The sequence below is a fragment of the Lathamus discolor genome, chromosome 2 (genome assembly GCF_037157495.1).
Source record: "Lathamus discolor isolate bLatDis1 chromosome 2, bLatDis1.hap1, whole genome shotgun sequence".
Lineage (NCBI taxonomy): Eukaryota > Metazoa > Chordata > Aves > Psittaciformes > Psittacidae > Lathamus > Lathamus discolor.
Window position 1 is genome coordinate 143,666,213 of NC_088885.1, and position 1,153,433 is coordinate 144,819,645.

Consider the following 1,153,433-nt stretch of genomic DNA (forward strand, 5'->3'; position numbering starts at 1 on the left):
TAGGTAAAGCTTGAGAATAAACTATACAGCAGAGATAGAAGAGACATTCTTGTTTAACAGATATTTTAATGACAACCTCCTTCTACTTGAAGTTTAAAGCGCATGGAAGTGCATGGAAGTTTAAAGGATATTTTAGGCAAAATTACTTTAAGTAGGTTAAGTTTGTGTTCTTGTCTTCTGGCAGAACTGGAAATTGTGAAATTTCCAGTATATAGTATTAATCAACCAGCTAGAATGTGGGGAGTGAAAGTGATAAGATTTGCATGAAAAAGAGTTTGGGAATGAGCTCTGAGCCCTGGTGCTTTGACAAGCCCTGGTGATGAGTTTGGGCATTGAAGGACAGGAAAGGTAAACAAGCAAGCCTTGGGAGGATGGGCCAGGATGTAGTTGTGGTGGGAACCTCAGCTGGAGGCCAGAGGATGTGGGGGTTGTGAGAGGGTCTGCAACATTGTGATTCAACTGTTTACCTGTGGAGTTTCACAGTGGTCAATGAGATTGAACGCTATATGTATGTGCAGGTTGGGAAAGTACTGAACAAGGGGATAAAAAGGGCTCTGTGGTAATAAACAAGGATTTGAGTCTCTGTATTAACATAAGTCCGTGTTGTGAAATGCCACACTAGAAAAGTTAAAACTTGTCTCCAGCTAAACCGTTAAGAGTCAAAGCCTAAAATAAATCACATAGGAAATAAATTGCTGTTAACATGAGGCAAAGATGCTGTGTAATATTGTAACTGCACAGTCATTTTCTAAAGTTGATGAGACATTAACCAATGTCTTAACAAAGACTGTTGACCTGGTTGCCCAGAAAAAGAATATTACTGCCAAATAAAGATTTATTGCCAGTAAAAAAAAAAAAAAAACTCTAGCTAAAGAAAAAGTAAAAAAAAAAAAAAAAAACCAAACCATAAAAGCGCCACTACCCCCGCAAAACCAACCAGAACCGAAAAAACAACAAACAACAAAAAAAAGGCTCTACTATTAGTAACACAAAATAAAAGGTAAAAATATGCTGTATAGACAAATGAAATTCATTAAGTTAGGAAAAATGGGATATTCATGATGTTAGGAATTAAAGTGCTTCTCTGTGCTTCCATGGGAAAGCAGAAGAAGAGTCTTGTGCTCTTTCTTAGGTATATTCAGCATGCATTATTTTTTTTTTATATATTTTTTCTGTATATCATTTTAAATCATTAGGGGTTGCTAAATCCAGTATCTGAATAGAGGTGAGGCTGTTGCAGCCCTGTGGAAAATTCCAAAACATATACCTTTATGATACACCTTTAAGTGTGTTTCTTAGAAGAAATTCCAGCTACAATGTTACATTGTGCCAGAATCCTAGATGTTAGAGTTTGAAAGTTGCTTGCAAACTCTACAGAATCTGGCCAATTGAAGAAGTTCAATAGCATCAACATTTTGTCCAAGTAAGTTTTTTTCAAGGGCTATTTGAAAAATTACTCAGTGAAATAAGTGCTTTTATTTTCCACTAAGAAAAGGATGTGAATGTTTGAAATTTACAGTAGGAAGTTAGTACTTAACTCTTCTGGAATATAAAATTGTGATTTGACAGACTATGACAGACCATTAAATTGCACCTAGTAAAATTATAAAAAGTTACAGAATGTTTTCCAATCAGAAAGTTAAAACCATTATCAGTTTAATGCAGCAGATGTTCTAACAGATCTGTGTATTTGAAATGGCTGCTCATTGCTAACATATGCATACGTTAGTATATGTATAGTATGTATATCAAATGCAAATACATACAGTGACAAGTCAGGTCACCTTTCTTTTTTATCATTGCACATTCAATCATATGCGTAGTAGAGCAACATTTTGTAGGCCAGGGTAATATGCTCAACATAGTACCACTTAGTTGTTCTGTATTTTATTATAAAAATCAATTAACTCTTGAAAATATACAAGACACACCAAAAACATGAATAACATACTATTACAGTATTGAAAACAGAAAAAATATTTTTTGCTTCAGTGACTCAGGTAGAAAAACACTTTCAATGTTTTTGCTCACTGCCCTGGCTTCATCCTGCCATAATCTCAGATATTTATGTTCTCCATTTTCTTTTCTCTAGCTGATTCTACTGATAAAACTTAGCAGGTGTATTGTCTTTTTGCTTTCACACCCTAACTCCACAGTGACCTGTACTAAATTCCCTGCAATGGAAGAAAACTCAGAAACAGAAGCTAAGACAATTAGTAACAGATGTGAACAACATTTAACTAGCCCAGGCTAAATGTAGTTATATAGTATAACTAGGACTAGGATACCATGGGATGAGAGCCAGAATTTTATGCAGTATTTTGAGGTTACAGTTTAAAAAACACTGCAGGCTCACAGCCACTACTAATGTGTGAATACAGGTTTGGTTTCTCTGAAAAATATCTTTTCCCTTCCTAAAGATTTTCATTTTTACCTTCCTAAAGATTTTCATGCTTCCCTTCCACCAAAAATTATTTGGCATATAACTGTATAATTATGATCTATAGTTTGCTATAGAACATCCATACAGGATTTAAGTATCCAATCTACCTACTGCTCTCTGGACTGCTTCAGAGGAAATATGTTATAACAAAGATAGTTATTAGTTTTTTAAATAAGTGAGAATCTCACTATTTATCTCAAAAGATTTTAAATCTGGAACTATAAGAGAGTTATGAAAAAATACAATAAAAGCATAGGTTCTCAGAGGTGATTAACTTTTTTTCTTTTTTTGGTGTGTGTAGCTGATTTTTACAATTTCTTTTAAGGTCTGGTGTTTCTGAGATAATTAAGAAGTAATACATACCAATTTTAACAGACTTGTGCTCCATGCACAAAAAATACAATCATTTTATCAGATAATCATCTTATTTTAAGAGATGACACAGAAGAAAAAATATTGAGCGTTTTATACATCAGTTTGTTTCATATATATTTTAAGAGATATACTGAGTTGATTTACACAATGGAAAGGATGGAGAATGTAAAAGTAACTTAAGTAAGTTAGTTTACAGTTAGCTTGTCTGAAAAATCCTTTGTTTCAGTGTTTTACTACTGAGTTAAATATTTTTCTGACTTGGCCATATTGGGAATGACTTAAGAAATATTCATCCTACAAAAAAAAAGTTTTCTTAAGACTCTTGTAAATCATAATTGTTATTTCTTAAATACTTAAACTTATTGATTTGTGTTACTCTTGTTCAAAATTGATTTTTTTTCCCTAACTCTTAGAATCAACTTCAAAGATTTTTCTGCTCTCTTTCATAGATTTCAAATCTTTGTTGAAGATCTAGGCATCAGAACTGGATGCATTATTCCAGCAGTAGTCCAGCAGTAGTCAGACTAATTGTGTAGAAAATACCTACTGTTTCTGCTTTACAGTAATCTGCTAAAAGTCTACACATTATGTTATTTCATAGAGCCACATCACTACTATAGAAAGAACCTCATGTTCATTTGGTTTTAAACAGCAAGACCTGAAGTTATTCTAATAACTATAATATGTAGCTTCCCATCACTGCAGAATATTTACTCTAAAATGGACAATATATTTGGCAGTATAAAAATAAATGTAATACACTTAATTCCAGGTTATTATCAATGTCTTCTAGAGTATTTGCCATTTCTCTAATGTATACGTATATGTATTGGCTAGATTATACTAGCACTGAGTCTACATTTTCTTCTGGATAATTAGTAATATTTATTGAACATCATTGGCTGGTAAGAGATCAGTACTGGATCATATTAAAAATTTCTTGTATTGTCTGACAGAGGCCTCATAGAATAGCTCTAGATGTGAAGGTATGAATTCTTAATTTTTAATCCATCTGGCAAAAGTGACATTGGTTCTGTGTCACAGCTTTTTGGGCGAGGAAATTTTATATTCCTATTCTTATTCTTCGTCTAAGTCTTACCATCACCATCATTGTCACTGTTGTTGTTGTTAGTGTTGTTATTATGCAACTTTCTCACTTGTTAACCTATGTTCTGTGATGGCTTACTTATCACACAGTTACCAGTTCATTCCCTCAACTCCTTCTGAATATCATCTCCTTCATTTTTTAGTCTTTGGCAAAAAAAAAAAAAACAAAAACGAGTGTGGGGGAGGAAGGGATTTACCAGTGGGTTATTTGAACACAAATAATACGCAGCTGCAATTCTACTTTGAAAAATGAGAAAAAATAATTCCAGCTGCAATATCAGGGTCAAACTCTAAGACACACAGCACATAACAAGTGACAGTGATAGTATTGATGATAAATATTGCTCTCAGAATTCTTCAAGATTTAATGTTGAATGTCAGAAAGGGAAAAAAAATTAATTCTTTAGTTCCTAAATGGAATAGTATACATACATTAACCACTATTAATACTTTGCACTTGATCAAAAGTTTTTAACGATCACATCATCCAGTGATGGCTAATATAAAAAGAACTAACTCTATTTCCAGATAAAACTTTTCTCTTGTAGAGCTACAGTATATTTGAACTTGCTCATACACCATCGATCTTGTTCTTCAAAAAACCCCAGGAAATAAAATTCAACATTGAGTCTGTGTACTTTATTAAAAGATTTATTTATTAATGTAAAATCCATCTCAGTTTTGAACAGATTCCCTCACCCAAATTCCCAGTCTTTGGGAATATTTCCATCATGAGGAGATGAATGTTGCCCCAAAAATGTAAAGGTAATTACTTTAAAAAGCCTTTGAACCTAGGACTTTAGTCATGAGCAAGTAGTTTGCATTCCCTCTTTTTCCTCATTCCACACATTTTCTCTACAGAAAGCAGTCTATTTACATAGAAATTGCAAAAATAACCTCTTATGAATGTAGCACTTACTGTGTGTTTTATTTGTACCATTCTCCCTCTCAGGTCTTGTGAAGGATGAACATTATAATAATGCATACATATTCATAAAGCAATATTGTAGGCTAATTCTCACAAGGCTGTTATTATTCTAAATGAAGTATTAATAGCCACTCACATTTCTAAATATCATCGTATATTAGGCTTTGTTGGTCAAATTAAGTCATTTAACTGCAGTACAATGACTAAAGAATATGAACAATTTAATATCTATTCTTTTAACATAGGATTGAAAAAAGGATTATAACATTAGCCAAAATACATACTTGATGTAGAACCATCTAAAACTATCTTATGCATTAACTTTTGTCCATAAACTTGAATCTTATTACCACATTATGATAGACATATATATTGCTGCAGAGCAGTCAAGGATTAAGCCGAACAAATCCAGATATGAGGCTTAAAACTCCTATAATGCACCACTGTTAGTGTTCATTAAGACCTCAGTAAAAAGGTATTTGGAGTCTGTATCTATTTTAACAACATCTGTTGGAGCAAACTATAAAGAAAATGACATCGAGCCATTGACCACAACTCTCAGAGTGCAGCCATCCAGCTAATTCCTTATCAACTGAGTGGTCCATCTGTCAAATCCATGCTCTCCAGTTTAGATACAGATCCTTTTCCCTTATCCACCAGTGCTGTAATCCTGTCATAGAAGGCCATTAAGTTTATCAGGCATGATTTGCCCTTAGTGAAGCCATGTTGACTGTTACCAACCAGATCCTTGTTTTCTGTTTGCCTTAGTACAGTTTCTAGGAAGATCTGATCCTTGATCTTTCCAGGCACTGAGGTGAGACTGACATTCCTGGGTCTTCCTTTTTTTCCTTTTTTAAAAATGGGTGTTATATTTCCCTTTTTAAGTCAGCAGGAACTTCACCAGACTGCCACGACTTCTCAAATGTAATGGAAAATGGATTGGCAGCTATATCTGACAGTTCCCTCAGGACCCACAGATGCATCTTATCAGGTCCCACGTACTTGTGCACCTTTAGGCTCCTTAGGTGGTTTCATACCTGATCTTCTCCTGCAGTGGGTAGGTTTTCATTGTCCCACTCCCTTCCTTTGCCTTCTGCGACTTGGATGGTGTGGCTGGAGCACTTGCTGGTGAAGACTGAAGCAAAAACATCATTGAGTATCTCAGCCTTCTCCATGTCACAGGTAATCAGGGATAACCAGAATCTTGCATGTCTTCAGTGCTAGGAATCCTGAGATCTGCCACACTGAATAGACCTTCAGCCATTTCATGGTGTGTTGTAGACCATGGAAAGGTTCACCATCATTATAGTCTTAAGTACTCTTATAGGATTCTCTTAGATGTAAACAATTCTATTCATTATTTTTATTGTCAGACAAAAGGATTTGCATAAGATCATTCTTCAATTGTTAATAGGCAAAAGGTCTCATCAGGGCCAGGGGGGCGTTGTCTATGTGTTGCAGCATTACAGTTAGCCAGATATGTTTATTATGTGGCTAAGATAGGACCACTACAGTTGTTAACCTGGAGTTCCTTAGAGAATAGAAGAGAGATTTTTACAGAGTGATTAATTTTTATTATGAAGTAGAAGTCTAAAATAATTAATTTCTCCTTATTAATTACAAAGGAAACCTGGAAGAAAAAGTCAGTGTAGATATTTACACTCTAAATCTCTTAAACTACTGAGGTTAAAAAATTAGTTTATGTACTCATTACACATTACTAAAGATGAGCTTCTATAGCATATCTCATTTCAACCATGCCAAGTGCAAGGTCCTACACCTGGGTGGGAGCAATCCCAGACACAGCTACAGACTGGGCAAAGAAGAGATTCAGAGCAGCCCTGCAGAGAAGGACTTGGGGGTGCTGGTCGATGAGAAAATGAACATGAGCCAGCAGTGTGCGCTCGCAGCCCAGAAAGCCAACCGTATCCTGGGCTGTATCAAAAGGAGCGTGACCAGCAGGTCGAAGGAAGTGATCCTGCCCCTCTACTCTGCTCTTGTGAGACCTCACCTGGAGGATTGTGTGCAGTTCTGGTGTCCTCAACACAGAAAGGACATGGAACTGCTGGAACAAGTCCAGAGGAGGGCCACAAGGATAATCAGGGGACTGGAGCACCTCCCGTATGAAGACAGGCTGAGGAAGTTGGGGCTGTTCAGCCTGGAGAAGAGAAGTCTGCGTGGGGACCTAATAGCCGCCTTCCAGTGTCTGAAGGGGGCCTATAGGGATGCTGGGGAGGGACTCTTCGTCAGGGACTGTAGTGACAGGACAAGGGGTAACGGGTTAAAACTTAAACAGGGGAAGTTTAGATTAGATATAAGGAGGAAATTCCTTCCTGTTAGGGTGGTGAGACACTGGAATCAGCTGCCCATGGAGGTTGTGAGTGCTCCATCCCTGGCGGTGTTCAAGGCCAGGTTGGATGAAGCCTTGTGTGGGATGGTTTAGTGTGAGGTGTCCCTGTCCATGGCAGGGGGGTTGGAACTAGATGATCTTGAGGTCCTTTCCAACCCTAACTATTCTACGATTCTATGATTTTTTTAGAATCTACTCAGCTTACGTTTCTTATTTAAAAAATAGTTTCTAGAGCTCATGATTAAATAATTGAAAGTAAAAGCAAAACATGAACAAACAAATGAAAATAATCTAGTTATTACATGCATTATAATTTTGAATAGGTGAGATTAAGTTAATTTTTAATGTTTCACCTGTAAGACGTACCTATGTGACCTACTCCTGAGTTAAATTCTTGCAACACAAAACAAGGCAATTTTTTCCATTATACATTTTGGGGATTTCTGACCAGTCTGTCCTCTAAACAAGTCCTGAAATTTAAGAGTGCTAGCTGACCTGGGACAAAACTGAACCAACCAGTGATCAATCAAATAAGGAGTAAGCCTGATGGCACGTTACATAACTCATCTTTTTATTAGTGCTCTTGACATTCCTAATTATTGCTGCTGATATTGCAGCTGAATTCATGGAATAAACCAAAACCAAATACAAGCACTTCCTTCTACCAGTTTTACAGGATAGTTGCAGTATGCATCTGTAAGGCCATATGGATTTTCTTTTTTCATTAGTTATATGCTATGAATTCAAAAACCTGTAAATGTGTCTGAAAAATGTTTATGTAATATACACAGATAAATCAGTGGATTTCATCCAAGACATAGCTAATCACTGCAAAACTACACAATATATGAAAATGGCACTCACTATAGGTAGATGACTTAAGCTGAAAACAAAACTAAGAAATACTACAGTGAAAAGTAAAGGAAAATATTTTGCTAATTTAAGCTCACTTAACAGGTCAGATTGCTTCCTAGGCAGAAACAGATTGCAGTAATACAGTGAACAAAAGTACTGTTGCTAACCTTGTCACAGCCATTTATCATTTTCAACCATCTGCAAACCATTTAGCCATCTGCCTCTTCAGGTGCATGGATTTAAAACATGTTAACATAGTAATATAAATATTTAATGAAGTTAAATATCTTGAGGAAAAATATGCATTACATGTAGGATGTCATTTGGTTTAGTTTGGTTTTTGTTTGGTTTTTTTTAAGAGAATTTCCGGAAGACATATGGTAAAACTCCTGGAAAATTTATGTTAGATCTAACCCTGTTACAACAGAAGCAGTGCCTCAGGCTTAGCCTAAACTTAGGGTTAGGGTTTGGAATGAGAGAAAACAGAGATGCATGAGCTGTAGAGATGGAAAGGTATCATGAAAGGGAGCAACAGGATGCAAAGAGCCCTGGCCTGTGTGAGGTTCTTCCCTGGGACAATGACTGAGAATCTTTTTATGGGCTTTATTCTGAATAGAAGGTAGGAAATGCTATTGCACAATATAAAATCACGAGCCCATGTCCAAGAGATGAATGCATGCATACACATGCACAGAGGACAGTAACAGACTACCACAGAAAAGACAGATGGTCTTGAACATGATCTCCTACTGTGGGCAGGTCTTCATTCTGCCAGTCCCTACCCTTCCCCCGATGATGCTGACAAAGCTGGTGCTGTTCAGCCTGGAGAAGAGAAGTCTGCGTGGAGACCTCATAGCAGCCTTTCAGTATCTGAAGGGGGCTTATAGGGATGCTGGGGAGGGACTCTTCGTTAGGCACTGTAGTGACATTACAAGGGGTAACGGGTTAAAACTTCAGCAGGGGAAGTTTAAATTGGATATAAGGAGGAAATTCTTCCCTGTCAGGGTGGTGAGGCACTGGAATGGGTTGCCCAGGGAGGTTGTGAATGCTCCATCCCTGGCAGTGTTGAAAGCCAGGTTGGCTGAAGCCTTGGGTGGTATGCTTTAGTGTGAGATGTCCCTGCCCATGGCAGGGGTCTTGGAACTAGATGATGGACAGTGTTTTAGCTTTTCCTTCTGTAATTAGAAACTTACAGGAGTTCTCTAAAATGAAACAAAGCAGTAAATCAAAGACCATTATAATGTTCTTAATGGAAACTTTTAACATTCTGCAGGTATCAATGACTCAATTTATCTTATTACTTTTAGGGGCAAAGTCACCTCTTCCTCACAGCAGTATAGATTCCCACTGAAATAACTGAAGTCAAGACAATTACACCTATTTTAATCAAGAGGTATTTATAATCAGAATTAGGTTCTCCTGCATACAAAATGCAGATTAAATAATGGAAAGAAATTTTGGAATCGTGTAGGAAAAGAGTGACACCCTAAGAAATTTATCAAAAAGTTGTCAGAAATTTATCAGGACCTTTGGATGTTTGAATGGCAAAATCTAGCACAGGGTGAAAAATCTTGGTTCTACAAATACAGTAAAGAAAATTTTATCAAAATGTAATCTGGCTTATACATATATCTGAATAAATGAAAAGAATTTTCAGAGGTTTTTGAATGCAAGGTTTGAACTCAGTTGCATTACAATTCATGTAGTTGCTATAACTGAATATAATCTTTACAGTCTTTATGTTAATTCCTCATTAACTGTCTCTAAAAATGGATGAGAATCTTGTGCTTAAGAAAGCTCTATTTAATTTTACCTGTGTAACAGTGTAAGTATGTTCCTATTTCTTAGAAAAACAAGTGGGCATTTAGCTTTAATTGCAATAATTGGATACAATTCACCTAAATGGTTTTTGAGGTTGACGTCTGAGGTTTTTTTAATTGTTGGCTTTCCTCATTTCACTTATTTAGATCATAATTTTATAATTAACTATTTTGTTAAATGGTAAATTCTCTTAGAAGTTCTTTGCTTTATTTTGTTGCTAATGTAATGTTTGGCTTACAAATGTGTCTTCAGGTCTTTAGTAAATAATAGAGCTATTATTAGTTGGTTCATTTATTATATGTAAGTAGGGATTAGTAAATTTCTAAGACCATTGCACATCAGTATACAAAGTGTGACAAGGATAATTACTGGCCTTTTTGCTGAGAGTTAAATTATTTCCTTTTAGTTTATTTTTTAAAACACTCAAGGTGTGTTTTATAATAAAATATGCACTACTTAATGTACCTAAAAGAAGCATATTAATGCTTTCAAAAAAATAAAGGCAGAATCATAGAATCGTAAGACCATAGAATGGTTTGGGAGGGAAGTGATCTTAAATACCATCTAGTTCCTAGCATCCAGCCTGGCCTTGAACACTTCCAGGGATGGGGCAGCCACACCTTCTGTGTATAAGCCATACCTTATATATATATATATATATATATAATATATATATACACATTCATATACATATATAACATATGTTATATACACATTCTGTGTATATAAGCCGCACCTTATACCTAAATCTACTCTCTTTTAGTTTAAAGCCATTCCACCATTCCCCCTTGTCCTGTCATCACATGCCCTTGTAAAAAGTCCCTTGTTTAGCAATGTGACACTTTAAAAAACTTTTCTGATGTACAGTTTTGATGCCTATAGTCATACAGATAAATTCATTCACTGAAGAGCTCATATTGAACATATTTATAGAGAACAATACTATCTAAAAGAGTGCATGTCTTTGTCATATGTTGAAGGCTTTGTGAGCTTTGTGGCTTTTGCACTCATTAGGTCTTTTCTTTAAACACGACAGTATCTTTGAGGACATCACAAAATAATTGTTTTGTTTCAGTCTGAAGTCACCAGGAAACTGCATGCTACTGCTTACTGTTTTCTATAAGGATTCCAACTCACCACTGTGCATAATAAGACTTCACTCTCTAAAGAAGATCTAATGGGTTTTTTTTATACAAGCCAGTTCTTCTCAGCCTATTTAAAAACTCACTTTGTTCTACTGGAAGATTTGTAATAAGATTCATAGCACTGTATTAGCAACCTGTCCACAATATTTAGTACCAAAACAATCTGTGTGATATCTGCTGCCTTTACTGGATATTTAATATATTTTTTTAATTAACAAATTATAGAATTGTAGAATAGTTAGGGTTGGAAAGGACTTTAAGATCATATAGTTCCAACTCCACTGCCGGCAGGGACACCTCACGCTACACCATGACACCCTCACGCTACACCATGTCACCCAAGGCTCTGTCGTGCCTGGCCTTGAACACTGCCAGGGATGGAGCATTCACAACTTCCCTGGCCAACCCATTCCAGTCCCTCACCATCCTCACAGTAAAGAACTTCTTCCTTACATCCAATCTAAACTTTCCCTGTTTGTTTTAACCTGTTACCCTTTGTCGTATCACTACAGTCCATAATGAAGAGTCCCTCCCCAGCATCCCTATAGGCCCCCTTCAGATACTAATGTTCCTTCAGATACTAATTGGTCCTTAATTGTTTACTTTCTGAGATTATTTCAGTAAAAGGCAGAATCCTGTGTATAAATCCTAAAAATGACAGAGATCATTAATTCTCCCTAATATTAGAGATTTCTGTACGGAGAAAGATGAGTGAATTTACATAAAATTATTGTTTACATTGCATAACATAAATTTGTTACTTCACGTTATTAACAGCTGGGGACCCTCTTCTCCCTAGTTCACTGGTAAAGGGTAGAACTAACAGAAATTAGCTCAAAGAACCATGTATTTTAGACTGACAATTGATTTCATTGGTTGCTTAAGTAAGCCCAAAAAAAAAAAAGAGAAATTATGATAAAAAGAGGTAACTATAAAAATTATAATACAAAAAAGCAAAAGCTAATCTTTTAAGAAATATTTTTTCTTGAAATATAAGTAATGTCTGTTGTCCTGGGTTCTGCAGTAGCAGTTATTTTTCTCAGTCTTAGTAGCTGGTGCAGCACTGTGTTTTGACTTTCAGCCTGGGAACAGAGCTGATAACGTAAATGTTTTAGCCTGACCAAGGACTTTCTGAGCCTCATGCTCTGCCAGGGAGGAGGGGAAGCTGGGAGGAAGCAGAGACAGGACACTTGACCCAAACTAGCAAAAGAGGAATTCCATACCACAGCACGTCATGCCCAGGATGTAACGGAGAGTTACCCGGAAGGGCTGGTACTGCAGGGTTGGACTAGGTATCGGTAGGTGCTCGGTTGGGTGTGGTGGGGCGAGTTATTGGTCGGCTGGTGTTATAGTCTCTTCCCTTGTTATTTCCTTTATCATTATTATTGGTGGCAGCAGTAGTGATTTGTGTTATACCTTAGTTACTAAACTGTTCTTATCTCAACCCGTGGGAGTTGCATTCTTTTCGATTCTCCTCTCTGTCCCTCTGGGAGTAGGGGGAGGGTAAGAAGGGGGGGAGCGAGTGAACGAGCTGTGTGACTTTGTTTAAACCATGACATCTGTATGAACGGTAGATACCATAATATTGCCGTGATACTTTTCTTTTTAAGAGTCACAGTAAGAAGAGATTTTTCTGATGTCTTAAATTCTAAAATTGTTTAGATAACTCTCTGCAGAGGGGTCAGACCATTTGATCAGCAAAACCTCCAGCTGCTTGTGAGTAATTATTTTTTTCCCTGACACGTCTCCAGAACAATGTGGAACTGTCTGCTTTAACTGTATATATATGTTGAAATGAAAGCTATTGATATTTTTGAGTACAAATAAATGCTCTACATGCTAGTTTATTCATAATTTTGTAAAGTTAAGTGTTTTGATAGGAGGACATGAATTAACTATAGAAATTCCATGTTGCAGGGATAGAAACAAGTTATACGTGTAGCCTTGCAGGGCAGGCCTTGTTCGTATGGTAGTTTTTAGTATAACTGTTCCACAAAGTTGAAAAGAATAATGTTTCCCCATCATTAAATGAATTTCACTCTTGAACAGAATTTAGTGGATGTAAAATTTGACCACTTTGAAATCTTATAACTTAGAGATATAACATTTTCATCACACTAATTATTCCTCTATTTTAAACCAGAAACACTTGCAACAGCTTTGTCATCCCTTAACCTCTTACTTTTCTACCTCAAGTACCTTCCCTCTCTACTTCATTGTTTCTTTGTTTTTCCCCTGTTTTTTCCATCTTGCTGGTGTTTCAGGTGCAAGCCAGAAACGAATATAGAGTGTGTCAAATCAACATGAGCAGTTGCAGTTCTGTTAACCAGGGTGGGATATTTGTTCATGCAAGCAGATTTATTTTTGTTCATGATTTTCTGCTACAGGCATTCAATTGTTTGGTTTATCTTCATTTGCACAGCTAAAAAAAGTGCATCTGTCTGTGCTCCCCAAAATTTATAGTTTTTGTTCTGAACTTGTAAAATACTGTGTGGTCAACACCATTCTTCAGTTCCCACTAAGAAGACAACAGGAGCTGAAACACTGTAATGGAAGTTCAGAGCCTGCAGGGTCACTCCTACTTGAAGCAAAACAAAAGATCCCTTCCCAGGAAAGGCTACTTGGTGAGTGAAGGTTGAAACTACAAAAAAAAAAACCAAAAAAAACAAGCCCCCGAAAAAGCACAAACCCTCCATAGCCAAACTTCCTCTGTCGTGTTTTTTTGGACTTCTGACTCAGAAGCAAAAGCTATGGCAATGTTTTACCATGGATCTTTTAATCTTTCCTATGCAAAAGCAGTTCAGACTGTCATTGTTTTTATCTTTTTTGAAAGCAGAGTTTGTTGGTTTCAAAATGTTGCAATTCTCCCTGTGTTAAATGAAAAAATTAAGATAGAACACTGGACAAAAGACCAGGTATTCTTTGACCTGTAATTTGTATAATCATTGCGCTACTTAGAGATCACAAGCAAAAGCAATGCAGAATGCATGCTTCCAGAATTCTGCATATCAGATCAGCCTTTGCTGCATATATACAGGGCCTTACCAAGAAAACCTTTGTCACCATGCCATCTGCACAATGGGCTATGGAATTTGACTGCAAGGATTGATAGATGTGTTCCATCCACACTTCAAGTAAGGTATGTGTGGGCTTTCCCCACTGAGGGATATCAGGGACTCTGGGTTTCCACCTGCTGACTCTTCAGCTGTTCTTCAGTTGTGAGATCTGCCAAAAGGTACATTTAGCATGGAGTACAATGAGCACTCAAAAAGCCATCTAAACCCAGTTTGTATGTTTCCTATAGGCTGCTAGTCAAAGAGCAATTAGTGAAATTAGTCAGCTTTTGGTCAGGAAGACAAGGAACAGAACTGCAAGATAATCCAAATAGCTAACAGGAAAAAGCAACATATCTAGGCAATAATATGTGCTTTTTCACTCTTGTAGACCTGTAAACGAGTACCTTATAAGACAACTACATATAATTTGTTTCTAATATTATATGAGGTAATTACTTCTGGCAAAATTCATACAGTTTATAAATATTTCCCCAACACTCTTTCCTAATTTATGTGCTCAAATATGAGGTAAAGTAAAAACTTAGAACAAAAAGTAATCCAAAAAAAAACCAAACAACTTTTATTAAACTCTTTAATAAAAGTTGCTTTATTACTCTTGTGACAGGTTTGTGTTCCTGGTGACAACAGCAAGTAAATCCGTGTTCAGCCTTCACTGGTATAAAAGATGGACAGTGCTGTGTTGCCCTACATATAATGAGTGCCAAAGTAAAATCAGAAAATAACATCTTTAACTATTTGATTTTCCTATATCAGATTAGCCCTAATGCTTCCTGTCTTAGAGAACTTGGAAGTTTTTATGAACTACTCACAATGACTCACATTATTGAGATTTAAAACCTCGTTCACCTAGACATTCTATAGCAGGCACAGAATGAATAATGTTATGTAAACAGAAAATTAATCCAGTTCTCATTGTTTTGGAGGCAAACCCTCCTTTTTAAGGATTTCAGGTTCATCCAACATAATTGACACATTTTTTATGTCTGTTGACACTAGAAAAAGAAGCCTTAATAACAACCTAAAAGCTTAAAGAATCAGGAAAAAACATCTCTTCACCCATCTCTTCACCACAATCCCTGTACAAGACTCACTAGAGGTGGGGTTTTTCCTGCCTTTTCACTGTAAAGCAGGATTTATTCATATATTGGTCTAATAGATTACAAATTAGTGATAGAAATGCATTATCTTATCTGAATAGTTCATCCCATTTTGGACATTTGAGGAAGAGCTTCAAAAAAAGTGATAGAAACTCTTGCTGGTGAATTTGGATCCCTACTCTGCCGTATTTGTTTAATAACTTTCTTGCTTGTCTAACAATTTGTTTAATGAACTCTAAAGGATTTTAAATTCCTTGTTTTCCTAAAAGCAAATTCACTTAATTATTTCTTAAAACATTCCATATATAGTGCATGGAAACCTCTCTCTCTATGACTATGTCTAATTCATGTTCTTGTTTTCATGTAATATTGTAAAGCTTTCACATGCTACCAATTCAAAAGCAGGATAAAAACATGGGTGATGGGAATAGACACAGTTACACTATAGTCACAATTGTAAAATGGTAGGGAAAAAAATGTCAGTAGACCATGGTTTGTGTGTGGGTGTTTTTTTGTTTTGTTTTTCTTTTACCTGTGCTGCTTCTGTAGTGTTTCTCTCTTGCCTACTTGTGTATAGTTAAATGTTCTTAAATGTTCCATGCCTTAAACAGACAAGTATGCTGCCTAGATGGCATAAGAGTGAAGGTTATTATTTTACCAGGCTGAAAAAATTGCTCACATTGTTTTTTATTTCCAAGTATATTTACTTGTGACAGCTTGGAATAACAAGGTGGGAAAGTAGGAGAAAGGAAGTGCTGCTGAAGCTCAGATGTGAGAGTCTGAGGAAGAGGAGAGCAGGAGGATGCCCAAAGGATACTGAGACTCTATAGGAAGCCTTTGCTGGAGCAGGCTTCTGGAAGGATCTGGGGCCCCATGGCCCCGTGGCCCCTTGGAGAGAGGAGCCCTGCTGGACCAGGTTTGTGGCAGGAGCTGTGACCCCATGGGGGACACACACTGGAGAAGCCTGTTCCTGAAGGGCTGCACCCATGGAAGGGACCCACGTTGGAGCAGTTTATGAAGAACTGCAGTCTGTGGGAAGGACTCCATGCTAGAGCAGGGGATTGCCTTTTATAATAAAATTTACCATATTTGTAGATGAAGGGACAGAAGTAATGTCATTTGACTAAACTGCAAGTCTTTGACAGTATCCCAAAATATTCCTAAGTTATGACACTATGGTCTGAATGGGTGGATAAAAAGTTGTTTGGGAGATCAGGATCAAAGGGTAGGTTTACCCTAACCAAGAGGCTGGTGGTATTCCTCAGGGGCCCATTCAGGAACACGTGCTGTTTAATATCCATATCAATGACTTAGAGGAGATGACAGAGTTAGTCAGAAAATTTGCAAATGAGAAAGTGTGAGTAAGGGAATGGCCAATAATGGTGAGGGCACCGCTGCAACCCAAAATGATCCATATAAGATTACAGGAACATTATGAAGTCCGTTGTGAACAAACAGATCTTGCACTTGACAAAGACATTCTACTGGCTGCAATTTGATTGAGGGACCTATGTTTATTTAACCCGGAGAAAAGATGACTTTGCTTTCAGGACTTAATGCAATTCTTCTCATACCTGTGAGGATGGTCTCAAAAAGGCAAAGCCAAAATCTCTGCAGCAATACATGACAGGAAGGCAAGAAACAACACCTAAAATTCGTAAGGGGGGGCTCCAACTTAAGACAGAAACATTTTCCCCAGAAAGACAGTCAGACAGTGAAAGAGATTACCAAGGAAGGCTGTGCAGTTTCCATTCCTGGAGGTTTTAAAGACCCAGTTGGATAAGACCCTAAGCAACCTGGCTGACCCCACAGCTGACCCTGCTTTGAGCAAGAGGCTGGAATAGAGAGCTCCTGTCCAGTCTGAATTACTCTATGATCATAAAATCCTATAATTCTGTGAGAACAAACTCTGCTTGAAACTTTTTCCTACCTTGTTACCATATTCCCGGCTATCATAACTGTAGTTTTCTGTTATTTCAGGTCAGTCCACAAGAATCTGAGCTTGAGGTTAAAAAATGGACTAGAAAGAAATACTGAGAGTTTTACATGTATATACATATACAGATACATATTCTACTTCCGAGAACTTATAATTTTGTTTCTATGTCTGAGTTATATAGCCTTATCCCCTCAAGAACATTTTCACAAACACCACTGAATTTGTTGCTCTATCAAAACAGAAATATTTCATAAACACAGTTCAAATGTCAGCACAATACTGTCAGAAACGCTTAGCTGCATATATTACTTAGTCTCAGCTACCAGAGCCAAGAAGTCAAGGGCTGGAGGTATCTGTGCACTGCAAGTGTTTTCAGAAGAGTAGCATGCAGAATGTGACTATGGATGGACACATCTTTCCTTGTAAACAGTAAACAAGAATCTGAACTTTCAAAACCCTCCACAGAATGGAATTAAGTAACTGTTTTCTTAGTGATTTTCATAGACTTTTCTATGACTAAGAATCATAACTGACAATCTGCTCTGTGAGACCCATATTACTGTGATATTACCTATCACTTATAAATGCTATATGGACTTGCCAGGTTCTTGCATCTTTTCATGTTACACAACAGCATAGAATTATAGAATCATTTAGGTTAGAACAGATCCTTAAGATTACCAACGGTAGATGTATTATTTTTTTATTCTTTAAATATCTCAGCTAGGGAAGAATGTGGTTGATGTTAATGTTTTTTCATCGTTTTTGTCTCAGGTTTTTTTTTGTGGTTTTTTTTTTTTTTTTTCTAAAAAAGCAGTAGTTAAAAGCAGTGTAAAGAGGCTTTGTCCTGGGTTCAGCAGTAGCAGTCATTTTTCTCAGTCTTAGTAGCTGGTGCAGTGCTGTGGTTTTGACTTTCAGCCTAGGAACAACACTGATAACACCAATGTTTTTAGTTGTTGCTCAGTAATGTTTACTCTGACCAAGGACTTTCTGAGTCTCATGCTCTGCCAGGGAGGAGGGGAAGCCGGAAGGAAGAAGAGACAGGACACCTGACCCAAACTAGCCAAAGAGGTATCCATACCACAGCATGTCATGCCCAGTATATAGACTGGCAAGGTTACCCAGAAGGGGTAGATCGCTGCTCGGGTCAGGCTGGGTACTGGTCGGCTGGTGGTGAGAGGTCGTATTCGCTTCCCTTGTTATTTCCCTTATCACTATTATTATTGGTGGTAGCAGCAGTGGTTTGTGTTATACCTTAGTTACTGGACTGTTCTTATCTCAACCTGTGGGAGTTACATTCTTTTGATTCTCCTCCCCATCCCTCCAGGAGCCGGGGGGAGGAAGAGGTGGGGGGCAGGAGTGAGCGAGTGGCGGCAGGGTTCTGAGTTACTGGCTGGGCTTAAACCACAACATCATTAAGCACTGTGTTCTGCCAGTTTTCCACATGTTTTCTAATAACCTAATCCTGGAACGTTGAAGGATGGAAAAGAACAGATAAAAGAAGATTGATTTTAAGAAGACATCTTAAGATATGAGACTAATAATGCCTAAGTTCACTGTAGGTGTCTATGAAGGTTGTTACAGCATTTGACACTGTACCTTTTTCTAACGTTCATAAGGTATTTGTGAAAATTCACATGAAAAACATCACGTGAAATCAGTATCTGAAGGGGGCCTAAAAGGATGCTGGGGAGGGACTCTTCATTACAGACTGTAGTGATAGGACAAAGGGTAATGGGTTTAAACTTAAACAGGGGAACTTCATGTTAGATGTAAGGAAGAAGTTCTTTACTGTGAGGGTGGTGAGGTACTGAACAGGTTGCCCAAAGAAGTGGCAAATGCTCCATCCCTGGCAATGTTAAAAGCCAGGTTGGATGGAGTCTTGGATGACATGGTTTGTGTGAGGTGTCCCTGCCTATGGCAGAGTGTTTAGAACTAGATGCTCTTAGGGTCCTTTCCAACCTTAACCATTCTATAATTCTGTGATTCTATAATTTATGTATTTCTAAATCAGTGTAATAAAATCAACCTTCAGACAACTACACCTCATCTTCCATGAACATAAAGGCATTTACAGGTTGTAATTCATACCTGTAATTTTTTAACACTAAATATAGCATCTTAATATATTAGATACTTTATTACCATAAGCATTTACATTTTGCAGTGATCTATAGACAAGGTCTTTTTGCAGATATGGCTCAGTATGTGGTAAATATATTGCAATTTGAAGCAATAAATATTTTATGAGAATTCATTACTTGTAAAATCAACATTAATATATGAGTATATACATTTATTACAAAATATAAAGTATAATACACTAAATATTATATACATACACCATGTTATATATAGTATATGTGCATAATATAGAGTATATATTTTATACATTTTGATTTTCTTTAAAAGAAAATAGGGAAAACTTTATCACCACTGTTTTTATTTTACATTATATGTTTGCATGGAGATATATATATACAAAATTATATTTTATATAGTGTATATATATGTCATATATACGTGTATAAATATATCTATACACAGGATATGTATATATAGTACATATATAGTCCTCACTATTTTCTGGACATGCTTAAGAACAATATAGACATCTGCCTTAACTGGTTCCTTAGCTATTAGCTCCTTAGCTTTCTTAATTGCTTTTGTCACTTTGCATAAATCTCTGGATTCCATGGCTGTGGTGAGGACAGTTGCCTGTTCTCCTGAATTTTTCTTGTGCTATATAATCTCTTTCTCAAAATCGACAATTGACAGTTCACTTAAGCTCATTAGCATGTGCTAAGTATTAATTTCTTCACTTACAGGAAAGCTCTTTACTCCAGGCCAAACATTATTTTTGCTTTTCACTAATGACAAAGTCCATCATCATCATATTTTAGAACCACAGGCACTGATTTCGTGCACTTAGTATTTTTTTAGATTTGGTTAGAGATAATCTGTATGATGTTGACATAGTTTCAGCATCTGGAGAAGGTAATAAAAGGGGGAAAGAACAGTTACTTTATTGGAAATACATTTTTATTAATCAGTCTTACATCTAATATATATCCTGCTTTGTCTTTAGTAATCTTAGGTGTTCTTATAGGCAACATAAAAAAAGCCATAATAAGTGCAGTGAGAGCTTTTCATTAATTTTCTCTTTGTCCGTAACTTTAGAAATACGTATCTTATTCTACGTAACACTGACAGTGGCAGAATCTCATGACTGTGTATGTAATTTAAAAATACATTTACAAATAACATGAGAAGTATAAATTTACAAGTCTCAAAGTATTTTTACAATGTGCTGTTGGTTGAAGAGGTAGAATATATTAATTATATTTTAATAAAAATATAAAGCCCCAAAATGCTATCAAAAAGCATGTAAATAATAGTTTTTAGCAGATCACTAAAATAAGATGGATCCTGTTAGAATCATAGAATAGTTAGGGTTGGAAAGGGCCTTAAGATCATCTATTTTCAACCACGGGCAGGGACACCATGCACTAAACGATATCTCCCAAGGCTCTGTCCAACCTGGCTTTGAACATTGCCAGGAATGAAGCATTCACAACTTCCTTGGGCAACCCAGTGCCTCACCACCCTCACAGTAAAGAAAGACTTCCTAATTTCTTGTCCCCCTGCAACATTTTTTTGGATCAAACAACTTTTCAAACCAGGTAAGAAATAATTCACTATATATGAGGTGGAGGAACAAAACCTATTGTCAAGATACAAGTGGAATGAACAGATTAAGCTGCTCTGAGGGCGTGGATGATAAAGTCACATCAGCCTCATATTACTCATCTGGTTTCAGAATCACTGATCAAATATAACAACATTTAGCATGCTAACATAGAACACTAATCTGTTTATTCCTTTTCACTTTCCCAGACTTGTGCGTTGGTTTGTTGGTGTTTTTTTTTTTTGTTTTTTTTTTTGATCTTTAGGGTCTTCTGACCACTTTTCTAGCATCAATCTATTTCTGAATGCACGAGTGAAAACAAAAGAAATAATCTTAGGGACTCATGACTCAAATTATGCTACTGGTCATTCTCTTGGTGGGATAACGATAAAGGTGATGATTCCCCACGGATTCTGAAATACTTCTATTGATATATGGGAGCAGAATCCTTCCATATTCTGCTTGTCTTATAGAAGAATCTATTCACAATTTGAAGAGGTTGTGTTTATTTTTTTAATTTCCAAATTCTGATTCCAGCATTTAACTGGCAAAATACTGATCATTGCAGAACACTATAAAGCACCAAGCAGAATGTCTCACAAGACTCACCACAGGATACTTAGAGTTTTCAGATATAATCTCCTGTCATTTAAGTACTGGAAAAGAGGATAAATATATAAATAATTTTCCCATACACAGAGTATTTTATTTTAGGAATATAAATTATTTTATCAGTACTAGGTAATTCAGATGAAAGTTCCCTCTGATAAACATTATATATATTCTTAGAAATATGTGGACACGCAGCTAGAGCATAAAATTCTGAACACTAATTCATGTTGGTTTAAGGTTAAAATTTATGTGCAGCTCCTTTTATAGAAGTTATCTTCTCTTCAATCTGTTTGGGAGCCAGGGCACTTTCTACAAGTGTGTTCTCAGTATACTTCAGACAAAAAAGTATTTTGACCTAATCAGCTTAGTATGTCTGATTTGGCATGATTTGTATGCAGCAAAGTATGGAGCACTGGCAACATATTCACTGAATACTTGACTAATTGCTAGAGAATTATAGATGTTTTCAACATCAATAATTTTTCACAAAAGTATGAGACCTACTTTTCAGAACTACTCCTACTCTTACTCCTGGTTGAGCAAGTCAAGATATTAAGCTGCCGTAGGTTCAGCATCTAGAAAATAATGAATGGGGAACACAGCTACTCCAGTGATTTTTTTTTCATATAATCAAATGTTTTAGTATTGGTCCTGCTTAACTGTGTAAATTTACACTTCTGATTTTATTTGTAGTATGTTTGTTTCAATAATCATAGCATCACTGAATCATAGAATGGTTTGGGTTGGAAGGGACCTTAAAGATCATCTAGTTTAATCCCCCTGATGTAGTCTGGGACACCTTGCAATAGACCAGGTTGCTCAAAGTTCCATCCAACCTGGCCTTGAACAGTTCCAGGAATGGGGCATCCACAACTTCTTGTGGCAACCTGTTCAAGTGTCTCACCACCCTCACAGGGGAGAGTCTAATTAATTTCAGCTATCTTCCTCAGAATAACAAGAAACAGTGAGTAGACTGTGTTAACCAACTCCAGTCAAAAACTGAAATATGAAATTCCATATGCCCCAATGAAAATTAACCACTCTGCTACTAGAAAGCTAAACAGTTCACACATAAACAATTTATGAGTCACATAGCTCAGGAACTACAGTAAAAAACAAATAACAAAGAAACAAACACCCCTAACCCAAGACAAAATAAAAAACCAAATCCAAGCCAACAACGGAAACTCAGCAAACTATTATGAATAGTTAATTCTCTATTACAATGAAGTCAGTATAAATCTTGAAAAATGCAAAATGGACACTAGCTTCAGCATTAATAGAATTGTTGAACAAGTTCTATGTTAAGTTTAATTTTCTTTTATATGTTCAAACATATAATGCATAAATCAAAAAAAAAAAAAAAAAAAAGAAACTTCAGATTCTGGGTTACATATGAAAGTTTGGCCACTGCGAAACAGTATTTTTCTTTTGCTTTTGAGAATTAACTTATTAGCTCTAGAACCCCTGAAGAAAACATTAGTGAATGTTCCTCACAGTATCATATTTACAGTGACTCCTTGCTCCTCTTTCCAAAGTATTTAACAACACAGCCTTCAGTGATTTCAGCATTGGCTGGAATGGGCCTTTTCAGTTTATATAGAGCACAAAATTGACAACAGAATTTCAATTTCTTTTTCCACCAGTTATCCTATAAATATAATTTCTGATCAGGATTTGTCATCCACTTTCCACGCTTGCAAGCAAAAGGGATAGTTAAAAGATAGTTTTAATATTATAGTAAAATAATTAAGATCCTATGCTCCAGTTCAACATCATTAAAAGAAAACACTGCTTTCTTATAATGACAGAAAATACTGTATGCATTGGTACTGTTTGTTAATATGTACATCCTCCACATTTCTGCAGGAAAAGGTAGCAAAAATCATGTGCAAAGTAGGCTGTCTACAACTTTGAGGAACACTTACATTTTTTTATTTTTTTCTCCTTTTAAAATAAAAATGAAGATTTTCTGTGCTTTTGATTGGGTTGTATAGGCCTTTTTTTTTTTTTTTTTCAATGTAACACATTGTGCTCATTGTTATTTTTGAAAAAAATCCAAGTCTTGCTACTTCACCTAAAATTCTTGCTACTTCACCTAAAATTTACAGGAAGGTTCAGAAAAAAAAAAAAACCCTGATTTTAAGACCCACAAAAGTACCATATTTGAATTATTATTTTGGTTATTCTCTTGGCTTCACAACTGAAATGAATTTAAAGCTCATCTTCGAAAGAAGAAACATGGTTAAAAAAAGCAATTGTCCATTTTTATTTTGTTTACATTGCACTGAAAATTTACATCATACTTTTACAAATCCTTTTTCATAAAAATATACTTCTTTACAAAAGTGTATGCATTAATATAAGAGGAGTAGCCAGTTGCAGAAGAAACATTTTAAACGATCTCAAATGTATTAACTGTAACATTAATGAATGAATCATAGTTATTGCAGTCATTTGAATAAACAAGAATAAATAACAACCAATGGTATAAAATATAAAACAGCATCCTTTTAGTAGAATACAGTTTGACAGGTTGTATGAATATTCAAAACAAAGTGTTGTAAAATGGTTTATAAGAAATTCATCAAACATTATAGAAATCCAAGCAGCAATCCTGGGTACAATGATTTTTGGTAGGCACTCTCTATTACGGTAATAAAAAGTTTAGATTTTCACAGAATTATTAATGTCTGAAAGGGACAATAACAGGTAATTCACACTGGCTAACACACAGCATTTGTGAATCATGCTATGAATGGAAGACAATGACCTACATCAAATAAATTACTGAGTTGCCACTGGATAATTCTGATATGAAATAACTGCTAAACTAAAAATTCAGTTTCCTTAGAAGTGATTCTGGAATGTCTAAAACTGCTGTCTGAGGGTTGTGGAATCTGAATTTTCCCTAAAATGAATATGTTGTCCCTAATAAAATCATGGCTTTATATGTATATATATTTTTTTTTTCCTTTTCATTGCACTACGGTAATATATTAAATTTTAAATCATTAGCTGTAAGGATTTGATTCCATAAAGTATGGAATACATAGATAAAAAGATGTAAAAACATGGTATTTCCTAATTATAGCTTCCTCTTGCCTTATAGGCCTGATCCCAAGTTCAATGAAGTCTGCTAAAATCCGTCAACTTCAATGGGATTTCATCATGCTTTGTGCATGTGTTTTGACAAAATGCTGAAGGAATAAAATGATGTGATACAATCTCGATTTAACTAGCATGGATTGAAAACTGGACTTTAAATTTTTGATCTATGGATATCATTACTAATGTTACTGTAAACTGCACTTTTTAATTGGAAATATCATTATGTTTTCACCTCTGAAAAAACTTAGGATGGTCACTCTTTTGAGTGGTCTTCAACATTAAGGAATATAGCCACTTGACAAAGCTCAATTCATACTAGCTTCTTGATTGCAAAATTTGTCTAGTTGTATGACTGACAAAAGAAATGTAGACCATTTATGGGTATTGTTAATGGAAACAGAGAAAAGAAGCTTGACTTGGAACATAAGAAAGGAAGGAAGATGTGAAGCAGGGAAGGAAATTCATTAAATAAGAACATGATATTTTAATTTTTCTTCTGTCACATGAAAATAGTTGTATTTGCTGAGTTCTAAATAGTATATCCTGGACTTGTAAAACTTAACTGTTCTGAGAAAAATAAAATACTAAACGGGCTCAATAAATGAAAAAAAGGTACAAACTCATAAAAAAGATGTAGCATATGACTGTTAAAGAGAAGTCAGTGACCTACTGTCTCCTGTAAGTATAGCTCTTATTTTCTACCTATAATGTTTTTTTAACCCAATCCCTCTATTATACTTTATAAAGCACAGAAATACTAATAGTGGATGCTCCTCCAATATATGCAAATATGTTTTATGTTTTTAGAATAACCTCCTTTTTAAAAAAGCAAATAAACTGTGAGTAGCACTCATGGAGTGCAGCAATTTTTTTTTTTAAACTCTCCGTGTTAAACACGAAGAAGAATTGTGATCCAGTTTAAGAAAAACAAAATCAAAACAAAATAGCCACAACCCATTCTTGTCTATCATTCTCAGGAAAAGGTGACCCACTATATCCTGAAAAGTGTGCTTTAATTTTAATTTTTTTTATTTTTAATCAGTGAACTGTGTGTGCACTGTGTTGTGTGTCAATTTCCAGACTTTGAAGACATATCATTACCACATTATACCATTGTGCAGACGGTGTTCAAATTGGGGTCAAATCGTACTGCTTTCCCTTCCGCAGACTTTGCATTTGTGTCATACATGGGGTTTTCAAAAGCAGCTTGTCCATTATTATTTTCATGTACAGAGCATCCAGTGTACTGTGTTTTAGGTGCAGTCCTGTAGAGAAAAGACAAAGTGTTTGCAACTGCAGTTTTCCTTGCTGACTTCATGTGCTTTAAGAATCTGAACAAGGAGCTAAATATAACCTCTTGGGGTTTTTTTACAGTATGTGTGATCAAAGTTAATACTCTCTCAAAGTCTAAAGGATTTATGATTCATTTAAAACGGTGTTCGCTTAAAAAACATAGTTAACCTGAGAAGTGGTCTGCATTTCTGTTTGGATGATCACATGATAAACAGTTAAGAATACAACAAAATCATGTTAAAAAAGCAGTAATTCCCAGATGACTGAGATTTCCTTTTTCTATTTGGAGACTCAACAAATTTGTCAAGAATGATTTTATAGCTGAAACATTTTCTTATTCACTAAATAACTCAAAACATAAAAACTAAATCCCTTAAAAACATTTAATTATTACGTAAAACGCATACTGTATTGTAAATGATCAGTATAAAATGTAAAGACAAGTGCCTATTCCACACAGTTACAGCAGATGTATAAAAACGTTACATGAGCATTTTTTCATATTCTGAAGCTCTTCAAAACAAGCGGTACCATTTAGAAATGATGGGATGTGTTTTAAACTAATGTTATCCAGCACAGTTTATTACAATTGTTGTTATCAGGCTTCCAGATGTAAATCACCATTTTGACAGTTAGTAGGCAATGAATTTTGTCATTAAAGTGATTAAATATTCTTTAGTCATCTAATGTGTTAAAGCTATAGAAAAAAGATAACTTGACGATAAATCCAAAGACCTAATACTGGTCTAATAACAAAACAGTTGAATTTAGACTACTGAAAATGAAAGGACTGGCGGCTATCTAACATATTTACACATGAACTAATAATTTCATATGCAGAAACAGTTCCATAATGAAACGTCTCAGTGGCATAATACTTTGTACACTTGCAAGGCAATAAACAGAGCAGTCTTTAAAATAAATTACTGAAGATATGACTCATAATTCTGTCACATATGAAAAAAAATAGGCAATCAGCTGTAAGTACACACAAAGTCTATTCATTATGTTATTCTCCATATGCCAATAATTTATAGCATCCATTTTGTTATAATGAAAAGAGAAATTTATAACATTTTAAATAAGTAGGAATGAAAGTACAGAACAGTACAACAAACTGATCTTTCAGTCATTATGCCAGACCTAATGGAGGTAGGTTTGCATACCTTGCAAACATTTTATGGTTTTAAAGACAAAATTATTTACACTAACAAAGATTGAAGGCACTAAAGACACCAAGTCATACAGGAATTCCATATACTTAATTTGTACTTACCTTTGTTTATAAAGATAAAAGCCAAACCCAGCAAATATAAGGGCAAAGAAAGGCACAAGGATAGCAATGGCCACTGAACTACTATTTGTACCATGTGGTTGATTAGAAGAATTTGAACCCTCAGACATGTTAAGACCTAAAAAAGAATAAGGGGAGGGGGGGTGGAAAATGTAATGTATTCTATATGTGTCTGCTATTGCCAGCACATAATACTCCATAAACTTCAGAATTCAATAATACCTTGAGATTGGGTCACTATAATTTGTTCAGCTGTATACATACAATTCTATGCTGAGACCACCTGGAAAGTAAATGTAGTATGGCATGCCACATTCCAATTAATAAATGGATGGAAATTGTTGGGACAACAATAAATATATTTTGTTACAGTAAATATCTTACTGCATTAATTCTGTATGGCATTCAAGTTTTGGATGTTATTAATACACATTAATGTTCTCTGTTACCAAAAGTCGATTATATAATAACACATAAGTTTGATTATATTACTGATTAACTTGTGTATTACTGATTAATATGAAATTAATAAATACTGCATATATGAAAAGCAAACATCATTTCAAGGAAAGGGTAAATTATCTGAAGAGGCAACCTAAAAATTCATCAAGTTGATTTCATTTGGTGCTGCTATTCATGAATGAAAGAGGTAGGAACAATTGGCAAGATCTAAAGCCAGATAGTGATGAAAAAATAAGAATATGATCTGCTGCATTGTTGTGGAATAAATTACCTAGATTATCTACCCAGACAAAATACGTAACTTTTGAATGTGAAGAAGTGAGTAACGATGCATCTTCAAAGTTATTTTTTAAACTCTGAAGGGGACTTTTAAAAATGGTGTAGGTCATAATATTTTCTGACTTTCTTGATCTTTCAAGGCAATATATCAAAATTAAAAAAAAACCCAAACCAATCAACCAAGCAAAAAAACCCCCAAACAAAAACCAAACAGATAATCAATATACTAAAATATAAAAAAGGAAAAAAAAATTTAAATGTTGGTAGGAAAATTTTATGGGAACAGAAATAAAACTATTTTGTTTCAGATAAACCATTTCTGTGTTTGTGTGAATGAAATAATGGTAACAGATAACAAAATGTGTTCAATGCAAATTTCTTCATAACTGTATTATTGATTGTATTAACTACAATTAAATCTTGTACAGAATTTAAGCCTTAGTGGACCATTTTGCTCCTAGAAGATACAAACCAATAAAAGTACCTTCTCTATATCACAGGAAAAGAATCTTACACCTACAAAAATGAAAAAATAAAAAAACCAACAAAATCAAATTAAGAATACAATTTTCATGCAACTTTATCAAACACTTTGCCAAGGATGTCTTACATTTTGATTTTTATTAGGTGACTTTCAAATATTTTGAAGAAGTTATTAAAGGGAAATATTTTTTATATTAATTTAAAGGAAATATTTATTGATAAAGATATTTCTAAAAATTCTTTTCAAAGAATTTGCCTGTGCAAATACAGGGAAAAAAAAAAAGACCTCCCTCCCCAAGCACTGCATTTTACTGAGACTTATAACAGTGAAAAACAGAAAAAAAATGCCTTTACTTCATACATCTATTAATAAACCCTTCCAGCACACTCAAAAATTAAAGAACTTCCTGGTTTTACTGGAAAAAAAAAGAAAAAAAAAGAGTGAACAATATTTTGCAGCTGAAAGAAACCAATTTTGCATCCACATATAGGAATTTTATGTGAAGATATGCACTCTAAGGACCCACTTCATTAGTGAGAGGTAATTCCTCTTCTAAAGTTTTCTCAATAGTATTTTATCATTCAAGATTTCAGTATTAATAAATCCAAATTCTTGTGGTAGGAAAAATATCACAGTTCTTGAGACAGTATCAAACAAGTAAATGATTTTTTTTTTCTTATAAAGCACAACAGAATGTTGTTACCAGAGCTCTGTTATCAAAGCTGTCTTCTCCAAGAAAGGATAAATGAAGACTACTACTTAGACTAGAAAGGATAAATAAAGACTATTAGAACTGACTGTATAGAATCAGGAAGTCAATTTTTAGGGGAAAAAAAGTGCTTATCATGTAAGATTTGGGTTTTTTAAGAGTAACATAAAAAAATTACTTGCAAATATTTTTCAGTTGCACTCTTCTACCAAATGTTTAGATGAAATGTTTTTTCAGCACCATTAGCAAGAAATCAGTTTAGGAAAGCATTCTATAACATGGGCTTTCTAAAGAGTTAGTGAGATGTGAAACTAAATGCATTTTACATGTATTCATAGAAAAAACACTGCTCAAAACATTAGAAATGATAGCTACACTAAGCAGTACATTGCAAGGCATACATAACTCCATACAACTTCTCACAAAACACTTAAAATGAGATTTTAAAGATATGACTAGCACAATTTTCTATCAGATTTCAATTCTGTTAACATCCTGTGGATACCTTTATACTACTGGACGTGATAAAAGAGACTATGGAACAATGAAGTGGAAAAAAAAAAAAAAGTGGTAATTGCTGAATACCTAATCTTTGAAGTCCAAATTGTCCATAATCTTTACCCTGGATGAATCCTTGAAAAACATATGTTGCTCCATCAGGTTCAGCAGAAACCTGTAAAAAAACAGTACTCAGAATTAAAAGGGGGGGGACTTTGTTACAAGCTATCTATCTGTAATAGAGATACCCTAATATGCTTTAGTGGTAGTTGTTACTCCCCACTAAAAACACCCTCCTTTTTTCTAGGAAATCTATAAAGTTCAAAAGAAATGACGGAACTGTTGAAGGAACAACTTAGACATGTTGGCTTATGGTCACATATAATACCTTATACTACATTTAACTGTATTATTTTTAAAAAACAATAAAACAAAGTTTCTAGCAATTCACGATGTCAGTATTTTTAAGCATTTTACATACTTCATAATTATCTGATTTATTTAGGTAGTAGATGGTCAAGTTATATTGTAGATCATCCTATTGTGAGAGGGAGGAAAGGGTTGTGATCCTATGAATATCTCCTTTGTTAGGGTAAGTACATGCTAAACTAACACTGTATTCAAATTTACAGATACTTGCTTCCCAGGAGAGTTTTTAGGTTTAAATTCAATTGTCCTGAGACAGGTTCCTTGAGAAAGGGAAGTTTAAGGGAACCTTAAGTGTGTCTTCAGCAATGACCTGAAGCTGTGTTTTCACTGAAGAAGGTGAATTTCTTACTTCAGGTTAAAATAACCTGCTTGAGCTATTCTGAGATTGAAAAAAAAAAGAAGCTGGTCAAATAGGAGCTGTATGTATACAGCACAGAATTTAGGGACTGTACTGTTACTTTTGTACATTTAGAAGTCCAAAAGTCAATTTCTTGCTTTCACTTTTTTTTTTTTTTTTTTCACCTCAGGAGCATGTTCATGAAGCCTAAAGTTTGTGCAAGCGAGAGATTTAAGCCCTTTTACCAGTATATTTATTAAGCTTTTTTAAGTCTGTTTTTTTTCTTTTTTTGCTTTGGCTTCACACCTTTTAAAAATTATACTTGAAGCAGTGCCACAAGTTGTATAAATTTATTCATGCACTTCAATGTTGACCTCTTCTGTTGGTATGTGCACTTACATTGGCATATCTGCAGTACTTTACCAGTAGGTGAAATGTAAGAAAAGAGACAAATTCCATAACAAATGAGATGGTGCAAAAGCGATGTATGTGTTCATAATCAGCCGATTTAGACCCTTTGTTTTCTGAAAAATCTACTTCCTTCTCTGGCAGATAAAATGTCTCAAGTCTTCATTACGCTCAAGCTTTTTCCAGCCTTAGCATTATCTTGAGGAATGTTTGCTTTTCCTGTCTGTTCTCTCAAAGGATTTCCTTTTCGTGGTTTAAACAAGTCCTCGTCACCTGGGCTGTTACTTCATTTTATCCATCACCTCTCCTCCTCCCAGTTATGCGTTCCCTTCTCCCTTTTAAAGTATAACCTCATATATAAAGTATACTCATAAAAAGTATACTTTTAAAACATAACCGCAGTCCCAGAACCTCAAAGCGGCTTAATGCTTAATTGGAACAATCTATTTTGTTTTCTCCATACACATAACAATTCGGCTTTTTCATCATATTTCTTGAAACATCACCAAAAAATAAACCATGACTGCTAGCCTAATGATAAAAAATTGCTGTTATATTAATATTATATATTAAAATATTACTACAAATTGATATATTGTCATGATGATAAAATTCCTTAATACATTTGAATTAAATTCAATGAGAAGTACAAGAAAGGTTTCTCTGTTAACATGCATTGTAATTGTGCCTACACAATATGACTGTTCCCATATTTTTCCTCAGACTGGTTTCCTACATCTTACAATAAAATTTCCATTTCATTTAATGAATCAGTATTGCTAACAAGACTCCATTTGATATTTCTCAGATTTTTTTCAATGTAGAACATCATCATGATTACAACAAAAAAAAAAAAGTATTTCCATCTCTTTTGTAGCAGAAATATACTCACAAAACCATCCATAGCCCATTTTTCGTCTTTCAGCTTGCTCACAGATGTATGGGAAGGTGCTTTAATGAGATATATGTGGAGCATTAGCCGAGCTTCCTGGCTTTTATACACTCCTGTAGAATATAGTTTTTAAAATTTATGTTTGTGTTGAGAAAAGAAATAATTTCATCTTCAAGAATAAGCATTTCATCTGCTGCCTTAAAAGGGTAAAGCAAGAAGAATATGTAGCATTTTAACAAACATTTTTGTTAAGCAAGGTGCATTCTTTTGTGAAATTATTTCAATTATCCCAAGATTTCAATGGAAACTGCTTAGCCTGCAGAGATGACAGAAGGGAAACCCTATATACACAGTTGTTATTTAACAGTTAACAATCATTAGACAAACTGACAGTAGTCTGATTTTAGATGGAAAACAGTTCTGAATCAGGCAGAGTGCATTTGAACTTTGAATTTCTACTTTCAGTATTGTTAATTTAGTCATCAGGTAAAGAAGGTGATACTAGAAACATCCACATCTAAATTATTTTCCAATAGCTGGTGCCAAATTAAAAATTTCTAAATTTGTAAATATCTCAAAAATTTGAATTGTTCTTCATCAGTCAGTATTATGACACATTTTCTTCCAGACATTCCTCACTCACTGAGGTTAACAGCTCCAGTACAGGTGTGTGCCCATGTGGAGGACCTCCTGCGGCATATGGCTTGAGCTGCAGGAGGTGGTGAGGAGGCTGTGTAACATCAGGGAGCCTTAAAAGTAATTGGACACTTCATTCCAAGAGCACTCTGCAGTGGACCTACAGCCCATGGCCAAACAGTCAAGAACTACACCGGAATACACAGAATAGAGGGGTGCCAGCAACGCAGAAGAATGGAAGCTTGCAATGGCAAGGACCTACAGGAGGAAGAGACTTCCCCTGAAGCCTGAGGTGCCCTTGGAGAACCACCTCATTACTCTGCAGACTGAAGAGGAAAGATCTGTTGTATCAGGAGAGACACTGGAGCTCACTACATCAGGATGATCTGCACCCTGCGTAACAACCAGCACAACTAAGAAAAGGTGATGGATGATAGTAGTAGGTGACTCTCTTCTGAGAGATGTGGAGGCACCTATATGCTGCCCTGACACTCCCCAGAGAGGTGTGTTGCCTACCGGGGTCTCCTATCAGGGATGTCACTGAGAGACTGCCAAGCCTCATAGAGTCCACTGACTATTATCCACTGCTGTTGTTCCACATAGGCATCAGTGGTACAGCAAGGAACAGTCTGAGGAATATCAAGAAGGATTACAGAGCACTGGGAGTGGTGGTAAGGGACTCTGGAGCACAGGCAGTTTTTCCATCAATCCTTGCAGTCAAAGGGAAGGAGTTTGAAAGGGCCAGTTGAGTATGGTGAATCAAGAGATGTTATGGGACTGGTGCCACCGCCAGAGATTTAGCTACTTAGACCATGGGACTCTGAGAAACCTGCTCAACTGCGGACTGATGGGGTACATCAGCCAGAGAAGGGGAAGAACATCTTCGGTCATAGGTTTGCCAAGCTGGTGAAGAGTGCTTTAAACTAAAGTTGCCAGGAGAGGGAAACTTCAATCCATTCCATTCCTACGTTTGATGCCAGTATCAGTGAGAGATGCCCAGAGGGACTGGATCTAAGCAGGAGAGCACCTGAAGAGCAGCACAAAGGAATTCCAGCCACTCCACCCAGTAAGTTGGCTTCACTGGAAGTTAAGCTTAAATGCCTGTATGCACACCCATGTGGCATTTGGAATAAACAGGAGGAGTTAGAAGCATGTGCACGCCTGTAGGGTTACAACATCATTGGCACAACAAAGATGTGGTGGGATGGCTCCTATGACTGGAGTGTTGGACTGGAAGGATACAGGCTGCCCTGGTTTCGTCTGGGGTAGAATTAATTTTTTTTCCTAGTAGTTGATGCAGTGCTGTGGTTTGGCTTTAGTCTGAGAATAATGCTGATAACACACTGGTGTTTTATTCTTTTCTAAGCAGCACTTACCCTGGTCAAGGACTTTTCAGTCTCTCATGCTCTGTCACTGATGAAGGGCACAGGAAGCCAGGAGAAGCATGAGAATCAGGATGATTCTTTCACTTGTCCTTGACTATTAATTCCAAATATAATAAACCCCTCCAAAATTAAAAAGTGACAGAGAACGTAAAGGTTGAAAAATCCCTACCTTTGAAAAGGAAGCAAACTAGAATGCAAATTTCTTTGATAAGCTAAGGAAGTTTGCAAAAGATGTTATGCATAAAGTTATAGCGAACAAATTTATACAGGGCAGAAAAAAATTAAATGAAAATAAGGAGGTTTTTATCTCATACCTGATAGCAGCAATTCCATGTTGCTGTTTGTAAGAGTTGCATTTACTCTTCCTGAAGTTGCATTGAAACTTGTGACTGTCAAAGTCATGGGCTGTTTCTTGCTTTTGTAATTATAAGAGCCTTTCCATATATAATTTTGGGCAAATACATCATCTGGAACTATAGAGATATCAAACATTTCCAAAACATTTTGAAATATTTAATACTTATGAAGTCAAGCATCCTGCAAAATGTATGCTAAATATGAGTATTTTCTCTACTTTATAACGTCTCGTTTTAAGTCTAGTAAGCATAATAAAAAACCCCCAACACTTAGATGTTGGATCTACAAACTGCAAGCCAGGAAACAGCATGGTGCAGTCTGCTGGTGTTAATTTGCTATCTGACTGAAACTTATTTCTCTACTTTCAGGAAAACTGATCTTTATACACTTTATTTGCAACTAATTGGGATTGTACAAAAGTTTCTGAATGAAAAAAATATGATTAATATGCAGTACATCACTGACAAACAGTTTTGAAGTAGTATATCTGTTAAAGAAAAGGAAAAAGAAACTGATAAAAATCCAAAAAGCTCCACAAAACCCTCCAAAAACTCCTATGCAAAGGAATTACTTTTAAATCTTTATTAATTATCAATAAACATTTAATAGTGTTACAGTCAAAAGCTGGTTTTAGTTAAGAGGACTGCTCTCTTAAAAAATACAGAAAAGTTTCTCTTGGATCTAGTCAGGACATCCAAAGATAGTCTTCTTTAGCAAACCAGTTAAAACTGGAGTTGACATTAGCCAGAGTTAAACTACTTTCTCTAGCCTAAAAATTAGCTTTTTTGAAGGCTAAGTTGAAGGCTAATACTGAAGTATTTAGGTAAAGCAATTCAAATTAGCACTACATAAAAGAAGTGCAAGACTTAAAAATTGCAAAAAACCACATCTTTATTTCTGGATGAGCAATATAGTATCTTATACAGAACACAGTGATTTCTGTAAAACTAATAAAACCTTCCTCACAAAACAGCTAGAAACTGTAAATGGATACAAATAATAACATGCAGTATAGATGGACTTAAACAATGGGAAATAATTTAATTAATAATGGGTTTGTTCTGTTAATGTAATGCTTAATCTAGTCTCTTTTTATTCATTCTAAGCCATTCATTGCAGTCTCACTAAATCAATTCTTGTTGTCTTCCCTACAGAAATTGTTTACAACTATATATTCCTCAAAGTACTTACCACTTAGTTTGGGACTTGGTGTTCCCAAAGCTGGTCTGGGATCCTTCACTAATATTTTGGAACCAGCTGTTGGAAAGAATAAATGACAAAACCAAAAATCAGTAGCAAATATATTACTCAGAAACTTTGAAAATAATTTCCATAATGGAGTTTATTTGCTACAAAGAATGTAAGATGTTTCAAACTTGATCAGTATCAGGCCTTAATACCACAGAAACACTGGTTTCTTCCATTGCCACATTTTCTCCAAGTCAGTCACCTGGATGCTACAGAGACATTTGCAACAAACAGCGTGGGCTTTCACTTCAGAATCCAGAGTTCAGAATTCACAGTCCTGGACTACGCACTTAGTATGTCAGATGTTGTCTAGTTATGTCATCTAAGGCAAATTATGTCATTTAAATTGGGATTGACACAAAACAGCAGTGTCAATAGTGCTTTGACTAGAAGCAATTTAACACCAAACAATGAAGATATATGTAACAGGGGCATTTTAAATTCTGCTTCTCTTCAGAATTTAATTATCTTTTACAGTAGTGAGCAAGATATCACTTAGGTTGCACAAAAAGATGGTAGATGTGCCATCCCTGAAGACACTCAAGGCCAAGGCTGGATGTGGTTTTGAACAACCTGATCTAGTTGAAGATATCTCTGCTTGTTGCAGGGACACTGGACTAGATGACCTTTGAGGGTCCCTTCCAACCCAAACTATTTTGTGATTCTGTGTTTAAGACTCTGAGAACCTAAAGATGCATACTTAATCTCCTGCTAATGGAGGAGGTCACTGTTTCCTTAAAGAATAGCAACAGAAAGAAACAAATAAGGCTGTTCCCAGCATCTCCAACTGCTCAGATGATTTCAGCATTGGAATTTGGAGAATTTATTTAATTTCTTCTGTGCTTAGAGCAAGAACTCTCCCACCACTGTAGATGATCAAGTAAATGCAATGGGACAGTGTAATTTCCTGCACCTGAAGCTATTTTATTTTGCAGAAACTAATTAGGATTCATTTGGCTGTAAAGAAGACACATAATTCTGTCTCCTAATGTAGCGTATGCAATGCTAGGCTCCATTCCTTGCTCCAACAGTTATTTCAATATTTTGTATTTTGGATCTTGGTTTTGAACCCAGGCCTTTTCTCTCTGATTGATACCTCAAAAACCAATAGACAAGAAAACGAACAACCTTCTCCCTGAGCATTTTTCTGCACAAAAAGGAAACTTTAGCAAGAAGCACCGATAATGTTTTGACAATAACTTCTAGCGTATTACAGAAAGCTTGTTCTGGGTATATAACTTAAAACTGACAAGAAACTAGGGCAGGGGTAGGAATTCAGCCTAAAGTTCTCATGACCGGATACTATTGATTGATTAATCTCTATTTCCTCCTCATTTTGAACGGAATTTACTGAACTTCAGTGAATATGGTTGACCTGAAGGGTGTGCTGCAACAGCATACTCTTTTTGACTGCATCAAGCTCAGGTTAGAAATAGCTGGATCATACTTTCCAAATGGGTTTAGTATAAAACACTGCCAAGTCAATCAGCCCTGTCAAGGTGAATACATTTCTAGTCAAGCCTAGAACTGACATTTGAAATAGAAAATTAAATTTAAATACAAATTTTAAATACAAACTAAAAACTAAACCAAGTTATATATGAAGTTAAGTTTCTAGGTCCAGATATTTGTTGAGAAGGATCTTCAAGATTTGCATTTAAAGGACCAAATTCTGATTTAGTTGCCTACAGATCTTTTTAGAGCTCTCAACTTCAAATGTTTTCCTCTTTTTCATCTACTTCCAATTGAAGTGAGCAACTTCACCTGGTGCTCTTCTCCCTTCCATAGGAGAGAGATGTTTCCTCCTCTGTAATAGGTAAAATTGAAAATATTTAAGAGATGTTTTACTTCATCTAAATAGAGTCCATACTTTACAATAGGTTGCTGATTCTTAGCTTTCTCTCCTGCTAAAAAGGAAGAAGCAAAGCCTGTGATCTTAAAAGTTTTTCATTTCTGTGACAATTTTTCAGGACATTGGGAAACTAAGTTATATGACAAGGTAGATACACTCATAGTTACAACTGAATACTTTTTTTAAAAATGTCATATAGGTTCCTTACTATCAGATAGGACAGCTAATACTACTTGTTTCAATATCATCAGCAGAAAATTCTTGGATCAAAATACAATGCATGAATCACATTTGGCCTTCTGTAACACTTCCTGAGTACAGAACAAGTCATAAGCTTCCTGGAAGCTTGTTTTCTAACACTTTCCCAAAGCTCTACTCTGTTTTCCTGCAGTGCTTGTCTGGCATGTAATGTCAGGACACCTGTTTTTTAGTAATACAAAATATTCATTTCTTATTTGTCTCCCAAGTAGCAGTGTTTGGCTATATCCTTTTAATGCCTCTGAAAGAGCCCTGGGGATAACCACATCTGAAACATTAAGTATCAGTAATCTGGAAGGTGCTTTAACTAGTCAGGAAACAGAATTCCAAACAATTGCTATACTTGATGGTGTTTCTTATCTTACATGAAAAGCACCATTCTCACTATGATTTTGCTATGAAGTTTTTCATGCCCTGCCATGACAAAGTATGTATTAAAAAAAAATACAAACAAAATAAAATGTTGGAATATTAAGAACAAAGTTTGACTGCATTTTGTTTGCAAGTACTATATTGTTGCTTATATACAAATATAAAAGAATATTAAACCCTACAGAATAAATCCGTGCAGTGATTCAGGCACCCACATGGGACTTTACGCATCCTTCTCCAACATCAGAATAGAATAATAGTATCACAGAATCATTTAAGTTGGAAAAGTTGATGACCTATAAGTTCATCAAGTCCAGTTGTTAACCTTACACTGCCAAGTCCACCACTAAACCCTGCTCCTAAGCGCTACATGTCTTTTAAAATACCTCCACCCTCCACTTCCCTGGGCAGCCTATTCCAATGTTTAATAACTCACTCCATAAAGAAATTTTTTTCCCTAAAATGCAATATAAACCTCCCCTAGAATAACTTGAGGCTGTTTCCTCTTGTCCTAATGCTTGTTACTTGGGACATCCATTACACCACAACCTCCTTCTACGTAGTTGTGGAGAGTGACGAGGGCCCATCAGCCTCCATTTCTTCAGGCTAAACAACCCCAGTGTCCTCAGCCACTCATCATAAGACTTGTACTGTAGACTCTTTACCAGCTTTGCTGCCTTTCTCTGGATGCACTCCAGCATCTCAGTATCATTCTTGAAGTGAGGGTAGAAAAAGTGAACACACTATTCAAGGTGTGGCCTCACCAGTACAGAGTACAGGGGGATGATCACTTCCCTAGTCCTGCTGGCCACACTATTTTTGATACAAGCCAGGATGCTGTTGGCCTTCTTGGGCACACTGCTGGCTCATATTCAGCTGCCTGTCAACAACATCCCCGGGTCCTTTTCCTCTGGGCAGCTTCCCTGCCACTCTTCCCCAAGCCTGTAGTGTAGCATGGGATGTGATCCAAGTGCAAGATGTGGCACTTCACCCTGTTGAAACTTATACAGTTGTCCTTGTCCCATCAATCCAGCCTATCCAGGTTCCTCTGTAAAGCCTTCCTATCCTCCAGCAGTTCCTACTCAGCTTGGTGCTATCTGCAAACTTACTGAGGGCGTTCCAGAAGTCCAAGGTAGCAGTCCTGCTGACCCTTTTCCTTACTTCTCCAAGAATCAAAAACTCTTATAATTTCACAATATGGCCAAGACAGCCTCCAACCACGACATCACCCACAGGTCATTCTGTTTTCAAACAACAGGTCCAGCAGGGCTCCTTCCCTAGTAGGCTCCCTTACAAGTTGTGTCAGGAAGTTATCTTCCACACACTCCAGAAGCCTTCTAGATTGTTTCTTCTCCACTGTATTGTTTTTCCAGCAGACATCTGAGAAGTTGAAGTCCCTCATGAGAACAAGGGCTAGCAATTGGAAGATTTCTCTCAGCTGTCTATATATTTCATCAGTCTCTTTGTCCCTGTTAGGTCTGGAAGAGACTCCCACCATGGTATTTCACTCTGTCCTTCCCCCTGGTTCTTATCCATAAACACTCAACCCCATTGTCGCCATCATCAAGGCTCCAGAAAGCCAAAACACTCCTTAACATACAGGGCTTGCCACTACCTCTCCTTTATTGCCTATAACTTTTCCTGAGTTCATAGCCATCTATTGCAGCACCCAAGTTATGCGAGTCATCCCACCATGTGTCCGTGATGCAGCTATATCATAGTAGTACTGCAACTGCAATAGCTGTCTTGCAGCTGACAATCTCTGTAAATAGAATTATCCTGATCTATATTTAGTAGGTATGTGCAAACCCTACTGAGATTCTTATTCTGCCGAGGTTACAAAAATGGAATCCACATATGACTCAGTCAGAAGTCTAAAAGTAGGTGTTACCCAAATATTTGGCTTCCAGAATAGCAACTAGAACTGACACATCTGAACATGCAAATGAACGACAAGTACATTACACACAACAGGGAAAGGATTACAGTTATGCTTTCGGATATTCTCCCTCCTAGTTCTCACCATTCTGCCTTATCTTATTGGACTGCAAGTACAGAAAATCACTGAAATATGACAGATAAGAGATGCAGTGGGAACAGAAGAGCTTACCTTCACAAACTGGAACTTTCCCAGTCCATGTACCATCAGACCTACAGGCTCTATGCTCTGATCCTCCTGCCAGGAAGAAGCCTGGCTGACAAGTGTAAATCAATGTATAACCAAGTGAGGGAAGATCCATTCCTACAACATTAGCATGAGTTGGTGTTTCTGGTTGCTTACAGCTGTGAGCTACAAAGAAAAGATAAAATATCCTTCAGTTAAAATGTTGAAAATATTTCTGAAAAAATAATCTATACCCATTCTAACAGGTAGCTAATAAAGAAAAAAACACATCACTAAACATAAAATAGCAATACAGTTTTAATTCACATTAAAAATTACTATGCAATCTATAAATTAGTGTCCTGAGCCTGTAAATACATCTTGAAAATGGACCTTTCAATTTCAAGGGATCAAGAACCAACTTAAAGGTACTTGCATGACCCAAAAACTTGTCTGCATATGGAAACATATACAGCACATATCTTACCACAGTTAAAAGCAATCATAGATTGTTACTTACATGACTTATGACATCTGTGTAGCATCGAATAACAGTAAATAAATGGGTCATTTGGAAAACACTATGAAAAATTGTAGATGAGGCAAGTTTTAAATATCAGGTAGAAAAATTAATTACTATTCCTAATCTCATGACAGTATTTTATGTCTTTAACAACCGGCAGAATCTGAAAATCTTGTGTTATCTCAAAAACAGCACACCTCCAAGATCAGACCTAATTTTCAACACACTGAGCTACGGATTTGCTGCTTGCTTAGGGGGACTGCTAACACCAACTGCAACATTAGCACTGTTTTCTTCTGTAGATAAGCTCTCCATACATTGAAGTGATTCTGTAAGGTCAGATCTTATAAAGTGAGACTATTTTTAGAAAAATACAGCTGGCCAGCTGATTAACTATGATGTTATACCTTCAGTAAAGGTATTAGTATTATAAAGTTTTGGTAGCACTGCTTACCAAAATGTAAAATACCTAAAAAATTAAATGTCACTTCCTGTACCCAAGTAAGCATGTTCTCTCTATTTCAGATTAAAAACTTTTTGAGTTACAACCCTCTTTTTTCCCCCTTCTTAAAATATGCTGATTCCTTAGTTGGGAAACAACTCAAAGTCTTTACTAGAACTGCTAGTAATTGTATGCTCTGGTAGAAGTTAGGGTTCTTCAGGGCTTTACCTACATGATCCTGTTCTCACCACCTCCTCTTTTCCTTGGAAGGGTTGCACACTCTTACTTATTTTCAGCACCTCTTTGGATGAAGAGCTGTCTGTTATTCTGTCTGTTATTATTTTGTGTTGTGCTTTTCATTCTACAGGCTATTGTAGAAAAATTCACTGCAAAACCACATTTCTAGCTTCTGTAAGATAGCAATGTAAATTAACTTTAAGCTACTAAAGCTATATGAATTAACTCTATAACAGCATTATGGTAACTAAATATCCTAGATAAAATGATTGATCAAAAATCTACCATTTACTTACGTATACATTCTGGCTGGATTCCACTCCATGTAAGATCAGGAAGGCAAGTTCGTGTTGTTGAGCCATGGAGAAGGTGTCCTTTTTTACACTGAAATTGAACAATATTTCCCACCTGTTGAAAAGTAGAAAATACAGTAATATTGTTATTAGGAAATGTCACCTGGTTTATTTCTTCCAAATTTGATAGTAAACCCCTCCATGTAATACAGCTTCAATAAACTGTGATGCTCCTGCTGTAGAAAGTAATTTCACAGAGCATTTTGATATGAAATAAAAATTTGTTTCATTCTTATTAAAATTCTCTCCCAGCAACTGAAATCCTCTATGGAAGAGAATCAAAATTTCATCTCCTGTAGTATCTCTGGTGTGTCACTTTTGGCCCAGAATAGCTGAAGCACTGTGAGTCTGGAAACCAAGCTTAATGTGGCTTTGTAGCTCTCAACCAAGGATGAACCAGTTACGCAATCTTGCGGAAAACCAGAGAAGTGGCAGAGATAAAATGGACAATAGATTCTGTTGGACATTTGCTGAACTAAACCCTCTTTATGAAATGATGAATGAATTCACAAATTATAATCAGAAATATTTCATCAGAACATGCAAGGTCTGGTCAACAAAACTATCTCATGCATCAGGGATTATAATGCTCCTATAACAATTTAAATTTTTTGATGCCAAGAGGTAAAAAAAGAATTGTTTTTTATATCACATGAATAATAGAAACAAGAATGCAAGTACGTTACAATTTACAATAGCAATTTATCTGAGATGAGTTTTTAATTACTATTATTGTGTGTGTATGCTGCATGAAAAGGAAAATAGAATTCTTTAGTGAACAACAGTTTCTGCACAGACTTCTTCAGTATGTCCAGTTATGGTGACATTGATGAAAATGAAAATAATTCTCAGTTTCCCTCGAGAGCAGGGAAATTCTCTCACAAGTATATCATTCAAGGAGCAGTTTATTACATGCTCTTAGTGGTTAACTCAAATATTAAGGTGCAAAGATCACATCTATTTTTCTGCAGTGACCTGTATTAATATATTTATCAACTCATGTTTAAACAAGAATTTGAAAATTTTGAACTCTATGTGACAACACATTTATGGTTCTGTGTTTTGGGTTTGTTTTTTTTGTGTGTTGGATGATGATGATTATTATTATTTTGTTTAAATGTATAACACGATTCAAATTGATGCTCAAAGGTAAAATCTGGACTTCTTCACAATAGATTAGCTCTGGAAAACTGTTTCACTGCTAGAAATAGTCATTTGAAACTTTATCGCTGTATGCCATTTCAGCTCAAGCTTCTCATCAGAATGAATTTAATAACAAGTTTAATAAATTACAGATACTAGCTTTTCAACACAGTACATGATTTAAAATTCCCCTTTTTAATTCTTTTATGTGCTTACTGGACTACATCATTACTTTTAGAAGATTTTGAAGAAAATGCACTAAATCAGTTGCATAATTAAGCACAAAGTGGGAAAATAATACAAGTTTTAGCTGTTGTACCAAATAGAAATAGAAGTACTTTTCTGTGTGGCAAAGAACTTAGTTAAAACAACCAACACCACTATACTACTTTACAACAATTACTAGCCTTATGAAAAATTTATTCATTTCAGTAACCTGCCTTTATCAAAGCAATCTCCGTTCACACCTATGGAAAGAATACCTACCTTGTTTACTGTTTAGTTTTTAGGGAATACAATACATTAGCTTTAAAACCAGTACCCTTTCACCCTTGGCCACACCAAAAGCAAACCTCAGTTTAACTATTAGTTTCTTAATAAACAGAAAAGTACTTTAATGCTCTTTCCACTTTATTATTTCAAAGTTGACTCTGATCTCCTTGAATATAAAACATTGAAGAAAAAATCTAATTATTTTGTGATGTGGAGTAGCTGTACATCATGGAAGCCAGTGAGGTGAAGAGGTTAGTTGGCTACTTATACTCAGCTACCTAATTATAAACTGTAACTAAGTCAGAGATTTAAACTCTAACAGTCAGTAGCAACTCCAGAAGAAGCTACTGTAGGGCTTTAAATCCTCAGCTATGCTACTTCACTTATTTTCAATTAACACTTTATGTGTTGCATTCTTTTAAAAAAAAAAACAACAACCACATCTTCTCTTTAGAGTTCAACAGTTCTTACAATGCAATCATCTTTCATATATTAGCTCCACACCATGTAAATATGCACAGTAGTGAATTAATCGGAAAACGGCAAACTGGAAATTTTCATCTACTTTTTAGGAGCATATTACCTAAAATAAATCTGTCATTGTATAGAATCTCTTTAAGGGAATAAAAAATCAATAGATCAGAAAAATGAGTTCAGTAAACTCAGCAAAAAACAGTGTATTGTAATTATACTCATCAGAAAAATCATACTTTGTGAGTTGAAAGAACTGGAGAATCATGTCCAGTCTTAGACCTACAAGACTCAATGGGCAACAGTGGATAAAAGGAAGGAAGTTTGTTTTGTTTTTTTTAATTTTCTGTAACTTCTCACTCTTCTGTAGCTGCCTATTCATCACTCTGGATTAGTCCTTTATGAATGGCATCTTCTGCTGAACAGATATATTGAAGGAAAACTGTTCACCTGAAGAGCAGAACCAAGAAATGCACAGATTTTTTTGTTTTCCACTGTCTACCCATCTTCACTGCAGCTCAGCCTACCTTATGGCTTTACTGTAGCTTGGTTGCCTAAACTTCAAACCACTTCTTTAGTCTTTAGTAGTAGAAATATACCACTGAGACAAAGAAATATATCAAGTTGCCAAGTAAGTGGCAAGGCCCACAGCCAAGTAATGAAGATGCTTTTAGAAATGCTGCCATGCTAGTCAAAAAAAAAAAAAAAAAAAAAAAAGCATCTCCCTGCTCCTAAAAAATTTAAATTACTTTTTTGGGAAATCTGCTTTACAATATTATTGCGCCAGAAGCACCAGGTGGCGCTACAATACAGTATTCCGTGGTCTTAAATAAATTCCCAGTCCAAGATGGTCCGAGTTGTTCAATTTTTCTTTTTTACACAGTTTGAATAGAAGCACTAGTGAGGAGAGCTGGGGAAACAGGTGAAATATCTTTGCTCACTGTACTCTCCTGTTTTAGGGAAGTGTACCAAACCAGCACAACACAACAGTGTTTGCATGCAATCCTGAAATTAAAAAAAAAAGCTTTCCTTGAATTCTGCTTTTCCATAGTGCCTGCTATGGTTTAGATATTACCAAAATCAACTTTGATAATCAACTTTGATTTTGGCAAAGTAGTAACTTTGCCTTTTGCTAAGAATCAAAGACCTGCTGTTCTGTAACAGGAGAAATAGCAGCCTGAGAAGAAAATACATAAATATAACTGTGCATCCATTTATAAAAACCAGGATAGTACTCTTTAAAAAAAAAACCAAAACAAAACAAAATCACACTATAGTAATGCATAATATTTATTAACATAATAATAAATTATTACCCTTATAATTTCTTATACTCCTTAAAAGAACATAAGATATTTCTAGCTTTCATGAGTTACTCTAGATTCAATTTTTCCTTAGACTTCAGCTTACCAAAGAACATTAAGGAACCCTAATAAGCTTCTCCATCCCCAGCAATTCCCGCCAAAGGATCGACTGGCTAAGGGAATGTCAGTTATTCTTCATTAACTTTTAGCATCACATTTTAAGTGAGTGAAAACACAACTCATTTAGTCTTTGCTGTATCTGTAGTTTAGTAGCCCAGCAATACACTATTGCCACTATTAGTAACAGGCTATTGAGATTGCAAGTCCTCTGGGCAGAGTTTGCCAGGACTCCTTTGTCTAAAAGTGTCTTGAGCTGCCTGGAGTTTTGTTTAGGTTTTCTGTTTGGTTTGTTTGTTTGTGGGGGTTGGGGGTGTGGGGGTGTGTGTGGTGGTGTTTTTGTGGGATTTGGTTAGTTGGTTGGGTTCTGTGTGGGTTTTTTGTTTTATTTGATTTAGCTGTAACAAATTTTCTTGTGATCTGGTGTTTATGAATTATTTTTATGCCTTCATTTATCTTTTTTGTGATAAACCACATCTTTATATCCATAGTAGTAACAAGAAGCTATTATGCGCAGTATGAGCTATTTATCCTTAGTGTGACGCAGTACAGAGTTACAGGTCTAAAACTGGAATGATAGCAAAGGCCTGGAGACTTCATTGCTGTGAAAACTCATCATGGTCTTTCAAACAAATGCAGACTTGGACAGAATCAGGTTTCAGGGGTTAAAGGGAGCAAGTATCACAGAGGTGAAACGTGCCCTATAGAGTAGATTGAAATATAATGTGACGCTGCATGGTGAGTGGTATAAAAGTGTGTTGGAAAAACTGTAAACAACTCAGGTGAACCAAGAATTACAGGGACCAAAACAAAAAAGAAAAAACAATAAAGCCAACCATATCCTGGGCTTCATCAAAAGGAGCGTGACCAGCAGGTCGAAGGAGGTGATCCTACCCCTCTACTCTGCTCTTGTGAGACCTCACCTGGAGTATTGTGTGCAGTTCTGGTGTCCTCAACATAAAAAGGACATGGAACTTTTGGAGCAAGTCCAGAGGAGGGCCACGAGGATGATCAGGGGACTAGAGCACCTCCCGTATGAAGATAGGTTGAGGAAGTTGGGGCTGTTCAGCGTGGAGAAGAGAAGTCTGCGTGGAGACCTCATAGCAGCCTTCCAGTACCTGAAGGGGGCCTATAGGGATGCTGGGGAGGGTCTCTTCGTCAGGGACTGTAGTGACAGGACAAGGGTAATGGGTTAAAACTTAAACAGGGGAAGTTTAGATTGGATATAAGGAGGAAATTCTTTCCTGTTAGGGTGATGAGGCACTGGAATCGGTTGCCCATGGAGCTTGTGAATGCTCCATCCCTGGCAGTGTTCAAGGCCAGGCTGGATGAAGCCTTGTGTGGGATGGTTTAGTGTGAGGTGTCCCTGCCTATGGCAGTGGGATTGGAACTAGATGATCTTGAGGTCCTTTCCAACCCTAACTATTCTGTGATTCTGTAAAGAAAAGGGGGAGGGAAGTCAAAATCACACTCCTGCCAGTTACATACTCCAGATTCTTATACCAACACACCCCACTGACACCAGGCTGAAGCCAGAGACCTCAGGATCCCAATAAGTAGAAGTAACCAGGAAAACTGTGTGGTGTCTGATGAGGTGTAAATTTCATTTTCATTGATGCAGTGATGATGTGAACTGTGTTAACAGAGATGACTACATTAGCTGGACTACTGGTAGCACAGCACTTCTCTCAGAATTTCATCCTACACTTGAATCAACTCTGAAGTTTTTATAAGCACTCAGAGAAAGAGTATTTGCAGGGTTGCTCCACATCTACAGATCAAGTGTCATATGCCATTTCATAAAACAGAACCCAAGAGCTTACACAGAACTATCACTACTGTAATGCGGCTATTTTCCTTTCTAAATTCAGACTGCTGTCTGGCTCTCTTTAAGCTTTAATGTAGGGGGAAATAGCTGAATTTCTACAAAAACATATGCTGGAAAAGTATGAGAAGTAATAATCTTACATATATGACTGGTTGGTCTAAGCAGTTCTAAACTGTTCCTTCAATTTAGTAGTATGCTGTATTACAACAGCTTAAGATGAAAGTGCTATAAGCATTTTTCTATGTTACTACCAATATATCTCAAAAAGTATTTCAAAACCACAGTTTCTTTCCAAGGAGCAATTTATTTTCCAGGTTATAGATGAAGCCAGCATTCACTAAGTTCAAAAGATAGTTTGTCTTCATTGTAACACACTGTTAAGGTATATCTGTCAAATCAAAAATACTCAGAGGAAAGGTAAACATCCTAGAAGTACATACTGGTAACAATTAAAACAGGTGATACTACTCATTTACATGCCATGCCTGATATCTAAGTAGCACTCAGCTGGTATTGTGAAGTTACTTGAACACTTGATGTTCTTGAACATCAAAAACACTTGATATTACTTGAACCTGATCTACTTCTGCCTGCTGAATTCAACACTGAACAGTAAAAGCCATGCAAAATTCTGTTACCTCTGTGTTACAAAGCTCTTAATTAACCAATGAAACACCGCTTAAATGTGTCAGGTTTTGATACGGCTTTCAGTCAAACCTGGAGTTTCACTTGTGGGAAAGGATAGCTTTTTAGACCCTGTCCCGCAGGGGAAAAAGGGTACTAGGACTGGCTCCCTGAAATGTCTGTACACCAATGCACGCAGCATGGGGAATAAACAGGAGGAGTTAGAAGTCTGTGTGCGGGCTAAAGGTTATGATCTAGTGGCGATTACAGAGACATGGTGGGACAGTTCACATGACTGGAATGTGGTCATGGATGGCTATGTCCTTTTTAGGAAAGATAGGTCAGCAAAGCGAGGTGGTGGAGTGGCTCTTTACGTGAGAGAGCAACTAGAATGTATTGAGTTCTGTCCGGGGTCGGATGAGGAGCAAGTGGAATGTCTGTGGGTACGAATCAAGGGGCTGACTGGCACGGGTGATACAGTTGTGGGGGTCTATTACAGACCTCCTGATCAGGACGAAGGAGTTGATGAGGCTTTCTACAGGCAACTGGAAGTAGCCTCGCGACTACATGCCTTAGTCGTCGTGGGGGACTTTAATTACCCCGATATTTGCTGGAAAACTCACACAGCCAGTCATTCACAGTCTAGGAGGTTCCTCGAGTGCATTGATGATAATTTCTTAATGCAAATGGTGGACGTACCAACTAGGGGAGCAGCGCTGCTAGATTTAGTACTCGCCAACAAGGAGGGTTTGGTCGAAGTGGTGACGGTCAATGGCAGCCTTGGCTGCAGTGACCATGAGATGGTGGAGTTTAGGATCCTGTGTGGGAGGAATAGAATACCTAGCAAAGCCACAGTTCTGGATTTCCGAAGGGCCAACTTTGGCCTCTTCAGTCAACTGCTAAGGGAAGTCTCATGGGAAAGTGTACTAGGCGGTAAAGGGGCTCAAGATAGTTGGTTAGCATTCAAGGACCGCTTCTTCCAAGCTCAGGATCGGAGCGTCCCAATAAGTAGGAAGTCAAGTAAGGGATCTAGGAGACCGGCGTGGTTAAACAAGGAGCTGCTGGGCAAACTCAAGTGGAAAAGGAGAATCTATGGATTATGGAAGGAGGGGCTGGCCGCTTGGGAGGAATATAGGACAGTTGTTAGAGGATGTAGGGAGGCAATTAGGACAGCTAAGGCCTCCTTGGAACTCAATCTTGCTAGTCGGGTTAAAGACAATAGAAAGGGCTTCTTCAAATACATAGCAAATAAAACTAACACAAGAGGCAATATAGGCCCACTGCTGAACGAAGTGGGTACCCTGGAGACAGAGGATATAAAGAAGGCAGAGGTGCTGAATGCCTTCTTTGCCTCTGTCTTTACTCCTGCAGACTCTCCCCGAGGGCCCCGGATTTCTATAGCCCCAGAAGGAGTCAGGACAAAGGAGGAGTTTGCTTTGGTAGATGAGGATTGGGTTAGGGATCAGCTATGCAATCTGGACATCTGTAAATCGATGGGTCCGGATGGAATGCACCCACGGGTGCTGAGGGAGCTGGCGGAGGTCATTGCTAGGCCACTTTCCATCATCTTTGGTAAGTCGTGGGAAACGGGCGAGGTGCCTGAGGATTGGCGGATGGCAAAGGTCACACCAATCTATAAGAAGGGCAAGAAGGAGGACCCGGGTAATTATAGACCGGTCAGCCTTACCTCCATCCCTGGAAAGGTGATGGAACAACTTATTCTTGACTCCATCACTAGGCATATCAAGGATGAGGGGGTCATTAAGAACAGCCAACATGGTTTTATGAGGGGGAAGTCATGTATGACCAACCTTATAGCCTTCTATGAGGAAGTGACTAGGTGGAGGGATGATGGTAGAGCGGTAGATGTAGTTTTTCTTGATTTCAGTAAGGCATTTGATACTGTCTCCCACAGCATCCTCATAGATAAGCTAAGGAAGTGTGGGCTTGACGATCAAGTAGTGAGGTGGATCGAGAACTGGTTGAAAGGAAGAAGGCAGAGAGTTGTGGTCAATGGCGCAGAATCTAGCTGGAGGTCTGTGACTAGTGGAGTTCCTCAGGGGTCGGTGCTGGGACCGGTGCTGTTTAATATTTTCATCAATGACCTGGATGAGGGAACTGAGTGCACCCTCAGCAAGTTTGCTGATGACACAAAACTGGGAGGAGTGGCTGACACACCAGAGGACTGTGCTGCCATTCAGCGAGACCTGGACAGGCTGGAGAGTTGGGCGGGGAGAAACTTGATGAAATTTAACAAGGGCAAGTGTAGAGTCTTGCATCTGGGGAAGAACAACCCCATGTACCAGTACAGGTTGGGGGTTGACCTGCTGGAAAGTAGTGAAGGGGAAAGGGACCTGGGGGTCCTGGTGGATAGGAGGATGACCATGAGCCAGCAATGTGCTCTTGTGGCCAAGAAGGCAAATGGCATCTTAGGGTGCATTAGAAAGGGAGTGGTTAGTAGGTCAAGAGAGGTTCTCCTCCCCCTCTACTCAGCCTTGGTGAGGCCGCATCTGGAATATTGCGTCCAGTTCTGGGCCCCTCAATTCAAGAAGGACTGGGAATTGCTTGAAGGAGTCCAGCGCAGAGCCACAAAGATGATTAAGGGAGTGGAACATCTCCCTTATGAGGAGAGGCTGAGGGAGCTGGGTCTCTTTAGCTTGCAAAAGAGGAGACTGAGGGGTGACCTCATCAATGTTTACAAATATGTAAAGGGTAGGTGTCAGGATGATGGAGCTAGGCTTTTTTCAGTGATATCCAGTGATAGGACAAGGGGCAATGGGTGTAAACTGGAGCATAGGAAGTTCCACGTTAACATCAGGAAGAACTTCTTTACTGTAAGAGTGACAGAGCACTGGAACAGGTTGCCCAGGGGGGTTGTGGAGTCTCCTACACTGGAGATATTCAAGGCCCGCCTGGACAAGTTCCTGTGTGATGTACTGTAGGTTACCCTGCTCTTGCAGGGGGGTTGGACTAGATGATCTTTTTAGGTCCCTTCCAACCCTTGGGATTCTGTGATTCTGTGAACTTTCAATGAAGTCAATGAGACAGGAAAACAAATAATAAAGACTAGGAGAAACAACCAGACAAAATCCCCAGTGCTGTGGAAGTTCACAATGTGAAATCAGTATTGTGAAAAGCAAGTGACAGTGATATAATCAGGTAAAAGAGGAGGTATTGTCAATTGTTGAAAAGCACTTAAAACAGAACTCCACATATGAAAACTTGAATTCTACTGTGAAGCTATAGTTGGAAATTTTTATGAGATAGGGGCATAAATTTAAAACTTAAGTTACTTAAGTCACTCATATTAGTTTAAAAAGTGAAGTATTTAAGACAGCTAGACCAAAACAAAACCACATAAAGAAACCACCAAACCCCCAAATGAGGAAAAAAAAAACCCACTCAAAACAACACTCTAAGAGTCATAAAACTGTCTTGCATATTCAACAGTAACAGCTATGCGTTTGCCAACTCCAAAACATTTTGCTGAATTTTGCATATGCTTTTTTGTTTTATTGTTTAAAATGGCAGACAATGGATCCATCAGACAAAAGAAAATCACAACTATCTCATATTCAGTATTTTGATATAATTCAGAATTATTCTTTACCTTTCTGCTATGGATGGAGGCAAAAGTAATTCATACAGCAGGTTAATTATAGCACAATTCAATTAATTTATAGTATATTTGTGGTTTAAATGAGTCATAACATTACTGAATATATGGTGATGCAATATTAATTTCCAGGATCTACAGACAACAACTTGTCTAGCACCAATCATTTTCACTATTGTTTCCACCCAATAAAGAGCTAAACTCAGCTTCATCTGTACGAATGATGAATGATATTCTCACCCTTTCTGTATTAAGTAAGCAACCACACTTAGAATACCCAGAAATTGCATGCAGACATCTAGTTACTGTATAAAATAAAATTTACTACACAAGCATGAGGATAAGTGGCTGTCTAGGTAAGGAGACTATAGCTCATACAGTTTAAATCTGCTAGGCACTAAACTTAAATCTGTGGGATCAAGGTTGTAAAGTCTGCCAGCAAAAACACTGCTTTTAGAAAATATTTATCAGTTGACATTTAGCCTGGTATTTTGACAGTTCCATGCTAGCTGTGAGTGATGCTTTCATTCACAACTACAACTACACCACAAATAAGAAAGTCTGCATTAGTTTCTTCATTGATAGAAAGCTCTTTAATATGTCAGAGCAACTGTGGCAATAAAATTGTAGAAAATGGTCATTGCAATGATTCACTTCTTACACAGTTGAATTGAGTTGCCCTCTAGCATAATGTTGTATTATACCTAATGAAAGTTAGCCCAAGGACTGCCCCTGCATATTCTCTACCTTGGCAGAAAACAGTGCTCTATTTCCTGAAGAAAACTGAGACAGTTTTTTACCACTTGCATACGACTGTGATCTAGAAGAAACTGAAAACTCAAAGATAACTAAAACTATCACTAAGCAGGAGGAGTGTTGCATAAAGGCCACAAAAAGTCAAATCAAATAAATTTTTGGCCACAGAACATTGGAAGTCTTTAGCTACAACCTTTGTTTTTAAAACTAAATTCATTTTGTACATTTGTTCAAATTTTAATCAGCCCTTTCTTGCATTTTTTGCAATCTGTAGTTTTTGTTTAACTCCTGCTACTAGACAGGCACCACAAACAACCAGGGAGCCGATAGCTTACTCTTCTTTCTAGTCCTCTTCACATGCCTGCAGTTTCAGCCCCAACACCAAACACAGTTGTTTAGACTTTCTCTTAGCTGGTTTACAGCTGCACTATCAGACTCCTAGGAAATTATAGGGCTCATTTTTGCACCTCTACACCATTCACCCATAAACCTCTCACTGATGTCACTGTTTTGTGTGATTCAGAAAATCAGAAATTCAGAAGCATTTTAAATTTCAATTCTGTTCCTAACAGAAGCATATGCAAACACCATTTGCCACAACGCACCCTTGTAGAAAAGGCAGCCAATAGCCTCCTGGGATGCATCAGGCAGAGAGCTGCCAGTACATCAAGGGAGGTGATTCTTCCCCTCTGCTTAGCACTGATGAGACACAAGTGGGTGCTGGGTCTAGTGCTGGGCTCACCAGCGCAAGACAGTCAGGGACATACTGCAGTTGGTTAATCACCTTAATCCCCAAAAAGGTGATTAAGGGACAAGAGCATCTGGCGTACAAGGAGTGGGTGACAGAACTGGAATTGTCCAGCCTGCAGAAGGAAAGGCTCAAGGGGAATCTTATCAGTGTGTATTAAAAGTTACTGGGGGCATGAAAAGTGACAGACTTTTTTTCAGTGGTGCCCAGTGACAGGACAAGAAGAAACAGGCACAAGTTGAAACTTACAAAGTTCTGTTTAAAAACAAGAAAAAACATTTTCGCTGTAAAGGTGATCAACTTGGAACAGGTAACCCAGAGAAGCTGTGGAGTCTCTATCCCCACAAATACTCAAAACCACCTGGGCAGAGCCCTGATCAACCTGCCCTAGCTGACCTTACTTTGAGCAGGGGGGTTTAACTAGAAGCTCTTCAGAGGCACCTGCCAGCCTCTATGACCGTATGATTCATTTGCAGTCACATCATTTCCAAATGTAAAAAAAAAAAGAAAAACCCCCAAAAACCAAAACAACAAACACACACAAACAAAACAAATACTGCTTTTTTAGAGTATGTTTACACTAGAAGTTTGGCATACAGTATACAAACTCTTAAGGAAAAAAAAGCCTACTTGATAAACAGTAGGGAGCACTTCTATATAGGTGGGGAGATGCTGGACTCCTTCAAGCTGAAACCAAGCAAGGTTTTACACAGTGCACTGCTAGTAGGGACACAAGGTCAATGTAATCCAACAGTTAGAAATAACAAAACACAGCAACTCCAGCAACCAGCTCTTAAAAGGTGTAAGCAGTTTCTGGAACTCTAATCAGAAGTTTCTAGACTTTGAGGAGTATAAAAATATTTTAATATGCAAGTTAAAAAAAAAAAGTATACTTTACCTGATAGCCAAATGTGTTGTTTTGTGACCCATGCCTTGGGACTCCTGGATTTTCACATGCTGTGCGAGTAGGTTCTTAAAAAAAAAAAAAAAAAAAAGACAAAGACAAAATAAATTACAGTATTTTAATGATACATGCATTACAAAATTGAGATTGCTCAACAACATGCATTACGCTTATGAGAGAAACAAAAATAAAGTTTCTTGATTCTTAGCAGGCATAGAATAACACCAGGATAATAGCTGAAAACTCCTAGATTGACTCATCAGGAAAATAAATAGTAAGCATTTCAAGAAATCTCAGTAATATGGTTGTAACCTTACCTATACATCGAGGGGAAGATCCACTCCACGTGCCATCTGCTTGGCAAATTCTGGTATTGGAGCCCACCAAAATAAAGGGAGGATTGCAGCTGAAAGAGACTTCTGACTGATAGATGAAGCTTTTGCCTTCTCTTTTCCCTTGAGCAGGTACTCCAGGGTCACCACAGAACTTTGCTATGAGAAAATACATGGCAGAAATGGAAAGTGTCATTTATAAAAATACACAAAAAATAACACCTGAAATTGGTGATGCAGTTACTCCGAATTTTATATTTATTTTATTAAACACAGGTGTCCTGGGTTCAGCAGTAGCAGTCATTTTTCTCAGTCTCAGTACCTGGTGCAGTGCTGTGGTTTTGACTTTCAGCCTGGGAACAGCACTGATAACACTGATGTTTTTAGCTGTTGCTAAGTAATGTTTAGTCTGACCAAGGACTTTCTGAGTCTCATGCTCTGCCAGGGAAGCTGGGAGGAAGCAGAGACAGGACACCTGACCCAAACTAGCCAAAGAGGTATTCCAGACCACAGCACGTCATGCCCACTATATAAACGAGGGGCAGTTACCCGGAATGGTTAGATCACTGCTTGGTGGGGCTGGGTATTGGTCGGAAGGTGGCGAGAAGTTGTATTCTCTTCCCTCGTTATTTCCCTTATCATTACTATTATTGGTGGTGGCAGCAGTGGTTTGTGTCATACCTTAGTTACTAAACTGTTCTTATCTCAACCCGTGGGAGTTACATTCTTTCGATTTCCCTCCCCATCCACCCTGGAGCTGGGGGGAAGGAAGGGGTGGGGGTCGGGGGAAGGGAGTGAGCTAACAGCTGTGTAGTTTCTGAGTGACGGGCTGAGCTTAAACCACAACAGGTCAAATAAAGACACATTTAATAGGAATTCAGAGGGAAACTAGACAGCCAGTCTAGTCTGCTTCAGTTTGCAGTAGTTTTGTCAGCTGTTCAAAATGCCTACATAGCGGGCTTGGTCAGTAGCTTAAAGTTGGCACTCAGAGTTACACAACTTGTTTTATTAAGCCACAAATATTCACAATTCACCTCTGCCCCAAGCCACACCAATATGCAAATCCTCCTATAGAGAGCAATCAAAGAGTGTATCAAAACTTCATGTCAATTTCCCATCCTCTTCTGCTTTCTTTCTTCTGCCACCTAACAACTATTCAACATTTTTGTGTCATTAAATACTCGTCAGACAGATTTGAGGAATCGTAAATTTTTACTTCCTCATCTTTCACTGAAGCATACGATTTGCTATGTATGGAAGTAAAACACTTAAAATTTGGTGCAGCTAGCAAAAAACCCTTCAAACAACATAATAAATTTCAATGGCGATCTAGAAGTCAAACACTAATAAGCTGTTATTAGCTGCGATAAACTTGACTGATGAGAACATATTCTTAAATTGGTCTTTTTAACTTATACCTATCACCTAGAGATGCGTTACGTCTAATAGCACAGCATAACTAAGTGAATGCACTGCTGGCAAATATACTGTCTGTCTTCTGCAGCATCAGGTACTGATTATTGTCAGAAGCTAGATTTTGAATAGATTGAGGAAATGCAATCAGCTATGGCAAACCCTGTGTCATCAGACTATGTTTTTCCCTGACACTCTAAGAATTCCGGTCAGAAAATGCTGTAATACACACACAAAAAAACCAGACATTAACCTGGATGTGTACAATGACATAATTATAAAGACACACTGACAGACAGTGGAATTTTCTGCTCCACTTTTCACTTCTACAGATAAAATTTAAATTACATCTCTTAAACAATCACCTTCAAAATACATTTGTACTATCCCTTTGTCATTTATGCCTTAAGCTTTCCAAAGGACCTGCTTCACATGAAATGCTCCTGCCCTCTACTTCTGTAGACACTGACTGTACGGCAAATCCATGCACACAAACTTTATTGAAGAAAAAAGGTTTAATCTGTAACATACAAAAATTGTATTCAATTTCATCATTTTAAATGGAATGTGACTGTATGCAGTATTATAGGCCAACTTATGAAAAGATCTATGAATTGGGGATAGTGTCCCACAGAGAATCTCATTTTGTGATTGACAGATCATGACTGTAATTTATGTTTTCATTAAAAAATTCCCAGGAAGTCTTAATTTGAAAATACATTAAACACAGATTTTTAACACAGAGGCTTGAACTTATCTCCTGAATAGCTCCTTTCACCCACAAATTATCAACCACTCTCAAAAAAAAAAAAAAAAAAAAGAAAATCCTCACATTGAAAAATGTTATTTTTGGTAAGGATATTACTTTTTTATAAAACTAAGTAAACTCCACCACATAATTGTCAGTCAACTTTACCCAATCATCGAAGAGCTACTGGATATCTGTATTCTATAAAAGTAACCACGGAAACCAGGCACCATCATAAAACATGTCAGTTTTCCTCTGTTATTGGAACAGAGGATTACAGAACAAACTAATGTTGCAGCAAACTGGAAGCTCTGTGAGTGCTACCACTGCCAATGGAAGTATTTCCCAAAGGACTCTGAGAGCCACTAACAGAAACATGGTCATGGAGCTTTGACACTGAAGCTGTGAAGTTAGTCTCTTTCTTCAAAGGCATTTAATCGATTAAGAGCAAATTATACCTCTAGATAGGAGTTTTCAGGCATAGACCTATGTATATTTTTTGCTATTGCCAAGCTTATAAAAACAGCAGTCCTTTACTCAAAGTACTATATGAATGATTAAGCAGATAAATTTACTAGATCATAGATGACAAACGCTCATGCAAAGACATGACCATATTCCATTCTGAATAATTATTCCATGTTATAACTATACCATGCATATCTTCAGCTACAGGCTCTACGGAACCAAGCTGGGAACTAGATTTCTGATGTCAAGAAATGCTTAAAGATTGCTCATTGAGAATGACTTTCAACAGCTCCCTCTCATTTCTGCCAGATGGCAGCTAGTTTGAGCTCTTTGACAAGCACTGGCTGCCAATTGATTTTTCTTGCAAGCCAACGGGTAACCATTGCACATTAACAACATTCAGTTAATGTAATCTCTGCATGAAAGAGACTTTAATTACCAGGCAACTGCTTTCTGTACTAACCATATCTTTTATAAAAATTAAAGGTGGAGCCCCTTTTTCAGAACATATTGAGGTATTGAGTACTCCAAACTCAAAAATGACAAATAGCTTGTGGTATCCAAAAATCATGTAAGGACGCAATATTTGAATAAAAATCAAATTATGAAAACAATTTTTCATGGTCTTTGATGTTCACAATATAGTTGACCCTAGAAGAGCTTTATTTAGAGAACTTGAACAACAAATGGTGATTTTTCTTTTTCTTTCAGAACCAATGCCTTTCAACATGTTCCAGCTCTGGCACACACAGTTTCACGATCATGAGGCAACTGTTATTGATGGTATGAGACTATCATCAGGGAAAAAAAAAAAAAAAAATCTACGTGGTGTGCATTCATAGTAGTAGGATATAGCCAGTTTTAAAAGGAAGACTGAAAAAAAAAAAAAAAAAACAGCAAAAGAGCGGTGAACTGCATTTTGAAATGTTTAGCAAGCTACCTGGCAAGCTCAGCTACTTGGCAAGCTTGAATTAAACTTCAAAAACTGTACAGCCACAAACATAAAATGATCCTCTTCCAGTCTGATTCCTTGCTCAAGACCATTACAGAGTTTCAACAGAATAGCTATTCTGCAAATAACAGAACCTCCTTCTTCAGTGCAATCAAATCTCTCTCAGAAGCCTCACAAGCACTTCTTTAAAAAGATTTTTTAAATAATGAGTTGAGTGATGGCAACCTAACAAAAACACCAAAAATGCCACATCTGATATTACAATAACATTTGTAGCAATATAAAAATCTATCAGTGTAGTAACTTTCAGGTTAACAAAATTTACAGCATAAAACATGTGACTTAATTTAGTGTAGGGGGAAATACAGACAATTGTCCAGGAATCACCCTGGAGCCTAGTCAACATCACCAGCAGAAGAAACCTCTCTGTGACATCAGAGAAAGTTCAGGATGAGTAATGAGAAAAGAGTAGAGATTATAATGAAATTATCCCTATTCTATATGTAGCTGGGCCTGAAAACAAGATAGCATCTCTTAATCTTGCTTTGCCTTGGATCATCTGGTACATTGCCTGTAATATTTCTTTTGTGTTTGTGTTTAAGGCTTCCTATATGTTCACAAAGGATTTACAGACATTCCTATGTCTTCCACAATCTATAAATTATGTTATAATTTTGGAAAATACAAAGGTTTGAAATTAACTTAGCCACTGCTGGGGGAGAAAAAGAAAAATTAAGAAAAAAGTTGAAAACTTTAAAGAGGAAAAAGAACCCCACTATAGTTGAATAAAGAAATAGAGGACTATAAAGTAAATACATACGCAAGCACTGAGGTACTTCACCACTCCATGTTCCATTCCCAACACAGGTCAAAACAGCAGGAAAAGAGAGTTCATATCCTGGAGAGCATACATAACTAATGCTAAATCCCCAGTCCAAGTTAGTTCCTTCCAACCTTCCGTTAGAGATCTGTGGCGGAGTTGGGCAGGTAACAGCTGCAATAATATTCAAAATAATTAGGACCAGCTGCTGTAAATATCCCCAGTGTACACAATTACTAGAAGAACCATATGTGCTAATTTCACCTTTTTTAGAGGACATTACAGTCAGGACATGCTATCTTCCACCCTGTATTTTTGCCTCATTTCCTAAAGTTAGTACTTCTGGTTTCCTCTGTTTAGGAGAGAGTGGCTGATTGATGAAGTGTCTTAAATAAAACTGGACTCTGCATCAAACTGAATAGGAAGACTACCTAAAAATCAGTATGGGGACTATGAAGTGTACAACATTTAAGACAGGTCTGGTCCATCACAAAATTATTTTGTTTGTCTGTTTAGACCATATGGAGTACAATTATCTTTAGTTACCTTGGTAACAGTCAAATACTTTCTTCCTATTAAACCAGCTTAGGTTTCAATAGATATTAATGCATAGGGATGACATTTCAGGACACTTGACTTGAAAGCCTGCTTCTAAGTAGCATAATTTGGTCAGTATTTACTTAATGAAGAGCCCCTCACCAAAAAGCATCTAGCTTCTAGCTGGAGTAAGAAAATTTAAAGATTTGCAACCTCTTGAAACATGAAGGCCAACAATAAGTATTTCAGTGTAGTCAAGCATATACTGGGCTGCATCAAAACAGTTGTGACCAGCAGTTCAAAGGAGGTGATCCTGCCCCTCTACTCTGCTCTTGTGAGACCTCACTTGGAGTATTGTGTACAGTTCTGGTGTCCTCAACATAAGAAGGACATGGAGTTGTTGGAGCAAGTCCAGAGGGGGGCTATGAGGATGATCAGGGGACTGGAGCACCTCCCGTATTAAGACAGGCTGAGAAAGCCTGGGCTGTTCAGCCTGGAGAAGAGAATCTGCATGGAGACTTCATAGCAGCCTTCCAGTATCTGAAGAGGACCTACAAGGATGTCAGAGAGGGACACTTCATCAGGGACTGTAGTGATAGGACAAGGGGTAATGGGTTTAAACTTAAACAGGAGAAGTTCAGGTTAGATTTAAGGAAGAAGTTCTTTACTGTGAGGGTGATGAGGCACTGAAACAGGCTGCTCAGAGAAGTTCCTGATGTGCCATCCACCCGTGGCAGAGTTCAAGGCCAGGCTGGACAGAGCCTTTTGTGACATGATCTAGGGTGAGGCATTCCTGCCCATGGCAGGGGAGTTGGAACTAAATGATCTTAAGGTCCTTTCCAACACAAACTGGTCTATGATTTTATGATTCTATAGTTTCTCATACCTAAGCTTCCCAGCAAAAAATTGAAGCATATACTAAGTTGTAGAAAAGAGGGCTGAAAAATACCACAGGACAGTAGAAACAAACAGACATGACTAGTGACAAAGATAAAAGTGTTGTTCAGTGGTTAATAGTGTACAAACAGAAGTGCTACTTGAAAAGTGCAGGAAAATGGATATAAAAGAAGTTAAATGAAAAATAAAGAGAATAAAAAAGAGAAAAAGAAGAAATTTAGGTCAAAATTACTAGAATAAACAAGAGGAAAGGAGCAAAAAAGAGAAACTGACAGCAAAAGAGAAAGAAAGGATATGAAACTAGTATGATTTAATTTAGTGGAGACAGTTGGGGCAAATGAGACTAAAAATAAAGCAGAGAACACAGGCCACAAGAATGGAGGAAAATAAATGCTGCACTTATAACCTTTAAACTTATGTTTAGACATCTGTCATCTTGCAGTCTCAGAATAAGTCAGAGGCACTAGATTGGGAGTACTGCATATTTGAATATGACCTGCAGAAGGTTCATTGTGTGCCATTTCTCCATTCTTATACTCCTCATTGAGAGAATCTTAACTAATTACACCAGAAAGATTCTCTGGAGTTTCATGCATGGCTGCTTGAGAATGCTGGATGTAGTAATATTATCAAATAATCCTCTGCCAACCAGTAAACCAGATCTAAATCTTATGGCCTTTTTTATTTATACTTTCTGTTTCTCTTGCTCTGGTTCATAGTCAAAAACCAAACCACCAACCAACCAGAACCGAGAAATGGACATGATAGCTTTTTCTAGACTTTCATGGTGTTTTAAAAAAAGCAAGTCAAAATAAGTACTCCAAGCAGCAAAAATCTGTGGGCATTCTCCAAGAACGTCATGACTAGTCCTTTTAAAAAGATCTGCATTTTTTAACCTTCAAGCTGAATAATATAGGAAGAAATACAGGTCTATAATTAGGAAATTAGACAGAAGTAGCATGAAAGTAGGTAAATATCAGAATTTTGAGGTGAAAAAGGCAAAACACCACCCAGCAACAAGGCAGAATGCCTTTCTAAATATTTTGGTCAGAGATTTAACCATAAATATGTACATCAGTTTAAGGCCTAAAAGTATATTAAAAATGCAAATCTGCAAAAAAGACAATGCTTGAATAGTTGAATATTTAGTTGCAGATGAAAATGCATCCTTTTCAAGAGAATGATTTGTAACTTCTATTTCAGTGGCATGGCGAAAATTATGTGTCCATTTTCTGCTTAGTTTATTTTCCAGTTATCTTAAGTAAATGGTACCAGAAGACCCTGACACTTCCTCTTGACATTAAAAACTAGTTGTTATACATTTCAAACACACTACTGCATATTTTACCTTTAACTACACAGTCAAATAAATGGGGTTTATTAACTTACCTAGTGCACTCCCACAGACCTGTGTGAAGTACAGCAAGATTCTGAGAACAGTAGAGATTCTGTATATGATTATTATTTAGTGTTTATACAAGCCATACATATGTATGACCTAAAATCAGAAAGACTCTAAATTCAAAGCCAAAATTGACATTACTCTGTATGGCTCCATTTGAATCAAATCAAAGTTGGATTTTCTGCTCCCGGTTAGATGCCTTGTAGTCCTTTAGGATTTGAGGCTGTGAGACTGTTATAAATAGTTGTTCTATCTTACGATCTTCTAGCTATTTGCTTACAACACTCTTGCAGACAGACAGACTCTAGAGCAATAGGACCAGTATGGTCATTCTTCTGTTCTTAAAATTAGTTTTGTAATTGAAGCTGAGGTTCACTCAGCGCACAATACAAATAGAAAAAAAAAATTAAAAAAACTAAGAGGATTTGGAAGTCTGACATTCTCAAGAATGTGTTGGGAAAATAACTTAAAAAATTATATTGTCAGAGGTGAATTAGAATTCAACAGGACTTGGTAAGATATTAGGAGAACTGTAGTCAGCAAGGAAAGCAACTGCAAATGGGGTGGAGATTTGAAATTTATTTTGTCTATTTTGATGAATGAATTCAAGACTGGAAAATGAGAACTGCTGAGCAGGTATGTATCTGTGCTTTGTTAAAACAACACAGAAGGAAGATGGATGAACACAAAGGAAGTGCAAACTTAGCCAACTAATTTTTAAAAGAAGAGAAATCAGACATACTTAGTGTGAACCCAGGAAGAAAATGCCAAAACAGTAATGCTGTGGTATCAGGAAGAGTGAGAAAAATTTCTCTAGAGAGATGTTTTATGATTTATCAAGCGAGTTTCTCAGAGAAAACTGTTTTGATGACACAGGTAAGGTGGTCTTTCCGTAACATTCAGATTTGTCACAGTTTAAATTTCAACGGAGAGCAGTAAAAATTTCCAATAAAACAGAAAAATGAGGAATGCAGTCTTTTTCTAAAGCCAGGGACATATGCAAGGTCATTTTTGGTATGACATGCTACCCCTCACAAGCAAAAAAAAAGCTAAATCATCATTTCATATTGTTTAATTCAGTTTAGCAGCAAGGTAATAAAATGTTTTATAAAGCTACAAAGAACTGTTCAACATACTATGCTGGCATGAAAAAGTAAAAGGGAAAAGAAGTAAAGGATGAAGGCACCATTCCTGCAGCCAAAAATATAAATTTGGTGTGTTCGTACTAACAGCACGTTTTGATGTCTGTGGAAATATTTGGCTGACTCATTACAATAAACAGTGGATGTAAATGTCAAAGAAGAAATAGTTGGCAAGAAAAATAAATGTTGTACCTTTGCATGTTGGGATAACTCCACTCCATGTGCCATTACTAGTACAAGTGCGAATTAAAGAGCTACTTGATTCCATCGTATAACCAGGTTGGCACATATAAGTAACATTTTGTCCAACAACATAATCATCGCCATATCTCATGCCATTGGCTGGGACTCCTGGATCTCCACAACTGATAACTGCAAGTAAACAGTAGAAGAACAGATTTTAGAACCTAAATATGACTTATTTATATGGAAGAGTGAAAACATAGGGCAAAACTAGAAATTTAATGAGGAAAAAAAGGAGAAGGTAAAATTATAATAAATCTCATCTCTATCAAGAGCAGATAAACATGTCATCTGAATTATCTGCCAAACACAACATGTAGAGCTGTGTAACAGTTACATTTGGAGAATATCAATACATATATTCAACAGTAGAAACAATGGACTGTATAATTTGGATCAGTAAAATTTCAAAATTATAAAATGAAAAAAAAAAAAAAAAAGGCACAAAATAATCTATATGTCGTTACCACTCTTTGATACCCTCCAATTTCCTTTCAGTTCACAGTTTCATTATGAAAGAAGCAGGTATCTATTATTTAATTAACTTTTCCTTCGGTACATCGTGAAAGGAAATGGAGTCTGGAGAATTTCAGTTATACATCTGCAAAAATCTCCTATTTTATAAATGCTTACATGTTCACTTGCACATAAACAGATGAGAATGTTCAGGCAACCCCAAACATGGGCCATGGTTTATGCCAAAATGGATCTACACTACTTTAATGAGTGGGAGTGGTTGTAAAGCTTCTTATGACTCACAGTGTCAGGAGATAAATTCAGTCTCTTAATGAGATTGTATAATTCATAAGGAGTTAATAAAGTTAATATCATTATAATCTGAGAACAAGTAAGTAAGTTTCTCTCAGATCTGGTCAACAGAGTCTATCAATTTCTGGAACAGTTTTCAAAGCAAGATATCTTGAAAACCCCAGTGGCAATGATAAAAAGCCATTGTTCTCAGAAAATAAAACAAGAACACGAGGAAAAAGCCTCTCACATGGAAAATACAGCACTGTGTTTTACAGTTTATCTTATAGTAAACTTGACAGTCCCCTTACATCATTATTATTAATTCTGGAAAATTGTAGGAGACAGTTTCCAGGGTAGAAAGCACATCCTGGCCACTTCTAATTCAAAGCCAAAGCATGACTGGTGGGAATGACACCCTCTTTGTATTGTGGTTTCCAAAATGAGAAAACCCATGGCTTCATGGCTGTAGTGTATTCTGAGCAGGTCTCTTGATCTAAATAATTGGGGAATTTAGAATCCAAGGTATATAGTATGCCTGCTCTACAATTCATCACAGTCTGAGTGAGCAAATAATAATTAAACTGCATGTATCAAAGTCCAACATAATCATTGTCTATAGATACAGAAGAGACTATAATACATACTACGGGGTTATATGGGTTAGCCTAAAGGTAGCTAGTGCAGTAGTAAAGAAAACTGGAGTTCAACCTTTTTTATTTTGCCTAGTAACACAATTTATTAAAAAAAAAAAAAAAACAAAAACAACTTCAAAAGTCACAGCTATTTTGTTTGTAATTCTTAAAAAATATAGACTTGTGAAAGCTATTTTTCTTAGAAACACAAATTCAAATATGTCACGTTCTACCTTTTTTTATTTGGCATATTCCATTTACTATCCTTAATGTTGCAAACTCAACTGAGATAATCCTTGATATTTTAGCAGGTATACTATTATTTTGACTGGATTACAACATAAAGCTCATGTCTTTATCCTTTTTTCTCTAATCCTTGTTTCATCTCTTTAGATTTTTCTGTATAAAGAATATTTCAAATCATTGCCTTCCAAATTTAAAAACATGCAAATACCTTGGCTTTAAGCAGATCTCTAGATTATTCTACCTTCTCAAAAGTCCTACCTTCTTATCATTAATTTTCCAAGTTATATTACAAAGAAACAAAACAAAACAAAACAAAAAAATAAAAAACAAAACAAACAAACAACACCAAAACAAGACAAAAAGAAAAAATAACCCCAAACAAAAAAACACAACCAAAACCCAGACCGGATTTTTCTTTTTCTTACATTTTTGACCTTTTGTATTCACTAATCTTTATCTTACTATTGGAAAAAGAGTTGCATGAAGAAAAAGGCTATGATGTGGGAAAAGAGTCATTCTTGATATTACTGTGTTGTAACATTAGAACTGTTCACTGAGGTGGGTTAGGAGCAATACGGGAAAAGATCTGCTTGCTCTTGTGTCTAATGCTGCAATGTTTGACTTTCAAAGTAAGCAAAATAATATGTAAGGAGGTGACCTAGATTTTTACTGAGACTCTGTTTTGTCATAAACATAGGAATGAAGCTTTAACTAAAAGCAACATGTAGTAGCTACTTAGCTGGCTCAGTGGCACCTCACAGATGAGGACAGTCAAACGAATTACAGAATGGTGAGGTTGGAAGGGACCTCTGGAGGTCATCTCATCCAATCCCCTGCCAAGCAGTCCATCCAACGACCCAAAGTTGGAACACCTCCATTTAAGTCACTGTAGTAGGCAAAAAGCAGCTTAAATTGTAGTGATGCTGAGCAGAAGACCACTGTACGTTGAGGAGTCAGTTAGCTTGAGAAGCCTGAGACCTGTACCACATTTTGATGCACATGCAGCATGGCTTTCAGACCTGTGCTGCACAGATCCTTTGGCCCAGGCACAACCTCAGCAAGCACATTGCAACAAAGGAACTTCTAGGAGCTCCCGCTCAGTATCAGCGACTACACCAGCTGCACATCCTTGCTTTTTATCTGGCAGCATAGAAAGAAGTTCTCATGAGAACATTGTTTCTCTTTGACTGTAGAAATTATTTGCTTCATTGTAAGAAAATCCTTTCATAGCTTGAATATAATAGCTTGATAGCATTTTTATGGTATCATTACAGTTATGAGAATTAAAGTAGGTAGATCATGTAACCATACGACTCCCTTATTATACTGTCTTTAAAAAAAATATTCATCCTTTTAAGTATTTCGTGCACACAAAATTATGCATGAAGTAGTACAAGAAAAAGCTGAAGACTTAATTTATTTGCATCAAACTTTGATATTTTACTTTATTGTCTTTCAGAGGAGAGAAAAACAAAGACTATTCATTAGAGATGTGTCTTACTTGTGCAATTTGGCAAGGATCCAGACCATGTTCCATTGGCAGTGCATTGTCTTACAGATGATCCGGAGAGTATGTATCCTTCCATGCATGAATAAATTACTGAATTAGAGAATGTAGTTCCATCAATACGAAATACTTTTCCATTAGCGGTTGTTCCTGGATTACCACACTGCACAGCTATAACGCAAGATGTTAAATATATTTAAAATGTAGTAAAGATGATTTTTTGACAGTCCTGGTGCCGGCAGTGTTATGTGGTAGAAATACATGCTGCTGCTCTGAAAAATATAAGTTTTGTCCACCTACTGATAGGGCATGTTGTAGAGTACATATCTGTTTGCATTAATTACTTGTTTTTACCCTTTTGCATGTAGGGAAGCACAGCCTCCAAATTTAAGTTTAAAATATGCAATAGAGGAAAAATAGCTTACCTCTGAAAACAAACTCCCAAAGAAGACAGATGTACAGTTATAGATTCAATTTGAATCTATAATATGTATGCATTTATAGCATCACCACATTTTCTAACTAATTCAAAGCACAGAATAGAGTCAAACTATTATTTCATAGGCACGTATAAGCCTGATGTTTCCCAGTTCTTTGATGATTAACTTTGTAATTGGAACGTGTCTTTCGTATGTGATTACATATATACACATACATGCATCAAATTGATATGTCCTAAACTATAACGTACGTACATGTGCATCACACACACACATATATCTATATAGCTATACACCTATGTATCGTCTATGAACCAGATCCATAATTTCAAGATTTTTTTTTTTTTTTGAGGCAAAAATAACACCAAAACTATCTTAAAATGTAAAAGGGGTACTTCATTTCTGTAATAGATAAGATCAAAGAAGAACAGCAGAAAGTTCATCTGGGTTAAGCATACCCCTTTAGATACCAGCATACAAACACATATATGTATTTATGGTAGGTCAGGATGGCAATCATTCAGCAGAAAGGGTATCAGAAAAGCAGCCTGTTGAATAAGGTTTTAAAATTAGATTATTTAAAACATATAATGCCGACAACAGTGATAAAGTGGCGAGTACAGGTTCTAAAATTACTTTCTGCTTTTCAGGAAGCTTTTCTTTCAAAAGGGGTCTCTTGGGAATTATTTCCTATTTTTGAATTAAGATAACTAAGGTAATAAATTGTTGTCCATAATTATTCCATTAGAACTTTATTTAATGATAATACATCTGGCTTTTTTCCAAGTAAACTTGCTTCGACCTTTCATTTTTATTGAAAAATATCAACAGAATTAGCAAATAAAAATTTTAAGCCAACTGTTTATCACACAGATGAATCTAATGAAATCCTAACATAGACATTTTCCTAAAACTCAGTTCTTTTCTCTGAAATCCAAATGTATGTATGTAATGGTCGCAATAAAAGATCAGGTGACGGTGTAATTTTTTTATTCTTTTTTTAAAGCAAAAATTGAGTTCTAGAGGCCTTACCTATTTCCTTTTCTGTTTTCTATTTTTTTTTTTTTTTGTACTGGGTAGCACAAATAGTTGATGCTGACACAAGATTAAGAAGAAATACACTTTTTTTTCTCAAAACTTTGAAAATATGCAGTTTTCGCATGGGTGCTGGGAGCTGATTTCAAATTTGTCACCTGACACCAAGCTATTGCTTTGGTGTAGTAACTTACGAGAATAAATTGTCAGTTCAAAATCAACTGTATACCAAAAATGGCAATATAAAATTGGTCTTCTGATTACCATTTTTAACAAAACAGTTTAAAAATACAGTGGATCCTCTGTGATTTACCTTTGCACTCTGGTTGTCTTCCTGTCCAACTTCCATTTGCCAGACATGTCCTTTCTTCTGAGCCATGGAGGATATAGCCAATATCACAGCTGAAATGGACTGTGCTTTTAATTTTAAAATTGTTTTCTTCTCTAGACCCATGACCTGGGATACCTGGATCACCGCAAGAACCAGCTATGTCACCTAGAATTTAGAGTGCAAAGATCAGAATAAATATGAAATATTATTATGACACTGCATTTAAAATAATGTTTCTATACATTTATTAATAAATTTGTATTTATGGAAAAAAAGAAACCCATATATCTCAGTAGGTGTGATTTCCTGTAATTACAAAATTACTGGATTCTCAAATAATTTTTTTGTACTTCTTTTACGTAAGTATGGAACAGAAATCGTAATTATCTCAAGATTCCCCTTAGACCATGCTAAACTTTTGGTAATAGAATCATCAAACAAGAAAAGGGAAACAAAAAACTAGCCAAACAAAATACATTTGAATTAAAGAATTCATTTGAAATAAAGAATTCTGAGCAAAACCACAGTCCTGATCATAATTTTCTTGTTTATCTATACAGAATGTTTATATAATACTTCCTATTTTTATTGTATCGTTAGAATTGTAACAGTTTTATCAGTGAATGAAAGTTGTAGTCAACAATTTTATGTACATTTGACATGAAGAACTTATCTGATTTATAGTCAGTGAATGAAAGTTGTAGTCAACAATTTTATGTACATTTGACATGAAGAACTTAGCTGATTTATAGAGATATTGAAAGTTCACTTCAAAGACTGTCTGACAGCTAAATCTCCCTCATCTAGAAATGTTTAAGCAAATTCTAAGATAGAGAGTTAATGTTTTCTACTATCTGCTTTATATCAATGTCAAAATAATCAACATAGTCATAATAATAATATCTATTATACATCCAAATCATTTATTGTGAGAGCTTTTAGGAAGCTGTAGGTACCACTTTATTTGCACAACAGGTCAGTTCTTCAAATCTTTTAGTGTATACTTAGGATCTGCTGTTTCATGTTTTTAAAGGTCTTTAAACTAGACTTATAAGAGATTAAGGTATATTGTATTACTGAGTTAGAACACAGAAGAGTTAAATTCTAGAATCTCTGGAGCTGCTCTGTTTGGGTTTTCACCCACAGCATTGAGTTTTTTGTAAAACTTGCAAATAAACTGAACAGTCTTCTACACAAAAAATGTTTCAAACATCATAATATTTTTCAGAACATATCTGCATTATTTTTTACTCAGTTACACAAATGTAAGTAAAGAAGAAATATTTTAGGAATCAGCTAGAAGGCTTTAATTCAGCTACTGAAGAACATCATATTACACATATTCACATTCGTGACAATTATTAAAAGATTTATGCAAAATATGCAAAGAATGCCATATTTTTTCTGGTATTAATTTAACCTTAAATAGCAGTAACATGGGAAGTTCTTACACAGAAATAGATAAAGTGGACTGCTCCAAGTACCAGAAGACCAAAAGTTACAAACTCTGTATCATAGGGTTCTATGGGAAGTTAGGACCCTGGAGTAGTAGATGCAGCGAAAAACAGAGCTTCCCTTGCTTTGCTTGACACTGTATGTCTGTAAACTGTACTGCTGGAGTGACTGGATGGACACATCTCTTTACTAACAAAAGCATGTACAGAACAGCTTTCTTTGCTTTGAGAATTACAGTGTCTGAAAAAATACTTGCTTTAGTCAAATGCACTTTTGTCACTTATGAAGGTAGTTCATGCGGCTGCCTGCAGTTTTGTAGGTCACGCTTATTACTTTTTATTTCCTTTCATATAGGCCATGCTCCCTTCTTTCCCCACAAAGTCACTGAAAACTAGCATAACTCTAAGCACCTCACAGAAGCTGATCTACATCATTCCTTGTAGGCTTATGGAAAGGAAAATGCAGTTATGGAGTCTCAGTCTGAAGGTGTATCTGGAGAGTCAAAGAAAAGCAGAACTTTGCTTGGAAGTGCAAAAAAGAACAAACCTGTCAGTTCATACTTACTCAACCCCTTGCTGAATCAGCTGAAAAAGTAGGCTAATTGTGAACCACTTTCACTAATTTAGGAGACAATTTTATGATTGCTTAAGTTAAACAAGCTTCAACCAACACTTTTCACTTGAGAATAAGCAAACTAATGTATCCATGCCTATTACACTGTGAAATTTTAGAGCATCTATGTGCAAAAGCTACATGGTCCTATGTATTTTAGCACTTTCAGAAAAAAACAAATTAAGTAAATATAAGAGCTAGCTGACTGGTTCAAAATAACAGACTCAAAAGTGTAGGTTCCTCTCTGTTTATGCACTTCATTATGTGAAACACATCAGTCAAGCAGCTCCCCAGGCGTGTTTAAAAAGAAACTGTAAATAGTTCCAAATTATTGTAAGTAAAAAACTTTTAGAAGCTTGCAAAATACTTCATGTCCAAGCTACTCAGGTGACTTAACATCCCTCTAATTTGAAAATAGTCTGCTACATATTTTTACAATAATTTAAAAATGTCTTAGATCAAGATTATTTTTTTGTTTGTTTGTTTTGGGGAATCTGTATCTTACATTTTCCAATATGATTTATTTAGACTATGAAGGATTTGGAAACAGGCTTATTCATTATGCTATACTTGTAAAAACTCTACAATAACAGCTCATTTTTCAGCAAGTTATTTGGCATTATGCCTAAAATAATTTTCAGATAGAAAAATGAACATAGGTTTTTTACTATGCCAACTATAAATTACATATTCCTGTTGTAAATGAAATCATGTGTGCCTTCCTAATGCCTAATTATTACTGTGAATTATTATTCTTGTAATCATAGGGAGGTCAACCACCAGCTCTTTTGATTGAAGGTTACAGAAATAATTTTTCTAAATGACTAATCACACCAGGAAGTTACAGAGATATAATCAATGATATTATAACGGAACAATTTCTTATTACCTCATGCAGAGATTCAACTAAGAGATTTTCAAACTCAGTTATGAGCCATCCTTTAATCACATGTGTAACAAATTCTGTTGGCATTTAATCTTAATGAAAAGGAAGATATTTAAAACACCTAAGTAAGTACACAACCAACTCTGCACTTAGAAGGAACTATAAATTGGTGCAAATTTCTGGCTCAGTGATGACCAGAAACTGCCCTTCTTAATCTAACAGGCATCCACGAGGCATGAAAATTCCTTCTTGCTCTAGTAAGTGAAACATAAAGTACCATATGACAAATTGAAACTCTCTTAGGGATGATGTGACAAAATCTGGTTACCTTCTATTTGCAGACTTAGCATTTTCTCTTTGAATCATTCCCCATATACTAAAACCACAAGTATGCTGCATTTTTTTTATCAGATGAACATCCTATATTATGTATTATTAATATTATTAATATTATCCAAGAAAACTATAATTTTTGAGGCTTTTATATGCAATAAAAACTAAGAAGTCAAGTTATTAAGGCTAATAATGAAATCCAATGATGTCACATATTTCTAGATACAAAATGTGGAAATTCTGTATGGTAAAATGCAAATTACTTTAATATGAGAAAGAACTGGAGATAGATACACTCTCTGAAAACAGTGTATGGTACACTTTGAAAAACAAAATCTCAAAGCTGTCTAAAGCTAGAACTACAGTTAGGCACAGTATAGCTACAGAAAATAACAGTTTGTATCCTGTCACAATTTGATTTGCTATGATTAACATTTAAATCTATGTCAAAGAAATGTTTCTACATGTATTGAGAAAAAATCATCAGCTCTGATTAAAATTTCATATATGTAGCTACAAAAATTGTCATTAGAAAAAAAAACTATTCTACGATTCTAGTGGAAGATGTCCCTGACCATGTCTAGGGGCTTGAACTAGATGATTTTTAAAGACCTCTTCTGACCCAAACTATTTTACGGTTTCATGATTTACTAATGCTGTAAAGAATCTTGGAATTTTAGTGAGAAACTAGTAGAGCAGTATTGTCAGATTTGCATATCAGTTATTTTTCATCTCTTGATTTGGCATCACTGACCCAATAAAAATATGTGATACTTTTCTTCCTATCTATCTTCTGCCTTGAAGGATACCTAAATACACTGAATTACATAGGTCTGAGTAAGGTCCAAAACCCCACTGATTTCTTTAAACTATATAATGGAAACATGAGTATGATAAGAAAGAACCTCCCCCAGTATTTACTGAGAATTAAAACTGTTAATATGATTAAACCATGCTACAGTCGTTTACATACTCTAAGATAAGAAATGGGATTTACCGAAATCCCAAATTAGATTTGTTTTTTCATTTGATCACGATTTTAAAGTAAATCAAACAAATTGTGAAACAGACCATTTCTAAGCACCAGGTTGTTGAGAAAAAAGTAACTCAACTTCAGTGAGAGCTAATGTATTACAAGCATTAGATGGCATACCCCCCAGAAACAATCACCCTATCTTGAAGTCATGTGGAGCACATTTGGCCTCATAAAGATGGATGTATCATGCAATTAAGACATACCTGTGGTGTCATTAAGTCAGTAGATATTTTACTAGTTAAAAAAATACTCAACAAACTTATAATCTTTAAAAGATAAAGATGAAATGTTTCCCCATGGAAATTAATACTTTCCAGAGCTCACATAGGAAACATTTTCAAAATAAACTGGTTCTGAATGTGCAATTTCTCTTTTACATGTCACTGAGAATGAGACATATAAGTATGCCATTGAGAAAGCCTACTTCTTCCAAACTATTTTCTTGTTAGTAGTTTACACATTTTTTTTTTACTTCTACTGAGATAGTACTTCAGTTTTATATATGACTTTCCAGGTTTTAAAATGGCCTTCTGATAAAAATCAAAACACATTCAAAACAACTTCAGGACACACTCATTAATTCAAAAATATTACCTGAACAATGAGGAAGAGATCCACTCCAGTGTCCATTTAACTGACATGTGCGAGACGCCTGCCCTAACAGCGATCGTCTACCTGTGCAGGTATAATGAACAGTAGACCCGAACGTGTATTTATCTCCAGACAAGACCGCGTTAGGAGGAACGCCAGGATGGCCACAGTCGATCACTACAATGCATAATTATTGGAGATAAAAAAAGGTTATTATAACTGATAAAAACTTTGTAGTTATGATTTTCATCACTCCATACGTATACTTTGTAAAGAGACTGATATTTTTAGGGTTTGGGGGTGGGGGGCACATTATCTGATTGAAAATGCAAAATATATTACAGACCAAAAAATGTGAAAAAAATATCTGGAGATGTCAAAAAGGTATTTAATGTATAAACATTAATGTCAAATTACATTAAATCACTAGGACGATCTTTACAGCATAAACACACACACACACACACAAGCACACACTCATGCATGTACTCTTTAGAGAAAAAATACAGGAAGACAGTATCTGCCAAAGTCACTGACAGGCTAGAGAATATGCAGACCTTTGTTTCCCATTGACAGGTCCCAAATCATTGGTCATGACTTCTATTAGATCTATAAACAAAATCATTTTGCTAAATTTCACTGTGAACCTTAATGCTAATATACTAATCTGAACTAATATACTAGTCCGGATCTACCTTCTTCTAGTTTAAAACCATTTCCCCTTGTCCTGTCACTTCAGGCACTACTAAAATGTCCGTCCCAACCTTTCTTATTAGCCCTCTTTAAGTACTGAAATGTCACAATAAGGTCTCCCTGGAGCCTTCTCAGGCAAAACAACCCTAACTCTCTCAGCCTTTCTTCAGAGGAGTGGTGCTCCAGCCCTCTGTTCATTTTTGTGGCCCTCTTCTGAACCTGCTCCAACAGGGCCATGTCTTTCATGTGTCAAGAACTCCAGAGCCGGATGCAGTACTGCAGCTGTAGTCTCACAAGAGCAGACTAGAGGGGGAGAATCATCTCCCTTGACCTGCTGGTCACGCTTCTCTTGATGCAGCCCAAGACACAGTCAGCTTTCTGGGCTGTGAATGCACGGCTCATGTCCAGCTTTCCATCCATCAGTTTCCCCAAATTCTTCTCCACAGGGCTGCTCTCAATCCCTTCATCACACACCCTGTATTGATGCTGGGGGTTGCCCTGACCTCCAGCTGCAAAACCTTACACTTGGCTTTGCTGAAACTCATGAGGTTTGCATAGGCCCACTTCTCAAGCTTGTCCTCTGGATGCCATCCAGTCCCTTAGGCTGATTAACTGCATCACTCAGCCTGGTGATGTCTGCAAAGTTGCTGAGGGTACACTCAATCCCTCTATGTCATTGATGGAGATATTAAACATTACTGGTCCTGGTACAGACCTCTGAGGGACACCACCTGTCACTGATATTCATCTGCACATTGATCACTATTTGCTACCCTCTGTATGCGATCATCCAACCAATTCCTCATCCACTGAACAGTCCACCCATCAAATCCATCTTTCCAATTTAGAAGGAAGTTGTGAGTGACTGTGTCAAAGGCCTTACAGAAGTCCAGGTAGACGACGTTCATAGCTCTTCCCTTGTCCACTGATGTAGTCATTCCATCATAGAAGGCCACTAGATTGGTCCAGGCATGACTTGCTCTTTGTGAAGCCATGCTGGCTGTCTTGAATGACAGGAGGATGTGTTCCATGATTTTCACAGGCACAGAGGTGAGGCCGCCAGGTCAGTAGCTCCCAGGGTTCTCCTTTCTACCCTTTCTAAAAATGTGTGCAACTATCCCTCTGTATTGTTACCAGGGACTTGACCTGACTGCCATGACTTGGAGAGTGGACTCATGGAGAGTGAGTTAGCAACTACACCAGCCAGTTCCCTTAGGACTTTTGGATGCATCTTGCCAGGTCCCATAGACTTAGGTCTATTCAGGTTCCTCAGGTAGTCATGAACCTGATTTCTCTTACAGTGTGGGGCACTTTTCTCCTCCAAGCCCGGTCTTGCAGCCCATCCACTCAAGAGGTTTGCAAAGAGAGGTTGCTAGTGAAGACTAAGGCAAGAAAAAACCCAAACCAGTAGTTGCATACCCCAGCCTTTTCCTCATCCATGGTTACCACTTTGCCAGTTGTCTTCATCAGGGGCAGGGGTACACTTTCTTTGATCTTCCTTTTCTGGCTGACATACCCATTTAAGCCCTTATTTTTCAGCCATGCCTTGGCCTTCCTGATCCCATCCCTACATAACCAGGCAGCATTCCTGGTACAGGTACTCTCCCAGAATACCTCTCCCAGCTTCCACTGCCTTTGAAATTCCTTCTTGCCCTTTTGTTTGACCAGCAGGTCTCATCTCACCCATGCTGGTACCTTGCCATACTTTCCTGATTTCTTATGCCTGGGGATTAAGAGCTCTCGCTTTCTACAGAAAATGTCCTTAAATATCTGCCAGCTGATCTCATCCTGTTCCATCACATACCTGCACAGTACCATTTTATAGGTGTGTAAATTTAATTTTATATTAAGCTTTGATTCAGATTTAAAGAACAAAGAAAAAAAAAAGAAAATAATATTATTAATCTTCAGAGTATGTAAAACATCAGGTCAAATGTTATTTTTTCAGTATTATGGACAACTACCCATCAATCTCTATCCCCTCCAAACCTCCCTTTCCTAATAAATAAAAAAATAAATAAATACAAAAGATACGCAAATAATTTTTTTTTTGCCAATGTGCCATTTCAATGGCTACTTCTTTTCCCTTGAAACCCCTAACCCTTAAAACCTCAAACCAAAATACACAGTTCATACCAATAATGGATGAGGTATATAACATTCTGGAAAAATTATTACGAGGAACGTAAGGGCAATGAAGAGAGACTACAGGGCCCTGGGACGGCTGGTTAAAGGGTCTGGAGCGCAAGTGGTGTTTGCCTCCATACCTGTTGCAAGCGAGGGTGAAGGGATATATAAGAAGACTCTGCAGGTTAATGTATGGCTACGTGACTGGTGCCAAAGGCAGGGGTTTGGGTTTTTCAGTCACGGGCTGCTGTATGGGACACCTGGTTTGCTGGTGACAGGCGGGATACACCAGTCCCAGAGAAAAAAAAGGGTTTTGGGGCAGGAGTTAGCAGGGCTTATTGACAGGGCTTTAAACTAGTTATGAAGGGGGGAGGGGATTTAACTGGGCCTGTTGGGGACAAGCCCAAGAGGAACATGCTAGGGATTGAAGGATGGCGGGCTAAGGAGGACTATCAATCTCTTGTTTCACTTGTGGGAAAGGATAGCTTTTTAGACCCTGTCCCGCAGGGGAAAAAGGGTACTAGGACTGGCTCCCTGAAATGCCTGTACACCAATGCACGCAGCATGGGGAATAAACAGGAGGAGTTAGAAGTCTGTGTGCGGGCTAAAGGTTATGATCTAGTGGCGATTACAGAGACATGGTGGGACAGTTCACATGACTGGAATGTGGTCATGGATGGCTATGTCCTTTTTAGGAAAGATAGGTCAGCGAAGCGAGGTGGTGGAGTTGCTCTTTACGTGAGAGAGCAACTAGAATGTATTGAGTTCTGTCCGGGGTCAGATGAGGAGCAAGTGGAATGTCTGTGGGTACGAATCAAGGGGCTGACTGGCACGGGTGATACAGTTGTGGGGGTCTATTACAGACCTCCTGATCAGGACGAAGGATTTGATGAGGCTTTCTACAGGCAACTGGAAGTAGCCTCGCGACTACATGCCTTAGTCGTCGTGGGGGACTTTAATTACCCCGATATTTGCTGGAAGACTCACACAGCCAGTCATTCACAGTCTAGGAGGTTCCTCGAGTGCATTGATGATAATTTCTTAATGCAAATGGTGGACGTACCAACTAGGGGAGCAGCGCTGCTAGATTTAGTACTCGCCAACAAGGAGGGTTTGGTCGAAGTGGTGACGGTCAATGGCAGCCTTGGCTGCAGTGACCATGAGATGGTGGAGTTTAGGATCCTGTGTGGGAGGAATAGAATACCTAGCAAAGCCACAGTTCTGGATTTCCGAAGGGCCAACTTTGGCCTCTTCAGTCAACTGCTAAGGGAAGTCTCATGGGAAAGTGTACTAGGCGGTAAAGGGGCTCAAGATAGTTGGTTAGCATTCAAGGACCGCTTCTTCCAAGCTCAGGATCGGAGCGTCCCAATGAGTAGGAAGTCAAGTAAGGGATCTAGGAGACCGGCGTGGTTAAACAAGGAGCTGCTGGGCAAACTCAAGTGGAAAAGGAGAATCTATGGATTATGGAAGGAGGGGCTGGCCGCTTGGGAGGAATATAGGACAGTTGTTAGAGGATGTAGGGAGGCAATTAGGACAGCTAAGGCCTCCTTGGAACTCAATCTTGCTAGTCGGGTTAAAGACAATAGAAAGGGCTTCTTCAAATACATAGCAAATAAAACTAACACAAGAGGCAATATAGGCCCACTGCTGAACGAAGTGGGTACCCTGGAGACAGAGGATATAAAGAAGGCAGAGGTGCTGAATGCCTTCTTTGCCTCTGTCTTTACTCCTGCAGACTCTCCCCGAGGGCCCCGGATTTCTATAGCCCCAGAAGGAGTCAGGACAAAGGAGGAGTTTGCTTTGGTAGATGAGGATTGGGTTAGGGATCAGCTATGCAAACTGGACATCTGTAAATCGATGGGTCCGGATGGAATGCACCCACGGGTGCTGAGGGAGCTGGCGGAGGTCATTGCTAGGCCACTTTCCATCATCTTTGGTAAGTCGTGGGAAACGGGCGAGGTGCCTGAGGATTGGCGGATGGCAAAGGTCACACCAATCTATAAGAAGGGCAAGAAGGAGGACCCGGGTAATTATAGACCAGTCAGCCTTACCTCCATCCCTGGAAAGATGATGGAACAACTTATTCTTGACTCCATCACTAGGCATATTAAGGATGAGGGGGTCATTAAGAACAGCCAACATGGTTTTATGAGGGGGAAGTCATGTATGACCAACCTTATAGCCTTCTATGAGGAAGTGACTAGGTGGAGGGATGATGGTAGAGCGGTAGATGTAGTTTTTCTTGATTTCAGTAAGGCATTTGATACTGTCTCCCACAGCATTCTCATAGATAAGCTAAAGAAGTGTGGGCTTGATGATCAAGTAGTGAGGTGGATCGAGAACTGGTTGAAAGGAAGAAGGCAGAGAGTTGTGGTCAATGGCGCAGAATCTAGCTGGAGGTCTGTGACTAGTGGAGTTCCCCAGGGGTCGGTGCTGGGACCGGTGCTGTTTAATATTTTCATCAATGACCTGGATGAGGGAACTGAGTGCACCCTCAGCAAGTTTGCTGATGACACAAAACTGGGAGGAGTGGCTGACACACCAGAGGACTGTGCTGCCATTCAGCGAGACCTGGACAGGCTGGAGAGTTGGGCGGGGAGAAACTTGATGAAATTTAACAAGGGCAAGTGTAGAGTCTTGCATCTGGGGAAGAACAACCCCATGTACCAGTACAGGTTGGGGGGTGACCTGCTGGAAAGTAGTGAAGGGGAAAGGGACCTGGGGGTCCTGGTGGATAGGAGGATGACCATGAGCCAGCAATGTGCTCTTGCGGCCAAGAAGGCAAATGGCATCTTAGGGTGCATTAGAAAGGGAGTGGTTAGTAGGTCAAGAGAGGTTCTCCTCCCCCTCTACTCAGCCTTGGTGAGGCCGCATCTGGAATATTGCGTCCAGTTCTGGGCCCCTCTGTTCAAGAAGGACAGGGAATTGCTTGAAGGAGTCCAGCGCAGAGCCACAAAGATGATTAAGGGAGTGGAACATCTCCCTTATGAGGAGAGGCTGAGGGAGCTGGGTCTCTTTAGCTTGCAAAAGAGGAGACTGAGGGGTGACCTCATCAATGTTTACAAATATGTAAAGGGTAGGTGTCAGGATGATGGAGCTAGGCTTTTTTCAGTGATATCCAGTGATAGGACAAGGGGCAATGGGTGTAAACTGGAACATAGGAAGTTCCACGTTAACATCAGGAAGAACTTCTTTACTGTAAGAGTGACAGAGCACTGGAACAGGCTGCCCAGGGGGGTTGTGGAGTCTCCTACACTGGAGATATTCAAGGCCCGCCTGGACAAGTTCCTGTGTGATGTACTGTAGGTTACCCTGCTCTTGCAGGGGGGTTGGACTAGATGATCTTTTTAGGTCCCTTCCAACCCTTGGGATTCTGTGATTCTGTGGATTCTGATTCTGTGAAAAACAGAAAGAAGTGTAAATTCCCATCTGCTTCTGATCAACTATGATGACATACCAGTAAAATTACAGCATTATTAGTTTAAAGCCTGTTTAAATTTACAAATGTTCAATTATATGAAATGTTATACCCTAATTCTTGGGTATTGAATTAAAAAGTAGACTTGAGGGGTTCTTAATCTATATAGTTGTCAGCAATATTTATCATTCTATCTGACAGCTATGAATGTCTGTATATGTCATATTGTGAGGGAGGAAATGTCAGAACAAGGTGCTGCAATAGATTTATCAAGTGGATGGCACACACACTAGCAAAAAACTAGCCTGTATTGTTTGGAGATTTCAGGCTTGGAAGGTGTGGATTGTGTGCATTCACATCTCAACAGCTTAAGAATAACAAATCAGAGTGTGTCTATCAGAACTAAATCCAGAATACTTTGCGATACAAACCCCCCTGATATGGGCACTGGAATTCTTTGACATATGTTGTCCAAACATGTCTTCGTTTTTAGTACTTTTTAAATCTATTTCACTGGCCACATGTAATCAAATAGTGTATATCCTTGGAAGTCTTTAATTAAAAGACAGAGTTGAAATGGCATTGTGATCCCGGCCAATGCTGAATTCTGCTTCCTATAGGATTTACAGAAACTAGCACTCTAACTACAACACATTTCAAAGGAATCGAGCCCCTTTACAAGCGAACAACTTCTTTTCTCTTGTTACCATGTCTCTTCTCCATTACTCTAGTGATATTTAAAAAAAAGGTCTGCTCTTTGGAACCAGTTAGAGACAGACTGAAATCCAGCTACATCAAAAATAATCCAACTTTGGTCAAAGGATAACATCTAGCAAGTTTTCCACTTCTTTTCCATTGCTCTTATAGTGGAAAAATGTGCAGACTACTAAATGACTGTGCTGCATATGTCCAAAAGAGAAACAATTTGAAATACACTCCAGAAGCTGAAAGGTTCTTATAAAAAAAAAAAAAAAAATAGTCAACAGATGCATCAGAATCAGTTTTAATAAGTTTTATGATTATTAAATATCCTGGATAGTGCCTATGTCAGAATTCATTGACCCTTCTATATAAATGACAAAAACAAAGCTAAGGATACCTTTTCAAAAGTACACATAGCACTCTTACTCCCAAAGGTCAGGTTAAAAGAAGAGTAAAGTCTATATTATCAAATTACTTGTGACAATTTTGAAAGAAGACTAAGAAATAAAAATACAAAAGTATAAAGAAATCTCTGTACCTTTAGTTTTAGGTTTTCTTTCTCTTTGGGGACAGGTTACTATTAAGTAACATTTATCTTTCTGAAACTGTAATGTTACCTTAAAACTTAATGTGAAACCATTAAACCAATTTTTATAAGCTTAACTGTGACTTGCAAGCAAGCTATTTATCATATCAAAGAATAGGACAACCTCCAGAACTATTGCTATTAATAGCAATAACAAAGTTTCAGGGGGGGAGGGTATTTATTTGTTTATTTATTTATTTAAAGAGAGAGAGGAAAAACAGAACTGGAGAATCTTCAGTTAAGAACTAATATTGCAAATATCGGTCCATGAATCCTAAATAAGGAACCCTTTGCCTGTTTTCCCCTTTAATCTCTAGAAAATAAAGATTTCAGCCTTTCTCAGAGAAAAAAATTGATGTTAAAGCAGAACTTTTTTCATAGACTTATAGAAAACTGGGTAAGCCAGCTGTCCCCGACAATTAAAAACATATGAAACATTTATGGCTGTATCTACATCACAGTTGCAAAGTTGTCCATGAAAAGCCAGAACAAAAACCTCCTGCTCTTGCTGATGCCTTTGCCTTAGTGTATCATATGACTATGACGTTCAGGTACATAATTCACAGATGTTTGTTTCATTTCCCGAAATTTCTCTAAGAATATAACTGCACTACTTCAGCTGCTACTAAGACCTTCCATCATTACGGCATAGACACAAACGTATATGATTATTCTAGTTGCTCTCATGAGACTGATGGAAATGTTATGTAAATTAATACCTAGTCTAGCCCACATTCTTTATAGAAACATACACATTATCTACTTACTAATGCATTCAGGCAGAGGTTTGTCCCAGTGGCCATTTGGTTGACAAATTAAAACTGAAGAGCCAAACAAAAAATATCCAGGATTACAGTCATAAAATACCACTGTCCCATATGTGAAATTTCCATGTTCAATTTTACTTTCTCTTATAGAATTTGCAGGAATTCCAGGATCAGAACAATTGACCACTAAAAAGAAAAAGAGCACAGTCTTGAGAGTCATACAATCTACTAAAATGGCCTTTAAATGGTCTCTTATTATTTCTAGAGAAACTTTCAATATGTTGCTACTCTGGTTTTATATTTAATGATACTGAATTAGGAAGATAATATGAAACCAGGAGATGCTAAACTCAGAGCAAATGAAAGGAAATGTTTCTTCACAGAATGCGATGATGCTGTAAAAGTATTAGCCACGAACAGTGACTGGACATACCACCATATTCAATTTATACTCTTTTATAAACTACTGCCCACAGCCAGAAGGCTAGACATGTATCTGGTCTAACCCAAACAGCCATGCAAATATACTTGTGTTCCTATACTAACATTCTGATAATGAAGCACCTTTGAGGCAGGTGCTTTCAGCTAAAAGGCACATGGTCAGTTAGGTAAGACTGTGGTGCTCCTACCAGAACAGGCAAATATCCTAGCAAATGGTTATGTGCTTTTTTTAAAAAAGGGTCTACTTTGATGGTTAAGAATACTGATGTACTTTTTTGAGTCTACAATTTAAGACTCATATGTTTGAAAAAATCAGTATAAATTTTTATTTGACTGATTGGTTGGGTTTTGTTTGTTTTTTTCCTTTTTTGATACATACAGCTAGTGAGGGGTCTATAATACTTATTTTGGGGGTCATGAAGATTTTTTTAGAAGTTTCCATGCAATAGACTCCTCTGGCCAACTAAACACATCATCACCTACTCAAACAACTACTTACTCTAGAAAACTACAGTGCATGTAAAAAATACTATCCCTATATCCTTATAATCAGTTTCATGTTTATATGCATAGATGTGTATGTACCTGTAAGCAAATATATATATTTCTGTATGTGCATGAATGTTTGTACATAAAAGTATCAGAATATGCTGAAAATCTTTGTAATCCAAAAAGAAATAAAGCTATTCGTCAGAAACAATTTAAAATCCTTTTTCCTACCTACATCACTCAATAGAGTTATTTTACAGCTCACCTATTTCTCTCTAGTCATTACTCTAAATGTTGGAGTCTGCTTGTGTAGGACTCCTAGGAGATCTCAATTATTGGTACCACAAGACTAGAATAGATACATTTTGCAAGGATAGAAATAACTTTCTAGGAACTGGACTGAAAATGAGGTTTACTGGGTACCCTTAATACATAGTATGTGTTTAGTATGGCAAATTAAAAAAAAAAAAAAAAACAACTTCTCATCAAAAAAGGTCCTTGGAAGTTTAAGTTCTGTAAACTACTTGGCAATATCATTTAAGGCAAAGTGATCAAAGGAAAGTGGAGAACACCTACTGGAAGGAAAATACAGTAAATAAAATTACTATAAATACACAACGTGACCTAGGCTGTGTACAGGTAAAAGTCCATAGAAACTGCTGGGAAGATGCTGAGAAACAATCAGCACAATTTCTGCATTTGTGCAATCAGGTTACAAGAAAAAAGTACATTTTTCTAAATTAGAACAATTAAAATATTTAAAAAGCACATAACAACACACTTTAAATGGATAATGGTGTTAAAAACTTTCTAGAAGTACTTATGAAAACTCAAACAGAAATAATTTCACATATTTTTATTTTCAGTGGAATAAATTTAAATATAATATCCGGAAGTGTTGATAACCATCCTTAATGGATTATGTTAATTAATTAGAATAAAAAATTTTAAATTTAAGATAAGCAGGCAGCTCACTGGAAATGAAAAAGAAAAAAACATGTTTTCTTATACAACTATTAGAACTATGTTGGCTAAAAATGCAGGGAACATTATTCTGGGACGTAAACTCTTCATTATCACTGTATAATTTTGCTTAAGGGACTTGTAGAAAACAATTCAAAAAAATGAATACCAATGAAAGAAACATAAGGAAGTTTCTCTGCAACACTTATCCTAGCAATGTGAATGTAGAACAAACCTAACTAAAAATAATAGAATCATGAAACATCTCTAATAATTTGATGCCTGTTAGTAAGGGAGGTTTCATTTTTTTCTTGATAGAGTCCCTTTGCCTTCAGTTTATTTTTCACCTTAATTTTCCAACTAAGTTTGAAATCTGTAAATGCACTCTTACCTTTGCATATTGGAGGTGGGTGGCTCCACTGCCTATTAGCCTGACACTGTGCTTTCATTGGTCCTTGCATAACATATCCAGTATTACATGAGAATGTCACAAAGTCATTGAAGTTGAAACCATTTCCACTTGTTCTTCCATAAATAGGACTACCAGGGTGACCACAGCTAACAGCTAGCATAGCACAAAACAAACAAAAAAAAAAAAAACAGTGCATGTTGCTATCACTTTTCATGCTTTAAGATATAATAGATAATCATTATAATCACTAGATAATACTATTTTAAAGTTTAATACTCTAAGATACTGAGTACTTTCCATGAAAGATTCACATTTCTCTGGACCGAATAAGAAATAAGACATATATTAGAAAATGTTGAGCACTGATTTAAAAATGTAAATAAACTGAATAGGATTTGCCATGCAGAATGAAGAAAGCTTTTCTGAAGAATCAGAAGAAAAGCAAGCACTTGATTTTCACTACATATAGCCTGAAATCAAAAGGAAGTATTTCAGTGCATTAGTTCCTCAGGTATTATTTCTTACAAATATGTCCTAGTATCAAGTCACTCTGTTTTATTTTTCCAGCTTAAGTACTTACCAAAGTTATAAATTTATGACTAGATATATGACTAGACAAGTATCACAATAACTTTGGGCACTTGTATTTATACAAAAAGGTAAAATTTCTTTTCTGTGCAAGACCAGATGCAAAAATAGTAATAATAGCATAATTGTATAAAAGTAATAAAAAAAATGCATAAATATTTTCTTCCATGTTCCAACAAACCAGTTGTTGATAAATAACATGTTCATCAATAATTTTAAATTAAAAAAACAACGCAGAATAAATTATTTAAATCAAATTTTTATCACTTTAAAAATTATCTTGCTTTTTTCTAAATTAATTTTTTTAGGTCTAACAATGTATGTTCTTTTTCTCTGTGTACAACAGACTCATCATGATAACTCTAAAAGAAACCCACTAATATAAACTAAATAATTTTTTTAGCAACAACACAAAACTGAAAATGTTCCTTCAGAATGAGTATAGCATGCAGACCAGTCACAGAATAATTTATGAAGTCAAATTGAATTCTCTATGTTTTACTAATATCATACTTTTTAAAATTAAATATATTATCTTTATGTTACTGGTAACAGAAATTTTTATATAAGGAATTGCATGTTTTTCCTCCAAGAGAGTAATTGGTATCACACACTGAACTGCTAACATTCGTAATACTGTCAGGCAAAGACGTGTTCAGCCTACAGAGATTTCTTTTTTTTTTTAAATGAAAATACAATAGCAATAAAAATTATTCTTTTGAAAACAGAAGTATGAAAGTGCATAAAATTTTGATTAATACACATGCATATTCAGTAGCAATACACAACAATAGCAATATGTCTGCCCACTGTATGAGCAAGAAGAATGATGAATCCAAAAGTGAAAAGGTCAGAATTGTTAACTTTAAACACATCTCAAAACTGAAATTAAATAATCTAAAGTTAAATAAAAAAATGCAAGAGTATTTTTCTACACATCATTTGTACCTTTGATCTGAAGTGGAGCTGCTCCTGATTAATAAAGATAAATGCAGCTGCTGTTTATAGCAGCCTTTTTGCACATATAAGATCTTTCTTAAACCTTGTGTCCTTTTCTGAAGTGATATATTGTACATTCTGTATTCACAGAAGCAGCATCCATTTGATTAGAGAATACATTCATCTTTCTCTGCTGTTCGCACATCCAAAATGCACTTTTTTTCACTAATTCAGTTCTAAAATTGATGTTAATATTTTAATTTAGAAATTATTAAGTGTCTAATTTTATTGCCTTAAAAGTTAACTATAAAGAAGTGTGCTGACCTGAAATGTAATATAAAGAAGTAATGATCTATTACTATTTAATAAAATGAAAACAAAATTAAGAAATACAATTATTTGGTAGTTTTATGTACATCTAGTTCTCTTTAAAACAAAGCAAAGAGTGAGTGGTAAGGGTAACGAACTGACATTGTGCATTATGATTCATCATTCATCTAGTTTCTAATACAAAAATGTAGGTGTAAACCCAGAATATTTGGAGGTCGACTAATACATTTTCAATACACTGATATTAATGAACCTGAACTAATGAAACATAAATGTAATTTTCTTGAGAATCCTTCAAGAACTCTTCAATTTTCCTAAGTGGAACACAGTTTTTTTTGTTTTTTTTTTGTTACTGCTTAATGTGGTATGTTGAAATACTTATCACGCAAAAGAAGCCTCATTACCAACATGCAAAATTCATGCTAAAAATGCCAAAACCAGAAAATAAAGTAACAGTATCTCTGTGAAGAGAAAAAAAAAAAAAAAAAACACAAAACCAAACAAAAAAAGTGTATATTTGTTGCAACAAACATTTTAATCATCAGTGCTGACAGTGTAATTCACAAGTATCTACTTATCTAATGACAGCAATGAAAGTCAATGTACATTAAGTATTTCCAAATGCCACTAAGGAACATGAAGCCATTTTCAAATTTGAGTACCTGGATAGCTAAATCCCATCACTTTTTGAATAAACTCCATATTCATATTCAATTTTAAGTGACAACACAGAACTTCATCTGATAGATGAATCACAGATTTGAGGTCTCCATATAATTTTGAAGATCTGTTTTAAATCTTCTTGGGGGTGGAGGGTAGGGTTGGAGGGTGCAGACAGGAGCTTGTTTAGTTTTTTTTCAAATGAATACTAAGTTGTAAAGTAAGTCTTCATCTTGCCTGACACAGACATTTCCGTAACATGGATCAGTGTGTGTTGCCATGCTTACTTACGCACACAGGATGGAAGCTGACCAGACCAGTTATGATCCTGTTGACATATACGTACAGAAGAACCAATCAACCGAAACCCAGGACTGCACTGATACACAACTGTGTCTCTATATCCGTAATTTTCTCCAATTACTTGACCATTGACTATAAGATCTGGAATACCACAGTGACCAGCTATATTTTTTCAAAGTAAAAAATACACAAAGAAAAATGTATTAGTAAATATGCCAGAGAATTTTTTAACTAGAATTACTTTATTAAAACAAAGAAATGCTGAACAGCTTTATTTTTTTTTATTTATTTAATTCAAGAGTTTATTTTCATTAATTTGGGGAAACCTGATAGAATGCAATTGTCTAAGTAGAAACGTACACATGTAAAAAATTACAAAAAGATACTGTATTAAAAACATTAAATGTCATCTATGTTATCAAATTTATTTTCAAAAATGTGAGTAAATCCTATTTATTAAAACTTTTATAATTCTATACTATTTCCCTTAGTTTTCTTTTGATTAAGATTAAACTCAATAAAGTTAGCATTACACCACTCCATATTTAAATGAAAATTAAAACCAGATATAAGCACAAATAAAAATAAATATTATAAATACCAATCCACATGAATGTTCTTCTTACAATGGAAACAAATTAACTTGAACAATATATTGCTGGAATCTGACTCTGGATTGACTTCCATTTTTATTTTCCTATTGATCCCAGAGGAATCCCAAAAAAGATTAACACGTTTGGGTTACCCAGTCAGTGTAGCTACATCCAAATGTCCTGTAACCAAAAACCATTGTATGTCTTGTCATAATCTTCTACCCTTATTCTCAGAATACAATATTTTTTTTTATTTATACCACCAAAGTCACAAATAGACAGTTAATCCAGAGAGAGTCTGGCAAAAAAAATGGACCATGTGTCATTTGTTATTATTTTCCTTAATGAACTCTGGAAAATGGGCACTATAATTCAGCAAATAATGTGGTAATGCAAAATCCTCTGAAAGTGGTTGACCTCATGAAGACTGTGTCATATGGCAGACAAGTCACTGCAAAAACAATTATGGCAAGTAAGAAAAACAACCAGTGTTTCACCTAGTACTTTAGTGAAAAATAAATATTACCAGCCACCCACATTTCTCTGCTCTCCTTTTCTCCACTACTTCCCTTCTTCCTGCCCAAAACAAATCTCCAAAACATGGGTCTGACAATAAGAAAGAACATTTAGCAGCAGTGTAGTTTGGATTGTTTTTTCCCTTTGAGCTTTCAAGTGTTTATAATACTCTGGTGTAATTTTCAGCATTTTGCCTCATTCTTTCAGGGCTAGAAACTTCCTATAAAAAAAAAAAAATACCCCCCCCCCCAAAAAAAAAAAAGGTTTTTCTTATAACTTGCACCTGGCAGCTTAAGCTTCGCACAGTATTTCATCACATGAATCATGATAATGTCAGAATTTACAGTAGAAGGTAGAACATGAAAATTCACACTTATTAAATTGATGAGTACAATTTGACTTTGCCATTAAGAATGGGAGTCCAAATCTGGTACTGTTCAAGGGTATATTCCACCCTTGTCTGCTCCTTCCCTATTTCCCTCATTGTTAAATAAGGACCAGGCATACTTGAAATTTGTTTTATGTTTTCTGAGTTAAGATAGCATATTAAATGTTTACATAATTTTTGTCAAAGTACTTCATGATTCTCCAGGGAAGTCATAATCTGTTTAGTATGTAGCAGACTTTATTGAACATGCCACAATGGGCCCAATTTCCCTACCCTATTACATTTGTTAGGATGAATGGGACTAACTGTATGAGGAGGAGAAACTGAAGTTCAACTAGACAGCTTGCAGTAATTCAGGCCATGTTCAAGGAAATATTTTTGCATTTAATTACAATGTTTGGCCTGGTTCTTAATTAAGATTTTAGTGCTGCTTTATGGCAGTGAAGTGGAAGCAGAATACATCACCAGAAAGGTCAAGCACTGTTTCCTGTGCAGAGGGAATAAACCTGAAGTAATTCAGCACATCAGGTGACTAATATTGCAATGGGCGCTCATCACAATATTCCAGTACTTAAAGGGCAGGTACAAAGAAGATGGAAGCTCTTTCTTCACAAGGAGAGGACAAAGGGCCAATGGGAACAAGTTGCACTGGGAGAGGTTTCAGCTTGACACAAGAAAGAATTTTTTACAGTAAGAACATTCACTGGAACAACCTCCACAAGAATGTGATGCAGTCCCCATCACTAGGAGTTTTCCAGATGAGACTGGACAGGGTTGTAGATAATCCCATCTCAGCTCCCATTCCCTGGAAAAGTTGGACCATATGATCTTTTGAGGTCCCTTCCATCTTGGGCTATGATTCTATTACTTCCTCTGCCTCCATTATTTTTTCCCACTCTGTACAACAATTACATATTTGGAGCGCTAACTATACTGCATGACTAATTGCGAACTAGTCACTATTAGTAAAGAAGTGTATGTATTTTAAATAGTAGAGCCTATGCCTATCCCTGTGTAAGGTTTCTAAACTGAAAAATAAAAAAATCTAAATGCATGAAAAATATTATAAAACTGCAGCTCTGTAATAACACAATTCTAAATCAGCTTATTGCGACAGTGTTAAGGAATTGAATATCGTTTAAAACCAGGATATGCCAGACTTCTGACAGGTTTTTCATCTCAATTAAAAAAATAAAATAAAACTAAATACAATAAAATGACATTTGGGATTTGAAGGATTTGTACACAGTTTTCATTCCGCTTTTCAGGGGAGGTTTTGACTGATTGAGAGACATAAAAAAATTTCAAAACAAACAGCACCCCACCACCAGAACAAAACTGTGGGTTCATCCCTATTTGTTTCATTTTAAAAATTGAACAAATCTATCATGCAGGTGCATGTGGAAAGCAATTCAGCGTGTTTTCTTCTGAAAGTGTGTGTAATGCTATACATAGTTCCTGTTAAAAGAACCTGTGAGAACATTAAATTTCCACTAATTTATGCAGTTGGAATAAATTCCCTAAGTTGCCATGAAGTCAGAGATTCATTCATATTTTGCAGAAGTTTTTTGTTTGTTTGCTTTATTTCCCCATCCTATTTCATACATCTACAGAACTGGTCTCCCCTAGAGGAAATAGATCTTTCCCTTATAATACTTGCTACCACTACTAAAGTAATACCAATTAAAAAAGGAAGACGAAGGAAAAAAGTCTCTAACCCTGAAGACAACAAAAAAACCAAAACAACCCTACTGCTATCTATCCATATCTTAAAATGTAACTGTTACTTAATTACTCTTCCATTCTATTCTGGCTCTGTTGTGTTTCTTCTAAAAGCAAGGTGTTTATTTATTTTTCTCATTACTATTAGTAGAATTCTTCCCTTTTGCAATTTTCCTCTTAAGGTACCTGTGAAGAAAAGAATTCTAAAATGTTCCTTATACATTAAAGATGTTCTCATATTCATTATTGCATATTCTGGTAGTTTTCATGGTCAATGCAGCTGTTAATTGTTTTTCAGGACTTCCATTTGTGACAAATAAGGATGTTTATTTCCTGTTGTTAAGATGCTGAAATGAGTTTCTGAAGCCTGTGGTACTTTGTGTATTATGTGTTTGCATGTAGCTGCATATATACATATATAATAGTGAGTTTGGGGCTTTGAAATTTTGGGGTTTTTCATTCTGGAGAGCTTTCAGATTACTGCTGATTCTTTGGTAGTCTGAGAAAAACAAATACTGCATGTGTATAGTTTTTTGAGAAACTACTTTTGTTTCTGAATGAGACACCTAATTGAATCATTACATAAGATGAGCACTTTAGTTTTGAAATTTGGCATTTTGAAACTGAAGAAAAAATTATAAAACTGTCGTAATAACTAGCCTTCATTCAATACAACCACAAGGCATGGCTAGCTGTCTTTTGTAATGAGATAGCTAAATTACTTCTAAATGCAATCTAAAACTGCTCAGGAGCTAAGTTCTGCAGGTGGACTGATTTCACTGGGGACTGAATGCAAATACTGCAAAATGGGTATCATATTGAAAGAGATTTCTGTAAAGACAAACATAATCTGACAGAAACACTACAGCATAAAACTGAAAACAGATGAAAAACAATAAAGAAATAGAAAGCAAAGGAATGCTGTGAAAAAAAATCTAAGAGTACTTTTGGGAAAATGAAGGTTATACGATTGAGCTTTTTTTTTTAATAATTTTTCTTGTTTGACAGGAAATGTATTTCGCAAATAGATGAGCAAGTATTTAAGAAATACTGATTCCATTATCAATTTGCAGCCAATAAGTCATTGAATACTTACTTATAATGGACAAAAGATTTCTTAGTACTGCTATTATCTAGTGGAATATCACTTTTTTATCCCCGAAGTAATATTCTGATTCTAAGACCAATTACAAGCAAATATAAAACTTTGTAGTTACCTTGACAAGCTATTAAACAAAAATATGAAAAAATAATCATGTAAGATTTGTGGAAGATACAGGAGGAAGCAGCTCAAGCAGCATGATCAATATTGTACTTCTGATCTGCATTTATCAGAATGAGAGAAAAATAAATACACTCTTGCCTGGTATATTGCCAATACAAACTGAGACAAGGGGGGACACAAAATTACAAAATTGAATATATAAACCTTTAGAATCAGTTTTAAGTTATGTTAAGTTTGATGGCTTTGTAAGAGTAGCAATGGAAAATTACAGAGGTGCAGGATACATAGAGAAAAAATTGAGTACAACTAGAGAACACACAGAGAATTCTCTCACAAGATAAATCGTTATAGTTGACATAGTTTTAAGAAAAACAGGACATAGGGATAAGGAGTATCTGGGAACGGCAGGTGTCCAGGATGGGCTACAGCTAAACTAACTGATAAGTAGGAGGATAGGAGTCTCTGGTGCTAACGAACCAATTAAACTGGTATAAACATCTACTGCGCATGCTTCAAAGGCTGCCAGAAGTGATGAAGATTGTTGGAAGAAGTAAACGACCCTCAGAGACCACCACCGCAATTCTGTACGCATGCGGGGAGCTTTCTGGAAAATGATGTAATCAATAAGTAGCCTCATGAATATGTACGTATGCCCAGTGGCTATAAAGTGCCTAGTGTGGCAACTAGGGAGACACGCGTTAGGAGGAGCTATCCCCCGTGTCTCCCGGTGCCACAATAAAGAATACCTGCTTGTCAGCTTGAAAACTTTGTTGGCAAGTTTGTTCCTGGAGTTTTCTCTGAATCAAAGCAAATAATAAGTAGAATATTTACTGCACTGCATTAAGAACTGAATATGGATAGAAGAAAAGCTGAAATAAAATTAGTAAATGTTAAGCAAAATCTCCAGTCAATGACTTGCAACAATTAGTTTATCAGAATTACTATTAACTGGGAGGGAAAAAAAATTCTGACACCCTAACAGAAATAGCTGACTTCACAGTAGGTTAGAGTATTAGAATATTATAGAGTAAGCTATTCTAGACTTTTCAGGATAGCCTTATTCATTGTCAATGTCTTTATTTTAGTGCTGTACTGTAAGACTGTGTGTAGTTCCATCTTTTCTATGTTATGGATATAAAAGACATATACAGCAGTTCTGTGAATCCAACTAAGGCCCCTAGGTCTTAACGTAACCCATAATTTATAATCCTGAATCAAAAGATGTAACTTTTGCAATGACAATGGGTGAATGCTGCAGGAAAGTCACAGATTGAGGGTGGAAGCACTATAACATTCTCTATTTCCAGTCTAGAAAAGCTTGAGAATAATAACTGCATGAAATATTAAGAAAAAAAAATTAGTCAAAAAGTAAGAATGAAGGATATTAATAACGTGTGAGCACCAAATAAATTACCTAACTTGACATGAAATCCAGCTTTAGCAATGAAGAATGAGCATAACAGCTTGGCATCAGAACCTTCGAAACCTCAGCTTCAAAAGAGGTTTCTTGTCTGCCGGTTAAACACTGAGATGCAAGAGTAGGAATAAATGAATACAGAAACATTGCATTATATGGCAGAAACATGCCCATGCTTATTTTAGCTATAAGCAATGTCAAACATGAGAACAGAAGTGAAAGAATTCTACATATCAAAATATTATTGAAAAAAAGAGAGCTATTATTCAACAAAGTTAATTAACCTGTCAAGATGACCTCAGCTGAGGAGGAAAGAATTATTTGCAAAAAATCCTTTCTTCTCTACAGGGCTTGCATGTCTTGGAAAGAAAGGGACTATTCATCAGGGACTGTAGTAATAGGACAAGGGGCAACAGGTTCAAACTTAAACAGGGTAGATTTTAAGTTGCATATTAGGATGAAATCTTTACTGTGAGAGTGTTGAGGCACTGGAACAGGCTGCCAAAAAAAGTTGCGAATGCTCCATCCCTGGCAGTGTTCAAGGCCTGGCTGGACAGGGCCATGAACAACCTGGTCTACTGAAAGGTGTCCCTGCCCATGGCAGGGGAGTTGGAACTAGATGACCTTAAGGTCCCTTCCTACCTAAACCATACTATGATTCTATGATTAAATGGCAACCAAAGTAATACAGGAAACATTTTAAAGTCTAACAAATTACTTCAAGACAATTTGTTTCAGCACATACTGATCTCCACCACATCAACTTCAACATACAGCCATTTAAAAAATTGTGCTACTTTCTGGAAATGAGTACGTATTTCCTCCTGCCAAGCTACATTAGCCAATCTGCCTCCCCAAAACAATAAAAATCCCAACCCAGCAACAAAAGGTGCTTCAAAAGTAATTATCTTCTGATAGTGCTTCTGCTTTGAGTTAAAAAGTCTAAAACAGCGTTAATGTAAAAAGGGAAGACAATCTCAGTCTTAGAAAAACTTCTGAAGATGTCAAAAAGTTCTTTCATCATTCAGATATGAGTTTAAAAGTCTGAAAGTACTATTGAGCCTTCTATGAAGTAGATCCTATTTATTTTCACTCTGGGAAATGCTCAGCTTAATAAATGGCTGATTACAGTTATTAAAATAAAGAACCATAAAAATTTTCTGTAGTTATGAAAAATATTTGTTTTAATGATCATTTTTACTCAATTTGATTTAAAGCTTATCTTGTTCTAGAACTCTTTTGTATCTAATTAGGTTCAACACTAACCAGTTTTAGGTTCTGTTGCTGATACCTGTATTCTCATTTATTCCAAATTTCATAAATTCTTCAAATTACAAATAACTGGAATGGAAATTTAACCAAATACACGAAATATTATTTTACCCAGTAGGATTTCATTACTGTCATATAAGTGTGCTCTTAAGGGCACCTTCCACATGTAAACCAGAAATACACTGGTAACCACCTGAGTCCAAGCATAAGTACATTTTTCAGCAAGTAAAAGTGGAAAGGCTCTAAGATAAAATATAAAAAAAGGTTAATGGCTGTGAGCGGAAAAGCTTTAGAAGCAGAAAGTGAAATTTAAATTTTTCTTACTATTTTTTAGTGATTGAGAACAAACCCCAGAATTTATTCACAAGTTGCACAAAAATGTATTTCTTGGATCTTTATCTGCTCCATAGATCTTCCTGCCGTATTTTATTTCCCTTCTCACACGTTCTATTATATCCTTAATTCCCTCCACCTTCCATCAACTTTTTCTTTTTCAACCTTCTTAAACAAATTTCTGACTTCTGATTTGTCATTGGCTGAACTCATCCCTCCAGCTTAATCACTCGTTGAAGAAACAAGAATTTAACTAAGGTACTCTGAGTCATTACAGAAAGTTCATTCCTGCAGTTATGTAGCACAGCAGGCAGTGTTGCTGCAAGAGCAATTATGGTAGCCATTACCCTCTTCCTTTCATAAATTTGCTCTGTCACTACCTTTTTCATTTTTCTTTTCCTTATTTTTCCAAGGAATACATACTTTTTTTATATGCTATATATAATGAATACTAATACTACACTCTATAAATAAAACTTCTATTCATGTTCTTTTCAACAATTAGCAATCATTAAAGCTTTGAAGATATACATTTGAATATTAGCTGTAGTCCTATCAGTCTGATACAAAAGGTATCTTTTAGATTACTGTTTTCCTCTCTAGTCCTATAGTTGTTTTAACACATTTTCTTAACTGCTTATTGTTACTGGATAATATAGTGGAGGAACTTAATTATAATTAATATCTTCTGAGAAGAGTTGAAAGATGATGTAACCTATTAATATAAGATTATATTATTTTTTTTTACTTTTACAGACAAATGCAGGAGAAATTAAATTCATTCTGTGTGATCTTCACTTGACATAACGTTACTTTGGCAAAATTCTTAAATGCAAGTATTTTTTCAAGATGCTATTCAAAAACAGCAGACAATTTGGCTGGTTTCTCTTTTTTACATTTCTCCAAACTTCAATATCTGCAACGTTTGCCTAAAAAGGTTAACAGCAATCTGCACAAAGATATTATCGCAACAACCCTATGTTTAATGTATAGTTCAGAATCTTCTGAAAGTCTCAGTCCATGGATGTTCTTTTACATTCTCATGTCAAATAATGAGGGATAATATGAACTTCATATAGAGATCTAAAACTGGAACACTAGCATAGCTTTGATTTCTACTGGAAATAAAATATCAGTTGCATAGTGTTAAAATCAATGCCTCTGCAGTTAAGAAAACAACACAGATCAAGTACATATGATAATAATGAATTAAAAAGAAGCCCGGAAATACTTTTGCCAGGGATCACATGTTCATTTTATTCATAAACTCTTCAGGACTGGTGTCTGAGTATTTTAAATAAGAGAAGGTGCCTAACCATGTACAACTTAAGTATGTCAAATTTGATATTGTCTGGATAGAGATTTTCTTTGAGAAATAAAGTTGCACTGCTCCCACGAAGTGTCCACTTTTTTTTTTTTGTATCTTTTGCAAGTGTGCAGATTATTTCTGTAACATAACCACTGAGTTCAGGTGTACTATGCAGGTATTTTACTGGGAATATAGATTAAAGCTGATACATCTAGAATCAATCAGTCTTCCTGCTTATGTACAGGTCTACTTTAGAGGCATACACAACAATCCAGTGACACAGGTTTCATATGTTGGGAAGACAGAAAAAGGGATTAAATCGGTGGAGAGGATACAGCCACACAAATTTTTAAAATGCAGAACTCTCCTCAATGTCTGTGCTAACAGAAAGAGACAAGCTAATTCATTTCACTTTTGTCTACTAGAGAGAAAGAAAATACGGAAGCCATGACATTAGTATCCATACCTAAACATCTGGTCTCAATTCCCCTCCAGAGTCCAGAAGACAGACATTCTCTCACTGCAGAGCCAACTAGCATGTATCCAGAGTCACAAGTAAATATAGCTGTAGATCCATATGTGATCTGAGTTCCAATCTTCTTCCCATTTGGAGGTGTAGGAAGTTCTCCACAAGAAATAACTTTATGGCAAAACCAAATCAAAACAGGTATGTACAGCTGAGTATCACAAGCACAACAATAACTGTCAACCAGAAATACTTATGAGTATTTTTGCCAATTATCAACTAGTCCACTTACCTCCATATTACAGTGAACCAGACAAATACATTTCAGAGTGTTAAGTATTTTTCATTAAAGAAAAATAGACACAGGTCATGCTTACAGCTATTTCCTTGTCACTGAACCTAATGGACTTTATTTGTAAATAATAGCCTTCAGGACACCCAGGAATTCCAGCCAGGAAAAATTTTTCTAATTAAACAGATTCCAATATTTAATTATTTTTTATTTCAGATAAAAAAAAAGATGTATTTTTATCTGAAGTTTGTAGAGCAGACGCACATACAACATGTACTCACTCTGGCAGTAAGGCCGCTCATTTCTCCAACTCCACGTGCCATTAGCAAGACACTCAATAGATGCTGGTCCCAAACCATAATATCCTGGATCACAGCTGAAAACTACTTTTGTTTTATACTCATAATGTGAACCATTCACTATTTTCCATCTTCCATGTTCCAGTGTAAAAGAATTGATGCTTGGACATGTAACAACTTCCAAAATAATGAAAATACATAGTTAGTTGTGGCTTAATACAGGGAAATTAGGAAAATCTGTGCCTTTATTAATTCAGAAATATATTTTAAATACAGTGAAATAATATTTGAAGAGCAAGGCTGTATTTGAAATTGCTTGTGGTTATCATGTATGAGTTGTCTTATTTAGTAAGTAATGATCAATGGGCCAGACAGAGCAGTGACTGTGTATACAAAGCTATGCAACTGGTGTATACAGAACCAATACTATGATTGAAATCACTGTAAATTGATAGTCATGGAACTACTGTGATACTTTATGTGAGCCATCAGAGTCTTTACTAAATTGTTAGCTACATTTTGATTTTTCTACCGAGGTAAATTCTGTGAGATCTTAAACACTCATTCAGAGAGTCTGTACAGCAGTGACAGATAAAATACTATCCATATCCAAGATGGTTTTTCAGCAGCTACACAATTTTATGCTCTTCTTCCAACCCCTCCTAAAAGTTCGACAACCCTAATCCAACATATCAAAAGACAGAATAGCATTTTTGCTGGATACTACTTTCTCTCCATCTGTACTGGTTCTTTAGATAGAGGAAAAGGCATGAGAGAATGGAATTTTCAACAGCAATAAAAAGGAAGAAAAGAAAAAAGGGAAAATCTTTGAAAATTATTCTAGGGTATGCTTTCTTTCCTCTCCAAAATTCATTGGGTGAAATAAACAAAATCTTAATGTGCAACAGATATGCTGACATATCTTTATCAGTCTTACAATCACCTGGGTTTTCATACCCCATTTATAATGAATGGTATCCACTTCTTTCTGGGAGTGAACATGCATTTTCTTTCAGTGATATTCCCCCAAGTTTAGATGGTGTAGGATTATAATGATGGGCAGAATATAAATAATAAGCAACTGTTTCAACAAAGTATCCCAGAGCACCAGAGCCTTTTAAATTCTGGATAGTAAACAGGATTTTTTAACAGTATATAAACAGTGTGAACTGTGAAACTCTCACTAAAGAGATGGCTTTTGCATAAACCTCTGCAACCACTACCTTTGATGTAGCTATAAATTAACCATCAGTTTGAAAATTTTCATAATCTCTAGTGTCTTTCTTCTGCTGTCACAGAATGTTTCAATATATAGCTCAGGTATATACATTTCAAATATGTATTTCACAATAACTTAATACCAGCAATTATTCATAGATTAAAGTAACCAGAAGCTGAAAGTTTAAGGAATGTGAAAATTTGTGCTATAAATAAATAAACAAAATGTATGGCCAGGTTCTTACTCACTGAAGAGTTTTTACTTGTTACTTACCTACACAGCGAGGTGTTTTATTGTGATTGCTCCAGGTACCATCCGGCTGGCAGACTGCAGTTGTAAATTCCTTGGCTGATAGTCTATATCCATCATTGCAAAAATAAGTAACACGAGTGCCAACTAAGTAATCTGTGGTTAATATCCCACCATTTAATGGAGCTTTAGGAATTCCACACGATATTGCTGCGTAAAGAGAAAGACACAGTTATTTTCTAACATCTTCTGGATTATAAACTCCCGCTTGCTCACCTCAAAGAGTTTATGCATTGTAGTTCCCTGGAAACTATGCTAAGAAAGATAAGGAGGGGACTGGTGACAGCCAACACGGCTTCACTAAGGGCAAGTTGTGCCTGAACTGATTTGGTGACCTTCTATGATGGGGTTACAGCGCTGCAAGATAAGGGAAGAGCAACTGACATCATATACCTGGACTTGTGCAAGGTATTTGACACTGTCCTGCGTGACAATCTTGTTTCTAAACTGGTGGAACGCACCACTGATGGACCTCTCAGTGGATGAAAAATTGGCTGGATGGTCGTACGCTGACTTGCTGTCAGTGGCTTGATGTCCAAGTGAAGACCAGTAATGAGTGGTGTTTTGCAGGGGTACTCTCCTCATTCCTCTCTCTCACACTGCTGTGCAGTGTTCTGCCCTATGTGCTTCTCCCCCTCAACTCTGCTTTTTTAAAGCCCCTCCTGCAGTACTGCATCCAGCTCTGGGTTCCTCAACATAAGATGTACATAGCCCTGTTGGAGCAAGTATGGTGAACGGCCACAAAGATGATCAGAGAGCTGGAGCACCTCTCCAATGCAGACAGGCTGAGAGAGTCGGAGTTATTCAGCCTGGAGATGACTTTGAACTACTATGTAGTGAAACTGCACTGCTCAGTAGTAGGGGGGAACGGCAAAGCTATTCTTGTCTTGCCTTGTAAATGCCTTTTATGAAAGAAAATGAGAGACATTTACTGATGATGTTCTCAAACTTTTGATACAAGTGACTGTAGCATAAACCAACCGTATCACCCACGTATGTCAGATAATATTCTCCTCAGCAAAACAGTGGAAAATTAGATGTATGGAAGCAGCTTACTCATGAGGCATTTTGCAGTAATGTCCTTAGGCTGAACCTGAAGAGTTTGCTGTTGTGAGCTGCAGCTAAATATAATGGCCATAAATCACTTTCTGTGCATAAGCACTTGCTGGGAGAATTGATTAAGTTCATATCATGTATCAAAGCTCACCTTATAATGTAGAATTAATTGTTATTAATGGTTATTCCATTAATAACATACATAAAATAATTTTCAATATGCTAGCATTTGGTGGCAACAGTCTTTGTATTTGATCAGACACCATGAGATTACTAAGCACTTAACACCATTTGTTCTTAAAGTATTATCTGAGTATTACAACTATTTCCATTACTGAACTCAGTATGTCGAGAATAATTATCTGCTACTTGAATTTAGTAAATTGCTTGTTTTGATTTGTTGGTTTATTTTTAATTCAACATTGTTTGCAACATATAATTAACAATCTGATCAAGTTCTAGAAATAACTGACATGAAGGCAGCCCTTAGATAACTGATGTGGGAAAAAAGCTTAAGCAATGCATGCAGCAAATGCATTTCCTGTGCTATTTTCTGGGGGTGGGGGGCAATTTCAGTTTTTAAAAATACAGGCACACTTTTTATGTATTAAGGCAAATATCTCAAAACCTTTTAAAGTGAGATTATTTCACCTTTGATAAAGGTTAGGCTGCTTTCCTTTAGAAACATACAGTTCAAAGACTTTTTGTCCATTAATATGGAACAGTCCCATATCGTTAATCTCTGCTGGTTTTTTTTTTAAATAAAGACATCTCCAAAGTTTCATGAAAAACATTCATTCTAATAGCTCACTGAATAGTGACATAAGTTAAGCTACCAGAACAATAGCTTTTTTTCTTCAGGAAAGGAAGAATTAGAATACAGTTGTGATGGGTATTAAATGAGCATTTCCTTTTCATTGTTAAGTAGAAAAAGATTTGCTTTTTATAAGGCAGTAGAACTAAATATAGAGTTAACTTGATGAATCTTTCAAATTTTAATTCAAACGATGGAAGATTAGAATGGCATCATAGGCAACACTTTTTAATCCAGTGTCCTGTTCTCGGAAATGTAGCAAGTTTCAGGTCTTTCTATTTGCTATATAGTTCTTGGATCATAAATGAACTTTACTAAATATTCAGTCTCATATGAACTTTTTGAGTAATTTCATATTTAAAATTTCTTGTGTTTTTTTCCCCTCACAGAGATGTAGATTATTCTTAGCATCTTCCAGTCTTAAGAAATTCTGTTGAAATGCTATTTCTTAAAAAATACTTTTTTTTTTTAATTTTATCAGGCAGAAAAATTCTGGTAGAAAGGCATGACCATGATGTAATTACCTCCTATTCTTTTTTAATTGATGGCTTACATTAGAAAAGGAAAGTTCCTTACATTGTATTATTTTATAACAAAAGAATTTACCTTGACAAGCTGGGACTGGAACATCCCATGAGTAATAACCATATGGAGACTTCCTGCATACAGCAGTACTTTTCCCAATGAGCCGAAAACCTCTATCGCAAGCCCAGCGAACCATGCTGTTGAGCTGTCCACCTGTCTGACTGACAATGAAGCCATGTGGAGGGGACTCTGGAGTACTACAGTAGAGAGCTTTAAAAATGAATAAATGAAAGATACATTTAGAATCCAGATGACAATTCTTGACAATTCAGTGGACATCTAATAACAAGCTGAGAAAACATCAATAAAAGTTGTTAAGTGGTTGGATTTTGTGTCCTGATCACGCAGGCATTAAGCAATTTCACAAAATGTAAAGGTGAAAAATAAAAGGGCTTCAGGCTTTAGCAGTCTCAGAGGAAATATAGTAGTGGTCCACTTGTATAGCTGTTTTATCATCATCTTTCTTAAACCAAGTAAGCTACAGAATTTCAGTTCATGATAAAATTTATTGCAATTGTATAAATTTCAGTAGTATGCAATTTATTTGTTTTTATGATGGAAACATCATGGGCAAATTGCACATAACTTTTTAAATAATCTTTTCCTTCTGGTCCTAAATGAATCATTAATTTCAAGTTCTGTGATGCAATGAACTGAAGTGAGCTAGCAAATCCAAACAGATTTTAATTCTATTCATGAGTGTCACCATAAATCCATGGAAAAAAACATTGAATCTAGTAGGTCACTTGGGTTTAGCCTACCTTGCCAGAGGAACAGACCATAAAGGACCTGCTACCTGAGAGCAAGGTGAAGATAAACGTTGCTTTACTTCGTCTCTGATTGGTTTTGTTCAAGGATGAGCCAAGACTGCTTAGCCAAGACAGTAATTTCCCATTTTGAAGGAAAGAAAATTAAGTTAGAAGTCTGCTTCTAAGTGCATCCTTCATGCTTTGAAGACACACTGAAAACTACTGGTACAAATTTTCTCAGGCAAATACAGAAGTGCTACTTCACTTGCTCTTGAGGCTTTCTGTGTTCCATGACTTCCGCGCAATGGTTTTCTCAGACAAAGGTTTCTTCTGATCAGGATGGAATCACGTGGCTGTTTACTCTTTATTAAAACACTGACCTATCTTTCAGATCACATTGTATGAAAATATTTTCTTCCTTACACTAAGTTGCTTCCACTTTATACTCTTGAAAGAATCAGACATATACATAACCCTGCTTCTTCAGCGTATAAGAAAATATACTGTGACATTTTCTATGTAGTACAGATCACCAGTAAATATTTCCTGTCTACCTCCTAATGGTTCTCTCACTGACAGTAGGAAGAAAGTTTTAAAAACTTCTTTCTAACAAGTAATATATGCAATGAAAATAGGTACCATATAATATCTTATGTCTAGCCAAAAGTGAATTTTATCTAGCTATACAACAAACATGTTACTTCTGAGAAAACTGTCCTCTCCTAAAGGGAAAGATGATGCTGATACTGATTAACAGACCTTTGTTAGCCTAATTATTTTTCTGCAATAGCAAAGTAGCCGAAAACTGAGTAAGTAATAAAAAAAAACATAGCAGAAAGAATTTTATATTTATTCTCTACTGCTTTCTCCACTTTGTAAAGTGAAATTGTTTTATGCCAGTAACTTCTCCAGTATCAACAGATACTGTCCCCATTACTTTTCATTAAGTGTATTTAATGGCTTTTGTCATGAAAAAAAAATTATGCAATTGCTGTCAACTGCAACAGATCTACTTTAACTTGATTAATGAATAGTAGTATCCAGTCAAAATTGGTATTATACAATAATTCTGTAAAAGCAATTATATAAAAATCATTCTTTGTCAAGTACCATCTTCACATCATATGCACAAATATGTTCATTTTAATTAATAGCACACACAATGTTGGCTTTTTTGGCATACTAACTGATCTTTTCTAATACTGATTGCTGCTTCTGTTGAACCTCATGAAGTTCCATCCTTCTAAGTTTAACATTTTTTCACCTTATATCTGTTTTCACTCCTGCCTTGTTACACCTCTTCCTCTGTACCACCTGAAGTGTTAATGATCCAGTAATGAAGAACACAGAGGCACATGAATGCAAATAAATGATGGGAGGGAGAATGGGAATGCTGCTTCTTTCAACTTTAGTACTGGCTATGTCATTTTAAAGTCCTGTGAAATATTTGCTTAAATCTCTACAGAGCATGTGTTTCATATATTTTTCTTAGGTTGTGTGTGGGTTTTTTAACTCACAAGATTAGTATCAACAGGTTCATATATAAAGCAGGTTGCATTTCCTTTCGGTCTGGGAAATTAATGTTGCAAAATTTAGCTTACATTACCATTTTCACATAAGTTAATTACGTTGCACACTGCAATTTTACACGTTAAAGAAAGTCTGATTTACATACCTACATATCTTATCCTGAAACCTTTTTTATTGGTGCCATGATCTGCTGACCACCGGAGAAATACTTCATGGCCATGGCTGGTTATATTTAGAGAAGATGAATAGTCCCCACTGAGAGAAATGAGCAATGGGCTGTGACTATTTGGTCCTTGATACAAGGAAGAAAGAAGAAAAAAAAAAAAAAAAGGAAAAAGAAAAAGGGAGTCACAAAGAAAGAAGAAAAAAAAAAAGGAAAAAGAAAAAGGGAGTTACAAAGTTTAAAATAATATACAGTGAACTATGTGCATACAATTAATAGATATGAAAACATCCTCCAAACAATGGTAAAATAATGTGAATTAAAAACTGGAAGTTGATATTATATGTTATATATTATGCGGTACATGTTTATTCAGGAAAAAAATTATTTCTAAACATAATTAATCCAGTACAATCTTGAAAAAGTAATCCAACAGTTCTTTTTAGCACAACAAATCAAAATAATTTTTCATTTAAGATTTTAATATATATATATATACACTGACAAATTATGGTCTGCATAAACAATACTGATTATATAGATGCAGTGTAAAATACATATATAGAGGAAAAGGATCATCCAAAGTTGTGCATCCCATAGTTACCATCAAACACCTCAAGTATATCAAATTCCTTTTCTGTCTGGAAGAATTCGAAGAACATGCTTATATTATAACCCTTTTCCACAGTAATGGTCCACGCACACATCTGAAGATTTGGGTAGCTATCAGGATACCCAGGGCTCAGTATTACTCCTGTTGAATCCAGACGCATTTCATTGGCTGGACAGAGAACTGTGAAATAGAAAGACTAGTAAAAATGCTGAAGACCAGCATTTCTGTTTCATGTGATTGACAAGATTTTCCAGAGTTTAAAAGATCTGCATTACTCATTCTAGTTCTGTAAATCAGAAAGATTGTCAACATTTTAGAAAATAATTTCAAAGCCAGAATAAAACTCTAAATTGATGTATATCTTGAAAATAAGCCCTGCAGCCCCCAGAAGTTAACAATTCATTACATTTTTCTTTTTTCATTCTCTAGAAGATAAGATATTCTTGTAGGCTGTACTTAAGTACAAAACTGTTGCATTGTTCAAAAACTGAACTGTAGACTTTTTTTCTCCCTCAGATTACTATTACTGTCAGCAATAATCCCAGGTAAAGTCTTGCGCTGAAAGCAAAACTTGAAGACACTGTAATTTTTCATTTTCAGATTTTAAATAGAGTAACTAATTCCTCCCACAACCTGTCTGTATAAAGCAGCACCTTAATTTTGAGTTCCTCAATCAAGCTCCAAGAAGACTGATGTACCTTCACAAAATGTAAGCACTATTCAGACATGACACCTTTGTTCTAGTAAATAACAAACATGCTTCAAGCTGACATTGTGTTGCTCAGAAGGACTAACTAGATAAGATGACTTATGCTAATCCAGCTACCTAGTTTTTAGATTCATAGAAACGCTGGAAAATGCTAGGTTATTGCCTTTACGTGCAACAAAACCCTCTGTTTTTATTTTATCACACCTAATACAGTCCTGTGTTTTTCCTTACCAAAAGTAGCAAAGAAGAGTCCTTAAAATCAAAGCTTATGACTAGCAGTAAGTACTTTGGTATTATAAGCCTTAATGAGCTAAAGAATCTCAGGATGATTTTGGGTTCCTCCTTTTAACAAAAATGTACAACAGCACAACATTTCACCATATGACAAACACTTTCTGAGGAATTACGATCAACTTTCCTCCTTCTAACACAAAGACAGATTCTCTCTCTGGTGAACAGACATTAAGTCACATGAAGAAGAAATTATAAAAAACAGAATTTCTTAATTGCTGAAAGCCTTTTTCCCAAATTTAAATCTAAGAAATAAGAAAAGAAACATGCTTTATCCTTTTCTCAAGAACACTGCTGGGAGACTCTAAACCCCACAACATGAGAGTGTTTCCTGCAGGGATGAAAAAAGACACATGCTCATCCCTGCCGACCGCTTCTGCAGGTATTGCCAACCATACCTTCACCATACTCTATAAAGAATTACTTTTTCTTATTTTCCACATCATATTCTGAAGTAATTCACATGCCACGTACAGCTGTGCTGGAAAATACACAGCAGCTCTGGCTATTCTTAACTGTCATAGTCTCAGAAGGAATACAGGATGCTAGCAGGAAAAATGTTACTTTGTAAATAATTTATCACACATATTTAAAGTAGCTGCTCAAACTGAAAAAAAGTGTTTAAAAATATGATGAAGAGGCTTGATTTTGAATTTATCTTGATTCACTAGGCCTACACAGAATAACAACCCCATTAAATAAAAACATTTGATAATACCATTTCATCTGGAAGAGAGTTAAACTTTCTCTTAGTAGTTGTTAAAATCACTCATGCTCTGCCAGAGGAGCACAAGAAGCCAGGAAAGAAAAAAAGCAAAACACCTAACCCAAACAAACCCAGAAACCTATTCAACACCACAGCCTCTCATGCTCAGTATATAAAGCGGGGGACGTGGTTGGGAGGGGCTGATTGCTGCTCAGATTGGGCTGGGTATCAGCAGGTGGTGAGCATTTGTATTGTGCATTACTTGCTGGTCCTGGTGTTTATTTCTCTCTCCCTATGTTGTCTCCATTTTCATTACAATTGCTATTAGTAGCAGTAGCATAATTACATTTTATTTTATTTCAGTTGTTGTTCATATTTCAACCTAAGGCTTTCACCTTTTTCTGATCATCCTTTCTATCTCACTGGGTGGGGAGCGAGAGGCTCCATATTTAGTTGCCAGTTAGGGTTAAACCATAGCACCATGTTGTTGGAACTTTTTTTCCAATAGCTGGTTTTGCTTCCTGATAAATGAACAAGTGCCTACAGTTTATTCAGAACTGAACACTACTAAACAGGAGCCTTAAATTCTGGTGGGTTTTTTTTATATTCACAACTAACACTTACACGAAACTGTCTTAGTACTCAGCTGTTACAAGTTATAGAAGAAAATAACTGGATCTTAGATTTCTCCAGAACACTGAAAACAATGTCGGCTAATTAAATACAAAACCCATATTTTTATGGGGGAAAAGTCACTGGACTATGAAGACAGATAAGAGAACACAGAAAAGAAGAGAAAGTGAGAGCAATAAAGAATAATTATCTTCATAAACAAACCTCGTAAGAATCGTAGAATCATAGGATGATTGTGGTTGGAAAGGACCTCTGAACATCATGTAGTCCAACCTCCGCCACAGGCAGAGATATCTTTTACTAGATTAGATTGCTCAAAGAGCTATAAACCTGATCTTGAAAAAAAGAAAGCAATCTGTCCACATATTTTAAAATACTGATCTCTCACTTTCAAAACAAGCATTTGATTGCTAACTTTAGAAAGTAGCTTCTCATGTCCTGTGTTTGTCTCAATTCATCAAGAAGCGACTGAATATAACACCTTCACATGAGAAAACTACTATGGCTAGAATCTGGCTGCTAAACTATAGTGATGGGCTACTTGAATTATAGACTTTATTCCAAGCAAATGAAAGAATTGATCTTGATTGATCTTGTCAGCTGCATGCATACATATATATATATGTGTATATATATATACATATGTATATGTATATATATATTTTTATATATATATATAAACACACACATACACACACAGAAGTGTGGCAGGAAGGCAGGAAAAGCATCTAGTAAATAAAAAACATGCGGGTTTTTTTTTTTTTTTTTTCATTTGGCTGCAGCGGTTTATTTACAGCCAGTTTTGCTGATTCTGTACGATTCTGCTTTGCAAACTCTCCTCAATTTCAGGATCTTCAGCAAAACATCCCACAGGAATTTTATAAAGGGCTAAAGACTTATTTCTGCTGAATGGATTCCCGATTCTCTTGGGAATCAGGTGGCTAGGGTTCTTTTTTTTTTTTTAATGGATCTAGAACTATATCTAGCTGAGATATAGCTGAGAGTCATCAATCAAGAATTTTTTCTGGGTCTTCTAATTACGGTATAAAATACAGTTTGAATCTTCTTACTCTGAAGCTTTCATTTTATCCTGAAAGTAGAAGATAATTTCAAGGAAAATTAAGGGCAAATTTACATGCTGCAAATGGGAAATATGTTTTAACAAGAGAAGATGATAAGCATTGGCATAAGCTTGTGGAATTAGGGGATTATTTTCTGATCTAAAGAAGGAAATGCTCGAGAATTTTAAGAAATACTTAAAAAGAAAAATAGAGAACAAAGTGGTATAGTTTTAAATAGCACTAAGTGTGGTGCAAACTAATCTGGAACAATCAAAATCACCAAATAAAATCTTAAATGTGTTTTGCTTCAATATTTTCTCCTAGGGATACTTTGCTATTGACAACTATGTCTTTACTGCAATACCTCGGATTCAAAATTAAATTAGAGTTATTTAAATTCTGTTTCAGCAGCACTTTTCAGATTTAATAAATAAATGAATGTTGAATGTGGGTATTAATTTCAAGTTAATTGAAGCTAAATTTAACCAAAACTCACTAAACAGTTGGTAAAGTGTCTAACATATACACAAGGTTAAGGCAACAAAAGTTAACACTGTGAAGTCTAACAATAAACCTATGCTCTGCCTAATGAAAAGAATTAGTGAACTAATACAAATATGAACCAACAGAAGAACTGAGTTAATTTTTTGAGAGTGACTCTTATGCGTGTGTTATAGCCTGCACAATTAAAGTACGGTAACTTATACATAAACTGGTGTAGTATACTAAAATTACAAAAGACATACATTTTAGGCACAGAATTTTGTTTTGGGTCCTGCAATGAATATGAATATGCCTTCAGCGACAAATGCTGAAAGAATACCTCAGGATCAGCACATAGGTCTTTGTTCATCATGTTTTAATCTTGTTTCGACCTTAGCAGCAAGGTAACGTTATATCTCTCTATTCACAGTTTCAGTAAAAGGTGGGAAATATGAACGTACACAGGCGCGCGCACACACACACATACAGAAAACCTATTATTTGGAATACCTTGAATAAAAAGGTAAGCACTTAAAGTTGCACTGAAATAAGGTGTTGGAATCTTGTTCACCCAAATCCCTGCTATATTAATTTAGCATTTTTTAGAATTTCCATATTAATTTTCATATTATTATGTCTCATTATATATTAAATTTAGACTCCCTCAAAAAAAAAAGAACTGTGAAATTTTCACAAAGTAGAGCAGCAGTCCCTTTAAACTCACCAAGTTTATTATTTTGCATTAATATATGATGCCTATTCACCATACCCAACAGTGCTAACAACACTGGGAATAGTATCAAAAAGTCTTAAATATTTTCAGTATGCCATCTTTTATAAAGACATAGTGGAGAGTATTTAAGGAATCTACATTCAGTTGGTCTGGCAGGAGGAAAAGAAAAAAGGATAAAAGAACCTTGACAAGTAGGTGGTGCTCCATCCATCTGAAGCCTTTCACCAAGTCGGCAAGTCAGAATCTCATTACCAACCAATGTAAAGCCTGGTTGACACTGGTATCTTATTATGTCTCCTGTTTGGAAAAAACAAAACAAGACAAAACACAAACAAACAAAAGAAACATTAAACAGCAATTAACTGGACTTTTGCTTTAAAAACATTATTGATTAATGAGGTTTCTTGCCATCATATATAATGGGCTAAATGACCTCTGGCATAAACAACTTTGATTTGCCTAAGAAACGTGGTAAATGAGCATTGTGCTGCACACTGTGCTGCATCTATCACTGTTTTCCACCACATTATTTGTTGGATAGTTTGCTAATTTGTCTGGGTTTGACTGATGCTGTGTGAACTATGTGTCCACAAAGCTTTAAGCAATATAATTTATTGGATAACCATTATGAAATAAATAAATAGATAAGCCTGAGTCAGTAACTCGTACAATCCTGAGGGGGGTGCGGAAAATAAATAGGAACTGGATTTAGTTTATACGTACCTTTGGCATTGTGAGAATTAGAAACTGTCAATTTTAATTAAGAAATTAAAAATTCTTATAGGTTTATGTACCAATCAGTGTAAAAATGTTGGTTGTCTCTTTGTTACCAGTACTGGACTCTAGTATTGGACTCTACTAAAAATAAATTTATTTCTCTTTGCCATAATGCAAAGCAAAACTAGTTGATCTGACATTTTACATCTGGTCTTATATTTCTTTGACAGACAGGTGTTTAGGTAATATCATTAATACGTCTTAGAAGTCCAGAACGTCCTCCCCTTCTCAGATCTTCCTACTTTTTACAAATTTGACTTTATTCTTCAGGTCACAATACTTTATTTCTGCTACAGAATAAACCACTGTCTTATGTCATCTTTTGGGTTTTATTTGTTTCTGTATAAGGTAATGTTTCCTATTAAACATTACGAAAAATATATTTTAAAATGAAGTTAATTAGAAACAAATTACTGTGTTACTTATACATATGGGATTCATGAAGTTAAAGGAAGAGGAATGACTTCGTAAAAACTTCATTTTCAAATACATATCCAACTTCTTACAAGCATGGCTTGCATCCTGAAAAGCAACAAATTTCTGTTTTCAGGTTTGTTGGTTTGTTTTGTTGCTTTTTTGTTGGTTTTTTTTTTAAGAAAGAAAGAGTTCCTTTTATTTTTCTCTTTGATTACCTATTTCGAATTCATCATCCTCAGTTAGAATTTCAGCATTTGGTATACTTGCTGGAGGCTGGCACACCCGGAGCTGGTAGGCTATAAACAGAATGAAAGCATAGTTGACATTCCCATACTTGGACAGTTAACTCACCCATGCAAACATAACTGATTCAATAACCACATTAATAGCATCGAATCAAGCATCTATTCATTTACTTTGAAATTTTCAAGAAAACTAACAAAGGAAATATTAATTTCAGAATTAAGGAAAAATTGGAAGTTGCACCTGTGATCTTAGTTATTTCAGTGGCAAAACCCTCTTCATAAATACCTAAAAGCTTAGAAACAGGTGTCAATTTTCCCACTTATGTGATCTCATCTGAAAAACACATATTTTATGTATTATGCAATCATTATTTTGTTTGGTTTGGGCTTTTTACCATACATTTTTACTGCTGAACACTTCCACTTTTAAAGCTGCAAAAAAGACAAGTTTTAGAATCCAAAATATTCTACCTAGATGAAGCACAACTCATGGACTGAACCAGTTTGAATGTGAAATATCCCAGTAAGTAAATATGGTGGAGCCCATCTCACCTGCACATACTCTCAGAGAAAAATATTGCTTTCAAACTTCGAATCTGAAGTTTCCCATGAAAAAAATTTTCTGAGTTAAAACACATGTATGCAACAGCCAAGCAAAATAATTAAGTGAAACAAACGATAAAAAAGGACAAGTAGGAAGAGCAGGCAGAAGCCATATATAGCTGTATTTTTTTCACAGAGAACCTGTGCAATGGGCCTGTGTTTGAACACACAAAATTCTCTTCAATCTGAATGCAATTAGGACAGAAATAGGCCAAAGAAATCACACTGAAGTACTTATACTGATAGTATGTATAGTCATCTACATCTTAAGGTGTTCCTTCAGGTTGATCAGTGTTTCTGGTTTTCACTGAAACTACATTTTCATGTAGCATCTCTCATTAGCAAGGAAACATCACCTACTTATGGCAGATGATGACTCAGCTACATTTATATACCTCTATCTTACTTCCTGTGCTGGAATTCTTTAGTAATTAAATTAGTCTATTTTTTTTGTCAGTCACAAAATTTATATTGTAACCAGATAAAATCATTTTTTTCTACTGAGTAACCATATTTTAGATCTTCCTATTCCACTCATTTTTGTTGATCATATAATGAATAGCCACTTAAATCAGTGAGTCAGAAAGCTTACATCCTGCCTTAGGATATAGTAATTTAAAATAAAACACACCATGCAAACATGGTACAGCTGTGCTATTAGCACTTTTTTTTTTAATAATAATAATAAAAGACCACCAACATAATTAAAAAATTGATTCAATAAACAATGTCATTTATCTCAAATGTCTCTCATTTAGAGTTATCATTTGTTTTAATCTCCAAATTATCTATTTTAAGTAAATTTGACTCCTCTCACTACCTCACCTTTATTGCTATAAATTGTGTGTATCTATCTGATGTGAAGGATCATAGACTTGAGGATACTCAGAAACTTACTTTTCTTGACCACATCAATACAGTGTTTCAATTTTCTTCATGAATAATGCTTTGTCCTGCTCAGTTTGCATCTTTATTACACATTAGAGCCCATGCTCACGGAATGACAATTTCCACAATAACAAAAGAAATAACTATAAGGAGATCAAGTTCTTTAGAGGCACTTTATTACTAGCAAGTGATGAGAAGAAATAGACTCAAGTTGTACCAGGGGAGATTTATATTGAATATTTGGAAAAATTTCTTCACTGAAAGAGTTAATAAGTATTGAAACAGGCTGCACAGGGCTGCACAGGGAAGTGGTTGAGTCACCATCCCTGGAGGTATTTAAAAGATGTGGTGCTTAGGCACATGATTTAGTGGTGGACTTGGCAGTGCTAGGTTAATGGGTGGACTCACTGATTTTAAAGATTTTTTTTTCTATCCTAAATGTTCTATGATTCTTTTAGACCATTTTTACATTTGTTTGGTCAAATACTAATGTATTCATATATATCAATCTGTATGAATTCATATATAGAATCATAAAATCATAGGTTGGAAAGACAGTTAAAATCAGGAAATCCAACCTTTACCCCAGGACTGGCAAGTCCACCACTAAACCATATCACTAAGGGCCCTGTCTACATTTTTTTTGAACACTTCCAGGGACAATGATTCCACCACTTCCCTGGGAAGCCTGTTCCAATGCCCAATTTCCCTTTTGGTGAAGAACTTTTCCTTAACAACCAGTCTAAACCTCCCCTGGCGCAGCGTGAGCCTGTTACCTCTTACTCTATTTTCACTGTCAGTATTTAATTCAAAGGCAGTTTAATATTAATTATACAGTATAATTCACTTTCATTGACATCTCTACAACAACAGCTATTTCTTCAAAATATCCAAATATCTAAGAGAAATTTAATGTCCCCAAAAAATTTAAGATTACAAAGGAATTTCAGAAGCATTGAAAGCAGCAAGAAGATAAGCAACTTGAACTGTATGGTCTTAATGCTACATTCTTTGCTCATGGCTCTTCACAGTGAGTTTGTTTGTTTGTTTTTTCTCGATTACTAGTAAATTTACTATGTGGTAAGAAAATATCTTGTTTTCATAATTCGTAATTGTCTCTCATATGTCTGCATTACTTAAGTGGTGATTGGTCCTGTTAACAATACAAATCTTCTCCAAAAAAAGGTAATTAAAGTAAATCTTTTCCGTGACTTTTCTTTCTGCAGTAATCTCTGCAAACAGTGAAATACTGCAGTTTGTCACACTTACCATGATAACTAAGTACAAAGAAACCACTGGTAGTAAAGTCACTATGAAACTTGATCAGAATCTGATTGGAAGTGCTATAGACTGATTCTAATGCAGTGTTGCCACTAAATTGTCCAATCTGAGGAGAAGTTTGGTCTGGTCCATCCCTAAGGAAACAGATACAAAAATGTTTTTCTTCGTTCAAACAAATATTTTAATTTTTGACTGTACTTCATCTTCCTGCCACACACTGATCACGTTTACCTATCTGTATTTTCAAAAGTGGCTATCAGAGAACAAATAAACCAAATACTGCTCATGTTCCCCAGTCTTCTGAATTTGGTCATTTCTAAGAAAACTAAGAGATTAGCATTATTCAATTTTAAAAAGAAAATAAGTTAATATTGGCATAATTAAAAATGCTTATACTCTAATGTCAGCATTTTTTAACATAGCTTCTCCTCCCCTCCCCGCCCCCCCAAATTAAATGTTACAATGCTATCTTAAATACATGTACAGCTGGTATGATCACTGCTACCCTTTGGAAGACTGAAATACTCATTTAAATAGAAAAAATAAACCAAAGTTAGTTCTAAACAACAGTGGAATTGTACAGAGAACAGAATCATAATGCAAAGGCATTATTTTTTTTTTTACTTGCTTCCTTCCAGATCAAAATTGATCAACATTAAATAATGAAAGTTTAAATTTCCTAACTGTTATTGGCATAACATTCTAGGTGAAATCTGAAACAAAATATACATTAATAGCACAATAGATGCTTTAATTACAGAATATTCTCCTAAAAGTGACATTACCTTAAACAGGATACAAAACATTTTAAAATATCAGCAACGAACATACAATGAACAAAACCTGGGTCACAGTATAGACAATTAATTTTAGTGTAAGATCTAAATTTGTAACACAGCCAGGACAACTGTAAGCACATGAAATCACTTGGTAGAAAGGAAGAGCCAAATGGAAGAGGTGCTAAAGGTGGACAGTGGTGTTCTAGTATTTGTGGGACAAAACAGAGAAAAGATGTCTGTATGCACACAAAAGTGTAATTTAATTCAGGAATGATTCTGAAGGTCAGCTTAAATTTGATACACAAAGTACGTGGTGAAGAATTAAAGGAATTAAAAATTATCTGTTTTTTTTATCAGAGCAATAGTCTGAGTATATATTCTGATCAAATTTTGGTTAGACTTTAAGGCAAAGTGATGTATCCAGGATGAGGGCCATGACAGTTTGTAGTACACATGATGAAGAAAACTCTAGGACCTACAGAAACATTCACAAAAGGGTGTAGAGAACTGTTTAATGTTTAGGAAAGTAGGAATGAAATCCTCAGTTAAATGAATTTATATGAATCCAAATTAGATTTTCGTGCAACAGAAACATAAAATTAATAATTAATATTCCAAATTGCCTCTCATTATTTTGCACTACTCAGACTACAAGACTACTCTCTCAACCTGTGGATATTCTACCTGCTGATTCAATTACCAGTGGATTATTTTTTTGGCAAGCTTCCAAAAGATCTTAACCACTGTAGAAATGTCTAGGTGACTCACCTGTAACAGTTTCAAGATTACTATTGGAGCTGTTACACTTCCTTACATCCTTCTGCCTTTACCAACTTTGCAACTAAGAACAATGGGGGCTTTAATTATGACTTTCATGTCTGAAAAGGTTCATGATAGACACGGAATCAAGTATATAGAAAATTTAATTTGTTTACATTTATTGTCAGCTCAGCTCTTCCTGTCATAGACAAATATAGTCTCTCCTTTTCTGTACTCTTGACAGTTAAAAAAAAACAACTTGCAAGACATTAAGAAAATGTTGCTGTAGTTTCTTTTATTACACACATCTGCAACTGCTTATTATCACTCAAACATTTTTTCTCTTGGTTGTTGATGAACTGTAAATTGATTCTTCTGTACGCTTCACTAACAAACTGAGGCACACTAGTATTGTTTCTGAATTCTTAAGACAAGTGCTATGAAACTTCATGTCCAGTGCTATCTAGAGAGAATGGTACATTAGAAAGCATGAATTAGCACAAAGTTTCCCCTAGAGAGAACACTGGTTTCAAGAGAAAAATCACAAATATACTCTTTTTAATCCATACTTTGCTGCACAGTGTCACAAGAATATTGGGGGGAAAAAAAAAAAAAAAAGCTAGAAGTGTTTTCTTACCAGACGGTTATAAAATCATATATTGGCTCTGTTTGAAGAATTGTGAAATTGATGTAGATTCCATTTCCAGGTGGTACTCTTACAAGCCAGAAACAGTCTTGAAAGTTTGGATACTCATCAGGGTATCCTGGAGAGTATATGGTACCATTCATTGCAGTTACATTTCCTCCACAGAGAGCTATAAAAAGACATTTGTGTTTAAAATACATTAGTTGCTTTTTGTATTCTACTTAGACCATGTAAAAGCTCTTCTTTTAAACACATTTGGTAAACTATAACTAGATTGTGTAAAACCATTGCTGTAATTTACTGAGTTTTTTGCAGTCAGAAGTCTATTTTCACATTATTGGTAAAATCTAACAGAAAAAAAAAATAATCCTGATGTCATAAATACTGTCAGAACTGGAAACTGAAGTAATATGTAGACACTGGGTTAAATTATTCCCTGTACAATTGAAAACCACTTTGTTACAGCTTTGTGTAAATGGCAGCTACAAATTAGCAGTGAATCTCATTCATTGCTTCCATTTATTTTCACAAGAAGGTAGCTCACCTAAATTATCAAGTGAGAGAAGAGATACGCTAAGTGAAGGATGGGGAAAATTTAGAGGGGATTTCAAAAATTAAAATATTGTCAGGAAATGAGATTTCTTGGAAAAGGAGAGGAAACAGCTTCCAAATGGATGAAAATGAGGGAGATGAGTTAAGAAGGGTCAGAGAGTAGCAGATCCTGCTGAGCACAGGTTAGAGGGATTTTAGGTGCATGAGAATTAAAGAAGAGAACAAAACTGTTTACACAGGAAGCAGGTCCAGTGATATAACTCTGGCTGTCTGCTTCAAGAAGTCTGAGGCATTAAATAAGACTTAGTACATGCTGCCTTACAATAATGATATTAAAGCAAATACGAATTTATAACATACTGTGCATTTCTGGAACTAGGCATATACAAAAAAGCCCGCTTCATTTTAATACTTTTGAACACAAGGCTTTTATCTCAAATCAAAGTACAACTAGAACATAACAAATTATCTTTTTCCTTCAATAATAAAAAATAAACAAAACTCAAAAAACATCAGTAGCTTGCAAAATTGTCAAAAACCCTTTACTAAAAATACCATGGCAAACATTTGCATAAAACCCCTTGTAATTTAAGAAATTTCACTGGGATCTGAGTAATGTTGGCAGGCCAATCATGCAGCGTAGCACACACGTTAGAATTCGATTATCAGGACGGTTTTTTTTCTCTTCATCTTTTCACATCACCTTAAGTAGAAACAAAGAACTTTCCACCCTGTTCAGGAGCTTCATCAAACTTGACACTCAGAACAGCAGCATGTTTTGGGCATTTTTGAATTTACTAATAAAATTCTTGCTTCCAGTAAGGCAATTCAAAGGAACAGAATCACTCCATTCCATGAATTATTTTCTTGACTCTGAGGCGCACAAAATACATCTAGAACTGAGTAACAGGGAAAAGCTTATCTGCTCAGTTGCTAAGACATGAACCATTACTATTTCCTCAGGATCCAGAAAATGGAGGATGGAACTTAACGGTGATAAACTAAATTCTACAGGCAGTATAGGTGTCATCTGTCTTTTATATGATAAGCCTTCCCTTATGAATTCGGTATCAGATGGATCTGAATTTAGATACCACATCCCTCAGAAATGCCTGTGGCTCATTGACTCCGGAAGGAATTTTAAGCAATGAGGCTTCAAATTTAAGTACCTAAATTTAGGTAGATGATTCACAATACAATGCAAAAAATCCAGAAAGAAGGCAGCTTGCTATTTTCTGGGTTTGATTTCCCCTTTCCCCTTCTCCCGCTACCTCCCCCCAGGCATTCCTCTTCAACTTGCTTGCTACTGGAGATCCCATTCTGAAAGCTGAACTTTTACCATTTAATATAGAGGGAAGTTAGGCCTTTAACTCAGGTCCTATGCCTATGTTTAGGCATGTAGAAAACTTTACAGTCAATTACTTAATTGCTAAATGTGTTTGGATCTTGTGAGCCCAGGAGTGCAGGATTTTGGGATGACAGTTTTGAATATGAGTATATTCACTTTGTGCTTTTTCAGGAATCTAAGGAAGATTTACAAATAATGAAGGGCTCACAGGTCACCCAGAACATACCTTCACATCTGGGGAGAGGATGGTTCCAGTTACGACTGATGCCATGGAGACAAGTCAGAGCTGAATTTCCAATTAACGTGTAGCCAGGGAAACACTCAAATGAAATAGTTTGCCCCACAGTAAAGTCATTCCCAATAACAAAACCATTACGAAATGGTCGAGGGTCAGGACAGCTTTGTAGCTGATATGCTGAAATAAATAAATAATAATAACAATGGGGGTGAAAAAGTAAAATGCAAATTTTGTTACTTCACAAATAAAAGCTTTTCATTAGATTAAAACTGCGTCTTAAGTTCCGTCATGGTGATAATCAGAACCATTGGTCCTACAACAGGAGAAACAGTGAAAAATTCCCACAGCAACTCCAGAAATATGCATAAAAATTTCCAATTCTAAACCTCATATGGAAAATGCAATACTAACTTCTTTTCTTTACACTTTGATAATCTAAGTGTGTGTGTGTGTGTCTGTGAGTAAACAAACACCAGACACCCTACCACATAGGGTTTTGGAACAGAGTCTGTAAAGGCAAAACTGAGACTAGCCTCTTAACTCTTTTAATTTCAGTTAAGTACAGAAGTAGCGCGGTAAAAAAGAGAGTAAAAGGGAATTTTGACTTTGTGTTTTCTCTGCTTATATCTTCAAAAAGGTAGGGACACTGACTGCCTCTATAAAACTTCAAATTGCTTCCAAGTGCACCTTTAAAATTTAAAAACCTGCAGAAGACTAAGTTAGAAGTGTGGGGAAAAACCTAACAGTTACAGAAGACTGATGTGATGCCATGACAGGCAGGAGGCTAACAGCCCAAGCACCTCTAAAGAAAGTGCAGGAGAAAGGCAAACAGCAGAATTACAATAAATATGAAAAGCAAATCAGATAGACTAAACTGCATGATGAGTGAGTGATGTGTGCAGTATTAAGGAACAGAACAAGCATCTAACAAAAAAGACCCTTCAGATCAACAGCCTAAAAGACGAAAGATGGAATCTAGACTGCTTGAACCAACCAACAACCCTTATGTGAAAGGCGTGGCATAGAGCAGTGGAATGCAGTGTTGCCAGGTGAACAGTTTTCCAAGACTGAAAGCGCAGAGAGATCCAGGTGGAACAGCATTACTGTTGTTAAGAAATGACATTAAATGCCGCTACTATTAATAGCAATAATAGTATATGCCCTTACCTTTTACTGCCTTTTTTAGCATTAGATACAATTAATACTACTTACTACTAGTAAGATTACTTACTTGCAAGTAGTAGTAAGTTCCCTTACTCCTACAAATTATATTATATTCTAAATAAGAAATGAAAATCTTACCAGGCAATTTAAGTCATAAATTGACATATTAAAAAAAAAAATAAAGAAGCTAGCACTTTTTTACAGTGGTTCACTTCCAGAATGTTACATAGAAGTCAAGTCAATTTGGACTTGTTAATATTGAAAGAACAATAGCAGACTGCTGTGAAGTAAAAACTGTTTAAATCATCCTTTGACATTATTCGTATCATGAAAACAGGTACAGTTTAAACTATAGAGTTGACCTTTTTCTGTGAACAGTGGTACTCTAATCCTTTTTAAATGAATCTGCAATTATATAAATAGAATAATGATCTTGCAGTCTTCCTAAGTTCAGTGTGACCTATTTGGGTGCAACAGAACAAGAAACTTTGAGGGAAATTATGAACTAGGAAATAAAACATATTTGGAGATTTCTGGGTTGGCATTATTCTGTACTACCCTACATGAATCCAGTAATCTAAAACAATATTCAGATCCTTCTCTTCCATAAGCCAAGACACAAAATTGAGATTCCCATATACTTATAAAGATTGAACAATAGAGATTCTTACTTTGTAAAGCCATGAAATGTAAATTAATATGCCAACTAAATTCAGATATAGGCAATTATCTGTTTGCCTACATTTGAACTGCTTTTCAGATAGACTATGTAATTATTTTTCCTTTTTCATCTTGATTTTCTCAATTCTTCTGTTTGATCTCAATGCATAACAGTTCGGTTTGAAACACACTGTATCTTTTATTTCATGTTTATCCTTTAGAAATACCAAGAAAAAACAACCTTCAACAGTCACCTTGTTCTCACAGGAGAATGTCAATAATCTCACCTTGATATACAATATGAAATCCTTGTTTGTTCTGTGAGTAATCACTGTGAAAGTATAAGCTGGTTTCATGAGTTGTGCTGAACAGAGAGGCTGGTAGCTGAGGACCACTTAGTCTCCCAATAACAGTGCTAGTTTCTGTAGATCCACTCCTAACTTCTAAGTAATCATGTATGGTCTCCGTTGAGAAATTCACAAATTGTAAGTGGACACCTGAAAAACATCATCAGTAAATAAAAACCACTAGTTTCAATACCAGGACAGAAAATTACATTGGTACATTATACACTGAAAATATCAGTAAATAATGTAACCAGTAGAAATGCATGTGTTAGCTCCCAGATGCAGTCCATGGAATTCAGTCTGAAGCATTCTCTTCATGCATCACTAATTCTAAGTGGCTGGCAAGGTAAAAAAAGGTAAAACTGAAATACTAATATAATCCAAGGCATTTAATGTAGGTTATTCAGTCTTCACTGGCAAATGCTCTGATCACACCACCCAAGTCTTGGAAGGCAGATGCAGGGACTGTGAGAATGAAGACCCTAGGCCCACTGTAGGAAAGGATCTGGTTCAAGACCATCTTAAGAAACCGAATATGCACAAGTCCAGGCGACCTGATGAAATCCATCCGCGGGTCCTGAAGGAGCTGGCGAATGAAGTTGCTAAGCCACTGGCCACCATATTTGAAAAATCATGGCAGTCAGGTGAAGTTCCTAATGACTGAAAAAAGGGAAATATAACCCCCATTTTCAAGAAGGGGAAAATGGATGATCCAGGGAACTACAGACCAATCAGTCTCACCTCTGTGCCTGGAAAAATCTTGGAGCAGATTCTCCTGGAAGGCATGATACGGCACATGAAAAACAACAAGGTGCTTGGTGACAGCCAGCTTGGCTTCACTAAGGGGAAATCCTGCCTGACCAATTTAGTGGCCTTCTATGATGGGGCTAAGGAACTGATGGACAGGGGTAGAGCAGTTGATGTCATCTACCTGGACTTGTGCAAAGCATTTAACACTGTCTTGCATAACATCCTTATCTCTAAATTGGATAGACATCAATTTGATAGGTGGACCACTCAGTGGATAAAGAACTGGCTGGATGGCTGCATGCAAAGAGTTGTGGTCAATGGCTCAATGTCCATCTGGAGACCAGTAACGAGTGGTGTCCCTCAGGGATCGGTGTTGGGACCGGTCTTGTTCAACATATTTGTTGGTGACATGTACAGTGGGACTGAGTGTGCCAGACACAGCTACAGGTTGGGCAAAGAAGAGATCCAGAGCAGCCCTGTGGAGAAAGACTTGGGGGTGTTGGTCGATGAGAAAATGAACATGAGCCGGCAGTGTGCGCTTGCAGCCCAGAAAGCCAAATGTATCCTGGGCTGCATCAAAAGGAGCGTGACCAGCGGGTCGAAGGAGGTGATCCTGCCCCTCTACTCTGGTCTCGTGAGACCTTGCTTGGAGTATTGTGTCCTCAACATAAAAAGGACATGGAACTGTTGGAACAAGTCCAGAGAAGGGCCAAGAGGATGATCGGGGGCTGGAGAAGAGGAGGCTGCTTGGAGACCTCATAGCAGCCTTCCAGTATCTGAGGGGGGCCTATAAGGATGCTGGGGATGGACTCTTCATTACGGACTGTAGTGACAGGACAAGGGGTAATGGGTTAAAACTTCAACACGGGAAGTTTAGATTGGATATAAGAAGTTCTTTACCGTAAGGGTGGTGAGGCACTGGAATGGGTTGCCCAAGGAAGTTGTGAATGCTCCATCCCTGGCAGCGTTCAAGGCCAGGTTGGACAGAGCCTTGGGTGAGATGGTTTAGTGTGAAGTGTCCCTGCCCATGGCGGGGGTCTTGGAACTTGATGATCTTAAGGTCCTTTCCAACCCTATCTATTCTATGATTCAATTCTATGATTCTATTCATGTGGTACTTTTTTTGCAAAGTTACATCTTCATGTATATAGGACAAATTTCAGTTCTGAACATTTAATACATTCAATTTAGTCAAATCTTTCCTGTTTCCAATGGCATAAAATAGTCTCTATTCCTATTAAAAGTATAAATACTGTGTGTACCATACCTGGAAAAAAAAACAGTGACAGAACCCTATCCCAGAGATAGTGTATCCAGAGAGCTATGGCCCCTCACTCTCCTCAGTAGCTGACACCACACTCTGCAGGGCACTCATACCCCTGGTTCGTCTCCAGGAGCTGCCACCAATTTTCACACACACACACCTGCACAGGTCTCACCAGTAACTGGCACTGAGACCCCCACACTTGCTCCACTAGCTAGCACCACAGGTCAGGGGCATCCACATTGCTGGTCTGACTCCATTAGCTGGCACCAAATTCCACTCACAAATTCGAGTCTCACCAGTAGCTGGCACTAAGCCTTGCAGCACACATGCACACGGGATAGAGTGAAGCTAAACAGAGACATAGTTACAATTTAATAAGAAGATACGAGGTGATAGGACAGACTGGTGATAACATGCAGGGTTGAGTCAGACAAATGTCTTGACTGGCCCCTTTTTACATACAAAAAGACCCTTTTATGCCCTTTTATGCCTACCCCATTTTTGTTCCTGTCTGCTGCCGTTTACCTTGCACATCCCCTCAGGGGTCTGTATAGGTCTACCAATTGATTCCTGTAACCCTCCCAGTACAGGGTGCCCCTGGTTTACAGTCCCCTGTGTGTGTCTGTGCTCAGCTTCATTGCTGTTTGAATCTGCAAATGGGAAAGTACAGCCATATGCCCCTGCTGGGGCAGAGACCTTGTGCCCCTGGGCACGAGGTTGAGCTCCAGCAGCTGGGCAGGGGGATCTGCAGCTGGAGTGTCTGCAGGATGTGGCCACACCCTTTACATCTCTCAACATATATAGTATTTTTTACGTCATAAAAAATGTAAATGATATTATCTAACCATCACTCATCAGTATGCAGTTCAATTACTGAATTCTCATACACACACAGCGCCACATGATGATCTTGACAATAGACATTTCTGATTATTTGATTCAGTAAGGATCAGAAAGGTTGTTTACTATCCATTATCAAGTTACATCTCCTAACCGGGTGATGTATCACAATGAATACGTGGCAGAAGGAAAAGGCGCAGCAGCTGAGTTGTCATAGCGTTCTTTAAACATTTTCCTGCATATGCATATTTCTATATAACTTACAACAAAATAGAATTTGGATTTTGTCTGGAGCTAGCGCAGCTATGGAGTGATAATGGAATATTTTCATTAAGAAGATGCTTGAGTCCCACTAGTGTTACTGGCAAAGTCAATCAACATGATTTCATGTAAAATTGAAAGGAAAAGATATAATGTTAGATTAATTACTGAGGAGTCATGAATAATTTTGTAACTCCTAAACTGTAATAGCTAAGTAGTGTTTGTCACTGTCTTTTAGAGCTTTCTCCCCAGATCCCATGTGAAGTATATGAATGGTCTTCTCAAGCATGTAACATTCTATACGCTACAGGAAAAAAGGTTGGTGCGTAATTAAATTACAGTTACCTTGATCATGCTGTCTCTCTTTATTTGAAGATAGTTTATATTGATAAGAAAGCTTCTGCTCGTAAATGTCATTCTTTGACTTTAGCAGCCTACAAATATATTTCCTACACAGAGAATCCAGTTATATTCAAACTTTGCTCTCTCTATATGTATGGTATTTGTGGGCTTGGCCTGTTATATGATCCTGTGAACCAAATGCTTGTCCAAATTGTAAGCTATCATTAATAACTGCCATCTCATGCAATTTTACTGTCAATCATTTTCTCTTTCACCCATTTTGCTCAATACAAAACCAGCTCTAATATATTTTTGCCCTTCATTCTGCTCTCTGTACCCTATTGTCCTTCACTACAAGTTCTGAACCACATCCGTCTTCCAAAGTAGTCATCCTTTGCTTAGCCTGTAGCACCTGCCTCTGTTTGTCTCAGACTTCTACTTTTTAGACTGGTTTTTAATATGGCTTTTTTTTCAGTTTGGATGCACCTTTGAATTAGCATTTAACATAAAATCTAACCACAGACCTCAAAAAAGAATAGCAACAAATCATATAAAGTAACCTTGTATGTTGATCAACATAGTGCCTGTCATTGGTTTAGATTACACCGTTAGCTTCCATAAAGTGGAAAAGCTTATGATCCATAACTTCTAACTCAGAAAAAAAATCTTGTTAGAAACACTTAAACTGAAATCCTACAAGAAGTTCCCATGACAGCATTTCTGAGTTTTTCTATTTACTACTCAAAAGTTAGATATATATGCCACTACTGAACTAAAAAACCACAGCATCACTAAAACCAGTTATAGCCATCACTTTTTCATGTAACTTTTTTCATTTTTTTCAATGAAATTTGATTTTTATTTTCAATTCAGTTTTAACCATATCTTGTTTCAAGATGGTCAAAAATGTCAACCACATTTCAATCTCTGCAGCTTTAATTTTCTTCTAGAAAAAGGAGCATTTTGTTTTCCTGTTCCTGAACTGGATTGGAGAACAGTTCATAAAACAAGTGAATAAACTTCAGTTGCTACAAAGCAGTGCAGAACTATTAATTTTGGTGGAATTCAATTTATTTATTTCATCCAAGAATTTGTTTCCAAAATTTAAATAGCTGAATTTCCTTCCTAATGGAAAGGAAATTACATAGTATGTTAATAATATAATGGTTAAATACGCGTCTGAAGAGTCAAATTAAAATTCTTGGACATGGAGTAAGAAATGGAGACATAAGCCTGGGAGACTGCTAGCAAAGCAAATGGATTGGAGTCAGGAGTCAGTAGTAGAAAAGAGGCAAGATAGCAGTAAATTAAGGCAAGAGGCAGAATCACAGAATCATAAAAAGGCTTGGGTTTGAAGGGACCTTAAAGATCACCTAGTTCCAGCCCCCCTGCCATGGGACGGACACCCTCCATTAGACTAGATTGCTCACAGCCCTGTCCAGCCTGGCCTGGAACACTTCCAGGCATCCACAATTTTTACAGGCAACCTGTTTGAGCATCTCACCACCCTGAGGCAAGACACTTGGGATAAAAAGACAGCAGTTTTTGTATGCAGTTGATCACACCATGTTGTGGAATCTGAAATGTAATCTATATTCCAGATTTTAATTATTTTTTTTTTTTTTTTTAGCAAATGTCTTTGAAAGCATCTGGCAACATATGCTGCTCCCAGCTCTGAATATCCCTTTTCCTTCTAACTTTGACCCAGGGATGACGCAGTTACGACTTCTGTAATTTTCTTTGATAACTCACCTAGGAGGGATCTGCTTGGGATCTGAAGATTCTAGACAGCATTATAACTCATGATTAAACAGCTGTTACATCAAGCTGTCTAAAACTCAGGTAATGGCAGAATTAAATTTTCAATGCTATTTCTATAAAACGCTAATACAAAAAATCAATTATTGACTTGAATCCTGTGTCTTTTGAAAAAAAATGCAAACATAAAAATTGGGCTCTATATGGAAATCTCTATCTTGACATAATTTATTTGCCACAGATAAATTCTGTTAAGTAGGTTACAGTGTTACTGAATGCTTAAAATTCTTCAATTCAAACAACCCATGCAGAACAACTAGCTTTCATTTACATCATAAGTGAACTGGGCTCATGTGACATACAATCAAAAAGATCACAGAATTGATTTTAAAAAGAGGACATAAAGAATCTGAACAGAATTCAGAAGGAAAAACTATTTAACATGTCACATTCACTTACTGTGTAAGACCCAAAACTTATATATCATCAACTAAAGAATATTGCAGAAGATGACAAGTATACAATAGAAAATAGCAAGGAACATCTGAAAAAACAGTATGTCATTCAATAGCATAGAAAGAAAAAAATCAAAGTGCACGTGCTGCTGCAAAAATGCCACAAGTGTAAAAAATTATATGGGACAACTGTATTGGCTAGCTTTGAATAAACATTATGCAATGATAGATATATAAGATCCACCCAAAGCTGCTCAAGAGGTTATCCCATGTAATTGAAATTCTGATATTACCTGTGCAAAATCATGGTGAATGAGAGAAGTTCTGGTGACCAAAAAAAAGTCTGTAGACATATTCACCTTTAAGACATGAATGGGTGTTGTGGTAACTGCAGGTTCACTGCAGTCCATGGAAAGATTATGGAACTTGTCTAAATGGAGACAATTTCCAAATACATAACAGACAAAAAGGGACTCAGGAGTAATCAACAGAGTTATTAACAGAAAATCACAGTTAATAAACCATTATTTCCTTCTGTGATTAAACTGACAAAGGAAGGATATAACATACTTTCACCCTGCTATGTCTTTTCACTCAGACTTGTATCAGAGTCTCATCTGGAAGCTGAACATATGAGCTGGATGAATGGAGAAGTAGGTTAAAAATAAACGGAGCTTTAAGGCTCCAGGGATGATAGTCAGTCATTCAATGTCCGGTTGGTAGCCAGCAAAAACCACAATATTCTGTGGGTTGATATGGGACCTTACACTATTAGATCTCTTCATTCTTCAGGAGAAACCTGGATAATTAGAATGCATCTTCAATAACTATGTGGAGGATTGTAAACTAAGGGGCACGGATGATATACTAAATGGTACTTCTGTCCAACTTGAGGACTGAGAAAACAAACCCTTGTGAAGGGTTTGCAGGAGAAATGTGAAGTTCTGCATATGGACCATAACATCCCTATCTGTTGATACAGGCTGGGAATTGATTAGGTGAGTAGCAGCACTCCTGAGAAGGACCTGCCAGTCGTACTGGACTTGATCTAGTGTTACTGACAGTTTCACTTTGAGTGGGAAGCTTGACACCTTTGAATGAGAGGCTTCTACAGGTCTCTTCCAAGAACATTTGTATGCTGCTGTGACATTCACCTAGCACATTCAAAGAAGCTTAATGATAAAATAAGGAATTCAAATGCAGCTTTAATTTCTCCTAAAGTGACACTAACTTGATTTAAAACATTTGTATTTATATTTGTTGGATTTATGACCTCACAAAGAGAAAGCAAGCCTGTTAAAGTTATAAAACAGTGCTTGATTGTAATTAGAAATATTTCTCTTCCTTTATCAGAAAATTGTATTATATGTTAGATAAAAAAACAAGAATCTTGTAAATTTTCTATTCTGTAGTTTTCTTTCAAGGCTTTGATAACTTCCTTAAATTAATTACAGTTCTTTTTTTGTTTTTTTTTTTTTTTTTCCCAAGATACATATTCATAATATTTGAAAAACTAGGCTCAGGGATTTGAATCTATAAAAAACCTAACAAATTAAATCCACAAAAGAACACATACCAAAACCAACAGGCAGCTTTATTGTCCATGTGCAATCCAAACTGCTAGGATAATTGCCAGGAAACCCAGGGCTGAGGATCACTCCGCTGAAGTCCGACATGGCTCCACCACATTGTGCTGCAAAAAAAAAAAAAACAAACCCAGACATTTCTTCAGAGGAGTAGAATGAGCTAAAAAAATTATCCATAACATTGAAGATTCTTCCAATATTATTAATATCATAATAAATATTTTTAAAAACACACAAACGTTCCTTCACTGCTATTTGTAACAAAGTAACTTATAAGTAGGAACTTCAAACATATGTATCTACTCTGAATTGACTAGGCTTTAACTTAGGGGACAATATGCCTGAAAAGAGAACAGATTTTTACTCAGTTCTCTGTCCACACGAGCCATCCTTGTGAACAGGCAAGCCACACATATATATATCAGTCAGCTCATAGCAACATTGACACAGCTCCACATAAGTTTGTAAAGAAGCATCTTAATAATGTAAGATAATAATGTACTTTAAACAGGTTCTGTACTGAAAGTGTTTTAAGAGGCCTTTTAAAAACTGCATGTGTATTCTGCTTTTCCAAAAATTAGATAAAATAACCAGATTTAGAAAATTTTCATGCATACACAGAATCATAGAAATAGATATATTTCTGGGAATTGAACAAAACGTATTTTTATTTTGCTTTTTTTTTTCCAGGCATGGCATCAGTGTATAAAGTACCTTACACTTCAATATTGGATATGAAGCTGTTAATTCTGCTAAATACAATTTTGTTTAATGCTTTTTTCCAAGTAACAGTTGCTACATTCTTTGAAACAATTAAAAATCATTACTTGCAAAAGAGAAGGAAAAAAGAAAAAAAAACCCTGAAATTTCAGCACAGCATCCTTGTCTTCAAAATTTACCACAGAGCAGTGCAATTATCATATCAGACTTTCAAGACATATGCTATTGCATAATGATGGAAACTGAAGACTAACCCCTGAGAAAAAAATCTTACAAATATCTGAACCTTGTTGAATATTTATAAATTCTAAGCTGAAGGAGCTCAGTACCTCATAGGAGGTTTTAACAGCTCACAGGATTAAGAACAGGATTATGCAAGGAAACTCAAGAAGATACATAGTCTGGTTTGAAGAAAAGCAAAGTATAAAATCTTTAATGATGCCTGCATCATCCTGCTTTCCACACATTAAACATCACAAAGATAGGCAACTTTTGCTGTTAAGAACATGCAAAAGGGGCATTTCCATTCAGTGAAAGAGAATGCAGACGGAAAGAGTTTACATCCTTCAAATTTATTCATCATATAAAATGAGTATATTTGAGTGCACTTCAGATGTTTTATTCAGGCTTCTGGCAGGCTTCCACTGCTTCTTCCGATAATATTAATATGGTCATGTATATAGTTTAATTTGAAAAATAATGTATCTTCTGAAATTGAGCAGACATGCCCATGCTGAACTTATTAGCGATGAAAATGTAATGCAATTTCTGTTTTAGTATTTCTGTTACAATCATCACTCTGCTGGGGAAATGATTCATAAATAAATTAACTATGTTTGCAAGAGTCTCTGGAGGTCACATCACTGATAGTGAGTTGATGATATATTCTGACTAGAACATATTTCATTCTTTCTTTTTATGATTGGACGTTTCAGAAAAGGCTTGCAAAAATAACTGTGCAGCATACTTAGAAAATCTTCAGCTTAACTGACCATTTTCATTTCTAATTAAGTTCTTCTAGTTCCCCCTATTCTTTCTCCTACATCTACCTCCTTATTTCTTAGTCCTCTGGCTTTCTTATTCCTGTATGTTTAAGAAAGTTTACATACCTAAACATATTGGAATCGGATAATTCCATCTTCTTACTGGTCCAGGCATACAGGTGATATGTGAATGTCCCTAAAATGACACAATATTTGATAACTCATATAATAAAAATACACACAATACAGCATTAGTGTCTAAAAATATATTTGTAATTTAAAACATCATTGAAATATATAAAACTAATAAGATACAACTTCATTGCACACTGTAAATTATACCTTCAATACAGCAGATAAGACTGCAATGTTAACTGTTAGCCCACTAGATAATTGTGTCTGTGTCCTTAATGTTACTTCTAACAGTGTAACAGGATCCAGACGACTTCTGTTATACCAAATTTAGTATAAACCAAGGGTCTAGAAACAAAAACCCCAACTGAAGCAACAATTACATCTGCATCATTTGTTGAACTTGATACAAAGATATGAAATATGTATATGTATATATATATGTATATATATAGTATATACATTGTGGAGTACTGACTTTACATCTTAAATTCCTAATACCTATTCTAAATGCAGTCATTACCCTCACTGTCGAAGCAGTCAGCTTAAGTTGCCAAATGTTGAAATATTCAAGAAAATTTTACAATATATGTCCTTTTACAATAGAGGTGTTATGATATCAAGGCAATCTGCTACAAGTGAGTTCCAAGACCCACCAGAAAAATGAGTGGCAAAAACATAGTATTTAAGCTACAAAAATAACATGGAGGGAAAAAAAATTACATCTATGTTTTCACAGTTCTTTATTTCAGGCACTTACTGTGACTTGTCTGCTTACATATTTGTAATTAAGTATGAAACTAAAGGGAAAAATAAAAGAATAAAAAAAAATAATTGATAAGTTGTTCCCAGGAATGATCAGTTAAAATAAGGCGAGATAAAAAGTAAACTTCAATAGTCACTGTCAGAGCTGCAATCAGAGAACATTTAAGTTAATTCTTGAAATGCTAGAAGGCTGCAGACATGATTAGGAACTCTGTCTTGAAGGGGAAACTGGGAAACCTGGGAAACCTGGGAAACAGGTCCCAGATCCAAATGGCAGTTGAGAGATAGAAGCAGACAATTTTGTTTAGGTTCTATCACAGTTCATATACTGCAGGGTTTTTTAAAAAATATCCAGAAAAGTAATTAAATTTCTATTTTTGATGCATTACATACAAGCTCAGTATTCAGGTCTTCACAGACTTATGGAAAACAAATATTTGAAATGTCATATAAAATAAATGATTGAAATATTATATAAAATAAATATTTTAAATTATTAGCTTTTTAAAAATTTCAGTCAGTTTGACACTCATCAACGTGTTGCAGGCCAGAGAGATGTTAAGGAAGAAAGAAAGGTATGTAAGCTATTCCTTTGCTGTTTTACTCCGAAGGTATCAGTAACTCCATTAGCAGTTAACCATGCGCTGTTATATACAGAACATTTTCTCTCTTTAAGACTTACTAAGAATGGGTAATGTGATTGTTTTCTCTCTTTTTACACTCTCAAACAGCTAGATAAAGTGGAAACTGTAGGGTCTTCAGAGCCACACATGAGAAAACATAGTTGTTGAAAACAATAACCTATCAGTTAAAACTTCAGTCCTTTCAGGGACACAGGTGGAAACAATACAGTTTGGGACCAGTTTGACAGTGTACCTGTACAGATTTTTAAAAATATTCTCAAGAACTTTCCTACAGGCAGACAGATTCCTACTGGTGATTTATGATCATTGCATTGCCCCTAGTTATACTTTTTGCCAATGCAAGAGCAAAGCAAATTTTCATGGCAAAAATACAACCATATTTGAAAAGAAGCCCAAGAAAATACTTAAAGAAAATAACTGACGCTACCTGATTTACTGAGAAAAACAATTATTTCCTTCCCTTTAGTTTGTTTTCATTCCCCCTCTTCCTCTTTTCTCCTATACGTGGAAAACAAAAAAACTCTTTATTGGATAATTACTTAAGTGATTTAACTTGATTTGCCAGCACTTTTGCTCAGCTGTGAATACCAAAGATGCCATCAGTAACAGAGAACAACCTATAACCACTAATATAGAGCCATACACTTCTGATGGAATATTTGGACAGTTGCTAATTTAACATTTGGCAGAAAAGCCAACCAGTTCTGCAAGCTTATTGCATGTTCAAAACTTCTGAGGAGTTCAGTGTCCATTTCATACTGACAGACCCAAACATAACCACTTTAAAAGAATTAAAATGTGCTATTTGTAATTGAAAACTTGGCTCACCTGAAGAGAATAGCCCTGATCACACTGGAAAGACACCACATCACCAACCATGTATCTGTCTCCAACCTTAATCCCATTGCTTGGGGTCTGTGGTTCAGGACAAGAGTCCAAACCTATAGCTGTGAAAAATTGAGAAGTTTAGACAATTTAAGGAACATAAAATCTGGTTTTAGATTCACACAGAACTTTTGTGTATGCTGTACATAGGCATACTGTATTGATATGTTTTAGGAAGCTCTTAGGTACCAGCAGTTTCTCTGTGGGCAAGCAAGTAGTGAATTATTTTGTACCAAATGTTATGTAAGGAGAAACACTTTCTTCCCTGAGTAAAGGAAAAGGAAAGAAAATATCAGGGTGGCAAAAAACACTTCACAATAATCTGCAGTCTCAACTCAAACTCTAAATTTCCACTATCTCCTCACTCAGACTCATTCATTTTCACCTCCAGTCTCACTCCTAATTATAGCCACCTAATTCAAACTGGGAGCACCCCACTCTTCTTTCTCAGCATCTGTTCCAGGGAATGCTGGCCAATATCGCACTAAGGGCAGAACACAGAAACACCAGGGCGAAGTATAACTGTTCACCTGCATTCAATTCTTCACAGGTCTGACTCTACGCTTCCATTCACGTACATACAGAGAGTAAATATTTACATCAAGTTTCACATACTCTGTTATTTTTAATGGAATATCTGTAGAGTCATAACACTAATATTTCAACTTTCTGATTGCAATAGAAGCTGGTTTGCCAAAAGACTGAATGGTTTTTTAATAGTTATTCAAAAGAGAAACAGATTCTTCATTACATCTACCCAGGAAGATCCAGGAGTCATGGCAGTCCTGTGATGTTCCCACTGATTCGAAAAGGGAAAACGCCCCCATTTTTAAAAAGGGAAAAAAGAAAGACCCAAGAAACTACAGGCCGGTCAATCTTGAGGGCCTTGGTGCATGACAAGATCATGGAGCACATCCTCCTGGAAACTATGCCAAGGCAAGTAGAAAATAAAGAGGTAACTGGTGACTATTTCTAGCTTTAGCTAGTCTGGTTCTATAGGGTGATTGTCCATGTGTGAAAGCATTAGCTGAGATGTTGAGGTACACTCTCCTATTTAGTTTTGCATGGCAGGAATCCAGACTGCATCCTCTGAAACCATGCTTTAGTTCTGTGGTGTGAGTCAGAGAGCAGTAAACAAACAGGGATGTCTAATATACTGCATTTTTCCACAGGTATTCTTCAAAAACATGTCATTATTTTGCAATTTGCAGTATAGAAATTTACTTACAATGAACCTCTATTTTAACTTCAAAATAATCTTGACAACAATTTCTGGCTTATTTTTATTAAAAAATCACAGATTATCTATTCCACAGATTTTATGGAGTTATAATGTTCACTAAATTCTATTCTGTCCTTCGAATATCATAGATTTTACTTCAATAATTTCCACATATGCACGATACGATGGTTATTTTAGAGTGTATTTTTATAAAATGTACCACATATCACAGAAAATCTTAATTAAGAAGTCACCATAGTTTACTCTCCAACTGCAATTCTTTACTTCCCATGAAATTTCTGCTCTTAAAGTTTACATTTGTTTCCAGTAAAGATAATACATTTAAACACTGCAATTTCCTCACTCCATCCCAAAGTCTGTGTCCTGTTTTCATATCAGATGGATTTACTATTCTTTCTAGTAGCCAGTACAGAGCTGTGTTTTGGATTTAGGATAAGAATATGTTCATAACATACCAATGTTTTAGTTGTTACTAAGTAGTGCTTACACTAAGGACTTCTCAGCTTCTCATACTGCTCTGACAGTGAGGAGGGAGTGGGATGTGGGGGGTGGGAAGAACTTGGGAAGATACAGAGCCAGGACAGCCAAAGGGTTTTCCATACCGTATGATGTGTATTCAGTATACAAACTAGGGAGAAAGCTGGCCAGGGACTGCTGCTCAGGACTGGCTGAGTATCGGCTGGCAGGTGGTGAGCAATTGCACTGTGCTACGCTTGTTTTGTATAGTCCAATTATTATTAAGAGGGGAAGAAGAAGGAGTAGCATGTTATCTACCTTTCCTCTCCTATTAAACTGTTTCAGAACATTAATTTTACTTTCTTTCCAAATCTTTCCCTCACCCTAATGTGAGGGAAAGTGAGCAAGCACCTGTGTTGCCAACCAAGATCAAACCACAACAGTCTATATGATGTTTTAATCACATATCTCTATCACCTGCACATGCAAAGTGAATTATTAATTAATTTTGTAAGATAGCATATTTCACTGAGCTGGTTAATTGTGTATCTACTGAGGGACAATAGTATTATTGCCTGAATCGCAAATTTTCAGCATATACTTTGGGTTCATGCACTCACACCGAAAATGTATTACATTTGTACAGATTCACACATACTCGCCTGTATAAATCCATACATACATATACAGCTATTGTTCTTGGTATGTACCAGTACTTTAAATGATATACTGTGAATTCTTTATTTAGAGGTGAAAATAGCAAACCAGCAGTATACTACACACTTCTGTTATTTGGACACATAGGAATACACAGATGCATTTTCACTTTCACTAGATTCAGTCTCATTATACTTTGTTTTCCTAACTTTCTTCAGTTTCTTCCCCTCTGAAGTTGCAAGCGGCTGAAAGTGTATCTGAATTTCAATCCAGAATCATTCTAACCTATAATTAATGTTTAGTTAAAGACAAGTGATCAGGCAGCAATTTTGGAATGCCGCGTTCTCCAAATGGCTAATCAGACAACCAGAGGATAGGATTTGCATACTGTAAAATTGACAAGGAGTAACCATGACACAATTATGTAGATCAGACACCAGCATCACTATGAGCAGAGGGAACTGCACAGCTGGGAAGGAAAAAAAATAAAAATAAAAACCCGCAACAAAATATTAGTGACTGTCAGAGTTCCTGTCAGTGAGCTCAGGCAATCTCATTGAGACAGAAAGCAAGTTTAGAATTATAGCTTTTTCCACTGAGGTACTTAGCAATAATAAAAGCATTTGAAATAATTCTGCTGTTCTCCCACCAACCTGTGAGCATTTGTCATTTAGGAATCACAGCTGCTATTTTCAGTTTATTCATTCTCTCATTTTCACTGAGAGTGACCCAGTGTTGTGTCCTATACACGCATATAAAATACATACTATATAGTACAAACATTATTGTATTGGGCAGAATTTGCAGATTTTGGGAGTGTGGGGCTGCAGGGATGGATCTAAGAGAAGAGATGAGGGTCTATACTAGACACAGACAGTTCCAGATGACTCCAGCTGACCTGCTGATGGACACAGATACATTCAATAGAGGACCCGGTGGTGTGTCTGCACCCGTCAGATCTGCCTCTGTGAAAATGTGCATAGAAGTCAGCACCAAGAAAGGAACCACAAGGTCAGAGCAACTGGGAAGAGGAGACCTCGCTGAAGTAGACAGCCAGAACATGACTGACCAGAGACTGCAGCCAAAGCAGCTGGCTGAGTAGTGGCTGGAGCCTGAGAGGCCACCAAGTGGACACCAAGAGCTGGGATCCTTGGGACACTGACCCAGCCTGCTGCACTGCCCCTCCCTCACCAAATGGACAGTGTAGTGTTTGATGAGAACAAAGGTGTGTGTCCAGAGGGAAACGGGTGATTTCCATAAAGGGTTTGTGGTTTTGCCTGCAATAATCATATAAATATGGTCTATCTTGGGATCAGGACTGCCATATTCACATTCACTCCTGGCTGTTGTGTGTTCAGAAAAGCTTTTCAGGGAGCAAAAACAAATTAAAGGCCAAAGCAAGACAAATTAAACTTTGCAGCACTTACAGTACAGCACAGCACAGGTTTCAAGCATGATATTGTTCACTTTTAATTAAATGTGAATTTTATCAATTACTGTGAAGTAACGGTATGTAGCACATTATGTGCAATAGGACTCTTTCATATCGTTTAGGTACACCTGATGTCTGGAATCAGCAACAGATCTTCATTAATCTAACATGTTTGAATTACCTGTATACTCAAGATGAAATCCAGCAGCTGAAACACTGATATCAGACTGAAAATTTAGGTACAGATTATTTGATGTGCTGTTGAGAAGCGGAGGAATAGTTGTTCCTGAAAAGAGAAATCAAAATATTACTGAAATGCACAGAAACTGAACTAAATACACAAGTGTGTGTATATAAAAAGAGAGAAAAAGAGAAAGGGGGTAAGGGAGAAGGGGAGGTCATATAACCAATTCCACCTTATTTTGTCATCATGGATGCTACCAAGTATCTGTCCCTATAAAAGTTTTATTACATTTTCAGTGCACCACAATATCAGAGACATGAACTGTAGGTATTCAGGGAAGCAAGGTCTAATATAAATTTATATTACATGCTTTCATTCAGGAAAAGAGAAATATTCACAAGGGTTTTCACAAAAGCGAGAGCAAATCCTGTATGTTAAGCAGCTCTTAATGTATTTTGCAGGGCTAGTCTTAGAAATGTGATTGATCACATATTTGTGTTTCACCACAAGACAAGACAACAATATTATTGTCTGTGATCTCATTCCATACACATGAACAAAGTAGAAGAAAGGAAAACAAAACAAATTAAGGCAAATAGAACTGTCTTGTTTGCATAAGTATAAAGAATGCATAATTTATTTATTTGCAGTTTGAAGAGGCATTTTGGTTTTAGATGTCTGTATTTCTTGACCCTGCTGTTAAGAGTGAGCAGGACCTGAGGTTAACAGGTATCTAGTTTGGGAGCCTCTGAATGTTATTTCATTTCTAACATTTTCAAATATCCAGCTTTATAAAGTCTGCTAAGAGATGACTGATTAAATCAGAAAGAATATTACCCATTGTTAATTATAGGAGGAACAAACACACACACAAGAACTAGAAGCACAAGTCCATGGGATCTAGTAAGATGCATTCACAAGTCCTGAGGAAACTGGCAGATGAAGTTGCTAAGCCACTATCCATCATATTTAAGTCATGTCAGTTTTAAGATTTACTTATAGTAAAATCTTCTCAGTCACCTGAGTAACTTCCAAGCCTTGGAGCATTGTTGTCAGCACCATCATAAAAGTCTAAGGAATCCCAGTTGTGTTCTGTGGCAAAACTCACCACTTGTACCTATGAAGAAAAATGTGAGGTAAAGAACATAAACTTGTCTCCTCTGTATTCAAGCACAGAGATGTTTAAACTGTGACCTCTGCTGCTTTCAGTCACGAAAAGTTGTGAGTTTCTCACATTGTTTAAGAGAATTGGAAATCATAATTAAGTGAATAAAACTGCACTACAACACTGTTTAATTGCCAATTATGAATCCTGTGGCCCTTAGTGATAACCGCATATTACCTCCAGCAACTCACACAACCGTGAAAATCATTTGGGTATAGAATGATCGCCATGTTAGAAGGACTCTCAGGGGAAGACAAAATGGTATCGTCAATTACTGCAGTTTCTTTGTGATTCTGTCTAGTTTATGCAGAGCTAAAAACAGTCTCACAGTGATGCACACTTCTTCACCTGTCTTGCCATGTTCAATTCTGCCTCCAGATAAGAGCAACCTCCTTTGTTTGGTTAGCTTCACCATTGACTCATCTCCTGAGGAGAAGCAGCTACTAGCATGGTAAAAGCAAATGGCAGAACATTCATTTAATTCCTTGCAGAGGTGATAACATCCTTTCACTCATAAGGAGATGTAAAGTTGTAAGCAGATAGACTGCAAGAGGGAGGATGTATCTGTTCTCATATAGTGAAAACACTCTCCACGAAACACAGAAATTCCTGTTCCTGTTTTAGAGGGGAAGGGTTCTGGAGTTGTTTGGGTTTTTTTATTTATTTTATTTAGTGAAATAATTACAGAATCACAGAATCACAGAATCCCAAGGGTTGGAAGGGACCTCAAAAGATCATCTAGTCCAACCCCCCTGCAAGAGCAGGGTAACCTACAGTACATCACACAGGAACTTGTCCAGGCGGGCCTTGAATATCTCCAGTGTAGGAGACTCCACAACCCCCCTGGGCAACCTGTTCCAGTGCTCTGTCACTCTTACAGTAAAGAAGTTCTTCCTGATGTTAACGTGGAACTTCCTATGCTCAAGTTTACACCCATTGCCCCTTGTCCTATCACTGGATATCACTGAAAAAAGCCTAGCTCCATCATCCTGACACCTACCCTTTACATATTTGTAAACATTGATGAGGTCACCCCTCAGTCTCCTCTTCTCCAAGCTAAAGAGACCCAGCTCCCTCAGCCTCTCCTCATAAGGGAGATGTTCCACTCCCTTAATCATCTTTGTGGCTCTGCGCTGGACTCCTTCAAGCAATTCCCTGTCCTTCTTGAACAGAGGGGCCCAGAACTGGACGCAATATTCCAGATGCGGCCTCACCAAGGCTGAGTAGAGGGGGAGGAGAACCTCTCTTGACCTACTAACCACTCCCTTTCTAATGCACCCTAAGATGCCATTTGCCTTCTTGGCCGCAAGAGCACATTGCTGGCTCATGGTCATCCTCCTATCCACCAGGACCCCCAGGTCCCTTTCCCCTTCACTACTTTCCAGCAGGTCAACCCCCAACCTGTACTGGTACATGGGGTTGTTCTTCCCCAGATGCAAGACTCTACACTTGCCCTTGTTAAATTTCATCAAGTTTCTCCCCGCCCAACTCTCCAGCCTGTCCAGGTCTCGCTGAATGGCAGCACAGTCCTCTGGTGTGTCAGCCACTCCTCCCAGTTTTGTGTCATCAGCAAACTTGCTGAGGGTGCACTCAGTTCCCTCATCCAGGTCATTGATGAAAATATTAAACAGCACCGGTCCCAACACCGACCCCTGAGGGACTCCACTAGTCACAGACCTCCAGCTAGATTCTGCACCATTGACCACAACTCTCTGCCTTCTTCCTTTCAACCAGTTCTCGATCCACCTCACTACTTGATCGTCAAGCCCACACTTCTTTAGCTTATCTATGAGGATGCTGTGGGAGACAGTATCAAATGCCTTACTGAAATCAAGAAAAACTACATCTACCGCTCTACCATCATCCCTCCACCTAGTCACTTCCTCATAGAAGGCTATAAGGTTGGTCATACATGACTTCCCCCTCATAAAACCATGTTGGCTGTTCTTAATGACCCCCTCATCCTTGATATGCCTAGTGATGGAGTCAAGAATAAGTTGTTCCATCACCTTTCCAGGGTTGGAGGTAAGGCTGACCGGTCTATTGTTCAACAAAAAGCATTTAAAGAGTGACAGAAGCATGGATAAAACCCCAACCACTCTCAAAAAGGTCTACCTTAGCCACTAAGTTAAAGAATCATGCTTCTTTTAATGCTCTTTTCCTTCAATTATTCTTTTATCTTTTTCCAAAATAGAATAGCTTCAACAGAAGAAACAAGAACAGTTCCAGTACAACTAGGTAACGAAGTTATTTTTCTAGGTGAAATATACGACTTGGACCTTCTTCTGTGTAGAAGGAAAGTTCAGTTTGGCTACCTATTTCTTGGATAGGGCTCTTAAACACTGTACTTATTTGTAGGAATTGGTCAGATACCACAGGAAAAAGTTGATTTTTACTTTTATTTTTTTGAAGTGAAGCAATGGAAAGGCCCTTACTGTTAGCATGTTTTAGTACTTGGAGGTGGCCCAGTGGATCTGGTCTCTCAGAAAACTGTAAGGCATGGCTATTTATTTTTTGGTTCACAGGGTATTTAGATGAAACTTAGGTGTTCTCTCTGTCTGAAGACATACAGAATTGGAAGTGCAGGCACCTAGGAAACCTTCAGAACAAAATTCAGATTATCAGATGTTTTGACTGTGTTTTCAGGGCCAGACTGTTGCTGACCATGGCTTTTGTATTTGTCATAAACCACCTAATTTAAAACATCTATTTTACTGCAACTGATGTAACCTCCCCATGTAGTCAATAAGTACAGACATACCTTCAGGCAGTGATTTGGAGCCAGAGTCTGTAGTAGATGTTTTGAATCATCTACTCGAGATGTCTTTCTGCCCTAACTTCATAGGGAGCTATGGTAGCTTAAATGCGTTATACAAGGTATTTAAGTTAGGTGCCTGAAGGAAGATTTGGTGCACGCTTCATATTTACCTAAATCTACTTTTAAATGTCTGCTTCTCAATTTAATATAAGACAGCTCAGCATTTACATCTGATCATAGTTTCAACAAATTCAACATAATCATACACATTGATAGTGTTATACCTAAATAGCTTAAAATTACATCTATACATTCCATAGAGAAATATGCATTGGTGATACATTTTTTTAATCTCCTTTAAAGCTGGAAAGTGTCTTCTTTACTTTCAAGGAATAAATATTGGTCAGGAAAAATGTCCAGATATTTTATGCATTTACATAACAAAAGCCTTAGCTGCCACAGTATCTGGAATATCCACATTTACACGTATTCTCAGGTTGGACAAAATCAGTCCACATTTTCAAATGCTGCCTCAAGTAGTTGATTTTGACAGTAATAATTACATTTTTACATATGTATATTAGTTTTTTCTTTCCTATGAAGTGAAAAAAAAAATTATGAAGACCATTTTTTTGTCAGTAGCTATAAAGCAAAGCTTAGCTGTGAAAAATAATGCAGTAAAAATGATGACTTCGGACTTACTGATCCTGTATTCAGTTTGCTATACCTGAGACTTTATCTTTCACATATAGCCCTGAAAATCAGATAGGATTCAAAGGATGAAGCATGAATATCACATTTCATGACTGTCCTGCTTTAGTTACAATATTAGACTTTCTAGAGATACAGTTAAAATAATACAGGGTATGCCCTGAAACTGCCCTGCTGTCATTACATTTATAGAAGTATAAGTGAATAACTTATTCAGTTAGTGACAATATAAAGGAAGGATGGCTTTTCACTAGCTTAGAAAAAAAAATAATAATTGGGCGAACTAGAAAAAAAACAACAAACAGTAAATATCTCTTTTCATTGTGACTCTGGAGCAAAAGAATATCATGCAGATTAGACACCTAACTTAAAATAAGTTAATAATTTAATCACTCTATGATGAGAGATAATACTCCCAAAAAGCAACAGTGACTGCCTAAACCAGGAAGCCAATTAATGTGCAATTTAAATCCTCTAAACTATCCTCTTAGTGTTTAACTTCCATTACTGATTGCGTAAGAAACTTTATAGCTTTAGTCAACCATTTAAATGAAGTAGTGTTCCTCAAAATCAATCCCAAAACTGATTTAAGTTATTAAATATTATTGTTAATGGACTTATCTTAATGGATTAATTTAAGTAAGTAAACAAGAATTCTGCCAGTATATTAAAGGAGGAATTCCCATCTCATGCTGAAACATACTGGAGCATCTTTATATCATGATGAACTTCTGCAACTATAGAGTAAATAACAAGAGTTTCTAGGAAAACATTTATAACTTATCCATTGAAACAACCCACTTAATTTCACTCTGTTAGAGGAGATATATCCACTTCGGGGAAAAAATATCACAGGAAAGCCTCTTGATTTCCTCTGGCTTACAAGGAGTCACTGACATATTGAAATAAATCATTTTAAAGTATTGGTGATTTTCTTTTAAGGAAAAAAGTTACAAGTGTATCTTTTAAGATTTCTGTAGTTCTTACAACTTTTAACAACTGTTAGAATAAAAATTATGTATAATAAATTCCACTGTGAGAATCATTAGTGAGATAGAAAAACGTATGAATAAATGATCTTTTCATATTCTTGCATCAGGAAAATCAGCCTTAGATGTGTCGATAACAAGCAAATTGCAAGTGTACTTACTTGAATCCCAGCTCCCTCTGGTACTGTGATCTTCCACACACAATTCAGGTTGTTGTCATAAGGCTCAGGGTAACCAGGAGACAAAATGGTCCCTTTGCGCTTTGTCAGAATTCCACCACAGGGCACTAGAAGGAAATGTATAAGGCAAGAAAAGATGTATGAAGCTTCAGAAGTCAGAACAGTTATTATAAAAGCTTACACAATGTTCAGCATACTATGGCAGAAAACTTTTTTTAAATTTATACCACATTAAAAAAATTATATTTGCCTCAGGAAAATAAAATCTTGTATCTCAAAAACTTTCATTTAGGAAAAATGAAAATTACCTTCCTACTAGTTTTCCACCTGGCAGAATCATGCTCATAATTCCCTTACTTATCTGACCTTTAACAAAGTTAAAGCCAGTCTGTTATTTTTAGGGGTTAAGAATGAAGTTTTAACAATTATGTATTGTATTAGATCAAAGATCAAAACGTGTTGTAAAAAACGGTATGTTCTTTCTTAATATTGCTGCTATGATGTTTTCTAAATAATTAATTCTAAATAATTAATCAGTCTCAGCTGTTTGACTCATTGTGTATGTGAATTAACCCATTACAGACTACGGATCTATCACATTAGTTAGTAAATTGGTATGTGTTTGCAAGACTGCACTCACGGTATCCATGCCCATAGATTAATAGAATCATAGAATCATAGAATAGTTAGGGTTGGAAAGGACCTTAACACCTAGTTCCAACCCCCCTGCCATGGGCAAGAACGCCTCACCCTAGACCATGTCACCCAAGTCTCTGTCCAACCTGGCCTTGAACACCGCCAGAGATGGAGTGTTTACCACTTCTTTGGGCAACCTGTTCCAGTTCCTCACCACCCTTACAGTAAAAAAACTTCTTCCTTATATCTAACCTGAACTTCCCCCATTTAAGTTTAAACGTATTACTCCTATCACTACAGTCCCTGATGAAAAGTCCCTCTCCGGCATCCTTGTAGGCCCCCTTCAGATACTGAAAAGTGGCTATGAGGTCTCTAAGCAGCCTTCTCTTCTCTAGGCTGAACAGCCCTGACTTTCTTAGCCTGTCTTCATACAGGAGGTGCTCCAGCCCCCTGATGCTATGAAACAGGACAGAGGCAGTCAGTATCACTAAGTTTATCTTCTGAATATTCAACTTGAATATATCTTGTCTAGATCATTCTAACAGGGACAAAGAATATTACGGCTGTATGCTGTAATACAGCTGTATCCTGTATGCGTGGAACAGGACAGAGGCAGTCAGTATCACTAAGTTTATCTTCTGAATATTCAACTTGAATGTATCTATCTTGTCCAGATCATTGTAACAGGGACAAAGAATATTACAGCTTAATCCAGATACAGATATTCTATATTTAAGAAGTTGAAGGAAAAGATTAATGAGATGGTTTATCAAAACCATTAGAAGCTAATGTATCACTTCTATGCAGTGCTACTAAGTTCTGAATGGATTTCATTAGATATAAATATGAAGATTTAGAAAATAGGTAGGAGAATGCAACTTATCTTAATACAGAATACTGTAGCTACATTTTGTGTGGTATATAATTGATAGAATCTGTTGGGAACTACATGGCTAGACTAAAGGTATGTGTCACTTAAAATGTTTCAATAATTACTCATAAAAGAACAGACAGGACAATTGATGTCTACTATTTGTAAGGAAATATTCTAGCATTCACTATAGTTAAGACAATTTAATACGGTCATGTCTACCACTTCAATTATTAAACTGATTTAGTTCAATGCAGTCTTCACCTCATATATATTTTTTTCACCTTTATTGGCACAGGAATTTTCACACATAAGGTGACCTGTAACCCTTTCTCAGTTCAGCTTGCCTAGAGACAAATAGCTTCGTCTTCCACAGGCTAAATTGTATACTAAAATATCAATAATATATTGTGATCAATGGTCAAAATAATTATTTCAACACGATGTTAAGTTGTCATATCTGAAAAAAAAAAACCCAGAAAAAAACACGGAATACGTTTCAAGGGGTAAATGGTACAAAGTCTGTAATCACTGAGAATAAATGAAATACATACTTCATTTTCTTATCGATATATAAATTTTGGTTCTGTGTCTATGCCTGAAACAGTTTAAATAAACATTATTTGTGTATAATAGCTGGTTAATCATAATTTATTAATATTACCCCAGCTACTTACTCTTGCTCTCTAGCAAGAGCTTAGTATTTTTGAGAAAAAACTTGTATTTTATTGAAAACTATTCAGACTCTACCACGCTTATTAGCACAAAAGATACAAAATCAACTTGATGAAAAAAAATGTTCTCTATTTCCCTTTCCTCCCACTCATGTAAACCTCTTCTTATGTACTTCTTAATGCTCATAATGTCTTTTTGTAATGGGTTAGGATAATTTTTATACAAAACCCTGTTCTCTATCAGGAAAAGTAAAGTAACTTTAACTCATACATGACTGGGAATGGAGTTCTTCAGATGTCTTGATCTTCAAAATGAATAGTTTTTAATGTATTCAGTTTGCATAAAGTTAATGTGTAATGCAGTCAGCACTGCAACAAATGTTCCAGGTGGAAAAATTCGGTGGCATCTCAAGAACATTTATGCAAATGATAACCAATTTTAACTCATTTATAAACTGGGGTTTTCCCATATAAAAGAAAAAAAAAATAAGCCAAACTCTAGTAAAACTTAATATGCAAATATGCCATATTTGCCGTTGACATAAACCTATGGAAAAATGTACCATTCAAATTTTATCTCTTTACTGTGCAGCTTTTCAGCACAATCACCAGATTTCCAGTTGCTGCAAATCAGCTTTATAAATGTCAATGGATGCACATTAATTTGAAATTTTAATTCTGATAATTTAATCTTTTAGGAATAGAAACAAAGTGTATTTTCTGATATGAAATAGTACTGGTTTTTTTCTAACAAATAATGAAATTTTACTGCAACTACTTCTAACTCTTTAAATAGTAGTGTTCTTTATAATAGCTTGCAATATCTCATTAGTGATCTGCAAGTTGAGAGCATCTTAGTCTTGCAAGCAGTCAGGGAACAAACTCATATTTTTGAGTCTTTAAGGGACAGACAGGCACTGTCACTGATGTTAGTAAGAGAAGCTAGCGTGTAATTTATAGCAGCAGAGTTTGCTCATGAAACTTGTGAAATGTCACAGCAAGGTTACAATACAAAGGGGAATAAAATCTTAACCTTGAATGAAGAAGAAAGTGAATAAAAGTAAGCAAGAATAAAATATTGTACAGATAACATAGCAGGAACACGTTCAGCTAGAAAGAATGGTCTACACTTTAGGCAGTAATTAGTTCTATTAAAGAGCCTTAACAACTCACCAACACATGTAGGGAGTGAATCATTCCACTGTGCCAATGCATTTGGTACTGTATCACATCTAATTGCTGTTGAACCGTGGAGGATATAGCCTGGATTGCACTCAAAAAGAACCAATGACCCAACTGCAAATTCATTTCCAATCCTTTTTCCAAACCTTGGTTCAGGCACAGAGCTACACTGTGTTGCACTTGTTCTTGGAACAGCTGCAAACATACAAACAACTGTGGATTCTTCATTTTAGATTTGGTGGACAAATACAGATTTTGAACCACAAATATTGAAAATGACTGGAAGAAACACATGGTTATTTGCCAGTCAAAGAGTATTTTCACAATCCCCAAATGAATCTTCGCTATATGGATTGCATACTTCTTGATGTCAGAGCTTTTATTCGGAAGTGCGTAACACTGATATTCTTGACAAGATTAAAAGCAATGCATAAAACCCACACAGAAGCCTTTCCAAAATGGCTCTGAAATACAACTACGAAATATTCAGTGAATACATTGTTTAAAAAAAATGTTTTCTGTGTCAGATAAATATTTGCATCTATTCCTGAGGACTTTTAAATGTGTACTCTGATTGTCAGGTCATGATTTAAATTTAAGGAAATAATGAATTGCAGTTGCAAATATTGACGTATAAGGCAAATAATGTAAACCAAGAAAAAGTATTTTAATAACAGTAAGATCACTGATTCTCTCTCAGCTAATAACACAGTTATTCATATTAAAATTGAGAGATAAACCAGTTCGAGCAACCAAATGGATCTAGCATTCATTAATCAATTAGATCAGCAAACAGAAACAGCTGCTTCATATAACTGGTTTCTTAAATTTGAAACCTCTCTTATGCTTCTTAAATATTTGATTTAAAATTTAAAATATAGATAAAAGACTGGTCCTAAACACTTTTCAAAACATGCAGAAATAGTGAAAGCTATGATATTGCTAACAGGCTATTATTTTCCTTCATATTCTCAGTCTATTATTCTCTGATGATTTAAAATTTGTGATGACAGAATAAACTTACACATTTTTCCAGACTGTCTCACCTTGATAAACAAAATGAAATCCTTTAGCTGTTATCGGTCCAACTGAAGTAAATCTAACTGTGATCTGGTTACCTGAGCTCAATGGAAGGGATTCACCTACTCAAACAAAGCAAATACAAAGCTATCATAACCACTTTTTACTAAAGAAGCATTCAAAATACTTGTCAACATGTTTGCAGCTAGAAATAATCCTCCTAAACCCCTGTTCTGCTTCAGTACACTTTGCAAGATACATGCAATTTCAGTATTTTATACTGGCAGTATTACTTTGTTGTAGAAAAGGGGGACAAATCTCATCTAAGATATTAGGAATATTTGTTGTTTCCTTTACCAAAAAAACCCCACCAAACCCCGTATCTCTTTCAATTGAGTCACACATAACCTATATGCTTTTACTTTGCTACAAACATACACTGCTTTAAAATATCTAATACCCATTTCAGATTGACCACTATATAAAAATCATAAAGGCACAGAGTAAAAAGCCCAAAACACTCACTGTAATAACTAAGTACTAGAAGAAAAAAAAAATCTAAAAATATAGATTCAATTTTACTTCATTTTATTCATTAATGCAATGAGGGTTGAGTGTTTAGGCTTTTAGTTCAAAATTCTGATTTAATATTTTTGCCGGAATTGAATCTAATAAGGGTTCTATTAAAGGATACCTGAATGAGATCCTGAGAGAGAGGATAACAAAGATGACTGCAGAGTAGGGCCATCATATACTTCAACTACATCATGGAGTGATGTCTGGAAAAATACAAACTGGCCAAAAACCACTGATGAAGCAGGAGGAAGCAAAAGTAAGAGACACCAATGTCGAAAGAAAGGGTAACAGAATAAGAAAGGACAAACAAAACCGGGGGGGTGGGGGTGGGGGCAGGAAGAGAGAGAAAGAGAAGAAAATACATTAATATATTGTTTTAAATAAAAGTAAATGAAAATTATATATAATGATTATCTGTTCTGGTATTTAAAGTTATTTTTCATACAATTACAGCAGTAAATGAATAATAAATTCAATTATATATATATGAAAGAGACAAGGTACACAAACACACATTCATTAAAAGATTATAGTAATTAGGGAACAAACCCATTTTTCTGCTGTTGAATATACTTTAAAATTTTCTGTTCACCACCACTCAATTCACAGCTAAATTCTCACTGAAATATCTTCCTTTATAATTCTAGGTGTCTTGCTATATATATTGCATTTTATGAATTTATTCTGTTAAGACTCTGTATCACAGAATCACAGAATTTTTAGGGTTGGAAGGGATCTCTGGATATCCTCTAAAAACCAACATCCCTGCCAAGGCAGGGCCACCTAGAGCAGGTTACAAAGGAATGCGTTCAGGTAGGTTTTGAATGTCTCTAGAAAGGGAGACTCCAGAACCTACCTGGGCAGCCTGTTCCAGTGCTCTGCCACCCTCAATGTAAAGTTCTTCCGCATGTTGAGGTGAAACTTCTTGTGCTTTAGTTTATGGCCATGGCTCCTTGTCCTGTCACTGGGCACCACTGAAAAGTCTGGCACCTTGCTCCTGGCACCCACCTTTGAGATACTTATAGGCATTAATGAGATCCCCTCTCAGTCTCTTCTTCTCTAGTTTAAACAGGCCCAGCTCCCACAACCTCTTCTCATGAAAAGAGATGCTCCAGACCCTGATTATCTTTGTGGCTGTCCACTGGACACTCTGAAGAAGCTCCTTGTCTTTCTTGCACTGAGGAGCCCAGAACTGGACACAGTACTCCAGAGTAAGTTTTACTTACCCTTTACTTACCTTGGAATATTTCTTTTTTTCTTAAGAACACTAACATTCAGTGCATCCTTACCTTTGTGAAATAAATGAGCAACCAATCCAAAGCAGCAAACACTTTTCAGAATACATATACTGAATCACAAAAGTGATTTTTTGAAGTCATGCTACCAGGACAACTCAATTGAAGAATGTTATTTTTGCACTTAAGTTCAAAGGTCTGTGAAACATATTCCCATCACAGGCGTTTACACTTGCAAAAAAGAAAAAAAATAACTGTTTGGATCAATTCTGGCCCCAGTATCTGCAAAACATTTACATCCTAATTTTATTGCCATTGCTAGCAAAGGAGGGGAAAATGGCTTACAGACCATAAAGATGAAAAAATAGAAGCAGTTAGATATATGTAGGTACTAGAACAGCTATAAAGGGTAACAGAATCAGTCCTAGTTCATTATCCAGGTTAGACATTTGGGGATAAATAGTCTAATGTGTTGCTACTAGATTGTATTTACTCATCATATGTTCTATAATATCTTTATCTGGCATATTTTGTTACAAAGGATGAAGCTAGGCACTTACAATTCCTCCAATTCATACATCCTTAAAGAATTCAAAACATTCTATTAAAAATGTAATGTCTTCAAATTGCCTTTTTTTTTTTTTGAACTGACTTAAAAAAAAAAAAAATCAGTTCCACCTTGCTAACTAAGGATTTTGTCATACTCTCTTTTCAAGAAGAAATTTAATTTTTTTTAAAGAAAACCTTTTTATATTTATTAAAATTTCAAACAAAAGTAATTTTAAAATTGTGAGACACTTCTCAATATTTTTTTGTCCTAAGTTAGGAGGAACCATGAGATGCCAAATTACATCCATCATTTTTCCTTCAAATTAAACATTGAATTTTTCTTTTACTAGATCTGCTTATTTTAAAAATAATATTTAGCAGCAGTCAAATCTTCTCTTTGGTGTTGCTAAAGATAATTAACAAAGTTAATCCAGATAATTTTTTTTAATCACATTTGCACTTTTATTAAATTTAATTTTCATACACAATGAATCTGATTTTGCCATTCAGACAAGTAAAGGTCCTTGGGACTTCCACTGCTACTTCCCATTTCGAATTAAGTTGCAAACTGTATATGGAAGTGCTGAAGTGTAACTTAACAATCACATGTAACTATTATCAAGAGCTGCACCCTGGGAAAACTAAAAAAATAGAATTAATAAGCTATATTTGTGCTGTAATGGGTTATCATAAAATATTTACACAGCAATTATACAGTATAGTGAGACAAATTCAAAGGCCTGCTTCTGCATTTCATATTTCAAGATTGCTGTTGCCTCCAGTTTTGTCTGAAGCACCTTCTTCTCTAAAAGCATAACACAATAAAGTGAACAAATATGTGACTTAAAATCAGTCATTTTGAAAAGAGAAAGCTCCACAGATCACCTATGGTAACTTTTTTTTCACTGTCAGTTGAGTATTTCCTAATATAACACAGATAAAATCTGAGAAGGTAACCAAGAGTTATCATGTTTGAAATAAAATATGAAGAGTTTTAAGGCGATTAGTATGGCTGAGACATGACAAAGCACTGACAAATAGGAGCTGTTAGCAGAAAGCGGTTAATATAAAACAGCAGTATGATCGGGTAAGGGGTTTTGAGTCCACTGCTTTATGACCAATTTAAGTTCAAGTGAATCAAACTGCTTCCTCGAGTCAGGAATAAGTATGGTGCAGCCAGTAGTGGAGATAGAATATAGATCTTCTTCCTTCCTCTTTTTGTGCCAGGATATTTATTTTTTATTAAATCATCTGTGAAATACTGTAATGCATCTGATGATCAGCTGAGACTGTCACAAGAAGAGAAATTCTGTTTTTTAGAACAGTTCATTATTCCTGTTTTCTGTGGGTTACTGTTGTCTGCGCATTTGGCATGTATTTACTCACTTTATTTTTTAGTGTTTGAAAAACATTTTCTGCCCTTGCAAAACTCATTAAAATATTATTAGCCAGTCCAAATAAGAATCAGTTCACTTTGACAAATCTGGGGGTTGATATATAGGTACACTGCAGACTAGACATCAGAATAAGGCTAGTGATGGGTTTATGTGTAAACTGCTAGAAGAGGTATTCCTACTAACATGAGTAATGGCATAGAATTGCTTACCTGCAGCAGATAATTATTAACAAGAGTGACTGAGCAAATGGAACTATATAACTGATATAACAATACAAAAAAAATCAGATATAAAAATTAACAGAAAACATGAAAGAACTTAAAAGATGCTAAAGGTGTTATATTAATTATAGTATATACTACCTACAATAATAATAAATAACACTAATATGTTGTACCTGTTATGTAATACAGAACCCAGAAAGAAACATCACTCCATACCACCTTCTTTTCTGTAAATAGGTATGTTTCAATTTGACAAAACTGAAATTCAAGCATCTTTTATTATTATTTGTTTAAATAGGTAACAATGGCTTATTTACCCCTATGGACAGCAGCTTATCATTTTGACAACTTTTAAAGCTCTTAGGATTGATTGTATACCTAAAACATCGAACTTATCTCATTTTGTCTAAGCTACCTAAAATTTATATAGTTTGTGGGGACTTATTTCTTGAATATTTTCTTGAAGAGGAATGAATCATGCTCTGAAGGGACTTATCTTTATCCATTAACTAGAGTGAAACCTAGACAACTATTGTAAACTAGATATTCACCTTTAGATGGCTGAAGAAAGCTGAGATGACCCTCATCCAAAATATTTTGACCTTGCAGACACAATTTATTATTCTTTTTGCCTTACAAAGCAACCTTTTAAAAACTTCAGTATAAACTGAAGACCTTAAATTATATCCCACTAAATAAAAAATGTGTGTTAAACAAACGTGTTTTCACCTGTGCACAAGCTGAGATAACATGTCATGTGTACAGCAACAGAAAAATAAATTACATAAAATAGATAAATAAATAAATGAAAAATAAATTACAAACCAGAATACAAGCATATACACTGAATAGAAAAGAACCCCAAAACTATTACATATATGACGAAGATGTTTTCTAAAACCTGTGGCATGCTGGCAAGCTTTTGAATTCTTCATGGCTTTTCTTATTTTTCCATTTAGACCATGACACCACATTCAAAAAGAAAAAGGCTTCCTGTGACATTTGCTTAAGACTTACTATTTTTTTTTTCTTATTTTTTGGAATAAGGTCAGTCTCAAAGTTTTGAGTGAAAGTATAACTCTTCCTTTCAAATATTGCTAATGGTATTTCTAAAGCAAGGAAACGAAGTTGAAATTATAATATAAACCTAGTAAAACAGCTTGTCAAAAAATACAGATAGATGGCTATAAGCAATAACCAAATTATATTTCACAGATTGAGAGTGAAAAGACCCAGAACACTGACTAAAGTGCAAGTAAGTAATCTATAATTTATTTAATCTGAAGAAAATTTGCATGGAAAAGCCTGCTGATAGGTAATATATTTTTTGATGTGTAAGCATATTGTTGTTTGAAAATATCCTGCTAAAACACATGTATCACTCACTGTGCATAGGACCAGGTTAATGAATGGTTAGAAGAGTGGTGCCATAGTCAGGGGTTTGGGTATCTAGAACATGGGACTCAATTTAGGAGGCCAGGTCTACTGGGGGCTGCTGGAGCTGAGGAAGAGCGGTTTTGGTAGGAGGCTTGCGAGACTGGTCAAAGATGCTTTAAACTAGATGTGTTGGGGAAGGGGGGCATCATTCCATCCCAACACACACAGTCAGTTGCCAACACCTATAACAAATGCTCAGAGCAATATAGAGATATTCCAGCCACTCCAATGAGCCGGCCTCATTTGGAGCTTGGCTCAGATGCCTCTATACAAAAACCCATAGCATGGGGAACAAACAAGATGAATTAGAGATGTGTGCATGTCTACGGGGGTATGATATAATAGGCATCACAGAAGCATGGTGGGATGGCTCCTAAGACTGGAGTGTTGGAATGGAAGGTTACAGGCTCTTTAGAAAAGACAGGCCCGGCAGGAGGGGAGGGGGAGTTGCCCTTTATGTTAGGGATAGGCTGGAGAGTATGGAACTCTGTCTGGGGACAGGTGAGCAGTCAAAAGAGAGTTTGTGGGTTAGAGTTAAAGGGATAGGAGACGTTATTGTGGGGATCTGTTACAGACTGCCTGATCAAGAGGAACCTGCAGATGAAGCACTCTACAGACAGAAACAGCCTCATGCTCACAGGCCCTTGTTCTCATGGGGGACTTCAACCACCCTGACATCTGTTAGAACGATGGCACTGCACGGCACAAGCAATCCAGGAGGTTCCTCGATTGTGTGGAAGACAACCTCCTTCTAGCAAGTAACAGAGGAGCCAACAAGGAGAGGTGCCATGCTTGACCTCGTGCTCACCAACATGGATGGGTTGGTTGGAAATGTGACGCTCCAGGGCAGCTTTGGTTGTAGCTATCATGACATGGTCGAACTCAAAATCCTCAGGACAGTGAGAAAAGCGTGCAGCAAGCTCACTGCCCTGGACTTCAAGAGAACAGACTCTGGCCTCTTCAGGAATCTCCTTAGTAAAGTTCCATGGGATATAGCCCTAGAGGGCAGGGGGGCCCAAGACGGTTGGTATTCAAGGATCACTTGCTACAAGCTCAGGTATGTTGCATATCAACTGGAAGGAAGTGCTGCAGGAGGGCCAGGAGACCTCCTTGGATAGAAAAGGAGCTGCTGAGGAAAATTAAAATTAAAAAAGAGGCTTATAAAAGGTGAAAGCAACGACAGGCGGCCTGGGAAGAATACAGAGATATTGTCCAGGAAGCCAGGGACCAGATTAGGAAAGCTAAGGCCCAGTTAGAATTAAACTCGGATAGGGATGTTCAAGATAAGAGGAAGGGATTCTATAGGTATGTAGTAAATAAAAGACAGATTAGAGACAACATAGGCCCCCTCCAGAACCTATCAGAAGAACTGGCTACCCTGGATTTGGAGAAGGCTGAGGTTCTTAATGACTTCTTTGCTTCAGTCTTCACTGGCAAATGCTCTGATCACACCACCCAAGTCTTGGAAGGCAGACACAGGGACTGTGAGAATAAAGACCTTGGGCCCACTGTAGGAGACAATCTGGTTTGAGACCATCTTAAAAAACTGAACGTACACAAGTCCATGGGTCCTGATGAAATCCATCTGGGGGCCTGAAGGAGCTGGCAAATGAAGTTGCTAAGCCACTGGCCACTATATTTGAAAAATCATGGCAGTCAGGTGAAGTTCCCAATGACTGGAAAAAGGGAAATATAACCCCCATTTTCAAGAAGGGGAAAATGGATGACCCAGGGAACTACACACCAGTTATTCTCATTTCTATGCCTGTCAAAATCTTGGAGCAGATTCTCCTGGAAGGCATGATACGGCACATAAAAAACAACAAGGTGCTTGGTGACAGCCAGCTTGGCTTCACTAAGGGGAAATCCTGCCTGACCAATTTAGTGGCCTTCTATGATGGGGCTACAGAATTGATGGACAAGGGTAGAGCAGTTGATGTCATCTACCTGGACTTGTGCAAAGCGTTTGACACTGTCCCACACGACATGCTTCTCTCTAAATTGGAGAGACATAAATTTGATAGATGGACCACGGTGGATAAAGAAATGGCTGGATGGCTGCACACAAAGAGTTGTGATCAATGGCTCAATGTCCAGCTGGAGACCAGTCATGAGTGGTGTCCCTCAGCGACCGGTGTTGGAACCGGTCTTGTTTAACATCTTTGTCGCTGACATGGACAGTGGGATTGAGTGCACCCTCAGCAAGATTGCCGATGACACCAAGCTGTGTGGTCCGGTTGATAATGCTGGAGGGAAGGAATGCCATCCAGAGGGACCTTGACACACTTGTAAGGTGGGCTGATGCCAACCTTATGAAGTTTAACCGTGCCAAGAGCAGGGTCCTACACCTGGGTCAGAGCAATCCCAGGCACAGCTACAGACTGGGCAAAGAAGAGATTCAGAGCAGCCTTGTAGAAAAAGACTTGGGGGTGCTGGTCTATGAGAAAATGAACATGAGCTGGCAGTGTGTGCTTGCAGCCCAGAAAGCCAACCGTATCCTGGGCTGCATCAAAAGGAGCGTGACCAGCAGGTCAAAGGAGGTGATTCTGCCCCTCTGCTCTGCTCTTGTGAGACCTCACCTGGAGTATTGTGTGCAGCAGACCAGAGGAGGGCCACGAGGATGATCAGGGGACTGGAGCACCTCCTGTATGAAGATAGGCTGAGGAAGTTGGGACTGTTCAGCCTGGAGAAGAGAAGGCTGCTTGGAGACCTCCGAGCAGACTTCCAGTATCTGAAGGGGGGCTATAGGGATGCTGGGGAGGGACTCTTCATCAGGGACTGTAGTGACAAGACAAGGGGTAACGGGTTCAAACTTAAACAGTGGAAGTTTAGATTGGATATAAGGAGGAAGTTATTTCCTGTTAGGATGGTGAGGTACTGGAATGGGTTGGCCAGGGAAGTTGTGAATGCTCCATCCCTGGCGGTGTTCAAGGCCAGGATGGACAGAGCCTTGGGTGACATGGTTTAGCGTGAGGTGTACCTGCTCATGGCAGGGGTGTTTGAAGTGTTGGATCTTAAGGTCCTTTCCAACCCTAACTATTCTATGATTCTATGATAGGACATTTTTCTTCTATTTCAGTCCTACACGTAGTCTTCCTTAACCACTAATGTAAGTCCTTGGGCACTAGAAATGTTTTTTTAACTAGGTATTTTTCTGGTATCTAACACACAGAGCTTAAATCTATGCTAATGCCTTCCATATGCATTAGTGATTAATGCTATAATCACTATATGCATAATATAGTGCAGAAGAATGAGAGGCTTGTGTTTCATGGCTGCTTTGCACACGCTGTGTTTCTTTTACCAGCCCAATAAGCAGAGCCTGAGATCTTGAACACTGATGATACCAGATAAATTATTGCTACTCATGCTAAGTGATCCTGCAACATGACTAAGCAAGACCTTATCTAGCATGGATTAAACTTTACAACTATATTGGCCAAAATCACTATATGTTACCAATTAGAAAGCCTTTATCCCTTATTTCCACATATTTATTTACATTCTATGGCCTTTCATTTAGGACACAAGTTAGATTTTTTTTTATTTTTTTTTTTTATCTTAAGGAAATGAGTGGTGTTCCTCAGGGATCGATGTTGGGACAGGTCTTGTTTAACATCTTTGCCGAAGACATGGACAGTGGGATTGAGTGCGCCCTCAGCAAAATTGCCGATGACACCAAACTGTGTGGTTCGGTTGATATGCTGGAGGGAAAGTAATGCCATCCAGAGGGACCCTTACATGCTTGTGAAGTGGGCTGATGCCAACCTTATGAAGTTTAACCGTGCCAAGTGAAAGGTCCTACACATGGGTCAGAGCAATCCCAAGCACAGCTACAGGTTGGGCAGAGAAGAGATTCAGGGCAGCCCTGCAGAAAAAGACTTGGGGGTGCTGGTCGATGAGAAAATGAACATGAGCCGGCAGTGTGTGCTCGCAGCCCAGAAAGCCAACCGTATCCTGGGCTGCATCAAAAGGAGAATGACCAGCAGGTCGAAGGAGGTGATCCTGCCCCTCTACTCTGCTCTTGTGAGACCTCACCTGGAGTATTGTGTGCAGTTCTGGTGTCCTCAACATAAAAAGGACATGGAACTGCGGGAACAAGTGCAGAGGAGGGCCACGAGGATGATCAGGGGACTGGAGCACCTCCCGTATGAAGACAGGCTGAGAAAGTTGGGGCTGTTCAGCCTGGAGAAGAGAAGGCTGCATGGAGACCTCATAGCAGCCTTCCAGTACCTGAAGGGGGCCTATAGGGATGCTGGGGATGGACTCTTCATCAGGGACTATAGTGATAGGACAAGGGGTAACGGGTCAAACTTAAACAGGGGAAGTTTAGATTGGATATAAGGAGGAAGTTCTTTCCTGTTAGGGTGTTGAGGCACTGGAATGGGTTGCCCATGGAGGTTGTGAATGCTCCATCCCTGGCAGTGTTCAAGGCCAGGTTGGACGAAGCCTTGGGTGACATGGCTTAATGTGAGGTGTTCCTGCCCATGGCAGGGGGGCTGGAACTAGATGATCTTAAGGTCCTTTCCAACCGTAACTATTCTATGATTCTATGATTCTATGATTCTATGATGCATATGTTAACTATAAAAGAATCTCCTTTCACAGTTGCCAAAATCAGTTAAAAAAGAATTTCAGCAAATGCTGTTTAAGGGAAAACCATTTAAAAGTTTAGGAAATTTAGGAATACAAGAGTAGGTATAAATAATTGTATTCACGCACAGAGCTGAGCAGGGTTGTGTGTCAGGAACTGTGATTTTCAATATATTCTTAAATTATTTTAAAAAATCTAAGAGTCATAAAATATGTTGATGGCACTAGGCTGTCCAAGAAGTAAAAACAAGAATTAACTGAAAGACATTACTGCAATGAATAACTAGTGACAGAATAGTAGATGAAATTTATTGTAAAGTACTGCACATTAGAAAAAAAATAAACCCACTTTATATTCACAATAATGGGATTTGAATCAGCTATTAACCACCCAGGACTGAGATCTTGAGGTTACAACAGGTAATTCCTGTGAAACATCAGTTCAGAGCTCAGTAGTGACAGAAATGGAATAAAATATTAGCACTTTTTGACAAAGGAGACAACAATAAGCAATGATAACACAAATGTGAAAATCACAGGTGGAAGGAAATAGACATTTTGGCCTGCCCTCCGCGAAAACCATGAGTGAAACTAGAATACAGAAGGATGAGCAAGGTAACAGCAATTGTGCAATGGCCTCCTTTCCATCATGAATAGATTTTAATTCTTCATTCTGCAAAGGAGATTATTAAGGGTCAAATATGAGAGGAATCTATAAAATCGTAAGAGGTATGGAGAAATTGAAAAAGGTGATTATTTTTACACTCCTTTCGAATGTAAGAATTGCAGAGCATCAAGAGAAAAAAGAACAGCACTTTTAAAACTGGGAATATTTCTTTACATAATACATGCGTAAGGAGTGGAAGTGCTTGCTACAGGATGTCCTAAATGCTAAACCTAAGTAGGATAAAAAAGCAGCTTTGTAAATCAATGGAAGAACTCATGAGGGGCTACTAGAAATAAATGTAGACAAGCAGCTCCTTCAGTCACAGATTAATGGAGCCTGAGAAAGTACTTCAGAGGATCACCAGTAAGCACTGTCCTAAGATTATATTATACCTGATGGCCACATTTATTGCTGCTAAAAGGACACTGTGTTGGTCAGACCCTTCTTTCCTGTCCTGGTATTATGATTCCTATGGTACAGGTGTATGGCTTCATAATTTATAGCTACTTGTAGTGGAAAGTCTTGATTTAAATACTTTAAATGATGGAACTGCAGAATATATTTAGGCAAATTATTCCACTGTCCAGTCATTTTATTGTTTGGGATTTTTTTTGCCCTCTGTGTATTTCTGATTTATTTAGGTCTAAGTTCTAATCAGTATGTACGTGACTAAGTCTGCAGACTTCACGATTTTATTATGACTACTGATACACTCAGACTTCAGTTGTGATAATACTTACAGTGATTTTTAATGTAGGTAAGTGTAAGCATATTTTTTTAAGAATTTTTTAAAGTTATCAAGTTTCAAAATCTGAAATTATTTCAATTCTATTATACATAGCATATGATATTATTTTCTTTAAGCAGAAAGGGGTATGGACTAAACCAAAAAGAACAGCATCAAACATGTTTATACTCCACTCAACTCATTTTATATGCACATTACAATCAGATATGTTGCAGATAGCATAAAATCGTTCCATATTCGACTACACTACTGACAGACTTAATCTTCTCAATGGTATTAAAATATCCTGAAGACTTTGATCTTAGTAACTGGCAATTTACAAACATTAAAAATAGCTACCTGATTGAATACATTAACATTTATTACATAGAATACATACAACCACACTTTGACCTTTTTTCTCTGCCATACATTGGACATTACCTAAACTGTCACCAGCAATGAACCTAACTATGCCATTTAATTAGTGTCTTAAAAAAAATAAATTATTTCATAAAGATTATACTTGCAAACAGTAACGCTTAAAGATTGTTTGTTTTATATTATACAACATATATAGCTGATATATGATCTATGTATATCAGAAACAAATAGTGTTGTATGTGTTTCTAATACTATTTTATTTTAAGGAGCTATGAGGAATTCATGATAACATGGTTGAGGAAAAGTGTGTCAGACTGTCACTTTGCCTCCTTTAACAAGAAAATTTCCTATTTTTTTCCAGTGAGATACATTCTGAGGGAACAGAGCAAACCTGGATTATAGATGTACCAAGTAAAAAATCAAACACTTTGAATAGGATCCAGGAAACATGAGTCTAACAGTTACGTGGCCTTATTTTGAAAAATAAAGAGAGCATTTGATTTAATAAAATTAGTCTAGAATAAGCCCTCATTTTTAATTATGAAGTTTGTTTTTGTTTGATTTGGTTAAGTTTGGCTTTTTAATACAATAGTATTTGGAGGAACAGTATCCACAAAATAACTAAAAAATAAATTATGAACATTTATTATTGTTAAATTAAACATGAGAGAAATTTAAATTATTTTCCTCTTATTCAGTTTCATTTCTACTTAGATGGATGAAACTGTACAAAAACATTACTCATAACTGCAGAAACCAAGAAAAAGAGAAATACTAATTATTGGAAAGAGGTTATATAATAAAATTGCACTATCTTCTTTTGTGTATTCAGGACTGATAAAAAAAATCAGTGAAAGCTTTTCTAAATAAGGTACAGAATTTGAATATATCCTTTTTCCCAAAAAGGTAATTCTCTGAAGCATTTATATTCATATGATTATAACCCATATTGTGATCATTCAACTTTAATTCCTAACAGTCTAATTGCATTCCTAGTTAACAGAAAACTAAAAAAAAAACACAACCAAAAAAACAAAATATAGATAATTTAAGACAGCTTTAAAGGAGTATTCTTAATAGGAATTTTCCTAGTTATTATTATAATTGGTAAGAAGATATTGCTAACACGAAATTCAGTGATGAAATGCATTTTAAGGCTTACTGAATATGGTATTTGTAGTTTTAGATACTTAGCATCTCTAAATTAGAGTTCTATTAATACTAGGTAACTGAGCCAGCCTTAAATTTAAGAAGTTGTCTGTCTTTTTACAGTGGTTTTAGAAACACTTTATGCCAATTTGTTTTTAATTTCTCAGTAAAATTGTTAAGGTTAGATTGGAGGAATTTTCATGTAAGTACTCAGCCAGAGATAAATCTTTTGCTATACAGGCCTGCAAGAACATGGTATTTATTTAATTTACACATTCATCTTTGTAAATCAAATTTATCTGAAGTACTAGAGACATACTCTGACTTTTTTGGTTCAGTTTAAGTTAAAATATCTATTCGTATTTCTAAATCTTTAGTAAGAGCATTGGCCATGAGAATTAAAGCAATAAGTAAATGTTTGACAATCATTGAAGATAATGAAGGGTGGATGGAGGGAAATGTTTCTTTTCGTAGTACCAGGTATTAACAAATTCTTATCACTGTATTGTCACATTGTTCCAGTTTTTAATAATCTCAGATCACCTTGAGGATCCTGGGTTTTGAGGCACAATATTCATAATCCAACACTCCTATTAATCTAAAATGTCTCCTGTTTGCTTTTGTTCAAAAACTTTTCTTCAGATGCTAAAGTTAAAATGAACTTATTTCCTTCTCTGCAGACTCTTCTTTAAGTAAAAGACAATTAGTTATAACTATGATATGCATGTAGTCAGGATACTCTGAAAGACAAAACACAATTAGGTGGCACACTTCTCTTTAGATCCAGTAATTGTAGCCTACAGCTGGCTAAGGTGTTTTCATTAGTCTCCTGCAGTTGGTGTGTGAACAGGATGGAGGGAAAAAAAAAATCAAGGCTGTACAGATAACAACTACTGACATTTATTTTATGCTGAAAAAGCTACTGCTTAGAAATTATTCTGAGACCAGCTGTGTTCAGTGCATGCTCTGTGGTCACTTTGCTTATTCATTTTATGAATAAAAATAAGTGGAAGACGTTAGAAGAAGCAAAGTGTAGAAGGCCACTGCCTTCTGAACTCTGAAGAGTTCTGAACTCTGGCAGCATCTCAAGATGTGAAAATCTTGTTAATCTTGAGCATAGGCAGCATTTTCTAGTCCTGCTTAATTGCTTTCTTATAAAATTGTGTATTTGCTTTTAGAAAATAAATCTCAATCACACTTTCAAAGAATCTGTCTAAGCAAGTTTTATAGAAAGAAAGAGATGGTAAAACATCTGATTTTTCTGTTGCTTATTTTTATGTCTCTGAGCTGAAGAAGAAATAAAACACCTGCAATTTTTTTTGTAAATTTAATTCAAGCCATTTTATTAAGTTACAAGTCTTCTAGATTTAATGGAAAAGTCACTATGAAAAAGCAGCTTGGTTCTTCAATCACCTCTCTGCTAATTTAGAGCTACTCATTAAAAGTACAACAGCTTTTGAATATAATAATTATCTTTTATTATCCTATCAGTACATGTTATTGTTTAGGTAGGGTGATTCATCAGTTCATTCATCTGAAACAAATTATCACTTCACCTGAATCATGTGGATTATATTAATACTTGAATAATTATTTTTTCTTTTCATTAGTAGGCAAAACCAAAACATCTTGCTACAAAAAAAAAAAAAAAAAAACAAAAAACACCCAAAAAGAAAAAAAAAACAAACAAAAAAAACAACCCTAAAATAATTAGGAAACACTGAAAAATTCCTTCACATCAATTATCAAAATGCATACAAAGAAAACCTGTGAAAGAAAAGAATAAAAATATTCCAGCCATTTGATAGCTGTAAACAGGAGACACATCAATATGGTCCATAAAGTAGATGAAACCATTTATCAGAGTTTTCAGTCTGGCAACAGATGTTTTACCAGTCTGCCTGAGTCCATAACTGAAACGTGAACTGAAAACTTAGGGAATGTTTCAAAGTGAAATGATTCAAGAGTTTAATTGAAACCTTTTATTTGTGGAGAAAGTAAATCCCATGTAAGATTTTATTTTGTTCTTAGCAGAACATCAGCACACAAGTGGTGGAGAATGCATCCTAAATACAATGAGAATGTTATTATCGAGTTTTCTATTTTCTCAAAATTACTGTATTTTTATTATTTTCATTTATAAATATTACAATAATTAATAGTAATAATATTATAAAGTAGTAGAAATCCATTACTCTCTAATTCATGTTAATTGCTCTGCATTTATTGAAGTGATATGAGTGAAACTGGTTTATAATCCTGAGTGAGTAGTGGAAATTGTCTTCATCTGCAGTCAAAATATTAGAATACCTTATCTTTCATAGAATCACAGAATGGTTGAGGTTAGAACTGACCACCAGGAGTCACCTAGTCCAACCTCCCTGCTTAAAGGGGGTCACATAGGGCACATTACTTATGAGTCCACAACCTCTCCAATGCTTAGTCACCCTCACAGTAAAGAACATCTTCCTTATGTGTAGGTGCAACCTCCTGTGTTTTAGTAGTTCATGGCTGTTGCTTCTCATCCTGTCACCTGGCAACTCCAAGAAGAGTATGGCCCTAACCTTTTGACACTCTCCCTTCACATACTTACATACATTGCTCAGATCTCCTCCTTGAGCCTTCTTTTCTCCAGGTTAAACAGGCTCATCCCCCTCAGCCTTTCGTCAAACAAGAAATGATCCAGACTCTTAATCATTCCAGTAGCCCTTTCCTGAATTTGCTCCAGGAGCTCCGTATCTCTCTTGTACTGGAGAGCCCAGAACTGGACACAGTACTCCAGGTGAGGAGTTCTCCCCAGGGCTGAGTACAGAAGAAAGATTACCTCCCTAACCTGCTGGCAATGCTCTTCCTAGTGCAGCCCAGAATACCATTGGCCTTATTGGCTACAAGGGCACATTGGTGGCTCATTGACAAATTGTCCACCAGGACTCTTTGGTCCTTCTCCATAGAGCTACATTCCAGCAGGTCAGCCCCCAGCCTGTACTATAGCATGGAGCTATTCCTTCCCAGGTGCAGGACTGTGCACTTGCCTTTGTTGCATTTCAGATGCTCCTCCCTACTCATCTCACCTGCCTGTCTAGATCCTCCTGAATGACAGCACAGCACTCTGGGTTATCAATCAGCCACTCCTCCCAGATTTGTACCATCAGAAAACTTGCTTTCATAGATGTGTACTAGATCCAGTACTAAATGTTGGGGAATGCTCCTACTTACAGGTCTCCAATTAGACTCTGCCATCAATTGCAACCTTCTGAGAAATGCCATTCAGCCAGTTCTAAATCCAACTCACCATCCACTCACCCAGCCAGCACTTTGCGAGCTTGCCTATGAAGATGTCATGGGAGACAGCATCAAAAGCCTTGCTGAAATCCAGGCAGACAACATCCATTACTCTACCCTTATTTATGCATCCAGTCGTCCCGATGCATAAGGCAATCAGGTTGCTTAAACATGATTTCAATTTGGTGAATCCATACTGACTACTCCTGATCACCTTATTATTTTCCACATGCTAGAGATGGCCTCCAGAGTGAAGTGTTTCACCATCTTTCCAGGGATTGAGGTGAGGCTGACTGCCTGTAGTTCCCAGGATCCTCCTTCTTGCACTTTTTGAAGACTGGACTGACATTTCTTCTAGGCACCTCTCCTGGTTGCCACCACCTTGCAAAGATGATCAAGAGTGGTCTAGCCGTGATGTCCACCAGCAACCTCAGCATTCATGGGTGCATCCCATCAGGGCCCATGGACTTGTGGGTGTCAAGTTTGTCTAAATGATCTCTAACCAAATCCTCTTCAACTGAGGGAAATGATTCCTTTCTCCAGACCTTATCCCTGGTCTCCTGGGTCAGGAATAAATGAGGGGTGGCCTTGGAATTGAAGACTGAAGAAAAGGCAGCATTCAGTGTTTCTGTGTCATCCATTGCCAGGGTCCCTGCTCCATTCATAGCAGGCCCACAGTTTCTTGAGTTTTCTTCTATTATGTATTTGCTTGTCCTTAGCCAAATAGAATTCTAAATGGGTGGTGGCTTTCCTTGTCACATTTCTGCATACTCTGACAACTTCCATTCAGCTGAGGATTTTACCACGCATTTCAGTACATATACCAATTACTTGAATTTGCAATACTCAAAGCTTCATTCAAGAACAAAACTACGTGACTTACATTTTTTAGGTACTTCCTAGTGCACTTCCTATTTCAGTTCAGAGCCTGATCTTCTAAACTACCATCAAAATCATTAGATGCTAAAATTTAGATACCTTCTTCACCCGTGAGATAAAAAGAAAATTTATTCTCCTTGCATGGAACATAAAAATGATAAATCTTAGCATGAGCTGAGACTTTGTAGATCTGGTTTTAGACAGTATGATAGGAAATGAAATCACTGGAGAAATAAGACTGAAAAATCTCAGTGATATTATGACACTACGTTAGGTTGCAACTACACCAACATTTTCAGTCATACAGTCTCCCCCTCTCCACTTCCACCCCCTCAAAAAAAAGCTCACAGAAGGAATATTTTGAGCTTCAGAAAGTCCAAAAGGAACCATCCAAATAATCCAAGAGCCTTAGTGATGCATATGAGTAGCATATTTATGATGTAATAACAGATAATATGGAAAGATTTAAGCACAGCTATTAAAAATACAAGAAAATTGAAATATCATGTTAAAGTACAGATTGGGACTCCTTTGAAACACTAAAAACATTTCTATTTTAGCAATAACTAAATTAATAAATAAGCCCAAACCCAAAATTTAAGTACCTGTATAGTTCAGCACTAAAAAACAGATTAACCTTGTGAAATAGTTACCCTAAGATGGAAACTGCATGTATGGCATCAGACATATCAAACATTCGGTACAAGTATTCTGTTTCCCTGCATACCTGAGACTTATGTGGAATCCTGACACCTATACATACCATTTCCACCTTAGGGAATCTCTTTAACTAGAATTTTTCTTTTTAGATAACTATAAATAATAATTGCATACAAACAGCAAACAGCTAAATAAACCAACCTTTCTTTAGTAAAATAGAGGGCTCAGAGATATTTTTCTAAGAGTGCGATTAATCCTCCATTTTGCAGTCACAACAGCAATTGGAAGAAACACAAAGCAAAGTTAAGTGAGGACTGCAAACACCTTTTTCTTTGTTTTCTAAACATAGGCAATTACAGTGAAATCTTTAAAAGTAATCCTGAATCTTTGAAGATTGTATCTGCATACTCAGTGGTGAACACAAATATCTGAGTCAATACAGATGAGCTTACTTGAGAGAGGAATGGTTTATATCCAAAGGAATATAATGAAGAGGAAAGGTGAGAAATATGGACTGCAACTACATGAGCAGGGCCCAATATTGAAATGTTTTACATATGGAAGACTTTTTCTGCAGAAGGATTTTTACATTTCCTTGATCCTAGCCTGATCCTAATGAACTCCTTCCCTGAAATAAAGCAGAATACCTCAAGATAGAAACTTGGTAAACTCACAGACAAACTGTATGTTATTCTAAATAGAAGCACTGTTAGTCTTCCCAGTTTTCTTGGATTTTATGTAGCCATATATGTAAAATTAATGCTTCCAGAAGAATCACAAGCTGTAACAGCTCTTTTTTCTATCAGGAAAGATTGATTTTATTTAAAAAATACATTGTATAGCTTGATCTTTAAAAGTCACCTGATGGTGACTTTAGTATTGGCTTCTGCTCACTTGGCAAGCATGTTAAGCACTGAACTAGTGAATGAAATACTCCCCAGATGTGAGCTTATATATATAAAGCCTTTCAGTACTTCCTCTCATTAACTTGGGAGATTCATAGGTAAGTGGAAAGTGATGTGAAATGACCTGCTGGTACTTCTTTAAATTATATAGGTAGCATCATAATGACACAAACTTGGCCTTGAATTAGAAAAGCAAAACCAGAAGTATAACACTTATACAACTAATGCTCACTCCTTTTCTACCAAATGGCTGCAATCTCCAGCTATTTTATGGAGGGCAAGTAGCAACATAATTCATGTGTACTTCATGATAAAAAAGGTAATCACCAGCTACCAGGTATCTTCAATATAAAATACATTATTACTAGCACATTAACATGTGAATTAAATAGTATTACTGCTCTGGTTTCGAACTATCATATAAAATGGAAAAGTCACAACCTTGTAAAAACTTGCAAAATATTCTCAAATTTTAACGTCAATGGTAACAGAATTTCCTAGTTTGAACATATAACTTAGAGTCTTTCATTCTAATTCATTTTATACCAAACTCTGAAAATCTTTGTATTTTAGGTAGCACCTTAATGTACATTTATCATGTATGCTAGAGAAAAAAATTACTTCATACTTGCTAAAAAAAAACCAACAAAACCACAACAAAAAATATTTCCAGCATGTAACTATTTCTGCTTTTCACTTTCTCTTTCCAGATGGCAATATAAATCCACTATGTATTCATTGTGTAGACAGGCTATGGGCCATAGCTTCCTTTTCCTGTATATTGGAAGTAATGCAGGCCAGCACCTGAAATTCTTCTTCAGTATGTGATCTAACATTTAAACAAGCAGGAATGTTATTTGCTAATACATGCTTAATAATAAAACACAGTTTCTGTTTGCCTCCAGTGTTATATTTAAAAGATTTGAGGATGAGGAATCATTAAGTAAAGCTTGAATTTGAATCATCCAAGCTCAAGCCCCTAAATGGCTGCTAACGGAAATGTATCTGAAATTGATAGCCTTACCATATACTCACAAGATAAGATGATGAAGCTACGTGTGCTCAGTGTGACTACTGGATGGATGTAGATTAAACTAGCATCAGTGTTCTCTAATTCATTTAAACCAATGGTAGCTGTCAGAACAAATATGACAAAACATAGCATTGAAAAAAAAAAAAAAGAAAGATAAAAAGAGAGAAAAAAAGAAGAATACTCTGTCAATTGTATATGGTGATTGACAATTAATCTCTGTGATGAAAACCATTTCTTTGCCTGCCTGATACCCTTAGCACAATCATGTCTCAGTTCTGGCCACAGTTTCTAAATTCTATTACAGGTAACACTACTGTTCATGTAATTTGCAATGAAGCTTAGTTAGCTGACTGTACAAAATTGCATAAAATGTCTTCCATACACTTTTTAATGCTGAGCTCTCAAAGCTCAGTTTTTAAGAATTTACTGAATATCATTCTACTGTTTTCATCTGCTAGTACAAGATCTGTTGAAAATCTTTCCTTAAAAGAATGGTGTTAAGAGGAAAAATTACTACAGGACAACAGAGCTGACAGAATACCAAGAGGAAAAAAAGGGGGTGTGAAATTCCCATCATCTATAGATTTTGCTCACACATCAAAAAAATTCTTCCTATTGTTAAAAATAAGTATTTGTATGTACGTCCTCAGTATTGCATGATGTTCGCTCTGTACTTCACAAAACTGAGAAAGTATACCAGAAAAACTGAAGTACCATACACCTAACCAGTTGTCATGCTAAACTAAATTGAATGTCATTAAATTTCTGGATTAAGTGATTCACCTTTTTAAAATTATTTTAATTTTTAAATGAAGTGTCCTGTGATAGTCAGCTTTTCTATCTTTATGCCAAATTCTTGTAAACACAGAAAAAGTTGAAGATTTTGTCTTAAAAAAAAAAATACAGTTTCATTTTGTTTTGTTCTTAAATTACCTGGGGGAAAAAAAAAAAAAAAAGTATTTTTCAAAATGCACAAATAAATAATGGTCACTTCATGTGGCTTTGAAGTCATTCTCTTTTCGGGAAGGAAAGGTGGTCTGACTTACTTTTTATAAAATACATAGCACGATCTGGATCATTGTCCCTTTCTCCTGAAATTAGTGTCTTTGAGACTTTATACAGCTGGGCATACAAGCATTTGGAGCAGTCTTTGTGGTTTCACTCAATATTGCTGAGAAGTAATCATTATTTGGACATTGCAGTCATACTGACTTAGAAGTCGCTGCTTGTATGAAAAGAGGGTAGGAAAAACAGTAAGATACCTGTCTATGTTAGCATTTTGATATTTCAGATCATCCTCTATCATCTCTACCTCCTATTCAGCAAATTGTTGGTTAATCCAAAAATTGCTTAGTTCATGGATAAAAGCATTAAAGCCAGATGTTCAGCCAGACATATATATATATATATATGTGTGTGTGTGTGTGCGTCAGTCCATATATGTCTGCCAAATTTCCTTAATTAAAGTAAGATGTACACAGGAATGTTGCTGGATCCAAGTTATGAAAAGTAAACGTTTTACTTTAAGGCTGCTGCGTATTATCATAAATACAATTTGGTTCTTACTACTTTTTGATATGGGGTCACCATTTGACATATTTCCTTACTTATGATGTGTCCTTGCCTATCTTTTTTTCTTTCTTAATGTAAACTGAGTTTGAAATAAAATCAAGCAGCACTGAAATAACTCTAGAGTGATACGGCTTTTAAGCTGTCTAACAATTCTAGATGCAATGAGGTGTCTAACACAAAACACATGTTGACAACAATGTTCATTCAGTTTGTGCATACATTGGCAGAATAAAAGTTTACAAGTACGAAGAGTTTCAAAAAAGTACTTTTTACTTTTCAAGGATATTATTATTATTATTAATAATAATAATAATAGTAATAATACTAAAATACCACCATCACCAAAACCCTGCACATTGGCTCTGTTTGTTTCTTCTGTCACTTATTTAGAACAGTTCAGGGCTACCGCATAACACAGAAATTCAAGAAAAGACACAAGGAAAAGTTGAAAATGGTATATCTTTATGATAGAAACGTGTCTGTGAATACAAAGCAGTTACTCAGGAATTAAAGAGAAGAGTGGCTTTTAACTTCCCTGTTTATAGTAAGAAGACTGGGTCTACCTTCATTGCCAAAATTTTAAGAAATCTTGTCCCAGGATGTCATCCTTGTCAATAAAATGCTTGTAAATATCGTATCTTATTGTAAATGTACAGCAAATGCACAGTCTCCATGGAAACTAGACGTTTTCCCAATGACATACATGTTTTTTTAGCTTCTTTGTAAGAAAAAAAAGCTCTGATTTAAATTTAATATTTTCGATGGCCTCTCAGAATTTATAGTTAATTTTCTTATAGACTAGCCCATAAACAACACTTACATGTCTCATGGTACATCCTTTTTGCTCTACAAAATAAGCCATTTCTTAGACAAGTTGATATGACATTAATTTTACTTTTAAAAATACTAACTTAAATAGCAGAGTATGCAGAGAAGAGCATACACATTAATTCATGTGCAACAGGAAAACAAAATGCAATCTTAAATGTCTACAATTTAGTTGCGAACAGCGCTGGATTTCATCACTGAACAATCATTACACCATTTAAAAACATCAGTGGGAGCATGTCAAAGAAGATGAGTCTTCCATGTTTACAGAAGGCTTTGCTTGTGGCATACTGTGTGCTTTTGTGCATCATTTATTTTCTAGCTTAAACCTGGCATGGTATGAAATATTGCAACTATGATTCTGCATGGCAGAATAATGAAACATTGAAAAAAGTTCACACTGCAATGATTTTTCCACAGAATTTGTGGCTTAAGAACCTGAAAAGCTGTACATGAAATAGCTTTCCTTTTCACCCCGCCAAAAACTAATGAAGCCCTATGAGTTCCCTTCTACATACTGAATATGCTATTCCATTTAGCTTTTTTTTTTTTTTGGAGTCCTCTATTATAAAATCTCATCCTCTGTACTGAATGCCAAAATAATTCCTGAAGAGGTTCCATTCATGAAGTATTTGAATGCTATATTTCACATTGAAAGCTGAAGCCACAGGAAAGATTATGGAAGCACTTTTTCACTGTTTTCTCTAGGGAAATTGAATTAAATTATCTCATGTCAGCAGGTTTGCTGGAGTTCCCTCCTTTCTCTAAAAAGCTCGTGTCAACTCTTTGTTGTGCATATTCTCTGACTGTGTCATGATGCACATTAGCAGGTGAATTCAAGATGAAATCTGGCATCTTTATTCACAAAGGCCAACATTTTTTGAGATCATCTTGTCAGTGAGTGATCCCCCCACAATCCATATCAAGCACTGCAAGGAAAGGCTTTTTTCTCAATGAAAAGTATTCCTTCTATCAGGACCCAAAATAATGGAGTTACAGGCAATAATTTCTAAAACTGATCTTAAAAAGAACTCAGAATGAATATGGCTATCCTTCTCTGTAATTGTACTCGAATAAATTGTGATGAAATAGAGATGAAAGCTGTTAGATAAAACACATGCATTACACAAATATTTAATATTTCAGACAAATAATTATCTTGAGTTTAGAAAGTGCAGGTTAAGTAGATTGTATTACTTTGACTTTCTTGGTTGTTAGTGTAATAATCTTAGTAATGATAGATTAGAGAATGAGCATGGGTCAGAAAAAAACCCATATTAATATCTTATGAAAAAAAAAAGAAAGCACAAAATCCATCATTGTGCAATTCAAACAAATGTTCATAATTTAAAATTTGAGCTTTTGAAAGCAGCTGAAATGGAAATACTTGTTTTGACCTATTCAATTTGTCATGTTATCCTCCTTTTTGAATGTTACACTGTTTTTTCCCTTCCTCTTTTAACACACAAGCATTTCTTTTTGCCAGTTACGATATTTACCTTTCTCTTTCAACACAAGCATTCCTGTTTTCTGTATTCACAAAAAGTGAATTAAATACTTCCATGATATATTCTGAAGGTACCTACCATAGCTATCAAAATATGCTGCTTAAACACAAGAAAGAGAGTAAAGGTCCACCTGAAGGTAGGACAGGCAAATTGCCTGAGAGAAATGACAGATACTTTATCACAATTATATCCCTAATATGTCACTGAATCCTGGTATGACAGAATTAATAATATCTAAATCATGATCTTCTTTCCTTGTATGAGCATTTTTTCCTTTTTTTCTTTTAAACTTTGTATAAGCAATATACAGAATTCTTCAATACTGTTCTTAACACAGTGTGTAAAGAAAATAAGTATTTGTCAACTTATTCATGTCAACTTATTCAACTATGCAGAATAGTGGGATTTTTTATTTTTCTTTTTCTATATTCATGTCTTATTTTGGGAATTCTGTTTTTCTTTCCATAAATGACAAAATTACATTTCCATCCAGAATGCCAAAGATATGAAGCACAGAGCATTAACACTTTAAATCCTCTCCTGTAGTTAATTTTAATTCCTTAAATGTTGACACCTGTGTCATAAAGCATGAGATATGATGGAAATGGGAGGACATAATTTTTCCAGTTTATTTAAAACAAATTAGCTATGTCAAAAGCATATGCTTGTAAAAGCTAGAAACAAATCAAGAATTGTCCAAAAGTGTTTAATCTTTCCTGAATGTTCTAGAGCACTAAGCACAGATTTCTATGGCTTAGGAGACAATACTTTTAAAAATGCATCTGGTAGTAGCCTATGCATCTCTGTGGTATACATAGGAAGAAATTAATTAGATGTCAAGGGAGTTCAGTCATCATGAGTATGGCAGATGGATACACAGCAGCTCAAGCATTGTCTTTAATTTGGATAAATTGTTTGCAGAATCAACATGAAAGAAGATTAATATATACCCATCCCCATCCCCAGGGACCTGTTATTTGACAAGCTGAAATGTGAGCAGTGGGTCAGAATAAAGTCCTATTTATCCAAGCATAAAACTGAAGCTTGGATATTTAAAGAATAAATTATATTCAATATGTGGCATACCACTTACAAACAAGTCAAAGTGAACAATGAACTACCAGCTGTCTTTATAGGCATTGTTTAACAATAAAGTGAGATAAAATAATACATAAATCCAGAGAGATAAAACAGTGCTGTAAAAGCCCTAACTTTACATGGGACAGAAGACGTTTTAAAAGATCCATCTAGCCATCAGAAAAAATGTTAGGATGGGAGTGAAGTTTTGATGGAGACCTCGGAATCTACAAAAACCTGACAGATGCATGCTGCTCTACTTTAATTCCTCAGGAAGGACTATGCCATTCCCTCAGGATGCAGAGAAGCCAAGGACTATGAGAGCAATACAAAACAGTTAAGGCAAATGTTCCTTCATCTGCTTAGGCAAGCTTACTGGAGCTACACTACACTTTCAAGAACCTTGGCGCATGATCTTGGGTGAAAAGAAACCTTAACTGGTACCACTAGCATATTTGGCTAGCACCACAGCAATATGCTAAGTTTCATGCTGGTTGCCATAATGAGACAAAAATAAATTAACAGTAATTTCAAAAGATAATGGTAAACATAAGAATTTTGAGACAATAGCACACTATAAAAAATGGCAAAAAGTATAAACAGAAATATCAGTTTAAAGGTACTTTTTCATACTGGCATGTTTAGTATAAAAGCAATCATACAAATCATCCAGAATTGCTGAAAGTATCCAAGCAACAAAAAGATATGAATGAGACGAGATCTACTTACCAAATTCCTTAGGAACGGTGATAGAATAAACACAGTTGTGACCAACACTATAATTCTTGGGGTAATTTGGTGATAATACAGTGCCTTCAGAGCCTGTTGACCGGCTTCCACAGGGTGCTAGAAAGTGTAGATAATCAGTTTTGAATAACATAATATCAGAAAAAAAAATCAGCTTAAGGCTGTAGGTTTGCATATGATATTACAGTAAATTTTATCACACTTCTACTCTAGATTAAATTTGTATACCCTGTGAAATACCAAGTATGCACAACTTTTTCATGTGTCAAAAGAGAACTGATGATGCCCTTCTGCACACTAGTAAATTTTTAGGCATGCTACTAGATACATAATTCAAAACAGTGTACAGAAGTACTGAAATAAGAAAGTTAGGATTGCTTGACTGAAAATGCTATACCATTTATTCATATCTCAGTTATGTAAACATTATGTATATTAAGTTATGATCAAGCACACAAGCATGATGTTTATTCCACCATTAACAGATATAATACTTTAGGCATAATGGCAGATAAATAACAATGCTATTTACTACAACAATGTATGCTTCTAAGGTTAACAACAGAAGTTAGACTTGGCATTATTCAGAACTCTCAAGCGAGAAACTGCTTTTTTCTTATTTTTCTTCATTAGATGTCCAGGTGCATTTAGATGTCGTAAGTGCTCAGTGTTTTCTTATGTCTTTTACCTGCTTCTCTGACTCTATTGTCAAGATTATGGCATCTTTTTAGAATATTTCTTCTAAACACCTTGGACCATAAAACATTTTTTAATGACTTTAATGATAACATGTCTTTCTAACAAATTTGTTTCCTCTTCTAAGACCTAAGTGACGTTCTAAAATAAATACTACTCAAATGTTTCATTTGCTACACACCAAAAAAAACCTGGGTTTTCTGGTATGCTCTCAAAAGATTACTGTCTTTTGAAGTACATTAAATAACAAAAAGATAGCTTTCTTACTACTATTTCAGAAGATTTTATCTCATTATTTGTCATACTAAATACAAGCTATTTATTAGTGTAGCTGCAAAACCCATTTTCAGCAACTTTAAGTTAATTCACACAAAATGTATGGTAGAGTATACCATGAAAAGAACACATCTTTCAATGCAGCAGTTTGACAGTCTGTGTACCTGAGAGAGGAGCAGATGGTACCCACTGCTCCAGTCTGAATATACAATTTCTAAATGATTTAATGGGCTAGTGTGAAAGTCATGGTATTTGAAATAGGTCAGCACAAGGATCTTGACTTTTGCCTGTGCACTGTGTGTACACATGTGGTAGATGTGGCATATATAACAGAGATTAGTATATTGGTCAGGACCTAGAACAGAACATAGTCTTGGTGACACTCAGTACAGCTTTGCTGATAGGCACCAACTCTGTGATATGGAGTAAGAATGAAGACTACCATACGTACATGGAATATTGTTTTCTATGGCTGAAAGAATAATCTCAGTGTCTTCCCTCAATCTACCATCCTATCAGAAATTCATATCAGAGATATCAGAAATTCATGCTTTCTTGTGAAAAAGTATTTAGGTAATAAATTAATTGGTACTTTTCACAAAGAAGCAAGAGTCTTGGCTGAAAGCCTCACACCCAGTGCCTTATTTGACTTGGGTTATTTCGAAAACACAAACTAGAAACTCTTCATTAACTGAATGTGGTAAGTATTTTTTATAAAAACAGGTCTGCATACAAGCTTATAAGTACTCAAGATATCTATTCCAGATTTTGGATGAAACAGAAGGGAATATGTAAATTTTAAGCAATAAAAGCACCAAAACTAGAGAAACAATGCTGCCAATAAGCTTATTAATTCTCCCTTATCCCATTCCCTTTTTTACAGCTTGTGAGTTGAGTAAATTAGTTACTGTCATAAAGATAATAACACTGTCCCACTCCAGCACTCATATAATTTTTATACTTCCCTAATCAGAAGATATAAAATAAAGTTCAAATTCGGGGTAAAATTAGGATTTCACTGAAGCAAGCACCACTGACACCAAAAGTGAGAAAATTTCACCCTTAATTTTTAATAAAACTTGTAGCAATAGCACACAATAGCAATACTTACATTAATAGTTACCTATTTAGTTCTTAGCATATGGTGGACCATTACGTATAAAGTCCAGACTTTATATATCCTTATTCTTTTTTATTCCTACATGTTATGCAATTAAGCAAGGTTTATATGATTTTATAAAACCACTACTATTTTACAACAGAACAAAATTAAAAAAAAAATCTTATAAACATACATTTTTCCATAAATTCAATTAACATGCATAATTTTTCAAAGAAAAAAAAATGTACTGCAGATTTTCCAAGTTTTTATTCCCTTCAGTGCAATGTCTTACACTACAGGTTACTGATATTAATAGTTCTTTGTCTCAAGTGATTTTTGAGTTCTATATTTACAAAATATGTAACACTGTTTATGTTGTATTGCCATTGTAACACTGTAGAATACCATAACATACTATAATATAAGTGATGCTACCACAACATTTTTTAAAGCTATGAAAACAGAGAAACTAAATATGTTTGTGTAGTACACAAGAATTTGAGAAAACTAGTACATTTTCAAAGTGTTCTTGATTTCTCTAAAGTAGAATTATTATTTAACTATATAAATGTCTAGCCAAACTATTTCATAATATTTGAAAGGTAGTATTTTCACTGGTGGTGGGGAAAAAAAAGTCACACAAAATAATGTCATTGACAAAGGCACACAGATTTCCAGAAGTGATTAAACCCAGCAATTTTTGCAAATGAGAAAAAAAAAAATCGAAAATACAATTTGGTACCAACAATAATCTGTGAGTTCTCATTAATACTAAAGTCTGATTAAAACAATTTTGATGTCTATAGAAAATAGAGATAATGCCATTTTCTAATTTATATTAATTAAAATGCCTATATGACACATTGTCTGAAACATCTAAGTATTTTTCCCACACACTGAATCCCATGAAAGCAGCGCACATCTGCACTGGTCATATAGTGGGCACATTATCTGGCCACATAAGAGGACAAGAGACATGGTACAAGGCTGGAAGCTGAATTTCCAGCAGGGCTGCCTTGGGTGCAAAGTCTCTCAACAGAATTGCCTACAGCCTCTGCATGTGCTCAATACAGTCTGGACTTAGGGATGAACTATTTGTCACTCTAACATATGTAAAGTTCAATTTGCAGCAACAATAAAATGCATGTATTAAGTATTTTGTGGTATTTTCCTTCACTTGGTGTTCTCATTCTTGACTTTTTCATTCCTCCCTTTCTTAGTTTACCTATCCCCTTATAGTCTTTCCCATTCTTTTCCAACTGCTGCTGTAATGACTCTGTCCTCACAAGAATTCACATTCCCGGGTCTCAAAAACCTAGACAGACAGTTGAATCAAGACGCAAGCACACAGTTGACCTTTGCAATCTCAGAAAATATTTAACTTCATAGATCATTAGGTGGTAAAACATTAAGTTCTTACAGGAGTAATACTGTTCTCCAATACTTTTTATTTTGCTATAAAGCACAAAGACTGTCCTCCAGTCCTTCCTGAAAGTATCAGAAAGGAGGAAGAGGCTTATTTGACATTTTAGTAAACCCATCGAGCTCACTGACTGTATTTCCTTTCTTACCTTTTGGGAAATGCTTACTTTAAAAAACACAGGTTTCAGGAATGGGAGATTTGACCCTGACCATCATTAAACATTACTATTCAGAAATCAAAGATGGATCCAGGGATGTCATACCATAGTTACAGTGAATTAAAAATAAATTTAATACAAAAAAAAAACAAAAACAAAACCAAAAACATATTTTTACCTCTGGAGAATATCTAGTATGGAATCATTTGGCTGGATACAGTAATTCCACTACTAGAATTTTACCCATTTACTTTCACTTATGCTTATTTCATCTACGTAGGTCTCACTGCCTTTGAATAATTTTTACAGATTCATTTAATTTCCAAATAACCAGTTAAATGTTACAAACTGAAAGGCTGTAAAAATCAACATCTCATTATTATGCTGCTCATTGAAAGATCTACTTACAGTAAGAATTCTAACAGACACATCACACCTACAAATGTAAACTGTGTTATTTAACGCAAAAAAGGCAACAAATCATTACCCTAGGAATGAAAAAAATACTACAGAATAAAACATAACAACAAATCAACCAACAACAAGAAAAAAACTTCAAATGGCAAGTTATATTATCTGATGTAATTCTCTGATAGTATTCCAGTATTTTTAATAATATTTGCTTAGGCACTGAAATACTGTACCACATTATTTCTTCTTTAGTTTATTTTCTGACATATACAAACACTACTCAGTATGCTGTCCTTGTCCTGTCTTCCACGATCTGCAGTGGAACACTAATGGGAGAGAAAGGGACTTGATTGTGGTAAGAATGTGATAACAATCAGCGTGGTGATGCACTGCTCACTGGTTCCTTGAAAAATTACTAAGCATTAGTGTGAAAAGTTCCTTTTCTCTGTGTGCTGAATTTTCTGTAATGGTATCTTGCCTTATGAAATAGCATCTCCAATAACCCTTGAAAAAGCCCTATTGTAACAATGAAGTATCACCCACTCTGTATCTTAAATTGGTAAGCTTTTTTATCAGGAAGATTACCCATCTTGATCATCGGTATTCATGCACCTTTGTCAAATTCTACCTTTTTATGGCAATGTTTTAGTAAATAGAGAATACAATATAAAATGCATTACCATCAGCAGTGATACCTTTACTCACATTTCAGTATATGCTAGCTGTAAAAGAAATATAGATGATCACTGCACAGAGGCAAAATCACAGCAGAACCACATATCCTTGTAATCTACAACCAACTACCACTATAAAGTAAAATTTTCTATAGCTACAGCAAAACAGTACAGGGCTAAAAGCCTGTATTAAACATTAACCCTGTATTAACAGGGTTAAAAGCCATATGCTTATTGCTCACATGTTTTCCACCATGCCTTTGCAGTTTAATTAAAAAAAAGAGCCCATAAGGAAAACTTCAGCAAAAGACCTGTTAAGAACAGATTATGTATGTATGTATTAATCTCAAATCTCTTCATCTTTTGAAGAGTTAAGTATTTTCCCACCAAATAATTTTTCCGCAGCTTGAAGCTTGTAATTCCTATTACTGCTTTCAGATTAAATACTTTCTAGGTCCTAAAGCTAAGATCCAATTGAATTTAATTGCAATTACAGATTTAAGTGCCATATACTGCACCATCCGTTTACAAGCACCATTCTTCAGTGGGGAATATGAATGAATAATATTCATATATATGAATATAAAAAAATTAATGGCACATTATAGGCTTATGTCATGCATATGTATTTGATTACACAGCTACAAATACAATAAAAAAATGAAACATAATAGTGTCAAACTCCACAAAAGGAGTTAAAAATAGACCTTGAAGAACTGATAGTGGGATACTGACTTTTTATCTAATGGGCCAGTGTTTCATAAATCCAGACTAGGATACCTACTATTCAGTTGGTCTAAAAGAGTAGGTTAAGCAAAAGTAATTTGGTGACATGATGTATGCTTTTAATTTAATATATTGTCATGGTTTGCTAAGCAACGCACAGCTGCTCACCCATTCCCTCCCCACTCCCCCCCCCCCCAACCCTCCCAGCAGGCTCAGAGGAAGAGAATTGGAAGAATACAGTGAGAAAACTTGTGGGTTGAGATAAAAACAGTTTAATAATAATAAGGAAAGAAAAAGGAAAAGGGAAGATAAAAGGGAAAGGGAAAGAAATTGTAATGAATAGGAAAATAATGAGACAGAAATAAAACCCAAGAGAGACAAGTGATGCAAATGAGAACAATTGCTCACTTCCCACGAACCAATGCCCAGCCAGTCCATGAGCAGTGCTCGCCCCCAGCCCCCAGCTAACCTTCCCCAAAGTTTGTTAGTGAGCATGATGTTATATGGTATGGAATATCCCTTGGGTAAGTTGGGATCAGCTCTCCTGGCTGTGTCTCCTCCCGACATGTTGTGCACCCTCAGCCTACTCGCTGGTGAGGCGGGGTGAGCATCAAAAAAGTCCTTGACTCTGTGTAAGCACTTCTCAGCAGTGATTGTAACATCCCTGTGTAATCAATGTGGTTTTCAGCACAAAGCCAAAACACAGTCCCACACTAGCTAATACAGAGAAAATTAACTCTACCCCAGCCCAAACCAGCAGATATATTAAATAATCATGTTTTTTCCTAGTCTGATATAATAAAATGTCATTCTATTTAGCTTTTTTAAGCCAAATGATGAGATTTTGAGTTGTGGTGATTTCTTGTAGTGGTTAAGACTAATATATGGATAGCAAGAAAACAAATACAGTAACTGATAAATCACCACTGGGAAATAAAGTAATTTTTAGAAAGCATGCAAAAGAAATCTTAACACATAAAAATGGTAGAAAAATTTCTTCCAAACTTCCAAATGACAGATACTTTTATTGTGGATATCAGTGTGCAAATTTGAACGTGATGAAACACCTAAAACTGTTTTGACAACACACTGCATATGGAAAAGACAGTCCAACATAGAAACACATGTTTTAGTTGCTGTTTGGAAATACAGAAATACATTAGAAATAAAAAGACACCAACAAATACACAGAAAGAGTGCACATCATACACCTAGAAAGCAGTACCAAAGAAAGCAGTATCATAAAGAATATGCAAGCTTTCTATACTGTCATCTCTTCAGTCTTCACAACACAGTTTATTTATGACAATCAAAACTGAGTTAAAAATGAGAGAAGCTCAGGCCAACATATGTTAATAGCATTTGAAAGTGGTTTGTTAAAACAGAGGACAGCGGAAGCTGGTAAAATCCCCTCAGGAATTCAGAAACTTATCAAAGCAGGGCCTAAATCGTTAACAAAAACTAGAGAAATGATGACACTATTAAAAAAGAAAACCAAACCAACCAAACAAACAAACAAAAAAAACCAAAAAAACAAAACCACAACAAACAACCCAACAGTGAAATTCAAAGTTGCAACTAAAAAAAAAAATAATTTCCAAATGTAGAAATACAAAATCAAAAGCAACTCTAAGCTAGGCTTTCATGTACGAGACATAGAAGGTAATATTTCTGCTTTATCCAAGAGCAGTATAGTGTTAGCAGGCACATCACCTCAAGTTTTTGGCATTCAAAAAAGACAAAAAAAAAAAAATTACCATTATGCTCTAGCAGGAAATTTTGAACTAATTGCTTTTGGTTTTTCTCTTTGAAGTAATTGCTTTTGGTTTGTTTCCAAACAACAGCAAAGAATAAGACTATGGGCAGCCTAGTCACTTTTTGAAAATGCAGTAGATTGAGAAAGATTAAAGAAATGAATTTTTCTCTTCCTCCATAAATGGCAGGATAAAAATTAACTCTCAACAATTTTGGTAAAATCAATCAATTTTAGATATTCCCAGAACTATGTTGGGAAGTCTTTTTGGTTTTTTGGTTTTTTTCTTGTGTTTCCTGGAAGAACATACCATAAATATCTGCCATAATGGGTTAAGTGTATCCAGGCAGACAACAGCAAGTACTTCACCTTCTTATAATTGGTTATATATCTAACCGTATTAATTTATTGTAGCATGAGAAAGAGGTACATTCAATTTTCTTGGTGTGGGCAATGTTAAAACCACAAACAAAAATTTTATAACAGACTGCTTTATTGTTTTCTAGAAGAAGAAGGATAATATATCATGTTGAAAGGTAATAGCCAGAAAGAAAATAATGTTATGAATAAAGAATTTCAAAATGGGAGAACCCCTAAAAGGCAATTCTTCCACAATTTAAAAAGTATTATAAATTTTAATTAAAAAAACCCAAACAAACAAAAACAAAAACAAAAGCAAAAAACCCCACAAAAAACCACAAACCAAACCAAAAAATGACCTGGAAGTTTTCTGAAAGATGTTTGCTCAAAAAAATATGCCTTATAAGGAGAGAACCAAGAAACTGAAGATCTGTGTGGCTCAGCAGAGAGAGATAATTTGACACATTTTAAGAAGGACATTTCAAAAGGATAGCATCACTTTCTTTTCAATAAAAGAGCAAATGAAAATTTAGCAGAAGCTGAAGTTAACTTTCATCTTACGCTTTTATATATAAAGTATAGATATAAAATGCAATTAATCACACAATTATTTCTATGTAAACTTTTTAACAATTCATCAACTTTTACCACCAAGACCAACAAAACTCAAATCAAAACCAAGTAACTTTGCTTTCCTCAGTTTCCTTTCCTTGAAATCTTTAAAACAAAATTAAGTATCTTCCTGAAGGTATGAGGAGTACCTCACTTTAAACAGCTGAAGATGAGAAATCTTTTTACATTCAGGGGAAAAAAAATGCGAAGGAGAATTGGTTTAGCCTAACTTTAGAAATAACATTTGGTCTCAGTTTAGTTATTAATGATTAATAAATTTCAAGACTTGTGCAAAGCGTTTGACACTGTCCCACACTACATCCTTCTCTCTAAATTGGAGAGATACCAATTTGATGGATGAACCACTCGGGGGATAAAGAACTGGCTGGATGGTCGCACACAAAGAGTTGTGGTCAATGGCTCGATGTCCGGCTGGAGACCGGTAACGAGTGGTGTCCCTCAGGGATCGGTGTTGGGACCGGTCTTGTTTAACATCTTTGCCGAAGACATGGACAGTGGGATTGAGTGCGCCCTCAGCAAGCTTGCCGATGACATCAAGCTGTGTGGTCCGGTTGATGTGCTGGAGGGAAGGGATGCCATCCAGAGGGACCTTGACACGCTTGTGAAGTGGGCTGATGACAACCTTATGAAGTTCAACCACGACAAGTGCAAGGTCCTACACCTGGGTCGGAGCAATCCCAGGCACAGCTACAGATTGGGCAAAGAAGAGATTCAGAGCGGCCCTGCAGAGAAGGACTTGGGGGTGCTGGTCGATGAGAAAATGAACATGAGCCGGCAGTGTGCGCTCGCAGCCCAGAAAGTCAACCGTATCCTGGGCTGCATCAAAAGGAGCGTGACCAGCAGGTCGAAGGAGGTGATCCTGCCCCTCTACTCTGCTCTTGTGAGACCTCACCTGGAGTATTGTGTGCAGTTCTGGTGTCCTCAACATAAAAAGGACATGGAACTGCTGGAACAAGTGCAGAGGAGGGCCACGAGGATGATCAGGGGACTGGAGCACCTCCCGTATGAAGACAGGCTGAGGAAGTTGGGGCTGTTCAGCCTGGAGAAGAGAAGGCTGCGTGGGGACCTAATAGCAGCCTTCCAGTACCTGAAGGGGGCCTATAAGGATGCTGGGGATGGACTCTTCGTCAGGGACTGTAGTGACAGGACAAGGGGTAACGGATTAAGACTTAAACAGGGGAAGTTTAAATTGGATATAAGGAGGAAATTCTTTCCTGTTAGGGTGGTGAGACACTGGAGTCGGTTGCCCAGGGAGGTTGTGAGTGCTCCATCCCTGGCAGTGTTCAAGGCCAGGTTGGATGAAGCTTTGTGTGGGATGGTTTAGTGTGAGATGTCCCTGTCCATTACAGGGGGGTTGGAACTAGATGATCTTGAGGTCCTTTCCAACCCTAACTATTCTATTCTATGATATTCCTTTTAACCTTATGAACTGTGATGCATACAGTTTTAAAAAGTTCTAAATAGTTTTTTTTATATACTGAAATCATGTGTTGCTTAATTTTTTACCAATTTTACCCATTTTAGCCAAGTGTACGTAAAGTCTGAAATGAATTTTCTGATATGAACTGAGATGCGGAAGAAGGTCAAATCCTACATTTTTTCTGCTGTGTAATGTGATCACAGCTAAGGGCTCCTTCATAATATTGGCTGTTACCCAAAATAGCCAAAAAATCACCTATTTGCAAAATTACTGCCTAATTGATTTTTCTTACATTTTTGTGAACAAATACAATTAGCTGAAATTAAACATATTTCTCCTCTGTCTTGGCTGACTTAATCCATGTCTATTTTAGTTGGGCAGTAGAGTGTGGAAGCATAAAAGCAAAATCCTATGCTCCTATTTAAATTGTCAAAGTACTAAAGAGAAAATTAAAGAAAATGTGTAAAGTCAGATTCCTACTTTTCACAACCCAAAAGCTTGTTCTGTATAAAGTTTCCATTTCTAAAGGTCAGGGTGGAGCTACACATCTGGAATTATTTATTATCAAAGCCTGTGGCATTTATATGTCAAAATATCTACTAATTAAGCATAACCATACAGTAAATACATACATTTATTGTATTACTAATTTATTGATAAAACTAAAAAAAGTAACCTGATTGAAATCAGGATGAAATTAAGTGTCTTGTTAAATCCCTGTTTAAAAGATGCACTAGTGAATTCTGAACCTAATATAGCCAAATTGCAGACAATTATTAATTCTTCATTTTTCTACTAGTAGTGCAACAAACAGCTTTCTGTAAGAAAAATAATTCAACAGCTAGCGGTGGTATAAACTAATTCCCAGTGTCTAGACTCTTTAAGTGATGTTCGATGTACAAATTTTTTTCTTCTTAACTCTTGAAGGAAATGTGGCTCATGAAGGCCTCACTGAGAGATCACATTGCCTTTCTGCAATAGGCAAAGAATTTTTTTAATGTTGCTTCTCAGAACAAGAGACAAAATCTGAGTTCTCTCTGGTTTACTGTTCCCAGGCAAACTGGAGGATGGTGCGATGTCTCCACTCCTTCATGCTTCTCACTGCACCAGAGATCTCTGGATCCAGTTGATAAATGCACTAGAACTCTAGGAGATAAATTTCCAGTAGTCTGGCTCACTTCAGATGCACTCACTGAAGAAGGCTGTGATTTGTTCATTTAACTAATGTTTTATTTTTCTCTTTGCCAATAAAATGGAGTTAAAGCAGCAGGCTTAAAGGAAATGTTGTCTAACAGATTATGCGCTAGAATAAAAGTCTTTGCAGTGAAGCAGTCTCTGCTCATAACAAACGGAGGTTCAACAGGTCTCTGAAGTCAGCCTGTGCCTCAGCACAGGTTCATTATTTTGAAAGAGCACACCAAAGTTATAGCTTTCACAGTTACCGAAAATCAGTAACTAAATAAAAATTTTAAAATGCTTTTCAAGTCAACTATCTACAGCAAGGCAAGACATGATATTTAAGGAACTTCTGGAGGAAAACAATCAATTTAAAATGATTTATCTACCAACACAATAAATGAATAAAAAATAAGAGAAAAGAACATTGGCAGTAATAGTTTGCTGGGGGAAACTGTTTCAGAGTCTTTCAAGTCTATTTAGACAGCAAAAGGAAAAAAGCATTACATGGCAGATGTGTAGAAGTAAAAATAAGTCAGAGATTAACAAAGCTTAACACATTTTTAGCTACAATAGCAGAGTTGAAACATAGACTCATGAGAAAGTATGAATGAAAAATGTGCAAAGCTTTACAGATCTCTTCACAAGAAAAAAACATTCCTTCCTTAAAAAAAAAAAACAAATAAAAAAAAGGAAAAACCCAAAACAATACACAATCTGTAAGTACAATCACATTCACATTGGAAGCAAACAAAAATAACTCATGCCAAAAAGTGCGGAACAAGGACCCAACCCTTGAAACACAGGAAATAAAAACAGGGTAAGAAACAACTGTTAATAGTAAAATAAACAATAATCAAAAGAACTGGTTCATGGAATGAACAGGTATGAGCACAAATATCAATTGAAAATATAAAAAAAAAAAAAAAACAAAACAGGTTGGCCTTTAAAACAAACAAACAAAAAATATACTCAAAATAGTCACTGACCTAATTAAAACTGCTTTTGCTACACCTGGTGCAAGTGGTTTCTGTAAAAGCCAGTTACATTACTCTGACATTACCAGTAATAATCTCTACTTGATTTTGAATTACAGTGTGGCATGTCAGCACCCATCAAGACATTTCAAGCACTGGTTACAGATTTACAGGAGACAAGAATTGCCATTTTTACCACATGTTGCGCAGAATTTCACCAGTGTTAAAATCTCAAACTCCTGCTTCTTGACTAAGTAATATTGATGCATATTGTTTATCTCTTTTATGTCTAGCTACATTATAATTATACTGTATCTCTAACCCTTTAATGATTTATTATACTTAAAGGAAGATTAAAACAATTACATTTCTATATTCTATATATTCTTTGCAGATCCATAGCAAGTCAAGCTTTGGGTACACATAAGGAAAGCAAATGTCTAGGACAGCAGATAACTAGGAAGGAGAGGAAGGAAAAGAAATATATGAAAAAGAGGGAGGTCATGGTTTAAAGTGACACAGATATGACAGTTTCTGTTACAAGTGTGTAGGGTGATGACAACACAACTTGGAAAGATGGCAGCTTCATGGTTTTTATGAGACTCCAAAGAACACCTTTCTTTCAGAGCAGATTTTGTCAATAGCAGTAACATGATCTTCTAAGTGTGAACACACATTTAGATGAACATCCTGTCTTAAATCATGTCTGATATGTCCATAAATATTTTTAAGAAAATTTTGAGTAGATCTTCAAATAATTTCTGGACTACCTAAAATCTTATTTTAGTTAACCTTCCTTTTGATTTCCTTAACCTTCCTCCTGATTATTTTAATATTAAATGAATTGAGCATGTTACATTTGCAATGAACTGTACTGGTTAGAAATTATTAAAAGATTTAGAAAGGAACTATTTATTTTTGAGCCCTGCTCAACTTAATATTTGGGGTTTTTTTCCTAGTTTAAGAAAGAGTCATTAAAGGTAACATGATTTGTGTCCTGAGTGGCGACTAGTTGTTTTTAGCTTCACAACTGCAACATCATTCTAAATTCAGTTGAGGTGCTAGGTTGAAATGCAGGGAAATACGTGTTTTATCCATATGAAGCAAATGTTAGAAACTCACTATCCTGTTTAGAGTACACTGAAATAACTTAATAGTTTGAGCATATATTGCGTTAACAGCCTTCAATTCTGATCATGTCTATGCCTACTTTATGGAAGTTGAACTGTCCACAATTAAATATTTAGCTACAAGTTGCTTTTTCAAATCTGTCAAAACCAAGTACTGAAACAAGTATCTACTTTCTGAAGAAGAGGAATCATACCAGCCATTTTTGCTGTTATTTTTAATGGTCTTTGAATTATGTTAATCGCAGAACGTTCCAATCCCTTGGGATGCCATAGTACAAAAACAAAGCAAGGTTGTTGGTTTTAGTGTGTGTAAAAGACTTTTCCATATTCTTCACTTGTATCACTAGGATTCACTAGTGATCAGCAACCCAGAGAATCTTGTTTGTTGCATTTCGAATCACCAAGTTGAAGAAGACATGACCTACAGATCTGCCTCTTGATAACACAATCACACAGCATTGAGGAATAACCTTTGTGGATTTGACTCTGGATTTAATCATGCGGTAGAACTCTGTGATATCTGTGAAATATCTTTTTCACCTCAATTTATGTGAAGCTGTATTGGATGGCACAATTCCCAACATAAATACATATGGGATCCTTACGGTAACTTTCTTTTATTATAATTTTTTTTTTTCAATGATATAAAACCCACCACCACACCAACAACTTTCAATTCTTACTTTAATAATAAGTATTAATCCTACACATTGTATTACATTTCCCTGAAAAGACAACTTTTCTTCATGTAATTCAGTCAAAACTTCTCAAAAATTCAATTATATAGTATCAACTGTTGTTAATTTCATTCATACGCTTGCTGAATTTTCGGACATCAATAAGCTCCACATTCCTTCTCAAAAATTATATTGATTTTTCTTCAACATGTTTAACTATGCATTTCCTACTTTTGTTCTTTTTTCATAGTATCTACCAATTTTTTTAACTGTGGAAATTGATGTTGCTTATAATGGAAGATTTCTGACATGTTCATCACCTTCCACTATTTTGATAGAAAGGCCAACTTAACCTTAAGGTCAATGTTTATACTTCAAACACTCCATATCTACAATCCTTAAGAACTATACAGAAAAGACTATCACATTTTAGCAGCCTGTTTCTGTTTATTGATTTTCTTTAACATCTCTTCTATAACTGCTTCCATTTTGACACAGTTCTGTAGAGCTAAAGGAACGGTTCTAATGCCGAACCTCTCTGGTTACCTCAATAATGTAACAAACATATAACACAACATACAACATACAACATATAACATAACATATAATTTACTTAAATTTCTGCAATAATGGTGTCCTTGAATGTATTTTTGGCCTTGAAATTCTGTTGACAATTTAGTATGCTTCCTATTTTTCTCATCTTTGAAAAAGTGTGTTAGTGTTTAGATTAGGGTCCCATGTTCTAAATTTGTTTCTAAAACCCCTGTTGGCCACACTTTCTACTGTCACCTTTTAAAATTATTTCCTCTTTGTGGAATGCATACTTTATTTTCTGGAATGCTAAATTTTGCTTTTGGCTGGTGAGACTCTAAAATGGTATTTCTACACAATTTCCAGGACACCAGTAAATGCTTACCTTTTTGACGTTGTCTTCAAATTCATTTCAATTACCTTCTTCAGTGTGATATAGCTCCCCATACATAGCCAAAAATTGCTTTTAGTTTTTTTCTCTTCCCTTCCTCCCAGAGTGTCCAATCTGAGTGCATTATGGACAATTTGGATACATTCTGAGCATATTATTGCCACATTTACTCTCATTGAGAAAACCTGCTCTGTTTTAGGCCAGCTGTTTCTCTATTTGATACTTTTACCTTAATGCTGAAATAAAAGATGTTAACTGAATAACTAATATTTGAACTTAGGATAATTAAAATATCAGTGTAATGTTCTCTGATCTTCACTTATCTGTGCTCTCAACTGTAGCTCTAAACATAGCTTAGTATCTATAAAAATTCACTTAAGAACCAAATGAGTGCATTTCCTAGCATGATATGTATGTAAAAATTTTAACTATCAACTTAGTTATTCACTGTCAAAACAATAGAAAAATAGAAAATGAAGTGCAGTAAAACAGGGAAGAAAATGAAACTTTTAAAATTCAGAGCAACAAAACTTCTGTGGTAGTTGTGAGTACACAAAGGTGTGTTAGAGATGTGAATCATTATATTAACTTCTGTTACCACACAGCTACACTTCAGGATATAAAAAAGAAATCCATAATTAAAAAGGTTCCAGAGAATACCTGAAAAGACGTAAAGTTTTGTTGTGGAATATATTGTTCCTTAAAAATAATGTTAGATCAGAAAAATGCTGTTATAAACGCAACTTCTGAGTGAAACATCAAGAACATGAGATCTTGTCCTGGGTTGAGCTGCGTTCATACAAAACAGTGTCGTTAGGGTGAGGTTTCTAGGGTAAGGTTACTCAGACCTAGACGACTACTCCTACTTTCTCAGTAATCTTCTGTCTTCCTAATGCTAAGTTTTCACACAGACATGCAAAAAGTAACCCTACAATCCCTCCAAAACAGTGTTTATTGTATGCTTTAATATAAAGCAGTATTATTATCAGTGTATTCAGATACTTCACTATAAGTTGTATTTCTTACGTTGCTGGTCTAAAGTCACAGCCTGCTGAGCAAGCAAGTACAGTAAATCCTGTTCATGCAGTGCAGATGCAAGCATCAAAATGTACCTTCTTAATAACCTCTTTGAATCTGCTTTGGTGATCTTCTAAGAAACCAGTCTCTCTCCACTGACTACACTGGGAGGAAAGCTTGGAATTGTAAAGAAACTGGCATATACTTGTAAAAAACAGGCATTGGAAGCTTAGGACCAAAAATTCATTATTTGGAAGTTATTTCAGTCACAATAAAATGTCTCATATTTTCTTCACAAGTCCTTCAACTGCCTTTTCAAGTTTTGACTATTAAGAGCGAAGTTTTCATAATACACAGCATTCAAGTAGCATTTTACACAGTCAAAACACAATCCTAATTGATTTAAATTATACTGCTAAACACTCAGGTCATGGTCTATGTGACTTTATAAAACAGACATGTTATTCAGACCAAAACATAAAATGATAAATGCTTTGTAAGCAGCCAACATAGAACAATTTTAAGTAAAGCATGCTGCGTAAGTGGTTAAACTGAACACTACTTTAAAATTATAAAACACAGAAAGTCACATTCACAGTGACATTAAACTCCATTAGCCGCAAGAATACTCTGTGCCTTCATCAACTGCCTGACTTATTCCTTACACACTTTCAAATTTTGAAATAGATTTAATAGTGGCCCTTCATATTGTGACTTCAAACATATGCAACACCTTATCATCGCTGGATGAAAACAACTGATGCTCTCTTCCAGCCACACTAGTATATAAGATCACAGTTGAAGATGTTCCAAACACACCCTCACCTGCATGACAGCCTTAATTCTGTCACTAACTTTTTAATGTTAGATTTTTCAGCCTTAATTTTTTTTTTTATTTTGTTTTCTGGAACATATATACCCTGTCAGTTTATTACTCATAACAATATGATACTTTTACACACATAAATGAAATATTAATAATGGCTTAATATTTTTATATACATGTACACTACAATACACTCTATAATGAATATAATTTTTATTATTTTAAAGGACAAATGTTTCCTCTCTACACACTTCCTCTTGCCTCTCTTCATGTGTCATTTCATTCTTCACAACTTTAAACACAAGATTATGCAGAGTTAACAAAATAATGGGTGACATTGCACAGTATCATAAACACAGTCACTCCAAAGGGAGTGACTTGGGTTGGGTTGTTTTCTTTTTTATTCCCTACCACGCATTTTACAAATTTTCCTCATAAAGATTTAAGTGAACTATGGAGTAATTTTAAATCAAGCGCAAATCCTGTCTTCTTTTTATATGGTGTATATATCAGGAAGTTGAATCCTTTACCTACTCAAAAGATGTAAAAGCATGACCATAAGCCAGCAGTGTGCTCTTGCGGCCAAGAAGGCAAATGGCATCTTGGGGTGCATTAGAAAGGGAGTGGTTAGTAGGTCAAGAGAGGTTCTCCTCCCCCTCTACTCAGCCTTGGTGAGGCCGCATCTGGAATATTGCGTCCAGTTCTGGGCCCCTCTGTTCAAGAAGGACAGGGAATTGCTTGAAGGAGTCCAGCGCAGAGCCACAAAGATGATTAAGGGAGTGGAACATCTCCCTTATGAGGAGAGGCTGAGGGAGCTGGGTCTCTTTAGCTTGCAAAAGAGGAGACTGAGGGGTGACCTCATCAATGTTTACAAATATGTGAAGGGTAGGTGTCAGGATGATGGAGCTAGGCTTTTTTCAGTGATATCCAGTGATAGGACAAGGGGCAATGGGTGTAAACTGGAGCATAGGAAGTTCCACGTTAACATCAGGAAGAACTTCTTTACTGTAAGAGTGACAGAGCACTGGAACAGGTTGCCCAGGGGGGTTGTGGAGTCTCCTACACTGGAGATATTCAAGGCCCGCCTGGACAAGTTCCTGTGTGATGTACTGTAGGTTACCCTGCTCTTGTGGGGGGGTTGGACTAGATGATCTTTTGAGGTCCCTTCCAACCCTTGGGATTCTGTGATTCTGTGATTCTGTGACAGTGCATGATAAAAGTGCATAATATAAGAAAAATAACAGTTACACCTTATATGAATGCTCATTTAAGAAAGGTTTCTGAAGTTGACTGAAGAAATCTCGTCAGAATGGCCCTTCAATGGTGAAAATCCAAGAGCAGGTGATGCAACTTGTTCACATGCCCATGGTGATTAATGAATTTCACTCTATTTTACGTAGCCATAAAAATAGGAATAAACTTCTTTTAAATAAAACTGCCATGCTTCAAGGGGAGGTGAATGGATGACTACAGTTGCGGCATCACCTATACCACCCTTTCCATGTGTTTTAATGCCTTTAGTACATTTACAACCTTAATGGAATGCTGACAAAGCTTGTTCTCTGCACCCCAATGCACAGTAGCTCTATCAATGATTGCCCTCACTCTACACCAGAAATACCAACCATTTAAACTCATGTCATCCTCAAAGTTTCTGGCTGAGGCCCTTTCCTAACATAAGAAAGACAGGCATTGGATTTCTGAGAATTAATTTCAGATTCTTTTTGCAAGATTTATTTTTTTAGTGATTATAAGCTATCCTGCCTTTGTATCCTCACCATCTCTCTACTTCTCTTCCACTATCTTATTCAGTCCTCTGCCAACACCAAAGTATAACAATGTTCTTACTGCAAACTTAATTCTCTGCCACAGATACATTATTTTAAAGCAATTAACCATGTTGAGGAACAAGCCTTTTGCAGAGAGTTGCAAAATCCAGCATCAGCCTGGCACATTAAATTAATGAAAAAATTAAAATAATTTAAAACACAAAAAATACCCAATAAGCAGTAACTGTAGCCCACCCAAAATACAGTCATTACTATCTATCTACAGTATCCTATAATAACATCTAATCCTGATCTCAGTCACACTTCATATATACATTCAAGCTGTTCTATTAAAAGCAAGCAGTTTTGTCTAGAAATGTATTTTGATTTTTTTTTTAATAAAGACAAAAATGTTAAATACCATAGATGGTTGCTAGTGAATTTTACATTTCTAACAACTGTTTTGTGCCTTTCAGTACCTTGTTTTTAATTGCTTATATATGATACTTGAGGATTTGGGAGTACAATGAAGCATTCTACATTTGTATTTCAAAAAAAAAAAAAAGAATGGAACAAAAAATGTTAATGGAAGTTACAACTGATCAAAATCTTTATATCCAAAATACTATAAACACATAAAAAGTGTCTTCGCTCTCACATGTTTAAAATAGATCATGGCATGACAGGTCTGATTGTTCTTTTAACACGAATTTTTAAGAAATGTAAATTAAATTACACAGAAATTCAACTTTGTATTTATTTATCTATGGTAAATAAACATCACCCAAGAATATATTTTTATCCTGATGTGCTTTGGTCTTTTATCTTATTCTAGTCTTATATGTTGTCAATAATGTTGAAAATTATGTAATAGTACTCAGTCTGACTATGATTTATCATGTAAAAAAATCATCTGACTAAAGTCATGGTTTCAAAGGACCACACTGATATCTGATAACCATGTTAGAATCATAACTTCACTTCATAGAAACAGCTTAAAAATGTGACCTATGAAACCTCTAATTAAGGAATCAATATTGAATGATTGATGAAAAAGCTGTCAACATTTAATATATTACAAAATAACAAATATTAAGATTAAGCTTTTCTGTGCAGTCTGACACACTAAATTTTTTCAGGTATAAACCTGATCTGAGCTACCTCAAATATCTATGACAACTTAATACAGATAGTAAAAAAAAAATCATATAGAGGAGCATGAATTACTACAAACTAAAATAAGAGCTACTGTCAGCTCCAAAACAAAGTACAGGTACTTCCTCTGACATTTCAGTTTTCAGGAAAAAATTTCTTTGGGTGAAGATGAGGCTGTAGGCACCCCTTTTCGCAGCTCCTAACAACATAAATTGTCCTCCATTTGATAGTAGACTGAACATGTAGTTTAAAGACCTCTCTCCTTCCTCATAATGCACATGTATCTATTTTTTAGCATGGTCCTTAATCACTAAACCACCGTGACTACAATATGCAATTGTGTACAGAAGACTGGGAATTAAGATAGTTTCAGTTGTAAATAAGAATGTTATTGTTATTTTTAAATATCATGGTATGTAATATTCTGCGAGAAACCACAGGAATTTTTTGTTTTCTTTTGTTTGAAAGACAAACAGTACATATAAATATTCTGAATATTGATGTTTTGTTCTCCCCCCCCAAGGCAAATAAACCACAGACAGCTCATGACATATTTGAGATTGTTAGACATATCTTTCAGCTGGAAACATTCTGAAGCCTAGATTCAAATATTTCCAAGGACTAAACAACAGACTGAACAACTTAATGAAATGTAGCAATATTTTTAGTGACCAATAAATTATTTCTTCTGGTAGGAACTAAATTTTTACACTCAAGTAATAAACGTGATTTGCAACTACAGGGTTTTGGGGGTTTTTTATTCTGCAAAAAATTGTTTGCTACCAAAAATTGAAAATTAACTACAGTGGGTGAAGAAATCATTAATCATCATCTCTGTCACAGTAAAATTGCATCTGCATATGCTAACTACATCCTGTTCTTAACATCCACCATGAAATGGCAGATAGTTTAGTATATTAGCCCAGATAATATTTGCATGTGTTCATAAAAGAATGAAGCCAATAATTTGGTTCACTTCCCACACTTACTAGAGAGGCTCAAGGTAATTTTAAATAATGATTTTAGCCAAATGCAAGTCATACCTAATGCACATAGGACTAGGTCACAAAAAATACTTAGTGCAGAAAGGTACAATTACAAAAATATTAGCTTTATACACTGAGTAGATTTGGAACACTAGCCCTCTACGATCCTGAAAGCCTCTGCTCAGCTTTTATCTAACTCTAAATTCATGAGTTACTGACTACTGGGGTTTATAAATACTCACATTCCCTAGGTATACACATTTTCCAAGAAAGCAAGTTTTGTCAGACTGAGGAATTCATCAACCAGTTCATGCTGAAGCCTGACCAGACGCAGAATATCAGCAAAGATTTCTTATGGGGTTTGATGAACCAGACATTTTCAGAGAAAGCTTAAAGCCATACCAAATGGTTGCACTTCATTTGCCTTTTAATTCTGAATGGAGAATGCTTTTTTCCCCCCACATTTTATCTAAAAGGCTGGACTTCAGAACAAGTAAGATCCATAATTCCTCTCTATGTGGGCCATTCAAACTCATCTAACATTTCTCAGGAGTACTTCTTAAGTTATATCAAGGTGTTCAGAATGGCTATAGAGATGGCAATCTATTCCTCTCTACTGAGATTCTACTCTTAAATGAAAATACCCATATAATTTGCAAAAAGAAGTGTTTTTATTGAATTTCTCCCTTCCTCTTCTCTGACATATTTAGCTACAAACATGAGCAAAATGAGGATTCTCATCCATAATACTTCTCTTCATATTCTGAGATGAGGGTTCAAAGACAGAACACCTGACTGTGGTACTCCGTTGCTGTCTGGGTTTAAACCATGACAGTAGGTGAGACCGGTGGTCAGAACGCAAAATTTAGTTCTCAAACTATTTCTACCAGCTCAATGTAATTGGAAGCTAGTAAACTGATACCATCTTTCTCACAGCCATATAAATGGTTTGCTTTTCTTGAGCTAAATCCCACTATAATGGGAAGTATTGATTACATGGTAAAAAAATACTATAATAAATCACCGCAACACATCTACAAACCTACACCAACTCTGAACTGGGTGAAAAGAAAAATAAATGAAAATTCTAAGGCTAAGTCCCTTTTGGAGCCTATTCTGTGTCATCATACCCTAAAGAAGTGTGAAGTGTGGGGTTTGTCATCTTTGAAATAAGGCCTTGTTCATCCAGGAAAGAAAATGGTTCAGTTAGAATCAGTGACAGATATCCAACAACCCTTTCATTACAAGACTTTTTTCCTTTTATTAAACTGACAGTCCTCCCAAGTAAAATAGTCTCCCTTTAGTGAATGTCAAAATGGATAGAACTTGAAGACTGCTAAGCAGATTATAAGTGAATAGACGCAATTATTGCATCACGAACAAACTACTTATCTTTTGATGAAAAAGTTCTTCCAAAAGAAGGAAACATTTCGTCTCGTACACAACATTCCTCACTGACTGCTATCCTCTCCTTCCAACACTCATATTCCATTTCAAAAAGAGAAAGAAACTTCTGCCTTCCATTGCACACAGTCTACAAGTCTGAAACACTTCCAAGATTTTCCTAGGGCAAGTTTTCCAATTTGATGCTACTGAGTTTTGTTATTCAGTGTTATGATGATTTTGGTGGATAATGAAAATTCTAAGTTCTTCAAATGCTTACAAAATTGGTTATTTTTTTTTATAGTTGACAACTTATATACCTTTTTTATTTTATTTTCAGTCTACCATCTAATTTGCAAAAGAAATTTAAGTACACACAAAAAAGAAAATCCACACCATAGTTAGAATATTAAAATTGGAAATTGAATTAGCAGGGTTTTTTTTGTCTTCAAATTATGAAAAGGAATTGAAATTAACATGGTAATAAGGAGAATTTACTTTGATAAATAAAAATATTAGTGTTATGATCTGTCACTTTTGTGTTGTTCATAAATATCTGGATAGATGTGAGGATTTTATGCTCAATCTTACAGACTATGTGAAAAGAATATTGTTTTAGTTTTTTTCTGAAGTGGCTGTCAATTGCTGGCAAGAATTAACACCAAATCAGCAAAACAAATATTGAATCTTTTAAGAGTTTAAACCCAAAAATGCTTACATTTGAGATACTGGTAGTATAACCAAAGTCAGGGGATTCCTGAAATAAGTGGAGTTTTTCATAAAAATTTGAACGATTGGATCTTTGGTGTATTTCAAGGCTGAATTTTCCTAAAGACCACATGTGCAACAGGGTTAAATGATGTAATGTTGTATATACAAAATACTTCATCCATGTGGTCTAAAAAAAAGTAGTAACAAAAAGAAACAAACATATATTGTGACATCCAGAGTATACTTCATGCTATGTTTAAATACATATATATCACTATACTCTGATGTAAATTTGCTGATTCAAAAATACATGTTGGCATAGAGGGTGACATTACTATTAACCTCTATTTACAATATTAGCTTGTAGCACTGTTTAGCCAATGTTATTAAAACCTTGGGTTATTAAATGTTATTTGTATTAAGTATATAATTGAAAAAGACTTTGTCCTAAAAGAGTTTATTAAAATGGCTTAATCTAATTTTGTACCTGTTTCTTCAATGTGACAAAGCAAGAATAATAACAACAGCAACTATAATAAATGAAAAACTGCTCTTACCATGACAACTGGGTAGGACTCTATTCCATCCAGGTCTTCCATCATCTCCCATGATACATGTTAGTGTAGAATATCCCTGAAGTACGTAACCTGCATCGCAGTAATACGTGACAGTTGACCCCAGTTTATAATCCATTCCAAGTCTTGTTCCATTCATTATATTTCCAGGATCAAAGCAAGACTCACGCAGCTTTGCTATAGCAGAAAAAAAATGCAAAAATAGTTCTGAATATAATCTACAACATTAGAAATATTTTTCTGGAGTTTCCTCGAGGTCATCTTTGAGCGTCCTGTAGACACATAATGTTCCTTCCATTCTACACCAAAGCCTCTCTCTCCATGACTATATAATGACCAAAACCATCTCTCCTATACTTTTTGTAGACAATTCCTATAGAGCTCCATAATGAGAATTATTTTGTTCCAGAATTCACTGGGACCAATGATTTAGTTACATAGTTAGATGAAGTTAGAACTATGGACACTGTTCCCATAGATAAAACATATAGTAGTTTTAAAACTGTGGTCTGAAAACTCTGAAGTGGTAGAAACCAGTGCAAGTAGTTTGTTACAAAATAAAAAGTATCCAAGTGAATATCTTCAAAATTAATAAATCGCAAGTGAATATCTATATCCGTGCAAATGATATACTGATATATTTTCAAATACAGGTGGGAATTTTCCCTCACAAGATGACAAAGCATACAAATACTACCTAAAATTTATCTTTGTTGTTGTTGTTGTTGTTATTTAGAGCTATTTGTTTAAAAATATTGAAATTCAAAAATATGAATATGCTCTTACCTTTGCTTCCCTATTCCTTCTATAATGTGAATACCTGTATGTTTAACATCCAAGACCTAACAAACTCAAAAAAAATAACCAGAGTTTCTAATGAAGAACATTACTATGCAGAAGGGGAGAAATGACAAAAATTCCAGAAAAATTTGCAATATGTTTCCAGTTAGAAAAAAAAAAACAAACCAAACAAACAGAAAATGTGCTAGGACATGGTAGAAGCTGGAATGAAGCAGATGATTTTGTGCTGTGCAGGATGGCATTTGAAGTAATTTCTTTTATGAAGCAGAAGACAAAAATTCCAGGTTTTCTTCTTTACCAATTAAGACTGTTGTGGAGAAGACCAATAGGAACACTTATTATTTTCTGCAAGATTGATGACTACTTTCTAATACATCAAAAGAGGTGTTATTTTACCAGGCATATTTGCACTGCAGAACTTTCAGCTACAGGCAGGAACAGTTGCGAAAGGACAATATGAGCTTTGAAATTTCAGGAAGGCTATTTAAGAGCTTCAAATACAAAAAACTTTATCTGATTCTGGTAGTATCTAAGCTGAAGTTTCTGAAAACTTAAGATAATATGGCGTAATTATTATATAGAATCACAGAATAGTTAGGGTTGGAAAGGACCTTAAGATCATCTAGTTCCAACCCCCCTTCCATGGGCAGAGACACCTCCCACTAAACCATGCCACCCAACTATTAGACAATTTAGTCACATATCAGCTATTGATCACTGTGAGAGACAAGCTAATGAACTAAAGAGATAGTTGGTTTGATCCCCTAAGGCCATTTTTATGTCGTGGCATTTACAAAAGGAAAGAATTACATTGCAAAAGTACTGCAGTATATTTACAATTGAGAAGGGAAACACACAATAATTCTGTTGAAATTTCAACATCATATCTTCCAAAAGAACATGAAGACCTCCTAATATGATTAGCCGTTTATTATGATTTAGAATCATAATAAACATACATATCTAATTGTCGTGTTTTAAACCCAGCTGGTAACTAAGCCGCTCTCTCACACACACACCCTTCCCCCTCCCTGAGCAGGATGGGGAGGAGAAGCGAAACAATGTAAATCCCACAGGCTGAGATAAGAACAGTCCAATAACTAAAGTACAATATACTACTACTACTACTACTACTACTACTACTACTAATCCTACTAAGGGAAATAACAAGGAGAGAATATAAAACTAAAAGGGAAAATTAAAACAAAACAAAACAAAAAACCCACAAGTGATGCATAATACAATTACTCACCACCTGTCGGCCAATACCGTGCCTGACTCAGGCAGCAATCAGTCCCTTCCAGGTAACTTACTCCAGTTTATATATTGGGTATGGTATGGAATACCCTTTTGGCTATCCTGGCTTCTGCCCCTCCTCACTGGCATGAGAGACTGAAAAGTCTTTGATCTGGGTAAGTGCTACTTAGCAACAACTAAAATATCGGTGTGTTACCAGCACTGTTATCAGACTATAACCAAAACACAGCTCTGTACCAGCTACTAGGATGAAGATTAACTCTGTCCCAGGTGAAACTAGGACATTAATCTACAGAGTATGCTTCTGATATGAAAACCAGTATAATAGTAAGTAATAGTTACATAGTTAATTGTTAAGAAAAGGTATTTGATAACTACACTGATTCACATAGGTATTTGTGTGGTGCCTGTAACATCTGCCTCCTGTTCTGAATGGTAAGTTTTCAAAATACCATGTGACATTGGAAAAAGAAAGGCTAAAACTTTTATAACACTCATTCAAAAATTTGGATGGAAAATCAAAAGTTAAAAGATAAAATTTACTAGAAAGTCTGAAAGTTATCACATAGATATTAATTATTATTACACAGGCAAATCACACTTTCACTTGAGAAGTCTGGCAGACGTGGGGGTAAACTAAAAATTCTTTCAATTCCAAATTAGCAAATAAAAATTAAAAAAGAGAGAGAGAGAAAAAAAGGGTGATCTAATTTAGGACCATAACACTTTGACAATAGCGAGGATATATTGCACTTTCTTCTTACTGAACTCATATTAATATATTTGTATTGATACACAACTGATAATGTGAGATCACCATTCTGGAGTTTACGATAAGAAACCTCTATTTCATAATTCTAGAAGCTCCTTGGATAAAGTAGAGGTTAGTACTACATGAGAAATTAAAGAGAGAAAAAATAAAGTCATCCATTATGTCTGGTGCATACATCAAAAAAAATGAGAAAAGACATGATCTGTCACAGCACAATTTTTCTCTAGAGAAAACTTACAGCCCTGTAATTTTCTTTTCCCCAAAGGTACAGTTGTGACAGACTCCTGAAGTTGCTGACTAAACAGTAATAATGTCACTATAGAAATACAGTTTGTTAATAACTATTCTGAAAAGTAAAGCTTTGAATACTTAACACCTTCACAGTATTTTGGCAAATCTGAAATAGCTGCTAAGTGAACTTGTAAAGAAAGTCAGTATACTACACTACAATATATGAGGAAAAAGTCAAATGTAGCAATAGGATTCATCAGGTCAAGCTGAGGACCTGGGGGGAAAAAGAAAAAAAAAAAAAAAAGGAGCCAAAAAGAAGACAGTATTAACAAATTTGTAAAAATAAAACAGAAGTGCTCCCAGGAGACAGGAGAAGTTCTTTACCGTCAATGTCATATTGCTCCAATTGAAGAAATCAAGACACTGATGACCCCTTTGCCTGTTCCCTTTCTTTCCTAAGAATACTAGTATCATTAAGTTGAAAACAAACAAGGGCAGTGGCAGATTTAGCAAAACAGAGAATATGATGGAGAGTGTGTGTGTGTTACAATTTTAGCTGTATTACTATATAGACTTTTTTTGTAGTTGCACTTTTTAAGTTTTTTTTTTCTGTAATAGGAATGAAATAAAAATAATCGTTTCACTAGACAGGCAATATTTCAGTTACAGTAACATTATATTCTTGGTTGCACATAATTTGTGCAAATTCCTTTTGTCCATAACAAAATTTTGCAACAAGCTTCAAGAAAAACAGCAGTTACTTCTCAGGTAACATTCACATACTACTGGATCATAGAATCATAGAATGGTTAGGGTTGGAAGGGACCTCAAGATCATCTAGGTCCAACCCCCCTGTCATGGACAGGGATACCTCTCACTAAACCATCCCACACAAGGCTTCATCCAACCTGGCCTTGAACACTGCCAGGGATGGAGCACTCACAACCTCCCTGGGCAACCGACTCCAGTGTCTCACCACCCTAACAGGAAAGAATTTCCTCCTTATATCCAATTTAAACTTCCCCCGTTTAAGTTTTAACCCGTTACCCCTTGTCCTGTCACTACAGTCCCTGACAAAGAGCCCCTCCCCAGCATCCCTATAGGCCCCCTTCAGGTACTGGAAGGCTGCTATGAGGTCTCCACGCAGCCTTCTCTTCTCCAGGCTGAACAGCCCCAACTTCCTCAGCCTATCTTCATACGGGAGGTGCTCCAGTCCCCTGATCATCCTCGTGGCCCTCCTCTGCACTTGTTCCAGCAGTTCCATGTCCTTTTTATTTTGAGGACACCAGAACTGCACCCAATACTCCAGGTGAGGTCTCGCAAGAGCAGAGTAGAGGGGCAGGATCACCTCCTTCGACCTGCTGGTCACGCTCCTTTTGATGCAGCCCAGGATACGGTTGGCTTTCTGGGCTGCGAGCGCACACTGCCGGCTCATGTTCATTTTCTCATCGACCAGCACCCCCAAGTCCTTCTCTGCAGGGCCGCTCTGAATCTCTTCTTTGCCCAGTCTGTACCCGTGCCTGGGATTGCTCCGACCCAGGTGCAGGACCCTGCACTTGTCGTGGTTGAACTTCATAAGGCTGGCATCAGCACACTTCACAAGTGTGTCAAGGTCCCTCTGGATGGCATCCCTTCCCTCCAGCATATCAACCGGACCACACAGCTTAGTGTCATCGGCAAACTTGCTGAGGGCGCACTCAATCAATTAAGGCTTCTGAAATACAGGCTGAAAACAGCTAGCAGTATGCACTACCACAATCACAAGTTCAACAAGGAAGTCTCTTTTAGCTAATGTGGTAATGATGCTCAAATCCTCTAGAAAACTAGTATCCCTGTGAATGGAGATCAGTGAAAGCCATGAGAAGCAGGTGCTTTGCCCAGAACTTGATGACTTAATACTCCATCCATAAGTCTCAAAAAGAACACAGACGTAATAAGCTTCTTAGAGACAGTGTCACAGGCATACCTAACTATAGCAAATATTCCATAATTATTCTTCAGAGCATGTATTAGAACTAGCAGGCTGTTTCTCCATTATAAACTAGAAATGAAGGAAGGGAGGGAAGGACCCAACCAGAAACATGATTATAGACCAGACTTGAGATATGGGTGAGGTCTGAGATTTGTATCTGAAAAATACGGCCTGTCAGTGAAGCACAGTTTTGAGTACTATTGCCATTTAAGATAGGACCAGCGTAGTGTAGTCCAATGTGCTCACCTGGACAACAGTAAAATCTTTTAGCATGTCTCACAGTTTAATCAGGGATAGGAATCCACTGTTTACTGCCTCGTTTACGAGTTCTGCCTCTTTCTCCTCCTCTTCTCATGATGGCCCTGCTTCAGTGTAGCCTGCCTCATCCACTTCTTCCTCCTTTCTCTTCATAATAGGAGTTTCTTTTCTTAGTAAATGACCTGACTTTCACATCCAGTATTTCATTTTGTTTATAGGGGCCACTGATGCTGGCACAGGCTCATTCTCTGACTCAGCTGCAATGCCTGTCACAGTGGCTGTAGTAACTGCAGTGCCTATCATTTTGCTGTCAGATCCAAAGACCTTCTCTTCCCCTGGAGGGTACTGAATAGTGTTGAGCAGGTATTGGTAGGCATGGGCCAGGCCCCAGAACATTGCAGTGACTTCTGTCTGGAACTGCCAGGGTGACAGCATATATTTCCAAATATTTTACCAGTTTCTCTGGATTCTGCACTAGTTCAGGGGTGAAGCTCTAAAACACTGGAAGTGCCCACTGTCCTAAGTACTTTCCCATACTATCTCACACACCCTGCCCCTCACAACTATCCAGCCTTGGGGCAGCTCTCTCAATGGTATTCTGAAATGGTTGTTTATCTCTAAGCAATACCTGTAAAACATTCAGGAGACACAGCAATAGGAACATGCTAGTTAGCACATCCCAGGGATGTCCAAAATCATCAAGAGGTTTATAACCAATCGGGAGGTGAAAGGGAAGGGGAAGGGATAGGTAAAAGTGGTCCACCCTGTCTCACCCAGATTAGCTCTCCAAGGAGAAAAGGTAAAGAGTGTAATCACTAATAATTTCTGAGACATGGTTTCAAAAGCATGGAGATGACAGCAGTGCTTGAGTACAAATAACAGATTAGTTTCATGAAAAGTAATTTTATCTTATCATAAGCCAGCGTTACACAGTACAGCAAAACGATAACTTTAATCTGGCCCCCAGAGATGATAAACAGCACAAGAGGAAATATGACAAGCAAATAAGTTGTTACATAAGACAGCTCTGAGAAGCAGCACAACAACTATGAGAGAAAAATAAAAATAAAAATCAATATTGTGACCAGTGACTATTAACCTAATATAATGAATGCTTATAACAAATTTGTTTTAACACGATCTGGTTAGATCTGTTGCTATCTATTCAAGCCCCCTGTCAGGTGCCAAAAGGACTGTCGTGGTTCAACCCAGGAGGCAGATAAACACCACTGAGCTGTTCAATCACTCCCCATCAGTGGAATGGGGGATAGAATGGGAAAAGAGGTGAAACTCATGGGTTGAGATTAAAAAAAATACTAATAGGACAGAAAAGGAAAGGAAAATAATAATAACGAGAGAAGAATATACAAAACAAGTGATGCACAATGCAAGTGCTCACCATCTGCTGACCAGCCTGTCCCTGAGCAGTGGGTTGCCAATCCCTAGAAAACTCCATTTTTTTTGTTCAGCATAACATTCTATGGTATAGAATACCCCTTTGGTCAGTTGGGGTCAGCTGTCCTGCCTGTGTCCCCTCCCAGCTTCTTGTGGCCCAGCCTCCTCACTGGCAGGGCAGCATGAGAAGCTGAAAAGTCCTTGATTTAGTGTAAGCACTGCTCAGGAACAACTAAAACATTGGTGTGTTATCAATGTTACTCTCATCATAAATCCAAAATACAGCACAATGCCAGCTATTAGAACAAAATTAACTCTGTGCCAGACGAAACCTGGCTCCTATAAGCCTGATTCTCCAGCCTCATAGGATCCCTCTAAATAGTACTGATAATAGGACTGAATAGTACCTTCCACAGTACTGATACTTCCCTCCAAACTGCTGCTGTCCACAAACTTGATCTGTTTCATTATACAGTTCATCAATAAGGAGAGCACTGCCTATATTATCAATCACAGTTAAGACTAGCCAGAAGTTTGAGCTCAGCAATCAAGTCAATTTTCCACCCTCCTTATCATGCACTTATCCAGCCTCCATCTCAGCTCTCAGGATACTGGGGAAGAGTGTGTTAAAGGCCTTTCTAAAGTCAGGGTATTCAATGTCCAGTACTCTCCCCTTGTCCATACAGCCTTTTATCTCCTCATAAACAGCGATATGTTGGTTGGGCAAGATTCCCCATGGCAAATCCATAGAGACTGTTCCCAAAGAGCTACTTGTCCTTGTTTTCAGGAATAGTTTCCAGGTAGATTTGTTCCATAATCTTTCTAGGGACTGAGTTTAAAACTACCAGCCCTGTACTTTGCTGGGTCTTCTTTTTTTTTCAAGGTGCACATATTTATCTTTTCCATTCAGCAAGAACCACCCTGACTGCCATGACCTTTCAGATATGATTGAAAGCAGCTTTGCAGTGGCACCAGCCAGCTTCCTCAAGTCTCTTGGGTGCATCTCACCTGTTCCAAAGGAGATATGTACAACCAGATGGCTTAATTGCTTCCTGACTATTTTTTCCTCCTTTATGGATGGTGTTTCGCTTCCACAAATCCTAGTCATAGGTCCAGGAAGGACTGGGAGCAAAACAGACCAGTGAAAAACAATGTAAAAAGTTATTCAGTACCACAACTTTATCCACTGTCTTTTCCTTGGGTCTTCTGCCCTAGTGGTGAGTAACCATTCCAATAGACTATTTTCCATAGTCAGCTAGGAGATCACCTGCATTAAAAAATTGTCATCACCACCATCAAGAGATCCTTAGGACTGCTTCTGGTAAGCCACGTCATTCTTGAAGCAGCTATGGGAGTGTTAAAAATTTCATGGAAGTATGAGGACTATGCTTCATCCAGGTATCTATTTTCTCTTGGACAGCTGGTCTGTTTCTGACACCTACAACGATATCAACTGCATTGGTTTCCTCAACTAACTGAACTATTCTCTGTTCTTGAAAATGATAACCTTTTACAAAATGCAAGCTCTTATTCAAAGTAGTTTAGGACTTTCAGGTGTACACCTTAAATGTATTCTCTACCTTTCCCTGCCTTTTCCTTCCTATTTATGACTTATCACACCACTAAAAACTTCTCTCTGAAATCTGCTGCTCTGCAGGCTCCCTGCCCAGTCACACATTATAAACAAACAAACAAACAAACAAACAAACCCAAAACCAAAACACTTGGTTCATAAAAAAATTCTAGTAAGAGTTTTGTGCTCAATAATGTAATTCTTAATTTAATCTCACGCTTACAATGTTTTGCTGCTTACAATATACTATCCAAGAAATTAACAAAAAAATTTTCAAGAATCTTTACAACTGCCCTTTTGCCAAATAGTAAGTTATATCACTTTCACATACTAAGACACAGACTCATAGAATAATCTAGATTGCAAAAGACCTTAAAGATCATCGAGTCCAATAACTACCCTGACACTGTCAAATCCAGCACTAAAACATGTCTCCAAATGCTGTATCTACATATCTTTTAAATACTTCCAGGGATGGTGACTCAAACACTTCCCTGAGCTGCCTATTCCAATATTTCACAACCCTACCCATGCAGAATTTTTTTCTAGTATTCAATATAAACCTCCCTTGGTGCAACTTGAAGCCATATCCTGTTGTCCTATCACTTGTTACTTTAGACAAGAGACCAACAACCACCTTTCCACAACTTCCCCAGTTCCTTTAGCGGCTCCTCATAAGGTTTGTGCTCTAAACCCTTCACCAGTTTCATTTCTCTTCTTTGAACATGCTCCAGCACCTCAGTTCCTTTCTTGTAGTGAGAGGTCCAAAACTGAACACAGAATTTGAGGTGCAGCCTCACAGTAAGTGTCTTTATGATACTACTACAATAAGTTAAGCAAAGCAGTGTCATATTTAGCAGTTATTCCCAGTAGAAAAGGAATAATTCACTGAGTAAGCTAGTCCTCTGCTTATGAGATTTCAAGCTGTCCAAATTTCATAATTCTTGACATTTTTTAATGGGAATTGAAATCTTTCCTTTTGTTTATGTCTCATTGTTCTAAGGTAGATGTTGAAATGCATACCCCAGATATGGTGAGAAAAGCAGGAGATATAAACATATCAGCTGAACAGGGAAAATTAGGATTAGGTTGATTCCTTTCTCAAACTTCCCCCCACTTACATATAAACACAATGTATAAGCAAATGCCTAAATCCTCCCATTGTTTGTATTTGCAGAACCTTTACAAATGTGATGAAAATTTACATAATTTCTTTGGCATCATTACTCCTGGAAGCACAGAAAGAAAAGAGATCTTAGTGGCACACATAGGCAAGCAGTTATATTGTATTTCGCCTTGATTACACTGTGCAGCGCTTCACTTTGTTTAAACCTAGATCAAGAATAATAAGAGATTGCATCCTTAATGAGCATCCACCATACTTGGATTGGTGAATGGGAAAAACATTTAATTCCATTAGACAAGACTGTATTCAACAGCACAGCAAAAAAATTTTGGCCCTTTGAAAAATCAATATACTTTCTTGTTCTTCAGAAGTTCTGTGTTCCTGAACTGCTTTCTATAGCACTTCTATTTGCATTTATCATTCTTCAACTTAATTGAGAAGGAAGAAGAAATATTTTTAAGTGATGTGGAACAGTCTTGGGCTCACCATACATCTGGGCTCACTATCAACATGTTTGACACCTACTTTTAACTGCGTAAGACTAGCTTAACTGTGGAGACATCCTTTACATCTATCGATTCCAGTGACTTTAGGAAAGTAAAAGAAGACTTTGTGGGTTTGCCAAAGCAATAAATGCATCAGTCTTTCCCTTTTAAACCTTTTCATTTATTAATTGCTTTTAGAATAAATAGAGAAGAATATGAATCCGAAGAGGTTAGCATGCACTGCCCCTATACCAGCAGCATCTGTATTTTCTCTCTGGTTGTCTTTACAGATTATTGGATATTTTCATATTCATTTAATACCAAGTATTTGTTTCTTGATCCACAGAGAGGCAGTTATGAAACTCCTATTGATTCTGAATTTTACAGGCCTGTATTTTCTTTTTTTACTGTGTTACAACTTCAGATCTCTCTGGGACATGCAGACAGCTCTACCATGGCCTATCATGCAAATGTCTAGCCAAATATTTTTTCATTTTCAGTATTTGTCTCCTAGATCCTGGCACATTGTTTCATCTTACAGGATCTTAAACATATGCCAACATGCCCTACCAGGTAAAGAAAAAACAGAAATAAATTATATTCAGAAAAATACATGCAGATATGCTGCTAGGATTTGTTACTGAATCACTATTTTGGATATCTGTCAACCGTTGTCTGACTTTTTTTTTCCTTTGGAATCATGCATTTAACATCATCATGTATCAGCTAAATAAAATCAGTACCTTTGTAACATTATATTTTGTATTTATAGATAATACATGTTATCATACTCTTAGACAAAAGTAAAATATTACCAAGCAGAAAATTATAAGAAATTCAAACCGATTAAAATTTTAACTCATACATTGAATATTTTTAGTGAAAACTCTCTTTATTTACCTTTGTACTCTAGATGGAATCCAGTAAAACTAACAGATCCATCACTCCGAAAAGCCAGATGCATGGTATTTGAACTGCTTTCTATCCTCTCTGGCAGCTTGCTATCTTGAAAGCTCCCAATAAGAGGGCTATTACTGTCTGGCCCATCATAGATATAAAGAAAATCGTAATTTGGTTCTATACTGAAACTGTAGAACAAAGAAGAGAATTGTTAGATAGAATGTGCTTTGCTAAACATTTTCACTCTTATTAGCTTAAATAAGTTTGCTATCACTGTTTTCATAGAACCCAAAAGAAGCCCTCCACTGTCAGAATAGTGGTTTGCAGAAGTGTTTGATTAGAAAACAACAGAAATACTGTATTTATTGTTTCTCTACTTAGAAAAAGCATTGTACTGCTAGCCTAAAAAAAAAAAAAAAAAAAAAAAAGGAAACATTTTAAATAGAAAAAAATAGCAACAATATTTCTAATGATTTCTATGATACAATGCAGTCTGCTGCAGAGTGCACACAGCTTCCAGTCAGATTGAACACTTTCACACACCCAGGGGATGATCTTTCAGTAACCTTAAAAGCAAGACACATTTTGCTTACAATCAGTTTAAATGAAAAGGAGTAGCATTGAAAGCTCATCTTTGCTTTTGAATTTAATTTCAGTTAATTTTTAAAATCTAATTAATTATGTAACTATAAACAAATTCATTAGCTTATTTTTAACTTAAATTTAGTTAAGGGCAGAGAGCTAACGAATTTACTTGTAAGATTATCCCTGTACAAAAGCAGTTTTAAAAAAAGATTATTTGTAAAAAAATGAAAAATCCAACCATTATTTTGTCTCTACTGCATACCAGCTCCTGATTAAAACTAATGCAGGCATTAAAGACCTTGTCAGCTCCTTCAGGGAAAGTATTATTTCACTACTGGATTATTTAAAAAATATTTCCTTGAAAAAGGTATGCAAAACTCACTCAAATGTCAGCAGCTCCACCTTTTTAAGTGCCATAGTCTGTACTGAGTTTAAAAGGGTTAGCTGGGTAATTCTCAATCAAAAGCATATTTAACAGTATTCAGTGGAGTGTCCAAATTTTTGTTTATACAGTAAGGGTTTTTTCCCTCATTCTGCAACAGTTTGCATGTCATAAGTGAGTCAAGTCTCAGTAAGTGTGCAATCTGATGTGACCAAGACTAAGCTTGTCCGCTTCCATCAAGAATCATAGTGATTGTGTAGATTTGAAGAACAACTTGGTTATATTTGGGACCTATGAACTGTTCACACACTATACTATGAAAATATTTTCATTCTAAGATGGAAGACATGTTATACCTAAATGTACAATGTAAAGAGCAGAAGACTATTAAATATTTTAGGTTCATGATATGTCTTTCACTGCTGCTCAGTAAAAAATTGCTTAGATTTCAGCATTCTACAATCACCAACAAAGTAGTTCAATTGAACAACTCCCTGTAATAGTTACAAACACGAGCAAGTAGCAATTTACCTGATAAATGCTAATGATATAACATAATCATTATTAACAGTGATAGTCCAGTCACAATCTCTGCTGTGTGGATAAGGATGAGGGAAGTTTGGTGAAAGTATAAAACCTGATGAGCCAGTTAAGTTTCCTCCACAGGGAGCTGTGAATGAAAATAAATTAGAATTGAAGAGAGAAGGTGAAAGAAAAAGAAGCAAGTACCAGCAATCTGTTCACTGACATTTAATGTCCTCCAAAAGTTAAACAAGAAACAAATGAAGTATTTACAAAACTTTAATAGAAACAAAATATGTATTCACATTTCTCCTTAGACAAATACTAATACTCCTATGTGAAAAACTTGGTTTTTGAACGCTGTCCTTTTATTTGCTTGCATAACATTATGTCAAGTCTTTTCTGAAAATACCATGAACTTGAAAAATGCTCTAGCTACAGACATAAAAAAACTGATCTGGATAAGCTTTCCACTTTCTTCTTCTTCTTAAAGGCATTCTAAAATGGGTTATGAAATTTGATCTACTTACACTGATAATTCAAGTATCTGCATTTTCATCAGACAGCATTGATTGGTAATTAGGATCAAGACTGACACAATATAAATAAAAATTCGACAGAAACATTCTAATAAATGAGGTTTTCAACTTCAGAGATAAATAAAATATTTTTTAAGCACACACAGAATTTAACAAATGTATTTCTCTGTGTAATTTTGAGGTTCCTAAATGCTGTGTGTTTGTGGTCCAGAAATGGAAATACTTAATAAAACCAGAAAAATTACCATTATCCACATGAAGTTTTGTACTTCAGCATCCTTTAATTAACAGTTCATATAACAACAAGAGAATAAGCATGTTTTCTAAAGACGTTTTCTGAAAGAACTTAAATCTTATTAAAAAGATTCTAGATAAGGTTCACAGAGACTTAACTTATTTTCACAGTTGAAGCCTACAAAGTGATAATTTGCAGTACCAGGGAATGCAATTGATTGCTCAGGTCTTCTGTAACAGAGATTCTGTAAACTCTAAAGTTACCTTATTTACTTCAAGAATTAAAGAATCATTTAAGTTGGAAAAGAACTTTAAGATCATCGGGTCCAATTGCTAACCTTACACTGCTAAGTCCACCACTAAACCATGTCTCTAAGCGTCACATCTAGACCAGACTACCCACGACAGTAGTCAATGACACTGACTTTTTTGCTTTCTCTGTCACAGATCACCAAATTATAAATGATATGGCCTTGAAAGGGACAGGATAGGAACTATCATACTAACAATTACAGAGTAAAGATTTTGCTAATGCCCATTGGAGCTTCATACAGAATAATTCATCAAACGTGCAACACTCCCGTGCATTTGTTCTTCAAAGAAAGTTCCTAGAGCAGCGTGATTCATTACACCAGAATTTCAAAATTTTGGTAAGCATTATTTGATTTTTTTCTGCATACCTATACAGACTGGTGGATTGGGCTGCCAGAAGTACCGATTTTCTACCTGAATGCAGGTTATTCTCTCATCTCCCTGCAGTTCATAGCCAGGGTCACACTGAAAAATGACAGTGTCTCCAGGTTCTCTCCCGTCCCCATTTCTAGTTCCATTCATGGGAACACCAGGATCACGGCAGGCAGTAGCTACAGAACCTAGCAGAGAAATAAAAAAAAAAAAAAAACAAACATTTTTTTTTAAAGTCAGCTTTTAAATCCATTTTTGCTCCATTACATTTTTCCTACTCAATTCTAAAATTTTGAGAAACCGTCGAACAATCTGCTGCTTTTATACTATTAAATTATACTGTTCATAACATTAATTTTTGCCACCTGCTTTAATTATTGCAAGTATGCATTTAATCTTTTTTTTTTTTTTTTTTGGAGTAAAGTCAGTAGAGTATTGCAATATGTAAAAATAAGAGCAGATTTCCTAGTACGCTAGACACTCAGCATTCCTACCTTAGAGTAATTTTTGATAGGAATAATGGAAAGAATGGATTATACCCTTGCACAATACATTTACCATGCTAGGCTTTTGTAATAATATTAAAGAAATCACCTACACACAAAAAAAAAAAAACACATATGGACTTAGCCTGACAGAAAATAAAGCTACACATAATGCATAAGTGCAGATTACTACTAAGACCCCACACACAATCATGACTATGAAAGAAGCATGAGAGAATTACAGATGTTTTCCCCAGATTTAACATAATATGATGAACATACTCTTTAATATATTATGTACCAAAATATGTAAGCTTATGTGGAAAGTAAACACATCAATATTTATTTAAGTAAATATTATTTCCTAGTTACATTATAAAACAGCAATGTGTTATATATATTACAAATAAATAAGAAACATCAGAGTTGCCCAGTGAACTAGTCCCATTGAGCTCAGCAACATGTGTAACAAACATGAAGTGGCTGTACTAAGATTTAATTCAGCTGTCCTCTTTCTGGGGACCTAATACCAGCAGATAGCAATGTACATTCACGATGGTTTTGAAGAACAAATCTTGATTTAAATTAAGGTATTTCCCTAGAATAAAACCACAAGTATCTTGCTTTCCAAGACATACACAATAAAAAAAAATAAAATAAAATAACGAGATCTATGAAGTTATGGGGCTTTTTATGGGGTTATTTTTCAACACAAGAAGTCCTGAGTGAAGGGGAAAACAAATATACAAGCAAAAAAACCCACGAAAAATCAGCTATGACCAGAAGTTCGGGAAATTTTTCCTCCTTATTCCTCAAAGATTAAATAAATCTTTCTTTAAAATATTAACTACTGCATGATAAATGAAAGATATTTTTTTAATGTAAGTATTGAAGATCTTAAATTTTCTGCTTTAGAAACAAGATCAGCACTCCTGTTTATATCTTTAAATAAGCTGCTAGCTTTTAATTTAGAAACAAAAATATTACTAAAATATGGAATTGTTAAATTTCACTGCACTATACTAGCAGATCTTGTAAACGTTGCATGCAAAAGTATCACATACTGGAGCTAGATCACACACGAATGAGATTTCAGCAAATATGAAAATATTAAATACACAGACAACATTTATAAATTATAAGTCTGCTTTAAGACTAATTTTGGCATTGTAGCACTAGAATGCAAAAGACAGGCTCTCTGTGCCTAGAGCAGAAGTAAATAAATCCCTAATAGGTTTGTGGTTTAGGCTTGTAAGTACTCAATCTCTGGAAGTCTAATGCACTTTTTTTCAGAGATTGTTTGTTGATTTGGAAGGCTCTGTTAAGAGTATCCATTCTAACTGAAGGATTTATGAAACAGTCTGACAGACAAGGTGAGCTATTATTTTAGAACCAACCATGAGTGTCATACAGAATTCTCAATAGGCTGATAAAAAGTAAATTAATGTAGTCTCAGTGAATAAAATATAACAAAGTGAAAGAACCCAAAATGCCACTGACTGCACCAGGATGCATGAAATGAAATATTTTAATTTTACTTTCTCATAAATACATAATAATTGTGTTTTGATTTCTCTAAAATGTGTGGGAAACTTTACTTCTATGTTCCCCGTTTTAAAGAAAGAGAGAAAAAAATCCATAATATTGCTACTACATGATACATTATTTATTTATTTATATAGTTGTATGACATTATCTTGAATATCATCAGTGGATTAATAAAACCTTTATGATTTGTTAGTGCCAACACACTGTAGAGCTACACAGCTATGTTTGTCCCATGGTGTTTGGGATTGTGATTGGGCAAATATAGTTAAAACCCTTGTAGAGGTATATGTACTGGACAAGTCAAAGATAGGCAAGCACTTTATACATCTCTAAATTTTTAATTTATATCCAGATAAAAATCTCCAATATTTTGTTGCTGTTGTTGAGAGCAAGCACTCCAATCAATTAGGGTTATTGCACCTCCATTTCAAAACATACACATACCTCAACAAAGCATTTCAACAAATGTAACTTAACAGAGTTAGGTACAAAATTTCAGCTGTCATTTTAATTTGATTGCCATTGTAAATGGAAATAGAGGCTTATATGCATAAATAATGGTAGAGGTTTATTTCTCTTAGCTGTTCCCATATTTTGTTGTGGAAATAAGTAAGCATTGTAGAATTCTTAAAAAAACAAACAAAAGAAAAACAAAAACAAAAAACCACTTTTTAATCTTCATTTTTTTCCTCCTAGACAGGTATACATTAGGAGAAGTTATCCAAACAGTTTTCCAAGCTTACAGTGAGATTAAAGCATAAATTATTCCTTTACAGTATTTCTGGAAACCGCATGTGTTTCTTCGTAAACATGTGTCTAAATTCAACTTGCTTAACCAGGAGTAGAATTAATTTATATGAATTTTGGCCATGTGAAAGTTAGTTATCTTATTAATAGTCCTGTTTCCCAGATTCCCTCTACAGTCAATATCACAAGGGAGAGACATCAATTTTTATCTTAGACACTTAATATTCTCATGTGATGGATAAGAAAGAAATATCACCCTGATACATCAATCTTTTCCTATTGAGAGAAAAATACATATGAGTAATTCATATTAGACATGTAACTTCTATCTTAAGAATAAATTTGTTATAAACAATTTGTTTTTGCTTACTTGATGTCACATATTTGCCTCAAAAAAAAGGAGATGGGTTTTTTTTTCTTTTTTTTTTTAAATAAATCAAATTGTCAGATTACGAATCATCAAATAATACCTTGTGGGAGCAAGGTTAAAAATAATGATACAAGAAGGAAATTCTCAGTTCTGTAGATAGTATAACCAATGCATTTCTTGAGAGCTAACATATATTAACCATATATTCAATGGAATGTATAATCACAGCTTTCCTGTAGTGTCTGCTGTACTCTAGCTTTTGTTTCATGTGCCTGACTCTAGTCCATCTTCAGTACTGTTAAAAAAACTATACAACTGTGTTTGTTTGTTTGATTTCAAAGATCTCTATTACAACTGTCTTGATAGGATATGTTCTGTATTGCATTCTCAACTCTGTTTACCTCTTTATTCTGCTTATTTTTTAATATTTATTTTCATTATCTACCTTCAACCTACTTTTTGTCTCCTTTTGAAGTTTCTATACCGTGTTACTTATGAAGTGTCTATTCCAGTACAAGAACTGTGGGGTTTGGTGGGGTTTTTTTAATTATATATTCAGACACCTCAATCACTGCCTTTATCATTCACCATCAAACTTTGTGGAGTAAGCAAAAAGCTTGCGAATTATAAAAATCCCTTATAACTTTGCTATCATACCTGCAATGCACTCTTGAGAGCTTTAGTGAAAGAAATGGAGGAGACTATCACAATTCCCCTTAAATTCATGTATAGGATCTGAAGATGCGACATATTAAAATTGATAGATAAAGTAAGAAAGAATACATTTTAGATGGGAAAAAGACAAACTCCAAAAACGTGTCTATTACCTATTACATGCAGCATGACAGGTACAAGAATGACTGTGTGCAGCCTAAACTTGTGTTTGATCATCTGAGAGAGATTTTTTTCCTAATAAAGATAAGGAAATGCAGAAATCTATTTTGTTCTTTCTCTAGGAAGTGCCAGTTTGGAAGAACTACATCACAATCAAAGATTTGTACTTGATTAAGAATTCCAAGAGACAGTTCTTGACTAAGAGCTCCAGCTTCAGGTTGGGGATGAACTGTTCAACAGGTGAGAGATTATTAGACAGATTAGACACACAAAGATTGTATGCCTTTCTACATGGTCAAAGTGACAGAAGGTTTTTCAACATTAACATTTCACACTTCAGAGCTCAGTGTGCTTGTGAAATAAAACTCCAGATTGTGTTTTGGTTTACACTGGGTTATGGGTTTGGAGCACATGAAGTGATTTTTTTTTTGGATGAAACTAAACTGAAAGATAGATACACTTCTGAATTACACTGGAACAACTTTGAAATAAGAATATCTCTGAATATGAATACTGTTGCCAGCAGTGTTTCAGTACCAGCTGTTTCAATCTATGTATCAGCTCCTCTTACTCTGTGTTACATGCTAATACAGAAATAGCCAAAGGACCCACAAGCCAGACTCCATGCAGGTTCCATACAAGATATTTTCAAATGTAGACTTCAAATATGAGACCACCGATTCTCAACAGAACCTGTGCCAATAAAAAGGCACAAGTAATAGTTACTCTGAAGAGTTATTTATTATACCCTGTTTCTGCTATGTAACTTGAAGGAACTGGGGCAGAATCTTGTTTTGGAGTTTCACAGAAGCCGAGCCATGTAAAACAAAAAAAAAAAAAAAAAACACTCCCTAATCTTGTGTATTTTTCCTAAAAGCACTCATATAAACAGATTTATATGTTCTGAGCAGTTAAGATGAGAGGAGGGAGCATCTTAAATCATCACCTGACTAGCTGTACATGACTGTCAAAATACTCCTGAAGAGCTGCAGAAGCCATTAAACCAGCATTCTGTCACATACAGAAAAAAATTAAACACACATGTCCTTGATGTGGGGTATAAAAACATTTTGTTATAGTTTTTAATAGTAAGGCACTGAAATACACTTAAACAATAAATCAGATAATTAAATTATTGTAAATTGATCATTCCTGCCTCAAAAATAGGAAGTTATTGCAGGGTCCAAAGGTTTCTGGCAGTTCATAAGTCCAGGCAATTTGATACATGACTGTAATAATCTAAGATGACAGCTCCATTTTCATGCAGGAAAGATACTTTGAAACATGGTAGTAGAAATGTGACAAGGCAGTAATAGACTCCTTTGATGCTGGGATCAATATAATAAATGTCCTCGAATTTCTTACTGTTAACAGTGATTTCTAAACTTAGTTTTCTAATGCATGCCAAATCTAGTATCAGTAACGAGTCCGTACCCCAACCCTGAGATAAAATGACTTATTTATTTTGATTAATTTGTGCACGTCTTCTTGACAGAAAAGAGGAATTTTATTTATTTGAGAATTAGGGGAAACAAACAAATAAACAAAACAAACAAGCAAAAAATTCCAGACTTTTTTTTCTTATTTCCTGATTTATTTTTTTTCCCCAGAGCACAAAGTCAGGGCAAATCATCCAAATTTCAAGTTCTCCATAGCACACAGCAGAAAAAAAAATCTCATTATTCTTATTTAAACTGGTATGTTCTTCTTAACTCTTCTCACTTTAAATAAATGCTTTCTGTAGTTGATCTCTCGCACTCACATCAGCCTGACCCACTCCTGACAGACTGGACCTTCAAAATTCAAGCTATCCCAGACCCCATGTAATACCTTTACACTACAGTTTCTCTGAATCTCTAATACTGTTTGAGAATCAGGTCAGCCTGGTATTTGCTATCTCAAATCCAACCTTCTATACAGCTTTTCCTGAGAAAGAAAGAATAAAATGGCCACAGTGTTTTCATTCAGTCTTCTACCAACAGAAACACTGCTGATTTTTTGTTTGTTTGTTTTTTTGTTTGTCTATTTTTAACTTTGTTTCTGCTGTAAGTCTAACAGAGATTTAGGAGCACAGACATTATAATTCTTAAGTAAATTCTAACCATAGACTCAGTCTGTTGATTTTCCATGACTTCATAAAGTCTATCTAAGTTTTTTGGGTATTGTTTGAAGATTAAAATGGGAAAATATTAAGAATTAAGCACAGAATCAGGATTTCATAAGGGACAATGAAACCCTTCAATAAAAGATTTTAATTAAGATTTTGCACAATTACAGTTGTCTAGGTAAGTTCTCTGTTTACCTAAACCTTTACTCACATCATTTTAGTCACTAAACCTTGGGTTTCATTCCTCTTAGATTCTGCAATAGTAAATAAGTTAGGAGGTGTAAGATAGGTGATATTTATTTTTCATGGGAAACATACAGAAAGCCCCGAACAAAAAACCCAAACAAACAAACAAACAGACCCCACAAAAATCAGTAAACTGGAGCAGACCACAGTTCCATTCTCTCCTGTCTAATTTGAAACAAAAGATGGAATACATATTGATGTGGCTTCTCTTGCAGAACTTTCTAACCAGTTAAAGAGTCAATAGCTCTAAGAATGTAATGAATAGGCTTAGCTTCAGTTTTGATTTCAAATAATCCTTAGATATTCTAAATTAAATAAAAGCTTTGAAAGAAAATAGCAAAATCATCAGTTTAAGTTTCAGTTTCAGATGTTCCAAGACCAGACAACAAATTAAGTTCTTGATTGAACTTCTGTAAGACAAGAAGGTCCATTTTGAATGTTTAGAGCTGGGACAGCAGGCTGGCTTACTTCTCTTCTTGTTGTATGGATTATGACGGATGACGGAGGAACTGATGCTGCGGATTGCTAATTGCATCTTCCAGGTCACACACTCCAAACCACCTCAGAACAGCAGCAGTACATCACAACACGAAACAGATGGCTGAAGAAAGGTTACACATTGGAAAAGGATAATACTCCTACCCTCTATGGGAAATTCACTGGCTGCGTATGAATTCACGAGGACTACAGCTTGGGGAGATCACAAAGGGAAGTGTAACACAGTCTGAAGGTCCTGACATCTCAAGTGTCCCATGTGCTTATCTACTTGTCCTTGTAAACATGCAATTGTCAAACACAGGTTATGTGCACGCTATTGTCAAAACAAGGGTTAAGTCAAGTAGACTGTTCTGTCCTGAAAGGCAAGTTCACTGAGTTACAGATTTCTTGTGAGTTTGTGCACCTCTGTGGGGATTTCACTGGTGTCCCCAGGCTCACAGAAACTGGCAAAGCACAACTTGTAAAGTTCCACAAAAAGATACATAGTAGAAACTGCTGCAAGGTCCTTTACAAGCTAATGGCTTTTTTGTTGTGTGTTGTTTGGTTGTTTTTTTCCCCTTTCCCTGTTTCCCAGTGCATAACAAATAATATTCTCATTTTGGTAATATTCTCCTGACAATAAATAGCCAGTAAGGTCTTTTTGTGGTATTGTTCTTTAAATTTCTTGTTGCATTATATGTGAGCTCATGAATCTACATCCACACATAAACTGAGTACAAAGTTTTTGGGAGATCCCAACCTGCAAAAAGGTGGGATCTGAGGTGACCATGACTAGCAATCTTTAAAAAACACTTATTACCAGAAAAAATGTGGAAAGTAAAGCCATGCCTGGTAACCCCTATAACATACTACATTCTAAGTATAAATTTCACAAGTGGGAGACAGGAGGGATTTCAGCAAAACGCATCTACTCTCTGCAAACAAGTGCTGAATCAAGGAATATAATCCAGGGGTATGATTGACTTGCAGTCTATCCATGAGCCAATCTCCCCACAGCATAGGGCAGAAGGGTCTTTTTTAGAAGCCAAGTTCCTCATAGTATAGGTATAGGGCTGGAGAGCAGCACTCCTACAGCATTTCTCAGGAGCTTTGTACTGAGCTGAAGTGGGGCTCCTGGGCAAGGGGGTACCCAGCAGAGGATGCTTAAGGTCAGTAAGGCCTGTCCAGTGTACCGAACTCCCACAAATGGCACACTGTAGTAAAAATCATCTCTCCCCAGACCCGCTGGGCATGAAGAGGACACTCAACATAGAGGGAGCTCTGAAAGACATGACAGAACCTTAGATGCCAAGCCCTGTGTTATTCACCATGTTTGTTTCATTTTGTGTTGCAGGCTTCTGTATGAAATCTGGAGATTCAGACTTCTGTCTTTGCAAAAGCAATGGTTTACATGACCAGTAACAATAAGTTTTCTAATCCTGGTAACACCAGGTAACACCTGGTAACACCAACTGAAAAACACAGACTACTTGGCCAGCTGCATACTTCAATACTATTGCATTGCTATTGTATTCTGAATTTGTATCCAGATTATTTTATGCATTCTACTGATTATCAATCTAAAGTATTTAGAAGCAATTGTTAAATGAACTTCTTTCAAAAGTGTTGTTTGCACTGTAACCTAGTATTGTCTCATATCTTTTTTTTTTTTGTCAGGGAATTGTGGAATTCAAGTTCTTTCCTAAGAGACTTTACCTGACAGTAAAATCTGTCTGATACATTTTAGTTCTTGGGGAGATAACAGCTTTAATAATTAAAGACAACCTAATTTTATTTTTCTGTGGTTTTTTTTTTGTTGCCAAGTTGCATTAGTTGTTAAAATGCATTTTGTTAAAACCATCTGAAGTACTACACTGCTCTTATCATGTCTTACTGGACAACTTCATGAGTATTTTTTCATAGTTCATAAGTAGATCTTTTTTTTTCCATAAATATGAACTTTTCAGTTCTGAACATCTATTATTGCTTAAGCATTTGCTTTGGCAAACCAAGTAAACCAAAGCTTTGGCACCAAGTATAATACCCAGGCCCAAATAAATTAATTGACATATAGTTTCACATAATTGCTGGAACTCAGCAGAAAATGGATACTCATAGTATGTAATGACAATATACATCTGTTTAATTTGATTCTTTACAGAATAGCGTGCAACCTGTTGCAACTTCTGAAGATCGAGTACAACAAAGAACAGCACTGCTTGATTTTGCACTTTGGATGAACTGAAATCCTCTGAAGAGAAGGTGAGATTTCTCCTATCTTAAAAGTTAATTTTTTCTTTTGCTTTTAGTATCTAAGATTGTATGTATGCGTTATAGCCTTAAAGTTTCAGAACCCTATTAATATTTTGTGAGTTCTTATAGGTAGGGCTGAATTTGGAGCTCCTGACACCTGGTAAAATATGAAGGTGTTAAATCTGCCTGAAATATTCATATTTTGTTGACTTTTTTTGCTTTTTATTTATTTATTTTTTTAATATAATTTGGTATTTTCATACTGATACAGAATTGGCCCTATTATTCTGCCCATATCATAGTATTGTTGTCAATTGTACACATATTGTACATATTGTCTATGTAGTATTCTGTCCATACGTTGAATGTCATTACACTGATTGTAAGGTTGCGGTTTTGTTTTTTTTTTATTTAAGAATGCATCATACACTTGCAAAATTCAGAAAACTGTCAGAGAAGAACTTCTGTTTCCTTTACTCTTTGTAGAGATTGCAAGTTCAAAAAACAACAATGAGGATATAAAAAATAATAAAGATCTGATTTGTCTTTTCATTTTCTTTGGCAAAGGTTTAAAATACCTCTATGTAAGTGAATTATATCTCATATGCATGTCTGAATACGTCCAGCCAGTAACTGAAGTTACAAGTCCACAAATAACATTTTCCAAAGTCATATATAAAAGATTGAAAGATGAACATTCCTTTAGTCAAATGTCTGCTGGGTCTGTTATTTATAAGATCAGGCGGTTTACTGTCACGCTTTTAAGAAAAAGATAAATATTTCTATTGCAATGAAATAGGAGCCTGAACCTCTTTTTAATTTAGCTACATTACAAACACCCAGCCCTAACCAGGAATGGGGTAACAGTGAGAACAGACAGCCGACAAATTTGAAATAACCTCCATATTAAGCAGTCTTCTCAAAACTAAAGAATCAGAACTGAAGAAAGAAGTAAAAATCCATATAAAGAATTTGAAAGAATTATGGATTAAGAAAGAGGAACTAGGTTGCAGCAGTGAAAGCTTTTCAAAAGGTAGCGAGATTTGTTATAGAACATGAAAAATTATTGCTGATCAAATGTAAATCTAGTTTGAATGCCTTCAAGGAAATTCACATCTATATTTTGGCCATTTTCCCAACATATAACTTCTCTCTGGATACAGTTCTGCATTATGTTCTTTCCATTACAAGCTAGCAAGAAAACTTCCAAAACACCTTTCTTTTTTTATGGTATGTATAAAAGATGTGTATAAAGATCTGTAATGGATTTTGTTTGCAAGTAAAATGACCCACTAGAATTACAGATTTTATCAGAGAAACCTGAAGTACACTGTTCAATTTTGTATGGCATTAAAAAAAAAAAAAAAAACCAACCAAACAACAACAAAAAAAAAAAACAAAACCAAAAAAACAGGGTTTTTTTCAGAGTCAAGTAAAATGCCACACACATGAAGTTAAAATAAAAATTAAAACATTAATTCCCAATTTGGAACCAGATCAGCTTGAGCTCACTAAAACACAACATCACTAGTCTGACAAAGCCTGTTTCAAACACTAAATCTGTAAATTTAGGGCAGGTGAGTAGGCTTTGTACTGATGTAAGTCACAAGTGTATTTGCCTGCATAAAATACACATATCCTATATACTCCTTAACTAAGAACTAACAGCTACTAAGCAGTTTAATGTCATTTACAAACCTGTTACAGAAATGGCATTTTTTTGGCACTGAAAGACCCTTAAGTTACTATTCCTTTTACTAATATCTGCTACTTAGAAAAAAGGCAATAGCTGATTGAAGGAAAACAAAACAAAGCCCATCTTCTTTCTGTTAAGCCTCTTGATGTTAAAAAAAACCCAACAACAAAATCCTTGAAAAAAATCCAGACACAAACAGACAAAAAAACCCAGGAAAACACCCCTTCCCCTCCACCCCCACCCCCCCCAGCCAAGTCAAAACTAAAGCACGGGGCTAAATTTAGAAATGTGAATATTCACAATTATTTCTCATAGTCATTCTGGAATATCTAAATCTAAAGGACCCCTTTCAAATTAAAAAAAAATAAAAATAAAAATCAGGAAACCAGGGTAAGAAAACATTTTAGATGAAAAACTGGTTCTGCCATGGAATAGATACAAGGAAGAATAAATTCTATCTTATTGATTTCAGAAAACTGAAAAAGTTAAGTTAGGAAATGATCCTTATACCAGCAGTGATAGTAAACAGCCCTCTGTGAAAAAAAAAATAAAATAGTTAATCCCCCAAATACATTATCTCTGTTACTGGGGGGAAACAAAACAAAACAAAACAAAACAAAACAAAACAAAACAACAAAAAACAAAAAAACAGATAAAAGAAAGGAATAAACAAAAATGTACTGAGCTGTACTGGGTTTAGCAGTAGCAGTCAGTTTTTCTCCTTCTTAGTAGCAGGCAAGACCCAAACTTGACTCTGCTTAACTCTTGAAATCAGACTAAATGGTCGTGGGCAAAACACACTCTGTATGCATGCCAACATGGTGATCCCCATCACAATCAGCAAACAGGTCTCAACAGTATTAAAAGGTCATTCAAAAACTTCAAAACTCTCAAATGATGCTGTAAATGGTCTGAGAGGGGGGCTGGGAGGGTAAAAAAAATGTCTCCTTCACAGGTTGACCACCCAAGAAGGAGAAAAAAGATGTGTATTTGCTAAGCACTTTTATTATACACCTCCCAAAGTATAAAGGTGGTGACCATACTGGGAACATAAGCCAGATCAGTTTCACAGTCAATGATTCTACTGTATTACAAGTCATTACCATAAAGTACAACGAGACAAGAACCTTAGCCCAAGCCCCACACTTGAAAAACACTACCACAGCAAATACCAGCTCTAAGTAAGGTACGATATACTGAAACTGTGAGATCAAGAGGAACAACTTTGAGAGCCAATAAATCAGCATTGTGACGAGTGACTATTAATCTAAACCAATGAATGCTTATCACAAATACGATTAGACACATTCTGGTCAGATCTGTTGCTATCTCAACCCCTCGGTCCCCACATTGGGTGCCAAAAAGAACTGTCACTCCCCCACCTTCTCCCTCTTTCTTTCCTTCCCCCTCCACCCCCCCACTCCCAGAGTGATGGGGAGGAGAATCAAGAGAATGTAACTCCCACAGGTTGAAATAAGAACAGCCCAGTAACTAAGGTATAACACAAATCACTACTGCTGCCACCAATGATAATAATGATAAGAGAAAATAACAAAGGAAGAGAATATGATACCACCCGCCGAAACGAGTCCGACCCCCAGAAGAGAGGCCATGCCCTTCCGGGTAACTCCCAGTTACCTCCCTGGGCATGACGTGCTATGGTATGGAATACCTCTTTGGCTAGTTTGGGTCAGGTGTCCTGTCTCTGCTTCCTCACGGCCTCCCCTGGTCCCTGGCAGAGCATGAGGCTCAGAAAGTCCTTGGTCAGAGTAAACATTACTGAGCAACAACTGAAAACATCGGTGTTATCAGCTCTGTTCCCAGGCTGAAGGTCAAAACACAGTGCTGCACCAGCTACTAAGGAGAAAAAATGACTGCTACTGCTAAACCCATGACATAAGCAAACAGCAACAAAAAGCAAACAAAACAAAAACAAACAAACAAAACCAAACACCACCATAAATAAAATACACACAGTAGTAAAAAAAAAACAAAAGGCTGCTCAGTGTCAAAAGATCTTCCTAAATGACACTGTGATAAATATGCATTTCCTTGAACAAACAATCCCCCCACCCTCCCACCCCTCACAAAAAACAAAAAAAAAAACCCAAACCCCAAAAACCCCAAGAGCAAACAACCAAAAAAACCCACAAATCAAATACAGGATATTTAAAAGAATGCATGGCTATAAATCAGCACTAAACCTAAATACAGAAAGCTGATTTGTAAGCATTTAATCATTAAATGTTATCAAAGTAAGCAATATCGTGCATTATATTTCTAGAATGGAAATTAATATTGCTAAACTTAAGTCTTCCAGGTTGATATCTGACACAGTTTTTCTAGGCTTTTTCTGTAGTCTACAGAGTCCACTAACTCCAAAGGACTATTCACCCACTCTTAAAATAAGGAGGGAAAGAGGCAGTTTGACAGTAAATTAAACCCAAGCATTTTAAGCCATATCCTGTTATATAAAAATTTGCTCTTATATGATATAAAATACTGCTAGAGCATCTACTCACAAACCCACCCCACCCTCCACAAATACTCAAAAACATGCTTACAGGTTAGTTCTGCACAGGCTGCCTTACACTGCTCAAAAAACGCTCTATACTGTGCGCTGTTTAATGAGCCAGAAATGTGACTGCACACTTAGGCCTGAGCAGAATGCAGTCTGTAATGCTAAGTGACTCAGTAGTGCAGCTATTAATGGTGAAATAATGGTCTATGAAAGATGAATACAGATCCTTTCTGAAAAAATGATATGTGGCACCTGAACTGTTAAAGTCTAGCAGAGAGGAAACTTCCTTGCAATGTCAGATTCAAAGGCCCTTGAAAGCTATGGAAATAATCTTATGAACTTCATTAGGATATGATATTACACACTTCACACATATTAAAGGGACTAAAAAGATTATTTTAAGCATCCAAGATTACTATCACCCATTTTTTTTACTTCAGTGTTCTTATTCAACTTCTTTCATTTCACTTTCTCTGTCTTCCTCTCTCAACTACTACTTGGTGACAGGAAGCAACGGCAGCTGAAGAAAATGTTTCATTATACTTCATACTTCTGTCTGATCCTGAGGTGCTCATGTCTCTGGCAAATACACACTGATTTCCTTCTCTCTCTCCTTCACTTTTCTTGAAGTTCTATTTTTCTATTTTGTGTAGAATTTACTGACCAAATGAAGCTACTGCTTTCATTGGTGTTTTTTCAGTATGTACTGGGCATTTCACGCTGTCTGACATTTCACAGTAAATATGTTGTAACAGGATCTTCCTGTTTGCACATTGCTTGTGGCCTGCTGTCAACCTTACATTCTTCACCTAATTTAAGGGAAGACCTTTGGCACCTGTTCTCTAGCTGTATTATTCAATCTGTTCATTCCATTTAGACATGTTCCAAAATACATCCAAATCTATGCCAAATCCATCCTGTTCTCTTCCCCCTTTCAGAGTAATGCACAATTGTACTACCTTTGAAAATTAATCTTTGTCAACCGTAAAAAACTCTATATTCCTTAGAAATTTAGCATAGAATAGTTTCCTTCATATTAATTACTTGCTGAAGAGATTATAAATGTTAAAAATATGGAAACACTTCTACTATGTCAGATAACAAAAACTCATGTCAGCTTCTCTAAGGTTACCCCCCCCGCCCCCCCCTCCCCCCGCCTTTAATTTGGTGAAGGATGCTATCTCACCTGGAATTTATATTACCAGATACAAACCAATTTTCTGTACATATTGGATGATTTGTAAAGTAGCGAAACTCAAATGATACTACATTAGCAACAGGGATCGCTCCCACTCATTAATTAAATGACAGATGCAGAATTGTGTATGAACAGTTGATGAAATGAGATCAAAAACTGTAAAGAATTAATAAGATGGTTAATTCACTTTTTACAGAAAGATTTTTATTTAAAAATTAAGAAAATAATAAAAAAAAGTATTCAAGATCTTAAAAAGGTTTGAACATTAAATATCTTGTCATTGAATAACATTCCTCTTGAGGTAAAAGGACAAATAGTCCAGTTAAACACTCATGCCCAATTTTGTGAAATGGTGAGAGGAAAGTAAAAGCAGACACCGCCCCTGTGCAAGCTTTCTGTTCATTAATTACACTGTAGCTAAAGTACACAGATACCATCTGCTTTGCTCAGACTACATTATGTACTCAAAGTATATAAAAGCTTGAAAAAACATTGCATAGAGTTATCTTTCCCTTTCCTCCATGTCCTCAAATATATTTCTTTCCCGGTTAGTATAATAATATGAAATCTATTAAACCATAAAGCAATAGTGTCATTCGGGTTGTGTATTCAGGGAAAAAAAAAAGAAAAAATCTCTGCTATTCTAATACTGAATATATACCCTAACTGTGCAACATCAAGTACTGGACTGCGAGATTTGTGAACTTGGACTAAGAGAAATGCTGATACAGTAACTCTTCATGGATCCTTTAAACTGTCATGATTAGATCTCAGCAGACTGAGCCTAGAAATCAAATAAAATACCTCTCAATTCAGAGGAAACTCTAAAACCTCTTTTCAGAAAAAGCTCTTTGAGTGCATCAGTATCTGCTTTATGGCTTTACTCCCATGTCTCATCCATTTTTCCTTGCAACTCCATTCTTAGTCTGCATCAATCTCTTTCTACTCACCCTAAATGACTGCCTGAGGAAGTCTCAGTGCATAATGTTCTGCCTATTCCCTTTTCAGCCTCAACATTAAATAAAGGAGCATGTCTGAGGCTGGAAAGTAGGTATGTAAGACTCTCCCAAACAAGCTGTGGAAGGGGGAAAGATGGTAAAATGGAAAAAAATATCCTGGAGTCAAGGAATTAAGAACTCTACTCATGGCTTCAAAAACCGTCAGATGAAGCAGATTCACTACTCATGAAGGATCATTTACTTTGTCGTCTCATTCACATAATTTTTCCTTCAAGTTACTGTCTGCACATGCTTGTGTCTGTCATACACATAGAAAGAATGAGATTAACGTAAAACAAAGGCTAATACAACTGCCAAGCACAGGAAGCACAAGGTAAATCTTATTAAGAATCTCTTTGTAGACCCAAGTTAGAAACCTGAGTTTATTTTGTTCAGCTACTGCAGAATAAAATGATGATACTAGGACAGATCTTGCTCATCTTAAAAAATGCATATGTATATACATAAAATCCAGTGACCAGAAGGAAAGGAAAAAAAAAAAAAAAAAAGCAAAATGGGCTTCACTCGATGATTTCTTCTTTTCAGCACTAAAACCGTCTAAAGGCATCTAATGACAGTTAAGTAAGCATTTAGATATGTCATAATGCTGCCTGTAACAAGATGAAATAGAGCTACATGGCAAAAGGGAGACAGCCATTGCTGTTCCTGGAATGCTATTTCCCATTTCGTCCTACGCAATACGCTGCACAGCAGGAATTAAAACTCTGCACATATGTCTCCAAAACCAGAAACTCTTACTGATTAGAAAAGGATGGAACTTTTAGCATACGTCCATCATCAGGCTGAATGTGGTTTTGAGCAACCTGATTTAGTTGAAGATGTCACTGTTCATTGCAGGGCAGCTGGGCTACATGACCTTTGAAGGTCCCTTCCAACTCAAATTGTTCTATGACTTGAGAAAAACACTAGTCATAATTACCAGCATTCTGGCACTGTCCCAGTTGCACTTGAAATACAGCCAAATAAGCCAAGGACATAGGGGGTCTTTTTAAGATTCAACAAATCTGGGCAAATTCCTTCCCTAATAAGGTCAGAAATGTCACTGATTTCAGTTGTTCCCAGCACTATTCATGAGTGAAGTAATTTATTAAAAAAAAAGAAAAAAAATATAAACTTACTTGAAAACTGTATGGCAAATCCAGATTTGCTGATATAAAAATCTGTGTCAAACTGGATAGTTACTATGTTGAGTGTACTGTGAATGCCTTCAGGAACAAGGGATCCACTAATTTCTTTGAGTAACATCTCATTCTCAGGTGGACCATCCCAAACTCGTAGAATGTCATGGGACGCCTCAGTATCAAAAGCAAGAAACTGAAGGCTGAAAGGATACCATGATTACATAGTCAGCTTTCATATTACCCAACAACATGCCAGTAAAAACAAAACTAAACCAATAAAGCAAATAAAGTTTGAATTCCAAGGCTGATTTTCCATAAAGTTTCACATCTTTACATTTGGATGCATAAAAGCCCGATACATAAAACATTCGAACATAAAAAAAAAAAAAAAATAAACCTAAAAATAAATTTTTCTACCATAAAATAGTATGTTAATTTAGCCAAACAATCTGTAAGTATCCACACAAACTTTTAATCAGAAAATAGTTGTCTTAAGACAATATTATATATCACTTGTAAAAAAAAATTAAAATCAAAATGCAAATTAATGTAATTAGCAATACAGTGTGAGTAAGTGTCTAACTAAGAAGCACTATTGAATTGGAGGTTTAAAAAAAAAATATACTCTTCCACTAAAGGGTTCTGCTGACTCCATCACTTTCTACATACTCAGTCTTATAATGTTGGCATAAAAATGGCATTTGTATTATATAGTTTTTATATCAGATTTCAAGTAAACAGTTCCAGTTGGTATATATGTTTGCATTAGTTTAAAATTCATCATAATTTTAAAAAAATTATATCCAATCTTAAAGCTTGAGCTTCATTAGGCAATGTTTATTGAAAAAGACAGTTTCAACACAAACCTACATACTCAAACTAAGAATGCCAAAATACTGGCCATTAGCTGCATCTTAAATTTTAAATCTTAAGCCCTTTTTTTCTCTACTATACAGGTAAGATTTGGTTATTACATAATCAAAAATTTTGTTATAATTGCAAGATTTGTTTCTGTACCTGACAATATTTCCTGGGTCTACTTCAATCACCCACATGCAACGCAGGTTGTTGTCATAGGGAAATGGATAGCCAGGCGATAAGATTCTTCCTGATGATTCTCCTTTAAAACGGCCTCCACATTCAGCTAATAAAAAAAAAAATAAATTAATGTGTTACTTTTAATTCATTACAGATGGTCCTCCAGCTAATCATCTGAGCAAACAATTTGTACGTCTACTCTCTTACTTGAAGAAGTTACACAACTAAACTGACTGCATGCCGATTGTAAGACAACATATAATGTCTTGAAGTGGCTGGGGAAAGGATCCTGCAAATGTGTTTTTATTTGAATATTTTTTATACTTTCCTTTGGCACCTATGTTTTTCTAATAACTTGAATGCAACATAATTATTAGAAAACATAGCTTTATATACTGAAAGGAACATGGACTGTTACTCTAAAAAAAAACCCTAACCAACCAAACCAACCAAAAAAACCCCACAAGTTCACCATGTTCCCCTAAAGCAGCAGAATTAAGTTAAGAAAGCTAAACAAATCACTAAGTACAAAGTAAAAATATGTGGGTTTTTTTAATAAAAGAGGAAAGCATACTAACGCAGATGATTCAGAGAGAAAACCATCCTTTCAGTCTAGGAAAAAAAGTTGTAAAATTTTTTACTCATCCTCACAAGTGGAAGTGAAGTTATAATACAGTATATAATGGCTATAACATTGTATATAACATAGTGAAACTATATAATTCTTAGAGGATGACAGATGGTAAGGAGCTCCTTTCTAGCTGTCCTCAGCCAGTCACTAGGCAAAACTGAGTATTTCATAATTTTAATACTCAATCTTTGAGAAAACCTACTGTTTTCTTTTCTCTCTCTTTTTCTTTTTTTTTTTTTTTTTTTTTTAAATTTAGATCCCTGGAACATTTGAAGCCTTCTTGCTATGCTTTCCTTCCTTTTAAAGTCACTGTAATGATTCCTCTCTTGTGAAGTGAAAAAGCCAAAATAACTCTTGGATTAGATCTCTCAGTATAGTTAAAATCAGTTTTATTTTGATTTAACATCACCTAAATATTTATTTGAGAGATTTATTACCTTATGATCTCTAAGTTCTGTGATAAAATATAACTGAAATGCTACAATTGATTGATTTTCTGACATAGTAAAAGCAAATCCGCATAAACAAGTGGCCCTTCATAACTTTTTTAAGCACTTTGCAAATCTTAATTCCTACTCTTAAAAAAAAAAAAAAAAATCCAAATTATTCAATTCAGAAGATATCACAGTTTCTTATTCTTCTAGCAGAGTAAGGATGTAAATAGAGCACACTGGAAGGAAAAAAATTATCCACAAGCTGGATGAAACATAAAATTAATTGCATTTCATCCAGAACCACTGATAACAAGTTTATAATTTCTAACTTTCGCAGAATGTAACCGGTTTGCTTTTGTTATGATTTTTAAAGGTTCCCCTTCTCTCTCCCCAGTAGCTTATTACTGCCTCTCCATCAAGGTTCCAGCTCCCCAGTTTTGCTAGTTGCTAAATCAGCTGTTCAACTGATGACTTCTCAGAAATTAGCATCCTCTCAGGCTGCAGTCAGGAGTAAAGGAACACAGCTATTTTTTATCCTTCATCTCCAGATTGCTTACGATGAAGACAATCCTAATAAAGAATCTTAGCTTTGCCTCCAAGTGTCAATGCTAAAGATTCTTCTAAGGATGTCAAGTTATAGAATCATAGAATCATAGAATAGTTAGGGTAAGTTAAAGGAAATACATATTATACTATACATCTTGCTGCAAATTTCATTGATGGTATGTTGTATTGTAACATTTACTGCCTATTTAAAATTTCTGATTACTACAACTGCTTGAAAAAAGTTTTGCCATTGTCTTGTCAATGTCACATTTTTTTATGAAATTATATTAAAACAGCATTATATTAAGAATTTTTATGAAATTATATTAAGAACAGCAGCAATTTTAAGTCAGTTCCTGACAGTAGCAGCAAAGTAAAATGTCTGTTGACTTATATCGCTAAGTACGCCAGCCTAAAATGTTTCATGCAAAATACTGCCATTTTCACATATTCTCAGTTTGCCTGAATGATCTGACCCTAAAACATCTTATGTTTTATTATCTGATTATTATCTTATATCTTATTATTATCTTACTGAGACCAAGTAAGCAAAACACTGCATATATGTGCCTGACTCTTAAACAAATACTCTGGAAATAAAGGGCATCAGTGTTGCAAAAGCAATTTTTATGGTTTGGGATTTTCTTTTTTTTTCATTTTCTTTCATAGTAAATAAGCTTAGTTTCTAGCTGATTATAACTAAAATTGAATGTTGAAAGGACTACTATAAACCAGAAATGTTAGAACAGTTTTACTGCTGATTTATCTCCACCTCTTGCTATTTAATCCTTACTGAATTTACAGTTTTGAAACTGACTATTTTGATCACAGATGAGTAAGAGATATGCAGACTTAGGCCATTGTTTGAACATATTAAAGAGGTATATAAAAGAGGCCTCAGTTCTGCACATAAACCACTGTGATGTAATTTTGTCGTTTTCTTTGGGGAGCATTTCTAATCTCGGCATACTTTTTCTTACTGATCTTGTGCGTTTCTTAATTGCACTTCTGCTTCCCAGATTTCTTACACCCAATTTCCCCATGTTGTATCATTACTAAGACATCTTTAATGTCTTCTTACATATTTTTCAGCCCAAGAAGACATCAATAGACATTTAAGGCACTTTATAGTGTCCATACTACATCCCTTAAAAAGTATGATCATTAATTAACATGAAAAACTAGAAGGTATGTGGAATTCAGGGTCATTATTTACAGCTGGCATTCAAAGCCCTTTTAATTTCTAAAGCTTGTCTATACAAAAACCTCACTTGTTTTAACTAAATCATTTTAAAATCTATTTAGCCAAACCTATGAGATCCCCATGTTGGAATTGATACTACTGTTGATACAGACAACAGCCTTACAGCTGCTTAACTCTTCTCCGGATAGAAGTAGTATGTTTTACTACTTTCCTATGGAGAAACACCTAATTGATATCAAGAAAATAAATTATTTCTAACATAACACAATATATGTACTTTTGTTTGCTTAATTAACAGCAATACATACAAATACATGGTATTCTGAACTGGATGGATAAGTAACCTCCCTGTGAATAGCAGACTAATAAATATTTTCTGAATAAGATTAATTTAAAACTCAAGAAGTTTACACCACAGACTGAGTCACATTCTAAATATACTCACCTACACAGTACATTTTGGAATAACTATAACATAGTTTCCACAAAAAGTCTGGTGGCATTGCAAAACCCAGGTGCTTAATTTGTGTATTTTTTTTTTTTTTAATATAGTGATTTGAGTTGGATGGTTTACCAGTATTGAAATGAAAAAGAATATAAAACCTTAAAGTATATGCAGCATATCATCACTTGTAACAGAGGTTCAGATACAGCTCTGGATTTCAGTCTATTGACCCAATTCTAAGGTTGGCAACCTGTAACTTTTGAGCTGTATGCATCTGCTCTGGAGAGGGACTGCTGAATAATTAAATTCAGGAACCTTCCTCCAAACAGCCTCTGTCATTTACAGGACACATGACAAGAACATCAACCTCCCATGTGTGAATTATTTTAGCGACCTCCCCTTTCAGCAGACCTTCTAGATTTTAACTATGTAAGGATTTGCATATTTGTATCGAATATAAGAAGATTGAATCTCACAGTTCTTGTGAATAGTGCACAGTACATAATCTAGATAATAAATTAAAAAAACAGGAATAACTTAAGACATATTCACCTTGGTCTGTTTTAAAACTAAGCAAGAACTCATATATACATATATATATACATACATATATATATATATACACACGTACATAAGAAGTGTTACTTCAGTGATGCATACTATGATTTTTAACGCTTATAAAGGAACTGAAGATGTAATTTGTTGTTCAAACTTTAATTTCAACCTTCTGGCACCTTCACATTTTATTGATCTTTTCCTTTCAGCTTCCAGCATGTGTTCTTTGTACATCTATTTGCTACTTGGATATTCCTGTACCATACTTTCCTCTTAATTCTTTGGTTTCATATATCCTAAATTATGTAGAAATTAGTTAAGACTTATCACAAAAGCACTTATTCCTTAATTATCATTCTAAGAGAGGTGTTCATTCCTTATTTGTTGCATATTTTTCCTAAATGGACTTCATTTCTTGATAAAGATATGCCAAAATACATTGTTTTCTGACAAACATAAATCTATACAAAAACTCCAATTCACCCCTTGCTTCTCCTACTCAATACCAATTTTATAGTATCATAGAATCAAGAATGTTGGAAAAGACCTTTAAGATCAAGTCCAACCTTTATTCCAGGACTGCCAAGTGCACCATGAAATCATGCCTTCCATCTACACTTGTTTTGAACACTTCTGGGGACAATGATTCCACCACTTCCCTGGGCAGCCTCTTCCATTGTCTGACCACCCTCTCAGTGAATAATATTTTTCCTAATATTCAGCCTGAATCTCTCCTGGTGCAGCTTGAGGCTGTTACCTCTTGTACTTTATTTCCTCTAAAAGGAGATGAAAAAGGAAGAAAATTACTAGAATCATAGAACAGTTTGGGTTAGAAGGGACCTCAAAGATTACACAATTACAACCCCTTTGCCATTGCAGGGACACCCTCCACTTGGTCTGGTTGCTCAAAGCCCCATCCAACCTGGACTTAAGCTTCGGGGTGTTTAAAAGGTGCTTAAAAAATATTTAAGTCTCGTCTTCTTTTTGCTTTCCTTCAGAAGAAATTGACCCTGTAGGTACATGCACAATTTATAAAGTTATTTTGATTTTAATATTGTAATAAAATATATAATATTGTGTTATTCATCATAGCAACATAACAGAAGCCAAGTGAGAAAAAACTAAAAAAAAACCCTCTATATGTCTTTGTGTCTTTAAGTTTTTCTTTTAATTTATAGTATTTATATGTAAATATATGGAAAGTTTTGTAGCTTAATATTTAGAAATCATTAGAAAAAAATTAGTTTTACAATACCTCATAAAATACCTATGGTCCTTGCTTTTTGTATTTAGCTCTATTTTTATGTTGACTATTTGATGAATATAACAAGATTTTTACATATTCGGAATTTCACTATATATGAATGTTTAATAATTACTATCTTTTTTTAAACTGAAAAAAAGCAACAGCACTCACACAAACTTGGATGAGATCTATGAAGACTGTAAATGTGTAAATAGATCTGTACACATACAGATCAGATTCCACACAGATCTAACAATCCTTACAATATTTTTTTCTTTCTTACACAATAGTTTAAGTAATAGTAAAAATCTAATACCAATGCATGAAGGCAGAGGATAGTCCCATGCCCTTCTTTCCCCAGTCATACACTTTAGAAGGCTACTTCCATGGAGTGTGTACCCTGGATTGCATCCATAAATTATAGTGCTTCCTGCAAAATGACCTTGATCACTGATTTTATATCCAAACTGTGGCACACCAGGGTCCTCACAATGAGAAAGCTCAAAACCTGTGTAGGAATAAAACATTATAGTTACAAAATCAAACTGATAAATACATTAATGAAATGAAGATCTTCTGTTTTCCAGTGGAAAGCAAACATTTTCAGACTTCATGTAACAACATGTTTAAGGTTTCTCCCCTACTTTTTACAATCTAAGTAGGATAACTGCCTATACCCCTCACTTACCACATACAAACAAAAAAACCCTGTGTCATAACATCATTCTTCCCCAAGTCCAATTAAAGACTGAAATCTCTTATCATTATCAATGAGTTCTAAAATTATGTGATAACTTATAAAATGGCAGTTAAAATGACTATCCATTTACTTTGAGGACAATCTCATTTGTGAATAGATATTTGAAGGCTCATAAACAAAACCGCACTGTAGATTTGTTACTGTGCATAGTAACATCAATGGCACAATACCACCTACAGCACCAAAGAAATACTACTGTATTCACCAGTCTCTACCCTAATCCTGTGTTCAGTGGTTTGTAAATTCAAGATCTACATGCAGGAAGAAATTATAATGGTGATACAGAGAATTCAAGCCAAACAATTTGGAAAATTTGTAGAATTGAGAGATGTGGATCAAGAAGGAAACAAAATGACTTAAACATATAGAACCACGCAAGTATATTAGCAGTTAGGGAAACATAAAATGTAATTCAGGAGGAAGATTGTCTATTCCAAATAAGGTTTTCTGTTACTGACTGAGAAGCAGCTCAAAATCTCACTGTGTTCAAAACGAAACGTATCTTATAAATATCATGCATATCAAAGAGTTTGTAGGTTAAAAAGGTACTTTTTGTCAGATTGATATTCTTGTATGTAGGTGACATGGGAGCAAATGAAGGGCTATTCATGTCTGCATTGCTCAATGCAGTCATTTACATAGTATTTGTCCATATGGTCAAGAGTTGGTAGCCTTTCATAATCTCTCCTCAGGTACTGAGTCATTACTGTTGATTGACAAAAAGTTCATTATTTTATTTTACAGACAAAATTCTTCATGTTGAATAAGGCTGTTCTGCTGAAAAATAATAGGTCAAATGCTGTATCTTCCCTGTTCTTCCATCAGCTCTCTTAACGTCTGACTCAAAATGGTTCACCTCCTCAACAGCCTAAACCAGCTCTGAGCTGAACTTTTCTCATTGCAAACTAAGCTATTGTTTCCCAGTACATAATGCAGTGCAGAACCTCTGCAAGAGGCTTATATGAGAAGAAATTTTTGTTGCATGAAGAAACTTCTTTGATATTGCCATTCTAGATACTTATTGACCAATTAGAATTTCCTGTCATCTAAGAAAATTGTGGATCAGACTGTATGAAAAAAAAAAAAAATCTAAATTTGCCCTGATTCCCAAGATGTCCTCATCTCTGGATGGCATGGTTATAGACACAGAACCAAGTAGTCTTTTTAACTGATCACTTCCCTCCTGAGGGTGAACATGTAACTCCATTGCCTAACCATTGGTCCTAGCAGCATTTTTGCTGTCATAGTTGTATTTCAGCTAACCACACAGTGCTGTCAGTTCTAGACACAGAACCAAAGGGAAAACTGCATCATTCTAGAGAAGCACCTGGTAGCAAGGGGCTTAGCGAAGCAGATCTGGAATGGCAATAGCTAGCTATTTTTGACAACTAAGACAGTAGAAATCACAGAATCATAGAATAGTTAGGGCTGGAAAGGACATTAGGATCATCAAGTTCCAAACCCTCTGCCATAGGCAGCGATGCCTCACACTAAACTATGTGTCCTGGGTTCAGCAGTAGCAGTAATTTTTCTCCTTCTTAGTAGCTGGTGCAGTGCTGTGTTTTGTCTTTCAGCCTGGGAACAATGCTGATAACACTGATGTTTTTAGTTGTTGCTCAGTAATGTTTACTCTGACCAAGGACTTTTTGAGTCTCATGCTCTGCCAGGGAGAAGAGGAAGCCACGAGGAAGGAGAGACAGGACACCTGACCGAAACTGACCAAAGAGGTATTCCAGACCACAGCACGTCATGCCCACTATATAACCCGGGGGCAGTTACCCAGAAGGGCTAGATCACTGCTCAGTCAGGCTGGGTATCAGTCGGCAGGTAGTAAGCGGTTGTATTCTCTTCCCTTGTTATTTCCTTTATAATTATTATTATTGGTGACAGCAGTAGTGGTTTTGTGTTATACCTTAGTTACTGGACTGTTGTTATCTCAGTCTGTGGGAGTCACATTCTTTTGATTCTCCTCCCCATTCTTCTGGGAGTGGGGGGAGGAATTCTGCATATTTCTGGGTTGCCAGCTGGGTTTAAACCATGACATCCAGCTTTCTTGTGCTTCTTTGATTGTACAGGTATTTTAAGTAGGATCTGGAGAAATGCCAGGCAGCATAACCATAGCACAAGGTGATGTTGAAGTACTCTCAGTTTTGATATTAACTCAGAAAGATGTTAAAACTTGCATTTTGCATCAGAAAAAAGTGAAGGTGAAGAACTGCAGAGATCTCAAGAGATAGGAAGGCAGAACTGAAGCCAGTAGTGGTTTGTGTTATACCTTAGTTACTGGCATGGTCTTATTTCAACCCACAGGAATTACATTCTTTCGATTCTCCTCCTCATCCCTCTGGGAGCGGGGTGGGGAGGAAGCGGGGGAGTGAGAGAGCATCTGCGTGGTTCTGATTTACTGCTGGGCTTAAACCACGACACCACATCACCCAAGGCTCTGTCCAACCTGGCCTTGAACATTGCCAGGGATGGAGCATTCATAACTTCCTTGGGCAACTCATGCCAGTGTCACACTACCCTCACAGTAAAGAATTTCTTCCTTATATCTAATCTAAACTTCCCCTGTTTAAGTTTTAACCGGTTACTCCTTGCCCTATCACTACAGCCCCTAATGAAGAGCTCCTCCCCAGCATCCTTATAGGCCCCCTTCAGATACTGGAATGCTACTATGAGGTCTCCATGCAGCCTTCTCTTCTCCAGGCTGAAAAGCCCCAACTTTCTCAGCCTGTCTTCATACGGGAGCTGCTCCAGTCCCCTGATCATCCTCATGGCCTCCCCTGGACTTGTTCCAACAGTTCCATGTCCTTTTTTATGTTGAGGACACCAGAACTGCAGACAATACTCCAGGTGAGGTCTCACGAGAGCAGAGGGGCAGGATCACCTCCTTTGAGCTTGTGGTCACGCTCCTTTTGATGCAGCCCAGGATATGGTTGGCTTTCTGGGCTGCGAGCGCACACTGCTGGCTCGTGTTAAGTTTCTCATTGACCAGCAGCCCCAAGTCCTTCTCCACAGGGCTGTTCTGAATCTCTTCTCCACCCAACCTGTAGGTTTCTCACAATATGCCCCTGAATCACAGAATCACAGAATCCCAAGGGTTGGAAGGGACCTAAAAAGATCATCTAGTCCAACCCCCCTGCAAGAGCAGGGTAACCTACAGTACATCACACAGGAACTTGTCCAGGCGGGCCTTGAATATCTCCGGTGTAGGAGACTCCACAACCCCCCTGGGCAACCTGTTCCAGTGCTCTGTCACTCTTACAGTAAAGAAGTTCTTCCTGATGTTAACGTGGAACTTCCTATGCTCTAGTTTACACCCATTGCCCCTTGTCCTATCACTGGATATCACTGAAAAAAGCCTAGCTCCATCATCCTGACACCTACCCTTTACATATTTGTAAACATTGATGAGGTCACCCCTCAGTCTCCTCTTCTCCAAGCTAAAGAGACCCAGCTCCCTCAGCCTCTCCTCATAAGGGAGATGTCCCACCCCCCTAATCATCTTCGTGGCTCTGCGCTGGACTCCTTCAAGCAATTCCCTGTCCTTCTTGAACAGAGGGGCCCAGAACTGGATGCAATATTCCAGATGCGGCCTCACCAAGGCTGAGTAGAGGGGGAGGAGAACCTCTCTTGACCTACTAACCACTCCCTTTCTAATGCACCCTAAGATGCCATTTGCCTTCTTGGCCACAAGAGCACAAGACACAGAATATTTCATTACAGCTTGTGGGGATTTAGTTTACTGCTTAAAAGCATTAGGGCAAGCCTATGGTACTTATTGAACTACATTGCCTACATCTACAGAAAACAAATATTAGCTGTATTTCCCAAAATGTAAAATGGCCAATGAATGATGATCAGTGGCACACTTGGAAGCCAGTAACTAGCAGCGTACCCTAGGAGTCAATACTGGGTCCAATCTTTCAACATCTTCATTAATGATCTGGATGGTGGGGCAGGGTGTACCCTCAACCAGGCTTGCTGGTAACACCAAACTGGAATGACTGGCAGTACTTCAGATGGTCATGATCATCCAGAATGACCTCAACAGGCTGGATAAATGGGTCAGCAATGAACCTTGGGAAGTTTAACAAAGGGAACTGCAAAATCTTGTACCTGGAGAGGAACACTTAATCACCAGAATATGTTGGTGGCCACCCAGCTTGAAAGCAACTTTGCAGAATATACGTGGGAGTCCCTGGTAGATGTCAAGCTGAATACGATCCATCAATGTGCCTTTACAGCAAAGAAGGCTAACAGTATCCCGGGCTGCATTAGGAAGCATGTTGCCAGAAGACTGATAGAGGTGATCCTTCGCCTCTACCCTAAGCACTGTTGAGGCCACATCTCAAGTATGGTGTCCAGTTCTGGGCTCCCCGTACAAGAGAGATGTGGAATTAATGAAGAGAGTCCACTGAAGGGCCACTAAGATGATTACAGGATGGAAGCATCTCTCCTATAGGTAAAGGCTGAGAGAGCTGGGATTGTCCAGCCTGGAGAAGAGAAGGCTCAGGGGGATCTTATCCATGCAAATAAATCTGACAGGATTGTATAAAGGAAATGGAGTATACAGAGCCTGGCTGGGATGGAATTAATTTCTATATCAGACATAAATCTTAAGTCTTAAGATGGAGAATCTGTTACGTATAAATTATCTTTATGAAAACATGGGGTTTAGTTACACATCTAAAACTACTTGCGTGCTTAGATATATTTCATGCGCTAGTACAACTAACTGCAAATTATATTATTTTTTATTATCTTTTCCAAGACTGGAAAAAACTTCAAAATAAAAACCATCGCAGTTTAAGTATCAAACTACTTGAAGTAGCATCAAAGTAAAGGCTTTTTATGTTATGTGCTTAGATTTTTTTTGAGGTTCAATTATGAAAGTATATTTTGATTAGTGATTTGCTGTTGATATAACCATTATTTGTCTTTTGACTGCATTTTCATTTTCTGAGCAAAGAATTTTCATTCCTTCAAAATTAAAAATCTATTACAGCTGGTATACACAAATACTTACTGGTATACACAAGCTGAAAACCTTCATCAGTGCCTTCCAGGTCTGAGTTAAATTCCAACCACAAATGATTTGAAGTACTACTTAGCGTCAGGCCTCTTAATGATGCCCCAGTATACGCACCCAGCAGGTGAGCAGTGTTGTCTTTGCCATCATAGATCTGTAAAATAAATTTGAGTTTTATAGCTTTGAATGAAAACAATGATATATTTGATTTACAAAATAATTCTGCACATTTCCACTAAGAGGAAATTGCCACTCAACCCACAGTACTATCCGGATATGCTGTTAGCCTTTCTTGAGTTAACTTAATTGTGGTGATTTTTTAAATGCAATTTAAAATATGCCTGTTACTTCTTTTTTCTTTCTTTTTTTTTTTTTTTTTTTAATAACAACAGAAGTGGGAAGAGGTGCCATATCAGCTCAGCATTTTAAAAACTCCCTGTTTTCTCTTTCATTGTCAGTATTGTAATGCTGGTCACAACCTATTAGCAAACACCTATTTTGTGTAGCTACGTCTGCCTCAGGTCACTGAGGTGACATACTTAAAGCTCACATCTTCGCAACCTCAGCTTGTTAAATAAACCTGTGATTTTTTTTTTCATATGTGAAGAGAGGTTTCAAATTTAACTGTATAGTTAAACTAAGAAATAAAATAAAACTGACAACTGCTTCTTTAAGTTTAAAGAGTAATGTAATCTATATGTAAATTGTAATACAGCACTTTTATTACTTATTTTTCTGCAAGAGTTGTTCTTTACTGTATTGGAAACAGAAACTTCCACCAGACTACTAAATATATTAAGTGACCTTTTAATAATTCTCTGCAAATTTCCTGACAAACTTGGTTGCTTTAAAACATCCCAGGTTGCTGCATTACTGAAATTCATAAAAACAATTAAACTATAACTTAACAGTAATTGTTAAGCCAACCACTATGTCCTATAGGATTTATTCAGTGACTTGTATAATAACTAAACATCAATAAATGGGTTTTAAGAAAAATTTTACTTGCAACCCAGTAAACTGACCTCTAAACAACTTTCAAAATGCAATATAGGTAAATTCCAAAGCTTTAGTTAAAAAAAAATAAAAAAATATAGTCTCCAGTTCTGCATAAGATCTAATTGTATTAATATGAAATGTAATTAAAGCTTGCATTTGTAAACAGGAATCCATGCCACAATGAAATCAAAACAAACACACCACCAACAGTAGCAAGGCAACAAATTAAATGTGAAATATTCTGATGCCTGTTCCCCATCTGTGAGAATGACTTACACATGTAAATTCTATTTTACAGAAATCTTCATGCCTCATATAATAACTTTAGATTTACATTTAATCATAGGTTTAAATGAAAAAAAAATCATTTCTAGCCTTCTCTAGTGAGCTAATTGCACAGCAATTTAATAACCACAGCAAAATGACATAATTTCTTGCTTCTAATTAAGCTAGCAAACTTCCAAGCAAATTTCACATTTAAGTGTCATGTATAGAGTAAAAAAAAGAAGGAAAAGAAAAAAAAAAAGGGTGCCAGTAATAATTAGCTACTAAAAATGAATTTCAAAATATCTGTAATAGTATTAAAGTTGATGTCTTAATTTTATGTAAATCTTCTTTAAAAGTAAATTGAGATCAGTAATCAAGCCAGCAGAAAAAAAGCCAGCAGAAAAAACAGTTCTAAAATGGACATAGGTTTATTTTGGTAACTGCAAGGAAAATGTCCATTTCAGAAGAATTACTGCTAACCTCGTGACAGACTTAAAGAAAACCCAGCTTGAATTTGATGCTCTTTCTTTTAATCTCCCCAAGCTGCTTATAACTAATAACACCCAAGGATTCTGGATTTATTTTATTTTTAAACACTACATAAGAGCAATCCATTTCCTGCCATGTGTGCATCACTAATAATTAACCAAAGAAAGTTAGTGTAAGTTATACCAATTATTCACAATGTCTCGCCAGGACTTCATGATACAAATTTTCTTCATGTTAGAATTTTCCCACAAATACTTTATTGCCAGTTTCATTAACTGTACTGCTATATTAAACTTTTCACACTGACATACTGACATCTGTCCAGACACTAATTCTACTTTATGGGCTAACTCGTTGTCCCTCTGTATAATACTTCTAAGCCTCGATCATTTCTATAAAGGAACAAAATTTATTGAAGAACCCTAACACTTCAGAAACTCTGTGATTCTTTGAGAAGAGCTGCATCTGAGGGAGAGATGTGATTCATTTGAACATGAAACAAATTTTTTTTTTTTTTTTTTTTTGGTTGCTGACCTTCAAATACTCAAAGTAATATATACCCCTCTTCTTGAGACAGTTGGTTCTTCCTCCTTAGGACAATCAATGGATGCATGTTTGGTAGTATAATTTTCAATTTAAGTCACGTTGTCTCTTGTGTTTCGTTTGAGTTAATGGGCACCATTATACAATAGATATTTCTAGTTGCAATTTAAATTATACAGTTAAGTTGCAAAGAAGCGGTAACAGCCTACATTCTCTTGATGGGATTTGCAGTACCGGCCTTTTTTTCCTCCCTGATATAGGTGGGAGTTTTGCTAAAGATTTTGAATGAGATAGTAATGCAGCTATCTTCTTGTGATCCAGAAGACAAGATGGTATGTGAATTAATGTGGTATCATTATCTTATTTTGAATATAGGAATATTCTTTCCCCTAGGCCTTGCCAGCACATCTGGTTTTATGTCACTTGGGTGCTAAATGTATGGCCAGGAATAATCATTATGAAAATACTATTTGGTTGGATGCATTCTGTCTTCAAGTTATCCTGTAGCATTAATGCTAAGATAATTGATTTGGGATATAACGCTTGAATATGCCAGTGACAACCTGTTCAGAAAACTGAAGTCCGTCTTTATGAGCCATTTAAAGACCTGATCTGTTAAATGATTAATTCACAAAGAGGAGCAAAGGCACAAAAAATTGTGTTAATGGCTTCACATCACAATGATACTTTGAAATGTTATAGGGAAGGATGCTAACAGTGAACACGGTTTACGTAAATATGATTTGAGCTGAGAGAGGAGTTATGTTTGCATTTACAGTCAGAGAATAAAGAAATCTTCCTAAGCTTTCGAGGGGCTCTATTGTCAAGAAATTTAAAATGGAAATTTTCAACTAACATATTTAACGCCCTAAAATTTTAGCAAGGGAATAGCATAAAGTGAATGTCTTAAATTTGTGCATTTTAATCAAACTATTTTTGAGATCTGCCATTGAAACATAAAAGGCATATGGATATGAAGATCTGTGCCTTTATAAAGAGAAGAAATAACACAAAATCAGCAGCTCAGAGCTGAGGCTGTCAACACCCTGTCAAATGTATCATTTATATCACATGCAAATAGAAGCACTAATATAAAGACAGAAAAAGGCCCATATGTTTGGGGCTTTTTTTTTTGTCCCCTACATTTATTATCTATTTATCACTTATGTTTTCAGGATGATATTGCTAAATGATGATGGCAATTGTGGAGATTCTTAAGAAACAAATTAGCAAAAAGTCCAAACATTACCTTCCTCCAAAGTCTTCAAAACCCTTCAAAAATTGAATCCTGTGCACACCTTTCAAAGCTAGCCCATAGATGAGTCAGCAAAGGCAGTAAAACTGAACCCTCCATATTCTGCAGGAGCAGAGTGCTGAGCCAAACGCAGGCAAAGGGGACTCTTAATGCCAGTTCTATTTGGTTTAGTGACACACTGTTACCTGCCTGTTACTGCACCAATTGTTTTAATAGAAGAAAAAAGAAAGTTTGCTCATTATAGTATAGAAAATAATTCTTAATTCCATTTTTTTTTCCATATAGGTGTAAACTCATCTGGCACATCAGTGCTCACTGTATATACTGCCAAGCACACAACCTACTACAAAATGAAAAAAAAAAAAACTCCCCACAAACAACTGCTCTGTTGTTCTCTTTTCATACTTAAGTGTTCTATTCTCTTTTATTTTAGGTTCACTTATGGAATCTGATTGCAGATTTTTGAGGGGCAGTGATTTGGTTTTTAACATGGACAGAAAACTACTCATTAACTATTACAATGCATAGCTACATATTTATTTCTGTTGAAATCTACTGAAAATAAACAATCATATTCAAACTTCAATTTCAGTAAAATATGCCTTTCCCCCAGTAAATTGGTAAAGTATACTAAAAGATCTTCGACATAATACTTTCTATATTCAACTGATTTCAACACAAATTGTTTTCACCACTAACAATGAACTATCCAGGCAAATAGAAAAATGACAACTCTGTTCCTTACCATGCAAATCTAAAGGGTTTGCTTACAGCTATCAGAGACTACAGATTTTACAAGCAAAACTGGTGGATGAAGATAAAAGCAGGGAAAAAAGGCAAACAGAAATGTTCTCATACTTTGGAAGCCATGTATTCTTTCCCTCTGCTTTCCACATACTCAGTTTACTCTAAAAATGTTGAATTCTGGAAACAGCATAGAAACTCAGTTATCAGTACAATCACAAAGGAGACAACTGTCATCCTGTTTTCAATTAAATGGATGGGCATGTAGCGACCGCACAGATCTTAAATTCTTCATATGAATTCATGAAACTTTCATGATTAATACAAGATGTGAGACTATCAAGAGCAGGTTAAAGCCCTACACAAATAAAAGTGAGAGACATATATTTCTCATAATTTCCAATAAAAAACCAGCTAAAAAACCCACCTACAATATTAATGTATGTAGCCAGACTAGTTGCATCAAAAGAGAAAAAGAGAATTGCATACTAAATGAAGCAAATGAAAAACAAATTACTTGTTCTGAAATCTCTGTTCTATACCAGTTCAGAATTGATAAATGGGAATTCCTCCTTCTCTGCCTGGGGAATAACAGTAAGGGTGGTGATTTATTTGTGCTAAATATGCTGTTTCCTTCTAATGCTGTATTCCCAATCCAGCTGTTTCACTGTTTCAATCACAGTGCTTGTCAGGTACAAATATGGTCCATGGTCATTTAATTCATGTGGTAAGCAGCAGACCCCATGACTTAACAATATATCAAAAGTTCAGTAGAATATTCAGTCTATTCAGACTTTGAATGGAATTTTATCTACGTATTGCTGGCAATCTAAAATAGTGGCTGATAAAGTAACAAAAAGTTCATGATTAACTTCTTTGCCAACATTTTCATTTATCATAATTGAAGAAAAGAGATGCATCATCCATTAAATGCCTAGCTCAAAACCTGAGCTTTAACTATGAAATATTCCAAGGTTGCTTTACTTGTATTCAGGGAAAGGAAGCCCTTTCTGGATGTTTTTGTAGAAGCATTTTTGTTTCCAAATAGCAACTTCCTTACACTCCCTACTTCACAGTTAAAAAACAAAAAAACAATGGTATATTCACAATGCATCGTTCAGCAGTTTGGTGTAAGACTGGATCATTTTTGGTTTTCTTTTTTTTTTAACTTATTTCCATTGCCATTTTTCATATCAGAAAATTTTTTTTTACTTACTCAGAGATTTCTTACAGTTTTATCAAGGCATTAATGCTTATATCTATTTACAAAGTAGTGATGCATATTAGACAAATTTACACTGCTATTACTGATGCTTTAAAGTATAAACCTAGTGTCCTACTCCTGTAGACAAAAGTGTATTCTCCACAGTAGGCAAAATAGGCAACTTAGGCAACATTTTCCTTTTTTTTTTTTTTTTTTTTAATTTTAGTTACAGGTTCTACAAAAAGAAAAGAAAGTTCCTGCACACTTATCTTCAAAGATATTTTATTGGGATTAATTTAAATCAGTCTAAAAGAATACGGGGGGACGGGGCGGGACATGTGTGGAAGTGAAGAACCAAGACTGCCTTCCTAAGCATATTCCCAAGTTAGCCACATACTCAATCTTCGGCTGATTATTTTTCAGCTTCTGGAGATGAGAAATAACCAATAATATTAGGGATCAACAAACAACTTCAGAAGTGGTCCCATGAGGTAAGTTATGGAATGTGTAACTGCTGCTTTCTGTTTTCTGAAACAAAACTCCTTTATCAAATAAACACCTGACTAAAAAGTCTGATGGTGTTAAGACAATCTATAAGGGTGTCATCAGAGGGATGACACAAGGGTTCGACAGGATACCATTCCTTCCCACAATATTAAAGGTCGAGTGCCTCTCTCTTCCTACAATATCAGATGAAAAAAGTGATAAACATACTAAATAATACTTCTGGTAGGGTGTTTTTTAATAGAGTGGGAGGAACTACAGCTCATTATTATAATTCAAGGCTGCTGAATTGAAAAATGGTCTAATTACTAGATATTACTTCCATTTAATAGACACATCTACAAAACACTGCAAATATTTCTGCTACTGACATTTACAGCTGAGTGGTGGCCTCCCTCCATCTATAATTAATATGGCATTCCTCTTAGTTAACATTTTCTAGTCAAACCTCTCTAGTGCATATGCTTGGAATGCCAACTGAGAAATCTTAAGTGCACAGATCTTTTCAAAACTGTATGTTAATTAAATGATTAAGGAAGCAAAAAGTTTTAACTGCTTTTATTCATGTTCATCCACATTTATATAACAACTAGCTTCCTCCCTACAGTGCTATGACTTTTACACTAAGATAATAGATTTGAATGGTTTCAACCTAAAAAGTCTTGAGGAAATGCAGCCATATGCTTTCATTGAATAGGCATAAAAATTGTGGACAGAAATATGAGGATAATGATTTCAGTGAATAAGGACTGAAGTTCATATGAACACCTGAGTTTAAATCTTATGCTGGTGTTGGTTGTTTTAAAGATCTTACCACAACTTCAGCAATTCTTCTGCTTCACTAAGAAATTCCAAAACTGTTAAAATTATCTACTTACATACATCATATGGATGTTTTTAATGGAAACTTGAATAAACGGGGGGGGGGGGGGGGGGTGGGGGTGGGGTGTTGTTTGGGGTTTTCTGACATTGTATTTATATGCTAATAAATACCACACATCTTTCAAATTGAATCTTTCTGCATGTATTAATGTAAATATCAAAAGGTATCCAGTTGGTTCTGAAGTAAGTAGTGAAGCCAAAATAAAATAAACATACCTGTGCATGCTGGGTTATCTATTAGTCTCTGGTTTATTTTAGTTTGTTTGTGTTTTTCTTTAAGAAGAATGTAATACATGGTTTCATTTAAAACTTTTTCCTTGTTTTCCTGTTGCTTGATTTCATTTTATATTGGTTGCTTAGGTCTACTTATGCCTTAGGTGTGTAAGCAATCACTTTTTGGAAGTGCTTATGTCTGACAACTAATGACAGAAATCATTACCAGATGCTCAGATGGTTAAAGTTACATGAGTCTAATGGTCTGAATCATCGTTTTTTCCTTACAAATACATCTTTCCGTAATCCTTCTCATTTTAATAATTAACTGGCACACTATGGCAGAAAAACTTTTCCTTTAAATCAAACATGATTGACAGAGTACATCTTGTTCCTTTGATTTCTGGAAGGCAAGTTTAATTAATTTATTTTTTAAAATCAGACAATTATTTAATCTCTTTTATTAACATCTTATTGCATTTAGTGCTAAAAGACAGCCACCATGATCATCATCAGCTTTAAATATGTAGTTTACTAAGCAATATGTGCCTCTGGAAATGTGTATTTTGGGGAATACAGTAATAAAATCTGTGAACAAATCAAAGTAAATGCTATTGAATTTATAGAGTGAAACTGCTCTATAAAAGTCTGGAAGGTTCTAGTTTCCTGTTTTTCCTTATCTGTTTATTTAATGAAACGATTCTCTTCACATGTAATTTCTGTTATTATAATTTTTCAGGAGATGTTATGTACCACACAAGATTAGAGTCATTTAAAGCATAAAACTCATATACAAAATGCAGTACATAGACTGTGTATTAAATTAAGCTTCTGGCTGTAGTATTTATTATCTTTATATCATATAGCTCAAGTTATGAAGATACTGAGGAAGAAAACAGAATTTACAAAAGATGTAACTGATGAATATTTAGCACTAAGAATAGAATAAAAATACACATTAAGGCAATGTTTGATTTACAGTTTCAATCTCTTTTTTGACTATATGTAGTCAGAAAAATGCGTTTTAAGAAGCAGATTACAGAAACACCTCAGGGTGCCTAATTTACAAATGGAACTGGTTCAGATACATATTTTCCAAGGAATCTTTAATATAAATTTAAATGATACTCTGCTATCACAGACATAAACTTAAATGATATGAGGAACTACAAGTTAGTACTAAGTTACATGATTACATACCTTAAGAACATCTCCTTGGGCTAAGTGAAACGTTCTGGCAGAAATATTGATTCCTTTCCCTGCTTGTACCTGGATGCTATAAATACATTCATGGTTGTTTTCATAATTAAGAGGATAATTGGGAGACAATAAGATTCCTTCATTATTTGTCGTGGAGGCTCCACATTCAGCTGCAATTAAGAGAAAATGTTAAGATATATTTTAGTAGAAACCATAGATAGTTTTAGTAATGGATATGATGGGAATGTTAATGCAACCTAGTCCAACATTATTAATGTTTATTGATATATAGAATCTAGTTCTAAATATATATTCATGAAAATGATTGAAGGCTACAATAATATTTCTGAACTGCAGTACTTTAACAGAAGTTTGTTAAATAATAACGAGATTTATAATGATATTAATGGCATATTCCAGAATTATAATGTTTTAAACGATCTTTGTTGGATATTGGTTTGGAGGAAATACAATTGCTTTTACTTCTCCAACACAGACATTCATGAAGACACACAGATTACATGAAAATAAAAGTACTATAGAAGTCTAGATGTGTATATATTTATATATACATGCACATGTATAAATATGCATACATGCAGATACAAACATTTTCACACAGATTAATGAAAAAGAATTTTTTCTATTACTAACTTGCTAAAACATAGTCAATAGTATGAATTTCAGTAAAAAAAAAAAATATGCTATATCTCCCAGCTATACAACAACAACAAAATAACTTCATTAATAAACGACTACAAAAATAGTACAACAAGAAAAACATAAAATCCTGTGGCAATGCTACATTGGGCATTAATGCCTAACTTTCACTTACTATGATATTTTGGACTACTCACATAATTTTAATTAAGACTTTTTTAGCACCGAGACATTTTAAATTAACACAGACAAACTATAACAGTTCTTTCCTTCCCTTTTATTTAATTTTAAATTTAACTGTAATACTAAATTTTCTGGCTTATATTTGTTTCAGGATCACTTCAATATTCTCACCACTTATTTTACCAGTCTCATGACAATATATCCATTTACTTTAACCAGGGAAATTAATTGGTTTATAATTTAACAGAATAATTAATAGTATTGTTCAAAACTATGTGGTACACTTAATGGTTTGAAAAGATGTTTAAACAATCTATGGTATCTATTCTAAGAACTATTGTTTATTAAGATTATTATAATTCCCTCATGAGACTTGTCTGAGCAAAATCAAGATATTGAAATATATATCATGTATATGAAATCCACACGTTATGAAAAAAATCTATTGATGAACTATTTATTCTGTATGTAGCTAACCCAAATATTATTCACAGCCAAACCAGGCAGAGATTAAAGTAGGAGAAATGCTTGATGACTGTTTATTTCAACAGTGATACAGAACAAGTACTTGGGTGTCATCATTTTTCTGAGAGCATTTGGATACACATAATCTAAGCAGAAGTGGAAAACTGTCTAGTCCATATGATCATGCCTATCCTTTTATTTCATTCTCAAATAAATAAGCATTTGCTATTCTCAAGGTGCATAGCTCAGTTCGGATTACAACACATTGGAGTAAGATGACTGTTGTTTCAAGTTTGTGGGACATCCTTTCCCATTCCAGAGACAGAAAAGTCAAAAGACACAAGGTAATGATAGTATTAAACAGACCCCAGAGCTCTGGTTTCATCAGAACTGTAATTTAAAGCAACTGTTTTTAAATCTTAACACAGCAGTGAGCTGTTAGGACATTTTAAAGTAATACTTGAGAACTATGTTTTCTGTTAAAATAATGAAATTTTCATGTCATACTAGTTATGAATCTGATTGTACTTAACTCTGAGGAAGAGTTTTGTATTCCGAGTTGTGGATGTTCAGGGCCAGGCTGGATGGAGCTTTGAGCAACTTTATATAGTGAAAGGCGTCCCTGTCCATGTCAGGGGAGTGGCCTAGATTATCTTTAAAGTTCCCTTCCAACCTAAGCTACTCTGTGACTCTATGTACTATGTCAACCCTTGTGGTAGCAGACAAGTAAGCAAGTTTAGTAACAGTAGTCTTGAAAACCATTATTATAAGAGAATTTCTCTTATAGCATTCAGTTACATCATTACAGTTCTATGAAAGCATACACTGTAGCCTACAATAGTAGCTTCGTCTCCTGGGATTCTCAGAAATCCCCCTTCTAAGAGGGATTCTCACAAAATCAAGTTAGTTCCTGGCTTCTCTACTTGTCTCTTGTTCTCTCGCTACTGCAAATTATGAATTTACATAAAAAAACCAAACCAAACCAAAAAAACAAAAAAAAAAAAAAACAAACAAAAAAACCACACATGACACCCCCCCCCCCCAAAATGGAAAGCCGCAATCACAACAAACAAATCGAAAGCCCCAATCACAAAATGCCAAACACAAAAAAACCCGAAATTCTGAGTGAGTGCTGAATCAAACAGGGAAGTGCTGAATCAAACTGTTAACACTGCAAGACTTTGAAAACTATACCATAGGTTATTCCGTCTGCCCATCTCCACCTGTAAACACGAACAAGCAACTACGTTTCTTAAAACTACATGGAATTTCAGGTAGCCTGTGACTGCCTTCTATTCTTGATAGTTTAAATACTATAACATAAATTAGAAAATACCATAATACTTCTACGTCCAGATAAATGCTGAGTTTAAAAGTGTCAGGGAAGAAATGTTAATTGAGTTCTAAAGTTTAATATAAATACAAATATTAAACATAAGTAATTTGTTTAAAGTATTTGGAAAAGCATTTTGACAACTGTTAAAAAAAAGACTTGAGAGCAGTTAAGGGATAAAATTAAGTGAAAACATGTATAGAGGGAAATATAGAAGAAGAAAAAAGAAGGCATAAAACACTGTTTTGAAAGTAAAAAAAAATCACAGAGGGATAGAAAGTCTGTGACAATCTTTTTAAATATATTTAAAGCTGTTAGAAGAAATTGAAAACATTTCCATTCCGCCTTCATGTTTTGGTTTAGTAACAAACCAAATTTAATTACAACAGCTGAAATTCAGGTTGTTTTAATGACAAAGTTAACAAAAAAGTATACTTATTTCAGCTGAAACTTAGAACCCACCCTACACACTTTGATTGTAAGAAATAAATGAAATAAGGGAAATATTACAACATCCAGCTAAGTTTTCATAATGACTTTTATTTAGCCTTATATAAAGTACAAGGAAGTAACACTAAGACTGAAGTAAATAACTGTTTCTGGACATTAACAGAAATTTAGAATCATGTCAGTATTAGAAGAGAGAATAAACAAAAAGAAAATGAAAGGAAAATAGTGCTATAATCAGCTATTATACAAAATGACTGTTATGCTTTCAGTTATGAATGTGTGTTCATTGCATATTTCCATAATAAAACAGATGAGTTTAAGCTACTGCTTATTAGTGTGTTTGAATTCTATAATCATGTAAAATGCCATTGTTATTGTAACCAAGGAAGGAAATGCATCTGTTTGGGTAATTTAACCATTTGAAAACAATTCTTCAATGAATGGCTTTTTGAAAAAAATGTTCTCTATTAAGAAAATCTTGCAACATTTCTCACAATTCAGCTGATGAAAGGTTCACCAGAAATAATCATCAAACAAAAATATGTGACACACTGCTACAGATTGAAATTCAGCATTGTTTTCTTCAGTGCAATCTTTGGAATCAAAAGATAAGACCTCTAAATAGCAGTTCTGAATTCTGAGAAGATGGTAACTCTTGGTCAGGACTTGAAGACCAACAACTTGACCAGGTAAGTAACTGGAAACATTCTAAAAGGGATTTTACCAGGAGTGGTAGTAGGCTGAAAATTGACAGTTATTTCAGAAAGTATATCTAAATTCAGTGCTCAACTAACTAGTTCTTAGAGAATCATAGAATGGTTAGGGTTGGAAAGGACCTTAAGATCATTTAGTTCTAACCTCCCTGCTATGGGCAGGGACATCTACCACTAGACCATGTCACCCAAGGCCCTGTCCAACCTCGCCTAGAACACTGTCAGGGATCAAGAACTCTGGCCAACTTGATTCAGTGCCTCATCACTCTCACAGTAAAGAATATCTTCCTTATATCCAACCTAAATGAAAATTAAACCTGATTGAAAAAACTGAAACCATTGTCCCTTGTCCTATCATTACAGTCTCACTGACCAACACCCACCAAGTCTGTCTCCACAGGGCTGCTCTGAATCACTTCTCTGCCCAACCTGTAGGTGTGCTTGGATTGCCCTGATCCAGGTGGAGGATCTTGCATTTGGCCTTCTTGAGTATGATAAGGTTGGCACTGGCCCACGTCTCAAGTGTGTCAAGGTCCCTCCGGATGGCATCCCTTCCCTCCAGCATGTCAACCACACCACATAGCTTGGTGTCATCAGCAAACTTACTGAGACCACATTCAATCCCCCTGCCCGTATTGCCATCAAAGATGTTGAACTGGATTGGTCCCAACACTGACCCCTGAGAGACAACCATCACTCACTCATCACATGGACATTTAGCCATTGACCACAGCTATCTGCATCCAGCCATTCAGCAAATTTTTTATGCAGCGGGTGGTCCAACCATCAAATCCATGTCTCTAATTGAAGAAACAAGGACGCGTGTGGGCCTGTGCTCAATGCTTTGCACAAGTTCAGGCAAATGACATCAGTTGCTCTGTCCCTATCCAACAGCAATGTAGCCCCACTGTAGAAAGACACCAAACTGGTAAAGGTGGCAATCTTCAGACGTTCTACCTTTCCAGGCAGGCGTAAGCAAATAAATAGACTCTTGTCAAAACAAGACAACAAAACAGATGATAACAAAACGATCCTGAAAATATTAAGTTGTGACCAATACATTCTTTTCCTGAATAATCTGAGTTACGAGGACATCAAAATTTTTCAAGATGATTTTGGTATACTGACAGAGTACAGAGCAAAGACGAAGAAAATGAATAGAACACCGTCTTCTTCAACCAGTAAGAACAGTGGGTTTTATTTTTATTTTATATTGTTCTAAAAGACAGGATATACTTTCATGGGGACAAAAACTAGTAACTGCAATATCTTATCATGCATCTGCAATACATGTATCTACATCACCGTTGATTTGAACATCAGAAAAATCATGTAGCTGTCTGTGCATTAAATTGACTCTCAATATATTTGCTCATACTTTTTTGGCTGTTATCTGCATTGTTTATGAAAAACAGCATTGTCAGATTTGAGAAGGTCCTGTATTTAAGACTTAAACATAATTATAGAGCAAGTTGATGTTTCTACTAAAATGGCCAAATATGAAAGAAATCATTGTTATATACAATTATTTAAATTATTATTAGTAGCATTATTAATAACAGTAATTGATGGCTGCAGCTGACAAGAATGGAGAGGAGTCATATTTAAACAATATGCTCCTGCACTGCAAAAGGATGGAGAAATAGCATGACAAATGAGCATTAGTATTAACAAGATAAGATGTATTAACAAATACATATTTTAGATTAGGACAATTTAAACAACCAAAGTGCACAATTTGCCTTTAAACTAACTATAAAATTCTTATAAACAAACAAAACAACACCAAACATGAATCATAGAATCATAGAATCATAGAATGGTTAGGGTTGGAAGGGACCTCAGGATCATCTAGTTCCAACCCCCCTGCCATGGACAGGGACACCTCTCACTAAACCATCCAACACAAGGCTTCATCCAACCTGGCCTTGAACACCCAAAACAAAGCACAAAATAGAATCATAGAATCATAGAATAGTTAGAGTTGGAAAGGACCTTAAGATCATCAAGTTCCAACCCCCCTGCCACAGGCAGGGACACCTTACATTAAACCATGTCACCCAAGTCTCTGCCCAGCCCAGCCTTGAACACTGCCAGGGATGGAGCATTCATAACTTCCCTGGGCAACCCATTCCAGTGCCTCACCACCCTCACAGTAAAGAACTTCTTCCTTGTATCTAATCTAAACTTCTCCTGTTTAAGTAATAACCTGAGAACTGTTGGAATTTAGTGGAAATTTCCACACAGTGAAGACGAACAGTTAAAATCTTTACAATATTAAAATACATAAGAAAGTGCTTATCACATTATAATGCCATTATACTAACAGATAGTGAATCCTCAATGGCTGTATTTTGCTATCTTCAGGATATCTTATCCTTGAAGAAAATAACAGAAATAACAACATACTTAGAAATGACAGGAGAAATATTTAAAGAGATCAAGTTACTTCTGACAAACGAAAGAAAGCTTAGTAGTTTGTTCTGAGAGGAATCAATGGCACATTTACAAATGCATATCACAATCCTTAAACTGTGAATTCATGCTGCCAAAACTTTCCACTTATTAAAAAGAAAACCCAATTAAAACTAGCAAAAAGGCAACTTTTCACACCCAGATTATTAAAAACAACCTTTGCCTTATATTTTGTGTATGAATAGAAACAAACAGAACTATGCAGCAAGACTCTAACAGCATAACGAATAAGAGGCACAGAGGGTAGCTAACGGCCATCCTGCTATTTAAGGGACTTTGCAATTAATGCAGACTTATTTGTGGTTTGCAATTAATACAGACTTATCTGTGGTAGAACCTTCACCTCATTGGTTACATAACCATGCTTTAGTTCAACACTGAATATATTTTTTCTCTCATACAATATAACCTTTCAGACATTTCTGTTCTTCACTCCCCAGGTATTCACTGAAAAGCACTTTAACTTAGACTTGGCAAAGAAGCTACACCAGTGAACAAGAAAAAAAACCTATCACCTTAACAAAAATATAAGGGCCTACACAGCAGGAAAGCCATGAGGATACTAGACTGTTTTCTTTGCATAGACACAGAAACACTTTTGGGTTATAAATTCTGACTTGACAGTTATAATGAAAGGCCATGCAATTTGGCTCTTGGGAAGCCTTATAAGGGAAGGAAGAAAAAAGGAAAATAAGAAAATGGAAGAGGGCAAAGGTGAGAAAAAGAAGACATGAGAAATCCTGGCATAAAAGAAATTACTTTCTACGTTTCACTAGAAATTGAGGTAATTACAAAGCAGTGTGTGTGCTTAATATGAACACTGCATTTAGTTATTATTTGAATAAACCATGAAAAGAAAACATGAAACTAATGAATGACAGTATTCTTACAGATCTTTAATCATCTCCATTCCACTATGATTATCAGAAAAGTTTAATTTTATCTATTTTACTATTTGCACTTTAAAGTAAAAATAATTGCTTTTGTTTGTTCTTGTCAGTAACAGTTATAAGGAAATTCAAACTGTCTTGTTATAAGCTGTGGAATTGAAAATTATAAAGAACACTAGGCAGAGACACCTGAACTCTGAATGCATCAGAAGGCACAAACCTCTGAAAACAGCAGAACTGCATCTTTACAAAATTAAGATGATACCTGTACTCTATATCACAAGCTGGAGACATGCCACAAACATATTTCAACAAATACTGTTGAAAATGTTGATTACTTTGGACTATCCAGAACTCAGATTTTGCTTCTAGAAAAAGCTAAAAGTAAACAAGTTTTCATAATTAAGGTGTCGGTTGTTTGTTTTTTTTTTTAAGAATCTGTTACTGAGAATCAGTATGGAGCAGTTTTGCTTTTGGGTTTTTTTTTTTTCACTATACATGTTGAAGTTCAAAGCTTAATACTTAAGTATTAACTTTCACAGACTAAAGTATTTGATATTATTGCTTGCTCATCATGAGAGTGCATATTCAAGTAAGTATAAAAGTTTTCAGAACTGAATAATGATGTGATTAATTTCTCAATTATTTTTACGATTTTTACAAAATTATTCCTTGCATGTCTCCAGATGTATTGAAAAGGAACATTTATTTAGGCACCAAAAAAACAGCCAGCAAAAGCCAAGTGAACAAAACAATGGCAGTATGTTAACTTTGTTAGTTAACTGAAACTACTATACATATTCTAGAAACATAAGTGATACAATTCACAAGTAACTACAGACATCTAGCCCAAAAATAAGCTGAATCATACAGTGGATTCTTGTAAATATATTGAGAATACATTTATTAGAAAGGAAATGTTGGGATATTAGGTATATAAAAGACATACATATGTATTCATGTGAACTTCTACCAATCATGCAAGTAGTGACTGTGTTTGTTCATGTTCATCAGGATTTACATACAGTAGTATTAATTATTTGAAGTGATTAGTTATTTAAGGGAATCAGCTAAATATACAGAAATGTGTAAAATATTTCTGAATTTGTACGAAAATCTTGTTATAAAAATTGTTCCAGCACATCAAGCTCTATGTAACTCAGATACTGCTATCATTTGAGCTGTTCATCTTTAAATATTCAGTAACAAATACTTTTTCACTATTTGAACATTACTTTTTATTGTTTATTTCCAAATTTCAGTCTTATTTTCATTTTTGAAAATAATGTCTTCATAAATTGGATAATAATATTATTCAATATATATATATAATTTGTTTATCCAACTTCTGAGTAAGAATAGGAAAGATAGCTTCTGAATCACTGTCAATTTATTTGGTTTAGAATATATTATGATTGGCTACTCTGTTTCAGGACTCAGCCCACCGGCCTTTTGTTTCCAGAAAGGGACGCTTGATAAATGTTCTGGCAAGAATTCCAAATAATCTTGTAATCTACATACATTTACAACTGCTTTTTTAATTTCTGTATATCATTATCCAGAACTATGTCCACAATTTAATTAAAGTTGAAAGAAATAAAACCAAATTTTTTCTGTTTTACTTCAAAAAAGTAGTATTTTCAGCTGAACGTCCCTTTTTCTTGCATTAATGGAAGAGAGAATTGAATCTCCTGACCTACTAAATTTTGCCATTTATTATAGGAAAACACTTCCAATATTTCTCTGTTTATATTAAAATGTTTACAAGATCATTATCTTTCTACCTTTCCTCCTAGCCCTTCTCAGAACTCCCACCAGCTCTAAAGCATTTTTATGCAGATAGTTTTGGAAATATTTCAGGTGAAACTTTAAAAGTTACTGTCCTCAGTCTTCTATAGTAATTATTTTTTTGTCACATGACTAGAAGAACTGTGACCATCATGTGAATAGAAGTACTTTCATCATATGCTAAGGAAGCACTTGGTTCACATGACTTTTGTCTATACTGCTAAATGCATCTAATCCTGGAAGAGATCCTGGCTCACTGGCTAAATGGTGAAGTATGGTATCCATCTACACTGCTCAGACCTAAGTCTGTGGAGAGAAATCTAGTCATGTCTATAATAAATACTACACGGGTCTGAGGGTCCTCTAGGTTCTGTGTGGTGCTTCTGTGATCCAAAAGCACAACCTTTTTTTTTTTCTTATGTGTGTGTGTGTTTGTGTTCAGAATACCCAAAGGTATTTAAGGACAGTGCTACATCCAGACTATTTCTTTTTTCCTCTTTTTTTTTTTTTTTAACAGCATGAAATTACACAAATGTGCAATATGACATGAAGATTTGAGTGAGAGTATGACAGTGACTGAAGGTCCAAAACAGGCTTTACTTATGCATGGAAAAAATCTGTTCTTACAAAGTGTCTTCTGGGAAACAGGACCAAGACCAGTGCCGTGCTACCCATATCACCTACTGGAAGGGTATGAAGCTCAACCATGACAAGTGCAAGGTCCTGCACCTGGGTCGGAGCAATCCCAGGCACAGCTACAGATAGGGAAAAGAAGAGATTCAGAGCGGCCCTGTGGAGAAGGACTTGGGGGTGCTGGTCGATGAGAAAATGAACATGAGCCGGCAATGTGAGCTCGCAGCCCAGAAAGCCAACCGTATCCTGGGCTGCATCAAAAGGAGCGTGAGCAGCAGGTCGAAAGAGGTGATCCTGCCCTCTACTCTGCTCTAGTGAGACCTCACTTGGAGTATTGTGTGCAGTTCTGGTGTCCTCAACATAAAAAGGACATGGAACTGCTGGAACAAGTGCAGAGGAGGGCCATGAGGATGATCAGGGGACTGGAGCACCTCCCGTATGAAGACAGGCTGAGAAAGTTGGGGCTGTTCAGCCTGGAGAAGAGAAGGCTGCGTGGGGACCTAATAGCAGCCTTCCAGTACCTGAAGGGGGCCTATAGGGATGCTGGGGAGGGACTCTTCGTCAGGGACTGTAGTGACAGGACAAGGGGTAACAGGCTCAAACTTAAACAGTGGAAGTTTAGATTAGATATAAGGAGGAAATTCTTTCCTGTTAGGGCGGTGAGACACTGGAATAAGTTGCCCAGGGAGGCTGTGAGTGCTCCATCCCTGGCAGTGTTCAAGGCCAGGTTGGATGAACCCTTGGGTTGGATGGTTTAGTGTGAGGTGTCCCTGCCCATGGGAAGGGGGTTGGAACTAGATGATCTTGAGGTCCTTTCCAACCCTAACTATTCTATGATTCTATGATTCTACATCCACTACCAAATTTTCTCTGGTTTATTGGTGTCTGTCTTACATTGTATTTTTGTATTGATAAGCTGAACACAAATTTTATGAACAGTGGTTGTTTCCCAGTTGAAGTTGTGTGCATGTGAGTATATGATATCAGAACCATTAATGCTCATGAATCGCTTTGGCGATTTATAATGCACAACATAAGCAACAGAAACAATATGTAAATGTCTTAATTCAATACAAATGATCAGCATGAATTTCTACCTCCAGCTGTTTGAATTATAGTATATACATTAAACACAAAATCAACAAAGGCCTAATATTTATGAGGGGAAAATAATTAAGTCGTTCTTTCATTTTCAAAGATAAGTAGAAAACATGTTGCCTCGAAAATAACGGACCCTTGTGTTCCAGCTTTTCTTTTCTTTCCCCCACCCCCACACATGTAAGCATTATTTTCTGTATCATTAAAACTAAACAGCAATTTCTTTTTCATTTATGCTTCTTCACAAGTTCTTCTCTACTGATAATTTACCAGGTAATCTTCACTATATTAACACTTCCAGATATTACTAAAATTTAACCTCTCCTCACAACTATGCATGCATTCAGTTTTCTTACTTACATAATTTTAATTCAGACTTTTTTAGCACTGACGTGTTTTAGATTAACATGGACGAAGTATCACAGTTCTTTCCTTCCCTTTTTATTTAATTTTAAATTTAACTGCAACACTAAATTTTCTGTCTTATATTTGTTTCAGGATCACTTCAATAGTCTTGCCATTTATTTTACCAGTCTCATGAGAATATACCCATTTAGTTTAACCTGGGAAATTTACTGGTGTATAATTTAACAGAATCTCTTCTGTACATACATACGTAAATGTCGCTTATGCATATGCCAAATTCAGAACTTTTGTTATACCAAGGTAAGCATTGGAATAGAACTAACACAGTGTTAGTTTCATGTCCATACACATGTGACTGTGTAGCTCATAATCAGCAATAGTTATTATACAATCAGATTCTGAAGGGAAGTTTTGCTACCATACAATTTAGGATGAAAAAATATTTTCAGTGCACATTGATAGACATGTTTAACATGAAGCCCTTCCTTTTCATTACTCTTAAATAAATAAACAGACACTTAAGCAACTCTCCTACTTCTTAAGAGTTTTTTTTTGTTGTTTGGACATTTTTCAACAGAACTGAAAATCAAGACATACAGGAAGAACTCAGCTCAGACAACACTAGCCATTAAAAGTTTCTAGTCAAAGCTCTATATGTAGGTAACCCTACAATGAGTGGAGAGTGCTAGGAACCATCTGAAAGTGTTTCCTCTCAGTTATCCTACTTATGATTTTAAAACCAGAACAACTGTTCTGGGGAAATTCTGAGGATATGGTTCTCTAATTTATATAGGAAGCTGAAGTTGATTGAAATCCTATACATGGACCTAGTTTTATGAAGTAACTCTCATCTAAGTGCCCTAACTACATATACACAACTTTGTAATACAAGTATCACTTGGAAGCTTTCACTGACATAAAGGAGTTGATTATTAGGCACCTGAAATGGTAAATGCTGATTTAAATTTATGGCCAGTTTTTCTAACTTACAAAGCAAAATAAGAAGAGTATTGTGCTTTCAATTTGAAATTCTTTGAAGTATAGACTATGAAGTTCACTTATAGTTCTAATACTAAATATATTAAGAAAAGATTGTATCTGACTAAGGAGATAAGGGGAATAGTAGTGAAGATTTAAAAAAGTAAGAGGCGTATTACAATGCTTTTCCAATCTGTAAATCTGCAATTCCACGGACAATGACTACACATACAAGCAAATGAAAGCAGCTGACCACGTACCCACACACCTTGGAAGAGGTGCACTCCATACTCGTCGGCCACCACCAAGACAAATAATCTCTGAAGCTCCTTCTAAACGATATCCAGATGAACAGGAGAATGTCAGAGTATCTCCCACTCCAAAATTAAATCCTATTCTGTTACCAAACTGTGGGATCCCAGGATCTTCACAAGGTTCAAGATTATATTCTGAAAAACAAGAAAACAAGTCATCTTGTGTGGGTGAGAACATTTCAGTCATATTTGTAATTTTGCAGTCTAGTAATTTCTGTGTATTTCCACCTAAAATATCAATACAGATTTCAGATTTAAAACCAAAATGAATGCATAGATTTTAAATTAGCAATTATACTACATTAAAAAGTAAGACTAATGAATACATTCGCAATGTATTCAAGGTGCATAACACAACAGACTTTGTCAATCTGTAACATCCATAAAGTCCCAGGTACATGAAGCAAATTAAAACAATAGCACAACATAAAAACTTGAAAAGTTGACTCTTGGGCTCATCTGGAATTTCACTAACTGAAATTAGACTAGTTCTGTCATGTATCAGAGATGTCTCTACAGAAGCACAGAGGTTTGATTGCTTTGAAACTGTTGGGCATAGGAAACAACTTCCATAACATTATGATTCAGCATACGTACTCATCAAAATCACCTCAATTTTAAACTTTTTATTTTTTTATCTTTACATAAAATACTGAGAAAAAAAGTCTTTTTTCAGGTGCCAGGGATTACAGGTATTTCCTTACCGGAAAAAGAGATATTAAATCCTTCATATGATATTGAAAAATCTGAAATAAAGCGCAGTTGAGCTCTGAAATTTCCATAGAGACCAGCATTGATTGGTGAAGGAAGCTCTGAGCCAGTCAGACGTGCTAATGGCTGTGTGAAACTGCCATTCTCTGTTATTAGTAAGTAGTCATGATGATCCTCCAAATGAAACGTGTAGAAAGTGAACTGAACTCCTATTAGAAAAAGCAGAATTAGATTTACATATCCCACTGTCAACATCAATGTAATTAAATCAAGGATCAAATTCATGTATTTCATGATGAATCAGTTCAGCAAATTAAGATATCCAATTTTTTAAAAAATTTATATTATTCCTGGTTTTAGTATTAAAATATCTTTGCAGCAGATCTGGGTTTTTTTGACACTACCTTTCATTTTTGCCTCTACCTGCAAAACATGGATGTTTGATCTATAGTATGATTGCATGTTTATATAAAATCTGATGATACAGTATGGATGTTCAAAATTACAAAGTGTCAAATAGAAATCACACATCTAGAAAGGAAAATATATCCTGGAACACAATAGTGATAAGAAGACTTAAAGGTCAAGCAAGAGAAATTACTTTTTCTGCATTTCTGTAACTAAGAGTTAGACCATGATCTTTGGGTAGAATGCACAGAAAAGTCACAAAAAAGAAATAGTTCTTTTAACTTTTAAACTCTGTTCCTGACCATTTTGTGTGTGAGTACTCTGTCCAGAGCATGAGCACGTGTGTAGCCACTAGTGAACATCAATATGGAATGCCTGGTGAGCAGCATGATGTCAAGGGGCAACACCTAGAAAAAAGGCCATCAGTACAGAGGAACAGCACCTGGACAGAGTGGGATCTGGGGACCACCTCCTGGGCCAGGACCTGGAACGTTGTGGAAGCATGTTGGTGTTTCTCTGTATGCCAGTGAACACACTTGTCTCTCACCCTGTTAGCCTTTGTAGGTATATGTGTTTGTACGTACTGGCATCTTTGCAATACATGCTTAGGTGTGCTGTCAGATGCACATACAAATGGGAGCAACAGGAGAAATCCTTTGAATCTTAAAGACCTCTAGATTGTGCTTCCCTTTAAGAGGACTGGAAAATTGTTCAGTTTTATTCAAATAGATACCTGCTTCTCTTCTTAGAGCTCCACTCCACTACCCCACTTGCTGTAGCTAGCAGAGCCAGATAAGCACACCCTTACTTAGTAGCACTGATACAGAAATTACAGGATGGAGTTGTGCTTTATGCACAGGATAAAACAAGATAATCCAAGAGATCTAGCCTGGATTTTAAAAAATCCTGATATGATAAGTACACGAGCAAAGCCATTTATCTGCTTTGAGCATCCTATTTATTCTCCTAGACTGTGTGACAACAAATTGGCAAAATCACACACTGAATTTTGGAATTAATGTTGCTTATCTTTTGAGCTAATTCATACAAATTTTAACTTGGGATTGATAAACTCATAAATAGTTTCATTTTTATTTTCATAGTTTTACATAGGAGACAGCATTGATATGACATAAAAAGCTCTTAAAAAAGAAAAAATAGAAATACAGCATGAGGCTGAAATTCAGGTAATATCTGTTGCATTTACTGCAGTAAAATTAATTTTGGTCGTTTTTTTGCATGCATGTATATTGCAACAATAAAATCAGAAATGCCAAAGACATTTTATGGTAGTAACCCAAAATAGTGGAATTACTGTGAATCACAGCTGAGCTTCACTGAGTATTGTTCAAACACCAAACTCAAGGGAATTTTTCAATCAATTTTCCAAATTGCCATGACATTTCTGAGCAAAACCCTAAGGTATATTCCAGCAGTTTCAGTACAATTTAGTTTTATTCAGAAAATATTCTGACATTAATATATGCTGTGTGACAGATTGTGTCTTCTCCAGAGAAGAATTTTAAAAGATATGTTCAGGTAGATTCTTTCTCATAGGCCACCTATGCCCCTTTTTTATAAAGGGAATATTTAAAATCTGAAATTAAGACAGGAAGACATAATACTTTAATGTCATTTCTCAATATTATAACCCAGACTGTTGGGGGATAGGTAAATTAACTATTATTTTAGTAAAGGGTTTAAAAATACACCCCTGATACTCCACAAATTTAATTGCATCATATATTTAATTGCATGGCAACCACAGAAAAAGTAAAATACTAACTACTAAACATGTTAACTATATTTAAAGTACATGTTCCACTCCTTGATTAACAAATTAAAAAAAAAAAATCATATCAAGTTTTTATGGACATTCAAGAATCATAATGCTGGTCCATAATGAACACAAATAAAAAATCATTACAGAATTCCAGAAGTTTAGGTACACTTGAGCAGTAAAATTAAGCTATATACGTATTTATATTGTAGGCATACAATGTTATTTAAGACAGCATATACAAACACGGAAACAGTTTTTCTTAGCAATACAACATATCCAGACATAAAATTTAAATCTGAATGAAACATACGCATTTAATTGCCCGCTATTATGTAACAGCACTATGAAAATTCAACATAGACTCATAGAATAAAGATTTGTTTTTAAAAAAGTACCTCACAGCATTCTGGAGCTACAAGTTTTCCACATTTTCTTGGTAGTGTGACATTAAACTACAAAATTTTGTCAACCAAAAAGAAAAAAAGAAAATCCTGAAGAAAACTTGAATTATTTTTAAAAATCATTATCACTAGTTAGTGACCACTAGAAGATACTCCTTGAAATTCTGAAGTTGAAATTATATTTGACATGAAGTAGAGCAGAAAATAAGATTTCCAGAACAAAGTTTTTCTCCCTCACTTTAAAATAATCCATTTATGTGTTTGTGATTAATTTTCCCAAATGGAAACTATCTAAAACTTAGTCTTTGTAGTGACAATTCATCTGGGGACTATATAAACCCCTGGACATAAGATGATAGAGATAAATAAGCACCTTTTAGGCACCTTCGAAGGATGGTTTATTTCATCCACATTAAATACTTTTTCAGCATAAGATGATTCATATCCTGAATATATATGCGTTTGTCCGTTAAATACAGAAGTGGCCTAATGAACTAGCTTAGTCATAGAACTTTACTGTTAGAAGTTTAAAGTTTAATTAAGAAAGTCTGTGATTTATTATCATAAAAGGAGAGCTATCTTCCCAGGCAGTACCTACAGGAAGAGCTTAAAATATTAATACCTTTCTGCCAACAAGAACAAAATAGGAGAAACTCATACAATATTTCCTATTTCCTTCTCACAGAAAATCCTCCCTCTTCAATTGCTTCCAGCAGATCTTTGAGCAGCATGAATCAAAATGCCCAAGTCAAATTACAACACAGCATTCATATTTAATGTTTTTATTAACAATTCCATAATATAAAATGCATTGACATACGAATGTGCTTCCATCAACATAAGTGCATATATATAAGTACAGATTGCTTACAAATGTGCTTATAAGTATAGATGTGCTTATATACGATTACCCTCTTTCCCTATATACTTTATTTTGATGTATTTGTTTTCTCAGGAGTCTTATTATATATGGCATGGGTTTTTTCAATAGCCTCATCTAAAATGTAATCACATTGAGAATTTCAGCTTCTATTTACCCCATCTTTTAAAGATTAAAAAAATTAAATCCGTAAATTTTTTTTAAGAAAAATTAAAGTGTTAGTGTCTTTCAAGAAACCTGAAAAATACAGCTTAGCCTGAGCTCATGTTTGCTGTAGAATTTACATAATTTTCAGTCCCACCTTACTCCACAAAGCTAAAAGCTTATCCCTGTCTGCTACCTCTCTTCAAAGCTCATATTATAAAGCTTGGGCTGAGTATCCAATGGCTTTTCAGATAGGGTGTAAAGTAGACTACTACAGGGCTAACAGTGTTTTTACACTTTCTATCAGTCTTTCTTGCTTTTCCAGAAGAACAGTTATATACTTCCCACATCCTTTCTCCTTTGTGAAAGATCCACAGTACTTTATATTCCTGCAAGTCTAAAAGCCAATGTTTTGTACCTACAGGTAGCAAAGACAAATGAAGCTTCTGATGGAGGCTCAGGAATTTCATAATGCTTTTTCACTGTGGATGCTTGCAAGCAAATTATATTGACACAGTGACATTATTTGATAGTAGAGAGAGACTCCAGAATAGCTGGAGCAGTAATTTTGAGGGATATAATTTGCCACTTTAACATTTTAAGGAGTTTTAAATGGGACATCCAGTCGGAGGGTGTGGGGAGTGAAGAGGATAAGATTTGCATGTAAAAGAGTTTGGGAATGAGCTCTGAGGCCTTGGTGCTTGACAAGCCCTGGGGCGATGAGTTTGGGCATTGAAGGACAGGAAAGGTAAACAAGCAAGCCGCGGGAGGATGGGCCAGGATGTAGTTGTGGTGGGAATCTCAGTTGTTGGCCAGAGGATGTGGGGGTTGTGAGAGGGTCTGCAACATTGTGATTCGACTGTTTACCTGTGGAGTTTCACAGTGGCCAATGAGATTGAACGTTGTATGTTTGTGCAGGTTGGGAAGTACTGAACAAGGGGCTAAAAAGGGCTTTGTGGTAATAAATGAGGATTTGAGTCTCTGCATCAACTTGAGGTCGTGTCATGAAATGCCACAAGAGAGATTTAATATCTAGATAAGGAACTATTGCACTATTTGTACAAAATCACACATCAGCACAGTTCCCTGTGAGGGGTATCTTGTTTTTATGTTATCATAACACTTTTAGAGGAATATATCATCAGTATGCTTTCTCTCATTTTCACACCCTCCCAGAGAAAACTGATTGAATTCAGATTGGAACTTCATCTCCTTCTCTCATTCCTTTTTCTACATTCTTTCTAGTATTACAAATGAAGTTCTCCATTTTGTGTTATCACCTTATCCTATTTATATTCAGTTTCTTTTATGATACCTGTCTCTATTTCCTTAAAGTTAATTTTTGATGCTTCTCTAGCTCTTTCCACTCGTACTAGAAGAGAACTATACAGTCACCCACATATTAAAAAAAAAAAAAAAAAACCCACACCAAACTAAACAAAAATCTAAAAGTTCAAGCCATCTTCTCTCACCTAGTCCCAAAACCTTTCACCTTAAAGTAAAAAAGACACGCTATTTTGAAGAAATTTTGCTGTCTGGAAATCCCACGTGTCTTTATATTTCTTTGAAAGAGCTCTTACTAAGTTCCTTTCTCAGAGAAAAAAATAAAAACATTATTTCTTTATCCTGAAATCTAGCTTCAACAAGCAACTCTTTTCTTAAAAGTCTCCTGTCCTCAGCTACTGTGATCAGTCATTATTTCTTTCTCACCTAACTATTCTCTCCATGGATTTTGTTATTTATTATTTTTTCATCCCACATTTATTTCAGTGTATTTATTCAATCCATAAATGCATATGAAACTGCCATTTATATACCGCTACCCTGAAAATGTGTCTTGGTAAGCTGGAACAGTTTCTTCAAAATAATAGGACTTTTCTTGCTGACACATCCTTGTAGACAGATAGTCATAATGTAAATTTAGCATAATGAGCAATGTTTTAAACAACTCCACCCTCATTAATGACTTTCATTTCTTGTGCCATGAGTAACATCTTCACTTTTGTCTTCACTTCAATTTTTTTTGTTAATACCAAATCTGTATATCTGTATTCCAGCTAATCTCTCTCTAAGACATTTCCTCATCAGAATAAGCACCCATCCTCTTTCACCTGTACAAATTAATGTGCAAACATCCAACTATAAACTTCTAGGGACTGTCTGCTCTGTGGAAAGCACTAGGGCCTAGTCCACTTCTGGAATTCTAGGAATTACTATAATAAAAATAAAACCACAAATCAGCAATGCAATTCCCAGTTCACTGCTGCTACCCTAGATCTACATGTGTAGAAAGAAAACTGGACTTAGAGATTTATAAAATACATGTGCAAAAAGAGAAAGATTTATTTACCTTTTCCATGGGTAACATCCACAGTCCATGTACAATTCAGTGAATTTGGATACAGATCAGGATAACCAGGGGATAAAATTGTTCCACTAGGTCCTCTAACATCTCCACCACATAAAGCTAGAAATAACAAAGAAAATAATAATAATAATAATAAAAAATAATATAAAACAGATGAGAGAAAATGCCCCCCCCCAAAAAAAAAAAACAACTTTTTTTAAACTTCTGCCTTTAAAACTACTTAAAAATAGTTGGTCAAAATATTTGCAATTGCACAAATAACCACAACCTGTTTTCACACAACATGAAAAGAAATATAGTCAATGAATAAGTAACACATTATAATAGATACTAAGAAAATTAAAAACAACTTCCTTTGCTCTGTTTTCACATTTTCTTGAGACTCTGTGAAAGTCAAAAGTTCAGCAGGAAGATGAAGGCAGAAGAAGAGAGGGAGCCAAACAGTGTCCAGAAACTAAGGCCGGAGAGTTAAAATAGTGTAGAGTGTATCTCCTACTGAAGAATTACTGGCTGAAAATATTATTGCAGGGAATCATGACATGCTTTCTCGTATCTAATTACTGGATATGCAGCCATATCTATAATCAAAGTGATAATGATAATTGCAAACATATGTCTTTCTGTAGTATCAACAGTGACTTTTTAAAAGTAATCAGTAACTGAGCATTATAAAACTTGAATTACAGCTTGAATTAATAAAAAATACAAGAACTAAATCATTACAACATTGCAATAAATATCTTCACAATTCACCGTTGCATTTTAATGGTGAATTTTCCATTCTAAAACTTCTGAAATACAAAATTAATTGAGTAATTTTTAGTAAAGAAGAGGCTCTTACATGTTAGAATTATCTTTTACCAACAATATTGATTAAAACTCACTACCAAGCAAAGTTTGCATCAGAGTTCTCTGAATATGTAGCGTGACCAGCAGGTTGAAGGAGGTGATCCTGCCCCTCTGCTCTGCTCTCATGAGACCTCACTTGGAGTATTGTGTGCAGTTCTGGTGTCTTCAACACAAAAGTAACATGGAACTGCTGGAACAAGTCCAGAGGAGGGCCACAAGGATGATCAGGGGGCTGGAGCACCTCCCATGTGAAGACAGGCTGAAAAAGTTGGCGCAGTTCAGCCTGGAGAAGAGTAGGCTGTGCGGAGACCTCATAGCAGCCTTCCAGTATCTGAAGGGGGCCTATAAGGATGCTGCGGAGGGACTCTTCATTAGGGACTGTAGTGATAGGACAAGGGGTAATGGGTTCAAACTTAAAACAGGGGAAGTTTAGATTGGACATATGGAAGAAATTCTTTACTGTAAGGGTGGTGAGGCACTGGAATAGGTTGGCCAGGGAAGTTGTGAATGCTCCATCCCTGGGGGTGTTCAAGGCCAGGCTGGACAGAGCCTTGGGTGGGATGGTTTAATGTGAGGTGTCCCTGCCCATGGCAGGTGGGTTGGAACTAGATGATCTTAAGGTCCTTTCCAACCCTAACTATTCTATGATTCTATGAATCTATGAACATAGATTATCTCGGAAGGGCATATATTTCTTTTTATTTTTCTTAGACTAATTGCATGCATTACTAAAATTACTTTGTAGAAACAGGTGATCTTTAAGGTCCCTTCCAACCCCTGAACATATATTCCAGGATACAAAAAAAACCCAGTAAACTATATTACTACTATGAGACTTAAGCGAAATAATATAGTCTGTTTTAGGAAACTTGATTGCAGTTCTTCCCATGAGCAGCTCTTCCAAAGTAATTAACACAAACTCTCCCTTCTCAGCCTTAAGTAGTCAAGTTCTCAACCAGCATCCTTTAAGAATTTTCACTGGTGCCAACTGTAGTTTCTCTGAGCCTGCACCCTAACCTCAGCCAGTATTCAGCACTCCATAAAGTTTTCTCTTTAGCACATGCTGAAGCTGCAGAAGGACAGCTGGGGAGATAGGCAAAGAGCAGTTACTTGTCTGCAATTCCAGCTGATATAACTACCAATCCCACTTCCCCTTGTTATATAAGCTGTTGCTCACCTATTGCTAGTGTCTGTACTTCCTAGCCTGCTGCTGCACCAATGAAGATGTCTCACCAGCATGAGCTGGTTAACCCTGCTTCTACTTCTGTAACATCAGCAGCAGCTACCAATATAGCACTCTACATTATCCATTATAAATGTGGGAGAAGTTTGGCCTTTCAGTTTACAAAGAATGCTCAAACAACATCTTCATATTTCTTCAGAAGAAAGGTGTTGTGAGTAATTTGTTACATCATGACATTTATTCTACTCTATCTTGATCTATGTTCTACTTATGATAATTTATGCTAAAAGCAAATCATGAAAGTGGTACCTGTCTTTGCTTTTGCTACCAGTGCTGTTTATTTGACAATGGAAATGTTGACCAGTCATAGTTTTTTGCTTGTAGAAGTACATTCAAAACTGATGTGAGAACAAGCCATACAGTAAATTGAGACAATATTCAGAGTGCACCTTCTGTCTTACCCTGTACCTAAGCAGACATTTGTCTCAAGAAAACACAGGCATTTTTCAGACATTTCAGTAGCACTGCGAAATGTTTTCATAGAAGTCAGTAACTTTTCATAATGAGGTTACTGCAACGCATGGCATCACTATCTTTAGGGCACTGAATAAAAAGTACGTATTAAATTATAGTTTTCTTATAAAGCAGAAATGGAACTTCATCGTATACTAGGATGAAGCTCACCCTATTTTGCCTAGCTAAATTTGTTTGATTGTTATAATTAATCACATTTATGTTTTAAACATGTATATTTGTCTTGTTAGCCCCATTATTTCTTTGTGTATGCTGCTTTTCCTACAAACTTTCTAATATTTCTGGCCTAGCTGTAAACCAAAAATTTGCAGATCCAGTAACACATGCTAAAATAGGGCATTCTAGGAATACAACTGCCCAATCTTGTAACTGTTGACACAGGGAAATAACCTTCCATCATACTAATTTTCCTCCTTACTTCTTTGATACAGACAATGAGGTTAGTTAATCACTGTCTATTTACCACCTGATCTTGTCACATTTAGGTATTCTTGAGGGCCATGACAGCATGTTATTGGATCTTCTGATGGTACTACCTACTTTGCCCATACCTTAGGTCAGCCCTATTAAATAAGAAAATGCAATCAGTTTTTATAATCATGGGAAACAGTCCAAACAAATAATGTATTTTGCAGTGAGTGTATGGAAAACCTTTCAGGAATGCAAATGGTGACAAAAATCCTTGTCACACCATCTCATCAGGCACTCAGAGTAACTCTATGAAGGCTAGCAGATGGCAAAAAAAAGCATCAAGGGACTAGCATTTAAAAAAAACAAAGCCAAGTTGACAAATCTGAAATAAAAAATGTGCACTGGCCCTGATAAGATGACAAAGAGCCCAAGCATATAATATCACTACTAGTATCTGACTCTGTTTCAGAGCGCAAAGGAAAACAGAAACACAAAAATAAAACCAGCAAAAGATAAAGTCTCCACATTTTTCCAGATTCTATAAGAAGCCTTTCTTTCACTTTATCTGATTATACAGAGATGGTAGCTAGGAGAGACTAAAAAGTAGAATGAATACATAAGCAAATAACTGAAGCACTACCTTGGTGTTCTAATGTGGAAAATGGAATATTGCATTGTTAACACGCTAATAATTTGTTTGTTATGAAAGAAGACATGCTTATTTTTCCCCCTCCACTAATATGTTTTCAGAATAGTGAGAAACAAAACAACGAAAAAAGAGAACAAAAATAAAAAGAATGATATATAGAAGTAGCTGTATGAAATACAGATAGGTATGTGGATGTATAGTTTTAAGTATATCTACAGCACTGTGGGGATCAGAAATGATATGACAATTTAAAAAGCAGGTTCTAGATAGCTCTAAATTAAGATTAAAATTTAATAGTGGAGTGCAGTGGCTAAGTCAGTTGTCTAGGTGAAATAAATTCTTACAGTGTTGGGTTAAGTACTTACACTTCCTTTTGTTGTAAAAGGTTGTAACTGTGCTTGTTTCGCTCAGTGACGTATCACTCATAAAGAGTGACAGCAAGAAATCCTAGCTTAGAAAACAGCCCTGCATAGTTGGAAAATAGTTTTGGACCAATTTTAGAACCTTGATTTAGGCTACTCACATGTGTCTCAGCGGGAGATATGAAATAGAACAGTAGTAATGAAAGCATTTGACTTGTGTCATTCATAAAACTATAAAGTTCCATTTAAGGCCATATTTCATGCTACTATAAAACTGTTACAGAAAATCAATGTTCCAATACTAGAAATAGTCTCATAATTTATAGCTTAAATTTATTCATGGTAAATTTTTACCCATTTGTTCTTCTGCTTAACCGTCTTTATGCTCTTTTCCCTCTTGGGGACTCATGCTGGATGGCTGGAAAAGCACATTAGTATCTCTAACTGAATCAGTTATATGAGACAGGTTTTCTTTATGTACATATGTAAAGATATATGTTTCACATCCATGACCCCTGCATTAACAGTCCCAGGTACTTGCCTGTTTGTCACTCTTGTGCTACACATATTTCTAGGACACTCCACATTAGATTGTGACATTTTTGTTCACAGGTGAGGGGTTTCTTTTCTCTCCTATTTTTTTTTTTTACATATATATGTCCTCTGTTTATATTTTATTGCAGAAGTCAGTCTGTCTTATCTCTTCCTGCGGAGGCCAGCCTACATAGCTTAGCTTAAAACTTTCACAGAAAAGCCTGTTGCCTCTTAAATTTTGCTTTTTATACCATGAAATAAAATCCAGCAACCCTTAATTGCGTTCTCTGTCACGAGGTCTTTGAATATGGATTACTATCTATTTAAAGATTATTTAGTTTGATATAACACAAACTAGTCTCAGAATTATGAAGGGTATATCAATAATACAAAGTTATCAAGAAAACTGGATGTGAAAAGGGGATTACCATATGCAAGAAGGACAGAAAACTATCAAGAGACTGTATTTGTTAGTAAAGCAAAATAAAACAATACAGATATATATAAATGTATATATCCATGTATGTCTCCACATAATGTTTACTAACAACACGGTAAAAAAAAACCCGTATTGTTGTCCCTGTTTACCCAGACTAAAAATGTTGATATCTGTGCAATTAACGTTTTCCACATTTTCAAATTATAGCACCTATGTATAAAGATTTTTCAAGAGACTGGCCATAGGTCACTAACCACCACTCAGAAACAAACATACAATGATGTATTTCATAATTCAAAAGAGAAAATACATATTAGAACAAAAGCTTTCAGAAAAAAAAACAACCTACTTTTTTAGCAAGATCAGCTTGCTTCAACTACAAATAATTAAAAACTGTATTTCAAAAGTGATAGGAAGAAAACACACACATTTATAACTGATTAGTAAAATTAATAATTTTACAAATGGTTTCAAACATCAAGAAAGACAAAATATGCTAGTTCTGAAAGAAACAAGGAGTAAAAAGCAGATAAAGCTGTAAAACACAGATGCGTTTGTGTATATACACATCTAATTATATCTACATCTAAATACAAGTGTATATATGTGCATGAAGACAGACATGCCACATTACATTAATTTGCTTAATTAACTCTAACTTCCAACTAAAAACCTAACTCTGAAGTTATTTTCACTTACTGTATAATTTGATAATAAAAATATAAATAGTTAAAAATTGTTGAAACAGTGGGTTAGCATTTGAATCTTCTATAATGTTCTTCATAGATTAAGAAACTTCAGCATGTCTTCTCCAACTACAGAAGTTGTAATGTGTCTTAAAATGGGATGCAGCCAAGTAGTAACAATATGGACAGCATATTATTATAATCAGGTTCCAGAAAGAAACCTTAGACTTGAGTTACATTACACAAAAGACTAACTTAGTAGAAACTAATGTAGCCTAGCTTACTCACAGCATAAACTTTATTGACCTGTAAAAGTTTAAGGGCAGGCCTGCTGCTTCCAGGGAGACCAACACAAAATGGCTTCCCAGGGTCTCCGCTGCTGATCCAGTGAGATCTGAGCTGTGGGCACATATGGTCACGCAACCCCCATGGGCTCAGGACCAACCTTCCTGCCCCTGCACCCGCCACCATATTGGTGGGACAAGAGCTGTGCAGAGGGAACACTCCTGGGCTCTGGCCTGTGGGGGTAAGCGTTTGTAGGCTTTGGTATGGGCAGGTGTACCTGCCACATATTTTCCCTGGAAATGGTCCTCGTAGTATTGCACAAGTCATATTTGCCAATTCATTTGCATATCTAGGTGCTTTCAATTTAAACAATAAATGCTTTCCATCTTGATTGAACATTTTTCTTGTTATTTATTAATTTTCTTTGGTAAATAAAGACCAAGTGAAATGACTATATTTATTTTTAATTCAAATAATGAATAATAATTATTGTATATTAGGACTGAATTTGATGTTATGCTGAAGGGAATAAAAAGTACTTTACAGTCTTAATTATGTATCTAACTTTTACATTTATTTTCCTGTCATTTTTAATTGGATTAATACAATATTTTATATATTGGGTAGAATAGTTTTTTCTCACATGTATTCAAAGCTTAAAAGCAAAATTCTATTTTAAAATTCAAGTAGGAAGGGCAGGATAAGGCAAAATTTTGTCTTATTTCTTAAGCACTGAGATAAGGTCAGAGTCAAGAAGCTCAGGGCTGTCAAGATAGATAAGTATGCAATGAATCATATTTAGATGTTAGCTAGGAATAATACAAATGGAATACAAGTAGTATTTTCTAAGCAAAGGTCAAAATAATTGATTTTCATTTTCTCAAGCATGACTGTTTTTGAAGGCCTGTACATACTCCAATTTGAAAAGAACGGTAGTTATTTATTTCCATGTGTGTCTTCCTAGGTAATGTTGCATGTGTATGGTAGTGACCAAACCACATCTTTAGATGAACTATTTCAAAATAAATTAATGTACATGGTAGTACCAACCATTTTTCTCTGGTCTGTGTGAATAAAAAAGCTGTTTATCCATGAAGCAAAGAAGAACAAATAATGGCAGAAGTATAGGCCTTGATCAGTGCCACCTCTTTTGAAAAGAAATAAAAAATTATTTCGCCAAGACAACTATTCAGAAAGTTGCCATACTTTACAACAGTAAAGTATTTTTTACAGTATCTTCTTAACAGTCTACAGACTAACTCATTTGCTGAAGAAAGACTCATAGTTTGAAAAAGATCACTGGGTTTACTTTTTATTCTTTGAAGAAGTCTTAATATTATGGTTGTATAACTTTTTTTAACATACTGGAGTTGTCTTGAAAACTGTAAAGCAGTTCAAGGAATGTATATATTCAAGCAGATTTCACCACAGTGAAAGGATGAGAGATAATGGATGTAACTGAAGATGGGAAATACTCACTAGATGTTCAAAATGTATTGCATGGCCAAACAATGCTCAGGGAATAAATGGAATCTTCCTCCTTGGACATAAAGCTCAGTTGTGCAGAATCATGAACAACCTGAGCTAACATGCAGATTAGACCCATTTTGGGGGGGTATGGGTTTGGACTAGATGACATTCTGAGGTTCCTTTCAGCTGTAACTGTTTGAAAATATTTTCCATAAATATTTAGAGAACAGAAATAGATTCTACTATCCTCAAAAGTCAGCGCTCTATTTCCCACTCGCCCAAGAAATGCTGTGCTACACTTCTGTAAATATGGAACTGTGTTTGCTTATGTATGTATACACACACAAACAGAGAATACATATGTGCACTAACAAAATAGTGTGCACACCTTATCTGTATAGATACACACAAAAAAGAAAACTAATTACTTTTGAATGAATTACACAGCCTATCATAATTGCCCCCTCAGACCAGAATTTAAGGAAGGAAAACAGTTTGCTTGTTCACTTTCATATAATCATTCTCAGTATTGTCTAAATGTTCCTGCAGGTAATGAAGTGTGAATTCTCTGATACACTTTTTTTGATGCTTATAGAATCATAGAATAGTTAGGGTTGGAAAGGACCTCAAGATCATCTAGTTCCAACCCCCCTCCCATGGGCAGGGACACCTCACACTAAACCATCCCACACAAGGCTTCATCCAACCTGGCCTTGAACACCGCCAGGGTTGGAGCACTCACAACCTCCATGGGCAACCCATTCCAGTGTCTCACCACCCTAACAGGAAAGAATTTCCTCCTTATATCCAATTTAAACTTCCCCTGTTTAAGTTTGAACCTGTTACCCCTTGTCCTGTCACAGAATCACACAGAATCACAGAATCCCAAGGGTTGGAAGGGACCTAAAAAGATCATCTAGTCCAACCCCCCTGCAAGAGCAGGGTAACCTACAGTACATCACACTACAGTCCCTGACAAAGAGTCCCTTCCCAGCATCCCTATAGGCCCCCTTCAGGTACTGGAAGGATGCTATTAGGTCCCCACACAGCCTTCTCTTCTCCAGGCTGAACAGCCCCAACTTCCTCAGCCTATCTTCATACGGGAGGTGCTCCAGTCCCCTGATCATCCTCGTGGCCCTCCTCTGCACTTGTTCCAGCAGTTCCATGTCCTTTTTATGTTGAGGACACCAGAACTGCACACAGTACTCCAGGTGAGGTCTCACAAGAGCAGAGTAGAGGGGCAGGATCACCTCCTTCGACCTGCTGGTCACGCTCCTTTTGATGCAGCCCAGGATACGGTTGGCTTTCTGGGCTGCGAGCGCACACTGCAGCTGGCTCATGTTCATTTTCTCGTCGACCAACACCCCCAAGTCCTTCTCTGCAGGGCCGCTCTGAATCTCTTCTTTGCCCAGTCTGTAGCTGTGCCTGGGATTGCTCCGACCCAGGTGTAGGACCTTGCACTTGTCGTGGTTGAACTTCATAAGGTTGGCATCAGCCCACCTCACAACCGTGTCAAGGTCCCTCTGGATGGCATCCCTTCCCTCCAGCATATCAACCGGAACACACAGCTTGGTGTCATCGGCAAACTTGCTGAGGGCGCACTCAATCCCACTGTCCATGTCAGCGACAAAAATGTTAAACAAGACCGGTCACAACACTGATCCCTGAGGGACACCACTCGTTACCGGTCTCCAGCCGGACATCGAGCCATTGACCACAACTATTTGTGTGCGGCCATCCAGCCAGTTCTTTATCCACTGAGTGGTCCATCCATCAAATTCATATCTCTCCAATTTAGAGAGAAGGATGTCGTGTGGGACACGGTCAAATGCTTTGCACAAGTCCAGGTAGATGACATCAACTGCTCTACCCTTATCCATCAATTCTGTAGCCCCATCATAGAAGGCCACCAAATTGGTCAGGCAGGATTTACCCTTACTGAAGCCATGCTGGCTGTCACCAAGCACCTTGTTGTTCTTCATGTGCCTTAGCATGCTGTCCAGGAGAATGTGCTCCAAGAGTTTACCAGGCACAGAGGTGAGACTGACTGGCCTGTAATTCCCCGGGTCTTCCATTTTCCCCTTCTTGAAAATGGGGGTTATATTTCCCTTTTTCCAGTCGTCTGGAACTTCACCTGACTGCCATGATTTTTCAAATACGATGGCCAGTGGCTTAGCAACTTAATTCGCCAGCTCCTTCAGGATCCGCGGATGGATTCCATCAGGTCCCACGGACTTGTGTGCGTTCAGATTTTGAAGATGGTCTCGAACCAGATCCTATTCTACAGTGGGCCCAAGGTCTTCATTCTCACAGTCCCTGCATCTACCTTCTAAGAACTGGGTGGTGCAGTCAGAGCCTTTGCCAGTGAAGACCGAGGCAAAGAAGTCATTCAGAACCTCAGCCTTCTCCAAATCCTGCGTAGCCAGCTCTCCCGAAAGCTTCCTCAGGGGGCCTATGTTGTCCCTAGTCTGTTTTTTGTTTGCTACGTACCTGTAGAATCCCTTCCTATTATCCTTAACATCCCTGGCTAGGTTTAATTCTAATTGGGCCTTAGCCTTCCTAACCTGGTCCCTACCTTCCCGGACAACATCCTTGTACTCTACCCAGGCTGCCTGTCCTTGCTTCCATTTTTTATAAGCCTCTTTTTTCCTTTGAATTTTCCTCAGCAGCTCCTTATCCATCCAAGGAGGTCTTCTGGCCCTCCTGCTGCACTTCCTTCTAGTATCTCCGTAATATCCAAACCTCATGAAATAGAAACAGTTCTTCCTCAAAGTAGATGGTGTTGATTGCAATTCTATTCTAAGAAGTCTAAATTTTTTCCACCTCCTCCTCCAAAACACTAGTTGTCATAATCTGTCTGCACCATTATCATGATCTATCTGCATATCACTACATGATGTAATTATCAAAAAGACTTATAATTATCAGAAAGAACAATCAAGAAAGAACTTTGCTCCTCAGAAACTGACAGAATAATACAATGAATGGGCAGGAACAATGACCAGCGAGTTTACTAATGCCACAATTATTGCCCTGGGTTTGGCTGGGATAGAATTAATTATCTCCCTAGAAACTGGTACAGTTCTGTGTTTTGGCTTTAGTCTAAGAATAGTGCTGATAACACACCGATGTTTTAGTTGTTGCACAGTAGTGCTTATCCTGATCACAGAATCATAGAATAGTTAGGGTTGTGTCCTGGGTTCAGCAGTAGCAGTCATTTTTTCTCCTTCTTGGTAGCTGGTGCAGTGCTGTAGTTTTGACTTTAAGCCTGGGAACAAAGCTGCTAACACCAATGTTTATAGCTGCTGCTCAGTAATGTTTACTCTGACCGAGGACTTTCTAAGTCTCGTGCTCTGGCATGGAGGAGGGGAAGCTGGGAGGAAAACAGAGACAGGATACCTGACCCAAACTAACCGAAGAGGTATCCCATACCACAGCACATCATGTCCACTATATAAACTGGGGGGCAGTTACCCGGAAGGGCTAGATCACTGCTCAGGTCGGGCTGGGTATCAGTCAGCGGGTGGTGAGCAATTGTATCCCTTCCGTGTTATTTCCCTTATTATTATTATTGGCGATAGCAGTAGTGGTTTTGTGTTATACCTTAGTTACTGGACTGTTCTTATCCCAACCTGTGGGAGTTACATTCTTTTGATTCTCCTAACCATCCCTCCAGGAGTGGGGGGGAGGGGGGGGAAGGGTGTGGGGAACGGGGTGAGCAAACGGCTGTGTAGTTCTTGTTGCCAGCTGGGCTTAAAAATTATAGTTCTTTAAAAAAAAAAAAAAAAAAAAAGGGAAGAAAATCTCCCTGGCAGAGCATGAGACTCAGAAAGACCTTGGTCAGAGTAAACATTACTGAGCAGCAACTAAAAACACTGGTATTATCAGCGCTGTTCCCAGGCTGAAAGTCAAAAACACAGCACAGCACCAGGTACTAAGAAGGAGAAAAATGACTGCTATTGCTGAAACCTAGGCCAGGTTGGACAGGACCTTAAGATCCTCTAGTTCCAACCCGCCTGCCATGGGCAGGGACACCTCACATTAAACCATCCCACCCAAGGCTCTGTCCAACTTGGCCTTGAACACCCCCAGGGATGGAGCATTCACAACTTCCCTGGCCAACCCATTCCAGCGCCTCACCACCCTTACAGTAAAGAACTTCTTCCTTATATCCAATCTAAACTTCCCTGTTTAAGTTTTAACCCGTTACCCCTTGTCCTACCACTACAGTCCATCCCCAGCATCCCTATAGCCGCTCTTCAGATACTGAAAGGCTGCTAGGAGGTCTCCATGCAGCCTTCTCTTCTCCAGGCTGAACAGCCTGAACTCTCTCAGCCTATCTTCATACGGGAGGTGCTCCAGTCCCCTGATCATCCTCATGGCCCTCCTCTGGACTCTTTCTAACAGTTCCATGTCCTTTTCATGTTGAGGACACCAGAACTGCACACAGTACTCCAGGTGAGGTCTCACTAGAGCAGAGTAGAGGGGCAGGATCACCTCCTTCAACCTTATGGTCACGCTCCTTTTGATGCAGCCCAGGATACCAAGGACTTTTCAGTCTCATGCTCTGCCAGTGACGAGGGGCACAAGAAGCTGGGAGGGAGCACAGACAGGACACCTTACCCAAATTAGACAAAGGGGTATTCTACACCACAGCACATCACGCCCAGTATCTAAACTGTGTAAAGTGGGGGCAGTTACCCAAAAGGGACTGTCTGCTGCTCAGGTCATGTACTGGTCAGTGGGTAGTGAGCACTGTATTGTGCATCACTTGTGTTGGTTTTAGTTTGCTTCTCTCTCCCACTCCCCCTTTTAGTTTTAGGTTCTCCCCCCTTGTTACCTCCCTTATAATCATTATTATTACTAGTAGAAGTACTATATTGTACTTTAGTTATTAAACTGTTCTTATCTAGACCCGTTGGGTTTATATTCTTGTGATTCTCCTCCCCATCCTACCCAGGGGATAGAAGGGGAAATGGAGGAAAGGTGAGCAAGCAGCTGCAGGGTGCTGGGTTTAACCCACAACAAATATAGAAACCCATACTTGCAGTTTATGGAAATAAAAGCTCATTTAGCAAATGTCCTTTTTTCCCTGGGGGTGCAAAGACTCTGGATACTATTTAAAAACATTCCACCAGAGAAGAAATTCAGCAATGAAATTGAAATTAGTTCAACCATAAACTGATTAAATTTACTAGAATAAATGTACTCTATAATAACTTTAGAATGTATTTATTCAATGGACAATTGCCATTTAGCAGTGTGCTCTGGAGAAAAAAAAAAAACATCTCATTTACTTCATGAGTTGCATGCTAGCTCAGCATCTTAAGGAAGGAATTTATCACAATACGCAAGTTTATTTCACAGCAGAGCACGGTATTCATGGGGAGCGTGTTAATACTGTTTAGTTTAGATTGTTACCATCTAGTGACTGTCACCATAAACACATCTTATGTTTATGGCCTATTCAGCAAAATACAGTCCCTTGACTGTGAGCTGTGGGAATCCTACAATTCTTCATTCAAAAACCTGACTGAGAAGCAGAATCCTCTAGGAAATGGGCTTGCTGAATGAAAGTGCCATTTTCAGGAAAGTGATTGACTATTTACGCCCCTTTCTACCACCACAAATTTTGAGTTTCATCATATACTGACATGCTCAACCTACTGAAATATAAAACCAAAGCATTTGAGAACTAAATACCCCTTTAGAATTATGTGGGTACATTATTCCTGGTAACACTTTTATCATCAGAAAAGTGTTTACCATGCTCAAAGGAAAAAAAAATATTTTGAGAGGAAAACATCTCAAACATACAACTTAATTAACATTACAATATAAATTCTTAAAATTGAATATAATTGATATCACCCTAACTAGGAAAGCAGATTAAAATAAACAATTTTGATAATAAGAGATTACTAAATCTATTAGGTAATTTTTCTAACAGACTTTTTTTAATGATACGATGGAGACTCCAAAATATATGACATCTTACTTTATGCCATTTTTGTCTGGTTTAACAATCGTAAGCTTAATCATCATGCATAATGATGCCATAATTAATTCCTACAGTGATTCATGGATGTCAAGTTCTGTTAACAACCTATGAACATGGTGATCAATACAAAAACAAGACAAAATGCTGGTTTTGGGTATCTATAAATAAAACACATCTCATATTTCATATGTCAGCACACCTGTGTCCGTAAATGGATACCCAGCCACAAATTTGTAGCTTGCAATCTGTGTTTTACAAGCAGATATACAGTAACCTTGCATACTGCTAGCTAACTGGCGATCAGGTCATGGTAACATACATTCATATAGATGTATCTTCAATAATTTCTTGATTTAAAGACATATATCATTTTCTACTTTTATTAATATCTCATCACACAAAGAGATTCCTCTACTTTTTTTTTTCCCATCAATAAAGATATTACAAGCTTCAAAGTTTAATTCTTTTTGACTAATATTAGTTTAGCAAAATGTGTGTATTTTAAGGCGCTTTGTATTAATACATTCATCCTTACCATCACAAGTTGGGAGTGGGTGACTCCACCAGTGATTTTTTTCACATAGCAAAGGCTCCTCATGACTCAGCCTATAACCTGGATCACAACTAAATGACACAGTGGAACCTATAGAGAAGTCATGTCCGTAACGACGTCCATGCACTGGTATGCCAGGATCCAAGCAGGAGTAAGTATTAACTGTTACACCTAGATTTAAAAAACAATGACAAATTAAAAAGTCAAATAAAGTTACACATTTTTAAAATTATTATTAATTTAAATAATTCACTGTGCTGTGAGTGGGGGTGAAGGGTTCATTATGACACATTTTCAGTGAATTAACCTTGTGCTTTATTTCTCTGTCACCATTATAAGACATTGTCAATAATGAATTGCATCCTGCCACTGTTGCAGAGAAAAACATAACTTACAGGATACTTAGTTTGATCCTACCTTAGTAACATTAAGTGATTTTGTCCCTGATGCTGATGTCAAAGACTTTGATCATCACACAAGATTCTGATTTCTAGCCTTAATTTTTTTCTGACCAAACTTTGTTACCCTGGCTAAACTGCTTTCCCTTTCTTATGAAATTTATTCTTGAAATATTTACATTGATCAATTATTTACATTAAAAAATTTTCATATCTAATGTTATTTGAATGTGAGATATTGAGAAGATAATAGGAGAAGAGAGTAAAAAGTAGTGGACTTGATAAGAATTTTAATGCGTACTAAAAAACTAAACCTTTTAGATTTTTTTTTCCTAGTGAGTTTAACTTCATTATGAAAGAGTCAGGGAAAAGCAAAGAAAGAAGCAAAAAACTTTAGGAATATTACTGAAGCTAGCAAATTAGAAGTAGTATTCAATGTAACAATTCTTATGTGTTATTCCTCTTATTCCTACAGAAAAGCCATAAAATATCTGTCCTCACACATAAATTAGGTGTGGAAATAAATAATTACCATGGAAAATAAGTATGTATAAAAAAACTTAAACTTCAATAGGATATTTTAAAATAGCAATGCTGAATAGGGGACCATTATTCACTACTGTTTTCCAGAAAAGGGCATTGAACTGCACTGGAAAACAACAAACCAGTAAGAATTAAACAAAAATATATGCAGAACAAATCACATAAAAATGGTGATATGGCCCCTAAAAAACCATAAGAAAGCAACTGATTATTGCTATATATTGATATATACCAAAATAAAGCTTGATTTTCACCTCATTAGTGTAAACTACATTTCCCATTACCTTCAGGTAGAGCTTCAGGTACATCAATTGGGACAGTAATTTAGTTATTTGTTTAGATTTTCATAATCTTTCTGATATCACAGTTTTACACACACACACAAATGTATAAAATACAAGAATACAAAGACATAAAAGCAACATCCAGAAGAAAGATATGTTTCCCATTCCTACCTTCTGATTCTTAAATCATGGATCAGTACAGCAATGACATTAAATTGTAAGTGAAATTACCGGTCATGCCTTTTGCAGTTTAACATCACTAAATCTTTCTCTGTCTGAAAATTAATATGAATTTACCAAGACAACACCTGTGCACCTTTAGTTATTTATGACTAGGATAGGCATTGATGGGGAAATCAAATAATATAATTCAGAATGACCTACTTTCATAGTGAATCTTGAATCCATTGTTAGAACGACTGTTGTCAGTTGTAAATAAAAGATAAATGAAATTGCTACTGCTAAACAGGAATTGTGGGACTTGTGTACCATTGTAGGATCCCAAGAGTGGAGATAATAAATTTGGCCCATCATGAACTTCCAAAACATCATAATTGAGTTCTGTCTGAAATCTGGAATTGAAGAAAAACACAGAGGTACAAATATAAGGACTGGTTGAAACAAATTCAGTAAACTCATACAAAGTAAGCTATATTTTTAAACCATGCTTTTCCTGATCATATTCTTTTAATTATTTCTCTACATATTTATTTTACAATATAAATATAGTAGTATTAATTATCCTATAAAATAATACAATAACCAAATTTTAGGTTAGTGACTTAGAAAGATAAGAAATGATTTTAAACTCCTTGAGCTGTTTTGTATTGCAGGAAACAAAAGCCAGACATATTTTGTTAGGAAAGATTAATATTACTTGCATATAGTATTTTGTAATAGAAATGGATTTTTCTTTCAGGAAAAATTAAGTCAACTATATAGAGCATATATTGATGCATTCTTTTATTATAACCTTTCCATTTAGCACAAATATCATCAAGTTACTTTATATTATAAAAGAATCATGATCTGAGTGCCTACTCTTAAAATCATTCATAAGCAGGGATAGAAGTCCTTAAGTCTGCTCTGAGACTCCAGTGTCTTTGTGACACTTGAGGCTTAGTCCAAAGTAGTGGGAGAAGTTACAGAAAAAAAAAGTCCTATTTAGAAAGCCCTACAAAGCAAAATGGCTATTTAGAGACAGCATATGTGCTGTCTATTTCTAGGAAAAGCTGAGTGTGACAGTGCCGCTCATTATCTCCTTGCTTGTCTTGATTTAGATGCCATCAGCAATCCCAAACACCTGTTTGGTATTTGTGGCTTCTTTCTTTCTTGCTATGACAGACTTTATATCAGTCATACTGCTTTAATGGACTCTCTGATGGATTATCGAAAACCCCTTTCAGAATTAAGAAGGAACAATTAACAGCAGGATCCTACAAGGAGCCTACAGCTATTCCTAATTCTCTCTCTGATTCACTTAGATGCCTAATTCGGCTTTCTGAAATCCATTCAAGGAACTGCATGACTAATGCCAATGTTCTGTGGTACTCTATGTTCCAGTATTTATGTCCCATGAGCCTGAGCCTAACAATCTAAAGGAGACTGGTGAAATCCAAATTAAACCTCCAAACCATGTTTTCTTTTATTTATGTCCCGCTGCCATGAAATAACACAGAAATAAAGAAGGAGTTACAGAAATTAAACAGGATAAACCTAGAAGCAGAACTGTAGTTGTTTTTTTTTTCTAGTTCCCATATGAACCAACATTATGTTGCTAAAAAGCTACAAGCATTTGTTTTTTTTGCCACTAATACATACAAAACACAATTGATCTTGGAAACAGACTATTTAGTCTTGCTCTGCTTTCTTAGCTCCCTTATCAAAAGCATACTTGGAACAGAAAGCGTAAAAAGGCATTGACCCCATGAATGTAAAGCAACTATTAGGCCACTCAAGGCATGATGAAATGAAGCTGAGTCTCCAAAGTCATAGCAGAAATCTTCTTATTGCTCAAAGCTGACATACAATACCACAAACAACAGCTAAATAAGGAGATGGGGGGGGGGGGGGGGGAGGGAAATAATGGTCAGTTTTTTAGTGAGACAAGCTGAAGGCGTGATTATGTACCTGATTATGGCTCAGAAAACTGGTCAATTTACAATTACTTTATGAGGCTGATGTGTTTTGATTTTTTTTTTTTCTTTACTTGAATACTTTCATCTTGATGCTTAATTTACCTGTTTACCTATCACCTGGTTATTCCCCAGTGTTAGAGAACTGTCATGTCTGTAGGAAACCGAATAATTTGTGCTCATGTGAGACTAGTCCAGTGTTCTTTCCTACTTAACTAGCCACCTTTCTTAAATTAACCTGGATGACTTTATTGCTATGTGAGGTCTATTCTTATGGTGGACTCACAAAAAAACAATTCAAGCAGAAAGGAGCGAAACAAGCTTTAACACAGTAGATGACACACATTTTTAAATCTTATTTGAACAGATAAAGCTGTTTTAATATTTACAACATGCATCTTTGTTTCTTAAAGACAACCTATCAGCTCAGTGCAGTGTCAGGATATGAGTAGAATATCCTGCTGCACAGTGTATACGTATTAGTCAAATGTGACTAGTACTCCAATCAGTAGTTTGCTGATTAAGATCACTAGCATTTAAATACTCATAATTAGGCTTCATGATAAACACTTCATTACAATGAAGAGTAGCACCTGCATTTCTCACTTCTATAATTTCAATTCAGCCTAAGAAGCTACTGATTTGTAACAAAAGTCAAACAAATTATCATAGCTACAAAAGGAATAAATCATTTAAAGTATGCATGCCTGATCATAATTCAGAACATGAAAAAGTTATTATGAAACCTCTGAAAGCACTCTGCAGAAAATGTGTGTTAGTAAGACCTGTACCCTTCCTCTTAGAAAATCCAAAAAGAAAGAATGTAAAGATTCTAGACATGTACTGTAAATGTTTTACCCTCACTGCGAAATTAAAATAATCTTTCAAATAACCACACATACTGTGCCAGTCTTGTTATTTGCATCAAGAAAAGCTAGAAAAAAAAGTTTCTTTTTGTTTTTCAGAACAACAGTTAAATGTAAAGAAGTGGGCAAAATATGACAGGTTGGTTTTAATCATATAAGAAAACCCTTTGGCTATAGTTTCTAAAGTATATATTTCAACACAATTAAACTCCTGTCTTAAAGTCCAGCAGCAGATTTGCAAACAGAAGGAGCAGAACAAGGACAGTCAGAATGAGTGTAAAGAAGAAGGTAATGTGCCTCAGAATGTAAATTTTAATTACGTGAAAAAATTATTTTTAATAATACGAACTAAATAAAGCTATTAACATTAGTAGTTTACAAAAGGTTTTCTTTCAGTATGCAAGAAAGAGTTTTTTCATTATTTGGTTTACGTCACAACTTTTGCTTTACATCCAAACATCTAATTATATTTCTGTGAACTTCTATACATGTATTTTTTACATGTACTCCTGCACTGAAACAAATAAGCATACACACAGCTATATGTAAAGGGCCTCTCTTAGACTGATGCATCTGAGCAATATGCATATTAATCCAATTTTTAGCAAGTGACAAGAATGTCAAAAATAAGCAGCAATGGAAAAAGAAGTGTTATAATGTCATAATGAGACCAGGTTATAGGGAGGCCAGGAGCTTTCTCTGTGATCTGAAGAGACCACATCCTGTTCTTATTGCTCTTACCTACAAGAGTAATGGAGGTCGAGCAATTTTATGACAGGGTGTTAATGCATTACAAACAAGAAATTGTAAACAAGAGCCTGTCAGATATAATAAAACTCAGATGTAAAGGAAGAAAATCCAGTTGGCACAAAATTCTGCTAATAAAAAGGTAAGTACTTTTCACTTTGAAATAACTGTCCATATCAACTGGGTAGCTGAAAACAAAATGCTGAATTAAAAAATAAATTATTTGAAATTAAATCTTTCTTTTCAAAATCTTGAGTTAATGAAAGTGCCAACATTCCTATTTTTAATTTTGATTTACAAGTCAATAGAGAAAACTAATAATTTTCTTTTAATTTTTAAATAACATGAGTTTGATTAATTTCTGCAAAAAAGTTACTCATTTCGCTTTTGTATTTTAATTCGCGGAAATCTGCTAAAGCTTCCTTTTAAGCTGATTTTCGGCACTAATGATTTTAGAAGACTAGCTTTCATTACCTGTTAAGGGTAGGAAACACCAACGAAGTATCCCTATTGCTTGTCCTCTGTATATAATGTTATGTGAACACTTTTTTATAGTGTAAGTTGTAGTACTAGAAAAAAGTGTTAAACTTATCACCATGAGAATTTTTCCCTATGAGAAGACGGTAATTTTCATACCCTGCTAAAAACAACTTTTGAACTGTATTCAAATGAAGTGGTATCTTCTGCGTTAAGTGTGATCAGGAAAGTCAAAAATATGTTGCATAAACACCAACTGAAAAGTACTTGCATGATATTTGTGCGCTATAACTTTGATCATCAAAGGCCCTTTTTGTTAATGGGATCATCATAAAACTTTATTATTTGCAAGTAAAAAGAATCTAAAACATCCTTGAAAATACATAGCACGTAGCATTTTTCTAATTACACTTTCTGTTTCTATTTTTCTTAAAGACCTCAATGTCTTGCTACCATGAGAAATTTAAGGTCCTCAGCACATTACAATCCTTGGAATCAGGAAAGTTCCCAAGTAACAGGCAGTTAATGCAGGAAAAGTGGAATCCCACAGTAATTTGGGGAAAATGTCACTCCATCCTGAGAGCACAGTCCTTTCACAAGAAAAGATCAGCTGATTTGATAATTAAATGGTGGATAAAAATATGAATGCATTCAATTCAGTTTTCCTAGTTGATTCAGATTTTCAGAGTTGAAGATTTCATGGGTTTGAGAGAAAAAAACACTTCGTAAATGTAATTCATCATAGAAACATGGTTACAAGCAAACGAAACATGCTGATCTTTAAAAACAAACAAAATTTTTTACTGGGCCAGACAAGCTAAAATATATGCAAGAGGGCAGGAATTTCAAAAGCTTTTCAATGCATCAAATTAGAAATTACAACGAAGATAAAATTTATGCTCTGAAGGCACTGAAGGTCTTTTGGAAAATCCTACCTGATAATACAACTACTTTATTTTAGAGTACAAATGAATGTTTTGACAAAGCTAATAAACTTCTGCTTCCGGGTAAATACTGGAAAATATTAAATAAGAAAAACATTAGCCAAGACCTTTCAAATGTAATTTTGATAGAGTGTCCTGGTTCAGCTTCTATCACCCACTCACAATTCAAGGAATCCTTATAATACCCTGGCCAGCCTGGAGAAAGGATTACTCCACTGGGAGATGAAAAATGCCCACCACACGGAGCTAAAAATGAAACAAAGAGAAATTTATAATAAAACACACTTACATTTAATACACAATTATCACTTTCAATATAGTACATCTACAAGAAACTAATTAAAAAAAATAAAGTTGCAGGAAGATGCAACAAAGCTTCAAAGCTGACAGACTCTGTGGGGTCCAGAAGTGTATGAAGACAACAGAATTAAAACCTTAAACAGATAAACTGTTCAGTCAAGTTTTTGCTACTGTATTCTTAAAGGTACAATCTAATTTCCTGTAAGAAAGGCTATATAACAAAACATAGTATTCAAAAAGTGACATTATTTCTGCTTGTAATTGTGAACAGACAGATTTTAAAAACTTGTAAAATTTCAGCTGAGTATCAAGCTAGAAACTACTGACACTTTATTTTAACATAACTCCACTGTCATGCCACACACATTTAGCTTGTCAAGTTGGCAGTTCAAATTCCTAATTCATGAAAAAGACATACTTTCCATTCTTACAAGATTACTTGATATTTTTGAAGCATTTGGCAAATAGATATTAAATACCGTAGAAATATAAATCTGTAAGCAGAACTACTAAAATTCCATGCAGTTTTTACCTCCAAGATAGTGAGTAAATATAAGCTGGCAAAACTGTGCTAAAATATAATTGGAACCAAATTGTTGGTAATCATATTTTAAGTTTTTCAGTGGTTTAATGACGCATTAATAATCAGGAATAATCTCCACAGCTGTAGATATTGCAATGATGAAGAGCATTTCTTTGAGATCAATCCTTAAACAGTTGAACAAAATCTGGTACAGAGTGAGGGAAGTTTCCATTAGCTAATCAGTGTCAAGACAGTTAGCTACAGGGCAAAGACAGATTCTCAAAAGTAATAATCATTTTTGACTGATGCTGATTTTGGCTCTGGAGATTGCTCGTCTTCCTTCTTACTGGTGGGAAGAGCAAGAACAGTAAGACCAGTGCTGCTAAAGGACAGACCTTTTTTAGGTTTAAGTCTTGCAAAGCTCTGTGCAGGTTTTCATTTCATGCATGAATGCAAACCCACTACATCTAATGGATTTATATGCGTATGCAAAGTCAGTGAATGTGTAATCAGACTTCTGTGAGATTGACTTCTCAGTGATATGGATGGGTAAAGAAAAGACCATAGGGGAGCTTGCCATGTTTTTGTTTATTTGATTTCAATAGGAGATTGCTATTCCTTACGTAAATTAATTCACAGAATTAGCTTGAATTCTAGACATCTAAGAAATGCAGTAATTCTATCACTGGAAGTATTAACATTTTAAAAAGAGGAAACAAATCATGTTTTTCCAGCAATTTAAAATGTCTAGGACATCTTACAAATTTAATGAATAGTCAGTATGGCAAATTGAACACATATTGTTTAGCACAAGCATAAAAATGCTCAAAAGACCATACCCATATATCTTTCTATACATGCATTATGCATACATATAGATATATATATATGAAAATACTAAACATACATACATAGACAAATACATGTCTCCTTCATCCACGGGAGACAAGAAAGAAAAGCAACTGATCTCTGAATATACTGTCCTCTAGAAGATTAAAATATATTTTACTTGAGTTACAATGTCAAATAACTAATTTCAAATCCTTAATTCTGGGAAAAAATAATTTGTGAAATACTTGACTCAAAACTAAACTTTTTCAGTCACTGAAGTTCTTGCAAACTGCTGTCCTTTAGTGAATCCAGCTACTTCAGTAAAAATGGTTTCAAGTACGGACATTTAGTAAGTAGTTTTTTAAAATTATTATTACTTATTTTAACTACAATGAACAACCTAGAATCTGAAGTATAGAAGGGGCACTTAGGAGTAAAAAAAAAAAGATAAATAAATAAAATCTTTTTCACAGTTGCTCTAACTTGCATGAGTAAGTATCACTTGCAACCTTATGAAGAGACCTAATCAAGCCTTCTTTGATGAAAATAAATATGATAAGCATCTATTAAGCTGTTACGCCTTTTCAAAAGGAAAAAGAAAGTTAAGAAAAAAATAATTGTGTTAGCTGATTTTCACTAACTACCATAACAGCATAAATATGTGAAGCCTTATTTAGGATAATGGATTATACTTTAGAACCTATGAAATGCGAACTATATGTTATTTATTTTCTGCAACAAAGATGCTTTTCATGATAGCAACAAAGCAGTATTTAGAAGGAAAGCATTACATACAGCAGGCACTTAAGTTGGTGACCACAGCTTTGTATGATCAGCAATCTACAATTTCTTTAACTTCAGGAAAATGAAACCTGCAGAATGCATGGAGTATTCAATTAAAACTTTACATTAAAACTTTACATTTCACAGCCCAGAAAGCCAACTATACTCTGGGCTGCATCAAAAGGAGCGTGACCAGCAGGTCGAAGGAGATGATCCTGCCCCTCTACTCTGTTCTCGTGAGACCTCACCTGGAGTATTGTGCGCAGTTCTGGTGTCCTCAACATAAAAAGGACATGGAACTGCTGGAACAAGTCCAGAGGAGGGCCACGAGGATGATCAGGGGACTGGAGCACCTCCCGTATGAAGACAGGCTGAGGCAGTTGGGGCTGTTCAGCCTGGAGAAGAGAAGGCTGCTTGGAGACCTCCTAGCAGCCTTCCAGTATCTGAAGAGGGGCTATAGGGATGCTGGGGAGGGACTATTCGTTAGGGACTGTAGTAATAGGACAAGGGGTAACGGATTAAAACTTAAACAGTGGAAGTTTAGATTAGATATAAGGAAGAAGTTCTTTACTGTAACGTTGGTGAGGCACTGGAATGGGTTGGCCAGGGAAGTTGTGAGTGCTCCATCCCTGGCAGTGTTCAAGGCCAGGTTGGACAGAGCCTTGGGTGACATGGTTTAGTAGTGAGGTGTCCCTGCCCACGGCAGGGGGGTGGAACTAGATGATCTTAAGGTCCGTTCCAACCCTAGCTGTCATATGATTCTATGATTCTATGATTAAAATTCTTTCTTCTGTTCCCAAAATTCTATTTTTATCAGACATATTTATATGTCTACATATATTTCAGTGTCTTACACAAGCAGGCAGAAGCAAAATTCATTGCTTCCCCAAAATGTCAGCCATGAGAAGTAGGTAGCAACTTTTGTGGACAGTGCTAAATTATACAAAGCAGCAAGTAAAACTGAACCATCTACGTCACTCTCTTTTCCATTGCCATCTGTTATGTGGTACAGATGTTCACTGATGCAACCTGCATGAGAACAAAGATTTATTTGCCAGAGTTCTCAACAACACAGTATCAAGCACTGGATATCCCTTATAGCAGATGAAACCTTAACAAAACTAATGACTTTTCCTCTGTTATAAGAAAGAAGAATTGAACTAACTGGATAAGTGGACTTTCCAGGCTCAGCTTAAGAAGGTTACCAAGCAAGAGTCTTACATCTCATTTTATTTCCTCATTTAGAAAATTATGTTTTTCAGGGTATTCAAAACTTTTATTCTTTTGCAGCTCTATTTCCACAAAACGTTCTGGCCATATCGATTCCACTCGTGGAGTGAGGACACAGTATTCTGGAGAGCAGAACTTTTTAACACTACTGAGATATAAAAGGTATCATTGATAAGATTCTAGGTTACAAACTATTTTAGAATGTGTTAGGATAGGGTGCCTTGGTGTTGAATAAACATACATTATTAAACTAAGGATCTTTGTCACCTTAATCTTTTCTCTTGCATGTGACATGGATATGTACCAAGAGTTGGATTTGTTCATCTACACAAATAATAACAGAAGAACATGAACTTCAGTGTATATATTTATGTATTTATGGATGTGAACTTTGTTATACACTATAATCATGTAGGCCTCATAGTAACTTATAGACATTAGGAATATACAATTTCTCCAGTTAGAAGTATGGTTAAATACTTAGTTGGTTCTGATGAATACTGGTATAAATAAATAGTCTATAGAACTATAAATGCACGACAGAGTTATTGCCATCACGAAATTTGCTTAAATGCTGATTAAGGATTTGATCCAGCCCAAATTAGATTTGTTGAGCTTCTCAGGATCTGAAACCTCAGGGACTAAACACATTTTCTAAAGGAAAATCTTATAAGATTGTTTATTCTTTCTTGTTTTCTGAACCTATTTGTTTGGGTTTAGTTTTATGACACTTTTCTAAATGAATTCGTAAAATGACCCTGGACTTCACAAAGCCTTACAGTTCATACACAGCTGACGTAGCCAAGATGGGAATTTCCCCCCGAATTTCATTTTCTAAGGTGAAGGATGAGTTTTCTTTGCTTTTTTTGCCAGGCTCACTAGAAACATACACATATTTACTAACATGACAAGCATCTATATGTAAACAAACATTTTTATTTTTGTTTAAGTTTTTTATTTATTGTTGAATGAAGCATCTTAGTGAAGCACTGGAAGTGATTTATACACTAAATGTATGTATTTTGTAACTATCTGAATATAACAATTACTTGTATTATTTGTAACAAGCAAAAACTTTTGGCTTGTTACCAAAACACATCAATATTCACCTCCAACACAAATGAGAACTGTCAGGAGACCTTCTGAAGATGATGATGGATTAAAAACAGTCCTGCAGAGAAGGACTTGGGGATACTGGTGGATGAAAAACTGAACAAAGATGATCTTAAGGTTCTTTCTAACCATAACTATTCTATGATTCAATGAGCTGGCAATGTATGCTTGCAGTCCAGAAGGCTAATTATATCCTGGGCTGTGCAAACAGCAGCATGGTTAGCAGGTCATGGGAGGTGATTTTTCACCTCTGCTCTGCTCTTACGACAGCCTGCCCACAGTACAGAATCCATCTATGGAGTCCCCAGCACAAGAAGGACATGGATCTGCTAGGGCAGGTTAGGGAGGCCAGAGAAATGATCAGAGGGATGGAACACCTCTCCTATGATTAAAGGCTGAGAGAGTTGGGCTTGTTCAGCCTGCAGAAAAGCAAGTTCTAGGGAGACTTATTGTGGCCTCTCAATATTTAAAGGGGGCTTTAAAGAGAGACTTTTCATCAAGGCCTGTAGTGATAGGAAAAGGAATAACGGTTTTAAACTAAAAGAGCATATATTCACACTGGATATAAGGAAGACAATTTTTAACATGAGGGCAGTGAGGCACTGGAACAAGTGGCCTAGAAGCTGAGGATGTCCCATGCCTGGAAGAGATTAATGTTAGATTGGACAGGACTTTGAGGAACCTGATTTAGTGGAAAATGTCTCTGTCTACGACAGGGTGGTTGGACTAGATGATATTTTAAGGTCCCTTCCAACCTGAAGTATTCAATCATTCTACGAGGACATAATGCTACTGCTGCAAAGATGGTGTGATGTAAATTACTGCTGTATGTAGATTTAATATAGACTTGATCCATTTTCCAGTGAAGACAAGGGGTAGCCTTAAACTAATTTAACAATGAATTGCTAACTGACTTTGTTCACTGGGGGGATGAAAGAAGGATGAAAAGTGAATTCTGCTCCAGTAGTATGTTCAAAGACATAATAGCCTACATTGTAGGAACAGAAAGGTTTCTAAAAACTGCATAAACTTCAGAATTCAGTATGCTGCAAACATTTCTAAATATGCATATTTTTTTATTTGGTTTTTACTTACTGATTGTTTTGAGCATTTCTCCTTTTACTTTAAAGTCACCATTTACGTACTAACTTCAGCAAACAGTACCAGTCAAACAATAAGCTATCTATCTAAACTCATATTCACCTCAGCAACCAGAAGATTAACTCTCCAGCATTTATCATCCCTGCATTTTATTGTGTATAAGCACTCATACATATTCATAACACATATGGAGCATATAATCTACAAAATATATCACTAAGAATAGGAATACCAGATGGCCTTATTCTAAGCCAGTATACTACCATAGCTGGCATACAGTATTGCTAAACTTGTACACAGGTCCATTTTCTCACAAAGCTGTTGAAGATTGTCTTTGGAATACAAAAAAGTAACTTACAAAAATACTTCTATGAATATTACATTAAAAATAATGCTCATTTTAAGATTGCCTAAATTCAGAGTAATTTCTCCATTAGGGATCTGACAATAATAGAGTGTTTTGCTGGTTTGGGTTTTGGTTGGTTTTTTGGTTTTTTTTTGTGTTTTTTTTGTGTTTTTTTTTTTTGAAAGAGCTTTATTACACTTCTCCCGATTATGGTTCTTCCTGATTATTGCAGTGCAAGATTCAACAGAATTTTTTATTTTACTTTCACCATCTTATGCTGATTTCCGAGACCGAGGAGTCCTTCCCTTCAGAATAGCTGGGTGATTGGGCTTATTTTAAAGAGCCTTGGTTTTTAAAAAAGAAAACTCTCCAGTCATCTTGCCAAAAGACTGTTTCCTTGACCTTTTTTACAATGATTTTCAGCCCCTGTTCTTCCCCTTTAGGTGAAGGGATCATAAAATACTGACAATTAATGAAGCAAAGATTATATTTTTTTATACTTATTAGCATATCAGCATACATATTACTTACTACATTTAGTTTGGATATAAGGAGGAAATTCTTTCCTGTTAGGGTGGTGAGACACTGGAATCGGTTGCCCAGGGAGGTTGTGAGTGCTCCATCCCTGGCGGTGTTCAAGGCAAGGTTGGATGAAGCCTTGGGTGGGATGGTTTAGTGTGAGGTGTCCCTGCCCATGGCAGGGGGGTTGGAACTAGATGATCTTGAGGTCCTTTCCAACCCTAACTATTCTATGATTCTATGATACATATTAGCTTATCAGCAAACTTCACTGAGCACTCAAATGATTTTAAATTGTTCATTTGTCTGAAGCAGGAAGTCAAAAGCTTTATTTTGAAGAAAATCTTCTAAATGAAACTGGGTGAAAGAAAAAAACCAAACAAACCAGACTTCTTGACTCAAGAACCTTGAGTGCCAAGATGAACAAGAGATTTAAATATTAAACAACAGAAACCTTCAATATACTAAAATAAGATTCACTGAAAAGAGAAGGATGCTCTTATTTTCTTCTTCCCTGCCATTTATTTCTCCAAGCTACTAACAAGGGAAATGATGATAATTGGCCTAGAATTAAAAAATACAGAGATGAATATTACTGGTGTATTGCTAGCACTGAAGCTCATTGCTTTAAACAGTTTCCCAAATGGGACGAATACATGTTTTAAAAAGAATAGAAAACATATATAAATAAATAAAAGGTAGGAGTGATCCTTTCAAGCATAAAATGTATTTTGGAAATTGTAGTTCCACCAGTGCCAAATGAGAGCTATCCGAGAATACGAACAGTGCAAAACTATTCCCATTTGAGTTCTAATATGTTTCCTAGATGAGCCTTCATTGTTACAGAGGTTATAAAGGAGTGTTCACATCACTGATGTTTATACCTATTTTTTTGTGTGTTTTTCCTCTGTCCTTGAAACAGCTATAAAAAAAATTCACTCCTGCAGACAGGCTTTTAACGACAGCTCATGCCTTACTAGACTCCTTTATTAACGACTAGGTTTTACAGGAGTTTCATGCTATCTGCTTGGAAAACTCTGAACTTCATTTGATGACAACTTAAAAGAACTTACATCAATTTTGGAATTAGAAAGAAGTATTATACGTACCTCCACATTTAGGAATAGGTCCACTCCACATTACTTTTCCATCCACTAGCATGCAAGTAATTGTTTCAGTTCCTTGTGTTTTAATAAATCCTTCCTCACATATAACCGAAATCGAGCTCCCCAGCTGAAAGTTGTCACCAAAACGTCGAGCATTGATTGGGACTCCAGGATCAGGGCACTCATTATGTCCAAATGCTTTTCAACAGCGAAAAAAAAAAAAAAAAAAAAAGAAGAAATGGGCAGGGGAATACTGTGATAACTCTTGCAAGAAAAATAACATTTTTAGGATTTTATACTGCTAGTAAGAACAAACAATTTATATTAGGAAACAGTAAGAAACAAAAGCTTGACCAACAGCAGAAAATGCATTAAAAAGATGCTTAAAATATGACAAAGTTATACCAGCATGAATCTTATTATACAGCTAGGTGCTGGCAGATTTCAGTGACGGCTAAATTCTCCTTTTCAACAGCCCATCCTATAGAACGCTACAGTGGGCCAGAAGCTTCCATCAGAAGGGCAGCATTTATGGTATAGTAACTGCAGTCATCTTTTGTATTTTCAATTCACTGTCACAAACATTCGAGCCCTAACAGCCTCAGGGTGCCTGATATTGCCATGGTCTAGTTTGTTTCCTGCACGGATACATGGTGAACAGCTACAAAAAGGGTAATGTTGCCAAAGAAAGAAAACCTGAAACTTTTTTATATTTAAGGTCAAAGTATCATGCACAAATCCCTCGAAAATTTAAAGTTTTTCTACGGGCAAATTAAACTTCTGTAATTTCACCATATATATCCATACTGTAACAAAGATAGTCTATGCCTCTTACTACAGAATGTACCTTAAGCTGGGTGAACAGACATGCTCATCTTCCTAACAGACATGAGCAAAGTCATATGTACAGCCTTAAAATATATGCATTAATTAGTTAGTGTATTTTGATGTTTAATTTATTAAGAACACGGCACATAAATCTTAGATTTTTAAAAATTCTAAGGCTGATTATATTACAAGCACAGTATTCACCTTCCTCAGACGTAATGACTAAAATTAAATCTTCATAAATATGTTCACATATAGAAACAGCAAAAAGGACTATTTGCTAAAAAGATAATTTTCACAATATTTTTCTGAAGTTTTACTAATGTGTCTGCCACATAAAACACATCCAAACTCCCTATAAAATTTGACTTCGCAAAAGATTTCTCAGAAGTTGCATTACAAAAGTATTAAGAATCATAATAAGAGACAAGAGAAAGCATTCATTTATTGACATTTTGACTTAGGAAACGCCACATGTATTAGGAATAAAAATAGTGTTTTCATTGAATAGTTGAATACCATTTGAGGATGGCGTTAAAAAATTAGGCAATCCCACACTTTTTCATAGAGGTTACAATAACATTTTCAATACTTTATGCAGTCATCACGTTTAGTGAGGGGATTGATTGTCTGTTTTTCTTCCTACCTTGAGGCAACACAGACATAGATTTTCAATACTGTTATCTGTAAATGCAGATAAATGGTGACGCAAGGTATAGCTTGCTTGTGTATGACAGCTGTTTATTAAGTCTGTAAAATCGAACATTGCTTTATATTTCAGATCCAGAACTGAGAGTTGTGGCTGCTACTGCTGCTCCTATGAAAGCAATTGTACTGTATAGGATGGAAGTAAGAGAGTGAAAGACAAACCTTCCCAACAATAGCCTCTCTCTCAGCCTAGCCTGGCCTCAGTTTCATTAATGATGAGTAAAATTCTGCCTGCCTATACTTCTGAAAAGCCTCCTGATGAGTCTGTAATATTATATACAATCCCTAAACTAAAAAGAAAAACAACACACAGGTATATATATTCCACCAATCACCAAGAAAGCATGGAAATATTCCTTATGCAATATTACATGTAAAGAAGAGATCCAGTGTCCTGGGTTCAGCAGTAGCAGTCATTTTTCTCCTTCTTAGTAGCTGGTGCAGTGCTGTGTTTTCAGCTTTAGCCTGAGAACAACACTGATAACATCAATGGTTTTAGTTGTTGCAAAGTGATGTTTACTCTGATCAAGGTCTTTTCAGTCTTATGCTCTACCAGGCAGGAGAGGCACAAGAAGGCGGGAGGAAGCAGAGACAGGACACCTGACCCAAACTAGCCAAAGGGGTATTCCATATCACAGCACGTCATGCCCAGGGTATAAACTGGGGGGAGTTACCCGGAAAGCCCAGATCGCTGCTCGGGTCAGGCTGGGTATCAGTTGATGGGTGGTGAGCAATTGTATTCTCTCCCCTTGTTATTTCCCTTATCATTATTATTATTGGTGGTAGCAGTAGTGATTTGTGTTATACCTTAGTTACTGGACTGTTCTTATCTCAACCTGTGGGAGTTACATTCTTTCGATTCTCCTCCCCATTCTTCTGGGAGCGGGGGGAGGAATTCTGCATGTTTCTGGGTTGCCAGCTGGGTTTAAACCATGACATCCATCTTTCTTTTGCTTCTTTGATTGTACAGGTATTTTAAGTAGGATCTGGAAAAATGCCAGGCAGCATAACCGTAGCACAAGATGATGCTAAAGTACTCTCAGTTTTGATATTAACTCAATAGACGTTAAAACTTGCATTTTGCATCAAAAAAAAAAAAAAAAAGTGAAGAGGAAGAACTGCAGAAATCTCAAGAGATAGGAAGGCAGGAATGAAGCTAATCGTAACTCATCTGGTCTGAAGTCTGCTTGGAAAGGTCCTTGGAAATAGGGCCAGAAAGGAGTGGCCCACTGGTGTGATTAATTGTTTTGGTAGATTGCCCTACAAAGAGTTTTAGCTGGTAAGTCTAGCAATGGCTCTGAAATAATTGTAACCCTCTCAGATGAAAATATCAGGGAAGAAACAAAAGTTAAAAGAACATAAACTAAAAATAGATACTTCATTAAAAAGGATTTTGAAAGTTTGTTTGAAGCTACCCAAAAACTAGTTGTCAGTACCATCACATGTAAACTCATACTTTTGTGTAGTACATAACAGTTTAAAGAATTCTATTTTGTGAAGCACTGAGATTGAGAAGCCCATCAGAAGGGAGTACTAGCAAAAATGTGCCATGATGGACATACCCTACTACAACAATAAAATAAGGAAATCTTTGGATATAAAATTTGTGTCTGGGATTGTCAATGTCTTGGCCTAGTGAGCTGAGATCACTTGAGTAACTAGGCTGATGACAGAGGCCCACAGTTTGAGCTTCGGCATATTGTTATGTAGTTCATAGGGTTATAAGTTTTTCTAGATAAAGCACAATTAAACAGTTATAATGAAAATAGCAACAACAACAACAAACCTGCATAACTTGCAGAAACAAGAGACCTAAATTTATACAGAAATATTTGCCCAGCACTTCTTACACTCCAATCAATGAGCAATTATCAGTTACTGATAAGCCCTGCTTCTACCAGTGAGAAAAGGGGAGATAATCACTCACAACTTTGCAGTCTTCTTCAACTCCTTTGTCACAGAAAATACCCATTCTCTATCATACAGCTTCAAATGGCTATGCTACTTGCATGGCTATGCTACTGCATAGCAATTAATGGGTGCATATTATCTGTCCTGAACTAAACTAGGAAATCCAGACTGAAGCAGAGAGACTATTCAACTTCATTGCTTTTAATTTATGTGACCATCTTCAGATCCTGTGTTTAGTTCTGATCTCCATAATTGAGGAAAGATGTAAATAAAGTGGGAAGCATTTATAAAGGAGTCACAAATATGGTAAAAGGCCCAGATTTCCCTTTAAATTAGGGAGTTCAATGCACACAGCTTATTAGAGTGAAGATTAAGGGATGACTGAGTTCATAAATACCTTCAGAATGACCAAAAATGTTGATTAAGGGCACCTGGGTTGGGGATATAACCTGCAAGCAAGGAGCTAGGCGCCAGGTGTAAGTATGCAGTGCTGTAGCAACTTAAACCAATATAATTTTAGGTCACTATGTTTCTGTGCTCTCCTGTACCCAAAAAGGCACTCTCCTGCTTCATGCCCTCTTTTGCACAAAGTAGTGCATAGCCAGATATAATTAAACCAATACAAGGATCTGACCAAGCTGAAAATCACAGCCTTTGGATTTCCTACTCTTTCGGTTACTGGAACATTCTCTGCAAAATCCATTTTCAAGTCACACATTTCTAAGGGCTTGTCCCAAAATTTAACTCATTAGAGATCTTTGTGAAGAGAGACTCAGTGAAGTAACTCAAAGATGAATCATTCGAAATCTAATTTTTCTTTATTTCCAGAAAAAGTTGAATTTGTTTTTATTGGAATGAGAATAATTATTTGAGACCACATATGTTACCACAATAAAAATAAATATAGGATAAAAATAGTTTCTGAGAAATACTATTTAAAAATCAGATTATGTACTAATAAGTCAGTCTTCTTCTTCCCCATACTATACCTCAATAACTGTAACAAAGTTAATTTCCATTAGCAGCCTACAGTCTTTTTAGGAAAGATTGATCTTGTTCTACCTTTTCTGTGACATACTCTTTCTATTCTTGAAGGGGGCAAAAAGAGACTTTGAGCTCTGAAATATATAAGCTGGAGTGTTAGCAGAAAATGGATATTTTTTAATTAACTTTGGGTTTACAAATGCCAAGAAAGAGTGAAAATTATATTAATTCCATTTTTCCTCTCTCTTGGCCTTAAACTACTTACTATGGAAAGATCACTCCTGTAATATGTCAGATTTACAGAAGATAGATTAGACAGATTTTCTATAGTTATTTTTACTTTTATAAGTAGATTTTAACTACAGAGTTTAATAAATGCATGCCTCCATTTTACTGTAAACACACCCATAAAAAGATATAAAAATGTGTTAAATACAGAAAATACTTTTCAGAGCAAGTGGTTTTCATTTTACAACTGCTAAAAGTTTATATTCCATTATTACTTCCTTATAAAAATTAAAATTGTACTATTTGCTACTATTAGTGCATAGTTCAAGTGGCTACTAATGCAGAGATAGCATTAGCAGACTACCACATGCCCAAAGTCTGGAAATTTTTTAAAGGAACAGAATTTAATCCTGATATGACACTGAAACACTAAACCTCAATATATAATTCTCATAATAATTCCCATAATGAAAGAATCTAACATTTGAGAATATCTGTTTATACACAGGCCTAAGTTTTTATCCAAGAAGACTGCCTTAGACTCTCCAATTTTTTTTTTTTTTTCTCATCACTAGATTTAGGCTTGACACCATTGAGCACAGTGAAACCAAGAAAAAGTAAGCAAAACTCTTATAAAGGTTAAAATTACGTGAAGCAGAAGAAATCATAGAGCAAATGTTACGACTTCAGTTAAGAAAGATGTATCCAACATCTTACTTTCCTTACAATTGATTTTATATTTCAATAGTATTGAATAACTGAAGAATTTCCAATATATAGTTATAATAGTAACATACTACAGCTCGAAGTTTAGTTTGAAAAGACAAGTGGTAGCTATAGAAACCGATGAGGGAGACACTACATTTTCCTCATGCTTATATTCTGCATTTGTGAGAAAAGACACAGGGATGAAGTAGCTAAGATAGAAGTTGATGTCATCTACCTGGACTTGTGCAAAGCGTTTGACACTGTCCCACACAACATCCTTGTCTCTAAATTGGAGAGATATCAATTTGATGGATGGACCACTCAGTGGATAAAGAACTGGCTGGATGGCCACACACAAAGAGTTGTGCTCAATGGCTCGATGTCCGGCTGGAGACCGGTAACAAGTGGTGTCCCTCAGGGATCGGTGTTGGGACCGGTCTTGTTTAACATCTTCGTCGCTGACATGGACAGTGGGATTGAGTGCGCCCTCAGCAAGTTTGCCGATGACACCAAGCTGTGTGTTCCGGTTGATATGCTGGAGGGAAGGGATGCCATCCAGAGGGACCTTGACACGCTTGTGAGGTGGGCTGATGACAACCTTATGAAGTTCAACCACGACAAGTGCAAGGTCCTACACCTGGGTCAGAGCAATCCCAGGCACAGCTACAGACTGGGCAAAGAAGAGATTCAGAGCGGCCCTGCAGAGAAGGACCTGGGGGTGTTGGTCGACGAGAAAATGAACATGAGCCAGCTGCAGTGTGCGCTCGCAGCCCAGAAAGCCAACCGTATCCTGGGCTGCATCAAAAGGAGCGTGACCAGCAGGTCGAAGGAGGTGATCCTGCCCCTCTACTCTGCTCTTGTGAGACCTCACCTGGAGTACTGTGTGCAGTTCTGGTGTCCTCAACATAAAAAGGACATGGAACTGCTGGAACAAGTGCAGAGGAGGGCCACGAGGATGATCAGGGGACTGGAGCACCTCCCGTATGAAGATAGGCTGAGGAAGTTGGGGCTGTTCAGCCTGGAGAAGAGAAGGCTGTGTGGGGACCTAATAGCAGCCTTCCAGTACCTGAAGGGGGCCTATAGGGATGCTGGGGATGGACTCTTCATCAGGGACTGTAGTGACAGGACAAGGGGTAACGGGTTAAAACTTAAACAGGGGAAGTTTAGTTTGGATATAAGGAGCAAATTCTTTCCTGTTAGGGTGGTGAGGCACTGGAATGGGTTGGCCAGGGAGCTTGTGAGTGCTCCATCCCTGGCGGTGTTCAAGGCCAGGTTGGATGAAGCCTTGGGTGGGATGGTTTAGTGTGAGGTGTCCCTGCCCATGGGAGGGGGGTTGGAACTAGATGATCTTGAGGTCCTTTCCAACCCTAACTATTCTATGATTCTATGATTCTATGAAGGTCTGGGTGGTGAAATATCAGACAATATCAGGAAAAGAATGTTTACCCAGTAAGCTGGTGTCAGTTTATCTCTTTCCTATTTAGACATCAGTACTCAAGGTAAGTCTTAAGAAACATTTCTCTGAAAGACTGACAACCTAATACAAAACAAAACAAAGAGAAAGGGGGAAAAAAAAATAATAAAGTCTGGGAGGCGAACTACAATGCAATAAAATTAGAAAGCCACAGGGGGATTTAGTCCTGGCAATACTATGAAAATAATGTTAACATTCCTTGGAGAAAAACATGGAGTCTGGGTCTCTCAGTTGCCAAGCTCAGTTAATCTCATTTCCTCTTTGTTTAATGGATCCTTTTTTGTTTGAGTTTTGGGTTTTTTTTCAGAGTAAAACATCTTCAACATTAACCGAAACATCTTCACTCTTGTATAAACTAGAATGCTTCAGGTATCCATATCAAAATATCCATCATCTCTTGCCTGTTTTGTCTACCTGTCAGCATGGAAAAGCACTCTGATACCTCTACCATCAGGAAGGTTAAAAAAAAGGGAAAAAACACGTCCAAAAGTGTGAGGCGGGTTAGCTCTGTCTGAAGGATATGATGGTCCTCCCGACAGCCTCTCTTTTGTCCCCATGATCCTCTACACATAGTAGCAAGCCTGCCACTGTAGGCATTTCCTCTCCCGATTTCCTTCCAGTTTCCCCAAGAGGAACAACTTGGCTAAACCCAGTCCTGCTGGGATGGCAAAATTTAAATTTACATATGCTCCCAGGAAAGTTTCACATATTTTGCAGTGTTATTCATGCTGTGGGCTTACGTACTTCATCATCATGCCCACTCCTAGCTGGAAATATATCCTGCCTGGACTTCAGTACGGGATAAATGCCAAATAACTTAATAGCAATGTAACACAGGCAGTTCTTCATATGTCCTTCAGAAGAAATGTAACGATTTTGCCAGGAAAAACTAAGGCGAGTAAGTGACAATGGTTTTTAGTACTGGAGAAGATATTTAATGTCACCTTCAATTATTATGCTGTCAGTAAATGTAATGCAAGTAGTAGATGTGGAGTTATTTATGGTTTTGATTAGTTTCAACCTTTTCACCTTGCCCAGGATAGAAGCAAGTGAAATACACAGAACTACATTTTAATGGGAAACTCTCTGCTTCTGTGTAATAGATAAATACAAAAGGCAACAGAAGATGCTGGTTGCATTTCCAAAAGCAGGTAGGTACAGAGTGCACAAGACAGATACCTAGCTACTATGTATCGCAATTGCTCTGAAAGGCAGCCTAGAAATTTCTCTCCCCTTGGCTGTTAGTTGAAAGTGTATCAATCAGGATATAATTAAGATGAACTATATACAAGCTTATATACAACCATACCAAACTAGAGTAAACAGCTGTATGTAACTATTCTTTTACAACAGGCCAGACATCCTTGCGAATATACAAGGATGACTAGTAAGACAAAAAAGAACAAGGAGGAGACCTCCTTTTCTGTGCATGGTGAAAATAGCTTAAGATCATAAGCCATAAGAAGGCAAAAGAGAGAAAAGAACACAAGCCTACTATGATTTGACTTCTCTTGAAGAGAAGAGCTTGAATAGCTGCTCACGTTAACGCTGACTAGGAGCTAGCATAGACTGCAGCTATCAGCTACAGGGTATTACAGACATTCACAGCGAAAACAGCATATGAGCATTCAAGAGTAAGTTTTGTGCATGTAATGAAGGTGATTAACATTATGCAGGATTTAACCCACAGCACAAAGTGTGGTGTTAGCCAGCTTAGTAAAGTTCTATTTTACAGTCTGAAATTCTCCTGATTTGTTCTTCTGAACACTCCCATTACAATGATCCCTAATGCTGTAAATGATAAATATACACGTATTTTCAGCCTTAATACTGTATTTGAAAGGCAATCTAAAGACCTAAATTAGGTATTTGTAAGTACATAGGATTTGTTTGAAGACGTATTACTGTAATGCCATTTTTACATACTTATACATATCTCCTAAACTGTATGTTGAAAAACAAAACACGCACATAGATTTAGAAAATACTAGTACTCACTGTTATAAGTGATGTTAAACCCACGTCCTGACATTGAATGGTCAGCTTGAAACTCCAGACGTAAAATATGACCGTTACTGGTAAGGTGGGAAGGGACTTCAGCACCAGTAAATGTTCCTATTACGGGGGAATCTGGAGAGTCACCATCTTTAACTGCAAGGAAGTCAAACTGAGATTCCAAGTCAAAGTCATTAAAAGAGAGATGTATTCGGCTCCCAGGGTCTGAAATTATTGTCCAGATACAGTTTAAATTATTCCCATACCCTTCTGGATAATCAGGTGAAAGAACTGTTCCCATTGGTGCAGTGAAATTGGAAAGGCAAGGAACTGCCAAAAAAGGGAGAAAGAAACCAGATAATAGAATAAAACATTTCAATGATGACTTCTCTGTTACTAAGTTTTTGTAAGAGATCCTTAAACTTGCTAATTACATCAGTTGAATAACTCAGCATTTCTTCTCATCTGTGAAGCCAGAAAGAAGGTTGTTCTTTTTTTATCTTCTTATTCCCTTCTCCTCAATAAAACTACCTCCCAAGCAGAGCCCCCAAGTAATAAAGAACATCCTTGTTGCATTGAAAGCCCACAGCAGTCCTTAAATTTTACCCATGTTCAACAATCCTTAATCACTTGGCACCACTTATTTTCTCTTTTAGGGAACTGTTTAGATAAGCAGACCTCCCACTGAGCACATTAAAGAGGCAGAAAGTTAATAGTGTCCTTGTCATTTGTTGTTCACACAGCAGCATAAGAAAATAACTATTCTCAGAGACACAGTGTTGTTCTGTTGTTATCAGGGTAATATTTTCTATCCAGCCATTTCAGTTAAGACACACTAAATTGAGTTGCATGGATGAAAGCAACTGATTGCACTCTGAATATATTTGATCTGTATTATTCTAGTGGAAAATTTAAGAAAGGTGTTGCCATAAACACGTGTCACAACATTAGCTCTACTTATGCTGTATAATGTAACTGAACAGAGTTGTAAGTGTCTATGATGATTTAAGTGATGAAATATGCTTATATATAATACATGGGAAAAATGTAAATAATTTCAACCCTTAATTACAATTCAGAAACTTCCAACCTGAGGAAATGCATTAAGTTATCAGAGTAGCTCTAAAAAGTGAATCATACATATAATATACACAGAATCCATAAAAAAAAAAAAAAAAGCCAGTAATAATGCATATATCAAATCACATAAAGACAACTTCTTTAATAGTTGCCACTAAAAGAAAAAAGTATTTTAGCACTTCTAGAACCTCTCTTGGTCATAATAATTAAGCAAACCCACCACTGAACAGAAGTAAATTCATCCTGTCAACAGAGTCGATTACATTGTGCTAACTCTGTACTCAATCACAAAATTATTACATGTAAGGAAAAACTTATCATAATTTTACATTCTAAAAATAATAATAAAAATATTTGGTACATACAGATACAGATTGGTATGTTTGCAGACCACTGGTTGTTTTCTTGGCAAATGATAGACTTCTCTCCAATTAATTCAAATCCAAACTGACACTCAAACCTTAAAACATCACGGTTAGAAAATCCATCCCCTTCTCTGATACCATACAATGGTGTTCCAGGATCCCCACAGCTTTCCTTTTCAATTTCTGTTGAAATAAATAGGGAATTTATTACTAGAAGAATAAAACAAACTCCCTGTGGGTATATGCTCACATCTAGAATATAACTATACATTATTATAAGCAAATGAAAATCATCTACATAACAACAGTTGCTGAAATGTACCACTGAGTTTGATTCTATACTCCAGCTCCTTAAGGATGAAATTATATGTAAGGATTTTAGAAAAATCAGAACTCTTTGTTTTAATAGACTACTTGAGATTAAAAGGATATAAGGAAAAGTATTACTACTTTATTTTATTTTGCAGAATTTTAGGCAATAATAACATTAAGTAAAGTATCACTTGTAGCACATGTGCATTTAAAACCAGCAACAGAGACCAGCATCTCATCATGTAGACAGTGTCCATGTTCCAACACAGCTTAAATCGATGAACCAATGACACGGCAAAAAGGGAATAAAGACACAAAGGGAATTGCACAAAACCAAAAGGAGACTATATATAAATCTGTAAGTATATACACACATTTATATACACACACAATTGACACACATGTAAAAATAACTTCTCCCAAGTAACGTTTTACCTCAGTAGTCTTAACTGCAGGGTATCAGAATGAGTCTTTTCTACTTCTACAATTTTTACAGCTATGATACTATCTCAAATTACATATTGTCTAGAACTTTCACTGGTAGTTACAAGCACGGAAGGATCTTCTGTAAAGCACTGCTACCTATATGCATTTCACAAGCTCATAAGGCAATCTGAGCTGAAATTGCAGGACCTTAATGATCATACAGTTCTAACCCTCCAGTTACCTCTAACCAGTTCCAGTTCTTGACTGGCTTCATGGGAACATTTCTTCTTTATTTAGTCTGAGCTTCTCGTGTTCTAACTTAAGTCTATTGTCCCCACCATCCTCTCATCACGTAAAGAGCCTGCTTCTTTCTTACTAACCTCCTCATAGCTCCTCAAAGGTTGATATTAGACCTTACTTCTACATGATGAAATAGGCCACTTTCCTCAGGCTCTCCTCACAGAGCAAGTGCTCCAGCCCCTGATAGCTTTGGTGGTCCTCCACTGAATTTGTTAATCTGTGTATCAGAACTGGATGGGCTTATTCCAGACAGAGTCTCATGAGGGTCAAGTAAACAAGAATAATCACTTCCATCAATCTGTGCTCCTGTTAATCTAGCCTAGGATGCCTTTGACCTTCTCAGCTTGCTGTCCACTACAATATCAAGGCCTTTTCTGAAGACCCACTTCCCAGATTTTTCTGTGTGCAGGATTCATTCCCAGGTTCAGGATGTGGCACTTGATCCTGTTGAATTTCATAGAGCTTTTGTAGGCCAAGTCCTCTGGGCTGTTTAAGTCCCTCTGGATACCAGCACTGTTCTTGAGCAGATTCAACTGTTTCTCCCATTTGATGTTATCTTAAAACCTGATGAGAGCGCACTTCATAGACTCTTCACAGTCAATGACAAAATGGGATATCCCAGAGCAGAAATGCATGGTACTCTTCTTGCTCCTGGCTTCCAGTACAGTATGATCCATTAACCACTACCCTCTATCCTATCATCTAACCTGTTTTTGTTTGCTTGTTTGCTTGATATTTGCTTATTGTGTTTATTTGGCTTGTGGGGGTTTTTGTTGTTTGGTTGGTTTTGTTTTAGGTTGGTTTGAGGAGGTTTTGGGGGTCTGTTTGGGGTTTTTTGTTGTTGTTTTGGTTTTGGCTTTGTTTGTTTGTGGGGTTTGGGTTCTTTTTTCTTTTTTTTTTTTTCATCCAATCAGCTATATCCCACAGTATTCTCTCATTATGTTCACATATCCACCTCTGGATGAACAGAATGAAAAGCCTTAATAAAGCTAAGGTAGGCAACATCCACTATTCTCCCCTTGTCCAGCTACCTAGTGATTTCTTATAAAAGAGCAATCAACATGATCAGCTGTGATTTACCCTTGATTAATTCATGCTAGCTATTCACAATCACTTTCTTCATGTGCCAGGAAATGGCTTCCAAGAAGACTTGATCTGTGATTTCCCCAAATATTGAAATAAAGGTCAGCCTGCAGTTTCACAGCTCAAGCTTTTGGCTTTTGTTGAAGGTCATACAACTGTTTTCCAGTCTTTGGAGAACATTCCTAAGCTCGACAAATTATCAAAGATGAGAGAATGTGGCCTTTCAGGGAGATTCACAAGTTCTCTCAGCAGCCTTGGATACAGTATGTTATGCGTTAGAAACTTGTAAAGAAAATGCTGTGCTCAGGATACAAAACTTACTTAGGAACGCATTCATCATCTACAATTACAGGAAACACAGTACACAGGTGATGGAAATTCAGCACAAAATATATTTTTCCTTGTCTGTCCAAACTATCACAAACCTCTTTCATGATAAATCCTAAGTATAAATACCACAGCAAACTTAAAATTAATTTATCATGTTTTATAATAATAGCAACAGATATCCCTGTATCATACTTTCAAAATTTCTCTTTAAAGGTCGTGCTGCCACTTTGTTATACTTCCATATTCAGTTGCTTGACTATGAGAAAAATAACAAGCAAACAGTAACTGTTTTGATTTTAACTTAAATGTTTTTTCTAGAGTCATATTGTCAGAAGCACACATATCAATTCTCAAAGCTTTAAGCTATTAATGCTCTGAACACAATTGAAATGTGACAAAAAAGCAAATAAGAACATTCCATTTCAACAAGGAAATGAAAAAGAGTTGAAGATTATTTAAAAAAAAAACTTTGCAGCGATTTGAAAGCCTTTACTATTCTGTTTAATTAAAGAAAAATCAAAACCAACAAAACGAAAACAGCTAACAAAAAGCAAAACAAACATCAGCATTTCTTATTGTTTTATTTGTATTTATTTACTCAGTTCTAGGAAAAGAAGAATATAAATAATAATTTTCAAAAAGCTAAAATCCATGTTAAAACTGTCCCCAGAACACATACCTCCAATAACAGTTAAAGCTGTCCCGAATAACAGGATATCCCAAAGAAGACACAAACTCACTCCTACTATATTCAATGTCGATCAGGCAGTTAGTGGCAAACCCACAAAACTTCTGTTTTAACTGCTGCAGACATAAAAAGTTTTCCTAAGCTGTCCTGGTAGATTAATCCTGGTAGATTTTCCCTGGAAAAAGGGAAATATAACCCCCATTTTCAAGAAGGGGAAAATGGATGATACAGGGAACTACAGACCAGTCAGTCTCACCTCTGTGCCTGGCAAAATCATGGAGCAGATTCTCCAGGAAGGCATGCTAAAGCACATGAAAAACAACAAGGTGCTTGGTGACAGCCAGCATGGATTCACTAAGGGGAAATCCTGCCTGACCAATTTGGTGGCCTTCTATGATGGGGCTACAGAATTGATGGACAGGGGTAGAGCAGTTGATGTCATCTACCTGGACTTGTGCAAAGCGTTTGACACTGTCCCACACGACATCCTTCTCTCTAAATTGAGAGACATCAGTTTGATGGACCACTTGGTGGATAAAGAACTGGCTGGATGGCCCCATGCAAAGACTAGTGATCAATGGCTCAATGGCCAGCTGGAGACCAGTAATGAGTGGTGTCCCTCAGGGATTGGTGGTGGGACCAGTGTTGTTCAACATCTTTCTTGGTGACATGGACAGTGGGATTGAGTGCGCCCTCAGCAAGTTTGCCAATGACACTAAGCTGTGTGGTTCAGTTGATACTCTGGAGGGAAGGAATGCCACCCAGGACCTGGACACGGTTGTGAGGTGGGCAGATGCCAGCCTTATGAAGTTTAACCATGCCAACTGCAAGTTCCTACATGTGGGTCGGAAGAATCCCAAGCACAGCTACAGGTTGGACAGAGAAGAGGTTCAGAGCAGCCCTGCAGAGAAGGACTTGGGAGTGTTGGTCGATGAGAAAATGAACATGAGCCGGCTGCAGTGTGCGCTCGCAGCCCAGAAAGCCAACCGTATCCTGGGCTGCATCAAAAGGAGCGTGACCAGCAGGTCGAAGGAGGTGATCCTGCCCCTCTACTCTGCTCTTGTGAGACCTCACCTGGAGTATTGTGTGCAGTTCTGGTGTCCTCAACATAAAAAGGACATGGAACTGCTGGAACAAGTGCAGAGGAGGGCCACGAGGATGATCAAGGGACTGGAGCACCTCCTGTATGAAGACAGGCTGAGGAAGTTGGGGCTGTTCAGCCTGGAGAACAGAAGGCTGCATGAAGACCTCATAGCAGCCTTCCAGTACCTGAAGGGGCCCTATAGGGATGCTGAGGAGGGACTCTTCATTAGGGACTGTAGTGATAGGATGAGGTTTAACAGCTTAAAACTTCAACAGAGGAAGTTTAGATTGGATATAAGGAAGAAGTTCTTTACTGTAACGGTGGTGAGGCACTGGAATGGGTTGCCTAGGGAACTGTGAATGCTCTGTCCCTGGTGGTGTTCAAGGCCAGGCTGGAGAGACTCTTGGGTGACACGGTTTAGTGTGAGGTGTCCCTGCCCATGGCAAGGGTGTTGGAACTACATGATCTTAATGTCCTTTCCAACCCTAAATATTCTATGATTCTATGATTAATAATATTCTCAGTGCCAAAGTCACCTCACATTTCATTTGGGAAAACAAATGCATACTTGGCAGTGTTGGTTGAGAAAAAAAATCAACATGAGCCAGCAGTGTGTGCTCGCAGCCCAGAAAGCCAGTTGAATGCTGGGCTGACTGAAAAGGAGCGTGACCAGCAGACTGAGGGAGGCGCTTCTCCCCCTCTACTCTGCTCTGGTGAGACCCCACCTGGAGCACTGCATTCAGCTCAGGGACTCCAGACACAATTAGAACACGGACCTCTTGGAGTGAGGCCAGAGGAGGCCATGAAGAAGATCAGAGGGCTGGAGCACTATGACTACAGGCTGAGAGAGTTGGGCTTGCTCAGCCTGGAGAAGAGAAGGCTCCAAGGAGACCTTGGAGCATCTTCCAATGCCTAAAGGGGGCCTGAAAGAAAACCGGAGATGGATTTTTTCCAAGGGCATGTAGTCACAGGACAAGGGGTAATGGTTTTAAACTGAAAGAGGGCAGATTTAGATCAGATGTTAGGAATATGTTCTTTACAGTGAGGGTGGGGAGACATTGTCACAGGTTGCCTCATCTCTGGCAGTGTTCAAGGCCAGGTTGGAGGGGGCTTTGAGCAACCTTGCCTAGTGGACGGTGCCTCTGCCCAGGGCAGGGTGTTGGAACTGGATGATCTTGAAGGTCCATTCCAACTATTCTACAATTCTACAACTAGTCTGAGTGTATCAAGAAAAGAGACTCTGTCAGCCTCTGAGTCTAACTTCTTATGATTTGTTGAAATAAGATGTTATTTGAATGACCGTCTAAAATCAAATAAGCCATCCCTAAACCCCACTCATATTCATTTACATTTTTACTAAATCTTTCCTTTATTTCTTTAATCTTTACTGCACGCCTTGCTTACAACATTTTTATACTCTTTGTAAAACTGATGTTAGCATCAGTTAATTTCTGTATTTGAAACAAAATACTTTTGTCATTACTTAGTTATCCTTAGAAGAAGAAATAATAGTTACTTTTTGGGGGATTGCAGTGCAAATAGTGTTTAGATTTAGGGTTTTTTTAGAGAACTTCAACAAATTTCCTTTGAAACAGACAGGAGAAAGGAAGTACTGCTTACTGGGCTTTTTTTCAATCGCAGTTTAAGTAACATGATTTTTTGGAGAGACCATTATTTCTTCTTTCAAGTCACTAATGGGAAAAATTATATTCATATTCACATTTTTTACTGCTATCTCTACCGCTCTTATTTCCACTTCCTTGAATTACATTTTTGTTTCAAAAAATCCTAAGAAGTTAGGTTCAGAGCCTGGCAAAGTTTCATTTCTTGATAAACTCACTAGTCACAGAATCATAGAATAGTTGGAACAGACCTTCAAGATCATCTAGTTCAAACCCTCTGCCATGGTATCCTAGGTTCAGCAGTAGCAGTCTTTTTTCTCCTTCTTAGTAGCTGGTGCAGTGCTGTGTTTTTGACTTTTGGCCTGGGAACAGAGCTGATAACACCAATGTTTTAGTCTGACCCAGGACTTTCTGAGCCTCATGCTCTGCCAGGGAGGAGGGAAAGCCTTGAGGAAGCAGAGACAGGACACCTGACCCAAACTAGCCAAAGAGGTATTCCATACCACAGCACATTATGCCCAGGATGTAACAGGGAGTTACCCGGAAGGGCTAGTAGACTGCGGGGTTGTACTAGGTATCGGTCCGTGCTTGGTCGGGTGGGGTGGGGTGAGTTGTCAGTTGGTAGGTGGTGAGGTGTTGTATTCTCTTCCCTTGTTATTTCCTTTATCATTATTATCATCGGTGGTAGCAGTAGTGATTTGTGTTACACCTTAGTTACTAAACTGTTCTTATCTCAACCTGTGGGAGTCGCATTCTTTTCAATTCTTCTCTCAGTCCCTCCAGGAGTCGGGGGAGGGCAAGAAGGGGGGGAGCGGGAGAGCGACTGCGTGATTTATGGCTGACTTTGTTTAAACCATGACACATGAGCAGGGGCACCTTCCACTAGACCAGGTTGCTCAAAGCCCCCTCCAACCTGGCCTTGAACACTGCCAGGGATGAGGCAGTCACAGCTCCTCTGGGCAACTTCTTCTGGTGTCTTACCACCCTCACAGTAAAGAATTTCTTCCTAACATCTGATCTAAGTCTACCCTCTTTCACTTACTGAACTCCTAAGATTCACTTCTTAACTAAGATACTCAAGCTTATCAAAGCACACAATACTTGTAATTTAAGGTGACACCCCCTTGCTTTAGGGCGTGATGAAGCCTTCAGTGCCTATCTGACATCTTAGCATAGTCTTCATCTAATAATTCTTGAGAAAGGAAATATAGTTTACTCTTTAGGAACTTTCTATTACAAGGAGACAGTTCTACATAGAGCATGCATACTATTTGTAAATTTCATTTCATAATTCAGGTACAGTTCATCTATTTTGCTGTGTCATTTTGTAATAAACTCTTGCTCATCAGGAAAAATTAGGTCTAGGTTGTAACTTCACCTACTTTCACATCTACACCTACAGTTTCTCACTGTAAATAATTCATTTATGATAAATAGAAATTATTTACCATTGTTTGAGATTACCAGAAGAAACAGTTCAATTATTAATGCAATAATTAAAAGTAAAAAATAACATAAAATTGGAAACTTCAGTATGAATTGCCAAATAGTAAAGAGAAATAAAAAGTATTATAAGCTACCCTCCTGGAACATAGCTTGAATTCCCACCAACAAAGCTGCAAGTTAGGGTCCACTGTTTTAACATTTCAGTTAGCCTAAAAATGTCACTAATAATAATACATTCATTCATATAGTGCATATGTATAACAAAACTTCATTTCACAGCAGAAGTTGTTACAGAGTATATTTCAGTGGAAACTATTTCTACAGCATATTGTATATTATCATTTGGAAAAATTTTATTATATGTAATGACTGTCTTCGAAAAGTCAAATTAATCTTATTGCTTAAGCACAGTTTTGTATTTTATATTGTTGTTACATTCTATTTTTACATTTTGACTTATGTTCTCTTTTATGGTTTATTCTGCTTTTTGAGATTTACAGTTCATTTTAGCTACAATAAGAGATCCTTACGGTGGATATTTCTTTTCCTATGGTCACTACCATTGAACTCACAAATCTGTGATATAAAAGCAAGTATTGCTATTTGTGCCTAAGGAAAAAAAAAACATTTATGCTAATATTATTTCTGTAGATAGCCCTTTCTTTCTTTGTAGTCTTATTAAAAAAAAACACAAAGCAAACCAATAAAAAACAAAAAAAAAAATAGGAGAAGCACTTCTCAGCATATGTACAGTTTGTTAAATGTGTCAATTATGAATCAGGAAAGATCTCTTGAAGTCTGAGGCTTTTGAAAAGGAAAACATCCATTGTTTTCAGAAATCATTTCACATAGAAGGATATTACAGCAAACGGAGTCATGATTTCTGATAATGTTAGAGATCTAACTTTTATTAACAGGCTAACTCCTGTTGAGACTGTTTAGGATACTCATTATTTTGGAAACATGGTATGCCAAATTGATAAATTACTAGTCTCAGTTCACTGAACGGATCTTATATCTGCCAACATATTTTCTAAGGAAAATCTAGAAAATGTATCAAATTGAGGGGAAAAAAATAAAAAAGAAAATTAAGGTAACAATTCTATTTTAAACGATCCTTTTGTTATTTTTGTGTATCTCACTGAAAGGTTCTGTAGATTTCCAATCAGTGATGTACTGAAGAAAGAGCCCAAAGCTGCAGTAGCTACCAGTATAGGGACAGCAAGATAGGAATGTTCTTCTTCTCTTACCCTCTGTCTCTGTGAAGGACAAGCACATTCTGGAGGTGAATAAATGTGCCTTGGGGAAAAGAAATGGTCACTTACTACACAAATGCATTTTGACAGAATCGCACTGAAGTTAGTGCTTGAAGGGGTAACTTGTCTATCTTTTCCCTCCTGTAACTCAAGGGAAAATGAAAGATAAGAATGTGATTCTTATAAGGGAAAACAATTTTGAAAGAAAAGAGATCACTGGTGCACAATGGAAAAGTACAGTACTGAAGATTTGCTATCACTTCAGCAGAGGCTCACAACCTATAGTACTTCAAGGAAATACCAGACAAAGACCAATCATTTTTTAACAGTATTTTAGAATAATGCTTTTTTTTTTTTTTTCCTTTTTCCATTAATCATATCAATAGAAACATGACACGAGATTTGTTTAGTCATTAGTAAAACTGCATTTGAATTCATTACATGCTATTTGTTGCAACAAAGCATACTGGACTAACTAGATACTAGTTTGTGTTTGGGAAAAAAAAAAAAAAGAAGAAGATATTTGGCTGTTTGATATTTGAATTTGTTATGTCAAAGTTTACAAATATTCACCATCATACACTGACACAATGTCAGCTTGCAAGATAATGGGGAAAAAAGTTTATATAATCCCTCTATGAAACACAAAGGTATGTGCTACCTATATATACATTACTGAATGCATATTACATATCTCATTTAGCTGTCAAATTGCCATGTCAGTGTTTCCAGGACTTGCATATTCAAAGAGCTAGGAAAAGATGCCATTATGTACTTGTCCAATTTTTGCTCCCAAAGTACAAGGAACCAGCAGTAGTATACTCACCTGTGCTGGGTTTACATGACAAGGTTTCATTAGCAGGGCAGCTACTAGAGTGACTTCTGTAAACCGCTAGAAGCTTCCCCCATGTCTGACAGAGATGGGGAAAAGTGTGAAGAGTCATACCCCTAAAGAGGAAGGAGTGGCAGAGACAATATGTGATGAACTCACCACAACCCCCATTCCTCATTCCCCAGTGTTGCAGGTGGGGAGGAGTTAGAGAAAATCAGGAGTGAAGTTGGGCCAGGGAAGAAGGGAGGGGTGGGGGGAAGGTGTTCTAAGATTTGGTTTTATTCCCTGCTACCCCATTTTGATTTGATTGGTAATAAATTAATTTTCCCCCAGTTGAGTCTATTTTTCTCTTTAAAATAATTGGTGAGCAATCTCTCTCTGTCCTTACCTCAACCCATAACCCTTTTGTTATATTTTCTCTCCCTAGCCAGTTGAGAAGGGGAGTGACAGAGTGGCTTTGGTGGGTACCTGACATCCATTCAGAGTAAACCCACCACATCTTGGACATTAGAACTGACGTCATAAGAGAAAAAGCATGCAAAAAGCAGCAAGCACGAAAATAAAAACTAATGACTTATAAATCAAGAACATATCTTCATGTCAATTAGGATGATAAATAATACAAGCAATTGTTAAATTATGCTATATGTCTTCATAGTATATATAGTCAAGAAAAGGAATCTTAAAGACACATAACAGACAGTTATGGACTGATTTCAGCAAGATCTTAGGCTACCCTTATCGACTTACATGGGAAAAGGCTGGAGGTTTGGTCACATTTACATGTAACAGGGTTTAGGTATAGCTATGATTGGTAAACAAAACTGAAAGTAATTTGCATCACCTAACAGATGATACCTTCTCCTAAATATTATTATCTTTATATGTATCTTCAAATAAAGGAAGTAGCTTTGTCTATTAACTGTTAAAGCATGAGCATTTTCATAAAATTGGTTGGAAGTTTATTTCCAAAATGACCAGAGCCCAGTGTCATGTGATTTTTCAGTCATATTTTAAAGGTTATCAATACCCTTACTTCATTCTATCAGATTTTTATCTATAGATTCCATATCTTGGGAATTACTAATGTATAAAAGAATTTCCACCTTAACCAAGATTCTTACCCAAAACAACTAGCATGATTTGTTTAGCCTCAATTCTGACCACAATAGGTTTTGTGTGTGTTTTGATTTGTTTGGTTTTGTTGGCTTATTTTCCTAAAGGAAAGACTTGCTCTTACTCGTGGTGTGCCTATTTTTCTAGCAAATAGTAAGTCTGAGAATAGGGAATGACTCTTTCAAACACAAACAGGTTGTAATGATGTCTGTATCAAAAACGTGAGAAGGTGCACTCCACAGGATCTACGCTTGTGCCTGACTGCCCCAAGCGAGAGACCCATCACAGTGCGTAGCAGCAACTTCTTTGTGCTCCTGGGTTCCCTTACAGAAGAAACAGGTATGCAAAGGCAGGCAGGGAGAGGAGGAGGATATAGAATCAGTTTTGTCCCTGTATGAATTCACAAGATATTCATTGTATAATGCATTATACAGAACATCCATCCAATGGTATAGAGTCAGTCAGTGAAATAGTGAAATTTGGAGGGGTGGGGGGAAGGGGGAGAATAAATCTATGAAAGTATCACAGCGTACTTCTCATTTCCTGATCATGTAAATTGATCAGCCAGAATGCAGGCATTTCACAAAGAAAACAGCAGAATTAATAGAGGGAGAGTAACGGGGCTAAGGTCACTTTTGGGAAAGTCGGACAAAGTTCCTCTGGGGATGCAGTGGGAAAACAATGGCAGCCACCATTGTATTTTATGTATATTACAAATGCTCAACATTTCTAATATAATGAAAAACTAGTTGTATGACAATAGATTTTTCAGAGGGATAGCAGTTATACCTGCATGATTTTTATTTTATATATTACCTAACATTTTTACTATAAGCAGAAAACATTTCATAATTATAATCTATTATGTATTGTAGGTACTCATGAACTTTATGGATATATATACTTTCTTCTTTTCCTATTCAGCATCATTTTCTGTCATTTAAAGCTGAGTTATTAACTAGTCAAACAGCTAACCTGCACCAGCTACTGAATGAGCCCTGTGAGACTTCACATAATAACTGCACCTCCAATAAAATAAGTTACTCTCTTCATTTGGGTTTAGAAAATAAACTGTTCTGTAGAACTTTATCCACACAGACAGTTTAATAGCACCATAGGACTTCTCATTCATATGAATGTACACAAAACTGGGGCTCAAGTACATATATTTTTGGAGGAAAAAAAAATCATTGTACAGACTAACTGCAATACCACAGAACTGGTTCAAAAAAGAAATGTTTTCATTTATTTTTGCTCAAATACCCTCATCTGTAAGTTGCACATTTCTTGTCTTTATGGAATTGCTTTTAGAATTTAATTCAGGACAGTACTTTTTCCACAACCCTTTAAAGCACATATTAAAATTTACAGACACCAGTCTATAGCATAATTTAAAAATTCTGGTCGAACAGTACTATTTGCTAATTTTTAAATGCCTTTTCTATAACATTTAACTAGGTATTGCCTTTACCTTGCTGGCATCCCCCACTATTCACTTTGGTTAAAAGCTATTTAGAATGTCCAGAAGTCTATCAAGTTAAACAGCTGGGGCATTAAGTCTAATTTCAGCCAAAAGCATAAATAGAAATATCTAAATTCTAAGATAAAGACAGAATTAAAAACAGTCTGTATATTGAGGTTTATCAGCATGCTTAGCAGTATTTAGAACCCAGAGAAAAACAGCTTACCCTGTAAAAAATCTTGAGTCCTATTTTACCAGAGCATGTAAGAATGCTTTTGTCTTTGAGTTTATGCTTTGGGGCTGAAGTTAATTTTAAGTACCACCCATAATAAAAATACTGTCTGATTTGATGCCTGAACTAATGAGAAAATATAGTTTAAAACACAGAAAGTTCCCAACATAACTCATATCTACTTTATTTGTTGCCTTTAACAACATGGTCTGTCAAACATATTTTAGCTTATCAACTCTTACTATTTTTAAATTCTTTGTATAAAATGCAATCTTTTAAAGCTTAAAAAAATAAAAAAACATAAGAAATCATTAGTAGCTCCAGAATAATATTCATTTAGTAGTATATTTGGTTGCATCAAAACAACTTAGCTTTAAAGCATTCTGTAATTTATTTAAACACACAAGTTAATGCAAAATTTTCTCTCTTATTTGGATTACTGCTTTTGACTATGAATTTCACAGATCATGAAGCTTTCCAAATTTTAACAAAAATAGTAAGAATGTGGATTCAATTCAACAAATATTCAAGATACTTCACTCTGTCTTATGTCCAAAGCTACTGCTTTTGGATGAACTTACTCATTTACCTTAGGGGATCATAGATTCCTATAGAGTACTGCCATCTCCTTCTTCATCATTTCGTTTTCTGTGCATTACCCATTTTGTGCCGTTCCTCATGTATTTAATCAGATAGTAGCAAACGCCACTGACAATACACTATGAGCAGTATAAAAAAAGCATATATAAAATTTAGCCAAACTGGTAAGAAAACTACAGTAGCACATCATGAATGAAAAAGTGCATCTGTTTTATTCCTTGGTTCTAATTGGCTTCTATTTAAAAACCCAGTCATAAATAAATATAAGGAAGGTAATGCACTGGGGTATGGGGCAGGGAGGAGGAGAAAATTACAACTGTACGTATGTCAACTCCATATGCAAATCCCCAAATATAGGCGAGTCATTTAAGACATATCTCCAACTTACTTTGTACACGGAGCAATAAAAGTACTTTAGAGAATGCAAGATATACAATACTTAGAGGCAATCAAAAGGACTGTTAACAGCCTTGAAGGCCAGAGACTACATAAGTTTATCAGAGGCTCAGATCTGACTAGCTGGAAAATTTATATCACAATTGCCAAAGAGGTGAGCAGACCATAAAAATACAGCAAGAAATTCTACGTAACTACAGGGCAGCTGGAACATATCAACACAGACTTTTCAATGTACAAAGTTTCTAAAGAAGATCATAAGGAACATTTTTTTTACACTTAGTAATTGAATCCTCTGAAGTCAATGACAAAACCATCATTAAGGTGGTAAGTTTTGAATTTTGTTTTTTTGATTTTATGCTACATACTTAATAGCATAATGGACATTACAGAAAGTAGTCATTCAAGTAAAAAATGAAAGAAACATGTAACCATTATAATATGTACATTATAAGTATTAAAATGAACACAGTATAAAGCATACATAAAAAGCTGTATTATCATTTCTTTCCATAGTACACTAAGGCATAAAAGAGGCTCCCTGCATTGTCTAAAAGCTAGTTTCGATCCTCAACGTTTTATTCAGTACTTTAATTTCTGTCAAACTTGACCTCAAACACATTCTTCAATTTGACTTCAGAATAATTTAACATTAAATCTGAATTTTTCTGGATTCTGGGTTTGATGCTAATAACATTTTGATCCATTTTAGGTAATTGCACTGAATAAATAAAACATTTACCACTCCTTTATTGGTATGTGCTCAGTCACCAACATTTTAGCTTTTGGTGGTTTGTTGTTTGGGTTCCCTAATCTAAATATGAGTATGTATTTTTTAATTCAACTATTATTTTGCCATGGGAATGTTGCAGTGACTGAAGGAGAGCAAAGTAGCTAGAAACCAGTAACCATGTACCAATACTAGAGTACTGGTGCATATCAAAGAAATCAGATAAATGGGTAGTCCCATTTTTCCTCTTCCAAATCTCTCCTGCTCCTAGTAGTTACTACATTTATGTGGAAATACTGCTAAATCCCAGTACCTTGTTAATTTCAGATTTGCTTGCAAAAAAAAAAAAAAAAAAACAGTTGTCATTTTATCATTTGATGAAATTTCACTTAAATTTTCCAAATTAGAAACAATGTCTTATATCTATGTTGTGCTCAAGAGATCTCTGCTTAGTGCATAAATTTATTCTCCTAAAACCAATTAGTACGGCCTTCCTCCTTCAGCCTTATCACAGTAATACTTGATTTGTTTCAGTATAATTTTGATGTGAAGATGCATGTCAGGGGAGGCATGTTTTATCCTCCCACTATGTTCTTCGGAAGCTGCAGTATATATATAAACCTTTATATTCCTGTTTGCCTACTCAACCCTTTTTGCTCCCCAGCCACTAGAGCTTTGAATCAGCCACAGCTTTCATTTAAAGCTGATTTCCCTCTGTCAAGATCTAGAAAATGTGCTGAAAGTCATGTTACATTTGCTCTCATTAACGCACTTATTTCACCTTGGAGAAACAGCATTGGGGTATAGTTGACTAATTCCTGGCAGCTTCTCCTGAATGTGCTTGACTTTAGATGGACTAAAGACGGATCAATGGATAATCTGAAGAAAGTTTTATGCAACTATCAACACAACTATCAACAAGGCTGAAACACATTTTTTACTTTCTGGACTGCTATACAGCATAGTTACACCTAAAAAAATAGAGTAGCTTTGTTAAAGACAGAAAACATTTACCAATTTTAGCAGCTCTCTCTTAATTTAACTTTTAGTAACAGATCACTTTGCTGTTAGCTTTCTTTGTAGAACTGAAGAAACTAGGCACTAGGAAGGAAGAATAATGGGAAAATAATACCAAGGAATCTTATCTAAGTCTGTGATCCTTTACATGGATAGTTATTATGACAACACACAGAATAGTTACTGCTTGGCTTGTCAAAAGGAAATTACCGTGTGAATGGGTAGTCAACATATGCAGAAAGGTCTGAAACAGCTTTTAAGGTAGCACTAAGCCCAAAATACATTTATTAGCAGCTACATAAATTTTACAATTTCTATATCTGAATCCTCTTTATTTTAGTGGATAAGGGTTTTTTCTCATTCTTAAAAAAGAATGGTTTTCTTCCACAGGCTAAATAATTTTATTTCAATTAGAAAAATACAATCATGCTGTTAATTATAAAGAGATTGAAGGCTGTAATTCATTTAATATTTACAAAATATTCTGAGTTTAGATAAAAATATGCAATATACAATTTTACTAATATGAGCAGCAGCCAGAAATTCATTTGTGTCCTTGCTAAGAACAAAACATATTCGATCTGTGCATTGATCCACCCACACAGGAGTAGTAACGTGAATGGTAAAACTAAACACCTACACAGCACTGAAAAAAAATAGTAGTTATGGGAAATGATGAAACATTCTGAACTAGTCAACTGGAATTAGGCAACATCAATTATGCAGCAGGAGACTACCAATTATTGTTTATTGTGATATTTGTTCCTTGATATCAACTTTCATTTTAGCTGCGTCTTTCTATTGTTCGTTGACATTTTCTCAGAGTAAACATACTACTGCAATATACCTGTCTATACAAGCAAAATCCTTATGTCTGTAACTTGTTACTCTGTGTTACGATAAATGGTATTATATGGTCTATTAATATTACTACCCATGTCAAAATTATTCATCCCATATTCTTTATATTGGGTTTAACTCATGTATCTCACTTATCTAAGGGATAAAACTCTTATGCTACACTGCTGTTTCAAAGAGCCCTCTCTACTTCTACACAGAGCTTTAGCTTCAGATGACTTCAGACCACCTACATAGATTGCTCTCTTGCCCAGGGTTCTGGTCTCATGATTCCTTGTCCTGCTCCATTCTACTTTGGTCAGTTACTGTCTTCTGGTACAAGGCAGTCATATCTTTTCAAGAGGAAACTAGGAAAGACTAAAATGAAAACCAACCCCACCCCCAAAAAAAAAGCAACCCCCAAAATCCAGGACAAATACCGACCTCAACTAAAAACAAAAAATACAGTTCCAAGATTCGTTCTAATAGGACAGAAACTTAATTTATTTATTCTGAGACTAATAAGAATTTCTTGTAAAATTGTTCAGTATAAGTACTGAAGAAAAGCAGATGTAGACAGCTTTCTTCTGCAAGTAATAGAGGAGCCGACAAGGAGAGGTGCCATGCTTGACCTTGTGCTCACCAACAGGAAAGGGCTTGTTGAGAATGTGGTGCTCCAGGGCAGCCTTAGATGCAGTGATCATGAGATGGTCGAATTTGAGATCCCCAGCAGAGTGAGAAGAGCGTGTAGCAAGCTCACTGCCCTGGACTTCAAAAGAGCAGACTTTGGCCTCTTCAGGAGCCTGCTTAGTAAGGTTCCATACAATATAGCCCTGGAGGGCAGGGGGGCCCAAGGCAGTTGGTTGATATTCAAGGATCACCTGCTACAAGCTCAGGAGTGCTGCATCCCAACTAGAAGGAAGTGCAGCAGGAGGGCCAGAAGACCTCCTTGGATGGATAAGGAGCTGCTGAGGAAAATTCAAAGGAAAAAAGAGGCTTATAAAAAATGGAAGCAAGGACAGGAGGCCTGCGTAGAGTACAGGGTTGTTGTCTGGGAAGCTAGGGACCAGGTTAGGAAGGCTAAGGCCCAGTTGGAATTAAACCTAGCCAGGGATGTTAAGGATAATAGGAAGGGATTCTACAGGTACATAGCAAACAAAAAAAAGACTAGGGACAACATAGGCCCCCTGAGGAAGCTTTTGGGAGAACTGGCTACACAGGATTTGGAGAAGGCTGAGGTTCTGAATGACTTCTTTGCCTCGGTCTTCACTGGCAAAGGCTCTGACTGCACCACCCAGTTCTTAGAAGGTAGATGCAGGGACTGTGAGAATGAAGACCTTGGGCCCACTGTAGGAGAGGATCTGGTTCGAGACCATCTTAAAAATCTGAACGCACACAAGTCCGTGGGACCTGATGGAATCCATCCGCGGGTCCTGAAGGAGCTGGCGAATTAAGTTGCTAAGCCACCGGCCATCGTATTTGAAAAATCATGGCAGTCAGGTGAAGTTCCAGACGACTGGAAAAAGGGAAATATAACCCCCATTTTCAAGAAGGGGAAAATGGAAGACCCGGGGAATTACAGACCAATCAGTCTCACCTCTGTGCCTGGTAAAATCTTGGAGCACATTCTCCTGGACAACATGCTAAGGCACATGAATAACAACAAGGTGCTTGGTGACAGCCAGCATGGCTTCACTAAGGGGAAATCCTGCCTGACCTGCTCTTTTCTTTGTGTTTATTGTTCACTCCTTTGTAGACAAGGAAAGCTTTACCACACTTTTTTATTTTTTTTTTTTTTTTTAATTTTGCTAGCTTTCCCCTTTTCCAGCTGTCAGCTGCCCATCTCTCAGCTCTGCAAAAAACCCAGACTGGTAATCTGTTAACCTCTGAAAGAGTCTGAAGTACATCTTGGGGTACTACAGTTCTGTATTATTCATCTGGAGCATTCTAAATTAAGTGGGGTTTGATCTCATGGATAACAAAGGAACTATGGGATTATTCAAGCTAGCCTCAGTTCAATGCAAAAGAAATAACGGATTCAGCTGGACCTGGACATGGAAAATACCACCAACTTACAACTCTTCTGATCTTACACTAACCTGATTTAGTCAGAGCTTGGCATTCTATCCCATTTTTCAAAGGCGCAATAAGCAGGTGAAGCTACTTCCACAACTACAGAAGTATAGCAGTTTTGAAAAGAGGGGAGAAAAGAGATTCTTGACAGAAGACATAGCATTTGCTTAAATACTGGTTTTGTAGGTGAACTTAGCTTTATTTATGTCAGTTACTCTAGTTCAAGAAGTTGGACTATGTTTACAAATCAGCTTGAGATGTCAATTTTTGAGATAACTGCCAACACAGAAGAGAAAATAAGATGAGTGAAGTATCTGAACTACCTGAAGAAAAGAGCATGCTGCTGCAGTTAAAAATGTGATGAGAAGAATCTAAGAAGTTAAAGTTTGCGATGCATTACATGTGCTAGCTTCATTAGATGATGACTACAATTTAATGCATATGCCCCTAGAGAACAAAAAACCACAAATTTAAAATCTGGACATTTCCTATATGAGTTTCATTTCTGGAATGTTTAGGTTGAGATCCTGGTAACTGGTAAGTAAAAAGTGTGAACAACCTGAAATATCAGGAAAGTAAATGAGAGATGCAATTCATCAGCTCCACAATCACATAAATTGCAGCTGGGCTAGCAGCAGTGAAGCCCGAGTTGCGTGTCATGAAAAGGTTCCAACAATAGTTTTTCACTAAGTCATTACTAGGTTCTGATTTATCCAGTTTTTTCCACATTTAACACTAGGATGATAATGATTTTTTTTTTTTTTTTTATCTTGAAGTGGAAAAAAATGCATTACGATCTTTGTTGTGGTGGTTAGAAAATAAGTTCATAAATATGCTAAAACCGAGATAAAAATCATTGTGTATTTATTTCAGGCTTTAAAGAATGTGCAGCAAATATGGTAAAGGCCAACACTTGAATTATGAGGTTAAAAATAATAAACAGCTGCTACGTTTCCGAGGCACCATTCATCCAACACAATGAATAAGATAGGGAGCCTAAGAGAAATTACTCAGTGACTGTGTAATTAAAGACCATATGGTAATGAAGGTGTGCAGAGGCTGCATTATGTCTTCACAGGTAACGTTCACTCTGACGCTTCTTAATTTTTAAAACATTGACTTTGCAAAAAGACTATCCTCCAAACCCCCCCACCACACAGTTCTTGAATTCAATCCACTCCATAATTAGCTTAAGTAAAAGGAAAAAATATGTTATTTAGATGAACGTTTCACCTTTGTCACACCATCTTTCATTAGTAGTTTTTGAAAACTAAATGCTTCATCATTGCCTGAACCATAGATCTAATGTTAAACAGCTTCTGGAGAAATCCTACTTCCAGCAGAGTGGAAAAGGACCACTGGGATCTGTATAAATGCTTCTCTCAAATGTCATCCACCCATGTGCCAAAATATAAGTCTTGGGAGACCAAACAAGTTTCTGATTCATGCCTTCCTTTTTAAATGAACAACTCTGCAATTTAAACTGTTACTCAATATATGAATTAGCTCTTCGGTAAAATGAAGAGGTCAGTTCAAATATCTCAAAGCTATAATTATGGACTTCTCAAGAATTTAAAATATTAATTACATTTGAGCTAAATTTTCTAGACAAAATCATTAAAAGAAACCCATGAGGTATTTATTTTAGAAGCATCTAAATTTTAAGAGAATGAGCACACAGCCAATCCCATTTACATTTAAATGTAGATGTTTTCGCTATGACAGTTAATGAAGAAATTGTCTTGCTTTGAAAACATTATTCAGTTAGGCATGTGTATGCTTATGTTAGCATAACATAAATTAGTAATCTAATAAGAGCTGAAAGGGAACGACATTCAGTTAAAATCTATCTTTTGGGGTTTCATTATGGTCCAGACTTTAGATGACATTTTTATCAAAACTAAGTATTAAGGATTTTAAAGATCTGAGACAAAGCTAAGCAGTTATCAGGTAAGTTCCACTTAGACTTCATAGTCAGAATTTTGTTATGTGGGCAGGCTATTTAGCAATTGAGACATTACTCCTTTTAGCGGTTTATGGGGAAGAAGTAGATATCAAAACTACTGCCGGAATATTTATAGCAATTTCAACTTGTGATGTTGAGATTTTTTAAATGAATATGATATTTATGGATGTGCATGATGTGATATGTGTAGTTTCTTCAATCATGTATAATTTTTTTTCTGATAAAAGAAGACAATCTCCCTTCACGATGTACCTTTTGAATGCAGCCTGATTAAAAAAAAACGTAATTGTTACTTTTCGGCAATAGGCAGAATAGAATTAAATAACTCCTTCTATTCAAAGCACCCTAATTTTGCCAAAAAGGTAGGCAGGCAAGACTATCACCATCCCTAACACCAGTCAAAGAGCCACCACATCCTTCAGTTTTTCTCTTTTTTTCATGGAAGCCAGTAGATTAACTGATAGCTTTTTAAGAAGGACATTTGAGGTACTTTGGAAATTATGAAGTCTGGCAATCTTCATTTTCTAGAAGAACTGCATATTCACGGATCATGCATTTTTCAAAACAAAAACTAAATCAAAACCATGTGCCTCATTTCTGAAAGAGGTGATATAACAGAAAAATCAGTTGGAACTATAACAGCTATAATTAAAAAAAAAAAAAAAACAAACAACCCAAGACATAATTAGTTCTATATCATTCTTGCAATTTCAAGGTCAGACTGTTAATATTTACCACAGTCATGTCAAAGAAAATAAAAGCAGAGAAATGCCTCAATGACAAAGTGGGGAAAAGCATATAAAAAATTAATTCCAACAAATAAAGGTACTTCATCTTCCAAACGAAACTACTCCCTTCATGACCACCAAGAAAGATATTTATATTCAGGTAAGTTACACTGCCTTGCATTCATTGGAACTCTTTCAAATGCATTTACAGTTTCTAATGGATGCAAACACATGCACAGCAACAGCCTAAACCAAACTAACAGATTTAAAACCAGCCAGAAAATGTGCAAGTGCTAAATATGAGTACTGCACTTATGTTATGCTTTATAACATTCTACTATAATGAGTTTATTTAGTGACAGCTCCCTACATTTTCTAGGTTCACACGTTAAAATGGGATTCCTAAGTCTCACTGAATTAAATTCACTGATTGAAGAGGCTGAATGCAAATTATATTCACTATCCGTTAAGCAACTAAGAATATACCATGTATATGTCCATTGCCATCTAATGGAAGCCTGAAAATGAGCTAAAGAAATATAAAATATAAGACTTACGGAAGGAAAGACATAGTAGTATCATAATTTGGTCCCCAATGTCACAAATTTTGCCAAGACACAACTCCACTCCCTACGTGAAGACAAGAAGAAAGAAACATACCTAACAAGACTTGTATTTTAATAAAGTTGGGGGAAAAAAATTATCCTTTTTTCAAACGAACCGCTGTAGGTGATAGAGAGGACTCAAAGGTGGGAGTCTCTGAGTGCAACAGCTGGAAACTGTTTTGTCTATCTGAATATTGGTAAGTACTAAAGTCAGATGAATTCTTACAGATAACGAGTACTGAAAAAACATATTCAACACACCTTGCTGACAAAAATATATTTCTGCACACAACTAAATGTATAAATACTAGTGTTAAATGAAAACTCCTGATGGCCTTATTGAAAAGGCTAAACTTCCACCTTAGAAATCTGATTAAAGCAAATGACAATGGAATCTCCAACAAGACCTGGAACCACTTAGCAAGAAAAATAGATTCACACCATCAATAATCAGCTCACTCAAAGAAAGTAGTGGTGTAACTGGTGCTTAAAAGTAGGAAAGTAGTAAAAATGAGATAACAGTAGAAAGCATAAGAAATTAGAAGTCTAATGAGTGACATTTATTCTTGGATCATTTTATATCAGATCTCATGGGACATTACCCACAATTTATTTATTTCACTAAAAACACTCAGTGAATTATTTCAGTTCTGCAAGATTGGTAGACACGAAGCACTTCTCTGTATAACATGCTTTGTGGTCTGCCTTTCACTCATAATTCACCTTGTTTTTAACATTTTCCATTCCACATCCACAATATCAAGTCTGTGTTTCAGCATGGGATGCCACCCACACTGCTGAAGATGACAGTCCTATGACACTGCCCAATATCTAAATTTGGTTGTTCACACCACCTCCATTACTTTAGGAGGAGTTTTAATTTCCTTAACGCTACCCCTCACTTGCTACCAATCATTTTAATGAAATTACAGTAATTCAAAATCAGATCTTAAGTAAAATATTTATAATTTCTAGGAACAATATCTGTTACTAGACATTTGGTTTCACAGAAAAATTCTTTAGACATCTAAATTGCCATAAAAAGATGAAAAGAAGCTAAAAAAAAAAAGCAACCAACGAGTTACCTCATTTTCTCTAAAAGTCAAGTGGCTGAAACTCTAAGGACAGATGCCATACTGAAACTGTATTATACATGTATTTCACTGAACAAAAGAAACTTGCATCAAAAGCGAAATTCTGCTTGAAATACACTAAATCTGCTCATTAAAAGAGGTTTCTGTGGCAACAAAGACTATCATTATTGAGCCACATTAATTTCTTAGGCATGGCAAGTATATTACTGGTAGTTCAGTAATGGTGGCAGAGGGGGAACTGGAGTAATGTGAAATTGCAGCTGCACTAGACCCAAATCACCCTGTGCTCCTACAATTCACCTCCACTTTCAGCTCAGATCAGAACACAGTATCAAAATCATGGCAATCTTCTTCAGCTCCCCCCACTGAATCAGTCCAGGGTTCAATTCTACCATACCCTAGAATTGTGACAAGTTTATATTTAAGCCTGACAATGACCCTTATCTGCGGTGTTCCAGAAAAATAAATTAATAGAACAGAACTACTAAACACATCAGCAATAAACAAGAAACTTTTTATATTCACAATGAACAAGGCTTTTCAAAGGTATCACAATTAATAAAAAAGTGAAAAAAAATTATGCTTCTTTGTAAACGGATGATCTGATTCACTTCATAGATGATACTAAGTAAATTCCTTAACACAGAGTTAGCAGATTTAATTGCATTTATCTTGGGTGCATTAAAAACTTAAAATGAGAGATAGGAATGCGGACTTTATGGCCAAATCATCTTTGGGCATAAATCCAACCAGAATTAAACTGGTACAAAAGTATTTTCCAAGGTAAGATTAAGTTGTATGCCCCCAAAAGTCCCAGGAATAAATAACCTAATTTGTGCAAACACAATTTCCAACCCCCCACCCCTGTGGGGGAGATAGTGACTGAGTTTGGGCTTTTTTTCCCACTTGCTGAATTAAAATTGTATCTAAAACAACATATTTAAAAATAAAGATGTCAATTGAAAACATTTTTCATAACATGTTTAAATGGAGAAATCCCTTGATTTTTAGAAAAAGGTTTTCACTGTATTTGTGCTTAATTTATAGTGCTTTATGGAGAAAATACAAAGTAAGAAGGTGTGGTGAGATGTTTTCTTCAATAGTATTGGGCTCACTGGAAACAGAAGGGTTAAAGTCACTGAGGAAGACCTATGGAATGATGAGTCTTTTGATCAGGTTAGCTCTGGCTTGCTAACACAAACACAAAAGGAATTAGCTAGCTTTGTGCTGGCTTTCCATACACTTCCTGCACACAGTTTAATACTAACAGAATGCAATTCTTTGCACCTTTTCAGCTTTTTGGTTTTATTAGAATAATATTTTAAGTGTAAATATTTACTCCAGAACTTACCTAATAGAATGCTGTGCTTTATCAGACATATCTATCAAAACAGATTTCAGATAAATGAACAGAGGCCATGTGCAGGAAGAAGATCCTGTCCTGGCATAGGACGTAATAAATAGGCACCATTTAAAGAGCAGAGAGAACAAAATTCTGAAAAAATTTAGAAAACACCACAAATTTAGTGATTTAATTATGATTCGCATGTTCAGCTGGATGCCCTAAATATAACATCATTAAGTGCAAAAGCCACTTAAAAGAACTAAAAAGCTAGTAGAAACCATGGTAAAAAAAAATCTCCAGGCAGCAGTCAGGTGAGTAGTAAGGCCATGCAAAAGCTGATTAATTTTATAACCCTTAATATCTTCTTGAAGAGATCAAAACTAGCAAATGTCCAATCTCTACTGCACATCTTAACAGGATTATTTCCAACCTACAACAGCATTTTAGATATGAGGGGGAAAAAAAATAAAGAAAAAAAGTAATATACTTGTATAAACAAAAATCCAAACTAACATAAAACAAAAAAACCACACCCCCCTCCCCCCCGTTTTAAAAACTCTTAAAAAGGGGCAGGAGAGTGGGGAAAGAAAAGCAAGCAATCTGAAAAAGACACTGGCAATCTTTTTTTAAACTACCCACTGGGTTATTATGAGCATGTCACCAATAGGTGTGGAGCCTAAATTGTTGAAAGTGAATAAAATTCAACCCACCATCTGCTTTTCTCAAAACCAGACAATTAGCAATTTAATTGACTTGGCACACTATATATTACAGTACATACAGTGTGACATTTTCACACTAGATGAAGTGATTTAGTTTCAACTAAGTTGTAGAAAAGGTGCCTTGAAGCTTTTAGATTATTCTTATTTCTTGGTGGTGGTATTTTAGAGGGTTGGTTTGTTGGTGGGGTTTTTTTTGTTGCTTTTTTTTTTTTTTCCAGACAAAACTGTGCCTAACGCTCAAAATCTCCCATGTGCAACTTTTTAAATGCAGTGCTAAAGTAGGATACAAGGCACTATGCCACTATGCCAAGTGTTATTTAATCACAGAATCACAGAATCACAGAATCCCAAGGGTTGGAAGGGACCTAAAAAGATCATCTAGTCCAACCCCCCTGCAAGAGCAGGGTAACCTACAGTACATCACACAGGAACTTGTCCAGGCGGGCCTTGAATATCTCCAGTGTAGGAGACTCCACAACCCCCCTGGGCAACCTGTTCCAGTGCTCTGTCACTCTTACAGTAAAGAAGTTCTTCCTGATGTTAACGTGGAACTTCCTATGTTCCAGTTTACACCCATTGCCCCTTGTCCTATCACTGGATATCACTGAAAAAAGCCTAGCTCCATCATCCTGACACCTACCCTTCACATATTTGTAAACATTGATGAGGTCACCCCTCAGTCTCCTCTTTTGCAAGCTAAAGAGACCCAGCTCCCTCAGCCTCTCCTCATAAGGGAGATGTTCCACTCCCTTAATCATCTTTGTGGCTCTGCGCTGGACTCCTTCAAGCAATTCCCTGTCCTTCTTGAACAGAGGGGCCCAGAACTGGACGCAATATTCCAGATGCGGCCTCACCAAGGCTGAGTAGAGGGGGAGGAGAACCTCTCTTGACCTACTAACCACTCCCTTTCTAATGCACCCTAAGATGCCATTTGCCTTCTTGGCCACAAGAGCACATTGCTGGCTCATGGTCATCCTCCTATCCACCAGGACCCCCAGGTCCCTTTCCCCTTCACTACTTTCCAGCAGGTCAACCCCCAACCTGTACTGGTACATGGGGTTGTTCTTCCCCAGATGCAAGACTCTACACTTGCCCTTGTTAAATTTCATCAAGTTTCTCCCCGCCCAACTCTCCAGCCTGTCCAGGTCTCGCTGAATGGCAGCACAGTCCTCTGGTGTGTCAGCCACTCCTCCCAGTTTTGTGTCATCAGCAAACTTGCTGATGGTGCACTCAGTTCCCTCATCCAGGTCATTGATGAAAATATTAAACAGCACCGGTCCCAGCACCGACCCCTGGGGAACTCCACTAGTCACAGACCTCCAGCTAGATTCTGCGCCATTGACCACAACTCTCTGCCTTCTTCCTTTCAACCAGTTCTCGATCCACCTCACTACTTGATCGTCAAGCCCACACTTCCTTAGCTTATCTATGAGGATGCTGTGGGAGACAGTATCAAATGCCTTCCTGAAATCAAGAAAAACTACATCTACCGCTCTACCATCATCCCTCCACCTAGTCACTTCCTCATAGAAGGCTATAAGGTTGGTCATACATGACTTCCCCCTCATAAAACCATGTTGGCTGTTCTTAATGACCCCCTCATCCTTGATATGCCTAGTGATGGAGTCAAGAATAAGTTGTTCCATCATCTTTCCAGGGATGGAGGTAAGGCTGACCGGTCTATAATTACCCGGGTCCTCCTTCTTGCCCTTCTTATAGATTGGTGTGACCTTTGCCATCCGCCAATCCTCAGGCACCTCGCCCGTTTCCCACGACTTACCAAAGATGATGGAGAGTGGCCTAGCAATGACCTCCGCCAGCTCCCTCAGCACCCGTGGGTGCATTCCATCCGGACCCATCGATTTACAGATGTCCAGTTTGCATAGCTGATCCCTAACCCAATCCTCATCTACCAAAGCAAACTCCTCCTTTGTCCTGACTCCTTCTGGAGCTATAGAAATCCGGGGCCCTTGGGGAGAGTCTGCAGGAGTAAAGACAGAGGCAAAGAAGGCATTCAGCACCTCTGCCTTCTTTATATCCTCTGTCTCCAGGGTACCCACTTCGTTCAGCAGTGGGCCTATATTGCCTCTTGTTTTAGTTTTATTTGCTATGTATTTGAAGAAGCCCTTTCTATTGTCTTTAACCCGACTAGCAAGATTGAGTTCCAAGGAGGCCTTAGCTGTCCTAATTGCCTCCCTACATCCTCTAACAACTGTCCTATATTCCTCCCAAGCGGCCAGCCCCTCCTTCCATAATCCATAGATTCTCCTTTTCCACTTGAGTTTGCCCAGCAGCTCCTTGTTTAACCACGCCGGTCTCCTAGATCCCTTACTTGACTTCCTACTCATTGGGACGCTCCGATCCTGAGCTTGGAAGAAGCGGTCCTTGAATGCTAACCAACTATCTTGAGCCCCTTTACCGCCTAGTACACTTTCCCATGAGACTTCCCTTAGCAGTTGACTGAAGAGGCCAAAGTTGGCCCTTCGGAAATCCAGAACTGTGGCTTTGCTAGGTATTCTATTCCTCCCACACAGGATCCTAAACTCCACCATCTCATGGTCACTGCAGCCAAGGCTGCCATTGACCGTCACCACTTCGACCAAACCCTCCTTGTTGGCGAGTACTAAATCTAGCAGCGCTGCTCCCCTAGTTGGTACGTCCACCATTTGCATTAAGAAATTATCATCAATGCACTCGAGGAACCTCCTAGACTGTGAATGACTGGCTGTGTGAGTCTTCCAGCAAATATCGGGGTAATTAAAGTCCCCCACGACGACTAAGGCATGTAGTCGCGAGGCTACTTCCAGTTGCCTGTAGAAAGCCTCATCAAATCCTTCGTCCTGATCAGGAGGTCTGTAATAGACCCCCACAACTGTATCACCCGTGCCAGTCCTTTCATTTTATGAAGCCTGAGGCTGGATTGTCAGATTTTAGGTTTCCTTTAAGTTGATATAAAAAGTTAACAGTAGAGATGGACATGTTAACAGAATATAAATAATAATTCCCTACAGTCTAAGTGTAAGACATTTCCCTAGTTTTAAGTACACTAACACAATGTACATTTTCAGGATTATTTTTATTTCACTTCTGTGTTTCTTCCTACACATTTACATGGTAAAGCATATGGGGATTTGGAGTGTGGGTGAAAATAAGCAAACTGAAGCAAAAATAATATTAGCACAGGAAGTTTTAATAAACAGTAGTTGCAATACAGTACCTTTAGACAGCAATAGCTCAATGGCTTTTGTCACTGTATATAAAGGAATTTCAGAACTTAAATATGATCTACAGATATAATGTAGAAAGTAACCATAACACCTATGCTACAGATCTTTTTATACTTTTTTATAATTAAGCTTATTATAAGATTAATTATTGCAGGTACATGAATAACCTACAGCTATGATGTTCATATCTGTTTTAAGTAACTGCAAGATAACTGTCTAAAAAACATGCGTAGTTGTAGGCAATAAATAATAAATCAGTGATAGCCACTAGGACTTAGCAACAATGTAAACTATGCACTCCATCTTTGGCACTAACAATGAATGCCATCACTTTTCACTTTTTCCCTCAATTCAGCCAAAACTTGAATTGTCCAATAGGTTCTGCTGAAGTGCAAGTTACACATATCACTTTTTTTGGCTAAGTCTGGCACAGAACTCATCATCCTAGTTTCTTCAGATCACCTCTCTGAAATGCCTCCTCAAGGAGGAAGGATTTCAAACCCCACTTTTTGGAATTGAAAAAGATTTTAGGGATCAGGTGTTCAAAATTTCAAAGTTCCTACAGTTCAGTTTGTATCCCTGACTTTTTCCGAGAATTGAGGCTGGTTTTAAATAATGTCACCAATAGATCTTAGTAATTTCCACTACTATTAAATGCCTACTAAAGTTCACTCTAGGGTGTATTCTACTTGATTTGTGAACTAATTTGTTTAACGTCATCAATTAATTCCATCAGGTTAATGTCTGCATTTGCTCAGTAATTTCCATTAATACTCAGAGAAAGTTGTCAATAAAGTTATTGGTTAAGGTTCCTACTTAGTAAAGTTCAGTTTTTTCTCAAACTGGTCTCTGTAACAATCCAAACAGTTCAAGTGAAAATACTTGACTAACAAAAGCAATAATCAAGATTACTTAGTTTGCAGGCACATGTTCACATCTCTGTATTTTCCCAAGTCATTTCAAATGCAGACTAAACTGATATTCTACCCTATGATTTCATAAGAAGATATTTTTCCAATTTGAGTCATTAAACAAAACAAACAAAAAAAACCCTACTATCAAATGGCCCTCCAGTTCCACTTAAAAAGAAAAAAACCAAACCACCAACCTATAATTTGAAGAAATTAAAACAATTCCCTTAATTGCTTTTCTGTCACATTGAAGTTCCTTGAAACAATTTAGAATTTCCAAGACAGTAATCTAAAATGCTCTGAATCCCAGGAGTCTACTATAAATAGATCAGAACAGCTTCTCCAGACATTGTTTAGCTGAGAAGTCAGCTGTGGCCTTCTTTCATTAGCTGTCTCCATCACCTCTCAATCAGCATTAGTAAATCATTCACCACAGAATCAGCAAATTCATGCAGTTGTACCTTTATGATGCAGTTGCACCTTTATGATGCAGTTGCAGACTCATGTATGTACGGTTCCAGTAACTGGCTACCAAGCACTCACTCTAGCTACACTCTAAGCAAAATGATACGTTGTTCAATCTTGCAAATAAGTGAAATGATATATTTAATTGGAAATGTATTCAGCAGGAATGTCTCTTTTTTTTTTTCTTTTTTTTTAAATATTGAAGGTGTTCCAACCTGAAGGAATCTAGCTTCTTATTCCATTGCAAGTGAAAAAATAAAGTACTATAGTTCTTACAAAGCACAAAGGAAAAGGTATTTTCCTGGCATTTCTCAGTGTATCAAAACTAAATCACAGAAAATCATGTCCAAGGGATGCTGGATTGATATAAAATGCTTTATTGCCAGTCATATGAAGTTAGAATCAGAAGAGATTTAAAAAAAAATTTACAGGGGAACAATGTAAACAAAAGAATAAATGTGCAAATTACCAGTTAAAAAAAAAAAATTTTTCCTGCTTAAAATAGAAAATCCATCTTAAAAAAACCCACATTTGTTTCCCAGATTATTTTCAGAATGATATAATTTATAAATGCTGACAATTCTATAGAAACATTTGATGCTTTGTGAAACTTTGAGACAAAGTAAAAGAAGGAATTTTTCACGGAAAGCTTAGAGAAAGAGTTATTGACTCTCACATTATTTCCTCACACACACGCATTTAAAAACAGTAAAGATGTGTCTTACTTCCCCTCTCCCTCCCCCCCAGCATAAAATCATAGATACATAGAATCATTGAAGCTGGAAAGGGCCTCTAGAAATTATCTGGCCCCATCTCCCTGCTCAAACAGGGTCACCCACCTACAGCAGACTGGCCAGAACCATGTCCAGTCAAGTTTTGAGTGATCTTCAAGAACACGTATTCTGCAACCTCTCTGGGCAACCTGTTCCAGTATTTGAACATCCTTGCAGTAACAGAGTACTTTCTTGTATTTACATGAAATTTCAAATGTTTTAATCTGTGACAATTGCTTCTTCTTGTGTCAGTCTATTCAGTTTCTAAATTCAAAAGTCTAGAAGCTTGCACCTGAACTTTAGAGATTAAAAAAAAGTTTAAAAAAATTCTGAACATTCATTGTCTCTTTAGAGTCAATGGGACCGAAGACTGCATCAAAAGCACTAAATTCCACAGCACATTTTCTAGAAAAGAATTAAGTTTACCTAGTCATATCAACTTGCAACTCTCTAGGGTTTTTCTGTCATGCACTTTCTTAGGCATTCAATCAGATTTCACAAATGTTCCTGAAGCTACAAGGAATTTGAGATCATCTACTCTCACCTTGTGTTAAGAGAGAAGGAAAAGGGGAAGTGAGAGAGGGGGAGAGCAGAGAACAGTGCCCCTGGCAAGCAGATCTTTTCATGTAAATGGAAGGAAACTTCTACAACTGAATAATCTATTAATTGCAAATGAAAGGATATGACCAGATATGAAAATACTGAACATGAAATAAAACAAATTTGGCAGGTAGCTTCTCTAAGCTGCTGCTTAGAGAAAACAAAGACTCCGCTGAACACCTCAGCACCATCTTGGAGCACTGCCAATCCATGCATGGTTTCTGATAAAATTAAATCTTTCAGTGTTTTGCACATGCTGCAAGTGGTTAAATGGGCAAAAAAATGAAAGCTAAAGCCGAAGGCAGATGCCACTGTCTACCCATCCATACACAATATAAAAAATAAACAATAATATACCTCAGCGGAAACATTCCTTTCAATTAGCAGCAACTGACCAGATGATACATACATACAGTAAGTGCCTTGACTGCTCAAGAGCTGTAAATTAATCAGTTTGGAATCCCTTCTTCATTCCAAGAATATATATATATAAAAAAAAAAAAAAAAAAAAAAAGCTTGGACTTAGAATTCAAGGAGTGACAATGATTTTTTGATGTGACAACACAGAGATAAAGTCAGCCTCTCACGATATTAGAGACCGGATTTTTCTCTCATATGGCGCTGTGTTTTGGATTTTTTTTTTAAACAGTGTTGATAACACACTGATGTCTTACCTACCGCTGAACGATGCTTACACAGTATCAAGGCCTTTGCTTCTCATCCCACCAATGAGTAGGTTGGGGTGCACAAGAAGCTGGGAGGGAACACAGCCAGGGCAAAGCTGACCCCAGATGACCACAGGGATGTTCCATAACATATGGCATCAGGCTCAGCAGATAAAGCTGGGGGAAGAACGAGGAAGATGGGGACTTTCAGAACTATGGCATTCATCTTGCCAAGTAGCCATTACAAATGATGGAGTCCTGCTTTCCCGGAAATAGCTCAACATCTATCTGCCAATGGGGAGTAGTAAATGAATTTGTTATTTTGCTTTGTTTGCATGTGCAACTGCTTCAGCTATTAAACTATCTCCAGTTCAGTCCATGAGTTTTCTCATTTCTACCCTTTGATTCTCTCCCCAGTCCTGCTGTGAGGGCTGTGAGCCAGCAGCCATGTGGGGCTTAGCTGTGGGTTGGGGTTACCTGCAACGGCTGGGTAAATCTAAAGCTTTATAGTTCATAGGCATTTTCTCTGGAAATATGCTACAGAAAATGCCAACAGCAAACTGAAATAAAAAGCCATCAATAAATTTAAGATATAATCTACTCTAATACAATATAATTAATTGACGCTTCTTAGAACATGAAATTACACGGTGAAAAGGCACTGCTGATGTTGCTTTCTCACGTAGTAGCACTTACAGAAATTAACTACTGACTTGGGGGAAAAAGGTAAAAAAACCCCCAAAACATTCCCATGGCATAATGCTCAGCATTATGGAAGACTCAGAAGTTCAAAAGTGCAAAACCTCAGCTGATTATTCTGAGTATTTTACTCGGAAACAGGGAAAATGCTTCTACACACATACATTTTAAATTTAATTTCTGACTAAATATTAAGTACAGTGTCTACCTACTTGTGGCTATCTTACATAATGAAACATGGAATCATAGAATCAATTAGGTTGGGAAAGACCTTTAAGATTATCAAGTCCAGCCACTACCCCAGAACTGCCAAGTCCACTGCTAAACCAGATCACTGAGGGCCTCATCTGCACGGTTTTTGAACGCTCCTAGGGACAGTGATTCCACCTCTTTCCCGGGCAGCCTGTTCCAATGCCTGAGCCCACTCTCTGTCAATAATTTTTTTCCTAATATCCAATTAAGCCTCCACTGGTGCAGCATGAGGCTGTTACCTCTTGTTCTATCACTTGTTATTTGGGAGAAGAGACTAATATCAGAGCAGAGAAAATCCTCCGCTCTTCTTTATAGATAATATTATCACAAATGGTTTCACTGCTAAATTCTTTTCCTTAAATATTGTAAAGCAGAAAGGATGATCTAGAGTTTTATTGCACAAAATTAAATAGTAGTGGGAGTCACCTTCAGATAACAATTTGTCTGACCAGAACTCTACTAACATGAGTTATAGAAAAAGAAATCAGTAATTATGTGTCACGGAAATAATTACCTTAATTTTAAACAAACAAAACCATTAAGTAGAAAAAATATTATTAAAATAAGTCTTATTGACAATAAATACCCTTATTTTATAAATCAACTTAGATAACATAATATTAAACAATAGGAAGATGCAGAGAAATTAAAATTAAAATCAATAATCAAAAAGCATCAGTAATCACATCTAGATAACTATTTTGGAGAAACAGGTGAAATTAAGAAAAACTACACAATTTTAGTTTCTAAGAACATGCTTTTAGACTGAAGTCCTATTTTCATCAACTTTGTGAAGTTAACAGAAGCATGAAAATTTCTTGATAACAAAAAAGTCCTCCTTCCAGAGATTATTTTAAAAGACAGCTAAAAAACCCACACCCATACGCATTCTGATGTAACCGCTTTTTGAGGCACAGTTTACTGTTAGTTCACATATGACCTTAGACCAATATATTTCTATTGAAAGATTGCAGGGTTACAAGCAATACTGGCAATAATCTTTGAAAAGCTAAATTCCAAGAGCTGCATACAATTTTACACTTTTTTTTATCCTCCTACTAGATGAAATTTTTAAGACCTTCATTACAATGTAACCTGCACAGTCTCTTAAGTACTCAGAAATAGCATTTAAGGAGACACAAAAGATCAAATTTGATGCAACATCAATCTATATTTCTCTCTATAAAAATATATGAACTATGTATATTGTTTTGAACATTTATAATTTACAAATTACATACTAACATTTTACATTTTCTTGGATTACAAGTACGTATGTGAGTGTTTAAATACACATATATATGGTCAAATTGCTGCATGCAATCTTGGCTAAGAGTAGACAATGGGGGGGTGGAACAGCACAAGTCCTATTTAAAATCAGATGCAAAACAAAAACAAACAAAAAGTATCTTGAGACAGGAGATTATCTCAGTAGTAAAATTAACATAAACTTTTCTAATAATGAAGATGAATTATCGAAGACAGATGTCAAAAGACCTCCTGGACAAAATTTGTAATTAAAAGAAAAAAAAAACAACAACGAACAAAAAAAAAAAAAATCCACAAAGAATTCCCCCCTCGCACCCTAAAACACAAAATCTATCCTTATGCATCAAAGTTTTGAAATAACTTAGTTTCCACCAACAACACATGATCATTTGTAAACTGCCCCTGACAAAAAGCTTACCAACAAATAATAATTAAAAAAAACCCCAAACAAAACTCCATCAGAGAGGACAGAAATCTCTGATCTGCATCTCCATTTCTGTTGGTTGATGAAAGCAATAGCAGTATGTTTTCGACCTATGGCCACAGGAGTAGAGCTTGGATTGTGGTCTCCTTAGGCATACAATTTGAAGTGTGGGTAAAAAAGCTTAAGAAATGTCTGACTTCTTAAGCTGATCTTACTACTAGAGAACAGAGGGGCAAATAGAATGTCTGCTTACAGAAAGAGTTTCAAGGGGCATCTGAAAAATAGAGATTTGTAAATCCGAGATGGAACAAAACTGTTGAAATTATAATAAAAAACAGATACATCTGAGACATGGATAAAAATTGCATCCACAAAGCAGTATAGCTGTTCTAAAGGGAAGTCTTGCATTAAAGCACAAACAGAGGTTGTGCAGTATCTTCAAGAGAGATCTGAAATAGGAATGAGCTTGAATGACAAAAATTGTCAATAACACACTTTCAGCAGAACTGACATCAGGTTCACAGAAAGTTGTGTTGTATTTGTAAACTACTGGTTAGTGATCTTTATTTTCACTTTTTTTATAAATACAAAGCACTGCTGTATTTGAGAATTTGAACTAACCATGACACTTTAAAGGTTTAAAGCCATTTGCATTGATTTAGCACAGGGATTTTTGCTGTTAATATAAATATATTCTTTCTACAAAATTAAGATAAACAAGGAATAGAATTGAGGGTATCAGAATGCAATTAAATATATCATTGGCATGATCCTGTTCAGTTACTTCACCACAAAATACACACAAAGCAAACACAGAGGAAAATGGGTACAAAGGCAATACAAATCATGAGAACAATGAAAATACCTCAAGAGAATATAAACTGAAACATACAGGATTGAAAAGTTCAAAAAGGAAACACGTCAGAGATTTTGATGTGCAGAAAGTACAAAAGCTTCACTTTCCCCTTCCTCACAAAAGGAAGGATTAGGTAGAATGTAACAAAAAAAAAAAAAATTCTGTCTTATAAAACCCAAAATTATGCAATGAAACTTCCCATGATCTCACTGATTTCAGTATTTTTTTAATTAGTCTATTATATGAACAAGAATTAAAACCATATTTTTCTTTGTTGAATAGGCATATATGTTTCATAGATAAACGACTCTCACAACCTGTTGAGATGAGACCTTCCTGAACTTGAAGGACAAACACCAGATTAATCAACCTAATTTAGATCATCTACGGTTCTGTCACCAACAGAGAAGCAAATGCTGTTGAGCAGTTAGTCATTAAAAACCATCTCCCTGCCACCTGTGACAAACCTCAGATATATCTGAAACTCAGTGCTTACTGCTAGGAAAATAGGATGAAATGTGGCTCACAACTCCAGAAGGATACCCCAGGCTGCAACAGTACCCCAAGCACTCAGGAACACAAGTCACGCCGGTTGAAGCAAGATGGAGTTATGCTTAATGCAAAAAGAAATGTTATGAAATACTGGGTGTCACAGTGTAAATCCCACATCCTAAAATTAGATCATTGAAGCAGAAAATTGAATAAGCAAATCTACTTTGCTTCAAATTCACCATTTACCTTCACTCCTATCTAGCTTGGCATCTCAGACAAACCTCTACCAAAACTTACGATTACATTCCAGTAAAACTAACCTTCTTCAACTTTATTTTCTTACGGAATTAGAGTATGTCTGATATATTATTATAGTTAACAACAAAACCACACAGATTCTGTCCTGATAGTAGGCAGGGCTATCAGGAGAACCTACTGATCTAAGAGGTGCTATTAGTGTGTAGCCAGTTATTTGGAAAAAAATAAAGATACATAAAAAAAAAAAAAAAATCCCTCAGATCTGGCTACTGCTTAGAAACTGAACATGTGATATTGAGACCCATCAGAACTAGGCTGCTCTGTGGATAGTTTCCTTTGTTTCAGACAACTCAAATCTGACCTAAACAGACATTTCGAGTGCCCATACTATAGTAACACAGGATGGTTTTGTACTGTGTGTTTACAATACTGACTTCATTGCTTAAATTAACTTTTCCTGTGAATATACACCATGATTGCTTACTTTATTCTTCAATCCCACAAATTCTGTGAGGAAAAAGTTTACTTTGAAAAAATGTATAATGTATATTTTTTATTTAATTTATTCTTTCACATGTCCAAAGTTACAAAAGGAAGCTATTGCACCTGAAAGCTACTGCAATTAGAGTTCTCATGTATAATTTTCCAAGAAATATTCCATTGCTAGCTTCTCAGATTTTGCAAAATGAAACAGTCACAATTCTTCAAAATCTTACGCTCTTACAAAAATAGTTTTCTAGTTTTTGAAGGCTATGCCACAGTTCTATCAGTTTGTCTTGTATTCTATGCAGCTGTTTGGTTGGGTTTTTTTCCTTACTTATAGATGAAAATCATTCAGTTACTGTGTTTAAAAATTTTTTTGAGATTGTTTCTCCACTGTTTTTTGATAGTTTCTTCTTTCCTCTTCACCATGGCTGTGGGAATAGAAGTACTACTGTGACAATATAGCACTATTTCCTGAAATACTGAGTGATGCAAAGTATCACGCAACTTGTCACCAGTATTAAGTACTAATTTGTAATTTGGAAATAATGCACTTCAAAATACAGATTGTTAAATATTCCATATTTTCACATTCGAAAAAATCTACACATACATTTGAAGCATGAAAAGAAAACAGCTTACACATTGGTGAGATTACAGGTAAACTAAATCTCTAAGGAGGTAGTGCTTGTATTTCTGTCTCGCTCTTTCCTGTTATTTATTCTTCTACTTTCCAGAGTAGTTTTATTTTATGAGATACTGGAAAAGGAATTTCAAAACAACAACAACTGATTTACTTTACTCTCTCTAATGTTTATATCTTTATTTCATATTTAAGTAATTATAATGTGACCTAGGTATTAAAACCATGAAATAACATCATATGTACCATCTCAATCTAAAATAAGGCACAGAGGCTTATTATTTCACAAAGTCTTACTGGATTCTCTCAAATGGCAGATACATAAAAGGGAATAAAATTTTAGTTCCTGTAAGAACAACCTAAATTTAAAAGAATTCTTCAGCTGAAAACATACTAATGCAGAGATATTAAAAATTCATTTGTCTACTTCTGTCATTACAGACGATATGGCATATGCAATTCTAACAGTCAGAAAGGATGTGACCTTCCATATCACACCGTGAGCAAGTATACCATTTCAGAGGACAATGGTAAAGGGCATTCAGTAATGACATCCCAGAACCTTCTGTTCCTCCCGTCATATTCTGTGTAGGACTCAGAACAACCTATATTCTTGAAAACGCCTGCCAGACTCAGACCTAAATGTCAACTAGACTGAAGAATGTCTTTATAAATTTTGATGGGATGAGGCATGCACATTTCCACTGCCTTTTGTAGTTGAGTCTCAGGAGGCACAGAAGCAGGTATTTTGACATCAAAACATTTTAGTGTTAAATTATTTTAGCTATTAGGGAGTACTGTTATCAAATGCATTATCAAGTAATTAACTATGACATAAGCAAGTCTGTAAAGTGAAACAATAGAGATACAGTGTCTATACAATCTATAAGAATTTCATTGTAGTTTAGTGGTTTTACTTTGGACCAGCATTATCAAGTCCTGATAAAAGCCCATTGAGAGCTAGAGCACACGAAGAATGCTATCCTGATGCTATTCAGATGCAACTCATTAATTACATCAAAGGAATGTAATTTGTGCCTTTCAGGATTGATCCATGATGAAAACTAAAGCAAGGGGAGTAAGAACGATCAGAAGATTTCGTTCAAAAATCACACTACTGGATCTAATTTAGAATGCTAATGTATTTTCACCAAAGCAGAAACCAAAGTATAAAAGTAGACAGAGTATTAGCTGCAGCTAGGTGTTTTAAGTGGATACTGGAAATTATGAGAAAAATTGATCAGAAAATGAACATGAGCCAGCAGTGTGCACTCACAGTTCCCGGAAAACCAACCGTATCCCGGGCTGCATCAAAAGGAGCGCGACCAGCAGGTTGAAGGAGGTGAACCTACCCTTCTACTCTGCTCTCGTGAGACCTCGTGGAGTATTGTGTGCAATTCTGGTGTCTTCAACATAAAAAGGACATAGAACTGTTGGAACAAGTCCAGAGGAGGGCCACGAGGGTGATCAGGGGACTGGAGCACCTCCTGTATGTAGAAAGGGCTGTTCAGCCTGGAGAAGAGAAGGCTGCGTGGAGACCTAATAGCAGCCTTCCAGTATCTGAAGGGGGCCTATAAGGATGTTGGGAAGGGACTATTCATTAGGCACTGTAGTGACAGGACAAGGGGTAACGGGTTCAAACTTAAACAGGAGAAGTTTAAATTGGATATAAGGAGGAAGTTCTTTACTGTTAGGGTGGTGAGGCTCTGGAATGGGTTGGCCAGGGAAGTTGTGAATGTTCCATCCCTGGCAGTGTTCAAGGCCAGGTTGGACAGAACCTTGGGTGACATGGTTTAGTGTGAGGTGTCCCTGCCCATGAAAGGAGAGTTGGAACTAGATGATCTTAAGGTCCTTTCGAACCCTAACTATTCTATGATTCTATGAGGTTCAAGAAAACAAGTTACAGAAATAGAATTTGATCTAGTCCATTAAAGAGGAATATAATTAAGCTGGACATACATTCTTAATAACCCATATAGTCACTTAAACTAAAATGTCCTTTGACCCTGACTCCTAGAAATCACAATTCTCTTTATTTCTGAACTTTTCTAAAAGAAAAGTCTTTGCAATTTTCTGATTCTAGTAAAGTCAGTGATATTTCATATTCCTGAATGCACTGTTCTATCTGAATCACTCAGTTTGTTTCACTGGACTTTCAACTTGCAGTTCGCAAGTTTCAAAACATTAGTTGCATAAGATCATTAATAGAAAAAAACTTCATTCCATACACTAGATAGGTGGGAAAAAACCCCAAAATATAACAAAAAAGCCTGCCGACCCTCCACACAGTACCTACCCATTGAATGTGTGATGTGTTCAAATGCTATTTAGTGAGCTAGTGTGAAGTACCAGTGTTATGCAAGACACAAATACAGACTCAGTATCTAGGTGTGTAATCACAAAGTTAATTATATGGAGATGAGATTGTGAATGTTCACCCTTTCTGTCCCCTTCTACCTGTTCATATTCAGTTAATTTTATTCTTGCAGAACTGTAGCTTCTAAGAATAAATGTAACTCATTAATAAAACAAAACATAGTGGTACATTATAAGACACTAGACAATAAACCTGTGCCTTTTGCAAACTAAAACTGTTGCATGTAAAATTAATTTTTACTATAAAAGAATCCTGTAAATAAAGGAAACAACTACTTTAGCTGTGCAAACTATTGAATTCAGCTCTAAAAAGATTCCTTTTCCACTCAACTATGGTTTAGGTTTTGTTATATTAATACTTAAACTTGTTTATATTAATCATTTTTCTAGCCCCTTTCAGTGGCTGGAATGTGGAAATCCTGAGTCTTGACAACTACAATACAGTAATGTAGTAAGATTTTTTCTTAGTCCACTAGATCTGAATATCAAGAATGACACAAGCACAGTTGTGCCTTACCACTATACAGTTTATTATATGCAAACAGCCAAAGGGAATTTATGGACAGAAAAAAACCCAGCAAGTCACATTCTGCCAGTTTACTCCCAATATGCTTATACACTCCAACTGCCTATCTTTAGTAATATCAGCTCCATTTCTAATACACAACTGTTGGTTTAATTTTTGCTTCTTCTCTCTCCCCTTCTGATGAATGATTTTAATGAAAAATCATACTTTCTATTATCCAGTTTTGGTGGTAGGCAGGAACCATGCAATTTAATTTTTTTTTAAAGAAATACATGCAGCTATGTTAAATCTAATATAAAAATAATAAACATAACTAATTCTGTAGTCATACAATAGTGCATATGTGCATATATGTATGTATATATACGTAAGTTTTGGTTGCTGTTCAAGCTCTATGACAACTTTACATTCTCTCAGAAACATCAAATAGCAACAGCTATTTATGTCATGCATTATAAGGCCCTCACATTTTAAGACTATAAAGAACAGCATTATTAGGTAAATTTTAATTTGTCCTGGCTCAAAACTCATCAGTAATTCAAATTCGGTGGTTTTTTTTTTTTTTCTGTTCTGGTAGGCATGCTAACTTTTCCAGAGAATGTAGGAAGTATTCATTTCATAGAATCATAGAATAGTTAGGGTTGGAAAGGACCTTAACATCATCTAGCTCCAACCCCCCTTTCATGGGCAGGGACACCTCACACTAAACCATGTCACCAAAGGCTCTCTCCAACCTGGCCTTGAACACCACCAGGGATGGAGCATTCACAGCTTCTCTGGACAACCCATTCCAGTGCCTCACCACCCTTACTTCACACATTCAGCTTTACACAATCACAGCATTATTTACTTTAATATTTTTCAACATGAAATAACAGCAAATGATTATAAAACTATATGTCAAAAAATGAACAGCTATAAGAACACAACAAACAAAAAGTATGCAGTTTCATGTGACACAAGACCTTTAAAGAGAATAAATTTATCTTTTACATTGGTTTTTCAGCTCAGCTTGTATTTTCTTGTTTTTAAAACTTTCAGAACTGAAAATAGAATGCATCCAGTAATATGAAAGAAAAGAAAAATCATAATATTGGCATAATTTTTAGTACACCATTAAATTAATTTCCAATATTGTATTGTTACCTTTGTAGTTAACCTTGAAACCGATTGAGCCCACACTTTCATCCGTTTGAAGATGCAACCACATCTGATTGCTCATGCTCACAATTAAGTCGGGTACAAAGCTCCCAGTTAACCTATAGAAAAAGGAAAAAACAAAACAAAACAAAACAAACTAAATAGATTAAGTAGCTAGATTTGGGTTTTGCTTTTTATAAGGAATCAAAATAACTATTACTTTTTTGTTTGTTTGTTTTAAATTAATTGTATTCTGCTCACACCAATTTAGTTACCTGCTGGCTGGTTAGTCGTTGCAGCTTTCAATGTTCCAATGACGCAGATTTGGCAGCAGTGTATAAACACAAGCAATTACTGCTTGTGTTATACTGAAATATTTAATCTCACCTTCAACTGCTGATCCAGAAAGACACTAATCTCCCCTAATCCGGAACCTTACCTAGGAGTCCTGTGTGCATGACTCAGGTACATGCAAGCATAGCAAATGGCATTAGAAGCCCACAATAAGGCAACACATTTATTCTTCCGAAAATGTACTTCTCTTGTATACAGTCACCCACTTTGGAATACACACATTGTGTATTTAAGAGGAATTAGCTAATCTTAAATTGCAATACTTAATATTATTATGGAAGTTCATGTGTTCCATGAATACTCTCACCTCCTCCTCTACCACAACAATCAAAGAAGCTGCCCGACTCAGCTGACATTCATTCCTTCTTTAACAAAAATACCAGAAGTCACAACTTTAAAACCACCCAGTGTCACATGATGCTGAGTAATTAGAAAGACCTGAATTTGCGTTTTAGTTTTTACCTTCTTTTTTTCACTTTTCATGCAGTTTGCAAAAATTTGCAAGTCAATGATATCCTAAATGATCATTCTGTTTGCTGAATGAAATCCTGCGATAGCAAAAAGTAAATGTTGTGAAAGCTGCAGTTTTACGCTAAATTACATTTTTTCCTCAAATCTGCCTCAAATTTGGTAAGAATTTATCAGCTAAAACAGAATGGTGGAAAGTACCAAAGCAATTTACCCTGTTGTTAAATGGATCACAAGCACAAGCCTGTGTAAGAGTGAAAACTGTTAGTTTCAGTTTGAACAATTCTTTAAAGCTAGCTGAAACTTTAAATGGACTACTTTAAATATATTTTGCAGCTAATTTTAGTTCTCCCCTCTGGTCTTTTTTAGCTTGATTCTGTATGAAATACTCTGCTGTAGGAGAAATTCCTATTTCCCACATCTGTGTTCACAGATGGAGCACAAAGACTCTTGCCAGGATTGAGTAAGTAAATGCCTGGCCAAAGTAATGTACTAACTGCTCATTCCCGCACTAAAGGAAAGTTTCTTCAGTGAGTTCAGTCTTTGCCAAATTAATAGATTAACAAGATGTTCCTCAGAAACAACACTGATGTAATGGCTAACAGAATTTTGTAATTGCTGCTACTGATTGACAGTACATTTTGGGATTAGTAAAGCCATTGGGTATATTAATCTCTGTTGTGTCAGAGAGAATAACTCCTTTGATAAACAGCTACCAAAATTCTTGATGGTTCTATTTTCTGAAGTTAATTATAAATACATTTTTAAATGCACAGTTTTCAGAAATTATATTTTTCTATTAAATAGGATGTGGGGAAAATACCATTTGAAAATCAATCAACAGTACAACGTACTGCTCTTTTAAGTACTTAGGGATCACTGTACGAGAATAATAATAATTTTAAAAAATTAGAAAAGGAAGCTATTTAAGATAATAATGAATTTCTACAGTTATGAATTACCCTGTCTTTCCTCCTGGGGTTTATGTGACTTCCTCTAGCCTGGATTTTTTACCTAGATTCCTGTCCTGGAAGTAGGTTCCTACACCCTCCCTTTCAAATCTGAGCAGTGAACACTCAACAGTAAAGATGGAAAGATGTGATTATGATAACTCCCCTTTTATTAAACAGTTTAACAGTTACGACACAGTTATGGATGTTTCCCATCTCCTCCTTCGGACTCAGAAACTACCCCTTCCACATACTACTGACATACATTCCTCTGGGAAAGCATACTGAAGGCTAGGTTAGAGGATATTCAGAAGATTGCAACACTCTCCCTCTGATGATGACGATCTGTAATATGGGACACTGTACATCCAAACCAACAAGCATACTAAAAGACTAAGAGCAAGTTTCATGCTTTGTGCATCGTATTTTCCAAATGCATGTTACAGGAATGAGCACCAGATGAACATTACATTAAGAGTTGCCCACAGCAACTGTTAACCCAAGCTGCTGAAAGCAGACTTCCAAATATCTTGAAAGAATGCTGTGACTGATTTCTGAAGCACCATTTCTTATTCTTCTTCTCTTCTATCACTTGGAAGTAAAATTTAACAGTGCTCCACCACGCAAAGATCTCAGTTCTATAAGAAAGCACTAAGAAAGCCCGCATTAGTCATCTTGTCAAACACACAAAAGAAGTTTCAGATTTGAGTTTGCTTAGGTGCTAGGCTCCCTAGGTTGGAGCAGTCTGTCATGTTGCTGGGTGTATGTATATGGGCACAGAATTATAGGCATCTGGGGAAACTTAATGGCAAGTGCTGAAATGGCTTTGGAATTTTAGCTACTTCTGTGATCAGCATCAGCAGAGTAGGAATTATCGGGATTGTAATACGTAATTTAGGAAGCATAATTCTATATAAATGCCACTTAAATTCATTTTTTTATTCTGAACCTTCCTATCTAGCAGTGCTCAGTAATACTACTGGATTAAACACCTGGATAGTTTTCCTGATTAACTTTGATAAATTGGAAGATAAATGTTTTAACATCGTTTACATGTAAGCCATATATATTCAAACCAATGTTGTACAGCAATTTGCTGGAGGAAAGATAATTATTTTAAAATTTAAAATCCAAAATTAAATAATACAATAGCTGATTTATTTGCTGTGCATCATACCTCAGACAAAGTCTGAATGGCTCACAGGAGAAAACATTTACCAGTTTTTTACAGTACTCAATTATGTTCCATCTTCCATGTAATTCTTTTAATACATTTTAATCCTAATAGCTTCAACATTGATACTTCTGATCACAGACTAACCAGATTATTCCACTGGTAAACAAAAATAATATATGTGTGGCTGATTTTACAATGTTTTTTAATATTAAACCCCCCCAAATTAATTACGGCATTTTTGCTTTTGTAGGATTTCCACAGCAATAATTCTTTAAAAGTATTTATTTATTTAAAGAACAGGTTCTCTTATCATATGTTAACACTTCACAACTCTAATTAACTCTTTTATTAAAGAAAATTATTCAGAATACCTTTATATTCATGGCAGGTTTAGTCCTCTAATTTCATAATTTCTCCCCCCACATGTCTCATTGTCAGACAGACTTTTACAAAAAAACAATACTTCAGTTAAATGTTAAGACCTGGTGAACCAGTACTTAATAAATGCTCTTTACACATGACAGGATAACTAATATAGTTTAGGAATCTAAGATGAAATTGATTCCAGCTTTATCAAAAAATTATTTTGATGGTGTGGTACTGTTTATAAAATAGAAATTACAGTACTTCCCCACTTCTCAAAGCTATTATTAGTAACAATTAGAACATCTACAATCCACTGAAGAAATTTTGCATTGTCCTAAAGTAATTGCATTTGAAATACCTGTAGCTGGTCTCCTCATTGATAAGAATCTTAAACCATAGAATAGTTTAGGTTGGAAAAAAATTTTAAGATCATCAAGTCCAACCATAAAATTAATACTGCCAAGTCCACCACTAATCATGCCCTTAACAGTCATGTCTACACATCTTATGAATACCTCTAGAGACGGTGACTCCACCACCTTCCTAAGCAGCCTGTTCCAATGCCTGACAAGACTTTCAGTGGAAAAAAATTTCATAATATCCAGCCTAAACCTCCCCTGGTGCAACTTCAGGCCACTTCCTCTCATCCTATCACTTGTTACTTGGGAGAACAGACCAACACCCACCTCGCCACAACCTCCTTTCAGGTACTTGTAGAGAGCCATAAATAAAGTCTCCCCTCAAACTCCATTTCTCCAGGCTAAACAACCCCAGTTCTCTCAGCCACTCACCAGACTTCTGCTCTAGACCCTTTACCAGCTTTGTTGCCCTTCTCTGGACATGGTCCAGCACCTCACTCAATGTCTTTCTTGTAGTGAGAGGCCCGGAACTGAACACCATATTCGAGATGTAGCCTCACCAGTGCCTAGTATAGAGGGACAATCACTTCCCTAGGCTTGCTGACCACACTATTTTTGATACAAGCCAGGATGCTGTTGGCTTTCGTAGCTACCTGGGCATACTGCTGGCCCATGTTCAGCTGGCTGTATTTCAGTTGACAAACACCCCCAGGTCCTTTTCAATGACAGCTTTCCAGCCACTCTTTCCGAAGACTGTAGCATTGCATAGAGTTGCCGCCATCCAAGTGCAGGACGGCCTTCTTGAACTTCTTACAATTGGCCTTGGTCCATTGACCCAGCCTGTCCAGATCCCTCTGCAGAGGCTTCCTACCCTCTAGCAGATCAACACTCCTGACCAAGTTGGTGTCATCTACAAACCGATAGTATACTCAGTCCCCTCATCCAGATCATTCTGTTAACAGAACTTAACAGAAGGGATAGAACGTTGCAAAACTAATTAAAATCATAGAATCATAGAATCATAGAATAGTTAGGGTTGGAAAGGACCTCAAGATCACCTAGTTCCAACCCCCCTGCCATAGGCAGGGACACCTCACACTAAACCATCCCATACAAGGCTTCATCCAACCTGGCCCTGAACATTGCCAGGGATGGAGCACTCACAACCCCCCTTGGCAACCGATTCCAGTGCCTCACCACCCTAACAAGCAGGAAAGAATTTCGAGATAGATAGCCTGTCTTCCGAAGGATAGATATAAGGGGGAATTCACAATGAAAACTTGCAAATCCAGAAACAACTTCTATTTTCTGCTCACAATTTTGCAATTAACAATACTGAGCTGAAATTAGGAAAGACAGAAAGGTAGAAACTGATTCCAGAATACTCAAACCAGACCGATTCTTTATGTTCTTATGGTGAACAATGGAAAGTTACAATAAAAATCGTAATAATACATTTCCATTAAATATACTGTGGGAAGTATCATTCTATTGAATCCTAATTTTGCTATGCTTTTGGGGTTTTCTGATTAACACATTTTTACATTTATCACATCTGCTTCTGTTCTGGCCTGAATTTTAAATCTGCAACTCATCTGAAGTAATGATAATATGAGACACTCTCTGACAGGCAAGTTTATTTAAAAGTAACAGCTAAATAGTATTTGGCCTTTTCAAAAAATATTTCCTAAATATTAAAAAAAAAAAAAACACCACAAAAGCAAGCTAACAAACAAACAAACAAACAAAAAACCTGGGAAAAAAAAGAACTTAAGGGACATTCATTTCTCCTACAAATTATTCTATTTATTCAGAATGGAACTGGACCTACATAAAATGACAGACTACAAGTCTACAAGTCAAATGACTGGGGAATAATCACTGGATTATACTGCTGTCTTCAAAATATTATAAATTAAGCAGTAAGATCCTGAACTTGCCTTCTTGATACTGTTATTATTATAAAACCAGTTAGCATCACAATTTTAGTATTTGAGAAATATGGATTCTGAATTTAGTCAGTGGTTGTTAAGTCTCTACCCCCCCACCCCAACCTCTTCTCTCCCCCCAGACTCATACATTCTAGAAGAATGTTACTGGATGACAAAAACCTTAATATTCAGCACAGTCTGATTTGTAGTTGTATGTGGGTTTGGTAACATCCTACTCAGATTTTCTCTATAGTAATTTTCTTCACTACACTAACTCATGTTTCAAATTATCTACAATAATCAAGAAGCATTTAAATGTCAAGATACTATAGTATACTATAGTACATCTTTCTACATACTAAGCTTGCTAGGAGGCTGTAAAAGTTTGTAAGTAAGTTGCCCATTAATTTATTTGCAATTATGTTCTTACATATTTTTAATTTGAGAACCCACTTTTAAAGGGTGCACAATAGCCCCTAAAAAAATTTACATTTCTACACATGGATGTACAGACTATGTCTTGTAAAATTTCTGATTTTAGTTTATTTTTTTATTTTCTTATGTCTAGCCCATCTCTTTCTGACTTCAAAACAGTAAACATATAGCCATGCAGTTAAACTATGACCTTGAGTAATCTTAGAAGCTCAGTAAGATTAGGGTTTTTTTGATATTTTCCCGATTTTAATCACTGTCTACTCTCATCAAAACCACATTAATTAAATTCTGTAATGCATAAGTGTAAATGCAAAAGACTTACACTTGAAGCACTGTTTTAGGATCACCCACTTCTCCTCCATCACCAATTGTTAGTGTGTCATACCCAATCTCCAGATCAAATTCTTCAAAATTTATCTGAATAACCTAGGAAATAAAATAAGTAAATATATTTAGGAAATAAAGGAACATATCTGAGAGTTTAGTCTGTACATAAACTTTTCAGCAGTGCAAATAAATGAGATTTTCTGATTAACAATTATATGCAACTTCAGTATATTTTACAATACATTATCGTAATTAACCCAACAGGTTTGGTCCATGAAATATGAATTATAATAATTTTAAGGTCTCATTACTCTGCTGACCTCCTCAAAGCATTGTCATTTCACTTATTAATGTAGTTGTTACATGTTTAATACAGTTCTGTATAATCGCATTATATTTTGATTAAGATATACTCAAAGGGCAACATAACTAATTGCACTTCATGCAATACAACTGTCTGCAAATAACAGCTGAATAATTGTACTTCACTGAGTAAATGCAGTGGAGGTGAAGAACATAATTTACTCCTGACATCTATAATCTGGCTCAGGCAGGATAAACCTGAATCAAAGGTAAAAGTAATTTCTTATTTCATGAACCTGAGTAGAATGCAACTATTAGAAGCATAGGTATTTTTTTATATCCTGTAATTTAAACCACACTGTAAAACTTTCACTTCCATTTTAAGAATACAATGAATTTTTCACTTAGAGCAAAATGCAACCATATTATTAGAAAAGCAAATAAAGCATTTTTTCTCCACCCATTTATTAATCATGCTAACTCTGTCTTAACAAAAAGAATAGAAATTTCTCAGGTTTTCATCCAGGTCAGAATTCTTATGCATAGAAATTTTTTACCTATATTTGTAATAAATGGTTTTCAATTACTGTTACACTTGTGAACTGAGAGTGTTTGTGTTTAACGCTGTGGATGCCATCCTGATGGATTAATATAATGTCCTTGAAAGCTCGTATTACTTCATTACACTGGAGCTCTGCTAATTGTTTGAAGGATATGTTTCTATGAATAAAAGCCAGTACAGGTAAGTTGGAGAAACATTATATATTTACTGCATTTATGCCTCATCCCACCATATAATTTAAAATAAACAACAATAACAACAAACTGCAGATGGACCACAAAACATTTTCAAATGGTCAGGTAAAATTTCAGGGAAAAATACTATGAACAAAAAAAAGATCATTTGCCTGAGCTGCAAGATTCTGGATGAGAGGATGGTACTATCAAAGTAGCTTATGGAAGGCAAGCATGAGGACATTTCAGACATGCAGAATTCCAGTTGAGACAATTTGCCACTATAGCCGTGATCTGTCATTTCACACATAAGTCAACTAATGATATTGTATCTGCAGGGTTTCAGAACTGTGAAGAATATCTTTACTTAAATTCAAGCAATGTAGTAATTACTATTCTCTTCTTTTCCAGAAACAGCCATGCAGTAGCCCCTGAAACTTTGTACCTTTATAGTAGCTTTTGTGAAGTAAACATCAGGTAGCAGAGTACAGTAATTATCCTGATACAGACTAATTATATTTTGAGGTTTGTTTCAGTAAATGTTATTAAACATGTCCCTAGACACTACAATCAGGATAAAGGAACCTTTTCTTTCCTCTTCCCCTATATACACACATATACATGAACAACAAATTTTATTTAAAATAAAATATCCCGAGTTGTGCACTCTTATTCACTGAAGTAAATATGAAAGTAGCTAAAAGGAAGGCAACAGTCTCTCTACGTCCTGGTCTGCTTTTGGTTTTTATAAACCTAGCAGCAATAAGCAATTTATAATTCCTGAATTAAATTTATAAACCAAGAAGCATATCAAGAAGAAGAAAAAAAGATGGTAATAGTAATGATTATTATCCAAGCTACCAAAAAAAAAAGACTTTCTGAAAAGTACGACAGTGTACTTTGTTTGGACTTTTCCAAAAGAAGAAATGGCAGCAGAGATGTAATTTCTAACGAATTTCAGTAGATGTGTCTCCTTTCTATGCCTTGGTACAGAACTGATTCTGTTATCTAGCTCAGAAGTAACACAGGAGAAGACTATTGCACAATTAATGGCTAATTTGAGAACTTCCCACAACTCTTTAGAGAGAGAACATACTTAGGAGGATGAGTTCCAGACAGCAATCTTTCCCAAAAGTTGTTCAATATGAGTGTGTCTAGTTACTGATGGAATTAGCTCCCCAAAGATTTTTCAAGGAAAGTGGTGTTCCATGTTACGTATTCAAGTTTTTAAAACTTCAAAATTTACAAAGAAGAATGCTGTGTAACAAAGTACAAGTGCTTCGGAACTGCTTTTAAACAGGAAGTGTAGTAAGGAAGAAATCTGAATTAAAACATCCTGCCAAGTATGCAACATTATTACATACTATTTTGTTGCACATTGCATTTATTGATTTATAAATCAATAATTCAAAATATCCAAGAACTGCTGTGCAGCATAACAATAGTTTAACTGGCTTTTTTGTAGTCGCTTATTGCATGAATAAACCCCACAGCTCAAAATGAAACAGCCTAATATTAAGCACTCTGTCCTTTCAAATTTAATTTAATCTTTGAGTATCAGAGGGGATGAGAAAATAGCAAGAGGGGGAAGAAAAAAAGAAAGAAAACTTGGAGATCTTTAGAATGTTATAGAATAAAGCAGGTGACAGACAAAGCTGTAAGACAGTTCCAGGAAATAAATACTCACTAGCTGAATTGGAAAGTTCTTTCTATATTGTTGAGTCCGTTTGCTGGCAACAGAATTCATTATACTTTAGACATCATACTGTAGACATCTACAGTGCGAACATCTATATTTGATGTAGGCTTCATAACCAGTGAAAAAACATGCCTGGATTGTAATCTATTTCATTAAAAGGCAGATAACACCCACTAGATCAACCATAGCTTAGAAGTACCCATTTATCTTCCCTGGACTATAAAGTGAGACTAGGCACTGGCTTTGGTGGATAAAGAACTGGCTGGATGGCTGCACACAAAGAGTTGTGGTCAATGGCTCAATGTCCGGTTGGAGACCGGTAACGAGTGGTGTCCCTCAGGGATCGATGTTGGGACTGGTCTTGTTTAACATCTTCCTCACTGACATGGACAGTGGGATTGTGTGCACCCTCAGCAAGTTTGCCGATGACACCAAGCTGTGTGGTCCGGTTGATATGTTGGAGGGAAGGGATGCCATCCAGAGGGACCTCGACACGCTTGTGAGGTGGGCTGATGCCAACCTTATGAAGTTTAACCACAACAAGTGCAAGGTCCTACACCTGGGTCGGAGCAATCCCAGGCACAGCTACAGATTGGGCAAAGAAGAGATTCAGAGCGGCCCTGCAGAGAAGGACTTGGGGGTGCTGGTCGATAAGAAAATGAACATGAGCCGGCAGTGTGCGCTCGCAGCCCAGAAAGCCAACCGTATCCTGGGTTGCATCAAAAGGAGCATGACCAGCAGGTCAAAAGAGGTGATCCTGCCCCTGTACTCTGGTCTTGTGAGACCTCACCTGGAGTATTGTGTGCAGAAGACCAGAGGAGGGCCACGAGGATCATCAGGGGACTGGAGCACCTCCCGTATGAAGATAGGTTGAGGAAGTTGGGGCTGTTCAGCCTGGAGAAGAGAAGGCTGCGTGGGGACCTAATAGCAGCCTTCCAGTACCTGAAGGGGGCCTATAGGGATGCTGGGGAGGGTCTCTTTGTCAGGGACTGTAGTGACAGGACAAGGGGTAATGGGTTCAAACTTAAACAGGGGAAGTTTAGATTGGATATAAGGAGGAAATTCTTTCCTGTTAGGGTGGTGAGACACTGGAATCGGTTGCCCAGGGGGGTTGTGAGTGCTCCATCCCTGGCAGTGTTCAAGGCCAGGTTGGATGAAGCCTTGGGTGGGATGGTTTAGTGTGAGGTGTCCCTGCCTATGGCAAGGGGGTTGGAACTAGATGATCTTGAGGTCCTTTCCAACCCTAACTATTCTATGACTCTATGATTCTATATATATGGATGCCTACACTGCGGACATCTAAAATTGAATCCACCCAAATATATTTAAGTAGTACCATGTGATATGCTGTAAAGCAGCCAGAAGATTCACACAAACCTGGCAGATAAAGGATCTTCAGGAGAGCTGTGCTCTTTTGGGAAGGCAGCTGAAGACCGTATGGGGTTATCCTGGAGTATTACACGCCAGACGTAATCTCAATCCTACAGACAGCAGATGAATTCTGCTTTGCAGAGTCATTGGCAAAGACACCATGCAGCTATTTAAAAGGCAGATTTGTTTTGTTCTGGTTTGTTTTTTTAAACTCCAATAATAGTGTTGTGTCCCTTCATTTTCCATAGAATTTAATCCTGATGTTATTTATAAAGGTAATTTAGAATTACTTACTTTGGGGCCACAATAACTGAAAACAAATATATAGTCCTTCCCTATCCTGAGAAAAAACACTGTTGAAAAGTCTTAAAATGAAAGGATAGCACATTAAAATAACAGCATGAAGAATATTTTTCATGTTATAGTCTTGTGTTCGCATGTAAGTATGACCTGTATTGTGTTGGCTTGCGTTCACAAGTTTCTGACATTGATTAAACAGAGGAATACAGTCTCAACAGTTCATCAACCTATGCAGCCCCAATAAAGAAAAAAATAAAATAAAGAAGTCATCTTGTTAATGAGACCTCTAAAGGAAACAAAAATAATATAATTACACAATTTAATGGAACTATATCAATACAGCATTCCTTAAGCAAAGACATTGGCTCTTTACTTATATTAGTGCATTTACTATGGTCCTAACAATGCTAACTATTATATAACTTTTACCTTGTGAAAGAGTATTGTGTGGTGGGTTTGTTTTTGTGTTAGTTTTTTTTTTAACCTCTAAGCAATTTCAGATTGTATTTTGCCACATTTTCACACATCAAATATCTTAACCTTTGCAAATGTCTCATCATACATCCAAAAATTGCTAATGGTTGTGCACAAAATTAAGTTTCACTCGTTTTTATTAAGGTAGGTACTAGTAAAAAAAAAAGATTTTCTCTTTTTTTTTTTTTTTTTGGTAGGCACTGAAGGAGATGACTGGTTATTTGGTAGCTTTAATAATGTGGGTGTGGGAACAGCATTTGCTGAAGACAGCAAGAGATAGAAGACAGCAAGAGATAGAAAGTTTCATCTTCAAAATTCTGTCCACCTCTCTAGTGCCAGAACATCTATTATTGATCTACAAAGAAATCTATTTCTGCAAACATTATCTTGTGAAAAGACACAGTATGAATGATCCAAACATACCAGCAAAGGCAAGAAACACACTTCCCTGATACCTACTGATATCACAAGACATCCACTTTAATCAGTTTTCATTGTTAACTCTAGAAAAAAACACCTGTAGACTGCATATAATGCCATGCCCACCCTTTGCTTATCAATCCAAACGAATTCTCTGGTTGCCTTCTTCACTGGTGAAACCAGGCAAGGAGAAGAAAAAACATCCTGTTCATACACCCTGAGGATGGCTAACTGCTTTTTTTGCTGAGGATGTCTGACTGCTTCCCAGTAAATAAATGATGTGCATTTGTATCTGATGGTATAAACTAATGAAATGCTGCTGTCTGATTGATAGGCTTTAACGTCATAATTTTCCACAGAATCACAGATCCCTCTATCAAAATAACTGTGTTATTATGTATTAGATTACAGCTAAGTAGTTTCAGTAGGAAAACCTATTGAATCCATCATTTATTGTAAGAACCAAAGTATAATTTTATTTAAATTATTTATACTGAGGTATAATTTTATTTAACATTAATAATACCATGGAGCAGTTAATCCTGGAAATCACTTCCAGGAGCACTCAGGACAAAAAAATCATCACGGCTTTACCAAGTTGAAGTTATGCTTGACCAACTTTGAAAATCTTCTATGATGAAATGACTAGCACGGTAGGTGACAGTAGTAGATACTGTCTACCTGGGCTTCATGCAGGTCTTTGAGATTGTCTCCTGTAAATTATTCATAGACTGTTGATATACGGGCTGGGTGAACAGGCATTGAGGTGTAATGAAAACTGCATGAAAATCTGGGCCCAGAACATAGTGATCAGCAGCACAAAGTCTAGTTGGAGGCCAGTAACTGGTGGTGCATCCCAGACATCAATACTGGGACAAATCCATTAATAAATTCATTGGTCATCTGGATGATGGAGCAGAATATATCCTCAGCAAGTCCGCCATAACACCAAACCAGGAGCAGTGGCTAATATGCCAGAGGGTCATGCTGCCATCCAAAGGGAGAGGCTGGAGAAACAGACCAACAGGGAGCCCCATCAAGTTCAGCAAGGCAAAGTGCAAAGCCCAGCCTCTAGGGAGGAAAAACATACACCAGTGTATGTTGCTGGAAAGCAGCTTTCAGATGTGTACCTGGTGGATACCAGGCTGAAAAAGAGACAGCAATGTGCCCTTGCTGCAAAGAAGGAAAATAGTATCCTTAGCTGAATTAGACAAACTAACTTACCCTCTGTTCATCCATGACGAGACACATCTGGATGTGGTATCCAGCACTACCCAGTAGTAAAGAGATTGGCACATAGTGATGGAAGTCCAACGAAGGGCCTCAAATATTATTAAGGGATTCAAGCATCTATCTTATGAGGAAAGCCTCAGAGAGCTGGGGCTATTCAGCCTAGAGAAGATTCAAGGGGATCTTATTAAAGTACTTAAATACCTGAATAGAAGGTGCAAAGAGGAAGGAGGAAGCCTCTTTTCATTAAAGGGACAGGACCTGAGGCAATGGGCACAAACTGAAATACAGTAAGCTCCCTCTGAACATCAGGAAAAATATTTTTACTGCAAGGGTGATGAGGCACTGGCACAGATTCCACAGATTGCAGAGTCTCCCTCCTTGAAGCTGTTAAAAAGCCGTCTGGACATGGTCCCATGGGCTACCATCTGCAGGTGGCCTTCTTGAGCAGGGAGGCTGGACAACAGGTCACTTCAAACCTCAACCACTGATTCTGAGAAAACTGAATCAACTAAAAAGTACGCATCTGTTCAAAAATGATCACTTACTACCTCCACAGCTAGTGCTTTTCTACAGATCAAGGTATTTGGAGAGAAATTAATCTTACGTATTTTGGATATTCCTCTGAAGATAAATAATTAATCAGTGCATTGGGATTTGTACCTCTACTGAAAACAACATCTGTTCATTAACTGGAGAGTTTAAAATAATAAGTCTAACAACTACAGCAATTAGCCTTCTGTTGACCAAAGTCAGATGACACTAAGTTAGATGATAAAGTTTCTTCCATAAAATTGCCCCTCGTGTTTCTTCTTTACTGCAGTTGTGAGAAAGATGGGTATGACTGTATTGCGAATAATTATTTCCTATTACATCTAGCTGAACACAACTCCCTGCCTGAAAAGCACTTGATATAGTGGCATGAGGAATGAAAGAAAGGAATAGCATATTTTAGAGAAAGGTGAGAAGATTCAACTGATTACAATTCATGGGCTATACAAACACAAGGCTACGTGATTAAAAATATATGTATATCCATATTAGGAATTTGGACATCTAATCTAAGATCACATTTGTTTTCTTAGGCTGCCAAAATTCCTCCTGTCTAACCTAGTCTTTTAAATATGTTTCATATCTTAGCAAAACATTCTCCAGTGTTACTTTGAGAAAATGATGGATGAATGTCACTCCCAGATAAGTTCGACCCACAATAAGCTAAAAATGTTCTAGTGTCTTTTTTTCTCCTAACAGAGGGATTTGTACTTTCTATTAATAGGAAGGCTTTTTCAAGAAGAGTTGTTATATTTGGAATTCATTTCCTCACTGTTTTTTACTGGTGTATAAGCACTTAATGCTACCTCTCTTTGATACAACAGATCTTAAGGCTGAAAGGTTTTAAAGCAATTTAGTTAAGCTTCTGATGTTATTAGGAAGGTGAAATGCATTTCATTGATAACTTCATCCCAGTTAACAATAAATAAAAAGAGCTGAGACTAAAAGACCATACAGCAGAATTAGTAGCAAAAGTATATTAGACTGAGATTCAGATCTATTTCTAAAGAAAACAAAAATAATCTTAAACCACTGCATTGTTCTTAAATAGAAAGATGATTGCAATCATAGGAAGGGGCTGAGGACTTCTAATTAACTTGCCCCTGCTTCTGTTCTTCCATTCACGAATTAGCCAAAAAGGATACCCTTATGTAGCGTAGATGTCTGCCCTTTTTCAGTCACTGAAGGCAAGCAGTCTGCTCCAAAAAAAAAACCAGAGATGTCACGATGTGAAGTCAGCCTAACTTGGTGAGCAGCTATGTATACTAAAGGGAGCAGAAACACAGGAGTAATGCTTGTGACTTAAGTCTCAATAAATGTTCCTGTGCCTTCAATTTGCATTGTGAATGTGCATTGGGTTTATGTGGCAAGGGTTTGTTAAAAGGGAGGGACTGCACAAGTAGCTTCTATGCGAAGAGATCAGGAGCTGCCCCCATCTCAGACGGAATCAGTTCCAGCTGGCTCCGACTGATCCACCTCAGGTCAAAGCTGAGCAAATCAGGGACCCATGCTGGAAAAGGCTTTGAAGAACCACTTCCTGTGGAAGGGACTCAATGCTGGAGCAGGGAAAGAGCCTGAGGAGAAAGAAGCAGCAGGTACACAATGTCACAAACTTATCACGACTCCCATTCCCTGTCCTCCTGTGCCACCTGGGGAAGAGGAGGAGGCAGAAGAGCCAGGAACAAAGAAGATGAGCCTGTGAAGAAGGGGGATGGGAAGAAGGTGGTTTTAGTTTCATTCTCCATGCCACAGCAGGTGTGTGTATACCCTGTAGAGAGCCCACGCCGGAGCAGGCTCCTGGCAGGACCTGTGACACTGTGGAGATCCATGCTGGAGCAGTCCACTCCTGAAGGACTGAATTTTGTGAGAGGGACCTGACACTGGAGCAGGGGAAGAATGTGAGAATGGAAGGAACAGCAGAGACAAAATGTTATGCACCAACCCCAACCCCCATTCCCCATTCTCCCTGCACTGCCTGAGGGGAGGAGGTAGGGAAGTTGGAAAGCCCCTCTGGTAAGAAGAGAGGGGCTACCTGAAAGTGATGGTTTAGCTTTGTTCTTCTCATTATTGTACTATTTATCCCGCAGATTATCCTAAATTAATTGGCAATAAGTTAATTTCCCCAAGTCTGTTTTGCAAATGATGGTAATTAATGAGTGATCTGCCTGTCCTTATCTTGATCCATGAGATTTTTCATCATATTTTCTACCTATGTCATATTGCAGACGGTGAGTGAGAGAGCAGCCTGCTGGGCATACGGCACCTAGCCAAGGCTAACCCACCACAGAACAGTACCATCAGCATTTAAAGCAGTCACTTCTTAGAAAACAAACAGCAGCTCTATTTCCCAGTCAAAGATCAGAAAAAGGTACATGTTGAGCAGAACAATTTGTTATAAAGATAACTCACAAGAGCAACCAAGTGAACTCAGCTGTGGAGGAAAATAACAGGTCTCTGTGCCAAAAAAATTCACCCAACAAAAAAGACTGAAATGAGTCAATTGCTCACAGCAAAAGCACTGAAAAAGTCCTGTCAAAGTCTCTGGGTCATATGCATATGTCTTTTAAAAAGTTCTAGCTTGGGTGTGCATATACATCGTAAATACAAATAAGAAAATAACTTTGCATTCAAAGTGTATGGGCAGCATAACAGACCAATTTTAGGAACTTACAGAAAGTAAAACAGAACTAAAACTCTGATTCAGCCTTTAACTCAATATGAAGTTTTAATCAAAGGTGGAGTTAATATCTGAAATTCAAATATGTCTAGAAACTAAAACTGTTGATGGCTGAAAGTAATCACTTCTGTTGCACTTACTGCAATAGGTAGAATCTCTCACCCATTTCCTATAGGTAGATCATATCTTCAGAGTGAAAAACACTCAGAAATGTCAGGAAAATATTGAGATAAAATCTACAGTAATTAAGAAAATGAACCTGTCCTCCTTTCATAATGCAAGTAGAGTAATAGTAAAATAGCAGTATGGGAGGACAAGTAATTTTTTCCTCTGCAATTGCATTGCTTTATTTTTCTCCATGTCTATTATACTATTTTTTTCCAACAGTTAACGCAAAGCACATGCACATACCACCTGACTCCAAATTCTCTCATTCAGCAATGATTCTATCCCCTCACAACCAAACCTGCTAGCTTCCTTCCTTAAAAATAGCTGTTCTGAACAGAACTGAAATATTTTTACACTTTCTAGTTTCATATAGAATAAAAATACATTATCTCCTATCAATAAACACAGTACCAGCTTTTTTAATCTGCATGGATGAAAAACAGGGTTGTGGTTAAAAATATATAGTTAAGAATGAGCTTAAGCATGCTTATATTTTCTCGTAATTTATCTGACTGTAACACCCACAGTACATCTTCATAACAGGCTTTGGAAAAGCTGAGTTTGAGACATTTGCTTGTAAAAAGAGCTGCAGTGTAGTTTGTTCCAACAGGCCTGACCAAAACAGACTTCGTGAAATGAATGTTTTGAGTTCATGCTAAAGCAGCCAGTCTGCTTGAGATTTATACTGTTAACAACAATAAATATGGATGGCAACTGAGTTTAGGCTTGACAGCAAGCTTAGGAAATATTCCACTGGCAGTTTTGACATGGTTACCAAAATAACACAGCTGTGGTAAATTAAGTGCAAACACTCAGCTTCTTGTGCAATTTGTTTTGCTTTTTTTTGGCTTGTCTTAAAAAAGCACAAAAGCACAGAAATGAAAAGATTACATTTTTTTGCAGGAGGAAAACAGAAATATCACAATATAAGGACGGAGGAAGGAAAGAGTGGAAGGTAAATAAAAAAAAAAATCAAGAATATCTTAATACCGAGTGATTAAGTGAGAACCATATTTATTATAAATTCAGTAGCAGTTGCAAGTTATTCCATTTGTAAACTTCAGACTTGCAGAAAATATGTGAGGGATTTCCCAGATACCTGGAATTGTTTCAACAGTTTATCAGAAAGTAAAGGACTACAGCAGTTGGAAACAGACGTCACGAATTTTCAGTAAGCTCTGCCACTACAACAGAATTCAGAGTATAGCTTTCCTAACAGATACTTGACACCCACAGAAAAAAAACTAGCAAAAATTATTAAAGACCAAACAAACAAACCTAAACCTCAAACCCAACTATCTCCCAATTCTCAGGCATACATCATTACTGATTTCCAAAGTACTTCAAAATACGATAAAAAAGAGGAGAATGTGAAGACTGGAAAACTTTTTAAACCTGTATTCTAAAGACTATATACGAAAGAATAGATTTATGCAGGTAGTAAGAATACTTTTATGCTTGATATACACTGAATGTAAGATTCAAATATTATGGTGACAAACAAAAAAAAATAACATCTAATCATGTAAAATTTCCCTTTAAAAAAAAAAAAAAAATCCCACCATGTAAAATTAACAGAACTAGGACCTAGTTTTCTCATCAATCTAGATTTAACAGTGTGTTTATATATTTAATTCCTCTTTACAGTTTTAGAAAGAAGCTTGATTCTTTTTTTAAATGAATACTTTTGCTTTTTTTTCTCTTTCTTAATGCATGGTGGTAAACAATATGTAGTGTGAATATGGCTGAGATCTGTCAGAAAGGCTGTCATTCTAGCACTGATGTTTTCTACAGTGTTTCTGTCACTCTGGATTAGAAAAAAAATCAGCAAATATAATTCATAAGACTTGAACTTTGGTTAACTTGAGCCTTAATTCAGATTTCACTGATGTTTTAGCCTGTGGTTAAATTTAAACTTGTAATTTTGTAACCCATCCTCTAACGGGCAAAAGCAAGTTACAACTGCAGTTTTCTTATCTCACATGCTATTTAAACAAACAACATACAAACATCATGAACTAGGCTTTAATGTAGAACAGCAAATAACATTTTTGCCATTAGTAATAAAAATCCCAGAGGATTTGTACTGAGCTGACAATAAGCATCTCAGAATTATTTGGCTTTCTCTTAGCCTAAACTAGTTTTAGCATGCTTGCGTTATGGTAACAATTATCTAGTAATTACTGCCTAAGAGATCCGATTCAGCTCTGTGAATATCATACATGGCAAAAAAACACCCTAACAAATCAGGACACTAGCTGTCTAACAAACAACAGCCTTTTATGTTAAGTGAAGCTGAAGATATTGTGCAATTTTCAAACTTCAGCTAGTTAACAAATGAAAAGGAAGCAAGGTACTGCCTTGGCGCAGTGCTGGAAACAGTCATCTTAACTTCATTAGCAAAGAGGCCAGTTTGGTCAAGCTGGGGTTTTAGGCAGCTAATAATGAAAGAATTACATTGACCATTGGCAAAATATCTACAGCATTTCAAACAACATAAAGTAAGAGCACCTATAATGGAAAATTTATATATGATTTCACTCTACCTGTCAAACAGGTAATTTACAGATTTATAATCTAGAAATCTGCATATGTCTTTCATTTCTTGAATATTCTTTCAGGCAGATCCCTAGAACCATAGTTTTGTTCTTTGTGATCAATAGAGCTTTGATTCTACGGTAGCCATGGGTAAGATGGTGGCAAAAATCACTCGCTTTACATATATAAAAAATGTGTGGAAACCACATTAAGACAATCTAGAAGTGGGAAAACTCTTCATGAACTTCCTCTATCATATACTGTTGGAGAAGCCCACAAGTGCAGGTACTAATCCTCACACGGAATTTCAACCACCCCACTATCTCCTAGGAGGGAGTGCATCATCTTTCAAGGACTCATGACACATAATCTGTGACTATAAATTGTGTAAATTGGATTAGCTATCCTCAGAACAAGGATAAATCCAACAAACAGCCCTCTCTCTGCCCCTAAACACATTACCATCTTCATTACGAATATCTTAATCACTTGACTAAATAATCCCTTTTTCTTCTTTCAGAATGGAACATAAGGATGGCCTCCACACAGGGCTTTGTAAGATTAGAGGCAGAACTGCAGCAGTGTATCTAAATGGCTTCTGAAATGTAATCGGACTTTTACTGAGTCCCCTGATAATCTCAGGTATAAAGGTGTAGGCCTTCTAGGCCTCTCTGTTCAATTAATGGAATGTGATATGTAGATAGCAATATAAGACAAAAATTAGGAGCTAGGAATATACCCCTGTACCAGCAAACACAGATGTTGACAGTTCTTTATAAAACGTTTCTGAGCTGTAGAGCTAACTTTTGTTTCAGTACACCTAAACAAGTCCATTGCACTCTATTCAGATAAAATGATACACCTGGAAATAGAATACAGCCATTGCTGCCAGCTGCCTAGCTCTTGAATTTAGAGACAAATGGTGTCATAACTCAGCTTTATTGTTCTACTTTGACTCATGTGGCATTATCAGAACTCCCAGTTCTTCTGGTTTAAAGTGTAGGCATAAAAAACATGGGAGTTTAATACAGTGGTTCAGACAATGAAATAATTACACAACTTTAGAACAGTCCTTCATGAAGTGAAAGTGAATTCATAAACTTCAGTGATTTCTCACATAGTCTAAGGCCAAACATGATATACACAGTCTTATACACAAAACAGCTCTAGTGATTACAACGCAGTATTAGTGGACTTATAACATTGCTTTATAACACTGGATAGATGCTTCTGGGAATAATCTTTAAAAGTCACATAAAAACCTGATAGCATCTATTTGGCATACAAAAAGCAAAACACTCTTAGGGGAAACAACAGGTTTTAACATCTGTCCATACTCATTCAACATCAGCCATATCTTAGAAAAGTCTGAAATGCATCAAATACATCAGCCGGTCTGTCAATATAAATGATATTACTGAAAAATGTCATGGTCTATATGTACTTTCAGTGTTTCATTTTAAAGCTAAGCTAAAATTTTAAACTTACTTTATTAGTATTGATAGCTGTGATGACCCACACACATTGAGCATTGCTGTCATACTGGAACGGAAAATTGGGTGATGTGAAAGTACCTCCAGGTCCCTGAAGATTGGATCCACAAGTCTTGACTGAAAAAAAAGAAAGGTCACTTCTTAATTCACATACAAAATACATGCAGTAGTTTTACAAACCAATCTCTATATTAATCAAGGTGTGAAGGATTAGAAGACCATTGATCAAAACCAGAACCACCTCATACAAGACCATGGAATATCCATGTTCATTTTTTCTGACATAGTAAACTAGACTTTCTCATGTCCAAGTTTTTAATCTTAAAAAAAAAAAAAAAGAAAAAAAATCTGTATATGTGAAAATTACCATACAGTTGTATTGCACTTTCAGAAGGCATGTTTATTCGATCAATACTGAACACAGGGAGATGAATCTGCTGCTGGATGTTCCTTCCCTCACATTAGCATCTAGAAAGAAAGTCACAATTTCCACCCAACCTACACCACTTTTACTCCTCAGAGAAGAACTACTCCAGTGAAGTCTATTCAAAGCCACACCAGAACCCTGAAAACAGGGAGGGAGGAGAAATGAGAGAAAGGGTCCTCATTTATGAGCAATAGCTAATGTCATTGAAGTCATAAGTGAGACTAACACTGAGCACAAATTTTTATCTATGCTTATAATTAAGAAACTGTATGACTCTTGCAGCCTGTATCGGTGTGTGGGAAGAAAGTCAGGAGGGGAAAAACAGTGTTCTAGACACAATCTGTTGCTCTATCTGAACATGTGGATCCATCCTTCGGGGCAGAGTTAGTGTGTAAAGCACATGTCATTTGTGTGTACACTGTAGTAGAGTTATGAGTTGTGTTCTGCACAGTCAAAAAAAATCTTATGTGATTTCTTTACCCAGTAATTTATATTTGCCTCTGAACCTCAATACTGCATTTTCACCTTCAATATCCCCATTTTGCTTCCACCCTATTACCTGTGGTTTTTATGTCTATACATATCACAAGTTCCCTGTCTCTTTTATTTGTGATGCCTCTGACTGTGTGTGAATCACATGAAGATTTGTTCTCAGTCACTGCAACCTTTAAAGTGCTGCAGGGTGCAGACATATTTTTATTTAGCTTTTACAGGAAAAATCTCTCAGACATATAACAAGTGGTCTGCGTAAACTTTTTGCTTTCTTTATTGAAAATTAGAAATCTGTATTTTTAAGACTTTTTTTATAACCCTTCTGAATTCAAGTAGTTACAAGACAGTTCATCTAACTGTGCGCTGCCTCTAATGGCTCTGTGTTGATTCTTACAACACTACAAAGATTAAGTAAAGTAAATTAAAAAAATAAACTGTTTCCACTGGATTTTGGAAGTACTTCCTCAGACAATGATTTACACATCTCCTCACATAAGTCTATTTAACATTAGAAGAGTTTACAGATAAGATGAAAGTTGCAAAATTGCAAAAAAAAAAAAATTTATATATAATGATTAATTAATATCAATAATGCATTTTCCTGGACTTCTTGAGTCTGTCCCTAATTATTTTAAGGATCTGAGAACCCTGAAATACAATCTTAGTATTGGTTAGCTGCCACCTGCATGGGTGACTGGCTACCTGTTTCCAAAATATAACGAAGGACAGAAGTTCCACTGGCATTTTCACCACAGTTCTTATATGTGAAATATATTTAAAAAAAAAACACAACACCATAGCTACATGTGTGTATATGTATGCATAGATGTAGAGAATTACTTGTATGGTAATTGCAGAAAAGTGCAAATTTAGCAAACAACTTTTTCCTTTTCCTTTAGTATTCAACTAAAGAAAGACAAGTGATCTTTTTAATTACTATTATTGTTATTTTTTAATGAACAACTTTGTTTATTGCATTTTTGTGGCCACTGTCATTTACAAAATTTATCCTTTAAAATATTATTATATTATAAAAGCTCCACCTTTTCTGGATTTAACTAGGTTATGAAAAATAAAAGCTTACTATTAGCAAAATTGTTAGTATATTTTGGCTGTACTTACTTCTCAAAAGTAAAAGGAGGTATGTTAGAAATTTTGTCTCATCTCTTTTGAGTTGCAAAGAAAAATGAAATTTCTTTAGAAAAAGTAATCTGTTTACATCTGACAGTTGCAGCTATTCAGAAATGATTTCTGGATACTATACAAGTTTATTCAGACTGAATGTCTCAATAGATTTTTTCATTGCTATTGCTCGCACTATACAGCAATGACACATTTCAAAATAATAAAAAGAATACAACGTAGAATTAAAAAAAATAGAGCTAAGTAGTGTCCTAAGAGCTTATGGAACAGTAAAAAAAATCCAGTATTGCCAAAGAAAATCTCACTGAAATTTTCCAGATTAAAAAGGTCTTCTATTATTGCCTTTGCTTAGGTAGAGCTGGGGAGCAGCAAGGATCCCCCTCAGGGGCCTTACAAGTATTTTACTCCCAAATTGTTGCTGGTAGTGCCTGATAGGAGAAAACAAAACAAAACAAAACAAAACACAGCAAAATATCAAGTTTGCATTACTAGAATATAATAGAAAAAGAAGATTCTTTTGGTAGAATATTTTTTAGGATAGCTTAAGAGCAAATTTGAATTAATTTTGTCACTAATTCCCATAGATTGAGAACTTGGAATGCATCCAGTGGAAGACCACCAAGAAGACTGAAGAACTTGAAAGGTTAAAAAAAAAGACTGAAGGGACTGGGTTCCTTTGACCTAGAAACAGTACCTTCAAGAAGGAATCTAATCACAGACCTTTGCTATCTAAAAGGCCATTACAGAAAACATACTCTTTGTACAGGGATGCATGGAGACAGAATAAAAGGCAACAAGCACAAGTTTCTGCAGGAGAAATTCCATCTGCTTATAAGAAAAAAATTCTCCCTCATATGAACTACTAAATATTGGAATAGGATGCTGAAAGATATGGTAGAATCTCCCCCACTTGCAGTAGTGAAGATTTGGCTTGAGACAGCCATGGATTACCTAATCTAAGGCCCTGCTTGAAATAGATCAGATAATGTTTTTATGTTCTTTCTAGCCTAGATTTCTCTGATTTTTGATCAGTGTCTCAGTGTCAAAAGGAAAGAATAACTGAATGAGGTTCACAGAGTCCTGGGTCATGTTTATTCAATATTTTCATTAACAGCTTGGACAGCAGAATGAAGTGCATACTCATTTAATCTGCATCTAACAAAGAACTGGGAAGGACTGTGACTATATTACCAAACATAACTGGAATTAAAAATGAGAAATTGAAGAAATTAAATTAAAATAGGATGCAGTTCAGTAGAGACAAGCATTGGACAAAGCACAAAAGCAGGAATAATGAATTCACAAATACAGTGTAAGGAGCAAGTAATTTGGCAGAAAATCTTCAGGGGCTACAGTAGCTCAGAAACATAGCCTGAGTAAAAAATATCCTACTGTTACGAAAAGACAGTCAAACTGGAAGATAGGCACATAGCTATAGGTAGAAAAACATGAAAATGTGAGAAATAATTAATTTCTCTTCTCCACTTAGCACTGCGAAAGCCCCTTCCAAAATATCAAGCCCATATTTAGAAACTATAATTTAAGAAAGACATGGACCCTTTGGGAAAATTATTAAAAGGGCTGGAGGCCTGTAAGTAGGACCCATGAGGAAGGAATGGTTAGTTTAAAGAAGAACAGGTATTCTTGAAGTATACAGTAAGCTGTTAAAAACACAAACTACCAGCTCTTTATATGGAAGCACGTTTCAAAATAAGTTAGTTTACATCAACAAGGGTTCACATCTGAATTAGAAAAATTCTTCTACTTGCAATGCTAAAGAAAGACTGAAGTGCTTGAGTAGGATCTAAGAACACTTCCCTTGGAAAAAGATAATGTTAGACAAACATCTTCAGGGAACAAATACAGCTGGAACAAGGAAGTAGGGCTGACCTGTTAGGACCGCTTTAAACTCTAATATGTGTTGCCTGCATATATGGGTTTGTATATACATATATACATACTGCTAGTCACCAACACATTTCCGAGTTCCAGCTACATGTCTGCATTTTGGAGATAAGTAGGGTTTTTAAAAAAGATATATACTATAGGCAAGTAAAGTATTTATAAAGGGAAGATCTAAAATTCATACTGTACATTCTTCTTACATATCCATGTTAAACAAACTGATGTTTACAATCTATCAAATTAAAGAGACTGAGTCCATTAATTCAATGCTGCTTTAAAAATCACTTTGTCAGGAAATGAATTGACCAAAATAGCAACATGAAGCAAAAAAAACCTATTCTAAATTTGTCAGAACCCAATTCAAATACAGACCACCAATTGTTTCTTTTTCTACTAATAATCTAAGTTACTCTGTATCCTGCCTATTAATTGATCATAATTTAAATTACAAATCGTGTGTCTCCTTTAGTTTTCTCAGACACAAATGATTATTTCAAAACCACATTTTCTTTCTCCAGAGTTTCCCAAATACTGTACTTGTTGCAGAACTGGCTGCTGACTTGCCGGCAGACTTATAAAAGGCAGCATTCATAAACATTTCACAGGGCCTGAGAAATGAGCAAGCAGAAAACAGGAGAGGCAGGCATGAAAATGAAAAGACTAATCGACCAATTGTGAATAGATCTATCTGTTTCATTTCCTGAAACGTAAATGAGAGGAAGAGATTTATCAACTGGCAAATAGTTTCATAAGGTAGATAATTGTCTCTGCTTAATCAAGTTGGCTTTTTAAAAATGGCATTACCCTGTAGGGGAATACTGAATCCCATGGCAGACAAATAAGTACGGTCTCAGTCCTGAAGTGTTTAAATTTTCTGTCCTTAATGAAGTCACAGAGGGGTTGATGTAAGTAGCCATGTTATTACAGCCACATGTATTAATCATTTACTGGTATATGAAATAATTAACAACTACAGAAATTTTTATCTTTCAAATAACAGCCTTCAACTGTAACCCAATGCGCAACAAAAGCCAGGGCAAAATTCTCCAGTCATTTTTTGAACATTCTTTTTTTTTCTTTCTCAGGAAGGATGGGAAGGTATTGTTTGTTCTACTGTCTTGTAACAATTGTATGCCACAAGATTTGCATGAGGCAAATTAAATTCGAACAAATTTTACAATCCCCAGCAGAATTTTAGTCTTGCATGATGCATTGATCTTGAAAAAGTCCAGCTAAAATACCAAATGGATGAATCCACTTCAAGATTCCAATAAAATGCATGAAAGTGACCAGTTAATTTTCAGCTGCTGCTTACGTTAATTTATCTGTTTGACTTTAACATAAGTCCATACTTTCCTCATAACTCCAAATTCTAACTTCTTTTCAATATACTTTTTCCATAAAACACAGCGGGGAAAATGCCTTGATGTTGCGCCATCTTTCTTCACCAAGTCCATATACCTGAGCAACTGCTATTTTGCTAGGGTGATGGGAGACATGAATTATATTTAAAAAATAAAAAAAAAATACAAAAAAAAGATAATTGTTGGTAAACTATAAGATATTCCAACTGCAATTAAATCTAGTCAGGATATTTGATTTAACTTTACAATTCTCAGTATTTTCTAGAAGTCAAAAGGTTTAAAAATCAGCCAAATCTCCAGAGTAGCATTTTCCTGGAAACTACCTCTTAAGGTTCAAAAGATATTGATAATCTACAATATTTGCTTATATTTTCGAAGTGATACATCAGTTTTCCTTTTTTAATTCCTATTATATTTCTCGTGTAGAAACGCTTCAGACTTGTTCCAGATTCACTTTTATGAATATGATCTTATGCCATTTGCAGCTAGTATTACATGATAACTCATTAAAAGAACTACATTTTTGGCAGGCAGTTATACTCGGCCACTCATATGCCATATGAGAACAAGTCCTAGGATTTCATTACGTCAGATTAAATGCAATTAACAGAATTGGGAAGTTCCTGCTTAGAACTCTGCCCATTTGCAGTATATGACCATAACTAATTATTGATATTCACATGCCATTTTGGAAAAAAAAAATATTAGTGTAGTATTTTTAATATGTACTCAATATATGATTTATGTAAGTGAATGAAAGCAATTTCAAGCTGTCCTGTTCAAATAGTAAATACCACATTATAAAAACCAGCACTTTAAGTCACATTTTAAAGGCTAACAGGTGAAGTAAGTAACACCTGTGCATTCATTACCTGCAAATCTGCATCAGATCAGAAGAAAATATTAATTTCTCACATAAAAGAATATTTGTGCATGATTGTTTGCCCAAATGTTTTGTACATATACATGCAAGTTCAACAAGTAAATGCACGCTTATCTTTGCAGCTACTTTCTTCATGTTACATATTTCTTTGTAATTTTTATACCTATGCAAAATCCTTTCAAAATGTTTACAGTATGTTTTGTGCATGAAACTTGAAGAGAAGACATAATTATTAGTCTAGAAGGAATGTTTATATTTTAGCTTCAGGATATCTAAGAGCCTAATTGAAATCACCATTGTATCAATTCTTAATAACATTCTTAATACTGGTCCTGTGCTTTTTAAGGTGGAATTAGCTAGTTCTATTAAATTAATGAGCGTAAGGAAATGAATCACGCTGCTTTTGGTTGTGAATCACATGTTCTAACTGTGAATAATGGTGGGTTTGGATATTTAATAAATACATATTCTGCAGTTTTACACTTAGAAGTTTATCAGAACAGCTAACTTCTGACGGATTTACTGTTTTTTCTTTTTCGTTTAGTATTAACGGGTACTTTATCGTTAGACATGCTTAAAATGTGATTTGTAAATCATCATAAAATATTACTTCTGAACATAGTCATACTGGGGAAAAAATAAAAAAATGCACTGAAGAATGTGGTTGCCCCCCTGTATTTAAGTACTTTGATACCTACTGCTACACAGAATGCAAAACTTATAAAAAAGTAAAAAGCACACTAATATTTTCATTATATATATTAATATATGCATTAAATATGTATACATTAATACTTTAATTCCTTGATTCAGGTATTCCTCATACTACTTGCCACATATATTAAGCAGAATGACTTTGTGTTTTTCTTCTCTTTTTTTTCTGTACTTTTGCCCTTTATCCATTTGGTTATGGTTGAAACCAGGTATAGACTTACTTCTCCAGTCCTTATCCACCCTAAATTAAAGTCTTTCTCATATGCTTAGCAGATACATAATGAAGATGCTTCATGCGCTACTGACTGTATTTTGAATCACTGCAATTTTGAAATCCATCTTGGTGAGTCTTAATATTTAGTATGTGATACATTTTCATCAGCTCATTATGAAGTGAACTTCATAACGTAAGTTCCTAAGTGAAATAAGCATACTGAAATACAGACAAAGTTCATCTTAAACAAAACAGTACTGGTGATATACCTTTTTTTAACTAAGGAAGTGGGGATACTAGGATTGTAACTCCAAGTACTTATAAAAATATTAATTTAATACAATTGTCTATCAAACAGTAACTACCTATGAAATGAGCAAATCACTATAAGGGTAAGAATTCCTCTTTACCTTTGCACACAGGTCTGTGATCACTCCATGCAGCAAAAACTTCAGCTATCCTCTGACAGGTGATAGTTTTTGAACCTTGCAGCACATAATCTTCATCGCAGGAGAACTGTACTGTTGCTCCCAAGCTAAAATCAAACAATACAAAGAGGGTTTTTTGTTTTTTTTCTTTTACTAATAGGTATCAATGAATTTTTCTAGTCTTTCAGTTATGACGGTACTGACAAACAATAGAAATATGTACTTGAGTAATTTTTGCTCTTAGTACTAAAAGGCTACGGACTATGTAATAGCCTGATAGTACACAGTGTTCATCCCTCTCTGGCCTTGCTTTGGTCAGAGCTGGTTTACCTCTTCTGAACAGTCATCTGGAGATCAAGTAACTATTTTCCAACCTAACTTCTGATGTCCATATAGTAAAGGTTTGACAAACCTGGGCACTGTGTAACAAACAGTAGCTATATATGTTAATTGAAGCTATTATAATAAACATATTACTATATTATAATAAACAATTATCAAGAAATATAAGGAAATCACCTAGAAGAGCCAAAAGGACAACCACAAGAAAGAAGAGGAAGAAAGCCCCACTATAAACATTATATTCCAACCAGTAAAGACCTCAGGACACATGACTTGCTGTAACCATCCAGACCCCTGATTCTTCTCGAGGAAGTCTGATGCTTTTGACTTTAGAACAAGAGGGGCATTGGGAGGGGGAGCACAATACCAGTGGAATGATTAGATACTAAAAGGATTTACTGTATCTTAAACAAATGTATATTATTAATAAGACTTTCCTGTATTAACTTGGAATGAGAATGCATTATTCTAAATAGACAAGTTATAACTGTTTTTTATATTCTGATTAGTAGGTTAAGATTTTCATTAGACTAGCAATAAAGTCTTGACTCTGTCTGTATAAGTGATGTTTTCTTTTGCCAGTAACAAGATTCTGAATGTAACAAGCAGACAATGAAACTTACAAAGTCAGTAAGAACATTTGCTCCTTTAACTGGCATATGTTTCTCAAAATAAATGAAGAAAATAAAGAATTCTAAAAACATCTTTCTAGGTATTTAGCTGTGATTATTTATGATGTGACACTTCTGCCTTGAAAAGATTTTGTACTTTTCCATATGGAGCTGACATTTGCTGTTGCAAACTTGGCACAGAATAAAACAGGAAATAAGCCCAGAAAAAGTTTCACTGTTATTTTTTGGGGGAGAGCAGGGCAGGCAGGAGTGAAAAGGTGGGAGAGAGAGATTGTGGGGGAGGGGTGTTCAGTTTTGAAAAGTTAAAAAACTCAATACATAAATATGTATTATTGAGATAATTCTTCTTCTCCATTAATATAACTTTTGTTTCAAGTTCTCACTGCAGTTGAAAATAGTCAATATATCAGCCCTTTCTCTGACATCGGTATCTTCTTTTATAATTGAACAGAAGAAGATAGCTTCTTTAATTAGTTACCTGTGAAGAAAAACAATTTATTTACTCATTTATTTTTATTTTGGTACAGTTCCTTGAAAAAACTTCCTTCCTAATTTGGTCATTGGGGAAATAGAATAAAATCAATACCACACAGCATTTTTTTTTAACTCAAACATATCAAACTATTAGATCGCAGACACTCATTGATTTCAAAGAATTCTGCCTAGATTTACATTCACATTCAATCGAGACCTGAGTTAACTCTTTTTCTGGGACAGTGATCACAGTAAGTGCTTTTCAGTTCTACTCTAGCCAAAATACAAGGTGACTTTGGTAACACACTTTTTGCATAGAATATTAGCTACTAGACCTTAGCATCAGGTCTTTATTTTAACTTTTTCTGAACTTATAGCCCCTCAAAGTATCTCAGAGGTTTTCCTAAGTGCATTTGCCTTGATAAATGAATTTATACATACACACTGTTCACACCACTTTGGCTACAATATGCATCCAGTTCTCTGGGTAATTTAAGATTAAACATGGATTAACTCCCCAAAAGTTTGTTATAGCAGCTTTCCTGTGTGACCCTGTAAGTAATGGAATTATCTGACCCTCCTCAGATGGACACCATAGATCTCCATCCCAATTTGGACTATTACCTTTTTTTTAAAAAAAAAAAAAAAAAAGGTTTTAAATCTCTGAAAGTGAAGCCTCTGTAATGGCATAGTTCTTATTTATCTAAATAGATGTTTTAAGGCTCTCTATATATAACCCTCTAAAGCTGGCACTTTTACAAAGAGGTTGGAAGACGCATGAGGGTATCACTCAATGTTGATAGGGTATCTTTGTTGATTTGGCAGGGATTTCGAAATCTGGGTTTGATCCAAAAGAGTATAACACTCCTTTTTGCTGAAACACTTACTAAACTTCATTTGTCTCTGCAGGGTTTGGCTTGTAAAGAATGTGTCCTGATTTTCCTTCCTTATATATGGGGATATAGTCCTGTAATAGTAATTTCAATTTCAGTTCAATTTACAAAGGCAGACAAAAAAATTTGAAAGACTGAACACATCTTCCAGAGATTAACTGTTGTTAGGTAATCACTTCAAATACACTTATGATGAAAATAGCTACTTAATAAGATTGATAGTAAACAGAACAAGAATAAACTTAAGGGGGTTAGAAATCTTACATGTTTGCAAAGGAATGGTGTCAGCACAATAGAGCTGATGAAATCTGGGGAGTACCTGGGCTTTACAGAGATACAGATAATGAGAACTGAGGCCACGAAAAAAATTATATAGACACCTGAACAGAAATCTCAGAAAAGGAGGATCTGATAGTGGCTAACAGCTCTATGATCTATTCCAAACCCAGTTCCTGTTTGTACAAGAAACAAGAATGTTTGTGAAACGAGAGAGAGAAGAGCTGCAGCCTCCATGAAAAATAGAGGAAGATATAAAAGTGAAAAACTGAGAAGAATAAAATGTGAACATAATGGAAAGGTCCTTGCAAGGTAAAGCTGAAAAGCTTCTATCCAAGACTGAGGAAAAAGAGCCACAAGACAGATCAGGGTTTTGGAGGAAATGTTCAATTTGTGAAATAGAAATCATTAATGTTAAAATTCATGTTCAGCTAGTCCAGGGACTGTACAGTTAAGGAGGTTCAAATGATTGTAATTGGGAAGAACAACTTTCTCAAGATTGGATTTTCACAAGAATCCACCTGTTGTAGAAGGTCGCGTTGAGAAAATCTGAACCCCTTTGATTACCCAAAGAATAAAAAAAGGAGGCGCTGAAAAAAAAAATATGAAAATCTATTTAACTGTAAACATAAACACAGCGAAAGTAGAAAAATTATAAAACCTTTAACATGTGACACATGAATGAGAGCTAAAATGCCAGTTAGATAGGCAGATGACAAAACAGCATTCTAAGAAAAAAAAAGAGGAAGACAGACATGAGTTCCTATGGCACATAGATAAACTCAAAAAGACAGTAATATAAAAAAATCAGACAAACACTTCCTGTCTGAAAGGTCAAAAAAAAGACTGAAACAAAAAATAAAATCCTGAAGTATCCTTCTGGACTTGCAGTGTAATAATGGCATCCATAAAGGCCAGTGTACTGACTACCATGAGCTTGTCAAGAAAATGTTAAGAAACTGGGTCTCTCAGGAACTTAAAAGCCTAGTTCTAAACACTTTCAGACACTGAAAAGCATTAATCTTTCACAATTATCTAGTAGGAGAGATCCTTCTTGTTGTTTCTGATGATGACTTTTTTTTTTTTAACTCTTCAATGTCTTTTATACATACAAGAATTCAGTTCAAAATCTATTTTTCTCTTACCAAAAAAAAAAAAAAAATATTGGTAACTGAGTACAGGAGGGTGAAGTGTCACTTCCCTCCCCAGGTATAGTAGATGAGATGAATACGATAAAGATTCAAAAAGGACATGAAGATTACCAGGAAATAATTACTAGCTCTAAGACAAAAAGAGAAAAGGCTTACATCTACATTCCTTAGACTAAGCTTTCTGTACAGCACTTGGCCATAGTTTTGATGTGGGTCTGGTGTGATGTGGTGACATAGGAGTAATTTCAGTAGGTTTGGGGACTTTTTTCTTTCTGAAATGCCATTAGGTTTGCATTTTCAAGAAAACAAACAAACAAACATTGGTTATATTTCTATCAGAAAACAAAAAGTATGTGTAAATATTAAATAAGTTCTACAAATTTGAGAAAACAATTTAATCTTATATCTCTTTTTGAAGTGTTCTTCATATGCCCCCAATTTCAGATCCCTTTTTAAAAAACAGGAATTTAAAGCAGTAAGGAGTCTAAAATGAAATTACAGACTCACTAAAGGATATAAAAGAGTAGGCTTAAAATGTTGAACTTCATATGACGTTTACATAGAATAGTATTATTTTAACAGTTGGCATATGTGCAACAAACTAACTAATTTTAGATTATATTCCTCTATTATTTGATATATTTTTTTAAATTAGAGATCAGGAATCAATTATGCAGGGAATCAAAACCTCAAGCTAATCTGTAAATTATATTATTCTGCATTTTGAATTTACATAAATTAAAATTTTATGTAAAAAAAAATTTCTCTTGTAAATTTTGCGATCGATAGATGGGACAGACTAGAAGAAGGAAATAATGCAGTCTGAATTTTTTGCACTGATGTACAGGGAATATATTTGAATTCATACACTGCAGTTCTATTCCATTTCTGCAGAATCAACTGAAAGGTCACCTACACATTATAGAAAAAGAGTATTTTCCAAGATGAACATCTTTCTGCCCTATTAACTTATTCTGTCCACACCTGCAACCAAACAAGTTTGAGAGTACACCATTTTTTGCCATAGGAAAAAAAAAACAAACAAACCCACCCACTATCAAAAATACCTAAACATCATTTAAGGCTACTGTATAGTATATAAATAATCAGTAGAGCAACACATACATTATTTTCTCCATCTGCAGTGAAAGAATCTAAAGCCTTCAAGACTATGCACAGTGAATGAAATTTTCTTAACCTAGCAACTTTCTGCACAGCTCTGATACATAACTATTTATGTGCAAGCTACAGATAGAATCTACCGTAGTCTTTTTGAGCCTCAGTAGGAGAGTTCAGCTATGCCACAACATCTGTCCCAAGTTAAGCACATATATAGGAACATTCCTGTAGATCAGTTGATACAGTACTTGGAAATATTACTGCAAAATGTTAGGATTCCAAGATAGAATGTTAGAATATCTAAGTTTTCAAAAGTTCTGGTCAAGAAGAATCCTTAACATACGCTGAACAAACTAAAGTGATGACAAAATTTCAGTTGCAGAGGAATTCCTAACACCCTGGAGACAATTGGTAATTCTGCTTTCACAGTTCTTAAAGCGTCACCATTTCCCACAAAGCTTGTACTGTCAGAGGCTTCTGTTCGACAAAGGAGTCAATTAACTGCTGACAAATGAAACATGTAATATTCTACTTCAAATTAGCCTCACATCTCACACCACAAAACATCAGAGTTTTGTTCAATTTTCAGGATGTTTTACTTGACATTCAGAGTCTAGGAGCTCACTGTATATCTGCAAAGAAGGGTATGTGATTCAGAGGAACTTTAAGGAAAATTAAATGTGAAACTTCCAGTCTATCAATGCAGTTACACTTCAAATTCATGACTCTAGAGAAAAAACTATAAAGCAATTTACAATATAAAATGAAAGAATAAATTATCATTAGTTATACTGTAGCTCAACTCATTGGGTATATTAGATTGTCTTTAATACAAACTTCAAATGCTTCCTTCTCTCAGTAGTATCTGTATTTCTAAGATCACACTGGCATCTTTGTGGCTGTCCAACATTACTTACTGCCTTGTTGTCATCAAGTTTGATCTGAATCTCATCTTTCCTACCTAACTGGACTACACCACAGAGGTAGAGGGAAAGAGACAGGCTCATTCATTTTGTATAGGCAGAACTTCAGGATGGAGGGGGAGGAACACATTTGGTTAACAACACAATTCTTGCCCAGGTATAATTCAGTTTGGCTATGTTTATTCCAGTATAAACAAGCAAAGAAAAAAAGCCTCCAAAACCCAACAGTTAAAAGGAGCAACAAGACCACATGAATTTTTTTTTCTTTCATCTACTATATCTTTCTTGTATTTGCCACAGTGGCATTAATGCTAAAACTTAATTTAAATGTGGCAAATATGTGTATTTTTAATGTATTTCCAGCAGAATGAACACTATTACAACTAAAATTTTAAGAAACTTCTTGGGAAGGGAAAATTTCATTATGCCATAAGATAGCTTTCTCAGTACAGGAAAAGCTGGCAGGTATTAGTAAATGTTCCTGACTTTATTTCAATCTGCAAAGGCCTGTTATGCTCAAATAATCATCTACCATCAGAAACGATTCAGAAACTCAGATAGACAAGAGATCAAAATTAACTCAAAACATTTTCAAGAAGTGATTATGTATGTGTCTCTCTAGTCATACATCAACCACTGCTGTTACTGACACCTGGAGTCATATGTTCATTAAGAAAAAGACATACATAGAATGTTTTGAAGGAGTATTGCAAACTTTTTTACTTAAAATATAAATTTGAAAGATAAATGAGAATGGAGAAGTATACATCAAAATTAACAGAAAAATAGTCTGCACTAAGAATGCTAAAATACTCTGAGGACTACTAGGGAAATGCATCTGCATGTATCAAACTTCTGGGTTCCTGAAAAACGTACTATAGAAAACTAAATATTCTATATTGTATTCCAATGAGTACTATAACAGTATCTGAAACTGTGAGATTTTATTTTCTTTTTGTGTTGCATTTTTTTCTCTTTGTGCCTCACAAAAACCTCCAGTGCCACATGTATGCTCAATATCTATAAATCTAATACAGTATTTACATGAGAAAATCATTTTAACTTACCTTCTTCAATCCAATTTTTGCTAGATTACTGGCGATATATGCTCTCTTCCAAATAGATATTTTATGATCTTTGCATATTAATTACATGCTATATTGCACTACATAATTTTATACTGAATTACATTTCACTTTTTACTGAAAAGTTCAGTTTTGAAAGAGTAGCACAACAGCAATACATTTTGAATAGTTACATATTCAAAGTTCAGTATTAGAGAAATTATACAACGTAGGGTTTATATTTTACCTAAAATCTGAGCCTATCCGTTTTCCATTTTCTGGTTCTCCAGGATCTGGACACAAATTGGACGCCTGCTTAATACCTCCCTCATTTACTGCAAAAAGACAAAAATAAAACACAGAAATAAACAAACAAAAAAAGTTGAAATAATGCAGGGTTTTTTTGGAAATTAAGAGTTAAGCAATTAACAAATATGAATAAAAATATATTATCTACATTTTAGGTCCTTTAAAACAGATTTTCAATAGAATATAAAAAATACATAAATTTCTTCTACCTGTAATAAGCAAAGCATGTATTTTCTGGTTAGTTTGTTTGGTGGTTTTGGGGTTTTTTGTTTTGGGTTTTTTTTTCTAAATAACAGGTTTTTCTGGAAGTTGGACTCATAAGCTATTTTGTTTGCCTGTATTATTAAACTCATATGGAAATGTTATTACTATTCCTTTACAAACCTTAACATTTAAAGGAATGTTCATTAAGTTTAGGTCTGTAAGATTTTATTCTGAACATAATCTAATAAATGTCATTTCCACTAAGAGCTGACCTTTTCTCCTTGAATTATAATAAAACTTGAACACATAGGCTCATGCTGAGAGAATTGTCCTTAACCAGTATTGAAAATGCAGATATCAGAATGTAAAGCCTAAATGCCAGTTTGATTTGCATACACTTATCTTACAGTAAACTAAAATGGATCTTCAGAGAGAAACTTCCTGTGAACATTTCCGTGTGTTTTTCCAGAAATGTTTATGTACCGATCTAGCCCTCATCATATTCAACCAACTCTTCACTCACTTTTCTTCATGCATTATATATGTTCCTGTAAATTTTTACAGCTTGCAAAGGTATGTCTTGCAAAAATAATTTCAGACAAAAATAATTCTATTAACTCTGTATTTCATTATTTACCTTCACTGAAGACAAGGGAGCAGTTCCCACAGAAAAAAGAAACCAACACATTAGCAAAGGAGATTGCTCTGCTATCACTTGGTAAATTGGCACAATAGAAGATGTGGGTTTTTTTAATACAAGTTGAGATGAAACCAAGTGATTTACACTATGCAGAAAGAGATCTCCACTTTTATTTATCTTTACATCTGAGGAACTAGACCAATGGATTTTAATTTTCCTTTAAAGAAAATTTTACATATAATTAGGCTAATCACATTACATTGCAAAGTGAATCTACTCAAACAAACAAATCTAGTTTCTAACTATACTTCATGAAATTTAGCTTTCAATGAAGGACAATAGCATTCAGAGTACTTTGGGGTTTTCCCATACTTGAAATTTGTCTTATTACACTCACTGAAAGGGAATAATTGATGTGATACACCTGAGGAAGCCAAAAGACAAATGAAAATGTTGCAGATGTTTAAAATAAAAATCTCTCACTGCTCAGAAAACCTATCAAGCTCAGCCCTTGTCAACTGGAACCACAGTATTTATCCTTCTCTGCCCCAAATACTCATGTCCAAAGTTATTTTAATAGCATACCAAGGCATTCTCTGTTCATCTCAATCTCTATGCTCTTTTGGACCAGGAGGGCTCTTCCTCAGAACCTATCCATATTACCTGGTTTCAGTCTTGCTCCCTCAATACCTGGGAGGTGTGTTGAAAGCATACTGACTATAGAAAGTTCCTGCTAGTGCTGGAGTAAACATATATATCAGTCTGAGAAATGTTGGGCTGTTCGGCATGGAGAAGGTTGTGTGGAGACCTCAGCAGTCTTCCAGTATCTGAAGGGAGACCTATAAGGATACTGGAGAGGGACTCTTCATTAGGGACTATAGTGGCAGGACAAGGGGGAATGGGTTCAAACTTAAAGAAGGGAAGTCAGGTTAGATATAAGGAAGCAGTTCTTTACAGTGAGGGTGTGAGGCACTGGAACAGGTTGCCCAAAGAAGTGGTAAATTTTCTATCCCTGGCTGTGTTCAAGGCCAGGCTGGATGGAGTCTTGGGTGACATGGTTTAATGTGTGGTGTCCCTGCCCAAGGCAGGGGAGTTAGAACTAGATGATCTTAAAGTCTTTTCCATCCCTAATCATTCTATGATTCTATGATCAGAAAAGTGCAATTCCATAAACTGCATTTCGTAAGGCCATCTAGTAGGTGTTTCTTGGATGAACATTTAACTGTTTGAAATATCAGGGTACTTTTCTACAATTCCAAAGCCTATATACAAACATGACAAATTCAGAATCATCTTAAGTAGCCTGTATATAGAAAAGACTGAGCAATGCAGGAAGACAAAAGAAGCATACTTGAGAACAAGCAGGTAAAAAGACACCAGCCCAGTTTTGTGACAGTCTGATATATTTTCAGACATTAAATATATGTTAAAACTATAGCTGGGAAATAACTCATGATGCCTGGCAATAAAATCAAAGAAATTAAAATAAAATAGTGTTGTTTTGGGGCTGTATCATAGAACAGTGAACACAGAAGTAGCTCTTTACTATGAAAAAATAAAAATGTTATTTAAACAGAACTATATCTATTTACTGTAATTCATGTTTTAGTATTTCATAATACAATTTTATTTTTTGTACACTATATTTCCCCATGCACAGTTAATAGAGTGAATATTCATATAAAAAAGAATGTTATACTGGATTTCAAAGTACGAGAAATATTATATGCTCCAATATCTAACAAAAGTGGAAATTTGATAATTAAAATTGATTTTATGACATCTTCTGTATCAAATTCCATTCTTAAAAATACTCTATGAAATGGATTTTTAAATTATAAATTACAAAATTATTAATAATCATAACCAAAATAAAAAGGCTTACGTTAAAGGAAATCATTAAAATAAATACAGCAACAAAATTAAAATAAGACATATACCACAGTAAACATTCAGAAGAAAATGTTGTAAGTAAAAGTCATTAAACTGATTTCTGATTTGGTCCCAAACCAGAAATCCATTTGAACACAAACTTCAATCCATTCTGATTTCTATTAAGTACTTAGTGAAAAATAAATGCACATTTTATTTTTTAACTGATGTTGCTTTCCTAGACATAATGCTTGATCTTTCAGTCTACTGAAATACAGTTTTGTGTAGTTTCCCAGATATCTGTCTATCTGTATTTGTACGGTTTACACCTCAGATAGTCATATGACAATGAGCAATGAAAGTTTCCCTTTAGTAAATTTAAGGCTCCTCTAGAAAAAGTATTAATTAGGTTCTTCAGTGTTGGTGGTTTGTTTTTTTTAATCCTAACACTTGCGAAATGACATTGATGCGCACTTGTGCAATCATACATTGTGTCATCATATCAAATATTGCCATTCTGACTTTACTATGTGCAATTTCCCATGCATTAGTATTGAATGTTATATACCCAAATCATTAAAAATAAGTAATGGGAAAAGTAAAGGAAAACACATACACCTGATAAATATTACAGGATAAATTTTAAAGACATTCCTAATATAAGGCCTAACGTAAAATAGGCATTCATTTGTGTTATCTTATTTCCACTAAGAGTTGAATGATGTCATTGTAATGCAAGTACAAATAATCTGAAACCATGCTGGGATTCTTATCTGAAGTCAACAGCTAATTACACAGGCTTTTCATGAAACTGCCTTAATTTCATCAGCTACAAGAGTGACTAGCTAACCAAAGTCTAGCTAGATTACAATAGAAAATCTTAGACACCTGTTTATGACCAGATTACAACACTAAAGGTATAAATCCTTAAGGTTTTTGCCTTCAATTATTATTAAATCATATAGCTAATCTGCTCTGCAAAAACAGCAAAACAAGATAGAGATGTTACCATCTTTACATAGAATATCATAATGTGAAATTGTACAAAGACTTTAAAAAAATCTACTGATAAATGCCATCACTGATGTCATAACAAGTACCTTTAGGTATTACAAGTGTCTGTATTTTAAATCTACAATTATTATTGTTCATATAGTGGAATGTTTAATAATTTGTGCAAAATAAATCTTTAGATAAACATTCTGGTTTATCAGCCATTGTACTATTCTCATCTGTTACTATTAAATCTCAGACAGACCACCAGAGACCTCAGTGTAATTATCTTACTGCTATTTCTTTCTGTATGTGCATTCTAGCTTCCAGTCACGCAATATGTGTAAAAAGAATACTTGGTTTTAAGTATAATGTTACAAAGTTTTCAATTAAACCAGAAATGCCTTACGGAACTATTTGCGTGATGCAGTTTACAGAAAAGGTGAATATGGCAATACACTACATTATAAAAACTGAAGTGTGTTTTGCTTTATTTTTCTGACTTGTCAAATGTTAAAGGGTCTTGCTGCTTGAGACACCTCTTTATAAAAAAATACACCTCTTATATTGGCAATTTAAAATCTAAAACTGAAAAAAAAAAAAGCATTAAGAGTTATGACAATATGCCCTTCTAAGTTTTGGGAACTAAATTTACCACTGACTCTTTAAACAAAAAAATAGTGCAAATATGTCCAACCTAAGGAGCTTTAAAAGCAAGTCCTTTCACTCCTGTGAAGAATAATGGAATGTAATTTAAGCACACATAGGCTAAACATTTAGTCCATCTTAATTTTAACCAATTAGTCATAAATATTTAAAATGCGGTTCTAATCCAAAAAGGAACTCTATAAAAATGGCACGTTCTTTCGAACAAGATATCCTCTTTAATGTATTCAGGGTCAAACCTGTTCATTTTATGTTAGAAAGTTGCCTGACTACTCCTTTATGAGTTAATCAGGACTCAGTCCTCTAAGATGCCAAGTGCTTTCAAGTTTCTATTTTCTGTAATTAAAGTCGAAGGCACTACGCATCTCCAGAATTTTTAAACCTACAGCTCGTTAATCAGTTCAAAATGTCAAAGTTAATGAAAAAAAAAAAAATCAGAAAATTGCCTCGTGTCTCTTGAAAAAGCTATGTGGTTGAACATTCACAAATGAAGATAGGCTTTGTTTTGCATAGCCTTTTGCTGCTAGTACTAATTTTCAATCAAAATAATGCATCTCCTGTTCACAGCTAAGATTTCAGCGGGCACCTGGGAGCCTGAATATTTATTTCCAAATACTGCAAATTAAGTGTGAAATGCCAGATTTATAGAAAGCCTGCCTTTAGAGTAGAACCATATTTAAGAATTCACCATGCAGATTGGAGAAAGAGATTTAAGTCAGTTATATTATCAGAAATACATAAACAATTTTGAAAACACACAAACAACACAGACAGCACAAACTTCACTCTTGCACTAGAAAAAAAGTAACAAAAAAGGAGTACACTCACAGATAGAAAACTTGTTGCTGTTGTCTTTCCCTGGAAACAATTTAAATCCTCTAGATTTAAAATCTATGGCCTTTTTCACTAGTCAAAAAAAAAAACAAACAAAAACATGTATCAGGCAATACATTCTAAAATATTCAATTTCAATTGACAAATTTTATCATGGAAGTATATACCAATTAGAGTACCGGCTACCTAACAGGCTCACAGTGTGGACCTTTTGTGGAAAAGAAAAAGCAGCATATAGACCAATTTGTACACTTGACAAAAGAAAGAAGTAGAACTTGTAACATCTTTTTTTTTTCTTGGGCCTGAAAATGTTAAAAAAAAAAAAAAAGAAAAAAAAGAAAGAAAAAAGGCCAAAAATATTTATTTTCATGCACCACTTGGTTGTGTTCCACATTTTTGAAACCTTGAAAATGTAAAGAATCATAGATGTGTTTGCTGTAAAACAGCTGAACAGCTTTCTGTGTAAAGAAACAGTAGTGTGTTTATGCCTTATCTACAAAAAAAAATTATTAAAAATAAAAATCCTACAGAATACTATTATATCTTCCAACTAAAAAGTGAGCAACCTTTTAAAAATAGGTACTATAACATTATTTTAAGCAGCTGATTTCCTGAGAAATTTTAATTCAGTTATTCTTTTCAGTGATACAGAATTTAAAAGGAAAAAAAGAGTCACCCACTACATGCTATCGAAAGCACACTGAAATCCAATATATATGCTCAGATCTTAATTTCCTAAGCACCCAAGCAATACAGGACATGTATTAACCCACATACATTCTGAGACGGTTTAATCAGCAGTGGAAATGCCAACATATTTTGCCTGTCACTTAAGATTTTAAAATCTACATTAAATTCCGTATTACATTCAGGGAAAAGACAAAATACAAGTAACAACTAAAAAGCAAAAAGCAATATTCTAGCAGACAAAAAAAATCCTTCTAAAAATAACACATTCTCAAGATCTACAGGTTCATTTCCCAGTTCTGAAAGTATCTCCATTAGTTTTCAAATTCTAACTTAGCTATGTTCTTAACATTAATATGGAAGAATAATTTTTATCCATGAAATACTGATATTTTATTATCTGTGTTTAGATCACATAGGCAAAACAGAAATATTTTGATCATAGGAAATATATTTCATTATTAAATTAAGCATACCAGGCTAATTTTCTGTTTTAACTACAGAGATTTAGATACAAAAAATAAAATACAGTCTACTGTTCTGCTGTTGGTTCTGCAGTTGGTCTTCTTTCTAGCTTGAAAATTGTATTTGCAAAGTGTGATATGAAAGGTAGTTGACTCCCACTTCACTCCTAAGCCCACAGCTGAACTATTTCTGTAAAAGTCTTTATGATATCTTTATGGCTTTATGATAAAGGCAGTTAATCCAGTCAATCAGCAAACCATGTGGCCTTATTTTTGAAACAAAATGACTAATGGAAAGAGCAAACTCAAAACTTACAGATATCAAAAGGCAAGAGAGAATAAAGGAAAAACAGCAGGAAAAAAAAAAAAAAGCTTTTTCTTTCAGTCATTAAACTATGTGCACTTTTTCTCCATTATATTTTGCCAGTGAGCAATGAACCATACATAATTATGGACATCCTATGTAAAGTTTAATTTTAAGTACATTATTCTCAAGAGACTTTTTAGATTAGATGTATTTAAATCTATACAGAAGAAGATGCTTTGTGTCGGCTACAAGCAAATAATGCTGATGAAGACAGTGAAGATTAAAGGAACTACTTTTAAGGGAAGTTAATACAAGAAGATAGTACATGATCACAGGATTTTTCAGCACCAGTTAATTTGTTATATAAAAATCGATGAATAATCAATTAAACCCTTACATGAGACATAAATACCAACTAGCAAAATACTACTGATCTTTTTTATAATTAAAATTAATCATTATCACACACGAGAGCTGAATAAGATTCAGAAGAAAACAGCATACAACTAAGAAAGACAATTTATAGGATCAATACAGGATGTGATGATAAATATTTTAAAACTTCTGGTGAAAGAGACATACTTCCTTCTAAATGCATAAAGGCTTTTTATCTCAACCGTTAAACTATCAAATGTAAATTTCCTTGTGTATCATCATAATGTAACCTATAAATGTTGCTAATGGTTCTGAGAAATATTTGCAGAAGCACAACACACCTGTTGCCACAAAATAGTACTTTTTTTCCATTTTATTTTTTTTTTTAATCCTTAATACCAAAAATCACCCCCAACCTCCATTAATAGAAGTGCATAAGCAATTCTATCCTTAGTGGAAGTCATGGACACAAGCACGGTACCTTCACAAAATAGGGCTATATTGGAATAGTAGTAATGCCATCTTGACAATTGTGTGAGCTTTCTAAGATGCTATTTTGACATAAATATGAATATAGGAGTATAGCTATAAGCTTCTTTTAGCCTTCTCTGAGCATCAGTATAAAATAACTACTACTGAATCACAAGATAGACCTAGCTACTCTTCCAACCACTAAGTAAAATGGGAATGAGCTTGAATACATGATCTTAGGTGCTGGGAGGCATTAAATACTCACATTAGGGAGAGGCTTGTCCTTTATTTTCAGAAATCATCATAACATATTAAAGAATGGAGACTGGTTTGGGTTCTTTGTTTCTTTTCATCCTCAAAAAACACAGTTTATGAACACAAGAAAGAGAGTTCACAAGATCTAAGTTTTAAATGAAAATAGTTACAAGAGTGTCTTGTTGAAAATACGTAAAAACAAGCAAAGATTTTTGTAACTATTTGCATCACTTTGTCGAAGCTATTAAATATCACTGAGAAAGCAAGCGACTCAAGATCTCTGAAGAATCTTTACACTACAAGAGAAGAATTTTACTTTCAGCTGGGGTTTTGCATCTTGATTTATTGAGTCGTAGTTTCTGAATACACTGTGAAGCACTAGAAATAGAAATGTACTTGGTCCAAGCATGCCATCACTAAACTATGTGTCAGACTCATATGCATGCACATACATAAAAATAGCCCCACCAAAAATGGCATACCCAGGACACAATAAATGCATTCTTTAATTCTCGGCAAACTAGGCATTATTTTGCATGTGCCAATGTAGAAAGCAGTGAGGAAAAGAGTAACAGTTATAGCATACACATGACAGTAAGTACTGAAACTGGATATCACTCTTCAGAAGTCTCAGAGGATGGATTCATGTCAGCAAACAGTGCAGCTGCACACATTATGATAGTCCACAAAGAAAGACACTTTAAGGTCTCAACTCATCTGGCTTAGATCTCTACTTTCTCACAAAATAAGTTTAAACATTGGTATGCCCATTTCTCTCAAGATAAATAGTTCAGATGTGATAAATTTCAAGATGGGAAATCTGCTTCTAAAATATAGCAGCATCGAGCTATATAGCCGAGCAAAGGACATCTTTTTAAACACTGACAACCCAAAAATTCATGTCTTTGTTTTAGTTATGCAACAGCATATACGTAAAGAAATTGTCCAGCTTATCTACATTTTATAAACTACTAAACCACGTATAGAATGTATTTAAAATTCTGACAACTAAACCACCATATTTCTACACAGAACAGGCACTCAAGTTGTGTTTCTACCAGTAACTATACGGAGTATTAAACATGGAATCTTGGGCCTCTTCTGACTTTATAAACTTCTTTCCTTGGGTATAGCTCAAAGTAGTTCAAACACTGAAACAGCTCTTCCCATCTCCTGAACCTTTCTTACATTATATTCCCTACCACTCAGCTAATGGAAATGGAGAAAAGTATCATAATGTTAATGCCATTATTTCAAGATTTCACATACAGCTGTCCTTAAATAACATCTTCAGGAATACCGTATCATGTGAAAAAAGGCAGTAGATTGCTTATCTGACTGTACCTAAATGTGTACAGATTTTACCTGCAGCAACTGCAATTTCTAATGACAGAAACAGGAGTCCTACTCTGGACTTCTGACATTTGGTGCTCATGTGCAGGTATGCCAAAGACATCATGAATGATACTTCCAGTTCATCTTGGGCTTAAGTCTAATTCATTATATTTCCCCTAGTAGCTGATCTACATGCACAGCACAGCGACAGCCTGAATGCACTGAACTTAGTACCCACGTACAGGTCTATTCCATTCTTCTTTGCATGCACTTTATGTTAATTATGCATGCGATGCAACTATTTATCCAAAATTCCCAAACGCTGACAATGCAAGTGCTAGATATCCAGATATCTTAGGGGTCACCACTTAAAGGGATTACACAAATGGGGTTGTGGTGGTGAGGAAGATACAGCAACCCATTTAGCACCTAGGACGCTTAAGGGTACAGAAATTTACATTAAAAACTTCTAAACCTAGCAATTACCCAAATAAACTTTACTGTGATCCTACACACAGTCTGATGCAGCACTAACTTCTACAGCCTTACTGCATCTTGAAAATTGGTGTAAGAGGAGATGAATTTTCATCAGTTTTTGTAGTAAAGCATGAACCACACAGCTTAATCATTTCTTAAATATGAAGAACCATTTAGAAGATGAATAATCAAGACCATAAAGTAGTGAACCATCCAATTTTCATGTTATTCTATTTTTTACTTTTTTACATGGGCTGATCCAGCTTTCCCTTTCACTATTCACCTCTCCCTTGTCCCCCCCTCTAAAGTGCCCTAGCCAAAGCAAATTGTGTAGAAGACTTCAGATTACTGCAGCCACTGCATTACTGCCCTGAATTACTGTACTGTACTACTAATTACTCCACTAGTGTACTGAATTAATGCAACACATGGTAAATATTTCCTTCTTGATCCTACACTATTTTAAACATTATGTGGTGGACAATAAATAGAAAGACAAAAAAAGTGAAAATTACTTAGCGTCTCCTTGTTAAAAGTAGAGATATTTAAGCAAAGTTACTGCTGATGATCGATTACAGAGATAAAATTATTTTTTATTTTCAGGTATCATAGTTTTGCTGGCAAGCTCTATTTTAGTGTTACCCCACAGCTCAAAAATTTATTCAGAATGGAAGAAAATGGAAATGAGAATGAATGTAAAATTCTCTCCATAAAATGAAATGCACTGATAGCTCAATGAACATAATTTTATACTTTAATGAAACATGCCATAGGCATATGATTCTAACCTAATGTGTGAATTTCACCTTTATATTAAAATTTAATGTATTATGATTTTATTTTAATATGTTGCATTTCCATTTTAATTGTGAAACTTTTCAAGTTCATTTTTCATCAATAGATAAAAACCTATGACAGTTTTCAGTGAACAGTATAAGCTATGTATAATTTAATATGCAGTTGAAAATTTCTTATTGAGTTCTTAGCTCAGTTAAAAATGCGTTGGTGAAACACATAAGGGAAGTTTAAGTGCTACTGTGCTATGTAATTTCAAAAAAAAAATGCATATGGAAAGGTCCTACTTTACATTATTTTCAATAAAATTATTAAAAATATTTTACTTCCTTAGGCCAGTCCCAATTCACACAACAAACATTTTTAACAGCTCTCCAGAAAACCTCTTCTTCCCTGCTCCTGCTTTCCTCTTCCTGTTTCTAAGTAAAACTAAAAAAAAAAATATATATATATATTTTCTAAGAAATCCTTAAAACATGTACATTGAATTATTCCAAGGCAGTCCTTGATCAATCACTGAATTTCTCTTAAATCCATTTGGTTTTGAAAGTTTCATTAGCATCTGATTTAATTAGTCATAACAGATCTTAAAAGCATTCATGAAATCTTCTTGCCTCCTACCATCATAAATTCTCCTGTAATATACAGCAAGAAGAAATGTTGGTTCAGTGCGGAGCACCCAGTAGTACGCATAATGTAGGGTTTTTTTTTATCTCTGATTTTTCCTGGCTATTACTATGATACTACATTAGGTCAGATCAAAAAGCATATTGTAAGTCATAGATAAGTGTTCTTAAAGAATAAAGGAGAAAAGGTAGAAAAAATATAAAGGCTTTATAAGAAAGCAATAAAAAAAAAAAAAACAGAGCTGAAACAGAGAGAAAAAGAGAACAGAGCTATCTGTAAAATGAAGTATACTTTGAAAATTAATAGCTAAGTAAAATCATCAAAACCTGTATCTATACATTAATTCTAGACATGAGTAGATATAGTTAAAAATCCACAAATGCTTGGTGACATTTTTGATCTTTCAAACGAGAACAGAAGTTCAGAGCAGTGAAATGTGTTGGACTCTAGAGCTGTCTTGAAAATAAATGGGATATAAAACCCTAAAGAAAGCAGTGAGTTACTTTTGGAACTGCTAAATGATGACTAGTGTTATCCATTAGGATTTCATTGTATTATTTGAGTTTGAATTTACTAAGCAATTTTTTTTCTCCATCCTTGTTATCTCTGTTTCAGACTGATATTTCAATATTTCAATTAAGAACTATGAACTGCACTGTTAGTCTTGTCATATCGCTGTATTGATTTGTGTCTATAGTACTGAGGTCTTACTTCAGAAATCTGGGGTGAGCATTGTTTTAGAATACAGGACTCCTAATGACATAGTAAAATCAATCACATAAAAAAAGAAATCTTTTCTTCTATGTGACTTTCTTGGTACATATAGGATTTTTTTTCCTTTTGTGACTTTCTTGGTGCACATAGGTGTTTTTTTCCTCTTTGTGACTTTCTTGGTGCAGGTAGTTATATACCTGCCAATATTGTAAATAGTTTTTGCAAACATTCAAAATGTTGGGGAAAAAACATCAATAGCTTATTTCTTCATTTTTCATGTAAAAAAGTAAACCATTTCAATTGCCTGTGTTGATTACGATTGCTGAATAAAAGGATATAGCCAAACTTTATGGCTCAGACTTGGAAAAAGAATTAAGTTGTTTATACTGAGTTCATCTTACATGATATGAGTTAGTCCTTATTTATTATTTCTGGGACAGAAGTCCAGGTTCACTACAATGAAGAACAAAAGTCCAGTAATTTGATAGAAGATACTTGAGTTTTAATCCACCTCCTTTCCCCCCCCTACTTCCGAATAAAGGAAGAGGATGGATACACTTTTTGAGTGCTTGGTTTCATTAGAACTCAGGACATAAAAGATGCTGTTTCTCTTCCAGATATCATATCTAAATATATTTTTCATTAGCCTATCAAGCTGCATCTTGAAAGTAAGCTTTTAACCCTTGATCCACTCTCTTCTTCTACCAGAAGGCTTCATCATTACAACAAGAACTCTTCTCGCTCCTCCTCCTATCTATTTATATACTATAAACTCATTTGTCCTTACCTAAATTCTCAAGATACTAGCGTTCACTTCCTGAAACATTTATCCTTTCATCTCATCTTACATTGTCTTTTGTAAGATAAGATGATCAGAACAATGTAAAACCATTACAGTTCTTATATTCATCTGATTCACTCTGAATTCTTTTGATGAAAGAACTATACTCTTGTACAGTATTCCTCGTGAGCTCTTACTATCACCTTATAAAATGAGGCTTATACTTCCCTAGCTCTAATGGAAGTATTTCACCAAATGTATCTAGGTTCCTTTTTCCTCTCATAAATAGTCATAACACCTTCAGCTAGCCTTTGACACAACCTACAATTATTGTTGAAGTCCAGATAGTAAGTGTGGTAGACTAACTTCATCTAGCAGTTTCATTTTAGCCAGATAGAAACCTCTAGTTCTCTCTGCACATCTCTTTCATACATATACTTCAAAAATACCAGTTTAGGAAACAAAACAGTATTGTTAGAGTTCACTCATTCTGAAAGATCTTGTTCACGGAATAATACTATGGAAGCCAACAGTACTACTCTTATTCTGTAGTTACTGTTTTGCATCAGTGCTAATGTATCATAAACCAGCACAATTCTGATCTCACTAGCAACATGCTGAAAAAAGCCTACAGTGAAGATTACATGAACATTTTGACCATTTTAAATACTCTTTTCAAGTATTCATTCATTTGTGTAGATTTGGCAGCATAATTCTTAAATTATGATCAAGAGCACAAGAAAAGATTATTTCCAAAGCAAAAACTAATCTTTATATATGTATATATATATTTTAGATAGTGAAAGAATTAAAAAAGGAATTTACATAAACTTCTTCAGTAGCTCTTATATATAGTTCCATAGCAATTTAATATGCAGGGCAAGACAAGTAGTTTTTATACTTTTGTGCATATTTAATTGTGAAAGAGGCTAAAATACTTAAACAAAACTCTACAGAAAACTCCATAGAAACACCTGCATAATATCTTCCCATAATGGAAATTTCTCTAGTCAGTTAATAATAGTTTCACATTCACAAGCATTCCTTCAAAATATATCTGTGTCTTTGTAATGAGGAATATCTTATAGAAGACCATTATAAGTTATTTAATAAGGGTCATTTGTTACGTTTTCATGGCTATTGTATTATGAAGTACTGGTGTTAGCCAAACTAAAATAGTATTTTTTTTATTCAGTATATGAATAGCCACTTTAGTAGAATGCTTAAGTATGCTGTTCAGTGTGTATGATACAGTAATACAAAATGTTTCAATGATTTTGTATAAAGAATTCTAGCAAAATCAAGACTTTAAATGCGGCACGAGAGAATAATGTGCACAAAGGACTGGTGTCATGGTTTAAACCAATCCACACAGGTCGTCCACTCACCCTCCCCCGATCCTCCCCACTCCCGGAGGGATGGGGAGGAGAATCAGGAGAATGTAACTCCCACGGGTTGAAATAAGAACAGCCCAGTAACTAAGGTATAACACAAATCACTGCTGCTACTGCCAATGATAATATTGATAAGAGAAAATAACAAGAGAATACAATACCACCGCCGAATGAGTTCGACACCTCCGAAGAGAAAGTGTGCCCTTCTGGGTAACTCCCAGTTACCTCCCTGGGCATGACGTGCTGTGGTATGGAATACCTCTTTGGCTAGTTTGGGTCAGGTGTCCTGTCTCTGCTTCCTCCCGGCCTCCCCTCATCCCCAGCAGAGCATGAGACTCACAGAGTCCTTGGCCAGAATAAACATTACTTGACAACAATTAAAAACAATCGGTGTTATCAGCTCTCTGCCCAGGCTGGAAGTCAAAACACAGAGGTTGCACCAGTTACTAAGAAGGAGCAAAACGGCTCCTGGTAAACCCAGGACAAATAGGCATAGGCTTTCTTCTCCAGTACAAGACTGATTTAATCTGTATGTGGGATTTGGTACCTTTTATTATCTGTGGTACTACTTTAATATGTGATAAATAAGCATCATAATATTATTTTAGAAGTATCTTAGCCTCTTTTTCCTATTTTTTTCCCCCATAATGGAAGGTTTAGAACTTTAAGTGACACAGTTCAGAAGTATATGCCTTACCTATATCCTATATTAAAGGATACATCAGAGAAAAGGACAGTGAGAAAATAGAGGAGATGACATTGTAATGTGAATGATTACAAACAGGAGATGGAAGAAACTGTATGTATATCAAAATTACTGCCAATTTTAATTGCCAAATTAGTACGCTGTCATGTATTTAAATTAGAAGAGAATACAGGCCCTCAGATACTCCCTTGACCAAAGATCTTCTGAAGTGAATGTAGAGCCACAAAACCAGTACAAACCAAACTTCTAATTTTTAACAGTTGATAACCATAAAAAATACTGGACTGAAATTAATACAAATGAAACATAAAGAGCTCTTCAATTATATGTTTCATATGTAAACCAAATACAAAGCTTGTTTTTCAGTTATTCTACTTAAATTACGTATTTTAAAATTCTGCAGAACTGCAGCTCTGGGTTTTTTTTTTCCATAAGTGTTAATAAATGAAACTACAGTAATTTTCAAGAAAGTAACTTTCACTAGGTAACTATCTAACCCAGCTGTCTTTAAAAAATATCAACTATATGAGTCTTCCACAAACTGCTAGTGCTATAAAAGATGTTCCTCTTCATTTGTGTTTAGAAATTCTTCATGCACAATAGATTAACATGAAACAATGGATTAGCACAAAGTAAGTTAAAATTACATAATAAGTAATATTCAACATTAGCCTGAAAAATTAAACTGCTCCTTCCCTGAACTAGTGTATGTGTAAAAATATACCACTTGCAATTTGCTTCTGAACGTCTATGCAAGTTAAATTAAGACATTCTAGCATTGCTGTTTCCCAGTCTCATGAATCTTACCTTTTAATATTTCCCTTTTAACACAATAAACAATATTTTGTTTAGACTCCAAATGTTGGTCGCTCTCAGTATTTTAGCATGTGGATTAAAACCCCCTGAATATAGAAACATATCAAATTTTTAGCTTTACTACTTTAATACTTACAATTGAATTCCCTAGTTTTCTAAACTTTGTTTCATTCACTGATTCCATGTGTGACTGATGGAATAAAAATGTACACATGTTTAAAAAAGCCAAAATTTTGCTTAAGATTTAAGGGAGATGACTACAACTACATCACTGATTAATTTGGAATAAAGCAGCCATTTACAAAACACATTTTTTAGACTATAGTTGTTAATGTCTAAACACATACACAGAATAGATTTATATTTTAATCTCTATTGTCCAAACTTTTATCAGATCTGATTTACACTGCGCTTGACAGTGAAATATATATAAAGTGGCATCAAAAGAAAAACCCTTATCTTTCCCTTTTGACTTTTTATTAAGTCAAATTAATTTAAATTACTACAACAATATTATTATTAATCTCATTTTTCCTTCTGGCTGCCCACTAAAACTCAGTTTTAAGGAGATTTAATCCCTTTACCATTTGGTTCAATTACATTTCCTGAATGGATACCTGACCTTTCACTTTTAATTTATACAAAATACTTTTCCATAACTACATGGGCACAAGTAAAATAATATCCAATACCTCTATGAGTAACAACTGCAAGTTCTTTAGTTCTTTCTATCTGCTCAGCATTTCTTGGTCGTCTTCTTGTGCTTTGTAAATTTGCTTGATGAAGGAAGACTGCTTCTTTGGAAGTGGCCGCCTCTGGAACTGATTTTCTTATATTCATAGCTTGCACTTGCTGTTCTTCAGAAGGTTGTCTATAGATGGTCACTGCACTGGATACAGCAACATCAGCAGATGTGCTAGCAACAGTAACAGCACCAGTAGTGGCGGCAATACGCTCCTCTAACTCACCAGTGGAGGCAGTTTTGATCAAAGTGGAAGAACCTGTGGGACACACAGTAGCACTAGATGCTAACTTTTTCTTTAGAATTTTGTTTTCCTGATCAACCTAAGAGATCATATTTCCCTCTGTTTAACACAGTAATGACAAGTGACATGAAAAGTAGAAAGTCAATATGCTTTATTTAAAAAATTAATCAGAAAATCTTTAATGCTACTGAACATCTTGCAATTATAGTGATATTGCACATTCAGTGTTCAATGTTCTCAATAACTTGATAAACTCTTGTACCAGTCAGTGTGACAGCACATAATTTCCACCCCTGAAAATTCAGTCCTGAAATAAACATGGCTAGAGTAAAATATACACCTATATCACTAAAAGCGACATGTAAAAAAGTTGTAACCACCCTATCAAGCAGTGAAACAGCAGCATTATATAGTAACCTAGGTAGCAGGCGAAGCTTCCATACACCAACTGCTAATAGGGCTGACAAATATGTTCATACATTTGATTCTCTTAGTCAAAGGTTCATAGGGCTCTAAAAGCTCATTTAGACTTGATACGAGGCTAAGGGTGGATGGATAGTAAAATGTACATGTATAAACAAAACATCTAAACATAATTCTCTAAGCCTGGATAAAGGCTGTAATTCTTCTTTCGTTCAGATTCCTGCAATAGGCCAGATTATGTTACTCAAAAAACCCACCCACAGAATGTTTGGAGAGTTAAAAATTTGTCCATGCACTGCTTGTAAAAATATTAAGTGAATATTCCTAACTTGTCTAATAACTAAAACATATAACCCATGTGGGAATTTTTAAGATTTTACTAACTTTTTCATCCTTCCCTATTTCCCCGATTTGGCTGCAAATGTTTGGAACCCAAGTCTCTCACCTGTGAGCCTTTAGAATACGTAACACAGAAAAAACTCTGTCTTGACTGGAATGAATAAATGACTGGGCAATGCATAATAAAATTCATAACAAATTAGCATAAACAAAATTAATATAGCATGAACTGTACTATGCTATACTAGTATTTTAAAAATATGTGACAGTTATTCCATAATAATGATTATGGGGCTCTTGAAGAGTCATTCTAACAAGAATATTCCACACTTTTTACTGTCCTCTCACACAGACTTTGAGATTTGTCCTTTTAAGTGTAGTGGGTGATGACAGGATGGAAACAAGAGGTTTTGCACTGCTGGAAGAACTTATACACTAGAAAATGGAAGTACGACTCCCAGAGGAACTGTGTAGTATATAGCACCTTTCATACAGGAGGTATATCAAATCTCTTGAAAGAATTAGCAAGTGTTCTGTATAAATAAATAAAACAGATCCTAATGCCAAAAATGGTCTTGCTAATAAAGTCTCCTTTGTTTAATGCAGAAATTTTAGGCTGAAAATGTTTCATTTTTCAATACTACTAAAAGAATACTACCATAACAGAATACTTAAGCATTATGCACACAACTAATAAGGCTGTTGTGGGTACATATTAATTTTGCTATCTTACATTTCATGTCTTAATACCTGTTCCGCACTACAGCACCTCTAAGTCATACACTGGTGGTTCCCCCTACAAAATTAAATTACCTTAGAAGTACCAGTAAGATTCCAGGTTTATGCATCAGAGACTGAATCAAAACCTGCTTACTGTCCTATGATGAGAGTACTAAAAGTAACTAAAATACACCTAGACATGTTTCAGTCTTTATTTTAGAATAAAAGAAGAAAATTGCCACAACAGTAAATAATATCAAAAGACAGGGCTAGTTGTGATTCAGGATACAATAAATTTTGAAAGACTGCTATCAAGATTAAAATACAGAAAATACAAGTGCATGGTCTAGAGATATTTTGGAACATGATAATGCTGATTAAAACAAAGAAAATTTATTGCATGTTACATAACTACTACTGTTGACACAAGATCTGTGTGGACACATTTTTACCATGCAAGCAAATATACAAGAACAGGCAGTTCCTTGCTCCCAGTATCAAGCTCAAAGCAAAACTAAATTCAGAATCTCAGTCAAATGGCATGTTACACCCTACTGCTTTAAAGAGGCACAGCATTTTAACTGAAAGCAATTTAAGAGGAAGTTCATCTCAAAGGAGAAAGGCAAGAAAAATTATGCTTGCCTAAAGCTTCAAAGCTTATACATTGAAAATAACTGTACAACTCTGATACACAGGCAACTTTCAAGCAAAACACCTAACTTGTTAGGCTTCCATATACACTTACACTGCAGAAAAATGAACATGCAGGTCAGTAAAGGGTAAACAGTGTGGTGTGATTTGTATGGAAGGTTTTAAGACAAAATTAAGGTTATGGATAAACAATCTCGTAAGTATCAGTTACTGCAGAGAACACATACATTCATGTTTGCCTAAATATCATTTGTAATGTGTCAAATCATGAACTTTGGTGTCTTAGTATTCTATGAAAACCGGCTTAGATCAATTGAAACACCTATGTTGTATGGGCAATGTAACATATTCTTCAGTTCAGCCACCTGCAGTCAAATGTGATATTTCAATTTTTCAAAGAGACTATTTTAAAAATTGCAACTTCCTATATGACACAAAACAACCCCCATATGTTATTTTCCCTGCATATTACAGTTCAAAAGATAAAATAGAAAAAAAGAAGCACAAACTCACCATGAAAAATAGTGCAAGAAGGAAGAAAGGAAGACTGATTTCTGTTTTTTGGATAAAATTTAAAACAATTTTCAGTCAGTTGAAGTCAACCCAGAGGTAGGTCATCACTTTGAATTCACAATCAGCAACTAAGAAAATCTGAGGCTTAAGGAACTGCCAGGCTGCACCATGGGAGGAAGCAATAAGGATGTGGAATCAAGAAAGGGTAATTATTGCTTTGGGCATGGGTTCACAAGAACAGATCCTGACCAGATCCCAGACTAAAGCAGTCTGAGACCTACTAGGCTGCACAGTCATTTCTCTAAGTGAGTCCCTGTGGCTAGAGAAGAGATTAAAATCATTAAAATTGAGGACTTTTACGTGTCAAATTATACTGCTTACGTGATTAAAGATCTGAAGCAGTATTTACACAAAAAAGAATCACAAATATGTATAAGTTGAAGGAGATGAAGCTAATGATCTACAGAGCAATTCAGTTCAGAAAACTAGTCTGAATGAACTACTACTCAAAAGTGTTGCAACTGCTAAATCTTTGGATAACACAAACATATGGAAGACCCATAAGCCTTTCTATTTATAAAAGGAGTGGATGTTGCTCCTGATTCCAGGATCATTTTCAGTAAAGAGGCAAGAGCCTTTGACATTTGCCTGAGACAAAGCTTTAAAAATAGACTATGAATCTGTGCTAGATGCACACACTTTGCATATGCAATATGCTACAAGTATACACAGGGTTCTTGTTGTAAACATGATAGCAAAGGAACTTTACCCCAAATAAACTCCTAGTGGAAGTTCTTACTTAAATTAATCTAATGGACTAACTTTTTACAAGTACTCCCTAAGGGAATAAAATAATGTGGGGAGATAATGAATACCCTTGCCCACTCTGCAGAAGCATTCATCAGCAAAGTACCTGAGGAAAAAAAAATGGCATCTAATACAATGAAAATGCTTTCATCGAAAATTATTTTTTCTTCCCTTCTAGAAGCCTATGACTTTAAACAGGAAATACTAAAGCAATGTGTTTTCCCTCTCTAATCAGGACAGACACTCGAAATGTATTCATGTAAGTAATGTGCCAATATTAAATTAAAATTTAGTAACTTTTACAAACTGTTCTCCTGAAAAAAGTAATTCATGCGTTGGAAACCAGAATCAGTCAAATGAAATTCTTGTTATATATCTTAATTTGAATCTCTATGCAGTTTAGAAATAAATGTTTTCTTAATAAAATCAATTCATTTCAGACAAGATCACCTGAGTCTCATGCTTTCATTTTAGAATCGAGCTCTGTGATATGTTAACATATTGTGTTCAATCACAGATTAAGATACAGATTTTAGATGTTGCAGTTGTATCCTGTTAAATCAGTATTGTTTTTCTCTTGCAGTTCCACAAGCTTATACAAGATAAAGTATTAGCAATTGGTCAACATACATTAACGCATGATTTAAGATTGGGTTTGGGTTTTTAATAAAGTTAACATAATTAACTACTAATATTTAGCTGCCATTCTTTAAGATATGACAAAATAATGTTTTAGCAGGATTAAACAAATAAATTTTTAAGAAAAAGCAATTCATTCACTAAATTAAAGAGTGTGAAATTACAAAATTGCATTGAATTACATATCTCTTTTCTATTCTTCGTAAATTTCTAGTAATTTTGCCTGCTCTTAAGTTCAAATTACACTTTTTCTTCTTTGATTTTCAAGAAAGTAATAGAAAAGAAAGAATCCAAAATGCATATATACATTTGAGAATCTAAAGTCAGTATAAATGGCTGACAGAAAACATTCTTCTGACCAAACTGATTTTCAGTTTCCAGATATTCAGGAAGGAAACAAAACTGTGAATTTAATAAAATATATGACTGAAAAAATGTTGTTCAAACCAGGTTTCTAGACTTCAGTTCAAAAGGCAATGAACCTTGGATTTATCCAAATAGTGAAGACTCCAAAAGCTGTCTAGACACCATTATATTGCAGTGCTCTCATTTCTTATCACCAGAATGACATTCACACTTTCCTTTTACTGCCTGAGGGATAGTAATATTAGTTGTCTAATATACATTCAGTGCTATAGCAAGTAAACTAGCATGCATAAATCAAATATACAATTCCAGAGAGAACAACACTTCCTAAATCTGGAACTATATATTGCTATGACTGAATCTTCTACTTTGTTTTTTTTTTTTTCAATGAAGTTTAGATGTATGGAAAAATAATGAATAATAAAATAAGTAATAATTGCCTTTCATTTACTCTTCATACCAAAAAAATCTTTTTAACATTGATCTTGAGTATCCAGGTCTGGTATCTAATTGTTGCCCTAAGCAGACTAAATGCCTGAATTTTCTATTTAAATCCAATGTTAGGCATCATGGAGCTATTTGATACAAAGTTATTACTAAAGATTACTAAAGTAATTGAAGAGTTGTAAGATTTATCCAACACGTTAATCTTCACTACAGGGAAAATTATTTTAGGAACTAATTATTTTTTCTCTGTTTTTAAACAGATCTGTACTTGTTAGAAATAGCATGAAGTTCCTAGAAAGGTTGCTCATTTTACTATGTAAATGGCAGACAAGCTTGCAGAAAAGGTATCTTGCCAGTTTACCTTAGTATCAATCTGTATATGATCCCTGCAGGGAAAGGATGCAAGTCTAATACTCAAGCACATCTTTTGTATCATTTAGAATCAAAGAATCATAGAATAGCTAGGGTTGGAAAGGACCTCAAGATCATCTAGTTCCAACCCCCTCCCATGGGGGGTTGGAACACCTCACACTAAATCATCCCACACAAGGCTTCATCCAACCTGGCCTTGAACACTGCCAGGGATGGCGCACTCACAACCCCCCTGGGCAACCGATTCCAGTGCCTCACCACCCTAACAGGAAAGAATTTCCTCCTTACATCCAAAGTAAACTTCCCCTGTTTAAGTTTTAACCCATTACCCCTTGTCCTGTCACAGAATCACAGAATCCCAAGGGTTGGAAGGGACCTAAAAAGATCATCTAGTCCAACCCCCCTGCAAGAGCAGGGTAACCTACAGTACATCACACAGGAACTTGTCCAGGCGGGCCTTGAATATCTCCAGTGTAGGAGACTCCACAACCCCCCTGGGCAACCTGTTCCAGTACTCTGTCACTCTTACAGTAAAGAAGTTCTTCCTGATGTTAACGTGGAACCTCCTATGTTCCAGTTTACACCCATTGCCCCTTGTCCTATCACTGGATATCACTGAAAAAAGCCTAGCTCCATCATCCTGACACCTACCCTTTACATATTTGTAAACATTGATGAGGTCACCCCTCAGTCTCCTCTTCTCCAAGCTAAAGAGACCCAGCTCCCTCAGCCTCTCCTCATAAGGGAGATGTTCCACTCCCTTAATCATCTTTGTGGCTCTGCGCTGGACTCCTTCAAGCAATTCCCTGTCCTTCTTGAACAGAGGGGCCCAGAACTGGACGCAATATTCCAGATGCGGCCTCACCAAGGCTGAGTAGAGGGGGAGGAGAACCTCTCTTGACCTACTAACCACTCCCTTTCTAATGCACCCTAAGATGCCATTTGCCTTCTTGGCCACAAGAGCACATTGCTGGCTCATGGTCATCCTCCTATCCACCAGGACCCCCAGGTCCCTTTCCCCTTCGCTACTTTCCAGCAGGTCAACCCCCAACCTGTACTGGTACATGGGGTTGTTCTTCCCCAGATGCAAGACTCTACACTTGCCCTTGTTAAATTTCATCAAGTTTCTCCCCGCCCAAGTCACTACAATCCCTGATGAAGAGTCCATCCCCAGCATCCCTATAGGCCCCCTTCAGGTACTGGAAGGCTGCTATGAGGTCTCCATGCAGCCTTCTCTTCTCCAGGCTGAACAGCCCCAACTTTCTCAGCCTATCTTCATACAGGAGGTGCTCCAGTCCCCTGATCATCCTCGTGGCCCTCCTCTGGACTTGTTCCAGCAGTTCCACGTCCTTTTTATGTTGAGGACACCAGAACTGCACACAGTGCTCCAGGTGAGGTCTCACAAGAGCAGAGTAGAGGGGCAGGATCACCTCCTTCAACCTGCTGGTCACGCTCCTTTTGATGCAGCCTGGGATACGGTTGGCTTTCTGGGCTGCGAGTGCACACCGAAGCCGGCTCATGTTCATTTTCTCATCGACCAGCACCCCCAAGTCCTTCTCTGCAGGGCCACTCTGAATCTCTTCTTTGCCCAGTCTGTAGTTGTGCCTTGGATTGCTCCGACCCAGGTGTAGGACCTTGCACTTGTCGTGGTTGAACTTCATAAGGTTGCATCAGCCCACCTCACAAGCATGTCAAGGTCCCTCTGGATGAGCATCCCTTCCCTCCAGCATATCAACTGGACCACACAGCTTGGTGTCATCGGCAAACTTGCTGAGGGCACACTCAATCCCACTGTCCATGTCAGCAATGAAGATGTTGAACAAGACCAGTCCCAACACCAATCCCTGAGGGACATCGCTCATTACCGGTCTCCAGCTGGACATTGAGCCATTGACCATAACTCTTTGTGTGCAGCCATCCAGCCAGTTCTTTATCCACTGAGTGGTCCATCCATCAAATTGATATCTCTCCAATTTAGAGAGAAGGATGTTGTGTGGGACAGTGTCAAACGCTTTGCACAAGTCCAGGTAGATGACATTAACTGCTTTACCTTTGTCCATCAGTTCTGTAACCCCATCATAGAAGGCCACCAAATTGGTCAGGCAGGATTTCCCCTTAGTGAAGCCATGCTGGGTGTCTCCAAGCACCTTGTTGTTTTTCATGTGCCTTCGCATGACTTCCAGGAGAATGTGCTCCAAGATTTTGCCAGGCACAGAGGTGAGACTGACTGGTCTGTAATTCACCGGGTCTTCCATTTTCCCCTTCTTGAAAATGGGGGTTATATTTCCCTTTTTCCAGTTGTCGGGAACTTCACCTGACTGCCATGATACTCATGCCTAGCAAAATTAACATAGAATACTACAGTATTTCTGAAGACTGTAACCAAATAAGCGTAACTTTGTCATTAATAATACAAGGCTACAGTACTAGTGTTGACCCCATGAAGGCTTGCCTTGGCCTGAGGTTGTTTTCACTAGTTTTGATAATTTGCAGTGGTCAAGTAAGTATTTCATGACCTGCTTGTACTGTTGTGCTCTGAGAATACTGCATACAGTTAAGTTCTGATAAAGCTACATAGTCACTGCATAACAAGCAGCGCCCTTTATACTTACTGAGGCTGAGGGAGGCTAATGTGCAATTTCAGATTTTAGTAAAGAAAAATGAGTAAGCAGCAGCCTGTGTTAAGAAAACATATAAAAGAAACAACTGAACTCCAATACTGAAGAGGAACCCCATCCCATCACCCCCATGAATATCAAACTCCTCCAACACAGACCCTTGGATGCTGTCAGTTCATTATAATCCCCACCCTAGGGGCACAGTGAAAAGGGTGAAAATAAGACAAGAGAAAAACAGAGGAGAGTATGAAGGCAGCTCTTAACTTTTAAAAGTATATTATTATTATTGAGGCTTTTCTGTATTACCAGACTGTACCATACTACCAGACTGTTAAAACTTCAACTGGAATAACAATAAATTGTTAACTCCATATAAATTGTGTTCCCTTCAGCTATAACAAAATTCTATGTCAAACATTGCATCGTCCGTGTGCATTACAATACAACTAACTTTAGATCTGAAGTTTTGTATACTAAATATAAATTATGTTTCTATGTATCTTAAACCCCTGAAGTAAGTACTCCTACTGGCTGTTGGGACTATGAGAGCAATAATAGGCCTAAACAGCATTGCTCAGCCTCCCCTAAGCCTCCCCTCACCCATGCCTATGGGTCCAGGACCCCTAGCTTGGAGCTATCTTCCCTGTCCAGGTGACACCACAGCCATGCTGGTCCCCCAACCTGCCCAGACATTGGGCTATTGTCCCTCCCTGGCCTTGGCTTGTCCCTGTTCCCATAGGAGTGCCCGATGCCTGGGGCTGGGTCAGCCTCCAGCTGCCCCGTGGCCTGCCTTGAACTCTGGCTGAGGGCAGTGGGACCAGCACTGGCTGCGGTGGCTGGCACTGGTGGCCCTCAAGCAGATTCCCTGCGGTCCCCAGCTCACCAGCCCTCAGGGAGCCATTGGCTCTTGCTGTGTCCTGAGACAAGTACTGTCTCTTAATCACTTGAAAAATACAATGCAAAGCATTAAATTTAACAACAGCTGTTCTTCCCTTATTCTGACTCTCAATTCTTATTCTCAGAATAAATAAATGAAGTTTATCTCTAAACAGAGTAAATGTTTATTATAAAGTAATGCAAAGTTGAATGATTTATAAATGACACTGGACCATCTTTTATTTTGGCAGTTCATCTAAAAGGTCAGGACAAGCTAAAAAATAATACTTTTAAAGAAAGGTCAAGTCTTAAGTGAGATGACAACATTTCTTTGTGAAGGAAGAAGGTTCCTTCACTATAGAACCTGATTCAAAATCCACTTAAACTTTACAGAAAGATATTCATGCAGAACATTATGTGCTGTCAGCATCAAGAGGACAGTAACTGAACTTTTAAGCTATGAAGTAGACATCCAGTGCAAAACAAAAGCTTTGCCTCAAGAAAAGCTACCCCAGGAGATGCCCCCAGTGATTCGTTAGCCAACAATTACAAGATGTCTTAAGCTAAATGCTCAGACATTAAAATAAATGGTTGAATTTGAGATCCCCAGGACAGCGAGAAGAGCATGTACCAAGCTCACTGCCCTGGACTTCAAAAGAGCAGACTTTGCTTCACTAAGGGGAAATCCTGCCTGACCAATTTGGAGACCTTCTATGATGGGGTTACAGAACTGATGGATAAGGGTAAAGCAGCTGATGTCATCTACCTGGACTTGTGCAAAGCGTTTGACACTGTCCCACACAACATCCTTCTCTCTAAATTGGAGAGATATCAATTTGATGGATGGACCACTCAGTGGATAAAGAACTGGCTGGATGGCCACACACAAAGAGTTGTGGTCAATGGCTCTATGTCCAGCTGGAGACCAGTAACGAGTGGTGTCCCTCAGGGACTGGTGTTGGGACTGGTCTTGTTCAACATCTTCATCGCTGACATGGACAGTGAGATTGAGTGCGCCCTCAGCAAGTTTGCCGATGACACCAAGCTGGAATGGGTTGCCCAGGGAGGTTGTGATTGCTCCATCCCTGGCAGTGTTCAAGGCCAGGCTGGATGAAGCCTTGGGTGACACGGTTTAGTGTGAGGTGTCCCTGCCCATGGCAGGGGGGTTGGAACGAGATGATCTTGAGGTCCTTTCCAACCCTAACTATTCTATGATTCTAAGATTCTAAGATCAAAAGTATTCTTTGAAGTGGTACATATGTATTGCCTTAATGAGCATTTCCGACAATTTTGTACCACAATACAATGATAGTAATGAAAGAGCTCTCTTTTAATAGCCAAAATGTTACTAACATCCAAAATAGCTTCCTCGGTTACCGTAAATGTCTTTCCCCAGAAGCGTATTATATTGTACAAAGAAATGCTCACAAAGCAGCATCTTCTATAGGAGAAAGATATATTTGCATCTCTAAAAGTATGGCAATTTGATTTTCAGAAATTGCAGATGGATACTTCTTACATTCCTTAGCTGACAGTACTAAGTAAGATCAACCTTTGAAATGACTCTTTGCTCAGCACAGCTGAGCACTTCAGACTTAAGCAGAATGGTTGAAGTTGAAAGACACCTCTGCATATTGTCTAGTCCCCCCCCACCTGCTAAAAGCTGGATCAACATAGCAGGTTGCTGAAAATGGTGCCTGGTCCATGTTCAGTTTCTAACCCTACAGGGATACAGACTCCCAGAACTTTCCTGGGAAACATGTTCCTTTCTTCTACCACACATACAGCAAAAAGGTTACCTCTGTTTAAATGGAATTTCCCATATTTCAATATGTGCCCATTACCATTTATTCATTCATTAGGCACCACTGAGAACAGTCTGGCTTCATCTTCATTACTCCCTCTTGCTCAGTCTTTATCACTCCTTCTCATCAGATAATTATACACATATTCACCAACATCCCTGTTTATTTTTTTTTAATACTGATATGTTGAAGTGTCTTAAAAAAATATATTCTTTAAATTAGAATCACATTTATTTGGAAGTGCATATATGAATCAGAAATTTGGAATAACACATGCTCTGAATACTTTTTCCACTTTTTCCTTTTCTTATAAAAATACCATACTCTCAAATCAAATTGTCTACTGTAACAATCATCTTCTTGGATACAAGTTCTATCTTCCAGAAAATCTCAGAGCTGACACTGGAAAAATCTCTCTAAGATCATGTGTCACTTTCACTATAAAGAATACTCTCAAAACTAAAAATTAAATTTGTAGAAAGTTATTAATATTTTTTAAGTTTGCTGAGATGGTGAAATACCCTTTCAAGTCTGCATAATTTTCCGGAAATTTCTGCTTTATCCAAATCAAGGACAGTTAGATTCCTGGACTCAATCACAAAAGCTATTCTTCCATTCAAAAACTAAAACTCAGTATTTTTCGCAGCATTTGCCAATTATCTAGTCATGCCAGAAAGCATGACTTTTTGGCTTCTTGCCTTGTAGGAGCCTGCTTTCAATAATTTCTTTACCTCTATTAAAGAGCTACATTAGAAGGCACATTCATATCCTAAGACTATGAAGCCAACCAAAGAGGTCCTGGTAAGCAGAACTAGAATCCAGGTTTCAGACAACAAAAGGAACAAAACCCAGAAAGCAGGACTAATATTAGGGGAAGTTACTTGGAAAAAAACACACACAGCAGTCCACAGAATCAGGGGTCTGAAATGCAAAATCAGTGCAAGCTCTCTATCTCAGATATAGATCTTAATGTGTTGTAACATACTGTGGGATCCTTTCCACCTAAGAGATACTTCAAAGAATGTAAGTAAAAAAAAAAAAAAAAAAAAAAGATATTGTGAAGAATTTTTCTTTTACTTTCACTACTCTACAAAAGTAAAACTTAAAGGCTGAAGCTGCATTGAATTTAGGCTGTTTCTGAATTATTTTTTTTCTTTAAGAGAAAGATTATGTAAGAATACTGCATATAAACTCTTTTTTATTCATTCTATGAAAGTAGTGATACTTTTCAAATGAAGATACTTCAAAACAAAAATGGAATTTTCCCTTATTTCCAGCATACTAATCTTACTGCAGGATCAGACACCCAACAAGAAGATACTGTAGAGAACATGAGGTTTTTCCATGTGCTTTCTTCTCTGAATCCCACTGAGATTACTGAGATGGGAAAAATACATTCCAAGAAAGTACCTGAAACTAAAGTCAACAAACTAAATTTACAGTATTCCAAGGTCCATCACTGACACAGTAAGAAATAAAAGAAAGCAGGAGGCACTAAATGAGACTGAGACGCTCCTAGCACCATAATGAATACTAGAATATGAATATTCTAAAACCTCTTGAATTAAGGGCAACAATTCCCAACTTCACATCAATGGGTTATGCAACAACTCATGGGGTTTTGAGGTATAGGGTTTTATTGGGGATGCTATGACTGCCAGTAAGCTGATTTTTTTCTGTCTGCATTTTTATTTATTTCCATTATTTTATTTTTATTCCTTTTAAATGAGTAATGTTCCATTCTTAATATCCCTGAGAAAAAAATTAAAGTCCTAAATAAAGGAAGAAGAGTTTCTTTGCGGTTTTACATACGGAAAATAGTATGTTTTTCTACACAGGAATGTACCATTCATAGAATCATAGAATCATAGAATAGTTAGGGTTGGAAAGGACCTCAAGATCATCTAGTTCCAACCCCCCTGCCATGGACAGGGATACCTCACACTAAACCATCCCACACAAGGCTTCATTCAACCTGGCCTTAGATTTTAAGGTCCTTAGTAGGTAACAAATGAAATAACTATCACTCAAATGTTACTGGGATTAATACCAGCAAAAAATATGAAAGGCATCTCTAAAACAAGTTTCCTATCTTCTCCTGTACAAATCAAGTCATACAGTGCTATGATTTGAGAATGATTTATGTAAACTTAAATTGACAGAAACCAATCTGTACTAAGCACGCTTATCCTGGAATTATGTGAGCATTTCTGACTGGCAGGAGTTTTTATTGGGTTGTTTTCAAAAAATTCATTACAAATCTTTCTCTTCTCAGAAATTTAACCATGAAATACATCAGAAACCTTCTGCATGAGTCTTGAAAAATATTGACATCCTCTTTCTTTAAAATGAAGTTCTGATGCTTATGGCATATCATGTTCTGTGTCTCTCATTAGGGTCTGGTTATTCCTACTTAGAGTTTGGCTTCTGTCAAAACTGTCAGCAGTTTTTACCATCATTTCTAGATACTTCCTCCACCTAAATGAAATGGCATTATGAGAGTCTGCAGAGGCAAGAGCTTTTGAACGATTCTAGAGTTCCAAAGCATCTTATTTCACACATAAGAAAAAATTACTGGATATCAGTGATTGAGAATTTTCAGCAGGTATCGAGTAAATTCAGTCCCCCAGGAAATAATAAATAAAATAAAACCAACATTAATTCTAACACAAGATGAGTACGAAGACAAGTACAAAAAGAAATATTTTGCCTCTGTATAAATAATCTCAGATATATTGACAGAAAAGCCAATTAAATCCTCAAAACCAACACTGTGATAGCCTCCACAAGAGCTAACAGGAAGAATTTCTTCCAGGTTAGGTAATACTAATAAATTTCCATTAGAGTGATTGTGAAGCTGAATGATTCTTAGTTTAAGTACTACTGACCGGTTTGCTCTAAGTGTCAAAACAGTGTGCTCAAATGGCTTCAAAAAACCAGCAAAAGGTCAATTTCTTAAAAAGAAACTTTCCTTGTTTAAGTTTGAACCCATTACCCCTTGTCCTGTCACTACAGTCCCTAATGAAGAGTCCCTCCCAGCATCCATATAGCCCCCCTTCAGATACTGGAAGGCTGCTATGAGGTCTCCACGCAGACTTCTCTTCTCCAGGCTGAACAGCCCCAACTTTCTCAGCCTATCTTCATACAGGAGGTGCTCCAGTCCCCCGATCATCGTCGTGGCCCTACTCTGGACTTGTTCCAACAGTTCCGTGTCCTTTTTGAGGACACCAGAACTGCACACAATACTCCAGGTGAGGTCTCACAAGAGCAGAGTAGAGGGGCAGGACCACCTCCTTGGACCTGCTGATTACACGCCTTTTGATGCAGCTCAGGATACGGCTGGCTTTGTGGCCTGCAAGCGCACATGTATCTCCCTCATGAGAAGTCAAGCTACCCAGCACCAGGCTGCACACAAATAAAAAGAAATCCTTTGTTCTTGTATTTCCAGTTATAAACCTACAGACAGTTTGCCTGTTTGTTACACCTATACACTAGGCATATATATGAGGAATTAAAAGGTATTTTTAATCCCAAGTATACTATTACGTGAGAAAGAAAAGGAGTTAAACATGAAGGAGAGTAGAAAAAGCAGAAGTCTGTTCTACTTTCAGAAAGTCAATATGCCTGTTCCCTTTTATATCTGTCTCAGCTTTATCTGTTTTAATTTAATATGGCCTTCAAGTCAAGGATTCTTTTCACACCTATTTGTACATATCATAGCACACCAACACAGTACTATAAGCTAACCCAGAAGTACCTAAGCAATTCTGCCAGCTTTGTGAAAAGCAGAAATGTTAGTTTTAGCTAGTTTTCAGGCACCCTGGATTGGGCTCAAAAGACGTGTTAGCCTACTCTAGTGGGAACTTTTTGAATTACATCAGGCAAGTCCCTCCATTAGTATCCACTTCAGTTTTGACATGGAAAACAGATATACTAACTAGATCTGGAGAAACAGAATAAAAAAGAGTGTCTTTTTCTGGAAAAACAGTCTGTAGGAATGGGCCAACATGAATCTTATGAAACTAAACAAGTGCAAATTCAAACCTTGGCAGCAGGCAAGGTTGGAGTCTGACTAGAAATAGAGTGCTCTGATGAAAAGGCCATGTAGGTCCTGGTGGACAGAAATCAGTGTGAGCCAGCAGTGTGCCCTGGTGAGCACCATCCTGAATTGTATTAGTAGAAGCATGGCTGATTTACAGAGGGAATGTATTATCCCCAACTCTATTTAGCACTTGCTAGTTCCATGTCCTATTTGAGGCTCACCAAAAGGAAGGGCCCCGGGGAAGAAATTGATAAACTGGAGTGAGTTTGGCAGATGATCCCCAAGGTGGCTGGGACTGGAGCACTTGCCCTGTGAGAAGAAGCTGAGGGAGCTGAACATGTTCAGTACAAAGATTGTTTCAAGGGGGCCTAAAAGGAGCTTTTCAATACATTTAAAGTGGAAGGACAAGAGGAATAATAAGAAATTAGAGAAGTCCTGAATAGATATAAGGAAAAACTTTTACCCTGTGGGGACAGTCAAGCTGTAAACAGACTGCCTGGAGACTTTATGCAGTCTCCAACCTTGGTCTTTTCAAGATAAGACTGGACAAACCCCTGAGCAACCTGGCTTTATCTCAACACCCAGCTTCTTCTGAATAGGAGCTACCCTTCCAACCTGAATTATCCTAAGATCTTACGATACCTAGGCTACTTCTTAGGGTAACTTATATTTTATGTCATTCACTTTTAACTTCTCCAAAATTATAACTGAATGGAATTATAGCCAACTCTGCATGACACCATTTTAATGGATCCTCAGTCTACTCTACACAGTGCAAAACCCACCTTGTAGACCCAAACTTTTCTGGTAAGTTTCAGCTAAAAAAAACCAACCAAACAGCAACAAAAACACCAAACCCCAATATCACTCTTAGGAAATGCTACAAACACTTTAGTATTCACACTGCTATTCCACTGTCTTTCTGGAAATTTTCAGACATAGCAACAGAGAAGGTATGACCAACATGGTTCTCAGAGAGCTTTAGGGCTCTTATAAAGTTTTATTTCAAATATGAATGGTACTGAAATTTTATATAATGAAGAACTGAAGAAATTACTTAACCAAGTATCTTTGGTACTCATTAGTGATTTCACAGATTAACATATTCTATACAATAATGTTCATGAGTATGCCATGTTTATTTCCTCAGCTGCATTTAAATGAAAACACTTCATTAAGTGGAGATATAAGTTTAATTAATTTCTAGGTGCTTGTGAATAGGGAAAAAAAGTTAAATTTCTTTCAGCTTTCTGTTACAGCTACTGATACAGTACACAAATAAAGCTGCCCATATTTTAAGGTATAAAAAGATCAGTTGACTGAGGAAAGGGTAGGTGGAAAAGAAAAAGGCAGTTCAGAAAATTCTTTAATTCATTACTTGGAGTAGAACTCATTAAAACATTAACTTTTTATTGAACAGATATGACACCTTCTTTACAATGAAGTTTGGGGGACACTTTGCAAAAGGAGGGAGAAACATATAAAACATATAAAAGAACATAACAACTATATTTCACATAGCTATCCTGTTCATACAATTAAATTTAAACTAAATAACCACTCTACCTTTATCCTCAAGGATACGTGGATAAGATTTCTACCAGAACTGCAAATGTTTTCAATCAACTAAACAACAAACAAACAAACAACTGTGGCTTTAGAGCAAAAAGAAGAAATAGAGACAGAGATAATTCTGCATAATAATTTATGCAATCTGATTATAAAGAACATGGGAACCTCGAATGCTAGGAAAGACACAAAAAATCCCACATTCAGTTATTTCATCATCTAGTTCTCTACATAAAGTTGTTGGTTTCTTACTAAAAGGATCTCTTTTATTGTGTGGGTGTCCCTTAACAGTATAAAAAAAATTAATAAAAAAAATCCAAAATTAAAAATTACCTCTTAGAAATTAAAAGAGTTTAAAATTCAGGGTGGGGGGAGGGGTCAGGAGAAAACGGAGCAAATCATCCAGCAGAAATCATTCTAACACATCTGATGTGAATGAAAGTATTCATTTTAACATTTAAAATCTGTTTTTCAAAGCTAGACCACTTCAGGTTTGTCTCCTTCAGTGTCCAGTAAACTTAATAGTCAAAGCTATTCAAAACCTAAGTAGAACAGCTAACCACTTTTGATTATGTTGAAATAATTTTCACTGCAGAAGAAAAGAAGTCACTTAATGAAAAAAACCCAAGCATGAATGTCAACATTTTTTAAAGGGGAAACAAAGTGTTCCAACAGTTTATTCAATACCACTAAATATTCTGAATGTAAACAAGTGTTTTATCTCAGATTTTTACCTCAGTTGTTTTAGCATCTTGATATAAACAGATCATCAGTGCAATATATTACACTGTTTGATGGCCATGAAGCACACCACAGATATACAGGTTAATGTATTAATGTTCTGACCTTACCAAAATGAGTATTTTGAAGTTCCTATAAACTTTACCATTTATGCACTAGCATTACAAGTGAACAAGTACGGAACAAGCCCAGAGGAGGGCCACGAGGATGATCAGGGGGGCTGGAGCACCTCCCATATGAAGATAGTTGGGGCTGTTCAGCGTGGAGAAGGCAGCGTGGAGACTTCATAACAGCCTTCCAGTATCTGAAGGGGGGCTATAGGGATGCTGGGGAGGGACTTAAAGATATATAAAGATATGGGGATTTAAAGATATATGTGCACACATAGCATCTATTTATATAATTACAGATATTAAATATAGTTATATATAGTTATATATATTTATAATAGTTATATATATTTAAAATATATATTATATTTAATTTTTAAAGCATATTGATTTTTTAAATACCTTCCTTTCCATAAACCAGGAGTATTCATATTACCTATGGATTTTTTATTTTAAACATCCAATTTTACTGTTTTTTGTTTGAAATTTTGGTTTTCTGTTCAATTTATCGATTCCTGAACTTCCAATAAAACTGACCTAAGAAAAGAAAATACTTCCTTTGTAAGTATTACATAAATTGAAACAAAGAGCAATTCAGTAATTATTTTTTTTTCTTCTATGAGATGGAATTGCTTGCAGTCAGTAACATTGTAAATATAAAACACCGACATTTTCTCTTTTGTAAGCAATGAACAGATATGTGTAGAATAGTAAATTAAACAAATATGTTCAAATTTTTGAATGCACACAAAATATTAGAGCTTTTTCTTCAGGCCAAGTATGAAATTAAGAAGATATATATGTTGAATCACTAAAAAATGGGAAGGACTCTTTACTGCAGCACTTAACATTTATTTCAGATGTAATTTAAATATTAACACAAACTAACATGCCTTCATATTTAACACTAGTTCTATTGTCTTTTTTCAATGAATTATGATCTTATTTGAAGTAGAAAAAAGTGAATTAAAATTTTAGAAACAAATCTTTCTGGATCTGTATATAGCATCAGAACTAACTGAACTAACCACCAACAGTGCTGTTATTGAAACCTGTAATTGGGAGAAATCTAAAAATATATACTTTAAAATGGGTGAGGGTCAAAAAATAAATTTTCCTCCTTTGTGACCTGACTACAGCAAAATCAATGTCCTTCTGCGCACTGTCGTTGTGTAGGTATATAGTCGTGAACAAAAGACATCTCAAGAGTGCAAAGGTGAAAAATCATCTGTTCAGAAAGCATAGCTCAGTATAAGATGAACTGGAGCTAAAAGACCCGTGAGTATGAAAATCCACTAAAAGCATTTACTAGTGTGACAACATATGCAATTTAAGTCCTTGTTATGCTGGGGGGGGGGGAGTGGCGGGGTGGGGAATCTGCTGAGAAATTCTGGTAATTTCCTTTCACTCTATGAAGAGCTTTCCTTTTTCCTACATCCATTCCAAAACCAGGTAGCATGGTCTGTTTTGACAATAGGAATTCAGGGTCTGAAAAGTCACAGATTTACAATTCTTAGAACTAAGTGGTTGTCAAATAAATTACTAATGCAACCAGCAGCTTATTTATACTGCCCTAGAGCAGAAGCAGGTACAGCCTTTATTTAAGTAGCAGCCTTCTCAGATGCGACTCAAGTGATGCAGCACCTTAATTTCTCCCAGGGAATCTCATGCCCATGAGCATGCTGCTAGTAAAAACCCATTTCAGTAACTTATATTGTGAGATTCAACCTGAAATTAACAAACCCACGTCTACGAGTCTGCACTAGGTATATAAACTATCATAATAAATGCAAATCTAGTCAATGTAATCAGTGGAATGCAGTATTTTAATTAAAGTACACGTCTCGGAGAGGACATAACAGCTGCCTATATGTTCTTTGTTGTCATATTAGTTCTTCCCTGTCTTCCAGTTTCTGTGCCAGAATGGCACAGTGCGCCGGTTCCAGCCCTGGTTTCAGCTGGAACTGAGTTAATTTTTTTTTCCTAGTAGCTGGGACAGAGCTGTGGTTTGGATTTAGGATGAGAATAATGTTGATAACACACCAATGTTTTAGTTGTTCCTGAGCAGTGCTTACACTAAATCAAGGACTTTTCAGCTTCTCATGCTGCCCAGCCAGGGAGTAGGCTGGGGCACAAGAAGCTGGAATGGGACACAGATGGGACAGTTCACCCAATCTGGCCAAAGGGATATTCCATGCCATAGAACTCCATGCTGAACAATAAAACTGGGAGGAATTGTCTGGGGGTTGGCAGCCCACTGCTCAGGGACGGGCTGGTCAGCAGATGGTTAGCACTTTATTGTGAATCAGCTGGTTTGTATATTATTTTATCATTATTTTCCCTTTCTTTTCTGTTCCATTAAACTGTCTTCATCTCAACCCACAAGTTTTTTTTACCTCTTTTCCAATTCTCTCCCCTGTTCCACTGAGGTGTGTGTGACTGAACAGCTGTGTGGTGATAATCTGCTTGCTGTGTTGAACCACAACACGTGGTCTCCTGTAAACTTCCCAGCACCATGCAGATGTCTCATTTACTGTAGAACACCTCTACCAAACCCCTACCACGTGGCCAACTGAATCATTCTGCAACCTGCACTGAAAGGATTAGCTAGGTCAGTTGCCCATACATAGCTTAGGTTCATACAGTTTTGTTACTTCACAACACACCATTTTGCAACACCTTTGTCTGTCTGCCAGAAGAGCCTCTGCATTTCTGCTACGGCCATAAAAGTATCTTGGATACGCTAGGTGATTTCATGTGTGCATGTAGACTCATGCAGCAGAACTGTGCCCTACAGCTCCCCAAACTTTAATTGTCATTTAGATACCAAAAGGTGTTTAAACCTACAGGCTACCATACAGAGAAATGTACATTTTGGCGTCTTGGAGCTGAATCTCACATAGGACTTCATTGTGACTTCTTAGTCTTCTGGCAGTAGCACTGTGTACAGTTTTGAACCTGTTTTCCCTTTCTGGCTACTGAAGACATGATGTTCTGAGGCATCTTAGTACTACTTACTTTTGTTCTTTACCTGATTGCCAATTGCTTTGCATTCTCTCCAAAAGCAAAACCAACAAATAATCTAAGAAAATCTAACTCCATAAATCTTTCTGAGTTAAGATATATTTCTATTCATATGCAAAATTACTGAAGAAAAAGAAAAGAACAATGGAAAATCAAGCAGAGAAACAGAAAAGTTTTCAACATCTGTTTTTACTATATTGCATCACACACTGAAAGGGCTGGCATTTATCCACCTTCAGCTCTACACAGCTGACTGTGAAGTATTAAGCATTGTAACAATTTGCATGTATTTCAGTATGAGCATGACAGCTGAAATTTATTCTGTTCTGAAAAGCTCATTGATATATTTCATCTCTTCATCTGTATTTTTCTGTAAGCAAAGATTCTTATGGAAGGCAATGCCACTGTGCACTCAGATGACATATTTGATACTATTTCATTCACAGTAGGAACATTAGTTTGCACATGACTTAACCAGCGGTAGAGGAAAGGGGGAAGAAAGCAAACCTAATTAAGAAATGGATTTCACAAGTGAAATAAATAGCAAGTACAGGGCTACTACTGAAACCATCCAGAGCTTAAAAAGAGGAGGGGAAAAAAAAAATGGAGAGAGGAAGGATTCTGGATCTCAAAAAACAGGAAAGTTATAAATTCTTAAAGTAATGTTTACTGATCAGAAAATGAAAAATTCTTTTCCAAAACCCCTTACATAGTCTAGGTATGCTTGACATAAAGAATATTAAAGTTTATGTAAGCCAGCCTGTAAAACTGGAAGAGGTGAAGATAACTTAATTCCATCTGTCTACTTAGATAATATTATGGATTAATACATAAGCAATGGAGTGCAAAGACTGGCCAACAGAAAGCAGCAAGCGAAAGGAACCTTTACAGGAACTGCAAATGGGTGGAGTAAAAAAGGACGACTAATTTTAGAAACAGCAAGAGAGGATTGCCAGTGCCAAGAAACATTGAAGCAACAGCTTCAGGAAAATCCAATGAAGCGCTGGTTTTACTTCAGCCAACAGTTTCTAACTCTTTTAAAAGAGTTTTAACAAAGCAACAAGGACAGAAAACATCATGACAATGAACCCTCAGTGACTAGAAAGAAGGGCTAAAACACTGGTAATCAGACAAGCAAGAAAAAGCATGTCTTGGTTATAATCCACATCCTGGGTAGGGAAACAGTTTGATTCTCTGCTAATTGACATAAAGTGCTTTAATTATCATTTACCAAACACAGTTTAAAAATTGTGTAATTCAAAATCTTTTGTTAATTAGAATGCCCATTAAAAGAAATTAATAAACATAACCTGCATGACAACGTATTTAAATGAAGCTGAGAATTTCCCACAGTTTCATGCACCTCAGTAAATTTCATTTGTTCTGTATAAGACAATTTAAACAGTCACAGGTGTTTGCAAGGCCTGAAACAAAAAATTAGGCAAAATTTGAAAACTAATGAAATTAGAAGGACATTTATAAAAGATTATGTAATACCTTTGGCCTTCTGTTTGTTAGTTTTTTTCATATGTAGCTAGATTTTAAGATTTCTAATTGAATCATTTTTAGTCTTCTTTTCATGTGTCTAGGCCACAATAGCTTTAGATATTACACTGAATCTAGGCCATATGAAGTTGCCTTGTGGAGAAGAATCTTAAAAGAAAAACATTTCTATAAATTTAAGACAGTAAGATTTATTTCATATCTTTCTTAAAAAGTGGCCATAAAACTCATTTAATTTATTTTGTTTGAATAAAACAACAAACAATATTTTTCAGACTGTAATTGGTATGACTGGCAGGGGGTTGACAAGGAGGGATGTGGGGAGGACTACACATGTGACTTCTGTGATGGGAGGTCAGGGGCTGCCCCACACTGATCACAGCTGGTGCCAGCTGGCTCCACGGTGGACACACCACAGGACACAACTAAGCCCAGCAGCAGAATCTGTGGCATCTCTGGGGAAATGAATTACAGGTAAGACAGTAAATACTGAGAGAAAGGAACAAGACCAGAGCAGGAGTACTCCATTCCAGAGACAGTAATACTCCCAAAGGTACTGGAGCCCATGGATAACTCACACTGCACCAGGTTCTTCCTCTAAGAGGCTGTGGTCCCTGGTCGATGCACATCAGAGCAGAGCAAATTAGTAAGTAAGGACCAATAGAGGAGAAGAGTGAGAAATGAGGAGTAGAAGAAAGAAACTCCTACACCTTGGCCTACACCTTGACATCTCACATCACTGAAAAGACAAAGAGTAATTTGTGGTGGAGTAGATGAAGAAGAAGAAAGAAGAAGGAGAAGAAGGAGAAGAAGGAGAAGAAGAAGAGATGTCTGGAATGAAGTTAAGCCTGCAACGGTGGAAAGTTGTTTTCCCTAATTTTCTTACTATTTCCCAATGCTCAAACCAGTAATTCATTGCTTTATATTAAGACTGGTTTACCAAAGACAACAGCTGAGGAGTAATGAGTTTTCTTACTCTTGTTCTTCCTATTTATTTTCTGCCCCGTTGGAGTGAGTGGCTGTGGGAAAGCTTCACTGACACTGGGTCACACCACCACCCAAATATACTTGCACAAAATGTGCAGTTGTTCAAACAAAGCCAGCAAGCCAGTGGAGTGATGAGCTGAAAAGAGCAAGTACCAAGAAAGTGCCAAGCAGTGATGGAGGAAAAATTATGCAGTCGTCTGAAGTTCAGAATTTGCACTCATCCTTTGAAAGATGCAACAATAGAATAAAAAAAGTTAGATGAAGTGGTAAGAAATTAGTAATTCTGGTTATAGTGGTACTACATAGGAAAGATGAAGTTTGAAGGAGGGAAGTCAGGGGAAAGAATGAGTTTTTCAACAGTTATTACAGTGATAATACAGACTACTGAAAGGATTAACAGACACCCTCCCAAAAGTGATGCAAGAAAAACCAGACAGATGTATATATTCTACCTGATTCTTCAGAAAACTTTTATTTATTTTTATTGTGACAACTCAGGGCAACAGTGAAATTACTCTTTGAAAATGGTCTTTACATAAAGTCTTAAATTTGTCTTTAACTGGAAAAAAACACAATCGGTTCTTAACAAATGGAAATATGTGCTGCATATTTTTTATTTTTTTGTCTAAATGTATGAAATATTTTTATATGTTTATTTAATTTCGTCACACTCTTTTACCTTACAATCAACCCAGAAGCCACTCCTCCCTATTACCTGACAACGTATTTTTCCATTTTAGACTATCAAGGTTAATTTTCAATGCTCATACCTGCTGGACTATGGACTTTGATAGTTTTACATGCTGAAATTATTTACTCCTTACATTATTTTTTTTAAAGAGTTGTAAAAGGTATTTTCTTCATTTTTAAGAATGGTGGACTACTGCAGAATTTCACAACTTTGTATTCAGTACAATTTAAACATGCAATATCCCATTAGCAAACCAAAATAATATCCAAAAAAACCCATAATGTAATCACTACAAACTTAGATAGTAAAGACAAATAGAAGATACACAGCATATTCAAATTTTCCACACCTACCAACTCACATGTTTTTTAATGACTTGCAAAAAACATATTTTGAAAAAAAAAAAAAAAAAGTCTGTTCTCTTTCAGTAACTATGACCTCACACTTTCGGCAGGAATCCAAGTATGTGTGTCATCTGAGATAGTTTGTTCTCCTTTTCCCAGTAGTTCAAAATTAACATCTCAACAATCCAAGTTACTTCACATAAACCAGCAAAATAGTTATCACGTGGTTTCTCAATTTTGAGTTAGGCTCTAATAGAGAAAGTTTGTACTTTATATCTCTTAACAGTCCCATAAGCTAGTAATTTCCCAGTAAAGAAGTGTGTTTATCATGTTCAGCGTGAGGGATACCATGTAGAAAATGAGTCAGTGCTGTTCAGTTATAGCAGCCCTGGAGCTACAGTAGGAAGGCTCCTTTTACCTAAATTCACTCAGAATACACATTCCAGAACTTCTGTGAACTCGGGAAGTTCAAACAGAAACATACAATATTTGTTAACAGAGTAATCAAATATGTTGTGTTCTTGTATAGAATATGTTATCTGAGGCAATCACAGAGTTGTGAAAAATTTACTATTACAAAAGACTAATTACATAAAAAGTAGCCCTAGTGTTTTGTTAGTTGCGATTTTTACATTAGTTGATTAATTTTATCAGATTCTCCACAAGTTTCTGTACCTCATCTCTTCCTTTGCTGAAATTCCTATAGAGAACTGTAAAAGAAATTCATTAACTGAATTTCACCCAGAATGCCATGATTATTTTTTTTTAATCAGAAACATGGAAAAGCACAAAAGCACAAAAAGGGTTACTGTTCCCTGAAGATCCATTTACACACTGCAGATATTGAAAAATATTATTTACAGTTATGCACGTGAAAAAGCAGACAGTATTACCATGCACTAATGAAGCTCAGTTTTCATTAGCACTTCATCATTAGAATGACCTTGTTCCAAATGGTGATATTCCCAAGTTAGTTCTTCAGATGCTTTCACTCTTACTCAAAATAATGCTTGTTCATAAAAACAGTAGATAAGAATCTTATAGGTTAATTAAACCCTTAATAGCACAATACTTTCAGAAACAGGTAGTAAGAGATAACAGTGATTAATGCCACATTAGTAAATAGAAACTTACTGTTTTACGAGCGTGACATATACAACCATAGATGCAGATACGTATTTTAATAATGAAAATATTATTTCTGTATCTGTTACACAATATCTTTCAAAATATTAGGATCATTTTAACACCTCAGTACTTGCATAAGATAAAGTGAAGTAGATATCTGCTGTAATTTTTTTATAACTGTATTTAGATAAACCACACACTACCCCTACTCTAACATACTGCAAAATTTTATATAATAGATTGCACAACTGAATTTATCATTATGCAAATGCAAACTACACCTTTATGAGGATTTTTTAAATGGCCCTTCCCACTTCCTCTATGACTTCAGGCACAGGATTTTTTAACAAAAAGAACCACAAAAAAAAAAATGTATTTCCTTAAATGTACCTTGGTAGTGAGCACTAAATCCACGGTATCGGTGATTGCTGTCTGTTACGAAATGTAGTCTGAGCCAGTTTTTGTTACTGATAACTGGAGGAGGTATATTCATTCCAGAGAGCCTGAATTAAAACAAACAAATAAAAAATATTATTGAAAGATTAATTATCAGGGATGAAGAGCAGTGGATTTTCATAAAGCTTTGATAAAACTCTTGTGTGGGAAACTTTTTTCAAACATATATTCATTGACTACTTTATGTAGGACTTTTTATTCATCAATTAATAGTATGTTATTACAAGCATTAACAGACAAGGCTGTTCGCAATGTTGAAGTGGTGGGATACAAATCAGTGCTAATCCAGAAACCACACAGTCACATAACTGGTCATGAAAAGCACTACCATGATGCAAGCACATGACACGCAGGCTAGAAAGAGTTAGTGTCTATCTGGATCAGTTAACAGGTTAGGCAGAACACTGCTTTGGGCACCAGGAAAAGGATTATACCCTGTGACTTTCAGGTTCACGATGTGGAACAAGAGAGCTTAGGTTATGCAGGCCAACACATAAAACTATAAAACAGACATCTATTTTTTCAAGAGCAAGTAGTTTTCTAAATTCAGGGTAAATAAGAAATAATCATTTCAGTGAATCTGAAAATAAATTATTAAAATTACAGGAAGAGTAGAGACCTGTGGATTGACCCCAGCTAGCAGCTAAGCACCACACTCACTCATTCCCCTCCCTGTCCCCAGCAGCAAAAAGTAAATCAAAACAAAATATTTGATCATGTAAATATTTTTACTCTAATCCACTTCTTATTAGACATCTCATTTTCTTTAAATAGTATTTCTGAAAATAAACTTACTACATTGTCACCAGTAATAGAAGAAAGCTCCAATGAGACAGAACAGTGGCATTCTCTAAACTTTTATTCTTTGCAGCACTGTCAGTGTTCTTTTTGCTCTTGCTTCTTTGTTGTCATACAGTGCCTAGACCTACGTTTGAGCTTAGTCTGACCTAGAGCTAAAAGCTGACCAGCTCAGACTTTGAAAATTAATGGCATTTTAGATGCAGCTGAGCATCTACCTAGTTACGTTTACCTGTTACATCAGTTATTCATTAACACATCTATCCTTGACAGCTATAAGTTATACTTAAGATGATTCTAACTTAAGCATATGTTGATATCATCTGAGTTCTAACTAAATTCACAGTTCCTAAAATCTGATCTTTACAGTTCATGATTTCTAGGTTATTGTTCCCAGAAAGTAGATTTGCAAACTGACAGAATTTATAATGGAGACTGGCATGAAATGAATGCTTATTCTGCTCGTATAACTGCTCCTTTTCTCACATCACTTTATCTTCTCATCAAATTATAAAGCTGTTCACCATTACCATAATGCATTGGCAGTCCAACCTACTTCTATGCCAGCTACTGTTCCAAGCATATCTAAACTGCATCGTCTACAATATTTTCCTAAATGCAAAGAAAAACACCGTATCTAGCATAAAGGAAATGCAGCTGCCTCATCTTTTTATTGTTCAAAAGATGTCAATCCCCTCAAACTGCACAGAAACCCGCATAGCAAAAGTAACAGACAGTAGGCTTCTCTTCTTCAGTTGTCTTTCATAAACTCTTAGAAATGTCCATGAAGAATCTTCAGATCAGTAGTTGTGAACCAGAGATTTAAAGTATCTCACCGCTATGTGTAGTCAACAATGACTACCCTAGACAGTCTGTTATCTAATGCAAAAAAAAAAAAAAAAAAAAAAAACAAACAAAAAGTGCTTACTGAAATAATGCACCTTTCTTAGTAAAAGTGTTAGAGTCAGTGAAGTTCTTGTGTTTGCATCATATTTGGTTTGTGACTGTGGGTAAATCACAGTTTACAGAAGAAATAAGGAACTAATTTTTTTGAAAATAAAAATCTTCTTTCAATTCATTGCAACACTGTGACTCCATCTCCGTTTCTGAGCTATTTAGAAGGTAATTTTCAAAAATCTGCTTTAGGCTAACACTGGTCCAAGTGAAGTCAATTAGTATTTTATTCTCCCTCTAATGTCTAACATGTGATTTCCACTTTATGTTGCAAAGTACCAGTTTGGGTTTTTTAATAGCATGGTGTGCATCCTCCATTTCTTCTGAAGACATACTGATATATCCTAAAATACTCTACACTTACTTTAACATCTGAAGTGCACACTGCCAGCTAGCTATAATCTTAACAAGTAGTTTTGAAATACCTGTCTTGTTCATGTACAAAACTAGCTTTAATTATCTTCTAAAATTATAGCTCTTAAACCAGAAATTAAAACAGACAGAACTGTCTTTCCTCTTTTCAGTCAGGTGCCAAATAAATGAGGATTAGTAGAAGACACAAATGATTAAAAAAATGTTTGATTTGTACAATGTTCACAGATACAGTGAAACTGATTCATTCTGAAAACATATGCATTTTAATCTTGAAGAATGATTATCGTCAAGTAACAGGCATGCAAACCCTGCTAATGGAAGCAAACATTAAGCATGTCCAAAAATATTTCAAACAGAAAACATTTTTGTTGGAAAAATATACAGCAATGTTTTTCACAAAATTTTTCATGAAGCGTATAATTACTGCATTTCCTCACAACCCAGGAGATTTACAGAAATTGAATTGATCAAAAAAGGAATTTGCAGTCGATAGCCCCTCTATAAGCAGTGCTGAAATCCATTCTAATTCTACCAAAGCTTTAGGCTAAAAAGAATTACATCTTAGTATATAGATCTCATTGCTCATATGTATGCACTCCGAAATCTTAAGTGCTTGTTTTGATTGCAACTGCAGCTGTGTGGAATCCTTCTCATTGGCATTATTTGCTTGTTGAAATAAAACTGCTATATGGAAAGCTTTGATTTAAAAAAGTATCACATATTCTGATAAGACTAATCATGCATTATCCATGTACACATACATGCTAGTGGGGCTTAATACTTCCATAGCATAATACAAATACTACAAAAGACCAGGTCCTAACCAACAGAACAGCACTCCAGCAGTGGCTTAGATGGTTTGGTTATATTTTGGTTAATTTAGAGAGCAGGTGCATTAAACACAAATGTGAAGTATTAACTACTTACAGCTAATTTTGCTTCCTGGTATGAAACATATCAGTAAAAATGTCTCATCCTTTACTTTGTTCCTCATGATTGCCTTGATCCCATAAAACAACTCTTGTAACCAGATTCATAATGAAGATCTTTTATAAAAAGATCCACCCCACAATGCAGATGCAAGGACACTCATTCATGGATAGAAGACTAAAACTCAGGTCTCTGATTTAATAAATCCAAACCTGCTTAGAAAGAACCAGATTCACACTAAAGAAGCAAAGCTAAAACTAACTGAATACTCGATATGTTGCTTAATTTGAAAGATTGTGAAGGATTTAATGATTAAATTAATATACCCCTCTTGTTCCATCAACCCAGTTAGTATGATGTTTACACTGAGGTTCAGACACTAAAGTAACCATTAACTTTTTGGTCGAACAGTAAACAAGCAAGTTGACTACACCTATGAATATCCATTATGTTTCCAATTCCAGTGATGAGATTAATGGGTCTTAATGGCAATCATTACAAATGTGAGTATCTATCTCATGACAATTTTGGGTACTGGCCCTTTATTCTCTCACCTTTTGTGGTGGTTTTTTTGGTTGGTTTTTTTTTCTGGAAATGTTTTATCCAAATTCTATTTAATCATCTTAGAGCAAGGACACTGTGACATATATTGTCAAACAGCCAAAAATAAACCCTCTTCTACCTCTTAAAAAAATCTATTGCTGTCTGAACTAAGAACTCAAGATTTTAATTTTGTTGAAGATATCAAATAAATGTTACATGCAAGTAGATATTTTCAGTTATCTCTGGATAACAAGATAGGTCAACAAGATGGGCAAGTGCCTGTAAATTGTTCTTCTGTGAAGTATTTAAAATATAAATATTCAAGTAGCATGAAAGTAAGTATTTTCAGAGCTGTGGGTTTCCTAGAATTTTAATTGCAGCTTACATTTCTGCAGCAACATATATAATATTGGTATATCTGTATTACAGTAAAAGACTTAATGAGATGTCTCTGTGACAGAAGCTATGGAACTTTTACGTAAGTGTAATTATTCATCTATTGTATGTGTGAAACTCAAGCTGTAGGTGGGTATCAGAGCTGCTCTTCTGTTTGCATCCAGTACACTTGAGTCATTAATCCCTGCATGATTCTGGGATTGCTATCAGTCTGCTGTTTACTAGATTGACCATCTAGTGACATAGCAGACTGGCATGGGAAAATAGACCAACTTTAAAGGTTATTACAATATCAAAAGATGCACTTTCCCAACTGAGTATTCAAATAAGAAAACAAGAAACAATACAGTGAAATAAAGATTAGGTTGGAAATATAGCAAGCAATTAAATTAAATTAAACAAGAGATGGCAGTTGAGTTAATCTTCTGCATTACCATAGCTCAATGTCCAGTCATATGGAATGACAGAACATGACTTTCAGAAGAGAGGGTAAAAAGTACTAATTCAGTCTTGAAGGAACAAAGAAAACATAGACTCCTCTCCCTAAAGCCAACTCTTTCTCAAACATGCATCAGAAAACTTTCCAAAAGAAAAGTGTCTAAAATAAAGCCTTCCATTAGCAGTTTGAGGGTAATATATCACTCAAATTTTAAGTCATTAAAAAAGGCACAAGTCAGTGAAAGACGTAGTTCTTAAGGCTGGTTCCTGTAAAATTGTCTGTAGTAGGACTAAGCATTTTATTCAAGTGAGAATTAGGGCATTGACACGTTTGAAGCTACATACAGCCTTGATTGTTGCTTTTGTATCTTAGAACTGCATCCAAATGTCTGCCAAAAAGCTTTTTTTTTTTTACTTTTAGAACAGTAAATTACCACCCTTCAAATTTAACCTCATGAACTATTTAGAACTAGACAAACAAAACTTAAATAAGCCAATGTTTGGGAAGAAGGGGGAAAAAAGTTCTATGCTATGTCACCTTGAAAAATACTTGTTCTGGAAAGTACTTTAACAACCTGTTGATTAATTTTTGGACTTACTCAGCTAGAAGGATAAAAATAATTCACCCTATGACTCTTTTTTGTCAAGTTCCGTATGATTTCTGAAGGACTGAAAAAAAGTCTTTGTTTTAAAAATGTCAGTGTTGAAATAAATGAAAGACCAGTTGTGCCTCTGCAAAGTTGGAAAAAGTTCAATTTTGAAGTAAAGTTACTGTCATATAAAGCAAGTCTATGAGAAACCACTGTATGATCATTAAGGACTGAAAAAAGGTCCAACTGAAGATTAATGAAAGTCTGTAGTACTGTTGATATGAAATGTAAAAAAGTGCCAAGATTAAAAAATGCTTTTTAATTTCAGAAGTATACTGCAGCTTATAGAGCCAGATGTTCATATGTCAAAAGATTTTATAATTAATCTGTTGACTTGGCAGAATAATGAAATTTGATGAAAGGTAAAAGGAGACTTCCAAACACACATATTCTGAAATGTTAGTCTATGATACAAGGAATGTGCTGTTTGTGACACAAGTAATAAACATAACACTGATAGACAGTGTTGCTGTCCCGACTGCATGAAGGACTAGTGTCATAAATTGCTGATTTTAATATAGAAGTCAGGGACTTACAATCATTACTCACAAATGTGATGCAAATAACCAATACAAAAAGTGACCTTGTGATTACAACCCCGTTTTCCCAAGCATATCATAGAATTAACATAAATACAAATTAAATTCACCTGGGCTGCACATAATGGCTAACATATGGGTCTTTCTACCACACAGGCTGTGACAAGTTGCATAGCTCCTTGATATAACTGATGAGACCAAGCCATGGTCAGGGCAACCAGCAACGAGCAGAGGCAGATGAGTTTGAACGCACCACTGAGAAGATGCAGCCCCAGCTTCAGCAGACTATGCAGTGAGACCTCCCTCAAAGGGCTCATTCTAGTGGCCTAGAAGCTATGATAAGGTGGACACCAAGAGCTGCTACAGGGTTTCTTTTCCTGGAAATGCTAAAGCAAACGTCTAGGGCACTGTCTCCTTCCAGAATCAATGTATGTGATTATCCGAGTGTTTTCCCTGGAATCCTGCATGATTCTCTCTACTTTCACAGCTTCTCTAATAGAACTGAACTGAATACATCTTGTATCTGACCAATTACTTATTTGTGTAACAGTCAAAATGAATAATGGACCATTATCTCTGAGATGTTTATACAGTTTATCTCTCTTAAAACGTTGCTAGTATCTTACTATTTCATAAATGGTTATTTTATCCATTTTCTTTTTTTTTTTTTTTTCCCTGTAAATGCTATATAGAAAATTATTATACAAGTCTGCTGTCCAAATAGGGGAAGGAAACTTGTTCTTACTTCTTTATGGTAAGTGTTAATAAATGAACCAAACAAGAAAACATTGCACCTGGTACTACATGCTCAACAGACTATATATGCAGCAGTACTGTATAGTTGGTTACACAAAAAATCATGTTGGGACAGAAGAGAACATAAGATATATATGGAGCCAAAATTTACAGTTAGTCCAATTAATGCTTTAATGGACTAATAGTCTAAATATCAGTAAGTCTCACTAATAATACTAGTAACTCCTTTAATTAAAGAAATCTTCCTAACATGTATCCCTTTTATCTGCTGTTATGGTCATCCTTTCAGTGCCACTGTGTCCTGAGATCAGGGCCTCATTCTTTCCCAGACAGAAGGCGAAAAATATTGTGAGTCATCAGTATCATGAGGTCATCCCTGGAAAGATGTTAATGATAAAACTCTCCTCTCTCAGTCCTGAATCATCTTTGAGCTATTTGATGTTTTCTTGTAAGAGCCTGTTATTGATTCCCAGCCCTCCCCAGCCCCAGTTAACATAGAGGGCCAATGTGTTACACAGCAACTGCCTAGGGTTGTCAGATCTTTACTATACATGATAGTCACATAGTCACTTGACCAGTAGGCAACTGTAAGAGCTCAAACAAGCTAAAACCAGCTCAGGTCAAGACACCTCAGTAAAGTCCTAAAACAATCCTGCTGTCAGATCAACACAAAGATTGTGGTCACTTCTCAGTAATAAGGCAAAAGTCATACTTACTGGACTACCAGTTGATACCAGTATTGCCAGATTCACACTAAAAAAACTTTGAGGCATTGGAACCAGAAAGGAAAGAGTTGTTCTTGCAGCTAATTCTCATTTAACTTCTCTCCCTAATCCTTAGTACTTGATGTAACTACAGTAGTTAAAATGAAAAGCACATACAGGTATGTAATATTCAAACTGGCAAAAGACTCTGATTATATTTTCTGTACAGCATAAAGGGAAATTGGAATGAAACTCTGGCTGGAGATAAAGTTTAAAATACAAGTCAAATTACTCCCACTCTGCAGCAAAATTAGGGACCCCATGGGTCTTATTAGGAAAAGTACTTTCAGAATCTGAAAGTTTTCCTGAATATCTGCCACTCTAGTTACTCATAGTTAGATATTAAATCCAAATGCAAATGTACCTTAAAAGAGCTGTTCCTTAAAATTAGAATAAAAATTCAAAGTACTGTCATGTTAGGCCTGAGTCAGTTATGTTATTTCATCTTTTTTAAGGGTGATATTAAGACAGTTCAAGTCCTGAAATGCCATTAAAAAACAACTCATCAATACAAAGTAAGAGGATAAAAATGAAGCTGCTCAATTCAAACTACAGGTGATCTTTTCTGAGAGTTCACTCCTTATTTCCTATTTTGTGCCTCTGAAAATCTATCAAGGTAGACATCAAAATCTGTCAGAAAAGGCTATTGTTATTGTGTGATTTAAATAGATTTAAATATAATTACTGTCAAGGTATCCATGCAGATTAGTCACAGAACCATCCACCTCAGTTTCCACCTTATATTTTGTGAATTAATGTTTTGCTGTTATATTTTGGGCAACAACTTTCTTCTGTATCTCAAACATCTGGTCTCCTAGTTCTACTGTATTTATCACGTAAGACATTCACCTTCCGCTCTTCCACAATATATCTGTAAGCCACAGAATTTCTTACTCATTAATTTTATAGAACTTTCATCTCAGATTGCTTGACAAGTATCAGGGAACTGCACCATCCCTTATTTCATAAAAAAAAAAAAAAAAAAAAAAAAAATTAAATGAAATTCCAAAGCATAAAGAGACAATATGTTGTGCTTTACCACAAAAATCTAAGACAAAACTGGAAACAGCTAAAACTGTGTCCTGGGTTCACCAGTAGCAGTTTTTCTCCTTCTTAGTAGCTGGTGCAAGCTCTGTGTTTTGACTTCCATCCTGGGAACAGAGATGATAACAGCGATTGTTTTTAATTGTTGCTAAGTAATGTTTATTCTGGCCAAGGACTTTGTGAGTCTCATGCTCTGCCAGGGACGAGGGGAGGCCGGGAGGAAGCAGAGACAGGACACCTGACCCAAGCTAGCCAAAGAGGTATTCCATACCACAGCACGTCATGCCCAGGGAGGTAACTGGGAGTTACCCGGAAGGGGACGGGCTCTCTTCGGGGGGTTTATACCTCAGTTACTGGGCTGTTCTTATCTCAACCCGTGGGAGTTACATTCTCTCGATTCTCCTCCCCATACCTCCGGGGGTGGGAGAGGGGGGGGAAGGAAAGAAAGAGGGAGAAAAGGGGGGGGGGGGGGGAGTGAGTGAATGAGCTGTGTGGCTTGGTTTAAACTACGACAAACTGTAAGGGCACAGTCTTGGCCCTGCCTTGGGACCCTGATGATCCTCTGCCTTTGGCCCCAGGAACTCCATTCAAGCTCAGCCTAAAAGCCTGTCCCAGCTCTTTTCTTGGCCATCCTCTTTCTGACTGGGCTCCTAGAGGGACCCTGCACCTAGTTAATCACCTACTTCATTAGGGGCTGTCAGCTGACTGTTATCGAAGTCCCCAACTCTGACCCCCAAGTTCAGCCTGTGTAAGACTGCACATCTTTGGTGAGTGAATGGCCTGAATGGGGTCACCTCAGCTCCCAGTTGTCTCTTCCTTGCTCCCCAGTTGTCTCTTCCTTGCTCTTGATACTTCCAGACAGAAACAATTCAGATATCCCAATTAAACTGCTCTAATTATTAAAACTGCACTACTTTCCTATGATAAATTATTTTATTTAAACCACACTATGAATTTTCTTTTTGTATTTGAGCATACTTCTCTTATTCTATTTGTAATATTCATATTCAAATATTCTCCAACTGCAATTAGGGAAACCTTTATTCCATCTTTTGTACGCAAGAACTTTAAGATGCTATGATAACATTAACATGATATCTTAACATTAAGATATCATACACACCCATCATTGTTAATCCATAAAGATATAACCGACAGAAATTCTTTAAAACCAAGGACAAAATCTCTGAAATTATCTGTGACTAATAAGAGGTAGGACAGCTCACATTTAGCCTTATTATATAAGTCAAAAGGGTAGAAGGAGATTAGACAAGCAGTATCAGCACTCACGCAAAATGTCGCATTTTGAAATAAATTCTTTTGACACTTTTCAAGATTTTAGACTTTAATTCCAAGTTTGATGGTTCATAATAAAAAAAACCTCCAAAGCTGGTAGCTGAGAACTCATGATCTGTCTGTGTTTCTATGACTGGGTGAGATTTAGTAACCCAAAATGTGTTTTGTTTGGGGTGGGGGAAGGTGCTGGTTTTTTCTTGTTTTCATGGATAAGCAGCTTCTAAGAACATCTTTATTTCTTTGCCTCAAAGAGCTGTATGAGTGGTCTGTGCAAGAAGAGACCAGGGGGCTGCCCTGTGCCTGACACAGTTCCAGTCAGATCCACAATGAACCAACCACAGGATACAGCTAAACTCATCAGCCAAGCTGGTGTCACCTCTGTGAAATGTATTTAAGAGCATTACACTGCACAGGCATTGAGGGAAAAAAGTGTGAGAAACAACCCTGTGAATACTAAGGTCACAGAAGGAGGAAGAGGAGATGTGCTAGCTATTCCCCTGCTGCCCATGGAGAGGACCATGCCTAGAAATAACTGTGGCCTGAGCAGGTCTGTACTGGGTTTCCATGGCAAAATTCTCTTGGGGGGAGCAGAGCTACAAGGGAGGCTTGTGTGAGAAGCTGCTGGAAGCTTCCCCCATGTCCAATGAGGCCAATGTCAGCCAGCTCCAAGATGGATCTGCCGCTGAACAAGGCTGAGACCATCAGCAATGGTGGCAGCGCCTCTGTGCTGAAGTATTTAAGTATTTAAGAATTGTGCAGGAGCAATTGCATCTGGAGAAAGGAATGAGAATATGTGAGAAACAGCTCTACAGACACCCAGGTCAGTGCACAAGAAGGAGCCGGAGGTGCTCCAGGTGCTGGAGCAGAGATTCCCCTGCAGCCTGGTGAGGAAGGCTGTGCCCCTGCAGCCCATGGAGGTCCACGGTGGAGCAGGGACATGCCCAAAAGAAGCTGTGACCCCGTGGAGAGAGGATTCCACACTGGAGCAGGTTTGTGCAAGAGCTGTGACCCCGAGCACAGACTCCCATGCTGGAGCAATCTGTTCCTGAAGGATGCACCCCATGGAAGGGACCCACACTGGAGCAGGTCATGAAGAACTGCAGCCTGTGGGAAAGACCCCTATTGGAGAGGTTCTTGTCTGCCATAGGAGGGATCCAAGATGGAGTGTGAGAAGGAAGGAGTGGTAGAGACATGTGATGAACTGCCCACAATGCCCACCACCCTGGTATCTATGAAACGCATACCGAATCTTAAAATATTACAGCAGTTGTTTTTTTTATCCAAAACAATGCTTTCATTACTGACCCCACAGACTATTTCTTAAAAGTGTCTGAAATTCTCTCTTCTGTTCTCTACTGAGAATCGATGACCAGCTCTGTACAGATTCTGTAGATGGCTGACATATCTAGGCAATCAAGAATAATACTTCCAAGATATTCAACTCAGTGTCAAGCACCTCATTAAATCTGACTTCTGAACATCACAGTTCTGCTTGCACACTCTTCATCACTGGAAAACACACAATGTGGATATCAGATACTGAATGAAATAGGCTTGCACCACAGAGAACCACAGTCCCTCCCCCTCCACTTTGTGCCAGATACCTGGCTGAAGTTAATACATTCCTGTGTTTCAAAGTGAAACAACATACAGAGATACTCATGCACAGAGAAGCAAGAGTAATTGCCCTGAGCAAAGATTCCCATTGACACTGTTGCATTGCTCCCAGCTCTAGAGCTAGACTAGTATGGCACTAAGTTGATGACTGACATGTATGTAAAGCAAAAGCTTGGGCTAAATGCTACCAACCTTCAAGAGATCATGGTGAAAATGATGCACCATAATATATTATTGATGTAATATTGAGTATTGAGTTTATATATGTTAAAATATCAAGCATAAAAGACATTTTTTCAGGCTTTTGTTTTGTTTTGGTTGGTTGGTTTTAATAAATATTATAAAAACATTTAAAAAATGCAACATTTGTGACAAATTTCATGAGAAATGAGACAAAAGTGATTTTTGTTTATTAATTTGATGTATAATCATGAAAACATGTAAAATTTTTTTATACATATCAATTCTTCATACACAGGTGTGTGTAACATCACCAATTCATACAATCATTTTCTTTCAAGTACCAAATGCTGCTCTGATGAGCATGCACTTCAGGGACACCACTGCATGGATCTGACTGCTAGCCACCTGCTGTTTCTAGTAAATTAGACTGTGAATTTGTGATCCATGTCACAGCATTTTAACCTCTCCATGCTTTAGAACCATACCTCTGAGTTGAACATTTGTAGTTTAATTTGTCCAACAGAAGACATCACACTCCTTATTAACAGAGGCCATACTGAAGATTTAGAGAGTAATAAATGTCAAAAAATCCAATGCAACGAGAAATTACAAACTAAGAAAAATATATAAGATTCTCTTGAGTGCTATAAAATCTCATTATATTTATTTGTGGATAATTAATACAATTTATCAAAAGGTAATCAATAATTAGGAATATTTCACATTTATTTTACTGTCTCAATCTGCGTAAATTATAAAACTCCCTAGATTTAAAAGGGATCACTTTATAAATATTAAAAAGATAAATATTTAAAATCTATGTTTGTGTGTTAAAATGTAGATGTAACATATCCATTGTGATATAAGCAAATAAAATCATTTGCTTTTAAGTGCCATGTCTTTGCCTCTCCCTCTTCCCCACATCCTCCAAAACCTGTGAGTAAAATAGGCCCACTAAAGAATGGTGGCTTCTACATAGGACACAAAGAAAATGTTTATTAAAAGACTTGTTTATAATAAGAATTAATGTGTTTAATATATTGTCTAATACCTATAAAAGTTTTGATAAAGAGCAAAAAAAAAAGTTTATAAGATTAATCAGTATTCTGTGGCATTAGAATGAAATATCTTACACGAAAGGAAAATCTGGTGCCTTGCTTAAAAGGCCAGCTCATTATGTAGATTTTCCAGGCTAAACAAATTATAAGTAAACATTCCTTAGATTAATAACTCTGATTTACTTTACTATATAAATCGATTACTGATAAAATTTCAGATCCATTTCACCAAAAGAACATTACAGCCAAATGTCATGCACAAATTTAAAGTGGTATCATGTAAATTATGCAGTAAAAAGCCAACTAAATTAGCTTAAAATATCTTGTATGAGTTAACATTGTTACCTATTATCTTCTTGTAAGATGCCTTTTTGTGATATTAGTGGTAATGATGAAATGTCATCTGTGCACTCTGAGAGACCGCTATTCTGATACATCTGAGTTGGAATTTTGCAAATATTCAGATCTAAAACTGATAAAAGATAACAGGTCGCTAATTCACCTATTATAAGACTGACCTTTAAAGTACTGCAATTACAAGAATGCAATAATTCGGAAGATAACCAGAGCAGACTATATATAAGCATGAGCAGGCAAAAGAAACCTCATGCTCCACAGCTGTGTCAGTGTACTTAAGTCCTTATCTAGTACCCATACTAGCACAGAGAACAAATGTTAGGTTTACTGAGCTACACCACCAACTAATGATATAAATTTATTTTTTTCTTTTTTTCTTCCTCTTTTTTCTAGCAGTATATTCTGGGATATACCTGATCAGGAAACATGAAAAGATTTGTGTAACTGCTAATGCAGTTTTAAAAGATTAATACTTGCAAATGAAATTTTCTAATTTGGGATTGAACATCAAATTAAATTGGAAGCTGCTGTTCAAGATTGGGTTTTTTGAAAGACATGGTGTCAGCTACTACTAAGCCTTATTACAACAGTCTTTTACCTTACCCTTAACTTCACTTTAGGACATGCAAGATAGTATGGTCTTGCTCAGCAAACAGAGATGATGGTAAGAGCTTATCTTCTGACATAAAAAACACTGGGGAGAAGAAGTTGTGCAGCAGTGCAGTATATCCACATAAAAGATGTCACAACCTGCGCTATATGCTTCAAGGATGACAGAATATATACTATGCAGTAGGTAGGCTTTCTGCTGATTCAAGTATACAAGTCCAATACTACAAGTTTGGGTACAGAAAAGACTGATCAAGAGATGTGAAGGCTCCAGCAACTTACTTACTGGATCTTACACAGAATGATTAAAAAAAAGTCTAGAAGCAAAGAAAGACTAGGAGTTCAATTAATCAAGATAATATCTATATTAATAAGCTTTTCAGTAGAGGGAAGAAAAGTCCAGTAAGAATTCGCCACTGGCTTGAAAAAGAAACCAGACAAAAATGAAATCAAAAGCAGTACAATAATAATCAAAACACTGATTATGATTAAACATTAGTTAATATCAGGCGAAATCAGATTCCGTATTTGCTGAAAACTTACATAATGATTTGGCATCTTCGTTTTCTTATCACAAGCCTTAAATGAAGGCAGAATAATTCTACAACATAAACTGAAAAGTTCTGAACTTCAGCCCTGAAGATACTTTACAGATGCAAAACTATTACTCCTGATGCATCCCAATTATCATAATTTCTTCGGTTTAGATGAATAATGCAAAAATCTCTTATTGCCGACTGGAATTATCCTACCCTGTATACTACCCAACATATTCTTGATGGTCTCTAAGAACGTGTGCAGTGGTGTGTTATATCAGAAATACACTGAGACTAATATTTTATTTCTGACAATGAGCAGTAACAGATAACTCACTAGGAGTGTCAGAAACTATGATTATACAGAATGAGATTCATCCCTTCATACATCGTCACAGTTCCCAGGAATTTTATGGTCTGCAGGCTTCTTGAATGGAGCATTTCAAGCAGGCCTTTATGTTCAAACTCCTTCAATAAATTTTCCATTTACGAATTTCTGATCCATTTTTCAATCTTAGTTTTCTATGTATAACATCCCATGCCAATGACTTTCACAACTTAATTATGTATGCTGCAGAGAAGTTCTTTTTTAAATCTTCTGCCTGATAAATCAAGTATCCCTGTTTATTTTAGCGTAAGAAATTAAAGTTCCTTATTTATGTAACATATAATATTAATAATTTTATTAATCTTTCATATAGTTTCTTTCTTATGTCTTTTCAAAATGTAAAAGCTTTAGCCTATTTTATTCTTCTCCCTATAGATTATTTTTCCCGTATCTGTTTCCATCGTTTTCCCCTTTTCTGTACTGTTTCTCATGTTATTGCAGCTATCTTGACATAGGGTTTAAGAATATTAACATGGTTCATAGAATCATAGAATAGAATCATAGAATAGTTAGGGTTGGAAAGGACCTCAAGTTCATCTAGTTCCAACCCCCCTGCCATGGGCAGGGACACCTCACACTAAACCATCCCACACAAGAACTGTCGCTGTATCATGTCAGAGGGAAATTGCATTTAACTTTCAAAAGTTTAAATTTTTAAAGCATACCTAGACTAATTTATCTTCAGTGTTTCAAAATTTTGAAAATGCATTGCATTCCATTTGTAAACACCTAAAACTGTTAACTTAGAAACAGTTTTAAAATTATGGGATAAAAGTATTTATTTTTAATATCTGTGCATATATAAAAGATTTACTTTCATGGCCTACAGTAGGCAGAAGAAATAAATGCAGTAAGTACACATGAATGGATTATTTTCTTTTTAGTGACTGCTATGTCATAACCAGGAAGCTGTGGCATGTGATTATTAAAAATTGCTCTGACACTGGTTTGACATTGAGTCTATCCTTAATATAAAGAAATTGCATAAGCAGGGTCATAGGATGCTTAATGGTTTGCTTTAGGTTCATTTTACAAGTGAATTTGCACTCTAAATCACTTCAAGTGATTTTCACAAGAAAAACAAATGGACAATCACAAAAAGTTTTGAGTAGTCTGTAGGTCTCATATAAGCAATGTTTGATCTTGTCAGGATTTATTCATGAACACAAAGAGTTTCATTCATACATCCAAAATACTGTATTTTTTGGCTGCTGTGTCCAGACACATAAAAGAAGGAATTATGACTGTATGTAGTTTGTCCAATATACAAAGCATAGTAATGATTTTAATACAGAATCTAGGAACAAGAGTGATTTAGGATTATCTCTGCAGCAATTAACTGTTCTGCCACAGGCCATTACTTACTTTTCTCAGTGAAGTAAATGAGATCATGGCAGGGACTCAGTATATGTAACAAGGAAGTATTAATTTTTAATTACTCTGGAACGACAAATGAAACAATTACCTGTTTTGGTCTGGGATCACTTTGGTTCGTGTTTGGTTGTCTAGTTGGGTTTTTTCCCCTGCCTGGTTTTGAGACTTATGTTATCCCTGCTTTATGTGTAATACCTTTTCTCCTACCACACAACTCATGCAGCATAGCATACAGCTGTTCCAGCCTTACTTGCAAGTTCAGTCACTGGTGTTTCAGACAATATAAGAACTATCAGTCTCTCTCACCACTCCAGCAACTGCCATCCTGAGACAATAGCAAATGATCACATCAAAACAAGTGCAGTATTCTGCTGGAGTAAGCACAGTAAGTGTTCCCCGGTAAATGATGAAGCCATCTTCCCACTAAATTTTTTTCAGTAACTGCTGATTCACAGACTCAATTTTTGCATTTGCTTGGTTTTGTTACTGATCATGATTTTTACGTATTCACTAGTAAAATGCCTTACAAAATTATCTACAAAACAGAGTTACAAATAAGCAATACTGGTCCGTCCAGAGAGTGTTAAAACTGTCCATGAAAGCACTAACACATTAGCTAATAAATGTCTGCCCAAAAGGGATAGTGTAAAAACTTGAGGTTTTCTTCTGCCACATAAGGATTCCCGAAAATTACATTTCAACTTGTTTCTAAACATGGATAAGACTTTGGGAAATGATATGATATGATATGATATGACATGATATGGATATAGCATCCAGCCTGGATAAAGCCCTGAGTTACCTTCTCCCACTTCAAGAGCTGAGCCTGTTTTCAGATGTAGGTTGGACTAGACAGCTCCTGAGTTCCCTTCCATGCTGAATTATCCTGATTATAAGATTCTCTCCTGTGTTCCCTTACAACCTACTTACCCAGACACATACTGGGTTTCAGGATTATCTTGTTTTACACCTTCGGTTGATCTGCATTTCCAGGGATATGACAGTTTCTTAAAGTCATATTCTCCCTTTACTAAGGACTGTGTCTATTTATTGTAAATCTTATAAAGTAACTAAATGTCTTAAAAAAAAAAAAAAAGCATAGACTACAAGCTCTTTACTCGCAAGTGGCAGAATGAAGGTTTTCATCATGAAACTCATGTCTATATGTGTCTATTCTGCATGAGAAGTTTGAGACATGTTTCTGCATTTTACTTTTAAGTACAACCTGAGAAATGAATGCAGAAAATACCACTAGAACAGGGTATCATGAAAGGTACTTCTGCTTCTTCAGGAACACACAAGAATAGTACAAAATAACATAGCGAAGCCTTCACCTCTATTGTTAAACACATGATTCCTTTTTTCTCTCTAGATTCAAATCTTCTTCATGTTTCAATAAGCATTTTAAGAGGACCAGATGCAAAGTCAGTTTCAAAGTCCTTTTCAAATGATGGTTACCAAACAGAACCACAGAACAGAACAGCAAAAAAAAAAAAAAAAAAACAAAAAAAAAAAAACAAACGTGCCATTAACCTCCTCAGTCACTGTAACAAATTCCCCTCCTAATACTACCATTGGGCCTGACACTACGTATTACAGAATTCACTGTGCTTCTTGGACTGTTTTGAATGACCTCATGGAAATGCTACCGGTGAAATGCTGAACCACCACATACAAAATCAAACCACAGAGGCAAAAACTAAAGGATAGAAATAGCTGATCTCTATGGAAAGCTTTTGTTTCCAAACAGCCAACCACTTAATTTCTCTTTCTCTTCAGAAAAGGGGATGAAAACTATAATGCAGAATGCATGGATAATCAATGACTCAAACTAGGCAATACTTTTAGCTTTAGCATTCCCCCCATTCCTGGCTTTCTGCTTACCCTGTTCATTGTTAAGCATTCTCTCTCTTATCTTCTATTACCTGTTTTAAAAGGGAAGATGGACTTAGTCACTCCAAAACCTGGCTGCCTTTGCATTTGCATCTATTTTGTTTCTGCAGTTTAATCCAATAAAAAAATTAACTGCATCCACTGTCAGTAAAACCTCTGCTTTCAGCAGATTTTTATGACTGCATTTTGTTTGCCATACTGACTTAGTATTTTTTTCCACCTATTTGGCTACAACTGCAACATTCTTCTGAAGATGTCCTTCCTGTGATAAGCAGTATCATTTCTCCCACCACTCTTTAAATTTGAACTCAGTTGTATCAGAGTACAAACCATATATCATCTGGGGCATTTAACATCCTTATTAGGATGACATCACTCATTAACATTGCTTTCCTGAGTCTTTCCTCTGAGCATTAAACAAGACGTAAAAACTTTTTTTAATAACTAGGGAGAAAACAGCAATAATATCTAAGGCACTCTCACAACAGTCTTCATTAATAAAAAAAAATAAGCAAACGCACTTGTCACTTTCTAATTTGAAGCAATTTTTCACGAAAACAGTTGCTGGGCCTGAGGTCTGCCCTCTCAACTTAATCTCTATTATGGTCACCTGAGCTTCTTGTCTCGTCTTGTCTGTTCGGTTTTTTTTCTCCAGCAAATTATTATTTTCATTGGTACTTGTACTACTTACGTGCGATTGTCTATCTTAGTATGTCAGGCAGAGGTTCTTCTCTGTAGCCTTATATAAACATCATTTGATCAAGTACATTGACTAAAAATAAATCTAACCCATTCAGACACTGGATGGCTGAACAAATCAAATAACTGCTTAGTTATAAAGACATGATTGAGAACCTGATGTTGTGGGTTAATCGTCAACAACAGTATACTTAATGTTTAAATGCCTCCTTAAGGCTAATTTCTATTGTAACTGGAAACTAAAAATTACCATGTAGATGCCAAACTTGAATGAACTGCAGCTTCCCCACACGGGGAGAAAAAAAAAATCAAAATAAAACCCTTTTCCATAATAACTAGCATATTACTATTATCACTTAAAAGTTCTCAAAAGCACTGAATGTTCATAATTCTGTTCTTTCACAGCACTGGTAAAACAGGATTAAGAGTCGGGAAATACTAATTTTCTTCATCATTAAACTACAAATGACAGCAAAGGCATGGAAAACTACACATAAGATGCAACATATATATTTCAGAATAAGTATTGCTGAGGAATATGAGAGACTTTGTATTCCATATACTACCAGAGTCCTTTAGTGCTAAAACAAATTGTCCCAAGGAATGATTCCAGGGCATCAGGCCATGAATGCAGAGTGAAACTAAGGCTTCTTTAGAGTGAATGGGCAACATTCAGGTTGAGTAGTACTTGGACAAAATTTGCCTAATATTTTAAAACTTCATTAACAGAGTTTGTAAGCTTAGATTCAGAAAAAAGCCAGTAAGTGTAATATTACAAGAACACTTGAAGTTAAAATCTAATTATCTTGCTACAATATGTAAAAAAGAATCAGCTGTGAAATTGAAGAATGTTGTGTTTAAAGTTACTAGACAATCACTACACAGATAGTGTTTATTTAGGACCATTTTTAAATGTGCTTCCAGCTTTCATAATGTTTATTTATTTTTATCAGACATGGCTTCACAGAATTCCTACAGGGAAATTATGATTGCTGTAACTTTGTAATGAACAAAGTGTGGTCATTAAATTGTCCTTAGCTGTGCTATACAGAAGAGTAAACAACTTAATAATATAAATAATATAAAAATAATACAATAATATAAATAATATAAATATATATATCATAGTATTAAAAATACAAACGTATAGAAGGAAAAGTTGACAATTATTTTTTTTTCAACAACAGCTAAATTAAGCTGATAATAAGGCATAGAAAATAGGGATTTAGTGTCTTCGCTTAGGACAGTGTGCAAAATATCCATTCCATCTTCACACACTCTCATCAGGAGAATGCTCTAAGCACATCTTTCACAGAAAATTCTGGGAAGGAAGATCTACCACTTTGTCAACGCAATTTAACTGGCGCCTTAACAATTATCTTAACAATTCAGAGTAAAGTACATGCTGGAAACCAGGACACTCGTATCAAAGCAGCCTAGAGAATCGCTGCACTTTTAGGCTCAGTGATTATTAAATATTCCATTAAAAGTGACCAACGGCAAAATAAGAGAAACATTCCAACCACAGTATCCTAGAAGCAAGCATTAGAAAACTCTTCTATATTCAGATACTCTCAGAATATGTAACTCTGACCTACCAGATGCTGCATAAATTATCCTATAATGACATTGCAATTTCTTTCACCAATGAATATCTGAAACCGTAAATCTTCACTTAGGCAAAACCTAGCACTTCACCATTTACCTTCAGGTTTTTTGGTTTGTTGATAAAAGATGGAAAACCAGTTACCTCAAACTAACAATTTTTTCTTGGTTTCACTTCCAAAATGAAAAAAACCCACCTTCATTCAATTCAAATTACCAAATGTCAGAATCAGTCCTTGACAACAGACAACAAAAACCCTGAAGGGCATCTATACAATTTTTTCCCACTGCTTAAGTAAAAATGGCCTATTAAGATTTTCTTGAAGAAAAAATACTTGGAATAACTGAAATATTGACTGAAAGACGACAGAAAGTTAGAATTTCAGAAAGAATTCTAGGTCTTGTCTTATGGATAACCCCAGACTACCTATTTGGTATCTCCCCACACAACAGTCCTGGTCTCTAAACTGGACAGGCGTGGATTTGATGGACAGAACACTCCGGATAATTGGCTGGATGGTCGCACTTAAAGACTTGTGGTCAATGGCTCAATGTCCAAGTAGAGACAAGTAATGAGTAGCGTTCCCCTAGGGCTGGTATTAGGACCAGCAATGTTTAACATCTCTGTCAACGATATAGACAGTGGGATTGAGTGCACCCTCAGCAAGTTTGCTGGAAACACCAAGCTGTGTGGTGCGATCGACACACTGGAGTGAAGGGATGCCATCCAGAGGGAACTGACAGACATGAGAGGTGAGCCTGTGTGAACCTCATGAAGTTCAACAAGGCCAAGTGCAAGGTCATGCACCTGGGTCAGAGCACTCCTAGGCACAAATACAGGCTGGACAGAGTCTGGATTGAGAGTAGCCCTGAACAAAAGGTCATGTGGGTGTTCGTTGACAAAAAACTCAACATGAGCCGGCAGTGTGTACTTACAGCCCAGAAAGCCAACTGTATGCTGGGCATCAAAATGACACCTCACTCACCAGCAGGTTGAGTGAGGTGATTCTCCCCTCTGTTTCACTCTTGTGAGACCCCACGTGGAGTACTGTGTTCAGCTCAGAGGCCCCCAGCACAAGAGGCATGTGGACGTGTTTGAGGGAGTCCGGAGATGGCCACAAAGATGATTCGAGGGCTATAGCATCTCTCCTGTGAAGAAAGGCTGAGGAATTTGGCCTTGTTCAGTATAGAGAATAGAAGGCTCTGGAGAGCGCCTTCCAGTACCTAAAAGGAGCCTACAAGAAAGCTGGAAAGTGACTTCTTACAAAGGCATGTAGTGATACAACACTGATAGAAGGGAGACTTAAATTAGACATTAGGAAAAAATTCTTCACTATGAAGGTGGTGAGGCACTGGGACAGGCTGTCTAGAAAAGTTGTGGCTGCTCCATTCCTGGCAGTGTTAAGGCCAGGCTGGATGGTGCTTTGAGCAACCTCGTCTAGTGGAATGTGTCCATACCCATGGCAGTGGCGGTTAGAATTAGATGATCTTTAAAGTCTCTTCCAAACCCAAACCATTCTATGTATTGTTCAACTTGGAAAAAAAAAAGGGATATTTTGCTACACAGCAGATTAGCACAAAAGTTTGAGTTTACTTGTTTGTTTGTTGTGCATTTTTTTTTAATTCAAGAGCTATAACAGTCACAAAAGTCACATAAAGCGACAAAAGGTCTAAGAAATTATTTTATAATGCTACTTACTATTCAGATATGATTTTACAAATCATGTACTATTTGTTTTCCAGAATGAAAGATCAAGAGCTTCGTTTTAGTTTTAGAAGTATACTGCTATATAGACTTTATAAAGTAAGGTATCTTGAGCTAAACCTATTGTCTAAGGAGATATAAAGTATTACCACTGCAAATCTAATTAACAAATTGCTATTAATTAAGCTTTCCAAAGCTATTTTTCCTAACACATCGGGGATACTTTTGCATAATTGAATACATCAGTCTAATTTAGGGACTATAAAGCTAAGAATATGCTCTCAATCAGCTTCCATACATGAGCAATTATAAAATTCCTATTGTAATTTTTATGTTTTGTAAACAGATTAGAATTTCCCTATATAATCTTATTATATCATTTAAATATAGCCAAAGCTTTTTGCAGAAAAATCCTTAAATCACTGTTCGAAGTTCATGATTGAATACATAAAACTCATTCAAGAATAATCAAATGCACGTTTAACTGTTCAAGCGATTCATATTGCATATATGTCATTAGCGTTACCTCGCTAATAATTATTATAAATTATTGTTTAAAAATTACCTTAGCTGACAGCTGGTTCAAAAGATTTCAGTTTAACAGCTTGAAAAACTCAATGGTAATTAAGTAATATTCTAATACAGGTAATTAACTATGTAGGTGGCAGCATGAATTAACTCAGTATGAAATACTATTTGCTAAAGCTGAGACATAACGTATACCCTGAAGTATAAGGAATATTACTTATAAGCATCACTTGCAGAAACCGAGACTGATGCTTTCAAAACAATGTAATTATCTAATTTTTAACTATTTGCTTATTATAAAAAAAATACTTTGTTTATTTGGGCTATGTTATGTTTGGTGTTTTCTTGTACTGATAATAAGAAAACAAGAATCTACTGACTAATATGGCTAGCCATATCTGTTGTTCAAATTACTATTGTGCCAGACCTTTTAATGCTTTATGGAACAGTTAAGAGCTTAAGATTTTACTGGAGAGCATCACAATTATTTCTGGTTTTGTACACATCCTCTTTTGTGAACCAATAGTGTATTTAATCCAACATAACAAACACAAAGATTTCTCATATTCACACATTTCTTGAGTGGTATGATCTTACCATAAAACTACCTGTCCAGAAAACCACAGAATCTATAATTTATTTTTTCACTTCACTGAATCTGATCTTGAAAGAGATTGTTTACTATTTTATTCCTTCTATTTTGTTTTACACAATGCATCTACACTGAGATCAAGAACTGCAGAAGCCATCCTAGCAAAAATATTGCTACTACTGATAAGTCAACAAGCATACACATACAAACAAACAAACAAACAGAAATACTCTCTAAAGGCAGCATATTTGGAATAATGACAAACCCAAAAAGCACTGTGGCCACTTAGTTCTGGGTGTTGTATATCACAGAAAAGGATGGAAATTTCTAGCTGTAACACCAGCTACACTCTAACACATTATTTAGTGTGACTACATATACAGCACTCTGTACAGAAACTCCTCCAGAGATAATCTGTGATCAACAGATGTGACCAATGCCACAATGTGCAGCACTGTGCCAACAGGACTCCATGCCATTAACTTTCTGACATTATGTAATTCCCTGAAGTCTCCACCTATCCTTACCAGAACAACAGTCCATCCACTCTGCTTCTAAATATACACATTTTTATTACTAGAATGGTTAGACTGTTAGACCTACAGACAAGAAGGTGAATGAGTCTACAGCACCTTTCATCTTGATGTTACATCGTTATGTCTATTTGGAAATTATTTTACAGCTGCAATTAGAAGAATATCAACATTTATGTCATAGTAGCAACCATCACTGTTTTTCTTTGTTGTTGTTTTTTTTTTTCAGCAAGACTATCTACTGATAAAAGGAAAAGTCACGGAAGTTATCCTACATTTCATCATCCTTTTTCTTTTAAAGCATTAAAATTCCAATAGTTGACTTACCATATTGTAGGTGGTTCAGAACCTTCTACTTCCAAATAATCATATTTTTCTTCCATTTGGAAATCTGTAAATATGAGCGAGATAGTATCACCAGGCTCTGCCACAACTGTCCATGTGCAATCCGCGTTATTATGATATTCATTAGGAAAGTTGGGGCTTGAAATGATACCACTGGATCCTCTCATAGTTCCTCCACATGCATCCTCAGCTGTTAAAAAAAAAAACAAACAGAAGTTTATTACCAGATAGGTGGAAAAGTGCTTGAGGTTTTTTAACATGCTACACTTGGAGTGCTGCTGCAACGTTAAAGAGCTAATAAGTAATTGCTTCAGACTTTAATTATTTAAAAATTATTATACTAGTGCCAGCATATATTTTGCGATCTACCATTATTTTGATTATCACTGTTTCTGTCACATTATAACAGTGAGCAAAAAAATTATTTCGTCTTCTGCTTTAACCAAACCTGTTTTCATAAAACAAGTTGAGTTTAATCCCTATCATATCTATGCAGTCTGATGCATGACATGCAGCAGTCAGTCACACTATACTGAGAAAAGAAGCATGAGAATCCTACCCGTATTATTTTAGTTTAGTGAACATCTAGTGATATTTAAGATTTTTCTCCAATCAACTTTTTCCAGTTTTCAAACAACTGATCAGTTGTAAAACCAAATATGTTCATAGGTGATTTACCAAATGCCAGATACAAGACACTTTCACAGTTAAGGTGTTTACCTCAGAGTCATTTTAATGGGTGTAAGTTTTAACAGATCACGTATGTCAACTCTACCACAGGAATAAATTTTTCAAGCTATGCGAATAATCATGAAGTTATTTGATTATATTATCAACTGATATAAATTACATTATCAATTATCACAACCAGTGATTTCTTGGTTATGAACACACCAGTAAATCCCTAAAATGGAAGAAGGCTCAGAAGAGATGGGTAAGAACAATGTACCCATAAAATTCAGGGAATAACACAGTGTATGACTGAGCACAGCTGTTGCAAAGACTGTGACTTTTATCTCAATGCAGAGGACCAGAGGGTGGCCTTTGTTTTAAACAAAACAGCTATCAACAGCTGAGTGGATTAACTGCTGGTGGAAATGTTCTCCCAGAGTTCATTAAGAGTGTGAATGTCTTCCTGAGCCAGACTAGACTGGAGGGAGAGAGCATCTGGCACAGCCCAACACAGAATATAAAAACAAGACAATTAAAAAAAGAACTTCAGAGAGCAATGGGCTTCAGCCAGCTTCAACCCATGCATTCCTTCCAGCAATTGGGGATGCCTAGTGTTGTGATAATGAGTGTATTTTAGATACCTGCAATTGAAATCACATTGGTATTGTGATAACTGTATATTGCATCTGACGTGTAGCTTGCTAAGTATAACATACATATGTGTTATTATGCAATATATTTGGTATCACTCCGCTAAATTAGAAGTCCTGTGTCACAAACTATCTTTAAACATGTAAATTTGATATTAAACATGATGTCTTCCACATGTGGCATATATAGAAGAACTTAGTCGGAGTGTATTTGACTGACACAAACATGTTCTATTTTCTAACATACAATTTTATGCTGAATAAACTAGGTAAATATTGGAGATTTACAAAATCAGAGCTAACAGCAACAGAACTAGTTCTATGAGCAAATAATTCTCAAATGGCTGACATGTATCTTCTATCTAATTAAAAAATTGGTTTTGAGGATCTCATGTCAATTTTTTTTCTGTTATCTAATACAATTGACTGTGAATGCATGGCTATTACTTTTACAAATGGAAATACCTTTCAGATAACTTACATGAAAATAGAATCAGAATCATAGAATCATAGAATAGTTAGGATTGGAAAGGACCTCAAGATCATCTAGTTCCAACCCCCCTCCCATGGGCAGGGACACCTCACACTAAACCATCCCACACAAGGCTTCATCCAACATGGCCTTGAACACCGCCAGGGATGGAGCACTCACAACCTCCCTGGCCAACCGATTCCAGCGCCTCACCACCCTAACAGGAAAGAATTTCCTCCTTATATCCAATTTAAACTTCCCCTGTTTAAGTTTTAACCCATTACCCCTTGTCCTGTCACTACAGTCCCTGACGAAGAGTCCCTCCCCAGCATCCCTATAGGCACCCTTCAGGTACTGGAAGGCTGCTATGAGGTCTCCACGCAGCCTTCTCTTCTCCAGGCTGAACAGCCCCAACTTCCTCAGCCTGTCTTCATATGGGAGGTGCTCCAGTCCCCTGATCATCCTCGTGGCCCTCCTCTGCACTTGTTCCAGCAGTTCCATGTCCTTTTTATGTTGAGGACACCAGAACTGCACACAATACTCCAGGTGAGGTCTCACAAGAGCAGAGTAGAGGGGCAGGATCACCTCCTTCGACCTGCTGGTCACGCTCCTTTTGATGCAGCCCAGGATACGGTTGGCTTTCTGGGCTGCGAGTGCACACTGCCGGCTCATGTTCATTTTCTCATCCCACATTACTTGTTTGTTTTGTCATCTATATATTTGAAAAATAACTGAAAAGCAATTGTTTCTGCTTAATTAGAGTGCCAGTACGAATAAAACTTGCCCTAAAGCCTAAAAATCTAGCCAATATTACTGAAAAAAATTAATGACAAGGGTTAAAAAAAAAAAAAAAATAAACCATCACAGAACAAAAGCTTTAAATAATTCTGCCACAAATAATAGCCCACTTCTCATGGAAAGAAAAATGTTAATGACTGCAAGAAACCTCTTAATTACAGTAATTGTGGAGTTTAAAATACCAGGTTTTGTCTCTTAAAAAAATCTGCTAAATTATTATCTGACCAGATAGAAAAAAATAAAGTAAAAACACATCTTGGATTTAGAATCATAGAATAGTTAGGGTTGGAAAGGACCTCAAGATCATCTAGTTCCAAACCCCTGCCCTGGGAAGGGACAACTCCCACTAAAATATGTCACCCAAGGCTCTGTCCAGCCTGACACTGAACAACACCAGGGATGGAGCATTCACAACCTTTCCGGCCAACCCATTCCACTGCCTCACCATCCTTAAAGAACTTCTTCCTTATATCCAATCTAAACTTCCCCTGTTTAAGTTTTAACCCATTACCCCTTGTCCTATCACTACAGTCCCTGATGAAGAGTTCCTCCCCAGCATCCTTATAGGCCCCCTTCAGGTACTGGAAGGCTGCTATGAGGTCTCCGCGCAGCCTTCTCTTCTCCAGGCTGAACAGCCCCAACTTTCTCAGCCTGACTTCATATGGGAGGTGCTCCAGTCCCTTGACCATCCTTGTGGCCCTCCTCTGCACTTGTTCCAACAGTTCCATGTCCTTTTTATGTTGAGGACACCAGAACTGTACATAATACTCCAAGTGAGGTCTCACAAGAGCAGAGTAGAGGGGCAGGATCACCTCCTTCGACCTGCTGGTCACGCCCCTCTTGATGCAGCCCAGGATATGTTTGGCTTTCTGGGCTGCAGGCGCACACTGCTGCATCATGTTAAGTTTCTCGTCAACCAACACCCCCCAAGTCCTTCTCTGCAGGGCTGCTCTGAATCTCTTCTCTGCCCAACCTGTAGCTGTGCTCTGACCCAGGTGGTGGACCTTGCACTTGGCATGGCTAAACAACATAAGATTGGCATCAGCCCACCTCACAAGCATGTCAAGGTCCCTCTGGATGGCATTCCTTCCCTCCAGCATATCAACCGAACCACATAGCTTGGTGTCATCAGCAAACTTGCCGAGGGCATACTGAACCCCACTGGCCATGTCACCAACAAAGATGCTGAACAAGAATGGTCCCAACACCTGTCCCTGAGGGACACCATTCATTACTGGTCTCCGGCTGGACAGTGAGCCATTGACCACAACTCTTTTGTGTGCGGCCAGCCAGCCTGTTCTTTGTCCACTGAGTGGTCCACCTATCAAATTGATGTCTCTCCAATTTAGAGACAAAGATGTTGTGTGGGACAGTGTCGAGCAATTTGTACAAGTTCTGGTCTTACTAATTAGCTACTACATGCAACAGAAATAAGGAACTTCATCACATCACAGGTTCAGGTTCTTCGCTGTGAAAGGAATAAATATGTATTAAAAAAAGGTAATAATGAAGTTTTTTTCACGTGTTAAAGACAATCAGGGGAATAATTTTTAATTGTTAATAGTAAAATATCCATTAAAGCAATGGGTAACATACTGGCTCAATGATTTTGAAGCATCTGTATCTTGATTTTTACATATATATTATGTTTTATCAAGTACTGATTTATAAAATGTCTTATAGGTAAATTTTCATAACTAAATTACTGAAGCTTATGCAAACTGGAAAGACAAACAGTAGCATGTGAAATAGCTTTTCAGCTCATGTAACAAGTTAAAAGCACAAAACCATGACTATCATGCATGACGAAAGACTTTGGAATAGCTTTCTGACTTAAAAAATAGAAGTGCTTTTGCAAAATACAGTTCTACAGAACTATTTTTTTTTCTTTTCCTAGATGAATTATAGAGAAACTTATCCTACTTCCTAGCAGTATTAAAAAACTGCTCACTGAAAATGTTGCTTTCCGCTACCAGTACTTAAAGGAATAAAAAGTTTAAAAACACAAGCTGTGTCAATGAGTATGTCTGCTATTCTGAGCCACATCTGTTTAGAAATTTTTGCCAAAATGTCATTTTGCTACCATAAGCAAAATGGCCCAGATAAATCATCCTGTATTTTGTTCTGATTCATGTAGCAAATTTGCTACAAAGAAAATTATTACTAACTACATTTAAGTGCTGTAAATATAACCAACAGCACACCAGATACCATCTTAGGCTCTGTAATGAAAGCACTAGCTCAATAAATAACGAAATTGCTGTAATGTGTTCCTATATTCCTCCACCTACAGTATCATTTGCTTGGGATTTATTTGGTTCCAGTCTTGCAGTCAGGTCTCATAGGTAAATGCTTACATATGGGACAAGGCTAACAAACACTAATCACCTTGTCTGGTGACTTAAGTTGTGAAGCCACTGGACAAAATAACTGATCTTCAGCTAAACTGGCAAGCACTAAAGTTGACAGTAGTGTTACCACTGACTTCATAGTGCATAAGAAAAATGAAAATATGCAATCTACTTTTAGCACCTCCATTTCTATCACATTGAAACAGCATAATCGCTTAGATGTCATCTATAAATATTACAAACAGAAGAACAACTAGAAGGAGAACATTTATGAAGACTAACAGTGGCCCATCTTTATCAATGCACAAACCCAATAATGACATGTGAACAAGGCAGAAAGTGGGGAGAGATAATCTTTGCAGCAATTTCCTTACAGAGTCCTGAGCATCTCTCTTTCACTGGCCTTTCCATAACCTTCTGATCTATCTCTCTCAAATCAGGGAGGTAAGAGTCTTCAAAGATGCTTAAGTGCCAAACACTACAATCACGGCAATCAGAATGTAAACGCTAAACAGCAATTAAGCACCTAAATACCTTGAAAGATATTTACAGAGTTGTGTATTCTTTTAATTTCCATTTACCAAATACAGAGGAAATCATTGTAGTGACAGGACAAGGGGTAATGGGTTAAAACTTAAACAGGGGAAGTTTAAATTGGATATAAGGAGGAAATTCTTTCCTGTTAGGGTGGTGAGACACTGGAATCGGTTGCCCAGGGAGGTTGTGAGTGCTCCATCCCTGGCAGTGTTCAAGGCCAGGTTGGATGAAGCCTTGGGTGGGATGGTTTAGTGTGAGGTGTCCCTGCCCATGGCAGGGGGGTTGGAACTAGATGATCTTGAGGTCCTTTCCAACCCTAACTATTCTATGATTCTATGATTCATTCACAGGAATAGTGAGAAGATAATACTTCAGTTAATAATTGATAAAATCTGATATTATATGAAATTACAAATAAATAATTAACATTGGTGACATTTAAAAAAAAATACTTTAAAAATTCCTACTCTATATATTCAAATTAAATTTGTCACGTACTGGGAAAATGTATCTAACTTACAAATTCACAAATGTGATACGAAGGCATAAATGCAAAAAATGTACATAATGCCAAGATGTCATTTTCCTTTGATCTTAACCATACGCTGAAAGCAGAAGATTTTTCAGTGATATACAACTGGGGACTTGACTTGGAAAAGCTTTTCAAGGTATTGTGAATTCAAATTCAAATCTATATTTGAATATGTATAAGGGCTCTTATGAAGAGGAAGCATCACTGATATTATGATACGAGTGATGATAATGAGTGTATGAAAATACAAAGGTTTTCAGGGTTTGTGTTGGTAGGTTGGTTTTTTTTTTTTGCTTTTTGTGGGCATAATTTTTTTTATTTTTATATATAGATAAATGTGGCTTTTTAAATTTTTTTTTAATGACAGCTAAATGCCTGTAAAAAAATAATGTGAAGTGAGTACACATTTAAATAATTTCTGGTGAAAATGAATATTTAGATTTCTTTTTTCTAACCATCTTCCTGGTTTGTTCTTCACTGGTCCCTTTTCATAATACATTTTGGAAATATATTTCTCTAATTAGTCTTGATTAAATTTAATTTTTTACTTATTCCTGTAGTCAGTGTTATTCACAGTAACATTATATAAGTATTGAACTGTAATTTTCAAGACAGATGATCAAAGACAGGCAATGTTATCAGTGATTTATAGACCATGCAAATTCATAGATTTCAATGAGAATTCAATGAGATCGCATGGTAGATGAAGCTTAATCTGGAACACAATGTATCGCATCATCTTATCCATCTAGATATTTATAGTGTACCAAACAGCTAAACTTAAGCGCATAACTCAACTCATGACAGACCTTTGTTATCTACTAATGAAAATAATGCTAATTAAAAAAAAGAGAACAGCAACTTTCCAGGTTTAAACAACGATCTTTAAAATTAAATAAAAGCAAGCTGAGCCACTGTTAAAGAAGCCCATCAAGAAAAGCTGAGAGGAGCTGCAGTAATCTCTTTATATCTTGATTTTAGCTACACAGACACTATGACATTCACGACATGCTCTTCACAGTGTAGTTCAGGTATAACCTCAGACATAATGTTGTCTCATCTTTCAAATTTTAGACTATTATTTCAGACAAATTAGCTTAGCAATCTAAGAGAATCAGCACTTTGTGACACCCTTTTAAGGATTTTAGAGTCACAGAATCACAGAATCCCAAGGGTTGGAAGGGACCTCAAAAGATCATCTAGTCCAACCCCCCCGCAAGAGCAGGGTAACCTACAGTACATCACACAGGAACTTGTCCAGGCGGGCCTTGAATATCTCCAGTGTAGGAGACTCCACAACCCCTCTGGGCAACCTGTTCCAGTGCTCTGTCACTCTTACAGTAAAGAAGTTCTTCCTGATGTTAACGTGGAACTTCCTATGCTCCAGTTTACACCCATTGCCCCTTGTCCTATCACTGGATATCACTGAAAAAAGCCTAGCTCCATCATCCTGACACCTACCCTTTACATATTTGTAAACATTGATGAGGTCACCCCTCAGTCTCCTCTTCTCCAAGCTAAAGAGACCCAGCTCCCTCAGCCTCTCCTCATAAGGGAGATGTTCCACTCCCTTAATCATCTTTGTGGCTCTGCGCTGGACTCCTTCAAGCAATTCCCTGTCCTTCTTGAACAGAGGGGCCCAGAACTGGATGCAATATTCCAGATGCGGCCTCACCAAGGCTGAGTAGAGGGGGAGGAGAACCTCTCTTGACCTACTAACCACACCCTTTCTAATGCACCCTAAGATGCCATTTGCCTTCTTGGCCGCAAGAGCACATTGCTGGCTCATGGTCATCCTCCTATCCACCAGGACCCCCAGGTCCCTTTCCCCTTCACTACTTTCCAGCAGGTCAACCCCCAACCTGTACTGGTACATGGGGTTGTTCTTCCCCAGATGCAAGACTCTACACTTGCCCTTGTTAAATTTCATCAAGTTTCTCCCCGCCCAACTCTCCAGCCTGTCCAGGTCATATTAATTATTGCTCTTAAATATACATATTAATAACTAGCTTTCAGCTGAAGATCATGAAAGATCTTTATACTAGAAAGCCATCAATTCTGTGAGAAACTCCAGTGCTCCTCAGAAGAATTTAAAATAGGTAAACACATAACACTACCTAGGGATTGCATTAGTGGAATGAAAACTGCTTCACCTGTTTCTGCATAGCAAAATGTGCTTGTTTACACGTGTCCACATAAACTCTTAACAATCTACATACAGATCTTTGAGGCTTAACTGCTGCCTTAAATATTGGTTTCTCACTCTTAAGCTATCTGATAGGCAACTGAAGAAAACAGGGACACTGAAAAATGTCATTCTCTATCACCCCATATTTAGCATGCATTAAACAACCATTTACATGCATAAAATAATGTGAAAAGTGAAGCATAATTCAAGTACTTTCAGATGTGTCAAAATGAAAGGTACTGCTTTTTACATCCCTCTGAAGCAGCTCATGGTTATTTGATGCAATAAAATATAATGGAAATGGAAACAAATTATGCACTTCATACTTCTGGTATTATTCCAACACCCCAACCCTTTAGCTGAATTCTCAATTCTGACAGAAAATACAATGTTTTGTTACAAAATTCTACCACTGTTTTCTAAATGCAATTTTTAATCAACTTTCTTCATATTAAAAGTAAATGAATTCTCCAGCCAGGAACTTGGCTTGAGAAAGCAAGCATTACATTTTGTTAAAAAAAGTTACAGCTAAGACAGTGTGCTGCCTAAGTTATGCAGACATTCCTGAATCAGAAGGCAGTTCCTTTCACAGCAACCTTGTCTCTTTTTGTTACTTCTGAAAGTTTATCAGATCTTAGGTCTAAATAAAACATAAATATAAAATCTCATCTGAATAGCAGCCTTACTGATCACTATTTAGGGAGGGTTTTTTCTATTTTCAATAGGTGCTCATTATAAATGCTTTAAAATACGTCTATAACAACTACATGATTTACTGATTTTTTTTTTTTTTTGGATGAGGCTTAGAATTATCTTGACTTAAATATTATCACTACACAAATATCTTATGCTCATTATGTCCCCCTTTATAGGTCTGTATGTTTATACACTCATATCGCTTTTACAGAGCACATTGAGAAGCACTTCATAACACATTCTGAACTTAATGTTCCACAAGTTTGAATTTGCTGGTTTATCCATCAGCAACTTTCACAAATTTCCAGTGTGACACTTGGCCACTGTTTAATTCAGTGATCTTATATGCACTCCAGCTTTGCAACTTTCTGCACATCCCATAATGCTCCACAGGCAATGAGATTTTCCCTCTTTAGCACAAACTACAAAACTCCTTTTGTTCCCTACTCGCCTTACTTGGAGAGAGCCAGTGAACATCTATTGCAGGACTCCAGCGGTACCAGCTGTTCTGCTACAGCTCTGTGGTTTTTTTTTTTTTTCTGTTGGCTGTCAAATCTGTATAAATTTTACATATATACTGAGCTTACAAGTGCAAAGTGAAGGATCTGAGGATGTGAATCGTCAATTTATAATCACCTTTTGTTTATTTGGAATTTAAAATCTGTGAGGTTTACAAACTGCATAGTCAGTCGGTGCATCAGCCAACTGTTCCTTCACTGCAGCTTTCCAGCAAGAGAATGAAATCCATCTTTTTCTCACATATAAAAACTTAGGGGTGGAATTACTGCGTTTATTGCTTACAAACAAATCAAGGTAATTTAAATGAAAATGTTTGGACAGGCTTTCCTTGTGTAAGCACAACAGAAGAAATTAAAAAGATTTCTTGCTGATCAAACTGTTTCCAATTGTTTTGTGAAAACTTAACAGTTCTGCAGTGTTAATATATTAATTCAGATTTCATAGTTCTCAAGCCTGATTATTTGCTGTTTAAGTTGCTGAAGAGCAGAGTGCTTAAGATCCAGGCTAATATTGCTTAAACTACACAGATTTTCATTATACTAGCAATAAATTCTGGGCATTATATACGAGGTATGCATCCACTTCATCCTTACTTCCAGTGTAACAATATGTCTTTAAAGAAGTGTTTGGGCCTATGAGATACTGCTGCAAAGGATGTTTATTATACTTGGAAAAAAAAAAAAAAACCAAAAAAAAACCAACCTTCTTTATTTTAAATCTCATTCGTAAGAATTGTGCTATCCGGAAAAGTAAGTTTAAATATATAGGAAAGAAAATACAGTTTAAAAGATTTCAATACTTTCGACTTATTTGGATAGAACACCCAATCTTTGACTACCTGAAAGGAGGCTATGGAAAAGATGGAGTCAGACTTTTTTCCAGGGTAGACAGCAAAAAGACAAGAGACAATGGTCACAAAATGTAAATTTGGATATTCCACTTAGACATCAGAAATGTAAAAAATTGCCATTTGATAAGTTGATCGTGATATATCAAATGTCCTGGAGAGGCTGTGGAGCTTCCATCCTTGGAGATTTTCAAAAGTGAAATTAAAAAGATCCTAAGAAAATATATTTGCCTTTAAAGTCAGATTTGAGAGGTGTCTTGGATTTGATAATCTCTTTAGGTCCCCAAATAAGTTCTCCTCTTATTTCTATGATAGCTGAGATGTAGGAAAGAACAGTAACAACCAAAAAAACTGAATAAACAAAAAAGAGGAACCTGCATTGTCTGAATTAACTTACTATTTTTTACACCGTCCAGTGGAGAAAGGATTGCAATAAGTATACCTTCAATCATTTTTATCTTTGCTATAAAAATTGTGGAATGAGACCACTTGAATCTTAATGTAAACCCCCATGCAATCAACTCTTACTAATTTTCTACATTACATTCAGAATAGGAACAGGTTGTCCAGTGAGGCTATGGGATCTCTATCCTTACAGATACCCAAAACTCAACATGACATGGTCCTGAGCATCGCACCCCAGGTGCCCTTGCTTTGAGTAGGGGACTTGGACTAGACTATAGCCCTGAAGGGCCTTCTGTCCTCAGCCACTGTCTATTTCTCCAGTTCTGTGACATGGAAATATTATGCTCTCACCTAGTTGAAGAGCTGAGTACATTTCAGACTGTGGTGAGCCATGGCAAACAGGACAGTGTAAACAAGAATTGAGAGTTGGAACTGGTCAGAGATCAACAGCTATCAGGAGAACAATACTAGACACTGGTGGAATGATGTATACTGCGGGTCATTGTGGACTGATGTGATTCACTATAGAGACCCTTGCCTGCAGGAGAGACGTGATGGAAGCATTTGAACACAGCCATACAAAATCATATAAAAGCAAAATGCCTACAGTGGAGCTGTTGTGTGTTGAAGCTAAGCCCCCACATAAAAGCACCAGCACGAAGAGCAGTTGCAACAATTGCCTTTCCTGGGCTTAACTGACTCTTGGGTGGTGATCTTGGTGTATATCAGTGTGAGTAAGATAAAAGCTTTACCCTGACACATCTATCCCTCCATTGCTCTGCTTAAAAGATTGAGCTCTGGCAATTTACATTTTTCAGTATTCCTTTCCCTTCTAATGACAAATTGCACAGACACATGCACACACAAAGTTCTTTATATCTGTACATTTTGTCCCTTGATCATAATCAGAAAAATGTATGTAATGGGCATTTTAAGAGATGTTCCTTTAGAGCCATTAAGGCTACAAAATACATCCTTCTTAATTCACACATCATTTATTCAACAGGTAGTAAAGGCATCTTCAGAGACATTCTGGTTTATGATAGGAATCCAAATCACTAAAAATATGGGCCCAAAATCAACATAGACATTTTCCTGGAAAACTGTAAGAGTAAACCTAAAATCACAGCTTGGTGTCCATTTTGCTACTTCAAACTTAGAAAGTAACTGGATCATGGTTGAAATGCTAATCTTTTCTTTTCATTAGCTTGTTTTCAGGTACTAGTAATTAGCATATTTTGATTGCCAGGACTTAAATATATGCCAAAACATGGAATAATAACCTCATGGAAAAAACAATGATAGCAGAACTAAGCTAATCATAAATAAATAATAACATACATCTTTGCAATGCTGTTTTCAAGTAAAGATGTTGTAATACTTCTATTGATACTAAGCGTCACAGGATTCTCTTCGTGACTGCATGAGTACAGCTGTTGCAGGCATTTCGCAGACTGAAACAGTTGAGTTGAAAAGCATGTATAGGGAAGGATCAATCTCAGAAGTAGAACTCTGAAGTCCCTGATGACAGACCTTGAGCAACAGCTACTTTGAAAAAAACTCTGCCCTCTCCCTGCATTTTTATTGCTCAGCATGGCCGATGGCATGGAATAGCTCTTGGGTTAGCTGGGGTCTTCTCCCAGCTTCTTGTTCACCCCCAGACTAATTGCTGGGGGACGTGGGGACAGTGACAAAAAGAGAAGAATGCCTTTATGCTTTGCAAGCACTGCTCAGGAATAGCTAAAACACTGGTGTGACATCCACACTGATTTGGTCACAGATCTAAAACAGATGCCATAGGGACTGCTACGAGGAACATGAGCTCCTTCCCAGCTGAACACAGTACAACAGGTAAGGAGTTTTGTACTTCCAGCTCACACTGGTTTTAGTTTGAAGTGAAGACATAAAGCACTTCTCCTCTTGAAAAGGATGCAATGGTTCAAAATACAAGACACTATGAACTATTCAGTTTTACAAATCCTTAAGAAGTATCTTTTTTCTTAATAAGTTTAAAACCTTTCTGAGGTATTAAAAAAGCTGAATACTTACTGTTGTTGCCAAAGTGCTTTCCCCATAAAGGTAAATAAAATCAGGATTTACAGTATCCTGGTATCACATGTAATAATTCATTGCTATTTATTTGCAGCATGCCAAAAATGGAGTATCAGAATACAAAGCACTCATGCTCTTTAAGTGTCTTGATGAAAATAAATATCAAAGGGGAATGAATACAGACCTTGAATCTCAGTATCGCCAACCTCAAGCCAGATGGGAAGTCAGTGAAAGAGCTAGAATTTCTTTTATTTTTTCCTTTCTTTCCCCCCCCCCCCACTCCAGTAGCTAAAGCAGAGATCTGTGACATGTATAAATTAAAATGCATAAACCAGGGTATCGTTAATACTCACTTACCTTGAACCCAAATATAAGTGCACTGAAAAAGTGTAACCAATGTAACAGCATAATGTAAGCATTCTGGTTATGTTCAGATGCCATAGAGAGACACAGGACACAGTCATTTTGGAAAAGTATGTAAGCAATGGCATCACCAAAGGGACAAAGATGATTGTAGCTGCACACAGGAGGCATCCAAGAAAAAGAAGATGCAAAATAAGATAAGCACAAGTCACTAAAAATTAATGTTTTGAAGTCACATATCCCTGTGACTTCATTTTGAAGAATAACTAGAAAGAATATGCTTTCACGACTCAATAGTTTTGTTTAAATGATACTAATTAATGATAAGCAAGAACTAACTGCTGGCACAAAATGTGTGGTTAATACGTGTATTTAGTAAAATTCAGTTTTGCCAGTTTTCTAAATACTCCATGATAATAGACTAATTCACTGATGCATACAAGTAGAAATAGTTATATATTCAGTTGCAACACTCCTTATCCAATACTTGCTGTATCATACTGCTTATGAAGATGGTGGGATGGGATGTGTACTTATGGATAGATTTTGCAATTCCACCTGGACAGATGACATCACACAGGATTTACTAAAGCGAGAGTTTTACTCCATAAAGGTATTTAGAGGTACATGGGGAAAACACCATTAGGTCAGCGTACTAAATTTCCTATAATAGATTTTTAAAAGATTAATTCTAAAATTAATTGGGTTTTAATGCCGATGCTGACACAACACAAACTTGTTATGTGTATGGACATCTTCAGTGCAGGACAGCAAAGAAAAACAATAAGAAAAAACAAATTGGCTGATAAAGGTAATACAATTAATTGGCTGCCAGAATATTTGTATTCAGTGACAATTCTTAATACACACAATGTAATAATACAGTAATAAAATGCATAACGTGCTATTTTTAAAATTACATCAGTTTAACAGTTAGAATCAAAGAAAAAAACATACTTTACATTACAGTGCAGACTAGCTGAAAGTTAAATAATTCAATAGCAACATAAATTATTGTCAGATTAATGAAAAATTGTACTTAGCAGACCACAGCACATATGATTACTTGTATAGGAAATTGAAAAAGAAACCTCAGACTGCATTGTTGAAACTCATTGCTGAATTGACTATACAAACAATATGAATTTCAGCTTGGCTTCTTCCCACTCCAGCAGATTTTGAATCTATAGCCTAACTTTAACCAAACTTCCAGTAATGACACATTTTGACAAACATTTCATTCATTTAAGATTTTCACGAAAATAGGCAGCTGGATAAACTGCTCCTCCCATTGCATAAAATACGGGAATGTGAATACAATCATACTATTAGGCACTGAAAATCCACAGAAGGAAAAGCACTAGAGAGCAAAGATTTGTACATTCTACAGGTCAATTTCTATTGCTTTTGTACTACAACCAACCTGCACCACAGAAAACAAGCAATTTTTACGTTGCTTTTTGTTTTGCTTGGTTTTGAAATACTAGAGGTGTGTGTGAATAGAATTAAGTAATTCTAATACTTTGTATTTTAACTGTTGAAAAATCCTCCATTGATTACTTTCTTCTCATATTCTAAACCTAAATTGCTTCTCTAAGTGGTTATATTTCTCTCAGTCTACAATAACCTCAACTAAATGAGGCTGAATACTATTTTGGAACCATGTTCTACTGTCTTCCTACCCCATTCTCTGATACAGGAATTTCATACGCTTCTGCAGATATTATTAAAAATTAAGATTTAAAAGTTATGCCTTTAAAATATTAGAACTTGTGAAAAATCAAAAGTGCAGTTCTCAGACTATGGCATACCACTTCAAAAATATGAGTGAACTAAATTACCTCAAAAATAATATTACAAGACCATGGATACAAATAGAAAGTTACTCTATTACAGTATTAATAGATAGACTTTTTATTTTAGAAAAAAAAATATATCTAATAAATAATACACAGTATTTTTGTATTTATGAATATTTTTTGAAGGAGACAGACAAAAAGTGTGTAATATTCTTGTTAGACATTTCTAGCAAACGTATATTATTTGTTCATTAAAAATGCAGCAGATTCATGAAGTTTATCTTGCTGCATTTTTTTCTTTTCATGAACATAGTATGCTTTAATCAACAAATCTTTACATGCCTCTCTAATGCACTTGGATTGCTTCCCATTCAGTCTATTAGTTTGTGGATAATTTTCATGTTTTTCTGTTTTTCTTCTTGCTACACTGAAAATCTTTAACAGAATTCAGCAAAAGGGAACATAGCTTTTTTTGGCAGAACACACTACAAGGGTTATAGAGAAAGAAAAACAGCAGCTTCTCAATATAATCATATGTTTGACAGGGAGACAAGAGAAAATGTATATGAATACAATTCATACTTAAAGGAGTTTTTTTCAAAACAGATTCGTATACATGCAAGGAAATATACAAGTAGCTGTTGATCTGGAAAAAATAAAGATTGCTTCCAATTTTATATATTTATATCTTCTTGTATACATTCTCCATTCCCTCATCAGTGCCTCAGCTCTGACTTTCTACTTTGGTCCTTTTATCTATACCCTATAATCACTATACTTTATATTCTTTTATGTTCTGTCCCATCATTGATTCATAGAATCATAGAATCAGCTAGGTTGGAAAACACCTTTAAGATCATCAAGTCCAACCTTTACCTTAGGACTGCCAAGACCACCACTAAACCATGTCACTGAGGGCCTTATACACATGGGTTTTAACACTTCCAGGGATGGTGATTCTACCTCTTCCCTTGGGAAGCCTGTTCCAATGACTGAATACCCTCTTGGTGAGGAAATTTTTTAAAATATCCAAACTAAACCCTCCCTGGCACAGACTGAGGTCATTACCTCTTGTCCTGTCGCTTCTCACTTGGGAGAAGAGACCAAACTCCACCTAATTACAACCTCCTTTCAGGTAGAGTTCTAGAGAGGAAGAGAGTTTAGGAGTATTTTCCCTTAACAGTGTCAAGATTGTGCCTTCCATTTCTCAGAAACTTCTTGCCTACTACCATTGTCTTCTCTCATGCTTATCCTTATTCAGAGTCTGTTACTTTGAGATAGATTTTTCCAGCAGTTTCTTTCTCTTTGCATTTGCAGAATTCGCTTAACATATGGGACTGGACATTTTGCCTAACTTTTGATATACATACACAGTAGACATCTAAATTTGAGCTATTCACCTTAGGCTCTTTTCATAATGATTTATGAGAAATAGGCACTTTTAAGGTGCACCAAATCTCATTTGAGAAAATTAAGATTATAGTTAAGTCTGCGAAGAAGGGAGGGTTGAGGGCAAGGTGGTATAAGATTTCAGTTTATTTCTCGTTATGCTACTCTGGTAAATTAAACTAATTTCCCCAAGTCAAGTCTGTTTTGTCCATGACAGTAACTGGTGAGTGATCTCTCCCTGTCCTTATCTTTACCCAATAGCCTTTTATTATATTTTCTCTCCCCTATCCAGCTGAGGAGTGTGAGCTGTGGTGGGCACCTGGTGTCCAGCCAGGGTCAACCTGCCACAACAGGAAAGGCAAAATGGAATGAGTCAAGTAGAGAGCTGCCAAGACGATCTGGAGTCTGGAACATATGATCTTACTGTTGTCTTCAACTACCTAGTCAGAAAGCACAGAGTAAATGGAGCCAGTTTCTTCTGAAAGATGCACCATGAAAGGAAAAGAGAAAATAAACACCAGCTGGAAAGTACGAAATTCTGATTCAATGCCAATAACAAGAAATTTTCTGAGTGAGGTCAGACCCTGGAAAAAAAGTTATTCAAAACTCAACTACACAGGACACTGAGCAATCTTGCTTTAAGCAGAAGGTTGGACTAGAGGCATCCAGAGGCTGCCTTCTGAACTATGTGATCTCATAATTCTATGATTAGACATTAGACAGACCATAAATGTTTTATCCTCCCTTGTGGCCTAAATGTAGTCTAGACAACTAATGTACAAAGGGAAATATAATCCCCATTTTCAAGAAGAGGAAAATGGAAGACCCAGGGAATTACAGACCAGTCAGTCTCACCTCTGTGCCTGGTAAAATCTTGGAGCACATCCACCTGGAAAGCATGCTAAGGCACATGAAAAACAACAAGGTGCTTGGAGACACGCAGCATGGCTTCACTAAGGGTAAATCCTGCCTGACCAATCTGGTGGCCTTCTAAGATGGGGCTACGGAACCAATGGACAAGGGTAAAGCAGTTGATGTCATCTACCTGGACTTGTGCAAAGCGTTTGACACTGTCCCACACAACATCCTTCTCTCTAAATTGGAGAGATATCAATTTGATGGATGGACCACTCGGTGGATAAAGAACTGGCTGGATGGCCGCACACAAAGAGTTGTGGTCAATGGCTCTATGTCCGGCTGGAGACCAGTAACGAGTGGTGTCCCTCAGGGATCGGTGTTGTGACCGGTCTTGTTCAACATCTTCATTGCTGACATGGACAGTGGGATTGAGTGTGCCCTCAGCAAGTTTGCTGATGACACCAAGCTGTGTGGTCCGGTTGATATGCTGGAGGGAAGGGATGCCATCCAGAGGGACCTTGACATGCTTGTGAGGTGGGCTGATGCCAACCTTATGAAGTTCAACCATGCCAAGTGCAAGGTCCTACACCTGGGTGGGAGCAATCCCAGGCACAGCTACAGACTGGGCAAAGAAGAGATCCAGAGCGGCCCTGCAGAGAAGGACTTGGGGGTGCTGGTCGATGAGAAAATGAACATGAGCCGGCAGTGTGCGCTCGCAGCCCAGAAAGCCAACCGTATCCTGGGCTGCATCAAAAGGAGCATGACCAGCAGGTCGAAGGAGGTGATCCTGCCCCTCTACTCTGCTCTTGTAAGACCTCACCTGGAGTATTGTGTGCAGTTCTGGTGTCCTCAACATAAAAAGGACATGGAACTCCTGGAACAAGTCCAGAGGAGGGTCACGAGCATGATCAGGGGACTGGAGCACCTCCCGTATGAAGATAGGCTGAGAAAGTTGGGGCTGTTCAGCCTGGAGAAGAGAAGGCTGCGTGGAGACCTCATAGCAGCTTTCCAGTACCTGAAGGGGGCCTACAAGGATGCTGGGGAGCGACTCTTCGTCAGGGGCTGTAGTGACAGGACAAGGGGTAATGGGTTAAAATTTAAACAGGGGAAGTTTAGATTGGATATAAGGAGGAAATTCTTTCCTGTTAGGGTGGTGAGACAATGGAATCGGTTGGCCAGGGAGGCTGTGAATGCTCCATCCCTGGCAGTGTTCAAGGCCAGGTTGGATGAAGCCTTGTGTGGGATGGTTTAGTGTGAGGTGTCCCTGCCCATGGGAGGGGGGTTGGAACTAGATGATCTTGAGGTCCTTTCCAACCCTAACTATTCTATGATTCTATGTAGCCTTCTTTACTGAAGTTGAAGGAATCCCTCAAATCCTGCCTATTCCAAATTCAGTTAAACACCACTGTGGTTTGTAGCTTTACTTAAGTTGATGCTACAGGAAGCTTTTTAAACTTTTGGTCATTGAACAGCCTTCACAACTTCTAAACATTTTGAGAATTACCATGAAATGAAGAGGTGTTTATGTGAATCAGTCACGTAATATAAATATTATCATGATCTGCCAATTTCATCTGAGATAGTTAATTTTCTTCACAGTAGCAAGTATGCACTATATTTTGGCTTTGTGCTGAAAACAGTGTTTATAACACAGGGATGTTTTAGTCACTGCTGAGCAGCGCTTACACAAAGTCAAGGCCTTCTCTGCTCCTCACCCCACTCCAACAGTGCGTACACTAGGGGTGCACAAGAAGTTGGGAGGGGACACAGCTGTGACAGCTGACCCCAGCTGACCCAAGGGATATCACATACCATATGGCACCTTGCTCAGCATGTAATGCTGGGGGAAGAAAAAGGAAGAGGAAGACATTCAGAGCAATGGTGCTTTGTCTTCCTAAGTAACCAATACACATGGTGGAGCCTGGCTTTCCTGGAGCTGGCTCAACACCTGCCTGCCCAGGGGAAGTGATGAATAAATTCTTTGTTTTGCTTTGCTTTTGTGCTTAGCTTCTCCTTTATCTACTAAACTGCCTTTATCTCAAACCACAAAAGAGAGAGTTTTCTCACTTTCACCCTTCCAGTTGTGTCCCCCATCTCATCAGGGTGGGAAGTGAGTAAGCATCTGTGTGGTGCTTATCTGCCAGCTCAGGTTAAGCCATGACATATGAGAAGAAAGACACATTTGAGAAATGCAGAAAGTCATAAAAAAAAAACAAGTAGACTTCCTTAAACTCTTTTCATAAATCCCATAAGAGAATGTGATACTTCTCCTACTAAGATAACACGGCTTCATTTCCATTACAAACACATATTTAACAATATATTTACTGCTATCCTGTTGAATGAGTCTTTCATTAAAATGTTTTATCAGCTAAACATTTTTTTTTCAAGTATGCTTCCTCTGCAGTTGCCATCAAACATCTTAATTGCTTATGAACACAGTTCAGACCCAAGCAGAAATGCTTAAATGAAAATATTTCAGTCCAAGAAAAAAAAAAAAAAACACTCTAGGTGTTAGTTCTCTTTAAGAAGTATGTAAATTTGGAGATGGAGTAGACAAGTTAATAAGGCAATGTAAGTCACATGGCATGGAAGTAACCTTGTAATCATTTCTCTTATGTTTTGGTTTTTTTTAACCCACTAGAAAAAATAAGTATGACAGTCTTGGTCACTTTTCCTCCTTCACCTTCTGTAAATGAATAGCCGTATTCCCCCTAATGTAAAACTGCCTAAAATTAGGACAGCAGCCCAAGGGTGGAACGTCAGAGCTTATTATGGAAAGCAGTATATTCCTTTTAATGAGGGAATGAAATTCTTCCATTTATTACACCATTTTAAATGAAACACTTATGCACAATACAAGTGATCTAAAAAAGAGGCAGGGAGGAACTGGAGAAAAGACATGACTTCTTGAAGGATTTAACAGGGTTCTGGTTTCCATGGAAACCCTGACAGTGTGCTGGATAGAATCCTCCAGGAACTGGTCAAATAATGCAAGACTCTCTAATTGTCTAACAACAACTTGGTTTATGTTTTTAAGTACAACTCTTCACTTAATAGCACACTTAGATTGCCAGAGTTTTATAAAGAAAAGGGAAATAACATAACAGTAAAGTACCCTACACAGGACAAGGTAATATTTTAGGTTGACTTACACCAATTCTACATTCGCACAAAGTTTAAATATATACATATATATGCACATAATAAATAATACAGATAAGAAGCAATCAAAATTTTAAGCAGCAATATAGTACACAATATTCCAAATGACTCTGTAAAGAACATCCTAAATCTACTTGAGCTAACTGAATCTAGCCAGCTAACACTTATGGTCTCAAGACAATCTGCACAAACAATGCAGTGTTTTTTCTGTATTGAAGCTCAGAGAGAATACTCTCATTTTTATGCATTTGTGTATTTAGTAGAAGAAAACATCTGCATATACATATATGCATGTACAAAATGTTAGACTTGTTTTGTGTATGAAAAACACCCCATCACATACAGTGAACCTATAATTGCTGTCAATGGAGTTGACACACCAGCACACACCAGCTCTTCAGGCACTTGCAAATACTTGCCTGCTGCCTATCTTTTTAAGACAGACTGTCCCAAGTTGCTTTCTTTGGGGCAGCCTGTATTTCAGACTAATTTCTAGCTGGACTTTCATATTTGTCCTCATTAGCCAGCTCTGCAAAACGGTCTTCACACACTTCTCATTTCCAAATTCCACAGAAGTCTCTGGTTTGCACAGTCAAATATTTGTTCACATTAAATACTGTCAACTGTTTTCTGAGTTTTTAATCTACAGTGTGACAAAATAAATTGCATCAAAGTTTGCAACCTCTGGGGATGCTGTTACAAGACCTTGAAAATTACATGTTGACTGTTTACCTACCTGCTAGAAGAGTCTATGACTTAATCAGTTCATTTATCTTCATTTGCTATTTTTGGTTTGCTTTAGATTTTCATATAAAGCTGAAATGGTAGTTTGACAAGACGAAATGTTTGGAGGTAGCGATGACAAATGTTATACTTAGACATGAACAGTTTGTCTTCAGAACTTCTTAAATATATAGATAACGGTGGGGTGGGGCAGAGAAGAGAACCCAAAGGAAAAATGTATTTTTGTTCCAGAATTCCATTTTCTTTCCTCAATTTACAAGTTATATGACAAGTATCATTAACTCAAGGAAGTTCATTTGTTTGGGGTTTTTTTTGTTAGTTTTTAATGCTTTTACTTCTACCTTCACTTGCCACATATTGTTCTATAAATGTGTGTAATACTGATCCCCTAACTGAAAGCTCTTATCTAACAGAGGTATCTGAACACTGGCCAGTAATAAATTAATTCTGTTAACATTCCAGGAGTTGTTGGTAAGTTTCAAGCTATTCTTCATAATGGATCTAAATACTGATGGCAAAGCTTTTCACTAGCGACTTCTTGATGTGGAGCATAGCTCTTCCAGAGTGTTATGCAAATGATGGTATGGGGTTTAAGAAGGAAGACTAGAAAGACTGTAAGGGTGAAATACTGGGGATAATAGAAAAGGAAGCTTTTACTGTAATTATTTGGGCACATTTAGAAAACCTCCCAATTGTGCTCTCTATGTGCTAGCCTAGCCAGGAAACGGCTGAAGTGCATGAGTCTACCAAGCAAGCCTGCCAATTCCAGAGCTGTCAACATGCAGACTATACATTAATTTATTCTGGGACTGGAGGTCTACAGAATTACTAATTCTGTAAACCATTTCCATAGTGCTGGCACGAAGCAGATAATATGAGGTGTTGGAATTTATATCTGAGAGAGAATTATTTGGCTAACAGCAAGATCATTATAGCATCCTTGTTCAAAATGGCAGGTAGTCCTGCAAATAGCAGGGTAGATGTGAGACAAATAAATTTAATACAAAGATAATTGAAATTATTATGGTTGTAAATCTATATGCAGTGGCACAAAACAAACTGAATTAACATGCAGTGCCATGCTTAGCAGTTCAGGATACATGGCTCTTTTTGTCTGGCTGTTCTACGCACATACGAAACTTAGACCAAGCAATGTATCTAAGACTCTAGGTGGTGAGCAGAAGTTAGTATTCATAATGGAGAAACAGTCATGTAAACACCAGTGTGCTATCACAGGCTGAAGAAAATACTGCAAAACAGATTAACCTGTATTTTTCACAAGAAACAGAAACCTGAGACCGCAATTGTGCACAGACAGCAAGGCTCTACAGTACCTATGTACAGCAGAAAAGGTTTCTTGAGAGATAAATCTGTGCTCCAAATACTGTGTCAATGCACGGAGGCAAAGATAAAGAAGTTGTCCTGAGTTATTGCTCCTTCCCATCTCAACATATCTGTATTATACAGGTGTTTTACCTCAAGCTGTTTTTTACTGGTAGGTATACCTCAGGTTTCTACATTTTTATGATGTCCTAGTAGCTAATGTACTATTTAAAATATGTTTGCTAAATAATCACAGAAGTGTATGTCAGTCAAAACCAAAAATATCAGTAGGAAGCTTGCTCACAAACATGAATATTCCCTTTTGCACACTCTCAAGAGAATCACAATTCAGAGGAAAAATCAGATACCATGTTAGTTAGGCATGTGGAACCACTGATTTTAACAGTAACAGAATACTGAATGAACCAATAAAAAAGACCCTATTGAGCACCATAATCATTGCATAGCTTGAATCCTATGGAAGACTCCAAACATCCAAAAAAAAAACCAACTCATGTACCTCAAGAGACAATCCAAAATATGGAAACTGTATTCTAAAAATGGATATATTTTTACAATACAAATCTATTACACAGCACTAATCCAATGAGTTCAAATGTTAATTTTTTTTCTGTTCTAGGAACTAAGAAGAAAATAACAGTGTTCAAGGTTTTTAATATCACCTTCCTTAAAATAAAAGAATGGAAATGCAGAAAAGTTTTGGTTAAAAAATACATTCCAGCTACAGTTCTAAGACTCTCAGATGTCTGAAATGTATTTCCTTAGGGTTTTTTTTATCTCTTTAATACTGTACAAATAGATACCTAAATCAGTGTCTGTCCAAGGAAACTACTTAGTTAACCTCTGCAGGAAACTGAAGTCATACACTTACACACTACACTGCTAAAATGCAGTATGGTAGTATAATTTTCAATACAACTAAGGATGTAGAGGAAAATTTATACTGCAAAATAGAAATAACTTGTTTACAAAGGTCTTAAGCACTTGTACTTCTATGAATTTTTGAGTAGATGGGCTCACCACTGAAGAGTTACTGAAAATTATACTGAACTTTTAAAATTCTAGAAAAGCTCAGTCTTAGCTACAGTTTCTCTACTCTTACATAAAATTATGGACTTGTCATCCTGAAATATACGAAATTCAACCTAAGAATCATGGAGTGCTCTCTGGCCTGTTTGATAACCACAATTCTTTAAATAACAGTGAAAGATGATTTCATGGCAGTAATGTAATTCTTTAAATAACAGTGGTAGATGAAAAGGAACACCTGGTTTATCAAGGTTTGTTGGACAAATATATATAGTAAAATGTAACACTACTGAGACTGAAATAAAGAAAAATATTATAAACATCACTGGGGCCTGGGGGTCTTTTTCCCCTTTTTTGTTAATGAACAAACTTTAATACTGCATGTGAACAGCTGCATCAGTAAAGGAACATCCTTTTTGTTTTAATTTAGGAGAATTGCTCTTAGCACAGAGAAAGAAACGCCTTTTAACTGATACTTACAAAAGTACTAAAAGAATGGAATGATAGTAATGAGGTAGTCTCACATATATCAAAAAATCATGTATCAATGTAACATAATGTCTTTCACCTGATGATCATAAGGACATTTGCAAGTAGAACACAGCTTACTGTTAAAAATGCAAATAAAAATAAAATTAAAAAAAATATTGTCATCTATATATCACTGAAATATTCAGACACTCTTCAAGGTAGCGCCAGATGAAACAGCATCAAAAGGGGATATATGGTTGACAGAAGGCAGGATAACTGAAAAGGACTATGAACAGGTCTACCATATGTCAAATTCATATATTGGTTTTCAACTGTAGTGAAATCTGTTCATGAAAAAAAAAGACAAAAAAACAGACAAAAACCAAAACCCACGACCCTCCAGACTGTAATAAAAAATACATTTTACTGGTATGCCCACAAGAGCCATCAAACTATGCTTGAGTGTGAGGCATGCAGTGGCTGACCTTAATTTCAGGAAACAGTCTGCAGACCCAGAGAGCAAGTCATAAATTTGCAAGGTGAGGAATCAAATTCCCTTTTAAGAGGTCTTTTTAAATAGTAGAGATTTTTCTAAATATGCACATACAGCTGTTATGTATACGCGCTTTTCTTGCACAGTTAAAGCTTACCTGAATAGCTACAGTGACTATAAAAAGTGGATAATGGAGCAGCCATGCATTTATCTACAAGAATAACTAAAGCAATCATGGCTGCTTGGAACAGCTAGAAGGAGCAAACAGTGGACAAGTCACTTTGCCGACTTAGCTGCATCTTAAATGAGGCTTTGCAATTAAACAAGAAAGATGAGAGATCCTGGATTTCTTAATCCTGTACTACAAGCAATGTATACCTGCATGTTATAAGCGATGCACAACTGTGATTGTGCTTGCCATTGCATCACTGGGGGATGAGAAAAGAGAGCTGTCATTACTGTACTTTGGGCACCCAGAGCGGGCAGTTATTGATTATTCTGCTACTCATTCTTTTGCTTTCTCCCTTCAGTGAAAAACTCTTAATCCATTTTCTGAACCATTTAAACCTTAGCTCAGTAAGTATCAGACACCTGAATTTGATTTACTCAGGTTCCTGGGGTGCTAGTGATTGTTAATGGTTATAAAATTTGAACGCAGTCTTTGGTGTTCCTAGTAATGCTAACGGAACACTTTATAAAATCCTTGGTGTATGGATGATGCCTACACAACTTGGCCAAGTGACAGAAACCCTTTGAACTTTCACACACAATGAGAAGAAAATTCCCAAAATAGTTTATGAAGTTACGATCACTACTGTTATTCATAAATCACTGCTTTTCTAATCCTCTTCAGATGAACACACATATAGAACATAATTTTCATTACACATTCAGTTTGACAGAAATTAAGCACTGCCTCAGCATTTTACTTGATGCCCAAAAACGCAGGAGGACTGAATCACCAAGAATGTCTTTTTCAGTATTTGAATTAAATAAAATAGGAGTAAATGAAGAGTTAAGCCACAAAATTATTCTCATAAATGTGTGTACTTTGTTTTTTTACTTCATGTAGTTAGAAAATTGGAATCTGGCACTGCATTTTTGGCCAGCCTGGAGATTTATAGATTGCAGTAAATAAACACAATATTACTCTGGGACTTTGGCCAGGTTTGTCTACAGCTCCTGGAGGCCTTACAAGTGCTTTCTTCCATGGGCAATACAGAAAGATAAAAGCCTTGCCCATCTACCTGGAATTCAATAATTAATCTATTCTGAAAAAAAAAAAAATCCACAAAACAAACCAAAACTAATCAAGAAAGCATTCTTCATTAAGAGTGTTATTTAAAACCCAGACCATTATTTTTTAAATGGAAAATAATTATAATAGCCCTAATAGACTACATAGGTGAATAAATGGACACACTAGCATCTCAGACAGCAGAATAGTGCATACCGTAACTATGAGCTATGATCAACAAATTACAAAAATCCGTATCTATTCTTCACTAGTTGGGGCCAAACTCTTCAAAAGAAAACATGGATAAACTAAAACCAGTTTAGAGGAAATGAACAAAAATGACTTGTGATCTCAAAAGCATGACTTCTGAAGTAAGAGTGCATTACCATTATTGCAGTTAAAGAATCATAGAATCATAGAATCATAGAATAGTTAGGGCTGGAAAGGACCTCAAGATCATCTAGTTCCAACCCCCCTCCCATGGGCAGGGACACCTCTCACTAAACCATCCCACACAAGGCTTCATCCAACCTGGCCTTGAACACCGCCAGTGATGGACCATTCACAACCTCCCTGGGCAACCGATTCCAGTGTCTCACCACCCTAACAGGAAAGAATTTCCTCCTTATATCCAATCTAAACTTCCCCTGTTTAAGTTTTAACCCATTACCCCTTGTCCTGTCACTACAGTCCCTGACGAAGAGTCCCTCCCCAGCATCCCTATAGGCCCCCTTCAGGTACTGGAAGGCTGCTATGAGGTCCCCACGCAGCCTTCTCTTCTCCAAGCTGAACAGCCCCAACTTTCTCAGCCTATCTTCCTACAGGAGGTGCTCCAGTCCCCTGATCATCCTCATGGCCCTCCTCTGGACTTGTTCCAGCAGTTCCATGTCCTTTTTATGTTGAGGACACCAGAACTGCACACAATACTCCAGGTGAGGTCTTACAAGAGCAGAGTAGAGGGGCAGGATCACCTCCTTCGACCTGCTGGTCATGCTCCTTTTGATGCAGCCCAGGATACGGTTGGCTTTCTGGGCTGCGAGTGCACACTGCCGGCTCATGTTCATTTTCTCATCGACCAGCACCCCCAAGTCCTTCTCTGCAGGGCTGCTCTGAATCTCTTCTTTGCCCAATCTTTAGCTGTGCCTGGGATTGCTCCCACCCAGGTGTAGGACCTTGCACTTGTTGTGGTTGAACTTCATAAGAAGACCCAAACTAAACAAGTAAAAGGATCTTGCAACAAAGAAGAAAATAATTTGTTTCTAATACAGATATATTAGGAAGCATAAAGTCCCACGAGAACTAGAGTCTGTGGATTAGAGACTTCCTTGAGCTATTTAAATAACACTTCACATGTTTCCTGACCTTTATGCAGTGGTGTGCAACAGACTCACAGTGTGAGTTCTCTGATTGTTTTATTCTTCTCTGATCCTGATCTCCAAGCTCTGAACCATCCCATTCTGCAACCCCAACAGCAGATATACATACATCCAAGCTGCACCTTCACACACAGGCCACCACACCATCTTCTCTGCTCCTTCTCCTGAGATGTTTGTGTCCGTCCTTTACCATGCTCCAGCTATATAAGGTCTCACACCATGTCTCACTTACTCCAACAGAATCACTGTTCTCTGACTGCACGTGGAGCTGAAGTTCCTCCTGCCTAGTTTTATGCCCGGTTGACTTGAGGCAGATGCCTAGATGTCCCTTTACCTGGCTTTATCGTTTCTGACGTTCCCTGTATTCCCATCACTCTGCACCTTTTCCTTTTGATCCCGGTCCACTGCTACCTGTCTTAAATGTGGGTCAAAATGTCTGTTTCCCCTAAGAGTTAAAGTTATTTCATTTCAATACTGATATCAAACAAGGTTTCTTTTTAACTCATGGTTTACTCAAGAAGAAGAAACTGGCAACCAGCAGTCCTCAAAACAAACTTTTAAAAATTATTGTTAATCTACTGTAAAGTGGGTTTTTTTAAGTTCCCTGACACATATACAAAACACACACCTTTACAATGCGTACTGAGTTTGCACACCAAGGTGCTCATAGCAGGGAGGCTACAGAGGTGGGCTCTGTGAGAAGCTGCTGGAAGCTACCACCATGTCCAAAATAGCAAATGCCAACCAGCTCCAAGACAGACCCACCACTGGCCAAGGCTGTTGCCATCGATGGTGGTAGCACCTCTGGGATAAGATATTAAAGAAGGGGAAAAGTTACTGTGCAGGAGCAATTGCAGCTGGAGAAAGGAGTGAGAATATGTGAAACAGCCCTTCAGACAGCGCAGAAGGAGAGGCAGGAGGTGCTCCAGGCACTAGAGATTCCCCTGCAGCCCATGGTGCAGCCCATGGTGAGACAGGCTGTCCTCCTGCAGTCCATGTAGGTCCATAGAGAGCAGATACCCACCTGCAATTTGGGGAGGACCCCACACTGGAGCTGTGGGATGCCTAAAGGAGGCTGTGAGCCTGTGAGGAGCCCGCACTGGAGCAGGCTTCTGGCAGGATCTGTGGCCCCACGGAGAGAGGATCCCACATGGAGCAGGTCTGTGGCAGGAGCTGTGTCTCTGGTGGGACCCACACTGGAGCAGCCTGTTCCTGAAGGATGCACACCATGGAAGGGACCCGTGCTGGAGCAGTTCATGAAGAACTGCAGCCTGTGGGAAAGACTCACACTGGAGAAGTCCGTGGAGGACTGTCTGCTGTGGGAGCAACCCCACAATGGAGCAGGGCAGGAGTGTGAGAAGTGCTCCCCTGAGGAGGAAGGAGCGGCAGAGACAATGTGTGATGAACTGATCATAACCCCCATTCTCTGTGCTCCTTATGCCACTGAGAGACAGGAGGTAGAGAAAATCAGGAATGAAACTGAGCTGAGGAAGAAGGGCAGGGTGGGGAGACAGTGATTTTAAGATTTGGGGGTTTTCTCATTATCCTGAGATCAACCATAATCAGAATTACTTTGATTAGTAATAAATCAATTTCTCCAAGTCAAATCTGTTTTGCCCATGATGGTAAGTGGTGAATAATCTCTCCTTGTCCTTATCTCAACCTACAAGCCTTTACATTTTAGAAAATATACGAAGTATATAATGTTGGGACATAACAGCAAACTTACTTTTGTGAGAAAGTAGAAGGCTTATGGACTTAACCATAGACCATTGTCCAAATTCTTGATTAGCCAATTTGGAAATGTAATTACATAAAATTTTATACTCTTAAACCTAGACAAGGTCCAACTTGGCCTTGAATACTTTCAGGGACAGGGTATATATATTAGAAATGCTAATATTGTTAATATTAGCACAGTAAAATTAGTACATTTTAGCATGTTAGGAATATTTGATAATTCTAATATAATAAACATTCATATTTCTCTAACAATTTCCTGATATACATCAATAATGACTTAGCTTCAAATAATTCAGAAAAGTTTCACCACTATTTTGAATAATAAGAAATCTATGATCACAAGTTAAAATTCACATGGGGATTTCCTGTTCTTCAGGATTAGATACGTTTGTTCACATAAGCAGACTGTGCATTTATGTGAAATGCTCCTGACAGTGAGACCCAGATACTATCCTGATAATAACACTAATAAAATGAAACGATAGAGATAACTCCCATTATGGATTCACAAAGTTCTTCTATTGCAATAATTCAGAGCAACAAAAGGTAACATAGTGTCCTTCATTAAAAAAAGTCATTCAGGGTATTATTTTGCAGAGCTTCTGGGCCCTTCTTGAGAGCACCCACCACTCTACTTGAAAACACACATTTGCATTATACTCCTATAATGCTATTTCAATAGTAGTAGTAGTAGTCCTTTTTCATCATCCTCACCCCTCTCTCTCTCTCTCTCTCACACACACACACACACACACACACATCTTAATTAACCTCTCTAATTCTGGGGAAGCAACATTGCCATTTGTAGACCATTTACACTTTTTAATGCACCAAATATAAGACCATGGGCCTTGCTAAGGCAATGATTTATAATGTCCCAAAAAGGACCTGTGAAGCAACCTCTGAAAAACTGCTCATTCATTATTCATCTTCATGTCTTATACACAAATACATCATTCTACAAAATATTTTTGTTGGTTTTCTTTTTAGCTTTCCTTAAATAATCCAGCATGTTTTAAATCAAATCTCACACAGCTATATTGTGGCTTTTCCAAAGAACAAGTAGCAACAACTGTTTGTGTATAAGAACTGGTTCCAGATGAAAAACTGCTCAGTCCCCCATGAGATGTAATTTATTCCTGCTTTTAAGCTAGTGCACTTTGTTTTCCTCTGTGCATATTGTCAGTTCCACCAGTTAATGCACTGCATGGCACCAAGTGCTGTACTTGGACTTTTATTTCCTGCTTTGTTCTCCCCACAGCCTACAAAACCCAGTTTACAACTAAAGATGCAAAGACAGTGTCAGATTATTTAATGCTCCTATTACTAGATTGTATTTGCCACACTTTCATAAAATCATTTACCAACCTGCAGCCAAATTTCCCTGTGAAATTCTTACACTGTTGTATTAATATTTCTTGGTAGTTATGTGCAGTTCAATTATTTTTAATTTTTTTCACAATTCTGTACTATTTTATGCTATACATAAACAGATGTACTTCTTCAAGAAAGTATACTGGAGAGTCTGCAAGACTCTCAGGTATACTTTTTTTCATTTGAAGATATTCTCTGTTTTATCTGATCTAAAACTTAACTCATGTAGTTAAAATATGGACAGTCATGTATCTATGGAGTCACAGAATTATACCAGTGACTACAATTAACAACTATTCCTCTCCAGTGGGTTCTGCACACAGGAAATAGCACAATACTTCAACAGTGAGATGAATGTGCTAATATTCAAATTTGATACCCATTAGATCACTTTTTAAAAATATGAACTTATGCATATCTTAGTCCACTTTATTTGGCATAAATCCACTGACGAAGAATAAATTAAGTATACCATTCTACAAACAGGTAGAAATAAACATGGATATATATGTACAGGGGAATTAGAGAATTCCCAGACTTGGAATTTAGTAACAACCTCTTTAGTCTTTTACCTGTTGTGGCAAAATATAGAAAAATACTCAATATCCTCCCAGCTCAATAATCAAAAAAGCTGAATTGCATTTTGTCCACGTAAAAAAAATATTTTGCAGCAATATGTATAGGCAAGAGTGACAACACTTTTAGAAATATAAACATCCATTTTACCCTGGAATAGGAAAAGCTTTAAAAATAGAAAAGTTAGAATACTTCCTTTATTGTGAAAGTGTCTAATTATTATAACTTTTAATTATTTATTATAACTTTTATACATAATATTATATGTAAATGTAACATTAGCCTTAGTAAACTACTCCTAGCTTGCTGCATTATGGAGAAACTGCAAGCTGCAGCTTTATCTCAGGAATAGGTGATATGATAAAGCTGCTGTCATATTCCACTGTTGAAAACAACCTTATCAAAATTAATTTGTCAAGGAAGAAGACAATATGTAAAAACTAGTCATGGGTTGTGCACAGTATAATTGGCCACAACATAATAAATCCAACTGAGTTTTATTTTAATTATTTTTGCACTTGTAGTAAATCTAATAAAAGTTACAGTATTTTAGTGGATGCCAGAATATGCAAGTAACAGGTGGAAAACTCTGTGCATTCGAACTATGTTCCCTGAAAAACAGGACATAAAATAAAGCAATTGTTAGGTATATGCACTGATTTCACAATACAATCTAAGTAATGAAAAAGGAAGCTATTTTAGGAATAACTCTTCATTAATAAAATTTGGCCCCAAAATGTGTAACTTAAAAAAATAGTACATCAGAGTTATGCACCAAACTTAAACCATAAAAATGTAATAGGGTCTCATTTAATGGCAATACTGGTCATCCCAATGAAATTACCCTCACTGAGACATCAAACTCTAAGAATTACATTGCTAAAACACAAGCATGACCTTCTCCTGATCTCTTCATTCACAGTGAATGCAACATAAAAGATATGATCTAAAAAAAAAAATTAATCCCCAAATTTGTTTGTTCTGAAATAAAGGAGGCAGAGAACAATGACATTTACACACAGATGATCTGAATACATCTGAGCTTAACTCTGCTGACATATAAGCATGCTGTAAATTCAGAGCTTTGTTTATTTCCCATATATAAAAATGAATAAACAAACAAACAAAAATAAAATCAAAATAAATATTGAATAAATATACTTTACTGCTATTCTTGAGGGTTTTTTCTAACAAATCAGACAATAACATTTCCTAGGTCATGGCAATGAAATACTCTGTATTTCCTCAACCCAATTAATCATATTAAAATGAGCAACTAGTACAGGCATATCTAGAAGAGCCCTGGCCATCTACCAAAAACAGTAGTCACGGTGAGAAAAATGAATTCATACACATTGTCCTGGTTTCATCTGGGATACAGCTAATTGTCTTCCTAGTAGGTGGTACAGTGCTGTGTTTTGGCTTTAGTCTGAGAATAATTTGAGTAATCTCAAAATTACACACTTGTTTGTCTCGGGATCTCTGGTTTAGATGTAATGACCATTGGTAGGCAACAATAAGATATTTATCATAGCAACTCTTAAAAGACGAGTGCTTAATTGAAGAAAGTCTAAATAGCAAACAGAGAGAAAAGGATAAGTAGTTCATTAGTGGGTAATTACCTTTAGCAACCTTCTGCAGAATTCTGGTTTGGATAATTGTGCTAGCAAAATCAGGACAAATTCATTAGAATGGAAACACATAGGGCTCTGCATTAAAAGTAAAGTAAGATGGCTGGAACTAGATGATCTCCAGGTCCTTTCCAACCCTAACTGTTCTATGATTCTATGTTTCTGATATAAAACAGGGACTCATAGAAGGAACTACTGAAAACAATTAGGTGTTTTTTTTTCAATTGAACATAGACCAAAAATATCTGAATAGTAATTTGGTGCATTAAGCCTTAAGCCATTATGCCTGATGTTAAAACAAGAATCTGTCACATTCCCAGGTTACGTTTCAGTAATTTGTAACCACTACTACTGAAATATGCACCTTGCTTTTTAAAGTCTTTTATTTGTCACACTTTTAACCCTTAGATTCTTCACATTCCCTTGGAATAAAAATAAAATCTATCCAAAGTTCTACTGAAAAATGTAGTATCGAAAGCATGTGCAACACTGTGACTGTGATGACTGACTGGTAAGTGGAAGCATCAGGTTCAAGTCTTTCATCTTCTTAATTTAAGAACATAAAATTTTATGCCATTACATTTCCAAATTGGCTGATCAAGAATTTGGACAATGGTCTACAGTGAAGTCCATTAACCTCTACTTTGTTCCAAATGTAAATTCTGTGCAAGTTAATATATTCTCATCGAATCTTTTCTACTATCATCTCCACAAACAGAATTTGGATATATGCCTTGATTGTGTATCTTTAGTATTAGCTATCATTTTTTCTGAGAAGTAGGAAGGAAAAATTCAGGAGTTACAGTTTTATTAGAAAACAGTGTTATTAATAAGAATAATTTCTTATTTTCTTCAAGGTCATGAGTAGCCATGTTAAATAGCTCTAAGCCAATAGTAGGAAACAATAGAATAGTATTTCCAATTATACACATTTAATACATATAACTGCTTTTTTGAGATACTGGTTAACCAGGTTTTAACCTAAGTGAATCTTGATTTTTTTTTTTATTAATTTTAATCAGAGATTTATCAGGATGTTAATTTACATTGGAATGTTTTTGTAGCCCCTGCAAGACTGCATCAAATTTCTTGGGACAAACATAAATTTTACACTCTACAAAGCTAACCTGTGAAACCAGAAAATCACTTCAGACTTCCCTGACATTAACAGTACTTGATCAAAATATGATCTTTACTGTATTTTGTATATAATAGTGATAATTTCACCATTTCATCATCTTAGTTCCTTTCATTACTCTGCAAACATTATAGTCCCAGAAAACAGAATTCAGCCATTAAACAGGATTCCCTACTACTGCAATAATTCTAATGCAAGCAAAGTAAACAGACTCGAGCTACAATATTTGTTAGAATACAGCAGATATCCTATATAGAAATCTTAAGATATCAATTCTGACTGCGAATGAGAGGAAGCCCTCAAACTCAACAGTCTTGGTAGCTTCAGACTTCAGTTTGCTCAATATCCAAGTTAATACTCGACAAAAAGTCATGCATTAGAAAGTATTAATGTACCCAAAATTTCCATTCCAATAGTTGCAACATGTCAAACACAGACATTTCTGTCCTGCTTATTACTAGGTTTCTAGTTCTTATTTCATTACATATATTTTAAAATAGATGAGAAATATAAAAGGATAGTGACTTAAAAATGTGTAGGTGCATATGCTGATATATGCGGGAGCAAGAAATCAAAATATCTTAAAAAGCTTTTCTTTAATCACAGTCTAAAAGTTAATAATTAAAACAGATTTTAAAGTTGTACATAATAATAAATATAATATATATTCTAAAACATTCATGTAGCATTTCTCTTACCTCTACAGATAGGGACAGGGAAGTCCCACGATGCTGTATTCGCGGAGTTAGCTATGCAAGTAAGCTGAGGGTGGCCATCCAAAATATATCCAGTTACACAGCTGTATCGGATTTTGTCACCAACATCGAATCTCGTACCATACAAGATTCCCTTTGGTGGAACTCCTGGATTGCCACAGGAACTACTCTGTAATTCTGGAGAAGACATATTTTTATTACTTGTAATGTTTTTATAAATCAAAACTACTTTTCCTGAAGAATACAGAACACAAATTACGGCAAGTTTGGGCAGACAGTGTGTTTTCATGGATATTATACAACTTCTAACACGGAGAAGTCATTACTGACTCAAGTCTATTAAGTATCTGCTTATGTACCCAAATAGCCAAGGTAGAATATTACATGAAATAGAGCATAAGGATTTCCTTAAGCTACAGACATAGTGTAATATATTTTTCTTAATTGATAGCGAAGAACTCATTACATAGGAAAAGGAAACAAAGAAACTTGATATATTTCTGACTGTTAAGTTATACAACTGCAAAACAACAAACAAAATTGTAAATACAGACATGAAGGAACATTAGATTTTTAATCAACCAAAATCTGGAAGAATAAACAAAACTACTCAAGACAATGTTAGGAGAAAGTTTCAATAAACATAAGCCTGAACATGATCAGGAAGCTGTTGAATTATCTAATACATTTTAGATAACAAGGCAAAAACTGGTAAGATGTTTGGGTAACTGATTTCTGAAAAAAGTATTGGTTAATTTAATCATATAGCATAACAATATAGACTTCTATTCTAAAGTCAAGCTTAGCCATTTAGAATCCAAAACGAGTCACGGCTCTGCTGTTAGTTTCATCTCTGTGGACATTAATTAGAGTTTAGTTTTACTAGTTGGTACTCACATACCAACTGTGTACCCTTATTTATAATGTTTCAGCATTATAAATAGTTTTATTAAATATCTCCCATCATTTACTGCTGAAGTCCTTTAGTTAATGGCCGTAAGAAGACAGAATTTTTTTTGGTATAAGTGTGACCAAAAGAGATTTCATATCATCCTGAGCTCTTCAAAATTGGTACCATGTATACTCACCATCCTAATGTGAATAAGGAAGAGACAAATCAGGTAAACCTGCATTTGGATTCATAACAAATTTCCCTAATCTACAAAGTAAGGAAAAAAGATGTAAGAACAGAAGGGTATGTATGTATTGTCTTAATTTCTTTTCTTCAGTTCCATGTAACTAAATTCTTCTTCCATTTCCCTGATGTGCACATGGGTGTGTGCACACAGGAACACACACATATATAGGTATATATATAGTATGGAAAAAATTATTCAAACTGTTATAGTAGGTTTCAAATAACAATTAAAAAGGTACAAATGGTTATCAAAACAAGCAGCATGGCTCACATGATACATTACTTCCATGCAAAGAACCACCAAGAACTGGGATGTAATATTAGATTTGTGATACTAGCCATGAAAGAAAACTATGTAGCAGTTATGAAAAGAATCCAGTATAATCATATATATATGTGCTATGTATGCTATACGTGTCTATATATATACGCTGTACGTAAAATACGTATTAACAATGCGTAACTGCAAGACTTGCTGTAACAATCATGTTTGATGTGAATTTGTTAAATATGTAGATTATCTGATGCTGTTGTTGCTGATTCTTTCTCTTCTATAATAAACTCCACGGGTCTTGATTTGACTTTCATTGCCTTGAACAAGGATACAGAATAGAAGTAAAAAGATAGCCTGTCTCATCTTAGTCACTTCAAAGCTCTCCCAAGTGGCTGGCATTTTTACTACTGTTTTATCAAACTAAGTGTTCTGCCCTCAAACAAAAACCCTTCCCCTATCATCATATCTGCTTGCAAGAAGAAGGCACTGCTGAAGTTGACTCCTGTATATTTGTTCAAATTGATTGTCTTAAATCCTTTAAAGGTTTTTCAAGGCCACTCCAGTTATTATTTAACATCACAGCGTGTCAAAATAGAGGCACGAATATCATCCCGTGGATGTTGGTTATCTTATGTATCACATTATATTAACTTGAAAACTCTGCCTGTACATACTGTCTTTATTTTCAGCTGCTCCAAGAAGAATAAATCTTTCAAAGGCTTGTATTTCTGAGTGCTTTGTGAAAAGGTCACGAAAAGATTCCTTGTCCTTTGAAATGATGAATATAAAGATTAGTGATGCCTTTAACAGTCACTGCCTAAAATTGCTTGCTTTACTCTTACTGCTGTTTCATCAGGAATTACCCACAGAAGGCAATATATTCTTCTGAAATTATATTTTAAAGCACTAATTAAAAATTACCCTCCTAAAATAAAACTCATTTTTCCAGTTGCAATACAATATGACTTGTCTACAAAGAATACTTGGCATTTTCCATCAACTTTTTTAAATTATGGAAGTGGCTAGTGAGTATATGTATACTTCTAACCCTTCAAATAATTTTGTTCCTGATTAGGTAAGAAAGTAAAAAATACACCATACAATTTAAAATACATTAGTTTCTCCTTCTGAGTATTTTAACATATACAAGTACATTATTTTGAAGGAGTGTAATTCACCAAGTAACTGCCTTAGTCTTTTCTGATAGATAGCATCTATTTTCAAACTGAATGTGACACTGTACTACCAACTCCCTGCCATTTAAAGCTACTGATTGTTACCTTGAGATTGTCAGCTGCCAGGGAACACAGGAATTGCTAAACTAGATCGTAATTTTTATTCTGCTCTGCACAGATTCTTGACTTCAATGACATTCTGATATTCAGTAATGATACAAAGTGCAGAAAAGTATTTCCTTTTAAATTTGCCACACTGTAATTTGGTTGAAATTCTCCTTGTGCACGTACTCTGAAAATAAGCATAACTTAATTTTTACACCATCCTACTTTTTTTTACTTTTTTTTTTTACTGTGTATTGTTGCTCATCTTTTCAAGCAAGCAGTCCCAATTGTTTAAGTCTCTCTCCAAGTAGGAATTTTCTTTGTCATACATTTAATTGTCAGTTCTCTCTGACATGAAATCATGTGCATTATTTGCTTGCGCAAAACCAAACTGCTTTTTAAAATAAATATTTCACCTGTAAACGACATACATATTAACCCACATGACAATGAAACACTGAGGTCAAAATACCCTGCAATGCTTTTCAGTAAGTTTCTATTTCATTCATTCTTTTTAGTGTCAATGGAAATTCTTTTCAAAGACTGGGGGTAAAGTATGCCTCAGAGACTTCTGCTTAGCAGAAGTAGACACTTGTTTAAAGACCTTAAGTATCAGAAATTCAGCCACTTATAAATACTAATTAATAATCTATTCAAATTAAATTACATTAAATATCATTTCTTTGTGACAATGCTTTCAAAAATACGGCTAGGACAAGTTGGGACTCTTTTTCTCAGCATTCATTCAAATCATAATCATACATGGAAATTTCCAATTTACTTTCTTTTTATTCAGATTTTATGTCAGGATTTATTTTTTTCTAATGTTCCTGATTAAAGCAAGAGTAGCACCTCGCCTCCCTAAACTGCTTGAGCATGATATTTATAATATGATATCCAGAACAAGTATTTCCAAATGTTCCAGTAAAAAAAAATAGTGTTTGCATTGCATTCAGCTTGGTGAAAAATACCTGTATATTCTCTGCTGAAAATCAATGTTCTTCACATACTAAATCTGATTAGAAATTTAGGAACATAAAGAACTTTATTTTTAAATTACTGAACCACGCCTTTTTTACAATTTCTGTTCACAGCTATTACAAAGCATTATGGTCCTATTTTTCCCAAACTAAAGTGTGAAACACTCAATATCAACTGCATATTTGAACTACCCCAATAGAGGCTAATGTTTGGTTTATATTTTACTTTTGAAATTGAATACTCATGGTATTCCTACACTGTCCATTTGGATATTACCCTGTATTACTGCCTGGCACTAGTCCTAGGCTGCTTGTTCACTCATGCCTACTATTTCAAACAATTCTTCTGTAATTCCTCTCCCAGCCAAACCTGAGTACAGTCCAAGTAAAACTTTTAAACAAAAAGTTCAGGTTAGATATTATGAAGAAGTTCTTTACTGTGAGGGTGGTGAGGCACCAGAATGGGTTGCCCAAAGAAGTGGTGTGGAAGTGTTCAAAGGCTTTGGGCGACATGGTGTGTCCCTCCCATAGGAGGGGGGCTGGAACTCAATGATCTTAAGGTCCTTTCCAACCCTAACCATTCTATGATTCTAAGTAATATGCCATTCTAGGGACCATTCCAGTGGTCTTTTTGTACAGGGCTTGGTGTAACTGGTAATACTAGAATGCAGTTGTACACAGATATCCCTTAGAAAAGCAGCGCATATGAAGTTTTTCTTAGTGACAAGCAAGAATGCTTTGGTATTGAAGACTGATTTCAGAAGTCCTGCATTGTCCTGGGTTCAGCAGTAGCAGTCATTTTTCTCCTTCTTAGTAGCTGGTGCAGCACTGTCTTTTGACTTTCTGCCTGGGAACAGAGCTGATAACACAGATGTTTTAGTCTGGCTAAGGACTTTCTGAGCCTCATGCTCTGCCAGGGAGGAGGGAAAGCTGGGAGGAAACAGAGACAGGACACCTGACCCAAACTAGCCAAAGAGGCATCCCATACCACAGCACGTCATGCCCAGGATGTAACAGAGAGTTACCCGGAAGGGCTGGGACTGCAGGGTTGGACGAGGTATCGGTCGGTGCTCGGTCGGATGGGGTTGGGCGAGCTATCAGTCGGCTGGTGTTGAGGTGTTGTATTCATTCCTCTTGTTATTTCATTTATCATTAGTATCATTGGTGGTAGCAGTAGTGGTTTGTGTTATACCTTAGTTACTAAACTGTTCTTATCTCAACTCGTGGGAGCTGCATTCTTTTCGATTCTCCTCTCTGTCCCTCCGGGAGTAGGGGGAGGACAAGCAGAGGGGAAGTGAGAGAGCGACTGTGATTTATGGATGACTTTTGTTTAAACCACAACATGTATGTACTATGTGTGTAGAGTACTATACAACTAAAGGGTCACAAATATTAGGAAAGCTGATACATTTGTAAGAGTATGAAATTGCAAAATTCACTTGCCCAAAATTCACAAAAATCAAATCTTCTAAGGGTATAATTTAGAGCAGATAGTTTTCCAAAGGTTTTAGAAACTAAAAAAGCAACTCTGATGCATAGTTTCTACCTCATAATATTCTGCTTTTTGTCTGAAAAACATGTATTTTGTTTACTTTCTTTTCTATTCTGTTCTCATTCACATTCTCTGAATATATGAGTAAGATTTAGATTTAGAGTAAGGCCTAGATTTAGATCTAAAAGGGACTAGAAGAATTAACTGATGAGTATAGAAACAACATTATCTTCCTACACACATATTGAAATGTACATACCAATCCCACATGAATGTACGGAGTGAGAGAAACCACAAGAAAACCGAGTAGGCAACATCAGTGCAGTGAAGGAAAAAATAAAAAACTTAGTGTCTAAGTGGCAATTTAACTGCACAAATATGTATGCTTCAGAGAGCAAAGAAAGAAGCAATACAGATTTATTATTAAGAGAGATCAAATGGGAAAATATTCACTCCCCAAAAATCTAGGTCTCTCCTTTGTAGTAACTGAACAAGAAAAGTGATTATCGCTTGATTCTAACAGACCTCTCGCCTCAAGATACAAGTGCAGAACAAAGAGTCACTATTCTGAAATCCACATTTGTAGGTGGGCAAGAGGAAGTGTGAGAAAGATATTTTGGGGGGGGGGGGTCCTAAAAGGAAAATAAGGTAAAATGTGTTGTTTCTCCTTTTGTTCTTAATTGCTCTTTCTTGATAGAGAAATTTCTTTGTAATAGTAACCTCACTGAGGGTCTCTTCTCTTGACTGAAGATAATACAGCTAATTACATCGCGCAGTTTCTTAAATATCTTTTCATGAATGACATAAATTTGCTCTTTTTCTTCCCTCTGAAATGAATTTAATGCCAAAAAATGACAGAGGAACTTGATTATCTGGTGTAAAGCAACTGTTTAGCATAAGGGTGTCTTTTAAAACTGTGTCCTGAGGGAACTTCAATGCAGATGTTGACATACAGTTTGATTTTGATTATAAGTACATCAAAACAATCACCGCATTTGCCTTCTTTGCAAATAACACAAGAATGTTACTATTTATAGCTTTAAAGTCGCAAGTTATTTTCATTAGGCACAAACCATTTCAGCATTATTAGAACTGCATTAATAGAATTCTTCTACAAGCAAGGGAACAACAGCTGCAGGAACTAAAAAACCCTCCAGGATATGTGAATGAGATAAGTGATAAATGCAGTTGTGTAGTAATATTGATATAGCAAGCATGACAAACGTAATACAAGAAATGGCCCAGGGTTTGCCATACATTCCTTCACATAAAATATACTGCTTAGAATGTCTGTTTAAATCAGCCAAAGACAGAGAACAGCACTAGGGAGCTGAAAGACCATGCAAAATAAAACGGTAGTCTCTTAATTTTACCATTTAACAGTATAATCCACCACAAAGTGAAATGAACAGAAAAATGACTATGCACTTCAGTAGCAGTGGTTAAACCTGATATTTCACCATTAGACACACTTCTAAAATGTCACCTGAAGGGAATGACAAATAGGTAAAGACTGAATAGTTAGCTAGGGCAGCTCTAGAGTTAACAGCACCAGCCACCATTTAGAAATTCCACTTGACTTTGACTAAAGCTTTATCTGCAGTAAATTCTTGTACAGCTGCTGAGAGCACCAGTTAAACTGTGAGTATGACTGGAGGATAAGTTCACGTAGTGCATGGACTGAGAAAGAGCCCTGGAGACTAGATGAAGTTTTGGAATGGGTGTAGAATTGAAAGTGTCAGAGAGTGCTCCATCCACACTGTGTTCTTAAAATATTCAATGCCATGAGTATAGTCCAGAGCCTGAGGTACTGTATCTGCCACATGTGGTCATTCTTCAGTTTCCCAGGTGAAGCCTAGACAGATGCACCCTGCTTCCCATGCAATGGCTGTGTAGATACATCCGTATATGAGTCATAACAGTATTCTTCCATTCAGACTGCAGTGATTTTGAGCATGTTTTTTGGCATAGCTGTATTCTGTAGGCAGCCTGGAAGAGGCTTTCGTGATTACAGAGCTAGGATAAGTTCAGAGCCCAGGACAATCTAAAATACAATCCTAAAACCTGTACCATATCACCATTCCTTCGGCAAGATGTGTTTCTTACTATGCCTCTTAAAAGTTATACAAAATAATTTCATCTACAATTTTTGAGCATTTATGGCAAGAGTATTATATCATTCATATATATATTGTTTTTTAGATATAGCTATCATAGTATTACTTATTTTCATTCCACTGTTGCCTCAATGCCTCACCTTATTTTATCTTATGCTAGGTACTTTATAAATGTAGCATTATTCCTCACTGCCTGTCCTTACCTGGAGGATTTGCAGTAACCAAAGATACAGAAAGCTAACCGAATTTAGGAAAAGGCAGTCTGCCCACCAAAGGAGGATGTCATAGCACAGTGATAACTGTGATATCATATAAACAGTGTCTCCACACAAATTTCAAAGACAAGAATGGATATTTGTTAAAAAGAAAGCTATTAATTTTATGTATTTGTTGTATTGTCATATCTAGATTCCTACTCCAAATAGGGTTCCGTTTTGCAAAATAGGGTTCCATTTTGTTAACACAAATAATAGGAAGACATAAGGTTTTTATATTCAGGATGATAGGAATACTGAAAGTAGAGAATAGAATGAGATAAAACACATTTTGAGGAAAACTGCTGGGACTTCTTAAGAGGACTTAAGAAGAAATGTAAGAGTTGACACCTGAGCACTGATAGGAATTGCTAATTAGTGAATTGACTCTTAAAGTGTTATAAAGGCTAATCTTAACTATTTAAATGGTTTAAATGATTATAAAACTAGAGACTGGCAAGTTTTAAAAAGAAATTATGCAACATCTCTTCCAGTTTCCTGTTAGCAAAGGTCATCTGAACCAACCAGTATATAGTCTGAGGATACACACACGTCTATGGGTAATGAAACTCATGTCTGACTTATTGGATAAGGTTTCCCTGCCACTGATCTTCTCCACAAATGGGCACTACACTGCGTCATGGTTTAAGCCCAGCCATAAATCAGACCACGCAGCATCTGTCTCATTCCTCCCCTCCCCCCTACCCCCTTCCTCCCCCCCACCCCCGGAGGGATGGGGAGGAGAATCGAAAGAATGTAACTCCCAGGGGCTGAGATAAAAATGGTTTAGTGAGTAAGGTATAACACAAACCACTACTGCTACCACCAATAATAATAATGGTAAGGGAAATAACAAGGCAAGAGACCACAACAGCTCACCACCCGCCAACCGATACCCAGCCTGACCGAGCAGTGATCTAACCCTTCCGGGTAACTACCCCCAGTTCTACATCCTGGGCATGACGTGCTGTGGCTAGCCTCTTTGGCTAGTTTGGGTCAGGTGTCCTGTCTCTGCTTCCTCCCAGCTTCCCCTCCTCCCTGGCAGACCATGAGACTCACAAAGTCCTTGGTCAGACTAAACATCAGTGTTATCAGCTCTGTTCCCAGGCTGAAAGTCAAAAACACAGGACTGCACCAGCTACTAAGAAGGAGAAAAATCACTGCTACTGCTGAACGTGGGACACACTGAAGACAGAATCATAGAATCATAGAATAGTTGGGGTTGGAAAGGACCTCAAGATCATTTAGTTCCAACCCCCCTCCCATGGTCAGGGACACCTCACACTAAACCATCCCACACAAGGCTTCATCCAACCTGGCCTTGAACACCGCCAGGGATGGAGCACTCACAACCTCCCTGGCCAACAGATTCCAGTGTCTAACCACCCTAACAGGAAAGAATTTCCTCCTTATATCCAATCTAAACTTCCCCTGTTTAAGTTTTAACCCGTTACCCCTTGTCCTGTCACTACAGTCCCTGACAAAGAGTCCCTCCCCAGCATCCTTATAGGCCCCCTTCAGGTACTGGAAGGCTGCTATGAGGTCTCCACGCAGCCTTCTCTTCTCCAGGCTGAACAGCTCCAACTTTCTCAGCCTGTCATCATACGGGAGGTGCTCCAGTCCCCTGATCATCCTTGTGGCCCTCCTCTGTACTTTTTCCAACAGTTCCATGTCCTTTTTATGTTGAGGACACCAGAACTGCACACAATACTCCAGGTGAGGTCTCACAAGAGCAGAGTAGAGGGGCAGGATCACCTCCTTCGACCTGCTGGTCACGCTCCTTTTGATGCAGCCCAGGATACGGTTGGCTTTCTGGGCTGCGAGCGCACACTGCCAGCTCATGTTCATTTTCTCATCGACCAGCACCCCCAACTCCTTTTCTGCAGGGCCGCTCTGAATCTCTTCTTTGCCCAGTCTGTAGCTGTGCCTGGGATTGCTCCCACCCAGGTGTAGGACCTTGCACTTGGCACGGCTGAACTTCATAAGGTTGTGGCATCAGCCCACCTCACAAGCACGTCAAGGTCCCTCTGGATGGCATCCCTTCCCTCCAGCATATCAACAGGACCACACAGCTTGGTGTCATCAGCAAACTTGCTGAGGGCGCACTCAATCCCACTGTCCATGTCAGCGACGAAGATGTTAAACAAGACCGGTCCCAACACCGATCCCAGAGGGATACCACTCGTTACCGGTCTCCAGCCAGACATTGAGCCATTGACCACAACTCTTTGTGTGCGGCCATCCAGCCAGTTCTTTATTCAACGAGTGGTCCATCCATCAAATTGATATCTCTCCAATTTACAGACAAGGATGTCGTGTGGGACAGTGTCAAACACTTTGCACAAGTCCAGGTAGATGACATCAACAGCTTTACCCTTGTCCATCAGTTCTGTAGCCCCATCTTAGAAGGCCACCAAATTGGTCAGGCAGGATTTACCCTTACTGAAGCCATGCTGGCTGTCACCAAGCACCCTGTTGTTTTTCATGTGCCTTAGCACGTTGTCCAGGAGAATGTGCTCCAAGATTTTACCAGGCACAGAGGTGAGACTGACTGGTCTGTAATTCCCCGGGTCTTCCATTTTCCCCTTCTTGAAAATGGGGGTTATATTTCCCTTTTTCCAGTCGTCGGGAACTTCACCTGACTGCCATGATTTTTCAAATATGATGGCCAGTGGCTGAGCAACTTCATTCGCCAGCTCCTTCAGGACCTGCGGATGGATTTCATCAGGTCCCACTGACTTGTGTGCGTTCAGATTTTGAAGATGGTCTCAAACCAGATCCTCTCCTACAGTGGGCCCAAGGTCTTCATTCTCACAGTCCCTGCGTCTACCTTCCAAGACTTGGGTGGTGCAGTCAGAGCCTTTGCCAGTGAAGACCGAGGCAAAGAAGTCATTCAGAACCTCAGCCTTCTCCAAATCCTGTGTAGCCAGTTCTCCCGAAAGCTTCCTTGGGGGGCCTGTGTTGTCCCTAGTCTGTTTTTTGTTTGCTATGTACCTGTAGAATCCCTTCCTATTATCCTTAACATCCCTGGCTAGGTTTAATTCTAACTGGGCCTAAGCTTTCCTAACCTGGTCCCTAGCTTCCCAGACAACATCCCTGTATTCTACCCAGGCCGCCTGTCCTTGCTTCCATTTTTTATAAGCCTCTTTTTTCCTTTGAATTTTCCTCAGCAGTTCCTTACTCATCCAAGGAGGTCTCCTGGCCCTTTTGCCGCACTTCCTTCTAGTTGGGATGCAGCACTCCTGAGCTTGTAGCAGGTGATCCTTGAATATCAACCAAGAGTCTTGGGCCCCCCTGCCCTCCAGGGCTATATCCCATGGAACCTTACTAAGCAGGCTCCTGAAGAGGCCAAAGTCTGCTCTTTTGAAGTCCAGGGCAGTGAGCTTGCTACATGCTCTTCTCACTGTCCTGGGGATCTCAAACTTGAACATCTCATGATCGCTGCATCCAAAGCTGCCCTGGAGTACCACATTCTCAACAAGCCCTTCCCTGTTGGTGAGCACAGGGTCAAGCATGGCACCTCTCCTTGTCAGCTCCTCTATTACTTGCAGAAGGAAGTTGTCTTCCACACAATCGAGGAACCTCCTGGATTGCTTGTGCTGTGCTGTGCCATCGTTCCAACAGATGTCAGGGTGGTTGAAATCCCCCATGAGAACAAGGGTCTGTGAGCGTGAGGCTATGTATAAGTCTGCTATGTTGAACTTTTCAACTTTTTTTAAGAGAAATATTATTTCTGCTTCAGTAGGTCACTCAGGGTTTAATACTGGAATTGAAAGTGTAAAATGTGGATATGGCATATGCCATGGATTTATTATTAGATAGTGGCATAAAAGAGCACCAAGAAAATCAGTTTTCACTTCATGAAAGGGACTAGGCCGTTAGAGCTGGGCACTAGGTGGCACCTGAAACATTCAGAGATGTATAATCTGGCAGAGTAACAAACATTTCCTTACATCTATATCACTGGTAACATAGAATTCCACTGGTTTCATATCTATATATAATATAAAAAACATTTCCTTTTCTCAAAGGACATGCTTTCTCTTACAGTGAAGTTTCAGTCTGGTTTCCACTGTTATTGCTGGTATGAATGATTCCTTAACAACACAGTTTACAAAAAACATGTTTACAAAGTTCAAGTTATATCCCTATACTTATTTTCTAAATGTTTAGCCATTTTGACATCAGAAATGTGGGCCTTAATTCTTTAGTTTTCATTTAGAAACTTTTATTTTAGAACTTTCTTTTGGAAGAAATCATTATTCCCTTCAAAATCTGTATCACGGTTGGTTTTGCAGTATATTTCTTGATATAATTAATGTTTTTATTGAATTTGATGGCATAATCAAATAATCATAGCCATAATGAGCCTTCTGAGATGTCATGAAGACATTACCAAAGTCTTCAGAGGTCTTTTCTTTTTCACAGTGAATCTCAACTGGCTGGTTGAAGCTACTGCTCAATCAGTAGAATATATAATGGTTAGGCAGTTCCTGTTTTGTAAAGACTAGATTTCTGTAATTACTTTTCTGAATGTTCTTATCATATCTTTTTAATACAGTATCGTCTTTAAAAAACATAAACTCTTTACCCTTTAATGTGTCTCAAGATCTCAGCACATCAGGTGAAATTTAAAATCCTTAACCCAAGCTTCCTTTTAAAATATTTTCATGAATGCTTCACAAAGAACCAGAACATCTTTCTGACTCTGTATGGATATGATAGAGCTTATTCATCTAAGAAATGCATAAGCCATCTTTTATCATATTGCACTGCTGTCATTAATATGTATTTCTACTCTCAAGATTCTAAATTTGTGGAATGCATAAATAAATCTAAAGTAAAAATATTACATTCTTAGGTAAAACATGAGTTACTGTGAATCAAAATATTTTATCAAAATGCTGAAATATAATCTCCATTCCAGATCAGGATGGTAATGTAATCCCTTCTCTTTAAATCAAACCATACTCAAAGATCCTGCATTCAGAACATAGCTGAAATCTTTTATTTTCCTCTTTTTTCGCAGTTTTTATGATATGACTCAGAAATACATCAAAAATACAAATCTTGTATAATAAAGTGCTATTCTCAGACTCCTTTTCCTATCCACATTCATACTTTTAAGGTCTGAAACAAATGGCTTACTAATAATGCTATTCTTATTACAAAATGTTTCTTTGGTTAATGTCCATCTGAGGTATAATCTGAATTTTTCACTAAGAATGTACAGACATTAGAACATTTAAAAATAATGGGTCAAGGATATATGCACGATTCTGCTTTTAATGGTGCTTACCCTGATAATTTCAGTGTTGAACTGCATTATGTCCTAATGCCTCTACTGCATAAGGTGAAATAATACATTACTGATCTTGTCCGAATTACTTACATGATGATTCATTAACCAGGAAACACAGTGATGAAATTATTGGATAATGTGAAGAAATAAACACATGCAACGGGGTATTCATCAAGAGCAAGCACAAAACATGTGAATAACATATTACATAGAACTTTGTTTTGTAACTCAGTGCTGAGCTGTGCACACATGATATTGTTATCTTCCAAAACAATCAGCTTTCCACATGGGATTAAAGGCCATTCTACTCTAAACACAAAAGAATTAGGTCTAGTTTTCCCTTCTACTCCATCTTTCCTTTACACTTTAAGCAAGAATTTGCAGATGCCCTTTCCTTGGGAAGCAGTTAGCTGTAATGGCTATTTCAGCATTATGCTATAATTTTTCTTTTGCAAGAACTAACATTAGCGTCGGTACTTAGCATTCTATTATCACCTTCATTGCATGGGCTTGTGCATTTCCTAGAGAACACCTTTCGAACCTTGAAATTTGTCTGCTTTGCGTTATGCTGGAGGCAAGTTCTCTAGCACATGCTTCTTAAGCGTGGAAGAACGGAAGTAGTGTATTTTCTGACGAAACATATGATTTCCTTAAGCAGGAATGATACAAAATGTCTGAAAAACACAAATACAGGCTGGGCAGGGACTGAATTGAGAGAGACCTGAGGGGAAAGGCTTGGGGATGTTGGTTGATGAGATCCAGCAATGTGTGCTTGCATCCCAGAAAGCCCTGGGCTTCATCAAAAGGAGTGTGGCCAGCAGGCTGAAGGGGAAAATTCTGCCCCTCTACTCTGCTTTCATGAGACCCCACTTGGAAGTACTGTGTTCAGCTCTGGGGCCCCCAACATAAGAAGGATACAGACCTGCTGGAGTACATCTAGAGGAGGGCCATGTAGGTGATCAGAGGACTGGAAAAGAGACAGCTCCAAAAAGACCTTGTAGCACCCTCCAGTACCAAAGTGAGGACCTACAAGAAAGCTTTTTACAAGAAAGCTTTATGCATGAAGTTTTTTTAAAGAAAGACTTTTTTTACAAGGGCATATAGGGATAGGATAAGGGGTAATGGCTTTAAATTAGGTATAAGGAAGAACTCTTTATTAAAACGGTGGTGAGACACTAGAGCAGGCTGCCCAGAGAAGCTGCAGATGTCCCATCCCTGGCACTGTTCAAGGTCGGGTTAGAGAGGGCTCTTTAAAGTCCCTTCCAACACATAGCATTCTATGATGCTATGAAAAAGAAAAAGCTTTCAAATTGAATACTTACCAGCAGGGGGGGAATTGCTTCCTTTAGGAAGTAATTCCATAGAGGGAATTACTATCCTTCGAGAAGATTTGTGGAAAGTGCTTAATTTTATTTTTTTATTCTTTTTAGTAGCAAAAACATAAGCAATATAGTAATGCACGTCATTCAATGCACTACTACCTCTGGGCTGTGCACCCTTATGGGCACCTTTCCCCAGAGGTTTTAAAATCAGAAAGGGCTATGAGTTATTTCTAGTCTGAGTCCTGCAGAAGCAGAGATCAGACAGTTTCCTTTGTTATTGCTGTATCAAAATAACTGTGTTTTAAGACATAAACAGAAAAAGGCATTTAATCTTACAGATGCAGTGACAGAGAGAATCTGCAAAGTAATACTTGTGATAGAGGCATATTAACTTCCTTCCTTCAAGTCTCTTTTTGTCCCCATCCATTGAGGTTACCTGCTGTGGGTCATTCCTCTTAACTGGTATTGGAATGATTAGAAATGGTCATAATTTAAGGGGAAAGAAAGGTTTTTCATTAACATAACTCAAGATTTGAATTAACTTCTCATTAAACAACTGTGTAGGTCACTGTTTCTCTGGCTATCTGTACACGACAGGTTAATAATGATACAGCCATGCCAGTCATATCTCTGAACTTACTCATATTTCTAAACTAAGAAACTACTTGAACGACACCCTTTCAACTTCTACTTTTAAATACTTTCAATATTCTCTACTTTTATTGAGAAAAATGTTCTGGAAGTTTAATAGACTGCTGCAGTCCTGCACAAATCAGTTTGACAGAGCATATGAAGTGCTCTTTGTGGTGCTAACTCACTGAAAGATAATATTATCTTACAGAGAACTTTGCAAAACTTCTTTAAAGAGTGACAGATTGGTATGCTAGAAGAGCTAAACAGCATCCAAGAAATGTATGTTCTACCGGTAGGCTGTTAACACAGTGTGAAATGGTAAGGAGTACGCAGAAATGTACCCTCAAGTCTAGATCTGACATGTTTAATCATGTGATATAAAATTCGACTTTAATGTATAAGGAGAAAAATAAGACATATGTCACTTTATGAACAAAAAAGAACATTTTCAGCATTAATTTTCTGCTTTTGATGGAAAGCGGCTAATGAACTGATGGCCATTTCAGCTTGATTTCCACTCTTTCTTCCCCTGCAAAATAGAGGTGAACAATAAAAATAAGGAGAAATATCCTTTTTATTTCTTTCTTGACAAGTTTAGAAAGATACGTTTTCACTCTGGGAAAAAGTCTATTTTCATGAGACATGTCTGTAGCAATTGGAGCACTTCTGCAATTAACGTTGTCTCAGTTATCAGATATTTACTGTATTAATGTGTTGGCTAAATATAAATAGAAGGCTGCAAGGGAAAAAAAAGACGGAGTAGGGGCAAGGAAATTTATGCATTTCCAGATTTCTCAGGTTTAGTCTCAGCACCTGCATTCAGATATGATAATTTAGGCAGTGGATTTTCTGGATGTTAATGATGGCTCACCAAACTAATATATTACCATATGAGCATCTGGAAATCCTGAAAAACGTTTTGTCTTTGTCAATTATACTGATCAAGTATTTATGAACAGACATATGACACTACCTAGACAGAATCAACAGTATTGACATGATTTCTGTAACATCTACCTTGTTTCAAGGATCAAACAAGTCTTCATTAGGATGTATTTTCTTTCCTCTGCATATTTTTTATATTAAGAAAAACGAAAGCTGAGTTATTAACTCTTACTTATATTAGTATGTTTTTATAGGCTGTAACTTTTCAGTATACCTTTGTGTCTGTTTCTGCAGTAGTTTATTCCATTTTAAATCTCTCACTTATTTAAATAAGTCCTGTAAGGTTCTGCCTTCTCTTACATCGGCAACTTTCGCACAAATATACTGAGTATATGCTGGGACAAAAATGTATAAACTCTTAAGTGGAATCGGCATATATATTTCTAATTTCCTATGCTATTTTTGCAAAAAGATTTAAATATAAAGTCTACTGTTACAACAGAGTTGACTATTGTAAAAATGTAACAAAACCTAATTAAGCAGATCTACAAACTGAAGTAAAATCGGACATAAGCACATCAAATGTATATTGCAATCCCCCTAATTCAGTTTTTAAAAGCATTTTTCAATACAACTAAGAAAGCTTCAGGGCTAACTGTCCTACATTACTTCTGTAACATCAAAAATAAGTTTGAGAGTAGGGAATCCTTACTTGTTTACAATATTTTATTTGCTTTGTGAAACAAACAGTATTTTGAAACACCTAACAATTTACTAAAATTAGGAGTTACTACTTTCCTTAGCAGCTGTTTTGTGAGGAACAATATTACTGATATTGATACATTGCTGATATAAGTAAATCTTTCCCCACCATATTATAATTTATGAGATTACTTAGCCATGAAAATCTTTGAGTTTAGTTGTATTTGAGCAAAACTTAAACTATGTGAGTAACTATTCAAGCTCCAGATGACTAAGGACTTAATGTTCTTGATAACAAAGATTACTATGACCAAATAAAGAAATAAAACTTATTATTATTTCCTGGTTTGTTTGGTTTGTGTTTTGGTTTGGTTTGTTTTGTTTTAACAGAGATTGTGTTTGATTAATTTTATTTTTTATTAAGAGAAAATCTCAGATGCAGTTTATTTTCTGGTAACAGACTAGTCAAATCTACTTTTGTTTATGCAAAGCCAAACTTTGGTCTAATCATTTGTCTTGGAAAAGTATATTAAGTTATCTGCACTGCTTTCTACTTCAGTCTCTACTGAAATCGGTCTGTGATGGTGGTAAAAATGGAGAACAAACCACAGGACTCTTCAAGAATCAACTGCATCGTCAGCTACACGAAATTCTGCTTGCTCTTCAAAAGTCAGGGCTGTTTTCAGCACTACAGTCCTCTGGCTCATCACCAAAACTCAAATTCCAAGTGTCCAGAATCAGCAATGTCCAGTAATGCCAGTTATTGTTTATAACTACAGCTATTTTCAATCTGTACATGTCAGAGTATCAAATGACTCTGAAGTGGTCTTATTCACCTCATAATTGGACTAAAGTGTAAGTTTTTAACAAGTGGTTAGAAATGGTTGTCAAGGCAACCTCAAATACAGAACAATCCACATATCAAGTTCAAGAAATCAAAATACATCAGTTCATAGTAAAATTCTTTCCTAAATGCCACTCACATCTGTTTGATTATGGATTCATTCTATAAATTTTAGTCCTGGCTAATACTGGATGCATTTGAAAGACTTGTTGATAATTACATCATTTTCACTTGACAATGTAATTATTATCCTTCCTGTATTTCTACAACTTAAAATTCTTTAATTCATGGAATACCAACTGCTTCCAGTTTAAGACAGAATGTTTTCATTTAAATACCTTCCTACCCTTAACAACTGGAATATGCATACAAAGTATGTGGAGTATATATATGACATGCTTCACAAGACAAGTTTTCCTTTTGCATATTAGCCACTTAGAATTTTTTTCCAACAAGATATCATCTGGAAAAAGAACAATTAAAAAAATATGTATGATTTATGAAACAAATCCAAACATCCATATGTTTATATGCACTCTTTCTTGTATTATTCTTTTGGGGTTATCTGTTTTCTGGTGTAAAAACCACACTAGCTTGAGGTCATGATGATTTTGAATTATGTGCGTCAGTTTCCAAGATATACTGTAAAGGATGGTGACACAATTACTGGCATGTCTGGAGTGCTCACATACTGTATTTTTTAAAAAAGACTTTTCATATCTTAATTTGTCAAGATGGTTACAACTTACATACTTCAATATATATATACTTCATACTTACATATATACTTACATATATACTTACATATATATACTTCATACTTACAACTTCAATAATCAGTTAAGATCTGTAGTGCTAATCGTACAATAAGCAGATGACAGACATGACCCACTTGCCTTTGAAACTGTGGCAGATATTTTACTGTCTAATGATATTATAGGTGGTAACCAAAATTACTGAAGGAAAAGTAAAAATTTATTCAGCCACAAATTTTACACATTAGGCACAAATCTCATAATTTAAAAAAATAAAAAAATGGAATTATGAAAGGAGAAATGATGAAGTTACGTGAAGCACAAAGAAGGAATTGGCAGGGATAAACATAAAATCTACCAAAAGAACCTTATTATTCCGTTCCTTCTCATTTTACCAACCACCTTCCAGCTTCTGTAAAAGACAAGAATGAGTTTCTGCAACTGCATCCTCCTTTACTCCGTAAGTACTAACTCATAGTCAGAACATGTATAGTCCTTGTACTGTTTCATGGCCACTCTGGAAAAATGTGTCCTTCATTTGGTGTCAGCAGCAGAATCCTGGTCTAGCAGGAACCAGAGGAGAGACAGATGCCATCATCTCAGTTCAAGGGTTTGGTCTAACTCAGCTTGGGGAAGCAGTGAGAAGCCTTTACCATAAAATCACAAAGTTTTATCCCAGTTGTTTGACCACATAGAACCCTCATCTGTTAACAGCAGACCTCCTGGAGGTGCTATGGGACTTTTTATAACCACAGTCTCAGAGTTTAAAGCATTTCCCTGTTTCCTAGACAGTCTCACTAAGCCTGAGATTTCTACAGTTTTTCAGTATGATAGCCCTAGTTACACAAGGTAACAAAATGTGTAAACATTATCATGTCATTTTCAAGATAGTCTCTGAAAATATATGAAGTTTCTAACCCCATTCAAAGCTTTCAGCAGGAAGAAAAAACTTCCCTATAAAAATTAGATGAAAAATCGAAAACATTGATTACAAATATAATATTTAACATCATAAACAACAGAAAATACCAGGCAACTTTATTAAATAAATCTAAATAATGCTAAGTAATACCTTATGTTATATTGTGAAGGAAAGCTATTCCTGAAGTTAAATATTAAATACAAACTATGCAAATAACCTGAACAAATCTGTCTTTTTTAAGTCACCTGAAAAGATAGTTCTGAAAAAGCAGCTAATGAAGTGAAAAGTCATGATGTAATCGTGGCACACGATGGCAGACAGATTCAATTAACTGTCTGAATACATAATATGCATGGAAAGTATTCAGATAAGGGTCTGTATTGTTAATTTTATCAATATATGCTTCATGCACTGATACATGATTATTTCAAACTTTTTGATTACATAAAACACTTATCTATGACTTTGCCTATTTCTTGTGGAGATTACTATTTTGATTAAAATCTATCTATTTTGAGTTGATTTTTCATTTGAAGAAAGTTTACCTACTGAAATTAATTAGCTTTTAGTTTGTTAAAGGTGCTTTGGTATTTGTATAGATAATTACATCTTCTTTGAACTCAGAGTTACTTTTCACTTAATTCAGAGTTTACATGAGGTTTACCCCTCACTCTGCATTTTAGCTTTTAATAGTCTTGCTTTAAAAAACATTTATTTTGGTCAAAATGTACTGCTTTGTCATTCTGGAAATATCATTTAATTGTTCCTTTGAAAACATTTCATACCGCATGATGCACTACTTATATACAGGTTTAGATTAATTAACTAAATGGATTTTCATGAAGATGATAAATCGCATTTTTTCCAGACTTGTCTGTTTCCAAAATGTTTTAACTCAGGGTAATGTCCTGATGTCACTGATAAAATATAGCAAAAAATGTACACTATCAGGGCATTGTATCTCGGGTTAGGAAATAGTATCTTTTATTTCAAAATAGGTTGGCAGAATGAATCACTCATACTGTAATTGGCCAGGATATTGGATTTAATATTGGTATTGGCATGAAGGTGGTGTGAAATTTTTAATGGTTTCCTTGGAATCTGTCTTCTATTTTCCTTATAAAAGGTTGCCATTGCTAGATTATAAAAGTAATTCACCAATCCCATAATTTTGCACTATTTCTAAGGGAAAATTGCTACAAAGGAGAATTATTGCAAATGCATCTTCTAGCAGGAATGTGGGACACTAAAGATACTTTGCACATAAACTGAGACATACAAAGACTTGATGGTAGCTCTCTCATTATCATCTGGCCACTTTACTCACTGCAACTTGTTATCCAACCTGCTGCCACAGGCATTAAGGCTGCTACAGGTGCAACAGGATATTTTGAGGGCACAATGTGTATTTTAATTTATAGTGGAAATAGAGGCTATTTCCACTACTGCATGCAAATACTTCCCTCTTCTAAGCCTGTTTAATAGGATGTGAAATAGGATCACAGCAAAAGAGAGACTTGTGGCAGGAGCAGCAGAACAACAGACTATGGTCTGTCAGTCTTTCCGTATTCTTCTTTGATGTTAATTAACATCAGTCCTTGTTTTTAATTAGCAGTTAATTCTACTAGGCAGAAAGCACCTGAATTACTCTCCAAGGCAGGAGAGTGGCAATCAGGGTCTACTTTCTCTAAATACAGGAGTGAAAAAAGTAACAATGTCCTCCTTCCTGCAAGAAGCAGAGGAAGGATAAGTTGGTTGTATGTCAGCATTTTGTGATATTTTCATGATGAAAAATAATTTTGTTGATGGAAAAAATAATAGTACCATGGTGTTCTAATGTGTAAATCTTCTCTTAATTTTTACTTCATTTTCTGCAAGGCCAGAGATTTACAGTATCAGTGATCACACACATCTTTATACATTTCAAGACACTGATTGCAATATGCTGTATAATATTCGTATTATACTATATATATATGTATATATGTATACATTGTATATATCGTACATACAATATATATATATGCAATATGCTGTATAATATAATATCCGTAAGTGTTAAAACAGTAAAACAAAGTTTGCATCAATACTGCAGTAAATTTGAAACAATGCAGATCAGCTGATTTCGAATTGGGGGAATTGCTCCTGGGCATAGGTTAGTATCAACAGCATCGATGACTTGTGGAATATTCTGCATTTATATAAATTTTAAAGTAAGCCAGATTTTGCCTAATATATTTTACAGATTAAAAGGAGGTAGCAAGTTAAAATAATATTCAGTTGTATCTCTGCAGTTACCATCCAATTTGCCCTCATCCCATTGATTTACCTCTTTCTGATTTTACTTTGCTGCTTTTTATGTGTCTGCCAGAACAGCCATCTCTTAAATGAGCTGAGAAATCAGACTCTAAGGTTAGAAGTGACATGTCATGAAAATCCTAAAACTTGGGGGGTTTTAAACCTCGAATCAACAGTTAGTTGTATTTTAAGATGCCATCTGGTAGCTTTATACATAACACAAATTCTGAAATTAAAAGGATTATTTATTGAATAATTATGGTTATCTCAAAGCATGAAATCAAGATTAGTGAGCAGCATTCAACTGATTTGTGACACTACGCCAGCAACTATTTGTTCTTTTATGCTTAATGGATATGTGAAACTTAACAGACAAAGCAAAGCTTTCTAATGACCCAGAAACATATTAATTAACTTAAACTATAAATCAGAAACCACTTTCAAATATATAAAACTACCGTATGCTTTAAATTTATTTTTTTTTTTCTGAAAGGGCTGTTTCTTAGCTGGTCATGTACCTTCTCCCTTTTTCCAGGATAAGGATGCACATTTCTTCTAGCTGTGTAAGGACTGCTCCTGAATCCTGAAATTAACTCGTAAAAAGACCTTCATCTTAAGATAAATAATACTTTACTTTCTGTCCAAGACTGTGTGCCTTCAAATGATTTTTTTTTTTTTCACAAATGTTACCAAACCACTGCAAAAGTGAATTTTTCCTTTCTCCATTTTTGCTATCATTTTGAAATTGTTAGCTATTTGTCTTTAGAATGGGTTTGAAGATCATAGAATCATAGAATAGTTAGGGTTGGAAAGGATCTCAAGATCATATAGTTCCAACTCCCCTCCCATGGGCAGGGACACCACACACTAAACCATCCCACACAAGGCTTCATCCAACCTGGCCTTGAACACCGCCAGGGATGGAGCACTCACAACCTCCCTGGGCAACCGATTCCAGTGTCTCACCACCCTAACAGGAAAGAATTTCCTCCTTATATCCAATCTAAACTTCCCCTGTTTAACTTTTAACCCATTACCCCTTGTCCTGTCACTACAGTCCCTGACAAAGAGTTCCTCCCTAGCATCCCTATATGCCCCCTTCAGATACTGGAAGGCTGCTATTAGGTCCCCAAGAAGCCTTCTCTTCTCCAGGCTGAGCAGCCCCAACTTTCTCAGCCTGTCTTCATACGGGAGGTGCTCCAGTCCCCTGATCATCCTCGTGGCCCTCCTCTGCACTTGTTCCAACAGTTCCGTGTCCTTTTTATGTTGAGGACACCAGAACTGCACACAATACTCCAGGTGAGGTCTCACAAGAGCAGAATAGGGGGGCAGGATCACCTCCTTCGACCTGTTGGTCACGCTCCTTTTGATGCGGCCCAGGATACGGTTGGCTTTCTGGGCTGCGAGCGCACACTGCCGGCTCATGTTCATTTTCTCATTGACCAGCACCCCCAAGTCCTTCTCTGCAGGGCCGCTCTGGATCTCTTCTTTGCCCAGTCTGTAGCTGTGCCTGGGATTGCTCCCACCCAGGTGTAGGACCTTGCACTTGTCATGGCTGAACTTCATAAGGTTGGCATCAGCCCACCTCACAAGCGTGTCAAGGTCCCTCTGGATGGCATCCCTTCCCTCCAGCATATCAACAGGACCACACAGCTTGGTGTCATTGGCAAACTTGCTGAGGGCGCACGCAATCCCACTGTCCATGTCAGCGACAAAGATGTTAAACAAGACCGGTCCCAACACCGATCCCTGAGGGACACCACTCGTTACTGGTCTCCAGCTGGACATAGAGCCATTGACCACAACTCTTTGTGTGCAGCCGTCCAGCCAGTTCTTTATCCACCAAGTGGTCCATCCATCAAATTGGTATCTCTCCAATTTAGAGAGAAGGATGTCGTGTGGGACAGTGTCAAACGCTTTGCACAAGTCCAATGATGACCTAAGGGGCAAACAATTGTTGCCTTATCTAAACTTTAAACACCCATCCTCCAAAGTAGAAATCTAAAAAGCTACATTACATGTCTTAGCTCCACATAATGTACAATGAAACAGTGGCAAAGAAAGTTAATTCATGGATATGGCTGTTGAGCAAGGGAACACACAGAACTACCTAGATGGTGAAACTATGCACAAAATGTGCATTTTATATGGAAGTCACCTGGAAAGTTGAGGCCATATACGAAATTAAAGAAACAGGTCAGCAACTATTCCCTACCCCTGGGACTCAGTGTCAATGCATGGCAAAAATCCTTATGTCCTACTATTCTTCCCAAACCACAATGGCCTCACCCATATATGCGATCCCCTGTATCATATAGAATTATGGAATCATAGAATAGTTAGGGTTAGAAAGGACCTTAAGATCATCTAGTTTGAACCCCCGTGCCATCGGCAGGGACACCTCCCACTCAACCATGTCACCCAAGGGTCTGTCCAACCTGGCCTTGAATTGTGTCAAGGCACAAACTGATACAATCAGAAAATATGTCAGGGAATAAATACTCTGACAATTACATGGCAGATATGATCATCTGGTAGGGTGACCACCCATTCTATAGACATATTTGGTTTCCTAGTACATACACACTGAAGTGATTCAGTCAGTGCCGCATAAGTGCCTTTCCATCTGCTCTAATCAGGATCTTTGTTAATTAAAAACCCTGGAACTACTCTCACAAAGCTCAAGCTGGGATCACCATTTTAGCTTTCATTTTGGCTCAGTGGCAAGACGAAGATGTGATGCGAATGGAGGAAAGGCATTCTCTAAGAAGGGTCTATGAAAAAGACTCTGGAAATCGCTCTTAATTGCAGCATAAGCAGAAGGAAAGCTCCTACTGTAAACATCTGAAATTAAATTTCCAGAATAATGGAAATACTTTTTTTCGAGAAGCACTCCATGTGGAACAAAGAGACTTCTGTTTATTTGTATTGACACCATTTACATAAGATCTGGGTGGCAGCAAGACTGGTCCTAGGAACTATAGAAGATGCTGGCGTAGGACTTCAGCTTCCTAATGTACGTTACTAATGGAGACCAGGCAAGTCGCATTCTTAGAGCATTCCTCTTTTCCCTATAACTGAAAAAAGAACCTTACAGTGTTTAGGTCACATACTACACACACACATATATATATATATATGTATACTGTAAATGCCTTTAGTTAGCTGATCTGAGTCCCAGATGATATATCACACACATATGCTTATACTATTAGAAGTTTATCTGCTCCAGTGGTATCTTACCAGACTATTTAACTTTCCATATTACTTTATAGGCAACTAAAATAGGAAAAATATGGGGTTGTGCATATCCTTTCTCTGCTTAAATAAACATTTTTTTGATTTTGCATCTGGGTTCTTTTATGTAAATTAAAATATATTACTATTTTCCAACTACCTATTCAACAGATAACAACTTCCAGTCACTTCTCTGCATATTAATTTGCTAATTACATTAAAATCAATATTCACATCCTCCAGTTAATAAAACAATTCCAAAAAAGGCATTACAAAAAAAAAAAATCATTTGTACCAATGAAAACTGTAAGACTAAAATTTCTTTTAATATTATACCCCCATATATATAAATTCAGAACTTTGAAAGCCTGAGAGTATCCAAAATGCTTTCAAAAACAGCTTCCTGTGGATCAAGAAATAAAATAACAGGGCTGTTAACCAAGAAGTTTCACAAACAGCAACTAATTAAAATTACCCAAGCTGTTAATTACATTTTTTTTTTCCTCCAAATACAATACTATGCACCCTTTTAAGTCTCACAAAGCATCAGAAAGGAGAAACACTAAAGAACGCATTGGGTTTGGAAAAAGCACGAGGCAGTAGCCACTAATACAGAATACATACAACTTGCTGGAGAAGTTTAAACCACTTATAATAATTATCAACTGTGCTAGTAACCCAAATTCAGCTTCCTTTGTTTAAATGTTTGGGAACTGTTAGGTGAAATCTCTGCTGACAATTTTTCTTTCTTTCAACATGGAAAGTTTGGTTCAGTTCTACTTCCTGATCTTGACTGTGTCAGCATGACCTGAGTTACAGAGATAACAAACAAGCTGTGCATGTCACTAGCCCCAAATAACCCATTAGAAACGTTGGCAAATGGCCAAGTGTGAACAGGCCACAAAAAATAATTCCTTTTGATTAAAACTTGGTTCCCAGGTGTCATTGTTTAACCCCAGCTGGCAGCTAAGTATCACACAGCTGCTCACTCACTCTCCCCTCAGGAGGATGGGAAGGAAAATGAAAACAAAACAGGTAAAACCCATGGGTTGATAAAAGAGATAAAAGAACAAAAAAAGCAAAAAAAAAACAGCAGTGATGCACAATACAGTTGCTCACCACCTGCTGACTGACTCTCAGCCCAAGCAGAGCAGCCACCCACCCCTTCTAAATGGATTACCCCTTTGGCTAGTTCAGATCAGTTGTCCTGTCTCTTGCCCGGCTTCTTGTGCCCCTCCTCACTGGCAGATCATGAGACTGAAAAGTCCTTGATCAGGGTAAGTGCTACTTAGCAAGAACTATCAGTTTATTACCAGCACTGTCCTCAGACTAGTGCAAAAACACAGCACGCTGCACCAGCTACTAGGGAGAAAATTAATTTTATTCCAACCAAAACCAGGACACCAAGTTGTGATTAATAAAGCTGATAGTAGTGCTCCTTGACAGACACAGCACAATAGCTGAAATAACTATTCCTACTCCACAGTCAGATGCATAAGTCATTACTGTTTTCCTAGATCAAGTGCTTAAATATTGCCTTCATGAAAAAGCAAACCAAAATACAGCACCAGGAAGCAAAAACCAGACTTCTGAAGACAAGGGATTATTATAATAAATGCTGACATCTATTGCATAGATATCTAAGAACTGCTCGTCAGCATTTCATTTATAATTAGTTGAAAGTAGCATCTTTAAAGAATAATTAATCAGCTTAGTGAATTACATCAGCTTTAAAATGAGGCCACATAAACCAACTGGGGTAGCCCCTGGTTTATTTCCCTTCTGCTACAATAAAATAAAATTAGCTCACTTTCATACATCAATATTGTAAAAAATTGTGATTAAAGGAGATGAACCAAACACATAATCAGTATTAATTCTTAACCTAATTTACCTAAATTAGAATATAAGAAGTTTGTCCATCTTATTTTGTCTTTCATTTCCACAAGTAAAACCTTGAATTCACCATTAAGTTTTTCTGCATATAATGCAGGTTTTAAATCATTCAAAGATGCAATCAAAGAAAGTCCTCTAGCTACACAGAGCAGAACAGATTAGAAATCTTCCTCTCACAATTATTCTATCTATAACTACTACAGATACTGCAGACAGAATTTTCTATTTAATTTGCATTAAACTGAAAGTGGCTGTACTGTGTCCCATGTAATTAGATACACAGTCTCAGTCTTCATCAGATATGTCTGTCAGAAGCTGATTTTATTACTTTGCAATGTATCAAAATTCATTCTGACCTCCATAATCACTGACAGAGAGATCAAGGCTGGAAGTCTAGAAATATGTTTCACAGATTTATAAAACACTGCAAGATGTAAGCAGAAACATGATATGAGACTTCAGATGCCAAAATAAATACAGTTCTTTGTAATAACTGCCTTTTAATAAAGCTGGAACAAAACTTTAGCTTTCAGTGCATAAGCACTTATTTTTAACATGCAAATTAATAAGAAATGATACATTCACTATGAAAACATAATAAAAGTAACAACAATAATAAGACTAATATTGAGAACATTCACGGAAAGGTACAAACAATATAAAAATACTGCAGTATTGTCTCATTCTGCTCTACTTTATAAAAAAAGCTGGTACAGTGCTGTGTTTTTAATTTAGTCTGAGGATAATGCTGAAAACACACCAGTGCTATAGTTGCTGTTGAGTCTACACTTAAGGCAAGGGCTTTGTAGCTTCTCACACCACCCCACCAGCAAGTAGGCTGTAGGGCACAAGAAGGTAGGCACTAGGACAGCTGACCCTATTCCATACAATACAATGTCATGCTCAATATATAAACTAGGAAAGTTGGCTGGAAACTGCTGCTCAGGAACAGGCTGGGTATCACTCAGCAGGCGGTGAGCAACTGCATTCTGCACCACTTCCTTTGTGTATTCTGATTATTACTATTGTAATTATTCATATTTTCCCTTCCTCTTTTGTATTATTATACTGCCTTTATCTCAACCCATAAATTTTAATTTTTTCCCCAGTTTTCTCCCCCAACCCATAAGGGGCCATGGAAGGAGGGCTAGTGAACAATTAATTGGCTTTGTGGTGTTTAACTGCCATCCAGGTTAAACACCATGCCAGAACCTACAGGCAAAATTTGACGGGTGTCCAGATGCAGCAAAAAAGAAAAACGCTGTCATTCAGAAGCAGGGCAACAGAAAATAGAAAACATACAGATATCAGTTCATTTACTGTTCATTTTTATTTCAGCTTTATCTGGCATATTGTTCTACTAAAATAACAAATACCACTTCCCCAGCTTGCTCAAGGTTCACTGTACTAACACTGTCCTATCAAATTGTCCATCATTGTCATTGACTAATGCAACTAGAATTTCTCCCTAGTCCCCTTTATGAAGAGCCTATTATAGCTATGCATAACCTAAATAAACCACTTATCCTGAAAAAGAGATTGCTTTACATTTCTACATTGCTGCTTTATGAGAAAGCTTTGTTTGATGCATATCAATTACTGCCCAAGGTCTCTGTGCAATCTATCTAAACCACACTTTGGCAGTGGCAATGATAGGAATGGCATACCAGCTCAAAGCCTGCTTTTCACAGAAGTAAAGGCTGGGCAAAGGCAATATAGCTTATGAACAAACTGGTAAGAGATGTAACTGTTGTCTTTAACTTTGCATGTCAGTATTTGTATTTCATTTTTGCAGGTATGTTCAAATACAGGCCGGAGATAAAATAGTAAAGGAAAACGGTAACTAAAAGGAATTTGAAAGGTAAGATGAGGAAGATTATACTAAAGACTATTACTAGCTCACTCTCCAATCTCTTTTACAACGCCACTTCTGTTGGAATTTGTCAGCTTGAGGTTGTGCTCCCAGATACCACAGCTCCTCTGCTATCCACACAAGCAGATCACAGAAAATAAAAACACAAGGTTCCAGGCTGCCCTGGTGCCAAAGGCCTGGGACTTTAGGCACTTGAAAATCAAATGGGCCTGCACAGTTCCCCCTTTACAATTTAAGAAGTGTCTTATCAGTTTTGCTGCTGTTATTATGGTGTAGGCGGCAGAAATGCTGACAAGAAGTATTTTTAATTCAAAGCTTCTGTTCAACAGTTCACAGCAGAGAAATGACCTAGAATTCTCTAGATTTTCTGTGGCAGCGAAGCTGGCAGCTACAGATCCTGTAGAGATTATTTTAAAAATACCACTGTTTCTGAAATGAAATATTATAGCGTCCCGGGTCCCACCTGGTCTATACAGACTTGGGGTGGGGTGTCTGAATAGATATGGAGTCATTTTTTCTTATCGTGCAAATTTTTTAGCCTCGACAGCTAGTTTCTCATGAAGGGCTTTAATAACTCTTTCATTTTCTCATTTTAACTTTTCATCTGTGTCAGTATAGCCAAATGCTACCTGTCTACTTTTGCTTTTCCTATTTATTCACTAAATTCTAGGAGATGAAAATTAGACTGAAATAGATTTAATTTAAAGAGAACATATGAAGGGTTAATAGAATTCAGTAAGAATTTAATGAACCTAGTAAAACTTATTTGGGGAAAAAAATTAACTTTCTTAAAGTTTATTTTTCTTAGCTGATAAGAATATGATCCAGAATTCTCAAGGCTTAATTAAATACCTACAAGAAGAGTAAAAGAGCAATTTCAATCACCACACTGAAATTCTCTATATAAAAATTATTATTTAAAAAAAAAACATATCTGAATATGGTTCTATTAAGTCATTAGTAATTTAAGCTGCTTATTGAAATTATTTAAATACTATATTCATAGCAGAATTAAAATGCATTTTTTTTATAATCTTAAAGTAACTTAATATGATAATAGTATCATTTAGGAGAAGGGTTTTTTTCCCAGTTTCCTGGCTCAAGACACCACACCAATGTTACATTAATGAAAAAGTAGGGAAGGAAGCTACAGTGCATCAGGTAAGAGTGCTGGAAGTTGTCACCATACAACAATCAGCAGGCTCAGAAAAAAGTTAAATACTGAACAGCGAGAACTACTGATCTACTCCATGTTGAGCTGATAGTGAATTGCAATCTCCACTAAGATACAGGTTTATGAGCCCCTGAAATGGACTCTGGAAGGAGACATCAGTGACTAAGGTCATTTTAGTTTATCGTTTCAACATTGCTTCCAAAATGCAACAAATATGATAGCCAATTGTGACTCTTCTTTTTCTCTTACTTTTTTGGAAGGGTCATTCAAGAAGAAATCATGAGCTATCAGAATTGCCTAACAGCTCTTCCTCATTCTATGTAGCTGGTAGCATTCTAGGGATGAGAACAACCTGCAAGTTTGCTACTGTTTTGCTGCTGTTCAATAGAACGGGAGCAAGCTTTAATGGAAATCACCACCAGGGCTCCTCATTCTCCAAAATTACATCAGTAGCGATGTGTAATAAGACACAGTGTAATAGCCAGATGTTTTTTTATAAGGCCTATGACTCCATACAAACTGAATCTTGCCTTTGCTCCTGCTGTGAGAAACCAAGGTATTTCAGGTGGTACTTGGCTTCTTCAGATGAAGGAAGAAAATATGAACATAAACTAGTATGAAACTTGTTTTTCAGTAAAGTGAACGATACAGTAAAGAACTATAATAAACAGACCATAATCGTATGCAATAGAATAAAATTACACATGCAAATATCTCATTACTTTACCTTAATAGCTCTCTATGGTTTATCATGCTGTACCTATTTCTATTCTCCTTTGTGGATCTGATCCCCAATAGGTCCACATCATTAAATATTGCTGTTCTAAGGAATTAAATTTAGTGCTCTATTAAAAAAAAAAAAAAAAGTCTGTGTACCAGTGTTTTACCAGTGCTGCTTCAATAGGGCCGAGGCTGACACCCTTTGCTCTATCTCACTTACACAGACACCTGTTCTAGTTAAACATTTTTGTTATCTAAATTGCTTGTCACAGAATGTACAGAAGACAGTTCAGTTCACTGTCTGCCAGGCTTAGCCCAGCCCATAAAGTTTAACCCTTTATGGTCTGAGCAAATTGAGTATCAAGCTGCAACAACCTAGATTGACAGATACCCACTACAGAGTATCTGGTAGCAAGTTAATTAATAAATTCAAATTGGGCATTTATTCAAGGTCTAGACTGTGTGAATTTATCTAAACTTGGCAGCAGGTTGGCAATTTAAATTTAGGTCTTTTCTTTAAGAAAAAGTTTTCTAATCAATACAAGGAATTACTAACCTGCTGACAGGTATCTTTTGCAGACTGCGAAGCTATTCAGCTACAGCACCTGATTCTTCTGAGAAATCATTTTTACATTTGCATACGTTACTGTAAGATTGAGCCTCATTCGGAAGATGAGTTACTCATCTAAGATCTAAATTCCCCTTTTCTATTTCAAAATTTAAACAAATTAACTGAAGAGGCCTTTCTTTCTGTAGACTCCTTCCATTCCTATTATCTTTTCAGCACTCTTTCAAGTTCACAATAATCCAATTATCTTTCTTGAACTGCTCAGCTTTTCTTGAAGTCTCAGTTCAATGACAACTCTCTTACTAGTTGGAGCTCTTTGATAACATCAGATATTGTTTCCTTTTGTAATCTTTCAAACTTTCTGACAACCTCTCTGCTTTCTTGGTTCAGATTGTGAACTCATGTTCTTACAAATTAGTCTTTCTAGTGATCTCTCTAGTGACAGTGCTATGTACTCCAGAGACTTTCTCACTTGAAATATATCAGTGACAACATAACTGGATCCAGGTAAATCAGAGTGGATCACCAGTAGTAAATGGAAAAAAAAAAAAAAAAAGAGAGAGAAAAATTTAAGATTAAAAACAAATCCAGTCTCTAGGATTGAGGTTTACATTATACTATATACTAGAAGGGGGGGAGGGACCACACTGGGTTTTTTTCCTCTTTCTTTTTAAAACAGTTCTGTTTACCAAACAATTCACAGCCAAGTAAGTTCTGCTAATAAGTACTTCTGCTTCTTGAAGTAAGTAGATGAACATTTACTAGAAAGTTAAAAGAATACGCCATCTATTTAAGAAGCTAAGATGCCACAACATAGAGTTTAAAGTGTTTAAACAGAACAAGGCATAAATCCTTTATTGATAGTAATAACCATTTAACCACATTTATGTTTTTTGGAGTTGGTAGTTGGCCAGAAAAAATAGCAGAAAATATGCAAATAGTTTTCTGCATCGAGTTTATGCAGCTTTAATTAATGTAATTTAATTAATTAAATTGCTAATGTTGCTCTAGAAAGAACAAACATCCAAGAATGTATTCTGTAGTGGCAATGTAATTTATGTATTTAATCTGTGTTTATAAACTTGAAGTAGAAATATACTCTTTTAGTCTTGTTTACGGTCTGCAACACATTCAACTTGCAAGCCCTTCAGGATCAGGAAATGTGTTTTACACATCTTCAAAAAATGACATGTAACTTGACAACACTTTAAAAATATTTGAAATATAATTCACTTAATTTCATTTCACCAGATGGCAAAGTGGGTACAACTGCATCTTTTTAAAGAAAATTAAAGTCACTATCAATACCAATGATGAGTTTTGTTTCACTTCGTATCTGTTGCATCAAATTTAGAAGACACCCCAATAACCAGAAACTTAATATAATATGCAATAATATTCCAATTGGCTAAAATGTTACACAGCTTCTGTGTATACGCTTCTATGCTTAAGATTATGACATACAATGAAGAAGTGAACTAGTCAGCTGCAGAAACTTTTAAGTCTCAGGGCTGAGCATGCACACATAAAGGGCTTTTTTGGTTGGTTTTCTGAGGACCACTCTGACAACAAAGACATGCACCGAACTCTTTTGACAAGTTTTCTACTGAAACAAAAACATTAATAGTTCTGTCCAGTCAGGTTCCTTTTTTGTTTCTCAAAGTTAAAAGACAATGTTTTCCACAAAACCGATGGATAGAACAGCTTCTTTTCAATGGATGTTAGCGTCCAACTTAAATGCTCTAAGGCAAATTAAATGCCTTGATCTAGTGGTGTAAACACTCCTTCATCAAGCTGTATGAGATATTTTGAAAGTGGAGGTCACCTGGTTATAAATGTTAAAATTATAGTCCTGAAAAACTTCCCACAAAGGAATCTCTGACCTACAGTTTCAAAAATATAAAGAATTAATAATGTATTAAAGCATGTCTGCTTCATTATAGATTTCATGAACAAGATACCTAGTGTAACTGAAGGGTCCGCACACTTGGAGCTATCACAGTTCAAAAAGGGACTTAAAATATGTACAGAAAGTACAAATATCTTTCAAGAACTTGAGACAGAACAGTATCAAGTCCCTGAGAACAGTCCCTGACAGAGGCAAGTCCCCGAGTCCTTTGACCAGCCCCATCCACAACCTTCATCCCTGTCCATGGGCCCAAAAGTCACATTTCAGCTCAGCCCAGGGCCATCAGTCCCCTGCTGCAACAACACTCATAGGATTCTCAGTCTCTAGCCAGCCTCCAGATGTCTGCTGAACTCCATACTGAGCTTACCTTAACCCTGCTGATACCCTGCCTCCAGCCTGGCCCTGGCCCCATTTCCTTTTTCCTCTCGGGATGCACCCATCCCTGGTGCATTGTTTGCCCTGTTGCCATGGGTATCAAAGGACCCTGTTAGCAGCTCCCAGGTCTGAACCCCCACACTCAGCCCCTGTGGGGCTGTGCTGGATTGAAGAGGGTACAGCCTGTCTGGAGTGACCCTCAGTTTCCTGTTCCTTGTCTTCCAGCTCTTGCTACTCTCTGACAGTAAACTTACATTTAAATGGATGTATTTCAAGCCAGCTCCAAAATCTGTCTGGCTTTACAGAGAAATAAATCCTTCAGGAGTGTGCATTCAATTTTCACATGAAACTAGGAAATTAAAATTATTACTTTTTGTTACCTTCTGTGAATTATTTAGTATAAAATCATAAAATAATTCAGGTTAGGGACATCAGGAGGGCTGTATTCCAACCTCCTGCTCAAAGTGAGGTCAACTAGGAGATGAAACCTTAGAAGAGAGATTCCCCAACCACTATAGGTCATCTCCTAGTTTTGGTTAGGATGCGTGTCTTGCCAATCACCTCAATGGAGATACGATCCTTATTTCAAGAATGCTCTAACACCTTCCTGCCCCCAGCCATCTCTTCTCCAGGCTGAAGATTTCAATTTCCCTTAGCCTCTACTTGGAGGGCAAGTGCTCCATGGTCCTGCCCTCAGCCCCCAACTTGCTGCTATTTATCAGCATCTTCGTTGTACTGTTGTACTAAGGATCCGTATTGGATGCTGTATTCCAGAGCTGAGGAAAGGGAATTAGTTGTTTCCCTCAGTTTGCTGACTACACTTCTGTGGATGCAGCCTAGTATGCTATTAGCTACCATCGCTTGCAGGATGCAATGCTGACTCCTGTAACAAGTAGATGAGACTTTTACCTTTATTCTGTCGCAAGAGAATATTCCATTACAGATTGGTGTTTTCCCCAAATAACTCACTAACAGAAAAGATGATTTTAGGCCCAAAGGGATGACATGAAATAAACAAGATTTCCTGATACTTTCATTTTCTTTTAAAAGACAGCATAGCATCTCTGAGATTCTTTTTTTCTAAAAAAGTAAAACACTCAAAGAGGTCCAACTGGAATCATAGAAAAGCTACTGTTTTTTCTCTTAAAATGACCCTCTCTGTAATGTGAAAATTAACACTGGATGTTTCATGGAAAGGCAAGAAGGGTCTTTAGCTCAGGCCTAGAAATAACATCTTTGATATGCTTCAAAATTCTAATGGTACTGTTCTTTTAACAAGCTTACTGCTTGAACATCTTGATGCAGTAGCAAAGATTATCCAATAAACAGCTTTAATTGTGGCTGCAGAATAAAACCAAGTAACTAAGTAGATATCCAGTCTGCTGCCTCTAGTTAGCTACTCTAGATTGTCCCTAAATACAACATTTCTCCGGAGTTAAATTTCCTCATTTCTGGGAAAAAGGAGAAATTAAACCTATTCTTTCTGTATTATTTAATTTGGGGGTAAAATCAAGTGATAGACATCCTTAGGATTCTGTATAATTTCTATGGAAAACGCAAAGTAATGTTCATGTTCTCCTATGCTGCACTTAAAGATTAAAACTGGAAGATGGTACACGTTAATCTTAAATTTTTATTCTTAAAATGGTATGAGAACTATCAATATTTATTAAAAAAAGTAAACTGAAAAGGACTTTGTACTTCTATGATTTTAAATAGTGTTAAATAAAAATTAATCACTAACTTAATTAGTCTTTATTTTTTCTGCTATGAATAAAACGGATTTCTATGATTTTTAATTAATTTCATTATCCTCCAAGACAAAACAGAAGTAATGGATCAGATGAACTGTAGTGAAGTCCTAACTTTGATCAGGAATACTTAGGACATACTTATGTGATCAGCACATACTTAGGCTAGATCTGTAGGCCGTATCATGAAATCTGGCGCAAACCCAAGCAAATTCTGTGAATAATACATTTCCCATATTCAGACTTTCAAAAAATGGAACAGTTCAGCAATATGATAAAATCTAGTCTTGCCTTCATTGCAAACAGGCTAATATCAGAAGAAAAATCCACAAGCAGGTAACACATAAAATGGTCAGACAAGGTGCTTGTGAGTAGCAGTATGGAAGTCTCTGACTCATCCTGGTTTAATGAGAAAAGGTGAATTCTTTTCTGAAGTACTACTGTGGCCTTTAAGCAAGCTTACCAGCTGGTAGTCCCAGATACTCTACAGAGCCCACACGAAGTTCATGTGAAATTTGTCCGCTTTGAAGACAACAGATACAACCTGAAGGCAGGCACAGCAATAATGCCACAAGGACTTAGGTTTTCCACATCACCTGTACTTACACCACAATAAGTGCCTTTAAACTGATGAAACTGGGGGTAGGGGGGGAAGTCTGGCAAGGTGAAAAATGCTAATTTTTAATTTCTGTAGTGGTGTGTCATATTTTCTGTCGAAGAAAAAAAAACCACCCAGGTGTTACACTTGTAGCTAGGTATGTCTTATCAATACACCTACATGTACTAGTCATTTATGCCTACTGTATGGCCAGGAGCAAGAAAAGAAATGGGATGGCACGCTGGAATTGTTTCTCTCTCCTTTCTACTATGTAGATGCAGGAAGTCTGCAAGAATATCGACATCAGGACTATGTGTATTGGAAGTCTTGTGAGATGAACCCCACGCACATAATCCCTCATGTGATAACATTTATAAACTGGCGTGACAGTCTTTAAAAGATGTTATCTATGGGATAGCATGCTTGGCTTACAGGAATGAGCTACAAAAAGAATGTAACAGAAATTAAAATGAAAACTAAAAAAAAAAAAATCTCTCAAGAAAGAAAAGCAATTTCAGAAAACAGGGCAGTATCCTTTTTCTTTCATTTGCATTTATACCACACATAGTTCTGGAGGTAAAGACTGATGAATATCATGATCGTCATAAATTCAGGACACACTGTCTACCAAATAAATGAAACTGGACAGAATTTTAAAATATAAAGACAGAAGAAGATAAACCAACCCCATCCCTCAGAAGAGAAGAGTGAAAGTATAATCTGAAATACTTCATATTGGAAAACCAACCTTAAAACCAAAGGGGTTTAGGCAGAGACCTAAATCTCACAGGAAATTGAGGCAGCTCAGGAAAAGAATAATGCTGTATGTATATTAAGATTGAAACTTCTTCAGTTAAGTTTGTCTTTTCTAACTACTTCCAATCTGTAATACATATTTAATCTTGCAGGTTATTTTTTTTTTTCTTAATTTGTCATTTCAAGTCTGTATAGTGATGAAACTGGATTCAAGTGAATATAACAGGCAATTCATATAATAGTTTCATGGAAGACTCAAATCTAAACATGACAAACTTGCTCCTTGGAGCATTTGCAACCTGAAACAATCTGAGGAATCCAAGATATTGTGACATATTTTCTTCTAAGCAGCAAGAGTCAATTTCGTGTGCTCAGCACATCTGCTAGCAGGCAATAGAGACAAAGACAAGTGAGGAGACAATTTACAACTGTAAGACTGTTATGATCTCCTGTTGTCATTCTGCATTACACTTGTTGCATCAAGATGTAGTTTGCTAAATGTTTTAGATTAAGGTAAATGGGCTGTTGTCAAAGAAGCAGTGTTTTTTCTATGCCATCAGCAGTACATAATGGCATTCATGCCTTGGGTTGCTGCTAGCATTTGTGAGACATGCTGCAGGCTGGGCCAGAGAAAAGGCTGAGGGAATAACATTAGATGCAAAAAAAATGATACATTTTTATCCTTACTAATTTCCTGACCTCGCTCCCTACATTGCATTGTGAGCGATACAGTGAGAAGGAGAAAGGAACACGAGGCCAGGGATCTGTCGTGGTTTAGACCCACTGCGGGGGTCACGGTGGGACGGGCACCAGTTACTAAGGAGCAAAACGGCTCCTGGTAAACCTAGGACAGTATCAGACTAAGTCCATAGCACCTCAAAAGCAGTAATAGCATTTAATATTAAAGTAATATTTTTCTACTACTTTTTCAACTCCTTTGCCTTGCTTAATCTCACCAAGTTGATGGTTACCCCTCTGAAAACTGCGCTTGTTTATACTGGTCCATTGATCAAAATTGAAATGTGTTGCCTACCAACACCACTGTGAAAAGCTCTTGCGCTGTAATGGTCATACCATTTTAAAGTCTGAAGTCTCATTTTCTATTATCATCTTGCAATAATTTCTTCTTTTTTGGGGGCGGGGGTCTGTTTTTTTTTTTTTGTTCAATAAACTCCTTGGTTTTGCGCAACTTTCCTTGGGCTTGTTAGGTATTATTTTATGCTGTACTTTAAAAAGTATTCTGTGAATAATAAATAAATTTATTTAATTGATAAAGAAGGTTTCTATAAAAAAGGCTTTATGAAGACCTTTTCAATTGAGTGCAGAGCCCTGGGAAAGGTTGAGGTTTAAAAAGTCTCTACTACCTTGCACCTCAACAATGCATGAAGCTGGAGCGTATTTCAGATGCGACAGTAACACATCTCTGAATGGAAGTAGAAAATTTTTCCACACAAAGATTCTTATTCTCAGAGTTAACATGTTCTTACTGCCTGCAATAGAAGCTCTTGTGACAAGTACAGAATTGAGTAATGCTACACTGTAATTAAAGACAACATAGCATGTTGTTATTTTACAACACTACTTGTCTGTAAACATCATATTCTTCTGTCTACTTTCTAAATAACTTGTAAACTAGAGAGACAGGGTGGTGCGAGGAATATAGCACTGGCTTTCATTTTACAGCACCGCTTCAGACCCAGACACAAATGCTCATGTGGAGAAGCCATAATTTAGTAGCATTTTCTTACCCTGTGGTTTTAAATAATTTCTCAGATGATGCACATCTTCATCACAAAATCAGCTCTAAAACTGCGACTAAGTGCATCAGTGTTGATTACCTCTTTAGAAAGACTGGGAATCAAACACTGCAAGTAGCAATGATATCTGGTCCTAAAAGAACTGAGAACACTTACTCCTGGAGAGAGACACTGACAGAACAGGGAAAAGCAACATAAATGTTAATTCAGTTAAAATATTTGTTATCCTACTACTTTAATTTAATCTTTAACAATACAAAAATTATGCAGCAAAGCCTCCTAATCCTGTATTTTTTATATGAAAGCAGTAGGATTTCTTTCTCTTATCAAGTCACCGTATCTATACTCACTTCAGATGCTGTTTTATAGCAAGGAAACTACATAATGCAAGATGAAAACCAGAAACAAAGGAAGTGTAAGAATTATGCATCAAAACTCAAGCCGATTTTTTTAATCAACTTTTAGTGATTCCATTGCCTTTACTTTCAGAAAATTCTTTTTAAAAATGTCCCAACTATAGTGAATTCATGTCTTTAAAGTCTGTAAATTTCAAGGAGTTTACATAAACCATTTATCCAGAATTCATTAAGATTTTTCCTCTGCTTAAAAGAAATAGGTTAGCTGTGGAGTTTTAAAACATTTCTACTGTAGAGCTGCATTTAAAGTTATAAAACTGTGTCAATATTTTGGGACAACTTTTCCATTTATATCTATAGTGTGGATCTTTGATAAGCAGCTTAGCTAATTACTTTTTAGCTGTAGCATGCAACTTGTGTTCCATGGGATTTTAGTGGTCTGCTGCCAACCATCTAATAAAGGAATGTTTTTTTTTTTTTCCCTCTTTATGTTGTTTAGGTAGGGATTTGTTGACAGAATAGCAAAATTACCAAATGAGAATGGCTCCTCCACCCAAAAGAGGGATTTTTATTTGTAGATAAAATTGTTTTCAATTTTTTTTTTTTAATTGCAGAGCATTTCACTAACCATCTAGTCCACTGTCAAAGCTGTCTGAATTTGCACTGAGCTTTGTATGTAGCACCTCATTAGTTAATGAGTAATTGTCTGCCAAGAATAAATCAAAAAAGCAAGTATCTTCCAAAAGCAACTTCAAATTCTCTATTTCAAAAGACAGGAAATTACAGTGCTGAGTAAGCAACAACTCCTCTCTTCCTGTTAAAATAAAACTGTCATAATCATAGTTAACTGATTATAATGGTACCGATCCAGATGACGTCAGTAACTTACACAACTGGATGCTTAATTTACAAACCTAAAAAAATTTCACCTATTCCCAAGCACTTTCCATGTCACATAATTTATATTGAGTTTAGTGGGAGCTACTGAATGCCCAACAGTATGAATATCTTACTATGGATCTAAGTGTCCAATTAGGAACGATAAATGTGAAAAACTGAAAAACTCTGAAAATCTGCTAAAATGATGAGTCTGTTCCTAGATTACAGTTCTGTATTACCGAGATGCATGTTCTCATAATGAATAAACCTCTTCACCTGTAGTTTCCTAGTGACTTTCAAAGACTTTTTTAAGATCGCATGCTGAATCTGCTATTGTATATTACTGATTCAAAATTTCACTGAGCTGTAATTTAGTGAAAGCATGAAGGAAGCAGATGCTTATAGACATGGAGCTGCATTTATTTTGATACTTTTATGAGCAGCACATTAGCTCCTACAGAATGGTTTCAATTATATTGGATTACATATGCTACTTGCCTAGACATGGGATCAAAACAAGAATCTTAAATTAGGCTGCTTTAAGATTTGCATTTGTTAGGATACTGTACTTATATTAATAATATGACTGTCCAGTAGCTGAAGAATGTAAGTTCACAAAGAAAACCTCAGAATCTCTAGGGAAATTTCTCTCAAGACTTGCCATGTATGTTAATTTAGGGTTGGGTTTTGGTTTTTTTTTTTTTTCCCCACAAAAAATGGCATTGAAAATATAAGAAAAAAACCTGAAGGCTGACATATAATTAAGATCTCAAATTAATCACTGTCTTAGTTGAACTTCAATGAGGCGTGCATCAAAATGACAAATTATAGTACCACAGGTTGACAAATTTGACTTATTTAACAACAGTATTCTGAAAGAAATAAATTTAACAGTATATTGAAATTGTAAGTAGAGGTTTTCAGACTAAGGGAGAAACACGTTTTCTTCCAATAAGTAAATATTACTTAAGGCAGAAGAAAAAAGAGATCTGCATTGGTTTTTAACTTTCAAATAATTATTTTGCAGATGTTAAATAAGTTTATTTTCATTCATTTTGCCTGTAACAAAATTATGCATGTTTCTGTGTCTCTCTAATCAATCAGCTTATTTAATTTATCAAGATTTGTCAAAGAAAATTTAGCACCCAAAGGACAACTAAAGCCCAACTGGTAATTATGGTAGAAACACTACGTATAATTACATGTGCATGAGCTTTTTTTCCTAGAAATGGTACACTATTTTGCAAATGAAACAACAAGACAAGTCTATCTAGACGAATTTATCACATATTCTCCATAAAACAGAATGGCAAATTCTTCGTAGCAGAAACTATAACTGCGCTTTTGTGCACTGTTAGTAAAGTGACACTACCCTCAATACTGAGCGTTTGAGAGGTACTGTATTTAGATACTCCCTCCTACATGGCACAGTCCCCTGCCTGCAAGCCAGAACTGTAGTTTTGGACAGTGTGCTTGTTGACTGGGGCCCACACCCACATTTCACAGAGCAATTGCTGTTTGCTCAGCTATGCAACTGCTACTTCACGCTATTCACACCCATGACTGGCAATAACATGGCCAAAGGAAACTGTAGGCAGACCAAAGGTTAGTATGTATTTCTGAGGCTGAAGAGTGAGGAGAATATGATCCCAGATGGTGCTTGTATCCATTTCAATCCTTCTGCTTAGGAGAACAGCTCTGGCTATGAGCAAGTGCATCTAGCAGACCAACGACCAGCTACACTACTGTTCTGAAGGATCTGGGCTCCCTAATCATGGTACCTCATGTGAAGATGTAGGATTGCTGGGAAGAAATTAAACCACCTGGTCAAGGCAAAGAAGAACATAACCTCAAGCACACTTGCTTATCTCATAAAGAGGTCCTTTAAAAACAGTCTTGTCAGTGGACAGGCACCTAATCACAAATGGAAGAGAAGAAAATTGAGTGCTGGATTATAAGGCTGGGAAGTAAGTAGTAAAACTGGAATGTGAGTCACATTTGGACTTATTTGGGGAATTGTTAAGCAGAATTTCCTGGGAAGCAATTATATGGAGGAAGGGCTGCCAGAGACACCTGATGTTTTTCAAAGACAACCAACTATTTTAAGGGTAAGTGAACTTTGGCAAATGACTCATGAGACTAACAAAGTAGCTTCTTAGTGAACGAAAATGAAAAGTACAGATACAAAAATAAAAGAGGACACATAACAATGAAGTAATATGAAACGCTTTTGTGCCTCATTCTTTCACAAGAAACCTTCATGTATCTGTACAGGAGGGAAAGTGAGAGGCAGTTCTGGGTGTGCAGTAAGCGAGAGATTTGGTAGAGAAGTTGAATACAGTCACATTCACCCAAGGGTACATTTAAGCATGTGAAGGGAAGTTACAATGGCCACTGCCTCCAGCAGTTCTGGGGCCTGGTTTCTCTCACCCAGCCATTGGAGTCCAACCCAAGACACCTGTGGGTATCTGACTCAGGCCAATGCACCTCACTGCTGTTTTCCCATTTGCAGATTTAACCAGTCACACAGCTGAGCATGAATCCTGTCACCGAAACCCGGGAAAATATCCAGGGAAACACACCCTGGACACCGACACGACTGCCTACAGACTGCCACAGGCAAGGCACTGCCTTCAACAGCACCCACCTACTGGGCTCACATAAAATACACAAGCACCAGCAGCCAGCTTCCCCCTCTGGCTGGCAGGCACAGGAGGTTACTCACGCGAACATGCACGCGAATCTGTGTGCGTTCACAAGCACACGTACGTTAACGGATCCACCAAGTACTAGCACAAACTCCCTGTGCACCCAGCACCCCTGCCGGCACCACAGGCCCTCTGACCAGCCCCATGGGTCCCCTGCTCACTGGCGGATCTACCTTGGTGCTCGCTAGCGCGTTTTTTGGGAAACACACCCCAGTGCGCGGCTGCCGAGCCCCCTATTCCCTCCTGCTCGGCGGGTGAGTGAGAGAACTGCTCCGTTAGAGGAGGAAACCACAAGGTCTCCAGACGTTGAAAAAAGAAACGAGAAGTAATTTTGTTGTAAATTTCCCTAAAACTGTCAGGAGGAACAAAAGTCTCGGCAGATTCTTACTCTTATAAAATGATACAAAGCAGAAAGAGAAAAACAGAAAAGAAAGACGGAAAGAAAATAGAGAAATAGAATCACCATCCCCTGGCTACAGCGACATCTTCTCGGTGAGAGAGGGGAAATTCTTTCATTTATAGTCCTTTCAGTTGTGGTCCTTGCAGTCAGTCGATCCGCTGAAAGATCACCACCACACAGCTGAAGCACAGATTTGCCCTTTTTTAGGGTCAGGCTCTGTTGGACCCCTCCCACCGGTGCAGGCTCATCCGCAGGGCATCTGGTGAGCTCCAGGCTCAGCTCACGTTGTGCCCTGGCAGGCGGCGCAGTGTCTGTCGCTATTGTCGGGAGAGTTGATATTCCTGGCCTCAGGGCAGACACCACAGAAAAGCACCCCCACCTCGGTGGGGCAGCATCCCTGCTGTGATAGTAGTGACGATAAGTGATAACGAGCTGTCAGCTCCATCTTTGGAGTTGTTTTGAGACAAACACAAAAAGAGGTCTCTTGGGCATCACACCCCCAACCCCGCTGCAGTAGCTGATGCACACAGGCCGGGGGCACGTGCTTCCCCAATCTGACTCTGTAGCTAGCGCTCGGCCCTTGAAGCCCTCGCACACACACACAGGGTCAAGCGTGAGATTGCAGCAAGAGTTAAGAAAGGATTTAATAAGAGAACAAAGTGGTGATGAGGTGCAGGGCTCAGCCGGACCAGCGTACTGAACAGACAGGCCCGTTTTTCACGCAGACATCACAACACTCTCAAGATGATGAAAATGCATAACTAGCACAAAATAAGTTGTGACTTGAAACAAAATACTTTTAAGACTTTAAAAGCCTATATTAAAGTGAAAGAATACTCTGAAGTGTGTGGTTTCATTGCAGTACTTAAGAACCTAGCATCAGAACTAACAGATGCTAATAGTAAGGGCCTTATAATTTAGCAGATAAAAGCAAAACAAGAGCCAGTGACTGGAAGATTAAAAATCAGAACTAAAACTTCTTAGTTCTAAGTAAGGCAGAGTGATAGGTGGAATCAAAGAAAGTGATAATTTTCTTATATCTCAGTGTCCTCAAGAGCTGAATTTCTTTCCAGATGTTATTCTTTATCCGAATCTAAGTTAGTGATTGCAGTATCAAGAAAACTGTGTGAAATGCAATAAAATAAAAATTAGCCTGATTAAGTCCACAGGCCTATTTTTACTTACTCTTTAAGTATACAAGATTGGTGGGAATGATGCAACATATAGGTAAAATATTTAAAATTAGTAAGCACCAAGGTAACCTGGTATTGATTTCATAAACAGTGATTCCCTTCTGTATTAAAGCATTACATCCAAGTACTTTTGGCATTAGGATTAGAGTGGTGGTAGTCCTGGGCAGTGCTGTGTTGTGATACATAGGCTGACTGGATCAACTTGAAGAAAAAAAAGTGTTTTTCCCTGCCAATACTTACTTTATTCAGTGATAATGTTAGGTATTAGCTGACAGTGCAACTTGTAAATGTTATGTATGACTTTATTGGCTAGGAAGATGTCATGTGGGTATACATTTCTGTATGATAGCTGGGAAAGAATATTGATTTATAGATTTATCAGATAAAGTATCTGAGGCATTTCAAATTTTTTTATCGAGTGAACTTGTTTTGCTTTTTGTTGTCTGTATTGATGCTGAAGTATAAATAATATGACTAAAAGCAGGATGATATTTTGCTATTGTTAATCACAGCACAAAGTTGGTGCAACTTCAGTTCTGTTAGTGTAGTTAAATTGGAAACACATCAATACAAAAAAAAAACAACATTGCATCATGAGCTAGCACCGTATTTTATAGCTTAGATATTTATTTATTCTTTTGCTAAATTTTGCTTATATATTTGATAACTCCCCTTCATTTACTAAATTAATTTGGAAATATTGCAAATCACACCTTCCTCTTTGCCTTCCCTGTACTAAGGCAGTTCAGAACTACCTACCAATTAAGGACTTATATTAAAGAGTGCTACAACAGTCAAAGCCTGATAAGCATATTTGATGTTTTCTATTTCCTTGAATACACAACCATTTTATTTCTGTGGATACAAGTATACAAACAGGCATTGTTGGTATGTTTATGCCCACAGTTACTGTTCCAGGACCAGAAGGATATGCTAGATACTTTCATGTGACTTTCTAGGCGGTGTGGCAGATACACAGACATTTAGCCAAAAGAAAGAAACTCAAGCACATTTTTTTTCCTGTTATCCAACATGCTGAATGGAAGTAAAAATTACGAATTTAGATTGACTTCAACTGTTTAATATGTTTTCTTGCTAGTTTTAGTATGATTCATTTTCAAAACAGGAGTTTCCATTATCTATTTAGGTAATTTAAGCAGTCTCTATTTTAATTATTCTTTTCTTTGTGGACTTTTCTTTCAGAAATGCTAGGAAAATTCAGTTTAATTCCATTTTTATCAAGGACTTGCTGAAGCAATCTTATGACAGAGAGCAGCTATATCCAAAATAGCAATGGCAAAATACGAGCTAAAAGGAAAAAAGCCTATATCTGTCTGTCAGGTAGTAAGTCTAGTGACAACTTTGCAGCTTAGAGTATGTGGCTTTTACGACTCCAGCCTGGGAAACACTTTTTGAGTGGATCTATTGTAGAGATCACTCCAATGTTAAGTAATTCATTGGCACTCCCTTACATTTTTATATGACATTAGTAGTGATGTTATTAACTTAATACAAGTAGTACTTCATGAACCTTATCTAAATCCAAAGTTTAAATCATGTGTAGGCACATTTCATAATTCTGTTATGCAGAAGAGCTAAAAATAGATTATCCTATTTGTTCATATTTTCTAGCTCTATACCAACTGCCAAAATTATTTTTAGCATCCACATCCTGGCACATTTAAGTCCTACTAGTATCTCTGAACTGCATGCTTCAATAATCCTGTACATCAGCTACCAATTTTTCTCAATATTGCTGAAAGAAATGCATGATATGTCCCGAGAAGTCACATCATCCTATTCTGTTAATAAACACCATCTGCTCCCTTCTTTCCTCCCCCCCACCACTCATTACCCATTAAGATGAGATCAGCCTTGAAAGTTTTAACATTGCTTTCAAATCCCTCTCAAAAGCATTTCATCAGAATTGCTGAATTTCTATAGCACCATTCTAGTACAAACATGAAGAATATTTCATTATTTAAGGTGTCTAATAATTCAATTTTATAATTCAGTTTAAAATTAAGTGTAGCAGCACAAAACAGATAAAATTGTATTTCATAACACTATTATAAATAATTGCAATTCATCCCCAGGACATTCAGAGTTTTCACTGTAAGAATATATATTAAAGTGGGGTTTTTGGTTTTCTCCCCAGTGATTAATAGGATAGCATAAAGATATCTATCATATTTATCTTGAATAAAGATGGCCATAAATTCTAGCAGCAGGATTGTTAATGAAGTCAGTGATTTCAAAAATGTCAGCTACCTGTTTAATAGCAGTAAAATAACCCAGTAAGAACAAAATGAAGCAGTGTTCAAAGCAGGCCTAGGATCAATGAAGCCCCTTGCTGTATAGGTCAAGCTGCTATGTTGCTTTCTTTCTCAGCAGCTGTATTTTCCCTCCCATGCTCTCTATGAACAAAGCTGCTTATGTGTCTTAGGACAACAGGAAATGGAAAAGTGCATCAAATTCTTCTATCCTGAAACCAAACTAATCTTATTATAAATAAAATAAAAAGGACACAGCTACACTGTGACTTCACGTAATTTGTAAAGTAGGGGATGAAGTATAGTGTTTCTTCTCCATACATTAATACCTATACATGTTACACAGACCCTGAAAGCAACTAAAAAAAAAAACCCAAGAAAATATGGCAGAAAGCTCTCCAGAAAAAAAAAATAGGTATGGAATCAGCAGACTTGTAACTCCCCCATTTCTCACTCCAGCCAGCAAAGCTCTGTCGCAAAACAGAAATTAAATGATAAATTGCTGATGGTAATTATTGCAGCTCAAGTGTTTTTCTTAAAATCCCTCCTTAATTTTCAATGCATCTCAGCATTTTCTGTTGTCACTGTAAGTGAATTTTTTTTTTTTTTTTTTTTTAAGTAACCTGTTTCTGTTTTCTCACATGAGATCTTTTTTCTCCTGGGGTATTGTGCTATATAGAGGCATATTTCTCAGGTGTGTTCTTTCCCAAATAATAGAGAAGCTGAACATAAAGAATTATGTGCTAAATGGTACCGAAGCTAACCCAAATAGGCCACTTGACATTGAGGAAGTTAAAAAGGTAAGAAGGAGAAAAGGAGGGAGGGATGCAGGGAACAGATTGAGGCTTATGATATTGATGGTAGGAGGCCAGAGTGAGTATTTCTGTGGCCTATCCTGTTATTTAGTTTAACTGGATGCAATTGTAGGGGTTTACATATGATGGCCCAGCATGGTAGTTCTATTGATGACATAATTTTATATCTTTTCATACCCATTTTTATTCTCAGTAGACCAGAAAATTAGTACATTCTTTTAAGTTATGTTTATGATCAAGAAAATCCACAGTAGATTCATGTCTCCCACAGAATCTGTCAGGTACTCTGTTGTTTCTTGTCAACTTTCATCTCAACTGCAAATCTGTCAAGGAGGATGGGACGTCAGAGAAAGAGGTGTTGGTGGGCTTTGTTTATTTGGGCCTATTTGTTTGGTTAGTTTGCTTATTTTTAAAGATAGCGAACAGTAATTCACCCCGTATAACCATCTGTCTATGTCCTCTATTTCCAACCATTTCAAAGGGAAGTATTTTAAATGATCAGTGATTATGAAAGGTACACTCCTTTTTCAAATCACACCTGGATCTAATCCCTTTAGATGCACATCTCTACTGCTCATCCTGCCCTCTCATGCTATCTCTGTCTATCATTTTTCTTTATTGCAATGGCAGGTTGCTAATCATTTCTATCTTAGGTTTCAAATTACAAATCCATAATGAAGCACTTAAGTATGTGGTCTGATATTTAGGGGTACTAAGTATGCAGATGTTTCATCAGGGAGCTAAAAAGGAGCTACTGGGCAATCAAAATTTTTGAAAATTGAATACTAGGTAGAACCAGGTCTGAAAATGTTGATTGCAGGGTTTTACACATTCATAAAGAGTACAAGAAGAGAAACGGAGAATGTCTTGATGTGATTATCATTTAAAAGTACCTATTCTCTCATGTCAAGGAATGATGCATGAAGTGAATGTAATGTAATGAGTTTTCTTTGCTAGCTGGATATAAAGGCAGGTAGTTTCATAGGAAGTTAAAAAAACACGAATTGAAAGAAAAATTCTCTCGGTGAATGGAGCTGCCTTGATGCAGCTCTTAAAAAAGTAGAGCTGGCCATATGAAGGGAGACTCCAACGAACTAGAACTCTTTAAACACTTTTAGTATTCCTGATTACACAAACTGAAGAGTCAGATTCAAAAAAGATAAGTATCAAATTGAAGGTATTAAGTTTACGTTTCATTCTAAAATGCTGATTTCTGTGGTTGAAGGTAAAATTCCACCCTTATATGTCAGTGATTCAGGAGCTTGAGTTCTGTTAATCAGCATGTTATTTTAGCCCGGAAAGGAATTATATGAGGAGTCAATCATGCAAACTGAACTCCATGGTGATAAGCACGTTGGAGCTCATTGTCCCAGTGCATGGGGATAGCATATTCTAGCTCTTCAAACATGACTAAAGAGAGCTTGATCATAAAGATCCTTGAACGTGCATATAATGCTATGAACTTCTGGACTTCAGGAATACATGTGCCCAGCTCATTCACTCAGTGTCTGGGTGGAAACTGTGGACAACTATGAAAACTTCAGTACAGAAGTAGGTTTATGTTATTTTGGAGAACTGAGTCAGCATTTCTCCTATCAAACTCATGAGAATCTATCCATAGAACTTGGAGATATTAATTTGACTATTTAGTGAAATTCAAGAGTAGCTACTAATGTCTTGGCATTAATTTGAAAAAAACATACATTAGAAGGACCAGAAGGATTATGTTTTTCAGAATTTAAAGAATTTGGCATTATTAAAGGAAGTGTCATAAAACATTTGTGTCTGTATGGTACTGTAGACAGTAGAGTTTTAAATATTTTGGTTTCACATGTGAGTCTGTGCACGTGAATGTGTATTTGTATGCATTTTTGTGGGACATTTATGATTCATAGAGATCAGAGAAAAAAATACAGAATCTTCTATTAAGAATATCTTACCTTCATAGTAAACTTTAAACCCGTGAGCGCTAACTGCAAAGTCACTTGTCAAGCGCAGTGAAAATACTGATTTTGTACTTGTCACAGGTGGAGGAAGATGAAATCCTGTTAACCTAAGAAACACAAAAACGCAACTCATGGTTAATTGTCTGAAAAATAAAACTGTGTGTAATAGGTTGCTGTTCCAAACAATATTTCATCATGGAAAGGACTACTGACTTAAAAGTATATAGTTTATAATACTCAAGAAAATTATTTTTAAATGACAGTTTATGGAATCAATATAAAATTTTAGTGGCTTTCATGGACACTGAACCAGGTAAGGTACACCGGTTTGAGAAAACTGTATTTAGTAGAGATGATAGTAATATATATAAACTTGATTTTTAAAGTGGTCAAGATTATAACACTTATTTTCTTTATTCCAGAAGAATAACCTCATCAACGTTCATACCAGACAAGCAAACACATAGTATTTACCTGTCAAAATGTGCAAAGAACAAGTTGAACAATTTAGATGTATATGCTCATCAGTGAAATCTAGACATACTTTCAGAGCCCAATTAGCCTTGTGTGGCAAACACAAGATTAGTGTGATTCATTCTATTAATGATTTAACTGTGCTTGTTGCTTAACCTTATTTTTACTTATTACTTTGAATTTAGAATTATAGAAAAATTCAGGTCAGAAAGGACCTGTGGAGGTCAGAGAGTTCAATGTCCTGATCAAAATAGATTTAGCATGAGAGTTGGTTCAGAGTATTCAAGATTTATTATTTTCCTTTCCATTATTAGAATAATAAAGTCACTGTTTGGGGTTTTTTTTTCATACATACATTCAGGGTCATGTTTTAATTTACTATTATATGTGATTCATTACCCTTTGCCCTTATTGAAACCATTGTTAAAGACACTAAAATAGCCAGGTATGCTACCTGGCATCATCATGAATAATGTCATTAAAACAATTATTTACAGACTATTTAGGATTTAGGAAATGCATTTGTTTTACTTGATTAAGAGAATATATTTTTGTTCTAACAATAAAATGAATTAATAAAAAGCTTACCTCTCCCAAATGTACATACATATAATGATTTGACAAGTTAATGCAGTTTTCCCATTAACTTACTCATAAACCAAGAAATACATTAATTACATTAATTACATACATTAAGACATTAATTGGTAAATATCACCACTTGCAAGTCAGCTGACCTGACATAAACCCAAGCCAATAATTTCAATAAAAGTTTAATTTGCAGCACAGAGTAAGTCTAGCTGATATCTTTTTGGCTACTCAATGAGTTGAGGAATTTGTGGGTATAAATGCATATCCAGCATAAGGGAAATACACATTTATCCCAAATTATTTAATTTGAGTTTAAACCATGACAGAGTGGTACATATGCACGGCTTTGATAGGTAGGGGATTTTTAAAATGAACATGCATTTTACTAGCATGGGAAGTGTTACAGCTCCTCATGCATGACACATCATTATTACAACTGTTTGATACCATGTAACTTTCAGGGTTGTGCCTTTTATCATCATCATTATGCTGCATGAACTCGGAAAGGTTCAGCTTATTTCTTTAAATTGGTTGCTACACTTAAATTTATATGAAAAATGCAGAGGTTTTATTTGTAATTTAGTGGATGCAAAATTAATTACAGTTTTTAATAACAAAACCATGCAAATATCACTTGGCAAAATACTGCAAGTTTTCAAAAGAGAATGTAATTCTCAAGCAATCAATGTCATCTAATACTTGAATATTATTGAGTGCTACATCACATTGTCCTCACAACTTAAGTATCATTTTTATGTAAAACTCTACAAAAAGTCATAAATGTTAGCCAAAATAGTTTTTGTTGGCATTTAATATTAAACCTAACATACATAAAAACCACAAAAGAGAGGTGCCAGGTAAGCAGCAATACGTCTGTAAGATAACTGTATGTGCGTAGTTCTGATTGTCATATATTCAGACCAATCACAACTAAATGGCTAACTTAAAGAGAGTACCCTTGTAAAAGCAGAACTTTAGGTGGGACATTTATGCAAAACAAGCAGTCATCTTCTTAAGCTGGTAACATCTGCATATTAAATGCATTTAAAATTTAAATTTCCTATAGTAGCTGAGATTTTTTTATCTACAGCAATTTTCTCTCTTACATTACATTTGCATAATTCATTCCATTTGCATCAACTTTTTTCAAATTTAAAATATTTAATTGACTGATTCAGGTGTCTCTCTGCTGCTGTTTTAGACACCTTGAGGTATTTGAAACATAAGCACAGAGCTGGTAGATATGACAGGGAACCAACATGAAACCTATGCTCTTCTGGAGAGCTGGAGGCCAGGCAGAATCTATTAGGATTTTACATGTTATGTTAGGCACTTCAGTCACCCCTTTTATAGTCTACCACTTTTCACTTTGGCAGAAGAAATTTATACTATGACAGTATTTCATTTACTCAGTCCTTGTTCTCTTTCATTTTTTGTTTTTGGAATTTGGTTGTCTAGTGTTCCCTGAAATACACAGACAGATCCCATAAGCAACTGATAACTGGCTCCTGTGGCAAGAAACCATGGGAACATCTACGGAAGTCGGAGAAAGAAATACAGCTTTTTCTATCTCAACTCTTAAAAAAATTATTAATTGTTCTGTTCTACTGAAATACTTGATTTGAGGTGCTGTAGTTCAGTTACAGTATTATCTAACATAACACTGTCCTGGTTTCTGCTGGGATAGAGTTAGTTTTCTTTCTAGTACGTGGTACAGTGCCATGTTTTGTCTTCAGTCTAAGAATAATGGTAATAACACACTGATGTTGCTTAGTTGCTTAGTTGTTGCTGAACAGTGCTTACCCTGATCAGGGGCTTTTCAGTTTCTCATGCTGTGCCAGTGAGGAGGGGCACAAGAAGCCAGGAGGGAGCAGACACAGGACACCTGACCCAAACTAGACAAAGGGATATTCCATACAACATAGCATCTTGCCCAGTTTATAAACTAGGGGGGGTGCTCCCGAAAGGGACCGATGCTTGAGTCTGGCTGGGTATCGGTCAGCGAGTGGTAAGCAGCTGCATTGTGCATCACTCATGTTTTTGGTTTTTTCCTCTTCCTTTATTATTATTAGTAATAATTTATTAGTAATATTATTAGTACATAATGTAATGTACTTTAGTTATGAAACTGTTCTTATCTCAACCTATGGGTTTTACATTCTTTTGATTCTCTTCCCCATCCCACACATGAATGTGAATGTGAAGTATGAAATTAGCTAGGTGGATACTCAAAGGCTACAGATAATTCTAGGAGTGCAGGAAGAGGTTGAGAGATATTTTTATTCATTCAGCTTTTCTATATTATAAAGATGAGATGTTCTTTCTGAAAAATATCTTGTCTACAGAAATTCTGAAACTCCAGTAGCAAATATCGTCAAATTAAAGATGATACATGTGCAGATTATGTGCAGATGTAATAACTATTTAGAATTTAGATATTATTTACATGCAAAAAATATGATGCTTTGTAGAGTAGGTTCAGTAACATGAGTCTGGAAATGTTTTTGTAATCACATCACTGTATAAGAATGGAGAACAGAAACCCTTGGTAACTGGGAACCAGAGAATGGGTATATGAGAGATAATTAAAGATATCTCTATAAATAACCCCAAATAGACCCAAGACTGAGGAGAAGAAAATAGCCATCATCACCATCATACTCTGTCAAAGAATTCAACCTGCTGGTTGTTTAACATAACTACCTTGTGGTGCCATCTTCATCCTACTAAGGCAAACCAAAGCTGCTGAGGATCCAGAGGAACGTCAAGAGGGTGAGAACACACCAGACAAAACAGGTAGAATCTAGGAAGTTTCTGTGCAATTTTGACAGTATTATCAATGAGATTTTTCTGTACTAATGAGTTACTTCATGCATGAGGTTAAGTAATATTGTATGTGAATTGGTAATAACTGTTATATTCACTGTTATGTTTGTTATGATTTCTTGGCCAAGTAAGACGCATGTCTCTAAGAACTCAGTATGCAAGTGCAGAAAATTTCCTGAGGTACAAATTAAGTGACTAAATGGCATTGGTTTCCATCCAAGAGAATAGTTTTGGAGGAATCTGTGTCATATATGGGGAAATTCTCTGATTTCATCCTTACATGTTTCTTCAGTAATGGAAAGGGTCAAATAGAGTCTGCAACAAAACATTGCCTTATGTGTGCAAGAATTCATAAATATTGTTTCACCATTAATACAGTAAATAAATTATAAGATTTTGATTATGTTTGAATATGAAAATCTGTAGTAATATTTTTTTGGTTTTGTAAGTGAAAATTAAACATTTCTAAGATGCCTTTTACAGCATGTGTCACTGTGTCTGTTCTTCCTATGAGTAACTATATTCTGGCATATGCTGTAGATTCACACAAAAAAAAAGTGCATTCAGCAGTTAGCAGTTGAATATGTCTGTTTTCTTTTTTTTAGGTGAATTTTAAGAGACTATTACTCCAAGAAGAATTATAATCGCTCTCACTCTTTTTTTAATCATCTGTATCATAATTTAAAAATGACAAATAAACTTAGATATATGGTTTCCAAGCTTTTAAGAGTTCTCACTAGAAATTTCTGAAGTTCCATCAATCATTTGTTTTCTGCTTTTGCTGTGATACTTGGGATTAACCTTTTTAGCATATAACAAGTAAACTTTTAGCTATATGCTGTACTTACTTTGAAACTCACAAGCCCTTAAAAAAGACAAACTCTCAGCTGCAGGGTCAAGTTAGAATAATCTTGTCATAATTGCAAAATTAAAATGATGGAAAGCAGTCTTGATTACTCATACAAAAGTGCTCCTAGATTAATTGTTTACTTGAGATTGTAGTGCGATAAATGACAGCATTTCCTCATTGCCTGTATATCTTAGATAATTGGTGTTTGACAAAGCAATGATTACACATTTAAATATGTAATTATAAAAGAAAAAGTAATTTTTTTTTATTTTTGTTTTTTTAGGTACACAGAATTCTAGCTTTTCTACACTCTGTTACTAATTTCCAAAGAAAACAAGAGTTACTCTACAATATTGCAGTTTGGACTGGATATTGCACAAAGAGATTCACACAAAGATTTTAAATTAATGGCAGTATTTTCATCTGATATCAATAAACTTTTGATTAACTCACAGAAATTTTACAATAGGAAGAGTTCCAGCCTAATTTGAAAGGTGTAAAAAATTTTTTTCCCTAATTTATACAAAATAATGAAGAAAATTAAAATGTGTCAACATACCCATTTATTAGAACCTTGACATCAACTAGATCAGGTTTCTCAAAGCCTTCTACACCCTGACCTTGAATGTTTCCAGGGATGGAGCATCTACAGCCTCTCTGGGCAACCTGGTCCAGTGCCTCACCACCCTACTTGTGAAAAATTAGTTTTGCTGTAACAGCAAACAAAGCAGTCAAAAATAATCATAGAAATATTGTTGCTAAGATCGATCAGATTAGATATAGGACTCTCGGATCTTCAGAAATGTAAATTCATATGTACAATATAAGTAGTTATTCTCAAAAATGTTCTAGTGTACTCATTTTATTTCTTTTTTTTTTTTTTTTTAGTGCCATAGCAAAACTAGTTTAGCTTTTCAATGCTGTATCCTTTTCTCAGGCTCATAATCTATACACCCATCTATGCATCCACGTGTTTTTGAAATTTGAGCAGAACCAACCATGTCCAAACAGTGTGTTCCAAGAACACTATAAAGTCAAGCAGCAATAGTAGCTAATCCAAGAGAGGATCAAACATGCTCCTAAAGAATTCACAGAATCATAGAATAAACACTTAGGGTTGGAAAGGACCTCAAGATCATCTAGTTCCAACCCCTCTCCCATGGGCAGGGACACCTCACACTAAACCATCCCACACAAGGCTTCGTCCAACCTGGTCTTGAACACCGCCAGGGATGGAGCATTCACAACTTCCCTGGCCAACCCATTCCAGTGCCTCACCACCGTTAAAGTAAAGAACTTCCTTATATCCAATCTAAACTTCCCCTATTTAAGTTTGAACCTGTTACCCCTTGTCCGGTCACTACAGTCCCTAATGAGGAGTCCCTCCCCAGCATCCCTATAGGCCACCTTCAGATACTGGAAGGCTGCTATGAGGTCTCCATGCAGCCTTCTCTTCTCCAGGCTGAACAGCCCCAACTTTCTCAGCCTATCATCATGCGGGAGGTGCTCCAGTCCCCTGATCATCCTCGTGGCCCTCCTCTGGACTTGTTCCAGCAGTTCCATGTCCTTTTTATGTTGAGGACACCAGAACTGCACACAATACTCCAGGTGAGGTCTCACAAGACCAGAGTAGAGGGGCAGGATCACCTCCTTCGACCTGCTGATCACGCTCCTTTTGATGCAGCCCAGGATACGGTTGGCTTTCTGGGGTGTGAGCTCATGTTCATTTTCTTATCGACCAGCACCCCCAAGTCCTTCTCTGCAGGGCCGCTCTGAATCTCTTCTTTGCCCAGTCTGTAGCTGTGCCTGGGATTGCTCTGACCCAGGTGTAGGACCTCGCACTTGTCATCGTTGAACTTCATAAGGTTGGTATCAGCCCACATCACAAGCATTTCAAGGTCCATCTGGATGGCATCCCTTCCCTCCAGCGTATCAACCAAACCACACAGCTTGGTGTCATCGGCAAACTTGCTGAGGGCACACTCAATTCCACTGTCCATGTCAGCGACGAAGATGTTAAACAAGACCGGTCCCAACACCGATCCCTGAGGGACACCACTCGTTACTGGTCTCCAGCCGCACATTGAGCCATTGACCACAACTCTTTGCATGTGGCCATCCAGCCAGTTCTTTATCCACCGAGTGGTCCATCCATCAAATTGATATCTCTCCAATTTAGAGAGAAGGATGTCGTGTGGGACAGTGTCAAACGCTTTGCACAAGTCCAGGTAGATGACATCAACTGCTCTACCCTTATCCATCAGTTCCGTAGCCCCATCATAGAAGGCCACCAAATTGGTCAGGCAGGATTTACCCTTAGTGAAGCCATGCTGGCTGTCACCAAGCACCCTGTTGTTTTTCATGTGCCTTAGCATGCCTTCCAGGAGAATGTGCTCCAAGATTTTACCAGGCACAGAGGTGAGACTGACTGGTCTGTAATTCCCTGGGTCTTCCATTTTCCCCTTCTTGAAAAGGGGGGTTATATTTCCGTTTTTCCAGTCGTCGGGAACTTCACCTGACTGCCATGATTTTTCAAATATGATGGCCAGTGGCTGAGCAACTTCATTTGCCAGCTCCTTCAGGACCCACAGATGGATTTCATCAGGTCCCATATACTTGTGCACGTTCAGGTTTTTAATATGGTCTCAAACCAGATCCTCTCCTACAGTGGGCCCAAGGTCTTCATTCTCACAGTCCCTGTATCTGCCTTCCAAGACTTGGGTGGTGCGGTCAGAGCCTTTGCCAGTGAAGACTGAGGCAAAGAAGTCATTCAGAACCTCAGCCTTCTCCAAATCCTGTGTAGCAAATTCTCCCAAGAGCTTCCTCAGGGGGCCTGTGTTGTCCCTAGTCTGTTTTTGTTTGCTACGTACCTGTAGAATCCCTTCCTGTTATCCTTAACATCCCTGGCCAAGTTTAATTCCAAGTGGGCTTTAGCCTTCCTAACCTGGTCCCTAGCTTCCCAGACAACAGCCCTGTACTCTTCCCAGGCTGCCTGTCCTTGCTTCCACTTTTTATAAGCCTCTTTTTCCCTTTGAATTTTCCTCAGCAGCTCCTTATCCATTCAAGGAGCTCTCCTGGCCCTCCTGCTGCACTTCCTTCTAGTTGGGATGCAGCACTCCTGAGCTTGCAGCAGGTGATCCTTGAATATCAAGCAAGAGTCTTGGGCCCCCCTGCCCTCCAGGGCTATATCCCATGGAACCTTGCTAAGCAGGCTCCTGAAGAGGCCAAAGTCTGCTCTTTTGACGTCCAGGGCAGTGAGCTTGCTACACGCTCTTCTCACTGTCATGGGGATCTCAAACTCAACGATCTTGTGATCACTGCATCCAAGGCTGCCCTGGAGCATCACATTCTCAACAAGCCCTTCCCTGTTGGTGAGCACAAGGTCAAGCATGGCACCTCTCCTTATTGGCTCCTCTACTACCTGCAGAAGGAAGTTGTCTTCCACACAATCGAGGAACATCCTGGATTGCTTGTGCCGTGCAGTACCGTCCGTCCAACAGATGTCAGGGGGGTTGAAGTCCCCCATGAGAACAAGGGCCTGTGAGCATGAGGCTTTTCCTATCTGTCTGTAGAGTGCTTCATCCACAGGTTCTCCTTGATCAGGCGGCCTGTAACAGATCCCCACAGTAATGTCTCCCACGGCTGTTTTCCCTTTAATGCTGACCCACAAACTCTCTGTAAACTGCTCACCTGTCCCCAGACAGAGTTCCATATTCTCCAGCCTATCCCTAACATAAAGGGCAACTCCCTCTCTCCGCCTGCCGGGCCTGTCTTTTCTAAGGAGCCTGTAACCTTCCATTCCAACACTGCAGTAATAGGAGCCATCCCACCATGTTTCTGTGATGCCTGTTATATCATACCCCCGTACACGTGCACACATCTCTAATTCCCCTTGTTTGTTCCCCATGCTACGGGCGTTTGTATAGAGGCATCTGAGCCGAGCTCCAAATGATGCCGTCTCATTGGCTGGCATTAATTTTGATTAATTGGAATGCACAATTGTGCATGATGGCAATCAAGTCACTACTCATTACTGAATTTTGGAGGGAGAAATAATGACTTTCTGTTGTGGTTTGAGCCCAGCCGGTAACTCAGAACCACGCAGCCGCTCACCCACACTCCCACACTCCGCACCCCCCATCCCCCCACCCCCCCTTCCTCCCCGCACTCCCAGGGGGATGGGAAGGAGGATCGAAAGAATGTAACTCCCACGGGTTGAGATAAGAACAGTTCAGTAACTAAGGTATAACACAAATCACTGCTGCTACCACCAATAATAATAATGGTAAGGGAAATAAAAAGGGAAGAGAATACAGCTGCTCACCACCCGCCAACCAATACCCAGCCCATCCTGAGCAGTGATCTAGCTCTTCTAGGGAACTGTCCCCAGTTTATATACTGGGCATGACGTGCTGTGGTATGGCATACCCCTTTGGCTAGTTTGGGTCAGGTGTCCTGTCTCTGCTTCCTCCCGGTTTTCCCTCCTCCCCGGCAGAGCATGGGACTCACAAAGACCTTGGTCGGAAGTCATTACTGAGCAGCAACTAAAAACATTGGTGTTTTCAGCTCTGTTCCCAGGCTGAAAGTCAAAAACACAGCACTGCACCAGCTACTAAGAAGGAGAAAAATGGCTGCTACTGCTGAACCCAGGACACTTTCATATTGAATTTCTGTCTCTTTAGAGATATGTTCTAATTATTTTTCTGACACTATATTAGAAAACAAAATAATCCACCACAATTAAAGTTGTAGTAGGTTCCTTTTTAATCCTTCCTACATCAAAGTCTTTCCATTGACCCAATATATATTTTCCTGTAGTGCTCAGATAGGCAAGCATCATGCTTTTTTGCTAGTATTCTGCTATACTTTTAGAAAAATAACTAATTTAAAGAGAAACTATTAATTCTTTTATAATAAAGAATTCTAGGATAATTTAAAAATGGGAGATTAAAACTGGTAAGATGAAGTTCAATTACCTTGTTGAACTAATTCTTTTGTATTAATCCCAGAGTTTAAAAGCATTCAGAAACAGATTGGCCATGTAGCTAATAAGGAGATTCAAAGTTTAGCAGTATTATCACTGAAAGAATTGTTAGAGTTTTAAGAGGCATATGAAAATCTCACGATTCAAGAACTCAATCTATTTCTAGGCAGTGAGCTGAATTGATGCTCTGTAATGTGTGTCATTAATGTGTGCATTGGGTGCAGGTGTCCCGGCTTTGGTGAGGAGAGTCCAGGGGCGGTCCATTGCTCGACATAGATGGTTCCAGCCAGGTCCCCAACAGATACATTGCAGAACACAGCTGAGTGCATCAGCAAAGCTGCTGGCACCTCTGTGAAAGCATATTTAAGGAAGGGCAAAAAGCTGCACAAGCAGTTACAAGCAAAGAAAGAAAGTTTGAAAAATAGACCAGTGAACACCAAGGTCAGAGAAAGAGGAGGAGGACATGCTCCAGGCAGTGTAGTAGAGATTTCCCTGCAGCCCATGGCAGACCATACTAGAGCATGTAGACCATGGAGAACCCCACACAAGAGCAAATGGATATTCCCTAAAGTAGTTCACAGCCCGTGGAGAGGACACGCATTGGAGCAGCCCATGGAGGACCCAGGCTGGGAAAAGTATGAGGAGAAAGGAGCAGCAGTCTCCCTTTCTCAGGTGGGAGATGAGATTCCCATCTCCCCTCTGTTGTTCAGGGAAGGGGAAGGTTAAGGAGACAATAAAAGAGTGAAGTTATGCTGAGGACAAAAAGAGTGAAGAAGAGGGGCAAGGTGTTTAATTTTATGCCTTTTTTTTTTTTTTTTCTTCACCATCCAAATCTCTTATTGACTGGCAATTAATTAAACTAATTTTCTCCGAGTTGAGGCTGTTTCGCCTTAACTGTTTTGATAGTGTCCTGGTTTTGGCTGGGATAGAGTTAGCTAACTGTCTCAGCCAGAACCAAGACAGACAGTAATTTCCCCATAATTTCCAGTAAATGATTTCCCCATCTTTATTTTTGACCTAGGAGGTTTTTTTCACCTCATTTTCTGTTTCTGTTGTGTTGTTGAGGGGGAGTGGTGGAGTGACTGAGTGGACACCTTGCAGGCAGCCAAGGTCAACAAACCACAATGTCTAGTGTTTACACACTAGTCAGAACAAATGTTTTTGAAATCTCAGAAGAGTATTGGAAAGGGAAAACACCATCTTATTTACTACAGCTAAGTTTGAATCTAATTGGTGTTTAAGCTTTTGGGTATGCATTTGCACATGCTTGTGTATATGTTGATAAGTTATTAAAGGTGCTGCATTGCAACCGAAGGTATTGCAAGCTTGGTCTGCATTGTTGTGGTAAAATTGAACTGAGTTTCGTTTTCCAGTTTTCCTTCCAAGGAAGCAGTTACTTACCCACTGAAATAGGAAGCAAGTAAGGAGTGTAAAGGCTTCTTTAAAAGTATTCCAATTCAAATATGAGTGGGAGTAATGCCTACACTTCTTATATGTCTATTCAATAAGTTTAAAATAAGCACACAGAATTTGTCATAATAACCTATAAAACAAAGCAAACAAGATCGAGCAGAAGTGGCTAACTGGGTTCAAGTTTTGCTGTTTTGCTCTCACTAAAAATGTTCATAAAAATATCTTATACTTTATTCAACAATTCATTAACAAATCAACATGATTTATGAACTCATTTTTTTTTTGTCAAATGCTAATTTTTCCCTGTCAAAATGCAAAACTGCTCATGCAATCTATTATTTTAAAATAATGATCATAGGTCAAGGCTGAACATTTTTAATTGAACAGCTGCTTTGAACTAAACAATAAATTACTCATCAGGTTCTGGCATGATCATTATATTCCTTACAAAGAGTGTTTCTAAAAACTGCTACTATCCATTATCAGTGTGAAACTTTTATTATACAACTCAACTGTTTTCTAGCACCAAAAATGAAGCAGACTTTATAAATAATCGCCTTTCCTGTAACAGTCAATTCATTTTAATACATAAAAAATAGGAAGAGCTTCAAACAGTAACTGGGAAGAACCAGATGTCTCAGTACCATAGAAATACTATTTAAAAGTCTATAGGGTGAGGATTTGCATGGTTCATGGGTAGAAAACTGATCAGAGCAAAACATATCTAACCAATTACTTTTAGAGCACTCAAAAACATTCTAGGTCCGTTAATTAGCAAGAATTAAAAAATTATGAAGCATACAGGACATATTTTTAGCCTTTATCAGCCTGAATATTATGACAATGTAGTTAATTCTCCTCATCTTTTTAAAGCTGGGTAAAGATGTACAGTACGTTTTAGCAGCTCTTGGACCTTTCTAAACATGAAAGAGAGGAGCCTCCTCCTTCCAATTTTCCCACAGCTCTGATACTGACTTGGCAGTCTCATGATCTTCACACTTCTCTGTGAATTGATTCATTTAACTGTCCTGATGAACTAATCCATTAAAAATGAACCCAAGTCAATACAGTTAGCAAAGGGAAGCATTTGCACAAGGGAATATTGCCTGGTATCCCCAGGATATCAGTGCCAGAGACAGACAGCAGTGAAGGGAAGGATCACACAGCCAAAGTCAGAGGAATATGTGAGCTGGATTTGCTTCTGTAAGTGACAACAAGCTTTTAGATAAGCTTAACTATCTTTTGTAACTTGCCTTAATCTGTGAAAATAGCACAATATGGAAAGGAGAAATACCATGTTTGGCTTATCACTGTTGTAAGTGCCAGGAACTTCCAGATGAGCTTCAACTTACACCAAATATTCTGTGGAGTTTTGGAAGTCATCCATGAGCAAAATGCTTGTGACATTATCACAACACATGTTATTTCTGTTCTGGTACACAGATAAAATTGTAGTAACAGGGCATGTGAAGGAGGAAAAGCGATCTGCCTATATCTCAGAATCTATGATTTTAATAGGAAAACCTCGCTGTCTTAGAATATAAAGTCATTATTGAGTAACATCAACAAATAGAATAAATCAATACTGAATTAAGCCTCAATATACTGCAGGGGAGAAAGAAGTATGTATAAAGTTTTTATTTTTGACCACTGCAGTGAGAAATTAAGCTCTCAGTTTCCCGTATCTCTCCTGAACTGCCCTTGGCAGGGTGGGTAGAGGAACAGCAAAACTTATACTTGCATGGGAGGGGAAGGGTTTCAAAGCACAGGAAGAAATTAAAAAACAGGGCAAGAGAGACAACCAAATAAAGCATCAAGTGGAAGAGAAAAAAGCCAGGGTATTGGAAAAGAATTTTCATTTACAGGTCAAAAATTCTGAGACAGATCTGGTAAAAAAGCTGTGACACTATTTGACACTATCAAGCCATAAATGTGACTCTATAATGATCTTTACAGAACCCAAAAAGTAAAGGGCTGTAAAATAATGTATTTTTTACACAAGCAGAATGTATATACTATATTATAACTAAAATGCTGTAGCAAAATTTCTAGCAGTAAAGTGAAAAGCATTTGTAAGAAAGCTGCATCTGAATTTAAAATAGAAGGTAAGGTCCCTCTTCCAAGAGACAAAAATCGAAATAAAAAATTTGGACTTGGAAAACATAGATTTTCCTTCTTAATTTTTCTCTTTCTGTTACATAATCAGTATATGTGGAGTAATTTTTTCTCTTTCCATCCCCACAAAACAAAAAGGAAAAGACTTCCTGGGAAGAAAAAAGCTCCTTACAGTATAATTAAGTTTCAGATTTGTTAAAAAAGTCCTGTGGGCAATGGACTTAATACAAAACCCATTGTAACCAAACTGCATCTTCCCAACAATTTCCATGGGCTTTGAGTCAGACCTTTAGTTCCTCTACAACCCAGCTTTGAGCATTCCTCTTAAAATAAACGCGATTTACATTTGTTCAGTAATTCTCAATAAGGCTTTTTCTTGGTTTTCAGACAGAGAACACAAAATGGACCACTGAAAAACAGCACATTTGAAACAGACTAGTTAGCATGTAAAAATACAGAGCACTTCAGTTTTAGAGTCTTTTTTTTTTCTTTTTCCTAATAGTTATAATAAACATAGATAGGCAAGCATTACAAAAGTCATTAGTGTAAGGACAAAATGGATCTTATCCATTGACAACAATAAATGCACAACTAGAATATTTTTCTCTTCTGTATGTCTTGACAATGTAGTTTACTGTGTGCCATTCTTCTAGGTATGAAAGCACACGATGTTGTACTATAAAAAAAAAAAGATTTTTTTCTATTTTTAAATATTTAGGAATAACTAGAATTAATATTGCAGTGGGAACCAAATAAATACTTTTCCAGTTTTAAGAACACACTGCTGTGTGTATATCTGCACTGCTCCAGTGGTAGATACAGTGATTTCAAAATACAGTACTTTTCCTTATGAAGTAACACTTTTACTAAACATTACCAAGAAAGTCCACTATGACAAGGATTTTTTTTTTTAATTAGATGCAGAATATCCATGGTTTTGGCATGCTTTTTTTCACACTTTGAGTACCACAATTATTTCAAGAAATAAATTTTCAAAGATTTTCTTACTTTTGCTGCAGACAGGTAAGAAAATGCATCCAGTGTTAGTCTTTTTATTTAGGATTGGATAATAGCAATGTACATCTATAGCTACATGTCTGCCAGTGCTGCATCTAGTATGTATATGTTAATAAATGAGAGTAGGTTTAAGTAAAAATAAGTGTATTATACATTATTATAAGCCCACTTAGCCGATATTTTTTGAAATCATCAAAGAACAGGTTAGGCTGTGTTATGTTAATTCCATATATGAGTAATTTTGCCTGACATTAGCAAAAAAAATACAGTTTTCAGCAAACATAATCAAGATAGTGGAGTAAAAAAGACTTTTAAGGGAAATAATCATTGCTGCAAACAAAATATTTCCCTGAAAAGAGGATGAGTGAGCGACCCAAATTTCATATCAACATAAGCAGTTACAGTTGTTACTTTTTACTAACTGATAAAGACAATCAAACAAAAAAAACTATGCAGAAACATTCAAACATTATTTGGATATATGTTTTGTAAAAGTGCTAAAAATAACTTTATGAAACCACTGAGATATAATGTAAAGTGTGAAATCAATGCAAAATTATTCTCAGGACACAATCCATTTAACTGATAACAGTGAATAGGCTTTCTTAGAACATTAAAAATTGGTCCTGGTCTGTATCTTTTTTGCAATTTTACCTTTGAATTCATTACAAGGAATAACTGACCAATCTGAAAAAAAAACACTTTGTTTAAGCAAGAAAATTTTTATTAAAAAGATAACAATACTGGAAGGGACATTTAACAAGGGCATGCTGGGATAGGACAAGGGGGAATGGCTTTAAACTGATGAATGGGAGATTTAGATTAAACATTAGGAAAAAGTTCTTCACTATGAGGGTGGAGAGATGCTGGCACAGGCTGCCCAGAGAAGCTGTGGCTGCCCCAACCCTGACAATGTTCAAGGCCAGGTTGGGTGGGGCTTTGAGCAACCTGGTCTAGCGGAAGTTATCCCTGCCCAAGGCAGGGGGGTTAGAACTAGATGGTCTTTAAGGTCCCTTCCAACCCAAACTGTTCTATGGTTGTATGAAAAAGCACAATACATTGTTTATGTGCTGAGGGTTATAACTTTGAAAAAAAAAAAGGAAAAAAGAAAAATCAACAACCCCGCAAATCCAAAAACCAACAGAAGCAAAACCAAAACAGTAACATCTCAGTTTTTTAAATGGCTTCTTCTTAGCTTATTTTCAGTTAAAAATTTTCTTACAGCTGCACCACATCAATCAATGTTAAGAACTGGGTTGTGTTAGCATAAAAATTAAACCTGGTACTACAGCATATTGGTCATTAACCTAGTGTGGTTCTAAGCAAAAAAACAATGTCCAATAATATTCTGACAAAAAAAAAACAGATTTAATTTCTCTAGACAAACCATCGAGAAAACCTTAGTCACAGAAAAATCTACTTCACCTGAAACAGAGAGATAAATAAGCTTTTAAATTCTCCACATAAAACTGAACAATCATGTAACTCCAAAGTTCAGTATATATGAAGCTGAAAGCCCATCAGAATCTTATTTATTACAGGTGCTGTTATCCTACAAATAGAATCCTGTCTGGATTTTTTTTTAGTTGAGGGGTTTTTGTAATTTTTAGTCAAGGCCACTGTGAGATCTTAAAATAAGTGATACTCAAAAGTGGAAATTTCACAGATAGGAACTACAGATAAGAAATATAGTAAAAAAGAAAAATTATGAAAGGACAATTAATTAAAGTGGGTTTATAATATAGACAGAGATGGATAAAATGATTTTACTGAGGAATGTGGAATGGAATTGAATGAAAAATAAACTATAGACTATTGTTTGATAGTGAAAGCAATATTGTGGAAACAGGAAGGTACAAATCCATTCATACTGTGTTTTTCATGGGAAAGCCTAGTCGAATCCATTCTTTTCCATTTTAACTTCAAAAAAAGAGCTATCTCCATTTTGATGTTTTGGCCTATTTGTCACCATAATTACAGAAATTATAATACACACCCTGAGAATAAGGCATATATATAGTACTTATATGTGGAAACATAGTTCCTTTCTATAATACCTTTTTATAGTATTTTATCTGGAAAAAACCCCTTTAACTTATGTACATAATGAATAATATTATTTTTCATACCTCTGAGTTCTCTATTTTAGCCAATCAGAAAGTTTACTTGATTTTCTTTGTTCTTTTTTTTTTTTTCTTACTTGACATGGAGGACTTTATGATGATTTCATATTTTAGATAATTTTTTTAGTTCTATATTTAAATATATTTTCACTTCCAATAATCACTTGAAGTCACAGAGGAATTAAAAATAATTAATAGAAACTATTACAGCCATGATTCATTTTCATATGGTCTGCTATACAAGCTTGCAATGACACTGGGACTAGGCAAAGAATATTTTTGCAATTATTAATAATCAAAGGGCTATGAGAGGTAATTACCTTGATTAGCATGTCACTGTGACTTTTTCATTCAGTCTGTATTTATAGAGCTGGATTACCAAATACCATACTGCACACTTCCTATGAAGGCAGTAATCTAAGAAATTACTTAGTTTCACATTTTAAAAAAACCTATACTTTGACTTGATTCCATATTTTGCCATTGGAGAAAACTTGTTTCAGTGGTTATGATTCAAAAATTGTGTCGTTTAATATTTACTGTTACCTTTCAAAAGTACAAAACTTTTTGCAATTTACAAACAACTACTTTCTAAGTGACAACTGAAATACTACAGTATATGAACATCTAAAGTACAGAAATAGAAGTGCAGCTGTTTTCACTTAGGATTTTGCCACTTTCGTGTATGTAGAGTTCCATGTGGGAGTTTGCATGGGTCTGCTACACCCTTTACGGCATCTGTCTCTTTTCACTCCTGTCATATCTTACTTGTTGCTTACCAAAGTTTCTTGTTTTTTTTTTTTGTAGAAATTCGTGTAATAAAAGACATACATCAAAGATGCTATCTATCTATGTATCCTGTCTCTTCGCATCATTCCTTATTTTTATACTTAGTGTTTATTAATTAGATCCTCACATTGGGCCTTTTTAATTTCACTTTTTCCAACAACCAATACTCCATCAAGAAATACAGTCTCCATTCTTTATACATAGATGCTTGTTACTCTAGAGAGGAGTTTTCATCAACTTTAATCACCTTGTAAAAGAGTATCAGAGAAAGGTCCATCTTCAGGCTTTAGCAATAGATGTCTGTATTGGTTTCCTGCAGGCCACAGATAAGAATGAACAGCATTTGACCAAGAAAAGGTTCTTTTTATAGTATTAGAAAAAAGCCTGAAGCAGATGAGGATTCTCTGCTTGTAAGTCTCAGCTGAAACATAGTCTACTTGTATAAACTTACATAGTTTTAGTACAGCAGATATACAGATTTTAAACTGTGACCAAGAAAAACAAATTTATTTTATCTTAGAGGAACTTCTAATATTGTTTAAAACTGGATAAAATATACACTTCTTTCTAGACACAATTAATTTCATATTATAAGGAATTTAACTACCAAAATTCAGACTTTCTATAGATGTTTAAGACAAATACCAGAGAAAGAGAGAAAAAGTTATAGAATTATAGAATAGTTCAGGTTGGAAGGAACGTTCAAATGTCATCTAGTCCAACCCCGCCTTGCAATGAGCAGGGACATCTTCAACTAGACCAGTAATAGTGTATGGTTGTTCTAGATACATTCTGGTTCAATTATCAATTTTATGAGGCTTATTTATCAATATTGTCAACTACAACAATACAAGGTGATTTTAACAGTTGGTTTAAGAGTTACTTTTCTGTCATGTAAGCAAGTCTTTGCAATAGTTAGACACCCCTGCAATAGTCTTTCCCATAGACTAACTTTCTGAGACAAGATTATTACTGTGAGCTCTCATTCTTCCCCCTTTCATAGCTGAAACAGGTGGAAGACTAATGGCCCCAGTCTGTGTTGACATGCTGTGGTATAATGCCATATATGTAAGTTATATATAAATGGTCTCCACAATGAAAACCAACATTGCTTCTTAGACTGTTTCAAATCCCATCAAGCAATTTAGCAACACAAATTAAAATTTAATAGCTAATATTTAGGAGAGCTTGTTCTCAGAGATGACCATGCTCATCTCCCTATATAGATAGTATATGAGCATTTCATCAGCAGGTACCAGCTTTGCCAAGAAAATAATTTTCACAGCCTGTAAAAGAGGTTTTTCTTGCATTACATGAGAAGTCAAGTAAACAAGCTAGTGCAATATCTATCGGATATTTCAAAGTAGCCAAATTGGCCATCCCAGTTGCTTCAGAGAAAGATATCCCATGGAAGGTGGAAAATGGAAAGTCTCTTCCCATTGTTAGTTAGCAAAAAGTTACCTCCACCTTCAAATAATTACAAAATTTCTTATTTTGTTGGTTTGGTTTTGTTTTTAAACCCTTGTCATTAAACTTTGGACTTCCTTGCTAGCTAAATGAATGTCTAACCCTTTTCTCCCAACCTGCAAAAACCTTGGCTTCTTTGAAATAATGTGCATATAAGTTCAAGAGGCCAGTTGCAGCTTGTCTGGATAAAGACATGCTTTTATCAATTTTTATTTTCTACTTTTCACTCTCAATGGGTATCTAGAAATTTAACATCATATCAAAATATTCCCAAGAGTATAGAACAACTGATCTCAACTACTGTTCTTTTAGCTTTGTATATATAATCATAGTGCAAAACAGTTTATTACTCCAATTATTATTTTTTTTTTCATAAAGGAAACTTTTCAAACTGGAAAAAAGAAATCTCCATTTAAATGTCCTGCTTACTCAGAACCCATATTTTAGAGATGAATAGCTGTTTACAGCTACTATTTTATATATTTATATACAGCTATTCTGCTACTTCTTTTTTTCAATTATCTTTATCTTATGCACAAGCTTTGCTGTATTTGTCCCTCTGTCCCTACCGTGTTCAGTCCATTTTCAACATTTTACACATCTTCTGTTCACACCATTGCCATATTTATTTTTCTGTTTATGCAGTGAAAATGTTCTTGTTTAGGGTCATTCAGTTCTGTTATCTATCTCACCATTTTCCATTGATTGCTAGTTCACTGTGCCTCTTTTCTTACTTTAAATATCATTGTTCTCTCCTAGTCTGCTTTGTTCTTTGTTCTTTTTTTTTTCCTTATCTATTCATTAGTTTCTGACTACCACTTATGCCTTTATATTTTCTCTTTCTTTATAAGAAATAGATCCCATTTGGTTTATTTCACTGGTCTCTAAATTCTCGAGTGAAATTCCTTTTCTTCTTTTTCTATGCAGATAGTGGAGAAAACTAGAGAACTGTGGATCAGCTTTCTTTCAGGAAGAAAAATCAATGACTCAGTAATCAGAGAGGTTCCAAGGTGCTTCCAAAGTGCTGAATCCTTAATTTGATTTTAATCAGCTTGCAGTTTCTGCTCTGGTTGCCAATTTCAGCAGAAAGTGAACAGTGACAAGAGATGAAAAGTACATGTACTTAGGGCGTAATAAACAGACTGAACAGAAAAAAATCAAAGAGCTGTGGTTGCTTCTGATGATAATGGAAACTTTCTGAGGTTCAGTAAATGGTCCATTGTCTCCCTATCAATGGTCTACATCAATATCCAAAGAAATTTAAACAAGAGAGTGAAAAGGGAAGCTTTGTGCTTTTTGTGTTGTCAAAGTTGGGAATGAAGACCTGAATGACTGCAAATGTTCCACTCTGACATGTCTTAAAGACTTGATAGCCAAAAACTCTGAGATTTTTGTCTTTGTCATGCTTAATCTACAACCTCGAAGAGCTGTCATTTTTTTCTTTATTTTATTAGTACGGAGTCTTCTAATTTGATTGTAGATGGTAGATGAAAGGTGCAGAACTAATTTGGAGTTAGATAACTGAAACTGTTATTTGACATGGCAATAATATAAGACAAACAATAAGAATACTCAAAAAAGGGTCTTTAGATGATTTAAATAAGCAACGCATTTTTCTTAGGAAAAGGAATTTACAAAGGATACTCATACATGAAGGGGGTTAGAACTAGATGATCTTAAGGTCCTTTCCAAACCTAACCATTCTATGACTCTATGATTCTATGAAGTAAAGTGAAGGTACATTCAAAGTTTGGATTCAGAAAGGAGAGTCAACACAGCATCATAGCATGTCACTAGCTCTGGACTAGCACATTGTCACTAGCTCTGGGTGCCCTGTACTACATCTTGTAGTACTGTAGATTCCTCAAAAAAAGTAAGGTAATGCATTTAGCTGGGAGATAGTAAAGGACATAACATAAACATTCACAAACAATTAAGGTCTAAAGACCACAATAAGAGTCTGAGTCAGAAGTAAAAGATTACTCTGGCTACCAAGGTGGCCTTAGCTCACATGTAACGAGCTGGAAGTTGCATTAATGTTGATAGAATAGCCTAACTGTGGCCTGTTTGACCCAGACTTCTATATATTAAAAGGAGAAACACATATTCAGCACAGTTAGAATAAGAAATGGAAAAATGAGCAGAGCTAATACATGAGGGCACTGGGAGTTTCTGCTATTGCCAACATTCATTCTCTTGCTAGCCTACCTTTGTCATCAAATTTCTATAAGATAATATTGACAATTTAGTACAAGCAAGATATAATTTATAATTCTTCCAATTTAAGAATATGAAGTTTTATAGACAATATCTAGTCTAACAGAAATATATTTTTACCTTTTTAAAACTGGGAATTGTTAGTATTTTACTTAGTGCTTTTTATTTTTAAGGACATAAAATTATTAAATTATCCTTGGTTTTATTGTGGGGAGATTTTTTTGTTGTTTGCTTTGTTTTGCTTTAATTTGCCCTATGCCCTGAATGTTTTTCAATGAAATTTTAGATGTAGAAAAAAGGGTGGATGGTGCTAGCATTTCAATGCTGTAAAATCAAAATAATATAAATTATTCACAGAAAGTATACTTTAAATCTGTTTTGAGCTAAACCACAATGTTTGATTATATTGTCGGTAATACCTGGCACATTTATAATGGAGAGACAGGAGAAGGCACTAATGGGGTAACAGCAGGGTGCTCAAGTCATCCATCTGGGTGTTCCCTTACCAGCCAAGGAAAGAACTCATCCTGCTCCTACTGTGGTTCTGTAGACCACTGAAGCAGGTCCAATTCCTATGGCATGGTCAGAGCAGCCAGTTTGGCTTCTTGTCCTGGCGTGTCCAACAGTTTTCCATACCCTTTTCAGTAAGGATAACCTCAGCCAAGAGCCAAGTAAACAGCCTGCAACCTTAATAATATTTAATATTAATCAATATTAAGGATTCATTGTAATATTACATTTAAAAAAGGAGTAGAAATCTCCTTTTTTTTCTCTGCTTTTCATTAGTTGGACCAAAGAAATTAATTTTAATTTTATAGTCAGTACCACCCATTCAAAGAAAAGCAGTATCTGTTATTCTATATGCTAAGAAATAATAATAAAAAAGTTTTTTTGTTTTATTTAGGTTTAGTTTTGAATTTATTCCTCTGTAATGCAATAATCAGTTTTATTTTCAGTAGTTTGCAATATCATTATCAAAATGGTCTGTTTGTTTAGCACCAAATTCAAACCTTTGGAAATACTAGGGTGAAGAGAGCATACCTAATTACATTTACCACTAGGAGCATCCTAAAATCTGCTTAATCTTCTGAGGGTTGCTTCTCTTTTCAACTGGTTGGGAACGGGGAATAGATGTTTACAGTGTAGTCCTACTCAGTCAAATCTTGTAGGAGAAAGTAGATCATTGATAGACAAAAGCAGTGGATGTCTCCAGTAATTTCAGTAAATCTCTCCTATGCAGCTAAAAAGCACTGATCAGGTAACCTGTGCATTTGGTTCTTGTTTGTCTCAGTAGGAAATGTAGATGAAAGGATGATTCACCCTACTTACAAATAAGAGATTATAAAAGATGAGTGTTAGCTCACCTTTCAAACACAGAATGTTAAAGCTTCTTTCCATTCAAATTTCCTAAGGGCAAATTAACAGCAAGTAGGTAAAGTTTTTAATTCATCCAATTAAATCTCTGGATACAGTGACTGTATCAACACTTAAAACTATGTCTGCAGATACATACTGGTCATTCAGGCTCTCAAACACAAGCAAAATAGATATTTATTAAGTGTTCAAAAATTCTAGTTTGTGCCAGTTTGCGAGAGATCTGCTTCTCATGATTTTTAGATAAACAGTCATACTTCTTTTCACTTATGCAAATAAATGAATAGCTGTCACAAAATGATTATACCCTTTTGCTAACAATGGAGCTTTTCAAACTCCCATATTATGTCTGTCCTTTTGAAGACCACACATAGTGAAATTTTCATTTTCCAGAACATTCTGGTAGACTTGTCATTTTCTAAAAAATTTTCACTTTAGAAAAATATATAATTTTGCCTACTACAAAATGACTTTCTGAACATAAATGTATGAAAGATTCTTTTAGTCAACACAACAACACAAAAATATACTAGTTTGAATTATTCAGTTTATCCCAGTATAATTGAAGCAGTTATGCAGGGTTTTTTTTGTGCATGTGTGTTTTTTTCTCTGTTTAAAATAGATATTAATTTGTTTTATTGATTTCAATGCAATGTTAATTTTGTGATGAATATTTAAATTTCAGATCAATTAACTGGTTGGGTACTGGCAATTTTGGAAAATGCATTCCCTTGGAACTGTGAACATAGCTTGGATATATAATCACAAGTTATTCAATCATTTAAAGGTATTTCTAATATCATGTTGCAAGTTGGGGTAATTAATTAGAGGCAAAAGTTTTAATTTTAGGAAACTATTAAGTATGACATCTCTTAAAAAAAATGTTCAAGTCTAAGCACCTTAATCCTTAAAAAAAAAAAAAAAAGACAAACATACTCTTTGGTATTTGCTGATAATGTATCATGAATTATTGTGAGAGTCTGAACTGAAATCAGACTCCAGCATCCAGTGTCTCAAAGGTTGGTGTAAGAAGCTGAAATGGGACTCCACTGTCTGTTTTCCTGAGAGATGGGTGGGAGGAGCTAAGACTCTGCTCATTACCTCAAGGACTGGTGTGAGGAATTGCTGCCCATTATCTCAAGGGTTGCTACAGGAAGAGCTGGTTTCAAGGACGGTGAAACTGGGTGCACGTGATCCATCAGGAATGTTCAGTACATGACATTAAGAATAGAGGTACTTCCCCTAATGCATTGTGAAAGGGGAAAAATGTAATCACCATTGTGGACACTCACCACTGATGATGACTAAGGACCCTGGGGGACACCCGCCAATGAAGACAATAACTACAGACCCTCAGGACACTGCTGGATCCATGCTGGTGACTGTCTAGCTGCACTCTGAATGCTTGATTACTTTCTATCTTTTTTCCCATCTGTCTTATCGCTATTTTTTTAAATATTTTTTTTTTATAATAATTGCCCTTGTAAAAGGCAATAAACAAACATCGATTGTGGTACTTGACCTTGCTTGCATTGTAATTTCACTCTGGGGATCACAAATGACATATTTCCGACACTGGGTTTTTCTCCAGTCAGACTTTGACAGTTTTGCTCAGAAGTTGCTTTTTTAAAAAGAAGAAAACAGAAATTCACGCAAGTTGTAAAGTGAAATACTTGCAAGGAAATGTCAGAACTGATGCGGCTGTTCTCTCATCCACCTAGATACGCACTACAACATGGACACTAATAGCACAGTTTTTATGGTTTCCATGTGACTGTTCAAGGAGTGACATGGAGTACCCAATGAACAATTGATATAGTTAGTCCCACACTTGGTTTTGTACAGTATCTAAAGCTTGCTTTAAAGGTAAGTATTAAATTATTAAATACTTCTAAAATTATTAAATACGTATATAAAATACTTGCTTTAAAGGCAAGTATTAAATAATTTTCTCCCAGATTTAAAAAAAAAAAAAAATCAGGATCCTGAGGAAACCAGTAGTTCTTCCTGGCCCTGACCAGCCTCAGCTAGGAGTCCCACTACTGTCCATGGCTCTTGGGACTTCATTTCAGCCCACAGTCAGCCATCCAGTCCCTGCTACACCTCTGTCCTTGCCCCTCAGTCCTACTCTGTGGGGAGCTTAACTGACCCATTTCTCTTTGTTTACAGCTGAACTCCCTGGAGGGACTCTGGACTTGGTTCATCACTTGCTGTGTAGGGTGCTGACCCTGTTACCAGGCTCTGGCTCTGCCCCCTGTGTTCAGCACCTGCAGGATTGTGCCCCTCCTAGAGCAGCCCTGCTCCTGCCACTCCCTAATATATGGCAGTAAGTACAACAGTGAATTATTTACAAGGTATACTAAAAATACTTTCATAACATGCAAGAGGTATCACCATGTGACTCCAATTGGGTTTTGCAAAGCAGTTGGTTTATGTGGTTTTATGAATTCAAATCATGCCTTACGTTAACTTCAGTTAAAAGTGGGATTTCTTATCAGTAGTGGAAACAAAGCTCTTGTTTTTTAGGCTGGGTACCCTGAAAATTGGAAGAATGTTATTGATATGCATCTTCATAAAGCTTGTCTGAAATGATTGATCTAATAACACACAGAAATTATGTGAAAGGCATACATTTTGAAAAAATATAATTGGAGTTCTATCTAGAAATGCAACACTTTCACTCAGAATAGCCTTCCCAAAGTTACAAAATAAAAGTAATAATTTAAAACTGAACCCTGATTTGATTTAATTTTTTTTTGGGGGGGGGGGGCGGAAATTGGGTGTATAAATGTGAAAGAAAGGGTACAAAAAATTCACAAAGATGCACAGGGAAGGCAACAAGAAAGCCCTAAAATTAGAAAGCATGTATGACCTGGCCCGTAAACACTCCCAGGTATGACGTTTTCCTGAAAGCTTGGTTTAAATACAGGAAGTAACACTATCTTTTTGCAAATTTTGTGTAGGTGCTCACAACTGTGATTTATTGAAAGATATTATTATTTTGCATTTAGTTCACAGCTTTAAACCATTCTATATTTTCTCTATAGTTTGAGGAAAAGGTCTATGCTAAATGAAGCATATATAGTAACACAAACATGTAAATGTAATATTGACTGTACACTTCCTCTAATGGCCACACCTGACATGCTTCTCTTCCATTTGTTATTGTTAAGATGCCATTTAAGTGCCATCAAAACCAGTTAAGGTTGTTAAGCATTCACTCAAAACAGTCAATGACTGCAAATTTCAACAAGATGCAGTTCTGAGGAGATCAATGAAACAAAGAACAAAACTGGATCAAGAGAGTGTCAGAGGTTATGAGCTTCAGAAATAGCCCAAATGCAAAATCTTTTTCAGTCATACAGAAACTCTTTCAATCAAAATATTTAAGTGGGAAAAGAAATAGTGGCCTTGTCTGAGATTTTTTTTAGCTGTCATGTTATATATTTTGCAAATATACAAATAATATATATACACATATATATCTACTATATACAAATAATGTATATATTGTATACAGATATAATCTGAAAACATTTTTTTTCCTGTTGGAAAAAAGGGGAGTTAAGGGGAGTGTGACTAATGTAATCTAACTACACTTTCATTAATATCAATAAGTAAAATGATAATATCCAGTCCTATTCTAGAAAGAAAGTTTCCATAATCAGCTGTACCTCTGTAAAACTTTAGTTGTTTAATTAAAAATCTTTTCAAAAAACTCTAGAAAATATGACCTTACTACTTGCTGCAGAAGTCTGAGAAAATAAATGTCACCACAATTTAGTAAAGCTTGCATAATTTCACTATCACACTTCCTTAATTTAAAACCCAGCTCTCCACTCACACAAATATGTACTATTTTTCTACTGCACCCACACACTGGCAAGATCTTGTAAGTCTTGCAAAAGTAGTCTATTTCAGGACCTATGAAGACTTAATCATCTTTTCCTTTTTAAGTGCTGACTTTCTTTATTTTTTTCTACAGAAATCCTTATCCTATTCTTCACCAGCATATAGCGGCATCCTAAATACACAATAGCAAAACTTTTGAGCATGCCTGGCTTCCTTGACATAATTCTAAAGATTCTAAAGATAATGACATTAAAAATATGTACATATATAAATATATACCAAAACTCCAGCTTTGAAGGCTTAGTTTGATGTAAAAAGAATCCTGCACACATAGATCCATATATGTACATAGGTATCTACATATCTATGTGGACAGATAGATACACACAGATATGAGCATACACTTGCACACAAATATACATAATCCTTCTCTGTAGCTTGAACAAGACATACGAAGAAAAAACTTCTGTCTTTGCAAGATGTTATTTTCCTCTTCCTTCTTTCTTCCTATTTTCCTCCCCCTGTTTTTTTTTCTGATGCTCATAAAAACTGTAACTCAGTAAGAAATGTAAGTTCCTAATAGTAATAAAAGTTTTATTCTTTTGTACTTGCACAGAAACTATACTCTGAAATTACAATTTAGAGTGAATTAACCAGTAGAAGTCTTGATTGACAGTGAGGGCCTTTTTGGGCTCCTACATGTGATCAGACCTCATGTAAGTTTTATCATTATCAGTGAATCAATTGTATTATGGAAACATCCCTTTATTAAAGCAGCACTATGCAAAGTAAAATGAAACTAGATGTTCCATGATTAGAAATATGTGTTACATTTTTCATCACAGTATCATAGAACCAAAATACACAGAATGATTTGGCTTAGAAGGGACCTTTAATGACCATCTAGTGCTATCCTCCTGCCATAGGCAGGGACACCTTCCACTAGGCCAGGTTGCTCCAAGCCGCATCCAACCTGGCCTTGAACACTGACAGGGATAGGGCAGCCACAGCTTCTCCAGGCAACCAGTGCCAGTGTTCCTACACTAACCTCCTAATGAAATATTTTTTCCTAATGTCTAATCTACATCTCCCCTCTTTCAATTTAAAGCCATTTCCCCTTGTCTTAACCTTATATGCACTTGTAAAAAGTCCCTCTCCATCTTTCTTATAAGCCCCCTTTAGGTATTAGAAGGCTGCTATAAGGTCTCCCTGGACCCTTCTCCTCTCCAGGCTGAACAATCCCAACTCTGTCACCCTTTCCTCATAGAAGAAGTATTCCATCACTCTGATCATTTTTGTGGCCCTTCTCTTGACCTGCTACTACAGGTCCATGTCTTTCCTGTGCTGGTGGGCCCAGAGCTGGATGTGAGAGGAAAGAAGAATAGGCAGATTCAGATTCCGCAGACAGCTGGCCGTGTTTCTTTCTATGCAGCCAAAGAAATTATTTGCTTTCTGGGCTGCAAGCACTTACTTTAACTAGAATTAAAGTGCATCACATAGATTTTATGGCATTTATTATTAGTTAAGGGAAGTGGCCCTTAAAGTCTAAATAAGAAAGAATTCATAATTCAGAGAAGTTAAATATTTTCTCAGATATTTTAAGATATGAATATAAATCAAGTTTTAATAATGTTTATTGTTTACCTTGTCCTAAAGTTTGCAGGGTGAGGATGCCCATCATATAGTGACAAATAATCATATTCTTCTTCTAGAGCAAAAGACTGAAAGACGATCTGTATTCTGTTCCTTTCTTCTGCTATTATAACCCACGTACAGTTGGCACCATTTGGATATCCATATGGGAAGCCAGGGCTTTCTATAGTGCCATTAAGTCCTTTTAGAGTTCCACCACAGGTATAAATAAATCCTAAAAAATAACACGGAAACAGAAGTTAGCAACCCATTTTTATATCAATCTTCAATAAAATACATACTTTGAATTCATTATTTCTAAAAAAAAAAAAAAAGTCAGAATACTTCTTTGCAAGTACTGCATTTAGAAAGGTAAATCCCATGTGTTAATACAAATCCTGGCCACTTAATGCAAAACAACCCCACCCACCCAACAAATGTGTTTTCCATATTGTTTATGTAAAGACATATGGTAGCATATTTGCAGATAAATATATGTAACAACATCTCTAACTATATTTGGTCATCTGTGAAGCAAAGTATTTGTAACAATTCCCTTTCTTGTAAAAAGACAGAGAAGCAGCTAGAGCAAAGTAATGGTTTATTTTGGTTCAGGTCTGATGCATATTAGATCTATTAACCTTCTGCTGCTCCTTCCCAGATTTTGGGACTGGAAGAGGCTGAAAAGCTATTTATTATGAACAAGATTTTTCAATCAATATTTCTGGGTTATGAAATCTCTTTACTTAAAGACTCAATGTGAAATAGCCATCTGTTGCATCATTAAATTATCTCACATAAATAATTGCATTGTGCATTTGTAACCAGAAAGCAGTAAGATATTCTATATCAAAATAAATTATTACGATGAAAACCTTATGTGTTTTGACTGACCCTAAGTAGGGGATGTTGTGTAACTCCAGCTAAGTCCCACATATTCACTCAACCACTCTCCCCCTGGTGGGATGGGGGAGAGAATTGGAAAAATTAAAAATGAGAAAATTTATGGATTGCAATAAAGAGAGTTTGATAGGTAGAGCAAAAGCTGTCCATATAAGCAAGGCAGAATATAGAATTCACTGGCTACTTTGGGCCATTTCCAGGAAACCAGGGCTCCAGCCTAATGTTTAATTAGGAAGACCCTGAATGTCCCCCCTTCCTCCTTTCCTTCAGCTTTTACCACTGGGTATGACATTGGAGGGCACGGAACACCCCTTTGGTCATTTGGGACCAGATGTCCCAGCTGTGTCCACCTCCCAGATTATTGCCAGTCCCCAGCCTATTTACTGGGAGGTGCAGCATGAGAAACAGAAAAGGTCTTGACTCTGTTTAAGCACTGTACAGCAATATCTAAAACATCCTTGTGTTCTCAATACTCTTTTGATCAATTTTGAGAAACATTGAGAAACAACCAAAATCAGTACATGGGTCAAAGCTGAAATATAGGTCCGTCAATAGATCCTTTTTAACATGAATATCCCAAAATGTCAGAAAAGGCCCCTACATTCAAAAGCCAGATTTTCTTGGACTATAAGCAATTTTCTTTTTATATAGAAAATTCATTTTCTGAGAAAAAGTCGACAACAAGAATAATTGTTAAAAGATCTCATAAGTCACTGTGTCCTAGCAGCGCAGGTCCTTTTCTATACTGTTCTCAGTAAACAGCAGTTCCTAACTGCTGTAGGTCCTTAGGACATGTTTTTTCTTTCAGCCAGCTTTGCAGTCTGTCTGTAGGCCTACCTCCCTTCCGCCGGTGTTATGCTCTCTTATCCATTAAATTCTAGATCAGTTTTCTTGCTTTGTCTTTTGCAGTCTCCAAAGCTTTACTTCCCCAAGCATGCTCAGAGCAAGCCCCCCCTGCTAGTGGGGAGATATCAGCTGAAAAAAAATCACAAGCACTCGGCTGCTCAGCATGCTTTTTCAGAGAAATAGGATATACATTTCATAACAAAGTACAAACAAACAAACCAGATGCCATCTCTTCAATTATACACATGTGTATATATTTGGGCTCATTAAGTCATCTTCTTTATGGCATATTCACAAGCTTGTCTTCGTGTTGAGCATTTAAATGTGTAGAACCCTTTCTCAGAAGTACTAAGCAGAAATCTCATTAGATTTTACACTTTGTATACACTTGCTACACTCTAAAGTAACTTTTCTTGACAACAGAGGAAGGATACAGGCAATATTTTTGTCTTGGCTTTTGCATATTTATATGCAATGGTTAGAAAAGATGCTTCTTATGTAGTGTGAGTCCTCTTTTACTATAAATATCAGTATATCATAGGTATATAAGGAATGGAAGATCCTCTTAGAAAATAATTAGGGCTTTATTTACCTCATTGGACATGTATAGCAAATTTTATCTTCTACTGCAAGTTAGCTTAGAGAATTAATTTTCCTATCAGTGCCTACAAACTTTCATTTGTTATCAAACTTCATTGCTAGGAGTCTGTTTTATTTATATCTTTCTGCATCTCCCTCATATACTCAAACTATTTTTAAATCTCCTTTATATGCTATTATTTGTTATTTAAGCTCAGCTGTTTTGTTTAGCCCTTAAAAAAATCTCTTGGAGTGCAGTTTGTGCGCTAGTCACTTTACAAAACCAAACTATTTACTCATTCTAAGATCTTCATCCTAGAAATCTAGCACCTCCCACCAAATATAGCTGCTGAAATAAGACTTAAAATAGGCAAGTGTGCATATAGTTCTCTTGTTTTTTTCTAGAAATCTCTTCCTGAGGCTTCTTCACTTGAATCAGAGAAGAATACTAAAGAAGCAGGGAGAGAGAGAGGAGAGAGAGAAACTTAATAGCATGAACTGTTAATTGCTATGCATCTCACCAGACCAGGTGTGGAAAGCAGTGTGAACTTTGGCTCATCGTTATGATGTAGCTCCGTAATTCAGAATCTATGTCACTTTTTCTGTATCTAAGTCAGGATAGCTGTCAATTACATAAGTACTGTTCTGCTAATTCAATGCCAGCTTTAAAGAAAAAATCAAATAATAGCTCTTTTGTGACCAAAAGAAAATTAGATTTTTTTCCAATAAAAAGAAGAGCAGAGACATGACAATGAGAAAGTACTTTGTGAGATATCACATGACTTACTAAGGAATGTAATGCTCCATATTGGATGCAATATTCGTTCCTATATTCCTATGCATACATATGAAATATATTTCCATGATATATGAAAGTTCTATTTATTCCTTTTACTCTATATCCAAGCAGTACCAAAAGATAATTATTCTTATGCTGCAAGAGAAAGTAACTTGGCTAATTCTCAGCAATGGCTAGCAGCATGTAACACACTGTGCATATATGAGAAGATACATTTTTATTTCCAAGTATGGAAAAACCAAACAGCTAAGTTTGGCTTTGATAGGTCTACTCTTTTAGCCTGTAAAATAAAAAATCCTGCCAATGGAATCCATGCAAGATGCACTTCAATCCCTACTTTCATATGTTAATCCATTCTGTAATGCTCTTCACCTTGGCAGACCAAATTGGTTATATTTGAAATAGACAGCATGCATTAACTGACTGGTCTGATCAGATGATGAAAACATGACACTTATTTTCATAAGGCAAACTTCATGGTGAAATAACTGGTATCTTAAACTGTGATCCTTTTAATCTAGATTTCAGAATTAGCATTCAAAATAGTATTTACCTGCAAACTGTTTTTCATTAATGTGAAGGTTTGATTCAAAACACGAGATAAAGAATTTTGAAAAGCTTGAAGTGAGACTATAAAATTAAAATACTTGCTGAAGTCAGTGTGAAGATAACATCTTCACTGGTTATATTCTCTTCATATTTCATATAATTAAAAATTTCCACTGTATTATATTCTACCAGATTTTAAAAATCAGCTATTTAATTCTCATCAATTTCACATGGATAAATGTTTCTTGAAATCAGAAAACACTGCCTCTCCTCCTGGTCTCATTAATCCTTGTATTTATTGCGGGGTTACAGTATCGGTTCTTACTGAAACTTTTTATTAAACTTTCATTGCCTTCTAGCAAAGCAAGTAATACTTATGCCATATCCATACCCCTTGCCCTTGGATGTCTCATAGCTGTACTCACTCAGTACACTACAACATTGTCTTTTGCTTTTTCTTTTCCTCCAGACCATTCAGTTATATTATTTCATAACATATTTTGACATTCTTACTTTCCAAGTACATTATCTTTTGTTTAATTTCCTTTATCTAATATATTCTTTAATAGTAGTCATCACCATAATTATACTGTGTCTGCTGTGATTAACATGTTTCTAAGTTGTTTGTGTATTTCCTTTTAAAGAGGTATTTAATACTTTCTGCCATTTACTTTGAGAGCAAACTGAGAAAATGGAAGATAATGCTGCTTTTTTTCTTCTGTATCTTATAATCTCTTTCCCTTGCACCCATCTTAAGGGATAGTCAATTGTATTTTAAAGTATTCCTTAGCCATGTCACCCATATTCATATCCAGTTTTTTGTGCAGTCTACCTATTTGCAGAATTGTTCTTTGCCCCCTAAATGGTGGTCGTTTTCCATTCAGAATCCATCAACTTTACTCACTTGTCTCTCCTGCTCTTTGCATGTTTCTGCAACATGTTTTTCTAATTGTGATCTTTGATCATCTGACTGTCTGGCAGCAAGGAGCAGTTAATTTTCATGATGACCATAAATCAGGAAGGATTTTTCTCCTAATGTTCTTCCATTGTGCTAAATTCTTTTTCTGTTGACTTGCATTATCATCACCTTAGGTTTTATGGTGTCTGTGTTGTATTTTTTACTCTTATCCATCTTGTTTCCTTATTCCCCTCATATAGTCCTGTTTGTGAAACCTCTTTTTATTTTCATATGACAATTCTCACGTCTGTTCTTAGCACTTCAGAGAACCTGCTGGAATACTACAGTGATAGATTTCATAATGATGTGAACCTATTCCCATTTTGTGAACCTTTTTCTCCTATAAATCCTCCCAGTGTTTGGAAAATCTATACAGAGGTTTTTTTCCAAAACCATCTCAGCTTCTCTATCACTTTAATTGTTCTGACATGCCTTACACCAAGGTCTCTGAGCCCATTTACAAAATGGGGAAGAGAAAGAGCTCATCAGATGAAATGACTGTATTTTATTGTGTTCAAAATTTACCTTTTAATCTGTTTGCCTCATGTCTTAGTTCTCTTCCATTTATGCTTTTCCATTTCCCATTAAGACTCTTTTCTGCGTAAAAGAAACCTCCATTCTCTAACATTAATTTCCAACAGAAAGTTTTATTGACTTTTTTCACATCATCAGTACAAACATGCAAGATAATTACCTCCTTTAATGCCCTAGATTTAGTCCTTCCTACTCTTCACCTTTTTCTCTGCCTCCCTTAAATGTCCAGCAGCTTGCATACTTCTTTCTTTCTCCACTGTGCTTTCCTAATATGTGTGACTGGTAATTTTTAAACTAAGGGCACTCACTTGTCCTACTAGACAATTAATTCCTGTCAGAAAATTATAGCCCCATGATTGCTTCTGAGTCTCATTTTCTTTCTGCACTAGTGACAGAAGGTGCACATACCAGCAGCAATGCTGCACAACATCACCCAGAATGGAAGTACACTAAATCTGTGTGATGGGGTAGGTAGGTATCCATACCACCTAGAAGCCATTAGAGATGCTGCTATTTCAGAAATATCTGTTTTGTATTCATATAGACCTCTATGCCAGTTTAACCCAATACTCTGTACTTCAAAGAATACTTCTCAATTGCACCTCAGCTCCAACAACAGATTTTACAATGAGCGTTCTACCAGCTGAGCAGTCTACGTTTAATATTTCACCTGACCAGTAAAAAAAACCCCAACAGATTAAATATATGATGTTCATATTTTTAAAGTTCCCAAAGCAATAGTAACTTCTGTTGCAATTATATCTATCTCTGTGTGTTGTTTTCTTTTTATTTTCTGGTTTTGACAATTATTTTCTTTACATATAATGTGTATTTCCTTATTTTAGACTGGTTCCTCTAGTCTAGAGAAATTCCAGATATGCCTAATAAAGCCTTGTAAAACCTACAAAAATCTTGTGTTTGTGAAGTGTACAATGTAATCACACAATTGTAGTGCCTCTATTAAAAACAGCTTTTAGGATTCCAAGAAATTTAGGATTTTTTAACTAAATTGCCATTTCAGTTCAGTTTGTTCTTAAAGGCATTTGCTTTCACAAACAGGGTATTTGAATGTTTATTCTCTCCACAGCTTACTGGAAATTGTTCCAATATGTAGACATTATAAAGTGTTCAAAAGTAGTATATATTAAGACTCCTTCTTTGTCTATGATTTGTATAATTTTAAGCTTATAAGAAAACATAGTTATACATCTTTGCAAATAATTGGGTAAGATAGGCTGTCTTGCTCTTGCATAAACTGTAACAAGGTGCCAAAATGACTTTTCCAATCTGAGCTGGCTGGAAGCCCCATGACAAGCTCGGTGGAACACATACAGAATACCATCCAAAAAGAAGGTAGCACTTTAAAGTAATTATCACTGCATATGAAGAACTTCATGGAAGTACTGGTTTTCCTCCAAAGAGTAATTTCTTATCCCTGTTTCAGCCACCTGTTCTGAAACAGGTTCAGAAATATTTTAGTGTTGTCTTCCACTTGTCTCAGCTCTGAAAACTGGAAGAGGGACAAAAGCTTATGCCCCCTCATGTGAACATTGAGCATGTTCCTTCTTTTAAGAAACATAAGGTCTAAAAAACTGCAGCATTGTTCGTGTTCACAGTGCATCCACCCTGAGGAAGAGAAAATTTCAAAGTTGCTAAGTAAAAAACTGGATCTCATTTAACAAAAGCATCCACAGTATTTTTGTTACATATATTGAAATAAATACTTATTGCCATTGTGTGTATCTCTTGTTCTACAACAGAAAACTGCTAGTTATTTCCTATAACTGAAAGCAAAAAGGCTTTAACTTCAACAGTATCACCAGTCTTTAAGGAGCTTTAAAAAAGATGCAGCATAAACCTGCTGTCCTGTAAGTCATTCAACAGAAGGAGATTATCACTTTCACACTTACCTTTAGGTAGTTAATTATTTTAGTTTGTACATGGGACAGGGAAGAGCCTTCTGCTTCTATTTTAAAAGCATTGCTGCCCCAACCACAGATGAAAGTCTGTTTTCAATAAAGTCAGCTGAAATATACTCAAGATTTTATCCCAGTATGTCATTAACTTTCCATCTAAGGATATTTCAATATTTCTCTCCTATTCCTCATGTAATATCTCAAATGCCTTGTAGACAAGGGATCATTTGTTCCAAAATAACTGACTCCTTGCTCATGCAGCCAGAGAAGGGTAATCTCTCAGATGTGACAGACATCTGGGCAATTGAACTAGACATAAAAAAAAAGAGAGGACATTTAGATTCTCATCATAGAATGAATTAGAAATAGACACTGGGATTGAAAGCTTGCCATATTTAATACCCCTTGCACATGCTAGTGCTGCCAGACTTGCATGAGAATCAGAGTTCTTATGTTTGTGGAGATTGTAGATAGATACTAAAGGTGTTTGAGGGTTTTAAAGGTATTTTGGATTTCAAATAATAGAAATTTTGGTCTCCATGGCATTTAGCCATCCTGCTTCTGTCTTCTTTGTTTAAGAATAAACATTTTGAGCTATGAATTCCTTATTTTATGAGAACTACCTACTCTTCCTTCAGTTCTTCCACTTGAAAAGTTCAAAATAACCATCATACAACCAGAAAATCTAGAAATCTTCCTAGCAGCCGTAAGGGAAGACCATATCAAAGGGATCGCTGAAAATGAATTCACACAGATTTTGTGTTTGATTACTTGGGAAATTTACTCTGTGGAAGAGATATGAACAGATATTCCACTGTAACTATCAATTGTTGAAATATTTATTTTACATTTTCTTTTCCCTTTTCTGCAAAGATAACCACACTCGCACACACACATATATATGTATAAAATGTAATTGGGATATTTTTAGTTAGTTTAGAACCATCACTTAACAAGTCAAGATGGCAAGGAAGACCATTCCTGAATACTATGAACTGCCAATAGCATTTTGAAGCATTTCTGCTGTTTCAGAAATAACAAGTCCTAATTTGCATAGACTTCCTAATTGATTTTCAAGTATCATAGATTTTAAATCACAGCAGAATTCTCTTTTTGTTAAAACGTGCTGGTAAATAGTCAGCCCTTTCCACGTCAACTGCATGAAATACAGTAATAAGATACAACCACTGCAGTAGCTGTTCAAACTGAAACTTCTGAAGTAGTCTATCATTAACATGAAACCATGAAATATATTGCTTCTAAAGCTTCTTCACTACTATTGTCTCTTAGTGTATTTTACATGCTGATAGAGAAAAAACTTTGCTGCAAAGTACAGGTTTTTGCCTGTCTAGGATGCAAGTGTGTAACAGGGCTTGAAAAAGTTATATTTGGGGGAAAAAAAAAAAAAGAGTAAATTATGTTGTCCACAGCAGAATGATTCCACATTTTCCATGTTCCAGTTCCACTTCCATATTCTCTGTTCCACATGGAACAATACTATGAAATTGGTAAAATCTGAATTCTTAAATAACCGAAACAGTCACACAATGAGATGTTTAAAGAGTCTTTGCTCTTGTCATTAGTGGAATAAAAGCAAATACCATCTTGAAAAAAAAAAACCAAAACCAAAACAAAAAACAAAACAACAACAACAAAAAACCAAAACCCCAAAAAAACCCCAAACCCCCAAAGTATCTTCTGAAGAAATTAAGTACCACCCTTTTAAATTAAAGTTCAAATGTCCAAATACCTTAATTACAGTTTTCACACTAATCCTAACAGGAGAACACTCAATATAATGCTGACTTGAATTGCTTAAATTTAAAGCAAACCTCTGTCATTATATAGCTGATTCATTAAAATCTAAGAACTGGGATATGGATCTGTCTAATGAGATTTGCACAGAGACTTAATCTAGTGAAGATAAAAAGAAACCACAAAACACCACAATTGCATGTTACATCTGGTAGTTTGGAATCTCACAGCAGTTTCAGATAAGTAACAGAGAAGAGATTATTGCAAAGCTAAGTAACTTACTGAAATTAGTATATAGCTTTAAAGAAAGAAAAAAACAGTTTCTGTAATATTTCTAAGACATCATAGATTTAGTCAAACTCAAAAAAGGAGGGGAGAGATGGGAGAAGGATACCCAGAATGTTCAAAAAGTTCCAGTAAGCATTCAGATAGGAAATAAACATTATCAAATAAATATGATGCTGGTTTGAAGTGACTTCAACAAGATTAGAAAAGACTTTGAAGACTCAGTGCTTGGAAAATCAGGACAAAATTAAGGCTCTGTTTTAAGTTTCTGCCAATAGAAATTGAACATAGGAATCACTCTGTATTTACTGCATACTGCTGCAGACGGTCTTCCCACATTCTGTTTCCTTCTTTCAAAAAATATCAGACAACCTTCTATGGCAGCTTACATTTCTTCAGATGTAAATAACCTACAAAGTCTTCTCATTCACTCACATGGATTACCTTCAGAAGAAATACAATTTAAAAACAAACGAACACACAAACAAGCAAACAGAAACCTTCTTGCTTTAGAACACAGGGAAATCCAGACCTTTAAATCTCTGCTATAAACTTAGAAAAGAAAAAAAAAACAAATCTAACTAATGTTTTATGCTGAAACATTATGATTTTCAGTGAAACATTTATAACAACCTGGTGTCAATAGCTACCCTGTGATGCCATTGCTATGGGATTTGGACCATTGTACCATTGCACTCCAAGCACTTCACAACACCCTAAACTACTTGAGGTTAGCAAAATGAAAGGTGTGTTTAGAATTATAGGAAGCAGCAGCTGAAAAAAACAACTGAAGTCTTTGATCTACTCCAAACAGTGGCAAAACCTTTTGAGTTAAATAGGAGACACATTTAAATTAATTAGACATGAACTAAACCCCTGTAATGAATGTATTAGCAAATACCACCTCTGAAGGTGGGCAAGCAGAACAGAAGTTAAAAAGGGAAAATACAGTGAAAATCACTATAGAGTAAATTAAAAACTATCATTCCATAAGCAGGCACATAGACACTCAGCTGTCACAATATGACCCACTGGGGTGGGTTTTATGGTTTTCATTTTCTAGATCATATAACAGTGAAAATATGCCCCCAATTCAAAAAACAAAGACCCACAGACTGTAAAAATGTGAAGTGAATGCAGGGAGGTTTGGAGAAATTCTCATGAAGGATTAGACATTAAAGGACAGTTTCTGACACAGTACTTAAAAATAAAGGGAGAACAAATTAAACATCTTGGACACAGATTATTGTCACTGGTAGATTTTCCAGAATTACATTTCTGCAGATTTTTCTGTTTGAAGTCCAATATTATGATTTAGGAATCTCATATCAAGTTATGGATTTTAAAACAAAAAATTGCATAATTTTCTATTTTTTTGAGCTTTTAACAGGTATTACCACAGTCTTTGTGTAAATCTGTTTGTGATTTTAATGGTGCATTATTAAACTGAAGTTCCTGTACTGAGGTATCCAGGGTTTTTCTAAAATAAAACACACCAAAACCTCCAGACATAAAGAACACTAGACCAAGGAGAAGGTTTAGTCAGTAAAAGTCTTTGAAGAACAATGTTTTATGTCCACTTCTTAAAATATTTATGCTGTAAGGAGATTTCCTTGAGAACTAACATAATTTTTTTTGTTAAACTTAAATGATTTCTGTCTTCATTTACTCATAAACTTTCTAAAAAAAGTAATTTTTTGGTTGAAGCAGCCTTTTACTGTACAAAAAATCCTTTTTATCTATAGATCTACAGATGTACGATTTTTTAAATGCTTTCATGTCTCTGACTGCAAAGGTAATTCTTCAGGTATTATCAGTTCTGCTCACTTTTTAATTTTGAATGAATTCCACTGTGTATTTCTGAATTTTCAGTAGGTCAAAGTATTAACATCTTTACCATATATTCCTTTCTAAGCGTCACAAATACTTTTTTAATCCTAAATTTCAGTAGTCCATTGAGGCAATAGAGATTGAGGCAAGATCAAAAATAAGTTAAAAAGAACAGTTTTAGTAATCGAGTAATTTGTGTGATTTTTAAATGAAATCTCATTTATTGATATCAATAACTTTAGTTAAGGGCAGAATCCCCACTCTTGATCTGCTAGTCATGCTTCTTTTGATGCAGCCCAGGAAACAGCTGGGTTTTTTCATGCTCATTCCTATGGAACAAAGGAACTTGGGATATTATTTACTTTTTTGCAGTACCTACTGATTGGAATTTGGACAGATTTTAGCTAATGTTCTAGGTATTAAGTATTCACAAATGCCTCTTACGTACTATAAATTATTACTATTCCCATGTAAACACTTTATGAATGAGTAAATGTAGATCATAGACTCATAGAATCATAGGATAGTTTGGGTTGGAAGGGACCTTCCAACCGTCTAGTCCAAATCCACGCTGCAATAAGCAGGGACATCTCCAACTAGACCAGGTTGCCCACAGTCACATACAGCCTGGCTTTGAATGTCTCCAAGGCGTTTGCCACCTCTCTGGACAACCTGTTCCAGTATTTTACCACCTTCATTGTAAAGAAGTTTTTCCTCATATCCAGCCTGAACATCCCCTCATTTAGTTTAAAACCATTACTCCTTCTATCACAATATGCCCTGATAAAAATTCTCTTCCCATCTTTCTTACAGGCCCCTTTCAAAAATTGAAAGGACACAATAAGGTCTCTCCAGAATCTTCTCCAGGCTAAACAGCCCCAACTATCTCAACCTTTCCTTGTAGGAGAGGTGCTCCATTCCTCTGATCATTTTTGTGGCCCTTCTCTGGACCCTTTCCAACAGATCCATGTCTTTCCTGTACTGAGGACTCCAGAGCTGAATGCAGTATCCAGGTGGGGTCTCACCGCAGCAGAGTAAAGGAGCAGAATCACCTCCCTTGACCTGCTGGCCATAGATGTCTGGTCTGAGTCTTCTTGTGTTTCATCTTATATGAGCACCAAAAAAAATTGTGCTATTTCCTGAGACTTTATGACAATTTGTTATATAATAGCCTTGGACATTCAGTTCCTCCCTTCTAGCAATTACTACTCAGCAGGGCCCTGTGGTTTTTCTTATCAAATAAACAAAATACATGATTTTCTATTAAACTGTCTGACTTTACATCTCTAATTGAAGTGCTCCTTGATTTTAGCTCATTTCACCTTTTGGCAACTGTTACTGCAAGTGTCTCATCCATTCTGCAGTACTGATATCTGCTTTCAGCAACTAGTATTTCTGAAATTAATAGATACCTCCCATTTCTACAAAATTGCCAGTAATAGTGCCACTGGCTTATGAATAATCATCCCCTTTGACATGACAAACTAGCTCTGACAGAAAAGCTATTACTTTGAAACAAATTCTACTGCATTGAAACATTCTCAGTAGTAAATACTCTGAATAGAGCATTAAAGCTTGTTCAGTTCTGAACAAGGAGAAGAGAGACCTTTTGTCTTTCTCAGGCTGAATCAGTCATATTCTCTTTATTGAATACTAGATGATAATAATGTCTTAACTAACAAAATGTTGAGATGGAAAATGCTTTTCTGTAAGTCTTTAAAAATGGTGCACCCTGATTTTTATTTTTGCATTAATAAAATAAACATTTTATCCTCTTGGAACCTTAGTATAAATGTTAAGGAGCTTGCTTTTTTTTAATATTTTCTGTTTTATTCCTAAAGACATGTTATTGTGCTGTTGGTTACAGATTCCCTTCTTTGGAGTAACTGAAAACATCTTCTTAGAGCAAAGACTAATACGGAGACAGGCTCTTTCATGGAAGGCATTATGAAAATATTTCAGTACATATGCATGTGTGTGAATGCATCAGGACAGATAGACTGATAGATGCTAAGGCAAGCAAAGCACAAACCTGTGATACTTCTCTAGGAAACTAAAATGTTCTTTCTAATACTCCACACTGATCACTGCAATGAGGAAATGCTCAGTCTTCATCCTGCAGAAGGTGTAGTTGTTCATAAGAAAGACTTTTCTAGTAGTCTGGAAAGCCAGAGGGTCTCTTTGCATTGTTGTAACAAGATTAAGATATTTACTTCTTGCAGAAATGGGAACTTGGGGAATCCAAAAGAGGACTGCAATACAAGTTCTTCCAGAGGAACCTGGAAACACTGCCTTCAAAAGTTGTGGGTATTTTCTCACAGCCACATTATAGTAGAAACATTAAGGACACACATGGCAACTTTGGTATAATGGGATTATATTTTAAAATCTGTGTTTAGTCCCTAGATTACAAGAGAAACATCATCAGTTGATCCCTTCTAGCTGTCAAGCAGAATCATGCTACAAATGCGTAGTATATTGTTTCATCATGCTCAGCCTGAGGCAAGAATACATAATTTGGATTAAGTTTTGGTAAAAAAATACCAGAAAATGAGGCATGGTAGAGCGATTGCACCAGAGTCAAAATGTTTTGACTGTAAAAGTGTGTCTCAGAGAAGTGACCACCTTGTGTGGCATGGTGTATTCAGTGATGGTTGGTGCAGTTGGAAGCAGAATTAACTGGAATGTTTGGATATCATTTTTCATTTTTGTTTTTTTGCTATATAATAAGAACTTTTAAAATCATAAATCTTTGAATATACCCAAATGTTTTATTAAGCGTTCTTACTGCCAACATGAACTTCTGGTCTAACTAAAAGTGACATCCCATGTAATAGCTAGCTGTTCATAGTAACCACCAGGGTATACAAAACTCAATTTTAAGTCCTTGTTCTCTGTGTTTTCCCAGTTTATGTGTCCTGCAGAGTACTGGACATAGCTTACTTGCAAGTCAGCTTCATGCTCATATCTTCTAGGGGATCTTAGCTCTCATTTAAGTACTCACTTAGGATTAAACCTAAATTTGCAAAATTCTGTATTTTTTTTCTTTAAAAGCAGTTTTGTTTTCCAGCCTTAATCGTAGGTCAAGTGACTCCTCTGCCCATGTATTTAGAATCCTCTAACTGCTGAATGTAGTCCAGGGGTTTAAGTCATCATTATGTTCCAGTACTGACATTTATTCTTCGTTCATCTGCTTAAAAATGAGACACAAAGAGCAGAATTTGATTAAATGTGGGTGTTTACAACATCCTAACAGTAAGGCTCCTGTTGCTATCAGTGAAGTGCTGGACAATAGATTCAGTGGTGCATAGTCATGTACATCAGACTGCAATAAAATAAACTAACTCCACATAGCCTCCGTTGGCTGTAACACAGATGTGAATACCTAGATCGACTTAGACAACTGCTCTGTAGGTGCCTAATGTCAAGTGAAGAAATCCTGCCAAAGATACATCTGTAGTTTAGTTCTTTCCAATGATATCCCAACTAGAAGGAAGTGCAGCAGGAAGGCAAGGAGACCTCCTTGGATGGATAAGGAGCTGCTGAGGAAAATTCAGAGGACAAAAGAGGCTTATAAAAGGTGGAAGCAAGGACAGGTGGCCTGGGAAGAATAGAGGGATGTTGTCCCGGAAGCTAGGGACCAGGTTAGGAAGGCTAAGTCCCAGTTAGAATTAAACTTGGCTAGGGATGTTAAGGATAACAGGAAGGGATTCTATAGGTACATTGTGAATAAAAAATAGACCAGGGGCAAGGTAGGCCCCCTCTGGAAGCTATCAGGAGAACTGGCTACATAGGATTTGGAGAAGGCTGAGGTTCTGAATGACTTCTTTGCCTCAGTCTTCACTGGCAAAGGCTCTGACTGCACCACCCAAGTCTTGGAAGGCAGACACAGGGACTGTGAGAATGAAGACCTTGGGCCCACTGTAGGAGAGGATCTGGATCGAGACCATCTTAAAAACCTGAACGTACACAAGTCCATGGGACCTGATGAGATCCATTCACAGGTCATGAAGGATCTGGTAAATAAAGTTGTTAGCCACTGACCATCGTATTTGAAAAATCATGGCAGTCAGGTGAAGTTCCCGACGACTGGAAAAACGGAAATATAACCCCCCTTTTCAAGAATGGGAAAAATGGAAGACCCGGGGGATTACAGACCAGTCCGTCTCACCTCTGTGCCTGGCAAAATCTTGGAACAGATTCTCCTGGAAGGCATGCTAAGGCACATGAAAAACAACAAGGTGCTTGGTGACAGCCAGCATGGCTTCACTAAGGGGAAATCCTGCCTGACCAATTTGGTGGCCTTCTATGATGGGGCTACGGAACTGATGGACAGGGGTAGAGCAGTTGATGTCATCTACCTGGGCTTGTGAAAAGCATTTGACACTGTCTCACACAACATCCTTGTCTGTAAATTGGAGAGACACCAATTTGATAGGTAGACCACTCAGTAGACAAAGAACTGGCTGAGTGGCCACACACAAAGAGCTGTGGTCAATGGCTCAATGCCCAGCTGGACACCAGAAACGAGTGGTGTCCCTCAGGGATTGGCATTTGGGATGGTCCTGTTCAACATCTTTGTCGGTGACACGCACAGTGGGACTGAGTGCGCCCTCAGCAAGTTTGCTGATGGCACCAGGCTGTGTGGTTCAGTTGATACACTGGAGGGAAGGAATGCCACCCAGAGGGACCTGGACACTCTTGTGACGTGGGCTGATACCAACCTTACGAAGTTCAACCATGACAAGTGCAAGGTCCTACACCTGGGTCGGAGCAATCCCAGGCACAGTTACAGATTGGGCAAAGAAGAGATTCAGAGCAGCCCTGTGGAGAAGGGCTTGGGGGTGTTGGTTGATGAGAAAATGAACATGAGCCAGCAGTGTGCTTGCAGCCCAGAAAGTCAACCGTATCCTGGGCTGCATCAAAAGGAGCGTGACCAGCAGGTCGAAAGAGGTGATCCTGCCCCTCTACTCTGGTCTTGTGAGACCTCACCTGGAGTATTGTGTACAGTTCTGGTGTCCTCAACATAAAAAGGACATGGAACTGCTGGAACAAGTCCAGAGGAGGGCCACGAGGAGGATCAGGGGACTGGAGCACCTCCCGTATGAAGATAGGCTGAGAAAGTTGAGGCTGTTCAGCCTGGAGAAGAGAAGGCTGCATGGAGACCTCATAGCAGCCTTCCAGTATCTGAAGGGGGCCTATAGGGATGCTGGGGAGGGACTCTTCGTCAGGGACTGTAGTGATAGAACAAGGGGTAATGGGTTCAAACTTAAAGAGTGGAAGTTTAGATTGGATATAAGGAGGAAATTCTTTCCTGTTAGGGTGGTGAGGCACTGGAATGGGTTGCCCAGGGGGGTTGTGAGTGCTCCATCCCTGGCGGTGTTCAAGGCCAGGTTGGACAAATCCTTGGGTGGCATGGTTCAGTGGGAGGTGTCCCTGCCCATGGCAGAGGGGTTAGAACTAGATGATCTTGAGGTCCTTTCCAACCCTAACTATTCTATGATTCTATATATATTAATGCATTTTTTCTTCACAAGCAAGACAATGACAGAGGTAAACTCAGGCAAAAGTGGGCAGTTCCTTAGAGTAATCTATTCACTTGCTTTCTTAAAGCTGTCGCTGTTACTGTTGTAATGAGAGCTGGGGCACCCAGTACAGAGCATTCATTTGCATGGTGCCTTCATGTTCTCTGCCTTTTCCGAAGGACATAAGGGCCAGGGACCCTACCAGTGCACATCTCGTCTCCTTTTCCTACTTTCACTTTACAACACAGAATTGCCACCATTGCTGCCATCACTGTAGTACGCACAGAAGAATGCAAGATGGCCAGCACTGCAAGGGGAAATCTGATGGCATTTTCCATCAGTACTAACTGAAGCCAACACATCCTTTTGGTAACAGAAAGAGCATCAAGCCATTTTATTTCATTTCCCTCTCTCTGTTACAGGTTCCTCCCAGATCCAAGAGGTGCAGAAGGTAAGTAGGCTGTTCAGCTGCTCTCTCCCTCTGTGGGAGAGGGCAATTTAGGGAATCCCAGGACAGACTTAAATCCTAAAATAAGGCATTTATGAGCATGGTGTGGCATTGATGGAGGGATGGCAGTGAAGAGGGAGAGAACGGTGTGTAATAGCGATGCTGTTTATACAGCTTTTCAAGAGAAGCACAGTGAAAATTGTATCAGCTCTGCAGATGGTACAAATGGATGCTCTGCACTGGGTGCCCCAGCTCTTATTACACCAGTGAGTAACAGCAACAGCTTTAAGGAAACAACTGGAAGCATTTCAACAAGGCTTAGACAGCAAGAATAGTACCCACTGAAAAATATCTTAACAGTAACCCTCTGTCTTCCTCCTTCCCACACAAAATATCTTCTTTTTGTTACAAAATTTCTGTATCTGTGCAAAATGCAATGCAATAATGAATTTTAATTAGTGCTTAGTGTGCCAATAGAAGTTTCTGCAGGAGTGAGGAGTGGTATTTTCTATACTCTCTTATTTACTATCTCTGTAATTAGGACTATGTGATTTCGCTATCAGTGCAGTGAAACGAAAATGGAATCCACACCCAGTATGAATAATTTCACCAGTTTGCATGGAAATTAGAGAATTTTCAAACAAAATATAATTACATTTTTCTGTTTTTCTTAATTACTTTGTTGTAATTTGAGAGATGTGACTAAGTTATTAATGCAGTGTAATAAGCTGAAATTAATGCCCAGTGAACCTAACAACTTCTAAAAATAGCACTTAGTGCTTGGATATAAAGGATGTGTTGACTTTGTTGAATTACTGCGGCAAACTGCATATGATTTATGTTACAGGGAGGGAAGATAACTGCTGCTCATTGCATTCAAAAAACCAGATTGCTAGGCTATAATTGTGTGCTACTAAGACAGTGTAATTGTTAATATTGGAAAGACTCTTGAATATGTAATATGAAGTAGTGTATTAAGGCTAAACACTGTTATCATCATTGGGTTGATTAATAGAGTAACTCTGAGAGCTCACCAGAAATCTTAAAGATAGCAGATCTCCATTTAGAGAAGCTAAGTATCTGTATGCCTGGATTCTGCAACTGCTTTTAAAGCTTAAAAGTTCATGAAAGCTCTCTGAAAGTTCAGCGTGCAATAAGAAAATTCAGGGAGGACTTCTCAGTACTTCAAAACTAGAACAAATCATTGGGACCACTTCAAGAGGCTGCCTTCTCGAAGAATCATGCTAGAATGCACTGCATTTGTACTTGTCTGAAAAAAGCTTATAAGAACTTAAAGAGGAAACAAGAATTAATTTTAATTATGATACTTTTTTTTTTCAAAAGTGACACTGGACTTCATGTATGAAACACCAAATGAAATCCATTCATTAGCTGTACTTTCAAGTAAGAGATTAGATGAGCAAGGATGTGTCCTAATATTCAGAAATGCTGAGAATAAGGCAGCCCCTGATAAGAATCAGACTGTTTATTTACAATCAAGCTATTTTTAGATTTCATTTATATAATGTGGGACACTTTCTCTAGATCTTATTTTCTTTCTTCACTTTGGGATTCTGTTCATACAACTTCATGAAAAATGTTCACTTGCTCACAAACATCCCCCCCTGATAGTCCAGCAGAAATTGTAAAATAGTGAAAAAAACTACAACCCTATCCATCTAATGAAATGTATAATTTAATAACATCAAGATATATTTCAACATTATATTAAGAATGGAGAAAATCAGATTTAAATTTCTTCCTGTCTTTGTACATTACTCTCTTATCAAAACTCCATAAAAATCTGTATTTTTTTTCTTTAGAATGTTTTGACAAAGATCATTAATTGTGGGTAACATCGGCCTAGATGGTCCTATTCAACAAAACAATTAAACATATTCTCAACATGAGACGTTCTGTTCTGCTTTGTGTGTAGATTTGATTAATATTTTGCTTATATAAATCTGTAATCCTAAATGTTTGCAGGGTTAATGACCCCATGTGGAGTAACAAACCACAAGAATAATTGAAATAATCTATTTAAAGGGTTGTTCATGCCTCTATGAAATTCTGAATGGATTTTTTTCTTTGTAAGAAAGAGTAAATCAAAACAACTTGTTTCTTGCAATTCACAAGCAATTAAAGCTGCTGGTTTTATAAATATGTAAGATATAGGTTTTATTTTAATTTATAATTCATAAACATTGAAGGCCCCAATATTATATCAAACCCATACTTTGGAAAACATATCAGCCAGCTTAACACATCTCCTTCTGAGCGTAAAGCACTGTACTTAAATACTTCTCAGTTTTTGAAGTAACAGAGCACCCAATCTGTGCCATCATTAAAATGCATTCTTTTCACAGGTATTTTTGCATAAATCAGTCTGAGTTATCTTAACGTATTATGTACCCACGCAAGAAAAGCTTAAATAAAAATATATAATTATTGAAAGATTCTCAATATTCTTACCTTTGAGGATTCATTTTGCTTAGGACACCAAATACTAAAGTTCCCCGGTATGGGGAAAGTTGTAAACATTACTATGTTTGTATCACTTTATGATGGATGATATTTTAATATCTTGGTAAGCGTACCTATTTTTTTTTTCTTGCTACTCTATTTTGTTTCATTAAATATTTGTTTCATTCAGCTACTCCATTTTCTTTTTTTTTTTTTTTTTTTTTTTGCAGTATTCTAGCTACTGCATGCTTTCTTTTCTTACTCAAGTCTTTATTCCAATAAATTGTATACTGCTTTTTTTTCCATTTTAGGTACGATTCTGCATTTTATACTACTTGATTAAATACTATTTCTCTAATCTTTCTTCAGATTACTGGGAAAATTAAAAAAGTGCAGATTTTAGGAATAAGATAAAAGAAAAAAATATTGTCCATGGTAATTGTCTTTTAAACATCATCAGAGGAAAAATCTCTTAATCTGTTTCATAAACTTTATGTTATCGGAATTCATTGACTGCTTAGGTGGGCCATAGTAATGTTTCTGTGGCTTGCATTACCTATTACAGGGGAAGATGACATTGAGATATTGTAGAGAAACATACAGGAATATTCCATCTGGTTAAGTTACAAGATTTACAAAATGCCTAAGGAATGATTCAGAAACATTAGCTACAGTTACTGTTCTCATTGGTCCCTAGATGTCAAAAAAAATTAAGTCTTAACAACAGGTAAATATAATCATATCCCTGCAAGTTTTACACTTCAATGACTGACCCAGAATCAGGAAGATTATTACAGCTAATGAGCTCAAGAAAGATGAAAGAAAACTTCCAGATTTACACTGAGCTGTTATGGGGTTCACAAATGATGACATTCCTGGCCCCTTTTCTCTATAATTTTCTCTAACATAATGTTTCTTGGGATCTATTATTGCAAAACATTTATATAAAAAGTTACAGGAAGGAATTCATATATCATATCATTAATTCATGAGGATCAGACCTAGCTGATTACAGAATGATATTGCTACATTGACATTGAGCTAACCATAGCACCTGATGATCTAAACTTTGGAAAAAAAGAGAAAGAAAGCCACTACGGCTCTACACAAAGGTATATATAAAGTGCATTGCCCTTCAAGCATCTGCAGATCATAGAATCACACAATCAACTAGTTTGGAAAACACATTTAAGATCAAGTCAAACTCTTACCCCAGGACTGCCAAGCCCTCATCTGCAAGGGTCTCATCTGCACTGGTTTTGAACTCTTCCAGGGATGGTGATTCCACCACTGCCCTGGGCAGTCTGTTCCAATGCCTGATCACCCACTCGCTGAAGAAAGCTTTCCTAATATCCAGTCTAAACCTCCCCTGGTGCAACTTGAGGCTGTTAGCTCTTGTCCTATCACTTGTTACCCTGGAAAAGAGACCAGCCACCTCCTTGCTCCATCCTCCTTTCAGGTAATTGTAGAGAGTGACAACGTCTCCCCTGAGCCTTCTCTTCGCCAGACTAAACAAAACCAGTTCCTACAGCTGCTCCCTTTAAGACTTGTGCTCCAGGCTCTTCACCAGCTTTGTTCCGCTTCTCTGGACCCACTCCAGCAACTCAGTATCTCTCTCATAGTGAGTGGCTCAGAACTGAACACAGTATTCAATGTCTTATAAAACAAAAAAGAAAAAAAAATAAATCTGCACGATAAAAAGAAATTCATATATGCAGAATCAGCAGAACACTTCTGAATGAAATGTACTTTATTTTTCTGCTACTAGTATTATTTTTTCTCCTTTATTACATTACAAAATACACTGTAAAATATTTGCTTTATTATTACAATTAAGATATGTTTAGAATGAGACGGGACAAGGAAAGGACTATGTGTTGCAGTTTTGGAGAGTCTGGATGTAAGGACTTCAACAGTTATTAGAACATTTACATTAGATGTGGAAAACCTCCATGCAAAATAGGCTTATTGGGTAACTTCCATGGCCCTTATCCCACCCTTCCACTTTCAGAAACAGAAAGCAAACAAAAACAGTCATGTGTTACTCAGTGAATTTGTTTCGCAGGCAGATTGGTATAAAACTACCTGATAATTTTAATTTTCATATAAAACTGACAAGATGCAATGAATTGGATAGCATTATCATTTCAGCAAGACTACTAAGGGAAACTGGTAACTAAAGCGACATATACTTCAGCTTTTGGAAACTAATTAAAACAATCATGAAAGCCACAGCATTCAGAAAAGCACAGCCCAGACAGTGTCAATGGAGCAATTAAACACAACCTGGATTACAAGAAAAGTACAGAAAAATTGTGCCTGAAGATGACAGAGTCATCAAAATGGTGTCACAGAGAAGAAACAGTAGGTATGACTTACCTGAATGCCTTAACTGATTTGGATGAAGTCCTTCAGAAAGGCCTTTTAAAGACCGTAAATTCGCACAAAAGGTTTTCTTAACATGTTGGTACAGATGGTAGTAAGGAGGTGAGTAGAAATATGTAATTAATCCTGCTTATTATGGCAGCATCTAGAATCATAGAACCATTGAGTTGTTTAGGTTGGAAAAGACCTTTAAGATCAGTGAGTCTAACTGTTACCCTAGCACAGCTAAATCTACTACTAAACATGTCCCTAAGTGCCACATCTACACGTCTTTTAAATACCTCCAGGGATGGTAACTTCACCACTTCCCTGGGCAGCCTGTTCCAGTGCTTGACAACCCTTTTGGGGAAGAATTTTTTCCTAATATCCAATCTTTTCTGGTGCAACTTGAGGCCATTTCCTCTTCTTCTAATGCTTGTAGCTTGAGTGAAACAGTAACACACAACTTCCTTTCAGGTAGCCGTAGGGAGGTATAAGGTCTCCTCTCAGTTTCCTTTTCCTTTTTTATTCCAGGCTAAACAACACCAGTTGCCTCAGCTGCTCCTCATAAGACTTGTACTATGGACCCTTCACCAGCTTTGTTGCACTTCTTTGGATGCACTCCAAGAATATAGTTCAATTTGATTTTACAGACTTCTGAATGAAAAGTAACTGGTTAAAAATTAACAAAACAAAGAAATAAAAAAGCTATCTTAATAAAATGTATGATCCCACAAAATTCGTTCATTGCTGTTATTTTGAATCAATGCACTTGAAAGTTCTTCCCTTGAAGTACTAAACCACATCCTCCCCTGGCATGCATTGAAATAAATCCAATGAAGTCAAGCAAGTTACAGACATATAAGACAGCTGATAACTGTTCAACTGCATTCATAAACAGAAAGAATAAAGGAACAAAAAAAAAAAAATGTGCAGAGAAAGTGAGACTGAATGAAAGGAGGCAATTTAAAAGAGATTAAAAGAGATAAGTAAGAATACAATATATAAAATGATGGGTCAGGCAGTTCAGATAAGATGCTCTGGAATGATTATTTTGCCTAATTCATGAATATTAAAAAAAGAGCATTATACATTCTGAAGTTCCAAAAGCACATTCAATTTAACCAAGGTGTTCTGTAGAAGTTATTACCATAAGAAAATACTTAACACATGAATTTACAAGTGCAAGATAAGCCATCTTAATGGAAAGAAAAGAAATACATTACATAGCCATACAAACAGTTGTTCTAGATGCTAATATCTGTTATACTGCATTATGTGATTATGAAATTGCAGCCACTGATATAATTTCTCTACTTCTATAACGTCTAAGAATAAAAAAGATACCAAAGCCTTTTCTTCAGAAATCTTCCTTTCTTAAACCTATATCATCCTATAAAAAGCTTTTGGATGAACTATTAACTGAAGCTGCAGTTGAACAGCCAGTATTTAGCTCCATCACAAAGTGCTCTAGAGACAACTTTTCCATGTTTTATTCCTTCCTAACTACACAATGATAGTGAATATGAAATTATACGTCCCAAATAATAAACGGAACATATCTACAGTGACTACATCAAAGTCTCTGAATCTCTGTATATTTTCTTGTTAATTGACTTGAAGAAGAATGATGGAATAAACTACCAGTTTATATATGTTTCTCCTATATTTCTTCTCCATATTAAAGTGATACTACATCACTATGACAGATTACAGACTCATTTTGATGACTGTCACTGTCATCTTAAGATCTTCAGTATTTATTTCTTTCAGATTTAAATAGTGTGTTGGATTTTTGGGCTGTGATTTCTTTTTTGTTAACCAAGTACACTGATCTGTTTTTTTCTATATGAATTTCCAGTAAACACACGGAGGTGCCTTCTCTTTTCTTTAGTGTTACATACAATGCCTCCCAACCAAACAGTACAGATTCTCACTGACAGCATCTCATGGCAAGGAAGGAAATAAAGAATAGAAGAAAGAACATCTGGTACTGGCTGAAGTAATAGGAAAAATTGTATTTCTGACTGCATCTATATTTTTAATAAACATACGTGAAAAAAACAAAATGTTATGCTATAACAACACTCTCCTATAAAATCTTGATGAGATCTGCTTGTTTCAAAAACATTTATTTTAAAAAATGGTTAAGATTTGACCTTTTAAGTTTGAATAACTTTGAACTGGACTGTGAACCTACAGCCAGTATAATCTTTCTACAACTCTTTCTCCAGTTTGAAAGAGAGAAAAAAAAAACAAAACCAATCAGCTTGAAGCTCCTGTAGAATAGAAATATTTTTGTTTTTCTTTTTCTCCAAGTAATAATTCCACCAGCGAACCATGATAAAGACATCCACCTCAGATCTTCCCACATGAAAACAATATATAGGGATATATATATAGGGATGCTGGGGAGGGACTCTTCGTCAGGGACTGCAGTGACAGGACAAGGGGTAATGGGTTAAAACTTAAACAGGGGAAGATTAGATTGGATATAAGGAGGAAATTCTTTCCTGTTAGGGTGGTGAGACACTGGAATCCGTTGCCCAGGGTGGTTGTGAGTGCTCCATCTCTGGCGGTGTTCAAGGCCAGGTTGGATGAAGCCTTGTGTGGGATGGTTTAGTGTGAGGTGTCCCTGCCCATGGCAGGGGGGTTGGAACTAGATGATCTTGAGGTCCTTTCCAACCCTAACTATTCTATGATTCTATGATTCTATAATAGACATCAACATTGCTATTTATAATATTTTTTCTTATGCTATTACTGTTTTGATTTACTCAAGAGGAGAGGCAACATTTTAATTCAAAATTGAATGTATCTTTGCAGAGAGCTCAGTAGTGTTGAGCTTGACACCCTGCTTATGTTATTTTATCACTGTTAATTTGCAAAATGTTGAGATGAAACAGCAGGTTTGTTTTTATGAATTAAAATCATCAATGTAGTAAATACAGTAAATGATACAAAGATGTCACTGTAAATAATTTACTAGAGAAACAAAAATATTTGATGTATTAAAAATTGTATTGCAAAAATATTTCTGCTCAGCACTGCATACAAGATTTATTCACAGAAGTATTTTTTCAGGTAAAATTACTCTTACTTGGATAAGGAAAATTATACATGAACGTAATTCTTTTTATTGGTATAAACTTTGAGATTCAAAGGAACTTTTGCCTTTATGAACTAAGTCCTTTAAAAAAGCACAATATTTATTTGTTTGGAAGATGTCTTTTCCTGTGGGGCAGTGAGAGGTTAATGTGAACAAGCACATTTTTTCTGAGAAGTTCAAAAGTCTAAACAGGACCAGTGATAGTTCAAGCTACTATCAGTAGCTTTAAAAAAACCCCAAGCAAACAGCCAACGACAAAAAAAAAAAAAAAAAAAAAAAAAAAAATCCCCATACCCAACCACCTGTGTTTCTACTTTGGAAGAACCTACATTTTCTTCCTAAATTAAAAAACACACAAAGCCTCTCCCTGATAAGTTCAAAAGACTTAACAGGAGCAATAACAGTTGAAGCTACTGAAAAATTTGAAGAACAAAAATGTAATTTCAAAATTTTGCATCCCATTTAAAAAAAAAAGTTTTTTTGTGTCAAGATCTGCTTACATCTGAGCTGATTTTCTAAGCACAGTTTTAAGATAGTGTTAGCTTCCATGAAAACTGCCTCTACACACACAGCAGAGGGGAAACCCCCATACCCCAGTCAGAGACTTGAGACTTTCTCTGTAAATTTAAGTTGGTTTGCATCACATCTGCTTTGCATCTCAAAGCTTTAAAGCATTTGGGTGCTTAGAAGGCAACTGCGATGCAAGGGTTAGGTATCAGCTGTTCTGATGAAATTTAGAGTAGCTGTCTTCATTAGCGTAACTGAAACACTCCATCTGCTGGCTTTCAGAACAATTGCAAAAATGCGGTGCTGTATTAATTTTCGGTGTTCTCACAGTTCCCTCAGCCAGCATCAACTGAGCAGTAGCATCAGTAATATTTTTCCCAGCTCACATGTGCACTCTCTGAGATAGTATCAATAACATCTATCATCCACATTATCACGTTAGCTAAATAATTTTTTATTAGCTATTCATAATTGGCTAATCTGTAAGTGTTCTAGAAGTGAAAGCATTACGGACTTGTGGGTTACAGAAATCTGAAATGCCACAAACTTTAATCAGTGATGTGGAAAATTTAGCAGGGTCTAAAATGCCAGAATTATTTTAAAGCCCTTTCTGTCCTGCTCGTATCAGTAAATTCTTATGGCTTTAAAGCTACAGCAACCCCCACAGTGTAATACAGAGTAAGAATGGATCTGTTCCTTGGTGCCTTCTACTGATGAAAGCACTCGCATTGTTCCTTCTCTGTTATATCTACTAAGAAAAATAAATGCTATTGAATTACCTTGTACCAAGCTCTAAAACCAGTATAGATATGGTAGCAATAAGGAGATGAATTGGCCAGCTAAACAGCAATATGCATTGTAACATCAAAGGTCAGAATCTCTCCAGACATAAGTTTCTGAGGTCTATGCAAATGCAGAGGACAAGCTCTCATGTCGTGTAGCAAGGGACAAGAGGGAAAGAGCACTTCAGAGATAAGAAGCAGTTAACTACCGAGAAGGTTGCTGGTGCTGCACACTTGTAAATATCATTATGTATCTGTACTGTGCTCTTGCCTTAATTCGAAAGAAATATTCTGAGGTATAATTTCAATGCCTGTGTAATTTCAACTGGAATCCTGTAATGTGTTTGAATATCACTAGTTCATAATAGAGAACAAACTAGTGTTTTTCTTCTAATTTTCCTTTGAAGACAAAGCATAATAAACTTAATTCCAATGTTTACTGAAATCACTACATGAAAATTGTGCAGCTATCCTGTGCTACATGTTATTTTCTCTATTATATCTTTTAAACTGGAAACAAAAATTGATCTGGAAATGCATGTAGAGTTTAGAAATTGTACTGATACTGTAGGTTCTTTAACTTGCAAAATTAAATATATTAAACTAATATGAACTGTCATTTATCTATATATGACGAGTGCTAGAACATAATAAACAAGGACTGTATGAAAAGGTGTTTCAATGTGGACCTTAGATTTTTTTATTCCTAATCATATTGAGTGGGCCCACTAAAGTAACTGCAGATTTGGTTTTACATGGCCAGATGGTAAAGATGCAAGACTTTTTCAGAACAATTTATAGTTCCTACATATATTTGAAATCTATATTTAAGACAAAAAAATCAAAAAGAAAACAAAAAATGTGTATTTCACTTCTTCGTTTTACCTAAAATATTAATGATGGCTGGCATAAATATATTATTTTCACAATTACTCTAGCAATTGTGAAATTAATGCTAGGAAATGTGTGCAGTAATACACTACAAACTATATTTATACTTATTACATGCTGAATACATGATTCTTTGTGTGTGTGTGCAAGTACAGAATTGCCAACAGCTACAGAAGTGGACGCAAAGGACAACAAACATGAAGACAAGTGCTATGCATAGAAGCAAGGATTACACAGGTAGAATACTAAGTATAGGAGAAAATTGTATCATAGAATCATAGAATGGTTTGGGTTGCAAGAGATCTTAAAGTTCCAATCCCCCTGCCATGGGCAGGGACACCTTCTGCTAGACCAGGTTGCTCAAAGCCCTGCCCAACCTGTCCTTGAACACTGCCATAGATGGGGCAGACACAGCTTCTCTGGGCAATCTGTGCCAGTGCCTCACCACTCTCAGTGGTAAGGCTTGTGAGGTGGGCTGATGCCAACCTTATGAAGTTCAACCACGACAAGTGCAAGGTCCTACACCTGGGTCGGAGCAATCCCAGGCACAGCTACAGATTGGGCAAAGAAGAGATTCAGAGCGGCCCTGCAGAGAAGGACTTGGGGGTGCTGGTTGATGAGAAAATGAACATGAGCCAGCAGTGTGCTTGCAGCCCAGAAAGCCAACCGTATCCTGGGCTGCATCAAAAGGGGCGTGACCAGCAGGTCGAAGGAGGTGATCCTGCCCCTCTACTCTGCTCTTGTGAGACCTCACCTGGAGTATTGTGTGCAGTTCTGGTGTCCTCAACATAAAAAGGACATGGAACTGCTGGAACAAGTGCAGAGGAGGGCCACGAGGATGATCAGGGGACTGGAGCACCTCCCGTATGAAGACAGGCTGAGGAAGTTGGGGCTGTTCAGCCTGGAGAAGAGAAGGCTGCGTGGGGACCTCATAACAGCCTTCCAGTACCTGAAGGGGGCCTATAGGGATGATGGGGAGGGTCTCTTTATCAGGGGCTGTAGTGACAGGACAAGGGGTAATGGGTTAAAACTTAAAGAGAGGAAGTTTAGATTGGATATAAGGAGGAAATTCTTTCCTTTTAGGGTGGTGAGACACTGGAATGGGTTGCCCAGGGGGGTTGTGAGTGCTCCATCCCTGGCAGTGTTCAAGGCCAGGTTGGATGAAGCCTTATGTGGGATGGTTTAGTGTGAGGTGTCCCTGCCCATGGCAGGGGGGTTGGAACTAGATGATCTCGAGGTCCTTTCCAACCCTAACTATTCTATGATTCTATGATTCTATGATATACATATACATATACACATACCACATACACACACATATATATATATATATATATGCACATAAGAAAATATATATGTGGAAGAATCTAGCAATCAAGGAATCACATATAATTCTTTAAGGTTCTTATTCTATCAGTTTTTATGCAATGTTAAGATCTTAATTAAATTTTTGTGGCTCAGTATCCATCTACAGAAATAAAATAATAATTTTTCTTTCCTTCAGGCTTACATATTTAGATTGTTAGTTCCACAAAGCATAGTCTAAGTATTCTTTCTTGTCTTTCATTTCCCACTATTTGTAAAAAATGTACCACTGCCAAATATCAAAGGTTACTGCTGCTAAATTATTTGACTCTAGAAAAGGTAATACTAGAGATTTTTAAAAATCCAAGCCCGTTTACATGCATGCAACTGAATTTTTATGAATAAATGTCGTGGTTTAAACTCAGTCAGCCATGAAGTCTCTCTCTCACTCCCCCCTCTTCCTCCCCCCGTGCTTCCTGAAGGATGGGAAGGAGAATCGAAAGAATGTAACTCCTGTGGGTTGAGATAAGAACAGTTCAGTAACTAGGGTATAACACAAATCACTGCTGCTACCACCAATGATAATAATAATGATAAGGGAAATAACAGGGGAAGAGAATACAACTGCTCACCACCTGTTGACTGAGCAGTGATCTAACCCTTCTGGGTAACTGCCCCCAGTTCTACATCCTGGGCATGACGTGCTGTGGTATGGTTATGTGGCTTGGTTAGTTTGGGTCAGGCATCCTGTCTCTGATTGCTTCCGGCTTCCCCTCCTCCCAGGCAGAGCATGAGACTCAGTAAGTCCTTGGTCAGAGTAAACATTACTGAGCAGCAACTAAAATCATCAGTGTTATCAGTGCTGTTACCAGGCTGAAAGTCAAAACCACAGTTCTGCACCAACTACTAAGAAGGAGAAAAAATGACTGCTACTGCTGAACCCAGGACAATACATCTTCGTGGATTCAACTTTCATATTGGAAATTCAGTAGGCTTCAAGACTGACATTAAAATATATAAAAAATCTTAATTTTATTTAATGGGAACCAAGGTGTAAATTTATTTTCCAGCATATCACTAGACATTAGTAAATCTAATATACAGGAGATCTTTAGGATCTAATATACAGGTCTATTGCTACATATGGGAAGGTCATAGCTTTAGAACCGTATTTTATTCTTCTCTCATATTTTCTGTGGTGTGGTAAAACATGTTTGTAATAAAAACATTTCAACAAAGATCAACTGTTCAGTTTTACCAAACATGCTCTTCTCTTAAGTAGTGTTTTATGTATGACTTTTAATATGGTTCTTTAAAAATGTGTAACAACTTTACGTGGGCAAGAATGTTACAAATGTATTTTACTCCATCTATCTAGTGGACTATTTTCATGCAGTTAATGTAATGCATCCCGGCCTTTGTTTATCTGCGTAAGCATGCCTTGGTGTCTTTGCACCTTGGGGTGCTTCTGGCACTTGGCACTATTTTTGTTTACAGGCATGGATATTAATTCTTGCATCTTGGGATATGAGGATCCTAATTGTGTCTGCTCAGCAGCAGTTCAAAACCAGTCATTTTCAGTCACTGAGATAGCACTCCCAGTTGGACCAGCCTTTTGTTTTTATAGGGTTCATAACAAATTGGCCACCTCTTGAATTATATGTCAGTCTTCTTAAAAGCAAAGATCAGACATGAACATTCAGAATTAGTATTTTACTTTATCCTATGGCAAAAACCATACAAAAATAACAAAAACAAAACCTGAGTGCAATATGACAGCAATGATTTTACCGTTGAAATAAAGTGTATGTGCCTCAGATAGAGTAACTCCTCTGCAAGTATCTAGTTACCAAAAATATAAACATGGCTTCACCAGTAAGTATCCATGCTAGATTCAGTAATATAGTTTACAGGAGAGGAATTGAAGCACATGGTCTTCAAATCCAAAAGTCATTATGAAGTTTACATTTAGAGTAATTATTTTTTTACACTATTTCATACTCTGTAGCATTTTGTAAGTTCACGAAAGTTCAAATGCATATTACTGCTGGCCTCCATTGGAACTGTCAGTCTTAGCACCCCCGAAAACTCTGCCTCTGGGATCTTGGATTAGTTACTGACAAACCCACAACTGCTGACTACCTTCAAAGTTTGTTTTAAGCCCCTTATTAGGAACTTATTAAGGACATCATTAAGGACTTTGAATCACAGAGAATATATGTGGATTTTAGGCACCTAAAACCAGACTTCTGATCCTGAAAATCCTCACTCAGCTTAACACAGGAAGTGTCTATATTTCATCGATAAAATAATTTATCACTTCAAGCTCTTTAAAGGCTTAAAAAGACAATCTTATTCTATGATTCCAATCTAAACAGTGTGCCACTTTGTCCTAATTACTTCTCCATGAAGCCATACTTGTTTGTATTCGTGAGTAATTTGTCAGACAGCTTTGTTGCTTAGTGTTGTAAAGGGCTTTATAATCTTCTAAAGGAAGTTATAGAAGTGTGAAATGTTATTGGGATTCACATGTTTTTATTGTAAATAAATTAAATCGTTGTTAAGTCCTAATTCTACTTTGTAAAGTATGAAAATCCTGAAATGAAAATATTAGAAATTTTAACAATGGGAAATGCCACCCACTTAGTGACCAGTGTTACCCAGCCCACTTGTGACTCTTCATTGTCACCTTTAACTTCCCATCCTCCTGACTTAGAATATTTCCTTCATTCTACATGTATCATACATTTCTTACTGCCCTCACTGCACAACAAAAGATCCACTGATGCAGTAAAATATGAGAAACACCAATTGCCTATTACTGACAAAAGTTAATTGTAGCACAAAGTTATTAATGGACAGTATAATGTGATATTTTTCTCTCATATTTTTCTTCCATACTTAGCTTTATTCTCTGGTAGTTCAAGGAAGAAGAAAAAGCTCTTTCAAAAATTATATTAGTATTCCTATTCAGCTCTCCTCATCTCAGTGGAACTTGAAGCGCCATGTATGCTTATCAAAGTGCTGTTTAAAAATACATTTTTCTTTTAAACAGGAAAGGTTAAAGAGTCTGAAAGATCTGGAGCTGCAATTCCTGAAATACCTCTGCTGTCCTGGGAGTCTGACAGTCAGCAGAGATGAGATGCTTCTTGCATCTGTTGCTATGCAACTTCTGTGGCATCCCACCAGCAAGAATGTCTCTGTCCTATACTTCATGCACAAAATGGGAAGAGCTGTCAGCTTGGGGGTTCTATCAGTATTTTCAGCTTGGTATTTAGTCATGAGAAGTTCTCTAGAAAGATCTAGAATAAATGAAAATGAAGACTGAAAGAAAGTTTAACAACGAGCAACAAGATCTTAGAAAATATTCTCTATCAATAGCTTATGTGAATAGCTAAATAATAATTTGTATCAGAGTACTCCTGAATCCTTAGTGATTTTGCTTGACTTGTAACAAGACCTGGGCAGGGATATTTTTTCTGAATGTCTTGTAAAATCTACATTGCCAACAATATTCCCATTGGGAAGAGAAGAAACCTAAGCTGAAAATAGGAACAGAAGAGCAAGAGTAAGACAGAAAGACAAGGAGAAAGGAAAAGAACTTTACTTAGATCTCCTGCACCCTGATGTCCATTTTATTAACTGTTATATTCTTAATTAATGTAGAAATCAAACACACTTTTTCCAGTTAAAAGTTATTCAACTATAAACTGAAACCTTTTTTCTTTCTATTATGCCTGGGCTAGTCTACTTGCAGTGCTAACCTCTACTGCTGCTCCTTTTGTTGATTTTACAGACAATTTTGCAAGCAGCTTAACATTATAGTTATGTATACAGTTTCTAAGTTCCTTCAGTTTACCCACATTCATAATGATGAAATAAGTCATGAGTGTAATATAACCCATTTGGCAACAAGCTACTTTAGCGGTTTTTATATGATACCATCTAATTTTTATCAAGAACTGGCACCAAAGTTAGTAAAACCATGTGTAGTTACACATAAGTGTTTTATGGCATCAAAACTCAGATGATAGTGGAGAAAGCTGGTTTTATTATGTCCTAATTAAATTTAATCAGAGTCATTACACTGGTATCAAACAAACAAACAAACAAACAAACAAAAAATTAACTTTCTGTTGCCCTACTGAGAACAGCATAATAGATTAAATCTCAAACCTAGCAACCTGTGTAGTAACTAATTTTGTAATATCTGCCAACACACCTTGCTTTGGTTTTCTCCACCATTAAAAAAGCTTTCACACTGAAATGTTCCACTGAAAGACTGTACACGGAGTCCAGTCAGGAGCAGATTTCAGTTCATAAAGGTTCATAACGTTCTTCAAAGGACTGCAGAAGAAGAGTAAAACAGTCATGGATTTCCATGGTAAATAACAAAGGAAATGGAAGTTGAAGGAAGGGCATTTATCATCCTTGAATGGAATTAAAGATACTGTTTTCAAATGGTATTTATTCCCAAGTGGCTGGTCTGATTTTCTCTGTGCATAAATAATTTACAGAATAAGAAATATTAGACAGCCTCTACTGAGGTTTTAAAAAATAGAGAAATATTAGACATTTTTAGAAGCTTATCTACAAGTTTATCTGCAAATTCAGTATGAAATTCTGAGTGTTCCAAACTTAGAAAATTAAGTCATATATTCAAGATGATTAACAAGGTATTTGGAAGACAGTTTTATTTAGGTCTTATTCACATTTTCAAAACTTGATCATTTGAAACTGAAACCTAGAAAGATATTTCTCCTACATTCCCATTAAATGAAAGAAAGCAAAGACTGACCTATGAGATGTAGCTGTATTGTGGTAATCTTTTTGCAGACACTGTATCTTCCTGAATACTCATTTTGCTGTATTTTATAATAGATTAGTGAATTAACCTAACATTCAGGTTACTTCATTCTATTCTTTCCCATGTATCTTTCCTCAGTCATTTAGTTTGTGTGGCGAGTTAAAGCCTCCTTAGGAGATTTTACTGAATACTAACTCTTACATTTATTTTTCACACCGTTTAGTGTCATCTACAAACTTGATCAGAGTCCACTCTGCAGCCTTCTCCCAGTCATTGAAAAAATTTCACATAAGACAGACCAAAGAACTTCCACTTGTTAGCAGCCTCCAGATAGAGTACAACCCCATTAATAGCTGTTCTCTGAGCCCAACCACACAGTTTTCACCTGTCTGGTTTTCCACCCATATAGATCATAATGTTTAGATATGAGTGACAGTGTCACAGGTCTTGCTAAAGTCAAGGTAAATGACATCCACTGCTGTCTCCTCATCTTCAGACCCAGTTATTTTCTCACAGAAGACAATCAGATCAGGCAGGTGTGATTTTACCCCGGTAGTCATGGCCCAGACTCTGCTGAGCTGCACGTTATTTTTTGCCTCTGTGAAATTACTTTGGGTTCATTTCTAGGAATCCTGATTACTTCCTTTTTCCACCCTCCCCTCAAATGTTTCCCAGATCATTTGAATCCAAAATTTGATATACAGTTGTTGAGTTTAATCTCACAGAAATTTATTTTTTTTTTCATTTGATGTTAAGTTCCTTGTTGTCCAAACTATATCTGCATTTTATATTCTGGCTATATCCTCATATATTTAAATATATTTTTTATATATGTATGTGTTTGTTTATATATATATATATATATATATATACATGTATACATATATATATATATATATATATATATATATATATATATACATGTATACATATCTAGTTTTCCACATCAAGGAAAGATTCCTTATTGAAGACTTGATGTAATCACAATAAAAAAAAATATTAGAAAGCCCCTAATTCCAATTACAATTACAACTCCATTATCTTGAAGCTTGAAAGAATAAAAAAATTTAGATAATCCATGTTTTCTTAGCATCAAATAAATTCTCATAATGATTCAAAACAAGTGCACAACTACATGGGAGAATATGAAAACACAACAATTATTAATAGTTATTTAGGTATACAGACCTATTGTGGAGCAAACTGCATCTGATAAGTGGTACCTGATATGTGATATCACTTTCTGATATGTGGTAACAATAGTTCTGATTTTTTTCTATTATTCTTTCTTTAATTACTTGAATTATGTTATTTAATTTCTAAAACTGAATTATGATCAAGAATTTACATGGGTAAAGAATAATAAAAAAAAAGTAAAATTAAAGCCAATTTGACAACTGAAATAAAAAAAAGATAAAGTTTTAAGAGGATCCTCAGTAAGTGACTGAAAGAAATGATCAGTGAGTGCAGGGCATACTCCAAACTTTTGCTGTCTCAAAATAGGAATGAATATCTATCTGGAAGAAAAAACACCACATTGTCTTTATGGGCAAAGATAATGAAATTATCTTACTATGATCCTATTATAAAAGAAAACAATCCACATTATTTAATTGTAACTTTGGCTTTCAAGGCAGCCTGAATCTGACAGTGTTAAATTATAATTCCTAAATCAAATAGTACTACAGGCACTGAAGATAGTAAGTCAACATTTTCTCTTCCATATATATTTTTTTTAATTTTTTTTTTCACATAGAGATCTCAAATCAGTAATTTGAGTCAGATTTGCAGCTAGCATAAATCTTAACAGTGTTCCAAATTTAAGAACATCTTATTAGGAGTTAAAAAAAATAAAACCCAGAAGAAGAAACCATAGAAAACTTATGTCCTGACTGCCAAATTCCAAAACATGCTGTGATATTTAAAGCTCCTAGTTCTTTAGAGAAAAAAGACATGAGTTCAGTAAACATATTCTACCATCTGCTTGGGATTCCATAAATTAAAGATGTCTGGGTATTTTTAACTGCATTCATACAGACTTGGATATCTTTTCTCTGTTTTGCATCTGTTGTGTTTAGCTCTTTGGTATAAAACTGAAAGATATGGAACATGCTCTTACTTCTGGATTATGATGGAGTGCAAAAACATACCCACAACTCTGTTGAAGATGTTAATATTTACTATAAGGTGTTTACTATCTTTCTATTAAACCTTAAAATTCCTTTATCATCTATTATCTATTTGCTGTCAAATTCTAGGAACATCAGCAGGAAATAAAAATGTAGAAAGAAAGAACAATCTTAAAAACATTTGCCTCAAAAAACAAGATTCTGTTAACTGACTAGGTTACTGGTTTTGACAATTAAAGGATCACTAACATTTTTTATCTTTTGATAATAGATTATTTTTGTGATTTCACTACATAGATTTTTTTTTTTTTTATTTTCTAAATGCTTTCCTGAAAGACTGTGGTAATCAGATCATTTTAACTACAGTTATAAAGAATTTTCAAGAAGAGACTAGTAAAAGAGTGCATCTGGAAATGAATGGCATGTGGCAAGTTCCCATTGTGGTTCTTAATGAGGCCTCCTGTAGAGATAAAGGAAAGTGTCAATTTTGTTCTATTTTATAGTTGATGGGTGGTAGCAGCCATAATTATTTATTTTCTTTATGCAATATGGAAAGAATTACAAGGTGGTGACTGTGTTTACAGTACAGTCTTCCCCTTGTAGGCTATGCCTAAAATACTTCTGTCTCCCATACAATCCTCATAGAGAAGATGAGGAAATATGGGCTAAATCAGCAGACAGTGAGGGGAACTGAAAACTTGCCAAATGGCTGGGCCCAGAAGGTGGTGATCAGTGGCATGAAGACCAGTTGGAATCCAGTAATTATTGATGTACTCCAGGGATCTATACTGGATCCAACCCTTTCTAGCATCTTCATTAATGATCTGGATGATGGTGCAGACTATACCCTCAGCATACTTGCAGATGACACAAAAATGGGAGGAATACTTGATACACCAGAGTGTCATGCTGCTATTTAGGAGGGACTTTGACAGGCTGAAGAAATGAGCTAATGGGAACCTCACGAAGTTCAACAAAAGGAATGGCAAAGCTCAGCCCTAGGAAAAAAACCCCATGCACCCCCCATGGTAGGTTCCATTCCTACATGAACTACTGTATGATCATAGGTTTGTAATCACATATTACATTTCACGGCAGACGTGGAAAGTATTAAGATTGGTAGTTGAAAAGGCATGCCAAACAGAAATAATTTATTACCAAAGTGTGAATTACAGCACTGAAACAGAAGTGCAAACTATTTTGGAATATCATTAAGGTATTTTTACCCATATAATTAGCAAAGTATCAATTTAGGAATTTCAAGCAAAATACTGAAATGTCTTCTAGAAATCAAAGAAGCATATTGATGGTATGTATATCTTAGAAAAGAGATCTGTGAAAGAGCTGAACAAGTTTTTTTATCATTTTTGTTTTAGTAGTAGCTATGGACATAAGTACTAGTTTGTACTTTATATATTCAGGAAGTTTTTCCCACTACATTTGCAAATGGAGCTGGATTAATGCAGTGTTGTCTTTCATTTAGTGTAATAAACATCCAACTGTGTATCCAACTGTGCATTCACACTTCATTTTTCCAGAACATTATAGGAAATAATAATATGAAAATCCTTCCCATAATGATGAAGTATCATCATTAACTAAAGGTTAAGATATGAAATACATGTAACCCATTTTTTGACCAACTCTCAGTTAGAAACTGTAAACATGTCTATATTTGCCCAGTGACACAAAGGTCCTTGTCCCATTCTCCCATTCTCAAAAATGAGGAAAGCATTAGCTACCATCCTGGCTTTACTTGGACATATGTGCAAATATAAATACATAATGTACTAGCGTAAGACTGACATCCCGAATCTTAAGGACCAGTTAGCCTCTGCAGGGAATCACACATCAGAGGCAGAGATAAATATCTATCATTTCCCTTATGCAAACAACTGCAGTATGATAACATGACAATACACTGTTGAGTATTTTGAAGTCCTAAAGGAAACAAAACATTCAAATAATTGAAGTTTTGTGTAATTAAAGGAATTCTCATTTTAATAATGACAACTTTTTTAGGAAAGAGAGTTTCTGTGTAACTGAAATCATGGCTTGATTGCATGAAGAAGAGGCTTGTGGGAAGTAGTCACATTTTTGTGGCAGATGTACATTTATAAAATCAACTTCATGTGAAGAGCTGATCATCATGCCTTATTTTCCCAGCTGGCCACATTGTTTTGGGCCATAAACTTGAAGCTTGCATATTGAAATCAATCATATTCATCAATACCGTTTATGGCTGCATATCACTCAAGGAAGGCAAACAGGAATCCAGACATCAGTCCTTTCATTCAGTGAAAACTACATTGTATCAGATACTTGTCCTAATGGTTCCAGAAGCAAGTATTAATATCATCAGATTGGCTGAGCATCTCCATCATAAATTAAAATGATGCCACAGATCATACGGTCTTGCCTCTCTAAGAAGTTTCAATCAGACTCTTTCATCCTACAATAAGAAGAATAAACCTCTACTCAATGGAAAAGTAATTACAAGCTATAGTGAAATTTAAAACTAGGCAGTAATCATTCAAGCAAATCACAGAATACATATAATACGCTATTTTCTATTACTTCATTTGAGATCATGTTTTACTGTCACTACTGAAGCTTTTAAAAACTGTGTCTTTGTGGTTGTTTTTTTGTTTTGTTTTACTTTTGGGTTGGGTTTTTTGGGGTGATTCCAGTGCTAATTAGGTTCAATAATCTATCTGAATGTACCCGTAGCATCCTGTATTTCAGAGAGGGCAGTATGGCCATCTATTTCAGCCCAATAACTACATCTGTGATCTGAGTGGAAGAGAGGGAACTACATTCTTTTTCATTCTCTTTAAAGCAGATGGATAAGAAATAACCTCCAGAAGCCATTTTCAATCCATTCTGAGAGAAGAAATAATTGAGAGCACTTCCCTATCCAGAAATATCACAGTGGGACTAGACTTTTTTTCCTGTTGAATGATTATTAACTCCCTTGATGAATATAGGGTTTAGAAAATACAATTGCTTTATCAAATACTGACAAAAGCTTTGCTAGGTCTACTTCTCTGTAAGCTCAATTTTTTAAGCATTATAGAGACATCCTTAAAAATCTTACAAAACTGTAATTTTCTTCTCCTAAAATAGAGTACCTATGTTTGAATTACTAACTTTAAGACACCAAGTTGTTTTGGTACTGTTTCACTAAACATGTAAAAATCTGACTCAAATATACAAGCCAAGAATATATTTTAAAATTATCATGCGTTTATCAACTCATATGTTTTCCTTTTCATTGAAAATTTATTTCTTTGCCTTTCCATCCAACTGACTTTTTGTGAGACAGAAACTTACATTTTGTGCCACTTTGTTTCTATAAATATATAGGAAGGACGAAAACTGTTCCAGAAGGGATGGAAGTATAATCAGCTTTTGACTTACAACGTCACTTCTTCTTCATTAATGATACATTATGTTTAAAAATGAGTTTTAAAATATTTATATTCAGTATTCAATAATGGGGGAGGGAGGTAGGGTTTTTTTTTTGTTTTTTCTATATTTAACATTTTACAAAGCTACATGAAGTCAGAATACGCTACGAAAAGTTTAGCAGCTTTTCCTCTGACATAAATTAGATAGTTTTTTCCAGCCTGTGTCCATAATTCCCTGGAGGGCAGGGGGGCCCAAGACTCTTGCTTGATATTCAAGGATCACCTGCTACAAGCTCAGGAGTGCTGCATCCCAACTAGAAGGAAGTGCGGCAGGAGGGCCAGGAGACCTCCTTGGATGGATAAGGAGCTGCTGAGGAAAATTCAAAGGAAAAAAGAGGCTTATAAAAAATGGAAGCAAGGACAGGCGGCCTGGGTAGAGTACAGGGATGTTGTCTGGGAAGCTAGGGACCAGGCTAGGAAGGCTAAGGCCCAGTTAGAATTAAACATAGCCAGGGATGTTAAGGATAACAGGAAGGGATTCTACAGGTACCTAGCAAACAAAAAACAGATTAGGGACAACATAGGCCCCCTGAGGAAGCTTTCGGGAGAACTGGCTACACAGGATTTGGAGAAGGCTGAGGTTCTGAAAGACTTCTTTGCCTCGGTCTTCACTGGCAAAGGCTCTGACTGCACCACCCAGTTCTTAGAAGGCAGACGCAGGGACTGTGAGAATGAAGACCTTGGGCCCACTGTAGGAGAGGATCTGGTTCGAGACCATCTTAAAAATCTGAACATGCACAAGTCCGTGGGACCTAATGGAATCCATCCGCGGGTCCTGAAGGAGCTGGCGAATGAAGTTGCTAAGCCACTGGCCATCATATTTGAAAAATCATGGCAGTCAGGTGAAGTTCCCGACGACTGGAAAAAGGGAAATATAACCCCCATTTTCAAGAAGGGGAAAATGGAAGACCCGGGGAATTACAGACCAGTCAGTCTCACCTCTGTGCCTGGTAAAATCTTGGAGCACATTCTCCTGGACTGCATGCTAAGGCACATGAAAAACAACAAGGTGCTTGGTGACAGCCAGCATGGCTTCACTAAGGGGAGATCATAGAATCATAGAATAGTTAGGGTTGGAAAGCACCTCAAGATCATCTAGTTCCAACCCCCCTCCCATGGGCAAGGACACCTCACACTAAACCATCCCACCCAAGGCTTCATCCAACCTGGCCTTGAACACCACCAGGGATGGAGCACTCACAGCCTCCCTTGGCAACCCATTCCAGTGTCTCACCTGCCTGACCAATTTGGTGGCCTTCTATGATGGGGCTACAGAACTGATGGATAAGGGTAAAGCAGTTGATGTCATCTAGCTGGACTTGTGCAAAGCGTTTGACAGTGTCCCACACCACATCCTTCTCTCTAAATTGGAGAGATATCAATTTGATGTATGGACCACTCAGTGGATAAAGAACTGGCTGGACGGCCGCACACAAAGAGTTGTGGTCAATGGCTCAATGTCCGGCTGGAGACCGGTAACGAGTGGTGTCCCTCAGGGATCAGTGTTGGGACCGGTCTTGTTTAACATCTTCATCGCTGACATGGACAGTGGGATTGAGTGTGCCCTCAGCAAGTTTGCTGATGACACCAAGCTGTGTGGTCCGGTTGATATGCTGGAGGGAAGGGATGCCATCCAGAGGGACCTGGACATGCTTGTGAGGAGGGCTGATGCCAACCTTACGAAGTTCAACCACAACAAGTGCAAGGTCCTACACCTGGGTTAGAGCAATCCCGGGCCGGCTACAGACTGGGCAAAGAGGAGATTCAGAGCGGCCCTGCAGAGAAGGACTTGGGGATGCTGGTCGATGAGAAAATGAACATGGGCTGGTAGTGTGCGCTCGCAGCCCAGAAAGCCAACCGTATCCTGGGCTGCATCAAAAGGAGCGTGACCAGCAGGTCGAAGGAGGTGATCCTGCCCCTCTACTCTGCTCTTGTGAGACCTCACCTGGAGTATTGTGTGCAGTTCTGGTGTCCTCAACATAAAAAGGACATGGAACTGCTGGAACAAGTCCAGAGGAGGGCCACAAGGATGATCAGGGGACTGGAGCACCCCCCGTATGAAGATAAGCTGAGGAAGTTGGGGCTGTTCAGCCTGGAGAAGAGAAAGCTGCGTGGGGACCTCATAGCAGCCTTCCAGTATCTGAAGGGGGCCTATAGGGATGCCGGGGAGGGACTCTTCGTCAGGGGCTGTAGTGACAGGACAAGGGGTAATGGGTTAAAACTTACACAGGGGAAGTTTAGATTGGATATACGGAGGAAATTCTTTCCTGTTAGGGTGGTGAGGCACTGGAATCGGTTGCCCAGGGAAGTTGTGAGTGCTCCATCCCTGTCAGTGTTCAAGGCCAGGTTGGATGAAGCCTCGTGTGGGATGGTTTAGTGTGAGGTGTCCCTGCCCATGGCAGAGGGGTTAGAACTAGATGATCTTGAGGTCCTTTCCAACCCTAACTATTCTATGATTTGATTATTCTAATTCAATATAAATAAGGAAAGCTCCAATTGGCTCTGAGTATGATCAGATGTAATTCAGTGAAAATTTTAAGCAGTTTTGAAAAAAGCCAACATAATGTATTTTTTTCCAGGTAAAATTACTGTAGTAATGATTTTGCTACTAAGGTGTCTATAGTGATGACTCAGTAGTGTTTGAAAGAACGTAATTAAGAGCTAATACACAGTTGTACTGTGAACACGATGTAACTGAACTATATAAGCAGCTTTTTTTTTTTTTTAAGAGAAGGAAATGTATCACAACCACTCTTTGTATGAAAGCTCTTACATGTGGTATGTTTAAGACCAGTTTTCTCCATGTTGCAAAATCCAAAGAGCATTTGAGAACTATGGAATTTTAACAAAAGCAAACATAAATGTTAATGCTTTTAGGAGGTAGAGGGAAGGATGGATAATTCCCAGAAACACAACTGCTTCCATGCTGTTTCCTTTATCTCCCTGCTGAGACTTACAAGACATCATGGCAATCATTTACAATACCCATAAACTGTATGGACAATCATATGCATTCCATCAGGTGCATTTTACAAGTAGCCTAACAGCTACTCTCACAGGCTATTGAATATCCAAATAATGAAAAACATCTGATCCAAACACTTAAGTCTGTGTCCTAAATGTTGATGTTCCCTTGTCTTATCACTAAATACAACTTATCTGATATTTTAAAATTCAGTGCTCAGTAACACTTGTTTGTTTTACAAGGAGATTCTTTTCTTATTTATTTATATTCTTATTAAACAACAACAACAGAAAAAAAAACCCAACCAAAAAAACCTACTGAGAAAGGATCAGAAATTTCTACTGTGAAAAATTAAACTATGTATGTGTTTTCCACTGATTATGTTGGATGGGTTTTTTCTGACCTGATTCAAGCATCCGACAGTTGTGCTTTTAAGCCTGGGTTAGTCATTCTATGCTTCCTTTATACACAAAAGAGACAAAAGGACACCTCTAGGTGCTTCCTCTTGTCATCAGATTAACAGCTCAGGAGGACTATGTGAACTGCCCTCTTACTATCTGTTTCTTTATCAACTTTGGCTGACTGGAAGCCACAACTTCTAAGCCTCCAAATTGGATCTTACTGTTGTTTTTCACTTTAAATGATAATTTTATTACACTTCTAGTTGGGAATTGTTTAGTAAGTGGTAATTAATCTTCAACCTTTTTCTTCCTACACCGAGTTGATGTTCAATCATTGTCTTAGAATAAATATATCTAAAAAATAGCATGGCATAAACTTTCCACAGAGCTTTATGCATTTTCTTGAGCTTTATGGAATTATAAAAACCAGGACATTTTGCTATCACCTGATATTATGAAAGAAGCTATGTAATTCCATAAGGGTTGCTTGAAATTATTATTTATCACAATTTTTTAAAAGAGAGAAAATCCACTTTCACATATTTCTGACTTATGCTTTAATTCCTACCATTACACTATCTCACAAAACCAGACACAAAACAAAGCAAAAAACTCCTTGAAAAGTGGTTATCAGTATGTATGCCCAAGCCAAACTCAATATGAAATTAAAGCATTAGAGAGTAGAGTGTAGAGGTCGGTAGATATCAAAGATTATCTTTTTGCTTTTTGTTAATTCATGCTAGTAGCAGTGTTATTTGTTGTCTTCTTTCCTATATAAGCCACCAAAACTGTGAGGAGGAAAGCGTAAGAAAATATGGGAACCTTCCTAATAGAATAATGAATATGAAGAAAATAACACTGTGTACATAGTAATTCCACAGGCATCCTAATGCAAAACAAGACCATGAAGAACTGCAAATAAGCTAGGAAAAGCCCAACACGTGCAGAGCTGTTGAATGATCCTATTTGTCTTCATTAGCTCTGTCAGGTTATAGTACCAAAAACCATAAACTAAGTGTCTGCACATCAGTTCACATGCATTCAACTCTTTTCACAAAGAAACATAAGAAAACAGAGTTTCATTTTATCAGAATGCTTGTATAACAGAATCCTTGAAGAACAGAAAGAAATAATCTAAAAAGGACAAAAGCAGTAATAGCAGGTTTTCACCAGTTTCAGCATAGAAGTCTGTGGCTACCAGCTATCCTTCCTTGAGTTATGTATCTTCTGCAGCTAGTGATTTAGTAGCAACACATTGTTCAAAAGTAAACGTTTTGCGTAACATTTTCACATAAATGTATTCATCCTCTCATGTGTACCTTAGTAAATTAAATTCTTGGAGAAGAATATGAAACAAGGTAATCATGCAGTAAAACTTCTCTGGTATGTTCTACAGTCAAATTCCTTGGAAATTTATGAAGTTCAGATGGATCCCTTTGTATTTAATAGTTCTCAATAGTTTTTATTCCCCCCCATCCCCCCCCCCCTTTTTTTTTTTGGTTTTGAGAGAGAGGGGAAGAGAATGACCCAATTTAAATATAAGCCAGACATTCAACTAAGAAGCAATATATATTATGAAAAGTTTATATATTATGAACCTCTGGGTTCTTTTTGTGGGGAAAAGAAATTCTTCTTAAAGAAGGAACAAAATACACTGTGTATAATAATAGCTTACTGCACGTGTAAGCCATTTGTTTTACAAAATATTTCAGTTCTTTTCATGGATCCCTGTAATCACTGTCCCTAATAAGCACTACTGTTCCTAGTCACTACTGATTTGATACTACTAAGGAAGAAATGCTGAAAGACCAAGAAGGGTCATGGAGAGATAAGCTCCATAGACATTTCCCCTTCATTTCAATCACAAATGTTAACATAATATTTTATTTTGCTTACCTACCTTTGCTCATGTAATTTCCAGTTAAAGCTGGTGACATTAAGTATACAGTAATTTTTAAAATTCTTTGTCTAATTAAGATTAATTTTCCTTGTCTATACCCAGCATATGCTGTCACGACACTGTAGTGTGTGCACTGGAACATCTGTATCCTACATTCTCTGACTATTTACATTAGAGACACACTATTTTCCATCATTTATAAAGCAGTTCTTCCTTCCATGTGATTACAGTAAGTGCTTTACGAGGGTGGTCATAAAAAATCAGTGGGGAAAAATACCTCAGCAGTAGAGTGTTGTTCTGAGTTCTTATCACACTGAGCCGTAATTGCCATAGCAGATAAAATTTTTAACTGACAAGTTTTATGGCTATGAAAGAGGAGTAGAGTTATCTTGTGGTATAGGTATTTTTGAAAAGCATATTCCTTCTCTACTGACATGCTTCGTTTTTTAACTCTCCAGTAATTAAATGCCTAAGCTGTAGATTGCTTCAAGACTTTGTGTGAAATACATCCATCCCTCATATATTTAATACTCGTGGGAAAATTCTTTGCAATGGTATCTGCACATTGAGCCGTAGTGTGAAGGCTACTTATCTCTAATCATTGGCCTTGTGGATGAATAATGAAAACATTGCTTAGTTTATAACCTCGCTGTGCAACTCTGAAGAGAAATCTTTTCCACCATGTCTGTGTGTGCCTCTGCTATGGTTTCTCAGTTTTCCTCTCACGGTTTTATTACTTCCCAGGTTCAGCAGTGGGCCAAAAGTTTATTCTACTCTAGTATGCTCATTTTCATGTTGCATTAAAATTCTATTAGTTTTGAGGGCTAGTGAGCACATCCAGAATTAATTTTCTTGATGATTTGCATTGGGAGTGATGACTGACATTAGAGTTCTGATATTGTGTTACTTCATACAGAGGATGAAATCAGTGTATTATAAGACAGTCCTGTATTTCATCCCCAAGTTTAGCTGGCAAAACTTGAAAAAAGTAAATTATGAAGTTAGTACATGTATGCATATGGTACCAGCTAATTGTTATCAGCATATCACCTATAAACTAGAACAGTAGCAAAGTCTTCCTGTTATCTTCATCCAGCCTGGAAACGACATCCTACTAGTAGGATTACCCATATAAGAAAGCAATCTAATGTCCAGTGTGCTGTACTAATTTTTTGTTCTGAGTTTTTCAGCGCTTTGTGATTCAAAAAATATGTAAAATGTTCACTGTATCTTGCACACCACATGCATACCAAGATGGTAAAATCTCAGGGAAGCAGAAAGGATTATCTTAAACTTCTAAGGGACTGGGTAAATATGAAAGCACAAATTTAATTAATCTCAATTTTACATGCTTTTATAAGGTCAAAATTTGCAGCATTGGGATTACAGAATCTATTTCTTGGAGATTAAATACCTGGCTCTGAAACTGGAAGCACTTTTATACTCATATAACAGGGACTGCGACATTAATACTACTAAAAATCCTGATCACAACTACATGAAAATTCGAGAAAGAGGACAATGATTTTAATATCATGATACCTGAATAAAAACTAGGTCATTCAGCCCGCAACTATTAATGTGAGTTTTCCATTACTTGTTTCTTATGTTCTACATAAAATTTAGACCTTTGAATTGAGAGCAAGGCATCTGCTGATGCAGCTAGATCTGTGACTGAATTATTTATGCACCATCAAAGTTATTAGTAGATGCACAACTACATCTTTTGACACCTATCTTTGAAAACTTACTCTGTACTTTAAAGAGGATTATTACAAAACTAAATATGTTAGTAGTTATGAAATAATCAATGTGATATATTAGGAAGAGGTTATTCCTCTGTACATGAGGGAGAAGCAAAAAATCTCAACTTGTCCAGCACAAGTTCCTATCTCACAATTAGAAAGATGTGTGTACATGCAAGTGTGGTCTCAGTGTCAGATATGGAAATAACTTTCCGTGCTGAGGTTTTCATGATGAATATGACAGCTCCAATACTCAATTTTGCAAAATGTATTTACTGTACAAAATATTTTTATTCTGGGACATAGTTTCATCACAGTGTCTGGTTTTAAAGATTAAAGATGCCCATCCTTAGGAAACCCTGGAGGAACAAGTCTCTGCAGAGGAAAGGAACCAATTTTAAGTTTTCTTTTATCTATTTCTATACAATTTAATTATGGTGACCTAGATAGGCACTTTGTGCTAACACCTTTTGTTAAATTTTCTGGACAGGGAATACAGTTTAATGACAGCTACAGAAAATGGGAAAATATTTACCACCCATAGGAAATTTTAGCAAACATCATTATGTCCATATTACAAAGAACTGTTATTTATGGAACAGAGAATAAAATTTATTTTGAAAGGAAGAGGCATGAAAATAATTTCTATGCAGAATGTTGTGGACTTTAAAACAAACTTTCAGGTTTAGTCAGCTGAAACTGTCAAAGTTGAGGCCAAGTAACATCAAGTATCATTATTTGTAGAGCACCACAAACTGAATGGTTCTTTGCAGACATAAACAAAGATGTGGATTCATTTGCCTGGAAAAAACTTAGTATTTTATAAGACTAGTTATTATGGTCGTATTAGATATAAAAAAATTATAAAGATTTATTTTCAGTTCACATAACTGGGTGAAAGAGAGCATCAGTTGTGTTTCCCACATTATAATTAACTGAAGCTGCATTTTAACCATCTCTTCATAATCCCACTTTTTTCTAGATATTATTTAAGGCTTAGATTAACCATTGTTCACTGTAAATATCAAAGCCTCATTATAAGAATAACTGATTTCTGGCTTAGATGAAGTCTCAGTTTCTCCCATGAGACTAGAGGTCTAACTATCTCTTCTGTTTTCATGAACTCAGGTAGCAGAAACTGGACTCATAAGAACAACATTTTAAATACCTCTTTACTGAGACAAAATTAAAAGTACTACATAGAGCACCACAGTCACCCAAAAGAGTGACTAAATGCAGCTACTTCTAGTAAGAGATGAAGAAAGTTAAAAGTAGATTTTTTGGGGGGTAGGAGGGAAGATGAAATTGCAATTTATTTAGTTTGAACTGGCCATTCAGCTACTTTTTCTGACTTGTACCCTTTCAAGATATCACTGATCTCCGCTTACCAATATAATCTTTGAATTCCCTTAGTGCTTCATTCAAGTAAATGAGGACTCTGTGTGTTTGTGTCAAGGTTAAATTTAGATTTATATGACAAATTATATTCTCAGTTTCAACTCTCTGTAAATAATGAGTAATTGAAATCAATGGAGCTACTCCTTATTTATACAAGTATTACTAAATGCATAATTGTTGTCTCTGAGGTCAATATCAAGGGTCTTGCACACAAAGATTACATTAATTTATATCAGGTCTACAGCTACATTAAAGAAAGCTGCAAAATTTTATCCAGATTAAGGATTAACTGAATCCAGAACTAAATCTTCTTAATATGGAACTAATGAGTTTCCATAACAGAAGTTGAAGCAACAGTGACAATCTTTCAAAATATAGATCCTGGTTGTCTTAATGCTGATACATTGGCAATTAGAATCATAAACACTACCTGCATGAATATGAAGCCATTCCACCATTGAAAGGAGCTTCTATTTCCTTTTATGATTTCAAAATATTAGAATTTTTCAGGGAAATAAGTCATAGTGAATCAGTAACTAAAAAGACTGCTAAGATTATACACAACTTGCTGTTTTTAGTTTATATTTAAAACCTTATTGGCAAGTAAACATTAAATTATTATAAGTGTAGATAAATTTTATACATGTGCCATCCATTTTAAAAATCAAATTGTACTGGTTTAATATTTTGCTCAGTTAAGACATTGACACTTTTCTCTTAAAAGCAGCCACAGGGGCAATATTTTCAAATAGGTATCTAAAAAAAAAAAAAAAAAAATGCTTAAATCAATGCCGGATTTTCAGAAACACTTAGATTGTTGTTGATTTTGAAGTTTAAATGTGATGAGTGCTGGAAACAATGACACTATTCCATACTGCAAATAAGACTATTTCAATAGTAGAATCCATGTTACACTTAATTAAGCTGGTCACTGACAGGTTCCCCAAGTAAGAAGAAATTAGTGATGTCATTGACCTGAGTGAGTAATTTGTGTGCTGCTTGCAGTACTGTTGCATACATGACAAACTAGTAGGATAAATATCTGGCTCATAAAGCAGATATGGAGAATTAATGGAATGTGAAGAGCCTTTTTATTTCCAAGACAGAAAGATTAATAACTAGCTCTTTCAGGGAAAGTATGAATTTAATGCAGGGCCCACTATATTTGATTTACTTCTTTCTTCTGTCCTTGTTTTCACACCATAAGTGGCCTGGTTTTTGCACCTCTTTTTGGTCATGATTTCTATCTAATAAAAGTTTTATAAATTATTTTGAAAGTTTCAAAATCCAAGAGGAATAAAAGTATCCTAGGTTTTCATTCTTACTTCCCAGACTTCCAACTTCATATTGATGACCAGAATATTTTTTTATATATTTTTCTACCCAAATGACATTTATGAGTGTATTTTCTTCATATTTTTTTTTAATTTGCTAATAAGAATAAATAAATAACAGAGCTAAATTAGAATATGTAAGGATTTGTCACATAAAGCAAATCTGAAAGCTCCATTATAGGCAATGCCAAGACTTCTCTCCCCATTTCCTGCAGCTTTCCCTTTCTTCCCTTGACAGTTTGCCCTGGCACACACACAAGCAACTGTGCTTGCAGTTGCTCCACAGCAGTCTTTGGCAGGGTCACTTTTACAACACAGATTTAAGCCAAAGCTAAGTATCTTCACCTTTGAAAAACTGTATAAACACTCTGAAATAAATCAGCCTGCTGTGGATGGAACTTGTCTAAGGAAGGTGAGAGAAACACTCACTACCTTTTGGGAAAGGGGATAAAAAGAAGCACAAAGAGAAGGCAGCACATAAACAGAGATCTATGGAAAACCAGGAACATATTGAAAGTAAATCCTACAGCTTTTGAGAGTTTGACTTTTCTGGAAGCTAAATGCCTCTAGTTTCGTACACAAAAGCAGCAACTCAAATGTCTCCCTCTATCCACATTAGTGTGACGTGGAGCAGCCACTTCCCAAACCGATCTTTCTTATGCAAGACCAGTCAGTAGTAGCAATTTTGGCTGTATTAATGCATTTAGTGCAGTGGATGCTCTCAAAGTTTGATTAGAGTATCCAAATTAAGACACAACTAGGAAAAAAAAAAACAAAACAAAAACTTAAACAAGACAGGTATTTACTTCCAGGAATCACAAAACCAAGAGATAAGATGGCATTAATTCTAAAAGGTCTTTTTTCCATAAAGAAACCTGCTTATAGTTTTCAGGAACAGTAAAAATGTAGCAGAGACCCACACAGACAGTTCACCCTAGGTACTCTCTCTCCTATGCTCACTGTCATGCTCAGTATTCCCTGAACACCTGAACACCCAAGACTTACTTTCAGGCTCTCTGTAGTTCATTATCTTAAAATTCAGAATGTTGGAAAAAAAAGAGAAAATTAATCTGGAGCTCTCCCACACTCAGATTTCTGTAATAATCTGAATGATGTTTTTATGAGAAACCAAGTTACCTGTCATTCATGTTGTTCAAGTAGTTTCACTGAAAGGAGGAAGAGGGAAGAAAATCTGACTGAAAGGCCAGTGGACAGTAGTACAAAAGTTGAGTTAGATAAATCAAGAAAATATCTAATTAGCAAGGTAGTTATATTTTTATTCTGTAAAAGGGCTTTCAAATTCAAATTGCAAAACATGCTTTTTAATTAATTCATTCAAAATGCAGATTTTAGGATACTACACAATAATACATGAGGGAAATGTGGTGACCTATAGATCTGAAAGTTTTATACCTTTTACTTAATCCATTGACATTGCAGCATAAAAGGTTCATTTAAAAAGATATATATCTGCAGAAGTTGCTGGTCATAAAAACAGTGATCAGAATAAACCTGTATTTGTGACAGTCAAACATCTTTTCTGTTTGTCCCTCTCAAAGCCATGTTAACTTATTCATCCTCATACAGTGTAGGCAATTTTAACTTAAAAGAATATGCAGCACTTTCAGGACTATAAGTGTTTGTCTGAAGCTGAAGTTTCTTATGTCACATTGTTGGCACTAGTGAAATGCTTAATGCTGTAACTCCAATGTCACAGCTTTTTCCCTTAACTTGTTTATATGAGACTTTCTATTCATAAAACAATACAAAGTGATAAGTACTAATAAACAGGATGGATAAGATTTTCAACAGCCCTCAAGCTTGACAGATTTTTTGCTGTCACTAGAAGTGTCTGAAATGAGAACAAGATTAGGTCAATACTAAGGGCTTTCAAAATGCCACCCCCTATATTTCATCAAGTGAAAATGTATACACCTTAAAAAGGCAGCACACTCTCTACATATTCATTTTGCATCCAATATTAAGCCATCAATTTATTTTTAAGAAGGAAAAAAATGACTCAGTGTCCAAATGGAGATCAGTGACAAGCGGCATACTTCAGGGGTTGGTGTGGGGACTGGCACTATTTAACATCTTTGTTAAAGACATGGACAGTGGGATCAAGTGCACCCCTAGCAGGTCTGCCAATGACACCAAACTGTGTGGTTCAGTTGATACGCTGGAGGGAAAGAATGCCGTTCAGAGGGACCTTGACATGGTTGAGAGGTGGGCCAATGCCAACCTTATGAATTTCAACCAAGTCAAGTGCAAGATCCTGCACATGGGTTGCGGCAATCCCAGGCACAGCTACAGGTTGGGCAGAGAATGATTCAGAGCAGCCCTGCGGGGAAGGACTTCGACATGTTGGTTGATGAGAAGCTGAACATGAGCCAGCTTCAGTGTGCGCTCGCAGCCCAGAAAGCCAACCATATCCTGGGCTGCATCAAAAGGAGCGTGACCAGTGGGTCGAAGAAGGTGATTCTCCCTCTCTGCTCCACTCTTGTGAGACCTCACCTGGAGTACTGCGTTCAGCTCTGGTGTCCCCAGAATAAGAAGGACATGGACTTCTTGCAGTGAGTCCAGAGGAGGGCCACAAAGATGATCAGAGGGCTGGAGCACATCTCCTATGAGGAACGGCTGAGAGAGTTTGGGCTGTTCAGGCTGGAGAAGAGAAGGCTCAGGGAAGACCTTGTAACAACCTTTCAGTGCCTAAAGGAGGACTATGAGAAAGCTAGAGAGAGGCTTTTTACAAGGGTATATGGTGACAGGATAAGGGCGAATGGCTTTAAGATGGAAGAGGGTAGATTTAGAATAGATATTAGGAAGAATTTCTTTTATGCTGAGGGTGGTGAGGCACTGGCACAGGTTGCCCAAAGAAGCTGGGGCTCCCCCATCCCTGTAAGCGTTCAAGGCCAGGCTGGATGGTGTGTTGAGCAACCTGATTTAGTGGAAGGTGTCCACCTGAGCTAGATGCAGAGCTAGATGATATTTAATGTCCATTCTGACCCAAACCATTCTATGATTCTGTGATTCTTTGAAGACACTGAGATGTTATGAAAGCCAAAGGCATATTTATGCCTCACATAGGAGTCACACAAGAGCAAGTAAGGAGTGAAAGAGGAAAAAATCCAATATACCGTGCTTGAAAATGCACGCTGGTTTTCAAAACAATTTTGAAGTGTCAGTTATGAGTAGTGATAAACAGTGTTGGAGAATTAATGGTCTATAGAATGTCAGTTTGCAACCAAAACTAATGGATCTTCTGGGAAATAACTGGAGCTCTGACAGGTTAGGTAAAAGTCTGGGAATCCTGATAGATTCATAGCAAATCTACCAGTAAAAAACAGTTCGATATTTAAGATAATTACAATGAAAGTAGGGTGGAAAAACCTTATCGAGAGGTTCCAAATCACACAATGGAGGCTTACAAAAGCACACTCACTTTCAAGCAGTGTAGAAAAAGAAGTGACAAGAAAAGCCAACCACCCACAAATCTACACACCTACACACCTTAGTTTAAAACCATTCAAAAGTTTCTTTGCTTCAGATTAAAAATATAATACAGGAGAGATCTTTTACCCAGAAGTTTGATCAGAAAGAGAATGTCTTTTGTAAAGATTCATTTTTGCATTAGCTATCATTCGAATCTCAATTACAGTCAAATTCTTCAATTTCTTTGCCTGCATATTAGGTCTGCAAGGCAAGGTGTTGGTAGCTGGGGGGCTACAAAAATTGCTTCTGTGAGAAGATGTCAGAAGTTTCCCCCATGTCCAATATGAGCCAATGCCAACTGGCTCCAAGACGGACCCACTGCTGCCCAAAGATTAGCTCATCAACCACGGTAGGTAACACCTCTGAGATAAGGCTGGCTGATGCTGATCTTAGGAAGTTCAACCACGCCAAGCGCAAGGTCCTACACCTGGGTCGGGGCAATCCCAGGCACAGCCACAGGTTGGACAGAGAAGAGATTCAGAGCGGCCCTGCAGAGAAGAACTTGGGGGTGCTGGTCGATGAGAAAATGAACATGAGCCAGCAGTGTGCGCTCGCAGCCCAGAAAGTCAACCGTATCCTGGGCTGCATCAAAAGGAGAATGACCAGCAGGTCGAAGGAGCTGATCCTGCCCCTCTACTCTGCTCTTGTGAGACCACACCTGGAGTATTGTGTGCAGTTCTGGTGTCCTCAACATAAAAAAGACATGGAACTGCTGGAACAAGTGCAGAGGAGGGCCATGAGGATGATCAGGGGACTGGAGCACCTCCTGTAGGAAGACAGGCTGAGGAAGTTGGGGCTGTTCAGCCTGGAGAAAAGAAGGCTGTGTGGAGACTTCATAACAGCCTTCCAGTACCTGAAGGGGGCATATAGGGATGACGGGGAGGGACTCTTCATTAGGGACTGCAGTGATAGGACAAGGGGTAATGGGTTAAAACTTAAGCAGGGGAAGTTTAGATTGGATTTAAGGAGGAAGTTCTTTACTGTAAGGGTGTTGAGGCACTGGAATGGGTTGGCCAGGGAGGTTGTGAGTGCTCCATCCCTCGTGGTGCTCGGCCAGGCTGGATAGAGCCTTGTGTGGGATGGTTTAGTGTGAGTTTTCCCTGCCCCTGGCAGGGGGGTTGGAACTAGATGATCTTAAGGTCCTTTCCAACCCTAACTATTCTATGATTCTATGATAACGTAGTTAAGGAGAGGAACCCCCACTCTGTGAAACCCCAGCAGCAGGTAGAAGAGACAATTGATAGGTGAGATGAGAATGTGTGAGAAACAGCCGTCCATACGCCAGTGAAGAAGGAGGGGCAGGAGGTGCTCCAGTCACAGGAGCAGAGATTCCCCTGCAGCCCATTGTGCAGCCGATGGTGAGGCAGGCTGTGCCCCTGCAGAACACGGAGGCCCACACTGGAGCAGGGGGATGCCCAAAGGAGGCTGTGATCCTGTGAGAAGCCAGCACTGAAGCAGGCCCCTGGCAGGACCTGCGGCCCCATGGAGAGAAGATACCACATGGAGCAGATCTGTGCAGGGAGCTGTGTCACAGGGGGGACCCACGCTGGAGTAGTCTGTTCCTGAAGGATGCACCACGTGGAAGGGACCCATGCTGGAGCAGTTTGTGAAGAACTGCAGCTTGTGGGAAAGACTTATGTTGGAGAAATTCATGGAGGACTGTCTGCTGTGAGAGGGACCGCAATGCTGGAGCAAGAGAAGAATGTGAGGAATCCTCTCCTGAGGACGAAGGAGCAGCAGTGTGTGATGAACTGACCACAACTGGCATTCCCTTTCCCCATGCAGCGTAGAGGTGTAGAAGGTAGAGAACATAAGGAGTGAATTTGAGCCTGGGAAGAAGGGATGGGTGGAGGGAAGGTGTTTAAAGATTTGCTTTTATTTTCTCATTATCCTACTCTTTTTTTATCGGTAATAAATTAAACTAATTTCCCCAGGTCAAGTCTTTTTTTCCTTTGACAGTACCTGGTAAATGATCTCTCCCTGTCCTAACTTCAACGCACAAGCCTTTTGTTATGTTTCCTTCCCCTGTGTAGCTGACAATAAGAGTGATAGAGCAGCTTTGGGAGACACATGGTGTGGTGTCACACTGAACCCACCACAGCTATTTTTAATACCATGTGAGTGAGCAGAAAAGAAGTAACAGGTTTCTGATGCCCAGACATGTTTCATAGGATAATATCTGAGAAACTTCTGGAAAAATAAGAAAAATATTCCCTGAAATTCAAGGAAGTATGTAAATTCAATTGCCTAATTTTAAGTATGTGCTGAATTATCATTTATTTTAATGTGACTTCAGGTTTCTACATAACGCTATTGAAGACACTTTCTGCTGCCAAATAGGAGCAAGGTATTCCTACATTGTTAGTATTTGTTTGCTCTGAATTTCTCTTCTTTCCTTTCTTTTTCTCCTCTCTGTTATATTCTTTGTACTTTCAAGTGGTTTTGGATCATCACTTTTCCTAATAAGCTTTGAAAACCATCTTCTAAAAAAAATTAGAAGAAAAGAAATTGGATTTTTTTTTTTTTTTTTTGTCAGTTGGAATTGCATTTGCTCTAAAATATTCTGGGAAATATGCTATAGCATGTAGCACTGAAGATTTTTATTATGTAATAATTAAAACATCAGTTCAAATGTATAATTATATAATTAATAGAAACAGTAAACACATTCTAACTCAATGCTTCTTCCATCAGCACTCTTGCCTATTATGATGGTGAATTTCTGAAAACAAAAACAATCATTCCATACATATGCATCTATTGCATGCACATTTTTCCTGCTTTGTGCTTGGTAAAAGTGGATATGCAGGCTGCAAGGTGATTTCTGTGAAATCTATGAAATGTCTGAAATGGCTTCAGAAATGTTGAAAAAGAAATGCACTGGAGGCAACCTAAGGTTTTACCTAAGTTAAACACAAGCTGCACACAGACAAGAGTCAAACAGCTCTGCTCTAGCTTACAACATGCTTTTTTTATATGGCTTCTGGAAAGAAGGGAGGGAAGACAACAGTACTTAGGGAGCAGGTAAAGGCTATTTGTTTGCAATACCTATGTAACTGAACCTAGCCATACAATTAACTTTACATATTAAGAAATCTGTCTTGTTCTTAAAGTCCTGTGGGAGTTTTGCCATTCAGTTCAATAGGAAAAGAACAAGAAAGAGTTAATAGGATCATTTCGATATAAATGAAATTGAACCAGTGTGTGTGGGTCAGACATAAAAGTAAGAAAATACAGATAGGTATTATGCAGCATAAAGCATAGATAATTCATCATTTTCCTTTGTATTTCAGCTCAGGATCATAGAATCCTTTGCAAATATTAATTGATTCCTATGACATGTCTTTAGGGAAAGAAAAGGAATTTTCTCTACTAAAAAAATATTTTTTCAGTAAATGGTGAAGCTTTAGAAAAAAATTATTGAATTTTATATAAAGGTTTGAGCATATATTTTATATTATGCATTAGAAGTATTACATAAGTAGAAAGCCACATGTGGCTTGTAAAAAGAATGTTTTACATATGATGAAATTTATGCAATTAAGAATTCACAGGCTGTATGAATCTCATACAGTTTAGACCCACAAACAAAAATTTTCAGAGTTATCAGCTTACGAGAATGAATTAGCAAATGCAGGATAAATAATGTTAGAAGCCTGCCAAGAGTAGCAGACTAAAGAGGTGAGAAATTGACTTTCAACTACTTCTTGAATACTGAAATATTGTTTCACTATTATTGTTGTGAACATTTCTTCTTAAAAAAAAAAAAAAACAAACAAACAAAAAAACCACAAAAAGAATTAAAAACAAAACAAAACAAAACCCCAAAACAGCAACACCAAAACCAAGGTCCAGCTGGTTTAGTTTCAGCAGTTGTGTACAGTAAATGAAAGCAGCTTTCTCTCCCAGCAATATAGATAATAAAGAAGGTCCATGTGCATGCCAAGTTTTCCTGCAGACGTTGTAGCACAAAATAGAGAAGGTTTAATCCCTAATAGCACAAAGAGTTTCATTGGCTTGAACTCAGCTATGAGAAACAGAGCAGTTACTGTTTATTTGCACGTAGCCGTTTCATGCGTGGCCAGTGAATTACTTCTGATGCATTCATATTTGGAGAATTTACAAAATCGGAGGAAGGAAGGAGTAGACAACCACATGAAAATAGAATCCACATGTTTCTTTAAATACCAATCTAGTGAATTGAGAGAAGTCATAAGCAAATGTAATTCCTGTAACAAACAATATGCTATTCAGCATTAGTTTTTTAATCCTGGTTATTGAAACAATAGCCAGTTTAAGAAATTTAAGCCAAGGTATTTTAATTCAAATATTTCTCATATTTATTAAGATGCACCTTTAGTAAGTGTTCTTTTGATTTAGTAAAAAAAAAAGGTAATTTTTTTTTCCAGTTTTCAGCCTACAGATCCCCCAGACATAGAGTGATGGATTGTAAAGGTATAAACATAAAGAACATATCCATGATGTATTGTGTCAATTGGACAAGTGTTGATGTAATCCAAATATCCCCTTCAGCTACATTTTGTTTTTAGAAAGTATTGGGCAATACAGAAGTGTTACGCTACAATGGAGATTAAATAACTTGTAAAGTTACTGAAGCAACTGGCATCAAAGTACCTCTGAAGATTTGAGCATCTCAGATGTGAAACTTCCTAAGTCTGCTTGGCCACCATAAAAAAGGATGCCCTGTGAAATAACCTTAAAAGCCTGGGTTCCTTTAGCCAAGCAGAATGAAGACTAGGTACTCAGAAAAAGACCTGTATGGAGCTCCAAAGGAGATTAACATCTGTTGTCAATCAGAACCAGTCGTTGCACTGCTCTGGCTCTGATTTTGCTATTCCTCCTTAATATTTTTGAATTTGCCATGTGAAGTTATTTATGCAAATCACAAGTCGTATAAATAACACTGCAAGGTAGGACATGTTAGTAAAAGATGAATTTGGCATTTGAACTACCCATCCACTATAAAATGTGTGGATTTATGTTGTAGGATATTACCTTATGTTCCTGTGTTTTCCCCACTGCTGGATGAACTAGGATTCGGGTAACTAAATTTTCTTCTGTGAATATAATGAAATCTAGAATATCATTAATATAATGAATGTCCAGAAATCTCCTTTTCCTCTGATTTCTCATTTTGGGAAGAGAATATACCCACAGTTACTCTGTATCTTATGTAAAATTTCCTTGGATGCTTAAAATCCACTTTGACCATGCATTGCTGTGCTTCTATATGGGTAGGGGGAAGCCACTGAGCAGCTATGCTGACACTTAGCCTGAACTTGACCCAGACAGGATGAAGGCCATGCCTTTGATCATGTCTTCAGAACAACTAGTGGGCATTCTCAAAATATACCTATCTAATATATTAGGTCTCTTATAAAATGCTATGAGGGTCATAACTGTACCCTAAATATACCAACAGAATGTACAGCTCTGTTCCTCTATCTGTCCTTAAAACACTCACAGAGAAAAAAAACTAGGCAGAAACACTACAATGAAGCTTAGTATTATAGTATTCTTCCTGATTCGGAAATTTGCTATTCTGCCTGAGGGAATTCTGTTGTCTTCTAGATTTCCCTAAAGAGCAGACTATGGTTCTTGGACATTCTCCAGTCTTCCATTTGTAGCCATTCTATTGCTGTCTATCAAAAAGAAGAGAAAAAATAGAAAGAACTGTTCACATGGACAGAAGGGAAGATCAAGAATACAAGCCATAAAATGTCCTTAATTCAGGCACTAACAATCCCTTTTTTTATTTCTTTCTGTGTCTCTTGAGTTATACATCAAAACAAAAGATGGCTGTAAAGTCGCAAGCAAATTCCTTCCCTTGAGTATTGTACTAGCTGTTGGCAAATACAACCACAGCAAACATGGACAAAAACCTCCAAATCTCAGAAAAAAAAAGAAAAAAGTTTATACCCGTTTGAATTTGTAATGGATATAGCAGCTACATACTGGGGCAGAACATTTACATGTGCCCAAGACACTGAAATGTTAAAGTACAAGGCAAGTACTGGAGCCTAAGTCTCTGTTACTCTGCATCTGGCCTGATTTTTCACTACCTTGCAGCCTCTTTTATCACTGCAAAATTATTCTTAGAACCATTAAAACAGGGAGCTAAAGAAACCTATTAGTATCTTATAAACCTATTCATGACTAAATACTAACAGTGTAGTGGAGGAACGTATTAAAAATAAATATTTTAGTGTGTTCTTTATTATAACAGTGATCATTCTGTACTAGTTGTTTGGCCTTTTTAGATACAGGGATTAAAAAAATGTTTAGCTCATTTTGTCTCTGAAAGTTCTGCATGTTTCAGTGTATTGTGTAGCTAGTTGTATTTTACTGCAGCCCAGGGAAGGGAGTATAGGGTGCAGATGTAAAAATTACAGTTAATGTCTGGCACTTGTGTTAAATGGAATATTGGAAAAAATATAGACCTTCCCAATGCATATTTGAGAAAATATTAGAATATTTACAAATTGGTAGGCATATTTTTATTGAGTGTCTTATCTGTAATATGAGAATTCATTGTTCATTACTTCATGCTAGAAAAAAAATCCTTCAAGAAACCAACAAATTTTCTTCATCACATACTGATAATTGATTAAATTATGAGGAAGTTCCAGTTAAAGTATGAAGTTGTTTGTGACATTCAAGAGAAATGTTTTACATTTTGGACTTTAAAAAAATCCAACACAACAACAGCAACAACAAAAAACCCACAAAACAACAAAGTAAACAAACCCAAATAAGTTTGTCTTAGGCATTTTGGTTAATCACTAGCCAGTCAATTGAAACATGCTTAACAGATTAAAAATTTTTGAAGTCCAGATTATTTCCAGGCAAAGAACTCCATAGAAATAAGATTTGATTCTTCATCTCTGTGAATCTCCTTTTGTCATTAATGTCTTTCTTTGAAAATTGGACATAAATTGCTGTTGCCATTCGAAATGCAAAATTATGATGTGGTACCATTTACAGCAACTGTGCTTGTCAAAAGCACCAAGCAATAGATAATCAGACACACTGAATTAACTAAATTCATATCTTCATTATTATGTGACAATACTCCTAAAATATTGACATATACAAGGTACATGTTGTGCTACGAATTGCACAGATACAAGAAAGACACAGATTTTGATTTGAAAGGACTTCAGTCTACAAAACCAGGATAGCACAAGTGCATGCAGACTAGATAGCACTAATATATTCAGACTAGGGAGCACAAGGAAATAATCAGATGGTGCTAATCACCACAATGTGAGGTGGTCTCAGTTCACCAGCTGCCTGACATGTGCCAGGTTTGGAGAAATTGTATCAACACGGTATTTGAAAAAAGGAACATTCACAGAACTTGCTAAAAAAAGCAATATGAATTAATGTTTTACAAGACTTATTTACCAGATCTCACAAGTATGTACAGCTATTTGTATATTTAAGTTAATACTAATGATTCTCATATGTGTTCCCTGTGTGTGTGTCCTTTTCCAATGTATGTACATCTACATGTATGCCACTGATATACAGCTTCATTTCATGCTTTAACATAAAAAGGGGGATGATTTTAAGGTTTGTTAGAAAAAGTAACACCTAAAAAATAGAGATTTTTGATGCTTACATTTTATCAATTATTGTACTAGTCTGGTTATTTTTGATGGACGGCTATTATCAGTACTGAAAAGTGGCATGGAACCTACTGCTCTAATAGAAAAAAATAGTAATTTACAATTAATATGAAACCTCTTAGAGATTATTCCCTTACACATGGTAAGATATATAAGATAACATGGTTAATGTTTTATCATATCAAAGGAGAGAATTTGTCATGGTTCCAGTGTTAACAGAGGTGTCCTGTGATCAGGAGACATGGCTTCAACTTTCTTCTTGACCAAAGACTTCTGTAACTTCGGGAAATCACTTGGGACATTTTAAAAATTCTTTAGGATTTCTGAAAGCTATTTAGGGTCTGGAAATCCTGACAGGCCACAGCATGATTAGAAAAAATGTAGTTCCTAATACCTATTGAAATAACAGGTCTTAGATATTAAGGCTTCTGTCAGTTCTGCTAGGAACTTGTCTGAGTCGTTAGGTACCTAAGTACCCAGAAAAAAATCTTGCCTATAACTGACTTGTAGAAAGACTTCCTATCTACAAGGAAGGTAACAGGTTATAGGTAATATTATTCCTTCATGACATTGGTACAAGGATACATGCATTAAATATCGCAGCACTGCTAGATATTAAAGCATGGGGTAGTATATCAGTATGCAAAATAGATCACAAAGAAATGCCATTACATAGTATTAATGGTGCAGTCGTATCTAGAAAACTACATACAGTAGTGCCCAGCCAGTACCAGAGATGGCAGTGCTGAATTACAGGTGGTTTAAAGGCTGCAACAAGAAGGATTAAGTGCATTGTAAAAAAAAAAAAAAAAAGGTTTGAACAGAGGTTAAAAAGAATCGAGAAAACCCCAAAGACTAAAACAACCCCTAAAAAACCCCAAAAGAACTCTTGTGAGTGAGACCGTATGTTAAATGAGATGTACTAGATCCCCTGTATTTTTTATCAATTTACATGCATTCACACATCAGATTTAAATGGTTTAGCTCTAATATTTTCTTTTTCTCATTTCTTTCTGATGTATTATTTATCTGCTAGATATTTTTTAAGTAACAAAGGTATTTTATATTAAAAAGTCAATATCTGTATGTACTTAATTGCAAGCTATAGCTTTGTCTCTACTTCGTTTGTTTTTGTTTGCCCTGAATTGGTTATACTCTTTTCTTTCTGGAAAATGAACAGATCAAAGCAACACTTTGAATGCCTGAGAATGTTCATAGAAGTAGAAAGTACTTCCACTTTATCCACCACTCAGTGGATAAGAACTGGCTGGATGGCCGCACACAAAGAGTTGTGGTCGATGGCTCAATGTCCAGTTAGAGACCAGTAACGAGTGGTGTCCCTCAGGGATCGGTATTCAGACTGGTCTTGTTCAACATCTTTGTCGGCGACATGGACAGTGGGACTGAATGCGCCCTCAGCAAGTTTGCTGATGACACCAAGCTGTGTGGTTCAGTTAATATGCTGGAGGGAAGGGATGCCATCCAGAGTGACCTTGACACGCTTGTGACGTGGGCTGATGCCAACCTTATGAAGTTCAACCATGCCAAGTGCAAGGTCCTACACCTGGGTTGGGGCAATCCCAGGCACAGCTACAGATTGGGCAGAGAAGAGATTCAGAGCAGCCCTGCAGAGAAGGACTTGGGGGTGTTGGTTCATGAGAAAATGAACATGAGCCGGCAGTGTGCGCTTGCAGCCCAGAAAACCAACCATGCATCAAAAGGAGCGTGACCAACAGATCAAAGGAGGTGATTCTGCCCTTCTACTCTGCTCTCATAGAGACCTCACCTGGAGTATTGTGCACAGTTCTGGTGTCCTCAACATAAAAAGCACATGGAACCATTGGAAGAAGTTCAGAGCAGGGCCACAGGAGTTATCAGGGGACTGGAACACTTCCCATATGAAGACAGGCTGAGAAAGTTGGGGCTGTTCAGCCTGGAGAAGGCTGTGTGGAGACCTCATAGCAGCCTTCCAGTATCTGAAGGGGGGGCTATAGGCATGCTGGGGAGGTACTATTCATTTGGACTGTAGTGATAGGACAAGGGGTAACAGGTTAAAACTTAAACAGGTGAAGTTTAGATTGGATATAAGGAGGAAGTTCTTTATTGTGAGGGTGGTGAGGCACTGGAATGAGTTTCTCAGGGAGGCTGTGAATGCTCCATCCCTGGAGGTGTTCAAGGCCAGATTGGACAGAATCTTGGGTGGCGTGGTTTAGTGTGAGGTGTCCCTGCCCATGGCAGGGGAGTTGGAATTTGCAACCCTAGCTATTCAATAATTCTATGATTCTACTTTAAGTATGATACAGATAACAATAATCTTGATAAGCAGAATGTCCACCATGTAACCAAAAATCAGACAAAACACCTAGTACTGGCAGACAAAAAGGTGTCTATAAGTGGCATTAAAAGACGTGTGAATTTAAAGTGTGGTACTGCTAATGACTGAAGATTTTGCATGGACTTAATATACTGATGAGATGATAACTTTTTAATAAATTGTGTGTTAGAAGATAATCCAAAGTGGAATGCATGATAGAGTTAAAAAATCATAAATACTCAGAATCAGAAGATTAAAGACTATGTCTAATCAATCTGTTCAGGATCAGCTGCCACTAGAATTTGTTCTGGAAGCCTTTTTTCCTCTTCTTTTTTCATCTTACCAGTTCTGCTTCACATATAATACATTTGTATTTTAATATCACTTCATGTTCTCTCAGTGGACTTTTGGACCAGAAGTTCTTATGAGACCATCTTTGTTTATATTTGATAGTAAGGCTGTTGTCCCAAAATGGAGAAAACCACATTTGGAATGTGAGTAAAGCAATTCAGTTAGAAATGGGTAAGGTAAGGCAGCTATTATTAGGAAAGAGAGTGAGTATAACAAATAATCCCAGTCTCTAATAAATTACTTTGAAACAGAATATGATGAAATCACTGAGAAAATGGCTTGAGTCTTAATTACCACAAAATGATTTACATCCAACTAATAGTCTAAATGTATATGAGAGCTAACATATTGACAGAGACTAAAAAGACAAGAACAATTAAAATCCTTATAGTCATAATGAAAGCTTTTCAAACATAGTCAACATTTACTACCAGAAAGGACTATCACACTTTTGTATCTCTAAGCAACATTATGGAGATCCATTAAGTAAAAGTTAGCTATGCCAGAGATGATTAGAAAACTAGAACTCTGTTAAAGACGCTGTTTCTTTACTAACACATCGAAACAGTGCCAGTGTTTACTAGCTGACACCGCATGAAGTGCAGCTTTTAAACATGGCACTCCTGATCAGTCCTAGAGAGAACAGAGAATTTTATTTTAGAATAAAAATAACACAAATCACTGGGTAGATCATCTGCCTGGCTGTCACCTTTTCCCCTAGTTCAAGCATAGAACATTTGTGGCTTATTTTGAATGTCAAACGATAATTATACGATGATATATTGTAAATTCTTTTTAGCAATGGAGGCTATTAGTGCTGGATTTGTCTATGTTCCACTACTCATATCTGTGAAGTCTATTTTGCTCATTTTTAGCTACTGCTATGGACCTGAAACCCTGTGAAGCCTACAGTGGGCCCAATGAACTTTGGATTTGTATTTAGCACAGTACTGAATTATAGTGCTGTTTATTTCAGTATTTGACAGTGCAAGGAACTGCATGTAATCCAGAAGCAGTATGGTATCTATGGTAATCTTGTGAGATTTGTGTTTTAAAGATTGCCATAGGATCTTTTGTTTAATTATTTCTGTTTCCTCCCTATTGAAATGGTTGAGCAAATAGTAACTAAAGCTGATTGTAATACTACTTTCTTTTATAAGGCAATTAACAGTTTAATTTAAAATTGTTTCATTTTGTTTCTGTACTTTTTTTTTTTTTTTGCTAATCTGACATGTATACGTATGAAGCAATGGCCAGAAGAGTCTGCTTCAAAGATCATTTTAACTTTCCTCATTGCTAACACAGTGAGGTTCTGACACTTCCATTATAGATAGACTGTCTGGCTGAGATTAAGTTTTCAGGTGCTAAACTCAGGAGTATACAAGTTAATAATTACATATTTCCCTATTTTCAAAAGCTGCAGTCAACGTGTCCTTCAGGAAATACATTAACATTTTTTCTTTCAGAGGCATAATGTTAATATCATATACTGCATGAAAAAAGGGTCACTGCCTAAAGAATGTTGGTTGAGATAAGGCAGAACTGAGGTAGAATGGAAATCTGTTTATTCTGCTGTAAAATTCCTTAGAAAGTCTTTTTCCAGTTGGGGAAAAAAAAAAAAAAAAAAAAAAGAGAAGAAGTTAAAATAGACCTCCTTCTGCTTTAACTTCGCTGGGTTGAATGATATTGCTTTGAGATCTACAGATGGCTCCCTGAAGCTGCAATTCCCCATTACATCTCAGCATGTCTGCAGTTCAGACATTGTCAATAATGAAAGCACTTGTAACTGTACATAGTTTAGCTTTCTTTCATTATGTTCCTCTTAGAAAAATCACCTCCCCTTCCCTTATCATTCACAGGTCCCTCAAAGTACAAATGATTTCATACAACGCAAGCACAATACAGTAACAGGCATGAGCCAAAGAGACCCATGAACATACTAAAGTAAGGAAGCTGGCTGCTAGGGAAACTGGCCTTCATCATGACTGCATTTTCTTGTTCTTCTCTAGTGGAGGGGAAAGCACAGGGGCTGTTGCCAAAGGCATCATGAGCCTGAGAAATTTGCTATAAATTTTAGGCAAAGTGACAATGATAGAAATATTGAAAGCATCCTAAATTTTTTTATGCAGTGAGGAAGTGAAGAACTGCATTTTTGTTGAAAGTTTTTGTCACTTTTGTCTTAACTTTTCTGACTAGCTTGGTGTAAATTGGTAAAACATAATATTGAAATATTGCTGATATTCTTATCATTGTGTAATGTAGCTCTTATATTCACAGAGAGAATGAAAGTAAGGAAAAAAAATCTGTTATGTTATGCAACAAAACATTAATAGGGGAATACAGATAGAATGGGCAAACTTCTTACAAGCTGAAGAAAACAGCCTAGGAAAATGAGAAGCATAAAGATGATAATTTGAAAATAATATGATGTTTGTATGCAAATAAGATGCTGATGATCTTCCTTTTCTTACAGTATATTCCACTAATTTGCCACAAGGCAATATAAAATGCAATAACAGTGAGCAAGTACAGTAGGAAACCTTTGAATGTTCAAAGGGGACATTCAATCATTTAAGACTTGCAATATAACATAGTGTGAAATTGTGATAATACGGTGGGAAACAGCCTACTTAGCACAGAGGATGCTCACTCTGCATGGTTGCTTTGTGCTCTGTGGAGAAGCATCCAGCGTTCCCTGCAGGTCTGCTTGCTCTATACAGGTGAGTGGCTAGGCTGGCTCACCAACAGATAAACCTCCCAGCTGAGGGGAGAAAACAACAGGAGGATACCCAAAAGAATTGTTACTGAAGTAATGTTTGCATGGAAGTAACAACTTTTAAGCCAGAGTATCACAAAGTGTATTATGAACTGAAATTCAGACTGTCCTTTATCTGTCTCTATAGAGCAGCATTTCTGGAGTCAGGGCAGAACATGTTACCCCAAATGCACGCACAAGGATGATTTGGCTCTTTTTTCCTCCTTTCTCACTCCCAACAGGGAAGTCATCCACTGTTTATGAAAGCTCAGACTTATGCTGAGATAAAAAGAACCCCCAAACAGCTTCTCAAACAAGAATGAATCAACCAACCAACTAAAAACCTACCACAAGAATTATAATGGAAACAGCAACAAAAATTGATTTTGGTGAGGTTGCTTAAGCAGTTTCAACATACAGGTGTTTGAATTGCATTAGGGAGGAAAACTAGGATTTCAAAGGTAAAATTAAGATCATTAATTTAGCTTTTACAGTTAACTAGTAACATACAGAACATTTTTCTCAAAAGACAATTCCTTTTTCTTACTATTCTTGCAACTATAGAACTGAATGTCTCACATTTGTACCTAAGTCTTTGTAATAGGTAGAATGAGAGGCTCTTGGGTAATCTTTTTTCTCTTTGGTTTTTTGAAATTGGAACTTTTTTCATGAATTGACATAGATAAGAAAAAAAGGAAAAATACGCTATTACAAAGGACTGAGTTCACAGCTGGGAGTAAGTGAAAGAGGAAACACACATGCTCATATGTTCATTTTGCAGTTGTGTAACAGCAATTCAAGAATCTGCTGCCTTCCAGCTGAAATGTGCTGATGGATTGTAGGAAGTAAATTATTTCAGTACTTGTAACTGTGTAAGTTTGGTTGTATTGTGATATTCTATAAATTGCATGAATGGACACAGAGAAAATTTCAGAAGTTAATATAGATGGTCAGCAAGTTCAGAAGGATGAGACACTGAGCAGATAAATGCGTCTAAATGGCAATGTTGATACAGTTGTTCAGTTATTTTCTTTATTTTTGGTATATTTCAGCATTTTAGATAAGATTATTTACTCCATCAGACAGCAGGGTTGCAGATTCAAGACCTGATATATTAATGACCTGAAAGTCAGAAATAACCCATATATAAATGCAAAATGAAACGAAACAGAATTATGAAAGTGCTACAATTCTCAGAAAAAAATAGAAATAGTTGGAAGTTTGAGAATAAATCCTTCCATGCAGCTTGATCTTAAACATTAGATTTTTTGTGCTGTCTGCACTGGATTTGGACCCACCCAGCTTCTCAGAACAGTTATAAAGCAAACCACTGTATTTTTTTAATATGCAGAAATAATATTACTTGCTTTTTTAAAATTTGCTATTTATGTAACTGAAAAAAAAATCTTGCAATCATAACTTAGAAAGGGCATATAAATAGTTTTTTTATGAATAATTATTCATGATTTCCATCTGTTTAAAGTAACTAAAGCAGATTATATTTGACCCACTAACTTCAAGATTTTATTTTTGTTTTTCTCTAGCAAAGGACAGTAGCAATTCCCTTGAAGCCAATTCTTATACAGTTCTAAAGAAATGAAGACTTCAAAGTGCATTTCAAATGTATACAATGTTTATCCTGATGTGTTTTTTTGGCAATCTATTCGTAAATTGCAAACCAAAGTACCTGAGTTTTTACTAAACCACAGATAATGAATCTGCTTAACAGAGAAATTTACTTATTTTGCTTTTCTCCTAATCATTACCTGCAAGAGTGCATTATTTGGTTTGGAACTGTGCATATGGTATTAAACTCATATTTATTAATTTTATATTCAAACAGACAATGGAAATTCTGCAAAAGGAGACTGCAAAATAGCAGTTAATGCAGTTTTTGGCAACAGTAAGTCATAATAATAACCAGTAAAAAGAGGTTTTTGTACATCTGTAACATCCGAAGAAAAATCAGAAATACTCAAGCTTCGAGATCACAGTAAAGACAAATATCTGCACTGTAATAACACACTTTTCTTGAATCAGATTTAAATTATTTCTCCAAGGGCTATAAACACAAATTCTGCTTCCATTCAATCCAGAGATGCATCAACCCCATGAATACCTAATTTACATATAACATTATGTAAAAAGCTCTTGGTATTATGTTTTTTTTAAACATACAGGACTAAGTTTAGATGTAGTTCAAGCAGACATGAGTATGTGAATAGTATTATGAGGTTTTTGTCTTGATCTAAAATACTGCCAAACAGTACCAGCAAACAAATTCTTATGAACTTGCATTAAGTATGTTGAATTGTCCTGTGTAAACTCAACAAACATAAAGATTTCCCATAAGCCTGTACAGATTTTGCAAAATATGTGGTGGAACAATAATGAGCAGAAATGTCAACACTACTGTCCTTTTTTCATTGAGAGCAAAAATCATCTTCTGGCTTGATAGAGAGTATTCTGCGCAAATGTTGTGGTTTAGCTCCAGCTGCTCACTCACACACACACCCTAGTAAGATTGGGAGGAGAATCAGAAAAAGATAAAACCAGTGGATTGAGATAAGAGTAGTTTAATAATTGAAATAAAGTAGAAGAAAAAAAAGAAAAAGAAGAAGGAATAAAAGAAGAATGAAATAGTAAATAACAAAAAGAGAAAGAGAATAAAATAAAAAAAACCAAACAAGCGCTGCACAATCCAAATGCTCACCACCCGTCGACTGATACCCAGCACAACCCAAGCCGTTCTAGGCACCTCCTGCCCAAATCCCCCTTTTATATACTGAGCATGATGTACTGTGGTATGGAATAACTAAGGCAGTCAGGTGAAGTTCCCAACAACTGGAAAAAGGGAAATATAACCCCCATTTTCAAGAAGGGGAAAATGGATGACCCGGGGAAATACAGACCAGTCAGTCTCACCTCTGTGCCTGGCAAAATCTTGGAGCAGACTCTCCTGGAAGACATGCTAAGGCACATGGAAAACAAGGCCCTTGGTGACAGCCAGCATGGCTTCACTAAGGGGAAATCCTGCCTGACCAATTTGGTGGCCTTCTATGACAGGGCTATGGAACTGATGGAGGGTGGTAGAGCAGTTGATGTCAACTACCTGGACTTGTGCAAAGTGTTCGACACTGTCCCAGACGACATCCTTGTCTCTAAATTGGAGAGATACCAATTTGATGGATGGACCACTCGGTGGATAAAGAACTGACTGGATGGCTGCACACAAAGAGTTGTGGTCAATGGCTCAATGTCCAGTTAGAGACCAGTAACAAGTGGTGTCCCTCAGGGATCGGTATTCAGACTGGTCTTGTTCAGCATCTTTGTTGGTGACATGGACAGTGGGACTGAATGCGCCCTCAGCAAGTTTGCCGATGACACCAAGCTGTGTGGTTCAGTTGATACGCTGGAGGGAAGGAATGCCATCCAGAGGGACCTTGACATGCTTGTAAGGTGGGCTGATGCCAACCTTATGAAGTTTAACCATGCCAAGTGCAAGGTCCTACACCTGGGTCGGAGCAATGCCAGGCACAGCTACAGACTGGGCAAAGAAGAGATTCAGAGCAGCCCTGCAGAGAAGGACTTGGGGGTGTTGGTTCATGAGAAAATGAACATGAGCCGGCAGTGTGCGCTTGCAGCCCAGAAAACCAACCATATCCTGGGCTGCATGAAAAGGAGCGTGACCAGCAGGTCGAAGGAGGTGATCCTGCCCCTCTACTCTGCTCTTGTGAGACCTCACCTGGAGTATTGTGTGCAGTTCTGGTGTCCTCAACATAAAAAGGACATGGAACTGATGGAACAAGTCCAGAGGAGGGCCACGAGGATGATCAGGGGACTGGAGCACCTCCCATATGAAGATAGGCTGAGAAAGTTGGGGCTGTTCAGCCTGAAGAAAAGAAGGCTGCATGGAGACTTCAGAGCAGCCTTCCAGTGCCTGAAGGGGGCCTATAGGGATGCCGGGGAGGGACTCTTCATTAGGGACTGTAGTGACCGGACAAGGGGTAACGGGTTCAAACTTAAACAAGGGAAGTTTAGATTGGATATAAGGAAGAAGTTCTTTACTGAGAGGGTGGTGAGACACTGGAATGGGTTGGCCAAGGAAGTTGTGAATTCTCCATCCCTGGTAGCGTTCAAGTCCAGGTTGGAGAAAGCCTTGGGTGGGATGGTTTAGTGGGAGGTGCCCGTGCCCATGGCAGGGGAGTTGGAACTAGATGATCTTGAGGTCCTTTTCAACCCTAACTATTCTATGATTCTATGATTCTATGATTCTAATAACCCTACAGCTAGTATGAGTCAGGTGTGCTGTCTCTGATCCCTCCCAGCCACTTGTGCCCCTCCTCACTGGCAGAGCATAAGAGACTGACAAGTCCTTAACTGAGTGTAAGCACTTCTTAGCAACAACTAAAACATCAGCATGTTATCAACATTATTATAATTCTAAACCCAAAACACAGCATTATACCAGCTACTAGGAAGAAAATTAACTCTATCCCAACTGAAATCAGGACAGGCAGATAAGTAATATCGGAAGAAATTATGCAGGATATGGTTTCTCCTACTTTGACAGAGCTATGTCAATATACACAGAGAAAAGATGGAGATACTGACCTGCAGATCAGCTTTTGAGGCTGGACATTTTTGTGGACTCCTTTTGCTTCCCATCTCTTTTTTACTTTGGTGAGTGTTGCTATTTACAATAGGACAGAGAGGGAGGAACAAATACCATGCTTTGCTGCAATGATGTAGCTCAACAAATAATCCTTAAACAGTCCAATAACGAAGAGTTTTCAAAAACATTTGTTTGTATTAAAAAATAACGTAATATGCGCTTCACTTAATTTTATTTTATTTCTCCTTTCTCTTTTTTTTTCTGCTCTCTTTTCTCCCCTTTCCTTTTTTTTTTTTCTTATCACACAGAAACGAAGGACTGAATGAGTACGTGCTTCGAAAAATGCTCTACTCAAGTATATCTGAAATGTTTCATTTTCATCCATTTATTGCAAAATTGGGACTTAGTTTCATGACTTGCCCAAATGACGAATTTTTTTCCCTTTGATTTTTTTTTATATCTGCGACAAATTTGAAGTTTTGCACAGGTTTACACTTTTTATATTGTGCTACTATAATAAATAATGTATTTATTCCTTATCTTGAATAAAAAAATTTTGTAACTTTTCCAAAACTTTCTGTGTAGATATCTCCAGGCTCATACTCATCTTGTCATGTAGAGCATATTGTATTGTTTATCTAAAATGTTTCCACGAACTCTAAATTAAATTGCAGCAATCTTGATAAGGAGGTAGTTTCCTTCAGTTTTGTACAGTGCTAAGGAGCTCTTCCCACGTGGCAAGCACCACTAATGCCACTGTGTAATTTATCACTGAGCGCTGAGTAGTCAACACACCTAAAACAGTCACTTTCCCCTAGTATTTAGAAGCAGCTGCATTTTAGATTAAGAAGAAATATTATTTAATAAATCTCAGAAATGACCGTCAGAAGATTAGGAAAGGAAGTGTAGAAGGTTATTTAACATAGTCTGCTTTGAGAAGTTAGATAGCAGACTGTAATTATACAAATTGGAATTTGGCCAGCAGATGAAGACTAATGACAATATCCTGTGAGAAATACCATGCAATCTTTTACAACCAAACATGCCAGCAACACCTCATCTGAAATATGGCAACTCCAACAGCTCAGTGTCTCTAACACTTTGCTTGGAATAGCAGTTCAGTTCAAATTCTAGAAATAAAAGTGCTTCCGACACAATCAGCACCATTTCCTGAAACTCCGGAAATACATTTAAATCTGTTTTACAGTACTAACCAATCTCATCCTACCTTAGAAGTCCCATGAAAAGCAGCCTGATTCAGCCAACAGGATATTTCATAGAACAGAATCATAGAATAGTTAGGGTTGGAAAGGACCTTAAGATCATCTAGTTCCAACCCCCCTGCCATGGGCAGGGACACCTCACACTAAACCATCCCACCCAAGGCTTCATCCAACCTGGACTTGAACACTGCCAGGGATGGAGCACTCAGAACCTCCCTGGGCAACCCATTCCAGTGCCTCACCACCCTAACAGGAAAGAATTTCCTCCTTAAATCCAATCTAAACTTCCCCTGTTTAAGTTTTAACCCGTTACCCCTTGTCCTGTCACTACAGTCCCTGATGAAGAGTCCCTCCCCAGCATCCCTATAGGCCCCCTTCAGGTACTGGAAGGCTGCTATGAGGTCTCCATGCAGCCTTCTCTTCTCCAGGCTGAACAGCCCCAACTTCCTCAGCCTATCTTCATACGGGAGGTGCTCCAGTTCCCTGATCATCCTCGTGGCCCTCCTCTGGACTTGTTTCAACAGTTCCATGTCCTTTTTATGTTGAGGACACCAGAACTGCACACAATACTCCAGGTGAGGTCTCACAAGAGCAGAGTAGAGGGGCAGGATCACCTCCTTCGACCTGTTGGTCACACTCCTTTTGATGCAGTCCAGGATACGGTTGGCTTTCTGGGCTGCGGGCGCACACTGCCGGCCCATGTTCATTTTCTCATCGACCAGCACCCCCAAGTCCTTCTCTGCAGGGCCACTCTGAATCTCTTCTTTGCCCAATCCGTAGCCGGCCTGGGATTGCTCCGACCCAGGTGTAGGACCTTGCACTTGTCATCGTTGGACTTCATAAGGTTGGCATCAGCCCACCTTACAAGCGTGTCAAGGTCCCTCTGGATGGCATCCCTTCCCTCCAGCGTATCAACCGGACCACACAGCTTGGTGTTATCGGCAAACTTGCTGAGGGTGCACTCAATCTCACTGTCCATGTCAGCGACGAAGAGGTTAAACAAGACTGGTCCCAAAACCGATCCCTGAGGGACACCACTTGTTACTGGTCTCTAACTGGACATTGAGCCATTGACCACAACTCTTTGTGTGCGGCCGTCCAACCAGTTCTTTATCCACCGAGTGGTCCATCCATCAAATTGATATCTCTCCAATTTAGAGAGAAGGATGTTGTGTGGGACAGTGCTTTTCAGTGTAATTGGAGAAGGCAGCCCTCTTTTCCAGTGGTCCTGGGGCTTGACCTAGTGAGGCTCGGTACTTACAAGTCAGATATTGCAAATCTGAGATGGATTCTTACCTTTCTTTCAATAGATTAACATAAGATAGGAGGTGCAAGACTGGAGTTCAGAAATGTAGGTTAGGTCCTTTGTTCCACATACTTCATGTATAAATGAATTTAAATCCTCTTGAATAAATAGCAACTTATGTGCTAAGGGATGGGATTTCTGTGGGCTGCCAATAGGGAGCTCTCAAGAGGAACTCTCAAGAAAGAGGTACACTGGAAACTCTGCCATAAGCTTGCATTCTTGCCTCATTTAAGCACGTCTATGAAACTAGAAGCTTGTGTCTTTATATTGGACCTTCATGCCAGAGCCTTCAACAGCTCTCCCAAACACTTTAAGGAGGTGGTTGAACTCATCTTTTCCATATACTACATAGTGGCTATAGCTCTTGTCAACTGTCTTGTTCTGGTTCTATAATTTTGTATGCAAGCTTACGAAAGGAGGTGTGAGACAGGCAGAATACTACCCCCACTAAGTGTTTTTGTTTAAAACTGTCATCCAGGAAAACGGAATTCTGGATCCATTAATCACAGTAACTAAACTTTTTTAAGTGTAGTCACTATCAACATACAAGAACCCTTTGACGAGACTCCACAGCAAAGGTCAAAGGAAAAAAGTTACAACAGGACAAATGGAAAGAAAGATCCTTTTAAGAACGTAAAGCTGGTTAAAGGATAAGAAGCAGAGTACAGCTTAATGATCATTTGCTTAGATAGGGAAGAATCAAATGCGTGGTTACCATAGGATCAGTGATAGGATCAATGATAGGATCAGTGACAGGATCAGTTTTCCTCCGAATCTCCATCCCCAGTGGAGTAAGGAGTATGCAGTGAAATTTGCAGGACTGGAGATGATGTGAAGATCCTTCGATCAATCAAATGGTGCACCAGTACTGAGGAACGCCAGAATATCCTCACAAAATGAATGGGTGTACAAATGCATAAGTAGGTGAGTTTTAGAGATTAATATGCATATAGGAAAATATATCTAAATGATACCTGTGTGATGCTGACCTTGGATCTAAAAGTTTTCATCTCAGAGTCATTACTGGCATTTCTCTGAAATCATCAACTTTTTGTTCCATGGCCATTAAGCCCCCTCTCCCCATGTATTAAGCATGAGCTGGAAGAGTAAAACAATGCAATTAAGACAAAGTGTAATTTATAGACTACAGAAAACACTGATGTACTCATATCTTTAGCACTGTCTGGAGTCCTAATTGCCACCGGTCAAAAAGGGAGAGTGATGTTCAAGAAGATACAGTAATGGGCAAATAGCTAATCTTGGGACTGAAGCAGCTGCTTTATAAACAGAAATTTGGAAAGAAGGTATAAAAGCAGTATATTCCTCTGTTTTCCCTCAGGATATTTGCTTTGAGCTTTGTCAGTCCTTGCTCTGGGAGCCTCAGAGAAACACATTTCATCCACACACAAAACCACGAAGGCCGACAATGCTAGAAAACATCCTGTTTCAATGAATGGCTACTGTGATTGTGTGATAGTTGTTCTGCAGAGACAGCTATGTGCCCTGGATAGTGCACAAAAATTATGTGGAGATGGAATAAAGCTGGTATGCTTGAATCACCCATCCTAATCAGTCTCTGCAGGGCACATGCTGTCTAGTTTTTCAGGTCTTTATAGACAAACTGATGAAGATTTTCATGGGGGGAATGAAAAAGACACTAAGAAAAAGCTCTTCCAGAGAAAACTCGACTTTAAACTTGGCAGATAATGGAGTTCCTAAATTACAGAGTTCAGATAGCTACCTTTCTCTCATTTTTATTATTGTTATTCCACTTAATTTTCTGAAGAAGTTTTCTAAATGCACTATCCTATATTTCATTCTCCCCCCAAGTGCAGAAGATTTCAGCACAGATGGTTGGTATTAAGGCAGCAAAATGTTAATTTCTGGGTTTTTTTTGTTGGCTGCATTTTTTTTTTTTGCCATGTCAAGACAGAGTCACATTTCTTCTATGATAATTCCTCATTGCCATATTAAAAATGGTTGATTGTATCTGTTCACTCATACCTTACCAGAAAGGTGACTCAAAAAGATTGAAAAATTGAGGTTAAGTTAAACTTTTAAGCATCACTGGCTGCTTTTACAGTTCCACAGAAAATGCCACATCTTTTTTTTAAATAACTTTCTCGTTACTGATATCTCCGTAAGTGGATATCTGGAAGAAAATGCAGCAATACTGCAGTTCAGTATTTCCAACATAAAGCTCCTTTTTCCCTCCTTTCAAGAATTTATATATTTAACTCCATTGTGAAAGATTAGACAGATAAAGAAGCTTTCAGCAGAATCACAATACAGGTAATTACAGGTCTGTTGGCATTTCCATTATGAACTCCATTTAGCACTAAGGGCTTAGCATTTTTCCATCACTTCAGAAAATGCCAAAACCAAGGCTGGCATGCAGATTAGCAGCCTGGATGCAAATTTGTTTACACAAAATGTTTAAATCTTCTCAGCTGTTTACGATTTAGAGATCAGACAAAAACTTCAAGCTCTTCGGGTTTCTCATGTGCTTCTGCCAACTTCTGGACCAAATCACAGTTTAAAACCACTACTGGTTAATAAACTGTTGATCCATTGTCTTCTAAAGGTTTGAAATTATTTAGACTTTAAAATGGATTTTAGAATTTCTGCTCATTTTGCAACTTTAGCCTTTCTCCTGCCATATTAGTAAATGAATGATGAGTTAGAATAGGATTCAAAAGCTATAATAAAAACTGATAGCAAACATCTTTTCAGCCTCACTTAACTATCATTATACAGTGACCAAAGCTTGTAAGGTTTCTGAGAGTGTCAACTACTTAGCTCACTACCTCTAGTACCATCTTAAGGTACCAGCCTAAAACAATCTGATGGAGTTCAACTGCTACAGTTTTTCAGCTTCATCAGTTTAATCCCATGCATGGTATGAACAGTTTTGTAGCTGTCATATAATAAATAATTTACCTGTATTGAAAGGAAGCAGTTTGCTTGTTACAGCAATCTGCTCTGTTCCGCTGAAAGTCAATAACAAATCTTCTCATTTCAGTAGGGACAAGCTCCAAAATAACCTACTGTTAAGTTCTTCAGTAAGGTTATAATCGAATAGATGATCACTCTTGTTCAAAAATATGCTTCTCAGTTCAGAAGAAGCTTTGAATGGAAAGATTTACAGCCACCAAGCAACATGAAGTAAGAACACTGTTAAAAACATTAATTGAGCCATCAACAGAAATGAGATAGGAAAAATAATTTTAAGTCAGGTAGAAAACAATAGAAGAGATGCTGAGATTGTAAAATACAGATATTCAAGTAGATAGTGGGTATATTTAAAATCCTGGTAAGACATGGGCAAATAGGAAAAATCAATGATGCAGCCTCTCAAAAAATGCACAGTCATCCAAGTGTGCCAGACAAAGAATAGGAACCTAGCCCCAAGCAGTCTGTAAATTAAAAGCACAAAAAAAGTATGGTACAAAAGTAACAGTGAAAATAAACTTTGTGTTAATGAAGCATGGAGGAAGCCAATGAGGAGAAAACAACGGATCAACTAAATACATCCAAATCAGTTTGGCAAGAGGATGTTCACCTACAGGACACTCTGTCCTGGCTAAAAAAATAAAGTTAAAAAAAAACAAAACTTTGAAGAATTAAGAAAATGTTCTTCAGAAAACATTAAAGTACAGCTAAATCTTCAGAAGTACCTGCAAATTCTTCAATGATGTTTCAGTACTCATTGTACTGTGTTCTACATTTTTTAATAAATGGGCCATTTTCCTTATAATTACCTCAGACTTGCCCTAAATTCTAGCAGGAAATTCTTGTCTTCTTAATAATTACAGAGCTTCTGCTGAGGAAGTTCTCTGCTTAGCTGATATCTGTGGCACACTGTGACTCTTAAGATTAGAGACTGACTCAACTGTCTGGATTTCAAAGCGGTGACTAGTACAAGAGGCCCCATAGGGAGCAATTTGGAACAGTACCTTTCACAAGTCAGATACATAGCAAAATCTCCTGATTTCATTGAAATGCTCAAAGTCAATCTTGGAACAAGTGAGTAACAGAATACCAACAAATCTGGCCCTGATTTAACATACGTGATTCTTTTTCTCCCCTTTTCTATTGCGACATTAAAAAAAAAAAAAAAAAAAATTCATATACAATATTTTGTAGAATCCAGAGACAGACTAATCTCTTCTGGTCATTCCAGAATGATGATATCACTAGGATACAGCAGTAATATTAGATCTGTAAGATTTCCCTTATCATGTCACATCAACAGTGTACATTGGAGCTTGAAAAACAGAGAAGTTTCAACATAGATTTCCAAACATATAGAATGGTTAGAGTTGGACGGGACCTTAAAGATCATCTAGTTCCAACCCCATTTACAAGTATTTATGTAGAGTATCCATTACATTCAAATGTAATCTGATTCTACATTGTTTACTTGTATGCAAATGACTAATTTACTTTTAAGTTACTATTAGGTTTTGACCTTTTCTAATAATGCGTTTTGATGTTTCATTGTTTAGGGTGAAGGGGTATTATTTGATTAACAAAAAATAATCATGTAGACAGCCACAATAGACTGAAGAATGAAAACAAATATAACTGAAACTCCACTCTTCCAATCTTGCTTTCTTGCAGGTGATTTAAAATCCAAAGAACATCTTGAAAAAAGTTTGTAAATCTAATCTATGACCGTAAAGCTGGGAGGATATTTCATTTCCTAACAGATTACCCTTACACGTTTATTACTTTGGGCCACAAAAGGACTTTACAAATGACATAGAAACTGAAGAGAACTTTCTATATTTTACTGCAGCTTTATGTTTTTTGGGACTTTTCCAGTGGTACTTGTGGAGTGGGAAGAGAGTTTGGGAAGGGAGCCCAGAAGTGCAGAGGAGGCTGGATAAATTGGCAAAAATTACAGCAGCTAGCTGATGAGCTAGAAACTGAGTGTAGTGAAAATATATAGATAGAGTTTAGGAGAATGGTGGGTTTTTTTTTATGGGTAGCTTAATTTAAAACTAGCTGAAATTAGTGTAGAAACTCATACAAATTTAAATGACCTACAACTGTAGTACTAGAGAAATTTAGGAATAGTTGAAGCATATCCTTAGGAAAGTTGTGGAGACAAGCATGCAGCAGTCACCATCACTGTTAACTCATTCTGTATTAAACATTGATTCTGTTGCTCATTGCTATTTCAGATAAAGAGCTTTCAGAAGCATAAATTTGTCAGGATGTTTACAAAAATCACTGTGTCTTACATTGTTGATTGTTGCAACTCTCCGCTGCTGACAATGACAATGCCAATAAAATATATCTCACCTATTTGTCAAGGGAAAATTGTTATTCTTGTATGAGAAGATATGGGAGGTTCTGTTGGCACTGTACCCTCTATGAAAAACACAGAAATGCTATTGCTAGTCTAGTGTCTATGCCATTTTTCTTTCCACAGAAAGGGCTGAAAATTAAACCTTCTAAAAAATTGGGACATTGAAGAAATATAACATTCACATTCTTACAAGATGTCTGTAATTGCTATAAGGAGAATATGGTTGCATTTAGGATATATGAAAGTTCATTAAATAGAATCTATAAAAACCTCTCCCAAATGTCAGAGGTATTTTATTTTCCCAGGAAGGAGTTGCCAAGATTGAAATAAAGGGTAAAGAGGTGATATTATCAAAGTCTCTGAAGCTAATAACTATGTGAATTGTGTGAAAGAAATGATTGGCCCCCTTCAAAAAATCTTGCAGAAAGGAGCAGCTATTGAAAAGAATTCTGAATGAAAGTGATAGAATAGTGCTGAATAGGAATGTGGAAAGGAGTAGGTAATTTTGCTCCTGTTTGTTTCTGAGTTGAAAATCACACCAAGAAAATGAGGACTGAGCAGTCAGTTTCCGTCTTTCAGGTGTAAGTAGACATTTTTCAAAACCGTCAAATGTATTTTTTTCCTCAGTTCCAGGAAAATTTTTCAGCAGTTTGATATGAATGGATTTAATATTTAATAAATACCATTTTAGTGGCAGTCTTAAGAGGGAAGTATTGTTGCCATGAGTACTGCTAAAACATTCACTTTATAAAGTACAATTTGTATCATGTTACTTCAATATGCTAGAATGATGAAAACTCTCTAATCAGATAAGCACTTCTGTGTACACTGTATTGATGTAAAGATTTTGGAGATGTCTTGCCGCTTCATTCTGAAATATAAATTGTAAGTATTTCTTCACTTGTGGTCATTAAAAATGCCATGTTATGCAATTAGCATTGCTAAAATAAGTAGCAGTAGTTGTATGGTTAAAGTATCAGCATAGATGTGTTCAAGGTAAAACACATAAGATGAGCATGGTCATGAATTAAGCATATGTTCTTCTCGATAGAGCACACAGCTACAGATGCTTGCTACCAGAATTGTTGGAATGCATTGCCAACAGAATCACAAACAATTTACTTCTGTAATCTTTAGATTTATAATGCAATGTGAGTTTTCCAAAGAGCACTTCTATTGAAAATTTCTAGTGTATTGTGAAATGCATGGCTTCTGTTATAATTTATATTGCTGACTCAAATGAAACACATGTACAGAAAACTGCAATTCAAAACTCAGTATGAAAAGAAGCAGAGGCAAATCTGCTCTCAATAGTAGATTTGGACTCTTCAGTTGCTTTCAATGGGCTTAACAACAGGCAGTTTAGAAGCTCATTTTATATCCTGTTTCATAACTTCCATTCACCTTTGGATCAAAGCTGATATATGGAAGCAAAAATGCAACTTTCAGTGTAGACTTTTAAAAGATTAGTTTTAATTAGACTAAGCTTTGATCCTCAAAGAAAATTGCACACCAATCAAGAAAGCTAACTATTGCAGAAAGTGAAGTTTCCCTTCTGGGTCAGATTAAATAGTGGAGGAAAGGTTTTGTAATTCAAGGAGTTCCATCTCAATGCTATGCTGAAACAAGGATATCTGCATTCTGCATTTATGTAGTTCATTTTAGCCAAGGACTCTAAACTAAACTTGTAGACATCCACTTGCTGGGTATGGAAACAGTTCTGTAAGAAGATAATGATCACAGAGGGATCATTTTAACTGCTACTGAAATACAGCCACCTCTGAGATGTGGTACGTCAGGCTCTTTAAATGACAATACCAGTATTAAAATAAAAAAGAAAATAGCACAGAAACATTTTTTCTACATTTAAAAAGTGATTAGAGGTTTTCATTCTACTAAAAAGTTTTATAGAAACTATATTAAAAAAAAATCCTAAATCTGTGTGAATGAATAATTATGTCAGTTAATTTTTAATGTGCTAGGATCAGGTTTTATTAGTATTTTAGAAACGTGTGGTTTTTCTTTTCATCAAGCTTTCTTCCTAACATTTGTTAGATATCACTACTTGTACTCCTGTTTGGCTAGTGAAAGCAGTTAAAAATTATAGTAGAACTTGCTTCTGAGATTAGAAATACACAATAAATTAAGAGGTAATGGATGGCTTAGGAAACTCATTTCAAACATTTCAAGCTGTTACCTGTGTCTTTGCAAGATAACAATGAAGGCTGTTCAATATATTGATAACATAACCAAATATATGAAATTGATTTCTATATGTGCATATTATGTATGCATGTGTGCACATATGTGCAAACAAAATTCTATGAGAATGACATCAAAAGAGTCACAATGCATAAAGATAGAAAGCTAATAAAATAGGCATATATGGGAAAGAGACAAAATAGAATTCAAGGTCAGAATCTCTATAATTCAAGTAACAACTCAGTAATTTCTGCCACAAGCCTGCAGATTCCTTTAGTCCTACTGCAAAAATAATCAGTATTACTTAACATGCCTAGGGAAGTGAAAATTCATCACGCCGTGAACCCGTCTGCTGTTAAGTTACTTCTTGCTATTTACCTTATTTCTGTGATTCAGTGTGAATATAACACATGACACTACGATGCATCTTGTACAATCTAAGGGAAAATGGCAGTCTGTCTCTCTATGGCTATGCTGGTTGCATCCCACCTTACTCTTTGACAATCCAATTCTGAGAGGACCAGTCCTGGTGGAATCCCTTCTATGCCATTCCCCAACACTTTGAGTCTTGTTATTCTATAATAACAATAAATGTTATTATAGAATATTGTTACTCTATAAGTAACAACATTATAGAATATTATTACTCTATAAGTAACACTGTTCCTAAATCTATAAACTTATCCACCTAAGACTTCAGACACTGGGAAAGAGATGATGAATTTCAACCATTTTCTTCTTTGACATTTACAACAGTATACAACAATTGTGATGCTAGAATTATGGAGCCATAGTGATCTTATGTAGACTGTAAGAACAGGCCAGTGAGACCATGAAGGCAGATCTGGAAACTAAAACAACTAAATATAAGCATATACAAAAACCTGGTATGTCTGCGTGTGTGTGTGTGTGTGTGTGTATGTAGACTTAAACCCATCTTCCTCATAGTCTGATAGCCTTGTCTATTCCGTTTCCCAGAAGAAATGCTGAACGTTGGGAATCAGACACTCAACATCTAATACTGCTAGCCTTTTTTTTAAGACACAGTTGAGATCCTATAAAGTACATATTATGCACCCTTCTATTTAGGTCCAAGATAATTGCCGTATATTGTCCTTGAATTTTCCATCAATTCAAAGATTGTCTGCTTTCGTAAAGAAATCATACAATTTCACTGACAAGGAAGCATTCTTCCACAGAGTTGTTTGAAAGGCATGTGTTTAAAGCTCATAAGAGTTCTGGAATTTTGCAATAAACCTTAGCATGAAAATTATTCAATCAAAATGGTTTTATAGCCTTTTAATAACTACTCCTATCCTATGCCTCTCTGATTTGTTACTTAAATATCACTTCTTCAAATCTTGTGTAATAAGAACTGCCTTAAAATTATAGAGATCTAGGGGAAAAAAACAACTTAGGCCAAACTGTCTGTTCTTGACTGTTCTTTCCTGGAAGATTGCTTTGGAGTAACTGGAAAACTAATCTCCCCCCAAAGGCTTTGATCTATCTTTTCAACATTAACCATTATGTTCAGAAATACAAGCCGAATGATACTTATCAGCAAGAAGTTGAGTCTGAGATGTCACAAGCCCCGTAAAATAGAATTGAAGTTTTCTACTAGTGGAGAAGTTAAAAAAACAACAAAACAACAAAACCAAAAACCAACCAACCAAAACCAACAACGAAAAAAAAACTGATTTTTGCAGCAGATTGTAAAGCTTTTCCTATTACTATTAATTCCAATTTCTCAGATTCGTTAGAATTAATGTTTTACAGATGATTTTAAGTTATTTTATAGATTTTTTTTCTTTTGAATTATACTCTCTCCCAGTATTATAGTGATGGACTCACTTTGCCTTGTTTCAGAGGTGCTGACTAGTTCCCCAGGCTCTTACTGAAGACAGCTAAAATTGGAAATACTCAATACCTCTGGAAGTCAGATAGTGTCTGAGACACTTTTTTTTTATAAAAGGAGAGATACAAGGCTATGCTATTCTTCATTACCTTTTACAATCATGCAATTTGAGCCATCCCCACAGGATATTTCAAAATATTTTTTTAAATTTCTCGGAACAATTCTGTGCTTTTCTTTGTCTTTACTAGATTCAGTGGTCACAAATCTCAAATTTTGGGGGTTGACCTATGTAGCACATTAACAACATTGGGTTGTTGCTAATTTTATTACAAGCTTTCATACTACTCAGTGCTTTCAGCCAAATGCAGAGTGTGAAGGATGGAGGATGTATGGGAAGAGAAGGGAAGCAGAAGGATAAAGAATAGAAAAATGAGCGGAGCACAGGCCAGTCCATGTCTCTTAAAACATGGTGTTCCAAAAGCAGCCTCTAGCTCAAAAGACACAAAACTGCTAGCTTCTGAAATCCAGGATAACGTGCTAGTCACTCTGTGTGTGTTGTTTCTCGTATCTTTCCCTAGACTGCTGCTAATAGTCACTTTTGGAGATAAAGGGCACTAAGCTAGACAGGTAATTGATCCTATTTGACTTGTTCCTCAAAAAACAAACCCCAAAAATTCTCACAAGCAAGCAATATACCAGGTAGACTACAAGTTTCTGCTTTGCATGGGAGTTTTGGAAAAGGAGAGATTTGAAAGCACATCTACGGAATTCTTGAGGTCTTCTGGGGTGGTGCTTCCAAGTCAAGATGTTGATACCCGAGTTGCAGATAGAACATGTCCCCTCTTCAGCCTGTGGGCTGCTGGAGCCCTCAGCCTGCTCTCTCTAGGAAGGGGCTCACCGTGCGCAGGGGGCTATTTCTGTCCCTAGTGCTGTCTGACTTGCAATCAGAAGATTTGCAGGAGTCAACATGCCAAAGTAAGCAAAGCCAAGCGATGTGAGACAGTATTAAGAAGGACTCCCGGCAGGTGAGGCCGCCTGAGGCGGCTGCGGAGGCCGGTCGCTGTGCGGGCGCGGTGGAGCCCGCAGGCGGGGTCTGCCGCCGCTCCGTGCTGGCTCCGCGTTGCGACCGCTGCCTCCCGCAATGAAAAAGAGGAGTCTGCAGGCGACGTTCCTCTGTGCCCTTTGAGGGTCCCTAGTGCCATCGGGTAGGGCAGGGCGCGGTAGTCCCCGCGATGCTGCTTAGAGGGGTTGTGTGTTCCTTCATTTCTAACCTGCAGAAGAGGAGTAGGAGGAGCTGTGCGCTACGCGTAGGGGCTCAGCGGAGCCTTGGCTTAGCCCCGAGAAGGCGGGGGTGAGACAGGGTAACTGTCTGCATCCCTGCAGAACTGAGCGGCTCCAAAAGACGCACTCACCGCAGCTCGCTGAGCAAAGCCCTGCGGGATCTGCGGGAGCTTGCGGGAAAGAGGCACCGAGGAAGAGCTGAGCCTGTGCATGACGAGGAGTTGAAACCCAAGGACGACGTTCTCCCTTCTCTAGTCAGTGTCTCCGGTACCCTGCGTGCGTACAAACGCACAGACACACAATCAGACGCCCACACACACGCACAAAGATGCAGCAGCGGCAGCGACCATCTGGCACTGGGGAAACCCGAACCCGTCGATTCTAACCCAACAGTTTCCACTCTGGGGACCGAGCGAGCACCTCGGTGTGCCCGTCCGTGCCCCGACGCGAACAGACATCGCCAGGAATCCCATAAACCAAGGGACCGGGAAGAAAGCAGTGGGGAGAGGCTGTCAGAGCCTGAGGGGAGCGGGGTTGAGGTGGGATGGGGGAGAAGATAGACTAATGGACTTAATGATCTTAAAGGTCTTTTCCAACCTAATTGATTCTATGATTCCACTCTGTGATTCTGTGACTGCAGAGGTGGCTGAGAGCAGCAGGGCACGCTTTGTCCCTGCTAAATATTCCCACATGCCAGATACCCATCACTGGAAATGGAAATCCTTTCCCATTTTTTCATCACTGCTTCTGCCAATGAGCCGTTTAAAATCTCACCACTTCATCTCCCTTTCATTTTGAAAGCTGCCCTTGTTCTGCTTGTCACAACTGCAACAGGGGAACAGAGGAACAACAGCAGAAGCAAAGCCTCATTTTACCCAGGCAGAGAAAAAAGCAGACCTTGGTGCTCTCCGATCTCTGTCTTGGAGCAACAATAAACAGAGGAGATGGAGAAGTCTTGAGGTCTGTGGTCATTTCGCCTTTTTCCCCTCTGGTTTGCTCCCACAAACAGATCACAAACATTTATAGGTTTGGGTCCTTTTTTTTTTTTTTTTTTTTTTGTTTGTTTGTTTGGTTTTGGTGGTGGAGGGAGTTGCCAAACCGAAGGGGTGCAGGTATCAGTGATTTCTGTCCTAAATCCCAGGAGGCAAAGCTCACTAATGCACGTTATTTTTTTCTCCCTCTCCTCCCCCTTCTGTAAGGAGTTGGATGATGGAAGTTTCCACTCCCTGCCCCTCCAAGTTTGGTTTGTATCTCTGTGCCTAAATGTTGCTCCTCATTTCTCTTGTGGTAGGAGTGAGGAAGGAAAGGAAGGAACTTTCCTAGGTGTCTTGCACATCCAAAGGGAGGAGAACAGGAGCCATCATCCCCTGCACCTGTCCAGGCATCACCCTGCTTTGCATTTTCTAAGGGCTGGGTAGTGTGTGTGGGAGTTGTTTACTGTTTCTGTTTGTTTGTACGCATTCCTTCCTTTTCCGTGATGTAATTTATTTGCTTTGTCACTCCTTGTCTATCTGAGGAAGATTTTTGTTGGAGATTGATCCATGATATAACAGATACTCTGTAAGCAGCTAAAGATTTTCCTTTAAGAAGGTACAATTCCTCTTTACCTCAGGTCTTCCCACCGTTCCTTCCTCAGCAGTTCTGCCAATTTCCTTCCATTTTCTCTTTCTTTCTTCTTTCCCTTTTCTAGCCCCTCCCAAGTGTTGTTGGAAAGTGCCAGAGAAGCACAAATTTATGGACCAATGTGGAGATATTTTTTGTCTATATGGATATATTTAATGAGCACATAATTAACCAAATCAACATCTCTGTAAGCACCCTGGGATAGTTTGACACCTGTAACAGTAGGAGAGCTGGGGATTGAGACTAGAGAAATGGTGATGGGGCAACGACGAAAGAAGGGTTTGAGAGGCAGATACCAAGCAAGGCTGTGGAAGTAGTCTGGATGACGGAAACCTCAGCAACAGTTTTGGTGTTAGGATGTGGTGCTAGACTATTCAGTAGAGGTAAGCAAATTCGGAAGGGTATGGGCTGGAGCTTTGCAGAAGTGAAGGGTATGGGCTGGAGGTGGGGTTTGGTGACAAGGCCTTGCCGGGCAATTGTACAGCAGGTGCAGTATCTGGGGAATGAACTTGCTCCCAACATCTGGAAAGTTTTAAATGGGAGGGTATTCATTCATTGTTTGCCTTTGACATGATTTCTGGGAGCAGAAGCATGTACTAACATAATGGGAATGTAAATCTAGGTAAAATGTATTCATTCATGGAAGTGGGGAGAGAATGTGAATGCCCAGAATAGATGCAGTGCTGCAGCGAGTCTAAGCCAGTTCTATGGAGCTTGGCTGCCTAAAGAAGCCTACATCCAGGATGTAAAATCTGACCTACTGGATCTGCAGTTGCTGAGAGGAGCCCCCCAGTCCAAAGAAAGTGTATAGAAACTGCCAGGGTCAGCACCTGGGAGGCTCAGACCCTGACCATAGAGAGGAAGCCGCTGCACAGCATCTCTCTGGGACTGTACGCGGGCAGGAAGAGAAAGGGAGCATCCAGTGTTTTCTCCTTCCCCCATGCCCAACGGCAAGCGAAGCGCTTCTCAACAGGTGCTGTGGAAACTTCCACAGCTCCGCGGCCATCGCTGCGAGAGGAGAACCGCCAGAGCCCTGAATTTTGTAAGATGCTGCCGCCCCGCGACTCGTGCTCACCAAGCAGTTGCCGCGGCAGCAGCCCCGGCGCCCCCCCTCCGCGCCCGCGGAGCGCCGCGCAGCCAGCCCATGGCTTCCAGTAGTCGCACCCGGCTCAGGGAGAGAGTTAATGGCAGCGTTCTAACCCAGGGAAAAGCCCGGAGTTCGTCTTTGATCGCAGACAGCCCCCAGAATGGGGCAATGCCCATAGGGCAGCTACTGTCAATGGAGGCAAACACAAAGAAGCTGCCTGTGATCCAAATGTGCATTAATGTCGCAGGCAAGCCCCCTCCCCTTGGATCCCCAGTGTTAGGATAATGTGGGACGAGGTAAAAGCCCTCGACACCCTCTCCATGAAACACGAATTATCTTTTCCACAAGATGCAAATGGGGGGACAAGCAGCTGCAAAGCTCTACAATAAACTGTTTCATCCAAGGCAGAGCCAGCTTGGGAAGGCACCCTTTTGAATGCCGCCCCCCTCCCAGAACATCTCCTTCCCACCGTGCAGGCAACCTCTGTAGGCGATAACCAAGTCTAAAAACTCGGAGAGGATCGATAATATCTACTAAATATTCTGGGAGGGTACGAATGAGGCGGGGAGGAGGGATAAGGATGAGGAGGGGGATAAAAGGGTGATTAATCAGATATTAATCACTGGCCACAAACAAGGGGAGATTATTCCGGGTAGGCAGCCGACTGTGGGGAGTTGCAGAATAGATCCTTTTACTGAAGGCACGCGTGATGGGATCAGCACTTCACCCTTTAGCGATGTCTATGGAATTCTGCAGGTGCACATTATTCAAGCCACATATTTCTTCTTCTCTCTGTGTGTAGCATTTCCCTTAACTGTCTGCAAGCACAGACTTAGTGGAGATATTTATGCCGCTAACTAAAGGTTTCCTTTTGCTCTCCTTTCATGAACAGAGAAACAGGAAAAAAGAGCCCTTGAACAGGAAAAAAAAAAAAAAAAAAAAAAGGGACAGACAAAACCCACCCCAATACGCACCTCCTACCACATACATCAGGGAAAAGGACCAGAGGAGGGAAGAGAAAAGGTCGATCTTTGCACCCAGCGCCAGACCATGCCTTCAAGGCTGAATTACTAACGCACCTTGTCGGCAGGCGGTGAGCCCCGCATGGAAACCAGCAGCTGAGCCAGAAGCGCATTTCGGGCTGTGAGACCGCTGCGCGCACGCTGGGGTCCTCCGTAACTTTCCCCACACAACGGGTTAAGCTAATAAGTGCATCGATACAGGCATTCCCGCAAAGAGCCCGTGGCTCGATCGAAACCCAGAAATGTAGGTAAACCTCCTCCCCCCCCCCCCCAACACAAATAGACACTACCATCATTATCCCCTTAAAAAAGTCATCCGGTGTGATTTGCTGGAATATACACTAGTTAGAGGCTATATGAACCAACTCACGTCTCCGTTTGAGCATACTGCAAGAATATTTATCGAGCCCCAGCTCAGTCACTGCATTGAACGCCAAGCCTGGCAAGCAAATACATTTCCTATCTCCGAAGAGAGCTCTGAGTCAACTCCTTCTTTTCTCCCCGCTTTAGCCATCATTATATCTTTCCATTGCAAAGTACTCAGGATAAAAATGTAAATTAAGAGAGAAATATATTTTGAAACACACCTTGGTATAACAAGAAGAGAGGTTGCAACGCCCTGACAGAAAGCAAACGGACCCTTAAAAATATACCCCTCAAATGCTACCCTACCTTTCACACACGAAACCATCAATAAAAAGACGAGGTTCCAAAATGTAAATCCACTTTTAATCTCCATTTTCTTCACCAGGATGAAGTCCAGCCGGCCGCATTTAGTACATTCCCTTTCCCAAAAGTCTGCTAATTTCGATTCCTTTGTACGGATTTCCTCTCTGCAGATCCCTTTCATATTATTCTCGAGAGCTCCTAATTCCTATTCCTCGGCCAGGCGCAGCGGAGTTGTTGCTGTTGATGGTGCGCGGTCACAGCTCGGAGTGAATGGTGTTTCTGGGATACCACAGCAACCTTGACGAGGACTCAACCATCTCTCCAACGGGGGCACAAAGTCTCAGCTACTCTCGATCGTGTCTTTTCTTTCCCCCACCCCCCCCTGCTACCCCAACTCCCTGCGCAGCCGAAACCCACCACAATGTGGGCTCGTTACAGCATCCTCCGGGAGCCACGGAACAGCATCTTAAAGCTCAGCCACTCTCTCCAATAAACTCCAAACTGTATTTGCATTCGAGATCCTGCCCCCGCCCCCCTGCTCCCCCAAGAGGATCAATTCTGGCTGGGAAAACGGCTCGGGAAGAAAGCGCGGTGGCGAGGGCTCCGCAGCCGCCAGAGCAGCCCTGGGCAGGAGATGCGCCGGGACGCGTCCACCCCCCCCGCCACGCGCGGAAACAATCACTGCCTCATTATTAACGATTCACGTGCGGTGCGTGGGGCTGCTGGCGTCACCAGCCGCACACACACACACACACACACACACACACACACACACACACACACACACACACACACAAACGCGCTCTCGGGCACACTCCCCGCACGGCAGCAAGCGCCTCTCCGAGGGGTTTGCAGGCTAACTGCTCTGCGCGGAAACATTAATTACAGGCCGGTCTCGGGGAGGCGGCGGCCACAGCAGTTCTCGCAGCGGAAGGGCTCACCGCCGCAGGGAGCGGCGGCCCCGCGCAGCGGACACGGGAGGGATATGGGGGAGCGACGGCGGCTCCTGGCGGAGGGGGCAGCCGGGCCGGGCCGGGCCGGGCCGGGCGGGAGGCGGTGGCGCGGCCGTGGCTCCGCCACGAAGAGCGCTGGCGCCACCTAGCGGCCGCGCTGCCTCGACGCTCCGCGGGGCTGGGAAGAGGGAGTTGCGGGGGGCGCTCCGCTGGGGGGGGGAAGGAGGAGGGGCCCCCGGAGCACGGTAGCGACCCGCCGCGGGGGGCCCGCGCTGCCGAGCTCCGTCCTCGCCCGGCGGAGCTGCCGCGCAAGGTGCGCGTGGCTCACTGCGGTGCGGGCAGGGTGCGGAGGGTGTGGGCAAGCCACGCCTCTGGTGCGGAGGTGTTCGTTCCACGGGGTCCGGGGGGGGGGGTGTGCCTGTGTGCATGTATGTGCACACGTGTAACTGGCCCTGCGGTGCGTGTGCGCCCGTTAGTGCACGTGTGGTGCGGCGTTCGCGTGAGTGTGAGTTCGGGTGCCTGTGCGTTGGCGCCTGTGCGTGTTTGTACTTGCACGTGTGTCTGAGTGCGTGTCTCTGTGTTTATGTGCTGCTTGTGCTGCGCTGAACGTGGGTGCACGTGCACCTGTGGTGCATGTGAGCGTGTGCATGTGTGCTTCTGTGTGTGCCTCTGCTTGTTATTCTGTGCGTGAGAGTGTACGTGTGTGTGCCTGCATCCAAGTGTGAGAGTGCATGGATCTGCTCATGCATGTCTGCATGTATTTTGTATGTGCATCTGTGTGCATGTATTCTTACACGTTAGTGTGTGTCTCTGCACATGCTTTTGTCATGTTTTCATGTTGCATCAGCGTGTGTATGTGTTTGCTGACAGAGTTTTGCATGTGCATGTTTTCACACACATGTGCATATGGTGCACAAGTCTGCATGTGTATGAGTGCATGCTTATAATCTGAAGTGAATTGTGCATGAACTCGAGTGTGTGAGCCTGGAATTTCTGGCAGGCAATTGCAAAGTGTTGGTCTGTGTGACTATACACGGGTTTGCTTTTCCCCATGTTGAACAGTGCGGGTGGTGTTTGTGTGTGTGTGGAGTGCATTTGGGGAAAGGTATGTCCTGGTTAGGAACTGTTTTCAATGGGTGTGGTTGTGAGGAGAGGTTTTCTATTGTATGTGTAAGGGCATATGTGAATTTGTATGAACGTATGTATATATGAATTATATATGCATGCAGTAGTATCACAGTATCATTGAAAGTAGTACCTAAAGAATCTAGAAAGGTAAAGATTCGTGTTTACGCCAAGAGCACAATGCAGAGGAGGAAGTTTGCATAGCGAAGAGTCTTCTCCCTTGTGGGTGTAGGGGTGAGCAGTGTGTGTCTTCCACTTTTACTTACGCCCATGCTTGTTTTACTGAGGCTGCCAGCATCGAGCTGAGTGTGGCCCCACATATGGCTGACTGAACTAGTCTCTGGAGCTGTAAGACTGTGTGTAGCTGGCATGAGAATAGAATATCTTTAGCTGCAAGGTCTGGCAGTAACCAGCCCCACTGGATCCGTACAGGTTTGTTTACTGGGGAGAAGCAAAGGTGTATATTTCATGGCCTCGTGAATTGTCTACAGCCCTCTCTTGCAGACACATAAGTCTTGGAGTGTGACTGCTGTAATTGAAACTTGGTGGGCCTGTTGGCTTCCTCTGCAGTGGCTCAGAAATGTGATTTCACAAATGATAGCAGCCTTGTGCTGGTGTTAAGGGCCTTGCCACGTTAGGATCAACCATTTTGACAAAATTTAAGTGGTTCCTGTCTTAGGTTATGTGGGAGGGGTGAAAACATCTAACAATATCTTGTTCAGAACCTGCCTGCTGTATCCATTAAAAGAATTCCAATGTATCTCTTTACTGTATGCATGTGTTTACATTTATGCATGCATGAGTGTAACTGAATCCATTTTTCAAGAGTGATTGAAAGTTAAAGGGGGACTTGTGCTTTCAGAATAGCATGAATGGCCTCACTTCTAGTATTCACTGCTTTTTATGTGCTTGGAATAAAGTTCTGCCCTTATTCCCCCAAGAACACTTCCCAGCTCTGGAATGCAGAATCTCCTTGGGGTAAGTACTTACCAGTTATAAAGGATAAGAAATAGATATTGAAGACCTAGACTTTTTGTTATTATAATTTATAATTCATGTATTGCATTGGTCAGTACTTCAATGCCTAACTTGACTTAGGAGTCTTATTCTAATGCTGTTAGAAGTCATGCCTGTTTGACATCCAGTAAGATTTACTCTGTGAGTTACCTGTATTACTTATGAAAATGAAATTTTGGCTAATCAGTTAAATGTTAAATGTGAATGACTAAATGTTTATAGTTAAAAATGGGATGCCCAAGAAATGTTTGTGGACAAATTCTTGCTATTTTTCAAAGACCTTTAGGTTTCCAAGTAATTTAGACGCATTTTAAAAATAGCACTTCAGCTACTAAGGCAAATTTTAGGCACATCTGATAGGATTTATTTGAATTTCTTTATAGAACACCCCCAACCTCAAATAGATGAACTCCTCAAATGCTGTAGTGTTGCATGTTTATCGTGCTTGTTTTGTTGTTAAATACTAGCACCCCATAACCTTTTGAATTATTCTGTGTTCAAGCTGTAGATATCCTGTGTTTCATATTCATAAAATGTCCTCCCTCTTACTGCTCCCTTCTTCCCTTCCCCCCTCCCTCCCATTTTCTTGCCTTTCTTCTCTCATTCCTCTGTTTCTTTCCTTTTTCCCCTCTTTCTTTTCCCTTCTTTTTCATTCTTGTGCTCTTGCTCTGTTTTCCTTCCTCCCTTTGTTTGCCCCAACCCCCCTTCTCTCTCTTTCTCTTTCTTACCCTCTTTTTTTTTTTTCCTCTTTCGTCTTTCTCCTGTCTCTCTTTTTACCCTCTTTTGGCATGGTCAAGATTATTGATCATTTGGGTACTAGTCAAGGATGAAAGTGACTTGGCAAGGACCATTAAGTCAATCACTATGATTAAATACTCCCAAGAATTTTAAAATGTGCTGAAATCAGAAATGAGTAGGCACTTAAATGCCTGACCTGTTAGGCACATGAATATCAGCATTGTTAGTGGAAAATGTGTATCAGAGACCTGAGAGTAATGGTGTTCCTTCATGGTAATATTGTTAGATGTTTCATAAGGTAAACTATGCTGTGATGTCTTAATTATAGTATCAGCAAACAGGCACTCTTGTCTCAGAACCTCCAAGAAATAAATACACCAAAATAGTTCTATGGAATAATGTATTACTATTGGTATTCACATTTCCCACCCTCACAGTTCCCTGTTCACTTTGCCAAGGCAGATCAAATTTAAGTTTTGATAATTACATTGCAAATTCCTCCTACATTTTCAACTGCATTTGTTATTCTTCATTCACTGTCATATGCTTTTGTGTAAGATAGCTGTATTTTATTAAATAACTCCTACATTTCACCCCAGGTAACTTCACTCTAATTGTAGATAGACTGATTGCTTTGCTTTAAAAAATGCATGGGGTCTTCAGTGACAAATAACACTGTGAATAATATGATACATAGTGCTTGCAAGCACAGACAGCATATGTAGGCATGTTTAAAGCATACAGGCGTAATATTTTAGAATGTGTATTTGACTTAGGATACAAATCTCTTTCACTCATACCACACAATTATTTTGAACATCCTGACTTTATCCAGAATGTTGAATTTTCTGAATTCCATAATTTAGTCCATCTAGTTATAAACCCAAGTGCGATTGTTAAATCTAACTATGACTGTTAAACCTGAACTGCCTGCTCATCTTTTGGTGGGCTCTAACATTGTTCTCTTACTTTGAAGATAGAAAGTAAGAGCATGTTACAGATATCCTCCAAAACTTCAATTTTCCCACATTTTTCAAATTGTGTTGGAGCCTTTCAGGGGAGATTGTAAAAAGGAGGACACCATTGTGCCATCCCCAGGTATGTGGCACTTCATTCCTTACCTCTGTTTACTCAAACTAGAATAGTTTTACTGGCATGAAACAGGTAATGAGGTTTGGATGGGAAAGTGAGGTAGCAATCATTCCACAGATGTTGGGGTGCAGCCATGTGATGATGTTACTGCCACATATTCACAGTACAGAATACAGCCGAAGTATCAAGATCAAGTATAATACAACCCAAGCAAAGATGCAGTAAAGTAAATATAATGATGGAAGCAGCTGGAGGGGAAGGGTGCCATAATACCCATATCCTCTTGACTACATTTTAAGTTTTCATAAATCAGATTCTAAGCTGCCTCTAGCACAAAATATCTTTGTTCAGGAAAACAAAACAGCAGCAATATTCAAAAGTACCCATTTACACTCCCAAACACACACACAAAAAATTGTGTTTCTTTCAGTTGCACTGTTCACAGGGGGGCAGAGATCATATGTTTCATTATTGCTATTAGCTATGATTTTGTTATTTCTCTATTAAATATTCCTTGCATTCTGCTAGAGGCCACATCTGAAATCTGTTTGGAGACGAGAGAGAATGCAATTCTGTTTTATGCATAATTTCCTGATTTAGATATTGTACTATGTAACACTTAATTTTCAAGTGAATTCAAAGAATTAGTTTTGGTCTGCAGCTACCAGATTTTGCAGATCTTAGTGACTAAATTTATTCTTACTGTATCAGTCAAGCTCAGTCAAGATGATCTTGGTGTGTAGTTGTGTTTGTCTGTGTTTTAAACAACTGACATTCTCAGCAAAAGCTGTCACCACTGTAATGTTTTCCCAGCTCTGGACAGTAGAGTTCGTGTTTGATGATTTGAAAGTCCTATAGGATGTGTGAAAATAAGAAGTGTCTGGTTTCTTTACACAGGCAGAACAGCTTTTTACACGGTAATGTGCAATGAGGTCAAGCTCGCTAAGATGTGCTATGCAGTCAGCTTGGGCAGAAATTAGATCTTGATTCCCCTGTCTTTAACAATTGAGTGGCATATGTTCAAATAGATATTTGAACAATAGCTGTACTACCCCTTAGATCTGGCAGTTTAAGACCTTTGATCCATGACCAAGGATGTCATTATTTATTCTGCTGAATGCACTGCTTTGCTGAGATACGTAAGTAGCTCCTGACAAGCTCATGAATGTGATACAGTACAACACTGTGCAGTGAAAGCTTGCCAAAGGAACTCTTGAATGGCAAATTCTAGAAAATACATGTAATGTGATCCTTCCACCAAATACAATTATTTAACATGTACTTAGTGTATATATATATCTAAGACAGATTATCACTGGGAGTTCTGGATACCATGGACATAAACAAGGGAAATTCCATATTTGGGAATGGTTGTACATAGTGCCAGTAGAACAAAAGAGAAGAAAAGTTAAATTAGAAAATCAGCTAGGTTTAAAAAACCTTTAAGATCATCAAGTCCAACCATTACCCCAGGACTGCCAAGACCACTACTAAAGCATGTCGCTGAGGGCCTCATCTACACATGTTTTGAACACTTATAGAATAGTTAGGGTTGGAAAGGATCTCAAGATCATCTAGTTCCAACCCCCCTGCCATGGACAGGGACACCTCACACTAAACCATCCCACACAAGGCTTCATCCAACCTGGCCTTGAACACCGCCAGGGATGGAGCACTCACAACCTCCCTGGGCAACCGATTCCAGCGTCTCACCACCCTAACAGGAAAGAATTTCCTCCTTATATCCAATCTAAACTTCCCCTGTTTCAGTTTTAACCCATTACCCCTTGTCCTGTCACTACAATCCCTGACGAAGAGTCCCTCCCCAGCATCCCTATGGGCCCCCTTCAGATACTGGGAGGCTGCTATTAGGTCCCCACGCAGCTTTCTCTTCTCCAGGCTGAACAGCCCCAACTGCCTCAGCCTGTCTTCATACGGGAGGTGCTCCAGTCCCCTGATCATCCTCGTGGCCCTCCTCTGGACTTGTTCCAACAGTTCCATGTCCTTTTTATGTTGAGGACACCAGAACTGCACACAATACTCCAGGTGAGGTCTCACAAGAGCAGAGTAGAGGGGCAGGATCACCTCCTTCGACCTGCTGGTCACGCTCCTTTTGATGCAGTCCAGGATATGGTTGGCTTTCTGGGCTGTGAGTGCACACTGCCGGCTCATGTTCATTTTCTCATTGACCAGCACCCCCAAGTCCTTCTCTGCAGGGCCGCTCTGAATCTCTTCTTTGCCCAATCTGTAGCTGTGCCTGGGATTGCTCCGACCCAGGTGTAGGACCTTGCACTTGTCATTGTTGAACTTCATAAGGTTGGCATCAGCCCACCTCACAAGCATGTTAAGGTCCCTCTGGATGGCACCCCTTCCCTCCAGCATATCAACCGGACCACACAGCTTGGTGTCATTGGCAAACTTGCTGAGGGCACACTCAATCCCACTGTCCATGTCAGCGATGAAGATGTTAAACAAGACCGGTCCCAACACCGATCCCTGAGGGACACCACTCGTTACCGGTCTCCAGCTGGACATCGAGCCATTGACCACAACTCTTTGTGTGCAGCCATCCAGTCAGTTCTTTATCCACCGAGTGGTCCATCCATCAAATTGATATCTCTCCAATTTAGAGAGAAGGATGTAGCGCGGGACAGTGTCAAAAGCTTTGCACAAGTCCAGGTAGATGACATCAACTGCTTTACCCTTATCCATCAATTCTGTAGCCCCATCATAGAAGGCCACCAAATTGGTCAGGCAGGATTTCCCCTTAGTGAAGCCATGCTGGCTGTCACCAAGCACCTTGTTGTTTTTCATGTGCCTTAGCATGCTGTCCAGGAGAATATTCTCCATGATTTTACCAGGCACAGAGGTGAGACTGACTGGTCTGTAATTCCCTGGGTCTTCCATTTTCCCCTTCTTGAAAAGGGGGGCTATATTTCCCTTTTTCCAGTCGTCGGGAACTTCACCTAACTGCCATGATTTTTCAAATACGATGGCCAGTGGCTTAGCAACTTCATTCGCCAGCTGACACTTCCGAGGACAATGATTCCGTTCACCTGGAATTTTCCTCTTCCCCTGGAAAGCTTGTTCCAATGCCTGATCACCCTCTCAGTGAAGAAATTTTTCCTAATATCCAGTCTAAACCTCCCCTGGTGCAACTTGAGGCTGTTAGCTCTTGTCCTGTCACTTGTTACTTGGGAAGAGACTGATCCCCACCTCACTACAACCTCCCTTCAGGTAGTTATAGAGAGCGATAAGGTTCCCCCCCCAAGCTTTCCCTTCTCCAGACTAACCCCCCCCAGGTTCCTCAGCTGTTCCTCTTCAGACTTGTGCTCCAGACCCTCCACCAGCTGCACTGCCCTTCTCTGGATCTGCTCCAGCACATCAGCGTCTTTCTTGTAGTGAGAGGCCCAGAACTGAACGCAGGATTTGAGGTGCAAAACAAGTGTGCTGGCAAAGTGCTATGCCTTATTTCTGAAGTAATAAACAAAAGAGAATTGTCCAGAATTATATCAAATATTATCCTTCTGTCATAATAGTACTACTGCAGTATGTAAAGGAAAAGATATCAGGAAAGGGTGATGAGGCTGAAATAGGAAGAAAAAAGATCTTGTTTTTTTAAATGGGTTGTGTAGGTACGAAAATGGGTGAGCTGGTGGTGGGAGATTAAAACATCCTTCCAAATTCCACTTTCCTGTTTGCATTAGATTGAGGCATAGTAAAGGTATATTAAATATGTCAGTTATTTGCCATTCAGTAATAGTCAGATGCAGCGTATGTACTATCACTCTTCATTGAGCAAATCTGAAATGCATTCTCACTGGTGGTTGTAGAATTTGTCAGTAAACTACTATTAGTTAGCCAGGGAGTGAAAGAATACTTCATAGAAAAAAGGTGTCTGCAACATCTCAGATTTTGTTTTAATTATTTGTGACTGGATTTTTATCTGGGCTTTGTGTTCCATCGTTAATGTGTAATGGTTTTAATGTCTTTTTGTGGTTCTTGGAATGTTAGTGAAGATAAGCACTGTAGATATAAAATTGATAATTGTTCTTGATGATACTTACAGGAGTTATACGTGTAAATACTCTGGTGTCTGCAGGAGAACAAATCTAGAAGGCTGCTCTTTTGCTGTTGTTTTGCATGATGGATTCTCCTTAGCTTGAACAGGAATTCTGTGCATGGAAAAAACTAAGCATGTAAAATACTGGTAACCTTGACTTTAATTTCAGATAGAAAATTATGTAATGAACAATTATAAGTAATTCATACCTAGGAAGAAGACTGGCATTCTATCTACCTGCCATGTATTGTTTAATAAAAACTTAAGACTATAGAGACTGTTGACATTGCAGACAGAATTGATAACCTTGTTTAGAGATGTATTTCTGGATATGCAACTAAAGTATACTGATGGCCTTTAGATGCCATATGCTGAGTCTATAAAGGCACACACAGGTTAGGAAATTTTGGTGGAAAACGTTTGTAATTTTTCATCTTGAAGAAAAGACAGGCAGAAATGGAACTTTAGTGTCTCTGAACACAAGTATCACAGCTGAGACATTTAATTTTGATTTGTGACTGCATTATTAATTTGTCTCTGAGTGTTCAAGGTAGCCTAGTAAAATATTTCAGGCTTTTGTTTGCATTATTTAATGCTGGGCATTGATCAGAGCCTGGGGGGAGAGGGTTAAAGAAAGTGGGTGGAAAATATTATTAGACTGGTTTCAGGCTATTTTGTTTCAGCTAGGTATTTGGTATGCATAAACATGGCTAGACCTTTTTTGCTATCTATTTTGCTCTGTACTCCACTCTCAAATGATTTATAAAGTTTGAATCCCTACTCCTGTTTAGCCAAGTGCAGTTTTACAGCAAAGAGTATATTGGTGCTGATTTTGAATAGCATTTCACAACCACCTCTGTCTCTTGCTTCTTTTCCTGCATGGGTATCATGTATCATTTGGAGAATGATGATCTAGAAGTAATGACTGGTGATGTGGTGATGCTGTGATTTTTTGTGCTGCTTGAAATGCTGATCTGAGCTGACCTGTGTTTGGGTATGTGATAAAAAGCTCACCTTCACACAAATAAAGGAGCAAAGACATGAGCCCATGCCCCGACCGCCCCAGGGCTGTCCCAGGAGACCATCAGCCCCACTAGCCAAGTGTGACCCAGTGCTGTGAGACTCTGGGGCTGGTTCTGGCACTCCTCAGACTTAGGGGTCCCTTCCCAGACTGGGGAGTCCCTACCCTATGGAACAGGGCTCATTATAGGATGCAGGATGCTGGGGAGGGACTCTTCATTAGATACTGTGGTGATAGGACGAGGGGTAACAGGTTCAAACTTCAACAGGGGAAGTTTAGATTGGATATAAGAAAGAAGTTCTTTACTGTAAGGGTGGTGAGGCACTCGAACGGGTTGCCCAGGGAAGCTGTGAATGCTCCATCCCTGGCAGTGTTCAGGGCCAGGTTGGACAGAGCTTTGGGTGACATGGTTTAGTGGGAGGTGTCCCTGCCTATGGCAGGGGGGTTGGAGCTAGATGATCTTGAGGTCCTTTCCAACCCTAACTATTCTGTGATTCTATGCAGGGGAAGAGCATGCTGGGACTGTGTGAGACTTATTGTGGGATGTTTACATCAGGAACCGAAGTTGGGGAAACTAAGGGGTCATCAAGGTGGTTTGGGGAAGAACAGATGTGCAAAAATGAAGATAAAGGGGACCAGTCGTGTTGACAGTTTGCTGGTACCCTTGTCTGCATTTCAAACTTAAACAGGGGAAGTTTAGGTTAAATATAAGGAGGAAGATCTTTACTGTGAGGGTGGTGAGGCACTGGAACAGGTTGCCCAAAGGAGTTGTGAATGCTCCATCCCTGGAAGTGTTCAAGGCCAGGTTAGACAGAGCCTTGGGTGACATGGTTTGGTGTGAGGTGTCCTTGCCCATGGCAGGGGGGTTGGAACTAGGTGATCCTAAGGTCCTTTCCAGCCCTAACTATTCTGTGATTTCAGAGAGTGGACCATAGAACACTATACATCTATAGTTTACTTTGATGCTGCTTCTTACCTACTTACAGTTTTGATGAGCAGCAAAATTTATTAGCATGGTATGTACAGTACTTTTGATTCTGATCAGTTCTGTGCTGATTGTTTTTAATATGAAAATATAGAATGTATAATACTACCCATTCTCATTAAAAGACTAGATGAAATACTGTTTTAAGTCCCCCAATTCCAGTTCTTAAGAATAAAATACTTCAATAAATAGAAAATATAGTATTAATATCCACAGGCACTATTTTTTTTATTTTCTGTACTGTGGTAATTTATCACATATAAACAATTTATATCATCAAGTTCCTCTGATTTTTTTTCTTCTGATGTATTTTTACTGCTTTAGGATTTCCAGTTCCCTGTGAACTCATTAGCTACCTTTCTGAAACAGCAGTCAATTGCATTTTTTATTTCAGGCATATTGTCTATCCATATATGTGTTTGTCATTATTGTAGAAACAAAGAAAAATGGACTGTATTGTCTTACTGAATGTATGACAGTATGCATCTCAGTCTATTTGTCTTTTTAAGAAAATGGTTTCATTTATAAGCAAGCAGTTTCTTCTCTGAAATCCTAATAGCCTCTAGGAAAAGTATTTTAGAGATAGAGTAAATGGCATCAAAATATTTTATACTAAATGAGAAATAAGATTTGCACTAGAAACATTGAAGGTCTACAAGTGAAGAAAATAATAAGATCCTTGAATATTGAATATGTTAAGAAATTGAAAATTAACTTGGGTGAGTGTAAAAGAATCTTTAGTAGCTCTACAGTCATTAAATGGAGCAAGTTCATTTTATTTGTAACTATTTCAGAGTTATTTCAGGAAAACAGTTGGAATATTTGAAAAGCTACTCAAAATCATTTGGTTTTGTCACAGTAAAATCTTGGCATATGTCTAGAATAAGATGGAAAATAAATAGCAAAATACAATATATAGAGTTGAAACTGTCCAGTGTTGTGTCAGACAAGTAAGGCTTTTTAGAGTATGCTAATAGCAAGTGGAGGAAAATGTTGGATTGATACATGATGGTCATCTGAGATACAGGGATGAAAAAGAGTCAGAAACATTCAGTGTTTTTGATGGGATTTTTTTTTTTTTTGCCTTAGTCTTTAATAACGCCAATAGAGCTTGGGATGCCCAGTCCTTTGAGTTGGAGGACCATGACTATAGGAACAGTGTTTCTCCATTCGTAGACACTGAAATCATAAGGGACCAACTGTGTCAGCTGAATATCCGTAAGTCTGTGGGGCCTGATGGGATTCTCAGACCAACTGTGTCAGCTGAATATCCGTAAGTCTGTGGGGCCTGATGGGATTCTCAGAGTGCTGAAGAAGCGGATGTTATAGCAAGACCCCTATTGATCATCTATGAAAGTTCTTGAGATTCTGGGAAGGTTCCGCTGACTGGAAGCTAGCCAGTGTTATTTCAATATGTAAGAAAGGCATGAAAGACACAGGAAGCTACAGACCTGTTAGTCTAACCTCAGCTCCTGAAAATATTATAGTGGGAGAAGATTATAGTGGGTGTTATTAAAAGGCATAAGAACAATGCAGTCATCAGGCAGAGTCAAATTGGTTTCATGGAGGGAAGTCCTATCTAACTAATTTAATATCCTTCTATGATAAGGTCACCCAGGTGGTGGATGAAGGGAAGGCGGCAGATGTAGTTTTTCTGGATTTTAGTAGTGCTTTTGATACTGTCCCTCACAGCATCTTTCTGGACAAGTTGTCAAACTGGGGGGTGAGTGGGTTCATTGTGTGTGTAGTGAAGAACTGGCTGAACGGCAGGGTCAAAGGGTTGCAGTGTATGGGCCTTCATCCGGCTGGTGACTAGTCATCCGTGGTGTTCCTTAGGGTTCAATTCTAGGGACAGATCTGTTCAATATTTCTATCAGTGATCTGGATGCAGGAGTTGAATACACTGTTAGTAAGTTTGCTGATGATACTAAATGGGGAGATGCCACTGACTTGAGAGACAAGAGTCCTTGCAGAGAGATCTAGATCAATAAGAGCATTGAGCAATCACCAGTGGCACAAGGTTTAACCAAAAAAAAAGCCAGATGCTGCATGTAGGACACAATAATGCCAGGCACAAATATAGGCTGGGAGAGGAGTGGCTGACAGCAGCCCTGAAGAAAAGGCTCTGTGGGTACTGGTTGACAGCAGGTTCAATAGGAGTCAGCAGTATGTCCTGGCACTTTTAGGAACTTCCTAAATTTTACTTTTTGTAATGGCTGTTTAGAAAGGTTTTCATGTCATACTTACTAGGACTAGACACCTCTTTCTCTTCTTCCAAGAGAATGTATTAATCATTGAATGCTTATTCATGAGCCTTTCTCAAGGGGATGAGGCATGTCTTTTTCCTTTGATCAGTGTCCATACTTTCCAGGTAGTACGACTTCTATACTGAGCATCCAGTCCAACTCTCAAATCCTGGCAACCTCCTGAGATTTTTACTAAGCACAATTCCTTCCAGGCATCCTTTGGAATAAATGACTCAGCTGTGTTTCTTAAAGGAATTATTTAAGAACCAAGGTCCAGAAGAGAGTTTTAGGCTGATAATCCTCACATAATAAAATAATTTCCCTTTAGATGAGAATCAGGTGTGTAAACTCCTGACACATTTCTTCATCATTCTTTGTTAATTCAGGGAACTCAGTACTCAGATGGCTGGCTGTTGTCCATCTGATTACTGAATGTCCAGATCTCTTTGTGCATTTTGCTTGGAGCTTAGACTTTGAATTTAGGGCTTAAATAGTTTCTCTTGGTGCCGTACAGCTTGTAGGCAAAGCAAAGGCCTATATCAGCTAGAAGCTACAAGTGCTGTAATCAGTATTAACTTGCCTTGAACGCAAATATAACAGTACTAAAATAAGATAACCAGCATCAGTACCTGTGTATTTTGTAATGCTGTGTGGCAGAACAAGATGCAATACATAAACACTTCACAAAGTATGTGTGGGGTGTGTTCAAATGGAAGAAGATATATGTAGTTGCATGCAGGGCAATTTGGGGAATGCACAAGAAGCGTGACTTGCAAGACAAGAAAAAAAGCAATATAAGCAATATTGGGAGCAGAGCAACCCTGCTTCCCCTTGAGAGCGCCAAATAGCATAAAAACCATCAAACAATTTTTTTCATAAAAGTCTTTCAGGCTTGATCACCTTAACCTTAGCAACTGAGAACCACGAAGCACGAGACAATAGTGCCATCATGAGATGCAGTGTGTTCTATACTCATAACTAATGTAGCATATTGGTGTTACTGACTGAAAGTTTTGCATATGTAGTGATGATGATCAGTAACAAGCAATAGCTAATTACTAGCACAAAATGTGTTAATGAATAAATTTAGTAAAGTTTGGGTTTACAGCTTAAAACGGGCCTCAATTTGTCAGTCTTCTAAACACTTTATCACAGCAATCTCTTAATGAACTGACACATACATGTATGTATTATATATGTGCACATATATATTTAGACACATACATATTCAATTGCAATAGCCTAAAAGTTGGATGCTAAAGCACTGAGTGTTGGAGAAGAGCACTTCAGCCATGTCATCTTCTGCAGATATAGCTTCCATCTTTGAATCCTTTCAGGTCAGAGGATGTCCCATTCTCTTGCTTCTCCAGGCTGCGCAACTCCCTGTTGCTTCTATCACCTCTTCCCCATGCTGTCAGCAAGGACCTGGAAGCTTCTTGCTGGCAATGCTTATTGAAGCAGCAGCCATTCAACTTGCAAATAGTTGCTTACTCAGAAGGACATTCTTGTCCCATGCTTAATACTGAGTTCTCTATTCTCACCAGTCCTCAGAGAATCCTGGATCCATAATTTAATAATTTCTAAAATGATGATTTTGTAAACAGAACCATTCAACATGATGGCTTTCACAGCATGAAACACAAAGTGTTTGTAAATTAGATTAAATGGGTCTCTGATGTTGCACATCAGATGCTGTGTTCCTGTGAAAAAGATACGAGTCAAACAGCTGAAAATAATGGGTTTTTTTGTATTTTTAATGGACATGTGTAAAAGCTGTTCAAAGCAAATAAAATCAAAACTAACGTACCTAATTCGGAGGGAGCAGAAGTGAAAATACTGAGGAAGTTAGGAGTTGCTGAAGCCTGTGGATTCCATGACCAGGGTTTCTTCTTTGCAGCTGCTGAAGCAGTCAGGTGCAGCCTGGGAACCCAGGGTTCTCTCCATCCCACCCCATGGATGCTGCTGCTGCTGCTGCTGCTGCTTCTGTTCCTGCGTGCAGGTTTGGCAAGTAAGTTGAGCCTTTGTTCCAGAGGGGTGTGCACACTCACACACACACAAAGGACTCTAACATGGCTGGCAATGCAGACTACCACAGACAGGGCGCTCTCTTTAGTAGCAGCGCTATGAACACTAATAGCGCTCACATAAAGCAGCCTAGTCCTGCTCCCCCTCTCTGGCTGATCTGGGTTGAAGTGAAAACTCACCCCCCACCCTTACTCTGTGTCTTTATATACTTGCCCTAAGCATGGAAGAAACTCACTTTCTGTGATTATCAGTGATCTTTTCATCAGTGCTAAGTTTCTCTTCAAATACTTCAAAGGAAAAGAGGAAAAAGGAAGACCTTCCACAAGGGACATAAGGAAAAGTCTATTGCTTTAAATGCCTGAAGACAACGCTGTAAAGTTATGTGGTTCTTTTCCCCCAAGTGTGAGTTTGATGCTCATTAGGGAGAGCTTTCTAAAGGAGCAAAATATTGAAAACATTTATATGTAATAAAAAAATCAAACTTTCCAGTACTTGCAGTTCCTAAGTGTAGATTTTAATAAGAGATGGCTATTACTGAATAATTTACCAGAGCATATGTGTAAGAAATAAAAGCCATGGAAACTATTATTTCCATGACAGTAGTGTTCACTGAAATATATTATAGACACAGACTTATAATTCAGCCAGCATTTCTGGAGCAAGTTATGGTGTTCAAGGGTCTTAAAAGACAGGTGAAAATTTCTTAAATTTTTGTGAACTATAACACAGTTATGGCTAAAAAGGAAAGGAAAATTAACTTTTTGTGAAAAATTGTCAGAATTAAAATTATTACACAAAAAAAAATTCAAGAGGACAAAATGTCTATAGTAAATTAAAAAGGCTTCCTAAGGACTATTGAGTTATGCTCAAACCTTCTTTGATATCATAGAATTTCTATGATATGTGTTGCATAGATTAGTATTTTTTATGTAAAGTATTCACAGACTATATGTAAGTGTGATTTCACTGTTCAGTTGTTCAGTACAAAGTTATTCTTCAATAACTAGTAGAAAGCTCTAGTACCCTGGGGTTTTTTACTCTGTTTTGTAATTGTCAGGCTTTGCAGTGTGAGATGACTAATTTCTTTTACCATAGGTACATATGTTTGTCCTGTAGCATGGAATCATAGAATCATAGAATAGTTAGGGTTGGAAAGGACCTTAAAATTATCTAGTTCCAACTCCCCTTTCATGGGCAGGGACACCTCACACTAAACCATCCCACCCAAGGCTCTGTCCAACCTGGCCTTGAACACTGCTGGGGATGGAGCATTCACAACTTCCCTGGGCAACCCATTCCAGTGCCTCCACACCCTTACAGTAAAGAACTTCCTCCTTATATCCAATCTAAACTTCCCCTGTCTAAGTTTGAACCCATTACCCCTTGTCCTATCACTACAGTCCCTAATGAAGAGTTGCTCCCCAGCATCCTTACAGGCCCCCTTCAGGTACTGGAAGGCTGCTATGGGGTCTCCACGCAGCCTTCTTTTCTCCAGGCTGAACAGCCCCAACTTTCTCAGCCTATCTTCATACGGGAGGTGCTTCAGTCCCCTGATCATCCTCGTGGCCCTCCTCTGGACTTGTTCCACCAGTTCCATGTCCTTTTTGTGTTGAGGACACCAGAACTGCACACAGTACTCCAAGCGAGGTCTCACAAGAGCAGAGTAGAGGGGCATCCTCTATTCATGAGAGCATCCGTATATTGAGTACATAAAAATCTAGATTCTCAGTATTAATCTTGGTTGCTACTTACTGCAAGGCTTCAAAACATGCAAAGAATTATACATCCTTAAATTAGGATGGTATCATACTATTTTAGTTAAGCTACTTAGCTTTACTAGATAGCTAGTAGCAATCAATATGCTCCCAGCAGAGTCAAAGAAGCTGGACCCTGAGTAGCTGGCCTTTTCGGTATTGTATTTAATTATGTATTTTAAAAGAAAATTTTAAAAAATGTTTAGCAATTTTTCTGAGGGACTTTCAAAATTATTCATATTCTGTCATTCTGATGACAGTATTCATGTAATAAAGTATAAGTTAATAAATTGAAATTACATAGTATGTGCTAAATGAATTAATCGTGAAGTATAAGCACAAAATAGATTTCCTCTGCTACGAACATACACATCCTTGTATAAAGCAACAGTCAAGCATTTGCTAGTATATTTTAACACTAACATATAAATGCTAGTTAGAGGCCTAACTACTGCATTTAAGTTGAGCAGAATGTATATTGTGATGGTTAAATACATATCTAATGAAAAGTGTAGGACTCTGTCAACCTTACTGCTATAATCTCAGCCTGAAAAGTGTTTATAAACTCATTGAACCTTTTAATGCATTATTCTGTTTACCAAAGAAAACATCAATCATAAACTCATTTTCCCAGAGAGAGCACAGTGACTTGAAGTTCTCGAAGATGTCATATCTAACACATCAGAAAGATGAACACTTCACTGAAAGTCTTCTGTCATGTTACACTGATGCAACTTGATCATGACAATCCATTTTTCTTAATTACTTTCTGCAACAATTTTGTAGACATATATACTGAAGAATAGTTGTACACTCGTCTTAGATAATAACAGACTTACCTGTAAGGAAAGGTCATTCAGTTCTCATTCTAAACTGAAGAAGACTGAAACAAATTTTCAACAGATAGTAATGGTAAACATCTAACTAAAGTTGTATGCATAATGTTCAAGCTTTCAATAAAAATGATTTGGGAAAGAATTCATATAAAGTTCTAATGAAAAACAGAAAAAAACCCCCAGTGGTACGTAATTATGTTTTGTTAACTTTCTCAGAAAAATGAGAGGTTTGGGTCTTTTCTGTCTTTCATGCTGGGCTGGCTTTTGAACATGTGTGTATCCTACCAGCTTCTTAATCTCTGAACGACTGGATGCCACAGAGTTCATTTCATGCTGCAGTTTCTCATTGACACTGACATTTTTGAATGATGAGAGTTTCACTGTGGAGTGTGAATTTTTAAAATCTCCTGTCTAGCACTTCTGTTCAGTACAAAGACAGCGTGTGCCAAAAAAGAGCAACTGTTGCTGAATCATTAAGTTTTCTGTATATTGAGCTCCAGAGGGGACAATGAATGTGCATTTTTCCTTCCACAACACCACCAAGACAGAACTAGAACTCAAATAAAATGGTCAAAACTGTTTTTTCACCTGCTGGTTCTCTGGGTTGATGATAGGTCTGTTCCTCAACAGTTTTGTCCTCGGAGGCTGCTGCAGAAAACAGAATTTCAGCATGATTTATAATGGCTTGACAAAACACTGAAAAATAGATGAAGGAAGATGCAAGTACAAATACAGTTTGTCTCTCAAAGTTCTGCCAATGCCAGTAGAAATGGAATTAATTAGAGAAAGCATTCTGAACATTGTACAATATGAAAATAAAATTAAGTTGTATTTTCAAGGGGATATTATTAACAAGCAGCCATTTAATTTCCCATTGTGCTGGGGTTGGCTGGGATAGAGTTAATTTTCTTCATAATAGCTTGTATGGGGCTACATTTTTAATTAGTGCTAAAACCAGTGTTGGTAATACAAGGATATTTCAGTCCCTGCCTGAGGTCTGTTGTAGGTGTGCCCATCGCTGACACTGTCTCCCGCATGGGCCTGGGACCTGCACTGCAGGCTGCTGCTTTCCTGGATGGGCCCATCAATCAGACCTTGGTCATAACTTGTCATGCATAATTATGGGCATAACATAGCATAACCTCTTCCATTCCATTTACTGGGCTCACCATGAGTCAAATAATGATGAGACTGTTATTTGCCTGAAATGCTAGCGGGTTTTCAGCTTCAAAACCACTTCCAAGTGCATATATGACAAAGATTACAAGTAGAAACATATTTTTTTTAATTTTCTTTTCTTTTCTTTTCTTTTCTTTTCTTTTCTTTTCTTTTCTTTTCTTTTCTTTTCTTTTCTTTTCTTTTCTTTTCTTTTCTTTTCTTTTCTTTATTTATTTTTTGTTTAGTTTTAGGTTTTTTGGTTTGTTTTTGTTTTATCTTTCTGGGTCTGTTTCAGAGCGATGCTTACAAGCATTAACACAATGTGGATGTGTAGCCAGGAGCAGGCTGATGCATACTTCAGTTTAACTTGAAAAAAAAATCCCTTGCAATCTGTCAGAGGCAAGTTACAGAGCTACAGAAAGCAGCAGCAGCAATACAGGCTGAACAGTCCCTTTTTCCTTGAAGAGTGAGAACCTGAAGGATGAGGATCAGGACTTAACACACACACACAAAAGGTGTGTGGTACTGTGGGGTATTTTCAGAAGCATGACAAACATATCAATGACATGCATACTTTTTGCCTTCAAAAACTTGCTCTGCTGTGCTTCTTGGCATGAGAAGTGCTCTTATGCTTGTGTTGCATGGAGAGAGCACTGAAAAGTGGCAGCTCCTGATGATTCAGCAAGACTGGAGCCAGTCCAAGCACAGGAGGCTTTGCATAACTCTGGGGAAATGGAGCCAAGGGAAGACCAGAGCTCTCTACTGCTACAGACTTGCAATGGGAACCAGACAGAGAACCAATGCACAAGTGGTGCTCTGGTGATGCAAGAACCTAGCCAGAATGGACCGGAGGATCCCTGACAAGGAGCTGTGCTCAGTGCTACAGGGGCAAAGAAAAATCTTCAATTGAATGTTTCCAGCCTGCCCTGAGGACAAAGAATGTTCCCACACATGGAGGTAGGGATGCAGGGCACAAAGGGCCAGCTTTGGGGAGCAAAAGCAGCAGGCACCTAGCGAAAATGTCCCAGAGGGAGCCCTGGCAAAAGGCTGTGCAGGAACCTAGCCAGAATGGACCAGAGGAGGCTTGACAAGAGGCTATGCTCAATGCTGCGGAGGAAGACAACACTGTGCTTCTGGGCATGGCTTTTGCTTTACCTGTTAAACATTGTTGTCTCAGACCATGAGTTTTCTCACTTTCACCTTTTGGATTTTCTCCCCTATACTTCCAGGGGTGAGTGAGCGAGTGGCTGTGTGGGCCTTAGTTGCCAGCTGACCTTAAACCACAATACCCATAAAGTTTTTCAGTAAAGCATATTTTAAATTCTTAAATTGTTCCTAAATTTTCACATAACAGTGTTAGCTACAGAGGTTTTTCCGTTTCTGCATGTGTCGCAGAATGTTGAGCTTTTACCACAATCTATATTTTTTAAACAATTTATCTGCTGTAACACAACCTGATCGAATTTACTCAAGAGGTGAAGTTCAGTGGTTCAGGATTCAGATGATATCTGATGTAGCAATGATAGCTGTGGGTAACGTTGCTACTTTAGCACAAATGTGTTTTAGAAGGATGTGCGTTTGTGACAGAAAGTAAAGTTAGTTCAACATAGTTTTCTTTAAATGTACGTTTAATTACCTCTTTGCTCTGTTTCTTGAAAAGAATTTGTCTATGTTCGTTTTAAAGAAGTAATGACTGAGAACACAGATGAATCTACTAGTTTACAGAATGCATAGCAGTTTGTGGTTTCACTGATTAGTAATTAAATATAAAAATAGTAATGTATCAGGTAATGCCAGCTGAGCGTGAGCCTTTGCAGAGATCAAGAAACTATATCTAAAATACAGAAGATGCTCAAATCCACTGATCATAGGCATTATGTAGGGAACAATGTATGCTAACAGAAGAAAGACTAATTGCTGGACCGAACTGCAGCAATTAAGAAAAATGTCAAGGGCAAACAGTAAAATATCACTGAGCTAAAGGTAAAAAACATATCCTCTACAATACCTGTGATTTTTAGTGCAGTAGGAGTTAAATCACTGATCTAATGAATTGCCTGAATTTCTATGCAGAAATGGAACAGTGTTGAAAAACTCTCTCAGAGCATCCCACGGAACCACATAAACAAATTACTACTTGTTGTTCTTTTTAACTATGTGGGACATATTGTACCTGCTGCTGATAAAGTGGCAATAATAACTAGACATTTTAGAGCATTTTGATCAATAATGCCCTGAGGGAAGAACCATCCTCACTCCTTACCTAAAAATATCACTCACTAAACAGACCAGTATTGATGCTAGAATGGAACCAGAATTCCATTCTGAAGTCTTCAAAATACAGAATGCCAGTGTGGGTTTGCTAATGAGTTTTAATGGCTAATTACCTAAATTCATTAAAATATGCCTACAGAACTTAATATTCTTGAATAGTAAAAAGGCTGCTACCACAAGCAGGTGTGTATAGGTATAGGTCAACTAATCAAGGTTTCTGAGGATGTACGTACATAAATACAAATAGCTGTATATAAATACAAATGCTGTAGATATATGTATCCTTGGAAGAAGACACTTATTTGAGATCTACTATAATAAATTCCCATTTAAGTCCAAGGGGCTTATTTTTTGTATTTATTTGTACCTATTTCACGTTAGCACACTTCAGCAAGAATGCAAGACATTTTATTTATTTATTTATTTTTAAATACATGGTACACTGTACCATAATGTGCCATCTAAAATGCAGGGCAATTGCTCTCTTCTCATCAGCTATTCTTCTGACTCAGGCAGTTTACTTTGCCATTGTCTTACTCATGTAAGTAAGTGAATTATCTTTGTCTTGAAAATATAGTGTAAATTTTGCTTGACACTGGATGTGAAGCTCATAAACTGAAAGCAGAGAAAAATTTATAAAGTATATGTAAGGTCATATTCTTAATATCTTTCTATTGTAGTGAATTATTTGTCTTACAATTGTAACTAAAGGCCTCAGCAAAATAATACAAATGTTCTTTCTTGTAAAACAAAGTGGGGAAAAAAAAACCTGTTTCTCCAAAAATTTACTGTGTAACTGGAGAAGATAAATGAAAGCAGTGGGTTAGGAAACCCAAAAAACAATCAAGATATAGGCTAACAAATACTTACTTTAACTTTTTAAAGTTCATTAAGGAGGTAGAAATGTATTAGAACTCCTCAGGGTTGGTTAACAGGGTCAAAAGAAAATGAAGCCGAAGGAAAGTGAAACTGGAAAATGGAAACAGAAAAGACCACAAAAAAAAAAAAAAAAAAGCAGAAAATGAACAGGTAAGAAACAGTGTGTAGTAGAGGCCAATCTTTATGTTTACTTTCCTTTTTAGGATGGATTTACCCCCTGTTATGCACATGAAGTGAATGAGTTTCAGGTCCATATGCTCATAAGTACATTGTCGGTGCTGAGCTAATAAGCAGTGTTACTATGTTCAATTATGCTTACAGTTCTTCAGGTTTTATTTGAAGACTCAGGAATTGTATTTCTCTTGCAAAATGTCTGTATCTTCAGTAACACCCCGTGGCTTGCCAGATGCAGTAGATTTAGAAAATTTTTATTAGGCAGCCCACGTATTTTCTTTGATTTGATAAATTTCTCATGTGATTTTTTTTTCACATAAGTAGGTTCTACAAAGCCCGTACTTTCATCTTTAGAAAGTGTTTAAAATGGAGTAACATCTAAGTTCCCAAGTCCTGTAACTGCAAAATATTTCTTCAATGAGAAATTTCAGTTAGGAGCTCAAAGACTTCCTGTTGCAAAGGTGATTTTTGTTGCTCCACTTAAAAATATGAATCACTCATAAAAAATCTGGAATATAAAATGGTCCTTTTAAATGGTTTGAAGATGTCTTTTGAATATTTCTAATATCTACTTGATTTATTTTTCTGACTCAGATCGAATGCTAACTGACCTATTTTCTTTATCTGGAGAGTACAAACACAGAGTTTCACAAAGTTAGAGGAAAAAAAAAAGTAATTAGCATACTGAATATAGCCATCTCAGTCAACTGTGTATTTTCCAGGAGTACATCTTTGATGGATCAATATGTTTTATATGGAAATAATTCTAGATGGGTACCTAATAATGTTATACTATGGTCTCATGCTGCCATTAGCTGAAGCATAACAGAATAATTGTAAGGAAAACATAGATTACATTCTTTAATGTTAACAGATGTAAATCATAGAACTGCTAATATGATAACTTTTTATGAAATGGACATTTCTTTTTGTTAAGATTGGTTTAACTGAAGTTTACCTTATATACCTTGCTTTGTTTTTTTTCTCAAAAGTTAGTGAATATGATAAAAATTTCACTGAAATAAGTATTTTCAGTCTTTCGATGAAATTGAGATACATCTGATTTCCTTGCATTCATTACGCGTGTGACACTAATCAACTGATTGCTTTCTTTTCTTCTTGCATCTGTAATTCATATAAGTCAAGTAGTGTTTGATATAAGATACACTAAACTGTACACAAATATATACCTGCGTGCATTCTGGTAGGAAGAGATATTCACTTCGTAAAAAGTCAGGAGGAAGATTAACTTTTCTTTCTTGAGAACCAAAAAACTGCTTGAATGAGGATTTATGTTCAACCATTACATTATCTACTTTACTGCTGGAACATGTTTAATTCAATAGCTCTCTTAAAGCCTCTGTGGAAATTTACCTCCTTTCTCATTTTTGCAGGCTTGTTTAGGTCTTAGATAGTAGTTTATGAAATCAATAGACCAACTTGCATAAAGAATTATATTAAGTTATTATTTGTTTAAAGGACTTTAAAACTAGCCAATAAATTTTAAATTAAAAGGAAGCCTTCTACTGCATGAGGAAATGATCCATACAGCTTATAAGTCTGATGTAGTAATAAGTCTGTTCAAATGAATAAATTAATACTTCATATACCATTGATGAATTATTCTCTTTTCTTTGTTATTATTTCATAGCTGGGCAATTTGGCTAATCAGTTGGGTGTGTGTGTAAGGACTGTGTGAATGGCTGACTGAGCCTTTTAAGAAAGGTAGTAATATAGTGTACAGTTTTCATACAAAAGAACCAAATAATATGTTCTTACGGTTATTAATACTAGGAAATGTTTTTCTTATCAGGACACACTCAACTGGCAAAATTTTGAAATACTAAGAAATGACAGGACTCCTAAGTAGAGAAATTGATAAAATGTGTGAGATGATCTTTTTTGTTATTTTTAGAAAAGATTTTATTTTTTTTAATTTTTTTTTTTAGTAATTTCTCCCAAACATGAAACTTAAATATTGTAGTGGGACTTATTGTATTACTGATTCTACTTTGCTTACACCTAATGATCCTTTTTCTGAAGCATGTGTGTTTTGCAGAAACCTAAAGCAAGATCTCTCATGTAACTGTAACTTCCATAATCTGTTCTTCAGAGTATCTGTAAATTGTTTTTAGTTAACATGACTGCCAATGCTCTGTGTTACAAACAGATGAATTCTGTGATGTGCTAAGTATCGTTTGAGTTGTAGTGAGTAGTCTTGTTCAACTCAATAGGACCCTTAAGTATGTGCTTAGCATCCTAAACCAGTGCATAATGATGTGATTTGCTTTGAATGTCATTAGGGATAGACTATTCACTACTTTACAAGCTTATTTTCAGAAATAATGCAACCCACAGCTCTCAATCTCTGGGTTGTGGTGGTGGTGTGTGGAATAAAAAATAAACAAACAAATTCCTATAATATCTTATAGTTCATACATGCTCATAGGTCATCAATCTCTGTAGAATCTTTAGAGTATTTTCTGTTATTTTAATGTTTAATATGAAGCTATGTGATGACATTCATATTTAGGTATCCAGGTATTTTATATAATCACAGAATTATCTGTTTTCTCACAGTTCTTGAGAATAACACAGGGTTTTGTAAAGGGAACAACTAACATTGATTTTTCTGTTGTTGTTGGTTTATTCAGTGTGGTGCCTGAAAAACATAAAAATTCTTTTTAAATAAACAACAAACCATTGGTTTACAAGATTCCTTCTCTAGTGACACATATCTTTATGTAAGTCTCTTGACACTGGAAGGCAAGGCTGTTTTAAAAAATGGCAATTTGTTTCCAAATCTCTAGATACTCTGTTAAGTAACTTTATTATAAAGCAATGCATGGATAAATTGAGTATCTAAAGTATAAAATAATCCACATTATAAATATACAGTAGAGCTCTGAAAGCTCACAAGTCAATAAAATGGCACTCTGATTATACAGTTTCCTTTACTGGTCATTGTCCAGTGCATAGAGCAATGAAAAAACACAAGTCCTAATTAGTGAAGTAGTGAACTTAAAGCAGTTGATGTTAAACTTCATTGTGTCTCAGAAAAGCAAGAAAAAGTTGTCAACTACATGTTATACTTTTGTTCTTTTGCTTCAGGTACAGGTCTTATGTCTCATAACTTGCTTTTTCTTAGATTTGTGCCATAGTGCACTGCTATTAAGTATATGAACATTTATTGACCTGGATGAAAATACACATTGTACAGTGGAAAAAAAGTAACATGGCTGGTATGCATACTCATACACTGCTATCATCCTGAGAGGAGACACAGTCATAAACACAGGAGACTGAGCAAGGATTAACGAGACTTAACTGTCTGGAAGAGCCAGCTGTAGGAGAGAACAGTTATTCTTTGGTTACAGTCCTCAGACAGGCAGTTCTCTGAATTCATACATAATTTGGTTATAATTAGAATCATATTTGTATGTGCCATGTGCATTCTTACCATCTTCAGTATACTGTCAAAACTCATATTTTAGGCAATGGAATATCACAAGGAAATGAAGCTGTTCATGTTCAAATTGGGAGGAATTTTGTGGTGCTTCATTCGTGAACAAAACAATATTGCTTACAAGTCCATCTTCTGACTCCTTTGTTTGTATTAGTAATTTAGGAATAAAATTCTGTTTATTCCTGAAAACAGGCGTAGACTAGAAAATTATGTTGTTTTAGAGTAATCTGACAGGGTGAAAAATCTCAGGTTAATTAGTGTGCCTAGACCAATTAATTTCTGCTGTTACTTGTATTATTATGGAATCTGAAAGCATATATTGGATGTAGCAGATGTAACAGGTAAAAATAATGGAAGGAAGCTGTATTCATAATTTCTGAATGACTTCTTTGCCTCAGTTTTCACTGGCAAAGGCTCTGACTGCACCACACAGGTCTTAGAAGGTAGACACAGGGACTGTGAGAATGAAGACCTTGGGCACACTGTAGGAGAGGATCTGGTTCGAGACCATCTTAAAAATCTGAACGCGCACAAGTCCGTGGGACCTAATGGAATCCATCTGTGGGTCCTGAAGGAGCTGGCGAATGAAGTTGCTAAGCCACTGGCCATCATATTTGAAAAATCATGGCAGTTAGGTGAAGTTCCCGATGACTGGAAAAAGGGAAATATAACCCCCATTTTCAAGAAGGGGAAAATGGAAGACCCGGGGAATTACAGACCAGTCAGTCTCACCTCTGTGCCTGGTAAAATCTTGGAGCACATTCTCCTGGACAGCATGCTAAGGCACATGAATAACAACAAGGTGCTTGGTGACAGCCAGCATGGCTTCACTAAGGGGAAATCCTGCCTGACCAATTTGGTGGCCTTCTATGATGGGGCTCCAGAATTGATGGACAAGGGTAAAACAGTTGACGTCATCTACCTGGACTTGTGCAAAGCTTTTGACACTGTCCCGCGCGACATCCTTCTCTCTAAATTGGAGAGATATGAATTTGATGGATGGACCACTCGGTGAATAAAGAACTGGATGGATGGCCGCACACAAAGAGTTGTGGTCAGTGGCTCAATGTCCAGCTGGAGACCAGTAATGAGTGGTGTCTCTCAGGGATAGGTGTTGGGACCGGTCTTGTTCAACATCTTCGTCACTGACATGGACAGTGGGATTGACTGCACCCTCAGCAAGTTTGCCGATGACACCAAGCTGTGTGGTCTGGTTGATATGCTGGAGGGAAGGGATGCCATCCAGAGGGACCTTGACACGCTTGTGAGGTGGGCTGATGCCAACCTTATGAAGTTCAACCATGACAAGTGCAAGGTCCTACACCTGGGTCGGAGCAATCCCAGGCCGGCTACAGATTGGGCAAAGAAGAGATTCAGAGCGGCCCTGTGGAGAAGGACTTGGGGGTGCTGGTCGATGAGAAAATGAACATGGGCCGGCAATGTGCGCCTGCAGCCCAGAAAGCCAACCGTATCCTGGGCTGCATCAAAAGGAGCATGACCAACAGGTCGAAGGAGGTGATCCTGCTCTTCTACTCTGCTCTTGTGAGACCTCACCTGGAGTATTGTGTGCAGTTCTGTTGTCCTCAACATAAAAAGGACATGGAACTGCTGCAACAAGTCCAGAGGAGGGCCACGAGGATGATCAAGGGACTGGAGCACCTCCCGTATGAAGATAGGCTGAGGAAGTTGGGGCTGTTCAGCCTGGAGAAGAGAAGGCTGCATGGAGACCTCATAGCAGCCTTCCAGTACCTGAAGGGGGCCTATAGGGATGCTGGGGAGGGACTCTTCATCAGGGACTGTAGTGACAGGACAAGGGGTAATGGGTTAAAACTTAAACAGGGGAAGTTTAGATTGGATTTAAGGAGGAAATTCTTTCCTGTTAGGGTGGTGAGGCACTGGAATGGGTTGCCCAGTGGGGTTGTGAGTGCTCCATCCCTGGCAGTGTTCAAGGCCAGGTTGGATGAAGCCTTGTGTGGGATGGTTTAGTGTGAGGTGTCCCTGCCTGTGGCAGGGGAGTTGGACCTAGATAATCTTGAGGTCCTTTCCAACCCTAACTATTCTGATTCTACAACCTGCTTTGAAGCAGCATATAACAAGATCCTGTTAATTCCAAAACAGGAAACCAGAAAAAAATAAGACAGGAAGAAAAAGAAATTGTCAGCAGAGAATGATCATAGAATCGTAGAATAATTAGGGTTGGAAAGGACCTCAAGATCATCTAGTTCCAACCCCCCTGCCATGGGCATTGACACCTAATGTGTGGCCATGTTGCTTATTTGTTGAAAAGCTTGCAAGTTACAAACATAATAGAAAAACAATTCATAGATGCCTGTCTTCAATGTTGTACTGCAAAGCTTTGTTTAGAATTATACTGTAGCAGGTTAATGTTTATAGCCAGTATTTAGTAGCATATCAAAAAATGGTTAAAGGTGATGAGAGAGTTGAAGCTGTGTCAAAATGCAGATTTGAAAGATGAATTCAAAAACATTTTTGATAGTGATTTCCTTCACTGTGTCTGACACTATTGCAGAAATTACATTTATCACAAGGCAATCTTCAAAGAAAATAAGAATGGTGTATAAGTATTTTAATATACAGAAAATTCCAGTACATTATTGGGCTTTTTATTTGGTAGAGAAATGTATAAGAAGAATCATAGCTTAAAAGTATATAATCTAGTGAAATTAGAAATAAATGACACATTTTTGATAAAAGGAGGATGCAATTAGATAAATGAAATCAGTAGAGAAGTGTAAAGCTTTCTCTTTCTGACTCTTTGAATAAGAACTGGATGGTTTTTGAAAGATATAACTTATTGTATCCAATCACTGAGATCAATAAAAAATATCTTTTACAGAAGTCAACCTGATAATCTAAAAGCTTTGTCTGGATCAATCCAGACTGTGTTACAGCCTTCCAACAAGATAGCAGGCAGCTGCTGTATCACTGCAATGGACTACATGTCATCTTAACTTTGCCAAAAGATAAAGTAAAATTTATACCCCAGTGAAATTAGTTTAAACTAATGCATTTTACCTCATAAGTTAGGGTGATCTAAATGTGCTCATATGGTCTGTTGTAACTCACATGATGAACAGTGATTTGCAAAGCTGTCGTAAATTGAGAGCTTTTGATTGTGTGCCCATATGCTTATATGAACAGGAAATATTACATACTTTAAAGCTTTTACAGCTTGGTCCTCCATGGGTAATAGAACTTCTATGAAATCTAGTGGATCTGTAATTCTAATGGGAATAAGTGTTGGATTTGGGTTTTTTTGTTGGATTTGTTTTTGGTTTGGGTTTTTTTTTTTTTTTAATTGAAGTACAAATGAACAAGTACAAATGAGTAGTTACAGGATCTGTTTTTGTGAAAACTGTGATGTGATTCATGGATGATAATAATGCTAAGCATTTGATGTAATATGATATACTTTGAGACCTTTGCTAACATGATTAATTTAAATCCACTGTTCTACTCCTTAGAAACTCCTGGAAACATCTTTGTCCTACAAGGTGATCTCAAAGGTATACAAGATTAATCAAACGCTTGATCAAAAAGGGGTCAAAATTCCAGAATGCAGGTACTAAAATGACAGTATCTTTCAATAGTGCAAAATGTATAAGTTAGTTTGAAAGTACAAACTATAGCAACAATTTATATTACCACAGACAGATGATTACAGATTCAAGCTGAACAGATGAGCTGTTAAAAAATAAAAATTCTATTTACATTTAAAATGCTTGATAACACTGTGTGAAGGAAGATGAAAAAGTGTGTTAAAAAAAAAACCCCACAGATTAAATAAAATGTTTATATTGATTATAAACTAAGCATTCTATAAAGAGTGCTAAGATGCACCTGTATGTAACAAATCAGAATTTCTAAATAAAAGTGCTTTGCTATATCTCTCACAATAAATTATACTAGCTTTTCTCAAGCCATGCAGTGATTCATCAAATGTTCTTCAGATGGGGCTCTGTCATTCTCCTACAATAACTGGCCTCTGTGTCACCCTTTCTTTGTCAACAAAGAAAATCAACAACCTTCTCACGTTCTCTCAGATGTGCTTCTTCCAGAACAAGTCTGGAACACCTACCAGTATGTCTGTGTGTGAGAAGCTAAAAGTAATGACACCTGCTCTGCAGATAAACATCGGTCTTCAGTGCTCTCAGCACAGTGTCTACTGATGCTGTGTAATTTTATATAACCCATTTTCTTGCTTTCTATATGGCCAAGAACTTTGAATGAAAACAGGATCTTAGCTGCTTATCATCTCAACTTGAATAATCTTCTGTTTGTGATATCACAAATTATCTTGAAAATTATTATGATTTCACAGAAGGCTCTCATAAAAAATAAGATGTAAATGCTTCTAAACAAAGATACTATTTTCATGAAAATAAAAATCTAATTAGAAGAAACAGTCTAGTTTTACGGACTAATATGAAGAGAGCTGCTCAGCATTAAATATAGTTTGATAAAGATGTTGCCTGAAAAAAGCTACGAGAGTAAATAAAAGTTATCAAATAGTTAATCCGGCTTTTAGCACATAATCCTAAAATATTTAATCCATGGGACTTCTGAAATCAGAATAACTTTTGCTGTTGGAGTCTTTGCAGAAGTAAATCATTCAATTCCTTTAGAAGTGTTAAAGGCTGCTTCGTTGGAGTGAGGGATTCATGTATAGGAAGGTATATAGTGTGGGGCCACTATGAGGGGTGGCTGTGACTTCAGATCACTAGGAGCAGCCATGAAGGGAGATCAGTTTGCCCTTAGTGACCTGGTTTAGTGGTGGGCTTGACAGATGGGTAATGGTTGGGGTTGATGATCTTAAAGGTCTTTTCCAACCTGGTTGATTCTGTAATTCTGTGATCCTGATAAGGACACATTTCAAGCATCAACTTGCAGGATCTTGTAGGCAAGCATTTTGAATTAAAGTTAATAGACATAAGTATCATAAGCAGACATAAGTATAAAAAGGAAATGTATTTTATTAGAAAATACAAGTTTTTAAAGAGAGAAGATCTTCAGAGGAGACTGATTTTGTGAAAAATGTAATTAAGAGAATCTTTAATTTTGACAATGAAAAAATTTCAAGCTCATGAAACAGTGAATTTGAAGAAAACGTGGAAATAACCAAAAATATTTAGATTAAATCTTTCCATTATTGTGCCTTCGCACATTAATGAAATTTTGAAGATCAGTTCATTAAATATAATTTGATTGCTTTGCTACTTTAGATACTAGTTTGTTTTGCTTTTCTCAGTCTTTTTTTTCCTGTTTAGTAGAATAAATCACTAGATGGAGAGAAATGCATAGGTCACTGGTTATAACAATCACAGAATCATCAACTGGTTTGGGTTGGAAGGGACCTTAAAGATAGAAGATCTTTAGTTCCAACCCTCCTGCCATGGCCAGGGACACCTTCCACTAGATCAGGATGCTCAAAGCCCTGTCCAGTCTGGTCTTAAGTCTGGAGATGGGGCATCCACAAATTCTCTGGGCAACTTATTTCAATGTCTCAACATCCCCACAGTAAAGAATTTCTTCCTTCTATTAATCTAAATCCACCCTCTTCTAGTTTAAAGCTGGATTTCCTCTTTGCTGAGATGCATCACTCCTGAACTCGGAGGCGACCCTTGAATATTAAGTCCATGGGACCTGATGACATGCATCCACGGTCCTGACAGAACTGTGGCTAAGTGGCTAAGCCACTACCCATCATATATGAGAAGTCTTGGCAGTCTGGTGGAGTACCCACTCACTTGAAAGGGGAAACATAACCCCCATTTTTAAAAAAGGAAAAAGAAATACCCAGGGAATTGCAGCCCGGTCAGTATCACCTCAGTGCCTGGGAAGATCATGGAGCAGAGCCTCCTGGAAACTATGCTAAGGTACGTGGAAAATAAGGAGGTGATTACTGGCAGCCAGCACAGCTTCACTAAGGGTCAGTTGTGCCTGATAAATTTGGTGGCCTTCTATTCCTTCTAATGGAGTTACAGTGGTGGTGGATAAGGAAAGAGTGACTGATGTCATGTAGCTGGACTTGTGCAAGGTATATAACATTGTCCCACATCCTTCTCTGTAAACTAGAGAGACATGTATTTGATGAATGGGCCACTCCATGGATAAGGAATTGGCTGGATGGTTGCAAAGAGTTGCAGTCAATGGCTCAATGTCCAAGTGGAGATAGGAGATGAGTGGCATTCCTCAGAGGTTGGTATTTGGACAGACGTTGTTTAACATCTTTGTTAGCAACATAATGGGATTGAGTGCACCCCCAGCAAGTTTGCTGCTGACACTAAGCTGTGTGATGCAGTTGACACACTAGAGGGAAGGAATGCCATCCGGAAAGACCTTGACAAGCTTGAGAGGTGGGCCAGCACAAACTTCATGAAATTCAACAAGGTCAAGTACAAGGTCAGGGTAATCTCAAGCACAACTACAGGCTAGGAGGAGAACAGATTGAGAGCAAACCTGTGGAGAAAGACTTGAGGATATCAGGTGGACAAATGGGTGCCTCCTCACCTCTCAGAAGAGAGTCACCTACTACTATCACCTGTTGCTCATTCTTAGTTGCACTGGCTGTTATACAGGGAGCAGATTGGGCTGCTGTACTTGACTCCAGCACCTTTCCTGCTGCAATGGGTTCTTCCTTTCAGTCTGCAGAGCAGGTTATTCACAGGCACCTCAGACACTGGGGAAAATCTCTTCTTCCTGCAGGTCCTTGCCATTGCAACCTTCTGTTCTGAATTATTGGTCCTCCTCCATTCTATGTGTTCTGGTGGAGGAGTTTTAGGCCGATTGGCTGTGGGCTGTTGGGTCCGCTGCAGAGTGCTCTTGGAGCCAGCTGTCCAACTCCTTTTAAGGCTCCCTGATGTTATGCAGCCTCCTCACCATATCCTGCAGCTCAAGCCATGTGCCGCAGGAGGTCCTCCACATGGGCACACCATCTGCAGGCAGGTCTGCTGCCTGTCCCTGCCCTAGGAGAGAGGTCTGGGCACTTCCTGAAGTTTGAGGTCTGCACTGCAGACTCCTGCAGCAGCTCCATCTGGGTGGAGGCATCAGTCACCACCAAGGTAGGTGTTGCAGACCCCCAGCCAGAGCTGCAGCCTTTGCTCTCAGATGAGTGCCCACCATTCTGCCTTGAGCGTCAGGTGTGACGACTGGGCAATGGGATTTAGGTATATACTACTGAACTGAAAGGGGCAAAGTAAGTGTTTGAAATTATGCTATTTCCCACAATGGTTTTAGATATTGAAGTTCAAGGTTCCTTATTTTAACCAGGCAAAACAGGTATGTGAATAACTCCATAGTTACGAACTGATTGTAGCTTTTTAGGATGGTGCTGATTCAGAAGTATAACCAGTTGAAGAGAACTAGGTGGCCTTGAGGTCACCAAGTAATGACCTCAGAAATGCAAAAGCAGACTCAAAATCTTCCAGTAAGTTTGGGTTGTTCAAAGTAATTTCTGTAGCTGGAATACAAAAAAAATAAATTCATGGCTTTAATAATGAAAAAAGTCCAAGGATAATCATGCATTGTGCACATTCCCATTTATATGTTGAATATATATTGTATATTATTCACTGAGTGCATGGTATAGAACAGACAATTTTTAAAAAATATTATACTAAGAGACTATGGGAATCTAAGCACATTATCTATTGAAATACATCCCCATATTACAACTTCTTTAACTGATAAATACACTAAAAATATATTTTTTATTTTTATAATTTTTATTTGCAATTGGATATATTATTATAAGGGTCAAGCAAAGAAAATTGGATTAAACAGTGTGCTCAATATTTTAAAAAATAGGGTTATGCAATGAAATATGTGAATTTTGCAGAAATCCAATGAACAGTTGTCAACTGGAAAAAACCTGGAATGGGCTACTCTTATTTTGCCCTTATTGTGCTATTCTATTTGTTTAATTATTATATGTAGGATTTAGTAGTTAAATGTAAGTAGTTATTTAACTGATTAAGGCCAGGAAACTGGGTTTTGCGCTTCCCAATATTGATGCCTTACTGAGCTACAGTGGCATTTAATGAGGTGGCAGAGGAGGCGAGAGGGACTGTGCATCTGAACTCAATGTCAAAGACTATACATTTTACATTTCAAGATACTTCGATGAAATGTACGATTGCTGTTGGGAATGTTGACCAGAAATGAAGAAGGATCTTAAATCTCAGCAGAGATCTTGTCATACAGTAATTAGGCTTCTTTTCGCTATGCTCTGTATGACTTCCCTAATGCTGCATTTGGTTGCTAAATATAATCCCCTACTCATCAGAAAGGGTAACAGCCCAGCCCCAGGCTGCTGTACAGTTTGAAACTCCAGACGCTTTCTCAGAAGGCAGAGCTATAGGTTTAAGCCTTTTCAGGTTAGGCAAGACTTAATGTCTCAATTCTGTTACTTTAAATACTTTCATACAGCAGTACTACTTAACTGCTGTGTGAAAGAAATCTGTGTTTGCTCCACTGGTCCTGTCTGCTCAGAAAAGTACTTGGCATCTATTCATAATAAAGTATTTTGATGCAGCTCATGTTCTGTGTTGACTGGTTCTGTTACTTGATACATCATTTGGAAATGCAGGTGGAGAAAAGTAACTTCTCCAAAAGATCTTGTTGCAGAAAAAGATGTGTAACAAGCATGGCTGCCTCACTTAGGAACTCGCTAGAGCTTGGAGACCACTTCTATATATGTTCTATCTCAGATAATACAGGTCAGCTGCATCATGCCCCATGCTGCTTTACAGACCCTCAGCTGATAAAAAGCTAATGTAAGTCTGGATGATATCAGGGCTGAGCCTTTAATATTCATTGACAACACCTTGAATCCTTTTAGTGGCATCTTGTCTTCATTAACTCTCTCTTCTGGAGACACATCAATTTCAGTATTTGGACCTACATTTAGCTCCTTATATTGATTTTTTTTTTTTAATTAAGTTAGAAAAGGTTGTGAAGTTCTTGTGAGTAGTTATGAAATTATTTATCACTACAAAGAACTATATGCCTCTTCAGTGGAATAGAAAAGAAGGGCTCAGCTCTCACTGTTAGCTAGGATCTCTTTTGTATATCGAGCTACACTTTAAAAATAGAGGAAACCTAGCATTTATTTATGTAGATTTTACCATGATGCAAGTATCTTTTTAATATGTGTAGATTTAAATAAATCTACATATTTTCTATAGCCTTTGGAGAATTGGTGTGCTTCATATGGCTAAGAATTAATGGGTCACCTTGCCGTTTAGTTATTTCAGTTTCCTTACCCTGAATTCCTTCTTCTTTAGAGAGATGCAAGGAATGTACCTGCACCAGATCTTTAGTCCAAGATACCTTATACACTGTGGTGTTAAAAAGATTAAATTCCGGTCTCAGTTGTGAATAGCTCATATTTCAATAAATAAATCTTTTATGTAAAACAATGGTAAGTAGTCTAGTAAGTGGTAAGCTTTCCTGAAATGGAAAAGGTGGCAGTTATGAAGAGAGCAACTTGGTGACACCCTCACTTGAAGACTGAAAGTTTAGAGTGGAAAATTATGCCACTGACTTCTGTAATAGTATTTTGAAGTTATACTGGGGTTTAGTGCACTAAAACCAGTCTTATTCCTGTGTCATAGCCACTTCCACAGCTCTTCACTGTTTCTACATCTCATTCTGATAGTACTTCTCATAGCACACCTATCTCTCACACCCTTCATCCCTGCTCTCCTATTTCTCATTATCAATTACTTTTACTAACCCATCTTTTTTTTTTTTGTTGTGTTTTTTTTGTTTGTTTGTTTGTTTGCTTGCTTGGTTTTGTTTTGGTGTTATTTTGTTTTTTTGTTTTTATCTTTATCCAATCATCTTTCCCAGGTTTTGTAGACTCAGCACTTGTTTGTGCTTGTCTTGGCCTCAGTTATCTTATCTTGCTCGGGATATGTTAGCAATTGTCCAAGTAACTCTGAAATATTGCTTTAGTTTATAGTTATTCTGTACAGATTAAATTGTCTTTGAATAAAAAGTGGTATGGATGAGTGGACACAGAATGATACCAGAGGTTATTCCCTAGTATTGAAATCTTATTATGAGCAGACACTTTATATATGCAGCCAAAAATTTATTGTTCATACAGTTCAAGTCTTAACAGTCTAATCAAATTCTGTTTGTTATTTCAGATTTAGTTATTACAGAAAAAGAAAATAAAGTGCACTACCATTATGGGGAAAAAAACCAACCAAAAAACAAAAACAAACCAAAACAAACACAAACCCCCCACACTTTTATAATACAGATAAAATTATTATACACACATCCAAGTACCTACCACTTTTTCTGGAGCTGTGCCCATCTTTCCACTGCTCCTCTGTAACCTGAGGTAAATGGCTTCAATCTGGAGGGACTGGAGCAGATTCTTGGAGCAAATCTTGGAGCAGATTCTACTGGAAGGCATGCTAAGGCACATGAAAAACAACAAGGTGCTTGGTGACAGCCAGCATGGCTTCACTAAGGGGAAATCCTGCCTGACCAATTTGGTGGCCTTCTATGATGGGGCTACAGAATTGATGGACAAGGGTAAAGCAGTTGATGTCATCTACCTGGACTTGTGCAAAGTGTTTGACACTGTCCCACACGACATCCTTCTCTCTAAATTGGAGAGACTTTAATTTGATAGATGGACAACTTGGTGGATAAAGAACTGGCTGGATGGCCGCACGCAGAGTATTGTGGTCAACGGCTCAATGTCCAGCTGGAGACCAGTAATGAGTGGTGTCCCTCAGAGATCGGTGTTGGGACCAGTCTTGTTCAACATCTTTGTTGGTGACATGGACAGTGGGATTGAGTGCGCCCTCCGCATGTATGCCAATGACACCAAGCTGTGTGGTTCGGTTGGTACGCTGGAGGGAAGGAATGCCATCCAGAGGGACCTGGACATGCTTGTGAGGTGGGCTGATGCCAACCTTATGAAGTTTAACCATGCCAAGTGCAAGGACCTACACCTGGGTCAGAGCAATCCCAGGCACAGCTACAGATTGGGCAGAGAAGAGATTCAGAGCAGCCCTGTGGAGAAGGACTTGGGGTGTTGGTCGATGAGAAACTTAACATGAGCTGGCATTGTGCACTAGCAGCCCAGAAAGCCAAACATATCCTGGGCTGCATGAAAAGGAGTGTGACCAGCAGGTTGAAGGAGGTGATCCTGCCCCTCTACTCTGCTCTAGTGAGACCTCAGCTGGAGTATTGTGTGCAGTTCTGGTGTCCTCAACGCAAAAAGGACATGGAACTGTTGGAACAAGTCCAGAGGAGGGCCATGAGGATGATGAAGGGACTGGAGCACCTCCCGTATGAAGACAGGCTGAGAAAGTTGGGGCTGTTCAGCCTGGAGAAGAGAAGGCTGCATGGAGACCTCATAGCAGCCTTCCAGTATCTTAAGGGGGCCTATAAGGATGCTTGGGAGAGACTCTTCGTTAGGGACTGTAGTGATAGGACAAGGGGTAATGGGTTAAAACTTAAACAGGGGAAGTTTAGATTGGATATAAGGAGGAAGTTCTTTAATGTGAGAGTGGTGCGGCACTGGAATAAGTTGGCCAGGGAAGTTGTGAATGCTCTGTCCCTGGTGGTGTTCAAGGCCCGGTGGGACAGAGCCTTGGGTGACATGGTTTAGTGTGAGGTCTATGAAATAACCATTAAAAGCAGATGTGAAAATACAATCTGATAACCAACCTACCTGCTAAACATCAAATAACCTCTTGTAGGTTATATTCATGTATAATATATAAAGCCAATACACCATTCCAGGAGCAACAATCAAAGACATCAAGGAGTATTTCCAGAATGAATGAGGGAAAGTTTGTACGTGTTACACTATAACATGGATTATAAAATACATCAATAGCTGTAGATAGCTATAACAACAAAGCTCAGCCAGTTCAACTTCTGAATCTCACTTCCTTTTCTCTTTCTTCCTGTAAAGATCATAATTTTTCAAAATCCAGATTTTGAGTTCTAGGCCTTTATAGACAGAGCATAGCTAAACTCAGTTATGCAGACAGACCTACCTTAATCAGCATTCAGAATGTTGTACATTCTGTAACTTCTTTGTATATAAATAAACATGGTATATGAGAGACATCTATCTGGCACTCAGCATGAAAGCTGAACAGAGAAAAGAGAATCACTGAAAAAGAACTCATAACAAGCAACAACTCCTCCCACACCCAGTAAACAACTGAGAAAACAAAATACTGTGCAGCCATAACACCATTATTTATGCTGTTCATAGTAAAGCTCCCTAGTCACATAAATTTTTTATAGCTTTGTCTTAGCATGATGTTGATACTGATTTTTGTATTCCTGACCTTTTGGAGTATTAAAAGCTGCCATATCTTAGTCCTGCTCCTTAGGGTGCTCTGATGTTCTTAATGGAGTAATTACTGCTTTCTTCATCCATAGAAGAAATAGACTCTTGAGATGCTTGGATTTACAACTTATTTTAAATGCCTTAACTGGACATGTAATTACTTAGTAGTCATTTAAGATATACTAAATGGTGTAAATCGCATTAACCATATTGCTCATAATAGTTCCTAGATTAGGACAGCAAAACTAGGAGATCTACACATATCTACTCAAAGAGCTCACAAAATGAAATCATATATCAAGGACAGGCTAAAAGAGATCCAACAAAAAGTGTGTGGGGGGGAGAAGGCATTTAATTAATCCAGATTTTCACTTTTGCACTATGAAAAATTTCCATCTGTGTTGTTTTGCTTTCTCCACGTTATCCATCCACCAGCCCTCAGCTGAGGAGCAAGCTGTTCCACTCCAACTTTTGGGAGTTTTAGTATTAGTTGGGACTTTTCCCAACTTACTTGTTGATTCTGTTTCTTGCTATGAAGGCAAATATGACAAAACCAACTGATAAGAATGCCTTTAAAAGTTGACATTTATGACTTTCACAACTTACAATGCAATAGAAATAAGACAATTCAGCCTTAGTTTAGAATAAGATAAAGCATGAATCCAGAGCTGAATTCAGAGATTGGTTCATTTCTCTAGATGTTTGAATTCAAAGTCCCAAAACTTAGGTCCCAATAGCTGATGAATACTATTTTTTTTCATTGGGAAGTAGTAAATTAAAACTAAATCTTCCTTATTACTGTTTTTATTTTTGATGTATTAAGCATTGAAAATCCCAGAATAATCACTTAACATTTCCAGTCAAATAATTGATCAATATTTTCTTTTTCCTGTTAGAAAACAAATAATGAGTGTTGTATTCAAAATCTTTTATGGGCATTAAAAGAACACATTTTATTTGAGGAGCCAAGAATTTATTCTGAGTCAATTAAAATAATGCTAACAGTCTAATCAAAATACAGCACTCATAAAAATAAAACAGAGCATCACAGCAAGTTGTCAAAATCCAAAGCCGTTTGCTAGTAGCTTGGGAGTCAGCTTCCTAGTAGTCAGTGGGAGTTCTTGTTTGTTCTATGTACCCTTTAGTTCAGTGATTCTCGATTACTTGAGTTTTCTATCACCTTTGTTAACTTTAAAATTGATTTTCCCTTAAACACTACCAGGTGTGATCTTTATGATCTCTGTTTGCAGACTAGGACTTTTATCATAGCCCAGTAAATACATGATTGACATAGCTAGTTAATAGGCTCTGTAATGACTTTGTGGGGCCTCAGGACTGAGCCTGACAAAGTTTACTTTGTCTGAATTTGCTTGAACCTTCCTGGAACTTTGTTTTTATTTGATTTATCTGTAACAGCAACTTTTCCAGCAACTGGAGCTATGCTCAATTTGTTTTATTTTTACTTATATTTGTGTAGTGTAGCTGTAGTTTTTATATAGATAGAAAGTACAAGCATGAGATGGTAAGATACAAAGCACAGGATACAGACTTCAGGGCTATAAACAACTCAGAGAAATGAAGACATAGAACTCTTTTTAGGACTTGTCCAAAAAGAGAATGAATAAAAAATAAAATATATAAAATGCACATTATGTATAAAATGGGTAAAGACCACTGAAGAAAAATCAAACTGCAAACTGAGTTTCACAAAGACATAAAAATATCCCAGGTGGATCCTGAAGACAGAAGGAGGAAGAAACCATCATAATTAACACCATACTCCTCCATAGGAAGGATTTAGGATGCTGATGACTTGCCACAGAATCGTAGAATCATAGAATAGTTAGGGTTGGAAAGGACCTTAAGATCATCAAGTTCTAACTCCTCTGCCATGAGCAGGGACACCTCACACTAAACCATGTCACCCAAGGCTCTGTCCCACCGGGCCTTGAACACCACCAGGGACAGAGCATTCACAACTTCCCTGGCCAACTTATTCCAGTGCCGCACCACTCTCACATTAAAGAACTTCCTCCTTATATCCAATCTAAACTTCCCCTGTTTAAGTTTGAACCCATTACCCCTTGTCCTGTCACTACAGTCCCTAATGAAGTGTCTCTCCCCAGCATCCTTATAGGCCCCCTTAAGATACTGGAAGGCTTCTATGGGGTCTCCATGCAGCCTTCTCTTCTCCAGGGGCAGGATCATCTCCTTCGACCTGCTGGTCATGCCAGGATATGGTTGGCTTTCTGGGCTGTGAGCGCACAATGCCAGCTCATGTTAAGTTTCTCATTGACCAACACCCCAAGTCCTTCTCCACAGGGCTGCTCTGAATCTCTTCTCTGCCCAATCTGTAGCTGTGCCTGGGATTGCTCTGACCCAGGTGTAGGTCCTTGCACTTGGCATGGTTAAACTTCATAAGGTTGGCATCAGCCCACCTCACAAGCATGTCCAGGTCCCTCTGGATGGCATTCCTTCCCTCCAGCGTACCAACCGAACCACACAGCTTGGTAGTCATTGGCATACATGCGGAGGGCGCACTCAATCCCACTGTCCATGTCACCAACAAAGATGTTGAACAAGACCGGTCCCAACACCGATCTCTGAGGGACACCACTCATTACTGGTCTCCAGCTGGACATTGAGCCGTTGACCACAATACTCTGCGTGCGGCCATCCAGCCAGTTCTTTATCCACCAAGTTGTCCATCTATCAAATTAAAGTCTCTCCAATTTAGAGAGAAGGATGTCGTGTGGGACAGTGTCAAACACTTTGCACAAGTCCAGGTAGATGACATCAACTGCTTTACCCTTGTCCATCAATTCTGTAGCCCCATCATAGAAGGCCACCAAATTGGTCAGGCAGGATTTCCCCTTAGTGAAGCCATGCTGGCTGTCACCAAGCACCTTGTTGTTTTTCATGTGCCTTAGCATGCCTTCCAGGAGTGCTGAATGAGACCAACTAAAACTCAGTTTGTACCTTATATTGATTTTCATGACAGCAAATTCCTGCAAGTGAAATTCTCTTAAAACATCTACACTCTCAGTTCTATTTTTGTTGAAGTGTTTTCTTCTTTTTGATAGGTGGCAACTTGACTGTCTTGTAACTTAAACAGTTTATCTTTTCTTCACTTCATTTTGCTCCTTGCAGTAGCACTTATATTTTTCTTTTTCTTTTTCTTTTTTCCTTAGTGTACTTTTACTTATTTGCATTTTCAAACAAGCAGGTTTTTATGTATTTCTCAAAACATGAAAGATTGAGGAAACTTTACAGGCATATTCCTCAAGCTGCCTGTGAAACTTATTCAATCGGTAATGGAATAAAATAATAAAAATATTATTATAGAAATAATTGAAAGATAAACAGTTCTTCCTTGAAATTTAAAGTACTAGTCTTGCTGCATTTAATTCACAGGTCAATTAGAAAAATTAAGCTCTGGTATAGTTTCTGAGCATACTGTGGAATTTAAAAGACTTTGCTTTCAATTTATAAAGTCCTACCTAATAGAAGAATTTGGGACACCAAATTTCAAAGTCTTATTTCTTGTAGACATCTTTTCTGGCTTTTAATTAATCATTTGTTTCTTTAGCTCTTTGTCTGCACACTGTATATAAGGATACACTATGTACTATTATGTCCACTATATACTACTGCTGTGATGATACATGGAATACTATGAAAGGTGAAAAAACGTATTAGTGAGTTGTATCTAGAAGAAATAAAGTATTTAGTATTATGTATTTGGATATGGAAAAAAACAGGAAGATGACTGGAATTTTTATATAGTGAATTTTCACTTAATTTATCTGATTATTCTCTTTTCACCTGTGGATCTTGATTTTTTGTTTATGGTACTTTAATAAATTTCTGAAACACAGCACTAGCCTATTGCAGAATCGTTGAATAGTTTTAGGCTGCAAAAGCTACTGCTGGTGCTGTGTAATTAATTACTTCTAACATACATAAGTCGCAAAATAAGAACTTTAAGCTCTATGTTGTTTTACATTTCTTGTTTCTTTATGATCAAGAAGATCAAGATTAATACTGGATGAAAATCCATCTTACTCATTTTCTCAGTTGGTCCACTTAGAAATCTAATGAGGTATCTTTTCTAATTTTGAAACTCTGAAAGACTTCACGCAGAAATGAACTTCATTCATTAAAAAAAGATTAACAAATAGACACAAGCATAAACTCAGTATAGAGGAACTCACACTGGTGATAAAATTCTGATCAGAAATAGAGTGTTTAGATTTTCAGGTTTAAACACTGGGTTTGTGTATTGGCGGCAATAACTGCAAGCAGTTTTGATCAACAAAAAAGCCTAAGTAAATAGCTAAGTAAATAATTTTATCACTGTGGGTAAATTGTGTTCACTTTATAAAAGTAAAACCAATCAATCATTGAATAGTAGCTCACCAGAAACTTCATATCTCCTATTCCCAGAACTGCATGATTTGCTGGTGTTAAGCACAAAGCAAATCTATACTGAAAGTGGCACTGGTCCTAAACCAATCCGTATAGTTTTGATATGAAAGTTATATACATTAATAATTATAAATATATGAACAAATTCCAACAAATCTTCATCTTAAAGACGAAAAAGCAAAGAAAAAAATATATGAAGTGGTGAGTCATTTGAATAAACCAGCTCATCTTATCAGTTCCATAATTTTACTGAGTATATTCAAACAGAAAACACTTGAAAATATCAGAAAGGGTATCTGTCTCACCACACTTGTCTTTTTCAGTTATATAGTAATTATATTTTTCTATTTTATCACTTCCTACCCATAAGAAAACTAAAATATCTCTTGAAGTCATTTGGAGCCTTTATTTTAATCTATTTCTAAGGAAATTTATAGTTGCTAGAAACATATTGTTTCCATTTCTGAAGCCTTTTCTTGATGTCCCTGGTGACCACTGATAAGAATTTATTTCATTTCAGTTGTCAATTTTTTTGTCTATGGTACTTTAGAGAGAGAGGGGAGTCCTGTATTGATTTCACTGTTTTCTGAATTCATGTGTCTTTTCAATTCAGCTATCAGTTAATTTCTGAAGAACTAAAAGTGGGCCAAATGCTAACTTTTTTTTCTGAATAGAACACGTTTTGCTCTGTCAGACATTTCACTCTATTTAGTAGTGTGAATAAGGTCTTGTTCATCCAGAATAAGATTCAGACCAGTAGGTAGAAAGAAACTGCACTGAACTTGGAGTGATTTGTCTCCTCAGAACCACAGGAAACTCCCTGATAACTGGGGAGGCTGCAGGTGATAAAAGGGAAGGGACCTGGGGGTCCTGGTGGATAGGAGGATGACCATGAGCCAGCAATGTGCTCTTGTGGCCAAGAAGGCAAATGGCATCTTAGGGTGCATTAGAAAGGGAGTGGTTAGTAGGTCAAGAGAGGTTCTCCTCCCCCTCTACTCAGCCTTGGTGAGGCCGCATCTGGAATATTGCGTCCAGTTCTGGGCCCCTCTGTTCAAGAAGGACAGGGAATTGCTTGAAGGAGTCCAGCGCAGAGCCACAAAGATGATTAAGGGAGTGGAACATCTCCCTTATGAGGAGAGGCTGAGGGAGCTGGGTCTCTTTAGCTTGCAAAAGAGGAGACTGAGGGGTGACCTCATCAATGTTTACAAATATGTGAAGGGTAGGTGTCAGGATGATGGAGCTAGGCTTTTTTCAGTGATATCCAGTGATAGGACAAGGGGCAATGGGTGTAAACTGGAACATAGGAAGTTCCACGTTAACATCAGGAAGAACTTCTTTACTGTAAGAGTGACAGAGCACTGGAACAGGTTGCCCAGGGGGGTTGTGGAGTCTCCTACACTGGAGATATTCAAGGCCCGCCTGGACAAGTTCCTGTGTGATGTAGTGTAGGTTACCCTGCTCTTGCAGGGGGGTTGGACTAGATGATCTTTTTAGGTCCCTTCCAACCCTTGGGATTCTGTGATTCTGTGATTATAGATGACTATCCTTTGCATCATGTGATGAAGAAGTGATAGAGATTTTATCTTAGTGAAAAAATATGTAGGAGCACTGCTGACAGGGCTTCATGGGGCACTACTGGCACTACAGACTACATGACTAGAGAGCAGCAAACTGCCCCTCCCTCCTGCCTGTCCTGGAGGATTCCTGTGCTGGAGGCTCAGGTTGCTCTGGATTAAATACAAGGCTTCAGTGAAATCTTAGCACTTCTTTAATTAAGTCGTGCCTCTGTGATGTAGTCTAGTTTTAATTTTTCAGCCTCCAACGTACCTGTTTTTCATCTCTGCAGTTTAGCTTGCTTCCCGCTGTACTCTGCAGCAGTGCACTTGTCCTCAGAAGGACATGCTCAGGTTAGAGCATCAGCCTGATTGTTACATTCAAAGGCAAATAGAAACTGAGGAAGTTGTATTATTGTTACTGAATGAAGCACTTGCTTGAATTTGTTCTGTTGGTGATATTTTCACAGGAAAGATGGAACTTTTGTGCATATCAGGAGCAGTCAGAGACTATTTTATCACTATACTAAAAAAAAAAAAAGTTTCTATTTAATTTACAAAGAAAAATGGTTTAAAATTGAAATGGAAAAAAAGTTATCTATGGAAATGTGTAACACAGTTTGCTGACAAGTATGTATAAAAGTTATATCCTTGTCCCTAAACTCATGAATTTGGGCTTTAAGTGGCAAGTATATTTGATCTCCTAGAAGTATTGGCTTTGCAAGTAATCTCAACATCCATACTATTAAATAACATTACATGAGTATTATGCATCCTGTGCTTGTTGAGAAATAAAATGATGAAAGCTTATCCCAAATGCACCGGAAAAATCTAACATTTTTCAGAATGTTATTATAAAGCTGTGTCGTGGTTTAAGCCCAGCCGGCAACTCAGAACCACGCAGCTGCTCACTCGCTCCCCCCCTTTCCTCCCCCCACTCCTGGAGGGGTGGGGAGGAGAATCAAAAGAATGTAACTCCCACGGGTTGAGATAAGAACACTCCGGTAACTACGGTATAACACAAACCACTATTGCTGCCACCAATAATGATAATGATAAGGGAAATAAGTGGAGAGAATACGACCACTCACCCCCAACCGACCAATACCCAGCCCAACCCGAGCAGTGATCTCACTTCTGGGTAACTGCCCCCAGTTCTACATCCTGCGCATGACGTGCTGTGGTATGGAATACCTCTTTGGTCAGTTTGGGTCAGGTGTCCTGTCTCTGCTTCCTCCCGGCTTCCCCTCCTCCCTGGCAGAACATGAGACTCAGAAAGTCCTTGGTCAGAATAAACATTACTTAGCAACAACCAAAAACATTGGTGTTATCAGCGTTGTTCCCAGGCTGAAAGTCAAAACCACAGCACTGCACCAGCTACTAAGAAGGAGAAAAATGACTGCTACTGCTGAACCCAGGGCAAGCTTATAAAATTCAGTGCATTTTTTCCTCCTATTCTTTTTGAACTATCTTGTGATTCCCATTGTTATTTACAATCTATTCAAAAGCATTTATTCTCCTCAATTACAACTAGAATTGTAATTTAGCTTTTTTTTTTTTTCATTGAGGTTGCACTAATATATGAAAAGAATTGATAATGTTCTCTTTCATCTCATCTAAAATTTTTATGCTTGTGCAGATACAGTAGGCCTTGTGCAATGAGATGCTTGCCCAACAAGACATATAAGCATATTTCAAAATTGGTCATAGGACCTTTGTTTTTCTGTTAATAATTTGTTCATGCTCCGTTTCTTCTGTATTCATCACATCAAAGAATTTAATTGGGGAAATTCTCCTGCTCCTTGAGTCATGTGCTGTGATATATACCCCACTCATATTTTGCCAGCAAATTGAAGTTTGTCATTAAAGTAAATTGAGGTTTATTATTAAAATGATTTTTGCATTCCCTTCATCCTTCTTTGCTTCCTTCCCATTTATACCCTTCCATGACATAGAATCATAGAATGGTTTGGGTTGGAAAGGACCTTAATGATCATCTAGTTCCAAACCCCCTGCGGTGGTCAGGGACACCTCCCCTTAGACCAGGTTGCTCCAAGTCCCATCCAATCTGGCCTTGAACACTGCCCAAGATGGGGCATTCACAACTTCTCTGGGCAACCTGTTCCAGTGCATCACCATGCTCTCAGGAAAGAATTTCTTCCTAATATCTAATCTAAATCTACTATATTTTAGTTTAAGTACATTCTACCTTATTTTATCGCTCCATGCCCTTTTACAAAGTTCCTCTCAGCTTTCTTTTAGGCCCATTTTAGGTATTAGAAGGCTTTTATAAGGTTTCCCTGGAGCCTTCTCTTCTCCAGGATGAACAATCCCAGCTCTCTCAGTCTGGCATCACTGTAGCTGACATACTGCTAGTATATTTCCACAATTCTTCATGGGCTAAAAGACAAGTTTAATAATAGCTTTATTAAAAATATTAATTTATTTGATATTTCTAATACTATTTTTATTCTACTAACAATGCCCTTTTATTCCTGGTGTTTATTTCCCACATGATTACAGCTCTTCTTTTTTCTTTGCCAATTTTTGCTTGCAAAAATGTCTTTATCGTCTTTCTTCCTCTCCTAGTGGCTCTAATGCAGATTTATTTTCCAAGATTACATGAGTCTGAGTAGTAATTGATCAGGGCTTCAGGAAGCACAATCCAGATCAAACCAATAGGAATCTACCTCTAAGAATGGTTCATTCACCATAAACAACTGTTAACAGTATCCAGCATAGATAAGTCTGAATGGGCCAGCTCTAAGGGTACAGACAGTAGGGGTTTTTGCCTGTAAGAGGGATGGAGAATCCTTGAAAAAATAACATTCTTCTTGGCATTATTTATGTGATAAAAAGATAAAGTGAAAAAGAGAATCAATTCTATGAGGCAGTAGAGGAAGGCTAAGCTACTGGCTATGGGAAGTGCTTTGAAATGCAAGAGGCAAGCATTCAGAACTTCTTTCCAGTGTTAGTTCAATAAAAGCAAGTCGTCTGTTTAAACTCATCTATCCTCTGGTCATGGAGGCAAAATAATCTAAAGCACTAGCAAAATTTGAAATATTTCATTATTCTATGATAAAAACTTTTGAATTCATCAAGATTCTACCATCTGTATCATAAGAAGTCTCATTCTTACAAAGTCTTACTCAAAATAAACCTTACACTGCTTCCTTTCTCATGTGGTTCTGGGGGGGACCTATTCTTGAAAATTTCCCTTCCTTTGAGTGGAGCACTCTAAAGATTATGCATTATGTAAAATAAGTAGATAGATGTCTTACACAACTTGATTATTCCTACTGCTATAGCCTTTTAATACTGCTGTTTATTAGTTCTAGTGCTGCTGAGTGGGTAATGTGAATGACTTTTTCACATTTTCTTTTGATTTTGTTTGTCTTGGATGTACCTGTGTGTTCAGTAAATGAAAAGAAAACAAAACCCTGAGTCCCAGAGGCATTTATATGCCAAAAATGTCTGCTGACTGAGCATCTTATGAACACATGGAAGACTCCAGGGCCATAATCCTTAACATACCCATGTGGCATTTATTGATGTAAATATTCCCACCGACTGCAATGACACTTCAGTGTGAAAGCTTGGGTTAATAGCTGCTACTTAGCCCAAGTAAAGGTTATAGTATAGAGTCTTTTGTTAGAAGACTGAAATATCAAGGGAAGTAAGCAATCAAGTGGTTGCCGCAAAGGGATGAACCTTTTACAGTCATGGTATGCTTTGACATAGATTTTTTTAACCACTGCCATTGCTGCCATTTACAGCTGTCCAGGCCCTTCCTGCCCCAGTTATATCCGCTGATACAGGCATGAGATTAGGGAACTGGCTGAATTTATAACTGCTTTCTGTTTCCCTTTTTTCTTCCTCTCCAAATTATTTTCATGAAGACTGGTTCCTTCACCTGGCAATTCTGGAGTTCCCAAAAATCCTATTGGCACATAGGGAAGACTGTGCAGAGAGAGGTTATTTAATTGGCCTTAAACATAAACAGAGGAGCTCTATGTTAAAAGAAATAGAAAGGGGAAAGAGAAATTCTTTTAAAACATTCTCCTTTAGAAAGAGAAGACCAACAAAAGACTCTTCCCGTTCAGTGGAGCTGTCTGTGAATGCAAGGATAGTTTGAGTCTCTGTCTAGCATGTTAATTGAAAGACCATCCTTAGGAATAAGATTTATTTTTTATCATGTACGAGGTTACCCATTCAGTAGTTCACTGCTATCATCAATGTACATTTACTAAGGATATCCAAAATTTGGTATGCATATTTAGGGGATCTGGATATGTAATTTCTAAATATGCTGAAGACCTTAAAATGGACAGACTGTGATTCACTTGATATAAATCTAGCAATGTATTCCTGTCTAAGATTCATCAGTATGTAGGGGCAAGAGACAAGCACCTCTAATCATTCTGTGATATATATCCCAGACAGATATCTTAATTGACTATAGAAGCATCCTTAATACCTAATGCTTTTAAAGGCTAATGTTAACTGAAATCAATCATGTTCTGAATTCAAACTGGTTATGAAAAATGGGAGAAAAAAACTAAAATGGTAGAAACAAATGGTTTTGAGCCTCATCCAAAAGCACTAAAGAAAATGAAAGTCCTTTTATTGACTTAAAATTATTTCAATATATCTATTAAAGATATCCACTTACAGAAAGGTGATGGTGCAAGGCTATTAGAGTGTTGAATGTTTTATTTTAAAATATACCTCTAACAGCTGAAAAGAGTTGGACATTAGGTTTCTATTGTGTTCACATTCTGCAGATTTTTGTAGAGAAAAAAAACCATCTTTTGGTATAAAAATTGTTGTATTTTTTATTTCCTGAAAGTAAAGATAAAAATATTATAATGTTGTTCCCCATAAAATTGATTTCCTTACTAAAAGCTCTGTAGTTTTTGTAGTAGAAAAAATTTGGTGGATTTCTTTCAGACATCACAAAAAATACTGGAATTAATAGCTATTGCATTTAAATATAGATATCTATATTACATTCAAATGACAGCTAAAAATCCCTACATTAATTACATTTTGTTTTCATAAGATATACATTCAAAAAGAGTTCTGATATCAATTAAATTTTTGGGTGAAGAATTATAATACTAATTTATGATGAGGTAACATTGAGGAATCTCTGTTTTAGAGGATACTACTCAGAACAAGTCTTTGAATACATTGTAGCAGCGTTCCAGTACCTAAAGGGAGCTTAAAAGAATGTGCTGAGAGGCTTTGAAAAGGGCATGTAGTGGTAGGATAAGGGAGAATGTATTTAAACTAAAAGATAGTAGATTTAGATTAGATATTAGGAAAAAAATCTTTCCTGAGAGCATGGTGATGCACTGGAACAGGTTGCCCAGAGAAGTTGTGAATGCCCCATCTTGGGCAGTGTTCAAGGCCAGATTGGATGGGGATTTGAGCAACTTGATCTAGTGGAAGTTGTCCCTGCCCATGGCAAGGGGCTTAGAACTAGGTGATCCTTAAAGACCCCTTTCAACCAAAACCAGCCTATGATTCTATGATTCTTCTACTGTTTCCCTGTGCAAAACACAGAGAAGATATCGAGAATGACAGTAAAATCAGAACTGAATAAGCCTACTTTGTTTCATATTATATTTATGCCTGATGCCTATTACATGACCATATGACTCCTACAAAATAAAAAGGAGAACAGTTACAAAATTGTAATATTTTTTTACAGGATACTGGGTCCTTCCATAGTTTTAGAATCTGGAATACTAGCATCAGAATATTGCATTTCATTACTTGATTGTTCTGTTGATAGCATATTAATGTATGGAAACTCACTGGATTAGCTCCCAGTCATGTGTCATTTCAGCTAGAAATGGATTGCAATGCACAAATGAACAACTGTGTTGAATTTAATATAGTTTTCTCTAGAATATTTGCTGTATGCTCTATGCCATGTTATGCTGGAAATTATATTTACCATTTTTTACTTCAGCTGGATGGTATCGTTTTTCTTTATGCATACTCATTTCCATTTTTCTAAGTTGGCTGTGACAGTGTTTTGGTTTTGCCAAAATGTCTTTAAACTTTCTTTACCCTCTGTTTATTTTTCCTCTCACTGAATGTCAAAAGAGTTTCCATCTGTACATTACAAACTTCCTGCTAATAGGATTTGTTATTGCGAAGATTTGATTACCTTTCAGTCAGTTTTTAGTTCTTGAAGTATTCATATCAAAATACCAATGCATAACATGTATCTTAATTTCTATAAGAATTACTGTTTTCCAGCTTTTGTTTTTGGCAAAGAAATGTTTTGTAATCCCAAAAGAAGACAGACTGTGTTTTCCAGCTGAGCTACAGCTCAGCTATTTGATGCATTATTCCTTTACTCATTTTTCTTTGCGGTGACGGAACGTTTCTGGGGAACTATTTGACCTCTGAATTTGTCAGATTTACAGACTTAGGGTGCTATTAATGTTCACTGGGACTGAAAACAGATGGCACCTCTATGTAGCAATAAATGCTGTAAAAAATATATGAGTATAATGACAAATCTATAAGCATCTTCATGAATTTGATAGATGAAGCAGTTTTGCAGTCTTCACAAGGTAGATTTGTGTTCATGCATGCTAGTCTTTGACTTAAAAAAAAAAAAAGTATATGAAAATGTAAAGCAGACATCAATACCCCCTAACCAAATAAACTCATCACTATACCTCTAGAGATCCCAGCTGTGTATGATTTCCATCTCAGATTTTCTGAATTCAGAAAACATTTCTTTACTCATGCCTCAAAGATTTGCTCCAGTAGCCTTCTTGGATTAGCATAGCTCGCATTGCAGAGCACATCCTAACGGGAATAGCGATTTTTTTCTGACTTGAAGCAGGGGTAATTAAACATGCAAAAGAGAATCCTTATGTTTTATACCAGTCTTTAAGATTTTATTCTGAAGGGATTTTTTTTAATATTATTTCTTTTAGGAATGAGCAACTTTCACAGATACTGAGTATCTATGTTTTGTGTTCTGAGGATCACTTCTGCTGTTTTTTAAAGCAATGATATGCCTAAGCCACAAAGACTGCTCCCATATTTAGAGTATGCTCAGATTTATGTTTGCAGTTTAGTTGTGAAAACTGAATCACGATCCTTCTCCAAATTCAAGGAGAGCAAATTAAGATCAAGTGAATGGATTTAGATCCAGTGAAAAATCTACACCACCAGTTTAATCTGAGTCTTATTCTTTGCACATGCATAAACACACTCTTCATGTAGAACACAGACTAAAAATATCCATATGACACTTTGTCAAAATTAAATGTCTTCTCTGTGGCCAGAATTTAGTGATTTATTTAAATTTTTAAATAAATTAATCCTTTTCCTTTGTTCAGTACTAGTGAGTGCAGTATGATTTTCTCAAGCCTGTCTGAAAAAAAAGGGGATTTTATCTTCATAGGGTTTTATAAATACATAATGCTTCAGACTCAGATTCTGTGGGTTGCTTACAACTAATTATAGAGGTCTCATGTCATTATAGCTATTCCTTGATTTGACTATTTCTGATATTGACATTTGAGTGTAGAAGTGCGTGAACTAACCATATCTATGTTGTCAAGGTTTGAAGAACAAAAAAGACTATTCCCATCTGTGGGTCCACTGGAACAATAGCCCAGACATTTTTGTTTGCCTAATTAATTTAGCGAAGAACACAGATAGACAGAGCTTTGGAGGGAACAAAACCCCTATCTTTGGTATATGTGTGAGGAACACATAATAGAACTATCATGTAAGCTTCGTTAGTGCAGATTTTTGACTTGGAATTCCTCTCATTTTTCCAAAGCACTATTAATACTTTTTTGCAAACTCAGATCTTTCAGTGAAGTCAGCCTCATGTGAAATAAAAAAAAAAAAAAAAGAATAAAAATAAAAAAAAAAAAAAGGTGGAAAAGGCTGTTAGAGATAACCTTGATACCAGCGCATGTATCACAGAAATTTGGGATCTGGGTGCTTGGATAGGTCAGTGAAATTAAGCAAACTGTCATTATACCTTTTCTTTCAAGCATTACATTAAATTGAAATTATAATACATTGAAGACAGTGAATGATGATGGCACAAGGCAACATTTACTGAGAGACTTGAGACAGGTTGGCTGAATACATTCCTCATTTGGGAACTGAACACCAAACTGTGATATGAGAACAATTTTCTGGATGGGAGAGAGGCAAATGATGTGGTGCTGGACAGTTTATCTACTAGATATTCGTGCCAGCTGCTGGGGAACCAAGGTAACAATTTCCTGATCTTCTCCCTTTCCAAGATACTACAGCTGTTTTATTTATTATGGATCCACATGTTATAATGATGCTTTTCATTTTCTAATTAATTTTTCCTTGTTTCATAGACAGAATCATATACAGCCACTTCATCTGGCTTTAACAACAAAGTAGGAAATATTCCCAAAGGCTAACTGTGCCTTAATGATTTCAATCTCCCTCTGATTCCACTGTAATTGATGGAGACAATTAGGCATTTACACCAGGGGAGAGAGGTGGGGAGGGTTAACTGCTAAGGGTACCAATAGAATGTAGTTTGAAAAATTCTGACTAGGGATTCAAGTCAATAATGTTAGTTCTGAGAGGAAAACCTACTTATTTAAACTTAGTTTTTGATTTCAGTGACCATCTTGCAAAACTGTTGAGTAACATTGTAAGAAATTGAATTTAGAAAGAATATAAGCCAATCAATTTATTAATTAAATGTTGATAAAAGTAGATTTTTTCTGTTTTTTTTTTTTTTGTTTTGGTTTGGTTTGGTCTGGTGAGGTTTGGATTGGGTTATTTTTTGTTTTGTTTGGTTTAGCTTAGAATTAAAAAAAAAAAAAAAAAAAAAAGCCATTCCTCAATGGAAACAGATCATCCAAGGAACTGAAGAACTTAATCTAGGATATGTTTATTGTATTCTCATTTTGTCATGGTTTCTGTAGTTAATTTTACATTATTTTTATTGGATTAATTTTGCATTATTTTTATTGGATTATTTTCTTCTATTTTTGCTCCTTGATTTTTCTGTACTAAGCAAAATGGAATATAGGAAAACATGGCTTTACAGCATATTGGGGGGGGGGCCGGGGGATGAAGTTTGAAATCACTTGCACTTACATAATGCAACGACTTTCATTTCTTCCTAGCAACTTTCCACTTTTCATTTTAAGATTTGATTCCAGAATTAATCACATGACTTGTAGTTCTAAAAACAAAAGTATATTGCCAAATAACTGGTGAAAACACAGAGAAGTACTCTTTTAGCAAATGAACTACTACATAAAAATGACCTATGTGTTCATTATAATTTCAGTATTATTTGTCACAATAAGAGACATAATGGGTGAGATTTTATGAGAACATAAAAGAGGTAATGTTGGATTATTGCCATTATTAAACCTACTCTGGCATTCTGCTTCCATAAGCAGCTGCCTGTACTTGGTGCTTCAAATAACAGCAAAAACCACCATAAAGCACCTGTCCATTGTTTAATGTCATAGAGAGAAGAAAAGTTCTTTTCTGACTCCCCCAGATTATCAATTTATGCCCTGAAGCATATGATTTTATTGTAATTATGTTAGCTTGCAGAGTTGTAACTGTTATTAATGATCATAAAGTTGTAGCTTTGCCATGTAAATGTACTGGAGAAAGAAATAGGACAATGTAAAAAGTAACTAACCTTGACTTCAGTAGGAGCTGTGGGAGCCCAGTAACCAGGTCATTTACTGAGGTGTTGAAAATAGTTTTGGTACTGAGACATAGATGTCTAATGCAAGGAGGAGGAGAAAGGAATCCTCATTCTTAAGAGTCATTATAATTTTATGGGTTGCAAGTCATCTAAAGATTTGTACCAAAAACGTGCAATGGCTGACATACTTTCAAATTGCCAGAAGGTTAAGGTAATAGCAATCTAAATAAAGAAGGATGAACTGACTGGATATTTTAGCTGAGCACAAAACCTCTTCAAGTTGTTTTTGGAAAAACGGAAATCTCTGTCCAAAGTGCCAACTAAATACAGTCAGGGATGAATGGAGGCTATTATAATGAAAAATATTTAGAGCCCAGTCTACATGTCTAAATATCTACTGAAACACATGTAATTAGATTGTTACCTCACCAGCAAAAGATTTTATCCATAAACTACATCCTGGAGGATTAAAGTAATAAAGGAGTTCAACCTTTTCTTTCTCTTGTTCCTGATATTCAGATTTCCCAGATTTCATTATTCTTGTTTTCCATTCATTTCAATAAGCAAATGTGCCATGTTACAAAGACTAAGCATATTGTACAAATTAGGAATGAAAGACTTTGCATCTAACACTGTGGGAAAAAAAAAACCAGCAATCATTGATTGCTAAATGGTGGAAATGTGTGATGTTCTATGTCTTTCCATTCTAGGTTATGTTACCACAGTTACAATTTCCTGCAGTGTGATTGTGACTAAGTGAATAAAATGTCAGTTGGGATAATGAAATAAGTGTAGCAAGATGGTGCCTAAAATTAATTGCAGAACTAGTGGTTGCATTAGCATACTTATGTTTGTTTCAGTCTTTGACTTTAACAGGTTTGAACAATACCAAAACAAAACGCTCTGTACTTTATGTTCCGGGGTAGACCCTTCAGGAGGGGTCTACCAGTGCTTGTTTGGAGTAAGCATCTATGATTAAGGCAGCTAGCCATTTTTTGAAACTGCCATCTAGTCCCACGGCTAGAACAAGCATGTGTTTTGTACCACGGAAACAGAACCGTCTTGTTTCTTTTCTGAGGACGCTTACTTCACTTAGGCCCGACCAGGGCGTTAACACCTGGTGTTTTCTTCACCATTCCCAAGGCTTAAACCCGACCAGGGCAATAGCACCTGATGTTTTCTGTACACTCCCAGGGCTTAAGCCGGACCAGGGCAATAACCCCAGCATCCCTTTCGTTAACTATTTCTACCCACACTTCACTGCTCAGTATTGTCAGTAAACAAGTAATGCAAAATTCTTTTCCACTATGTCTCCAGTAACTGACTATATGACACTGTAGCCACATACAATGTGTTTTATCTTTTGAAATCTGTGCCTGTTACTAGTGCTAAGTCTTAGAAGAATAAAGATTTATTTTGGCAAGGCGCATGCAACACTGTTATGTCTAGAAAACAACTAAGTTGTAATACATGGGCATAAATCACATAACAATATCCTGGTTAAAAAAATTCTTTAAACATATTGTACTATAGTACTATATGACAGTGCTGTATTATAGATATTACATATACATATGTTTCTGAGCTCTATCACTGTGCAGAGAAAATTATAAATAAACTTGGAATAAGGATGTATGTAAACAAATTATCATAAGACTGCAGCAATCACATCTATCCTTGCTTGGACTTCTCCCACCCAAGAAGTGTCAGCATAGACATTGAAAGTTCAGGAGGCTCTAAGGCTGTGCAGTGGTCTGCTGTGCTCCCTCCCACACCGGCCCTTTATTTCCCAACTCTGCTCAAGTAATAGTCATCACTTGTGGTGGTAATGGGTGCTTCTGGGTCCTGATGACCAATTCGGGGAGATGGATAACAGCACAATAGCCAAGGGCTAATCTGAAAAATGTGCACCACCACCCTGTATCCATAGTCCTGGTCAAAATTGACTCAAACCAGGTTTCTGTAGTCAGTATGCAAACAAGACTATGAGTCAGCCATCTTACTCCATAAATCATGGACATCTCAGGGCCCACTGAGCTCTCCTGCATGGCAGTGGGCTGTGTGCCAAGATCTCCCCTTGAGTATGGATGCCTCTCAAGGTTACTTCTTGAGGCTGAGAGATTCTTTGCCATAGCAGAGCTTCAATAAGTGATTAATAGCATGCTAAACTTTGGAATCTTAGCTAAGTGATATAAAAGATTGATTTTGCGTATATGGTCCTTTAGACATAAACAGTTGACCAAGTCTGAGACTAGGTCTGGATCTAGCTGCACCTAGACTCCTTTCTGAGAAGGAGTTTAGAATACAGAGTGGTCCTTTCTGAACCTCATGACTCAATGGAACAGTCTCCCTGACAGTTTTGTCTGATCCGGTTGTCTATGCACTAAATAATCAGGTGCACCTCACTATCAAATCTTGTTAAATCACTTTCACATTTATTATCAAACTTTGTTAAATTGGTGTTTTATATCAATAATCGTATTGTTATTTCTCTTACGAGTGAAGTTTGTCACTCCATCCATGACAGTCTATTTTTTCAAATTACTTACCGACGTGAAGTTGTGTTGCAGCTTAATGAAGGAATCTGTACATGACAATATAGGCAGAGCTGTCTGCAAATTCTGTAGACTACAAGAGTCTCCAACAGAAAATAGATAGGTGATTGGCAATGTACTTGAGAAACTCATATGCAGATTGATCACTCATGTCTGCTGCCTGTGTAAGCATTGCCATTAAGGGGAACTGTAGCTTAGCATCTGCTCTACAGTTTTATTGATTGTGTTTCTCTAGCTAGGCTACTTGCCTTTGAAGACGGGCCATCAAATATAAATGCAAAGGCTCACCACTACTTTATAAGAGGTTTACTTCTGCTGATTTCTGTGCAGGAGAAGATGGCAAAGGTAAGACAAATGAGAGAGGTGAAGAAGAAATATTTCTATCATCTTCAATTGCTATCACTCTTGGTATTTATTCCACTCAGCACCCTTATTTTGTTGCTCTTCAAGAAGAGAAATATTACTCTTTTCATTTGGTTCAGTTTTGCCTGCTCTCCCACTGGAAATGTAATACTGTCACACATATCTCATTTTCCTAAGGAAGACCAAAAAAATTAGATGATCTTTTTGGTAATCTCTGCCCATAATTATTTCCCTAATTCTCAGTTACTGGGATGAATTAGAAATTTTAAGCATTAGAAGATGTGAATATCTTTAATTTTGCAGTATAAATTAAACTTTTTTATACCCTTTGGTTTCTGTATGTGGAGACCTGTTCTATACACTAGAGTAGATTTACCAAAATAATTTCATAAATGCCATTTGTGGTACATCAAGATGTGTAGCTACTTTGGCTCAAGTGACACATTTCTACTGAGGAGGTATTGAAATAATACAAGAATGTTATCAAGTGCTGTGAACAAAATCTCAACTTTCATCAGAAAAAATAATCTGCTGCAAAATTTGAAACATTCTTGTGTAGGATCCTTGTATAAAAGTTCTTGTGTAAGTTCCAAGTATAAACATACTAAATGTAAGCCTAATGATCATTTTGGGTTGAAATGTGAGGAACTTTTTCGCAGTGGTCTCTTGAAACCTATTAGGTTTACATTACTAGCAGATACCCCAAACAGTTTGTTAAAAGATGTTTGGAAATAAGACCATTTATCTCCCTATAGAAATTCAACACAGTATAGCAAACAGAATACACAAAAGAAACATATATATTCTTGTATCTGACACTGATTGAAGCAATGTATACAGTGAAAGATTTTGTTGGGAGTTGTTAAAAACAGATCATTGCAAAAGGAAAGGTTGTGTCGGTAAATGCTTTTGAGATTACATTCTGAAAAGGGTTCAGGATAAAAGAAACAAACAAAAAAAATTTAGGAGCTTTATGCTATTTCACACAATTTTGAATTTTATGTCCAATTACTTTCCAGTAATTGTGTTATTTCATTTAACTTTATTTTATTTAAATGGAATTTATTTATGTTATTTAATGAAATAACACAGTTATTTCATTTAACTTTAGTCTGTGTGTACTCATTTATGCCAGTGCAAAAATTACGTATGCTGGGTAGAGTTCGTAGGTTTTAAGTACAGAACGCATGAAGTTATCTGTGTAATTTGAACAAAGTGAAATGTAGCACTTACTTAATATACTATGGATAACGAAGTCATTATAACCAGATCTCCAGTCATGCACCTTTTGCTACTTGAACACATATGAAAGCAAGTATATGGGCTAATGGGAGGAATTTAGAACTCTTACTTTTTTGAGATGACAGACTAATTTGTACCAAGACTTTTCTCAGGGACTCCATTTATATATGTGTCTTTTAGTGGAACAAAAGAATTAATATTTTGTATCCGTTATCCAAACAAGGTATTACAGAAGCTTTTCACCAAAGTCACAAGTGACAGAGATATATTTTGTTTGGTTGGTTGTTTTACTTTGATCTGTTTTTCAAGCAGCTTTAGTAATAAAACTAGTGAGTCTTCTACAGATATTGAGAGATCATGAAAACTATTTTGTTTGTAAGAAGCAACAAAACACGGGGGGTTGTTTTTTTTTTGTGTGTATGGGTTTTCCCTATTTCCTGCCACTCCTCCCCACCACCACCCCCCGCCCAGTGTTCAGCTTTCTGCAGAGCCTGGGGATAAGTCTGCATAAATCTATTTCTTATTTCTGTGACAGCTAACCACTAACAGACATTTTATGACATTAATCATTCAGTAACCATTCGCTAATCATGAATGAGAAAGTATCAGAGCAAATGGTAAGGGAGAATAAGATGTGGAAGGGATACTTTTGTAGAAAACATTTGTAGTATCAATCCTCATTTCAAGAGGAAGCTGATACTTAAACCATACTTACCCTGCTTCCAGTGACACCTGATAAAATCGTTACAAAGCAATATAATATAGAAAGCTGAGGGTCTTAATTTTCAGTTGAAACCACTATCTTTATCTAAAAAAAGATCATTTAGATAGGAACAGTAAGGGCAACTGTGCAGTGCTCAGGCATGTTAGCAAAGAACTTACATGCTGGCATAATCTGTCCGAGATGAGTCTCCTCACACTAGAGATCACTCACCAATGAAGCCAGGGAGCCTTAGGTTCACTTGTGATTGTAGAAACAATTAAACTGTGTCTTTGAGACCCCTTGCTTGTATTTTATGTATTCAGATAAAATTTTATAGTAGCATGTTTCATGGAAAGAATTTCATAAATTGCTTTTGAATTGAGAGGGTTTTTTTTGTTGTTGTTTATTTTGTCGCTTGTTTAGGGGTGTGTGGATTATTTTTTGCCTTTTTTGTTAAAAAAAAAAAAAAAAGAAAAAGAGAATAAGACTGTCAGGCTTTCTAAGCATTATTTGGTTTTTAATTCATACACATTTTGTGGAAACATAATTTAGAGACAACCTGAATGTGTCAGAACTGTAATAGTCATAGCATTTATGCAGCGATTGGGAGATGAAGCTGTCTCTGTTTGACCCTTAATATAAGGGTTTAGATTTCATCACCTAAATTTTGTTCTGTGGAACTATAAAAAAATTCTACTATTAATTTAAATGTATATTGCGTTTCTATAGCTGTTTTTTTCCGGAGCTGAATTTTCAGAAAAAAACGAATTAAAACCACAAGACATCATAAGGTTTGTGCTTAAGAAAGAAGATCTGGCAATCTGTGTGTCAAAGGTGTCAAACCAAATTAGAATTGGGAAGAACACAATGAATATTCCAGTGTCAGTAATGGAATGTAAGAGAAATAGTCACGCCTAAACAACAGGTAGGTATTTGTGTTCAAGTCTATCTCTGTCCCAGTCTGAATAAGTCATCTTGGTTTTTCCTCCTGATAGAAATTTCTATGGTATGTTGTGATGACAAGGTTGAAGAACGTTATTATATTGGTTGATGAGAAAATGAACATGAGCAGGCAGTGTGCACTTGCAGCCCAGAAAACCAACCATATCCTGGGCTGCATCAAAAGGAGCGTGACCAGCAGGTCAAACAAGGTGATCCTGCCCCTCTACTCTCATGAGAACTCAATTGAAGTATTGTGTGCAGTTCTGGTGTCCTCAACATAAAAAGGACATGGAGCTGTTGGAACAAGTCCAGAGGAGGGCCACAAGGATGATCAGGGGACTGGAGCACCTCCCGTATGAAGATAGGCTAAGAAAGTTGGGGCTGTTCAGCCTGGAGAAGAGAAGGCTGCATGGAGACCTCATAGCAGCCTTCCAGTATCTGAAGGGGGCCTGTAAGGATGCTTGGGAGCAACTCTTCATTAGGGACTGTAGTGAAAGGACAAGGGGTAACGGGTTCAAACTTAAACAGGGGAAGTTTAGATTGGATATAAGGAAGAAGTTCTTTACTGCAAGGGTGGTGAGGCACTGGAATGGGTTGGCCAAGGAAGTTGTGAATGCTCCATTCCTGGCAGTGTTCAAGGCCAGGTTGGACAGAGCCTTGGGTGACACGGTTTACTGGGAGGTGTCCCTGCCCACGGCAGGGGGGTTGGAACTTGATGATCTTGAGGTCCTTTCCAACCCTAACTATTCTATGATTCTATGATTTTTTTTTTCTTACAGAAATTTTGTGGAGAAATAACATAAAGGGCAGCCTAGACAAAAACATAGCAAAAACCCATGAGAGGATAAAGATGGCTTTCATATTATGTGTTGAAAACACATGGTTTAGACATATTTGGAATGAGAGAGAAATAGAAAATAATACTCACAGTAGAACATCCAGAAATTTTCTTTTACAATTTTGCATATTAATTTCCATGGAAGAAAGCCAAATAAATTAAACTTTCTGAATAGTTTATAGGAAAACTCAAATGAGCTGAAAACGAGCAAGTGCTATACTTAAAAATATGAAGATTTCTTTGGAGAACTATGGTTTCCAGATTATTACCTTTATAACACCATGCAAATACTATGGCTTTGAAGCAATGTCATTAACGGAAATATTGTTCAATGATTTTTCATTCTGAGATTCTTTCTATTGGACATTAAACTCTTGCTGAAAAATTACCAATCTGGAGTTTTTTATCCCTTCAAGATTTCCCTACATAAAGTTACCTAAAAGTAAGAATGTTGAGACAGCTAGATAGGTTGACTTTGCAGAACAGCTGTGTTTTGTAGTCCTCTGCAGGACTGGTGCCATCTTGTGCAACAAAAGAAGTATTGTTTGCTAGGAAAGAAAGGCAACAGAAGAGAGACTAGCTCAGCCTTCTAACATAAAGAACAAATTCTGACACTGAAACTGTAAATGGAATTTTGTGAAAGGTTCTGGGTCATAATTCAAGGACAAAAGGAAAAGGATTATTAACATTAAAGGAGTCCACATAAACCAGTAAACCTGGAAGGTCATATGAATCAGGCTTTCTGTGAGCAACCTCACATAACTACAGATATGCACAATAGAGGCATGTAAACTGGTAATCCTAAACTGTCTGCGGCAGCAGAAGAAAACTCTCTCTCTGCTGAGGGTTAGGATGTGCTGAACTGAATTCTAGGAGTATTCATTTCACTACGTTAACTATTCAGCACAGTCATGGTAGGCATTTACATGTGGTCAAATGAATTAGCTTCTCCTAAAATATAGTAACAGATGACTGGACTGACTTTTAACTGACCGCAAAACCAAAAAGGTATACAGAGAGTGGAAGCTGGTTTACTAGTAATGAGTCCAATATTTTCAGAGTAAGAAGCCACTGGCAGATGATGCTAAGAAAGTTGACATGCTTAGTAATTTTTTGCATAATTCGTGACAAAAATACCAGCTGCAGCCTAGAAGTAAATGTAGTTAAAATCAGCAATAAAAGAAGATTTCAGCCTTGAATAAATCAAGAATAGGTTAGCAGCTACTCATGCATGTTATTTGTTTTCATATTGTAAGACTGATATTCTTCGTTCTGTGTAGTTAAATAATCGACTAGTGAAATAAGTAGAATTTGAAAGTAGAATTTATAGAACAAAGTTCAAAAAGACAATTGTTGTGCCACACTTTAAAAAAACTGTAGAAAAGGAAGACCCACAGAATTATGTATCTGTCAGCAGTAATTTGATTTCCAAATAGTGATGAACAAATAGTCTTGTGAACCAGAAGCATCTGGAAATAAAAGAGGAGACTAATAGCCAGAAAAGATGTGTCAAGATGAATCACTTCAGAACAAACTAATTTACTTCTGTAATAGAATCATAGAACGGTTTGGGTTTGAAGGGATTTTAAAGATCATCTAGTTCCAACCCCCCTGTCATGGGCAGGGACACCTCCTGTAAGACCAGGTTGCTCAAAGCCCTGTCCAATCTGTCCCTGAACACTTCCAATATATAGGATAATGGGCCTTGCAAACAGAAGAGAAGTAGTAGACTTTTTGATTTAGACTTAATTTTATTTTTAAAGTCTTTTGACATTGGGCCTCATTATAGTACTAAGAAAGCTGAGAAAAAAATGCTTGAATAAGAAAAGCTTGAGGTGGAATTCCAGCAAATCTGGCAAGGAAATGGTGCCTGTGTTGCAGTCCTCAATTCACTGCCAAAATGACAGGGTTTTGCATGAATCAGTAAGTATAACAAAGCACTAAAAGTCCTACCTAGGAATGAACTGGATTCTTATCTTTGGATCTTTAACAGTGGATTAAAATTTGTGTTATAAATTCTAAATCTATATGCTCAGTATAGAATGGAATGTCTTGCTGTAGACAGGTGAAAAGGCTGGATAGTGTCGTGATATTCTATCAGGTCTGTGATTCTCTGTTCCTTTGCGCATATAAGTATGTGTGAGAAAGTGGTCAGTTTTTGACTTCCAGGTTTTATTTGTCTACTCATTTATGTAGTTAACAGTTTTAGCATCAGTGGGGTTATTTGGAATTAATGGCATCCAGAATTACATTGCTAGAGGTTTTTTAAATACTTCTAATTGCTAGTTAAAGACAATGTGTGATTCACTACTTTCAGGCAATTCCTATGTCAAAGGCAGAAATAGAATTTAGTTATATAGATAGTTAATTACTCAGTCAAAAATAAGAAGCAGCAGTCTCCTGTTTCCATGAACAATGTTATTTATAGAGAACAGAAAGAGATGGACATTTTTTACAGAGAATTTGAAGCTTTAATGCTGGATTGCATTGTGAAGAGCTTTTTGGATTACATGCATGTTATATAGTGTTTACTAAATTCAAAACTTAGGTTTTAATTTTAACACTGCCAAGAGGCTGAAGTCTTAATTCTAGGAAAGGTTCAAATGATGCTTTGTGCCTCTAACTAGACCATATGGTCTAAATGCTGAGTATCTTATAAACATGCCCGACACAGCTCTAAATTAGGTCATGGCTAAAACAGCAAAATCAATCAAATTTGGGTCAAAAGGACCTGCTTGTCTTTTCTGTGTTACAGAGAAATAATTCAATGCATAAATCATGCACATCTGCATAGATGTCTAATTTGTGAATCATGTTTATATTAGTAAAATTTGATAGGTTGAGTAAAGCCACAGTATTCCATCAGTATCAAAGTATGCTTTATCCAAAGAAAAAGCTGTCCTACTTAGGAAAAATATATTATGCAGACATAAGTATTAAATCCATAGTTAATAGGTCCTTAAGACTTTCTGAGATCTTTCAGTGAAAGCTGGATTAAAATTTCCATGTCCTGCAGTTCAGTGACTAAATTCATTATCTGCACCTGTTGCTATCATTTTTTGCTGGGTACTCGACTTTTCTGCAATATTGTGTATTAATCCAGAATAGTCACATATTACATTATGCATATGGAATGGCTGTTAGCATTGTAAAACATGTTAATTTCTTTCCTCAGAGCCTCCTAATCTTTTGATGAATATTGCTTCTGTGATACGAAGTTGATGGATCTCTGCAGACCCAGAAACTTGGAGCAATAGACTACAAAGGACTCCTGACATCTCAAGAATGTATCTGAATCAAGCTAAGTTTCTTAAGAAAGCTTGTCTTAACGTATTTTGGAATACCTTAGCTTAAAGGTAGTATTCAGCTAATTTAAAAGTTATATATCTAATGAAACCATATGCCTATGACCAATAGGAGAGAGAGAGACGCCACTAGGGAGATAACCGTTTTTCCTAAAATGGATATCTAAAGCTGAGTCACAATCCATTGTGTCTGGCTGTGTTGGTTTGCTAACACTCCCCTTAGGGGATGTACTGGTTTCTTTCATGTCCACATACCCAGATATACATTGTTACATTTTTTATGCCATAGAACTTTTGTGGTCTCTCTAGCTCACCTCCATACACTCAAATTTCTCTTTTACATGCAGTGCAACTCCACCTCCTCTTTCTCCCTTTCCAATCTTTCTGAAAGAATTTGTAGCCATCCGTTGTGGTCTTTCAGTCATGTAAGTTTTCTCACCACGTTTCTGTGATTCCTATATCATGACTCACAGTGGGAACAGAGCTCCAGTTCCTCTTGTTTGTTGCCCAGACTATGTGCATTGGTATATATGCACTTGAGGATGTATGTTGAGGACAATTCCTTACTACTTTGTAAAGTGCATGTAGAGAAGGGGATTTTCAAATGTTAGTAAAAAGGAGATGCTAATGAAACATAAATGTCTATAAATGGCCCCAGTTTGAAATGGCTATCAGAAGAAAGGCTCAGGGGATGGATATGAAATGGAGCAGATACTAATTCTTTGATCAAGACCAAAAGTACCAGCTATGATGGGGATATATAGTGAATATGGGCAGACTTTCCCAAACCGTGTTCCTGTGGAAGAACAAGACCAATCCATCTTGTGCTGCTCGTGTTTGTGCAAATGCTGTGTCTTAATGTAACTACTGGTAAAGCACTATTTTCTCTGTATTAGCTATGTGCATGCAGGGTGTATTTATGTGTGGCAGGCTGTGTGCGTAGCAGTATGCGTGTATTATACATATGTGTGATCCTATTTGGGAGCATGTATCAGGCTGGACTCTGGGAGCCATAGCAGCCTTGCCTCTCCCAGGCTATCTAATCCAGCTACCTTTAACTTGGGATACATGAATCTTCAGATTGATTTTATGCATAATACTGGTAGGAAGAAGGGTATTTTTCTACTGCAGGTTAACCTGATACGAAGCAGGGGTGGAATATGCCCTTGAGGAATGAATGAGCTTTCTGTTTTTCTTCCTATTTACTTTTTTGCCTAGTTGCTATTTTCATTCACTTAGATGCAAAATAGTTTATTTATAGCTAATTGGACTAGCTTATCTTGCTATGGAGATAAGACTATTTAAAATAATGTGGGATCAAAGCTTGTTTACCTTATACACAAACCACTTAAGCAGAATAAACATTTCAATGCAAGTTTAAGTTTTCACTGTGGTCTCTTAACAGGAATAAAGATTTTCACCAGTAATCTTTCTCCCTGTTATATCCTAAAATAGTCAGAATCATTAAACAGTAAAGATTACTGCTGGAATAAGTACAGCATATCTTTATCACAGAGGGCAATTCTGGGTGGCCAGACTATGACAATCAAATTGCTCCAATATGACTAGCTATTATACATAGCAATTACCAAACCCAAACAAACAAGAAAGGAAAGCTGTTTGCTTTCAGGAAACCTGATAAATTGAGAATGCTGCTGCTATTGTTGTTGTTATTATGTCAATAGGAAAAGGTTATTTTGGGGCTGGCCTAATCTCTTTTCTCCAGCGGTAGGGAACCTCCTTGTAAGAGTAAGGCTTTTATTAAACAAAAGAAAGCAAACATAGAGGGAAAATCTGAAAGAACCTTTTGAGAGGAATTCATACCTGTCATCACTTATTCTAGGAAAGAAAGGAGTATTTAGCTGGAACGTGGAGGATATAAACTCCAATCATTTATTTGTCTGAGGAAATATGGGCTCAAGTTACACATAAATCTTCTTTAATGCCCTTACTGTATGGTATTTTGGAATCTCTGAGGCTTTCTAGCATGGAACTCACTATAAATTGCATAAACCAAAAAGCAGGAAAATTCTGTGGAGGCTAATTGTATTTTGCTGTGTTATTTTTCAAGTCAGCTCCCTGTCCCTGTTCATTTTGTGAAGCTGTTCACACGCTCATGTGGGCGTAGCATAAAGGTACCACAGAGGACATATGAACATAAGAAATGGCTAATGACTAGATTAAATAGGCATGCTTAGGCAATATTGAAGAGGAATAAGGCGTATAACTACATTCTTATATATTAAAATATTGAAGCTGTATCTACTGGTGTCAGTAGCTTCTCATTTGGCACTCTGGATTTTATTAATCTTTTTCTTAGTTTTGGTTTTTAATTATTTTTTTTTTTTTTACTAGTCCTAGACATAAAATAACATGAACAGTGGGAATTAAAATAAGTTTTAAGGTGACTAAAAGTTAGTAGCTGCCACGGTCATTACAAGACTCTGTGAGTTCAACTTTTCAGGGATTTTAGTTTGATCCAATGAAAGACCATAATGTTAGATAATAATCAGGAGATCCAGATTGCTTTCACATTTAATTCACTTTTTTTTTATATATAGGGTTAGGGTTAGGATTAGTCAGTGAACTATACTGTACAAATAAACATTTTAGAAAGCCTCACACATAACTGTAGAAAATGGATGCTGTTCCAAAATGAATGAACAATGCTTGTAAAAATAGATGATAGGGAATTCTTTTTAAATTGAATTTAAATTTACCTGAACATAAAAAGATCATGGTGAATATATGTTATAATAGAACTTGGACTAGCCTATGCTGTAAATTATAACTGTGTTTGAGAATATTTAAATAAAACTAAATTTGCAGTATGTTAGTTATGCATATAATGACATGCACATTGTAATAACCAGAGTAGATAAAATTTTATATATTATGCCACACAATATTTTTATTTGGAAACCAGCGGTTTACTGTATTTCAATCCCCATTGCAAGTCTGACTCTTACATCTCTTTGGTTACTGTGTCTGATTTCCTTGTACTGTTACTCAGTTTTAAGTTTCTCTATTTCCCATCTTTAAAACTGTAAAGATAAAATATTGACCTATATATAATTTCTACTGTTAAGTTTAGTGCACACATTATGGTAAGTAGCACCATTATTTTAGTCAAAATAAGGTTTCAGTTGCCATGAATATTTCCCTGGTAGCTCAAGGAAGGAAAGTTCTGTTATTATTTTTTACAATAGATTTCAGGCAAGGAAAAGGGGTTTTGTTGAGGATACTGCATCACTGAGTGAGACCTTACTTGAGGACTTAATGAAAATTAGTCAGAAGAAATTAGCAGAGAAGATCTCATCTGGAGTTATAAACAGACTGTTAAAGAAAAATTACTTAAGTGAATTAAAAAATGTTAATACTGGGCTGCTCAATTTCAAAATAACAGCTCATTTATTTTGTTTTGCAAGGTACTCTTTTTCCCTTTTATGTGACATACTGTTGTCTAGTTCTTACAATAAGTTAAAATCTTTGTATAAGTTTTGTTCCATTTTCTCATAACAGGTTTTTTTTTTTTTTGGTATGACTCATTAAAATATTATTATGTAAGTATGAAGCAAACTCCTTTCCCAGAAATTTTAATTGTTCTAGAGTCAGCAAATTTATGGTTTATATTTCTCCAACTGCACTACAAGATATGAACGCTATGTCTTAAAATATGGCCTAGTTCTATTAACATTATAGTGAACTATATTAATAAAGACTATTTTTACTGGAAATGTCTTCCTAATCCAAATTTATTTAAGAGGTAAACTGAATGGGAAGAGCTACTGTCCCATAGCGAAATAAATTTCTCCTATAAATAAAAAAAAAAGGAATATAATGTGGATAAAAATAAAAGATAATATGGAAAGCAAAGACAAAAATAGCTGCAAAAGTAGCCCCAAATTCTGTGTTAAAATACACCACCTTCCTGGTGGTTTTATCTAGGAGGTCAGTCTTTCAAGATCTGCCAGAGACCTGGTTGCACCATGTTGTGGTTTCTTCTTGGGCTTATGCCTGTGTTCTCTTCCCTTGTTTATATATGCAGTTAAAATTTCAGGAATATAAGAAAAGTATTAAAATCTACTGTTAGATTTTAATACTTCTTTATCTTTTTAACTTTGCTTTTATACTAACTTCCAAATTATTTCTTGTTTGATACTACTTTTTCCAGTCCTTTTTCTTTTAGCTCTCTATTTTTCCATTTTCTATATTCTCTACTGAAAGATCATGAATTTCGTCTCAGAAAAGCAAATACTGTTATATTACAAAGGGAATCCTTTCCTCTTTCCTGTGACTGTTTACAGGATGTACAGGTCTGATTCATGACTTCCATCACTTTTTCTCTTGCTATAGTTTTATTTAACTTTTCCTTCTTTATCTCTCTCTCTGTTACCATGCCTATTCTACATATAATTTCTTGCCAAATACTTGTGTTTGAGCTCCTAGCCCCTCTTCTGAGGAGATGATTCCAAAACTATGATAAAGCTTTTTCAGAATCCTTACAGAGTAAATCAGCCAGTTTTCAGACACCTCATGCTGTCCAATCACACAGGTTTGCTTGTTTTTTTTTTTGTTTTGTTTTTTTTTTTTTTTTATGATCTATATTCTTTAGTTTTGGTTATAAAACAGATCAGTGAAACTATTTCTAGTAAGAGGAAAATAAATTTTGCATTGTGGTGCTTTCTTCTTTCAAGAACTAATCAACTTTATAATGTTATTGTGTTTGTAATTGTTTTTGAAGGAATGAGGAAATTTTTAGGACTCTGTTGTTGTCTTTAACATTTACTGGGACTACAGTACTATAAGGAAGTGCCATGATGCTAATCAGTGTACAAATGGATAATAAAAAATGTTTCTGTCCAAAATAGCCTTGAGTCTGACTAACTGCCCAGGAAAAAGTGTTACACAGTACACAAGTAAACAGTCTTTCAGAGTCAATGGTATTTGTCTACTTATTTCTTTCTATATCAAACCCCAGCCTATTTCCAAACCTGTCCATATATGCAACCTCTTGTTAACAGAATTTCACTATATAACTTCAAATATTTATGTTTATACTTAAGTATTAATATTTTTCTGTATACATGTTTATGAAAGTAATTTATATCTGCTGTCCTAGAAGAGGGTTCATGATAACATATTTAAGAATTGGAGACAAAAGATCATAGCTCAGAAAGTATCACTAATCAAGCAAATCCTAGCCATTGGCAAGGTAGGAAGTGATGTAGCTTGATTTTGGAAGGACAGCCTATGAAAATCAGACAGTCTCTTGGTGCTTAGTATTAAAAGTGCTATATAAACGAGTAAAATGTATGGTAATATAATTAGGGCAGAGCTGAGGTCAAGTACCCTTTCAAATGAGATTAAGTGTATTATTCATGGCACTGCATACATCATTATACATGTATAATGTCCATGAAGAACAATCTGTGTGAGAGGATATTAGTAATAGAGCTTGACGTCACCAGACAGTCCATTCATGTGATGCATAAGCTATATAAATCTTCAGAGACATTATTCTATACAAGAACTAGGAACATAAACCTGTGCAATAGCAAGTCAGGAACACAAATCTCTATACTAACACAATAATACATTTGTTATTATTTTGCAATTGATAAATGATTCACACAACACAAACAGAAAAGTGGGAGGTAAAAGTGGGAAGGTAAAGATATAAAGGTGAGGTAGCAATTGGTGGGAGGAGAGAAAATAAAGATGAATGCCTTTCCCAGATACCATAAAACCCAAGTCAACAATTTTATGGTGAAAGATGAGAGAAGAAAGTCTAATGAGACTAGAGGTGAAAAATACGATGAAATTCAGTGCAGTTAACTGATGTAAATTATGCAGTCAAGTTCTGTTACAGTAATATCACCAGATGCTATGAAATTTTAATGTTTTATGTAAAATGGTAAATACACCTTTGAGAATAAATGATGTCTGGGATTTTTGTCCAAAAGAAATTAGAGTCAGCCTTGTTCGACTAGGATAGTGTCACCTTGCTCACAGGCAAGTTTTGTCATAGAAGTCTTGTTAATTTGGGCACTTGCAAAGGGGCAAAGGATAATGTTGACAAATATATTTTAAAATGTAGTAATGGAAGGCATTGGAGCCACATAGGAGGGAGTTAGATTTAAAATGACAGAAATAATACTATAGTATTTCTTTAATTTTGTGCATGCATTTCATTATTTTTTCTTCTCTTTTCCTTTTCTTTACCTGTTTTCTTAATTAATATATAGGTGAGGAGTAGCTCTGATGGTGGCACAGTTGGCAGCTGAGCACTCTAGTGTGGCTCCTAGAGGGTTTCCTGAATGGGAGGAGCAGAGACACTTCCCACTTGTATGTATAAGAAGCCCTTAGGGAGTGTGAGCAGAAGCACTGCCAACAGGGTGAGCAAACAGGGTATGACATGTCTGCAAGGGCATGGCATGGCATGGCAGTTTGAGTGCAGGGGCATGCAGGACACCAGGGAGCAACAGTGGCCACCCTGCAGAAAGCAGATCTGCACCCACCACGACTGACACAACAGCTCCCCAGACAAAGCTCCGGTGGGAACATTCTGCTACCCAGAGCGCAATGCTCTCCTGCTAGTATAAACAGTGTCAATAATCACACCTGTGGGAAGTAGAATTTCTCTACTAGGTGACAGAGCTCTGGGAGGAGGAGACAAATAGGCTAAGGACCGTGCAGGAGTGTGAGAAGTAGACTACTGGAATCATGCCCTACCTTCCCTCATTTTCAAGGTCTTATCTCACCTAGGTGATTCTATGAGTTAATGAAACTGAGTCAGTTTTCAAGTAGCTTTGGAAATACAAAGATGCATTTGCCTGAAACATCATCAACATAATCTGATGGAACTGAGTAAATACCATCTAGTTGCATCTAAGTCATGGATATTGAATATTCTTGTAACTTCTTTTTTATGTTTCCATGCTGCAAATATATTGCATCAGCCGTATACAAAATGATAGATTTCACAACAAAATATCTCAGGGAATGGATGCATTGCAAAAATCTGTATGGTTACATGACTCAGTTTATAATAGCAGATAGATCAAAGATGAGATATAGGGTAACTCTCAAAGAACTGTGGGTAACCTGTGCAATAAACCACTATTTCTCAGTGAAGAGAATGGGAGTAGGCATATAGGTCTATCACGCAATACACAGGAAAAAAGGCAGAGCAATGTAGGTATCAGTATAGATTGGGTAACAAAGGGATTGAGAGTCGCCCTGCAGAGAAGGACTTGAGGGTACTAGTGGGTGAAAAGCTGGACATGAACCAGCAGTGTGCTCTTGCAGCTCAGGAAGCCAAACATATCCTGGGCTGTATAGAGGTGTGGCCCGCAGGTTGAAGGAGGTGACTCTCCCACTTTACTCCATTGTGGTGAGACCCCACCTGAGGTACTGAATCCAGGTCTGGGCCTCCTGCACAAGATGGATGTGGACCTGTTGAAGTGCGTCCAGAGGAAAGCCACAAAAATAATCTGAGGGCTGGAGCATCTCTACTATGAAGACAGGCTGAGACAATGGGGCTGCTCAACATGGAGAAGAGAAGAGAAGGCTCTGGGGAGACCTTAGAGCAACTTCCAGTGCCTAAAGGAGGCTTATAAGAAAGATAACGACAGACTTTTTAGCAGGGCCTGTTGTATTAGGACAAGGGATAATGTTTTTAAACTAAGAAAGGGTAGATTTATATTAGATATAAAAAAGGAAGTTTTTATAATGAGGTTGGTGAGACAATGGAGCAAGTGGCCCAGAGAAGTTGTGGCTGCCCCATCCCTGGAAGTGTTCAAAGCCGGGATGGATGGGGCTTTGGGAAACCTAGGCAAAGTAAGGCGTCCTTGCCTATGGAATGGGGAGCTGGAACTAGATGAATTTTAAAGGTTCTTTCCAGCCTTAACCATTTTGTGATTCTATGATCATTAGTTGCAGATGTGTCTAGTTTTCATTTCATATTTTCTAGGATTTTGGAAGCAACCCTGCTTTAGAAGCTAAGAATTTAATGTACTTACCATGTGGAAAGCATTCCAGACACTTTTGTTTGTTTGATTTTTCCCTATAGATTACTATTCCTTTGTTGGACAGTTAACTGCAAAATATATTTTAAAATATATAATATAGTGCTCATCTATTAAGCCAAATGTGTACAAATATTTGCTAGCATTTACAGACTGAATGAGGACGTGTATGTTTTTACATTATATTTTTAGTGAAGTATTTTTGCATGGTCACTGAGATAAGTCTTACTATATAAACAAGTTTTTTTTGCCATTTAAATATCTCATTATTTAAATCTATTTTCCTGGATGCTGAATTTGGTATTAATAAAATAGATTTTTGAGAGATGAGAGATAGCACAATGTCTTATCCAAACCAAAAGAGAAATTCTCCGCAAGTAAACAAATGACTACCAGAAAAATGAGAACAAAGTTTGTAAAGATGGCATTTAAATTCATTAATTTAGCCTAGCTTGTGAGAATAAAGGTAATGAACCATAGATGAAACCATTTTATGGGTAAACAAAGGAAAAACAAGTACTGGTTGCCTCATTGCATGACTTGAGCAAGTCAGACTAGGTTATGAATCTTTTTTACCATATATCAATCCAGTGTTTTTCTAGATGCAAATTACTTTGATCTTACATCTGTATAGTCATACTTGCATTACACAGTAACAGAATCCTTAAAAAAAAATAACGTTAAATTAGAGGAATATGATGATATGGACATGTCTTCTGAACTGAGTCAATATATATGACTATGATTCTATGATTCTATACATCAACACACAGTTATGTAGACATGCATTTTATGTAACCATGCCAAATGCAAAGTCCTACACCTGGGTTGGAGCAATCCCAGGCACAGCTACAGGCTGGGCAGAGAAAAGATTCAGAGCAGCCCTGTGGAGAAGGACTTGGGGGTGTTGGTCGATGAGAAAATGAACATGAGCTGGCTTCAGTGTGCACTCGCAGCCCAGAAAGTCAACCGTATCCTGGGATGCATCAAAAGGAGCGTGACCAGCAGGTTGAAGGAGGTGATCCTGCTCTTGTGAGACCTCACCTGGAGTATTGTGTGCAGTTCTGGTGTCCTCAACATAAAAAGGACATGGAACTGTTGGAACAAGTGCAGAGGAGGGTCACGAGGATGATCAGGGGACTGGAGCACCTCCCGCATAAAGATAGGATGAGAAAGTTGGGGCTGTTCAGACTAGAGGAGAGAAGGCTCCATAAAGACGATATCGCTGCCTTCCAGTATCTGAAGGGGGCTTATAAGGATGCTGGGGAGAGACTCTTCATCAGGGACTGTAGTGATAGCACAAGGGGTAATGGGTTAAAACTGAAACAGGGAAGGTTTAGATTGGATATAAGGAGGAAGTTCTTTAATGTAAGGGTGATGAGGCTTTGGAATGGGTTGGCCAGGGAAGTTTTGAATGCTCCATCCCTGGAGGTGTTCAAGGCCAGGTTGTAGAGAGCCTTGGGCGACATGGTTTAGTGTGTGGTATCCCTGCCCCTGGCATAGGGGTTGGAACTAGATGATGCTAAGGTCCTTTCCAACCCTAACTATTCTATGATTGTATGATATTCGTATATATATATATATATATACACACACACACATCAAATACCTGCATTATTATTTGTAAGCTCAACCTAGCAAAGTTTATTTAGGAATAAGCTGTCCTCTGTTATGTATTAGCTAACAGACATCAATATGCAGTAGAAGACATCTCTAGCTTTTCTCATCGTATCTTGTTTACAGCTCTCTATCACTATTTAGATGCTTGTGTTAAAAAGGTGATGCATTAATCATTGCACTGAAAGGAATGAAGTAGCAATGTAAGAAGATGAATCAGGTCTATTCTGTAGTCTGTAGTTTTGATATCTGGCTATTGAACACAATGCTTACCCTGCATCTCTGAAATGGTATTGCTATTACATAAAACTTGTCAGTCTACTCGGTCTTTACAAAAATTTTCATATAATACTTAGCTCATACATTTAAATTGCAATTAGACAAAAATAAACAGAAGTGGACAATGAAGATATTAACATGTAACATATATCTTTAGAAATGAAAGATTATTTTTAATGATTTATTCTGACTATAGCATTAATGCCGTTATAGTTGCAATTCTTTCTGAATTTCTTTTGTACACTATTACTTTGGGGTTTGATATCTTGGTTATTCCTCATTTCCTCTGGCTAAAATTTAATATGCGAGTAACTTTATGTACAAGATGTCTGTTCAGATTTAACTTTATAGAGCTCCTCATAAAGCTTAACTTTTAATTTCTGTTGTTAAGGACTTTTCAGTTAATTTTGAATAACTTTCATATGGTTTTCAATGTTCCTCTTTCATTTCTTTGTTAAGAAAAAAGTAGGCCATACAAGACATTATTTAATTTCTTCTTCTATTAAAAAAAAAAAAAAAGCTGTTGAAAAATATTCCATAAAGATAGCAAAGAGGAATTTCAACTAGCAACTTAGGCATCATTCTTCCACAGGATCTTTAGCTGTTTTCTGACAGTTTTGATGTATGCAAAGTCCCTTTCAAGTTCTGTAGGAATAAGCATGACTGCTATATTTTACAGCTGACTCCTCTCTCCACAGGGCCACAGGTCCTGCCAGGAACCTGCTTTAGTGCAGGCTTCCAACAGGGGCACAGCATCCCTCAGCCATCCCCCTGCTCCGGTGTGGGGTCTTCCAGGATCTTCAGATGGGTATCTGCTCTCTCACAGACCTCCACGGGCTGCAGGGGCACAGTCTGCCTCACCATGGGCTGCACCACAGGCTGCAGGGGAATCTCTGCTCCAGCACCTGGAGCATCTCCTGCCCCTCCTGCACTGACCTGGGTGTCTGCAGAGCTGTTTCTGTCACATATTTTCAGTCTTCTCTCTCTGTCTGCAGTTGCTCCTGTGCAGTAACTGTTTTTCCCTTCTTAACTATGTTATTCCAGAAGTGCTACCATCGTCATTGATGGGCACAGCCTTGGCCAGTGGGGGGTCCAACTTGAAGCCAGCTGATATTGGCTCTATCAGACACAGAGGAAGCTTGTAGTGTCTTCTTCCAGAAGCCACCCCTGTAGCCTACCCACCCCCCACCCTGGCTACATAAGTCTTGCCACACAAACTCAACACAATATTGTGTATATCAATGACCATATTCAACCAATACTGCTGCTTCTATTGTTGAAGCCTATGCAAGGTTGAATAGGTAAGAAGGCAATAAATTATCGGCATATGCTCTTAGGTTTGGTTATGGATCACTTTCTTTCATAGCTCAGTGCAGATGCGCTGAATGTCACTGAATGTCAGCAATGTCAAGACCCTTGAAACCAAAGCCAAATCCCAAGATGTAAATTGTGACATCAGGTTCATAACATTAGCTTTAGAGGGGTCTGTTTTATTTTCCAGAATGTCAATATTGGTTTAATTTTGCATTGAAGTAGTTAGTGGTTTAATGGGTTTTACACTCTAAAAGCATGTTTGTTTAAGAAGGGACTGAAAGGAAATTCCACAATAAAAACTGCTATTGAGATTAGAACAACAACATGAAGATCCAGATCAAGAATTTATTTTTAATCTTAAAATATATGAGACATCTGTTTTCTAATCTCACACTTGAAATCATTCTCCATGGACAAACATCTTTTTGTGCAAATCCTCATTCTCAAAAAAATGCGTGTTACGATGCAACTCATTAGAACTGGTGTTAGCTGACCAATAATTACTTCTCTTAAATGAAGCAATTAATTTCTTCTGCTGTAGTTTGCTTAGTGCTGAGGGCTCTAAAGGATGATATTCCTCTTATCCTAGTAACACTGCATTTTATATTTGAAATCATATCCTTTGTACAGTGTTTAATGGACAAATTACAATATTAGTCTGATACAAATTTTTGTATATATATATATATATTTTTTTTTTTTTTACTTATTTTCTCCTTTGTAATACCTGAATTTTTGGTGCATTTTCAGTCATTTTAATTTCATCTATTTGACTCTTTAAAAAAATTACCCTATTTATTTACACTGCTAACATTGATTCTTTTTTTCTTTTATGGTAACAATCATCTTAAAATAAAAGAAGAAAAGGTGAAGTCATATTAGTAGATCTGATTAGTTCTTACTTATAATTTCATTATTTACAGGGAATGTCTAACATCCACAACATCAGCAGTAAATCAAGAATTCTTGCATTATTTCTCCAGAAATAAGGAATATATTGGAAAATGGATTTCTGACATATATTTTTAATACTGATTAGTGATTAACTTTCCCCAGTTGAAATTTTTTCTTTCTTCATGGAAACAATTACAAAGTGAAATCATACAGAAAGTTCAGAATTTTAAAAATATTATTTCTGTAATTATTATTTGAAAGACATACACTGTAGATGCATTAGGAGAAAATACATAGGCGAAAATGAATAATAATTTGATCAGCAGGGTAGTACTAATGGTCACTGACTAATATACTCTGTGTTTTTTCACCTGATCTGCAAAAGGTAGTCATGTAACCGTTGTTATAATTTTAAATACTGTTTTGCAAAAGCCATGAAGTTTCTATGGATAAAAGTGAGACAGAGTTTGTAGAAGGAAGTAATAGCTTTTATATAAACAGTATAGCTTGGGGTAGAAAGGGGAAGCAAGAAAAGGTTGAGCAAACATACCTTTCTTAGTCTCTAAAGTCAAGAAGATGCTTCAAGCCAAAAATCATTGTGAGTTTAATTATATTAATGTAAAGAAAACGGACTGACACAACATAAAGAGGGATGTTAGGAAGAAAGGGATAATTTTTCTGTATCTTTATCAGGTTATGGAGAATTTTTCAGAGAAAATAGTAATAGCTTTATGTCAACCAACATGAAATTTCAGCTGAAGCATGGCTTATGTTTTGGAAAAAATATACCAAGGAGGCCCAGGCTGACAGCTTCTAAGCAACTAAGCCAGATGATTTTAGGGTGTATGCCACACAATTTCACACATAAGTTTTTGTCTTTAACTAACATGCTGACAGCTCATGATTTTTGTTCAATTCTTATTTAATGATACTCTATTGACTTTGCAGAGTTGTAGAACTGACCAATATCTCCAGTTAAAATTAATAATTTCTATTCCTGCCATTAGCAGTTACAAGTAGAGAAGAGCTCTGTCCTTACTGAACATATTTAAATATTTTTTTAGAAATTTTATTTCATAGAATGATTTTCACAAATTCTTTTAGATTAAATTGATAATGCAATGATTGCCAGAAGGATCAGGGTCTATGAGAACACTATGAGCACACAGTGTTGAACAATAGATTTGTTGGCGTGCTGTTTCAGTATCTTTTTGCTATCAGTACATTCTTTCCTTTCTCTTGCCTGTTTTTCAGTAATGATGGTCATGATTTGGACAGTTGTACATAGCAGAAATCTTACTTACAGATGAAAAAAGTGAAGCCCTCTGATTTTTTTCTTTTCCATTTTTTAATTTAATGTGAAACTTATTTCTCATCAGCTTTTTTCTTTATCCTGTCACCACTTCTTTGCTGTCTCAGCTGCAGACAGGACTCCAGCATAGCTGTTCCTAATGCGCCCTACCTCTCCTCTTGAATTTGTCACCTAAGCTGATGACTTACAGTGTGGCAAATTAGTCCATCTCACTCTCCACCCCCGCTGCAAAAATTCAAGTGCTAATTCTGCCAGGCTTAGTATCCTACCTGCTAGGCATTGCTAAGTCCCTCAGTTCCTTGGTCTGTAGTTACTCTCCACAGTTCCTCTTGTGTTTAGAGGGAGATACTATTTTCTACAAAAAAGATTTGTAATGTACATTTGATTAAATAAAGGACCCACATAAGGCCCAAGGATCTCACACTGAGTGAGGGGCATGCTTGTATTGATGTACTGCAGAGAAAACACTTCCTATGAGTGCACAGTACAACCTTTGCACCTGCACTGGTTAATTATGAGATTCCTTATCTCTGAACTGAGCATATGTTTTATTCAGGGTTATAAAAAAGGGCTTGATACCAGAAAGAGACTTGTAAGGCAATCTTAATGCTCCTAAATAAGATTAGAATTTCAGTCAATGCAGATGTCATCTAAACACTCTGGGATTCCAGAAATCCAGCAAAGAAAGAGATGAAAACTGACATTTTGAATATAAGAAGTTAGAGCATTTTGCAAATGTGTTTTGAAATGCTCTTCATGTCAGCACAAATCTGAGACTTTTACTATCATAGGTTTACCGTTTTGTGCCTCATGTAAAACATGATGGCTTTAGTAAGTCTGTGCCCTCTAGCATCATACAGCTAGCTTAGTACAGATTCAAAAGTGTTAGTAACAGTTAATATATCACCAGCTCCTTGTGTCCATAGTAGTAGCAGGAACAACAACATTTTTCATCCTTACAATGTCACTGGAAAATAATTGTTTTCAGAGCCTTTTTGTAGCAAGTCCTCTGACAGTCCTGCTCACGCATCTTAGCCATAAGCAAAATGCAGTCCTTAGAAACTTTCTTAACATATTGTGTCAGGTTGTTCCACAAAAACTGTAGCATTCCAACAAAAATATAGAGAAAAAAGAAATCTCTTTTTATTTATCTACCTCTGCTTTATTACTTAAAGGAAACAGTAAAACAAACCCTGGAGCAGCAGTTGTGGATACTTGGAGATATTCAAAACCCCACAACACAGACCTGAGTAACCCACCTTAGCTGATCCTATCTGCACTGAGCATGGGAATGGACTAGGCAATCTCCAGAGCTGTCTCCCCACCTCAGTGTTATTGTTAAGGGTGTATGACTGGTAACTCGTTTGGTAAGCAAGCCAATGTATTGGTATGAAATATGTTTTTTGCCAGTTTATCAATGCAGTGTTTGAGACACTGTGACCTTTCTGTATCCTTTCGCCCCTTCTTGTTTGGTGTTGGTATTTCTGTATGAAATAGCAGCCATATGCTTGCTTCCTACTACATTTTCCTCAATCACCTTTATATTCCTTTACTTCTTCCTCCGTTTTAGGCTCCTAAATTTAAAGACTGTGTCTATCATTGTTACGAGCATCTTGCTACTTAAATGTGTTATATTTTACAAGTGGAGAAGAGAGGGAATTAAATTAATGCTAGGTAAAGAACACAAGGTCCTGACCAGAGAAGGCTTCATCTATGAGATCAATACCATGTTTCTGAAATTTGCTGGGTGAAGCAGTCCTATGGAAACCAGATGTGGGAACCACACTCTATATACAGCCCATACTGCTCAAGGAGGCTTCATTAGGAGTGCAGTGGCCATAACCTGTGTTTCTAAAAGATGCCTATGTCTATTTGATCTACATTTAAAGCTTGCTCAGGCTCTAAACACTCTGGAATTATACACATTAAAAAAAAAAAAAAGGGTTAATTTATAAGTAGAAAAGTAAAAATAAAATTTCATTACTTTACAGTATGTTCATTTTAAATGATGTCAGGATGGTAAATAAGCTTCAGAAAACTGCTAGAAAATTAATTCAAGATTCAGGAATCCTGCTAATATTTTATCTGAAAGAAGTTTAAGCGGTAAGTCAATCATGATCTGTTGTTGCTCATAACAGCAAAAAAGATAGCTTGGCTAACTACCACGCAGCAAAAGCTATCAAAAATATGAAGAGGAATCTAGACTAAATATAAGGTTATAAGGTGAAGAATTTTAGCAGTGGAATGCCAAGGAGCAGCGAGAACTAGCTACTCCGAAAGGGATGGGAATTCGGGAGCCAAGGCTGACCTTGAGCAGGCTGCACCATTGCTGGCAAGGAACAATCATACAAGGACGGAACACAGGGGCAGAGCTGAAGACAAGTAACAGATTCCATTGATACGACAAGCCATGAGCGAGGTCCAGAGACTTTGCAAGACCTCACCTTGGGAAAAAAGGGGAAAAGGATCAGGGACACGTAAAGGCAAGTCAAATCAAAGGGGTGAGGGCTATATCCAGGGGATGGGGACAGGGAGAGAGCTACAAACCAGCACTTCCAACAGTGCTTCTAGGCAGGGACTGATTGCCCTGCCTGCAGCTGAGAAGAAATGAGGTTCTAAGTCCTTATGCAGGTGGGAGATGAGAGTATCAGGTGAAGCTGTTAATGCCCTTAGGGCTGTGACAAGATGTTATGAATTCTCCACCACCTCAAGATCTTTCAAGTGATATTGGTACTGTAACTCAGCCATGATATGTTGTATACTTTATTCAGATGGATTGAGCATGATTCCCTTGCTTACACAGCTTTCTAGGTTCTTACAATTCTGCCTCAAGGGCATTAATATATATAGTTAGATTAACATTTATAGCATGAAATATACTGTAAATGGATATCTTTTAACCACTCTCAGATGAGAATGAGAGTAATTTTCATTGATTGAGTCTGTTTAGAAATGGGATTTTTTGTTTCCTGTCTTCTTGATCATGCATAAATAAATCGAAAAGCTTTTGCTTTGAAATTTGAATTTAAAATGTTCCTTCAATCTTTTTTTTTTTTCTTTTCTGTTCTTTCTTTCTTTTTTTTTAGGTATCCAAATACATGTTTAAGATCAATCTATGACCAGCACACATGGTTAATTTATGCCTAAATATGCAGATAAGAAGTTATATTTAGGAATCTGTGTTTGAAAACTGAGCCTGGAAATTCCTTCATACTACATGTATGACAATTCTATTTGATGTTACCTTATCACATGATAAGGGATTAATAAACACATAATATAGTGTATATATGTGTGTGTGTAGCTTCCTCCTTCTACTTCTTAGTGTATTTCCTTGACACTATCATATCCTTTTAGTAATTCCTTGTAATGTCGTCCCACTTGGTAAGTTTATTTCTTGTTGTAGTCGCTCTATCAAGAAGGTTCAGGAACTTCTTCCAAATGCTAAGTAATCAGAATTCATACTTAAGCAAAGGTCTTTCAAAAGTGCCTGTCACTTCTTTATCTGACATGTTCTGCTTAGCCTTCAAATAGCAATTTTGATTTTGATACTGTCTTGATCTTTGATACCGTCTGGATTTTCTTGAAATGTTTTGCTCAGCTACATCCGTACAATTTTATTTATACATTTGGTTGTGACTGTGCTTCTGAAATGGATCTATTACTGTTATTGCTATTATCACATGAGGAACACCGAATTAGGCATTCTTAAAATGCATATATTTATCTATGACTGGGTGACTCAGAATCTTTATGTTACCTGTTCATATTATAAAAGCAATTGAATGATTCAGTGTTCTATCAGTCTGATAGTGAGCTTTCACTAGTTACTCATCAGAAATGTTAGCTATACGTATGATTTCCCATCTATCTGAAATTCTTGTCAAAACAAATTACTTTTCCACCATGGTGTGACAAATAATAAGGACAAAAAACTCTGATGGGTTTTGCCTGGGACAGTTAATACCTAAAGATGTGATAGCCAGAAGCAGTAAGCTTACTAGAGTAGCAAAGAAGTAGCAACCCAGGGACATATAATAATATTGATGGCACTTTTCTAGCAGTGTATATTTACGTTCTCGACCTAAACCCATACATTTGAGTCAGTAAAGGGTCAGAACCAAAACCAATTACATACTAAGCCACACTGGCTGGAACTGAGGGATAGACATTGTGCTGAAACTGAACTTCAGTCTCCAACATTTTGCAGCACTCTGTGTTGATATAGGCAGCAGTATTTCTCTAGCTTGTAATGTTAATGAAAGAAACCTTACCAAACATGCTTGCTTTTTTTTTTTTTTTTCTTCTATTTGATTGAATTCAGCGTATTTTAGGTAGGTTCAGAGCATATTAGAACACTCTTGAGACTTTGGAATTTTCACTAATCTCTTTCTGAAGGTAACAACAGAACTGAGACACTAAATATTTAGTGCCTCTATTCATTAAAACAAAAAACATATTAAAAAATACCCTAGGTGGTGACAAGGCTTACTGGTCTGAAATGCTAATGTTGACTGAATTACACTCTCCTGGGCTAACACATTAATTTAAAGTTGATATTCTCTTTTCCACAGATGTAACTGAATGCATGCCATTTACTTGTTTCAGAGGCCTTAATCAGATGCTCAGAATCTCAACCATTGAACAAGAAACATAATATTATGTCATATTTGATACTAACTGTTATGACTTTAGAGCTCTGCTTATTGCCTGGCTTGTGTGTCAGGCTGCAAGAATTTTCAGCTTGTCGGAACTTGTACTGCAGAAGATGCTGAACTGCATGACATTTTCTGTTAATTTCAAGCACAGTGATCCTGCTCACATGCAGTCCATTATTATACAAGTGTAAGGGTTGTTTTTTGATTATTTAAAGGACATCTGTGCAAACTAAGAATATGTTTAAAAGAAGCAGTACTATCTTCTGGTTTAATGCAGACGCTGTTTTATTGCCTAGAGAGCTCATCTTGCTAAGGTCATAGGTTGCCTTCAGTTGCCTCCCTGATCTCCTGCCTTTCTGTAAAGTCAAGAGGTCACTTAACTCTTTTGTGCTTTGTTGACATGAAAAAAATAAAAGAAGAGATACTGTCTCATGCATGCCATGAATTTTAAAGCTTGCATGGAACTTCATAACAATTCTATGCTTTCTTTGTGATCAGATGTTACTTAGTAGTCTAATGCAGAATATAAATGAAAAATTAGTACCGCTATGATCATATTTGCCTTCTAGCCAATTTCTAAGTGTTTTTGTCAACAAGACCAACTTTATAGATCTGACTTTTTTACATAACTTGTCAAGGAAGACTAAAAGGATATTTTTTATATAAAAGTGAACTAAAAATGAGGATAACTGGTTAGATGAGGCTGATATGACTAGACCTCCCCTACTTCTGGTGGGGATATGTGTGAATGTACTTTACATTTGTTCTCCACGTGATTAGCAGATCTGATGCTTCTGGGAAGAACCAGGTTTAATTCTATCTACAAAATGATGGACAATGCATGTGTAGAAATTCCATTGAGGATTTCTGGGAAACAATGGATTTACTGTGATATCAGGCAGTGACTGCTTGGTTTAAAGATTAAATGAACTTTTTTTTTTGAGTTCTCTGGATTTACGTCAACATCTTGTAAGAACTTTGGCTGTCACAGCCTGATGTACACATAAAATAGATTCAGTAGGATTTCCAAGTTTTATTGCATTCAACACTAGAATTTCTGATATATGAATCTTTACTGAAGACAACTGACCTTTTCTGGTCATCCGACTGAGAAAATCTCATTGTGAAGCAGCTCTATATATAGCAGAGTGATGAATATAACAAGGGACATTTAGAGAACTTAAATTTAGGAAAAGCATTTATCTAGTTAGGCAAGAGCTTATTGCATTTTCCAGTTTGCTCTCCTGCAATATAATTTTTTTTTCTCTACATTCTTCAGGACAGGACCTACACGTTTTTGACTGGAAAATGGCCAGTCAAAAATGTTTTGGGTGCCAAAGTATTTTAATATTTATGTCAGGATAAATACTAGTAATGACAGGTTAGAATAAAATGTGAGAGTGGTCATTAGGCTCTCATGTCATGGGAAAACCAAGAAAGTTGATTGAGTTGATAGTGTAATGCAGGACTAAGAGCTTTCTGTATCACATGTCCACAGTCATAGCAATGACAGTCATTTATCTGGGATTTCTTTGGAACAAAAGTGCTGTATTCTGCAATTCTGCATGCAATTTTAAATCATATACATTGCTTGCTATAAATGAAGATTGATTTTATTTCTTTCAGGAATAATGCAACATAAAAGTTTTACACTAAAGATGAGAATATATTGAGAACGATAGAATTGACAGAAAAAAAGTTTCTTTAGTTTGGTTTGATTGAGGGGTTTTTTTCCTCTTCTTTAGTCTGTGGAACTACATATAGTACAGTATCCAATTACTTCTTTAGAACTTTTGTAAATCTTAAAATAAAATGCTAGTTTAACAGAACTTGCAGAAAAGTAGATGAATTACACAGTTTTAAAATTTGACTTAATCAGCTAATTAAGATTTTAAACTTTAAAGGATGTTTCCATTTGCTAAATATGCTTTAATCCAGTAAATATCAACAGTCTGGGAAAACTATTTCACTGCTCAAGGTATAACTGACTGGCCTGTACGTAACATCCTGTTCAATTTCAGTTGACTCTTATGAAGGCTCCTAGGTTATATCTTTTCCAGTAAATAAAAGTGGCTGGCCCTGTTTTTTTGTAAGAGAGCAAGTGACCCAGTCTCATTCACCTCTATATGGTTATATCCTCCTCCATGGTAGAACAAGGTAGCTTCATTCATGCTGCCTACACTTTAGCCAATTATTCTGACCCATGCTCAGGCATTGCCTGGGAGACAGATTTGGCATGGGATAGTTCTTGTAAGTGAGAGCTATACAATTAAACCATAAAAACGATTGCTCACCAGTCTTTGAGACAATACAGCACCTCACTCTGTTTATTTTGTCGATATAAATGCCAGCTTGAAAGTCCTTTTGAATCAAAGAAGAATTTAGTGATGAAATATGTTGGGCATGGCCCCTGTTATATACATAAAAAGCAAAAATTTCAGTAGTTCAGTACATGTAGCATAAAGGAAACCAAAATTCATGCTATCCTTTTATACAAAGAAGCCTAATAGCTTCTTAAATATATCTCCAGAAAAAGGCAGATTGCATATTCTCCAATTTCAAATAGCCTTGTGATTGCTTATAGCTCAGATATGCTCCTGCTGCTAGAAACCAAATTCTTTGTCATAATACATAGTTCAATGTAGGCATCTCCTATGGTCGATGTCTTTGAAAACTGCATTTCCAGCTCAGAGAAGTCACTCTTTTTATGACAAATTTATACTTTTATGTGATGAAGTTTTCTTAAAAGCATTCAAGCACTTCCAAGAAGCAAGTGTTTAAATGGAGAATGCAATAAAAAGTGAGAATTTCAGCTAGCAACTTCCGCTATTGAAAAAAAGAAAATAATCTAAGCTATGGGGTGAAACATCCTAGAATATTAAAAAGACTTAATCAAGGCAAACCAGCTGTAAATCAAGGCTGTAATTCTGCAGGAACATGTAAAAAGTCAGTAAAAACCAAACCAAAGCAATAAGCAAATCATAAACAAAATATTGCCTTTTGTTTAAAAACTTGGCTCAGAGCAGCTGCGTATAAAACTAGATTACACAGAAATATTGACTAAAGCACTTTCTCTTAATCTGTATTTTGTCTTTAATAAAAAGAAGAGAACCAGTGTTATAACTGTTTCTAGGGTAGTAGAAAATGTTATCAACAGGCTAATCTACTTCAGAAAATGCCTACTGCAACAGTTGCATGAAGAACAAAGGATCATCACTAAGAAGAATTTCTTAACATCTCAGAAAATGAAACAATCTTCTTGAGGGGAACCACTAAGGAACACAGTCATTGTGCAGCAGCCCAGCAGTCAAATGCCCAAGATGGAAGGCCATTGTAAGGTAAGAAACCGGTGCATTGAGTGTGCTCGCAGGCCAGAAACCAACAGTATCCTGGGCTACATCAAAAGAGGCATGACCATCATGTCAAAGGAGGTGATCCTGCCCCTCTACTCTGCTCTCGTGAGACCTCACTAGCAGCACTGTGTACAGTTCTGGTGTCCTCAAGATAAAAAGGACATGGAACTGCTGGAACAAGTGCAGAAGAGGGCCACGAGGATGATCAGGGGACTGGAGCACCTCCCGTATGAAGATAGGCTGAGAAAGTTGGGGCTGTTCAGCCTGGAGAAGAGAAGACTGCATGGAGACCTCCTCGCAGCCTTCCAGTATCTGAAGGGGGCCTACAGGGTTGCCGGAGAGGGACTCTTCATCATCAATATGACAAGGGGCAAAGGATTTAAATTTAAACAGGGAAAGTTTAGATTGGATATAAGGAAGAAGTTCTTTACTGTGAGAGTGATGAGGCACTGGAATGGGTTGGCCAAGGAAGTTGTGAGTGTTCCATCCCTGGCGGTGTTCAAGGCCAGGTTGGACAGAGCCTTGGGTGACATGGTTTAGTTTGTGGCATGCCTGCCCCTGGCAGTGGGGTTGGAACTAGATGATCCTAAGGTCCTTTCCAACCCTAACTATTCTATGATTCTATGAGTTCTATAAGATTCCAGATAGTAACACTGGATTAGTGTTTGCAGGATATTTGGCTGTGTAATGATCTGTATAATAAAACTAAGGTTGCCTGGAAAGTTCATATGGTAACTTGTGACTACCACACTAACTCATGCCTCCCCTTGTGGATCTTATAACATGTCAGAAGGTGCACAACTGATAAATTAGGGCATATAAAACATTTGGGTCAGAAACTACTCACCTCACTCGAAATTAATCATTTTTAACTAAAATTTAGGAAAAGAACATGTGCCCAGTGTTCAAAAAGGATAGTTTAAAAATATTTGAAGGCCAAAATTTAGAACATTATGAGCCAAGCCTCTAAATCTATGAAAAGGCTTAAAAATAATGAATGAATAAATGAATAAATGAATCAATTGATAATAGCTTTTTTTTGTGACTTCTAGTTTTGGACCTTCTATCTGATAGGTGAGTAAACATTTAAGACCTTTCCTGAAACTACGAGAGCTGCGCATTTATATAAAAAATTAGACTAAATTAGGCTACGCTGGACTAGAATAGCTGCAGTTGGAAGGGACATACAATGATTACCTAGTCTAACTGTTTTGTTCAGCTGCTTTAGGGCTGAACAAAAGATAAAGCATGTTACGAAGTACATTGTCCAATTGTCTATTAAACCCTGACATGATGCATTGAGCACCTCTCTAGGAAGCCTGTTCCAGATTTTTATTGCCCTCTCTGTAAAGACACACTTCCTAGTGTCAAGTCTGAACCTCCCATGACACAGCTTTGAACCACTGCCACACATCCTATCACCTATTACCAGGGAGAAGAGATCAGCACCTCCCTCTCTGCTTCCCCTTCTCAGGAAGATGTAGAGAACAATGATGTCTCCCCTCAGCATCTTTTTCTCTAAGCTAGACAAGCCCAAAGTCTTTAGTGTCTCCCCATAGGAAAGTCTTATTCCTTCCAGCCTTTACCAGCTTGGTTGCCTTCCTGGATGCATTAAAGTACCTTAACAACCTTTAAAATACCATTCAAGCAATGGAAATGAAAGTTATTAGACAACACTGTTTAGTCTACTTTAGATAACACTGTCAAGTTGTCAAGTTTAGACAACAGTGTTGTCTAAAGACTTGGCCCAAATGAAAGAGCTACATAATACCCCCATATATTACATCCAACATGAAAATATATGAGTATTCAGTCTTATTAACATTCAATGTATAATCTGCAGGACCTGCTTTGGAGTCTAAAAATATATTTTTAGACAAAAATATGGAAATGAAATTGATTTTTCATAGGATATCTCTCTTCATTAATTTAGTGATTTATATGGAGTACCAGTGTGATTATAATTCTACAAAAAATGGGGAATATTCAATCTTAGACTCAACAAGCAAAAGATCTGAAGTAAGAAATTAGTAGATTTCCACTGTGCTGTTTCCCTCTATGAACTCATTTCATTCCTTTGAAATCTTTCTGTTAAAAGCAGGTAGATAGTGTTGTCTGGCTTGTTCTTATATGCTGTTTGAGATCAATTAATTCAAATGTTGAATATTTATCCATAGAATCAGAATTGCAATTTGCTTTATGGGATTGAACTGCAATTTATCACCCACAATATTTCTCAGCCATATTCTGACTGGAACTTACTTTTAGGAAACTATGTAATTGGTCTTGTATGACAACACTTTCTCAGCTGTAAAGAAAATGGGAGTTTTCAGTGATGTATGGTCTTGGCATACATAGATGACAGATTTATTTACTTTATTATTTACATAAAAAAAATAGAAGTTTTGGAAATAGGACATATTGGTTAGGAATAGACATTTAGTGCAAAATGTCATTGGGTATGGCAGACTCTGCTCTTTCCAGACTCAGTTGACAACACCTCTTCCCCTACGACAGCAGCACTCCCCAGTGCAGCAGGAGCAGCTGGTGGAACTTGGACACATTTGCTATAATTTGGCATTTCCCTCCAAGAGGCATCCAGGTGCCTTTTTTTCCAAGTGCTTGCTCTCCTATCTTCACTTTCACAGATATTCTAGTACAAGTATAAAACTCCATGATTTGGATCTTCACAGATTAAAAATACATGACATATCACACACAGAGAACGTAACCTGTTTTGGTTTAAAACACTAATGATATTTATTGCAATTTACTCTGTAGATATTATTGTCTAACATTATTATACTTGGAAATAGAACTCGAGTTTTAAGACAGTAATTGATATCTCACACAGCAGTTAGAAGTTACCTTTTTACTTTGAACAAAACTTTAAAATGATATTTTAAAGCACTGAGAGTTGGAAAATGTGTAATAGTTTGCAGAAAGTAAGACTGGGAATGCAGAGAGATGTGGTAATGCATTTCAGTGAAAATTCACTATTTGTTGTATCAATAATGAAATATAATTTAATCTTTAAAGCTATCAAACATCTAAGGAGTTAATGAAAGGTGTACAAAACCTACATTTTTTTTAAGGTTATCTAGTCACACTCCATGTCTATATGGCATTTATAAAAGTAAATGGTCACTTTAAAAACAATTGAGAAAGTGATTTTTTTCAACCTAATAAAGTTTAATTGAAGTTTTACAACTTAAATTTTGTCAATGTATTTGAACATCCACATACAGCATCTTTAGCCGAATGATAGTCTTATTCATTGTGTTTTCAACTGTGCAACCAGAGACAGTATTTGGATCAAAAATCCAATTAGCTATAAATTAGAATTCATGAATCAGCTCCTAATGTTGCTACTTAGATAAAGGATGACATCTCATTATATTTTTGGCCCAACAAGGGTATTTCATAAGATAATCTATTTTACTGAAATTTACCTTCTTCTGACTAAAAATATGGCCCACTCTTGAAAGAATGAGACCTCCATTCAGGGAAAGTGATTTATTTCTTGCATAGGGTGAACAAAGTTGTTTTCAGATATATAACCACCCATTAGATGCAAGCTCAAATGGCGTTCAGGAAAACAGTAACTGAAATGTGGGCCTCATTTCTCCTGTAAGACACAACTTTAGTTCCATGCCTTTTGGTACTGTTGCTATTTTCCTGAATGGTCCATCAGTTTGGGAGGTAACAGTGCGTATTATTTTCCAGTCAATTTGAATTGGGTTTTGTTATATATAGTGGATGAATTAATTAAACCGCCCCTAATTTGTCTTTCTCATTTTTTTCTTTGTATTTTATAAAATAAGTTTTTAAACTGGGAAGCCTCACAGAATGAATCCCAAGGATAGAAAGGCTGCCAAACATGAAGCTAAGGGGAGAAAAGTGACAGAGGTAACTGGGATAGGGCCAGAGTATGGCAGGGCGTGATGGGCAAGTTATCACCTGCCCTGGGTTGGACTGGCACAAAAACCAGACCCAGTTGAGAACCACCATCTCTACAGTGATGTAAGGAATACCATAACTAGCTAACAAGTTTATAGGAGACTTGCTAGAGAAATTCAGAGTCCAGGATAGAGTGATTTGGTTTTGCTACCCAAACTGTATCACTTAAAGAAAACTCAGTTATCTGCATAATATGATAATTGGTAAAATTATTTCTAGGTATTTTTTTTTTTGTTTCACTGTGTTCAGTTTAGTTTTTTAGTACATTTGTTTTTTGTTTCGCTGTTTCTTTTTGAAGCATTTATAAAGTTAATCATCAAATTTATGGACCTTTCACTTACTTCTTTTTAAAATTACTTTGTCTGACACCATGGATAGAATATCTGCAGAGATAACCTTTAATGACGTCAATGACACTTTTCTTATAATCATTTTGTCAGCACACATAAACTTTAGAACTTTCATTCACTTGTTTTTTAACTTCTTCCTATCATCCTCTGCTGAATGTCCATGCTTAAACTGCATCTTTAAAATTAAGATGTATTTTTAAAACCATGCTTATATTTGCAGCTTTTTTGATATATTTTTCTGTAATATTGGTTCCATTTCAGAACAAAAGTACACTTATTTTGAAATCTATCCCCATTTTTGGATATAATTATTGTAACTGTTATTATTTCTAACTGAATTTTTCTTCTTAGGTTTTATTGCTCTCACTCTTTTTAACATAGCACATGTAAGCAGTAGATTTTTACAAGGATATTCCACCTGACTTTTTCTTCTTGATTATATTACTGCTTAACTTTATCTTTAAAAAACAGCCATAATTCCTTGACACAGACTTTTTAAGGAACTACATATTTTAATATTTTTGTTTTCTGTCACATCATTTCCATGGTTTGTGCATTCTTGCATTTTTTTGTATTTTAATATTGTCAGTAACTTAATCTCTTTTAAACAGGGCTGAAGTTTCCCATTCTTGCTACTTTCAAATCCAGGAATACAGATGAAATTATTCAAATAATGCTTTTCAGTTTTGAGAGGCTTAATTTTTAAAATATCTCATTTTTTTGCAATTGATTTTTATTTTTCAAGTACTTTTTTCAAGCAGTGCTTTAGAAAATAGCTTATTTAGATTTATTTTCTTCTCTTGTGTTTATTAAAAATGTATACATGCTTTGAAAAAAAAAGAAATAATTACTTTTAAATCTTGCTTTTGAATCATATAATCCTTCATAAAGAAAACATGGAGCCCAAAGCATATATATGTTAGTTAATATTTTCAAAGCAACTACAGCATATAGGTTCTAATGTAAATGTTAATTACTAGGTTCTAATGTTCAAGTAAAAATACTTGATATTTTTAGCTCATTGAGAAGAAAAACATGCTTTTGTACAGTTTTGCAGACAAGGATCTTGGAGCAGTATGTATGTGCTAGCAAAAGCTTTTCATATGAGGTTGATCAGAACCATAAGTATGGCCCATCTTACATATTTCTTTACAAAGACACAAAGTACCTCAGAGTAGGAAAGTGATTGAGTGTAGTTTTAGGATCAGAGACTTGGCTTTTCTAGCTTAAAAATAACATTTATAAACCTCAGCTCCCCTGACTTTCTCAGCTGAGTAAAAGTGCCTTTAACATTCATGAATAATCTAAGTGTGCTCACATAAAAAGAGAGCTTGACATAGAATCATAGAATAGTTAGGGTTGGAAAGGACCTCAAGATCACCTAGCTCCAAACCCCCTGCCATAGGCAGGGGCACCTCACACTAAACCATCCCACCCAAGGCTTCATCCAACCTGACCTTGAACACTGTCAGGGAAGGAGCACTCACAACCCCCCTGGGCAACCGATTCCAGTGTCTCACCACCCTAACAGCAAAGAATTTCTTCCTTATATCCAATCTAAACTTCCACTGTTTAAGTTTGAATCCGCTACCTCTCGTCCTGTCACTACAGTCTCTAATGAAGAGTCCCTCTCCAGCATCCCTATAGCACCCCTTCAGGTACTGGAAGGCTGCTATGGGGTCTCCATGCAGCCTTTTCTTCTCCAGGCTGAACAGCCCCAACTTTCTCAGCCTATCTTCATAAGGAAGGTGCATATGGGAGATAGTGTCCATCTCTGCATTCTTCACTTTTCACAGCTGAATGTGTTGAACACATTTTAAAAAGAAAGTCTTAATGTGGTTTTAACTGATTTGTCTTTCTTACTGTTTTTTTTTTTTTTCTTTTGTTCTTTTCTGCCATCCTCCTACTAAGGACTGATGTGTTTGCTTGCTACAGTTTTGAACATTTGGACAAACCAGAATTTATAGCAAAGTGTTTCTGTGATATATGTAAAGGCAAATACGGATTGAAAAAGAATGACAGGAAATATTTTACTCTAGTTAATCTGCAGGAAAATGATCAAGTTTCTTAGCTTTGCAAAAAAAATTGTGACAGTCTACTGGAAGTTATTGTCCTAGTTATAGGCCTCAGATGTATGTGCTACAGCTTTGAAATTTCTCTAGGAAGAATTCCTTGTCCGTTTATTATATGGACTGGTGTACTAAAAAAATAACCTCCAAGCCCTCGGAAAAATACTAAAGTAGTCACTAAGTCAGACAGAAATTGTGGTTAAGGGAATCTACATGTGCTCCTCAGTGGGAAAATGGCTATCACTTCTTTTTTTGAGAGAATAATGATCTTTTAGAACAGGTAGTAAAAAGATTTCTCTTCTCACAGTAGATTCACCTTCCTTCTACCTTAGGGGACAGAGAGCAAGGCATAAAATATGATGGTATAGTTGAATTATGAAGACTGCCAGAATATGGGAAAAGGAAATTTCTCCTAAACTCTCTTTATGATTCTCTCCCATGAGATTTTTTTTTTCACCTGTGAGGGACATCATAGCACAGGTATCAGAAGGCTTTAGGTTACCAGGAAAAACCACACACCTAATTATGAACAGAAATAAAATCTCAAGGCTCTTAGAAATATGCACGCTTTGTTGACACACAGTTGGAGAGATTTATCATGCTGTCTAAGGAATTACTTTGGCTTAGATTTGGGCAGGAATAAGTGGTGCTCGGAACCAAAATGAATTTTTATCAGTGCTGACAACTGAGTCCTCAATAATGGTCACTTTGGGCCTTAGACACCTAACAGTAATGTGTTTCCTTTGGGGTCCTTTTATAATTTTCATTTCTGTTTTTGACAAGATGAAGTTCACCACAGAAGCCACGCCTATCTTTTCACTCGCTCTTGTATATGGGAGTGGGGTGAGAGGGGAGGATTTCAGTCTACCAGATCCCCCAATTAATGACAGAACTTCCATGGTCTGAATGTCAAAATTTCTCTGGAAGTCACAAAAATGGAAATTTTAGAAGGGAAAGGGGTGTTTGAAACCTTAGAAGTACAGAATAGACTGAAAATTAAGCTAAAAACCACGATCAAAACATGCCATACAATATAGTAGCCAAAGTAGTAAGGGAAAGATAGCCACATCCTAAAACTGCAGACAATGAAGAACAATTAAGCATGTTTGCTAGTTTCAATCTATGAGCACAGAGAGGAAAAAAAACCTCTGCAGCTTGCACTGGTATTGAATACCACCGAATATCAATACCCTCACTTTTATGAAGGAGGAAATTCATACACAGTAGGTATAAATGGTTTTCTGTAAAGGTAAGAGTGTTATGCCCAGGATGAAAACATCTCAATGGTAGGGAACAGCAGAAACACCTATTAAAGGAAAACACTTACCTTAAAATAATTTTTGTTATTCAAGTGAAAACTTGAAAAAGCTTTCTGAACAGATTCTGCTGCCATCATTTATTTTCTCTTACTCAAGTTCATAAAATTTTTCATGATAGAATGGTTAAAAGTGCATTTAGTTTATTTCTTTACTCAATAGAGGTAAAAGTATGCTCGTAATTTTCAAGCATATAACTAAAATCAACATAGTCTTCTATATGCTACACCTGTAACTCACATTATAAGATTTTAACTCACCTATAACTACACCAAGTAACAAGAAATGCGAGAAATGGGGGAATGCTTCAAAAACTTGGAATGGTGCTAATCCCACTGCTTTCAGGGTGTTCCCAAAGCAAGAAATGGGGGAACAGTTAACAAACTTGGAACAGTGCTAATCCCACTGTTGTCAGGGTGTTCCCAAAGCGAGAAATGGGGGAATGCTTCAAAAACTTGGAATGGTGCTAATCCCACTGCTTTCAGGGTGTTCCCAAAACAAAGGAACTTTTATTAACAGGTTTTAAATGAAAGAAAAAAATAATGATTTTCATTATGTAAAAGGATATCAGGTGTAAAGAAACTTGTTCTTTTCTAAAGCAAAAGAAGAAAAAGAATTAGTAGCATGATGGACTTTGACTAACACCTCAATGGTAATGCTATATAATCACTTATCACCTTCCATCCCTTCCAGTAACAGTGAAGATTCAATACACTGATCAAAGATGCTTGGGCTGCAACAAATTTTTACAAGTCCTCATAGAATCATAGAACAGTTAGGGTTGGAAAGGACCTCAAGATCGTCTAGTTCCAACTCCCCTGCCATGGGCAGGGACACCTCACACTAAACCATGTCACCCAAGGCTCTGTCCAGCCTGGCCTTGAACACTGACAGGGATGGAGCATTCACAACTTCCCTGGCCAACCCATTCCAGAGCCTCACCACCCTTGCAGTAAAGAACTTCTTCCTTATATCCAATCTAAACTTTGCTTGTTTAAGTTTGAACCCATTACCACTTGTCCTATCACTACAGTCCCTAATGAAGAGTTGCTCCCCAGCATCCTTACAGGCCCCCTTCAGGTACTGGAAGGCTGCTATGGGGTCCCCACACAGCCTTCTTTTCTCCAGGCTGAACAGCCCCAACTTTCTTAGCCTATCTTTATATGGGAGGTGCTCCAGTCTTCCGATCATCCTCGTGGCCCTCCTCTGCACTTGCTCCAGCAGTTCCATGTCCTTTTTATGTTGAGGAAATCAGAAATGCACACAATACTCCAGGTGAGGTCTCACAAGAGCAGAGTAGAGGGGCAGGATCACCTCCTTCGACCTGTTGGTCACGCTCCTTTTGATGCAGCCCAGGATACGGTTGGCTTTCTGGGCTGTGAGCGCACACTGCCGGCTCATGTTCATTTTCTCATCGACCAACACCCCCAAGTCCTTCACTGCAGGGCTGCTCTGAATCTTTTCTCTGCCCAATCTGTAGCCGTGCCTGGGATTGCTCCGACCCAGGTGTAGGACCTTGCACTTGTTGTGGTTGAACTTCATAAGGTTGGCATTAGCCCACCTCACAAGCGTGTCGAGGTCCCTCTGGGTGGCATCCCTTCCCTCCAGTGTATCAACCGGACCACACAGCTTGGTGTCATCGGCAAACTTGCTGAGGGCGCACTCAATCCCACTGTCCATGTCAGCGACGAAGATGTTAAGCAAGACCGGTCCCAACACCGATCCCTGAGGGACACCACTCGTTACCGGTCTCCAGCCGGACATCGAGCCATTGACCACAACTCTTTGTGTGTGGCCATCCAGCCAGTTCTTTATCCACCGAGTGGTCCATCCATCAAATTGATATCTCTCCAATTTAGAGAGAAGGATGTCGTGTGGGACAGTGTCAAACGCTTTGCACAAGTCCAGGTAGATGACATCAACTGCTTTACCCTTGTCCATCAATTCTGTAGCCCCATCATAGAAGGCCACCAAATTGGTCAGGCAGGATTTCCCCTTCGTGAAGCCATGCTGGCTGTCACCAAGCACCTTGTTGTTTTTCATGTGCCTTAGCATGCTGTCCAGGAGAATGTGCTCCAAGATTTTACCAGGCACAGAGGTGGGACTGACTGGTCTGTAATTGCCCGGGTCTTCCATTTTCCCCTTCTTGAAAATGGGGGTTATATTTCCCTTTTTCCAATTGTCAGGAACTTCACCTGACTGCCATGATTTTTCAAATACGATGGCCAGTGGCTTAGGAACTTCATTCGCCAGCTCCTTCAGGACCCGCGGATGGATTCCATCAGGTCCCAGGGACTTGTGTGCGTTCAGAGTTTGAAGATGGTCTCGAACCAGATCCTCTCCTACAGTGGGCCCAAGGTCTTCATTCTCACAGTCCCTGCATCTACCTTCTAAGAACTGGGTGGTGCAGTCAGAGCCTTTGCCAGTGAAGACCGAGGCAAAGAAGTCATTCAGAACCTCAGCCTTCTCCAAATCCTGTGTAGCCAGTTCTCCCGAGAGCTTCCTCAGGGAGCCTATGTTGTCCCTAGTCTGTTTTTTGTTTGCTATGTACCTGTAGAATCCCTTCCTGTTATCCTTAACATCCCTGGTTAGGTTTAATTGTAACTGGGCCTTAGCCTTCCTAACCTGGTCCCTAGCTTCCCGGACAACATCCCTGTACTCTACCCAGGCCACCTGTCCTTGCTTCCATTTTTTATAAGCCTCTTTTTTCCTTTGAATTTTCCTCAGCAGCTCCTTATCCATCCAAGGAGGTCTCCTAGCCCTCCTGCCGCACTTCCTTCTAGTTGGGATGCAGCACTCCTGAGCTTGTAGCAGGTGATCCTTGAATATCAACCAACAGTCTTGGGCCCCCCTGCCCTCCAGGGCCATATCCCATGGAACCTTACTAAGGAGGTTTCTGAAGAGGCCAAAGTCTGCTCTTTTGAAGTCCAGGGCAGTGAGCTTGCTACACGCTCTTCTCACTGTCCTGGGGATCTCAAATTCGACCATCTCATGATCGCTGCATCCAAGGCTGCCCTGGAGTACCACATTCTCAACAAGCCCTTCCCTGTTGGTGAGCACAAGGTCAAGCATGATACCTCTCCTTGTCGGCTCCTCTATTACTTGCAGAAGGAAGTCGTCTTCCACACAATTGAGGAGCCTCCTGGATTGCTTCTGCCATGCAGTGCCATCGTTCCAACAGATGTCAGGGTGGTTGAAATCCCCCATGAGAACAAGGGCCTGCGAGCGTGAGGCTTTTCCTATCTGTCTATAGAGTGCTTCATCCACAGGTTCTCCTTGATCAGGCTGCCTGCAACAGATCCCCACAGTAATGTCTCCCATGGCTGTTTTCCCTTTAACCCTAACCCACAAACTCTCTGTAAATAATTCTAATGTGAGGCAGTATAAAGTTTAATATATTTTCTTAAATGTATTGTCAATGCAGACAGATAGGATTAAAAGATTCTCACAGGAATGAGCTGTATTAGAACATCAGTGTCAATAGATATATCATGGACAGTTGCCTGAAATGGATAAAAATACCCTGAACACTTTACATTACTACACAACGTAAACACGTTACTTACTGTCAAGTCCCTGTTCAACAGGGAAGTCATATGAAGCCTCAGTTGACAAGTTGCATTCTGAATCTGAAATTAAATGTATTATCTGATGATATAATGTGCTTATTACCTTATCTTCTGTGATTTAATTTAATTTGTTATTAATATTAAACTTGAATGGTACTATTAAGTAAAAGTTGATTAAGAATTTCCAGTATTTTTGTAAGGGTGCTGATTCATCAGAACCAAAACTAGCATGGGAAAGTGTGATATAATTAATGAATTATATATATTGAAACAAATAAGAGAAATAGTATTAATGAGTAATGATAAAGTTTTTTCATATGGGGTGCTATATCAAATTTGTAAATATGAGTTTAGCTTGTAACTAAAAACATTAACACTCAACAAATCAAAAGTAAAACAAAAGCAGCTTAAAGTTTTGGACAAGGGGAATTTATTCTTTGGAGAGTGATAGCTTGGAAATATTTAAGCAATCTATTCATATAATTTATGAAAAACAATTTCCTGATTATGGCTATTTAAGTTTCACAATGTTTTCTAATTAATTTACAGATCAGATTAGTTTCACTTAAAGCTGTTAAATGATTTTTTTTTTTCTTCAGGTTTAATTAAAAACAAACAATTATAATGCTGTATACTATTAAGAGCTTATCATTGTAGCTCTGTAGAATGTTATTAATTCGATTTGTAAATTTAATATGGTATATGTCTTGCAAGAAATTCAGACTCCGATTCAGTAAATCATAAAATAAACCACATAAACTATTTTCTAAAACATCTAGAATATGCAACAGCATGAGTACTTTTTTTTTTTTTTCTTGTAAAGTGGTGCATTGTGGGAAACAAAGTTAATTATTTTCTCAGTGGAGGGATATAGTGGTGTTGTGTGTTTGCTTCTTGGTCAAAGAAGAAAACATATCTTTGGCACAGACCCTAAAAAATGCATTCTGGATTCTCTTACCTTCAGTTCACATCTGCATCACATCCAATAACAAAAAAATCCATTACCAAACGAGTTAGTTAAATTCATAGTGCACAGATATCTCTGCAATAAAAATCGAGCTCACGGCATTGCTCGTATGGCCAACTAAAAGGCCAAGGAACCCTTGAACACTGTTGCTTCTGGCCTCATACTTAGAGATGGTCCTATGCATAAGGTCAATGTATACTGCCAAAGTGATACAGAGATCCTTCTATGCCATAGATTCCTCTGCATCAGGTCCAGCAAATCAAAAAGCTAGGGACTACAAGTCTGATATTTCTCAGAAGTAATTACCCTATGTTAGATTCACTTTTTATGCAGTGTGACAGTGCTTTACTGTATTCTTTACTTTTTTTCTTTTTGCTAATTCACGTTTTCAAGCTCAGTCTTGCTCAGAAAACAATGATTAGTGTAAAATAGAATTCTTAGTTCCACTCTAAAATTTTTCTAAATTGTTTGACTGCCATCTATTATCCCTAATCTTGGACTAGGACTTCAGGATGCAAAATGTATTGTAAACTTCCTAATTTTTAAATAAACCATGATTTTTTATGCTACTTTTTTTTTTTCTTCAGCTTTCAGTAACAAAAAAATTGTTAAAGCAATGAAGCTAATAAATTTTCAGGATGTGCAGGTCATTTCATTTTTTATTTTCCTGTTTCTATACTTTTTGCAGGATGATGGGGTGACTAAACATTTACTTATTACTGTTTCTACCACAAGAATTTTCTTTGGTCACTTCTGAGGAGTTTACACTTCTGTACAGGATTCCGGGTAAAGTAATATGTCAATCTTCTGTGATCCAGCTGCCCCATACCTGAAAAGGCCAACACTGAACATGTTCTGATCAAATCAAGCTCTTTCAGATATAAAGCAACCTGTTTATGGGTAATATACATAACTGCTTTGTTTTCTAACCACATTCAGTATGTCTAGCTCTGAAAGACCTAAGATATTTTTCAAGAGCCTGGTATCAGACAAGGGCCCTGACATTTATGTTCTCTTTTCCCTCCTCTTTCAGTCTTGCACAGAATGCAAGAATGCAAGATAAATAAATATGAAGTTTTCTCATAGGTGGTTTTCTTGGGAGCAAATGCTTTTTTATATGATAGCAGGGATGAAGTCCAAAGGTTTATCTGAAAATCATGCGTGATCTAAAGGCAACTCCACCCATACACAGGATATATGTATTCTATGAAACAGTATAAAAAGAAGTTCAATGTGACAAAATGTGTATTGCTATATTCATGACACACATTTCAGCTTTCCTTCATTTGCCTGTGTTCGTAAATGAAGATTATTTCACTTCAGCCTTCAGGCTGGATCATACTGACAAACAGCAGAAGGATGCTGCCCTTTGGCCATCCACAAATATCTGTCTCAAAATATTAGCACTATTCACAGTAGTTAGTTTGCGACATTTGTCAAGTGTAATTGTGTCTCAAGGTACAGCAAGGATGGATGGCATGTAATGCTGCTTGTAAAAGAATCTGACCTGAAGTGCTGTCTGGAATGCTGTATCATGAATGGAAAGTCTTTTGCTTTAACTGGTAGCCCATAGGGTCTTAAGGAAATTGCTTGAATTTACCAGAAATATAGCTTACCTGACCAAGGATTTAAAAAGTACGTGAAAATCTTAATTATAGACACTGTACTTGCTACCTCATGATGGACTTCTTGTTTTGAAATGATTAATGGAGTTAGATGTTCATATCTCCTATACTGCTATACTAACTGAGTGGGACATAAACTTCCTACAAGATTTCACCAGTCCTAGTCATATTTCCTTAGTGCTAGTCATATTTCCTAGTAGGAGTGAAATGCTCTTGCCGGAATAACTATTAAATCCCCACAAAATTTTAAAATTTACAATCAATAGCACAACTGTGTTGAGTAATATTAGACACCTACATATGTGAATTGCATATCTTCCTGCAGAATGAATGGTTTGGATTGAATGTGTGGATTACAAAGTGATTTAGTGGTAAGTTATTTTCTTAAAAATATGGATGCTGAAAAATAACAAATAAACACTACAATACTTTTAGTTATAGCTGACTACATGGAGCTGTTTGCTATTTGAAAATTGTGGTCAGTTAAATATAAAATTTTGGTAGGAATGCAAGTGGGAGATGTGTCATGGATTCAGGGGAGAATCTCTGGTCAGAGCAGAAAACACCTATGCAAATTGTGTGGTAAGTGCGCTCAGCTGTTTTCCCAAAAGTAAGAAGTATTAAGTTTGTTAAAAAAAAAAATTACTTATATGAGGTAGAGCAGATCCAGCAGAAAGAGCACCAACCTGGAAACTTGCATTAGCACAGTCATGAAGGCATTGTATTTGCAGAAAGGCAGAACAGTGAATGATGCCTAAATTTTTAATATCTGAGTACCACAAACAATAAACTATGACTGTCAATGACTGCATGATAGAAAGTCCTTTTCTTAATCTTCTTTTTCATTAAAGAAATAAAAAAGATTTTGGAAAGTCTTAGCTTTTACTCATGTGGCATAGGAAGCATTTGAAATTTACACCAAAAAATAGTTTTGCACTTATTCCAGTTATCACAGATCAAGAGTATTACAGATTACCATTCTGCTGGAGTCAGTTATTCTGACAGAAACATGAAGAAGATGAAAGAAAAGGTTTGTGGAGAAAATGATAAGAACTTCAAGATTTAAACTTGTCTGAGAAGAACTGCTGCAAGAAAAAAACCTTCAACTTCTATGATGAGGGCTTAATTAAATAGAGCTACACCATACTGGGGATAGTCAGCTGCGACTCTTGTTGCCTTGAAATAAATTGGAACTGTGCAGAGTTCTTTTAAAAACAAATGAACACTATTTTGCATATCAATTCCCACATATCTAAGTGACAAGCCAAAGAAGATTTTGTAAGCACACAGGGCTTTCTATAACTGAATTATTTTTTATGTTGAATTCCTTCAGAATATGAAAGTAGAACTGTTGAATTATAGGTCCTTTTTTTTTTTTTTTAACTATTCCGTTTACAAACCAATATACAAAGAAAAATAGCAGTGAGTTAGTACGAAGTACCAAAGAAGCCTGGTTCCCAGAGTAACCTTTCTAATATTTTTGCTGCGAATGGTAGCCTGAATCTTGGGAATTCACCCCTGGTATTTTATAAAGATTTAACTATATTGAAATATTTTCTAGTAAGTCGTGTCCCCTTAGTTATAGTCTCATGCTTAATCACCCTTTCTACAGAATAGATTTTTGTGGCACTCAGGATCTAGCTGAAGTAACAGTAATACAGGCTTACCTTAAAACTCATTTATACTTGGACAAGAAACTTTACAAATGGTACTTAGTCAGCTCCATTATTGTTATCATCTATTGCATTTCAAATTAAATGTTATCGATCATTTCTGAATATCAAAGATGATTTCTTTGTAAGTATCAGCCTTGTAAAATCCAAGCATATCGATAATACGACTTGTATCAATAACTGGACTTGTGCAAAAAGTTCAACACTGTCCTGCATGACATCATTGTCTGTAAATTGGAGAGACATCAATTTGATAGATGGACCACTTGGTGGATAAAGAACTGGCTGGATGGCAGCACACACAGAGTTGTGCTCAATGGCTCAATGTCCAGCTGGAAATCAGTAACGAGTGGTGTCCCTTAACATCTTTGTCGGTGTCATGGAGAGTGGGATTGAGTGTGCCCTCAGCAAGTTTGCCGATGATGCCAAGCTGTGTGGTCCGGTTGATATGCTGGAGGGAAGGGATGCCATCCAGAGGGACCTTGACACGCTTGTGAGGTGGGCTGATTCCAACCTTATGAAGTTTAACCATGCCAAGTGCAAGGTCCTACACCTGGGTCGGAGCAATCCCAGTCACAGCTACAGGTTGGGCAGAGAAGAGATTCGGAGCAGCCCTGCAGAGAAGGACTTGGGGGTGTTGATTGATGAGAAAATGAACATGAACCGGCAGTGTGCACTCGCAGCCTTGAAAGTATCCTGGGCTGCATCAAAAGGAGCACCGAAGAAAGCTCGTGTTTTCACCCATGGGGCAATGGGTTCCAAGTATACTGGATGCCCCTCCAAGTAAAAGAGAACTGTGACCTTCACTCTGCTGTCAAAAGAATTGAGAAAAATGCATTGACAATATCAATTGTGGCATACCACTTGGCTGCCTTTGACTCCAGTTCATATTGAACCAAAATGAAAGATCATAAAAGAAAACAAAAGGAGACAAACCAGGTAAAACTAATACTGACATAGATAATTCCCTTTCTTTTCTTCATCAAATGGAAAGAAAAAATATTTGCGATTTCTCCTTTTAAAAATAGCTCAATTAAATTTGAAATGCTTATCTTTCCACGATTTTTTTAACTAATATGTTTCTGCTCTGGATGTATATACTTGAACACAACTGGCATAAAACCTTATCCTTCTGAAATAATTATGTTTTACACTAACTTTGAACACTTAAGATGGCTGAACAGCTGCCTGTCAGAGGCCAAAGACAAAGTGTTATTTTCATTTTGTGATGAGTAAGTACTCTAAGACCTCTGCTGGCCTTCTTAGCTGTAATGATATTTTCAGTGTGACATCCAACATTCCAAGTTAGAATCATAGAATCATAGAATAGTTAGGGTTGGAAAGGACCTCAAGATCATCTAGTTCCAACCCCCCTGCCATGGACAGGGACACCTCACACTAAACCATCCCACACAAGGCTTCATCCAACCTGGCCTTGAACACCGCCAGGGATGGAGCACTCACAACTTCCCTGGCCAACCCATTCCAGTGTCTCACCACCCTAACAGAAAAGAATTTCCTCCTTATATCCAATTTAAACTTCCCCTGTTTAAATTTTAACCCATTACCCCTTGTCCTGTCACTACAGTCCCTGACAAAGAGTCCCTCCCCAGCATCCCTATAGGCCCCCTTCAGGTACTGGAAGGTTGCCATTAGGTCCCCACGCAGCCTTCTCTTCTCCAGGCTGAACAGCCCCAACTTCCTCAGCCTGTCTTCATACGGGAGGTGCTCCAGTCCCCTGATCATCCTCGTGGCCCTCCTCTGGACTTGTTCCAGCAGTTCCATGTCCTTTTTATGTTGAGGACACCAGAACTGCACACAATACTCCAGGTGAGGTCTCACAAGAGCAGAGTAGAGGGGCAGGATCACCTCCTTCGACCTGCTGGTCACGCTCCTTTTGATGCAGCCCAGGATACGGTTGGCTTTCTGGGCTGCGAGCACACACTTCCGGCTCATGTTCATTTTCTCATCGACCAGCTCGCCCAAGTCCTTCTCTGCAGGGCTGCTCTGAATCTCTTCTTTGCCCAGTCTGTAGCTGTGCCTGGGATTGCTCCAACCCAGGTGTAGGACCTTGCACTTGAAGTTGGTCAAGATTTTTAGCCAGATCTTCCTTCACCTTTTTGTTAACACTGGCACCCAAACCAACAAGAAAAATTCTAAATTTTAAAAGACTATTTGTTATTTAAACATAAAATAGATTTTTTCCTTCTTTTTTTTTTTTTTTTGGGGGGGGGGAATAAACTATTTTGTAAATGGCTCTCCCCTTCCTTCTTTGCCAGTTAAGTGCAAAAGTTCTCATTGTGGACCAGCATCTTTTTGCGAATTCCAAGGCTGAGACATCAGTCCCTCCAGTTCCCAAGCACAGATATATCTGTCTGTAACTGTCTTTGGGGTGAAAGGAACTACCAGAATCAATGTCCTGTTCAAACTTGTGTGTCAATCAGAAGAACTAAGAGCACAGCTTGTGACAAAGCTCTTCCTGAACACCAGAATAAATTAAGACATCTTTGAAGGAAAGAATTTCTTAGAGTTGGTTTTGAGAGGGTAGTTATTCCTTTTGTTTCACTTTTTTTTTCTTTTCCTAATCAGCTGCATCAATTTTCTTTCTTTAATAAGATTAACTTCTTTGCCCATGTTTTTAATGTGACTCTTGTAGTTTTCATTAATAAGTCAGTATTTGCCAACATGACTCATGCAGACAGATTTCATCATACGTCAAGTGTAAAATTGATAGCAATATGGTAATGATACCATACTTATTGACAGTATGATTGGCTTAATATTGGTTGCCACTACATTTTCATCTTTATTCTATTTTTTTTAAATAATCTGGGATTAAATTTTAAAATTCCTCATGAAATTCATATATACTTTATTTACTCCTTCTCACAGAAAATTAATAAAATACAACCAGAATCTTTGGTTTGTTACCAGTAGTATCTAGTTTTGTTACCAGTAGTTTGATATCAGTCTCAGATAGTTCTCAGTCTCCATGCCCACTTCTACACAATGATGAATTCTCTGAGGACCAATATTCAAATAAAATTGTCATACACTGCTTTTACTTTGGCCCTGAACACTGTAGTACTTTGCATGAAATTTCCAGTATTTTTTCTGCAGTACTTAAAAAAAAAAAATAATCTCTGTAATTAGTGTAATTATAGCTAAAATGCTCTTCACTAAGAACTTTATTCAGATTGTAATTAATTCTATTCTATCTGGAGGAAGTTTACCTACCCATTAAAGAGACAGCAGTCTTAGTTGCCTTGTGATCAGTCCCCCTATAGGGTCAGGTGAATTTTCTGGCTATAGAGTGTGCTAACAATAAGTACACCTATTTTCTTTTTTTTAATATTATTTCTTATCCTTTTCATCCAGTATTTGTGTCCAGCCAAGTTTGTCATGTGTATTTTTGACTGAAAAGGAATTGTCTTCATTCACATATGGAGAGTATATGGGTTGCAAAGCCACATATGAATATGATAGTATGTAGACAGTGCCATCATTGACAGTAATAAACTCTCTTGAAGTACTACTGTCATGTAATTGGATTGTGAAGATGGGTTTTCTTGGCTTTTTTTTTTTTTTACTTTACAGAAATATGTTGGTGACTTCAGAGATACTTCTGCTTTTCTAGGAGTTTTAGTAGTAATCAAAAAGAACTGTGTTTTGCAAATACTTCTGAGAATCATTCTATTAATTTGTTTTTTGAATTACCTGGGCAAAGGTTTATTAGAATGCAGTGCAGACCCTTTCAGCATTGTGAATCTAGAAGCATTGTCTTCCTTTGAATTATAGCTAGTGAGAATGTGCAAATTATTTCCTTGATGATGAAATGGTATTTTTCTAAATGAATACTTGAAATGTTATGCACAGCTATGATGCTATATTAGTATTATGAACAATGATTAATCTGAGAACTGGTGACTCAATTCTTCTAAGATAGACTGAATGATTTCACTGATTTAGATTTTTATGTTTGGTTTGCCTCATCAGATATCTCTAAAGCATTTCCTTTCTCCATTACACTAGCCATTCTCCTCACTGGGACTGTCCATCATATTTAAGTTAAAAAATAAAAATCACCAATGCATAGTTCATCTGCAATGATTTGGGTAACATATTTGTTGAAACAGCGAAACAGCACAGATGTATTTATTTGCTCCTTTCTATAAAGATTTATTAATAAATTGCATTTTTCAGGATGGTTATGGAGTAGAGAAATAACCCATGTTTGAACTTTTCTTTCCCAAATTTGCCCAATTTGCCTCTCCTTGATTATAACAGAAGTGTTTACTGAATGCCTAAAATGACCATTCCTAGTTATTAGTATCAATATTTGTTAATGCTAAACACCAGCACTTCTATTTTGGTAACATTGATAGAAATTACCATGTCACAGTTTAATGCCTTTGATAAAAGCATATGTTACTTAATACCTTTCTTAGGACAGTTCTTTTCTCACTAGTATATTGTACTTTGACATATTCTCTCCCACACTTCCAAACTGCAGAACAAATAGGTAGAATTTTTGTAACATAATGCTTCAGTAGTGTCAAAACACTTCAAATTGGCATCTTCATTTTGACTATTGTATATTATATTCTAAATGATACTGAAGTGAAACTTTCATCTTAGCTATATAACATGTTTTGACCTTATCAAACAAAAATGTTTTGACAAGACAAAATGTAATACTTTAATAGTATTTTGTTTCAAAAAATATTGACATTTCATATTTTGATTCCAATCTATGATGCAAAAAATGTGCAACTTCATCTAGCTCTGCTAAGTTCTTGGCTTAATATTTATTTTTATTAACATGTTTTCTGGAGTAATATTTTAATAAGCTCTATGACATCTTTGATCCATGCTAATGAGTTAACAGAAAACTCATAAATCACTTTCTCGACTTACTAACATTCTCCCTTACCTGCCTTTCTAGTATCAGTGGTTTTGGAGAGAAGTTGCTGTTTATGTTTTACACAAAGTCTCAGCTGTAGATGTTTCATTAATAAAAATTACACACTGTCATGACTTTCACTGAACAGTTTGAGAAGTAGCCCAGGCTTGTCTTACAGCTGCATTTCTTCAATTATTTGTCCTTCAAAAAGAGTTTATAATATCCCACATAAGCAGCCTCCTCAAAAGATAAAAGCTGTTTTCTACATGGGGTTTCAGCTACTTTTTAGCTTTTTCCTGTCCTACTATTTCAATATTATTCCAGTGCTAATTTTCAATGATTTTTCTGAACTCACTCTCAAATTCATGAAAGCTGATTTTTCAATTCTTTCTTACACATATCTGGGTCTGCTTTTCACTACAAAGTTCTGTTGTCTCTAAGGAGTAAATCAGAGTAATTAGCCTCTATCTGGTGAATTCCACATCAACCTTGCAAATTTATGTGAGGAAAACAAAAAAGATACTTAAAAACTGGCAGAACATAAAAAGAATAAGAAATAAAGAACCTCAGCAAGTAGTTTTTCACTTTGCTACCTCACTTAAAGTCTGAACATATACAGTATGTCTTTCTGTGAATGGCAGATGACCTTTTTGTCATTGCTAAAGTTGAACGCTTTTCAGGAGAAATTTAAGTAAACACTGTTATATGTGATAATTTCTGAACAGTGGAATTCTTATTTGAAGTTTTAATTAGTAACTGCTTCAAATACAGATAAACAGAATAAATTAAATCCTGCACAATATAAAATTTTCAGGCCTCTAATGCCTAATACTCTGAATGGCTGTTTTACACCAATGTGACAGAATTTCAAAACGATAGAAAGTATTTCCTGTTTAGTAGGTCATCTAGTTAAAATAAAAATCAGTGTGTAATGAGCAAGACATGGAAAACTCTGGGAATGTTCCAGAGGTGTAGAAAGCGCTGTCTGAGAATGCCTGCCAGCTTCATGTGAAGCACACCTAGAAGCTCATTGTTCTACTTTGTATTAGAAGTCTTCACAGAAAAGCAGTCACACAAAATGTAGGAGACCCAGCTTAAATTCCTTTGCAGTGGATTTGATTGTCATCTGCCCTTTGCTGGAGTGTTCTCCAGCTACCAGACTACAGTGCTTCAGGTAAGCTAAAGAGGGTTCAATTCAATGTTTCTTGTGAAAGACCACACCCCTTAACTGGCACTAAACCAAACTAACCAAAAAACCCAACAATCAAGCCCTCTAAAAAAATAAACAAACCAAAACCAAAAGGACCCAACCCAAAACAAAATAAAAAGGAGCCCAAACACAACTGGATTAGAGGGAGAAAGACAGACGCTGTGTCAAATTCAGCCTATTATTTCAGCTAGAAAAAGGGAGAGGTAATGATTGTTAATGATTGTGTCACTGTTTTGCATAAAATAGGAATTTTTCAGCTATTGAAACAGAAAAAGCTTCAATCAGTAATACTCTCTGGTCTGTAGGCTGCAGCTCTTTGCAGGAAGGTAAATTATACTCTTCGCATTGCGTGAAATTTAGGTTTCCTGTGTTGTGTGTTGTTTCTCTGCTGGTTAGGGAGGAGCTGCTATGAACTCTATGCCACATAACCTGTGTATTTAGTATTGTGAGAAGTAGAAATGTCTGCCTCCATATTTACGAGATCAACATGTTGTGATAGGCGAATCTCATTTTCAGACACCTTAACCAATTATGCAGTGTCAAAAATCTAGTTTTCAAAGCTGTAGATGAGAACCTTATTGCAGTTTTTACAAATAAAGCACAGTAATAACTTAGGAAAATTGGTAGTACACTCCCATGAAAGCTAGATATTGTACATATTTAGATAATATATGCCATTATTTTTCTTTATTTATTTTTTCACCAATGAACCCTGGAACTTGACTAAGCTCATATGTGCAAATGGTTTGCAGATGTCCTGCTAAAATTTTTTTAAATTACTTCACTTTATATTAGTGAGTGCAGAATTTGTTTTAATGCATTTAACCAGAAATATAATAATTGCTTATGAAACATAAAGAAAATAAAGTTCCTGCAGCATTCATACTTCATTGCTTAATTTTAATGAGAATTTTTAATAGGGTCCTGTAAAGAGACCATGCAGGTATTGGAGAATTAAATTAAAGCCTTTTATTATTTCATGTATAAAGTTAGGTACAACTAATATTGAAAATAGATTTTATTCCCCTCTGTTTATGCTGATAAGTACATCCCTATTGTATGTGGGAATACTGATTACAGGCAAATATTAAAAGGTAGGTGGTCAGCACTAAGCGGTGAATGAAATATATGATGTAGCAAAAAAAAGTATTTGACACATTCATGTACTTCCTTTGATAGTGACTGTGGCTACAGGAGAAAAATGTTAAATACGTGCAACAGGCTGTGATAATCAAGGGAGCTTGACTTATAGTTCTCAGTAGTGCTAAATTTATGTGAAAACTATACCCTTTGTTGTAAACAAGATTTTACTTCTAAAGCATAGGACAGACTTATAGGAAAGAGGACTTCACAAACAGTAGTGTGAAGCAGAGGCAGAGAACCCCACTGACAATTCTCGAATCCTGAAAGGGCAAAATGTGCAGCGGGTGAATTATTTACTTACATTTTGTCCTTCCAAGTTGCAATGTAATTTATTTATTTGGAATATATTATTTGTTCTAGCTTCTGTTCACAAACCTTCTTTTGACATTTAAAACCTCTTTGGTCTTTCTTAAGGTACGGGTGCAGAAAACTAGCCCTGTCCTATGACAAAACTAACTGTATCAAGATGAGAAATTCTAGATCCTGTAGGAAATGTAAGGAGAAAAGTAGCTGGCTCCACATGACCTGGGCCAAAGTTACTAACACAAGAAAGGCAGAAACTGAGAGGGGAGAATCAGGAGCTAAATCTAAGTAAAAAAAAAAAAAAAAAAAAAAAAATAGTGGAACAGATGCCACTGGTTCATCAAGGACTTGATGTCTAAGGACAAAATTAAAAGCCAAGGATGTAAAATCAGTAAAACTGGAGCAAATGGGAATGAGTTTGTGGGATGAAATTTTTTTACCCAGGGAGAAGAAACAAGGGGAAAATAAAAATGACTGTAAGTTAATGCAAAACATCTAACTGGGGCTGTTTGGAGGTTACTGAGCATCCAGCCCTGGCCTGACCAGCAAAGCCTGGAACAGAACAGCAAAACTGTTCTGATGAGAACACAGGTGTCTGATGATTTTGCAGTCAGGGGACTTGAAGTTTAATCCATAATCTTTGTTTCCTCTATGACTATAGAATTGGGACTGAAACACTCTGACTCATATTAGAGAACTTAGAAAACACCATTATTATTATTACTATTATTATTATTGTTGTTGCTGTTATTTCATAGAATCATAGAATCATAGAATCATAGAATCATAGAATCATAGAATCATAGAATCATAGAATCATAGAATCATAGAATAGTTGGGGTTGGAAAGGACCTTAAGGTCATCTAGTTCCAAGCGCCCTGCCATGGGCAGGGACACTTCACATTAAACCATCCCACCCAAGGCTTCATCCAACCTGGACTTAAAAACCGCCAGGGATGGAGCACTCACAACCTCCCGGGGCAACCCATTCCAGTGCCTCACCACCCTCTCAGTAAAGAACTTCTTCCGTATATCCAATCTAAACTTCCCCTGTGTAAGTTTTAACCCGTTACCCCTCATCCTGTCACTACAGTCCCTGATGAAGAGTCCCTTCCCCAGCATCCCTATAGGCCCCCTTCAGGTACTGGAAGGCTGCTATTAGGTCCCCACGCAGCCTTCTCTTCTCCAGGCTGAACAGCCCCAACTTCCTCAGCCTATCTTTATACGGGAGGTGCTCCAGCCTCCTGATCATCCTTATGGCCCTCCTCTGGACTTGTTCCAGCAGTTCCATGTCCTTTTTATGTTGAGGACACCAGATCGGCACACAATACTCCAGGTGAGTTCTCACAAGAGCAGAGTAGAGGGGCAAGATCACCTCCTTCGATCTGTTGGTCATGCTCCTTTTAATGCAGCCCAGGATACGGTTGGCTTTCTGGGCTGTGAGCGCACACTGCTGGCTCATGTTCATTTTCAAATTGACCAGCACCCTCAAGTCCTTCTCTGTAGGGCTGCTCTGAATCTCTTCTTTGCCCAACCTGTAGCTGTGCCTGGGATTGCTCCGACCCAGGTATAGGACCTTGCACTTGGCATGGTTAAACTTCGTAAGGTTGGTATCAGCCCACCTCACAAGCGTGTCAAGGTCCCTCTGGGTGGCATCCCTTCCCTCCAGCATATCAACTGGACCACACAGCTTGGTGTCATCGGCAAACTTGCTGAGGGCGCACTCAATCCCACTGTCCACGTCAGCGACGGAGATGTTAAACAAGATCGGTCCCAACACCGATCCCTGAGGGACACCACTCGTTACCAGTCTCCAGCCAGACATCGAGCCATTGACCACAACTCTTTGTGTGTGGCCATCCAGCCAGTTCTTTATTCACCGAGTGGTCCATCCATCAAATTGATATCTCTCCAATTTAGAGAGAAGGATGTTGTGTGGGACAGTATAAAATGCTTTGCACAAGTCCAGGTAGATGACATCAACTGCTTTACTCTTGTCCATCAATTCTGCAGCCCCATCATAGAAGGCTACCAAATTGGTCAGGCAGGACTTACCGTTAGTGAAGCCATGCTGGCTGTCACCAAGCACCTTGTTGTTTTTCATGTGCCTTAGCATGCTGTCCAGGAGAATGTGCTCCAAGATTTTGCCCGGCACAGAGGTGAGACTGACTGGTCTGTAATTGCCCGGGTCTTCCATTTTCCCCTTCTTGAAAATGGGCGTTATATTTCCCTTTTTCCAGTCGTCGGGAACTTCACCTGACTGCCATGATTTTTCAAATATGATGGCCAGTGGCTTAGCAACTTCATTCGCCAGCTCCTTCTGGACCCACAGATGGATTTCGTCAGGTCCCAGGGACTTGTGTCCGTTCAGGTTCTTAAGATGGTCTCATACCAGATCCTCTCCTACAGTGTGCCCAAGGTCTTCATTCTCACAGTCCCTGCATCTGCCTTCCAAGACTTGGGTGGTGTGGTCAGAGCCTTTGCCAGAGAAGACCGAGGCAAAGAAGTCATTCAGAACCTCTGTTTTTTGTTTGCTATGTACCTGTAGAATCCCTTCCTGTTATCCTTAACATCCCTGGTTAGGTTTAATTGTAACTGGGCCTTAGCCTTCCTAACCTGGTCCCTAGCTTCCCTGACAACATCCCTGTACTCTACCCAAGCTGCCTGTCCTTGCTTCCGTTTTATATAAGCCTCTTTTTCCCTTTGAATTGTCCTCAGCAGTTCCTTATCCATCCAAGGAGGTCTCCTGGCCCTCCTGCCGCACTTCCTTCTAGTTGGGATGCAGCACTCCTGAGCTTGTAGCAGGTGATCCTTGAATATCAAGCAAGAGTCTTGGGCCCCCCTGCCCTCCAGGGCCATATCCCATGGAACCTTACTTTGTATCATCTGAAATGTTTTTAAGCTGACAACTGTTAGACCTTACGTCTGCAATGAATAAAGAAACTGGCTTCTTCTGATGTCTTATGCCACAGCTGCTTGTCTGTGCAAGTTCTGTGCATTATACCCTAATGCATAGGCCTATGTTTAGTATGGCTCAATGGAGCATCTTTCACAACTAGCATTTAGTTCTCCTGTTTGTATAAAAGACTTCCAACAGCTCCTTTCCTCTATATCTCACAGCCATTATTCAGTTGCAGCCTAGATCTTTTAATATATTATAGTAATGTTAGTTCTCTGAATGCAAGCAACTGATTTGGACATCTTACAGTGAACCCTTCACTACATTAATCATAAAGTATAATATACTTCAATGCAGTGCTGTTTTGGAAGAAGGATATGTTGTCAAGGTTTAATCACTTGCCTCTAAAGCCTGGACTATAAATTAACATTGCTGTTTCACTGAAACATTTCTGAGATCTATAGCACAACCCTGTTTGTATCCTTTGAGCAGTTTGGTAATTTTGCACTTTTTTGTAAAAGAGGAAGATTGGACTAAAAAGTGTCGTGCTATCTGAATCAGTGTGGTTTAGATCTGTTCCTACACAAGATATTTAGAAACTAAGAAAGTTAACTAACTGTTTGGAAAAACATCAGTTGCAATGCCTCCCTATGATCTGATCCTCTTGTGCTTCCAGCTTCATGTCTAGCAGCTTAGTGATCAACATCAAATCACCACCCTTCTTGCTGTGTCAGTAGTGCGGCACTGATATATGTGCAGAAAAATGAATTGTGTTCAATTCTCATCATATAATCATCAGGACTGTTGACTAAATAATTGCTGGAGTATTTATTGTCAGGAGGTGCATTGGACAAAATTCAGCCTGACTTTTAGACTTCAGTTTACAGTTATCAGATGAATTTTTAAAAGATGTCAGATTGATCTACTGCTTTACACAGGCTTTTTCATGTGATCTGTGCTTCAGTCCACTTTGGTCACCCCTGTCACTCATTTTCTGAGGCTGAATGTCTGGCATTCTTCAAGTGTTCTGATATAAATTTATTAGAGTTTTGGCTAACTAGGTTCAGGACTGCAGGATCACTAAAATGTCTTAATGCCATTTTTTATCTATCTATCTATCTATCTATCTATCTATCTATCTATCTTTCTATCTATCAATCATCCATCCATCCATCCATCCATCCATCCATCCATCCATCCATCCATCCATCGATTCATGCATCCCTTTATTTATTTATTTCAATGTTCACTGAATTCAGCTCAACCGAAGCTCATAACCTAGGGCTATATTTATTACAGTCTGAACAGGTTGCTTCTGGGAATCATTGTGAGGCAATAAATATTGGGACCCACAGTGTCATTTTTTTGCAGTCAGACAATATCTACTTTGCTATAATGAGCAAACTAATCTCTGAGGCAGTTCTACGTACTTCTGAAGGGTATATGCCAGGTATGAACTTTCTTTGCATCTTTCAAGAAAAAGCAGTATTTAAAACTATCAATGTATGCAATATAGGGCAGAATAAGTGCTAACTAATGGAGAGCCTTACTAACATCTATGAGCATCTCAGTATTGAAAATATATTTCTGTGAATTAAAAAAGATAAGAATATAAAAAATAGAAATCAGTATCCTGAAATGTATTCTGATAACATGTCATTGAGCTAATACTGAAAGCATCATCCATTTAATACCTTTTTTTTAACCTAAAGGAATTCAATAAAATATCACCTCAGCAATTTTCTATATGTTACTTTATTTTAAATTCTTGGTGTCTCTTTCTGGCCTCTCATTATAAAAAGAAATAACCATAAAATTTAACCATAAAATATAATCATAAATTAGCTTAAAATATACACCACACCTAGCGGTTATTTGAAATGTTTGCTCAAAAAATTACCAAGTCACACATCTACTATAGGAGAAAATAAAAAAAAAGAAAAGAAGAAGTCATAGTCCCCATACAAGAATAAGTCACTGCAAGAACAAATTTTTAAGAATTAGATAATTTCAAATTGTGATAGATGCAATGGGTCGTAAGGTACAAGGATTCTGTGAGATGGGATGAGTTTTACGACACATGTACAAAATTATTAATTCAGTGTGTGCAAACTGATAATAATTCTGGGTCTTGATCTATTACCCTTATTTATGTTGAGACATAACATTTGAAACTGTCTTTCCAGCCTCTTTGCTGAACAACTAACCTGCACAGATCATGGGCAAAGATGGAAGTTGCTCAAACCAGGAGTAAACTGGACAAAAGGAAAATTGCAACTGTGATTTTACCCCTTTACTTCTACCAAAGTCCCATGCACTGCTGAGTGTCACTGAGACAGCATTTGACATTGTTCAGAGCTAGTAGCAAATTGCTAACCTCTGGAAGTAATGAGAGAACAGGGAGGAAATCATGCCTTTGTGACTGAATATCTTTCCTTGGCACTTCCTGAGGCAATGCAGTTATATGGTTCTTTCTAAATAGGACTGCAGAGAAAGAGACATGCTACTTGTGAAGAAACAAATTCTGGTTTTCTTCAGGCTTTTCCATTCTTCTTGTAGCAGATAAATTTGTTAAAGCCTTCCTTAATATGTGAATTTTCATAATGCACTAATGGATGTGCTGTAAACTTCTGAATCAATTAGGTTGATATTGATGGTAATAATATTATGACGAATACTGCCATAGTACTAAACCCTATTATGATGACAACCTTGAAGCATAAGGTTGATAATAAAGGAGAGAAATCAGATTTTGCTTATGATTTGCATGAGTTGTAAGAAGTTTGGATGCGCCTCCCAGTTCATAGCTACGTTCTTACTGGCATCAGAAAGGACAAGTTTATGTGTTCTTGGGTAATGAAGACCTCAGAAACAAAGTAATCAGATAGCACTGCTTGCTAATGTCTTCAGTTTTAGATTGTTGCAGGACACAGTGGCATAGGATGTCCCGACCTGTAAATAACTTCTGTTATTTACATCCACTAACTACTCTCCTTGCCTATTTGAAAAATTTCTCCTGTGGTCTTATTTAAGCAGCGCTGATTAGCAGAACATGTGATCAATTTGGCTTGTCTGCCTCAGGCACTTCTTATGACACAACAGCAAGCTCAACAGAAGTGCTCTTATTCAACAAATTGCTTGTGCTACCTTTCACACTCAGAGCGTGGAAGTGCAGCTGCTAGGGTCTTTAGGAAGGTCACATAATAAGCCACACCTAATTGCATACAGCATAAGGAAAGGTTCACAGTGCTTCAAGCCATTTTGGAATCTCTTTATCAATTTCAGCATTTCAAGGAAAAATAAGAATAATTTTCCATTGTATGACAGTGTCCTTTATTCTTCTTCCTTGTTACCTCAGTTATTACTTAGCGTCATGGCTGCTGTTTTGTCTAGTCTATTTAGTATTCAAAATACTGTTGGTAAATGGGAGAAGTAGCTGTCTGTGCAGCCATGGTAGCCCCTACATCTTGAATGGCTTGTGGTAGGTTCAACAGACTATGAAAGTCACATCTTTTAATGAGTTATGTCTCTCATCTTCCTGTCCAAGGTGGGCACTATCATACCTGGGAGCCTGGACTATTCTAACACATGATGATTACTGGAAAACCAGCTTCTGACATAAGCAAATTCACTGTCAATGTCACTGTATTGAAAATATCTGAAGCCGTCCTTCAAATCTCCCCTTCCTTGCTATCTCAAAGCTTATCAGCAGAAGGTTGGGAAGAAGAGGCTTATGAGAAGAACAGGATATGTTACCTGGCACAAGTCTTACAATTATGGTTCTATTTATAATATACATATTCCTATACATTTTTTGCTGCAAAAATTTTATGGGTACATAATTTAGAAAGAGTATAATTCACTCTCTGTAGAAGCCTGTCAATCAGATTTACAATAGTAGTTATAATAATACTTGTTGAATTACAAATTTACCCTCATTTCCTCTCCTATCTAGCAGATGGTAAATAAACTGTCCTGCCCAGAGTCCTGGTAGTGATGAAGAAAGACAATTCTTCAAAATGTTATTCCTGAAAATGTTTCTTGTGGGAGGGAGTAGCGTATGCCGCAGATATCATCTTGTTGGAGTGTGGGATACTGTTTACAAGCTTGATCCTTTTGAAGATATGTGAAGAGGATCACGAGCGTGGTGGCCTAACCCTCTGCATGTATCTGGCAACCAGTAGTCATAGTGCCACACCATACAGCCACAGAAGATGCAACTGCCTGAGCTAACTTCAGCCATAGACCATGAAGCACTCCGTATTCCAAGACATAACTTTGGTGTCTGCAGTCTTATGATGCAATTTTGCTGTAATAGGTAGTCAGTCACAGAGGCTGCAATGTATTTACTCTGAGATATGGCTTTGTATAGGACAAACTGTCCTTCATGCTTCCTCCTCTGTGAGAATAGAGCAGGGGAGAGTGCAGTGCTTCTGGCAGGTAGCTTCTGCATTTAAGGTGATGGAGAATTTGGTCTTATTCACATCCTATCAATGTAGATTTCCTGCTGTTGGCCACTATATACCTTTAAGTACAGACTACGTGATTGACCTTGTCTGTTGGCCCCATCACTAGACTGGCTGCCTACATAAGATATAGAATCAGTTTCACGGTATATGCCTGAATTCAGCTACCCTACCATATGATCTCAGTGAGTTCAGATGGATTCAGTGAGTAAGAAGACTATAGTTTTCTTCTGTTTTTCCTAGCTAGAGTAAGCAGAAATCTGTAGTAAAACATATTTGAATGTAACTAGGTATAGTTCAAAAAGCACAAGTGATGGCAGAAGCTTTGAATCAGCTCTTAAATTCACCAGAACAGTTAACTCATCTCTAACAGAAATCCTTTCAAGTACTGATTAATACAAAAGCCTAGGCAAGATATAATTTTAAGAAGAAATGTGCTTAAGATTCATTTAGGCAAAGAATTGTTTTTCCTTCCTTTCTTGTGCTTATGTCTTCAATTAATTCTAAAAACTCAAACCAAGTACCTTGCATTTGGACTTTTTCTACATTATAATGCTCTCGAACTTTTCTTTCTAATGTGTGATGGAGCAGTGCTTTTAGTATGCAGTTACAGTAAATGGAGACATGCCCTTAGCATTTTAAGCCTCTAGCAGGCCTTTCTACACAGTGGCTCACCAACTGAATATTAATATCATGCTTGGTAATTCAGAAACGCACGGCGAATTTCCTTTGTCTGTAAATGTCTGTTTAACAAGTATTTAATATTCAGGCAAAGACCTTAGTTTCTATACCTACACTTACCCTTAGAGTCTGAATGACTTATTAGCAAAGTGCAGTGGCATTCTATATCTTTACATTAATTTTGGAAGACTGTTGCAAGCTACTGCTATGAGATTTTCCATTCTGTATAATCAGTGTTGTATTTCAGAAGTGTAAAACAGCCTGTAGCTCATACATTCATATGACTCTCTTGTTGAAACCTAAAACACATTAAAGAAAAAGAAAATAATTTCAGTTCTTGTTTTACACTGGAATTACCATCTGCTTTTCAGTATTTCTGTATAAAATTTTAGTAACTGCATATTATCTATATTGAACTTCCTTTAAATCAAAACTGCTATCTTGTAAATATATTAAATTCAATGGCAGACTGTATCAACAGTTAAATAGCTCTTGAAAAGTGGGCCAGATAATTATGTTGTTTTATATTTTCTCTTGTCCATTCTTGTATTTTCTTTTTTCTCTTCTTTTTTAAAATTTCAAATGAAATTAGGGTTGATATTTTCACTGGTCCAATTTAGAACAGTCAGAGAGTTATTTTGAGCCATGTTAATTAAAAATTTCTCCTCCTCAGTTTAAATAATTATTACTAAGGGTTTTGACTGGATTTTTTATACTCATCATTAATAAATCATCCTCTGCTTTATGTTTCTGGTACATCAATGTGAAAAACACTGCAGAGGTAGTTAAATGCTTTCTGTGCTGTGTTTGTATGGCCTGTTGTACAGTTACTTTTCATTGCTGGATGCCTATAGGAAGTTTGGTAATGAGATTTAGGAAGGGAGCAGCATGTAAAATTTGCTGTGCTGGATTTGTTTTCATTAGAGCTTACTTACCACAAGCTATCATTAAATGTCCAGTCAACTGGTCAAGGGTACCTTTAAGCATAGATAAGGAAGAATAGGGTGACTCTAATAATTTCTGCTATGTTTTAACTCTGAGCATAGCTTGCCTGTGCCACTTCCACTTAACATTAAAATGCGTGTGTGGTGTTGGCAGACATTTGGAGAGCTATGGTAATAGAATTAATTTTATTTGTTAATTTTATTTATTAGTTAATTTTATTTATTAGCCATATTTACTGCTTTTTTAAAAAATATTTTTTCTCTATTGTAAACTGACTTTGCATTTTGATAATATTTTGTTCTGATCTTCGGTGCAAAATATTACAATGAAATAAAAAGACCTGTTTTTTAAAAAAGGGATTTTTTTTTCCATGCTATCTATAATGTCCTTTTTCTCTTTGTAAATATTCAAAATTTGATTGCATTTTTAAAAGGACAGAGTTCGTATGCATACATTTGGTTTTACAAAAAATTTATTTCCTATGTTTGACAGAGATTGGAACACCAACTTTAATTTTTAAACTTTCTGATGAACACTTCATCTTGAGGGATGTATTCCATCTCTTTTCCAAAATGTATATTAAATTTTGATACAGTTTTTAATAAGCTTTTTTTTTAAACTTCTGTTTAGATGAATGGCATTTAGAGTATGGAATAAGGGAAAAGGAAAAAGAAATAAAATAGAAATGAATGAAAGCTTACACAACTGTGGTTACACTTTATGACAGCATAAATGCATTGCATATGATTTTAGCATCCTAAAACCCTCCTTCATGACAAAAAGTGAACTTAAATATGTATTTTCTTTAACCTATTACAGTTCAAAGCAAAATTCCAAGGGGCAAGTTGTTCTTTTGATCAGGTTACTGTGCAAAGACAACCCTATTTTTCTCTCAGAAATAACCATGACATACGCAACCTTATAATAATTCAAAAATCAGGCAGAAGCTACCTGGTACCCTGTAAGTGAACTGGATAATTCATCATTTCTACTACTGATGTCCAATTCAGTAAAAATAGATGGCCTAAGAAAACTTTACACATCTCCTTCTTTAAGTAGCTAAAAAGTATTACAGAGAAAACGATGCTTATGGGAAACTACATTAGAATGGTCTGGTTCTGATGCCCATAATTGGCAATATTTTTAATACTGTAATAGATAGAGAAAAATGCAACATCAAGTGGTTGATTGTGGAAACATTATTTCTAATACAAATTTGAGAAATCAATCCAATTATTTTATTGAACAGAAACTTATGCAGTCACCTGAGCTGCTAATAAATACGTAGCAAGGAGAAAATTGATTGTCAGTTTAATTTAGCAAAACAGCCTAATGCTAAAGTTAAAAAAATCAAAACTAGAAATACATAAATATTTGTAACCCTGATAACAGTTAACAGCTGGAATGCTAAAGGTGGTGCAGAAGAGTGAATGACCCTTTACATGGAATGCTCAGTTTGTTCTAATACAGTATGCGTCTTAGACTCCCTTTAGTGCATTATGTAAAATGAGATTTAACAAAACTAATTTTTGAAGTAATGATACTAATTCCTTGATTTATAATCATGTCTCTTGCTTTTAGATTTTTAGGCCATACTAGTCTCTCAGTGAGCTAACAGTGCTATTAGTATGTTGAAAGAGAAACTTTCTCTGGCACAAGGAATCAGAGAATCATAGAATCATAGAATAGTTAAGGTTGGAAAGGACCTCAAGATCATCTGGCTCCAACTCCCCTGCCATGGGCAGGGACACCTCACACTAAACCATGTAAACCATGTCACCCAAGGCTCTGTCCAACCTGGCCTTGAACACTGACAGGGATGGAGCATTCACAACTTTCCTTGGCCAACCCATTCCAGAGCCTCACCACCCTTGCAGTAAAGAACTTCTTCCTTATATCCAATCTAAACTTTGCCTGTTTAAGTTTGAACCCATTACCTCTTGTCCTGTCACTACAGTCCCTAATGAAGAGTTGCTCCCCAGCATCCTTACAGGCCCCCTTCAGATACTGGAAGGCTGCTATGAGGTCTCCACGCAGTCTTCTTTTCTCCAGGCTGAACAGCCCCAACTTTCTCAGCCTATCTTCATACGGGAGGTGCTCCAGTTCCCTGATCATCCTCGTGGCACTCCTCTGGACTTGTTCCAGCAGTTCCATGTCCTTTTCATGCTGAGGACACCAGAACTGCACACAATACTCCAAGCAAGGTCTCATGAGAGCAGAATAGAGGGGCAGGATCACGTCCTTTGACCTGCTGGTCATGCTCCTTTTGATGCAGCCCAGGATACGGTTGGCTTTCTGGGCTGTGAGCACACACTGAAGCCGGCTCATGTTCATTTTCTCATCGACCAACACCCCCAAGTCCTTCTCCACAGGGCTGCTCTGAATCTCTTCTCTGCCCAACCTGTAGCTGTGCCTGGGATTGCCCTGACCCAGGTGGAGGATCTTGCACTTGTCATTGTTAAACTTCATAATGTTAGTGTCAGCCCACCTTACAAGCATGTCAAGGTCCCTCTGGCGTATCAACTGAACCACACAGTTTGGTGTCATCGGCTGCATCCAAGGCTGCCTTGGAGCATCACAATTCCAATGAGCCCCTCCTTGTTGGTAAGTACAGTCCCTCCAACAGATATCAGGATGTTTGAAGGCCCCCATGAGAACAAGGGCCTGTGAGCGTGAGGCTGTTCCTATCTGTCTGTAGAGTGCGTCATCCACAGAGTCCTCTTGATCAGGTGGTCTGTAACAGATCCCCACAATAATGTCTCCCATTGGCTGGAGTATCTGGAATATCTCTACGTTGCTCTGAGTATTTATTATAGGTTCTGGCAATTAGCTGGCTGTGATGGTATGGAATGATGCCCCCTCCACCAACACATCTAGTTTAAAGCTTTCTTGACCAGTCTGGTAAGCCTCCTACCAATACCACTCTCCCCGTTGTCAGACCAGCTCCAGCAGCCCCCAGTAGATCTGGCCTGCTGACTGGAGTCCCATGTTGTAGATACCCAAACCCCTGACTATGGCACCACACTTCTAACTATTTGTTAACCTGGCCAATCCTCCTAGGCTTTTTAAGGTCTTCCCCTTTATCCTGGAGAATTGATGAAAAGACAATTTGTGCTCCAGATCCCCTAACCACCTCTCCGAGGGTTCTGTAGTCCTTCTTAATGTTCTCCGGGCTACAGCTGTCTATATCGCTAGCACTCACATGGATCACTGAAAGTGGGTAATAGTCAGTGGGACTTACTAGAGTAGGCAGCCTCTCTGCAGCACCCCTAATCCATGCCCCTGGTAGGCAACACACCTCCCTTGAGAGTGGGTCCAGGCGGTAGATGGGTGCCTCTGTTCCTTTCGAAGTGGGGTCCCCTACTACTATGACTCACCGCTTTTTCCTGGCTGCACCAATAGTGATCTTACATAGAATGTAGAATTTTATTTCATATATGAACTTTCATACCTTTCACCATGCTTTTTTTCCCCTGAAGTTGAATTTCTGCAATCCCTGTAAGACCACGGAGGAGCCAAAACTAAATCGGGATGTAGCTGTCCCTTGTTAAAACATGTCAGTCAGAATATAACGGTGGCACCACGTGACCTCCTTTGACACCCTACAGGTTGGTGTGCTGTATTCAGGGTAGTTCTATTTACTAGCATAATTTTGTAAGTTCAAATGATGCAATTCAAGAGTCTGGCTCCATAGAAATTAAAATACAAAATCACAATAAAAATGCCAGCTCTTAAAACAAAATCTAGAAAGAGCCTCCAATTGTATTGATGAATGTTAGACATAATTTGGGGGTCCCATCCTTCCTTCTTTATGTTGCAATTTAGAAAATGTTTAGTTTCTAATCGTTAAGCATGTTTTCAAGATACACTGTAAAACACTTTAGCCTCCAATTTTCCTTATCTGTATCAATCAGCAGAATATAAGTTCCTTGCATTACACTACATCATAAATCATCAGAAGTGTTCATGAAAGAATAGTATCAGCCTCTGCTATGGGAAATATTTATGTATTTAATAAGTCCACTTCAGTTTTTCTTGGAAATGCTAAGAGAAAAAATGCAGCTTCTCATAATTCATTATAACCTACAAAGCTATTTAAAGAAAGATACATCTAGTTATTATGGCAGTACTGTTAGGGCTAGTATAACTGTTTTTCAGGCATTCCACTGTACTTCATTGCTGTTCCTGAGATTTAGAACATGGCTGTAAAATTATCTGTTTCAGAATCTGGTGTCCCTCTTTTTTAAAGATGAACACTTGAGTGCACACACCATGGAAAAAGCTATCTTTAGCTTTGTATACCTAGACACTCTTTAGGAGTTCATACCATTTTAACTACTTCAGTTGAAATGGGAAAAAATATTCTGCATTTAAAAACTGTGCAGAAGGAAGCTCACTTTTACAATGAAATACTTAGAAAATAGAGGTTGCATAGTACTCAATTAAACATTTGTTTGCTGTTGTCCTCTAACAATTGACAAAATGCTATATTATAGCCCTACATTGCATATGTAAAAATCTTATTGATATACAAGTACTAAGCTGATAAACCTGATATTAATTGCTGCTTAAAATAAATAAACTGTGCAAAGGAGTTATTATAGCTGTCTTAACTACTGTGCAGCTCAGAGTGTTGCATTATAAAAAATAATTAATTTGTAAATATAACTGATTACTCTTAGCTTTGTACAATCATAGGATGGTTTGGGTTGGAAGGGATCTTTAAAGGTCACCTAGTCCAACCTCCTTGCAATGAACAGGGACACCTTCAAACAGATCAGGTTGCCCAGAACCACATCCAACCTGACCTTGAATGTTTCCAGAGATGGGGCATCCATCACCTCTCTGAGCAACCTGTTCTGCTGTTTCACTACCCCCATTGTAAAAAAATGTCTTCTTTATATCTAGTCTAAATCTACTCTCTAATTAGCTGAAAACCATTTCCCTTTGTACTATCACAGTCTGTCTCAGTCCTTCTTATAAGGCCCCTTTAAGTACTGAAAGGCTGCAATAATGTATCCCCAGTGTCTTTTCTCCAGGTTGACCAGCTCCAGCTCTCTCATGTCCTCATAGGAGAGGTGTTCTGTCCCTCTGATCATTTCTGCAGTCCTCCTCTGGACCCAATCCAACAAGTTCATGTCTTGCACTGAGAACTCCGGAGCTGGATGCAGAACTGTAGGTGGGGTGTCATCAGAATGGTGTAGAGGGGCAGAATCACCTCCCTTGACCCACTGGCCCTGCTTCTTTTGATGCAGCCCAACATACAGTTGGCTTTCCGGGCTGCAAGCGCATATTGAAAGCCCATGTCCAGCTTTTCACCCACTGGTACTCCCAAGTCCTCTACAGAGCTACTCTCAATCCCTTCATCCCCAGCTTGCATTGATACTGCAGGCTGCCCTGACCTGCATGTAGGACATTCCACTTGACCTTATTGAACATCACGAGTTTCACACAGGCCCACATCTTGAGCCTGTCCGGGTCCCTCTGGCATGTTCCCATCGCTCCTGTGTGTCAGCTGCATCACTCAGCTTGGTGGTATCTGCAAATTTGCTGAGAGTACACTCGTTCTGACCATATTTATTGTAGTTTATGTAATGGATTCCTTGGAGGAGGCTTCTTTTGCAGATGAAATATATATATATATATATACTAGAGAAGGACAAGACTATTCTTACAAACTTGAACTGTGAACATCTGTAAAACTACCATTACATTTTTATTATTTCAGTAAAAATCAGATGGCAAACATTGAAATATTATTGCTTTATAGCTTTTATAAGACTTCATCTACAGACGCCCTGAGTTTGAAAAAGATTGCTGTCCAGTCTGGGGCCTAAAACAAATTTGGACTACACAGATGCAGTATGTCTAAAAGGATCTGTGATTTGGACCATGCTTTGAACAGTCATTAAGAATACTCTGATGACTATTTAATTAAGATTCAAATGTCAAAGTTAATAATGGGAAAAAGTCAAGAAGAATGTGATTTCTTGTGTTGGGAAATGATCTTCCAATTAAAGATCTGAAAGATAAGGAACAATTGTTTGGTAAAACCAAGCTGGAAAAAATCTATAGGAGAATGTGCACTGAAAAAGTGACAGGCGATATGACCCTTCCATAGATTTTAACATCTTTATCTTCATCACTCCCTAGTAGTGCTTTTGCTTTATTTTGCAGCATTGTTGTAAATATCTGCTCCTCATGCACAGAGTACCATCTATATTTCTACCCTCAGTACATAAATTTAATCAAGTCCATAGATTTTTCTGTAGGATTAGAACTTAGGTGTATCCTTGAAGCATGAACTCAGCTTAATGCTTACACCATCAGAGACAGTCTGAACAGCAGTAAGGGACTGTCTTCATAAAGAAAAATGTTTAGAAAATTGGAATAGTAACTGGAAATCATGCAACTGATTTAATCCATGTCATATTCTTATAGGTTGCTCTCTATGGAGTGCCTATAAAACTACAAATTTACAGGAAGTTGCTGTCACATCTAATTGGTTACTGGATTAGTTTATTTCAAGAAATGTTTCTTATGTATTTTTGCTTTTTAAAATGATTCCCTGCTAATGAAACAAATGTAATTCTGCCAGTCTTGAAATAATTCCCACATCACACCATCATGATTAGTTTCACTTTCACACCAAGTCTGCCAATTTTTTAAAACAGTCTTTTCATTAATAATACTGCCTGGTATGAGCTGCCAAAAACTATTTAATGTGTGATATGAAAAATCTGGCATTATGTGGGTGCTTAGTGACAGCCACTAGTGTAAGATTTTTGCATTTGCTCCAATGGATTTGTCTGAAATGAACTCTGTGTACTCCCTGGTAGAATAAAATTGCTATTTTTCATCATCAATTTGCACATTTATGAATTCAGAGCAATATAATTAGTATTCTTTTAATCCTGTTTTTATAGATGCTATTCACATGTAAAGAGTAATTTGTTTGATTTCAGTGCCAACACCTGAAAATATATTCATTTTCTTATTCCTATTGAGCTTTAGCCAGTATACCTTTTCATCACAAGATTCACATTGTCATTTTCCTAGCCTGCCTGCATGTGTGTTCCTGTTTTTTATCCCTTTCCCCTTATCCTGCCAGATATTTCTGTCTGATTCTGTGTTCCTCCCTCTGATACCAGCTCCATGCTCTACACAAGCTTACCTCTTTATACCACTGGACACCTTTCCTGATGACTTATTTGGTTACTTCTGCTCTCTGTTCTCTAAAATTAGATGGTGAGCTCTTCATTTCATGGACCATGTCTTTTTAACTGTCCCATAAAGCTTACATGGCATTTATGGGAGCAGTGTAAATTAATAACAATAAACATTTTATACTCTACTGATATATGTTTGGGTATTACAACCGTGAAATACTTCCTTCAGTCCAAGCAGATTTCAGTGTACGATTGCGTCAGGATTGCATGGGCTGGAGTCTTGTTGGGATTTAGGAATGGAGGGGGCTCCCATGGGGCAGTGGGGCTAGGTCTGGCAGCCAGGGCTGTCCTGTTGTTCAGGCAGAAAGCAGGGCAGACCAGAGGGCAACCAGGGCTGGGGTAGGCGCCTTCCTGAGGCAGGAATGTGCCAAGGCTGGGCCGGAGCATTGGCCTGAAGGTGGGCCAAGCATGACGGGGCCCATAGCTGGGCATGGCAGGGGTCTGGTGAGCTGGTGACTGCTCCTGCTATGGCATTACTAGGACAGGGGCTGACAGTCCTGTGGGGCTGAAATGGGGTCCTGAGTCCAGCCCACGGGAAGCCTGAGGGAGGCGAGGCAGCGACAGTCAGGGCTGTCAGTGCCCTGTGTTCTGCCAGATGGACTGTCCAGGACAACCATTAATTAATTAAAAATATATTTTTAAATTTTTGTTTGCATGTCTCATTAAAATGGAAAGGTTAAGTGAGCTCTGGAAAGGAGAAAATAGACCTTACAGAGATGGTCTCCTTTCTCAGAATGAATGAGCATGGGCAGGCACACAAAACTATTTGCAACTGGAACATTTTGCATTTAGTCTTTGTCTAAGTGCACACACACACGTCCACTGGCATACACATCCATAGACACACACCAGGATGGTGATGGGTGGTGCTCCTCCCGATGCACAGTGCAAGGCAGTACATACAGTCAGTACACAGAGTCAGTACATGCAGCTTACTTTTGCATCACACAAATGATGGAAGTGTGAGTGCCTGCTCTATGGGGAGCCAGCATGTGCTACATGTAAGTGCACCGATGGAGTAGTAAAGAGCAAAGTAACCTGTGTATTTAAACATACATGAAAAGGAACATAAGTTTTACTCTTATTTAGCATACTTATGTTTGGTTGCAAAAATGCACTTACCTATATATAAAAGATATGAATTCTCATTAGATGAACTTTATACTAAAGCAAACTAATTTAGTATTTAAAACCCAAATGGAATTTGGGCACAGGCCAAATTCTAAAGAGCAGACAGAACAAGATATTGAAATACCTGAAGTTTAGATTTAACACTGAAGTTTTTAGTTTACATCTAGACATCTTTTACAATAAGATAACCACCCTGTTTTTCTTTGCCTTAATATAGATCAGGATTTTATTCTGTCAGCATACATACACTTGTGTAATTTTGCATTGAAGAATCTAGTTTAATTTAAAGCTTAATTTCATCTACAACACCAAATATTCAGCATTTTCTTAAGTAATTTAGGGACATAAGAAATCAGGTGTCAGAGTCTGGGTTAGTTTCTGCTTAACAGAAGCTCAGAGCTCTTTCTCACAGGCAGCACATATACAAGAAAGAAGAAAGGTCCTTTTTATTTTGTGTATCAATAACATGAAGATTTTGTATGACTATATCCATTAAATTAAACTATTGTAGCTTGAGCCTTTCTCATCACATTTTGCTATTCAGTGCTAACAATGCTCAGGAAGAGGTGAAACTATTTGTAAAGTCTCCCAAATGATTGCTTTTTATTACAACATTAGCATCTCCAGGTTCTCTGATGTTCATTACATATATGTTATATAGATGCCCCTTTAAAAATTTATGAGAAATAACTCCCACTTGCTCTATTTTAAAACATAGAACATGAAAAGATAACAAGGATGAGGTTCAATTGCCTGAACACAGACACACAGATGTTCTAACTCCAGGTATGTAATGTACACTGCCTTACTTCAAGCAGCCTGGCCCCAAGACCTTCAAGGAAGGTACATCTTCCTTGATGCCTCCCAGGATCACAAAGATGTTTGGAATGTCTCAAACGTCACCTGTTACGTCCTTTTAGGAAAATTAGTCCCACTCTAAATTTTAAATTCATCACACAATTTTAGATATCTACAATGTAGACACCAACATATGAGAAAGATAATAGGTTCCATTTATAGTAAAAAGAAGAATCCTTACATAATGATTCAAAGAACTTATTTTATATGGGCATTTAAAAGTAAGATTAATTTCTCAGTGAGTGTTTATTCGTCCACCTTGGCTGTATAAAAGTACTTCAATAATCTGCTAAATTAAGAAGGCAATATAGGTTATGTCCAGCCGATAAGAGTGTGATACTAGTGATGCCAAATAATAAGAAGAAACTGTTATGAGCCATTAAGGAAAATATACATGGAAATATGTTATGTAAGCTTTTCTTTATTATTTTGTCAGAGTACTAATCTCTTTCTCCATGAATAGCTCCCACAGAACTCAAAAGCCTTTTTCCTTGAGCTTAAAAATGAAATAAATGTTTATGTTATATGAAATTCTTATTTCATTTAGTAACAACAATTAGAGCTTTACAAGAGGGAAAAAAAAAAGCAATCTTTGCAATTTTATAACATTTTAACCTACGAAAATGATAAAAATCTCATTCTAATCCCACCTAACTGGTATGAATCAGTTATTAGTGGCTAAAGTGTATAGGCTTTACATAAGTATAGTTAAGTAATTTGAACCCATATTTCTAGTTAAAGGATAAAGCCCTGATGTATTTTGCTACAAGGACATTAACGAAATGTTTAAGCAAGTGTGAATTTTTTAATATTCACCAACTATTTGAAAATTTACCAAATAGTTAAAATTCACTAACTTACTAGAAAAATCATTGAAAAAATAAAGCAATCTGTGTACCATATATTTTTAATTTAATTACTGTAATTCTTTCTAAAAAAAAAATTCTAAAGGTTTAAATATTTTAAAGTGTCCCTCTCTTTCTTAAAAAAAATAATTCTATGAAAGTGCATTGTCCTGGGTTCAGCAGTAGCAGTCATTTTTCTCCTTCTTAGTAGCTAGTGCAATGCTATGTTTTGCCTTTTTGGCCTGGGAACAGTGCTGGTAACGCTGATGTTTTTAGTTGCTGCTCAAATGTTTGGTCTGGCCGAGGACTTTCTGAGCCTCATGCTCTGCCAGGGAGGAGGGGAGGCTGGAAGGAAGCAGAGACAGGACACCTGACCCAAACTAGCCAGAGAGGTATTCCATACCACAGCACGTCATGCCCAGGATGTAACTGGGAGTTACCCGGAAGGGCTAGAGGGACTGCAGGGTTGGATGAGGTATCGGTCGGTGCTTGGCTGGGGGGAGTGGGGTGAGTTATTGGTCGGCTGGTGTTGAGGTGTTGTAATCTTTCCTCTTGTTATTTCCTTTAGCTCTATTATTATTGATGGTAGCAGTAGTGGTTTGTGTTATACCTTAGTTACTAAACTGTTCTTATCTCAACCCGTGGGAGTTACATTCTTTTTGATTCTCCTCTCCGTCCCTCCAGGAGCAGGGGGAGGGCAAGAAGTGGGGGAGTGAGTGAACGAGGTTTGTGGTTGGGTTTAAACCACGACACGCATCTATTTTATATCAGAGGACTAGCCCTGTGGTGTATTTAGAATCATAATTACAGACTTTAGTCATGAAAATAAGTTTAATATTTTATTACTAACTGTTAGCACAGCTTTACCAATAACGTTAGAAAGAAATTTAATTGGAATCTGCTGCATTTTGTTCATGAAGTGCATCAGTACACCTACTCACTGAGAGCAATAACATCTCAGAAGAGTTCCCTAAAAGCACAGCCTAAATGAAATGGGTAACACAGTTACAGATATTAATGCAGAACATTAATGATTAATGATTGAATTAATGATTGTAATAGGTAGAAGACAAACCAATTGATTTTTCAGAATGCTAGATTTGCAAGTTTTTCTTTAAAAAGTAGCACACTTTTTGATGGTTTAGGGAAAGGTACTTTTTCTGTAAATCACTGGAATAACAAAAGTATCAAATCTCCAGCATAACTGATGGAAAAACATTTGATTAGACTAGAATCATAGAAACAACTAAGTTCGAAAAGACCTTTAAGATAATTGTGTCCAACCATTACTGCAGTACTGCCAAGCCCACCACTAAACCATGTCGCTAATGTCCTCATCTATACTGTTTTTTGAACACTTCCAGGAACAGTGATACCACCATTTTCCTGGGAAGCCTGTTCCAATGCCTGACTACCCTTTTGGTGAGGAAATTTCCACTTCCTGGGTGAAATAGCCACAGCTTCTCTGGGTCATCCTGTTCCCATGCCTTACCACCCTCATAGCAACACCTCTGTTAGCCCTAATCATGTTATGGCCTTCAGTGTTCAAGGAAACAGGTGAGTGAAGGGTTGGTTGTGTGAGCAATAGTTAGTCCTCTGCTTCTGACTGTGACACTAAATAGACATGATACCTTGAAAAGAGATGTCATTATTCATTATTCTGTATAGTGTGTTAACTATGTTTCAAAATTACTTTGAATACACACTGAAAGATTCAAGCATCTAGTGATTTATAATGTATGATTCAGGTGTACTTACACTAAGAACTGCCTTGTTTCTCAAGACACTCATATTTATGCAGACCACTTCTACAGTTATGTTTTTGTTCTTTACATTAAGATTCCGAGTTCATTGTCATTCATAATTGCCTCAAGACAATGACAACATTAACTTCCATAGATTTTAAGTAGCCACCAGCAACTATTATTTCTTTTTCAAAACTATATTTTCTGAATAATACACTCCCTCCCCAATACTGATCTGTCACCTATTTCACTGATCCATAAATTTGCAATTCATATCTTTTATTTTCTTTCGGTCATTATAATAAGAGGTAAACAAGATAAACAAGCAGAAGTCAGACACTGTAGTGACACAACTCTCATTAAACCATTGTTTTGCCCCAGAGTTCATTCTTGGTATATGACTGTTTTCATATATTTCCAAGTTCTACTGAATTATGCTGTCTATGTTACACCCATTAAGACTCATAATCAGTAAGTCCATCTACTTCAGGCTAATAGATTCATAGATGTGCATGAGGCATTTTCTATCAACATTTTGGCACCCAAGTAATAATAGGAGCCTTTGCAGTTTTTACAGTAGAAGGTGACTCACATCAGATATCTTATTTTGTTCCAATTAATATGGCAAAACATTCTTTGTGTTATCTAGAGGAAAACAAACAACACTGACAGTGAATAAGAATAAAAAGCTTTTAATATATTGAATGAATATTTGAAAACAGCAGACAAATACTGATAATGTCTCCATTGGCTTGTGATTTTTTGATAGCTTATGCTGTTCTAACTATTTAAAGTAGAAATAATTTGCCAGGTGAGCTTGCTAAGCCCTCACCATTGCAAACCAGCTTACCATGCTTCTGACAGATTAAGTGCCCACTTGATGTTAATGTACTCATTGATTTTACTTTACATTTGGGGCCTAATGATTCACAAAGTTCACTTTTTAGAAAAGTTGCAATCAAAAAATGAATGTAAAAATATTGAAGAGGCTTTACAGTTTTGGGGAAGTTGCATTTTTAAATTTAATTAGATTCATAAATTATAAAACATAATAATTAATTAACCAGTGCATATCTGCATAAAGAGGAACTGATCATATGGTGCAATTGGTCAGTCAGCTCACAATGATAACATGTAGTCACTCAGTAATCACAATAAAGAAGTTAAAAAAATAAAAGGAATATAAAATCCTGCATTTCTTAACTGCTGTTTCAATTACACACACACACACAAATCTCACTTTTTTAAAAATTGTAGAGTTTTTAACATGATAAAAATCACAAAATCCCACTGGTTTTACAAGATCAAATTGAACAGTTCATATCACACTGTTTTTAGGATTATAGTTTTTTTGGGGAATAAGGAAAGAGATTTGTTAAGAACAACTTAAAGATCTTGATTATATCAGTTTTGCACATTTCCAAACTTTTACCTGCATGGTTAAAAAAATCATGCTGCCAATATAAAATAGAAAACTTTCTTTGTTTAAGTCTGTATTGTGCTCAGTTGCTGAATGTAAGTAATTTATAGTCTTTTACACTGCAAAAGAGCTAGTTATTATAACTGTGACATATGATTCCTACACATTTGTTGTACTAAAGCCTGAATTTATTCCACTGCTTATTTGAGTCTATATTTAACAAAACAGTTCAGAATCACTTTTCTTCTATGCATTAATTACTGCATGGTGTTTAAAATTGAACTTCTGCTTATTACTTTTTTAATTTTAAATTAATAGCTTTTTCAAAAAATGGGTAGCATTGGTCAGTTGTTTTCTTTCTAAGAGTGTGTAGTATGTACAGGTTTGCGAAAACATTGTTGCTCTTCTTTCTTATGATATTGATACCTAGTTTCATTAACTACTTATGAAGCCATAAAATTATGGCTTACTTTATGATAAGTCACAGATGTGAAACATTTTACACATCATCATATTTTGAAGAGTTACTCGGAGTTTCATGTATAATAGCAGGAACAAAATTTTCTGGAATTCTTCTACCCATGCAATACAGCTTTAAGAATAAAACAAAAAACAAGGTACCTACATAGCACCGGAAATTTTCTACTTAACCTACTGGAAAGATGTCCTTTTAACTCCTCTACAGGCTTTAAGAAAGAAATTTTCAGCTGCCATAAATAAGCTAGATAGGGCAGGATAAAATATAAACCTATTACCTGCTTTCCTCCCTCACTCAAATGATCAGTTACTTGACAGAGAACATTTTACTTTCTTTTCTTAATCAGGCCCAGCAAATTAAACAAAACTCCAAGTGAATTACTTTCAGTCAGCATCAAATTTCTTTTTAGTGAAATATAAATTATATAACAAACTCATATTCATAATAATTCCTCAAGTTTACTTAGTATATTTATAGATTTATGTATGTGAGACCATTTACAAAAATTTACTGGTCATCCACTGCTCAGATCCTAGAAACTTAACTTGGACTTGTCTAACAAATTAATTTTTCAATTTAATGTCAGCTAACTATAAAGAGAAAATCAGAATGCATGGACTAGCTTTTGATTTGTTGCACTGGGAAATATTGTTGTAGGTTCTTATAATATTCGTTGAGCATATTACACAGAAGTCAACATATGCTTGTATTTCACTGAATTCTCCCCCACCACTGCCTGCTTGTTTAGGCCTCAATTTAAGAATAATACTCCCTTGTCTCTTGTGCTTCTACTAAAACAAACAATGGTTAAGATATTTTAAAACTTTGAATAGCTTAATTTAAATATTTTTTTCTGTTCAAAGGAATCATAATATTCCTACTATAAAGGATTTTGGTATGTTAAGTTCTCAGCATAAATCACTACAAATTAACAATTTAAAAATCATGTAGCTCACCAGCCTACTCACTTTCAGAGTTACAGAAGGTTACCAAGAAAGAGTGAGGTCTGCAACTGTGAGGCTTTTCTTGACAGCAAGCTCTCTGTTATTAGAAAGAGATGACTGATCTTTGTTTATTTAGGCCCTCATGATTAAAATTTGGCATAAAGGTCCTTAGATATTCTGTGGCCCTTTTGTGGATCAAGCTGTTGGGTAATGAGTATCTGGAGTCACACTTTCACTGTCCCTTAGATGGAACATCTTCTCAACCAGTAGTCTAGGGTAACCTGTTCCATTGTAGTTAGGTCAGGCTGCTGTGACACAGTGGAAGTGACTTTCTTTTCATCAGGGAGTTGTTGGCACCTGAATCCAGGTCTTGGGTGAGTGTTCAGATACTAGATATAAGGACACAGAAAAGGAAATAATGCCAATTTTGCCATCTGTCTGTTGTAAAATAAGGTCTTCTGAACCTGCTTCCAGAAAGGCATAAAGCAAAATGAGAGGAGGGATATTTCTGTAGCATACAGTCTGAAAAGCAACAAAATTTAAGAAATGTCTCTGTCCTTGGAAATTTTTCTGGCTACTTCAGGCATCTGCCATTCAGTACCTGCCTTTCTGGAAATTCAATTTTTCTAATGTTTTCATGTTCTTACAGGCTTTATGTGGGGAACTAGTGTGTATAATGGTAGTTGAACACCATTTAGGAGGCAAATATCTAAAGGTTTGGTGCAGCAAAATGCAAAGTATGCAAAGTATGTAAATCTCTTTCCGGAATCCAGAAGACCTTCTCATGGTCATCTCTACTTTTCAACCCTACGCTAGAAATGGCAGTGAAACTAAAATATGAGAAATCAGCTTCCTTGCTGTATTACTGTGCTTGCAGTTGGAAATGATGGTGTGATGGTGTTGTGGTTTAAACCCAGCCACACAGATCGTTCACTCACTTCCCCCCCCCCTTCTCCCTCTTTCTTTCCTCCCTCCCCCCCCCCCTTTCTCCCTCTTTCTTTCCTCCCCCCCACCCCTTCCCTCCTACTCCTGGAGGGATGGGGAGAAGAATCAAGAGAATGTAACTCCCACGGGTTGAGATAAGAGCAGCCCAGTAACTAAGGTATAACACAAACCACTGCTGCTACCACCAATGATAATAATGATAAGAGAAAATAACAAGGGAAGATAATACAATACCACCGCCGACACGAGTCCGACCCCCAGAAGAGAGCCCGTGCCCTTCCCCGTAACTCCCAGTTACCTCCCTGGGCATGACGTGCTGTGGTAAGGAATACCTCTTTGGTCAGTTTGGGTCAGGTGTCCTGTCTCTGCTTCCTCTCCTCCCTGGCAGAGCATGAGACTCACAAAGTCCTTGGTCAGAGTGAACATTACTTAGCAGCAACTAAAAGCGTTGGTGTTATCAGCTCTGTTCCCAGGCTGAAAGTCAAAACAGCACTGCACCAGCTACTAAGAAGGAGAAAAAATGACTGCTGCTGCTGAACCCAGGATAGATGGGTTGCAACTGGCTTGATGGTGCCGACAAAGGCTGCTCAGTGGAGAAAAATATAATGAAAGATTATAAGGACTTATAATTATAAGGAAAAATATAATGAAAGATTATAAGATTATAAGGGCAGGGAGAGATCATTCACCAATTACTATTTGACCATTACCAATTTGACTTGGGGGAAATTAATTTAATTGATTACCAATCAAACCATAGCAGGGTAATGTGAAATAAAAAATAAATCATAAAACACCTCCCCGCCACCCCCCTTCTTCCCACCCTAACTTCACTCCAAATTTTCACTACTTCCTCCCATTCCATCAGCTCAGGGGGAAGGGGAGTGGATGCTGTGGTCAGTTCATCACATATTGTTTCTGCCGCTTCTTCCTCCTCAGCGGGAGGACTCCTCACACTCTTTCCCTGCTCAGGAGTGAAGTCTTTCCATAGGAGACAGTCCTCCATGGTCTCCAATCTGAGTCGTTCCCACAAGCTGCAGTTCTTCATGAACTGCTCCAGCATGGGTCTGTTCCATGGGGTGCATAATTCAGGAACTCCTGTAGGATCACAGCTCCTGCCACAAACCTTCTCCAGTGTGGGCTCTCCTCTCCATGGAGCCCCAGATGCTGCCAGGTGTCTGCTACAGCATGGGCTTCCCATGGGGTCACAAACTCCTTTGCAAACTGCCCTGCTCCACTGTGGACCTTCATGTTCTGCAGAGGTGCAGCCTGCCTCACCATGGGCTGCAGAGAAATCTGCTCGGGCACCTGAAGCACCTTTACCCCCTCTATATCTTCACTAACCTTGGTGTCTGTGGAGATGTTTCTTTTGCATATTCTCACTCTTCTCTGTCTGGTTGCAATTGCTCTTGCAGTTTTCCCCCCCTTATATATATTACCATAGAGGTGCTACCACAGTCACTGATGGGCACAGCAGTGGGTCCAACTTTAGGCTGGCAGGCATTGGCTTTATTGGACAAGGGAAACTTCTAGCAGCTTCTTGCAGAAGCCATGCCTGTAGCCCCCATGTTACCAAAACCTTGCCATGCAAACCCAATACATACGATGATGGTTTCTAAGTTAATGCAGTTTTTAACTATTTAGTCAGCTTTTGACACCATCCTTCAGTGAAATACTTCAATAGTTTCTTGTTGGTTTTTTTTTTCTTTTTTCCAATAGTATAAATTGGTAATTTAATCAAAAGCAGGGAGTAGATTTGAACTGGGCTCAATTTAGTGTTACTGCAGCTATATTTAATGAGGTTGCAAAGGCCATGTGATAATGCAGATTTTGGCCTTGGATGAGAATATTTTTATCAGAAATATCATTTTAACCAGGAAAGAAGCAGAACTTCATATGAACAAAAAAATAGTAAGTCATAGGATAAAGGGATAAGAGGACATTTTAATCTACTATAAAAAATACTTTCTGAATTTCTGTAAAATACTGTGTAAACCTTAAGGATCTGTAAAGAAACCCTTTGCATACAGTTATTTAGTTTTCAGCTTCATCATTTTATAGAATAATTTCAAATGAATGGTGATATACAAATCTGATAACTGTATCAATCTACCAAATGATGGGCAATCAATGAGATTCAGGAATTTTTTACACTTTTATAAAGCACAAGTATAAATAAGAAAGGACCACAGCTATCTATAATAGAGCACATACAGCTAACTCAGGTGAAAAGAGCCAGAAAATAATTCAGAACTGACTTATATTTACTCCCAGTGTAATAGACACCATGGCAGGATCAAGAATCAGCAGTCATTTACACCCAGTTGTACAGGATTTGCGACAAGCACATACAGTGCAGAATGTGAGGAAATAAGAGATGAATGTTTAGCAGATAGTCACTTGCAGGGAATGGGAATTTACACCTAGAAATCTGTTTTTTGATTGCTTTTTTTTCCTGCATGTGTCACTTCTGATTATTTTTTTGATCAAGGGAATTAAGTATTACAGGAATTAGTTCAGGTGAATTAGGCTTATATTACTTAATAACTTACTAATAAGATGTAGGAAAGGAGTTAGGAGTGCATTATTTTAGAAACCTATTGCAAAAATATAAAGTACCATATAAAAAAAAAGTATTTTACAAACTAAACCAGTTCATTTCTTCCTTATCAATTCTTTGTACTGAAATTTACCTCCCTGGTATTGCAAGTAAATGGATGTATACATATATATATCAATCTGTATGTCAGTAAGAAATTAGAGATCATTGTGATGGGAATGTTTAGAAGACTGACAAATCAGTTAATAACCAAACTTTGCTAAATTAATTCATTAGCAGCACACTCTGTGCTAATGCTTAGCTCTTGCATGTTATTGATAATTATCACTACCTGTACAAAACTATTACTCTTTATTGCTTATATACCCCTTTAGCTGTGCTTTTGCAGCACCTCACAGCTGATATCATTCACTAAGCACTGATGACTGTGACCTTTGGTGGTTCTTAGTCACCAGTCAAGGTGGTCATGTTTGGCAGGTCTTTGATAAGAAATATTAGGACCGATGCAACACTGTATTCTCTGTATTTATTCCTAATGATTAGTGATTTTGTAATTTGCTCCTTTCCTAATGATCCTCCTCATACTGCTTTTTCCTGGTTTGTGGGTTAGTATGGGGCTGCCCCGTCTAAGCAGGGTGGTCCCAGTTGACTGGAAGTTAGCATATGTGGTGCCCATCTACAGGAAAGGACAGAAGGAGGACCAGGGGAACTACAGGCCTGTCAGTCTGAGCTCTGTGCTAGGGAAGGTTATGGAGCAGGTCATCCTGAGTGCCATTACGTAGCACATAGAAGACAACCAGGTGATCAGGCCAAGCAAGCATAGGTTTACAAAGGACAGGTCCTGCTTGACTAACCTGATCTCCTTCCATGTCAAGGTGACCTGCTTAGTAAATGAGAGAAAGGCTGTGGATGTTTACCTAGTCCTTGACACTATTTCCACGGCATTCTAGAGAAACTGGTTGCTCGTGGCTTGGATGGGTACAATTCCAGTGCAAACCACTGCTCAAAACCCAATAGTTTTAAATGTACTTTCAGAGGTACTTCTTTTATCGGCATTAGCTGCAAAAGGAAATGGTTTTCCAGTTGTTGTCTCTGGCTTTTTTTTCTTTCTACTTTGAAGCTTAGTAAGAGAGGAAGACTCAATTCTTCTAAGCTTATAATGGTAGCTTGGACCAAAAACTAGAAATGGAGCTCAATACAGTATGACAAAGATTTCACAAAGACTGATTTGATTTTTGCATATTTTTGAGATATTTCAATAATTTTTTTGTGGGGGTCAGTAATTGATACATGCCAACTTGCAGGATCAAACCCTAATAAAATGTTCAAATTTGTCCTTTCTGAAAATTTCAGTTGATATTATTGCAAGAATTATTGAAATGATCCTTTAGAAGGTTATTTTATTTTGAATGAACTTTTGAAATTATTATCTGCAGCCTTACTGGTCATTTCACTGATTTTTGTGTTGAACTCTATTTTTTCTTTTTTTTCCCTGTGAAAAGCCATCGTTTTCCTTTCACTCATTTTCTCCTGTTGACAGTCAAAGATGAGTTTTTTCCTTGCTTCCTGCCATGATTTCTTTGTGAAATCCTACAAAGTTTGGGTGAAATCAATGATATCTTTATTCCTAAGTTAATTAGCCAGCACTTTGCTAGGTATCAAATAATTTGGCCATGAGACTAAAATCTGCTTGGTTGCTTAATTTCTGTAACTTTATTTGGTGGAAAGTAGATCTTATCTAAAAGGGTTAAATGTGTTACCTGAGCTTAGACCTTAGAAATACACAATATGTATACGTATGCATAATGGGTGTATGTATGCGTGTATAAATAAATACATATACTAGGAAAGAGATGTCACAGAGGAAATTATTTGGCTTCGAGCTATCATGGACTTTACAAACTATGTATGGCTTTACTATATCCAGGTTTTGAGGCATTTCTCTTCTCTGTGACATACAGTGAGAAGTCTAGTTAGGATTTTTGACATAAAACATGGTTCTTACTTAATGTCACTTTACTTAATGGTCACTTTACTTGATGTCTACCTTTATGAATCAAGACCTAGTTGCTCCCAAAAAGACTTTCTGCAAGTATTCAACCTTTCTGCAGCATGTTTTATACCCTGCAGCTGGCCAGTATCTCTAAATATGAAAGATTCAAGGTTGTCACTGGATATGGTCATGTCAGGGACAGCTGCCTCTATGTGACATAGAAGATATTAATTTATTTAAATAATTACTTAAAACTGAAAGAAAAATGTATTTTCTGTACTTTTCATTGTTATTTAGCAAATATGTCTGCTTTATATCATCTAATTATAATCAGCAGATAAGGTAAACTAAATGTTGCAGGCTGTTTTCTTACATGTAGCTTCTTCTAATATCATTTAAGTTTTCTGTTGATCATTTATAGAAGAAACCCTGGTTCAAACATTTTTATAGAAAAGAAATTAGTTTGATTTCCTTTTGGCAATGTTGAATCCATTTGTGTTACAGCCTAAGTGCGTATTCCGAGTTTGAACATACTAGATTGGAGAAAGATGGGAACGTGAGTAAAGATGAAAGTAGCTGTCCCTGTGCAGTTTTCAGAGACAGATTTGTGAACCTTTCTCCTTATGCTGGCAATCTGACATTTTTTTTCTGATAACAAATTATTGATTTCTGGAAGTGATGAGTAGGTAGCTGTTCCATGAATACAGATCAACACATGGGCAGTGGGTCCAAGCAGCAATTGATTTTCACATCAACAATGAATCTAATGTATCCCACATGTGTTAGACTTGCATGAGCTGAGACCTACTTGTAACGGTTTCTGTGGAAAAAGACCATGAACAACCACCTTCACAGAAGAGCCTGACTGATCTCACACTTGGGCAACTTCAAGAGCTGCTGAGGGAGTCACCAAGTTGCAGAACAGAATCAGAATTTAAGATCCAATCTTGTCTGCAGAACTTCTTTATATAGATGCTAGGTTATGAATATATTGATGCACTCATAAAAATCCAGGCAGATTTAGAAAGACAGTTTATAGGCTGACTACTGGAAATGTAGTGTAGAGACTGACATAAATTTTATATCATAGAATCATAGAATGGTTTGAGTTGGATTGTCTACTTCCATTCACACACACACACAGGATGGGTGCCATCCTTCCACCACCATGGACAGCATAGGAAAGAAGAGCTGTATCTGATAAATTCAAACTTTAGGTGAGTTCCACAGAGGCTAATTCAACATTCTCATCTGACTAATGCTCCACGAAAGTCAGGGTTAGACCTCTGTGCTCCCCACACAATCAGTTAGAAGCATCCATTGCTTCCAAAGTGCCATCAGAAAAGATGAATATACTGCAAAAGGATTGACCTAGCATTAATCAATAGGAAAGGCCAAGTGCGGGCTATTTATTTCAATACTGTTGAATCCAATTTTGGAACTTAAAGATCAGTTTCTTTGAAAGCTTATGGTACTTTCAGAATGAATGTGCTCTTTCCTTTGGAACATAATGCTGAAGTAATTTTCTGCAAGTGCATACATTGAGTAGGACTTAAGTATGGTTTCCAGAAGGTATCACTTCTATAGTATTCAACTGTCATTTAATGAAGACTTACATATGGGCTTGTCTCAGTTTAAAAGGAACTAAACCATTTTTCTAGAGCGTTCTGGAAGTAACAGGTTATCAAGTAACTATTGAGAGTTCATTTATCTTGAAGACAGGAGAGAAATATTCAGGAAGAGTCTGAAATCTTTTAAAAAATCAAAAAAAGGACAGACCTGAGCTCTGCTTCCAAGGTTCTTTCTATATTTGTATTTTTTCATTTAGTCAGTGTTTTATTGGAAAACATGAGACTGTTGGAGGAAGAACAAATGCTGGTATAAATCACTTTGGGTTGAAAAGGTCAGGAGACCAGATCTCCCCATTTCCTGGGTGATTATCATAATCCCCAGACTGCTATACATAAGTCAGCTCTTTTCCTAGCAGTTTTTTTTTTTTATCCCCAACAATGTCTTTAAGCACAGCTGAAGCTCTGCTTTATGCTAGACCCAGTATTGTTGGTTGATATTGTTTATTTTGTAAGCACAGGTTTATAAAATCTTAGTGTATTACCTTAATAAAAGTCAGCATAAAAATCTTTGAATCTGCTTTGTGTACAGTGCAGTTATATTTACTTTTTTAAATAAAATTTTTTTCAACAGTTCTCCCCTAATGCCAAAATAGCAATTCCTTTTGATTTAAATGGACATTCGTTAAATAGTAAGAAATACACACTATGGAAATGCTTTGTAGAGTTTATGTAGTTAAAATGATAAATATAATTCTTAGAAAATCAATGATGTTATTACTGCTCTGGGATTCCAAGAATTGGTAAAAAAAAAATCTAATATGCAATTCTTTAACAAATTAAATTAAAAAAAAATTATAATCTATGCACAGCTGTTTTTGTAGTCTCTGATTACTTTACTATAAGACCTATTCCTAATTAAAATCTTGAATAATTCTATATGATGGATAACACTATGGATAATATTTCCTGTTCATTTAAATCAGTGATTCTTTTAAATTAGTGATCTGTGTTCCCTAGTATTTCAGTCTTGTTTCTCATTGGTTTGTCATACATGATGAAGAAAATCAAGACCATATATGCCCTTTGACAAGCCACGTTTAAAATTCCTAAGTTGTTTTTCCATGTCTGTTGAAACCTGTTAATGACCCAAATGGAAAACACTGGCTTAAATAGTTACTGTGGCAATGTTTGCAATGTACCTGATGCTGAAAGAAGCTGGACATGCTGGCATGGTTCCAGTACAGCAGTTAAACACCTGCATAAGTTTACAAGTGTGAATATTCCACCACAAAGTGATTTTTATTGTCTGTTTAAAGACCAGCATGTTTCCTAGTGATTTCTTTTGCAACAAAGTATGTTATTTGTTAGCAACTGCATGATACAGTAGAGCATCTGGGTAAGAGCAAGTATCTGCAATATGCTGCTTGATTCGATTTTATGTGACAAATTAATATATGATGCACCCTGCAGCTTGATATTTTCATATCCTTGTACATGTACTACTTTACCTGTGTACATTGCTGTTTTCAGAACCAAGAAGAAAGTTATGGCTTTATGTGTTGGATGCCTTGTATTTTGTCTGGAAAGAATGTTTATTCTTTTATTTCCTCACACAACGGAAAGCAAAATAGTCTTCTTGAATTATACCCTTCCATATGTAAACATGCACATATAAAATTGTATTCTTAATTTTGTTCTTAGACAAATAAATCTACAGAATTTATAAAGAAACAGAAGAATGAAAACTTGGGAGGGAAAAAAGCCTCTTCCTAGTTGTTACTTTTCCAAATACTATAGAACTTGCTAGTTGTAGTTCATATTTGAGGATCTGTCTTTTTTTATTTTCCCTTTTTTTTTTTTTAATTTTTTTATTTTATTGAAAACCTACTGAAAACGTGTTTAGAAATTGGAAGGTCCTGGAATCAGAATGCACAGGGAGCCAAAAGATATACCTAGGATGACTGATGTAGTGAATGGGACCTTTGAATCTTTGAGCAGAACTGAAGTCCTAGAAGTTGCTAGATAATGCTGTTCCAGACTGGTAAGCAGAGAAGTGACTGTTGATGGTTTTGTTTGGTTTTTGTGTTTTTTTTTTTTTTTTTTAATAAAAGCTGCAGACTTGCTTAGTTTTATAATGTTTTACGGGATGTTTTTCACAGTAGGGGAAAACTGCTGCAGTAGAAAATGGTTGCAATTGTGTTTGGAATTCCAGCATTACATGTTGGTTTCATTAATAAACCTGATGTCAAATAAACAGTCTTATGTGATAGCTTGACTTATTACTCCTATGATGATTGTTCTTTTATATTTTGATAGCAAGCAAAAGGCTCAGGCCAGATATACTGAACACTGGAACATGTATAGGATGAGTCAATTCCCTGAAGATACTTGCAGCCTGTGTTTTATTTGGATTTAGCAAATAAGCTCAATTGAAAACTGGATTTCCAATAGCCAAGTAAATCAGCATTTGAAATCGAATTTGCAGGAAAATTGTGGAAATGTAATTCTTAGAATTGAGAATTCACCAGATTGTCCAAATGCCTGATAAACATGCTCAAATGTCTTTGGTGAATGCAGTTGCAGTGATTTTTATCAAAGACAGCTAGGTTTTGCTTTTTCAAAAATAATTTTCAGATCTTCCTGGAAATATGAGACATGGAGTGCTGTTGACACAAGTGTCTATTACTTCAGGTGTACAGTATAGGGTCTTCAGAGAATCAGCTTAGTATATTTCAGTTGTCCAGGGATTTCTACTCTTCAGGATTTCTGGAAAAAGTGCAACTGGGTGGGAATGGATATATGTGGGAGACAGGGGTTGGAATTAGATGATCTTAAGGTCCTTTCCAACACTAACTATTCTATGATTCTATTCTATGATTCTATGACATTGTGTACTGTAGCCAAGTAATTAATCTTGTGTGTCAAGGAAATGCTAGAGATGATAGGAGAAACACTGAAATGGATGAAAATCACAATTATCCTACTGGCCCATTTCTCATCTGGGTTATGCTAAAACAGAATGCAGCTGAGTGTTTACAACCACTTTTGAATACTTCACACAATGAAAATAATAGCTTCCAGAGGGGCACAGATTTCTGCTGAATTATTTGTATGTCATTGTGACAGAAACAAAAGGAAAGTATGGTACACAGAAAGAATTTTAGTTCTGCCATAATGTTGAATAAAAGATAGTTCATTCTTTTAGGAGAGGTCTCCCCTCTGGCCTTACTGTCAAAAAAAAAAAAAAAAGGGGGGAAAAAAAGAGAAGAAATTAACAAAGCTTTCATTCAAAGCATTTGATTAAAAATATCAATTGAAAAAAAAAGGTCTAGAAATGAGAATGTTGCTATGAATACCGCCCAATAAAAGAGCATGGCTAATCTTCTTTACATTATTTTCATTTCACTGCTGAATTATTAAACAGCAATTTTTATACTGCTTTGAACTCTGAAATAGCATTTTCTGCAATACTTATGTTCCATGGTACACCACATCAATCAAATCTGACTGCCACACATTTGAAATAGCCTGTTGGAAAAACAGTTTGATTTAACATGCTGCCTGTACTGGACCACTTGACAAAGCTGTAAAGAAGTGAGAACATTTCCATTAAAAATAATTGTCCATTATTGGCTTCCTAATGGAGTCTTGGTTAATTGACAATTATTTGCATATGAAATATTAAGGCAGTTTAAACCACCTTTTCCCATTCTTCATTTGCTTTACTACAAAGTCAAATGAAAACCTGTAAATGCAGCCATCGCTGAATAGAGGATTTTAGCAATGCTTTTGCTAGATAATTAGTTTTAGAAGTAATCAGTGCAGTTACACTGACACAGAATTATGCCTCAAGGTGCAATTAATCAGGCTCAGATTTATCAAGTTGCAGAAGGGGTCCCCATCCTTCAGCCAGGGTAATATGTGCCCTTCTGCATTGTATGACATAGTTGCAGGCATCTGGCTGATGGCTGTGTCTCTATAATCAGACTCCTCCTTTGCAGGAACAAAAAAAAAAAAAAAAATCATTTAAAGGTACACTTTATATTTCTTCAGTGGGAAGAAGTTTTGCTTCTTAATTTTTTATAATCATAGAGAAGCAATTGGTAACAGTTTAAATGCAGTTCCCTCTGTACTACAACACAGTGAAAGAATTATTTATCTTGCTGTTAGAATCATAGAGTCATCGAATTATTTATGTTGGAAGGAATCTTTAAGATCATTTAGTTCCACCCCCACCTCCGCAGGCAGTGATACCTTCCGCTAGACCAGGTTGCTCAAAGCCCCATCAAAACTGGCCTTGAACACTTCCAGAGACAAGACATCCACAGCTTCTCTAAGGCAGTCTGTGCCTGTGTCTCACAACTCTCATTGAGAAGAATTTCTTCCTAAAATCTAATCTAAATCTACCTTCTTCTAGTTTAGAGGCATTACACTTTGTCCTATCACTATATGACCTTGTAATAAACTAAATAAAAAATTGTTTGGATTGGACATTATCTGAGAATCCCAGTTAAAATAACAAGCAAAGAAATCAGGGTTGCACATCTAGAATTAGAAATCAAGTGAATTATAAAACCTCTGTGTTAAGAAGTATTGCCCAAATGAAAAATAACAGACTGACATTAAATTACTGATGACCGCCCACTAGGAACTGAAGCTGTTTTATGGCTGTCACAGAACTTGTCACTGAGGTGAACCTGACAACAGGGCTGAGCATCTTGTGCATACACTGCTATTTCAGCATTCATGCTCTTTGGATCAGGTGAAATGGAAGCTATGGGGAAAACAGATGGTTAGGAAGGAAAAAAAAAGGGCTGACAGGGCTGCTGCAAGGTTGGGTAACTGATACCTAACTTGCTGCCTGGGAACAAGGTAGTTGTGGTAGTTTCAGGAGCTTGGACAACGTTAAACCCACTCCGAGCCTGTGTGGGGATTGCAGGAGGTGACTGGGGGATGGTGAGAAAGAAGGTCAGATGGCTGCAGGCTGAGCAGGTGCCACCGTGGCCTCTGGCAGTCAATGGCCGCAATTGCTATTTTGCCAGCAGGACATGTGATGTCTTGGCTGGGCCGAAGGATGCATGACAGAGTTGCCAGATGAACAAGGCTTGGCAAGCCTGAAGGTGGGGATAGAAATCTGAACCCTCCAGCTAAAAGCAGAGAATGAGTCAAGTCCAGCCTGGATGCAGAACATGACAAATAGAATTGCAGCTTATTAAATTTTCCTACCTAATCTTGTCTCTATAGTGATTTCATATGTATGCATTGTCGTTTTAGGTGCCTTTTTACTTTTAATTATATAAAACATAATAGTTTTAACTAGCTCTGAAGCTAATGTTAGAAATATGTAAAAGAAAACACAGCTTTAAATCTCAAAAATATTCTTAGTTTGCACAGGAAACAAACTTGCCATTTTATTATTATTTTTTTTTTTAATAAAAAAAGCATGAAGTTTTCTTATAGAATCATAGAATCATAGAATAGTTAGCGTTGGAAAGGACCTCGAGATCATCTAGTTCCAACCCCCCTGCCATAGGCAGGGACACCTCACACTAAACCATCCCACCCAAGGCTTCATCCAACCTGGCCTTGAACACTGCCAGGGATGGAGCACTCACAACCCCCCTGGGCAACCGATTCCAGTGCCTCACCACCCTAACAATGAGCATCCACAAAAAGGAGTGAAAATGAGAGACCCATCTTTCTAAAACCAGTATGTATAAAAACAAGTTTCTAATTGCTTACCAATGTTAATGTGAGCTGAGTTAAATAGCACCTAAACCGATATATTTAAGTGAAAACTTATGCAGCTAGTTTTAGAAATCTTGGCTTAAGAAGAGCACAACGTATGCATTCATCCACCATTAGTGATTCTGGCTTACACAGTGCAGATTCCTGCCTTGTCAGCACTTGAATTTGGAGGAGGCATTTCCAGAGATGTGGTTCTGCACAGTCAGGAAACAAAAAGACGCTCAAACAGGTCTTCATATCCTGTTTGCTCTGTTTCATTCAAAATAAGTTTTCAAACTTCTGCTTGATAAAAAATAATCAGTCTTCTGGACTACTTTATCTTACTGTATTTTGCTTTGACAACCATATAAATATCAAATTTTACAGAACATTAGAGGGCTTTGGGTTTTATTCTCAAAGTTTATATTTCATACCCAATGATTCATAAGTATTTTCATGAAGTTATGATCTAATATATTCACACTATATAGGAAGCTAGCTACAGAGATATGTTTTATGAGATTTCTTCAGACTTATATGTTCAAAAATATGAAAAAATATTATTGTAAATATATATATATATAAAATTATTATTGAACTGTAAATCTAAGGGTAGAGCTGTTCATTGAAGAAGAATGGCCAGGCTACTGTGAAATGAGATCTGTTGCATGTAACATTTTTTTAATGAAAATTTTTCATGAAATTAAATACATTATGCGGTGATGTCAACTCACTATCTTCAGATGCAATTTGCTTTGCATTTCTAAACATTCTGAAAAAAATCTGAAAAATTCTTTAAAATTTCGTATCTGCATAATGTCTGTGGTCTCTTTTTACTTTATTAAGCAGTGACTTCTCTAAGAGCTAGTTTATGTAGGATATTTTGGAGAACACATCTTATGCCAGCTACGTACTTCCATGCAACAAGCAAATCGGTCTACCCCATACTGGATTTTCCCATTCTATGAAATGGAGATAATATTTTTCAATCCCAGAGTTCTTTTTAAAAGAATAATTATTAACAGCAGAAAAGAATGCAAATACTATAATGTTGAGAGCACTATAAGTTAATTGCTACTGTGTATGAAGGGGTCATGATGATACGTCTTTTTGCAGCAGCCTGTTGTTTGCTGAATAGTTTGCCTTGTGAATTACTTTGAATACTGACAGAGTGTACTCCAAAGATGTACATGTGAATAACCTAAATGTGAATAGTTTGAACTGTATAACTAAGCAAGTAGGAAACACATTTTAAGTACGGATTCCTTTTACAAAACACTAGGGTGGGAAAATTAGTGAAGAATGAAGCAAAGGAAACATGAAAAGAAAAAGGGGGAAAATTATCTATGAAATAAAACCCTTATAGATTATCAGGATATGATAAAAAAAGAAATATCTGTGACTGTGATAAGTAGATGGCTTAAATAGATAAATATATTAAACAGTTCAAAGTAGAATGCAAGACCAACAGAGATAAAATAAGCATTAACCCTACTGAAACATGCAAATGCTCAAATAAATGATAAAAACATCCTAATGCATGAATATGTAAAAAGCATTTTCAAAAGGAGAAAAAAAAAAAAAAAGACATGGAACAGGCTGAGAAAAGCTTAACTAAGAAACAAGAACACATCTGGACCATGGATATATCATATTGTATAGTATTTGATAAATTTTAGTTCACATTGTTATCAGTATTTTCTTATTTTGTGGTTGAAGAAATATTTTTATCAGCTGGAACAGTTTTCCAGGGTTCATTTAATTTTTTTTCTTGAACTTGAAGAAGTCTAAATCTAATATTTTTTCTAGTCAACAAACACTATTGTGAAATATGAAGAGAAAGTTAGTCAAAATATTTGATCTGCTTTCTTTTAATTTAACCTTCTACAAGTTTCAAAATTACAAAAGCAAAAATTAGTACAATTTAAAACTGAAACATTAATTAAAAATCAAGAAAGATCAAAAAGGCAAAAAAAAAAATCAAAAAAATTCAAAATTTGAGATGCAAGAAAGCTAATTATTTTCATACTAGTAGTACAATGTCTTTCCAATTTACCATTTTCTGATGAGAAAATATATTGCTAGAAAGACCCTTGCCAGCAGTAAGAACTAGTTTTTGTGATATTTTGGAGAGAGATTGCATATTTTCAAAAATATTTTTTATCTCAGTATATCTTTTGTGCAGAATCCAGCCCAGTGACCTCATTAATGCTTCTGGATTCTGTTGTAATAATAAGTTCTGAAAAGAAATTGTGTAGTTTTAATGGTTCCAGGAGCTATTTTTCTTATTATAGTTTGGGTTTCTGTAGCCAAACACTTAATCCGTCTGTGAGCAACTTAACGAATAGCATATGTACATAGATGAGTGACAAAGAAATTTGAATTTATATGTAAGCGCAGAGGTCAAAACCCCAGAAATCCTGTGCTTTATCTATTTTGGAGGGCTTATTGTTTGGCTTTTAAAACGTCATTTTTCCTTTATCTTTAACTGAAAAATTGTACAGGAAGTTTGCATGCTTGTATGATGTGGTAATGATTTACAGGTATTTGAAGCTTCATTGTCCAAACATGAAGTTTCCCGACTTAGAACATGAAGTAAAGAAAAAAGACACAGAGAAAAGTAATTTAAGAAAGGGAGGAAAAGAACAGAGAATGACAAGTATCATATTATTTAGTTCTTGTTTCCACGATGATCAAATTTTGTAGATGACTGTGTTTCATTTTATCTCAAATGAAAAACTTACTCAACATGTAATTTTGGGTTAAAAAAATTACTTTCTATCTTTTGATATTATAGCATGCTTTCTTGAATATTCTCCTGAAGACTCCCTCTTTCCTTCTGCTCTCTAATAACTTCCAAAAGAAAGTCAAGAAAGGCTGTTTAAGCTATATATAGTGACCATTCATATCCACCTGCTTAAAACAGAGATGTTCCCTTAGCAGTAACTTTAAAGACAGAGTAGGAAAACCTGCTGTAATACACTACAGGCTTTCTTTCCTCTAGAAACTGTATTGAAATGTTCAGTTCCCTTTTCTCTGTCATCCAGTGGATTAAATCTCCTTTTGCTTTGAGATCTAGGTTTAATATCACTCAGATTCTTTATCCAGGTTCTTACTCTTTCTTTTTTCCTTCCTTTCTGTAAGTTACCACATATTTTAAGACCTGTGTAGATAATGCTTAATGCATTTGAACATGGCAAACTGTTTAGTTAGAGTATAAATTAAGTACTATATAGCCTTGCCATGGTAGGCTTTCAAAATAAACTCACTAAAATGTTACATCACAGATCTCAGATCTAAATCCTAGACAATGACGGTACATTGCTGGTACCTATTTCCTTTTTCTCTTCTGTAATTATATGTAAAAGCTTCACCATTTTTCATCCCTCCTTCTTTTTTTCTCTCCTTTTTTCTTTCGCTTCTGTCATGGTTTAAGCCTAGGAGGCAACCCAGAAACCATGCAGCTGTTCGCTCACTCTCCCCCTTCCTCCCCCGGCTCCCAGAGGGATGGGGAGGAGAATTGAAAGAATGTAACTTCCACGGGTTGAGGTAAGAGCAGTCCAGTAACTAAGGTATAACGCAAATCACTACTGTTACCACCAATAATAACAATGATAAGGGAAATAATAAGGGAAGAGAATACAATTGCTCACCACGTGCTAACTGATACCCAGCCCAACCTAAGCAGTGATCTAGCCCTTCCATTTAACATCCCCCAGTTTATATACTGGCCATGACATGCTGTGGTATGGAATACCTCTTTGGCTAGTTTGGGTTAGGTGTTCTGTCTCTGCTTCTTCCCGGCTTCACCTCCTCCCTGGCAGAGCATGAGACCCAGAAAGTCCTTGGTCAGTCTAAACATTACTGAGCAGCAACTAAAAACTTTGGTGTTATCAGTGCTGTTCCCAGGCTGAAAGTCAAAACCACAGCACTGCACCAGCTACTAAGAAAGAGAAAAATGACTGCTACTGCTGAACCCAGGACAGCTTCTCACACTTCCTCTGTTTCTTTCTGTTTCCTCTCCCTTTCTGTCTTGCTCACCACCCCTTCCTCCTTTTATTTTTTCCTGGTGGGCAAATATACACAGGCTCCAACTTGGTACCTAGCTCTTTCAAGAAGTCTTCAATGGGAATTGTTCCCTGCTTTGTGTGATGTAGGTCATTGCAAACCATGGTTCAGATGACTGGTTTAGCATAGCTCTTTGGATAAGTTTGTACAAGCCACTTGAATTCCTGGAATTCCTTCAGAGCTTTTCTGGCAATTCTGCAGTGATTATTCATCAGTTCGTACTCAAGGATACATAAAAAGGCAAGAGAAAGCCCAAGTAATGAACTGTGGAGTAGACGTGAAGTAACCATTGGGTTACTCAGAAGTGAAAAAGGCTTTTGGGGAATATGTGTACTCAGTGTTTATCTGGAGAATTATAGAATATAACTGTAGTAGCAGTAGGGCAAGACACAGCTGTTTATTCAGCTTCCAACACAAGCTTTGCTTGCAGTAACCTGTTCTGGTTATGTCATTCTAGTTATCTAATTGTTACTTTAAAGGCAAGATGAGTATGTTGACAAAAGTTGCTACACACTCAGATAATCTCGTTCTGTCATAGTCCTTGAATGACTGGACTGTTTTTCACAGATGGTAGTATAGCATGTGTGCAAGTGTTATCTGTCCTGACTTACTCAGCTCTTCTGCTTTGTATTGACTATTTGACAGTTTCTACGTGAAATAATAACGAAGAAAGGCAAGCCACTAACAGTAGAAACATGGTTAAGATGCACATCTTCTAATTTTTATTTTTGCAAGTTGCTTAAAACTTAAGGCTACAAGATACTTGTCGTGGTTTAAACCCAGTCAGCCGTAAATCAAGCACTCTCTCTCTCACATTGCCCCCCCCCCCGTCCCCCCGCTTCTTGCCCTCCCCCTGCTCCCAGAGGGATGGGGAGGAGAATTGAAAGAATGCAACTCCCACGGGTTGAGATAAGAACAGTCCAGTAACTAAGGTATAACACAAAACACAAATCACTACTGCTACCACCAATAATAATAATAATGATAAAGGAAATAACAAGGGAAGAGAATACAACACCTCACCACCTGCCAACCGATAACTCACCCCACCCTGCCTGACTGAGCACCTACCAATACCTAGTCCAACCCTGCAGTGAACTAGCCCTTCCGGGTAACTCTCAGTTACATCCTGGGCATGACATTCTGTGGTATGGAATACCTCTTTGGCTAGCTTAGGTCAGGTGTCCCGTCCCCGCTTCCTCCCAGCTTCCTCTCCTCCCTGGTAGAGCATGAGACTCACAAAGTCCTTGGTCAGTCTAAACATTTGAGCAGTAACTAAAAACATCGGTGTTATCAACACTGTTCCCAGGCCGAAAGTCAAAACACAGCAGTGCACCAGCTACTAAGAAGAAAAAATTACTGCTACTGCTGAACCCAGGACAATACTCTTTTAGTTATTATTGTTGTTCTTAAATATGATTAATAATGCACTAAATAACTTTTCTTCCACTTTTCCCCTTTCTTTTCAAATGGGAGAATACCCTAGGGCTCACATGTACAGCAATATCTTCCCATTCTAACAGTCACATCTAAATTCACTGTATTTATCTCCATTCTCACTGTCTCTTCTAGTGAGAGCACTACATTGTCTGCTAGATGGAAATGAAAGATAAGAAAATAACAAAAACTCTCAGTCAGGAAATAAAATCAGTTGTTTAGGGCTCAATATTTCAAGGAGATTACTTGCAGCCCTACAGGAGCTCGTTTGACAAGTTTGAATATTGCATTACAAAACATTTACTAAAAGAATAATAATTTTCATCTCTGTACTGGAGGAAAGGGAAATGCGATGGACCTTACAAACCCTATCATAGCTCATCCTCACATTCATATGAACACACCACAATTTAACCTTGCACAATTTTCTCCCTAGTGCTTCATCTGCAGGAATCCAGCTTTTTTGGTGGATGTTTTTTGTGAGCCAATCTAGGAATCTAGCTGACAGAATCTCAGTTCTGTATAGTTTAATGTCTGAGTTACAATGGATATTCTAACAGAGTTGCTGAGGTATCAACAATTTTAAGACATAAGAACATGAATACGATTGCTCTAGGAAAGACCTGCCCCTCTGCTCTCGTGAGACCTCACCTGGAGTATTGTGTACAGTTCTGGTGTCCTCAGCATAAAAAGGATATGGAACTGTTGGAACAAGTCCAGAGGAGGGCCACGAGGATGATCAGGGGACTGGAGCACCTCCTGTATGAAGACAGGCTGAGAAAGTTGGGGCTGTTCAGCCTGGAGAAGAGAAGGCTGAGTGGAGATGTCATCGCAGCCTTCCAGTATCTGAAGGGGGCCTATAAGGATGCTGGGGAGGGACTCTTCATTAGGGACTGTAATGATAGGACAAGGGATAATGGGTTCAAACTTAAACAGGGAAAGTTTAGACTGGATATAAGGAAGAAATTCTTTCCTGTTAGGGTGGTGAGGCTCTGGAATGAGTTGCCCAGGAAGGCTGTGAATGCTCCATCCCTGGCGGTGTTCAAGGCCAGGTTGGATGAAGCCTTGTGTGGGATGGTTTAGTGTGAGGTGTCCCTGCCCATGGCAGGGGGTTGGAACTATATGATCTTAAGGTCCTTTCCAACCCTAACTATTCTATGATTCTATGATTCTTCATCAGAGACTGCAGTGATAGGATAAGGGGTAATGGGTTCAAACTTAAACAGGGGAGATTTGGGTTAGGTATAATGGAGAAATTCTTTACTGTGAGAGTGGTGAGACACTGGAACAGGCTTACCAAAAGAGTTGTGAATGCCCCATCTGTGGCAGTGTTCAAGGCCATTTTGTACAGGGCCATGAACAACCTGGTCTACTGGGAGGTGTCCCTTCTTGTGGCAAGGGGGTTGGAACTAGATGATCTTTTCCAACCAAAACCATTCAATGATTCTATGATTATATCCTTCTTGAGTAGGCTCTGGATATCCCCCTGCTCTTCCCACATGGATCCAGTTTTTCAGTTTCTCCTACGGGCTGTTTCCTCTTCTAAGAATGACCAAACCATCTAAGACAAATAGAGATAAAAGATGTAGTGTTAGTAATCAGAGGTAAATGGGAGCTATGGTACATTAAGTAGAGATACGTGGGGAAAGAGAAATAGCTATTTCTCATAGAATTGGAATCAGGATGAGTGCATGGGGTCCCAAGGTAAGACAGGTAGCAAAGTCAGGAAATACATAAGATTTAGATCTATCCTCCACAGATGAGGAGGAGGCAATGAACATTTTCTGCAACCTCCATGTGTGTAGGAGAGCTGCTACTGGTGATGGCATCTATGGATATCATGTGTTGTACTCCTTTTCATTCCTGAAGCCGCGGAGCAGAATCACCATTACCCTGACTGTCCTCAGGGGTATGTGACACCTTAAATATGCTTGTGGGACATTCAGTTGTTGTGTAAAGGGAAGTGATTTATCTGGATGGTCAAGGGGTCTTTCAGTTAGCACCAGCATGTGCAGTGCTTCCACTTGCTGTGGAAATGACAGTTATTGTATAGTCTCAATATTACTGTAATTGCGTCTGGCCCTGCCTCAATTATGTGGGACAAGACTCATCAATCAAACAGTGACATCTCTTTCAGTTGGTTTATAGCTATAATTATTTTCTATGTGTTTATTTTAATTTACATGCTGTCAGCTGGGAAGAAGAACAATTTATAGAATTATTGCTGTAGTCCTTTACAGTTGTATCAAACGATCTAACCTGTACTGCCTTCCACTTTCTGTGAAATTCTTTCTTTATACTTCTATTTATTTATTTTTAAAATGAAATTAAACTAAAGAGTAGATTTTTATACTCTTAGTTATGAAATAATAATTCCATGATAAAACATCAAGTGGGGGCCTAACTCACTTAGCTATTATAAAGTTTACATTGCTTTGTACATCAGTTATGCGATACAGATGACTTTGTAAAAATTCAGCACTATGTTGAAACAGGTTCATGTGTTGAAACAGGTTTATATGTAAGTTACTACATTTTGCTGCCACTAAAAACCATGCAAAGACATTTTCAGTTTGAGAATGAGAAACGAAATTGTCATAAACATTTTTTTATTAGTGTTCGCATAGTCTTTAAAATGAAGTTGTTTTAGTTACGCATTCATTGCTTTGAATGCATTTGTATATCCATGCTTACTGAGTTTCTCCAAAACAAATTATTAGGTTACATATGTACAAATTAACTTAACTATGTATTATGTTGATTGATACAGCTGAAGGGGTGAGGGGTTTTGAGACCTCTTATGAATGCCTTCTCTTAGAGACTATGATCTGACACAACCTTACAAAGTTAAACATGCATAGACAATAACTGTGCTATGAAAGAACAATAAATGAAAAGCATGAAGTACAAATTATATTGTATTAAATCTTACTCTTCAGCCATATCCAAAACAGTTTGCACGAGTTTTGCATGACTAGTTCTTGAAAATAACAGACTATTTTTTTTTTAATGTTGCCAGTATTTACCTCAGTCATAGAAATTATATCTTTGGAATGTTTGACTGGATTTCAGTTTTTTAGTGATCCGTGTTCATCAGTAAGTATGAATTCAATCATTGAAGTTAAAACAGCTAAACAAATTCATACCGGTTTTTGTTCTTAATACTTAATAGCTATGAGATTTCAGTTGCCCCACAGCTGTTTTGATAACTAGTACATCATTTCTGGGCTGAATAAATTGTTTTTATGACATATCATTCTGGTTTATTTTTTTATATTCTACACTTATTAAAACTCCTCCTTCAAGTGGTAAATGCTAATACAGTTAATCATACGTACATATACTGCTTTTTTTTTTTTTTAATAATAAAGGACTCCATCATGCATTAAGTATTTTTAAAGTATTCTTTTGGTGGTTAAGAAATACATTTTGCATTTGCCTTCTGCAGTCTTGTCCCTCCAAAGCTTCAGATAAAAGATTTCTATTAATATCTCTAGCAGACCTTGAGGGCAAATTTCCTAAATATTACATTAGAGATGCAAGATTATTTTTTGATGGGTATTACATGCTTTTCTCCAGCACTATGTGTTAAGCATTTGTCCAACAGAATTTATTTGCCAAAAAACCTGCATATAACAGAACATGTATGTTGATTTGCTATTAATGTTGTTTGCAGTATGATAATACTAATGTAACATGCACCAAACCCTCTCTGCCCCACCCCCCCACCCCCCCAAACCAGAAGAATTTACAATGTAGGCTCTTTTTTTGTGTTTTCTCTCATTAACCCACAACATTTGAAGCATGTGAGTGCATGTGTTTTGAATACAGAAGGAACTGATTCAGCTTAAATTAACTCTGAACTCATCTTTAAGCTGATCGCTCTAATATGAGAGATTCCCAAAGCATAATGTTACTTGCAGAATGTGCCCAGCCTGCCCTGTAGAGACAATTAAATAGACTTTGGGTGATGATTTATTTGTCAGAGAAGTAGGAACAGTAGTAGCAGAGGAGATGAAAACATATGCTGGATTCAATAGCCCACAGGAGCTACACTTCACTACAGACCAGGCAGTTATGGACTGCAGCATAGGATTTTGTGTGTTGCACGTGATCTGTGATTTCTTCTGCTACTTAGGAATCATTTTAACCATTAGTCTCTGGGAAGTGATACTGGAAAACCATATGCTTTCCACAGTTCTGCATGACTCTTAAACTATATGTTTGTTTTTTTCTCAGGAATAGAAGCAATTTTGGTATCCCAAAGAAAATGCCAAGTAATCATGTTTACATCGAAATGGACCTTATTGGCTCTGAAGAATAACGAGATGTAGGGGGATTTGAAATATACGAATTGTGTTTTGGACAAAACAAAATCAGTCTAAAATAAAGAAGATTGTTCATCTTTCAAATATGAATATCTTAAATTTCTACAGTTGCTGTGTTTATTTTAAAGCTGATTTTGAATTCAAAATTCTACTAGGTTTCTCCCACAGTTCATAGCTGATGTCACTGGTCAAGCAAATCTGTAGTGAAACATCAGGATTTTCTGCTTTGCATGACACATTCAAATTGCTCTGTAGGATCTGAACATATCTGAGATAAATCATAAATTGTTTAATAGTTAAACACTCCCATCTATTTTCTTTCCTCTTCTGCTGTCCATTTTCCTATAGAATGAAGCTGAAATGATGAATTCAGCTAGAGAACACCTGGACACTTATGGCTTGTGTTCATTTTCATGTGAATAAAAATCAGTACAAGTTCTGTCTAAAGTATTCTGGAAGAAAAAAAAAAAATTGGATTGTTAACAAAATTTCAAAAAAAGGTGCATCATCAACTTGCTAAAATCAACAAGAATGGAAATAAACTGGTGTGCTTTGTTCATCATAGAGTTTAAAATGTTACATATATTCTTGTTAGTCAACAACACACTTCATGGACAATATGCTGCAGTCACTATGAAAACAATGTACTGAAATCAATATGACTTTACATTATCTACTGTCATGAAGAGGGTTACTGCAGTAAGCTAAAAAATAAAATTTGGATTGCTTTTGAATAAAATAATACATCAAACTCTATGTTTTGAAAAAGAAAAAGTTCTTTTGTGCATATGTATAGTGTTGAAGAATGAAGAGATATAAAGTTTTTTTTTGACAAGAAGTTATTAAGAAAAATATGGAAAATTTGTAAATTAATAAAAAAATTAGCTTTCATAGCAATAATCATTAGTTCCTCAAATAACCATGTTCCTTTTAATAATTAAATATTATCAGTGTCCTACAAAAGGCTAACGACAGCAAAGGAGAAATTTTGTACCGTAGTCTTCAGCATATAGGAAAGCTTAATTCCACTTAGGAACCATACGGGGACACCAGCAACACTCACTTCAAACTTCTTGTCCAAAAGCAAGGACATCTCAACAAAGAAACTAAGAAAGTTTCCGGACTGCCTAAATTCTGACCATCTATTGGTAGCTCTGTTGATCTGGTGAGTTAGAGATAGGAGCTGTGTTTCCCAGGAGAGTGGATTCTTAAATCTTTTGTCTTCTTATTTATCCAGACTAACATTTTGTTAATTTTGAGAGAGGGGTTAGGGAAAGACTGCTTTTCCTCTCTTCCTAAAGTCTTCAAGTAGTGAAACCATTATGCAGGCAGCTCATCTATTGAGATATGGTTGAAGTGAAAGGTCTCTCTCCTTTCTAAGCAAACACCACCACAGAATTGTTCTTTCTCACTCTGTGAAGAGTAACTCTTGTATATCAAAGCTTCACATCTTTTCTAAATCAAAATGGTCTGTACCGAGCAGAGTCAATAGGTTGAGTGGTTCATGTAAAATGCCTTCTGTTGTCAGTGTGATCTACATCTTTTGCCTAACTCCATGATACAGAGTCCATGATCCAGCACCAGAGCAGAAATTTTGTAGAGTCATAGTTATTTCTTTACTCTTTCCCACTTGGCTGTTTGTATAAGTTGTGTGCCAAGGTAATTCCCTCATAATTTTCAACATACTCTATTTCCATATATCTTAGTTTGCTTCTCAGATACAGCCTAATTCCCTTTCAGTGGAGTTTCATGACTAATACTCTAAAAGCCTGCATCTTCAGTTAATTTGTAACATGGAAGACTTCCATGTGATTTGTGTCAGATGAAAGAAAAAGAAGTCCAAATGTATGAAGAGGGACATGGACATGGAACTGTGGGAACAAGTCCTGAGGAGGGCCATGAGCATGATCAGGGGACTGGAGCACCTCACGTATGAGGATAGGCTGAGAAAGTTGGGGCTGTTCAGCCTGGAGAAGAGAAGGCTGAGTGGAGACTTCATAGCAGTCTTCCAGTATCTGAAGGGGGCCTACAAGGATGCTGGTGGGGGACTCTTCATCAGCAACTGTAGTGATAGGACAAGGGGTAATGGGTTAAAACTTAAACAGGCAATATTCAAGGCCAGGTTGGACAGAGTCTTGGGTGACATGGTTTAGTGTGATGTGTCTGTGCCCATGGCAGGGGGGTTGGAACTATATGATCTTAAGGTCCTTTCCAACCCTAACTATTCTATGATTCTATGAGTTTAAGATGTATAGTGACATCCCTTTGTTTGAAATTCAGTCAAAAGGAGTTTAATACTGGAGTACTTCTGTGATGATTATTAGCCTTAACCTAATAATATTGAGACATCTTAATTTTCCAAATGAAAGATTTGGGAACCAAACTTTTGACCATCCCAGATTACAGATCCCAGAGATGGAAGAAGTAATATTCTGTAAACCAGAGACACAGTTCAGTTTTGTCTGAAGTTACTGTTGGAGCCTTTGTTTTTTTTCTTGTGTGTGTGTGTTTTTTGTGTTTGTTTGTGGTGGGCATTTTTGGCACTTGGTTTTTTGAGGATTTTGGGTTTTTTTGTTTACTTTTACTTATTGACTCATACTACTAAAGTGTTTATGTTTCCAAGGAACTTTCAAGCTTATCTTGATTTTGGTGTGATTTCTACTGCAATATAAAAATAATTAAGCATAATTTTGTATTTTGATTTATCAATTCTAACATGAGGGATCAATATCTCAAAGTCACAGATATATGTCACTTTTTCTTCTAACTTATTAATGTAAAACTGAGTTTAATGAAATCTAAATAGAGAGAATAACAGAAACAATACATGCCAGTTCAGAGCTTTTTGAAAGACCAAGAATACAAATGGATTTATTATTTGGAAGGTAATAACAACCTTAAAATTCAGATGAAAAATGTGTGAAATGAATAATTTTCGCAAATATATAACACTCCCCTGGTTTAGGCGGGGATTAATTTTCTTCTTGGCTATTACAAGGTTGTGTTTTGGGTTTAGTCTGAGAGCAATACTGATAACACACTGATGTTTCAGTTGCTGCTAAGTAGCACTTACCGTGACCAAGGACTTTTGCAGTCTCTCATGCTCTGCCAGTGAGGAAGGGCACAAGAAGCCAGGAGAAAGCAGAGAGAGTACACCTGACCCAAACTAGCCAAAAAGTTATTCCATACCACAGCTCATCATGGCCAGTATATAAACTGGGGGGAGTTACCCAGAAGGGACCAATCTCTGCTCAGGTCAGGCTGGATATCAGTTGGCAGGTGGTGAGCATCACTTAGGGATTTGTTGTTTGTTTGTTTGTTTGTTTGTTTGTTTGTTTGCTTGCTTGCTTGCTTGCTTGCTTGCTTGCTTGCTTTATCCCTCTCCCTCTTTGTTTGTTACCTATTCCTATGGCTATGACTATATCAATTATCATTATTGTTATTAAAATATTTAAGAATACTTCAGTTAATAAGCTGTTATTATCTCAGCCCGTGTTCTTCTGCCTTTTTTTTCTGATTCTCTTCCCTATTCCACTGGGGCAGCGGAGGAAGTAAGCAAACAGCTGCATGGTATTTTATTGACAGCTGGGGTTAAACCATGATAAACGCCTGAGAAATTCTGTTTGATTTAGGACACAAAATTCTCTGTTAGTTCAGAAAAATATCTATATAAAATCAGAAGAGATATTTGAACTTTGTAGGTTGTATACTGAGAATAAATAATTTGAAAATGAAGATGAAACTATACAAAATTTCTTTGGCACACTTGCTCTTAAACAGGGGGTTATAATGTACACAAAGCATAAGTACATTTTTCAATAGGTAAAAGGCACATTAATCATTCAAGGTCTGGAGCATACTTCGAAGAGTCACATTGCTATGTGTAAATGTAAGGACTATTTATAGGCACAATGATTGTTTTAATTTCAGAGTGAATATAATTTATACCAATTTAACCAAGTATTTAATCATTTAGACAATCACACCCTAATAAAAATAATGTTTTTATTTTCATTACAAACAGGCTGACTTTTAAAATTAGAAGCTATCTCTCTTTTATAGAGCTTGGATGGGGAGATTTTAGGGTTTTATTTTCTTTCAAGCTTATTTTTATTGAATTCTGTTTCATGTATTTTTTAAGAATCCTGCTGCATTCTTGCATTTGTTATAGACAGCACATTCTAATTCAACTCGTATGTTTCTTAAAAGGGTGTAGATAACAATTCTAAACTAATTATAATGTGTTTAAAGTAACAGATTATAACTGTTATAACAGATCTGAAATGGGCAAAGGGAGGGACAGTTTCATTAATGATGGTCATGCATGTTCTGCTGTGCCATTAAGGGATAACAAAAGTGTGTACTTGGAAACATGCTTTTGGGATTACTGCTGAAAATTCATTTTGGTTTGTTGCCTGCATAGTGCAAATAACTCATAGTTTACGCTTCTCATGGGAGAGTTCAGGGGCCAGGTAACCTCAAGAACTGAAGCACAGTAATCACTAACAAAAAACTAAAATCCAAAAATTAATTCCTGGATGGGATGTGTACACTGGGTGAGTTGTGATTTCTGTTCTACAAAACACCTGCATCTGTGGCACACACACACATACACACAATCACACTGTACAGGACAAACTCACATAAGTCAAGGCTTCTGGTCCAGCTGTGGCCAGTACCACAGACTCAAGGGAATGAGACACACTACAGATGGTCAAGGTTCCTGAGACCCTGCTGGTGGTCTGCTTGGCTTTCTACATAGTTCCACACTAGGCTCAGTTTTTGGTATGGCTTTGAATGTGTTTCCTCCCAGGGAGATGAGAGCAAAAGAGGATTTAATTTGGACGGTCACAAAACTTGCAAATGACTTTGCTACTCGCATTACCCCTAGGCCAACTACTTTTTACTTGGATTATTATTAGTTTCTGGCTTCCCGCTATAAATCTGTTACAAGTATGTAAAGTCATTAAGAGTGCCTTTTGGGTTGTTTCCTGTGAAAACCTAAAACCCTACAGCAAAGTAGATGTAATCCACTGCTTTTAGCCAACCTTCTTCATAACTATTTTCTGTGCTCAGTTTATTTTTCCAGCTAACAACTAAACATATGAATGAATTAAGATTGGGCAGATAGAGCCATCTCTCACAAGTGTGTGCATGGATTTTGCTTAGTCTTCACCCAGTGATATATGTTTTAAGGGAAGAACTACCCAAAACACAAGACTGGCCAATAGGAAACTATTAAAATATGTTATTTTAGGTTGCCTTTTGTAACAAAAATTCAAAGATATTCCACATTTCAAAACTGAAAATGAAAATGCAAAAGCACAATATCATCAAGCTCTCTACATTATTCAGTAACTGGATGTGTCTTTGAAGCAGCATCCTATGTTTGAAATATCCGTAGTGAAAGGCAGTGAAATTTCTCTCAGCTATGACATTAATCTTTGCACCCCAAAATCATCCTCTATGTTTAAAAGCAGAAGATATCTTCTTTTGCTGTAAGACTGAAGAAAATAGTATCAAAGGGACCATAAAAGATGCCTTCTTCCATCCATTTCCTACCACTTTTATTTTTTGTTGTTTATTTTGGTTGCTATTGTTATGTGGATCTTTGAGATCTATTAATCTTCAACACTGAGCTTTCTAGCTCTATTCATTTTAACTTAAATTTGAGCTTAGCTAACTCTGAGGCTCCTATGTGGACCAAAGCTGCCATGTGCCATTCTAGAATTCAGTTTTATTTTATGGTAGATTAATTTAAATATACTATTTTAATTCAGATTTAAATGTCTTATTTTAATCATGATTATGTTAATTAATTTTAATTGTAAATTTCATTTATTTTCTTCCTAAAGATAGTTTCAGTCTTATTCCTTTTCATAAACGTTAAACCAAACACAGACTTTGCCATAAACTTAGAATTTATTATGTTTTTAGCAACCTAAAAAGTGCAACACAACAATTTTCTTGGAAAAGGAATTAAAAAGGAAGTATAAAGAAGGTGCATACATTAGGTCAGATTCTTTAAACTTTAGAAATAACCTTACTGCAATTGTATATAGTCTATCACCTCTGACAGTTATCTCGTTTCTTGAAAGAAACTAGATGTTTCCTGTTAGCAGTTTAGATATTAGCAGAAAAGAGATTGAGGAAAGGAGATGCAATTTTGCAATAGGATCCACAACAGGCATAATTTGTTTTATACTCGCTTTCTGACATAGAAAGGTAAAGAGGAAATCTTCCAGAACCCTACCCAGTGGTGTGCTAGGGAAAGGGTTTGTGCTGACCACTGTGCTCCTGTTAATGAATCACACTCCAGGGAAAAGACGTAAAAGTGATTCAGGTAAAGTACTCAGTTTTTTGAGAGCTTCAGTGAAAAATCCCAATGTGCATTTAATATATGGGAAATACTTGTTTTCTAGTAGGTAATGATTACATCTTCAGACATTGTTTGTGCTAAGCCTCATTAGCATGAAAATTGAAATTCATTTAAGATGCAGGAAAGCTGTGGTCTTGAATTGTTTTTGATATTTGAATAAAATTACAAGTTTGCAGTATTGTCAGTTGCTGAAACTTCCACTTACCACTTCAGAAATGTATGCTTCAGAGCATCACAGTTACAAATGCTGTGTGATTGATGAGTAGATTGCAAGAGTACAACTAAAGTATCTCAGCTAAATGTAAATTGAAACATTAGCATTTAAAAAGAAATTAGAAGAATTAAGAATTCTATATTTAAATGAATAATTTTCTATAAAATTAAGATAATTTATAAAAATGGAATCTTCGCCTTTTTTTCTGTTTAAATAATTCAAACGCCATAGAAATACTGCTGAATGAAACGTCTAATTCTTTTCTTATTTGTGTTTTAAGAATAACAATGAAGGTCTTAATTTTAAATTCAAACTTTTGTTTAAAAAAAGGAAAAACACATATCTTTTTTTTTCTGATAGGAATTCAGTAGGCTATGTGGTACTCGCTTTAAGCACAGATTGAGATGTAATCAAATTTATTTTGAAATATTAAGTTTTAGACATCTCAATTAAAAAAAAAAAAAAAGACCAAAAAAAAAAAAGACCAAAAAGCCTTTAAAGAATCATTTTCTGGACATGCCCCATTGCCCCCCTCTATTGCTTGCTGGAAACATCTCTCTGGTGGTGCCAGGATTAGTGTTCCTCACTAACTACTGTTCTCCATTTGGCAGTGGCAATTGTAAAATTGTCTTTCTTTCTCTGAACAGCAAGCAAGACCTCCACCCCAGATCAGTCATTCATTCTTCTTAGCCACCACCTCCCTCATTGGTGGAGAAATGTAACTTTTCTTTTGGAAGGTGTGAAAAGATGTATGGAAATAGAAAAGAAGGTGTGAAAAACAGAGTAAACCTAGTAACGCTACCAACAAGCAGCAGATTCCTTGCAGCCTTTTCTATTGATGTGTTGATTGTTAACAGGTCTGAGAATGGAGTCAACCCATATACAACGGGGCATAAAATTAAAATATTAAAAAAACCCTATATATATTACAACACTTTAAAGGAAATATCTAACAATAAAATAAATATTTCATGACAGAGGCAAATACTTCCTCTGATCTACAAGATTCTTCCCAGTGCAGAGGATACCTTTAAAATTTTTCAGTATGCGTTGAAAGCATTCATTTTTCTGTAGAAGGGCTATGTCTTTCCAGATGGTTTCTAAACAATCAATGTTTTCCATTCAGATAAGTTCAGGTTTTGTCCTAAGATTACTTTATAAAGGAAGAATTATTACCAGCTTTTGCCTCTTTTTAAAAATAAAAACTACAAAAAATAATTCCACAGTTCAGACCCATTTTCGCTTTATGATCTGAGGGGAATCCACTGACCTGAAATGCTGCTGTTTAGTTAGAGATTATGTGATGTATTCTGATATTCTCATGCACAGTCAAGGAAGTAAGTTTTTTTTATCATAACCATATCCTATTTCAACAGACATACAAAAAAAAGGATGAGTGAGGGAATAATTTAATCTTCTTATATTCTAACTTTGTGAATGCTAGGATAAGAAAATATCATTCTTTATACCCCAAAAAATTGGTTGACTAGTTCTTAAATAAAAATGAGGTATCTTGGATGATGTAACCAAGAAGACATTCTCAACCAGGTATTTCAGATGATGCCATCAAATATAGTCAAAATGTGTGCATGTATATATATAATACAAACAAAACAGAAAAAACAATTGAGAAAATAAGCTGAATATTAGTGTGTCTTTGAATATATATAACAGCATAATGGGATGAATGAATAGAAATGGAAGAGAAGCAAATTCATTCGCAAAATAGAGTGTATACTTGTATCAAAGTATATAATTAACCTTTGGGAAATGTACATAGAGAGCTGGAGGACTTTTCATTATGTGAAATCTTAAAACTGAAATTGGTTGAAGATTAGTTGTGTTCTTAAGTGCCATACTATAGCTGTACCAGAAATTAAGGTCATGGTGCAAGAAATAATGAATGTAATTATTTTGTCTGGTTTATGCAGGGGACCAGAATACAGAGTATACTTCTGTCTGACTCTGACTAAACACTTTGGCAGCTGATGATTATTTCATAAATATATCCAATTCCAGATTTCTGAACTCTCTTTGCAAGCTTTTTCACTTGAATTTGAGTCACTCAGGTTCTATAGAAATGTGCCAGTACCTTGTAGTATCAAACACACCATGGTCTGAGTTTGGCTTTTTAATATATCAGTCTTTCCTTGAAGTAGATCTAGTTTGATGTGAACTCAGCCTAAGAAATCTAGCAGTCTTTCAGTGCATAGCATATTTGTCAAGGTGCTGTATACTGTTGTTGAGAATGTCCTTGGTCCCAACTTGAGAATTTTCATCTGATGCTTTTTTCAAACTTAAGAACTTAGGGCTTTGATGACTACATGGAAAGCACTGTGATTTTTAAGACTAAGAATAGATAGAAGACTATCATGGTCTGCTCAGTATATTTAAATCAAACCCTGGAGTATCTAGTGTGTGGCTTATCAAAGATGGACTCCAGTTCTGGTGAAATCTGAAGACCTTTATTGCTCCTCTCACATCCCTTCTATAGTCCACTAAGTGCTAAGCAGTAGCTTTCCACTCTCTTGCTTCCTTGTCATCCTGATTCAGCAAAACTACTAAGGGTTACAAATATTTACGTCCTTTGGTCTGTCTTGCATTCTGATTTATCTTGCAAACCACCTGCTTTGTTTTGCTAACTGATCTTGACACTTCATTGTTCTCTTTACTGTTCCCAAGTCTTAAGCCCAACCAGGAAGATAATGCCTAGATCCATTTTGTTAACTATTTCTGTCCCTTTGCCCACACTAGTGCTTTACATTGTCTAGAATATAGTCATGATTCATTAGTTTTTTAAAAAATAAAAGAGAAATTCAAGATGTCAACTTTGATTTTAACTATGAAAATGCTGATCAAAACAGGAACTACTAATAACCATTTGCCTATATCAAGTGAATGGTTTCTTTAATAGTTGGTTATATAAAACTAAACATCATTAAGTAGAAAGGCAAGAATTTCAAACACAACTACTGAATAATACTAATCGTCAGAATATATGTTGCAGGGATCAATAGTAGGTACAAGAACAATAGTAATAGAAAAATATTAATATAGGAATACTAAATCCTCTTTCAAGTCTGAGGAGAGACTTTTGGCAGTCTTTTTTATGGGAGTGGAAGGGATAAGGGATGAAAAACAGTAAGCTGTTACCATCATCTGCATTGAAAAGAATGAACCCATCTTTTGTTGTTGCAATAATTTTTTTGTTAAGTTTCCCAAATCCTTTGTCCTAGTACACATAAAATGGTATCACACTTTAGATGTCTTATTAAGCAAATTATATTTACCAGCAAACAGGTAAAAAAGTTGTTATAAGATTACGTGTGAAGTTATTAGCTGAAAATGACAAGGAAATATTTTATTTAATATATTTTTATGTCTAGAATAGCAAACTATAATTAGGACTGGATTCATAAGACTAGTTTAGTGACTTGTAACTGTCCTGACCAGCAGCATATCAGCAGTGTCAATTTACATGTCAGTAATTTCAGTGTTACCAGGTAAACTAGCCTTTCTCAGTGTAGCTGGAGCTGTACTGACCCAATGTAGTTGAAGCTGTACTGACCCAATGTAGTTGGATTTTTCCTAGGCTTAGACTTACAAAACTAGCAATCTGTTGACAAAAAAAAAAAAAAAAAAAAAACAAAAAGGAAAAGCTATTGTATAACAGCATACAGTAAACTCTTCCTAAACATTTCTGGAGAATGGAAGGAAATAAATTTAAAATGCCAATCTCTTTAATTATGTCTCAGGTTAATATGGGCAATACTCACAGTTAACCAAAAGAAATAATAAAAGTAGACTTTCTTTTTGTTTATTTACTTTATTTTATTTTATATTATTTTATTTTAATTTCATATTTAATTTAAATTTTATTTATTTTATTCTACTAATTTTTTTATTATTTATATTTATTTATTTTATTTTTTATATAATTTGGAAGGGATAGAGTTATTGAACAGTTTTCTCAGCATTTGTTTCAGGGTAAAGCACATGCCTGGATAGAATCTATTTTCCATGTATCTTCACAGGTAGTTAAACTGACAAAACAAAACCAACAGCTTTATTTGAGGATACATACACAGCTAGTTCAGATTATTTATTTCTCCTGGGTGGTACATCTGGGTAAAATATTTAGATTTACTGTACTCTTCCACTGTCACAGAGGCCTTCCTCCTACTCACATTCAATGTGCGGTCTACCAGGACCTGGTAAACCTACTCGGGACTGGTAAAAAAAAAAAATCTGTTTTTTTATGCAAAACTCCTTCCTAACTAGCTGTTTCCTAGCAGGTACTGTCACATGGGATTGTTTTGTCCCAGATTCTAGCATTTGCCTTTGCAGGAATTTATGAATGTTTTGCCAGAGACTTTTCCAGACTGTTAAGATCACAGTAAGCAGTAGTGTTACCCTACAGCATATCACATAACCCTCATCAGTATCAGCTATGAGTTTTCAAAAGTTTACCTGCTTATATCCCATCATCTAGGTTGCAATTGAAGAGGTTTAACAGCATCAGCACCCTGAGTAATACCAATTATTATTGGACATCAGCTGATCTTCCTGCTGCTGCTGATAATCTTTTCAGGTAAGACATACAGTCAGGTTTCCACACACCATTCTTAGTTTTTCTATCAAAACCACATCTGTTTAGTTTGATTGCAAAGACACTCTGAGACACTAGGTGGAAAGCCTTGCTAATATCAAGATAAATAAAATCCACAGTACTTCCTCCTTACAATTTCCTTGAGACAGTTGTCCCACTGGAGAAGGCAAAGCACTTGATCACTCTTGTGGATGTAATTTACTAGAAGGAAAGCAAAATTAATGTACATTACATATGGCAAAATTAATTATACATTACAGCGTCAAAGTTTCCCTTAAATAACCAGAAAAATAAAGTATTCCTGTAACATTCCTTTATGATGGTTTTTATATTCTGTCATTTGGTATAGGGATATTTATTTGAATCCCAAGTATGAGTTCAAAACAGATTAAAGAACCTGCTCTAAAGAGGACAATGCAATCCATACGACTAAGTTCAAAAGCACTTTACCAAAACCATTCAGATGGAACTCCTCAGATTAATTAAAAAGCAGAGATATTACCTGAAAGGATTATATCAATAACATTTTTATAAATTTCACAGAAATAAAAGATTCTTACTCCTCAAGGTTTTTTCTTTTCTTATAAATTTCAGAACACTAGAAAAATATATTTTTTCTTAGGTAATATTTCTAATCTAAATATTGCCTGAGCAAAGTGTTAAATTGTGAAGCAGTAGGTGTCTTCTTGAAGTTGCAATTGGGAATCTCAGTGTTTCTTCAATGCCAGAAGAATTTCATAACAGAGACCTTCTTTTATAATCACTAACATACAGTTGAATTCTTACAAATATGACTTTATTTAATTTCTCACTCTATCTTTGATATCGCAAAAGCTATAAAACTTAAGTCATACCTGTAATATGAGATTCAAGTTTGTCCTATAATTATGGTGTCATTCAGTATAAGGACGCCATGGATATCAGACTATGTGCACACACAGTAGACTTAAGTTATTGATTCTCTGGGTGGTCCAAGAACTTCTCACCTTGTCCTTGAATAGATAAGACAATGAACTGATTTAGGACACCATTATTTCCATTCTGATAAAATATCATTTACTTCAGAATTTTTAACTAAAAAGTTTTCATCTTAGGGTTAGAGTGACCAAGGGCAAAACACTGTTGTAGTGTGGATGCCATTCAGCCTCAGGGACAGACAGCTGCTCCAAGCCCTGTTCGGTTTTGAAGCAGCTGCATTCCCTCCAGTTCTGGAAGGAAAGATTTTTGGTTACTGAGAGGGTGGCTCAGAAAAACCCTTCAGTTTTTCAGTGGATTGCCGTGTTTTTTAGAGACTGTCAAAGAAGTGTTATCCTCCAAATCTTATTACGCATTTACTATGCAAACAGACTTTTATTCCTTATATGACAAAATTATATATATTCTGATTTCTTCTCTATTAATTGTTGCATTATATTACTGTGAGTCAGATGTTTGGAGCTTTCAACCTGCATTCAGTTAAGACTCTCAATATTTAGTTATTCTTTGAAAACACCGGATAAAAGCCTCAGGAATCTTTGGAATGAAAAGTGTTATATAAATGTGAGATCATGCTAATGCTTTTTAAAAGAATATTAAAAATTACAAGAAATAGTAATTTCCTCTCTGCATTTCATTACTAATTTACTTAGGTGACTATACCTTTGTAAAGATTATTAACTATTTACAAGTAATATAAAACTAATATTAAAATCAGGGGAGTTGGTAATTTGCTTTGTTGTATCATGTCCTTCTCTTTTTCCCCTATCACTGAATGTTGTGAAATTTTAGTGTTATTTTTCTAACATAAAGAAATTGTGCAAAATGTTGTCCTATGAAACTAGCACATGAACTTTCTCATGCTTCATAAAAGGACCTATGTGCCTTATTTACCGAGAGATCAATCTGAAGTGTTCTTGATGACAACTTGAATTAACTGAAGTGGAGCTGTTCCTCACAACAGTTGTCCTTGAAAATTCCCAAAGAGGTCTTTTTTTTCAGTTTCTGATTGTGCTGCTAAGTTTGTAGAAAAGGGAGAAATTTCTCTGTTAGAAACTGCAAGATTCTAAATGGCTTCTCAAAGCCAGTGACCCGAACAAAATGATTTGCAAACTACAATTATCAATTTTCTGAAGGCAAGCATTCAAAGTAGAAAGCAGTTGTTAAAGCATCTGTCCTAATACCTAAACTGTAGCCATAGCAATTTTCGAAATAAATCTATATATAATTTCCCCATGTTCATCAATTATTTCATGAACATACAATTTTTATACCTATAGTCATTGCAGCTAAACATTCATTCAGGACAGGTTTTATACATTCTGAGAGCAGATTTGCAACCTCTGGTGATTCTGCTGATAGCCAAGGTATTTAGCACAGAAAATGTCTATCTTGCTTATCATCTGTCACATGGTAGTAGACTCAACCTTCTGTATAACTCAGATAAGATTCCCATATCAATATTTTTAAAAGTGACTAATTATTTTAGAAGCCTTTAGGTAAGTACTCTCTTTTCCTCCTCCCTTCCCTCTCCGCCTTTTTTATTTTTCATTTGTTTTTTATGAGCTGCTCAGCAATCTTTCTCTGAAGGTCAAGAGACAGCTTCAGAGTTTCATACCAGAGCCTGGAAATTTGCTGGTAAATGTTACTAGGTAAAAAGAGTTATAGCTGATTTTAGTGTTAAAAGAACAAGTGAGAGAAACTTCAAGATCTTCTAGGGAATCAACAGTTTAACACAGAATAAAAAGTAAAGGGAAGTTAAAATAAATAGTACACCTAAAGAGAAAAAAAATAATGCAAACTAGATGGCAAATTACAGACCTGCGAATAGTTTGGACAAAGATATTGGTAAACTACTGCAGGCAGAGAGTGGGATCAAACTTTACTGGGAAAAAACTTTAAGATATTGGTGATTATCTTGAATTTCAGTATTCAGATGGGAATTTCCCGTGTATATCAGTGGTGAAGGAATGTCTGCATCCTGATCTTGTTATGGCTACAAGTGAACTTATGAATGATGAAACCAGCTGTCATGGTTTAAGCCCAGATGGCAACCCAGGACCACGCAGCCGCTCGCTCCCTCCCCCCACCCCCCGACCCCTTTTGCCCCCTGGCTCCCGCAGGGGTAGGGAGGAGAATCAAAAGAATGTAACTTCCATGGGCTGAGATAAGAACAGTCCCGTATCTAAGGTATAACACAAACCACTACTGCTACCACCAATAATAATAATGATAAGGGAAATAACAAAGGAAGAGAATACAATTGCTCACCACCTGCCGACCAATACCCAGCCCAATCCGAGCAGCATACTGGGCCCTCTGGGTACCTCCCCCAAGCTTATATAGCCGGCATGATGTGCTGTGGTATGGAATACCTCTTCGGCAAGTTTGGGTCAGGTATGCTGTCTTTTGCTTCCTCCTGGCTTCCCCTCCTCCCTGGCAGATCATGAGACTCAGAAAGTCCTTGGTCAGGGTAAACATTACTTAGAAACAACTAAAGCCGTCGGTGTTATCAGTGTTGTTCCCAGGCTGAAAGTCAAAACCACAGCACTGCACCAGCTACTAAGAAGGAGGAAAATGACTGCTATAGCTGAACCCAGAACACCAGCTCTGAGACATTATTAATCCAGTAAGAGAAGAGGAGACAGCTCTATTAGGAGGTACAAATACGAATTAGTATTCCACAAAATTTGATTAATATTAAAGAGAAAAATAAAAGAAAGGTAATAATAAAATTGTCGAGGAATTAGTGATGTTTCTTTATGATGAAGATATATATATTAAATATTGCTGAAAAATATCTCTACACTTTTACATGAATGGCAATTTCTTGAAAAGTTTATTGTTTGTAGAATGCTCCCTGAATGTGTCTTAACCAAGTGTTAAAAAACAATTTAGGAAATAAATCCATACCTGTAGTCTCACTGAGTTTTTTTTGTTTCATTTTGTTTTGTTTTACTTTGGGGGGGGGGGGTGGGGGGGTGGGAAGGTGGCTAAATAAGCAAGAAAAAAAACCTTGTTTAAACAAATATTTTCCTAGAATAGAATCATAGAATAGTTAGGGTTGGAAAGGACCTCAAGATCATCTAGTTCCAAACTCGCTGACATGGGCAGGGGCACCTCACACTAAACCACGCTACCCAAGGCTCTGTCCAACCTGGTCTTGAACACTGCCAGGGATGGAGCACTCACAACTTCCCTGGGCAACCTATTCCAGGGCCTCACCACCCTAACAGAAAGGAATTTCCTCCTTATATCCAATTTAAACTTCCCCTGTTTAAGTTTTAACCCATTACCCCTTTTCCTGTCACTACAGTCCCTAATGAAGAGTCCATCCCCAGCATTCCTATAGCCCCTCTTCAGATAGTGGAAGGCTGCTATGAGGTCCCCACGCAGTCTTCTCTTCTCCAGGCTGAACAGCCCCAACTTTCTCAGCCTTTCTTCATAAGGAGGGTGCTCCAGTCCCCTTATCATCCTTGTGGCACTCCTCTGCACTTGTTCCAGCAGTTCCATGTCCTTTTTATGTTGAGGACACCAGAACTGTACACAATACTACAAGTAAGGTCTCACGAGAACAGAGTAGAAGGGCAGGATCACCTCTTTCGACCTGCTGGTCACGCTTCTCTTGATACAGCTCAGGATACGGTTGGCTTTCTGGGCTGCGAGCGCACACTGCCGGCTCATGTTCATTTTCTCATCGACCAGCACCCCCAAGTCCTTCTCCACAGGGCTGCTCTGAATAGCTTCTCTGTCCAACCTGTAGCTGTGCCTCGGATTGTTCTGACCCAGGTGTAGGACCTTGCAGTTGACATGCTTAAACTACATAATGTTGGCATCAGCCCACCTTACAAGCGTGTCAAGGTCCCTCTGGATGGCATGCCTTCCCTCCAGCATATCAACCGGAACACACAGCTTGGTGTCATCGGCAAACTTGCTGAGGGCACACTCAATCCCACTGTCCATGTCACCAACAAAGATGTTGAACAAGACCGGTCCCAACACTGATCCCTGAGGGACGCCACTTGTTACCAGTCTCCAGCTGGACATTTAGCCACTGACCACAACGCTTTGTGTGCAGCCATCCAGCCAGTTCTTTATCCCCTGAGTGGTCCATCCATCAAATTGATATCTCTCCAATTTAGAGACGAGGATGTTGTGTGGGACAGTGTCAAATGCTTTGCACAAGTCCAGGTAGATGACATCAACTGCTTTACCCTTGTCCATCAGTTCTGTAGCCCCATCATAGAAGGCCACCAAACAGGTCAGGCGGGATTTACCCTTACTGAAGCCATGCTGGCTGTCACCAAGCACCTTGTTGTTTTTCATGTGCCTTAGCATGCTGTCCAGGAGAATGTGCTCCAAGATTTTGCCACGTTTAATTCTAACTGAGCCCTAGTTTTCCTAACCTAGTCCCTAGCTTGTCGGACAGCATCCCTCTATTCTTCCCAGGCCACCTGTCCTTGCTTTCACCTTTTATAAGCCTCTTTTTCCCTTTGAATTTTCCTCAACAGCTCCTCATCCATCCAAGGAGATCTCCTGGCCCTCCTGCCAGGCTGTTTCTGGTGCGAGCGTGTTTCCTCATTAGCCCCCTGCAGGACAGCAAAGTGGTTCTGGGTGGGGACAACAGATTTAGGAGGAAGCCCCTTGCTTTTAATTGTCCTCTTCCTCCTTTGTTGTTTTTTCTTTTTGTTGCTGTTTCCCAGGTTCCTGGGTTAGCTGCATCCTTCTTTCCTCCATGAACTAGAGGGGAAGTTTGAGGCCCCTGCACAGTATGGGGCTGGAGCAAGCAGCCCTACTTCCTCTCAGCTACCCTGACATCTTGCAGCCTATTAACAACATCCTGTAGCTCAGCCACCTGCTGCAGAAGACCTTCACCAGGGAGCACAGGGTGCAGCCCTGCCCCTTGCGCACCCTCCCCTCACCAGACCAGTGCAGGCACTCCCTACACTCCGATCTCTGCACTGCAGCCTCCTGTCTCATTGTCTCTGTCTGGGTGCCCATGCTGTCCAACACTTGCGCAGGCAGAGCAGAACTCCCATACCGGACCCTGGTCATAAGACGAGTGTTCTCACCATCTGCCGCTAACTGCCACAGACTGCTGTGCAAAACTGCCTCAACCCTTGCTTGCATTCCCTGAGGCAGGTTTTTAACCAGTCAGAGCTGCTGCCACTCCTCCTGGCTCAACCCACTGTGAGTCAGCTGCTCAGGTCAGCTGAGCTGCTGGCTCCTGGGCAAGTCCTTTCAAGGACTTGAGGCTCTTTTGATGGCTCTTGCAGCTCTGGGTTGAGGCTACTGGATGTTGAGCTTCCCCCCGCTCCGGTGTTGAAGACGTCCTTTCTTGAGCTACTCACCTCAGCAATTTCAAACAAACAGTTTTAGTCACACTATGTAGAGATAAGTTTGGCTTTCTGGGCTGCAAATGTGCAATGCTGGCTCATGTTGAACTTCCTGTCAATCAACACTTCTCAGGGCTGCTCTGGTTCACCTCTCCACACAGCCTGTAGTAGTGCTGGGGATTGCCCCCATCCAGGTTCAGTACCTTGCACTTGACCTTCTTGAACTTCTTGAGGTTTGTGCTGGCCCCACCTCTCAGGCCTGTCAAGGTCCCTCTGGGTGGCATCCCTTCCTTCCACCAGTCTGGTGTTGTCAGCAAACTTCCCAAGAATGCTATCATTCCTATTGTTCAATGTCACTAACAACGGTGTTAAACAATGCTGGCCCCAACACTGACGCCAGAGGAGCACTACTCGTGAGTGATTTTCTACTTGGGTATCGAGCTATTTATTGCAACTGTTTGAGTGCGACCAAATTCCAACAATTCTTTATCCACCGAGTCGCCCATCCATCAAATTCATGTCTCTCTAGTTTAGAGACAAAGATGGTATGTGGGACAGAGTTAAATGCTTTGCACAAGTCCTGGTAGATGATGTCAGTCATTCTTCCCTTATCCACCAATACTGTGATCATATTGTAGAAGGCCACCAAATTTAGCAGGCACAATTTGCCCTTAGTGAAGCTATGCTGGTTGTCAAGGATGTTCAAGGAGAAAATAGCTTACAGAAGTGCCTGATCTTGGTCCAAGCACTATATCTACAGTTTCAAAATTTAGTAACTTTCTTCTAGAGCTGGGGTCAGGGTGTCCACAGAAACTATTTTCAGCCTAAAAGAGTTGAGAATCTGCTATTAAGAGAGTGTTTCAGAATGCAGAACCGGTGCGGGTGCCTTGAGTTTTTCTCTGCAGGAATGTCTCTCTGAGGAGTATAGACAGGCTTGGAAGACTTATCTCCCTAACTAAATTTAATTTTTAATATCTTTCCACTGGGAATGTTCTTAATATCAACAAAAGTATGAATTATTGATTAAATTACCATAATTATCAGTGTATTCCAATACCTGTCCTCCAGGCTTTGACACTCTGATAAATAATTTACAGAGAACATTATCTTTAGAGGCACTAGGGGTTTAGTTTAGTGCAGCAAATCACATAAACATAAACCTTATTTTAAGTATTTAAGTCAGCACTACTCACATATATAAGGATTAGCACAATATTGAATTATGCATCACACACTTCCTTGGATTAAGGGAGAAAGCATTTAGAAATACCTAAAAAGCAGTATTATAAAATGATAAAAAAAAGAATATTCAGATTTAAATGTTTACTAAAGAGATATATTTTTGCTGCAGCAAGGAAGTAAATTTTGGACTAGTTGGATTATCATCCTGTTCAATAAAGCTTAGAAATTTGATATAAATGTAAGAAGCAAGTGCAATTTCACATGCTATAGCACTTATTATCCAGATGACACACAAAATACCTGGATATGAGGCACAATGTGAAATAACGTGCATGTTTGTGATTATCACATTCATTTAAAGCATCTTGATAAAGTCAAGTTGGATATTGTGTGTTTAAACTGGATAATAACTTCTTGAATTGTGTGACAATATTTTCTTATGTGTATGACTTTATTATTAAATCATTCACATTATCCTGTGTAAATATCTGAAGGCAGAGAGCAGTGACAGTCACTTCAGATCTGCAGTAGCAATTTATCACACAGAGGCAAAGAATAACTTATTAAATACCTTATGGTAGATAAAAATTTGCTGAATTGAATTTTGTTGTTTGCACAAAATTTACATTCATTGCAGCTACAGCAGATACCTCATAAGAGCTATTTATAAAGGTATCACTTATAGAATTGAAGGACTTTTCACCTTTCCTGAGATTCGACTGAAAGCAGCCAGAATAAGATTAATTGACTGTCCAAAACCTAATTATTATTATTATTTCTTTAATAACCCTTTTTTTTTTTCAAGTAAGAAAGGAAAGTGAAGTTACAATCTGGAGTTTGGATAGTGGAAAGAACTTGCAGAAGACATTGGAAAGCAGTACCAAAGAGATAAAACACACAACTAAAACAATAAAAAAACAGTTGTACAACTTGTCTTATCAAGTACATTGTTTCTCAATAACTCAGACTTAAAATAACTCAATACTAAAAGTAATGTTCAGACATATTTCTTTTCACCATAACTTAATGACTTTGTGGGGAGTTTAGTTACATCTTTGAGAGCAGGTTTACACAGAATTTTGAACTTCTTGCATTGTTCTGTGTTTTGTGTGATGAGAATCTTACATCAATGTTCTACTAGTATGTGGGAGTAATTGCCATGATATGCTTCTAGAGATAAATATCAGAGCTAATGTGTGTGACTGTTATCTTCATTCCTACATTTAGGATGTGTGATATTTGGGGAATGTAAATTTTTAATTATTCTTTTCTACTGCAAGTTTGATACTGTTCTCAGTGAGTTGAGTGAAATCAGTAAGATTTTTTTTTCACTGGCTTCAATTACAGAAGACTGAAGCTTGATAGTTTATCTTTTGTGAAACTTCCTCCACAAGCTTTTCTTGCACAGAAAATTTTCCATTTCATCTGCAGTTTACATACTGTGTATGTCTGAGCAACCATCAATATTAGCAAGTGGAGGAAGGTAAATCTGAAAATAAAGCAGAATGGCTAATCACATTGAAGTAAACCTGTTTACAGCACTAATGATATCACAAAAATCATTTTTCATGTGGAAGGATGGTAATGTGAGAAATCCTTTAAAGCCTCTAGAGATTTTGAACTCTTCCGTGTCCTTTATCTACATGAAACTAAGACTTACCATTTTGAGGTGTGGGGAAAGAAAATAAAATAAAAAGAAAGGGAGTAAATCATGAGTACTACTAAGAATTAAAAATTCTAAGACACCAAAATGAGGGAATTGTCCCTAAATGACCGAGATTCAAATCTAAACCATTCATTCATTCATTCATTCATTCTTTCCCTTTCTCACATGAGAATCGCAAGCATTCCAAAATGACTGGAGACTTTGCAGTTATGAGGAGCTCCTTTATTCTTTGTTCTTAGATCTGTTGAACAATGCATAAGCAAGTGGATCTTCTTTGGACCGGGGAGTTGTATCAAGTCCCTTACCACTAGGCCAAGCAATGCATTTCCCCATCTCTTCCTATCTTTGCATATTTAGTAACTGTACCAAGACATTCATATTAGCATAATGTGTGACCATGGATTTCACTAGCGCTGTGGAAGCTGAATTAAACATACTCTAATGAATTAAAGAAGGAACTTTTACTCCCAAATTAACAGTCCAGTCTTACATTAGACCCTCATATTAGTACTTTTTAGTCCCTATAAAGTTCTGTTAAGCTAGCAACAAAATACATCCAGTATGGCAAAGAACACCATCTGGTGAAGCTATCAGAATTTTACATTGATGTGCGGTCTGTTTCTGATTTCAATAGCATATATAGGTGTACTTGGACAGAAGAATTAGAATGACTTCTTGAGTTTCATTGTCATTCCAGAAATCAAAAAATGCTTTCCCTCCAACACAGGAAAAGGTCTAATATGTCTCTTCTGTTTCTGACTGCTGTTTGTTTAATGTGTTCTTAAATACCTCCACTATTAAGGACTCCTCAGCCTCTCAGGCAATCTCTTTCTAAGCCTCTCCAGCATTACCACTAGAGAGTTTATTTCTGTAATTTAGATCTAACTAAGCTCTCTAATCCATTCTGGTTTTATGAGACTGAGGTCTTCTCCTCTGTCACTGATAATAATTGTTGTAACTGTTTGAGTTCAGTTAACTTTTAAAATAAAAAATATGTGAAAATTTAGTTCATATCTTTGCCATCAACTGTCAATAGCTTTTCTTCTCCACTGAGTGGCACATCAGCCCATTTCCAGGTTTTCCTCCTGCTGCTTATGCTTCTGGTTTTTGTTGCATCTTTGTGCCTCCTTTAATTTTATATCCCAGAGCTTGTAGTAAACATCTGCATTCATCTTTTTGAGTGATTGAGTGGTATACTGAGCTCATCTTTCAGCCTGATTGCTCTCTTACACTTTCAAAATTCTTCCAGATTTGTTTTCAAGTAATACCATTTTCAAATAAAGGAGCTATTTATTGCAGTATATAATATTATTTTTTTAATTAAGGTTTTAATATGATTTTTCTTTCTGTATTAAGTTTCATGAAATCTCTCATTTCATTTTTATCCATTCACTATGAAATTCTCAATCATGTCCTCCCAATTAGTGACATTTGCTTTGCAGAAGCAAGATTTCCACCTACTTGTCCTAACCACTGTGAAGATCAAAAAGTATTTCAAAAGTGCATTCCCAAAGCTTGCTGGACATCCTGTTCTCTTCTCAGTATACTTAGGTAACGTGTTTTCTCTCCTCATCACCCTCTGTCTTTAATGACTTCTACCTTCAATTTCAGAACTCATAAAGCTGGACATCAGTTTTGCTGACTGCCTTTTTAAGACAGATTTGATATACAACATACCAGATGTCTGGAATAAGATGTATCATTTATTTCCACCAAAGCTGTCAGATATCATCCCTGAGATGTATAGATCTGTAATATGCAGAGCATGCCAACTAAAGGTTGAAATGCCTAGATGGTTAGTTATGCTGGAAAATTTGAAGTTTTGTATTTTAGGACAGCTTATCCTTGGTCTAAGTGCACTAGTAATCATTTTCATAGGTGCTAACAACACTGATAATTTTCTAAATTTATTTAAAATGAAAGGCTTTTCGGGCTTTAAATGTTGCAATTTTTTTCAGCTATATCAGCTGGTGTAACAAAGGATATTTATTTTGCATATATATATTACATGTTAAGGTTTTTTATATTATTAATTATTATTATTTATATATTATATTGTTAAGGTTTTTTATTATTATTATTACTGCTATTATTATTACTCCATTAATTATTAATTAGGTGCTCTATAGGGGTGAAAAACATGCTGCACATAAATATGCTTTTCATGCTAACATCATTTTGGTTAGCCCAGACTTCTGTAGTGCATATTTTTCTTGCAGTCATACTAACAGTAATCCTAAGAAGTGGAAAAGGGAAAAAAAAGTGAGAGGACAATCACGAAACTGTAGAAAAAATCCTAAGAGACAGTAAGACTTCAGGTTGATCTTCGCAATAGCTGTTAAGAATCTGCAGATATTTTCTGTCATCTTGTACCATATTAACCACTACCACCACTGATATAATCTTTTTAAGATCTGCATAAAATTTTGAATAGAAAGTTCGCACCACAAAGTGATGCCAAAGGCATAGATAAAACCGCCAGCAAAGTTGGGACAAATATATTTCCTGTGGAGAGAAAAGCTAATTTCTCAGGACCAGCTAATGCATGTGCCAAAAACACTGTTCACAAAATAAGTTTAGCTTTTCATTGCTTTTCAGTTTCCTGGTTTAGAGTTGGGTGCTGGGTTCCTGATGTTTAAGTGTTCGCAAACCAAATGTCTAATTTGGTGGTGGGGTGTGACCTCATTTGACAGTGTATTTGCTGCACAAATTTACATGTTGTTACCCATCCTCCCACGCCCTAGCAGAAGGAATTGGGAAAGCAGCTAAACCTAAAGCAGACCCATTTTTGTTGTTTTCTTTTTTTTGTTTGTTTTGTTTGTTTGTTTTTTGTTGTTGTTGTTTTTTGTTTTTAATAACTGAAGATGATATATCAGTTGTATTAGGAAACTCACCTAACACAGAGACTGTGGCTTAATTCCCCTTCTGTAGGGACAGACATAGTTAACTTATGACAGGGCAGTGCTTTCATTGCTCAATATTCCTTTTCACAAAAGGCCAAGAAAAAGCACTTCACTAAGAGGTAAGAGATCGAAATTGAAATCTTTGTCACAGTTTAATTCATACATTGAAATTAAATTGCAGAAACAACCAGGCTTCTTGGTAAACCAGTTTGAGATCTGGTGTGTAATCTTTGCTCCTTAGTTTTAATTTATTTTTCCCTGGTGAAAAAGGATAAATGTCTTTGTTTTATTCCAAGTGGCGTAAAACTGAATTGAAATACTTCGTAATTGTTTATGAAATAGTATCCTTATCCTCTGATCAACTGTGTAGGTTTCTCAAGTTGATTGTTGTATTTGTTAGCCTCTTGGCTCTTCATCATATTTTAGAAAAGGTTATTTTCTACATTATTTTCCTAGGATGAAAATAATGGGAAATTTAAAAAAGGAAATCAAGAAAAGGGCATGGAGTGCTCCCTGGCAAATTGGTCTGGCACTGGATTTTTTCAAGATGTCTTGACAAGAGGAATTATTTACTACAGTAACCAGTGCCAAGTCCTATCCGTTCTCTGGCCCGTGGCTGTGGCAAGAGGTAAGCTTTGGCAAGCTGACAAATAAAAATTAAAGTAGTAGCAGAATAAAATACTTTCTAGACCCTTATCACTTCCAACTGGCAAGGAGTTTTAGTTCTAATGAGAAAACAGGATTTAAAAGTGATGAAGCTTCATGGTTTCAGTTGTTTACTTTTAAAAGGTCTTATTCTGCAGAGTGCTTCTTTTCAGTTCCAACAAGAACTGTGTGTGTCATTGTAGCATCAGTACCATTATTTAAAAAAATAAACTTTAAATGGTATTAGCTTTATAGAGAATGATTATCTCAGTTCCTAAATTATCTCTGTTCATAAGTCTTTGTATTATGATAGTTAACAGTAAAGAGGGAAAAAAACATACTTCAAACCTACCCTTTTCTATCTTTAAAGGAAAATAAGTATTTTCTTCTCTGGAAATGTTGACATATTGACACTAACAGAACCTACAATATAATTAAAATAATGCACTAAAACTAGTAAAGGTATTTATTTAAATACTCAAAATGATTTGTTTTGGTTTGAACAGCTATATTTAAATATTGTTGACATTTTGTCTTCCTTAGTATAGATATGAGCTAAAATTTCAAAATCAAATAGTTTGGCTTTGTGGGGGTTTTTTGTTTTGTTTTGTTTTGTTTTTTAGTTTTTTTTTTTCTCATAGCTTTAAGTTTCAGTGACACCATAATGAAAAATAAACACAAAACCACAGCTGAAGATATTATTTCTAAAAACATTTTTCACTTCTATCACTTTATGATAACTTAAATGGATGTTGTTTATTTTCACTCCACCAAGGCTTTTGACACTGTCACCCACAACATCCTTGTAGACCTACTTCCCTGTAGAAAAGGCTGTGAGCACTGGAACTGTTCAGCCTGAGGAAGAGAAGGCTCAGGGGTGATCTTATCCATATTTAACCTGACGGGTTAGTGAATAAGGGAGTTAGGATCTTCTTAATGGTGCCTGATGACAGAATCAGAGGCAACGGACATAAAATGAAACACTGGAACTTACTTAAACACTTAAAAACTTATGCTTTAAAATTGTTTACTGTAAAGGTGATTAAACACTGTAACAAGTTGCCCAGAGAGGCTGTGGAGACTCTATTCTTAAAGAAACTAAAAACTCAATTGCACACAGTCCTGGGCAATGCCCTGTAACTGACCCTGCTTAAAGAGTTTCTAGAGATGTAGATGTCTTTCATCCTCAACAATTCCACGATTCTGGAAATCACAAAAATTAAGCCAGTCTGTTTCATCTATTTAAAATATATTTATACACTTTACATATTAATAAGAATTCTGTTAACAGGAAAAGAATGATATAAGTATGTTGTTTCTTTTTTCTTTGTCTTTATTTTTTCTTATTAGCAATATTTCTCTCTGTTAATTGAAGATACAGAATGTAATCTACTTATATACATGTAAGTGAAGGATAACAAGTACATTGACTATTCCAATTACCAACTATTCATAAAGAAAGCACAGACTTGTTTCACTGAATCGGTCATGAGCTAATGCATACTGAGAAAGATATATTTCAGAAAAAAACCCTAAATGTTCCTGTCTATCCAGTATATCTAATATTATGAGTAAATATATATGCCGTATGTTATTGTAGATTTGATCCTGACATCATTCTGAATGTGATTTCAGAGTTCATATCAAACAACTGTATGAAATTAGTACATATTAAAATGTGCCCTTTCTGATATGCAAGTTCCTGTAAAGCAATGCTTTCTGGCTGTTCAGACATCCATAGACGGGTTCAAAGAGGCCAAAGAGAGCTGTGCAGAGAGACTCCTGTTTTGTCTATGTGTTTGAAACTGCAATTGCAAATGGATGGGAATTTGTTATGTGACAGCTAAGCAAAACAATGACTATTTTTAAAAGACAATGTTTGATATTGCTTGAGAATTCTTCGTATTCTGGAGCAGCATGTGAACGTATTTGAATGATTACCACATTCATTATGTGCTTTTTTCTCCCCTTTCCCAAATATTTCTGGGTCATTGCTTCCTAAACTTCTCAAATGTAAGAAAGGCCAACATAAATTAAGTACAACCGTGGTTATATTTTAATTTTGATTTTGTTAATAAAATAAAATAAGCATAGTCCTGGCTGATAAACTTCTGTTTTTCTTTTGCCTATACTCTAGAATACAACTCCTGCCATTTGCAGCTAGTTGAATGTGTATGCAATAGGTAGAAGAAAACTTCTAATTTTTTGTATGCTTAATACATAGTGGGAAGGAGAAAAGGGAAATATTACCAAGAAAATAACTTTTATTTCCCAAATGTATGCCTATGATAGGGCTTTGTTTCAGTCTTGTCCCTTTGGGGTACATACATATGCAAATGAAAGAGAAAATGTTTTATTTTTTTTTTTAATTTAAGTGTTACAGAGGCTTACTAATAAAAATGGTAATTGTCTGTCACTAAAATAAGTTAGTTACACAGAAACTTGTTTGTGTAGACTGATGAGCAAGCTAAAAAAAAGTTACTTTTTAGAAACCAGCTGCTGCCAGCATTCTCTTGGTAGATTGAAAGTGACTAAGGATGGAAAGTTCAACAGAAAAGCTGTTATCTTATTTTTTCTGATCAGAATCCAAAATGCATCATCCTCAATTCCTAAGCCAAAGAACAAAAAAAAACCCAACCACACATTTTTTTTTATGTTACCTTTTAATTTTTTTTTTTTTTTTTTAGTATTTAATTATGCAGAATAATAGATTAGCATCTCCTGGCATCTTGAAAAATACCATCTACTAAAATAATTAGGCTTAAGTATTATACTGATACCCAATCTATAAGCTCATGACAAAGTGAGAATGAAACTTACATTAGTATCATTATCGTTATCTAAATATCTTGCTAGTACAGCATTAGATTGTTAGGTTTGGGTTTTGTTTCTTTTTTTCTGTTGTTTGCAATAATTTCTTTCATTCACTAAATTAATATATGTATTCTTCAGTTCTTAATCTAGACAACATTCAGTTGTATTAGAAACCCTTGCTAAGCATAAGAAAGTTAAGAAATATTTTATTGCACTTAGTAGATTTCTTAGTGGATGAAATTTTAAAAGTTAAAGCAAAGAAATGTTGAAAAGCTTTGCGCATCTGAGTTAAATGTATACTTCTAGAATTAATCATACATTTGAAGCCAAGTGTAATATTCATACTCAGTTTACTGAATTTAGGCAGACATATAAGCATCCAATTTAGATAGGCAAACTACTACATATCTTTTATGAATAAATTTAATTTATTTTCACTGGATGATGAAAATTAGTACTGAATGGTTTTTTTTGCTCCTATCAGAAATGCTCGGAGAGGTATGTTAAAAGATGCAATAATCCGAAAGTTTCCTGCTATTTTTCCTAGAATCACAAACTTATCTTTAAGATATGAGAGATCAGAATTACATGTCAACACAAAAGTTCAGTTTCTGAGTCAACACTTCAGTATTTGCACTGATTATGTGCAGTCCCCAGGAAGAGCTTTTATTGGGAAAATAAAAAAACCTTTAAGATTTCCTTTTATATGTCTTGGGAAGGTGGAAAATTTTACTGAAGTATTAATTTTATTACTAATTAATTCCTAATAGATAACTGAATTGAAAAGATATTAAATGATTGTTCAAATCGTGTACAACTTATGTTCCACAGTTGAAGGCAAGAGATGAAGTGGAAAAACCTGTCACATACCATGAATACTATTGAGAAATCATTCCTGTGCCTAGTTGAGTTTTGTTCACATGCTTTAATTCAGAATTGTTGTGGGTTACCAGGAGACATTATTTTGTTGCTAAGTTTATTTCCCTCTTCCATAGCATTTTACTTCCAGACCTCTTGGGGTTTTTACCTAAGACATGCTCCACTAATGCACAAATGCTGGGCTTTGTGTACTCTGGACTCTCCCCATAGTGTTCTGGCTTTCTTGAGATATTTGGTCTAGGCTTATAAAGCATAACAGTTTATTGGTATCAGTATTACAGTGTGACTATCAAGAATAAAATTAATTGGATACTTCTGAGTATATTATGTACTGGATGACTAGATTTATGCTACACTTGACTTGATAGTGATTGCCCTCTTTGCATTTTACAGAAAAAAAGAAATTATCAAAGCTTAAATGTTTGGTCCTGTGGGAAGCAAAGTTAATCCACTTGTAGTTAGTTGTGGGTTTTTTTGGCTTTTTTTTTTTTTTTTTTTTTTTTACTGAAATGTGGAAATCTTTTCCAGGAAAACACAAGTGCTTATGAATTATGACTTTATTCTCAGTGTTATGTTCTATTGTGTGGATGCATGTGTGTATATATATAGGTAGAAGTGTATCTATCTGCATTTAGAGCATTTATATTAAATCTTTGATTCCTTTCTGCATAACAGATAGGAATTTCTGTGCAAGGTTGCGGTACCCTGTGAAGGTGGGGATTACATCAATTATCAATAAGACTACCACAACATACATCAGATTTCTTCTGGTAAACACATGTTTTAATATCATTCTTTTACATACCCAATGTGAAGATTTCTTCATACGGTGCTACAACACAAATTACCAAGGTGGAAATTACCAAGGTGGAATGAAATAAATAGCAGACCTTTGGCATTGAGAAAGATACATTTGTAAAAAATTTCAGAGGTTAAATCTTTTTAATCATCATACTGATACCTGAATGAGGAGCCATGCGAGGAAGAATGATGGCAACAGTTACTTATGTACATGTCCCAGATAGAGTTGTTAGGAATGTTCTTGGAAGGAAAAGATAAAAGATCATGGTGACCCTTTGCTCCTTCATACCCAAGATTTTTTGCACTCTCATAATTCACCTCAATCCTACTACATGAAATTTCTCATGTTCTCAGGACCATAGGGGGCAATCAAGCCTCCAGACCTTCAATCTCCCTAAGACAGATCTGTGGTCTTCTCTGCTCCTACCACAGTGCCAGCTGACATCCTCCCACTATCTGCTTTCCACCTTTCCCATACCTGTTTCCACACTTAAACCTTACATACGCTCCCAACAAACCACATCAGTCTTTTTGCGACAAACAAAAATAAAATAATGTAAAATAAAACTAAATTTAAAATAAAATAATAAAATAAATAAAATGAAAAGTTTTAATAAAGATCAAAATCACTGAAATAAAAATTTATACCTGCGTAGGGGCGGAAGAAAGTGACTGAATTTCTAAAGAGACAGAAGCATTAAGGACCCCTTGTTTCACTACATACTCTAAAAGACAGTCTCATAGAGCATCCTCATAGTAATAGGAGAGCTCTTCTAAAGTAAGATTTTTCGGAAAGCCACTTCCACCCACTCCACCCACTCCAAAGCCCCTCTGGAGTGATCAACTAAATTAGTTGGACATATTATTACTGAAAATTGGTGCTTTAATGCATTTACAAGCCTTTAAGTTATCTGATCAAACTGCCTCTTTTTAACTTTCAATGCATCTTTTTGCAGGTATGTTTTTAGAGCAAACGACAATATAAGCTAGTGCTTAGAAAAGTTGTCAAGTAATTTTACCTAAATGAAAACAATCACATAATAAAAATTATAATCATCAAAATGTGTCATCACACAATCATTATGAAGGTTTTTAACCTAAACTAATTCACTAATGAGGTTTTCAGAGGCACTTCACAAATTGAATCAGAATATCCGAAGGACGTCTGCAGAATGAAAATAGGAAGGGAAGTGATGAGAGGAGAGGTCCAGGAATTCACACGTGGCTTTAGCCATCCAAGAAAATATACAAGAACTGTATGTGAAACCTGTAAAAAACTGCTTTGTACTGATAGGTTAAGGGTATTCTCAAAATCTTTTACCACAACATATTTGTGGGTGTGGTAATGAACAGTTTGAAAGAGGTTACATGTTAAGCCAATACCCTTTTCAAAGTGACACATGAATTTACCTAAACACTTCGTCATGGAAACAAATACCATGCAAAGTAGCAAAAGGTTGCAAAAGAATTTCTAAGCTGTAGAAATCCTTTTTAGAAATTCAGTTCTGCTAAAAAAATGAGACTGATGCTGCTTTGTAAGTCTTTCAAAGCACTTAGATGCAGATGTCTAGAGCAACTGCTAGCTGTTTCTTGTATTTGCTGGCAAATACAGATAACTGTAGAAACATAGAGAAACTGTTGGTGACAACTCCACTGAAACCTGAAACTCTTTGACTGATATTTCAGTAGTTCAGGGAGAACATTGGGAATGTGGAAAGGCATATTAGAAATGACTTGCTATCCAGCTAAGTTATGAAGGCTTCTTCATAAATTTATTAATTGACCAGTCTCCTAAGAATTATGTTTTCATTTTATTTCCAATTTATGGATAAACAAGGATTTTTTCATTACCATTGTAGCCTATCAAATTAATTTAGTTTCCAAGGGAGATAGACTTAATGAATGGGGTGTGGGAGAGCCAGATTTTGTTCTCTGTCAATAAAGAATCTGATCCAAAGCCTATTTTGCATGGGATTTTGGACCACTAACTTCAATGCCATTAAGATGCAAATTTGAATTATTTTCTTGTCCTCCCACTTGTTATCTACTCATGTTGTATTTGACCCCTTAAAAAAAAAATAATAAAAAAATCCTGCCTTATTCACTTAGAGATCAATCTGTTTAGAAATCTTGGTTTATCAGGGCATATAGTCTTGTTATGTGCCTGTATCGTGATTGAGACAACAAAATAAGAACTCAGTTGCTGAGGTGAGTAGCTCGAGAGAGGACGCCTTCAACACCGGAGAGGAGGAGATCAGCGTCCAGGAGCCTCAACTCAAAGCGACGAGAGCCACCGTGAGAGCGTCAAGTCCTCGACAGGACCTGCCCAGGAGCCAGCAGCTCCGCTGGCGCGAGCAGGGACTCACAGGGGGTGAAGCCAGGAAAAGCGGCGCCAGCCCTGACTGGTTTTAACCTGCCCCAGGGAGCGCGAGCGATTGGGGGGTGGTCAAACAGTGCGGGTCGAGGCAGTTTGCCCGGGCAGGCGAGTGGGATGGTGAGCAGCCGTCATATGGCCAGGGCCCGGTCTGGGAGCTCTGCTCTGGCTGCCCCGGCGGTGGCCAGCGTAGGCACCCAGACAGAGCCGATGAGAGGGGAGGCTGCAGCACAGAGCTCGGAGTGTAGAGGGTGCCTGCACTGGTCTGGTGAGGGAAAGGAGCACGACGGGCAGGGCTGTGCTCGGTGCTCCCTGGTGGAGGTCCTCCTGCAGCAGGTGGCTGAGCTGCAGAATGCTATTAGGGGGCTGCAAGATGTCAGGGAAGCTGAGAGGAAGCGGGGCTGCTTGCTCCAGCCTCATATTGTGCAGGGGCCTCAAGCTTCCCCTCTAGCTCATGGAGGAAAGAAGGAGGCCATTAACCTGGGAAGCTGGGAATTAGTAAAAAAAAAAAACCCAACAAAAGCAGGAGGAAGAGGACAATAAAAAGCAAGGGACTTCCTCCAAAATCTGTTGTCCCCATGCAGAACCGCTTTGCTGTCCTGCAGGGGGCTAATGAGGAAACACACTTGCACCAGAAACAGCCGGCTGATGCACAGGTAAAGATCTCTACTGGGGCTGCCAGGAAAAAGCGGTGGGTGTAGTAGTAGGGGACTCCACTTTGAAAGGGATGGAAGCACTCATCTGTTGGCCTGACCCGGTCTCAAGGGAGGTGTGTTGCCTACCAGGAGCACGGATCAGGGATGTTGCAGAGAGGCTGACTGCTCTAGTAAGTCCCACAGACTAGTGGGACTTCTAGTGTTCCACGTGGGTGCTAGTGATGTAGCTAGCAGTAGCCTGGGGAACATAAAGAAGGACTACGGAGCCCTGGGAGAGGTGGTTAGGGGCTCTGGAGCTCAGGTTGTCTTTTTGTCAATTCTCCCGTATACAGGGGAGGACCCCAAAAAGGCTAGGAGGATTGCCCAGATGGTTAAAAGGGTGGTGTCATAGTCAGGGGTTTGGGTGTCTTGAACACAGGACCCAAGTGAGTGGGCCAGTTCTACTGGGGGCTGGTGAAGCTGGTCTGATAGGGGAAGAGCAGTTTTGGTAGGAGGCTTGCCAGACTGGTCAAGGAGGCTTTAAACTAGATGTGTTGGGGGAGGGGTCATCATTCCATCCCAACACACCCAGTCAGTTGCCAAAACCTATAATAAATGCTCGGAGCAACGTAGCGATATTCCAGCCACTCCAGCCAATGAGCCAGCTTCATTTGGAGCTCGGCTCAGATGCCTCTATACAAATGCCCGTAGCATGGGCAAAGAACAAGAGGAATTAGAGATGTGTGCATGTCTACGGGGGTATGATATAATAGCCGTCACAGAAACATGGTGGGATGGCTCCTATGACTGGAGTGTTGGAATGGAAGGTTACAGGCTTCTTAGAAAAGACAGGCAATGCAGGCAGAGAGAGGGAGTTGCCCTTTATGTTAGGGATGGGCTGGAGAGTATGGAACTCTGTCTGGGGACAGGTGAGCAGTTAACAGAGAGTTTGTGGGTCAGCGTTAAAAGGAAAACAGTGATGGGAAACATTACTGTGGGGATCTGTTACAGACTACCTGATCAAGAGGACTCTCTGCATGAAACACTTTACAGACAGACAGGAAAAGCCTCATGCTCACAGGCCCTTGTTCTCATGGGGGATTTCAACTATCCTGGTATCTGTTGGAGCGACAGTACGGCTCGGCACAAGCAATCCAGGAGGTTCCTCGATTGTGTGGAAGACAACTTCCTTCTGCAAGTAATAGAGGAGCCAACAAGGAGAGGTGCCATGCTTGACCTTGTGCTCAACAACAGGGAAGGGCTTGTTGGAAATGTGGTGCTCCAGGGCAGCCTTGGATGCAGCAATCACAAGATGGTCGAATTCGAGGTCCTCAGGACAGTGAGAAGAGCACGTAGCAAGGTCACTGACCTGAACTTCAAGAGAACAGATTTTGGCCTTGTCCTGGTTTGAGCAGCAGCAATCAGTTTTCTCCTTCTTAGGAGCTAGTACAGTGCTGTGTTTTGATCTTTTGGCCTGGGAACAGTGCTGATAACGCCGATGTTTTCAGTTGCTGCTCGAATGTTTGGTCTGGCCAAGGACCTTCTGAGCCTCATGCTCTGCCAGGGAGGAGGGGAGGCTGGGAGGAAGCAGAGACAGGACACCTGACCCAAACTAGCCAAAGAGGTATTCCATACCACAGCACGTCATGCCCAGGAGGTAACTTGGAGTGAGCCGGAAGGGCTGGTGGGTCTGCAGGGTTGGACGAGGTATCGGTCGGTGCTTGGCTGGGGGGAGTGGGGCGAGTTATCAGTCAGCTGGTGCTGAGATGTTGTATTCTTTCCTCTTGTTATTTCCTTTAGCATTATTATTATTGGTGGTAGCAGTAGTGATCTATGTTATACCTTAGTTACTAAACTGTTCTTATCTCAACCCGTGGGAGTTGCATTCTTTTTGATTCTCCTCTCCGTCCCTCCAGGAGCAGGGGGAGGGCAAGAAGGGGGGGGAGTGAGTGGACGAGGTTTGTGGTTGGGTTCAAACCACGACAGTTCTTTTTGGCGCCCAACGTGGGGCACGAAGGGTTGAGATAACGACGGAGATGATCAGATTAATAGTCGTCACAGTGCTGATTTATTGGCTCTCAAAGTTGTTTCTCTTGCTCTCAGCGCTTCAGAATGTAGTACATTACATAGAGCCGGTATTCCCTGTGTTCGTGTTTATCAAGTGTGGAGCTTGGGCTAAGGTTTTTGTTTCACTGTACTTTATGGCAATGGCTTGTAATACGGGTGGGCTCCGGCAGCAGGGAGAGATGGACGTGGCCGTGGACTTGTACCGGGCCGTCCCGCTGCTCTTCACCGCCCTGGCCCTTGTCCTCGCCTTTGTCTTCGTGAAGCTGCGGGGAGCTGAGGGGGAGCGGCCCCGGGAGCCGGCGGCGGCCGAAGCGGCCCGGGAGAGCGGCCCCGGGGACCAGGCGGCGGCGGGAGCGGGGCCCGAGGCCGGGAGGAAGGCGGCTGCTGAGCAGAGGGAGGAGGCGGCCGAGGAGCCGAGCCACGCGGAGGAGCCGAGCCCAGCGGAGGAGCCGAGCCCAGCGGAGGAGCCGAGCCTCGTGGCGGCCGAGAGCGTCCCCCGGCAGCCGCCCGCCGAGCCCCCGGAGGATGCAGGAGCCCAGGCAGCATTTCCCAGCAAGGCAGAGGAGGAAGAGCTGCACCCAGGGAAAGAGAAGCAGGTGGTGGGAGAGCCGGCAAGGACAGCAGCTGCACCAGCCCCAGGGACAAGTACAGCAGCGTCATTGGAGAGTTCTGAAGGGTTTGAATGGCCTGTGGGTACCCTTGGGACCTGCCTGCTGATTGTGATGGGGATCAGCATGTTGGCACACACACAGAGGGTGTTCTACCCAGCGCCATTTTGTCTGATCTCAGAAGTTAAGCAGACTCAGGTTTGCTTCTTGTCTGGGGTTAGACCACAATATGGGAGGAACAAGAGATCTTCCCCAAGGCTGGACAGCCATGAGTGGCAAGGTGTGGGGGACAGTATGAGCGAGTATCTGGTCCACTGGGCCCCTCCAGTGCTTTGGAAGCATTGGAGATGGAAGGCAGCTCTATGGAGTCCCCAGCAACAAGCTGCAGAAACTGCTGAAGGGGACAGTGAATTATTTCGAGCCTGGTGGGCCATGACACTTCAGGCCATCAGGGCAGAGATGCAACATAGAGATGGACTCATGATCGAGGGGTGGACTTAGCAATGGACACTCTTGCCCAGGTTATTCACAAGTGTGAACACTGCACACAGCCTCTCCTGCTCTGAGAGACTGTAACAAGAGATGAAACCTGACATCATGGACCAGATGGACTCAGCAGCTTTATAGGTCCATGCACTAAGAAATGATCTTTTTCTCTATGTATATGTAGATGTATATATATATGTAAGAGTGATGGCATATTGAAGATGTGGGATCTGAGCATGACGTGAATGGTATGGAATAAGGGGTGGATAATGTCCTGGTTTGAGCAGCAGCAATCAGTTTTCTCCTTCTTAGGAGCTAGTACAGTGCTGTGTTTTGATCTTTTGGCCTGGGAACAGTGCTGATAACGCCGATGTTTTCAGTTGCTGCTCGAATGTTTGGTCTGGCCAAGGACCTTCTGAGCCTCATGCTCTGCCAGGGAGGAGGGGAGGCTGGGAGGAAGCAGAGACAGGACACCTGACCCAAACTAGCCAAAGAGGTATTCCATACCACAGCACGTCATGCCCAGGAGGTAACTTGGAGTGAGCCGGAAGGGCTGGTGGGTCTGCAGGGTTGGACGAGGTATCGGTCGGTGCTTGGCTGGGGGGAGTGGGGCGAGTTATCAGTCAGCTGGTGCTGAGATGTTGTATTCTTTCCTCTTGTTATTTCCTTTAGCATTATTATTATTGGTGGTAGCAGTAGTGATCTATGTTATACCTTAGTTACTAAACTGTTCTTATCTCAACCCGTGGGAGTTGCATTCTTTTTGATTCTCCTCTCCGTCCCTCCAGGAGCAGGGGGAGGGCAAGAAGGGGGGGGAGTGAGTGGACGAGGTTTGTGGTTGGGTTCAAACCACGACAGTTCTCTTCAGGAGCCTGCTTAGTAAGGTTCCATGGGATATAGCCCTGGAGGGCAGGGGGGCTCAAGACTGTTGGTTGATATTCAAGGATCACCTGCTACAAGCTCAGGTGTGCTGCATCCCAACTAGAAGGAAGTGCAGCAGAAGGGCCAGGAGACCTCCTTGGATGGATAAGGAGCTGCTGAGGAAAATTCAAATTAAAAAAGAGGCTTATAAAAGGTGGAAGCAAGGACAGGCTGCCTGGGAAGAATAGAGGGATGCTGTCTGGGAAGCTAGGGACCAGCTTATGAAAGCTAAGGCCCAGTTAGAATTAAACCTAGCCAGGGATGTTAAGGATAACAGGAAGGGATTTTATAGGTATGTAGCAAATAAAAGACAGATTAGGGACAGCTTAGGCCCCCTGAGGAAGCTATCAGGAGAACTGGCTACACAGCATCTGGAGAAGGCTGAGGTTCTTATTGACTTCTTTGCCTCGGTCTTAACTGGCAAATTCTCTGACCACACCACCCAAGTCTTGGAAGGCAGATGCAGGGACTGTGAGAATGAAGACCTTGGGCCCACTGTAGGAGAGGATCTGGTTTGAGACCATCTTAAGAACCTGAACGTGCCCAAGTCCATGGGACCTGCTGAAATCCATCTGCGGGTCCTGAAGGAGCTAGCAAATGAAGTTGTTAAGCCACTGTCGATCATATTTGAAAAATCATGGCCGTCAGGTGAAGTTCCTGACAACTGGAAAAAAGGAAATATAACCCCCATTTTCAAGAAGGGGAAAATGGATGACCCAGGAAATTACAGACCAGTCAGTCCCACCTCTGTGCCTGGTAAAATGTTAGAGCACATTCTCCTGGAAGGCATGCTAAGGCACATGAAAAACAACAAGGTACTTGGTGACAGCCAGCATGGCTTCAGTAAGGGGAAATCCTGCCTGACCAATTTGGTGGCCTTCTATGATGGGGCTACAGAACTGATTGACTGTGGTAGAGCGGTTGATGTAATCTGCATGGACTTGTGCAAAGCGTTTGACACTGTCCCTCATGATATCCTTGTCTCTAAATTGGAGAGACGTCAGTTTGATAGATGGACCACTCGCTGGACAAAGAACTGGCTGGATGGCCACATACAAAGAGTTGTAGTCAGTGGCTCAATATCCAGCTGGAGACCGGTAACAAGTGGTGTCCCTCAGGGATCGGTGTTGGGACCAGTCTTGTTTAACATCTTCATCGCTGACAGGGACAGTGGGATTGAGTGCACCCTCAGCATGTTTGCCGATGACACCAAGCTGTCTGGTTCGGTTGATACGGAATGCCATCCAGAGGGACCTCGACACGCTTGTGAGGTGGGCTGATGCCAACCTTATGAAGTTTAACCATGTCAAGTGCAAGGTCCTACACCTGGGTCGGAGCAATGCCAGGCACAGCTACAGATTGGGCAAAGAAGAGATTCAGAGCAGCCCTGTGGAGAAGGACTTGGGGTGTTGGTAGATGAGAAAATGAACATGAGCTGGCAGTGTGCGCTCGCAGCCAAGAAAGCCAACCGTATCCTGGGCTGCATCAAAAAGAGCATGACCAGCAGGTCGAAAGAGTTGATCCTGCCCCTCTACTCTGTTCTTGTGAGACCTCACCTGGAGTATTGTGTGCAGTTCTGGTGTCCTCAACATAAAAAGGACATGGAACTGTTGGAAGAAGTGCAGAGGAGGGCCACAAGGATGATATGGGGACTGAAACACCTTCTGTATGAAGATAGGTTGAGGAAGTTGGGGCTGTTCAGCCTGGAGAAGAGAAGGCTGCGTGGAGACCTCACAGCAGCCTTCCAGTATCTGAAGGGTGGCTACGGGAATGCTGGAGAGGGACTCTTCATTAGGGGATGCAGTGAAAGGACAAGGGGTAACGGGTTAAAACTTTAACAGGGGAGGTTTAATTTGGATATAAGAAAGAAATTCTTTCCTGTTAGGTTGGTGAGGCAGTGGGATGGGTTGCCCAAGGAAGTTGTGAGTGCTCTATCCCTGGCAGTGTTCAAGGCCAGGTTGGATGAAGCCTTGTGTGGGATGGTTTAGTGTGAGGTGTCCCTGCCCATGGCAGGGATGTTGGAACTAGATGATGTTGAGGTCCTTTCCAGCCGTAACTATTCTAACAACTGTTGCAATGTTCAGCTTAGAAAGTTATTTTATCTGGCTGAAGATTTCAGATAATCCAGTGCCAGAATTCAGAGGGTCGTAACACAGGACTTAATTATATTTTACTACCTTTACTTGATGGCCTGAGTCTGTGTAAATATTTGTGAGGTATCTGAGTCTGTAACATTGCTATTGTTTGCTAATTTTCATTACAGCATTATTTAGATATTCTGACTACAGAGGCTCAATTATACTAGTAACAAAACAAACAGGAATGCAGTGTTTTTGTTCAGAACAGGTGACTAAGATATGATGAACAAAAATTGAAAAATCAAATGTGCAGAGGAAAAACCTAAGCAAGACAATTCACATATTTGTATAATATAAAAGCCAGAAACAAAGCCTTATCTGCCCAAAACATACTCCATCTTGTTATTTTTGTTTTCAGTCCAAATATTATTGATATTGAGTATGCTGCTGTAAACTTTCATTATGTTCAAACTAGTGATAATATTAGTTTTTTTTTCATAAACTATCAACAAAACTAATCTTTTTCAAGTTACTCAGAAATGAAAAATGCTTTTCCTTTTACTGTAGAAACTTGCATTCAAACAACTAAAAAATTATTCTATCAAGAAACTTTGAGTCATTTTGTGAGTCTCCGTAAGAAGATAATCTTCAGAGTGAAAAGATTAACCGAGACATTTTCAAGCCATCATGGGAAACATTTAGTTTTTCCTATTTCCAACAACTGCAACAAGATATTTAATCATGCTTTCTAGTTTGAGTTGCAGTTTTGTATTTCAGAGCTTAAAACTCTGAACTCTACCAACTTCTTCTTCTCTTTGGTTATTAAAAGAGTTCACATCAAGGGAGGAACTTCACTGAATTCTCCTGACACAAGTATCTGAACTGACATAGAACCCTAGTCAAGTATTCTAAACATCTAATAATTCCTTGTGGATCTAATGGGACACATTTATTTTTTTTTTTAAATCTGTCTCAGATAAGATAAGAATCATGTGGTACTCTGTTACATATTTTCCACTTTCACTACAAAAGACTATCAATCTGTATTTGGTATCAGTATAAACTTTCTTGTCTATTCTTGACATGATTACCAATATAGAATTTGCCAAGAAATTTTGTTTGGTACAGCACTGAATAGTGTCAGACACAATTGTTTGTGTGTCTGTTTAGTAAAATTCCCGAAACTATCTTTCAGAAGTCTGAAAGGCAAAATAAATATTGTTGTACAAGAAGCTGACCACTTTCAACAAACCCTTTTCTCAGTTTCATGGAGTGATAGAAAAACACAATTTAAAAGGCATTTCTGAAAGTGATCTGGTCCAAATGTCTACCTAGAACAGGGACAAGTCAAGGAAGGCTGAATATGGTAAGTCCATGAAGGCTGAACAGGGAGCAAGTCTAGAGGAAGGACACGAGGTTGATAAGGGGGCTTGAGTACCTCCCGTATGAAGACAGGCTGTGAATTTTGGGGCTGTTCAGCCTGGAGAAGACTGTGTAGAGGCCTCGTAGCAGCCTTCCAGTATCGGAAGTGGGACTACGAGGAAGCTGGGAAGAGACTCTTCATCAGGGACTGTAGTGATAGGACAAGGGGGAATGGGTTCAAACTTAAATAGGGGGAAGTTCAGGTTAGACATAAGGAAGAAGTTCTTTACTGTGAGGATGGTGAGGCACTGGAATGGATTGCCCAGAGAAGTGGTAAATGCTCTATCCCTGGCGGTGTTCAAGGCCAGGTTGGACAGAGCCTTGGGCAGCATGGCCTAGGGTGAAGTGTTCCTGCCTGGGGCAGGGGGTTAGAGCTAGATGATCTTAAGGTTCTTTCTAATGCTAACCTTTCTATCATTCTATGATTCTACGGCCTTGGGCAGTCAAGTTTTTCAAGTGTTTTATTCCACAATCTCACTAGACAACCTGCTACAAGCTTTAACCAACTTCACAGTGGAGAATTTTTCTGATCTAGAATATCTGTTTTAGCAATTTTTGCCATTGTGTTTTGTCCTTTCATGGTATATGTCCAAGAAGGGACATATGATTAGAGTGTGTTCAGAGTGATGTAACACCTCCTATAAAGAAAGCCTGAGAAAGTTGGGGTTGTTCAGCCTAAAGAAAAGAAGGCTCTGGGGACACCTTGTCGTGGCCTTTCAGTACTTAAAGGTGACTTTAGGTCGAAAGACAGAGGAAGGCATTACAAGAGCCTGTAGTGACCAGAAAAGGGCAAAGGTTTTAAACCTAAATTAGACATGAGGAAAAATGTTTCATGATGAGGATGGTGAGACCCTGGAGCAGGTTGCCCAAAGAAGTTAGGGATGCCCCTTCATCATTGGTTGTGTTTAAAAATCAGGTTGGATGGGGCTCTGGGTTTATTACAATTTGTACCTGCCCCTTGCAGGGCAGGGTTAGACTAGATGATCTTTAAAGGTCCCTTTACCCAGACTGTTCCATGATTCTGTAGTATGTCTTTCTACAGCCCTTTTGAAGATATTAATTTTCAGCATATTTCACACTCCCCTTTGCATGGCTTCCCTATTTCTATGATATCCTTTTGAAAATAAATGATCAGAACTTCTCAGGGGATATTCTGAATCATGTCACCTTGCACATAATTTGGATTCTACAATATTTTCTATAATTTTATTCAGTGTATGATTCTATGTTGGTTCTATCTAATATTTGAGACATTTTAGGTTTTCCCACCTTAGATTGTTTTCTTCTGTTTGGTATTTTAAAGCACCACATTATTAAATTGTGCTTTTTCACTTTATCAGTTCCCATGGTCTATTTCATCTGATGAACTGTTCTTTATTTCCTTGCTCAGTTAGTGCTTCTCTGTCTTTTATAAGATTGGCTGTTCCCACTTTAAAGCATATTTACTTCACATTCATCCTTTCAGTTAATTTTTCTTGGCCAGTGTCCTCCTTTCCGCCATTCTGATGAGGATATAAAGGTCGGCATTAACAAAAATGCAATGTTTCTACATTTGGCGTAGCTTGAGAGAGCAGAATCTGTCACCTTTTATCACAATGCTTTCTTATGGCTGACTTAAAGCACAACAGTATGCTTGCAAAGTCTGATTTATCTTGGGCTTTTCTAATTGCTAACATCTGATCCAATCTTATTTCCCATCACAAATTCAATAAATATAATAATTCACCTTTGAAAATGCCTAAGTAGCTGAAAATGTTGATCACCACATTAGACTTCTGAAACTTTATGACCTTCTTAGTGTTTGATTTGTCATTTTACAATCCCTGAATTTTAACCCATGGGTTACATTTATTCATAGATAGACTTTTAGAATGAAACCAATGGAATAATTATACCCTTTTCCATTTTGAATAATGTATTACCTTTGTGTGCAAATTTAAAAGACAGTAACTGGTAATTCAAGGACTCTTTAGAAAGTACTTGTTTTAATACATCGAGGTGTTTGTTCCTTAATCTATTTACACGAATAATGTGACAATAGTTAATGTTATATGTTTTATAAATCAACCTAATAGCTATCCATGATAACATCAGATCTGATTTGTACTTCAGATGACTTTGTGTCTGGAACAGATTGAAGTTGCTTATGTGCCTCTCCCTTATAAAATTAAACTAGTGTCTTTACATTTGGTGAGTTATTTTAGAATTTATTTTCAGGACTAACAATCTAAAAGTAAAATTTTGTAATATAGGCATGAAATCTGAGATAAGAAATGCTTATGTACAGTGGGAAGTATAACAAAGCATTCACAGATATGAATAGAATTAAAAAAGAAAATTCTTCATTTTCACTGTTTTTTTTCTAATTATTGCATTTTCTTGGCTTCATTTTAGTCTTAGCTCATTTTATTTGCATTTGTCATCAGTACTATGAATTTGCTCGTCTGTAGACCTGTTTATCATGTTAGACTTTCCTTAAACCTGCTATTTTAAAACATATTTTAGCAAAGAAAGAGGGCACATGTCAAGTTTAGTGAGTCTCACCTTGTTTTACTAGCAAGTACAAAATGAATTTGTAAGAAAAAGAAAATGCAAAACTGGAGTCTACTGCATAATAAACATGTTCTCACCACAAAGACTGAATTTGAAAAACACTTGGGAGACCTTTTGAATCAATTAAATCAAACCCCTATTAACCTCCTGTGTTTGTCCTTCCTGTGACTGGATTTTGTTAATCAGAAATATTTCTGTTGAGCAGTTGATTCTTATTATTTTTGTAGATATCTAATAAAAAGAAATATGTACAGTTAAAGCTGAGCAAATATGTAACAGTAATGTGAATCACGGTCTGTAATGAGTGACTCATGCAATTCCAATATTAATTGGAAATTTCAGTAGGACAAACTAAATGTGCTTGATGGTACAAAAGCAGAAACTAATTGTAGAAAGAAATTATATGTAAAAAAAAGTATGAATTTTAATTTAGAAAAAGAGCTATCTTTAAGTCTGCTGCAAATGCAGAGTGGTAAATGAAACTCCCTATCTAACATCCTTCTCACATTCTTATGCACATCAAAAGCACGGTTGAACTAATTGAGAGGGTATTAAGTACTTGGAAAGATGAGAAAGAAAATAAGGAAAACAGGATTGAACAGTTGTAGCAGATCTGAGGGCAATAACCTGTTAGCATAGATAGGCAGTAAACAGATTACCACTGTTCACTCTGCACTGTTAGTGAAAAGGTGTGTTTGAGTTGGTCTAGATGCATGTTTAAGACTTCAGAAGGGTAAAGTCATGGACAGCACAAAGGATCATTACTTGTTGGTGTCATAGCTAGATCATCGCATCAGCAACTGAAGGATTTCAGAGAGGATGTGGGACCTCACCTGGGCAACTTTGGCAGTGGTGAAAGAAGGCAGCTGCAGCATTCTCTTCATGTCTTTGTGGATTGAGATAGTATTATCCAGTTGATATGCACAAACCTAACTTGAACTGAATATTTCTCAGCTGCACTTTGTAAACTGAAACATCATCAACATTGACAACATCACACTAAAATAAATGCAGACAATTAAAAAAATTAAATATGGCAAATACATTATTCTCAGCCTTTCTTCCAATATAAAATCCTGTTACACTAATTGACTAGAACTCCCCTTCTTGCACAGAGCTCTTGCAGTTGTTAAGGAAACCAAGAGAACTTGAACATATATGCACTTGCTCCTAGTGTATGAAGATTCATGTATTGCCAATCTTTTATTATACCAAAATAGTAAGTGTCAAGAACGGATAAAAGTCCACAGGGACTAATCATTACTCCCCTCCCTCCTCCTCTCCCTCAAAAAGCTATTAAAATTCTGTATGATTATAAATCAGATTAAAAAAAATTATTTTCATAGGACCAACTGTATAAATTACTTCTCTCATGAGCCCACCAGATTCTATTTTTATTCTACAACACAGGTTGCATTCTTCAGAAAGTCCCCTGATAATTCATACAGCTCTTTCTAGGTTGTCGTGGTTTAAGCCCAGCCTGTCACTCAGAACCATGCAGCCATTCACTCACTCCCCACTCCCCCCTGCTTCCCCCTGCTCCCAGAGGGATGGGGAGGAGAATCAAAAGAATGTAACTCCCATGGGTTGAGATAAGAACAGTCCAGTAACTAAGGTATAACACAAAACCGCTACTGCTACCACCAAAAATAATAATGACAAGGGAAATAACAAAGGAAGAGAATACAACTGCTCACCACCCACCGACCAATACCCAGGCTGACCAAGCAGCGATCTCACCCTTCTGAGCAACTGTCCCCAGTTTATACAGTGGGCATGACATGCTGTGGTATGGAATACCTCTTTGGTCAGTTTGGGTCAGGTGTCCTGTCTCTGCTTCCTCCTGGCTTCCTCTCCTCCTTTGGCAGAGCATGAGACTCAGAATTGGTCAGAGTAAACATTACTGAGCAGTAACTAAAAACATCGGTGTTATCAGTGCTGTTCCCAGGGCAAAAGTCAAAAACACAGCACTGCACCAGCTACTAAGAAGGAGAAAAATGAGCTGAACCCAGGACAGTGTCCACACCTTATTCCATACCATTCATGTTGTGCTCAGATCCCACCATTTTCAATATACCATCACTCATAAATATATATATCCACAGAGAGAGAGAGAGAGAAACAGAGAAATCATTCCTTAATGCATGGACCAATCCCTATAAAGCTGCTGAGTCCATCCGATCCATGATGTCAGGCTCCATCTCTTGTAACAGTCTTTCAGTGCAGGAGAGGTTGTGTGCAGTGTTCACACTCTTGAATAACCTGGGCAATAGTGTCCATTGCTACGTCCACCCCTCGATCATGAGTCCATCTCTATGTTGCATCTCTGCCCTGATGGCCTGAAGTGTCATGGGCCCACCAGGCCCAAATAATTCACCCTTCCCTTCAGCAGTTCCTGAAACTTTTTGCTGGGGACTCCATACAGCTACCTTCCATCTCCGACACTTCCAAAGCACCGGAGGGGCCCAGTGGACTAAACACTTGCCCATACTGTCTCACACACCCTGCCACTCATGACTGTCCAGCCTTGGGAAAATCTCTTGGTCCTTCTATATCATCGTCTAATCCTAGAGAAGACCCAAACCTGACTCTCCTTAACTTTTAAGATCAGATGAAATGGTCGTGGATAAAACCCACTCTATGTGTGCCAACATGGTGATCCCCATCACAATCAGCAGGCAGGCTTCAAGGGTACCCAAAGGCCATCCAAAATCTTCAGAACTCTCAAATGATGCTGCTGTACTTGTCACTGGGGCTGGTGTAGCTGCTGTGCTTGGAGCTGGAGTAGCTGCACTGTCTGCTGAGGTCGGAGTTTTGAGTTGCTGCTGTACTTGTCGCTGGTGGTGGTGTAGCTGTTGTGCTTAGAGCTGGAGTAGCTGTGTTATCTGTTGTAGTCAGAGTTCGAGTAGCTGCTGTACTTGTCACTAGGGTGTGTGGGAATGTCTCCCTCATAGGCTGACCACCCGAGGAGAGGAAAAAAGATGTGTAATTGCTATACACTTCTATTATATACCTCTCAAAGTATAGAGGTGGTGACCACACTGGGAACGCAAACCAGATCAGTTTCATGATCAATGATTCTATTGTATTACAAGTCATTACCATAAAGTACAATGAAACAAGAACCGTAGCCCAAGGCCCCCAGCCAATAAACATTAACGCAGCAAATACCATCTGTAAGTAAGGTACGACATGCTGAAACTGTGAGATGAAGAGCAACAACTTTGAGAGCCAATAAATCAGCATTGTGATGAGTGACTATTAATCCAAAACAATAAATGCTTGTCACAAATACAATTAGACACACTCTGTTCAGATCCGTCATTATCTCAACCCTTTGTGCCCCACATTGGGTGCCAAAAAGAACTGTCATGGTTTAAGCCCAGCCTGTCACTCAGAAACCACACAGCTGTTTGCTCACTCCTCCCAACCGCTCCAATTCCTCCCACCCTGCTCCCAGAGGGATGGGGAGGAGAATCGAGAGAATGTAACTCCCACGGGTTGAGATAAGAACAGTCCAGTAACTAAAGTATAACAAAACCTCCAGGAGCAGAGGGAGGAAGTGAGGGGTAGAGTGAGAGAGAGACTATGTGGCTGAGTTGCCGACTGGGCTTAAACCACGATGCAGGTGTCACATGAATTTCAATGCAGATTCAGAAATATGATATACATGTTGCAAAAAGACTGTTTCCTCCTGTCCCAGCGAGGGTCTAGAGATCAGCAGAAAACTACTCTCCTGAACATGCAATTGTGTGATTCTTTCCTGGGATGTATGACATGTCAGGGAGATTTCTATGCTACAAAGTGGTTGAACATCAGCATGATGGAGTGGCGTGTGTATAACTTCAGCTGATTCTTGCTAGTGTTGCTCACCACAGATGCATCAAGGAAATTTTTCATGTAACAAGGTGATAATTTCTACTTTGGGCTAATTACATAACTAACCTTTGTCTAAAATACTGAATACTTCTCATTCCTTTTATACTGTAACTGCCACTTTATCTGCAAAATAACTTTTGTTTTCAGATTCTATCACTCTTACCAAATGTATATATATTATATATATATATATATATACACACACCAGTACGTAATGATTCTACTGTAACTTTTTAAGGCTTATAAACTGATACATTATAGTAATGTGCAAAAGCAGTGAAAGGTAGAAAGTATTCCTTCTGAACAATGGGCATGAGAGAATAAAAGTAAGATACTACTTCATAATTGTATTTATAATTGAATTTTCAATTTTTTTTTTTTGTTTTTTTTTTTGCTTTGACACTAATACTGTTACCATTGCAGTGCTTGCAGTGAATTACAACCAGTGTTGGAGAACATTGCATACATTGAATAAATGACCATCCTCTAAAAGACATCTTCCGAAAGACATTTAACATGGCATCCAGGTTTAACTTGGAAGTTATAGTATAGTACTATAGTTCTATTGGTTACTAGAAGTTGGCTAAATACAGAATTTAGTGTTTGAATAATGATTCAAGGTAATTTTTTTTCTTTTTTTTTTTTTTTTAGGTAACTAATAAACTGGCTATTTTGGACAAAAATATTTGGAAAAATGATAATCCTTATGGGTACTATATTACCTATTATATAACTCTGTAGCTCATCCCTGCTTTTTTTTTTTTTTTTTTTTCTAAGAATGTATGCTTATAAAAGTGCCGTTGTTAAAGGATAACTGTCTTCTCTTTGGTAACAGGGTCTAATGAGGTATGGTTAAATCTATTCAGTAGCTGCTGGGAATCTTTTTACTTCTTTGATTTTTAAGAATATATTGAAAAAAACCCAATAAAAACTCTGGAATGAGGATGACTTTTGATGATATTCAAAAGTTGTTTTGTATAGACTGGTCAATCTTTATTTGAAAAGTAATCAGACTTTTTGGGGGGTCCTATTATGTTCAAAAACTGTTTCAGAATGCAACTGATAAGAAATCTCTTTTCTTTTTAGATATTAGTTAATTACTGGCTGGCTAAATAAATTAATTTGTGATGAAATTCAGTCATTTATTAAGTAATTTCTCAAGTGGTACGGAGACTGTTCAGATGACCTAACTGACCTTATTAGCATAGCACTAATAATTCAGCGCTTTTTGCAGAAAGAGAAGACCATTATGAAATGCAAGGCACAAATTCCAGTTTCTCACCAATCTTCTTGATTTTTTTCCTATGGTGTCTCTGAACAATGCTCAACAGATCTGTCTTTTGCCAAATGAATGGTTTAGACTTAGCATTATTTAGAAACTGCTTCTAGGCAAAAAAGTCTGTATTCATGGAGAATTACAATAGTTTTTCTTTTCTCCTTTTTGATTTGGAGTTACTTTGAACAAATGTTTGCTGGTCTAGACACCACTGAAGATAATATATACAGTCCTTTTATCAAGGCTAGCTAGCATTTGAAAGCCTTATGCAATTAAGTTAATCAAAGTTCAATCAAATTTCATTAGACTTTAGCACTCTTGTCCCTGCATCAAGGACAGAACAAAGATATGTTTGGAAAAATTTGATCAAGAGATCTAACTATAAATATATCAGTATACCACTTATAATTTCATGAAATGTGATATGCAAAAAAAAGTCTTTCTTAAAAAACTGCATTGTCATGATCTTTTATCATTAAGTTTGAATAGTTGTTTTATTCCACAAGTGTACACCCATGATGTATTTTTCTTAGCTCTGTACAGCTGTCAAACATTCACAAATTGCATAAGCAAAGTATATTACCTTTAATATCTTTCTTTTTTTTTTTTTGACTTAAGTAGCTTATTTCTTTCAAAAGAACAAAGTGAACTACACCTAGTAAAATCTGTCCATCAGCCCTTAGAGCTTCTTGATAATCTATTTAAGCTCCTGAAGATAGCTTTTAGGTCTGATCAGTTTTACCACTGGCCTCCTAAAAATGTTTTCTGTCTGAGAATAGAATCTGTGTAGGAAAAGATTTATCAACTCTGGAGGTTTTTTCATGCTTGGTTATGGAAGAGGGGTGAGAGAGACAGTTCTCAGTGATTCTGACTTAGTTGGTCTGAATTACAAAGAATCATAGAATCATAGAATAGTTAGGGTTGGAAAGGACCTCAAGATCATCTAGTTCCAACCTCCCCGCCATGGGCAGGGACACCTCACACTAAACCATCCCACCTGAGGTTTCATCCAGCCTGGCCTTGAACACCACCAGGGATGGAGCACTCACAACCTCCGTGGGCAACCGATTCCAGTGCCTCACCACCCTAACAGGAAAGAATTTCCTCCTTATATCCAACCTAAACTTCCCCTGTTTAAGTTTTAACCCGTTACCCCTTGTCCTATCACTACAGTCCTTGACGAAGAGACCCTCCGAGCATCCCTATAGGCCCCCTATAGATACTGGAAGGCTGCTATGAGGTCTCCAAGCAGCCTTCTCTTCTCCAGGCTGAACAGCCCCAACTTTCTCAGCCTGTCTTCATACGGGAGGTGCTCCAGCCCCCTGATCATCCTTGTGGCCCTCCTCTGGATTTGTTCCAGCAGTTCCATGTCCTTTTTATGTTGAGGACATCCTCCATACCAGGATAATGCATGAAAGCCATGTCAAGGACAGTGGAAAAAAACCCACAAGCTCTAAATCTGAAGTTCAGTATTTAAAAAAAAAAATAAAAAAAAAATCAGTGGCTAGCAAAAGTGAGGGCATATGCACACAAGTATTTTTAAAAGATATTTCAGGGCATTGTACAGTATTGTTCACGTCTTGATTTGGAAATACACATTTTGAACCTTAAAGATAGTATCAAGGAGATAACAACTGAACTGTAGCTGTTGGCCGAGGCCAACAGACAATGCAGATGTGTGTTCTCTGACTTCATAATTCATAGTTCTGATAGACTAATATATAATATTATGAAAATGTGGGAGGGTAAAATATTGCATGCTCCTTGTGAATGATTCTATGTAAAACTAGGCTGTGTTTATCAGAAAAGCTGGGTGCATCTCCTAATTGCTACAGCACTGTTCAGTGCAGAGAAACTGTTACACTGTAACACAAATTGGGGTAAATTATTAGTAACTTGTATAAATCTAAAGAGGGTGTTGAATTTTAAGGTAAATTCTGGTTCAGTTTATGCTTTCTGTTACATGTCTTAATTTCATTAACTGTTTTACTGTCAGTAGCTATGAAGTCACTACCAGTTAATGCTGGTATAAATGAGAACAGTGTTCATGTATGAAAATGTTATGTGCTTTGGCATATAAATCCTACATAAATTCAGCAAGTGTTTTGGTTGTGTTTTCTCATTTCTGTCTAGATGTCAATCAGACATAGTTTTATCATATGACAGTACAATAATTTCTGGCAGATATTTTTTCATGTAAAGCTCATCAGGCGAAGATTCCCCCCCCCCCCCCCCCAATAAAAATGTTCAGAATTTATTTCCTTTTTCTGTGAGAAATGAAAATGAAGACTGCTTGCACCTTTATGAGAGTATCCACAATGGTCATAGGATTCTTCTTGTGGCAAAGTATGTCTAAGTAACCTTCCTGACCCTACAAACAGAGGGTCTTATTTGATGTTACTAAAAGATTTAATAAGATTTTCTTTTTTTTTTTTAAATTTTTTTTTCCTCCCAGATGTGACAGCACAAGGAACTTCTTGGTGAAAATTCAGAAAAGCTATGTCAGGAAGTACTATTCACTCCTCAGTTCAGACATTATATCTAAAAGTTAGTCTCTAGTATGGCTACATATAACAGTTCTATTTTTTTAACCTCTTAATTAGAGATAAAACTTATTATTTTTTTTTATTGAACTATAATGAAATACATATTTACTGTGGGTTATTTATAACATCTAAATTCTGAAACCTTTTTATTATCTGTAAAATGTTTAAAGAAAAAGAATCTTCTATGTCTAGGCTCCCTCTGATGTAAGTATTATCGAGTTCCTCCAGCAGCTGTTATGCTATAGGAAAAAGGCTGGTCCAGTAACTACCACATCATGTAATAAAACTTGCAGCTGGGTCCTTCTCTGCCACAGACTTCTACTGTAACCTAATGAGAGCTTTCATAAATGTCTGAATAGAAAAGTATTACAATCCTTGTTCATCTGACTTTCCCACAGTTCAGATACAAATCAGTTATCTTGCCAAAAATTCAATGAATGAAACAGAGTTCTTGCTTGATGACTTTTCATTCTTAGCTGTTATCAATACTTCATACTGACTCCCATTTTCCTGTTTATTCAACATTTCCATTGAATTTAACACTGATAGAGCTATCTATATATTATTATTCCAGACTATTCTTTTATGAGTGCTTAAAACCAACTGGGTAGTTACTGAGAGTTCTGAATTTAAATCAGCGGCCAGCCATCCAAGGGATAACATTAATAACTCTACTTTAACACAGGAAAGTAATCTATAATACTTCTAGTTTCAGATTATACCAGTTGGTTTATAATAGGTACTTCATGGGTTTTATGTCATCCTGCCAAGTGTGCTTCTCATCACTCCATCATCATAATTAGCTTTTCAATTAGCAGTTTTGTGTTTGTACAAGATTAGCAGTAGCTGAATCAAATTCACTTTGCTCATGGTGGCGACCTTTGCAATGACTCTTGCTGTTAAATAACACAAATATAAACAACAGAGAAATAGGACTTACGAAACAAAATTACTGCCTTCTACATTCCCACTCAAGTTTAAGGTAATGCAATTTATTTTTTTTAATTCATATTAAATCTATATATGTTGAACAGAAGTAACCTTGAAAAAGCCTTGTGTATTCCTACCAAACTATTTTCTATGTTAATTAAAATTGACACATAATTAGAAATTACTTAAATTTAATATAGCAGAATGCAAAATAACCTGGATTAAAATCTAAAGCTTTTTTTAATATATAGACTCGTAGTATTATTAAGAATATAGGTATCACACCTTAAATGGAAATATTTGCAAAAAAATACTGAAGAAATTTTTAACAATATAAAATAAATAATCTGATATAGCTAATTCTAGTTAAACTTTACTCTTCTTTCTCTGTGATATTTACTTTTATTTTCTATCTACCAGCTAGAACCAGACACTGTGTATTATTCTTATATATTTCTACCTGGCAAATGTAAATGTGAAACAAATGATATAGGCTTGTGGTAGTGATGATTTTGCTGGGCATACAGTTTTTCCTTGATGGCCTTAATGGGAGTTTTAAAAGAGTTTTACATGGAGGCTGGATCGTGACCTTTTGTAGGATAAATCTAACCACAAGAGCATAGCAAATCTCCACCTTCTGGACCTCTCCTTTTCCAACTATCAACACACATAAAAGTCAAAACAATTCTTGAATATCTGTTAATGTTTATTCAAGACATTCTTAATTTTGAATGAAGGTTGATTTATAACAAATCAAAATTTATAGTTTTTGTGTGGATACTTAGAGATGATTCTTTAAGATCATTTTCCCACTGGAAATTTAAGTTCCTTCCTAGGATACTGAAAATGAAGTGACATATCATCTTGTCTAAAATATGAATATAGATTACTAATATTAAATCACCAGGACTAAAAGTGTGTACTAACAGACATATTTCAATAGTCATATACTCTGGGATTGATCTTGGACATCCTTCACAGGAAAAAAAGTCTGTCTCTCGCTCTGGGACTTCAGTGCAATGTTCATATGTTAATCTGTGGTGTACCATAGAGATGCCAGGGTTAAGTACAAATCAATGAACTTAGGTTTTAAAAAAATGAATTGTATCTGGTTGTGTTACTGTTTTCAATTCACACCTACTGCATTCAGAATAGGTGTGATCCTATGAATCACATCTATTCTGTGTTTGTAGCAGACATACACATAACTACTCTATCTGCAGTATACATGTAGAATGTATCTATAGTGATACATTCAGAATAATTCTTGTACTCTGTCAACATTTTTACAGTTATTTCAAGTATGCTTAACTGTGTTGCTAATAGTGTTGTCTATACTTATACCAGTAACTTTAAGATCCTTAATGAAACTATTCAGCTGACTAGACAGTGTTCAGAGCTGATGCTGGAGACTGGAAGTGAGAGGGAAATTTAAGAACTCAAATCTGCCTGACAAAGTTAGAAGGAAGGGAAATAAGAGATGCAACTAACAAAGATCTTAACGTACAATTCTTCTGCAACCTCAGCTTCCTATAATCTGTTTCCCTTTTTTCCTATTGACCCTCTCTAGCCTACTTCCTGCCTGATTCACTTTCCTGAAAATGTTCCTATTAGCTGCTTGAGATTCTCTTGGTAAAAATCTAGCATATATTCAGGAGTGGTAGAAGAGCAGTTCACTGTGGCTACATAAAAAGAGCAATCTTCCTCTTTTGAATACAGAATTTTGCATTTCAAGTAGCTGCAAGCTGTTGTTTGTGTAATGTTTTGCTTGTGTATGTCTCAGGTAGAGAACTGTATTTCTTAAAAGAAAATATTGAATAAGGAGCACAAACATTTTTCAGATAAGAAAGGCAAAAAATTCTCCTGGACTCATTTGTTTCCCTCCTTCCATTCTTCTTCTAGATTATTTCCTTTCCTTCCATATTTTCATGATTTTTTTTTTCTTCATAATATTTTCTCATTTGGTTATTTTTCTATCCTTGAAAAGAGAAGACTTCCCTAAGTCTTTATAATCTAAGCGTTGGATGGGATAGATAGATCAGAATGGTTTAGTTTGATAATTTGAAAACATATTTATGAATTGAAACTCCAAAACCATTTTCATTCCAAAAAAGGAATAAATTTAGGAAACTTCACACTGCACTTTTGTCAACTGCTGTCCTTTCCCAATAGTTCTTTTGTTTGAGAAAAGAGCATTTGCCAGTAAGGAGATATTGAAACTGCCGACACATAACGTTTATTGGGGGTCAGATCTTTGGTGATGCTTTGGTGTTTGCTACTTTTGTACAACTTGCCCTGACATTGTAATTCTAAAAAACATAATATAGTGAACAGAATAAGAATTAATTTAAGTATGTTTATCTGCATCTATCTTCTCATTTTTCACATAAAGGAGTCATTTAACCTCTCTACATACTCCTGCACTGTTAAAGATAATATTCAGGATTTTTGTACAATGAAATGTTCATAGGAGTACATTCTGTATTGGTGATCAGACCACATATTCTTAAGTCTCTTTTTTAACAAGCTTTAAACAGCTTTCAGCATTGCCTGGTTAAAATTTCTGAAGCTGCATATTCTCACTTTCAGTGGAAAACATTTTTCATTGCAAATATTAACAAAACACTCACTGTTTACCTTCAAAATTTCTGGGGTGGTTTGTGAACCCTGTTCTTGTGGCCTTGAAGACTCTGTTGGAGTTTCCATCATTCCTCTTGCAAATTATTGCAAGGAATTGCAGTCCCAAAGCACTGAGCTGGCTTGTGACATTCATGTCAGGGGTAATTCAGTGAAAGCCTGAAGTGTGCCAACATGTTTGGTTGTTTTTTTGTTGTTTTTTTTTGTTTGTTTGGTTTTTTTGTTTTTTCTTTAATAAAAATAAAATCATGTTTCTGCTATTATAAAACATGGTTGGGTGCCACATTCTTCAGATAATTTCAGATAACTTCAGTAAACATACCACATTGTGTAAAGTGTAGACCTAGTTAACAAAACTTAGTCTACATGAGAGGGAACACCCACATTCAAAAAAACCCAGTAAATTTAGAGGATATACACACATCCTTCACATTACTCCATATGTCACGATTTTCACAACCTGGATCTTTGAAGCAAGAACTACAGTTTTATCATCTACAGGTTTCTTAGTAATTGATTTTTCTTCCTATGACTAAGCTAATTCTTAATGGGTGTGACTTAAAATATTTACATTAGTCTTACTCTCTACTAATATCCTAAATATACACTGTGCATATACAGTGTACAAGCACTGTACAAAACAGAGAAAAAAGAATAAGCATTTTCATAAGCTTGAGAATGTATCTACAATTTGTTCTGGTTAAGAGTGCCAAATAAATCTGCTAATTGCTCTCAGTCATTGCATTTCAGACTGTATCGCAGTGCAGGCTTGGAGCTCACAAACTAGATTCCTCTTAGATGAAACTAAACCATCTGATGCACCCCAGAAGCACACCAAATGTACTCTTGGCAGTAAAGAACATTCATCTCTCAGGGTCAGAAAACAGTTAATCTGAAGAACCCTCCCTGAAAAGCAGATGTTGAATATTGGATCTTCAGTGCCACCTTTTTTTGCTCTATAGATCTTTTTCTTAACAGCCAAACTAAACTCTAATGTAGACTTCTGCTAAGATTTTTATTTTTTTCTCCCTCTAATCCTTTGGCCCAGTCCCTTAACATCTGTTTCAATCATTCCATGTATTAGGCAGACGAATAGTCTCTGTGTTACATAACCTGTAAACTGTATCCAAGCATAAAGTAATTTCTGGGCCCACTGATGGCTAGGAGACTGAATGTGCCATTCAGACTCAATAGAGCTCAATAGAGTAGCTTGGGTACAACCTGTAAATTGGCTAGTCCAGCAACCCATGTATTTCTAGTGGTCACTTGAGCAAGGTATATGTAAGTCTTTGTTACCTACCAAACATAATCAGTATTCCTCCCACATGGGTGGATGATCAACGTAATGAAACTACTTTGAGGAGAGTTAGCAGTAGCAGAAAACTGCATCTGTACTATTTTCCAATAACGCTATTATTAAGCTCATGTCACTGTTACTGTTTCAACAACTTTTCCTGTTTGTGACAATGTAGGAAAAGAAGGGGGCAAAATGTACTGCAGGAGTTGATGGGAAGCTGTGTCGTATGGTAAGCAACACTAGCAGTAACCCAGTTTCTCATTTGAGAAATTGTATTGTATTGTATTAATTCCTTAAATTATCTGTCATCTTGTACTCTTTGCATTTCTCTTGTGTTTTTGTAGAGGGATATTTTGTTTGGTTGGTTTTGTTTGTTTCCTGTTGTTTGTTTTTTGGTTTGCTGTTTTTTGGTTTGTTTGTTTTGTTTTTTTTTTTTTGTTATTGTTGTTGTTTGGTTGGGTTTTTTGTTTGTTTTTTGAGGGATTTTTTGGTTTTCCTGATACAAAATTAAAATGCATTGAAAACTTTCATATTTGGTGGTGAATAAAATTCTTTCATTTGAAGAAGTCTATTCACAAGTGCTGTAGAAATACTGTATTATTTAATAATACCTATGGTTATGCATTAATAACTAGTATTTAATAATAATAATGATTATGCCATTTGCCTAAGAATTGCTAAGAAGAAAATGGCTATCAGAATTTGAAAATTGTCTTATAGTTTCAGTGAAGCTTATGAGAAAGAAAATGAAATATATTTACTTTAACAAGTGCTGAAAACTCATTGCTATACTTACTAATTTTAAAAGTACACAGCAGAAAGCTACAGTATTTGGATTCCTGTGCATTGTAGGTGTAAAGATTTGTGACACCCCGAGACAGTTTGTCAGTTTGTAGTTCACTCCATATGATTAAACACAATAAAATGTTGCCCTTTTTGAAGATACTAGAAGTCATTTTTTAACATATTAATGACTTTCTCTAAATTGTCCATCAGCATGGAAAAAAGGAGTAAGAAATTTTGAACTAAAGGAAGGAGCAGAAAGTCTGTGGTTAGATAGTGTTTCTGCAATTTCATTTATGCAAAATATTAATAGCATCAAATTGGCCTATGTACCAATATACATTTAGGGTTCTGTAGAAAATAATTCCTGATATCATTGCTGATGTTATCAGTGGATTGCAGGAGGTGATGCAAAAGCGTCAAGGGTGTTGGAAGCTTTGTTGTACATGTCTTCCAGATCTTCCTTCATGGTCATATCAGTTTCCTGCAAGTGCAAGAACAAGGATAAGGAAAAGATACAAACATAATGACACTACAGTATTATTTGGTCTATAAGGCAGATGGATTTGCAGTTGTATCGGATATATAAAAATGTAGGCACAAGGTAAAACACCTTTGAAGAATTTCATACTTAAGAAGGCTTTTATCTGACACTTAATGTTAAGTTCTTTTTTGATATAGTTTGTATATTCCATGAAAGCCATCATCGCATTCTGTTACACTTTCATGGAAATGCGTAGTGCAGCTAGCTTCCTACTTTTTGCCTTCTTCTTGGATCTTCTGTAGCAGACTTTTGGTTCATATGGGTCTAGCTTTCTGTGTTGTCCCAATCCAGGTGCAGCTGAAAGCAACTGCAAATTTTATATCTGAAAGTAGGTATTACATGCCTTTTTGTGTCCTGATACCCAGATAAAACCCCCCATTTCTCCATTTTCTCTATCTTTGTATTCACATTTCTCCTGTACCACAAAAGGTGGTTCTAAGACGGGATGAACCAACCAAACAAAAGTTATTGTTTTGTTGGGTTTTTTTTGTTTGCTTGTTTTTTTAATTTATCATTAAAAATACTAATATTCCATGGAGTTGAATTTTTCAGCCAGACATCATAGAGAGATTTACACTGATACCAGTTCAATTAGTTAATTCAACCATAGATGGAATCCTGAAGCATCAAGAGAATAATTGAATATATTTGGAGGCTACAGTTCCATTACAAAGGAAACTCTGAGATTTCACATAGAAATTTAAATTGAAATGTCTTTATGGATCTGATTGATGAAATGTCTACTGAATTGACTGAATTTGGTTCAATTGACTGGTTGAATAAACAATACAAAAAGAAATTAATAGCTGAAGAAAAACTACCTTCAAGAAAACCTTTCAGTGCCAATAATAGCCAAGTGCAAGATAAGAGGCATGAACAAAAGACAGCAAAGGAACTATTCCAAAAGAGAATTAAGAATAAGTCTCCGAGAAGACTGGATATAAGGAGGAAATTCTTTCCTGTTAGGGTGGTGAAGCACTGGAATCGGTTGCCCAGTGAGGTTGTGAGTGCTCCCTCCCTGGCAGTGTTCAAGGCCAGGTTGGATGAAGCCTTGTGTGGGATGGTTTAGTGTGAGGTGTCCTTGCCCATGGCAGGGGGGTTGGAACTAGATGATCTTGAGGTCCTTACCAACCCTAACTATTCTATGATTCTATGATGATTCTATAAGATATATTTTTCTAGATTGTAACCAAGAAGTAGAAAAGAATTCTGTGAGGTGAATGAAAATTCTCCAATTTTAAAAGCTTTCCTCTTTAAATATTTTTTTCTTTTTTTTAGTTTGTTTTTCTACCTTTCTTAACACAGATTTACAAAGTTAATAACAGCCTGAAGCATAATGTTTCAAGGTTGTACACAGAAGAAAAGTTGGCTTCAGACCTGTAGCTTCATATCAAACAAGATCATCTTTCTTGGAGAATGGAACTTCTTGTGGCAACATACCAATGGGCAGGAAGGAGAAGAAATTAAGGTTTAACAACAGTGGTGATAGAAACAAAGTATAAAATGCAGGGACCAGTTTTGAAATATTAACATTTCAGTAATATTAATTGGTAGTGTTATATGTCATGTTGAGAGTGGATACAAATACTATATTCAAACTAAACTTTTCCTCATCTTATGTTTAGGAGACAGTATCTCTCTCCCATCATAAATAACCAAAGATTTTCTAAGGAACTTCTCAGCACTTGAAAGCCTCATGATATAAATTGAGAGCTTGACCCTAAAAATTTGGAAAGCCTCTAAAATACGATTTTCTAGTAACTTAGCTTGACATAGCTGAAGCAGCAGAATAATACTGAGAATGTTTTACTCGCCACATGCATGTTGGAGGGCATTTCCAACCCTTTAACTTTTATTTGCTCTTTTTCACACCATAGAGCAGAGTGAAGCATATTAGCTAGTATTCATGGTAGAAAGCCTAATTTAGAATTCACAGCACTTGCTTGCAATATGTTTGATGCTTTAGTCAGAATAGAGGTGTCTAGAGATTAAATCTACAGCTGTTGGAACATTTTAGGATACTGGGTGAAAACAAGTTATTAAGTACAGCTTTAAAATAGAATTAAACCTCTGAAGTGTAAGGCTTTCTTACTGTGGCAATCTAAATTTGCATATGAAACAAGTCAGGTAATAATTTAATTATTAATGTCTTCACTCATCTCTGCATCAGTGTACCTTTGCAGCTGCACAGGTTTCCACTGGCTTCATGGTAGCTTGAGTGCAGCTGAGGGTAATTTTGGAATCAAAAGACAATTTTTTTTAAGATTTATTTTGTGTATCATTATTTAGACATTCTGTTGGGTTTGTGTCCACAAGGATGTAGGATAGCTGTAGCGGGAGACTCTGATGAAAAGATAGACTGGCCTAGAAGTTTTAGAAGAAGAATTTTTTCCCTTAAATAATTGACTGTTTTGAATTTTAGGACTTTTGCTTGCTGCTTTTTCACATAGAGACTTCCTCTGTCAAAAGAAAAAAAAAAAAAGCATTTTAGAACATCCTTTCAAAACATGTTTTCCTTGCACTTTAATATTTTTACATACATAGTAAAGGAAAGCCAAGCTTGACATTGAGAAAATTTTTTTCAGGCTTTCACTTTCAGATAAAATATACATGAGATGCTTAAGCCTAAGAGGTAACTTGCTTTTTCACTGTGAATTGAATTTTCAGTGAATAATATGGTGAAAAATTCATGTTGTGAGATACTTGGCTTGCATCGCAAGATATTGATAGCCTATGCCTTGACTTTAACATCTCTTATAGAAAGCTAATAACAAGATTAAAAAAGAATTGGTGTGTCTTCTTTATAGGAAGCATTCATTACTCCTCATCTTAAAAAAAAACAACCCAAAAGTTGTACAAAATGTAGTATTTAAATAATTCTTTGACATTCATTCTAGACTGTTGAAAGTATAAAGGGTATGACTATATTTTCATTTGATGAGACATTAGCTATTTTCTCTTTTACTATGCTTTGATTAAATACTTGAGTTGCAACAGCCTTACAAAGTAATTTTTCAACTTTACCCAGAGTGCCATCTAATGGTGCTGTTATCTCAAATGAGGGAATAAAAAAAATAAATAAACAAAAAGTGTGGGTCATACTGAAGATTTCATTTTAAGGTTCAAATGAATTACGTCACTACAATGGAATGTAGCCATTGATTTGTTCGGGTAGTAGAGCAGGACAGAGCTGAAGTGATCCAATCTTTATGCTGTTTTCACATTGGATTAATCATCAACATAAATTCTGCTATTTTTGTGAAACAGTAAAACTATAGTATGAAAATTAACAGAGGAACAGTGGTAGTGTGATAACCTCATTGTCTTTTCCTTCATCCTCCTTTTCTCTTCTCTTTTAGGTTGCTTTTATTTTCTGCAGTTCTGTACATTACTCGACTCTAATGCAGTAAAGTGTTTAATATTAAGCACAAACTTAAATTTCAGCTCCAAGAATCTGTATAACTGAAGCCACAGAATAATTTCAGAATGTAAACTGAATCTGTTTGATGAAACAGCTTGCATATACATAGCACCTTTAAAACCTGGTATTAATGATGACACATGGCTTCAGCTGTTGCCTACAACAGCTATCTCATGAGTTACTTCAATTTTTCACAGATTCTCTTGGTTTGACCTCCAATCTCTTGTTAGTGCTTTCATTGACAGTAAATATTACATATGCTAATGCCTGTGGTTAACACGTCAGGCTCACTTGACTGTGAGGAAAAAATTAGCTTGAAAAGCCTGTACTGTATAACATCTTGGCCCATTATACTACATTTACTTTTATTGCAGTCAGGGAGACCTGAATTTGTCTCACAACTGATGCTGGCTTGAAAGGAAAAATGAACTGTTAATAATGCAATTTATGTTGGTCTCCAGATAATGGCTAAAAATGGAATTGATTTTTTTAATTACATTCAATTTTATTCTTCTCAATGTAAGAACATTGTTGAGATTCAGAAAGTATAACAGAGGGCAAACAAAATGATTCGTATTCTTCAAGTCTAAATTACAATGAACGATTTAACTGTATAGTATGGAAAATAAAAGTCTAAGTAAAGAACCTATAGACAGGGAAATAAGATTTTTTGAAAGAAAAGAGCACACTAACACTAACATATTTTAAGTGTTTAATAAAAAGATCAACTAACCTGAGTGACAGAATATGGTATAGAAATTATGTAATCCAAATGCTTACACCCATTCAGTAAAATAAATCAGTTCAGTGAAGAATGGTTTGGGTTGGAAGGGACGTTAAAGATCATCTAGTTCCAAGCCCCCTGCAGGGACACCTTCCCCTAAACCAAGTTGCACAAGGCGCCATCTAACCAGTTGCCTCCCTTTACCTGCTAGTCACACTCTCAATGCAGCCCAGTGTACGGTGGGCTTTCTGGGCTGTGAGCACACACTGACAGCTTGTGTTGAGCTTCTCATCAACAAAAAACCCCAACGCCTTCTCCTCAGGGTTGCTATAAATCCCTTCTCCACTCAGCCTGTAGCTGTGTTCGAGATTGCCCTGACCCAAGTGCAGAACCTCGTACTTCGCCTTCTTGAATTTCATGAGGTTTACATAGCCTCACCTCTAAAGCTGGTCAAGATCCCTCTGGCATCCCTTCCCTTCAGTGTCAAGTGGATCACACAGCTTTGTGTCAGCAAACTTGCTGAAGGTGCACTCAATTCCTCTGTCCCTGTGATAGAAAGAATAAAATACAGAAAAAATCAAAGGTTCCTTCTTAATATAGTAATACAGAAATACACCAAGCTGTCATGAGAATCATCATCTAGGTGCCAACAGGAGCTGGACTACAAACTGTATATATGTGGTAACTATAAGCTCCTCTGACTAGAACATCATAACTTTCATGCATACTTAGAAAGCAAAATAAGACAATGAATGTTTCAAGAGTGAATTATTAAGTCCAAACATGACTGTAAGTTTGTATGCATCACCTGTGTGTATGTTTGGGCATATTTAACCCCTGAAGCATTTCCATTCATTTTTATGATCAAAATATTGAACTGAAACAGTCCAAGCTCACCATATCTCATTCTTTAACAATCAGAAATTCAGTTTGAGTTTCAAAAGCCTCAAGAAAACCTCAATAGCTTTCATTCTTCATCTCTTTTTTTTTTTTTTTTTCTAAAGATGAAAGCATTAGAAGCCGCAATGGTTTTGGGTCCTCTTTGCCTACAGACACACTTACAAAAATGAAAAGTGCTTTTCAAATTCAACACAGAAATTTTAGGATAAAAAGCTCAACAGCTGTAAGCTTTTTCCTCAAGATATACTGTATGATGACTACAATATTTGAGCCATCTTGCAAGAAGAAAATACTCTAAGCTTTATTTTTTATTGTTCTTCAGACAGGAAATTTTCTACAAGAAAAATGGAGTCTCAAATACTAATTTTCATTCTCTTTAATGTATCTTCAAGGTTTACAAAGGAAAACCAGAAAGAATAAGAAATTGATGCAATGAATTTGCCAGTGGATTCTTTTGAGACATTCCTGCTTAGTAAGGTTCCATGGGATATAGCCCTGGAGGGCAGGGGGGCCCAAGACTGTTGGTTGATATTCAAGGATCACCTGCTACAAGCTCAGGAGTGCTGCATCCCAACTAGAAGGAAGTGCAGCAGAAGGGCCAGGAGACCTCTTTGGATGGATAAGGAGCTGCTGAGGAAAATTCAAAGGAAAAAGGAGGCTTATAAAAGGTGGAAGCAAGGACAGGCTGCCTGGGAAGAATAGAGGGATGCTGTCTGGGAAGCTAGGGACCAGCTTATGAAAGCTAAGGCCCACTTAGAATTAAACTTAGCCAGGGATGTTAAGGATAACAGGAAGGGATTTTATAGGTATGTAGCAAATAAAAGACAGATTAGGGACAGCGTAGGCCCCCTGAGGAAGCTATCAGGAGAACTGGCTACACAGCATCTGGAGAAGGCTGAGGTTCTTAATGACTTCTTTGCCTCTGTCTTCACTGGCAAATTCTCTGACCACACCACCCAAGTCTTGGAAGGCAGATGCAGGGACTGTGAGAATGAAGACCTTGGGCCCACTGTAGAATACGATCTGGTTCGAGACCATCTTCAAACTCTGAATGCACACAAGTCCCTGGGACCTGATGGAATCCATCCGCGGGTCCTGAAGGAGCTGGCGAATGAAGTTCCTAAGCCACTGGCCATCGTATTTGAAAAATCATGGCAGACAGGTAAAGTTCCCGACGACTGGAAAAAGGGAAATATAACCCCCATTTTCAAGAAGGGGAAAATGGAAGACCCGGGCAATTACAGACCAGTCAGTCTCACCTCTGTGCCTGGTAAAATCTTGGAGCACATTCTCCTGGACAGCATGCTAAGGCACATGAAAAACAACAAGGTGCTTGGTGACAGCCAGCATGGCTTCACTAAGGGGAAATCTTGCCTGACCAATTTGGTGGCCTTCTATGATGGGGCTACAGAATTGCTGGACAAGGGTAAAGCAGTTGATGCCATCTACCTGGATTTGTGCAAAGCGTTTGACACTGTCCCACATGACATCCTTCTCTCTAAATTGGAGAGATATCAATTTGATGGATGGACCACTCGGTGGATAAAGAACTGGCTGGACGGCCGCACGCAAAGAGTTGTGGTCAATGGCTCGATGTCTGGCTGGGGACTGGTAACGAGTGGTGTCCCTCAGGGATCGGTGTTGGGACCGGTCTTGTTTAACATCTTCATCGCTGACATGGACAGTGGGATTGAGTGCGCCCTCAGCAAGTTTGCCGATGACACCAAGCTGTGTGTTCCGGTTGCTATGCTGGAGGGAAGGGATGCCATCCAGAGGGACCTTGACACACTTGTAAGGTGGGCTGATGCCAGCCTTATGAAGTTCAACCATGACAAGTGCAAGGTCCTACACCTGGGTCGGAGCAATCCCAGGCACAGCTACAGATTGGGCAGAGAAGAGATTCAGAGCGGCCCTGCAGAGAAGGACTTGGGCGAGCTGGTAGATGAAAAAATGAACGTGAGCCGGCAGTGCGCACTCGCAGCCCAGAAAGCCAACTGTATCCTGGGCTGCATCAAAAGGAGCGTGACCAGCAGGTCGAAGGAGGTGATCCTGCCCCTCTACTCTGTTCTTGTGAGACCTCACCTGGAGTATTGTGTGCAGTTCTGGTGTCCTCAACATAAAAAGGACATGGAACTGCTGGAACAAGTCCAGAGGAGGGCCACGAGGATGATCAGGGGACTGGAGCACCTCCCGTATGAAGACAGGCTGAGGAAGTTGGGGCTGTTCAGCCTGGAGAAGAGAAGGCTGCGTGGGGACCTCCTAGCAGCCTTCCAGTATCTGAAGGGGGCCTATAGGGATGCTGGGGAGGGACTCTTCGTCAGGGACTGTAGTGACAGGACAAAGGGTAACGGGTTAAAACTTAAACAGGGGAAGTTTAGATTAGATATAAGGAAGAAATTCTTTCCTGTTAGGGTGGTGAGGCACTGGAATTGGTTGCCCAGGGGGGTTGTGAGTGCTCCATCCCTGGTGGTGTTCAAGGCCAGGTTGGATGAAGCCTTGTGTTGGATGGTTTAGTGTGAGGTGTCCCTGCCCATGGGTGGGGGGTTGGAGCTAGATGATCTTGAGGTCCTTTCCAACCCTAACTATTCTATGATTCTATGATTCTATGGTGATTTTATCAGACTATTTCTTGAGCAAAGATATCCTTGCTGTATAAGACTGTGGTGTGATTTTTCAGCTTCACATTGAAGTGTGACTAGATCTCAAAGAAAGATTGTAGAATCATAGAATAGTTAGGGTTGAAAAGGACCTTAAGATCATCTAGTTCCAACCCCCCTGCCATGGGCAGGGACACCTCACACTAAGCCATGTCACCCAAGGCTCTGTCCAGCCTTGCCTTGAACACGGCCAGGGATGGAGCATTATAACTTATTCCAGAAATTTATAGAGTTTTCCTGAACTACTGCTTGTTATTTTGCTGATCTGCTTTTTGAAATAACTCCTAAAGAAGTTACTGCCAATTAACTTACGTCGATATATGCTAAATTTTACATTTGTGTTATCTTTCTGAAGAAATAATCACAAATATCAGTTATAGTAGTAGCTATTATTAATATGCAGTTCACTACAAAAAATAAAACTGCTAATTCCACTCCATAGATGGTCACTGATTTTCCTCTCATAAAAGGAGTAATAATGAAGTACAGTTGATTTTTTTTTTCTTAAAATAACAATTAACCTTATGCTTTAAGGATGACTGAGCCTAATTTCAACCTTTATTTTCATCTGCTGTTCACTGTTTGCCATTTACTTCAACAGTAGTTACTCCTTTGAGCACAGGTGGAAAGCAAAGTGGAAAATGTACTGGTATAACAAAAGATTTCTATGTTTATGCTGTTTGTGTGTGTATTGCATCTCTGTTCTTTTTTTTTTTTTTTTTTTGCATTTTCCATGCACATGTATAATCTAACACTGTTGCACTCATGGTCAGAATGTATATTAAAAAAACAACCCACCAAACCCAAGCAACTGTAAACAACCAAACAAAAACCTACTTTATCGGGATCTTTTGACTAGTGTAATGCTTGCTTAGGGAACTGTATCTCTGTGAGAGGATGGTTGGTCACAGGCCAGAGGATGATAGGACTCTTTGTTGCAAAAGTCCTTGCAGAGACATCCAGCTGGATTGGAATGGGACTCCTCGAACCACAGATCTGCTCAGTTCTTACATACAGTGAAACCATGGTCCCATATCACAACCGCAGGACATGCATGACATGCTTTTATTAACTCTATCAAACTATGTACAAACCAGCTCTAAACTATCTTATCCATTTAGAAAAGTTTGTCTTATGTGAACATTTTGCATCAGCAAGAACAGTTTTTACTGAATATTTACAGCATTTTGATTTATGCAAAATTTTCATCAGTTTTACAGCAGAAATGGCCTGTAGCAGTCTCTGGCCACTTTTTCCATCCAGGGGGTTAATCAACACACCTGACACACAAATAGTTCCTGTCAGTTGATCCAGGTACAGCAGAAAATCATAGAATCATAGAATAGTTAGGGTTGGAAAGGACCTCAAGATCATCTAGCTCCAACCCCCCACCCATGGGCAGGGACACCTCACACTAAACCATCCCACACAAGGCTTCATCCAACCTGGCCTTGAACACTGCCAGGGATGGAGCACCCACAACCCCCCTGGGCAACCGATTCCAGTGCCTCACCACCCTAACAGGAAAGAATTTCCTCCTTATATCCAATCTAAACTTCCCCTGTTTAAGTTTTAACCTGTTACCCCTTGTCCTGTCACTACAGACCCTGACAAAGAGACACTCCCCAGCATCCCTATAGGCCCCCTTCAGGTACTGGAAGGCTGCTAGGAGGTCTCCACGCAGCCTTCTCTTCTCCAGGCTGAACAGCCCCAACTTCCTCAGCCTGTCTTCATACGGGAGGTGCTCCAGTCCCCTGATCATCCTCGTGGCCCTCCTCTGGACTTGTTCCAGCAGTTCCATGTCCTTTTTATGTTGAGGACACCAGAACTGCACACAATACTCCAGGTGAGGTCTCACAAGAGCAGAGTAGAGGGGCAGGATCACCTCCTTCGACCTGCTGGTCACGCTCCTTTTGATGCAGCCCAGGATACAGTTGGCTTTCTGGGCTGCGAGCGCACACTGCCGGCTCACGTTCATTTTTTCATCGACCAGCTCGCCCAAGTCCTTCTCTGCAGGGCTGCTCTGAATCTCTTCTCTGCCCAATCTGTAGCTGTGCCTGGGATTGCTCCGACCCAGGTGTAGGACCTTGCACTTGTCATGGTTGAACTTCATAAGGTTGGCATCAGCCCACCTCACAAGCGTGTCAAGGTCCCTCTGGATGGCACCCCTTCCCTCCAGCATATCAACCGGACCACACAGCTTGGTGTCATCGGCAAACTTGCTGAGGGCACGCTCAATCCCACTGTCCATATTAGCGATGAAGATGTTAAACAAGACCGGTCCCAACACCGATCCCTGAGGGACACCACTCGTTACCAGTCCCCAGCCAGACATTGAGCCATTGACCACAACTCTTTGCGTGCGGCCGTCCAGCCAGTTCTTTATCCACCGAGTGGTCCATCCATCAAATTGATATCTCTCCAATTTAGAGAGAAGGATGTCATGTGGGACAGTGTCAAACGCTTTGCACAAATCCAGGCAGATGGCATCAACTGCTTTACCCTTGTCCAGCAATTCTGTAGCCCCATCATAGAAGGCCACCAAATTGGTCAGGCAAGATTTCCCCTTAGTGAAGCCATGCTGGCTGTCACTTAACACACCATTCCCTGTGATGCTCTGGTCTCAAGGGGACAGGAGAACAGAATATATCAACTAAATCTGCTTTCGTTCCGAAGCTGACTTCTTTGATATTGCTGTTGTGAGATTATTGAACAACAGATGAGGATTCAACACAAAACCCAGAGGTCAATTTCAGTAGCTAAATGCAGGTGCTAAATTCAGGCAACAGAGATCTAAAGCCCTTCATCGGTACAAATTCCCAATTAATGCAATGGTAATTTTGCCTGTGTGAGGACAGAGTATGAAATACACCTCTTTGAAGGAGGCCAAAGCAAAATTTATGCAGAACTAAAATCTGTCATATATTCTGATTTGAAGGCTCATGTTGGATTTAGATGATGAATATTTTTTTTTAAATCGCAACTTGAAGACTCCAGGATTTTCTCAGGAATTATACTTACCTCTCTCATCATAGTAAGTACCACCTTTTTCAAAGTTTTTAATTAGTATTACAAGCATTGTATCACATATGTCTCATTTTACTGATGATAGCAGCCACCTTAAACATAACTGGCTAATTTAGCATTTAAATCACTTGGCCTATGTTAATGTGAAAGAGGTAGAAGACCAGTAATTTTGATAGGATAGTTATATGAATGAACGCTGAAAGATGTCATTTATTCATTAATTAATAATAATAAAATACAAATCAGTTTTACAAACAACTGCAAATCCATCTGCAAATGCAAATAATTTTCATTATTATCAGTTTTTAGCTACTCAAATACTTATCAAATATTTTCTCTGATGATTGGCAGAACATTGTACAAAGACCATATTCTATCTATCTCCCTTATTCATAGTTACTGGATATATAACCCATGCATACTTTACTTGCATTGAGCTGGACATCTTGATGAGTAAGATACTATTCAGTGAAAGAATTATAGAACATGTCTCCAAATGCTCATGCAATTGTGCATTTAGTCACGGTTTAGCAGAAAAAAAAAAATCAGAGAGATGCTAAATAATCATGCAACTCATATTTCACACTGTCTTCACTCAGATGCAGAGCATTATTCTGAGACAGGGTGAGGGATTAGTAGGAGATTACAACTAAATATCTAAGGTAGGGAAAAAAAAATCATCCACCTATAAAAGATAAGAATATTAGACCTTTTCATTCAACTTATAAATGATTAATAGATATTACCAGGGAGATAGGTAAAAGCAATACTATAACAAACATAAAGAGGAAGTCTGACCTGGATCTGAGCTGACCTGAACTGGACAGATGAGCAGACTAAAAGCTTTTGATAACAGTAGCACGTGAAGTCTTTGTTTTTAAAGATATGGGAAGAATCATGCAGACTGCTGTGTAAGGGTGACAAATAAGAATGTTCAAAGAATGTTCTACCCTATTTTCATTATATTCATAAGCAGGGGAAAAAAGCAAAATCAGGTGAACAAAAATTTATTTGTGAGCAATAAAAATGCTCATTCTTACCTTCCTAATAATTCTAAATGAACAAACTAGAAAGACGTCCAACTTGAGTACATAACAGATGTATGAGCGCATCTGGGATTAAATATTGTTCATTATGCTTACAAAATTATCATCTTACATCCCAGAATAACATTTTTTAATCCGTCCTTATGCAGTGCTTCAGCTTCTGTCATATATGTTGTAATCAGTGTGAGAGACAACCAGGTATAGTGATCAACATTAAATACATTTATTAAATATGTAGGGGGGTTATAATCATATATCAGTGTACATCTTTGCAAAAATTACAAATCAAAAAATTACATTGGAATTAAAAAAAAAAAAAGAAAAAACCCAATGCTTGGAAAGAAGTCTAATAAATTCAAAATTAAAGACTAAGGTGGATGAAAGTGACAGCTGGATGTTAGATCCTCATGAGGCTCTTATTGCTTTGATGAAAACATGATCCCACCTGCCCATCCCCATCCCTTGCAGCTTTAGCACTTCACAGTGGAGAACAATGTTTGCAGTTTGTTCCTCTGTCCTCTATAAATTTGATGATCTCTGAACATTTGGGGCTTTCTCCAGTGTAACATATACAATAAGATGCAAATGGAATAATATTGTACTGATTGACTAGGTAAACACATGTGACAAAGCATACAGTAATATTCGTGTATAACCAGAATTATCACACCATGGATAAATTTGACCCCTGCATTCAACAACCCAAATAATTTATGATTGAAAGTGTGGCTCATTCAGCTAGAACAGCATATACATGTGTTTTGTATTGAACATGTTCTTAAATTTAAACTGGAAGGAAAACTCATAGGATGGAGATAATTGACAAAAATGTTATGAACCTAACAGTAGAGCTTGTCGAAAGAAATATTATGCTGGTTCTTACAACCAACTTTACACACTTATTTTAATGCAATGACCAAATCAGAGTTCACAGTTGCACAGAGGTCACAATTTATGTCTCAGGCCCTGACTCCATAGCTCAAAGCTGTGAACAATTTTTCATGTCTATCTTTCTGAACTCAAATCTTTCTGAACTCAAATCTTTCTGAACTCAAAAATTTGGGAATCAAGCACACTTCTATCTTTTATTTCAAAATACTTGAGTTCTTTTACTGGCTGGATGGCTGCACACAAAGAGTTGTGGTCAATGGCTCGATGTCTGGCTGGGGACTGGTAACGAGTGGTGTCCCTCCGGGATCGGTGTTGGGACCGGTCTTGTTTAACATCTTCATCGCTGACATGGACAGTGGGATTGAGTGTGCCCTCAGCAAGTTTGCCGATGACACCAAGCTGTGTGGTCCAGTTGATATGCTGGAGGGAAGGGATGCCATCCAGAGGGACCTTGACACACTTGTAAGGTGGGCTGATGCCAACCTTATGAAGTTCAACCATGACAAGTGCAAGGTCCTACACCTGGGTCGGAGCAATCCCAGGCACAGCTACAGATTGGGCAGAGAAGAGATTCAGAGCGGCCCTGCTGATAAAGGCTTGGGGGAGCTGGTCGATGAAAAAATGAACATGAGCCGGCTTCAGTGTGTGCTCGCAGTCCAGAAAGCCAACCGTATCCTGGGCTGCATCAAAAGGAGCTTGACCAGCAGGTCGAAGGAGGTGATCCTGCCCCTCTACTCTGCTCTTGTGAGACCTCACCTGGAGTATTGTGTGCAGTTCTGGTGTCCTCAACATAAAAAGGACATGGAACTGATGGAAGAAGTCCAGAGGAGGGCCACGAGGATGATCAGGGGACTGGAGCACCTCCCGTATGAAGACAGGCTGAGGAAGTTGGGGCTGTTCAGCCTGGAGAAGAGAAGGCTGCGTGGAGACCTCCTAGCAGCCTTCCAGTACCTGAAGGGGGCCTATAGGGATGTTCGGAGGGTCTCTTCGTCAAGGACTGTAGTGACAGGACAAGGGGTAACAGGTTAAAACTTAAACAGGGGAAGTTTAGATTGGATATAAGGAGGAAATTCTTTCCTGTTAGGGTGGTGAGGCACTGGAATCGGTTGCCCAGGGGGGTTGTGGGTGCTCCATCCCTGGCAGTGTTCAAGGCCAGGTTGGATGAAGCCTTGTGTGGGATGGTTTAGTGTGAGGTGTCCCTGCCCATGGGAGGGGAGTTAGAGCTAGATGATCTTGAGGTCCTTTCCAACCCTAACTATTCTATGATTCTATGATTCTTTTGAGATTTTGCTTCTCAGTTCCTTAAATATGCATTTACAGCATACTATGATTTAGAGGAGCTACAAAGTAGGAAATAAAGCTGCTTATGGCACCAATGTAAGTCAGCCTACCTTTTAAGGTACTGGAATTTATAGCCTTCAATACTTTTTCAATTTATTAATTTATTTCTGTGCACACCTACTTTTGTTACCTCAGATGAATAAATGCATGTATATACTAGTATCCTTGAAGCTTATTTGAGGCTTTCAGAAGCTTATTCTTAATGGGATTTGTAGCCAAGCATCTTTGTTCCTTGATCAAATTTTGTATGTTCAGAAGGAGAAGACATATGTATAAATACTTCCTGTTCCTCCTGTATAGTTATTAGTAGTGGAAGAGACACATCTCATCACTATTAATCTTTGCTGATGCAGTATAAAATTCCAAATAGTTTCCTTTATGTTATACAGAAAGGTGGTTTGAAGCTTGTTTTTTGTGGTTTTTTTTTTTGTTTGTTTTTTTGTGTGTGTGTGTGTTTTGTTTGTTTGTTTGCGGTTTTTTGTTTGTTTGGGGGTTGTGGGGTTTTGTTTTGGGTTTTGGTTTTTTTTTGGGGGGGGAGAGGGGTTGTGGAAACTTTGCTGTTCAATCATGTTTCAAGTTTTAAACTGTTTACACTGAAGAAGTCACCCTTTTTTACTGGATTGTCTTGTTGCAAAACCTACAGAATTTAAGCTACAGCTGTGGTGTAGTACGTTATCAGTGCTGTGCCTTTGTGTACACCCAGGTCCCTTAGTGATTAATTCCCTAGTTGATCAAGGAGCTCCCTACTTTTTCTCCACAGAAGAGCAACAAACTGCTCTGAGAAAAGGTATTCACCCTCAACAATATGAGATTCAGACAGTCCCGAAGATTGCTGAGGTGAGTAGCTCGAGAGAGGACGCCTTTAACACCGGAGCTGGGGAGAGATCAGCGTCCAGGAGCCCCAACTCAGAGCGGCCAGAGCTACCGAGGGAGCCTCAAGGCCTCGACAGGACCTGCCCAGGAGCCGGCAGCTCTGCGGGCGCGAGCAGGGACTCACAGGGGGCGGAGCCAGGAGCAGCGGCACCAGCCCTGAGTGGGTAAAAACCTGCCCCGGGGAGCGCGAGCGATCAGGAGCGGGTCGAGGCAGTTCGCGCGGGCAGGCGAGCGGGATGGTGAGCACCCGTCATATGGGCAGGGCCCGCGCTGGGAGCTCTGCTCTGGCTGCCCCGGCGGTGGGCAGCGTAGGCACCCAGACAGAGCCGATGAGAGGGGAGGCTGCAGTGCAGAGCTCGGGGTGTAGGGAGTGCCTGCACTGGGCTGGTGAGGGAAAGGTGCACGATGGGCAGGGCTGTGCTCGGTGCTCCCTGATGGAGGCCCTCCTGCAGCAGGGGCTGAGCTGCGGGACGTTATTAACAGGCTGCAAGATGTGAGGGTAGCTGAGAGGAAGCGGGGCTGCTTGCTCCAGCCCCAAACTGTGCAGGGGCCTCAAGCTTCCCCTCCAGCTCATGAAGGAAAGAAGGAGGCCACCAACCCGGGAAGGTGGGAATTGGTGACAAAAAAATATAACAAAAAAAGGAGGAAAAGGACAATTAAAGGCAAGGGGCTTCCTTCTAAATCTGTTGTCCCCTCCCAGAACCGCTTTGCTGTCCTGCAGGAGACTAACGAGGAAACACACTTGCACCACAAACAGCCAGATTATGCACGGGTAAAGATCTCTACTGGCGCTACAAAGAAAAAGCGGTGGGTCGTAGTAATAGGGGACTCTACTTTGAAAGGGACAGAAGCACTCATCTGTTGGCCTGACCCCGTCTCGATGGAGGTGTGCTGCCTAGCAGGGGCACGGATCAGGGATGTTACAGAGAGGCTGCCTGCTCTAGTAAGTTCCACGGACTATTACCCGCTCCTGGTGATCCATGTGGGTGCTAGGGATATAGGTAGTAGTAGACTGGGGACCATAAAGAAAGACTACAGAGCCCTGGGAGAGGTGGTTAGGGGCTCTGGTGCTCAGAGAGTCTTTTCGTCAATTCTCCAGGACGTAGGGGAGGATCAAGAAAAAGCTAGGAGGACTGGCCAGGTTAATAAATGGTTAAAAGAGTGGTGTCATAGTCAGGGTTTGGGTGTCTTGAACATAGGACTGAAGTTAGTAGGCCAGGTCTACTGGGGGCTGGTGGAGCTTGCTCTGGTAAAGAAGGGAAAGAACAGTTTTGGTAGGAGGCTTGCCAGACTGGTCAAGGAGGCTTTAAACTAGATGTGTTGGGGGCGGGGGCATCATTCCATCCCAACACACCCAGTCAGTTGCCAACACCTATAATAAATGCTCGGAACAATGTACATGCATTCCGGCTGCTCCAGCCAACGAGCTGGCTTCAATTGGAGCTCGTCTCAGATGCCTGTATACAAATGCCCATAGCATGGGGATCAAACAAGAGGAATTAGAGATGTGTGCACATCTATGGGGGTATGATATAATAGGCATCACAGAAACATGGTGGGATGGCTCCTGTGACTGGAGTGTTGGAATGGAAGGTTACAGGCTCTTTAGAAAGGACAGGCCTGGCAGGCGGGGAGGGGGAGTTGCCCTTTATGTTAGGGATAGGCTGGAGAGTATGGAACTCTGTCTGGGGACAGGTGAGCAGTTTACAGAGAGTTTGTGGGTCAAGGTTAAAGGGAAAACAGCCATGGGAGACATTACTGTGGGAATCTGTTACAGGCTGCCTGATCAAGGAGAACCTGTGGATGAAGCACTCTACAGACAGACAGGAAAAGCCTCACGCTCGCAGGCCCTTGTTCTCATGGGGGATTTCAACCACCCTGACATCTGTTGGAATGATGGAAAATGGAAGACCCAGGCAATTACAGACCAGTCAGTATCACCACTGTTTGTGGTAAAATCTTGGAGCACATTCTCCTGGACAGCATGCTAAGGCACATGAAAAACAACAGGGTGCTTGGTGACAGCCAGCATGGCTTCAGTAAGGGGAAATCCTGCCTGACCAATTTGGTGGCCTTCTATGATGGGGCTACAGAATTGATGGATAAGGGTAAAGCAGTTGATGTCATCTACCTGGACTTGTGCAAAGCGTTTGACACTGTCCCACACAACATTCTTCTCTCTAAATTGGAGAGATATCAATTTGATGGATGGATAGTGTGTGGTGTCCCTGCCCATGGCAGGGGGGTTGGAACTAGGTGATCTTGAGGTCCTTTCCAACCCTAACTATTCTATGATTCTATGATTCTATGATTTAGGTTTATTGTAATAGTTTAAACTGCAAGATAATTTTAAGGCATAGTTTTATTTCTGTCACAGTACATTCAGCATTGTTTTATAAACCTGTAATAACTGGTCAATTCCCTGCCCTCATAAGCTTCTTTTTCTTGTCCGTCCTCCTAAACAGGCGAACAAAACTGAAAGCCCGAAATACCTAGTGCAACCCTCTCCTTACAAGAAGAATCCAAACAAAAACTTCATTATAGTTTCCGGATTTGACTGGCTTATGTGCTCATTTGTAAAATGTACTGCTGACAGTCTTAATTTTCAAGTCATTATCAGTTCTACACAGCCCAGCATGTTGAAAAATACTAAGCATTTTGTAAAAAAATCCTCTTTCTTCTTAAGGAGGAATCATAATTATACATTCTTACAATGTAAAGGCTTGTGCAACCACTCCATCCCTGGTCTAACATTGATAGAGTGTATTTAATAAATCAGGTTTATGGCTCATTCTGAAATGGCAATATTTGGGCTGTGTTATATTTTCAGCTATATCTGTATTGAGCAGACTTCTGTTCTGTCCCTCAGTGTTTGCCAGTTTTGAGATATAAATAAGGGGGTAGATAACAATGGCACTTAAACCATGTGTTTTAGAATGCGTTTACATCGCAACCTTTAAATCACCAGTCTCTGGCAAGATGCCTCTCAACAGTATGTTGTCTTCTGCTATCTTATATGCATAAGACTAATAATTCTGCAATAAACTGCTCACAATTATGTTTAGTGCTGTGAAGCAAGTTGAGATAAAGGACAAATGTGTTGCATAACTTCAGTTACTCCAAAAACTACTTACAAAGCAAAGAAGTTGCGGTTGTGGCACAGTCCCAGAATTACAATTCTAGCATCCATAGCAGTGAAAACAAATTGGTGATTGATTGAGCGATCAAGATGAAGTATAGCTGTCCTTAAAGTTGTGACCTGTTATTGGTGGGTAAGACTAAGAAGAGCGTAAATTCTGTGACATTTGCAAGGCAGACTATGAGAGAGACTGCATAATATCCTTCACTCATGGGGACCTTGTGGTTATCCTTTTTACTAAACAGACTCATCATGGACTAAGAAATAAACTGTACCAGGAAAGACACAAAGTACCCCCAGATGACTTTCTTTTTCTAAAAAATTAGGGGGTTTTACATTCTCTTGGAGCAACACAGAAGCACACTGGGTAGTAATTTATTAACCACTAGATCAGATACCTAATTTTTGGCACATAACTCTAGATTTGTTTGCCTGAAGTCAAGTGTATTTACAAAATTTGCAACAGCAAGCTACACTTCCTCCTCATTCTGAACAAAACCCAGAATAGGGGGTATTAATCCCAGTGGCAAACACACAAACTATCACTGTTCATGAGGCCAATCTGATGATGAACATGTTATCAAAGTTGAAATAGTGTCTTCTATGAAAGTGCTCTCCACACTGCTGTGCCAATATGTCTGAATTCTGACACTACTCAATGATGGAGCACTGAAATTCCTCTTACTCAGTGTTTAAATACAGTCTGATTAGACAGACAGTAGGAATTTTAGCAAGCTTTTACGTTGCTACAGAATTCTAGTGCTCATAGCTCACTGACTACACACAGGCTGCCAAGCACTAACAGTTTTTAAAGTTGCCCTGATACAGTTTAAAATAAAACACTCTTATTGTCGTAAGCATAAACCAGGATGTACAGAAGGTAGAATCCAAGTGTCGGGTATTAAACAGTGCTTTGTCATCTCACAAGAAAATGTCAGCAGCAGTGACTTTTTGGGTTAAAAACCTTTTCAACAAGAACAATCTTGGTGATGCCCACTAAGGACTTTCAGATTGTGCACATTATTTTGACACTTCCTTGCTACCTGCAATTGTCTGTTTGAAATTGTAGGTGATTTAGAGTGTTCTTATCCCACCCTATTCCTTTTCAATTTATTTCCCCAGAGAGAACGGGTTAGGCACAGCAGCTGGCTGTCACTGTGACTTGCTTTTTACTCAGCTGTGCAGCTGAGCTGAATAAGGAGTCAGGAGAAAAAGTCAGCAAAGTTTTGCAAAGTCACTCGGTGCCCTGGCTGAAACTGGAACATGGAATCATCTTGACTCCCAGCCTAAATGCTGTAAGAGTTGTTTGCTTTTAATTAAGTACTGTATATTTTGAAAACTTTCTTCCTATCCTGTTACATTTTACTTAGGTAATTCCTTGGGGGAAAAAAAAATAAAAATTGGTGGTAGTTGTGAGTTAAAAAAAAGAAAAAAAAAGACCCCTTCCATCCAAAAAGATCCCATACTGTGGGATACATACTTTGATTTACAGCAATTTCTATATTTTTGTGTAAATGACTGCTTTTTGTTTCAATTAAATATTCGCGATGTGTGAATTCATTGCAAAATAATAAAGTGGGTCCAACATGGGGATGAAGGCATAGAATAGGGGCAGAATGGAGTATGGTTTTAAATGGTCTTATCATTGAATAGTAATCTATTTTAATATATTTCAATTTATGCAAACAAAATATTATTTTTAAAAATTCCAGCCATATATCTAATGAAAACTTATGTCTAAATAAGGACAAATAGCTCCATTCTACTTGGCCCCAAGTGATATGCTGATATTTCTTTACAATGAGTCAAAAGTGTAGGGTTATTTCACCTCTTGCTTTACTCTTCTGGAACTACCTATACTATCTACTGTGTCTTGGATGTTATTTGCATGATTTACACTCTCTCCTTAAGATTATGTTTGTTTGTTTGTTTTAAATAAAAAACTCTTTCGTTTTCAAAATATATGTAATACCTTCTCCAAGTGAGATAGTGCTATCAGAGACATTTAAATGAGTTATACATTAGCTAATTTGATAATGGTATATGCCCAGCTGAGTTGGTGCAGTGCTTTATTTCAACTGAGTTATCAGTAATCTTGTTGAGAAACCAGGTAACTGGCTTGGGATAAGTAATAATCTGAACTAGTGCTTCCACATCTGCTATGTTATTTCATGTAGGGGTAACTGAATGTTTGGAGTGAGTTTATGTCTTGTCAGTGTACCCATGGAATTTTGTATGATTAATGAGAAGTAATGGTAGTACTCAGACTATCAGGACCTACAGAAAGGAAAAGAACACGTTTGGAAGTCAAGAGGGGGGAAAAAAAGGAACACGTTGGTAATGGAGCAAACATATGGCTGGGGAACTAAAACTAAAGATATGATTGTGAGAAATTATTGAAGTAGTATACAGACCGTAAAGGTAAATTATGTGAAGGCTCCACACAGAAAGTCATTCAACTTGTAAAGACAGTAGATTTGTTTTAGGAAAGACTCAAATCCTGTAGAAGTATATGCAGGCTTAGGCAAAAGAAAACAGGAGAAAACAAAAAAACTTGAGCTTTCCATTGTAGCTTCTGTAGTGTAAGAGTAAATACAGTAGACTGGGAAAAAATACTAGTACAATCACTGAGTAAGTTGAAACTTTCACCTCATGTCTTAGTGTTGCAATTATCAGGTTTCTTAAGATCATAAGAAAATTCAGGTTGGAGGAGCTCTCAGAAGGCTGTCTTCTTGCTGATCTCCTCATTAATATGGGAAGGCTCGCCTAAAGCCAAATCTTCCCCAGATTGAATAAATCCCGCTCCCTCAGCCTTTCCTCACAGAGCAAGGAGCTGTGCCTCCTGCCATCTCACTGCCTCTGCTGAATTTGCTGCAGCTTTTCCCACACAGTGGGTCCAGAGCTGGATGAAGTATTCCAGACTTCTTCTAATGCTGAGTACAAGGGCATAATCTTCCAGGAATGTTTTTCCTAATACAGCACAGGATACACTGGCTGCCTTTGCTGCCGGGGCACACCGTGGACTTATGCTCCTTCCTGCTGCCAGCCAACACCCCCAGCTTTGTGGCAAGGGATTGTTTTTTTCCCAGGTGTGGCCAGTTGCATTTCTCTTTGTTAAATTTCGTAAGATTCTTGTTGGCCTGATCCTCCAGGTCCCTCTGGTTGGCAGCCGTGCCCTGAGTGGTACTAAATGTTCCCCTCAGTCTGGTGTCATCTACAGAACTGATGAGAGTGCTTCCCTCTGGTTATTGATAATGATGTCTAACAAGATGTGACCCATGACAGACCCTTTTGTTACCTACCTTAAGGCAGAGTATGACCCACTATTATCTTCTGAGCCTGAACATGCAACCAGTATCTACATGCATAATGGCATATCCAAAATGAAGACTTTCTTGCAAAAAGAATCAAAAAAATCAGTAAAAAGTAAAATACTTCAATAACCCTACTACAACTAACATAGGTAAACCCAGAAATTCAAGAATGTGAGGAAATGTTCAGATTAATTAATACAAAAGCACTGAGCAAAGCAATGAAAAACGATTACTAACCTTTGCCAGCTATTGAGGACATTCTACATGATTTACGAGATTAAACTGCTGACTCTATGTATTTTTACATTGCAGTGTCATTGGAACAGGCTGGCAGTGGTTCACATACCTCTTGGCAAGTATTGTTGGGTACAAATGACTTTGGGTGTGAACAGAGCCTGCAAGACATTACTGATGTAACATAAACCAGGCTTTGAAGTGAAGCACAAGAATCTTGATTATAACAGATGATATTCTTACTTAAAGAAATTAAAGTATAAACAATCCATAAAAATGGTATGGAAATGCAGTTGTATTTTCAGAAAGCATTTTAGGTCAAACTGAAGCTGAAAAGACCTTCTGCCTCCTTCAGATATCTTTTGATTCTGAAAAACTCTCTTAAGGTACTGAGAGCCAGAAAGCCATTGAAGAGATATCCAGACGATAGGATACGAGAGGAGGCCAGCATTCCACTTTACAAAAATCAATCAAAACCTTGAGAATATTCAAGTAACACAAAAAGGATGTGTCATGGTTTAAACTCAGCTGGTAAATCAGAACCACGCAGCCGCTTGCTCACTTCCTCTGTTCTTCCTCCCACCGCTCCCGGAGGGAGGGGGAGGAGAATCAAAAGAATGTAAATCCCATGAGTTGAGATGAGAACAGTCCAGTAACTAAGGTATAATGCAAACCACCACTGCTGCCACCAATAATAATAATGATAAGGGAAATAACAAGGGAAGAGAATACAACTGCTCACCACCCACCGACCAATACCCAGGCTGACCAAGCAGCGATCTCACCCTTCTGAGTAACTGTCCCCAGTTTATACAGTGGGCATGACATGCTGTGGTATGGAATACCTCTTTGGTTAGTTTGGGTCAGGTGTCCTGTCTCTGCTTCCTCCTGGCTTCCTCTCCTCCCTGGCAGAGCATGAGACTCAGAAAGTCCCTGGTCAGAGTAAACATTACTGAGTAGTAACTAAAAACATCGGTGTTATCAGTGCTGTTCCCAGGGCGAAAGTCAAAAACACAGCACTGCACCAGCTACTAAGAAGGAGAAAAATTACTGCTGTAGCTGAACCCAGGACAGGATGCAGCATGGGAATAACTGGAAATTGGGAACCAATATTTAATGAAGTAATTAAATACATATGTTAGTCACTGATCCTGAAGTACTACAATCCAGTGCAGTTGCCTAAAATGTAATAATACTATACTGCTTTTTAAGGACCTTGAAGAGCAACATTTAGAAAATAGAGATTAAAGCATTTTCTACATACAAACAAGGACAGACAACATTCAGGAAAGTAGCTCCTGGTTGCATTCTTCAAAATGGAATAATTATACTTTCTTTGTCTTTGGGCACAGGATATTTGTGCAGGCAGATCACAGCTCATTAAAAAGCGTCATGAAGAAACCACAGACAAGAGCACTAAGTGTGCGCAACAGATGCTACTGGGACTTGGGTGTTAAGATGTCAGAATAAACTGCTACTCTGGAAAGCTACTCATATTTTAAGAATGGTGTGCAATGCAGACTTTCCTGAACAGCAGAATTGACATAGAATCATAGAATAGCTAGGGTTGGAAAGAACCTTAAGACCATCTAGTTCCAACCCCCTTGCCATGGGCAGAGACAGCTCCCACAAAACCATGCTGCCCAAGTCTCTGTACAATCTGGCCTTGAACACTGCCAGGGATGGAGCATTCACAACCTCCCTGGGCAACCGATTCCAGTGTCTCACCACCCTAACAGGAAAGAGCTTCTTCCTTATATCCAATCTAAACTTCCCCTGTTTAAGTTTGAACCCATTACCCCTTTGTCCTTTCACTACAGTCCCTGACAAAGAGTCCCTCCCCAGCATCCCAATAGGCACCCTTCAGATACTGCTGCTAGGAGGTCTCCACGCAGCCTTCTCTTCTCCAGGCTGAACAGCCCCACCTTTTTCAGCCTATCTTCATACGGGAGGTGCTCCAGTCCCCTGATCATCCTCGTGGTCCTCCTCTGGACTTGTTCCAAAAGTTCCATGTCCTTTTTATGCTGAGGACACCAGAACTGCACACAATACTCCAGGTGAGGTCTCACAAGAGCAGAGTAGAGGGGCAGGATCACCTCCCTCGACCTTCTGGTCATGCTCCTCTTGATGCAGCCCACGTTTCTTGGGCTGCAAGCCCATGCTGCCGGCTCGTTCTTTTTCTCATCTACCAACACCCCCAAGTCCTTCTCCATAGGGCTGCTCTGAATCTCTTTTCTCTGACATGACTCTGTCATTACTTAAGAGAAAAAAAAAAAAAATCAGCTAAGAAATATTAGGAATGAAAAATAAAACAAAACAATAAGTAATTATGCCAGTACATAAATCTGTGCTGTCACTTGAACATTGTTCTTACTTCAGGTCATTAGTGGATGAAGCATTAGTGAAATTAGAAAATGTTCCAGGGTTAGCTGCAAGGGATAAGAATCATAGAAAACCAAATAAGATTTTAAACTTAAAAAAAATAAATGCTCCAGATAAAATCATGAATGACATGCAGATGCAAGTAGGTGAATATCCATTTTCTTAGAAAAAATAAGGAGAGTGAATTAAATTAACAAATGTCAGTTGGTAAGGAAAATTAGTAGGTTTTTCTCATGCGATGCAGTTACTTTGTAGAATTGATTCCTACATGTTTTGGATAACAAATAGATCAAGAATTTGAATTAAAGAAACAGCCTCTTACTGAAAGTAAATTCTCAGTTGCTGTATTCTGGAAACCTTATTGCAGCATGGACTTATTTTCATACTCTTACCATGTCTGATATTTTTTCCCTTCAGCTGTTGCTACTAATCACTTTCAGCCACTTTTGATGCAGCTGGCTCTTCTTACCATATGCACATTGACTGTAATACCTGAGTACTCCAAAACAGATACAAGAGATAATGCATTTATTTATATTTTAGAGTTGCTTAAACTGAAAGAAACAAATGCCACAGGTACTTATCCCTGTAATCATAGGAAAAATAAGCTAGTGTATAAGAAGCATAGGTGGGACGTCAGCGGGTCAGAATCTCGACCTGAAACTGCTTCTAAATAATCATTCAAAAGATATAAATTTTCTAATCTTTAAAATTTGTAACAAAACATAAAGATATAAACTAGTATGACAGTGCTATCAAAAAACCAGAGACCATTCCAATGTGCAGAGTGACATGAACTTTATTTCAAAGTAAGCTTTATCAGAATTCATGGCATTGTGGGTTTCTTTTTTCTCATCTGCATCTTTACAGGTACTGATTGACTGAAAAAAATCACTCTGACTGTAATATTTGCATGTTTGTAAACCAAGGATAACTACAAGATCAAGAAAAGGATTCAGAAACTCTTTTTACATAACTATTGTTACTAGGGAGAGTGCTCCACTGGGATCCCTCACTAAGCTCGTTTGTCTCACTCTGCCTGGGGTTTTCGAAGTGGCAGCTCAGTGACATAGAGGAAACTGAGAGTGATGCAGGTTTTTCTGTTTGTTTTTCCATCATCTGTAATTCTGTAACTGTGGGATCTCTAAACAGTAGGTCAAATCCTCAGACAATATTAAGTAGTTTCGAGTTTTTTGAAGCATATGGAGCTACAGCAATTTCACAGCCCAAGGTTGGTAGCCTGTTAGTGCCTACAGAGAAGTAAAAAATGTCAGTGGATTCAGAACCAGTCAGTTATCTGATTTAAGGTATGAACTGATTCCTGCTAAATTCATTCCCAGGTTTATGACTGTCTTGAGGAAAATTAGAATCACTCTCAAAAAAAAAAAAAAAAAAATTTTCTTTTTCCTCATTTTCTTACCTTCAGTGTTTCAGATTTTGCTCTTGATTTTTTTTCTCTCTCCATCTTTCTCTTTTTAAAGTATTCCTTTCTGCCTGTCATCCACTTATACATATGCATATATATGCACACAATATATACAATATATATACATACATAAACTATTATGTAATAAGAGTTTATATATATATTTTTTAAAATATGTAGACTGTTTTATATGTAAAATATGTAGACTGTTTTATACACTTTCCCACACTGTGTTTTAGATAACATTAAACTATTATGTAATAGTTCTTCAGGTCACTTCAATTACATGTAGCTTGGTTGGCCACCTTCATATTGACATTAAATTTCAGTATTAACATTATATGCTGTAACACCCTTGATAAGACATATAAAAGTCTAACTTTTATGGGCTTTCTTATTCCTAAATGACTCATGAGACCTATAAACTTAAAATACTCAGAGATGAGATGAGATACATGATATAAATTTTCCAAAATACTGTAACATGAGGAGCTGATCACTGTATGAAAGTATACCAGAAACCTTTGGAATCCTTTTTTTCTTTTTGAAATCGACTGTTTATTCAACAGTTGTTGGTATCTATACAGAATTTGCAAATATCAAAGGGTTTTTAATCCTACAAAATGTCTTCCTGTTTGATTCAGACCATACAAGGTTATCTTAACCCCTTAAAAGAAGGTTATAGCTGGACTACAGATGTTTTTCCTAATATCTTTTTATTTTCAGTAATGATTCTTTCTTAAAAATACGTTTTATGTTATATTCAAGAATTCTATCTGTGGAAAAAATCAGAGAAAATAGGTAATTTTTCTCTTGTTTCTAGACCAGTGGCATAAACCTGCACCCCCAACCCCCCTTTTTTTCCCAAAAACAAAAGGTTTTGTGATATTCTCCTGCAGCCAGAATAGCATTAGAATGTTAAACACCGATATTTTTTTCAAGGTTCAAAGAATGAATTAAAATAATTTAGTGTGTAAAGGACCCTCAGCTAATGGAGAGGTCTTGGTGTCACTGAAGAGTGCTGATGTTCTAACATTAAAATGTATGATGATGATTCATACAACTACAGCTCCATTATAAAAGATTTTTCAGGTTCTTTTATTGCATTCTACACCAGTATGATATTTCAGGTATTTAACTCTAAAAACTCATAAAAAGGATGGTTTCTTGCTGTCAGTATTGAAATACATAGACAGCACAGAAGAAATATAGCAAACATTTAAATAAATGAAACTATGCCAGTTGTAAGTAAAAACCAAGTATATTAAAATGTTAATCTAATAAGCATCTCCTGCATAACTGGGACAGAGGCCAGGAAGGAAAAATAGTCTAAACTATTTAATTACTGAACAACAGATAAATACAAGGTGTTCTCTAACAGCTACCAGATACCTCATATAACATGGCATTTCCCATGCTTCAGTCTCAAACATCTTGTCCCTTACTACTGAAGAAAAAAGATTTTTTCCTCCTGATTTTCTGACTCTAAGCCCATAGCAGTTATAACAGTGGAAAGAAAGTATCAGACAAAAGAAGAAAAGAAATATCTCCTAGGCTTTTAATAACTTTCATAATATTTCAAATGGAAGTAGAAAAAGTCCTAAATCCCAGATTCTGCTACAGATTTGTTACTATCTTCTGTTAAACAAGTTGAGAACTGCTACTGACAGTTTCCTTTCTAGTCCTTAAAGTCTCCTCTGGTTGAATACCTTTAATTTAGGAAATGGCAATTCTCTTATTCAGATTGTTAATTCCTTATTAAATAATTATATGCTTTTGTGTTTGATATCATTTACCTCAACTTGGGAGATCACAGAGCCTTTGGGCACAGACACAGACTGTCATGTTCTTGTTTTACTCTCCCGTTTCACTAACAAAGAAGTTGCAGGAGCCATGAGTAAGAGCTACTATGTGATATGTGGAAAATTACAAGGGTGAACACATCAAAAGAGCCAAAGGTGAGTAGGTTCTTTATGTAGTCTTCCCATACTAGAGATGGAAAGGAAACTTAATGCAGCAGGGTAAAGCAAAAGAAAAAGTGGTTAGAATTAGAAGCCCATGGCTACAATTGTTTGGTAAATTGATTAATTTTGAATGAGCATGGTTTTTTTCCCCACTGTATCGTTTCATTTATTAATTGTAATTTTTTTTTTTTTTGTGTAGTAAAACAAACATTTACAGCATAGTGGTCTTTCAACCAATTCTCATTAAGTCATTTTAATAATATTTTGTAAATCCAGTAGTTGAAGATCTCCTTTGTAAGAATATGACTGTTACACTATTGGTATTACAGAGAAGAGATTCAGAGAAGGCCTGCAGAGAAGGACTTGGGGGTGCTGGTAGATGAGAAAATGAACATGAGCCGGCAGTGTGTGCTCGCAGCCGGAAAGCCAACCATATCCTGGGCTGCATCAAAAGGAGCATGATCAGCAGGTTGAGCGAGGTGATCCTGACCCTCTACTCTGCTCTTGTGAGACCTCACTTGGAGTATTGTGTACAGTTCTGGTGTCCTCAACATAAAAAGGACATGAAACTGTTGGAACAAGTCCAGAGGAGGGCCACGAGGATGATCAGGGGACTGGAACACCTCCTGTATGAAGATAGGCTGAAAAAGTTGGGGCTGTTCAACTTGGAGAAGAGAAGGCTGTGTGGGGACCTAACAGCAGCCTTCCAGTATCTGAAGGGTGCCTATAGGGATGCTGGGGATGGACTGCTCATTAGGGACTGTAGTGACAGGACAAGGGGTAATGGGTTAAAACTTGAACAGGGGAAGTTTAGATTATGTATAATGAAGAAGTTCCTTACTGTAAGGGTGGTGAGGCACTGGAATGGATTGCCCAGGGAAGCTGTGAGTGCTCCATCCCTGGCGGTGTTGAAGGCCAGGTTGAAAAGGCCCTGGGTGACATGGTGTCATGGGTTAAGCCCAGGCAGTAACTCAGAACCATGCAGCCGCTCGCTCACTCCCCTCCCTTTCTGCCCCCACTCCTGGAGGGATGGGGAGGAGAATTGAAAGAATTTAACACCCATGGGTTGAGATAAGAACAGTTCAGTAACTAAGGTATAACACAAATCGCTACTGCTACCACCAATAATAATAATGATAAGGGAAATAATAAGCAAATAGGATACAACCGGTCAGCACCCGCCAACTGATACCCAGCCCTGCCTGAGCAGTGATCTAGCCCTTCCGGGTAACTGCCCCCAGTTTACATACTGGCCATGAAATGCTGTGCTATGGAATACCTCTTTGGCTAGTTTGCGTCAGGTGTTCTGTCTCTGCTTCCTCTAGGCTTCCCCTCCTCCCTGGCAGAGCATGAGACTCAGAAAATCCTTGATCAGAGTAAACATTCTGACCAGCAGCTAAAAACACCGGTGTTATCAGCGCTGTTCCCAGGCTGAAAGTCTAAAACACAGCACTGTGCCAGCTACTAAGAAGGAGAAAAATGACTGCTACTGCTGAACCCATGACACATGGTTTAGTGTGAGGTGTCCCTGCCCATGGGAGGGGGGCTGGAACTAGATGATCTTAAGGTCCTTTCCAACCTTTACTCTTCTATGATTCTACGAAATGAGTTTTTTGCAGATTCTCCGGCAATTCTTAATGCTTCAGGAATATTTGTGATTTTTATTTTGTACATTGGAGAGAACAAGAAAATCTTTTCTAACTGACTGGAATGATGAAATGAATTTAAGTAAATAAGGATTAAGTATGTCTCATTATAATGTTAATTTCAAAGTCAGATTAATTATAATACTTTAGATTTTTGGAGGTATGCTTGTTTAGAAACAGCCGCTTCATTACCAGACTGTCACCAAAGCAGATTTTCTTTGAAGATAGGTCTGAAAGATTTTTTTTTTCCCAATTTCTAGTAGCTAGATTTGCAGGGTGGAGGAGAAGAAAGTGTATATACAACATTGACTGCAACAGCAAGAAATTCTTATCAATGGAGAAAGCATAATTTTGAAGAAGGGGTACAGCTTCTTTTTGGACAACGTATATCCAAAATAATTTTTGGGAAAAACAGCATTCTTTTTTTTCTTTTAATAAACTAAATAAGCCTGTGGGCTCTTGGTTTGTTTGTTTTTTCTTGAGCAGGCAGCCAGTATTCTGGGGCTTACAGGTTGTTTCCATTGCTAAGAAAAAATACTGATAGAATGTATTTATTTTTGGGTTCAGTCCTGTTGGTTTTCATGAAGAAGTCAAAGTGGCTTTATCAAACCAGAGGAAAAAATTTGCATCTTCTCAGTTTTCTAACCAGTCTTTTCAGTTAGTACAAGCACTAGTCCACAACTGTTCTGGCTCCCCATAATCTTTCATTTCTCCTGTTACCTTTTGCTTCCTTTCACGTGCAAACACATGCCATTGCATGGGTAGAATACAGGTGGTACAGCTCCCACATATTTTATGCAGCTTCAGGAAACTTATTCTAAATTTTTTCTCAGATGTTTTGTTGAACTCTTGTTTGGGATTATGACTTTAATTTTTTTCAGCCAGTTTCCACCTCTATGTTGTTTTAAATGCTTCCTCTATTTACTCAGGCTGACAAGTGGATCCATTGATATTGGTGAGATAACACATTGCCTATTTAACAAAGGCAAGAGGACAGGCAGCTTTCAGCCTTCTCCAGATTCTACTACTATAAAAAGTAACATGTAGGCAGTGGGGTTATGCTCATTAGTACTGCTCAAGGAGGTACTGTATGTGTGCTTGTCAGGACAGAAGGATAGAGCCTTGGGCTCCTTCCTTATCACTGACGTTTGGAGTGGGTGTCTTGCAGTTGTATACATGGAACAATCCTTCTTCAGTGAAACATGGTACAAATATAATTGAAATGTATGAAGAAAAGAAGGAGAAAGGGAATAATTACTGCCTTCTAACATTTGTACATGAGCAAAGCAAATCTGCCTTACAGCTTTTTGCATCTAAGTCAGGAAGGATCTTTGGCCTTATTGTAGATACAGTTATTTGCGTAAAATATTAATGTGATTTTTCCACAGCTGAAAAGCACAATCAATGCTGATAAACAACATTAAAATTACATATGCTGGTGTAGTTATTTATCTTACTTGAAAAGCAGTATTTTAAGTCAATAAAATATCCTAAGTGTCCACAGTCTGAAGTTATTCCGCACATGAGTGGACAACTCAAAGCTTATATGTTAAAACAGAGGTACGGATATAAATTCTGAGTGTCCAGAGCTCAGGGCCATTGCTTTCTGGAGTCTGAGGTGGTGTATCTATTCTGTTTTCTATTGGGTGTCCACGTTAATGTTAGGGCACTGGGGAGACTTCAAGGGTGGCCTCTGTGAGATGGGACCAGGGGCTGACCATGCTGGATACAGCCAGTTTCAATCATACATGCAACAGACATACCACAGGACAAAACTGGGCCAATAAGCAAAAAAACCATCATTGATTTACCATAGAATGGTTTGGTTTGGAAGGGACCTTAAAGATCTTAAAGGGACCTTAAAGTTGCAATGCCCCCTGCTATGGTCAGAAACATTCCATTAGACCAAGTTGCTGAAAGCCTCATCCAACCTGGCTTTGAGCACTGCCAGGGATGGGGCAGTCACAACTTCTTCTGGGCAACCTGTGCCAGAGTCTCACCACCCTCAGTAAAGAATTTCTTCCTAATATCTAATCAAAATCTACCATCTTTCAGATGAAAACCATTCCCCTTCAACTATCCCTACATGTCCCTGTGAAAAGTCCCTCTCCAGATTTCTTGTAGGCCCCTTTAGGCACTGGATACTGCTCTAAGGTTTCCCCTCAGCCTTCCCTTCTCCAGCCTCAAAAAGCCCATCTCTGTCAGTCCTGTCTTCACAGGAGAGGTGCTCGAATCATCCCCATGGCACTCCTCTGGACTCGTTCAAGCAGGTCCATGTCCCTCTTGTGTTGGAGGCCTTAGAGCTGGACGCAGTACTGCAGGTGTGATCTCATGAGAGCGGAGTAGAGGGGGAGAATCACATAGTGCATTTAATAAAAACACTGTCCAGAACTGTGAGAGAGAGAGGAATGGGGGGGGCGGGGGGGGGGGGAAGTATGAGAAAGAGCCCTGCAGACACCAAGGTCAGAGTAGAAGCAGTTGTAGAGATGTTCCAAATTGTCCTGCTACTTATAGAGGAGACCATGGTGGGGCAGTTATCACCCTGAGATCACAGAGAGAACTGTGGCAGAGGAGGTGGATATTTCCTGAGAGAAACTGCAGCTCATGGAGAGCACAAGCTGGAGCAGGTTCTCCTGACAAGAACTGCAGCTGGTGGAAAGCCCACTCTGGATGAGGTCTGTCTTGAACGACGAGCCTATGGGGAGAATTTGGGCAGGAACAGTTCTTTAAGGGTGGCAGCCCATGGGACAGACTCATGTTGGAGCAGGGGAAAAGTGTGAGGGGAAAGAAAGAGCAGAGTGGGACTGTCATGGATTGACTTACCCGCTATTTCTCATCCCCATTGCACTTCACACTGCTTAGGATGTGGGAAGGTGGAGGAGTCAAGAAAGGAGGAGTGAAGTTTAGACTTGGCAAAAGGGTGGAGTGACAGGAAGGTATTTTAGGATTTTTATTTTATTTCTCAGTGTCCAAATATATTTTAATTGGCTATGGATTACTTTTTCCCAAGTCAAGTCCATTTTGCTCATGATATTAATTGGTAAGTGATCTCCCTGTCTTTATCTTGACCCACAAGCTTTTTCATCTTATTTTCTATGTCTGTCCTCTTGAGAAGGGGGTGAGAAAAAAGCTGGATGGGCATCTGGCAGCCAGAAAAGGTCGATGCGCCTTGCTGAAAGCTAAATATCTAAGCCTTTTCTAGTCATTTTAGGCTTCACTTTGTAATCAGTGGATAGAAATAGGCACGTTTAGTAGTCAATACATCTGACCTGCCTAAGGATGAGCTGAAGTGAGTGTTATCTCGATTAGAAAGAGACACAGGAGTGACTAGCTCAGGCTTAGATGTCAAGATTTTAGACATCTAGATTTCTATCCATGTTTCATTCTTTTAAGTTCTGGATACCAACTTTGATGCACTTTAGACTTTAGACTTTACTAGCTCTGTTTCCTGAAGTAATCATTGGCAAGAGTTACTTTTCTTCCTTTTGCAACTAATTTTCATACAATTTTTTTTCCTCCTTGCTTTTATGTCAGAAAAAACAAGGATCAAAATGGCAGTTAAAGAGGTTTGGAAAAGCATTTATAAAATGTTAAGGACTATATTGTGTTATACATCTTTTTTCTCTATATGGGCATTACTACACTCTCTTTATTGATCCCATTAACACCATCCTTTTCATCAGTATCCAAAGGAAAAAAGCATTTTTGACCCTTTAGGCAGAAAAGTGAATAGTTTTATTCTTTTGGCTGTTTATCAATGCTGTTATCACGCAATAATTGACTGGTGACAAGAATTTAATTTCTCCGTGGTGTCTAATGCAATCTGTAAATTATATTACTGAGTCTTACTCATTGCATCTGACATACTATGCATCTTGACTGTCTGGCCATACAGCTCTCTTTTGAGATTTAGATTGCCAGAAATGTAACAGAGAACAAGAATGGCTTCCTGCCAATCAAATTATAGAACACTGAAAAGGTCAGAGGTACGTAGTATATTACTGTCTTTCAGAGATTGTACTGGGTATTAAAATTCTCTGATGTCTCATTTCACTGACAAAGATTATAATGAAAACAGGAAACAGCACAGCATGGATTAGGCTTTGTGACCACAATTTTTATAAGCATGAGAAAAAAATAACACCAAACCAAACACCCAATCTAAGCTCCAACCGCCTGTCATTATATTTAGACTTCTAATATATGGGGTTCTTCATTTAGGAAGATACAAAGAAAAATTACTTAGATCAGAACTGTCCAGGCAGCTCTGGGTTAAAGACAGAATGTAGTAATTCTGTCTCAGGAGTCAAATGGGAAATGAATTGTGAGAGAAAATGAAGAAATTGAAATGGTAGCTAAATTGCACCAGGCATTTTCCTGCTGTAATTTACTGTGTGCTCTGCAAAATTCAAAGTAGATGTTCTAGCCACCACTTCAGGGTAGAGTAAAATCAAAGCTCAAAACACCTTCCACACTGGATGAATTCTTGGATGAATCACAAAGTAGCATCTATCAGCAAAGTCAGCATTCTTGAACTCTGGGATCCTTGGTGAAATTAGTCTTTAAGTTCATTACTATTTTACTATTTGGGGTTTGGTCCAAACGTTCTGCAGCTTTTGTCTCGATTGTCATACACAAACAGTACCACAGATTGACATTCCAACTCCAGAGTGTTTTTATTACTTCTTTTCCTTACTGAAAATAGCCACATAAAGGAATGGCTAAATTGCTTTTAATTTCTTCTGCGTCATAGGTTTGTGTCTATGTTATGGAACAGCATCCATTACCCACTGCTTTTCTCATATCTTTCCTCACAGTCATCTTTTTCTATAGTAAAAAAAATTATCTGCTTAGCTGGAGAAGATAGTCTAGGGTTAAGATGTGACCATAATAGTAAAAAATAAATAAAATAAAAAAAAAAAAAATATAAAATATGGAGAGACAAAAATAAAGAGCAGAAACATAAAAATTTAGGATGACTCTTTCCCAGAAAGGCCAAAAAGAAATTATGAACCCTGAGGAATTAAATATCACAACTTGCTTTCCTTGCAGAAAATATGTTTTTAAAAGGAAGTAGCAGTTGCATTGAGGTTTTTAATGAAACTTATTTTTTTGCTTACTTTCATTGTTGTATCGTAAATCCTGCAGAAATACAATTCTACAATAGTATCCTTCATCTGGTGGCTCACTGTGTTGTGAATAAATTTTATTGGTATCTTCATGTTAGTAAAAATGTAGCGATTATGGGAACTGACAAAAGATTGTCCCTAGATCCACCGAAGTGTAGTGAAAGCCATCATAAAGTACAGGCAAACACACATACTTCTAAGGATTTGCAGCAGAGATTAGAAGACCTATGTCCAATTTCTATTTTTTCTTTTTCTTGACTTTGCACATATTTGTGTGGAATTCACTTTCTAAGACTGCAGTGGTTTTGGTAGCTTTTACTGGTACTGCAGTGGCATGTATATTTATGTTGTGATGGCAGTCATGGATTTGCCTGTATTTAGATCAGTTGATAACTACCATGAAACTCTGTCCTGCTTCCTGTAGTATGTGTGTTAATGGTAGAGCATGGGCTTTCTTCACTGGCCCTAATAATTTGGCAGGAAATACCACATCTTAAAGTATTAATAAAAATTATATTTCTCCCTCCTGATACCTGACACCCACACCCCCATTTATGCCCTTCAAACCATTGGTACCATTAAACTAGAACTGATAGTTCCAGAACAATATTAAAAGAAATAAACTTTTAGTTGTGGGGGGGTTTGTGGTGTTGTTTTGTTGTTTTTTTTTAGTTTTGAGAATAACATAGTATTTGACCTAATTTCTCTTTTGGAACCAATTTCATTAAATTAATACAAGGTTTTGTGCAATGCATTCGAGAATTCAGACCAGATCCTTTAAGTTCACTATTTCAATAAATAATGTTATTACCTTTTAAACTAACCTGGCAAGTTCTAACAAGTTCCAAATTTTATAATCTATTTTCACTACACCAACAGTCTCACTATGCTAACAGTCATTGCCATTAAACCTGACATTACTCCCATCTCTGATTTAAAGTAATTTTAAAATTAACTTTATTCCATGGCAACTAAACTTTTCAATGTTTATTGAAAATATGTGGAAATTAATAGCAGTATATGAGCAAAGCATTTGCCACAAAGAGTGGTGTCTACTGCAAGCTAATATTTCCTAAACTTTTCTGTTTCATTAATTTCCTCCCTTTTTGTTTTAAAAAGAAAATATTGCAACATACCCAAATTACAGATGTAGCCATACATCTGGTTTTTAGAACAGCTTGAAAAGGGAAAGTATCATGTTATTAACTATTAAAAACAATGGTCAGTATTAGACAATATTTTCTGCAGAGAGGTTTCAGTAATAAAAAGAAAATATACAGCAAACTAAATATTCTCTTTTGTGACTCCTCTATACTATGATCCAAGCTTATGCCACTATGTTCATAAACTATGACTTCTGAGTTTGTAGGGAATATGTTGTATACAATTATTGTTAAACCCGAGGCAGCAACCAAATCACACACAGCTGCTCACTCACCTTCTCCTGGTGGGATAGGAGAGAAAACTGGAATGGTAAAATGAGAAAACCTGTGAGTTGAGACAAAGCCATATTAGCACATAAAGCAAAAGCCCAGACAGAAGTAAAGCAAAAAAAGGAATTCATTCATCACTTCCCATGGGCAGACACGTATGTGTTCAGTCATCTCCAGGAAAGCAGGGCCCCATCACGTCTTCATCCTGAAAACTCTGGCCTCTTCAGGAACCTGCTTAGAAAGGTTCCACGGGATATAGCCCTAGAAGACAGAGGGGCCCAAGACTCTTGGTTCATATTCAAGTATCACCTACTACAAGCTCGGGAATGTTGTGTCCCAACTAGAAGGAAGTGCAGCAGGAGGGCAAGGAGACCTCATTGGATAGATAAGGAGCTCCTGAGGAAAATTCAAAGGAAAAAAGAGGCTTATAAGAGGGGGAAGCAAGGACAGGCAGCCTGGGAAGAATAGAGGGATGTTGTCCGGGAAGCTAGGGACCAGGTTATGAAAGGTAAGACCCAGTTAGAGTTAAACTTGGCTATGGATGTTAAGGATAACAGGAAGGGATTTTATAGGTATGTAACGAATAAAAGACAGATTAGGGACAGCGTAGGCCCCCTGAGGAAGCTATCAGGAGAACTGGCTACACAGCATCTGGAGAAGGCTGAGGTTCTTAATGACTTCTTTGCCTCGGTCTTCACTGGCAAAGGCTCTGACCACACCACCCAAGTCTTGGAAGGCAGATGCAGGGACTGTGAGAATGAAGACCTTGGGCCCACTGTAGGAGAGGATCTGGTTTGAGACCATCTTAAGAACCTGAACGTGCCCAAGTCCCTGGGACCTGATGAAATCCATCTGCGGGTCCTGAAGGAGCTGGCAAATGAAGTTGCTAAGCCACTGGCCATCATATTTGAAAAATCATGGCCGTCAGATGAAGTTCCTGACAACTGGAAAAAAGGAAATATAACCCCCATTTTCAAGAAGGGGAAAATGGAAGACCCAGGGAATTACAGACCAGTCAGTCTCACCTCCGTGCCTAGCAAAACCTTAGAGCACATTCTCCTGGAAGGCATACTAAGGTAGATAAAAAACAACGAGGTGCTTGGTGACAGCCAGCATAGCTTCACTAAGGGTAAATCCTCCTTGATCAGTTTGGTGACCTTCTATGGTGGGGCTACAGAAGTGATGGACAGGGCTAGAGCAGTTGATGTCATCTACCTGGACTAGTGCAAAGTGTTTGACACTGTCCCACACGACATCCTTCTCTCTAAATTGGAGATACATCAGTTTGATAGGTGGACCACTCGGTGGATAAAGAACTGGCTGGATGGTCCTACACAAGGAGTTGTGGTCAATGGCGCAATGTCCAGCTGAAGACCAGTAACGATTTGTGTCCCTTAGGGACTCTTGTTGGGACCAGTCTTGTTCAACATCTTTGTTGGTGACATGGACAGTGGGATTGAGTGTGCCCTCAGCATGTTTGCCGATGACGCCAAGCTGTGTGTTTTGGTTGACACGGTGGAGGGCAGGAATGCCATCCAGAGGGACCTGGACATGCTTGTGAGGTGGGCTGATGCTGAGCTCATGAAATTTATCTATGCCAAGTGCAAGGTCCTACACCTGTGTCAGAGCAATGCCAGGCACAGCTACAGGTTGGGCAGAAAAGAGACTCAGAGCAGCCCTGTGGAGAAGGACTTGGGGGTGTTGGTAGATGAGAAAATGAACATGAGCTGGCAGTGTGCACTTGCAGTCCAGAAAGCCAACCGTATCCTGGCCTGTACCAAAAGGAGTGTGACCAGCCGGCTGAAGGAGGTGATCCTGCCCCTCTACTCTGCTCTTGTGAGACCTCACCTGGAGTATTGTGTACAGTTCTGGTGTCCTCAACATAAAAAGGACATGGAACTGCTAGAACAAGTCCAGAGGAGGACAATGAGGGTGATCAGGGGATTTTAACACCTCCCATATGAAGATAGGTTGAGAAAGTTGGGGCTGTTCAGCCTGGAGAAGAGAAGGCTGCGTGGAGACCTCATAGCAGCCTTCCAGTATCTGAATGGGTCTTATAAGGATGTTGGGGAGGGACTGTTCATTAGGGACTGTAGTGATAGGACAAGGGGTAATGGGTTAAAACTTAAACAGCGGAAGTTTAGATTCAGTATAAGTAGAAAGTTCTTTACTGTAAGGATGGTGAGGCACTGGAATGGGTTGCCCAAGGAAGCTGTGAGTGCTCCATCCCTGGCGGTGCTGAAGGCAGGGTTGTACAGAGCCTTGGGTGGGATGGTTTAGTGTGAGGTGTCCCTGCCCATGGCAAGGGTGTTGGAACAACATGATCTTAAGGTCCTTTCCAACCCTAACTCTTCTACGATTCTATGCTTCTATGTATAATGGTTACCTGAGAAGACAAACACCATCACTTCAAGCGTCTCCTCTTTCTTGAATCAGCTTTATATGCTGAGCATGATGCCATGTGTTATGGGATATCCTTGGGTCAGCTGTCCTGGCTCTGTCCCCCGCTTCTTGTGCACCCCTAGCCTTCTTCCTTGTGGGGTAAGGAGCAGAAAAAGCCTTGACTCTGTAAGCGCTGCTTAGAAGTGGCAAAACTACCCCTGTATTATCCACACTGTTTCCAGCACAAATACCAGATCTAGCCCTGTACTAGATACTATGATGAAAATAAACTCAAAACCAGTACAGTGTCTCCTGAATTTTTTGTAAAATATTCAAATTAAATGTCACTCAAGAATATGGCCACTCCTATTTTTCAATGTCAGAGAAAACCAGTAGTGATCTGTAGTGATCATTATCTGCATAAGATAGAAAAAGAGATTGTAGAAATGAAAAAGCATAAACTTATATAAAACCTGGGAAAAAAAAAATCTATATTTACTGGATGGGATTAATGAAAAATGTTATACAGGTATGTGTTTACCTTCATTATAATAGGCTGTGCTATTTAGGTTGTGCTATTTATTGCTCTTAACCCAGTCATTGGGAAAAGAACAGAGTCTAGTTATAATGTTCCATATAGTGTGGAAGTGATTGGTGCAAACTGTGGAACTCTTTGACCTTTCAAATATTCTGACAGTTTGATAGCCTTTCTCAATTCCCCTTCTTCAGAACATCAATCACCCCTGAAAAAAAGGACAAAAAGAAAAAAGAAAAAAAGGACAAAAAGAAAAAAGAAAAAAAAGGACAAAAAGAAAAAAGAAAAAGAGGGCAAAAAGAAAAAAGAAAAAAAAAAAGTAAGAAGCTACTACCCAGCTGAACAAAAAAAGGCAGGGACAGAGTTGGAATTTACTGTATGACTGCTAGAAGCTTACATTGATTGCTCATTTAACAATAAGTCTTCTCAGAACTGCACTAACAGCTCTGATCTATACTTAAAATTGAAGTCCTGTTGTCAGAAATGCTGTGAGGGAGCACTTACTTGAAATAGATACTTGCAGTTTGCATACATTGTTCTTTATAAGGCAATAAGAAGCCTGCCTTTTAAAGCTTACAGTGTAAATCTAATGTATTTGAAAATAAAAACAAAAGAAACAACATCATTGTACAAACTGGGTTGTAACGGGTCATGAAGACCCAGTGCCACAATTTAGATTCTGCTAAGGCAAATCTTAGAATCCTGTAATAGATCAAATATCACAGATTTTATTGCCAGAAGGGATAGCAAGTACAACCTACAGTAAAAGCTAGGATCAGCATTCTCAATTGATAAGACGAACTAGAGAAACCACCAATCTGCTTTTTAATGTTGTCTCTGATTCACAGTTAGAACTCTCTGTAAGCTACTGTAGTAGGTAATTATCTCATAATTTAAATGAAAATGCTTATTACTGGACTGAATTTGCTTCAATTTCTAGACACTGTAAATTGTTAAACTTCTGTGGGCAGAGCATATTACTGAGTTTTATGTTTATACACTGAGATTTAGGATTCATCTCAACTAAATTTAGAGGTGACACTCAGTCTGAGTTGAAGAACCTTAAAATTATGCGTGCATATGGAAAGGTCTGTAAATCAGTCTAATTTCCGAAAAACCCTGGTTTTACTTTAAGTGAGTCAAATTTCCAAAAATCCTGGTTTTAGACAGTGGAGTTAACAGCCCTTGGACATCTGCCAACATATTGATCAAAATTGCTCTCCAGGCTCTTTTGACAGCACTGTCCATATCTCCACTGGCAACAACAGGATTTTAGACATTTACTGCACATGTACTCACCTGGTTTAAGTATGTCACTTTGTGCTTGGAACGCTATTTTGCTGAATATCTTGCTTTCCACTGAATGCTGGTAACTCACATAATTTGCCAAAATCTGAAAAAAAATTGTGTGTCTACCCTCCTTCATAAAATGTGTCCAAGAAAGATATGTAGACACCTAAAAATGATCAGTAAGATGGAAAGTATTTCCACAGTCCATAAGTAAAGGAAAGACATTCCTCTGGCTGAACACAATATATCAAAAAAAGCAAGCTTTTTTTTTTTTTGTTTTGTTTTTGTTTTGGGGTGTGGGCAATATAGTTTGAGCGTCAACCACACCGAAATCATGACATCTTAAAAACACTATAGAACTCATCCACAAAGTACTCAAGCATCTGTTCAAGCCTACGCACTTTAGTAAATCCTTTAAAGTCAATATGCCATTTTGAGTACTGAAAGTTAAGGAGATGATTTAGTTCTCTGCTGCACTGGGCTTGTTGCTTATACTTCAGAGGATATGTGGACTCATGAGAAAACGGTCTGAAAATTAAATGACTCTAATTAAGCTTCCACATATATGTTGTTTTCTGCTTTTTTTTTTAACCTACATTTATACTTTTCGGATCACACGGGCTGCCAATAGTATCTGATCCACCATCGGCATTTTGTATAGAAATCTGAAATAAGCCTGCTAATAAGCTTCCATACCTCAACCAATTAACATGTAGAAGTTCAGGAACCTTCTAAAAGAGGCACAAAATGGTTGTGAAGTTCAAAACTAACACTGATGAATAACCTTAAACTCTAATCATGTTGATTTCTGTTTCCTATATATTTTTATGAGAGTACCTTTTGCTTCCACGATTGAGGAAAGGAAGTAGGGGTTGGAGGAACTACAAGATCAAGAAGGAAAAGGAGAAAGGTGTGTTTGTTTCCTGATCTAATTAAGAACTGTATTTTTTTTTTTGTGTGTGCTGAAAGTTGTGATGTGCTCAGACTGCATTTATGAGAGGAAAGAAGTAGTGCCAAGGTCTTGCTTTGTTGCAACCTGTATTATAAATATAGATGAAAGCCAGACTGTGCTTCCACAACAATGGGAGGCAAGGATAGATGTAGAACTGATTATTTTCTCTCTGTTCACTCCTGTGGTTGAGAAAAAAGAAGTTTCACGTTTCATTCAGTAAATGTCATATATGAAAAAGGAGACAAAAACCTGGTTATGTCACTCTGACTAAACAATAATTTGACGTGATTTAAATGGAGGTAGGTGATTTTATATTTCAACACTGATGTGGCAATGGGATAATTTACAAAACTCCCATATAAATATATATCTTTATTTCAATATTTTAGTATTTCAATATGTCTAGATTTATATACTTATATACGTGTAAATTTAATTATGAAACTAAACGAATGTACAGCATTTGTCACTGTCCTGCATGGCATTCTTGTCTCGAATTTGGAGAGGCGTGGATGTGACAGATGAACTACTCAGTGGATTAGGAGCTGTCTGGATGGTCACACTCAGAGAGTTGTGCTCAATAGCTTGATGTTCAAGTAGAGACCAGTGATGAGTGGCAGTCCTCAGGGGTCTGTACTGCTATCAGCATTGTTTAACAGCTTTGTTGGTGACATGGAGAGTGAAATTGAGTGCACCCTCAGCAGGTCTGCCGATGACACCAAGCTGTGTGGTGTAGTTGACATGCTGGGGGGAAGGGATGCCATCCAGAGTGACCTTGACACACTTGAGAGGTGGGCCAGTGCAAACCTCATCATGGTTAAGAAGGACAGGTGCAAGGTCCTGCACATGGATCAGGGCAATCTCAAGCACAACAGGCTGAGTGGAGATTGAATTGTGAGCAGCCCTGAGAAGGACTTGGAGAGAAGCTCAACATGAGCTGACTGTGTACTGACAGCTGAGAAAGCCAACCGTATACTGGCTGCATCAAAAGGAGCACGATCAGCAGGTCAAGGGAGATGATTCTATCCTGGTACTCTGCTCTTGTGAGATCGCACCTGCATTACTCCGTCCAGCTCTGGGGCTTCCAACACAAGAGGGACATGCACCTGCTTGAATGAGTCCAGAGGAGGGCCTGGAGCATCTCTCCTGGAGCATCTTTCCTGTGAAGACAAGCTGAGAGTGTTGGGCTTGCTGAGCCTGGAGAAGAGAAGGCTCAGGGGAGACCTTAGAGCAACTTCCAGTGCCTAAAGGGGCCTACAAGAAATCTGAAGAGGGACTTTTCACAGGGACATGTAGGGATAGTTCAAACAGAATGGTTTTCATCTGAAAGAGGGTTGACTTTTATTAGATATTAGGAAGAAATTCTGGGGGTGGTGAAACTCTGGCACAGGTTGCCCAGAGAACCTGTGGCTGCCTCATCCCTGGCAGTGTTTGAAGCCAGGCTGGGTGGGGCTTTGAGCAACCTGGTCTAATGGAGTGTGTCTGATCATGGCAACGGGGGGTTGTAACTATCATTATGGTCCCTTCCAATTCTGTAATAATTGTAAATAGGGAATTATCACTTCTTTAGGATTATTCCTAAGTGGGATTATTCCTGGTGGGAGTCCAGAATTCTTTTAATTCTAGTTATTCCTTCTATATAAATATTATAATCACTGGTAAACTATTCAGATAGCGCAAAGTGTGGGGAATGATAAACAGCAAACATTACATTTCACCAACATGATGTTGACCATTGATTTGTAAACCAACAAATAATGCATATTTTACTGTGGGCGCATACAATTCACTTATGTAAGGATAAATTGTATGGGACATTTCACAGGGTGAAGGTTTTCAAAGGATGTTGGGATAATGGTGGACAATCAGCTGTACATTGTCTTCTAAAACCTCTGCTTTGGCTAAAAGAGGTAGACCTTGCACCGGTCTTCCTCCAGTGAATGAAAACCAGCCTCACAGGATTAGGAACAGAGTTTTAGTAAAGACAGAGGTAAGAGGGGCACCAGATACATCATTCATCAGTAGCATTTTTGCCTTTGGTGCAGTTTCTGAACAAGAGGAGGACTTATTCTTCGTGGTCCATGGAGGAAGCTGGTAAAATGAAAGCACTAGGGTAGTAGGGAATGTTAGATGGAAAAGAATTCCAAATCAAAAGTATCTGCAGCCACAGTTGCCTTCAGCCTTCAGATCTGCAATGAGCACTTCCTTGTTTGTGAGAATGGGGTCCCGCAGAATGACTTTGCTCATTAGCTGTTCTATCATTTGGGTCAGGAGGTTGTCATCAGTGTTCTCTAGAATCTCCTGATGATACATGCCCTGCTGTGTTGTCCCTCCAGCACATATTAAGGTGGTCGAAGCATACTATGAGAACCAGAACTTATCAATATAGGACTACTTCTGTCTGTAGCAGCCTACTAGAAGCAGGAAGTAATGGGGATTTTCAAATGTCCTAGCTTTCAAGCACTTTTGTATACTTTTGACTCTCTAATTCTGCCTTGAACTAATTTAAATGTATTTACAGTGAACTCTAACTTAATGAGGTGTTTCTGACCAGGATGGGGAAAAAAATATTAAAAAGCCAGCAGCAGTTTGAAAATGATGGACGTCAACAAAAAGAAAATTTAACATTGCACTGAGCCTGAATATTCCACCTGGGCTTATTAATCTCATTTACCTCAATGACAGTAGACGCTTATTTGAATGAGTTTAATAAAAGCCTTGTTTCATTACTGTACCACTTCTGTGTTACACTATTATGCTGAGATATGTCAGTAAGTAACTGGAGCATGTACTGGGAAATTCATTTTGGGCCCATAACATGAAAAGCGATTTCTCTTGCATGCCAGAGGTACTCACAGAACAGGGAAAAGCAATGTGTACTGCTGTATCAGAGCTTCACAGCAAAGTATTACAATCAACATACTTTGTTTTCCAGTATGTTAACTCTTGCCAAGGTTGTACCACAAGTACATTCAATCCATACGTGCCTTTAACACTAGAAACATTCTTTTGTCTTCTGCTCTTACAGCTACTTGAATTTATTACCCACCAATTTCTTATTTAAGAAATACCATCCTTGATACTAATTAAAGGAAATCTCTGCTGTATAAGGGCTCGTGTATTTCCACCAGTCTGTACCTTTTAATTCATGATGAACTAGCAGAGAATGTAAATGTTATGCTGAACTGGGATTCACAGACAGCAGTAGAGGTTAGGCGCCCTTGTAATAAAATTATCATAGTCAGTAATTGTTGTAGTTATATCACAGGCATAGAGGACTGTCAATTAGTTATTTTCTCAAGTAATTGCATTGATAGAATATCTTTTCATTGTTCAAAGTAGGCAAAGAAGAAATTGACAGCTGAAAGACTTCTATGCCTTCCCATTTTAGAAGTTCTAGGCCATATTCAGAAGCAGTTGTTCTGTTTATTTTGAGTTCAGGTGTATAAGCCTTAGAGACCATAGTGTTTCAGATCCACTTGTGATGCTGGGAGATGCATCTTTGCGTGTATTTATAATATCATTTTTCTTACAATTGAAAAAAAAAATAAGTTTTCTGTGTGACTGAAAATTGAATCTGTTCCTGTCACTGAGTTGGCCATTAACATAGCTATAGAAAACATACTTTTCCATTATTGGTTTTAGAAGGTTTCAATTTGAAGTTCCCACTGGGGCAAGTAACTACTCATGCTACACACTTTGATATCTTTACTTTTGCTCACGACATGAATATTTAAATACTACAGACAAAATTAATCGCTCCATCAGGAGGAACTGAAAAAATCACTTCTCAAAAGTGCAATAGCCAGATAGATGCACGACCTTCTTCAAAGAAGTGGCATCAAATGCTTGAAATCCCTTCAAGACATCAGAGAAAAGCATCAATTTTGCACAACCTAGATATGGATATGAATTGTTGTGCTAATGAACTAAGAGGAAACCATGGTGTTCTTACTGGGTTTTTCTAGGTTAGTGGAACTACTTTCCTGCTAATACAGCTTTAATTGAAACATTTCCTAGAAAGAAAGAAAAAAAAATTTCTTTCAGTTGCGTAATCCATAATCATTTATTTGAAATTTACAGAGCTGTTTTACCAAATATTAATGTTTTAATATTAAAAATACTTCTGTTTTAATATTGTGATTCTAAATCCAAAGAAAATTATAATTTGTTGGCTTTTTTTTTTTTTTTGCTTATTTGATTGATTTTTGTCTGTTTTTCATTAATGGGGGCACACAAGAGCCTCAGAAAGTTATTTATTTCCTCTTGATTATTATGATTCTAAATTAAATGTAATGAGCTAGAAGTTAACAAAATCTCATAAATTTCTTATCTACTGAAGATTGGATGACATTAGGTGTGAAATAGGTTGTAAGTGTCTCATAAATCATGAATAAACAGAATTTTCTTTCCTTAGTAGTTTAGGATTTGTTGGTTTTTTTACTTGGTTTGGTTTGGGCTTTTTTTGTTTTTGTTGTAATTTCTGGGGTTTATTACACCTTTACATTGGATTGTACACTTTTATAAAGAGTGAGATTATAAGAGCAATTTCTGCTACATACAATTTAACTGTCATAATTTGAATTTTCTGTTCCAGTATAGATGAATTAGAATTACTTGGGTATTTTTTTACTCATTTCTTTAAAAAAATGTTTTTTTCTTTTCTCAAAGAGCTAAAAAGAGTTAAAAATCCTTAAGACAAAACCAAGTTCTCAAGATTGCAATCATTGAGAGTTCTGCATTGATAGAATTGTTTTGAGAATCTGGGAACAAATAAGAAAAGAATATGTTTAAAGGGGGGGAAAATTCTGCTCTTTGGAAAAAAATATGTAGAGAATAATCTTTAATTCACTTCAAAATAGGTTGAAAAGATCAAACAATACTGTGAAAAAGAAGGGGGAAATTCCTTGAATAGTGCTCATTTGAGTGTTGCAGAATGATGTCCAGTAATATCGTGGAGGTCAGCATACCTGTTGTCTTCTTTATTTATTACGCAATCATAAACTTACTCAGATGAAGAATAAATCACTATAATTCCTTTGGGAATAGGATAGGAACCTAATTAATTTTATTTTTTAGATGAACCATTCCAAATCTAATGGCACATTTTTTCTGAAATTATGGCAGAGGGCCTGGCAAAACCAAAACCAAACGAAAAGAGTGAACTGCAGCCTATATAAATTTATAAGGAGTAGTGTTGATTAATTGCCTGAATCACTGTTTAATATGCCTTTTTTTATATTATATTGTCATGATTCTGTGCTTTCTACCAACTCATATGAGTTATATAATAATTCAAATGTTTCCCTGTGTGCTCTGAGTACACAGATAAAAATTACATTGACTACAGGAACAGTAAGACCTGCAGGAAGATTTCAACAAGAACAGTAAATTTGACAATGGCCTTTTAAAGTAGATAATCTGCTTGTTTTTTTATGTAGATTGAGACTGCTCCTTTTAGCATGCACTTGCATGATTGGTATAGGTTAAGTAAAAAAAAAAAATCCTTGTTACAGAGATTTCTCAAATTTCTTACAGAAAGACTGATTTTTATTGTTAATACAATTATGTATCAAGAAAGAAGTAGCATATTTTTGCTGTTAATAAATGATAAATATGTTTAGGCTTATGATTAGTAAATACAGACTGATAATTGCACTACACTTATAGTTGCCCAAAGTAGATTATTACTTTGGGAAATTGATATAGGTGTAATTTTATAACTGAAAAAGCTATTACTTTTTTTTTTTTTTCTGTATTACCATCAAAACTGAGTTACATTCACTGTTTTCATGTTAACATGCTCAGAGTGAACAAAGCCCTCTTCTAGGGCATGTTTTGTCAAGATACGAATTTCGAAATACCGTTCTTTGGTCTGTAGAGAGTCATGTGTCGGTTGTTTTTATTATTTTTTTTAGTGTAAGCTAAGTATTTAGTACTCTTAAAATATTTAAACGATATGTGATATAATTTAGGTCATGTGGAGTCACTAAACTTAATATAGTTATTATTACCCTATTTGATATTTCCTAATCAGATTACATTTTTAAACCGCCATTTTGAATTTTCTTTTATCTTATACTGCAACTTCAACAATAGCACCTGAAGAGCGTATGATTTATGTTGCAATTATTCAGAAGATTTTTTTTTCCAATGGAGAAGAGGATCAAATCCTTTGTTATTTTCAATTGACATGCATTTATTTATAACTCTGATGCTTCTGAAAATAATGTTCTAGGTAATTCCAACTATGGCTGAGGCAGAGGCTGTTACCATCTCTTGGTTTCCATCACTGCAGTTAAGGAGTGTTGGCAGTACTTGCTCGTAAGCTCTTACTTGATTCATAAATTATTCTGCCACTAATGCTCAGTTTGCCCATTCTGTTATAGTAATTTAAGACAGTGATGACTTTCCTTGTCAAATCAAATAGTCAGAGGGACAGTAATAGGAAAGATCTGAGTGGAAACCAACAATAAAAATTAATATTACTGTATAATTTTTGCAAAGTCACCGAATAGTTCCTTTCTTCATCCCTCCCAATATAATTTTCTATCTTACCCTGGAGCTTTGTTTGTATAGGCAGATATATTACTCTTTGTGGAAGTACTCCAGGTATCTCCTGAAATGTGAATGTCTTAACAAGTCCTAGGGCAGTTTAATGCTTTGTAAAACTTATTAGCCATCATGTAATATTATTCATTTAGTAAACTACCAGCACCAAGCTCATCAGTCTCATAGCATAAGAATTTATCTATTCTGCTAATGGCAAAATCCATATGTAGGTTTTATCTTGAGCTACTGTTATGCCACACCATTCAGGTTCGTAAGCTGAATTATTTTATCTTCTTGACCGTAACACCATGAATTAAGTATATGAAAATAGATGACTCTGCAGTGAATACATCATAATCCGGTACAGTTACACTAAAAGATTTAAGATGAATAGCAACAGTCTCAGAAATATTCATTCAATATCATGTTACATCTCATTAATTCAGAAAAGGTTAGCACTTACTTTATTTTAGTCCTCAAGCTCTGTAGGTGTTCTCAAGGTAAAAAGACTAAATAGTTGCTACATGTGTGAGGATCCATCAGGGTAGTGGCAGCTGCAGTGGGAGGTTAGGAATGAGTCTGAGAGATTTTTTTTTAATTCGCAAATAAATTTTTTCTAATGAAAAGGCTTTAAAATGTGAAAATGTCAAGGAGCTTTTCCACTTTATCTCTTTTTTTATGCTGTTACACACAAAATATGAAAACATGGATTCAGGACAGTTGCTGAATTAAATTTCATCACCATTTGTAATTTATTGCTATATTAGAAAGACAAAACAAAATCACCTTCTAAAAAGGTTCTCCTTAATTCTCCTTATAAAAAGCAAATATAAACCATATTAGTATGCCACCAGTCTACCATGTGGTAGAACTGCGTACAATAATTATTTTTAACGTCACCCAAATCCCCATCAGGATGAGGAGACTGGTTTCTTTCAATAGGTGCTTGTGTGCTAAGTTAAGTCTATCTGCATAGCTGGTAGTAAAAATTATGTAAAAATTATTTTAACTGCTTGAAAAAGTTTTTGTTTGTTTCTTTGTGTTTTTTTTTTTTTTTGTGTGGTATTTGTTGTTTTTTTTTTTTTTTTTTGCTTTTTTTCCTCCTCCAGATTTACTTTGTGGTCATAATAAAAGGATGATGTGATGATTTTTACACTGATTTATTTCCTATTTTGGTTTTGAACACCATGTTATGAAAGGTAAATAGTATTTGAAGTGAGAAAACAGTACAAGTAACAGCAGCCCTGTGTTAATTTTGCAGGAGGGATTATTTTGGTTTGTTTTTCTGCACAAGGGTTTAAGGTCATGATTAATCAATATAGTTTAATCAGTGTGAGCAAAGGTATATTGTTACACTGCACTAAAATGAGTTCAAACTGTTAAAAAGACAAATCTACAATGAACAATAAAAATGAGTCTTCTGTGCTGCTACCAAAATCAATTTCAATAGCAATCACATTATAGTTGTCTGCCTGTAACACAGTGAAAAGGTCAGTACCATTTCTTGCCTAGTTAGCAATGTAACTTTCAAGCTTCCCTGGTCAGGAGTTGTGATCACAGTGTCTAGCAAAGTCATTTTTCCACAGACCTTGTGTTTGTCATGTTATTCTCCAGAGCTCAACTGTTTGTCTTTAGTATCCTTAACTTCACAGCCTGTTTCTCTTATTTCTTGATTTCTTTTCACAAAATTGATAACTGCACACTTGTCCTTAAGAACCAACACCACAGGGCAGTAATAAACAGTGGGTGGTTTTCATGTTACTGTCCTTAAACTTTTCACCCTTAAACCCTCTACAGCTTTGTCATTGCAAGGAGAAAATGCTACTGCTCTATGGTTGCACCATCCCAGAAAGTAAAAGATGATTTGAGCAGTCAGAAGAAAGAAATGTAGAATGTAATTAGGTAACATGTTAGTTGCTTTTAGGAGCTGATATCTCTTGTTCTGCTATAGAAGTCTTAGTGGAAGTGAAATAAATAAGTTAATGCCCAAATAATCACTTCTTTTACAAACTGAAAGGATCATCAGAATCATTAAGAACACCTGCTAATGCAAGTATATTCTTCCTTTTTGTCTTGAGATAAATGAGTAAAAGCAGCTGTTAATATGCAATACAAAAGTGTTTTACTTTTCTTTCTATATTCATTTAGGATGATCTGTGAATTTTCTTCTGATTTATTTTGTGTTATCCCTACAGATGTTCACTCAATTAACAAAGTTTTCAGCCAAGCACTGGAAAAGTCTGAGATTTTTTTTTTTTTTATTTCCCATTAAAATCAGTTTTCCAGTGATTTTGAAGAAAACAGATCAGGTCTCTAATTCATTAATATAAAGCTAGAATGAAACTTGTAGATGAAACAGGAATATATTTGGAAAAATACTGATTTTTATGATAAAATTTCACACTTTTTATGAAGATATTTCAGAAATAAGAATTGGAGAGTATGACCCAGTCTGGCTATTAGGGTAATGGCCCATTCTTTTTAAGTAATAGTTAATGTCCAGCTACATTTGATACTTCAAAACTCTGCGCCACACACTGAATATGAAATCTGTATTCTTTCTAAAGGGACTAGCCTCTGCTCATTTTTCTACCAGCCACACATGTCAATGTTTTGGTAAAAAAATTAGCATATAAATTGCCAAAATCGACATTATACTTTAAAAAATTTACCATGAAAGAACATAAAATATTTAAAAGAAACCCAAAAGTAAATATTCTATCTTTTTGTTAAATACATTCAAATAAAGACTGTAAAGAAAAGAAAAAATAATTAAAAGAAATCCTTCAAAAGAAGACTGGTAAAAGAAAAGAAGTAGTTAAAAGGAATTAAAGAAAAACAAGACATGAGGAAGAAGTAACCATAAGTAAGAAATTACCCATAAGCTTGACTATCAAAAATACTTGAATTTCCAACATTCTTAAACAGTTTGATTACATACAGCATAGCAATTTCCAGCAGAAACTATGGTCCTGAGTTCTAAACTTTATTAAAAAAAAATTTTTTTTTTTTCTCTTCCATGTTTTACTTATGTAAAAAATACTGCAAAATCACAAAATATTTATGAAAGAAAAAACAGTTTCATCTTTTGGTTTCTGGAAAATTGGTCTTTGATTTTTTGTCCCACTGGGCTATGATTTGCAATTACAAGTTATGTAACTGGATTCAGTACTTTTTATTACACCTCTGTTTTACTTCTTTTTCTTCCTTTCCTGTAATCTTTTACCATTTCCTGCTGTTTCGGAGAGAAAACTATCAATTCTCCTGCCTGCTTGCCTTCACATTACAACTCTTTGATTGTGTTATTTTCTCTTCAATTGCTTTTGTAACTTGGGGTCTTAAGAGAGGAAAATTGTCTTCAAGATGCTATTTCAAAAACAATCTAGCCAGACTTCATACATTGTTTTCTGAAGTAGCAGCACAATCAGGAGATCATACTACAATACCAGTGGATTCTCAGATGTGATGTGTTCCATGCCAAGAACAGTTCTTAAAACCATGCTGTCTCCCTTAAATATACCACTCAGACTTTTCTGATGTTTCATGACCTGGAAAAAAAAACAAAACAAAACAAAACAAACAAACAAAAAAAAAACACACCCAAAAAAACAACAACAAAAAAAAACAACAACAAACCAACCTAAAGAAAAAAAAAAATTCTAAAGTAAATTCATTCTACCCAATGACTAGTTTCTCTGTATATTTATGCAAAGCTCCTGCAAATAGTCCCCAGTATGAGCAAGTAAGTTTACAGCTATTAAAAGATTCATAGCAGAGAATACAACATTAACTACAGACAAACTAAGTGGCCCTCAGCTTCATGATTCTTAGAGATTTCCTGGGAATTTTCTCTAAAATTTTTTTCCCATTTTGGGTAAAAGCTGGTTCTGTGTAATTTGTATAAGTCAATGAGATAGGTTTTTCTACTCCACAAAGAAAAACAACAACAACAAAACCTCCAAAATCAAACCCAACCAAACCAAGGTGTTAAATTTTCTGGCCAGAAACTAAATTTCTGAAAAGAAAAAAAAAAAAAAAAAACCAAAAAAACAAACCCAGGCTGTATGTTCCGTGTTCTCAGGTAGCAGAGTTGGGTTAGCCAAGAAGCTGCCTTACTGTTCTTGAGATGGGTCCAGAGGGAAAAAAAATCGTGTACACCTGTAATGAGCAGAATCAGACAACCCCACGCACCTAAGTGACATAAGGGCTAGTTTTTTAGCTCCACCTAGTGGAGTCTTGAAAGGTGTCCTCTGCAAGTTTAAGTAGTTCCAGTACATTTGCATGTAAACCATCAAGTTATTTATCTAGCACTGGGCGTCCTTCAGCCACCTCAGCCACCTCAGTCTTGCTATATTTGTGTTGTCAGTGTCTCACTCTCTTTGGAATAGTACCATACCAGTCTCCCACAGTGAGAGCTTAGTACTTTCATTGTGAAGGTTGCCTGGTGCTCAAAAAAACATACATTTATCTGGATTGGTTTGGAAGTTAAAAGTGCATAGATTCAATACTATAGGTCGAGGCAAAAGGTTTCCAAAATAGAGGAATTTGTGAAAAGAGAAAATAAGTGGCTTTCTTAGAGATCAATAGGTTCTTCCCCAAACCTTAGGCTAATACTCTTTGAGATCAGATCCCCACTGGCTTTGCATAGCACCACTATTTTTTTGAGAAAGTGGAATTTGAAATTATGACCTTGAATAAGCTAGACAAAGTCTTGCTATGTGCGCATGTAGTCTTACAAATCAAATCACTGTGCAAGAAGGGACTGAATTGCAGAAATAGTTTTCAATGCCCCAGAATCCTACCATTTGAAAATATTAGCTACCTTGAGGAGAAAGCCCTTTTGTTTTCCCTGTGTACAGTGTAAATCAAAGCTGGACCTTATCAAGAATTGAAGGTATGTATTTTCCTGCAATCTACTTCCAAAACAGATGGGGGTGGAGAATGCAGCAGGACAATGGAAACTGGAAGGTGTATAAGCCCTTTGGAACTTTCCTATAGTTATTTATATTAGACATTTGAACTTTTCTCTCTGTGTACCTTGGAAGTCTTGTACTTTTTTATGATAAATGAATGGATGTGCTCAGAGTATATAGGGAGCATAGAGACCAGCCGAGATGACATCGCACTTCTCAGACCTATGATTTCAGAGTGTCTTCATCTGCCTGGAATTACACTGTTGAGCTGAAAATCTTATTAAGATCTCTACTATAATATTGTTTTTAGTTTGGATTTCATTGAAATTTGTTGTATTTCATGTGTAAGACCAAAGTATCCAAAATATGTCATTCGACAAGCCTCTGTATATACAGTACTTCTGAAGGTCAGCAGTGATAGATGCTGCACGCTCATTCTGTGGTGTCATTTACTGACCCACAACTCCTTGTCACAACAGTTACCTCAGTGTGTTCCGGTCATTCTTCATTCTTTTGGGAAAGTTTTTAACATGGCCCTGAACAAAATATTCAGTCTAGGTAGTCACAAGCCTAAATATTGGGGTCTGTTGGAGAAAATGGGCTCCCTGGCGGCAACTAAACTGCTTTTCCTTCATGTCACACAAGCTGGGCTTCCTCATGGGCTCTAGGAAGTCACATGGAGTGAGCTGTTTTCTCTTTTCCCAGACTGTGGAAGTGAAACAAGGGTTTCAGAGGGCTACGATTTGGGGCAGGTCTTAGATGCTCTATGCCTCTGAAAAGGTAGCACCTAAGTCCAGAATAACTGGAAATATGAAACATCTAGAAGTTGAAATACAAAGCTTAGGCATATGTGATTCATAGGAGTGGAGGAACTGGTTGTAGGGAGGGGAGCAACACCAGGGCTGAGTGAATAAGACCTGAGCCTAGCTAGAAAGTTCTGGCTCCAGCAAAAACGGAGTCCAGCTGGGTTAAACTCGTAAAAAAAAAAAAAAATAATTCTAGATTAACACTGTAATACACAGGACCTATGCTAACTTGTAACATGCTCATGTCTGTAATAAAACTATAGAGCAGCAGAGGGTATCATACAGCAAAGAGCAACCTTTACTACACTAGTGTTATCCTAATGATGTTGACCTGCTGGGTCATCAGAATAAATAAAATAACTTGGAAATGGTGACAATCATGGTTTGATTTTCAGAAAGGACAAATGAAGAAAGAAATAAACAGAGGATTCTCACTCATATTCATGATTTACTCTAGCCACTGCTGGTATTTTGGGATAAAGATTAAGCTCTATGGGTGCTCTATATTAACAAATTAGTGGAGGTGGTCTTTTTTAGTGCGAATTTGCCTTTTGGCTATATTTGGGAATTCTTCAGTGCACACTCAGGAGCATCAGCAATGCATTCAGTGTCCTGGTCGAAATTCATTCATTGGAGAACCATCCAGAGTACTCCCTGGCAAAGCAGACCTAAGGCCTTTCAGCAACTGCTTTTCTGCATAAGTTGTGTATGACCAAAAGCAGAACCTGGTGCAAGCCCCATTGCAGCTAAACACACAATGTGTACATCTTAACACACAAATAGTAAGCAACCATGATCATTTCCTCTTTGCACTTTATCAGCAATTAACAGAAATAGAACCAGCGATTCCACAGAATCACAGGAAGGTTGAGGTGGGAAGGGATCTCTAGAGATCATCAGCTGAAGTAGGGCCACGTAGATTCAGTTGCCCAGGACCATGTCCAGGCAGCTTTCAAGTATCTCCAATGTGGGGGATTCTACAACCTCACTGTGACTTGTGCCAGTGCTGTCACCTTCACAGTTAAAAAGTGTTTCTTCATGTTCAGATAGAACTTCCTGTGTTTCAGTTTGTGTCTGTTACCTCTTGTCCTGTCACTGGGCACTGATAAGAGCCTGTCTCCATCCTTTTTGCATCCTCCCCTCAGTTATTTCTACACATTAATAAGATTCCCCTTTATCCTTCCCTCCTCCAGACTCAACAGTCCCAGCTCTTTCAGCCTTTCTTCATAGGAAAAACATTCCAGATCATTAATCGTCTTCATGTCTCTTAGCTGGACTCTCTTCAGTGTGTCCATATTTCTCTTGTACTGAAGAGCCTAGAACTGGACACAGTATTCCAAATATGGCCCCAGGAGTGCTGAGCACAGAGAAAAGATCAGCTCCCTCAACCTGATAGCAATACTTTGTCTAACACAGCCTAAATACTTTGTCTAAAGCCTTCTTTGCTAGGCTTATTTCTATCATAAACATAACATATTCTTTTATACCTACGTGTTCAAATATAGGGAAAAGTATTTAGGAGTCATATTGCATCCAGAACCTAGCTATGTCTGTATCTCAACTTCAACCTAGCTAATAAAATTAACTATGTAAACAACTATCATCTCCTACAAGAAATATGTCTTAATTCAATAAAGAACAAATAAACTAGAAAACCCTACAGAAATTAACTGGAAATGAAAAATACTTGTCCTTCATTAATATGGAGTTCCAGTGTCTAGATAATGTCTTGCAGTGTGTCAAAAAAGTTCAGTTCATTAAAATGCAGGCTTAATGAAAATAAACACAGCCAAATCTGAAAAGTACTGTTGCCTGATTTTGACCTATTCAGCAAATGCCCCTGACACAATGCACAGTATCTACGTAACATCTGTCTTTGAAGTGTACTGAAAGCAACAGTATCGACAGTTACCCTGTAGTCAAACCGGGTAAATTTAAACTGTACACTGGAGCGCAGTGCAGAGTTTTGAAGTCTTGCAGAGAAAAGAACCAGTATAGCTGCATAGCCACTGCAGTCTGGAGAGGAAAGATTTATTATTTTGGTGCAGGGTTGCGTCAATGAAGCTATATTTCTTCCAGACTGAATCTGACTTGTGTGCAGGCATTTCAAGCCCACTGCATCCTCCAGAATTTTGTATTGGACACATCAGTGTGTGCAAAGGTCCTACAGACATTCCTTTAGTTCAGTCCACACAGATACAGAAACTTTTTCCTGTACAAATTACTTCTATTTCTTAATTCTGTTTATACTTATACTCTGCAAGTTTTCTTTCAGCTGAACTAGGCATAATGGGAAGGCTCAAGATACCACCTACTAAAATTAATTTGAATGAAAGACATTTTTTTGTTCTTTGAAATTACAACAAATGCACCATGCAGAAATACCCCAACATACATTATGTCATATATGTCATACTTCTTGCAGGGAACCAGTTTAACACTGTCTTCATGAAATTCATTGTACAGCCATCAAAATATGAGGTTGAATTTCCCAAAATCACAAATTCTGACTTAAATAAAGTCATACAGGTTAGAGGTCTGACAGGAATTGTTTCCTACATTCTACATGTATCACTGGTTACAGTGTGGTCTCTATAAAACTCTGAGGTTAATAAAAAAAAAAAAAAAAACAAAATTACTGAGAATATCTTGACTTTATTTCAAAATCTTTTATATAAAGGTGTAGAACTGTGGGTTTGGGTTGGTTTTGGTTTTTTTTCTTTGCGTGATTCTCTGAGCAGAGTAGCAAGGACTGCTACAAAGCCAGTTAGAAGTCAACATATTGTAGAAACTGTTGATGTATTTAACAAATGATCAAGAATTCAATGCTATGAATGTTCGTGTTTCATTTTAGATATGTTTACAACAGTTGTGAACATCTAACGTAACTTCAGGAATCTATATTTTTTAATTAAGGTTTACTTAGGCTTACCGAAGACTCATCACAGTTTGCAAAAAGAACAAACCATTGTTGAGCTATTGCTAATACAGGATGTTATGTTTGGGGTTTTTTTTTGAACAAAAAATATATACTTATGAACATATGTATATAACATTCGTTTATATCCTTTGTCTATAACAATGAAAAGGTAAGAAAAAATTCTCTCAGGAAACACAGTAGAAACAGCAAAACACCCCATTCAATTTCAAAGGTCAAATACAAAGTTGAAGCGCATGATGAGTAGGTGAGGGACCAGCACACAACCTTCTTAATTTGTTTGGCAGATAGGTTGCTTCTTGCTGCAGGGAAAAAAGGTCTTGTGTTACATTCCCTAAGGCCAGTGACAGCATTTTCAGAGCCTTTGAGTTATTAGTTCTAGAGGATGCCTGAGACACTCACTTTCAAGCACTTCATTCAGCAGGGACTACTCAAGGAACACACGCTTCTCCAGACTCTGCAAAGGGACTGACAGTATATCCATTCTCCTTCCTCTCTGGCCAAATCCTCATAGGGAACGGTGTATGCATTCAAGAGAACAATCAACGATGATCCGGTTCCCTCCACAGACTTCAGCAGGCAGACTGATCATTCATTATCTGTCAGCTCATGTCCTGCAAATCTCCAACTACAGTATCTTATTTACTTTCAGGAATAAATTACAAAGGGCAGCTCAGCCCTGTCATCCTTGCTTCATATTAAGTGTTCTGAAGGAGTCTGGAGAGCTCATTCACTTCACTGGAAGAGACATTATTAGCAATGAATCCCCAAATGTGATATCAATTTTGGATCTTAAAGGCTAAGGAGCAAAGGTCATGATAACCTGTGACTGCTTTTGCCTATTTGTTAGCCTTCTGTGGTTTGTACAGTTTTGCAAGCTAATAAATTGAATTTTGATGAGGCAATTGATATTTCTTTCTGTCATGGGTATTCCCAGCTTTAAGCTAGACAGAATTATTCTTTGAGTCTTGAATAGCTGAACTGTTCACATATATTGTATATATAAGGTCTGTACAGTTCTCTGTTGAATTAATTATCATGATGGAAAGCAGGGAATCACAGGAATTAATAGAAATCTCTAGAGATTCTAATTAATTTTGTATGAGATTAGACAGATAACATGACCTACATTCTACTACTTATTTGCTTAAAAAAAAAAAAATAAAAAGGAAACAAACTCCACCATTACTTTGTGTAATGTGCTGATTTTCCTCTTAGAATTGGTTTTTTTTTTCTGCTGGTTTTAAGTTGTAAGAAATTACATTAGAGTTCTCAAGACTCCATTCTTGGAACTGAAATCCTTTAGGCTTCATTGTTCAGCATCTAAGAGACATCAACATTTTCAAAATTACCACTTGGTTGCAGCCTAACCTCATGGGCTTTAAAGAGCTCTCAGATACTTAAGTTTCTCACTGCTGTCTTTCACAAAGCTGTCTAAATTGGGATGTTTCCTGTAGCAAAAAGGGTACTATTAGATCATGGCAATGATCTGGGAGCTCATAGAATTCTCAAGACTAAATACCAATACTGATATCCCAGTCGAACTGGGATAATCAGGGTTTGATTAACATGTTTGAACAATCAATCTCTGGAACAGGAAGGCTGAAGATTGGTTACCAAACAGTGGAAAAGCAGCATGTGCATAAAAATGGGTGGGAATAAATAAAACATATAGTGCAAAAGAAAAGTAAGTTATGTCCCAAATATAGGAGATGGTAGCAAATTTTGTCTTATAAGGTTGTCTGGTTGTCTGATTTAGGCTTTTAAAACCAAAAAAGGGTCCACAGCCGAGGAACTGAGAGTTACATAAAGTCAAGGAAAGGGGAGATTAATAGAAGAAATTAATAATTACCTGAAATAAATTTTCCTTTTACTTTCATAAAAAAAAAGAAAGTATTTTCTAGTTTGCCTTCTGTCTACAGTGGCAGCATGGCAAAAAACTTTAAATATTTCAGAAGAGATACCAGTGTATTCTAATCTTGTTTGAAAATAATCTCAAATGTCTTTATTATGTTGAATGCAGTATAGTATGAATTGAATTGAAAAGAAATTGCAGTAAAAATTTCTAATAATATTGGAATATATTTTTTTTTATTTTGTTCATAGAATCTATGATCCATATATTGTCTCTTATTTTCTTGTAAGTAGTGTCAAAATTTGATATATGCTTGCAAAAAAAGGGGTTTTTTTAGATAAAACAGCTTGATGGACATCTGCTTCATCAAAATGGAAGTTCAGTTTCCTTTACCTTAAAGAGTTGTGCACACAGATTATCTCAGGATAAGACATAGGAATAAGGACAAGTTATATAAGCTTAAATATCAATGGGACCAGAGTAAAAACCTGTTTCAAAATCAGAAGTACATCGTAATGGAAAAACTTAAAAGTTACTGTTGCTTGTGATTTAGTTTCTATGTCAAACATAGGTACTTTCCTACTGTGTGTTTCTCTAAGTCTGGAATTTTCTGATTTGAGGTGGTTGCTGTGTGCATGTTCCATGATCAGTGGAACCAAGTGTCATATCATATCATATACATTATCAACAGCTCTGATCTAGTGCATGCGTCTTCCTTCTATGACTTTTTCTAGGGTTTTCTTTCTCTTCCTCAACAACAATAAAAAAAAAAACTTTTTATATGCTTAAATTGTGTCATTGTAAATATATAGAACAGGAGACCCAAGAAAGTATAATTCATACTCATAAGGAAGAACGTGAATTCTTCCAAAGAATACTTTGGAACAGTGATGCTGTTGTCCTTTTCACAACCACCATGCCCTAGATCAATAAAAAGCAAAGGCATTTGTATTTTGATTTTCTTAATTAGAAGCTTGATTTTTGCTATGATCTTTCCCAGTAGCTAAAATGTCTGTCATGGAAGGACACAGGAAAACTTTAATGTATGTAAGCCTGAAATGTATCACAAATGTTTCCTTAAGTTCTGTTGGGTTTAGAGGTTTTTATTTATAAACCTCCTGTTTGATACATGTCCAAATACTTAAAAAGAAAAAAGTTAGTTTTAAAATTATATTTTAAAAGGGAAAAAATTATCACTTTGTGGTTAAATATGTGTGTCACGAAGCTTGCATTTCTACCAGATCTTCATATTGCATTATATTGGGGTATCCAGTGTCCATTTTGATTGTTAGTAGAAAGACGGATTAACAGTTTCGATAAAATAAATACTGAAGTTTCACACAGCAGTGAATATAACTCACATGTACTAGCTAAAGGAAACCACACAACAAGCTGTAGTGGCAAATCACCTGGTCAGTAGAAAATAAATAGCTCCTCGAGAATTGCAGCTGCTTCATTTGTTTTGTGCTCCAGCTTGTTTTTCAGCATTGTAGCACATTGGGACCTCACTGCTTGACCCTCCAAACATGGCACATTATATCTTGGAAGCCTCAGAGAATGCAAAACCTGTATCTAGGAGCAGAGAAGCAGTGAACAATCTGTGCTGATTGCCAGAGAACCACCATTCCCAAATACAAGTCTTGAACTATCCTTCACAGAGAAATCTTGCCAGGATGGAATCATTTTAGAAGAAGGCCAAATGCTAAGAATGGAGGATAGAATAAAATTACTTTAAAAAGGAGGTACTAGTATTTTTTTGTGCAGTTTTAAGTAAGCTCATCAAGACAATTTGTAGCTTAAGGAAAAACTAAATAAAAATTTAGAAAATAATTATGAATCTATTTTTTTTTTTTATTGACTGAGAACTAATTCTATGTTTAGCTAAATCAAATAAATGACATGTTCAGTCAGTCTATAGGTCTGTGGATAAATCTGGGTATAATAAATTTATCTTATCTAATTTGCATAGTTTAAAAGGTAGTCATTTATGCTCCCATAATAGCCAGAATTCAGATAAAGCTTTTTAAGTGATATATTAATCCACGCCAACAGAGCCTGGTTCATGTAACATTCCTAGGGTTTAAACAGTTTGCAATACTGAGTTACAATATAATTTATGCCTCTCTGACATTCCACTTCAGTGGAACTCAGCAAATGAAAGATCTCCCTTCCTTTTATTTTTTTTTTTAATCTTTCTGTTTTAGGAACCAAACACCACTGCAGTCCTGTCAGGTAAGAGCCCACATTTTATCTCTATGTACATGTTTACCCAGGATAGTCACTGGAGGTTGTACATCAGAGGCACACAGTACAGGTTAGAGGCACACATCTACTATTTTTGGCTGAATGCAAATGTGATTGCAACTGAAGGAAAACAAAATGTGCTGGGCAAATTTTACTTTACCTCAAGCTCTGAAAAACTTGGATTGACTGAAGACTTTTAAAGATACAAGGTTTTCAGATCTGCCCAGTCTCCCTTCTTTCCCCTTTCTTTATCTGTTGTTTCTGCTTCCAGGTGTATTTGATAGTACTCAGTCTTTACAGCGTGTACTTTTTTGCAGTTTTATTATTGATGTATCTCTTCTTGTTTACATGTATTTCATTTCAATTAAATATGGGAAAACACACTTGTGGCTTTTCTGTTTCCAAAATGTTCTCGTGTTCTTGTCAATTCGCATTTACATTTTAGTGTTTCAAAAACTTATTTAGCTAGGAATGTCGTTGGCAAAAGACAAAGAAACATCTACCAACACACTAGTTTGAGCAGTTATTATTATCCTTAGCTTTAGATAACTCTTACACTGAAGAAGTACAATACCTGACTCCAGAGCAGTAGGTGGCATTGCTAGAGGTAAAAAGTTGAGCCATGTAGCTCTTTTAATAAAATAATTATATTTCATAAAATAATAAAAATCTTTTGGTTATGACTATATTTTTTAATAACTTCTAGAATTTTGATTAATTTATAAGTGAGCAGATGGGAAATGTAAAATCCCCATTCACTCTCCAGCAATTATGGTAATGTTTAAAAATTTCCAGTCCAAATATTCTATGCAATTGCTCAGGTCAAGACAGAAATATGTTATTTCTAAAACTGCCAGGGAAGGAAGCCTGATAGAGGGGTAGACAAATTAGAAGATGAAAAATACCCTGCATCAGCAGCTTTCCGTGTGCTTGTACAAGCACTAGAAGACTATTGCCCATGAATTTACCTTTTGCTGCCATAAATAAGAAACAAATCCACTGAAACTGAAAGCATTGCATCAGTATAACTGAAGGAAATTAAATTTAGAAGCAGTAGACCATACCAAACTCTTTTCTCTGCAATGGCAGAAAATATTTACATATAACCTTTACAGACCAAGCCTGCTCCTAGTCTTTTCCTTCCTCATGTTTCACATTAGTGATGAAACATCTCCCAGATTTCATCTTAAATTTCATCCTGATCAGTTTACATGTATTTAACTGTTAAGGTTATTTTTTGTTATTTTTGGTTTTCTTCCTGGATAATTCCTAAGGAATTGAACTGTACCCACCCTTGATCTTCTTTTCCTAACCTAGAAAATCAATTTCTTTTAGTGTCCTTCAGAAAAAGTAAGTTGTCTATTTTCGCATTCATTGTAGTAGCTATACGTTCACTGCATGCCAGCCTGAATTAAACTTTGCTTGGTACAAAAGAATGAGTACACATCAGTATCTCTTTCCTGCTTCAGTTACAGTGGCCAAATGCATTGGAAGCATGAAGAAAACTGTAACACCAAATTCAGAGGAAAATAGTGAGCTCATGCAAAACCCCAGAGCTCTCAAGAGATGTCAAAAAGCACCTGCTTTTACTGTTAGCTAAATTCAGAGTGTGAGTGCCAAGAATGTGTCCAAGTGAGCTCTCAGAAACTTTAAATTTCACCAGTAGCTAGTAACTAGGAGTCATAAGCATTAAAAACTGTTCAAAATAATTAAAAAATCTTCCAGCAATACTCTACCCTCCCATTTCTGACAACAATGTCATATATTCTTAATCCTGAGGAAGCATTCTTAAATATTAAGTTATTTTCTTCAGGCATTACTTATAAAGCTGTATGTTTTAGTCATGACAAAACTTCCTATTAATGTGTCAATGATAAATGTTGCTATGTTAAAATAAATTATTTGAAACTCTTCTGGGCAACGTCAGCTCTGCTCAATAATATAACTGCAGTAATTGACAATAACATAATAAAGTAATATAGTAATATAGTAATCAGATAATTGGCATGGATGTTCTCAATTACTAAGTTGACAGTCCTACCAATAATTATTATTAACATTAATTTTCCATATAATCAAGGAATTTGAAACACACTGAAATAGGTTGTGAAGTTAGGTTAAGTTGTGAAGAACTTAAATTTAGACTAGTTTGATTGTAGCTAATTAAAATATAGATTTTAATATATCCACACATTAATGTGCCTGGAAATCTACATATATGTTAAATTATTGGCATAGCATTTCAGTATAGATATATAAACATGTTCACATACAGAATCATAGAATGATTTGGGTTGGAAAGGACCCTAAAACTATTTACTTCTGACCCCCCTACCATGGGCAGGGACACCTCACCCTAAACCATGTTGCCCAAGGCTCTGTCCTACCTGGCCTTGAACACTGCCAGGGGTGGAGCATCAAGAACTTCTCTGGGCAAGCTGTTTCACTGTCTCACCATTCTCACAGTAAAGAACTTCTTTGTATCTATCCTAAACTTCTTCTGTGTACGTTTAAACCCATTACCCCTTGTCCTATCACTACAGTTCCTAATGAAAAGTCCCTTTCCAGCATCCTCATAGGCCCCCTTCAAATATTGGAAGATATTGGAAGATACTGGAAGATATTGGAAGATATTGGAAGATATTGGATATGTATTCTTTCCCAAATGAAATGTTCTTATAGTTGCCCCTGGTATCACCATAATGGTTAGTTATAGATCTGTCAAAGACATTATTCTTCCTGCATTTTCTTCTTACAATAAAAGGCAAAACTTGTGAGATTAAGTTTCAATTAACTGTACTGTGTAGTTACACTGAAATTCGTTTCCTTAATATTGTTAGAGATGCAGTTTTGGGGTATAGTTCAAGGAAATGCCTGAGTTACCAGAAAAAAACAGACCTCCTTGCAAAAGTTAAGTTGTTATTTAAGAAATATCCATCCCAGTAATATGTTTGCTCACAATGAATAATGTAAGATTTCTGATATTTTCTCTGAGGGGGAAATCAAGGAAAAATGCAATTTTACAAACAAAAGGAGAATTAATTCCCATACAAGATTTTTCTTGCCGTATGAGGAAGCCATGCCACACAGTCACAGAAATCAAAAAAAAAGAAAAAGAAGAAGGAAAAAGAAAAAGCAAAAGAAAAATAAAAGAAAGAAAAAGGAAAAAGAAAAAGAAAACAGAAATGGAAAAAGAAAAAGAAAAGAAAAAAGAAAAAAGAAAAGGAAAAAGAAAAAGAAAAGGAAAAGGAAAAAGAAAAAGAAAATAAAAGTAAAAAAAGAAGAAAAAGAAAAAAGAAAAAAAAAAAAAAAAGGTCAGGAAGATGCAGTCTTCTTACTGTTGTGAGATGGTATTCTGGATTTTCTTTTCCATTAGGTACCCCTAGTGTCAAATCTGAAAAAGTAATGTCTGTGGAAAGGAGACTTGGTTTTGGCTTGACCAGGAATGGTGTTCTGCTAGTTCAAACACTCAAAAATCACATTCTCAATTGTGTCTACTTCTTAGTCATTGAAATAACACAAACAAGTCATGGAATGTTGGTGGCTCTGACAAGGTTGTTTACACGCTACTGTGTGGCTGCTAATTCTGCTCTATCCTATTAACACTGCATATATTTGATTTCAGGGACTGTGACTCAATTTCTGATCCTTTGCCAGCCCATTGGAGATTTTTTGGTGACAATTTGCAGGTGAAACTATACAGTTTATAGTTTGTCATAGTTCTTAGAACATATGCGTTTAAAAAACAATAAATTATGTTCTATTCTTAGACAGCATGTAAATTTGTGACATTGTACCTTCTAATATTGAGATGAAGTAATTAACTTGTAAAAAGTATTAAAAACTGCTGGGAAAAAGCCTGATTTGTTAAATTCCTTATTTGGGTACATATCCAATTACAAATTTTTCAAGCAAAAATATATCAGGACTATTTAATACCTAGAAAACGCCTACCACTTTTTTTCTGAACTTTATGTCCACTTCTGCCTTCATGTCTTTTCTAGTCTGACTGCTCTGTCACACACAGCAGACCAGCTACACTGTAGACTATATCCAGAAATATCCATATAATAAGAACCAATTTGTAGAAATTGCACCTCAAACAATTTATGATGAGGATAGAAAAGACAGAAAGAGAGAATAAGAAAGTCTGTGTGTTCCTGCTGTTAGAGTTAAGGAACAGAAAAATTAGTTCTGTCTACATCTTGCAGTACATTGCTCTATGACAAGTTAGTTAAAAGCTACAAATTAGCTGATGCTATTTAAACTTAAATGAGGAGCAGAGGACAAATGAGGAAAAAGTGGTGTGACTGCTGCTGTAAAAGTGGTGCAGGAGTATGCATATGGAGAAGGGCCTGAGTCATGGTAGATTCATTGCTGCATGCATTCACATAAAGTGGTGTACTGCTCTGCAGGGGCATTAACTAACATAGCTATATGATGCAACACTGTGTTACAGCTAATTAGCAGTGTGTCCCAAACAGCTATGTCAATTTTGATTTTTCAAGTTAGCTCAGTTACGACTTGGCACTGCTTAGTGTACATGTACTTTAAGTGACTCATTCAAGATTGTGTTAGAAGCCTGCAGCAGAGATTACAGCTAATCCCATTTCTGCACCTCCAGATGATTCCTCGATCATAAGACCTTTGTGATCTCTCAGAGGTATTGGCATATTTAGATACTAGTCAGCCTCAGAAATGTCTTTCTTTGTTAATGACTGCTTAGAGAATATAGTCTACCTTCAGCACAGAACTGTTTCTAAGCTTCTGTTTGCACCCAGGAGAAGCACTATTTTAAGCTATCCAGGCAAGCACAAATTCAGGAATACCTAACTAGGTGAAAATTTTTCCAAATTAATGACCAAAAAATTTCAAAACTACTACTAAGAAGTTTCTTTTTTTTTTTTTTATTAACCTCTTTGATTTACCAGCAGCCTTCTTTATCAATGTGAAGCATGTGTAGTTCAGTTTTTTTTTGTTTTAGCTTGCTTTTAAAAAGAACCTAAAAACAGTAAATTACCAGTTTTCTTCTTTCTCAAGTACATTTTTAGTATAAAGGAATTTGACATTTTTTCACTTATTTTTAATTTAATTGCATAAACCATTTTCTTGAATGACATGAGGGTATGATTAATAAGTTTTGTAGACTGTCCTGTTTCTATGTGAATGTTAGTCTGATAAGTCTCCATTTTCTCTCTCCTCTTTTATCTGTTCCTTCTTTCTCAAACACCATTCTCAAAGAAAATCGAACAACCCCTCAACATGGAAATGCAAATCATCTATATCGAATTTCTTAATCTTATTAAAGCCATTATATGGTAAATAGTTCTATGAAAGATAACATTGACTAAGTCAAGTCTTTATTTGGCAGACTCTCAAATTGCTCATCAGAGGACCATCTCACAACTCTGCAACAGCTTAGGCAGAAAACAACTATAATAAATTTGAGAACAGTCAGAATAGATGCTGAAGAACAAATAATACACTGAAAACATTTAATGCTAATAGGAAAGTTCTGAAATAGCTATTTTTCTGTTCATAAATACTGGTAAAATAACTGTCTCGTTAATAAATTAATTTTAAAATGTTTTTTGTTTTCTTATTTTGATTAATGAGTCTCACAGGGGCATCTTCATACTCAGTAAAATAACTTGTGTAGCATGCTGCAAGAAAGCCTGAAGGGACAAGTCAAATAATTCCCCTTAGTGAGATTGTAGAGAGTGTCAAGGGGTAGTTTACGGGGTTGATCCAGTGGGGTTACTCAGTAAAAATGCAATTTCCTGGAGGGGAGCAGGAAAATGGACTGCGCGACTCCTTCCCTTCTTCAGCAGCCACAATCTACCATCTATCACAACCTCCCACATGGTCAGTTCAATTAGTTTAACAAAAAGAAATTTTGAGAGCTGTGTGTGTTATCTGGCTTGGATAGAGCTAATTTTCTTCATGGCGGGCAATATGGAGTGTGCTTTAAATTTGTGACCTGTTTCTCATTGTGCCTCCATAGTGAATAGGCTGGGGGTGTGCAAAACATTATGAGAGGATGGAGGGAGCACAGCTGACACAAACTAACAAACGGGAAATTCCATGCCATACTACACCATGATGAACAATAAAGGTGTGCCAAGTTCAGGGCGAAGGGGGGGAAGTTTTCTTAAAGTAGCTGCTCCTCAGGGACTGACTGGACATTGGTTTGCTGCTGAAAGGTGGCGAGTGATTGCTTTGATTGCTTTTGCAAGATTTGGGTTTTTTCAATCTCTCTCTTGAATTTTTTTTTTTTCCCCTCTTTTCTCTTTCTTTTCCTTCAGTTATTAAACTGTCTTTATCTCAACTTTATCTCAACTAAAGGGGGATAAGAGAGGGAATGAGCAACTGACTGGATGGGGGCTCAACTGCCAACTGGGTTCAATACCACAAGCAACAAAGATAAATTGCTATTCTTTAATATTCTGATGAAACTAGAAAGATTTAAAAACTAGATGGAAGGTGAAGTAGGGAAAAAAAAAAAAAACAAACAAAAAGAAAAAGACATTACTAATGAGAAAATGAGGTTTGGAGTTTCCGCATCAGTGCTGTTAACTAATTGAAACAGCTTTGCTAGGGGTATACTGGATTCTCATAATATTCATTTACTGAATCCAGATTAAATGTCTGTGTAATGCAGTACCCATTTTTTCTACCAGGGTCATGAAACTTATGTTAAAATCACTTGTCAGAAGTGTTCAGCCTGTACTAAGCAGGAAATTAAAAGATATTCTTTCTCATAATTTCATAATCACTGATCTTAGTCTTTCTCAAATAAATCTCAAGACTAGGTGTGGAATGGTATTAAGACAGTTCAGGTCATTCAGTTATCATCTCCTTAGATTCTAGGGTTATTTTTAGCATAGAGTTTTCATTTGGTATGAACCACAGAATAAGTCATATACATTTATTTCCTCAGCGGAAAAAGAAAAAAAAATGCTATTGCTCTAGGGAATCCAGTACTGCCTCTAATGCTGTTTAACTGGGGAGATTCACAGCATGAAACATTGCAGTGAACTTGTATACATGCACAAGAGTGTACGATGCAACAGAAGCTAAAGAACAATAGCATATATGAAAAGATCATTATCAGTCATTATCAGTTATTCACTGATTCAGAGAAAACTCCAGGAACAAACTTGCCAAACTTGCCAGTTCTCAAGCTGACAAGTAGGTATTCTTTATTGCAGTGCCAGGAGACAAAGGGAATAGCTCCTCCTAATGTGTGTCTCTGTACTGCTACACAAGCCGTCCTTATATATTCACTGGGCATACATGCATATTCACGAGGTTACGTATGGATTGCATTATTTTCCAGAAAGTTCCCCACATGCATGCAAAATTATGGTGGTGGTCTCTGAGGGTCATTTGCTTCTTCCAACAATCTTCATCACTTCTGGCAGCCTTCGAAGCAGGCAGAGTAGGTGCTCATACCAGCTTAATTGGTTCGTTAGCACCACAGACATAATAATCCTCCTGTCCTCCTACTTACCAGTTAGTTTAACTGTAGCCCATCCTGGACACCTGCCATTCCCAGATACTGTTTATCGTTGCATCCTGTTCTTCTAGACTGTTTTTCTTAAAACTATGTCAGCTATAACGATTTATCTTGTACAAGAATTCTCAGTATGTTCTCTAGCTGTACTCTATTTTTTTCTATGTATCATGCAACTCAGTAATTTTCCATTTCTACTGTTACAAAGCCATGAAACAACATTACTTAGAACTGATTCTAAAGGTTTATATATTCCATTTTGTAATTTCATGCCCCCCCCCCCCATTACTGTCAAGACAATACTAACCCCAAAAGAATATTCAGTAGTTATACATTCGAAACCAGAAAAAAAAATCTACAAATATTGCAAAAACCTTTGCAACTGTCATGGTTTAAACTGATCCACACAGCTCATCCACTCACTCCCCCCCTTTCTTGCCCTCCCCCTACTCCCGGAGGGAAGGAGAGGAGAATCAGAAAGAATGCAACTCCCACAGGTTGAGATAAGAACAGTTTAGTAACTAAGGTATAACACAAATCACTACTGCTACCACCAATAATAATAATGATAAAGGAAATAAGGAGGAAAGAATACAACACCTCAACACCAGCCGACCAATAACTCGCCCCACTCCCCCAGCCAAGCAGCGACCAACACCTCATCCAACCCTCCAGTCCCCCGCCCTTCTGGGTAACTCTCTGTTATATCCTTGGCATGATGTGCTGTGGTATGGAATACCTCTTTGGTCAGTTTGGGTCAGGTGTCCTGTCTCTGCTTCCTCCTGGCTTCCCTTCCTCCCTGGCAGAGCATGAGGCTCAGAAAGTCCTAGGGCAGACCAAACATTTGAGCAGCAACTAACAACATCGGTGTTATCAGCACTGTTCCCAGGCCAAAAAATGAAAACATAGCACTGCACTAGCTACTAAGAAGGAGAAAAATGACTGCTATTGCTGAACCCAGGACAGCAACTCAAATATATGAATGCATGTGAACTCTGAATTACATTTCCTGAAACCGGTCAACTCAAAAAGCCTACTTCACTAATGTCATTATGAAATGGAGCACACAATTACACCATAGATTCTCCTCATAGACAAAATAATGGGTCAGGCAGTGTGCCACAGCCTTCCAGTCTCATCTAACTACTTCTCACCTCTCTGATCTGGTCAGGGTGGGAGTTGGAAATAAAGGAAATGTGGGGGAAGGTGTTTTAGTTTTTGTCCTTGTTTCCCACCATGTTATTCTATTTTTAATTTGTAATAAATGAATGTTCCCCAAATTGAGTCTGTTTTGCTCATTGCAGTAATTAGTGATTTTCCTGTCTTTATCTTGAACAACAAGAACTTATTTTCTCCTCCTGTGTCATGGTGAGTCAGAGAGAGGCTGGGTGGATGCCTAGCAGCTAGCTGAGGTCAAGGCACCACAATGAGTGAAGTGCATGAGAAACTGCTAATTCAAATTTAAACTGACTTAATAGAAGTTCCAAAGGAATAAAAGTAACCTTAAAAGATATTTAGTAGTATCTTCTTCAAAAGCATAGCCATTTCATTCGTGGAACATTTTCATATTGATTACAAACATGGTATTGTCCTGGGTTCAGCAGTAGCAGTTATTTTTCTCCTTCTTAGTAGCTAGTGAGTGCTATGTTTCCATTTTTTGGCCTGGGAAGAGAGCTGATAACACCGATGTTTTTATTTGCTACTCAGATGTTTGGTCTGGCCAAGGACTTTGTGAGTCTCATGCTCTGCTAGGGAGGAGGGGAGGCCAGGAGAAAGCAAAGACAGGACACCTGACCTAAACTAGCCAAAGAGGTATTCCATACCACAGCATGTCATGCCCAGGATGTAACTGGGAGTGACCCGGAAGGGCTGGGAGGACTGGAGGGTTGGACGAGGTATCGGTCGGTGCTTGGCTGGGAGGAGTGGGGCAAGTTATCTGTTGGCTGCTGCTGAGGTGTTGTATTCTCTTCCGTTGTTATTTCCTTTACTATTATTATTATTGGTGGTAGCAGTAGTGATTTGTGTTATACCTTAGTTACTAAACTGATCTTATCTCAACCCGTGGGAGTTGCATTTTTTTCGATTCTCCTCTCCATCCCTCCAGGAGCAGGGGGAGTGCAAGAAAGTGGGGGAGTGAGTGAACGAGGTTTGTGGTTCAGTTTAAACCACGACAGTATCAGAAGGTAGTATGAATTCACAACAAGTAACAAAAATATTTTTCCCTTAAAAAAATGGATTCTGCTTTCCTCTAAGAAATTCAATTTATTTCTTTTTCAGAGTGAAGATACAAAATTAATATAAAGTACAATGTAGGACAAAATTTAAAAAAAGATCAGCAATCCTTTTGGCTTTACACTTTTACCATCCTCATTCTGTCATTGGATTACACCATAGGGTCCCAATGAATTAATATTATAATAATTTCATTCCATAACCTTTCTTAAATATCAAGTGATTCTACAAAATCTCTGAATAACTGCTCTTTTCAGATTCCTACTGCAAATGGTAGATTCAAAAGTTTAATTCAGCCAACTTTTGAGAAAGATATGATCTTTTTCATCTCTACAATTTCTTATCCAAAAACAGTTATTGAGAATGTTGCGCTGATTTCCTAACCTGCTGATATGTAAGAGCGTAATATTTGGCATAGGTCAGTAAGCTCCCTTTGTAAGAACCATCTATGAGGCATCAAGCACATTTTGACACAATATGAATGACAGAACAATGTTTTCTTTGCTAATGCTATATTAATAATTTTTAATCATCTTCTGCATGTTAATCACTTAATGTTAATGCAGTGCTTCTCTCTCTCTACCAGCTGTGATTTTATGGTCTTTTTATGGTGTATCAGCCCTCCCACACATTCTGGCTAGGGTTCACTTTCCCATAAATTTTTTTTCTACCCTAAAATTGTCAAGAAACTTAAAATTAGATGCAGGTATATCAAGAATTAATTTACTGACCTAGAGGAATCATCTCTATGTATATCACAATCTAGAATATATCATTCAAAAAACATGCAGAAAACAAGCATATTGTGAAAGAGTACTACAGTAGAGCAGAAGTTCCCCTATAAAAAAAGTACCTTTTGGCCTGAAAAGAACAAATGTTACATTACATATAGGGGATTTATATGAAATGCATGTGTAAGAGTTAACACATACAACTGTATATGAAAAAGAAACTTATAAGATTTATGAGTTTCATGTGAAAAGTGACAGCTACATTTAAGAAATCATGAGAATTTAGCTAAACTGTGCTTCATGGTCTTTCCACTATGTAGATAGGAATATATTTAATGTTTGAAGTAAATCAGTAAGACTCTGTTTATTTTTAATGTAGGCAGAAATATATGTATGTTTAATAGCTGCTTCTTTTTATTGATAAGTCCTGTCACTTTGTCATTGGCCAGTCAGGCAGTCTGAATTTCTCTAGAAACAAAATTATTCTGTTGGTCAACAACTTTTAGTCAGTCTGGATCTTCCAATGCTCTCCTCTCACATAAGCTAGTTTTTCATATTTAAGGAAGAAGTATTTTTACTTCTAAGAAAATTGTACTGCTAGTTTGATATAGCTTTCCTACCAGAACACTGAATATCTTTTTCAATATATTCAAAGGAATATTGAGTATTCATATGTTATATGAATGTATGCATATAACAAACATATGTGAATATAATATTGTCAGCATCTGATACAATTCTCTGTTGCCTTTCTTCCTGTTCTATTCCATTTCTCTTCTTTTATTCGCCACTAAAATGTTAGTGATTAGCATAAAATCAAAGACCTCTTTTGTGTAAAAATGAAACAAAAGCTACCTGTAAGATACAATGATTCTTTTTATTTTAAAATTATGCTATCAAAAAGAAGAAATCTTCAAAACTTGTGATTAGTGTAAATCAACAAATGATTTATCAATTCATTCTTTTCTTAAAGAAAGCAAAAAAAGCTGAAACTTTCAGTAAAAACAAGTTCCCCAAAGAGTTTTCATGTACCTTGCAATCACATAGGTCCAGAAAATACACAGTCATGATTACCAAACAGAATTAAATTTGTATTTCTGTTGGTCCAGTCATCAAGACAGAGAATCTCTAAATTATAATTAACACTAATTCTCATAAGTTCCTTAATATGGTAGGCTGGTAGGCTAATCTTTCCCTCTTCTGTGACTATTTTTGTTGTTGCCAGTCTGAAGTAAAATATCTGATGCCCAGTATAAAACTTACCAATTTACCTAGAAAAAGTATAGAAATATAAAGATGCATTGTACACCAGAAATATTTTTTTTATTCTTTGGGAAGTTGGAGAAAGCCTAATGATTATTTTTCTCATATATCTGCAGGTACTGTACGTTTGCTATGCATACAACAATTCAGACAAATATAGCAATTTAGACAGACACAACACAGGCAAGTAAAGAAGCAATCACCCGTGAAGCAAACCCTTACGCAATTAAGGAAGTTAAGTATGTGTTTATAGTTCTGCATTTTTTCACAAAGATCCAAAACATATTTTTTATTTCAGTGCACAAAACATCAAAAGTAAAGATCAGTTTTTTTTTAGAAGCACAGAATCTCTTGACTTCAGTAGATTTAATTCAATAAATGAGAGGTGAAGCAGATGAAAGCATTAGAATGGACCAGTGAAAAGGGATGCTTCAAACTGAGGAAAGCTTTTACTATTGGAAAAGAAAACCAAAGAATCATGCACACCAAGCCCTCTCTATGAGTAGTGCAAGTAAAATAGTTTGCCAAGGCACTTATTCAATAGGAATACATTCTTGGTTTTAGTACCTTTTTCATAAGCTAGAGAGAAACTGCTATCGATGGTTTCTTTTGTGCTGAACTCTTTCTGTTATTACATTGTGAATCAAGCAGGGAAACAGCTTGATTAGGCTGAGAAAATAAATGTGGAGCTGTATTTCAGCTTCGTCATCTCTAGGTAGGATGAAATGACAACCTTGGTACTTTGAAAATACCTTAAAAGTACTTTTGTTGGTCAATGGACTGAGATCATGAGAACAGTGAAAAAAGATTGAGTAGATCAAAAATAGATTATGATGCTATCAAGGGTGGTTTGTACAGACCAACAGCACAACTTTGTAACGATCAGAGAGAGAACTCAAAGAAATATTAGTAATTAAAATATTAAAAATTACTGCTATTTCTTGTTACAAGGATAGTATTAGAAGAAAAATTCTATGCCTTCTGAAATGTGTATAAGTCAACCCCCCAAGGAGTCCTACAGAATGAGTAGACAGTTAATTACTCCAGTCATTGGTGATGGGAGAGAAAGTGTTAAGTGCTTTGTCTTCATATTTTGAGCTGCCTTCAGAAATATTTTAAGATCTCAATGAAAATTATCAGCTTTTACTGCATGTGGAGAATTTAGTTCTGTTATCTACAAAGAATTTTAACTCAGGGCATGAAAATCAATATTGCCTATCTTGATTGGATTTGGACTTTAATTAACCTTTTGACTTGTAAATTGCCAGATTTGGAATTAATCCATATCCCACTTTGTATATATTTTTAGGATTAATAATTATTTCTGTTTATTTGTAATACAGAACTGTCTAAAATTGCAATACATTTCTCTTACCATATTAGGCAGTCTCTTAAAAAGACTGAAAAAATATCCTGTCTCAAAGGGTTTCAGAATTTAAAAAAGAAAATATACTTACTGTAGTTCTTAGGGTGATATAATGTGCATAAACTAAGGTGCAAGGAAGTGTGACCAAACCTTCTTTTTTCTTTCTTTGTTCTTCTTTTTCTTTTTCTTTTTTTTTTTTTTTAATTTTTTTTTTAAGGTGTGTATCTTAGAAGAGGACTGCTGTCCATCTTTTGACCCTTCCGTAAAGGATCATACACATAACTAAGGAAATATGTATATGAAAATATGTATGCATTTTCATAATGACCATGAGTCTATGAAATTATCAAAGTATTGATTGATGCAAGCAGACTCGTGAAAATTGTCATAAGGAAATACTGCTCAGTTTATGTTCTTTAAACCAGTTCAGGATTAAAAAGTTTCATTGATTTGTTAATGACACATGATTAGCAGGCAATCAATGATCTATTCAGGGTCAATATCAGCAATATAACATAAAAATGTCCATATTAGAAACTTCTAAAATGCTAAGAAACACCCCTCCATAAGCAATTCTAAAATGCTGCAACTTCACGGTCATATACATGTGCACATACTCTCACAGGCAGTGCATGCCACACAGTCACTTTTCCTGAATATATGGATTGTCCCATTTGCACACACATGCTGGGATATATCTGGGTGCTCCAGCTTAATGTGCGCATGTGCTGCCCCCCAGTGAGGTCACATTCACCCACAGATGCCAGCATTCAAGCTTGTCACAGCATCCAATGGCTTTGGATGGCCAAGGCAGAGCCCCTGATTCCTCCTTCTGATAGATTTCTAGGAGTGCATAAACAGATTTTAATTACTGCTGTTTGCATATATTGGTCCTTCCCTCACAAATTTTACAACTTAAAGTTATGCATATTCTTTATTTTTCTTTTTCGTCTGAGTTTTAATTCTATTCTAAAATCTCACTGTAATTCCCAGGATACTCTGTAAGCATCTGATGGTTATCTTCATCTGTAAACTGATCAGTTTGGGCAAAGGGTCTCTGAGGCAGATCAGAACATCTGTTTCACAGCTGCTGTTCACATACCTGTCTTAAGAACAGTTATTAGCCAGGGACCAAGGGTTGGAAGTGCAAGTATCCTACAGTAGTCACAACTATTAAATGTAAGAAATTGATATAATCTAACTTGCAAGGTAAAGAGTCTGAAACTTGAAAGATTCAGTTATGTTCAAAGTCAACTAGAGATTTATTTTAACTTGTAATATTTAACCACTAATCAAAGAAATGTGAAAAAATTGCCACTGGTATTTTGTACTTACTATGGAAGACCACCTCCTGCAAACCAATGTCAAACAAACAGATTTCACTGAAACACTGAACTGAGTTGAAGTGGAAGGAATGACAAGGAGATCCACATAGCTTCTTCCTATGACAATCTCTCAGGCACAGACAATGAACCTATCACCACTTCCAGATATTCTGAGGACTTCTTTAGCCTTCACATTAGTCCTTAGTCACGTTGTAATAACAGCCAACTTGAATAATCCTCATGTTGTTTATTCTAAATCCAAATTGCCTGAAAAACTCATATACTTAATATAATCATCCATGGGAAGAGGCTGGGAAACAATATTTTGGGTATATTCGTGAAGCAAAAAGATTATATTAGATAAACCCTAACCCCCTACATAATTCAAGTGTTCATACTGCTTGACAATTAATAAAGGAAAAATAATCAAAAGTTTTTGTTTGCTCATTGATTTTACTGAAAATAATAAAACCCTTCCAACCCTGTAGAAAATTATTGGTGTAGAGATGTTAAAGACAAATCATCAGGCACATAGATAAAGCATTTATTCTTCCTGACATGCACCACTAACGGCAATAGTTTAAGACAGCCCAAAGGTCACACTCAGAGAATCTATAAGTAACTAAATAAGAGCTATTAATCACGTAGGAGTATATTTGTTGACTAATGGCTTCTTTCTCTCATATCTGGTTTCAAATACCTTTTGTTTTCAAGTAAATTGTGATAATATACCTGAAATTTAATACAGAACCTTTATTAATGCTTACATAAATTAGTAGCTAGACCTATGTTACAATGAAGTAAGAATGGAAGAAAGTTAATAATCTAAGAGCAAGATACCAAAGTAAATAAAATAATAAAATGAATATGCACAGGTAGGCATAGAGAACGGAAGACACCAAAGAAAATATACTGGCTGTGACACAGACATTTGAATTAAACCTGAAAAAAAAAACAGAAAATAGCTTCATTTTTATTCCAAATGTGTTTGAAAACATCTGTTAAAACATGAAGTTGGCAATGTATTTGATAGAAGAAAAACATATGTACCAAATTTTCTACATTACTTGGCTTTCTGTCAAATTTTAGAGTGATCTCTTAAAAAAATGTCTGATATACCTCTAGATAGAGCTGCTTCTTAATTTTACAGAATTCAAGTCAACAAAGGTTAAGTTAATAGTAAATTAAGGTTCGACAAACTGTGACCTTATGCCGAGATTTCTGTGAGAGGTTCTATGATTGCAGCATTGCTCATTTACAGCTCTACAAATCTCTTTGCAATTGTCAGGTTTATGTAATGAAAGTTCTATGATATATTAGAGACTAGATTGCAGTGTTAACAGCAATACTGGCATTAAAAGTTTGTTTCTTTTCTATCTATCTGTCTTAGTGTAATTTTTAACTTGCAGTGACGAAACAGATAGTGGTGCAATGTTCTGCTTAAAAAAAACCCAAAACCATGAGATGGTTCTTTTCTTCCAGCAAGCTTAAGCAGGGTAAAGCAACTGATATGGCTATATTACATATATGCACAGATTTGGCAGCAACTGCAAAATTCGGAACAAATTCTCGTGGAACAAACTAGTAACTTTTGATCATCTCCTTCAAGATATTGGCTGACGTCAAATTGTTCAGGAAATAGAGTAGCATATTCTAAGTGCTGTTGCCTATAACACTTTATCCTCCTGGCTGCAGAAAACAAATGATGATCTGATATGCTGCAACTGACATAAGGAGTTTTCTGGTTGACAGCTAACCCAAATGTCAGTTGAGATGACGCACTTTCACTTGTGTTACAAACTGTAAGCAGTTTTAGTTTCACACACATGATGTGTTTTAGGTTTTTGGCTTGCTAATGTTTGAAAAATATGCTTACAATGGTACAGTGTGATGCATTGTGGTTTCAAACGCTATGTAACCTTAGTTAACCCTGCATGTTCTTCTATCATGTATGGCAATAAATCAAAAGATAGTGTCCCTGTAAGCTTCTTTTTTTTTTTTTTCCCAAAATAACCTTATTCTTGCTATTATATCCTACGTGTACTCTCATGCTACTCCAGTTTTCTCTCTGTCTTGGGTTTAGCAGTAGCAGACATTTTTTCACCTTCTTAGTAGCTGGTGCAGTGCTGTGTTTCTGCCTTTCAGCCTGGGAACAGCGCTGATAACACCAATGTTTTTAGTTACAGCTCAAATGTTTACTCTGACCAAGGACTTTCTGAATCTCATGCTCTGCCAGGGAGGAGGTGAAGCCAGGAGGAAGCAGAGACAGGACACCTGACTCAAACTAGCCAAAGTGGTATTCCATACCACAGCACGTCATGCCCAGGATGTAAACTGAGAGTTACTTGGCAGGGCTAGTTCACTGCTCAGTTGGGCTGGGTATCAGAGGGTGGTGAGAGGTTGTATTCTCTTCCTTTTTTATTTCCCTCATCATTATTATTATTGGTGGCGGTAGTGGTGGTTTGTGTTATACCTTAGTTACTGGACTGCTCTAATCTCAACCCCTGGGAGTTACATTCTTTTGATTCTCCTACCCATCCCTCCAGAAGCATGGGGGAGGAAGGGGGTGTGGGGGTGTGGGGAGTGAGTGAGCGAGCTGCGTGGGTCTGAGTTACTGATTGCACTTAAATCACGACTAGTAAAATCCAAAGTTCAAAGAACAGCTGAAAAGTTTTACTTAGGATGCCTAATATTTTCATAGAATCATAGAATGGTAGCGATTGGAAAGGACCTAAAGGTTGTCTAGCTCTGCCCCTCCTGCCATAGGTAGGGATGCTTCACCCTAAACTATGTTGCCCAAGGCTCTGTCCAACCTAGCTTCTGGTTTTTTTGTTTACTTGTTTGCTTGAAGAACAAAATATAGGATAGGTGCACACAAGCACAAGTTAGAGAAGGAGATTGAAAGAGGGATTGCAGTCACTCTGGACTTGTGCGTCATTCCAGCACAATACAAGAACTACAGGCTACATACTACAAGAACAAGAAGATGCAAAGAAGAAAAAGAGAAAAAGAAATTAGAAGTTGAAGCCTCCTTATAGTGTGCAAAACTACTACTCTAGTAAAATGCAGAGATCTATTAATTCTGAAGGAATTCTTACAAAAATTATTGTGGAAAATCTTCTAAAGATAAAACCACTGAAGAGAACATTGAAAAGAGAAAATAGCTTAGCTCTCCATTACATATGACCCGGGACATTAACACCTGTTTCATGCAGGTTGAGAGTGGGTGCTTTTGTTTTTTGGTTTTTGTTTTTTTTTTGTTTATTTTATTTTATTTTATTTTATTTTGTTTTATTTTATTTTATTTTATTTTATTTTATTTATTTACCATGTATGCTGTCATACAGCATCCAGCATAACAATACTTCCTGTGGGCAATGGAGAGTTTATTGTGCCCCAGTGGAGGCATACAACCTGTTCCAATTTTAGTCAATGACAAAACTTACATGTGTTAAGATATTAGTTGTTTGGCTTAAATAACTAAGTTTTAAATATAATTAGTCACTGACAGTTATAATACTGTGTGGTTTAGTGTGGAGGATTGGCTTGTCGAAAAAGGTCAAAAGGTCACGTTCCCATCAACGAGCTGAAACAAGACATCTGTGTAGAACATGGTGCAAACCTCTCACGCCAGATAATGAGGAACTGAAGGACACCGGCAAACAGCAACTATGACCAATCACAGCCAAGGCCACTAAGTGATAAGTGCATGAGAAGGAGGATGGTGGGGGGGGGTGCACGGTGTAGCTGCAAAAATGTAGAAGCTATAAACCAATGATCTTGTAACATGTAAAAGCTATAAGCCAATAATCTCTCTGTAACCAAACTATAAACATGCAAGCAAGGTATATAAGTATCCATCTGCTTAGCAATAGACTGAGACTTGTTGGTCACCATCTGATGAGCTCGTCTCCCGGCGATTCCCACAAATGGTGACCCCGACGTGATCCCTCGAACACCACGGTGGGACGACGTAAGTTCTGCTCGGGTCCTGATCGCAGCCACAGGACGGTCAAAGCGCCAAGATCGCAGGATTTTAAGCGCCAGACCCTGGGTGACCGTATAGACGAGCCCGGCCGATACGCGCCGCCAAAACCTGAAGGGGCTGCAACAAGCGCGCAAAGGTATGGAAAGGCAAGCGGCGTATGATTTATTTACTGCCTTCTTACAAAAGCAGCAGGTTAAAGGGATCGACCTGCAGAAAGACCTGCAGGGACTATTAGCTTATGGACAGACTAAGGGATGTTTTGTTAACCCTCACACTGTCCATGAATTAGCAGAAAGGCGAAAATTTGGAGATAAGATTTGGCAAGCTATATATAATACCCTGTTAAAACAAAAGGCTGGGAAGACAGCAGGGATCGGGAAAGCTCCGAAGAACGCAGCCACAGAAGGCAGTGACACTGTGAAACATTTGTTGGTCATTTGGAGAACTATTTTAGAGATGTTAAAGTCAAAGTTAGGTAAATTATGGCGGGTGGTACATAATGAACTTTTACAATATCAGGCAGAAAAGAAAGCTGCCGAGCAGGCACTCACGGCTCAGGCAAAAAACAGAAGTTATGAAATTGACTGGCCTTCCTCCATTCCAATGCCATCTGCTTTTTCACAAGTAATGTTGCCATCTCCACAAAATGCAGATGACACCGGAGCAAGCCCCTCAGTTTCGGAACCAACAGCTCCCCCCACCACTACGACTCTAAAACCAGAAAAGCCCTCTGTTAACCCTCTTTCAAGCAATGAGCCTATCCCTGGGGCAGAAAGTGACCTAGTGGAGGCCATAGCTAAAGAAAGAAGGGAGGCTTGGGCAGCGGTGGCTAAGGACAGCATTGAAAAGGGGGACGATGAGGTGGCGACCTCGTTGGCATGCCCGGTGACTTTTCAGCAACACCAGGGTGGTTTGATGGCAACTGTAACCCCTTTAGATTGGAAACTGTTATCACAATTACGAGCGACGGCCAGTCAATTTGGAGTCACCAGTGAGCCGGTAAAGCAGATGTTAGATTATATCTGGACCGCTCATATCTTGCTACCATCCGATTGCAAGAGTATTGCTAAGCTTATATTCTCACAACATCAGCAGTTGCTTTTTAACGCTCATTGGCAAAATCTGGCTCATGGATTCGTAGCTATACAAAGACAACCTGGGGATCCCCTTTACGGGGTAACCCTGGATGAGTTAATGGGTACAGGACCGTTTTTTAGACCCGAGGCACAAGCTTTATTAGGACCTGATAAGTGTAGAGCAGCTATGAATTTAGTACGGCAAGCTATTAACCAAGTTAAGGACCCAGGAGGTGTGCCTTCATATATGGCTATCAAGCAAGGACGAGACGAATCATTTGGGTCCTTTATAGACAGAGCTGCTGCAGCTATTGAGAAAGCAGGCGTCCCAGATTTCATGAAGGGAGCCTTGTTAAAACAATGTGCTTTACAAAACTGCAACCCCATTACCCGAAATGTTATTCTTACTTTGGGAGCTAATTGGACTATAGAGGAAGCATTAGAAAGAATGGCCTCACAACCAACAGGAGCACAAGCTATGGTAGTAGATGCCATAAAACAGCTAGCTGAGGGAATTCAGGAACAAGCTAAGGCTTCACAGACTCAGGTGTTAGCCGCTCTTGCACCCCTTCAAGCGTCGGCCGCACTTGCCCAGCGCAACCGCGGCCCTCTACACTGTTATCGATGTGGAAGAATGGGACATCTCCGCCGAGAATGCACTGTCTCAGGAGTGTGGTGTCAGAAATGCCGAAACAACTCACATAACACCTCTATGTGTCGGCAAGGTTCGGGAAACTGCAACAGGAGCGCGTACACCAACGGCCGCATGCAGAAACAAATTGCCGCTGTAGCTCAGATGATTCCACCCCCTTGCAACCCGCAACCAGCGGAAGCCTTGGCTTGGACCTGGCAACCTCTGTAGAAATAACACTTGTAACTTCACAACCTCAAAAGATCCCTACAGAAATTAAGCAAATGGAACCCAGTGTCCCCCCCCCACCCCTGGCCACCTCTGAACCTCTGCCAGTTGCCGTCGCGGCTGCAAAGTCTGAAGACAGAGATGAAGACACTCTTTTTGACCCGGACCCTATTGACCCCAAGAAAGAGCCTGTGCGTGCTCATCAGGCTGCTGTTGCTGCTTCTGAAGTTCTGATGCCTGTTAATTCCGATGCTGACCTGGATGATACTTTTGACATGGAGCCGGAAAAGAAGCCTAATTTATGTCCCCCAGATCCTCATGATAAATGGACAGCTGTAAAGGAAGAAGCGAGATGGGTGTGGGATGCAGATGTATTGTGTGCTTTCCCTGTGATGTATGTGCTGGATCAAGACCCGCGGTGGGAAGGTCTCGTATGCCCTTATCAGGGGTATTGGGAGGACTGTGGCAGTCTGTGGCGGACCGTGGACTTGGGGCCCCATATACAACTCATTTGATACAGTCCCTCTGTGATACTGATGTACTAGAAGTTAGCAAATATGTCTATGATCTTATTGATGCTTGGAAACCTTTATAGATATTGCTGGCCACTTCTTCTGACATAGGCTGGCCACCTGTGTCAGAATGAGTGTGCATTTTGGTCAGTACAAAAGCCCAAGCCTCATGCGATGTGAGGGAGGCAGAGCTTCTGCGGGGACGCTCGCTAGGGCTGAGCCTGCCACCTCACACTGCGATGATGCTTGTTGGAGCTGGTTTCCTGATAGTCTTCACAGAGTCCTTATGCCATGTTCTGTACGTGGGACTTTATAGTGCGAGTAATGATTGTCTGGATTTTGTGTTTCAAATATTGTAGTTGTGTGAAATGTGCTTGTGGGATCCCATATGCATACATATGTGTGTGTGTGTGTGTGATGAGAGCAGATGGTGTTCTATGTATTTTTTTTGTTATCGTGTTCATGTAAAAGTTTTTAACAGGTAGTGGTTTAACATTTCAGGCAAGAAAGGGTTAACACAAAAGTGTGGTTGCTGACAGGTATTTATGGCTGCTGCTGAAGCAGGCAGGCAGCTGTAGCTGCTGCCGAGCAGGCTGCTGTTTGTAGCCATGCAAAGCAGAGTGAACAACTTCTGAAAAAAAAAAAAAAAAAAAAAAAAAAAAAAAAAAAAGAGGGGTGGGGGAGAGAAGAAAGGAAGGTAAAGTTGCAGAGCACAGGTAGACAAATGCGAATCCAGGTGATAGATTGGAAATCTATTCAGAGAGAGGCTCTGTCAAACAATGATTTTGATTGTTGCAGGAAAAGATTCTCCCCTTTCCTGTTAAGTACCAGATTAACGCTCAAGGTCAGGCAGTAAATGCTGAAATGTCTCCCTTAAATTGAAATTGCTATCTCAGTTAAGGCAAACTGTTATTTCTACAGGCATTCAGTTTGAACCCACTAGGCAGATGTTGTCATATATTTGGGAAACAGATTTGCTGTTATATTAAAAGTATTGTGAAATTAATCCTCACCCCTTCGCAGTTGTTGTTATGGAACATGTATTGGCAGAAAACCTGTCAAGAGGCAGTTGCAGTTCAGCGAGGCCAGGGAGATCCCCTGATTGGGGTGCAATTACAACACCTGATGGGAACTGGACAGTTCTCCACTAAGGAGGCTCAAGTCCAGCTAGGTCCAGAATTGTTAAAAGAATCTATGAGACTAGCCTTGCTACTGGGGAGATCATCATCTGCGTTGAAAGGACTATTCATTGTTCCAGGTGTCATCGATGCTGATTATATGGGTGAAATTACGTTAAATTATTTATGCATCTTTGGTGATGAACAAACTCCAGCTGTTATTAAGCACTTTGTACAAACACAAGCGCAGAAGATAAAGCCTTCTTTTAAGGTGTACTATCGAGATCCTAATACAGATTTGTGGCAGGGACCGGCAGAAGTAATATATCTGGGCCGTGGTTACGCCTGTGTTTGTGCTCCTGCAGGACCCTTGTGGGTACCATCCAAGTGACTAAGACCGGCTGCTGCAGAAGCTCCAGTGACAGCGTCTCCGAGCTAGTGTATGGACCCTGACTCGCAGACCCGGGAGGAGAGTTGCTTGCGCCGAGCGCTACAGCCACTAATAGAAGAACTTAACTCCTTAGTCAACACAGAGCTTTCATTGAGCACGGTCGCCCTCCTAGATCCGGTCCATGGCCACAGGCATATAGTGGTACAACTGAGATTGGTGATACAACAAGTGCTTCGATAACTCTGTAGTTTTTGTCATCAGTGTGACCCTACAGTAGAATTATATTGTGGTGGTTGTCAGTCTATAAGGCATCTTCGCCAGAGTTAGCTGAAACAAAGACTTTTGTATAGTCTGTCAAATTATCTTTTACGTAACCCGCTTATAGCGCTTCAGAAATATTTAGCTGATTTTAGAAGTTTCACTTCATAGAGCTGCATATACGTTTGCTTTACAAGCTGCTTCGCCGTTGTAGGTCTCATAATTATAGGGGGTTTGTTACTTTGTTATGCTTTGCAATGTTGTTCTGCTTGTTTACGACTCCTGACTCAGTCCTTATCCCTTTATAAAGAAAAAGGGGGAATTGTGGAGGATTGGCTTGTCGAAAAAGGTCAAAAGGTCACGTTCCCATCAACGAGCTGAAACAAGACATCTGTGTAGAACATGGTGCAAACCTCTCACGCCAGATAATGAGGAACTGAAGGACACCGGCAAACAGCAACAAACTATGACCAATCACAGCCAAGGCCACTAAGTGATAAGTGCACGAGAAGGAGGATGGTGGGGGGGGTGCACAGTGTAGCTGCAAAAATGTAGAAGCTATAAACCAATGATCTTGTAACATGTAAAAGCTATAAGCCAATAATCTCTCTGTAACCAAACTATAAACATGCAAGCAAGGTATATAAGTATCCATCTGCTTAGCAATAGACTGAGACTTGTCGGTCATCATCTGATGAGCTCGTCTCCCGGCGATTCCCACAGTTTAGTATGCTGTTTACTTAGCTTTACTTAGCATGAGTAGCCAGATTTGCTGAAGCTTTAAGCTGCAGTGTGTGGACTTTTACTTAAAAATGCTCTTGGGTGCAATGGAGTTAATTTTCTTAGTAATTTTTCCTAGTAGCTGGTATATTGTATTTTCTCTTCAATATGAGAAGAATGTTGATAACACACTGATATTTTGTTGCTGGGTAATGCTTATTCTAAGTCTAGGACTTTTATAGTTTTCCATGCTCTTCTGGTGAGCAGGTGCGCAAGAAGACAAGGAGGCTACAACCATCAGCAGAAGCTGCAACTTGACAAGACAGGGACAGTTAATGCCCCGCCTGTGTGAAGACGGAGAAAGAATCCAATGAGGTGTTAGAAGATCCCAGACCAAAAGTCCCCACAGGGCCAAAAAGGTGTCTTAAGCGCACATGAGGAGCAGTGCATTAATCATCAGGGTGTAATTGTCCAGGGATTTCTTTGTTTGGGATCCCTCTCCAGAGGCACCCAGCTCGAGCTGTCCCTATTGCTGTACCACTCAGTTATTAAAATATTTTTTTTCTGGAATTGAGCACCTGAGGTCCTGCTGCAGGAAACCTGGGGTTGAGCCTGAAGGAGAAGGAAGCACACCTGAGAGTGATTGTGTATGTGAACAAGGGTCAGACAAGCACTCATTGGTTCACTGGAGATGCCCACTGCAAAGGGACAGTTAAAGTTTCAGGTGGTGCGTGAATGCTCAGGCAGTGGCTTGTCCACTAATGCATGTACCTCCTAGAGTTCAGGATCTTCCTCTAGATAGGCATAAGGCAGTATGAAAGCTGGGATCATGATAATTGCCAGCCTAATTGCCACATTTTACTTTTGTGATTCTACATAAAAGTGAGCTGATACTTGCAAAGTTGCAAGTATTCTTTTATGGCTGGAAAGTTTCTCATATTCTTTGTTCAAAGTGTGTTCAGTGATGGTTGTGATAAGACTTCTGAGTATAACATGATGTTCATAGGTATAATCCTTATAACAGCTTTTGTTCCATGAAGTGTCTGGACTTTAACTGAGCATATGTCCTGTCTCTAAGTCAGCCTCAAATATTAACAATTTCACATGCGGTAATCTGACTCTATAATTTAAACTCCTTAGAAATATAACTCCACCAAGCCCTTGTACTCTTCTGATTTATGATCAAAAGCATTTTTTCAGTGACTTTGCCCTGTCCTCCAAGACAAAGCTACATATCTCTTCTGGATGATCAGAGGTACTCTTTATTTGCTCCATATGCTGAGCTGGGGAGAAAGATTGCTTAACCAAGAAGAAGGCATCCCTGGCTGTGAAAAGCAGTGACCTGCCAGTTAGGACTCAGACCAAGGAATGTAGATGTGATACTATTAGATACTCCCAAGGAAAGGTAGCTTGTGCAGAATCACAGTCATCCAGGTATGAGTTTTAGGACTTGATCAGCATACTTTTTAAATTAGGACTTGGGTGCTTGTCTTGAGGTGTTAGCAGGCACTAGACTAACCTCACATTGGGTAACCACAATTGCTATTAGCCATGTGGAACTTCATTGTTCCCCTCTTAATGTCAATTTTTAATCACAGGCTTTTAGTTAATCTATTTATATTTGAATTAGAAGGCAAGAGGATATATGTTTTTGCAAATAGGCCTAGTGGGAAGCATAAAGGGTTTATCTTAGACTGGGGCCTGTCTCAGATATCCTTTCATCTCAGTCTTTCTGTTGAGAATGCAGGAACACCAAAATCAAGCTGAAACATGCTGTTTGCAACTTTCTTAACTGCAAGTGCCAAATAATGTTAGTGTTACTGTCTGAAATTCCCATGTGCTCAGCCTAGCACAAGTAAAGATACAGTAGCTGTAGTATCAAATCTAATGTCCACCAGCCTAATGATCTGGGTTCTGCCCCTGATCAGGAAAAAGATGTAGCAGGAAAAACAAAGGGTGAGTTGCCACAAGCACTGGAGTCCTGATTCCAGTCCTATTCTACAGTCTTTAGAGTGGATGAATAATTAACCATTGCATATGATAATAAGGGTTTCTTTTTTTCTGTGGTATGAACTGTTAAAAAAAACTTCTCCTGTGCTCTTTTTTTCATGCCTTAGGGAAATGGTATTTTGCTTGTTAAAACTGTAAGCATTTGAAGCTTGGCCACATGGGCGTCAAAGAAATAACTAGCACACCATCAAAGAAACTCCAGGACAACAGTAAACTGTGACTAGAGATCTACTGTCAGAAAATCTAGCTCTCCCAGAGATTCACCAGTACTTAATGGTTATTTTACTTTGTGTGATGCCAAAAAGCAAGCTCCAGCCAACAGCACCCCACCAAAAAAAAATTGTGTTTTTTTCTCTCTAATTTTCCATTTATTCTCCTAAATATCATTGATATGTAAACATGTATGTACTTACAATACTGCAGAATAGCATTTGTACATAAAGCAAATAAATTTTTATTTCAGACTTACACAGGTTCAGTCTGATCTTTTGCTTAAGTTCCTACATTAATCAAATATGCTTGCAAGGATTTCAGGCCTTCTAATTACATCATCATTGATCAACACCTTTCTAGTTCATTAAAAGAATCTGTGATGGCTCTGTATAAGAATGTAAAAGGATGGCACTACCAAGTCAAACCAAAGATTTAATCTTGTCTCCTTTCTCCGAGAGCACCAGGAGATGCAGTTATTAAAAAAGTGTAAGAGGACAAACATAAAGTAATACATGCCCCATCATAAAATTTAACCACTTGAAATATGAAATCATCATGCTTTATAATCTCGATGCACCTTTTTCCCATCAATTTCCTTTTGATCTCAGTTATATTTTTGAGACTTAAGACACTCTAATCATGTTATGTGGAAAAAAATGAAACAAACAGGTTTTACTTTTTTTTTTCTCTTATAAATTTCATTGCTGTGCATTGGTTCTCACATTTGAAAAAATACTGATTGTTTCTGATTCAAGTTCTCTGTGACTTTCTTGATTTTGCAGATCAGCATGACATATCCCTTCTAATTTATTTATTTATATATATATATATATATATTAATTCAGGCTACCTCATTTAATCTTAACAGATATCTACCTTACCCTTCTCTTTGCCTTTTACAGTTCTATTGACTCTCTGTTCTAGGGTGACCCTGGGAGATGGGATAATCAGAATTACATTTGCTGCTCAAGATGTTGATGCATTATGGACTTAGATAGGGAAAGAATGGGTTTATTTTCAGTGTACAGAGAGCTGCACTGTGCACACAATTATCTCACAAGATTCTCTCTTTAAAGGAAATTAAATACATGAGAACTATAAGAGTAAGTTCTTACCTCGCTTTTATCAGATCTTGGATTTTTAAAAGCAGAATTTCTTGTGAAAAAGGGCTGAGGGCAGGCAGTCAATGGGAAGTATAAAAAACAGTCTGTTCTTTTTACTCACAAACAAAATCTCTGCCAGCTTTACCATAGACAAAGTGACAGTCAGTGACATCAATGCACTTGTGAAAAAAAACAGGGACTGTTTGAAGAAATTTCTCCATGGGGTCCATAGTAAAAGAGATTAGCAATGTTCAGAAAAAATGGTTTCTTGGCTAAGGATATATAAATTAAAGGGAATAAAATGCATCATCAGAAGAATAGAACTGACTCACACTTGCTGCAAATCCAACTCGTGCTAAGCTTCAGTGAATTCTCACCATCTTTCAAAAGATGCTGTTTTCTCTAAAAGTGCATATATAAATATATAATACTCATAAATTTTATAAATAGAAATCTATGACATGCTTTATTAGATAGATATACATTACATATATACATTACATACATAATTATTTTTGTGTAATATTTATTCTGTATTTACATAATATGTTAATATATATGCATATCACGTTCTTGGGCACTCTTGGCACAAGTAATAGATTCTCATGTAATGCTTTGCTCATAATTTATGTGAAATGTAGCGGTAAAATTACTGTAATGATCAATAAACTCATTTAACCCTCCAACATTGATTGTGCAGTGGCAGCTCTGCTGCTTTCTAGCTCGTGGAAATCTCAGCTGGCAATATCCTTCCTAATTGTGTGCTTTTTCTTTAGGTGTGTGGTGCCAAGACTGGTGCTGGCATTCCAGTTTTCTCTGCTTAGTGTAAGAGAGAAAGATATCACAGAGGGTTTGACTAAAGGTGGATTTCACTGTTCCCAAGGAAAAAGTAGCCCAGCAATCAGAGATTAGGCAAAAGAAACTAGCTTGACTAGAAATTTCCAGGATTAAATTTATAAGATATTAGTTTTGTAAGATATTAATTGCATATTTTCATTATTTTTTGTTCATGTTTATTTGGGTTTTAGACAGAAATTGATCTTGATGGATGTGATAAACTCAGGATAAATTTTTTCAGTACTTCCATCCAGTACTTGCAAACAAAAGCAAGGAGGAAAAGAAATGAAGAGGAGGGAGATACAGAAATGTACAAGCACATAATAATCAAAGCCACTGCTTAAATAGCTTCTCCCATGTATGCACTCCATAATAAATATGTGGTATTTGTGAACACATGGTAACTCCACTTTTAAAAGTTACTGGGAGATGTTTTCACATGGCCTGAAAAAATTATTTATAGTTTTGTTCCTGATAAGTGATAGCCAAAGTCTTTCTTATGCCTGCACAAATCATTAGGTAATACAGCTAAAACATGCCAGGGTCTGAAGCCAAATGCATATAAAGGAGTGGTATTTATACTTGGGGCCATCAGGATCTACCCCAGTAGCTCAGCAGCCACAGGATTGGGGCAGCCTTTGCAATAAACACAGCAGGAGGCTCAGAGTCATCCCTGTGGATTGATGTCCTGCCTTCACTGTCTTTTAAATTAAGATGGCTATAACAAAGTCAGTCTTACTGTTTGCTGTTTACTGTTGTTGAGAGACATTATTAAAGACTTTTGAATGCCAGTGCAAAATTAATAGTGAAATTTTATAGTCTTTTTTACCAGATTTATTATGTACGTGTGTATTGAAAGTCTACGTTTTGTCAGTGGGGAGACTGCAGGGGTCTTTCTGAGGAGAGGCCAGGGGCTGCCCCATGCCAGGCACACCTGGGTCTAGCCATCTCCAACAGACCAACTGCATGACAGAGCTGAGGCCATCAGCCAAGTTGGTGGCACCTCTGTCATAGCACATTTAAGAAAAGAGCCAAAATACTAAAGAGCAAAGAAGAAAATAAGTATGAGGTGGGTTGACCCTGGCTAAATACCAGGTTTCCACCAAATCCACTCTATCACTCCCTTCCTCAGCTGGATAAGGGAGAGAAAATATAATGAAAGGCTCATGGGTCAAGATAAAGACAGGGAGAGATCACTCACCAGTTACTGTCACAGGCAAAACACTCTTGACTTAAGGAAATCAGTTTAATTTGCTACCAATCACATCAGAGTAGGATAATGAGAAATAAAACCAAATTGCAAAAACACTTTCCCCGCATCCCTTCCTTCTTCCTGGGCTCAACTTTATTCCCGATTTCTCTAAGTCCTTCCCCACAACATTGCAAGGGTGCTGTGAATGGAGACTGTAGTCAGTTCATCACATGTCTCTGCTGCTCCTTCCTCCCCAGGGAAGGACTCCTCACGCTCTTCCGGTACTCTAGTGTGGGGTCCCTCCCACAAGAGACAGTCCTCCATGAACTTCTCCAGTGTGAGTCCTTTCCGCGAACTGAAGTTCTTTGGGAACAGGCTGATCCACCAGGGGTCCCTTCCACGGGGTGCAGTCCTTCAGGAACAGACTGCTTCAGCATGGGTCCCCTGTGGGGTCACAGCTCCTGCCAGCAAACCTGCTCCAGGGCAGGCTCCTCTCTTCTCAGTGTCACAGGTGCTGCCACGAGCCTGCTCCAGCATGGACTTCCCACAGGGTCACAGCCTCCTTCTGGCATCTGCAGCCCTGGCACGGGATCCACCATGGGCAGCTCCATCACAGACCTCCATGGGCTGCAGGGTCACAGCCTGCCTCACTGTGGTCTGCACCACAGGCTGAAGGGGAATCTCTGCTCCAATGCCTGAAGCACCTCCTCCCCTCCTTCTTCACTGACCTGAGTGTTTGCACAGCTGTTGTCTGCAGCCTGAAGCAGAGACCATGGTGGAGGAAGTGTTTCCTTGAAGGCTGTAGAGAAGTGCATGGTGGAACAGACACCCTATGCCCTATTAGGAACCCAAGCTGGAGCAGGTGAATATTTCTTGACATGAACTGTGTCCAGTAGAGCAGATTTATCCTGAAGGTCACGGGAAGGACTCACATTGGAGCAAAGTGTGGAAAAGAAGGAGCAGCAGAGAGGAACAGTTATGAATTGACCTCATCCTCTTGCCCTCTGCGCTGTTCAGTGTGTGTGGGAGGATAGATGACTTGGGAGTGAAAGAGTGATGGGGAGCGTGAGTAAAAAGTGGGGGCATGAGCAAGGTGTTGTTTCGATTTGTCTTTATTTTTCACCATGCAGCTCTATTTTAACCGGAAATGAATTACATTCATTTTACCAAGACAAGTTTGTTTTGACACAAATGGTATTTGCTTATTAATGTCACTGTCTTTATCTTGCTCCATGAACTTTTTAGTCTTATTTTCTTCCTTTGTCTTCTTGAGGAGGAGGAGTGTGAAGAGAGAGCAACTGGGTGGGCATTTGATTGCTGGCCCTCCTTGTAAGCAAGGTTTAAAAAAGCTCCGACAAATATGGCTTATATGTATCAAGGAAAGCTAAACACTCATCGTAAAATTTTCAGCCTTCACATAACTGTGCTGCATTTGCAAAGCTCCAGGGAAGAGTGGAAACACATTTTTACAAGAAATGATCTGTAGTCTGCTGAAGTTCAAAGTTATTAATTATTGGCAGATGACCAAGAAGAAGCAGCATGATCCTTTAATCTGTTGTGAATTCAGATTTTTTTTTATCCCAAACTTAGTATTCAGCACCTCTAATAGTGACTTTGATTTTTTTTTCAGATTAGTGGTTGGGTATCTTGAAGATTTTTGTCTTTAAGTTTGTGATAAATAAACTCTTTTATAAGTATACATCACATCAGTGAAGGCCAAGACAAAAAATATTCTTAAATATAGCCTTTCATTCCAAAACTTGTACCCCGCTACAGTAGTGAGTACTAGCAACCAACTAGTGTTGTTTTACTATATCCTATTTTGTATTAGCTATTCCAGTAAGAAAAGTGTTGACATGTATGTGTGAATTTATATAATACATCTATATGCATGTGTGTAAAGAAAAATGTCCAGATCAGTCAGGTTTCTGTCTACTAGGTCCTTCAATATGTACTATTCCGTTCTTTGTAGAATGCACTGCTCCTATCAGTAGTTTTGATGATGATTAATTTCTATATGCAGTTATTTTTTCTAAAATATTTTCTTTGTGGATATATCTATCTAAATAGAAAGGATTCTAGTTTTGCTGAGTAAGATTCTCTATTTGTATTTTAAATGTTCTAGTATTGCAAACCACATGAAATCATATATTAATCAGTAACAGAGTTTCTGTTATTACTGTATTTTGCATTTTGCTTTACATTTGAAAGTATTCCAAAGTCACTCAAAGTATCTCTGTCATTGTTCCTAATTACCTTGTGTTCGTCACATTAATATGTTGCTACAGAAACCATTGTGTTATTGAAACCCATATTCTTTTTATTTCAGTGTTCCCCTATACCAAAATCTGTTTGGAATGAAAGAGAAATACTAGATTTTAAACAAAAAAAAAGAGTAAAATTGTCTTATAGGTACACAAAATATTTTTGTAAATGTCATGTTTCACTTTCAGAAGGGATCGGATTAGCCTCAGTTTGGTCTTTTATCTCTGTAGCTAAAATATCTCTTAATGAACTTTGATTAATAAAAGTGAATTTGATTTATGTTTTAGTAATACCAGAGTAAGACAGTGCTTCTGATAAAAAGAAGTAAGCAGGAAGCAGTTCAGCTGTATCTCTTCTAAGTAATTTTCAAAGATACAAGCATCTGTACACTCTGTAAAGTGCACATTTTGCTAGTTAATTTGGTTCAAATAACTGAAAACTTTGATATTTCCCACATGCTTGTCCCTCTGCATAAATTAAATATAGCAAATCTTTTAGCTAAGAAATACATTTCAGAGCCTGGTTTGACAGTACTGGTATTAAAAAAATGTGGGATAAAAGCTTATCCAACATGCAGTCACATTTCTACACTATACACCTCTGCAAAGTCTTATAAAATTCTATTACAAGGCTATCAAATTTAATCAGCCAGTCAGTTTTGAGCCAAAGCCTTGCACTCCCTACATCTTAAGCCTGTCATACTAATATGAAACAGGCGCTAGCTGTTTCCAGTTTTGAAATCTTATTTTGATCACATAAATAAGTAAAACGAAAGATTGCCTTAAGCCGGGTTGTTTTTCTTTCTTGTCATTAAAGCAACCATTTCCTTCCAGTCTTCTTCTTCTTTACAGTTCTGTGATTACAGCTACATTGAGACTACATGAAGGTGTGGAAAGGAGTGATACAGGATTTTGAGGAGAGGCAGACAAGGCAGGGAGGGGGAGTTGCCTTTTATGTGGAGCAGCTGGAATGCATGGAAATCTGCCTCCATGGTTCCACCAGGAGTCAGTCAAGAGCTTATGGGTAAAGAATTTATGGGCAGAACAGCATGGATGCTGTTATAGTAAGTATCTGCTATAGACCTGGTGAGGAAGAAGTAGATATGATTAGATCAGACATCTGGAAAAAGCCTCACATTCACAGATCCTGGTACTTATGGGGGTCTTTAATCATCCTGACATCTGCTACACAGACAATACAGCAGGACCAGGTAATTTGCAAGATTTTTAGAGTGTGTTAAAGACAACTTACTAGCACAGGTAACTGAAGAAGTAGCAAAGAAAAGCACCTTGCTGTACCTCATACTTATGAATAAGAAAGAATTATTCGAGTATGTGGAATTCAGGGCAGTCTTGGATGTGGTAACCAGGAGGTAGTAGAGTTCAGGATTCTAAAATGAGTTAACTTAACCTCAGTCCTGGCAACATGATGGACAAAATCACCTGGAATGTATTTCCAAACACAAAAAAGACAAGAAAGGGTGATCAGGTATAGTTAGCATGGATTTATGAGGAAGAAATCATGCTTGACCAACCTCAGTGAGATGATCAGTTTGATAGACAAGGCAAGAACAGTTCATGTTATTTACCTTACCTTTAGCAAAGCTTCTGACACACTCTCTCATAACACCCTCATAGAGAAATGGGCAATTAGTAGATTCGTAGACAGTATGGTGGATTGAAAACCCACTGAACAACCAGGTCCAGAGGGTTGTGATACGTGGTGAAGAGTTCAGCTGGAGACCAGTCATTGGTGGTATACCCTAGGAGCCAATACTGGTGCCAATACTGTTGAAAGCTTTCATTAATTACCTGTACAATGGGATGGAGTGTACTCTCAGCAGTTTCAGAGAATACAGAAGTGAGAGAACTGGCTACTACACCAGGGTGTTGTCCTGCCATATAGAGCAGCGACCTGTTTGACAGGTTGAAAAAACAGACAGAGATGAATGTCATAAAGTTCAGCAAGAGGAAATTCAATGTCCTACACATGGGAAAAAATAACCTCAGCACCAGTATACACTGAATAGAGTAACAGATATTAGGTTACCCTGCTCTTGCAGGGGGGTTGGACTAGATGATCTTTTTAGGTCCCTTCCAACCCTTGGGATTCTGTGATTCAGTGACAGTCTCTTTTAGATGAAAATAGTAAAACATTCACCTCTAATTAACGTGTCTTAACTGTCTATCTTAGTTGTACTCTTTGGCTCTAAAGTAGCAAAGGTCTTTTGAGCACTGTGTGCAGCAATGCCACCTAAGTCCTAAACTATGGTAAAGATGTTGCCATGTCCAGAGTTGCTCATGACAAACTTAATAGCTCTGCTAGGCAAGAATATCAGATCATCCCAATGGACAATGCAAACTATATAACATGTGGATATGACTTCATTTCATGTAGATAATGGTTTTACTCACTGCAATATATTGCAATATATTTTTTAAACAAAATGCCAAGAAGCAAGATTTGACTTGATAACAGTTTTCTGCACACTTGGTCAGTATAAGAAGAAAAAAAAAGAAAAGGAACCAGCTGTACAGTTCCACACAGGTGAAGGAACTTGTGGACTTGTGAACTTCCTTTCTTCCTCCTTTCCCTATCCTCTAAGGTTGTTACTTAGAGGGAAGAGATGCCATCCAGAGGGACCTCGACACACTTGTGAGGTGGGCTCATGCCAACCTTATGAACTTTAACCATCCCAAGCACAAGGTCCTGCACCTGGGTGGGAGCAGTCCCAGGCACAGCTACAGATTGGGCAAAGAAGAGATTCAGAGCAGCCCTGCAGAGAAGGACTTGGGGTCTTGGTCAATGAGAAAATGAACATGAGCCGGCAGTGTGTGCTTGCAGCCAAGAAAGCCAACCGTATCCTGGGCTGTATCAAAAAGGAGCATGATAAGCAGGCTGAGGGAGGTGATTCTGAACCTCTACTCTGCTCTTGTGAGACCTCACTTGGAGTATTGTGTGCAGTTCTGGTGTCCTCAACATAAAAAGGACATGGAACTCCTGGAACAAGTCCAGAGGAGGGCCACGAGGATGATCAGGGGACTGCAACACCCCCTGTATGAAGACAGGCTGAGAAAGTTGGGGCTGTTCAGCCTGGAGAAGAGAAGGCTGTGTGGGGACCTAATAGCAGCCTTCCAGTATCTGAAGGGGGCCTATAGGGATGCTGGGGAGGGACTCTTCATCAGGGACTGTAGTGACAGGACAAGGGGTAATGGGTTAAAACTTAAACAGGGGAAGTTTAGACTGGATATAAGGAAGAAATTCTTTCCTGTTAGGGTAGTGAAGCACTCGAATGGGTTGCCCAGGGAGGTTGTGAATGCTCCATCCCTGGCAGTGTTCAAGGCCAGGTTGGACGAAGCCTTGTGTGGGATGGTTTAGTGTGAGGTGTCCCTGCCCATGGCAGGGGTGTTGGAACTAGATGATCTTGAGGTCCTTTCCAACCCTAACTATTCTATGATTCTATGATCTTTTCTATATGCTGTATTAGCAAAAATGTATAGGAAGTTAGTGACAATGAGAGATGACAACAAAGTGTATTGAACTTGGAGGCAGGCAACAGAGCTGAGCTCAAACGTGAAGCCAGTGGTTTTGGAAGCAGTTATCATTCTAACAGTTGATTTGATTGAACTTCATCAAATTACACCCAGTGCATTCCTATGCAGGATGCAATGCTTAGTTAATTATTAAAGAAAGTCCATACTAAAGTCAGGCTACTAAAAGGAGAAAGGGCTGAAAAAGACAGACTATTAGTTCCAGCAGCTGTGTAAGACAAGCAGCTATCCTTTTTCCTTTCGCTTCAGAAATTTTAAATAATGAGCTACTCAAGGATGCAGAGAGGGAAGAAATGAGCTAAGTGAAAAAGAAGGAAGAAAAAAAAATATCAGTCTACTAGAATAGTGAAATAGGAAAGCATGTATTATTGTCTGCTAAGCGCTGAAACCTAGGAAACCTAGCAAATAAACTTATACAACAGCTGTTCCTAATCTTAGCTTTTCTGCTGGTATCCAGGCTAAATTTAAAACTGCATGTTATCACACACCAAAACATCTCAACCCATACATTAAAAAATATGTAAATCTGAAGGTGATTCCTCATATCATGAAATAATGTGTGCTCTGGAGGCAGAGAAGATGAAATTGAAACTCTTTTCATTCTGAAAATGAATCTTAACTCTAACCTGAATATTATGTGAGTAAACAACAAAGGGGACTCATTCTTTAATCTGTCTGTTCCTTTGGTCCTATTTTTTTAGCCAAGTAGAAGTATTCCCAGAGTACCTATTTTAAACTAAGTTTCTATTTTTTACTTAAATCCTTTTGAATACCTGTGCTCCTTTAAAGTCACACAGTACTAGTTACCACAGCTCTAGGGAAGAAAACATCTGATAACATCTCAGTCAGGAATGGCTTGGGAAAAGGAATTTCCATACTCAAGAAAGCTGTGGTAATCACATATTTATGCTACTATTACTTGAACTTCCAAGTGTTACTTCTGCCTCCAGGAGATATTTCTTAGCAATATGTGGGACTGAAGAACTGCTATTGTTGTAAAAATTAAAAAATCTATTTTTTTAACATACTAAGAAATAATTATTGATTTTTTAATGCTAATTTTTATCTCCTGTAGTATGCACACTGCTTAACTGGATGCAGTAAGAACACGGAATCTATAAGAAGGGCAAGAAGGAGGACCCGGGTAATTATAGACCGGTCAGCCTTACCTCCATCCCTGGAAAGATGATGGAACAACTTATTCTTGACTCCATCACTAGGCATATCAAGGATGAGGGGGTCATTAAGAACAGCCAACATGGTTTTATGAGGGGGAAGTCATGTATGACCAACCTTATAGCCTTCTATGAGGAAGTGACTAGGTGGAGGGATGATGGTAGAGCGGTAGATGTAGTTTTTCTTGATTTCAGTAAGGCATTTGATACTGTCTCCCACAGCATCCTCATAGATAAGCTAAAGAAGTGTGGGCTTGACGATCAAGTAGTGAGGTGGATCGAGAACTGGTTGAAAGGAAGAAGGCAGAGAGTTGTGGTCAATGGCGCAGAATCTAGCTGGAGGTCTGTGAATAGTGGAGTTCCTCAGGGGTCGGTGCTGGGACCGGTGCTGTTTAATATTTTCATCAATGACCTGGATGAGGGAACTGAGTGCACCCTCAGCAAGTTTGCTGATGACACAAAACTGGGAGGAGTGGCTGACACACCAGAAGGCTGTGCTGCCATTCAGCGAGACCTGGACAGGCTGGAGAGTTGGGCGGGGAGAAACTTGATGAAATTTGACAAGGGCAAGTGTAGAGTCTTGCATCTGGGGAAGAACAACCCCATGTACCAGTACAGGTTGGGGGTTGACCTGCTGGAAAGTAGCGAAGGGGAAAGGGACCTGGGGGTCCTGGTGGATAGGAGGATGACCATGAGCCAGCAATGTGCTCTTGTGGCCAAGAAGGCAAATGGCATCTTAGGGTGCATTAGAAAGGGAGTGGTTAGTAGGTCAAGAGAGGTTCTCCTCCCCCTCTACTCAGCCTTGGTGAGGCCGCATCTGGAATATTGCGTCCAGTTCTGGGCCCCTCTGTTCAAGAAGGACAGGGAATTGCTTGAAGGAGTCCAGCGCAGAGCCACAAAGATGATTAAGGGAGTGGAACATCTCCCTTATGAGGAGAGGCTGAGGGAGCTGGGTCTCTTTAGCTTGCAAAAGAGGAGACTGAGGGGTGACCTCATCAATGTTTACAAATATGTAAAGGGTAGGTGTCAGGATGATGGAGCTAGGCTTTTTTCAGTGATATCCAGTGATAGGACAAGGGGCAATGGGTGTAAACTGGAGCATAGGAAGTTCCACGTTAACATCAGGAAGAACTTCTTTACTGTAAGAGTGACAGAGCACTGGAACAGGTTGCCCAGGGGGGTTGTGGAGTCTCCTACACTGGAGATATTCAAGGCCCGCCTGGACAAGTTCCTGTGTGATGTACTGTAGGTTACCCTGCTCTTGCAGGGGGGTTGGACTAGATGATCTTTTGAGGTCCCTTCCAACCCTTGGGATTCTGTGATTCTGTGATTCTGTGATTCTTCTCCTGAGACAAGCATAACTTTCCATGGGAAATAGTTCAAAACTTCCAGCATCATGCTGTCCCTTTAGATCCACAGAGAGTCACAGAATCATAGAATCAACTAGGTTGGAACCATCAAGTCCATCCTTTACCCCAGGACTGCCAAGTCCTAAACCATGTCATGAATGGCCTCATCTACACTGTTTTTGAATGCTTCCAGGGATGGTGACTCCACCACCTCCTGAGCAGCCTGTTCCAAAGCCTGATCAACCTCTCTGTGAAGAATTTTTTCCTAATATCCAGTTTAAACCTTCCTGGTGCAGCTTACGGCCCCCCTTGTCCTATCACTTGTTACTTGGGAGAAGAGACTGATCCCCACCTCACTACATCCTCCTTTCAGGAAGTTTTAGAGAGGGATAAGGTCCACCCAGAGCTTTCTCTTCTCTGGACTAAACACTCCCAGTTCCCTCAGCCATCCTCATCACACTTGTGCCCCAGATCTTTCACCAGATCCATTGCTTTTTTCTGGACCGGCTCCAGCACCTCAATGTTTTTCTTGTAGTGAGGTGCCCAGAACTGAACACAGGATTCGAGGGGCAGCCTCACTAGTGCTGAGTACAGGGGGATCATCACTGCCCTGGCCCTGCTGGCTACACTATTGGTGATACGGGTCAGGATGCCATTGGCTTTCTTGGCTGCCTGGGCACAAGCTGGCTTATGTTCAGCAGCTGTCAATCAGCACCCCCAGGTCGTTTTCGACTGAGCAGCTTTCCAGCCACTCTTCCCCAAGGCTGGAGCATTGCATGATTCTCATTTTTGTCTGTGGGGTGATCATTCAACCCATTCCAGGATTTATAATGACCCAGTCAGTAATATGTTCTGCCAGAAATGCACCCTCAACATCCCTCAAGTAATGATGCTTCAGTGTGATTTGTATTGAGATATGGGGTAAAAAGCAATACACTTAAAACCAGCAATCTTCCTGAAAATTTAAGATTTTCCCTTCTATAGGGCATGTAATAACATGTCTTTGTTTCTTTTCAGTAGAAGCTCAGGACTGTCAGACTGATAATGGTGGGAACTTACACGTGTTCTTATTTATTAGTTTCTTTACTTAAATTGCTTTCCAGTAAGAAACGGATAGAGAATGGTGGTTGAATTCTGAGCTGTTCTCTAGTAGCTCAGCTGTTCAAGTAACTAGTAACAGCTTGTAAAAATTATAGTCTTCAGGTTATAGTGATTATAATTTATGTCCAATTATCTTTTCCATCTTCTCATCCTGGTTTCATCTGGCATAGAGTTAATTTTCTTCCTAGTGGCCATTGCAGTGCTGTGTTTTTGCTTTAGTCTGAGAACAATGCTGATAACACACCAATGTTTTAATTGTTGCTAAGTAGTACTTACTTACCCTGATAAAGGACTTTTCAGCCTTTCATGCTCTGTCAGTGAGGAGAGAGACAAAAAGCTGGGAGGGAGCACAAGCAGGACACCTGACCTGAACTAGCCAAAGCGATATTCCATACCATACAACATCATGCTTAGTGTACAAACTAGGCAAGTTAGATGGGAGGGGCCAATCACTGCTTAGGGCCAGGCTGGATATTGGTCATTATCATTATGACGATGATTATTATTATTTTGTTATTAACTTTATTTCGATTATTATCTCAACATATGAGTTTTGCCTTTTCCATATTCTCTTTCACATCCACTGGGAGTAACGGGTGTGCTTGAGCCAGTGGCTGCATGTTATTTAGTTGCTGGCTGGAGTTAAACCATGACTTTGTGAAGATAGCATTGACAGTATAAATTAAAAATTGTTCTTCGCTCCAAATGGACAAACTGAAATATCAGAGTATGAATTATATCAGTGATCTTGAAATGTAATTTTTATGGAAAGCACTGGATAGTTACTCTATGAAACGTTTCTGGGTATTTTCCAATTCCACAAGGAATAGTGAGTCCATGATACGAGAGACGGATGCAAGTGTAAATGGTGCAAATAGCCACTACTCCAGATATTCAGAATCAGTGATGCAAAAGTGAACTTGAGTTTTGCTGTAGAAGAAATTCGGGATTTACATTTGCCACCTGCATGGCAAATGCACACAATTGATCAAATTCTCTGACATTTGACTACACCCTGCTTTGAAAAGTGTCAGATAGCCTTTCCTATTTTAATCCCCTGTTAATTCCTCAGAAATTTTCTAAAATATTTTTTTACTTGCTGATGTTCTCTGTATGTATGACCCAGTCATGTGCCAGAATATCAAATTTCTCTACTAAAAGCAAACAAAGATTAATATGTAGTAATATTAATCTGTTTCATTAGCAGTAATTTCAACAGAATTAGCACAGCAATAGCGTATCTATAGAATGCCCTCTTTCTCATTTACATTAGTATGTTCTTATTCTTTAAATTGAAATAAATGCCTGATCTTGTTATCCAAAAGACCACTATGTTCTTCATAATAATGTTGTATTTTAAATAATTATGCATTTTGCATTAGCTGTGTCTCTTTTGTGTCTGTCAGTATTTTCTCTTTTTCTCATTCTCCAACTAGTTTTTCCTTAAAAAAAAAAAACAACCTACCTCTGTTGAGTTTTTTTCTTATTTTTCTAGAAATATTTGTTTAAAAAAATTATCTTAAAAAATAGTTATTTATTATTCCCATGATCCAGTTCCGTATATTTTTATTGCAGATGAAATTACCAATAACTGGATGAAATGGGAGTCATTATATGTGAAATAGGAAAGCTGCTCCATAATACAATAAGAAATAGATAAAATTCAATATATGACAAAGTAATTTCAGAGACAGTTGCTGAATCCTGAAAATAAGCTTTACTTAAATATATATAATTATGTATTGCATAATACAAAATCTCTTTTTTACAGATAATTCTGCAAAAACACTTTTTAAGATTTTTCTTTTCATTAATTTTACTATGAATGTTTGATACTTGCCAAACATTAAAAAAAAATTAAATTAATTAATTCTAGAATTTAACTGCAATCTTTAGTACTTGTATGTATAATGACTTTTTGTAATACAGAAAAGCATTGCACAATTGCTTACTTTAAATATTTCATTCTGACTGCTTCTTATGAGAAAAGATTTAGTTGGGATTTTCCAAGAATTCCACTTTATCTTTCCAAAAGTGAATTGTCCTCCGGTGTGTATTATACAAATAAGTAGATAATGTAAAAGGGTTGATTTCCAAAAATTTCCATCTTTCCACTTGCCTTTTTGATACTGCAAGCGATTATATTTGCAAATAATGGTGGATGTTCTCAAGCTCTTAGATGTCTAAATACCAGATTGAGCCCACCAAAGAAGTAATTGGACTCAAAAGTACAATAAAATATGCCTTTAATTAATTACAGATTTAAAAATACAAACAGAAAAGTGGAAATTGAGCTACAATACTATTGAAAATGAGAGAGAAAAAAGGAATCCTTATATAGCAAAATACATGTTCCATTGTTTCTGCCTAACCACAGTACTTTTATTTAGACACTTCACTTAACAGCAAATAACTACAAAGACCTATCCCAAGATTCTTCCAGGAAAATAATAATTCTGCATATTATAATAATAAAGCTTAAACATAAATAGTCTTGGCACTCCCATAGCAATAGCAATGCAAGATTCTAACTAGAAATGCTTGAAATTTTCCCACAGTTCTTAGCAAAGTGGTCAAGATACTAGAATTATAAGTTTCATGTGATGTTTTTTATTGCACTGTTTTCTGAGATTTTTAAGGAAGGATGGTGTCCGAATCAGAATCCTTACACCTATAACAGGGCTTATTTCCATAGGTTTAGCCTTTGATCTCCAAAGGTTTCTCGTTTAAATCCTCTATTTTATTCTTAGAAACGCCTACTATATGAGCCAACACATTAATTTGCCTGCCAATGTTTCTAATGTTTCTTTGTCTGTAATCACTTTGCAAGAAAATGTTGTAGTTTCTAATTTCTGTAGATGAATTTCTCAGGCTGTTCTATTATTGGATGATCATGGACTTGTCACATGAACAGACAATGCTAACTTCTTTGAATATTAAGGAAGTTATTATAAATTTATTGTTGTTTTATAATATCCTGGTTACTATATTTGCTTCCTAGCAACAGTTCACTTCCTAGTGAAGTGAAATCTTCATAGGTAGTGTCAACAGTCAGATGACAGAAAGCTGATCTGGAGAAAGGTTTAAGATAGCAGTATCAAGTAGACTAAAAGACTTAGAAGTGGAAGTCACATCGACTTGCAATTGCCTATTTTTTTAAACACCTTCCCCTTCCTCTTTTACTTGCCCATGATTTTCCTTTGGCTCAAGGCTTCTTTCACTGATTTTCCTCTGATCCTTTGCTGAGATTGCTGTCCTGCTACACCCACCACTTCCTCTAACACTTTAGAATTGTGACATGAAAACAGAAAGGATTTTTTTAATAAGAATGTGTTTTTCCATTAGACAGCAATGAAATGTTAACTGTAACTTTTAGTGGCAATACATTTTCACAAAGATATCACAAGAATGCTTTACAGTTCTGGAGTCAAATCTTAGAGTAGAAACAAAGGAAACAAGACTCATTATGAGAGCACCCTAATGATCAGTGTTAGCATGAATGCATTCATGTGGATGTGGACATTAGCCTTCATCCCTGTTTACCACTGGCAGCTCACATCAGCCCACTGTTTGCCCCTGGCGTACTGGTTGTGGAGCAGGAAAGAAGCCTGTGGCTGCAGTGCTGTGTTCCCACCCCTCTTGGTTTACACAGCTGGGGACGTGCAGGCAATTTACTCTTCACGTCTTGGGACTGGCTCAGGAGCACACAGCTGTGCAGCCCTTCATGCTGCAGATGTGGACAGCTCTGGTGGAAACAGCCCTGCTGGAGGGGCTTTGAACTTGCGTCTGTTGTATGCCAGAAAAATGGCTTAACCACAGAGCTGTTGACTGAGAAGTATTGAAGGAGGAGAGGATTAGGCAGTCTTGTTTGCTTTTTTGTTTCTTGGATGTGTAAAGCCAGAATTTTCTGTGCTAATGGAGGATGAAGTTTGTTTTAGGGCTTTGGTCTTTTTTTTTTTTTTTTTTTTTTTGGTTGGTTTGATTTTAGTTTGGTTTGGTTTTTATTTTTATTTGTTTTAATTTTTTATTCCATGATGTAAAATTCCAGTTATCTAGCCAGCTGTAATTCATGAGAGACATACTGACAGCCAGTAATTCCCAGACTTTCAAATCCAAAAAATAACACCTCATGCAGTATAATCTACTGAAAACATATCCCTGAATTTATGAAACATTTACACACTGCCATATTCTCACACTGAACAAGGAACTGCTGTACTGGATTTGGATGATAGATACCATATGTAGAGATCTGTCTACAGCCATCTTAACTTCCTAAAACCATTCTGTCTTACCTACTTGTTCCTATAGTGAGGTGTGATTGTTGGATCCAACTGGCAAATGGGTTTCTATTCGCCAGCTGATGGCTACAGTCAGTTGGGAGATTGTCCTATTACCTGCAGTTGCAATTTGTGAGGCATATAGGCTTTGATCCCAAAGCAGAAATCAGGAGTACACTTTGCATTGAATTCAACAGGCTCTAGCAGAGCATTCATTGCTGACAGAGGATCTGGCACTACATATTCAAATGGAAATGGAAAATACAACAGGGTCTGGTTAGAAATATATGAATAACCTGTGGAAAATACAAGATTCTCCAACTAACTGTGCCAATAAGCCAGATGCTGAAGTTGGAATAAACTTCATTATTACTAACCAAAAGAAGAAAGGAAGTGAGAGTAATGTCACCAATCCAACAAATCACCTTAAAAATTTAACACAAGTTTCTATTCAAGTTTTTCGTAGATGTTTTTATAAATAATCAGTTTCATTATTTATATACTGTGAAAATTATTCCCCTTCCTGTTCTTTTAACCTGACATAATAATTTAAGGTTGTGTCTGTGGAAGACCAAAACTTTTCACCCAGAAAACTGTGCTGAAACATGAAGTCTTTGTACTTCAAGGGCACAATGATGCAGAAGCCTTGTGCAGTACTGATGCTAAGATAAAGTAATTTATGAGGTCACCCACCTTGGTACAGTGTTATCCTATCAATAAGGAACATGAATAATTTACTTATATCTGAAGTAGCTGATAACCTGTAACTACAGATGTAAGTGGAAATATGTCTCTGATGATATCTGTTGCTGAACAATGCCTCCACTTATAATACTGTGGTACTAAAAATATTGTTAGAGATATCTTTTAATTGTAAGAGCAAACACCTCAACAAAATATCTTTTTTTTTTTCAGAATTAACTGGTAAAAGCAGCCTTCCTAACACACTGGGTGTATGTATGTTCTCCATTTAATATGGAGAGTATAAAGCTGATCTGGTACAATTCAAAACAGTATAGAGGTACAAGCTCTAGTAATCCAAGATGATGGTCTTGTAATTCAAATTAATTGTGGTTCTTTATAGTTTATTGCAACATTAACTGTAGGTCCCAACAGCACCCTGTGTAAAGCAGTTTTAGCTACTGGTCCTCCAAAAAAGGGATATAGAGTTGTCCACTCTTCCATTACTTTAATATGGTACATCAAAATCCTATGCTGTAGAAGTGAAGAGTATATGGATTTTGGAGTGAACTCTACTACCAGATGGGGGAAAGAGAAGAAAGCATAGCAACAAGAGCAACAGAAGCAAGAACTAACCATCCTTAAGAACTCTTTTTTTTTTCTTCTCATTTTCAGTATGCCAGTATTTCATTTGCCAATCTTTCTAAGAAGTCTTGATCTGAGCATGTATGGAGGAATGGAACCAAAATATTTCCTTTTTTCAAATGTACCTTTATGCATGGATTTTTTTCACTAAAATTAGTAGTTATTGTCACTGACATAATGGTTATCATTAGGAATGTGTTCCAGAGTTTGAGGATTCCAGGCTGAGAGAGAGGCAAGACACAATGGATAAAAACTAACTAGTTTATTACTATAGGGAAAGATAGGGAGTAAGAGCCAACAAAGGGTAAAAGAAGCAGTGATGGATATTTTTGGTGAGTGTCTATCTTACCAACCCCAAAGACCATGTGATGACAATCAGGAAACCAGCTCTGAGAGACATCATGGCAGTGCGAGGTGGCAGGCTCAACCTTAGTGGGCGTCCCCGCGGAGACAATTGCTGACCTGGGTGGTATGAGGGTCTGCCTCCCCGCATTGCATGAGGCTTGGGCTTTCATGCTATTGCAAGGGCACACTCATTCTGATGTAGGGGGCCAGCTTATATTGGAAGGAGAGGCCAGCTATGGCTATTTGCTATGACTGTGCAGTTAGTACAAAAGGGTCTCTGTTTAGGGATTTCCAAAGCGGAATGCAGGACTTTTAGGGGATTTTCAGGGAGGAGCCACCATGGACCATTATCTCATGTGTCCTGCAACTGGCATAAGACTCCCTTTTGCTAACAGTGGTGTTAACTCCCCTATTTTCAAAGTTGTTTTCCCAGAACCCATGCCAAACAGTACTGTTCTATTTTTGCATGTTTCACCGCGGACCATTATCTATTGTCACTTACACAGAATGGAACAGTAATATTAGTAAGACTGTGCACAGTCCTGTTGCACAAGGAAGGTCAGTGCTTTTTTTCTACAAAATAATACTTAAAACTATAAGAAAAATAGACTCTGCAGAGAACAACCAATTCCCTATTTTTCAGACAAGAAGCATCTTCTGATGTCTCTCAATTTTACTGAGCATGGACAGCTGTTTTGTGACTGTATCACAAGTGTCTTGCAAAGAACTTTAGAGAGGAATACTTTGGATGTTTCCTTAGATGGACTGTAAATCCTTCTAGGAAGACATGGAAAAATGCACAGTGCTACTTCTCAGGAAATGGAAAATCATGGACTGCTTCTGTCAGAGAGGGGGAAAGAGTCTATAGCTTTATACTGCATAAATGCGAATATGCACTGATTAGGTTATTCAAGGTCTTAAGACTAAAACTAATGAAAAAGAAAGGGGACCAGGGGCACACCAGTTACTAAGAAGGAGAAAAATAACTATTACTGAAACCAGAACAGTCTCTTAGCCCAAGATATGGAAGTATTTTTACTTTTCTGTCCTGTTTTCTTGATTTAAATGATGAGCTTTATCTAGACCAAGCTAATTTTGTATACAATGATGAAACATATTTGTAAGTATAGATTTGTCCTGAGAAAGCCTGCTGCAATATTAACAGCTATATTTCTAGGGACTGAAATACCCAAAGGAGTTCTTAAACAGAGCTAAAATCCTGTCAAATGTCCTTTGGCATGCCAACATCAACAGTATGTTTCTGGTTTACAGTAGTGCTGAGCTCAATTCCTGGGCTCAAGCCAAAAGTTTTAGGTGTTTTAGCTTTATGTGCATTTGTTCACACTGTTGAATATTTTCTCCTACACCTTGTGTAACAAGTGAAAAACTACGCATTTACCTAGTCAGAAAAAAGTAAAACTCCAAAGAGAAAAAGCCCAAACAAAACCAAACTACCTTAGAAACGACTGATAAAAGGAAAATCAAATTACTTGGCAGGAGTGCTATGGGTATTTTCCATTCTTGCTCCTTAAGTTATAAAAGCAAGGCTGTCAAGTGGACAATGCTAAAAGGAAAAGGAAGGGTAGATGTCCTTGGAGAACTGAGGAATGTCTTCACAGCATGCTTTCTGCCATGTGAAATTTGCATGCAACGAGCAAGACCCCAGGGAATTACAGACCAGTCAGACTCACCTCTGTGCCTGGCAAAATCTTGGAGCAGATTCTCCTGGAAGGCATGCTAAGGTATATGAAAAACAACAAGGTGCTTGGTGACAGACAGCATGGCTTCACTAAGGGGAAATCCTGCCTGATCAATTTGGTGGCTTTCTACAATAGGGCTACGGAAGTGATGGACAGGGGTAGAGCAGCTGTTGTCATCTACCTGGACCTGTGCAAAGCATTCAACATTGTCCCACACGACATCCTATGATTCTATGATTCTAATAAAATTTTTGTAGAATCATCGAATAGTTAGGGTTGGAAATGACCTTAAGATCGTCTAGTTCCAACCCCCCTGCCATAGGCAGGGACACCTCACACTAAACCATCCCACACAAGGCTTCATCCAACCTGGCCTTGAACACTGCCAGGGAGGAAGCACTCACAGCCTCACTGGGCAACTGATTCCAGTGCCTCACCACCCTAACAGGAAAGAATTTCCTCCTTATATCCAATCTAAACTTCCACTGTTTAAGTTTTAACCCGTTACCCCTTGTCCTGTCACTACAGTCCCTGGCAAAGAGTCCCTCCCCAGCATCCCTATAGGCCCCCTTCAGATACTGGAAGGCTGCTATGAGGTCCCCATGCAGCCTTCTCTCCTCCAGGCTGAACAGCCCCAACTTCCTCAGCCTATCTTCATACGGGAGGTGCTCCAGTCCCCTGATCATCCTCGTGACCCTCCTCTGGACTTGTTCCAACAGTTCCATGTCCTTTTTATGTTGAGGACACCAGAACTGCACACAATACTCCAGGTGAGGTCTCACAAGAGCAGAGCAGAGGGGCAGGATCACCTCTTTCAACCTGCTGGTCATGCTGCTTTTGATGCAGCCCAGGATACGGTTGGCTTTCTGGGCTGCGAGCACACACTGCTGGCCCATGTTCATTTTCTCATCGACCAGCACCCCCAAGTAGCCGTGCTTTTGCCAAGAAAGGTTGGGCCAGATGATCCTTGAGATCCCATCCAGCCTGCTACTCATAGCAAACCCAGAGCAGCATAGCCTTTGTCTAATGCTGCTTACTTTTGGTAGTACTGTGCAGAAATTATGATTTTTTTGTTTAAGTCAGTGTTTATTCCAGCCTCATTTTGCTTAGAAGTAGATGTTGCTTCTTCTTTATAGAATCATTTCTCATGATACTTCAGCTGGGATAAATTTGTAGTATCTTCATTTATTTCAGTTAGGATAAAGGAGAGTAATTGTCAACCTTTGCCTGTAAATTAAATTTGTTTCCTGTTGTATTCAATGTCATTTCAAATTATGCATAATTTTAGCTGAATATCAGACGTGAATTTTCAGATTCTTAGGGCAGGAACCATGGTTTTTATTTTATCCACAAAATATTTAACACACTAGAGTTCAGTGATCCTAACAGCCCCTGAAGCAGAACACAGAAACTAAATAAAACTATGAGAATGTTTAAAATATTTCTCTATAATAATAAAAAATACTAATAATAATATTCATAAATATATTATGTACATGTAAACACCTTATATTTTATATTAATTACCATAATGCATACATTATCTCATATTTATTAGCATATTTTATATTGATTTTAGATTATAGCTTTTATATAAAATAATTATAAATAAATTATAAATTTATAATAAAAGCATAGTAATTTCAAGAGCTTTTACTCAGACTTGTTTCTTCATTAAAGATGACTAATTTTTACATTTGCTTATATTCATTTAAAAGTGCTGTATGTATAATGCTTTTGGCTCTTTTATATTTTTTCTCTTCAGTTGTTTAAAAATCATATTGTATTTTAATAAATAGTGCTGAAATGTATATAAATCTAAATTAAGTTCCTTTGGCCTCCTTTTTATCCATTTTTTATTTTGATAAAATTATATAGTTTTAAAAATGAAGTAGTAGATCAATATGAAAATCTTTCAACAAATGTTGAAATTTAACTATGACTAGTTTTTCTATGATTGTTTTAAATTGAATATTGTGCAAATTGGTTCCAATCTTTCATTTAAATGGCTTGCTGCAGAAGATATTCACTTTCATGTCCTTTTCAATATCTTTGTCGTCGACATGGACAATGGGATTGAGTGCGCCCTCAGCAAGTTTGCCGATGACACCAAGCTGTGTGTTTCAGTTGATACGCTGGAGGGAAGGAATGCCATCCAAAGGGACCTTGACACGCTTGTAAGGTAGGCTGCTGCGAACCTCACAAAGTTCAACAAAGAGAAGTGCAAGGTCCTACACCTGGGTCGCATCAATCCCAGGCACAGCTACAGACTGGGCAAAGAAGAGATTCAGAGCGGCCCTGCGGAGAAGGACTTTGGGGTGCTGGTCAATGAGAAAACGAACATGAGCTGGCAGTGTGCACTCACAGCCCAGAAAGCCAACAGTGTCTTGGGCTGCATGAAGAGAAGCATGACCAGCAGGTTGAAGAAAGTGATCCTGCCCCTCTACTCTGCTCTCATGAGACCTCACTTGGTGTATTGTGTGCAGTTCTGGTGTCCTCAACATAAAAAGGACATGGAACTGTTGGAACAAGTCCAGAGAAGGGCCACGAGGATGGTCAGGGGACTGGAGCACCTCCCATATGAAGACAGGCTAAGAAAGTTGGGGTTGTTCAGCCTGGAGGAGAGAAGGCTGCGTGGAGACCTCATAGCAGCCTTCCAGTATCTGAAGGGGACCTAAAAGGTTCCGGAGAGAGGCTTTCCATCAGGGATTGTAATGATAGAATCATAGAATAGTCGGGGTTGGAAAGGACCTTAATGTCATCTAGTTCCAAACACCCTGCCATGGGCAGGGATCCTTCACACTAGACCATGCTTCCCAAGACTTTTTCCAACCTGGTCTTGGTTCAAGGGGTGATGGGCTCATACTTAAACAGGGGAAGTTCAAGTTGCATAGAAGGAAGCTCATTACTGTGAGGGTAGTGGGGGACTGGAACAGGCTGCTCAAAGAAGTGGTAAACGCTCCATCCCCGGCAGTGTTTAAGGCCAAGTTGGGTGACATGGTCTAAGGTGAGGTGTCCCTGCCTATGGCAGGGGTTTGTAACTAGATAATCTTAAGGTTCTTTCCAACCCTAGATATTCTATGATTCTATAATTGTAAAGTGTGTTTGATTTGCTTTTAATGTCTACAGCTTTTTGTGATAATTATGCAGATCCTTTCGTTTTTATGCACTGAGACAACAGTTTATTTTATCTCCACTCTAGCCGAAGATACTATGGCAGTTTTTTCCCATTTCAGTATCCAGTCCAAGCCTTTGATCTGATTAATGTCTACATTTGTCTGATATGCATTTTCTAAGAAGTACCACAACCAAACACTTTTCTTGTGGATGAAAGTTCAGCTAAGCACAAATGTGAGCCCAAATTCTAAAAAAGAAAAATAAAATAAAAAAAAATATCCTATTTATAACAACAGTGTTAACGAGTCTATAAAACCAAACAACCTGAGTTAATTTGCACCAATAGCTACCACATTGGTAGACATTGTATTACTGATAGCAGAAAAGAAAGTAACTCATCAAGAGGCTCTCAAGTTTAAAACCTCCAGAGAGCATTGCACTGCTGTTTTTAAACACTGATTCTTCTTCATTTGTCTCACAGTCTTACCATCAGAGTCTGGAATCTGAGACAGCATCATTTCTAAGACTTAACCTTTATTGGCAAATTGGTGATGACTTTAAAAATATGTAGATAGACAGATATTTCTTTAAGTTGCCATCTCACTTTTTGTCTTGACCTATCGGTGTTCATTGGCAAGTTGCTCAAATATTGTTTGAAGAGACATCCAGTTCAAAACTTTTATGGGAACTTCTCTACCCTGAAATTTATTTTAAAATCTAAGCTTGTCTGTTGTAGGGAAAATTAGAGTATGTAGGTTTACACAGATTTTATGCCCGTGACACTATTTATTGTATTCTTTGACACACGATCTGCAAAAAGAAAATCCTCTTGCAACATCTCAGTTTAGTTACTTCTTTTATATTGGAAGTATGTGCCTTGTTCAGGAAATCTTTTGCTACTGGATGAAAGTAGCAATCAACTGTTCCTTTGAGTATATAAATTTAGAAGCAACAGTACCTGTCCTGGAGAAATTTGACTAATACTATTAAACTTTTTTTTTTTTCTCTTCACTAAGAAAAGCACTGTATGATAGAATAATTTTCTTTCAGGACATGCAGTTCAGCCAACATCAGTTCTCCTGTTTATCATCCACACAAAACAGCAGTGGATATGAATCACTGAATTAAATGTTATTAAATTCTAAAAGCTTATTTTCCAATAACACTTACACTGCAATTCTTATTGCGTAATCCTAAAGAAGTAAAATAATTGAATTGGTTTAGAGTGTCAGATACTTTGAAACTATCTAAACACCACAAAGACTGTCAAGATTTTGAAATTCAATAAGGTGTCTAGTTTCCCCTGGGATAAAAACTTTTAAAGTAAGTTTGCCTCCTTATTTTTTAAATATATTTGTGTTTGTAAACAGTTCCCAATGCAGAACTTATAACCTGGCTCCAAATCAACTTCAAAAATAAAAAATCACAGAAGTAATGGTTCCATATGTAATTTTATACATTAAAAAAAAAATCAAATGTTTTAATTTTATAATACTATTTAATAAGCTTCCAAAGAAGATGTCATAAAACAATTGTCTGCAACAGGCAGACAACTAAACTCAATTTCCCATAGGGGTTTTTTTCAGTTCTAAACTGCTGATGAACAAAAGCTTTAAACCACTCCATGTAATAATTACAGTTCTCTCTCTTTTTTCCTGTGCAATAGATCACTTTGCAAAACAGCAGTTCTCTTTTTTTTTTTTTTTTTTCTGTGCAATACATCACTTTGCAAAACGGCTTATACCAAACCGTTCTTCGGTATCTTATGAAGAACTCAGGGAGATGTCCAAACAACTTTTATATGACAAAGTACAAAGTAATTGGGAGCTACTTGGACATGAAAGTCCAAAAAGCAGATCAGCAATTCTCAGCTAACTACTTAGGTGCCTAACAGTCTGCAGGCAACCAAAGTTGTGCCAGAAAAAAATGTTACTGCCCAGAGTTTGGCAACGTACATGCTTAAAGGCTCTGCCATCTTGGCTGAACCAAGCTGTTCAGGATGTCATCCAGCCTTAAGTTGTTTATGATTCACAAAACTGGTGTCTCTGGGCTTCAGGCCCCAAGGGAGCTAAACTGATATGCACATTCTTTGCACATTTAATGCTCTCTGACAGCAGAAATCACACTTGCAATGCATGAATTAGAAGCACAACTTCTGGAGGAAAAGTTGCAGACTATCTTTTTGGTAGTAGTTTAGAAGTTAGCATAGATGGCCAGAAAGAGCATGGTCCAGCTTCTTGGCCATGTTTAGCCTATAGAGCTAAAGACTTTCCTTCAGAGAAGATCTGCTGTAACAACCATGTCATTTACAAAACTGGAACAGAGACATTTCCCATGTTCCTATTCAAGCTGCACTACTCTTAATTTAAAAATAACAGTAAGGAAAAGATACATAACTTTGAGGCCTAGAGGGTACCACGTTTATTTTTAAGCTATCAACACAAAGAGCAGTCACTGGGCCTGTATTCTGAGGGCTCTGAACTTCAGTTTCTCACATGCAGATTTAACTAGATTATTATTGCTGGGCAACTCTCAATTTTGAGGCATGAAACTAGAAAATAAGGGATTAAAAAGAGTGATTTATAGTAACTGATTACAAGTAAGAACAGGCTTCTGAAAAATTAACTTTATCAGGGAAGATCTTCAGCAAGAAACTGTTAGACAGTAATGGCAGAGGTAAAAACTCTGATTCACTCTTTCTTAATGTATTTCTTAATTCGTAAAATATGTTTTACATAACATAAACATACACGGATAACCATTTGCTCAGTTTAACCACATAAATACTGTGGCAATGAAACCTGGTTCTCTGCTTTAAATGTCTTTTTGCTTATATTTGTGACATTTATTACATTCAAGATATCCACTAGCAAGCAAAATGATCATGCAATGATGGTAAAACAGTCACACAGAGATATCTGTTGGAAAAATAATTACAGTATACCATGCCAGATGATCTATGTCCTGGTCTACCCTCTGTGAGGAAATTTATGACCCAGTTCTACACTGTGGGCATCTAGAGCTGGAGCAGCCCTTAAAACTCCTTTATTAGTGTATGAAGAGAAAGAGGCCTTTTTACAATTTCATCTCAGTTTGTTTCTGGTATCTAAATCGATGTGGAAATACTGCACTGCAAAACCCCCTCTGTTTCTCACAAGCAACTCCAAATAATCCTGAATGATATGCTCACTGTAGATGAATTTGAGCCCAGTCATTTAGTCTGTCTTACAGGTTTGGACAAAAGTGTGTTGGAATCTTCCACGTAAAAGTCTTTGTTGTGTCTTACAGGTATTATAAAATTTGATCCTCTGATTGCAAAGCATAAGGTATCTTCTTCAGACAGCTTGTAGCAAAACAATGAAGTGGAATTTGTACAGTATTTAAATCTAGTTGTATAAGGAGCTTTTTTTTTTTTTTTTTTTGTCATCTTGAATTTGTTCTTACCTAAAATTAAAATACCACATGAGCACTTTTTATTCTTGCACTGAGATTTTAAGTTCTTGCAAACTAACCCTCCATTGTTGGCAGATAGAATTGTTCAATATGCTTCTTTTTCTCAGTGGTTAGCAGTCTTATGACATGGGCTGGTAACCTGGGATGTGCTTTGTTTGACAACCAAATAGCCAATGTATTGTCATAAACAGGCTGCAAACCTCAGTGTAAGAAAAGATATCCTTCCGGCAACTGTTGTTAGCTTACATCATAAACACTTTTTTTCAGATAAGAAGGGAAGACCTGGGTTTGTTAATGAGCTCATCATTGTGCCATTCAGAAATCTCTTTGTCAACTAGTGAGCAGAATGTGTTTCTTGAAGCAGGAAGTTTTAATAATCTGAATTTGCGCTGTTGGAATATTGCCATTGTAGCCAGCAGGAAAAGAAAGCTCTGAGCTTGACATGGAGACTAGGGACTAGAAGTAAGCCTCCGCTCCATATCTTGCAATATGGAAAGAAATGATATTTTATTTAAAATAAAAAATAGTATTCATTACATAAACACAACATCTACAGCCCAACCAGAAGACAAAGCTGCTGATCCCAGAATGAAGACTGAACCATAGAAAAACATTCATTTACACAAGATGAAGTTATCTAACCTGTAAAATAACACCAGATGGCACAAATGTTCTCCAGAGATCACCTGTTTTTCTTTCTGCAAATCAAACGCCAAGGCAAAAATTACTGTTAGCTTTTTTTATCCCAATAGATACCACTCATCACTGCCCTACAACACACCATTTTGCTGTTATACTACTGGATACAGGACAAATAAATGCAATTTTCATGCCTGAATCTAATTGTGAATTCCTCCCATGTCAAGATCTAACAAACAGTTGTGCAGAGATTAATAGATATTAATATCTGCCTAGTATGCTGACCACAACACAAAGCTGTTAAAAATGGAAAAACATGTGAACAAATTAATATTGATTTTTTCATGTTCTTCTTAAACTCAAATGTGCCCAGCACTTGTTAAGAGTGCACCTGGGTAAAAAAAAAAAAAAGAAAAAGTGAAATTCATAAGTTGATTTCTTTAAGGACCTAATTTCAGCTGAATTTGAATTTGAATTTGAAGTTGTTATAAAAGGAGAAGATCTAGTGTTACATTATATATTGACAAAGAAGTATAATTTCTTCTTTCATAACCATTGTCACTGATGAATAACTTCATTAAGTTTTAAATACTATTGATATGACTGAGCTAATCTGACTAAATGTTGGTGACTGCAATATTAAAATCACCTCGGGTACCTCTCTGCTGGCAAAGAGCTGATCAGTGTGAAACCTGAAGTGTGATTCACTCACTCAAAATTAAACCTCTACATCTGGTCAACAGACTTAAACTGAAACTCCAGTGGATATACTGACAAGACCTCTGTTATGTATAATGAGAAATTAGACAACTAATTCCACATGAAGTCATCGGCTTTATTCATACCTAGGTTTGAGTGAAATGAATCCCGCTCACAGGTGAATTCATAAATCTTTTCCATGTAATGAGAAAATAATTAAACTAATTTCATTATAGTAACTACATATTATTTCACTATTTCAAGCTTTTGTAACTTTTGTGTTACTGTTTTCACAAAATGTCTGAGGAATGATAAGATTTGGAGCCAAATGTAGGCAGGAGAATCATAGAATCATAGAATAGTTAGAGTTGGAAAGGACCTCAAGATCATCTAGTTCCAACCCCCCTGCCATGGACAGGGACACCTCTCACTAAACCATTCCACACAAGGCTTCATCCAACCTGGCCTTGAACACTGCCAGGGATGGAGCACTCACAACCTCCCTGGGCAACCGATTCCAGGGCCTCACCACCCTAACAGGAAAGAATTTCCTCCTTATATCCAATTTAAACTTCCCCTGTTTAAGTTTTAACCCATTACCCCTTGTCCTGTCACTACAGTCCCTGACAAAGAGTCCTTCCCCAGCATCCCTATAGGCCCCCTTCAGGCACTGGAAGGCTGCTATTAGGTCTCCACGCAGCCTTCTCTTCTCCAGGCTGAAAAGCCCCAAATTCCTCAGCCTGTCTTCATATGGGAGGTGCTCCAGTCCCCTGATCATCCCTGTGGCCCTCCTCTGGACTTGTTCCAGCAGTTTTTATGTTGAGGACACTGCACACAATACTCCAGGTGAGGTCTCACGAGAGCAGAGTAGAGGGGCAGGATCACCTCCTTTGACCTGCTGGTCACGCTCCTTTTGATGCAGCCCAGGATACGGTTGGCTTTCTGGGCTGCGAGCGCACACTGCCAGCTCATGTTCATTTTCTCATCGACCAGCACCCCAAAGTCCTTCTCCGCAGGGCCGCTCTGAATCTCTTCTTTGCCCAGTCTGTAACTGTGCCTGGCATTGCTCCCACCCAGGTGTAGGACCTTGCACTTGTCGTGGTTGAACTTCATAAGGTTGGCATCAGCCCACCTCACAAGCGTGTCAAGGTCCCTCTGGATGGCATCCCTTCCCTCTAGCGTATCAACCGGACCACACAGCTTGGTGCCATCGGCCAACTTGCTGAGGGCACACTCAATCCCACTGCCCATGTCAGCGACGAAGATGTTAAACAAGACCGGTCCCAACACTGATCCCTGAGGGACACCACTTGTTACCGGTCTCCAGCCAGACATCGAGCCATTGACCACAACTCTTTGTGTGCGGCCATCCAGCCAGTTCTTTATCCACCGAGTGGTCCATCCATCAAATTGATATCTCTCCAATTTAGAGAGAAGGATGTGGTGTGGGACAGTGTCAAACACTTTGCACAAGTCCAGGTAGATGACATCAACTGCTTTACCCTTGTCCATCAATTCCGTAGCGCCATCATAGAAGGCCACCAAATTGGTCAGGCAGGATTTCCCCTTACTGAAGCCATGCTGGCTGTCACCAAGCACCTTGTTTTTCATGTGCCTTAGCATGCCTTCCAGGAGAATGTGCTCCAAGATTTCACCAGGCACAGAGGTGAGACTGACTGGTCTGTAATTCCCTGGGTCTTCCATTTTCCCCTTCTTGAAAATGAGGGCTATATTTCTGTTTTTCCAGTTGTTAGGAACTTCACCTGACGGCCATGATTTTTCAAATATGATGGCCAGTGGCTTAGCAACTTCATTTGCCACCTCCTTCAGGACCCATGGATGGATTCTATCAGGTCCCAGGGACTTGTGTGCGTTCAGAGTTTGAAGATGGTCTCGAACCAGACCCTCTCCTACAGTGGGCCCAAGGTCTTCATTCTCACAGTCCCTGCATCTACTTTCTAAGAACTGGGTAGTGCAGTCGGAGCCTTTGCCAGTGAAGACCGAGGCAAAGAAGTCATTCAGAACCTCAGCCTTCTCCAAATCCTGTGTAGCCAGTTCTCCCGAAAGCTTCCTCAGGGGGCCTATTTTATCCCTAGTCTGTTTTTTGTTTGCTACGTACCTGTAGAATCCCTTCCTGTTATCCTTAACATCCCTGGCCAAGTTTAATTCCAACTGGGCCTTAGCCTTCCTAACCTGGTCCCTAGCTTCCCGGACAACATCCCTGTACTCTACCCAGGCCGCCTCTCCTTGCTTCCATTTTTTATAAGCCTCTTTTTTCATTTGAATTTTCCTCAGCAGCTCCTTATCCATCCAAGGAGGTCTCCTGGCCCTCCTGCTGCACTTCCTTCTAGTTGGGATGCAGCACTCCTGAGCTTGTAGCAGGTGATCCTTGAATATCAACCAACAGTCTTGGGCCCCCCTGCCTTCCAGGGCTATATCCCATGGAACCTTACTAAGCAGCCTCCTGAAGAGGCCAAAGTCTGCTCTTTTGAAGTCCAGGGCAGTGAGCTTGCTACACGCTCTTCTCACTGACCTGGGGAACTCAATTTCGACCATCTCGTGATCACTGCACCCAAGGCTGCCCTGGAGTACCACATTCTCAACAAGCCCTTCCCTGTTGGTGAGCACAAGGTCAAGCATGGCACCTCTCCTTGTCGGCTCCTCTGTTACTTGCAGAAGGAAGTTGTCTTCCACACAATCGAGGAACCTCCTGGATTGCTTGTGCCATGCAGTGCCATTGTTCCAACAGATGTCAGGGTGGTTGAAATCCCCCATGAGAACAAGGGCCTGCGAGCGTGAGGCTTTTCCTATCTGTCTGTAGAGTGCTTCATCCACAGGTTCTCCTTGATCAGGCGGCCTGTAACAGATTCCCACAGTAATGTCTCCCACGGCTGTTTTCACTTTAACCCTGACCCACAAACTCTCTGTAAACTGCTCACCTGCCCCCAGACAGAGTTCCATACTCTCCAGCCTATCCCTAACATAAAGGGGAACTCCCCCTCCCCGCCTGCCAGGCCTGTCCTTTCTAAAGAGCCTGTAACCTTCCATTCCAACACTCCAGTCATAGGAGCCATCCCACCATGTTTCTGTGATGCCTATTATATCATACCCCATAGATGTGTACACATCTCTAATTCCTCTTGTTTGTTCCCCATGCTACATGCGTTTGTACAGAGGCATCTGAGACGAGCTCCAATTGAAGCCGGCTCGTTGGCTGGAGCAGCTGGAATGTATCTACATTGTTCCGAGCATTTATTATAGCTGCTGGCAACTGACTGGGTGTGTTGGGATGGAATGATGCCCCCTCCCCCAACACATCTAGTTTAAAGCCTCCTTGACCAGTCTGGCAAGCCTCCTATCAAAACTGTTCTTCCCCTTCTTTACCAGAGCAGCTCCATTAGCCCCCAGTAGATCTGGCCTACTAACTTCAGTCCTATGTTCAAGACACCCAAACCCCTGACTATGACACCACCCTTTTAACCATCTATTGACCTGGCCAGTCCTCCTAGCTTTTTCTTGGTCCTCCCCTGTGTCCTGGAGAATTGACGAAAAGACTATCTGAGCACCGGAGCCCCTAACCACCTCTCCCAGGGCTCTGTAGTCTTTCTTTATGGTCCCCAGTCTACTACTACCTATATCCCTAGCACCCACATGGATCACCAGGAGCGGGTAATAGTCCGTGGAACTTACTAGAGCAGGCAGCCTCTCTGTAACATCCCTGATCCGTGCCCCTGCTAGGCAGCACACCTCCATCGAGACGGGGTCAGGCCAACAGATGAGTGCTTCTGTCCCTTTCAAAGTAGAGTTCCCTATTACTACGACCCACCGCTTTTTCTTTGTAGCGCCAGTAGAGATCTTTACCTGTGTGTAATCCGGCTGTTTGTGGTGCAAGTTTGTTTCCTCGTTAGTCTCCTGCAGGACAGCAAAGCGGTTCTGCGTGGGGACAACAGATTTAGGAGGAAGCCCCTTGCCTATAACTGTCCTTTTCCTCCTTCTTTTGTTATTTTTCTTTGTCACCAATTCCCAATTTCCCGGGTTGGTGGCCTCCTTCTTTCCTTCATGAGCTGGAGGGGAAGCTTGAGGCCCCTGCACAGTTCGGGGCTGGAGCAAGCAGCCCCGCTTCCTCTCAGCTACCCTGACATCTTGAAGCCCATTAATAGCATCCCGCAGCTCAGCCACCTGCTGCAGGAGGGCCTCCATCAGGGAGCACCGAGCGCAGCCCTGCCCGTCGTGCACCTTTCCCTCACCAGCCCAGCGCAGGCACCCTCTACACTCCGAGCTCTGCACTGCAGCCTCCCCTCTCATCGGCTCTGTCTGGGTGCCTACGCTGCCCACCGCCGGGGCAGCCAGAGCAGAGCTCCCAGCGCGGGCCCTGCCCATATGACGGGCGCTCACCATCCCGCTCGCCTGCCCGCGCAAACTGCCTCGCCGCGCTCCTGGTCGCTCGCGCCCCCCGGGGCAGGTTTTTACCCCCTCAGGGCTGGTGCCGCTGCTCCTGGCTCCGCCCCCTGTGAGTCCCTGCTCGCGCCAGCGGAGCTGCCGGCTCCCGGGCAGGTCCTGTCGAGGGCTTGGGGCTCCCTCGGTGGCTCTGGCCGCTCTGAGTTGAGGCTCCTGGACGCTGATCTCTCCCCGGCTCCGGTGTTAAAGGCGTCCTCTCTCGAGCTACTCACCTCAGCGATTGAATAAATCCTTGGTTTTCTGAAGGCCTAATCATGCAAAGGGCATGCATATCCAAACCATTCCAGGGACAAACACTGATGGGTTTTTTTTTTTTTTTTTCTTCTGGTTTTGAAGATAATCCACTGCTGCTTGAGAACTGCCTCTTAATGAGGGATTTATTTAACCTTCCTAATTTTAGGAATCGGGTATAAAATTTTTGGACATAAATCCTCATTTAGTCACCTAGTTACCTTTTTAAGCATTAACTTAGTGATTTACTTACTGCAGTAAAAAGGCATCTTATGTAGTCAAGCCTGAAGACTGCTCCTTGTGCCAACAGAGTAGCAAACTGGAGTCAGCCTTTTACATTTATGAAACAATAAGGCAACTGATAGAAGCTCTACTTTTTCAGAGGAAAAACAGCCAAGCCACTGCAGTGAGCAATTCCATTTATTAATTCTTTCAAGACACAAATGATCTTAAGTATATGATTTTTTTTATTACAGTATTTTAAAAGAGCTCATTGAAAACTGAAGAGCTGTGCTGCACTTTGGCTGCTTTTCGCTGTTGTTTTTGCAGGTGGTTTATCTTTAATTGAGTACAAATCCATTAGCTAGCAAGAGAATTGAGAACAAAAAATATAGCCAATGTACTCTGACTTCAAACATCTGTCAGAGATTGTTTTATAGCGTTCCAGTAAAACACTCTGCAGGTTTGAGGAAAAAGACACCTATAACCAACATTTTTATAGCATCTGTAACCGAAAGGACTGATTCTGTAATGTTCACAGATGCTCACAGGGCAAGTTTTTTAGGGCCTTGAGGAAACTAAAAACCATTTCTGGCCCTGCCCAGCCCTGTTTGGGGCCTCCCCCCACCCTGCCCCATCAACACTGTAGGAGTGCCAGTTTCAAGCACTGTCCCTGTCCCCTGAATGGAGTGTTTAGCCCTACACTCTAGCTTCTCTTGTGGCCCCTTCTCCTTTTGCTACACCATGGCTCCTGGAGGGATCCCAGACCTGATTTATCACTGCCCAAGTCATGTGCTGCCAATGGACCTTGCTACCATTGCCGGCTCTGACGATTATGTTCAGCCCCACCAGGACTGTTCATCAGTGATGGGAGCACAGCCTAAGCAGGGTCGCCCTCAGCCTGACCCCCTCATAGAGCAGTTCTGTATCATGCTCATTGCTGAGTACGTCTGTGACACTGGGACATGATTTTCCACAACTGGCATTGATACTCTTTTGAATCTTGCAAATAATGCCATGTTTGATTGATTTTGTCACTAAAATCATGGTTTTAAGTAAAAACATTTACTAGTAATGTTTCTGAAAAGAAAAGCAAGCAGGCAATGGTTCATTTAACTGTGTTTTACTGTTGTGATGAAATGCAATTAGAGCTGAGGTTTCAGTTATCACTCATCATTCACAGCAACAGAATTCATGAAAAATGTTTATCATAGAGATGACAGTGCTTTGAAGCAGTATCTTTTCCAGCTAAAATAGCTCAATTTTTAAAAAATAATTTTCACACTAAATTAATTCAGTTTTGTCTGTTGATAAACATGTCAATTTTTAATAAAAATAAGCTAATCAGGCAAAATTATTTCTTAAGAAACTCAATGTAATTGCTGGGTTTCCTTTTACTAAAATATCATATACCCATACTTCCTTCCACTGACAGACATAAAAAATTATTTCTATGTGCATGATAAAGAGCTGCTGATGTTTCTGATACACCTGGAAAAGAGATGGAAAAGAAAAAATGATTAGGTATTTGAAGACTCATTTGATTAAATTGAAATTGCTTATCTTAGTCAACCTCCCAACCTTGTATGTATGCATTCAAGCTATCAAAATGCAGACAGCCCAGGTCAATAGAATAGCCACTACTTTAAGTAAAATTTCTCTCGCTCCAAGATATAATGAGTTTCAATGAAAATGTCACAAGGTGAAGGGTAATCTGGTGCTAAGAAAGATGTTATTGGGTAGAGATGTCTTCCAGTCTCCTGATTACCCAAAGCTAGGAAGGCCTTGTGTTATTGTCACCCATTAATTAAAAAATGATTTTTTTAATTTATTTTACAAAATAAAATACATTATCAGGAAATGAATTTGAGGTTACTTGTAACTAACTCTTCCTTGGGTGATCAGTCTGTCAGACAGTTCTACTGAAGTTATTAAGCATTTTGAAACAGGACCTTGGTGGCATTTAAACAGAAGAAAAGATCCGAAACATAGACTCAGTAAAGCAGAACAGAAGAGGAAGGACTAATAAGCAAAGTAAAAATAACTTTTTCAATAAGCAAAGGATTTTCTGCTTCTCCACCCAAAACCTGAACAAACCATCAAATATATAAAACATGTTGTAGGAAAACATGAGTGGATATGTATAAAATCTGATTACAGCCCAGTGTGAAGCTTTCATTGGTTGAATAGATTTGAGACAGATTCCAGTGTTTCTGTAAATGTGAATGTAAAGGAAAAAGTAAATGCCTGAGGATTTGTTTGCTATTTCAGTAAATTAATTCCTTTTTGTTATTTCTAAAATTATTTTTAGGGTTTACTCAATCAGAAAAACTTTTAAATTATTCTTTCGTTAGTTTCTATCACAACTAAGCCAACATTTTTATTCAATATTGCTTAAAAGAGAAACATATGTATAGCTATTCTTCAACACATTTTCACCTTATTTTGGAGCTTTTTTTTTCTCTCTTCTTGCTTTCCTTCTGCATTCCTCGTCCTCCAAACTGGTACACTTATTCTGCCTTGTTGTGACAAGGTGTCTAATAACATCCTTGCCAAGGAAAAGAATTTAAAAAAATAAAAAAAGAGTAAGAAAATAATTCATAAAAGGAAACTGTACAAGAAAAGAATGGAAATTTATTGCTTTAATTCAAATTTATACAGCCATGAGTTTAGAAAGTAAGAATACCTTCCAAAGAAGACTCTGCAGAGGCATTTAGATACTGACAGAGATTAATGCAAAGAAATCAGACTGTAAATCAGCCTCCAAGAAAAACCCCCAAAAACTTACCAGCCCCATATTATAGGTAATATTTTTCTCTCTGATTAAGTGCTGCATACAGATCTCATCAATTATTAAACACAGACCATCTGCAGCTGTAGACCTGCATAAGATGAGCCTTTGATGGCAAATTAAAACTGTTCGATGATGTAGGTAACTGTTCTTGGACCTTATAACCATAAATAAATCAAAAGTTAGATCATTGGATCTATCTTGAGCTTAACCAACAAATGATGCAATAATTTTTTACAACACCTAAGAGCAGTTATTCCTCAAATCACGAACCATGTGAGCAGTCAATTGCTGAACAGAATTATGGAACTTCAAGGCATCCTCAATATTTTCTGTGGCTGGTTTCAAAAATGCATCTTGTGTACCATGCCTGTATTTTCTTTAAGACAATAGCATCTCAACATGTCAAAGACACTAATGAATTTTATTAGCACTAAATCTTGGGAGGTTTTGATTTTTTTTGTTTTACTTGGTTTTAAATAGAGAATGGAGACAGGTTTAAGAAGCTGTCCAAAGCTTCATAGGAAACCCATCCATGGCTGGAAAGATTATGAGATTATGTTTCTTTATGGAGTGTCAAAATATGTCTTTATGCTTACATCCCTATCATGTATTTGTCCAGGAATTTGAAATTTCACAGCCTTTCTGGAATGTTCTTAAATTTTGATTTAAATATCAGATAGGTAAAATAAAATTAATGGATTTCTGAAGTTCATTAGGAAAAAAAAAAAAGACCTTGTATCTTGACAATACAAAATGAATTTAAAATTTTGATTCCTTGTTGGTTTTGATTGTTGGTATTGCTGCCTTCCTCAAGCAAAATGCTTAAGGGTGTAATCTTCATTAAAATATTAAATGACTATTGACTTCATCATATACTGCTGCAGTAATAAAATGAGGAAATTTATTTAAAACAGCCTGTGAGTCTCTTTGTATATCACCAGGTAAAGAGTAATAAGGCAGAAGTCACCAGAACTTTACCAGTCTCAGAAAAGTACACAAGGAATTATTCTTTTTCTTACAGAACTTTTGTAAAACCAAAATCAAAATGTACCTTTTCCATAGTTTTAATTGCTTAAAACTGAAATTTTTTTCAATGACACTTGTTCACAGTGTTCAGGCTGAATGAAATAAAATTCCTTTGAAGTCACTGAAATGTTACTGGTGAATTTTTCTCCTTATATGTTTTTTTAACTAACATGTTGCTATTCTATATTAACTTTTGTTCATCTAAAGTATTTCATTAAAATATTTAGGTAACCTTTTATTGCTGAAAAGGAAAAGTAGCCTATTAAAACACTATTTTTTAATATATGCACGAACACATTTTACAGTGGTTAGGAGTGTATTAAAACTGTTTCTTCTGTTTATTCATAAAAATACAATGTATTTGTTTCTTTTGGAATACCATTTCAAAGAAGAATATAACAGTGGTAATATCCATTGAGTACTTGTGGTCACACACAAATAAATCTTGGTCATTTTTATTATCAGTAGGTATAGTTTGGAAGTCTTAATGATAATTTAGTAATTAGCTTGGGTTATACTATTAGTTAACTGCTCATTCTAAGTTGTTTTTCTTTCCTCTCTTTTTTTTTCTCTTAGTCGTCTTTACCTCAAGCAGGTAAATTTATAATCCAAAAGTAAATAATACTTTCAGATACAATTCACTGAAAAAACTTTCCATCATTCTTAAGAGAAAAGACATCTATTCTTCCAATTAACATTTTCTTTCTCTCATTTTAAATCTACATTTGCATTTGTATTATAAAAATTTCAATAAGCTTAGCATATAACTGGAAACAAAAAATTTTATTGTCGTCAATAACACTGGTCTATTTTCTCCTTTCTGTTTGCTTCGAGACATTGATCTTCACCTGTACTATCTTCTATTGCTTTGTTCAAGCTCTAGTGATTTTGTTAGCTTTTATTTTATTTCCTTGACACTGATTTTTCCTTTAGCTGTTTTTTCCTTTACTAGATAGTTTCTTCTCCCACCAAAAAATCTCAGACATCTCCTCAGGCAGCAGTATCCTAATTAAAACTGTTTATTGATGTACTACTTAATTTGGTTTAGTAGTACATCAATAAAGTAGATAGCAGGGTGGAAGACAAAGTCTCCCAGAGCATTCTGAGGTATTTTGTATTGATTTAATTTACTTCCATGGAGTAACTTTGTACTTCATCTGGTGCAGATAATATTTTACTCTCTGGAGCTATTAGTATGATGTTGATTTCAAACATCATGGTCAAAATCCTGGTCACTCTTCCAATGGGAGACTGCAAGGATGAGAACCATATGGGGAATCCTGTTTCTCTTTTCCCTTTTTTGAGGCAGCCAAAATCCTGAACACAGGGAAAGCGTCCTCTTATGACATGGACACCCTCCCCACCTTCACCCTCCGTTTTTTAAAGGTTGCCAAGGGTATGAGTACTGGTGGCTTATCTAAGCTATTATAATGATCAATGGAGGGTGCATTCCTCTAAGATCTTAGTGAAGTGATGGAAACAACTCTGGACAGATAATGGTGTACTGCAGACATTTAAACTTCTAGCAGCATCAGCAGATGTTGACACTCAGAATTTTGCTTTTGATTACCTCCTCCGCTCTTCCAAGACTTTGCTCCAGGTCATCTGTCCCTAAACTTTCAGGATTCTTGTGATGGTTACTCACTCATCTGTTATTAGTCTCTTCCTCTTGAAGAAGGTGAGAACAGAACCCCCTTTAAGCATTTTGACAACCTGTATATAAAAGATGTACTTGCCCTGAGGCTTATAGTTCAGAATCAATGTTGCACAAGCTAGGTTTGGAGAAGCTTCTACCTTATCACTTTTCCCAAACGAAATTAGGACAAGCTGTTGAACCTGGATGTTGATATCAACATTTCTCTGAATCCACTCTTTTGTTTCCTTTTCATCTCTACTGCAGTTGGTGCTCCATAGCAGACACAAACAGGAGTGTTGGACCAAATTTAGGGAAGGAGAGATTTCTGGTGTGTAGCAAAAGAGAACAAGAGCCTCTGTGACCTGGCATTAGAGAAGTTAAAATATGGCAAGGGTTATGATAAATTTACTGCAGTGGCTGTATACCTCCTTAAATGAAGAGTTTGAATGTAAAAAAGCAGGCAATAGCCTTCCCATAATATCTCTCTTGTTATGTATCCAGACTAACTCTACCTGAAAGCACAATTGCCGTAATTCTTTGCACAGCTCTGAAATCTGCAAGCCATTTACTGACTATTTACTTCTGTTTCTTCTGCTTGTCAACTTATTTACCCATCCATGTATTCATCCACCTTTTTGCCTTTCTTGGGAAGCACTCATTACTTAACACAGCACGAACTGTGACTAAAATCTATTTGGAGTGAACTTGGTATTAGATTCAGACAGTTCTGTCAGTTTGAAGTCCAGTCAGGAATCCTTTTACAGAAGTTATTGGTCTTTCATCTATTTTATATGGGTTCTTCTGAGATAGAAGTAAAACGTTTGGGATGGCAACAACTAAATGCAGTCCTTCTCCAGAGAGATCCTTATGGGTCATTTGCAAGTGTCTTGCCTAACAGAGTCGAATGAGTATATTATTTGTGGATAATAATATGTGGTGGCCACATTTCCTAGTGGTTTAATTATGTTATGTTGAGGAGAAAGGGGGAGCTGAGGATTTGGTGTATACAAGATATTATTGGAGATAGTTTCTCAAAGAATCATAGAATGGTCAGGGTTGGAAAGAACGTTAAAATCATCTAGTTCCAAGCCCCCTGCCATGGGCAGGGACAACTCACCCTATACCATGTCACCCAAGACTCTGTCCAACTTGCCCTTGAACAGTGCCAGGGATGGAGCATTTATCTCTTCTTTGGGCACCCTCTTCCAGTGCCTCACCACCCTCACAGTAAAGAACTTCTTCCTTATATCTAACCTGAACTTCTGTTTAAGTTTGAACCCATTATCCCTTGTCCTATCGCTACAATCCCTAATGAAGAGTCCCTCTCCAGAACCTTTTAGGCCCCCTTCAGATACTGGAAGGCTGCTATGGGGTCTCCATGCAGCTTTCTCTTCTGCAGGCTGAACAGCTCAAACTTTCTCAGCCTATCTTCATACGGGAGGTGCTCCAGTCCCCTGATCATCTCTGTGGTCCTGCTCTGGACTTGTTCCAAAAGCTCCATGTCCTTTTTATGTTGAGGACACCAAAACTGTACACAATACTACACGTAGGATCTCACAGGAGCAGAGCAGAGGGACAAGATCACCTCCTTCGACCTGGTTATGCTCCTTTTGGTGCAACTCAGGACATGGTTGGTTTCTCGGCTGGGAGAGCACACTGCTAGCTCATGTTCATTCACCAACACCCCCATGTCCTTCACCACAGGGCTGCTCTGAACCTCTTCTTTGCCCAAGCTGTAGCTGTGCCTGGGATTGCCCTGACCCAGGTGTAGGACCTTGCACTCCACTTTGTTAAACTTCACGGGGCTCTTCTTTCCAATTACTTTTCTGGGAATCTCTTGTTTAAAAACAGATACTATGATGTGTCCACCAAAGTATCAAATTATGTTAAATGCTCTGTATGGTCTTCAGAGAACAATAAAGTTACTCTTCAATATATACTGGAAATTCAAAACAAAAACATTGTAGACAGCATTAGAAATGAGAGCATAAGCAAAACTTCGTGGTAACCAAAAATTATAAACCAAGCTAAACCTTCTGTGGAAACATCTGAGTCATAATGGGCTCTTCAAACGTGGTACTGCCTGTTGTCAAGGGACCTACTTTGTAGTTTTCCCAGACATATCATTCAGTAACCCATTTTTAATTCCTTAAAGGACTTAACCATATTTTCTTTCCCTATTCCTATTCAAAGGGAATGATTCAAGAATGCCTATTTTTTTTTTCTTTGTAGGTTTTTGCCCAGCAAGATTACTTCACATTAAAATGATCAGCCAACAAAATCTTAATTACACTGAAATCATAACAGCCCCCTGTCAGCTGTTATGCTACCATCAGTGTATAGCATGGATATAATTAAGGGAAAGATTAGTGGTGCTATCAGTTTAATATTTTCTTCAGAGCATAAGTAATGTAACTATATGTAAGTCTCTGCACACCATCTTTAAAATCATGTTACTAACAAAGTGAAAAATGTGTATTCAACATCAATATGTGGTAGATGGGTAGATGCTGTTCAGCGTTTCATAACCTGTAAAGTTTGTGAAAACAAAGCGTAAATGTAGTCTTATTACTTCTCTATATAAATATTTTAAATAGGCACTCTATTTAGTCTTGTTCAAATTCCAATTTGAAGTCCTTAAGTTTGACCCAAAGAAGAAGGCATCATTGAGGAAGCAAAAAAACAACAACAACAACTTATTCCTTCCCTCTGATTTCCATGTCCTAAAATCCTTGACTTTATGTCTGTTCTCATGAAAACAAGGAAAAAACCCTTCACGATTTTCCATTATTTATTTATTCTACTTCCCACAAATATTTGGACTACCTACCTGCAGATTATGCATTGTTCCAGTGTAACTGGATCTTTGAAAATCAGAGCTCAAAATGGATTTTTTAAATGCTTTTATCTATAATTGTGAGGAAATATTAATTAGCATTTTTTACCGTTATGCAGTTGAGGCAGTTGAAGTCTGCTGTAGACAAGATAACCCATTTTTTTAATTTGTTTTTAGAAATAGGTGCTTCTTGTATGCAACACTTCAACCCTTTTCTCTAGGACTTTTATATGAGAGAAACCTTTGCCATTTGAGACATTTAACTTCTGCACTCTGATGCTTCTCTCTCCTCCCACTTTGAACTGTGACACCAGTGCCAGAAACACAGCTAAAGTTAACTAAAGCTGGATTTCACTCACCTGCCTCTCCTCAGTGCTGTCTACACAATGGATTTAGATGAACAAATCTAAAAAGAAGATGAAGGTACTGATTAATAAGAAATGGACATAAATGTACTCATCACTTAACTTACCTGGATGGAAACCATTAGGTTTCCCAAAAAAGGGATAACAAATTACAAAAGCACATCTTTAAAATATTTTCCAACTGGTCCTTAAAATTATGCTTTCCATTCATTAGCTTCTAAAGCCAGCCATATTTCAGTTGGCAAAATCTCTATTTGCATCTGACAAAATCGTTCTGACCACAATGTAGTTACATTTGCCTTAGATGAATCTTCAGAGGAAGCTCTCACCTTGCTTAACACTGAGTATAGTCAATTGCACAGACTCCTTAGTCCTTGCCTTCTTTTTGGTAATTCTTCCAGTAGGAGAAGATAGATGTAAATGAAACCTTTGGAATTTTACACCAACAGAATTTATCTGTATTTGTCACAGCTTCTAAATTCTTCAGCACAAAGAAAATCCCATCACTCATTACTCACACAGAGAGCAACTTGATGGTTGGCCTAAGGCAGCCTTAACCACCATGAAACCTGAAACTTCATGCTAGACTTTCATTATTTCATCACTTAACAATGATGATAAGGCCTGCAATATCATTCCATTTTCTTGAGCTACAACTAAAAACTGCTTTTTTATGGTCTGTTGGATATTAAACATTAAAGAGTTCTAGAAAACTAGATTAATTCTGACAGACTTTATGTTGTTTTTTGCATCCAAACTGATTAGCAGAAATATAATGAAAACAGAATAGACTGTTTTAAAATCCTCCTTAAAAAAAAAAAAAAAAGAGAAAAAAAGGCTTCTCATGCCATGTTATAGAATCGTAGAATCATAGAATAGTTAGGGTTGGAAAGGACCTTAAGATCATTTAGTTCCAAACCCCCTGCCATGGGCAGGGACACCTCACACTAAAACATCTCACCCAAGGCTTCGTCCAACCTGGCCTTGAACACTGCCAGGAATGGAGCATTCACAGCCTACCTGGCCAACCCATTCCAGTGCCTCACCACCCTAACAGGAAAGAATTTCTTCCTTATATCCAATCTAAACTTCCCGTTTAAGCTTTAACTCATTACCCCTTGTCCTGTCACTACAGTCCCTGACAAAGAGTCCCTCCCCAGCATCCCTATAGGCCCCCTTCAGGTACTGGAAGGCTGCTATTAGGTCCCCATGCAGCCTTCTCTTCTCCAGGCTGAACAGCCCCAACTTCCTCAGCCTGTCTTCATACGGGAGGTGCTCCAGTCCCCTGATCATCCTTGTGGCCCTCCTCTGGACTTGTTCCAGCAGTTCCATGTCCTTTTCATATTGAGGACACCAGAACTGCACACAATACTCCAGGTGAGGTCTCATGAGAGCAGAGTAGAGGGGCAGGATCATCTCCTTCAATCTGCTGGTCACGCTCCTTTTGATGCAGCTCAAGATAGTTGGCTTTCTTGGCTGTGAGCGCACACTGCCGGCTCATGTTCATTTTCTCATTGACCAACACCCCCAAGTCCTTCTCCACAGGGCTGCTCTGAATCTCTTCTTTGCCCAGTCTGTAGCTGTGCCTGACATTGCTCCCACCCAGGTGTAGGACCTTTTGCTTGACATGGTTAAACTTCATAAGGTTGGCATCAGCCCACCTTACAAGCGTGTCGAGGTCCCTCTGGATGGCATTCTTTCCCTCCAGCATATCAACCGAACCACACTGCTTGGTGCCATCGGCCAACTTGCTGAGGGCACACTCAATCCTACTGTCCATGTCACCGAAAAAGATGTTGAAAGAGACTGGTCCCAACACCAATCCCTGAGGGACACCAATCCTTACTGATCTCCAGCTGGACATTGAGCCATTGACCAAAACTCTTTGTGTGCAGACATCCAGCCAGTTTTTTATCCACCGAGTGGTCCATTCATCAAATTAGTACCTCTCCAATTTAGAGAGAAGGATGTTGTGTGGGACAGCATTGAATGCTTTGCACAAGTCCAGATAGATGACATCAGCTGCTCTACCCCTGTCCAGTCAGTTCTGTAGCCCCATCATAGAAGGCCACCAAATTGGTCAGGCAGGATTTCCCCTTACTGAAGCCATGCTGGCTGTCACCAAGTACCTTGTTGTTTTTCATGTGCCTTAGCATGCCTTCCAGGAGAATGTGCTCCAAGATTTTGCCAGGCACAGAGGTGAGACTGACTGGTCTGTAATTCCCTGGGTCTTCCATTTTCCCCTTCTTGAAAATGGGGGCTATATTTCTGTTTTTCCAGTTGTTAGGAACTTCACCTGACGGCCATGATTTTTCAAATATGATGGCCAGTGGCTTAGCAAATTCATTTGCCAGCTTTTTCATGACCTGTGAATGGGTTTCATCAGGTCTCATGGACTTGCGTACATTCAGGTTAAGATGGTCTCGAACCAGATCCTGTCCTAGAGTTGGCCCAAGGTCATCATTCTCACAGTCCCTGTGTCTACCTTCCAAGACTTGGGTGGTGTGGTCAGAGCCTTTGCCAGTGAAGACCGAGGCAAAGAAGTTATTAAGAACCTCCACCTTCTCCAAATCCTGTGTAGCCAGTTCTCCTGAGAGCTTCCTCAGGGGGTCTACATTGTCCCTAGTGTTTAGTTTTCAAGTTTCTTTTTCAACCAAAAAAAAAAAAAAAAAAAAAATGAAAGAGTAATTGGGGTAACTGAGAGAGCACCCATAGAAAATCTGAGTTTGCCTTTATAAATGCTGAAAAATAGTAACTGGGGTAGTCATAGCAGACTTAGAATGTCTGCTATCGCAACAGGTTTGTCGCAATTGCATTTAGTAGAAACAGGATGTGCTTCATCAATTCTAAAAATTAGACTGGTAATACCATCTGATTGCATACAAAGAGATTGTCTTCTTTTCCTCAATGAATTTTTCTAATCTTCATTTAGGAACCTAGTGTTACTACTTAAAAGTAAATGATGATTTGTATTTCTTTGTATGTCTCTCAGTCTCATAAACATTTCTGCTGTTCAGAAAATAGGCTTATCTTTTGGGGACAAAAAATAAGTCTAATTTTTTATGATCCTAATGTTTTGTGCATATTTCCTGTGGCAGGAAAGTTATGCCACAGTGACAAAACATGGTATTGGCTTCACCTTGCTCTTTTATGCAAGCTATCAGTGAGAGCTACTAGGAAACAGCCTCGGATATGACTTGGAAATTGTTGCAGTGAATTACTGAAAGCATTAGGCTATGCAGGCAGCATGGTACTAAATAACAGAAGTGAACATTTCATCATGTAAGCATTTAACTTTTAGGTTTTACAATAAGCTAATCATTATTTTGCAGATGACTGGAAGGTAATTTGCCTTCATCCATTTGTATTCTTAGGACTAAAACTACTGCAGTAGCCCCTGGTGATCTTTACTGAGCAAAACTGATGCTGATCTTGGCAGGATCACAGGAGATAAGTGTTAAGATGGAAAGTGCATCCTGATTTATTTAAAGAACATGTGACTGGCAACAAACATATACTGAAGAAAAGACAGAAGAAAGGGTAAAAAGAAGAGAGCTCTGATTGCAATTTGATTGATCTTTTTGGCTGCAAACTGAGACAATGTAACAGTATGTGGTGTTGCCCAAAGGCTGTTGCTAGTTAATGTGTGTCATATGGTTAGTCTGTCCCCTGTGGACATACAAACAAACTCAAGATCAAAGAAGAATTTGTGCTTATTTCATACCACCTAGAAAAGAGTGGGATTTCAATAACCTTTTACATAGCAGTTCTGGAGTAACTGTGTCATTTTTATGTCAAGACATATATGTTACAATTCAGAAAAAAGAGAAACTTCAGTATCTTGAACTGTTGAACAGGCATCAGCACATATTGCAGAAATTTTCATGGTCCTCTGAATGGTGCAGATCCCCAAGACTGATGAACTAAGGCAAGTGACAGTGTCAGAGTTGCTAAATTTTATGCTAAACCTCAGAGAATAATTCCATTGGCTCTGTCTTATTAAAAAACTCCCCTGTGCAGAACCGCTTGTTTACCTGTAGCCTGCCAGGCTGAACAGCTAGGTCACCCCTTGTTCCTTGGGCAGATCAGTCACACATATTTCAAGAGTGGGAGAGTAAGACACCTAAATTCCTGAAAGAACATTAGCTCTTTGGTTCCTCACGTTCAAGCCTCAGTGGCATTGAAATTAGTCCAATATACAACTGAAAGGACCATTTTTCTTCAGAAGTAGAGGGGTTTGATGTTGTATGATACCCTACTGACAAAGTGTTCTAAATGTGAAATGAAAATAACTTCATAGCCCAGGACTGACACCACATAAAAGAGCCTGTTTCTGCTTTCTTTATACCCTCTCTTCGGATATTTATAGAATCTTAGAATCACAGAATGGCTAGGGTTGGAATGGGCCTTAAGATCATCTAATTGCAACCCTGCCATGGGCAGAGGCACCTCCCACTAGTTGCTCAAGTCCTTATCCAACCTGACCTTGAATACTGCCAGGGATGGGGCATTCACAGCTTCCCTGGACAACCCATTCCAGTGCCTCACTACCCTCACAGTAAAGTATTTCTTCCTTTTATCTAACCTAAATCTTTCCTGCTTAAGTTTGAAAAATATATGCATTGGTAAGGTCCCTGTATTGAGCCTTCTCTTCTCCAGGCTATACGGTCCCAGTTTTCCTACCCTCTTCTCATATTAGAGATGTCCCCATCTCTTAATCATCTTTGTGGTCCTTTTTTGGCCCTGCATGTTGTACTCTTTTCAGTATGTCCATGTCTCTTGTACTGAGCCCACAGCTGGACATGGTACTCCAGGAGTGGCCTCCTCACCAGTGCTGAATGGAAGGGAAAGATCACCTCTGTTGACCGGCTAGCAACATTCCTCCTAATGCATCCTGGGTTATCATTAGCTTTCTTTGCTGCAAGGAGACATTGCTGGCTCATTATTAGCTTGGTGTCCACTAGGACCCTGAGGTCCGTTTACTGTAAAACTGCTTTCCGGCTCAGTGACCCCCAGCATATATTCATGAATACGACTGGTCCTCCCTAGGTGCACTACTTTGTACATTGTTTTGTTGAACTTCATGAGATTGCTGTCAACCTGTTTCTCCAGGCTGTTGAGGTCCATCTGGATTGCAGCATGACCAACTGGTGTACCATTGTTTCATTGTCAGAGAATTTCCTGAGGATACATTTTGCCTTATTACACAGATCAGTAATGAAGATAATAAAGGGGATCAAACCTATGATTGACCCCCAGTGTAAACTGCTAAACACCATGCTCTGAGCCTGGACATTTATCCAATTGTTACAACTGAACCCAGGACAAATCCACCACCTCACTGTCTGCTCATGTGACCCATGCTTCATGAGTTTCTCTATGAGGATCTTATGGGAGGCAGAGCCTTACTGAAGTCTTGGTAAACAGTATAGGCTGCTGCCTTGTCATCTAACAAGCCAGTCTTTTCATCGTAGAAGTTTATCAGATTGTTTTCCATATCAAGGTGACAGAAATGGGCACTAATACACAGTAAAGGAGAAAAGGTATGTAACATAAAGTAAAATGCTATTACAAGGAATACATTTAAACTAGACATTGGAAAAGATTTTTGTGCTAACAGAAACTCTAGTGAAGCTGTCCATTACATACAGGGGTATCAAGAGACCTACAACGTGCCTGGACAGGGCCTGTTTCAAAACCTACCAGAAAAAAATTAAAGTTAAAATTTCAATATATTCAGCTTTTAAATAGTCAATACTGCAACACAACAGGTGATAGGTCCCAGCAAGGCTGTAGAAAGAAAAAAAATACAGTTTTCCTTTTTTTTCCTTTTTTTTTTTCCCCAGTATGATATAGCTTGAAACTGATTGCAGGAGGGAGTAGAATTCCTAGCTCTTTCTCAAATAAGTGATCCTTAGGTACTGCATTTCCATACTTATAATCTTCAGATTAAATGTCCTTAGACGTAAAAACATGGCTGCAGATCATAGTGGTTGGTGGCGACTACTTCAATACTCAGCTGATGTGATGGAAAATATACAGCCTCTTCCACCTTCCTCCCTGACATCTCACTGTCCTTTATCCCCCAGAACCTTCTGGGGTTCATGGCCCTATTTCAATAGCTTCTCTCACTAGAATTCTGTTTCCAGTTCTTATTTGGGTTATCTTTGGCTTTATTTTCAAATAAACCTCTAGTGAAAGGAGTAGAAACTCAGCAGCCCAGAAAGCCAACCGTATCCTGGGCTGCATCAAAAGGAGCGTGACCAGCAGGTCAAAGGAGGTGATCCTGCCCCTCTACTCTGCTCTCGTGAGACCTCACCTGGAGTATTGTGTGCAGTTCTGGTGTCCTCAACATAAAAAGGACATGGAACTGTTGGAACAAGTCCAGAGGAGGGCCACGAGGATGATCAGGGGACTGGAGCACCTCCCATATGAAGACAGGCTGAGGAAGTTGGGGCTGTTCAGCCTGGAGAAGAGAAGGCTGCGTGGGGACCTAATAGCAGCCTTCCAGTACCTGAAGGGGGCCTATAGGGATGCTGGGGAGGGACTCTTTGTCAGGGACTGTAGTGACAGGACAAGGGGTAATGGGTTAAAACTTAAACAGGGGAAGTTTAAATTGGATATAAGGAGGAAATTCTTTCCTGTTAGGGTGGTGAGGCCCTGGAATCGGTTGCCCAGGGAGGTTGTGAGTGCTCCATCCCTGGTGGTGTTCAAGGCCAGGTTGGATGAAGCCTTGTGTGGGATGGTTTAGTGTGAGGTGTCCCTGTCCATGGGAGGGGGGTTGGAACTAGATGATCTTGAGGTCCTTTCCAACCCTAACTGTTCTATGATTCTATGATTCTATGAAAGATAAATCTGATGCAGAACATGTGTCTCAAAGCCGTTGAAGGATGTGAAATATTTTCTTTTTGTTTCACTTTTTCCACCCTCTTTCAAGGTGGTGTCATTTATCTAAGGACTGTATGTTTACGAATGAAACAGTTAAACTGCTATTTTATCCATTATTTAAAATCACTTATTTTAGAAGATCATTCTTCACTGATTGTAGGATGTCACCTATTGAATAATAATCTAAAAAAAAAAAAGTAGCTTTAACTGGGTATAGTTTGTAAGAATACAATTGATACAGTGGAAAGAAAAAGTACCTTGGCTTTGCCTTTTTAAGTTATGAGCTAACCCAGAACTGTCTACATATCTCATCATCATTATTGTATTGAAAAGCTGAGGGTAATAGCAGAGCCTTCATGTCAGGAAATAGAATTATTATTTCACAGACAAGCTCTTCACAAATGCAACTGTTCAGTTTATATCATATGGTTAAAGATATATAGAGAGACTGAGTTGAAAAAATATAGAAAAATTATTTTTATGTTGCTAGTGGAGAACAGTGGGGGTCGAACGATCTGGCACTGTGTGCCTCTGCTCCTATGTGGTTGTGCATCAGAGTTTACAGAACTGCCTGAAATGAACTCCAGAAGGAAAAAAATATTAAAAAAAATAAAAATGTTGAAAATATTAGTGGAGTCAACATTTTGCTTCAAAAGTAATTATTTTTTTGTACTAAAGGTGGACGTATGACATGTGGTAGGCAATGTATACGCATTTGGCTGAGGATCAACCTTGACACAGAAAGACTATTATTAATTAATGTTCTTGAAGAAATAAATCATATACCTGCTGATGTCTTAGTACTTTTTGTGTCCAGCTGCCTTGTGTGATATGAGGATTGTGTCAGGGTGTAGTGGAGGGTAAATTTGTCAAGGATTACATGATCCAAAAGCTACTGAAAGCAATAAGATGATTCCTTTTCACTTCATCTGGCCTTGGATCAGGCTTGTGATGGTTATTGTTTCATTGTGTGGATACCTGAAGGGCTTCAGAATTGTGCAACTTGCATGTGCTGTCAGGCCATTTTGTACTGAGGAAAACCAGCTAGAAGGAGATATCTTCTTATGCCAGTTGCGCATGTCAGATGGTTCTGTTTTTAATGCAGACAATACTTGCTCATGTTCTTATCGTTCTGCACTGAGTAATAGTGCAAGCTGGTAGGATTAACATTCCCAAATTTTATGAACACTTAATAAGCAGACAAACTGTAACACTGAGCACAAAGAACATAAATACTGCAGTCTGACAACAGGATATTTCTATTTGCAAAAGGAAGATTCCTTTTGTAATTGAGAATTCATTGCATTGTGAATCGGCCTTTTAAATGATGCTCATAAATGCAAAATTACTGACAATGGTTCCTCACAAATGTATACTTAGGCTGTGTAATTATAATTTATATTTTATTTTTGTAGTTTCAGTTCTTGAAGGCTTTTTTCAACAAAACGAAAATAATCATCATTCTGTTCAGTCGTTGCAAGTAATTTTACAAAATTTTTTAAGCTGAGCCTTCAGTGCTTTATTGTCCCTCTTTAATTATGCCATAGTCAACAGTAATGCACATGGTCTTTTCTGCATAATTGTCTCATCATTCCCAAAAAACACTGGGGATGTTTAGGCTGCAACCGTAGGCCAACATTTCCAAACTGGAATGTCTGCAGTTAAGTCTTTAAACCCATATTAAAGCTCAAAGATAAATATAACCTAACTTTCATTCCTCTAGCTCCTTTCAGTTCATTCATGGCCACTGACTGTGTTTAAAAAGAAGACCAAAATGATGTAGAAGTAACAATATGGATTTAAAAATCTAATTTCGGATGTTTAGCTATGGCCTAAAAGATTGTGCTGTGGTTCCTAATTTCAACACGAACTTCATTATAACTGTCTTTTGGAGGCAGGTCTACTTTTCCTAAAATCAGTAGGGCCTGTGCCAGTGTCCACTTGGGGCAGAATTTGGATGTTATAAAGGAAATGTTTAATTGTAAATAATAAGGAATTGGAAACTATAGTACAGACTGCAGTATTCCAAGGGTGCAGGCAGATAATTTTGTTTTCTATGTGTTTGTGAGAAAATAATAAATATTTTATTTAACTTTTGTTTGATCCATTCTTTGGCATGATGTCAGTGTTTATGAATGAGTCTTCATCTGTAGTCCTGTGTATTAATATACACCCTTTTACAATTCAATGACAGCTACTCCAAATTCATAGATTGCCCTGCTAGTCATTGCCCTTCAAAGCATTGTTTGTCAAATTGCTCTTACACCTCCTACTTGCAGGGTGTTAATATTCTGTTACAGAGACGCATAGCTTTGAAAACTGATTGCAGGCTAGTGTAGAAATGTCAGAAAGCTCAGGTAGACAAAGGTAACTGGTAATGGTGATGGCAGGAATATGGTATGAGCAGCAGAAAGTTTCGTCACAAGAAGCAGACATTGCACAGGCATTTCCAGTCCTTTACAGGATGTTTAAAGAGTGTTAGTCTGTGGAATGAGAACCATACATTTTTGTAACATGACCATGCAAGTTCATGTTGAACCCTAAGATTTATAAGTGCTTGCTAGCACTGGTATACTTACAGAATTGTACCTACAGAGAAAGTGCTTTCAGCAAAAGCAAAGAGTGTGCTAAAAAATAGACATTTGGTTCAACAGTTAACTAATGTTGCCAGGAAAATAATTTAGTATATCAAACTTGGTTTTATTTTCATAACTCCCAATAGAGATTAATGCATAGGTATGTTTAAGTCAAAGCTTCATGCAGATGTAAATCAGATCAGAATTAGATCCTATTATTTTTTTCAAAATCAGATACAAAGGAACTCTGATACTGTAACTGGCATTGAATAAACTGTTGCTTATAAAAGCAAAGACACATTTTGGACTTAAAATTTTTCTAATCATGAATTTAATAAGGGCATTCAAATGAGCTTAGAAATAATCTGTCTGTAGTTTATGCATCTTACAATGCTCATCAGCAGATTAAATATGGTTTCTTGTTACTCTAAAACCCTCAAAAAGAGATGGCTTCCAGAGTCTGAAAAGTGTATTTTCTTCAACAAGACGGAAAATTAATCATATGAGATCAAAGCAGTAAAGTGCATATTTATGCAACAAAACACATCCTTAAAAAGTGAATCATCAGCTAAAAAACAAACAGCTGCTTGTGGGTATATTTTATAGTACAGGCATAATCAATCAGACAACCCGTGTTAGACTCTATGCTAACAATAACTTCAGAAGTGTCTTTGAACATTCTTTGTTAGGTTATGCAGCACATCATATGACTTAGGCTGCTTTTGATTACATCAATGTAGCATCACAAGAGTTTTAAATCTCAGCAGTTTTGTAATTTTTTGGTAAAACAAAATTACCAAAAAGCTTCTTTCTGTCTTTTCTTTTTGTCATGGTCTAAGCCCAGCTGGCAACTCAGCCACGCTTGCTCACTCCCTTCCCTTCCTCCCCCTGCTCCCGGAGGGATGGGGAGGAGAATCAAAAGAATGTAACTCCCAAGAACTGAGATAAGAACAGTTCAGTAACTAAGGTATAACACAAACCACCACTACCGCCACCAATAATAATCATGATAAGGGAAATAGCAAGGGAAAGGACTACAACCGCACACCACCTGCCAAACTATACCCAGCCTGACCCAAGCAGTGATCTAGCTCTTCTGAGTAACTGCCCCCAGTTTATATAGTGGGCAGGACGTGCTGCGGTATGGAATACCTCTTTGGCTAGTTTGGGTCAGGTGTCCTGTCTCTGCTTCCTCCAGGCTTCCCCTCCTCTCTGGCAGAGCATGAGACTCAGAAAGTCCTTGATCAGAGTAAACATTCTGACCGGCAACTAAAAACATTGGTGTTATCAGCACTGTTCCCAGGCTGAAAGTCAAAAACGCAACACTGCACCAGCTACTAAGAAAGAGAAAAATGACTGCTACTGCTGAACCCAGGACAGTATCCACCCCTTATTCCATACCATTAACATCATGCTCAGATTCCACGTTTTCAATATACCATCACACTTATCTCATACATATACATATATATACATCCTCATACACACAGAGAGAGATCATTCCTTAATGCATGGACCAATCCCTATAAAGCTGTTGAGTCCATCCAGTCCATGATGTCAGGCTCCATCTCTCGTAATAGTCTTTCAAAGCAGGAGAGAGAGTGTGATGTAGTCAATCTGCCAGGCCTCCCCATATTTGTACTTCAGCCATCATTCTCTTTACTAGAGAGGCTTTAACCGCTTGGCTTGCTTAATAGCAGCACGTTTCACACTTGCGAATAACCTGGGCAACAGTGTTCATTGTTAAGTCCACCCCTCGATCATGAGTCCATCTGTATGTTGCATCTCTGCCCTGATGGCCTGAAGTGTCATGGCCCACCAGGCTCAAAATAATTCACCCTCCCTTTCAGCAGTTTCTGCAGTGGGGGTGCCAGAAAGACTGCTGTGGTTTAAGCCCACCTGTGAATCAGATCCACACAGTCTCAATCTCACTCCTTCCCCTTCCTCCCTCCACTCCTGGAGGGATGGGGAGGAGAATCAAAAGAATGTAACTCCTACGGGTTGACATAAGAACAGTCCAGTAACTAAAGTGTTAACACAAACCACTACTGCTACCACCAATAATAATAATGATAAGGGAAATAACAAGGGAAGAGAATACAACTGCACACTACCCGCCAGCCGATACCCAGCCCGACTGAGCAGTGATCTAGCCCTTCCAGGTAACTACCCCCAGTTCTACATCCTGGGCATGACATGCTGTAGTATGGAATACCTCTTTGGCTAGGTTAGCAGAGCATGAGACTCAGAAAATCCTTGATCAGAGTGAACATTCTGACCAGCAGCTAAAAACATCAGTTATCAGTGCTGTTCCCAGGCTGAAAGTCAAAAACACAGCACTGCGCTAGCTACTAAGAAGGAGAAAAATGACTGCTACTGCTGAACCCAGGACACTGAGCAACAACTGAAAACATCGGTGTTATCAGAGCTGTTCCCAGGCCGAAAGTCAAAACCACAGTGCTGCGCCAGCTACTAAGAAGGAGAAAAATGACTGCTACTGCTGAACCCAGGACACTTTTTTTATTGTTTTTTAAAAAAAGGTCAAAGGTAAGTTCCTTTCTTCAAATAGAAACTCAATACAAGTCTCATTTTATTCATTTATGTTCATACAGTAAGTTTTTTCTCTCAGTCTTGTACTCTCTTCCTCCTCACCCTCCCCAGACTCAACACCCACACTTAGACTTGAATGTGCACCTGCTATACTTCTAGAGTAAGTAAAGTAGCTTTGTATGAGAAAATGTCAGGAAATTCAGTATCTGAAATTTATTAACCAAGACACGGAAAATGTAAATGTCAGCTTGCATAAATAACTTTGGGTACCTTGGGTTACAATAGATATTTCAACTCTCTGGGAAAAGAAAAGCAAACTTTTATTTCAATGCCAGTGAAATTACACTATACCCAATATGATAAAATGTTGTTTAGCAAGAGGGCATTTTTGAAGCAGATTAGTTTACACTTACTTATGGCCCAAAGTTTTAATATTAAAAGTAATTTTAACATATGTAAACCACACAGATACATATTTTTCATGCTTTATCGCTGATATTTTTATTATTTACACAAATAGAGACAAAGAGATATGTGTCAGAATGTGTTCATATTAATAATATTCCCAAATCATGCCTGTAGAATATTAAATACTGCTGAATGAGAACTTCAGAACAACTCAGACTCAGGAGAGCATAATGGACAGCAATGGAGAGGAAAAAAACAGTCAACAACTAGCTTCTCTTCCCAGCTAGCACAGAGAGTAAAGCGAATATTAAAATTGTATTATAAAATTAACTCTAAATTTTGTAGTTTAAAACATTCCTTCCATTTTAGCACAAAAAAACCCCAACAAACCTAACCAAAACAAAACCAACCAACCAAAATAAAAAAACCTAACCTCAACCAAAAACTTAAAATACAGCATATTTTGGGGTCTATGATCATGGTTTGGTGTGCTATCTCCACTTATAGAGAAAAGAGGCTAATTCAGAGGAAAATGTCCCTTTTATGTAGGGACTTCAGTGAATGTCATCACAGATTTCGTTATGGTAACATTAACATTTCTTCCCATGGAATGCAAAATCAGGCTATGGTAGAGGAGCATAACTCAGCTGACTGCTCAGAGTTTTTTCAACTCAATAGAATAAGTGACGTTGTCAAACCACCTCAACCCGCCTTCCACTCAAACTGAAAAACAATAGCAATTATAAATGTTGTCACTATTTTTTTCTGTCTCATATGTTACATTTAATAAGCAATAGAACTGGGAACCATTCATGTTCTTTGCCTACCTCCTTTTTTGTCTGTCATGTACAACCACATGCACATTGTTTAATATTTTGTAAATGCATGGTAAAATTTTCCATAAAATGATTTTTACTTCCTAGCGATATTTACTATCCAGAAAAGAATGTTCAAAACATATTTCTCAAACCAAACAGATATATGGAACTAGATGATCTTGAGGTCCTTTCCAACCCTAACTATTCTATGATTCTATGATTCTATATTTTAAGGGCATTAAAGTCACGTATTCTTTCAAATAATTAACAGTGCATTCAGAAAAAAAGTATTTGTTACGAGGCAAGTCATATATCATTTAAAATTACATTGAAATAAAATTTTTATCTATGACCTACATTTAGATGTCTTTAAAAAAAAATGGGCGATGGCAAGTACAAACAAATATACACTTTATGACAAATATTAACTATAATAAAATTTCATATTCAAGAGGCATTTAGCAAACAATTCTCACAAATGGATGACTATTCCCATTTCACGTCTTCATAAACCAAGGCAATAACCGTAAGAAATAAGAATCTATAAAGAAAATTATTCTTAGAGTGCTCACAGTAAAGATAAAAGTCTGTACTGATAAAGTACTGTAGAAATGAACATACGGTAATAGTTTGATCATTACTCTTCACTTCTTCCTAAACATTCTGTGCATATTTTCATTTCACATGTCAAGTCTAACAGTGCATTTTATGTGAGTAGACATCCTTTTTTATTTTCTTTTTTTTTAAAGTGTGTGAATATTCTTGCCACATTTGTACATCTCATTTGGCACCTTTATTATGTTTTGCAAGGCCTGAGAGGAAAATAAGGAGGGGTGGGTTGGAAACAGTCGGCCTGCAGCCAGTTAATATCATGTGATTCATTCTGCTTTACTTCCCAAACTGGCATTAGTTGAGACTAAATAGCAGCACTTTTCTGCATTGAGCTAGGTACACGTTTAAGAATTAGACTCAGAATGGAGCTAGACTGAAAAAAAGGTGATAATTGAGATGTCTAAGATGAACACTGAAACCCACTGAAACTAGTTTGTGTATGTTCAAGCTGACTATGTGTGCGATATAGGGACAGATCTTCATTTCCTCTGTTGTAGCTTTTTCGCAGTGAAGAATACAAATATTTTTAGGGAATTCATATTTTCTCCTCTGGACCAAAGGGTATCTGATTCTTCTGATTAGTGGCTTCTGCACTTATGAAGAAGGGAAAGGTTCTGGGCTCCAGCCCTTGCTTAGTAATTGCTTCTATGTACGGTGTAATAATGGTGTATACCTGTTGAATGAGATACATAGGCAGGTCCAGATCAGGAATCACAATCTCCACAGATAAACATCCCAGGATTTACACTTCTGAAAATGTAAAGGGCTTGATCTGTTTTTCATCATTTGGTTTCTTTGCTACCCATTTTTTTCAGGACTTGACTGCTCCACACACTTAGAAACACAGAGAGAGTAGATCAGCCTTGCAGAAATAGAATTAATCTCCAGTCCTTTTCATAGAGCTCATTAAACTGAGAAGAATGCTGATCCTCAATTGCTAATTTAAAATCTTGCTTTAGACACGAGGTAATTATTTAAAAGGAGGATGGTAACACCAGCATGATATTGCTAAAAAAGGCTGTCATTCTATTTGGAGCCTGTCAAGGTACTGATGTGTTGAGAAGCAGTTCAGCCCCCACAGTGGAGTTAAACAAAAGTACACCTCATTCCTTCACCTTGAGTAGGCTAAGGTACGGGTTGCCAAGCTTTTAAGATAGCAAGTTTAAATATAGGCAACTCAATTCCACCTACATTCTATTTCGGGTATATAAGTCCTCTGTAGAATTGAGCTCTAAGTTTCTGGTGTAACCGAGATTACATTTTCTGCAAACCTTTTAATCTTAATTAGGGTTCTTGCCTGAAGAAAGAGAGTATCTGTCTGTATTCAAATAAATTCTCAAAAAACCCCCCAACTCATCAATATCTAGTTTCCAAGAAGAAAAAAACAACCAAAACTTTTAGTCAGAATGAAAAACTGGAAGCTGATTTAAGATGTAAAGAGGGTGAGGGCAACAAGAGGAAAACAAGCATGTTAGATGATATCTGTGTCTTGTCTTGTCTTTCCCACGAAATTATTGTCTTCAAATGCACTTTATTTTTGAGCATTCTGACAATAAAATTATATGAGAAAGTTCTTCCTTCCCAAGACCTCATTGCTGAACTATTATTGTCAACACAGCCAACTCATGTTCATCAGATTACTGTCTTATTGAAATTCAGTAGGCAGTTAATGAACAAGTATTTTCTGAAAAGTGTTTTAAATGATGGGAAATAGATGTTAACACTGGTTATATAAACAAGCTATTTTCATGCATCTTCTCTGGCACTATTTTATTTAACCATGACTAGGAAACCCTTAGGCATAAAGATAACATTATTTTTACATTGCTGATTTTTTTGAGAGAAATAGTGAGGATGATGGCAGAGGAAATACATTTCCAAATTATTTTTAAACTTCAGGGCAACGATCTTTAAAATCTGAGTTAAAAAAAAAAAAAAAAGAAAGATGACCACAAAATACATGTCTTTTATGAAACTTTATTGTTGAACTAAAGGGTTTTTTTTGTTAATAGGATTAGCCCTCTTTTTTTCATTCAGAATCATAGTCAGCAACAAAATATTTAATTTTATTTTAAGTTTAAATTTAAATTAGATTTCTAAATTTTGATGGGTTTTGTTCTCCAGGTTCCAATTATATAATTTTGTTTAAATTGCTCTATTTTATATAATTTACAACCTTATTGTTCTGCATTTTGCACTTTCACAAAATGTAAAATAAACAAGATAAAAATAACCTCCTAGCAAAGAAGAAGGAAATTCAGTAAGTTTAGAGGTGCACTTGCAGGAGACATCAGTGGAACCAAGGCACACCCTAAAGGTGGCTTCAAATACTGAAAGTATGTTGCCATTCAGTGCACAGATGAAAAGCTAAGCTAAATGTAGTCCTCTAATAGTAAGGGATCAGGCAGTATTTCTGGTTATGGACTCACAAAATTGTTTCTACACTTTGTGCAAAGGAGGAAATGAAAAGTTCCAAATTTCAGCAATTTTAGTCTTAATCTAGCACTTAACTATTTTGACAGCTGAACTTCTAAATATACTTTAAGTATACATAGTCATGGTATGTTAAAGAAGACTTGAGGAGTGGAACCAAAGACCTGGACTCAGAAAGAAGAAAAGCGAGAAAACATATGCTTTGTAATAAAGAATGAGGTAACATAACTGACACTTAATACATTTTGAGAACTCTTCTAAAACAAAAATGGGAAATACAGTTTTCTGTCTTTCAGTGTGTGCATGCCCACTGAGTATGTGAATGGACAAATGGTTTAAACTCCACTGACACACCTTGACATGATGAAGAATACCAGTAACTAAAAAAACTCCAGTTCATTCCAAAGAATATTCCAGAAGATCTATAAAGAGCCAGCACGAAACATTGCAGAAAAAAAAAAGTCATAAATGTCTGAATTTACACAGCTATTTTATACTCCAGGAGTTTACACCCTAGTGCTGAAGCAAACATAGGAACTCTGGAAAGTACTTTTCGAAGGTAGTTAATCATTTGGGTTGAAAATAACAATTAATAATTAAAAAAAAAAAAAAAACCAGACGTAATTATCTCCAGTGTAATCACCTCCATCATTCACACATGATTTGGTTTAATCAGCATCAATGTTATATTACTTACGAGAAGGCTTCTTTGCTTCATTCCATGGCTTACACACTAAAGGACAATACAGGGTAAGCCTTAATTGATCCGAAACAGATTTAGAGGTGTTTAAATCAGTAATTTGGTCTGGTCAGGTCTAGCTTGACTGAGAGCTCAGCATCCTTCATCAAAGGCTTCTCCTCAAAGAGAAGATTCTAGACTATCCTGTGGTGGATGTATATATCAGAGCAACTACAGCAATGTATTATCAAATTCCCCCTATGCATGCAAGGTACACAGTGGTTCAGGAGGGCTTGTGTGTAATGATATGCTGGAGTGGCACTTTAGGGCTTCAGTGACTGTTTTGTTATCATTTGGCTCCCTATGTTGCACAGGATTCTTTTTGCATGTCATATGTTTTCCCAGTTTCTACCACTGCAGGTCCATGCATGTGTCAATATTAATAAAACAGAAAAATAATCGAAGTCATATATATGTTGTACTCATATAAGCTGAACATTTCTAGCTTGATATTACTTTAATTACAGGGATGATTACACAGTAAGAGTCATCATGACTAAAAAAGCATTCATTTCTCATCCTAAATTATACCCCAGTAATAAGAATTTTGTTGTGTGTATCTATCATAAAATATGCAAAATGGTATGAATGGTTTGCAGTAGCATTTTCTGTTATCAAAATTACCATTTTAGCACCCTTTTAATTCAGCTGATACTTCACCTCTACCTTAAAAATACAAACTAATGAGAGATTATGAAAAGTTCATAAGAGGCTGGAATACTTCTGCTACCACCCACTGTAATAGAAAAATAAAAAAAGCACACTGAATGAATTCATGCATTTATATTTTTCAAAATTCAATATTTGTGCCTTTAACTTACTTATCTTCTCCGTGAAGTCTTGTAATAGTTCTTTTCTTTCCCTGTCTATCCTGTTTTCTTATTTCTTTCTGCAATGTACTTAAGTAGTGATTAAATAGAGTATTGGAACATATGACTACGAAGTTTCTAATATTAAAAAAATGCTACCAAGAGATGGAATATAAAAAGTCTAGAAGAGATGGAAGTGACAAATTCTGTACGCCAACTGGTCTTCCACAGACAGAACCAAACCAGAATAGCTTAATACTTTTTTGCCATACTTCTAAAAGGCACTCTTCTCCACACAACTTCTACTTCTTTCACATTTTATTCACAGCTTTCTTGCATTTCAAATGCATTCAGCAAATATATTTCCTCTGAGTTTTTCCATTTTAATCACTGTATACTTTCATTTGGTCCTTTCACTCATCACTGTCATTTTTTTATTTAGTGAAGTTCCATGTTAACACTTCACTTTCTGACATTGTTTAACCACCAATTTCTGCATGGTGATGATAAAATGAAAATTAATTTCAATGCACATAAATGTATCACTCAAACTCAAACTCTTAAGTCTGACACATCATGCACTTCATGTGTTTTTTTACATGCAGAAGGTAAACTGATCACTGATCTCAAAGCTATCTTCCTTAAGGAAAGGCCCAAAGAAAGGAGAGGGCAGAATTGGACAATTAATACACAGTAAACCAATTTCATTCTATAAATGCGGAGTTTATTACAGAAAAGAAAGAGTAGATGGTCTGCAACATCTTGCATCAAGCTTGCTACCCTGGACTTCAGGAGAATGGACTTTGGCCTCTTGAGGGATCTGCTTGGCGGAGTGCCATAGGATAAAGCCCTGGAGGGAAGAGGAGCTCAAGCAAGCTAGATAATATTCAATGATCACCTCTTCCAAGCTCAGGAGTGATGCATCCTGACAAAGAGAAAGTCAAGTAAGAACATCAGGAGGCCTTCATGCATGAGGAAGTAGCTCCTGGACAAATGCCAGTATAAAAAAGAGGCCTACAGGGGGTGGAAGCAAGGGCAAGTGGCCTGGGAGGAACGTAGAGAAATAATCAGAGCAGCCAGAGATCAGGTTATGAAAGCTAAGGCCCTGACAGAACTCAATCTGGCCACAGACATTAAGGGCAACAAGAAAAACTTCTGTAGTTACATTGGGTATAAAAGGAAGATGATGGAAATGTGGGACCCTCCGGAGGCAGGCCTGGTCATTCAGGACACGGAGAAGGCTGTGGTACTTAATGACTTTTCCACTTCAGTCTTCACTGGCAGGAGCTCCAGCCACATTGCCCGAGTCACAGAAGACAAGGGCAGGGACTGGAAGAATAAAGAACTGTCTGTGGTAGAAGATCAGGTTCAAGATCATCTAAGGAAGCTGAAGATGCAGAAGTACATGGAACCTGATGAGATATATCAGCAGGTCCTGAGGAAACTGGTGGATGTAGCTACCAAGATATTGTCTATTATATTTGAGAAGTTGTGTCAGTCTGGTGAAGTTCCCGATGGCTGGAAAAGCAGAAATATAACCCCCATTTTTTAAAAGATTAAAAAAGGAAGACCAGGGGAATTACAGACAAGTCAGTCTTATGTTGGTGCCCAAGCAAGATCATGGAGCAGGTGCTCTTGCAAGCATCCTAAGGCACATGGACAATAAAGTGACAATTGTTGACAGCCAACATGGCTTCACTAAAGCAAACTGTGACTGAGAAATTTGATGGCCTTCTATGATGGGACCGTGACATTGGTGAATAGGGGAAGAGAAACTGATGTTGTTGTGCTGGACTTGTGCAAGGCATTTGACACTGTCTTGTAGGTGATCCTAATCTCAAGATTGGAGAGGAATGGATTTGATGTATGGACTACTCGGTGGATAAGGAATTCTCAGGATGGTCACACTCAGAGAGTTGTGCTCTATGGCTCGATGTTCGAATGGAGACTGGTGACACTTCACATTCCTCAGGGATCAGTACTGGAAGAGGCACTGTTCAACACCTTTGTTGGAGACATAGACAGTTGGATTGAGTGCACTCTCAGCAAGTTTCCTGACAACATCATGCTGTGTGATGCGGTCAACACACTGGAGGTAAGGGATGCCATCCAGAGGTACTTTGAAGGGCTCAAGAGGTGGGCTAGCACAAACTTCATGAAGTTCCACAAGGCCAAGTGCACCTCATCAGGGTAATCCCAAACGCAATGACAGCCTGGGCAGAGACAGGATTGGGAGCAGCCCTGAGAAGGACTTGGAGGTGTCGATTGGCATGAAGCTCAAAATGAGCTGGCACAGTGTGCTTGCAGCCCAGAAAGCCAACTGTATGCTGGGCTGCATCTAAAGGAGCATGGCCAGCAGGTGGAGGGAGGTGGTTCTCCTTTCTATTCTGCTCTTGTGAGACCCCACCTGGAGCACTGCATTCATCCCTGGGGCCTCCAACATGGAGGGATGTGGACCTTCTTAAACGAGTCCAGAGGAGGCCACAAAGATGATCAGAGCGTTGGAGCACCTCTCTTAAGAAGACAGTTTGAGGGAGATGTGGTTGTTCAGCCTGGAGAGGAGAAGGCTCTGGAGACCTTGAAGCAGACTTCCTGTATCTAAACAGGGTCTACAAGAAATGTGGAGAGAGACTTTTTACAAGGTCATGTAATGATAAGGGGTAATGGCTTTAAGGTGAAAGAGAGTAGATTTAGATTAGATACTAGGAAGAAATTCTTTACTGTGATGGTGGTAAGGTAATGAAGCAGGTTGCCCAGAGAAGCTGTAGGTGCCCCATCCGTGGAAATGTTCAACGCCAGGTAGGATGGGACTTTGAATAATCTGATCTACTGGGAGGTGTACCTGCCCATGGCAGGGAGGTTGGAACTAGGAGATCTTTAAATTCCCTTCCAACCCAAATCATTCTAAAATTCTATGATTCTATGATCTAATAACCCTTTGTAATCTTCTTGAACAAAACTGTGTGTTTGTAGGTCAAACCAATGTGTGAGAAATGCTAATGTGATTTTAATGTAAAAACCTTTCCACATTTTCCATTGACTGCTTGATTTTAGTATATGTAATGTCTTTGATAGATGATGGCATGATAAGATTATGGTTAAGATTATAACTGTTTTTTTTTTTAAGATTTATGGGTTTAGACAATCACTTGTCAGGGGAAAAAAATAAAAAACATTGTCTTAAACAACGAATAAAGGATTAATAATAAAAGATTGTCTCATTTTGAAGTGGTGACTTTAGCAACAGAAAAAAATAATTTGATTGTTTTAAAAAAAATTAAAAATACATAAATCTGTAAAGTTTGCAAATAATAATGTATGTCTGGGGTTTCTTGGAATGGAACTTTTTGAGCAATCTGCAAGTTTTCAGTGAGAAAAGTAATAACTAAATGAGTTTTAATTTCCCCATTGTGGGTTAAACCCAAGTTGTAAAATGTCACCAAGGACTCCAGCTATGCTCACTCATAGCGTTGCTTGCTAGCAGTACTGAAATAATTTTATCAGATTTCCCACTAAGGAAAACAGCTGACATTCAGCTTAGCTGAGTGAATTGCTACATGGTTTTATTTCTAGTGATTTTTCCATGATATGACAACTGATACACCACAGATGAAACTCAAACATATACCTGAAACACATCAAAGTTCAAACTATTCTTAGATTTGCAGAGGGTTTTTTTCTCTGGTTTTGTTTGGTTTTTTTTTTTAGATTTGGAATATGTTTCCAGTTCTCAATTCAAAAAATAAGGAATTTATGCTATTGCATAATTTACTAGCATTCTATAATCAATGAACTTTCAGGCACTTATTTGTTTGTTTGTTTTATAATGAAGGGTAGCTGAAATTGCATTTTCCTATTTCCATTTGTTTTGAACTCTTTTCCCAGTCTTCATATTTGTATTGTTACCAACTTTTTGAGAAGTTACTTTTGCTGTAACTTCTGTGTAAATGTATAAGCTGAAGATAATTACCATTTTCTACATTGTTTTGTTGCTATGTTATCCAAGCCCTGCAGAATTTTTTGCAGATATTGCCTGTTGTACATAGAACTGTTTTATCCAATCTTAGAAGACAGGCTTAACCTCCTTCCTTCTCTCTATAAGAATATTCCAATATTCTTATTAAAGTGGGTACTTTGAGATACACTTTAGTTTCAACTTGTTTGAGGATTCTTTTCAGGTACGCATCAGCCCAGCTTGTTTTTAAATAATGTAATGCTTTTCTTACTCCTACAGAATATGGGCTTCTGCTGTTTCATTCTTACACTGGCTTTGTCATTATGCAGTTTCAGAAAGAAGTAGCCAAATGCTATAGTTAGTCATGTTAAAGGTTTATCTATGGTTATGTCTTGGAGAAGATTAAACCTTTTCATATCAATTATCCAGGCTTTAACAGGGAACCTGATAAATCTTTATGAAAGGGAAAATTGTGGGGGTTTTTTCCATTTCTTTGGCAGCATGTAAGTAAATGAGAAAATTCAAAGCCGGACTCAGACACCGCTGAATCCCTGCTGACAGCAAGCAAGGAACATCCAAAGCCAATGCAATCCTTTTTCACTACTCCCCTGGGAAGAAACAGAGTTTTTCAAAAGCTTAGTTTAAGTGAAGCAGAAGTCCAGTTCAATGGTTCATGACCTTTTTAACAAACCTGGACTGAGTTTTCTTTTTATATTGGTAGAGTTAAATATTTAGTTTCTGGAGTGTGGAGTTTAATCCCCATGACCTCCATATTTTGATTATTTTGCAACTTACTTTCCATTTGGTTTGTAGTCCTGTGGAGTGTTTTTAAGCATCTTTGTATGAAAGTTTCTACATATTTATTTATTCATTTTTAGTCACCAGGGTGGAAATGTGAAGGTGAAAGTGCAGTTGTATCTCACACGTTTTGGATAGAAAGAAAATGCTGATAGCCTTGGTCAGAGAATAAGCATGACTCTAAAAATATCTAACAGCAGGGAAACTGCCTGGTTTAAAAGCTTTCACTGTTCTAATTCTTGTACTTGTTACACAGCTGAAAGCTGAGACGTTCTAGAAAATATCCTTTCAACATGAGGTTAGACAATTACCCAATAGCAAAGACAAAGTAGCCCCAAATATAGTATTCAGTGGAGATCAGAATTATTGGGTTCAACACTCGCCACTGCAAGATGTCCCGCTCAGAATCCTGCATATTCAAGACTGAAAATCTTAAATAATTTTTTTTTTTTTTTTTTTTTTTTTACTGGTTTATATTGTGTTTGGTCACCACCTGCAATTAGCAATGAATTGTCATGTGGACCAATGAAGTTTACTTTATGCTGCTGAGAATCGGTTATGTTTTGTCCTTGTTGATTGTAACACCTAATTATCTTTCTGCCTAAAGGTGAATCTTTTAGGAAGTACCAAGACTGGTAGCCCAACAGAGGAAGGCTGCTGCAGCTTCATAATCACAGGTCCAGCCAGTAGTGAGGCTGAGTATGTATTCACAGTAAGTGTATATTCTCTCTCTCTATATATATATGTATGTATATATTTGTATGGTTGACCCTACAGATCGATACATATACACAATACTCATTCAAATACTACCAGAACAAATGGCCTGATCCTGCTTCTTTCTTGGCTGATCAAGATGAAAACACCAGTGGAAATGTATATGATAGCTGGCCCTGGATCATCACTCTCCCCAGGACACATGAGCCCCTCATGCTCACAGCCCAAATCCAGCTGCAGGATTTTTTAGATTTTTTAGAAGCATGGCCACAACAGCATAGATTGAGCATTGGCCGAGAAACTCAACCAATGTCAGCAAGCTTCTATGGGCAAATTTTACAAATTAACTTAAGTTTTATCACAACATATTTTGAGTGCAACTTCCAAAATTTTGTTAAATCTAGGCATGAGTCAATTGTAACTCTTCATTATTAAGTCATTCTGTCAGTGACATATAATTTTTTTCTGTCTGTCGGTGACATCATTGGTAACTTCTGATTCCTTGTTCAATATAATTGACCAGGGAAGTTAAATAAAAAAAAGGAGTTAACCTTTAGTGATAGTTTGGGAAACAAAATACAAATCAAACCATCTGTATGAAGAGTGATTACAATCTCAGCTTTTCATCAAAATACATAATAGTAATTGTCGAAGTTTAAGCATTGTCAAGAGTCGTGGTTTAACAGATTTGTAATATTACAGTATCATTTGTCCTTTGACGTTACAAAAAAAAAAATTATATAAAATCCTAGAGAGAAATACACTGTCATATGTTTAGTGATAAAACTAGAGCCTTGGCTTGCAAACATTACGATCTAAGGACCTAAACAGAAAATCCTGATTATCACGTGCAAAGCTTATGACCCATATAGAAAATCAGTTGCCGAAGGGTTATAAGTCTGTATTACACAGTCTACACACAAATAAAGGCTGAGGTTTCTGAAAAAAAAACCAAACCAACCAAACAAACAAACTAACTAACCCAAAACAAAAAAAATACCAGCAACCTTTTATGATGATTCAAGTGATATATGCCTTTTTATAAAAGGATATATATATATATATATATATATATATATACACACATACCAGGTTTGTAGTCAATAAGGATAACTTGAAATTGATGAGTGGAATTTCTTTCACCCACAGTTTCATGGTTTACTGGGCAGAAAAGAAGAAATCAGTGTGTCGAAGTTTAAACCCAACCACAAACCTCGTTCACTCACTCACCCCCTTCTTGCCCTCCCCCTGCTCCTGGAGGGACGGAGAGGAGAATCGAAAAGAATGCAACTCCCAAGGGTTGAGATAAGAACAGTTTAATAACTAAGGTATAACACAAATCACTACTGCTACCACCAATAATAATAATGATAAAGGAAATAACAAGAGGAAAGAATACAACACCTCAGCACCAGCTGACTGATAACTCGCCCCACTCCCCCAGCCGAGCACCGACCGATACCTCGTCCAACCCTGTAGTCCCACTAGCCCTTCCGGGTAACTCCCAGTTACATCCTGGGCATAATGTGCTGTGGTATGGAATACCTCTCTGGCTAGTTTGGGTCAGGTGTCCTGTCTCTGCTTCCTCCCAGCCTCCCCTCCTCCCTGGCAGAGCATGAGGCTCAGAAAGTCCTTGGCCAGACCAAACATTAGAGCAGCAACTGAAAACATGGGCGTTATCAGCACTGTTCCCAGGCCAAAAGATCAAAACACAGCACTGTACTAGCTCCTAAGAAGGAGAAAAATGACTGCTGCTGCTCAACCCAGGACACAGTGTGAAATATTTTTACTTTATTAGAATTATAAAAATTATAAAATTAAAGTGTTGAAATTATCCGTCTTGGGTATCTTGGGAGTTGTGACCCTGTAAGTGGTTTTGACTCTTTAAAGTTGCTTTTTTCAGGAATTAAATCTTTTACCTTTGATGTTTTCTTTGATGTCTCTGCTGATTTATCTATAAATTTCCTGAGGCATCAGGGAAACCAAGAGCACATGCACTAAAGTAAACATCATGTACAGTTTCTTAGCAGACCTGAGCAAACAAGTCTGAAGATGGTATACTCCTAGGTTTTCTGAGAGTAGTTTACACACATTTCAGATACATTCATTATTCAGAGGTATTTGAATAATTAATTATTTCAGCTTAGTGTAGTCTTATAATTTTTTATATTCAGACTTAAAAATGCGCACAAATCTCACTAATTTAATAAGTCAAATTGATAATGCCTACATTGCAAATGAACAAATTAATGGTACAAATCAATTTTTTAAATACCAAATTGTTCAACCTCAATACTAGCTACTAGCAAGTATGTGGGTTGAAAAATGGCAAAGCAGATTTTGAAAACAAAATTTTGTTGGTGGTGACAAGATATAATATATTCAAAGCTGCAATGGAATTAGCAGAATTTTTTTGCTAAACATTTGTATTCCATTTTGTTGCATTGCCTAATCAGTCAGTAAAATATTACGCACCTGTTTGAACTTGTTCCACACTGTCCTGTTGTTCACCACTGTAGCAGAAAGGACAGTTATAGTGAACAAAAAGGAGGAAACATTTTAAATGCACAACATGTTATTTTTGTTTATTTTTCTACTTTTTCACTTTTGCTTTTTGTAGCTCAAGCAGTAGACACCCACTTGCTGATTCAAAGGAACCTCTGTCACACTACATAAATAATTCCTATCCCTAAAGATAGCCAGAGAATTGGAAATTATTCATCCCCAGCCTCCAATCTCCACTCTAACAGCAATGTTTATGACTCCTATGGTTCTCATTCTTGGTAAGGTATTTTTTTTTTATGTGTGGTTCTCTCTAGCACAATATTTTAGCATAGAAGGACTTCTGGTACTGTGCAATTCTAGCATCACTCCTATAAGCAGCAGAAGTGCTGTTCCACAGCATAGAACAAAGAACACAAAGCTGATTCAGCCCAGATCACAAGGCTACATCAACACCATATGAGGCCAAGCTGCTAAGCTCAAGTCTGCAGAGGTACAAGGTTCAAGAAATTTGTGTCCCCAGTTTGAGGGAAGATCTCAGCTATGAATCAGAATCCTTAGGCCTGCATTTCTTTCCCTGGCATATGTCCCAATGTCCAAACTGGAGCCAAAATATGAAATGCCTTGCAGCCAGCTGGTTAATCAGAAAAATTTTGTTGACTATCAGTCTGAGAAATCATGACAATATGGAGACAGAATCTGTGGTACAGCCAGTGCCTAAACCATAACAATCAGCTTGTACCATAACCAATAAATCCATTCTGTAGCATGCAAAATTGTTTCTGAAGCAAATCTTCTCCAGCTAGGAAAAGCCATTGATTTCTACTAAGTTATTCAAAGCAAGCAGTGCAATTTCTGAATTTAAACCCTCTCTGAATTTGAACTTCACTCCTCAGTATGGGTAAAATTCCTGGCTATCTTGGTTCAATGGGAGTTCTATTTTTTATTTAGAGAATAATTCCTTCACTTGTCCCTATAGCGTGTCCTATGTCCCTTGAAGAACTCTTGGTTCATTTGTTTGCCTATAATAGGAGTAAGCTTGTATACACACAGGGGTTAATAAAGACAATGGATTGACTTATCCCATGTTTCTCAATGTTTTCTATTTTTGCATTAACAAAGTCTTTCTTTGTGGAATGAAAAAATGTTATTGTGACTGATTAGTAATATCAAGAAGAGAATTAATGTAACACATATAAGGATAGTGACCATTTTTAATGGTGATAGGTGGACATTTCATTAAAATAACTTACAGGAAAGTGTATGTTTAAAATTATATGAAAGCTGATAAGACAGCTGCTCCATATTGATGCACTTTGACCGTAATAGCGCATTTCCCTCTTTTTTATAACTGAGAAAACTATAAGTGCTTTTATTCAGGAAAAAAAGCTTTGATGTGAAATGCTGTAAAACTTTCAGTCATATCAATTTTATGTTTACAATATTTGTAGAATCTGTACTTTTTCATGGAAACATTAAACCTATTATCAATAGGGATTTATAGGCAAAAGTGTATTCCTCCTTAAATAGTGTGCAAAGGAAAGTAATTACTATTCTGCAGTATTGTTGCCATTGTAATTAGGAGTACCATTCATAGACCAAAACCTCACTGTGCAGGGTACTGTAGATGGACAGATCAAAATAACATTCTCTACTCCTAAGCCATTCATTGAACTGTGGGCTTTAGTGACTCATTTGGGCATTTCTGAATTCTGAATTGTAAATTCCCATTTGACAATTTCTAAAAACAGTAGCTTATTGGATGGGAAGGGGTATTTTAGTTGCTTGGTTTGTTTGATTTCATTTATTTGTTTTGTTTTGTTTGTTTTTAAGCGTTATAAGGTAGAGACATTCTGGGATTCAACCCAAAAGACTAAGAGAAGTCTTGAAACTAGGAGACAGAAATGTAATCCAAATTGACTCAAGAAATTAAAAGTATTTTTATTATAGTATTCCATCTGTGTTGATTTCACTGGGAAGTCTTCACGTATTTTTGTAAAGGCGCATGCTAGTCTGATAATCAGGTTAAACTGTTCTATCAGAAGAAAGCTACTTTGTACACCTACTCATGCTCCCTTCAAGTATGATATGCACGCATTTCACTGGAGTCATGTTTCTGATTATACCCTGGAACCACTTTCAAATTAAGGTTTATTGGATCAAGATTGTAGGGGTTTTGTTGTTGTTATTGCTGTTTCTTTTTTTTACTTTTTTTTTTTTTTAACCTGAGGTTCACAAGTCTTAGGAGCTGTGTCATTGCTTTGGGAAATGGGGTTGTTGAAAACATACTGTCTCTTTCTGATAAAGGATCTGGATCATTCCCAAACAGGTTTTTTCTTTTTTCTTTCTTGCATATTTAGACGATTTTTGCTACATTCTAAACCAGGGACAAAAAGATTGTTGATGTGATTACTGACATTGAATATGCACAAAACTGTAAGAACCTGATCTTTAGATGTATTGAGTTCCTCCAAAATATGATTTTTTGAATGACAAGTGTAGACAGTCTATTCAGGTTTACAAAGATAAAAAGTATACTAAACTCTATCATTTTAATCTGGTACTCTAAGTAAGTAAAATTTTATTGAAGTGAGGATTAGAAAAAACAGACAAATATACCATGCTTTCCATATCAGCTAAGCATTGCAATTACCATGATGGTAGTGTTTTACACTCTGGAAATGTTTAATAAATAAGTAAAAATCTTTTATATAGCATAAGAAATCTAAAATTTAGAAGCCTAAAAATACTACTGGTAAAAGAAAGAAAGAAAGAAAGAAACAAACAAAAAAAAAAAAACCAACCAAAAACCAAAAGCAAAACCAAACAAACAACAAAACAATGTCACGTAATTTCAAAGTTAAGAATGACTTCACATAAATAAACCGAATTGAACATTTGATTTAAATGGAACAAGTAAGTCAGATGCGTCAAGTTTAAAATAGACCTTGTCACTCAACAAGAAAGAACCTATTGAACTTTGTTAGATAGCAGAACTAGAAAATATTGGATAAGGTGTCTGGTAAAGTAAATTCTTACCTATCATTATGGTATCCAGAATGGGATACTTTGAATGCAAAACTGGTAAGCATTTAAAGGTATTGGAGGATAAAGATTTTCCAAGTATCTCAGATTTTCAGATTTTGAAAATCATCTACAGTTGTCTTCTCAGCATCTATACTTCAGTCAGAATCTTATTCACAGTTCTAAATCAAAAAGTCTGCATTCGCTAGTTTACTTTTTTTTTCCTCATGGCTTTAGAAGCAACAAATCTTGCAAAAACTAGTCTACCACAGAAAGAAAAGTTTAAACACAAAAGAGATAACCTTTGAAAATAAGCATAAGAGAGATCTGAAGCAGGAAAACACCTTTCATTTTGTGTCTAATGGGAAAATGCACTTAAACTTTGTGTGGATAATGGTTTATACTACAGAAGTTTTATGCCAGCAATTTTGCCAGCTGGAAAGAATCTGGGAATATTTCTTTTTTTATTTTTTTTTCTCTGCATGTTTGAAAATCCAAGACATCCACAGACCTTTATTTAAAATTAGAGATTACACTGAACTGAGTTCTACACATCAGCCCTCTTGGGAGTTGGTCCTCCAAAGTCCAAGAAGTCGGCACTCCAGCTGAGTTAAATCATACTGGCATCTACTGCAGTTCATATTCCACTATATTCATCCATACATAGTGGCAGCCAGAATGATGATACCACATACCTTGAATTAAGTATCTCATAAGAAGTAATGGCTGTGTTAAGTATCATAACATTTAAGAAAACATTATAAAGTATCTGACAAAACTTAAAGACATAGAGGAAAGATAAAAAAAGACCCAGACTGAAAAATAACTCAAAATTAGGTAGCTTCTAATGAAAAATATAACCTGTAACAGTAGTCTATAAATTTTATCTCTCTTTGGACAACCACAGAGGAAGAAATGTATAAGGAGGTAATATGAGTTTCTTTCTCTTTGGAACGCAAACTGACTAAGGTAATTACTTATGGTTGCAAATGTTGTCAGCATCTCTTTTCAGAAACATTTTATGCTGGAAATATGATTTTTGTACTTTTATGATCTACAAAATATCTTTGGATATAAGCAAATTTATGAGGGCCAGAAGGATGAAGGCCTATTGTTTTTTTCATACTCACAAAAGCAATTTAGAAACTCTACCATGATGTGAAGGTAAAAGAATAATGTTTTTTTTACTATTTGGGCTAAGACTTTCTACTGAAATGTCAAATACATGAGAAAAATTGATTTTTTTTCTATAAAATAAACGCGTTTAAGATTTTTATTGTTTTAAGTAAGTAGCAAGATAATAAGAATAATGGAACACGGTGACAAGGGAATTACATTAATTTATGTATGCAAATGCTCATGTTTATACATTTATATCTGTATCCATGGAAAGATATATAAAAAGTTTGGAAGAAAAAATATAGTGGTTCTGTAAGCAATTTTCTTTGCCAGAAATGTTCTATTTTCCATCAGCTTCTATTGTTGACATTTGAGTTTGAATAAAAATTATCTTTCTCTTTCTACTTAAATCATATTCCTTATTCTTTAGCAAAATTATAGCACTATGTTTATGACACCATAGTCTACTGCTTGGAAATAAGTGAACTGTCAAAATTTCAGATTGATTAATTCATGAAGATCAGGACAATGTGTGTGTGTGAGGAAGAACAAAACCCTGATAATTAAAACAGCAGGCGGAGAAAGAATTAAAATTTATTAAAAGTTAATGGCTCTAAGATTCAATAAATTTAAAGCATTCTTCACAACATGAAGTCTGCTTTGAAAAACACTGAATGTTGCACTGCTGATGCTCCACTCAGCAAAGCACTTGGAGTTCATCCAGGAGCAGAATCACTGCTTTTACTTTTGTTCACTGGCACTTGATATTCACTGCTGAGTCTTTAGTCTACATTGCCAGAAGAAATCCTTTCCAACTGCACTGTGACTGAATATCTTTTAGAGGACTGGAAAGTTGATTATGGAGTTATATATAGCCTATCTCTTCAATTTTCATATGGCTAAAGCAAGCATCAGTTTTCCGAGATATGAAGATACCTTGATAGACTTGGGGAAGAGTGGCTGGAAAGCTGTCTGGTGGTGTTGGTTGACAGCCAGCTGAACGTGAGCCAGCAGTGCTCACAGGTGGTCAAGAAAGCCAACAGCATCCTTGCTGGTATTAGAAATAGTGTGGCCATCAGGACTAGGGAAGTGATTGTTTCCAGGTACTCAGCACTGATGAGGCTACACCTCGAATTCTGCGCTCAGTTTTGGCCCCTCACCACAGGAAAGACATTGAGGTACTGGAGCATATCCAGAGAAAAGCAATGAAGTTGGTGAAGGGTCTAGAGCAGAAGTCTGAGGAATGGCTGGGGGAAATGGGGTTGTTTAGACTGGAGAAGGCTGAGAGGGGACCTTAAGGTTCTCTACAACTACCTGATAGTAGGTTATAGCAAGGTGAGTGTCGGTCTCTTCTCCCAAGTAACAAGTGATAGGACAGGAGGAAATGTCCTTAAGTTGTGCCAGGGAAGGTTAGATTGGATATTAGGAAAAATTGCTTCACTTAAAGCGTTGTCAAGCATTGGAAAAGGCTGCTCAGCAAAGTAGCTGAGTCACCACCTCTAGAGGTGTTTAAAAAACATATAGATATAGCACTTGGTGACATGGTTTATTGGTGGACTTGCAGTGGTAGGCTAGCAGTTGCACTCAATGATCTTAAAGACTTCTTCTAACCTAAACGATTCTATGATTCTATCTTTCCATAATATGTCTAAGATATGTGATACATGACATATCATATATATATAACAACACGTAATATGTAATATATAACATATTATGGAATATATTAAAAAAATCCTTTTAATTCCTCTTCATGAGTCATCCTCAAACTCCAGTAACTTTTTCCTTAAGCTATCTGCACCCATGCTATCCACATGATATCAACGTAATCTCTAGGAACTAAAGAAGCACAAAGATGGCATAGTGACACTGCAGAGCTTATTTCCATCGCCAGTCTGAACACATTTGAAAGAATGAAACTGCTGAACATTACAGAGGGAGCTCTTTTGCTGGCAACAGCAGTTAATTATTTTCATCTCATCTCTTCACTTGATGACTTATAATTTTCCAAAGTGTTTACTTTTTTTGCTCCTTACAATTTCTTGTAAGACTAATATCAAGTCTTGAAAAGGTTAATGTATAAATTCCATTTCACACATAAACAAAACACACATTCAGAAATTTTTGCAGATTCTGGAACCACTTGTTAAACCAGGCAATAAGAAAAGAAAATCAAAGCCACATGAACAGAAAAAAATCACAGTGAAGAGGATGCTGAAAACAGGTGACATAAAGTAAAAAGGAGGCCCTAACTTTTTTTTCCTGTATTTTTTTATGCAAATCACACTGGCTTAAGCCTTGTGTATTAAGCACACTTCAGCGAGCTTTAGAGGGCAAAAAATTCTCAAGTTCAGGTTATACAAGTTAGTTCTGAACTGAATATCTTCTCTAACTCTGCTAATGTTTTTACAGAATCTCTCCCAAGTGTTTAACAGGAAGACAAGGAGAATTGGCCTATCTCTAAGAATCAGCAGAATGTAAAAAAGTTGTGGGATCTTTTGTTTTGTTTTGTTTGTATGGGATTTTTTAACTTTTTTCTTAGTTATTATCAAGTGCAGGTGTTGCCTAGAGTTGCCTTCTGTTTCTGTCAGTTAGCCACAGCCTCTGCAATTACAAGGCAGCTACTGTGACTGCACATGTGAAGACAAATGAACTCCCATGAGCTGCAGAGCTGCACTCAGATTTGACCCAGAAATCACCTCCTTTAAAAGGGTTATATAAAATCTAAGGAATATTCTTTAAACAGTTGCAGACGCTAACATTAAGGATGCTAAATAAATAAAGAGAATTATTATAGTAATTATTTTTGTAACAGGTTAGCTTATATAAATTTATTAAGGTAAGAATGGTTCCTTTGAACAGTCAATTAATTTCTGTCATGAAATATCTGCCTAAAGATTCTTTTGAGTACACTGTAGAATAGTTATGAGTTTAGTCTATATTGTATTTGGGATGAAATTTGTATGTATCAGGGTGAAAATTTTATGTATCTAGGAGTCCGAAGCCAATTTAGTACCTAAATTTCTGAAGCAAATACAATCCCAGCTGAGCATAGAGTGCTCCACAGTCAAGGGAAAACTGAACGTGCTCAAGAAAAATGGAGACCTATCTACTGTAGCAAGACACTCCTGTCCTAGGTTCTTAGTAAGTGAAACAAGTTTTTAGTAATCCTGTTCCTGATTTTACTTAGTTGCTGGATGGGTTTAAACCATGACAGCACCCATGGATTGTTTCTGAGTAGTGCTGCTCACAGCAATAGCAAACATTCTGGTAAGAATGTAAGAATGACCTTGCTGTATCTTAATGTCTCCCTTGGGTTTATGTAAAATTGCAGTTTCATAGCATCTCTAAAAATATAAAAAAGTAGTTTCTGTTTCAGCATCCTTCACACCTACAAATAAATGGGTGCCTAGTCTGCTTCTGAGGAGGAGTAGATTTGATCATTAGTGTTCATATTCCTACTCATTGCTCTGAACTGTGTTTTGCCATTGATACGAGGATAGACTCCACAACTCTTTAAAGTTGTAAAGTAGGTACGCTTTATTCAGCTCTGAGACGCAAGGGGGATAGCTCCTCCAAAGACATGTGCACCTCAGCATCGTTTCCCTCTACATTTACTATCTAAAGTTATACATATGCAGGAGGTTGCACAACATGCCTATACATATTCATGTCCCATGCCCAATTTGCATTATAATGAACAAGCCTTTTGAGCTTGCACAGTGCCTCCTGGTGGTCGTGGGTGAGGGTCTCAAGATGAAGTAAAGGAGTCTTCCTGGAGCTTGAACTTTTCACCCCTAGTCGTTATGCATGCTCCCTGGAGGCTTGGTCATTGTCCAAACCGCAGAACCAATTTCAGCCGGCCTGGGCTTCCAAAGGACAGGAATCAAGTCACGGTCCATACATCTTAACAATAGCCATGTATATACATCTTGTTTGTACACGGTGAGTACGATAAGCATGAACGAACAGTAACATTGTTAAGCAAGCGGCTTAACCCTAACCCCCCTGTACATCGGTTAACCCTTCGCATAACCATTTTAATTAAATTTAGGACTGTGGTATCTTTTTTGCATTTTTTCACCTTAGTCCCAGTGAAAACCATAAGTTAACCTAAGTCAGAATCACAGACTGGTTGAAGTTGGAAGTTATCTGGTCCAAAATTCCTGATCAAACAGGGCCTCATAAAGCAGGCTGCCCAAGACCATATCCATACGGCTTTTGAATATCTCTAATGATAGAGATTCCACAACCTCTCTGGGCAATCAGCACTAGCCCTCAGTTACCCTTATGGTAAAAGTATTTCCTGATGTTCAGAGGGAATGTCATCCTGTATTTCAGGCTGAATCCATTACTTCTTTTCCTGTCTCTGGACATCAGTGAAAATCCGACTCCATCTTTGCGCCGTCTTCAGATTTGTTTATACATTGATGAGTTTCCCCTTTGAGCCTTCTCTTCTCTATGCAAAATGTTTTGTTTTCTCAGCCTTTTCTCCTGTGAGAGAGTCACCAATCCCATGATCATCTTTGAGGATTTTTTTTGGCCCTTCATGGCATGTACTGAGCCCAAAACTGGACATAGTTCTCAACAAGTGGCATCACCAGTGCTAAATGGAGGAGAGGGATCATCTTCCCTTGGCCTGCTGACAGCACTTCTAACGCTTTCCAGGATACCATTAACCTTCTTTGTTGCAAGGAGATATCGCTGTCTCATGGTTAACTTGGTGTTCTCTAGGACCCTGATGTCATTTTTCTGTAAAGCTGCTTTCGAATTGGCCCACCAGCAGCATGTACTGGTGAATGGGATTGTTTCTTCCCAGGAGCACTTGCACTTCAGCTTTTGACCTGAATTGCTTATGCCATACTACACTGTCCTTCTGAGGATACCCATTCTCATGCCCATCCATCAGAAATCTACTTTTTTCTTTTATTTTTCTTTTTTTATTTTTGTCAGCAGATTATTGAATTGGATAAACATTAATTGTTTTCTCAGCAACATCTATTGCTAGAATTGTGTGAACACTGAATTGGGAATTCTGTATTATGCTTAGCATTGACATTCATTTCTTGAAAGGCATTCCTATAGTATCACAGAATCATAGAATACTTAGGGTTGGAAAGGACCACAAGATCATCTAGTTCCAACCTCCCTGCCATGGGCAGGGAAACTTCACACAAAACCATGTCATCCAAGGCTCTGTCCAACCCTGCCTTCAACACCACCAGGGATGGAGCATTCACAGATTCCCTGGGCAACCCATTCCAGTGCCTCATCACCATAACAGGAAATAATTTCCTCCTTATACCCAATTTAAACTTCCACTGTTTAAGTTTGAACCCATTACCCCTTGTCCTGTCACTACAGTCCCTAACGAAGGGTCCCTCCCCAGCATCCCTATAGGCCCCCTTCAGGTACTGGAAGGCTGCTAGGAGGTCTCCAAGCAGCCTTCTCTTCTCCAGGCTGAACAGCCCCCACTTCCTCAGCCTGTCTTCATATGGGAGGTGCTCCAGTCCCCTGATCATCCTCGTGGCCCTCCTCTGGACTTGTTCCAGCAGTTCCATGTCCTTTTTACTTTGAGGACATCAGAACTGCACACAATACTGTAGGTGAGGTCTCACAAGACCAGAGTAGAGGGGCAGGATCAGCTCCTTCAACCTTCTGGTCATGCTCCTTTTGATGCAGCCCAGGATACATTTGGCTTTCTGGGCTAAGAGTGCACACTGCTGGCTCATGTTCATTTTCTCATCGACCAGCACCCCCAAGTCCTTCTCTGCAGGGCCGCTCTGAATCTCTTCTTTGCCCAATCTGTAGCTGTGCCTGGGATTGCTCCGATCCAGGTGCAGGACCTTGCACTTGTCATGGTTGAACTTCATAAGGTTGGCATCAGCCCACCTCACAAGCGTGTCAATGTCCCTCTGGATGGCATCCCTTCCCTCCAGCATATCAACTGGACCACACAGCTTGGTGTCATCGGCAAACTTGCTGAGGGCGCACTGAATCCCACTGTCCATGTCAGCGACGAAGATGTTAAACAAGACCAGTCCCAACACCGATCTCTGAGGGATGTCACTCGTGACTGGTCTCCAGCCAGACATCGAGCCATTGACCACAACTCTTTGTGTGCGGCCATCCAGAGAGTTCTTTATTCACCGAGTGGTTCATCCTCAAATTGATCTCTCCAATTTAGAGAGAAAGGTGTTGTGTAGGACAGTGTCAAACGTTTTGCACAAGTCCAGGTAGATGACATCAACTTCTTTACCCTTGTCCATCAATTCTGTAGCCCCATCATAGAAGGCCACCAAATTGGTCAGGCAGGATTTCCCCTTACTGAAGCCATGCTGGCTGTCACCAAGCACCTTGTTGTTTTTCATGTGCCTTAGCATGACTTCCAGGAGAATGTGCTCTAAGGTTTTACCAGGCACAGAGGTGAGACTGACTGGTCTGTAATTCCCTAGGTCTTCCATTTTCCCCTTCTTGAAAATGGGGGTTATATTTCCCTTTTTCCAGTCGTCGGGAACTTCACCTGACTGCCATGGTTTTTCAAATATGATGGCCAGTGGCTGAGCAACTTCATTTGCCAGCTCCTTAAGGACCATGGATGGATTTCATCAGGTCCCGTGGACTAGTGTGCATTCAGATTTTTAAGATGGTCTTGAACCAGATCCTCTCCTACAGTGGGCCCAAGGTCTTCATTCTCACAGTCCCTGTATCTACCTTCTAAGACCTGGGTGGTCAGAGCCTTTGCCGGTGAAGACCGAGGCAAAGAAGTCTTTCAGAACCTCAGCCTTCTCCAAATCCTGTGTAGCTACTTCTCCCGAAAGCTTCCAGAGGGGGCCTTTGTTATCTCTAGTCTGTTTTTTGTTTGCTACGTACCTGTAGAATCCCATCCTGTTGTCCTTAACATCCCTGGCCAAGTTTAATTGTAACTGGGCCTTAGCCTTCCTAACCTGGTCCCTAGCTTCCCAGACAACATCCCTGTACTCTACCCAGGCCGCCTGTCCTTGCTTCCATTTTTTATAAGCCTCTTTTTTCCTTTGAATTTTCCTCAGCAGCTCCTTATCCATCCAAGGAGGTCTCCTGGCCCTCCTGCCGCACTTCCTTCTAGTTGGGATGCAGCACTCCTGAGCTTGTAGCAGGTGATCCTTGAATATCAACCAACAGCCTTGGGCCCCCCTGCCCTCCAGGGCTATATCCCATGGAACCTTACTAAGCAGGCTCCTGAAGAGGCCAAAGTCTGCTCTTTTGAAGTCCAGGGCAGTGAGCTTGCTGCACGCTCTTCTCACTGTCCTGGAGATCTCAAATTCGACCATCTCGTGGTCGCTGCATCCAAGGCTGCCCTGGAGTACCACATTCTCAACAAGCCCTTCCCTGTTGGTGAGCACAAGGTCAAGCATGGCACCTCTCCTTGTCGGCTCCTCTATTACTTGCAGAAGGAAGTTGTCTTCCACACAATCGAGGAACCTCCTGGATTGCTTGTGCCATGCAGTGCCATCATTCCAACAGATGTCAGGGTGGTTGAAATCCCCCATGAGAACAAGGGCCTGCGAGCGTGAGGCTTTTTAAGAGGGGGAAAAGTGCTACAGCATCAGGGACTACTTGAGAAACAGAATTATTTTTTTTAATACTAGTAATATCAATACTCACTGAAATCTGAACTGAACTTCATTTTCTTTCAGGGAGTGCCTCCTACTTTTAGGTAACTACCATAAATGAACAGTGAATAAATAAATACCTGTAATTTCTCTCCAAAATTTTTGGAGACTTTTTAATGTTTGTGTGGGACTTAACACTAGTATGACCAAGACATACCACATGAGCATGGGCTTTTCTTAAATATAGTTGTACTGGGGGTTATATCACATGAATAGTGAATAAGCCGGCTTAAGGGATGCTGGAGGAATCAATTTTGTGGCTATTGACAAAATGCGTAAACAAGAAGTGCAGAGACCAGTATTGCTGTGTTTCCTTACGCACTCCTGATCACATAATGAAAAGCTGACATTTTGTCTCCATTTGTAAATATTTGTAGTTCACCTTTGGTTTACATGTGTGATATGCGTTTGAAACATTTGATGTGTCCTATATACCCTAATCACAGGACATATAGAATCCTCTTTATGTAAATCATACAGTCCAGGAGTCTGCCATTCTGGATTCGTGCGTGGTTTGGACTCTTGATAACATAAATAATAAATATAAAAGCAATATCAACAGTGTTTTGGTTAAAAATTTGTTATGGTATTATTCAAGTCTTCTAATGCAACCAAATAGCCTTTTTCTTTCTATTGATTTTTTTTTTTGCTAGGAAAACGTTGACCTGAAATGTGCAATTTTTATTATTATTCCTGCTCAATTTTTATATTTTACATAATTTGAAAACTGTTAAACAGAGAACTTAGTAAAATACAATGACAATGCAGATGAGAAACAGAAATTTGAAGTTCTAAAACAAAGTAATTTGCTCAGATTTTTTTTTTACTTCATTTTTAAACATTTTCTATCTGCTGCGATGATCATCTGGGTAGATTTATCATTCTAAATACAGCAGAAGTTAAAAACAGGAAAGATCATCTTGTAATGAACAAAGGAAATAGAACCCCTCTTTAAAAATGAGAATGAAAGGCAGCAGAAGGCTGACGTAATTTTTGTAATATTATCTCCAGGTTGCCCTTAGACACATATGCTTCTGTAAAATATTGTAAATAATAATACTCGCTACACTTATGATGACTGGTGGCTGCAGTCAGTGTTAGTGAGGAAAATTATACTGTATTTATAACACCATGTTACCACAGTGTCAAAGTTATGCAAGAAATATGTCAATAAGATTATTTCTTATTGTTTCTTAGAGAAAAATTTCTAAATTTTTGACAAAAAAGAAGAAAAAGGTATCCCTTGGAAATACCTCTCCAGTAGAAGAAAGCATATGACCTCTTTTCTATTAACACATTACTGAATGAGATTTTCAGTGCTTGCAGTTTGGGGAATTACCATTGTTCATTGTTATTTCCAGATTTTTATTTTACCAGTTCCGGGTGGCTAGGCTTGCAAGATGCTCCTATCTATTTTCTTTTTTATAATGGACATGTTTTCCTTTGACAATGCCTACATGACATCATGACTTCATATGATACTTCCTTAAACCAAAAGTAGAGCTTTGAAGGGCTTCATGTGGTGCTGGTGCCACGGGTTGAATACTGTTGCTATGGAGTCTCTGAATTGCCATACAGAACTCTTCCTCCAATAATTCAACCACCCTCTACTTTTGAATTAAAAAAAAAAAACAACATACAGAATATTCCACAGAAATCAAATAATAGATGCTGGTGTGAATACAAAGCTGTTGTTTTCTGTTCATTTAAGTATGTCAGCAGACACTTCAACTTGTGAAAGCTTTGCAGAAAAGATGGGTTGGCTTCTTTGCTGTGCAAAGTTGTAAGAAGTATTTTAATTTACTGCTATGGTAATTTTTTTTTAATAGATAAGTTTATAATTTTATGGAACTATCAGTCTTTAATCTTTTATCCGGAAACAATGCTGTAATCAATATTGACTGGCATTTTTCAAAGGCTTTTTTATTTGCTTCTCAATAAGAACATTAATTAGTTGTCTGATCCAGATAGGAAAATTTCTGGCAATATCTCAATATGACAAGTAATGTAAATTATGTTTATTTTTACTTTCATTAACACCTAAGGATGGAAGAGATTTTTATGAATTGCTGCAAAGCATCTTCATACTATGCCAAGATATTGTGAGCATTTTTGATATCAATACAGCAATATTTATATAAAAAAATGAAGGTAGGGGATATAAGAGAATTGTTTATTTAAGCAGGACCTGCTCTATACCTAAATTTTGTGCAGAACCATGTGGTAAAACACATCCCAACAAAAGCAAAATTTGACTATTTTTTTGAGTGATCCTGTGTGAATTGTATTTTTAAGTATACTGTTTTCCACAACATTGTGGTTTGAAAAACAAGATAAAATAATTTGGTTTGCTTCTCCAAACCTGAGAGCAATTTGGCCCAAGGCATAGCACATCTTTATTATCGAAGGAAAGACAACAATAAACCCCCATAGAATTGAATTTTGCACATAAAAGGAACAACAACAACAACAAAAAAGTTAATTGGCCATTTAGTGAACTTAAATGACTGAAGCAGAAAGTAGATATTTTGGTGTTAAACACTAAGAAAAAAGGATGGATAGCCTGAATTATTCTCACCATATAAATAAGCATATAACAGGCAGAGTCAATGAAATACAGATCAGATTGATAAATGTCATGCTAAGACTTTTGTTAAACATGAGTGATGAGGTTCAGGTGAAGCCAAGGTATTTATTTGTAAGGCAGAGGACATAAATGCTGGGATAATTATATAAGGCATCTTATTCTGTGGTCTCAGGAGACATACAGTCTAGCCTTGGCTGGGTGTTTTCTGAAGCATGTCTTGGACTCAATTATCAATCCAGCTTATCCATTTTCCACAGCTCCCTTGTACCTACATTCATTAGCTATTTCCTAACTTAACTAAAGAGGTGACTAAGTAAAAAAAATGAGAATAACATAATTTCTTGTATTGCCCAGAAAGTATAGAAATTTACTCGACCTCACTGAGGTCACATCCTCTGCTTATCTCTTTGCAAGAGTACAATATTCTAGTACCTCAAGGCACAAGGATTCGTATGACCGGTGCTCTTGAAAGAGGGTTAATAAAGTATTGCAGTGTGATTGAATGTTGGTAATGAAATTCTTTTTATTTTTGTTTTTTCACAAAATAAGTCAGACATATACTTTATATGTTATGATTCATAAACATTTGATTATTATATGAACTCTGAGCCTTAGCTTGTCTAACCTAGGAGATGACCTGACTTTTATAACAACAAATTGATATTTTATTTCAAAAGCAGACTGTTTCCTGTGCTTTTTCTAAACGGGTTCTAGTTTATGAATTTAAATTGAAAATTCTCTGGGGTTGGAAAAACACTTTTAGTGTTAGTACGTGTACCGTTCAGCACGGTCAGGTCTGATATCACTATCTGAGGCTATAAGTAACAGACTACAAGCCAAGGCAGAATATGTTTTTAAAGCTGAAAAATGTGTATCTTTTTGAAGTCGGCAGGACACTGAATTCTACTTGTTACAAATTCTGTTGCAAATTTTGAACAAACATAGGCTTTCATTAATCACAACATGACAAATCTAAATGTGCTTCTAATTCTGCCAGCTATGTAAAGCATCCAGCTAAGCAACAGATACTAATTCAGTTATAAGAAATCTTATCATGTTGATCCATGGTGATCTATGGTTTTTACTACACATATTTGTACTCACTAGCCTTAGTAAAGATATGTTGATATACTTTATCCCAAATGACATTATCGTTTGTTGTTCTCTGCTAACATGGAAATCCAGCCAGTGCTTAACTTGAGAAACACTGACATTCATAGATTCATTGAGCTACTTTGAGATACTACTAAATTGTCAACTAATTCAGCTAATGGGGTCTCCAGGATCTATGAAGATAGGGTTTATGCCCTTAGAAATGTAATATATATAAAAATTAGAGTACTCCAAGGGAAATGATTTAACCTTTCAAGATCATTTCAAGATATCCAGCTTCTGAAATGCATTTAATCATATGAAAGCTTACCATGAATAACATATTTTTATTTCTGTTTAAGCAAAGGAAGCTGAAATCAAATGCTTTTTTGGAACTACAGGGATTCCAGTGCTACTGTAGTGTGACACTACAGAGAAATACAAATGTACAAAAGGGCTCATTTCAAAGAATTCAGACTGATTAGTAAACATGCAGTGTTTAATACAGTAGCATAATGTGTGTTTCTTGGAATAAGTGATAGCTGGATTATGGAAATTGCCTCAAAGAAAAGGAAGTTATTACAACATTTTCCAGCTAGGCTTGATGAGGCCAGATTGTTTTCCCTAGAGCAGAAACATTTCATACAGAGCTTCTGGAGCTACTTTGTTGGTGAGGGTAGAAGGGGTGGGGTGGATTTTTTCCCTTTCTTCTTGCGCAGCAGAAGCTGAAGCTCTGTGTATCTTTTGTGTCTGCATGTATGTTGGTCTGAGAAGACGACCACTGATTTCATTTTGACAACAGAACTATATGGCTCAGAACTGTAGTAAAATTTCCTCAGATTCATCACAGGGTTGGTAGAAAGAGCATGCTTGCTCCTCCGCGTCTGCTTTGACTTTTATGCATGTCAATATGTAAGACAGTTTCTCAAAGGAATATTAAAATGAAATATGGACCTTATGAGGTTATCAAACGTTTTTACCCCAGAGTTTTGAATAGCTGCTACTATACATAGGGCACCTCTTAATGTGAGGTAAGCAGAGTCACACTATGGGATTTGTAAAAGATGCAACCAGCTATCAGAATATTGATATTTGATATGACTTTGCTCGATACCATCTGCTGTTTTGGTTTTAACATCAGAAAAGCAAAAATGCAAAATGAGGAAAATAATCTCTTATTGAGGCAAAGATATTTTTCTCAGTGACTAGATTGTATAGTGCCTTATGAAGCCAAATACTGTCATACACACTTATAATGCATAAAAATGAATAATATCCACTTATAAAAAAATAAATTCAATATTTAAAGAATTGAAGAACAGACTCTTGCAGCAAATAATGCTTTAAAACATTCTGCAGGTGGAATCAGCACACAGGAATAAGCTATTTACATAATTAAGATTTAATTATGAGTAAATAGAAGTCTTTCTTCGATGCAAGCTTATCTAAAGACCTAAAAGTGCTAAAGGAGTACACAGTCTATACAATATGCAGTGTGATTTTTTCTTTTTTTTTTAAACGGATTGAAATTATTGTCTGTACTGATATAGTTTGTTGATTTTCTTTTTTCCTTGCTTGCTTCACTGCCTTTTACTAAAAAGGACTGAACTGGGAATCAAGAAACACATGGAAGAGAAGGGAGATAGACAACTTCTGTTGGAAGAGCCAACATTTTTTTTTTTCCAAAACTTATTTCTGCTCTTTGGTTCAGCAGCTGCCACCCGAAATCCAGCTTGCTTACAGAGCAGCTGTTTGTGAATGTGAACAGACCACCCACATACTGAACAATAAGGGGCAAAATTCTGTACTCTGTTACTGCTCACTATCCTCATTGGCTAATAACTGAATTCGACACATTTAAACTACATTAATTTTTTTCTTTTTTAATTGTTTATTATATTTTGTCTCAGCTTCCTGTTTCTTGCCCAGGGCTTTTTCTGCTGAGACAGACAAGCATTTTCTATGCAAATGGGTAAAATTCCTTCAACAGAAGGAGCAGGAGATGCTTTCAGCCTGTCTCAAACCACAGGCTGGTAGCACAATGGAAGGAGTACCTGCCAACACAGATGAAAAATGGTAAGAAGGTCACACTGTATAATTATAGCAGTCATTCACAATCTTCAAGAAATAATGCAAATAATTGGGCTTAATAAATCACCAGTAACTGCTAAAGCCTGAGGAGTTTATCAAACTGCCAGTGTAAGTAAGTAAGATCTTGTTCCAGACCTTACTGATGAGAACTTTCAGCCTAATAACCTGCTGTCTGTATCCTCTTCTTTCTAGCCATTTTAGTAAGGGGTGGGGGGAGGAATATCGGGGCACCAAGGTCAGATGGTCAAAGTCCTTTGGACTTTGAAGAAAGGCATGCATACACCGACTGCGTTTTTGATAAATCTAAGAATGCAAATATTGTGAAGAGGTGCAGCTATATTTTCTAAAATCTTAAAAATCATACTGTGTAAAAGTTAAAAAGTCTAGTCCAAGTCACTGGATCAATGGGCTGGCCACTCTGAAGCTGTTCCTGTCAATTAAGTTCTATAGAACAAGGTAGTAGTTCTGGCATTAAAACTAATGGGATTCAGTTTGAATTATTGTCCAAGGACATTTATAACCTGATACATCAGACAGGACTTACCTGTGTGGAGGCCTACACTTCCATGATTTTTTCTTTTTCTTTAACTGTAGATGTACACAGTTATTGTTTGCAGTCTGCCCACGTAGATCAGCATCAAAACAAGTTTGCACTCAATCTGCTTGCTCAAAAAACACCTCAGAAAGACCTTACCTTAGTTTGGAGCCGTAGAATATAATTGTAAAGGGACAGCAGAATACTTAAGGATTGATCCAAAGACATATCAGCAGGAGATTACTATTAACTTCTATAAGCATTCAAGGCTTTCCATACTATTTTTTTCTGGCTGCTGAGAATAAAATGATACAAGTTTATACATTTTAGAAATGGAAGTTCTAAAAGAGTATTAAGTGTTCTAATGAATAAAGTACCACAACTATTTACACTCAGAAAGAAATTCTTAGAAAATTATGCTGAGAAGATCTTTCTGAAAATTATTCCTCTGTAGAATCTCTTGGAGTTTGAGAGCCTGAACCCAGAATCTCATTATTTTTAGTGTCAGCTTTGAACTTAAATACACAACCTATCTATAAAAATTATTGTAAGGAATGCTTAATGTACTTTAAAATAGAGATCAACGTCCTTTTGCTTTTTTTTTTCTGATGGTTATTCCTAAATACTTACAACTTGTGAAGAAAATTTGTCCATCAATAACAGACAAAATTATGCATCAGTTTCTTTGTTCACTGTTTAGCTGTCAAGAGCATTTTTAAAGAGCTGTCACTTAGAAAGTCATGCAAATGAAAACTGAATTATACTGCAGAATTTTTGAACCTGCAGTCCTAATTTACTTGAGGTAGATGGGACAAGAAGGTGAAAAGGAAATGGACAAAAGGAATGCCCAAAAAAGTATCTGAAACTATCACTCATGACTGTCACAGTTATAAAGTGAGTTGACAAGATTAAGATCCCCTAATATTCCTTATATATCTTTAGCTGATTTGTGGCACTCAATGTATTTTTTACTATTGCAATGTAAAGGAATTAACAGGACATAAACCTCTAAACCACAAGCATTAACATGATGGAATTCATGTTGTATAGATCTTAGATACAGTAAATACATAAACACTATATTCTCAAAGAAGTAGCAAATTATATGAGGTCTTATTGTATTTTTTAATGAAAAAACAAAGGTAATTAAAAAATATTGCTTTAGATAAGGCTAACAAAGATTTCGGGAAATTACATGAGTGGTTTCCCTATGACTATGAAATAGATCTGTAGAGCTAAGACATTGCTAACGACTTAAGCAGTCATGAAGACTGGATGAAACTAGCACCAGCTTTTCTTTCTAAATATTATGACTTCATGTTATGAGAGATATGACAAGCTCTATGTAATTGGAAGAGCAACTTGGTGTTGAGGTAAGAAAAGAAAGTTACTAACCTTCACAGAGTTAACTGGAAGGAAAGGGTCTTCTGCAGTATATCTACTTATTTCCATAAATGACACATGCAATATATGCATTCATGCTTACATACATTGATACATGGCACATACAAAATATGCCTTGATAAAGATATGAATATCTGAACCTTAATACTACTAATATTGTGACAATAGTTAATACTAATTAATATATTCCTGGCATGATGTTGGGCATTGTGAAGATATATTAAATATATTAGTTATTTCATTATTCAACAGTGCAGTGCTACATATATATTTTTACAAATCTGCATGTAATTAATCATATGTATGGCAAAAGAGAGAAATATCATCTTCAAACAAATGACTATAGACATTATTTGTCTTCAGCACCACTTTATTTTATAAAAAATTACAATAGGTCATACATTATCATTAGCTTAATAATGGCAAGTTATTATTTTTGTCTCTTGCTGCACTTTCCAACCCCTTATACCCTTTATAGGTATGGGAATTTACCATGAATAATTAGTGCTTATTTGTAACTATAGTTCACTTGAAGAAAGAAACATTGTTTTCTTCTTCCATTAATGTAGAGTTACTCAGAAGTAGTAATGGTTGTCAGGTTTTTACAATACTTCTAAAAGTATTGTGCGAACGGATGGATAACAGTATAGATAATTCAAACTGTCTCGTGGAGTGTTGCAAGAAAATACTGTTACACAATTTCTTTTCATCATTGTCATGCAAACCATGTCAGACAAAACACTGGGAACAGTTTTAGATTCATTGCTCTGTCCAGATAAGCCCATAAGCACCTATCTAAGTCATGAACAAACATAGTTTTCTGATTTTGCTACTCTTCCAGGGGACAGCTTCAACTATGCACAACACATCCAAATATTTAATAGAAATGCAATGAAGGTGAGGCATTAGGCCAGCATGTTTTGCACAAAATTTTTGTAATAAATGGCTTTCACACCCCATAGTTCTTTTGAACAATGAACAGTTCTTGTCCAATCTACCCTTTCTCTTCTCATTCAGATATAAGACACCTTTCTTTGGTTTCATTTGAAAAACAGAGTGTATGTGATTTTGAACAGGGTGTCTTCATGTTTATTGGGATGAAGAAACAAGCTGGGACATATTGGAGTAAAAGAAAATTTCCAGTCTACACTCCTTTTTGTTGAAGGGAAGTGTATCACCTTGGCCATGGAGGAGATCCCATCACTTTTTGTCAATGGAGATATGTTCTCTTGAAACAGTTTGCTCAGCAAATATCAAATACCCAGAAAAGGCACTACTGGCTCATGACTAGTTATGAGCACTACTCTTCTTGCATTATGCTTTGGACATGTTTCAGTATAACAGCAATAATTTTCTAAGAAGAAAGTAAAATCTTAGCCCTCATGTATTCATAAGTACATTACTGTTAATTTGATCTTTGAAAAGAGAAAAAATTATGATGTATGTTTTATTTTTATTCTGTTGGGTTTTGTTTGTTTGTTGGCTTTTCTTGTTGTTTTGTTTGTTTTGGTTGGGTTTTGTCCTGGGTTTGCCAGGAGCCGTTTTGCTCCAACTTAGTAACTGGTGCAAGCTCTGTGTTTTGACTTCCAGCCTGGGCAGAGAGCTGATAACACCGATTGTTTTTAATTGTTGTTAAGTAATATTTATTCTGGCCAAGGACTTTGTGAGTCTCATGCTCTGCCGGGGACGAGGGGAGGCCCGGAGGAAGCAGAGACAGGACACCTGACCCAAACTAGCCATACCACATACCACATACCACAGCATATCATGCCCAGGGAGGTAACCTGGAGTTACCTGGAAGGGCACTGTCTTTCCTCAGGGGGGTCGAACTCGTTTGACAGTGGTATCGTATTCTCTTGTTATTTTCTTTTATCAATATTATCATTGGTGGTAGCAGCAGTGATTTGTGTTATACCTTAGTTACTGGGCTGTTCTTATCTCAACCCGTGGAAGTTACATTCTCTTGATTCTCCTCCCCATCCCTCCAGGAGCTGGGAGGGTCGGGGGTGGGGGGTGGGGGGTGGTGAGTGGACGAGCTGTGTGGGTCGGTTTAAACCACGACAGGGTTTTTTTACAGTTTCCTCACTGGAGTATTTATCTTTGTGGTTAAGTGCCTACAGGTTCACTTATAAAATCCTTTTTTAGGAAATACAATGTAACATCTCCATCTTCACATTTCATGTATCTAAAGGTTGCCCAGTGCAAAATAATATCCACTAATGAGGAAAATACCCTTGATTATTCTGGTAAGGTAGAAAACATCATTTGTGTGAAAATTATTTTTTTGCTTCTTTAGTCAATTGAGTCTGAACTCAGAAGTCAAATTCTATCACTTCTGTGTTATGTGGGAAACAATATTCACAGATGGAGTAGCAACATTATTCTCTGACTCAAGATTACGATGTTGGTCTCTTCCTTTTTGAAATGCTAACATTTAACTTTAAGCCACTTAGTGAATCTGTGTGTAATTTTTGTAGGTAGAAATTAATTTTCTGCATAATTTCGTGGGCTTCAAACTAGGAGCTAGTGGGCATGACCAGAGACAGAATAGTAAGAATAATATCCTGCAGCCAGTTTTCTAAAGCCCTGACAAATGTGCAAGAGTCTAATTATCACTACTGAGGAATTTAGGAAATTGGTTTAAAGATGTTTAAACTGTTGCCAAATAATCAATTTTCAAATGCCATAAAATACATGCATTTATCCCTATAATTTCGTATGTCAGCCTATACTTGTGAAATACTATACAACATATCTAGTGTTGGTACATTTATCAGTTAGTGAGTTGCCTTTTAAAGTATGACCGTAGTTCTGATGGGATGAAAGGTAACTCAATCCAAAGGTCACTAAAGCACTGTCACACTTTATTGTATTTCAACTAGTATGTCTGTTGGTGCTCAGAAATTTTATGACAAATAAAAAATGTGTACTAAGCTTACAACACGAAGATCTTAAAAATTTCAAAGCTTTTGTTGCTGTGTATTTAGAAGATTGACGGTGGTCTTCCAGTTTATAAATGTATGCAAATTATCATTATTAGCAACATTTATCTTTGTCACTTTTACTTGTGAAATTTCACTGCTCTCCAAATTTCTCAAGACATGAATCTTACATCTTGTCTTGGATTTTAACCCAAATCCTGACAGGATATTTCTATACATCCATTTCTATTGCAGTCACTTCAGTCTTCACTTTTCTGCTTCTTTAATCTTTTCTCTGCCCTAAGCAACTCTACTACACAAGAGCTTCCTTGAAGGGCTCATAAAATCACTTTTTTCTTCTATACCATTTCTAAAATCCATCCATTTAACTCTGTCCATGTCTGGACCTCAAACTGTAACATGTCTCTTGTCTCCTAAGCTTTGTCTTCAGGCTTTTTTGGCCTGTCTTTTCCTCACTCAAAAAGTTTCCTATCCAAGCACTTTCACTTTCTGTATGTTTACAGTATACCTGTTTCATCTGCTCATCGTTTCTGACAGACTTAAAAGCTTTTTATGCACAATTAAACATACAAATGTATCCTATATGTACTTAGGATATGACACACATAACTATGAAGTAATTTTTTCAAGATTTTACTCTGTCAGATTTCCTTTTTTTTTTTTTTTAATTATTTTTTTCTGACTTGTAAAGTCTTGCAGGAATTCTGCTTAGAATTTCCATCCTTTTCAACATGCAGAATCGCTCACAGGAAATCCCAGCTCAGAGCTTCTGTTAGATAAAGTTGTGTTTCCCTCATGACATCTCTAGCAGATTATTTAGGGCGACATCAGAGAAGGGCTGTGATGTCGTGAATAATGCTTACATTTTTTTACACAAGCACCACGGACATGTATCTTTCATATACTCATAAGTTTTTCATATTTTTCATTCAATGATACAGGAGTGCTTTCATGAGAATTTTATTCTCTGCAGGTGAGAAGGTTATTGACTGCTCAGCACTTTGTCAGCAATTTTTTACACAGATGCACCCTGTCAATTCTATTGTAGTTTGTATTTGTTCACATGTTCCAAAAGTTCATGGAGGTAGTCCAGTTTAAGGAGATTTAAGGGAAAATCTGTCTATTATCTCTGTTGAATTACACTTGCAGTGATAGAATTATTCACTATCTTAGCAAAATGTTGTATAAAAAGAAAGAAGAGGTCATACTTGTCATGCTGGTGTTCTAGCCACTGAGCTGCTGATAAAATTCAACTGATTGCCTCAGGTTGCTGGCTTTCTCTGTAATTTCCTAACATTACATTTGAAAGAGAACATCTTCTTTAGCTTTGACAGCAGCTACATTTCCTTTTACTTTATTACTGTAAGAGTATCTTAAGTCATTCTGGAACTTTTGATATCTCCCACAGTCCCTCTCTTTGGGACCTTGCATAGCTCAATATCTTTACATCTTTCTTTACCAAACATTTTCTAACCTCTCAGCTATTTATATTTCAGTGGCATGAATGTGGACATTCAATCTGATTTCTATGAATTTTGTCAACACTGTTTTAGGCTTTTCTTTAGCTGAAACTTCCAGATATAGAAAAAAAGTGTTCATAAATAATGATAAAGTGGTAAAGATTGTCTGAAAAATTGACTGATCAATCACAAATTTTATATTAAAGCTATGAATTATTTTATCATTAAAAGTATATCATTTCCTCACACTGTACAATGTATTATATTAAAAAAAGAAAAAATGTTGTCCATCCTGATTAGTCTTCCTTCTTTATTCTAAAGGTATGTCTTGATCTTCTATTAGGACACTGTATTGTCCCAGTACACAGATTTATATTTTGTTATAACAGTACTACAGTACTGTTCCCTGGAACATAATAGTCCTTGTAGTAACTGTTTTATTAATAAGCAATTCCATACTGTCCTTATCAAAGTAATCAAAAAGGTTAATTTTAAAATATTAAAATAAATTACAAATATGGTGTCATGAAACACCTTTTCTGGAAAATAGCTGAAACAAAGTAAAATAATTTCTATTATTACTCTGTATCTAGCTTTCCATTACCTGTGATGATGAGCAAAGACCCTTGAACTCTCACATAAAATTCAAATCTATCAAAATAGTCTTAAGTAACTGTGCAAATATATAACTGTAGAACATGAACTCATGACAGAAATAGCTGAAATTCAAGCAATGAGGAGCATCTAATTAAGATGTTTAAATCTTGCTAGTCAAGTTTGATTGCTGCTTTTGATAAAATTATAGGATTAGTGGTTTCAGAGAACACAGCAGATGCAATATATTTAGATTTTACTGAAGCATTTGATGTGCTGTTTTGTGAAACCATATAAAATTAATTCAAGTTGGCTTGGATAAGAACATTACCACAGAGCCTGATGAAAATCACTGCAGAATCATAAACAGTCATAATAATCATTCCAGTTTTGCTGCAGAGAAGTTGCTGAGAAGATTGATAAGATCTGATCATTTGTTTTCATGTCTTTTATCTGTTATGTGGTGATACAAATCGCATATGCTAATTTTTTTATGTGCCTGAGGGACCTGGACAAGTTTGAGAAGTGGGCTCATGTGAACCTCATGAAGTTCAACAAGGCCAAGTGAAAGGTCCTGAAGCTGGGTCAGTGACTCCCCCAGTATCAGTACAGGCTGGGGGATAAAGAGCTTGAGAACAGCCCTGCTGAGGAGGACTTGGAGGTAGTGGGGAATGACAAACTCAACATGACCTAGCAGTGTATGCACGCAGCCCAGAAAGCCATCCATGTCCTGGGCTGCATCAAAAGAATTGTGACCAGTAGGTGATTCTTCCCCCTTTTTCTGCTCTGGTGAGACCCCACCCAGGGTACTGCATTAGTACAAGAAAGACATTGACCTGTGGGAGTGGATCCACGAAAATGAACAATGGGTGGAACATCACTCCCATGATAGGAGAGGACTGGGGAGATAAAGAACATCAGGTAATGGCTTTAAACTAAATGACAGTAGATTTAGACTTGATATAAGGACAAGGTGCTGGGCCATCTAGTCTAGATCATGCTTTGCAAAGAAAGGTTGGGCCTGATGATCCTCAAGGTCCCTTCCACCCTAGTATTCTATGATCCTAGCATCCTAAAGTATGTACTTTCTTCTTGGAATTTGGTGGATAATTTGGATGTAAAATCTGTGGAGAGTTGCCTGTTTTTTCTTCCAAGAAAACTTGTCTTGAGTGGAAAGCATGTAAAATAAAGTCTCCATCAATTTTTGTATTGATTTAAATGGAAGTCATATTTTTCTCTAAGCTAGATTGTGCTTACATACATATGTGCTTACATACATCTTTAGTGTGAGATGTCCCTGTCCATTACAGGGGGGTTGGAACTAGATGATCTTGAGGTCCTTTCCAACCCTAACTATTCTATGATTCTATGATTCTATATACTTACTCAAGATAATTCTCTTCACAAATTGGTAGTCATATGACTGTTGTACATGCCAAACACAAAGATAAATGAAGTTATTTTACATGAAACACATGGGAAATTTGAAACAGATACTAATAAATTATGTAGAAACAGACTGGTTATCTTTCTGAATTCTTCTAGTCCATGGGAAGATGGAGTAAAAACATCCAGAAGCCAATGATGATTGTGACTGGGGAGGGAATGGTCTATTAGGACATCTCTATGTCTATAACATAAATATCAATGTGTGTATACCTTTGTACCTATTTTTTTTCTACTTCTAACTAGTAATAGGTTTATTATTTTATATAGAGTAATTCACCCTCTTCCTACCTCTTTTGTTCCAATTTATGCCTAGCTCTGTCTCACTAAAAAGAAAGTGAAAAGTTTTTACAGAAGAATTTAGTGAGAGCTTAGAGATTTAGAGAAATTCTGGCCATTAGTCAGCTTGCTTTAAAATGAATGAATAAGACCTTGCAAGCATGCAAGCCTGGGGAGAGTTTAATTAAAGTGAAAGGGAAAATTAAACTGAAATGGAAAGAGAAGGGGGGGGGGGGGGGAATGGCAGCAAGGAGGGGAAAAAAAAATCAGTTAGTGAAACTGCTGACATAATGTGGATAAAAGACAGCCAAAATGTGGTCTTTCAAAATCATCCTGTGGCTATTCTTTCTGGTAGCTCTTCCTACAGATGTCTTCCACAGACACCTATCACATGAGGAAGAGATTTCTCTAGTGAAGTACAGGCACTGTTCTCCCATTGTGGGACTGACTAGGCATAGGCACTTGCATCAACTGACAGCTTTGTCAACATGGAGAAGTTTCCAACCATAAAACTGCCAGGATAACTAGTCCGCTTTAAACTATTCTAATATGACTCCCCATTGTCAAAATTACTTTGGAACAAAAGCAGTTTTGTTATTTAAAAGTAATTAATCTTGAGGACAGCTGGATTTACTTAGTGATTGACTGTCCGCATGGGGGAGTTATATAAGCATAGCTAGAGTAAAATAATTTGATTGTTATAGCTGTGCTGGAAATTATGTAAATAGACATTTATTAGAGAATATAATGATAATATATGACTTTTGCAAGTATGTAAATCCTTAAGAACAGATAAAAAATTTAAACATGACAAAAGCTTTTTTTTAAAGAGTCATTACCCCCCAAGTACGTCTGGGACCCTGAGCAAAAGCAATCCCACGAGTGGGTTTGCCTTTACTTGAAGCAGGAATAACCCAGACTGTCTTCCTCAGCAAAATCTTTATGTGTACCACAGGAACTTTATCCCCTTCTACAGTATGTAAAAGTTCTGACTGAGCTGGGCCAAGCCTGTTGGCAGATCCTCTGGTGTTGACCAACCAGGTGGCTTTTGGTAAATGTGTGTCCCAATGTTTGAAAGTCCCACCAGCCATTGCTCTCAGTGTACTTTTTAACAGCCCATTGCACCATTCCATTTTCCCAGAGGCTGGTGCATGGTATGGGATGTGACATACCCACTCAACGCCATGCTCTTTGGCCCAAATGTCTATAAGGTTGTTCTGGAAACGAGTCCCATTGTCTGACTCAGTTCTCTCTGGGGTGCCATGTTGCCACAAAGTCTGTTTCTCAAGGCCCAGGATAGTGTTCTGGGCAGTGGCATGGGGCACAGTGTATGTTTCCAGCCATCTGGTGGTCACTTCCACAATCGTAAGCACATGGTGCTTCCCTTGGCGGGTTGATGGGAGTGTGATATAATCAATCTGCCAGGCCTCCCCATATTTATACTTCAGCCTTTGTCCTCCATACCAAAGAGGCTTTAATCATTTGGCTTGTTTAATTGCAGCACATGTTTCATACTCATGAATAATCTGGGCAATAGCGTCCATTGTTAAGTCCCCCCCTCGATCACAAGCCCATCTATATGTTGCATCTCTGCCCTGATGGCATGAAGTGTCATGGGCCCACTGAGCCAAAAATAATTCACCTTTATGTTGCCTATCTGATTCCATCTGAGCCTCTTCAATCTTAGCAGCTTTATCCACTGTTGTGGTGTTCTTCAGTGTCACTACTCTTGGGCACATGAGCATCTACATGGCGTACCTTCACCACCAGGTTCTGCACCGGGCAGCGGTACCTTGCCACAGTGCAGCAGCCCAGATGGTTTTACCTCTGCATTGCCAGTTGCTTCGCTTCCATTGCTGCAACCACCCCCACAGGGCATTTGCCACCATCCATGAGTCAGTGTAGAGATAAAGTAATGGTCATTTTTCTCGTTCAGCAATGTCCAAGGCCAGCTGGATGGCTTTCACCTCATGAGTCATTGGAAGTTTTGAAAACATATTCTATGAAGATCAATTGAACTACTGGGTTCTCTAACCTGTGGAACAGAGAGCTGATAGAGATCGTGCTAACATGTTGTAGGAAGAGACAGTAGCTTTTATTAGGCTAAACTGTAAGCTTAACAAAAATTAACAAGACCTGGCAAGAAGCAGCAATATGCTAGGTAAATGCTGGTTAGACACAGTTACTCTTAATTTCTGTTTAATATGTTAACAAGGCTACTGGAATAAAGACTAGCTAAATGCTGGTTAGACACAGGTACTCTTAATTTCTGTTTAATATGTTAATAAGGCTACTGGAATAATGAGTCGTTAGATGTTTGCAGTGTGGAGGGGCTGCATGGAAAGGTGATTAGGCCGTGAGCTGCAGTAGTTGAACATTTCAGAACTTCAGTAATGGCCGAACACTGGGAGAAGTAGGCACTCATATAGTCAGGTGCAGAGGTAGCAAAAGTCACTTTGTACCTAAATGGAGATGAAAGTGTTTAGTTATTTCTGTTTTTTTTTTTTGGCTGCAGGCTTTTTGTTTTCCTTCAGTTTCCATGCAAATGTAGGTTTTGGATTGAATTTTTTGAAAACATAAGAATCAAGCATGAATTGCTATTAATTTTCTCAGGAGTTTGCAAACACTGCCTGAGCTTATTCTTTTTTTTTTTTTTCTCTAAATCCCATTCAGCAATTCATATGATTTTGACAAGCTTATTTGAATTTTAGGTAAGATGTATTTCTTTTTCCCAAGAACAGAAATTTCACTCACTTATTTATCCCCACAATAGCTTATCTGTAAGAAACATTGTGGGGTTTTAATATAAGTACAATTGATTCCAAAATCTACCACTAACCTGTAATCAGCTCTACCTTTCCTAATATATATATATATATATATAATTGAAAATAAAAAAGTGAACAAAAATAAAACCAAGAAAAATCTAATGACTTTGTTGTGAAGTTTTGGAGGAGAAAAGAGAATTGCAATGTGAACAAAAGTCAAATCCATTTGATGGCAAGTGTGTTTGATGATAATCTCTTTCATAATGATAGTCAAGGCAAAAGTTAAAATACTTGAGTAGTAACATTATGAAATAAGATCCTACGAAGTCTTTGAAAACTCTTTGTTTTGTTATAAAAGTTAGTGAGTTCTGTTTTGGCTATAATTTGAAAAAGCTATTTTAAGAAATGCTCAAAGCTTTCTTCAGTTTTCTCTCTAAACTTTTCTGACTGCCAATGCACTTTGGCTTCACAAGGAAAACTTCTAGTGCCAGAGGCAAAAGCATGTTAGTTAAAGCTGAGGGACAGACTTGAATACGTGTTTGGCTTTGCAACCATAGGCCCTTGTTAGCTCATCTCCCCACATCACTAATCTCCCATGGACTAAGCACAACTATACTGCATTAACTACAAGCTATTGTCACTAACTTGTAGTCCTGTGAACAGAAATTGAACAGCAAATTAATCACAAAAGTTAAGGCAATTGCCACACACAGAGAACCATTTCTAAGACTTTTGAAATCCGTTCACAGTTTGAACCTCAAACTGAAGCGATATCATTGCAGATTTCACCCTATGTTTTTCTGGAGAGAGAGAATCAAAATAATGTTTATCTATTTATAGCACTCATCACATATGATGCCTGCAGCTCAAAAAATATGTGTTCTATGTTTGAAAAGATTACACATAGATGTTCCATGAAATTGAAAAAAAAAAAGTTATAAACTGAAATAAGAAAGACAATCCATCATTAGAAGCTAGAATATAAAAAAAAAGTAATCCTGAGACCTTTTAATCCAAAATATCATCCCCAGCTTCTTTTAAGACTTCAGGTCTTTGTCCTTCCCAAGGATGGCTGAAGCACACCTGAAGCACACCCAGGTAAGAGCTTCTGCTTTAATCTACTCCTGAAGGAATCTATTTTACATGCAGCAGAAAAACTCTTAGACTTAAATCAGGAAGCAGTGGACATGCACAAAATTGCATTAGTTTTATACATCTAATATTAATATGAAGATTTTTGTTAGATTTGTTTCTGTTTGTATAAAAACTGCCATACTAAGATCAGAAAAAAGTTCTCTGACCCATTGTTTATTTCCAACTGCAGTCAACACTATGCTTATGAGTAGAAGAATAAGATTTGTATAATTGCAGCAATCTTGCAATAAGGGCCAAAGACCAAGAACAAAGACGATGAAATTATATAAAGTCATATAGGTGCAACCTTGAGCTGGCAGAAGCTGACAAGCTGAGATGAGCCATGACCCCTCTGCTTCAGGAGCAGAGATTAGTGGACACTTGTTTTTAATAAGTTTATCAAGTTAACCCAGATAGCTATCCCTAGCCTAACATGTAGGGAAAGAACACAAGAATTACCACAGATTTAGAGACCCAGATGAAATTCTTGCACATCAGTGTTTTAGAAACATCCTAAGCCACAAATCCAACTTGAACAATCATAGTAATAACTTCTAGAGAACGTGTTCGCTGTACATTTTCTTGACCCCTTTTAATGCCACATATATTTTTGTATTCCCTGTCTTTCTGTGTAATGCATTCACTACTCCAGTGTTTGGGAAAAAAGAGTGCCTCATATTGTTTGCCTTACATTTGATGCCAGATAAGTTTCTTCAGTTAAATGTCTGTGCTTTTGACATCCACAGTGGTCTAAATGTATACTATCAGCATGAATTAAGATTAAACAGATAGGCAATAAGAAGAAAAGCAGGGTAGGATTAAAGAAGTAAACAAAGGCAAAAAATGGTGACAACATAGGATAAAAATTTGTTGTGTTTTGACTCAGTACTACACTGCAGAGTTTGCAGTTGGTCAATCGCAGAATGCTTTGATGGTCAAGTCGTACTATAAATCGCAAAGTGTAAGGTTGAACTGTTAGCTCTGGTATTGAGCTGTATTCTTCCAATTGCCATTGAATTTTTTTATGTTGTTTTTTGGATTTTTTTGGATCTGTTTTGGTTCGATTTTTATTTTTGTTAAGATGAAATCCATTCCTTCACTTAAGTGAAGTCTTAAAACTGGTAAGACTGAGTGTAAAAGTTCAAAAGTACTGGTTTGGGTTTTTTTAAATTAGTTCTCTTTTATTGTAGTTCCTTTATTTTTGATAGTTAACAGGATGTGAAGAACTTTTTATGTCACTGGGAACAAAAGAACGAAATAAAAAAAAAATGTAGCAGACAGTTAAATCTTCAGCACACTACCTAAAATGCAGAATTTGCAGCTTGACTAATTAAAGTAGTTACAAAGTAACACTTCATAGAAAATTCAGTAGAAATTAATAAAGGCTATACAAACAGGTGCAGTGCTTAAAGCACAAAAGAAAGTTGTTAATTCACAGTACCTAGCAGTCAAAGTCTTGATTTCGCTGTGGTCACTGTCCTTTATGTATGCTCTAAATGCATTATTTGAACATGAATATGGTTGTATTCTTCTAAATCTGGTGTCAGCCACGAACTTCACCTGGAAAAAAAAAAAAAAAAAAAAGCAGGCTATTATTACAGGGTATTATTAGGAAATTATTAAGCTGTCCAAAGAAGAATAATGATCAGATCATACGAGAATATGAATAATAAGATCATTACTGTACCAGTTTATGTTCCTTTGCTCATAAAAGTTCTTAGAATTTAACCAGCAAAATACATTTTTTTTAAAGGTTGTTTAAAAATTTGAGAAATATGACAAGACAGAGGTCTGAATGCAAATTTTTTTAGATGATATCTGGAAGACATGAGCCACCTGCAAAATGAAACTTCTGTTACAGATATATGTTGCATATTGCTACATTTTAGTTCCTTAACTGAAATATAAATACCTTCATGGCTTCTTCTGAAGTTACCAACAATTTTTGCCTTACTGATGAAAGAAAAATTCTGTATAATTTGAGCCAAGTTCTTAAAAATGTAATCAGTTTAAACTCTTCTTGGATTCAATAGTACTTAAGTAGTAGGGACTAAATCTAGGTCTACTTTTTAGATAGACTGTGACTTTTTTTTTTTTTAGTGAAATCTTGAGAAACCTGATTTATAAAAGTTTAAAACTGTCTTATCTTGTGAAGTAACTTGGTTATTGTCTTGTAGCTTGTTAGAGTGCTAATTGATCACATGAAGCAGTGATGGATGCAAACTTATTTTACATTTTCTTCAATCAGCTTTTAAGTTTTTAATGCATTTTAGGGGTCAGCATTCATTCTCTGGCATACAGATACCTTCAAAATGTACTTGAGCTATCCTGTGTGATTTAGCCTTGTATACAGAGGGTAGAAGTGAGCTACATGGTAGCTCAAAAAAGGCTGCCTATAATCCCACAATATGACAGATTTCTGGTCCCAATATATCTTTCTCACAATGAGTATTGTTGTCAGTCTTCTCTCACCCTTATTTGTAAATTTTTAAAATAAAATCCGCAGCCCAACTGCACACCAGTCTAAGAAAGTCTGTGCATTTATTTGTTATACTGTAATGATTCTAGGTAAAGCAAGCATATTATGCTCTTCATTTGGTATTATATCATACTGTTTTGTGCTACAATGTATCAGTTTTCACTTGGTCTGTAGACATGGAAAATCAAGTTAAATAATTATGAATAAGCTCAAATGCACTCAAACTTAGCATTGCATCATTTGGTCATCTGCATGTACAGATCTATTTCAGAAACATAATCAGCTTTGGGGCTGGAATGGGGGGTGTATCACCCCATGTAAAGTAAAACCTCTTCAAGTGTTGTAAAAGGAGCTTATTGTAATTATGTTTCTAACTGGTATGCCTGAAATTAGGTGAAATGAGGCTAGATCTAAGACAGCGTTTCTAATACGAGGACAATTTTCTTCATTTTTACATAGTTTCCGGAAAAATTAGAAAGAAAAGTAAGAAATAAGAAGCCGCTTTTCATTCTTTCTTTGCTCTTGTAATGCAAAGGAAGTCTAGCTCTGGCAATTTGTAGTATATAATTCTTTGGTCCAGATTTGTATTAAGGCGGTAAGGGTTGGCTATGTAACATCTCAATTTCTATGAAAATCCATCTGTTATGGAGCTCCACCTCCAGCTGTGGTTAGATCCAAGACTTTCTCACACTTTTAATTAGCCTTTTGGGTCTCCCTTCAGCAAAGTACTTAAGAATGTGGGTAGGTATAAGCATAGGATAGCAACATAAATGACTTCAAAGGGATTTTTGCTGAATTTGAACCCTAGTCACTTATACTGGAAGAAAATCTCTAGCCTAAAATAAATAAAATACATGGTTTCATCATTATAGAAGTAAAAATTATTTATTTATCATCCAATAAGATCCATCCATTTAAGGAAAAAATAAACAGGCCCACATATATTTTCCTAGTAAATCAATTTTCCAAACCTCTGCAAAACTTAACATGGACCACAGGATTATATAATGAAAATCATTAAAAGCCTTTAATGTATTCAATATCTTCAAAATCCCATTTCCTGAGCCTTCATTTAAACCACATTGACAAGTAGAAAAAAAAAAAAAGAGAAACTCTTCCAAAACCAACCAGATTTTTATTTTCTTCTTTGTAGATATCTTGCAAAAATATACATTTCACTTAAAATAAGTTCAACTTTTGCTTTCGCATACAAGCTGTTCCAGATTTTCTTATTGAGAAACCTTACTAAGTGGTACTTCTTTCCCACCTTCAAAATACCTACTTTTTTTTATTAAACTGCTGTTTCATCTAGCACAATGCTGGTTATGGGCTTCTGGTACCTAAACAACCACTTCCAAGTAGCCTCTTAAATGGCAGAGCATAATTTAAAAGGGGTTAATATGACCTTATCTGTGAGCCATTTGGCCTGCCAAAGAGATAGGACTCTTTCTCTTTCTGAAGACCTTGAAGGTTATATGAGAAAACTGTGCACTGTTCAAAAGCATAAATCCAGATGTCATTACCAGCCTTTCCACGAGAGTTCCAAAGATTAGCTAGAGCTGTATTTTGATTCCTCAGTGGCTTGAACAAAATTCAAGGAACCAATTAGAAAGTAAAACAACAACAAAATACCTAAGAAATAGGCATTAAACAAGTTTTTGCTTTTCCATCCGAGGAAAGAATTGCTTCATGGTATAAAATGCGGTTGCAATCAGTACATGTTAAAATCAGAGGAGATTTCTTTTTCTTTGTTTTTCTGCTATTTGAAAGAGATTTCTGAAAGCATGTTCAGTAAGCAAGGTCCAATTTTTTGAAGGGGAAAAGACATTAAACTGCTCTTTTTCATTATTATTCCATTATCATTAGGTTAGCAGGACCTTGAAGTAGTATATATGAAAAAGGTCTTGTTTTCTTTGCAAAGTCAGAAAATTGAACAAAAAGGGGATAATTTCTAAGAAGTATTTGGTGGAGTTTTTCAATCAGTTGGAGCATAAGCATAACTACGCAAAATAAAGCAACCCCTTCTTGGAGACCACTACAGATATTATTTTTATAAAAAAGTCCATTATTCATAAAATATGTATATTAGTTTAGTTTCAGTTACAGTTTTCACGGAATGATTGGCTAGTCCTTCAAAATCTTTGGATTTAATGTATTACCCTTGCGGCATAAAAAACCTCAAGGATACACAATCAAAATATCTATGAATTGTGACTAAGGTCAACATGCACTCTAGGAATGCAAATGTTTATCTGATACCTCAGCCAGGTACAGATATTACCAAGTGGTATGAACTTTTAATATGCAAATTTGTTTATTGTTTTAGCATCTTAAGTTAGAATTTCCTGTTCTTATTTACTTCCGTAACACTCAGCTGTGATTCCAAATCCTACCTACCTTACTCTACCTAATGAAATCCTATTTTTGTTGAGGTTTGTTGTCTTCTAACGGCTATCTCATTTTCATTATCTTTTACTAGTTTTTCTGTTCCTCCTCTGTAATTTGTTGGGTTTTTTTCCATTTCTGCCTTCTGCTTCCATCTTTTCCTAGCAGCATATGCCTGTATATATATGTATGTATATGCATATAAATAATCCCAGCTTTATTCACTGCCATTTACTGCCATTTTCTTACCATATGCCTTTGCTTTTTTTTTTTTTTCACTATTTCCTCTTTCTTTACCTTTTATTTAGCCTGCCTCACACATTTTCCTGTGTTTTAGCATGCATTCCTTAAATTTAACATTTAAAATTTAACCTTTAAAAGGTAGGACTTTTCTGAAGTTATGGCTTATAACTGATTGAAATGTATATTTAAAAAATATATTTTAATCTAAATAAATCTCAAAACTGGACTTGCTAAAAAGGCATCTTCTGCAGTGATACTGGCCAGATAAATAGCTGAAATTGATTCATTACGATAGCCAGGTATCATGTAAGTAAATCCAGGAACACCTTTCTTCACCATTTGGTATTTCAGAATTGATAGATATTTCTTGGAGATAACCTCTCTGAATCTATCCAAAGGTACAAGCCTGAACAACCTATACCAAGGAGCCAACACACAGGAGTCAGTAGGCATTAGTGCCTCTTAATTAAAGTTTCTGTAAGATTTGCTTTAACATCTTTTCTACATAAATCTGTAAGATTTATTTGAGATTGTATTTAAAATACAAACTTTTTTTCTTTTTTTAATAGAAGAGACTAAGAAAATCCCTCCTCTTTTTTATTATTACTATTTTTTTCAGGCAAATCAGTGTAATCATGCTGAAGGAACTGTGGAGTTAGTCTCAAATATAAGCAAGGCTAACTCAATTTTCAACACTTTCCAAAGACATCTGAAGTTTGCTTCAGAAAACTATTTTCTCTTACAAAAAAAAAAAAAAAAAAAAAAAAGAAAGAAAGAAAGAGAGAGAGAGATGAGTTTCAAATGTTTGACATTTTTAAATTTGGTAGAAATTTATATGATTGCTAAAATATCTCTAAATTAAGATTGTGGAACAAGCTCAGAACAAATTGCATTAAATTCCTCTACTCCTGCATCTGTCTTTTTCTCCTCTCACAAAAACTGATTTGATGTGTCTTATGAACAGGGTTTGAAAGAAACACTTCAGGATGACGGCACACCTTATTTTGTGTTATAGTATAAAATCTTCACATCAAACACGAAGGAGGTTTGTTTTTGCTATGTTTTGGGGTTTTTTTGTAGTTTTTTTTTCATTTCCATCTCTATTTAATTTATTTTATTTTTCTGTGATATTCAGCAAAACATGCTGCAATTTAGCAGGCACAGTAAGAAACAACAAGGGAAACCAGAAAAAGGATTTAACTCCTATGGTACATTAAAGTGAGTCTGAAAGTGTTTTCCAGCAGGCCAGTCCTCTGTCTGCCTCACATTTTATACTTACAGTATAAGGGATCTAGCATCCATTGTCTAAAGAATTTGATGACCCTTTTTTTGTGTGTGTCTGGGAAGCCTGTTCCCTAGGACTGAAATTAAATACATATTTATTTTTTTTAAATGTTGTAGATAGATTTGAAGTAAGAAGGTTTTTTTGTTGTTTCTGAAGTGGATGTCTATCAGTGACTGCCATGACATGAAAACGGACAATTGACCTTCGAACTCCGAAAACTTAAAGACATCTCAAATACGGTATTAACTGCTATAAAGTCTATAAAAATAGAAAACAAGTGGGCATTAAAAAGAAAGAAAAACATGTAAAGTCAAACCTAATGCAGTTATTGTCTTTTCCTTTCAGAGAAAAACACATAAAAACACATTTTCTTCAAAACTATTTTTATAGACTGCATAGATCCTCAGAATTTCTGGGCCAAATCTGATTATTTTTTTGTGTGATTTGAAGAGTTCCATGAAACTCCAGCAGCAGTAAAAAAAAAAAAAAAAAGGGCGAATCACAGTTGTCCTGGTTATAGCTGGGATAGAGTTAATTTTGATCATACGAGCTAGTCTGGAGCTAGGTTTTGGATTTGTGCTGGAAACAATGTTGATAACTGAGAGATGTTTTAGTCACTGCTTAGCAGTGTGCATATAGTCAAGGCCTTTTCTTCTCCTCACACCACCCCACCAGCGCATAGGCTGGGGGTGCCCAAGAAACTGGGAGGGGACATAGCCTGGACATCTGACTCCAACTGACTTAAAGGATATTCCATACCATATGGCATCATGGTTATGTAAAGCTGGGGAATGAAGGAAGGGGTGGATGTTTGGAGTGATGGCATTTACTCAAAATTTTGAGATTCATTTCAGAAAAAAAAAAACCCTTCAGATATCTGTGAACCAAAGAGAGTTTTAAATAAAAGTTAATTGACTCTGCTTTTGTAAAATACTGACTCTGGACCTTATGTTCACTAGTTAGCAGATGGCTTTTTTTCATAGTTGTAAACTGTCTGTATTAAAATTAGTTTGGAGACAGATTGGAGAACCTTTTTTTTTATTGGGTAGCTTTTCATGGACATCTATCTGTCCTGAGTTGTTTCTACCCATATGTGAATGTAGGGCTACAGTTTATATGTTAGTCTTTTCATTTGTTTACATTATTACCTATGCATTATTTTTACAAAAGCTTTTTCTTCCTTAACTTTCGGATTTGTACCCATCTCATCACTCTGTGGATGACATTCAGATACACCTGTTACAATTAATGTTTGAATTTATGGGGATATTTACCTGAAATTCAATCATTATTTTTTCCACATTAAGCCTATTCACTCACACAAAAAATAAACACTGTAGAATTTTGCTCAAGCTAATAGATGAGATGATACAGAGAAAGATTAAAAAAAAAAAAAAACCCAGCAGCAATTTACATAGGTAATAGTGCTTCCAGGCAGTTCAGATTTTTCTCCATCAAGTTTTAAAAACTAGTTGTATACTTACAAAATTATATAAATGATTTCCTAATAATTAAAGGGAAAATGTGTGGGTATTTTAATGTCACTTAGGACTAATCTTTGACTCTTGTTATTTTAGATAGCAGATACGAGCTGATATGAATTTGACATATTGTATAGCTGTATACAGTAGGAGGAAACCCTTTCTCTTTAAAACTGAAATATTACTCTCCAGTTCTATAAGAGTTTAATAAGTTTAATAAGAGTACAACTTTAGTCAGAATCATGAAGTCTGGACTGGTGCTACTTCTAAAATCCACTTAGCAAATGCACTTCCGGTGACTTACCATTGGAGTTTTAGTCAATTACTGAGAAATAATATTTTATGGTTAAAAGCTTTTTCGTTTTTAAACACAAAATATAAACTAGAATGCTTACTGAAATATATCAAAAAATAGAATCCTTGGAACCTGTAAGAAACAATATGTTAGGTTTTTACTGCAAAAATAATTTCTAAATGTTCCCCATCACATGAGAACAGAAAGTTGGAAATGAACTGTATAAAAGAAATCATATGCAAATTACATAATTATAATATAATAGGAAGAGGTCCTTCACAATTCTAATAAGTGATGTTATGTACTGTATTATTCTCAACATTGGTTTAATGCATTTGTCCTTTGAAAATCTATCACTTCTTAAGAAATGTACACCATTAGCGTAAAATAATGGTCACAGAATCACAGAATCACAGAATCCCAAGGGTTGGAAGGGACCTAAAAAGATCATCTAGTCCAACCCCCCTGCAAGAGCAGGGTAACCTACAGTACATCACACAGGAACTTGTCCAGGCGGGCCTTGAATATCTCCAGTGTAGGAGACTCCACAACCCCCCTGGGCAACCTGTTCCAGTGCTCTGTCACTCTTACAGTAAAGAAGTTCTTCCTGATGTTAACGTGGAACTTCCTATGCTCCAGTTTACACCCATTGCCCCTTGTCCTATCACTGGATATCACTGAAAAAAGCCTAGCTCCATCATCCTGACACCTACCCTTTACATATTTGTAAACATTGATGAGGTCACCCCTCAGTCTCCTCTTCTCCAAGCTAAAGAGACCCAGCTCCCTCAGCCTCTCCTCATAAGGGAGATGTTCCACTCCCTTAATCATCTTTGTGGCTCTGCGCTGGACTCCTTCAAGCAATTCCCTGTCCTTCTTGAATTGAGGGGCCCAGAACTGGACACAATATTCCAGATGCGGCCTCACCAAGGCTGAGTAGAGGGGGAGGAGAACCTCTCTTGACCTACTAACCACTCCCTTTCTAATGCACCCTAAGATGCCATTTGCCTTCTTGGCCACAAGAGCACATTGCTGGCTCATGGTCATCCTCCTATCCACCAGGACCCCCAGGTCCCTTTCCCCTTCGCTACTTTCCAGCAGGTCAACCCCCAACCTGTACTGGTACATGGGGTTGTTCTTCCCCAGATGCAAGACTCTACACTTGCCCTTGTTAAATTTCATCAAGTTTCTCCCCGCCCAACTCTCCAGCCTGTCCAGGTCTCGCTGAATGGCAGCACAGTCCTCTGGTGTGTCAGCCACTCCTCCCAGTTTTGTGTCATCAGCAAACTTGCTGAGGGTGCACTCAGTTCCCTCATCCAGGTCATTGATGAAAATATTAAACAGCACCGGTCCCAGCACCGACCCCTGAGGAACTCCACTAGTCACAGACCTCCAGCTAGATTCTGCGCCATTGACCACAACTCTCTGCCTTCTTCCTTTCAACCAGTTCTCGATCCACCTCACTACTTGATCGTCAAGCCCACACTTCCTTAGCTTATCTATGAGGATGCTGTGGGAGACAGTATCAAATGCCTTACTGAAATCAAGAAAAACTACATCTACCGCTCTACCATCATCCCTCCACCTAGTCACTTCCTCATAGAAGGCTATAAGGTTGGTCATACATGACTTCCCCCTCATAAAACCATGTTGGCTGTTCTTAATGACCCCCTCATCCTTGATATGCCTAGTGATGGAGTCAAGAATAAGTTGTTCCATCACCTTTCCAGGGATGGAGGTAAGGCTGACCGGTCTATAATTACCCGGGTCCTCCTTCTTGCCCTTCTTATAGATTGGTGTGACCTTTGCCATCCGCCAATCCTCAGGCACCTCGCCCGTTTCCCACGACTTACCAAAGATGATGGAAAGTGGCCTAGCAATGACCTCCGCCAGCTCCCTCAGCACCCGTGGGTGCATTCCATCCGGACCCATCGATTTACAGATGTCCAGATTGCATAGCTGATCCCTAACCCAATCCTCATCTACCAAAGCAAACTCCTCCTTTGTCCTGACTCCTTCTGGGGCTATAGAAATCCGGGGCCCTCGGGGAGAGTCTGCAGGAGTAAAGACAGAGGCAAAGAAGGCATTCAGCACCTCTGCCTTCTTTATATCCTCTGTCTCCAGGGTACCCACTTCGTTCAGCAGTGGGCCTATATTGCCTCTTGTGTTAGTTTTATTTGCTATGTATTTGAAGAAGCCCTTTCTATTGTCTTTAACCCGACTAGCAAGATTGAGTTCCAAGGAGGCCTTAGCTGTCCTAATTGCCTCCCTACATCCTCTAACAACTGTCCTATATTCCTCCCAAGCGGCCAGCCCCTCCTTCCATAATCCATAGATTCTCCTTTTCCACTTGAGTTTGCCCAGCAGCTCCTTGTTTAACCACGCCGGTCTCCTAGATCCCTTACTTGACTTCCTACTCATTGGGACGCTCCGATCCTGAGCTTGGAAGAAGCGGTCCTTGAATGCTAACCAACTATCTTGAGCCCCTTTACCGCCTAGTACACTTTCCCATGAGACTTCCCTTAGCAGTTGACTGAAGAGGCCAAAGTTGGCCCTTCGGAAATCCAGAACTGTGGCTTTGCTAGGTATTCTATTCCTCCCACACAGGATCCTAAACTCCACCATCTCATGGTCACTGCAGCCAAGGCTGCCATTGACCGTCACCACTTCGACCAAACCCTCCTTGTTGGCGAGTACTAAATCTAGCAGCGCTGCTCCCCTAGTTGGTACGTCCACCATTTGCATTAAGAAATTATCATCAATGCACTCGAGGAACCTCCTAGACTGTGAATGACTGGCTGTGTGAGTCTTCCAGCAAATATCAGGGTAATTAAAGTCCCCCACGACGACTAAGGCATGTAGTCGCGAGGCTACTTCCAGTTGCCTGTAGAAAGCCTCATCAACTCCTTCGTCCTGATCAGGAGGTCTGTAATAGACCCCCACAACTGTATCACCCGTGCCAGTCAGCCCCTTGATTCGTACCCACAGACATTCCACTTGCTCCTCATCCGACCCCGGACAGAACTCAATACATTCTAGTTGCTCTCTCACGTAAAGAGCCACTCCACCACCTCGCTTTGCTGACCTATCTTTCCTAAAAAGGACATAGCCATCCATGACCACATTCCAGTCATGTGAACTGTCCCACCATGTCTCTGTAATCGCCACTAGATCATAACCTTTAGCCCGCACACAGACTTCTAACTCCTCCTGTTTATTCCCCATGCTGCGTGCATTGGTGTACAGACATTTCAGGGAGCCAGTCCTAGTACCCTTTTTCCCCTGCGGGACAGGGTCTAAAAAGCTATCCTTTCCCACAAGTGAAACAAGAGATTGATAGTCCTCCTTAGCCCGCCATCCTTCAATCCCTAGCATGTTCCTCTTGGGCTTGTCCCCAACAGGCCCTGTTAAATCCCCTCCCCCCTTCATAACTAGTTTAAAGCCCTGTCAATAAGCCCTGCTAACTCCTGCCCCAAAACCCTTTTTCTTCTCTGGGACTGGTGTATCCCGCCTGTCACCAGCAAACCAGGTGTCCCATACAGCAGCCCGTGACTGAAAAACCCAAACCCCTGCCTTTGGCACCAGTCACATAGCCATACATTAACCTGCAGAGTCTTCTTATATATCCCTTCACCCTCGCTTGCAACAGGTACGGAGGCAAACACCACTTGCGCTCCAGACCCTTTAACCAGCCGTCCCAGGGCCCTGTAGTCTCTCTTCATTGCCCTTACGTTCCTCGTAATAATTTCGTCACTGCCAACCTGAAAAACCAGCAGCGGGTAGTAGTCAGACGGCTGCACCAGTTCAGAGAGCTTCTTTTTAACATCTCTAATCCGAGCCCCAGGCAGGCAGCAGACCTCCCTGTGGGGTGGATCCGGTCGACAAATGGGCCCTTCTGTTCCCCTCAGAAGGGAGTCACCCACCACAATTACTCTTCTTTTCTTCTTGGTTGGAGAAGTTCTGAGGTATGTGGGTGAGTGACTAGCCCTGGGTGACTCACTAGATAGATTTGCCTCACCATCTCCATTCACCTGGCCCTGAAGTTCCAAGACCTCGTACCTGTTATTCAAGGGCAACTGGGAGGGAGGAAGGGATTGTGAGGGTTTTCGCTTACCTCTCCGAGGAGGAACCTCCCTCCATCCATCCTTGTCCATTAAGCTCTCTCCTTCTGTCTGATGGTAGGAGGGAAGGGGATCCATATCTTGTTGAACCACTTCCCTCTGTCCTTGCCTTAGGGTGTGGTTCCACCAATCTATTTCACTTTCACACTCTCTAATGGCTCTCAACCTTTCTACCTCCTCCCTCAGTTCAGCCACCTGCCCGAGCAGGTCATTTATTTGCTCACAGCGAACACAAGCAGTATCACTGGCTCCCTCCAATACAAGTGCCAGGCTCAGGCATTCGCTGCAGCCAGAGACCTGCACAGCTGCATGTCTGCAGGAAGGCTCAGTCTGGATACCCACATTAGTACTTACTGCAGCTTTCGATCGTGTTGTAACCATGATCTATCTGGTCAATCAATCCGTCTACGTCCCTCAGCACTCCTTCCCCCTCCTGTACTCCAGGCGAGTCCTCTCGATGAGGCGGTTGGAACGCTTCCCTGCCCGCTCGCCTGCCCGCTCGCCTGCCCGCGCGAACTGCCGCGCAAACTGTCTCGACCCTCTGCCTCGACGCTCTCTGTTTGCCGGCTCTGTCCGCCGCGCTCCTGGTCGCCGCGCTCCCTGGGAAAGATTTTTAGCCACTCCCAGCTGGTGCCACTCCTCCTGGCTCCGCCCCCTGTGAGTCAGCCCCTCGCGGGAGCTGAGCTTCCGAGTCCTGGGCAAGTCCTGTTGAGGACTTGAGGCTCCCTCCTCAGTGGCTCTTGTCGCTCTGAGGTGAGGCTCCTGGACGCTGATCTCTCCCCTCTCCGCTCCGGTGTTGCAGGCGTCCTCTCTCAAGCTACTCACCTCAGCAACTCAGCTACTCACCTCAGCAACTCAATGGTCAGAGTTATAGTAAGCCTGACTTTGATTACAGAAAGAGTTGGAGTAGTTTAGGCTGAATAAAATCTTCATATTTGTAGAAGAGCTATTACAAAAAGAAAGTGAACGACTTAACTGAACTCTCAGGTTATTTTGCATGTATCTTTTTCTAGTCCCCCCTTTCTCTGACCTTCCACATTTCCCTGAAAACTAGTCCTAGGTGCCTTCTGGAGTGAAAATATTCTTCAGTAGGGTAATTCAGTCCAAGAACAATTAAATAGAAAATTTCTCTACCAAGTTTGGGTCTAGTACTGTGCCCATATGCTTTGAAATCCCATACAGTCCAACACATACAGTCACAGAATCACAGAATATTTAAGGCTGGAAACCTCTGACAATCACTTAGTCTAAACTCCTGTTCAGAGCAGAGTCAGCTAGATCAGGTTGGCCAGAACTGTGCCCAGTCATGTCAGTCATGTTTTAATATCTACAATGGTGGAAGCTCTACAACCTCCCTGGTTGTCCATCCAGTGTCTGTCCATCCTCATAATAAACAAATAAAAAGTACTAGTAAAAATCTTCTTCCTTATGGTTTATTGGCATTTTTTGTATTTGAGCCTGTGCCCATTGTCTCTTGTCCTGTCACTGGACATCACTACAAAAGTCTGGCTCCGTCTTCTTTCCACCTCTGTGTCCCACGTCAGAATTCATGCACATGGATAAGATCCTCCTGAGCCTTCTCTTCAAGCTGAGTAGTCCCAGCTCTCCCAGTCTCTCCTCATGTGAAAGGTGCTCCAGTCCTTTAATTATTTTCTTGGCCCTGTGCTGGACTCACTCCAGTAAGTCCATGTCTCTTTCATGCCAGGAAGCCCAGCACTGGGTACAGTACTCAGCTGATCAGGAGAGAATCCTCCCTGAACCTGCTGATAACACTGCCTAGTGCAGCCCAGGAGACTGTTGGCTTTCTTTGCCATGAGAGCACATTGCTTGTTCATGGTTGTCCTGGGTTCAGCAGTAGCAGTCATTTTTTATCTTTCTTAGCAGCTGGTGCAGCTTTGTGTTTTGACTTTCGTCCTGGGAACAGCTCTGATAACACCGATGTTTTTAGTTACTGCTCAAATGTTTTAGTCTGACCAAGGACTTTGTGACTCTCATGCTGTGGGAGGGAGGAGGGGAAGCCGGGAGGAAGCAGAAACAAGACACCTGACCCAAATTAGCCAAAGAGGTATTCCATACCACAGCATGTCATGCCCAGGAGGTAACTGGGAATTACCTGGAAGGTCACTCACTGCTCCGTTGGGCTTGTTTTTCGCGGGTAGTATCATATTCTCTTCCCTTGTTATTTCTCTTATCATTATTATAATTGGTGGTAGCAGTAGTGGTTTCTGTTATACCTTAGTTACTGGATTGTTTTTATCTCAACCCATGGGAGTTACATTTTATTGATTCTCCTCCCCATCCCTTCGGGACGGGCGGGGGGGTGTGTGGTGTGTGGAACTGAGAGGGCGACTGTGTGATTTACGGCTGAGCTTAAACCACAACAATGGCCAACTTGCTATCAACCAGGACTCCCAGGGACTATCGGCTGGCCACCCTTTGGTAACTAAAAAAAAACAGTGCTTTACTACTATTTCATTTGGATAATTTTGAAAAAAATAACAAAACAGTTATTCTTTTTTTAGGAGGCACTGGAGCATCAAATTATACCAAGGATGATCCAGACTGAGCAGTATACGGCGTAGAATTAGAAGCAGTATAAGTGCTGTGGTACATTTCACAGAGTACTAGTTCTAAGCAGGGCTAAGACATGAAGAAAGCAATAAAAGATGCTTCACAATTTTGTATTTAAAATGGAAAGTTTCTTTGTGATTTGCCAATAAAATTAATGGTGTGTAAAAATCATTCAGTGAGGAAAGTTTAGAAACTGCTCTTCAGAAACTGTTGTTGGCAGTGGAAGATTGCTAAGGGCGTTTACCTGACAAGGAACAGAACTACATCTGGAGGGGGAAAAAGCTTGTTAGAATGCGCTGGAGTGAAAGCTGTTGAGAGGAGAGCTGTTTAGTGCTGGGTTTCAGAGCTGTATTTGAAAGCAGATTTTCCTCTGTGTAGGTGAAAGTTAGTTTATGAGCTGATCTATCCACGTAAGTGAGTATAACACTGGCTGGTGAAAATATTGTTCTAAGTCATCTGTGGCAAATGCTGGCTGGATGACTGCTATTAGATACCAATAATTTCTGCCAGGGAATCCAGCCACAAAGTGCCTATATCATACGCATGGTAGATGCATCATCCTTAGAAACATTCAAGGTTAGGTTGGATGGGACTTTGGGCTGTAGATGTTGCTGGTCATTGCAGAGAGGTTGGACTAGTTGACCTTTAAAGGTCCCTTCCAACCTAAACTATTTTATGATTCTATGATTTTACCTCTGGGGTCTGGGGAGTGTTAAGATTCCCCTCTATAGTGGCTGTATTGTGTATGCCCCTGCAAGACAGAACTTTTGGTCTAATCACTTGTCTTGAGCATTTACTTTGGATCACTTACTGAGAACCTCACAGGTTTCCTCAGACCTTACTGAAGTTGTGGACTTTCTAAGCATTCTGGTTGCTTGGTTGCTTGGTTGGTTGGTTTGTTGGTACGTTAGTTGGTTGATTGGTTGGTTGGGGCTTTTTTTAATATGTTTCTTCGATGACACTTAATAGTCATGGGAAAATGCTTACAGCAGCACATAGGCTTTGTATCAAATTTCTGAAGATACCATTGTTTTTCTCCCTGAAAAGAGAAAGCACAATATAATGCAGATTGCTGGCAAATGTCTCTTATTTCAGTTTGCTCCTCTTGTGAAAAAACTAGACTCCCTTCACTTATTTTTACCAGGTAGTTATCCCTACCTTTTCTCTTCTTGCTATACATGTGATGAAACTCTTCTCTAATTCCTTCAAACAAATTAAGCTCTCTTTGACTAAGCTCAGCATTATTCTCTCTCATTTGGTCTCAAATCCAAACCATAATACCACAGGATCTATTACGAAGAAAATTAACTCTGTGAAAATATACATTCTTATATAAAAGAATACATACATTCTGAATATAAGAATACTTATGATGTTCCTCATTAAAACATCCTACTATGGAGTATGTTCTCATACAGCATAGTGGTTTGGGCAGCAGTGGCATTGGTTGTCTAGATCTCAACCGTATTCTGCTATCTAGCCTTAGTAGATGAGTTGCAGGAAGTTTCTCATGAAGCTTAAACTGACATATAGGAAAATCTATGTAGAAGTAACAAGAAGTTTCAGAGCTTGCCAATGCCAAAATATATGAATAAATTTAAAGTCCACTATTTTAAAATTAGAGAAAAATTCTGCAGTCATGGTGTATAAACTGAGTACCTAGGGAAGCTGTAGCTATTAGAAGAAGATGCATAGAACAGTACATAGAAAACAAAAACTTTTACAATACGAATTACTCCCTCAAGACTGCCGCTAATTTTATACCTGGTGAAATGTCCTGTACTTCTGTTAAAAATGTTAGAAAGTGAAAATAAATTGTTGTTGTTTCTCCCCCAGTGGATCAAATTTAGCTATAGCACTTTATATCTGAAATAAGTCCAGTGTGACACAGTTAAAAAATAACACATTGGAGGAAAGTTCAAAACTAAGAAGTTGAAAGGATGATAAAAGAGTACACACACACAATTTATCAGCAATGACAAGGAGATCCATGGTATTGCAATTGGTATAACATTAGTCGAGTGTACAAGATGGACAAAGATTTAGCAAAATGAGTAAAGCCCATCACCCAAGGGAAGGATATATAAAACCCCCAATTTATTTTAAATACTCTTGAGTAACAAAATTCTTAGAAGATTTATTAGATTCAAATTGTTATACTTCTGCTAACTAGTGCACTCTGTGCGGCTCATTTTAATAGATAAGCTGATGAGTTCTTGTCTATCATTAATTTCTATTAATTTCACTTCATTTTAAGCAGTAATATGATGTACAGCACAAAACTCTGACACAAGACCTTTGCAAAAGGTAGTGAAGGACTGAGCCTAATACAGGGTTTGGGGAAATAAGAGTTGATCAAAGAAGAAAAATGCAGCCAGAATCAAGATCTGATACCCAGGATGAATGAGAAGGAATCATATTGAAAGGCAGAGAAAAAAGTTTTTTAAAAACTTCATGTGAAAATATTATTTGAGTGATAACATGGAAGACAGATAAGTGAGTGTCAAGATGTAATTGATAAGCACATTCAATGAATATAAGTTAAAAGCACTACTAGTGGCTTTTTCCTACTGATTTTATGCTCAGCTGAGTGTGACAGGCAAATGTACCTTTGCATGTTTCTAATACATTAAGCTTGATTCTGGGTTTAATTTTACTGATGCAAAGCATAGGGGAATTTGGAATCCATCTGCTTTCCTATTTAACTGAAGGAAAAATGAGAATATATCTAGCCATTCACTACTTGTTAATAATAAGTGAACAGTTGTTATTCACACTTTATAAAATGTTGCTGTAAAAAGTGATGTTAACATCAGGATGCCTTTGCAGAAAACTAATCCCAAGCATTATCCTGATATTCATTTGCTTCCAAAAGGAATTGTAATAGCCAATTTAGAGTGATGGTGAGATTATTCAAGATAAAGCTAAGCTTGTCGAATCTTTTGAGTGAATAAATACATTTAACTATTTTTTAACACTTAAGTCATTAGCAAACAATATCATAATTTATTTACTTTTTGGTGATTTTTTTTCTAGAAACTGCTTTCTTCATTTTTATCAAAATAATTTTAAGAAAAATGACTTCTCTGCAGGTACTGTTTTATCTCTATCTTTATTCTTAATACTATGTGTGCTAATATTAGAATGAACAACTATATATAAGTACATACTCTGGCATGTAGTTTAGGACTTGAGGAAAAGTAGGAGAAAGATAAAGACAGAATCATGCATTAAGCTATTTTCCAGAGTGGAAAGGAGTATTTTTTTGCCACTCCACCATGTTATCATGTTTGTTTACCAGAAACACATCTATATAATTAGGTTTCTCAATTTCTACTCATTTGTTAACTCAAACTATAGTTCAGATGAAGTTTGAATCATCGTTTTAAATTGCTTTTATATCCTTTTGCTGCCTTCCAGCTTCCCACAAGAATAAGTGACTGTTTACCCTTAGAAAATTTAGTGACATTTTTATAAACTATAGAAAAACTTTAGCATCTTGTATTTAAATCCATATTTCTATAATAAGAAACTTTGGAAGGGAAGCATGAAATGTAAGTAGAAAAAAGAATTTCTGCCATAGTTCAAGACTTTCAAGAGAAAAATCTGTCAAGCTTTTGTGCCTCCCCTCCTCTTGCTTTTTCACTTTTTCCTCTCCAGTAACAACTGCTGGAGCATAACACATCCTTTCAGCCAAAAGAAGCACTAATCAAGGATGCAAATGGGGCCACAAGCTGAAAATGAGACTGAGGTACACTCTTAATGCATGAAAGCATTTAATAAAATAGAAGGGGAGGTGATGTAAAGTGAAGGGACTGCAACTGCAAGAAAGTGGCTCAGCTGTGAAGTGTTAAGTGTCTTCAAGGGAAGCTGGATTTGAGAAGGAAGGGGCTTTAGTTTGGATAAAATAAAGGCTAGATTTATGGAAGTCTGTATTTGAAGAAAATGGCATCAAATGCAGTAAGACTCAGGGAGGAGTTGGACTGCAGGAGCTGAGACAGGGTGCATGTGCAGCGGTAATAGGAGAAAAGCATGGACAAGAGAGGTGAGGCAGATAAGCATATTGCTGAAAAAAACATGGATAGGTTTGAAATGCCTAATTAAATTATCTCAATTTCTTAATTTTGTTGCATTCTTCACTTACAGATATGGACAGGGATTCACACACATTCTTAAGGGTAAGACTCACTATTAGATAAAGACTTGTTGCAATGCTGGAAGAGTTTCCATAGAGCTTGCTTTCTCAATAAAACACTATTTTGACCCACATGATAATATGCATAATTATAATATGCAGGGATGCTGGGGAGGGACTCTTCGTCAGGGACTGTAGTGACAGGACAAGGGGTAATGGGTTAAAACTTAAACAGGGGAAGTTTAAATTGGATATAAGGAGGAAATTCTTTCCTGTTAGGATGGTGAGACACTGGAATCGGTTGCCCAGGGAGGTTGTGAGTGCTCCATCCCTGGCGGTGTTCAAGGCCATGTTGGATGAAGCCTTGTGTGGGATGGTTTAGTGTGAGGTGTCCCTGCCTATGGCAGGGGGGTTGGAACTAGATGATCTTGAGGTCCTTTCCAACCCTAACTATTCTATGATTCTATAATAAAAATTTCATAATATGATAATATGAATCAAAAAGACAAGAAAATTGATAAGCGTAAATAATCTTCTCCACCTCACCATTAGAAATTTGCTTCTTGCTTACTTCTGTTTTCTTTTCTAATATACATAAAAAATGAGTACAAACCCCTTTTTATGCTGAAAAGACATCAAGTTAATGTCAAATCCATCTTATCCTCAGTCCAGCATATTCAAGTCAAGCCAGTGTTTATTTGTATGGGGTATCTAAGTTACATTGAAACTGAAGATATTGTGGGGTTTTGGAGGTTAGGGGGTGGAAATGCTAATTAAAGTAAGAAATTTCATTATAAACAATTTTTTTGATGACCGTGTAAATCTCTGTATTCTTGCAAGAAAAATATAGGCTTAACATCTTTTAAAAATGCTATTGTCTACAGGTTTCAGACCTAGCATTTTGAAAAGCTGACAAAGTCTTTTAGTTATTTGGTAACTAAGATGTGGTTTATTCTTATAAAATTTGGAAATACAGACCGTGAATTTGGAAGCTCTGTTTGCAGTCTGAGATTCCTAAACTTTATTCCAAATTTGTCTTTGACATTATTTTTATGTTTTTCAGAAATACAAACTTCAATCTTTACAGGCTTGATGGCAGTATAATATTTTATTTGTTGTCCTTTTGATGAAACTGAGTTGTGTCACTTGGTAAAAACATTCATAGATAAAACTTCAGGTTAACAGACACCAAGCTTCACCAATCTGTAGGAAAGCAAGCAAGGATATATATATTTCAGATGATAATTAACAAATGTGTCAATAAATCAAATTCAGTGACTCACTTTGAAATGGATATTAAAAACACTCAAGCTATTCTACTTTCTTTCATATAAATTATGAATATTCAGTTATATGACTGAGGTGATTACCATGAGTGGGAGTCATTTCACCTAACTTGTACTGTTTAAAAGTAAAGGTCCCAGTCTTTACGTGTGTGCTGGTTTTGGCTAGGATAGAGTTAATTTTTTTCATAATAACTAGTACAAGGCTCTGGTTTCTATTTGTGCTGAAAACAGTGTTGATAACTCGGGGGGTGTTTGAGTCACTGCTGATCAGTGCTTTACACAGAGTCAATGCCTTTTCTGCTCCTCACACCACCCTATCAGTGAGTAAGCTGGGGGTGCACAAGAACTTGGGACAGGGAACAGCCAGGACAGCTGACCCCAATTGACCCAAGGGATATTCCATAACATATGGTGTCTTGCTCAGCATATAAAATGTGGGGAAGAAGGAGGAAGAGGAGGATACTTAGCATTTTTTCTTCTAAAGTAACTTACGCATGACAGAACCCTGCTTTCCTGGAGATGGCTCAACATTTGCCTGCCCATGTGAACTGGTGAATGAATTCCCTGTTTTAATTTACTTGTGTACATAACTTCTGCTTTACCTCTTAACTCTCTTTATCTAAACCAGTTACTTTTCTCTCATTCGCCCTTCTGATTCCCTCCACCATCCCACTGGTGGAGAGTCAGCAAGTAGCTCTGTGGGGCTTCAGTTGCCAGCTCAGTTTAAACCACAACAAGGTTAAACAAAAAAAAGAGGTGAAAGTGTGTATTTGTCTTCAGCGTGTCAGAAGAATCTTGCAAGACCTTAGACTAGGTTCTTACATCTTAGTTGCCGTAAGTCATACAAAATTAATGCCTTACTATATCAGATGGAAAAATCAAAGAATATCTTAAAAGATAAAGTAAGTGTTTTCTCTCATCTTTTATATGACTGTGTATATCAAGCTATATCTGATATGGCTGGCAGAATGCACACCTAAATTGGTGGATCCACAGTGGAGAAGGGAAGGACCCCATGCTGGAGCAAGGAAAGAGTGTGAGGAGACCTGTCCCTGAGGAGGAAGGAGCAGCAGAGACTACCTGTGATGAACTGACCACAACCTCACTCCTTTCTCCAATGTTACTGGGGAGGAGGTAGAGAAAATCAGGAGCGAAGCTGAGCCTGAAAAGAAAGGAGGGGAGGAGTGGGGGGAGGTGTTTTAAGATTTGGTTTTATTTTCTCATTACCCTACTCTGATTTGATTGGTATGAAATATAATTAATTTCCCAAAGTTGTGTCTGTTTTTCCCATGACAATAATTGGTGAGTGATCTCTCCCTGTCCTCATCTCTACCCATGAGCCTTTCGTTACACATTTTCTCTCTTCTTCATTATATTTTCTCCTGTCCAGCTTTGGAGAAGAGTGACGGAGAACCTCTGTGGGCACCTGGTGTCCAGCCAGGGTGATCCCACCACAGTCCTTTTGATGCTGTTGTGGTTTTAAGTCCAGCCAGTAACTCAGAACCATGCAGCCACTTGCTCACTCCCCCCATTCTTCCTTGCAGCACTGCACCAGCTACTAAGAAGGAGAAAAATAACTGTTAAATTATACTCAGAGTCGGTATAAGGAGTTCAAGATAAAGATAGTAGTTGGGAGAGGTAATGGGGAAAACACAGACTGAACACAGGCAGAGAGTGAAGAGCAGAATGACTGGGCAATTTCTATTGTTGCAATTGTGGTAAAGGGATGAGTGGTTGATTTTGTGTAAATTGTCCACTTTCATTTGGTGTTGTGGTAATGTTATTTGATTTTGGTGTGATTTGGGTTTTGTTGATGTAAGCAAAGATTGTATAATGAATGTGAATTTTAGTAATAATCATTAAATATGTGATTGTGGTGGTTTGACCCTGGCTGGACACCAGGTGCCCACCAAGCTGCTCTATCACTCCCCTCCTCATCTGGACAGTAGAAAATATCACGAAAACCTTGCACGTACTTGACTAGAATTCAAACATGTATGTTTCATGCATATGAGAAAAGTCTATAAACTAAAAAAGCAAAACTTCGCAGCCTTACAAATATTTCTATTTTATTTATATCAAGTAGAAGTTTATGTTTTAACATACTTCCCTCTATTTACATCCATACTAAACACTGAGTTTTCCAAAAGAGGTATTAATATTTAATTTCTCTTAACACTATCATATAGATTAACAGAATGAAAATATACTAAAAATTACAATTTAAATTCACACAGGAATTGCATGTGATTGAAAAGCAGTGTGATGTAAATGTAGTAGTTTGATTTATCTATCTTTGTGACATTTACAGCATTCTCTATGCAACTTTTCTTTCAGGTCAGAAGAATTTGAAAACTCTACTTTCTAAAGGACATTGAAGAATTTGAGGTTTATATTAAACTCTGTCAAACACTGGGACCAGCACTTTTCTGTGCTTGTCTTTGCACCATCTTGTACAGTAAATTCTTAACACTGCCTATATTTGCAAAGCACTGATCTATGTAAAGAATATAATCTAACCGAATGATTAAAATTACTCAAGTGTATTATCTGTAGAAACGGAAGAGGAAAAAAACCAAAACCCACAAAACCTCCCAATCTTGCAAGAAACTCAGGAATTACAATCACCATCTGCAAAATGAAACTGCGAAGAGAACTACAGTCAAATGAAAAGAAATTTAAAAGGCAAGTTGGAGCTTATTCCAAGGAACATTTTAGTGCAGTGAGCTGTTATAGAAACATTTTTGTGAAAGATTTCAGTTGTTTTGTACACATTATATGCATAATTTTATTTTTTTAAGGAAACAAGCTAAAAAAAGAACATTATAATCAACAGTGTTACTGACTTGAATAGAATAGTTGACATGATTTGGATTACTACTATAATTGATATTTTTTGTGTTTAGTGCTTATATTATCAAATTTATCCACTTTCTTTGCTTTAGTTTTTAAGATATGTTTTCCTTTTTACAGAGAAGTAAGACTACAACTACCACAAATGCTAAAAGAAATATATGCCTTAGGATTTTTAAATTTTAATTCTAATTTTTTTTATTTTTTTTAAATCTGGATTAAATTTTAATTATATTTGTACTTGCATAATATTTGAAAAATAAAAATTGTTTAGCCATTAGTTGTGCAATTGTACTTAGTGGGAAAAAATGCTGAAAGTTTTGCAGCTCAAAAGTTACAGTCCTGATTGGGGTTTTTTGTGCATTTCCTTTCTTCAAGGAAATAAAGGATTTCTTTTATTTTTTCCCATTCTTATAGGAAATGACCAAAGGCTTCTATTAGACAGTTTCAGTCAAAATTATCTCCATTTCTTTTGTTATATATTCCACGTGGATTGTCATGGAATAATTTAGTTCACCCCTCCTTATTGCTTTTTTATTTGTGGCGTTCTTTGAACTGGTGTTGCGCATTTAGTGAATAATCAAACATAATAGATTGAATAAGCATAGTAGATGCCAGTCAACAATATCTTTGTGATTATTAAAGAAATGTAAGTTAAACTTCCAAAATTTTCAACATATTTCTGATTATGTAAGAATAATTATCATCCTGTAGTTCCCTCCGATATATTACAAAAAGACATCTCTGCTTGAAATACTTTCGCTCATTATAAATGATTAATAGAGTGATTACAGCTCATATGTGAAAGCTGACATTTGAAATCTCATTGCTGTGTCACCTTTAAGTAAAGAAATTATTCTTTTAATTTCTCAATGTGTTTACCATTTTATCTCTGAGTCACTTAACTATTCTGATACCTCTTCACCTTCCAGTGGTCCTGTGCATTATTAATTCTGATTTAGATCCTTCAAAGCATGCTGAATAGTCATAATTATAATGCAAAAGCACATAAGTTAACTGGCTCCTTTTAGAACAGGAAATTTCAGTTCAATAAAGACAACTTCTGAAAAGCTGTATAGGCTGTTTTTTCTTGTGAACAGATAATGAAAAGACTTTGTTTCACTACATTAGATGATATACTGGCATCATCTGTTGCCTTCAGGCAGAAATTCCAATAAAACAATGGAACAAATACTCAGAATCAATAGAAAGGCTGAATTTTGTTCTCTGTGCTTCTATTATTATCAATATATGTTTCCTCAAAAAATGTTTTATATAAAGAAGTATCTCTTTTTAAAAATTGCAGTTTTGTTTTTCACTTACTTAAACTTGTAAAATCATTCTGATATTCGTATATTTTTTATTCACTAAAGTTTCAATGGAAAAAAGAATACTCTTTTAGACTCTTTTCCCAAGATAACACAAATCTACTTTGCATTTGTAAAGTCTGTCCAACTATTGGCCATTTCCTTCTTTCTTTACTTCAATTTTTCTTCAAGCATTTTTCAAATATGAAAATCTGTAGAGAGGATAAATGCAATAATACCTCAGTGAGTAGAATCCTATAAATTCAATTCTGTATAGATATCAAATACAGAGAGGGGAATCATATGTAAATAATGAATAAATTTAAAACCTCTAAAAGAAATACCCTCTGTCAGCCCCATAGTGGTATTCTGGCCTCTCTGTATTTAGCTGTGAGCAGTGTTCAGCTGCCTTAGCAGCTCCTACACAAGCAAGCTAGACATTTCACATCATCCTTCTCTGCTCACTAGGGGGACATCAACCACACTAGAGCGAAAGACCATAGTAACGGGCAAAACTTTCAGTGCTATCTTCCTATCTCTCTTTAGCAAAGATAAACTAGTGGGATAACAACTTCTCATGTCAAAATGGCCAAGAGATCAAGCTTTCTCTGTAGATGTAGCTTGGAGCTTAGTACAGTGTTTTCCATGTCTTGCTAGTGCAAGAAGAATAGTTACTCTATCTGGGAAATTGAAGTAAAGGTGAAATTTACAATGAAGAAACAGACTTTGTGTAGGGCATACTGTGAGGCAGTAAATTGTAAAGCAAACTATGCACCTTAGGTGAGATAGATGAGCTTAAAGGGCTGCAGTACTGGTGGCTGGACTGTTGTTATCTGAATATAACCAGCTAAAAGTTAACATCTTCAATTTTCTAGTAATTTAGGCTCTTTAATGATAATTTAAAAAGGACAAACACTCGCCTAAGGAAATTCATCCACTTGTCTCAGACAGATATCTTTTGAAGGAATAAACTCTACTGAAAAGTGATTCACTTCTCTTCATTGAACACAGAAGGATTTTACATGACTAATGTAAGTGGTAGTTTAAACATTAGTGTACTTTGACAAGATGAACAATACAGAAGAAAAATTAGAGGAAAATACTCAATGACAATGATTTCATCTGTACTGAACCTTGGCTTATTCTATGCTATCATACAACTTTGAACTTAAGTCTTATAAGCATGTAGATTTAAGTGTCGTTATACATGTAACGGGTCTTCTTTTACAGCTGATATTTCCATTCTTGGGAAATTGTCAGTATTTCCGTTATAGCATATACAAATAATACAGTTTCTAATTCAAATGGTTTTTAAGCCTCTATTTAAAGAGTAGAACCCAGATTACTACTGAATTGGGATAAACAAATGATCCCCTTTGAACAAAAAATTTGCTTATCATGCTTACTGGAATGGATTTAGATTCATAGAATCATAGAATAGTTAGGGTTGGAAAGGACCTCAAGATCATCTAGTTCCAAACCCCTTGCCATGGACAGGGACACCTCACACTAAACCATCCAACACAAGGCTTCATCCAACATGGCCTTGAGCACCACCAGGGATGGAGCACTCACAACCTCCCTGGGCAACTGATTCCAGTGTCTCACCACCCTAACAGGAAAGACTTTCCTCCTTATATCCAATTTAAACTTCCCCTGTTTAAGTTTTAACCCATTATCCCTTGTCCTGTCACTACAGTCCCTGACGAAGAGTCCCTCCCCAGCATCCCTATAGGCCCCCTTCAGGTACTGGAAGGCTGCTAGGAGGTCCCCACGCAGCCTTCTCTTCTCCAGGCTGAACAGCCCCAACTTCCTCAGCCTGTCTTCATACGGGAGGTGCTCCAGTCCCCTGATCATCCTCGTGGCCCTCCTCTGGACTTGTTCCAACAGTTCCATGTCCTTTTTATGTTGAGGACACCAGAACTGCACACAATACTGTAGGTGAGGTCTCACAAGAGCAGAGTAGAGGGGCAGGATCACCTCCTTTGACCTGCTGGTCACGGTCCTTTTGATGCAGCCCAGGATACGGTTGGCTTTCTGAGCTGCGAGCACGCACTGCTGGCTCATGTTCATTTTCTCATCGACCAGCACCCCCAAGTCCTTCTCTGCAGGGCCGCTCTGAATCTCTTCTTTGCCCAGTCTGTAGCTTTGCCTGGGATTGCTCCCACCCAGGTGTAGGACCTTGCACTTGTCCTGGTTGAACTTCATAAGGCTGGCATCAGCCCAACTCACAAGCGTGTCAAGGTCCCTCTGGATGGCATCCCTTCCCTCCAGCATATCAACCGGACCACACAGCTTGGTGTCATCGGCAAACTTGCTGAGGGCGCACTCAATCCCACTGTCCATGTCAGCGACGAAGATGTTAAACAAGACCGGTCCCAACACCAATCCCTGAGGGACACCACTCGTTACCAGTCTCCAGCCAGACATCGAGCCATTGATCACAACACTTTGTGTGCAGCCGTCCAGCCAGTTCTTTATCCACCGAGTGGTCCATCCATCAAATTGATATCTCTCCAATTTAGAGAGAAGGATGTGGTGTGGGACAGTGTCAAACGCTTTGCACAAGTCCAGGTAGATGACGTCAACTGCTCTACCCTTGTCTATCAATTCTTTAGCCCCATCATAGAAGGCCACCAAATTGGTCAGGCAGGATTTCCCCTTAGTGAAGCCATGCTGGCTGTCACCAAGCACCTTGTTGTTTTTCATGTGCCTTAGCATGCTGTCCAGGAGAATGTGCTCCAAGATTTTACCACACACAGTGGTGAGACTGACTGGTCTGTAATTGCCCGGGTCTTCCATTTTCCCCTTCTTGAAAATGGGGGTTATAGTTCCCTTTTTCCAGTCGTCAGGAACCTGACTGCCATGATTTTTCAAATACAATGGCCAGTGGCTAAGCAACTTCATTCGCCAGCTTCTTCAGGACCTGTGGATAGATTCCACCGGGTCCCATGGACTTGTGTGCATTCAGATTTTTAAGATGGTCTCGAACCAGATCCTCTCCTACAATGAGCCCAAGTTCTTCATTCTCACAGTCCCGGCATCTACCTTCTAAGAACTGGGTGGTGCAGTCAGAGTCTTTGCCAGTGAAGACCGAGGCGAAGAAGTCTTTCAGAACCTCAGCCTTCTCCAAATCCTGTGTAGCCAGCTCTACCGAAAGCTTCCTCAGGGGGCCTATGTTGTCCCTTGTCTGTTTTTTGTTTGCTACGTACCTGTAGAATCCCTTCCTGTTATCCTTAACATCCCTGGCTAGGTTTAATTCTAACTGGGGTATAGCCTTCCTAACCTGGTCCCTAGCTTCCCGGACAATATCCCTGTACTCTATGTCACCTGTTTTCAGCATCCTCTTCACTGTGATTTTTTTCTGTTCATGTGGCTTTGATTTTCTTTTCTTATTGCCTGGTTTAACAAGTGGTTCCAGAATCTGCAAAAATTTCTGAATGTGTGTTTTGTTTATGTGTGAAATGGAATTTATACATTAACCTTTTCAAGACTTGATATTAGTCTTACAAGAAATTGTAAGGAGCAAAAAATGTAAATGCTTTGGAAAATTATAAGTCATCAAGTGAAGAGATGAGATGAAAATAATTAACTGCTGTTGCCAGCAAAAGAGCTCCCTCTGTAATGTTCAGCAGTTTCATTCTTTTAAATGTGTTCAGACTGGCGATGGAAATAAGCTCTGCAGTGTCACTATGCCATCTTTGTGCTTCTTTAGTTCCTAGAGATTACGTTGATATCATGTGGATAGGATGGGTGCAGATAGCTTAAGGAAAAAGTTACTGGAGTTTGAGGATGACTCATGAAGAGGAATTAAAGGGATTTTTTTAATATATTCCATAATATGTTATATATTACATATTACGTGTTGTTATATATATATGATATGTCATGTATCACATATCTTAGACATATTATGGAAAGATAGAATCATAGAATCGTTTAGGTTAGAAGAAGTCTTTAAGATCATTGAGTGCAACTGCTAGCCTACCACTGCAAGTCCACCAATAAACCATGTCACCAAGTGCTATATCTATACGTTTTTTAAACACCTCTAGAGGTGGTGACTCAGCTACTTTGCTGAGCAGCCTTTTCCAATGCTTGACAACGCTTTAAGTGAAGCAATTTTTCCTAATATCCAATCTAACCTTCCCTGGTACAACTTAAGGACATTTCCTCCTGTCCTATCACTTGTTACTTGGGAGAAGAGACCGACACTCACCTTGCTATAACCTACTATCAGGTAGTTGTAGAGAACCTTAAGGTCCCCTCTCAGCCTTCTCCAGTCCAAACAACCCCATTTCCCCCAGCCATTCCTCAGAGTTGTGCTCCAGACCCTTCACCAACTTCATTGCTTTTCTCTGGATATGCTCCAGTACCTCAATGTCTTTCCTGTGGTGAGGGGCCAAAACTGAGCGCAGAATTCGAGGTGTAGCCTCATCAGTGCTGAGTACCTGGAAACAATCACTTCCCTAGTCCTGATGGCCACACTATTTCTAATACCAGCAAGGATGCTGTTGGCTTTCTTGACCACCTGTGAGCACTGCTGGCTCACGTTCAGCTGGCTGTCAACCAACACCACCAGACAGCTTTCCAGCCACTCTTCCCCAAGTCTATCAAGGTATCTTCATATCTCGGAAAACTGATGCTTGCTTTAGCCATATGAAAATTGAAGAGATAGGCTATATATAACTCCATAATCCTTTTTTCAGTCCTCGGGAACTTCACCTGACTGCCATGATTTTTCAAATATGATGGCCAGTGGCTTAGCAACTTCATTCGCCAGCTCCTTCAGGACCCGCGGATGGATTTCATCAGGTCCCACGGACTTGTGCGTGTTCAGATTTTTAAGATGGTCTCGAACCAGATCCTCTCCTATAGTGGGCAAAAGGTATTCATTCTCACAGTACCTGCATCTACCTTCTAAGAACTGGGTGGTGCAGCCAGAGCATTTGTCAGTGAAGACCGAGGCAAAGAAGTCATTCAAAACCTCAGCCTTCTCCAAATCCTGTGTAGCCAGTTCTCCCAAGAGCTTTCTCAGGGGGCCTATTTTGTCCCTAGTCTGTTTTTTGTTTGTTACGTACCGGTAGAATCCCTTCCTGTTATCCTTAACATCCCTGGCTAGGCTTAATTCTAACTGGGCCTTAGCCTTCCTAACCTGGTCCCTAGCTTCCCGGACAACACCCCTGTACTCTACCCAGGCCGCCTCTCCTTGCTTCCATTTTTCATAAGCTTCTTTTTTCATTTGAATTTTCCTCAGCAGCTCCTTATCCGTCCAAGGACGTCTCCTGACCCTTCTGCAGCACTTCCTTCTAGTTGGGATGCAGCACTCCTGAGCTTGTAGCAGGTGATCCTTGAATATCAACCAACAGTCTTGGGCCCCCCTGCCCTCCAGGGCTATATCCCATGGAACCTTACTAAGCAGGCTCCTGAAGAGGCCAAAGTCTGCTCTTTTGAAGTCCAGGGCAGTGAGCTTGCTGCACGCTCTTCTCACTGACCTGGGGATCTCAAATTCGACCATCTCATGATCGCTGCATCCAAGGCTGCCCTGGAGTACCACATTCTCAACAAGCCCTTCCCTCTGGAGAGCACAAGGTCAAGCACAGCACCTCTCCTTGTCGGCTCCTCTATTACTTGCAGAAGGAAGTTGTCTTCCACACAATCGAGGAACCTCCTGGATTGCTTGTGCCGTGCAGTGCCATCGTTCCAACAGATGTCAGGGTGGTTGAAATCCTCCATGAGAACAAGGACCTGCGAGCGTGAGGCTTTTCCTATCTGTCTGTAGAGTGCTTCATCCACAGGTTCTCCTTGATCAGGCGGCCTGTAACAGATTCCCACAGTAATGTCTCCCACGGCTCTTTTCCCTTTAACCCTGACCCACAAACTCTCTGTAAACTGCTCACCTGTCCCCAGTCAGAGTTCCATACCCTCCAGCCTATCCCTAACATAAAGGGCAACTCCCCCTCCCCGCCTGCCAGGCCTGTCCTTTCTAAAGAGCCTGTAACCTTCCATTCCAACACTCCAGTCATAGTAGCCATCCCATCATGTTTCTGTGTTGCCTATTATATCATACCCCTGTAGATGTGCACACATCTCTAATTCCTCTTGTTTGTTCCCCATGCTACATGAGTTTGTATAGAGGCATCTGAGACAAGCTCCAATTGAAGCCGGCTCGTTTTGATCCTGTCTATCTTGTTTGGATCCTGTCTATATTTGCGGACTTGAAGAAGCATCTGGGACTGAGCTGTGTGAAATGTTTATCTAGAAACTTGAAGCCATCTAACATATTTTGCCAAACCTACAAATACTAGCCCAGAACCATGATATCTGGCAATATTTATGTGATGCTATTTCTAGACATTGAGGAAATCTCCAGTTTCTTCAGTAGGAGTTGGCCAGGGCCTGCCACTACAATTTGATTCTTCAGTATCTATTTTCTTTAGCCTAAACAAACTGGTACTCTCAACCCAAGTCAAGACAGTGAAGCAGAACCATTATATCCATTCATACAAGCTTTTTTCAGCTGTTCAGTTCATCAAGGGTTTAACCCTCTGTTGGATACATTTTTCATTCATATGCCTTTAATTTTCAGTTTGTGGAACAGCGAAGGACCCTTGCAACTTGTAAACCAACTTCTTGGATAGCAATGACAATAAGCCTTCAGCAGAATAGCTTCTGTGTATAGTAGAACTTATCAGAGAAAAAATCTAGATAGAATAAATGATGAAATGTCAGGTGTAATATTTGTAAAGAAGAATCAAGTTTATTGTAGAAGAAAAATTTGAACCAATAAAGAGGCTCAGAAAAATTCCTTATGCTAACAGAATAAGAAAATGCTTTTTCCAGAAATGTTATGGGAAGAAACATAGGAAGATTTCATTTGTCAAGGATGTTGTAGTAACCAAACTACCATATGATAAAGTCTCAATGGATATATTGCACAGAAAGAACTTGGATATAACGATACATAGTGAAGTCCAAAGAAAATAGGATATCTATTTTTCCTTTTCCTTATTAAAGCTTCTTAATAACTTTGAGGAGCCTCAGTATGTATGAGGTATTAAACAAGGGTTAAGAAGATGCAATGTTAGCACATCTCTTCTATAAGGATATTTTATGATTATGTATGTAACTTGTTCAGCCTTCAGATAATGTAAGGATCTTAGCTTTCAATAGAAAGATCAAATTTTAGTATCACGACTGAGAAGAAATATGTCAAGGACATTCTGAAAACTGAAGAGGCAACTGGAGAATAAAAATTTACCCAGATGTATAACTAAAAAATAAAAATAAAAAAAGTCCGGTTCTTCTATGTCATCCACTGACCTAAGTCATAACTTTTGAAGCTGACAATATTGACCAAGCGTTACACTTTTCTTATTTTTCCAAAGCTTTGGGGAGAACTAAATTGGTTCATCTGCAAGTTGGGAGCCATTGCTTTAAGCTTTATTTAATTTTCCTCCATCTCTCATATGCAATAGTGATTCCTACTCACCCCTCTGTTTCCATATACCACCTTTTTTTTTCTCTTTTCTGGATGATTTGTTTTTAATCATTTACTTCAGTAATGCTCTCTAATTTAAGGTAAACTATTCCCGTATAATAAAAAAGTGAGAAGAGGAGGATTTTTCTTTTTTCTTTTTTTTTTTTTTTCTTCTGCAGATTTGTCGAAAACATTTAAGGAAACACAAGGTATTGTTTACATTGCATGAAATTAAATTTATTTTTATTTTTTTCTGAACATTTTAGAATACCTATCAAACTGTAAAGAACTCTCAGTGCTATCAACCCTCCAAGTTAGTCTTATAAACCTGTAAATATGGAGCTTTACAGAGTGTAACTGAATTTATTTGAATAATGGCAGTTCAAAGTTCTTAAAATGCTCTTTAAAATGAGAAGATTATTAATTATAATCACATCTGATTTGCATAATCTTTACATAGTATACTCTGTTAGTTTAGCATGCTAAGCCAGGTTATAAAACCAAAAGAACATGGTCTGGGAAGATTATACTTTCAGAATTTGAGCCCTTCGGAATCTCCAAACTGCATCACTCCCCAGTCACCCAAATGTGCACCTTCTGTCATTCTTCTGTCATATAATTTACCATGGGTACATAGAACCAAGTGAAAATAAATGTTTAAGTTGCTATTATATAGAACAGATGATCTGTCAGTGCTTATCAGCCAATTCCTGCCTCCTTGTTCTAGGTGTCAGGCAAATCTATAGCCTAAATATAATTTTAACATCTAATTGTCTGGAGTCAAACATTTAGATTACTTTACAAGATGCTAAACAATAACAGACCCTAATTTTTCCACTGCTCTTGCATTCAGGGTACGAAGTTCTTCTGACTTAAGATATTAACATATGGAAAACTACATAGAAGAGAAAGAAAAACGGTAGGAGGAAGTACTACATAACTGAGGATTGCTGAAGAAGGACAGGATTCAGCTGTCAAAAGGGAAAAGATTCTATGCCTAGTGGGGGAAGTGTCTGGGGGACAGCATGATGGAGGAGGCTCTCACACATCCTCTGTGAATGCTGCATGATCAAAGTCCATCTCAAGTGTCTGTAGACAAATTCAGGCAGGATGGAAAATCGGATGATATGAAGTTCCCCATCATACTCTACTTCACTAAGTTGCTGCTTGTATGGTTAGCTCTTGTTTTTCCCCATCATTGCAGAAAACTTTTGGAAAAACAAGTTGAACCTGAATCAGCACTATGCTATTGCAGCAAAGAACTCCAAAGCCTTACTGGCTGTATTAGCAATAAAAGAAAATAATAGATTTTAATTAGGGATGGTAAAAACCAAACCAACTATAAAATAAACTTACCCTTGAGACCTTGAATGAGGCTCTTATGACATTATTCACAGGGGAAAACCAAGAACTTACTATAAAAGCAGAGCAAGTCACTGAAGTATACATGTCATGAATTTCAAGTATCCTGAAAATATGTCAATATGTCATGAATCTGCTCAAAACATATTTACAAAATCATGTCAGAGGCTTTCCAATCTAACATTTTCTGATTGCTTTGACATAAAGTAAAGACATTTTCTTGCCCTTCAAGATTGCTTTTATTTTAGAGGACATAAATGTGTGTGAGGGAGCTGAAAAATACTTGAGAAAAGTTTTTTTCCTGTGGAAGTTTCTGATAATGGAATAATGTGATCTTTCTCTTCTGAAGACTCTGTTTTCAATGATTCCTTTCCTATTGTTTGGGTATGGTGTATCTTGGAAAAATGTCTGTGCAGCAATGCTATAAAAATTACAGGAAATCATAGAATGATGCAATCTTGTTTAAATATCTCGGCATTATATTGATGATAATTTCTTAATGCAAATGGTGGACGTACCAACTAGGGGAGCAGCGCTGCTAGATTTAGTACTCGCCAACAAGGAGGGTTTGGTCGAAGTGGTGACGGTCAATGGCAGCCTTGGCTGCAGTGACCATGAGATGGTGGAGTTTAGGATCCTGTGTGGGAGGAATAGAATACCTAGCAAAGCCACAGTTCTGGATTTCCGAAGGGCCAACTTTGGCCTCTTCAGTCAACTGCTAAGGGAAGTCTCATGGGAAAGTGTACTAGGCGGTAAAGGGGCTCAAGATAGTTGGTTAGCATTCAAGGACCGCTTCTTCCAAGCTCAGGATCGGAGCGTCCCAATAAGTAGGAAGTCAAGTAAGGGATCTAGGAGACCGGCGTGGTTAAACAAGGAGCTGCTGGGCAAACTCAAGTGGAAAAGGAGAATCTATGGATTATGGAAGGAGGGGCTGGCCGCTTGGGAGGAATATAGGACAGTTGTTAGAGGATGTAGGGAGGCAATTAGGACAGCTAAGGCCTCCTTGGAACTCAATCTTGCTAGTCGGGTTAAAGACAATAGAAAGGGCTTCTTCAAATACATAGCAAATAAAACTAACACAAGAGGCAATATAGGCCCACTGCTGAACGAAGTGGGTACCCTGGAGACAGAGGATATAAAGAAGGCAGAGGTGCTGAATGCCTTCTTTGCCTCTGTCTTTACTCCTGCAGACTCTCCCCGAGGGCCCCGGATTTCTATAGCCCCAGAAGGAGTCAGGACAAAGGAGGAGTTTGCTTTGGTAGATGAGGATTGGGTTAGGGATCAGCTATGCAATCTGGACATCTGTAAATCGATGGGTCCGGATGGAATGCACCCACGGGTGCTGAGGGAGCTGGCGGAGGTCATTGCTAGGCCACTTTCCATCATCTTTGGTAAGTCGTGGGAAACGGGCGAGGTGCCTGAGGATTGGCGGATGGCAAAGGTCACACCAATCTATAAGAAGGGCAAGAAGGAGGACCCGGGTAATTATAGACCGGTCAGCCTTACCTCCATCCCTGGAAAGGTGATGGAACAACTTATTCTTGACTCCATCACTAGGCATATCAAGGATGAGGGGGTCATTAAGAACAGCCAACATGGTTTTATGAGGGGGAAGTCATGTATGACCAACCTTATAGCCTTCTATGAGGAAGTGACTAGGTGGAGGGATGATGGTAGAGCGGTAGATGTAGTTTTTCTTGAATTCAGTAAGGCATTTGATACTGTCTCCCACAGCATCCTCATAGATAAGCTAAGGAAGTGTGGGCTTGACGATCAAGTAGTGAGGTGGATCGAGAACTGGTTGAAAGGAAGAAGGCAGAGAGTTGTGGTCAATGGCGCAGAATCTAGCTGGAGGTCTGTGACTAGTGGAGTTCCTCAGGGGTCGGTGCTGGGACCGGTGCTGTTTAATATTTTCATCAATGACCTGGATGAGGGAACTGAGTGCACCCTCAGCAAGTTTGCTGATGACACAAAACTGGGAGGAGTGGCTGGCACACCAGAGGACTGTGCTGCCATTCAGCGAGACCTGGACAGGCTGGAGAGTTGGGCGGGGAGAAACTTGATGAAATTTAACAAGGGCAAGTGTAGAGTCTTGCATCTGGGGAAGAACAACCCCATGTACCAGTACAGGTTGGGGGTTGACCTGCTGGAAAGTAGTGAACGAGAAAGGGACCTGGGGGTCCTGGTGGATAGGAGGATGACCATGAGCCAGCAATGTGCTCTTGTGGCCAAGAAGGCAAATGGCATCTTAGGGTGCATTAGAAAGGGAGTGGTTAGTAGGTCAAGAGAGGTTCTCCTCCCCCTCTACTCAGCCTTGGTGAGGCCGCATCTGGAATATTGTGTCCAGTTCTGGGCCCCTCAATTCAAGAAGGACAGGGAATTGCTTGAAGGAGTCCAGCGCAGAGCCACAAAGATGATTAAGGGAGTGGAACATCTCCCTTATGAGGAGAGGCTGAGGGAGCTGGGTCTCTTTAGCTTGGAGAAGAGGAGACTGAGGGGTGACCTCATCAATGTTTACAAATATGTAAAGGGTAGGTGTCAGGATGATGGAGCTAGGCTTTTTTCAGTGATATCCAGTGATAGGACAAGGGGCAATGGGTGTAAACTGGAGCATAGGAAGTTCCACGTTAACATCAGGAAGAACTTCTTTACTGTAAGAGTGACAGAGCACTGGAACAGGTTGCCCAGGGGGGTTGTGGAGTCTCCTACACTGGAGATATTCAAGGCCCGCCTGGACAAGTTCCTGTGTGATGTACTGTAGGTTACCCTGCTCTTGCAGGGGGGTTGGACTAGATGATCTTTTGAGGTCCCTTCCAACCCTTGGGATTCTGTGATTCTGTGATTACTTAGTACAGCCTTACTTTGCATATTGACATATTTTTTAGCAGCATCTGCTTTTAAAGGAAACCAAAAATCACTGAAACCTTGTGTAACTCTTCTTTAATGTGGAAGATGATCTAAAATTCAGTTATATTCAGTACCTGGTAGACAAAACTTCTACAGACATGGCTATGAGCTTTTGGTCCTCACACATACCCAGTTGCGTAGAACACTTCTTTCCTCAGCAGTGGAGGCTTTAAGAACTGTAACATGCTAAGGTGTTCTAGATATTGTTAATGAAGTTCCCTAAAACTAACACTGCGTCTGAAGATGGTAGAAGTCTTGCAGAACAAAAGGAAACCCTCTGCTAATCTATCTTCTGTCATTTTTATGTTATTCTCTCTGTAATACTTGGAAGTAATGAAAAAATGCAGAGTTAAAATAAATTTGTATGAAAAATGTTTCTTCTCATAATGATTCTAGAATATGTAATGGTGGGCTTAAAAATAATACAGAATACCTGTAAATGTTTTGAATACCATTAGTGTCACTTCTCAGGAATTTTCAAGCAAGTTACCTTGAAGAGGGAGGAGTGCAGTCAATCAAATGTTTTCCAGCTGTTTGTTTGGAGTTTTGTTTGGGTTTTGTTGTTTTGGGTTTGTTTTGTTTTGGGGTTTTTTTTATCATTATATAATCCCTGTGATAAATTTTTGTTTATAATATTTTGTGCTTCTGAGCATTTTCTTCTGGTTACCATAAGGTGCAACAGAACTGGAGGATTTTTGATCTCCTGGGTGGTGAAGTAAAATCAGATACATCTCGATATGTTTGTCTTCCCTGTGACTTAGTTTCCATTGGAAAGAAAATCCAGGAATGCAGATTTAAAAGAAAGTGAAGTTCAGCCTTACTTTGGAAGTCCGATCCACAGTTCTGGCAAGGTCATAGTCCACAGGGATACATAGTCCACAGATATGTGCCCTTTGATATGGAAAAAAATTGTCTATCCAGTGGTGCAATTTGAAAAAAAAAAAAATCATCACAGGTGCCAAACACCATCTTCTCTCTACATCTTCAAAAAAATCAATTAAATTCCTTAAATTTAACCCCTCTTTTCAATACCACAATACTGTGTCTTTAATTTTTGTCATTTTTCTGAATTTGTGCAAATAGTGTTTTATTCCCTCCCGTTCTTTTGGTTTATCCTTTAAGCTCACACAGAGGAAAAGTAGTAAAGCAATCACATATGAAAACAAACATACAGACCAATCAGAAGTTTAAAAAAATTGGGTTATGTACAATTTCAGCTCATTTAAAAATAATTATTTTTCATTTTAGTTAAAAGACAATGACTTTTTTAAACTTCTAAATACAGAACACATCTTGTTGAAAAAATACATATAAACTGTGATCCCTGATTCTCCATTACTTTATTGTTTCTTATGTTGTGATTGCACCCTCATAAATTTTTGCAAACACAGTAGAACCAACTAGAGTTTCTTTTATTCTGGGCTGTCTGAATGTCACTTCTTTAAACAGACTACTGATGTTAGTAGAAATACATAGCTTACCATTTTTCAATGTATTATTCCCACATACCCTTAAGTTATATAGGTCTTGAAATTCAGCTCAGGCCAAGTAGGAACTATGTTTATGGATCATTCCATTGATTTTACTGGAAGTACTCATCCAAGCAAGTAGTGAATATTCTGACCTTTTCTATCTTTAATACTTCACTGAATATTTATTTCATTCCCATAGACACTAATTCTATAAAGACAAAAAATAATTTGGCTGCAGAGGTGGTATTTATGAAGAGTAAGACGTGCATTTGAGAAGGTTTATATTTCAGGAGAGAAATTTCAGAGCAATAATCATGAAATATGTAGTGTTTATAATCCACTTTTTTATTTTTGAATCTCAAATACCTGGGATGGGTACTTCTGTTACTCAGTTGCAAGATGAGAAAATAAGCCTCTGTCTCAGTGTTCTGAGAGCCACACATAGGTTTGTCAGATCAAATGTGCCTATCAGCATCCAAAAATGCCTTATTCATCCTCTTGAAAAACTGATTCCTCCACATAATTTGGCTGTCTTTGATGAAAAACTCTTAAATTTCATCTTACAAAAACTTAAATTGTTATGTTCTAGATTTCTAATAAAGTATTAAAACTAAAAAAAAAAAAAAAAAAAAGAAAGAAAATCACAGACCAAAACCAGTAACAGTTTTCTGAAATGGAATGAAAGTAATAAATGGGATAATATTTAAAATTAAACTTGTATTTGGACAATAAATGTGTTAAGAAAAAAAAAAGTGTAGGAGTCCCCCCAAAAAAAATTTCATCCTGAGACATAGTCTTATTAGGCATAGTAAGAAAATTTGATTAGGGAATTAAGAATAAATCAGTGCTTACTGTGTTTTAATTAAAGCATTTCTTTGTTATGGTTAACAGTTTTCATATTACAGAACCATGAACAAAGGAAGCAGAAAACTGCTTATCAGGAATATAGGAAATGGGATAAATGCAACAAGAGACTTAAAGTAAGACATATTTCTTAAAGAGTTTTCCAGACTAATCCTTTTAGGCGTTGTTTGTATCACAAAGATCTTTGTTTAATGAATGCATTGGCTAAAATGTAATGCAATGGTGGCAATACTTATCTGAGGATTTTACAGTCATACCAATAATCCATTTATCTCTAGGTAGTAAATTTACCCATACCTAACTACAGCAACATCTAATTCATTCTTTCATGCATTTATACATTCAGAATGTCATTCAGCTGGATTGAAACAACAGGTCACTGTATTCAAAATATGATCAGAAAAACATTTTGGACTTGAGACCATCCAATCAGTATACATGCCAGGAGAAAATATCGGAGTAAGATAAACTATATCTGCATCGAGGCTGAAAATACCATACAATGAAAGAAGCAATTTTAGTGGAAGTTTTATAATCCATGCTTAAGATTTATCCTAAGATTTAACTATGTTGTCCCATCATATACTCATAGCATTTCGAGCTACTAATGGCCATCTCTAAATGAGGAATTCAGAATGAAAAATTGACACAATTCAGAAAAGCAGTTTATAATCTGGCTATACTAACTGTTTTTTTTTTTTTATAATACCTGTAAGTGATTAATAAAAAAATAAAATATGCCTCTTCCCAAACTAGGTCCTTCTCCTTTGCAGAAGAAAGAGCACTCCAAAAGGTCAATGCGAAAGAAGAACAGCTGGTAAAGAGACAACTGACCATCCCTCTCTCCTCCCCTTCTTCTCTCATGTGTACCCATGCACTCATATCCAAACCGCCCACCCTTCTGTTTGACTGAGATCAAATCATCTGTGGTGAGGGGTCCTCTGCTCTCAATTTTGTTATTTTTCAAATACAACCATTCCAAATGTGTCCCTGGTTTAAGGAACTAAACTAAAAATAAGGTCATCTCAATGTACTTCTTGCAAGTTACTTTTTTGAGACAGTATGAAAATGCACTTTCCAAAACTGTTGTACTATTGCCTTCATGATTTGCTAACGTAGTTAAAATATCCTGCTACAAAGAGAGGCATTATAGTTTGTGATTTTACACCCTTTTTCACATTGTGAATCACAGGAAATCACCTGGAATGTCCAGAGAAATGTACTATTAAAAAAAAAAATACATTGTGGAGTCACAGTCCCACCATCCTTTGAAATGTAGCAGTGGCAGCACATTGCACCTCATCACTTGACTGACAGACAGTGGGAGAAGCCAGGAATAAACCAGGCGGAAGGTCTGAATCTAAAATCAAATTGGCAACCCATGTTATCTGATACTAGCTAGATGAATAAATATTTTGTGGGTTTAACTTAAACCACTGTGTACTTAGGTAGAAAGGCTCCTTCCCAGAGGCTTCTGAAAAATCTTAGGAGAGCCTAAATGTTGTTACTGTCACTTCTGCCATCAAAAAGGTCAAGCACTGTCTGTGTAAAAGAGGTCAGTTTTGAAGTGAGCAAATATTTGGGAAGCTTGACAGTAAAATAGCCGCATCAGAGAGAAGAAACAGAAAGAGCTAAGAACCAGTGGCAAAACAAGTTAGGTTACTTTGCTACTTACCTCCAAAATGACTTTTCTGTAAACAAAAACCCTGAAATATTGACAATTGCAAAAATAGTGCAAGCAAATAACCTCATTTGGAAAAGTAATAATCAATAAACAATCTAGCTATGAAGCCATTGGACTTTTCTTATTATCAGATAGATTCTGAAAATAACACAGATCAAACGGAAAACAAACAGCTCAATTTCTAGCAAACTTTCACCAACAAAATTTGTTTGAAAATTATTTGTCTGCCTGCAAATTGTTGCAGTTAGTTCTTGAGGATTTGCAAAGTAAATTATCTTGTTATAAGCTACCATTTTCATTCCTTTATACAAATGGGAGAGACTGTGTCTCTCCAAAATGGACTAAATTTCTGTGGAACAATATTTTTAATGCCTCTTGTGAATCAGAACCTTTATAATAATAATCAAATGAACGGAAGTTTGCAGTCGTCTTAGTTCAAACAAGGAAGCTTTTGCTGATCTTGGTGATTCCTAAGAGCAAATTAAAAATATTTCAGAAGACTACCTAGTTCACAATTATCTTTCTCTACAGACCAGACAGTTTGGATATTTTGTAGCTCCAGCTCACCAGGCAAAGCTTGAATATCTGCAGCCACAAGAGATGCCTGTACTTACTCAGGGCCCAAGCCAGTCTAGGCAGCCAGTATTTATAACATGCTTTCATACTATTTAACTTGTTAAACAGATTATGCATAATATAATAGTTTCCAAAACAAAGATTCAGTTATATTAAGCCTGTAATTTCTGAGAATTCCCGCTGTTCTGTTCTGAAGCTCTGTGTTCAAATGAATCTGAGCTAAAAAAATAACAGGGAAAAATATAGCTCCATTTTACACTTCCTGTCAGATGTGGTTTGGCTGCTCAGTTTGTGCCACTTAGGAATTAGACCCCCTTGTGAAGGTTCAGAGTTATGGGGCATGCTAAAATGCGGCAACATTTTAGTTATTCATCATCCTATTTCTGGCCTATCTGGTATACTGAAGAAACTGGAAACTGGTGCGATACCACAGAGTAACTGCCGGGCTCTGGAAGTTCCCTTAAACTAAAGTATTATTTAGCCACTGCTGTAAGCTTTCTAGAGAGGAGTTCTCATGCTCTGTCACACATTAAGAACAGATCCCTGGTGTTGTTTAGAACCTGCATTCTGATTTCATAGCAGAAATGTCTCAAAACTTAGTTTGGCTTTGCAGAAATATAAATTCTCATGAGTGGCCTGAAGAACAGATAGCAGGGTGAATAGTGCTGTTAAAATCCTAACAAGAGAAGAAAAGTCTCGTGTCTGGACACATCTTGTCACTCTACAGCCTTATGTAGTTTTCAGGGGACTAAGAAGCTGAAGCACTGTATTTGTCTTGGAATTCTTGGAATTCTTCTGCAATCAATCCAAAGGTTGCTTTGGCTCAACTGAAGCAGACCCAAACAGTGGAAAGCAATAGCTCTGTTCTTCCAAGTTTGGTCCAAAATTGTGAGAGCTTTCAGAACAGACAGCGTCCCTCTTTGAGATTGGCCGATCTTGTGTGACACTATCAACATAGTGCTCTCTTACATCCGAGTCTTGAAACTTGATCCCAGGTATTCCTAAAAGATATAATATGAAATAATGTCTGATGTCTCCTAGGCTCCTCACAGTATACAGGTATATCTTTATATATATTGTGATATACAGGTATATATTTCTGCCTTGACCTGTCTCAGGAATCCAGGATTTAGCATTATCAAATGTCATAAGGGAACTCTCTCATCTGGGCAAAAAGGATCCAAGGAGAAAATAAGTGCCTTACAGAAGAGTGATGATTATGGAGTTGTTTGTCTAGCAAGCAGAAGAAGTTTCATTTACTGTGCTCTGGTACAAGAAGAAAGGAAGGATTTGTGGGACTAGAAAGAGAGAGCACAGAGAATTCATCACACCATCTTCGTGCAGGTGAAATAGTGTATGAGATCTTTTTTTTTAAGTATTAAAGGGAGTAAGAAAGCAGTTATGCAAACAGAAACAGTACCCTGCCCTTGTTATACTGCATAGCAAGACCATTTCTGGTCTTGCTGAACATCTTATTAAGAGAGAAAAAGAATTTGCTGGCCCTTCTCCTTCTTTGATCATTAGTGATTGGGGTTGCTTCTCTGGCAGAAAGAAGTTTCATAAAAAAGTTCGCATGGAAAAAAAAATCATTTTTGCTATTTTCTGGTTAAATCATACAAATATTTGCTGTTCAATGAAAAGTAAACTCTTCACTTCCTTCATGATTCAGCTGTTTCAAAAGGTGAAGTGTGGTCAGCACTGTGTTTTGTGAGATGTGTTAAGCATGATCTGACAACAATCCAGGGCTTGAATCCCACAGCACCCTAACTGTAGACTGCACACAGTTTCTGATTCCATATTGCACATGTGCATGGCCTGGCTGCTGAGTTACATGGCTCATCAAAAACCAGCCAGGTCCAAGAATGCAGAATATGTGGAAAACGGATAGCTTCAAAGTTAACAGAGGAGCCAAATATGAGTTCTGAGCAGTTCAGTTTTTAAGTATCTTAGACTCACTTTGATACCTAAAACCTTAAATAGAACTTGCCCTAATTTGTCAGCTTTGGTCAAACACCAAACTCTTTTGGTTTTGCTGTTTCTGAGTAAAAATTAATAAACTAAATTTGACCTACAAAAACCACAAAAACTTAGTGTGGAATGTTAGTTCTTGAGAACATCTTTAAGTCTATTTTGGGTTGAGATTTTGCTCAAGTAAAGCAAGAATATAATTTAAGTGCTACTGTAAATTAAAACATCCATATGACTTGCCATATACAGAATAGTTATGGAATTCAAGATTAATACATTAAAAACAGTGAGGAAATTTAAGTTTTAGTTTTCCTTAAGAAAATTTTGCTGGTTGGTTGTTCTTTTGTTTAGATTTTTTTTTTCAGTTAATGAAGTATTTTGAAATTGCTATAGCTAATAAAAGAAAATTGACAAAGAAGAAATTAAATCAAGATGGCTACAACTATTGCCTTCCTTGAAGTAAGAACTGCTGCTCTTTTCCAGTCCTTTTGTTCTATGTGGTTCTATGCTTTATGTCAACTTTGTATTAAAAAAGAATTCAAGAAATACATGGAGGAGGCAGGGGACTTTTTTTTGAACTTGCGCAACTGCTTTCATAAGTATAGGAGGATGCATTAAAAAGAAAAGTTCCATTTGTATTCAGTGACTCTTCCTTATTTTCCTTCTTGCTATCCAGAGATTGGCATTGCTTGAAGCTAAATAAGGAAATAAAAAATAAATAAATCTTTATTAATTTTATAAAGGAAAGAAGGGCTTCCTAAATCAGAATTAAATTAAACCTGAATATATTTAGTAGAAAATAATTATGTTATCTCTATTTTATTTAGCTTACTTTCCTCATAGGGATGGACACAAGAAATGAAATTACTGAATTAAATATTATTGTTACAATAAACAAATATCTATTATAGAAAATATAACTCAATTTACTGGAATCAGAATCCATAAGACATATACCTGGAAATTAATACAGCAACATATTTTTTAGTGATTACTTTAATGGTTTAAGTAAACTGCATCTCTAGCAAACTAAAAATCATTTTTTCTCGAGAGAAAATTCAGAAAAAGTAGTAAGAATAAGAAAACGCCTGACTGCAATGCAAGTATGCAATTCTCACAAAAATGCTGTTTAAGGAATTTATCCCTCAAAATGCCATATATCGCATGCAAGATTTTAAAAACCATCTTTAATCTTCATTATAATGGAATAATATCATATAATTTTTTAATTATGGTTAATTCATTAATTCTCTTTGAAATTGTAAGTCATTAAAAGTAGACATTGAAACCATGATGTCCTGGGTTTAGGACACATAACATACAGGGAATTAATTTTATCTTAAATATATATATTCCTATGCTTGTAATAACAGCCTTTTTTTCTACTCAGTTATGCCATCCTGTATAAAGAACACTCTTTAAATTTTCAACTTTCTACTCTTTTAAGGGAGTGTTTCTACTCAGTAAAAAGCAGGAGGGAGGACCACCTTGAATCACCTCAACCTTGAATCAGCAACATTTTTTTCAAACACAATTTAGGAAGCACACTTTGCTCTCCATTGGTTTACTGGGTTATCAAAAAGTAAGAAATTCTTAATTAAAATCTATTTTTTCAATCTACTCTCTTCTCATCTATTACAATGCAAGAAATTACACAGATTCTATTCCAAACAGCATAACAAAAAGAGTTAAAACATTTTAGCAAATATTTAGCACACTAATGATGAAATATTTAGCTTTTGGAATGATACAGGAAAAATTACATTGAATACCAGTTAAGCTTTTACCCCAAGCCCCCCACATTTCCGCACAGGTGTAAATTCCTTTTAGACATTTCAGGATTTGGAAATGTGATTTTGTTGTATAGGCAATACATTGGACACAGTGATTCTAATTCCACCCTATGTAATCCCAAGGTAGAACAGACATACCATAATCATGAGAATAATTCTCTCTCAGAATTAATAGTCTGTTATATGATAATATTCTTGTGTTATAGCCTAAATCAAGGGGCAAATCCTTTCAAAAAAAAAAAAAAAAAGGGGGGGCAAAAAACCACCGTAATTCCCTTGCAATATTATTCATAACAATCCAGGAATTTTATTCAGACCTTGCTATTCTACTGCTCTCACTACCTTACCCTAAAATAATCTAACTTTTGCATAGATTAAGTTGGATTTGCAGGGTTGATGACTGCACCATTCTCCTGTTGATTAATCTCTTAGACATATGCAGACATGATAAGACATACCAAATAATGTTGGTTAGGTCTCAAGAGCATTAACTACAGAGTTCTATCCCAAGAAAGACCTGAATGTTAGGAGGAATTCTGTAAATAACAGTTTGACGATTAGAAAAACATGTTGTTTAAGGCTCTGTGGTATCCAGCAATAGCACCTTGAACAATAATTTGTTGGCAAAGCCAATAGATAATGTATTGGCTCCAGTAAACTGGTACAGCTATTACTTGGTCAGAATGAAATCATGCATGCTGAATTAGTTCTTTGCAAGAAAGTAAAGCTATATAGGTACCGTAGCCTGTAAAATAAATTTATCTGTGGTAAAGTCATGAGCAACCTGATCCAGCTTCAAAGTTGAATCTAAATGCAAAGTTGACCTTTCTCTGACCAGGGTGCTGAATTAGATGACCTCCAGGCACCCTTTTCAGCCTATTTTATTCTTTAAGTTTATAAAGGCAGGTAAGTGTTTGTGTACTTTGGAAATTCAAGGACAGGAATGAATAATGAAGAAGAAAGATCAGAAGAATAAAAGAATTATAGCTGCATTCTTCATGTGATCTTCTGGAAAGTTAAACTACGCTATGCCATATTTCATTAGCTGAGACCTGCACAGCAGAGCACAGTAAGAGCAAACTACATGCACTCTTAGATTCCTATTTTGCATCCTCTCATTTTGAAGCTTCATAACACCAAGGGACCTTCTATAAAGTCTGATGGTACAAGGAAAGGCATTCCAAACCCTCTTAATTCCTTTTGATTTGCCTGTTAAATAAATACAGAAAAAAGTCCTCCAAGTTTAGGGGCTCTGGAGCTCAGATAGTCTTTTCATCAATTCTCCAGGACACAGGGGAGGACCTAAAAAAGCTAGGAGGATTAGCCAGGTTAATAAATGGTTAAAAGTGTGATGTCATAGTCAGGGGTTTGGCTGTCTTGAACACGGGACTGAAGTTTGTAGGCCAGAAATGGAAATGGAAGACCCAGGGAATAACAGACCAGTCAGTCTCACCTCTGTGCCTGGTAAAATCTTGGAGCACATTCTCCTGGAAGGCATGCTAAGGCACATGAAAACAACAAAGTGCTTGATGACAGCCAGCATGGCTTCACTAAGGGGAAATCCTGCCTGACCAATTTGGTGGCCTTCTATGATGGGGCTACAGAACTGATGGACAAGGGTAGAGCAGTTGATGTCATCTACCTGGACTTGTGCAAAGCGTTTGACACTGTCCCACACCACATCCTTCTCTCTAAATTGGAGAGATATGAATTTGATGAATGGACCACTCGGTGGATAAAGAACTGGCTGGATGTCCGCACACAAAGAGTTTTGGTCAATGGCTCAATGTCCGGCTGGAGACCAGTGAGGATTGGTGTCCCTCAGGGATTGGTGTTGGGACCAGTCTTGTTTAACATCTTTGTTGATGCCATGGACAGTGGGATTGAGTGTACCCTCAGCAACATCCGTCCTACTGCTGGTCATTCTTCTTCTATCACTACTGCTACTTCATGCCAGTGGGATTACTGACACAGTGAAGTGATGTCCAAGCAATGTCTAGCACTCTCTAGAGCAAAAGTTAAAAGCTTTCTTTTGCGATTGATGTGAATAATGACTAAGAATAGTTCCAGTCTTTTGAACTGCATTCTGCTGTGGAATGAGCACTACCCCAAAGAAACAAGGAGGACATAGCAACAGAAGGCAAATTTAAGTTACCACCTCAAAAGCAGTTATTTCAACTGTTAACATTCCCCCTCCCCTACATTGCCTCTGGCAATTCTTGTGGTCTCGATCTTGCTATGCTTTCTTTTCTTCCTTCTTTCCTACATTACTGCTGTTTCTTTGAGATTCAGTAAAGCCAGTATTTATCTACAGAATCCCAGAACATGTGACTGGAACTTAAAATCTTTTCAACTTACTTTTGTATCCCATTGTCTTAGTGCTGCTTTCAAAATATTCATTAGAACAGTGTTTGATTTACCTTACAATTCTTTCCCCCCTTTTTAAATTCTATGTGTAAGTATACAGACAAGTTATTCAGCGAGAAACTAAAAATTTCAAATGCTATTGTCAGTACTTAGATGCAACAATTTAAAATAACAACAACCAAACCTACCTGAAAGGTGGATTCTCTGTGTAGGGTGTCAAATATTGTCTGGTAAGAGTTTCAATCACAGAAAGCATGTATCTGTGCTTTAATCGAACTACAGGGAGAGAATATTTAGCAATTGTGAGCATGAAAGGACAGAAATGAATACTTATTTTGGATAGTGACATTGATGTTGGAAACAATTTTTAGCAATCAACATTTTTTAAATGACAGAAAATCAATGCTTTGGGGTTTTTTTCTTAAAAAATACAAACAAAACTTTGAAGACATCTGAACAGTAAAAAATATTAATAACTAATAATGATGCATTATTTAGATGCTGTTATTTAGTTGAAGAGCAGAAAGAAACTGAGTGCTGGAGCCTGAAGTCCCTTATTTAGGAGTGCATCTTCTAGCAATTTACACTTAGCATGGTGAATGCTGGGTGCCAACACTAATATGTTAATGTATTAGCATTGTGAGCTTAACTGAAGTAAGTTATAGCTGAGGAAAATAACAGGAAGTCATTCATTAGGAAGGCTAAGTGTTGTGCAGAGAATTGTCTGTATGCAGCCAATGCTGTCAATGCTAATTTCAAAAACTGTGATAGCAGAACTACTGGACAAAATACTCACTTTTCAAATATGCAGTGAGGTTTCAGATCCCTCTCTGTTCTGCTTTAAACTAAATCCTGCAATGTACGTGTGGCTAAACTCAGAGACAGCTGGAGATACTCTGGGACTCTCATTCTCAATCAGAAGGAATTAAAGGTCTGTGTGTAATTGCAAAGATATGATCTCATTGGGATGCCAGAGATGTCATGGGGTAGCTCACATGACTGGAGTGCTCCGGTGGTTGGAATTGGGGTGTTGAGGAAGGAAAGGCCAGGACAGCAGTGATGAGGTGTAGCCCTTGAAGTGAAGGAGCAGTGGCAATGCATGGAGAGCTGCCTTGGATAATGAACCGTGAGCTTATGGAATATTGTTAGTGGGCAGACCAACTTATTGGCACTATCTTGGGTGTCTTCCTGATTGGGAAGAAGATGAGGCTTTCCTCATACAACTGCAAGAAGTCTCATGTTCACAGACTCTGGTCCTCTTGGGGGACTCAAACTAGCAAAACATCTGCTAGAGGGTCAACACAGCAGGCGCAAGTGATTGAGGAGTTTTCTGTAGTACATTGATGACACTCCCTAACCCAAGTGTTCAAGGAACCAACAAGGGAAGACAGTCTCCTGGATCTCGTAATTACAAAGAACCACTTTTGGGGGATGCAACAGCTGGGGATGGAGCTGGTTACAGTGGGCATAAAATGGGGGATTTGAAGAATATGAGAGAAAGGAGCAGGGCAAAAAAGCAGGATCACAGCTCTGGACTTCAGGAGAGCAAGAGCGCAGGACTTCAGAGTTCAGGAACCTGCTTGGAAAAATCCTGTGAGATGGTGCAGGAGCGGAGGCCAGCAGAGCTAGCTGATTTTCAAGAATCAGTTCCTCCATGCTCAGGAAAAATTTATTCCAGTTTTCAGGAAATCAGGCTAACACAGATGAAGTGATAAAACACAAACAAAAAGAAGCCGATAAGAAGTGGAATGAGGGACAGGTGACCCAGGAGGGATACAGGAATGTTCTCCAAGTATGTAGGGATGGGGTTAGGAAAACAGAAGTCCAGCTGGAATTAAATCTGAGAAGGGACTGAAGAGCAAGAAGGGCTTTGAGAGGTACATTAGCAGCTAAGGATGAGAGAATATTTGCAGAAAAGAAAAAAACAAAAACCCTGAGGGTTGTGATATACACCAAGCTATCCATGAGCCAGCAATGTGCCTTTGTTGCATAGAAGGCCACAAGTCTTCTGGGCTGTACTAGACAGAATTTTGTCGGCAGGTCTAGGGTGTTGTTTCTTCCTTTCTGCTCAGTCCTGGTAAGACACATCTGGAGTATTGTGTGCAGTGTTGACTTCCCTAGTACAAAACAGAAAGGGATATACTGGAGTATGTCCAATAAGGCAGTGGAGCACCTTTCATATGAGGAAAGACTCAGAAAGCCGAGACTGTTCGGTCTGGAGGAGAAGGTTCAAGGGTTTTCAATATATGTAAATATCTTATGAGGGCTAGAGGGAGAAGTGTAAAGAAGGTGCCAGAAAGCAAGGCTGTTCTCAGTGGTGCCCAGTCAGAGAACAGGAGACAATGTGCACAACTTACCTTTTTTCGTAAGAGATAAATGCGCAGGTTTGAACACAAATGCATCTTATAGATAAAATTGAAGTCAGAGGTTTAAAATTCTTCTCCTTCCCCTCTAATTCATTGATGTATCCAGTGAGAGATAATAGTTCTAAGAGTTTACAGCTTGAGTCTACAAACCTTTTGTAGTCTTACTGTAAATTATGCGTCCTAATTTCCATTTTCATTGAAATCTAATGTGAAAGAATAATTAGTTTGTCTCTCATGAAAGACATAGATATTTTTTGTTGTATGTATGTATGTACTTAGAATCATAGAATGGTTAGGGTTGGAAAGGACCTCAAGATCATCTAGTTCCAACCCCCCGCCATGGACAGGGACACCTCTCACTAAACCATCCAACACAAGGCTTCATCCAACCTGGCCTTGAACACTGCCAGGGAGGGAGCACTCACAACCTCCCTGGGCAACCGATTCCAGTGTCTCACCACCCTAATAGGAAAGAATTTCCTCCTTATATCCAATCTAAACTTCCCCTGTTTAAGTTTTAACCCATTACCCCTTGTCCTGTCACTACAGTGACACTACTTCTGGTGCTGCAGTGTATACACCTGGTTTCAGATAAGTTCATAGGAGGTGGTGCAATTTTGGATGCTTCTTCTGCTGAGCTATGAATTGGGCTTTTGGTGGTGGTGGGTGGGGGGTGCTGTTGTGTTGTGGACTTTTGGGTTTCTTGTTGGGTCTCTGTGGGGATTTTGGTTTTGTTTTTTTTTTTGTTTGTTTGTTTTTCTTTGGGTTTTGGGTTTGTTGGTTTGTTGGGGTTTTTTTTGTTTTTTTAATTTTATTTTTGTCTTTTGCTTCATCATTTAACTGTAGCAGCCTCTATATTTGCTTTTTATCCAATTCAGGATTTGTGATACATTTGGAGGATTTCTGAGCTATGTTTTTTTCACTGGAACAGGTTCTTAAATTAATATCTTATTTACAAATCAGCCATCCTGCTGTTGTTGAAATAATGCAGTTGCACATAGATGAACATATGGCAAGTGCAAAGAGAAAGAATTTATTCCTCATATCATTCTGATTATTATACTTTATCTAAGACAAATAATTAATTTATATACACACACAAACACATGCACAGCATCCAGTAGTAAAAAGCTGAGGAAGGGATAACACATGAAGACATATAGATATGCAAGACACATATAAAGCATAGATAAAAGGATATGTACTTTTTTTTTTTTTGTTCTCAAAACACTGATAGTGCCACAAAATTAGAATTTTAGAGGTATGAGGGGAAAAGAAGTAACAAAAATCTGACAGAGGTAGCCAGATTTTTAAAACAGCATCAAAGTGATGCTGTTTTAAACCAGTGCATCTGTACTCTTTATGCCTCTCTGCATCCGTTTCACCTGTTAGCTTCCAACTCAAAAACCTTCAGGCTATCCTGAGGGCCAGTTCTATCAAAATGTTGAAATATTTTTCCACATCCTACCTACTTATTTTTTCTAGCACAAGCAGACTTCAAATATTGAAAAAAGAATTGCAAATTTTTATCCTGTATGTTCTGCAGCTAGTCTTGTATTCCACAAAAAAAAAAAAAAAAAAAAAAAAAGCAAGCATATTTATCCATCACTGGGTGTTTTCTGCAAAACGTATTTTTGAGAATGGAGAGTATTTTGTTAGCATGTTCCAGATGCTTCAGTTCATATATATCAATAGTTATTATATTTTCTAAATAACACATACTGTAATTTTTTTTCCTTTTCTTGAATTCACCAAAAAGTCATAATGTAACAGTCAATTCAGCTGTTCCATTTTATAGTTTTTTCATCTAAATGTTTTGCTAATTCTAGGCAAATTAGTCTCCAAACTTTCACATACCCATCATTTCTTGTACCCAGAGGAATAAACTCAAGTGTTTTCTTGTACTCCTGCTCTCCAATTTGTCCACCTCTGGCAAAATTTGAAGGAAGGCTGCATCCTTGTAACATTTACAGGATCTCAAAGGAACATAGTTCAAAGTTCTTAGAATCCTTATTTTAGGTACTGTGAAGGATCAGGCATGAACAAGGTAATATGTGATTCATTATTGTGCTGTAAACATCTAAATAAATCTGCAGAAAATTGTTTGATTCTGTTAGTCTCCAAAACTGAGGGATACACAGGTTTTGTGCAGTTCTACATGTTAAACACTGATGTTTCCCTGTAGCTTCCTTTTCAAAAAGCTCTCTAGTACCTAAATTTAATTTGTTTCTCTCCTTTGTAAAATGTTTGTGACATCTCATTTGGGCACAAACATTTTGGTTACCGTTGTCCTGAAAACTGTAAAAATCAGTTTTTGGATGGCAACTGCTGTCTAAACTTTAAAACTTTTCATTCCATTTTTCCTCTGTAATGATTTTGGTTATTCTTCTCCAAACTCACTCCAATATTTGCATCTTTATTGTAAATTGCTTCCAGAATGTAATACAATATTCTAGCTGGAGCTGCACTGCTGCCATATCATCAGTTATTAATCTAATTAACATTGATATTGATTGATGTGGTAGAATGATGTGATACTGTCTTGGGTTCAGCAATAGCAGTCATTTTCCTCCTTCTTAGTAGCTAGTGCAGTGCTGTGTTTTCATTTTTTGGCCTGGGAACAGTACTGATAACACCGATGTTTTTAGTTGCTGCTCAAATGTTTGGTCTGGCCAAGGACTTTCTGAGCCTCATGCTCTGCCAGAGAGGAGGGAAAGCTGGGAGAAAGCAGAGACAGGACACCTGACCCAAACTAGCCAAAGCGGTATTCCATACCACAGCACATCATGCCCAGGATGTAACTGCAAGTGAGCTGGAAGGGCTGGGACTGCAGGGTTGGAGGAGGAATCAGTCGGTGCTCGGCTGGGGGGAGTGGGGCGAGTTATTGGTCGGCTGGTGTTGAGGTGTTGTATTCTCTTCCCTTGTTATTTCCTTTATCATTATTATCATTGGTGGTAGCAGTAGTGATTTGTGTTATACCTTAGCTACTAAACTGTTCTTATCTCAACCCATGGGAGTTGCATTCTTTTTGATTCTCCTCTCCGTCCCTCCAGGAGCAGGCGGAGGGCAAGAAGGGGGGGGAGTGAGTGAACGAGCTTTTGTGGTTGGGTTTAAACCACGACAGATACTCTGAAATACATTACTTTTTAACTGAATTTAAGTTTAAAGATAGCTTTCTGGCATTCACTACATATTTTTGTAAGGTGTATTCTAGAAGAAAATAAAAATATGGGTATACTTAAAAGAAAAAAAAATTAATCATTGAAAATATGCAGATAATTCAACAGCTAGATATGTTCTATGTCAGGATGAGCAGGGCCTTCTGCATTGGATAAAGGCCAATAATGTGAGATCTGAATTCCTACTCTGCTTGAGTCAGACTCAAGGCATCCTTTGGGGGATGTGGGATAGCTTCCCCACATCCCACGAAACACCTGCATTTATTAAACTGTGCAAGATATGATCCTTATTATTCTGACCTTCTCTGAGATTCTCAGTTCCACAAATTATGACGAATTTTGATCTTCATGAGAAAGAATCCGAAATTGATGCAATCATGTGTCTGCAGATTTTTCAAATCACTGCCAACTAATAGCTCAGTCATTTTTTATTAAAACTTAACTAGTTAATCTTTACCATCCATGATAAGAAAAATCAGTGGTTTGTCTGTAGTAGATTGTTTGCTTTTAACCTTATGGATCAGATTTACAGAAGTTTAAGTGTGAAATGGGATGGAGCCTCTCATTCCTGTGCAATAAAATAAAATAAAATCTAAAAGCTACAAAGGTCTCTCATTCTTTTCCTCCTCTGTTAAAGACCAGAGAAAGTACTGGCTGTCCAGAGGGTCCTCTGAGACAGTTCTATCATACACATTGGGTATCTAATCATTTAACCCCCATCCCACCCTCATCCCGGTATCTGTATGTCCGAAGCTATTGTGTGGTTGTTGGTTTAACAGAACATTGCTGCTTTATAGAGCATGTCTACTAAAAACAGTGAAGATATCTGCTTGAGTTTGTGTCACTTGAATGAACGGTGTAAAACCCTAGTGTGTGTGTGTATGCTTTGGACATGCCCAGTTGCTAGCTTAGAGTATAAATAGAGTCAAATACAATAAATCTTTTTCTAAAAACAAAGCAAAACAAACAAACAAACAAACAAACAACAAAAACCCACCAGGACTGAAAGTTAGAGAACTGGCATTGAAGTATTCTAGCGATTGTCATGAAGGGCTGGTGTTTTCTGAGAATCAGCTGAGTATCCTGCATAGGTACGAAGTCCCATATGGCTTTTTTTCATTATAAAGGATACAAACTTTTTTTGATAATAACAAGGCCTGATTTGTTGTACTAAATTATTAAATCATAAAATGGTTTGGGCTGGAAGGGACCCTAAAGATCATCTTGTTCCAACCCCCCTGACATAAGCAGGGACACTTGCTGCTAGGCCAGGTTCCTCAAAGCTCTATCCAACCTGGCCTTGAACACTTCCAGGGATGGGGCAGCTACAGCTGCTCTGGGTTGTGTCTCACCACCCTCATAACGGATAACTTTCTAATATCTAATATAAATCTACCCTCTTTCATCTTAAAGCCATTTCCCTTTTATTGTCACTACATGTAATCATGAAAAGTTCCTATCCAGATTTTCTGTAGGGCCCCTGCAGGAACTGGAAGGCTGCTACAAGGTTTCATTGGACCTTTCTTTTCTCCAGGCTGAACAAGCCTAACTCTTTCAGTTTGTCTTCATATTAGAGGTGCTCCACAGAATCATAGAATAGTTAGGGTTGGAAAGGACCATGGGCAGGGATACCTCACACTAAACCATGTCATGCGAGATTCTGTCCAACCCAGCCTTGAACACTGTCAGGGATGGAGCATTCACAATTTCCTTGGGCAACCCATTCCAGTGCTTAACCACCCTCACAGTAAAGAACTTCCTCCTTATATCCATCAGCCCTCTGGCCACCTCTGTGGCCCCCTCTGGACTCTCTTTAACAGCTCCACATCTATCTTATGTTGGTTGCCCTAGAGCTCAATGAAGTACTCCAGGTGGGGTCTCACAAAAACAGAGCAGAAAGAGAGAAATGTAGGTGTCTTGTTGAGATATATAAATTTAGATGTGCAATTAGTTGCTTTATGCTTTTTTCTAATATCTGTGTGAGGAGATGAGAAATCTTCAAGACTGGTTTCATACACCCCTGTCTCTGGCTTACTGGATATTTCTGATTTTCCACGTAAAAAGTAGGAGACAATGCACTATGACATATTACTGAGTATTGTAATTGAGGAAAATCATTGAAGGAAATCAGTGGAGGTTGATCTTTAAGTTTGCATCCAGCATAACAACTTTATTGAAGACTCAAGTTTTAAGAATCTCAGTGCAGCTACACATACATTAAAGATACTGCTGAATTAATTTCTCTGTGCCTTCATTTCTCATCTAAAAAAGCCCCATCAACAACAACAAAACACAAAATAAAACAAAAAAAAACACGAAGAAAAAACCCAAACAATCAAAAGCCCCACAGAACCAACCAAAAAACCCTCCTACCTAACTGAGCAGTATTAGAATAAGCTAAGAATAAACCTGTGAAAGCCTATGAGAAGATTTACAGGTCAGAGAATTTAAAATATGACTTCTTAACCAAAAATCTTAACGTATGTATCAGAGATATACATATACACATGTTGTAGTTTCTCAGGAGATGACTCATGCAGTTTATATCTTATGTGTTCTAATAATTTATTTGATTTAAACAAGATGTTTAAACTAACAGCAGCTATTCTGATCAGCAAAGGGAACTTAAATTAACATTTAAACTTCTTTTATTCTGAGATAAATTAGAATTATTAGGTGAAGAGAGGAGACTTTTATAAATGAAATAATCTTGGAACTCTCTCCAGTCAACATGACAGCAGGCATAGCAAGGTTTTAAATGTAATTTAGTAACCAGCTGAGAAATCTGAACAGACTATTTCTTTCTCTAATAGCTTCGAACTCACTATATCAAACCTGTTGTTGCAGTCTATGGTAGACAAAAACATAAATAATAAGTCTTGTGGTCAGATACTATACTCAGTTGTCTGCTGCTTAAAGATACAAAGCTCTTATTGTCCTGATTAAGGCAGGTGGAAATTTAGGGTTGTACGGCAATCCCTAATCCAGCCACTTCTGGATATGCAGTGTAAGATTTTGGCATTTTCGACTTTTTACATGACTGATCTTACAATCTTAATGATGCTCCTTTGATGCTTATCTTCAATGAGATGGAAAATCTGCTCAAAATTAGTTTTGAGCACATCTCAGATCTTGGCAGATGGAGAGACCTTACCATCAGCATCCGACAAAATGAATTTTATAAAAATGAACACGCCTTCTGTAACTCTGTGTGTCCTAAGAGGTCTCCTGGTTATCATTCGTCTGCATGACTGTAGGAAAATTAACTTGATTTTTAATTATTTCACTTGCAGGCAGATATGAGGAAAAAAAAATTCTGTTGGAATTTGCAGTCTTTGTCTGACCTGGAAAATTTGTGTGCCCATCTTGAAGCTTTTTCAAATTACCCTTCATTTTTTTCTGGAAAACCAAATTTCATAGCGTGGCACTGCTAAGCTTTCACTGCAAGAATGAGGTTTCAACTTTCATTCACAGAGCGGGTAGGGTTAGACTACCTAGTACAGCTTAAACTGCAACATGCCTCCTGCAAGACTGGTTACCAGACAATGTGCATCTCTTTGGCATAAACTCACATAGAATCACTATTTGGAAGTTGATTCTAAACTTTGGGGTGATGGTACTGAAAATTCAACAAAAAATATTATGTGAGTTGATGGATAAGAAGGTAGATTGTGTCATTCAGTTAATTTCAGAAGCCCCCCTTCAGCCACTGTAGTATTAACACCATTCAATGTATATAGTCTATCTATATAGATGATAGCTATATCTACCATCAATCCATCAAAAGTGAAGAACTAACATATCCTTAAGAACCTGTTTTTTTTGTTTGGTTTTTGTTGTTTTTTTCATGTTGTTTCATTCTATTTTGATTTTATTCAGGACAGATAATACCAAAAAGTGATATATCTTTTGATATTAAAAAAAAAAAAAAATCACATCTTTTTCACATCTTTTGATATGAAAAGAGCATATCAGTTTCAAGCAGTCAGCTGTATGCATCCTGTAGCAAATACTTGCCCAAAAGACTTTTCCCATTTTCTGTCATTGGTGCCAGTCCTCAGTCTAAGATTTGTGTACATCATTGAACCCAACCTTGTGGAGAAACATCCTGAAAGACATTAAAGCCTTTATTATTGATTATGATTAAGATTGACCCATGCACTTGTCCCATGCTCACTCTGCCAAACCATACATGCTGGAATTGCAGATTACCAAGATGTTCTGGAACTCCCCCAGACTTCAACTGTCTTGGCTAAAGTAAGACAAAAGATAAATCCAATAATGGTAAGTAGACAAATAAGATAATACTTCCTAGAACTATGTTTTGGGATATATTCCAGCATCTTGGAAGTTGTGGAAAGTCAGATTATCTACAGCAGTTCTTGTAGCCAAACGACATATATTGCTTCAGATGGAAAATAGATTCTCTCCAGGGACAGAAACTTGGCACATTAACTTGGGGGAACTAGAAGGAAAGACACGAATGTAGTTTCAAAGAATAAGGACCTTGAGACAAATCTTAAAAGCTTTCATCTAACTTTTTGCAACATCTGATTAATCCAAGAAATTGAATACTAAGAGGTCTCTTTCCACTGTCTCAATCTCTCTAGGGCTTCCCTCACCCCGTAGACATCCTGTCTCCTTGCCCAACAAATCCTCCAGCTCCCTACTTCTAGTTTGGCTAGTTGCTTGGTTTTTTCCAGTTCACTAGTCTGCTTTTCTGCTGCTACAGCCTTTAATCACCCTCTTACTTATATATAAGTGCTTCCTTGTCTCAGTGTTTTATTGGAAACATTTTGTAGAGTCATAATGGGTATATGTTGTTTTGTTGTATTGAATGCTAGGGCAGATCTGAGAAGGCTGTTTGCAGGCAGAATCTTTTGGAGATTTTACTGATGGGTGTTAACAACCTTCTGCTGAGTCTTAAAAGACTATAATTAAATACCATTTCTGTTGTCTCTACTGTAGAGCACAAGAAATGTCTGCTTTCACCAGCTGTTAGATTCATTAAATGATACCTCAAACTGAGTTTTGTGTGCTTCATTTAAAATTTATGTGTTTTCATATTGATAATAAATTTTTCTTGTTCCTACATTTATGAAAGCATGTGAGAGCTGTTCAGGAGATGATTTCTAATAGATGGAACATCCTAATTTTGCCAGTAACATAACTTCTGAATGAGAAAGATTTGTTTGTAGCATTAGGACAGCTACAGTAGAACTAATGATTTGGCACTGGATCCAGCCTGAACTGGCAGCAGCAGAACAATTTTGCAGGGAAGTAGGTATTGGTCTGTATTCCTGATGGTCAAGCTATGACTGCTCCAGCAGCCTGTAGCTCTAGAGGTTCTAGGGAGGAGGAAGCAAAGCCTGCATTGACCCAGCTAGGCCAAAAGCCTGGATTACAATTTTAATTTGACCTGGGTTGCATATGACAATAGGCTTTTTAGTGATGGGGCTCAAAGTCCTGAATCTGAAGAGACAATCAAATTTGGTTCAAATTATTATATAGCTAATTGAGCTTCTTAACAATTTTCATGGGTCTTTTTCTGATGTTTTCACCTACTTCCAACTAAAATTAATAAATAATTTCATTTTTTTTCAAACAAGGATTACCAAATAGAAGAGAAAAAGTCTGCAAAGGTGATTGATTGGGCAGATTTACTTTTTCAGAGTTAACAATAGAAATACGTCTATGTAGGTATTTTTGAGTCATAACAGCAGCTGATTTAGAAAAAGTTGAAAACACCCCTTCAATTCATGTTAACACAAATGATGATATAAAGGTGATGCTATACAGTTGTGCTATAAATGCAGCATTGGTATGAAGGTTGCATTCAGCTTTGCTGATGGATATTTGAAAAAAATGATGAGTCTTATGCTTCAGTGAAGTTGTTTAGATCCATATTTTACTCCTCTCACTAAAGTACTCTCTTTCTGAAGAAACAGAGAGCTGCCTTGTGGATAGCTTTGCTGATGTAACTTAATGGTCACAAAAGAGCTCTTTGACACATCTGATAATCAAACCTATAAAATACTTTCTTCCAAAATACTGACCTTATTCACTTTTTATGTGACCCCACGAGTGTTGGTGATTAAAATGGCAACAATTGGGAATATAATATAAGGGAAGGTGGAGAAGAGGCCCTAGGAAGACAGGACATTTGCAAGGAGCAATGGAGATTTGTTTTGGCTTTTATTATTTGAAGCCACAAACTTAAAAGCACATTGAAACTTGAGTACACTTCAATACCAAAGAAACATCCTATTTTATCAGTGACACTCTTTCAAAAAAGTGATGACTTCTTTTAACTCTTTAAAACATACTATGTGTAATGGTTGGATAGTCATGAGCTAATTTAGGTTGTTTTTTTTTTTTCTCAAGAAAAATGGTATTAGCAGAAATAGCAAAATGTGCTGCAGTAGTTCTGAAATGGAGCTCCACTTGACTTATGAGTGTGAAATAATCCAAAAGGTGTGCCACTAAGTAATGGCATGCACAAATTCGTTGTCTCTGATGTCACCCTTCCTTTAACACTGAGGTTTCAGTACCACTGGCTTTTTAAACCTGCTCAGTCTTGCATTGTTCTTTTTTCTTTTTTCTTTTTTCTTTTTTTTTCTTGCACTAGCATCCAACAGGGGAAATAAGAGCTGGAAGCTTACAAACAGAAAAAAAACACCAAATACTCTAAGACCTTGGCTCCAGCAAGTTATACATCAGTAAGAGTAGACTTGTTGCATGCCAGTTTTCCAGTTGTTTAAAAGTTCACATAATGAATTTATTACAAATGTGTTTTAATAGAATCATAGAATAGTTAGGGTTGGAAAGGACCTTAAGATAACCTAGTTCCAACCCCCATCACATGGGCAGGGACACCTCACACTAAACTGTCTCACCCAAGGCTTCATCCAACCTGGCCTTGAACACTGCCAAGGATGGATCATTCACAACCTCTCTGGGCAACCCATTCCAGTGCCTCACCACCCTAACAGGAAAGAATTTCCTCCTTATATCCAATTTAAACTTCCCCTGTTTAAGTTTTAACCCGTTACCCCTTGTCCTGTCACTACAGTCCCTGACGAAGAGTCCCTCCCCAGCATCCCTATAGGCCCCCTTCAGATACTGGAAGGCTGCTATGAGGTCTCCACACAGACTTCTCTTCTCCAGGCTGAACAGAATGTAGATCTGTATGCCTGACAACGGTCAATGGGACTTGCAAACGCAAACACACAAAAAAATTAAAAAAAAAAAAAACCCAAGCAAACAAACAAGGCAGAGGCAAAAAAGCCAAACAATTTTCTTTAACAATCCTGACATTTCATACATTGAATGCATTTTTCCTCGAGAACCTAACTTGAGCACATTTTGATAAATGGTAAGCAAACCGATAAACTTCACTTTCAAAGTGACAGATAGGTCAGATAGTTTCTGTCCATAATTCTATAATCAATAGATGCTACAATCAATAACTACACTGGAAACTACACCAGAAACTACACCAGACGCTGAAATGAATCTATTGACCAGCTCTATTGCATAAGCTAATACATAGAAGATGTTATGAAAATATAATTTGGAATTTAAATAGCATGCGTCTAAAGCTTGGAATTTACTATCACATTTTTTCTTGGATTTATATTCATTCTCTTTAGTGTATTAAATATAGTCTCACAGAGAGCAGCTTATCTGTAATCCCTAGCTTCAGGGTGTGACACTCTTAAATAGTTTTATAGAAAACCTTCTGTTCAACCTTGATAACCATTAAACATAGGCATTTACAATATTCTACCCAGTCATGTCTGATTGCATTTCACTGCATTCCCAATATGAGAGCAAAGAAGTGCTGCTGCCCAACAACTATAATTTTAAGCTGTATATGAAGTTGAGTACTGCATTTTCCTTAGTATTTTTCAAGTTATTTAATTACTCTTTTTCTCTTACTGGCATAACTTATTTTCTATAAATGGAAAACTGCTCAGTCCTGGTTTAGTGAGGGTGTGCTAACAAGGTTGTTAAAATTTTAACAAACAGAGAAACTAAGCTATATTTAAAATTCGAACTCTTACATATACTAATTCAGGAAATTCAGAAAATCGTCTTTTCTGTAATAACCTTGTTGGAACACTTAGTTTAGCAAACATTTTAGGAATAAAATATTTTCTAAGAGTAGCATGACTACAACAGCAGAAAAACTCCTTTTGTCATTATGAATTATATCTATGCAAGGAAATATGTCACCATGTGTGGATCACTATAGACAGAACAGTATGTGCAAGTGAGGAAGTGGCATGAGCCCTGAAATAAAAATGGCACCTCTCCTCTAGTTCTGTACACATCAAATATAAACCAAACACAAACCTGTGGAATGAAAAGGTGCCTTTTTTTGTCTTCCCTTTTTGGACTGCAATATTGAATCAAGAATTAGGTGATGCTTCCATTACCTGAGGGAAGGGAAAAGCTCCAGGAAGAAATAGAATGAAGAATTCAAATTTATAAACCAAGAGATGAAGAAAAGTTACTAAAACTGACTCCCAAATGACCCATAATTTTTTTCTGATAGATTCATTACTATCTCTCAAGACACGGAACAGTGGAGAAATTAAAACCTCTTGTTTTCAGCAACACTGAAACAAACAAAATATCCTACTGGCTGGACATAGAATCTCATGAAAGGAAACAACACTATGATGCATTATTCAACAACAATCTGTGAGAAGAGTCTCACAGATAACCCATGAACCTGGCAAGATTTTTTTAGGTTACAATGGAGAACCTCTTTAGTTTTCAAACTCAATTCAAATTTTACTGTTGGAGAATGTTGTCTTTTTTTTTTTTTTTTTTTTCCCCTCTAGTCTGTATGAATGGGTTTCTTAGTTTAAGTAACAAGATGAGCAAGAGTTGGCACACACTGATGTTTCCATTTATCTGATTTGAGATTACTTCGACACATTTGGGAGTTGTGAGCTTGCTGGCAGTAAGACTGGCAGATACACAGTGATCACACAAAAGAACCAATGAAACTGTGAATAAAGATTTCAAGAAAATCTTGAGATCTCAGCTACTTCATAAAAAACCCAAACCAAACCAAAAATCTAATTTCTATGAATTAAGGCCAAGCTCTTTACCTTTCAGTTTTTTATTTATTATTTTATTTGTCTGTTATTCATATTTATTGTTGGGGGCTATTACTGCTGTAGTAAAATAGTTACCTTAAAACAAGATAATGATGCCAGAATCTATTTTGTTGTCTTTGACATTCACGGGCATTTGAAGTTGATGAAAACAAAAAGGTCTAGATCAACAGAGTTTATTATTCATTACTTTGCTCTCTGCATCTCCACGTTTTGTGTATCTTTTGCAATTTTATTCTGTTTTGTAGAGCTGCCAAAATTATCATTAGTAGTGTAATGATGTGATTCTTTGTCCTGTTTATCATGCCATCTTCCCCAGAGGTGATAATGTGGTTTTGCACAAGAAGCAAAGAACCCCACTCCAGAAAAAATGGCAGTGATACAAATGCAGACTTGAAGTAGGACAATATCTGGAAATATGGTGCAATCATGGAGGGCATTGGCCCCTTTTCCCCCACAAGCATATTTTTCTGCTCCTTTGCCCACTCTGTTTTCAACATTTTTTGTACTCTGTATTAAGAGATTTGCATCACAACATGGAACCCAAACAGATACCATGCATACGCAGAAAGATAGTTAGGTCCTGCATATGTGTGGGTTTATGTTTGCTCACATTTGTATATGTAATAGGTGATTAGATTTCCCTTCCCTTCCCTTCCTTTTCCCTTTCCTTCCTTTCCCTTTCCCTTTCCCTTTCCCTTTCCCTTTCCCTTTCCCTTTCCCTTTCCCTTTCCCTTTCCCTTTCCCTTTCCCTTTCCCTTTCCCTTTCCCTTTCCCTTTCTCTTTCTTTTTCCCTTTCCCTTTCCCTTTCCCTTTCCTTTTCCGTTTCCTTTCTTTGTTTCCCCTTCAATTCCTTTTAAAAATATATGGCAACAGCCATTTTTCTATACTGAGAGCAAATCAAAGTAGTGTATTGCATTTTCTAAGATTGTTATCCACTCTTATGCTTAAGAATCTGACCTTTTCTCTCCTGACTAATGGAAAAGCTTTTCTTAGTCAAGTATTTACTTTCTTTATCAGATTACAAACACTGATAAACAACAAGCAGCAAAACATATGAACTAACTGATCTTGGCACTCCTTTTTGCCTTTATTATATTGACATTCACTCAAAAATTTAATATGTGGGAGTTTCAGGGCTTTCCTGTGCTTTTCAGAAGTGCCACCTGCAGAAAATGTTGAAGCATATGTAATTACAACCATGTGTTCCATTAGGAATGGAACTGCACATTTAAATCCTACAAAACAGACATTTCTGAAAGTGTATTTCTCTGTATCAAATGTCACTCTTACAGTGATGCAAAAAAGGAAAGGATTGCACATCATGTGTTTAAATAAATCTCCCAAACTGCTAATACCTGTACAACACAATCAGATTGAATTTCAGCAATATGAGCATTATCACTGCAGGTCAAATCTGTCATGCTCTGAACAAGGAAGGATTGTGGCTTTTTTTTTTTTTCTGATATGAGCAGGAAAATACGATATAACATGGAAAACAGAATAGCAGCTTTCATCTTTTATTGCTTAGGACTAGAGGATGATAAAGAGGACGCTTAAGACATGCAGCAGGATGATAGAATGTTCAATGACAAAGGAGAATGCAAGAAAAAAAGGCTTGATTAATCTCTATGATAATTTGTTCTGCTGTGTCACACTACCATTCTTGTTTCTGGTGTATAAAGTAGAGACACCCTTTAGCTGCTTTTGAGAATTATTTTTATGTTGAAATTTTATTCAATTTTACATTAGTTATTAAAGATTGATAGCCTTTCTGCTATGAGATGATGTTCCTTCAGACAGGATACTGAAAAAAAACCTTCATTGTTAAAAATTAGTAATAATAATAGTTATAGTATTATCTGAACTATATTAATCAACTAGTTTCAAGTTTTTTCTAATAGTCCAAACTGCATTGATAAGGTTGAAATGAAAGATCTCAATGATCACACTACTGTACACACACACACACACAAAAAATAATAAAAATTAGAAAGTGTAAGTATATGATGCTATCTATGAGAAGAAATACAAATCTATATAACACAGGGCTAATAAGTGCTGATACAGATGCCATCTGTTAGCGAATTTCACTTCAAAATATCAGATTTACTGATTGTTGAGATTTCTGGTGCTCTTTTTTCTGTGTTTTATGATGTTTCCATCTTCCACTGTAGAATTTTTCAGTAGGGCCACTGAAAAACCAGTAGGGTTTTCTGACTACTTCTTGCTCACATTTGTAACAGAGATAGCTCTGAGCTGTGGTTGGCTTTTTATGACTCCAAAAACTATTAACCATGCCTCAGAGGCTGAGGTTTGGTTTACTTCAGCCACATTTTCAGTTCCTTGGGGATACCATTCACTGTACTTTAGTAAGAATGTCTATGGACTGTAGTTACATTAAGTGCAAAATTATCTGTGTATTGAGGTTAAATTCAGCTAAATCACTTCCATAAACACAAATTAAGAAAACACGCGAAATGCTGAAACATTGTGGTAACTTCATCCTGACTGGATACAAAATGTCTACCAGAGCTGCTCTATCACTCTCCTCCTCAGCTGGACATGGTAGAGAAAATATGTAGCAGAAGGCTCAGGAGTTGAATAAGGACATGGAGATAATCCCTCACTTTAACAGACAAACTCAACCAGGGGAAATTAATATTTTTGCCAGTCAGATAAGAGTAAGGTAATGAGAAATATAATCAAATCTTAAAAACACCTTCCCTCTGCTCTTCCCTTCTTCCTGGGCTCAAATTCATTCCTGATTTCTCTACCTCCTTCCTCCCCGAGCAGAACCAGGGCTGGGGAATGGGGTTGTGGTCAGTTCACCACACATCATCTCTGCTGCTCCTTCCTCCTCACACTCTTCCTCTGCTCCCATGGGAGACGGTCCCATAGACTTCTTCAATGTCAGTCCTTCCAGAAGGGCTGATCCAGTGCGGGTCCCTTCCATGAGGTCATAGCTCCTGCCAGCAAACCCGCTCCGGTGCAGGATCCTCTTTCCACAGGGCCACAGGTCCTGCCAGGAGCCTGCTCCAGCACTGGCTAACCACGAGGTCACAGCCTCATTCAGGCATCCACCTGCCCTGGCATGGGGTCCTCTGTGGGCTGCAGGTAGAGATCTCTCCATGGACCTCCACGGGCTGCAGCGGCGCAGCCTGCCTCACTATGGGCTGCACCATGGGCTGCAGGGGAATCTCTGCTCCAGCGCCTAGAGTGCTGCCCCTCCTTCTGCACTGATGTGTCTGCAGAGCCATTTCTCACATATTCTCACTTCTCTCTCTGGCTGTAATTGCCCCTGTGCAGTAACTTTTTCCTCATCTTATCTCAGAGGTGCTACCACCATTGCTGATGGGCTCAGCCTTGGCTAGTGGCAGGTCTATCTTAGAACTGGATGGCATTGGCTCTGTCTGACATAGATAGCAGAAGCTTCTGACATCTCACAGAGCTTCTGTAGCCTCCCCCTTCTACTAAAGCCTTGCCACACAAATCCTAAAATAATTGTATTTTGACACTTTTGAAAATAACCTTTAGTAAAAGTAAATTAATCTCACTGAAAAATGATGGATTTTCCTCAGGATATTCTCATATCCAAATCTGTAGTCTGTTTTAATGCCTGTTTCACAGTAGATGTTTGTCCTGAGATCTACATCTTAGACAATTGCTTTTCCCAGAGCAATTCCAAGGCTTCATTTATTTATTTAATTTTTTTTTAGTCATTCTTGTTAATTTTGCTCTGCTTTCTTCAAAAAAGTTTGCACAATGAAGCATCGTTGAATTTTGGCAACGCATTTCCCAGGTGAATACCTTAAAGACGAAAAGGAGCATTCTCTTTGTCACCTATTGAATATTTTCAGCCTGCAAAAATATTCTGAGAAAAGGAAAACAATCTTAGGTGAACAGAAATTGTTGTCTGAGTTCCTCAAATCATCCTTCACAGGAGCATAGCTAAGGACAGCATAGGAGTGATTGACACTGACTGACCAGGAAGTGGAATATTTGCAGCAATGCAAGACAGCATTCAGTGTTTTATTTCAGTGGTCTTGAAGTGCTCCAAAACCCAGGTCCAAAGTCTATTTGAAAAACTTTTCAACTAGAGTTGAATCTGGTCAGAAATAAAATAAATATTTGCTTCAAATACACAGCGTGATTAATGAAAAGTTGCATGCACATAGACTTCTGAATGATCAAGACATCACCATAATTATTCTTCACAAAGCTAAACACTTCCTCACAGGTTAAGGCTATAGGAGTCTGTATATGGCAGTGCCATCCAGGGATGTCTGAAACACATAGAGCTAGACCTCCGTTCGAATATGATCTGTATAATGCTGATCTTTGCCACTTCTAGCTTCTCCCTGTGGTTCCTGAAAGTATATTCCTCAAAACATGAGTTATGCTCAGCTTTATCAATAGATAACTGTATGATTAAAATATTATGATAAGTACTTACAAGAGGAGTTAGGCAGTGCTTAAACACAGTGGACTTTTTAACCAAATCAGTCCTTACTGGAATATATGAAACTTTTAGGAAGGTGTCAGTAAATTATAAATTCCTGAAATACATTTTATCAGTTTGTTGTGGTCATTTTGATTGGTGCATTGATTTGAAGGTTTAAACTCAAAATCTAAAAAATATTTTTCTATTTCTTTTGTTCTCCTCTGTTCTCCAGAACCCCTCATCAAACGTCTCATAGCTTGTGGATGTCCTTACTAGTATATAGCAACACGAAGGACTTCAGCTTCTTTTACTAGCATACACATAAAGTTTCTTGTAACTGTATGCATTTCTTTTACTACTGTCCCAAAGCAATTCATTCTTCAGTATATGCGTCTTGTTTACAACAGATAAATCAGTTTGAAAAGAAAACCCAGTCATCTGCTTTTAATCTAAATTATGTTTCATGGGGTACTACAAAACAATTTCGTTTTATACAGCATTCTTACTTTACTGTCACAAAACACTGTAAGGGCTACGTCAGTCATCAGCTAAAGAGAAATAGAAGGTATTAAAGTGAGATTTAAAAGAGGAAATGTACAAAGGTATTGTACAAGCAGAGCACTACAGATAGGCAAAAATAATTCATGTACCTTAGGTGCAAAGTACGTTGGAAGAGAATAGTTGTTACAGCTTAGAAAACAAACAAACAAACAAACAGGGTAAAGAGAGTTTATGTGCTGTAAGCCCATTCATACGGTTCACAGAATCACAGAATCCCAAGGGTTGGAAGGGACCTAAAAAGATCATCTAGTCCAACCCCCCTGCAAGAGCAGGGTAACCTACAGTACATCACACAGGAACTTGTCCCCATCACTACAATTTTCCATGCCTCCTTATTACCTGCACAATATTCTTTTTTTCTTTTTTTTTCTTTTTGTCTTCCTTTGGTTTTAAGTAATTTATTATGTATTGTCCTTGTTATATATTGCTGTTGTGGGAAAAAAAAGGGTCAAGCATTTGGACATTCCTGTTTGCACTGAAGGTAATGAGATTGCCATCAACTGGTCATGTTAAGGAATGAGCAGTAAATTCAGACTGCACTCTGGGGAAGGCCTGTCCCTGCATTCTGAGAGCAGTAGGATCATAGGGCTGTCAAACCCATAAGTCTTCCTTCTCAGGTAGGAACTTTTAAAGAAATTTTCCCTAGGGAGTTATGTGTGAAGCCCGTAAGAAGAAGAAAGAAATTTGAAATTTGACTCAGTCCTGTCTTCAGGTAGCCAATATACCTGTCTGAATTAGTCTCCTGCCTTCTCTCTTAGCTGTGTGATACAGGGTAGATTGTAACAAGGTTGGTAGTTTAATATCCCAGGATGTGTTTATGCTCAGAAATTCATGGACTTTTTGTGAACTACTGTCTAGCTTGGTGTTGGTCATGAGTTAAGTCAAAGCACATAGTCATGCACATATATGCTGTAACAGAAATGGTTTAAAGCAGTGTGGGCAGGTTTGTCATAGCTGTGAGCAGAGGCAAGAGGCCTTGGACAGAACTCGTGCTCCTGTGATTGAAATAAAGAGAGCTTGGGCCTTAACATAACCAGAGCATCTGGGGAGGCATATTAGGGAAGTAAGACTGTTGATGCTGTATAGTTTCATAGTTAGGATGAGAAAGCACAGAATTAAGATGTTGAAAAGTTGTGGTCGGCAAGTAATGTTTAGCGAGTCGACATTGTTAACTTTTGAACATTAGAACGTTAGCCAATGGAATTGTTGTTGCTAAGCTTATGACGTAAGTTAACCTTTGAATGTTAGCCAATGGAATTGCTGTATCTAAGGATATGATGCAAGCTGGAAGAACGAGATCGGTGTATAACCCAATGTAAACACAGTAAACTTTGGCAATTGCTTGATCACATTGATCATCTCTGTGTTGTCTGTGACTCCCGCGTCAACAAAGCAATAGAAACTCAGGGTCAGTTCAAAGTGGTGACAGCTGACAAAGGAGCTTAGATAGGAAAGGCAGGAAAGATAATTGTAAAACTTTACTTTTCAGGGTTATCACAGAATCCCAAGGGTTGGAAGGGACCTAAAAAGATCATCTAGTCCAACCCCCCTGCAAGAGCAGGGTAACCTACAGTACATCACACAGGAACTTGTCCAGGCGGGCCTTGAATATCTCCAGTGTAGGAGACTCCACAACCCCCCTGGGCAGCCTGTTCCAGTGCTCTGTCACTCTTACAGTAAAGAAGTTCTTCCTGATGTTAACGTGGAACTTCCTATGTTCCAGTTTACACCCATTGCCCCTTGTCCTATCACTGGATATCACTGAAAAAAGCCTAGCTCCATCATCCTGACACCTACCCTTCACATATTTGTAAACATTGATGAGGTCACCCCTCAGTCTCCTCTTTTGCAAGCTAAAGAGACCCAGCTCCCTCAGCCTCTCCTCATAAGGGAGATGTTCCACTCCCTTAATCATCTTTGTGGCTCTGCGCTGGACTCCTTCAAGCAATTCCCTGTCCTTCTTGAACAGAGGGGCCCAGAACTGGACGCAATATTCCAGATGCGGCCTCACCAAGGCTGAGTAGAGGGGGAGGAGAACCTCTCTTGACCTACTAACCACTCCCTTTCTAATGCACCCTAAGATGCCATTTGCCTTCTTGGCCACAAGAGCACATTGCTGGCTCATGGTCATCCTCCTATCCACCAGGACCCCCAGGTCCCTTTCCCCTTCACTACTTTCCAGCAGGTCAACCCCCAACCTGTACTGGTACATGGGGTTGTTCTTCCCCAGATGCAAGACTCTACACTTGCCCTTGTTAAATTTCATCCAGTTTCTCCCCGCCCAACTCTCCAGCCTGTCCAGGTCTCGCTGAATGGCAGCACAGTCCTCTGGTGTGTCAGCCACTCCTCCCAGTTTTGTGTCATCAGCAAACTTGCTGAGGGTGCACTCAGTTCCCTCATCCAGGTCATTGATGAAAATATTAAACAGCACCACACTTAACTTTCACCAGTTCTCACATTCTAAAGTTATATGTCCAGTTACTAATATATTCAATCGGGTAAAAAAGGAGCTACATAACACAGTAATTGATTGTATTATGAAAGTTTCCACTGGCACTTAACCTTCCTTGATTTCTACTGATCGGAGACCATATTTCTACCTCCAGTGAAACATCCAGCTTTTAGAACACCGGAGTGATGCTTTTCCAACCCACAAAGTGTGAGCAAGTCATGGATTTAGCTATTCTAGCTTTACAGGTAGGAAACAAGCTCACAAAAGGCTTTGAATTCCTACCTTCTGACACTGAAATAGTCAAATGATCCAAAGTGAGCAATTTAATATTCTCTTCTCATCAAATATTAAATGCTAAAATTAAATACCTGACAGTATTGTTTGTAAAACTGTTATAGAATTATCCTTTGTGGAGGACATAGTGATTTCATGTATTTTCTTTAAAATTTTTTTTTTGTTATTATTTCTTCATGGCTGTACAATAATGCCAGAATTTGAAATACCAGTTGTTAAGGATAATGTCTAGAAAGAACTAGTCAACAGGCACTTCTATTTAAATTCTGTCAGTGCAATATGACATACTTGTTACTGTGATACTTGTTAGAGAATTAGAAAGCTATTTTATAATTAAAAAGTGCTACCCAGCATGCTAACAATTAGACAAATAACAAATAGTGTAAATGCAAAAGGTTTCTCAACTTGATAAAGAAGAATGAGACATTTTGTTTTCAGTGGAATAATTTTTATTCATGGAATATGAAAGATGACATGAAACCGTGTTTTAACCTTAGCATACTTCACCTCCTCGGAAAGAATAGGTTCTGCAATTCAATTTGTTTTGGTGATTATTTCTAAAAAGTTTTAATATAATATTTTAATTGTTTGCTATCTAATTCAAATGCTTATTTGTTCATGGAAAGTAATTAGTGTGCCCATCTTGACTGGTTCATCTGTGCTTTATAGCACTATCATTTTATTACATAAAAAGCCAATTCAATTAACCTAACAAATATGATATTTCGTTGTTTTGCTTTGAAATCTCAGACATTTTCATGCACTGGTAAGACATGGCATTTCTACTACAATTTGACTTGTCTGATAGTGAACCTTATAAAATATATATATATGTATATGCATAAATAACATAAATAAAGATGAGCAATTTAAATTGGATTTCTAATATTCTCTTACCTTTTTAAACCAACCTTTTAACTATCTGAAAATAGTTATTATAGACTCATGACATAATTCTGATCTTTAGACTAAATAACAGTAATTCACTCAAATGTTTTTACATTTAAACCATGTTTACTTTTGTTCTGATCATCCTTCTTGACTTCTGTCTACCAGGGTCTCTTGAAAGGGCTCATTAAGTTTAAATGCAGCCCAAATTGGAGGCCTTAGTAGCCTTTTACAATTTCAAGTATGACATCTGCTTTTTTACAGTAATACAACAATGTGGTGTGGTAGTCCTAGACAGACAAAAATTATGCAGATACAGTTAATCCTGTCTTGAATGTGCAAGGATGTCTTGATATCGCTTTTAGTCCTAAAAATTACATTATAAATCTTAACAAATATTAATTTCTTTCACGTCAATATAATTTTGACTTAAAAAAATAAAAATAGAAGACTGGAAGAGGATCTTTGTGTCAGCAAAATCTAGACCTAGTCCAAACTAGCAACCATATTATGCTCTCTCACTTAAAATGTTCCAAATTCCTATTTCAGATATAACTTTTCCTGCCTAGCAGTCATGTTTATAATGCACAGAGGGTCCAAGCCTGATCACACTATTGGCAGGATGGAACCTTTCACAGCCTTCAATAATGCATGATTAGTTTAAGAGTTAGACAAGTTTTATTCTTGGACAAATTTGAACCAGAATTCAAGCAACCATTTTCATACAGAAATTTCTATCACCCCACACATATTTTTCTTTAAGTGCTATAAAGGTATGTAGTTTAAGTGAGTTCTATGTTAATTATATGTTGTTTAAACATATTTTTGTTTTACAATTTAAAGTTCTAGTTCCAGCACACATCCTGAGTTGTATATAAATATATTCATATATAATATGTATGCTATATTTATATAGTATTATATTAATATATATTATTATTTATTTATATTCTAATATGTCAAAAGACAAGAATTCTTTTTTTCATACAGTTCATTATTTCAAAAATATCTTATTATGCTGTTAATAATTTCTCATAATCATACAGCATTTTTAAATGTCTTTATCAAAGTCTTTAAATAATTTTTCATCTCCTAACTTCAAATAAACTTCATTTTTTTGCCTTTTCTTTTCTATATTTCTGGAGGCTGAATGACCAGAATCAAACATCCAGATGGAGATGAGCGCATGCCATTGCTTCATCTAGTGGCATTAACATTATAGAAGAATACAAGACCACATTATGCCAGCAGTGATGCCCTGTAATCTGCTACTTCTGCTGCCCTGAAGGCTGTGATTGCACCCTTTGTTACTTTCACTGTTAACTCTTCGTCAAGGGTGGTGCTTTAAATATTCACAGGCTAACAAGAAGAAAATCAACTTCTGTTTCAATGGAAAACTACATTTATCACAAATGGTGGAGAAGGTCACTGAATCACTTCATCTTTTTAAAAAGTGAAAAAAAAACCCACATGAAACTGCAATAAACAAAGCTCCAAAATCTCTTTACAGAGCCTTTGGAGAATGCTGAAGGAAAGGCTTTGCAATAATACTTGATAACAACAGCATTTGTTGGATTCAGTGAAAGAGGAAGAGAGGAAACCAACACATAAATTCTATATCTGGAGCAAGAAATGGTACAGCATGCTGTTGTAGGAATTATGTTAAATATTATGAAGAACATGTTTAATAGCTTTCAGTCTAATTAGTGTAATTCTTTGGCATACTGTCAGTGCAAATGCACTGTAAGTTTGTGGAAGTGCATTTGCTACCTAGTAATGCAATATTTCTTTCAATAATGAAGCAATGCCCTCTTGCATCTCTCTATCAGTTTCCACGGACACATTAGTCTCATTTCACATGTCAGGAGGTAATGCATAACTTATATAATCATAAAGCTCATTTGTGCATACCCACAACATCTGGTAAGCACAGCTTCTTAATTTCTGTATGTTCTAGGTGCACGAGAGTTTAAACCCCTGTATCTACAAATACAGCTGTTGGAGTTGGCTTGTTTTGGCTCACTGTGCTAAAACCCGACCAACTTCTGACTGTCCTGACTTCAGCAGTAGCAGTAATTTTTTTCTCCTTCTTAGTAGCTGGTGCAGCACTGTGTTTTTGACTTTCGGCCTGGGAACAGCGCTGATAACACCAATGTTTTTAGTTACTGCTCAAATGTTTAGACTGACCAAGGACTTTGTGAGCCTCATGCTCTGCCAGGGAGGAGGGGAAGCCAGGAGGAAGCAGAGACAGGACACCTGACCCAAACTAGCCAAAGCGGTATTCCATACCACAGCACATCATGCCCGGGATGTAACTGAGAGTTACCTGCAAGGGCTAGTTCACTGCAGGGTTGGACTAGGTATCGGTCGGTGAGCAGTGCTCAGTCGGGCTCATTTCAGCAGGCAGTATCGTATTCTCTTCCCTTGTTATTTCTCTTATCATTATTATCATTGGTGGTAGCAGCAGTGATTTGTGTTATACCTTAGTTACTGGGCTGTTCTTATCTCAGCCCGTGGGAGTTGCATTCTTTTTGATTCTCCTCTCCGTCCCTCCAGGAGTGGGAGTGGAGAGGGGAAGTGAAGAAAGAGGTGGGGGGGAAGTAGACTGCATGGCTGACTTGCTGACGTGGCTGACTTGCCGACACTGACTTCTATGTAGATGCAGGAAATCTCTTATGTTTCACACACAAGGCTAAAGGTCCTGCAAAGATTCTTCTGTTCTGAGGAAACCAGTCAGTATCACTTGCCTCCAGGAAATGAAAGGAAAAATATCAAAAAGCCTGATTCCTGCAGCTGAACCTGTAGCAAGAAGAAGGGCTTTACTAATTCCACTCATAGAATCATAGAATAGTTAGGGTTGGAAAGGACCTTAAGATCATTTAGTTCCAGCCCCCCTGCCATGGACAGGGACACATCAAACTAAGCCATGTCACCAAAGGCTCTGTCCAACTTGGACTTGAACACCACCAGGGATGGAACATTCACAACTTCCTTGGGCAACCCATTCCAGTGCCTCAGCACCCTTACGGTAAAGAACTTATATCCAATCTAAACTTGCCCTGGTTAAGTTTTAACCTGTTACCCCTTGTCCTGTCATTACAGTCCCTAGTGAAGAGTCCCTCCCCAGCATCCCTATAGGCCCCCTTCAGATACTGGAAGGCTGCTGTGAGGTCTCCACGCAGCCTTCTCTTCTCCAGGTTGAACAGCCCCAACTTGCTCAGCCTATCTTCATACGGGAGGTGCTCCAGTTCCCTGATCATCCTCATGGCCCTCCTCTGGACTTGTTCCAGCAGTTCCATGTCCTTTTTATGTTGAGGACACCAGAACTGCACACAATACCCCAGGTGAGGTCTCACAAGAGCAGAGTAGAGGGGCAGGATCACCTCCTTTGACCTGTTGGTCACGGTCCTTTTGATGCAGCCCAGGATATGGTTGGCTTTCTTGGCTGTGAGTGCACATTGTCGGCTCATGTTCATTTTCTCATTGACCAACACCCCCAAGTCCTTCTCTGCAGGGCTGCTCTGAATCTCTTTTTGCCCAACCTGTAGATGTGCTTGGGATTGCTCCAACCCAGGTGTAGGACCTTGTACTTGGCATGGTTAAACTTCATAAGGTTGGCATCAGCCCACCTCACAAGCATGTTGAGGTCCCTCTGGATGGCATCCCTTCACTCCAGTGTTCCCTCATGTTACTTCACATCATGGAAGATCAAACAAAAGGTGATAATTTCAGTCTAGGCATCAAAATCAGTTCATGATGGTTAAGAGCTCCTTTGTAAACACAGGAATGACTATCAAGCAACAGCCAAAAAAATGTGGCTGGATGTGGGTCTTTGTTCCGGGCTGCTTCTAGAGATAAAACTGGTCCCCACAAAATTACACTGGTTCAAGAGATTTGATCACAGTGCTCCATTATGGTGATTGCAGCACTGACAGAACTGTTCCTTATTCTCTACTTGCTTCAAGGACAACTTCTGATTGACAACAACCACGAACAGCTGTGCTAACAATTACAGATATGCTAAATCTGTCTTCCTTCATGACACTTGGAGTGAAAGCTATGGAGGATATGTACACTATCTGAAAAGGCAATTGAAGGAAAATTTGTAACGGAATTGAAAGAGGACTGCAGGACTTGACAGCAAGTCACCTGGAACCAGAAGAACATTTCAGTAGGGGTTACTGAAGTCTTTATAACTCTGTTAGGAAGTATTAGTCAAAAAGAAGGCAGGAAAGTAACATCAACACTAAAGTAGAAGAGGCAGTATTACAGAAGATCATGGGCAAGAGGGACAAAGAAAAGATTGGCCATAGTTTAGGGAGCTATGAAATTCTTATCTGGAAATGGTACCTAAAGCATGATTTGATGAGTACTGATAATGCATAAATAGTCTATCTACAGAAAGTGTCTGTTCACAGGACTAAAGGGTGGCATTAACCTAAATCACTTGACATGACTTTGACATCTGACAATAAAAAAGGAAGTTAACCTGCTGATTAGTTTTGCTGCATAGTTGAGATTTTGAATTATCAAGTTTCATGTTCCAAATCTATGTCCATAGAAAGATTCCATAGCTGTGTACTGGGATGCCCAGGGATACCAATACCAGTAAGCCTAGACATTGGAGGTACGGGCTCAGTGCTTAATTAACTAGGTACAGATTCCATGTGGATGTTAAAGGCAACAACTGTTTTGAAATTAAAGGGAAGATTATACTGCTGTATAATTTTTCCTAAAGACTTGAAGACATGAAAGTTATAAACAGTTTTCCAAATATCAGTATGCAACAGGTCAGTCAAAGGCATAAAAGACAGACAAAGGCCTAGAACAGTGCTCAAACTATCGCAAACCAACCCAAAGATAGTGAGAGTGATTCATGAACTTCCTGTAGGCGATGATGTTCTACTAGGTTGTAATGGTTTGGTTAATAGTTGTGGCTGACTCAACATCATCTTATTCATGGAAGTGCTGTGAATGGAGGACACAGAAATACAGTTGGTTGTGTTGAAAATGCTAGCATACATTTTTAATGGCCAAAAAGTCTGATGTCTGCTAAAGTATGATGACCTAGAGTGAAGACAAGCATTAAACTTGGTGAAAAAGTGAAATGTAGATATGGCACCGCAGACAACAAGATACAGTGTAAATGAGTGCCAGAGTTAAGCACATAAAAAGAAGAACTATCAGGCTCTGCCTACAAATTGATTAATGTAGTATAAGCAAGATGCAGAGGTAAATCCATGAGTATACAGGATTTTGCTACAATCTTTCTATCTTCCTCTTTTACTTTTTTTTTTTTCAATTCTGTTTTATGGGTACTTCGAAGAAAACATCATCAAACTGCCAGTAGTTAGAGTTGTCTGAACTGCTCACTGTGGCACCCAGTGGTCAGTTTTTTGATCATAATTTTGCCTCGCTGTCTTCCAGAAAATTTATTACAGAAACTGGCATGATAAATTTCTTAAGATGCTGAAGGATGGATAACTTTCTCTTCTGAAGAAAGCAATTCAGAAGTGTCCCAGCAGAAAATATGCTAATACTTTTATATAGACTACATCTTCTATTCCATTTCAAGAAAATATACTTCTTTCTTGGGCTAGTGTTTTACTTAACATTTTCCTTAACCTTTCTGTGAATAGTAAAATGAAGAGTTAATCTACATATTTAATCCAGTTGCTGGAGCCCTGTAATTACTTATGCACTAAACCAGGCTCCAAATAACTGGATTTGATAATATGGCACAAGAGTTATAGGATAACAACACTTTTCCGAGGTAGCAGGCAAACAGTCATCTCAAATAGCACTAGATAGCTGAATTTGAGACAGAATGAAACCTTACATCTAATTGCATCCACAAAGTGTTTCTACTTACCTCTATAATGCAGATCATTACTCAGCTCCCCAAAGCCTATAGTAAACATTAAACTTGAAAGCAAAAGAGTAATATTTTTAAATTAACTGTGTTACAGAAAGTAAGATAATTTTCCAGAGTCCTGACCTGGGAGTTTTTAATAAAACAGTGCCCGAGAGACTGCAGAACACTCTTTGTCGTAGCAGGTTGAACAATCATCATCTGTGAGTGACATAGGTGTAGATGGTATGCATTAAGGCAGAGAGGGCTTTTCAGTGATACTCACTTTCCTTCAGCCCTGGCTAAAGTTCATTTCTTGTCAGAAGATACTTGGTTCAGATGAAATCACTTCATCTCGGTTTTATTTCATCAGCTCCTTAAGAGCCATTTCTGTTCAGTGTTTTGGAGTGATTCTTCCTTCTCCAGATCTCCAGCTTTGATGTCTAGATACCTCCTATTCCTGGTGATGGCACAATTCAGTTGAAATCAGACCAACAACTGACCCAATCACACAGTTGGCTGACTTCTTCATAGAATCACAGAATCATTTAGTTTGGAAGGGACCTCATGAGATCATCTAGCTCCATCAGCTAGAGCAGGTTGCCTGACTGTATCCAACTGGATTTTGAATATTTCTTTGGAGATATTCAAAGAATCTCTACAGCCTCTCCAGACAACTCATTCTAGTGTTTTGTCACCCCAAAATATTTTTTTCTTCTGTTCATATAGAATTCCATGCGCTTTAATGTGTAACCATTGCTTCTTTATCTGTCAGTGGGCACTACTAAGAAGAGTCTGGCTACCTCAAATTCTACCCATTAGGTATTTAAAAAAAATGTTAAGATTCCCTTGTGCCTTCTTTTTTCTGGGCTGAACAGCCTCAGCTATCTCAGCCTGCGGAAGATCAACAGACAGCACACTGATTAATGTAAACAGAAACTGACCCTTATTCACTTCAGAGCACTGCCTTTTACAGCTTCCAAGCTTGGTCCTGCACTTAAGCTTTATGATGATTGGTTTCTACACATAATGCAAAGACAGCTGATTGGTTCCTTCTTCAGCATCCAGGAGTTGTTTCCCTCCTGCAGAACTTCCGCATATGTGGCCACAACTTTGCTCTGAAGTAATCTGTGAACTAGGCCATTAATCCTCACTACAAACTCTAACCAATGGCAAGAGTCCTGGATCGCTCACATGCCCATTGTTTGTTAAAAAGCCCTCAACATCAGCCTTTCCTCACACAAAAGATATTCCAGTTCCTTAATTATCTTCGTGCCCTCTGCTGGACTCTCTCCAGTAAGTAGCAGTCACCCATATGTAACTTTTTTGGATATGCTAATATAAAAATGATATATTTATCTTTACTGAAATTCTCTGTGCTCTTCCACTATACTTTTCCTTGGAGGTTTTTTTTTTTTGTTTGTTTGTTTGTTTTGTGGTGGGTTTTTTTTTGTTGTTGTTGTTTGTTTGTTTTGTTTGTTTGTTGGGGTTTTTTTTGTTTTTCCACCTATTGTGTAGTGAAATAAAATTATTCTGGTTCTCATGCCCTCTATGCCATTGCTTTTCCTGTCACTTTCCAGAGAACACACTGAACTGTAACCTTTGGAACACCATTTTCTCAGCTGCTCTGTCTGCTTCCTTGGTTCCTTTAGCTTGAGTCTCTTTAATAGCTCTGCATGACTGCCTGTCATTACTGCTCTGTTCCTTTGGTGAATAGCTGAGCTTACGTATTCTAGTCTAGGTCTTTCAGATAGCTTATCCTCAGTTTTATTGTGCTCACTCTGTACGGTTCTAGAAACTGAAATGTTTGCCTCCTAAATGTTTGCCCCCTGTTCTGTTTCTAATTATGGAATATTTAATAAGTTACATTACAATGTTATAGGTCAATATACCTCCTCAGCTTTGCAACAGATGTACTCTCTTTTCTTTCTTTCAGTTTCAAGAAAACAGAAAAAAAAAATAAAGAAGGGAAGGGAAAGGAAGGGAAAACACCTTCAACAGGCGCAATGTTAGTCAGACACACTGGACTTTGTTATTCTACTGAGTTACTTATGTATACAGGCTCAGCTCTATGTTTCTGCAACATTTTCTTCAAACTTTGTTTTCCTAGTGGCAATTTGACACACTGGCAATTTGCTTTATTTGGATATGGTGCTTGCCTGGCAATATATTACAAGATCCTTCTTCTTATGAAGGATGGTTTCTTTTCATTCTTCCTTCCCTGTCTCCCCAGTGTTCTGTGTGCTGAGCTATTACACTGGAAAATTAGAAACTAGATGTTTACAAAACTAGACTATTTGTTAAATTACCTTTGGACAGAAACATTGGAAATTCAGGAAGCCTTTCAGTCAGGTTAGCTTCCTGGTGGTACCTCTTCAAACTTCTGCTCCTACTGTCTATGTTCTATCCTCTGATTTCTCTGAAATTTAATTTAATGGACTGTATTACATAATGTGGCGATACAGCATATATTGAAATATTACTTGTTAATATTGTTTATTTAAAAATGCAATAAATGATTGTGAATCAAATTGTGAATATACTGTGCTGATTTATCCTCATTAATTTGCTCTCTCATGGAAATTCAAAGCATGCAAAGAAGCAGGATATAGCTTCAACCTAGGTTAACTGTCAGCTAAAACAGAACAATCTAAATTTTTTCAAGGATGTATGAGGATGACATCTACCTGAACCTTGGTGACACTGTCTCCCTGAAAGAAGTATCTGTTCGGAGTCCCTTCTTATCCCAGGAGTCACAAATGGTAGAATCGCATTAGTACAGTAACATAGTGGCTGTTGAAACGCCATTCATACATTTACCTCACATGTAAGCAATAAAAAATTGAATGTTTATGTCAGGATAGGCTTGCTTGCATGGCTAAAATTTATTTTTCTCTGTCCTAAAAAACAAATCACATGAAAAAGATTAAAAAATAAAAAAAAGGGGCCCTTTAAAATACATATGTTGCAAAACTATGTTTTATGCCAAGAAAATTAACTGGTTTTAATACTGAGGCTTTCTTTTCCTCTTACTTTATATTTGACACTTAGTTTTAAATGAGAAACTTTTGGTCACTTCTGCAGAATTATTGGTTGAAAATTGTTTTCTTAAGGATAGAATTTCAACATGGTTTGCAGCACTGTCTTATTACTTTACAACAGAAAAAAGAAAAAAAGTAAATATAAACACAGTATTCCCATATTACTTTTGCTATCTTCAGCAGTCAAACATTGAAATTCTGCTTGATATAGAGTTGAATAGTGTGAATATTGCTTAAAACTGCTTCAAAAATCCATTATGAAACAAGAGTGTCACTGCATTTCTCAAGCCTGAAGACGTTATATAATTTATTAGCATTTTCATTAATCCTTTGCTCACATAAATTGGTCTGAGACCGCTTCCTTTCCTCTCCTCTCCTTGAACAAAGCAGCAAATGCAATCATTATTCACACAGCCTTTCATCTGAAGGCTTTAGCACTCTTGTCAGAGGAGGAAAACGTCAGTTAAGAGACAGATTTCAATAATTATATATATAATGATTTTATATAGAATATATATAATCAACATTACATTGAAAAAGTTATGGTATTTCTTAAGTGCATTTTAAAATCACATTTTCATTGCTGATATTGTTTTTTTTAACATCTGACATTTTTCCACTTGGACAAAGTCGTTAAGGATGAAGTCAACTGTGTTTCCTTAATTCTTCTGCACGAAATAAGAACAGTATTTGAAGGTTATTTTTAAAGTGAGCAAATAACACTCAGATAAGTCTGAGCTTCCTGGCAGCTCAATGTAGAGTAGCACAGTATCACATGGAAACACCAACTAAGGTCTTGGAAGCAATTGACTTAAAACAGCAGGGCTAATAAAACAGGATTATCTCAGTCTCAGGTAACAGAGATAATGTCTCTGCATGATGCTAGGTGGCAGAACAGATTATGTCTGTCTGACAGAGTTGCAAAGTACAACTATGTCTTCTGTAGCATGATACTATTTCAATGAGTGTTACCTGTCAGGTGTCCCAGGCACAGCTACAGACTGGGCAAAGAAGAGATTCAGAGCAGCCCTTCAAAGAAGGACGTGGGGGTGCTGGGCGATGAGAAAATGAACATGAGCCAGCTGTTCAGCCTGGAGAAGAGAAGGCTGCGTGGAGACCTCCTAGCAGCCTTCCAGTATCTGAAGGGGGCCTATAGGGATGCTGGGGAGGGTCTCTTCGTCAGGGACTGTAGTGACAGGACAAGGGGTAACGGGTTAAAACTTAAACAGGGGAAGTTTAGATTGGATATAAGGAGGAAATTCTTTCCTGTTAGGGTGGTGAGGCACTGGAATGGGTTGCCCAAGGAGGTTGTGAGTGCTCCATCCCTGGCAGTGTTCAAGGCCAGGTTGGATGAAGCCTTGGGTGGGATAGTTTAGTGTGAGGTGTCCCTGCCCATGGCAAGGAGGTTGGAACTAAACGATCTTGAGGTCCTTTCCAACCCTAAGTATTCTATGATTCTATGATTCTATAGGTGCCTGCTAATTCAAAGTTTTAGCACCTGTCTGTTACCGTCTTTTTGGTCAATCGGTTTGACCTGTTTTCTTTCATTCAGTGATAAAAATAACATTTTTACCTCATTAACATGGTATCTAAAACTTTATGAAACTATAGAATTGTTTTGATATATTTTTTCAAAGAAGCATTCTGGAAATTTTTTGGTCTGGTCTGAATTTCAAGCCCTATATAATTATCAGTATTATAAAACAAAGACCTCAATTTAAACATTAGAAGTTAGGTCTCTTAGGAAAATTTAGCTGTGAGAATGGAATTAGACTTTGTCTAAAATTCATAGTTTAATTCAGGTTCTATCTCTAGTAATTTGTAATAATTTTCCAGCCTAAGGAATTCGACATCAGAAGCCTATTAAAAATATGAAAGTGGAAATTTAGTTTTTTCTTCCTAGTTGCTCGGGGTCAGAATTAATAATTGAATATTTTTAATACTTTGGAGCTACACTTTGTACCTCTTACTTGTATAGAGAGTAAAATAACATCTTAAATTATACTGTCGATCATTTCAGATAAATTTAATAGGATTTATCAGGGCAATAGGTCTTCAGTGATTTTTATTTCTGCAAGGCAGTTTTTAATATTTGATAGGCTTTAAATGCTAGGAAAATTTGTATGAGTTTCACACTGACATTTATTCACAAGTGCACCAGCTCCTTGACTCCATTAGTAAGAAAGGTTAAAATGATGTCTTCATAAACCCTTGATATGAAATTTCTTTTTAACTTCAATTAATCTTTATTTTTATTTTGAATGGATCCTCCGATTTATGCTCAGTGCAAGAAGCTTTTTAGAGACTAATATTAAGATAAAAAAGAATTTCTGGAAATTATACTTCTGCTAGTAACTCAATTCATGAAGCCAAGAAAACACCACAATATAGTTAATTGTGTATAGCAGATATTTGTTTATATATTTATGATATATTTAGAAGTCAGGTTTATATTTATGAAGAATATTTGGGGGTATCTGATCCAGTAATTAAACTAAATATAACTTTGTCAAAAATGGAACAACCCAATTTACTTTCCTTTGAGCTTCATTACCCACACTTGTCTTTTGCTTAGCCTGCTGCATATGAACACTCATCCTATGACTTATTTCTAGCCTAAATGCTTGACGTATACTTTATTTAAGCCTGTCTAATCGGGAATATCTAATCCATCTAATGATCATAGAAATAGAAAAATGATAGCTATAAAAAAACCTCTGGAGGTCATCTAATCTAATGTCCTGCTCAAAGCACGGCTACCTTTACGGCTAGAGAAAGTTCTTTAAGTTTTGAGTACTATTATAGATGGAGAATCTCAGTGATCTGTACTGATACTTACTAACTCTCAGTGTAGTTTGTTTGTTTTGTCGGTTTTTGTTTTTTTTTTTTTTTTCCTTATCTACTCTCTCTTGGCTTCTTGTTCTCCCCTCTGTAAGGCTCTGTCAGCAGTATTTTATGGTCTCCTTTCAGGAGGAATGCTAAGATGTGAGGGTCAGCTGCTCCACAACTGGGTCAAAGAACTGGGAGCCAAGGAGAACCTTGGGGGAGCTAAAGAATGAAATATCTATGAAAGTTTTGGAAAAATTCTCATATGCTACAGCATATACAGTAAAATAAGGTCACAGTGGTCATGCATGGCCCTATGGAAAACAGTGGGAATCTTGTCATTCATTTCAGCTGCACTAGAAGTTTTCCCCCACCAGACCTCATATATTAAAAATACAATAATAATAAAATGAAATATTTGGAATCCAAAGGGACTAAAATGTTGTTTAGTCACTTTTGAGAGTCGTTTTCCTTCAAGTATATTCTTTATAGTCTGCTTTGTGTCAAAGGGGAAATGTTTTTCATCAGTTTCCATTTTTGTCCACTAAGTTGCTTCTCTGCTCATTTTACTTAAGTCCATGGAAAATTAACTTATTCACCATGTTTCACAAACAAGTTAGGAATAGCTATTCATTTCTTTAAATCACTCATACCTTATATGTAAAAAGAACATCACAGTCTTACAGTGTCTAAATAGGATGAGCATGTGATCAATCAAATGTAACCCTTGCTCAACCCCCTCAAGTTATTCATCATCACTTACAATGACTCTTCTAAAATTTATATTATAAGCTTTTTCAGCCAGGGATCTTGATTCATGTCTTCTATGGAGTCTCTGTCGCCCTTTGTGTGCTTACTATAATAATAGGGTGATAAATGATTTATGTTGTTTTCTATGCCTTCACATTCTGATTCATAAATCAATTGCTAGATGTACTTTAATCATCCTCATGCTTCTTGTTTATTCTGACTGAAATCTTTTGGGTTTACTTCAGGAGTTTTTACCTGGTATCTTCACAAATATTTGAGCTAAGATTTTCCACAAGCATGCAACACATGGCAACAGAAAGCAAATATGTATTGTGATCTTCATCCAGAACATGCTGGAGGGATATCTCCTTAAGTATGATGAGTGATAGTATATTCTGAAAGGAGCTATGGTCTGCTCCTGTAAAACATTTAAGCTTTCAAACAGCAGGGTCCAAAGGCAAAAACAGTGTTCTGTTGCAATTATGAAAGCTGCAGTTGACAGCTTATCCTGTTGTCATTTGCAAGATGCATTAGCTTTCTCCTATAAAATATTAACACATTTATCAATTTTATGAACAATAAGCCATACAGTTTTAGTACTTAGATATTTCAAAAAATATTTAATGAAATTATGAATTGTTGCTCTAAATGCAACGTGTGTATAATAACCCTAAATTCTGTATCTTTTTATCCCTGTATTGCTGCATTTTTTTATTCCAATTACTACAAGGCAGTAACACTCAACAACAAATAAGGTCTTTCCCAGTAAAACAGAAAAAGGGATTAAAAATGAAAGGTTAGTGAACCATTACAGTATTCTAATAAAATGAAATGCATTCATTACTGTCTATTTTGAACATTTCAATGGTATATAGGTCTTTCATTTATCCTCTGCAGAAAGGATACTTTTCACCCATAAATGTAAGGTCATTCTTATCCTACTATTCAAAGTGCTCTCATGTAATACTGACACTGCCATGGGAAAACTGTGGGTTTTAACCAATTCCCCATGAATAATAATAATAAGAAACGTTTGTGACCCATGGAGTTTTCCAGTGTAACTAACTCCCTGATGCATATTTTTATGGCACAAATATGTTAGCCACCTATCATCACTTCTTAGGGTGTCTTGACCTTGCAAAGTGGGCTAATGCCAACCTCATGAAGTTTAACCACGACAAGTGCAAGGTCCTACACCTAGGTTGGAGCAACCCCAGGCACAGCTACAGATTGGGCAAAGAAGAGATTCAGAGCAGCCCTGCAGAGGACAGAGGACTTGGGGGTGCTGGTGAATGAGAAAATGAACACGAGCCGACAGCGTGAGCTTGCAGCCCAGAAAGTCGAATGTATCCTGGGCTGCATCAAAAGAAGCATGACCAGCAGGTCGAAGGAGGTGATCCTGCCCCTCTACTCTGCTCTTGTGAGACCTCACCTGCAGTATTGTGTGCAGTTCTGGTGTCCTCAACATAAAAATGGCATGGAACTGTTGGAACAAGTCCAAAGGATAGCCATGAGGATGATCAGGGGACTGGAGCACCTCCCGTCTGAAGACATGCTGAGAAAGTTGGAGCTGTTCAGGCTGGAGAAAAGAAGGCTGCGTGGAGACCTAATAGCAGCCTTCCAGTATCTGAAGGGGGCCTATAGGGATGCTGGGGATGGACCCTTGTCAGGGACTGTAGTGACAGGACAAGGGGTAACAGGTTAAAACTTAAACAGGGGAAGTTTAGATTGGATATAAGGAGGAAATTCTTTCTTGTTAGGGTGCTGAGGCACTGGAATGGGTTGCCCAAGGAAGTTGCGAATGCTCCATCCCTGGCAGTGTTCAAGTCCAGGTTGGACAGAGCCTTTGGTGACATGGCTTAGTTTGATGAGTCCCTGCCCATGGCAAGGGGGTTGGAGCTAAATAATCTCAAGGTCCTTTCCAATCCCAACTATTCTATGATTCTATGATTCTATGACCCTTCATTCTGTCTTGACCATCACAGATGTATTAATGAGAGATGCAAGATAATATGGACTCCATGTTCCAGCATTTCTTGTGGTTTTTAGCACTACTAGAATTGGTAACTCATCAACATTAACTTCATTTACAATAACATAGTTGCAGGAGTTAATCCTAATCCAGAGTTTGAATTATTTGTTACAAGCTAATTAATTTTGGGGTTTCAAATACATCACCAATTCACTATGCACTGGTTGTGAAATTTGTTCTGTGCAGAGATTCACAATAATGTTATCCAAGATAATTTGACATAGAGTAAAAAAATATTTTTAAAATAACATTTTAGAACAATGAGGGAAGTTCAATGGTTAGAATTTCTTCTAGAAAACTGTTAACACTTACCAAAAAAAGAGATGTGAAATCTTTGAAATGCAATTCACTTTGTGGCATAAAGGTATCTCTTCTGTCAGATCATATTATCATCCTGCTACTTTAAGGATTGCCTTTGTCTGTTAATCTTTTTCTGATGAGCTGGTGTTCTACTAGATGGCAGCTCTCCCAGTATTTTTGCTTTCACACAAACGTCTTTTTGTATGACCCAGATGTTTGTTTTTTTTAAAGAAGGTGAATGTGTATTGTTTCATGCACCTATTGAAAACACCTTTGAAAAGTACAGTGTGATGAGTTTGGTTCGGGTAGTTAAGTTAATTTTCTTCATATTAGCTAATATGGGGCTATGTTTTGGATTTGTGCTGAAAAGAGTGTTGATGATTCAGAGATGTTTTAGTTATGGCTGAGCAACATTTACACAGAGTTGAGGGCTTTTTTGCTCCTTATCCCACCAATGAGCAGCCTGGAGGTGCACAAGAAGCTGGGAGGTGCATGAAAGTGCTGGGAGTCCCTAGGTGATTCAAGGGGTATTCCACACCATATGAAATCATGCTCAGCATATAAAGCTGGGAGAAGAAACAGGAAGAGAAGATGTTCAGGGTGATGGCATTTATCTTCCTAAGTAACTGCTATGCATAATGGAGCCCTACTTCCTTCCTAGAGACTGCTGAACACCTGTCTGACCACGGCAAGTGGCGTGAATTCCTTCTTTTGCTTTGCTTGTGTGCCTGGCTTTTGTTTACCTATTAAACTGTCTATATCTCAACTAAAAAATTTTCTCACTTTTACCCTTCTGATTCTCTCCCCCGCCCCATTCAAGGAGGGGAGGGAGTGAGCGAACGGCTATGCAGGGCTTAGTTGCTGGTTGGAGCTAAATCATGATTTACAACCACAGAAAGTTCCTATGGAAGTAATACTATTGTGCTTTGCCAGACAACACAATAGAGGCCTATTTTATTACATAAACTAGGTAGCTGCTTAAACTCTTGCTCAGGAGCATTAACATTGCATAAAGCAGACTGCAAAAAGAACAAGCATCTATTTAAAATCTAAACCAATTTTTGCTTTTGTTTAGTGTAAATGTTTCTAATATTTCATTGCCAATAGCAAATGGTTCAATGTCATGTTCTGTGAAAGACTGCAGGTTCTACGAGTCATCTGATAGCAACTCACACATTTGTTTCAGATGACAACATGAACACACATTCCTTTAATCTCCGCTGTAGTGAGTTTCTTACTTCAGGATTTCTGAAACTGATAACTTGTTTAAGAAGTCCAATTTTAGGATTGTGTCCTCCTGTTATGGTCTGGAGAGTGCCTATGTTGCACAATTTTTGTTGTTGGTGGTGGTGTTTTTTTCATTATTTATAATAGCCTATTCTTTCTGTGAAAATTCATCTCAGTGAATTTGCCTAGTATAGAGAGGTGACACTTAAAATAATCCAGGTGAAATACCAGCATTTCAATAAATCATTAATCTTGTCAAGTTAAGACATGCTTCTCCATGAATTCGTCAGCCTGTCCTCCTATCTGATGGACTTACCATGTCAGAAATTGTTAACACGTGTATTAAAATACAGATATACACATTAACTTAAGATAAACTTCTAAAGTTGCAAGAGGAAACTCCATGCTTTTAAAAAAAGAAGACTGCTTGTGAAGGATTTAGCTTTAATTACTATATTAAGTAATATTATATGTTAAGAAGGAAAAAACTCACTGAAGCTCAGATGAAAGGTAGTCAAAGAATATTCATGCATTTTTCCAGCTATATATGTGATCTACTCTCCAGGAGGCAATCGTGATAACAAAAATAAACACGGCATCACATGTGGTATAACAATATAGCACGCCAAAATGTCAAATCAACTTTTAATGAGAAAACATGTAAATTACATACTTACGGTATATCCAAATGGCGATATTACTCACCAAGTCATAGATTTCACATCTGTTGTCCCACAGATACCTGGGGTAAATTCACTACAATTACACTCTTTAGGGATTTCATTCTTATCTTAAATGGATGGAAGCAGAGAATTGAGTTGAAAATCTTGCCTCATTAGTGGTGCTATCATTTACAGAGCTGTATGAGGAAGAAGATCAGACACCAGATTCAGAAGAAACCCCCTTTTAAAAAATGTATTTTATTTTTATTATTTTTTTATATTTTATTTTATTTTATTTTATTTTATTTTATTTTATTTTATTTTATTTTATTTTATTTTATTTTATTTATTTTCTCCTTAATGTTACGTACTTACCACCATGGTTTGCCTAATGACAGTACTTATTCCTTCTGTCTCAAAGTGCAAATAGGAGTAGCAAGAGAAAACTGGGAAAACACAACTGAAAGAATTAGAAAAGTGACATTCCTCCCTTTGGATGCCAGCTTCCAGTTGTGGTGGAATAAAACAACCACAGAAGCATTTCCTGAGTTTCTTGGGTTTTTTTTCGTATTACTACCCACTGAGATCTGTTGATTTACATCTTGGTGACGGTGAGAATTATTTTTCTGCACTAAGTTTCTGAGTGAAATTCTGCTGTGATAAGGTAGAACATATACTTTTTTTCATTATTTAACAATATGTAAAAGCACATATAGAACTGAAGAGTATTGGTTGTGATATCTTTTTTTTCCCCAGGATATTTTATTTTTCTAGAAGTCTTCTGGATCAAATATTCCTTAATTCCCATTTACACAGCAGTGGATCTGAGCAGTAATTCACAATGATTATTTTTTGCTCTTTCTTCTCTAATTTTATTACTCCCAGGCTAAACAAGTTTGTTGCTACATGGAGATTTCAGTTGGAAGAGTCTGCTTTCTAAGCAGAAGCTGGACAAACACTAGACATCAAGTTAATCATGTAATCCAAATTACATGGTTAGGCTTCCTCAGTAATCTTCTATAAATTCCTCTACAATTCCACTATAAATTCTATTACTGTTATTATAAAAGTATATTTAACAATACAAAACCAAACAAATATACAGTCTTCTTATGTGAGCAGAGCTGTCTAAAGCTGATGGCAAAGCTGTCGTAATGTGAGATGCATTTGTATCTCTATTCCGTTTTGCTGACTTCCAGAACCACATTTAAAAGACAACATAGCTTATGTGGTTGCACTACAAGTGTAAAAGAAATTTAAATGTTTTTTTCTCCTAGGTAACACAGCTTACAAGTGATAGTATATGTTTCACAAAGTCCCTTATGACACACTGCCAAGGGCAGACCACTAAACTGGAGATGCTGAATTTAAAATTTTACTTCTTATGAAAACACTGTTATAACTATGAAATATCTTCTTAAGGGGAAAAATCAACTCTCCCAGCCCTGCTTAAAGCTTTAATGTTAAAAGTTCATGTGCTGCAAGAACAAATTTAGCTAACGAAGAATGAACATTTATGACAGGATACTTCCTCCCATTTTTTTAATCAAGCAAAAATTAAAAGCTTTCCTAATGTTCCTTTAAAGTAAATTTATCATTAGGACATGACATGATTAGTATCTTCTGGATCATTTCCAAGTCAGAGCTGGACCTAGATGAAATTATAAGATTCACAAGTACTTGAAATTTGGAGAAGTCTTTTTGTTTGTTTCACTTTGTTGTTCTTTGTTTTGATTTTTGGGTTTTTTTGTTTGGTTGGTTGGTTGGTTGGTTTGTTTTGTTTTGGTTTGGTTTGTTTTTTTCCCCCGATACTGTCTTGCTAGCTTGTAGCACACTCAGCTAAACCCAAGATGTGTGTTCTTGTTTATATCCACATTTTTATGGTTTTTAACATTTATGTCTAAGCCACATATTCTGTGGTGATGATCCAGATCTAGTTTAATAACTACAAGAGAGCTATGCTGATTCTTATTTTTAGAAGATTGTAGCTGTCAGAGCTTTAGTGTAAAAGGGTTATACCCCATAGAAAATTTTAGATAAGTTTAAGAAAATTAAAACAAGTTTGGGGATAGAGGTACACAATTTGAGCAAGCACACGTGAATCTAAGCTCAAAACAGGTATTTTATTGCTCTAAGATAAGACTATATCTAGGTGTATCTGTTTTACTTTTTTTAACTCTCATATCAGCCCCCACCATAAAATGACGCAGAATAACAGATGAGATGAACTGTGTGGCTTTGGAAGCCATTGTACTTGTCCATAGGGGTCATAGATTTTCATTTCATGCAATCGGACTTGTAGATTTAAGATGCCCATTTACAAAATGAGGGAAGAATTAAGAGACAAGCAGAAGTACCCAAAACATTATGAAAAAACAATTGTGGCCATATCTTTAATCAGAAAGGGAAGAAAGATGACAGCCTTCGAAAAGGGGATGGGATTTTCTGAGGAAAGGCTTTTTTCTGCTTTGAAAAATAGGAAATGTTAGTTTCAGTTCCTGGGTTTGACTGTGTTGTATCACCAAAAAGTCAGATGTCCCACTAAGCTTACCTCTTGTGATTCTTTATCACTTCTAAAGGAAAAGAATGAGTAAGACTGTCACAAGTAGATATTATCAAACAAATGAACCTATTGGTTGCTCACTGAAGAATTTATTTTGATCAGATGGTCTCAGAACACTCTAAAATGTTACCATCAAACTGATTGATATTCAAGGTATGTTTCAATTAATTGTATTGATATCACTATTCTTATACATGCAAATTGGTAAAATGAAGCTTAGAAGTTGTACTGGAAAAAACAAAGTCAGAAAACACACTGCTAGCAGATTGAATAATTAAAAATCTTAGAGGAGTCCAAACTCTTAAATCTTAGGCCTAGCCATTATAAATTGTTATTTCATCATTGTTTAATACTATTCTATCCTTACACAGTATTACTCCCTGATGTTTACTTCTTTGAGTCTTAAAATAAGTATTGTACAATGTATTGAAAATAATTGGTTGGGATGGGAAAAATGATTCACCAGAAAATTGAATGGTCTTCTCCTCTTGGAACTAAAGCATTTTATTTTCCTTTGTTCTTTCCTTTCTGCAGAAACAGAAAAAATAATAAACAGAACAAAAAGAAGAAAAAAAAAGGAATTATGCATTGCAAATTGAAACCAGAAAACAATCAGCAGCCTCAGACATGCATCTTTATTTCAGATTTAGAGCTCTGATTCTATTTCTTCAGGGCCCAGTTTTATTTAGGCAAAACACCCACAGAGATCAGTGACAGCCTTTTGTGTTAAGTCAGTTCATTGTTTCCTGTGCTTAGTCGGCTGGGCCGTGATCCGGCAATTGGATCAGCAGTGCCCACATGGGCTGAACAGCAGGATCAAAGCTCAAGCATTTTATTCCTGTTTCATGTGAATTTATACAGGAACAGGGGAAATAGGGAAGTTCTTTTAGCATATTAAAAAAATAAAAGATTGGCTTCTGGAGCAGGCTTAGTGCTGTAAATTATGTTCAAGTCCTCTTTTGAAAGTCACTGCATTTTAGACAAGTATCTTAGTTATTATGGCACAGAAGAATGAAGTTAATGAATAACACATTCCTTAACAAAAATTAATCCATGTGAAGAATTTTCAGTTGCTGTTACACACATACACATATATATATAGGCCTTAAAAACAGCAGAAGGTAAGTAAATAGAAACATTTGTAACAACTTGACGTATAACGCATTTAGTATGAGCAGGTATAAGGCTGACACTCCTTGGCTATTGCTGAAGAAGGCAACTTGATTTGAAGAGAAACTACTCAAGGTTTATTTACCTCAGTAGTAGTAAAATAATGTTATTTTATTTTGATGCAAACTCTTCCGAGACAAAGCTTGGTTAGCTACATACAATTTTGTGTTTGTATATACTGCTGAAGCAGACCTTAATAAAAACAGTTAAAAAGAAATGCTCAGTACTATTTTAATATAATGTGCAAAGCAGAACTGAAATAGTGTGCACAAAACAGAGAAATATCATCCTACATAGTCAGCAAATAAGAGGAAAAAGATTGTAAAAAAAAAAACCACAAAAAAACCCCAAAAAAAAACCCCAAAACCAAAAGCCCCCCAAACCCCTACAAACTGCAACTTATCAGATATTTAACTTATGTAAATTAAAACTATAATTGATGAAATTTCCCCAAACTACCCATGTAGAGATGAAGGTGAGTGCTCCATCCCTGGCAGTGTTCAAGGCCAGGTTGGATGAAGCCTTGTGTGGGATGGTTTAGTGTGAGGGGTCCCTGCCCATGGCAGTAGGGTTGGAACTAGATGATCTTGAGGTCCTTTCCAACCCTAACTATTCTATGATTCTATGTTTCTAAGGTGTCTCAAACAGTATTTCAGCTTATTTATATTCTACTATGATGTTTCCATATTCTATAGGAGAAACTACAGCAGGTGACCAAATTTTTAACTTAGATGACTCATATATCTAAATTTAAACAGGCTGATATTTGACTCATATCAATCAGGATGTAGACTTCTGAATTAAAATTTCTGGAGTAGATATACGTTGCTTTAGGTAATATGTGATAAAAGCATTGAAAAGTATTGAATAATTAGAACTGAAAATATTTTTAAATTTAACTAAAAAGAAGTAATCTTGAGAAAAACCCCAGCATGTTTTATTTCAACATGTTGAAAATGAAAAATTGATGTTTACATAAAATCAAAATACAGTTTTTCAAATCAAGCTATTAGAAGTCAGACTTTTTTTTCCATTTTTTGTAGATTTTCAACTAAGCTAAGTTTCAAACACAGCACACTTTTTTTCTTTTTTTGTTTTTTTTCCAGGAGCACTTGACAAGCTAGGAATTCTCTTTTAATATTTCCTTTAAATATCCAGCCTCAGGAATGAAACATACTTCTTTTTATTGTTCTGAAAGTTTGGATGGTGTTAGCATAAGACTAGTAATTTTTACTGGACCATTTTGTAGCGCTAGAAAAATTTAAATAACTATTTTTTTTATTTTCTCTGACTATATTATTTGGCCTAATAAAGAATATTACTTTTCCCTGTAAAGTGTCATATTCTTTATTAACAGTAGCATATTGGACAATATGAAAGAAGAGTATATTAGACTATGAAAGAAACCTCTATGTACACACATTTCAATGATTTACACAAAGTACTAGAAAAAAAAATGAGAGAGAAACAAAACTGCTCTGTTATCAGCACCTTTGAGGGCATCATTGTCTTTGAACTACCTAAACGTAAGCTCACAAGCCTTCCAAATTACCTACATAGGATATAATTGCCTGAAACAGAAAAAAACAGAGCAGCTTATCATGTCTCAAATAGCAATAAGCACCTGCCAGGTGAAACTATAAATCTTTTGCATCTTGGATCTCCCTGTCGTACTGTCCTTGAGGTCTGCACTTCGTAATTGGATCAAAGATGTCACCGATCACACCCTAATTTTTCAAGTAACCATGCTGTTTTATAAGACGCAAATTTTTCCATGGCTCCTCTCTTCATTATGGAAGGATAGCTTGGTTTTTGGTTCCCTAGAATTCTCCCTTTCTTTTTCATTTTCACTTTGAAAACAAATATTGTAAGCATAATAGAAAGCCATTAAGGTGTTTGATACATGGATGAAGACCCATAGGACATAAATGGCCCCTAAGAGCTCCATAAAGGAAGATTAAGTTTAAAACTGCTAAGGTGAAATCCTGGCTTTGTTGATGTTAATGGATGTTTGGTATTTATTCTAGTATATGCTTGTCCTGGTTTTGAGCAGCAGCAGTCATTTTTCTCCTTCTTAGGAGCTAGTACAGTGCTGTGTTTTGATCTTTTGGCCTTGGAGCAGTGGTGATAACGCCGATGTTTTCAGTTGCTGCTCGAATGTTTGGTGTGGCCAAGGACTTTCTGAGCCTCATGCTCTGCCAGGGAGGAGGGGAGGCTGGGAGGGAGCAGAGACAGGACACCTGACCCAAACTGACCAAAGAGGTATTCCATACCACAGCACGTCATGCCCAGGATGTAACGGGGAGTTACCCGGAAGGGTTGGGACTGGAGGGTTGGAGAAGGTATCAGTCGGTGCTTGGCTGGGGGGAGTGGGGTGAGTTATTGGTCGGCTGGTGTTGAGGTGTTGTATTCTTTCCTCTTGTTATTTCCTTTAGCATTATTATTATTGGTGGTAGCAGTAGTGGTTTGTGTTATACCTTAGTTACTGGGCTGTTCTTATCTCAACCCGTGGGAGTTGCATTCTTTTTGATTCTCCTCTCCGTCCCTCCAGAAGCAGGGGGAGGGCAAGAAGGGGGGGGGAGTGAGTGAACGAGGTTTGTGGTTGGGTTTAAACCACGCAAGTTTTTTCATCATTTCTTTTGTTACTTCTAAGTGTGTTTCTAGACTGTTCTTTCATTATGGTAAAGACAAGTGCTCAAAATAGACAGGAAGTAGGATAAAACATAGTTCATATCTTCAGTTCAGATGCCATTGATTCTTCTAAGCCTTCTTATTTGAACTTTGTAAGGAACAGAATCTGAGCAAAAGTGTATTAAAAGTACTTTGGTTTTAGTTTTGCTCGTTTGTTTGTTTCTATTTTTCATCAAATGTTGGCATTGCTTATGTCTCAGTCTTGCCTAAAAGTCCAGGATCCATACTTTGGGAAAACACAGCTGGATATTGACATGAAAAGGCTATTTAAGTGATTAGTTGATGTGTTGGATTGCCCAGATTACAAAAATTCATCATATGACCAGAACGGGAACTTTTTTCATCAAAAGGTTATGCAGTCATCATTCAAAACTATAGGTGATTTAGTAAGATGTGGTAACTACCCAAACTGATACTATAAATCATAGTTCAATGCTCAGTATTTAATTTGATTTTTCTGAAACTACTAAGTAAAAGAGAAATCTGTAGACATTAGTTAGACAAAGAAGGGCAGCTGACAATGCTAAAACACCCTGAGGAAAATAGACACTTCACTGGTTTTCTGTACCTTAGAGGATCATAGAATCATAGAATAGTTAGGGTTGGAAAGGACCTTAAGATTATCTAGTTCCAAACCCCATGCCAAGAGCAGGGACACCTCACTCTGAAGCATGCCAACCAAGGCTCTGTCAAACCTGGACTTAAACACTGCCAGGGATGGAGCACTCACAACTTCCTTGAGCAACCCATTCCAATGCCTCACCACCCTAACAGGAAAGAATTTCCTCCTTACATTGCTGAGGTGAGTAGCTTGAGAGAGGACGCCTGCAACACCGGAGCGGAGAGGGGAGAGATCAGCGTCCAGGAGCCTCAACTCAGAGCGACAAGAGCCACTGAGGAGGGAGCCTCAAGTCCTCAACAGGACTTGCCCAGGACTCGGAAGCTCAGCTCCCGCGAGGGGCTGACTCACAGGGGGCGGAGCCAGGAGGAGTGGCACCAGCTGGGAGTGGCTAAAAAACCTTCCCAGGGAGCGCGGCGACCAGGAGCGCGGCGAACAGAGCCGGCAAACAGAGAGCGTCGAGGCAGAGGGTCGAGGCAGTTTGCGCGGCAGTTCGCGCGGGCAGGCGAGCAGGCAGGGAAGCGTTCCAACCGCCTCATCGAGAGGACTCGCCTGGAGTACAGGAGGGGGAAGGAGTGATGAGGGACGTAGACGGATTGACCAGATAGATCATGGTTACAACACGATCGAAAGCTGTAGTGAGTACTAATGTGGGTATCCAGACTGAGCCTTCCTGCAGACATGCAGCTGTGCAGGTCTCTGGCTGCAGCGAATGCCTGAGCCTGGCACTTGTATTGGAGGGAGCCAGTGACACTGCTTGTGTTCGCTGTGAGCAAATAAATGACCTGCTCAGGCAGGTGGCTGAACTGAGGGAGGAGGTAGAAAGGTTGAGAGCCATTAGAGAGTGTGAAAGTGAAATAGATTGGTGGAACCACACCCTAAGGCAAGGACAGAGGGAAGTGGTTCAACAAGATATGGATCCCCTTCCCTCCTACCATCAGACAGAAGGAGAGAGCTTAATGGACAAGGATGGATGGAGGGAGGTTCCTCCTCGGAGAGGTAAGCGAAAACCCTCACAATCCCTTCCTCCCTCCCAGTTGCCCTTGAATAACAGGTACGAGGTCTTGGAAATTCAGGGCCAGGTGAATGGAGATGGTGAGGCAAATCTATCTAGTGAGTCACCCAGGGCTAGTCACTCACCCACATACCTCAGAACTTCCCCAACCAAGAAGAAAAGAAGAGTAATTGTGGTGGGTGACTCCCTTCTGAGGGGAACAGAAGGGCCCATTTGCCGACCGGATCCACCCCACAGGGAGGTCTGCTGCCTGCCTGGGGCTCGGATTAGAGATGTTAAAAAGAAGCTCTCTGAACTGGTGCAGCCGTCTGACTACTACCCACTGCTGGTTTTTCAGGTTGGCAGTGACGAAATTATTACGAGGAACATAAGGGCAATGAAGAGAGACTACAGGGCCCTGGGACAGCTGGTTAAAGGGTCTGGAGCGCAAGTGGTGTTTGCCTCCATACCTGTTGCAAGCGAGGGTGAAGGGATATATAAGAAGACTCTGCAGGTTAATGTATGGCTACGTGACTGGTGCCATAGGCAGGGGTTTGGGTTTTTCAGTCACGGGCTGCTGTATGGGACACCTGGTTTGCTGGTGACAGGCGGGATACACCAGTCCCAGAGAAGAAAAAGGGTTTTGGGGCAGGAGTTAGCAGGGCTTATTGACAGGGCTTTAAACTAGTTAGGAAGGGGGGAGGGGATTTGGCTGGGCCTGTTGGGGACAAGCCCAAGAAGAACATGCTAGGGATTGAAGGATGGCGGGCTAAGGAGGACTATCAATCTCTTGTTTCACTTGTGGGAAAGGATAGCTTTTTAGACCCTGTCCCGCAGGGGAAAAAGGGTACTAGGACTGGCTCCCTGAAATGCCTGTACACCAATGCATGCAGCATGGGGAATAAACAGGAGGAGTTAGAAGTCTGTGTGCGGGCTAAAGGTTATGATCTAGTGGCGATTACAGAGACATGGTGGGACAGTTCACATGACTGGAATGTGGTAATGGATGGCTATGTCCTTTTCAGGAAAGATAGGTCAGCAAAGCGAGGTGGTGGAGTTGCTCTTTACGTGAGAGAGCAACTAGAATGTATTGAGTTCTGTCCGGGGTCGGATAAGGAGCAAGTGGAATGTCTGTGGGTACGAATCAAGGGGCTGATTGGCATGGGTGATACAGTTGTGGGGGTCTATTACAGACCTCCTGATCAGGACGAAGGAGTTGATGAGGCTTTCTACAGGCAACTGGAAGTAGCCTCGCGACTACATGCCTTAGTCGTCGTGGGGGACTTTAACTACCCCGATATTTGCTGGAAGACTCACACAGCCAGTCATTCACAGTCTAGGAGGTTCCTCGAGTGCATTGATGATAATTTCTTAATGCAAATGGTGGACGTACCAACTAGGGGAGCAGCGCTGCTAGATTTAGTACTCGCCAACAAGGAGGGTTTGGTCGAAGTGGTGACGGTCAATGGCAGCCTTGGCTGCAGTGACCATGAGATGGTGGAGTTTAGGATCCTGTGTGGGAGGAATAGAATACCTAGCAAAGCCACAGTTCTGGATTTCCGAAGGGCCAACTTTGGCCTCTTCAGTCAACTGCTAAGGGAAGTCTCATGGGAAAGTGTACTAGGCGGTAAAGGGGCTCAAGATAGTTGGTTAGCATTCAAGGACCGCTTCTTCCAAGCTCAGGATCGGAGCGTCCCAATGAGTAGGAAGTCAAGTAAGGGATCTAGGAGACCGGCGTGGTTAAACAAGGAGCTGCTGGGCAAACTCAAGTGGAAAAGGAGAATCTATGGATTATGGAAGGAGGGGCTGGCCGCTTGGGAGGAATATAGGACAGTTGTTAGAGGATGTAGGGAGGCAATTAGGACAGCTAAGGCCTCCTTGGAACTCAATCTTGCTAGTCGGGTTAAAGACAATAGAAAGGGCTTCTTCAAATACATAGCAAATAAAACTAACACAAGAGGCAATATAGGCCCACTGCTGAACGAAGTGGACGCCCTGGAGACAGAGGATATAAAGAAGGCAGAGGTGCTGAATGCCTTCTTTGCCTCTGTCTTTACTCCTGCAGACTCTCCCCGAGGGCCCCGGATTTCTATAGCCCCAGAAGGAGTCAGGACAAAGGAGGAGTTTGCTTTGGTAGATGAGGATTGGGTTAGGGATCAGCTATGCAAACTGGACATCTGTAAATCAATGGGTCCGGATGGAATGCACCCACGGGTGCTGAGGGAGCTGGCAGAGGTCATTGCTAGGCCACTTTCCATCATCTTTGGTAAGTCGTGGGAAACGGGCGAGGTGCCTGAGGATTGGCGGATGGCAAAGGTCACACCAATCTATAAGAAGGGCAAGAAGGAGGACCCGGGTAATTATAGACCGGTCAGCCTTACCTCCATCCCTGGAAAGATGATGGAACAACTTATTCTTGACTCCATCACTAGGCATATCAAGGATGAGGGGGTCATTAAGAACAGCCAACATGGTTTTATGAGGGGGAAGTCATGTATGACCAACCTTATAGCCTTCTATGAGGAAGTGACTAGGTGGAGGGATGATGGTAGAGCGGTAGATGTAGTTTTTCTTGATTTCAGTAAGGCATTTGATACTGTCTCCCACAGCATCCTCATAGATAAGCTAAGGAAGTGTGGGCTTGACGATCAAGTAGTGAGGTGGATCGAGAACTGGTTGAAAGGAAGAAGGCAGAGAGTTGTGGTCAATGGCGCAGAATCTAGCTGGAGGTCTGTGACTAGTGGAGTTCCTCAGGGGTCGGTGCTGGGACCGGTGCTGTTTAATATTTTCATCAATGACCTGGATGAGGGAACTGAGTGCACCCTCAGCAAGTTTGCTGATGACACAAAACTGGGAGGAGTGGCTGACACACCAGAGGACTGTGCTGCCATTCAGCGAGACCTGGACAGGCTGGAGAGTTGGGCGGGGAGAAACTTGATGAAATTTAACAAGGGCAAGTGTAGAGTCTTGCATCTGGGGAAGAACAACCCCATGTACCAGTACAGGTTGGGGGTTGACCTGCTGGAAAGTAGCGAAGGGGAAAGGGACCTGGGGGTCCTGGTGGATAGGAGGATGACCATGAGCCAGCAATGTGCTCTTGTGGCCAAGAAGGCAAATGGCATCTTAGGGTGCATTAGAAAGGGAGTGGTTAGTAGGTCAAGAGAGGTTCTCCTCCCCCTCTACTCAGCCTTGGTGAGGCCGCATCTGGAATATTGCGTCCAGTTCTGGGCCCCTCTGTTCAAGAAGGACAGGGAATTGCTTGGAGGAGTCCAGCGCAGAGCCACAGAGATGATTAAGGGAGTGGAACATCTCCCTTATGAGGAGAGGCTGAGGGAGCTGGGTCTCTTTAGCTTGGAGAAGAGGAGACTGAGGGGTGACCTCATCAATGTTTACAAATATGTAAAGGGTAGGTGTCAGGATGATGGAGCTAGGCTTTTTTCAGTGATATCCAGTGATAGGACAAGGGGCAATGGGTGTAAACTGGAGCATAGGAAGTTCCACGTTAACATCAGGAAGAACTTCTTTACTGTAAGAGTGACAGAGCACTGGAACAGGTTGCCCAGGGGGGTTGTGGAGTCTCCTACACTGGAGATATTCAAGGCCCGCCTGGACAAGTTCCTGTGTGATGTACTGTAGGTTACCCTGCTCTTGCAGGGGGGTTGGACTAGATGATCTTTTTAGGTCCCTTCCAACCCTTGGGATTCTGTGATTCTGTGATTCTGTGATTCTGTGATCTAAACTTCCCCTGTTTAAGTTTTAACCCATTACAACTTGTCCTATCACTACAGTCCCTAGTGAAGAGTCCCCCTCCAGTATCCTTATAGGTCTCCTTCAGATACTGGAAGGCTGCTAAGAGGTCTCCACGCAGCCTTCTCTTCTCCAGGCTGAACAGCCCCAACTTTCTCAGCCTGTCTTCATACAGGATGCGCTCCAGTCCCCTGATCATCCTTGTGGCCCTCCTCTGGACTTGTTCCAACAGTTCCATGTCCCTTTTATGTTGAGGACACCAGAACTGTGCACAATATTGCAGGTGAGGTCTCACAAGAGCAGAGTAGAGGGGCAGGATCACCTCTTTCGACCACACTCTTTTTGATGCAGCCCAGGATGTGGTTGGCTTTCTTGGCTGCAAGCTCACGCTGTCGGCTCATGTTAATTTTCTCATCGACCAACACCCTCAAGTCCTTCTCCGCAGGGCCGCTCTGAATCTCTTCTTTGGCCAACCTGTAGCTGTGCCTGAGATTACTCCGACCCAGGTGTAGAACCTTGCACTTGTCATAGTTAAACTTCACTAAGGTTAGCATCAGCCCACCTTACAAGCATGTTGAGGTCCCTCTGGATGTCATCCCTTCCCTCCAGCATATCAACCGAACCACACAGCTCAGTGTAATTGGAAAACTTGCTGAGGGCGCACTCAATCCCACTGTCCATGTCACTGACAAAGATGTTGAACGAGACCAGTCCCAACACCAGTCCCTGAGGGACACCACTCCTTACTGGTCTCCAGCCAGACATTGAGCCACCGATCACAACTCTTTGCATGCAGCCATCCAGACAGTTCTTTATCTGCTGAGTGGTCCACCTATCAAATTGATATCTCTCCAATTTAGAGACAAAGATGTCGTGTGGGACAGTGTTGAACAATTTGCACAAGTCCAGGTAGATGACATCAACTGCACTATTCCTTTCCATCAGTTCTGTAGCCCCATCATAGAAGGCCACCAAATTGGTCAGGCAGGATTTCCCCTTAGTGAAGTCATGCTGGCTGTCACCAAGTACCTTGTTGTTTTGCATGTGCCTTAGCATGCCTTCCAGGAGAATGTGATCCAAGATTTTACCAGGCACAGAAGTGAGACTGACTGGTCTGTAATTCCCTGGCTCTTCCATTTTCCCCTTCTTAAAAATGGGGGTTATATTTCCCTTTTTCCGGTTGTCAGGAACTTCACCTGACTGCCATGATTTTTCAAATATGATGGCCAGTGGCTTAGCAACTTCATTTGCTAGCTCCTTCAGGATCCATGGATGGATTTCATCAGCTCCCATGTACTTGTGTATGCTCAGGTTCTTAAGATAGTCTCAAACCAGATCCTCTTCTACAGTGGCTTTAAGTTCTTCATTCTCACAGTCCCTGCGTCTGCCTTCCAAGACTTGGGTGCTGTGGTCAGAGCCTTTCCCAGTGAAGACTGAGGCAAAGAAGCCATTAAGAACCTCAGCCTTCTCCAAATCCAGGGTAGCCAGTTCTCCTGATAGCATCCAGAGGGGGCCTATGTTGTCCCTAGTCTGTCTTTTATGCGCTACTTACCTATAGAATCCCTTCCTGTTATCCTTAACATCCCTAGCTAAGTTTAATTCTAACTGGGCCATAGCCTTCCTAACCTGGTCCCTAGCTTCCCGGACAACATCCCTGTACTCTACCCAGGCCGCCTCTCCTTGCTTCCACTTTTTCATTTGAATTTTCCTCAGCAGCTCCTTATCCATCCAAGGAGGCCTACTGTTGCTCCTGCTGTACTTCCTTCTAGTTGGGATGCAGCACTCCTGAGCTTGCAGTAGGTGATCCTTGAATATCAACCAGGAGTCTTGGGGCCCCCTGCCCTCTAGGGCTATATCCCATGGAACCTTACTAAGCAGGTTCCTGAAGAGGCCAAAGTCTGCTCTCTTGAAATTCAGGGCAGTGAGCTTGCTGCGTGCCCTTCTTACTGTCCTGAGTATCTTGAATTTGACCATCTCATGGTCACTGCATCCAAGGCTGCCCTGGAGCATCACATTTCCAATCAGTCCTTCCCTGTTGGTGAGCACAAAACATAGAATCATAGAGTGGTTTGGGTTGGAAAGGACCTTAAAATCATCTAGTTTCAATCCCCTGTCATGGTCAGGGACACCTCACGCTAAACCATGTTGCCCAAGGCTCTGTTCAGTCTGGTCTTGTACGCTGCCAAGAATGGAGCATCCACAGCTTCTTTGGGCAGCCTGTTCCAGTGCATCAGTCAGGTACTAGCTGATTACATAGGGTTTGCATTATTGCCCATAAACCCTCTTATTACTGTCAACAACTTCTTGATTAGATCTTTCATTGCTACCAGTATCTTATATCATCTTAGCTAAGATGTGAATTATTGCATGATATAGTAAAGAGCTGGATTGAAGAAGACGAAATCCTTAGATAAACAAAGTCTGATTGACATAGACAGTAGTCCTAGAGAAAAAAAAAGGGAACAATTACATCCTCAGGTTGAAAATTGAACCTGACCTAAAAAAAAAAAAAAAAAAAAAAGTGAAAGATTGTCTGATTCTCTTCATTGACTGTAGAAGAAGCCTAGCTGAGTAACCTATACCACCAATAGCTTAGATTGTATTTAATACAGACTATATTTAGACAGGTGATGTTGGATAAAATTATTTCCAGACTGCTTATATGCAGTCTGTTTTAATAGCATGCTTAGCAGTTCTCACTGAAACCAATTACCACATGCTAGTTTTTTATTATCCCATTTTGATTTAGGAGCCTATGTCCAGGGCATGGCTTTCCCTTTGCAGGCAGTCATTCCTGATGTATAAACTGCTGTTGCTTTTCCTCCCTCTGCCTTACAGCAATTTGTTGCTTCTTTTCAGTCACAGGTTACCAGCTCTTCAACTCTGTTAGCTAAACAGATCATGCGTGTGCTCTTCCTAATCCCTTGCAGGCAGGCAGGCAGGCAAGCCGGTTACACAGAGGACAAAGGTGTTTGGATTATACCCGACTGACTTTGCCTGATGCGGACTTGAAAGCCCTCACACAGTTCTTCTATCCTGCAAATCAGCAGGGGAATTACCCTGAGAGCTGAGACACAGGCTGGAGGTAAAAAAACATTTGCAGGTAATGCAGCTACAGTCACAAAAGGACACCACGTTTCAGAGGATTTTTAAGATCGTTAGTATTTTTCTCTTTTTTTCTTAAGAAGGAATAAAAGGATTTTTAAATATCCCAGGCTTTGAAGATGTTTACAGTAACAATTTAAAATGTCTTACTTGTCATTTTGAAATATTGTGACTGTACACAGTTCTTAGGAAAAAAAATGGGGATAAATAAATATCTTCATTATTTTAACAGGTGAATTCGAGTAAAAAAGGGAGAAAAGTGTCTTTTGCACTCTTATGATAACAACATTACTATTTTTAAGTGCTTTGTCCTTAATCAACATTCTACTGGAATAAAAAGGGTCTTATTAAGATAAATAATTGCTGCAAAATTCCTAAAGCACTGAAAAGCAGATGATATGCTTTCTCACTACGAATGGTTATAACCATTACATTTTGAGGTAGGATTTGAATGAGTCATATAGGAATTACTGCATCAAATTCTACACACTGAAGTCTTTTCTTAAATGTTTTGACCTAATTTAAAATTAGAATTTCAATTGTGTCACAACCAGATATTAGAACATTTTGTTCTATCTTTTATGAATGCATACAATTATGAATGCATATTCAGTAAAACATTAGTGTGGAAAAAGTAATTTTATTTCAAAACTACTGAATTTATTATGAAAAACTTACATGAAAGGTCATGGTCTTGTATATGAATAATCTATTTTTGAAGAAAAAGCAAGGTTTTAAGCAGAGTACTGATGTTATATTTTTCAAGCTTCTAATATATTTAATATGGAGCTTCAGTTTCCAAAAAGTTACTTATGCTAGTGAGGGGGTTCATAAGCAAATGCATTTGAACAGTGTGAATATGAATATTGAATGTAAATGTCATAGTGAGCTTTCAGCTTAAGCTGTCTTGCATAAGATTAATTGAGCATGAACATTAGTAATATTACGCCACAACAATATCATGACAAAGAAATAAGTCAGCAGAATTCCTGTTTGGCAGCTGTAGTGTCATTTCTCATGCCTATGAATTGTTTTCTTAGAAGTACATAACACATTTTTATTTTAATCAATTTTTTTTAAATTTGCTAAAAACAAAAATGTTGGAAGAGAAAGGATTTACATTTTTATGAGTATGTGAATTTAAATACTTTGGAAAAGAAGTGATGGAAACCCAAGTCTATTTTTAAAATCCTGAGTCTATTGTTTCTGAATGTGTTGGTCATTTAATTTAACTTTAAGATGCTATTGCAATATATTGGTCTTGCATTTTCATCACAGCTGTCATCTGTGGAACTCAGACTGCATTCCTGGATCTACTTTGGATATAATCATAATTCTGTTTCTCACATAAGCTGCAACAATTTGTACCACTCCTACTGTACTCCACCTAGGCTAACTAGTGATTACACTATACTGTTAGCTTCCTCTGTGAAGAAGTCTGTATGTGAGAGGAGTTAAGATTAGAAGCTGAACAAGACAGTTTCAGATTGCTTTTAAAAATAAAGGTGTTACTTAGAAAGTTGAAGTTTATCTTTTAAATGAAGACAAGAGGACAATGCAGCAGTCTGAGACCTCATTGACCTTCAGTCTTTTTCCTTATACTTCTGGAGACTGCTGAGAGATGAGACTTTCAGAGAGATGCAGATGTGGGTTCTTTGCATCTGTAGCTTCTGGTTTTTACAAAGTAAGGCATGAGGTGTTCAATAGCTTCTCCCATGTAACATAAATTCCTTGTTTTATCTGCCACAGCATTAATGAAATATATGAGCTATCAAAAAAGTCTGATGGGACTCATATTAGTAAACAGCAGACACTTATATTGTAATACATATACAGACACCCCAGATTCCTGTTTGATTTAATACAGAGAATTAGGCATTTTTAAGGCATGACTCACTGATCTCTTTTAGGTGTTAGTTTTAGAATAAAATGGAATGTACCCTAAAAGTGCTTGGAGTTTCTGTTTGTTTCTTTTTTTTTTTTTTTTTTCTTCTGTTTTCTGTTTTGTGTGTGTTTGTTTGTTTGTTTTCTTCTGGCTTTTTTTCACTGGCTGTAAAATAGAATACATTTCTGATTCAGATGGTGTTTAACAGTGATTACCATTTAGTCAAATGACCCCTATTCATTTTATTTTGAGTGATATGGGGTTATGAAGGAAAAGTACTGTTTACAGCAATGACAAAGGAATATCATATCAGACATAACATGTACTTCTGCAGTGTTTTTCTATTACAAACACCAGTCTATTGCTGCTATAACTCCTATAGTTTTCTACTATTAAAGTTAGTTTTCTACTATTAAAGTTTTCAGTATTCCGGTGACAAATTAGATTCAGGGAAATCATCATCTTGTGGGATTCAGTTGCTGGATACTCTTCCAAGAGCCTTAAAAGTGCTCAGTAATTTAGACCGGGTTTTCATGCAAGAAACTAAAATTGAATAAAATTTATAGAATGCCAGTAGATTGCTAACTAAAAATTCAACTTTCTTTTTCCTGAAATTTTAGAAGAGCGCTTATTCTGTGAAGTACAATTCATGTTTTCATGGCTTAAAATTTGAAAATTCCAATGATTTTATGCAGAATCTCCTGCATGTGGTAGGTACATTGTGGTACCATTGTGAAATTGCCAAATTGTAAACTCATTGTTGAAATTGCAAAGTTGATTACAGTTCTTCAATTTAATTCAATGAAAAGAAATGAGATTAAAAGGTTTTTAAATTTGTTTGTAAAATCAAATTTTCCTGGGATACCAGTAAATTCTTTCATAGAATAATGCATCTCTATTTTGCCTCCCTGGGTGCAGTGTTTGTTCCAGTAGCCTTCACAGTTTTTCTTTCATCATCAACAGCTTTTGGGAGGAATTTGAATGACCATTTACTTCTTTCCTTTCTGTTTTCAGAAATATTTCTGGTGGTTTATTCATAGCTTCAATTTTTTTTATTATGGTTAAAGGTTAAAGGTTGTTTTTCCAGGCCTTTGGATACAGTTATTGCTATCCAGTTCTGCTAAAACTAAGGCAATAATCCATGTTTATAATCAGTGTCTCTTCCATCTAGAACCATTCTTTATTTTTTAAATTAGGTTTGGAAGATCATAGTCATTCCTAAGTTTTTCCAAAAAACAGAAGTACATCATTTTCAATAATGTTCTTTCAGTTACAGTGTGCGCCTTAAGAAAAAGAAGCGCATGCTATGTATGAGTATCTTATATAGTGTTCTATACACATAAATAATGTTTAATTCTCACCTATTGACTTTAATGGTCCATGATCTGAAACAAAAAAAAGGCTGGTCACAGAGGGGTTTTTTATTAACTGTGTAAGACTGACACAGACTGACAGGCATAGACTTCTGCAAATGTTACTTATTTCAGGTATTGCCTTGGAATGTTTCATATTCTCATCACAGAAGTCCCTCATATGTTTCTCACTGTCATTTTTATAATATGGCATCTATTCATGTAACAAACTCTAACAAACCTGTATGGAAGAGAGGACTGCAAAAAATCAATGGGAAAGCAGTAACATTTTCTCAGACACGCTAAGGTCTCTTCCCTTTCATGTGACTTTGCTAGCATATTAAACTTCTGCTATGAATTCTATATCATCTGTGCAACAGGAAGCAGAACGTAAAACTGTGCACATTTTAGAGTCTTGCACTTCTTTAGCTGTTAACTGAAAATGCTTTGCGGTGCTCATGGCTTCACAGTAGCACTGCTTGTAATTGCTAGTAAACTACATGGAGAAAGTCTTCCCACTGGCACACATGCACACTGCCATTCAGAGGAAATTACAAGAATTATTTCTGTCCAATTAACATTGAAACATATATCTTCAAATTACAAAAATTCAGGTACTGTTAGATGGAAAGGAGCTACAGGAAGACCTTATCAGCCTACTGTCTAAGGATGATGAATTTTTCTGTTCTGTTCTGCTAGTCTGCTAATAATAAACACTAGAGATTTAATCTTATTTATTTATTTAATCTTGCCTGTTTTAACTGTATAATTGTTATAACTTTATTTGGTGTTTCCAATTAGCTTAACTTTTAGAAAATGTTCAGACACTGGGCTGGGTTTTGTCTATTAGTGTTCTATAAAATAAGGGTGATTCAACAGAAATTAATACTGCTTACTGTGCTGAACTCTAAGGGTTGGATCCTGCTTTCGTGACCTTTATGAGGAACTTCATACACTTATAATTACAAATTCAAAAATACATCAATATGAGAAAATTTCACCTGGCAATGTTAGGATTTTTTTAACATTTATAGTACAGTGGAGGCACACTTGACAATACTTGCCATTAATGAATGAGACACACTAACAAAGAAAGAGAAGGAGCCAGATAGAACTCCAGCTATTTTGCCAGATAAAAAGGAAGAAAAAAAAGAAAAAGTTAAAAAAAGAAAGAGAGGTGGGAGAGAGACAGGAAAAGACAGATTCTGGTTCTCCTAGGTTTCTTAAATTAAGAACTTTGTACTTGGCTGGACTGGGAATAATTTTTGCTGGTAATGTTTTTTTTCTGGCTGGGAAGTGGGTTAAGAATCTCTCCCCCTAGAAACTTCTTTCTTTTTTGGGGGTACTATTTTAAAGAAACACCCTTGTTTATTCTGGCTGTCTGAATCTTCCTGTTGTAGACAGCAAAATCAGAAAGAGAAGGAAGTAGCAGCACATCTGTAAGAGGGTGATGAAATATAGACACATACTGCAAACAGAAATTATGTTTAGAAGTGTTAGCAATGATCTGCTGATACTGTAGATCTATTTTTCTTTCAGAATATGAATGTCCAGTGCATCACTACTGAGAAGCTCTACTTTCTTAGCCAATGTAAAATTATTTCAGTGCATTAACTCTGGTAAACTTTCATTTATAGATTCCTATTTATCTTCAAAAGAAAAGAGCAAGAATCTTTCATTACTTTCTTCACCACCCTCCCTCCACCAAACCTTGAACTGTGTTTTGATGTCCCTGACAACACAAGAATAAAATTCTGCATTAAGCTGGAAGGAATGATCCAGAATAATTAAAAGAAAGCTGCGTCCTTTCATTTCCAGGCACCCTTTGGAAAACTTATGCTGTGAGAAGAATTTCTAACCATACATAAAGGACTGTGAATCGCACATGATACATAACTGTGTAATCTCCTCCAGCTCCTCCCATGGAGGAATCTTTTGGTCCAAATGTTGACAGGAGGAGGAAGGGATGAAGTAACATTGTCTTATCTGTTCCTTTCATCCCATGAAAGGCACTGCATGCAAGCTGCTTACAGGGGTCTTCAGGTTTTGAGAGAGTGAAACTATTCAGGGAGAGGGCATTGCTAGAATGGAGAAATGTTCCTCCTCACTGAAAGCCACAGCGATTTTCTTCACATAGTTACTGTTGACATTGGCAGAAGTGCTTTTTGCACAATTCCCACTCTGCACCTGTAAATTCCCCCAAGGCACATTTGAAAACTTAGGGGATAACCAGCCAGGGACAACACGTGGGCACAGTCTCAGCCTACGTGTGGGTGAGATGCTTTTCCAAGCATACCTCAAGGTTGCTGAATCCACAGGAAAAACATCCCACAGAAGTCCCTGTGAGTTCACAGGGCTGTGATCCCTGCTGGCTCTGTGGGTGTTCAGACCCACCCCCCCCCCCACATTCCTCAGCACATGATGCAGTGGAAACTGTGGCTCAAGCCTGCAGATCATAATGCCTAAATTTTGGCCATCCCATGACTTTTTTTCCATGGGAGGATGTTATCTGAGCCAAAGTGTTTAACTGAATCTGGCAATTCTCAGCCGTTTGCTGGCAGCCACCAATTTGGTGAATCGACATAATTTGTGACACTCTTAGTGTGGGATCCTAATTGGAGACATTTTTATTTTAAAATGGATTAGATCAGCTCCTGTGAATTTAAAAAAAAAAAAAAAAAAAAAAAAGAAGAAAAAAATTATTTCCAGGGCTAATTATTTCTTGTGCCTGAAACGATGACACAGGTGATATAAAACTGTGGGATGAAGTGGAAAACCACCACTCCTAAACAAGGCAAACCAAGACTGCCCACATCCATTAAAAATTCTAGGAAACAGGGACAAACTCCAGTCTAAACTGTAACCTTAGCAATGTGCTCTGCTGTCAGCAAGAGATAGTACACAATTACCTAGGAAAAGAACAATTTCTTCATGTCTTTCCTGCAACTTCTTTTCTTTGGGAAAAAGAAAGAACTTTTTGTTTGTTTTACCCTCCCATCTTCAGCTGTTTTCTAAAATGAGTGACATACAAAAAATACTAGCTGCGGTCTAAAATAAGTAGATTCAAGACAGCAGGGGAATGAAGTGAAGGGAAAGGAATCTTATGATGCTTTCTTTTTAGGTATGTCCTTCTAAAAATCATTAGAGTTGAATGCTAGGTACGAAGGTAGTGTATTATACCAAAAGTAAGAGGCTATTGACCCAATCTGCTGCCATTTATATCCCATACCAACTCAAAAATATTTAATAAAATGATACACCAACATAAATTAAAATTAACACCACTGAAATGAAAACATTTCTTCACATGAGCACTGATGTAACGTGGAAAAGTTTTGACACAAAATAAATCATAGAATCATAGAATAATGATCATAGATTATCATAGAATTATAGAGTCATAGAATACTGGACTTACATGCAAAGCATTGTTATTTGACCATGAAGAGTCTTCCCAGTGTGTCAGCTTCCTAATAAATATCAACTAGAAAGCTGAAATGCAGGTGAAATATAAAATGTAAGTACCTCAATAACAACGGCAAGACAATGAGATTCATATTTTTCTGTGGTTTTTGTTCATCTTATTATTCTTAGTCGTCTTTATTACTGTGTCCTCTTACAGGCTTACAAGTCTTTTTTCTTCTTCAGAGATTTGAGATTTTGATGACTGAAAATATTTAACCAGGCAAATTTTCATCTCAAAAAGATTATATAGCATTTTTTTTTTCCCCCAAAGATCAAGGTCTTTTTAATAACTATTTAGAATATCGAATGGAGTTATAGATCACTGCTAAATGAATATCAACAAAATTGTTACTTAGAGTTCATATTTTGATTTTATTTCAAAATGTTTAGTAGCATAGTATGCCTTTGGTATTTGGTCATCTGATTCCGTAAGTCTCTTACATCACACAGAATGCTAGCAGCTTGAGTGGTTTAATTTCTGACATATATTAAATTAAAGCTATGTTGTGAAAAACTAGATTCATATTATCTCTTGTACATTTCCGAATATATAAGTGATGGATTCAAATTTTCTCCATGACGATTATTTTCTAGAGCTGTTCCTTTGTGAGATTATTTTTCTTCATTCTTAGCTAGAAACTGTCCAGTATTTAGCAGCTACTGGCAAATGAAAAACAATCTGCAGTCAGGTACAACTGTTTTGCTAGAAAGAACAAGGAGAATCTTATGCAACAATTTCTACTGCTTGTTTTCAGACACTGTCCAAGTCTCTCTGCACTTAGTTATGCCTGCAAAATCCATTAAACCCCCTTCTCACCTCAATTTCTCCAATATTCTCTCTCTAACTTGTGTGAAGTGAAACTGTATCTTAAATAAATTTTCTTTTAGTGTACTACAGATTGAGGTGATTGATCCTCTTTTCCACATCAAAGCCCATTCCCCTGGGGTAATTTGCTTCTCTAAATCCTGTTCACCCTATTAGTAAGATTTGTCAAAAAAAATTCTGAAATATGCATATAAAATTATTGTATACTTTTTGTCCATTATCCAGACATTATTTCTATTGAAGTTAATTTCTGATTAAGAAAACTTGCCTAGTATGTTGAGGAACATAATGACTAATTTGGGTATCCTGCTACTAGGAGAGAGTAACCCAGTTAAATTAAAGATTTTGAAATAAGATTGAAATATTTCAATGTATTTACACCTCTATAAGTGCAATCATAATTTTAGTTAGACTTTATATCTTTTATTTTTATGAAATTCACTGTTCTGCTGGATCTACAGGCAGATTAAGGCTTCTCAGCATTAGAGAGGAATCACAAGAGCAACAGCTGTGTGCTAAGCTATGGTTATATCATTTCTGCAACAGAAAGGAAAAGGTGGGAAGTTGCTTGGAAGACCATGGAGTATAGGTTTTTCTGTTCTCACTGACTCTGGAAAAAGTTGAAAGTCACAGTCACTGTTACTGTTGAGAAAGATAACCGTGCCAAATATTAGCTAATACCTCACAGCTCCTCTTTTAGTGACAGCAGTGTTACGAAACTTACTGTCCCAAATCTTTGACACAGCTGAAGTAGTCTGATCGTAAGAACTTTACTGCCACCAGAAGTCCTCTTTCCCAGGTATCCTGCCTCTTTGTTTCTGCCTGGAATTAACCCTGACCAAATAAGGTTTACGTTTTCTCCATTTTCAGGCATACAAACACATTTCAAATTTGTCATAATTTCAGTCATTTATTCAGACACTAAAAGGTAATCATTCCTTAAGTAGTTCACACATATGTGTACATTCAAATAGATAGATGACTTGATCTGACTGTTCTCAAAAAAAAAAAAAAAAAGGGGCAAAAAATCCTGAAAGAAATACGTATTTTTCCCAAAACATAATATTCAAATGTTAAAGTTTGTATTAAGGACCCAGCAGAGATAATTTTATTTAGTCTAACTTCTAGAGAGCAATTGACTTTCTTTAGCAATAAGCACATAGGTTCAGATAATCCAGGCATATGTAGGTCAAAATACTCACCAAGGAACAATAAAAGCATGTCACTCCTGTTAGCTGATCCTTCAGAAGCTGTCTTGCTGTCATTTCAGGCCCAGATCTTCTAGTTTTCAATGAAATTGTTCATTATTATCTGAGATGTAAAATTCTTTGAAATGGAAATCTTAAATCATTACCTCTTTGACAGCTTCAAAGTATTGATAGCCCACTTTGAATCTCTTTGAAGTATTTATTTAAAATTAAAAAATAAGTAACCCTTAAAGAAGACAATTGCACCTTGAGCAACAGACATCCTTTTTCCTTCTGAAATGTTTCCTGGCCCATGAGCATCTTTGAATTTTTTTATTGTTCACCAATTGTACCTCAGCGTTTAACCATATAACCAATAACAAACATTCCCTTCTAATATATCAGATGAAGTCTAGTATTTTAATAGTCGAAGAGGAATTACAGTAAGGTTTACTTACTATATAAAACTATGTTCCAAATAAATTAATTTGAAGAGATTTGCTATTATAGGAAGAGCAACAAAATGTTGCCTTCTAATTCTCAACTTCATCTCAGACTACAAATTATGGGATTATTTCAGCTAAACAAGTACAATTTTTCCTTACCTTCTCCTTTTCCAGAGAAAATGAGCTGCTTGGTTTGACTACTACTTTATTAATCAAAAAATAACTCCTAAAATTCGAGGCCTTTAAATCCTATATTGGTTAAATTCATGGTCAGGGAGAGAGGCAATGTTACTGAAACTTGTACATTAAAATTAGAATAATAAAATGTCTGGGTTGAAGTTTTACATTCTTGTCTTTATTTCAAGAGAACGGTACATGAAAGATTGTGACCACCTGGGATTTATGGGTTGTGTTCTCCTACTCCTTTATGGTTTGAATTTTTTTTTTCCATTTTTAGTTGTAAAAATAATCAGGTGAAATAAGTATAGTGAAGAAAAATCTGAAGGTAAGATTTTGAATATAATTGATAAACTTAAACTGAATAGCCCTATTTTTTTAGAAGTTCAATATTATTGTAATATTTCACAGAATTTCATGATCAAGGTATACAGGGGAAATTAATTATTTATGTAAGAAGCAAAGAGAGTTGAAATGGCTTTTCTTCCCTTTTCTCTTAGTACCTGTAGGAAAATAGAAAAATAGCCTGTTCATTGAAATCCCTGATCATCCTGATTGACATGAATTTTCAGTTTCCTTTGCACATGACATTTTTATTTTGTTTAGAAGAGTGGTCAGACTTGGGTGGACTGCAGAACTGATAACAAAGAAAGAAGAGGCATGTCAACTTTTCCCCTGCAAACTATATACTTGTTTAAAAATAAGGTTAATTCCAGCTGATTTACAGCAGTATACAATTGGAAAGTTAGACTTCTGACTTTCATGGTTGCCAAAAAAACACAAAAGAAATTCAGACCCTATATCAGTAGAATTCATGCCTTCTTAAGAGGAGGTAAGTAGCTGGCAAGCATCAAATATACTATGATCTGGCCTTTACTCAAGAAACATTACCTTGACTGTATGTAAACTGTCATTACAATCCATTCTCTAGCATTCCCTTTCAGGGAAAATTCTTAGATAAGATGACAAAAATACAAGCTGTTCAGGTGGTGTTTCATACTGTATCGCTCAAGTGGAGTAAAAGAAAAAAAAAAAATCCCTCGCTTTTCCAGTTCTTGATCCTACATAGTTTGATATAATTAAGTTTGACAGTATTGAAATCACTTAAATTATGCCTCTACAGACCCTACAGATCAAGATCAAAATGAGTTCAGTGTATCTTAGTCCATTTTTGCTGGTGTTTGTAATGTTAATCCATTTATTCAGATTCCTGATGTTTTTTTGAATTGGAAACTGATATGCTGAACAAAACGCAATTTTTTTCTATCTGCTAAAATGGGAACATCAAAGTAGAGTACAAGGAACATAAAGCAATATACTTTTTATTAAATTTTTTTTATTTGTACTTTTATTTATCAAATGAGATGATGGTCAAATAATTATATCCAAATGCTGCTCTCACTATTCTTTCCAACAATGACTGTAATGAGTAATATAAAATGTCAGCTTAAGATGAACAGCATGAAAGCTAAAGGGAAAGGAATCCCACAGCACTATAGAAAACACTTAAAGCATGCTGACTAAAAATGAAAAAGAGGCAGGAGATGACATGAAGAAATGTCTTCATCTTTCTTTGTTTTTCTTCTTCAGTACAGAAACCAAAGTACAATTACGTGAATAAAAACTTTGGATTGAATAAAAGCGGCAAGCACACGAAACGTATGAGCAAAACATTACTATGAAGATATAAACCACAGACATTTCTCTTAATTTCTGTGTCATTCACCTTATGTTTTTACTTGAAAAAAATACACTATCACATGGATGCACACATAATTTTAGGACTAATCAAAATGAACTTCAGACAATGAAGTTCAACTGTTTTAAGTTTGTTCAATGGAGCTACCAGAGAGAAAGAGATTCAGGATACTAAGAGCTTCTTGTAGATATAATGTTATCTGAAGGGAAAGAATCTGGAAGCCCTCTCTTTGTCTCTAATACAATAGCAGATCTTTTCTGAGTGCTACACACAGAAATAACATATCCCCGGATGTCATAGAAATACTTCTGAAAATCTAATCTTTACTTACAGTATAATTCAGAGTATGGAGAGGCGTCAGGAGTAATAACAGCAAAACTTTCAACCAGCTAGGCCAAAAATCTCTGCTTGTGTGTAGAAAAGAATCACTGATCTCATTGTAATGAAATAATTTTACACACTGTGTGGGGGTCTGTTATGTACCTACAGTCTGATTTGCAAACAAGGCATCAGCTATTTCAGACTTTCTCTTATTGGGGTGTGAATGACATCTTTTTTTTTTCCAGCTTTCAAGCCAAAAATTGGAAGGCCCATCAGACTGACAAGATGGATGATAAAATGTAGCTTTTTTTTTGGTTATCAGAAAACTTATCAGTTACTGGAATTGGAAGATATAGTATGATAATTTCGAGTGTGAGGTGTGGGTGGTTTCTGTAGCCGTTCTTTACTGTTGGAGGTCATTTCTCTCATTCCATCACCTTGTACATAACCTTGTTTTTCAGTTCTGCCTAGGCTGTTTTGAAACACGACCAAGTCTCTCTGGAAGGCCCAAATTGTCTCTTTCCCGTGATCCCTTCCTGAAATACCTGAATTACATGGAAAGTAAGTAAAACATGGGCAAGTATGTTTAAAGGGCAGCTTTGAAGAGTTGTTCCAGTTCTACCTCTGGTTGCCCATAGACAAGCTTACTCATTAGTCACAGCCTCCCTTTTTTCCCCTTTGTTTCTTCCTATTTTAGCTCAGGTCTAGCTCAAATATATAAAAAATGAGTCCACATGACTTGCTGGTGTATCACAAATCCTGCAAGCACAGAGGCTATGACTACTTCATAAAATCACAGTAAGCAGATAATAGAAAGAACATAGCTAACTCATCTAACTAATGTAAGACTGTTTTTCCTGTTACATATTTAGTTCTTCATGTCTGCCACATATGAAATAGCTCGTGAAATGGAGTTATCTAATTTCCTGTCAGAGACGTATTCCTAAACTGGAACATATTACACTGTTAATATTTTCCTAATATCCAACCTATATATATATTAATTAATTTCACCCTATTACTATTGGATACACCCCTCCACACTATACATTCTCTTTTTGTACATATTTGCAAACATCTAGAGGCTGCTTAGACCAAATCCTCACTGAAGTCATATTGATTTAAACCAGATGAGTGTCTGGCACTTTATGTCTACTAAAGCAATCATTTTAAATCTTTCCATACAGCTTAGTCTCTGCAGATGCCTGTCCTCTTGTGGCTATTTTCCTGACTCTTAATATTTTTTTTTTTTTTGAGTAAGTTTTATTTTATTTTAATTTACTTTTTTTTTTTTTTTTTGTAGGTAAGAAGACTAAAATGAAAAGGACTAGTCCAGATATGGTCATGCTTTGGTAATACAGAATGGAGTTTCCTCTCTGTTTTGTTGATGTGATTTGCCTGTTAACATAATATACACTACAGGGCTTTTTTAGCTGACATTTTGCATAGCCTAACCTTGTCCATTGTTAGAACTCCAAGAGGTAATTTTAAATATTTGTAACTCCTGAATTTACCTTTCTCTTGAATAGTTGTAGTTTGGAAAACTTTTACATCCCAGGTATAATAACAATTAAGCATCATTTGTTTCTGTTCTCACTTGTTTTTTTTTCTAACGCAGGGAACACATGAATTCGGAAACCTTGAGCAAAACAAGATTTGCACAAGAGTTAGTGCCTGTATGGTATAATGCAACCATGCTGAAACAGTATCGGGGACATGGTTCTTGATGAACGAAGTCTAAATTTTGTATGCTTTAAAATGACTTCTTTCAGTTTGTGCTCAACACATTGCTCACACTTTGGGTGCACAGATTGCTCAGCTGTACCCAGTTTCTGCGACATCCAGATAGGAGGAAATGCACTTTGTTTCTTCTTGTGTATAGGAAAATATTTACCAATCCCTGCGACTGCTAGCCCCAAATTTTAATAATTTCTCTTTGCTTAAGTCTTTTTTTGTGCTTTGTTTTATCCCATTAAGCAATAGTCAGTTGGTTTTTAACAGACTTCATGACTCATTGAATGCAATGTTATCAATTTGTTTTTCTTTTAAAGCAACATATAGTGTTCCACATACTTAGTACACAGAATATTCTGACTTTTTTTTTTTTTTTTTTTTTGACAGTACACTTTAATCTTACTCTAAGTTTAGAATTTCTGGTCCTGTTCAGCTGACTCTTGTGGCCTTGAGATGTCTAGCAAACACCCCAGGTGCAACCTAATTCAGCCCAAGTAGTTCTGACCAGCAAGGTCATGGCAACTGTTAGTGTAATCGGTCCTAAACCACACTCCTGAATATCATCCTTGTTGTGCAATAACTGCAGTTTTTAAACTTGACTGCCTCTTGGGGGACAATGATGGGGTTTAGAACACTACAGGAAAATTAACTTCCAAGGTACATATATGTTCTTCTAAATCTCCCTGAATCTTACAAGACCTTGGAATCTGTTTTATGACCCAAGTTTTCAGTTTCTTGGAAATGTAGAAAAAATTGAATTTTCTAGAAATAACAGAGAAAGGCCTGAAAAAAGAAGGATGATGTGACTGGGAGGAATAATACGTAAATCAGGACCCCTTAGAAACAACTGAAAGGAGTCATTGGGGTTTCTGGGAAGGTGAGGGAAAACTAGGAAACAGCAAAAGGAGTTTCAAGGAAGAGGTAGATGTAGAATTTAGGAGCATTTTTAGTGGCTGCAAGAAAATGCAAAGTTTTGAATTTGAATCATTGGGAACTCTTCGTTCTTCTTCCCACTCTGCTTTATCATTGCCATCTCCTTCCCCAGTTCCATTTGGGAATAGGGTTTTAACTTACACAGAGTTTTCTTTCCAAAGCTCGCTCTTTCTCTTTGCAGTAGCCCTTTATTCACCATACCTTCACTTTCCCGACTAACAAGTGGAGGTGAGATGTACAAAGGAGGAATAGGATCTGCTCTAATCGAGCAGAAAAGAGAGAGATAATGAAAGGGACAGCAGTGCGATATTCTGTGTCTGAGGCTGCAAGGCCTGAAGGAGGCTGAGTGCAGCTGCTGCAGCCTCCATATGGGGTTACATCCTCACAAAACCAGCCATAAGTTCACAAATGTTGACAGGGACAACAGGAGCAGCTCTTGGGGACCAAGAGACTGCCTGTTTGGATCACACATTACTTGAGTAGACAGTGGAAAGAAACAAGTTTCTATACTCTTATTGTCTCTTTTCCTGTCACATAGAAATTTAAAAGTAAAAATCATATACAATCCTGATTTTTTTCTAACTACTGTGAAAATTGCCGAATATTATAACCTAGACTGTAATTTCATGATAAGAAAGCTATTTGATTCAGAACCTTCAGAAATGGCCTATAAATTATGCAAGGATAAATAACCACAAAATAGGCCATTGATCATCAGAATACAGAGGGCACTCAGAGTTAGCCTGGGGGAATTTGTTTTAACAAATACCAAGTATCATTTATCTTGTATTTCAGAGACTTGTTATGATAATGATGTTTAAAATGTAAATAACTCAAAAAAGACTTGAAAATAGTATCTGGTTTACTGACAGTATTTATCTTTCCGGCCTCTAGTGTGTCTGGGACTGTATTTAACAAGCTTTGTCACCTTCCTTTATGTTGTATTCTGTGCTGGCCCAAAACTGCTAAGTTCATAGCCACGTTCAGAGTTTTTGCTTTTGTGTTCTTCCAGTATTATTGGTCTTATTGTTACAGCTTGTATGGAGGGAATCCATGTTTATGTTTCACAGCTCAGTAGTCATAGTTATTGTAACTTCAGGGTGAAAGTCTAGGGACAATTCTCAGAATAATGTTTTCTTTTTTGGAAACTTTACTCCATCACTAACTAATTTGTCTAATTCTAGCACACATTTTAGAAGGTGTTATAATTGAGAAGTGACCAGCCAAATAGCTGACTATATATCTGAAGATAATGTCAGGCCTAAAACCCACAGGACTCAAAACACATTACTCTGTTAGCAATCCAGCCGTGATACTTCAAGCAACTGCTTTAAGTCTTCAATTTTCTTCTGCGTTCTCCTACAGTGTTCATTCAGTCTGCTTAGGTAATCTTCCCCTTCATTACCATGTTTTCATGCTGTTTATTTTTTCAAATAGCCTGAAGCTATTTTGGTAAAAAGAGCACTACTGTGTATGTCCATTCTTAGATTTGCAAATGCTTTTAGTTCCCTGTCCCTGAGGAAGTATTTTGCCTTCAGCATTTCTAAGTCACAGAGGTCATACATAAAGTTTTGTCACGCTGAGCATTCAGTTCAAGCAAGATTAAAACACACACTCACAAAAGCAAACCTCATCCGCAATGATAAGGTTCATTGAGTATGTTACAAGCTTCCTCACTTTCCATTCAGTAAGAGCCAATTATCATTAATCTACTGAGTTGGAAGTCACCTCACATACTAACAAATCTTCTGATCCTCTGACTTATAAACAGCTTTACTCATTTTATAGCATCATCCCTTGTGGAGTTACAGAGATGGTCTGTACTGGCAGAACTTTCTACTTCATGTCTACATTATTCTATTGATAAGGACATATATTTGAAAAATAAACTCACTTAACTCAGTTGATGATCATGGAATATCTGCTTTTGTTTTTGTTACAGGCTTTACTGAAATAAACTTTCTGAAGTTAAATTACTGAAATTTACCTTTACTGAAATAAACTTTCCTAGCAGAATAGAAATAATAACTGAAAAATATGATGACAAGCAATAAGAATGAAATTTGATGGTTTAGTTTTGCTTGGTATTTTGGTATTGCGTTATGTGGGTTTTTTTAACCTCAGGATTCAAGAACACTATCATGAAATACATTATCTATCCATATGGTAGCTGTTTCAATGTGAAGATTCATGGGTGGCAGAATAGGGAAATTCCATCTGATCAGAAAATTGCCATTAGTTTCCTGACTAATTTTTCCTAGGCATTTTTAGCTCTTATTTCTCCTATTGCTTTTGTAAATTTGGAGTAGAAAGCTAGACACAGTTGCCACAGTGGCTGGAAAAGCAAATCTTTCATGAGAGTTCCTGAAAGATTCCAAAAGTTCACAAAGGCTTAAAAAAAGAAACATATAATGGGAGATCACTAAAAGAATTTTTACCAATGCAAGCAAAAAGTACAAACAGTATTTCTGCTTAGCTATTACAAATTTTAAAAGAAAACATTTACCAGGGAATACAATGAATTAAAAAAATAAAAACAACACAAAAAAAAGCGCCCAAAACCATGTAAACAAACAAAAAACATAAACCAAATAAGTCTTGTTATGTTTAAAACCTGATTTAAATGATAGTAGCCAGTCAAAATATTAAAAAAGAAAAAAAATTACCAAAAATATTGATTTTGGCCCTTTGCTCATCTCAGAAAAAGAAGTTAGTAGTTAATAAATTTTAATATTCATTTTAATGAAGAACAGTGTAATTATTTGTTTCAAAATCATGAAAAGATATTAGAGATATTGGGCAACAAAAGCACATAAAAGGTTTTGGGTGGTTTGAATCAAATCCAGTGATTAAGCTTACTGTTGCCTATTGAATATCTATTTTAGTAACTCTGCTCACATCCCGTACATGTAATAAAATCTTGTTCATATATTCAGTGCACACATGCTTCGGGAAAAATTTAAAGTAGAATAAAACTACCTCCTCAGTAAAACTTTAGGCTTGCCATTACTGCAGAAGGTGTATTTCTTCTTTTGAATGGGATGTTTCTGTTGTGACAAAGTTTCTGCCTCCATTTTCTCTGCTGCTTTTTCTAATGGTGCCGTTCCCTGGGGCCATGAAGTAGGTGAGAGTCAGAGCATTATGCTCGGAAGGTATAAGCAGCCTGATTTCAGTGCTCAAGATAGTGGCAGTCTGTGGAAAAGGTTACTAAGCACTTCCAAATGCTACCAATTAATGTGTTTGGTGTATTGTACTGTCCTGGGTTTAGCAGCAGCAGTCAGTTTTTCTCCTTCTTAGTAGCAGGTGCAGCACTGTGTTTTGACTTCCAGCCTGGGAACAGAGCTTATAACACCAATTGTTTTTAATTGTTGCCAAGTAATGTTTACCCTGACTAAGGACTTTCTGAGCATCATGCTCTGCCAGGGAGGAGGGGAAGCTGGGAGGAAGCAGAGACAGGACACCTGACCCAAACTAGCCAAAGAAGTATTCCATACCACAGCACGTCATGCCCACGAGGTGACAGATAGTTACCCGGAAGGGCTAGTGCTCTGAAAGGCCAGACGAGGTATCGATCGGTGCTCGGCCAGGTGGGGTTGGGTGAGTTATTGGTTGGCTGGTATTGAGGTGTTGTATTCTTTCCCCTTGTTATTTCCTTTATCATTATTATTATCATTGGTGGTAGCAGTAGTGATTTGTGTTATACCTTAATTACTAAACAGTTCTTATCTCAACCCATGGGAGTTGCATTCTTTTCAGTTCTCCTCTCCATCCCTCCGGGAGGAGAGGTAGGAAAAGAAGGCGGGGAGTAAGTGGACAAGCTGTGTGGCTGGGTTTAAACCACGACATGTACTAAGGAGCATGCAATACAGAAGGAAATCCTGTATCTTGCCAGTTCAATGCTTCAGGCTCAGTGGTCACTCAGACTGGCTTGTATAATAATAAGCTCCCAAGAGTTCAGAGGCTGGCAAGCCTGTTTTTAGTTTCAGCTCAAAATTAACTGACATTTGTCCCATTTATTAGCTCCCTTATGTTTTCAATCCAAAGTGCTATTCCTATTTGACTTATTAATTTACATTCTCATGATAACAGTCCTCATAGTAAAACCATTTCTTTCATATATATACATGAAATTTAGAATTATAGACAGTCTTTGGTACTTCCTGCACTAATTGTATCTTGTCCAAGGTCAAAGATTGACTGTTTTTTAAACAGGACACTGCTGGGATTGATGTCACAATATGTTCATCTGATCACAGCACGTTTGGTTTTTTTACTAGAAGCTGTTAATGAAGATCTGAAACTGTGGCAAACATGGGTGTTTGCAATGGATTTCCTATAATGTGATGGAAATTGATATCTAGAACTTTGTTTTTCCTTTTGCTTCTGCAGGTGTTTAGATATCCATCATGTTTTTAATTATTACAACCACAGGTGAATGGAAATGTTAAAGTTTGGAGATTTACGCTTCATTCTTTAAGCCCCAACCTTTTGAAACTGGCGTGTGAAACTGTCAGAAAATTAATTTGCAGTGTTATTTGATTTTGACTTTTCCCATTATGGATTGATTCACCTCTTGGTCTTCCATGTTGCTTACATAACGCCTGAATGGAGAATGGCAGGGAACCTTATTCGTTTGTTTCAAAATAAATTACTTAAATCCTCCTTTTGGAACAGTGAACAACCTCTGGATCTCTGTTTCATTCTGGTTGAACTGCCATTTGAAAAGATCCTATCAACAATAAATCTAAATCCTCCCATCTGCTGTAAAGCCATGAAATGTCCGGGCTATATCTGTGCTTTTTCTCATCATTAAGACAGTGGAAATGCCAGACTGAAGAAGTGAAGGAATTCAACCTGTCATTGTTTGAAAATGACAGTGCAGTAAAAAAGAGAACTTCTCTGCAGTTTGAAATAACAACCTAAACTTATTTTACTTAGACTGTAAAAACTACATCTTGATATAAAGGCTTGATGTTGTTAAATATTTTTACTGGCATTCAACAATACTTCAGACAGTACGAAACTTCAGGAAAATGAGACTGCACTCAGTCTGGCATCTAAACATTTCAGTGGTCTAACCACAGTCACATTTTTGTTTCGGCATCATGGAAAAAGAGAATTTTAAGTAACGTTTTTGAGGTGGGTAATGAAGTGGCTTTGTGGGAACTCTTCCCATGCATCAAGAGGTAGAAAGAAAGAAGTACAAAGACTTTTGTTTGAATAAAAAATAGCATTTAGCTGGTAGAGCAGTATTGTAATGGAAGAGAGGCCAGATTATCAACAGTAAGAAGAGAGATGATAGGCTGTGTGGGGCTGGAACAGAAATATCACAAAAGTGAGAATAAATTATTTATGCAAGACATGATAGACAATCAATGATATGATGTGAAGAAGAGGTTAAGGTTTTGAAGGAAGAATATTTTAGCAAAAAAGATGTGAGCAGATTCCAGAAACCCCAGTCTCCCCTGGGACTAGTTTTAATTTCCTGCAATGTGATAAGGCCTAGGTCTTTCCCTTGAAGGTCTTAGTGGGAGAAAAAGACATTAAAAAAATAAACTAGGAAAAAAAACCCCAACCCTATCTGAAACTGATGAACATCTCCACTGTGTTCCACCTGAGCAGAAATTGGTAGAGCCTGGGTGCCTCATCAATAAATACTACATAGTTTTAAGTAGATAAAATTATTTAAATTCCTTCTGATAGAATCAAGAAGAGGAGGGAAGTCAGTTAAGTAGTTTGGGCATTACCCATCCTTGATTTTCAAACCTAGAATGGAAAAAGTTATGAGGACCCTATGTCATAGTTTAAGCTGAATCCAGGACACTCTACTATGACTTTCTAGTCCTACTTTGGACAAGATATTGATACTCAATGACATTATGGGATCCTCTCCAGTATGAATTACCCTAGGAATAAAGAAGAGTTGAGCTAGTCATGTTTCTTCCCAGAAATGAGCCATGAATCATGTCTAGCCTGTTGAGGTAAGTCGCACTTACGGATCTCCTTTCCAAACAATCCCTTGAAGATCTGAAAGTTACAAAATGGAAATGTCATTGCCTTCAGCAATATCTCAGTCTTCAATTTATCATAAGATAGATCTTACTATTTTCTGTGATGCATCTTCATGAGTAATGTTAGTGAATATTTTTTCCTTCTGTTTTTTATGCATATATGCAAAGTTTGTATGCATACAAATATACATAAAGTTTGTATACCTACAAAATAGAAAAAGATGTGCACATTCAAAGAAGACCTATTCAAATAAAAAAAAAAAAAAGCAAAACTAAACTTTGATATTTATTGTCAGACCAAAGCTATTTCTTTGCAAAACCAGTTCATGCCATTTGTTTATTATATAAAAATTTGCTGGTCACAGATTCTCACATAAATATATCTTGTTCGAATGAATAGAAGGAAAATAAATCTTATATCAGGATTTTTCACAGAATAATTTTGGATTATTTTAACATTGATTTTATCATCCTAACATATCAC

General features: G+C 37.3%; 1 protein-coding gene across 3 annotated transcripts; it reads right to left on the reverse strand.

The window, feature by feature from the left end:
• Nucleotides 1-23,690: 23,690 nt before the first annotated feature.
• On the reverse strand, nucleotides 23,691-638,179 carry CSMD3 (CUB and Sushi multiple domains 3). Of its 3 annotated transcripts, XM_065668826.1 has the most exons (71): nucleotides 637,833-638,179; nucleotides 550,581-550,803; nucleotides 522,839-522,951; nucleotides 474,445-474,639; nucleotides 440,280-440,487; nucleotides 416,727-416,839; nucleotides 391,328-391,636; nucleotides 380,426-380,503; nucleotides 375,161-375,248; nucleotides 368,022-368,146; nucleotides 360,465-360,586; nucleotides 346,505-346,608; nucleotides 340,149-340,261; nucleotides 299,782-299,964; nucleotides 298,340-298,666; nucleotides 289,504-289,698; nucleotides 281,756-281,894; nucleotides 276,864-277,051; nucleotides 275,237-275,425; nucleotides 261,281-261,397; nucleotides 255,308-255,523; nucleotides 254,550-254,738; nucleotides 242,258-242,427; nucleotides 233,955-234,111; nucleotides 228,482-228,673; nucleotides 223,084-223,210; nucleotides 222,064-222,266; nucleotides 205,441-205,632; nucleotides 203,997-204,135; nucleotides 202,499-202,686; nucleotides 191,711-191,905; nucleotides 168,776-168,892; nucleotides 144,059-144,172; nucleotides 143,391-143,486; nucleotides 142,336-142,539; nucleotides 138,964-139,088; nucleotides 134,200-134,296; nucleotides 133,177-133,281; nucleotides 129,151-129,269; nucleotides 126,908-126,977; nucleotides 125,069-125,185; nucleotides 117,760-117,969; nucleotides 115,637-115,825; nucleotides 113,502-113,679; nucleotides 111,315-111,460; nucleotides 108,525-108,605; nucleotides 107,299-107,412; nucleotides 102,491-102,679; nucleotides 101,869-102,015; nucleotides 99,466-99,654; nucleotides 96,954-97,139; nucleotides 95,444-95,638; nucleotides 94,871-95,044; nucleotides 85,618-85,791; nucleotides 82,789-82,962; nucleotides 80,505-80,690; nucleotides 72,215-72,388; nucleotides 67,281-67,463; nucleotides 65,487-65,663; nucleotides 62,307-62,486; nucleotides 58,137-58,310; nucleotides 53,721-53,894; nucleotides 53,398-53,471; nucleotides 41,344-41,455; nucleotides 39,852-40,031; nucleotides 35,203-35,268; nucleotides 33,969-34,127; nucleotides 31,634-31,746; nucleotides 29,655-29,742; nucleotides 27,118-27,253; nucleotides 23,691-25,813 (listed from the first exon to the last, which is right to left on the reverse strand). In XM_065668826.1, the coding sequence occupies exons 1-71, from the start codon at nucleotides 638,008-638,010 to the stop codon at nucleotides 25,654-25,656; spliced, it is 11,121 nt and encodes a 3,706-aa protein (XP_065524898.1). In that variant the 5' UTR covers nucleotides 638,011-638,179; the 3' UTR covers nucleotides 23,691-25,653. The 3 variants fall into 3 exon arrangements, with proteins under 3 accessions (XP_065524898.1, XP_065524899.1, XP_065524900.1); XM_065668827.1 differs by lacking the exons at nucleotides 95,444-95,638; nucleotides 391,328-391,636; XM_065668828.1 differs by lacking the exons at nucleotides 143,391-143,486; nucleotides 144,059-144,172; nucleotides 380,426-380,503; nucleotides 391,328-391,636.
• Nucleotides 638,180-1,153,433: the final 515,254 nt, after the last annotated feature.

Bases quoted from the DNA above. Each gene is read 5' to 3' on its own strand.
- CSMD3 (XM_065668826.1), bottom strand. From the start codon at position 638,010: ATGAAAGGGATCTGCAGAGAGGAAATCCGTACAAAGGAATCGAAATTA. The intron at 261,398-275,236 runs GTAAGGATGAAT...TGTTATTTCTAG, and splicing joins CCCACTCCCAACTTGTGATG to CTTTATGTGGTGGAGATGTT. The intron at 58,311-62,306 runs GTACAACATTTA...ATATTATTGCAG, and splicing joins AGTTATCCCAACATGCAAAG to CTGTTACCTGCCCAACTCCG.